This window comes from Geotrypetes seraphini, chromosome 4, assembly GCF_902459505.1.
Source record: "Geotrypetes seraphini chromosome 4, aGeoSer1.1, whole genome shotgun sequence".
NCBI lineage: Eukaryota > Metazoa > Chordata > Amphibia > Gymnophiona > Dermophiidae > Geotrypetes > Geotrypetes seraphini.
In genome coordinates, this window is record NC_047087.1 from 49,282,560 (window position 1) to 50,435,992 (window position 1,153,433).

General features: G+C 42.2%; 5 protein-coding genes and 1 long non-coding RNA gene across 14 annotated transcripts; 3 read left to right on the forward strand and 3 right to left on the reverse strand.

Moving 5' to 3' along the window:
- Positions 1 to 50,957: 50,957 nt before the first annotated feature.
- On the reverse strand, positions 50,958 to 158,456 carry NETO2 (neuropilin and tolloid like 2). Of its 4 annotated transcripts, XR_004539107.1 has the most exons (10): positions 157,515 to 158,364; positions 108,214 to 108,270; positions 94,465 to 94,605; positions 92,137 to 92,385; positions 87,612 to 87,656; positions 87,384 to 87,511; positions 80,856 to 81,084; positions 55,516 to 55,629; positions 54,494 to 54,694; positions 51,532 to 51,662 (listed from the first exon to the last, which is right to left on the reverse strand). XR_004539107.1 is itself a non-coding variant. In XM_033940631.1 (9 exons), exons 1-9 carry the CDS (start codon positions 158,377 to 158,379, stop codon positions 51,082 to 51,084), a joined length of 1,548 nt encoding a protein of 515 aa, XP_033796522.1. In that variant the 5' UTR covers positions 158,380 to 158,456; the 3' UTR covers positions 50,958 to 51,081. The 4 variants fall into 4 exon arrangements, 3 of the variants coding, with proteins under 3 accessions (XP_033796522.1, XP_033796519.1, XP_033796523.1); XM_033940631.1 differs by lacking the exons at positions 54,494 to 54,694; positions 157,515 to 158,364 and adding an exon at positions 158,376 to 158,456 and having other exon boundaries at positions 50,958 to 51,662; XM_033940628.1 differs by lacking the exon at positions 54,494 to 54,694 and having other exon boundaries at positions 50,958 to 51,662; positions 157,515 to 158,363.
- Positions 158,457 to 174,620: 16,164 nt separating this feature from the next.
- On the reverse strand, positions 174,621 to 479,227 carry ITFG1 (integrin alpha FG-GAP repeat containing 1). Of its 2 annotated transcripts, none has more exons than XM_033940818.1 (18): positions 478,984 to 479,227; positions 475,173 to 475,245; positions 467,590 to 467,729; positions 461,204 to 461,261; positions 447,452 to 447,526; positions 440,479 to 440,573; positions 396,127 to 396,188; positions 373,342 to 373,426; positions 343,071 to 343,165; positions 310,542 to 310,705; positions 295,282 to 295,432; positions 281,781 to 281,889; positions 263,574 to 263,617; positions 241,342 to 241,420; positions 209,399 to 209,523; positions 208,301 to 208,383; positions 195,165 to 195,282; positions 174,621 to 175,026 (listed from the first exon to the last, which is right to left on the reverse strand). In XM_033940818.1, exons 3-18 carry the CDS (start codon positions 467,672 to 467,674, stop codon positions 174,967 to 174,969), a joined length of 1,488 nt encoding a protein of 495 aa, XP_033796709.1. In that variant the 5' UTR covers positions 467,675 to 467,729; positions 475,173 to 475,245; positions 478,984 to 479,227; the 3' UTR covers positions 174,621 to 174,966. The 2 variants fall into 2 exon arrangements, with proteins under 2 accessions (XP_033796709.1, XP_033796708.1); XM_033940817.1 differs by lacking the exon at positions 478,984 to 479,227 and adding an exon at positions 478,478 to 478,904.
- Positions 312,290 to 312,630, forward strand: LOC117358923 (tubulin-specific chaperone A-like). The gene is given in 2 exon segments (XM_033940820.1): positions 312,290 to 312,491; positions 312,493 to 312,630. Coding segments are annotated over 2 exon segments (318 nt in total). The 5' UTR covers positions 312,290 to 312,311.
- Positions 478,907 to 858,411, forward strand: PHKB (phosphorylase kinase regulatory subunit beta). 5 transcript variants are annotated; one of them, XM_033940814.1, is made up of 33 exons: positions 478,907 to 479,038; positions 482,417 to 482,529; positions 490,296 to 490,310; positions 547,481 to 547,570; positions 565,337 to 565,475; positions 610,448 to 610,547; positions 617,721 to 617,828; positions 620,917 to 620,997; positions 631,166 to 631,281; positions 667,732 to 667,795; positions 679,056 to 679,151; positions 682,739 to 682,936; positions 697,596 to 697,653; positions 702,095 to 702,172; positions 710,756 to 710,914; positions 730,804 to 730,898; positions 766,587 to 766,642; positions 768,760 to 768,853; positions 777,894 to 777,977; positions 782,725 to 782,829; positions 787,373 to 787,455; positions 787,566 to 787,656; positions 800,793 to 800,854; positions 800,949 to 801,111; positions 802,077 to 802,158; positions 806,417 to 806,474; positions 810,002 to 810,092; positions 815,705 to 815,907; positions 834,264 to 834,398; positions 841,145 to 841,274; positions 845,224 to 845,331; positions 847,343 to 847,483; positions 856,680 to 858,411. In XM_033940814.1, exons 2-33 carry the CDS (start codon positions 482,475 to 482,477, stop codon positions 856,815 to 856,817), a joined length of 3,276 nt encoding a protein of 1,091 aa, XP_033796705.1. In that variant the 5' UTR covers positions 478,907 to 479,038; positions 482,417 to 482,474; the 3' UTR covers positions 856,818 to 858,411. The 5 variants fall into 5 exon arrangements, with proteins under 5 accessions (XP_033796705.1, XP_033796702.1, XP_033796707.1 ...); XM_033940811.1 differs by lacking the exon at positions 810,002 to 810,092 and adding an exon at positions 812,954 to 813,044 and having other exon boundaries at positions 856,680 to 858,410; XM_033940812.1 differs by lacking the exon at positions 810,002 to 810,092 and adding an exon at positions 812,954 to 813,044 and having other exon boundaries at positions 478,940 to 479,038; positions 482,440 to 482,529; positions 856,680 to 858,410.
- On the forward strand, positions 516,919 to 521,820 carry LOC117358922 (elastin-like). The gene is made up of 2 exons (XM_033940819.1): positions 516,919 to 517,489; positions 520,941 to 521,820. The coding sequence occupies exons 1-2, from the start codon at positions 516,928 to 516,930 to the stop codon at positions 521,516 to 521,518; spliced, it is 1,140 nt and encodes a 379-aa protein (XP_033796710.1). The 5' UTR covers positions 516,919 to 516,927; the 3' UTR covers positions 521,519 to 521,820.
- On the reverse strand, positions 813,487 to 877,085 carry LOC117358924. Its single transcript, XR_004539120.1, has 3 exons — positions 876,980 to 877,085; positions 813,754 to 813,897; positions 813,487 to 813,535 (listed from the first exon to the last, which is right to left on the reverse strand). It is a non-coding gene; the product is annotated as an uncharacterized LOC117358924 (long non-coding RNA).
- Positions 877,086 to 1,153,433: the final 276,348 nt, after the last annotated feature.

Here is a 1,153,433-nt window from a genome sequence, read left to right on the forward strand (position 1 = left end):
TTTCAAAGAGGTCACAGCAGATGACTCTATGCAATGTCACCTCAGTAACAAAATACAAAAATAGACAAATACACCCCCTCCCTTTTTACTAAACCACAATAGTAGGTTTTAGCACAGGGAGTTACGCTGAATGCCTCGTGCTGCTCTCAATGCTCATAGGCTCCCTGCGCTAAAAAACGCTATTGCGGTTTAGTAAAAGGGAGCCATAGTGCAAAATATAGACAGCAGATATAAATTCTCAAAACCGACACATTTTGATCACTAAATTGAAAATAAAATCATTTTTCCTACCTTTGCTGTTTGGTGATTTCATGAGTCTCTGGTTGCACTTTCTTCTTCTGACTGTGCATCCAATCTTTCTTCCTTTCTTTCAGCCTCCTGTATGTTTCCTCTCCTAAAGACCTCATTCTCTCCCCCAACTTTTTCTTTCTGTCTCCCTGTTCCCCCTTCTTTCTGTCTCCCTGTCTGCCCCCTTTCTTTCTTTCTCTGTGCCCTCCCCCAAGCCACTCGGTTTGCTGCCACCGCCATCCCAAGCTTTCCCTGCAGAAGCGTCGCGCTGACCAGCATTCCGCTCCCTGACGTCAATTCTGACGTAGGAGAGGAAGTTCCTGGCTAACAAGGCATTTCTCCTCATTCCATCCAGCCTGAGCCCCATCTCTCCTTGATCCAGCATTTCCCTTCTGTGTCTGTCAGAATTACCATTCCATTATTTTCCAGCATCACCCTTCTTTGTGTCCATCTCACCTATATCCCTATCTCATCACTTTTTCAGAATCTTCATTTGTCTCTGTCCTTGTCTTTACCCCATGTTCACCATTTGCCCTTTCAATGTCTTTATCTCCCCCCCACACACACACTTTTTCAGCATTACTTCTATGTCTCTATTTCACCTCCTCTTCATGTCCCCTCTTTATCTCTATCCTTATTCAGTAGGTCCTGCTTACTCTTTCTCTTCTTTGTGTCACTATCTCCATTTTCAGCTTTCCCCCCTTTTCCTTTTGTTAATGCACCCTGTAGCCAGAATCTTTCCACCCTCCCTCCACTCCGGTCCAGCCCAGTATGAAATATTTCCTTTTGTTTCCCTCCCCTCTCTCTTTCTCTCTCTCTTCTGCTCCCTCACCCACGAGTCCTGCATCTGGCCCTCTCCCTTCTACCTGCACCTGGCAAAACCCCCCTGCTCCGCGGCTCTCTTAAGCAACTCGTCAGCAGCTGTGATCAAGACAAGCTGCCGACATCGAGGCCTTCCCTCTACGAGTCCCGCCTTTGTGGAAAAAGGAAGTTGAAACAAGCGGGACTCACAGAGGGTAGGCCCTGACGTCAGAAGCTTGTGTCGATCACTGCTGCTGAGTTGCCGAAGAGAGCCGCGGAGCAGGGGGTGTGGCCGGAAGCAGGTAGAAGGGAGAGGGCTGCTGGAAGAGGTAGAAGTTCCAGAGTATGACACCGACCCAGGCCAGGATGATTTCTTTTTCAGGCTGTTACTGCTGCCGCCGCCACGCCACCACGCCCCCCCCCCCCCCCAAATGACAAAAACAGCCTAATGCCCGGCGTCGGCGTCTTTGACATCGGGGAGAGGAAGGCTGATAGGCCCGGTAGATCGGGACGGCAACACGAGTCTATCACAGAGCCCGGGATGGGCTCTGCAATCGACTCACGTTGCCTTCCTGAGCTACCGGTCGATCGTGATCGACGTGTTGGACACCCCTGCTTAAAGAGAAAGGTCTTTAGATTGATTTTAAATTGATCTAAAGGTAGTTTTTCCCGAAGATATAGAGGTAAAGAGTTCCATGCTGTGGGTGCTATTAAGGAAGAAATCTTCTTTCTAGTTGTGTCGTAAAATAGGTGTCGCAGGGATGGAATTTCCAGAAGATGCTGGTTACTGGATCTCTACTTGGACAGTGTGGAATAAGCAATCTGTCTATAAATCCAGGAGTGTGTATTATTTTGGTTTTCTAGGTAAGTAATAATATTGTATATGTAATGCGACGAGTGATCGGAAGCCAATGAGATTTTATAAGGAGAAGGGTAACATGATTTAATTTTTTTGCATTATGGATCATATTAAAATTGCAGCAGTAATCTGCAGCTCGTTGTGAAATGTCACTTTTCCTGTCGGTGCCTGAGTGGTTAGTGCCTTGGGCATTGAAGGATGACACCACTTTGTTAACGCTCAGGGTAGATGGGGTGTCCTTGAAACAGCGATTTGTGAAACATGTGGGATTAATTAACCCCTGACCGAACGATCCAAGCTAAATAAAAGCTAAGTGCTTGTTTATTGCAAACATGATAGGCTATAAATGTTAAAATTTGGAAATAGCTGGTGCTGGTAGAAGGAACCTAAAAGCCAAGCAATTATTAAATCTAAAATGAGTGTAGGAATATTAGTGGACTAGTGACGATTGGATGCTTAAAGCTCTGGGCTATGAGAGTATTTGAGCCCTGAGTGGTATCGCTGAGGTCCTGGGAAAGTGTTCTACATGAGCTCTTCTACTAATTGAAAAACTGGTTACATTAAGTTTAAGGGCTTTAATGTTATAGTTGTCGTAGTGTTAAAGTATTGTTAGCACTTTGTTAATGAAAGCGCTGGAGGCAGCATTGCTCCTGCTTCTTTGGGTATAGGAGTCTGGGGGAAGGGGGCATGTCACTAAATGCCAGGGAGGTTTTTCTTTTTTTTAATGGTCAGCCTGGAGGGGGGTCAGGCGAGTAGGGGTTGAGGAAGGGAGGGGGCCCAACAGACTGCCAGAGACTTCCCCACTCCCTATATTCAGCAGGCAGCAGATAGTCATTTTTGTCCACTGTCAGTGCGGAAACTGGAAATCCAATGTCAGTCCTTGTCTAAGCTTCAGCAATGAATATCTTTTTTTTATATAAGCCAGCTAGTGCATGAATAGTTAAGTTAACATTCAGACTTATCTGGCTATGGGTAAGCAGATAAAGATAGGACAGCTATTTATGCAGTCTTATCTACTAAACCCGGACGGTTGTGTCTGAATATCAGGACAATCAGACTCTGCCCTCTGGAGTACCCCTGATTCAGCTGGCTTGAAATTCAGCGCTAACCAATCATTTCAGGCAACATTAATTGGTTATGTGCCACTGAAAATGACCGAATAGCCATGAACAAACAAATTAACCGGTCGACAGTCATTCCCAGCCAGTTAAATTGCGTTAAACGTAGCTGGTTTCAAGAAAGGTTCGGACAATTTCATGGAGGACAAGTCCATAGTCTGTTATTGAGACAGATGTGGGGGAAGTCACTGCTTGCCCTGAATCGGTAGCATGGAATGTTGCTACTCTTTGGGGTTTGCCAGGTACTGGTGATCTGGATAGGCCACCGTGAAGATGGGCTGCTGAGCTAGATGGGCCATCGGTCTGACCCAGTAAGGCCATTCTTATGTTCTTATGAATATCCGCCGGTTTATTTTTAAGTTTGATCAGATAAGGATGAGGGAGGGGCACCATTAGACATCAGGGAGATTCTTTTTTTGTAATATTGTGGGGTGGGGTGGGGGAGGGGAACAGGATCAGATAGGATGGTGCAAAAGGGACTTTTATTTTAAATTGTGTGGGGCAGAGAGGAGAAAGATAGGGCCTATGCTCTACTCCAGTGGTCCCCAACCCTGTCCTGGAGGACCACTAGCCAGTGGGGTTTTCGGATAGCCCTAATGAATATGCATGGGGCAGATCTGCATTCCTATCATCTTCATTACATTCAAATCTCTTTCATGCATATTCATTAGGGCTATCCCGAAAACCTGACTGGCTAGTGGTCCTCCAGGACAGGGTTGGGAACCCCTGCTCTACTCCACCTCATGGTAGGTTTCTAGCATTTAGCCCCTGCAGTAGACATCTTTGCATATCCCTGAGTTTCATGCAGGGTAGTTAATAGGCTCTTTAGCATATATATTAATATACATTGTTCTGATGCCTACAGTAAACCTCAGTGCAGAAACCCTTATAACATGCACTAGCCATTAATGAGCTGGTAAACTGCTTGTTAAGGGTGCGTTGGGGTAGCTTTCTGCATTGGCCTTTAGGCTGCTAACATTGACTTTCAAGTTTAATAAAAGTTTGATAAATCGCATTATCAAAAAATTTCAATGTGATGTACAAAATTACAATTAAATAGTATATGACAAAACAATACGTTAAGGTGGCTAGAAGACTTAACAATAGATAAATGGTTTATGACAGTGGGAAGAACTACAATAAGTATAGAAAAGAAACATAAAGGGAAAAAATACTAGGTTAGGTCATATCTAAAATTGATGGTCTCAGCTTTTTTATATAATTTTCAAATGAAATACTTTGAAAGAAATATACAGAATATGATACTCCCAATTTCCCCATTGGGGATTATAGTTATACAATATAGATATAAAGGAAAATATAATATATAATATAGTCCTCAAACGGTCTCTTAGTTTTTATGTATCGAATGCATCTGTTAATGAGACAGACAAAATCTTTTCCAGAGAAAGGAAAAGGGTAAAACCAGAGGACATAATTTGAGGTTGAGGGGTGGTAGATTCAGGGGCAATGTTAGGAAATTCTATTTTACGGAGAGGGTAGTGGATGCCTGGAATGCGCTCCCGAGAGAGGTGGTGGAGAGTAAAATTGTGACTGAGTTCAAAGAAGCGTGGGATGAACACAGAAGATTTAGAATCAGAAAATAATATTAAATATTGAACTAGGCCAGTTACTGGGCAGACTTGCACGGTTTGTGTCTGTATATGGCCGTTTGGAGGAGGATGGGCAGGGGAGGGCTTCAATGGCTGGGAGGGTGTAGATGGGCTGGAGTAAGTCTTAACAGAGATTTCGGCAGTTGGAACCCAAGCACAGTACCGGGTAAAGCTTTGGATTCTTGCCCAGAAATAGCTAAGAAGGAAAAAAAAAAAAAAAATTAAATTGAATCAGGTTGAGCAGACTGGATAGACCATTCGGGTCTTTATCTGCTGTCATCTACTATGTTATTATGTTACTATGTAAGGTGGAAGCCACTGCTTGCCCTGAATCAGTACATCAGAATCCAAAAGGCACAACAAAAGTATTTTTATCCTGACATCCTTCTGGTGTCTATATACAGTATACTGTTCCCAGGATCAAACACCCAATCTTTAAGGAACACATTTTAGAAATACATTCTTCAAACCATTCTTAGTAAATTTAAAGCATGTCAAGACTTCAAAACTTCAGAGGTGTCACTCTAGGCTCAGCTTTCCTCTCATTGCCAAGAGATTTACACACCAACCTCCTCATGAGTTTTGACAAAAAATTTATATTTATTTTTAATTTCCTTTAAATATAGTAAAACTTGTAGAAATATAAATAATTTAGTGCAAATCTTTACCCCAAACCCCTCAGTATACTTTTATAAGGGTGAATAGAGAACTAATTACTTATCTTAATCAAGAAGCTTAACCACCCTGTACTTTAGCGGGAGCACTGGTAGAGGCAGTTGACCCTCTTGTCAGCTGGGTGGCAGAGGTAAGCAGCAAGAATCTTAAAATCTACAAATTCTGAGTTACATACAAATCCGACTTAAGAACAGCTTTAAAAATGTAACCCGTTCTTAAACCAGGGACTGCCTGTACTGGCATTTACATAATAGGCAGTTCCTGGAACTTAAAATCAATTCAGACAGGTTTTTTTAAAAATGAGATTTAGGGCTCCTTTTACAAAGCCGCGTTAGCGGTTTAATGAGCGTAATAGTGCACGCTAATTTGCCGGCCACGCTAGCCGCTACCGCCTCCTCTTGAGCAGGCGGTAGTTTTTCAGCTAGCGTGGGGGTTAACGCGCGCTACAAAGGTGCTAACGCGGCTTCGTTAAAAGAGCCCTCAGAGTTAAAACATTGAGGCTATGATAGGGAAACGCTAAACCATGTGGATTATAGTTGGGAAAGTGATACCTTTAATTGAATAAACTGCAAGGAATGAGGCTTTTAAGAGCATATAAGACTGTAAGTAAGAAAAGCAGGCTAGTGCAAAGGTAGGAGCTTCAAACAGTAAATTACAGTATTAAGCTGGATTTCAAAGGATCATTTTAACTAAATAAAATATTTCTGCCTTCTAGAAGTCTATATAAGAGACCAAGCAATGGGACTAAGTAGGAGAAACAGCATTACAATTGTACCAATTATGATAAGATCAGTTCTGGAAATTGTGACACTAAAGCAGATAATCTAGTGTTTTCTCGTATATGTATTGTTCAATACTTTTGAAATTGTGTTCTCTTTCTTTGAAAATCATCTCTCAGTCATAATGCTTTAGCTTATGCATTCATCTCTGCTGGTGCACGGCATGGCCACTGTTCTTTCCTCTCCTTGTTATGTTACCTACCATAAGTTTCTCTATGGAGGTGTCAAAAACTCTAAGTACTGTACGAAAATCATACAGCTGTGAAGGTGCAATACAGTATGTAATTATAGCTCAGAACGTTCCAGACACTTTGGCCGTGATTCTATAAACAGCGTCTAACTGCTAGGTGCAGTTGTCAATCAATGGCTAGGCGCCATTTATAGAATCATGCCTAGCAGCACTGGTAAGCATTAAATCCTTAGGCACACTGCCATTTAGGCCAGGGTTTCTTGGCCTAAATGAGTATACCTAAGGTAGGCGCCTTACTGGTGCTTGTCTAGCCACACCCAAACTCCACTCTGAATCCACCCCAAATCTGCTCATAATTATGCCTACTTGCCAGTAGGTACCTCGGTGAAGACACCTACCTCAAAGTGGTAGGTAGGTACAGGGCCGGATTTAGATAAAAAGAGGCCCTAGGCTATTCCACTTATGAGGCCCTTTCACCTCCCATTTTTAAGTTTGTAAATTACATGAGAGATAATAAAATACACCATTACTGTGATATATATCAATATGTTAAATGAAACATGTTGTTATTGGTACTAACCTTTATAAAAAATGTGACATGGATAATAAATAAAAAAAAAGTCGAACACTTATTTGGACATTTATTCTCAGCACCATATATAGTACCTGTAACAATAACTAATCAAACATAACACACAACATTGCCCCTTCCTCTGTCCATAGTGCCCCCAGTGCGTCCTTCCTCACCTCACCCCCCCTCCGATGCCCGCCTGCCTCCCATCCCCCTTCCATTGAACACCCCCCCATGCCATCCCGCCTGCCTGCCTTCCATTAAACCCCCCACCCCCCTCCGATGCCAGCCTGCCTGCCTCCCATCCCCCTTCCACTGAAACCCCCCACCCCACCCCACCCTCCTGATGCCAGTCTGGGCCGCCCTGTCCTGACGGATCCACGTTTTGCCTCTCTCCCCTCGGGGCTGGGCTTTGCCCAGCTGTTTCCGGACTGACGTCTTTCCCTTCCCAATCGTCCTCCCAGGGCGAGAAAAAGAAAGGGAGAAGCCGAGTCGGCGCCCCGTTGTGGCCAGAGCCGTTTCCGATCCTGAAACGTAGAATTTCTCCTTATTTTCGGTTCAGTGTTTTAGTGTTCACTGTTTTTAGAATAGTGTAATTTTAATTTTGCTAACAATTTGAATGTAGGCCCCTTTTGATCTTGAGGCCCTAGGCTGAAGTCTAGTTAGCCTATAGGAAAATCCGGCCCTGGGTAGGTACATACTGAGTTAGACGCCTACTGGCAATTTAATTTTTTAATCGTTTTTTTAAAAAATTGGTTTTTAATGGTGCTTTCAATTATCAGCGCTGATTAAGTCAATTAAAAAAAATTAAGTTAAGCACCCTGGGTGTCTTCTATATAGAATCAGGGCCTTTGTGGTCACTGCTTTCTTAAAATCTTCCCACACATCCATTGTCACCGTATTGGACAGTGCTTCAGGTATTACAAGTTGGCTAGAACATTTATTTTCAAGAAAATATTGCAATTGTTTAGGGTGATAAAATACATCTCACATTATCAACCCTCACCAAACATTTTACTGGACAATGAAAACTCCATTATTTTGGAGAACCTTTGCTCGCAAGCCCAGGAACTGATTCCGCTTTTCCTGAGTCTCCTTGCAAACATCCAGAAAACACCATACATTGTGACCCCAAAATGATTCCAATTTATGTTGAAAGAACACTTTTATGAACGCATAGCGCGGGTTTTAGCACCCGCAGCGGCGGCAACTGCTCCGAATCTCATAGGAATTCTATGAGCGTCGGAGCAATTATCGCTGCTGCTGGTGCTAAAACGGTCCGTGTCGGGTCTTTTAATAAAGTGTACTCCGTCATTCCCATCTCTGAGGCTCTTGGTGCTTTCTTTTGCTCACTGGATTAGTGTGTACTTTAGATCTCTCTTTTGGCTTTTCAATTTCAAATCCACTCATGTTCCAAGGACATACACTTAAATTTTCAAACAGAGTTAGGGCATTAGGTGTTCCTTTTGATCACAAATTAACATTCAAATCTCCTACTGACAAAGTTTTACAATCTTCTTTCTTTGCTGTACAGCACATTAATTCGGCCAAACCATACTTGCCTGCTTCAAGTATTCATCTGCTTTTATTGTCATTAGTTATTTCACACCTGGATTATTGCATCTCACTGTTCTCTGGTCTTCCTCTTTCCTCTCTGAAACTCCTACAACTAGTACAACCTACAGCAGTTAAACTACTTCACAGCACTGACAGATCTAATCATGTTACTCCACTGCTTAAATCGGAACATTGGCTACCCATCTTGGCCTGTATTCAGTTCAAACTGTTAACTCTGATATATAAAGGCCTACACTCAGTAGAGAACGAAACGGTGACAGAATTTGTCACTGTCCCCATCCCCGTGAATAACCGTGGGAAACCATCCCGTGTCATTCTTTAGTATCTATCTCAACCTCAGTCCTTCTATACCAGCATTCTTCAACGCAAGGCTTGAGGGTCAGTGGCAGTGCCCATTCATACTCTGATTCTTATGTGAACCAAGTATAGGATAATGAAGCCATTGTGACATCACTGATGTGATTGGCTCTTAGGCATTGGTGGAATGAGGCATTATGACATCACAATATCTGCTCTGGATACCAGACTGTCATTCTTTAGTGTCTATCTCAACTCAGTCCTTCTACACCAGCATTCTTCAACGCAAGGTTTGAGGGTCAGTGGCTGTGTCCGTTCATACTCTGATTCTTCTCTCTCTCCTTAAAGAATGGCAGGGATGGTTTCCTGCAGTTATCCTCAGTGATGGGGATGATGACAAATTCTGTCACTGTGTCATTCTCTAGTCTACAGCCCTCTGTGCCTTTCTTTCTAAACTTCTCATTCCCTACATTCCTACTTGTGTATCTCCAATCTTCCCAAGGTTCACTTCTACAACTTCCCTGTCACTTCATTATTCCTCTTTGGAACACATTGGTTAGGGCTCTTCAGCTTGGAAAAGAGAAGACTGAGGGGAGATATGATTGAAGTCTACAAAATCCTGAGTGGAGTAGAATGTGTTGAAGTGGATCGAGTTTTCACTCTGTCAAAAATTAGGGGGCACTCGATGAAACTGCAGGGAAATACTTTTTAAAACCAATAGGAGGAAATATTTTTTCACTCAGTTAAGCTCTGGAATACGTTGCCAGAGGCTGTGGTAAAAGCGGATAGCATAGCTGGTTTTAAGAAAGGTTTGGACAAATTCCTGGAGGAAAAGTCCATAGTCTGTTATTAAGACATGGGGGAAGCCTCTGCTTGCCCTGGATCGGTCAAAAAGAAATGCAGGGGTAACTTGTTCAAATGAAAATTACTATCGAGTGACTAAAGAGGTCAATAGAACAAAAAATAAAGTCACCACTGATTCATCAATACACTTAGAAAACTTATTTTATGTTTAGAACTCTGCTCAGAGACATGAAGGCTGATTACTCGGCCTCACCTACCAATCATTGCAGTGTTCAAAAAAAGATTATTAATTTAAAGTACTTATTAATGCGCTAGCCAAAAAGCTATGCTGAACATATAAATGCTTTCATGAGGTTTATAATGATGAAAGAAAACTTAACTTTGAATAGTGACTGGTTCCGACGTGCACGTTTCGTGGCTGCGTCAGGGAACCGACAATACAGCTGGATTTAGAGCTGGTAGTGAATTAATAAGTACTAATTAATGCACTAAGTACTAAGTACTATTAATGCGGCTAGCGCATTAATAAGTACTTTAAATTAATAATCTTTTTTTGAACACTGCAATGATTGGTAGGTAAGGCCGAGTAATCAGCCTTCATGTCTCTGAGCAGAGTTCTAAACATAAAATAAGTTTTCTATTGATGAATCAGTGGTGACTTTATTTTTTGTTCTATTGCCCTGGATCGGTAGCATGGAATGTTGCTACTCTTTGGGTTTTAGCCAGCTACTAGTGATCTGGATTGTCCACCATTAGGACGGACTACTGGGCATTGATGGACCATTGGTTTGGGCCAGTAAGGCTATTCTTATGTTCTTAGGTTGATATCAAAACAGAATCTTCATACAAGTCGTTCAAGAAATTTCTCCAGACCTGGTTATTCACACGAAAGTCTGCTGTACACATTCCCCTCCGCATTTACGGTGATAGGGGAACGGCAAGGCAGTGAATAGAGAAAAATTGTGAATAATTTTTCGTATATTACATTACATTTTGGGTGGCCACTGGCACCATCCCCAGTCTTCAGCTGCCACTTGCCGGCCTCCTGTTTGATTATTGATTCTTGGACAACCTGGCTTTTTGATCATCCAAGTGCTGATTTAGGCGGGTTTTAGACGTACTGTATTTTTGTTTTAATTATGTACCTCATAGTCATATGTAAAACTTCTCCTCCTTTTTTTAAACTCTCAGTAGAGCATATGCCAAGTTGAGTTTAAGGACAGGTTCTCCACCTTCAGAGGCTGCAGCTTTTGTAGTGTTAGAAATAGATCCTGGGATTGGACCAGCAGATGCTAGGAAGGCTTAGATCATACACTGTGCATTCCACTCTAGCTCTCATTCTGAGCCAGAAAAAAGTTTACTAAAGGTCCAGGATAGGCAGAAAAATGCAAAATAATACACAGTACAAAAATTGCCAAAATTAAAGTTGAAGCTTTAGCGGTTTTCCTCTACTGAGGTAGAAAGTCATGGAGGGGCATAATCAAAATATGTCTAAGTCTGTTTTGGGCCTATGTCGCTAGTCGCCAAAAGTTGGACATGTCAAAAGTCCATTCTCGAAAAATACATCCAAAATATTTCTTTCTTTGAGAATTGTCTACTTCTACGGCCAGCCGTTTGATTGTCCAGACCACTAAGTCGCCTATCTTTATACCCCATTCTCGTCCAAAAATTTGTCCAAGTCAAAAATGTCTAGAACAAGACCTTTTGGATGTGGGCGGGGTCAGCAAAGTAATGGACTGGACACCCAGACATGGCAACAGAGTAGTGGGGCACCTTACAGGGCACTGCTGCAAACTTCACAAAAAGGGTGCCACATAACCATTTCACCACAACTCCTTTCTAGGTCATGGTGAGCCCCCCCCCAAAACCTACTAGACCCACATGTCTTCCACCCCAATAGCCCTTATGGCTGCAGTTGTCACCTATATTGCAAAACAATAGAGTTTTGGGGGGTGCACATGTTTCACCATGAATGCAGAGGTTAGAGTGGTTTATGGGCCTGGGTCCTCCTCTCTATAGTTCACTAGCCCACCCCCCAGAATACTTAAGCCACCTCTGCAGCTCTACTAGGCTTTCCTATGCCAGATTATTATTATTATTTAAAACAAATGAAAAAAGTGCTTAGCACCATTCAGAGAAAGATTTTGATATATGTCCTTGAAAAGAACCTCTCTCTCATCCTTATAGAACCAGATTGGCACACTAACTTAAGTACCTGAGAAGTCCCGACTATCTCATTCGATAAAAGAAAGGGCCAACCTGAAATGATGCTACCTTTAAAAGAGAAAGAAAAGTATGGATGCCTATCTTAGAGGTGGGGATTTTTTGAAATTTTGCTACTGTTGAGATTATTTAGTTAGGGAAATTATTCAGGAAGAACTCCTCCCCCCCCCCATGACAGATGCTATTAATGTTGACAAATCCCTGTAGAAATTAAGCTACAGAAACATTTCTGGTAAAGTATTGAACTAATGAAGTGAAGAAGAGAAGTTTGATTAATTGAAACAAGACATCAGCATTAAGTTACTAACTCAGCCTGCCATGGCGTCATCCCTGATTTCCGATTTAGTCTTCATTGCAACTGTAGGCAAAGAAAGAAGGAGAAATGCTACATTAAATACAACGTTTATTTATTGGACCTGGGCTCTGGAAGAATAATATTTTGTAATTATTTTACCCAGCCTCTATGAAAGCTTCTAATTCTATTTTTGTCTAGGGAATCTCTCCAGACTGCGCCGTGCCTTATTTCTCAAGCTCTCTTAACCGCGAGTGATTCTTCAGCCCTCTCTCGCTCCATTACTAGAACCCTCTTGGGCTGTTTGTTAAGCTCTACATCATGTTTTGTTATTAGTGAAGATGTCAGTTTTATCAAATTTTATCATAAATATAAAGAACATTACCACGGCTTAATGCAAAGCTATTAATTAACCCAAGCAATTGCTTTTGCTACTCCACGGTTATGATATTTACTGTCAACAAAGACATTCTGTACTTAGCATGCTTATAATGCTAGGATTAATACTGCCAGAGGCTTCTAGGACCAAAGAGCCACATGATCCTTTTGTAACAGGTGCTTCAAGGCCAAGTAGGATAAGGCCAAACCATGGGGAGGGGGAATTCCGACAATGTTTGGATACTATTCTACGCTAATTCAGTGAAGACCTTGATAGAGTGTTCAAAAACCAGAATCTTTAGACTGACATAAACAATGTAGAGCATTGTAATAGTGTAAAATGCATGATACTGTCAAAAACCAGAGGAAAAAGATCTCAAAACACCCCTGGGATTCAGTCAATAGAAGGACTCCAATTTGGGGTTAGGGTCTCATCATCGATTACTGAAGCTTGTTGGATGCCAGTTTCTATTAATAGTTGTCCGGTTATCTTCAAACTTGGCTTTGAGGGCACCGGCGGCACCAGCAGTTCAAACTGTTTGATCTGCTAGTGCCGCCAGTGCCCTCAAAGCCAAGTTTGAAGATAACCGGACAACTGTTAATTAATAGAAACTGGCATCCAAGAAGCTTCAGTAATTCCCCTGAAGAAGCCCGTTGGTGTGAAATGGATTTGGCCTCCGTCGGGTCATAAAGATAAGTGCTTGTTGCTAGTTTCATTACAGCTTGCCAGATTTCAAGTCCTTTGTTATGTTTGATAGTTGCCAGCTCTTCATTTTCCATCAATGTGGGAGAAATTGAAATTTGATTTAAAATATTTATTTCTAAAAAATATTCATAAACACATATATGTAAAAAAAATATTTAAAAATAGATTAAATTATTTATGAATTTACACAGAGGTTTTGATCAATGATGAGACCCTAACTCCAAATTGGAGTCCTTCTATTGATTGGATCCCAGGGGTGTTTTGAGATTTTTTTTTCCTCTGGTTTGACAATATCATGCATTTTACACTGGGTGCTCTACATTGTTTATGTCAATCTATGGATACCATTCTAGTCAACTATACAACCCCTCTCCTTTCCAAGTCATAGACACACACACACAAAGCTGGAAAGAATTGACTATTGCAGTTTTCCAGGTGTCATCACATCTGGGTAGGTAGAACCGACATTTCAGCCATTATGCTGTGGCTTTTCTTCAGGGTACGCAGTGAGGTCTGCAGTTTGTCTTTATATATAGTGAGTCCTCAGACCTGATTGCCTGGGGCTGGAAAGAATCACACATACCATTTTCTGCATGCTTTCCCCACTTGTCGATAATGAGAGTGGCACTAGTGATGCTGCTAATGCCCAAGTTGGCATAATTGGCAGAGAATATGGTTTGGATTTGCGAGGCACTCCATGCTGTTCAGTGCTTTGTTGTTCTTACATACAATTGGTTACCCCAACACAGACTTAAATCTTCTGGAATATTTTCATAGGATCCCAGAAGGATGTTATCCATAACCGAAACATGGACCATGTCGGGTCCGCACCACAATTATCTACTATGTATTAGATAGATTGATTTTAAATTGTCTGCATCAATTTCATTTATAAGGAATATTAAAAACTCTTGGTCAAGAACATCGTTTCCACAGTTCTTTTTTGTTTTTGGCTTCTCCTCTTTTCCTGTGAATCATCTGGTGATTTTGTTGTTTTAGAGCAGTGGTTCCCAAAGAGGGCGCTACCACTCACTGGTAGGCACTGAGAAGTCTAAGGGGGACATTTTGGCCCGGATTCTATATAAGACGCCCGGTCTCAGAAACTGACAGGTATCCTATACAGAATCGCGCCTAAGCCCACCTAAAAATAACCCAATTCTCTAGCCAACGTCCATGTTACAGATCCCAGATAGAGAATTGGGTCAAAGTAGATGCAGCCGCTAGGCTTATCACGGCAAGGGATCTCCCTGCTGTGATAATTTTAGCGGGCGTGGCAGCCCGACCCCCAAACAATCGCTGGCATAAGGAATACCCAATCCCTCCTGCCGGAACCCCCCCAGTAGATCACGGCAGGAGGGAAGCCCAATCCCTCCTGCCCAAATCCCCCACTCCTGTAGATCACGGCAGGAGGGATGCCCAATCTCTCCTGTTGGAGACCCCCCTGTAGATTGCTCTGCCCCTGGACCCTCCCACCCAGACCCCCCACCCATACTAGGGGTGGCCTTAGGTGCCTGGGTGAACCGTAATCTTAGGTTGGCCCATGTGCCTAAGGGCAGGGCCTTAGGCACCTGGGTGAACCAGAATCTTAGACTGGCCCATGTGCCTATGGGTGGGGCCTTAGGCACCTGAGTCAACCAGAATCTTAGGGCATGGGAGGGGCCTTAGGCATTGGCCAACCTAAAATTCTGGTCGTCCCAGGTGCCTAATGCACCTCCTATTGGCGGGGCCTTAGGCGCCTGGGCCAATCAGGCCTTAGGCCCCTCCCTGGTGCATCCCATAATGCAGGCCTACCTCATTCAGACTGAGATGGGTCAGCCTTCGAAAAAGGTTAGGGGGGTTCAGGTGGGGTTATGAATGGTTCTAGTGTGGCTGGGGGGAGGTCCGGGGGGAGTTCTGGAAGGAGGGATTGCTGTGATCTACATGGGGTGAGGAGGTGGGGTTCTGGTAGGAGGGATTGGGCAAACTGATTACGGTTCGCCCAGAAATGATAAGTAATCTGGTTAGACTATAGGCAGAATATAAATGTAATAAATAAATCCTTAGCTTAAAGAGAACAGTTTGAAAAACTTTATTAGCCTGCAGTCAAAAATCATGCCCCTCACTATCAAGACTTCAGGTAAAATATAACTTTTATCACTAGAAATTGCTACAGCTTTGGTTTTTATCAAATTGATAGATAATTCATTATCAATGAACCATCTCAGGACAAATGGGAATTATTCAGCTATTTTAGAATTCTATGGCTCCACAATAGTTGAGAGCAATTAAAGGATTTCATTGCATGCAAATGGAAATTGATACTCAAAACTTTCAAAAGCTTGAAAAAAGAGGGTATAAAAATATTAAATAGTGAATCAGAAAGGGTGGGGCCAGGTCCAACTCGAGTACCTGACACCCTATGTGAAACCTCTGTCGTGTGCACCTTAGCAAAGCAAGGCTCAAAGCACTCCCTGCCATATCCAGCATCTACCTTTCCCCTCCAAAATGTCCAGCATCTCTCAGCTTCCCTACCACCCGTTCCCAAGCTATCCAGCCCCTTCTTCTGCCCCAAGGTGTTCAGCATCTCGCTTTACCTCTTCTCTCCTCTCCCCTGAAGTGGCTTCCTTTGATTTTAGTTTTGGCTTTGGCACCAAAACTGGCCCACAATTCATAGCAAATATTCATTAAGTAGAAATGCATTTACTGGTTAGGGAAGGGAAGGAGAGAGAGAGTCTGTATAGTCCTCCTCTCACACACACCCTCTCCTAAATGTTTGAAGTTCTAGGGCCCACAAGAGAACACACATGCATCCTGTTTGAGGCTAGAAAAAGTGAGATGGATTCTGAAGTCCTGTCACCAATACTGTTTCTGCACATTACAGAGATCTCAAGTTTGCACTAGCAAGTAAATAAATACTTTTGGAAAATAGAACTCACATTCAGACTTTCATTCCATTCTTTTGGCTCTAGTAAATATTAGTTTCCAAACTCATGCTATAGAAGCAAACTGTTAAGTTAGAATAGGACAATGAGAACAGAAGATAAGTCTGTAAACTTCATCAGTGATAATTGAGCAGGGAGTTGCTGTAATGTTCCCAGAGCTGAATCATATCAAAACTCTGTTTTTGAAAGCATTTGTTCCTGGAATAAGAGTGATTTCAATTTTCAGCTTCTATCTTAACCCCAAATAAAATAGGCTCATATGTAAAATACTGTAGTTTGTTTCTTTCTTCTCACTGCCATTAGTGTGCGGCTGGTGAAATATTCTTCTAATTTAAATGTTTTCTTTTTCATTCAATTCTTTTTTTTCTGTTGTTTATGAGTTTGTTAACACAATTTTAAAAAGAGTAATTTCTAAGTAAATAGTTGAAATGCCATTTTTGCCATGCAGTTCTTATTGCACTTGGGAGAAAAGCAGAACAATCTCATTATTATTCAGCGTATCTCCAAAACAAAGGAATATATTACAATGTTGTTTTCTTCTATGATTTTGGTATCACATAATCTTTCTCTAGAACCTTTCTAAGCTAACTGTTGTGGTGCCCTGGATCCTCTCCTCATAGAACAGCTCTAGAATTGTGGTGGTTGCCATGGTCACCCTAGTGGCCTTAGTTCTGGCCCTATTCCTAAGTAAATCAAACTGCACAGAATAGGGGTAATTCTCAAAAAGTTGAATAAAGTTAGACACCCAGTGCCAGCTCAAGACATTATGGTGTCCTGGACCCACTTTTATTTTGGCACCTAGCTCTCACCCCAAACCTAGACCCACTTCTGTTTGGGCGTCCATCTCTCACCCCGGACCTGGACACACTTCTGTTTTTGCTCCCCCATGCCCCGTCCCTCCAGGCCAGTTTCCTTATCCCTCCTCTGATGCTACTGCCCAGTCCCAACAGAGGAGGGAGGGCCAGATTCAGTATCAAGCAACAGCATCAAGATGGAGGAAGGAAGTGCTGCATTTCCCTCCTCCGATGCTGAGGCTGACCCTCCCACCTCGCAGCAACTGGCCTATGAAACCACATCCAGTTGGAACCAGGCAGCGGTGCTGGAGGAGAGAGTTCAAGCCGCATCCTATAGCTTAACTTTCAGGCTGGGATGTCATGGCCCTGGACCTTAGGTGCCCTTTAGCACCAGCGCCCTGGGCCAATGCCTCACCTGGTCCATAGGGTTAAACCGGTTCTGTAGGCAGTGGGGTAGTAAAGAGGGGGCGAGGGAGGCGGTCCATCTTGGGGCCCCCTCTTCCTCGGGGCGCTGGCAACCCTCCTCCTCTCCGCCCCCTCCCACTCCTTCCCCTGCCGCGCACGTGCCCCTTCTTCTCCCGTACCTTTTTAACCTCGGCACCAGCAGCCACCAATTGATTGCCTACGTCGGCTTTGGCGCTCTCTCTGATGTCACTTCCAGGAGAGAGCGCTGAAGCCGATCGGGCAGTAAGTTGGTGGCTGCTGGTGCCGTGGGCATGCATGTGCGGTGGGGGGGGGGCAAGGGAGGATTGCCGCCACCCTGGGCGCTGCTCACCCTTGCTATGCCACTGCCTATAGGCACCTAAAATGTGTATGATAAGCAAGAATTGTAAAGTAATTGCCATTAAAGAGTACTAACATATCTACATGCCTAACTATGGGGGCAAGCAGTTACACTAGCTTATTGGCTAACACAGTGGTGTAGTAAGGGTGAGCGGTGCCTGCGGCGATGGTGCCCCTCCCCTGCCCTCTTCCATGCTCCCCCCTCCGCCGTGCATGCACCCCCTTCTCTCTCCCCATAAGCCCGTATTTTATAAACTTCTCCAGTGTGAGCAGCATGCTGCCCATGTTGGTGTCAGCTCCCCTTTGATGTCACACCCTAGGCGCAGGTCCTGGAAGTGACAACAGAGAGAGCGCCAAAAAGGTACAGGGAAGGCAGGCGGTGCGCGTGACAAGGAGAGGAGCGGGGAGCAAGCGGGCCATTCCTGACTTGTGCTTTAGCTTTGTCTCTTCACTGCACTGCCTTTGTGATTTTGTTGTTATATGTTCCAGCGGCTTCTCACTTTACCTGAGATATTGCACACATAGAATACGCCCAATCCATGCACAACTTAGGTGCAGGCATTTAGACTTGGTTTGCACTGGCATAAATGCCTGTGCCTGGCCCTAAACGTTAGCCCTGTGGATGGGCACTATGATCCTATAAACCACGCCTAATTCCAGAGGTGGTATATAGAATAGCAATAAGTGCCAATTTTTCCAGCGACATTGAGCTAGATTCACTAAGCAAACCGATTGTGTACTGCTCGGTTTGCACTCACTTTCCTACTACGGCTCGATTCACTAACCTTCCTCCAGATCCCATCCGCACCCGATCCGATCTGCACATGCAAATGAGTAAAAAGGCATGTAAATTTCTTAAGGCATCAATTCATGAAACCATTTCGTCCAAACCGACTGGCCTTTCCGTTCCAAAAAGTTTTGACTGCTGAGGACCAGTCGCTTTACATCCTCGGCAACTATTCCTGCCTAGCAACTGCCGTGTGCATGTTAAGAACCCCATTAAAAATATATATCTACCCCGCAAAAAAATCCAAAATATATCTAAACTTTAAATATATGTAAACTTTCATGTACATAAGCGTTAGAAATATATATATATTTTTTTGGAATGCACATAGTGAGCGCGGGAATGAATCTCAGATTTGTAATGTGCATGGCGAGAAAAATCGCAGATTAACCCCGTGCTTTCCTTGCGCATTGTACATTTCATACATCAATGCCAAATTTTAAAAAAAAATCAAAAATCAAAAATAACTTTTAAGGGCCAGCTATCCCTCTTCCCCCTTCCTTCCAGCTAGATTGTCGCGTCACGGGGTTGCCTTTGATTGCTTCGTGCTTCACAGCAGAAAGAGTCGCACAGCCTCCTGGGATTCGTAGGCTGTATATAACAGCGCGTGATCCCAGCGCATTCAACTGCTGTTAACTGTTGTGCCTTCTAGCAATGTAACAGTTCTTTTCCTGAGAGAAATGTTAAGCTGTTTGGAAGTGTGCAATAAACTTCGAGATCGATCCGTAAAAAAAGGACGAACTCAAAGAATTCCATAGCTCGCTCACAAACCTCCGATGCTATTTCTCCTTACACCTCTCCAACAAATTTTTCAAAAAGCTACGGTCACAGCTTATATAGCTCGCAACAGCATTTAAGAAAAAAAGTGAGGTTGGTAAAAACTACAGTTCTTATATTGCATTTTTTATGACAACAATGCTTTGCGGTAGGTGCATTCGGAGTCCGCCAATGATGTCCGTGATTAAACCCCGCCCCATTTCTACGCAGTGAAGTCCTAAAGAGCTAGCACATGCGTTATGTGCTTCAAAACCAACAAGAAGACAGTGCGCACGCGCGTCGATCGATATTATAGCGAGACGTGGAGGGTGTGTGTTTACGATTTGATCATTTGCATGGACAAGCTTTACTGAATCGATTGGCCAGAATGACTCGGAAACAGATAGGACACGATTTGTGGACTTTAGTGAATCTAGCCCATATATAGAATTTGGTCCTAAGGTTATAGAATATTAAGTACAACTGCGTGTATAACTGCAAATTAACGCCAATTAACGCCAGTTACTCCAGTTAGAGCCAATTATTGTTTGTTAGTGCCAATTAGCAGCTAATTTAACAATCAAGTTACATATGTAACTGGCAGTATTCTATATGCTACATGCACAATTTTGTACACTAAACTATAAATAATAAATGATAAACATGAAAATGGGTACAGAATATTATAGAATGAGGGTCAGTGAGTGTACTGATCAATAAAATTGATCACCACCTCACTTCTGAGCAGTACTGAGGGGTGCACCTTCTCTATACAGAAACACATTGCTAAACTTGAGCCTTCACAAAATCTGAAAGAGCTCTTAAAGCTTGTCTTATTTAACGAAGATTTCTTGTGCAAATACAATCCGATCAATTTTCAGTTACTGTGGTCACTGGGGGTTTTTAAACACCAACTGTGATACTCAGAATATGTGTATATTCAAGAAGATCCTGAAATTAAGTACCGGAATGAATGAAGATATATGTAGAGTAGTAAGAAGTGTCAGACGCCTATCCAGAGGGATTATGAAAAGGAATAAAAGTGTTATCCAGGAGTCCAGAAGAGGAGCGGTGAAAAAGGAGATCTTCAAGCATTTGGAGTAATAGGTACCCATCTTGGACGTCAAGAAACATATTAAGGTTCAGAGGACACCCCAAATCCACAGGGAGAGATGTGGAAGAAAGGATTAGAGCTTCATTCTTTTTTGTGTGTGTGTAAATCTTTATTAAATTTTCAAACTACCATAGTGCAAACAAACAATTTCAATGTACTATAAGTTTACACGAAATACACATTTACTTACAGGCATTAATGTACAACCATTTCTCCCCCCCCCCCCATCAAATAATCATTCTGCTTTTGTACTTGTGTGCTATGAAGCTGAACTGCATTTGTTACCATTTGCATGGTTTATTGTGGAGTAATTTTTCTTGGTACGAGCGTTTACATTAGGACACCAGTTTGAAATGTCCTTTTGAACTGTTAGTAGTATGTCTTGGTTTTTGAAGTAGAGAATAACTTGCTCTCTTCAGAGAATTCAGAGCAGGGTTTGCAGCTAGCCCATGGAACTTACAGAGTGAATCCCTTCTATAAAGTTTACTTAGAAAAGGAGCTATATATTATGCACTAACTTCTAGAGAACTTTTCACCTTCACAGATTGTCCACTTAATAAAAAGAGGTGCATCTAGGGTTTCCAACTCAAAGAACCCAGGGCCATGTAGAGAAGAAAAGTGCTGGCGTTACCAATGGAGTCACCTATTTATATGGTTCCTTAAAGGAAAAGCAAAATGTGAATAGAGTAAATGAGAGTATACTATGTGAATCCAGGTGTAGAAGGTAAATAGAATATATCACCTTTTGGGCTATTACAACAAGGTGGTTTTCATTTTTAAAAAAGTACAAAACCATATAATATGTATAGGGTTATAAGATAATGATATCATTTATTTATTTAAACATTTATAGCCCGCATAACCAAAATCTATGTGGGTAACAGCATCACATTCATATATCAGATGTTAACAATGATTTGTGACAACGGACAATAAATGAGAGGAGATTTATATGTAATAGAAATTACTTAGCAATCCAACAATATGACAATAAAAAAAAAGCAGTGCATACTGATCTTTATAGGCCATGTCTATTCTGAAAAAAGGCTGGGTTAAGAAAAAGGATTATAGGAGGTTGGTCTTAAATTTGGCATAGGAAGTCTTTACTCAGAATGTTATAACATTATTCATTTTATTTAATTATTTATTTTCCAAAAAATAATTTTTATACTTTCATTTTATATCTAATTATATATATTATATTATATAATATATATTACATAACTACAAAAAATTGCAAAGTGTACTCAAGTGCAAAAGCAGGGCTAAGCTACGGCTGTGTTTCATACGATTGTCCTAGCTGGAATTCTCAATCGGAGAATTTAATTAAAACAAAGTCAGTATTAAGAACATAAGAAGTTGCCTCCACTGGGTCAAACCAGAGGTCCATCGCGCCCAGTGGTCTGCTCCCACGGCGGCCCATCAGGTCCATGACCTGTGAAGTGGTTCCTGACCATTTCTATAACCTACCTCTACTTCTATCTGTACCCCTCAATCCCCTTATCCTTTAGGAACCTATCCAAACCTTCCTTGAACCCCTGTAATGTGCTCTGGCTTATCACAACCTCCGGAAGCGCGTTCCATGTGTCCACCACCCTCTGGGTAAAAAAGAACTTCCTAGCATTTGTTCTAAACCTGTCCCCTTTCAGTTTCTCCGAGTTACCCCTAGTACTTGTGGTTCCCCACAGTGTGAAGAATCTGTCCCTGTCTACCTTCTCTATGCCCTTCAGGATTTTGAAGGTTTCTATTATGTCTCCTCTAAGTCTCTGCTTTTCCAGGGAGAACAACCCTAGAATGTTCAACCTGTCAGCGTATGAAAAGTTTTCCATACCTTTTATCAGTTTAGTCGCTCTTCTCTGGACCCCCTCAAGTACTGCCATGTCCTTCTTGAGGTGCGGCAACCAGTACTGGACACAGTATTCCAGATGTGGGCGCACCATTCACGCTGTAAACCTCCCTGATGACGACTCAACTGAAACTCAGTTAGAGTTGGAGGCTAACGTTGATTAATGAAAGTGGATCAAAGAATTGGTTCAACGTAGTGAATATAACACTTTTTTAACTTATGGATTTTGCACACTTTGAACACAGTTTGGGTTCAGCTTTTGGACGGTGACAATAGAAGAAGAAAAGGATTCCGATTGGCTCAGCACAAAGTTAAGTGTGTGTTAAATTTTTGGAAATGAACTTATGAACTTCACACTTTGATAAATTCTGAAGACCAATTGATGAATTATGTGAACTATATTAATGAAACACAGCCATAGCTTAGCCCTGCTTTTGCACTTGAGTACACTTTGCATTTTTTTTTGTAGTTATGTAATGGTTTTAGATATAAAATGAAAGCTTTGGTATTGCTAAGTCTCAAAATTATAAGTGGTTGCAGTTGAAGCAGGCCATTCAGAAGGGGTTCCCTGATTGGCAAAATCTTAAAAATCAGTCTAGTTTGCCAGCCCTATGCTTCCAGACAGATTTCCTAGGGCATCAGGCCGCCCAGTGGTACAAATGAATATCAGAATTTTTGAATAAGAAACCAAAGACTAGTCTTCGTGACATTTGGAGCATTGAGATAAAGCAGCAGATTTCTGCGTCTCAATGGCCACAAATTTGGACTTGGAGGATGAGATGTACAGCGTTGGCATCTATGAGACAAACATGGTTTTTCTTCTTACATAGAGCTTTTTGGACCCCTGTTTGATTACAGAAATTAGATAGTTCCAAGTCTAACAGATGCTGGCACTGTCATCTCGATGTACTATTGTCCCTTGATACTTAAATTTTGGAGATCCATTTGGGATCAAGTGAATAAAATATTGGAAAATCCAATGGCAGTGATGTATGATACAGTGCTATTTGGCACGATAATGAGGGCTAAAAGCCCAATATCTTTCCATAATAATAAACTTCTCTTTATTATGACGGGAGTTGCCATACAACACATTTTGAAGAACTGAAAAAACTGGGATCGATTAAATTATAACTTCTGATGGGAATCTTTATGCCACATTTTTAAAATGGAATGTATGATTGCCATCCAGCAGGGACATTATAATAATAATAATAATAATAATTTTATTTTGTATACTGTCATACCCAGGAAGTTCTAGATGGATCACATCAATTAATTGAAATGCAAACAATGCAAATCATTAAGGGCTCCTTTTACATAGGCACAGTGGCGGTTTAACGCACGTAATAGCATGCGCTGAACCGCCGTCCACACTAGCCACTAACGCCTCCTCTTGAGCAGGCAATAGTTTTTCGGCCAGAAAGAAGAAAGAAGGAGACCCTGGCAAGCAAGTTATCAGAAGAAAACCAGAGCCTTGGACCAACAAGATTTGAAATATAACCAGACAACAAAAGGATGGTATTTTCTGTTTTGTGATTACAATATGTCAGATTTGAAATGTGTATCCTGCCAGAGCTGGTGTTGGACTGCAAACGTGAGCTAGGATTTAACAGAGAGAGGAAAAGTCCTTTTTGTTTCTTTATTTTATTTACACCACAGCACCAGTGTGGTTAGGAGAAGCCAAAGGGGGTGAAAAAGCTATAAAACCCACCAGGAGTTTGAAAAAAATCACCCAACTGGGCAGGAAAATCGAATTGAAAAACCAATTCAATAGGCTGAATTGAATCGAAATTTTTTTTCCTGAATCTGGCAGCATTAGTTTGCGCTACTGTCTTAGACTTTAGGACCTGGGATTGGGGAGAGATGGCATCCTCAGTACTTTATAATGCAAGTGAAACGAGGATTTGGTCAGACTTTTGAAGCGTCTGCAGAAAAAAAATATTGTATAGGCCGGGGACATGAGACAGCAGGAAATGGGAACTTTTCTTCCTTCTATTTTTGTGAATGGAAAGGCTGAGGATGTCAGAGAGTTCAGTTAAAATATGTGCTTTATAAGAAAATATAATAATGTGTTTTATAAAGTTTATAGCATAGCTGGCCTACCCAGTGAGGTGTTCCTAGTGGTGGTGGTGGCAGCGTGTTAATGTGTTGAGAGGAAAAGGTGGTCTGGGAAATTCTGCTGAGCAAACTCCGGGCCCATTTCCACCCCCCAGTTAGTCCACTCCACTCCACTCAACTGGTTCATACACTGAGTAGGTCTTTGGGTATTGTTTTGAGATCTCTTCCAGTGGTTTATCAGTATCTCCTTCTGGTCCAAGGAAGGAAACTTTGTTATCCTTAGCATTGACCTACAGAATATGTTTGTAACAGCGCTGCTTGTGTGGCATTAGGCTATGTAGTGATCGAAAGAAAAAAACAGACCTTTGCACATATTTGCACTATATGGTAGGTGTATGAGGAGATTCACATTTCCTGCACAACTAAGTCCATGTGAAGTTACCTTGTGCTGTATTTGACATCTAGCAAGGTCTCTGTTTGAAAGGAAAGATCTAAACTTAAAAATGAAGTGGCCAGAAGTTATGGTAAAAGCAGATAGTGTAGCTGGTTTTAAGAAAGATTTGGACAAATTCCTGGAGGAAAAGTCCATAATCTGTTATTAAGACATGGGGGAAGTGTCTGCTTGCCCTGGATCGGTAGCATGGAATGTTGCTACTCTTTGGGTTTTGACCAGGTATTAGTGTCCTGGATTGGCTACCATGAGAATGGGCTACTGGGCATGATGGACCATTGGTCTGACCCAGTTAGGCTATTCTTATGTTATGTTCTCATCTGTAGGGGCCTATGTTTTCACTTCTTATTTTAATGTATTTTTTTTCTGAGAACGTATCAGTGTTTTTTATAATGGGAACAAAAATGGAAGAGAATTAATGTGTGTGGGATGAGGGGGTAACTAATTTCTTCAGCTAAATAATTCAATCCACCTCAACCAGACATAGGAGAACTCACGCACCATTCACACACCCTCCAACCAAAAACATCAAAAGAAAAAAACTGTTCGACAACCTCCTAGCCATTCGAGCTGCAACACTCGACCCCCAACTCTACAACCTATTGACCTCGACCACAAACTACAAAACCTTCAAAAAAGAAATAAAAACCCTTCTATTCAAAAAACACATAAAACCGAACTAACACAATCAGAACTGTCCCAAGCATCACCTGCAACTACTCCATATGTACTTCTGATGTCAGGACAATTCTGACATAATTTATGTTATGTTATGTTATGTTTGGAATATAAGAAAATTTTCACTGCCTGTTTCTATTCTGACCATTTATTCCGTTTCATGGTCATTACAAAAAATATTTTTTTACATGGGGGGGGGGTCAAAAAATGATGGGCCCCGGGTGCCACATACCCTAGGTACGCCACTGATTCCTGTATAAGGTTACCGTAATCTGTCCCCATATTGACTTCCAAAAACTAAGTATAAAGGATAATAGAACAACAGATGAGCCAGTGTCCCAATGTCTAAATGACAGTGCCAGCATCTATTAGATTTAGAACTATCTAATTTATGTAACCTAACAGGGGTCCAAAATGATCTATGTAACAGAAAAAACATGTTTGTCTCATAGATGCTGACGCTGTACATCCTCCAAGTCCAAATTTGTGGCCACCGAGATGCAGAAATATATTGCTTTATCTCGATGCTCCAAATGTCCCTAAGACTATTTTTCGGTTTCTTATTTAAAAATTCAGAAATTAATTTATACCACCGGGCGGCCTGATGCCCCAGCAAATCTGACTTGGAAGCATAGGATCTGCAACCTATAATGATTTTTAAGATTCTGCCAATCAGGGAACCCACTCTGAATGGCCTGCTTCAATTGCAACCACCTATAATTTTGAGATTTTGAAATACCAAATGATTGTTGCAGTCGTGAAAAATCCAGCAATTTCCCATTAGATATAACATCATCTAATATTCAAATGCCTGCCTGCTCCCAATGCTTCCAGAAGATCCCAGACCCCTATACTTTAATACTTTTAATTTGAGTGCAATTGTTGGAAGTGGGGGGGGATGGTATATGTATTTTTGTCATGAAATATAAGTTGATACAATTTAAGTGCTGTTGAAGTGTAAAATGTCTGTATAATATGTTGCACTTATTTTTAGCTTTAAAATGAATAAAGATTTTTTTTTTTAAAAAAGATATAAAATGAAAGTATAAAAATTCTTTTTTTTAGAAAATAAATAATTAAATAAAATAAGTGATGTTATAACATTCTGAGTATAGAATTAGATTAAATGAATGTTTGGAAATTTGTTTGAACATCCCAATTTGTATGTTTATAGGAAGTCTTTAAACATAATCAAGATGACAGCGAGTTCCGAGAGGAAGGAGTTAAGCATGAAAAAGATGAACAGTGAGTATTATCCAATCAGGCTATTGTAATAGATGAATAAATTAGTAAATTTTGATAAGAAAGTTAACAAAGAACATCTGTTTGTAATACATGATAATTTAGAATTAATATTTTAAATGATAACCTATAAGAAATTGACAATCATCTTTGAGATTTGAATAAAAGAGAAACATGATCAGAGAGATGATCATTATAAATAAGTTTAACAGCTGTGCTCTGGAACAGCTGTAAATGATAAATTAAAGATAACATAAAACGATTAGACAATGAAGTATGATAATCCAATCTAGAAAGGACAAATACATTTTTAAAAAAAGTCAAAAGAGATTTTGGCTCCTTTAATCAAGGCGTTCTACAGGGGTTAGCACATCGGACAATTCACCACGCGCTAACCCCCACAGCAGCCTAAAATCCTAACGCCTCATCAATGAAGGCGTTAGGTACTAGCGCGGCAGGCGGTTTAACGTGAGGTATTCCACGCATTAAACCGCTACTGCGCCTTTGTAAAAGGACCCCTTTGAATCTAGAACAGATTTAGCAGAATGAATTGAATGCAGTGCTATAACAGTAGACACAGACGCCAGAGAAGAAATTTGCTGACTGAAGGATAAAGAAGAGTCAAGAAAAAACTCAAAATGTTAAGTTCCTGCCTTTCAATGACTCAAGAGAATCTGGGAATAGACTGGTAATCAAAAATTCATAAAACGTTTGACTTCTTGAGGTTTACTTTCTGACCATTAGTAGACAACTATCAGATACTGAATCAAGATTAGAGTTTAACACACAGATCTGGAGACGAACGATCAGTATAGACTACCAGAAATCTTTGGCAGGATACAGGGTGGGGTGGAAGAGACCCAGAGCAACAGGTATTTATTAAAATGTTTCCCGTCCTGTCAGTATGTGAACTAATCACCACTCGTGCATTGACAGGAAGGGAGACATTTTATTTGCTTTACTGCAGCAAATGGCTGCATAATACTGCTGCGGTGTGGACTGTTTCATTTCATAGCACACACTTTTTGATGTGGTGGCAGTAATGTGCATGTCATTAGTTTACTGTATTCAGCAAAAAATTCTGCATTCAGCTTGCATTAGAAGCCTTGCACTAAAAGCCATCAACGCAGGCCTTTAACACAAAAGACAAAAGTAGCCTAGAGGTTAGGGTAGCTGCCTTTGACCCTACAGATCCGGGTTCAAGACCAGCTTGAGCCAAGCAAAAATACATTTTCCTGCCGCAGCTCTGGGGTAAAACGCAGACCTCCCTTAGCTGAAGTGTTTCCTCAAATTAATTATTATTATTATTTTTGTTTAAATCTTTATTGATTTTCAAACTTTGATAGTGCAATACAGTTGGTAAATCATAAATACTGCAAAGAACGCAATTACAATTATTACATTAAACAGTCATTTACTCTCATCCTTATCTTAATTATTAATATAATAATACATATGAGGTGATTACAATATTTTAACTCCTCAAAGTACATTATTATTATTATTATTATTATTAATAAGACTGTCAATACAGATCCGTGGGGTCAGAAACGGCAACAGTTATAGCAGTGGAATGAGGGGCTAAAACACGGACCTGCAGACATGGTCTGAAACTTCAGCTGTCAATATATGAAGATTTTTAAGGACGTGCGGTTGAGATCTGTGAGGTCTGCGTTTTACCCCTTCCCCAAGCTTTCTGCATTAGCTCCGGAGGTTGTGAAAGGTGAAAAGCAACTTCCCATGATGTTAGGCCATCGGTGGAATTTAAATCCCAACTTTTATTTCTCAATTTGCTGCTTTAACAATATTTTTTCAACTTTTATTATCTCCGGTAAGTATAATTACTCTATAGCCATAGTCAACAGAAAGAATGAATGCAAGTGAATGTTGATTTTGAAATAAATGTGTATCCTGGATAGAAGACCTGAAAGAAACAGGATATTTATTGTGTGTGATTCACAAATAATTTCGCAGTGTAATATATTTTTCTCTATAGATGTATTTTCTGGTTGTAAACAGAACAGAAATTTAATTAAACTGAGTTTAGCAGATATTTATCAAAATGTCTCCGCTGTAGTCAAGCTTCTAGCAAAGATCTGATGGTACAAAGAAAGCATTTTGTTTCTAACACAAGGGTCGATTTCTTTTATCACAACCAGTAGAATAAAAATGGCTTGGATTTTCCTCAGGCCTCTAACAGATCATTAACTGAACTGCACCAAGATCGGCATAGCAGACATATGACCCACCCCATCCTCAATTACAAATACTATTTGCTTTGCCGCAAGAAGGAAGCTTCAACTTTAGGGGGATAAACTAATTATTTTTTTATTCAAGAATGTTTCTAAATGGAGTCACTGTCTTCATGGTATTTCTTCTATATTTGACTTCATTTCCCAAGAGTTGAAGTCTTCTGGTAGCCTCAAAAATTGTGTTTCACCAAAAATAAACACAGTGTAATATTAATTTTGGGTCTAAAAAATGTACTAGGGCTTATTTTCAAGGATGTCTTATTTTTTTTTGTGCACAACGATCATCTCTCACCCATCCCGTTGTACAGCATCTTTCTAACCCTCTTCCCCCCTTCCCCATGCAGCAGAACCCCGAAAGCAATTTCACTGTGTTGCTTAGATCTAATCTAACCTAAGCATTGTTCTTGTATGCCACATTTTCCCTATATAATAGAGCAGGGGTGCCCACACTTTTTGGTCTTGCGAGCTACTTTTAAAATGACCAAGTCAAAATGATCTACCAACAATAAAATTTAAAAAGAATACAACGCACACTGTACGCATAGAATTGTTAATTATCATTCCTATTCCGGGGTTTTTTCAAAGAGGTCAAAGCAGATGACTTTATGCACTGTCACTTCAGTAACAACCATACAAAAATAGACAAATATACCCCCCTCCCTTTTTACTAAACTACAATAGCAGTTTTTAGCACAGGGAGCTGCGCTGAATGCCCAACGCTGCTCTCGACACTCATAGGCTCCCTGCGCTAAAAACCTCTATTCCGGTTTAGTAAAAGGGGACCATAGTGTAAAATATAGACAGCAAATATAAATTCAGATACATTTTGATCACTAAATTTAAAATAAAATCATTTTTCCTACCTTGTCTGGTGATTTCATGAGTCTCTGGTTGCACTTTCTTCTTCTGACTGTGCATCCAATCTTTATTCCCTTCTTTTAGCCTGTATGCTTCCTCTCCTCCTGACCTCATTGCCCCACCCCCAACGTTTTCTTCCTCTCTCCCTGCCCTCTCTTTCTTTCTCTCTTCATGCCCCCTTTCTTTTTTTCTGTTTCTCTTCTTTCCTTCTGTCTCCCTGCCTGCCCTCTTTCTCCCTCCCTGCCCTTCCCCAAGCCACTAACACTGCCGCTGCCATCGGATAACAGCCCGCCGCCGGCCAAGCTCTCCCTGCTTCGGGCCCATCAGCATTCCTCTCCCCGACGTCAATTCTGCCGTTGGAGAGGAAGTTCCGCTGGCCAGAACTTCCTCTCCGACGGCAGAATTGACATCGGGGAGAGGAAGGCTGATCGGCCCAAGATCGACCTATTGGGAGAAATGCTGCCGGGTCTTGCCTTTGAGGAAACAGAAAGTAGGCAGGACCTGGCAGCAAGAAGAGCAAATCGCAAGCTTAACTGACCTGTCTTCCGCTTTAGCCCGCGAATGGGGCTCTAACATGTGCGTGCCGGCTTCCCTTCTCTCCCCTCCCCCCCCCCCGGACATAACTTCCGGTTTCAGAGGGAAGAGAAGGGAAGCCGGTACAAGCACACGTTAGCCCCCGGAGCATAAGTTCTCCAAGCCGGGTTTTTTTTAAATGTTGAGCAACGGCGGCAGTAGCAGAATTCAGGAGCGGGCCAGTCAGGAGGGGAAAAGAGAAGGGAAGAAGGGAACCCGCTCTGCGATCGACTGGGGTCGCCTGAGCGAATGACCTGTCGATCGCAATCGACGTATTGGGCACCCCTGTAATAGAGCTTTAAATGGTTAACAAATAAACAAAATACAGATCATCCTTAAACAAACTGAATTTCAGATATCATAACATTTCTGAAACAAAAAAGTCTTGAGATCTTTGTGGAACAGATAATACGAAGCCATTCCCCCCTGTGCAGCAGAACCCCAATGACCCCACCAACCCATCCCCCTGTGCAGCATCTTTCCATCTCTCCCCCCATTCCCCCCCCCCCCCCCCCCCCCCCGTGCAGCAGGTAGAAGAGTCCACAAACCCTGACAGGAACAGCTGATTTCGGGTAAAGTAGGCTCTATGTATCACCCAAAATTGACATTCCCGCAAAGCCGCACAAGTGGAGATCTCAAGAATTCATTTAATTAAAGTTGCCAAGTCTAATGCATCTTCTGCAATCCCGAGATCCAGACTTCTTTGTACCTTTAAATACCTGTGCTCAGACACCTGTGAACAAAGCTTTAGACAGTGAATGGAGGGAAGTTTTCATCCCAGAGAATTTAACAACATTGCCTCCTTTCTCTGAATCCTTCCAGATGCCCCAAAGAAAAAGAAATATCTTATACTGCTTTATTTTTCATTTGCAAAGCAATACTTACCCTTATTTATTTATTTATTCAATTTTCTATACTGTTCTCCCAAGGGAGATCAGAATGGTTTACATGAATTTATTCAGGTACTCAAGCATTTTTTTTCCCTGTCTGTCCCAGGGTACCTGGGGCATTGGGGGTGGGGGAATTATTGACTTGCCCAGGGTCACAAGGAGCAGTGTGGGTTTGAACCCACAACCCCAGAGTGCTGAAGTTGTAGCTTTAACCACTGCGCCACACACTCCTTCCTTAAACTGTTCTTGATGCCTACCATGATGCAACATATCTTTGAGAAGGTTTTGGCCTTAGTATCTCTGACTCTAATTTGAGAAATAATTTGGAAGCTAAAAATGCAGGAAAGCTTGCCGATGCAGATGAAGAAGACTGATAGGGAAAGTTACTAAGGTGTGTTAATGACATAATGCACGTTATTTATTTATCCCCTCCTTTACAAAGCCGCGCTAACGTTTTTAAGTGCTGGCCGCGGCGGTAACAGCTCCAACGCTCATAGGAATTCTACGAGCATCAGAGCTGTTACCGCGGCAGCTAGCGCAGCTTTGTAACGGAGGGGATTATTTATTTGGATTTAACTAATAGCTCAAAGTGAATTACATTAGGTACAGTTGACATTTTTCTGTCCTTGGAGGGCTCACAATTGTTTGTACCAGAAAGGATGAAGGGCCACAAGGAACAGCAGTGAGATTTGAACCAGGCTCCCAGATTTGCCAGCCCTAACCACCCTATTTGCTCCTCCCCTCCTTTTTACCAAATATCATGCTGTTACAGTATCACTGACGTTACTGTATTTACCTTTAACACATTATTTTTATTATAACTCATGTCAACTAATAATGTGATGCAAGCATGCAAAACAGTTCATTATTATGCAAAGTGAATAATACAGCTGGTGTGAAACCTGGCAAGCTGTGTTACTCATGGGAAGATAACACCACCTCAAGGGGTGTTGTTATTTTTCCTCACATCAGGCCTGGCACTTTCAGGGAACACTTTTCTCTTCTCCAAAATCCCTCTCTATCCTGCACCTACCTGGTTTCTCTTTGACGGTTAGCGAAGGAGCAAAGCAATTCCAGGTGATCCCAGCCTCAGCCCCTGAGATGTAGTCTGTGTAACAATAATGCACATTTACTAGAAAATGATGAATAAATAGGATCTTCCTGACTAGTTTTGATTTAAATCAAATATCCATCTCGGTGAAACGTCAAATGCTGCTGTTTTACTGAACTTATACTAAAGGGAGGCATAATGTGATGCTGATAGCATCGGTATTGGACAAACTGTCTCCATGTTCAGTGAACTAGACAATAAAATCTAAGATCAGATGAAAAAGGCTGGAGATTTGATTGCTCAGCTAGGTTTTTATTGCCTTAAACTACACACGTGATAATAGCCTGAATAAAAGACAGTTCTCTTTTAAATAGGATTATATACTCTTTATCACCTTTGAGAATTTCATTAGATTGGAGCAAAAGTGGGTCATTGCATGAAAAAGTCCGATGCTATGATTTCATTGTAATCTAACCTTTATTCAAAGTGATGCCTAATCCACCTTCATGCTTTCATCTTTTCAAGAAAGAGCTGTAACCTTTTTTTTTTTACATTATTATTCCATTATTTATAGTACAGTGGAACAAGGTCTCCAAGGCCAATGGGTTTGTTGCGTCATCCTCAATAAGCAATTACACTTTTCCCTCCATATTCGCGGGTTGAGCATGCATGACTTTGATTATTTGTAGTTTTTATCCAGCTGGTTCCACCCCACAAATGACGTCATCCTGAAGTACCAAGAAAAAGTTTGGTGCTTTTTTTTCAGCACTTGCATTGATGTGGTTGGGCAAACTAAAGGAGGTAGGAAAGCTTGCGTGCCTAATTAATCCTGCTGTTGTTGCCGGGGAGTGCAGAGAGAAATGTTCAGCAAATCAGAGATACTGTATACGCTGCCCATATCTGGTACTGCCTCCCCTTCAGGAACAGGTCAGGTCTCCCTCCATATTCGCAGTATGACTACAAAATGTAAGCCATCAAGTGGTACCGAAAGTGCTCCCAAGAGGAAAATAAAGTGAAGACCTTACCAGAAAAGGTTGAATTATTGGCCTGGCCATGGGTCCAGATTTTCCTTTGGGAAAATCTGGTAACCCTATATCTGTGTGCGCTGTGCATTTTTGTGGCCGTGTTTATTTATTTATTTTTTTTAATTTCTATACCATTTTTTTCCAAAACATACTAAAGTGGCCAAACAGGTAAGGGAGGCAGTGAAAACTCAAAGGAAAGGAATGGCTAGTAAGACAAAAGGAGGTAATGATGCCCCTGTAATGAGACCTCATTTATTCTGGAGACCACACCTTCAAAAAGATATAAACACAATGGAATTGGCCAATTTGTCATAAATAGGGTTACCCAGATGTCCAGGAAAACCCGGACATGTCCTCTTTTTAGAGGACTGTCCGGGTGCTTGGAGGGATTTCCAAAACCTGGCAGTTTGTCCAGGTTTTGGAAGTCCCAGAGCTGGGGGTTGCATCTGGAGAGCCTCTGCTCATGGGTGGATGTCGATGCGATGATATCACACACACGTGCGCATATGTGTGACATCATCACGTCAACATCCATGCATGCTCAGGGGCCCTCCAGACACGGTCTCAAGCTCAGGAAGGTTGGGGGGGGGGGGGCTGGGGTGGGATGGGATGGGGCAGAGCTGGAGGAGAAACAGGGCAGGGGCTGTGGGCAGAATAGAGCAGGGTCAGGTGTCCTCTTTTTTTAAACACGAAATCTGGCAACCCTAGTCATAAAGCGTATGGGGACAGACTTAAAGATCTCAATATGTATACATTGTTGGAAAGGCACAACAAAGGAGTTGTGAGGATGAGATGTCAACAATTCAGCCCCGAGTCCTCGCAGTGCTACTATCAATAAAGTGAACTTTGAACTTTACACCTGTGGCTAAATTATTGATATCTCATCCTCACGACTCCTGTGTTGTACCTTGATTGTCTCGTCATTGAGGCCCCCTCGGGCTCACTTTTTGGTACATTGTTAGACAGGCAGGAGAGAGGAGATATGATAGAGACGTTTAAATACCTACATGGCATAAATGAACATGAGGCGAGTCTCAATTGAAAGGAAACACTGGAATGAGGAGGTACAAGATGAAGGTGAAAGTGGATAGACTCAGAAGTAACCTCAGAAAATATTTTTTAATGGAAAGTATAGTGAATTTGTGGAACTGCCTCCAAATAGAGCTGGTGGAGATGAAAACTATATCTGAATTCAAGTAAACATGGGAGAAATACATTGGATGTCAGAGAAAGGGCGGGACCGCCGGAAGAGGAAGCAGCGCAGCGCAGGGCTCAGAGAAGGGGCAGGACCGCCGGCAGAGGAAGCAGCTGGGCTCACTGGCATCCAGAAACAACGGTAGGCAGCTTCTCCAGCGGGAGGGGGAGGGGGGAGGCTGTGGGGGTGCGAGCGGTCCTTCGGGGTGGGGGTGCGAGCGGTCCTTCGGGATGATGAATCGGACGTTGGGGGGGGGAGGGAAACTATGTAAAAAAAAAATTGGTATAACGCACATGGTTATGCACGGTTTGTAAAATGCACGCGTTATATGCGTGAAAATACGGTATCCTGTTGCTTCAATATCTAGTGCCACTGCCTGCATAGCAAATAGGGCAAAGTTAGGAACACTATATATGAGGTCCTACATGCCTGGTTAGTTCTCCAGACTCCGGCACTGAACACTGACGGCACCTGCATGGCTCTGGGCTCCTCTCAGACTCTATCCTGGAACACCCCCTTTCCTGCCTAGATTTGATATGGTCAGTTAATGCCAATATTCAGCAAGACTGCCCAGTTAAGTGCTGCTGAATATGGTGGATGGCTTCTTGAGCATGATTTAAATGGGCAGGGGGTCTCTTCTACCTATTTAAATTGCTCATATACAGTATGAGGGTGGTTTGAAAAGTTTAGTAAAAAAAAAAAAAAAAAGCAAGTTAAACAATATAGTCTCCAAAGAGGGCTATACACTTAGTCCAGCGAGTGTCCAGTCATAGGAATTGAATGGGCTTTGGTGCATTTGCTGAGGCAGCACCATAGGCAGCGAAACACTTTTATGGTTTTTTTTGTGGGAGGTAGCAAAAGCTCTGTCCTATCCCCAGCAGGATCCTATGGCACGACGACCCTGTTTCCCTTTCGTTACTCCCCACCCCTCTACAAAACCTTTGCTTACCAGGCGGCTAAGCTGAACCCTTGGCTTGCCCAAATGATACTCGAGGCCCCCTCTTACCTTAGTTTTAGAAAACTTCTCAAAACACACCTCTTCTGCGAACAGGGCTTTTAATCCCCCTAGCCCTCTGCTTCTCCCCTTTCCCACTCTCCCCCGTTCCTTCTGCTCCCTCTCCTCCCCCCTCTCCACACTTGGTCTCACTCTCGTTAGCGCTTACCAACCCTACCTTCTGTCTTACCGCTACCTCTGCTAAATCTCAGTTATAGAGTTCCCCACGCCCCCCTCTTCATTGCCTGTAATTTTGTTAAAAATTTTGTAAATCCGTGTGTCACCGCGGACCGTAATTAATGATTGTGAACCGCCTAGAACTTTTTGGGTATGGCGGTATACAAGAATAAAATTATTATTATTATTACCCTTCCTTTTATTTTTATTTATAATTGTAATTAAAACTTTCCTATCCCCTAAAAACCTCTCATTTCTACTCAGTCTTAATCTGTCATAGTAATAGGTTTACCCCCTTTTTATTTCATCTCACCTAAATCAAAAATTCTATTAGACCTTTCTATTTTTTAATATTGTAAACCACCCAGATACATGTGATTGTCGTTATATCAAGCCATGAATAAACTTGAAACTTGACTCTCCCCACTTACCTTCCCCCGGTTGCTATAATGTTAAATCTTCAGACAGATGCCACACAGTGTCAATGAGCAGGCCTTCCCTGGAAGTCTTCATTCTACAGCAACGCTGCATGGTGACTACGTGGCTGCTGTCCACAGATTTAAAATTATAGCGGCTGGGAGGAGGTGGGTGGGGGAGTAGAGCCATAACGTCTCTTCTGACCGCCAATTTTTGGGGAGGACATGGCCCCTGTGGCCTGCCCCGTTCCGACACCTATGGGCAGCGTCACTACCGCTTGTAAAAGACTTGTAAAAGACTCCCTTAGTAGCTTCATTGCATGCCCCTTAGGCCTAGTATTTTTGGAAAGAGTTAGCAAGCGCTCCACTCAGTATTTTGTAGACCTCTATCATGTCTCCCCTGAGCCGTCTCTTCTCCACGCCGAAGAGCCCTTGCCACTGTAGCCTTTTTTAAATTTTCTTTTGTTTTATAGCTATTTTAATATTTTATGTAAGCCGCTTAGACATCTTTTTTGATAGGCGGAATATCAAGTTTTAATAAAACTTGGAAACGTGGCCTTCCCTCATAGGGAAGTCATCCCATCCCCTTTATCAATTTTGTCACCTTTCTTTACCTTTTCTAATTCCGCTAAATCTTTTTTGATATGCGGCAACCAGAATTGCAACCACAGCCAAAAGTTCGACCATATAATGCCACTGATGGTCAAAGCACACTGGTTGCCCATCTCCCATCGTATCACCTATAAAATACTGCTATTATCCTTCAAAACTAGACAAACAGGGCAGCCTGAATTCATTAATAGACTTCTAATACCCCTCATTTCTCAATGTAATCTTCGGTCTTTTAATCAAACTCTGCTAACAATTCCATCACTAACAATGCACAATAATATACTATGGGAGCTCAGAGAGGTTCTGGCGAGTCCTATTAAAGACTTGTTCAACAAATCTCTGGAGACGGGAGTGATTCCTGGGGATTGGAGGAGAGCGGATGTGGTCCCTATTCACAAAAGTGTTCACAGGGATGAAGCAGGAAACTACAGGCCGGTGAGCCTCACTTCGATTGTTGGAAAAATAATGGAAGTGTTGCTGAAAGAAAGGATAGTGTACTTCTTTGAATCTAATGGGTTACAGGATCCAAGGCAACATGGCTTTACAAAAGGTAAATCGTGCCAAACGAACCTGATTGAATTTTTTGATTGCTGGATCAAGGACATATGCTAGATGTAATTTACTTAGATTTCAGCAAAGCCTTTGATACAGTTCCTTATAGGAGACTGTTGAACAAACTTGAAGGGCTGAAGTTAGGATCCAAAGTGGTGAACTGGGTTAGAAACTGGCTGTCAGACAGATGCCAGAGGGTGGTGGTTAATGGAAGTCGCTCGGAGAAAGGAAAGGTGAGTAGTGGAGTCCCTCAGGGTTCGGTGCTGGGGCCGATCCTGTTCAATATGTTTGTGAGTGACATTACTGAAGGGTTAGAAGGAAAAGTGTGCCTTTTTGCAGATGATACCAAGATTTGTAACAGAGTAGACACCGAAGAGGGAGTGGAAAATATGAAAAAGGATCGGCAAAAGTTAGAGGAATGGTATAATGCCTAGCAACTAAAATTCAATTCAAAGAAATGCAGAGTAATGCATTTGGGGATTAATAATCAGAAGGAACCGTATATGCTGGGAGGTGAGAAGCTGATATGCACGGGTGGGGAGAGGGACCTTGGGGTGATAGTGTCCGAAGATCTAAAGGCGAAAAAACAGTGTGACAAGGCAGTGGCTGCTGCCAGAAGGATGCTGGGCTGTGTAAAGAGAGGCGTAGCCAGTAGAAGGAAGAAGGTGTTGATGCCCCTGTACTGGTCATTGGTAAGGCCACACTTGGAGTATTGTGTTCAGTTTTGGAGACTGTATCTGGCGAAGGACATAAGAAAACTTGAAGTGGTCCAGAGGAGGGTGACGAAAATGATAGGAGGCTTGCGCCAGAAGACGTATGAGGAGAGACTGGAAGCCTGAATATGTATACCCTAGAATAGAGGAAAGGAGGGACAGAGGAGATATGATTCAGACGTTCAAATACTTGAAGGGTATTAACGTAGAACAAAATCTTTTCCAGAGAAAGGAAAATGGTAAAACCAGAGGACATAATTTCAGGTTGAGGGGTGGTAGATTCAAAGGTAATGTTAGGAAATTCTACTTTATGGAGAGGGTGGTGGATGCCTGGAATGCGCTCCCGAGAGAGGTGGTGGAGAGTAAAACTGTGACTGAGTTCAAAGAAGCATGGGATGAACATAGAGGATCTAGAATCAGAAAATAATATTAAATATTGAACTAAGGCCAGTACTGGGCAGACTTGCATGGCCATTTGGTGGGGATGGGCTGGGGAGGGCTTCAGTGGCTGGGAGGGTGTAGATGGGCTGGAGTAGGTTTTAACAGAGATTTTGGCAGTTGGAAGGAACCCAAGCACAGTACCGGGTAGAGCTTTGGATTCTTGCCCAGAAATAGCTAAGAAAAAAATTAAAAAATTTAAATTGAATCAGGTTGGGCAGATTGGATGGACCATTCGGGTCTTTATCTGCTGTCATCTACTATGTTACTATGTTATGTTACTGCCCCCATGCTCTGGAATTCAACACTTGCAAGAGATCCACACGTTAGATAATTTCAAGACCAGCTTAAAAACAATGCTTGTTTTAAAGATGCTTTTGCAGTATCATTGTCCTTTTAAGGACAACTTAACCGACCATTAGACCAGTCTCCATGACAATTAAAGCAGCTCAGATTTTAAAAACCCCCAAAAACTTTTAGTACTCCTTACCTTTTTTTCTTAATAGTTCTTTTCTATTAATTTATTGTAGTTCTGCCCTTTTCCTTTCGTGTCAGTCTGGCTTGTGAGATTTTGTTCTTGTCTTTATTAAATATTAATTAGCTTTTAATTTTAATGTGTCTGTGTTACCCTAGTTTTGCTTTTTATTGTAAAGCCGCTTTGTAATTTCGAAAAGGTGGGATAACAAATTTTTAATAAACTTGATGAAGCATAGAACCAGTGTAAGATCTTCAGCTCCCTGATACAGTAGTAAACATTTAACTGCGAAACACTGGCCATCATCGGGCAGACTTGTCCTGTGCAACATGATTGTGGAGAGTTAAATCTATGAAAATATTATTTAACAACCTCAGTGCATTAAGGGCGTTTGCCTGGTAGACCACGAAATCATGCTACTGTGCCTTGATGCAATGGGAATCTCGGGAAAGGTAAAGAAATGGTTCCAAGAATTCCTAACAAACAGATCCTACCGAGTTGCCAGCAATGGAAATCACTCCGATCCATGGAATAATCCGTCAGGGGTACCCCAAGGCTCCCCTCTATCGCCTACTCTATTCAATTTACATAGCATCCTTAAGTCACCGACTACAAAAATTAAACTTAACACATTACATATATGCAGACGATATATCCATCCTAATCCCCATAAATGACATTTCAACTGAAATTATAGACAGCGTTTCACACACAATGAAAGAAATCGAAAAATGGACCACCGACTTCAAACTGAAACTAAACACAGAGAAAACAAAAGTCTTCTTGGCAACCCCTCAATGACAAAATAACGAAAACATCATTGAAAATAAAAAGCCACGAATATCCTTTTTCCAAAACCATAAAAATCCTAGGTGTCACTCTAGACACGCACTTGACCATGGCCGATCACACAAACTTAACAGTGAAGAAATGCTTTTACACTCTCTGGAAGCTAAGGACTATCAAAAAATATTTTGACACAACATCCTTCAGGTTACTGGTGCAATCGCTGATCCTATCCACCCTGGACTACTGCAACATCGTCTACCTGGGTATCCCACAAAAACAATAAAAAAACTGAAATTAGTACAAAACACTGCAGTTCGCGTAATCTTCGGACTGAGAAAACAAGACCACATTAGCCCATACTACAAAAAGCTGCACTGGCTACCAATGGAAGCACGAATACAGTTCAAATTTGCATGCATCTGCTTCAAACAAATCTGGGGCCTAGCACCTTCCTACCTGCAAACACACTTTACTCTACACAACCCCACACGAACAACCAGAAACAAAAACATCTTTGCCTATCCTAAAATTATTGGCTGCAAATACAAATCCTACCTTGACAGAACCTTCATGTTCCAAGCAAACAGACAACAATCCTGGCTGGGAAACTATATAAATAAAATCACAGACCTACAACGCATTCCGAAAATCTATCAAAACTGCTCTGTTTGACAAATTCATCACCTAAACAGACCATTCCGCGCTCACTACACTTTTTCCCCTACAACTCGAAGCATTCCTCAGGCAATTCCTTCCCCTCTCACTTTCCCTCCTTCTTTCACCCCCCTTATACTTCCCTCCTCTACAACCCTTCTCCTGTAACTCCCACTCATGCATTGGTAATTTGCTGAATGTCCAGCCTTCTTTTGATGTTGCACCGCCTAGAAGTCGTCTGACTATGGCGGTATAGAAAAATAAAGTTATTATTATTATTTTACTAAGCTGCAATAGCGGTTTTAGCACGCGCGCTCAATGCTAACACCAGCATTGAGTTGGCGTTAGTTTTAGCCACCCAGCGCAGGTTTAGCGCTCGCTAAAATTCTGCGCGCGCTAAAAACGTTATTGCAGCTTAGTAAAAGGAGCCCAAAGTGTTTATGCATACAATTGAAAGAAGGCTTTGTCATCGACTGAAGTTTGTGCTGAACGAGTATTCTGATGCTTTTCCTTCCTGAAGAGAAAAAAATTATGCCACTACTGCAATATTTTCAATAATGGAGGCTATTTGGAGTTTTGGTGTTTGTTGTGCGACTGTGCTCCGCTTCTCGACAGATTGGTTGTTCAAGCTCTCTATCTTTCCACCTAAATCTGACTCTCCTCTTTCCCCGGTCTTTATTTTTGTGAACACCCTCATCCTCCCTGTCTCATTGGCTCACATCCTCGGAGTAATCTTTGACTCATCTCTCTCCTTCTCTTCACATATCCAACAGGCTGCCAAAACCTGTTGCTTCTTTCTCTATATCTCTGTAATCAGACTCTTCCTTTCTGAGCACACTACTAAGACCCTCATCCATACCCTCATCACTTCTCACCTAGACTACTGCAACCCGCTTCTCACTGGCCTTCCGTTAAACCGTCTCTCTCCCATTAAATCGGTACAGAACTCTGCTGCATGCCTCATATTCTGCCAGTATCGTTATGCCCACATTACCCCTCCCCTCAAGTCACTACATTGGCTCCCTATCCGTTTCCGTATACAGTTCAAACTCCTCCTATTGACCCACAAGTGTATCGCTCCACAGCTACTCAGTATCTCTCCTCTCTCCCCACACTTATCCCCGGGCACCCCATTCATTGGGCAAGTCTCTCTTATCTGTACCCCTCTCCTCAGACTCAATTCCTTTTGCACCGTATGCTTGGAACAAACTGGCTGATTCAGTATGTCAAGCTTTGTCTCTGGCAGTATTCAAATCCAGACTTAAACCCCCACTTCTTTGAAGCTGTTTCAGTTCAAACTCCAACCCATCTGCTAAGCACCAATATCTGTCTTATCACTCCCTCTATAATTCCCCTACCTGCTATGCACCGATATCTGTCTTGGATTTTCTTCGGTGAAACACCGAAAACTGCATCTAGTATCGGGCTCTTCCTCACTCCGGGTTATATTAAAATGTCATATCAGGCATGGTGCTTTCATGACAGTAGGCAGCCGACTACCAACAAGATATGACTGGAGAGTGATTAGTACTATGAGATATATGGCTCTGCAGGGAGCGCCATGGAAAGCAATTACATTTCTTGTGTGTCGTTTCTTCTTTCTGTAGTCTTTTAACTGAGACTGGGAAGGAAAATCAAACTCAGACTTTACTTTACTGCCAGCTAATTGACTGAATTATGCATCATTGCTGGGAAAGTAAGGGCCACTTAGGTGCTGCTGGGTTTCAGGCTTTCATTTTTGTATTTTTCTATATTCCTTTTACTGCATATTTTCAGCTATATTGCAGCAAAACTATAAAGAACAAAAAAAGACTGCAGAATGGAATGTACAAGGTACAGGAATGTTTATTCAAAAACTATATAAAATTGTAATCCAAAGAAGTGACTCTCTTATACATGGAGTAAGGACCCAACATGGTCCGTGTTCGGAGAAACACTCCTTCCTCAGGGGTCCAAAATATCCTATGTATCACAAATAGAGTCATATGGAAAACATCGTGGTGGTATAAAATGATAAAAATTTGTGAATCGAGGCAAAACTCCTCCAGGCTAACGTGCAGTGTGAACACCACAACTGAAAGGAGGAGGAGTTTCGCCTCAATTCACAAATTTTTATCATTTTATACCACCACGCTGTTCTCCATATGATTCTCTATTTGTAATACCAACAAACCAACACTAGGAAGGAGTTATTTGCCTTACACTGGCCTTACTTCTGAGGTTTTAATCGTTTCAAACCCTCTGGAAAATTCCATTAAAAAATTATTAGCCGCATCATGTTGAATAGAGATTCCTAAGGTTCTACTGTGTTTGGAAGGTAGAGACCTCTAGTAGTTCTACTAATTATTGTATGTAACCTTTTTATACCACCTAGTGCTCTCCAGAAATTGAAAAGGTTCTCCTTACCAGTAATATAATGCTAGGAAAAGACTTCATATTGGAGGGAAAATTGAATGATATAAATACCATGCCCAAAAGTTGTTTGTGTTTTGGCTGGCTAAGCTGCTGTATTACAAGATGTACATATCTTTGAGAGGCAGAGTAATTGCACTATACAGTATATGAGCTTTGTTTGGCTCTCTAAGCTAACACATTGTACTACTTAAGCACAAAAGGTTTCCACTGATCTTGGAACCAAAGAGGAGAATCCAAAGAACAACTCTAGGAGCTGGGCCAAAGAGGGCTGGGCCAGGGTTCTACAGGGAAGAAGTGCCAGCTTCCTCATCTGAGTCTAGTCTTCATAGATTACAAAATGTCTGAAAGAAGTTGGATCCAGGAGGGCCCAGAGTTCAAGGAAGGAGTACCTGCAGCTTGTCTCTTTGCTCTGCAATCAAGGAAGACAAGGTGAGAGAGAGGGAGAAGTGGAGAACATGGTAATAGTCAGCCCAACTGTAACACTCATTATCAATTAATGATTGTCTTTCTGTGGCATTTCTGGAAAATAGTAGTATGGCTAGTTTTATGTCTCTCTCCTCCTCCCATATTTTGCATCTGCCTTCTGGGTGTCTCTGCCACCCCCCTCCCCCCAGTGTCCAGTGCAGCTCTGTATCCCTGTCCCTGTGCTCCTTCCATGCACAGCATCTTTTCTCTGTGTCCATGTCCTGTTTCTTGTCCAACAACATCTCTTTCTCTCTCTTCCCTGCTCATCCTTACATTCCGTGTTTCTACTTAAGCAGGGACAAAGTAACTAGGAGTCAGAAAAAATACTAGACTGTGAAAAAGGACAGACTGACTCTGTAATTAGCACAACCAAGGAGGAGGACTCGCTATACAAAAACTTAGCTCAGAGAAATAAAACTCTGAAGAGGGAGAGGTAACCCCCTCTTAGGGAAAGAGTTTATCTTCCAATCATCACTTAATCAATGTTAAAAGCGAGTCCAGCTCAAAGGTATAAAAATGTTGTAACTGTGTATGTCTCTTAATTGAAATACTGTATACACTCAAAGTAATAAACTTTTGCATTCAGGTTAACACTGGAAACTCTACATGCATTTAGCTTGTTATCAAAAAATACTTATCAGGGTCCCGACGCGGCCCCGTTTCGGTGTCTACTTCAGGAGACCCCGTCAAAATAATTTGATTCTGCTAAGGAGTAACAACCATGAGAAATTCAAAAGAGATCTGAAATGCAAAAACAGATTGTCAAAAAATTGCAATAGATATGGGCAAAGAAATTCAAAAAGGCCACAAACCCATGCAAAATGTAATAAAGCTTATAGCTGACATAATAGACAGGAGCTCAGTGTTGTACATACCATTCAAAAAAGTGAAAGATTTCCGTGCAACGGAGAACGCCGGCACCCGCTCCGGTTTTTAAACCGGAGGAAGGTGGGAAACCGGACGTAGCAAACGTGATGACATCATTGAAACACTGGCAAACCCAACAAGAGGCCGGTAAGATCCAAACAACCTCGGATGCAACCTTAACATCTAATATTTTCAATCTTTCCCATCGTGCTTTATCTCCTATAGAAACATCAGTTCTCAATAAGGGTCTATCTTTTGTCCCTACCAGTCGTTATGGGGCTTTTGACACCAGAGTGGCTGTGTTTAAATTCATAAGATCTTGTAAACTCAAAAAAATTTTTTTACACAGAAGATATTTCCACTGATCAACCTCAAGACAGCTATCCAATTTTTCATGTCAAATCCTCTTGGTGTCCTCCGGGTGTTGTTGATCCATACCTTTTGAAGATTTAATATTAAGAGATATTGGTAGTCTGGAGAAAGACCCTCCTCCCATTCGTTTCAACTTATCCAGACAACAAGGTGCAGTGTCATCCATCCAGCAGATAAGGGTGGAGGAATAGTTATTCAAGACACAAGTTCATATGTTAGCGAGGCACAACGACAACTTGTTACAGAATGATCCTACACAATCTATTCAAGATGTCATCTCTCATGTATTGGTGCAGGCTCTTGAAACTAGGGTTATCACTGACAAGGAGTTCAGGTATCTGAGTTGTAAACATCCTCGCATACCTGTTATTTATTTTGTCCCAAAGATTCACAAATCTTTGTCCAGTCCTCCAGGTAGACCAATAGTTTCTGGAATAGGATCACTCTTAGAACCTTTATCTGCTTTCTTAGACCTGTATCTTAAAGACAGGGTTCTGCTGGCCCCTTCTTACATCTTAGACTCCACCAGTATGATTCAGTTTTTAGCTTCTTTTCAGAACATACCAGCAAATGCCATATTATTGACCTTTGACATCTCAGCTTTATATACTAACATTCCTCAAAAAGAAGCTATTGAGGTTATTAAAGTTGAATTACAAGCTCAGGATCTGTCAGATATTAGGATACAGTTTTTGCTTGACTTGGCTCAGATAGCACTTAGCATGAATTACTTTCAGTTCGATTTAGATTTTTACAAACAGATCAAAGGCACAGCTATGGGGTCTAAGATGGCCCCTTCCATAGCCTGCCTTTATGTATCTCAGTTTGAAAGTAAGTTCCTGTACCCTTCTGAGTTTTGGCAATTTTTTCTATTTTGGAAGAGATACATTGATGATGTGCTGGCAGTTTGGATCGGCACTTCTGAGGACCTGGGACGTTTTTTTGATTGGCTCAATAAATGTGATTCCAACTTACAGTTCACAATGACCACGGATCATCATCAGGTCGCTTTCTTGGACATCAATATTATATTGAAAAATGGTCAGTTCCACACATCAATTTACCGCAAGCCTACAGATAGGAATAACTTGTTACAGTATGACAGCTTCCCCATGTCCTGTCAGCGTCCTTCTCCCCCCTCTGTCTTCCCCATGGCCTTTCAGCATCCTTCTCCACCCCCCCATCTTCCCCATGGCCTTTCAGCATCCTTCTCCACCCCACCCCCCCATCTTCCCCATGTCCTTTCAGCGTCCTTCTCCACCCTTTTGTCTTCCCCAGTGCTTCCAGCGTCCTTCTCCCCCCTCCTTCTCTCCCGCACCGGGTGCAACACAGCCGGCCAGGTCCCCTTACTTTTGTGGCGCTTCCGTGACCGACAGACCGACAACAGCCCCGGTCTGACAAACCTCCCTGCCCTTAACCGCGAATCTAAATTTCCTTCTTACAGCTGCTGTAAGAAGGTAATTTAGATTCGCGGTTAAGAGCAGGGAGGTTTGTCGGACTAGGGCTGTTGTCGGTCGGTCGCGGAAGCGCCACAAAAGTAAGGGGACCTGGCCGGCTGTGCTGCACACGGGGCGGGGCGGACCGCCCCCCTCCCTTGGTAGCCACTCGAGCCGCAAGGCTACTCCTCCTTACCTACCCTGCCTGCAGCACAGAGCCGAACGGAAGTCTTCCCGACGTCAGCGCTGAAGTCGGAGTGAGGGAGGGCTTTGTTTAAGCCCTCCCTCCCCTCCGACGTCAGTGCTGACGTCGGGAAGACTTCAGTTCGGCTCTGTGCTGCAAGCAGAGCAGGTAGGGAGAAAAGCCGCGCGACTTAGTACATCCAGCCCCGCAGGAACCCTGTGACCCTCGGAGGCGTCCCCACGGGATCCCCGCGACACGTGCAGCTCTCTATTGCGGACATTCCCGCGTGCCAGCTGCAAGGCCTTCGCGTGCCACAACTGGCACGCGTGCCATAGGTTCGCCATCGCTGCCATAGAGTAACAAAAAAAAAAAAAAAGGAGGGGGATTCTCCAGGGCTACACATAATTGGGATATACATATTTACAACAATCAGCGATTGTTTCCCTATAAATCTGTTTATATCGGCACAGGCTTTTACTTCAGGCTCTCAAAAAAAGCCAAAAGTTAAATTTTGCTTTGAATATTGCATAGATTTGAGCATGCGATTTTATGCAAGTTATTTCTCCTCAGTCCAGCCCAATCGTACCCACAGAGGACAACTCCTAAACCAGGGGTAGGGAATTCCGGTCCTCGAGAGCCGTATTCCAGTCGGGTTTTCAGGATTTCCCCAATGAATATGCATTGAAAGCAGTGCATGCAAATAGATCTCATGCATATTCATTGGGGAAATCCTGAAAACCCGACTGGAATACGGCTCTCGAGGACCGGAGTTCCCTACCCCTGTCCTAAACTATGGGCTCCTTTTATGAAGGTGTGTTAAGCGTTTTAGCTCAAGCACCAGATTAGCGCGTGCCATAGTGCGCGCTAGCCGAAAATCTACCGCCTGCTCAAAAGGAGGAGGTAGCGGCTAGAGTGCGTGGCAATTTAGCACGCACTATTCCACGCGTTAAGACCCTAGAGCGGCTTTGTAAAAGGAGCCCTATGTTTTGCTCACATTGAAGAGCACTTTTTAAATAATTACAGTACATGACAGCAGATAAAGACCTGCACCTGATATATCTCATTGCCCTAGCACCAGTCCAGCACACTTCTTCCTCCCACTTAGTTGCAAGATTTCTGCATCACAAAGTATTAACAGGTGCTCAGAAATCTACACACAGCTCTACCATGAGCCTGTCTCCATTAACCCCACTGTTATCTGACACTGTTCTTCCTCCTCCTTACCACCCACTGTCCTCCGGCTCATTGCAACTTTAATCTTTGTGGCCAGAGAACACTACATCATATGCCAGTTAATTCATCGTCAGATGCTTGTATTGTCCTCGCAACACATACCAGCGGGGTTGCTAGGCACCAAGTGAAATCCAATCAGCTTCCATAGTGAGTAGACTTACTTTGTCAGCTTCCAGCAGATTTATTACCAACATGAAACTTTACTGCAGACAGTTGAAAGCAAGAGTGCTGTACTAATTCTGGATCAATACAAGTGTGATAAGTCCCGCTGTAAATATTTCAACCGAATGAAAAGTGAAAGAATACTGCATACAGGGGTAGAGAGAGAGAAACTGCAGTGAGCCAGCTTAGGGTTTTTGAGTCCAAAAAAGAGATCATTGGCTGGGGGAAAAGTGAACAATAGTTTACCCACAATGACTAGAGGTGTCTTGAAATGATTCAATATGACTAAAAGTTACATTTGGAACTAGGGGAAGAGAACAAGGAGACTTCGGTGGAACTAGAGACAACGGATCACCTGCAGTATTCAATCCATGTAAGGGTTACCTAACCCTCAGGCAACACAGATCACAGGCTGTCAACATAAGAGAAAACATGCTAACATTAGATTTATAGACAAAACAGTGTTTCATCAAAAACTTTGTACTCAGCAGTCACGCCAATGGAGGAACTCATTGGAAGACAGTAATTTATTTAATTTATAAAATGATCAGGTCTTGCTTGCATGTAGATGTATGTTACATTGTGAAAGTAATGGAGATAATTACTGCATGATTACTACTGACTAGTAATCTTCCTAAACTGCATTGATATATAGTATATAATAGCGCAGAGGTGACCTCTATAGAATAGCAGTAGATTTCAAGACCTATTCTCAAGAACTCAGAGCCAGTAGTATAGTAAGGGGAGATGGAGAATGTGAACCACCCCAAGTGCCAAGTTGGCAGGAGTGCTGGCATCTCTCCTCTTTGCCCCCCTACTCATCCCTGTTGCCCTGACATCATCATGCCCCCCCCCCTGGTATCTCTTTACAACTTGCTGGCAGTGAGCAGGCTGGCCTCGTCCCTCCTTTGATGTCACTTCCTGTGTGCTATCCCAGCCTGCTCGTTGCTGGCGAAGATGGGAAAGAGGTACAAGGTGAGGGCGAAATGCAGTCATTTTGGGGCAGTGGGGAAGAGGAGCCAGGGTTGGCAATGTTGGAGTGGTGGGGGGAGGGGGGCTCAGTAATGTAGGGGGGCGGGGAAGAACACATAGGGAGGTGCACAGGACAGCACCTCTGCCCCAGGCACAAACGTCCCTTGCTATGCCCCCGACACTGGCTGGTCAGATTTTCAGGATGTACATAATGATTTTGCTCAACACATCTATATACAAAAGTAACAGTGCACGTGGATCTTGCTAAAACATATTTATTGCGTATATTTTGAAACTTTATTGCGTATATCTTGAAACCCCATCTGGCTTGTTGGGAACCCTGCTCGGGCGAGACCAGCAGAGTCAGTCCAGAGACTGAAATCAAGATCTGCAAAGGTGAACAGCGGTTGCAGTACTACACTTTAATCCAAGCCCCGAAAATACTGCAGCACCGATTGGTAAAGGTGAATTTTCAATACTCTCAGCAGCATTCCACAGGTTTAGGGTGAGGAAAAACCTAGGAGCTTCGCACTGACTTTCAGCATTGACTCCCAAATTCTGTAAATAGTACCACACATTGTGCACGCAAATCAATGCACACAGCCAATCTGCACGCACAACCTAACTATTGGCACCAATAATTAGCAATTAACACCTCACAATTGACACTAATGGACAGTAATTAGAAGCTTGGTCGGCGCATTCTATAAAGTGGTGCACGTCATGAATCTCCAAAGGGTGCAAGGCCAGGGGAGGAGCACGGGTACATCATGGGTGTTCCTAAAAGTTAAGTGAACTGGGATAGAATACATCCGATCCGTGCACAACTTAGACGCAGGTATTTCCACCTGGTTTTATTCGCCTAAATATCAGTGATGCATACAGCCACTAAATGTGATTCTATATATGGCGCGTGCCTTTTCTAAAATCACACTAAGGGCTCCTTTTACTAAGGTGCGCTAGCGTTTTTAGCGCACGCAGGAAATTACAGCGCGCTACGCGGCTAGAACTAACGCCAGCTCAATGCTGGCGTTAAGGTCTAGCGCGTGGGGCAATGTAGCGTGCGTTAAAAAGCCCCAACGCAGCTTAGTAAAAGGAGCCCTACGTGCCGTTCTAGTCAGTGTAGATTTTTCTGGAGCTATATACAGAATCGTGGTCTAATCTCATAAATTACGCCTAAAATTACAAAAACATAACTTGAAAGTTTTTAAATTGAGAGTTTGGCTGAAAAGATGGCACAATTTAGGAGTACAGCTTTTTGGGCATATCAGGCCCCACAGTTTTAATTAAACTGTTCCTATAAAGGCAAGAGCCTTAGTAATTATACAGGTGTATGCGAGGGTCCACTGAAAAGTTCTCAGCCCAAGCAACAAAGTTGGGGCAGTCTCCATCGAGAGCTATACACTTAGCCCATCGATTTTCCACTTTTTTCAATCCATATTTTTCAGATGGAATGAAAAAAGTGGAAAATCACTGGACTAAGGGCTGGCGTTAGTTCTAGCCGCGTAGCGCAGGTTTAGCGCACTAAAAACGCTATCGCAGCTTAGTAAAAGGAGCCCAAAGTGTATAGTCCTTGATGGAGACTGCCCCAGCTTTGTTGTTTGGGCTGTGAACTTTTCAGTAGCCCCTCAACAAAAATAGCACATGAAGGTCAAATGCTCAGAAAAGCAATTTCATTCCCATGTTTTACATGAGAATTGGGAGCTTAGATATCCTAAATTGCTGACCTTGTTACAAACATTTAAAGGACACACCTTTTCATTCAATGGAGAATTTTTTATCTAAAGTCGCAAAGGCCATACATTGTATCCCATAGGTACAAAAATTAAACACCATCAAAAGGCAATAAAAGATTTTACCTATTTCTTACATAACAAGCGAATGAGGAACAGTAATTAAAAGGCAGCAGCAGAAATGCCTTAATATGAAACAGATGGATGCAACATAATACTTTTGAGGATTAATTGGCACTTACCACCATAATGAAAGCAGTAACTTGACGTACATGATAACAAACGTCCATCATCAGAACACGTGCCTACATTTACTTCCCAATTTGGCTTGATCAAGCAGTGCAATTAGGAATAAACAAGAAAACAGGGCAGAAAATTTGCTAAAGGACATAGGAAAAGGTTTTTTTTAACATTGTTTCAAAGTTACATCAACTAAACTCCCTTAGTTATAATCAATTACTTATACTGGCCTAAGTTTGATAGAATTTCTGAGCTCTTTATACAGCTAAATTCTGATAATATTTGGCTGTGGCCTTCTCCCTCTCCCCCTAAACGGTCAGGACATGTCGGGGGGGATATTCAGCTCCATACTATGGCTCTTCCCTGCAAGTTTTGCATCCCTCTGAATTTTGCAGCATAGAAGCCAGCGTTGTTAAGTTGGTAAGAGCATCGTTCCCAAACAAAACCTTTACTTGTGTAGCTGAACCAGTCTGATCACCTCGAAGATTGCCATTACTGGAATTATTGGTTGTTCTGAAGACTTGCACATCTAAAATTTTTACTAATTTCTTCATTTAAAAAAATGAAATGTCTATAGCCTTTCTATAGCCAGATTTCTTTCTTTCTTTCTTTTTTTTTTTTTTTTTTTAATAAAATGAAATTTCTATAGCCTGATACAGCAAGTTAAAAAATATATATTTATATATACATACATGAAGAAGGAAAATGGTTTTTGCTTTTAGTCAGGGGAAAATTAAAAGTCAATAGATATCGAACCCTGAGCAGAATCCTCTCGACCCCGGACATAAATTTCACAAGGGATTTCCTCCATCACCCTGTCTTCTATCACTTGTTCAGGACAGTCGTGGGTTTGTTTGAAACTGTAAGTACTTTTTTTGAAGGTGCTATTAAATGTCTTCATGGGTGGGGGCTGTGCAAAATCATTGCGGAAAGGAAGGTCCATGGAGCTTAAGTTGGTCCTGCTTAACTTTATACTCGCCGTTTGAGATCCACAATGATGATCATGGATGCATCTGGAGCTCGTGGAAGAGCGCCTTACTTTTTGGTAGTTCTCAAGTTCATCGGATAGGTCAGCCAAGTCTGCTGAGATCTCTTTGTCTCTCAAAGAGAACAACTCATAGTGTGGTGGGTCAAACACCTCTTGAAATCCTGTCTTGTTGAACACACTTTTGCGAGTCATGACCTTTTTCCGTGGTTGTTTCACTTGCACCAGAATAGAAATTATGAGAAGGACAAGCACAATCCCAGAAGAAATGCCAATAATGGTTCCATGGGTCTTTGTGATTTGTTCAAACAGTCCAGTTTTCTTCTTTTCTACAAAATAGGAAGAGAAAGAGAGTCACCTTGAGACTATTTTCAAATATGTCTCATCCAGAGCAATATAATGTTCTGTTCTCATTCTGAAAATGTTCATCTTTATAGATCTCAGAAGAATAGTACAGAAAGGAATGTAAGACTGTATGGATTATTTCATCTGTAGGAACCCCCTTCCCCCAAATGGGGCAATTAGCCTGAGATTTCTGACTAGAATAGTTTGGAAAATATACTGACCTAAAACAGAATGAATCCTATTGTCACAGAACTAGAAGCTCCATGTTTTGCAAATGTTTTCACTTCAAATCTCACTTTCCAATGCACAGTTTAAATGCTATCTCACATTTCATTTTATTTGATATATAGTAAATCAAACAAAACATCTAAGCAGTTTACAATTGAATAAAAAGAACAGGGCAAGAGGTAGAGACAGAAAAACATTAGGATGCCTGAGTTACCATTGCCAAATAATAAGGGGTAGAAAATTAAGTTGGAAATTAACCAAGATACAAAAGGTTGGTAGGTTTGAACTAAAAGATTTCAAGGACTAGTGATGAAATCACATCGGGGTGAGCCAGGGCACAGTCACTGGATGAATCCAAGTGTTTAATGTTAAAAGAAAGGTTTTAAGTAATACTTTGAATGTTTTTAATGATGGTTCCTTAATGTAGGGGGGCTGTCAGGCTTAAGCAAGTAATTCTGGTCAGATGGGAATGGAAGTGTGAGTTGGGATTACAAATCAGTTCTGGTGCATACAGTATAAGAAAGCTAAATAAGAAAGATGGGGGATCCAGAATGAAATATCTGATGGTCAAGGATTAGGTCTTACACATAATTCAAAAGAGAATTGAAAGGCAATAATCCTTACTTAATCAGTAAACCTGAAGTCCATAGGCCATTATTGAGCTGGCTTAGGGAAATTCCTAAAATAAGCAACATAGAATCTGTTTTGCTACTTGGGACCTGGGTTGGTCACTGTTGGAAACAGGATACTGGGCTTGATGGACCTTCGGTCTGTCCCAGTATGGCAATTCTTATGTTCTTATTTCTTAGCTCTGTACAGTAATTTGACATCAGTGTTCTGAACAACTTGAAGTTTTGTAAACAATATTGTGGCAGATCCTGTAATAGTTACAGTAATCCAGACCAGAGGAGCCAAACTGTGGATAAGCAAATAAATCAATTGGTGATTGAATAGAAAATGTACAATGAGTATTTGATGAAGAGTATTGAATGATTTTTGAACAACCATAGAGATAAACAGGAGCACGCTACAGGGGTTCAAAGAAGCTTTGGATAGGTACTTGGAAGACAAAGGGATTGAGGGGTACAGATAAGAGTAAAGGTAGATTATAGGGATGGGATTAGAGGTAAGTTACAAAATTAATCAGGGACCACTGTTCAGGCACTAGGCCTGATGGGCCGCCGCGGATGGACCTCTGGTCTGACTCAGCGGGGGCAACTTCTTATGTTCTTATAAGACTTGAATACATAAGATGCCTAGAATTTTGACTGAGTCTCATAAAGGTATCTGAATATTATATATATGTACGTAAGCATGAAAGATTCAGGGGCTCACAAAACAGAAAGATATATAATGGTCTTATTAGCATTCAATTTAAGTCCATTGTCTAAGATCCAATTAGCAATAAGATTTAGGCCTCCATTTACAAAGGCGATTATTGTGGCAGGCTGCGGTAAGTGCTCTGACACCCACAGGGATTCAATGGGGGTCGGAGTGTTTGCCATGCAGCAGCTGCTATCATGCCTTTGTAAAAGGGGGGGGGGGTTAGTTTGTTAGAGATGTCAGTAATAGTATGGATTGTTCTTGACTGTAGAGAAAAAAATAGCTGAATATTATCAGCATATATATAAATATATATAAGGACATACCCAAGTTTTGAATCAAGAGCTAAGGGGACCAAAAAGATGTTAAAGTATGTTCTACTATGCTAGTGACAAAATCACTACAAAAACTGGGAATATAACAGATATCAAAAAATGTCTTTGGTAAACAATTAACCAATATTCCCAAAAAAATGATGACAATATGATTTCTAATATTTAGCAATCCATAAATCAAATAATGTTTCATAAAAATGTTTAGCATAAAATAGCTCTGAAAAATTGAAGAAATAGGGAAAAGCCCCTAGGTGAGAAAATTTGAGAGAAGTAGAGGTGGACCACATATGTTTCTTCCCTCATAAAAATGTGTAACACTTCTTAAAAAGTATAATATAATGAAAAGGTGCTCAGTAAAAAGTGATTTAGCTCAATGAATTGAACTGGTGATACTTAACAACCATCACTGCACCTTATCCGCATCTGGAAATCTGTCTGGGTACCCGGACAGTCCTCTAAAAAGAGAGCATGTCTGGGTTTTCCCAGACTTTTGGTAACCCTACACAGAGTCTCACAAGACAGCTGTGGGAGGTCCCAGCAGCCATTTTAAGATTGGAGCCGACATGGGCTATTGCCTGTGCTGGCTGCAATCTCAAAATGGCTACCAGGAACCCAGCTTTCGCTCCTTCAGTTGACCAAGGCCAGGATTACAGCAAAGATAGTGACCATAGCCCCAGTGATCAGGCACACAAGGGGGGTGGGGGTGGAAGGTGAATGAAGAGAATGCCAGTTTTTATACAATGGTGACACTTATTGGCTGCATCTGTATCGTCCTGGCAACCAAGTATGCTATCCTACCAAGGCTAAGGAAAGCAAGATCTACCAAGGCACTCAGCCACTCTCTCAGCCCACTGCACTAACCATTAGGCTACTCCTCCACTGGGGTGAGAAAGAAGGAAGGGAGATAGAAGCAGGTTTTTATACTCAACCTTTATGAGTTAAGTCCAGTTGAAAGCAAGAATCGATACCACTTTCAAAATCAGACATAGTTTTCTCTCTCCCAGTTCTACAGCACCCCATTTTGACCTATTCTCTTCTTCTGTCATGACAAAGTCAATCCCAAGAACAAAGCTTCTTCCCTGTCATACAGTTTCCATCTTCCTAGTGGTCCTCCAAGTGTCCCAGTTAGCCTTTTCAGGGCAAAAAAAAAATTGTCAGAGCTTCACAATAGGAGAAAAACACAGGACAGTAGATATCTTTAGTGGTGGGGGGGACTGACCGCCCTGGGAGCCATGGTACTAGGGGTGCTGGCACTTCTCTACCCTGCCCTGCCACACCATTCCCCCCCCACCCTGTACCTCTGTAGATCTTCACTAGCGTGAGCAACTTCTCCTGCCTGTTGCTCGTGCCAGGCTGGTTCCCCTCTGAATTACTTCTGGGTCATGTGGCCAGGGAATGACATCAGAGGGAGATCCAATGCTGGCGTGAGGAGCATGCTGGAGAAGCCACTCTCACTGGTGAAGATTTAGAGGTACAGTGCGGGGGAAGAGAGAGCATGCGTGTGGAGTGGGGGATGGGAGGAAGGAGCGGGGGCATGCCATTGCCCCAGGCACCTCCTACCCTTACTACGCCACTGGATTTCTCTGTGCCCCTGGGGGAAATAGATACTCAGTGCTTAGAAGGAGTGAGTGAACAGAACAGTGATAACCCCTACGAACAATAATATTAATTATTACACAGTTAGTCTATGCCAGGCACATTTCTGCAGGCTTAAAATGTAAGGAATTTTACATTGTCCTGAATATCAGAAGTGCAGGAAAGATGATTGTTCTTGGCAAACAGGTTCCAGCTCAGCTAGAAATTAAGCATTATGGGTAAAGCTAAGGAATCTTTATTACAAGTAGTGTAAGAAGTTTCAAATCTGGGTCACTGATATCTTCTCACGGAAAGAATCAAGAATTAAATGGAGAAAAAAAAAAAGAACAAATGAAAGTCTTCCAGTGGTGCTCACCTTTGCAATGATTCTCATCCCAGGGGTAGGCACAGTTTTGAATGCCATTGCAGACCAGAGAGTTGTTAATGCACATATTACTATGGCAGAAGAATGTCCCACTCGTACACGGAGCTGGAAGAAAGCAAAAGGAGAGATCATCAAGAAGACTGGTAGCTAAAAAAAAAAGTGCAAACTATTTGGGCTTGATTCTCTAAAGGACGCTGACCTCGGCGGCCGCCGATCGTGTGTCAATAACACATCGGCGTCCTTTAGAGAATCACGTCTTTTTTTTTCTAATAGGCGCCTTAAATGTAGGCCAGCATTATACAGGCCTACAACTAATGCATTTATCTCATGCCTATGGAGATGCATAGGGATGCTTATGGATACCCAAGGCCATTTCTGGTGGAAACCATGCCCATGCCGGCCTTGGGTGTCAGTAGGCGTGTCTAGACGCCTCCATAGGCATGAGTCAACCACCTGTGGCGCAGTGGTTAAAGCTACAGCCTTAGCACTCTGAGTTTGTGGGTTCTAACCCAAGCTGCTCCTTGTGACCCTGGGCAAGTCACTTAATACCCCCCCATTGTCCCAGGTACATTAGATAGATTGTGAGCTGGGACAGACAGGAAAAAATGCTTGAGTACCTGAAGAAATTCATGTAAACCGTTCTGAGCTCCCCTGGGAGAACGGTATAGAAAATTGAATGAATGAAATGAATATATTGTAGGCGTCTTTCGTGGCATGGATTTTTTTTTTTAAAAAAAACATGCGTCCCGATTGGCTAGTGAGACAGCGGTAGGACATCTATCGCTGCCTAAGATCAGGACGGCGTTTGTAGAAATCAGCCCATTTGTACACAATGTTCTCTCTAAGCTAAGCGGGGGGGGGGGGGGGGGGGGGAGGGGGGCGGGGGGCGGTCCTCCAACTACATTGATGCCAATGGAGGGTTCTGTTTCAATATTGTGTTTTCAATGGCTAGGGACAGGCAGGTTCCCTGGAGTCTTGCAAAGCTTCCCTATGCTTCATTATTGAAAACATAATAGAGAAACAGCACCCCCCACTTGCAGGACTTTAGGTGGAGGGCTCCCACTCAGCTTAGAAGGCACAGTGTGTCTGTCTACATAACTACTGGAATAATTTTTTCTTATATCAGAGCAAAAGTATATTGAGGTCGATCTTCAAAGCATTTTACTCAATTTCCCTACATTAATGCAATTAAATATCTGCATACTATCCAACAGAATGTCAACTCTTAGCCACAGTGACAGGAGGAATCCTTAGAGGTGTATTTATTTGTATAGATGACATTGTCAAAACTTTATATGTACTTTGCCAGGACAATTCTACCCCCAGAAAGGCAGAAGCAAGTGACTGCATGCATTTTGTACCCATGGCAAGTTTCAAAGCGAACATTTGCATGTATAGATACAAATAAATACAATAAATATAGGCACAGGGTCTGATATTCAGGCCCGGCTACCTCCCATGGTCAGCGGCAAACTCAGAAATTCAATGCTGGGATCGTATCCCCCCTCTGATGCAACTTCCTGTTTCCATCTGGACGAATCGCAGTAGAGGGGAAGCTTCGGGGCAGTCACCAGGGCCCCTCTGCAAAGGGAAATTGATTTTGAAGGAAGACTGGGAAAGTGAGGGGAAGAGAGAGAAATGGACCGTGGTGGATGGAAAAGAAAGAGATGCCTGGATCGTGGAGCCCCCTGGAGCTTTGAGGCCCTGGGGGGGGGGGAAGGGGGTAAGAAAGGGTAGTGACAGAGGAGTTGCTGGGGTTTGTAGAGATGAGCAGACGAAGGTAGACGAGGCTGTGGATGGAATAAGTACAGAGGGTGAGAAAGGGGGACTAGAAGATGGGTGAGAGAGTGCAGAGACAGGTGAGAATTGGAAACACGAAGGAAGAGTAGGAAATGGAAAGTTGTTAAGTAGATAAGAACATAAGAATAGCTATACTGGGTTAGACCAATGGTCCATCAAGCCCAGTACCCTGTCTTCCCAGTGGTAAATCCAGGTCACGAGTATCTGGCAAAAATCCAACTAGTAGCAACATTCCATGCTACTAATCCAGGGTAAGCAGTGGCTTCCCCCATATCTGTCTCAATAGCAGAATATTGACTTTTCCTCCAGGAACTTGTTCAAACCTTTTTTAAAACCAGCTATGTTAACCGCTATTACCACATCATCTGGCAATGCATTCCAGAGCTTAACTTTTCTCTAAGCGAAAAATATTTCCTCCTATTGGTTTTAAGAATATTTCCCTGCAACTTCATGAAGGGTATCCTGGTCTTTGTCGTTTTTGATGGAGTAAAAATCAATCCACTTGTACCCATTCTACAGCACTTTGTACACTTCAATCAAACCTCCCCTTAGCCATCTCTTTTCTAAGCTGAAGAGCCCTAACAGCTTTAATCTTTCTACCTTTGTTAATATGTGGAAACATCTGATCTGGGCTTCCATGACAGACACTCATGGCGAATTAAAGTTACAGAATACAAAAAAATGATCAAAGAAAAGCACCACAAGCACTACTCCCAATTTATCAACACCCCATCCCTAAACACCAATAAACTCTTCAGACTAGTTAACTCCTTATTTGACACCGTTCCACATAAAAGCTCCCCCACCGATCTACCACCCTCCCCGACAAATCTAGCTGACTACTTCGCCAACAAAATTCTCAACTTGAAAACAACGCTCACAACAACTAGCACCTACCCATATATCCATCCACCTTCTCCAGAAAATGATGGCTCACCGGCTGACATGACCTGGTCTCACTTCAAAAACCCAGACTGGAACCTATTTCTCAAGCTATACTCAAAATATTCCAAATCCAACTGCCTACTAGATAACTGCCCTCCATCCATCATGAAAACTGCCCCCCTCCCCTTCAAAGCGGAACTCTTCAACTGGGTCACCCTCTGCTTGTCAACCAGCCACTTCCCACTGGAACTTGGACACATCCTCGTATCTCCAATAATAAAAAACCGCAAAGAATCTCCCTCTGTAACCTCCAACTACAGACCCATCGCCAATATTCCTCTCTTCCTAAAAATCATGGAAGGACTTGTCAATTACAATCTCACATCATACCTAGAGAAATTTAACATCCTTCACGACTCCCAGTCTGGATTCCGCACTAATTACAGTACGGAAACCGTTCTAGCCTCACTAACCAATCACCTCCTCCAACTATTCTCACTGGGAAACAGCGCAATGTTACTCCAGTTTGACCTCAGCAGTGCCTTCGATCTAGTAGACCATGACATTCTGATTAGTTGCATCGACTCCATTGGCATTTCCGGACAAGTACTAACCTGGCTCACAGGCTTCCTAAAAATCCGAACCTACCAAGTTCATAATGACGGAACCTTCTCCCATACCTGGAGCAACCCCTGCAGAGTCCCCCAAGGCTCCCCTTATCCCCGTCACTATTCAATATCTACATGGCATCACCGGGACACATGTTATCGAACCGTAACCTGAAATCCTATATTTACGCAGATGACATTACAATCATCATACCCATCACCTCACTGTCACATGAGACAGAACAATACATCTCAACTGTCCTCACCATGGTAGAAAACTGGACCACACGCTTCAAACTGAAACTAAACCCAGAAAAAACCAAGTTCTTCCTTGCAAGTCCCAACCACAAACTAACGTCCACCACCCTGCAACTTAATGGTTTAACGTATCCAATCAACTCCACTATAAAAATCCTCGGAGTCATCTTGAACCGATGCCTCACTTTGGAAGATCACACTAATGCCCAGGTCAAAAAATGCTTTTCCACCCTTTGGAAACTCCGTTCCATCAAACATTACTTTGATTTCCCCACCTTCAGTTTGCTGGTCCAATCCCTAATCCTAAACTCCCTGGATTACTGCAACATCATATATCTGGGCTCCTACAAGAAAACCATTAAACGACTAAGACTCATCCAGAACACCGCCGTCCGCCTCATCTACGGGCTCAAAAAGTCAGACCATATCAGCCCTTTCTATAGAAAACTTCATTGGCTACCGTTCGAAGCAAGGATCATCTTCAAATTCGCCTGCCTTTGCTTCAAAACCCTAACTGGCTCAGCCCCGATATATCTGTCACGCCACTTCGCCTTCCCAGACTCTAACCGTACACGCAATGCCCACCTGTTTGCCTACCCCTCCCCAAAAGGATGCATCTACAAAAGATTCTTCGACAAAACCCTCTCTTTCCAAGCTGGCAAATGGAATGACTGCTTGTCCACCCTCATCTCTCTTGCCCCAACTTATCAATCCTTCAGGAAATCTCTCAAATCATACCTCTTTGATAAATTCCTCTAACCCCCGCCCTCCCTACCAAACTAATAATCCCAACCTCGCCTCCCTCCCCCTCTTCCCCGGTTGGCACCCCCCTTGCAACAGCTATTGGATCATTTTGTAATTGTCACTGGTTTATACCATACACTTGTTAACTAATTCTCTGCACCTGCATTGCATAAATTGCTCTGAACTGTTTTGTGGTATTGCGGTATACAAAAATAAAGTTATTATTATTATTATTTTCAAATAACATCCATGCCTAGTTTAAAGTCCTAACCTTTGCCACTGATCATTTTTAACCATTTTCCTTGCTCTTTTGAAAATTAAATGCCACTACAGTAGATTTCTTTATCAACATCACTCCAGATAGCTCAAATTTGATCACGTTATGATCACTGTTTCCCAGCAGAACCAACATAGTTACCTCCCATACTATGTCTTGCATTCCACTAAAGACCAAATCTAAAAGAGTTCCCCCCTCTTGTCAGTTCCTAGACCAGCTGCTCCAAGAAGCAGTCATTTTTTTATGCCTAGGAATTTTATCTCCCTACCACTCCCTGATGTAACATTTATCCAGTCAATGTTGGGGTAATTGAAATCACTGAATAGCTAACCACTACATGCTCTATATTCACTGGAACCCCTCCTGAGCCCAAGGGACAGAGAGCCAAAACCCAAACAAAAATAGAAAAGTGGAGAAAAAAACCTCAGTTAATCTTCATGGGTTAAAAAACTTTACTTTGTCACTTATCAAACAATCAAAAAAAACCCCTGCAATGTTCTACTTATAAGTCCCAGGCTATCAGCCTTCAAGGAGAGAATCAGTTCCACTCTAATATTCATACACAGTTCCATTCACAACATAATGTTCAGTTCCCAATGCCATGTTTGAGCTGAGATGTTCCTGATTGCAAGAAAGAGGACAAACCCCGATGCAGCTTTTTGGTGAAATGGGGATTCCCTGTCAGGTGATGGGATAGAGAAGATTATGAAATTGATAGCCGGGCATATGCTATGTGCCTCCCCTGCAGCTAAGTGTCCCCCTGTTGTTCTATTTTGATCCTTGCCAGTATACAGAATATGAATTAAGAACTGAACATTGCGTTGAATGTAACTGTATATGATAGAGTGGAACTGATTCTCTCCTTGAAGGCTGATATCCTGGGACTTATAAGTAGAACATCGCAGTTTCTTTTGGATTATTTGATATGTGACAAAGTGGAGGTTTTTTTTAAACACTAAAAGAGTAATCCAACGCTGAGAGGTTTTGATAGGCTGGGGCTCTTCTCTCTGGAAAAAAGGAGGCTCAGGGGAGATATGATAGAGACCTTCAAGATCATGAGGGGCATAGAGAGGGTGGATAGGGACAGATTCTTCAGATTGAAGGGGACAACAAGTACGAGGGGGCATTCGGAGAAACTGAAGGGAGATAGGTTCAAAACAAATGCAAGGAAGTTTTTTTTCACCCAAAGGGTCGTGGACACTTGGAATGCGCTACCGGAGGAAGTGATCAGGCAGAGTACGGTACAGGGATTCAAACAGGGACTGGACGGATTCCTGAGGGATAAAGGGATCGTGGGATACTGAGAGAGGTGCTGGGATGTAACACAGGTATAGAAAGCTAACCAGGTAGTAAGTATAGAAACCCAACAGGTCGTGCATGTGCAAGACCGGAGGGTTAGGACTACGATGGGAAGATAGGACTTCAATGAGAAACCAAGGTGGCAAGGGAGCCCCTTCTGGTGATTCAGACAGGTCGTGACCTGTTTGGGCCGTCGCGGGAGCGGACTGCCGGGCAGGATGGACCTATGGTCTGACCCGGCGGAGGCACTGCTTATGTTCTTTAATGAAGATGAAAAGTGAGGCAACTTGGAAACTCCCACAACGACTATGAACCTCACCGATTAGGGTTCAATCTGTGCGATTGTTCTTCTTTTGGACTTATATCATAGCCCTCTAATTGTATGTAGCTTGTATTATTGTCTTTCTTCAAAATAAATAAAGACTAAAAAACAGCATGTTTCATTTTTTACTTATCATATAATACAGTGTCTCTAGTGTGCCCCGACGGGACCCATTTCGCCCATAAGGGCTTTTTCAAGGGTTCTTTGAGGAGCTCTTTTTTTAGCGTCCTCACAATTCTGGGGCTAGGACTGTGGGTTCAAATCCCGCACTGCTCCTTGTGACCCTGGGCAAGTCACTTAATTCCCATTGCCCCAGGTACATTAGATAGAGTGGGAGCCCACTGGGACAGTTAGGGAAAAATGCTTGAGTACCTGAATAATTTGTAATCCACATAGAATTGTAGGATAATCGGAATATAAATGATTAATTAGAAGAAATGGAATCTATATGTAGATAAAAAAAATGTCAGATGAGAGAAATGAGAAAAAAGATGACACAATTGCATCAAAGTCAGAAACAGATGGAGGGGTGGAAGGGAAGAACATAGGAAAGAGAAAATGGAGACGAGATCATGGAAAGGACTTAGGAGGAAACCAAAAAGAGGAAGTGGTAAATAGAGACCAAGATCAACCCAACTGAAAAATAAAATAATCAGACAACCACAGGTTCCATATGGTGCGGGGGCATTTTTATGGTATGAGCTCTGAGATCTATGCAGTTCATAGCATAAGACTGGTCTCAAGATGTGAGCACAAACACAAAAATTGGTTCAGAGCACCATAATCTTTTGATTTGGCTCAAATGAAGGAAGTTGTAGTAACTCTTTTTGAGATATTACATGTAGGCTCTTAGGAAATAATCCTTTAAACCAGTGGTTCCCAATCCTGTCCTGGAGGACCACCAGGCCAGTCGGGTTCTCAGGATAGCCCTAATGAATATGCATGAGAGAGATCTGCATATAATGGAGGTGCCAGGCATGCAAATCTGCTCCATGCATATTCATTAGAGCTATCCTGAGAACCCGACTGGCCTGGGGGTCCTCCAGGATAGGGTTGGGAACCACTGCTTTGAACTAAATAACTAGGATTCTCTGAACCAACGTCCAGATTTACCCAGAACATGTCCTCTTTTTTAGAGGGCATGTCCAGGCTGCTTTTCAAACCCCAGCACTTGGTCCAGGTTTTGAAAAGCTTCTTCTTTGGGACCACATCAGAATGGCATCCATGCATGTACAGATGCAATGCGGTGATGTCATAGAAACATAGAAATAGACGGCAGATAAGGGCCACGGCCCATCTAGTCTGCCCACCTTAATGACCCACCCCTACCTTTCTCTGTGAAGAGAACCCACGTGACGATCCCATTTGGTCTTAAAATCCGGCACGCAGCTGGCCTCAATCACCTGAAGTGGAAGACCATTCCAGCGATCCACCACTCTTTCAGTGAAAAAGTATTTTCTGGTGTCACCGTGCAGCTTCCCTCCTCTGATTTTCCACGGATGCCCTCTTGTAGTCGTGGGACCTTTGAAAAAGAAGATATCTTCTTCCACCTTGATGCGGCCCATGAGATATTTGAACGTCTCGATCATGTCTCCCCTCTCTCTGCGTTCCTCGAGTGAGTATAGCCGCAACTTATCCAGTCGTTCCTCGTATGGGAGGTCCTTGAGTCCTGAGACCATCCGGGTGGCCATTCGCTGGACCGACTCTAGTCTCAGCACATCTTTCCGGTAATGAGGCCTCCAGAATTGTACACAGGTGCGCATGTGTGACATCGTGTTGCAACCGCGCATGCTTAGATGCCCTCCTGACTGATTAGAACAGGTTGAGGGGGCTGGGGCTTGATGAGGGTGTAACAGGATGGGGCTGGACAGAACTGGGTGGGCCTGGGGGGCGGGGCTATGGGTCCAGATTTTATTTAACTAAAATCTGGTAAACCTAGGCCAAACTTTAACCTGGCCTCCACAGAAAGCTAGTGAAAACACTATAGCATGACATAGCATGATCTGATCTTTTACACCCAGTAATCATCTGAACTGCCACATAATCATAGTCTATGTAACATTACAGCTGGTAGACCACTATAAAGAATATTGTCTATGTTTATTAGTTGCTTGGTTTACTGCCTTTCTGTTGTACAACCAAGACAGTTTACATATTTCATGCAGGTGCAGTAGTTTTTTTTCCTCTGCCCCTAAGGGGCTCATAAAATATCGCAATAGTTGATCCTGCAAAGAATCAAGGCATGTATAACTGGGAGCAAATGTCTTTGCTCTAGAAATGGACACAACTTACACAAAGCAAGAACCAAGCCACAGCTGAAATTTGATTCAATAGTGATTTCTAGTCCACGAATTCTTAGCGAGGGTTGCAAACATACTTGGTTTTCAGGATACCAGGATGAGTATTCATCAAAAGCATTTATATCCACATGGCCCAAGAACAAGGCTTATTTATCTGTCCTCATTCCCTCTGTAGCCCCTCCCCTCACAACCTCTTCTTCCCTTGTTTGTTCCTTCATGAGCACCATATATTGATTCACTCTAAGTCCTGTGTGTTTGTCATAACTTAGACCAGGGCTGCCCAAGTCCGGTCCTCGAGATCTATTGGCAGGCCAGGTTTTCAGGATATCCACAATGAACATGCATGAGAGAGACTTGCATACCAAAAAGGCAGTGCAGGCAAATCTCTCTCATGCATATTCATTGTGGATATCCTGAAAACCTGGCCTGCCAGTAGATCTCGAGGATTTTCGTGCAGGGACCATGTCTGGTGTGTTTAATGTACAGTGCTGCGTGCATCTGGTAGCGCTATAGAAATAATAAATAATAGTAGTAGTAGTAGTAATTTGCTCTGGAAACGGATTCTTTTGTGTCCTACAAGACTGGAATTGAGGACCAAGTTAAGATCCACTGGACTAAATCTCAAGGATCATTTAATCACTCTGGTTTTCTGGATTCCCCAAAGAACATGCATAAGATATGTTTGCAAATAAATGCAGGCAGAGCATGCAGCTATTAGTCATGCATATTCATTGTGGAAATCCTGAAAATCCGCTTGGCTAGTCAGTCCTCGAGGACTACATTGAGAATTGCTGACCTAATCAAAATGGCACGAGCTGGGTTGTTTGCCAATGATGTCATTCTGTCTCAATCCAACATTCTACTATTGCTGCATACTTCAGACACACTTCTATTTCAGTGACAGCAATTCAAACGAGAATGAAGAGGAGTGTGTTATTGAAAGCAGCCTAAAGTGCTGTATATCATTGATGATACAGCAGGTTAGGTGGAGAGTGTGACACAGTCATTAAAGCTACAGCCTCCGCACCCTAAGGTTGTGGGTTAAAATCCACGCTGCTTCTTGTGACCCTGGGCAAGTCACTTAATCCCCCCATTGCCCCAGATTGTGAGCTGAAGAAATTTGATCACGTCACACCTTCTTATCGACTTCTGCATTGGCTGCCGATGGAGGCGCGTGTACTTTAAATTTGGCTGTTTCTGTTTTATTTGGGTTAGCTCCTAAATATATAACTGACCTTTTTTCTTTTTCAACCAATAGACATAAGAGAAGTTCACACTTGAACTTTGACTCCGCACCGGTTAGAGGATGCAGACTTAAAAAATATCATTAACATCTTTTTTTGTATCGGGCAGCATTATGGGGTATAGATTTGGAAAAACTGCTTCTGCTTACTAATACTTATGAGGAATTTAGGAGACACCTAAAAACATATTTGTTCCTGAAGCACTAACCCCCTGTTTTACTAAGGTGCACTAATCAATTAGCGCGCTCTAAATGCTAATTAACATGCACGTGTTAGCGTTTAGCGAGCGCTAATCGGTTAGCGCACCTTAGTAAAACAGGGCCTTAGGTATTTGATTTCAAAATTTTACACAATGATTGATCTTTAAGGTTTTAGTTATGAACTTTTAGCTTTGTAAGTTTTATTCAATCTGTAGCATTTTTAATTATTGTAAACTGCATAGAACTTTATGGTCCTGCGTTATATAAACTTTTTTTTTAATTGTTATTATTATTATTTAAAATGCTTGAGTACCTGAAGAAATTTATGTAAACTGTTCTGAGCTCCCCAGGGAGAACGGTATAGAAAATTGAATACAGAAAGAAAATGACTCGTTTCATGTTAACTGGATTGTACAGTAGAATGCTACGGGAAATCCTGCACCTAACGTTAGCTGAATTGCAAGCTCATTCCCTTCTATTGCTTTTCATATTCCACACATCTCCAGCTGACCGATCTCCTTTACTCAGCTGAATATTTCACACAGCTGTTGTACCAAACACCTGCCACCTTACCTTACTAAACAGCAATGGACTATCTATCCCCTGCATGTCTTAAGGGAATTGAGTAAAGGGAGGTACCTGTCTTTCCATAAAAGGTGATTCTCCGGCACCCTGGGTCAGAGCCTCACCTGATTCAACGGTTGAGCTGGCCCTGATGTCATCTCCCTTTTCCTCACTTCACCCCAGCTTTCAACTCCACCTTGATACTTACCGTACTGCCTTTTGCAACAGCGCCCTCATGTGTCCCTGTCCAGTCCTTCCTCTTCTCTCCTCAAACCCATCTCTTCTCAGATCACCTCCTCTCAAATTTCACTTTTCCCTCTTTCTCTAAGCCCAGGGGCAGCCACTTGGAGCTGTAGAAGGATGCTAGGTCTCATTTGCATAAGTCAGGAGAGATTGTAAAGTAGGGCAGAAAAATGGATCATGTGCAACCCCCCCAATCATTCAATGATAAAGCCAGCCCTGCCTGAACCCATCAGCAGCTGAACTGTGAGGACAGAGGCGCAGAGAGCTACAGATTTGCTGCTGTGTCTCCAGCCCCTCCCCTTCCTATAATCAGGCAAGAGGCAGTACCTGTGGTGAGATGGACTGGGGCATCTCTTCTGCTGCAAGGGGGGGGGGGGTGTTGTCGCCGTTCTGGGGATGGTGGTGGTGTGTTTGTCGCTGCTGCAGGGAAGGGGTGTTGTGAAGCAGCAGAGAGAATGGGCATCTCTCCCGCTGCATCACAACACAGGGGCTTTCTAGTAGTCTCTGACACTGACCAGCCCCCCTAGACCAGTTGCTTATTTTTGTCGCCAAAATCTGACGCCACTTTTTGAAAATGGCTTGGCATTTTTTAAGAATCAACCAGAGGGCATATCAGTGTCGGAGACTGCTAGAAACATTGCTAAAGACAGAGATAATCCCTTCTGATAATCCGCCGCTAAATTGCATACAGGCTAAACCACCGGAAAACAGTTTAGCAACGGTGTTAAAATTTTGAGAATCTGAGCCTGAGACTTTGAGCTGCATGGTAGAGAATGACATGGGAACAAATTTAACTCATTTTCCCGTTCTGTCCTGGCAAGTTCTTTTCCTATCCTTGCCCCATTCCAGCAAGCTCCATCCTCATCTGCACAAGCCTCAAACACTTTAAAATCATAAGTGTCCAAGGCTTGTGCAGTTAAGGCAGAGCTTACAGGAATGGGACAGGGACACTGACAAAACTCGTAGGGACGGGACAGGGAAGTTAAGTTCCTGCGGGGATGGGGACAAATTTGTTCTCATATCATTCTCTGCTGCATGCTCTAATACAGTGTTTCTCAAACTGTGCCCCGAAGAAATTCCGGGTGTTGCCACGAGAGATCCCAGAATTTTACTTTATTTTTAAAAATCCCCTTCATACTATACACTTGTTGGCATGAACACTGCTTATGCAAGAGTCTGTCAATATTATGAGTATCTGTGTGTGCAAGGATACAACTGCCTAGACAAGTATCGTCCTTTGATGTGATTGGTCCTTGAAAACTAATGACAAGTAATTTATTTTTTTTTAATAAGGTAGTTATCCTAACTTGAGCAAAAGCAATCAAGGCTTTGTTACTGTTTACGATCTTATCTCTGTGAACTTGGATTTTTAGCTCTGTCAGAAATTAAATTGAAAAAAAAAAAGTGAAGGACTGCAGATGGTGGATGATGAAATGAGTGCTTGCTTGTCAACTATTGAGCCGCGTTTTGAGTTAATTTGCAGTCATAAACAAGCACATCCATTGCATTGATTAGCAAACTAGATGAGCCATTTGGCCTTCATCTGCCGTCATGTTTCTATGTTTCTAATTCTATTCTATCTACTTTAGTTTCACTGTTGTTACAATTACCTATACATACTCTAAAGAACTTTAAATAAATAACCCTCAAATTTAAGGTTTTGTTGGTTTTGCAATTTTATAATTTTAATTATAAAGTGCTGTGAAAAACATTTGCTCTGTGTAGTGTGTCGAAGCTAAAGAAAAGTTTGAGAGACTATGCTCTAATGGAATCAAATTCCAGCGTATATAGGACCTTGGGCTACAAAAATCTGTTTTTGGATAGAAGAAAGATGAACCTTATGTAATGGGGAGGTACTTGCAGAAGATGACTGAGAAGATCAGAGTGCTCTTGAAGGACAATAAAGATAAGCTGGTTGACCTGAACATAAAAAAATCAAAAGTTAACAGCCAATGCTCAGCCTGCATCAAAGGGGTAATGGAATCATAACACCCTTTCCCTGTAAGGAGGCTCAGGGCAGTATTTTGTATTAACTGAGGCAGCCACAGGTCGCATTGGCTAATAATATAGAAAAGGGCATTACAATAATCTAAACTGGATATTATAAAAGCATGGATAAGAACACACAAGGCAGAGGCCCGAAATAACCATTGCATAGAAAACAACATTCACAATTAAAAAAAAAAAAAAACCCAACAGAACTTAATAAACCCTAAAGCATGCTGACAGAAGGAAAGTTTGTTGTCTAAAATCACCCCTAAAATACACACAACTTCCACCAAAGGCAGGACATAACCCTACCATCCAAAGTGGCTGTGCCAGAGGTGGAGGCTCCAGACAATTGAAAGTTATGGCAGTACATTTATCAAGATTAAGCTTTAAACCATGAAAAGCAAGCCAGTCCTCTATGTGATCCAATTTAGAAGTCAACTCAACAACAGGCTGTACATTAGACAGTTGAATTGGGGCCAAAATTTGAACATCATCTGCATAGGTAAACATGCTAATATCAAGGGACTCAATAAAGGTCAACAATGAAGCCAAGAAAACATTAAACAAAAATGGGGCCAGGACTAGAGAATGACACGGTGACAAAATTCATCACCGTCCCCGTCCCCGCGGATAACCGCGGGAAATAATCTCATGTCATTTTCTAGTGTCTATTTCAACCTCAGTCCTTCTACACCAGCATTCTTCAAAGCAAAGCTTGCGGGTCAGTGGTTGTGCCCAATTATACTCTGATTCTTCCCTCTTTCCTTAAAGAATGACATGAAGATGGTTTCCTGCGTTTATCCACGGGGACGGGAACGGTGATGAATTTTGTCACCGTGTCATTCTCTAGGACAGAGCCTTGAGGAACTCTACAAGGCACAACATAAGGTGCAGAACAAGTTCCACCCCACTAGACCACATAAAATCTATCACATAAATAAGAATGTAGTCATTCCAAGGCAGTGTCCTGGACCCCAACCCACTTATTCATTTAATACCTAAGTGTGATCTACTAAGTCAAAGAATGCAGTAAGTCTAAAGAGATCAGAACTCCGTGTTCTTATTATGATCTTGATATTGGAGGATTGAGGGATAAGAAAGAGACTGAATGCAATAGGGGAAGGATCTGAGACTGGATGAGAAGGGAGGCTGTGTACCTCTAGCTGTATCCTGCAGGGTTACATTTAGGACCTGATTTCCAAACCTCTCCTTTTCCTTAGACATGGAAGGGAAAACAGGTTTAATAATGCAGTCCTTAACAGAGCTGCAGTCGGCCTCAGAAGAAATCTCCTCCACCCCCCTCTTCTTGGTGGAGAGAATAGAGACAGTGAGGGAGTTATTGGCTAGGTTTTTGGACTAGCTCTTAAATTTGAAGAAACATGGTCAAGGACTGCCTTATGTGAAGCAGTTCCAACTCTCAACCTCCTAAATTCCCTGCATTTCATCCCATATTTTTTTTATTCCGAATAGAATAGAGAATGGGTGACTCTCATTCTGAAACCTGATTGCTTGTTTCTTGCATACCAAACACCTCTAGCCATTGTTCAGAACTGTTCCTCATCTCACCACTCTCATTCAGGATTACTAGACTGAGCCCTGCATGGTAGCTAATTCGCATGCACAGCCTGCCTAGAGTTTAATGGAAACAACCCGCACTTGCCTTCAAAGGCAGAGAAATTCTTTGCCTGTAGGTTTATCCTTCCTAATAAGCAGATACTGCTTTAGTAATCTGCAGCTAGGAAGAAATCAGATAGATTGATTGCTTTTCTATACAGCCTGCTGTTAGTGACAAACTAGTTTGGGATGGTTGCATTGCAATTTGCGCAGGGCAAGTGTGAAGTGACCTTGTCGCATAGTATTTGTCCAGCTATGCAAAGCTCGTTAGACACGTCTTCCATTCGCATATGAGAACTCATACTGCTTAAAACTTATTAGCTGTACAGAGAAGAAAATTGCAGTGCCATAATTGAAAATAAGACCTACAAGGATGTCAATGTCCATTTCTAACAATCCATTTCAGTACAAATATTTACCCATGAACATTAGTGTGACCGATTTCTCCTCATATCTGGCCACATTGATGGTGATGAGTAAATATTTTTACAGAATTTGAATGTTTGTCATTCATATTTACCTGAATAATTTTATATATATTTTTTTCTTTTGGGGGGGGGGAATGTTCACTTTTAGACATTTTTTTAAAATTGAAATCATACTTTATAACAATTTAATAAAATAAATAAATAGATAACTAAAAATAAATAGTGGAGTAAAATTACTTCCCTCCTATTCTGTCCTTCTCCGCTACAGTCTGATATAACCCCCACACCTACCCCATGACAACAATGTCCACTCCTCTCCCCTTCATGCTGAAATCTGCCGTGGCTGACTTTTCTAGAAATGTGCACCCCCCCCCTCTTTCCCCAGGGCAAGCCCTTGCCCCTGAAACCCAGCAGCCGCTCTGCAGGTGTACTTAGCTCATGCCATTTGCAAACTGTGCTTTCCAATTGCAGATAGTTTACAGTGTGTTAGGATGTCATGTAGAGGACTTCCACAGCCACTCCAGGGATAGAACATAAGGAAATTTGATCACGTCACCCCCCACTTCTTAAAAATGCTCCACTTACACAGGCTTCAGTGGGCCTCTCTGGTTAGAGTGCACACCTGCTGCTATCAGGAAGGAGGGACAACTCAGGGAAGGGCCCAGTTACATATTGGGCAGCTGGTCAGTGTTGGAGGCGGAGGATCATGTCTGATGCGACAATGACGCCAACAACATCAAATTTATACTGCGCAGAATCTACCCGGCAATCTACTTCTGTATTCTGCCACAAAAACTTCATGATGTTCATGGGCTTGATGGACCACTGGTCTGACCCAGCAATGGCATTTCTTATGTTCTTAAGTCGTTAGAGCTCGAACACAAGTTGATGGCACCTAATATGCTGACATCCCTTTGGAGCTTGAGCCAGTGTTGATCCCCTGTTTCTTCTGCTGTCAGTTCCACTGACGGGCCCATTAGTGCTTGGCTGGTATTCCAGGAGGGGATGGGTACAATCCACAAAGCCACTAGAGGGACCCGTTGTAACAACTGCAGCCACAAACTCTAAGACCTTCTCCAGTCAAGGGCGGGAAAACAACAGACACCAAGCTCCTATGCCAAACAGTTTTAAATGCACTGCGTTTTTGACTAGCGAGTCCTACAGATCACCAAGGAAGGCATAGTTTGCCAAAACACAGCCTGTGTTGGGTCTAGGCTCTAGTATTCATTGATGTAGTTTGGAATTTGAAATAAAGATTAGAACTTTACTCTCCTGTGTCCAAGAACAGGCCCTACATGGTGTGCTTTGTGGATGCCAGGAGGGGTTGGCCCAGGAAAGCTCATTGTCTCAGGCAAGGAGATTCTCTGTACCATAAAAGTATTGCTTGCTCTTTTCTTAAGACCTAAGTCAGGGGTGTCCAACCTGCGGCCCCGTGAAGTATTTTGTGCGGCCCCGGTCGAGGGTGATGCAGTGTTTTCTTCTGCTGCCCCCAGGTGTTTTACCATCTTGCCGGTTCCCTCCTCTGTCTTGCTGTAGCGTTTGCGCATTTGTACGGCCCCAGAAAAATTTTTTGCAGCCAATGCGGCCCAGGGAAGCCAAAAGGTTGGACACCCCTGACCTAAGGTCTTTAGGCTACGCAGAAGGTCAGCAGCTCATGCTGCCTTAATTTGGGCTTCTGGGGGAGAGATTCATGGAGACCAGGGTCACGTGCTTTTTCCGGAAGACAGGGGATAGCCCTAGGAGGCTTGTGTTCTGAATCCCTGTAGTTCATCCTGTTGACTGTCTTATGTTGGAGGTAAGAGAGAAAGAATAACTTTAAAAGGGAAAGGAAGATTAAATTTAGGAGAACAGGAAGACCCGTCCGCATGGCTGGATGGATAGATCAGACCAGAGAGGAAATGGGTGTGGACAGTGTTTAGGTGTGATCTACACATGCTCAGAAGGGCCTAGAAAAAGGCTCTTCTGAGCTTTAGGAGAGTTATTCCATCCATGGTGCCATCAGATGATGTCATCCATGTGTGGCTGACCCATTCTGCTTGTCCATGGAAAATGTTCTTTTTCCTAATGTTCACCTGGGAAGTAGCGATCATCAAACGGTTTGGTTTGATATATCGGCTAAAGTGGAGAGCGGCCGCACGATACTTAAAGTCCTAGATTTCAAACGTACGGACTTTAATGCTATGGGAGAGTACCTGAAGAAAGAGCTGTTAGGATGGGAGGACATAAGAGAAGTGGAAAGACAGTGGTCTAAGCTGAAAGGAGCGATAAAAATGGCTACGGACCTTTATGTGAAGAAAATCAATAAAAACAAGAGAAAAAGGAAGCCGATATGGTTCTCCAACCTAGTAGCTGAGAAAATAAAGGCGAAAGAGTTGGCGTTCGTGAAATATAAAAAAAAACAAGAAGAGGAGAGCAGAAAGGACTACAGGGTGAAACTGAAAGAAGCCAAGAGAGAGATACGTCTGGCGAAAGCACAGGCGGAAGAACAAATGGCTAAAAATGTAAAAAAGGGAGACAAAAATTTTTTCAGATATATTAGTGAAAGGAGGAAGATGAAAAATGGAATTGCTAGGCTAAAAGATGCTGGGAACCAATATGTGGAAAGTGATGAGGAGAAAGCGAATGTGCTAAACAAATACTTCTGTTCTGTGTTCACAGAAGAAAATCCTGGAGAAGGACCGAGATTGTCTAGCAAAGTTACACAAGAAAATGGAGTAGATTCTGCGCCGTTCACGGAGGAGGGTGTTTATGAGCAACTTGAAAAACTGAAGGTGGACAAAGCGATGGGACCAGACGGGATCCATCCCAGGATACTAAGGGAGCTCAGAGAGGTTCTGGCGAGTCCTATTAAAGACTTATTCAACAAATCTCTGGAGACGGGAGTGATTCCTTGGGATTGGAGGAGAACGGATGTGGTCCCTATTCATAAAAGTGGTCACAGGGATGAAGCAGGAAACTACAGACCGGTGAGCCTCACTTCAGTTGTTGGAAAAATAATGGAAGTTTTGCTGAAAGAAAGGATAGTGTACTTCCTTGAATCTAATGGGTTACAGGATCCTAGGCAACATGGCTTTACAAAAGGTAAATCGTGCCAAACGAACCTGATTGAATTTTTTGATTGGGTGACCAGAGAGCTGGATCGACGACATATGCTAGATGTAATTTACTTGGATTTCAGCAAAGCCTTTGATACAGTTCCTCATAGGAGGCTTTTGAACAAACTTGAAGGGCTGAAGTTAGGACCCAAAGTGGTGAACTGGGTCAGAAACTGGCTGTCGGACAGACGCCAGAGGGTGGTGGTTAATGGAAGTCGCTCGAAGGAAGGAAAGGTGAGTAGTGGAGTCCCTCAGGGATCAGTGCTGGGGCCAATCCTGTTCAATATGTTTGTGAGTGACATTGCTGAAGGGATATAAGGAAAAGTGTGCCTTTTTGCAGATGATACCAAGATTTGTAACAGAGTAGACACCGAAGAGGGAGTGGAAAAGATGAAAAAGGATCTGCAAAAGTTAGAGGAATGGTCTAATGCCTGGCAACTAAAATTCAATGCAAAGAAATGCAGAGTAATGCATTTGGGGATTAATAATAGGAAGGAACTGTATATGCTGGGAGGAGAGAAGCTGACATGCACGGATGGGGAGAGGGACCTTGGGGTGATAGTGTCCGAAGATCTAAAGGTGAAAAAACAGTGTGACAAGGCAGTGGCTGCTGCCAGAAGGATGCTGGGCTGTATAAAGAGAGGCGTAGTCATTAGAAAAAAGAAGGTGTTGATGCCCCTGTACAGGTCATTGGTAAGGCCCCACTTGGAGTATTGTGTTCAATTTTGGAGACTGTATCTGGCGAAGGACGTAAGAAGACTTGAGGTGGTCCAGAGGAGGGCGACGAAAATGATAGGAGGCTTGCGCCAGAAGACGTATGAGAGACTGGAAGCCCTGAATATGTATACCCTAGAGGAAAGGAGAGACAGGGGAGATATGATTCAGACGTTCAAATACTTGAAGGGTATTAACGTAGAACAAAATCTTTTTCAGAGAAAGGAAAATGGTAAAACCAGAGGACATAATTTGAGGTTGAGGGGTGGTAGATTCAAGAGCAATGTTAGGAAATTCTACTTTACGGAGAGGGTGGTGGATGCCTGGAATGCGCTCCCGAGAGAGGTGGTGGAGAGTAAAACTGTGACTGAGTTCAAAGAAGCGTGGGATGAACACAAATCATCAGAAAATAAGATTAAATCAGAAAATAAGATTAAATATTGAACTAAGGCCAGTACTGGGCAGACTTGCACGGTTTGTGTCTGTATATGGCCGTTTGGTGGAGGATGGCCTGGGGAGGGCTTCAATGGCTGGGAGGGTGTAGATGGGCTGGAGTAAGTCTTAACAGAGATTTCAGCAGTTGGAACCCAAGCACAGTACCGGGTAAAGCTTTGGATTCTTGCCCAGAAATAGCTAAGAAGAAAAAATTAAAAAATTTAAATTGAATCAGGTTGGGCAGACTGGATGGACCATTCGGGTCTTTATCTGCCGTCATCTACTATGTTACTATGTTTAAGATGGCTGATTAGTTGGAAGTCTTAGTTGGCTTTTCAGCTAAGCTCTGGGGAGATAGCAGACTGGGAAGTCTGCACTGACCAGACATCATTTCTGCTACAGTGAAGTGCCTGGCTTGAGAAGACAGTTTGCCAGAGCTCTAGCCCTCTTTTTAGAGGACATGCCTGGGCGTCAGGACAGCTTTTCAAAACCCAGCACTTTGTCCAGGTTTTGAAAAGCTTCCAGCTCTGGACGTCGTCGGGAGGGCATCCGTGCATGCAATGTGATGATGCATGCGACATCATCACGTAATCCTGCGTGGATGCCCTCACAATGCGGATCCGAGCACTTTAGGAGGTAGGACTAGGGGGGTGAGACTGGGTAGGAACGGGGGTGTGATGTGGGCAGAACAGGGCGGGACTGGGTCAAACTGGGCGGGCCTGTGGGCGGGGCTATGGGTGTGAATTTTATAAACATAAAATCTGGTGACCCAAGTAATGGAGGGTTAAGTGACTTGCGAAGATCACAAGGAACAGCACTGGGATTTGATCTGAGCTCCCCTGGTTGTCAGCCCAGTGCTCTAACCACTAGGCCAGTGTCTCTCAAACTGTTTTTTTAGCTCCTGCACACTAAAAAAAGCAAATGTTTTTCATGGAACATTATAATTGAAATGATAAAATGGCAAAAAACCAACAAAAAATTAAATTTGAGAGCTATTTATTTAAAGTTCTTTAAGCTACGTATGGGTAATTGTAACAATGGTGAAACCAAAGTAGAGAGAATAGAATTGCTAATCAATGCAATGGAGGTGCTTGTTTTTGGGTCCAAGACTGAACTTTTATGGATTCGTGCTCTGCCTCTCGTCCTTGCATCTCCTGGGACAATGCCAAGTGTCCAGCTTGGGCATTACACTTGGCGCTGGTCTGACTCTTTCAACACAAATCTCCAAGGTAGTATCCTCCTCTTCTACTACTCACACCAACTAAAGCCCATCCGCCGTTACTTCACTGATTTTGACTTCACCCAATTGTTATATGCCTATGTTCTATCCCGCCTGGACTATTGCAATGGTCTTTACACCGGTCTACTGGCCAAAGAGCAGAACCGTCTACAAAGAGTCCAAATTGCTGAAGTGCGACTCCTAAAAAATCTTTTGACCATATCTCCCAAGCACCGATCCAGGTCCACTGGCTCCCAATACAACAACGCAATATCTTCAAACAACTAGTATTAGCATTTAAACGCTTCCACGACATGACACCTGACTATGTAGCAAAGAAACTCCCAGTATACCACTCTCAGCCTCCAGCAAACAGCCTCCACCGGGAGACAGCCCGAAAGCGATCATATTCCTATAGCATACCTAAATTATGGAATCAACTCCCTCCTGCCATTAGGGTAATTGATTACCTACTGACCTTCCAGATAGCAGTAAAGACGCTTCTTTTCATGGACCGGAAACAGCGATCACAACATGATCCAGTGCAAGCTGGAAATTGGACCATCAAAGGTGAAAAGATCCACAGCGACAGCACTCAACTTCAAAAAAGGGAATTATGATGGCATGAGGAAACTGGTGGGAAAGAAACTCAATGGTAGCGAAAGGAAGATGGAGTCTGTAGAAAAAGCCTGGTCCCTACTCAAGGGCACGGTGCAAGAGGCACAGAACCTGTACATCCCCAGATTCAGGAAGGGGTGCAAAAAAAAACCGAACAAAAAACCCAGCGTGGATAACAACTGCAGTGAAAAAGGCGATAAGTGACAAGAAAACATCGTTCAAAAAATGGAAAAAGGACCAAACAAAGGACAACCAAATGGAACACAAAGAACACCAAAGGAAGTGTCACCGTGTGGTTAAAAAAGCTAAAAGGGAATATGAGGAGAGACTGGCGGGGGAAGCAACAAACTTCAAATCGTTCTTCAGATATGTGAAGGGGAAGCAACCGGCAAGGGAAGAAGTGGGGCCATTGGATGATGGAGACAAAAAAGGAGTGGTAAAAGAGGAAAAAGAGATAGCAGACAGGTTAAATAAGTTCTTCACGTCAGTCTTCACGAGGGAGGATACATCCAATATTCCGGAACCGGAGGACATCGTAAATGGGGATCGGGATGAAAAGCTGGTCCAACTAGAGGTAAGCCAAGAGGATGTCCTCAGGCAGATAGACAGACTAAAGAGCGACAAATCGCCAGGTCCGGACGGCATTCACCCAAGGGTACTAAAGGAACTAAGGAACGTAATAGCAGAGCCACTTCGCCAAATATGTAACCTATCCTTAAAGACTGGAGAGATCCCGGAGGATTGGAAAATTGCAAATGTCACGCCCATCTTCAAGAAGGGTTCAAGGGGGGACCCAGGGAACTACAGGCCGGTGAGCTTGACCTCGGTCCCGGGAAAAATGATGGAAGCACTGATTAAGGACAGTATCTGTGAACACATAGAAAACAATGGACAGCTAAAGACGAGCCAGCACGGCTTCTGCAAGGGTAGGTCATGCCTCACAAACTTATTGTACTTCTTTGAGGGAGTAAATAGACAGGTGGATAAAGGAGAATCCATTGACATCATTTACCTTGACTTTCAAAAAGCCTTTGACAAGGTACCGCACGAAAGATTGCTTAAAAAACTGTGGAGACACGGGGTGCAAGGGGAGGTCCACCGATGGATCAAAAACTGGCTGGCAGACAGGAAACAGAGGGTTGGAGTGAAGGGCCATTACTCAGACTGGCATGGGGTCACGAGCGGAGTTCCGCAGGGGTCGGTGCTGGGACCGCTCCTGTTCAATATATTTATTAATGACCTGGAGGCGGGAACAAATTGCGAAGTTATTAAATTTGCGGATGACACCAAACTCTACCGCAGGGTTGAAACCATGGAAGACTGCGAAGATCTGCAAAGGGACCTAACGACGCTAGAAAAATGGGCCAAAAAATGGCAAATGAACTTTAATGTAGGGAAATGCAAGGTCATGCATGTAGGGAAAAAGAACCCGATGTTCAGCTACAAAATGGGAGGATCACTGCTAGGGGTAAGTAACCTTGAAAGAGACCTGGGAGTGATGGTGGACACGTCTTTAAAGGCGTCAGCACAGTGCGCCACAGCCTCAAGAAAAGCAAACAAAATGTTGGGTATCATTAAGAAGGGTATCACGACCAGGACAAAGGAGGTCATCCTGCCACTGTATCGTGCAATGGTGCGACCGCATCTGGAGTACTGTGTCCAATATTGGTCGCCGTACCTCAAAAAGGACATGGCGGTACTTGAGGGAGTCCAGAGAAGAGCAACTAAACTGATAAGAGGTATGGAAAACCTCTCATATACTGACAGACTGAAAAAGCTGGGGCTGTTCTCCCTGGAAAAGCGGAGACTTAGAGGAGACATGATAGAAACCTTCAAGATCCTGAAGGGTATAGAAAAAGTAGACAGGGACAGATTTTTCAGATTACGGGGAACCACAAGTACAAGGGGGCACTCGGAAAAATTAAAAGGAGACAGGTTTAAAACAAATGCCAGAAAGTTCTTTTTCACCCAGAGGGTGGTGGACACATGGAACGCGCTCCCAGAGGCTGTGATAGGCCGGAGCACGTTACAAGGCTTCAAAGAAGGTTTGGATAGGTTCCTAGAGGATAAAGGAATTGAAGGGTACAGATAAGAGTAGCGGTAGGTTATAGGGATAGTCTGGGACCATTGCTCAGGCAATGGGCCTGATGGGCCGCCGCGGGAGCGGACCGCTGGGCGAGATGGACCTCTGGTCTGCCTCAGCGGAGGCAACTTCTTATGTTCTTATGTTCTTATGTTCAACCTTTGACAGACCTTGCTTCAACGTACCTTATCTCAGAACACCTAAACCTGCTAACCAGTTCTTCTATCGTTCACCGCAGATATGTTAATACCCATTCGTGACTCTATGAATTATTTTCTTAGATTCTACAAAGCATGTGTTCTTAGTCTCATTCTCTATAAGTTGTAAGTTATTGATTCTTTAGCTTTGAATTTTGATCCTGTAGCATGTTATTGACTCTGTAATGTATGTATCTCTGTTTCTGAAAACTTTCTAAATGTATCCTTGTAACCCATTCTGGGCTCCTGGGGAGGACGGGCTATGTAAATGAATGAATGAATGAATGAATTAACTCAAAACGTGCCTTGATAGTCGACAAGCAAACACACATCTCATCATTCACCAACAACAGTCATTCTTTCTTTTTCTAAAAATTTAATTTCTGTCAGAAAAATTCAAGTTCACAAATATATGTGAGGATCCATATGGTAGTGCTGCCCGATTCACGATTCAAATCGATTCACCAATTCACTTCGGGTGAATCGATTTGAATCGATTCATATTTTAAAAAAATCGGAGTGGCCGATTCGATGACTGACCCTCCTCTCCATGCCTTCAAATTGCAATAGGGCTTTTCTCCTTTCGCTGTTTTTTTGATTACATTTTTTTAAAAACGGACCTTCCCGCTGCTAATTAGGCCTCTGCCTAGACCAGGAACAGACTCTTGTTCACCGCCATCGGCCCAGAGTAACCGAAAGAGGTGATTTCTGTGCGCACCCTGCAGCCATTTGTTCTGGCGTCACCATGGCCTCTCGCTCCGGCCCCTGCTGTGGCCCGGATGTGGTGAAGATTATCACTCTCGTGCTCTGTCCTGCTAAGAGCCCAGATGCATCAGGATGAAACGCCACTGGAATTTCAGCAACAGTTCAGCGATGCCTCCTTTACTAAACCGCCGCACTGCGCTAGCGGTTTTTAGCGCCAGGAGCCGCGCTGAATGTCCCACGCTGCTCCCAATGCTCATAGGAACTCTATGAGCGTCAGGAGTAATGCAGAACATTCAGCGCGGCTCCTGGCACTAAAAACCACTAGCGCGGTGCGGCGGTTTAGTAAAGGAGGCAGTTGTATCCTTACACACACAGATGCTCATAACATTGACAACTCATGCATACGCAATGTACATGTCATTTATTCTAGTGTATATTTATGAAGGGAATTTTTAATAAGAACATAAGAACATAAGAAGTTGCCCCCGCTGAGTCAGACCAGAGGTCCATCCGCGGCGGCCCATCAGGCCTAGTGCCTGAACAGTGGTCCCTGATTAATTTTGTAACTTACCTCTAATCCCATCCCTATAATCTACCTTTACTCTTATCTGTACCCCTCAATCCCTTTGTCTTCGAAGTACCTATCCAAAGCTTCTTTGAACCCCTGTAGCGTGCTCCTGTTTATCACATCCTCTGGTAGCGCGTTCCATGTATCCACCACCCTCTGTGTGAAAAAGAACTTCCTGGCGTTTGTTCTAAACCTCTCCCCTTTCAGTAAAACTCTGGAATCTCTTGTGGCGCACCACTGTGCCTTGGTACATAGTTTGAGAGACACTGCACTAGGCCAATCTTCATACATATGTAACTTATACAATGCTATATCTGTAATTTGTGCCCCACCCAAGTGTATATCCACCTGTAAACCATGTATTCTGGGAGTGGTTAGAGCACTGGGCTGACAAACCAGGTGAGCTTGGATCAAATGCTACCTCTTCCCCTTCCCCGCACATCCCTTGGCAGCGAATACTGTATGTTCCTTTATTTGACAGGGGCGCTATATATAAATTCCCTGAAAACCCAGCTAGTTGTGGGGTCCCTAGAACAGGAATGAAAGACCCAGATAGACAGAAAAACAGCATGCTTTAGGAATTCAGTTAAAAAGCAGTGCAAAGCTGTTACATTTCTGTTAGGGTCCTGGGTACTAAAAAGTTGGCATTCAGAGAAAGTTTCACACTATACCAAGCCACTCCTTTCATATTTAAAGACTTACAAGATGATCATTTCCATATCTGGACCAGTTTAAGAAGATATGTTACTACAAAATAGAGTGAAAACAAATCATTCTAGTTATTCATAAAGAATTGCCCACCCCCCCACCCCCATTTTTGTTTTTATGTATTTTAAGCCATGAGAAGATGAGATCACTGGATTTCACCTTACACAGGGGTGAGCTTTCTGCTTGCACCCATTAATATTGATCTACTTACGATCCACAAAGGAGGTGAACAGCATCCGGAATCTGCTATGCCTGCTGCCCTCATCTGCCCACATGCGCACCACTCCTATGCCGGTCTGGAGCATCACATCACTTGCTACTGTGCTGCAAAACTTTGCCTTCAGGTTCTCGATAGAGCTGCTCCCATCATAGATGGCCACAAAGTTTCTCTTGCATTCATTTGAATGCTCCATTTGGTAGTCCAGGAATCGCAAATACACCTGTCAAGGAAGGCAGGCACTGGCCATAAGTGGCGGCTTAAACACAAGCAATACATAGTTCAAATGAAATCTTTAAGTAGAGGGAAAACAAAAAAGGGCTGCATTAAATCTGGGCTTAGCATTTAGTAAAATTTTGCACTGCCATATGTCAAGCCCAGATTGTAGCACATTTTAGTAAAAAGACCGTTAGATTTACATTACATTACATATTTGTATTCCGCCATTACCTTTCGGTTCAAAGCGGATTACAAAAAGAGTTATGGAAGAAGGGTTGCAACGTTAAATCAGAGATGGTTTCCAAGAGAGGGATAAGTGGGATCTGGGGTTGGAGGGATGGTAAGAAGGGGGTATTTCATGGTATTAAGCTTTATTCAGGGATTTCTTGAAGAGTATAGTTTTTATTTCCTTTCTGAACATCTTGTAGTCTGGGGTTGTTGTCAATAGGTTGGAGATTTGGTTGTCTATCTTCGCTGCCTGAGTGGCCAGTAGGCCGTCGTATAGTTTTTTCCGTTTTACTTCTTTGATTGGGGGGTAAGTGAATGGGGTGTGTGTTTTTCTATGCCTGGTAGAGGTGGTTTGGATGAGGCGGTCGTTTAGGTAGATTGGGCTGTCTCCATTTATAGTTTTAAATAGTATACAGTAGAATTTAAATTGTATTCTTTCCTGGATTGGAAGCCAATGAGAATTGATGAATGCCTCAGTAATGTGGTCATGTTTTTTCAATGAGTAGACGAGTCTCAGAGCTGTATTCTGAATTGTCTGTAGTTGTTTAATCATTATTGCTCTTCCTTCAGAACAGGTATAAATTCAGGAAAGAAAATTTGTGTGCTCCTAGGGATAGTTCCAAGACCCTCTTTTAGATGTTATTTTGGAAATTTCACCTTGGCTTTCTATCATGAAATTACCTCCTAAACACATCACCCAGCTCCCAAGAAATCTCTTATTCAAAAGAGATGAGATTCATAGAATTTTCAGAAGCATTGGCGCAGCAAGGGGTTAATTACTAACCTAATTAAATTTCAAGCCCCCAAACGTTCTATTTTGGTCCCTGTCTGAAGTGTGTTTTCATAAGCTAAGCATTGGGATAAAAAAGCCATTAGACTGCCTTCTCTTTTTCTATAAATCAATTTATGGTACAAAATAAATGCGAGGGACCTGAAAAAAATAAAAATTCCCGTTTTTTCATTCTTCTCATCAGAAACATAAAATTCCTTGGTTCCATTCTGAACTCTGTGAGGACAGGTTTTAAATCCTGTCAAATTATTTGAATGACGTATGTGTTAACCCAAACCCCTACCATCACCACATAAAAAAACCAAAACAGAGCCTGGGGATCCTAAATCAAATGTGACATTCACAGCTTGGCTACGGCTTTGTAGCGGCCTTCTGCTTATCAGCTGAGAAATATTCATTAGTATGTGTGGATTGTTTTAAATAGACACCAGGTAATTAAAAACTAGTGTTGATAACCACAGGAACAGAAAGCAATGAGCAGTTAGCAGCTACCTCTGTGAGACTAATGCAGTGTTTCACCTTTTCTACTGGTTCTAGGTCATTTGCTCACAGAAGGACGACAATGGCAATCTACTCTGCTTCTATTCACACTTAAGGATTTGGGTTTCATTGAACTTTTCAATCACTCCGCTGCGGCAATGTCTTGCAGGGCAACAGAAGCCAAACACCTTGCCAACTTGTTTGGAATCAGATTTTCAGCTCATTGGCAGAGCACTGCAAGAAAGGATTCTTTTTTTTATTTTTTAGGAAGATGTTTTCCAACCTGTTAATAATATGATAGTGGACATATGCAGTGCTGTAATGTGGTGATATTATAGCTGAGTACTTATGTTCCTGTCCCAGAGAGCTTATAATCCAAAGAGAGATATAGGCCCTTTTTTTTTTTTACTTAGGGCTTCTTTTACTAAGGTGCGCTTTAAATATTAGTGTGCGCTAACCACGCGCTAAACGCTAACGCATGCATGTTAAGTGTATGGACGCGTTAGTGGTTAACACGTGAATAGATTTAGCATGAGCTAAATTGCATAGCGCACCTTAGTAAAAGAGGGTGTAAGTGTCAGAGCAGCGTTGGAGTATTTAGCACTTGCCTAAGGCCAGAAAGAGTGTCAGTGGCAGAAGCAGGAATTGAACCAAGGCTTCCCTGGTTTTCAGCCCATTACAGTAATAACTAGGCCACGTCCTATCCTCAGTAAGGAAGGCTTGTCTGTGAACTGAACCCAAAGCAAGACTAACATACAACGTTTCAATGCTGTATTTGTTTCTTGTATTGTATATATAGGGTTTCCAGACATCCAGATTCCCCCGGACATGTCCTCCATTTCGAGGACATGTCCGGGGGTCTTGGATGGCTTTTCAAAACCTGGCACTTTGTCCGGGTTTTGAACAGCCTCTTCTAAATCGCATCAGGCAGGAGGAAATCCGCGCATGCGTGGATCTCCTCCAGCCTGACGAGAGCAGGCAGCGGGGGACAGGGCTAGGGTGGGATTGGGGGGCGGGACTAGGGCATAACAGGGTGGGGATGAGTGGAATAGGGCAGGCGTGGGGGCAAGTCTAGGAGGTGTCAGGTCAAAAGTGCGCCAGGACAAAGGCGCGCGCAGACAATTGAGTGCAGCGCGGAGGCGCACGCCGCAGAAAATTACAGTTTTTACGGCTACGACGGGGGGGCGTGGGGTGAACCCCCCCACTTTACTTAATAGAGATCGCGCCGTATTGTGGGGGCGTTTTGGGGGGTTGTAACCCCCCACATTTTACTGAAAACTTCACTTTTTCCCTGTTTTTAGGGAAAACGTTAAGTTTACAGTAAAATGTGGAGGGTTACAATCCCCCAAACCCCCCCCAACACCGGCGCAATCTCTATTAAGTAAACTGGGGGGGGGGTTCCCCAACAAAAACCCCCGTCGGAGCCCCTAAAAACTGTAATTTTCTTCAGAGCGCGCCTCCATCTTGCGCTCAGTTGTCGGCGCGCGCCTTTGTCTTTCGCGGGGTTGTCTATGAACCAGTCTAGGGGGGTCTGGATTTTACTATAGTAAAATCTGGCAACCCTATATATTATATATATATATATATATGTGTTTTTTACATTTTATTATGAATGTCTCCACATGTAAGCTGCCAAGAATACTTTGGATTGTGTGGGTTATAAGAATTTTAAAGAAAGAAAGAAATCAATCAATCAATATTTTATATTATCCGCTAGCAGTGCACTACCATCTTAGAGCTAAATTCCTTACTAATCAGTTAACAACACAGGGCCCCTTCAGTTGGCAATATGCATTGTGCACAGCCCAAAGTTGTGGCTATAAAATATGAATGGAGCAAGTAGTGATTTTGTAAACCTCCTCCCACCCCACCCCCCCAAAAAAAATTTAGATACTAAGTTGGGGTCAAGTGGTAACTTCTACCTACCATACAATTTCTCACCACCTCTCACGTACATGGAGAGAATGATCCCTACTGACAGGTATACTGTTATTAAAAACCCAGTTTGCACACCAACAAAAAAAATTCAAATCCTATCACGCATAGGAGCCAACTTTTCAAAATGATTGGGGGTGCCCAAGTTCCGCCACTGACCCACCCCCATAATAATAGTACTAGTTGTAAAGCCATTTTTTCCCATTCATTTTTCATATATACATACAATATAATCTTATAAACAAAATGGTAAACCACAAAATTAAGCTACACAAAGCACACTGTATGGTGCTTCTCAACAAAGTCAACATTCATTCCTACCAGAACACCTGGCCTTGGTCACACATATAGAACACAAATAAATACTATTCAAATACAGGACCACAAACTAATAATCCTAATATACACAAACGAAACCCTAAGATGTCAGACTCTGCATGCATGCAGTACATCACCAGAGAAATGGAAACAAATGCATTTCTTCCTGAACAGTGCAAAATATAGACAGCAGATGTAAATTCTCAAAACCGCCATATTTCAATCACTAAACTGAAAATAAAATCAATTTTCCTACCTTTCTTGTCTGGTGATTTTATTTTTCTAATCAACCTCCTTCTGTCTGTGCTCTTAACTGTTTCCAGGGCCTTCTTATCAATTTGCTTTTTTTCTCTCCTTCTTCACTTTCTGCCCTACATCCAATCAATGCCACATCTTCCATACTTTTAAGCTTAAATTTTTCAAACCTGTGCAGTGGAATTCTAATTCTCCTAAATCATTTAGATAATTGAAAAAAAAATTGAAAAACACTTAGCTAAAGCTTGGTTCTATAATGTTATATTTTCATTTATCTAGTGACTGCTGACGATTCTGGGATGATGGCTTTAGCTAAGGGCCTGTTTTACAAAGTTGCACAGCAACAGCCTCGATGCCCTTTATATCTCTATGGGCTTCAGGGCTGTTGCCACGCAGAAGCCACTAGTGTGACTTTGTAAAACAGGCCCTGTGTTTTTTCTAATTTTTTTCAGTTTTGAAAAATTTCAGCTATACCTTTTTGCTATTGTTCCCTGTGATCTTTGGCATTAAGTTTTAATATTCAACTTTCTTCAAATTTTCTGCTTCCTTTTCAAACCTATCTACTATTCCATGTCTTCCCTTTCCATTCATTCAGGTGTACCATCTCCTCCCTTTTTCTTCTCCATTCTTCCCATCTTTTCTTAAACATTTCTTGTATCTCTCATCCCTTCCCATCCCTGTGCAGCATCTCCTCCCTCTCTTTCTACTTCCTCTCCATCCCTGTGCAGTATCTCCTCCCTCTCTTTCCCCTCTAGTGGTCTGACATCTTTCTCCTCTCCTTCCCTTAGTCTAGCATCTGTTTCCCCTCCTTCATTTCCCTCTTCTCCCTTTGTGATCTCACATCACCCTGTCCTTCTCTTCCCCCTCAGTCCGACATGTCTCTCCTTCCCTTTCTCCCTTCTTGTGGTTTGGTATCTCTTCTTCTCTCTTTCTCTTCCCTCTTCCTTCTCCTTCCTACCATGGTCTCTGTCCTCCCCTTCCCTTTCCCTTCCCTTACTCGGAGGTCTGGCAACTTTCCTTTTCTTGTCTCCTTTTCGCAGTTCAGCATTTCTCTAATGACCAACCCCACACTGCATTCCTCTCCTCCATGGGATCTAATAAGGCAGCTACTCTTGCACTCTTCGGGCTGCCAGCAGCATGAGTGAAGTAAACATGCTGCCTTCGGTGTCCCAGAAGCTTTCCCTCTGCTACTGCTTCGCGCCTAAGTGGGGCCAGGAAGCAGTAGCGGAGGGAAAGTTTCCAGCCACAGAAGGCAGTGTGTTTACTTCACTCACACTGCTGGTGACCTGAAGAGTGAAAAAGCGGCTGCAGCGATGGATCCCACCATCTCTCCTTTTCTCAACTACCCTTTCATCCAGCATCTCTTCTTCCTTCCCCATCACCCCAGGGTCCACCATCTCTTCCTTTCTCTTCCCAACTATTCTCCTATCTGGTATCTCTATCTCCATCCATCCGGTCTGGACCCCTTCTGTCCAACTTCTCTCCCTTTCTTTTCCTTCCCTCTATCCTATTGTCCACATCTCTCTCCCTCTCTTCTGTTTCCATACCCATTATTTTTCCCCTTCACCTCCCCCCATCCTATGTCTGGCATATGCCCCTCTCTTTGGACCCCCTCCCTCCCTCCATATATTTCTAATAGCTATACCAGGGGGCCCCCCCCACGAAGGCTGGCATGTTTCCCCCTTCTTTCCACTGTCGTCCAGCATCCCCCTGCCTCCTGGTCTCACTTTAAAAACTAATTACAGCCTACAGAGGATCGTTGATGCTGTAGCGATACTTAGCAGGCTGATGGTGGCCTCTGCTGCAGTTCCCTCTGCCACAGTTCCACCCCTCTTCTGATGTAATGAACTATGGCAGACAGAACATGCAGCTGAAGCTGCCAGCAGCCTACTAGAATTGCTACAGCACTGACGATCCTCTCCAGGCCACAATTAGTTGTTAATGTGAGACCAGGAAGCCAGGGGGGACACCGGACGATGGTAGAGAGAAGGGGGAAATATGAAGGCCTTCGGGGGGGCCCCCTAAAGCCACAGGGCTGAAGGTAACATGTCATGTGAGGTCCCCAAAATATTGAGGGTGCTTGGGCACCCACAGAGCTGGCGCTTATGCCATCACAGACACAAAGGTGTGGCATTTTGACCTTGAGATGAACTCGCTGATCCTGCCATGAACCCAGAATCATCAGCAGTCACTAGTAAAAAGAAAATGTAACATTACAGAAATCCAAACTAATGAACATGGCCTGTAACTTGTAATCTGGAAATTCATTACACATTGAATGATATAAAAGGGCTTACCTTAGCTTTTGGAGTAGCCCTAACTGTCCAGATGCAGTCAACTGCTTGACCAGACTCTGTCTTGTTTTCTTGTTCTACCTGGCTAGAGCGTATTATTCCGTCTGCTCCGGAAAGCTCAAATTGGCAGTCTGAAGAAAAGATAAAACTGAGCATTAAGGCAACTTGAGACTGTTTTTAAAATTCAGGAAAATAGAAGAACAACAAAAAGTTACTAAAATAAAACCAGACCTGGGATAGGATTTAAAATACCTCCAAGGTATGTGAAATCTGGGTCTGTAAGAAAAGAAGACATGAATCAGTGGTATTGGTAATAGATGAGGGATCTAGAGGTCAGAGCCGAGTACCAGTGAAGCCCAGGTTCAAGTTCCGCTTCTGTTACCAAGGCTCCTTCCGCCCATGACCTTGACCAAGTCACGTAGTGGCCCTTTTATTAAAACTTAGCACACACTAATAATGGACATTAGTGTACACTAAATACTGCACATCCGTGTCTGTTAGCACGTGTTATGCTTTAATAAAAGGGGTTCTTAACCCTTTATTGCAGCGATCTTCACTCTCAGTCCTCGAGGGCCACAAACAGATCAGATTCTCAGGGTATCTTAACGCATATGCATAAGAGAAATCAGGCATGCAAATTTCTCTCATGTATATTCATTAGCATTAGCATAAGGCAAAGGATGAAGTTAAGAGGCGGCAGGCTCCGGAGTAATCTAAGGAAATACTTTTTTACAGAAAGGGTGGTAGATGCATGGAACAGTCTCCCGGATAAGGTGGTGGAGACAGAGACTGTCTGAATTCAAGAAAGCCTGGGATAGGCAGGTGGGATCTCTCAGAGAGAGAAAGAGAAAGAGATAATGGTTACTGCGGATGGGCAGACTTGATGGGCCATTTGGACTTTATCTACCATCATGTTTCTATGTTAATATCTTGAAAACCTGACTTGTTAGTGGCCCTCATGGACTGGGGGTGGTCCAATGCTCTACTGAGTCTGGCACAAACTTTGAGCAGGTAAATCCTGCAGACCCAATCTGTAACTTGCCTTGAGCTCAGAACTGAAATCCAGACCCAAGAGGCTTCAGAGCTACTTCAAGCTTGAAAGAAACAGCATCAAGTACTTCAGTGGGCAGTTACATTAAAGCAATTAATTCATGTTGCCACTCCCATCCCTTCTTCTTGTTAGCTCTGAGCTTTATTTTATAACCAAAGAGAGATTAGAGCTTAAAAATGTCCAAGGTTCCCCTCACCTTAACTTTTCTCCCTCTTTAATGCAACTGTGCAGCTCCATGGCAGAAAAGGCAGAATGAGTAAATATCCCAGTGGCACGCAGAAAAGGGAAATTAAGGCTACATCCCTGTGTATACCTCAGGGCAAATGGAGCTATCGGATCACATTATCCGTGCGTGCGTACAGACAAAAGGGCTAACCCATTTTCACACCTTAGGCCAGTGGTTCCCAAACCTGTCCTGGAGGACCACCAGCCAATCAGGTTTTCAGGATAGCCCTAATGAATTTGCATGGAGCAGATTTGCATGCCTGTCACCTCTATTATATGCAAATTTCTCTCATTCATATTCATTAGGGTTATCCCAAAAACCTGACTGGCTGGTGGTCCTCCAGGACAGGGTTGGGAAACAATGTCTTAGGCGATTGGCCCAGTGGGGATATCCTATTAATTACACGCATATATTTGCAAACTTCATTTGCTTTTAGCTTAGTCCACTTATTCATATGTAAATGTCTTGATAAATTAGATCCTAAAAGTCACAAATTGACAAAATAGAAAGCTGGCCCATATTGTCTGCAAGACCATCCATTTAAACTCAACTGAAACATGGATATAGCATGGGCACTGAAAGAGAATTAAAACCAAGGGGTATTTGTCTTTTATTTAAAAAATAAAAAAAAAAGAGAGTGAAAACAGTATAAAAATATAAATCAATATATGATGACAACAAGAGGACAGCAGAACAAAAAGGTCAGACAAAGCGAACCACGAAACAAGACCCTGAGGTCTGTCAAAAGCAGCAGTACTGACGGCAGAATCTGAACACAATGTAAGTTGAATCTGATAAAGCTGTAGATTCTACTGCTAAAAATAAAGCCAGGAACTTCAGGAAACAAAAACTCCTGGATTTTCTTCATTCAAATATACATCGATTCATAGCTCAACAATAGGCAAAAAGGGTTGACATTTCAGTGACAATTCATATGATATCAGATTGGCTCTACTCCCGCGCAGATCCAGTGCATTATGGTAACCCATCTTTTCTCCATCACATGGAGAAACCAGAAAGAGGTGAGTCATCAGTGCCACAAACACAAGAAGCTTTCTTCCCAGCTCATAAGAGAACTCGGGTCCAAATCCACACCTCCATCAGTCACTGTTGTCCTTACAGATAAAGATCTGTGTGGTCCATCCAGTCTGCCCAACAGTCAATTTTTTTTCTTTTATATTTCTGCCATAGAAGTTTGCCTGACACTGTTCCAGCTACTGGAGTTGCTGTCCAAACTCACTCCAGCCTTTCTTATCCATGCCAAAGTATTGTTGTTCCCGTCAAAGCCCTCCCCAGCCCATCCCTTGATTAAGTTGCTTTATTTCTGCATAGTGAAATGACTTTGGAGCAGAGAGCCTTTAGCTCCGTTTATAATAAAACCTGGTCCACGCTATGAAAGCTGTTACATTAAGGACCCCGGCAGTACACGTCTGCATGTTTGTACCGCTGCTGGGTCCAGGCAAGAGCTCCACTGCCAAACCTTTAAAGTCACTTAATCACCTGCAGACACAGACATTTTCACGGAATCTTAAAAACATAATACTGTTCTGCACTGCTGTTCTTAATATTTCTAATAGCTGCTGTCATAAATTGATTTATTTTGGATAAATAAGAGAGAACAGAATGTAATTCAGGAGAAATAAAATAGAAAATACAATAGAAACTTAAACCCCAAATTTTACACATCAGAGAATGTGTCGTTACAACATCACAGTTAAACTAACTGATAATACCTTAGAGCAGTGTTTCCCAAGTCAGTCCTGGAGTACCCTCTTGCCAGTTAGGTTTTCAGGATATCCAAAATGAATATGCATGATAAAGATTTGCATACAATAGAGGCAGTGCATGTAAATCAATCTCAAGCATATTCATTATGGATGTCCTGAAAACCTGACTGGCAAAGGGGTACTCTAGGACTGATTTGGGATACACAGCCTTAGCACAGTGCTTCTCAACCCTTTCCTGGGGGCACGCTACACCAGTTGGGTTTTCAAGATCACCGCAGTGAAGATGCACGATACAGATTTGTGTAAAAGGGAGGAATTCTATAAATGGTGCATATGCTTAGATGCCGAAAAACTGGGCACCAAGCTAGTATTTTATAACAGCAGAGTCGGGCACTCAATCTGCTATAGAATGCTAGTGTAAGTCTGCAGTTACACATCAAATTTTAGGCGTGACCACTTTAACATAGAAACATAGAAGGTGACGGCAGATAAGGGCCACGGCCCATCTAGTCTGCCCACCAATGACCCTCCCTTACCTTTCTCTGTGAAGAGATCCCACGTGTCGATCCCATTTAGTCTTAAAATCAGGCACGCTGCTGGCCTCAATTACCTGTAGTGGAAGACTATTCCATCGATCAACCACCCTCTCGGTGAAGAAGTATTTCCTGGTGTCGCTATGCAATTTCCCGCCCCTGATTTTCCACGGATGCCCTCTTGTTGCCGTGGGATCTTTGAAAAAGAAGATATCCTCTTCCACCTCGATAAGGCACGTGAGGTATTTGAACGTCTCGATCATGTCTCCTCTCTCTCTGCGTTCCTCGAGTGTGTAAAACTGCAATTTATCCAGCCGTTCTTCATACGGGAGATCCCGTCTATGGCCAGTGTAAATGGCTGCCACCTAAAATCAGCAGTTGGGCTTACAAATGCAACTGTTACATAAAGTGTGCACTGAAGCTGGAATGCCCACGACACACCTATGCCCTCCCATGGGAAGGCTCCCTTTGCAGTTACACGCTAGAACACTTAGATGCCAAGTTACAGAACAGAGACTAAGGGCCTGATTCTTGAAACACGTGGCCCACTTGCAGGCGACAGTAGACGTCCTACCGCCGTCTGGCAGCTAATCGGGATGCATGTTTTTAAAGAAAAATGTTTGAGGAAGGATGCCTACATTGTAGGCGTCAATAGTATGTCTACGGAGAAGTGCAGGGATGCATAAGCACGTTCAAATCGGAGCGTGGGCGTGGTTTCATCTGGAAGTGGCCTTGGGTGTGCCTACGCATCTCCGTAGGCACAAGACTGACGCCTTAAATGTAGGCCTGCAAAATGCTGGCCTACATTTAAGGTGTCTGTTGAGTGATGTAAATGTGATTCTCTTTAGTATGCCAAAGCCATATTGACACAAGATTGACAGGCGCCTCTTAGGCATCTGCTGAGATTGGCGTACTAAAGAGAATCAGACCCTAAATGCACTGTGGTGCCTAACTGCCATTTCAGTCTCATTTTGGTGCCTAACATCAATTAACTTCCGTTGCCATACCATAAGTTTGGTGCCTAATTCCTGCCTAACATTTGGCCCACTATATAGAATTACCCTCTTAATGGGTCTCTATTATATGCATAGTGTATTACACGCCTTTTCCCTGTGGTAATTTGGAAAACCTGACTGGCGAGGTGTGCCTCTAGGGAGAGGGTTGAAAAACATTGTCCTGGAGACCAAAAGAAGGTAAGGCGAAACCTGCCACACTGTACCTGGTATAAAGGAGTATTTTGCTCGAAATCCCAGACCTTCAAGTTCTTCATCTGAGGAAAACTTTATCCACATAAACCTTCCTGTTGACCTAATTAAAGTAGGGCTTTTTAGACCACAGTAGCGATCTATGAGGGGGGAAAACCCAAAAGGCCCATCTCGAACCTCCAGGTGATCAAATCGACATTCAAAGGATGGTTCAATGTGATAAGGTTCATCAAATGTCAGCTCAATTCTTTGGCGTGGAGCCGCTGCAACAGAGCAGAGCAGAATATTAAATACAACAATGGCAGGGCATGAGCTTTATAGAATAACAGTCAAAACACAGAATCCTCGGAATTGTTAATGAAATTTCAGCCTGATTATTCACCACTCCCCCCCATTAAAAGAATGCACGGGGGATCCATTAGCCCCCAGATTCTATATATGGTACTCAAAATTGCACGTGGAATTTAACTGAATAACAAACCAATTAGCATCGACAACTTGGTGCTAATATCAATTATTGGTGGTAATTATCTCCCCAGTCATTAGTAGCGGTATAGAAGCTTTCAATAAACAATTGACAACAAATTAGAATTTACACGCATATCTTACTAGGCCAGATTTACTTGAGCAAGTTTAGTCGCCATATATATAGACTCCAGGGGTTAATGACTTTATTTGTATTTTTTTTGACCCCTGATGCAGGCTACAAACTGAAACTTCATCATCGGGCTTTGTTTCAATAAAACCGATTATGTGACTGGTTTGGCAGCTCTTCCATCCTTTGACCACCTTTGATCATAAAATAGCGACAATGACAGGATGATGGGCACACACTGCGTGCGCAGGGGGTAGCGTTTACCTATATTATAAAATAATCTCCATGCGTGCTTGAATAATCTAGATGCGGATATTTACACGTGCTCTTTGTGCTTGTGAGGTAGATTTCTGCCACATACACTAGTAATTTATAAAGACACTTACGGGCCTTTTAATCAAGCTATGGTATGGCCTTACACTTGCTTACTGCACATGCTAAAACATTTTTTTATTATTTTTTAGTCATGGGGGCAGAGAGTGGATCTTTCTGTGCTAATCAGTTAGCGCAACTACATTGTACAGGATTAGTGTATGCAGTGGTATAGTAAGGGGGGAGGCGGTCTGCCCCAGGCGCCATGTTGGTGGGGGCGCTGGCACCTCTCTTCCCTTCCCCCATACCCCTAGTTGTTCACCACCATGAGCAACAAGAACGTCAACGTGCTCCTCGTGACCGCATCTGGGTGCCGCTCATTGGAAGTGACGTCAGAGGGAGAGTCGATGGGGGTCGCGAGGAGCACGTTGAAGTTCTTGTTGCTCACGGTGGTGAAGGACTAGAGGCACAGGGGAAGGGTGCGCACGCGCGTCAGGGGGAGATTGGGGGAGGGGCACCACTGCCCTGGTCGCCTCTTACCCTCACTATGCCACTGAGGGTAAGAGCCCTTACCGCCTACAAAATAGGTGGCGGTAATAGGAGCCAGCTTTGTGGGTGCTGTGGGTGCTTGAATAAATTCCTTGGTTGTGTCTAAGATAAGTGGTTTCCATTGGCTTTAGCGCCCCCAGTAATTTTGGAAAGTTGGCTTCTATGGTGGTGGAAAGAGCTCACACGCTAATTTTTATTAATGGCCGTGCGCTAATGACAACATTAGTGCATAATCATTAAACTGAAAATTGGCTATTTTCCAGCTAAGGAAAGATTTGGCCTTACCACATGGGAAAGACCCGTGTAAGGATACATTTTGTCACACCTTTGTAAAAGGGCTCCTTAGGATCCCAAATGTCTTTATAAAACAGCACCTAAGTAGGCGTCTACTTGCGCTCTTAAACCAGGTGCCCTGTTATAAGATTATACTGTATGTGGTTTTGGTTATTGTGTGTTTTATGGATTATTATTTAATTGCATGTTATTGGTTATGTTGATAAGTTTTATTGTGAATGATAAGTAGTAATGATTTCATGTGCTCCGCCTTGGCAAAGGTGAAATATAAATAACTAAACAATAAGATCACCCTCTTTGCAAGAGGATTTTGTTTATTTGAATTAATCTGAGCACCTTTAAGATCAGTTTAAATGGAAACTGGGATACATCCTTTTTTTTTTTTTTTGTTCTACTAAATCTTTAGAGGCTGAGGTTTAAAGGAAGAGAAAATGTTGGTGTGACTTGTTTAGATGGAGAGCATTCCTTGAATGAATAAAGGACAAATAGCAGCCATTTTGCTTACCGTTCACCCCTATGACTAACCACATAAGCCTGCGGACTGCTGGCCAATCCCACTTCAGTAGAAATATGGAGATAAGCATCCAATTACCTTCCAGTATATAGATGCATTCTTTGTTTGGTGGGTACGTATCAGGAAAGTTTGGGGATGCAAAATGGCCCCCATTGCTGGTTCGGATCCAAATGCCGCACTGAGTAGGGGGAATGTATTTGACTCCCATGTTTATCTCATCTTTGAAAAAGAGAAATACACAATTGTGGGTTTCTGTTAAAACAATGTTCTGTGGTTGTACAAATTCACTAGCAATATAACAAATGTCAAAACAGTGGCAGAATGAACAGACAAAGAGCATTAAGGGCAGGGAAAGAATTAGACTAGAGAACAAATACATAAGCTGATATATATATAAAGCCAAGATCAGACACATAACAAAATACAGGAATTTGTGTCCCTTGAATTCATTTGACACGGCCTTTGTCCTAAATCAAGATTCTCAGTGAGTGCCAGAAACAGATCTGGTTTTCAAAGCACCGAGCCAAACATATGAGTTCTCAAACACTTATTCAGCAGGTGCCTTTTCACTTCAATGAATCAGAACAAATAAAAATAAAACACGTTAACAATTATAACTGAAAATAAACAAATTAACCAAATAATGGAAGCTGCTGGCTATAGTAAGAACAAAGGAAGATCACAAAGAAATTAAAACCCAACAAAAAAAACCCTGAATTATTAAAACAAGAAAGTTTACCAATTAACATGACAATAGAGTAAAACAAGGAGAGACGATTACAGAAATAAAATCTCATCAATAAAAAAACTAAGTACCATTTAATAAGTGGCAGTGAAGTAAGATCTGTATGATATTATTGTCTGATGTTTTATGTTTTGATTTTGTTGGTATTTTATGTATGTATTTTGTGACCTGCTTAATTATTAGGTGGAAAATAAATCTGTAAATAAATAAGTAAGCATGGGAGTCTTTTACTAAGGGCTTCTTTTACGAAGCCGCATTAGCAGCTTTAGCGCGCGTGACTTTTAACAACGTGCTACCCCCGTGCTAGCCGAAAAACTATCGCCTGCTCAAGAGGAGGCAGTAGCGGCTAGTGCGTCTGGCGGTTTAGCGCACGCTATTATGCGCGTTAAACCGCTAACACGGCTTCGTAAAAGGAGCCCTAAGGCACACTAGCTGATTTAGGGCGCGCTAAATGCTAACGCGTCCCTAGAATATAATGGGGGTGTTAGCATTTAGCACACGCTAAATCGGCTATTACGCCTTAGTAAAAGACCCCTCCACGTTACAACAATTGGTAATTCAACATATACCACAAATTATCTCTGTCTAAATGTAAGTAATAATACCAGCTACTAAACATTGACTTTCAAACTGAAGTGGAAGGATGAGGGGAAAAAAAATCAATTGTAAAACCATATTATTATTAAATCTGTTTTTATTGATAAAGAGAATAACACAATTGCAGCTCTTGGATCAATGGTGATTGGACTCCCAAAAGACTTGGGGATTTTCTTTTTTTTCCTCTCAAATTCTTTATTAATTTTCAAAACTACAACAGGGCAATACAACCAATGGAACTCATAGTAATACAATAGAAGCACATTCATCTTTCTCATGTTCATAATCATCCATTTTCTCCCACCCATCCACCCAAACAATTATCAGTCCATATAACATAAACATATATTATCATAAAGATCCTATCTATTCTGAATAATGATATCTGTACACCCATCCCAATTATAAATATTCAAAAAACAATTCATGACCTAAAGAATCCCTCTCCCCCCCCCTGCCCTGGATATGTACCATAGTAAAGAACAAACTGATTCACAGTCAACAAACAATTACAATGAGGTGACATAAGATGCCAATAGGCCCCATATTAATTTAAATATATTACCATGTCCTAAATTTGCAGCATTTATTCTTTCAAATCTATAACTAGAGGTTGACTTGGAGATTTTCAATGTAAAATAATATTCCCATCAATTCCATACAAAATTACCCTACTTGGAACAGCATATGTTCCAATTCTTGGGTAAGACAAAACAATAGGAACCAACAAGAACTGCAGTAAAAATGTGAAGCAAAAAAACCCCCAAAACAAAACTGCAGAAGAATGTACAAGGTGCAGGAATTTATTCAATAAATTCAAAAAAAAATCATAAAAACATATGTGGCATAGATAAAATAAATACAATAATGATACCCCAAAACTGGTCCTTGTATTCGTGTGGACCGGACCCACACGAATCCTTGGGTAAGACCAGTGGAGTAGCAAGGGTGAGAGGCGCCCTGGGCAGTGGCGCCCCTCCCCTCCCATCTTCTCTGCTCCTTCCCCACCCCCTCCTATCATGCGTGCCCTTCCCTTCCCCCATTCAGGGCATGAGCAGCAACTGCAACCTGCTGCTCATGCCAGCGTCAGCTCTTCCTCTGACATCATTTCCTAAACATGAGCCTAGGAAGTGGCGTCAGAGAAAGAGCCAATGCTGGCACGAGCAGTAGGTTGGGGTTGTTGCTGATGCTGCGAACATTAACGAGGTACCGGGGAAGGGAAGCGGTGCACATGTGTGATTTGAGGGGGGGAGGAGTGGGGAGCAGGGCAGAGAGGAGGACGGGAGGAGGGGGAAGGAGTGGGGAGCGGGGCAGAGAGGAGGATGGGAGCTTGCGCCTCCCACGAAGATGCCACCTGGGTGGACTGCCACTCCCCCCACCCCCCTTACTATGCCACTGGGTAAAACCCAAATTAATGGGATGAAAACCAGCGGTGGATTCGATATACCACTTTTCTGTGGTACAACCAAAGAGATATAGATTTATTATACTGGATTCTCAATCTAAGTTTTGTACCTGGGGCAACAGAGGATTCAAGGCTTCTTTTACAAAGCCGAGATAGCAGCTGCTGTTGTGGTAATCACTCCAACACTCAAAGGGATTTAATGGGCTTTGGAGCATTTGCCGCGCGGCTTTGTAAAAGGGGGTAAGTGACTTGCCCAGGGTCACAAGAGCTGCAGTGGAAATTAAACCGAATTCCACAGGTTCTCAGCCTACTGCGCTCACCACGGAAACACTGGTTGTGTATGCCACACATGAAGACATAATAATAAAGCATAATGGAAATCAAAAATTGAAGTTATAGGTCTGATTAAAACATCGCATGTGAATAGATGTCTAATCTTCAGTAGGCCACAGGCATATTTCCTTGGTAATGAGTGTCAAAGGAAAAAGAAACATACAAAGTAAACCTTTTTCTTATTAAGCCTCATTTCTCTCGGTGCAGGGATCGAAAGGCCAGCCTTGCTCTTAGCCCATATGTATGCAATTACATCTGACAAATATTCCTTGTAGACACCCTGAAAACAGACCAGTTTACAGCCCAGTCTGGGTTTCAGGAGGTTGAAACTGAACACAGATGATAATTATTTACCCTAGCATGTAAGCTCTTTGAGTCAAGCTCTACCTGAAGTACACCACCTTGGGTGAATCTTTTCATAAAAGGAGGTCAATAAATTCCAATGAAAGAAAAAGCCCCAAACTGAACTTCCCTGAATGATCTCTGTGCCACAGTACAAAAGAACAAACTCATTTATCTGGAGACTGACATGGCAGTTTGTGATCACATAACATCACTGTTGGTGTGATTAACAGATAAAATGCGTATTTCTCATTTACCCCCACCCCTTTTTTTTCTAAACCGCAATTGCGGTTTTTAGCGCAGGGAGACGCGCTGAATGCTTGTGCACTGCTCCCGACACTCATATGAACTCTATGGGCTCCTTTTACGAAGGTGTGCTAGCGTTTTTAGTGCATGCACCGGATTAGCGCGCGCTAGCCGAAAATCTACCGCCTGCTCAAAAGAAGGCGGTAGCAGCTAGCGCGCATGGCAATTTAGCATGCACTATTCCGCGGGTTAAGGCCCTAACGCACCTTCGTAAAAGGAGCCCAATGAGTGTCAGGAGCTGCGCAGAGCATTCAATGCGGCTCCCTGTGCTAAAAACCACTATCGCGGTTTGATAAAAGGGGTGGGTTAGATTTCTAAGAAATTGTGCTTTGAATAGTACAATTCTTCAGTGGCATTAAGCACAGTTACTTACCGTAACAGGTGTTATCCAGGGACAGCAGGCAGATATTCTTTACGCATGGGTGACGTCACCGACGGAGCCCTCGGTACGGACCTTTTTAACTAGAAAGTTCTAGTTGGCCGCACCGCGTGTGCGCGAGTGCCTTCCCGCCCGACGGAGGAGTGCGTGGTCCCCAGTTAAGATAAGCCAGCTAAGAAGCCAACCCGGGGAGGAGGGTGGGACGTAAGAATATCTGCCTGCTGTCCCTGGATAACACCTGTTACGGTAAGTAACTGTGCTTTATCCCAGGACAAGCAGGCTGCATATTCTTTACGCATGGGTGACCTCCAAGCTAACAAAGAGGGAGGAGGGATGGTTGGCCATTAGGAAAATAAATTCTGAAGTACAGATTGGCCGAAGTGCCCATCCCGTCTGGAGAAAGTATCCAGACAGTAGTGAGTAGTGAATGTGTGAACTGAGGACCAGGTGGCAGCTTTGCAGATTTCCTCAATGGGTGTGGAACGGAGGAAAGCAACAGAAGCGGCCATAGCTCTCACCCTGTGGGCCGTGACAGCACCGTCCAGTGACAGACCGGCCCGAGCATAACAGAACGCGATGCAAGCTGCCAGCCAGTTGGATAGCGTCCGTTTAGAGACCGGTTGACCTAGACGATTAGGGTCGAAGGTCAGGAAGAGCTGAGGGGACAAGCGGTGAGCCCTTGTACGATCAAGATAGTAAGCCAGGGCACGCTTGCAATCAAGACTGTGTAATGCCTGTTCTCCAGGATGTGAATGAGGTTTCGGGAAAAAGACAGGCAACACAATGGACTGGTTGAGGTGAAAAGCCGAGACTACCTTGGGAAGGAATTTTGGATGGGTACGCAGAACCACCTTGTCATGGTGAAAAACAGTGAACGGTGGATCGGCGACCAGTGCATGCATTTCACTAACCCTCCTGGCAGAGGTGATGGCAATGAGGAAAAGCACCTTCCATGTTAGAAGTTTGAGCGAAGTTGTGGCAAGAGGCTCAAAAGGAGGTTTCATGAGGGCTGAGAGAACCACATTCAGGTCCCAGACGACCGGAGGAGGCTTTAGAGGTGGTTTGACATTGAAGAGGCCCCTCATGAATCGGGAAACCAGAGGATGAGCCGTGAGAGGTTTTCCGAGGATAGGCTCATGAAACGCAGTGATGGCACTGAGGTGGACTCTGATTGAGGTAGACTTGAGGCCCGCATTGGACAGGGAGAGCAAGTAGTCCAGGACAGTTTCCACCGCTAAAGAGGTGGGGTTGTGATGATGACGGAGGCACCAAGAGGAAAACCTGGTCCACTGATAGAACAGTTCAAGATTCTGGGAATGAAGCTGAAGATGAGGACCCAGAAGATAGCGTTCTCAGAGATCTTACCGGTGCCGAGGGCAGATGTGAAAAGGCAAGAGGAACTACAATCAATAAATGCATGGATGAGGAGATGGTGTGAGGAAGAAGGATTCCACTTCGTGAGGAACTGGACGACGTTCTGGGGCAAGAGCAAGCTCTACAGGAGAGATGGACTGCACCTGAGTGCAGCGGGAACTAGACTTCTAGCAAACAACATCAAGAGAGGAATAAAACAGGCTTTAAACTAACAAGAAGGGGAAAGCCGACAGTCGACCAAGCGTCGATGATTCGGAAAAAGGTATCTTGTGAAGATACTAAGGAGATAAAAGGCTGGGATGGAACAAGGGACAAATTACAGGAGTCGACTAACAAAGGAGAGGAGATTAGAAAGATCATAACCAAAGAGAAGAATCTAATGACCAAAGAGAAGAATCTAATGACCAAAGAGAAGAATCTAATGACCAAAGCACAGGGAAAGGAATTGAAGGCAACAAAATTCCAGGAACTGAATTGCATATATACTAATGCAAGGAGCCTAAGAAACAAAATGGGAGAATTAGAAGCCATGGCCATTGCAGAGAACATAGACATCATTGGAATCTCCGAAACATGGTGGAATGAGGAAAGCAGATGGGATACCGCACTGCCGGGGTACAAACTCTATCGCCAAGACAGATTAGGACAGAAAGGCGGAGGAATAGCACTATACACAAAAGAAAACATACAATCGACAAGAATGGACATAGCAGAGACGGCCAACAAGCTAGAATTGCTATGGGTTAAAATACCAGGAAGGAAAGGGCCTGAAATAAAGATAGGTCTATACTATCGTCCACCCGGACAAACCGGAGAAATCGATGAAGAAATGGAAGCCGAGATGAAGCGAGAATGCAAAAGCGGTAACACAGTTATTATGGGAGACTTCAACTACCCTGGGATAGACTGGAGTCTTGGAAGCTCAAGATGCGCCAGGGAGGCAGACTTTCTAGAGGCTGTACAAGATTGCTTCATGGAGCAGCTTGTTAGAGAACCGACGAGAGGAAATGCCACTCTCGATCTAATCCTAAATGGGCTAAGGGGACCTGCAAAGGAAGTGGAAGTAGTGGGACCGTTGGGAAACAGCGATCATAATATGATCAAGTTCAAGGTGGAAATAGGAATACTGAAAGGAAAGAGAACCATAGCGACAACTTTTAACTTCAAGAAGGGAAACTACGAAGCAATGAGAGGAATGGTAAAGAAGAAACTTAGGAACACTTCCAAAAAATGGCATACGGTAGAACATGCCTGGTCCTTTTTCAAGAATACAGTGAGCGAGGCGCAAAATCTGTATATCCCCAAATTCAGAAAAGGGTGCAACAAGAGTCGAACAAAAGACCCGGCGTGGATAACTAAAATAGTGAAGGAAGCGATAGGCAATAAGAAAAACTCATTCAGAAAATGGAAAAAGGACAAATCTGAGGGAAACTGGAAAGATCACAGAAAGTATCAAAAAGAATGTCATCGTGTGGTTCGAAAAGCCAAAAAAGAGTATGAAGAGAGGCTAGCCAGGGAAGCACGAAATTTCAAGCCGTTCTTTAGATATATTAAAGGGAAACAGCCGGCTAGGGAAGAGGTGGGACCACTGGACGACGGAGACCAGAAGGGAGCGGTGAAGGAAGAGAAAGAGGTCGCAGAAAGACTTAACATGTTCTTTTCATCGGTATTTACAAACGAAGACACAACCAACATACCGGAACCTGAACAAATCTTCAAGGGAAATCAAGCACAAAAGTTAACATCCATGGAAGTGAGCCTTGATGAGGTGCGCAGGCAGATAGAAAAATTAAAAACTGACAAATCGCCGGGTCCGGATGGAATCCATCCAAGGGTTCTGAAGGAACTAAAGGAGGAAATAGCAGAACTACTGCAGCAAATTTGCAACCTATCTCTGAAAACAGGTGTGATTCCGGAGGATTGGAAGATAGCCAACGTAACGCCCATCTTTAAAAAGGGATCAAGAGGGGACCCGGGAAACTACAGACCGGTGAGTCTGACCTCGGTTCCAGGGAAAATGGCGGAAGCACTGATAAAAGAAAACATCGATAAACATTTTGAAAGAAACGAACTTCTGAAAACCAGCCAACATGGTTTCTGCAGGGGAAGATCGTGCCTGACTAACTTACTGCACTTCTTCGAAGGAATTAACAAACAAATGGACAGAGGAGACCCCATAGACATCATATACCTAGATTTCCAGAAAGCCTTTGACAAGGTGCCTCATGAACGTCTACTCCGGAAACTGAAGAACCATGGGGTGGACGGAGACGTGCATAGATGGATCAGAAACTGGTTAGAAGGTAGGAAACAGAGGGTAGGGGTGAAGGGCCACTACTCAGACTGGAGAAAGGTCACGAGTGGTGTTCCACAGGGCTCGGTGCTCGGGCCGCTGCTTTTTAACATATTCATAAATGATCTAGAAACAGGGACGAAGTGTGAGATAATAAAATTTGCGGACGACACCAAACTATTTAGTAGAGCTCGGACAAAGGAGGACTGCGAAGAATTGCAAAGAGACTTGGACAAACTAGGGGAATGGGCAGAGAGATGGCAGATGAAATTCAATGTTGGGAAGTGTAAAGTATTGCATGTGGGAAGCAAAAACTCGAGGTATAATTATGTGATGGGAGGGATGTTTTTGAATGAGAGTGCACAAGAAAGGGACTTAGGGGTGATGGTGGACATGACAATGAAGCCGACAGCACAGTGCGCAGCTGCCGCTAAGAGAGCGAATAGAATGCTAGGTATAATCAAGAAAGGTATTACAACCAGAACGAAAGAAGTTATCCTGCCGCTGTATCGGGCAATGGTGCGTCCACATCTTGAGTACTGCGTCCAGTATTGGTCACCGTACCTTAAAAAGGATATGGCATTGCTCGAGAGAGTTCAGAGGAGAGCAACACGACTGATTAAGGGGATGGAAAACCTTTCATATGCTGAGAGATTGGAAAAACTGGGACTCTTTTCCCTAGAAAAGAGAAGATTAAGAGGGGATATGATAGAGACTTACAAGATCATGAAGGGCATAGAGAGAGTAGAGAGGGACAGATTCTTCAAACTTTCAGAAAATAAAAAAACAAGAGGGCATTCGGAAAAGTTGAAAGGAGGCAAATTCAAAACTAATGCTAGGAAGTTCTTCTTTACACAACGTGTGGTGGACACCTGGAATACAATTCCAGAGGAAGTTATAGGGCAGAGTACAGTACTGGGGTTTAAGAAAGGTTTGGACAAATTCCTGCTGGGAAAGGGGATAGAGGGGTATAGATAGAAATTTACTGCACAGGTCCTGGACCTGTTGGGCCGCCGCGTGAGCGGACTGCTGGGCGCGATGGACCTCGGGTCTGACCCAGCGGAGGCATTTCTTATGTTCTTATGTTCACTTCTGATGGTAACATTGGAGGGTGGCCGGTTTCCTGGAGGCGTCCAAAATGAGACGGACAGGCTGAGATAGATTTCCTGGAGAGGTCAGCCCAAGAGAAACCAAGCTGTCAGGTGGAGCGAAGACAGATTGGGATGCAGCAGAGACTGACGTTGTTGCGTAAGTAGAGTAGGAAACACAGGAAGAGGAATGGGCTCCCTGACGCTGAGCTGAAGCAGGAGAGGAAACCAGTGTTGGCGAGGCCACCGAGGAGCGATGAGAATCATGGTGGCCCTGTCCCTGCGGAGTTTGGATAAAGTCCGCAACATCAGAGGTAGTGGAGGAAAGGCATAGAGGAACCGATCCGTCCAGTTGAGCAGGAATGCATCCGGGGCCAGACGGTGAGGAGAGAAGAGTCTGGAGCAGAACTGGGGCAGCTGATGGTTGTGAGGAGCTGCAAATAGGTCCACCTGCGGAGTGCCCCAGCGAGCAAAGATGGAGTGGAGCGTGGGAGGATCCAAAGTCCACTCGTGAGGTTGAAGGATGCGGCTGAGATTGTCGGCCAGGGAGTTCTGTTCGCCCTGGATATAGACAGCCTTGAGGAAGAGACTGCGGGCCGTGGCCCAGGTCCAAATGCGGAGAGCCTCCTGACAAAGGAGGCGAGACCCGGTGCCGCCTTGCTTGTTTATGTAGTACATGGCAACTTGATTGTCTGTGCACAGGAGAAGAACCTGAGGGCAGAGAAGGTGCTGGAAGGCCTTGAGAGCGTAGAACATGGCTCTCAGTTCTAGGAAATTGATGTGATGTAGACGCTCCTGCGGGGTCCAAAGACCTTGGGTGCGTAGATCTCCCAGGTGAGCTCCCCATGCATAAGGGGAGGCATCCGTGGTGATGATCATGGAATGAGGGGGCAGATGAAAAAGAAGGCCCCTGGAAAGATTTGAGGAGTTCAACCACCATTGTAGAGATCGCTGAAGAGACGATGTCACAGAAATGGGATGAGAAAGAAGATTCGAGGTCTGTGACCACTGGTTGGCCAGAGTCCATTGAGGTGTCCTGAGGTGGAGTCGCGCCAGGGGAAGCACATGCACCGTCGAGGCCATGTGGCCCAGGAGGACCATCATCTGTCTGGCAGAAATGGAGTGATGAAGGAGCACCTGACGACAAAGGTGGAGCAGAGTCCGTTGACGGTCGGAGGGGAGAAACGCCCTCATTAGTGTGGTGTCGAGAACTGCTCCAATGAACTGAAGGCGCTGTGTGGGAAGCAGATGCGACTTGGGGTAGTTGATCTCGAACCCCAGGAGATGGAGGAGAGAGATGGTATGATGAGTGGCTTGTAGCACAAGTGGAGACGTAGGTGCTTTCACTAACCAATCGTCCAAGTAGGGAAACACCTGGAGGTTGTGAGACCTGAGGAAGGCCGCCACCACAATGAGGCATTTGGTGAACACCCTGGGTGATGAAGCGAGGCCAAAAGGTAGCACTTTGTACTGATAATGGCGGTGGTGCACCTGGAATCGCAGGTAGCGACGTGAAGTCGGATTGATTGGGATGTGAGTGTAGGCCTCTTTGAGGTCCAGGGAACATAGCCAGTCGTGCTGAGAGAGAAGAGGGTAAAGCGTGGCAAGGGAGAGCATTCTGAATTTCTCCCTGACAAGACACTTGTTGAGGTCCCTGAGATCGAGAATGGGACGGAGGTCTCCTGTCTTCTTGGGAACTAGGAAGTAGCGGGAGTAGAATCCCCGACCTCTTTGCTCCGGAGGCACTTCTTCGATGGCATTGAGAAGAAGGAGGGATTGGACCTCCCTCAGGAGGAGGGGGGTTTGAGTTGAATGAGAAGCAGACTCTACGGGAGGATTGTCTGGTGGAAGAGTCTGGAAGTTGAGAGAGTAGCCGTGGCGGATGATGTTGAGGACCCACTGGTCCGATGTGATGACCTCCCAACGGCTGAGGAAGATGTGGAGCCTGCCTCCGATTGGCTGAGGAAGAGGCAATGAAGGTGGAAGACTGGCTATGCCCTGGAGAGAAGAGTCAAAAGGGCTGAGATGGTTTGGCAGGAGGAAGAGGCTTGGCAGGTTGATTGGACTGGGCACGAGCCTGGGTGTGCTGATGCGGACGGGGCCGCCTAGGTTGTTGTGAAGGTGGATTGAGCGGCCTAGCGGAGAACCTGCGCTGATATGAGGCCTGTGGTCTGTAATGACGAGCAAGTGGAGCCTTTTTCTTAGGTTTTATGAGTGTCCCATCTGGTCTCATGGGCTGAGAGTTTCTGCGTGGTTGTATCCAGGGACTCTCCAAATAATTCATCCCCAAGACAGGGAGCGTTGGCTAGTCGGTCTTGATGGTTGATGTCCAAATCAGAGACCCTTAGCCAGGCCAGGCGGCGCATAGCCACAGCAATGGCAGATGCACGGGAGGTGAGCTCAAAGGAATCATATATAGAGCGCACCATAAATTTTCTAAGTTGGAGCAGGCTGGAGATATGCTGCTGGAATAGTGGGACCTTGTGTTCCGGCAGGTACTTCTGCATGGCGGAGAGTTGGAGGACCAGATGTTTCAAGTAGAATGAAAAATGAAATGAGTAGTTGTTTGCCCTGTTGGCAAGCATGGCATTCTGGTAGAGTCGCTTGCCAAACTTGTCCATAGTTTTGCCCTCTCTGCCAGGAGGGGTGGAGGCATAAACACTAGAGCCCTGAGTCTTTTTTACGGTGGACTCCACCAGGAGAGATTCATGGGGCAGCTGGGGTTTATCAAATCCAGGGATTGGTATGACCCTGTAAAGGCTATCCAGTTTACGGGGGGCCCCAGGGACAGTAAGTGGGTTCTCCCAATTTTTATAAAAAGTTTCCCGTAGGATGTCATGTACGGGCAACTTTAGGAACTCTTTGGGAGGTTGATCAAAATCTAATGCCTCCAGGAAAGCTTGTGATTTCTTAGAGTCAGACTCTAGAGGCAAAGATAAAGCCCCCGACAACTCTCTGAGGAATTTAGAAAAAGAAGATTGCTCAGGCTTAGATGTGGTATCGGGGGCCGAAGGCTCCTCGTCCGACGACGATGCGTCCTCCTCGGTACCGGGAGGGGATTCTTCCCATAGGTCCGGGTCTCTGACATCAGTGTGTGCGTGCCGAGAGACCGGAGTGGAAGGCTCGGTATGGTGAGTCTTAGACAGAGACTTGCCCGAGCGTACCGAGACGGCACCGGGGGATGAAGACCTGTGTCTGTCTCGGTCCCGGGAAGAACGGTGCTGGTCAGGGTCACGGGGAGACCGGTGCCCTGTCCGGTCCCGAGGAGGATCGACTGTCGCCAAGGCGTGACTCTCGGCATGAGTATGGAGATGCGACGCCGAAAGAATAGGCATGGACGAGTCCAAAGGTACCGATGGAGTGGATACCGGTTGGACGGTGCGGGGCTCGGGCCGGTCTGGTACCGAAAGCAGCGGTGCCAAGATGGAGGGCAAGAGCTGCTGAAGTTGCTGTTGTAGTTGTTCCTGCAACTTGTCTTGGAGGATGGTCGCGATGCGGTCATCCAGGGGGGGCACCGGAACCACTTTTTTCTGTTTTGGTTCCATGGGTGCCGCTCTACGCCCCGGCGATGAGGAGGCCGATGACGAGGCACTCACCGATATCGGGGCGGAGCGTTTTTTGGGTCGGCGTGGAGCCGAAAGGGCCGGTGTCGCCACCGAGGTGGGAGGGCGCTCAAGGGTGGAAGGCTTCTTAGCCGGCTTACCTGGCGCCGGTGGCGCCGATGACGGATCAGGCGGTGTCGAAGTGGCCGGTGCCGATTTTGACGGTGCCGCAGGTGAAGAAGTCGAGTCCATAGCCGGGCCGGTGCCGAAAAGTATATTTTGCTGGATTTGACGATTCTTCAAAGTGCGTTTTTTAAGAGTGGCACAGCGGGTGCAGGAGTCCGCCCGATGCTCCGGTCCCAAACACTGCAAACACCAATTGTGTGGGTCAGTGAGGGAGATCGGGCGTGCACACCGCTGGCACTTCTTAAAACCCGGCTGCGGGGGCATGAATGGGAACACGGCCTCCCCAAAATCGAACCCGGAGGCCTGGATAGTGACAACAGGCCCCGCCGGGGCAGGAACGAAAAATAAGGAAAAAAATAAAGTTGTTTTTTTTTTTTTTGAAACTGAAAAGAAAAAAGCACCCGAAGGTGAATAAAATGAAAAATAACGCGAGCGGGAAGGCAAAAAGAGAATTTCAACGACCGTTGAAAAAACACACGTCTTCTTCGCTCCGCGGAAATGATAAAACTGGGGACCACGCACTCCTCCGTCGGGCGGGAAGGCACTCGCGCACGCGCGGTGCGGCCAACTAGAACTTTCTAGTTAAAAAGGTCCGTACCGAGGGCTCCGTCGGTGATGTCACCCATGCGTAAAGAATATGCTGCCTGCTTGTCCTGGGATAATGGGTATTAAAGACGAGCAAATCCAGCTCTTCATTTTCAAAATAAAATAGAATTTGACAGCAAGATGAAATGCAAGTAGAAACAATTTAAGGAGACCTTTCACAAAGCTGCAGTAAGCACGAATATGGCTTACTGCAACAAAAATGGCATATTTTGGGGTGTGCTAAGGTGGTCCTCAGTAATTTTACCATGCATGCACTATTCATCCGCTAAAATTTTTTTTTTATTTTTTGGCACAGGGCAGAATGGGTGTGTTCTGCACTAATCGATTAGCATAGGTTTAGCACGTGAGTCCTTATTGCCTACAGAAGAGGTGACAGCAGGACTTCAGGAGCTAATGACCATGTGCTAATTTTCATAAATGAAATATTCAGAAAATCAGCCATTTTACCCCAGTGGTAAGGATGGCTTTAGCACACAGGAATGACCCATGTAAGGGCGCGCACAGACCACGTTTTACCGCTGTTTGGTAAAAGAGCCCCCTAGAGAAAAATGAAAAGCCAGGTCAGTTCTCCTTTTGGAAGATTAAGCACTTGCTAATTGAAACAGGAAAGCAAAGTGAAATCCATCCCTACCTTGAGTTTTCTGTGCCACAGCAATCCCTTCCACTACCAGGATTGTTATCAGAAAGACTACCAAGGAAGACAGAGAAAAAAAAAATGTTAAAACATGGCTGGAAACTTGGAAGCGCACACCACATTATGACAAATGCTAGATCACCCTTGCCCATTTCCCCAGGTAAAATTTCCTTTGAGAGGCCTGTTTCTTCCATGCGCATGTTGGTAGGAGCTGACGTACATCGGATATCTCTTATAGCTTAAGAATGTCTGAATGTGTATTTGTTAGTGCACATCAAAAACTATAGTACATGCTAAACAGATTTCATGCAGTGGTCTTCATTGCACGGCCTGCTAGCCAATGGCAGTCCTTCGAGACCTCTGTAGCAGCTCGCAGAGTCTGTGCAGAATATCATCCCCCCTACGGGATCCGGCACTTTATATTTCCAGCGCTACAGTCCTGCACTCTTCGGGCAAGGGGCTACGTGAATGAAGCAAACACGCTGCCTTTGGCGGCCCCGGATGTTTTCTCTCTGCTACAGCTTCCTGTCCCCACGGTAGGAAGCTGTAGCAGAGGGAAAGCTTTCAGGGCTACTGAAGGCAGTGCGTATACTTCATTCACGCTGTCCACGGCCTGAAGAGTGCTGGACTGCAGCACTGGAAAGAAAAAGTGCTAGATCCCAATAGGAATGGGGGTGGTAGGGAAAGGGGGCAGGGAAAGGGAGGAGATGGTACACATGGATGGAGAAGAGGGAAAGACATGAAAAGTGGCCAAACTGAGAAGGAAGTAGAAAAATGGAAGAAAGTTGAATGTTAAAAGTTAATGCCAAAGATAGATGTGGGTTTGACCCAAACAGACCGGGGATTTTAAATTACAGTCCACTTGAGGGGGCAATACTTTCAAAATAGAACAAAACACAAAAAAACCCTCTCATCAATGCTGGGCAAGTTTCTCAAATAGTATCTTCATATAACATTTAAAGGCTTTTAAATATTTATTTGGTATGGAAATGAGAGCAAAAAGTCAGATTTCTGCGAATAACAACAAATTATTACTAATAATGACTGGTGTTGCCATTCAGCAAATTACATATAATTGGAAGGATTGGAGGAGATTAAATTATAGCTTCTGGTGAAACTCATTATGCCATATCTATAAAATGGAAAGATTTATTGCTTTACAACGGGGATATTTTCAGAAATTTCAGTATGTATGGAAACCATTAACAAAATATTGTAAGGATTAAGTAAAATTTTTTCCCTTATATTTATCAGGTTAAGGTGTAGGGAGGGGGGTATTTTATTATTATATATTTAATATGATAATTGAATATATGGTTGGGAGGGATGGGAAAGGGGAAGGGATAAGAATTTATGTAAGATACCAATGATTGTTTATAAGTGATGTATTTATTGTTATTGTGAATGAATATATTTAACACTTAATGTAATTTTGAAAATGAATAAAGAATTAAAAATAAATAAATAAATAAAGGCTTTTAAATATTTAAATGTGCTCATAAGCTCTTCAGCAAGGCGCCATAGCAGCGGTACAATGTCGCTGGAAAGGTGCTTGAATTTTAATCATAACACATTGCATGGAGCAAGGATACTTGCTTCTACTGGAGTGGCAAATGTTATGGCTCTACAAAAGTTGTGGGCGTCCTTTTTCAACATCAAGTGTGTAGACCAAAGGACTCTGGCACTGCACACTGCAAATAAAATCAATATAAAAAGCTCATCCTTCCGGCTTCCTGATGTAGCGTAGCGAAACACAGACTGTGTTGGAGCCGTGAACTGACCTTTTCAGATAAGTGGTCTACTGTTAAACAATCTTTGTAGAGCCATAACATTTGCCATTCCAGTAAAAGCAAGTATCCTTGCTCCATCCAATGTGTTATGATTAAAATTCAAGCACCTTTCCAGCGACATTGTACCACTGCTGTGGTGCCTTGCTGAAGAGCTTATGAGCACATTTAAATATTTAAAAGCCTTTAAATGTTATATGAAGATACTATTTAAGAAACTTGCTCAGCATTGATGAGAGGGTTTTTTTTGTGTTTTGTTCTTTTTTAAAGATAGATGTGGGGCAGAAAGTGAAGGCGAGAAAATCAGCAAATGGATAAGAAAGTTCTTTTGTGGCTAGGAAAAGAGCCAAGAAAAGTTGATTATAAAAATAAAATCACTAGACAACAAAGGGAGGAAAAATGATTTTATTTTCAATTCAGTGATTGAAATACTCGTATGTCAGTTTTAAGACTTTACATCCACTGTTCAGCAAAAAATGCATTTCTCTCCATTTTTCTGGCGGTATACTGCATGTAGAGTCTGGCATCATGGGTTTCAGTTGTATATATTAGGACTTTTAGTTTGTGGACCTGTATTTGCATAGGGTTCATTGTGTGATCAAGGCCAGGCGTTCTGGCAGGAATGAATGTTGAGAAACACTATTGGCATCATGGCCCCAAGCAGGAAGATATTTGTTGGTTCTCCTTCAGCACTTTTGGACCCCAAACGGCCCTCGCTTAAAAATTAGCAAAGACCACTGATTTAATATGTACTAACCTACAAATGAGCAAGTGTTAAATTAATTAGTTTGGTTTAGATTGCGACTGTGCCTCTGTTCTGCCCTTCGTGCAGGCAGTAGTGTAGCCAGACCTTCACCTTTGGAGGAACCTGAGCCCAAAATGGGTGGGCAAAAATTTTTTCCCCGCCTCTTTCTCTGCATCTCGTACATCCCCAACTCTGAACTCTAAATTCCTGAGCTAGTGGGAATCTTCAAACTCCACCAGCTGAAGAGGTCCTCCCTGCGATTGACAGCAACTCTCCAATGTTGGCAGTTGATGGCACTTTCCATAGGCCAGCACCGCTTGCCCATGAGTAGTATCTGGTTGTTACTCCAGACGGGTTAGTATCCTGAGGATAAGTGAAGCTGAATAGCTCTGGAGTTGAGGGGATAGCTGTTTTCTAGGCAACCAATATTTGTCACACTATATTTTTTATGCTATTCAAGTTTGTTGGGTATTTTTGAGTATTTCACTTCATATATTGTAGAAAAGCAGCCCAGGGCAGAAGCTTGGGAGCCCTTGATAATTACTGAGCAGTTTAAGAAGCATATTGCCTCTAATACACTTGCACCAAGTTGTGGTGAGAAACCAGTGCTAATACCTGAGGGCACTTTGTACATTTCATTACATATTCAGTTAAAATACTATTGAGTGTAAACACATTTGTTTTTTTTTGTTTGCAGAGAGTTTTTGACTATAAAGAAATTTTAGGTCTCTCTTACCTGAGCATTGTGAATTTTGGATTTCCTTCATTTTATCTCAGGTATATTGAAGAGGGATACCCTGAAACCTTAAGTAGACTGATGTCCACAGGGACTGAAATTTGATTATCCAGGTGGCACATCTAGGCAGCTACAGGAAACCTTATTTATTTATTCAATTTTCTATACCGTTCTCCCAAGGGAACTCAGAATGGTCACTATTTTTCATGGGGGGGGGGGTTGTCCCTCTTTGGATTTTCCAGGATTTCCAGTATTTTGCTTTCTGCTTGTTTTTTATTTTATTTTTGGGGGGAGGGGGTAATTTTGATGAGTTTTTGTAGTTGAACCCAATTGGGTCCAAAATACAGCAACTTGGTTTCTGATGCATTTGAAATCTTTTCATCACATCACCTCTGTTCTGGTACAACTCCGCTGGTTACTTGTGAGATTTTGAATTAAATTTAAGCTGTGTTATGATCTTACAAGTTTTGTTTTGTAATTACCTAATATATTTGAGGTCTACGGTTGATGAACCGACTGCAGCAACTTTTGCTCCAACTTCTTAATAAGATCAGGCTGCACTCATCTTATCAATGGGCTCTCTCAGCGATAGGCCCCAAATTATGGAGTGATTTACCACTGAATTTGCACCCAGAGTGTATTTAGGCTTAGGAAGACATTGAAAACTTGTTTTTAGTTAAGGTCTTTGGTTGGTTATTATAAGTAGACGTTCTCGATGTTTTAGGTTTTGTTGGTGAATTGTGTAATCAAATATATTTAAAGTATTTCCCACACTTCTTTTCCTCTAATTACCACTTCTCTTAACTCTACAAGGGTTCTACTTCCTAACTTGGCTCTAGTTCTGTGACACTGGGCTCTCACTGTATTCATCAAAAAGAATAGATCCTAGTGAAACGCATCCAGTATCCACTCTGGTTCCTGGATCTTCCTACCCAGACAAGCGCCATCCACCTGCCACTCACTGGGAAGTTCTTCCTCGACTCTTTTGCTCGAGGTAATGCCTAGTTTATCCTATGAAGGTCCTACTTTTACTTTGTCCTGAGACTTGGGTGGTTCTTCAGGATTCACCCTTCACAGGCATGAGGCTTACAATCTTCTAGGACCCAACTTCCTTGATAGGAAGACAGAAAAAGGAAGAGATAAAAAGACCTTTTTCCCCTCAAAACCAAAGCCAAAAATAATTCTAAAGAACCCACTTAGCTCCTTCTCTGGGCACAATCCATCTTCTAGAACAATTCATGGTATTCATCGCCTTATCCCAGTGATTCCCAAACTTTTTCCTATTGTGGAACCCCTAAAAAAAATTTCATACACCAAGAAACTCTCAATGTATGTAAACATATACAGTATATGCTCATAGAAACAGGTTCTATAATCTAGTTTCTGGGGTAACCGCTGAACAGTTTGAAGAACCCTAGGGCTCCCAGAAACCCAGTTTGGGAATCACAGCCTTATCTTGTATCCAGGGCAGTTCCACCTCTGCAAAGGCATGAAAGAGATTTCTGCAAAGGCATGAAAGAAATTTCACTTTCAGTGGTAAGAGCTTTAGTGACACCCGAGTCACATCGTAAAGAAGATTAAAAGAATGCAGCACCATTTTATAGAAATTTGCAACCACATTAAGAACTGCCATTCAGATATATCTCTACAGATTAAATCTGCTCTATCCATTAACCTATTTACACACTATGCTATATTTATCCCCATTTAACTGAACTTATTAATGTAAGTACGCCATACATTGCATATTTGAACATTGAGCTATAACTGTACAATTGTATGTACCGTATATACAAAAATTTCACACCAACTTCATATCGAACCCATATCTACTTTAAAGAGCAATTAGCTTATTGTGAAAAATACTGGATATCTCAGAGAATAACAGCTGCTAGAAGAGTCTTCAAGCCCAGTAAAATATTGTCCTTGGAGGCCATTATTCCTTCACATGGTGCCAATATTTTTTTCACTCTGGGACTAGTGCCAGTTTGTGTCTGGTGCGTGACATGAAAGGCAGAGAAAGGAAGCATGACAGTGTTGTCATGACAACTATTGATCCTACTGCTAAATGAACCATACCATGCCTTGGACAGAACATGATTTTCTGGTCTGAATCAATGAAAAATATAATTGTAAACCTGGTCCAGGAATCAAACTATTACAATGACATGGGTGATAAGAGAAGCCAGATGTACCACAATCCCGTCACCAGATCACTGAATGATATATACCTAATATGTCAAAAGGAAAGATTGTAAAATGAAAGTTTATTTATAAGTGTAGAGCAGCAGGCAGACATCACAGTGATGTCACAAAAGGTGGGTGATGTCATAAAGAATATACAAGCGGCTAATCACAGCACAAGCTTAACTTAGTGATTAGGAATTAAAGTCAAAGAATTATAGGAGGGGAGAGTGTGGCACAGTGGTTAAAGCTGCGGTCTCAGCACCCTGAGGTTGTGGGTTCAAACCCATGCTGCTCCCTGTGACCCTGGGCAAGTCACCTAATCCCTCCCATTGCCCCAGATACATTAGATAGATTGTGAGCCCACTGGACCAGATAGGGAAAAATGCTCAAGTACCTGAATAAATTCATGTAAACCACTCTGAGCTCCCTTGGGAAAACAGTATAGAAAATTGAATGAATGAATATACAGAAATGTCAATGGTTCTAGAAACTAGATACCTGTGAGGGAATGGGAGATACAAGGTAGGGTTTCCATAGGACACTCCCTCACTAAAGTGGAGCTACTTTAAGAATAGGTGTGATAGCTGTCTAGCCAGGAGGGTGGGGCCCAAGGGGGAGAGAAAGAAGTCAAAAGCCCTCTGGATGAGGAGGCCCCAAGTGAAAGAATTCTCCTTGAGTGTTTTTGCTGTCTACAGTGTACCTGAGAGGACTCTGGGGAAGGAGAGTGGCAACGCAACAGACATTGCTACCCTGTATTTAGCAGAAGCTTATTTGAGTAGAGAAAATAACCATTTTTTAAAATGACCATTTCTAGTTGTGTTCACCCTTAGTGTATCTATCTTTTAATTTTACCATTTTCAAAACCCCCCTCCCCCCAACAAGTCATTGGGACGTACAAGCAGCCAGTATTCTTGAACAAACTGACCACAGACATCTGAGTAGTGCAGAGGGGCACTGTAGGGCGTACTGCAATGAGTGTCACATTAAAAAGTCCCAGGTACACATCTCACCTAAACTTACTATACCCACCGGAACACCACAATAGCCCTTATGCCTGCAGGTGTCATCTTTATGCAGATACAGTAGGTTTTGAGTAGTTTTTGGAGGGCTACCATACAATATAAGCAGGTTATGGTGAGATATGTACCTGGTACCTTTCAATGTAACGTTCACGGCAGTACCCCCTAGAGCAGAGATCTCAAAGTCCCTCCTTGAGGGCCGCAATCCAGTCGGGTTTTCAGGATCTCCCCAATGAATATGCGTTGAAAGCAGTGCATGCACATAGATCTCATGCATATTCATTGGGGAAATCCTGAAAACCCGACTGGATTGTGGCCTTCAAGGAGGGACTTTGAGACTCCTGCCCTAGAGTGCCCCTTTGCTCTGCTCAGATGTGTCTATGTGGCCATTTGAAGCTGTAATAGAGGCTGGTATGTTCTGCTTCTTTCACATCTATGGGTGGTAGGAGGAGGTTGGTGACCACTTGGGGGGAGTAAGGGGGGGGACATGCCCTTATCCCTCCAGTTGTCATCTGGTCAGCTTGGGCATCTCTTTGGCCCTTATTCATTTTTAAAACAGGTCCAGCCTCATACATCTAAATGGTGCCCTAGACATTTTGTTAAAAGTTCGATTATTGCTGCAAAATGGCCAAGTCCGCCCAAAACACGACTTCAACACGCTCCCTTGGAATTTAGATGAATAGGGGAAAAACAGCCTAGAAAAATGTCTTAAAACATGGGATTTAAAAATAGTACTTTAGAAGTTTTAGCAAGGAAAAAAAAGTCTAAAGGTCACTTTATACCATTTTTAGGATGTTTTTCTCTTTTGAAAATGAGCCCCATTGTGACTTTGGACTTCAGGATCAAGCCGGACCCCATTTGTGCTGGCTATTGAAGACAGGGCTTAAGAACATAAGAATTGCCATACCGGGACAGACCGAAGGACCATAGAAATCTATAGTACTTTGCTTGCCTAAATGCTTTAAAAATGAGCCTCTTTACAGGTCTATTTTCCCCTGATCTGTGAAGGTAACAGTTCAGCTGTTCCCCTGCATTACATTACATTAGTGATTTCTATTCCGCCATTACCTTGCGGTTCAAGGCGGATTACATCCAAACTAAAACAAGAATTACATTTCAACTTGAAGTAAGATAAAATTTTAAGGGAGAATTATGGGTTTTAGATAATGTTTGGTAACTAGAAAAATCAGAGAGTACCAAGGGTTTATAGAGTGTTGGATGTTGGGTTAGGATTGTTGTGCTGGATAGGTTTAATGTGTTTTTTGAAGAGTATGGTTTTAATTTCTTTCTTGAAGGTTTTGTAATCTGTGGATGAAGATAACAGAGTGGTGAGTTGTTTGTCCAACTTAGCTGCTTTGGAGGCTATTAGGTTGTCAGAAAGTTTTTTTCGTTTGACATTTTTGGATGGTGGATAATAGAATAGTGAATGTGTTCTTCTGTGTCTGATTGAGGAGGAATGATTTAGTCTGTTATTCCAGTAAATTGGGCTTTCTCCGTTGATAGCCTTGTAAAATAAGCAGTAGAATTTGAAGTTCACTCTCGCTTCTATTGGAAGCCAATGCGAGTCATGGTATGCCTCTGTGATATGGTCATATTTTTTTAGTGAATAGACAAGTCTCAGGGCTTTATTCTGCACCGTCTGCAATTGCTTCATCATGGTCGCGGGACATGGTAGGCATAGTATGTTGAGGTAGACCAGCATCCCAAGGATTAGAGATTGTACCAGTAGTAGGAATTGCTTCTTTTCGAAGAATGATCGGATTTTTCTCAGATTTCTCATGGTCATGAATGATGTCTTTATTATTTTGTTAATTTGGGGTTGCATGTTACAGCTTCTGTCAATCGTGATTCCAAGTGATTTTAAAGTAGGTTGTATTGGGTATGAAAATGAATTTATTACAAGATTAGTTAACGTTGGAGTTTTGTCATTTTCAAGTAGAATGAAATTTGTTTTGTCAGGGTTAAGTTTTAATTTGTGCTCTGTCATCCATATATTATTTTGATTTATACTTAACCCCCCCCCCCCCTGTATGGCTATATTTATTAAGGGCCCAAGCCTGTCTGCTAAACACATTGCCAAATTGCTGAACTAGAAACACAAGCTTCACTAGAAAATTTTTGGAAGTACCTGAATGTAAACCGCTTTGAGCTTGGTTGTAAAACTACAAAAAGGTGGCATACAAGGCCCAGTCCCCTTTATTTTCCCTCAGCTGTGGCTTTATTTATTTATTTAAGCATTTATATACCACTTATAGTCTACGTGGTTTACATTCAGGTACTCAAAGCATTTTTCATCTACGTGGTTTACATTCAGGTACTCAAGCATTATTCCCTATCTGTCCCGGCAGGCTCACACTCTATCTAATGTACCTGGGGCAATGGGGGATTAAGTGACTTGCCCAGGGTCACAAGGATTTGAACCTATAACCTCAGGGAGCTGAGGCTGTGGCTCTAACCACTGCACCACCTCTAGCAGACTCTCATAGGTCATGTGAACAGCCTGTAAAACAAATTCAGCATCTTTATTTAGACTTTGTAGTGTTAATTTGAAGAGGTAGGTGGGTGGGTGGGTGGGTTGCAGAATCAGGCTTTGTGCCAGCTCCCAAGCCTCACTTAAGGCACCATACTTACACTTGTCGAACTCTGGTGCAAATTGTGGCACCTAAGTTAGGTACAATAAGGCCATATTTTATAACTATGTGCCTAACATTTCGGAATGCCCCTGACATGCCGATAGCCCTGCCCCTTTTATTACATGTCAGCAGTTAGGCACCATGCGTTATAGAACAGCACACAGTCTGATGCGCATGCAAATGCTAACGCATGATAATTCAATAACTGGTTGTTAGCACTCAATTGGTAGAGAAGGGCTCATTACTCTAATTTGCCTACGAGTCTTGAATCTACAATTGGACAGGCAGATCTGGACACCATATACAGAATCCAGAGCACTGTTTCCTCTAACTGAGAGGAAGTCCTCCACTTATGGTTCTGCCAGTGGGGGGTGCTGTTTCACTCTCACATTTTCATTAGTCAAGTTGGCCAGGCAAGCTCTGCAGAACTTCAGGGAACATGCCGGTCCCTAGCAATTGAAAACATAATATTGAAGCACTGCCCTCCGCTGGCAGTAAGGCAATTTGAGGGACTCCCACTCAGTGGGAATAGTGCTGCCCGATTCACGATTCGAATCAATTCACCGATTCGAATCAGGTGAATCAATTTGAATCGATTCAATTTTTTTTTTTTTAAATCGGCCTCCCGATTCAATGGCCGACCCTTCCCTCGTGCCTTCCTAATGCAGGAGCTGCAGCGCTGCCTCTTGCTGGCCGTTCGCTGCTGCTCCTGCTTGAGGGGGGAGGGTCAGTCAGAAAGGCCTCCCTCAGCTTGCCCGCTCTTACTTCCTTAAGGCTAATAGGGCAGCCTGCAGGCTCGCTGGTATTATAGCGATCCCTGCAGCTGCCCGAGGTCCTCAGCGGCACATTCTTTCTACTACGTCCTGCCCCTGCTCTGACGTCAGGGGCAGGATCATGGCAGAGAGAACGTGCCATTGAGGACCACGGGCAGCTGCAGGGATTGCTATAACACCAGCGAGCCTGCAGGCTGCCCTATTAGCCTTAAGGAGGTAAGAGCGAGGAAGGTGCAGGCTTGCGGGGGAGGAAAGGTAAACAGAAGGGGAGGACAGAAATGGAAGATGGATGGTTAGCACGGAGAAAGAAGGAGAGCCTGATCAGAAGACAACCAGACCAACATGGGACCAACAAGATTCAAAAAATGACCAGACAACAAAAGGTGGGAAAAATAATTTTATTTTCTGTTTTGTGATTACAATATGTCAGATTTGAAATGTGTATCCTTCCAGAGCTGGTGTTGGACCGCAAATGTGAGCTAGGATTTAATAGAGAGAGGAAAAGTATTTTTTGTTTGTTTATTTTGTTTACACCACAGGACCAGTGTGGGTAGGAGAGGACAAAGGGGGTGAAGAGGCTATAAAATAAACCCACCAGGATGTTTGGAAAAAGCCACCCAATTGGGCAGGAAAATCGAATCGAATCGAAAAATCGATTCAATAGGCTGAATCGAATCAAATCAAATTTTTTTTTCCTGAATCAGGCAGCACTAATAGGGAACAGTGATCCAGACGATTGTGGCTGTTTCAGCTGGTCCTTGAGAAGAATGGAGGAGAGGTCTACGTGTATTGTACTACCAGCTGCGCTGAGCTGGGCACTTTATGATGTTTCTTCAGTTTGGGGGACCTATATTTTCAATGCATTTTTTGATGTTTTTATTTTCAGTGTGTGCTCTTTATTATAGACTGTCAGCTAATTTTTCACAGGGTATATAATAAATTATTCTTTGAAAATTTCAACAAATGGTTCAAAAAACATATCATTACTGCTATTAGCTTCAGCAATGGCACTTACTCCTCCCCCCCCCCCCCCCACTTTTACTAAACCACAATAGCGGTTATTAGCTCAGGGAGCCACGTTGAATGCTCTGCGCTGCTCCTGACACTCATAGGAACTCTATGAGCATCGGGAGCAGCACAGCTCCCTACGCTAATAACCGCTATCATGGTTTAGTAAAAGGGGGCTTAGTGTTCAAATTGTCTTATTGCACTAAGATTTAAACACCCACCTCCCCTTCAGCCTTCAACCTTTCTATATAAATAATTTTTCTAACAATAATTTATGGATAGCATTATCTGAATAAGCAAGTTTTAACTTAGTTTAAACTTATAAGAACTTAAGAATAGCCTTACTGGGTCAGACTAATGGTCCCATCAAGCCCAGTAGGCCATTCTCATGGTGGCCAATCCAGGTCTCTAGTACCTGGCCAAAACTCATAGCAGCATTCCATGCTACCGATTCAGGGCAAGCAGTGGCTTTTCCCCCATGTCTTAAAGCTTTTTTTGTCTTTCGGCCAGGGGTTGCATGTCCAACATGTTTCACCGGAAAGACAGCTTTCTCAAGGACTTCCCCTACTCGCCGTGTGCCATTAACTGCCCCAGCTTTTCTTGGACACAAAATGGAACTGTTTATTGTAAGCACTTGCAGTAATTCATTTTAAATGTGTTAAATGAAGACAAGATGGTTATATCACAGGAGTGTATGAACTTTTTGTTCAATGATTTTGTATTGTACTGACTATTGTACAACTTTCCCTTGCCACATACAGACAGAGTTATTATGGCTGAACTGGTTAATTTGTGTAGATCAAGTTTTTAGGGTTTAAAACAAAATCATTATTGTTTGTGTGTGTATGTTGTTATTAGTAATTTTTAAAATAACTTCTGCTTTTATGGAATTGTATCTGTTACTTTCTATGTTATCAAATGCCAGCCACCTACCTTTTCCTCAGCCCAAAGAAATCACAGAATAACATTATGACACACAACATAGATACTTGGATGCACAATTACTGCTTTTGGCAGTATTGCAGCATTTTATGTGCAACTAATTCAGTTGCTGTCCTCAATATGAAAGTTCAATTAAGGACAGCATTTGCTAATTAACCGATGACAGCCAAATTAGTGTCCTATTTTATGGCAAAACAGTGAGCAAATTATTGATTCATCACATATTCAAAAAGGCACAGGTGCAAAAATGAAATGTAGTGTGTAATGTACCAGTGCTCTTTATGAGAGTTCTCCACTCGAGGTTCTGCCACTGGGATGAAAGGGAGTTGCTTTAGAAAACCTGCTTATTCCCCACCATTGGAAATTATACTGAAGCCGCTTAGAACTCCTGGCCAGCTTAGAAGGAACATTAGAGAGCATCCTTTAGGTCTTTCACTATTATTGAATAATCCTGGCAGCAGGACCAACCAACTGTTCCGTTGTGTGGCAGATTGACCCCAACTGGTGCCTTCCGTGTGTTTGTTGCAGCCTCCGACTCTGCTATACAAACAAGCTCATTAGTATTAAAATGAGGCCATTAATATTAAAATGAGCACTCCAACCGATGTGCATGCGCAAAATTTAGCGCTGACTTCTAACGACCCAAAATTGCTGACAGGTCTGCCATATATGCTGTGTTAAAAATGCATTTTATGCGTGCTCCTCTTGTCAGCTATAGACCCTAGGGTGCACTGGGAAGGACCTATGGCCCCGATTGGCCCAGGCACTTAAGGCCCGACCCCAAAGCCACTAGAAGAAGGGGTCAGGTGCCTGGGCCAACCAGGGCCTTAGGCCTCTCCCAGTGCATTACAGAATGTAGTGAAAAGGGGAAGGCCTGCCATTTTGAAGAGATGGGCCTGCCAGCAGGAGGGAGTGCCAGTCTTCTAAAAAAGATATAGAAGTGGTCTCAGAGGTGGGCTGGAGGGGTGGATGGCTCACTAGACCACCAGGGTTTTGTCTTGGGGGTTTGGTGTGATGGGGGGGTTATTGGGGTGAGCATGGGGGTCCCTGACCCTGTTGCAGGAGGGAGTGGGCATCCCTCCTGCTGATCTTCCGCATAGGGTTCGGGAGGGCATCAGCATTGGGGTGGCAATGGGGGGGGGGGGAGGACAACTAGACTACCAGGCTTGTTTTTGGGTTCTGCATAGGGGGAGGGAATTGAAGCCATTCGTTTTTGATGACGGATCTGAGATGCACTGACAGGAAAGTAAGGCTACAGCAGCTTAGAACCTGCCAGTAAATATCGGTCCCAATTACTCGTAAATGGAGGGGCATTCCTTTTTGAGAATCACCCAAAGAGCTTATTTTAAATATTAATAACCTTGTTGTACTACCATTTTAATATTAATCATCTCATTGTACTAGGTTTGCATAATATAAATGGAGGCTGCAAGAAAGCATGGAAAAGACCATGGTGAGCCGCTTTGATAATCAGGAGGCAAAATATGTGCATTTAATGATAGTTTAGCACCATCATTAAATGCGGCAGCCATTTTGGATGAGTGATCAGCACGGGGAGTGAGAATAGGAAGATCGCTCCTGCCCCGAAAACCGCTTGACCGCCAGGTAAGGTCCGGGATGCTGGGGGGGAAGGAGAGGGTGGGTCAGAGTTGGCCCAAAAGTTATTCATGAATTTTCAATATTCACGGGCCGGCTCTGTCCCTAATCCCCACGAATATTGAGGGAGGAGTGCATTGCATAGTGTGTGGGGGGGGGGGGCACAGAATCAATGGCCTCTCCAAATTTGGTAAGAAGAGCCACTTATGGCTCTCCCAACTCCCCCACCTACCTCATCCCTGCTCACTGTAATTTTAAATTTATGGGCAGTTGACAACAGCAAGGAGGTGAGCCCAATGGCCTGCCCGGAAGTATTCATTCTGCAGCATCAATTTTCCATAACCTTCTCCCAAGGGAGCTCAGAACAGTTTACATTAATTTAATCAGGTACTCAAGCATTTTTCCCTGTCTGTCCCGGCGGGCTCACAATCTACCTAATGTACCTGGGGCAATGGGGGGATTAAGTGACTTGCCCAGGGTCACAAGGAGCAGAATGGGATTTGAACCTACAACCTCAGGGTGCTGAGGCCGTAGCTTTAACCACTGTGCCACACACTCCCCATTTATAGATCATGTCCTACTATTACCACAACTATTTATTTCTATACTACCACTAGACATATGCAGTGACGTACACATACAGAAAAGAGAGTCCCTGCTCGACAGAGAATACAATCTATTCCAAACAGACAAGTGGGCAAAATGAGAAACTAGCGAGTTCCATTTATTATGGAGAAAGATTAAACACAAAAAACGATTGCGGAAACAATGCTCATAATGCAGGATTTTATTCCAACAGTAGAAAGTGACACATCAACGGGACCCAACACAGTCTGTGTTTCAACTAAACCGTCTTCCTCAGGGGTCCTACAAGTTACATGAATAAGTGCTGCTTCCGGACATCAGTGTCGCTGAGGGCCTTGATGCCGGCAGTATGAAGGGCCTACATGGCTGAGGAGAGAGGGGAAGTGAGAGCTGAGTGCAAGCGCAGAGGATCACCCAGCTCTCACTTTCCCTCTCTCCTCAGCCATTTACACCCTTCATACTGCCGGCATCAAGGCCCTCAGCGACACTGATGTCCAGAAGCAGCTTTTATTCATATAACTTTTAGTACCCCTAAGGAAGACGGTTTAGTCGAAACACAGACTGTGTTGGGTCCCTGTCTTTCCATATATCGGTGGATTCCGTTGATGTGTCACTTTCTACTGTTGGAATAAAATCTGGCATCACAAACATTATTTCTGCAGTCCCTCTTTTGCTTTTAGCTGCGATCCTCTTACTGCGGAAGTGTCGGATTCTGTTTTTGCTTTCTGAAAGATTAAATACAACACAGGCATTTAAACGGGAGAATAAGGGGTTATGATTTAAAAGCAGCCTCTAAAAGATGGGTTTTTAGCTTAGACTTAAATAGGATCTCTGCGGATAGCATCACAACCTAAATCCCATGCAACCGGAAGAAATTCACAAGCTTTCCTACCAATCAAACCAATTTTAGAATCCAAACCAAAAAATTCTCGCGCTACAAGGGTGATGCTGTTTGCTCTAAAATCACCATGCTGTCTCCATGCTTCATTTTTTTTCCTGGCTGAATGCCCCGTAGTGGAGCTTCATCCAAGAATCAAGTCAGTCAGGTTTCCAGAGTTCATTATCTGGTTTGCATACACACACCCAGCTTAGAAATCTCTACTGTAAAATATCAACGGTATCTTTACATATTTTCTTGTCAAATGTTAGGACCTGCTTTGAAAAGCCTGTCGATCTGTCTAAAATTAACCTTTGATAAATTATTTATTTTAGCAGAGAGCAATGAAATGGATTCATTTTACCTTGAAATGCTGTTACGAGGCTGTGAGCAGAGCACACACTGCTCAGCGTGCTACAGAAGATCAACCTGATAACTTCATTACTGCGTCAACTTGGAGAAGCCTTTTATAGGTCTTGCATCTGAACTAAATGCACGTGAGGGTAATTTGAAATAGCATTCTGGAATGGACACTGCAGAAATCAGCTGTGCCCAAATGCTCAATCATAGGTTGCTAGCTCCTTACAAAAGATATAAAAGATTACTTGGAAAGAGGTCTCAAAGGTTGTACCCAAAATTAATTTTTCCTATTTTGTATTTAGTGATAAAATGCTCAGGATGAAGGGTCCTTGATCCTATTGCCACTGTACTGTGGGGGTGTGTGGTGCAGGGGTTAGAGCAGGGGTGTCCAACCTGCAGCCCAAGGGCCCCGTGAAGTATTTTGGGTGGCCCTGGTTGAGGGCGATGCAGTGTTTTCCTCTGCTGCCCCCAGGTGTTTACCGTCTTTCCGGCTCCCTCCTCTGTCTTGCTGCAGCGTTTGCGCGGCCCCAGAAACATTTTTCGGCCAATGCGGCCCAGGGAAGACAAAAGGTTGGACACCCCTGGGTTAGAGCTTGCTTGTTCAAATCCCTCACTGCTCCTTGTGACCCTGGGCAAGTCACTTAATCCCCTCATTGCCCCACGCACACTTGATAGCATTTGAGCCCGCCGGGACAGATAGGGAAATATGATAAAGTACCTGAATGTAAACCACTTAGGATATAAGTGGTATGCATATAAATAATAAATATATATATGGCAGCTCAGAGCCTCAGTCATTTTCAGTAGTTGGCAGGCTAGTTTCCAGTTTATGGAACTAATTACCAGTTCTACTTAAGGGCTGAAGCCTCTTTTACATACACAATTTTATCTCTCCAAGCCTTTGGCTCACAGGTATCAAGGATTATACGAGCACTTTGAACCATATCTGCACGGCTGTATGTGAATTGTATTAAATGTTAAAAGCCTCTGTTGTGGATTGAGGGCCAGATGCACTAAAGCAGTGGTTCTTAACCTTGTTGGAGATACTGAACCCCCCCCAGTTTCACATGCGTGTTCACCGAACCCTTCTTTATTGGAAAAATAAAATATGATTTTTACAAATTCAAAACATAGGTATACAGTGAGGGAAAAAATAATATCAATTTTGAAAACAAAAAAAGTTCTCCTATATTTCGAATAATAATAACATAATAATGAAATTTACTGCAAATCAGTGTGACTTCTGCTGTTGCCTCTCAGAGACCAGTTCAGAAATGCGCGGCTTTACCTTGGCAAGTGCCACTCTCTTGTCATTTTCGCAACAAAGTCTGTTCCTTTTCTTCGTTTTTATGTCCAGCATCCTCAAAAAGGATTGCTCGCAAAGATATGTTGTAACAAACGGTATGAAAATTTCCAGAGCTTTCTTACCAATAACAGGGTACATTACCAATTGTTGACACCAAAACGTTGAGAGCGTTGTTGTTCTGAAGAGTTGCTGTTGAACCTGGCTCTGCTGAATTTCAATGATTTCATCGAGGTATTCATCATTGACATCTGTTGTCCCATCACGTTCCGTTATACATGTGAATCCATATTGTACATATTCGTCCGACCACTTTCGTATTTTGCTCGACATAGTTAGTAAGGGATTAAAATATTAAGATAGGTATCACACGACGTACCATCACAACAGTTACAATTCGACTACTGTGCGCATCAAATCCCCTGCAGCACAGATAGGCCAAGCGATGTTGCGTGATCACCTGCAGCCAATTATGGACAAGCGGGGCGTATCATCACAAATCATAAGCGCTTTGGTCACGTTCAATCATCTATCAGTTAAATCACAAATTTTGATCAGGAATTGATTGATGTATATAAGGCGTTAGTTACAGATTGATAGATCAAGAAACCGAGTACACGATCAGTCTTGATCAAAATCACTGAATAACTGATAGATGATTGAACGTGACCGAAGCGCTATACGAGTCGGAGGTGTGTTTTGACCTCCGCCAAACCCGCGAGACTGACTCACCGAACCCCTGGGGTTCGGTCAAACCCAGGTTAAGAACTACTGCACTAAAGTCAACGATCGTGTAATGACAGTCGCTAAACCAGCTTTGACGATCACCTTTACTGACCCGATGCAAAAAAATGGCTCATCGCATGGATTTCTGAACAATCGCTCATTCTCTAATCCGATCATTAATACTGAAATGTCATGTAAAACTAGCAGAGCGATTGATGCTCTAATATGGCTCCCCGATGCACGAAAAAAGTGATCACTTTTAGCGATCCAAAAAAAGCAACTGTCTAACCATAGTTTAGCCCTTTTTTTATGGGCACAGATGCTGTGTGTATTACCCCTTTTATTTAATATCTATCTTGCACCATTACTGAATTTGTGCCAGTCCGTTGGCTTTACTGCTTTTTCATACACAGACGACATACAATTAATTCACCCATTCAATCCTGAAAATCAGGAAGACATTAAATCTTTAAATATAAAACTCGAACTAGTTCAAAATTGGCTTAATAATAATAAATTAGCATTAAATATAAATAAAACAAAAGCTATGATTTTTAATTGGAAAAGAGATATCAGATTAAACTCGCCTTTTCTTCTTAATAATACGCCAATTGAAATTGTTCCCAAATTGAAAATCTTAGGAGTTACAATTGATGAAAGATTAGAATTTAAAGATCATATTAACAACATAGTTAAAGTCTGTTTCTATAAATTACGTCTAATTCGATCTATATCCAAATTCCTTGAATCCAAATCTCGCAATATTTTAATTCATTCTTTAGTAATAGCAAAAATAGATTATTGCAATTCTTTGTTGCTTAATATCACTCAAAAAGAAAAACGACAACTACAAATTGTTCAAAACACTGCTATAAAATTAATCTATGATGCCAGGAAATTCGACCATGTAACTCCATTTTTCATTGATGCACATTGGCTCCCTATTTGCCAGCGCATACAGTTTAAGATTTTGCTACTTATATTTAAAAATTTGATATTCAATGAACCTCAGTGCATTTCAAAAATGTTAATTCCCCATAGTTCCGCACGCACACTTAGATCATCTTCCCAAAATCTATTAGTTGTTCCCTCTTTAAAAATAATAGGCACCCGTAGATTAGATATGTTCTCTGTAGTGGGCCCCCAATGGTGGAATTCATTGCCCCAATACATAAAAATTGAAAAAGACATTTCCTCCTTCAAGAAACCCCTGAAAACATTTCTTTTTAAACAGGCTTTTAATATATAAAATTTATTTTATTATATGAATTTTTGTTTTAAGAATCCCTTTGCTCCTCAATGTTTTTCCCTTAAATGTGTTTCTCAATATAACAGATGTAACTTTAACCCCTTTTCCCTTCCAATTGTTGTTGGTCTTGTCTTACTTCTAGTGTTTATATATATACTGTATGTATTTTAACTTAACTTATTTTATTATTATGTACATCGCTTTGTATAAAGATATAGCGATTCATCAAATATTTAATAAACCTTGAAACCTTGAACCTTGAACCACTATATCTGCCCCATTATAAAAAAAAAAAAAAAGAAGAAGAAAATAAGCACCCCCACACACACACTGATGACGGACCACCCTGACGGCATTGGCACCAGGAACCGCCCCCCCCTCCCCCACAAAAGCGAAAATGGCAGGAGGGATGTCCACTCCCTCTGAATTATCCCTCCCCTCCCCCCAAAAAAGGTAGGAAGGATGGAGGAATGCCCACTTCCTCCTGCCACTGGATGCTCCCTTGAACCCCTTGAGCCCCTCCCAGTACCTTTTACCAAAGTTGAAAGCAGGAGGGAAGCATGGTCTCTCTACCTTCAAGGCCCGCCTATCCAAAATGGCGGGCCTTCCCTCCTTGATGCATCACGTGATGCACAGGGAGGGGTCCTAGGTCCTGACTGGCTCATAGGCCCCTCCAAGGTGGCCCCTCCTTAAGTGTCTGAGCCAATCAGGGCCTTAGGTTACTCCCTCTGTATACAGAGCCCATATGTATACATAGCAAGAGGGAAGTGGGCATCCCTCCTGCCGAATTTTACTGGCACGGGGGGACAGTCTCCAGTGCCGGTTCATCAGGAAGACGTCAGGGAGGGCCATTACTGGCGGTGTAGGGGGGGGGGCTTTTTTAATGGGGCAGATGTTGTGTGTGTGTAACACACACACAGCATCTGTGCCCACTAAAAATAAAAGAAGAAAAAAAAAAAATTTCTGCCCCGAACAGCTGAGTGGCAGAAGGCTGATTTGGGGGCTTACCCTGCCAACTCTGCGCATGTGTGAGAGTCACTTTCACAGCGATCAATCGGACTGGAGAGACGGGGATTATGACAAACCTCCACGCAAATCATTTGCATGAAAAATATTTAGTGCATCAATACCTCTTCTAGAAGCAATCAAAAATCGGATCAGAGCAGACCCTTGCGGTCTTACGGATGCTGGTTAGTGTATCTAGCTCTGAGTGAGGAGCTCTGTCCTATCGTAATTGGACTTCTTTCTCTTTTTATATTATTTTATTATGTAATCCATTGTGACATGTAAGGCTAAGCAGTATAGCAAGATTTAATAAACATAAACATCAGGCTGGGTGCCATGTTAGACCTGGCACCATCCAGACAGCAAAAGTTAGAATACTGCAAGACAACTGCTCTACTCTATCTAATGTGGAGCAGAAGACAACAAGCAGTACATATGAAGGAAAAACTTGTATTTAAATCAAAACAGTTCCGGGAATAAAAACATAAGAATAGTCTTAATGGTTCAGACCAATGGTTTATCTAGTAGCCCGTCTTCTTGGTGGCCAATCCAGGTCACTAGAACCTGGCAAAAGCCCAAATAGTGGCAACATGGCCACATTTTTCCAATTGTTACTATTTCTTCAGTGTTGGTGGAAGCATTTTTTATACCAGTTGGTTGTACGCCCCTGACACAGCCTTGTAGGCATAACATGGCCAGGTCAGGCACTGTTCCTAGGACCATCCAGACAGATACAAGAACCAAGGGCTTCTTTTACCATGAGCATTGGAGCATTTACCTCGCTGGCGCGCGGTACGAAGCTACTATTACTACTGCTGCTATTAATTATTTCTACAGCGCTACCAGATGTACGCAGCACTGTACAGAGTCACAAAGAAGAAGAAAATAGTCCCTGCTCAAAAGAGCTTACAATCTAAACAGCCAAGACAGACCAACAGGAGGTCATGGATATGATTAAGGGGAACGGTTAATCAGCTGGCTGAGTTGGAGGGCAAAGGAGTAGGGTTAAGGATTGAAGGCTCTATCAAAAAGGTGGGTTTTCAGTCTGCATTTAAACAAGGTAAGGGAAGGGGTTTGACAGACAAACTCGGCTAATTTATTCCAGGCATGGGGGCAGCTAGATGAAACGAACGAAGTCTGGAATTGGCAGTGGAGGAGAAGGGTAAAACTATGAGTGGCTTATCTGAGGAACAGAGTTGTATAAGGAGATGTATGTACTGTGTTTCCCCAAAAATAAGACACAGTCATATTAATTTGGGCTCAAATAAGGCAATAGGACTTATTTTTGGGGATGTCTTATTTTTTTCATGTACAATGATCATCTCTCTCTTCCTCTCCTCCACCCCAATTCTTCCCATTTCCTTTCTCTCCCCCACATGTGCAGCATCTTTCCTCCCTTCTCACCCATTCCCTTGTGCAGTATCTTTCTATCCCTCTCTCCCATCCCTTGTGCAGCAGAACCTTTGCAGCTTCTCCCCCTCCCTCCCTCCCTCCCATCACTTTTGCTGCAGAATCTTGCAGCTTCTATCCCTCCCTTCCTCCCACCCCCCTGTGTAGCATCTTTCTATCCCCCCACCACGCACGCATCCCTCCCCCATCTCTCCCATCCAAACCATGAGACCGAAATAAATACCTTATAACAAACTGGCAGCGTTGGCAGTAATGTAGACAGGTTGCTTCACAGCCTTTTATCTTCCAGGCAATCCTCTGCTGCGGTTCGGATGGGAGGGAGAGATGTGTTGGGGGGGAGGGGGGAAACGCTGCTGCTGGCGACTAGGGCTTATTTTCAGGGGTAGGGCTTATATTAAGACCTACCCCGAAAATCATGCTAGGGCTTATTTTTGAGGTAGGGCTTATTTTCAGGGAAACACGGTATAACAAGAGAGAAGAGAGGAGAGATATTGAGGAGCAGCAGAATGAACACATTTGTAGGTCAGCAATAGGAGTTTGAACTGTATGCGATGGCGGATAGGGAGCCAGTGAACTGACTTAAGGAGAGGGGTGACATGAGCGTAGTGAGGTTGGTAGAAGATGAGTCATGCAGCAGAATTTTGTACAAATTGCAAGGGGGCGAGGCAACACTGTGGGAGACCAGTTAGATTGCAGTAATCTAAGCATGAGGTTATGTGAGCGTGGACAAGGGTCCAGGTAGTTTGCTCAAAGAGGAAGGGGTGAATTTTGGTGATATTAAAGAGATAAAAGCGACAGGTCTTAGCAGCTTGTTAGATGTGCATAAAAATGTGAGGTCGGAATCGAAGATGACTCCAAGGTCTACTGTGGTTTAGTAAAAGCCAGCGCAAGTTTGCTTGATGGGGATGGAATATAGAGACAAGCAGGATATCCAAGATAGGAAAACACACTTTGCATGCCAGAGAGCACAGAATGGTATCTTGCATCATATCCAAGCACATTAGTCTCTGATCTTGACAGAACTCAAATGCTGTGTTCAGCATTGGTGGCCTGGAGGTCCAGTGGCAAGGCAAAAGGAGATTGGTTTGATTGATTCTCATGCACAGTTCCTATTTGGGTGTACTATATGGTGAGATTTTTGTTTGTTTTGATTTGACATGCCATTTAATCTATTTTGTTGTTTTGTTCTTCTAGGCATTGAACCATTTAATGTGCTAATTTGAATTAACATGCACTACAACGCAAGGAAATTTAGTAGGCTTTTTTCCATTATGAGTCAGATTAGAAAAGAAAAACTAATCAGAACTTCATTTTGTTCTCCATCCTGTTTTCAAAGGCAGCACACCTTCAGCTGTTATTCCAAGGATTGGTAGGGGCTGAAGACATTGCAATAGGCATGTTTGTGGAAGGGAGAAGTCCAAGCCATGGCTCAAAAGTGGCACCTGCTGGCTGGTCCAGGAATGCAGTGAGAAATGTGGTAATTGCACTCTGTACCTCTCAGCCAGAGACCTGTTTCTGAAAGGGCTGAAGGGGAATAAAACTAGAGGGCATATTTTTGCATATACAAATGATGATCTATAAATGAAGGTTCATGATACCTTAACCACAGTCATAGAAACATAGAAGATGACGGCAGATAATGGCCATAGCCCATCAGGTCTGCCCACTCTACTGACCCACCCCCAAGTCTACTATCCTAGGGATCCCACTCCTGGTGACAGGTTCCCTTGGCTTAACCCTTTAAGGGATCCCACATGGGCAACCCATTTGCTCTTAAATTCTTGCACGCTGTTTGCCTCGATCACCTGCACCGGGAGCTCGTTCCAAGGATCAACCACTCTCTCGGTGAAGAAATATTTCCTGGTGTCGCCATGAAATTTCCCGCCCCTGAGTTTGAGCGGATGTCCTCTTGTGGCTGAGGGTCCTTTGAGAAAGAGAATCTCTTCTTCCATCTCGATACGGCCGGTAATATACTTAAACGTCTCGATCATGCTCCTCTCTCCCTACGTTCCTCGAGTGAGTACAGCCGCAAATTTTTCAGCCTTTCCTCGTACGATAGATCCTTGAGCCCCGAGACCATCCTGGTGGCCATCCATTGCACCGACTCTACTCTCAGCACATCTTTTCGGTAGTGTGGCCTCCAGAATTGCACACAGTATTCCAAATGAGGTCTCACCATGGTTCTGTATAATGGCATTATGACTTCAGGCTTCCGGCTGACGAAACTCCTGCGGATGCAACCTAACAACTGTCTTGCCTTAGATGAAGCCTTCTCCACATGATCAGCAGTTTTCATGTCTGCGCTGATGATCACTCCCAAGTCTCGTTCTGTTGAAGTTCTAGCTAAGGTCTCACCATTCAAGGTGTAAGTTCTGCACGGATTTCTGCTGCCGAGGTGCATGATCTTGCATTTCTTAATGTTGAAGCCCAGCTGCCAGGTCGAGGACCAAAGCTCCAACAAATGTAGGTCCTGTGTCGTACTATCGGGTGAATTGCCGTCTCTCACTATATTGCATAGTTTGGCATCGTCAGCGAATAATATTATCTTACCTTGAAGCCCCTGAGTTAGGTCTCCTATGAATATGTTGAACAGGAGCGGGCCCAAGACTGGGTTGTGACTGTTCTGACCCCCCTCCCTAAGGAGCAGAAAGAGAGCTTGACTGGAAAGAAACTAAGATGCTCTGCACAGACCTCCAAGGAATACCAGATATTGCAGGTGACCTGTGTATCAGTAGGAGGCACTTTTGCTATTTCCTCTGTTCTTCAGGATGATATTGTGGACAGGTGCTGTTAAAACTTCTGAAATAGTTTAGGTATTGCCCTCAATGTTTTTATGTATTTCCATTCAGGCCTCCCTTAATTAGTTCGGTCATGCCAGTGTGCAAAATAATATTGTCATTTTTCTTTCTGTAGAGTGAATGAAAGTCATCTCATTCCAGTTTCCTAATTCCATATTTAACCAGCGAATAAAAGAGCAGGAGATGAGACGCTAGCATTCTTCCCGCATGGATTAACGTCTATTTCAGGATGATTCAAAGTTAAATAAGTGAAGAGAAGCCTTCAAGGCAAGAGGAGGGCATAGACGGCTTCACTGTTATGCATCTTCACTACGTACCAACACCTTTTAGTCTGCAGACCTTGAATAGTTAAAAGTATAATTGAATAGTTAAGAGTGTGCTTCAGCCCACTATCATTAATCTACAATTCCTCATCTGAAAACAAAATCTTTGTTATCACCTCACATTTGGAGCCTAAGGAGAAATATTTCCTCTTAATGCATTATCAGATTAAATGAGCTGAAAGGGAGCTTTCAAAGCAGATCCCTTAAAAAACAACAACAAACAACCACCACATATCCTTAAGTAGCAATGAATGATGTGGAACACTTACATAAGTACATAAGCATTGCCATACTGAGATAGCCCGAAGATCCATCAAGTCCAATATTCTGTTTGCAACACTGGCCAATCCAGGTCACAAGTAGCTGGCAGGAACCCAAAAGAGTAAATAGATTCCATGCTGCTTATCCTGGTGTCTATCAGGAATCATTGAATCCAGGTGTAAGCTTTCACCACAAGCCACAAACATATTTGGCATTTTTAGTCATGTTTAGAGAGGACCCAACCTGCTGTGGTAGTAAATCCAACCTGACGACAAAACAACAAAATCCAAATAGCACCAAAAGGTTCCACAAAGGAAAAGAAGCAGCAAAACAACAAAAAGATTGTAGATCAGAAGATCAGATGTACCAGTTTGCAGTTTAATAAGCGTCCAAATAACTTAAACCCAATAATCATAACAACAGTCCACAAAGGGTGTATACAATCACAAGTGACCCACAGGACAGATACCAAATAATGTATACAATAAAAATGACCCAACACAGGCCGTGTTTCAGCAAAATAAAAATGCCTTCCTCAGGGGTCTTATTGGGTTTTTGGCTGTCTTAAATATAAAAACATAAAAGGAACAAAAAATATAAGTAATTAAGAGTCGACAAACAAGCAGCACAGATTATTTGTAGCCTCTTAGCCACTTGTATTTTTTATGATTTTTATATTTTTATATTTGGACGCTTATTAAATTACAAACTGGTACATCTGATCTTTGTTTGGCAATCTTTTTGCTGTTTTGCTGGTAAATCCAACTTGCCTTGATTCCATACCAGACTTTATCTAATGGTTAATACCTACTCCTATAACTCATGCTCTGATGCTCAAAATGTTCGATGTTATACCAGTTCTAACCAGTTTAGCGTACATGCATTTTAGCTTCCAATGCACATAATGGCTCTGCGTAGTCTTTTCCCTGTCCTGTAGCAGCCTCTGAGGCAGTGGTCTCAAACTCGCAGCCCGCCAGATACTATTTTGAGGCCCTCGGTATGTTACTATTGTTCTGGAATGTTGCCCGCCTCACTGTTGTAACCTCACGCAAGCGCTTTCCTGCGTCTGTACGCAATTGTGAGGTGGAGTGGAGAGGACAATCGCGTACAGACACAGGAAAGCGCTTGCGTGACGTTACAGCAGTGAGGTGGGCAACGTTCCAGAACGTAAGATAACCATTGGAGGCAGTGCAGCTTGTGTACGTAATCTCATGAACTCTCGAGAAATTCGGCACCTCTTCTGGTGGTGACTGCTTAATGCAAGATGGCGGTTGTGTCCGGTGCTGGAGGTGAGAGCTGAAGGCAGTTGTGGATACAACCACCGGACACTTAAGGCACAAGTCGGATATTGATTCTCCCCTCTACCAAAAAAAAGCCTAGAGAACTACACCAAAATCTTGTCTCTTGCAGTTGACACTTTAGAATCTAAATCACAATTTTGCATGAGGTAAAAACTCTTTACAGTTTATAAATCTTTCCTTAATTGCTTCTGATAATTTCAGCTATACACAGCTGAAAGCAGTGCAACAGGCAGAAAGTGAAGTTTAGATAGTTTTTCACTTTCTGCATGCATAGCTGAAATTATCAGAAGCAATTAAGGAAAGATTTATAAACTATAACGAGTTTTACCTCATTCAAAGTTGCAATCTCTTTAATAAGACATTAACTATTTTTTCTGTGGCCCTCTAACTCCCTCTTCTATTAAACTGCAATAGCAGTTTTTAGCGCAATAAGCCGCGCTGAATGGCCTGCGCAGCTCCCGACGCTCATAGGAACTCTATGAGCATCGGTAGCAGCGCAGGCCATTCAGCGCGGCTCTCTGCGCTAAAAACTGCTATCGCAGCTTTGTAGAAGAGGGGGTAAGTACCTACAAATCCAAAATGTGGCCCTGCAAAGGGTTTGAGTTTGAGACCACTGAGAACACTATGGAAATGTAGTACAATGAGCTAATTAATATCAAAATGAGCACTCCAGGTGATGCCCAGTCATTGCTGGGCAATGCGCAAAATGAAGGGCCAATCTTTAATACTGCAAAATTACCGGCAGGTTTGAGCTGCTTGTGTTAAAAGCGTATACTGGCAGGTCTGGGACTACCGATTGCATGAGAGGTGATATAAAAAAATAAGGGATACTTTCATCATACTTCCATAGGGTTGGGGGAAGGGCACAAAAGAGCATATATATTTTGCTATATGTGTGTGTTTAAGGTGCTTCTCATGTGCGTCCGTTGAAAGCATATACCAGCAGGTCTGGGGTTATCAACTGCATGAGAGGTGAAAGTTAAAAAGAAATTACAGGGTATATTCACCAATGTAGAACAAAAGCATATATATCTTGCTTTTCACATTTGCATGGTTGGCTGGTAGTTCTCCACCCCCAACCCCCTCCATGGCGCATGTGACATGCGCCTATAATATGCTACAATAAGGCACACCTATGATTGACACACATGTGTGCCCACGACATAGCTTTTCCTGGTGCATGCACACATTTGTGGCTCTTTCCAGGAACTATTCTGGTCTGTGTCAGTCGCTTTCTCTGACTGGTCTAATGGAATTTCTGTGAACCTCATTTGCATGCAAATGTTTTGAGCATCAATTGTTTTGAAATAGGAAAATTTACCGGCACCACAACGGCACCCAGGATTTTAAACGTGCGCTTTTGCGCTTCGGGCCCTCAGTCAGGAAACACCAGTGGTGAATAATGCGTAAGGTTTAAGCTACAGAACATGATGTCAAATTCCAGGTTAAGAAAATCAACAGCTAGTTTTAGATGCTCAGGATAGAGAACAAAAACGGTTATTAACAAAGTCATTTATTACTGAGGCTTGAAAAGTCATATTTTCTTGCATGTCTCTCACAAAATAGAAACAGCTGCTATAATTAATCAAAACCCTGTGCTTTAATTCACTGTTATGTCACTAGAGAACACAGTGTGACAGAATTCCATTTAAAATTTTTGGTAACTATCATATGCATGCTCCCTGAGGTTCATAGGAAGCAACTCCCTTATCTTGTATATTGCCTCTAAAAAAACCACTGATCATTATAATCTGTACTGCCAATACAAAAGAGAGCAGAGGATAATGTGGCGTAGTGGTTAGCTACAGCCTCAGCACCCTGAGGTTGTGGGTTCAAACCCTGCACTGCTCCTGGGCAAGTCACTTAATCCTCCACTGCCCCAATTTTTATTAGACAAATTGTGAAGCCGACGGCACAGTGCGCAGCGGCCGCTAAGAAAGCAAATAGAATGCTAGGCATAATCAAGAAGGGTATTACAACCAGAACGAAAGAAGTTATCCTGCCGTTGTATCAGGCGATGGTGCGTCCGCATCTGGAGTACTGCGTCCAATATTGGTCGCCGTACCTTAAGAAAGACATGGCGTTACTCGAGAGGGTTCAGAGGAGAGCGACACGTCTGATAAAAGGTATGGAAAAACTTTCATATCCTGAGAGATTGGAAAAACTGGGACTCTTTTCCCTGGAGAAGAGGAGACTTAGAGGGGATATGATAGAGACTTACAAGATCATGAAGGGCATAGAGAGAGTAGAGAGGGACAGATTCTTTAAACTTTTGAATAATAAAAGAACAAGAGGGCATTCGGAAAAGTTGAAAGGGGACAGATTCAAAACAAATGCTAGGAAGTTTTTCTTTACCCAACGTGTGGTGGACACCTGGAATGTTCTTCCAGAGAGCGTAATAGGGCAGAGTACAGTACTGGGGTTCAAGAAAGGATTGGACAATTTCCTGCTGGAAAAGGGGATAGAGGGGTATAGATAGAGGATTACAGTTCAGGTCCTGGACCAGTTGGGCCACCACGTGTGCGGACTGCTGGGCACAATGGACCTCTGGTCTGACCCAGCGGAGGCACTGCTTATGTTCTTATGTGAGCTCACTGGGACAGACAGGGGAAATGCTTGATGTACCTGTATGTATACCGCTTTGAATGTGGTTGTAAAACTACAAAAAGGCAGTATACAAGTCCCAATCGCAATCTCTGATTTAATCTCCAACTCAGATCTCCCTGGATTAGTTTTAAGATAGGAAGGCTGCAGAGGAGATATTTACAGCTGTCTAGAAAAAAAAGGTCAACAATGGAGAATGACATGGGGACAAATTGTTCCCCGTGGCAACTCATTTTCCCATCCTGTTCCGGCGAGTTCTTTTCCTGTCCCTGTCCCATTCCTGCAAACTCTGTCCTCATCCGCACAAGCTTCAAACACTAAAATCATAAGTGCTCGAGGCTTGTGCAATTAAGGCAGAGCTTACAGGAATGGGACAGGAACAGCGACAAAACTCGAGGGGACGGGACAGGGAAATTGCGTTCTCTACACCTTAGTTTTCGAACCATGACTCTTAAGCCAGCAGCACCATCAAGAGTTTCTGGGGGTACTGCTGGATTCTAATCTTTCTTTTAGCTCATGCGTCATCTGTTGTTAAGGCCTATTTTTTTCAACCAAGACAAATTAGGTCTGTTTGATACTTGTTTGACAAGGCAGCATTGTCTGTTATCATCCACGCTTTTGTTGTTTTTCAGCAGAATTCTTTTTTGTTTGTGGAGGGGGAGGGTGGCAAAAGCTCCACTCTAGACCCTGCCCCAGACCTGTCCAAGCTCCACCTTGGACCCTGCCCCCTTAATACTACTACTAATTGTAAATGCCATTTCTTCCATTCATTTTTCATATACACACAATATAATCTTATTAACAATACGTAATGGTAACCTCACTATTAAACTACACCAAGCATATTCTTTTTCCCCTCCCCACCCCTGCACAACATTTCTTCCTCTCTTCTCCACCCCCCATGTGCAATACCTCCCTATCTCTCACTGTCCACCATCGCTCTTGTTGCAAAGGGAATGGGAGAAAGAGAGATCGAGGGTGCATCTCTCCAACTCCCTCTACTACCACATCCAACATTTCTCCCTCTCTCATCCCTCAGATATGTGCAGCAACTTTTGCCCTTGCCCACCCACCAGCCCCATGTCCATTTCTCCTTTTATCATCCTTCTCCAATACCATGCCACATCTGGGCCCTCAATTGCCTCCACCACCATGTCCAACATTCATCCCTCTTACATCCCTTTCCATCTGTCCCACTGTTCTCTCTCCACCACCACATCCAACATTTCTCCCTCTCATCTCTTTACCTCACTCCTCTCCCCCCACCATGTACAATTCTCCTCTTTCTTCTTTTCCCCATGTACACCATCTCTTTCCTTCTCACTCACATCCATTCTCAACAATTCTCCCTTTCTATTACCTCCTCCACCTCAGCATCTCTTTCCCTCCATCCTTCCATCCTATGTCTCAAATTCATGTTCTCTCCCTCCCTTCTGTGTCCCAAGTTTATGCCCCCTCCCTTCCTTCCAGCCGTTGTCCCAAGTTTCTGCCCCTGCTCTCCCTTCTGTGTCCCAAAGGTTTACCTGTATTCTGGCCGGTTCTAAGACATCCAAGTAAGCCTCCTCCTCCTTTCTTCCAGCTGCACATCTTTCTTCACACAGCCACAGGCAGCAGCAGAAGAGTATGGCCAGAGATCCTGGTGTGCTGACTGCACTGTCTGCTACCAAAAAATGAACGGCCACGCAGCTTAGAGCTTTCTATCTCCCGCTCTAATCCCCTAGCTTTCACATTTCTCATTCTCTTATTCCCTTTTATCTGCTTCCCATTACCACATTTCTACTCTTATATACTAATTATTCTGCTCACTCATCTCCTTGACAACTCTCCCACTTGGATCCACAATTTCTAGCATCTCCCCTCCATCGCTTACTCCATGCTCACTTCCTTACTTTCTCTCCCTCCCACAAGTGCAACATCTCTGTTTTCTGACCTTCCACTCCATCCTCCCAAGTCTAATATCTCTCCTCCCCCCCTTCCAGCCTCAAGTTCATATCACCTCCACCTTTTTCTGTCCATCTGTCCTCTCTTTCCTCTGCTATGTCCTCTATCTCCTCTTCCCTTCTGTCCCCTCCTCTGAATCTCTTTCCCTTCCCCATTTTGCCTTCTCCACCAAATCCATCTCTCCATCTCCATATTTTGCCCCCTCCACATCCATCTCTCCCTTTCTCCCTCCTCTGCCATCCCTCCCTCTTCCCTTTCACTTCCTTCTACCATCTCTTCCTGACTCTCTCTGCCTTCCCCCATGTCCATCTCTCCCTCTGTCCTCCTCCAAATCCATCTCACTGTTCCCCTTCTACCCCCCTCTGCCATCATGAAGTCCATCTCTTCCTGTCCCTCACAAATCTGACATCTTTCCATTCCTGAGTCTCACATCTCTCCCTCCTTCAAATCCCAACATCTCTCTGTTCCCCAGTCCCTTCCCCAAGACCTATAATCACTCCGTCTCTAACTTCTACCACTCCCCCGAATCTGAAATGTCTTGGGAGGGGCCTTATTTCTAGGTGTCACTCTAGACTTAGTAGATAAAGACAGGTTGTTCACCCTCTCCAAGGTAGAGAGAACGAGAAGGCACTCTCTAAAGTTAAAAGGGGATAGATTCCGTACAAACATAAGGAAGTTCTTCTTCACTCAGAGAGTGGTAGAGAACTGGAATGCTCTTCCGGAGTCTGTTATAAGAGAAAACACCTTCCAGGGATTCAAGACAAGTTTGGAAAAATTCCTGTTGAACCAGAACGAATGCAGGTAGGGCTGGTCTTGGTTAGGGCACTGCTCTTTGACCTGGGGGCCGCCGTGTGAGCGGACTGCTGGGCACGATGGACCGCTGGTCTGACCCAACAGCAGTAATTCTTATGTTCTTATGTAGTGGAAGTGGCATCTTGCTGCCGGCCAGCATACCTGCTGGTTGGCTCTCTCTGCCACGTCCCTTCCCTGACATCTACTCCTTCCCCCCTCCCCCCGTGCATCTACCTTGAATTTCTTGTAAAAGGTGCCGGACAGCAGAACTGATCACAGTGTCACTCTGCTGCCGGGTCTGGCATCTTCTCTCCACTACGGCCTGCACTCTCTAACAACTTCCTGTTTCTGCTGGGGCAGGCTGCAGTGGAGAGAAGATGCTGGGGTCGGCAGCAGAGTGGCACTGTGAATCAGTTCTACTGCCCAGCAATTTTTACGAGAAATTCAAGGTAGATGCACAGGGGGATAAATTACAGCTATACTCGCTCGAGGAGCGCAGAGAGGGGCGACATGATCGAGACATTCAAGTATCTCACAGGCCACATCGAGGTGGAAGAAGATATCTTCTTCTTCAAGGGTCCAGCGGCAACAAGGGGGTATCCGTGGAAAATTAGGGGCGGGAAACTGCATGGGGACACCAGGAAATTCTTTTTCACTGAAAGGGTGGTTGATCGCTGGAATAGTCTTCCACTTCAGGTTATTGAGGCCAGCAGCGTGCCTGATTTTAAGGCCAAATGGGACAGACACGTGAGATCTATTCACAGAGAAAGGTAGGGGAGGGCCTTTGGGGTGGGCAGACTAGATGGGCCGTGGCCCTTATCTGCCGTCTATTTCTATGTTTCTATGAGGTGCCGGGGAAGGAGTAGATGTCGAGGAAGGGATGCGGCAGAGAGAGACGACCAGCAGGTACACTGGCTGACAGCAAGATGCTGCTTCCATGAGAGTGCCGAGGTCGCCACCTCAGTTGGTGTTTCTATCCCTGCAGGATCCCCGTCAGCCCTGTTACTATGGGCAATTTTTGGGGAAGCCACGGCCCCTGTGGGCACCCCCCTGTTCCAACGCCTATGTCTGGACTACTGTAATGCTCTTCTCAAGAGAATTAGTCAGAAAGAGATCAGGCGGTTGCAATTAATACAAAATGTTGTCATGAAACTGCTTTTTAATGCTAAAAAGCATGACCCTGTGACTCCATTACTTAGAACTGAATACTAGCTTCCAGAGGAATACTGTATTTTGTACAAAATGTTGTTATTGATATTTAAGACTGTGCATCAACCTCTCGGTCCGGAATGTACCTCTTTGTACATTTTGTAAATCAAGGTTCAGTGTGGTAGGATCCATAATATAGAACACCCTCCTTCTCTCATTATATAAGGAAGCCTTCCTTCCTCCATTTAAATATACTTCTAGGGAGGTCACGTGACGCTATGAGCCGGTGAGGACGTCTCTCACATCGGCTCCGGGCCCCAATCCACACAATTAAGCCTTACCGCACCGAAATTCGTCCTGGCCGGGTCCCCCGCAGACGCCCAGCATCGGGCTTCAATGGACCACTACCTGACCCGATCGCAAGAGCCACCGCGATCGAAGCCGGTCAGGGCTGGAAAGCAGAAAACTACTCCGGGCGCGACCAAGATGGCGGCCGCATCGGGGACGGCGGTAGCGGAGTTCACAGATGCCGCCCTAACTGAAATCAGGGCGGCGGTGACCCAGGCGCTGGGGCCGCAGTTGGAGGCTCTGACGGCTAAACTGACCCGACTGGAACAACTTCTAACTGACACTACGGCTCGCACGACGGAACTGGAGCATCGGGTGTCTGCATCTGAGGATACTATCACATCTCATGAAATGGATTTAGCCTCCTTACAAGAAACTGTGCACAGACAGGCTGAAAAAATTGATGACCTGGAAAATAGGTCCAGACGCAGTAACTTGCGGTTTCTGGGAATCCCAGAACTGATTCCTGATGCTAACCTACCTGCGGAATTGGAAAGCTGGCTTGAATTGGAATTCCCGGAAGCTATGGAAGCTGGCACTCTATGCCTGGAGCGGGCCCATCGGTTGGGTAGGAGGCCAGCTCAGGAAGACAGACCGAGAGTGGTGATAGTAAAATTCCTGAACTACAGGCACAAAGCTGCAGTTTTACACCACTACCGGGTTAAAAAAGATGCCTTAAAGATGCGAGGATCAACTATTCGCATTAGCCAAGATTACTCGACGGCTCTAACTGAAAAAAGAAAAGGATTTTATCCACTTTGTAAACGCCTGGAGGACCTTAAACAGCGTTTTCTGTTTCTGTATCCGGCTACCCTGAAAATCCAGCATGCAAGTACATGGCATTCATTTACAGAGGCTTCTGATGCAGCTGACTTCATCAACACCCAGCTGGAATCCCAGGGGGACCCTCCTTGAGGATCATACCACGTAACTGTATTGGGTTTGGCTAGGATGAACTTTCAGGATTTTAGAATTGAATCTGTTGTTATGTTAAGGCTTTCTAGTTTGAGACAATATGTCGGATGTTTGAAGGATTGGGGCTCCGTGGGTGTCTCCTCGGACCTCTTGCATATACCTCCGGGATATGCTAGTTGGGATAGTTGGGGATATGGGGGGAGGGGTTGGGTTTGATGGGGGGTGGTGGGAACAGCCTTGGGGGACAGAAAATGAATCAGTTTTGTGTATTTCACGGGTCAGATTAGAGATGTATCTGCTATGTTTACAACTGCTGTTAATGCAATTTGATTGGGTTCATAGGCTGACCGTCTGGGGGAGGCTGGGCGCCCAGACGTGGGTTCGGAGATTTACTGTCACTATGCAATTTATAGGGGGTACACATGGGGGATAACACACTTCGAATAATTTCCTGGAACGTTGCCGGTATAACATCTCCTGTAAAGAGGTCTAAAATCCTGCAACAATTGAAACGCCACAAGGCGGATTTGGCCTGTTTGCAGGAGACTAAATTGACTGCTGAGGAGCATGAGAAATTGAAGCGGGGATGGGTAGGATCTGTTTTCCATGCCTCCTCTACAGGCAAGAGAGCTGGTGTTTGCTTGCTAATTCGAAAGGGTTTAAAATGTGTAGTCACATCCTGCCATAAAGACGAGCTAGGTAGATTATTGCTGTTGCATATAACCTTGCAAGGAACTGCTTTCCGATTACTGATAACTTATGGGCCAAACAACTACTCAACCACATATTTTAATTCGTTGATTACTTTAGGCCTTAGGGACACTTCAGTTCCTCTTCTAGTGGTGGGGGATCTCAATCAAGTTCTGGATGCCTCCCTTGATCGATCCAGAGTGTCTGGGTCTCCAACTGCAACCGACACTAGGGGACTGCCCTTTTTGTGCAAGTCCCTGGGCATGGTGGATCCCTGGCGGCTACTACACCCGTTCGAACGAGACTACACACACCAATCACGAGCACATGGAACCTTTTCCCGATTAGATTACATCCTCATAACAGAATCCTTGTTCTCGCGAGTAACAGAGGCGACGATAGGGCCATTAGCCTTGTCCGATCATTGTCCTATTTGGTTAGATATATCCTGGAATGCTCCCCCCAAGGGGGACTTCCGGTGGAGATTTCCCTCCTATCTGGCTGATGACCCTTCTTTCCAAACATATTTACAAACTAACTGGGAAGAGTTTTTAGCAACTAATGGGCAACATGTACAAACCCCGGACCTATTTTGGGACACGGCTAAGGCAGTACTTAGAGGGGTGATAATTTCGTATGTATCAGCTCGCCGCAAGAGAATCGCCCAGGGTATTATTAGGCTGGAAAAGCGATACACTCAATTGAAAGCCAGATTTCTTCACAATCCGTCTCGTCTGCTCCGTGAGGACATGAACTCAGCGCAAGTAGCTTTGAATGCATTACTACATGAAAGGATCAAGCGTTCTTTGTTCTACAGAAAATATAGGTTTTACCGCTATGGTAATAGAACCGGCAGGTTGCTAGCCACACTAACTAAACACTGGCAGGATGACCGATATATTCCCCGGGTGAAGTCTGGGGCACACACTTACCATACTGCACCATCTGATATAGCTGAAGCGTTTTACAAGCACTTTTCAAACTTCTATGCTAGCCATACGACATCTATGGGCCCCGATGTTCTGGATTATTTGGAAGACGCGGGTATGCCTAAATTCACTGACCTGCAGAGATCAACCTTAAACAGACCCATCCAGGGCACAGAGATACAAAGAGCAATCACACAGCTAAAATCGTACACTGCCCCGGGACCAGATGGGTTTTCCACAGAATTTTACAAAACGATGTCTCTGCAGGTGTGTGAACCTCTCCTGGGCTATTATGTGGTGGCGCTGGAGAAGGGCCGCTTTCCTTTGCATGCCAATGCGGCCACCATAACCTTAATACCGAAACCAGGCAGACCTAAAGACGAAGTAGACTCCTATCGTCCGATATCCCTCCTGAATGTCGATATAAAAATATTGGCCCGCCTATTGGCAAATCGATTGTCTCCACTCCTGCCACTAGTGATATCCCAGGCTCAGGCAGGGTTCGTCCAAGGCCGCCACTCGGTAGTGAATGTTAGAAGGGTGTTGCTGGCAATGTTCAGAGCCCAACAAGCGTCAAACCCGGGCATATTGGTCAGTCTAGACGCTGCAAAGGCCTTTGACCAGGTTGATTTGACATACTTATTTAAGGTACTGGAATACATGGGAGTGGGGGGTTGGTTTGGGTCTTCCTTGCGGGTGTTATATTCGTCTCCAACAGCTTCCCTCTTGGTAAATGGTTTCTTGACACAACCATTCAATATTGGTAGGGGCACTCGTCAGGGATGTCCATTATCCCCGCTGCTATTCCTTCTTTATCTAGACCCTCTCCTACGAACTTTATTAAAGGATGATATTCTGGTTGGGCTGAGGGAGGGCTCCTCTCAGATACGAGTGCTGGCATTTGCCGATGACATCTTACTTACACTAGCTCAGCCACATAGTTCCTTGCAGCGTGCCTTGGAGATATTGGATGAATTCCACATATATTCAGGCCTGACGTTAAACAAACAGAAATCTCTAGTGCTTCCCTTACAACCCTCGCTGTGTGAATCGTGGCCCGGCCCTTTTCCTCTAGTTTGGGCCCCAACATCTATTCGATACTTGGGTATCCATATACCGAGGGATTTGGCAACACTCTATTCACTTAATGTTCAACCACTGCTTACCCAAACTACACAACGGTTGCAGGCATGGAGATCCTACCCACTGACACTAATGGGCAGGATTGCATTATACAACATGATGATGATTCCACAGTGGCTGTATGTTCTACAAACTTTACCCATTTACTTACTGCACAAACATATCCGGCTTCATCATCGTGCATTGTCTCAATTTTTATGGAGAGGCAGGAGATCCCGAATCCCCCTATGCACTTTAACTTTACCTATCTCTCAAGGGGGTCTGGGTCTCTTGCACTTGGGGAGGTTTAATGAGGCTTGTTTATTGCGGCACTTGAATGACTGGTTCTGTGGGACATCTCACTTCTCAGCCACGAGGGTGGAGTGTTTGGCACATGCCCCCTATCATTTTAGTTATATGTTACATGTTAAATGCCTTCCTAAACGGGACACCGATTATGGGGATGTGTTTCTCCTCCCCCTGCGTAGACTTTGGAGGAATCTCTGCCGGCGATTAGCCGTTCGACCTAATGTGACTCCATATCTACCGGTGGCTGGTAATGGAGATTTTCTCCCAGGTATGGATATGGGCGCCCAGGCCTGGTGGAGCGGGAGGGGTCTATTTTATTTAATCCATGTACTGCAATCTAACGGACAATTACAATCTTTTCAAATGTTATGTGATTCATCAGTACTAACACCGGCGGATTGGTTCCAATACAGGCAGCTCCATCATTATGTCAATACTTTGTCAGTAGCGGCCTTATCTGACACTATTCGAGAACAACTATCAGAAGCCATCTGCCTAACGGCACAAGAACCTGTACCACTACGATTCCACCACAGATTTTTACAAGAATTGGCTGGAGAATTGGACTATGCTTTATTGGCCTCGAGATGGACTCAAGATTTGCAGATTACTATTTCTGTGAACATACTGAAACGGAGCTTTTCAATGGGCATGAAACTTCAGCTGTCAGTAGCAGAAAAGGAACGATACTACAAGTTCCTAGTCCGGGCATATTTTGCTCCTGTTCGGGCGTTTCGGGCACGTATCAGTCCTACTGATTGTTGTTTGAAGTGTATGGTCCCGAGAGCCTCTTTGGGTCATATGTTCTGGCACTGTCCGGGCATACAGGCCTACTGGAAACGTATCTGCCTACATGTACAATCTATCTGGAAATGCACTTGGATACCCATTAATACGTACTTATTCACGTTAAAACTTACTCTGAAGCCCATCCGTCCAGGTGCAGCGGCGTTTGCCAGAAAGGCCATCTTCGTGGGACTTAAAACTATACTTCAATGCTGGTTGTCACCACATACACCAACAGTTTCCCACTGGCGCACGCAAATGATCCAGTTGGCAGGTTATGAGCGATTATCCATTGCAGACATGAACTCTAAGGCTGGTGTTTTGTACCTACGCTGTTGGATACCATTCTGTTCTACACTAACACCGGTTGTACGCAGTAGATTGTTGAATTGACCTAACTGTTAGAGGCTGTTCCCACGGGGGGTGGGAAGGTGGGGGGGGGGGAGTTTGAAGGGGGTTGGCAGGGGTTGGGGGTTGGTGGGGGGACCTATTGGGTACAGTTGTGATGTTTAGGTAAACTGCTTGATGATCTGGCTGATCTTGTCTCTATGTAAATGTAAAACCTAATAAAACTGTTTTAAATATAAATATACTTCTATTTTGATTAGCTTTTAATACATGAAACCGTTTTATGTTTGGTCAGGTGGACTAATGTTGATCATGGGGTTCTGTGGAGCACAATAAACTTGATGTATCTATGCTTTTCCTCAACATGTTGTATTTCTATTTCCTCCTATGGATACTACTGTAATGGACTGTAATGTAATTTGATAGCTTGGCTAGAAATGTATTTATTTATTTATTCAATTTTCTATTCTGTTATCCCCAGGGAGCTTATATGATTTATTCAGGTACTCAAGCATTTTTCTCCGTCTAATGTACCTGGGGCAATGGGGGGGGGGGGATTAAGTGACTTGCCCAGGGTCAAAAGGAGCAGCGTACTGCACCACACTCTCCCCCATTCTCTTCTTGGTTGAGCTGATGACTTTTCAGTGGCCCCCTGTATTATGATGTCATAATGTCTCATTCCACCAGCGCCTAAGAGCCCTCCTCATTGGTGATGTCACAATGGCTTGGTTTCCTTATACTGGTGTCTATTTACTAGATGCATTGCCTCACTGAAACAAAAAAGGTCAAGAAAAGCGTGGATTAACTTGTAAGTTCCATGGCTCCACATCATATTTATTCAGCTTTCTGACACCAACAGAAAGATCCAAGTGTCGCAAAGTAGCCACATAATGTGTCAATTGAATGCACCCAAAGCAATCCCCAGGCCCCACAGCCAACACATTAGAGAAAATTTGGAATGACTGGACAGCACCACTCGCATTGGGCAATTGTGCAATGAAGTGAACCCCTTGGGAACCCCAACTGCGAAAAATAGCAGTTGTCATACCACCATTATCTTGAATAGGAAGAAGGTCTGTTACTTTAGAATTAAAATGCATAGCCTTCATTAAACGATCCCAAGCTAAGCGCATATAACTGAGGCTGTAGCTTTAAATCACTGCGTCACACTCTCCCCCTACAACCTTGATTCTAGAGGTGATCATTACTTAAGGGAATAATAATTTTACAAGACACATAGGTGCATCTGTTACATCTCATTTATATGTGCTCAAGTGTATTTATAAAACAATCCACTGCTCTAAGGCAGGAGTAACTCTGGGTGTTATGTGCCCTAAGAATCTGCACCTAATCCCCATAATTCTATATACTATATAGAGCTCAAAATTGTGCACATGAATTTGGTCACGTGTCCAAATTGTGCATGCAATTTAATTGCATAATGAGCTAATTAGCATCGATAACTGGGCCCTAACAATTACTGGTTGGTATAAATCCTCACACCCAATTTTGGGCACAGATCCCAGCGCCAGGTGCTATGCCATAAACGGCGCCCGACTTTCAGTGCCATTTATAGAATAGCGTTTAGTGTAATATTTTGGGGCACCCACATGTAGGCGCCATTTATAGCATTGAGCTATGTGTGTGTATTTCATAAACGTCAGCGCCAGGCCCAGATGCCTCCAAATGTCCAAGGAGCGTAAACACAAATCATTTCTCTGTCCTGGTGCTCTTTCTGTTACTTTCACCTCCTGCAGTGGATTCTTTGGGTGGGCAGCAGTGGGGGGGGGGGGGGGAGAAATGTGATCTCCCTTTAAGGCAGGGATCTCAAAGTCCCTCCTTGAGGGCTGCAATCCAGTCGGGTTTTCAGGATTTCCCCAATGAATATGTATTGAAAGCAGAGCACGCACATAGATCTCAGGCATATTCATTGGGGAAATCCTGAAAACCCGACTGGATTGCGGCCCTCGAGGAGGGACTTTGAGACCCCTGCTTTAAGGTCAAAGTTGTCTTATCTAGCCTTCCTGATAGCAAACACAATCCTTTGAGGGTATTCCATCTCATCTTTATTCCGAACTTGTGCAAATAGTTACTTTGAGGTAGACAGTTTCTATAGCTGCACAGCACTGATCAAACATTGCTTCAAACATGGCAAATGTTAGCACTAAATTTAAGACAATAAGATCATACTCCGTATAGCCCGGCTTAGGAGTGAGGACTTGGTCACGGTATGCGCAAAACAACCATCTGGGGTCATTGTCGTCCCCCCTCCCCCGCCGTGCACCAATTTTTCTAATGTCTGTGATCTTTAACCAACCCTCCCGCAATTCCTCCATGTAGCAGGGTTTCCAGGTTTCTGAGCAAACCTAGCCCCTAGAAATTGACTTCTAATTATATTGTCAGAGGGAACAGCCCCCCTCCCCTTCCTTCTTGTTCCCTCCACGGTAGAATCCTCTTCAGCACCCAAACTCCCCCTTGGAATTATCCACACTGTACCTCTCTATGTACATGGAAGCCTCTCTTTGGCTCATATACCGAGCCAGAATCTCCCCTGTAGCTGCCACCTTTCTGGGGAAAAAACAGAGGTGAGAATAAAATCCCCCTTCTCCTTCATGAAGGACACATATTAACATTCAAGAGAGGGAGAGTCTTCACAAAGCAAGCTCACAAAGACACTACCAATAACAACCAAATAAAATCTCACCAGCTCTAGGGATCACTGACTCATAAACATTTAGAAAGAACCTAGGCAAAGCAAGCTAAGCAAAGGATGCTGAACCAACATAATGCCCAACCTCTACGCTACACTGCCAGGAGCATGCTAGGATAATGACCATCCTGAAGGATGGTTCCCGAGGGCTGTAAACCAGTCAGGTGTTCAAGATTTCCCCACTGAATATGCACGCGATCTATTTGCATGCACCGCCTCCACTATATGCAACTACAAACCGGAGAACATATTTCTTCACACAACGCGTAATTAAACTCTGGAATTTGTTACCAGAGAATGTGGCGAAATCAGTTAGCTTAGCAGGGTTTAAAAAAAAGGTTTGGATCATTTCCTAAAAGAGAAGTTCATAGGCAATTATTGAGATGGATTGGGGAAATCCACTGCTTATTCCTAGGATAAGCAGCATAAAATCTGTTTTGCTAGTATCATTGTGGACCGAGTCTGGATAACATCTTGAGAATCTTCTAGAAACTCTGTCAGAGGGGAAATCTTGAAAACCTGACTGGATTACAGTCCTCAATGAGTGAGGCTGCCCACCTCTGAACTAGGGTAATTTTATAAGTACCTGCTTGGGCTTGTAAAATGATGTTTTATGGTTTCTTATGTATTAAGGTTTTCTGGATTGTCACTTCAAAAACGATCATAGTGGTTTACGAAGCTAAAATACTGCAAGGAATGCCATAAAATGATAGGTCAAACCTACACTTACACTAGTACAGGGGTAGGCAATTCCGGTCCTTGAGAGCTGGAGCTAGGTCAGGTTTTCAGGATATCCACAATAAATATGCATGAGATAGATTTGCATCTCAAGGAGGCAGTACATGCAAATCCATCTCATACATATTCATTGTGGATATCCTGAAAACCTGACCTGGCTCCGGTTCTCGAGGACCGGAATTGCCTACCCCTGCACCAGAACAACATACTCCCAAAAACCAAAAAAAAAAAAAAAGAAATAATACAAACTAATATACAAATATTGTAACTGCATTCCCCTCAACAGCTCCCTCTGGCATCTCAAATGCCATAACAAAAAAAAAAAGAGTTTTCACCTGCTTTTTAAACTAGGCAATGATCGAACATCCCTTAGACCAGTGGTTCCCAACCCTGTCCTGGAGGAACACCAGGCCAATTGGGTTTTCAGGCTAGCCCTAATGAATATGCATGAAGCAAATTTTCATGCCTATCACTTCCATCATATGCAAATCTCTCTCATGCATATTCATTAGGGCTAGCCTGAAAACCCGATTGGCCTGGTGTTCCTCCAGGACAGGTTGGGAATCACTGCCTTAGACACTAGAAAGGCTTTTCCAAATCATAGGAGTGATCACATTGTTTCTATCTTACTCATAGAAAACGATAATGAAAGATTTTTCAGAGGGTATAGTAGCATTCCCCAGCCTCTTTGTGGGTAATGGTATGTTACCCACAATGCTGTTCAACCATGCACAAAGGGGGGAAGGGTAGGTCAGTGAACAATGAGAGCAATTCTATAAAAGTTGCACAAATTTGGGTGGTAAACCGCAGGGCACCAAGCACAAATTCTCTCATACCAGGGGTAGGTAATTCCGGTCTTCGAGCGCCATAGGCAGGTCAGGTTTTCAGGATATCCACAATGAATATACAGTGGTACCTCAGTTTACGAGTGCACCAGTTTGCGAGTGTTTTGCAAGACGAGCAAAACATTCGCAAACTTGGTGCCTCGTAAACTGAGCTTGCCTCGCTGTACGAGCGCCCCCCCCCCCCGGTGATCCGGCATCCCCCCCCCGCTCGCATTGCCCCCCCACCGCGATCCTACTTCCCCCCCCCCTCCCGAGCAGTCAATGACACCCTTTACCCGACTTGGCACCAGTGCCGGTGCCTGAAGATCCTCCCTCTTCTGGCGCGGCCTGGGCTGGGCGGTGCGTTGGAGATCCTCCTTCTTCTGGTCTGGGCTGGGCTGGACTGGCTTTGAGCATTTGCGCATGCTCAAAGCCTTCTGGTCTCGCTCTCAATCTCGGAGAGAGCGAGACCAAAAGGCTTTGAGTATGCGCAAATGCTCAAAGCCAGTCCAGCCCAGCCCAGAAGAAGGAGGATCTCCGACGCACCGCCCAGCCGCGCCAGAAGAGGGAGGATCTTCGGGCACCGGCACTGGTGCCAAGTCGGGTAAAGGGTGTCATTGACTGCTTGGGAGGGGGGGGGAAGTAGGATCGCGGTGGAGGGGGGGCAATGCAAGCGGGGAGGGATGCCAGTTCGCAGGGGGGGGAAGCTGGATCGCGGGGAGGGGTTTGGAACAGCGTCAGATTCCTCAAGGGGGGGGGAGAATGGAGCAGCACCGGTAGCCTCGTGGGGGGGGGGAGGAGGTGGAACCAATCAAAGCAGTTTCCCTTACTTCCTATGGGGAAACTTGCTTTGATATACAAGCAATTTGGTTTACGAGCATGCTTCTGGAACGAATTATGCTCGTAAACCAAGGTTCCACTGTATATGAGATGGATTTGCATGCACTGCATTCATTGAGATGCAAATGTATTGCATGCATATTTATTGTGGATATCCTGAAAACCTGACCCACCTGTGGCTCTCGAGGACCAGAATTGCCTAGCCCTTTGTTATACAACAGAGTGTAAGTCGGCATTTGCATGCCAACTTTTAGGCGCTATCACTTACACCATATAAAAGGTAAGCAAAAATGTGAGCACATAAACATGCTATAAATTACGCACTAAAGTATTCTCTAAGTTACACATATAAGTGCGGAAGCAGCCCACGCTCCACCACTTGTATGCCCCCCCCCTTGAGATTTGCTATGCAGGTTGCACACTAACCCCCAAATTCTGTATATAGCATCTTATACTATGCACAAATCAGTGCACACAGCTGATTTATGTGTACAATTAAATTGTTTAACAAGCCTAATCGGTGTCAATTGGCAATTAACACTTCATAATTGACACAAACTGGTACTAAATAAAAGTTATGTGCACAACTTGATAGGGGTATTCTATAAATGGCCAGATTCACTAACCTGCTCGATCGGGTCCAATCCAGGCAGGTCCAACGAATTCTCAAAGCCCCAATATGCAGATGGGAGCGATCGGAGTAAAACGCCCCCATCTGCCTGCATGGATCACTGTAGTGCAATCCGCGCGCATACGCAGACCATCTGTAGATGGTCTGCGCATGCCCGTCTGAGCCGGGGCCATTTTTTTACAATTTTTTTTAGCCCTGCAAGCCCGTGGTTTTAACCCACTTTAAATCCGCAGGCCGGGGAAGGGCAGGAGAGATTCGGGGAAGATTGGGGCAGAGCAGGGCGGCATTCAGGGGGAAGATCGTGCAGGGCGGCATTCGGGGCGGGGAAGATCGAGCATGGCAGCATTCAGGGGGAAGATCGGGGCAGAGCAGGGGGAAGTAGGCAGGACATATTGCAGGGCTTCCAGTCGGAAAGACGTTTTCGACTGGTCCCCAGCAGTCGCTTTTTCAGTTGATCGGTGAGCCTGGTCGGATCGGATTGATTGTGTTGTGAATCGCTGCCTTTCCTACTTTTGAATGTCCCTCCCCTCATTTGCATGCGCGGATCGGAGGATGGGCGGCAGTAAATCGGGCCGGAGGGGAATTTGGTCACTAAGGGGTCGCAAACCGATCGGTACACGATCGGTTTGTTTTGTGAATCTAGCCCAAAGTGCTGTGTGCCAGTTCTAGTACATGAATCTGAAAAGGGGGCATGGCCAGGGGAGGGGCATGGCTGGGTCATGTGCATTCCTAAAACTTAGGCACACTGTTATGGAACCCTCCTGATGCATGCACAAGTTTGGTGCAGGGATTTAGGCTTGGCTTTTCTCTGGCTTAAATGGGTGCACCGGCACTTAGCATGATTCTATAAGATGCACATACCTTTTATAGGATTGCACGAAGCACTGTTCTAGTCGGTGATGATTTTTTGGGTGCTATATATAGATTCAGACCCTACGTTTGTAGAATATTGCTCGGCGCTCAACCAACACTTAAGCCCATTAATATTACTTTCATGTACTTAAGTGCTAGTTTTCATACATTTGGATGCTAAGATTATAGAATTAAAGGGAATGGGCATAGTTATGTACAAATCGGAACTATGCATATTGTTTCCAAGGAAGAAGTTAAGCGCAGAGAAAGGCCGTGCTCAATTTGCATTTAATCTTTCCTAGGCAGCATCAAAGCAAAAGCCTGTGTAGACTACTGTTTTGATTTATAGACGCCGACCCATAAAGAACTGCAGGATCTACTTTAGTTACTGTGCTAGAGAATGACACGGGGACAAATTTTTCCCCGTCCCCACAGGAACTCAATTTCCCCGTCCCTGTAAGTTTTGTCGCTGTGCCTGTCCTTGTCCCATTCCTGTAAGCTCTACCTTAAATGCCCAAGCCTCAAACACTTATGATTTTAAAGTGTCTGAGGCTTGTGCAGATGAGGACGGAGCTTAGGCATTGGTGGAATGAGGCATTATGACATCACAGTCTGAGCTCTAGAATGTTGCTTATGATTTTAAAGTGTTTGAGGCTTGAGCAGATGAGGACAGAGCTTAGGCATTGGTGGAATGAGGCATTATGACATCACATTTTGAGCTCTTAAATGCTGCTACTTATGATTTTAAAGTGTTTGAGGCTTGTGCAGATGAGGACGGAACTTGCAGGAATGGGGCAGGGACAGGAAAATAACTCATGGGGATGGGAAACTGAGTTCCCGCAAGGACGGGGAAAAATTTGTCCCTGTGTCATTCTCTATTACTGTCTCCAATAATGCCCAAATCCAGGGGCTTTTAATGCAGGGTTCCTAAAGGCCCCTAATTGTTGCTGCAAGAAGCAGACTTAGGGATCCTTTTACTAAGGATGAGTGTGCACCAAATGCCACACAGTCCACTGTACTGTATACATGGGCAGCAGGGCACTTCACCCACACTAATTTGTTAGTGCACCTTAGAGAAAGGATCCCTAAGTCTGCTATGAAGTCTGCTATGAGTAAGCCTCAGGGAGTTGTGAAAGAAAGCTTAGGGTGCCAAATCCCATGCTTCCTGCAACACAGAAAAAAAGCCAGCTGTAATGAAGAATATATCCAGGAGTTTTAACATTAAAGGTGCATCTGTTGCCCTTTCCCAAACACTGCCTGAATCATCTGACTACAGAGTATAAAGGAATACTGATCTTAACATGCAAAATATCAGCTTCTAGTATAGATCAGGTCAATAAAACTGGATATCAACCCTGCCTTAGTGAAAATCAGGGAAAAGCAGACTAGCTGTATTGAAACCCCTAGAGCAGGGCTTCCACATCCTGCCTCAGTGACCCCACAGTCAGATGAGCTTTCAGGATGTCCCATGAGGGAAATCAGCATTAGTGAGTCACCAGTGTGTGCCAATTTATCTCATTTGAATTCATTGGAGATAGCCTGAAAACCCAATTAGCTGTGGGCTCACTAGACAAGGGTCGGGAAAGCCCCGACCCTAAAGTAAAAAGTCTCAGTAAATTAACTGCTTTACAGCTTTCTTGAATCACGGGCACACAATGTCTGCAGAGTATGGAAGACTTAGCCCAAAACTAGGGATGTACAAAAGTATAGATATACAGTAGTTGTGAAAACATGCTGTCATTAAAATTTAGGGGGGGGGAGGGGAATGCACAGGATGCGGACAACACAGGTAGAGTTGTCTCTCTGAAGAGGCTACATTAGTGTCAGTGACTGCTCTCTCTTCCACCACCACCAGAGTAACGTATGTGGAGACCTCAGAAAAAAGGTGACCAGGTGAAAAAGAGAAATCAATAACATCAATTTGGAAAAACAAGATTCAATGCCTCAATTACAAAGTGACCTTGGGATCATCAGGCACTTAAGCAGACAATACAGAAACGGTTCCAATGTGACAGCCGAACAAAATGTTTTCCATAAGCAGGAACAATACAAATGGACATATAGACAATATTTCTTTCTGCACAGGAGTCACTTACCTGGAAAGAGCCCGTGGCAGGGTAGCAGCACACTGTTCTGCATGGTTTTTTTGTTTGTTTAAATTTCGCCTGACAAAGGCAGGTATTTTTTTTCTAGTTCAGACTGAAGTTAGATAACAAAATCAATGATGGACTGATGCAACCAGTACAGATGTGTAGCTTCTGGAAATAGAAGGCTAACCTTTCAAATAACTGGGTACTTACTCCGGGCACCCTCACACTCTTTTGCAGTTCAACTGATATTCCAAAGCAGAGATCGGAGATCATCAGAGCCCCTTTCTCTTTCGATCTGCCCTTCACTGGCAGATGGAAGGCTGGGGTTTCATAGCCCGCATCGACCAATATATAGGGCAATACTGAAACACTGCAGATGTATCTAATCACCAGAGAATTCAAAATAAGTCTGTGCAATTATGTATTGTGCAAAATGCTTTCGGTAAACAGACAATTCTAGAGAGTTAAATGCTATCAAACCGGTATTAGGAAAGGTGTAAAACAGTAACACATCCAATCTGTCATCCTGACCAAAATCCACAATACCCAAGTGCCTCACTGTGTCTATATAGCATAGAGAAAATCTGGATCAATATGTATAATTTAATGTCATGCAAGAATTCTACTTGTTGCATGTTTAATATTTTATAAATATTGAATGTAGGTGAAAAGATGCCTGACAGATGATGAAAGTTGCACTTCATTTACAGAATTAAATCCATGCCTAGTTAATGTTGGGTTGGGTTTTTTTTTGGTTTTTAAAAAAAATAGATTATTTTCCCATTCCCAGCAACATTAATGTGAATTATTGAGACTGTTTGCCAAGCGCCTAATTAGCATTCAGGAAGAAGCGTCTGGTTTGAAATGGATCATTCAAGGGGAAGATTTAGACACACCAGTTTGCCCTGACCACACAGAAAGTGGGCAAAACCTCCTTCAGATATTGCACATTCTTGAAATACACAACCAGCGTCACCAAAAGGTGTGGAACCAGTTTACTCTGACCAACAAAAGAGAAAGATTACTTGGGTTTAAAATACATTAAATATCATCTGAATAGTTTTATTATCCAAAAAAGAACCCCCTAGCATAAACGTATAAAATTCCTCCGAGGGTTTTGAGCATATTTGAAAGTTTCTTTCTTTCTTTTTTTTCCCCCCCCCCAACAGCCTTATCCCTGAGCTAAAGAAGTAGCGAGATGGTAGATGTTAATCACACGTCCTTCGCACTGTGATTTCTTCGTTATTGCCACTTTAAACACAGATATTGGGCTCCTTTTACGAAGCCGCGTTAGCTGCTTTATCGCACGCACCTTTTTAGTGCACGCTAACCCCCACGCTAGCCAAAAAACCACCACCCGCTGAAGAGGAGGCGGTAGCGGCTAGGGCGGCCGGCAAATTAGTGCACGCTATTACGCTCGTTAAACCACTAATGCGGCTTCGTAAAAGGAGCCCATTGTATTAATACAGTCCTACGAATAAGATCTTTCTGTACCTCCACAGCACTTGTAAGAAATACAGAAAAGCTATCAATTGAACAGCTTCCTTCCTACAGTACCACACTGAAACACTTTCCCTCACTGTCTTGATTTTCTCCGAACAAATTTCTTTTTTTTTTTTTGTACAACAGTCAGCTTGACAAGCCCACACAGAACCGGGGTTTTCATGCACGACTGCAGAGACAAAGAAAGACCCCCCTCCCCCCTTTCAACCAGACTCATTTCTTAGCAGCCCTTTCTTTGAGAAGGACGTCTAGCCCTTGGGCTGAAGGAGGCTAAATTTCGGCACCACACGTGTGATAAACAGAAAAACTAGGTTATTTTGGAGCAGTATAAGCAACAGAAGTTCAGATCTGAAAACTGTTTTTAAGCAAAACTTTGGCTTCTTGCACCGCGTCTACATTTTTCAAGCCGCTATTAAATGTGTTATATATTCACTTTTAAAATGGAACGTATGGTGGCCACACAACAGGGACATTATAGGAAGTTTATGGAGATTTGGGAACCACTGACAAAATTCTGTAAGGAGTGATTGTTGATTTTCCCCTTTGATAATACACGTCCAGGGTGGGTGGGTGGGAAGATTTTTTTTTTTCAATTTTGAGTGCAAATTTTTGGATAAGTAGAAGGGGGGGGGGAATGATATATGTATTTGCCATAGAATATAATTCTGATTGAATTTAAGTGCTCTTAAAGTGTAAATGACTGTATAATATATGTTGCACTTATAAAGATTTATAAATGTGTTATATAATAAATATTTATTAAACACATCAGCCCAGAGCGGTTTTCAGTAAAATACATAGTGATAGGTACATCATAAGAAACAATATATCAATGCTCTTAATAGCAGCCAAGGGGCAAGTACAATGGCCAGAACTCCTGTGTATTTGCCTTCCTGTAGGGCGGGGGGGTCTAATATATGTTGCCCTTCTCCCTTGGGGGTGGTTGCCTGTTTTAAGTGAAGTGCGGGGTGGGAAGGAATTGGAGCAAACAGTAAATAGAGCCTGAACAGCAAATACGATTTTCTGGGACAAGTTTCCCAGAAGCATGTGTCAGTACAGAAGCCCCCCCTTCCCAAGCTCTGGGTGGTCTCTCATTTGACAGATAGATGCCTGTTTGGGGGGGGGGGTTTCGCCACTACATCGGCTGTGCACCGAGTCAGAAGGAGATGACCCACCGCAGAAGAAAGTTTCACCTATGATGATAAGATTCAGCTAGCAAATACCATTCTAGACACCTTGACGAGGGTGATGAAGCGCAGCTATAAAAATAAGGAAGTGCGGCAGAAATGCACTTTCAAACGGTCTGTTTCTACTCGCTTTAAGCGTTCCTGTCAGGAGGGTACAATTGGGCCAGAAAGTCCACGACTGGACGTAGTTCTCCATCTGCTCCTGCAGGGGGCGCCAAGAGACCAATGGAGCCTGAAACTTCTGCTATAGTAAGGAAAGTGGGACAGAGACCCCCTGATTCATTTGCTTAAGAAATGACATAAAATCTATCTATCTATCTATCTTTTCAATCCTTTTTTTCTAAAAACGCAGGAACGCAACCTTACCTTTCAGTGCAAAGTAGAATTTTTCTAATGCCATTTTGACTTCGCGAGGGAAAACCGATCCACGCTGCCTCTAGTTGGGTTTAGGATTCCGTGTCATCCGAGAGGGAGGGGAAAGCTTCGGCTGGCACCGCTCTAAAGGGACCCTTCGCTTCCCCAGCCATGCCGGAATCAAAGCGGCACAAGCCCGTTCATAACCTCTCCCCAGAGGATCCCATGACCTCGCCAATGGTTCCGCTCCTTTTGGCTTCCCGTGCCCAAGCCCTCGCCGTGCCGCCGCCGAGCTGGACCTCTGCCTCCGCGGGAGGCTCTGTGCTGTTCGCTATCACTCAGTTCCACGGGCCCCCCCCCCCCCACCAGCACGAGCACGGAGCAAGGGCGATCAGCCTGGGGAGGGAAGAGCCTGCTGCCCCGAGTCTTCCGCCGGCTCAACTGAAGCTTTTGCACCACTCCAGGCGCGCCTGAGACCCGAGCGACGAGCGCCTGAATGATCCGTTTCTACGCATGTGCCCTCCCTTGGCGTTTCCCCCTAGCCGGCGGGGGAGGGGAGGGGATGAAAGCTATCTTCGGACACCCGAAGGAGAGACAGGAACTGCCTCCCAGTACTCGAGGAAGTTGGGGACTAGGAATGTGTTTGGAGAGACACAATACTGCCCCCCAACCATAAAAATTGCTCTGATTTCTACATAGAGATGTGGTGACCTTCCTCGTGGGGTTTTTTAAAAATTGTTATCCCCTATAACAGAAGGGGGAAAGGGGATACACACAAATCACAGCTCCCTGGCAGGATGAACACCTTTTTTCCGGAAGAGAGGTAACATTAAAAAATAAACAGGCATGTAGAAAGAGTTTATCATTAATTACTCATCCAAATCCAGGGGCAGAGGAGCCCCTCCCCCTTTGCCTTCTCTCTCCCATGGGCACCCTTGTCCTGTCACACAAATCCCTCTCTCTAAAGCAGGGGTAGGGAACTCCGGTCCTCGAGAGCCCTTTTCCAGTCGGGTTTTCAGGATTTCCCCAATGAATAGGCATGAGATCTATTTGCCTGCGCTGCTTTCAATGCCTATTCATTGGGGAAATCCTGAAAACCCGACTGGAATAGGGCTCTCGAGGACCGGAGTTCCCTATCCCTGCTCTAAAGGGATTACAGAGCCCAGCCTCCTGTTTTCATTCATCGGGATTAAAGAAGGGGGAGAATTGTCAGCTCGCTGCTAGTGGAAAGAATATGAAGCCCCTGCAAGTAGCAGAGACCTCTGTAGACTGCAGCAGGACCTGGGACACTGAGGACATGCAGAGACCCCCCCCCCCCCCCAGTGTCCCTCCCCCACTCCCTTTTTATTTCCACGATGTGCTTCACACCGGTGGCCAAACATTGCCACTCTAAGACTGTGGCTTCCCCCCACCCAGTCCCTGCAGCATCATAACACGAGCGAAGCCCTCTCTCGATCTGTCTGCAGCACTACAAGCAAACGCTAGATTCACATCACGCCCGTTTAAGCACATAGAGTAAGATGCTCATTTGTGCTATTGGAGAAATTGCAATCTCCCTCACGCCTACAACAAAAAAAAATTCTGCCATGTCTTGAAAAGAATATTAGCACCATATTGGGATCGAAGGTATTTGCTAAACTGTCCCAGTTTACTGCACAGGGTTTAGGAAAGGACAAAAAGTGATAGCTGAGCTAATATTTTACAACTTACTAAAAAGCTGCACCTGGCTCTCTGAAAGAACCTCCTTCCCAGCTATCCATCACTTGGCAGTTTTGTACTTCTGATACATCATTAGGGTGGAACAATAAATAGGCTGATTTTCTTTTATAATGTAAGGTGGAAACGTGCCATGACATATTTACACGGAAGAGCAAACCCGATCATTTCTCTGTAAAGAAATTTGTATTTTATGTTTCTATGTAAATCATAGAAATAAAACTGTGAGGACTCTTCTGTTGTGAAAGCGTAGCGACGCCCACCTTTATTTATTTTTTTTTTTTTTGGAACTCCCATTGGTTCCTCCATCGAAAGAATCCAGGCAGAAATCCTCTAATAATGATAACGAGTGCCTCAGGGAACCTCATTAATATATCTAGCAGAAAGCTTGCTTGTGCTCTTGCAGTGTCTGAACTGTTTTCTGTCATGGCTCTCAAAAGGAAAGAATGAGTGAAAGAATGCTTATAAGGGGTTCGCTCAATATCCTTAAAGTCTCACAAGCACCATATTTGTGCATAAGAGGTTCCCAAAGTCCCTCCTTGAGGGCCAAATCCAGTCGGGTTTTCAGGATTTCCCCAATAAATATGCATTGAAAGCAGTGCATGCACATAGATCTCATGCATATTCATTGGGGAAATCCTGAAAAACCAACTGGATTCGGCCATCAAGGAGGGACTTTGGGGACCCCATATGGTAGAGGCGCTGACAATTGAGCACAGCGCGCGCCGCCGCACCGCTCTAAATTACAGTTTTTAGGGGCTCCGACGGGGGGTTTTGTTGGGGAACCCCCCCAGTTTTCTTAATAGACATCGCGCCGGTGTTTTGGGGGGCTTGGGGGGTTGTAACCCTCCACATTTTACTGTAAACTGAACTTTTTCCCTAAAACAGGGAAAAAGTGAAGTTTTCAGTAAAATGTGGGGGGTTACAACCCCCCCCAACGCGGCACGATGTCTATTAAGTAAAGTGTGTGGGGGGGGGTTCCCCCCCATCGGAGCACTAAAAACAGTAATTTAGAGTGGTGCGGCGGCACGCACTGCGCTCAATTGTCCCGGCGCACCTTTGTCCCGGCGCGCTTTTGACCTGACACTGGAGTAGGTCCTGGTGCAAGAACGAAATTCAGGGCTCCCTTTTTTCATTACCAATTCTACAAGGCTCTTTTTTCTCGCTTCCTTCTATTGCTCTCACCTTCCGCACTCTTTTAATCTCACACCTTTCTAGCATCCCTTTCTCTCTCCCTAGCCCTTAGTGCTTCTACTCAGCCCTATTCTTGCTGGATACCTCACCCCCCCTCCCTTCTCCTTTGTATCTTTCCTGGTAGAAATAGATATAGCAAAGTAAAGGCAGAATGCTTAGGAAGGGCCCTAGATATGCTAATTCAGTGGCTCTCAAAATGGATTTATGCCCGGGTAGCTCCTCTGGCAAGAATGGGGGGAAAGGACAGAACTACCACAGTCACTCTTAGGGCTGTCTGTTCTCCCCACACCCTGTACAATGTCCCTCCCCTGCTGCTTTCTCAACTGCACTCTAGGGGGAAGGGGCGTGTGTGTGTCAAAATGCATTTATATTACAAAGGGGAGCCCGCCCAACATGCTTCTTTGCTTAGGGTCCACCAAAGGGTTAATCCTGCCCTGGCAACAGGATTGTAGGCAAGATTTCCCAAACTTATTCTAGGGAGTTCCATAGTCAGAATATGTAAGTGATAAATTTGAATATACGGGCAGTCCCCAAGTTACAGATGCCTGACGTAAGTAGGACTCGTCCTTAAGAACACCGTTGTGGCGTCTTTTGATTTCACTGAGCAGGGAAGGGGTAAAACGTGGACCTCACGGACCTGATGGATCTAAACCCGAACGGCCTTAAAAATCTGAGGTCCGTGTCCGTGTCGCTTGTAGTTTCTGTCTCTTACAGACCTCGATGAGATTTTAGCACTCAGGATCCGTCTGAGCATAGGGAGGGAAAAGTACTAGGATCCGTCAGCGCTAAAATCTCATCGAGGTCCGTCAGAGCCAGAGACTAGTGCTGGAGTTTGGAGACTTCTTTTCCATAACGCACGTCCGAAACCTATGTCCCCGCTCTCTTGGCTTCTGCTCTGTCGCTCCAGCACTAGTCTCTGGCTCTGACAGACCTCGATGAGATTTTAGCGCTGTTGGATCCTAATACTTTTCCCTCCCTATGCTGAGACGGATCCATCAGCGCTAAAATCTCGAGGTCTGTCAGAGTCAGAAACTACAGATTTTTAAAGCCGTGCGGGTTTAGATCTGCGAAATCCATCAGGTCCGTGTTTTACCCCTTCCACACTGAGCCGCATTTCCAATGGCATAGGCTCCTACACTTCTCCTGTAGCAGATTCAGGAATGATGCATAATCACACTAAGAACAGAGTGTGGTTGTACATGCTGTACCTTGGCCCTTTTGTCAGCAAGCAACAAGAATCTTAAAATCTACAAGTTCTGAGTTACATACAAATCCGACTTAAGAACAGCTTTAAAAATGTAACTCGTTCTTAACCCGGGGACTGCATTTACAGTCTCCAGCACAGGTTTGGACAGCCAAGGCGTAAGTGCCGCAGGTGGCAAATACACTGCAGGGGGATTGTGAACAAAGCCGTAACCCTGAAATGTTTCCTTCTAGGTCTGACAGTTGCTTCCTGTCTAAGGATGGCTTTTCTCAATTACACAGTAGGTTCCAGGGCCAGAAATACCCCTCCTGTTGCCACTGGCCCCATATTGAACGAGCTGACTTTTCTCTTCCTTTGGCTGGAATAGCTGGGTCATGGCTGTTCTTTCTTTAAGGTCTTTGCAGGTTGCATGATTGTCATAAGGCAAAATCATTCACACCAGTCTAAAGCCAGCCCTGCAACTAACTTTGTCTTCTAAGCAGTTACAAGTAGACGTGTTTTGTGTTATGAACAGTATTATAGAGGTTAAGAAGTAAATCTCACATTTCTATCAGGTTACGTAATAACTGAGTTACACTGACCCTCTTATTTGGGTATTTTTCTGCCAAACAAAATATGGATAGATCACTTTTTGATAGCTGAGTAGGTGTTTAACTTTTTCAGGTACATTAAACGGTGAAAGTGTGTGATAAAAATCAGTTGGACCACTAGATCAGCATATACAATAGTAAAAGGGGTACTTAGGGTGGTCGACGTCATAGTCTGCGTCAGAGAACTACATATGCTAGAAATGGTATTTATAGGTGATAATATGGAAGAACACACAAAGCTCAGGGGCAACAGAACACCTTTTTCTTTAGACAGGCTACCCCCCTCCCCCTCCAACCCTGCTCCTAATCAGAAACAGCTTTTTTTTACGTTTGCTGGGCTGGACTAATTTTTAAGATGTCTTGACGAGGCACATTTCCAAAATTAAAAAAAAAAAATATTGATCCAATCCCTATGTTACGCCCCAGCCCCAGTACCAGACCCCTTCTGCCACTCTCACCATCTCCCCCCTGTGTCCCTATTCTTCCCCCCTCTGCCTAGCATTGCCCTTCTGTGTCCCTCGCCCTCAGGCCAGCATCATCCATCTGCAGCTCCTTCCTCCCTCCCCATTTTTAGCTCTTCAACTCAGTCTTCTCTTCCTACTCACTGGGGTTGATATCTCTTCATCTCTCTTTGTTTCTGCATCCCCCAGGTCCAGCATCTCTCTCACCCCTTTCTGACCCCCCTCTATAAGGATACACTAATACCTGGATTCTCTAAACAGCACCGAACTGCTGCCTTAAAAGCAGCCACTGATCACGTCAAGCACGCGACTGTGCCTGTTAGAGAATCATGCCTCATAAATCTACATAGTTCAAGGCTTGTCATCAGCTGATTGTGGCAGGGGAATTCCCGATCAGCTGAGCCAGAACCCCCAAAGCCGCATCCTAATGAATCTCAAAATACAATGGGAGGGGAAAGGGCCACCATTTTGAAGAGACAGTCTTATCAGCAGGAGGGAGTGGGTATCGAGGGATGTGTGGGGATGTCAGGAGGGGGCTGGGGGATTTCAGGGTATGGAAGGATGCATGTGGGGTGTCAGGCTTGGCGTAAGGGGCTCTCTTTGGAGGGGGGCTGGGGAGATTGGTGGGTGGAAGAAATGGGGATCTCCCTGCTGATTCAGCTGATCGCAGCAGGGAAATCCCCAATCAACTAAGCCAGCAGGACTTCCTGAAGCTGTAGTCCATCGAGTCCTTCCGGCACAGCTGGTTGAGGATTCCCCTGCCGCAATCAGCTGATGGCAAGCTGTGCACTATTTTCAGGATCCCCCGGCAAAGATAGATGCTGGAAATGTAGGCCAGGATTTTCCAGGCCTACATTTCCGGTGCCTATCTTTGCGTGAATTGTGCCTATGTAGGTGCTTTAGGTCACCTAACACCACTTCTGGTATTGGCCACACCTACTTCAGCATTCGGCAGCCTAAAGTGCCTATGTAGGCGTGATTCCAGTGCCTTTTATTTAGGTGCCTTATTTTTGCCATTTAAATGGCATTTCTCAATTAACTTAGATGCCGGCAGGGCGCCCACTAGCACCTAAGTTTTGGTGCCATTTATAGAATATCTCCTAAGTGTCCTTTTCTCGTCTTGCCCCTTGTCCTATTTTTCTCACAGGTCCCAGAATCACTTCTCTTCCCTCCCCCTTTTGGCTGATGGCAGCAACACTAAACATGCTGTCTCCAAGCAAACTGGAACTTTCCCTAGACCAGTTACAGCTTTAAATGAATCTAAACTTTTGAGACATTTTCACCCTTGAAGTAACGCTTTGAATTCAGATTTTTGGTTCCCTGATGCAGGATCGAAACGGGCCACGTCGGAACCTAGTATTCAAAATAAGTTTGCCTTCTGAATATTTTTTGAACAACTTCTGCTTAATGATTGTATGAAAGAGTGACAACCTGTTGGTAGACAGCAGCACAAAGACTTTTCAATATCAACTAAATATATTGAATATGCGATGATTGGGTGGTAAGGTGATAGTTTTGGGGTTCGCCCCTTGTTTTCACCTCCGTGTATCTGAGCACTGTTTTCTTTATAAGTTGATATGACTCTTAAGAAATACCATTGAATATATGCGAGTGATTGTGCATTATATTTGCCACAGTCGCTTTAATCAGTCACAATATATCAAGTATTGAACTTGTGGTCCCCCTGATCTACTTATTTGACTGAAAAGGGAACCTGTCATAGGATTGGATTAATACACATAAAATAAGTCGGGTCGCTAAATCCATAAGGGCCTACGTGCTAGACAGCAACAATATTTGAAGATTACTACCCATTTCTGTGAAATTTAGCTAGTAAATGCAAAGGAACTGTTGGCTCATTTACATCCTTACTTAAGGGTCCTTTTAATAAGCTGTGCTAAGAAATGGGCTTAGTGCCCATTTAAATGGGCTTATGCTGCACTTTCCTGTGTACCAAGCCCATTTTAGTGCAGCAGTCAGACAACTGTTTCCTATTTATTGAATATATGGCCATGTGCTAATGTTAGTATTAGCATACTGCCATTAAAAATAATCGAGGACCTGCTAAGTGCTCTCGTGTTATGCATGTGCTAACCAGTTAGTGCAGTGGTTATGTCAACATGCTGATTAGGTATAATAGTCTATAAATTCTTTATTATGAGAATTCATTCACAGGACTCAACACAAGCTGTGTTTTGGCAGAATGCCTTCATCAGGAGTCCAAATCTGTAATACACACATACACACACATGCAAATTTTATGAAAGAAGTAAAGAAACAACATGTTCAAATTTTCTTTTATGTTTTTCAATTTCCTTATTACATGGTCAGCTCTTCAGCCATATGGTTGTATTATGCAAAAATTGCACAGTATTATGCAGTATTGTTTATTTATACATGTTCCATTATCCCATTGCATTCATAAGGTTGGATTTTATTTTATGTTCAAACATTTTTATTATTATAAGTACATAACAAACTTTTATACATTAAGATGAAATAAACAGCCCTCAACCCTATTGAGCCCCTGCTCTCCTCCATATCCCCTATTAGATTCCAGAATAGATCCAATTCTATTTCTTCAGATGGCCTGAGTTGTAATGGCCTCCTTAATCTAGAGGGGAGTCCAACTTCCCTTCTAATATCCTCTCAGTGTCAGTCAAGATAACATACGTTGGATTTTATTTTTTTTAATTATTAAATGTTTATTTAAAAGTTTGAAATATAAAACATAAATGTGAATATCAGTGACATCATAAATACAAAATAGTAAGAACATCAAGAGCCAGACAACAGATCAAAAAATCACCAGAAATGAAACCAGCAACGCCATTATGTCCCCGATACCCACCCATGACCAGAACTCCACATCCTCCCCCAAACCCCTAAGCTCTAAGCATACCAATGAAGGAGCTCCTGTTGTTTCTGCAGGAGCTCACCCCAATCAACAACCATCCCCCCCCACAACAATGAATCTACTTTGTTCATTATCAAATACCAAGTCCAGGTATATGTATAGTAGTAACCATGTCGTTTAGCAATAGAGAGTTCCATTATGCTAATGGTCCGAAGCTTTAAAGTCCACTCCAATTTGGTGGGTGCAGCCAGCTGTTTCCAAGGATTGGCAATCAAACATTTAGCTGCCGCCAATGTTTAAGTTTAGTTTGCCAGGTATGTAAGCACACATTATAAAGGCCTAATAAACAACCCTGTGGAGTGAGAGGCAAAAGGATTTGCAGCAGTTGAGACAGACAACCCACCACTTGCTTCCAGAAAGGTTTCAAAACTGAGCAGTCCCACCAAATATGTAAAAAGGTCCCCGAATCCTTTCCACATCTACAGCACAAAACAGAAGCTCCTGGAAACATACGGTGTAGACGCACCGGAGTGTATTACCACCTGATAAACACCTTATAAGCATTTTCCTGGATAAGAACACAGGAGGAGGCCTTTCCTGCTTCAGTACAAATCGTGGCCCACTCTTGATCGGAAAAAGTACATCTCAAATCCGATTCCCAGGCCCTTTGATAGGTAGATGGAAAAGGAAAGGAGCCCTGAAAATATTGGTAAAGAACAGAGATAGGTTTAGGAAGGCCCCGAAGAGTGAACCACATTTGTGCAAAAGGGTCAGAAGAGTGAGGGAACACCCTATCCCAACCCCTAGAGCTAATAAAATGGCAAATTTGGGAGTAAGCCAGAAAGTCCCCCCTTGGACAATGCACAACTAATCTGGAAGGTTTCAAAAGACACCAGGAGCCCCTTCTGAAGAAAGTCTCGAAATGTAATCAAATCAGAGTGTGCCCACCGCTCAAAAGTCCGACTCTCCCGACCAACAGGTAACAGGGGTTCCTCACGTACAGCTCCAAAAATCGATGGGACTACCCCATCTCCCCAACACGTATGCATATCACACCCTAATTTCAAAAGATGATCTAAGAACGGATTCCCCCAACCCCCCGGCATCCGGCTTCCACCCCCTGGTCTCCCCGCACTGTTTACCTTCCAGGAACAGCTTGCAAACAAGATCACAGTGCTAGCGATCTTAGTACCGCTTTGGAGCTGTTTCCTCCGTCGCAATCCCGCCCCTCCTCTGATGTCAGAGGAGGGGCGGGACCGCGACTTAGGAAATGGCTCCGAAGCGGTACTAAGATCACTAGCACCGTGATCTTGTTTGCAGGCTGTTCCTGGAAGGTAAACAGTGCGGGGAGGCTGGGGGGAAGCTGGACCCCAATGGGAGGCCAGAGGGAACTTGCAGGCCTTCCGGTGGAGGGGGGGGGGGAGGGAGGAGTGAGCAGTCCTTCAGGGTGGGACAGGCAGGCAGGCCTTTAGGGGGGACAGGCAGGCCTTAAGGGGTGGGATAGGCCTTCAAGAGGGGGAGGCAGGCCTTCAAAGGGGGGGACAGGTCTTCAAGGGGGGGGGACAGGCCTTCAGGGGGGAATAGGTCTTCAAGGGGGGACAGGCCTTCAGGGGGGACAGGCAGGCATTCAGGGGTGGGATAGGCCTTCAAGGGGGGGACAAGCCTTCAAGGGGGGAGGCAGGTCTTCAAAGGGGGGGGACAGGTCTTAAGGGGGAGGCAGGCCTTCAGGGGGGACAGGAAGGCCTTCAGGGGTGGGATGCAGACCTGTAAGGGGGATGATAAGCCTACAAGGGGAAAATAGGCCTTCAGGGATGGTGGCACAGGCCTTTAGGGGTAGGGTGCAGGCCTTCAGGGGGGGACAGACCTTCAAGGGAGGACAGACCTTTAGGGGAGGGAGGCCCTGGTAGAGAAGTGCACGTTGGGAGGGAAGGGGGGGTTCAAAGAGATGCGCATATGCTGGACTTTGGGGAGGAAGAAATGGGTCTGAAAACAGAGGAGAGGGAGAGAGATGATGGACAATGGGATTTAGGGAGGGAAGGAACAGAAAGGGAGAGAAGTTGGACGCAAGGGATGGTGTGGAGGGGGGGATACAGATACTGGATAGGAGGGTAGTTGGGAAAAGAAAGTGAGAGATGGTGGACCCTGGGGTGGTGGGGAATGTATGAGAGATGCTGGATGAAAGGGTAGTTAAGAAAAGGAGGGAGACGAAAAAAAGGAAAGATGCCAGACCTCCTGGGGAGGGAAGAGAAACAGAAGGGGAGGACAGAGATGGAAGATGGATGGTTAGCAGGGAGAAAGAAGAAAGAAGGAGACCCTGGCAAGCAAGTTATCAGAAGTCAACCAGAGCCTGAGACCAACAAAATTTGAATAATGACCAGACAACAAAAGGTAGAGAAACTAATTCTATTTTCTGTTTTGTGATTACAATATGTCAGATTTGAAATGTGTGTCCTGCCAGAGCTGATGTTAGACCGCAAACGTGAGCTAGGATTTAACAGAGAGAGGAAAAGTTTTTTTTGTTTATTTTGTTTACACCACAGCGCCAGTGTGGTTAGGAGGAGGCAAAGGGGGTGAAGAGGCTGTAAAATAAACCCACTAGGATGTTTGAAAAAAAACAAAACCACCCAATTGGGCAGGAAAATCAAATCGAAAACCAATCGAAAAACCAATTCAATAGGCTGAATCGAATTGAATTTTTCCTGAATCGGGCAGCACTACCAGACACTGAATATTGGGGGCTAAGTGTGAGCAAGCAGGCTGCCGGAGCTTATGTAGGCCCATCAGATATTCAGCTAGGTCCACATAAGCGAGTTATATGGCCCTGGCTGAATATCATGCCGGGACCACATAACTTTTTTACAAAACCTTCCTCCTGAACCTCCCCACAAGACTATGGAAACCCCCCCCCACCCCCTGCAAAGTGTCATGTCTCTCCTCTCTTACTCCCTCAATCAACCCTTCCGTCTACCCCATCCCCCTGATGTCCAGATAAGCTACCCCCAGGCCTACCTGTGCACCTGGTGGTCTAATAGGGATCTTCGGTGGTGTGACCCCCCCCACAGAAGCAATCCAAAATGGCTGCCGCGACCTGTCACGGCAGCTTGTGGTACTACTACAATCACTGTCTAAGTTCCAGCACTCCATCCACCCTCAGAACAATGCATCAGAGGGGACACTAGCCAGTGAAAGAAGAGCTGCTGGCTTAAGAACCTAAACACATTACAGCACATCTGTACTAGCCTGAAATGAACAAGAGGCACTTTATTCCTTCCATAAAATAATTTGTATACTTCTAGATCTATCTCAATCAGACTTTACATAGAACACATAATATTTTGCTTACAAAATTGTGGGGTTTATAATTTATCTAACTACTGATATAGTATATTACTTTCTCACATCTTACTAGCTACTCTGTTGTGCTCCAGTGGGTGCTCAAGTTCATCATATAATTCATGGATAAATAATGTATGCTCATTAGTGCAAATAATACTGCTCTCCCTCTCTAATTTCGTTCTCTCTCTATATTTATATATAGTATATACATGCACAAACTTGTTAAACAATAAATGTGTTTCAGGTTTTAATAAAGAGCATTCATTAATGGAATTAAATAAACACATTTTCTAAGTGCACAGTAGTCTGTAAATTTAAACAGATCACTTCACCATACAGAACAAAGTGAGTAAGGGGGGCATAATCAAAACTTTAAAACATCCAAAAACCTGCCTAAGTTGGCACTTAGACATCCTAATAGCAGGGACGTCCAAGTGCCAATAATCAAAACCAACTTCGGGTGGGTGGGAATCAGGCGGCTTAAACCTGGACATACTGCAGCGATAATCAAAGGTTTCCTGGAGAGAACTTAGACACCGGTAGTTAGACCTGTTTTAGTTGTGTCTAAGTGCCTCAAAGTTGCCCAAACTGACTAGATGACCACTGCAGGGATTAAGGCATGATCTCCTCTTACTCCTCCAGTGGTCACCGACCCCCTAACCCACCATCCATAGATGGGGAAAGAAAACGGCATATTGAGGGCTTGTCATCAGCTGATCAGGGCAGAGGAATCCTCATCAGCTAAGCCGGTTTTGTGGATTCCTGCCTGCTCAGCTATTGGGGATTCCTCCTGCCAGGATCAAGTGAACTGGCAGGGAGATTTCTCTCTCCCTCCCTCCCAGGCACCGATCCCCTAGCCTCCTCCACAGAGAGCTCCTACACCACACCCTTTTACCCAGTGGTGTACCTAGCATATGTGACACCCGGGGCCCATCATTTTTTGACACCCCCCCATCTGTACGAAAAACATGATTTTTAGTAACAAGCCACACGTCACACATGAGTACCTAGGAAAAGGCGGCATCTTACATACTGCAGTGAGCAGTACAACATCAATACACCCATTGTAAAACTAAACAAGCCAGACTAGTACAGATTAATCCTGCAGTCAATCCTAACAAAAAAATCATGTCTTTGGAACACACAGAACACAGAAAACACCTTCGCCTAATATGGAATATGTAATCACAAACTAATCCCTCCCTCTTTTACAAAACTATAGTGTGGATTTTAGCCACAGTGGTAACAGCTCTGACGCTCATAGATTTCTGAGCATCAGAGCTGCTACCATCACGGCTGGCGCTAAAAAACGCTCCACAGTTTTGTAAAAGGGGGGATAAAATAGAAATACATAGACAAAGGTTAAATTGAACCAGTAAGAAGCTGGACTCTGCATACAGTGTACCACAGAAACAGTGATACGTCTCCTAAAGCAATAAATAAATAGAAAAATTTTTCTACCTTTGTCTTCTGTGGTTTCTGCTTTCCTCATCTTCTTGAAACTCTCTTCCTTCCATCCACTGTCTGCCGTCTCTCTTCCCCGTATGACATCTTCTCTCCTTCTATGCCCTTTCCATAAACTGTATGCCTCCCCCTTCCATCTCTCTTTTCACCCTCATTGGTCTGGCATCTCTCTCCTCTCCTTCCCTCTTCCATACCTCTCCTCTGCAATCCCTTTCCCTTTTTTCCCTCATTTTCCTTTTCAATTTATTTTTTTGCATCTGTCTAGATTACGTTCTTACTACCCTCTCATCAATGTCCTTTTTTACTGTCTACCTAAAGCTTGCCACCTCTTTCCCTCACCCCTCCAGTGTTTCCCTAACTCAATCCTTTTCTCCCCATCATGTGTCCTCCTTTTATTTATCCCCTCCTTCCATCATGTACTCTCTTTCTCCAACCCTTCCATCTAGTATCTTCTCCTCTCTCTGTCCACTTCCATCCAGCATTTGCTACTCTCTTTCTCTCCTCCCATTTCCTTCCTACATTTGCTGCCTTATCTCTCCCATCTGCACTTCAATCCAGCATAGGCTCCCCACTACCATCCAATGTCTGCCCTTTCTCTCGCCATCCACCCCTCTTCAATCAGCATCTGCCCCCTTTCTTTCCCTCCAATATCCTTCCCCCTTATGTCTCTCCCCTTTCTCTGTACATCAATTCCATCAGCACCATCCTTCCATACCACCCTGCCCCCTTTCTTTCCCTCCACCACTCTTCCATTCCAGCAGTCCTGCTCCTTTCTCTCCCTTCATGCAGCAAGGTCCCACAATGACTGTAGTTGCCGGCTGCCAGTCCACCCCACTCCAACATACTTGCTCTGGAGTGGACTCAGCAGCCGCATGCTGGAAGGTCCCGCGATGACTCGTCTGCTGGCTCTGCTCTGGGAGAAGTAAGTTACGTCAGAGGGGGTGGACCCGGCAGACGCAGAGAGTTGTGGCAAAGTCCTGCAATGACTGCGTCTGCCAGGTCTACCCCCTCCAATGTAACTTACTTCTTCCGGAGCAAAGCCGGCAGAAGAGTCATCACGGGACCTTCCTGCACCTCAGCGCAACTGCCGACTCTGCTGCAGAGAAAGTAAGTCAGAGGTAACGTGACCATTTATTTTTTTCATCAAAAGGGGACATCTATTAATTGACTGTGTATCCTTTTTTTCATTTCTTTCTTTCTGCACTCAGGCCCAACAATTGTCCCTTTCTATTCCCTCCCTCCTTCCTTCCCATGTCCTTATTGCCGCCAGTGCCTCCTTCCCGTGTCCTTAATGCCCCCAGTGCCTCCGTCCTGTGTCCTTAGTGCCCCCAGTGCCTCCTTCTCATTTCCTTAGTGCCCCCAGTGCCTCTGTCCTGTGTCCATAGTGCCCCCAGTGCCTCCTTCCCATGTCCTTAGTTGCCCCAGTGCCTCCTTCCCGTGTCCATAGTGCCCCCAGTGCCTCCTTCCCGTGTCCATAGTGCCCCCAGTGCCTCCGTCCTGTGTCCATGGTGCCTCCAGTACCTCCTTCCTGTGTCCATAGTGCCCCCAGTGCCTCTGTCCCGTGTCCATAGTGCCCCCTTCCCATGTCCTTAGTGCCCACAGTGCCTCCTTCTTATGTCCCCCCATTGCCTTCCAGATTTTGTCCATCCCCAAAGCCAGCCTGCCTGCCTACCTATCTCCCTCCCTCCCTGCTGCGCTAAAGCCAGCCAGCTTGCCTGCCTACATCCTTCCCTCCCTGCCCCGGGAAAAAAAAAGCACCTCTCTCCTCCTTTCCCCCGGTCTGCGCCGCTGCAATCTTACCTCCCCGCTGCTGAAACTAATCGCCGACAAGAAGTCTTCTTTCCGACGTCAATTCTGACATCGGAGAGGACGTTCCGGGCCAGCCAATCACTGGCTGGCCCGGAACGTCCTCTCCGACATCAGAATTGACTTCGGAAAGAAGACTTTTTGTCACAGCAGCAGTGGGGAGGTAAGATTGTAGCGGCGCGGACCGAGGGAAAGGAAGGGCAGAAGGATCCGGACCTGGCCAGCTGTGCACCCGGGGCTGACCACCCCCCCTTGGTACGCCAATGATTTTACCTAACATCCCTCGACAGCACTGGCAACACCCCCCATCACCCGAAATCCCTGGCAACACCCTCTCAAATCACCTGGCAACACCCTCCCACACCATCCTACACTTCCGTACCTTGCGCTGCAAAATCGGCAGGAGGGAAGCTCAATCCCTCCTGCTTACAGGGCCGTGTACTGCGAATGACAAGTCTTCTCCCTCCCACTGCATCCCAAGTTATGTAGACATACCCAATTACCTTTGTCTAATCGCAGCAGGGGGAATCCCCAAAACTGGCTCAGCTGATGGGGATTCCCGTGCTGCGATCAGACAAAGTAGTTGGGTACATCTACAAAACTTGCTTTTGTGCATTTTCCATATGGACGTTTTTATTTTTTAAAATGGCCAGAAAAGATAGACATCCTAAGGACAAAAACTTATGCATAGTCATTTTTGAAAATAAAAGATAGACATCTGGCAGCTTTGAAAATGGACATGTTTTCTACTGGTTTTGTTGACATCTTGCCCAAAACATCCAACCTCAGACTTAGATGACCTATCGAAAAAGCCCCTCCACATGTCTTTGTAAAAGTTGAACTCCATAATCATTGTCCTTACAATTACAAGTCAGCAATGACACCATTGTCCACTGTACTGTATATGAATTTCCATCACAATCATTAACATCTTATTCTTTCTCAGACAGTTTTGGACAGCAGCACCAAGCACTTTCTCTGACTGCTAAACATTTGGAAAACTGAAGATTGAATGCCTTAAGAATTTCTGTCAGTGATTCTTTTCAATTTAAAGCTTAGTGAGCATTATTCTTTATGAATGATGACTGTTATACACCAGGACTGGGCACACCTCAGCCTGTTGGTGTTTACATTCTGGTCCAGCCATCCCCATCTCACAAATTTTCATATATTCACTGCAGCCCACTATTACCCATGATGTTGCTTTCACCGCTGCCAGTGCTTTTGCTGGTCTCTCTGCCATTGTCATCCCTCAGAGTCCTGAATGTTTGGCTTTAAAGAAGGTGCGAGACTGGCATGTCATGAAAGGTGGACATTCACGGTTCTGAGTGATGACAGCAGCAGAGTGAGTGGCAGAAGCACTGATACATTCCTGTCTCTTTCTTGGCAGTAATGTCATCAGATGCAATGGCACAGTCATTGGCAGTCATGGCTGAGAAATGAAGCAGCCACTAGAAAGGAATCTAAGAGCTCCTTTTACTAAGGTGTGCTAGCGTTTTTAGTGCGCGCTACAATGCCGTGCGCGCTAGTCCCGCACTACACGGAAATTACTAACGCCAGCTCTATGGAGGCGTTAGCGTGTAGCGTGCGCTAAAACCGTTAGCGCACCTTAGTAAAAGGAGCCCTAAGTTTCACACAGATTTGTACTACACTTATTATACATTGCTAAAGAAAGCCTAGCAGTGCTAAATTGCCAAGTGAAAATGAATACATGTGGCACTGGTAATAGGACCCATCCACTCTTCATATCAGATACTGCACTTGCCTGCTAGCCCAGTTACAGCTCCTGGATTCAGCCTCCATGCCAAAAAAGCTTCTCCACTCCTGGAATACATATTCTAAATCATGGTGCATTATATCAACAGACAATTTTTATATCTGCCAGAAGATTAAGCACAGCAGATGAATATACTCTATATCCCTATACCTGGCCATAATGTTTAATGTAGGATTATTTCTAAACCCTAGTTTTCTTTTTTACAATACACTTCCCCCTCTGTATTTGAGTGGTTAGGGGCAGAGCCGGCCCGCGAATAGGAAAAAACCACAAATAATATTCAGGCTGATTCTGCCCCTAACTCCCGCTTCCCTCGGCTATTTTAAACCCTGAAAGCCCCTCCTTAAACCTTATCTGGTGGTCTAGCGGGTTTTCAGGCAGGAGCGATCTTCCCACGCTCCTGCCCCGTGCAGATCGCTCACAGGAAATGGCTGCCTTGAGCTCCCGTAGTCTCTTGAGCCATTTCCTGTGAGCGATCTGCACAGGGCAGGAGCGTGGGAAGATCGCTCCTGCCCCGAAAACCTGCTAGACCACCAGGTAAGGCTTAAGGGGGGCTTAAAATAGCCCAAAAAATGAAAGTAATTTTTTTTTGTTTAAAACCATGAATAAGCGAATCTGTAGATACAGAATTCGCGAATTCGGAGGGGGAAATGTAATGTGATATACAATGCAGATATATACGACTACTGTGAGCAACTCATGTGGTCCCAAAAGCATTTGCTCTGAAAACTTTAATTTGTGTTCCATGAAATACAATGTAAACCCTGGACTTACATGCTCTGTGATTCCCCATTAAGAAAAAAAAGTACATCTTTGTTAAATAAAATTCCAAACCCAACAATATATACAGACTCTTCATTTAAAGACCCTTACCCACTGCACATCTAATGTTTAATACTCATGAACAAATACCATCTAATGCAAGGTTTATAAATAGTGCACTTTACAGTGGATCTCTTTTGCCTCCCGGTTAAAATTTACAACAATAAAGGGATAGAACTAAATTCTTGATTCTTTAGTGAACTATGGCGGTCACCCTCATATGGCACTGAAGTCACTTCACATGGCATCAAAATGGAACCTGTGAGCTTCCTGTCGTTTTTCTCTGTCATCTGCTTTCTGAAAAATATGCATTGAAGACACATTATGAAATACATTAAACAGTGTATATCTGAGATATTAGTTGCTGAGTGGTTAAATAAAAGATTTTTGGCTTTGTCATTTCTAGCACAAAATTTCATAAATTTGTTCTATTTTAAATTACATAGTTCTAAGTGGATTACAAAATATATAAAAATTACACACTCTCCTATAAAACGTATGATCCAAATAAAATGACATCAATTATCTTAATATGGAAAGAACGCAAAAGATGCAATGAGTGTAGTAGTCACTACTAATCTAGAATCTTCAAGGAAGCCAGTAAGATCAAAATTGGCTTACTCTTTCTGTTCTCGTGCTAAATTGACCAGAGGACTTCCTGAGTTCACATAAAAGGCTTTGGTTGGAGGTATTGACTCAGACAGCATTTGCAAAATTTCCCATAGATACTTCTTCAGCATCTTAATAAGTAATAACAGGAATTTTGGAAAATTTGACAACCTCAAGTTCAACCTACGTTCATAATTTTCCAGCCTCTCCAGTTTTTGATGAATATTCATATTATCCTTTACCAAAGCCAATTGTTTAGATTATACTGTCTCAAATGTTCCCTCCATATGTCAAACTCAGATCTCTAAATTAGTGACTAAGTCCCCACATTGCTTTACCTAATTTTGACGTATCTCTCTCTTGACTTCAGTTTCATCCAATATTCTTTTCTGTTCTCCTTGAGTTTTTTTTTATATTTCACGAATGCCAATTCTTTTGCCTTTATTTTTTCCGCCACTGGTTTGGTGAACCATATCAGTTTCTTTTTTCTCTTATTTTTATTTATTTTCTTCACATAGTTGGTAGCTCTTTTTATTGCACCTTACAACTTGGACCACTGTTTTACTTCTCTTATATCTTCCCATCCAATCAGCTCTTTTTTCAGGTATTCTCTCATGCTACTAAAGTCCGTACATTTGAAATTACATGGCTATCCTCCACTTTGGCTGCTATATCAAACCAAACCTTATGACCGCTTCTTCCCAGGTGGTCACCAATTCGGACATTAGAGACACTTTCTTCATTTGTGAGCACCAGATCCAGTATTACTTTTTCCCTCATGGGTTCCGTCACCATTTGTCTGAGCAGAGCCCTTTGAAAGGCATCCAAGATCTCCTTACTTCTTTCCAATTCTGCAGATGGAACTTTTCAGTCCGCATCCGGCAGATTGAAATCACCCAGCGACAGCACCTCTCCTTTATTTCCCAACTTTTGTGGCGTTTTGGTGGACTCGCACTTTCCACCATAAGTGTACTTTTTAGGGTGGCATATGGGCCTGGGTCCCCTTCTCTTCAGTCCACTCGCCATAGCTCTCATAGAGACAGATATGTACTATTTCATGCAGATATTTTGGGGGGGAGGGGCTCAGTGACTACTGTGGGAGTGTGGGGGGGCCATATTTTCATCCCTTCAGTGGTCATTTGGGTACCCTTCTGGCCCTTATTCATTTTAAATCCGGTCTATCCCAAAACATCCAAATTGTGCCCTATATGTTTTGTAAAATGTTTGATTATCGCTGTAAAACGTATATGAGCTAAACCTACCCTAATCCTGCCCCCTTAAGATTTAGGCGCACTGGAAACAAAATGATCCAGAAATACATCTAAAAAGTCAGCTTCAAAAGCACCAACTTGGATATTTTGCCTAGTAAGATGACTAAGTGCCAGTTTATGCCATCTTGGATGTCTATCTTTTAAAAAAATGAGCCCCATATTGATTTGTTTATATTGTAACTAATTATTTCTGTATTTTTCAGTTGTATTTATTGTTACAATATTGTTGTTTTACCGTTATATTATAATCTGATTTAGAACTGTCGTTGTAGGAAGAATAACAAATTTAATAATCACCCAAAGCTTTCTATTACTTTAGCATTTAAATAGTCATTAATGATTCTTATGAACTGAAACATGTAAATCAATAATTAATATTTTAATTACATTCTTTCCATATTAAGACATGGGAGGGAGGGAGAATGAAGGACAAAGGCTAGAAGGCAATGAGGGGGCACGAACTCGGGACATGGGAGGGAGGGAGAATGAAGGACAAAGGCTAAAAGGCAGTGAGGAGGCACGAACTTGGGACATGGAAGGGAGGACGGTCAAAGAACAAAGGCTGGAAGGCAGTGAGTGGAAGGGGGCACGAACTTGGGACATGGGATGTAGGGAATAGAAAGGGAAAATTCTTGGGTCTGAGTAAAGAAAGGAAGGAAGGAGACTCATGAAATCACCAGACAACAAAAGTAGGAAAAATTATTTTATTTTCAATTTAGTGATCAAAATGTGTCAGTTTTGATAATTTTTTTTTCTTCTTTTTTTCTTTAATTAATTTTTCATATAACAACAAGTATATCATAAAAATTCATACAATTGCATTAAGTATACACTTGATATTTCCATAACTTACTGTAAATACAACATATCATTATATAGTCCTTACTATAATTTAGACATCATATAATATTTAATAATTATATCAACTATTATTCAATTATAATCCCTTTCCCTCCCCTTATTTTGATAGTTGCATACAATATAACACATATTATGATAATTTATTTATATTTTTTTTGTGATAAAAAGAATAAATCTACCCCCCCCTTTATCAAGTATCTTATTATGGGAAAAATTATATCAACCATTGCAAAAATCTGTCAATGGTCCCCAAATCTTCTTAAACTTATCAATATATCCTTTTTGTGTTGCAAATGTACGCTCTATCTTATATATATGGCAAACTGAATTCCACCAAAAATTGTAATTTAATCTGTCATAATTCTTCCAATTGTAGGTTATTTGTTGAACTGCTACTCCAGTCAATATAAATAAAAGTTTGTTATTATTTGACGAGATTTGACTCCGAGTTCTCATTGCAGTACCAAATAAAATCGTATCATATGTCAAGGCTACCGGATTTTCCAACATCCTATTTATTTGAGGCCAAATTGATTTCCAAAATAATAATATGAATGGACAATAAAATAAAAGATGATCTAATGTCCCCGCTTCTAGATGACAGTGCCAGCATCTATTAGACTTAGAGCTATCAATTCTATGTAAACGAACAGGGGTCCAAAAGGCTCTATGTAAAAGAAAAAACCATGTTTGTCTCATAGATGCTGATACTGTGCACCTTAACCTCCAAGACCAAAGTCGTGGCCATTGAGATGCACTAATCTAATGCTTAATCTCAATGCTACAAATGTCTCTTAGACCATTTTTTTTTTTTTTTTAATTTGCAAATCCAGATATCAATTTATACCACATTGCGGCCTGGTGACCCATGGAATCTATCTGAAAACATAAAAATTCCATACTATGATAATTATTAAGATTTTTCCATTCAGGGAACCCCACCTGAATGGCCTGCTTCAATTGCAACCATCTGAAATATTGTGATTTATTTAAACCAAGTTTTGATAATTTATATCTGCTGTGTGTATTGTGTGTATATGAAAAATGAAATGAACAGCCTGGCAGGGAAAGGGAGACAGGGTGCAGAGCCTGGTATATATTAGTACACAATTTGGTTCAGAATGTTTTTTTTTCTGGTTTTCCTACTCTAAATCTAGGATGTGTCTTATGGAGCAAAAAATATGGTAAATCCTGTTTAGTCTGATATAATAATTTTCTTCTATTTTTGCTTTATAATTTAAAGTCCTCCATGATTTCTGTAATCTTGTCTCTCTCTATATAATTTTCCTTAAATTGGGATTTAAATAGAGTCACAATTTGGTTTACTTACCTAATTTATTTCTTGTTGGTAATTTCTAAGTGTAACTTAATTTTCTTTAACAAGTGTTTAACTTGTAATATTTGAAAATTTCTTAAAAAAAAAAAAAATATATATATATACACGTCTGGTAAAAGCACAATTAGAAGAGCACATGGCTATACATATAAAAAAGGGAGACAAATTTTTTCAGGTATTTTAGTGAAAGGAGAAAGACTAAAAATGGAATTACAAGACTGAAAGAAGGTATGAACCGCTATGTAGAGAGTGATGAGGACAAAGCAAACATGCTAAACAAATACTTGTTTGGTATTCACAGAAGAAAAGCATGGAGGAAGACCGCGATTGGTTAGCAAAGTTACACCTGAGATTGGAGTAGATACCACACTGTTCACGGAAGAAAATGTTTATGAACAACTTGAAAAACTGAAGGTGGACAAAGTTATGGGACTGGACGGGATCCATCCCAAGATACTGAGGGAGCTCCGAGAGGTTCTGGCGGGTCGTCTTAAAGATTTGTTCAAGAAATCTTTAGAGACAACAGTGGTTCCGTGGGACTAGAGAAGAGCGGATGTGGTCCCTCTTCACAAAAGTGGCTGCAGAGATGAAGCGGGAAACTACGTTGCTAATGGAAAGGCTAGTGAAATTCTTAGAATGTAATAGATTACAAGATCTGAGATTTACTAAAGGTAAATCATGCCAAATGAATCTGATTGAATTCTTTGACTGGGTGACTAGAGAACTAGATCAAGGATGTGCACTAGTTGTAATTTACTTAGATTTCAGCAAAGCCTTTGACATGGTTCCTCATAGGAGGCTCTTACACTCCATGGGCTGAACTTAGGGTCCAAAGTGGTGAACTGGATTAGAAGCTGTTTGATGGACAGACGCCAGAGGGTGGTGGTTAATGGAATTTGCTCGGAAGAGGGAAAGGTGAGTAGTGGAGTGCCTCAAGGATCGGTGCTGGGACCGATTCTGTTCAATATATTTGTGAGTGACATTGCTGAAGGGTTAAGAAGGTAAGGTTAGCCTTTTTGCAGATGATACCAAGATTTGTAACAGAGTGGACACCCTGGAGGGAGTGGAAAACATGAAAAAGGACTTGCAAAAGTTAGAAGAATGTTCTAACATTTGGCAACTAAAATTCAATGTGAAGAAGTGCAGAGTGATGCACTGTATGTGCTGGGAGGTGAGAGGCTGATAAGCACTGATGGGGAGAGGGACCTTGGGGTGATTGTGTCTCAGAATCTAAAGGCATCTAAACAGTGTGATAAGGTGGTGGCTGTAGCCAGAAGGATGCTAGGCTGCATAGAAAGAGGAATAACCAGCAGAAAAAGGGAGGTGTTGATGCCCCTATATAGGACATTGGTGAAGCTACACTTCAGTTTTGGAGACCGTATCTGGTGAAGGATATAAAGAGACTTGAAGCGGTCCAGAGGAAGGCAACGAAAATGGTAAGGGGTTTGAACCAAAAGAAGTATGAGAAGAGTCTGGGACCTAAATATGTATACTCTGGAGGAGAGACAGGGGAGATGTGATACAGACGTCTAAATACTTGCAAGAACCAAATTTATTCCAAAGAAGAGAAAATCGTAAAACTAGAGGGCATAATTTGAGGTTGCAGGGAGGAAGACTCAGAGCAATGTTAAGAAATTCTTTTTCACAGAGAGGGTGGTAGATGCCTGGAATGCCTTCCCGAGGGAAGTGGTGGAGAGGAAAACGGTGATGGAATTAAAAAAAAAAAAAAAAAAAAAAAGCGTAGAATGAACATAGAAGATCTCTAATTAGAAAATGAAGGATGTAAATTAAAGAACTAAGGCTGGTACTGGACAGATTTACACGGTCTGTGTCCCATATGTGGTGATTTGGTGTAGGATGGGCTGGGGAAGGCATCAATAGGAATTCCAATAACTTGGAAAATTAGGATGTTACTGGTCAGACTTTATGGTAGATATCCTACAAATAGGGCATCGGGCCTTCAGAGGAGTGTAATGGTGGGGTTTTGGCGACATCCGGCTGCGCTGTGGAGAGGAGCAGCAGCTGCCTAGAGCTAGCCATCAGGAGTCTGGTGAGTGGAGGAAGTCTTCAGACTAGGGGCAGAAGAACTTTGGGCTCTTTCAAACTGAACAGGAAAAGACTGGAGGGTGAGAAGAGGAGCCCTCCTAGGGATAGGAAGCCAGCAGTGAGGAAACCGAATAAAAGCTGTAGCAACTGGAATGAAAAAGAGTCCAATGCACTGCTACTAGGAAAGCATTTTTAAAATGTTTTATTTTCAGTTATTTTTCCTTGGCCGTTAATGGCTGCATTCCACGGCAGCTTCAAGGGGCCTCTTTGTTTCCACTGGACTGGAGTATCTGACTGGAATTTATTTTATTTTTTAAATTAATTTACTATTTATTATTTTTTAAATTCATTTTAATTCCTTAATCTTTTAAATTTATAATTAACTAGTATTTTTATTTTTAATGTAATCTTTGTTTTCATCCTCATTGAATACTTGTTAGGATATACTATCTTATCTCTATCTGTCCTATCTTCAATGGAGTTCCTTTCTTTAATCAATTGTTGCATTGTAAACCGCTTAGGTCAGTAATATGCAGGAGCAGTATGTCAATCTTAATAAACATAAACATAGGCTGGAGTGAGCTTGGACGGCAACTTCAGGAATTTGGAACCTAAGACAATACCAGGTGGACTTTACAGTCTATGACTCTGAAATATCAAAGAGACAAGTTAATTTAATCATGTATTTGTAATGGGTATAACTAATGGGCAGACTGCCGTCATTTACTATGTTACTATAGAGGTGCCACCTGTAGGCATAAGGGCTATTTGGATGGAAGACAGGTGGGTACAGTGAGTTTTGGAGGCTCACCTTATAATATATGGGGGTTATGGTGAGATGTATACCTGGCACTCTTAAAAGTGAAATTCACAGCAGTGCCTCCTAGGGTGCCCCATTGTTTTGCTGACATGTCTGTATGGCCAGTCTAGTAAAAATGCCAGCCCCTCCTACATGCAAATGGTTTGTTTAGGATGTTTTTAATCTGGATATTTCTTTTATAATGCCAAAAAAAAATTAAACATCTAGCTGGCCCATAAAAAAAAAAAAAAAAAAAAAAGACGTCTATCTGGACAAAACACGTGGAGGAGCATAATCAAAAGAAATGTCTAAGTCCCTTTAGGGCCTAAGTTGCAAGTTGCCCAAAGTCTGACAAAAGTCAGACATGGGAAAAAGTCCATTTTTGAAAAATAAGTCCAACATATTTTTTTTTTTTCCAAAAATTGCCTAACTGTACGTCCAGCCGTCTGATCGTCCAGACCACTAAGTCGTCCATTCTTATACCCCATTTTCATCCATAAATTCATGCAAGTCACAAACGCCTAAAAAAGACCTTCTGGCCACAGGAGGGGCCAGAAAAGTGATGGACTGGACACCCAGACATGGCACCAGAGTAGTGGGGGTACCTTACAGAGCATTGCTGTAAACTTTACAAAAAGAGTCCCACATAAATATCTCACTACAGCTCCCTTATAGGTCATGGTAAGCCCCCCAAAACACCCCCAGAATCTACTAGACCCACCTATCTACCACCCCAACAACCCTTATGGCTGCAGGAGCCACTTATATGGCAGTACAAAAGGGTTAGGGAATTTTTTTTGGGGGTACACATTTTTCACCATGAATGTAGTGATTAGAGTGGCTTATGGGCCTGGGTCTTCATCTCCATGGTTCACTAACCCACCCCCAAGACCACTTAAACCACCTCTGTGCAGCTCTATTAGGCCTTCGTATGCCAGGATGCTAGGTGCTGATGTTCTGGAGGCAGATATGAAAAGTTGTTATTACGATTTTTATGGGGGTGGGGGGCAGTGATCACAGGGGCTGTGTGTGGGGGTCTGTACTTTGTGTCTGCAGTGCTTATCTGGCCACTTTGGATACCTTCTTGTGACTTAGACCTGGTTTTAGATGGCCTAAGTCACAACGTCCAAGTTCCGTCTAGGAAGTGTTGTAAAACTTTCGGTTATACATGCAGTACGACTAAGTCTAGGACAGCCCATGTCCCACCCAAATTCCACCCTTGACACTCCTCCTGACACGCCCCTTTTAGCTCTAGTCATTCAGCAACACTGTGAAGGCCTAAGTCGTTTTTAAATACGTCTAAAACTCGGTTCGATTATCGGCACTTGGATGATTTGTCTTTTAGATCGTCTAAGTGCAATTTAGGCCGGTTTTTAGACGTTTTTCTGTTTCGATTATGAGCCCCTTGATGTTTGGACATTTTTCTGAAAATTTCAAAAGCCCTATCAAAAATGTTGGTAGTTTAGCAGGGGTTTTCTATGTGCCCATTATTCTGGACAGTGCATGGATCTGCTAATGAACTCCTTTTAATACTACTGAGCTCATTATCATGGAACTTTCAGTCACTGCTTGCATGCAAGATAAAGCAGTGGTAGAAAGTCTCTGTGCATTGGCCACAGAATGATGTTTCATTTAGACTAGTACAGTAAGGTTTGTGATCTGTCCCTTACTCACCTGTAGTGAGCTCTAGTGCTATGACAGACCTCTTTCTTTCTGCAAAATAAAGCTACTGCTGCATTGAGCGTGTGAATGATTTAACAGGCTTCCACCATTTCGTTATTTTTTTTTTTTTGCTATGATTCTAGCAAGGACAGTCTAAGTTAGAAGTGTAGTAATTTCATTTGACAGCTGTGATTATAGTTTGGCTAAGCAGAAGCACTTTGTCTATTCTGCCAACTGGAGACTAGTGAATACATAGTATAGTAATTGAGAAAAATGAAAATGTTTTAACACGTTTAAAGAAAAATCCTCAGATGCTTAAAAAATAAATAAATGAATTACTCATTTTGTGGAAACATGACATTAATGTCATTGCATGACTCCACAAAGGTTCTAATAGGTTTACCTTGATACAAACTGCAGTGCTACTGTATGAAGTAGTACATTGTACGAGTTCTTGTACTAGTTCATCGACTAGAAGCCAGGCAGGAAGGAGATAATTTAGTTTCAATTATAAAGTATCTGAACCATATAGTGTAAAATACAGAAAGCAGCAATACCCAATATATCTCTTTTTATCACTAAAATTCTTTTGGAACCTAGTTACAATCATTTCTGTAAGAACAACACAAATTTCAGTTTATTTTCTTGAAGTCAGCTGCTAAAGGAATACCGAATGAGATTAAAAAAAAGTCTTTTTCTTCTAGGACTGTTGCAAGGATATTAGGTACCCTAAAAAAGCCTTCTGCATTAGGCCACCCCTCCAATTAACTTTCAGGCCCACTGGGCCCCTCAACAGTTATAATCACCCCAACACCACCCCTTCTAGAATAATCTGGGTACATGACAGCTCTAAAAAGCACTCCCCTATTATTTCCTTGACTTTGCAGAGCTGTCAGGACCTCTTGTTTTGCTTTGACTGAAGTGGCTGCCCTAGCGACTGCCTAATGGTTGGAATGGCCCTGTTTCCTATTCTGGCCAAAGTATCTTGGAATGAACTTTACCTGAAAAGGTATAACAACTTCAAATTTGAAAATAATCAAACCTTGTGCATATGCTTTGATGTTTTCTTATGTAATTGGTATGATATAAATATTCTTTTGTTTTATTTTATTTTTTTTTAATATATTAACATATACCTTGTAAAACAAAATTGTGGACCTGTAATGGGTGTTCTGAAGAAGAACCAAAAAACAAAAGAAGCTGTGGAATGGATGTTCTTGATGTAGAAGTTTATTGAATCAAACACTTGATAAATACAAACTCATCCAACATGAAGATTCCCCCCCACCACCACACACATATTTGTATGTTGATGTTTCTGGGTATATGTGTGTATGTGATCAGGAGAGGAGAAAGGAAGAAAGTTTGAAAATGCCTTAATCACTCTTACAGTGAATCAGTGTGAGCATACTGCAGTGGCTGGAATTGCTTCTCCCCTCATAGAAATGTATTGGGGTGTTTTCTTTTTAGACAGGGTTTACTTCTCTTCTATCCTCTCCCCAAACTACAAACTTCAATTCTAAATTATAGAAATTACTGCCAGATCATCACCTCCCATTTGTGACCTCAGCTGTTCTCCAGTCCTCTTTTCCTTCACTGCCTTCTCATTGGCTAGATCCTACCTACGATCTTTGCTGCTAATTACAATGGAAGCAGATAGTGCAAGCTCACTCATGGGGGGGGGGGGGGGGGGGGATTGCAAATAGAGGTTTTAGATTCAAAAAAAAGTCAAAATATAATACCAATTTTTCAACCTTCTGGACATTAAGGCAAAATTCTGCCAATTTCTGAAAAAAAGCCAGATACTTAAGAAATCCTTAACCTCTAGAGTTTTCAGTACATCTCACAGGCTGCCTCTCCCCACTACCCTCACCCCACCCACCCCACAAGAGGACAGGCAGTATATGACTTAATCTGGGTTTGCCCATGACAACAGGTATTTCTTGACAATATACAGAGCAACCAATTAAAAAAACTATAATTCTTGAACACAAAGAAAATGAAATGAAGGGATAGGGAATTAACAACATCCCCTGTGCATGTATCTGTTGGGGGTCTGTATGTTTCGTGTGTGTATTTCTGTTTTGTATGGTCTGTATACTGGGGCATGTATTGTGTCTATACGGATGGTAGTGGGGGAGGGGGGAGGGTGACAGATTGAAGCATTTGAGGTTAGTTGTGCAGTTGTTTTGGGGGTCGGACAATCTGAGTATGGTGGAGCATTTGCAGGAGGTAGTTTGTGGGTTTGAAGGCAGCTTGTGGCAGTTGCTGGTAGGGTGGTTATTGAGTGTTGGATAGTTTGTGGGATCAAGGGACAATTGCAGGGGAGGGGGGGGATTAGTGGACTTTGTAGGAGTAGGGCAGTAGTTTTAGGGGTGAGGTGGCAGTTAGAGAGGGTAGTTTCTAAGTGTGGGGCAGTTGGAAGGAGCGGTATTTAAGGACAGAGTAGTTTACAGGATGGTGAGGCAGTTGCAGGGATACTTCTTTTTTAGGTTTGGGAGCAATATGGTGGGTGATGAAGCAGTTGCAGGTAGATAGGTTTTAGACCAGGGGTAGGGACCTCCGGTCCTCGAGAGCTGTATTCCAGTCGGGTTTTCAGGATTTCCCCAATGAATATGCATGAGATCTATTTGCATGCACTGCTTTCAATGCATATTCATTGGTGAAATCCTGAAAACCCGACTGGAATAAGGCTCTCGAGGACCGGAGTTCCCTACCCCTGTTTTAGACTGTGATGGCAGATTGGGGAATGGGTGGAGTATTTTTGGTGTGATGGGGCAGTTTAGAAGAGTAGGGAACTCTGCCTTTTAAACTGCCTTGCACTGTTCTCTAACTGCTACATTTCACTCTAAGTTTCTAAGGTATAATTGAACTTCTTTTCCTATACAAATACACTGAGACATGGGGGGGGGGGCTTTGGGGGAGGGAGGCGGCGGCAGCTTTTCTTTTGAGAATAACCTGTCTAATTTGGCCCACCCAATGTGTCTATTTACTGATTTTTCCCACACACCAAGTTTGATACCATTCCATTTAGGTTTCTATCTGGAACGCCTTCTCCCACAAAAATACCTGGGTTATTTTATTTTTTGGGGGGTGGAGGGGAGCTTATTTCTCTGAAACCCACAATCTAATTTGGGTCATTTTCCAATTTATTGCATGTTTCATGCCGTAGGTGTCAGGTGAGAGGATAAAGAGCAGCAACAGCAACAGACACTTCCTCATTTCTGTGGGAATGCTGAGAGAATAGTTACTGGTACTACGACACTACTGCTGAGTGGTTCATCATTCCCACGACATTCCTGGGGGATTTTCTGGTGATCTTCCCATTACTTATTCCATCAAAGATTACAAAGACTAGGAGACGCTCAATTAAGTTACATGGAGATGCGGAGCTTCTACGCATTAGTACTTTCAGATTGTTTAGCTTTTCCATGTATCCTCGAGAGTGGGAGGGGGGTCGGTGAGCAATGGGAGAGGATCATACCTTAATGTATCCGGTAGTCATCTGGTTAGTTTGGGTACCTTTGTGGCACTTAGACGCTTCTAAAACAAGTCTATCTCCAAACGTCTTAAGTTCTGTCCACGACACCTTGGTAAAGGTTTATCGCTGCAAGACGTCAAAGTTAAGAATGCCCAAAGCCCACCCAAAACATGCTCATAACAGACTAGCAGGGACCCCTGAAGAAGACGACTTTCTGTCGAAACACGGACCGTGTTGGGTCCAACGCTCTCAGCGGACTAGGTCCTTAAGGTTTTATGTGGATTGCTATATTGATTTTTTAATAAAGTCTATATCAGGAACATCGTCTCTCCACAGTGTTTTTGTTTCGTCTTGGACTTTTTTCTCTGTGGATTCTCCAGGGAGAATCTCTTTGCTTTTGTCGCATCAGAGTTATTTAGCCTCCAGAGAGACAGACATTTTTGACCTTTTTATATTATCCTTTCCAACTTTTGTTGGGTTGGAATTGGAAAGAATAAAAATAATGGAACTTTAGAGTAAAACAACAAAACCAAAAAGAATACTGCAAAGCAATGTACAAAACACAGGAACTTTATTGGAGTCAATAAAATGTTGTTTGCCAAAGAATGATTCTCTGTAATAAGAAGACAGGACCTGACAAGGTCCGTGTTTCAAAAAACACTCCTTCCTCAAGGGTCCAAGTTATATAATGTCTCACATATCAAGATACTCCTAGAATTGGCTAAATCCCCTTGTGCCTGAGCCAGAAGTCTGTAAATGCAATGAACACAAGAACAATAATAATAACGGAGTTAAGGTCAAAGATATCAGTATGAGCCCGCCATGAATCATGGGAACCTTTTGGCTCAGGCTAAGTCTCACAGGTTACTAGCACCAGACGTACGTCCAAATGAGAATTGCCTCATACATCATAAAGTCTATGACCATCTCCCATAAACAAAGTAATTCGTTTCAAGTGAAAAAATACAGGCTTATAGTTCAGGAACAAGGGGAACATAAGGACATAACAAACAAATACCCCATCACAAACTAAACCAACACAATAAATATAATAAGTTATCAAAACTAAGGAAGATATGTGAATGGTGGTTGAAGATTTACACATGCATAATTCTAAGTTTCAAGTTTAATAAATACTAAAATATTTAAGTTAATATAACATCTAAAAATTAATCTAAATAAATATAAAACTCCATTAAAAAGATTTTGTTGTGCAAATTGTGCTAGATGTGCAAATCGCAGCGTTGTTTGATTTGTACACGCTAGCTTTGATTCTTGATTTTTGGTTTTGAATTTTGGACCGACCAACTGTGAAATTTGGTTGTCGGTGTTTTCCACTGGGCCATTATATTATATTATTTGGCATCCTGCTCCTGATGAAGATACGAAACGGAGCTCTGTCGAGTGGTGATGAATGACGATATGTTTTTGGTTTGAGTGGTGTTGTGTGTGTATTGGGGTGTAGTGGGGTTGGTAATAGTCTGAGCCCCTGGCTACATGTGATAGTTTATATGTTATAGTATCGATGCTCTATTAGTCACTATAGTTGGGTTATATGAGTGATATTTATATATTTTTTACATTTGCATTTGAATGTTTGAAATTTAGCATTGGTACTTGAGTTATTGCACTTTATTCTAATTAGTAAGATTTTGCTGCTATTATAGGTAGAAATTTTTGTATTGGTGCTGGCACTGGCACTTTTCATGAGCATATAAATTGTTATTGTACTGTAGTTATTTGTTTCTCAGGGTCTGGGCAGATTTGCACATCTAGCACAATTTGCACAACAAAATCTTTTTAATGGAGTTTTATATTTATTTAGATTAATTTTTAGATGTTATATTAACTTATTAACTTAAATATTTTAGTATTTATTAAACTTGAAACTTAGAATTATGCATGTGTAAATCTTCAACCACCATTCACATATCTTCCTTAGTTTTGATAATTTATTATATTTATTGTGTTGGTTTAGTCTGTGATGGGGTATTTGTTTGTTATGTCCTTATGTTCCCCTTGTTCCTGAACTATAAGCCTGTATTTTTTCACTTGAAACGAATTACTTTGTTTATGGGAGATGGTCATAGACTTTATGATGTATGAGGCAATTCTCATTTGGACGTACGTCTGGTGCTAGTCACCTGTGAGACTTAGCCTATGCCAAAAGGTTCCCATGATTCATGGCGGGCTCATACTGATATCTTTGACCTTAACTCCGTTATTATTATTGTTCTTGTGTTCATTGCATTTACAGACTTCTGGCTCAGGCACAAGGGGATTTAGCCAATTCTAGGAGTATTTTGATTATAGTTTGTATTGGATATATACCATATGATGTTGGGCAATGGTGTTATATTCAAAAGAAACAGTGATGTGAAGCTCCTGAAGAAGAAAAACAGGATATTTATGTTTCTTTTGAATCTTAATGCCATTGCCCAACATCATATGGTTCTTGATATATGAGACATTATACAATTTGGACCCCTGAGGAAGGAGTGTTTTTTGAAACATGGACCATGTCGGGTCCTGTCTTCCTATTACAGATAACCATTCTTTGGCAAACAACATTTTATTGACTCCAATAAAGTTCCTGTGTTTTGTACATTGTTTTGCAGTATTCTTTTTGGTTTTGTTGTTCGACTCCTTACTGCAATTTTGTTGGATCCTTTTTTGCTTGTCTTGTGGGAAGTTTAGAGTTGGACTGCCAGACTAAAACCTTCAATCAATATAGACAATTTTTCTTGGTACATTTACATCGGACTCCCTGAAAGTATACAAACATGTTCTAAGCTTTACATTTAGGTGCTCCTGTATATTTTTATACATAGTTGCCTTGGCTGCTGTTCATGTAAAAAGATAGCCAACATTTTGTAGCAAAATTGTGTACATCTTGATCTGTAAGCGAGGGAGAGAGAACATGGCTGTTATCTTGGTCCTTCGGAAGCTTGGTTGATGGTCAAAAAAAGTGCTGAAAAAAGACCAGGTCAAGAGAAACCCAGTCAAAGAAAAAAAGAAAAAGCAAACTACCAGGATGGCAGTCAATAAAATTTATTGAAAATAGGATGAGACCAGTGAACTGATGCGGGCATGATTCAGCTGATGCCTGTTCCAGAGGTATAGTAACATTTGTAAAGAATGGGGCAATTAATTAATCATGTAAATTAAAGCAATTATTGTATTAATTTTTTTGATTGATTAAAAAAAATCTTAATTGAGATTAATGAACAGCTGGGGCTGGACCTCAATTCTTTCCCCCCTCCCCAGGTAGTCCATCAGTTCTCTTGTCGTAGGCAGTGTCTGCAATGCAAGTAGGTCTCCTCCGTCCGCCTTGATAGCCTTTCTGCAGCCCTTAATCCTCCAGTGCCCACCATTTTGAATGTCAGCTTTGAAATGCCAAAGCCACAAAAAGGTGGTATAGAGTCCCCATTCCTATGTCCTACTTCTTCTGATGCAACGTCTCAGATGGATAATAAACAAGGCAAGCAATTGTACAGCTATCATCAAATAATTGTAGAGCTGTCTTCATAATCCAAGGAACACTGAAATACGAGACTGAATCCCTGTTTTTAACCTTTACACCAATACGGTGAACCTTTAAAAGACTACTAAGTAAGACTGTTAGCTTCTTAGAATAATCCTGTGCAGCAGTAAACAAAGCAGACTGAAGAAAGCAATTACGAGAAAGAAAATTGCTGAGCTTATAAAATCGATCTCAATGTGTGTTTTAAGTGAAAAACAAAAGAACATGATTCTATAAACTTAAGAACAGGGAATAATAAATAAAATCCAATGTCTTGCAAACAGCAAGCATCTACAATTTGTGTATCTGTGAGAGGTGAGTTGCAGTTCACTCATTTGACTGACTTGTGCCAATGGTTGGGGACCTGGGCATTTGTGATTGTTTGAAACTAAGTATCATTTTAAAGACATTTAGGGCCTGATTCTCTAAAAGTGCGTCCCGATTTTAGGCAGCTGTAGGCGTCCTACAGCTGTCTAATCAGCCAATCGGGATGCACGTTTTTAAAAAAAAATGCTCCCCAGGCAGGCCGCCTATATTGAAGGCAAGGCCCGCAAGACACCTAGGCCCTGATTCTGAATGGGACGCCCGGGAGAGGCGTCCTATTCAGAATCGGCCTAAACTAAACCCCGATTCTGTAACCGGCGTCCATGTTACAGACGCGGGTTAGAGAAACGGGTTAGATTAGACACGGCCCGCTACACTTATCGCGGCAAGGGATCTCTCTGCTGCTATAAGTATAGCGGGCTGCGGCCCCCTGACCAGGAGGTTGCCCAAACCTTCTGCCCTAAGACGCATCCCCCCCCGACACTACTGACCGCCCCCCCCGACATTACCGATCTCCCCCGCCTCCCCGACAATATCTTTCGCTGGCAGGAGGGTGTCCAATCCCTCCTGCCCGAAGACGCACCCCCCCCCCCGGCGCTAACAACCCGCAAACCTCCACTCCACCAAACCTGTTCTTAGATGGGTCTTGCACGTCTTGAGCCGGCAGGCATGCCTCGTCGAAATGAAGCGGGCCCGCCCCTTCCCGGCCCATCCCGCCGAAGCCTTTTGTCAGGGGGGGCGGGGGGAGATCGGTAATGTCGGGGGGGGGGGGGGGGCGGTCGGTAGTGTCAGGGGGGGGTGCGTCTTCGGGCAGAGGGTTTGGGCACCCTCCTGGTCAGGGAGCCGCGGCCCGCTATACTTATAGCGGCAGAGAGATCCCTTGCCGCGATAAGTATAGCGGCCGCGTCTACTTACAATGTAGGCCAGCATTTTGCTGGCCTACATTTTAAGCTTCTCCTCTACTAGGGAGATGCGTAGGGCCGCCTAGGTTCAGCCTAAGGCCCGCCTAAGGCCCTTAGACGAGCTTAGGCATCATGCGGGTCTCCCTAGGCTCCCAGAGGCGCCTTCAGGCTTGCCTGGGGAGCATTTTTTTTTTAAAAACGTGCATCCCGATTGGCTGATTAGACAGCTGTAGGACGCCTACAGCTGCCTAAAATCGGGATGCACTTTGGAGAATCAGGGCCTTAGTAGCTACAGTAAGTCATTCCTGGCAAACACAGTGTCAGCTGGAATTCATCTGTACAAGGACTACCCTATCAAGTGATATTAACAGACTGTTCAATATTGTTTCCAATTAATGTTCGGTATTAAAGGTTTGTTTGGTATTTGCCAAGTCTGAAGTTTAGTGACTACTGGGATGGTAAGGAACGAATCTGATTTTTATACATTGTTAGCCCCAAAACTGGGTCCAAAATGGTTTACAACGATGAAATCTAAATAACAACTGCAAATCTTAAATGACAGCAACAGTTATGACTTAATCAATACAATCAAATTAAAAACATCTGAAACAATTGTTTTAGGATTCTTACAAAATAGTTCTTATGAAGAATTTCCATACTGATCCATACTGATACAGCATGATAAACAAAAGTAGACTCAAATATGCCCTTATATTATATTCCTCTAAAAGCTGGACACATTAGAGTAAAAAAAATATTGTGGCCTTAGCATCCCTCTTCTAGAAAAGATTTGAATCAATTCAACCATGTCCTCTGGGGCTCCACCCTGCAAAATCTTAAATACCAACAAGCTAATCTAAACATAATTTGCACCTATACTGGCAACTAATATACAGCAACCAAAAGTGGTGTCATATTCAAATCATAATTTTTTAAAAAACATAGAAACATGATGATAGATAAAAGCCAAATGGCCATCCAGTCTGTCCATCCGCAGAGACTAAGACTAAGATCCCACGCTTTCTTGAATTCAGACACAATCTCTGGCTCCACCACCTCTTCGGGAGACTGTTCCACACATCTACCATCCTTTCTGTAAAAAAATATTTCCTTAGATTACTCCTGAGCCTATCACCTCTTAACTTCATCCTATGCCTTCTCATTCCAGAGCTTCCTTTCAAATGAGACTCAACTCATGCGCATTTATGCCACATAGGTATCTAAACGTCTCTATCATATCTCCCCTCTCCTGCCTTTCCTCCAAAATATACATATTGAGATCTTTAAGTCTGTCCCCATACACCTTACAACGAAGACCACACACCATTTTAGTAGCCTTCCTCTGGACTGACTCCATCCTTTTATATCTTTTTGAAGATGCGGCCTCCAGAATTCTAAATGAATTCTCCACAATATTCTAAATAAGGTCTCACCAGAGTCTTATACAGTGGCATCAATACCTCCTTTTTCCTACTGGCCATATCTCTCCCTTTGCACCCTAGCATCCTTCTAGCTTTCGCCGTCACATTTTCAACCTGTTTGGCCACCCTAAGATCATTACATACAATCACATCCAAGTCCCGCTCTTCTATCATGCACATAAGTTCTTCACCCCCTAAACTGTATTGTTCCCTTGGGTTTTTGCAGCCTAAATACATGATTTTGCATTTCTTAGCATTAAATTTTAGCTGCAAAATTTCAGACCAGTCTTCAAGCTTCGCTATGTCTTTCTTCATGTTATTCACACAATCTGTGGTGTCTACTCTTATTGCAGATTTTGGTATCATTCGCAAAGAGGCAAATATTACCCACCAGCCATTCAGCAATATCGTATATAAAAATGTTAAAAAGAACAGGCCCAAGAACAGAATCTTGAGGCATACCACTGGTAAAATCCCTTTCCTCAGAGCAATCTCCACTGACATCTACCTTCTGTCGCCTTCGACTCAACCAGTTCCTAACCCAGCCCGTCACTTTGAGACCCATCCCGAGGGCACTCAGTGTGTGGAACACTGTCAAAGGCATTGCTAAAATCTAAATACACCACATCTAGCGTACTCCCACTATCCAATTCTCTGGTCACCCAATCAGAGAAATTGATCAGAGTTGTCTAACAAGACCTACTTCTAGTGAATCCAAGTTGCCTACAGTCCTGTAATCTACCAGATTCCAGAAACTTCACCATTCTGTTTTAAAAGCGTTTCCATTAATTTGCTTACCACAGAAGTCAGACTTACCAGCCTGTAATTCCCTATTTCTTCCTTACTTCCATTTTTGTGGAGAGGGACCACATCCGCCCTTCTCCAGTCCTCAGGTGCCACTCCTGATTCTACAGAAGCATTGAAAAGGTCAGTCAGCAGAGCCTCCAGAACTTCCCTAAGTTCCTTCAGCACCCTCGGATGTACACCATCCGGCCCTATTGCTTTGTCTACCTTTAATTTAGCTAGCTGCTCACGAACATAACCCTCTGAAAATCAATCAGGGTCTACCACTCCTCCATCCTTATTCGTTTTTGTCTTCTGCGGTCCTGCTCCCGGTGCTTCAGCCGTGAACATAGAACAGAAATATTTGTTAAGGAATTCAGCCTTTTCTTTATCAACTTGTCAAACTAAATGAATGACTGGGATGGTGGAGTACATCAAAGTTAGGGGACGGCCTTGAAAAAGCCTGAGAGGCGAAACATGTTGGTGAGAGTCCCCAGCTGACAGATATTCTAGAAAAAGATAAGCAATTTCAGCCATGAGCCTTAAAGTTTTAAAGAAAAATTCCAAATAAATAATTTAAATTGTTATAAAATAAATGATATAGATATTATGGATCGATAACAATTCACAAGTGGCTATTCTATGCAAAATAAAGAAGGACTGCTGCAGTTTCCGATGATCCAAAATCAACAGTACTGTATTAATAAAAATGGTTTGATGGTTACTGAATTATGTTAGATGACATTGATTGCATAGAACTGTGCACATACACAGATTTTGCACTGCAGTGGTTCTCATTCCAGTCTGGTTTTCAAGATATCCACAATGCATTTGCATGAGATGTATCTGTGTGTACTTCCTCCACAGTATACATCTCATTCATATTCATTATGGAATCTTGAAAACTAAATCAGTAGCGGGGGTGGGGTGGGGGGCTCTCAAAGACAGTACAGAAACACTGCCCTGGTGCACATGAGAACCATTATATGCAAGGGCTCACACCTCTATCAATCATCATCTTTATTGGCAGTCCCCTTGAAACCAAGGATAATTGTCTTATCTATGCAACAAAAAATGACCAATAAGGTTAATTTGGGATTGCTAGACTCTGTCACAACTTGGGAGCCTGTTTCAAACTGTGATGAGTGGCTTGGATTACTGATTTGATCCACAGCATGCTGTTTCTGTCACTATCAACACCTACTGAGAAAACATAGTGAAAGCCTTGTGCTCTCAGTTGTATAGGTTTTGTGGTACAGTCACTGTTATGGTTTAGTAAACCTCTGCTGGTTTTAAAACAGTGCTTCTCATTTTTTAATGGATTTCAAGTACACCTTACATAATACTGAGGAACACAGAACAATTCTGAAGGGGAGCAAGAGCTAAAAGAAAGTCATTTCCTTTTAATTAAGCTTACCTTTTCCTGCCAGTGCAGTATGCCGATAATTGCCAAGATGAAAACACAGACACCAATTAAGGCAATAGCTGTTAGCAGTACTATATTACTTGGGGTCAGGTATAGTTTTGCACTCCAGCTACAGAATAAGAGCAGAACAAAAGAGATGTGAGAAATCTGTACCAGAGATGCTAGACTTGGCTGATATGCTGAAGTAAGCAATTTCAGTTACATAACGACTATTTTTTTTAAATGATTTATCTAGAATATATATTACCACTACTGACCAGAAGTTACTGGCATGAAAATGCATTGTGGTAGATGTGTCAATTTTGCTACATATACTGGTATACACCTGTAGGAGCTTAAAATCTCTTTAAAAATGTTGACTCAGTTATAGATACTTTGCTCTTGGTTGGCCTCTATGTAAGAGAGTCATCAAAATACTGCAGTGCATGGGCTAAAATTTTCATGGTGCTAACATTTTAGAAGAGGTTCATGACTCCCAGAAAGAATGCCAAGTTGTATAACATTCATATCTATCAGTAACAATTTAGTAAACTATGTTAATACTGAAGAAAGTATTATGAGGAACTATGTTTTGGAGTCTGAATTATGAATTTGGAATAATCTTATGGGAAATATCTGAAATGGACTACCTTGAACTCTATTCTTCATTAAATTATGTCACAATGACCATTCATGAGAGCACAATTCATCAGCTGCTTGGGGGAACACAACTGATTGTTTGGCCCATTGCAATTTGATTTCTAAAAATGTTTAGAGCATAATGTATTATCCTTTGCTCTTAAAGGTTGAAGTTAATCCTTTTCTCCTGGAGGGACCAGGGCCCTGAATGTGGAGTCCATTTATGTGAATTGATATGTTATGATTGAATGTTGCTTATTGTATAATATTTGTGGCATTATGTTATTTCAGTACTGTATTATGTAATTCAGCCATCTGAAATGATAACATCACAGTTATGAAATTTTTATTTTACATCATATAAATTCATACGTGCCATGCATATTTCTTCAAGCTTATTAGGGAAAGGGTATCCAAAAAGCTCAAATATAGGATAAAATATCTCAGACAAAATATTTTAATAGTGGTGCCTATATTCCATTTTACAAATATATCATAGGGAGAACTTAAGAACCAAGACCAAAGATCCTACAATATACTATGTATGTAAATCTGTAACCGATTCTGAGCTAGTTAGGGAGAATGGAATAGAAAACAAATAAATAAAATCTATCAAGACATGAATCCTTTCTAACAGTTACTGATCTGGGTCACTAGGAAGAACCCAGAAATTGTAAAGAATACATCTAATAAGATTAGACATCTATTCAAATGTGATGTTTTAATCAGGCCTATAACTTCAATTCTTCATTTCCATCATGTTTTATTTTATTATTAATATAACTTCAAGTGTGATACACACAGCCAATGTTTCCATGGAATAATAGTCTAATGGTTAGTGTATTGGACTGAAAACCTTGGGAACTTGGTTTGATTCCCACTGCAGCTCGTGACCCTAGGCAAGTCACTTAACCATCTGTTGCACCAGGTACAAAACTTAGATTGTGAGCCCAGTAAGGACAGAGAAAGCACCTCCATATAATAAATGTAAAATGTTTTGGTTGTACCACAGAAAGATGGTACATCAAATCCATGACTAGATTTTACTCCATTTTTGTTGTTAAACCCCATGGATAAACAGTAACTTTCCTAAGTTTATCCTCTTTGTGATCTTGTGCAAGTCACTTAATTCTCCATTGGCCCCAAGCACAGCTTCAGGGTCTCTTTTATCAAGCCAAATAGTGTGGACTGGCACGGTAAATGAACTGAAGCCCATAGGGATTGAATAGGCTTTGGTGCATTTGCTGCGCAGTACTCACCACTGTGGCGTGATAAAAGAGGCCCTTAGATTGTAAGCCCTTCTGGGGACAGGGAAATGCCTAGTGGACCTGAATATAACTCACCTTGAGCTACTCTGAAAAAGGTGTGAGCTCAATCCATATAAATAAAAATAATTGTTTATGAATGCTCTCTTAGGCTTCTGCAGTTGGCATCATGCTTTTTGCGGTTTTCTGGGTTTTGACAGGTCTGGTCAGGTAGAACTAACATTTCAGTCATCATGCTGTAGTTTTCTTCAGGGTATGCTGTGAGGTCTGCAGTTTGTCTTTATATATAGTGGGCCCTCAAACCTGATTGGTTGGGGCAGGAAAGTCCGTTGGTCATCAATTTGAATTTTGGTGGGAAAGTCTGTTGGTCTTTTTTCCCCATACAGCACATGACTTTTCTTCTAGGAACCTATCTAAACCCTTTTACATCAACCTATGCTAGATGCTTTGACCACATCCTTCTGACAACAAATTCCATAACTTAAAGTCTGCATGCTGTTAGGGCCAGATTCTAATAGTACCATAAATTAGGCAGCGTTAGGCGTCCTAACACCACCAAACTTAATTGTTTTAATTGGTTCAATTGGCATAGTAATTGACTGTGCTAATTAAAAACCAATTAAAAAGCTATTAAAAAATAGAGGTGCCTAAGGGTGCCTCCAAAACCGGCACTGTTCTCCCATTTAAGGAGGTGCCTTGCATAGTGAAAGCCAGAAGTGGCCTTAGGCACCTCTGTAGACGTGATTCTTGTGAAAGGTAGGCACTGGAAATGTAGGCCTTTAAAACTACGTTTCGTTGCCTACCTTTCACATAGCTGCGATTCTACAAATGGTGCCATTGAATGACTGATATGCGAACAGCGCAGTGTTTGGAGGTGTTGCCCAATAACAGTACTGCTTGCAGAATCCGGCCCTTAGTGGCTTCTTTGGCCCTCTTTCAGATTTGGTGACATCATAAGTGCAAAGTGTGAAAAGGGATGGAAGCTGTAAAGGAATCAAATATGTATTGTATGCTTAAGAGTTGGGGTCTTGGAGGAACTAAGAAAGGTTAGCCATAAAATAACAGGGGAATTAGATTATGTTTGCAAGACATATTGGGCTTCTAAGTTGCACTTTTGGAAAATAAAACTATATGCTTTTAAATACTGCTGCAGATGACATTTGTAAAGAAAACGTATGCACGCACAAGCATTTATAACTATGCAACAAATTACTGTTCTACTTTTAACCTAGAGATCAATTATTTATTCAGCTGAAAAATTCAATGATTGCCAATTAAAAAAAAATCTCTATCTGCAGTAAATCTAGATCCTAATCAATAGATATTAAGCAAAAAGGTTAACTCCTTAAGTTAATAAGTTTGCAAGGATAGAAAAAAAATCAATATGCATTTTAGTATAAATATAAATTTAGAAAGATTGCTTTTTCTATAATCCCAGAAAGGAGATAAAGGGTAAATGCCTTGGAGGTTGTTTAATGCAGGAAGAGCCACATAAAACCCTGGATCTCCAGATGGGAGACTGAAAAAATTCAATGTTACTAATTGAAATAGGTGTACCCAGTCACCTACATTACTTACATGCCACCTAGAGATTTACTGTCCTACATCTCATAGTAGCATGAAAGTAATATAAGTGAATGGGCACAGCAGAGCAATAAAGTCATTGTTTTCCAGGGTGAAGCAGAAACACTGCAGGTCTAGTCATAATACATTAAAATGACTCCGCTGCTTAATTTCTCTATAAATTTCAGTGGAGACATGGAAACAAGTATGCAACGATGTGATACTAAGATCTACCCAACACCAATTAAACTTGTAAGTCTTTGGCCAGCAATTACCAAAGTAAGTTTCTGTACTGCAATACAAAATGTATGCACCAGCACTAAAGAAAAATAAATCAATACAGAGCCACTCACTGCCAGTATTAGCATTGTCCACTGGTTAGATTAGACAGCTAGTCATGGGCAGCCTATTAGGCAGCACTTGAGCTTTTAATCCACTATTGTAAACACTAAAGCAGGGGTGTCAAAGTCCCTCCTCTAGGGCCGCAATCCAGTCAGGTTTTCCAGATTTCCCCAATGAATATGCATGAGATTTATTAGCATACAATGAAAGCAGTGCATGAAAATAGATCTCATGCATAGTCATTGGGGAAATCCGGAAAGCCTGACTGGATTGCGGCCCTCGAGGAGGGACTTTGACACCCCTGCACTAAGGGCTAGATTCTTAAAAAAGCGCATTAAAAAACGACAGGCTGCTATCACAGCCATTTTGGTAGAGAGGGTTCAGAGGAGAGCGACACGTCTGATAAAAGGGATGGAAAATCTTTCATACGCTGAGAGACTGGAGAAACTGGGACTCTTTTCCCTGGAGAAGAGGAGACTTTGAGGGGATATGATAGAGACTTACAAGATCTTGAAGGGCATAGAGAGAGTAGAGAGGGACAGATTCTTCAAACTTTCGAAAAATAAAAGAACAAGATGGCATTCGGAGAAGTTGAAAGGGGACAGATTCAAAACAAATGCTAGGAAGTTCTTCTTTACCCAACGTGTGGTGGACACCTGGAATGCGCTTCCAGAGGACGTAATAGGGCAGAGTATGGTACTGGGGTTCAAGAAAGGATTGGATATTTTCTTGCTGGAAAAGGGGATAGAAGGGTATAGATAGAAGATTACTGTGCAGGTCCTGGACCTGTTGGGCCGCCGCGTGAGCGGACTGCTGTGCGCGGTGGACCTCGGGTCTGACCCAGCGTAGGCAATGCTTATGTTCTTATGAATTTAAAAAAGCAAGTCATTCCAGTGGCGTACCAAGGGGGGGGGCCGCGGAGGGGGCGGTCCGCTCCGGGTGCACGCCCCAAGGGGGTGCACAGCCGGCCACCCTCCCTATTCTGCTGCTGCTCTGTCTCACCACTGCATCCCGGCACCGGCTTCCCTGCAGAGTCACTCCTTAACCCGGCCGGCCTGCAACTGCGTGGTAGGTGGAGACAAAAGGTGAGGCGGGCAGGTGGGCGGGGAAAAAGTGCACGGCCCACAAGACTTTACCTCCGGCGTCAATTTTAACGTCGGAGGGTAAGTTCTGGCCCAGCCAATCGCTGTCTGGCTGGCCGGCAACTTCCTCCCCATTAGAACTGACCCCGAAAGTGAAGATTTTTGTGGGCCCGACGCTTGTACGCGCCGGGCCTGGCTCGGGGAAGGAGCAGGGTGAAATCGGCTGCTGGCTTGGGGGTGAGGGTAGGGAAAGAATCATGGAAGTGGAGAAATTGGCACAATGGCTTTGTGGGGGCTAGGGGGAGAGAGAAAGAAAGGCAGAAATAAAGAGGGGGTCAGGGGGAGAGAGAAAAAAAGGCAGAAAGAAAGAGGGGGGCCAGGGGGAGAGAGAAATAAAGAGGGGGGCCAGGGAGGAGAGAGAAAAAAAGGCAGAAAGAAAGAAAGGGGCCAAGGGGAGAGAGAAATAAAGAGGGGGGGCCAGGGGGAGAGAGAAAGAAAGGCAGAAATAAAGAGGGGGCCAGGGGGAGAGAGAAAGAAAGGGGGGGGGGGGTCAGGAGGAGAAAGAAGAAGGACCAGAGACTCATGAAATCACCAGACAAAAAGGTAGGAAAAATGATTTTATTTTCAATTTAGTGATCAAAATGTGTCCGTTTTGAGAATTTATATCTGCTGTCTATATTTTGCACTATGGTCCCCTTTTACTAAACCGCAATAGCGGTTTTTAGCGCAGGGAGCCTATGAGCGTCGAGAGCAGCGTGGGGCATTCAGCACAGCTCCCTGCACTAAAAACCATTATCGCGGTTTAGTAAAAAGGGCGGGGGTATTTGTCTATTTTGGTATAGTTGTTACTGAGGTGACATTGCATAGAGTCATCTGCCTTGACCTCTTTGAAACCCCCCCCCCCCGAATATAAATGATAATTAACATTTTCTCTGCGTACAGTGTGCTTTGTGTTTTTTAAAAATTTTATTGTTGGTAGATCATTTTGACTTGGTCATTTTAAAAGTAGCTCGCAAGCCCAAAAAGTGTGGCTATCCCTTCTGTAAACAGTGGTTGTTTCACTTCTGGCCAGCTCCCATGCTCAAAGCCGCGGGTGTCGGCTCCTCACGCAAGCCGCAGCTGCGTCAGAAACGTTCCCTCTGACGTCACGATGTCAGAGAAAAGGCTTCCAGCGCAGCCGCGGATCGTGTGAGGTGTAGATGCCCGCTGCTTTGAGCAGGGGAACTGGCCAGACATGCTGGGCAGGGAAGAGATGTTCCTGCTGCACAGGGAAGGGGGGGGAGGAAGAAATGCTGCACAGGCAAGGGGGGAGAAATGCTGCTGCTGCTGCACCCAATTGGGGAGAGAGAGGGAAGAAGGGAGAAGGAAGACAAGGGACAGGAACCAGAGATGCCAAGTCCATGGGAAGGATGGAAAGGAAAGGAGATACCAGACCATGGAGGGGGAGGAAGAGATGCCATGGCATGGGGGGAGGGAAGGGAAGGAGATAGAGATACCACACCATGGTGTGGAGTGGGAAGGAAGGAAGGAAAGGAGAAGAGAAAGAGAGAGATGCCAAAGCATAGGGGAGGGGGTGGAGACAGAAAAATGGAGAGGGGGGTGAAGCTGAAATGAATCATGTGCAAAGGAGAGAAGGGACCCCGGATATACAGTTTATTGAAGGGACATAGAAAGAGGGAAGATGCCATATGGAAGAGAGAGAGGGTGGACAGTAGATGGAAGGGGCAGAGAGAGTGTGGGCATTAGATGGAAGGGGTAGAGAGAGAGGGCAGAAGCTAGGTGGAAGGGGCAAAGAGAGGGCAGATGTTGCATGGAAGGGAGAGAGGACAAGCGCTGTATAGAAAGAAGAGAGCAAAGAAAAGATGATTAAAGCAGAAACGACAAAAGGTAGAAAGATTTTTTTGTTGTTGCTTTACTTAGAATCAAGTAGTATTGCAACTGTATTGATAAAAGTTTATAAATAGGAAATGGAAATAAGGCAATTTTTTGGACTACATCCCTTTCCTCAGGACAGAATAGCATAACAGCAGTATACTGTACTGTTCTGAAGAAAGATTTGGCCTCTGAAAGCTAATTGAAAAATGGATTAGTCCAATAAAATTGTATTTTCTTATTTCTCATTATTTGTTTTATTTTTATTTGTTAATTTGTAAAGTGGTGATTGTTATGTATCAGTTTTTTCAAATTTACATCTACTGTGTTTATATTTTGCACAGTATTAGAGGACATGTATTACTGTTTTTGTGATGTTGTGGTGTTGCATTGTATGCAGAGTCTGGTTTCTTGGCGGTTCAGTTTAACTTTTGTCTACATATTTTTATTTTTAGTTTGTGATTATTCCATATTGGGCGAGGGTGTATCTCTGTTCTGTGTGTATGAAAAGGACATAGTTTTCAGCTGGCATTGACTGCAGGATCAATTGACTGTGCGGGATCTGGCTTGTTTAGTTTTACAATGTATGTGCTCACAGCAGTGTTTAAGATGCTGCCTTTTCCTAGGTACACTCTTGTTGTGCGATATGTGGATTGTTACTAAAAATCAGATTTTTGATATAGATGGGGGGGGGAAATGTCAAAAAATGATGGGCCCCGGGTGTCACATATGCTAGGTATGCCACTGAGTCATTCTCAAAAAAACGCTCATGTAAATGACTCACTATATTTGCATATGCCCATCGCTGGTGATAACGATGGGCACATGCGCAGAAAAAATGCAAAAAGAACCCCCCTCCCCCCAAAACACAACAGCGGGAGAGATGTTCAATCTCTCCCGCTGCCAACCAACCCCCCTTCCACTGCAATGGAAGAGATGTCCACACTCTCCCGCTGCCAAACAAACCCCCCCAGCAGCTGTAGAGATGCCTGTCCTCTCCCGCTGCCATGTCGGTAACAAAAATCTCGTGCACGAATACAGGATGTCCGGGGCGGTACTTGGAGAGACCTCCCAGGAAAGGGACTTGGGAGTTCTGATCGACAAGTCGATGAAGCTGTCCATACATTGTGCGGCGGCAGCAAAAAGGGCAAACAGAATGCTAGGAATGATAAAGAAGGGGATCACGAATATATCAGAGAAGGTTATCATGCCGCTGTACCGGGCCATGGTACGCCCTCACCTGGAGTACTGCGTGCAGCACTGGATGCCGTACATGAAGAAAGAAATGGTACTACTCGAAAGGGTCCAGAGAAGAGCGACTAAGATGGTTAAGGGGCTGGAGGAGCTGCTGTACAGCGAAAGATTAGAGAAACTGGGCCTCTTCTCCCTCGAACAGAGGAGATTGAGAGGGGACATGATCGAAACATTCAAGGTACTGAAGGGGATAGACTTAGTAGATAAGGACAGGTTGTTTACCCTCTCCAAGGTAGGGAGAACAAGAGGGTACTCTCTAAAGTTGAAAGGGGATAGATTCCGTACAAACGTAAGGAAGTTCTTCTTCACCCAGAGAGTAGTAGAAAGCTGGAACGCTCTTCCAGAGGCTGTTATAGGGGAAAACACCCTCCAAGGATTCAAGACAAAGTTAGACAAGTTTCTGCTGAACAAGAACGTGAGCTGGTAGGGCTAGTCTCAGTTAGGGTGCTGGTCTTAGACCAGAGGGCTGCCGCGTGAGCGGACTGCTGGGCATGATGGACCACTGGTCTGACTCTGCAGTGGCAATTCATATGTTCTTGCAGCGGGAGAGATACCCATTCTCTCCTGCTGCCACACAACTTCGCCCCTGCAGTGGGAGAGATTCTTACTCTCTTCCGCTGTCAAGCGACCCCCCCCCACCAGCAGCAGGAGAGATGCTCATTCTCTCCCACTGCATCACAACGTCCCCCCTCCCCCGTACCTTTAATTAGATGGGTGACTGGAGGGATGCCTACTCCCTCTGGCCAGCTGGCTCACCTCTTCCAAAATGGGTCTTCCTCTCCCTGGGGCTTTGATTGGCCCAGGTTGTTTAAGACCCCTCCCATAGGATTTCTTGACAGGACACTATCCTTTCAGGCAGGCATCTGGAACAACACCCTAAGCCAGGGGTGCCCACACTTTATGGGCTTGCGAGCTACTTTTTAAATGACCAAGTCAAAATTGATCTACCAACAATAAAATTAAAAAAACACACAAAGCACACTGTACGCATAGAAAATGTTAATTATCATTCCTATTCCAGGGTTTTTCAAAGAGGTCAAAGCAGATGACTCTATGCACCTCAGTAACAACCATACAAAAATAGACAAATATACCCCCCTCCCTTTTTACTAAACCACGATAGCAGTTTTTAGCGCAGAGAGCTGCGCTGAATGCCCAGCGCTGCTCTCGACACTCATAGGCTCCCTGCGCTAAAAACCTCTATTGCGGTTTAGTAAAAGGGGACCTTAGTGTAAAATATAGACAGCAGATATAAATTCAGACACATTTTGATCACTAAATTTAAAATAAAATAATTTTTCCTACCTTGTCTGGTGATTTCATGAGTCTCTGGTTGCAATTTCTTCTTCTGACTGTGCATACAATCTTTCTTCCCTTCTTTTAGCCTGTATGCTTCCTCTCCTCCAGACCTCATTCCTTCCCCCAACTTTTCCTTCCTCTTTCCTGTCCTTTCTTTCTCTCTGCCTCCCTTTCATTTTTTTCTGTTTCTCTTCTTTCCTTCTGTCTCCCTGCCTGCCCTTTTTCTTTCTTTCTCCCTGCCCTCCCCCAAGCCACTGCCATTGCCATCGGGGACCAGGACCCAAACGCCACCAATAACAGGCCCCAAGCTCTCCCTGCTTCGGCCAATCAGCATTCCTCTCCCCAACGTCAATTCTGCCGTCGGGAAGAGGAAGGCTGATCAGCCCAAGATCGTGATCAACCTATTGGGGGAAATGCTGCCGGGTCCTGCCTTCGTGGAAACAGAAAGTAGGCAGGATCCGGCAGGAAGAAGAACAAATGCTTCACTAACCAGTCTCCCGCATTAGCCCGTAGCGAACGCTTGCTTCAGGGCTCTCAACATGTGCATGCCGGCTTCCCTTCTCCACCCCCCCACCCCCGGACATAACTTCCGAAATCGGAGTGAAGAGAAGAGAAGCTGGCACGCACACGTTAGAGCCCGGAGCATAAGTTCGCTACGGGCTGAAATCTCCAAACCGGTTTTTTTGGGGATTTTTTAATGTTCAGCAGCGGCAGATGACAGCTGGGCGGACCGCCTAGCTAAAAGGCCCTAGGGAGCACACTGGAGAGGAAGGCTGATCGGCCCATAGATCAGGACGGCAACACGAGTCTATCACGGAGCCCGGGATGGGCTCCGCGATCGACTCGAGTTGCCTTCCTGAGCTACTGGTCGATCGCGATCGACGTATTGGGCACCCCTGCCCTAAGCGCATCCTGAACTCTCCATCATACCAATCCTTCAGAAAATCTCTGAAAACCCACTTATTCGACAAGTTTATCTGATCCCACAAAACCCATCCAGCCTACCTACAATCCCACCATGCACCTCCTCCTACCTGTGCAACCCTCCCTCTTCCCTACCCCCCTCTAAAGCAATGCTGTAATCTCCCTGTTTTCTTCACTTGTATCGATACCTGCGGTATCCACATTGTATTTCTATTTTACTATATACCATCTTGAATTGAAAAGGTATGACGGGATATAAATAAAGCTATTATTATTATATAGGTGCCACCTGCAGTCATAAGGGCTATTGAGGTTGTAGAAAGATGGGTATAGTGGGTTTTGGCAGTGCTTTGGGGGGCTCACCATAACCTACTACTTATAAGGGAGTTTTGGTGAGATGTTTATGTGGCACCCTTTTTGTGAAGTTCACAGCATTGCCTTCTAAGGTGCCCCACTGCTGTGTTGCCACGTTTGGGTGGCCAGATCATTAAAAGATTGGCCCTTCCCACATCCAAATGTTCTTGCTCTGGGCATTTGGGACTTGGATAAAATTTTGGTTGAAAATGTGGTATAAAGATGGATGTTCTGGCGGTCTGGATGAAAAATAGCCTGGACGTCCAGATAGATGATTTTCGAACAAAAAATAATATTCTAGACGTATTTTTCTTAAATGGGTATTTTCCCACTGCTTACTTTGGGCATCTAGCCAAGCACCTTAAGTGGACATTTGTTTTGATTATGCCCCTCCATGGGTCTTGTAATTAAAAAACTAAAATGTCCCAAAAAATGCCTGTCAGCACATGGACATCCTATTGGGACGTCCAAGTGCTGATAATTGAAACTGTTTTCCTTGACCTCTAGCGAGATGGTTCCAGGGGGCATGTTATGAGCTTGTTTTGGGTGGGCTTTGGGCATGCTTAACTTGGACGTGTTACAGTGATAAACCTTTCCCAAGATGTCATGGACGGAACTTAAGATGTTTGGAGATAGACTTGTTTTAGAAGTGTCTAAGTGCCACAAAGGTACCCAAACTAACCAGCTTACTACCGGATACATTAAGGTATGATCCTCCCCTACTCCCCCATTGCTCACTGCCCCCCCCCCCCCACTCTCCAAAAATCTTAATGAAAGAGTACATACCTGTCTTTAGAACATGGGAAAGCCTAATAGGGCATCATACAGGTGTCTTAAGTAACATGGTGGATGAGCTAGTGAACCATAGAGAGACAGACCCAAGCCCATAAGCCACTCTAACCACTACATTTATGTGAGGCCACCAAAATTCACCAGAATCCTATTATACTGCTTTTTAGGTGCCACCTGTATCCATAAGGGCTATTGGAGTGGTAGACAGGTGGTCGTAGTAGGTTCGGGGGGAGTTTTGTAGGGCTCACTAAACATTATAAGGGATTAACTGGTGAGATGTACTTCTGGCATCCTTTATGTGACATTCACAGCAGTGCCCTCTAAGGTGTCCCACTGCTCTGTTGGCATGTCTGTGTGGCCAGTCCATCACAATGATGGCCATTCCCATGTCCAAACAGCCTGGATATGGACATTTTCAACCTGGATGTTTCTTTGGTCGAAAATAGGGTATAAAGTTATGCATGCTAAGGGTTGGATGTCCTGGGCCAATTTTTGGGGATGTCTAGTGGTTCGGCTTTCATACATGGACATTTTTGTGCTTCTGACTTTAGATGTTTAGCAGGAAATGCCCAAGTCAGACTTAGATGTTCTTTTTCGAAAATGACCCTCTTTGAGGCTTATGATCAAAAAACTAAACATCCAAAAAAACGCCTAAGTCAGCACTCGGACGTCCTAAGCGCAGGGACATCCAAGTACTGATAAACCAAACCGTTTCCTGGATGTCTAGGGAGATGTTTCTCCTGCTGTGTATCCAGAGTTCCAGGAGGCATGCTGGGAGGTGTGTTATGGGCATCCTCTGGGCATGCTTAACTTGGACATCTTGCGGCAATAATCAAACCTTTTCCAAGATGTCCTGTATGGAACTTAGACGTTCAGAGATGGACCTGTTTTAGAAGCATCTAAGTGCCACAGAGGTGCCCAAACTGACCAGATGACTACTGGATACATTAAGGTAAGACCCCCCCCCCATTGCTCACTAACCCCCTCTCACTTCACAAGGATTTGAATGAAAGAGTACATATCTGTCTCTAGCACTTGGTATGGGAAAGTCTAGTAGAGCTTTACACAGGTATCTTAAGTAACCTGGTGGATGGGCTAGTGAACCATAGAGAGGAGGACCCAGGCTCATAAGCCAATCTAACCACTACATTTATGGTGGAAAGTGTGAGCCTACAAAAACCCACCAAAATCCTACTCTACTGCCATATAGGTGCTACTTGTAGGCATGAAGACTAATGGGGTGGTAGACAGATGGGTATAGAGGTTTTGGGGGAGTTTTGCAGGACTCAGCATAAATTATAAGGGGTATATGGTGACATGTACTTCTGGCACTCTTTATGTGAAGTTCACAGCAATGCCCTCTAAGGCACAGGTGTCAAAGTTGGTCCTCAAGGGCTGCAGTCGGGTTTTCAGGAGTTCCCCAATGAATAGGCATGAGATCTATTAGCATACAATGAAAGTAGGAAACATCCAAATCAGACTTAGATGTCTTTTTGAAAAAGGCCCTCTACATATACATACAAGTTTTAATGAACACCAGTTGTTAATTAATCTGCTTGTAATGAGAAGTGTTAAAGACTGTTTTTCTTCACTGATTTTGTCTTAAGTTTTCCCAGGAGTAAAATAAAGTAATTACATTCACACCGGAACACAGCAGGAATAATAAATCTTCTCGCTCTCTTCCAAGGTGTATCAAATAGTTATCTAAGCATTCATACCATCATTTTATTGTTACATGGTTTAGCAAGGATGTACACATTACCGGCGAGGATCATTGTGTGGATATGGAATGACTATAAGCTGGGAATTCGGGATGATGGCAGTCCATTCTTGAAATCCTTGAGACTGAAAGAGAATACAAGAATCAACACACATTTATAGCCTCTACTATAGGATGAAGTGAAGTACTAAGCTATTAACTGTACTTGATTATGCCTCGCTTGACAATTATTTATTACAGATGAGAAAGAAAGCAGTAAGAGACAGGACACCTGGCTAATGAATGACACTTTGCATGTGCTACCTAAATACAGATTTATAGTCAAGTAAAATAAACCATAGTTGAATTTGCAATTCATATGTCTATATGCTTTTCAGGGAAGATATTCAAGGGTACAATTTTTACTTATCTGTTTTATGTTCTGCAATTAAATCACAGTGAGCCTGAGCATTCTGTGCAGTGCTTATTCAGAAACCTACTATTTAAATGTTACGTCTAGTTGAACTCTACAAAAAAAACAAAACAAAAAAACCCCAACAACTAGAAATAGGAAAAGAAGGAAGGACAGACTCAGATTTCTTAATGCTTGCAGAAGTAAACGCTTGACAATTGTCTATGCAGCTTTTCACCCTAAGGAAGCAGATAATAGAAATGAGCCACACAATCTGCCTGCTTATTGTGGGTCATACCCTTCTTTTGAGAAAGCATATGTAACCTACATCTTCAATGCAAGATTAAAAGAAAAAGAAGAAGAAAAAAGAAAATATTACCTTCATTACACTGGGGCACATTTCAGAACTACATACAAGTAACAGCCCTTTCATTTTCTAAAACTGAAAATCTGCTATGGAGGTTCTTTAATAAGCCCTTGATACCACAGAGGAAGATACACGGTATCACAAGAATAAACTGAATTGAGAAACATTTGTAGCACAATGGCTCCGAGGAGAGCAGAGCATCTTCTAATTGAATTTAGAAAAATGATAGTCTAGAAACAGGCTTTTCAATTAATAAAAAAACATTATTACCGACAATGTGGACTTTTGGATTGCAGCCCAGTTCAATGCAAAGAAAGGCACTTTTAATCAAAGCACCATGAACGTTTTTCTACTTTTCTAAAAGGCAATTTCTTTAACTCACCTGCTCTCCTGGAAACCAAGGAATGCCAACATATAAATGATCCAGAAAATTAGCACTGCGTCCCAAGCCCAATACATTGTAAGGCAGCTGGAGAGCCAAGTGTGCTGACTGACTGAGCTGTCCAGCTAGAATTAACCAAATAAAAAGAAAAGGGTAAAGTTTCATATCATACACTGCTTGAATGTATATGTATACTTTCTATTTGGAAGAAACAGCCAATAAAGTTTGCTGGGCCAAAGGAAGCTCCCAATCTGGAGAATACCATTTAAATTTTATTAAACAACTATCCTTGCCCATTAACTTGTATTCCAAATTGTTAACAGCAGCAGCTTAAATTTGGTTCTTGCCTCTAAGAAACCAATGTAAACTGTGCTATAATGGGGTAGCATGAGCTTCTCAATTTACCTAGAATCATTTTTGAAGCCATATTTTAAACTATTTGTATGTGAGCCCCCAAAAGGATCTTCAGCCTCTCAGGAACTAAGTCTTCTTAATTTTTTAATCTTTTAATTTTGTTAATGAATGTATGCTCTTGCTGCTTGAAGACTGTCCTATTTTAAATGGAGTTCCTTTCTCAATTTGCTTTTATGTAAACCGCCTTGGCTTGTCCTTCAGTAAAGACAGTATATAAAGTTTAAATAAGCATAAACCTGTTACCATAGGCCAGCTGCACAAATCCTAGATGATACTTTTTTTGTGTGTGTGTGTGTGTGTGGGGGGGGAATAATTTTTTTTTATAGAACAATAGCAAAAGCCAAACTCAGAATAATACCAAAGAAAACAACTGGACAAGCCTGCATTTCTGAAAAAGGCCCATCAGGCTACCTGGACCACATGGCATTCAAGAAAAATTCTAGTTAACATGTATGACCTAAACTATCACTTAGTTCTGATGTGATATTTCTTAAAGTATGATCATTTTAACTAGGGCTGCATTTCAATTTAAAATTTTAATTGTGCAATTAAAGTGGCCAGCTGTCTTCTGTGGGGAGGGGGGAGGGGGAACAGGCATTTCCTCTCCGTCCCTCCCCCCACACATACATATTAGGTATCATATCTTTGCTGGTTGGAATGCCAAACCCCACTAGTCGAATAAATCCACCGCCATAGCTGCTACCTTCCTCCTTGTATTCCCTCAGGAGCGAGAAAATCAGTGGGTACCTCCAAACATGCTGAGCATGTTCTCTCAGGGTTTTTGCAACTGGCATTATGCTTGTTGCAGGTTTCCAGGTCTTGGGGATTGCGTCAGTGGCTGGAGGCATGCTGCTGATTTCCCTACTCCTAAGGCAGTATGAGGAGGAAGGGGGCGACTCAGGCAGTGGATTTTTTTCAGTTGGCAGGGCTTCAGCTACCCCATTAGTCATTCAACATGTACTGAAATTTAAATCAGATCTTAAAACATATCTCTTCACTGATGCTTAGTTAATTATTTTATTAATGGTTTAATATTCCCTAACCTAGCCCTTCAGGTGCTCTCTAAAGACTCAGAAGACCAGGGAATTTCCCCATGTACATTTCCCCCCTTCTTTCCTTTACTATTTGTAATTCTTTCTTCATCCCTCACTGTCTCGTCTCATTTTTTTCACTCCCCCCTACAATTTTAGACATTTTGATAAGCAGGTTATTAAGACCCAATATTTCCCCAGTACTGCAGCTTTGGAGGGGGTTTGAGCCCAATGTGGAAGGCCCAGGTTTCCAAGGCCCCCCCCCCATGGCATTAAAGGTCCAAGATCTTCCTTTCTCCAGCTCCCAGTTTTCTCTACCTCCATCTGAGCCCATATCTTCCTCTTTCTTCTCCCTCCACCCTTTTCTCCTTCAGTTCAGTATCATACCCTTTCTTCCTCTACCTCCCCAGGTGCATAGTCCAGCAACTTTCCCTCCCCTCTTAGCTCTGCCTAATTCCCCCCCCCCATGGCCCTGCATCTCTCCCTCCTCTCCTGGACCTGCCTGTAGCTCTCTTTCAGATCCCCACCCTCACCTAGTCTACCTTTTGAAATGCAAGCAAGTCTTCAGGCCTGCAGGGCCAGTAGCAGCTGTACTCAAAGGTTGCCTGCATCAAACCTCTCTCTGACCCTTCTTGCCTTTCTGAAAATAAGAATTTTTGTCAGGAGGGACAGGACGGGTTATAGGAATGGTCTTGTGCAGACTGCAACCACCTTTGAATAAAGCTGCTGCAGGACTGAAGACTTGGTTGAAGACAGGGCTGAAGACTTGGTTTCAAAATGTACATGGGGTGGGGGACCCGAGAGAGAGAGCTGCAGTTGGAGGCACTTCTGAAGATCCAGCTTCCTAAAATTACGCTGTGAGGTTTGAAGATAGTATTTAAGTGGAGTGTTCCCAAAGGAGTTTGCCCTCACCAAAGGATATTCAAATATATTGAAATATCGTATAGCATTCTCGCAATTATATTTGCAAATTAAAGCACATTGTTCTCTAGTCCATAAGTGGTTAAATTTGACCCGACGGAGTAGGAGAAAATTGCAAGGTCACAGAGTAAAATAAGCAAATACAAACTTACAAAACTATAAGCACACTATATTTTGGTCAAATGTATCTCCATATCAAATGGAATATGTTGAGCCAATCCACGCTTTGCTCCACTGCATGCATGGAGATAAAATGACTATTTCCCTAAGGAAAATAAGACAGTTCTATGAATGCAATGGAGTGAAATCAGGACTAACTTAGGCTGTCACCCTGAGTAGTAAGCTCTGTGATCATCCCTAACAAAATGCCAGAATAGGAACAATGCAAAATCTAAAAACTATAAATACATACCAATTAGCACAAGTTGGCAATCCACCCTGAAATATCCTGGATCCAACAACACTTAAGAGCCAAGCCTGGCAGACACCCAGAGAAAGTATCAGATCTGAGTATCAGTGAAAGGTAAAACTATGTTGCATATTTATAAAATGGTAAGCTCCATTTCTGAGACCTGAACTGATAAGTGACATTTAAAGGGTTGAACATATTAAGCGTTTGGCTCCAGAAACAGAAAGTTCAGGATGTACATGGCAAACACTTTATCACTAATTGTAAATGGCAAGCATATTAGATTTCATAGCTTTGGGACACAGCTAACTAAAGAAACAAATCTTTTTAGAACTATTAAAAATGTCAAGTATTATGGCATTTTTTGGTATATTCTTTCTATAGTTTTTTGTTATTAGGTTAAATATGTGAGGTCATCTTATGACCAGTGTTGGTTAAAGTACTTAAGTAAAAATAAAAATACATGCATTTTTTAGGGCTGCAGCTGCATTTTCGAAAAAACATCTAAGTCCAACTTGGATGTTTCCAGCTGAACGTCCAAAGTTGGAGGAACAAAAATGGCCATTTTTGAATGGAAAACTGCTGTACGACCAAATATGTATATCTTTTTTGAACATCATCTATTTAGACGTCTTGGCCACCGGGACATCTAACTTTATACCCCATTTTTGATCAGAAACACATCCAGGTTGAAAACGTCCTATTCCTTACCATTTGGATGTGGGTGGAGCCAGCATAGTAATGGACTGGCCACATAGACATCCCGACAGAGCAATGGGACACCTTAGAGGGCACTGCTATGAGCTTCACATAAAGGGTGCCAGCTGTATATCTCACCATAACCTCTTTATAATTTAGAATAAGCCCCCTAACCCCCCCAACCTACTATACCCTCATGTGTACCACACCAATTGCACTTATGGCTGCAGATGGCACCTACATGGCAGTATAGTAGGTTTTAGATGGGCTCACATGTAGTACCATAAATGTAGTGGTTAGAATGGCTTATGGGCCTGGGTCCCTCTCTCTCTGGTTCACCAGCCCACCCACCAGGCTGCTTAAGACACCTGTGTGCAGCTCTACTAGGCTTCCCCATACCAGATGCTGCTGTTTTATAGAGACAGGTATGTACCTTTTTGTTCTCATTTTTGTGTGGTGGAAGGGGGTCAGTGAATACTGGGGAAGTGTGAGGGGGTCTTAGTTTGATGCATGAAGGGGTCATCTGGTCAGTTTGGGCACCTTTGTGGCATTTAGACCCTTCTAAATCACGTTTAGTTCCAGACATATAAGTTCCGTCCAGGATGTCTTGCAAAATGTTTATCGCTGCAAGACGTCCATGTCTAACCCGCCCATAACATGCTTCCACCATGCCCATCTCGTATTCTGGACGCACAGAAAGATGGATTTGATTATCAGCACTTGGATGTCCTGGCAATTAGGATGTCTAAATGACGATTTAGGATGTTTTTTGGACATCTCTGGGTTTTGATTATGAGCATATTAATAATGTTATTAATGTGCTAAATCTTTAACGCTGATTTAAAAAAATCAATTGTGATTACTTGATCTGCCACTCCTGTGCTGGATCTTCCACTTCTCTGGCTCTGGAAAGAGGCTGTGCATTGTCAGTGTGAGTGTGCTGTCGCTGGCTCTGCCTGACCCAGAAATGGGAATTTACATCAAAATTTGAAATAACTTCCTGTTTATGGTTCAGGCAGAGCCAGTGGCAGCACAGACACACTGATGCTGACACCACAGCTTCTTTCAGACCTGGAGAAGCGGCGAGTCTGGCACAGGAGTGCCAGATCAAGTAAGAGAGAGAGTTGTTACATTGGTGGGGTGGGACTGCAAGGGGGCAGAGAGGTGATGTATAGGGGCAAGGAGAGAGGGGGTGATGCATGGGGAAGGAGGCAAGGAGGGAGAGAGATGCTGAACTTGGGGAAGGGGTAGGGAGGGACAAGAACAATCGAATGAGGGGTTTAAGGATGGGGAAACTGGATTCACAAAGAGAAGGAAAGTGATACTGGATATGAAGGATGAGTGGAAGGAGAAGAGAAGACACACTGGCCTGGAAGAAAAAGGAGACCAGGATAGGGCAGAGGCTGGTGAGAGCTGAGAGGGTGAGTAAAGAATATGGAAATGAGGGATTAGGTAGTAGATGAAAGGAAATAGAGGAAACTACAGATAAACAAGTGGTTTATGATTGATTTCAGGTCTTGTTTGTGTGTATTTTCTTAAAAAAATAACTTACATATTAATTGTGATTAAAATTTTTAATCTTCCTACAGCACTCGTATTTTTTTTTAATACTTAAGTAAAAGTAAAAAGGTTTTATTATTACCTAATATAATACTTTTTGAGTAAAAAGTAAAAGTATCATAATTACAATGAATGCAACTATTGTTAAACGTTTTTCTTCCAACAATTTTAAAACTCTATAATTCAATCCACTTTACTTTTAGAAAAACTAAATTCTGAAAATGAATGTCACTCATGCAAGAAACCCAGCACAGCTAAAAGGGTGTTCAACAATTGTACTGGCAGAAAGTGAATTGTTCAGTCTGAATAAAAAAAGTTCCTTCAAACCAGGCCATGCTGCGATATTACTGATGTCTTTTGTCTGTAGATATTGAGCAAGAGAAACACTTGAATTTGGTATAATGAAAAATACGTTATCATCAGCACCACTGTCATCATCTACATTAGAAACAGTGTGGTCTAATTCACTTGCCTCTTCATCTTCATTATCATCATGCTGGCCAATTACAGATAAGGCTTTCACAAAGTTGGAATCATTGTTTGTTCTAACAAATTTTCATTTGATGGCAAACTCTGATTGAATATCTTCAGGAACTGATACAAGAACATCAAATGTTCAATCTTGGGGCTAGCCATTCACCCCAATATAAAATTTTCCTTGGGATGACCAGCAATCGGTTGTAGTAGAGAAATATGCCTGTTCACCGAGATTTGCTCACAGCTTCATCCCCACTTCAAAGTGACCCAAACTCATCACTGTTCTGTTTGGCTGGAGACCAGTAACCAGATCAACATACTGTTCATGTTCATATTGCATTCTGCTTAATTGTAGGTGGGTTATGAATGTAAAAAATAAACAACATACACAATAACATACACAAGCAATTCCACTCTTCTTATAGGTTATATTCACTGAACAGCAAAAACTGTGTAAAAATTGAACATCAAACTGAAAACCTAGGCTGTAGAGCTCTACTTCCAAAGAGCAATGTATTAATGAAGTCCCTACACTGCTTGACCAGAGGCACCAACAGCTTCTCCCATAAATCTTAAGAGGCTTTGCAAGAGCATGCATGTACAAATACATTTTGAAATCTCACAGGGATTGCTTAGATCAATGGTGGAAGAAACAGGCAATACAGAGAAGTTTAGGAGGACATGAGAAAGACAATTCATCTTTGTTTTTACTAATCCACAAAATCCTTGTATCTATTTCAGTGTTGAGGGAAAACATAGTGTCACATGGCTCCACAAAATCCTTGCATAATGTCACATGGCTCATTGTATGTGTCCTATGACTCAATCTAGCACTCTCTTAAAGAAACATTATGTTTAGATAAAAACAGCACATAATCTTATTTGTGGTCACTGAATATATTGTTACTCAGTCACTGGCTGATGGGGGTTCAAGCCTAGTTATAATACTGTTCAGTTTCAGTGACTTTAGAGGGTCGAGTGCTGTTTTCCCTCAACACTGAAATAGATACTGCTCATTCTGTTGGCTTTTTTTTGTCAGGCTTCTCCACCTCTTTTCTATCATGTTTTGCTTCCATATGTACATTGCAGTGGTACTGCAAACAAAGCTAATTAAACCCCAGTTTTGAGTAATCTCAGCATCATAAATAGAAATTCCTCCCCAGCACACAGATATCCTATATCTATCAATTCTATGATCATTCTCAAGTTTTAGCCAGTGCATCAAAACTGTATACAGGATGTAACATAGTAACATAGTAGATGACGGCAGATAAAGACCCGAATGGTCCATCCAGTCGGCCCAACCTGATTTAATTTAAATTTTTTTTCTTCTTAGCTATTTCTGGGCAAGAATCCAAAGCTCTACCCGGTACTGTGCTTGGGTTCCAACTGCCGAAAGCTCCGTCAAAACCTACTGCAGCCCATCTACACCCTCCCAGCCATTGAAGCCCTCTCCAGCCCAACCTCCCCCAAACGGCCATATATAGACCGTGCAAGTCTGCCCAGTACTGGCCTTAGTTCAATATTTAATATTATTTTCTGATTCTAGATCCTCTGTGTTCATCACACACTTCTTTGAACTCACGTCACCTTCAACAAACTACTGGCAGCATAAAAAACCTTGATTGCTACCTGAGATTGCACCATGTTGCTGCTGGTCCTTTTCCAGATGTTTCCCACAAATACTAACTCCCATATTCTATAGTTTGGCATCTACTATTTGGTGCCAAGTGTGTGCATAGTTTACAGAATGCTAGCATTTACATGTGTCAAAGGTACCAATAATTGGCATCTATATGACTGCTTGATGTTACTCTATAAAATATGCACCAAAGTTGCTTACCCCTTAATTCTATAAAAAGCACTGAAAACTGTGCATGCAAATTTGGGTGTGTACCCAATTTGTGCACACAATTTAATTGAATAGGAAGCTAATTAGCACTAATAATTGGCCTTTCAACAGGCAATTATTGACACTAATTAAAATTATTTACAAGTTATACAGGTAAATGAAACAATAGCCTCCCCATTCTGTGTTTTATCCTCTCCACTGCAAATTGTATCTACTATCAAACTCCTTGGTGTATTCCTTGACAATAAACTTTAACTCCATGCACAAATCAGTTCAGTAGTTCGGAAATGCTTCTTCAAGCTTACAATGACTCGCTCACTTTCTTCGCTTCTGGACACTAAATCCCTCAGCTTTCTCATCCATTCATTTGTCATTTCTACTCTAGATTACTGTAATTTTTTTATATCAAGGAATCACACAAAAGGAAATCAGGAGACTCCAGATCATTCAAAATACGGCCGTAAAAAATATTTTTCAGGCCAAAAAATTCAATCATGTTACCCCACTCCTAAAAAATGACCACTAGTTACCTATCCCCCATTAAATTAAGATTAAAAAAACCTCTTTTTAACCTTTAAGATAATTTTCAATCATTTACCTGCTTTCACAGATAGACTTTTAATCCCATATACAACATCAAGACCTCTTCGATCCACCCATCAATCTCTTCTTACTGTTCCCTCTATCAGGCAATTATTTCATGACACCACTCATATAACAATTTTTACAGTGGTAGCCCCAACATTGTGGAATGCACTGCCATTTGCTCTTAGGCATGAATCCAACCTTTCCAAATCCAAATCAATGCTCAAAATCTCTCTCTTTAAAGAAGCATATGAGACCTAGATATTGAAGTTATCATATACAATGCAGCCTGCCCTTTTGTCTTTTCCTTCCCTACTACCTTTTATTTTAGAAATTAACCCCTCCTTTTTCCCTCTTGTGTGTTTTGTAGTCATTCATGAGATTGGTCTACCTATGTATTTATGTTTATTATGTCTACAATTTTGCTGTTTTTAATTTTTAAAGATATGTAATGATGTAAACCGCTTTGGAATTGAAAAGCAGTATATCAAGCCTTAATAAACTTGAAACTTAAATTGAGGCGCGGGATCCACACCTAAATTTTACATTCAAGTTAATAAAGGGGCCACAGAAATGGGCGGGCTATAGGTGGGTCGAGAGCAAATTAGGGTGTTCCTTTAAGCTATGTGTGTAGTTATAGAATAAGGGTAGGCACATCTAAATTTAGGCATGGGCATTTGCACCACATTTTACAGTGGTAGCCCCAACATTGTGGAATGCACTGCCATTTGCTCTTAGGCATGAATCCAACCTTTCCAAATCCAAATCAATGCTCAAAATCTCTCTCTTTAAAGAAGCATATGAGACCTAGATATTGAAGTTATCATATACAATGCAGCCTGCCCTTTTGTCTAAAGTTAGGCACAGTTCCTCAGTGTAAGTGCTATTCTAAAAAATCACACCTAACTTTAAGCGTGGTTTATAGAATAGCATTTTTTCAGCACCATATATAGAATTTACCCCTTAATGTGTAACTGTGATGGGAGCATTCATTTGGGCGGATCCAAGCAATGTGAGTAACTCATAGAATACTATCAGTTGTGCACACTGCTTAGAGCAATCAGGCATGCCAACTTACATCAGCCACTGACTTATCATAAATGGACATGCCAATTCAGCTTTGTGCCACTATTTTATAATTGCTTAGGTATGCCTATTCCATTACAGAATTGGCATTAAGTGCAGCCCACTGGGGTACCAACTTCTTGGTGCCACGTTATAGAATTACCCCTTAAACACTGCCTCTAAACCAGTGGTCTCAAACTCAAACCCTTTGCAGGGCCACATTTTGGATTTGTAGGTACTTGGAGGGCCTCAGAAAAAATAGTCTTATTAAAGAAATGACAGTTTTGCATGAGGTAAAACTCTTTATAGTTTATAAATCTTTCCTTTTGGCTAAATCAATAATAATATTGTAATTTATAGCTAAAGAGACATATGATCAAGAAACTGTTTTATTTTACTTTTGTGATTATGATAAACATACCAAGGGCCTCAAAATAGTACCTGGCGGGCCGCATATGGCCCCCGGGCCGCAAGTTTGAGACCACTGCTCTAAACCCAGTTACTAAAAAGAAACCAGGCATATCTTGCTAATTCACAATTTATCTGAGCTGGCTGGTGAGTCAATGTTTCATCCACCTGAAGCATTTTTACATCACATGAATCCTCTGACATCAGTGAAGGAGTGAGGACAGGATACACTCATGCTCTTCACCAATGTATCCTGACAGTTACAGTTAAAGGGGATGATTAAACTACTGGCTAGGATGGTGAGCAGAGGGGAGTAGATTTATGAGTTGAAGGCTGTCTTATTTTAAAATATTTAGTACATTTGTGGATTTTGTTAACACCACATACAGCATGATTACCCATTGCCTGGATGATTTTCTGTGTGTAGGCCCCAGTAGATCACAAGCATGTACAAGACTGTCACAAAGCTTAGTCTTGAGACTACAATGGGAACTCACAGCAGCCATTTTGATGACGGTTTTGCATGGGGAAGGAGCGTAGGACGATCAGTCCTGCCCCGCGTTGCCGCTAGACCACCAGGTAAGGTCCGGGATGTAGCATTTCTGTTATTACAAACCACTGGGCAAAAATCGCAAATAACCAAATCTGCGGGTACTGAAACTGTGTATTTGGAGGGGGTACTGTACAGTAAATTCAGATGAAGTAAGATTGTAATACAGCAGGTTTTAATCATGGTTAATTTAAGCAAATAACAAGGTTATGATTTCAAACTAAAGCTGCTGGGGAAGATACCTGAAAATCATTTTTTTTTTTTTTTTAAAGTTCAATCATCTGCCTGAAATGATTGCCCACAAATAAAAAGCAAAGATTTACACTAAATATAAGAAGTTGGCTGCAAAGAAGGCAAATTATTTTCATCAATCCTTCCACTGACAGTGGTAACTAAGTGAGAATACAAACACAAAAGTGACAATACAGGTCACTTGGACTAAATTTTAGGATATACTATTCCATTTACTTTCAGAGCAATCTGGATTCCACAATGTAAAATGTATCCTAAATTGTTTTTATTGATTTCCTGTATGTTTCAAATTCAGGTAATGAAAATGCAAATCATGAAAAATTAAACTGGATTTGTGTCTTAAATCACTACCATGCTCTGTTCATTGAAAAAAAAAAAAGTGTTAAACTAAATGTGTTTTCTTATCCAAGAAATCATCTTCCTAAATTACATATAAATCCCAGAATGCAACATTTTTCTTGTAGTTTAAGAAGGAGCAATTATTTTGATTCTCTGTACTGTTTCTTGTGAGAAGATAGTAGAAATGTTCCAGCATTTCCTCTATGTACTATTAAAGTAAAAAAAATGTCCATCAGTTGTTTAGTTGTTTGCTGTAAAATAAAAAAAATAAAAAATCTGGACAAATATTTGTAGGGATTATGGTCTATCCACTGCAGAATAAAAATATGGTGTAGGCAATTTTTTCCAGAAAGGTATGTTACACCTAAAATAAAATATCCCCTCCCTAGGCCTACCAGATCGGCTCAGACTGTACAGGTTGCACGTCCGCTATCTGCTGGAAGACAAATATTGGCTGGCTGGGAGCTGCAATGTTCTTATACAATTCTCAGCGTTAGTCTTCATCTGCTGGTAGGTGTGCGTAACCCAAATGTTGACTGGGCTGAAGGGCTACTAAGGAATGCACAATTTGTCATGTGATATTTTCTTTGGCTCATAATTTGGTTTCTCTGTAAGTTTTTCACATTTCTAGTTATCTTAAAAATGTCACATTCTGCTCAAAAGACATGTTGTTTCTGGTTATTAATGCTATGAGTATGAGGACATTATAAATGTGGTTGGTGTTAAATAAAATTTATCCTTCATTTGACAACAAAAAAATCTAGTAAATCCAAGTTCTTACATTAGCAGGTGTTCTCTGTGGACAATAACATAGTAATATAGTAAATGATGGCAGATAAAGTCCTGAACATTCCATCCAGTCTGCCCACTAGTTATACTCATTAAAAATACACGATTAAATTAACTTGTCTCTTTTCTTTGATACTTCTGGGCCATAGACAATAAAGTCCACCCGGTACCGTCCTAGGTTTTGAGGACATCCACAATGAATATGTATGAGATGGATTTGCAAGCACTGCCTCCTTGAGATGCAAATCTATCTTATGCATATTTATTGTGGATATCTTGAAAACCTGTCCTGCCTGTGGCTCTCGAGGACTGGATTTGCTTACCCCTGGCTTAGAGTAATATTCTAGAAGTTATTATGAAGTACTACTCCACAAGTGTGTACTTGTGACCTGGATTGGCCACTGTTGGGAATAAGATACAGGGCTTGGTAGACCTTCAGTCTGTCCCCGTATTGCAACACAAATGTTCTTATGACTTCCTGCTTTGCGCTGAGTTTAGGAGAGAATCGGGGGGGGGGGGGGGGGGGGGGGGAGAGGGGAGGGGATACATGATTTGTATCCTCCTTTTCAGAAATAACACTTGCTCTAGGTAAGTAACTTGGATTCTCACAATTGGGATTCCTTAGCTACAGGCTGCCTTCAATAGAGGGGGAATGTTCCCTACAGATAGACACCAAAAATGTTTTTGGGGAAGTAACAAACCTTAGGTTTAGGATGAAACAAAATTCTCCTTGTTTCTTTGAAAGCAGGAAATAGTTGGAGTAAAACCCTTGCCCTCTTTCCTCCACTGGAACTAGATTGATGGGAATGATCTCTAAGAAGGAAGATAGCTCCTTGGTAAGTATTTCTTCTTGTTGAGTTTGATGAAGATACTCTAAGTGGGCCATTTGATGCAGTCAAAGAGTCCATAAACCATACCAAAATGATCTTTAGAACTCAATGGTCAGAAGACATTAAGAGGCCAACAGTGTATTTTAATTCTTAGCCTCCCTCTGATGGGATGCTTTCTGGCATGGATACTGGAACTCTAGCTAAGTCTCTTGAAAATGGGCAAAACACAATCCTGATCTGTCTAGGACAACTGCAAGATCCCTGCTGAGTTTGTCTGGAACAAGGATGATGATGATACATATGCTTCTGAGAGTAGATAATCCTTTGCACCCCCTCCCCAACTTCTATACCTCCTGGAAGAAAAGGAGCTTGGGTCAGAAGTAGAAAAGGTGAAGAGCCTTGAGGGGTTTCAGTATTCTATTACAAGAGAAGCTGCCAATTTGACCTTTTCGCTACAGACATTCTGATCAAGACTTGGTATGTCAACTAGTCTTTCAGCACTTTACAATAGAGCAGGGGTTTCAAAGTGCCTCCTTGAGGGCCGCAATCCAGTCGGGTTTTCAGGATTTCCCCAATGAATATGCATGAGATCTATGTGCATGCACTGCTTTCAATGCATATTAATTGGGGAAATCCTGAAAACCCGACTGGATTGCGGCCCTCAAGGAGGGACTTTGAGATCCCTGCCATAGAAGTCTGATGACACTAGGCATGAGAATTTGCAGGCTGATACTCAGGGTAGAAGCTCTCATTGATAGTGTGTACTAAAACTAGCAGCCACATACAACTAATTATACAATCTATATATACATGCGGCTCTCTCATACCCAAAATCACAAAGCATTCTACACAGCTCCAAATCTAAGGCCATAAATAAATAGCATGGCAATGACAAACAAAATCATTTGCAACAGTGCTTTAAGTATGTGTATGGACCTTGATATACAGGATGCTGCTTAGTGTGTGTGTCAAATCTCCTTAACACACTGGGAACAATCTCTGTACATAAGCCTCGTGGAAGCAATTTTCAAAACTGTTTACCCAGGTAAAGAATGGCTTATTCTGGAAAATTGCTCTTATTTGCATGGTATACTTTTAGATGGGTTAAAAATAGGCATTTCTGTTGGCCTGTTTAGGATATTAAAATAGCACATAGTACTTCTAACTTTCAAATGTATGCAAGCAATTTTGCCCCTCTATGAGTATCTCAAAGTTTGATGCTGTGGCACTAGAAAAGGTTCAAAGAACAGCAACCAAGATGATAAAGGGGATGGAACTCCTCTGGCATGAGGAAAGACTAAAAAGGTTAGGGCTCTTCAGCTTGGAAAAAAGAAGGCTGGGGGGTGATATGATTGAAGTCTACAAAGTCTTGAGTGGAGTAGAATGGGTACAAGTGGATTGATTTTTTACTCCATCAAAAATTAAAAAGACTAGGGGACACTCGATAAAGCTGCAGGGAAATACTTTTAAAACCAATAGGAGGAAATTTTTTTCACTCAGAGAATAGGCTACGCTCTAGAATGTGTTGCCAGAGGTTGTGGCAAAAGCGGATAGCGTAGCTGGTTTTAAGAAAGGTTTGGACAATTTCCTGGAGAAAAAGTCTGTTATTAAGACATGGGGGAAAAGTCTTTTATTAAGATATGGGGGAAGCCTCTGCTTGCCCTGGATCGGTAGCATAGAATGTTGCTATTCTTTGGGTTTTGGCTAGGTACTAGTGACCTGGATTGGCCACCGTGAGAACAGGGCTTGATGGACATTGATCTGACCCAGTAAGGCTATTCTTATGTTCTTATGCTACCTTCTGGCAATAAGCAAAAATGATCTGCTGTCAAGCTGAAAGGAACACTCCTCGCAGGAGTGAACCCTTTTTAAAATAAGACCAGTTATTTCTTTCCTTCAGCTTTAATAATCTATTCTGATATAGGGAGAAACACATAACAAGAGGAAAATACAAGTAATCATGAGACGTGTTAAATATTCAGGCTTAGGGGCTGAATTGTCATTATCTGGACAGTGGTGTATTCAGACCGCTGTCTGGAGAACTCTGTCGAACTCTGTCTAAAATTAGGCCAGCTTTTATTCTGTACTAACTTTATCCAAACAGAAATCTGAATATCGCTGCTCTCTACATAATTACCACTCTGCCTATGCACTGTTAAAGACACTGTCAGAGAATGCAGTTAGTCTGTCAGGATATTCAGCAGCACCATCTGTGTAGAGCCACTGAGTATCCATGGAAAGTACCAGGCTATATATTTATGTTTACTGAAATAGTTGTATGAAATGCTTGTAAAGGTGGTTAATACCTATTTAATCAAGAATAATGATTTTCCAGTGTACTTTCGTGCCAAATTTTTGTTGTAAAAAAATTCTAATGTATGCAAGGCACCAAAATGGGATAGAAACGGCAGATCTATGCAAAAACATATACACCCATTTATAGAATAATGCCTGAGTGTTTCCATATGCATCGGCAAAGGGGGTGTGGCCATGTGTGGCATGGGTTATTCAGGGGTATTCCCTTAAAATGCGCACTGTTTTACAGAATAGTGCGGATCCACGCAGGATTTACACTTGGTTTCAGTTGGTGTACTCCTTAAATTCAAATCTGAGAATGGATCCTGGTGCTACATTCTATTCTATAAAGGTCACCAATCCCAGAACACTTATTACAGAATACTGTTCAGCGCAGATTTTTTTCAGTGTCGAATTTTGAGCGTCATGTACTAAATCAACCCCAAAATGTTCAATAAAATATTTATGACTGAAAATAGGGTCTTGGTCCTATTAAATATTTTCAATAGTTGGCATGGTATGTTCTTGAGTGAAGTACAATTTAATACTAAAGCATTTAAAACTGTCAGTACAGCATTCAAGTTTTACTTTATCATATTGAATGATTTTATTCTAGATGGAATTACTGTATGCTCTAGACAGGTTGCCACACTTCACTGAAGTAATTTTAGGCATAAAAACAGGACTCTGGGTTTCAATAAACACTTCCATAAATATATTTTTTTTAAAAAGGGACCCTTTACTTAATCTAGTCACATACTGGAAAGCTATATTCTCTTTTGTATCTTCCAACGCATATTAGTTGTATAATTACACATCAGAAAACAAGAAAACACTGGAATGACGATGATCCTGAGATGGACTTTAATAAAAGAATCAAAGTTCAAATTATACAATAAAATAATCCACATAAAAAATTAATAATCCACATACAAATCAAAAGGACCTAGTTTGCTATTGGCACAGGACCCAACACGGTCCGCGATTTGACAAGATGTCTTCTTCAGGGGTCCCTAAAAGTCCTATGATGATGAATACGTGGAAGAACTGGTATGTGGAGAGACGAACGCTGCGGTCCTGCGCCATTAGCGGACTAGGTCCTTTTGATTTGTATGAGGATTATTAATTTTTTATGTGGATTATTTTATTGTATAATTGGAACTTTGATTCTTTCATTAAAGTCCATCTCAAGATCATCGTCATTCCACAGTGTTTGCTTGTTTTCTCTTGGACTTTTTTCTCTGTGGATTATTTGAGGTCAATTCTCTTTGGTTTGCGATAATTACACATCAAACACAAACCAAATACTAGAAAAATCAAAGGGAAGAGACACAATAAAAAGCTCTCAGAATCCTAGTTATCCTTTGCCTTTATTTTAGGTAAAGCAGCATACAATTTTGGGAGGTAATGAAAAGATTCAAAAATGTGCATTGATGCTTACTATGCTTCATGGCAAAGAAGTGCCGCCTAAATAACTGTCCTAAAACCAGTGTTCATAATAATAAAAAATGAAGAAATAAATGGAAGTTATTGAAAGCACTGATGTAGCAAATTGCTTATACACCTTGCTGCTGCAGAAATTAGTCATTCACAGTTTGAGGTATCTGGGCTAAACAAACAGTTAGATAATCATTAAACAGTACAGACATGTAAAAATTAACTTATAGAATAAATACCACTTACACAGATTCCATTGAAAACAGTATTTTTAACCAGTACTCTAGAGATTTTGAAAGGATATAAAAATACAGTTCTACAGTATAACTATTATTTCTTATAGGTTTGAGATGAAACGTGTATAACCCCAGCTTGATATTGCCGACACTTTACAAGTAATCAAAATATACTGGACTCAATTTACATACCTTCCTGCCACACAAAAAAGGCTAGAAACTAGAGCCACAGTGAACTGCTGCATAAGTAATGAAACTAGTAATAGTATGCAAAAGCAAAGCTGATTTGGGGGCAATGCAGAAACACATGTTACAAAGACCAGGGGACACTGAAATTACATGGAAATACCTTTAAAACAAATAGGAGGAAATATTTTTCACTCAATGAATAATTAAACTCTGGAATTCATTGCCAAAGGATGTGATAACAGTGATTAGTGTAGTTGGACAAAGTTCCTGGAGGAAAAGTCCATAGTCTTCTACTGAGACAGACATGGGGGAAGCCACTGCTTGCCCTGGGATTGGTAGCATGGGATGTTGCTACTATTTGAGTTTCTGCCAGGTACTTGTGACCTGGATTGGCCACTGTTGGAAACAGGATACTGGGTTCAATAGTCCATTGGTCTGACCCATTATGGCTGTTCTTATGCTCTTATGAAATTATCAAGAAAAGAAAATACCCGAAAAACTGGAATATGCAGTAAGCAATGAGCATGGAAATTAGTTACATTAAAATGCAGCAGTAATCTGCTGCTCACTGTAAAATAGCACTCTTCCTGTCAGTGTATGAGCAGTGACTGGCTCCCAGGATACATGAGGTCAGGCACAGCCAATTTTCAAGATGGTGGCAACTGCCCTGGAGGCAGGAGAGAGTGAGCATTGCTCTTGCCTCTTTTATGGTATGCCTCGGGGGAGGAGGGCCTTGGAGAGGGGGTCAGGTGGTTGAAGGGTGCCATTAAACACTAGGAATTTTTTTAAAAATGGGGTCGGGGGAGGCAGGGAGGTTGGGTCATGTTATGGGAGAAAGCCCTAGTCTACCAGGGATGATTTGGGAGATTGAGTACTGGTGATACTAGTTTTATACCATTAAATATATCCGACTAATAAATTGTGATATCTTAGGCTAAATATATTTTTTGAACTTATTTTATAAACTTCTTTTATCTTTTTTATTTTATCTATTCAAAACCTGCCATAGGGGAAAAAGCCTCAGAATCTGGAGCTGTATACCTGATCAGGGTTCAAAGCATGACAAATTACTTTGCTCCTTATTCAGTCATTGGCAAACCCCCCCCCCCACCCATCTCCATTCACTCTTTATTCACAGATCTTTTTTTCTTGCTTTTTTTTTTTGGCAGTATTTTTGTTAAAACTTCCTTATTTTCTATACCCTAATTACTCAGTGCAGTTAGGGAAACATATATGTGCCATACAGTTCAAACAACTAGTTTAATGCCATAATACAGGGAGAATAAATCCTGCCACAGACCTGGTGATAATTTTTTTTGTTACGCTCCCTTCAAACATTCGCTCTATCAAGTAGAATAGCTAACATCTTGATTTAAATGTGTTGTATGCTGATGGTCACAGTATGAGCAAACTATGGCCTAGATTCATTAAACTCACTGATCTGGATCATTGTTGGGCAATTCTTGGCCAAGTTTTGCTGAGTGACCAATTCACTACAGATTCTTCATGCAAATGATCTGATTGGACGGACGGACGCCCTACAGTGATCCCACAGATTGCTGTAGAGTGATCAAGATGCATGCGTAGATTATTCTTGTTGGTTGTAGATGCGATTTGCACATGCACTTGCTCTTCGCACAAGCAAGGTCAAAATAAAGGAGGAGGAGTGGCTGCAGTTTACTTGCTGGCCCTACAAGTGGACATTTTAAAAGGAATCATTTCAATTTGTGCAGCCAGACTAGGGAACAGAACACGCTTCAAACTGGCAGGTTAAAACCATGGGCTCGCAATGCACTTTTTTTTATATAAAAAGGGAGTTTGTATGCATATGTACAGTTTTATTTTTTATTTTGATGGTTGCTTTGTAACTTCGATACTGGAATTTCAGAGCGGCAGAGAGCAGGAGAGTCGGCAAGGACAGTAAGTGACTGGTCCTCAGCAGTCGCTTCATTTTGGATCGGCAAACCCAATCAGTGTTTCTTCTTCTGCTTAGTGAATTGATTCCTTCCTACTTATGCATGCCATTTCCCCTCATTTGCATGGGTGGATTGGATTGGGTGGGAGATTGATCAGGCAGAATGTTAGCGAATCGGGTCGGGGAACAATTGCAAACTGGTTGGGACACGATCAGTAAGTTTAGTGAATCTAGGCCTATAAGACTGTACCCATATCTCACTGTAAAAGCATTCTACTACCTATAGTAGTTTTCTGCATGAGCATCTTGGTTAGATATTACAGGGAAGTTCTAAATGTAATCCTATTGTTTATTGGAAGCTTATATACTGCTACTAATGACTGGGGAGTCTATTCAGAGTGGTTTACATGAGTGTCTATAATGGTATTATGATACATGAGCTTCAGTAATGGCGTTACAATACATGAGCTATGATATAGAGCTTTAGTGATGGTGTTAAAGCAGTGGTCTCAAAACTCAAACCCTTTATAGGGCCACATTTTGAATTTGTAGGTAATTGGAGGGCCACAGAAAAAAATAGTTAATGTCTTATTAAAGAAATGACAATTTTGCATGAGGTAAAACTCTTTATAGTTTATAAATCTTTCCTTTTGGCAAAGTCTTAATAATAATATTGTAATTTATAGCTAAAGAGACATATGATCAAGAAACTGTTTTATTTTACTTTTGTGATGATAAACATACCAAGGGCCTCGGGGTCTCCTGCTCATTTGACATTTCTTCTTTCTCCTTGCTCACCGTGGCTTCTATACTTCCCTGTCCAGCATTTCCCCTGTGTCCACTACTGTATGTCCATAACTTCTCCTCCTGCATCCCTATGCCCCCCCCCCGAGTTCAGCATTTCCCTTCTGTGTTCCTATTATCCCCCATATCTAGCACCTTCCTTCAGTGTCCATATACCCCTTCCCAAGTCAGGCATTGCCCCTCAATGTCCCCAGAGCAAACCACAAAAGAAGCACTAAATGGCCTGCATTACAGGTGTTATGCCTTTAATTATTTGTTGTTTGATCTGTAGATATTGCACTTTAAAACAATGCTACAAAGACAGATACAGAAAATTTACTGGAGCATTTCATAACAACATATTACTACTATTACTAATTTTTTCTATAGCTCTACCAGACGTACGCAGTGCTGTTACAGAGTCACAAAGAAGAAACAGTCCCTGCTCGAAAGAGCTTACAATCTAAACAGCCAAGACAGACAAAAAGGATATCATGGATACAGTTAAGGGGACCGGTAAATCAGCTGGCTGGGTTGGAGGGAAGAAAAGGTGGGTTTTCAGTCTGCTTTTAAACTAGGTAAGGGAAGGGGCTTGGTGGACAAACTCGGGTAATTTATTCCAGGCATAGGGGGCAGCTAGATGAAAGGAATGAAGTCTGGAATTGGCAGTGGAGGAGAAGGGTACAGTTAAGAGTGGCTTATCTGAGGAACGGAGTTCTCTGGGAGATGTATAAGGAGAGATGAGAGGAGAGAGATTGAGGGGCAGCAGAATAATCAGGGCAGGATTAACCAATAGGCCAAGTAGGCATGTGCCTAGGGCCCGAAATGGCCAGGGGGGCCCGATGGAGGGCATCAACATTGTTTTTTCCAAACGGCGATGGACCCCTCCAGCATCGATCGGCAACGCGGCCCCCATATCGACGGAAAGTAAGACAAGCAAGCAACGTGGGTAAGAAAGGCAATGGGAACTGTAATTGTGCAAGCAGTGCTGCTTGCCCAAAGCTTCCTTCTGATGCAGCTTCCTGTTTCCGCCTAGGCGCTTGGTGGGGTGGGGCAGGGCAGAGGGCCCAGTGTACTTTTGTGCCTAGGGCCCTCGACGAATTAATCTTTCCCTGAGAATAAACACATTTGTAGGTCAGCAATAGGTGCTTGAACTGTATACAATGGCGGATAGGGAGCCAGTGAAGTGATTTAAGGAGAAGGTAACATGAGCGTAGCAAGGCTGGTAGAAGATGAGTCATAAAGCAGAGCTTTGCACAAATTGCAAGGGGGAGGGTTACTTATATCCCAAAGTTTTCCAAGATCTATACTTGTTTTCAGGCTAGGAAAAGCCAGTGTAAAAATATCTGAAAAATTGACAGTGGTAAAATATGAACGACTATATAGTTACAAGGGACTTAGATGTGTATAATCATATTAATCTCACCACATGATCTGGAACACCATATTAAGAAATTCAATTTTGCATCAATTTTTGTGGCCTGTGCCTCCAAGATAAATTAAGTCTATAGCTCTTCTTACAACCTTTACATTTCTGATTCAACAATTCTGATTTCCTGAATAGTGATGATAGAGGTTCAGTATATAAAGAGAAAATGCAAGCATGAAAAAAGTATTGAAGAAATGTATCCAACTACACTCTCCTAATTTACAATCCATAGTGCTAACTCCTGGACCTATAACCTCACAAAAACTGAAGCAAGCAGTGTGTCTTTCAGCTTCCCTGTAATAATACTCATTTATGGGGAGAATAAAGACATTTAGTCAATCTCCAGACTTCATGCAGTTACAAAAATATGAATTGAAATGTAACTGCACCCCACTTAATGCATACATGAAGTCAGTAAGATTTTCTAAAAGAAAAGTTGCTGCCTTTTCGTATAACAGCCACAATTTCTATTTTTCTAAGATACTGATTATAAGGCATAATATTGGATTTCCAAGCTAATGGAGCAGAACCACCAACAGCTACTGGAACCCACTTCTAAGAGAATATTGACAGTATATAATTACAATTTAGCTGGAGTAATTTAGCAACATAATAGGAATTTTGTAGAATAGTTATGGATTGGTATTTGTAACAAAGGTCTGAAATACTAAAAAAACAAGATGTATTGATGCACTCTTGAATGCTTTTATTTAAGGTGTTTTTTTTTGTTCCACAAAATACAGAAGCAAACTGTTTTCCCAATGGATGGTGTAACTATGCACCTATAATTACTCTTGTAGTTATCAGTTTAATGTTAACTGCATAGTACTTTTATCTTTTTAGCATATACAAAATCATAAGCAGAAACTCGCTGAAAATTCAGGCCTCTCTACCCCTCCCCCTTCCTCAACACAAATTTTATACTCTCTTGAACCTCTCTGGTCTAAGCCAAGCTCTAACATAAGAACATAAGAATTGCCATACTGGGACAGACCGAAGGTCTACCAAGCCCAGTATCCTGTTTCCATCAGTGGCCAATCCAGGTCCCAAGTATCAAGCTAGATCCCAAATAGTAAAACAGATTTTATGCTACTTATCCTAGGAATAACCAGTGGATTTCCCCAAGCCTTCTCAATAATGGCCTATGGACTTCTCTTTTAGGAAATTATCCAAACCTTTTTTAAACCATGTTAAGCTAACTGATTTCATGATTTCACCACATTCTCTGGCAACAAATTCCAGAGTTTAATTAATTACATGTTGTGTGAAGAAATATTTTCTCTGGTTTGTTCTAAATCTACTACTTAGTAGCTTCATCGCATGTCCCCTAGTCCTACATTTTTGGAAAGAGTAAACAAGCGATTCACAACTATCCTTTCTACTCCACTCATTATTTTATAGACCTCTATCATATCACCCCTGAGCCATCTCTTCTCCAAGCTGAAAACCCTAGTCGCTTTAGCCTTTTCCTTTTATTATTTTTGTTGCCCTTCTAATTCCACTATATCTTTTTTGAAATACGGTGACCAGAACAGTACACAGCATTGAGGTGCAGCCACACCATAGAGCGATACAGGGGTATTATAACATTTTCATCTTTGCTTTCCATTCTTTTCCTGCTAGTTCCTAACATTCTATTTGCTTTCTTAGCAGTCGCCACACATTGAGCTGAGGGTTTCACTGTATCCTCAATAATGACACCTAGATCCTTTTCCTGGGCAGTGACTCCTAACACAGAATGCAGCATGGGTTCCTCTTTCTCACATGCATCACTTTGCATTTGTTCACATTAAACGTCATCTGCCATTTTGACACCCAGTCTTCCAGTTTCATAAAGTCCTTTTTCAATTTTTCATAATCCTCTTGCGATTTAACAACTTTTAACAACTTTGTGTCATCAGCAAATTTAATTATCTCACTAGTTATTCCCATCTCTAGCTCACTATTAAAAAGCAGCAGTCCCAGCATAGATCCCCTGGGGAACCCCACTATTTACTCTTCTCCACTGAAAATATTGACCATTTAAACCCACTCTGTTTTCTTTCAACCAGTTCTCAATCTGTAAAAGGACATTACCTCCTATCCCATGACTTTCTAATTTCCTCAGAAGTCTTTCATTAGATACTTTGCAAAACGCCTTTTGAAAATCCAAATGCACAATATCAGACGGTTCACCTTTATCCACATATTCATTCACCACTTCAAAGAAATGTAGTAGATTGGTGAGGCAAGATTTCTCTCAGTAATCCATGCTTATGTATATGTTCTGTCATTTTGTTCTTTATAATAGTCTCTACCATTTTGCCTGGCACCGATATAAGACTCACCGTCCGGTCCAGCGATTTGATACTATTCAGTTTGTCAAATTGACCCATTATATCATCCAGTGTTGCAAAGATTTCTTTGATTCATTAGAATTGAATACAATTTCTGGCACTGGTATCTCCCCCACATCTTCCTCAGTGAAGAAAGACTGAGGCAAAGAATTCATTTAATTTCTCTGCTATGTCTTGTTTTCCTTGAGAGCCCCTTTTATCCCTCAGTTGTCTAGTGGTCCAACCAATTCTCTTCCTGGCTTCTTGCTTTTAATATACCTAAAAGTTTTTACTGTGTGTTTTTGCTTCCAGCGCAATCTTCTTTTCAAGATCTCTCTTTGCCTTACTTATTAGTTCCTTGCATTTGACTTGGCATTCCTTGTGTTGTTTACAACTATTTTCAGTCGGATCCTTCTTCCACTTTCTGAAGGATTCTTTTAGCTCTAATGTCTTCGTTCACCTCATTCGTTAACCACATGGCTGACGTTTGGTCTTCCTTCTTCCTTTTTTAATACATGGAATATATCTAGTCTGGGCTTCAAGGATAGAATTTTTAAATAGCATCCACGCCAAGGTCAAAAGCAGACTGCCTTTTAAAGGGCAGATGCAATTTGGAAAGGGATCAGATGACCTCATGGCCAGTGTGATGAATTGCCATGCTAAGCCTCTGCCAGACAGCAGACTTCACCACTCCACCAGGGGAGGCAGAGGCAATTTTCATTCTTCACAACATTCCTGCCAGGACAATGCAGGTGCCCCTCTCAGAGATCTTTTCAAGGATCCAGACAGAGATTTGGCAGCTCCAGATGCAAGTAACCCTCTGGTTTCGTCAGCCTGGGTTCCAAGAAGACACAATGACGCCAAGGCAACAGCCGCCTTCCCGCACATTGGCGGGAGACTGTCTGTGTTCTGGAGAGCATGGGAGCAAATTTTCTCAGACCACTGGGCTCTAGATCTTATTCAGAAGGGTCACAAGATCAAGTTCAATTACTCTCCCCCCAGATCTGTTCGTGGATTCTCCAGCCAGATGGCTGGAAAAGTAGGCCAAGGTCTAAGTGATGGTGCAAAGACTATTAGACATTCAAGCCACAGAACCAGTTCTTGATAAAGAATCGAGTTCTGGCAGATACTCCATATACTTCATAGTGCCCAAGAAAGGCACTAAAGACTGGAGACCAATTCTGGACCTAAAAGCTGTGAATGCTGCCCTGAAAGTACCGCACTTCCAAATGGAGACGGTCTAGTTAGTAAATTCAGCAGTGGTACCGGGCAAATTCCTAGCCTCTCTAGATCTGATGGAGGTGTATTCATATTCCTATCTTCCTGGCCCACTATGTCCTGCAAAGGCATTTCCGGTTTGTGGCTCTAACCTTTGGGTTAGCAATGGCCCCATGCACCTTCACCAAGGTGATAGAAATCATAGAAATATGATGGCAGATAAAGGCCAAATGGCCCATCCAGTCTGCCCATCCGCAGTAACCATTATGTCTTCCTCTCTCTGAGATCCCATGTGCTTATCCCACGTTTTCTTCAATTCAGACACAGTCTCTGTCTCCACCTCTTCCGGGAGGCTGTTCCATGCATCTACCACCCTTTCTGTAAAAAAATATTTCCTTAGATTACTTCTGAGCTTATCACCTCTTAACTTCATCCTATGCCCTCTCATTCCCGTATTTTGAATCAGTCTAAGCTTACGATAGCTTACGATAGTGTGAATTATAAAAATAAAAAAAAAAATGACCAGATCTCTTTTCATGTAAAATCCTTATCTCATAAATCATGATATAGGAGTGTTTTTCATAACTGTACATCTTATCAGTTACTGATAAATATAATACTAAAAAAAATGTTATAAACCATCAAATAAAATACTAAATTATTTTCAGACTATTTCATATATGTTAGACTTATGAAAAACTAGCAACTGAATGAAATGCCATTGACTTTATACCACCGTCTTGGACTCCTTCTATACCAGGGGTGCCCAAAAGGTCAATTGCAATCAACCAGTAGATCGTGAAGGCAACGCAAGTCGATCGCGGAGCCCATCCCGAGCTCTGTGATAGACTCACATTGCCTTCACAATCTACCTGCTTCCCAATGTGGTAAACAGGACGCAATTCTGATGTCAGAGAGGAAGTTCTGGGCCAGCCAATCGCTGCCTGGCTGGCCCGGAACTTCCTCTCCGACATCAGAATTGACGTTGGGGTGGAAGGCTGGTTGGCCCGGCGCTTCTGCGTTCTGTTTACCGCGTTGGGAAGCAGGGAGAGCACAGAACTCGGCGGCTGTGGCTTGGGGGCCTGTTCCCCGATGGCAACGGCGGTGGTGGCTTGGGGGAGGGCAGGAAGAAAGAAAGACAAAAGAAAGGAAGGGGGCAAGCAGGGAGACAAAAAGAAAGGAGGGGCAGGGAGACAGAAAGAATGAAAGACAACAGGGAAACAGAAAGAAAGGGAGGACAGAGAGAAAGAAAGAAAGAAAGAAAGGGGGCATGGAGAGAGAAAGACAGAAAGAAATGGGGGCAGGGAGACAGAAAGAAGGGAAACAGAAAGAAAGAAAGGGGGCATGGAGAGAGAGAGAAAGAAAGAAGGGGTCAGGGAGAGAGGAAGAAAAAGTTGGGGAAGGAAATGAGATCTGGAGAAGAGGAAGCATACAGGAGGCTGAAAGAAGAGAAGAAATATTGGATAAACAGTCAGAAGATGAAAGTGCAACCAGAGACTCATGAAATCACCAGACAAAAAGGTAGGAAAAATGATTTTATTTTCAACTTAGTGATCAAAATGTGTCCGTTTTGAGAATTTATATCTGCTGTCTATATTTTGCACTATGGCCCCCTTTTACTAAACCGCAATAGCGGGTTTTAGCGCAGGGAGCCTATGAGCGTCAAGAGCAGCGCGGGGCATTCAGCATATTTGTCTATTTTTGTAAAGTTGTTACTGAGGTGACATTGCATAAAGTCATCTGCCTTGACCTCTTTGAAAAAACCCTGGAATATAAATGATAATTAACATTTTCTCTGCGTACAGTGTGCTTTGTGTTTTTAAAATTTTATTGTTGGTAGATCATTTTGACTTGATCATTTTAAAAGTAGCTCACAAGCCCAAAAAGTGTGGGTACTCCTGTTCTATACCATAGGGAAGGGAAAAGAGAATTCTGAATAGTACTCTATGGTTTTTAAAGTGTATTTTATTTTTAGCATTGCTACAAGACTGCAGCAGAAAATTGCCCTATAGGACAGATCTGTTGTGTCTGAAAACTGGTGATAGAGTGCCTATAAATATATTGTGGAAGTCTGTGGGAACGATCCAATAACCCTAAAATAAAATACTCTTCTTTTTTAAGTGAAGACACTGGATTTACTCCCTGTGGTTGCCCTTTTTCTCATCTTTGAAAGGGAATGGAGATTGCTGATAGGTGAAAAATTACTTCAATGGCACTGCATGAATGCTGCAACAACAAACTCCAGCATATCCACAGGATGTCTCAGATTGCAGACACTTTATAACAAAATACACAGAGAAATGTTTCACTGATAAAATTTTATTCATCCTGATCATAAGCAAAAATAGGGAATTGAAATACTTATCAGTAACAAAACCTGGACCTGACTTGTGAAAAACTCTTTCAACATGAGTAGGAAACAGCAAAGTTTATCCTTTCATGTACTGTATAAATAGCATTTTGCTCTTAAATAATAAACCTGAAGCTATGATTCTAGTTTGAATACAATCAACCTAATACCTCTGTAATGACCAGAGTAGAAAAGAACATTAATTTTATGTTGAAACTCCATAGTACATCTGCCAGGAATCTGGCTGCATAAGCAGCACTTGTAAGAATGATACTATTAACTTACCCTGCAGACTTTAATTTTATGAATACCTCAGCATAACAAAGATTACTCTATGGGGCTCATTTTCTATTAAGAAAAATGTCTGAAAAGTGGCATAAAGGGGCAGATGGACATTTTTCTTGCCAAACCCTTCCAATTCACTATTTTCGAAACCAATTTTCTAGATAGATTTCTATGGTGGTTGTCTACAGTGTGTCTAAAGGGAGTGTGCTAGAGCCTTGGTTTGGGCAGCACTAGGATGGGCTTATGATTTGGATGTTTTTCTGCAATAATTGAACATTTTAGAAAATGTCCAGGGCAGTTTGGATGTTTGGGGCTAGACTCGTTTTAACAACTAATAAGTGCTAAAAAGGTGTCCAAACTGACCAGATTACCATTAGAGGGATGAAGGCATGATTCATCCACATTCCCCCAGTAGTCACTGACCCCCTTCTACCACCCACCCCCAAACAAGTGAATGAAGCAGTACATACCTGCCCGTATGATAGCTTCAGATGTTAAGGCTGGTCCTAGTACAGCAGCAAGAAGGTTCTTGAAGTAGCCTAGTGGGCTATAGAGATTGGTATCCAGGCCCATATAATAATAATAATAACAGCTTATATACCGCAATACCGTGAAGTTCTATGCAGTTTACAAAAGATTAAGCAAAGGTACAAATTGACTGACTTCAAGAGGGGAAGAAGAAAGAGAAGTAATTAGACAGGAAATTCATTGTTGAGGAGAAAAGTGATCAAAAGGACAGTAGGTTGCTATTGAGAGGAAAGAGATAAGTGGATCAGTTGTCAAGATGTTTTAGGGACAGGTGTGTTTTTAGACGTTTCCTAAATTCCTCATAAGTAGAGGGTGAAAGTAATTGTTCTAGGTCTTTACTCCATGATGCTGCTTGGTATGAGAGAAGGAATTCATGGTGTTTTTTCAGTTTGCAACCTCTCACTGGGGGGGAAACGAAGTTGGAATGTGAACTTCTCTTGTGTCTGTTGGTTGAGAAGGAGAAAAGGTCAGTAATGTATTTGGGGGCAAGTCCATGTAATGCTTTAAAGCAGAAACAGGCAAATTTGAACTTTACGCGTGCCTTCATCGGCAGCCAATGTAGCTGCCGGTAGTAGGGTGTCACGTGGTCAAATTTTTTTAGTCCAAAGATTAGTCTGACTGCCGCATTCTGCAACAGTTGTAGGCGTCGCATATTTTTTTGGGAAATTGCCAAATAGGCGATGTTACAGTAGTCAAGCAAGCTTAGTACGAGAGATTGGACTAGGATTCTAAAAACCGATGTAACAAAATAAGCTTTAAGGGATCTGAGTTTCCAGAGAGTGAAAAATCCATTTCTGATTAAGGAGTCTACTTGGTCTTTCATGGTTAGGCATTGATCCAGAGTTACACCTAGTATCTTTATGGAGGGCTGGATAGGGTAACTAAGGTTATTGATACAGAGGGGTGATTTAATGTCAAGTGGATGTGGTGAAGCAATGAAAAAAGTCATTTTATTTGAATTAAGTTTGAGCCTAAAGTTTGTCATCCATTGTTCCATCATGTTTATAGCTTCTGAAGCTTTGGGAATAGTTTTGAAGACAGAATTGGTGAATGGGATGATAATCGTAAAATCATCTGCATAACTAAATAGTTTTATCCCTAGCTGGGTTAGCTACTCTAACTACTACACTTATGGTGGACTATGTGGGCCTTCCAAAACCCATCCAAATTCCACTGTACTTACACACAGGCAACACCTAAAGGCATAAGGCTTATTGGTGTAGTGTACAGTTGGATCCAGTAGGTTTTGGAGGACTCACCATATTCTCTAAGGAGGGTTATGGTGATATGTGTACCTGGGCCTTTTAATATGAAGTTCACCGTAATGCTCGCTAGGTGCCTCACTGCTCTGCTGGGATGTCTGTGTGATCAAATCTACTAAAAATGCTGGCCCATCACAATGGCTTGTTTTATGCATTTTTCATTTGGATGTGGTTTTTTTTCCAAAATAATTCAAAAAGATAAGACGCACAGAGGACAAGAAATGGCCATTTTCAAAACAAAAAGATAAACGCTCCTGGCCTGTGCGCTGCTGGCGAGGGAGGGTTACACGCTGGACCACCAGGACATTAAGCGAATAGGGTATGGATATTTAGGTTAGGTAGGGAACACTTACAGGTCATGGACCTGGGGGGGGGGGGCGCCGCGGGAGCGGACTGCCGGGCACGATGGACCCCTGGTCTGACCCGGCAGAGGCAATTCTTATGTTAACCTTTTTCCGTTTCGAAAATGGTCATGTTCGCTAATGGATTTTGTGCATGTTCCACAAAATGTCCAAACTTGGACATCATATCCAAAATGCACCCCCCCACCCACATAACTCTGCAGTCAATTGTTTTCTTTTTTTAATTTTCTACTCCCTCCCCAAATCCCTTTCCCCATCCCTGCTCTGTTTTGCACTTCTTCAGTGCTGAGTCCCATCATCTGTTTCCCTTTTCCTCTTTGCTGCCTGCTGTCATCCCCCCTATTACCACAACTTATATATGGCTTAATTTCATATTTAAAGACCCCTCAAACAGATTCTCTTCCTTTATCTAACAACCCACTATCCCTTCAATTATCAGGTCTTGTTCCTTTCTTCCAACTGAAAGAGAACAGCATTTTTGAATCAGTGTTTACCTTCTCTACCACCTGCTTTTAGTATAGACCAGGGATTCTCAACCCATTCTTGAGGACATACCTAGCCACCAAACTATAAACAATCCTGAGTAGTTTAAATATTTAATGTATCACAAAAGTCAAATCTCCACTCCTATGAAGAAGTCTATACTCAAACACTCGCACTCCACTTTTATAGTTTATCTATACTTGGAGCTTGATATTCGTTCAGGAAAAGGCCTCAGAAATAAGGAGTACTACGCTTATCATTTGAGTGGTAATCATTACCAGCGTAGGTGTATTTCAAACACGTAATTTGTACTGCAATCACTGGCCAAAACACCTGTTCTTTTATTTCATTATCCATATTATGTATCTGCTAATTTAAACTATTTTTTTTAAACTATTTTTTAAACTTTTTTGTTATAACTTATATCTCTTATTTTGCACATTAACTGATTGAGTGCAAACCGTTTCAGAATTTGAAAAACCTCACAGAAAATTACTTATCTTTAGGTTTTCATTATTTTGTTTCCATTTCTGAGCTTCTTCAATTCTGTGCTATTTCGTACTCGGGACCAGAATCGGAGCTTTCAACGCTCTCGAGACTAGAGCCAGAGCTGACGCGGCTGGCGTTTTGCAGACCGCTGGTTTGTCCGCTGCTTCAGGGCCGATTTTAGAGCACAGTAATGTTGCTTCTTAGTGTTCTATCAGAAGTTTTTCAAACACTTTTGAGTGTAGACTTCTTCATGGGAGTGGAGATTTGACTTCTGTGACATAGCTAGACAGCCAGGGTTTCAGGATACCCAGAATGAATATGCATGAGATAGATTTGCATGCCCTATCTCCATCATGTGCAAATCTATGTTATGCATATTCATTGTGGGTATCCCTAAAAACCCAACTGACTACATGTATCCTGAGGACTGGGTTGAGAATCCCTGGTCTAGATCAATATCAAAGCAAGATGACTGAAAGGTCTTGTGCAGTTCAGAGCAGGGAAAAGTGCTCTAGGTATTAACATAAAAAAAGAGAAAGAGAGGATTTGCACCTGAGCTTGCTCTTTGTGAGAAATGGCTTTTTTGGGAACCATACTAATATCAGGTGCCTGGTAACGGTATGGGCCACTTAGAAAACCATTGACCTTATTTCAGTCTTGATGAGTCAGGTGTTTGCCTGCATTTTTGTATTCTAACTTGAAAACAGCACTTAACATAGGGCCCCTTTTACTAATGCTGTATTAGGCACTAATATGCACCCAACGCAGGAAAATCAGCCTAAAACTGGATGAACTAAAGTGTTTTGTGTTAGTTTTGTCATTGTGCACATTAAGCTCTTGGTATTCCTTTTTTTTTTGAGGGGGCAAGTCAGGGGGAAGAAAATAGGCACAGATGTGCTAATCAGGTAACATGTTGACATTCCTGCTGCACTAACTGATTAGTGCATGTATAACATGGGAGCCCTAAGCACCTCCTAAATAGGAGATGGTAAATACTCTTGAATTAATTTTTTAACATGGCTGCATTCTCAAGCTAATGTTAACGCACAGATATTCAACAAATAGAAAAAAAGCTTTATTAGACAGCCATACTAGAAATGGGCCCAGTGCACAGGAAAAGCCCTTGTAAGGATGCACTAAGCCAGTGGTCTCAAACTCGCGGCCGCCAGGTACTATTTTGAGGCCCTCGGAATGTTTATCATAATCACAAAAGTAAAATAAAACAGTTTCTTGATCATATGTCTCTTTAGCTATAAATTACAATATTATTATTAAGACTTAGCCCAAAGGAAAGATTTATAAACTATAAAAAAGTTTTACCTCATGCAAAATTGTCATTTCTTTAATAAGACATTAACTATTTTTTTCTGAGGCCCTCCAAGTACCTACAAATCCAAAATGTGGCACTGCAAAGGGTGGTCCAGTGGTGGGCTTGGACAGGAGAGATCAATTCTGTTTCCTGTCCTGGCTGATTTTAAGAATTTTTACCTCCCTCCTGCCTCCCCCGCATACCTTTAGAATCCCTAGTGGTCCAGTGGTGAACAGTGGCAAGAGCGACCTTCCTTCGCTCCTGCCTGTGGAGAGCCGCTAGCTGATTGGCTGCTGCAAGTTCCTGCGGGACTGTGAACTCACGGCAGCCAATCAGTTAGTGGATCTGTACGGCAGGAACAACCTGCCGTAAATGTGGGGGATGCGGGAGGAAGGTAAAATTTCTTAGAATCAGCTGGGACAGGAGGCAGGAGGGATTCCTGCTGTCCTGACCCACCGCTGCACCACCAGGCCTTAAGGCAGGCCCAGTAGAGGCTGCAAGGCATCGGGAGGGAGGGGGGACAGGGTACAGAACCTGGCAAGGCAGGGAGGAAGGGGGCTGGGTGCAGAGCCTGGCAAGGCAGGGGAGGGAGGGAGGGGTCTGGATGCAGAGCTGGGAGTGAGGGGGAACAGGGTGCAGAGCCTGGCAGGACAAGGCAAGGCACTGCATTTGAATATTAACCTCCCCCCTCGATTTATATTTGAGTCAACCTTTTTTCTTCCTTTTCTGAGGGAAAAAAGTTTACCTCAGTTTATATTCGAGTATATACGGTAGTAAAAAGTCTCCATGATAAATAAGAAGCTCTAGTCAATTCACACTTTTGCCTCTTTAATAGTTCCTGAAAACAACCATCAACGTATTTCAGGACTTATCTTACCTGAAGCATTTTTCATATATCCATTTGCATCAACTGTTGTGTAGCTGATGTAGGGTCCAGGTTGATTCACTCCAAATGGCTAAAATAAATAGAAATCAGTAATTGGATCACTAAAAGTAGCTTAAAATTTCACACACTTAAAGCAAATTTAATGACTCCCAGTTAAAGTTTCCTCTTCAAATAATTCTATTAAGCTCAAATTGGCCCTCAAAAAATGTATTCCTTTTCTTTCTACATCTTTTGGCAGTTTCTTTGAAGGTCTACTATATATTAGAGGTTTGCTATATTAAAGTTGTCTCTACAACCAAACAATATTCATCAGAAAATACAAATTTTGCTACCGTTCAGAAAAGAATCTGTGATTGTATACTATGAGTTTGAATATACTGCAAAACATGGACTTGATTCCTTGCAGCACTTCCACCATATCTATATATCTTCCCTTTGGGACCTCTGGCATATGTGAGTATCAAAGGATACTTGCTTGTGCAATAAGACTTCCACTCCTCTTTGCCTACTGCAGAAAAATGAGAAAGCCAGTTCAACTACCCTATCTTTCTGTAATTTCCTCATATTCTCTCTTATTGAGGTAAATCTCTTGTAAGAAGGCTACATCTGTCTCTTGCTTTCTAAAACAATCTAATAGTTTTGTTTCTTTTTAAGTGCAACCCACCCGCATTAAAACTAGTTTAAGACCAACCAAACCCACTCTTCCACATGTTGCACCTGCCTCTTCAAATAATTCTGTATTCAAAATCAGCAAATACTGAACGAACAGAAGTATTTTATCTTGTTCTAGTTACAGAAAAGCATATTTAAACAGCATAAAACAAACAAAACTTTATAGGGCCCTTTTACTAAGCAGGCGTACCTAACACAACTTAAAATGGTGTACCACAGGACAAGCTCAGACATCCTTGCAATAACTGCCAACTGTCTGAACTAACTGCATGTAAAAAATATAATCTTCAGTTACGCGTCATTTATAGAATAGTGTCTAAACTGGACTTAGGCACCCCCTATTTATGCCACGGTTTTCTTGGCCTAAATACAGCACCTAAGTCCACTTTTGGTGCCCACACACAAAACACACCCAACATCCACCCCTAACCACGTTCACTTTCTGGTAGGCACCTTGGCCTAGGCGCCTACCATGCAATTAATTTTAATTTTTGCCAACCATGAGTTGCTTATTATTGGAGCTGCTTAAGCTTTTTAAATACCTATGTTAGGTGCCTAAATCGGCTAGGTAAGCTGATCTAGGTACCTAACTTTAGGCATCTTCTATAGAAACAGGGCCTTACTGCCTAAAAAATGGGTAGCAGAAGGGCACACATAGTAATTTAAAAAAATAATCATTCACTAATAGCAAAAGTACTGCATGGCCATTAATTAAAAAAAAAAAAAAAAAAAAAAAGAGAAAAAGTAAATCAGCCAATTTGTAGTAATTTTGTAGTAAAAATAGCTTTAGTACATGGGAAAAATCTACTTTTCACTACAGCTTAGTAAAAGAACCTCTGGGCTCCTTTTACAAAGCTGCATTAGCGGCTTTAGTGCACGCACCTTTTTAGCGTGCGCTAATCCCCGCGCTAGCCAAAAAACTACCGCCTGCTCAAGAGGAGGCGGTAGTGGATAGTATGGCTGGCAAATTAGCGTGCGCTATTAAGCGCGTTAAACTGCTAACGCGGCTTCATAAAAGGAGCACTATATTACAAAAAAAAAATCAATGGTGGGTCATTGTGAAAGGATTACTAATCAACACAAAAATAAAACCCAGGAAAGGTGCATACTACTGATAGAAATAAACTCTACACAAACATTAAAAAGATATAAATGTTGTCTAAAATTTGTTTTGCTACATGTTTAGGGGTTAATTTTATACAGCATTTTCAGTGTGTGAAACAGAATTTACACATGGAAAATGGCTTATATAAAACACAGCACCTATTTTCACAAGATGTACGTGGAGACCTTCTAAAGGCCATAGTTTGGGCAGAGTTGTGATGTATGTGCACAATGTAAAACACACATGCATACACATAGAGGACATAAAACATTTGCACCTGCCTTGAAGATGGTGTAAAATTGAGCAATAGTATTTGTGCATCACTGAGGATAGTTCTGAGATCCTATTTTAGAAAGGCTACAGGCATCATACCGTATAGCAGGGGTAGGGAACTCCAGTCCTCGAGAGCCGTATTCCAGTCGGGTTTTCAGGATTTCCCCAATGAATATGCATGAGATCTATTTGCATGCACTGCTTTCAATGCATATTCATTAGGGAAATCCTGAAAACCCGACTGAAATAAGGCTCTCGAGGACCGGAGTTCCCTACCCCTGCTGTATAGCTTTGATAAAATAGGCCCTTTTTGGAAATCTTTATGGGTACCCTGTTATAAAATTACCCCCTTACAGTTTTTAAATCCATTTGTTCTAAGGCATAAGGCTGTAGGTACTTTTTCTAGGTACTTTTTCCCATTGAAGATTAGTTTTAATATTTCATATCACATGTCAGGGCTGGGAGTATAGAAAGCACACTAAACAAGTAGGGAGTTAGGTCTTTGGCAAAGGAAGGGTCCAGGGACATTTTTCACATCATTAATGCCCCCCAAGTCAGGGCTAATGGGGTGTGGAGAGTTCTAAGGCCCGCTGGTCCATCATGCATTGGAGGTCACCTGGAAAGTGGGTGGGAAGCGTCTAATTTTGGCCATGAAGGCCATCTAATTCATAGTACACAAAGAGGAAGGAGAACAAGAACAGTCAATAAAAAACAAGCTTATAATATCAGCGAGTCAAGATGGTGTCGAAGATGGATGTGTATGCAGAGCACTCTCCCCGATAGGAGTTTGGCAAGACGGTGCGGCTCTCCTTGACGCTTTTTTTTTTTAAGCTATGGGGAAGCGGATTTTCTGGTCTGGCCCTCCAGTAGCTGTGACCCTGAGATGCCTCACACAAACAACTACTTTAGGTGTAGTCTCACGCCACGCAACGGAGGTGCTGCTGGCTTCAAAAGGAACGCTTGATTCAGTGGCGGACCTTAGTATTGATCGAGCTTTGGTAAGCCCAGATCAAGATTTAATTTTTCGAACCTATTTCAGACATATTAATGAGCAATTTCTTGATTCATCAATTCGTTTGTTTCCTGATCTATCTCAAATGCCACAGAGAAGGAAGGACTTTTTGACTTATCAGCCTAGAGTCCTTGCTCTGGGAGTCACTTATATATTAAAATTTACTGCAAAATGTTGTGTTTCATTTGATGGGAACATTTTTCTTTTCTTTGAACTGAAGCAATTGCTAGACTTTATTGTGGCTATAGAGGGAGGTGGAGTAGTGATTAGATTTGTAACTTTTCCCACAGATTAATACAAACCGGCTGCCAGTATAGCACTTCTGATATCTTCTTTAAAAATATAAAAATTTGCTTCTGTATTTTTTCTTTTCTTGGCCCCTAAAAGATTGTGGACTAAATAAAGGAAAATTTCTCATAGTTTCACTGTATATAATTTTCTAGAATATTTATGAATCTGTATTCAAGCATATAATGTTTACTATGTATGTCTAGTAGTACTATAGAAATGATTTAGCAGCAGAAAAGTGGCCTAACACAGGCCATATTAAAGTCTTCAGCATTAGTTTTGCCATTTGTGCATGCCAAGTGCACAGTATAAAAAAAAATGGAGGGGGTATGTTAGGGGCGGAGAATGGGCTTGGAAATTCTATTCAGCTAGCACACTGACATTATTGATGCATTAAGTAGTTCGCACATCTATAATATAGGAGACCTTAAACCCCCTAAATAGGAGGCGATATGTTCTCCTGCGTTAATTTTTAAAAAATAGCTATACATTACTGTTAGCATTACCACTTCACCAAGTAGAAAAACGGTTATTTTATAGCTGTGCTAGAAATGAGCTTAGTGCACTGAAGACATTTTTAAAACACCTGTAAAAACCTCGATTTTTAATTTTTTCCATGAATGCCAATGAGCTAATATTGTTAGAAAGCACAGTTACTTATTGTAACATGTGTTATCCAGGAACAGCAGGCAGATATTCTCACATGTGGGTGATGTCATCCACAGAGCCCCAGTATGAACAGCTTTAAAAACTTAGGAAAGTTTGCGAATTGCCTGCACCGCGCATGAACGAGTGCCTTCCTGCCCGATATAGGCGCACAGCTCCTCAGTTTGGTAAGCCAGCTAAGAAGCCAACCAGGGGAGGTGGATGGGTTGTGAGAATATCTGCCTGCTGTCCCTGGATAACACCTGTTATGGTAAGTAACTGTGCTTTCTCCCAGGACAAGCAGGCAGCATATTCTCACATGTGGGACTCCCTAGCTTACTAGAATGGGATGGAAGGAGTGTTGGCAATTAGGAAAATAAATTTTGCAATACTGCTTGGCCAATGTGACCATCCCGTCTGGAATAGGATTCCAGACAGTAATGTGATGTATGAACTGAGGACCAAGTAGCAGCTTTACAGATCTCATCAATTGGAGTAGAGTGAAGAAAAGCAACTGAAGCTGCCATAACTCACACTTTATGGTCTATGACACGATTCCCCAGTTGCAGCCCAGCCTGAGCATAACAGAATGAGATACAAGCCGCCAACCAAGTGGAACTGGTCCTCTTGGATACAGGATGTCCCAACTTATTAGGATTGAAGGAGACGAAGAGTTGAGGAGATGTCCTATGTGGCTGAGTGCTGTAAGTAGTAGACCAAAGCTCATTTACAGCAAAGTATGAAGAGCATTTTCTCCAGCATGAGAATGAGGCTTAGGAAAAAAACACTGGAAGCACAATGGACTGATTGAGATGGAATTCAGTGACTACCTTTGGAAGGAACTTTGGATGAGTGTGAAGCACCACTTTGTCATGATGAAACACTGTGAACAGTGGATCCGCCACCAGTGCTTGAAGTTCATTTACTCTTCAAGCAGAGGTAAGGGAGATGAGAAAAAACACTTTCCATGTAAAGTATTTTAGATGAGTAGTAGCCATGGGTGCAAAAGGACGCTTCATTAGTTGAGCAAGAACCACATTAAGGTTCCAAACCACCAGAGGTAGTTTAAGAGGTGGCTTGACATTGAAAAGACTTTCATGAATCTAGACAGTGAGAGGTTTCCCATCAACTGGTCGATGAAAAGCATCGATAGTACTGAAATGAACTCTAATCAAAGTGGACTTGAGACCAGAATTAGATAAGTGTAGAAGTATAATTAGTAACCAGTACAAGGAAGAATACTTTGTAAATTCTACTGCATGCTCTTCAAAACCCTACAAGGCAATGGACCATCCTACCTGAACATTTGCCTAACTCGGAACAGCTGATTTCAGAACCTTCAAAAAAGCAATAAAAACCAGGTTGCTCAAGAAATATGTCAAGACAAACTCCTGATACAACCAATATCCTCATTCCATCACCAGATTCCAAATGTTCCAACCAATAGCTTCCCTGAAATCTTCTGGAAATAACCAGAATCTCTTCCTTTTGTAATCTGCCTAGAACCGCAAGGTATTGGCGGAATAAAAGAAATTAATGTAATGTAATTTAATCCAAGACTAAAGAAATGGATGTGGATTCAGCATCCTGCTGATGAAGGGTACACCATGCAGAAAACTGGGTCCATTTTTGTTGATATCAATGCTGTGTAGACAGTTTTCTGGAAGCTTCTAAAATCAGTCTGACAGGCCAAGAAAGGTGAAGATCAGCTGAGGTCAGCCTGAGAGGTACCACGCTGCCAGGTGTAAAGACTAAAGATTGGAATGAAAAAAAGAGATCCGTGACTCTGCGTGAGAGGGAAAAATTTGAAGCGGAACTGGTTCCTTGATATTGAGTTGAAGTAAAAGGGAGAACCAAATCTGCCTGGGCCACCGAGGAGCTATAAGTAGCATAGTGGCTGACTCCTGCTTGGCTTTGACAAGTGTCTTGAGAATGAGAGGGATGGGTGGAAACGCATAGAGAAACTCATGCGTCCAATCCAGAAGAAAAGCGTCCACCTCCAGACAATGAGGAGAGTATAGTCTGGAGCAGAACTTGTTGTGGGGAGACGCAAACAAATCCACTTGAGAGTCCCCCATTGAGAGAAAATGGAATGGAGAGCTGCTGAATTGAGCATCCGTTCGTGAAGTTGAAGAATTCTGCTGTTTGTCTGCTAAGAAATTCTGTTCCCTCTGAATATAGACTGCTTTGAGAAAGATGTTGCGAGCAATCGCTCAAAGCCATATCTTCTGAAATTCCTTGCTTGTTTATATATTACATGGCGACTTGATTGTCTGTACGGAGATGATTGACTACTAAATGCTGAAAAGTTCTGAGAGCATAGTAAATTGCTCTGAGTTCCAGAAGATTTATGTGAAAATGTTGTTCTCTGGGGGGGACCAGTGACCTTGAGAGCGAAGGCCATCCAGATGAGCTCCACGAGCATAAGTTGACAAATCTGTGGTCAGAACTTTTTGATGAGGAGGCATGTGAAACAAAAGACCTCTGGAACGTTTGAAAGAGTTCATCCATCACTGAATCGACTTTCGAAGAGACGAGGTGACAGAAATGTGTTGAGAGAGTGGGTCAAAGTGCCTGAGACCACTGTGAAGCCAGAGGCCATTGAGGAGTCTGGAGATGAAGCCTCACAAGGGGAGTCACGTGAACTGTGGAAGGCATGTGACCCAGAAGAACCATCATGTACCTGGCTGAAACTGATTGAAGATGAGCGATCTGATGACAAAGTTGGATTAGAGTGTCCTGACGTTGTTGAGGAAGAAACCTCCTGAGTTGAGTGGTATCGAGCAGAACTCTAATGAACTGGAGCTTCTGAGATGGCTGAAGTTGTGATTTGGGGAAGTTGATCCCAAACCCCAAGTTCTGAAGAAATAGTATGGTCTGATTTGTCACTAAGAGTATACCTTGAGATGAAGGGGAAGACATGAAGGCCCTGAGACCTCAAGGCCGCTGCCACCACCACCACCAGACATTTTGTGAAGACTCTGGGAGAGGATGCCAGGCCGAAAGGTAGAACTTTGTATTGACAATGGTGGTGTGCTACTTGAAATCTGAGGTAATTCCTGTAAGCTGGATGAATGGGGATATAGAGTGGCTAGAAACATCATCCAAAATTTTTAATTGACAAGAAACTTGTTGAGGGCTCAGATCTAAAATAGGTCAGAGACCTCCTGTCTTCTTCGGGACTAGAAAATAGTGGGAGTAAAGCCCCCAGTTCTGTTGTTCTGCAGGAACCTTCTTGCTTGCATTGAGGAGAAGGGAATTGATTTCCTGAAGAAGAAGGGAGGACTGATGAGGGTTCAAAGCAGACTCTCTTGGAGGATGATCTGGAGGAATGGAGAGATAAAGAAGAGTGTAACCATCTTGAATGATCTGTAGAACCCAGAGGTCTGAGGTGATCAACTCCCAACGAAAATAAAGTTGGAGACAACCTCTGATTGGATAAGGGAGAGGCTGATGTAAAGGAATTGCAACTATGTTCTCGAGTAGCCTGTCAAAAAGACTGGTTCGATTTAGCAGGAGCAGATGCTTGAGATTTCTAAGGGCGTTGTTGTTTCTGTTTCTTTTGTTGTGGCCTAGACGAATCAGAAGGCTTGGCCAAAAAATGCCTCCGATATGAAGAGGAAGGTTTGAATGGTCTTGCTGTGAAAGGCTTAGATTTAGGTTTAAGCAAAGCATCCTAATACTTTTCATGGGCAGAGAGCTTTTGAGTAGCATTTTCCACTGAGTCTCCAAAAAGCTCATCCCCCAGACAGGGAATGTTGGCCAACCGGTCCTGGAGGTTAACATTCATATCAGCAACCCTGAGCCAGGCTAATCTCCTCTTGGCCACAGACATAGAAGAAGCCCAGGAAGACAACTCAAAGTCATCATAAGCAGACTGAACCATGTACCGTCTGAATTGGGTAAGGGTGTGAACAATATGTTGGAAATCCTTCACTTGATGGGATGGAAGATATTTTTGAAAAGCAGGCAATTGCTTAACTTGATGTTTCAGGTAGCATGTGAAATAAAAGTTGTAGTTAATGACTTGATTTGCCAACATGGAATTTTGGTAAAGACGTCTGTCAAACCTGTCCATAGTACGTCCCTCTTGACCTGGCAGGACCGAGGCGTAAACTTTGGACAGGGTAGACATTTTCAGTGTGGACTCCACCACCAAAGACTGATGAGATAGTTGGGGTTTGTCAAAACCTGGACTAGGAACAATCTTGTAGAGGGAGTCCAATTTCCTGGAAGCAATAGGAACAGAGAGGAGATTCCCAATTTTTATGAAGGGTTTCTCTCAAGATTCCATGGAAAGGATAAGCTCCTTAGGAGGTTGATCATAGTCCATAGTTTCCAAAAATTCAGCGCTGTATTTGGAATCTGTCTCTAGCTTGATAGACAGATCCTTACCCAACTTCTAATGAAACAAGTGAAGGAAGGTCTCTCGGTAGGGGATGTCTCTCTAGGAGGAGTTTTTGATAGAGATTGTGGCTCAGGAGAATCATAGGCCTCTGTGGTCGAATGAGAAATGTCAATATTGGAATCCATTTGAAGATCAGAGTCAATAAGCAGGATGGAGATCGATGCTGCCACTTGGAATGGTGTCGGTTTGATGAGGAAGGCAATGCAGGATATTTACGTTTCTCTGAAAAAAACATGTTTGGACTTGCAAGAACACTTGCTGGACTGAGAACAACAAGGAGAAGAAGAATGATGTTTCAACGAACTGGAATGGTGTCTGGAGGCACGATGCTTTGATGTATGGCTGAATGATGACTGGTGTCGAGAGCTATGATGATGCATCGATGAAGCACTACCGGCATCCCGTGTAATGTGACACTCAGGCTGGGCCGGTACCGGAGAAGTCAGTGTCAGGGTAATAAGCTGAAAATATCCCATACTCTGCACGAAAGAGAGCATTGAGCTTCTCTTTGAAGGTAAGCACTGGTACCTGTGGCATCGTCACTGGTACCAACTGTGCCTCGACTTGTTCCGGAGAGGATGACTTGGATGACGACGCATCCCTCGATTTCGAAATGAGTTGCATAGGGGGTCTTTGCTTGGTTGGCATGATTGGACTCTATGCCATAATGACCTGCGTCCCTGCCTGGGAAGCTGGTGGCTTTTTAGCTGACTTACCAGAAGGAGCGATGACTTGTGACACCGCAGTCAATGTCGGTGCATCGGACGACGAAGGTGTCTTTGACGTTGAGGGATTCGACGTTGATGCATGCGATGCATCAGCTCCCTCCATGCTGACACCGAATAACTCTTGTTGTAGAATGCGGCTCTTAATGGTGCACTTCTGAAGAGTGGAATAGCGCGCATAGGACTCGATGCGATGTTCCAGGCCAAGGCACTGTATACACCAGTTGTGGGAGTCAGTGATGGAAATTGTCCTTTGGCATCTGCAGCACATTTTAAACCATGTCAATGGGCAGGATATGAACGGGAAAACCGCCTCAGCCAAATTGAACTCAATAGCTGTCAAAAACACCTGAAGGCAAAAACAGGGGAGAAAAATTCTCCCAAATTCTTTTTTTTCTTTTTAGAGAGAAATTAAAGAAAAAAGAAATAGAAAAATAAACGTGCGAGCAGGAAGGCAAAGGCTGAAAAACGAATGAACGATCAAGAGCATGACTTCTTAACTCCGCAGAAAACTAAGAACTGAGGAGCTGCGTACCTACGTTGGGCGGGAAGGCACTCACATATATGCGGTGAGTTGCAAACTTTCTAAAGTTCTTAAAGTGCTGATGCACTTAAGCAGCTATCTGGACAGGGGCTCCGAGGATGATATCACCCATATGTGAGAATATGCTGCCTGCTAGTCCTGGGATAAAGCAAGTAGAATCTTAGAAATTATTAGGAAAGGAAAGGAGATTAAAATGAAACAGATTATTATAATGCTTTTGCACAGATCCATGGTGTGACTTGACCTTGAATACAATATGCAATTCTGGTCACTACATTTCAAATAAAAAAAAACCAAATACCCCCCCACCCCCGAAACATAACAGTGGAATTAGAAAAGGGCAACCAAAATTTTAATGGGGATGGAACAATTTCCCTATGAGGAAAGACTATAAAGTCCGAGTCTCTTCAGCTTAGGCAAAATATGACAGAGGTCTATAAAATTATGAGTGGAATAAGGAGACATGAATCATTTGTTTACTCTTTCCAAAAGTATAAGAATTAGTGAGGACACAATAGATAGTCAGAGAATGTAGTAAAAGAGGACAGCATGGCCAGTTTTAGGGCACATTCCTAAAAGAAAAATACATAAACTATTATTAAAGTGGATCTGGAAAATCCAATCCATATTTCTCAGATAAGCATTCTGAAACTCATTTTACTCTTTTGGGATCACCAAATACTTGTGAAAATAAGATGCAGAGTTGATGGACGTTTGGTCTGTCTCAGTAAGGAGGATGTTTAAGTACTTATGTATTGTACATAAGGTTTCTCTTCTAAGTATCCAAAAAAGGCTTTATATGATCCAATGTAATCAAAACACACAGATCAAGTAATAATAATCAAGTTCTTTTATAATTCACCATTGAAACCATATGTCCATCTGGTTCTGTCATTAAAATATACTTTTATACAGTACAGTATTAGGAATAATGAGACAAAGTTTTAAACAATAGTCTGTCTTCTCTCTGTCCTTAAAAGGGTCATTTTGCACTGACAACTCATTTGTCTTGCCATGTTACATGTTTTCAAGGTAAAGGAAGAGTGTATGTTAATACTACAGCTCCAATCTTTGGGCTCTTGCCTTATTCTAGATGCAGTATGCCAGCACACATCAATCATCATGAAAATCACACCGACCTCATTGTCAAGAAAGGCCTTTCAGCACTCTGGAAACTCCGTACCATAAAGAAATATTTCGATGACACTGCATTTCGACTATTAGTTCAATCCTCTATCCTCAGCATACTGGATTATTGCAATATCATTTACCTAAGCTCCACAAAGAAAATCACCAGAAGACTAAAACTGATTCAAAACACAGCTGTCCGCCTCATTTTCAGCCTGAACAAATGGGAACACATCACCCCCTTCTACCACCAACTGCACTGGCTACCCTTCGAATCCCGAGTCCTCTTCAAGTTCGCCTGCATCTGTTACAAGACAGTATTTGGTCTCTCACCAAAATACCTCTCCCCACATTTCAATATGTATTGCACCAACAAGAAATCCCGCAGAATCCAGTTGTTTACCTTCCCCTCCATAAAATCATGCCAGCTCAAAAGATTCATCGACAAAACCTTCGCCTTCCAGGCGGCCAAGCTGAACCCTTGGCTAGCCCAAATGATGCTAGAGGCCCCGACCTACCTAGACTTCAGAAAACTTCTCAAAACACACCTCTTCCGCGAACAAGACCCTTAGTCCTTACTCCCCGCATACACTCCAACCCCCCCCCACCCCCACCTCCCTCTCCCCCCCCCTCTTCTGGTTTCCCACTCCCTCCATTTTATCCTCTAACCCAACTACGATAAACCTGTGCCTCCTTCCGCGCTACCTGCAATTCCGAAAAAAAATTTTTTTGTAAATCCGGGTTCAGACCGGATCCTAATGTAACGAATGTAAACCGCCTAGAACTCTTTGGGTATGGCGGGATATAAGAACCTAATAATAATAATAATAATAATAATAAATAATGGCTTTAAACCATGCAGAAACTATTATTGCACTATATTGTTTCTTTGACAATGTCAAACAAAATAACTTTTTTTTTTACCATCATGTCTGCAACTTTAGGTTTTATTAAAAAGTGAAATTATCCCATTCTATTTCTATGGATAAAACGTCTTCTGAATTAGGCCTTTAAATCTTTTTCATTCCTCCCCTCTCCATTCCTGTTTTATTATTGTACAAAATTTATTAGGGAGGTGCTTTTAGTAGCACATGTTCAGTTTGTAAGCACACAAAAATTTAAAGGCCCTTTTTACTAATCTACGTTAAGCACTAATGCACGATTAACATGGTGAAATGAGCTAAAGAATTAGTTTTACCAGAAGCATGCGGTATATATAAAAAAAAAAAAAATTATAGTGGGGGAGTGTCATAAGCCGAGAATGGGCATGGAAGCATAAACCAGTTAGTGCACTGACATTACCGCACACAAATTGGTTTACATATGGTTAATACGGAACTACTTAGCGCTTTCTAAATAGGAGGAAGCAAGTGCACCCATGTTATTTTTTTAGTCGCCATGCGCTAATGCTTCTACTAGTACAGTCTGAAAAAATGATCATAGGAAAACGGCAATTTCATGACTGTGGTACAAATGGACTTAGCACATGGTGACATGGATTTTTCTGTGTGCTAAGCTCATTTCTATTGCAAGTTTGTAAAAGGACCCCTAAGTGCAAATGAAGACAAATTTACCATCTATGAAATTAATGCATATAGAGGTATAAGATCCTTTATCCGAAATTCAGAAAACCAAAAAGTTCCAAAAACCGAAATTTGATACAAACCGGAAGTAGTCAATTTCCCTGATGTGAAACCAATGCAGATGCATGTGTTTGTCCTCCCTCCCCTCCCAGTAGAATCCCTTGTACGTTGCTGCCACTACTGCCAGAACCAGCAGTTTCCCAGCCTTCAGATCCCCCTCAACCCAGCAATTTACCCACCGTTAGCGCGCTCTTCCATCTCTCTTCCCTCCACCAAATAAAGTGATGACCCACCCCCTCCCAGACCCAGCAGCAGGCATTTTCAGTACCGGAAGAGCACAGGTAAGAGGAAGTGAGAATCACTCCCGTCCCAACATCCTGCTAAACCACCATGGAAGCACAGTCGGCCTAGGAATCTTGATGCTGGGTCACTCTTTGGGGTGGGGAGATTAGGGATGGAAGAAATATATATGGTACATGTATAAGAGCCATTATGAAAAGCTCTGAAAACCTAAATACAGTAATCATAAGATTGCCCTTGAATTCACTACAAAGTCGCATCCTTCTCCCCTACCCACCATTCACTCTCCTGAACTTCAATCTCGCAACTCCCCTTCATCCTTCACCCAAACAACTCAGGAAGCTTCTCCTGTTTGGTCCCGCCCTCTTGTCCCTCCATCAACTACTGCTGACTTTTCTTCCTTCTCTGAAATCACAGAGGAAGAAACTGCACAACTTCTGTCTTCAGCCAAGTCTACTACATGCCTCTCAGACCCTATTCCCACCCCCTCTACTCGACCCCATCTCACATACTGTTATCTCTCCCATATGCCATATTATCAACCTGTTTCCACTGCAACTGTCCCTGCTGCCTTCAAACATGTGGTGGTTAAGCTGCTTCTCAAAAAACCCTTGCTGGACCCTTCTTGCCCGTCTAACTATCGCCCTGTCTCCCTTCTTCCATTCCTATCCAAGATACTCAAGTGAGCTATTCTCCGTCGCTGCCTGGACTTTCTTTCAACTTGATAAGATTCTCGATCCTCTACAATCTGGTTTTCGCCCCCAACACTCCACAGAGACTGCCCTCACTAAGGTCTGCAGTGACTTGCTCAAGGCCAGATAAGGGCCTTTACTCTATCCTCATCCTTCTTGACCTGTCTGCTGCCTTTGATACTGTTAATCACAGCTTACTCCTTGATACACTGTCCTTATTTGGATTCCGTGAATCTGTCCTCTCCTGGTTTGCCTCCTACCTTTCCCAAAGCACCTTTAGTGTATGTGTTGGTGGGTCCTCTTCTGTTACTACTCCGCTAGCGGTTGGCATACCCCAGAGTTCTGTCTTAAGACCTCTTCTCTTCTCTCTCTACACCTCTTCCCTTGAGGCCCTGATTGAGTAAGGATTGTATACCATCAGCGGATTGTCTCGCTGAATTTTTCAAAAGCAAAATTACTCAGTTAAGATCTGATTTCGGTTCATTAATTAATACGGATGTAGGTGAGACGATGCAATTGCTGGATGGGTCAAGAGCAGACACTTCAACTCTCCAGACTGGTTTCTCTTTTGTAAGCTATTTAGGAGGTACACAAAATCTAATTGTGGACTTGATAATTGTCCCCCAAATCTATTGAGAAATGTGCCTTTTATGTTTAAAGCTGAATTATTCAGATGGATTACATTCCTATTTAAAGAAGGTTCATTTCCAGAAGAAATAGGTCATATTGTTGTAACTCCTATTGTAAAAAATCCAAAAGAGCCTATCACTTGTAAAACTAATTATAGGCCCATAGCTATGGAGGGATTGGTAAATGTTCATTTGGTAAATTATCTGGACAAATTTGATATTCTTCACGACCATCAGTCTGGTTTTCGTGCTGGTTAAAGTACTGAAACAGTTCTTGCATCCATAATTGATTATCTCTATAGGCAATTCAGTTCAGGTTCAAGCGTTTTGATTTTACAATTGCATTTGAATAGTACGTTTGATGTGGTTGACCACGATCTATTATTAGCTTGTTTGGAGGCCAATGGAATCACTGGGAACGTTCAGAGGTGGTTTAAAGGCTTTTTGCAAAGTATATCTTACCAAGTATATTTCACTGGGACATACTCATCCACATGGAGTAATCCATCCGGTGTCCCTCAGGGATTTCCATTGTCACCCACTCTTTTTAATATCTACTTGATCTCCTTGGCTAACTTATTGCAAGACCTAAAAGTCAAGTTTTATATCTATGTGGATGACATCACCATACTATTGCCTATGTCATCTTTCACAGAGGACATAAAAAATCAGATCGCTGTAATTCTGGTAAAGATAAAACTTTAGATGTTTAGATTCAAACAAACTTATTTCAGAAAAAACAAAATTTTTTCTTGCCAGTCCTAGCGATATTATTTCAGACAAAAATTTTTGACATCGTCCCCTCAATTAGGATATTGGGTGTTACATTAGATCGTCATCTATCGTTCGATGATCATACAGATCTTATGATAAAGAAATGTTTCACGACACGTCTGGATGTGAAGCCAATATTCATTTACTCAAATGCTTTCTGAAACAGGAAACAGGAAAGACCTGCAAGCTGTAACCTAAGTGAGCCCATTGGAAGGCCATTTTCAAAACCCTTCTGAAGAAAGGCTAACACCAATGCAATTGGGGTCTTGGCTACATTAGCGTGCCTCTGACTGCACCAGATCTGGAAACACTCCCAGGCCTTCGCATAAGCTACCAAAGTAGAATGGCTATGCCTGTGTCAGAATACCCTTTGCACACTAATTCCACATGCTCAAGAACCATACACATAAGACCATAATGGTCTGGATCCTCTAGGCAAACACCTAAAGTCCAACAGGACAAAAAACCCACGGGTTCAAAATCACATAAAAACAGTGGGAATGGACAATGAGCACCCCACAAAAGATCACTGATGTAAAAAAAAGGTCTTAGTTTATTCCAATAAAGGACATACACAAACTGTGGACCTGACACAGCACTGTGTTTCGGTGAATAAAAACGCCTGTATCAAGGGTCACTGTAGTGTTGTAATCCAGAGATAACAAGTCCTTTGTTAATACAAGGTTGGGCCAATCAAACACACAAAAAAAGTCGGACAATGAATAGCTGAGAGAGAAGGCCCAGATGGCAAGGGAGTCCGAGTCTCTTGCCCCTCTGAATGCATACCAGATTTGCATACCATGGTCACCTCGGCCAGACTGGGGTGACTAGAATCATCAGACCTGGGTATGTCCCTATTCTTCAGAGGACTCTTCCTATCATTGGCCAAGGAGGGAACACATATAGAAGATCTGCTTGAGGCCAAGGCTGAACCAGTGCAACCAGCCCATCACTTCTTGGCTTGTATCTTTGACTGAAGTATCGAGCTGCCTTCCTGTTGCTGGCTGATGCCATGAGATCAAACGCTGGCTGCCCCTATCACTTCACTATGTTGTCAAAGAATTCCTGAGATAGAGACCGCTCACCAGTGTCTGACAACTCAAAAAAGTCCACTGGCACATTGTCCACACCTGCTACATGTGCTGCCGAGAGCCAATAGATGAGCCTCCACCTACCAGAACAGCAACTGAGCTTCCACTCTCAGTGGTACACTGGATACCGCTGGATACCAGGTCCAACCAAGACTGAGGGTACTCAGGAAGGGATTTTTGGTGTCCCGAAACCAGGCTTGGTTGGACCTGGTTTCCAGCGGTCCCCCACTGCGGGTAGCTGCTGTTGTAACAACTGCCTATGAACATCTTCAATTAAGTCGTTTTTTGATCTGTTGTGGGAGTTGCTTGGGGGAGGTTCTCAGAGTGGCTCCTTTATTGACCTCACTCGTGGTCACTGGTTTGGTGATTTACTTTTCACTATTGTTTTTGATTTATTACACACAAGGAGGTACCCTATGATGGTGTGGGGGCAGGGACTTGTGGGTCTCTGTCTCATTATGTGAAGCGCTGGAGTTATTCTCCCTTCGCTGCCTTTTTCACACTGAGGGTACTCCATTACTAAATTATATTAGATTTTAGAGTATTCACGCTATTTAGCGGGTGTTCACTGTTGGTCTGGTCATTAAGTCGCCACTCTCTGAACTGTGTGAACTACACTGCCTCTTGGTAGGTTTCTTTCTAAGTTTCTTGGGCAGGGTTTTGGAGTACTTATATTTGATGATACTGCTCTCACAGCTGGCATGACCTGCATTTCCAAAATCTGCTACCTGAACTTTGTTCTGCATGCTTCCAGTAGAAATGCTCTGTTTCACTCTATGTCGAACAGGACCCCCAAGTATTTCAGGGACTGTGTCAGGTCCAAGTGATTCTTCCTGAAATTTATCACCCAGTCTTTCTCCTGCAGGAGGTGGACCAACTGGTTCACCACTGTGAGCCCCTTGGCATGGGACGGCACTCTTATCAGCCAATCATCTAAATAAGGAGGCACCTGTATCCCTGATTTGTGGACTGCCCTTATGACCATCACCTTGGTAAAGGTGTGTGGTGCTGTCGCCAGCCCAAATGGGAGAGTAGAGAACTGGAAATGTTGCTCCAGCATGTGGGACCTCAAGAATTTTCTGTGGGCTGGAAAAATGGGAATACATAGATAAGCCTCTGTTAAATACAACAAGGCAAGAAATTCCCCCAGGCAATGACTGACTAGACTGTATCCATGCAAAGTGGGGAATCTTGAGAGCTGAATTGACGGACTGGAGGTCTATGATTGGTCTCCAATCTTGAGAGTCTTTTTTAGGAACAATAAAGTATATTGAGTATCTGCCTGAGTCCAATTCTTTATCTTGTATGGCCCCTATGACTCTAAGATCGAAACAGAAAATAAACTCAAGCAGAACAGACAAGCCCCTACAACTCTGTGTGTAGAGAGAGAGACTGAGACAGTCCAGCACAGCCCAGAGTGATGGGAGGTGGAGCAGAAGAATATGCAAATGGAGCTCTTTACACACTTCACAGTCAAGGTCAAGACTGATGTTCCTATTGCACTAGAATAGCATTTAACTTTTTTGTTTAAAGGAGACTATGATAACCATATGGAGAATGATAAAAGAAAAAACTTAGAGGACCAGCTGCAAAGATCAAAAATTTACATCAGGTGTGGATTTATTCAAAAATACCATATTGGAAGACCAGATCAGATATATTCCATGTATAAAAAATGAGGAAAAGAGGCCAAATGACAGCTATCATGGTTAACAAGGGAAGTGAAGAAAGCTATTAGAGCTAAAAGAAAATTTTTCAGAAAGTGGAAGAAGGATCTGATTAAAAATGATAGGAAACAGCATAAGAAATGGCAAGTTAAATGCAAAGTGCCAATAAGGAAGGCAAAGAGATCTTGAACAGAAGATTGCATTGAATGCAAAAATACATAATAAAAACTTTTTTTTAGATATATTAGAAACAAGAAGCTGGAAAATGAATCAGTCTGTTCCAGTATGGCAACTCTTATGTTCTTATTATAGTCACATCTCACAGATAGAAGATACACTTCAGTGGTAGTAATAATTGGGGCGTAGGCATTAGAGGAGGATGCAAACAGAGCAACTACCCTGAGGCTGTTGTTGGGTGTTGGGGCCCCTCCCAAATTTATGCCCTGGACTCAACTTATTTACTTGGTAACCTAGCAACATTTTGTGCCCTTTAGGGATTCCAATTTTATTGGAACTTGACCTAAGCCCAGTTATTAGAGGGACAATCATTTATCTGAAAGATACATACTGTGGGTCCCTCCAGAATCCATCACAATCACAACTTTGAGCTAGCCAATAGATGTTGTTCTTCCATTACCTCCTTGTAGGCATTATGCTACCTCTTGGCACTTCTAGCTAAGTGAGAGCTGAGCTTTGGAATCAAACACAAACATCTTGAACAACTGTGCCTGATGCTTCCACTGGTCACCGGATAGGCTTGTTTTTTTCAGGTTTTCTAATACATTCCCCCTCCCCCAAACATGCATTTTAGAAATATTTAGAAACATAAAATTTCAAATGATACTGCAGCACCACGATGTGCACCAAGTATACTAAGCTCATTAAAAAGTCTAAGAAATTAGAGCAAAACCAGTGAGTTACTAAGATACCAAAATTTAGTACATTCTGCACTTTTTCAAATGGTTCCTCTATTCAATGGTGCAGAACACTGTAATGTTTCCATTACCAAGATTCTTCCATCAACTAATGCAAATTTACAAGATATGACTGACTGCAACCTGATGGTTTGATAGAACAGTAGCAGGCCTTGAAAGACAGTTCTTGAAATGAGCTGAACTGTTTCTGAACTGTGCACTATACTTTTCTGCCATTTCATTTTAACATTCCAATATCAGCACAGTGTGAACTTTTGGAGTTTAATATGTCTATTGCACTTACAGTGAATACTGTAAAGCAATACACCACAGAACAACAAAGGGTCATTAGAATTGATCTTAAATTTACTCCAAAATAGGATACAACAAAACAACCTGACCTTTTCTTTCTAAAGGACAAAGATTTTTTGCTGCTTGGCAACCAGCCTACAAATAAACTAGCAATTATATCACCTTTAAAGTGATTGCTAGTGTGATTGTATGGTCATCTTGACAAACAAAGCAGCAAATGAAACTAGAAAAAATACATCTAAAGGAAAAATTTTCTTTAAAATGTAATTTTACAGACAAGATGCTTGTTGATAGATTAAAAACCCGAAATAGATCAAAACCAGGAGGAAAATATGAATTTCTAATGGAAAGGCATATCACTTCTTTTAATTTGACATTCATAAGCTCTTTGGGTCTCCCCCATTCAAGGCAGTGAATAAATCACAAAAATAAAAACAAATTATATGATGCAATATAATCATTAACAAAAATGATAATCTTAAAATATACAATATGATTACAAAAATTAAAAACAGTGTACATATAAATACAGCATAAGAAGTGTGTGATAGAGTGTGTAAGAACATTCCAGTTCCCTTTAAGCACCTCCCTCATGGGACATTACTAAAAGGCTTATCTCTGCAGTGCTCAGCAGAGAGGATGTTGCTTATTGTATCTGGATAGCAGAATTAGATATCAGAGATATTCTACAAAGCCTTTCTGTTGTCCTAAGTTTTCTGGATCAGTGATCTTTATTGCAAGGTCCACAAGCCAATGTTGGCCCTCTGAGATATCTGTGGCACTTTTTGTTTCCAGCGCTGCAGTCCTGCACTCTTCGGGTTGCAGGCAGTGTGGATGAAGTAAACACACTGCCTTTGGTGGCCCCGGAAGCTTTCCCTCTGCTTCAGCTTCCTGTCCCCGTGGTAAAAAGCTGTAATAGAGGGAAAGCTTCTGGGGGTCGCTGAAGGCAGTGTGTTTATTTCATTCATGCCACCCACCGCCTAAAGAGTGCAGGACTGTAATGTTGGAAACAAAAGTGCCAGATCCTGACCAGGTAGGGGAAGAAGATGCCAGATCTTTGATGGGAAGAAAGATGGGGAAGAAAGGGGAAGGGCAGAGAGAGGGAGGATATGGTGCACATGGATAGAGAGGAGGGAAAGAGCAGAGAGGGAGGAAATGGCACACATGGATGGACAGGAGGGGGAGGGTAGAGACAGGGAGGAGATGGTGCACCTAAATGGAGAAGAGGGGGAAGGTAGAAAGAGGGAGGAGATGGTGCACATGGATAGAGAAGAGAGGAAGACATGAAAAAGTATCAGACTGAGAAGGAAGCAGAAAAAGTGGAAGAAAGTTGAATGTTAAAAGCTAATGTGAAAGATGGATGTAGGGCAGAAAGTGAAGAAGAGAAAAATGGCAAATGGATAAGAAGGGCCTGGAAACAGTGAAAAGTAAAGACAGGAGGAAGTGCAGCCAGCCTGGGAAAAGATGATTACAAAAATAAAATCACCAGGCAACAAAGGTAGAAAAATTTTATTTTCAGTCCGGTGATTGAAATATTTCAGTTTTGAGAATTTACATCTGCTATCTACATGTTGCACTGTTCAGGAAGAAATGCATTTCTCTCTTTGCGAAACACCCCTTGAAACATATTTTACACTTTGTGCAAATATCGTGTTGACCAATACAGGGCAAGCAGTAGCTTCCCCCATTTGCAAAAGTATTCCAGCATATCCTTGGTTGAAGAGGAAGAGTTTAGTAAGCAGTCCTCTGACTGGACTGAGACTAAGGGCTCCTTTTACTAAGGTGCGCTAGCGTTTTTAGTGCGCGCAGAAGACTAACGCACGATATACCGCCTGCTTAAAAGGAGGCGGTAGCGGCTAGTGTGCGCTATTCTGCGCGTTAAGGCCCCAACGCATCTTTGTAAAAGGAGCCCTAAGGAACTGAGGTCAAACAGCACACAGAAGAAAAGAAAAAACAGGAGAAAAACTTTTGATCATACAGTGCAAAACAATTATAAGCAAAACGTAGCAGAATAAATCACAGCAGCAACACTTAAAACATATGTATTTCATTTTTTAACCAAATATGATTTCCTTGCCAGTACTCTGTGGAAATAGCCTATTACAATATTCATTTACTGATTAATTAGATTTTTATTTCCAAACAGGTATTGATGTAATAGGGCTGGTATTATAAAAGGATTTTTATTGTACATGAGATAGATATTTTTTTATTTATATATTCAAAAAATTTATATCCTGCATCATCTATCATTATGAGCTGCTTACAAGTCTCACATACATATACTTATACATAAACAGGACAATCATCTTTATTCATAAATACAATAAAATACATTTAAGACAAAAAAAATATTCCGTTTAATATAATCTATCTATATCAACTAAGAGCTGGATAGCAATGCTCCCGCTAAACAAGGGGTCTCAAAGTCCCTCCTTGAGGGCCGCAATCCAGTCAGATTTTCTGGATTTCCCCAATGAATATGCATGAGATCTATGTGCATGCACTGCTTTCAATGCATATTCATTGGGGAAATCCTGAAAACCCGACTGGATTGCAGTCCTCAAGGAGGGACTTTGAGATCCCTGCTCTAAACTGTGGGGAAATCATCCTCTTACATCCCTGGCAGTGATGGTGCTTTTTCAATACCAAATTTTCAATAGTGAGGGTCAGACAAGTTCTACAGCACTCCACAAATCCTGCCTGGCCCTAGTTGATTGAAAGCGCAATATTGTAGCATCATCCCCCACTGTCAGAAATGCAATTGGAAGACTCCTGCACAGCTTAGACTAGGGACTATTACTGGATAGTGCTGCTGAATATCTTTACAGATCACAATATCACTATTTGGACAGTGCCAGAGTGGTCTAGGGATGCATAGAATAGAAACAATTTATCTAGATAGAGGATTTTTAGCACTGCTATCCATATAATGGTCCAGATACCATAGGAAAGAAAAAAAGTGACCTAAGTGCTATCTGGATAGCAGGTGAATATTGCTGCTAGTAGTATAGTGCCAGCCCCTCAATGCATTATCTGGATATTTAGTGGCAGCCATTATTACATAATTTTATTGTTTTGTTGTTTATTCGTTTTAAATTATATTTTTGTATAATATTATGTATGTTACTTGTTACCTGCATAGAATTGTTGGATATGCGGGATATCAATTTTTAAATAAAATAAAGAAAAAAAATTCATATACTGTTGTTGAATATCTGAACAATTTTTGCACACAGCAGAGGGTGTAACCCCTCAAAGAAACAATTGACCGCTGCAGGCTCAATATCGGGAGTGCATGAGGCTAGGCTAAAACTGAAGTCAAGCTGCTGAAAGTCAACTTCTTCCAAATAAACTGATTTAAAATAATGTCTGGCACTGTATAGCATCTCACTGTAAGCATGCAACACCAGCTCTCAGGTTTTAGTTAGAAATAGCAAATGTAAGTTAGTTTTACTTACTTTTATTTGCTGAGGGCAGTCGTTAGAACAAAGACCACTTAGAACTACAAAAGAAAAACCAATAATTAAAATCTTCCTGAATCAGTGAATGAGATGTCTGTTTCTCCGCTTTGTGGAATTCCTCCTTTATCAAATTTTTTAAAATCAAAATACATAATTCCCTGACCAAGATTTCAGAACTTAACATAACCCCTTTATCTATGTCAGCATTTTTGCTAGGGATATATACGACTGTACCTCCATATGACTAAAGTAATTACTTCAACATCTGCTAGCAGCAAGAGTGAGGATTTGGAAAAAGAAATACCCACCTTCTTACTATATAACTAAATGCAATAATTTGGAAGTACTGCTGCTATGAAAAAACTCATTTGGATGACGAGGGAGAAGCCTGGGCACCTTTTGAAGCGAGTTTCACTGAGCAATGGCCCCTTTTGGGGTGGGTTGGTCCATTCATCCATACACACAGGTTTGCTTACGCACGCACAAGTAAACCCAAGCTTAAAGGAAAGCAGGAGGCAGCAACAGGAAAAAGATGAGGCATTCCGGCAGCCTTGGCCAAGAAAAGGGCTGTGTGCCACAGGAATCTCAAGCCCTATGGCACTAGAAGTGGCAGGCTGGCACTCCAAAGCCCTGTGGCCCTAGAAGAAGATGCAAGCCAAAGTTCAAACCGAGAGCACTGTTGGGTACATGGGGATTTTAAGCCCTGTGGTGCCGGAAGAGCAGACAGGCTTGCAGCCCTGGTGAAGAGCAGCACTGGATGTTATGGGGATCCCAAACCCTGTGGCAATGGAAAAAGGGGCCAGATTGTGGCTGCAGCAGAAAAGTGCAGATGCTGCAATCCATGTGAAGACAAGCTAGTTTAAAGAAGAGGGAAGGGGAGTGCCAGGGAGAAGAGAGAGGGAAAAGAAAAAGGGAAAATGTGTTATTCTGTTAGGATATATGTGCACTTTTCAACTTATTTTGACTTTGGGAAAGGTTGATTTATTTTTTTTTTTATTTCTTTTCCGCTAAATAACTAAGCGGATAACAGTAAAATATACATGTTTAATACATACAAACATAGCAAATACAGTATCATAAGAACCCTTTTCCATAAAAGAATATGCTTACAAAGCTCTAAAATAGCTTTCACAATAGTAAGCTAATAAAAAGCCTTAACAAATAAAAAGGTTTTTAATGCTTTTTAAAAGATATTTTGTCCCTACATAATCTTAGATATCCTGGCAGTGCATTCCACAAATGTGGACCCACTACTGAGATTGCTGATATTTATGTCTTCCTATAATATGTCTCTCCAAGTGTTTCAATTGATAGTCGCATTGCAGACTGAGATCTCAAGGATCTAGGAGGATGCAATGTTTCAACATTTGAGTTAGATAGCAGAGAGCCACAAAGCAATCGTTTCAACACTGGACTGATATGCTCATTCCAGGCCGTTCTCGTAATCATTTTTACTGCAGGGTTCTGAACGACTTGCAGTGCTTTTAAATTTTAACTTTCGTAATGCCCATCAACAGTGAATTACAGAAGTCCAATTTTGTCACAACAATAATTTATATTACTGTCCAGAAATCAGCAACGGACAACACTATTCTCACTCTAGATCAGGGATCTCAAAGTCCCTCCTTGAGGGCCGCAATCCAGTCGGGATTCAAATTTAGTACCTACTTGTTCCTATGCATCCAGCACATCATCCTATCCATACATTCTCCTAACTTTTTCTGAACATATTCTACCCCATAAATCACAGGGAAAAAGAAGTGAATATTGTCTGCATAAATACGATAGAACACTCCAAGTTCCTCAAGAACCCGCCCTATTGACGCAACATATATGTTGAACAGCAGGGCTGATAGTGCAGAGCCTTGGGGAACCCCCTTTTTCATCTTCATCGTCTCTGAAATCCTAAAGCAACATTTCACCACAAATTTCTGCTCCAGCAAGAGAGACCCAAACCATTTCAATACTGTCCCACCTATACCCCTTATCTGTTATTTATCTAACAACAATTTAGGATCTATGGTATCAAAGCAGCCTGTAAATCTAAAGACACCATAAAGAAAGTCACATCCTTATCAATACCTCTTCTTAACACATCCAAACTAGATGATAAGAGTTTCAACCCCATGCCATTTCCTAAAGCCATATTGATGGATATCTAACCAATTTTGATTCTTTTTCAAAAGAATATATCTCTCCCCTCCCTATTGTGATTCCCCTTCTCTGTTCTTTCCTATCAATTATGTAGTTCTACCCTAATTCCTTTTTGTTACAGTTTTGTCTTAGTAATTTTGTTTTCTTACTAATTTGCTGGTTTTACTCTATGTTTTTATGTTATACCCTTTTAATGTATTGTAAACTGCCAAGAAGTTTGATATGGCAGTATAACAAATTTTTAATAAACTTGAAACTTCTAATGCTCTCAACATAACACATTCAATTATCTTTACAACAACTGGGAATATTGAGATTGGTCTATAGTTATTTAAATTTTCCTTTTCCAAATCTTGCCTCTTCAACAATGGTTTAACAGTAGCTGTTTTACAGATATCAGGCACAACCCCTTTCTGTAATGATTTATTTACAATCTCCATCAACACAACACTCCCTTCATCTACAATTGCCTTTACATAAGAACAGCCTCACCGGGTCAGACCAATGGTCCATCAAGCCCAGTAGCCCGTTCCCACGGTGGTCAATCCAGGTCACCAGTACCTGGCCAAAATGCAAGGTGTAGCAATATTCCATGCTACCAATACAGGACAAGGAGTGGCTTCCCCTGTGTCTTTCTCAATAACAGACTATGGACTTTTCCTACAGGAACTTGTTCAAACCTTTCTTAAAACCAGCTACGCTATCCGCTCTTACCATATCCTCTGGCAACGCATTCCAGAGCTTAACTATTCTCTGAGTGAAAAAAAATTTCCTCCTATTGGTTTTAAAAGTATTTCCCTGTAACTTCATCGAGTGTCCCATAATCCTTGTAAATTTAATCGATCCACTTGTACCCGTTTTTATCACCAGCCATGGCGGTATTAGCTCCAATGCTCATAGGAATTTTATAAGTGTTGGAGCTTTTACTGCCATGGCCAGCAATAAAAAATTCTAACGCAGCTTCCTAAAAGGAGGATTGTCTCAGTTAGGGCACTGGTCCTTGACCAAAAGGGCCGCCGTGTGAGTGGACTGCTGGGCATGATGGACCACTGGTCTGACCCAGCAGCGGCATCTCTTATGTTCAATAACATTTTATGAAAAAGTAAAAATATTAAATTAAATGTTATACTCCTTAGGTATATAAACATTAAGAACAGATTAAAACCAAACAAATTGCGGAAATACTGATATTTTATGATAGCAAAATTAGGATAGAGGTATGAAAGAGGTAAGAGCATTTTAATCATTAAAGGGCATATAACAAAGCAAGAATAGCTGTCTAGGTCTTTGGTCAATCCTTGCCTTAGATTACTGTAAAATATCATTAGTTTAGTCAGCAACTCTGAAAGCCTATCTTCTGCAAACAGATGATGTCAGTACTACAGTTCTTCCCCTGACAACTCTTTGGGACTGATGCAGAAAGAAGAAACCTGCTGACCATGTACAAGCATTCAGCTGACTACCAATTAATACTTCATTTATTTATTTCTCCTCTGCCTTTTAATACCTCAACAACATCTGCTCCTGAGAGCAATTTATCTGGGCACCAAGCTAATTCAAGGATGTAAAATACACTGTGATTACATGAAGATACTCTAAAACCCTAGTACTAAATCTATATATCAGTGCCATGATTAAAAAAAAAAAAAAAAAAATGCACCTTTTAAAATAATTATCAAAACCAAAAAGTAAGAAAAGATCATATAAAATTGTAACTAGGAGAAAAAAAATATTTTCCATACTTGTGTTAAAGAGTTTACTCTGAAAACAAACACAAAGACAGTAAGGAGACATGTTACAGCCTCTCTTAAATCCAAACCTTTAAACTAGTTTAAACCCTGAGGGGCCAATTTAGAAAAATGGCAGCCTCCACCCTTCTAGCTCAGCATCTGCTCTCTGTTTCTCCTTTCCCCATAGCCTCTCATCTCCCTATCCCTTCTCTTTTCCCTCCTGTCCTTTTCTCTAGCATTCTCTCTATCTTCCTTTATTCCCATTGTCCAGCATCTCTCCATCACTCCCTTCTGCTCCTGGATCCAACATCTCCCTCTTTCTTCCCTCTCTCATATGTATCTTTCCCTTTCATCCACCCTCATGTCCAATATCTCCTCCCTCCCTTGTGCTCTGGGTAAACATTTCTCTTTCCCCTTCCTTCATGCAGCATCTCTTCTACCCCTTCACCATTCTGTCCAATATTTCTTCCCCATGCACCATTTCTTCCTCCCCTCTACCTCTTCGTACAATATTTTGTCCCTCTCTCACCCCCTAGTCTCTCCATGCAGCATATTTTTCCCCTCCACCACTTTGCTGCATCTTTCCCCTCCTCCCCTCCATCCTATGTCAAGCAATTGTCTCTCTTCCCTCCCCCAAATGTTGCATCTCTCCTTCATCCCACATCTCTTCCTCTCTTCAAGATCCCTGGGAGCAGTGTACCTTGACGGCACTGGCTCCTGTCCTGGAGGTTAATTGGCTTGGCTCCTGTGAGAAGTTGAACGGGTCCCAGGAAGCAGCAGCAATCCCCCTTACGCTGCTTTCTACTGAACTAGAAGCCTCTCCTCTGCCACGTCCTGCCCAGGCAGAGAAATAGGAAGTCATGGCAGACAGGAGGCTTCCAGATCAGCGGCAGTCAGCATGTGCTGGGGACCCATTCCACTTGAAGAGAGGGTCAGAGGACTGAGCCAGCTCACCTTCAGTGCAGAAGCTGGCGTTATCAAGCTGCACCACTACTAGGTGGGTCTGAGCCTAATCTGGGTGGGCCAAGGCCAACCCATGGCTACTTCTTTGGGAGGGACATGGGCAGGTCAGGGGCATTCACTATAGATACACGCAATATTATAGATTTATAGATTGCATCATACAAAGCACACAGATGCAAAAACATGAATAAAACTACCATATTCATAATGCTTATTTTTGAAAAGAATAAGGCCTCTCTTAAATCACACAAAAGTGATGTCAGCATGTTCAGAAATGTTTGAGACACTTGCTTTTACGTTTGTACTGTACATTTTGTCTCTCTTTGCAAGAACTAACAATAGTCTCTTACCATACTGGGATTGAACTTTCCCTGATATCTTGATGAAATCTTTACCCATGCTCATCGTTGACATCACCAAGATTGGGTGGGAAGAAGTTGAGGTGAGAATGTAAGAAGTGCATTTTAAGTGACATTCTGGTACCCATAAGCTGATATGTAACATAGTAGATGACGGTAGATAAAGACCTGAATGGTCCATCCAGTCTGCCCAACCTGATTCAATTTAATTTTTTTTTTCTTTTTAGCTATTTCTAGGCAGGAATCCAAAGCTTGGGTTCCAACTACTAAAGTCTCCGTCAGCATGTTCTCCACAAGCTCAGCATAATTCTCTGATCTGTGATTAACAAAAAAAATTCTGAACAACTAGAACAAATGCTTCGCATGCTGCCAATTCAGCTGGGTTCAGCTTCTATTTGAATGCATCATTGACGATCAGTTCACGGATTTTGGGTCCAACAAAAAAATGCCTTCTTTGATTTTGGCTTCACTTTTCTCAAAACCAAACGAACTTCTTAGGTGCTGAAACACATCACCATTTCTGTCCATCGCCTTGATAAAATTTTTCAGTAGACCCAGTTTTATGTGAAGTGTTGGAAGATAAATTTTCTCACTATGTACTAACGGCAGGTGCTTCACATTGTATCTGCTAGGTACAGATTAGAGAATGACACGGTGGTTGTTACCCGCGGCTAGCCTAGAGTAGCCGCGGGTAAACCGCCAAAACGGGGAAGAAAAAATAGTGGTCTCTGCGGGGAGGGGGACAATTCCATTCACTGCCCCGTGGAGCGGTGAATGGTCTTGTCTCCGCAGTGAGGCAATCACGGATCGCGCGATCCATCAGCCCCACCCGCCCGATTGCAGCGTTCCGCCATTTCCCTCCCTCCACATCACCTTATATGCAGAGTTTGCCGGCTTTCTTTTTCACCCAGCTGCACGCTTTCAAAAAGCCGCGCACACGCGGCTGCTAGAGTTGATCAATTTTCTCCTCTCCTGCAACTTCCTGTTTCCGGTTGCGTCAGAGGAGAAGATTGAACAACAGAGCAGCTGCACGTGCATGGCTCTTTGAAAGCGTGCGGCTGGGCAAAAAAGAAAGCCGGCAAACTTAGCATCTAAGGTGAGGTGGAGGGAGATGACGGAACACTGCATTCGGGCGGGAGGGGGCTGCTGGACCGCGTGATCGCGCGTGTTCCCGGCTCACATTAGAAAGGAGGGAGTGAAAGGGAAAGAGATTCTGGGCCAAGGGGATGAAGAGGGAGAGAAAGAAACCCACAGCAGGAAAGAAAGGGGAGGACAGGCAGGTGAGCCAGATGCTGGAAGCAGGGGGGGGGAGAAAGAGGGAAAAATGCTAGATGGGGTTGAAGAGAAGAGACACATTGGTGTGGAAGAGGAAGAGAGGGGAAATCTGGATACAGGAAGGTAACAGAAACAGGGGAAATTTTGTGCATGGGGGCATAGGGACAAAGACATAAAGGGGACATACATGCCATGGGGATGGTATATGGACACGGGGGGGGGGGAGGACACAACAACAATGCCAGATACATAGGGGAGATCTTAGAAATGGGGAAAATAGGAACACAGAAGCGAGATTGTTTGGGGACCGAGCTCGCAGGCTCCAGTGGCTTGCACAAATTAAGAGGGAGGGAGGGAGGTAGGCAGATAGGCCGCGCAAGAGGAGCTGATGGGTGGTAGAAAGGAAAAGATGGTGAAGAAGGGAGGGAAGTATGGTGGTAGAAAAGAATAGAACAGACATTGAAGGAGGGTGGAGAGGAACAGACCCTGAAGGGAACTGTGGAAGACAGAGTGGGAAGAAGACAGATGCCAGACTATGGGGGAGTGGAGGGAAGATGGGTGCCAGACCAAATGGGGGGGGGGGTATAAAGGGAGAGGCACAGTAACCAAGCAAATGGAAGACGCAGAAAGAAGACACACAGTGGATGGAAGGAATTGAATGAGAAGATGAGGAAAGCAAAAACCAGACAACAAAGGTAGAAAAAAAAATTCTATTTCTTTTCTTTTTTGCTTTAGGATAAAGTAGTATATTAGTTGTGTTGATAAAAATTTATAAACAAAGCCCTGCCAGCTGAACATCTCTTCTCTAGTTCAGCAGCCAGAACTTTGATTTATAAGGAAGGCATAAGCTAAATATTGCAGTACTGAGGCTTATATGGATGCTGCGGGGACGGTGATGGGCGGTGAATGGGATGGCAGTGATGGTGACGGGGTGGTGAAGGGGATGGCGGTGATGATGACGGGGCGGTGAAGGGAATAGCGGTGACGTGGCGGTGAAGGGGACGGTGGGACGGGGACGGGGCAGTGACGGGGACAGATTTTATTCCCGTGTCATTCTCTAGTACAGATTCATCTCGGTTTGGCCATTTTTTCTGCCTGTAATGGTTGGCATCATCACGACTGTTTCAAAGACACAAAAAGCACATGTATTTGGTGTATCCCAGTTGCAGACCCAGAAGGAGTGACACAACTTTGAGATCACCACAGAGGTTCCACTGGTGATCTGCATAGCGTGTGAATTTTAAATGTGTCTCCATGGACTCATACGTTTTCTTTAACCCAACTGCATGAGCAACAGGAACAGATGGCTTCTAGTTTTCATTGTGTAAAAGTACAGTTTTAAGGCTTGCTTTGCTTGAATCAATGAATAGTCTCCATTAATCAAACATATTCATATCCCAGTTCACGCATGAGACCATTAATATCAGTACAGAAACAAATGTTTCCTTCCATTTGATAAAAGGAAGCCAGGATGGTGTGATGATCACAGAAAAAATATATTTTGGTGTTATGCCTTAAAAGATTCCATTGCTTCAGTCTTGAACCCAACAATTCTGCTTTCTCCTTCGACAGTGACAAGTCTCTAACCAGATCATTAAGATCTTCTTGAGTTAGCAGGTGAGGTTGTTTTTCATCCACTTCAGGTTCATACAACTCCTCCACAGCAGCAGAGACACATTCTTCATCTCAACTTTTGGCACATTGTGCTGCAGATGTGGACGGAGGAATTGGAACTGGATTCTCTGAGTCATGAGGAATGGATTTAATTGCTGACAAGCAATCAGGATACACAATTTTTGATTTATTTCTCTTTGTGAATCCAGCTATTTTGTCATGCAAAAATAACAGTCTGAGTGATGATTTGTTAGTTTGCGCCACACCATGGGTACAGCGAAAGGCATCTTCTTCCGTTTCCCAATTAGAACCTGTATTAATCTGGAATAGCAGACAGTGCAGCATACATGAGGTGCCCACGCTTTATCTTGGTCGCCAACTTTACAGCCAAAATAATGCTCATATGCACTTTGAAGTATGCTGGACAGATTATTTTGCTGATCTTGTGCAGTAAAATGTCCACAGACATAACAGAAATTATCAGGATGGTCAACACAACCTCGTCTTTTCATAATAATTATATCTTAGACAAAAACAAACAAAATACAAAAATTCACAGATAGAAAAAGCAGCACAATCACTTTTTAGTATAAACTTTCAAATTACTGGTATATGTGATCTATGAGCTGTCCTAAAATGCAATATTGTGTTACAGAAACAGTAAAATACCGACACTTCACGGTAGCGTTATTGACAAAAATGATATAAACACAAACTGACACATAACTTAAAAACAGGATATGATAGGCGAAAACTGTTTTCAGATTTAGAGTCAGCATGTGGCCCTTGATAAGGTACAGGTGACAGAACTCCAGTAGCAAAATGCTTGTTGACTACTGTAATTAGTAATAAGATACTAAAAATAACCGATTGTGCAAATCTTCACTTCTTAACTTAGCATATAGTGGAAGCCCCTTTTGTAGCAATAACAACCAACAGCCATATGTCATTTATAGTATCTACCATTTTTGCAAAGAAGGATGATGAAGTTTTTTCCTTTTTTAAAACAAACAGCTCAAGCTCTTTCAGGTTGGCTGGGACTCAATGGACTGCATTCTCAAGAATTACTACAGATTTTTATTGGATTCATGTTGGGTCTTTGACTAGGCTTCTCAAGGACATACACTTTCCTCTTACTGAGTCACTGCTGCTTTGCTTAGGATCACTGTACTACTGAATAGTGATTCTTCTCCCCAGTTCCAGATCTATGGGATTCTAGGATCTGTTCAACCTTCTAATGTAATCCTTGGAAGCCAACCTAGATCTTGCATGAATAAAACATTTTACCTATGCAGGCAACATAACAATCATGCAACCTGTAACGGCTGCATTAGCCAGCATCCTTCACTACTGTCAAAAATGTGTCCACACATGGGGGATCAAGATGGCGACGGAGCTAGTCGCTTAGCTGGAGGCTCTCCCTGCACTGGAAAATTTAATTCTTTTTTACCATCTTTCCTGCTCTTCAATATGCCTAAGCGCAGAAGGAAACAGAGGGGTGGTCTTCCTACCTCCTCTGCCACATCGCTAACGCGCCAGACAGCAATAACATCGTTTGCTGTGTTGGTTGCTCAGGGCACTCCGGCTGATTGAGAGGGGTCAATCTCGATTTCGGATAGCGAAGTTTCGCTTAGCCCAGCTGGTCCGGGAGGTCCCCCATGCCTAGGGAAAATGTCGGGGACGCCAACGGCATTGCAGGAAGCAGCAGGGATGTTCAGCGCCAGCCTACCCTTGACTCCGGAGGCAGTTCCAGTCTCGCTGGATTTCTCACATCAATCGCTAGCGACTGAGGGACTTGGAGTTCAGGGTGGCTTGGGAAGAGGAACTTTAAATTCTGATCCAACGACTGTATTTTCTTCGACGATTCCTGCTTCCCTCCTGAGCCCGTTGAAAAAAACACCAGTGAGACTTGGAAGCACACTGGGAGGCTATCGAAAGCCTTCATAAGGTATGCTCCCATTTTATTTCAGCTTCACAAACTTCCTCATTACAGTTGAAAAATATTGAAGGGAAAATTCAACATCAAGACCAGAGACTAGACAAAATTGAAAAACAGGTCTCCGATTTACAGAATTCTTCTAATCTTCAAGCTAAGGACAAAGCAATGTTGTCTAGGATGATTGAAAATCTGGAGAACGCAAATAGGAACTTAAACTTAAGATTAATTAATTTTCCAGTCACCAGACTACAATCACCTAAGGAACTTTTCCAACAGTTTCTAACTTCAGTCTTAAAGTATCCAGAGACATCAATACCCCCTTTACAGAAAATATATTATTTAAATATTCCTAAGGCAACGAACCAGGACTTGGATATAACAGAGTCCTCACAATCTGAAACTTCTGTACAGGCTACATTGCTTGTGACCTTTGTTTTTTTACAAGACAAAGAAGCAGTTCTTTGTCTATTCTTTAGGACTGAGAATGTTGAATTTTATGGTTCAAAAATAGCTATATTTCCTGATGTTTCCAAATGGACACACTGCGTCGTAAAAAATTTCTATTGTTACATCAATCAGTATTGGGTCTAGGAGCTACCTTTCAGCTGTGCTTTCCATGTAAATGTTGTATTAATTATCAAGCAAATAGTTACGTTTTTTATGAACCCGATCAATTACAATTTTTCCTGGAGGGTAAAGCAGCTTCCGTAACCTCTCAGATGCCCACTGAAGTCACCGTCCAGACTGTATAGTAAAGATACAACCGATTTGCTCTGTACTTATGAGTATATTGATATATTTCCTTGAAAATCAACTACCCTTGATTTGTGCTTGATTCTCTCTCCTTAATTGTAGGCTACTATCATGGTATTGTATATGTAATTAATGTTTTATTTCCTATTGGACATTGTTATGTTTCTTTATCAAATAAATTTTCATTTGATGTTAAACAAAGGTAAATAAATAATATTAAAATAAAAAAAAAAAAGTGTCCACATCATAGAAAATTGGACTTCAACCCACTACCTCAAACTATATATAGCAAAACCAAATTCCTTTGGCTAGGACCTCAACTGACATACGCTACACTCCAAGGATTACAGTAGACAACACAGACTTTCCATTAGAATTACAATTCTGAAATTTAGTAGTAGAAATTGATAACCACCTATCCATGAAGAGCCACGTACAATCAATAATAAAACAATCTTTCCTTGTGATGAGGAAGCTAAGATCTGTCACAAAATACTTTGAAACGGAGGCTTTCTGAATTTTAGTGCAATCCCTAATCCTATGTTGACTAGATTGCTGCAAAGTAACATTGCTATCACGTCTACAACTAGTTCAAAGTGCAGAGGTATGACTCATATAAGGACTATGGAAATCAGAACATTTACAGCCCTCTGTCTTTAAGATCCTGACAGGGAATGCTCCCGACTACCTAACAGAGTTGGCCACTCTACTCCAGGGTGCTTCCAACAAATATTCCACTAGAAATCTTTTCCACTTAAAATTCCCGGCATGCAATATAAAGTCTACCAGACAAATTACCTTATCCATTCAATATCAATTAGCAAAATGCTGGAACCAACTACCGCTTACATTACAATCTTGTGACCACTATCTCAGGTTCAGAAAACTTTTAAAACCATTTCTGTACCAAGACAGGGAGCCAACCCGGAAGTAACTGTAATGGTAATTGTATAAGCCCATTTCTAAACTGTCCAATGCAACTCCTGGGACATAACGATGAGCCAAAGATGACTTACTTAAACTTGTAACTATGTATTTGTAACTGTGATCTACTATTACTACTATTTATCATTTCTATAATGCATGAAAGGTGTATACAGCACTGTGCTTAACTGTATTATTAATTGTACTGATACTGATCTACCTGTACTAGCAACTTTACTGAATGTCTGTGTCAAACTGTCCATTGTAACTTCCTGGGTAACTGACTTATCAGATGACTGGGCAAGAGGTATTTCTCATTACATATCTACCCCCAGGCACCTTTGTTTTCTGTAAAACACAATGCAATAGGGTTAGACAGTTCTTAAAACATGTGACTAGGTCTTCATGACCACCTGGTCATCCCAAGGTCCTCCCTTGACTCCTTGTTCTCCTGGGTCCTCCCTAGACTTCATCTCTCCAGGCTTCTCCTTCTTTCCTCCAACCCTCCAGATCTTCCGCAGCTTCCAGTGCCATTCACCGGTCACTTTGCTGGTTGCTACTATCTCAGCCGTCCCTCCGCCGGATGCTTAGATCTTGGCCAATGCTCCCAGGGTCTCTCACCCTGCTTCACCTAGGATCTTCTCTGATGGCTCTCAGTGCCATCACCAATCTCTCCACTGGTTGCCACGGCCCCGCCGGTTCCACCACTGATCAGCCGCCTGACCCCCTCAGCCTTGGGCTCTGCTAGCCTCTTGTGGGGCTACCGCCAGCCCCTCAATCCCAAGCCTCTTGGGTCCCCACCACCTGGATCCTTGTTCACTGGTCCCACTGCCAGTCATCAAGCTTGAGCCACTTCCTTGACTCCAGGCTCTACCAGGCTCTCTGGCTACTTCTAATTCCTGCTTGTGTATAGGTCCCCCAGACTCTCCCACCACCAGACTTTCATTCTCCACTGTACCAGGCCCCCCTTGGCAGCGCATGTCAGCACTGGCCTTCAGGGCTTATCGGAAGTTAGGTCAGAGGCCAACATTCCTTCTCCCGAGGGTCATCCAGCTCCCAAAGGAGCTGTTTGCCTTCTGAGCTCTCTGTTGGGAGCTGTTCTTTTTAGCACCACAATCCACTCATGGTGAGTGGACAGCTCCCAGCAGTACTTGCAGCTCTGCAGATTAGCTCTTCTCTCAGGTTCAATGAGCTCCACTGCTTGGGCTCCCTCCGCTGATCAGTGAAAGGTACTCCACCCTGTCACATGGACCCAACCTCTTGTAACATAATCCAATCTTGAACTGATTAGGTAAAGGCAGAACATACAACGTATACCATATAACATAACATCTGCCTATATTTTGCACCACTCACCTCTATCTTCAGACTCTGTTCCCACTGTTGCAAAACATCCTCACAACATAATATTGTCATCACTGTGACTTACAGAAAGGACAGTGTTATATGCTATGCGAACCATAAAGTTCCATTTGGTCTTATTTATTTATTTGTTTTTATATCCCATCCTCCCCAGAGAACTCAGAATGGTTAAAGTTTAACATTCACATATAACATTACATAGGGTTAAAGTTGACATTCATAGGGTTACAATAAACATTACCTAGGGTTACTGTTTGGCAGTGCATGGAGTTACAACTTTGCAATTGAGGTGTGCAGTGTGAGAAAGCAATCTAATAGTACAATTTAATACATATTTGTGCCTAATGCAGCTTAGTATTTTGCGCCAGAAGAACTAACAAATCAATTCTGGAAGAGATCAAACTGACTATGTCACTTGAAGCCCAAATAACAAGTTATGACTGTCTTATTTTGGTCACACTATCAGAAAAGAAAGATCATTCGAGAAGGACATTATGTTTGGGAAGATTGAAAGAACCAGGTGAAGAGGGTGACTGGATATGTTGAAAACAACCCTGGGGATGACTCTGGAAGACCTTACTGGCCTAGCACAAAACCAATCTCTTTTTAGATGTGTAATTGATCAAGTCGCTAGTACTTGACCATGAGTCGATGGAGCCTAACTATCTAACTAATGATGGTGGAAAAGAACTGTCTTTACTAAAACATATGAAAACATAAATCCTCCCACATGCACACAGTGTCTCATTTTGAAAGTACAGATTAGTGAAACAAATGCCTTTAATGCATCTTGAATTTTATTTCATAAGACAACAGAATGCAAAAAATGTTCAAAGGTGTGATCACTTTTAAAAGGCACTATAAATGTACTGGAAAGTTTTATAACACTTACTGTGAGCTACATTTTTTATTTTTTTGTATTAGTTTTTAAATACATGATTTCCGCACCGCACAACATAATGTCATATCTAACCTCACTCTTTCATCAGGCATCACTCTCACAATGGAAAAATCGACCAAGGTACTAGGCTGCTTCTTAGAGAACACTCTCACAATAGAACCACAAATCTCTAACCTTTGGAAAAAGACCATCTACACTATGCGTCAACTGCGACTCACAAGATCATACTTCCACCCTCATCACTTTGCTCTGATTGTTCAGATGATGGTCTTACCTCAACTGGACTATTGCAACTCTGCCTACCTTGGCATCAACACCATTCTTATCCACAAACTGCAGCTCATCCAGAACACTGCCATTAGATTAATCTACAAATTAAAGAAATATGATTCAATCACAACCTTTGTTATGCCTATGGCCAGGGGGTAACTGAAACTCAGCATACTGCATGACATGTCTCTTCAAGCCTGCTTATCTGCTATCCTGACCTCAGTGACCTGGGTGTTGCCAAAACAAAGAACAGTAAAACCAGGTTGACCAGGTGTCCGAGTGAAGAAAGCTGGTTTCTGCAACAAGCCTGCTTATCTGCTATTCTGACCTCTTGACCACAGTGACCTGGGTGTTGCCAAAACAAAGAACAGGACCGGGTGTGCCTGAGTCGTAGTGATGGAAGCTGGTTACTGCAGGATCGGCTTGTATAACTATGAACTCAGCAGTTTTCACCCTATATAAGAAACGAGACTGTCCCCCAGAATCAGAATCTATTTCGTTGCAACCACGGGGCAGTCCGTGTCCTACCTATCAATCGCAGGGATTCCCAATTGTGAAGGATGGTGACGCCTGGGATCACGGTGAAGTTATTCTATTTTTATATTCATCTATATATATAAGTATAATAAAGGGTTATTGTCTATGCTTTTATATTGTCTGTATGCTTTTCTGAGTGTCACTGATCATCCCATCTGACAGAAATAAGTGGCGAAACAACCTTCATCAGGCAACTACACTGGCTCCCAATATCATCCCAAATAATTTTCAAAACTTCATGTATCCTACACCAGATTCTATACGGAAGCTTAGCAGCCCCTCTCAACCAATTATTCTCTAATGTTTGGTTGACATCAAAAAGAATCCTTAACAGAATCCAACTAAACCTGCCATCCACAAAATACCTCCATTATAAGCAAATTTTCCACTTTATGCTAACTTATCTGGGTGAGAGACAAATTACACCACATTCAGAAAAAACCTGAAGACTCACTTCTTTGATAATGAACTGTTTCAGTATCTGTATAGCAACCCCTACTTCTATGTCCCTCCTCTTGCTTCTCTATGCCCCCGTCCCCTACTGCTTTCCCCTTCTTCTTTAATCTGTGCCTTGAGCTTGAATGGGTTGTATGACTAACAAATGGAAGATTAGATTAGATTCATTGTCCTGAACTCAACTAACCAAACTACTTAAGCAACATGCTTGAGAAGCATCATTCAGGGAAATGACAAAAGGGTACAGGCTGGTTAGGGAGCAAAGTAGTTTTTCTTTTCTATCCAGCATCACCCCTCTCATATTCCCTATAAGTGACAGGAAAGGAGATTTGGGGAAATGACACAAACAGAAGAATAGTAAACACCAAAAAGTCCAATAGGACAGAGAATCCACGGGTATAAAACAGTACAAAAGGAAGTGGGAACGGACAATGAACACTCCACTGAAGATCACTGATGTAAAACCAACTTGTTTATTTCATAAAAGGATACAAGCAAAAGCTGTGGACCCGACACAGCACTGTGTTTCAGCGTCTGCGGAACGCCTGCATCAGGGGTCACTGTGGTGTATATGTTCACAGATGACATGTCTGGGATAAAACAAAGCTCGGTCCAACTAACATGCTAAAGTAACCAAAATCACTGAAAAGCTAAGGAAGCATTTTCAAAAAATCTCAGATAACCACCATATCCCCAAAGCATACTAGATAATAGGACTTTAAATGTACAAAAAAAACGTTTCATAGTATCAACTGGAGAAAGCTAGTTAGGTGAGGAATGGTGTAAACTTGAATGGTGGCATTTTCTTTTGGGTTTATTTTGTTCATGTTAGCAGCTTGCCTTTGTGAGGTAGGTTTTAAAATCATGCATCATCTGGGTTAATGAATGCGGTTGGCATCAGCATTTCAAGCCATTGTTTGCCACTGGGGGTCGGCCACAGTTTGACTTCATGGCGATGGCAAAGAACAAAAAGGCAGTCTAGTTCTTCAGTCAATGATCCAAGCCCGGAAGCGCGGGTCTGCTTGCTCTAGTCCAGTCATGGCCAAGGGACGTACTTTTATACGTTTTTCCCCTGTGGCCCATGATAGGCCAAATCCTTCAAAGGATTGCAAGTTATTGGAGAAAGGTCATTCTAGTAGCTCCAGACTGGCCACACAAACCGTGGTATGTGGATCTGGTGTGTCTTTGGTCAGGTCCCAGATTTAGACTACAGGTGAATCCAGATCTTCTTTCCTTGAAAAGGAGATAGTTTGGACAGGCTGGAGTGAGATTCATCGGCAACTCCAGTAGTTGGATCCTAAGGACAGTACTGGGTAGATTTTTAAGGTCTATGGCCCAGAAATAACAAAGTAAAAAGACATTTTAATTTGATCATGAAATTGGTAATGCATGGGATTACAGGGCAGACTAGATGGACCATTCAGGTCTTTATCTGCTGTCATTTACTATGTTAGACCCTTTCTGAACAACAACTGCCCCTTAAAAGGGAATCTTTTGGAAGTAACTTTAGAGGTGGAATCTCCAGCCCATTGTCTGATCCATAGTATTCTCCAGGCAGAAATGGAATAAACTGACGCTTAACTGATAACATGAATAATATAATAGAGAGCATTCACCACATAATCCATTCCAGACAAAAGGAGCTGAGGAATGGGCTCCTTTCCCTCACACTCCAGTGTACGTAGCCTGAAAAGACAGGCACGTGTTACAAAGGACACTGCTGAGGCAGCTTTGACTCCCATCACCAACACCTTGAACAGTCTCTTAAAGACCACATCCACATGGTGATTTTGCATATCTTTCAGCACTACACCACCTTCACTCAGAAGAGAGGTGCACTTATTACCCTGCCCAACCAAGGAATCCACTTTAAGTTGGGTAAAAAAAGTTTCTGGCACTCCTGTGCCATAGGATACAGTTGAGACATGGCTCTGGCAACCTTGAGGGACCCCTATGGAGAATCTCACTGCTCAGTGACTAAGATGTTAATGTCTTGATGCCAGGGAAAAATATTAAAATGCACCCTCACTCCACTCATAAGAGTGGAGGAAGTAGATGGAACTGGTTGAGAGTCTAAATTCAGCTCGCGCAGGGATTCTGCAATGAGATCCAGCAGAGTTGTAGGCTTAAAGAAGTGCAGGACCATGGGATCATCCCCAGTATCCAAAGCACCAGACAGTGAACCTGTGTTCCCCGAAATGTGAGGTGCATTCTGTAACAATAAGGGAAGAGTGAGAGACTGATCATCATCTGTGTCCCCATCCAAACAATCTTCTAGGCCCTAAGCAACGTTAGACTGTGAGGCAAATGCACCAATAGAGGCCATGCCCTCAAGTGCAGTGCCTGAAGCGCAGCCGGTAGGGCATGGCTGGCTAGCTAGCTGACTACAAAGTCTCTCTCTCTCTCTAGCAGTCCCAGCTACATGAAAACAGGACGCTGAAGTAACTTTGGAGTCAGCTAGCCATGCTCTGCCAGCAGTGTATGAAGGGAGTTACGCTGGAATGGGGGGGAATGGAAGGAGGTGGAGAGAGATACCAGACTGTGGGGGTGGGAGGGGAGGAAGAAGAGAGAGATAACGGGTCATGATGGTAGAGAGGAGGGAGATACCAAACTGCAAGGATGCGAAGGGGGAAGAGGAGGATTCAGGAAGATTTTCCAAAGAAGATCGTGGACCCTGTGGGCAGGTTCAGGTGCACAGGAAGATTTGCTAAGAGAGAGAAAGAGGTGTGGACGGAGGTGGGGGTGATGTTTGAGAGGGCCAGATGCTGGAAATAGGGGGGGGGGGGGGAAATTAAGAGAGAGTGACAATGGAGGGAAGGAGAGAAATGATGATCATGGTGTGGTGGGAAAAGGGAGAGAGAAGAAGACAGGGAGATGAGAAGGGAAGGCAAGATGAGGGTAACTATGAAGGGAAGGGATGTAGACAGATTAATGAAGTTTGCTCCATTATCTTGGAAATCCACTTACCAATAACTTTAACAAAATAAGCATCTGCTTCAAAATTATTTTTTAGTGTGTGGATAGCTAATTCATTGTTTTTGTATCCTTTGCTGAGCACAATGATATCTAGGATTCCCTGTAAAACAAACAAACAAAAAAGAAAATAAAGAAAACATAAAGGGAAAGGGAACAAGATTTGATATATCGCCTTTCTGTAGTTATAATCAAAGCAGTTTACAAATTATATGAGTATATAGGTACTTCTTTTGAACCTGGGGCATTGGAGGGTTAAGGGCTTCTTTAATTAAGGTGTGCTGCTGGATTAAGAACAAACTAAATGCTTAAAAGCCCACAGGAATAAATGAGCTTCATGGCATTTAGTGTGCGCTACATTCATTAGCGCACTTTAGTAAAAGGAGCCCTAAATGACTTGCCCAGAGCCAACACTGGTACTGTTGGTATAGATATCTAGGGATAAAGCAAATTTTATTACTGAAAGATATAATGATAAAGACTTGTATAAATTTAATGACATTAGTAAATCTGCAGCTTTGGTAAATACTGAAATTTAGCCAATTTTAATCCAATTTTTTGTATAATTTGACAAATAGGAAGACGATTTTCTTGCAAAACTTTTTAAATTGGCAATACCAGCTAAATTATGCTGGGTTTTATTAAGCGGTGGTAGAAGTTTCTACCGAGGCCCGGCAAGGTAACTGCTCCAACGCTCATAGAATTCCTGAGTGTCAGAGTAGTTACCTCGCCAGGCCATGGTAGAAACCTCTACTGCGCTTAATAAAAGGAGCCCTTAATCACTTATCAATCAGCCCATTTCTTTATAGCACAGCTTTCTCTTCCAGGACCATTTTTTTTAATTTGCTGCAATATATTCATTTCTTCTGTTTTTAATTTGTTGGCATTCAAGAATTTATTTCAATTTAATTTGAAACACATATATATTCCACTACAACCCTGATAACCTGGCTACAAATTATTTATTTTCTTTTGGAAATGTACATGGTTAATATTTTACAACAGGTGTAAGTAACTCCAGGCCTCAAGTGCTGCTAGTCAGTTGGTTTTCAGGATATCCGTAATGAATATGTTTGAGATGCATCTGCATACAAGGAAGGCAGTATATGGAAATGCACATCATGTATATTGAAAATCTGACTAGTTGGGGCACTTGACCAGCATTGCCTATGCTCCCTCACTGTGAATCTAAGTAAACTGAGATGCTACACTTCCTCCTCCCCATTCGCGGTTTCTGCACTCGCAATTTCACATAATCGCGATTTTTTTGGGGGGGGAGGGGGAAAAAAATCCCCATATTTTAGCCTTCTCCCCGGCATCCCGGCCTTACCTGGTGGTCTAGCGGGCTTTCAGGCCAGAAGTGATCTTCCTATGCTCCTGCCTGTGTAGATCGCCAATAGGAAATGGCTGCTGTGAGCTCCCGCCGTAATCTCGAGAGACTACGGGAACTCATGGCAGTCATTTCCTATTGGCGATCTGCATGGGGCAGGAGCATAGGAAGATCGCTCCTGCCCCGAAAGCCTGCTAGACCACCAGGTAAGGCTGGGATGCCGGGGGAAAGGCGGGAGGGAGGCGGGGGTGGGTCAGAGCTGGATATTTGCGGTATTTCTCTATTCGTGGTCCGGCTCTGCCCCTATCCCCCGCGAATAACGAGGGAGATGTGTACTCTACTGATGTTTAAGGTATGAATACTGCCAGGGTCTCAAATGAAAGATTAGATTCTTACCTTGCTAATCTTTTTTCTGATAGAAGACATAGGATTCTGTATGGTAGCTGCTGCTTCCCATGAGTTGCAAATCTGCAGAAGGGTGTCACATAAGCTCTGAATTCCTCCACTTCTGCAGTGGAGAACAGCTCCCTCTTCAGTTGGTACCAAAGCAATCAAACTCCACTGAAACAGAAGAAAAGAGAAGGAGAGGCAGGGGGAACTTCCCCAGCAACAAACCATATTGTGTTCCACTCTGTAACCTATAATCAGAGAACAATAATTAATAACAATTAACAATTTAACATAGAAAAACAAATTATGCACACGAGTAGCTAGGAACCAACCTAGGTGCAACTGGTAGGAGTCTTAACAACCGCCCCCTAAAGGAGAAAGGAAATAGATGCCCTCATGTTCTTGCAGTTAGTCTCTGCTAAATCTTCTATACAGGAGAAGAAGTCCCGAGATGAACACTGGCAATATCCGAGGCAGGAATCAGGAGAATCAAAAATCTGAACAGGGCAGGCTGTACAGAATCATCTTCTATCAGAAAAAAAGATTAGCAAGTTAAGAACCTAATCTTTCATTCTATAGCGAAGACATAGGATTCTGTACTGTAGCTGATGTTCCAAAGCAGTGCCAGACGTCTAGGGATGGACAGATGAGCCTGCCCACAGTACCAAGTGCCCAAAAGCAGCATCCTCTCAAATCACCAAATCCACTCTGTAGAACCTCATAAAGGTGCAGAGAGTAGATCAGGTAGCTGCTCTACTAATTTCCTCAGGCAAAACAGCCAAGGACACTGCCCAGGAAGCAGCCATACTTCTAATTGAATGTGCTGTGAATGAAATAGGGCTTACAAGTGAGCTATTGCACATTGGAACATCTGTGCCTCTAGGCATAAGGGAGCGCTTCTTGTACCTCTCTGCTTGTTTACATAGGCTACTGCTCTGGCACTGTCCGAAAATACCCGGACTAACTTCACGGTATTGCGGTATACAAGCTGTTATTATTATTATTATTCCCTGTGAGGAAAGATTGCAAACTTCTTCTGTGTCAAATGAATGGCTCTCAGTTCCAGATGATTTATGGACTACTTGCTTTCCGATGGGGTTCACTTTCTCTGGAGCAGGCATCCATTGCAGTGGGCTCCCCAGCTGCTCAAGCTGGCATCGGTCAAGAAGGTCATCCTTGAGTTGATTCTGAGAGGCAAGCCCCTCAATAAAGCATCCCCCTGGAGCCACAACGTAAGCTGTGTTTTGCCGGCAAAGTCCAGGGGAGCTCCATCTGCAGGAAGTGGCATTTTAGTGACCATCTGGAAAGAAGAGAGTCCTATAGTGGCCACATATGAACTCATGCCCAGGGACCAACTTCCAGGAAGGCTGCCAGAAAGCCCAGCACCTGAAGGTAATGCCAGGCCATAGGGCTCGGTAAAGCCAGGATCTCTGAGATCTGCTTCATGAGCTTCTGTTTGTGTGGCTCAGAAGAAAAACAGGCCCTTTCAGATATTCCAAGCACTGAGTCGGCTGAAGATGACGCTTTCAGAAGTTGACTATCCAATCCAGGCTCTGGATGAGGTTCACTACCTGTTGCACCACGTGCTCACCTACCTTTTGTGAGGAGGACCTGATCAGTCAATCGTTTAGGTAAAGATGTACCTGGATGTCCATCCTGTGCAGATGGGCTGCTAAAATCACCATCACCTTGGTAAAGGTGCGGGGAGCTGTGACCAATCGTACAGGGAGCACCACAAACTGGAAATGTCACTGCAGAATGTTGAATCTTAGATATTTCCTGTGATCTGGAAAGATGAAGATATGAAGATATGCCTCTGTTAAATCAAGGAACTCTCCCAGAGCCAGCATCACTATAATGGAGTGAAAGTGGAAGACCTTTAGGGCCTCGTTTACCGACTTCAAATCGAGAATGGGCTCCAATCTTCTATGCCTTTCTTGGACACTATGACGTATAAAGTCTATCTGTCTGCTGTTCAAACTCTGGCCTCCTTCTCCAGCTGTCTGGCTGGGGAGTCGAGGAACAGATCTAGAGGGGGCTGAGAAAATTCAATCTTATGTCCCTCCTGAATAATGTCCAGAACCCAAATGTCAGACAAAATCTGTTCCTATTCCCTGCAAAAAAACAGACAGCTGCCTACCGATGTGAAGAGAGGCAGCTGTCGCCCTGGCGTCATTGTTTTTCTTGGAGGCCGAGACATCATGGAAACCTGAGGGTTGCTGATGCCTGTAACTGCCAAATCTCTGTCTGGACCTCTGAGAAGAATAAGTGGAGGAAAACTGGTGGGATTTCCTAGATGTATGAAAACTGCCTCTGCTGCCTCCAGTGGAATGACAGGATTGCTGAGAGGGATTTGAGACGGCAATCCGCCACACTGACCATGAGGCTGTGTAAACCCTTGCCAAAAAGCATCTGTCCCTTGAAGGGTAATCTGCTGAGAGTGGCCTTGGAGGCTGAGTCACCTACCCGCTGTCTGATCCAGAGCATTCGGTGGGTAGAACTCTGATGTCATAAAGAGCATTGGCCATATAATCCACTCCCTCCTTAATCATGTGGTTTATGATGTCAAAGAGTATCGAACAACAAATACCACTGAGAGAAATTATATTCAAAAACAATAAGGGATTCAAATCTAATGAAATATGACTCACAAAGAATCCACTTTTCGAAATCAAAGTGTATTGGCCACATAATCCAATCTCTCCTTAATCATGTGGAGACAGGCATCCCCCAGCTCTGAGGGACAATCCGCAATCTTATATGACAGGCAGCTGCAGATTTGATATCTAAAGAAGGCAGCTGCAGATTTATATCTAAAACCAGCGCTTCAAATTGTCATTAAAGGACCAAGTCCACTTTACAGTCTTGTGAATTCTTCAGCATCACTCCTCCTTCACTAGGAAGGGAGGTGTGCCAGTCACGTGTGCTACTGTGGAGTCTACTTTCAGTTGTGAAATAAGTAGTTGGAAATCCTTAGCCATAGGAGAGAGCTTAGCCATAGCTTTGGTCACCTTCAGAGAGCCAGCAGGTGACTCCCATTGGTCAGTGACTAAGGAGGTAATGTCTGGATGAGCATTTCAACCCCTTATTGCTCGTGGCCTCTGAGCAGGATCCCTTCCTCTTGCACTCCGTGGCACAGGGAACATGGCCGCTCCTCAGCTGGTAAGTCTGCGCAATAAATATAGGGACTGGGGCTAGACTCATCTGGGGCATCCATTACAGATGATTTCTAGGCAAAAAAGAGGTTTTGAGGCAGAAAAAAGGCCTTTGGAAAAAAAAAAAAAATCACTAAAAATCCAAGATGGCTGCCTCCAGAAAATTCACAGCAAAACAGCACGTGGGAGCTTAACTGAAAAACAAAAATGATAGAAAAAGGGGTTCTGGAGATAGGGGAACCTAACCCAAACCCCAGAAACCTTTGAAACTGGGTTTTTCAGACTCCCCTGATTTTCCCCATAGGGAACACTGGGAATACTCACAGTGACTTCTGGTGCCTGTCAACTTGCAGCAGCCTGTCTGCAGGGAGAGGATTTCTGACTCAGATAGCCAGTATAAGTCTGCCAATGGAGATCTTCTGGCTGCTGGTTGGGCAGACTCTGACCATGGACTCCCAACCCCTGAAAATCCATGCGACACATCAGGGGGGAGAAGCTTCCTAGCTGGCTCCCTGATATCCAGAGGGTAGTTACAAAGGGGCCCCACAGCCTGTGCTCAAGCCTCTGATAAATCAGCAGGTAAACAGCTCCTAGGGGAACTGTCCCCGAGCTCTTGAAGGAACACAAAACAGGCTAGCTCCACAGGTACTTTAAGAGATTGGCCTGGGAGCAGCAACCCACCTATGCAAGACTATGCCTTTTCCCTGGCAGAATAAGCCCAAGAAGGAGACTTCCGAGCACTGAAGTCATGCAGAAATCTCAAAAACCGACAGCAAAATACCTAATAATAAAATGAAGCCGAGCAGATCAGAAAACACCTTCTGTGTTCGCTTGCAGAAGGAAAAACTGAAGAGGGAGCTGTTCTCCATTGAAGAAGGGGAGGAGTTCAGAGTTTTTGAGTAACACCAGTTTACAGATTCGTGACTAATGGGAAGCAACAGCTACAGTACAGCATCCTATGTCTTTGTTACAAAAGACTACTTTTCATAATTTAACAGTATGTTAAAATGCATGCCATTCTAATGGGGGTTAGCCCAACTAAAGCTTGATTTACTCTGAGTCACACTTGTTGGAATTAGAGAATGACATGGGGACAAATTTTTCCCTGTCCTGGTGGGAACTAATTTTCCCATCCGAACAAGTTCTTTTCCTGTCCCTGCCCCATTCCTGCAAGCTCTGCCCTCATCTGAACAAGCCTCAAACACTTTAAAATCATAAGTGTTCAAGGCTTGTGTGGTTAAAACAGAGTTACAAGAATGGAGCAGGGACAAGGATAGCGATAAAACTTGCGGAGATGGGACAGGGAAATTGAGTTCCTGCGGGGACAGGGACAAAGTTGTTCCCATGTCATTCTCTAGTTGGAAAGATTCTGTTGGGGAAAATTTCATAAACACTTGTATCAAGCAATGTTTCAAGCAAGGAAATACAAGTCAGGTTTATGCTTGGCTTTCTGGTACTTTTCAGCTCTGACTTTGTTGAAAATCAGTTCACTATGAACAGACTAAGAAGTATATTTCAAAGGGTAGCTGCCAGGACCCTTGTTCATGTACCCCTAAAGTCTGGATATGATCTTTAGTGACACTAAGGCCCTGATTCTATAAAGTCTGTCTAAAGTTAGACGCCAATATCGGCATCAATTCTATAAAACTTAGGCACCCATTACAGAATCTTGCTTAATGTCACCTAAGCGTTTTTAGGTGATGATGCTCAGCATCCTAATATTTAATAATAATAATAATAATAATAACTTTATTCTTGTATACCGCAATACCATGGAAGTTCAATGCGGTTAACAATAGAAGAGACTGTACATTTACAGCGATGATACATATTACAGTGGTGCCTCGCATAACGGACGCCTCGCACAGCGAACGCTGCGCACAACGAACTTTATGTCTTGATCCGTACAACGAACTTCGTTTCACACAACGAAGTCGCCCGAGCTGCATCCTTCCGCGCAGGCACTGCGCTTAACTGCCCTCTCTCCGCCTGGTTCCCTCTTGCCCCCCCGACTCCCCGACACGATCGGGGCAAAAAGGAGCCCAAGCCCTCTTGCCCCGCCGATTCCCCAACTCCCCACACAATATCGGGCCAGGAGGGAGCCCAAGTCCTCCTGGCCACGGCGACCCCCTAACCCCACCCTGCACTACATTACGGGCAGGAGGGATCCCAGGCCCTCCTGCCCTCGACGCAAACCCCCCCCCCCCCCCAACGACCGCCCCCCCCCCAAGAACCTCCGACCGCCCCCCCAGCCGACCCGCGACCCCCCTGGCCGACCCCCACGACACCCCCGACCCCCTTCCCCGTACCTTTCTGTAGTTGGCCGGACAGACAGGAGCCAAACCCGCCTGTCCGGCAGGCAGCCAACGACGGAATGAGGCCGGATTGGCCCATCCGTCCCAAAGCTCCGCCTACTGGTGGGGCCTAAGGCGCCTGGGCCAATCAGAATAGGCCCGGGAGCCTTAGGTCCCTCCTGGGGGCGGGGCCTGAGGCACATGGGCCCAACCCGACCATGTGCCTCAGGCCCTGCCCCCAGGAGGGACCTAAGGCTCCCGGGCCTATTCTGATTGGCCCAGGCGCCTTAGGCCCCACCAGTAGGCGGAGCTTTGGGACGGATGGGCCAATCCGGCCTCATTCCGTCGATGGCTGCCTGCCGGACAGGCGGGTTTGGCTCCCGTCTGTCCGGCCAACTACAGAAAGGTACGGGGAAGGGGGTTGGGGGTGTCGTGGGGGTCGGCCAGGGGGGTCGCGGGTCGGCTGGGGGGGGCGGTCCGAGGTTCTTGGGGGGGGGCGGTCGTTGGGGGGAGGGGGGGTTTGCGTCGAGGGCAGGAGGGCCTGGGATCCCTCCTGCCCGTAATGTAGTGCAGGGTGGGGTTAGGGGGTCGCCGTGGCCAGGAGGACTTGGGCTCCCTCCTGGCCCGATATTGTCGGGGAGTTGGGGAATCGGCGGGGCAAGAGGGCTTGAGCTCCCTCTTGCCCCGATCGTGTCGGGGAGTCGGGGGGGGCAAGAGGGCTTGAGCTCCCTCTTGCCCCGATCGGGTCGGGGAGTCGGGGGGGCAAGAGGGCTTGAGCTCCCTCTTGCCCCGATCGTGTCGGGGAGTCGGGGGGGGCAAGAGGGCTTGAGCTCCCTCTTGCCCCGATCGTGTCGGGGAGTCGGGGGGGGGGGCAAGGGGGCTTGAGCTCCCTCTTGCCCCGATCGTGTCGGGGAGTCGGGGGGGCAAGAGGGCTTGAGCTCCCTCTTGCCCCGATCGTGTCGGGGGTGCCAGGGACCACACGGAGTCACCCACCGTACCACCCGATTCGGGTAAGCGCAGGTATCGGTGGGTGGCTTATTTGCGGGGGGGTGCCTTATTTTACATTTTTTTCTAAAAAGGGGGGGCTGTCTTATTTGATGGCCCTGCCTTATCATCGGGGAAACACGGTAGAAAAAAAAAAAAAAATGAACAGTTAAGTCCCAGTTTTTGCCGCTGAGACTCTGCCCTCTCACTGTAAAATTAGACTCTACTTAGTCTGTCTTTAAATTTAAAAAATGTGTGTTGTTTTAAAAAACAATTATGTTTTTAGATGTATCTAAATAAAAATAATAACCAAAAATTTATCTTTTTTTATGTCATCTTAGCATATTTTATGCTACAGAACGAATTATTTTTTTTAACATGTATTGTTATGGGAAAACGCGTTTCACATAACGAACTTTTCGCATAACAAACTTGCTCCTGGAACGAATTAAGTTCGTTGTGTGAGGCACCACTGTATAGTGTTGTTACATTTACAGAGATGTTACATAAAATAGCAGTAATAAAAAGTCATATACTGAAGAGGAGGCTATGCATATACAGCGATGTTACATGTTATAGCGGTGATATATTTACAGTGATGTTAGATGTGAGGAAATGATAAGGCAGGGCAATTAGATAACACAGAGATAGAGTAAGAGAGGCCATAGTGGCTTGGGAGGGGCGCGTAGTCAGAGGGCATGGAGGCATATCGAGGTCAGGAGGGTGCAGGGAAGGGGGGGAAGGCAGCGTTAGCGGAATTTGTCGAAGAGGTAGGTTTTTAGTGACTTCCTGAACAGGTGGTAGGGCGGGGAGTTGGAAATGAGGGCAGTAAGGCAATTGTTCCATTTGCCCGCTTGGAATGCTAGGGTTCTATCAATGAATCTCTTGTAGAGGCAGCCTTTTAGGGAGGGAAAGATGAATAGGTGGGCGTTTCGTGTGCGAGAGGGGCCTGCTATTTCAAGGTGCTCAGACAAGTAGATTGGGGAAGATCCTGTTAGAGTTTTGAAACAGAGGCAGACGAACTTAAAGATGATCCTTGCCTCTACTGGAAGCCAATGGAGTTTGGTGTAGTAGGGGCTAACATGGTCGTATTTTTTGAGATCATAGATGAGGCGGACGGCCGCATTTTGGACTGTTCTAAGACGTTTGATGGTATTTTTATAGGATCCCAGGTAAATAATGTTGCAGTAGTCTAATATGCTTAATACCAGGGATTGAACGAGTAGACGAAAGGCTTGGTGGTCAAAGTAACGTTTGATGGTGCGCAGTTTCCAGAGGGTATAGAAACATTTTTTCACCTGGGCACTGGTATGGTCATCGAAGGTTAGGGTGCGGTCCAGGATGACTCCAAGGATTTTTATGGTGGGTAGGATAGGGTAATCTAGCCCATTCAGTCTGAGGGAAGTGTTTGTTAATTTATGGTTGGGACTCGCTAGGAAGATTTTGGTTTTTTCAGAGTTCAACTTTAATTTGAGTTTTGAGGTCCACAGTTCTAACTTGGTGAGGATAGATGCGATGAGTTTTTCCGTTTCTAGAGTGAGTGAGGTAATGGGAACAACGATGGTGATGTCATCTGCATATATGAACGATTTTAGGTTTGAGTTTGCTAGGCTTCGTGCCAGAGGGGTCAAGTAAATATTGAATAGGGAGGGGGATAGGGGAGAGCCTTGTGGGACTCCACAAGGGTTACGCCAGTGGTGGGAGAAGGCTCCATTACTGTGGACTTGGTAGGTACGGTTGGTTAGGAAGCCTGTGAACCAATCTATTACCTGTCCGGAGATGCCGATGGAGTCAAGGCAGTTGAGCATAATGTCGTGGTCGACCAGGTCGAAGGCGCTGCTCAGATCGAATTGAAGTATCAGGGCGCTTTTACCCAGCGAGAACAGATGGAGGAGGTAATTTGTCAGAGCAGCTAGGACGGTTTCGGTGCTGTGGTTTGGGCGGAAACCGGACTGGGAGTCATGAAGGATATTGAACTTGTCGAGGTAATTCGTAAGGTTGTTGTTGACAAGACCTTCCATGAGTTTTTGGAAGAGTGGTATGTTGGCGATGGGTCTGTAATTGGTGATGGAAGAGATTGGCTCCTTGGGTTGTTTAGGGATAGGGGAAATGAGGATGTGGCCAAGTTCGGACGGGAAGTGTCCAGTGGACAGGCATAGGGATACCCAATTGAAGAGTTCTGCTTTGAATGATGGGGGGGCGCATTTCATGATGGTGGGAGGACAAGTGTCTAATAGGCAGTTGGAATTGGCGTATTTAGAGTAAAGTTCGAGGAATAGATTCCAGTCAGGATTTTCAAAGGAGGTCCAGGACATGTCGGCTATTGAACCTTCTATATCTACTGCGTATAGGTTGAGTGGGGGTTCGGGGCTGTGAGCTGCAAGAGACAGTTTTAGAGTGTGGATTTTGTTCGCGAAGTGGTCGGCTAGAGTGATTGCGGACGGAGGGAGGTCTGAGGTGGGGCGTTTGTGAGAGTCTATGTCGAATAGGGAGTTAACTAGTCTGAAAAGTGCTTTGCTGTTAAGAGAAGGGGAGTTTATTAGTTGGGAGTAGTGTTTACTGCGCTTATCGATGATCTGTTTTTTGTATTCTTTGACTTTCAGTCGCCAGGTAAGTCTGTCTAAATCAGTCCCTGATTTACGCCAGATTCTTTCAAGTTTCCGGACTTCTCGTTTTATGGTCAGGAGGTCCGCGTCAAACCAGCTGTTTGAGGGGCGAAGAGTTTTCGAGCGAAGTTTAAGAGGGACAGTGGTGTTAAGAACCTGGTCGCTAAATTTTTCCCAATTTAGGTGGAAGTTGGGGTCTACGTCGGAGTTGGAGATGGGAGTGTAGTGTGACCAGAAGTCTGCTGGATTAAGATGTTCTCTTGTCCAGATGAATTGCTTTGTATGGATGGGGTTAGGCTTTTTGTTAGGTTGTTTTTTGTGCCAGGCTAGTTCAAAATTGCACAGGAGATGGTCAGACCAGGGGGTATTTGACCAGGTTTGGTCTAAGAGACTTATGTTGGGAGTGGTGTTGGTATTGGAGAGAAAGGTGATGAGGTCGAGGTGGTGACCTTTGTTATGGGTTGTGGTTTGGGGGGGATTGGAGAAGCCTAGTGACGTGAGGAAGGAGAGAAGGTCTGCGACATTTGAGTTCTCTTTCTGTTCTAGGTGTAGGTTGATGTCTCCTGCTAAGAGATTGTAGGTGCCTGCTGACGAGTTCGCAAGAAGGTGCTCGTAGAAATCGTCTTTTGCTTGATTCCATTTATTAGGGGGTATATAGAATAGCGTGATGATTAGGTTATCTATACAGTCTGTTTTGGAAATTTTGCAGGTGAGGATTTCCAGGTCCTTGGTTGATTTAGAGTCTAGGACATGGAAGTGAAGGTGATTATGGAGAATGATAGCGAGGCCACCTCCTCTTTTTGAGTTTCTTGAGAGAGTGATAATTTTGTAGTGTGGGGGGAGAATGTCGCCTATGATGGGGTCCTGGTCGGAAATGAGCCATGTTTCGGTTAGGAGGACAATGTCTAAGCGAGTTTCATCCAGTCAGTCTTTGATGAGCTGGGCCTTATTTCTAGCTGAGCGGATGTTCAAGTAGGCACAAGGAAGAATGGATTGTTGTGGGGGGCAGGAGGGTATCGTATATTGCAGATATTTTAGAGATCGTTTTCTTTTAGGAGTTGGTCTGGGAGGGTGGCGGGTGGTGTTGATCACAGGAATTGGGAAAGGACCTGCTTCTGTGCAATCGTGTATAAGTCGATGAGGGCGGAGGAATTTGTCTGGACCGGGGATTCTAGTCCAAGTGGTGTAGGTTGAAATAGGTTCAAATGCTAGAACATTTGTAATCCAGCCTCTTGTGCTAAGCAGATAGAGGAGGAGAAAGGCGGGGAGATTATGAGTGATGCTGGTCATGTTGGTCTGGTCGGGAGGGGGGAGGAAGATTCAGAGGGGGGGCAAACTGAGAGGCTGGTGTGAAGGGGAGGCCAAAGCTGGGTTCGCAAGGGGGAGATTGAGGGGTGTTGGGGGAAGAGGAGGGCTAGGGGAGAGGCTTGGAGAGGGGCAGCTAGGTGAAAGTAGCAGGCCTGGGAAGGGAAGAGAGAGGAGAATAAGGGTAAGAAGGGTGGCTAAGGGCGGATACAAACACGGGGTATGTAAACTAGAGTGCAGAGGGGAGGCTTATGAATGAATATAAATTCAGGGCATGTAAACTGGAGAGATTGTGGAGAAGGTAAATCTATGACTATGAATAGGTCGTAAGATGGAATTAAAGGTAAAAATCTGTAACGGGTATGAAGTAGGAGTCGTGGGTAGATACAAAGAGTAAATCTGTGAACTTGAGAGAAGATGATCAGATCAGGGAGGCCGCAAGTGAGAGACAAGGAATATAGTACGTGGCCCTCGGGAGTTAGTGACACTGAGTTAGGTGTCGGTCTTTGGCGGCTGAGCCCTTCACTGTGCTGGAACAGGGAAAAAGACCCGGTCTGCAAAGCCCTTAAGAGGGCTGGAAAAGCAGGCCAGGGGCCGAAGTGGCTGCTGGGGGCGGGGCAGGCCGCCGAACGCGTTGCTCCTCCGGTGCAGTGAAGGGGGACGACTCAGGAATTTAGGCATCCCCAATTTATGCCAGGGTTTCCTTTGCTAAAGTTAGATGCTGATATTGAAGCCTAATAGCACCTAGTTCACAAAGAGGTGACTAACTCAAATACATGCCCATGATCTACCCCTAACCATGCCTTTTAATGTAGGTGCTTTGGGCTAGGCACCTACATTTTATAGAATCGCATTTTTTGAGTTAAGCGCCTAACTTTCAGTTAAGTCCAATTAAAGCCGATTGTGAGGTGTTGAGTGCCAGTATTAGCACCGATTAAATCTTTGGCTCAATAAAGTTAGGCACCGATATTGCAGCCTATCTTTAGGCAGACTTTATGGAATCAGGGCCTAAGTGCTTTTTATTGATTGGAAACTGCTAAAAATGCCATCTTATTTTCTTTAATTAAACTAGCAACTGAATTGTCAAAAAGATTTTGGAAATACTTTGCTTGGATTTCCAGTAGTTACTCCTTCCCTAATTCTTCCCATTACGTGCATCCTTCATATCTTCCACGTAGGTGTTTTATAACTTAGTAAATGGAAGTCTTGTATGAAAAATGGGTTCTTTAACCTATCAATCAGGAAACTATTTGATAAATCTTTCTTGCTCATCCTTCAGATTTAAGAGTTTCTCTAATTAAGTCATTTGCTTTCATTATCTACTCTAGATGTTCAGGTCCAGCACTGATGAGATGCTCAGATTAAAAAGCACAAATGAGAACAAGCAGATGGCAATTAAAATGAGAGCACAATGAAGCATTCTAAACTCACATCTTCATAAATGTCAAAGAAGGCTGCCACCACAGCATCTTCAATTTGATTTAGATCTGATAATTCCCAATAGACTTTAAATGTTCGACCCACTCTCTTGCAGCTTGCATTAATGCAAGGGACATTCTCTAGTAAGAAAGCTTGCTGGTTACTGTCAAAAGAAAAAAACCCAACATTATTTAAAAAATATTTCTTATGAGATAAAACAATGCATGTACCTTAATCCACAACCTGAAATATATCTTACTGGTCTTGTCAGTAAGATATTAAAGTCAATCAAAAATATTTTAAACTAAACTTTAAACAAACAAAATACATGATTAAGATACTGGAGCATTCTGTATCCCTCAACTGAACATTCCTGATCTTGCTAAATATGAAACCATATTTATATGGTTTTAGCTTAATAGAGTAACATTCTTTCTGTAATATACAGAAGATGAAGACAGAGAGGAAAGGGAAAGACAGTTACAGAGCCAATTAGACCTCCAGGTCTCCAGGTTTTTACCACTTTCTATCTGTATCAAATATTCAATAATTTTAGTTACATGGCATTTAAAAATGTCAGACAAATGTAAATACATGATTATATGTTTTGTGCTTTGAACTATTCTTCCTAATATTAAAAAAAATGTACAAACTTTTATTCAGTAGTTATCACCCTTAATATTTTTTCTTTATTTTCTGTAGATAACGTTAACATATTTCCACCTCCCCCCACCTATGGCGGTCAGTGCTTTTTTATTTTTTTTTTAAATGATGGCCACTGTGAACTTTTTATAGCAGATAATTGGTGCTATTTCCAGATACTGGCTGGCATTGAATATCTGGACATACTATAGCTTGGCTGGGGCTATTTAACCAGGTCTGACAATATCGGATAGGAAACTGAATGTAGTTAAGATAGCCTTTTTTCTATCTTAACTTTATCTGGACAGTTACTTGGTTAGCAAACTGAGTATCAACTGGTAGCTTCTGAACTCTGCCCCTCACCCTTCCCAACTGCCCCAGCACTAGCATGATCCAGATAATGCTGCTGAAAATTCAGGATTGCCCTAGTCAGTGGAACTTATCTTGGATAAGTCCTACAGAATACTGACTACATCTTTTTTTTTTTTCAAAATAGCAAATGCAACTGCAGACAAAATCTAGCTGTTCTGTTACTCAAACTCCTTCAGGCAGTGCCCCCACCCCCCCAGTAGGTCTGCATACCATCATGTAAATTTTTGTATTTGCTGCCAATTCTTTTCTTCAGCTGACAGCAAATCCTTTTTATTTTCTCCCCATTCTTCAGTCCTAATCCTTTTCAACTACCCCAATACACCACACCCTAGTTCCACCAATTCTTTCCAAAGCCCCTGTACAGAGCTCAGGCCCCTGTTACTAGTGCTGCCCAATTCAGGAAAATAATTTTGATTCGATTCAGCCTAGCTCACGTTCACGATCTATTACCAGCTCTGGCAGGATACATATTTCAAATCTGACATATTGTAATCACAAAACAGAAAATAAAATTATTTTTTCCACCTTTTGTTGTCTGGTCATTATTCAAATCATGCTGGTCCCAGGCTCTGCGACAAACGACTTCTGATAACTTGCTTGCCAGGGTCTCCTGCCCATTTGTCATTTTCTTCTTTCTCCATGCTAAACCATCCATCTTCCATCTCTGTCCTCTCCTTCCATGTCCCTTCCCTCCCCCAGAGGTCTTGAATCTTTTATTTTTTTTGGCTCCATCCACACAGCTGCAGCGATGGACCCCACCATCCCCAGATCCACCATTTCTCCTTTTCTCAAATACCCTTTCATCCAGCATCTCTTCCCTCTTTTCCCACCACCCCAGGGTCCACCAGCTCCTTCCCTCCCTAAATCCCATTGCCCATCATCTCTCTCCTTCTCCTCTGTTTTTAGACCCATTATTTCTTCTCCCCCCCTCCCTGTCCAGTATATGCACGTCTCTTCGGACCCCCCCTTCCTTACCTCCCTCCCTCTGTGTAATTCTACTTCAGGGCTCCCCCCCGAAAGGCCTGCATGTTTCCCCCCTTATTTGTAGCATCCTACAGCTTCCCCCCTGGCCTCCCGCAGCCTGCTAGGATCGCTACAGTACTGGCGATCCTCTGCAGGCTGCCTTAATTAGCTGAAGGCGAGACCGGGAGGCCAGGGGGGAAGCAGGAGGATGCTACAAAGAGTGCCTATGCAGCACTTTATGACTGACCCTCCCCCCTCGCCCTGTAAAGCAGGAGCAGCAGCGGAAGTGAGCGGCCAGACAGATGCAGCACTGCTGCTCCTGCTTTAGGAGACCTAACGAATCTGTGAGCCCGATTCTATTTTTTTAATGAATTGATTCGAATCGGGCAACACTACTGCTTACTCCTATGACTAGATCAATCTTCCTATTAGAAACATAGAAACATAGAAAGATGATGGCAGATAAGGGCCATAGCCCATCAAGTCTGCCCACACCATTTACCCACCCTCTTAAGTCTACTGACCCCTAAAGTACAATAATTGTACTGTCATTCTACTGACTCGCCAATTCAAGTCCTAGTGACCCTATCCCTTGGCATGACCTCGTAGGGATCCCACATAGGTATCCCATTTGTTCTTGAAGTCTGGGATGCTGCGTGCCTCGACCACCTGCACTGGAAGCTTGTTCCAATGCTCAATCACTCTCTCCGTGAAGAAGTACTTCCTGGCGTCTCCACGAAACTTCCCTCCCTTGAGTTTGAGCGGATGTCCTCTTGTGGTCGAGGGTCCCTTGAGAAGAAAGATATCCTCTTCCACCTCGACCCGTCCCGTGATGTACTTAAAAGTCTCAATCATGTCTCCCCTCTCCCTACGCTCTTCGAGAGTGTAGAGCTGCAATTTGCTCAATCTTTCTTCGTACGGGAGACCCTTTAGCCCCGAGACCAACCTGGTGGCCATCCGCTGAACCGATTCAATTCTGAGCACATCCTTACGGTAATGTGGCCTCCAGAATTGCACACAGTATTCCAGATGAGGTCTCACCATGGCTCTGTACAATGGCATCATGACTTCAGGTTTCCTGTTGACGAAGCTTCTCTTGATACAACCTATCATCTGCCGTGCTTTAGATGAAGCCTTCTCCACCTGAGTGGCTGCCTTCATGTCAGCACTGATGATCACTCCCAAGTCTCATTCTTCTGTAGTCCTTGTTAAAGTTTCTCCATTCAGGGTGTAGGTTCTGCAAGGATTTCTGTTACCGAGATGCATGACCTTACATTTCTTGGCGTTGAAGCCAAGCTGCCAGATCAAGGACCATTTTTCTAAAGTACGCAGGTCTTGCTCCATAGCATCCTGTAGATTATAGCCGTTTACTATATTGCATAGTTTGGCGTCATCAGCGAATAAGGTTACCTTGCCTTGAAGCCCTTGAGTTAGATCCCCAATGAATATGTTGAAGAGGAGTGGGCCCAGGACTGAACCCTGTGGCACTCCGCTAGTCACCTCTGACATTTTAGAGAAGGTACCGTTAACCACCACCCTCTGAAGTCTGCCACTAAGCCAATCTTTAACCCATGCAGTATTGGCAGGAGCCTACCAAAGCCTCTGCAGTGGAAGGTGAAGGCATGGAGATAGGGTTGCCAGAATTTACAATTGTAAAATCCGGACACCCTAGACCCGCCCATCTCTGCCTCACATGTGCGAATTGCCTCCTGCCCAACACGAGTGAGAGGAGGCTTTTCAAAACCTGGACAATGTTCCGGGTTTTGAAAAGCCGTCCGGACCCCCGGACATGTCCTGAAAAGGAGGACATGTCCGTGAAAATCCAGACATCTGGTAACCCTACATGGAGAGCTGAAAAATATTCACATACTTAGCCATCCTTCTGGCATGTGGGGCAAGGACGCTCTAAAAGTGCTAAATGTACACAATCCTTGCAAGAATCCACATGAGGAGAGCCCAAGGACTCCATCCCAGTAGGATTCCAGTCAAAATTTGCAGTTTTGAAGAAGGAGGGCGCCGTAGAAAAAAAGATTGCTAAAAATCCAAGATGACCACCTTTAAAAAAAATTTGTGCCAAAATCACAATATTTTTCACCCTTCCCAAACTCTAAAAATGGAGATTTTAGGATTTTTCAGGAGGGGGAACACAGGGGAACATCCAGAAACACTCAAAACCCCACTTTTCTATCCTCCCCTGATGTCTCTCACAGGCAAGACACCGCCGAGCCTCCTAAGAGCACCTGACAGCCTGCGCTCGATCCCTACTTAACAGTAGGTGAGACCACTTCAGGGACGGCCCTGAGCTCTAGAGAAAACTATGCAGACTGGCTAACAGCTAGCCAGTGAATCAGCCTGTAAGCTACAGACCTAAGTCTGTGAATTTTCAAGCAGGCAGAGCTTCAAAATCGCTCCAAGCACCAAATTACCCAAAAGGGACAAAATTACATCAAATTAAAAATAATAAAATGGGGACAGCAGAACAAACACTCCTGCAGGCACGCATGCAGAAGGAAAGAACTGAAGATAGAGCTAGAGAGCCTAGTGAAGTACAACAGAGGCAGAGTGAAAAATCCAGAGTGGATTCCTTCTGCAGCAGCACGTGGCTATGGGGAAATAACCCATCTGTCTAGAATGTCTCACCTATTGGCACTGGAAATTCATTTATAGCTAGAAGTTCTAATGGAAAAATAGGCTTGCAGTTAGATAGATCTGTCAGGCAGACTCTGCAAAGAATTTTAAAGCCAGAGATATGGGCAACAGCTGCACTACTATTGGTAGGTAGAGTACAAAGCCAGAAGTGGAATGCATTGTCAGGAACAATACGTCTTTGTAGATACCTCCTGCAATTCAGGAAGTTGCTTAAAACCTACCTATTTGTTCAAGTTTGGGTTTTTTGTGTTTTTTTTTAAGTGAATACATAACAGTAGTTTGAATTAGGTTCGAACAGGTAAATGGTTTATTAAAGTGAAGAATGATGGTACTCAAGAACAGTTTGAATGGTAGCGCTATAGAAATAATTAATAGTAGTAGTACTTAATATATGTCTTTTATTTTGTGACTTTATTCTGAATGGAAACTTTTTAGCCACCTTGGATAAAGGCGGATTAAAAATGTTTTAAATAAATAAATACAGGGTATGAACTAAGATTGGAAATCCTAAATACTCACCCGTACAACTGATTCAATAGAAAGGAGAAATATGACAAATGTCCTGGAAAAGGAATGGTATTTTACAAGGGGACATACACACTATAGTTTGTAACTGAGAGATTCTTAGCAGCATAGAGAGAATAATTGGGAAGGATGAATGTGTTTGGTGTTTTTTCTCTGCAATCCTGTACATAAAAATAGAAAATGATGGCAGATAAAGAACATATGGCCTATCCAGTCTGCCCATCCATATCATCCGCTATCTCTTCCTCCTCCTGAGACAGTGTTTTTTGCTAATTTTTAAGTGAGGGCCATTTTAGGTCCAAAAGGGCTGAAGTAGAGTCGACAAACATCTTCCTACTTGAGGCCATGATGTACAGTGTTTCTTGACATTCATTCCTACCAGAACATTTGGCCTTGGTCACACAATGCAGCACACAGATGAACCCTATGCAAATACAGGACTACAAACTAAAAGTACTAATATACACAAATGAAACCCATAATGCCAGACTCTGCATACAGTATACCAGAAACAAATGCATTTCTTCCTAAACAGTACAAAATATAGACAACAGATGCAAATTCTCAAAACTGACATATTTCAATCACTGAATTGAAAATAAAATCATTTATCCTACCTTTGTTGTCTGGTGATTTTAGTTTTCTAATCATCTTTTCCCAGTTTCTGGTTATACTTCCTTCTGTCTGTGCTCTTAACTCTGTTTCCAGGACATTCTTATCCATTTGCTGTTTTTCTCTCTTTCACTTTCTATCCTACATCCATCTTTGGCATTAATTTTTAACATTAAACGTTCTTCCATCTCAATCTGTCTACCTTTTCCCAGTCTTTCCCTCTTCTCCATCACTGTGCACTATCATCTCCTCCCTGTTTCTCCCCTATTCCTATCAATATCTAAACAGCATTTCTTCCATCTCTCTTCCTTCCCCACACCTTCCATCCCTGTGTACTATCTTCTCCCTCTCTCTCCCCCCTCCTGTTTTCTGACATCTGTCTTCTCCCTTCCTATGGTTTGGCATCTTTCTTCTCTCCTTCCACCAGGTATCTCTATCCCCTCTTTCCCTTCCCTTTTCTTCCTACTGTGGTCTGGCATCTCTCTCTCCTCCTTTCTTTCTCTGGTATCTCTCTCTCATTCCTTCCTTCTCGAGGTCCGACATTTCTCTCCTTTCCTTCCTCCCTTCCCGTGATCTGGTATCACTCTCCTTTCCTTCCCGAAGACTGGCATATCTCTTTCCCCTTCCTCTCTACCTTCCTAACAGGGTCTGGCATCTTTCTCTCCTTCCTTCCCCCTACCAATGGTCCATCTCTTCTCCTTTTCCCATGGTCTGGTATCTTTCTCCTCTCCTTCTCGCAGTCTGGCATCTCTCCCCTCCTTTCCTCCTCCCCACTACTGTGGTCTGGCATCTCTCTTTCCTTTCTTCCCTCCCTGTGGTCCATCTCCCTCCTTCTGTTTCCTCCCTGTGGTCCAATATCTCCCACCTTCCCTTCCCATGTTCTGCTCTCTCTCTCTCTCTTCATAGTCTGGCATCTCTCTCTCTACTTCCACCCTGCTCTGCATCTCTCTCTCCTTCCCTTTCTCCTCCTGTGATCTGGCATAGTTATCCTCCTCATCCCTCTTCCCACAGAGGTCTGGAATCTTCTTACCCTTTCCTCCTCATCTCCATTGTCCATCATCTCTGTACTACTCTTTCCCTGCCTTCTGGTGGAATGTGGTGCTTTTTTACCCTTTTTGTTTCCAGCGCTGTACTCTTTGGGCTGCGTGCAGCGTGAATGAAGTAAACATGTTGCTTTTGGCAGCCCTGGAAGCTTTCCCTTTGCTTCAGTTTCCTGTCCCCATGGTAGGAAGCTGTAGCAAAAGGAAAGCTTTTGGGGCTGCCGAAAGCAGTGCGTTTACTTTACTCAAGATGTCCACGGTCCAAAGAGTGCAGCACTGAAAACAAAAAGGGTAAAGTGCCAGATCCCGACAGGGGGGTTGGGGGATGATATTCTGGACTGGTCCTGCGGGCTGCCTCAGAGGTCCCGGAGGGCCACCATTGGCTTGCGGGCCCTGCAATGAAGACCACTGTCCTAAGAGATCCCACATACCTGTCCCATGTTTTCTTGAATCAGATGCAGTCTTTGTCTCCACTACCTCCACTGGGAGGTCATTCCATACATTCACCACCCTTTTGGTAAAGTAGTAGTTCCTTGAAAATGAAGGGGGATAGATGCAAATGTAATTCATCTTATGCCCTCTCATTCCAGAGCTTCCTTTCAGTTGAAAGAGACCTGCCTCCTATACAAAGTATTCTAAAATGAGACCTCATCAGAGATATACTATGTTCCTATATTAAAATTAAATATTTAATTCAAGAAAATGAGGGAATGATTTGACAATAGTGCATTATTTATACCTTAATATTAAAACGGGTACTCTCAGTTAAAATTGTGTTTTACATCTTCCTGTGCTTTAACTATTTCTATAGTCTGAAAAAAACAGTAAATTAAATGATACATCTTATCTACTCAGTCATGCATCCCTTTTTTGAATTTTTTTTTTATTTCTGGGATGCATGGCATTAGCTATTGAAATAATTTTAATAGTTTTTAAAGCTATTGCAAGGTTTCCAAATTTTTTGGTTTCATTTTCAAATTTCTAATTATTAGTATATGAGGCAAAATTAATGCAAACTCTATGCAACAGGAAATTAAAAGACTGAAATCTTGCAACTGATTAGCAAAATGCCTGCTGATCAAAAGCCTGTAGTCCCATGACAGGGTGGATGATTAAAGATATGAAAAGCAGAGAATTACAGAAAGCTGTCACAGACATTTCTTTGCTCATTACTTTGTATTGATAGTTGATATCCAGTGTGAAATTTTGAAGCGAAGGAGACAAGTTTAATACAGCCTTCTTAAATGTTTATGATCATTCTCTCTCTGACATTCATTTTCCCTGTCTGATCCATTTAAATATACAAATCTCTCACACTGTGTATACTTAGGTAGAGAAATATTTGTTGCAAATTTCTACAAATCAGACAGCCAATTCAGGATGAACATGAAGTTTTCTCTTTACCTAATACCTGCCCACACGCTAATGCTCTCAAACTCAAAATATAAAATACCTTAGCTAGCAGAGACCCCAAAGCCCCACCAGCTGAGGGCCTTTCTTGCTGAGTGTGGCCAGAAATCTCTATTATCAAGCTTAGTTGTTGGTATCAGTGGATCTGAGGTGCAGATGCTGGTATGCCATGCATTGAATCAGAAAAGTTAAGATACCCAACATAGCTATGTTTTGAAATATCTTTATCAGGGGTAAAACAGAATAAAATATTATAATGCGGTATTAGGTTAAGTACAGTAGCTGCAATGTTTTCTTAATCTAAAAAGATTCAAACACAACCGCTGCACTTAACCTAATAGCATATTACAATATTTTTATGCTGTTAATACCCCTTGATGAAGATAGCTATGTTTCTGGGGCCAGAACACAGCCCTCCAAGTGCTTTTTATGGCCCTTGGAAGCTTGGCAATTTATGTGGTGCTTATAGCAATATTCAAAGGAGCCACCTTTTGAAAACAATTGGGGGTGCTGAACTCAAAGCTCAAAGCTGGCACAGAAAAACAAAAAAGATCTGTTAGTGAATGACTAGTCAAGAGCAGGACAGGTTTTGTGGATAAATCAAAAGATAGGGTCCTGCCACTCTCTCCTTCCCCTCAAGACATGTCAGCATCAAACTCTCTCCATTTAGGCCATTTATGAGGTGCTACCCAAAAGTTCAGGGAATTCAATTGTAAAAAAAAAATAAAAATTGCTTACCGAAACTCCTAGTTTCCACCATCTCCTTCGAAGTAGTCCCCTTGAGAATGTATACAGTGATCCCAGCATTTTTCCCACGAGTCCATGCATCTATGGAAGTCATCTTGGGTGAGTGCCTTAAGGACCTCCTGCAATTCTGCCTGGATCTCTTCAATTGTGTTAAAATGGTACCTTTTCAGTGGTAATTTCATTTTGGGGAATAGGAAATAATCACAGGGGGGCAAGGTCAGGCGAATAGGGAGGGTGTGTAATCACTGCAATGTTTCTGAAAGTCAGGAATTGTTGAATGAGTGACGTGTGAGCAGGCACGTTGTCATGGTGGAGCAACAAATTTTATTTTTCCACTTGTCTGGGCGTTTACGCCAAATGTTCTTGCTCAACCGCTTCAAAAACCTCACAGTATGACTATACAAACATTGTGAATAGTTTGCCTACGATCTACAAGGATAGTTTCACAAACTTTTTAAATTGTTTTTTGGTGTTGTACTTGTGACGGTCATCCGGAATGGTCATCGTCATGGACAGATGTTCGTCTGTCTTTGAAGCATTTGTACCAAAGAAAGGTTTTGCTTTGGCACATGGCATTATCTCCAAAAGCTTCCTGGAGCATATGATAGGTTTCTGCAGCAGCAGTTTTCTTAAGTTTGAAACAAAATTTGATGCAGATTCTTTGCTCAGTAAAATTTGTCATATTGAAATCCGCAGAGTCACTAAAACACAACCTTACAAAATCGCACAGAACAAAACAACGTGACCACTCAGCTGCATGCCCATTGGCATACTGATTCACAAAGCATACTGCTAGACACCTCTAGCGGCGAAGGGCATACTATATCCAGTTCGTGTGTGCTCTGTTTACATTCCCTGAACTTTTGGGTAGCATCTCATATAGCACTTTTCTCCAACCAGTCCCTCAGCCCACCAACTACACCACACTTTTTCCCTTCAATACTTTTCACTTTTCCCTAATTTCTTTTTCTTCTTTGTTCCTCTTTCCCTCCCTTCCGATTTCCTCTGCACTTTTAAATATTTTTTCTCCTTTTCCACAGGCATAATTTGATGTTTTATTATTTAGAAGTAGGGAGTTTAATAGCTCTTTTCCTCCTCCACTCTCTAAATCTATTTTAGCCTGTTCTACTTCTCATTTCCCTTTGACCCAGACTTCTATTTCCCTACACTCCTTAGAAAGCTCCAATGCACTTTTCTCTAACCAGCTGCTGTTCAATGCAGGTTTAGCTCACCCATCCCTTCACTGATTCCCACTTCTCACTCTCCTCTTCAGGTGAGACTTATTTTCCTTGGTAGGTTTAACTCATCTTCAATTTGTGACTCCTTATTGACAGGCATAGATCATTTCCTTGCTCTGCATTCCCTGACTCCAGGCACATTCCTGTTTCTAGGATTGCTTCTCCTTCCTCTTTTATACTGCAGCACTTCCCCGGGTACTCACAGATTCCAAGCCAATGACCACCCTCTGCCTATAGAGTCTACATGAGATTGTTTGACACATGCTCACCTTGAGCTCTGGAAGCCGAACAAGAATCACAATTTGAAACCTCAGAGATTACAAGTCGATGTGACATTTATAGAATCAGGCCCTTAGTATGTGCAAAAGGGAAAAGTACCACAAATCACTAATACACTTTACAATATGCTCTTTTTCCTGTTTTAAACACAAGATAGTGCTTAACATGGTTTGGTTAAAAAAGCCCCTTAAGCCCGGATTCTCTAACTGATGTCGGTGGTTGCCTTAAAAGTGGCGCCGATCGTGTCAAAATTAAAAATCTAAGTAGTCTATGCCTTGCCATCAGCAGATCGCAGAAGGGGAATCCTCGATCAGCTGTGCCAGCAAACTCCCTGAAGACCAACAGTCCATCAAGCCCAGTGGCCAATCTAGGTGATCAGTACCTGGTCAAAACCCAAAGAATAGCAACATTCCATGCTACCTATCCAGGGCATGCAGTGGCTTGCCCCATGTCTTTCTCAATAACAGACTATGGACTCAGGGATTAACCTGCTGCAATCAGCTAAACCAGCAGGGAGATCCCTGATTCCTATCTCCCTTCCATCCACTATTTCTTCCCAGCCACACTCCAAAAAGAGCCCCCTCCCGCTGAGCCCAACACCCCTCCACATCCCTCTGTACCTTGCATCTTGGGATATGCTGGGAGGGACCTAAGGCCCTGATTGACTCAGGATCTCAAGCCCCTCCCAGTGCCCCCAACACTCCTCCTTATACCTTTGGATAAAAAACTGGCAGGAAAGATGCCCACTCCCTCCTGCCGATAGGGCTGCCTCTTCAAAATGGCGGTCCTTCCCCCTCCCAGTGCAACTTGGGATGCACCGGGAGAGGCCTAAGGCTCCATGGCTAAGAACCTTAGGCCCCTCCCAGGGCATTCCAGAGCTTTAGGCTCCTCCCAGTGCCCTGACACCCCTCCACACATACCCAACAATCCCACCCCACATCCCCCTGTACCTATGGATGGAAAAAAAAATCAGCAGAAGAGATGCCTACTCACACCTGCAAACAGGAAAACCTCTTCAAAATGGTGACCCTTTCCCCTCCCAGTGCATCCCAGGGCGTTAGGCCCCTCCCAGTACCCCCAAACACCTCTCCATTCCCCTAACAACCCTACATACCACCCCACATGCCCCTGTACCTAAGGATGAAAAAAATTAGCAGAAGACATGCCCACTCACTCCTGCCAATAGGACTGCCTCTTCAAAATGGCAGCCCTTTCCCGTCCCAGTGCATAAGGCCCTCCTAGTGCAACACCCCTCCACATCCTCCCAACATCCTGCTGGCTCAGCTGATCAGGGATTCCCCTGCCATGATCAGCTGAAGGCAAGCCGTGGACTATTTAGATTGAAAGTGTAGTGAAATGCCATTTAAAATGGCTTTTTTCACTTAACTTAGGCATGGTTGTGCACTGGTTGTAGAATTTCCCCCTTACTGATTTTATTATAGTGTTAGAACAATATAAGCTGCCTATTTCCAGTTGCACCTGCTATTTACTTATCTAGGATGAATCTCTTCATAAAGACAATTAAAAACTCTCAAATACAGTGGTACCTTGGATTATGAGCATAATCCGTTCAAGGAGCATGCTCGTAATCCAAAATGCTCGTTTATCAAAGCAAAGTTTCCCATAGAAAATAGTGGCAACACTGACGATTCGTTCCAGAACCCGGGGTCTGTACCTGTCGGGTGCCGGGTGCTGCAGCGCCGTCTACTCCGTCCGCCTCCTCTGTCTGTCATCTGAAGAAGAACCCACAGTGCCGCTTCAGGGGGGGATGCCTCTAATGTCTGCCAGCCGCCGGAGAACCCTGCAGTGCCGCTTCAGAGGGATGCCTCCTCCATCTGCCGGCCAGCCCTCCACGTCGGATGCCCTCACATGCTGGAGAGCTCCCACCCGAGCCCACGCAGCCGAGCGCCGCTCCTCCCGTACGCCGTGCACGACACGCACAACGCCAATGATCGATACTGTGTGCATCACACGCAACGAGCAGGCGGGATGGCACCTGGCCGCGCAGGCCCAGACAGAGGTCCTCCAACCTGCGGAAGGCATCCGACGTGGAAGGCTCGCTGGAAGACGGAAGAGGAATCCCCCGAAGCGGCGCTTCCTGGGCTGTAAGTGCTCGTTTATCAGGGCAGTGCTCGGTTTACAAGTCAAAAGTTTGCTGAGTGTTTTGCTCATCTTGCAAAACACTCGCAAACCGGGTTACTCGCAAACCGAGGTTCCACTGTATTTTCTTAATGTTTAAGATAAGTTACTGGTCCTGAGAATATGGGTTTAAGTCTATATGAGTATTTTATTACACAATAATTATGAGGATCATTTTATAACTTGGTATTTAGACCCGAAAGGCACATATCTTGCACCTATTTTATAACATGTACACTTATGTGCATTTATAAAATAGCTTATCCAAACACTCCCGCTTAAAGTCCTATTGGCTGTGAGGGAGGTGTAAGTATATATGAGTTATGTTCCAGTAGGAATGTGTACATATATGTATGTATTTAATAAATGCATTTGTTAAGTGCTAACCCTGCACCTGCTCCATCCACAAATAGTCTAAGTATGTGCTAAATAAAATATTGTGGGGTTTTTTGTTTTTTTTTTAAATATACCACTTGGACAAGGTACAATCAGGTACTCAAGCATTTCTCTCCATCTGTCCTGGCGGGCTCACAGTCTATCTAATGTACCTGGGGCAGTGGAGAATTAGGCAACTTGTTCAGGGTCACAAGGAACAGTGCAGGATTTGAACCCACATCCTCAGGGTGCTTAATCTGTAGCTCTAACCACTAGAACACACTCTGCTGTGTGTTTCCAAGTGTCTACTTTTATGCATGCCTACTCGAGCACATAAAATATTGGTTTACATGCTGAATTAGCTTATATAATTGCAAATGTGGACAAATGTAATGGCTACATACAGTTTTAAATTTTTGGACTGACTGAGATACCAATTATTTTAAAGAATATTCTCAAAGCTAACTTGTGATACCATAATGGTTGCTTTCTTTGAACATGATTACTCAAGAGTATAAGCTAATCCAGTTGATTCAATCTGCATATGTTTTTCCTCAGGTATCATAAAGGAAGATGAACATAAAAGCTTGAAAGAATTATATACTTACAACAAAAACTTGGACTAGCAAATTAAATTTCATTTTTCAGCAAACTGAATTAAGTGTTATGCTCTGCATATTTGGAAGAAAAATAACTTAGAATTTGTTGCCTCTATATAAGTCTTCTGTTTTATTCTTTTATGTGGTGAAGATAAGCAAATCAAAACAAATGATTGTCCTGGCTTGCTCAAATAGTTCCTGAAGTCTAATCTTCCAATTTGCACATCTTTGCTGAGCCAGAGTAGTTAACAGCATGACAAAGATCCATAACATATCAACTCTAAAACTGGCCCTTTCTTACTGACATTTTAATATACAGTTTAAGCTAATTTACATTTGAATTTTACACATAAATCTTTACTGCAGCATAATGAGACTAATATCTATGTACTTTCTTTTATATTTGCTTTTATTACTAGGGAAGGAACAAATTTGCCTTCCAATGATTACATAGAAGCATAGTAAATGATGTCAGATAAAGATCAAAATGGTTTGCCTAGTGAGATTTATCCACTTTAGATATGCACAAAATGTTCCATGAGCAATGCAACACCAATTCCTCTTCCTCCTCATGACCTTTACCTGACATTTCAATCCTTTTTCCACCATTACCTTTCCATATCTGTTCCAAGCATTGCCAAAATCCACTAGAGCAGGGGTGCCCACACTTTTTGGGCTTGCGAGCTACTTTTAAAATGACCAAGTCAAAATGATCTACCAACAATAAATTTTTTAAAAAACACAAAGCACACTGTACGCAGAGAAAATGTTAATTATCATTTATATTCTGGGGGGTTTTCAAAGGTCAAGGTAGATGACTATGCAATGTCACCTCAGTAACAACTATATAAAAATAGACAAATATACCCCCTCCCTTTTTACTAAACCGTGATAGCAGTTTTTAGCGCAGGGAGCTGTGCTGAATGCCCCGCACTGCTCTCAACGTTCATAGACTCACTGCGCTAAAAACCGTTATTGCGGTTTAGTAAACGGGGCCATAGTGCAAAATATAGACAGCAGATATAAATTCTCAAAAATGACACATTTTGATCACTAAATTGAAAATAAAATCATTTTTCCTACCTTTGTTGTCTGGTGATTTCATGAGTTTGATTGCATTTTCTTCTTCTTACTGTGCATCCCAATATTTCTTCCCTTCTTTCAGCTTACTGTATGCTTCCTCTCCTCCAGACCTCATTCTCTCACCAAACTTTTTCTTCCTCTCTCCCTGCCCTCTCCCCTTTCTTTCTTTCTGTCTGTCTTTCTGTGTCCCTGTCCCCCTTTCTTTCTGTTTCCCTTCTTTCTTTCTGTCTCCCTGCCTGCCCCCTTTCTTTCTGTCTCCCTGTCCCCCCTTTCTTTCTTTCTTTTTCCCTTCTTTCTTTTTGTCTCCCTGCCCCCCTTCTTTCTGTCTCCCTGCCAGCCCCTTTTTTTGTCCCTGCCCTCCCTAAGCCACTACTGCCGCCATCGGGGAACAGGCCCCCAAGCTGTGCATTTTCAAATATTTTCATCTAATAAGTCTTACCTTCCAACTGTGGTCTAAGAAGGAGTGGTTACTTATTTTGTTATTAACATTTACTGCATTAGCATTATTCCTTATATTCTCTGTTTTTGCTTTAGCAACTGCTGACTTTAAGTTTTATTAATTTAAAGCAAAATAATTACAATTGCCAAAAAAGGCTTACCTTCCAGAGGTATTCTTTAGAATAGCCAAAGCATCAGGAAATCCATCCATGTTGTAGTCACCAATATGAAGACTAATGGGAATGGTAAGTGAAGATTCTTTTGTAAATGATACAAACCCCCAGCGTGCATTGTTATTACTGAAGTCCTGTAATAGTGTAATCCACTGGGGAAAGGGGAAGAAACAACAAAAGCAACATATTTACTTACTGAACACATTTAAAAAATGAAACCTGTTCTCCTGCCTAGCGGTTTCCTCCTGCTCCTTTAGACTATACTAAATCTGGGATCTGGTGAAATACAGTAAGTCTTCATTTATAATTACACACGGATTTCTTTCCATCATTTAAATCAGTGTATCGCACACTTGTGTGCCTTTGAGATTTTAAGTGTGCCATGGCTCACTGGCCAGGAAGAGAGGCTCTGGCGCCTGTGTCAGCTAACTTCTCCTAATGTCGCGTTGGTCACATATCTACCGGGACTCCTGCCTTCCTCGTCTCTACACCCTGGACCAGCAGCGGCAGCTCTGTGTGCTTTTAATTTCGGCACACAGCTGCCACTAAACAGTAGTTTATCCGTGGTTTCATCAGTCAGCCTCTGGGCCTTTGCTAGGCCAGCCCGCATTGCATCATTGAAGCGGGCCGACCTAGCAAAGGCCCTGAAGCATCCTGATGAAACCGTGGCTAAACTACTGCTAGCGGCAGCTGTGTGCCAAAGTTAAAAGCATACAGTGAGCTGCCGCTAGGCTAGACAGGAGAGATATTGCTGGATGGGAGGGGAGGTGGAAGGGAGAAGAGGTAATGCTGGATGGGGGAAGGAAGGCAGAAGGGGTAATGCTGGACAGGGGGAGGAGGGAAAGGAGAAGGGATAATGCTGGACAGGGAGGGGAGGAGGGAAGAAATAAGGGGTAATGCTGGATGGGGGAGGGGGAGGAGGGAAGAAATAAGGGGTAATGCTGGATGGGGAGGGGGAGGAGGGAAGAAAGAAGGGGTAATGCTAGACGGGGGAGGAGGAGGAGGGAAGAAAGAAGGGGTAATGCTGTACGGGGAGGAGGAAAGGGAGAAGGGGTAATGCTGGACGGGGAAGGAGAGGAGGGAAGAAAGAAGGGGTAATGCTGGACAGGGGAGGGGTGGAGGGAAGGGAGAAGAACTTGGGGAAGAGCTTGGGTGGGTCTAGGGTAGAGTTTGGGAGGTCTGTGGTTGGGGGTACTCAATTGATATTTGCTAGACTTCCTTGTTGACATGTCCTATTGGCATTTCAGGGCCTGTCTGGAGGGCCTCTGCACATGCATGGATGTCAGAGTGATGATGTCACGCATGCGCATGATGTCATCATGGCGACGTCTGCACACTTCTAGGTGCCTCGAGCCGGGGCACTCTAAGTTTGAGAGACACTGATTTAAACAATGACTGTGACATCCTTTCATCCCCCCTCCTCCCTTGCCAGCAGTGAGCTTTATCTTCACAATATATCCAATCACAGTGGATCAGAGATGAGAGGAGTGCAGTAGCATTACATGAAGTTTGAATTTGGGACCTTCCACATAGCATTCAGTTCACAAGTTTGCAGTAATAGTTCAAGACAGTGCACAGCACTCACTATCTGAGCTACTGGGTCAACTCAAAATATTATCTTCCAGCTTTATTAAAAATATTATGTACATCAGAAATATAACATGATGCGGTATATAAACTTAAGGTTTAGTTTAGTTTAGTCTGATTCCAGTTCCTCTCATGCTCTTGCTGATTCTGTGGCCCCGAAACTGCAGCGCTATGGCCGACCCCCGCATCAGACAGATTAAAATTAAGTCTGGCGTAGTGAAGCAATTGGCAAAAGAAAAGACCAGGTATGAAAAAGAAGCAAAAGAGCAAGAGGAGAAGATTGAAAGAATGAAATCTGAAGGGGGTAATGAATATGTTATAAAGAAGCAAACTGAAATCCTACAAGAATCCAAAAATGATGATTCCAGACTGTCAGCGCAGATTAGATGCTGCATATAGAGACCTTACAGAGTTGTTAGAGAAAGAAAGAGACTTGGAAGAAGCGGAAGAATATAAGGATGCACATTCAGTACTGCAGTCTGTGAAATAAGAAGTAGTTAATGTTTTATGTATTACCACTTGAAACCATTCCACTTCCCTTTGTTTGGCAGAAAAATACTAGAGCTTTGTTGATTTCATTTAGTATAAGAATGTAATTAATGATTTACAATAATTTATGTCTTTATTGTTAAGGCAGGTTCATAGTAAATACATTTAAAGATGAATAAAATCAATGATTTTGCCTTATGAAAATAAAAATAATAATAAATATAACAGAGGGCTTCTTTTATCAAATTGTGGTAGTTCCTTTAACCGCAAGCCAGAGAGGTAAATGCTCCGATGCTCATTCAATTCAATACTGCAGTTTAGTGAAAGCCAGCAAGAATGGAAATAAGAAATCAAATAAGTAGAAAATATAAATGAGCAATCAAAATGCAGACTCTATATGCCACAAATGTTGCCTTTCAATTAATGAGGAAAGCACAAGTGTGTACACATACGTCATCTTATCTTATGTACACGATCAAGTACATGATCAAGCAGATTCAAATGGTATTCTCCTCCCCTCTTTCCCTCCCTATCCTATTCCCTCTCTCCTCTCTTTAAAGTCACCTTGAGCCTGTATAGGTATGAGCGATGCACAAATAGAACATTAGATTAGATTAGATCAAGTACATGATCAAGCAGATTGAAATGGTACAAAAGCAGCAGCAAAATTTCTGCTGGGAAAATCCAAAATCGAGGCAGACGAGTGTCACCTCACTACTGAATAGTTACACTAGCTCCCGATTGAAAGCAGGGTGAAATTCAAGATCTTGTTGCTGACACATAAAAACATTCATCGCTCGGAACCACAATATCTAGCGGCCAGACTATATTACCATACACCAACACGTGCCCAGCGCTCAAGCCAAGAATACCTGCTGGAAATAATCTCCTTCAGAGACATCAAATACAAAAGCGTCAAGACAAGAATGTTCTCAGTGATGGCTCAAAGGTGGTGGAACTTCCTTCCGAAGGAATTTAAAACCAGAAAAGGACACCAGAAAATTCAAGAAAGGGATAAAGGCCATCCTCTTCACAGACTACTTTAACTAATAATGCGAGATAGCTGGCTAGTTCTCACTAGGAACACAATAGGGTGAACACAGTAGAGATACCCAGAATTGCTGAGAATATGATAAACAAAGTACAGATAACTAGAATAATGTTCTTTCCTTATTTGTCCTTTCCTTTCAAATCATTGTAGTTCTCCGTCTTCCTTTCGTTCCAATCTATACGTCTGTCTAAAAATTTAGGTTTTTTTTTTTTTTTTGTAGTTCTGTTATTTCGTTTTTGTTTTTAATTTTTTATGCTAATTTGTTATTTGCGCTTGGAAGCAGTGAGAACTAGTCTCTTCTCGTGTGCAGGTCCTATTGAAAGGAACAAACTCCCAGTCTAGCGACAGCAAAAGGATTTATTTTAAGAACTGTTAAAACATTATTTATTTTGTAAGATGAAATATGGTCATTGACGTTTCTGTTATAGAAGATGGTTCATGATATTTTGTTGTTTTGTATTTTTCATTTTGTATGTAAAGTTGTAATCTACCTTATTAAAGGTGGACTATAAATAATAAACTATTCCAGTTTGATTGAAGAGGCCAAGTAAGTTTGAAAGAACACACCGAGTTGGGTAGTGGATTCTCAACTTTTTAATAAAAAGCAGGTGAAGAGTGTGATCACAAAGGTCTTTTTTTAAAATTTTGGTTAATGAGATCACTGTGTTATTTGTCAACAGCTAAGTTGATTTTTTTGTACTGGTTCAAATGCTAGTTATGTTGATTTTGGATTATTGTAATGCTCTCTATGTTGGGCTACTAGAAAATGTGCAATATCCATTCTAGTTGATTCAGAATTCAACAGTGATATAGATATAATACGGGACCTTAAACGACTTCCTATCTAAAGAGCTACATAGGCTCCCAATTAAGCAGCATTTAGTTTTTAAGATGTTTGCTGGTTCACTGTGTCTATGAGAGTAAGCCAGAGTATCTGATTAAGGGCTAGATTCACTAAGCTCCATTAGGGTTCCCAATCCGTGTCCGAGCAGTGCAGGCCCAACGAATTTACAAAACAAAAAAATTTAAATGAGGGCGATCATAGAACGCCCCCCTCTGACTGCACGGATTGCTAGTGTGTGATCCCGACGCATGCGCAGACCATCTGTCTAGAACTGTGACTTTTTAAAAAACTTTAACTAGCCCAGTGAGCCTTTGGTTTTAAGCCACTTTAAAACCACAGGCTCGCAGGGCGGTAAGTTGGGGCAGCAGGCGGGAGAGATTCAGGGCAGAGCAGGAGATCGGGGCAGAGAGCAGATCGGGGCAGGCAGGAGATCAGGGCTGAGACAGGGCAGCAGATCGGGGCAGAGAAGCAGGGCACAGAGCAGGGTGGCAGAAGGCAGGACAGTAGGAAAGGTCCGCAGCAGTTGCTTCTTGTGTTGATTGGCCAGCCCAGTCGGTTTGCAAGATTTCTGTAGTGAATTGCGTCGCTGCCTACTTTGCATGCCATTCCCCTCATTTGCATGCGTGGTTCGTAATCGGATCAGAGAGGTACGTGAATCGGGCCGGAATAAAATCAGGTCGCAAAAGGGTTGCAAACTGATCGGTACATGATCAGTTTGCTTAGTGAATCTAGCCCTAAGTCATTTAAGATGAGTACCAGTATTTTTCCCATTCAGCCAGGACTATGCCCTCTACTGTTCATGCTAAACCTACAGTGGCTGGTAATTCTATTATTGCTATGGTAAGACCTAGATTATACAATTTCCTTCCAGCTGGAATTCATTTACAAGCTGTTTATTGTTTAGGAAACAGTCGAAGACTTTCCTATTTGTATAGGCGTTTGGATTGTGAGTGATTGTTTTTTCTTCTGATTACTTAGTAATCTAAATTTTGTGCAGTCTCTTAATGAATTAGGAGATTGGGGTCTGTGCCTGTGGTGGTAATATTTATAAAAAAAAAATCTTTAAACATATTGATGAGTGTAAAAGCAAAATCTAGTTTATGAGAGTAAATGTAAGGGTGATTATTTGTAATGAGTATCAACATCATCAGATGAAGTATTGTTTCCCATTAATTAGTTCATAAATATAAAATCTGTCAGTTTTTGTATGTTTGGTATTGTTTTAAATTTCATTTTTAACGTACATGTTTGGAATTCATATACCGTATTTCTCCACATATAGGCCGCCCCCATGCAGTGGCGTACTAAGAGGGGGGGGGAGGTCCGCCCCGGGTGTAAGCCCTGAGGGGGTGCTCCGGCGTCTGTTCCCCCCCCCCCCGACGTCCGGTTCTTACCCTCTGGCCTTCCCGCACCATTAAGAGTACTGAAGCAGCCTGCAGCAAGATCACGATGTCAGAGATCTTGCACTGCTTCGTGCTGTCCTCTGCCGCAGAACCGCCCCCTCCACTGACGTCAGAGGAGGGGGGCAGGTCCGCGGCGGAGGACAGCACAAGCAGCACAAGATCGCTGACATCGCAATCTTGCTGCAGGCTGCTTTGGTACTCTTAATGGTGCAGGGAGGCCAGAGGGGAAGAACCAGACGTCGGGGTGGGGGGCGAGCGGTCCTTCAGGGTGGGGCGGGCAGGCATGCCTTCAGGGGGAGATGCAGGCCTTAAAGGGGGGGGACAAGCCTTCATGGGGGGAGACAGGCTTTCGGGGGGGGGACGACAGGCAGGCAGGCCTTTAAGGGGGTGGGACAGGCCTACAAGGGGGTGGGACAGGCCTTCAGGGGGAGATGCAGGCCTTAAAGGGGGGGACAAGCCTTCATGGGGGGGAGACAGGCTTTCGGGGGGGACAGGCAGGCCTTTAAGGTGGGGGACAGGCCTACAAGGGGGTGGGACAGGCCTTTAAGGGGGTGGGACAGGCCTTTAAGGGGTGGGACAGGCCTACAAGGGGGTGGGACAGGCCTTTAAGGGGTGGGACAGGCCTTTAAGGTGGGGGACAGGCCTTTAAGGCGGGGGACAGGCCTTCAAGGGGGTGCAGGTCTTCAAGGGGGGTGGACAGGCCTTCAGGGGCGAGATGCAGACCTTTAAGGGAGGGACAGGCCTTTGGGGGGGGAGACGTGCATATGCCAGACTTTAAGGGGGAAGAAATAATAGGTCTGAAAATAGAGGAGAGGGAGAGAAATGATGGACCATGGGATTTAGGGAGGGAAGGAACAGAAAGGGAGAGAAATTGGACACAAGGAATGGTGTGGAGGAGGGATAGAGATACTGGATAGGAGGGTAATTGGGAAAAGAAAGGGAGAGATGGTGGGCCCTGGGGTGGTGGAGAAGGAGGGAGAGATGCCGGATGAAAGGGTAGTTAAGAAAAGGTGGATCTGTGGAGGGAGATGAAAAAAAGGAAAGATACCAGACTTCCTGGGGAGGGAAGGGAAATGGAAAGGGAGGACAGAGATGGCAGATGGATGGATAGCATGAAGAAAGGAGACCCTGGCAAGCAGGTTATCAGAAGACAACCAGAGCCTGAGACCAACAAGATTTGAAAAATAACCAGACAACAAAAGATAGAAAAATTAATTTTATTTTCTGTTTTGTGATTACAATATGTCAGATTTGAAATGTGTATCCTGCCAGAGCTGGTGTTAGACCGCAAACGTGAGCTAGGATTTAACAGAGAGAGGAAAAGTCCTTTTTGTTTCTTTATTTTATTTACACCACAGCCCCAGTGTGGTTAGGAGAAGCCAAAGGGGGTGAAAAAGCTATAAAACCAACCAGGATTTTTGAAAAAAATCACCCAACTAAGCAGGAAAATCGAATCGAAAAACCAATTAAATAGGCTGAATCAAAATTTTTCTTCCTGAATCGGGAAGACTTTAGGACCTGAGATTGGGGAGAGATGGCATCCTCAGTACTTTATAATGCAAGTGAAATGAAGATTTGGTCAGACTTTTGAAGGGTCTGCAGAAGAAAAATATTGTATAGGCCGGGGACATGAGACAGCAGGAAATGGGAACTTTTCTTCCTTCTATTTTTGTGAATGGAAGGCTGAGGATGTCAGAGAGTTCAGTTAAAATATGTGCTTTATAAAAAAATATAATAATGTGTTTTATAAAGTTTCTAAGCATTGCTGGCCTACCCGGTGAGGTGTTCCTAGTGGTGGTGGAGGTGGTGGCAGAAGCAGCAGTGTGTCAATGTGTTGAGAAGAAGAGGTGGTCTGGGAAATTCTCCTGAGCAAACTCCGGGCCCATTTCCACCCCCCAGTTAGTCCACTCCACTCAACTGGTTCACACACTGAGTGGGTCTTTGGGTATTGTGCTTAGGTAATTGTTTTGGGATCTCTTCCAGTGGTTTGTCAGTATCTCCTTTGGTCCAAGGAAGGAAACTTTGTTAACCTTAGCATTGACCTTTTGTAACAGTGCTGCTTGTGTGGCATTAGGCTATGTAGTGATCGAAAGAAAAAACCAGACCTTTGCACATTTTTGCACTATAGGTGGGTGTATGAGGAGATTCACATTTCCTGCACAGCTAAGTCCGTGTGAAGTTCCCTTGTGCTGTATTTGACATCTAGCAAGGTCTCTGTTTGGAAGGAAAGATCTAAGCTTAAAAATGAAGTGGCCAGAAGTTATGGTAAAAGCAGATAGCTTAGCTGGTTTTAAGAAAGATTTGGACAAATTCCTGGAGGAAAAGTCCATAGTCTGTTATTAAGACATGGGGGAAGTGTCTGCTTGCCCTGGATCGGTAGCATGGAATGTTGCTACTCTTTGGGTTTTGACCAGGTACTAGTGACCTGGATTGGCTACCATGAGAATGGGCTACTGGGCATGATGGACCATTGGTCTGACCCAGTTAGGCTATTCTTATGTTATGTTCTCATCTGTAGGGGCCTTTGTTTTCACTTCTTATTTTAATATATTTTTTTTCTGGGAACTTATCAGTGTTTTTTTTATAATGGGAACAAAAATGGAAGAGAATTAATGTGTGTGGAATGGGGGGGGGGGGGAACTAATTTCTTCAGCTAAATAATTAAATCCACCTCAACCAGACATAGGAGAACTCGCACACCATTCACACACCCTCCAACCAAAAATGTCAAAAGAAAACCTCTTAGCCATTCAAGCTGCAACACTCGACCCCCAACTCTACAACCTATTGACCTCGACCACAGACTACAAAACCTTCAAAAAAGAAATAAAAACCCTTCTATTCAAAAAACACATAAAACCGAACTAACACAATCAGAACTGTCCCAAGCATCACCTGCAACTACTTCATATGTACTTCTCATGTCATGACAATTCAGACATAATTTATGTTATGTTATGTTTGGAATAATGGTTACATATATGAGGTTCAATAAAATAATATTTTCACTCCCTGTTTCTATTCTGACCATTTATACCGTTTCATGGTTATTACAAAAAATATTTTTTACATGGTGGGTGTCAAAAAATGATGGGCCCCGAGTGCCACATACCCTAGGTACGCCACTGCCCCCATGTATAGGCAGCAAGAAATGCCGATTTAGTTTTTAAAACTCTTAGATAAGCCGCCCCATGTTACTAGCCGCGGATTATCTAAGAGTTTAAAAACCTAATTTGGCATATACAATGGGGCGGCAAGAAGGCCTATATATCCCTCTGAGGGTTGATCTAAATTTTTAAAATTTTAACATTTCAGCTCTTTGAAACATAAAAAAATAATTCTTTACATACCCTAATAGATTCTTTATGACCAGTGATGTGGGTAAGCTCAGATACCATCTGCATTAAGTCAATATCTCTCAAATAATCCAGAAAAATAACTGAATTATCATATTAAAGATTTAGGGTTTCTTTTATGAAACTACAGTAGAGGGTTTTACCATGGGTCAGTGAGGTAAATGCTCCGACACTCAGGAAGTGAATGAGCGTTGGAGCATTTACTTGCCGGCCTGCAGTAAAATCCTCTACTGTGGATTCAAAAATGGTAGCGTTAAAGAGCACAGTCAAAATCCTGAATTTAATTTTCAACTCCACTAGTTACTAGTGGAGCTGGTATGAATATTGGACTAATAGAATCTCTAGCGTTCAGCCCTTCAACAAAACCTGCATCAGCTTATTTGCACAAGCTGCAATCTTTTTAATAACTCTTTTGGTAAATCTATCAATAACCATATTACAATAATTTAGACTAGAATTACCTAGAGTCTGACGGCAAATCCTTAGGTGTGAAAAAGGGATGGTGTTGCCATTATCATGCAAAAATGCTCATAGATCTTTTTTGTTACTGAGACATCTAGGAGTTGCACTGCTAAATCCAAATAGACTAAATTTCCTATTATGAGTTAAATGCCTCCTCCAAAACTGGACATAGTACTCCCAAGTGGGGCCTCACTAATGACTTGTACAGTGGCATCAACACCTCCTTGGTTATGCCTCTTTTTATGCAGCCTAGAATTCCTTGGGCAACAGCCACTGCCTTGAGATCCTCAGACACTCTCACACCCCAAAGTCTTTCTTCTAATCCATGCGTGTCAATCTCTTGCCTCCTAGCACATACAGCTCTTTTGGATTTCTACACCTCAAGTGCATCACTTTGCATTAAATAACTGCCCAATATTAATTTTTGTAGATCCCTTCTGATGTTGTTCACTCCTTCCAGGGAGTCCACTCTGTTGCAAATCTTGGTATCATTCGCAAGAAGGCAAAATTTCCCTTGAATAGAATTGGCCCCAATACTGATCCCCGAGGCACTCCACTACTTACATTTCTATCCTTTGAAAAAACTCCATTTACCACCACCCTCTTCCATCTGTCAGTCAACCAGTTCCCAATCCAGTTCACTACTTTGTTTGCTAACTTTAGCCTGCAGATGTTAAAGTCTTCTATGAGGGACCGTGTCAAAGGCTTTATGACTAATAGACAACTCCTCTTCAATTCCCTGCTTGGTTGTTATGTTGAAGGCAGCTGACAAATCAAGAAAACACACTACTTTTCCTCTTGTCCAATTATCTACTTACCTTAAGAAATTGACCTGCCATTTATGGCCCTAGGAAAAGAAATTATGGACCATAAGGGCTGCTTAGAGTTCCTGAGGAGAAAGTGATTAAGTAACAGTAAATGACAACAGATGAACACTAAAGTGCCCATCCAGACTGCACAATTTACTGTAGTTTCATCCTTTTGGAAATGTCCATATAAAATTTCCACAGACAACCTAACATAAAATAAAACAGGGGGGAGCTGATATTTTATTGATTATACTCTTGGGCATTTTATTTTATAACTTTGAACAGTTTTTATTGGCAAAGCAGTTCACACAATTCCTGAAATAAAATACAGTCTGTTTTTATGGTTTTAACATATTCTATTACAGCTATGAATTTAAAACAAAGTACTTGTATATTTTATAGATTCTTTAAAAAACTGCTATAAACCCCTGGCTATTTTTATTTCTAACACTCTGTTTACATTTCCTTAGAGAGGCATTTCAACTTAGCCGACTCAAAAGTCAACCAAGTTAAAACATTTCCCTTAAAATGGAGTGTGTTAATCTTTAGAAGTGAACAACATCCCAAATGATAACATTAAAACATAAGTTATTTTTTCAGGGATCTCTTTTGGATATTTGACACCCAACTATGATTTAACCTCTACTGGAGGTCTACAAGAGCCACAGTGAATACTGCTGGGAAAGGGAAAAGAGCTCCTTTGCCATCAGGACACTGTGGATTATTTCAAGTCTCAGAGCTGGAAAGAATTGGACAACTTGTGATACTTTTGACGCAGTTCAGTGAACTGTTTTAGTGTAAATGAGATTTTGTGTAATTTCCAGCATTTTTTTGACTTTACAGGTTTTTGAAATTGGGACAGGTAAGTGCGACTCACTTTTATATGAAGTTTTTGAGACCTATAATTTTAAGATCTGGTCTTTTCCTCCTTAATAACTGCTGAACTGATTTCTTGAACAGAAATACTGATAATTATTAATTCTAATTATAAATATATACTACTACGACTAATTATTTCTAGAGTGCTACCAGATGTACACAGCACTGTATAGAGTCACAAAGAAGACAGTCCCTGCTCAAATGAGTTTACAATTAGAGAATGACACGGGGAAAAAATCTGTCCCCGTCACTGCACCGTCCCCGGCCCACCATCCTCTGCACCGCCCCGTCACCGTCACAGCCATCCCTTTCACCGTCCTGTCACCGCCACTGCCATCCCATTCACCGCCCCGTCACCGTCTAGCACCCATCTTCTTCCCTCCGCTCCCCCATAGTCTGGCATCTGTCTTCTTCCCTTCCAGCGTCTTCTCCCCACTCTGCCTTCCACATTTCCTTTCAGGGTCTGTTCCTCTCTACCCTCTTTCAATGTCTGTTCTATTCCTTTCCACCACCACCCTTCCCTCCCTCCTTTACCATCTGTTCCTTTCTACCACCCTTCTTTCATATCTTCTATCAGTCCCCCCAACATCACTAGCAGTCTCTCTTCTCCCTTACCATGAGCAAATAGAACTTCTGAAAATTGTATTGCTGAGGCATTATTTCTAGTACGCCTTTTTTTCCAGATGGATAATGACATCAATTTTATAATTCTTACTGTCTGCTCTGATTTCATTCACAATTTGGTTTGTGTTTTGTACCTGAGGATTCCATGAGGCATTTAACCTTTTCTTGTCTCTTCTGTGATTTCAAGTTGATTCCTTCAATAATGGAGTCTCAAGGCAGTAGCAGTTTTCTATTTTGGGCTCTTTTGACATTGTTTAAGGGATTTCTTGTACATTTGGTGCTGGTCTTCTTTGATGAGGTCACTTCAGAATCTATTTCCAAGGAAGAGAAACTTTTTCCCTTTCACCCCCTCCTTCCTTGTGTGAGCCGGAACACGCGGTCCCCGCAAGTAAGTAATTTTATATCATTTTCATTCTATTCATTCATAGAAATTAAAGTCTAGATAATGCCAGTCACATAACAAAATATGATTTTACAAAAATAATTCCCTGCACAGTCAAGCCTGCAAGGATTACTAGATGTCTTTCAGCAGCTCCCCCCTCCCTCCCTCCCCCTTACCTTTGTGGCCAAGTCAAAATGATCTACCAACAATAAAATTTTAAAAACACAAAGCACGCTGTACGCAGAGAAAATGTTAATTATCATTTATATTCTGCGGGTTTTCAAAGAGGTCAAGGCAGATGACTTTATGCAATGTCACCTCAGTAACAACTATACAAAAATAGACAAATATTCCCCCTCCCTTTTTACTAAACTGCGATAGCGGTTTTTAGCACAGGGAGCTGCGCTGAATGCCCCACGCTGCTCTCGACGCTCATAGGCTCCCTGCGCTAAAAACCGCTAATGCGTTTTAGTAAAAGGGGGCCATAGTGCAAAATATAGACAGCAGATATAAATTCTCAAAACGGACACATTTTGATCACTAAGTTGAAAATAAAATCATTTTTCCTATCTTTTTGTCTGGTGATTTCATGAGTCTCTGGTCCTTCTTCTGATCCTTCTTCTTTCTTCTCCTGCCCCCCCTCTTTCTTTCTCTCTCCCCCTGGCTCTCCTCTTTATTTCTGCCTTTCTTTCTCTCTCCCCCTGGCCTCCCTCTTTATTTCTCTCTCCCCCTGGCCCTCCTCTTTCTTTCTGCCTTTCTTTCTCTCCCCCTTGACCCCCTTTTTATTTCTGCCTTTCTTTCTCTCTTCCCTTGGCCTCCCTCTTTATTTCTCTCTCCCCCTGGCCCTCCTCTTTCTTTCTGCCTTTCTTTCTCTCCCTCTTTATTTCTGCCTTTCTTTCTCTCTCCCCTTGGTCCCCCTCTTTCTTTCTGTCTTTCTTTCTCTCCCCCCCTGACCCCTCTTTATTTCTGCCTTTCTTTCTCTCTCCCCTGGCCCCCCCTCTTTATTTTTTCCTTTCTTTCTCTCTCCCCCCTAGCCCCCACAAAGCCATCGTGCCAATTTCTCCACTTCCACGATTCTTTCCCTAGCCTCACCCCCAAGCCAGCAGCCGATTTCTCCCTGCTCCTTCCCCGATGTCCTGATGTCCTGAACTTCATCGGGCAGCAGCAGCATTCACAATTCACTGCTGTTGCCCGCTTCAGGCCTTCCTCTCTGTCGGGTCCTGTCTTCATGAAAACAGGAAGTAGGCAGGACCCGGCAGAGAACAAGGCCTGAAGCCGGCAACAGCAGCGAATTGTAAACGCTGCTGCTGCCCGAAGAAGGTAATGGAGCACCGAGGCAGACCGCTTCTCCCCCCTCCCAGCCGAACCCCCGCTGACCCTATCTCCCCCCCCCGTGAACCTTTCCGACTCTCCCAGCGAGAGCAGCAAACCTCCTTCGCGGCTTTCTCCTCCCTCTGCTGCGTCACTGATGACGGAAAGGTTCACTTGGGGGGGGAGAGATAGGAGGGTCAGCGGGGGTTTGGCTGGGAGGGGGGAGAAGCGGTCTGCCTCGGTGCTCCAAGGCCTGGTGCCATTACCTTTTTCGCCCCTCCCTTGGTACGCTACTGCTCTCCAGCTCTCCTTAGTTTGCTGGTTTTCTTTTTCGGCGACCGGCACGCTTTCAAAGAGCCGCGCATGCGCGGCTGCTCAAAGTTCAATCTTCTGCTCTGCTGCAACTTCCTGTTTCCGGTTGGGTCAGAGCAGAAGATTGAATACTGAGCAGCTGCATGTGTACGGCTCTTTTGAGAGCGTTCCGGTCGCCGAAAAAGAAAGCCGGCAAACTAAGGTGAGGTGGAGAGAGGAAGCTGGTTAAACGATCGAGCCGACGTGCGGGTGGGCGGGTGGGGGCTGCGGGGACCGCACGATCCTTTATGCCTCACTGCGGTGACAAGACCATTCACCGCTCCACGGGTCGGTGATGGCCTTGTCCCTGTCCCCGCAGAGGCTGCTAATTTTCATTCCCCGTTTTTGGCGGGTTACCCGCGGCTAAACGCAGTAGCCACGGGTAAACCGCCACCGTGTCATTCTCTACTTACAATCTAAACAATCAATATAAATAGGATGCAAGGGTAGGGGTTACAGTTAGAGGAGATGGTTAAGCTGCTGGCTAGGATAGTGAGCAGTGGGGAGTAGGGTTATAAGTTGGTCAAATCAAGGGATGGGCAGGGTGCAACTATGTGGCTGCTGTGTCCTCCTGTCCACGAAGAGCACCTGGTTAAAGGTGTGCAACATTCGCTTTCTCCATGGACAAGCAGGATAGGCAACAGCCAAAGGGAGACAGGAGGAACTGAGCCTGGTCCAGAGCTAAATCCGGAACATGTGGCAGAGTAGAGAGGGAGTTAGCAGCAGCAGAGTAGAGAGGGAGAAGGCAGCGGGAGGAATGGAGAAGGCAGCGGGAGGAGCGGAGAAGGCAGCGGGAAGAGTGGAGAAGGCAGCGGGAGGAGTGGAACAAGCGGAGAGGGAGGCAGACAGGATACAGAGAGGGGAAGAGGCGAGAGATAACTCCGCCTATCCCCCCCGACGTCACCAGCCGAACTCCCCCATAAAAGGGGAGGAGCCAACGGCGAAGAGACCATCAGCACTAAGGCCAGCCGAAGGGAGACAGGAGGAGCTGAGCCTGGTCCGGAGCTAAATCCGGAGCACGTGGCAGAGTAGAGAGGGAGTTAGCAGCGGGAGATAGCAGCAGCAGAGTAGAAAGGGAGTTAGCAGCGGGAGGAGCGGAGAAGGCAGCGAGAAGAGCAGAGAAGGCAGCGAGAGGAGCGGAGAAGGCAGCGGGAGGAGCGGAGAAGGCAGCGGGAGGAGCGGAGAAGGCAGCGGGAGGAGCGGAGAAGGCAGCGGGAGGAGCGGAGAAGGCAGCGGGAGGAGCGGAGAAGGCAGCGGGAGGAGCGGAGAAGGCAGCGGGAGGAGCGGAGAAGGCAGCGGGAGGAGCGGAGAAGGCAGCGGGAGGAGTGGAGAAGGCAGCTAGAGGAGCGGAACAAGCGGAGAGGGAGGCAGACAGGACAAAGAGAGGGGAAGAGGCGAGAGATAACTCTGCCTACTCCCCGAAGTCACCAGCCGAACTCCCCCATAAAAGGGGAGGAGCCAACGGCGAAGAGTCCATCAGCGCTAAGGCCAGCCGAAGGGAGACAGGAGAAGCTGAGCCTGGTCCGGAGCTAAATCTGGAGCACCTAGCAGAATAGAGAGGGAGTTAGCACCTAGCAGAGTAGAGAGGGAGTTAGCAGCGAGAGGAGCGGAGAAGGCAGCGAGAGGGAGGCAGATAGGACACAGAGAAAGGAAGAGGCGAGAGATAACTCCGCCTACCCCCCGACGTCACCAGCCAAACTCCCCCATAAAAGGGGAGGAGCCAACGGCGAAGAGTCCATCAGCGCTACGGCCAGCCGAAGGGATGCAGGAGGAGCTGAGCCTGGTCCGGAGCTAAATCCGGAGCACCTAGCAGAATAGAGAGGGAGTTAGCAGCGGGAGTTAGCAGCAGCAGAGTAGAGAGGGAGTTAGCAGCGGAAGGAGTGGAGAAGGCAGCGGGAGGAGCAGAGAAGGCAGCGGGAGGAGTGGAGAAGGCAGCGGGAGGAGCGGAGAAGGCAGCAGGAGGAGCGGAGAAGGCAGCGGGAGGAACGGAGAAGGCAGCGAGAGGAGCGGAACAAGTGGAGAGGGAGGCAGACAGGACACAGAGGGGAAGAGGCGAGAGATAACTCCGCCTACCCCCCTGACATCACCAGCCAAACTCCCCATAAAAGGGGAGGAGCCAACGGAGCGCAGCCGTTCGGCGCGTGATGAAGGAAAGCGGCAAAGATGCTCACCTTAGCGAGAGCACCTTTGTGAAGGGCCTCAAGAAGGGCACCAAGGAAGGCCGAATCCTCATTACAAGGACTCCAGAAAACCACCGAGGACTCCAGTAAACCACCAAGGTAAGGACACAACACACCACAAGGAGTAGTACAACCACAGGCACACACAATTAACTAACTTTCAAACTAACTAACAGGCAGACCTTTCTAACTAACTAACAGGTAGACCTCTCTAACTAACTAACTAACAGGTAGACCTCTCTAACTAACTAACAGGCAGACCTAACAGACCTAGCAGGCAGACCTAATCAGGCAGACCTCTCTAACTAACTACAGGCAGACCTTTTCTAACTAACAGGCAGACCTTAGCAGACACCCAAGCAGGACACCCAAGCAGGAGCGATCTAATCAGACAGACCTTTCTAACTAACTACAGGCAGACTTTTCTAACTAACTAACAGGCAGACCTTAGCAGACACCCAAGCAGGACACCCTAGCAGGAGAGAAAAAAAAAAATCTCAGGAATGGCAGGGAGAACTAGAAGCACCAAGACTACAATCAAGACCGGCATTCCAGTCACCGAAGAGATCCAGAGGATGGCCATAGTCTCCGTGCAGATGAAGACGACCCAGGACGGTGGACAGAGGTCTCTGTGAAGACTGAAGCTATTCCCCAGCAGAAAACTTCAGTCTCCATACAGACGGAAGAGGTTGACCAGCTAGACGGAGACATCCTGCAGGAGCTGATGAGCCTAAGGGAAGAGGTGAAGCTTCTGAGAAGCATCCGGGAAGATGAGGCCTTCATTGACGGAGTCATCCAGGAGCTGTCCCAAATCACCGAGCATGCGCAAGACAAGACCATCCTCGAGACGCCCAGACCGACCAAACCTACAGCTTTGAAACCAATGATTGGAATACAGGAAGAGGCTAGAGATGCAGACTCCTGGCAGCTGGTTACCTCCTCTACAGGCAAACACAGAAGACCTTCCCTCCTCTTCTTCTTTTTCTTGCAAACAGGGCAGCTTTACATCAATCCCACAAATCACCTTGTGGCACAGATCCAGCTTTTACAGGAAGGACCTGCCAATGAAGTACAGGAAGATGTCCAGCAGATGACTCCGGTTCCGGGGGCAACGGATCAGCTCCCCCCGAAGAAGCGCAGAGTGGTAGTCATTGGGGACTCCCTGTTGAGAGGCACCGAGGGACCAATTTGCAGACTAGATATACAAGCAAGAGAGGTTTGTTGTCTACCAGGAGCCAGGATCAGGGATGTGACCGCCTGCTTAGAAAGACTTACCAAGCCCCAAGACCACTTCCCTATGCTTCTCATCCACATAGGAACGAACGACACTGCCAGGAACACCACGGAGAAAATACCTGAAGACTTTGGAGCCCTAGGTGAGAAGCTGAAGCGGATGGAAGCACAGATGGTCTTCTCCATGATCCTTCCAGAGAGGGGGTAAGAGAAGAGCCAGGGAAGATCGTATCCAGAGGACAAACGAGTGGCTACACGGATGGTGCAAAGAGATGAACTTCAGATTCCTGGACCATGGAGAGGCACTACAAGGACTGCAGGGACCAGACGGGCTCCACCTGACCAGAAAGGGTAAGAACATCTTTGGACACCGACTAGCCCGCTTGCTTCGTAGGGGTTTAAACTAGGTAAGTTGGGGGAGGGTACCCACTCTCATACTGGTGCGGTAAGTAACCATCCTGGCGGGGTAAGTTGTCACTCCATTTCTGAGTCTGAGGTAAGTACACACATTGCAAACAGTTCTGTAGAAGCCAGACTAACTCAAGTGGGAAAATTTCCACGGAGACCTAGCAAACATAAAGTATGGAGGGCTATGTATGTTAATGCCCACAGTTTGGGCAATAAAATTCTGGAATTAGAGACGGAAATGAGAAACGCCGACCTGGATGTGGTGGCGATATCCGATACCTGGTTCACGGATTCCTATGGGTGGGATATGGCTATACTGGGATATAACTTACTTCGTCGAGACAGAGAGGGCAAAACGGGAGGAGGGGTAGCACTATACACTAAAGAGGACATCAAAGTTACCAGAATCGCAGTTGTCAAGTATACCGGGGAATCCCTTTGGGTGAACCTAGCCAGGGGAAATGACAAGTGCCTGTATCTTGGTGTTGTATACAGACCTCCAAGATAACAGGAAGACATAGACATGGAATTAATCGAAGACATAGAGACCATCACTCAGCGTGGAGACACAGTACTGTTGGGGGACTTCAATATGCTTGACGCAGATTGGAACAAACTTTCCACTACGACCAGCGGCAGCAGAAGGCTACTAACCTCTATAAGGGGAGCAGAACTCAAACAGATGGTATTGGAGCCCACTAGGGATCAGGCGATACTGGACCTGGTACTTACCAACGGAGATAGTATCACAGAGGTATCGGTAGGCGATACGTTGGTCTCCAGCGATCACAACATGGTATGGTTTCACCTCAGGAAAGGTTTCACTAGATCAAACACATCCACAAAGGGCGCTGCAAAACCAGGCCGCAACAGATAATGTAGAGGTAATGTGGTCAGCTCTGAAATCTACCCTACACGAAGCAACCAACCTCTATATAAAAACAGTAAGCAAACGGCGGAGGAACAATAAACCTCAGTGGTTCTCTGCGGAGATCTTGGACCTCATAAAAAAGAAGAAAAGAGCATTTATCTCCTACAATCAAAAAAACTAGACGCTAAAGAAAACTATCTGGCTAAGTCTAGAGCTGTCAAAACAGCAGTCAGAGAGGCCAAATTCCGGATGGAAGAGAATCTAGCAAAGAACATTAAAAAGGGGGATAATTCCGTCTTCAGGTATATTAGTGACAGAAAAAGAAACATAGATGGGATAGTGCACCTTAAGAAACCAGATGGGAACTATGTAGAATCGGACTCCGATAAAGCCGAAATACTAAATGAATACTTCTGCTCAGTCTTTACCTGCGAGGCGCCAGGATCCGGTCCTCAGTTGCAGACAAGGGAAAGCTCAGAAGACCCGTTTCGAAATTTTGAGTTTACATCCAGCAGCGTCTACTATGAACTATCAAGGCTCAAAGTGAACAAAGCCATGGGACCAGACAAACTACATCCCAGGGTGCTTATAGAGTTGAGAGATGTCCTGGTAGAACCGTTATCCGCACTCTTCAATCTTTCCCTAAGTACAGGAAGAGTCCCTTTGGACTGGAAAACAGCTAACGTCATTCCACTCCACAAAAGGGTTGCAGGACGGAGGCTGCAAATTACAGACCGGTAAGTCTCACATCGATAGTGAGTAAACTTATGGAAACACTAATCAAACACAAATTAGATACGATCCTGAAAAGATGAGAATCTACGAGATCTCCATCAACATGGATTCACAATGGGAAGGTCCTGCCAATCCAATCTAATCAGTTTCTTTGACTGGGTAACGAAAAAGCTGGATATGGGAGAGTCCCTTGACGTCGTATAATTGGACTTCAGTAAGGCTTTTGATACTGTCCCACACCACAGGTTATTGAGCAAGATGAGTTCATTGGGAGAAACATTGACTGCATGGATTAAAGACTGGCTCAGAGGTAGTCTTCAGAGGGTGGTGGTAAATGGTACTCTCTTCGAAACGTCAGAAGTGATCAATGAAGTGCCGCAGAGCTTGGTCTTGGGTCCGATCCTATTTAATATCTTCGTAAGGGACCTGGCTCAGGGGCTTCGAGGTAAAATTACATTATTCGCTGATGACACTAAACTATGCAACATAGTAGGCAAAAGCACAGTGCCCGACAGTATGGCGCAGGACCTACTCTTAATGGAACATTAGTCCACAACTTGGCAACTAAGTTTTAATGCCAAAAAGTGTAAGGTCATGCACCTTGGCAGCAGAAATCCATGCAGAACTTACACTCTAAATGGTGAGACCTTGGCAAGAACTACAGCAGAATGAGACTTAGGAGTGATCATTAGCGAAGATATGAAGACTGCCAATCAAGTGGAGAAAGCTTCATCCAAGGCTAGACAAATGATGGGTTGTATCCGAAGAAGTTTCGTCAGCCAGAAGCCCGAAGTTATGATGCCGTTGTACAGATCCATGGTGAGACCTCATCTGGAATATTGTGTACAATTCTGGAGGCCACATTATCAAAAAGATGTGATGAGAATTGAGTCAGTTCAGCGAATGGCCACCAGGATGGTCTCAGGACTCAAGGATCTCCCATATGAGGAATGGCTAGTTGAGTTACAGCTATACTCACTCGAGGAACGCAGGGAGAGGGGAGACATGATTGAGATGTTCAAATATGTTACGGGTCGTATTGAGGTAGAAGAAGATATCTTTTTCCTTAAAGGACCTACGGCAACAAGAGGGCACCCATTGAAATTCAGGGGTGGGAGATTTCATAGCGACACCAGGAAGTATTTTTTCACTGAAAGGGTGGTTGATCATTGGAATGATCTTCCACTGTAGGTAACTGAGGCCAGCAGTGTGCTAGATTTTAAGAAAAAATGGGATAAGTATGTGGGATCACTTCAAGGAAGAACTTAGGGGGGAGGGTCATTAGAGTGGGCCCTTTTCTGCCGTCATTTTCTATGTTTCTATGATATACAAGGAGGAGGAGGCGGGTTACAGAAGGCAAATTTATTAACATTTTGTAACAAATCATTAAGAAACATTCAGTCAACACAATAATGTTGCACAAAAGTATGTAGTATACTCCAAGTAGCTGCTCTACAGATATCTAGGAGAGGTACAGAGCGTACATAAGCAATTGAAGTGAGGTAGCTCTGATTTTATGAGCTGTCACTCTAGGTGGAGGATGATCAGAGCAAGAATTGTAACAATTTCAATGTAGGCAAATTTGAAAGGGCTTGCCCACTGCTGGCTGAATTGCACTGGCTACCAATGAAAACTAGGATTCTTTTCAAGATCGCCTGCATGGTCTATAAAGTGATTTATGGTGACAACTCTGGTGAACCAATATCACACATCAAGATTCCTCATTCATTCCATAATGCAAGAAAGACACAATATCTTAAGCTGTCCCTTCCATAATGCAAGAAGCCTGTTGCTTCTCTCTCTACAACATCACTCAAATTTGCACCGTCCTCTCTGCGCACACTACTCCGACCCTTGTCCACACTTAAACTACTGTAATTTACTTCTAAGAGGTCTCCCACTGAACAGTTCTTAGTGAAACACAAGAGATAATGGTGTTGGATCCACTGGGAAACTGTGATAACAAAATCAAATTTGAGTTAAATAAAAAGAAAATCAGAAAAACATAAAATTGCATAATACAATAAAACCCATCTTTTTTTGTTTTTCAAGATGGCGACCAGTTAAGTCATCAGCTGTGCCGTCTCCCTTCCTTATTTTTATTTTGAATTTATTTTTTCTTCTGCATCTGTAGTCAGTTTTTTAAAAAATATTTTAAACTTTTTCTTTTGTTCTTGATCTGATTTGAACTTATTGGCCTAAAAAGTAATTTAATTTTTTCTCACTATACCATGTATGACCGCTGATTCTACAGCAGTGGTCTCAAACTCAAACCCTTTGCAGGGCCACATTTTGAATTTGTAGGTATTTAGAGGGCCGCAAAAAAAATAGTTAATGTCTTATTAAAGAAATGACAATTTTGCATGAGGTGAAACTCTTTATAGTTTATAAATCTTCCCCCCCCTTCTTTGCAGCATCCTCCAGCTTCCCCACTGGCCTCCCGGTCTTAGTTTCAACTAATTACCGCAGCCTGCAGGTGCTGTAGCATTCCTTGCAGGCTGCCATCGGCCTCCGCAGCATGTTCCTTCTTCTGTGGTTCTGCCCCTTCTCTAACATCAGGGGCAGGATCGCGGCAGAGGGAATATGCTGCTGAGGACGACGGCAGCCTGCCAGGATCGCTACAGCACTGGCAATCCTCTCTGCAGGCTGCGGTAATTATCTGAAGGTAAGAGCAGGAGACCAGGGGGGAACCGGAGGACACTGCAAAGAGTGGGCAGTACTAGTAAAGACCGTGGGCAGCAAAATAGTACCAGGCAGGCCGCATGTGGCACCCGGGCCGCGAGTTTGAGACCACTGTTCTACAGCGTAACAGTTTCAATGGCAGTGGGCATTCTACATACCCTTTTGCAGCAGGGTTGCAGTTGTTTTCGACGAGTTATCTTCATTCTTCTGCTGGTGTTAGGTGTGCCGAGGTGATGGAGGTAGTAACAGGGTGATCAATGTTCGGCTTGCGAGGGTGAGAGTGGCGCATTGTGAAGGACATGGAGGGTGTGCGTTGACTGAGGGTATGCGTCAACAGAGGAGGCGGCTTATGGGGGTACCCTGCATGCCAGAGAAGGTGCAGTCTTTCTGCCTCGGAGCCAGCTCGCTTATTTGTAGCCGCTCTCCTGCTGTATAGTGGCCTGCTCTGATGCTATGTTACTGCCGCTAGCCTCTCCCTCTGCTCAGTTGTGGTGGAGACCGCCGATGAAGAGCAGCCAGCGCCTGCGGCTGATGGAACCGGAAATGAGGGTAACGGAGGCCCACAGCCAATGCAGCACACAGCTGGTGAATCAGTCCTGTTGGGAGCAGCAGCTATTTCAGCACAATTCGCTCTCATGCCACCAGGAGTCCTGGGCCTGCTGTGCGCCTTTCTTTTGATCATTGGGAGCTGGAGACGGTTTGCTGGAGACTACAGGACTTGGCCTTTATAGATCTTCTGTGGCCAGCCTGCTTCCTTGGCATTAGATCTTGACCGTCCTAATGCCTGAAGGATGGTTATTACTCCATATGACTTGAACTAGCTGTTATTATTTTCTTATTGAATGGAATTACATTTGATTTGATTTTTCTCGTGCTTATTTACGCTGATTTATGCTAAATCTTACATTATTCTTTCTTATGTTGCTTCTTATCTTTTCCCGCAATTATTTCTCTCTTTTTGTTTTATTTACCTTCTTCTCCTGTAATATATGATTCATATCATTTATTCTTTAGTTTAAATTGTGATCCCAATTCTGCAGAACCTAGCAGGGCATTGAATATTAAGCCGCTTGACTTATATTCGAGTCAACCATTTTTCCTCCTTTTTGGGGAGAAAAATGGGGGGTCTCAACATATTCGGATCGATTTATATTCACGTATATATGGTAAATGGAGGAAGCTTTTTTTATCTATCTGGGACCCATATTTACAATCCTTGCCTCAGAACTCGTAGTCAAATACTGAACAAACTGAGGGATGCGTCCCCTTAGGGGCGTCAGAGATTCTTTAGATATCCATGGATCTCTTGAAATTCTAGGGTGGTTTTACATTCTACTTGGAATCCTCCCATTTGGCAACTTTTGACCTTGCAATGATCCTTTATCTTTTTGTTTGTTTTTTATTCTGATTGTATTCCTGGAGTCCGAATTTGGTACTAGTAGGATGGGTTGATAATTTTAACTCATTCGTGTTACATGACATACCGTACCTTTAATACCTTGTACTCTTTTTATGTTTCATCTAGGGATATCTGCGCTGTTTTGATTAACGGGATCCGGGGGGAAGGTGGGGAATGTATATATCTGTTGATTGCTGAAAATGTCATTTCTTATGTTTTGTATTGTACATTGGCACTTTCTCTTTAATAAAAAAAAGGTTTACCATTAAAAAGGTTTGAATAAGATCCTGAAGGAAAAGTTTATAAACTGCTATTAACGTGGATATGGGGAAAGCAACTGTTTAATCCCTGGGGTTGGTAACATGGAATCTTGCTACTTTTTGGGATTCTGCCAGATACTTGTGATCTGGATTGGTCACTATTGGAAGCAGGATACCAGGTTAGGTGGACTTTCCGTCTGACTCAGTATGGCAATTCTTATGTTCTAATTAATTTATCAAAATGCCCTTTGCTTCAGCTACCATTGATTAATGCATCACAACAAATTAAGGGCTCCTTTTACTAAACGGCACTAGAGGTTTTTAGCACAGGCTAGTGAGGTAAATACTCCAATGCTCATAGAACTCCTATGAGCGTCAGAGCACTTACCTTGAAGGCCCATGCTAAAAACCTTTTAGCACCTTATAGCAAAACCCAGTATAAGTTAAATATTGCCTGAATATTTATCTTTAATGTAGTTAGTACTGAGAAGCTAAATAAATGAAATGACAAAAGGCAAAAGCCAAAACAATTGATTTTAAGTAAGATATGAACAAATTCTGAAAAACTGTGATATTTATCTAGCAGTTGCTGAGATAATTAAACAGGAAAAAACTATAATCAACATGATCTGTTATTTAGTGACAGGCTGTAATTATCAAATGTAGCCATGACTGGGAAGTCAAGGCATAGTTCTCTATTCACTGAATTATCTGAGAGAGAAAATAATGACAACTTCAAATATGACGACTAACAGAACATTATTTTGTCTCCTAAATCCATAGGTAACCATATCTATTTTAGGACATCAAAAGCTTATACCCTATAAAACATGAGGCTACCTAGACATCTCACTTAAATAAAAATAGTGCAAGAAGCTCAAGACTTGTTTTATAAAAGAATCAGAGGCTATTTTGAGTGCATTAAAATGAATCATAAAGAACTACAGTAAAACCTTGGATTGCAAGTAACTTGGTTTGCAAGTGTTTTGCAAGACAAGCAAAACATTTTATTACATTTTAACTTGATATACAAGCAATGTCTTGCAATACAAGTACATACAGTATACACACTAGAGAATGAATGACACAGGGAAAAAATTTGTCCCCGTCACCGCCCCCACCATCCCTGCCACTGCCCCATCCCCATGACAACAATACAAGCCTCAGTACTGCAATATTTAGCTTATTTCTTCCTTATAAATCAAAGTTCTGGCTGCTGAACTAGAGAAAGAGATGTTTATAATTTTTTATCAACACAACTAATATACTAATTTATTCTAAAACAAAAAAAAGGGAAATAAATAGAAATTTTTTTTTTTCTACCTTTGTTTTCTGGTTTCTTCTTTCCTCATCTTCTCATTCAATTCCTTCCATCCACTGTCATGTTTTCTCTCTGCGTCTTCCATTTGCTCTGTTACTGTCCTATCTCTTCACCCCTCAGCCCAATTGGTCTGGCACCCATCTTCTTCCCTCCACTCCCCCATAGTCTGGCATCTCTGTCTTCTTCCCTTTCAGGGTCTTCTCCCCAATCTGCCTTCCCCATTTTTTCCCTTCAGCGCCTTTTCCCCACCATTTCCGCTCGACAACTCACCGCCCTTCAGCATCCCTCGCACGGCCCGAGAATCTCCCTCCCTCCCCCTTACCTTCGCGGCATGTTAGTAAAGTAAGTTTCTCAAGCCGGCCAAGCCTGCTTGCAATTACATGTGTGTGGCTAGCCACGGGTAAGAGCCACTGTGTCATTCTCTAATACAGTGTTCTTCAACCACCGGTTCATGGACCAGTGCTGGTCCACAGAAATTTCCTGCCGGTCCACAGGGCCAGCATGTGCATCAGGCCCAAAACAGTGTTCTTCAACCGCCGGTCCACGGTGCGATCGATCCACCAACTGCTTTCAAGAAGCGATCCTACCCCTAATGTTTTATCCTCTCTCTTTCCATTTCCTTTCTACCCCCTTTTTTTTTCTTTTCTCCCTTCTTATCTCTAATAATGTAACTTTACCCCACTCCTCCCTCTCAATCATCACTTTCAAGTCTGTCTTGTCGATGTCCTTAATGTCCACCTCCCTTTCTTTCCTTAGACATTTCGTTTAAGTACTATTTTTTTTTAATCTCTATTTTAGTATTTTATTGTAAACCGGCTAGATACTCGTTGATGGTTGGTATATTAAAAATTAATAAACTTGTAAGCCGATCTAGATGTGGTGGCGATATCCGAGACTTGGTTCACAGACTCCCAATGGTGGGATATGGCTATACCGGGATACAACTTACTTCGTCGAGACAGAGAGGGCAAAATGGGAGGAGGGGTAGCACTATACACTAAAGAGGACATCAAAGTTACCAAAATCGCAGATGTCAAGTACACCGGGGAATCCCTCTGGGTGAATTTGGCTAGGGGAAAGGACAAATGCCTGTATCTTGGCGTAGTATACAGACCTCCAAGACAACAGGAGAACATGAATATAGAATTAGTCGAAAACATAGAGAATATCACTTTGCGTGGAGACACAGTATTGCTAGGAGTCTTCAATATGCCAGATATGGATTGCAACAAACTTTCCACTACGACCAGCAGCAGCAGGAAGCTATTAACCTCTATAAAGGGAGCAAGATTCAGACAAATGGTATTAGAGCCCACTAGAGACTGGGCGATACTGGACTTGATACTCACCAACGGAGAAAGTGTCACAGAGGTCTCGGTAGGCGATACGTTGGCCTCCAGTGACCACAACATGATATGATTCAACCTGAGGAAAGGGTTCACTAAGTCAAACACATCAACCAAGGTCCTCAACTTTAAGGGCACAAACTTCTAAAGCATGGAAGATTTCGTCCATCGGGCACTGCAAAACCAAGCTGAAACAGATAATGTAGAGGTAATATGGTCAACTCTGAAATCAACCATACACGAAGCAACCAACCGCTACATAAAATCAGTAAGTAAACGGCGAAGAAACAATAGACCACAGTGGTTCTCTGCGGAAATCTCAGACCTCATAAAAAAGAAGGAAAGAGCATTTATCTTCTATAAACAATCAGGGAAGCAAGAATCTAAGGAAGACTATCTGGCCAAGTCTAAAGCAGTCAAAACAGCAGTCAGAGAGGTCAAACTCAGAATGGAGGAGAATCTAGCGAAGAACATCAAGAAGGGCGATAAATCCTTCTTCAGGTATATTAGTGACAGAAAAAGAAACACAGATGGGATAGTACGCCTTAGGAAACCCGAAGGGAACTATGTAGAATCTGACTCCTATAAAGCCAAACTTTTAAATGAATACTTCTGCTCAGTCTTCACTTGCAAGGCGCCGGGAACCGGCCCTCAGCTACAGACAAGGGAAAGCTCGGAAGACCCGTTTCGTAATTTCGAGTTTACGCCCAGCAGTGTCTACTATGAGCTATCAAGACTCAAGGTGAACAAAGCTATGGGACCAGACAAACTACAACTCAGGGTGCTCAGGGAGTTGAGTGACGTCCTGGCGGAACCGTTATCTGCGCTCTTCAATCTTTCCCTAAGTACAGGAAGAGTTCCGTTGGACTGGAAAACGGCTAACGTCATTCCACTCCACAAAAAGGGATGCAAGACGGAGGCTGCGAATTACAGACTGGTGAGTCTCACATCGATAGTGAGTAAACTTATGGAAACAGTAATCAAACGCAAATTAGATGCAATCCTGAACGAGGAGAATCTACGAGATCCCCATCAACATGGTTTTACGAAGGGAAGGTCCTGCCAATCCAATCTGATCAGCTTCTTCGACTGGGTAACAAGAAAGCTGGATATAGGGGAGTCCCTGGACGTCGTGTACTTGGACTTCAGCAAAGCATTTGATAGCATCCCACACCGCAGGTTGTTGAGCAAAATGAGTTCGATGGGATTAGGTGAAACATTAACTGCATGGGTTAAGGATTGGCTTAAAGGTAGACTTCAGAGGGTAGTGGTAAACGATACCCTCTCCGATACGACGGAGGTGATCAGCGGAGTACCACAGGGCTCGGTCTTAGGCCCGATCCTATTTAACTTCTTCATAAGAGACTTGGCTAAAGGGCTTCGAGGTAAAATTACATTATTCGCCGATGACGCCAAACTATGCAACATAGTAGGCAAAAGCACAATAGACAAAAGCACAGTGCCCGACAAAAGCTCAATGCCCGACAGTATGACGCAGGACCTACTCCTGCTGGAGCATTGGTCAAAGACTTGGCAACTAAGTTTCAATGCCAAAAAATGCAAGGTCATGCACCTTGGCAGCAAAAATCCATGCAGGACTTACACCCTAAATGGTGAGATCCTAGCAAGGACTGTAGCAGAACGTGACTTGGAGGTGATCATTAGCGAAGACATGAAGACTGCCAATCAAGTGGAGAAAGCTTCATCCAAGGCCAGACAAATCATGGGTTGTATCCGTAGGAGCTTCGTCAGCCATAAGCCCAAGGTCATAATGCCGTTGTACAGATCCACGGTGAGACCCCATCTGGAATATTGTGTACAATTCTGGAGGCCACATTATCAAAAAGACGTGCTGAGAGTTGAGTCGGTTCAGTGAATGGCCACCAGGATGGTCTCAGGACTCAAGGATCTCCCGTATGAGGAACGGCTGGGTAAGTTGCAGCTATACTCACTCGAGGAACACAGAGAGAGGGGAGACATGATCGAGACGTTCAAATATGTCACGGGCTGTATCGAAGTGGAAGAAGATCTCTTTTTCTTAAAGGACCCACGGCAACAAGAGGGCATCCGTTGAAAATCAGGGGAGGGAAATTTCATGGCGACTCCAGAAAATATTTCTTCACCGAAAGGGTGGTTGATCGCTGGAATAATCTTCTACTACAGGTAATTGAGGCCAGCAGCGTGCAAGATTTTAAGAAAAGATGGGATTGGAATGTGGGATCTCTTCATGGAGGAAGTTAGGGGGTGGGTCATTAGTGTGGGCAGACTAGATGGGCCGTGGCCCTTTTCTGCCGTCATTTTCTATGTTTCTATGTTACTCGAACGTGCTGTTCACTGCTGTTACCTGGACTTTCTTTCTTCTCATAATACTCTTGACCTGCTTCAATCGGGCTTTCGCCCTCTCCACTCTACGTAAACTGCACTTGCTAAAGTCTCCAACGACCTATTCCTGGCCAAATCCAATGGACTCTACTCTATCCTCATTCTTCTCGATCTGTCTGCTACCTTCGACACTGTTGATCACCGCCTCCTTCTCGACATGTTGTCCTCGCTGGGATTCCGGGGTTCTGCTCTCTCTTGGTTTTTTTCCTATCTTTCTTGTCGTACCTTCAGCATATGTTATGGTGGATCCTCCTCCGCTGTCATCCCACTGTCTACTGGCGAACCCCAAGGCTCTGTCCTGGCCCTCTCCTCTTTTCCCTATATATCCACTCTCTTGGAACGCTGATCTCCTCTCATGGTTTTCAATATCACCTCTATGCTGATGACTCCCAAATCTACCTCTCCACGCCGGATATCTCTGTGGGAGTTCAGGCCCGAATTTCAAACTGCCTGTCCGACATTGCCGCTTGGATGTCTTGCTGCCATCTCAAACTGAATATGGATAAAACTGAACTCATCTTTCCACCTATACCCACCTTCCCCCTCTTGCTGTTCTCTATTTCTGTGAATAACACTATACTCCTCCCTGTCTCGTCGGCTCGCAACCTTGGAGTGATCTTTGATTCCTCTCTCTCCTTCTCTGTTCAGATCCAACAGACCGCCAAATCCTATCGCTTCCTCCTCTATAATATTACCAAAATCCGTCCTCTTCTCTCTGAACACACGACCAAAACCCTTGTCCACGCTCTTGTCACCTCACACTTAGACTACTGAAATGTACTTCTCTCGGGCCTCCTATGTGCCCGTCTCTCGCCTCTTCAATCCATTCAAAATGCTGCTGCGTGACTCATATTTCATGAATGCCTCTATTCTCACATTACCCCTCTCCTCAAGTCGCTTCATCGGCTCCCCGTCCATTTCTGAATACAGTTTAAACTCCTCTTGCTGACTTACAAGTGCATTCACTCTGAAGCCCCCCCGATATGTCTCTTCGCTTATCTCCCCCTATGCTCCCCCCGATCTCCGCTCATCGGGCAAGCCCCTCTTATCTGTACTCTTCTCTTCCACTGCCAACTCCAGACTCCGTCCCTTCTTTCTTGCGGTGCCGTATGCCTGGAACAGGCTTTCTGAATCAATATGTTATGCTCTGTCCCTGGCAGTGTTAAAATCCAAGGCCCACTTTTTTGAAACTGCTTTCAACTCTTAACTCCCACTCACTGTTGTCAGATATCTATACCCACTATAATCTCCCCAACCCTGAAATGTCCTGTCTAAATTAGATTGTAAGTTCTTCTGAGCAGGGACTCTCTTATTATGTGTTAGAATGTTCAGCGCTGCATTTGCCTTTCAGCGCTATAGAAGTAATAAATAGTAGTAGTAGTAGTAATGGTGGAACCACTTATGCTCCATAAGAAAGTATGAAGAATTATTGCTTCCAAATATAATTGTTATTTTCTTTTTTCTAAAATCTGGGCTTTCTTAGACAAATTTTGTAATACCTAACAGAATTCCATCTGATTATGTCATTCCTTATGATTATATCTGTTATGATGCAATTTATGTACTCCATTGCTTACAGATGTTCCATATTTTGCTTTATTGTAACATTTATCAAAAATCAATAAAGATATATATAAAAAAAAAATTGTGCATTGACATGGAGAGAAAAATGATCAGTGAGAGGCCAAAGGGCTCGATGGCTCGGGAAGCTTGAGTAAAAGGTATCCCAGAAATTGTCAATTACTCCCAGAAGGAAAAGAGGCTCGAAAAATTAAAGTTAACAAAAATAAGTCAAAATCGAGTCAAATACTGAAATCTGATAAAAACAAAGAATTATGAAGGAAACTATGAAAAAGTAGTATGGGAAGGCAAAAAACACTTTTGAAAAGTTTGACATACTGAAGAGAAAACTGAAGTCACAGCTTCACAGCTCCATGTAAAATGAAGAACTGATGGTCCCGCGAGCCAATGCTGGGTGTGGTATTGGCACTGCCTACAAAATATAAAGTGACAGTGCACTTGGTAGTGTCTGTACCGGGTTCTGTGAATGTGAGAATGAAGATTATACGCTTGCTTGTCCTTGGAGAATGGTATTTACACTTCTCCCTCCGTATTCGCTGTGATAGGGGATTAACAGAACCGCAAATACAGAAAAATCGTGAATAACTTTTTCATATGTTATTCGCTGTTTTCTATTAAAAACCATTGTGAATATGGTGAAACCGTGAATAACATGGTGGGAGACCTGGACTGTTCCTGAAGGAGAGGCAAAACACAGTGAAGAAAGTGCTGGGAATCAGTGATTTTCTCTGTAAATGCATGGAATCAATGATTTCTCTATGCAAGCTGATGTAATTTGGGGGGAAGGAGCCAGCAAGCTAAAAACCATGAATAATCAAAACCACGAATGGTGAAACTGCGAATATGGAGGGAGAAGTGTACACTTATTCTTGGCACCTAAATATTGGTGTCTATTTTAGGTGCCTTCATACAATAGGTTCATTCAAAGAGACTAAGGGCTCCTTTTACAAAGCTGTGCTAGCAGTTTTAGCGCATGCACCGGATTAGCGCGCAAATCTACCACCTGCTCAAAAGGAGGCAGTAGTGGCTAGTGCACACAGCAATTTAGCGCGCGCTATTCCGCGTGTTAAGGCCCTAGTGCGGCTTTGTAAAAGGAGCCCTAAGTAAATTTCTGTGGGTCTATCATTTACTGAATAATTATGGTGCATCTTTCTCCTTACAATTTGTTTGTATTTTAATTGCACATTGCTCTGATATACTTTGTATTAAGTGCATTATATTAAATCTCATATAAACCACAAACCGCACAAATTCACGGAAGGTATAATGTGTGACGGTTCTATGTGTGCACACACAAGCATATTTTAGAAAACACATGTGCACACTGCAGCTTTGATCCTGGGAATGGCTATGCACAGATCACATAGCAGTAGATGTAATTTTACGATATGACTTTGTGTAATATACCTACTTATTAAAACAATGCTTTACATGCAGAAAATTCTTTATAGTTACTTTTTATATATAGACAGTTTCCGAGTATAACAGTAGCTATTATATGGCACAGCATAATGTAATCAAAATAGTCAGTCAAGTACAAAATGGCACTACCATAATAAAGTTCTACCTAAAATAATGAGAAAATTCTATTGCAATAGCACTGTTAAGCATGAATGATTATTATTAAAGAATTTTAATTCAATTATTTCTACCATGAAAACAGTAAGCAATACTGAAAAATTAGAAGGAAAATATTCAGGACACAAGGACATGACCATCTGCAGAGATTACTGACTGATGAAAGTGATCTTCTCTGCATCAGAATAATAGCAATGCAATTTTCTGAAGGCAAGAAGGAAAGATTTCTATTTTGCTACCTAATGCACACTGGCAATCATTTTATCTGCAGTATAATATTGCCTAATTTCAAGTCTTTGATATTTTCTCAAATATAATCTTCCTTAGACTTTCTTTCGCATATTATTCCGTTACCTGTATCCTCAGATCTCACATCATACTCTGCACTAAGAATATTTTATCTCATCTCTCTCTAGCCTCCAAATCCAGTCAGGACCATGTTCTCTAATCTTTTTACTTCTGTCATTTTGTGCAGCGTGAATTTCACTGACTTTTGGTTCAGAGTTCAGTCCTTGCACTGGATGAGCTAGGCAGTTCAGATTTAGTTTTATTTTACCTTCTTGAGAAAATATTTTTATCTTAAATGTTCTTAAATACTAATTAACTGACCCCCCCCCCCCCTGTTTTATCAAACCGTGATGCCAAAAAGCACGAGCTAAATGCCAAGCTGCCTGCAGGAATAGAATGGGAGGCTCAGCATTTAGCTTACGTTGCTTGGAAGTGTAGCTTGATAAAAGAAGGAGTAAGTGATAATGAGAAAAACATTGCACTTTTTTATCTTCTTGTGCATTTGTTTAAAAAATAAATAATAATATGGCAGTTTTTTCATTTTCCTTTCAGCTTCTTGCTCATTTTGAACCAGGGCTGGTATCTAATGCCTTGAGCCATCACTTGGAAATACCAAGATACTTTTCTCAATTCACATAACCAGCCACAGCTGCCAATATATCACAACTTTACTTACTTGGTTAAACATAAAGAAGATGAACATACCTCACTTGAACCTGGTTTCATTAAATAAATAGCACTTTTCAGGCACTGTTCATCTGTACATGCAGGCAACAAAACATCTTGTTGCCCATCACCATCTGTCAAGAGAACAGAATATCATCAAATAAAGAGCCAAGCTATCAAAATGTTCATCAGTGAATATACAGTATTTCTTATTTAAAAGATATTAAGAAATTGACATGTTATAGGGCTCATTTTCAAAAGAAAACATCCCAAAAGTGGCAGAAAGCGGCAGATGGACATTTTTCTCACCAAACCCATTCAACTAGCTATTTTTGAAACCTATTTTTAGAAGGATTTCTATGCTGTTCATCTGCAGTTCATCTAAATATCAAGGGGGGGGGAGGGGTTTAGAGGTATGGCATGGGCGGGACAAGGCCAGGCTAATGGCTCGAATACAAAACCAGCCCACTGTGACAAAACAGGTACTACAATACTATCTACAAGCATTCTACTCCTCTAAAACAAACATTTAATTTTTGCAATTACAAGCTCACAAAGTCTAGAGAGGAGAAAAAAAAGCCTCAGAGACCTCCCGTTCCCCTACAGAGATCGGGTGAAAGGTACATTAGGGTCACTAACCTCACTGGCATAAAAAAACCTCCTCTACTAGCAGTTACAGCTCTGTGCGATACAAATTACAACAAAATAAAAACCAATGTTATGTACTTATCTTAATTCATACGGAAGATAACTACATAAGAACATAAGAACATAAGAACATAAGCAGTGCCACTGCTGGGTCAGACCACAGGTCCATCCTGCCCAGCAGTCCGCTCCCGCGGCGGCCCAACAGGTCACGACCTGTCTGAATCACCCCTTGGTTTCAGTACCCTACACCTTAGACATTTTTCTGCCATAATCAAAAACATTTTAGAAAACGTCCAGGGCACATTTTGAACGTTTGGGACTAGACCTCTTATAAAAAGGAATAAATGTCAAAGGCGCCCAATTTGATCAGATGACCACTGGAGGGATGGAAGCATGACACCCTTTCCAAGTGGTCACTGACCACCCTCCTATCCCACAAAAATGTAAACGAAACAGCAACTACCTGCCTATATGACAGCTGCAGATGTTATGGCCAATCCTATTAGAGCAGCAAGCAGATCTCTGGAGTAGCCTGATGGTCAAGTGCATTGGATTCCACGGAAGGGAACCAAGGCCCATATTCTACTCTAACTATTACACTTGTGGTGGAGAGTGTGAGCCTATCAACACACACTCAAATCCCACTGTACCTTCATATAGGTGCTATCTGCAGGCACAAGATGGTGTACAGTTGGGTCCAGTAGGTTTAGAGAGCTCACTATACACTATAAGGGGATTATTGTGAAATGTGTACCTGTGCCTCACTGCTCTGTTGGGATATCTGTGTGGCCGGTCTACTAAAAATGCCGGCCCTTCCTACATGCCAGTGGTTTGTTTTGTTCGTTTTTCATTTGGATGTTTTGTTTTTTGAAAATGGACAAAAAAGATAAGACGTGTTAAGGATAAACATGTCTAGAAAGGACATTTAAAAAACAACAACCCAATAACCCCAGATAGATGTTTGCCCGATTATTAGATGCACTTCACAAAATATCCAAACTTGGACTTAGATGTGAGCATGGGGCATTGACGCCATTTGTGAAAGCTTCAGGTTTGAAAATAATTCTACATGCAAAATGACACCAGCGCAAGGTTTTAAAATTATAACCAGGATTTATTGAATTATTGGTTCTATTTTCCCATTATTAGATCAAAAGAATAGCATAATTGCTTACGTTGCGCTCATGGGAGATCATCATCGTGGCCAAAGACTGGCCTTCTCACAATGGTCTCGTTTTTCTATCTCATTACAGTCTATTATATAACTTTTGGTTTAGTGACATCATCAAGTTTGACGACCAATAACATTTCTATGGGTGGTCTTAAAGTTTAGACAAAGAAACATTCCTCCATGTTTAAAAGTTATACAAAGTTTCAGATGATTTCTGAATTAACATTAACATTCAAAAGAATTCACAATTATTAACATGGTAAATTCTCAGTCCTTCCATGCTGACAAGTTCTGAGCCTTAAAGGAAAAAAAACTCCTAAGCTGACAGATTCAAATTGCACAGCCTTACACAGAAATCTTACTCAGGAGAAAAAAGGGGGGGTTAAATCCCCCTCTCCTCTTCCTGAAGCATGGGCTTCCAATGCCCCCCTTCTCCCTATTCTTGAGACTGACTCTAATTACTTCCAGATGTTATGCTTAAGATTTTTTCTTAATGTTTCTGCTTATAAACATAAACCATTTATATTTCCACAATCATATCATCACATATTACATTCATGGGCCCCAAACATTCATAATTTCATTCATATTTTGGCCATTCATACTTCATACATTTTATATCTCAGTTTGGAATATGGAATCTGATATGCTTTTCCTAACTAGCCTGAGCACATCTGTTTTCAATTAGAACCACGAGGCTAAAGGCGGGAAGCTGAACAAAGAACAGAAACTATTCACTGGCACAAGATGCTGGCCTAAGACAGGACAGTCATAGTACATACAAAAGAACCTCCATGTAATCATGTAATCATGATTTCCACCATGATTTCCACCATGATTTAGTTCAACAGCAAAGTACACAAAAAAACACCATTCTTTTCCTTATATTAATCTTTAGTGTGTTTTTTTTCTCTGGCCTTAGCTACATTATATTTAAATGTTTTATTCACCTGTTTTTCGTACGCTTCTATTTGGGCGTGGTCCTTAACTGACACAGAATTGTCTCTAACTAGAATTACCCAGAACCATATGAAAAACTGGCCTTTTGTAGAAAAAAAACTCCACAAAAAATACTGCACTTATCATGCTTCTGACCTCAATATCGTCCCATTAAACGGCACCCCCTGCTGGCCACGAGCCACTACTCCTCAATCCCCTCTTGGATATTACTGAATTTATGAAGTAATATTCAGAATTGAGCTCGTGGTCTTATCTGTGGCGCTGAGGTTTACTTTGGGTACGGTTCTTCTTATGGATCAGTGTGTGTCTGTGCAAGTATATTCTTTTAAATGCCAATTAGATAGCAAAAGCCAGAAAAATGTACTACCTAGGCCTGCAACGGCAGGTGCCTAGAAGATCTTACCCAAAGCTTACTTGAATTCTCTAGTGAGAATGCAAGCAAATCCCATCCACTATTCTAGATAAAACCCATTCAAGTGTACATTTATGTAAGTTGCTGTCTAAACCATATCATATAGGAAACTTACCATTCCAGTGGTAGTTAGACAGTGTCTGTTCTAGGTGCAAGTACAGTCCTAGAGCAGAGACGTCTGTTGTTTTATTCATAGAGGTATTCATGAAACGCCAGTACTTTTGAAGTTAAAAAGTCAGAAAATTTAGAGAAAGTATAGTTACAGAAAAATAGAACCCTAGATTTCCCTAAGATAAAGAGAACCTCAGTATTATCTAACTTAATTGGTCCCTATGCTCAAAAGTGTTATGTTATAGAGCCCTGGAATTAAATCAATAAAATGTAAAATAATGCACAGTGTTAAGAAAACCAAATATATGCTTAATATGGAAATGTAACTCATGTGCAGATAATGCATGCACATCAGATATAAGTTTTCTTTTTCTGTGTGTGTTGCAGGAACTCATTTCTCAAATTTAAATTAAAATCATTAAAAGGACTGATGATATCAGCTGTTAAACCCAATTAAACAATATTGTGGCACTGTGTTACAGCTTAGAAGCTGCCACTGTGTATGGAAATACAGTCATATGAAATAAAATTTAAAATACAGGATAAACAAAATATTTTCTGAGAACAATGCATGAAGACAATGATAAAGAAAATACAGTTGTTAATACAATATCAGAATAAGTCTATGAAATTATGCAAAAGCATAATTAAAGTTCAGAAGCCTAATTCAAATGAAATGATTTAAAGTAACGTGGTTTAAGATAAAGTCTGTTTTTTCGTTCAAAATTTTTTATATGAGTCCAGAAATGTCTTTTGCAAATAGTTTTAGCAACTTGTAAGGTCGGAGTCTCTAAATTAATTTCAGTGAAATTTAAATCATGGCTTTAAAAAGTTCATGCTGCAACGTTTTCATAATTCAAGCTTGGCTTTTCTGTAACTATGGAACTGCTTTTCTTTACACCCGTACTGGTACAACTGAAAGGTAACAGTCTATTAGTTGAAGACAAAGGAACACTGAAATTCCCGCCGAAAATTCAGCATCGGAATTTTTTCTCTGTGTTCTCCACAGCTCTAGTGGTGGAATGTGGTACTGCTGATCAGTGTAAATCCTGGAAGGAAAGCACATGTTCATTAACAAAAGAACAAAGAAAAAAGAAACACATGGCACGTTATCCCCTCTGCAAAATTCTTGTATTGCAGAGTCTTCTGTGTAGAATTGTTGAAAAGATTCAAAGAAGGTTCTTAACTGAAACACAAAACATACAGATTAAATAGACTTTTTTCAGGGTCCTGCAGTACCAAAATATGGCTACAGGAAAATTTAAACATGCAGACACATTCTCTCCATGGTAAAATTAGACTTTCTTTTTTTCTAACATCAGGGAATTATTCTCAATTCCATATTCTTTATTAGGTTCCTATCCTGAAGAGCTTACTTGTAAAAAGTAAGCAAAATTTCAATTCCGAATTCATCCACTTACATAAAAGTTTATTATAATTGTTCTTTTCCTTTAACTAAGTTAGCAAGCCCTTTGTTTCACATTTATTTCGATTTTCAAAAAAATATAGGTACTTAACCTCTATTTTTCTTAATCTTTTTATTTTAAACTTCCCAATTTTAATTTTAAAATGCATTTAAATTTAATTACTCCCTAATCATACATTTCAGGCAATGCACAAGTTTAAAAATACTTTATAAACCATGCAGGGGCACAAAAATTCATCCCAAAACTAATTTGAAACACTGAGATAAAACACAAAGGCAGGGATTTTATTTTTCCCTTATGCACACTTGCCTGCTTTTAAGCATGGTATCTGTTTTTTTGGAATAAATCTTTTTCTTTTCCACAAAATTATCCTTTCATTCCCAAGTCCAGCAGAATTCTTTTCTCTTCTCTCATCTTCCCTATCGAACTTCTCCATATCAGATCCCTTACAATCAGGTCATAATTCATAGCACATCCTTCCTTAACACGTCTCACAAAACTTTCTTCCACATTCTTGTACGTTCGTTCTACAGCTTTAAAATCGCCAGACATTTAACTTTCTTTTCCTTTTCACTTAACCATCTCGTTTAAAAATCACTTTCCAATTACAGTTCTGTTCTTCCAACATTCTAATAACCTTTTTAAAATATAAAGGAACAAGGGAAAAATTCAAGCTACATAACGTCTTTTTTTTTTTTTTTTTTTTTTTTTTTCTAGAGGCTACAAACAGCTTCTGAAACTCTCCCAAAGTACCTCCATTGTTCCTAACACAGCAGGGATCACTTAGCTATGTAAACTCTGCTCTCCCAATACACTGCATTTTGAACTTAAATCAACATATTCAACTTCTCGACATCAAAACAATTGAATTACATGCTCGTGCTTAGCTGGTAAAGTTTTATCAGAAAGAGACCACATTGAATCCTGATTTTCTACTACATCGGAAACAAATTTAAGCCACGGATACATAGGATTCTCATGTCTTGCTAAACTACCAGTTCTCAATAAACCCTTTTAATATGCAAAACAGACTTGCTCCGAGATAAGCAAATACCTGTTGGAAATCTGTAGCCCTGAGACAAAGGACTCCATTGCTGCTATTCCCTCCCCCTCTTTCCTCCCCCTTCCCCTCTTCCTGGTAATGAACAAAGGAGAACACGTGATAGCTCTGTAGAAGGCATAGAGGGAGGAAAAAGGTGGGGGTGAAAATCCCCCATTTGCAGCCCGCTCTTTCAAACAAAGGAACAGCATAGCAAGGGAACGGGAAGCCATTAACTTTATTTTTCTTTTTCCAGAGACAAGAGAAAAAGTTAGGGCAAAGCAAAAAAGACAGAGAGAGACAGAACTGGAGTTTAGAAAGACAAAGCTGAGAAACACAATTTCTTTTTTCTTTTCAAAGTAGTTACTTCAGATAGGCACTGAAAATGCAGAGAGAGAGACAAAGAAAGAGGGGGGGGGGGTGTGCCCTCAGCCCGTTTTTTCAAACAAAAAGACGGGACAGAGGGAAACTTTTCAAAGTCAGATTAAAACAGACAGTTTTCACTTTCACAGAGAGAAAGAGTTAGTTCAGAGACAAAGCTTAGACACACAGTAGGAAAGAACAAATTTGTTTTTTTCTTCAAACTTAATAACGCATTTTCAAACAAGCAAAAACTTACGTTCACAGAGGAGACCTGCTCTCTACTGGGCACTTTTTTTCTTCTTTCAGACGGGCACTGCTCAGTTTAAAAGCCAGATGGAAAAATGCCAGCACTGCAAGGGCTGTTACATTCTTTCTGTGTTACTTTTATTTCTAATTTTTTTCTTTTTCTTTTTCCATTAATATTTAATTTCCACTAACTTCATATCCCTCTACCCACAAATTTATTATGTACAGATATATACAAGCATGCTCCTTATTGTTAAATAATATTTTTTTTATTATTTTTAATAATTTTTTTTTTATTAATTTTTTTTTTTTTATTATTTTTAATTTTTTTTTCTTTAAACAGGCGTAATACTCACAATTTTCCAGTTTTCCGGTCCCGTTTTATCTCTAATTTCCGCCATATTCCTGCGCAGCCAGTCAACCTGTGACCACCTTTTGTTACACAACCATGCGAAATCTCCAGAGCTCCTAGAGTTTCCATGAATAACCTATAAGCTTTTTCAAGGCGTCAAATTAGTTAGTTCCCGGGTTTCGGCACCAATTGAGCATGGGGCATTGACGCCATTTGTGAAAGCTTCAGGTTTGAAAATAATTCTACATGTAAAATGACACCAGCGCAAGGTTTTAAAATTATAACCAGGATTTATTGAATTATTGGTTCTATTTTCCCATTATTAGATCAAAAGAATAGCATAATTGCTTACGTTGCGCTCATGGGAGATCATCATCGTGGCCAAAGACTGGCCTTCTCACAATGGTCTCGTTTTTCTATCTCATTACAGTCTATTATATAACTTTTGGTTTAGTGACATCATCAAGTTTGACGACCAATAACATTTCTATGGGTGGTCTTAAAGTTTAGACAAAGAAACATTCCTCCATGTTTAAAAGTTATACAAAGTTTCAGATGATTTCTGAATTAACATTAACATTCAAAAGAATTCACAATTATTAACATGGTAAATTCTCAGTCCTTCCATGCTGACAAGTTCTGAGCCTTAAAGGAAAAAAAACTCCTAAGCTGACAGATTCAAATTGCACAGCCTTACACAGAAATCTTACTCAGGAGAAAAAAGGGGGGGTTAAATCCCCCTCTCCTCTTCCTGAAGCATGGGCTTCCAATGCCCCCCTTCTCCCTATTCTTGAGACTGACTCTAATTACTTCCAGATGTTATGCTTAAGATTTTTTCTTAATGTTTCTGCTTATAAACATAAACCATTTATATTTCCACAATCATATCATCACATATTACATTCATGGGCCCCAAACATTCATAATTTCATTCATATTTTGGCCATTCATACTTCATACATTTTATATCTCAGTTTGGAATATGGAATCTGATATGCTTTTCCTAACTAGCCTGAGCACATCTGTTTTCAATTAGAACCACGAGGCTAAAGGCGGGAAGCTGAACAAAGAACAGAAACTATTCACTGGCACAAGATGCTGGCCTAAGACAGGACAGTCATAGTACATACAAAAGAACCTCCATGTAATCATGTAATCATGATTTCCACCATGATTTCCACCATGATTTAGTTCAACAGCAAAGTACACAAAAAAACACCATTCTTTTCCTTATATTAATCTTTAGTGTGTTTTTTTTCTCTGGCCTTAGCTACATTATATTTAAATGTTTTATTCACCTGTTTTTCGTACGCTTCTATTTGGGCGTGGTCCTTAACTGACACAGAATTGTCTCTAACTAGAATTACCCAGAACCATATGAAAAACTGGCCTTTTGTAGAAAAAAAACTCCACAAAAAATACTGCACTTATCATGCTTCTGACCTCAATATCGTCCCATTAAACGGCACCCCCTGCTGGCCACGAGCCACTACTCCTCAGATGTCATATTGAAAATGTCCCTCTACATCTTAAATGAATCTAAAAATTATAGTCAAATTGTGGGATTCTTTGGATTAAGTAAAATCAACTGAATACCATATCAAATTAGCAACACATATATTTCCCATCATGCTTGGTGCTGTTAGCTTGATTTCCAAGCAGACCTTGACGGAATACCTATAGGGTGAGGCCCTCCCCAAAAAGGAACCCCCCTAGAGTATTTTGCTATTTTCTCAGCAACCACTCAGAATTTAATGTGAATTTAATGTGCTTATGTGCACAGTTAAATGAGTTTATCTTTAAAACATGGCTTAATTACAGACTTTTTAGGGTGACCACCCAGTGATTTTTGCATTCTAAAATGTCTGCAGTGTAAAACTCAAACAAGAGACTTGACTCTAGTTCCTCCACAAAAGGGAATCCAACCAAAACAAAATACTTTGTGGAGAGTTGATGTTCAAGATGAAGGCTTTATTAAAACAACTTGGTAATCCACATGAAAATGTCTAGGACCTAATGCACTGGGAACTATTCTTCAAGGTCCCTTTCCCTAAACGTGCATATCAGCCTCTCACCTCTCGGCACATACTGTTCCCTCGTAATTCTATTCCCCATGTGCATCACTCTGCACTTCTTTGCATTCAATTTTAGTTGCAAAACATTAGACCATTCTTCTGAGTATTGCAGATTCTCTTTCATGTTTTCTACTCCCTCCAGGGTGTCCACTCTTGTTACAAATCTTGGTATCATGCTCAAAAAGACAAACGTTACCTTCAGCAATGTCGCTTACAAATATATTGAACAGAATCGGCTCCAACACCTATCCTTGTGCTACTACACTATTCATCTATCCTTCCTCCAAGTGAATTTCATTAACCACCACTCTCTGGCTTCTGTCTGTTAACCAGTTTCTAATCCAGTTCACCACTTTGGGTCCTAAATTATGCCCGTCAAGTTTATTCAAAATTTTCCTATGAGGAACCGTGCCAAAGGCTTTGCTGAAATCTAAGTAAATTACATCTAGTGCACAACCTCAATCCAATTCTCTGATCGCCCAGTCAAAGAATTCAATCAGATTTGTTTAGCACAATTTACCTTTAGTAAAGCCATGTTACATTAACAAAGATAATAATTATTCTGCATAGTTCAATACTTTAACCCCAGATTCCAAATGTCTAAACACTTTTTCCCCTCTATAATGTTTGATTTAATACAAATCAAAATACCCTCTCTTTGAAGATTACATCCCCCTCCTAACCAGCACTTTGTTCCCGACTGGCACCTCACTACCCGCTAACCAACACTTGTTTTCACCCCTGCCCAACGGGCACTTCAGTGCTACCACCTCCTTACTGCTAACCAGCACTTCTGTTCCTGACCCTGCCTGACTGGCACTTCAGTCCTACCACCTCCCTACCCACTAATCTGCACTTGTTTTCACCCCTGCCCGATGGACACTTAAGTACATAAGTAAGTACATAAGTAGACGCCTCCGCCGGGGCAGACCAGAGGTCCATCCAGCCCAGCGGTCCGCTCACGCGGCGGCCCATCAGGCATATTGCCTGGTCAGCGGTCCCTGACTAATTTTATGCCTACCTCTACACTTATCTCTAAACCTTCCACTGCTCTTATCTGTACCCCTCAATCCCTTTGTCTTCCAGGAACCTATCCAGGTCATCCTTGAAACCCTGTACTGTGCTATTTCTTATCACGGCCTCCGGAAGGGTGTTCCATGTGTCCACCACCCTCTGTGTGAAAAAGAACTTCCTTGCGTTTGTTTTAAACCTGTCCCCCTTCAATTTCATCGAGTGACCCCTTGTTCTTGTGGTTTCTTTCAAATTGAAAAATCTGTCTTTGTCAACCTTTTCGATGCCCCTCAGGATCTTGAAGGTCTCTATCATATCTCCTCTGAGTCTCCGCTTTTCCAGGGAGAACAGCCCCAGCTTCTTCAGTCTGTCAGTGTATGTAAGGTTTTCCATACCCTTAATCAGTTTAGTTGCTCTTCTCTGGACTCCCTCAAGCATTGCCATGTCCTTTTTGAGGTACGGTGACCAGTACTGTACACAGTATTCCAGATGCGGGCGCACCATAGCCCGGTACAGTGGCAGGATGACTTCCTTCGTTCTGGTCGAGATACCCTTCTTAATGATACCTAACATTTGGTTTGCTTTCCTCGAGGCTGTGGCGCATTGTGCCGACGCCTTCAATGTCGTGTCTACCATCACTCCCAAGTCTCTTTCCAGATTACTGACCCCTAGCATTGCTCCCCCCATTTTGTAAGTGAACATCGGGTTCCTTCTCCCTATATGCATGACCTTGCATTTCCCTACATTGAAGCTCATTTGCCACTTTTTCGCCCATTCTTCCAATGTCGTAAGATCCCTTTGGAGATTCTCGCAGTCAACCGTGGTTTCAACCTTGCTGAATAGTTTGGTGTCATCTGCGAATTTGATGACCTCGCATTTTGTTCCCGCCTCCAGGTCGTCAATGAATATGTTAAACAGGAGCGGTCCCAGCACCGATCCTTGAGGAACCCCGCTCGTGACCCCTTGCCAGTCCGAGTAATGGCCCTTTACACCAACCCTCTGCTTCCTGTCTGCCAGCCAGTTTTTGATCCATCGGTGGACCTCCCCGTGCACCCCATGATTCCATAGCTTCCTGAGCAACCGCTCATGTGGTACCTTATCGAAGGCTTTCTGGAAGTCTAGGTAAATTATGTCTATGGGTTCACCTTTGTCCACCTGGTTATTTACCCCCTCAAAGAAGTACAACAAGTATGTGAGGCACGACCTACCCTTGCAGAACCCATGCTGGCTCGACCTTAGCTGTCCATTTTTTTCGATATGGTCACAGATGCTGTCCTTAATCAGTGCCTCCATCATCTTTCCCGGGACCGATGTGAGGCTTACCGGCCTATAGTTTCCCGGGTCGCCCCTCGAACCCTTCTTGAAGATGGGCGTGACATTAGCTATTTTCCAGTCCTCCGGGATCTCTCCAGTTTTTAGGGATAGGTTGCATATTTGCTGAAGTGTCTCTGCTATTTCATTCCTTAATTCCTTGAGCACCCTTGGGTGAATGCCGTCTGGACCTGGCGACTTGTCGCTCTTTAGCTTGTCTATCTGCCTGAGGACATCCTCCTGGCTCACCTCTAATTGGACCAGCTTGCTCTCTTGATCTCCATTTTCTATTTCCTCTGGTTCAGTGCTACCACCTCCCTACCCAATGACCAGAACATCTGACCCTTCACCAAGCTCACCGACACTGTTCTTACCAGAACAGTTCTTTTCCTGTCTGAAGGTGAGGCCAATGAAGTGTATTAGGCTGGAGCGGGGCCTTGCACATTCTCAAGACCTCTGCTGGCTCTTTTCCTTTCCCAGAACCTCAGAGAGGGCGGGAACTGGCAGGTCTTGATCATGCACAAATGCACTAGGCCCCGCTCCGGCTTTCATGGTTTCCTTATATATATATACTAGTGTTTTAGCCCGTTACATTAACAGGTGCTAGTAAAGCCTCCTTCCCTCACATGTTCCCTTCCATAGTTTGTCCCACCCCCACCCTCTGAAGCCAGCTTGCCTGCCTGCCATCCCCCTGTGCAGTAGAACTCTCTCTCCCCCCCCCCCCGCCAGCAGCACCTCTTCCCTGCTTCCCCTATCCAGCAGCACCTCTTCCCTGATCCCCCGGTCCAGCAACACCTCTTTCCTGCTGCCCCTTACTGCCTTCCATAATTTGTCTCACCCCCACCCTCCGAAGCCAGCTTGCCTGCCTGCCAACCCTCTGTGCAGTAGAACTCTCTCTCCGCCCCCCTCCCAGCACCTCTTCCCTGCTCCCCCTATCCAGAAGCACTTCTTACCTACTCCCCTGGTCCCTCTTCCCTGCTGCCCCTCACTGCCTTCCATAGTTTGTCCCTCCCGCACCCTCTGAAGCCAACCTGCCTGCTAGCCATCCCCCTGTGCAGTAGAACCTCTCCTCCCTCCCCCGCCACTATCTCCGCCGTGCAGCCGACCCCATTGACCCTCCCACCGCGAAACAGAGTGCCAGATGGGCTATTGCTGGGACGGATCCAGTCTTACCAGTACGTAATTTGCATTAATATAGTCGGTGCTGGGGTCACTTCCTATATATTGAAGCCTCACCCTGTAATGATCGTTTGAAAGGAGAAGGGAGAGGTGATTGAGAAAGGTGCAAATGGAGGGGCTGTGAAGAGGAGGAAGAGACGCGGTGTGTACTCACAGGGCAGGACATTGGTGTATCTGTTCTTGGTCCTTTTCACTGGCTGCTCCGCTGCTGTCCTTGATTGGGTTGTGCCCACCCCCTTCCACCGCGAGACAACCGTTAAACCTCTGGCTCCAGCAGCGGCCGCATCACATTAAAGATGCTGCTTCGCGGCCTTCCCATGCTCTGATTCTTCTGCCATGCTGGCAGAGGAAATCAGAGCATGGGAAGGCCACGAAGCAGCGTCTTTAGTGTGATACGGCCGCTGCTGGAGCCGGAGGTTTGTGCATCTCGCGGTGGGAGGGTCAATGGGGTTTCGTGTGCGCCAGGAAAGGGAGCACGGGGGGTGGGGGGTAGGCGTCGAATGATTGCGGTGAAGTTACATTGAGGGAAGAAGGGAGGGAGTAGAAGCGCGCATGTGCACTCTTGCCTGCGGGGCCCTACAGCTCACAGAAAACGGAAGCACGCAGGTAAGAGTGCGCATGCGCGCTTAGGGTTTTATCATATTGGATATATATATATATATATATATATATATATATATATATATATATATATATATATATATATTGATATTTGTCAACATTTGCTTATTTCTGATCTAAAGAAGAAGGGTTACCTTCGATAGCTCATCATAAAATGCATTGGATTAGTCCAATAAAAAAGGTATCATCTTATTTCGTTTGTTTTTTTTTTCATTATACTACCTTGGAAAGTGGACTAATAGGGCCACCACACCATTTCACATTTGCAGTCCAGAGTATGAAGAGCTGTTTCCCCAGGATGAGAATGAAGCTTGGGAAAGAACACTGGTAGAACAATCGATTGATTGAGATGAAATTCCGCAACAACTTTGGGTAAGAATTTTGGATGGGTGCGGAGTACCACTTTGTCATGATGGAATACTGTAAATGGTGGGCCTGCTATCAAAGCTTGTAGTTCACTAACTCTGCGAGCAGACATGAAATGAGGAAGACTACTTTCCAAGTGAAATATTTAAGATGAGCTGAGGCTTTGGTTCAAATGGAGGCTTCATTAGTTTAGCAAGTACAACATTAAGATCCCAAACCAGAAGAGGTGGTTTGACATTGAAAAGTCCTTTCAAAAATCTGGAAACCATCTAATGGTTGATGAAAAGCAGCAATTGCACCGAGATAGACTTTAATGGAGGTGGATTTGAGGCCAGATTGAGATAAATGAAACAGATAGTCGAGAATTGAAGACAAGATTGCACCAAACAGAAAACCTAGTCCATTTTTGACTGTAACACTGTCTTGTGGCTGGTTTTCTGGAAGCATCAAAGATGTCTCTGACAGATTGAGAAAACTGAAGGTGTGAAATCATCTCGAGAGATACCAGGCTGTCAGGTTAGGATGAAGAAGAGAACCATGACTCTGTAAGCAGAGATGGAAATATTGGTAGTAGAAGTGGCTCCTTGACGCTGATTTGAAAGGGAAAACCAAGGTTGTCTGGGCCACCAAAGAGCTATCAGAATCATGATGACAGATTCCTTCTTGAGTTTGACAAGTGTCTTGAGAATAAGTGGAAATGGAGGGAATGCATAGAGGAACTTGTCTGCCCAGTCCAGGAGAAAAGCATCTGCCTCCAGGCGCTGAGGAGAGTAGAGTCTGGAACAGAATTGGGGCAGCTTGCTGTTGTGGGAAGAAGTAAAAGGTCTATTTGAGGAGTTCCCCATTGAGAAAACATTTGATGAAGAGTTGGTGAATTGAGCGTCCATTCGTGAGGTTGCAGAATGCGGCTTAATTTGTCTGCCAGTGAATTTTTCTCTTCTTGAATATAGACAGCTTTGAGAAAAACGTTGAGTGATTGCCCATTCCCAAATCTTCTGAGCTTCCTGGCAAAGGAGAAGAGACCCTGTTCTTCCCTGCTTGTTCACGTAGTACATTGCTACTTGATTGTCTGTACGAATGAGAACAACTTGATCTTGAAGATGCTGAAAAGCCTTGAGAGCATTGAAAATCTCTCTGAATTTCAACAGATTTATGTGATGGCGATGATCTGTGGTGAACCAGTGCCCTTGAGAACAGAGACCATCTAGATGAGCCCCCCAAGCATAGGTTGACAAATCTGTCGTGAGAACCTTCTGATGAAGGGGTGTTTGGAAGAGCAAACTTCTGGATAGATTAGAAGAGAACATCCACCATTGAAAAGATTGCTTAAGAGAAGATGTTAATGTGATGTGCTGGGAAAGTGGATCGAGAGCCTGCAACTAATGAGAAGCCAGCGTCCACTGAGGAATTCTTAGGTGAAGTCTGGTGAAGGAGTCACATGAACTACAGAGGCCATGTGACCTAGAAGAACCATCATGTGCCTCGCTAAGTGTGAAGGAAGGAGGGACACTTGATGGTAAAGGAGTATGAGAGCATACTGACACTGCAGGGGAAGGAATGCTCTGGAACTGCACAGTATCTAGAAGAGCTCCAATAAATTGAAGAGTCTGAGAAGGCTGCAGTTGAGATTTGGGGAAGTTAATTTCAAATGGCAAACTTTGTAGGAATAGTATAGTCTGTTGTGTCGCTACAGTAACCCCCGAGGTGAGGGGTCTTTGATGAGCCAATCGTCTAGATATGGAAAAACTTGGAAACTGTGATTTCTCAAGGCTGCTGCTGTCACTACCACCAGGCACTTGGTGAAAACTCTGGGAGATGATGCAAGGCCAAAAGGTAGAACCTTGTACTGGTAATGCTGATTTCCCACCTAAAATCTGAGAAACTTGCGAGAGGCTGGGTGAATGGGAATGTGAGTATAAGCCTTCTTGAGATCCAAAGAGCATAACCAATCGTTTTGATCCAGAAGGGGATATAGGGACGCCAGAGACACCATCCAAAACTTTTCTTTGACAAGAAATTTGTTGAGAGCTCTGAGGTCCAATATTGGTTGAAGACCTCTCGTCTTCTTCGGGATGAGGAAATAGCGGGAATAAAACCCCGTGTTCTGCTGGTCCAAAGAAACCTTCTTGATGGCATTGAGAATGAACAGAGAATCGACTTCTGGAGAAGAAGAGAGGACCGAAGAAGGTTGGAAGGAAGCTCCCTTGGAGGATGATCTGGAGGAATACTGAGGAAATGAAGAGAATAACCTTCTCAAATGATACTGAAAACCCATAGATCGAAGGTGATGAGTTGCCAACGAGGATGGTAATGAAGTAGGCAACCTCCAATGGGAAGAGGGAGAGACAGAGACAGCTTGACTGAGATTATGCTCTCGAGTAGTCAGTCAAAAAGGCTGATTTGACTTTGGAGTAGCCGAGGTTTGGGATTTTTGGGGACGGTACTGACACTCTTTTTTTCTGTTGTGGTATGTAAAGAGGAGCAGACTTTGGAGTATAACGCCTCTGGTATGAGGAGGCGGGCTTGTAAGGTTTAGAGGCAGATGACTTAGCCTTAGGTCTCAGCAGCGAATTAAAAGATTTTTCATGCTCTGAAAGCTTTTTAGTTGCATGGAATATTAACTAACCGGTCTTGAAGGTTAGGATCCATATCTGCTTCTCTCAACCATGCAAGCCTCCTCATGGCTACTGAGATTGCAGTTACTCTAGAAGAGAGCTCGAAGGCATCATAAGAGGATTGTACCATGTGTTGCCTGATCTGCTTAAGAGTATGGAACATGTGCTGAAACTCTGATTTCTGATGTGATGGCAGATATTTTAAGGAAGTTGGAATAGTTTTGACCTAGTACTTCAAATAGCAAATGAAATAAAAGTTGTAATTTATGACTATTAGCAAGCATGGAATTCTGGTAGAGACATCTACCAAACCTGTCTATTGATCGACCTTCATGACCTGGAGGGACAGAAGCGTAGATTTTTGACGGAGCAGATTTCTTAAGAGTGGACTCCACTACGAGAGACTGGTGAGAGAATTGAGGCTTATCGAAACCAGGAATAGGGATAATCCTATATTGAGAATCAAGCTTTCTGGGAGCAGCTAGTACAGAATAAGGGGAGTCCCAATTCTTATGAAGAGTTTCATTTAGGATACCATGTAAAGGAAGCTTGAATAGTTTCTTAGGAGGATGTTTGATATCCATGGTCTCCATGTACTCTTCTGAATATTTAGAATCTGCCTCCAATTTTACAAAGAACACCTCAGAAAACTGGGACTGTTCACCCTCGAAAAGAGAAGATTGAGAGGGGATTTGATAGAGACTTTTAAAATATTAAAAGGATTTGACATAATAGACCAGGAAGAAGCATTACTGACATTTTCAGATGTGACACGGACAAGAGGTCATATCCTGAAACTGTGTGGCAGCAGGTTCAGGACAAATGTCAGGAAGTTCTGTTTCACACAGCAAGTGGTGAGCGCTTGGAATGCTCTCCCAGAGGAGCTTGTGGCAGAGACTAGTGCTCAGGGTTTCAAGCGCAAGTTGGATTCACACCTTCTTGCAAATCATATCGGGGGATACGGGAAATCCAGGTCTCCAACAGGGAGCACCTAACTGGGCCTCCGCGTGTGCGGATCGCCGGACTAGATGGACCTAGGTCTGATCCGGTGAAGGCGTTTCTTATGTTCTTATGTCTTTACTCATCTGCCTTCTGTAGAAGAGGTTGACACCTCATGAACAGAGTGGAGATGTAGATCTGAATCCACAGGAATGGAAGGTTAACAATACCTTCGTTTTTCTCGGTACCAACCCGATAAAGCTTGTTCGAGTGTGTAGGAGAAATATCCTTGGACTTGGAAGAATGCTTGTGTGAAGACAAATGTCTGGAGCGACTGGATCTATGCCCCCAAAAAATGATGCTTCTTATGTATACACTCCAAAGAACTTAATCAGTAATTTGAGGCACGATGCTTGGGTGAAGGTGTGTGATGCTTTGAAGAGTGACACTTCGGTGAAGGTGTCTGATGCTTCGAGGAGCGACGCTTCAGTGAAGGTTTCCGGTGCCTGGAGGAGTGATGATTCAGTGGAGGAGATCGGCATTTTGAAGAGCGGTGCCGAAAAGCATGGCTCGATGAAGGTGAATGGTGCCGCAGAGGCGATACCGATGAGGCTGTGATGGTACCTGAATCTCACATGGAGCGATGCTCAGGCTGGGCCGGTACAGCAGGGGTAGACATGGGAGTGACCATCTGGAACATGTCCCCAAACTCCAGCTTAAAGAGAGCATTGAGCTTCTCTTTGAAGGCCTGCACCAATACATGTGGCTTAGACGCCGGTATCAATGGTGCCAAGGCTCGCTCTGGAGAGGATGATATAGATGAAGATGTACCCATCGAGGTTAAAGCGAGTTGCATCAAAGGTCTCTGTTTGGCTGGTACGACTTGACTCTGTACTTTAATGGCCTGAGTCACCGTCTGGGAAGCTGGTGACTTGTTAACTGGCTTACCTGACAGTTTATAACACCGACATAGAAGAATGGTGATGCCTTTGACGTCAAGGGTTTTGACAATGTTGAAAGTACCTGTGATGCATCCATGGTACCAAAAAGTTGTTTCTGCTGAAGATGACGATTTTTAATGGAACGCTTCTGGAGTGTAAAGCGGCACGAGCAAGATGCAATGCGGTGGTCTGGGCCCAGGCACTGGCTACACCACTTGTAGGGATCAGTTAGAGAAATAGTGCGCTGGCACCTGCCACACTTTTTAAAGCTGGTTAATGGGTGGGACATGGGAGGGAAAACCCTCTCTGCCAAATCAAACCCAGAGGGCTGAGGCAGAGTCAAAGGCCCTGCAGTCAAAAACGGCTAAACAGAAAAATAAAAGGAATGTAAAGTTTTTTTGTTTTTTTTTACGCTATTTATTAAGAAAGGGAAAAAGAAGGAATAGTAATTTTGTGAGCGGGAAGGCAAAAATCAAATGCAGAACCTTTAGCACACAACTTCATAACTCCGTGGAAAACTGAGAACTAAGGAGACGCGCATCTATGTCGGGCAGGAAGGCACTCGCGCACTTGGTCAGTTGCGAACTTTCTAAAGTTCTTAAGATGCAACAGCGCTTTTGCAGCTGTCCGCTTCGGGGCTCTGTGGATGACGTCACCCACATGTGAGAATATGCTGCCTGCTTGTCCTGGGCTAAAAATAAATATGAAGGAACAAAAACAAAACATTTTGTTGATTGTTGGTAAGTAGCATGTGGATGTAGATCTGAATATTTTTCTAAAATAAAAACCTATGTGAACTTCATTCTCGTATTTGTTTTTAATATTGTTTTGCCACATAGATATGTACTGAAATCTCTGACTGGGGCAGTAAAATAATCTGAACTCAATAGATTTTTTTTCTATTAATATTGTTAATTTAGAAATGTAAGTTATGATTAACAGGGCTGACTACAGCCTCTACAGTGGTTTCTTATGACAGCCAGGGGTAGATTTTGCAGCGAGAGCTTAAAAATTCTATTCAAATTTATGCAAAAGTATAACAGTCATGCATATTAAATAGCACTATATTTTGCAAAGTACATTTAAAGAAGTTTTCCAACCTTGCACTCTCTCTGTATAATTAATTTTGCTCTTTTGGATGATATTCAATTGGGGAATTACAGGTAGAAGTGTGGGGGAGAAGAAGAAGAAGTATCAAGAACAGGGAAGAGAAAAAGATAAAGTATTAAAGATGTGGAGAGGGAGGAAAGGAACAATGCAGAGGTGACAGAAGCAGAAGGAGCAGCAAGAGGCTTATAGCTCAACATCTTCTTATTTGAAAAGCATACACTGGACACCAGCTTTACTTACTTTTGATGGCAAAAGCAGTTTATAACTTCAGTTAGTTAAATGTCCCTGAAGAACAACACAGTCGAAATGTATTGGGCGCTGCTCCTGGGAGCATTTTCAATAAACTTATTCGTCCTCAATTGGTCTACCTGTTGATTTGTGCTCCATCGAGCGATCGAAGTCTTGGACGTTGGCCGACCACAGCGAGGTGCAGCAGTCAAGACAAATAGGCAATCAGACAGCCGGGAATCATTAGTCCCATCCAAACAGTGGAGCAAAACCCGATCTTTTTGCTCCGAGCCTGCAGAAAGAAATGCAGACAAACAAACTTCTTGATTGACATGGACAGCAAAAACTATCTTCGGCAGAAAGAACAGAAGGCATAGAATGGAGAAAACTCCCTGCAATAAACAGCCTAAAGCACCGAAAAACCCAGTGCTGAGACAATGGTGACCAGAAAAATAGTCAGGACTGTCAGATCCAGAAGAGAAGCAGAACGATGTTAAGAATCCACAAAGGGAAAGGAAAATGCAAGGGAGGTTGCAAATGAAGTACCCCTCTCAGAAACCTGGACATAGTTATGATGATCAGAAAGTGAACTAATGCCTCTGTGCTCTCTAAAACATGAAAGGTCTGCAACTGAAAAAGACCCAATGTGCCCTCCAGCTGTATCAAATGAGCGGGGTATGAAGAATACACCTCTCAGAGGAGCTGAATAAAATCTGGTGAAAAAGTCCACCCCACAACCATGGCAGGGCTCTGTTGAGAGACGCCATGCCAAAGAGTCCTCAGACTCGGATCGCAGGTGTTTTGCATCAGACTTCAGAATGGATTCTGGGCAAGATTTTCTTTGAAGGTATGGACTCAGGCTGTCTCCCCAGCCCAAGATTACTTGGAGGAAGCAAAATCCGAAGCTCACACCCCACCCTGAGCCTGCTTTGGCACGCGGTACACGGTTGCTGATCCAGTGCAAACAATGTACAAATTCGACCGATTAGGTGCTGGGGAGTCCATCCCAAAATATTTTGTATCAAATCGAGGGGTTTGAGGCAGAAATAAAAGTTAGAAAAAAAGATTGTTTTTAAAATCTAAGATGGCTGCTGTCATGAATTCGCACCAAAAATGGCAAAAATAAATTGAAAATAAAAAATTGTGATTTGGGGGGGAACCTGAATCCTACTCTCAGAAATTGTGAAAAACGACTAAAATCATTTTACAAGCTACGCACGAAGTTCCCATAGGAAATAATGGAGGTTTACTCACAGTTATGCAGTACCAGACTGTCAGCAGCTTTAAACAGCATCAGAATGGAGAAAAAGGATTTTCTGCCTCAGAAACAGCTCCAAATGCACCAGACTTGAAATCTTCAGACTGCCAGCCGACCAGACACAGACTATGACCTCTGCCCCCACGGATTCTCGTCCATGTGTTCGGGGGTGGGAAAGCCAGCCTGAGCCTTGAAACTCAAGTGGGTTTCACTCCAGACACATACATCCTGCACTTCAAATCCGTGACAAGGTCATCAGCAAGTAGACTCCCAGGGGAAGGGACTCTGAGTCTAGAAAAGGTGGCACACAGCAGGCTGGCTCCACAGATACACCAGAGTTCCTCTGTGATGCAGCAGTCTGGCACTGCGGGACTGCATCCTTTCCTCAGAAAGGGGACCATTGGGAAGGGGTCACAAGGCACTGAAGCTACCAAGAAAATGAACTTTAAGTGAAAAAAATAAGAAAAAGAAGTAGAGCAATTGCAAAGATTTCTGCATGGATTGCTTGCAGAAATTATAACTGGATATGTTTGCTAGCTCTCAGGCTAATGGGGTGGAGTATGTGCTCAGAAACATTTGTGGATTTCTGCAACTCCTGGATTGTGGGTTGGGATTGAACACCTAGCGTATGAAATCCGAAAGGGCTGTAACAGAATGGGCTTTATTCTCATATTTGCTACAGTACCTCCTTTCCAAGCAGCTGGTGGTCGACTGACATGGTATCCAATTTCCAGAGGTCAGTATACCCAGAAGCTTGGATGGTCTGCCAGAGTGTGATCTAGTTTTCCCTTCTATGGGGGCTTCAGGACTCGTAGATGGCTTTGCAGGTAGTGTAACTGTTATGGAAGATAGTTGATGGTAGAAAACCACCAGGAGGTTTGCCCTGGTATGGGGCTCCTTTAGGAAGCATGGCTGGCTATGCATTTGATTTTGACCTTGTCCTCCATTCTCTTCTGCTAGGCTATACTATACCTTGGTGTCAGGGATTCAGGTTGGTAAAGTATTACCCTAATAGTTAGTGCAGTGGGCTGAGAACTGAGGGAACAGGTTTTGATTCCTATTGTGACCTTGGAACAGTCACTTAAGCCTCCATTGCCTCAGGTACAAAAATTTAGACTGTGAGCCCACTAAAACAGAAACAGTAATTTTATTCAATATGTAAACTGTTGTGGTCATACCATAAAAATATAACACAAAAATCTAACAACAACAATGCATTATATAGTCAACATATGGCTACATAAACTATTAACTACCCATCAAATGATAGCACCAAGTCTCATTTACTTAATTATAGTTTATAGTATAAACTTTATACTGTTCTACTATTAGTCACAGAGCCTTTTAAGATACACACATGCCATCACATGTCACAGCACCTGCCATTCTGCAGCAGCACAGAGAGCTGAAAAGCAGGGAATGGGATTTCCGGCTTTGCTGTATGCTTGCCAATTCAGGAAAGCAGCAGTGCTGGGGGTCTCAGTGCAATCCTGTGCTGGTGCAGTAGTGGTTGAGTTCATGCCAGTTGTGGAGCTCTTTGCTGAAGTCAAGTGTTGTTTATTTTGAGTATTTGGAGAAGGGATTGTCTGTGTGGGGCAGAGTAATTTAAGGTGGCAAATATTTTATAATGGGAGAGGGGAGATCTCAGAGTTTTCAAGGGGTTTATTTTTATGTTTAGGAGATTTGGAATAATAATAATAACTTTATTCTTGTATACCGCATTACCATGGAAGTTCTATGCGGTTAACAAATGAAGAGACTGTACATTTACAGTGAAGTTACAAATTCATTAAAGTTACATTTACATATTAGACGAGACATTTTCAGTCATGTTACATTTACATTATAGACGATAAATTTACGGTGAAGTAATTTTTTTTTTTTTGCAGCTAGGTTATATATTCGGAGTAGTTACATTTGCTGGAAGTTACATACAGCGGTGTTACAAATGGCAGTGTTACATTTGGCGATCGAGTCTGGGGGAGAGTTGAGGTCAGAGGAGGAGGAAGGAGGGGGGAGGATAAATCAGAGGAATTTGTCAAAAAGGTAGGTTTTAATTAACTTCCTGAATGTTTGATAGGGGGGGGGGAATTGGAGATGAGAGTAGAGAGGCATTTGTTCCATTTGCCCGCTTGAAATGCTAGGGATCGGTCGAAGAATTTTTTGTAGAGGCAGCCCTTCAAAGAGGGAAAGGAAAACAGGTAGGTATTTCGAGTATGAGAAGGGCCTGCAATTTCGAGGTGCTCAGATAGGTAAATAGGTGAAGAGCCTGCTAAGGTTTTGAAGCAGAGGCAAGCGAATTTAAAGATGATTCTTGCCTCCACCGGTAGCCAGTGGAGTTTAGTGTAATAGGGGCTAATGTGGTCATATTTTTTGAGGCTGAAAATGAGGCGGACAGCAGCATTTTGTACTATTCTTAAATGTTTGATAGTGTTTTTATAGGCTCCCAGGTATATGATATTACAGTAGTCCAGTATGCTTAAGATTAATGATTGGACCAGTAGACGAAAGGAGAGGTGGTCGAAGTGGTGTTTGATGGTGCGAAGTTTCCAGAGGGAGCAGAAGCATTTTTTGACCTGGGCACTGGTATGATCTTCGAAGGTCAAGCATCTATCTAGGATGACTCCAAGTATTTTTATGGTGGGGTTGATAGGATAATCTAGGCCGTTCAGTTTCAGGTAAGTGTTTGTTATTTTATGGGTAGGGCTTGCCAGGAAGATTTTAGTTGTTTCAGTGTTCAATTTTAGTTTAAATTGTGAGGTCCATAGTTCTAACTTGGTGAGGATAGAAGAGGTGAGTTGTTCCGTGTGTTGAGTGAATGAAGTTAGTGGGATGATAATGGTGATGTCATCAGCATATATAAATGATTTAAGGTTTAAATCAGCTAGTGTCCGAGCCAGAGGGGCCAAGTAAATGTTGAAAAGGGAGGGGGATAGTGGGGAGCCTTGTGGGACACCACAGGAATTACGCCATTGATGGGAGAAGGTTCCGTTGCTGTGGACCTGATAAGTACGGTTACTTTTACTTTATTAGGGATGACACCTAAAAAAAAACAGTGCACTTGTAAAGAGGCTGCAAATTTGACTCCCTGGGAAATGAGTGTCATAATTGAGCAGGCCATCGATATGCAAGTTGTGATTGCTGGGACTTTTAAATTTTCTCAGTGCTGATTGCGAAATGGGATTGAGCTTGATGAATGCAATTAGAACTTAGATGATATGCTGACTTGAAGTTTAACATCTTGACAACTTAATGAGGATTAAAATATACCTACACTCAGGAAAATAGTGCAAAAAATTTCAACACATTAAATCTTAATAAATTACCTTATTGTATAATAATAAGTAGGCTTAACAACTGAAAATGTTGCATAGAAAGAAAAGGTTTTGCACATGTCAGCCCAGTCCTTACAGGGAGCTATGCAATCAGTACTCAGAGTAATTTACAATAATAAAACAGATCAAATAATTTTGGGGTCTTTTTACTAAGCTGCACTAGTAAATGGGTTTAGTGTGCCTTTAAATAAGTCTTTCCCATGTGCTAAGCCTGTTTCTAGAGTGGCTATAAAAAAGTCTTTTTTTTTTTTTTTCTATTTGTGTCATTTCTGCCTGGCATAGAAACATGATGGCAGATAAAGGCCAAATGGCCCATCTAGTCGGCCCATGTAGACATTTAGTAGGCGCTAAGGTTCTCATGTAATGGATGCGCTAACAGTTACCATGACGGAAATGTGGGCATGTTAGCTAATTAGCAGATCTACACCTATTCTCTGTCCCTGCCATACCTCCCTTCAGATGGCAAAACTGCATTAGGCCATTTTTTTGTGTTAAGTATACATTAGTACCTCTAAAGCAGCTTAGTAAAAGGTCTCTTTAAAAAACATAAACTTCCTAAATATAAAGAAATGAAACACAGACACCAATAACCATCAAATTAAAAACAATAAACATTTAGAAAACACTTACATCATTTACTTTTAATGCCATGTCCTAGAAATGCAAAGTTATCCGACATCAAAGTCTAGTCTCTGCGTCTGGTTAGCAGAATATTTACCTCTAATATTTTCCATATTATTTATTCTATACCTAACAATAAGACAAACACAACTAAAGTTATAACAAATTATAAAAAGTCAAAACTTGTGCAAATAGCCAAGTTATCATGTATTAGTAATTTTCTGATAAATTATTTCACAATAGCTAGAAAGCAAAAATGACTATCAACACAATGTATCTTGCTGGATTAAGATTTATGCAAGGATGACAGAAATCCAAAATCTGGCCAAGATATTTCCATTTCCAATCTAAGTAATTTTGGGCTTCTTTTACAAAGCCATGGTAGTGATTCTCCTGTGCACCAAATGCACCAAAGTCCATTCAATTCCTTTTTTAAAATTAATTAATTAATTAATTCATTTATAAATTTCAAATATGTTTTCACAAGAGTCTTCATGCTCAGGAAATACAGAAAGAAACTTAATATCAATCAAATAATCTTAAAAAAGAATCAATCTTATCAATCTTCCTTAGACCACAATAATAGAGGGGAGAAGACTGGAAAAGGCGAAGAGAACCTACAATCAATATAAAATAATTAAATAAGAAATACCTAACAACCAAAGTCCCAAATCATTCATTAAACTGCCATTCAAAAAGTTAAACAGTTCCAGAAACCACTTTCTTCAAATCCAGAAAAGTTCTTAATTGTTCTGGACAAAAAAAAAAATATTTTACTCCAAGATATTTACCGTATTTTCACGCATATAACGCGCATACGTGTATAATACGCATACGCGTATAGCACGCGGGAACAAAGCATTGCTGTAAAAAAAAAATCTATATAGCACGCACACGCGTATACCGCGCATGCTGCTATAACCTCCTCCCGCCACCCCCGCTTACTCCCTCTTCTGGCCTGCGAACCGGCATCCTTCCCCCCGCTCGCGTCACCCCTCCTCCCCCGCGATCCTACATCTCCCCAGCACCACAAAGACATCGCTTACCCGATTGGGCACCGGCACCAGCACCAATGCACAGGATGTGCCAGTGCCAGTGCCCGAAGATCCTCCCTTGCCTGCGCTGGGCTGGGCGAGGGAGATCCTCCCTCTTCCCTGTGCTGGGCTGGTCTGGGCTTTGAGCATTTGCGCATGCTCAAAGCCTTCTGGTCTCGCTCTCTCCGAGATTCTGAATCTGAGAATCTCGGAGAGAGCGAGACCAGAAGGCTTTGAGCATTTGCGAGGGAGGGAGTTGGGTTGTGTTTATTATAAAATTTCTACAGGTCAAGCACCACCTTACTTAACCAACTAGATCCTTGTTTCAACTGAAAAGCATTTTCAGAGATCTCATGCTTTTTTTGTCTTTCTGACCGTCAGGGGCTATAAATTCAAAAAGTATCATGAATGTGTACTTTCCTATCAGGCAGCAATCTGGGACAAAGATTTTAAGCATTTATTGACTTTCATTTCTTACTTACATTTTAGAAGACAACTGAAAACATGTCTGTTCTCTAGGTAATTGGGTAATTAACTTTTTATACTAGTCGTTGTCTCCTATTTCTATATACAGTTGTAGCTTATTGCTTAATCTTTTGTTAACTGTATAGAACTTCATGGTTATGTGGTCTAGAAATTAAGTTGCCTAATTTGCCAAACCTAAAGAAATACAAACTTTAAACATTTTTTCCTTCCACTTAATCAGTTTCTAATTCAATCAGTAATTTTAGGACCCATACTCGGGGCATGCAGTTTATTTATCAGTTGCCTATGTGGAACCATGCCAAAGGCTTTGTTAAAATCTAAGCATACCACATCTAGTACTTTCCCAGTCAAAGAAAGCAATCAATCAGATTTGTCTGATAAAACCTGTCTCTAGTGAAACCATGCTGCTTCAACTCCTGTAGTTCCTTTGATTCTACAGTAGAACCCTCACAATTCTCTGCTTTAGAAACTTTTCCATTAATTTATTTACCACAGAGGTCAAACTAACAAGACTAATTCCCAACTTCCTCCTTACATCTGCTTTTGTGGAGCTAAATATTGCATTTTAAAAAATACTTTTAAACTCAGCACCCTGAGGTTGTGAGTTTGATTCCCTCTGCAGCTCCTTGTGACTCAGGTTAAGTCACATAACACTTCATGCCCTAGGTACAAAATAAGTACCTGTCTAAAATATGTAAACTGCTTTGAATGTGTAAACCACACAATAAAAGTGGTATACTAAATCCCATCCTCTTTACCCTAACATGTGCTAAACTTTAGTAAAAGGGCTCCTGAGTTAAAATTAGATCTTAGGCTAAATGGCTCAAATCTCACTGCAGCTCCTTGAGATATTAACCAGTCACTTAACCCTTCATTGCTTCAACTACAAGTTCAGGTTGCAAACCCTTCAGGGACAAAAAAAAGTACTGTATACTACTTTGATAACTTTTAGGCTTAATAAACTGAACATACTGTTCATATGCCTCCCTAGCTTTATTTGTTTACACAAGAAAAATTAAGGTCTGATACTTTTTGAACAGCCCTTGTATATAAGAAATTAAATAAATAAATATCTATCTGTCTTTAGCACATGCCTTTTCACTGTTAGCTGACTTTCAGTATTGTGATAAATTCAGGCAGTAGTATACTTTAGGTTTGGCTTGATAATTGAATGATAGCAGAACAGGGAGGGCTTCCTATTAGTCAAATGAATTCACATTTGGAGCAGAGAACCAAACTGACAGAGTCAGTTAGAGCCTGGAAGCTGAAGAGGAAATACTCAAAGCCACAGTCACTAAGCCACAGAGCCTAATAACTGTTATTTATCTGAGTTTACAGACACTAGAGTTTTTGCCAAATGAGGTGAATAGAAGCAACTGTTTCTGTTGTGGTACAAAGTGTGGCTGGCAGAAGCTCGGTGTTTTGAATATTTGTGTACTGGACAGGAATTTATTACATACTGAGAATTGCTCTATGCAGATTTAAATTAGAAACTGACCATTTTCTGAACTGGAGTAGGTTTTGCACATTAAGAGCAAAATTAATGTATGCTAAGTGCAAAATCTTTACAATAAAATTCATGGAAGCAGGGCCGGATTTTCCTATAGGCTAACTAGGCTTCAGCCTAGGGCCTCAAGATCAAGAGGGGCCTACATTCAAATTGTTAGCAAAATTAAAATTACACTATTCTAAAAACAGTGAACACTAAAACACTGAACTGAAAATAAGGAGAAATTCTACGTATATGACTAATAAACAAACATAAAAATGTATTGGTTAAGATCAACGCGTTCGGCTCATTGGGTCTGTTCGTTTGTATATACTAGATTGCACCAAAGTATAGTTCATACGTTCACTGATTGCTATGGCAAATATTGACGTGCCTTATGCTACTAAGCTCTGGTTTGTTCTTGCATAAATAAAGTGCAGATTGGTGTAGATTGGAACAGACAAACGAACAGACCCATTGATATCCCGACATTCGGTTATATTCGTGTTACTTCGATAATATGAAACACGTGTTAATGTTATTAGAAAAGATTCTTATTTTAGGATTGCGTACACGATCATTTGATTCTCGCCTTTTGAGTTCAGTAGGTTCAATACTTTAGTGAAGTTGTTTATAGACTATTGAAAAATTTTTTTGTGACAATATCTTCATTTCGCGGAATTCTAAGTAAGTTCTTAACATATGTTTTAATTTGCATATTTTAAAATGTATATTACGTGCTTTATTTTATATTTTCATGATTATATCATAAATAATAAAATCCTAGAGCACACATGCGCTGTTGAAATATCGTGAGTCCTGGTGGCTTGAGGTGTGCTTCTGTGTCACTCCTCACGGCGCCTGCGCCAGCGACTCATCAAAATTCAGCCGGGGGTGGGAAATCCGAATTGCACACATGCTCCAGCTCGGATCCCGCTGCTCCTCCTCTCTCCCCCCCTCCACCCCTTTCCCGGCTCCGGAGGGGAATCGGTCTCAGCCCCGGGTGGGGACACATGCCGGTCCCCGGTCCGATCCTGCCTCCGGTTCAGGTTTTAGCCGCTCCCCAGTTACTTCGGTTCTGCTTCGGGATCGGAACCGGCTCCGGCCGCAACAGGGCGCCGACTCTGCTTCTCCCTTTCTTTTTCTCGCCCTGGGAGGAGGATCGGGGAGGGAAAGACGTCAGTCCGGAAACAGCTGGGCAAAGCCCAGCCCCGTGAGGAGAGAGGCAAAACATGGATCTGTCAGGACAGGGCGGCCCAGACTGGCATTGGGGGTGGGGGTGGGGTGGGGGGTTTCAGTGTAAGGGGGATGGAAGGCAGGCAGGCTGGCATTGGAGGGGGGTGGGGGGGTTCAATGGAAGGCAGGCAGGCAGGATGGCATCGGGGGTGGGGTGGAGTGGAGGGGTTTCAGTGGAAGGGGGATGGGAGGCAGACCGGCTGGCATCGGAGGGGGGGTGGGGGGTTTAACGGAAGGCAGGCAGGATGGCATGGGGGGTGTTCAATGGAAGGGAGATGGGAGGCAGGCAGGCATCGGAGGGGGGGTGAGGTGAGGAAGGATGCACTGGGGGCACTATGGACATAGGAAGGGGCATTTTTTATAAAGGTTAGTACCAATAACATGTTTCATTTAACATATTGATATATATCAGAGTAATGATGTATTTTATTATCTCTCATGTAATTTACAAACTTAAAAATGGGAGGTGAAAGGGCCTCATAAGTGGAATAGCCTAGGGCCTTTTTTCATCTAAATCCGGCCCTGCATGGAAGTGCACCCAGCATCTGCTCTGCACTTCCTGTACAGGGAAGACAGCTAAGTTATTCTCACCATTATTATATGCCTGGGATGATATCATTGTCCTCCACACAATTGGCCTGGGCAAGCAAGGAGGTGACCTTACATTAACTTTCAGCAGCATAGATGCCCACAGTGGTGTCACTCATTTCTGTCCCCTTCAATCACTACTTGATGACATGTCTGACTGCCCCCCCCCTTGCAACCAGATGCCATGTCCGACTCTCACATTCCCCAATGCCATGTACTGCAAGAACACCCCCGGGGGCAGTGATGATATTTTGAATTTGGCACTGGACCACCAGACCTTGCCTCTGGTAAATCCTGGAGGTGGGCTGGGGGAATGGGAGGAGGGCTGAGTTGGGGACAGTTGGAAGAGGTTTGGTGAGGTTTGGACTTGGCATTGGTTTGTGTGGGGCTGGTCTGATATGGCATTGGGGTGTGTGTCTAGGATCAGTCATGGCACTAGTAGTATCCAGATGTGATCTGCATTAAGGCCATGACTGTGCTACCGACTGCTGGTAGCACATTTATATTTACTGTCACCTCTTGAGGTGAGAATAAATTTAGCCATGTTACCTGCAATTATGACAACTAGCATGTGGTATTAAACTGTAAACTAGCTGTCACAGTTGGCCACTCCTCCACCCATCCAGATCATGACTCTCTGCATTAGGCAGCTAATGCAGGATTTTTACTATTATGCTTTACTTTATGCTATGCTTTATTTTTACTATTATACTTTTTAATGCAGGAGAGATTAGCTTTAGCCTGCACTAATGTTACTGCTCAGTAATGAAAGATTAGGTTTCTTACCTCTGCTAATCTTCCTTCTTGTAAATCTCCACTGGAGGCTGAACTCGTGTATGTTTGTACACGTGTTCAGCCTCCACAGGGATTGTACAAGAAAACCTGTGTTAGTTGTTTAATGCAGCTGAGTATAAAGGCCCTTATATTTACTATCCAACAGTGTCTTTGAATAAGAGAGTCTGAAGAGATTAACTGCAGCAGTATAAAGTGCTCACTACTCTTTCTACGGGTCAATATGGTTTGCAATTTGGCAAGAGTCAAACAATTCAAGTCAGTATGACTATGAAATCATATAATTCTTCATTTTAAAAAAAAAGCAAAAATAATTTTAATTTAAGAAGTTCAATTAAATGCTTACCAAAATCAGCAAATACTGTTTGACCAGTCACAACTACTTTGTCAGGTTTCAGATTTTTGGTTAAGGGTTTGGTAAAATTCCCATCCTGCAGAATAAAATGTTAATATTTTATAGATAGATTAAGATTAGATTAAGTAGGCAGTAAAACATGGCTGTGTCTAAACATTTTAAATGTCAACAAAAATGTTCAAAACTTTAATGATTTGTGCCACGGTAGAGGTTTCTATTGTGGCTTGGAGCGCTGCTCCAACATTCATAGAATTCCTATGAGAGTCAGCGCATTTAGAGCTCTGGGCTACAGTAGAAGCATCTACTGCGGCTTAGTAAAAGGGGGAGTTAGATTATTCTTGGTTTTTCTATTGTGGCTGTCTTGAGAATCACTCATTAGTTGTCTCTCTTTAAATAACAAAATAAGGGAACAGTCAGTTGCTGCCCACAGAAAGGCTTGGCTCTAAGTACTGGGACTTCAAGATGATCTGTGCAAATTCACTAGTTAATAACTAGCAATAAGTTGATGTCAAATAATCAGTTATTTCATTTAATTGACTAAACAGATAGTGTGCGTGAATCTTCTTGCACACTATTCTATAACTCCGCAGATCTAAATCCCTTAGCTCGCAACTCAAAAGGGGTGTGGTAGGAGTGTTCTAAAAATTTGTGCGTGGAATTACAGAATACTGCCATTCAAATTTCAAGTAAGAATATAAGAACATAGGATTAGCCTTACTTGGTTAAACTAATGGTCCATCAAGGCCAGTATCCCATCTTCACGGTAGACCAATGGTTCTCAACCCTGTCCTGGGGGACCCCCCAGCCAGTCGGGTTTTCAAGATATCCCTAATGAATATATATGAGAGATTTTTCATTATATGCAAATCTTTCTCATGCATATTCATTAGGGATATCTTAAAAACCCGACTGGCTAGGGGTCCCCTAGGACAGGGTTGAGAACCACTGCGGTAGACAATCTAGGTCACAAGTATCTAGCAAAAACCCAAGTTGTAGAAACATTTCATGTTATCAATCCAAGGCAAGCAGTGGCTTCCCATATATCTGTCTCAACAGCAGAATGTGGACCTTTTCAGGAACTTGCCCAAACCTCTTTTTAAAACCAGATACGCTAACTGCTCTAACCACACCTTTTGGCAATACGATCCAGAGCTTATCTATTATCTGAGTGAAAAAATATTTTCTCCTATTTGTTTAAAAAGCATCACCCTGCAATGTCATTGAGTGACCCCTAGTCTTTGTAATTTCTGATGGGGTAAAAAATTGATCTACTTGTACCCATTGTACACCATTAATCAGTGACCCCTCCTTGAGTAGCAATAAAACTAAACATTTCCTGTAACTGTACATCATCTCTCACATCACCCTTGAAAGATTTTAACCCATTCTTCCAAAGAGACCTTATATAAGGAAACCTTCATAACTCACAACACTTCACTTCAGACCTTATACCATTTCAATAAGATTGATTTAGTCACAGAAAAGAAATCTTTTCTTTAGCATCTTGTAACAGAAGGTCGTGTTTGGTTTTTTAAGAACATAAGCATTGCCTCTGCCGGGTCAAACCAGGGGTCCATCGTGCCCAGCAGTCCGCTCCTGCGGTGGCCCCCAAGGTCTATGACCTGTAAGTGATCCTTTACCTAAACCTTTTATTCCCTAATCATTTAATATCCTGTTTAGTAACCCTCTATCTATACCCTTCAATCCCCTTCTCCTTCTCCTTCAGGAAATCATCCAAACCCTTTTTGAAACCCAATATCGTACTCTGTCCTATCACCTCTTCTGGAAGCGCATTCCAGGTGTCTACCACCCTCTGAGTAAAGAAGAACTTCCTAGCATTTGTTCTGAATCTGCTTTCTTTAAATTTTTCTGAATGCCCTCTTGTTCTTGTTGTCCCCGCTAGTCTAAAGAATCTGTTCCTCTCCACCTTCTCTATGCCTTTCATGATCTTATAAGTCTCTATCATATCCCCTCTAAGTCTCCACTTTTCCATGGAAAAGAGCCCCAGTTTCTCTAGCCTTTCAGCATATGAAAGGTTTTCCATGCCTTTTATCATCCTTGTTGCTCTTCTCTGGACCCTCTTGAGTATCGCCATATCCTTCTTAAGGTACGGTGACCGGTACTGGATGTAGTACTCCAGATGCAGGCGCACCATCGCCCGATACAATGGCAGGATAACTTCCTTTGTTCTAGTTGTGATACCTTTTTTGATAATGCCCAACATTCTGTTCACCTTCTTTGAGGCTGCTGCGCATTGTGCCGCCAGCTTCATTGTTATATCCACCAATACCCCTAAGTCCTTTTCTAGGTTGCCTTCCCCCAGTACCATCCCTCCCATCATATAGCTATACATCAGGTTCCCTTTCCCTATGTGCAAGACTTTACATTTCTCTACATTGAAGCTCATCTGCCATTTTTTTGCCCACTCACTCAGTTTGTTCAGGTCTCTTGTAGTGCTTTACATTCTTCAACAGTTCTAACCCTACCGGAGAGTTTTTGCAAAAGAAAATGTTATTATGAGCAAAAAATTAAATCTTTGATTCATCTGTCATAGACAAGTATTCCAGAAGTCTTGCAGGTCATCAAGATGCTCTCTGATAAATATGCGGCATTAATCTCTCTCTAGCTATTCCCCGATGAATACCATTCTCATTCAGTTTTTTTCCTGATGGCTGATGCAAGAAAAGGTCTAAATGTTGGTATGGAGTTCTTTGTAACTTCATGACAGACTTCTTGTTTGTTGAATTGCTAACTGTGAGAAGGGCTGTTGCTTTGCTTGGAGAACTTACACACTCTTTGGTTTAAGGGCTGCAATTTGGCTGTTGGGAAAACCTGCACCTAGATTCTTCTTTAGAGATTTTTGCTCAAATGATGCACATTACTTACACAAACGTTGCTTTCTTTGTTCTGAATGAATCCTGATACAGAATGGTTTGACCTCTGAGGCAGATGCATCTGTATCGAAACACAGTGCCATGTCGGATCCCCTGTACTTTTTTCTCAAGATTTATACAATAAACTATATTTTCACCCTGTGCATTCTCCTGGCTTGTTGGAAGTCCCTTGTCCTGTCCTACTTTTCTTCACTGATTTCTTGTTTGCTCCTGGAATGATTTTATCAGATGAACTTTCCTGGGTATGGTTACCATGGATATCAATTTTTTCTATTTGTATATTGCGATAGTGGATGAATATAGCCCTGCAGTTTAGAAATGGTTTTGTTCAGCCATTACTTTTTTGCAGGTCTTCTAAAATTTGTTTTGATTATGGTATGATGATTTCCCAACAAAATTTATGGTAAAGACTAAGATCAAAATATTTTGGATCTTTATGCAGGATATGATACACAAACTCAGTTGTGCAGATCTACTCTGCAAGGTGTTTCTTAGCTCTTCAGTTATTCTAATTAGCCAATTGTGCTAGTAAATTAGGGGTATGTTTACTATATCACACACACATTCTGAAGTAGTCAGAATCTTTCTACTTCGTACATTACTGTGTCTTAGCAGACATGAAACACTAATTTCTACCCTTTTTTTAATGCACAAGAAAATTACTGGTTGAATTAAGTAAGGATATCATTAAACAATTTCAAATGAATTAAACTTGAAGAAATGGGCCACTTTAACAATTAATAAAACAACATGTGAAAAATCCAATAACATATCAAAAACATCTTAAGTAGAGCATATCTATATCTATTTCTATAAACTCTCAATATATCACTAAAAGGCAAAATGGTGAGCATTGTTGTAGAATCACAATTCCATCTAGTGCTTACTGAATTTATTTTCTTAGGTATCCAACTGCAATAGTTAGATAGTATAATCAGATTGTTTTTGTTTCCAATCAATGTGCAGTCATCATTTAGGGGTAAATTCTCTATATGGCACTGAAAAATTCAATACAGATTAAAAAATGCATTTAATAGTGCAGTTTATAGAATACACATAGTGACTGGCCTCATGACTAAAATTTAGGTGCAACCATTTATGCAAACTAAAACCAGGTATATTCTATAAAAGCGCATGTAGTTTTTAGGAACGCCCATGGCCATGCCCTTTTGAGATCTATACATTAGACTTTACAGAATATGCTTAGAAAGTTGGGTGTGTAAATTCAAATTAGTGCCAGTAATTTCTTGTTAGTGGCCAATTATCGGCACCAATTGGCTTATTTGTGTGTACAATTTGGCTGCACAGCCAAATTTGCATGCGCAAGTTTTTAGTCACCATATATAGAACCCAGGGGTTACTTAGTGTCAATGGAATACCTGAGCAAACTCATAAAATTTTTCTATTAACATTTAGTATTTTCCAGAAGTATAAGCCAAATACTTAGCCTGAAACCAGATAAGTATAATTCTATGTCATCACATCATCTTATATCAAGAATGTACAATTCTTATTATATTGTGGGATCATAAAATTTTTAACAGCACTGTATGAATAGTAAATCCTTTATACTCATTTTTGGAAAGTAATACATAATTTACAAATTTTGTTTTTCCTGGCCAGTAGTAGAGCAGTTTATGATGCCATTACTGCAGTCTCTCTGGCAATTTGTTTGCCTGTAGAGTATTCTCTTCCTAATCCCAACTAATTAGCCCTCATAAGCGCTGCAATGGGATCAATTTCTGCTACATATCTGCCATCAGTGGCATTCATACATCATACTAATAGTTAAATTTATAACTCCTATAATGAAAATGGCTTGGCTAACTAAATTTAGATGACATGACTCTTTGATATAAAGATATCCCTAAGTGGTACTGACTGCACTAATACTTTTTAAGAACAAATGTGAAAACTAAGCAGACTGGAAACAGCAGCAAAAGTATTAATTTATTCATTCATTGTTCTTGTGATACAACAATATGTTGTTTATGAATATACCATCTTGTCCTTTGATTCAATGATATCTTAAAAAATAACTAGTATAAGCTAATGTTTTCAAAGAAAGCTTCTGAGGAACAAAACCAGGATGCCACCTTTGAGATGGCTATGCATATTGCAAAGTTTTAGAGGGATAAAAAGTCAATGTGATCTTTAGACTCAGAAGTGCATATCCCAAGTTTAGAACAGTTATGATATGATATTTGAGAATGATATAGAACATAAAGGAAGTATGTGCTCATCGCCCTCCCAAAAAAACAGACACACACACATTCTCCCTGGCATTTCTGCAAGATTTGTGCAGTAAAAATATGTTCTCAGAATTCATAGTGGCAAGGAATGGAAATAGAGGAACTCTATCAATGGAAACTAAGAATAAAAGTTAGAAGTCAGATCTGCAATATTGTACTAGGAAAAGAATCATGAGCAGCCTAAAAAGGTGTACTAATCTTTTTCTGTTATTAACATGTACATTAATTCTAAAACTATGATACTCTTCCTGTACACTTTCTCGGGTGAATTTATTTAAAATGTACCTATATGTAATATATATGTATATTAACCATTTTGAATGTGTAAATTCAAAAAAGCGGTATACAAATCCCATCCCCTTTCCCTTTAATCCTAATAAATAATAATATATTTTCTTATTTTATGCTTTTAAAGCTGCAATCCAGTATTGCCACTTTAGCCTCTCTCCAGACAATTATTTTGACCACTCTGAGGAACCAGTTCAGTATGAAACATGCATGCAGTTCAATGTACTCAGGAAACAAGTGACATAACTTAAGGATATGGTGGAGAAGCTCATAAGCATTTATGATAATGAGAACTACATTGATGAAATGTTTCTTTAGGCACCTAACTAAGATCCCCAGCAGAGGGAAGATGAGACTGCCCTGTGAGAAGACAGCTGGAAATATCACCAGAGCCAGTAAAATTGTTGCCCTGACTCTAATTTCACTTGAACTGAGAACTAGTCTGAAGCCTTAGAAGTGGAGGAGGTGAAACTATCCCATAATGAGGAACAAGAACTCATGGGCCAAGGATGAAACATGTACAAGAGCTCACTCTTTGGCCACGGCTAGACCAGAGCATCCAGACTTGTGCTTCCAGGCTTGGATCTTTGACTGAAGAATTGGTCTGCCTTCTTTTGTTTCTTGTTGTTGCCATCAGATCAAACATTGGGGAACCCCAGCACCGAACAATGGATTGGAAGGATGCTGCAGACAGTGTCCATTCTCCTTGTTCAACTTCCTGTCTGCTGAGGAAATCAGCATGGACATTGTTCATTCCCACAACATGTACCACTGAAAGCGCCTGAAAATGAAACTCTGCCCACCTGAATAGCAAGAGAACCTTCAGATACAGCTGCACACTCTTGACCCTCCAGACTCTTCTCCAGCCTCTACAATGCCAATCAAATGGCACAAAGTTCCAATCTCTAGATTGACCACTTCCTTTGGGAGACCAACCAGCACCCCTGGACTGGGCGTCCATTGCAGTGAGCCCTCCAGCCAAACAGGCTGGAACCCATTGTCACAGTTACCTATGAGGCTATTCTGAGAGGCATGCACCTTGATAAAGTCTGTGGTGCAGCCACCAGCTCTTCTGGTCTGGGCTACTGGAGTCCATGGCAGAGATGTCTGCAGGAAGTCCAATTGAGATAACCAACTGGAGATCCAACATAAAAATCTACAAACAATTGATAAAAGAAAAACATTTTACTAATCCAAAATTGACTCATCCAATACTAGCTCAAAAGGAATCAATACAAAAGAACTGTTCAACCTAGTTACGAACTTATTTGACACCACACGCTACACTCAATCCATGCATAATATTAAGCTACCTTCAGCAAATGATCTAGCACAGCATTTTGATTCAAAAATTAAAAACCTAAGAAATAACTGTTCGACAAATGACATATATGAACATCAAATAGTTAATGTACAAAGAAATGAAATACCAGCGGATATGATTTGGGACTCCTTTCAAGATTTAGAATGGAATAATTATATCAAATTATATAACAATTACACTAAATCATACTGGGTCTTGGACTCCTGTCCCTAATAAATTATGAAAGCAGCCCCATTAGGCTTTAAACTAACTTTGTTGAATTATTTGACTGATAATTTAAAAAATGGAAAATTCCTTACTAATAATGGTAACATTATAATAACTCCAATTCCAAAAAATTGTAAAGAATCACTAGCATTAGTAACCAACTATAGACCAGTAGCATCCATTCCATTTTTTGTAAAAATCATGGAAGGATTGGTACATGCCCAATTGATGGAATATCTTGATCAGTTCTCTTTTTTACATGAAACTCAATCTGGTTTCAGACCTCTATTTAGCACTGAGACAATAATCGCGGCCATCTTGGATAATCTACGTTCCTTGTTTAGTAGGGGCCTTAATGCCCTGATTATGCAATTTGATATGAGCTCTGCCTTTGACTTAGTGGACCATGGGAAACTGTTACAGTGCTTAGATGCAATTGGTATCAGAGGCGAGGTGTTAGACTGGTTCCGAGGTTTCCTTATGTCACGTACCTATTAAGTACGCTTTAACTACAATCTCTCTGATACCTGGAGTAATCCATCTGGCGTTTCGCAGGGGTCTCCATTGTCCCCATTGTTTTTCAATGTTTACATCTCATCACTAGGTGTGCAATTGTCCCAACTGGGGATAAAACTATTTAGTTACGCAGATGACTTCACGATCATTATCCCATTCACTACCTCTCTCTCTACGAAGTCACTCCTATGGCAACAGAAGTACTAAATGTGATGGAACAATGGATGACTGAATTTAGACTGAAGCTAAATTCTGAAAAAACAAAATTCTTCATAGCCTTGTCATACCCACTTAACACTAAAATATCGCTGCGCATCAACAAACTTAGTTACCCTATCCAATCTACTATGAAGGTATTGGGTGTAATACTAGACCAGGGCCTAACCATGAAAGACCAGGTGGACTCTTTGGTCAGAAAGGGCTTTTTTACTCTCTGGAAGCTTTGGTCCATTAGAGCATATTTTGATGCTTCATCATTCAGAATTCTGGTACAATCCCTTATACTGAGCCAACTTGACTACTGTAATATCACCTATCTAGCAATTTCCCAGAAGAACATGCAGCGATTACAACTGGTGCAAAATGCGACAGTCAGGGTGATTTTTGGGCTGAAGAAGTTCGATCATGTAACTCCTTCCTACCAATTCCTGTATTGGCTGCCGATGGAGGCACGTGTGAAGTTTAAGTTTGGATGTTTCTGCTTTAAGGTACTATTTGGCCTAGCCCCCAGATATATAACTGACCTTTTCTCTTTCTCAACCAATCGACATAAGAGAAGCTCAAACTTGAATTTTGTTTCTCCACCAGTTAAAGGCAGCATTATGGGGTAAAGATCTGAAACAATTACTCATGCTTGCGAATACTTATGAGGAATTTAGGAGACACCTAAAAACATATCTGTTCCTAAAGTACTTAGGCAGCTGCACTGCACAATCTTTCCCCAAAATAACTGACTGCTAAACTTTAACTCTGTTAGTCCTACTCAATCTGTAACATTTTTAAAAAATCATTGTAAACCACAAAGAACTTCATAGTCCTGTGGTATATAAACTGTTATTATTATTTTTCAGGACATGAAATGTCAGAACTTTCTATGTTCTAGAAAGTTGGGAATAAGCAAGTAGGCCTCAGTCAAATCCAGTGAGGCTAGAAATTTCCCTGGTGCTACCACTGATCAAAATGTCTCCCTGCGAAAGCGCGGCACTTTCAATGCTGCATTGACATGTGTAAGATCCAGAATGGGCCTCCAATTGTCTGAGCCGTTCTTGGGCATGACGAAGTATATGGAGGATCTGCGTGAGCCTGAAATTTTCATGTGGCACCTTGGTAAGGCCAGACAGAACCCAGTTCAGGTCCTATGAAGGGAACGGAGGCTTGATAGGAGGTCTAATGCAAAGAACACCCTTCAAAAATTTGGCGATATCAGGGTGAGACGCAAGCAATGAAGAATGATCCCGGCCTCTGAAACAAGACAGCCCAACAACTTGGACCCGAAGGGACGCTATGATAAGGCCTTTATCAAGACCTGCTTGGAGGATGGCAAGAACCACCGAAACTGGAACGGAATATGGTTCTACCTTCTCCTGGTTGCACCAATGTTGGAAAGTCTTCCAAGCCTTAGCATAGGGAGACACAGTAGTCGACTTCCTAGACTTGAGCAGAGTAGCAATGACTACATCAGAATAACCTTTGTGTACGAAGGCTGAAAGCTTAATAGCCACGCCATATGAGCAAAGCAAGTTGGATCCTCTATGCAGACCAGACCTTGAGTAAGAATGTCCAGATGTGTGTGGAATCACAGGCTGCGACCCTGATGCAGATGCATCAGATCTGCATACCATAGTCTGCGAGTCCAGTCCGGAGCCATCAGAATGACCTGGTCCTGATGGGCTGCGATCTGCTGAACAAGTTCGCTGATCATAGGCCAGGAAGGAAAAACACAGAACTCCTCCCTGCAGCCATGGTTGAACTACAGCATCGAGACCCTCACTTCCTGGCTTGGCTCTTTGACTAAAGAAACCATCTGTCTTCCTGTTTTGTGCCATAGCCATGAGGTCGAAGTAAGGCTGACCCAGCGCTGTACAATGGTTTAGAATGCCACCAAGGACAGCACCCATTTGTCCGGATCTAGAGTCTGTCTGCTGAGAAACTCTGCTTGAGCACTGTCGACTCCTGCCACATGTGCTGCTGAGAGTGGCTGGAGGTGATGCTCCGTCCAGTGAAAGAGCAGGCGGGCTTCCAGAGCCAGAGACGACCTCTTTGTACCTCCTTGGCAATTGACATAAGTCACTGCTGTCACATTGCTGGAGAAGACCCTGACCACTTGGCCCTCCAGAGTCTTCCGCAAGCGAACCAGAGACAAATATATAGCCCTCAGCTCCAACCGGGTTAATCAACCATTTCTTCTGGGAAGGGGTCCAACACCCCTGAATGGGATGACAATTGCAATGGGATTCCCAGCCCGAAGGTTGGCATCTGTCATCACAACGATCCAGGAAACAATCCACAGAGGCATGCCTATGGAAAGAGACTGCAGAAGGAACTACCAAGTCATGTTGGCTCTGGCCTCCAGAGTCTAAGGAAGAGAGGTCTGTAACATATCCTTGTGCAGAGCCCAGTGGTAGAGCAACACATGCTGGAGAGGATGCATGTATGCCCTCACCCATGGCATGACATCCATTGTGGCCGCCATGGCCCCAAGGACTTGAAGATAGTTCCACGCTGATGGACCTGCCTTGTCCAGAAGAGAAGAAATCTGAGCACACAAGCTTCAGTACTCCAGAGAATGTGTGGGTAACAAACTACTTTTTCTGTAATTCACAATCCACCTGAGGTCCAGATCACCTGATCCACAGTGGGCTGACTCTTGGCAAACAAGGGGGCTCTGATTAGCCAGTCGTCGAAGTACAGGTGCACCTACAAACCCATTTTCTTCAAGTGAACTACCACAACCATCATCACCTTGATGAAGGTCCGATGAGCTGTAATGAGACTGAATGGCAGAGCCGAGAATTGGTAATAATTTTCTAAGACATGAAAGCGCAGAAATTTGTGGTGAGCTGGAAAAATCGGGATATGCAAGTAAGCCTATGTGTGATACAGAGAGGCAAGAAACTCTCTCGGTGCTACTGCTGCTATGACAGACTTTGCTGTCTCCATACGAAAGCATGGACTCCTGAGAGCCTCATGTGGAAGTAAGGAAGAAGTAGGGAATTACAAGCCGGTACGTCGGACTTCTGTGGTAAGCAAATTAATGGAAATACTTTTAAAGCAGAGAATGGTGAAGTGTCTTGAATCCTGGGATTACAGGACCAGAGGCAACATAGATTCACTAGAGGTAGGTCTTGTCAGACAAATCTGATCAATTTCTTTGACTGGGTGACCAGAGAATTGGATAGAGGATGTGCGCTAGATATGGTGTATTTAGATTTTAGCAAAGCCTTTGACAGTGTTCCACACAGACGTCTAATAAATAAACTGAGTGCCCTCGGGATGGGTCCCAGAGTGATGAGCTGGGTTAAGAACTCGCTGAGTGGAAGGCAACAGAGGGTAGTGATCAATGGAGATCGCTCTAAGAAAAGGGATATTACCAGTGGTGTGCCTCAAAGTTCTGTTCTTGGGCTTGTTCTTTTAACCGTTTTTATAAACGATATTGCTGAAGGGTTGTTGGGTAAGATTTGCCTTTGTGGATGATACCAAAATCTGCAATAGAGTAGACACGCAAGATGGTGTGAATAACATGAAGAAAGACCGATGAAGCTTGAAGATCTGAAATTTGGCAGCTAAAATTTAATGCTAAGAAATGAAAGGTCATGCATTTGGGTTGCAAAAACCCAAGGGAACAGTACAGTTTAGGGGGTGAAAATCTTATATGCACGACAGAAGAACGGGATTTGGGTGTGATTGCTTGTGATGATCTTAAGGTGGACAAACAGGTTGAAAAGGTGACTGCGAAAGCTAGAAGGTTCTAAGGTACATAGGGAGAGGTATGGCCAGTAAGAAAAAGAAGATATTGATGTCCCTGTATTAGACTTTGGTGAGACCTCATTTAGAATATTGTGTACAATTCTAAGGCCACACCTTTAAAAGATATAAAAAGGATGGAGTCGGTCCAGAGGAAGGCTACTAAAAAGGTGCGTAGTCTTCGTCATAAGGCATAAGGGGACAGACTTAAAGATCTCAATCTGTATACTTTGGAGGAAAGGCGGGAGAGGGGACATATGATAGAGACTTTAAATACCTACATAATGGAAATGCGCATGAGTCGAGTCTCTTTCATTTGAAAGGAAGATCTGGAATGAGAGGGCATAAAATGAAGTTAAAAGGTGATAGGCTCAGGAGTAATCTAAGGAAATAATTTTTTACAGAAATGGTGGTAGAAGATTGGAACCATCTCCCGGAAGAGGTGATGGAGACAGAGACTGTGTCTGAATTCAAAAGGGCCTGGGATAGGCGCGTGGGATCTCTTAGAGCGAGGAAGAGATAATGGTTACTGCGGATGGGCAATTTGGCTTTTATCTGCCATCATGTTTCTATGTTCTATGTTCTATGTTTCTAAGATTCAGAATAAGCCTCTAATCAATGGAGCCTTTCTTTGGCAAAATAAAAGTATATAGAGTTATCTGCCCGAGCCTGAGAGGTCGGGCGACATTGGCTCTATGGCCTGAATATCCAGCAGTCTTTGTACAGTAGCATGCACTCTGACTGCTTTGTCTGGGCACCCCATACGAAGAGTCCACGAACCAATCTGTCAGAGGACAGGAAAATTCCAGCTTGTAGCCTGATCAAATAATGTATAGAACCCACTGGTCTGACGTAATGCATTTCCAGGTCTACAGGAACTCTGAAAGTCTGCTCCTTATTTGAAGAGGAGTATCCCTCGGCCTGGCGTAATTGTGTCTTTTGGCAGAGGGAGCTGAATGGGAGGCGGAAGGCTGGGCATGCCTGGAGTCAGAGAACTGCTGTCTGTAGCTGTGTGAAAATCTTTAGATGTGGTACTGGAATATGGGCAGGAATGCCTGGAGACACAAAAAATTAGAGCACTCTGAACCTCTAGAGGACTGGGGTCTGCTATCAGGCAGGGTCTTAGGGCAACGGTCCACCACCGAATTCATGAGATCGTCCAAGGTCACTGCCAAACAACATCAGCCCTTTAATGGGAAACCTAGCTAGAGTAGCCTTGGAGGTGGAATCACTAGCCCATTGTTGAATCCAGAGCAATCTGTGAGCAGAAATCAAATATGCTGTGACTTTACCCAGGACCCACATAAGGTTATATAAGGCGTCAGCAATATAATCCCCTCCAGTCACAAGCAGCTGAGGAGGAAGCTCAACAGCCTCACTCTCCAGCGTGCCTAGACAAGACAGACAAGCGCATGTGACAAAGGATGCTGCCAAAGCAGCCTTTATGCCTAAAGCTGCTCTCAAAAAGCCTCCTGAGGATCACATCCAGCCGACAGTCTTGCATGTCCTTGAGCACCACACCACCCTCACTGGGAAGGGAGGTGTACTTAGTCACCTACATACCAAAGAGTCCACCTTAGGCTGACCAAGAAGCTGCTGGCACTCCTGCATCATACGATAGAGATGAGACATGGCTTTCACAACCCTAAGAGCACCTTCTGGAGAGTCCCACTGCTTCAAAATCAGAATGCTCATATCAGGATGCCAGGGAAAGGAGGAAGACTGTGAGCACACACCACATAGCCACGAAAAGGAAGTGGACGGAGCCAGCTGAATAGCTAAATTCAACTCCTGCATATACTCAGAAATGAGATTTGGCAAAGCCACAGACTTAAATAAACACAGAACCATGGGCTCATCCCCTGGTTCTAAAGCATCTGAGGGATCTGAAGATCCAGCAAGCATCCCCGTATCCCCAGGCATAGGAAGCGCAGTACCTGAAAACAAGGGGGCAGCAAGCTGCTCATTATCTTAAGTGCCCCCGAGGTCAAAGTAAGCCTGCCCATGAACAGTGGCTGACTGCGATGAGGCCCTGTCCAAAGAAGCAGTGCTGGACAAGTCCAAGGCAAGCGGGAATGCGTAGGTGAAGAATGGCTGTTCTGAAACACATTCCACAGATATATCATGAAATCCATGAAAGCTGTGTGCAGAGTCACCCTTAGATGACTTCACCTTACGTTTCTTGGGCTGCGGAAGGTCTATGACCGCCCGCCCGTATGGAACCTTCATCCCTGCTGAATCCTGAAAAAAGAGAAGGCCGTCCCAACGGGCTAGCTGAACGTTTTGTTACCTGATTAGTCAGGGGTGAGGCCAAGCTTTGCGCTGCAGCCTCCCATGGCTGTGCCATGTGGCGCAAGGATGTTCCTGAGGTGCTAAATTTGCATAATCCTGACAATAATTCACAATAGGAGAGCCCAAGGACTCCATTCCAACAAGTTGAGGTAAATAAAATTGCTATTTGGGAAATGCAGGGAGCTTTCGAAAAAAAGATTGCTAAAAATCCAAGATGGCTGTTAAGAAATTCACACCAAAATCACAATATTTTTCACATAAAGCAAATTACAAAATCAGAAATTTTAGGATTTTTCAGGTGTGGAAACACAGGGGGACATGCAGAAAACTAAAAAACTGCCAAATTCAGCAACTCCCCCGATCCACCTCACAGGCTGTGTCAGCCTGTGATGGAAATGTGCTGCAGCCTGCCTCAGCTCTCCTTAAGTAGCTGGAATCAGAGATTCACCGCCTCATGTTAGGAATGCCTCTTCGCTACTGATCTTCTGGCTTCTGGTCAGATGCGGTGTCTGACTGTACCTCTGCCCTCGTTGACCGACGGACATGCTCAGGAAAGGGCAGAGGTGAAAAATGCAGCTAGCACCCTTCGAGACACTGCTGAGTCTCCTAGGTATGCCTAACAGCATGTGCTCGAACCCGTTAGGCAGTAGGAGGAAAAATGCAGGTATGGCCCCGAGCTCCAAAGAAACCAATGCAGGCTGGCTAATAGGGTTTCTCTGGGATCAGTCTGTCAGCTGAAGACTGACATTTGTGTCTTCTCAATGCAGACAGAGCTTAAGAATCGCTCCGAGAACAAAGAAATTCTGATAAGGTGATGAAAACTAAATTAAAGTAAACTAAACCTTAGGTTTGTATACCGCATCATCGCAAAGCTCGACACTGAATAAAATAAGAAAAGAAAAAAAAAAAAAAAGGAGTGCAGAACAGAAATACTTCTTCAGGCACGTGTGCAGAAGGGAAAATCTACAGGTGGTGCTAGAGCTCCCAGTGAAGTAGAGGAGAGTCACAGAAAAAATCCAGAGGGGATTTCTTCTGCATATGGCACACAGCCATTGGGACATAATCCACTTGTTTAGAATGTCTTACATATTGCACTGGAAATTATTTTTAATCTATTTACACAGAGGTGTGTGAGGGTGTAATGGGGTTGGAAGAACAGATGTACTATTTTCTCTTCCGTATAAAAAGGAAAAAAAAGTAGCCTCACTTTGCAACTATACAAGCTCTTTGAAAACTCACTGTTTTGATATAGCAAGATTTGGTAATATGAAATCAAGTACAAGAATAAATCTCCATTAAAGCAAAACTGGAATATCTTGTCTGAATTATAAGCCTAGTGTTATCTACCAAACATCTTTAGATATTTGGCCAGTCACAGCTTTGGAAATAGTGGAATTTGACACCTAAATTACTCTGCTACACTGTACAAACACAGATAACATATCCCTATATTTTTTCTCTTGTGAACAGAGTACTGATAAAGCATCACCTATGTCATGATGTTCAGGACTTTGAAAAAAAGCAAGTACTGAGCTTCTTTCCAATTTCACTCTATCTTATTTCATCTTAAATATCTGAGGAAAGTGGAAATTGGAAAGTCAGAGCCAGTCACCAGCATCAAACATTTATCAAGCACTTGTCATTACATGTACTTATTTCTAACTACTACTACTAATAATAATAATTTCTATAGCGCTACTAGACATATGCAGCGTTATACTTCAAAACACAGAAGAGACCATCCCTGCTCAAAAGAGCTTACAATCTAGTCAAGACAGACAAACTGAACAAGAAGCTGCAGAATAAGACATTTCTAATGATCCAAATTCCCATTGATTCTCTGTATTTGTACCTATTTTTGAGTCAATGAAATATTAGTGTTTACACTGATTACAGACATTGAAGTTTGTTATGCACAAACCTCAACACACAAAAAGCTACGAGCTTGGCTTTTTTGGGGGAGGAGGGTTGACAATTTTTTTTTGGACTTCCATATCATTCAAAACCACTTGGGCAAAGAGCCTCAAGTCCTCATTCATTATTATCTTGTATTATTATCTTGTATTTTTCTCCTCCGTTTATATACAAACACAGCCCATTTTATCAACAGTCTTAACTAATGACCACAAACTGCAGCTGAAACAAGAACACAATAGCATGGACCCTGCATTTGTCACCAGGGCCTAGACGCACTAAGAGGATCAGTAAGACCGTGTGGGTCCGCACTGATCCAATGTTTTGGCAGATTCAGAAACAGCTATTGATGCACTAAAAAGTCTGCATGCAAATGATTCACATGGATGTTCATCGTAATCTCCAACTCTGCCACCCAATGATTGCTGTGAGAGATACTCTCACATATGCACAGAGCTGGCAGGGGAAGCCCAAACAGCTGAGAGGCTCCTGTCACTGGAGCTTCTATCATAGCCCTCCTCAGCTCTTCCTAAACCAAATTACCATACGAGACACAGACTGTGCAGGATTGCCCAGTACCGGCCTTTGTTTTATACCATTCATTTTCTAATTAGAGATCCTCTGTGCTCATCTCACACTTTTTTTGAATCCTGTCACCGTTTTCATCTCTATCACTTCCCTCAGGCATCTACCACCCTCTCTGTGAAAAATGAATTTCCTAATGTTACTCCTAAGTCTGCCATCTCGCAACCTCAAATCATGGCCTCTAGTTTTATCATTTTCTGTTCTCTGAAAAAGATTTGGTTCTATATTAATACCTTTCAAGTATTTAAACATCTGTATCATATCTCCCCTGTCCCTCCTCTCCTCCAGAGTACACATATTTAGGTCTTCCAGTCTCTTCTCATACTTATTTTGGTTCAAACCCCTTACCATTTTTGTCACCTTCCTCTGGACCACTTCAAGTTTTTTCATATCCTTCACAAAACTGAACACAATACTCCAAGTGTGGCCTTACCAATGACCCATATAGGGGCATCAACACCTCCCTTCTGCTAATTATTCCTCTTTCTATACAGCCTAGCATCCTTCTGGTTACAGCCATCACCTTATCACACTGTTTAGAAGCTTTTAGATCCTCAGACACAATCACCCCAAGGTTCCTCTCTCCATCAGTGCTTATCAATCTCTCACCTCCCAGCAAATACGGTTCCCTCAGATTTCTACCCTCAAATGCATCACTCTGCACTTCTTCGCATTGAACTTTAGTTGCCAGACGTTAAATCATTCTTCTAATTTTTGCAGATCCTTTTTCATGTTTTCCACTGCCTCCAAGGTGTCCACTCTGTTACAAATCTTGGTATCATCAGCAAAAAGGGTAACTTTACCTTCTAACCCTTCAGCAATATTGCTCATAAACATATTGAACAGAATCGGTCCCAGTAACAAACCCTGAGGCACTCCATTACTCACCTTTCCCTCCTCCAAGCAAATTCCATTAATCAACATCCTCTGGTGTCTGTCCGTCAACCAGCTTCTAATCCTGTTCACCACTTTGGGCCCTAACTTCAGCCCATGGAGTTCATTTAAGAGCCTCCTGTGAGGAACCATGTCAAAGGCTTTGCTAAAATCTAAGTAAATTACATCTAGCACATGTCCTTGACCCAATTCTCTGGTCACCCAATCAAAGAATTCAATCAGATTTCTTTGCCACAATTTACTTTTAATCCATTAAATTCTAAGAATTTCACTATCCTTTCCTTCAGCAATGTTTCCATTATTTTTCCGATAACTGAAGTGAGGTTTACTGGCCTGTAGTTTCCTCTGATCAGGGGCAGAGCAAGGTAAGTGTATCATAGGGATAAGAAGGAGGAGGGGGGAGAAAAAGGAAGGGACGCCTACTGCTGGACAGGGGGAGAAGGAAAGAGGTGCTGATGGACAGGGGGGGGTGAAGAAAAAGGAACGGAGGCCTAATGTTGGACAGGGGGAGAAGGAAAGAGGTGCTGCTGGACAGGGGGGAGGTAAAACAAAGGGAGAAGGGCTGCTGCTGCATAAGGAGAGCAGTGAAGGGGTGGTGGTGGACACAGGGGAGGTAAAAGAAAGGGAGAATGGACAGGGGGAACAGGCAAGGGGTGGTGATGGACAGCCAAGGAAAAAGAAAGACAGAAAGAAAGAAAGCGGCTAAGGAGAGAGAGAGAGAAAGAAATAAAGACAGACACACACATATATTCTAGCACCCGTTAATGTAACGGGCTATAAGACTAGTACTGTAATAATAGGGGAAATCAGAATAAGGGGGAACTTTTTCACATCATTGTATTCCTATTTAAGCTACTTTTAAATATTGTTTTAATATGTATATGAGTATTCTTATATTTTATGTACAGTTTTATATTTTCTTTCCAGATCAAAAGACATAATTTAGCATCTCATTTTTTAAAATATAATTTGGCATAATTTTCAAAAATTGCTTGTCTTTGCATCAGTACCTCCACCACATGCCAACCCAACCCAAACCACCTGCTGCTCAGAATACATCATGACTTGCACATCTGCTTCCCTAGCTTATAGGGAACATTGGCCACAACCCAGTCAAGTTTTCAAGATTTCCACAATGAATGTGCATGAGATTGCATACAATGGAAATAGTACATAGAAATCAAATAGATCTCTTGCATATTCATTATGGGAAGAGTAGCCTAGTAGTTAGTGTAGTAACCTGGGAACTGGGTTCAATTCCCACTGCAGTTCCTCATGTCTCTGGACAAGTCACTTACCTTCTTCATTTCCCCAGGTAGAAAAATAAGTACCTGCATATAATATGTAAACCGCTTTGATTGTAATCACAGAAAGGTAGTATATCAAATCCTTTCCTTCTCTTTAAATATTTATAATATCTAAATAGATCCATTTCTGTGGGGATATTTAGCATATTTTACTGAATGACATCCTGGACTTAATTGATTGCACAAACATTTATAAGTGATGATGCCAACAAAAATTTATACTCTATATTCAAATAAAGTTTTCAGCACTTTCACAACAACAATGAACATGCAGTGATACAATATATACTGTATAAAGATTTATACTCTTGTCTTAAAACATTATGACTATCAGTAAGGTAATAACACCCACCTTTTAGAGAGAGCCCTCTCTGCTCTCCACCCTATCCAGCAGTTTAACCATCCCCTCAGACAGTAAACTGGCATCCTGTTTGAATGTCTTGCCTATCTTGTCTGTTTAAATTGTAAGCTCTTTTGAGCAATGACTGTCTCCTTTGTGACTTTGTACAGCCCTGCTTACATCAGGAAGTGCTCTAGAAATTTGCTTGACTTCTTTGAAAGTGTGAATAAATATGTGGATAAAGGTGAGCCGGTTGATGTAGTGTATCTAGATTTTCAGAAAGCTTTTGACAAAGTTCCTTATTAGAGGCTCCTGAGAAAATTAAAGAGTCATGGGATAGGTGGCAAAGTTCAGTTGTGGATTAGGAATTTGTTATCGGATAGAAAACAGAGGGTAGGGTTAAGTGGTCATTTTTCTCAATGGAGGAGAATAAACAGTGGAGTGCCGCAGGGATCTGTATTGGGACCGGTGCTATTTAACTTATTTATAAATGATCTGAAAATTGGAACGACGAGATGACACTAAACTGTTCAAAGTTGTTAAAATGCATGCAGATTGTGAAAAATTGCAGGCAGACCTTAGAAAATTGGAAGACTGGGTGTCCAAGTGGCAGATGAAATTTAATGTGGATAAATGCAAAGTGATGCACATTGGGAAGAATAACTGAAAGCACAGTTACCAGATGCTAGGGTCCACATTGGGGGTTAGAGCCCAAGAAAAAGATCTGGGTGTCATTGTAGACAATATGATGAAACCTTCTGCCCAATGTGCAGCGGTGGCCCAAAAAAGCAAACAAGATGCTAGGAATTATTAAAAGGGGTGGTTAACAAGACTAAGAATGTTATAATGCCTCTGTATTGCTACATGAAGCGACCTCACCTGGAGTACTGTGTTAATTCTGGTCTCCTTATCTTAAGAAAGATACAGCGGCACTAGAAAAGATTCAAAGAAGAGCGACCAAGATGATAAAGGGGATAGACCTCCTTTCGTATGAGGAAAGACTAAAAACGTTAGGGCTTTTCAGCTTGGAAAAAGGACGGCTGAAAGGAGATATGATTGAAGTCTACAAAACAAAATGAGTGGAGTAGAACGGGTTACAAGTGGATCGAATTTTCACTCCATCAAAAATTACGACGACTAGGGAACACTCAATGAAGTTACAGGGAAATACCTTTAAAACCAACAGGAGGAAACATTTTTTCACTCAGAGGATAGTTAAGCTCTGGAATGCATTGCCAGATATTGGGGTAAGAGCAGATAGCGTAGCTGGTTTTAAGAAGGGTTTGGACAATTTCCTGGAGGAAGAGTCCATAGTCTGTTATTGAGAAAGACATGGGGGAAGCCACTGTTTGCCCTGAATTGGTAGCAACGAAATTTGTTGCTCTTTGGGTTTTTGCCAGGTAATAGTAACCTGGATTAGCCACCATGAGGACGGGCTACTGGGCTAGATGGACTGTTGGTCTGACCCAGTAAGGCTATTCTTATGTTCTTATAATATTAATACTACATTTAAGAATATGTATACTGCTAAGCATAATCTCTATTGTAACTTTTCAAAGCATTTAATTCTATACAAGATTCATAGTTTTTTTCTTTTTTATCACCATCATTTCACTGATTGTTTTTTTTTTCACATCTACTAATTATAATGAACATCAAGTTTAGTCAACATACCCTGACAATACTTGGTTATATTTTTAGAGGATTGCCAAGTTTTTAGGATTTGGAATTTTGCCTTTCGGTCTATATAAATGTGTATTTTATCATGATATCTGTAAGAAAGATAGCAACTACGGGATCACGAGTAGATCGGAAGAAGTCATAATGCCACTTTATAGAACAATGGTCAGACCACATTTAGAATATTGTGTCCAACACTGGTCTCCTTAGCTTAAGAAGGACATAACTCTTTTGGAGAAGGTGCAAAGGCGAGCCACGAAACTAATCAAAGGAATGAAAAATTTGAGCTACGAAGAACGCCTCAGGAAACTGGGACTGTTCACACTCGAGAGGAGAAGACTGAGAGGCGATTTGATAGAGACTTAAAATATTAAAAGGATTTGATAAAATAGACCAAGAAGCAGCATTACTAACATTTTCAGATGTGACACAGACAAGAGGTCACAGCCTGAAACTAGGTGGCAGCAGGTTCAGGACGAATGCCAGGAAGTTCTGTTTCTCACAACGGGTGGTGGGCGCTTGGAATTCTCTTCCTGTGGATGTTGTGGCGGAGACTACTCTTCGGGGTTTCAAGCACAAGTTGGATATACACCTTCTTGCAAATCATATTGAGGGATATGGTAATTTCAGGTTTTCATAATAGAGAACCTAAGTGGGCCGCTGCGTGAGTGGATCGCCGGACTTGATGGACCTCAGTCTGATCCGGTGAAGGCATTTCTTATGTTCTAACTTATTAAACTGACTATATTTTGATTACTTAAAGAAAAGAATGCTTGCATTACTCAAAGTTGGCACGTGGGCTTCCAGCTGCACCATCACACTATTGCTAGTACTGGCTTATAAATGGAGAATTATATCTTCTTTCACTTTACATTTTGCCAGTCATGTTTAAACCAATATTAAAATTACAAACGTATAAAACTAGGGGCACAAAGAATAAAGTTATGTCTTTATAAGCTATCATGCTGAGAAATTAAATGTTAGTAATATTGTACAACAGCTGACACCACCACAGGAGTCCTGTTAACATGTGCATTAGAGTAGACTGACTGGTGTTAATTGGCAGTGATGCTAAAAACCTGCAGAGGAATTGGCACTGAGTGAACCATTTCCTTTCACAGTATTCAGCAGCTTGAATTCAGGAGGGCAACTATAGTTTCTTAATGACAACCGTATCAAGCACTGTCTTTATTGTATACATGTGCTCAACACAAATCATGGCAGAATGCACAAAGGGCAGTTTTAGAACTGGCTGTGCGAGTGTATGCAATCATTGAATGTATAAATAGTAGCAGTTTTGGAGGGGAACGTATATGTATAAATTTCCCTTTCTAAAACTGACACTTAAACATGCCTCTAGCAGCAGCTCACACATATGAAATATTTATACTTTAGAGCAGGGGTGCCCACACTTTTTTGGCTTGTGAGCTACTTTTAAAATGACCAAGTCAAAATGATCTACCAACAATAAAAATACTAAACATATACCCCCTCTTTTACTACGGTGCGCTAGCTGATTTAGCACGCGCCAAGTGCCAATGCACCCATTATATTCTATGGACGCGTTAGCATTTAGTGCAGGTTAAATTGGCTAGCGTGCCTTAGTAAAAGACCCCCATATTTTTTTTTTTTTGAGTGCACCTCTTCTGTCCTCCAGATCTCGTTCCATTCCCCAACCAACATCTCTCTCTGTCCCTCCAGGAGCCAAACTTTTCTTCCTCTCTTCTCCACCCCTATTGGCAACATGTCTACTTCCTCTGTTCTGATCTTACATCTCTCTGTTCTTCATCAGGGTCTCTCCCCCTCTGTCTCTTCTGTCTGCACCTCCCATAGTCCGATATCTGCCCCCCTCTCTTCTGCCTCCCCTTTGTTTCAGGTTTCTCCCTCTCTCTTTCTTCCTTCTGTTAACATTTTGAGTCCTCCCACCTTTGGTCCAGGTCTTTGTCTCTCTCTCTCACTCTTTTTGTCTTCCCCTCTCCAGGGCCTGGCACTTCTCTCTCCTTGGTTCAAGGTGTTTTCCTTCTCTAATCCCTCTAGTAGTCCAGGACCTGCCCTGTCTTCCCCCTCCCTTTTGGTTCAAGGCTGCTTTCCCGCACATCCTCAAGGTCCTTTTGTCTCCCCTCCCTCCCCAATCCAGCATCTCTAAGGCAACCCCCATCCCGCCAGGGCCCTCATGACAGAATGAACCTCACCCCTGAAGATGCATCTTAAGCAACATTTAAATGTACAATATGTGCACAAACTGATTTTTCCATGTGTAAAATCCAGTTTCAAAATGCAGCGAACCTTTCTACATGTTCATATTCATTCCATTTCTTACCATGTTCTTCCATATCTCAAACTGAATTTCTCCAGATTCTGATGAAGTGGTCAGGAACAAATCTGAAAAGACAAATTAGATAAACTTATAGAAGATAATTCTGTTTTCCAAATACACCTTCAATCTTATGGCTAGAAATTTGAATCCTTCCACTGGGCCTTCCACTGAGCCAGTGAAGATGCTAATTTTTTTTGTGAAAAAGAACAAGCTGGATTGCTGCAATTCCCTGTATAAAACTTTTATGATCACTCAGAGATTTCACTCAGAGAATAGTTAAGCTCTGGAACGTATTGCCAGAGGTTTTGGTAAGAGTGAATAGCGTAGCTGGTTTTAAGATAGGTTTGGACAAGTTCCTAGAGGAAAAGTCCATAGTCTGTTATTGAGAGAGACATGGGGGAGGCCACTGCTTGCCCTGGATCGGTAGCATGGAATATTGCTACTCCTTGGGTTTTTGTCAGGTACTGGTGACCTGAATTGGCCACCGTGAGAACAGGCAACTGGGCTTGATGGACCATTGGTCTGACCTAGTAAGGCTATTCTTATTTAAATCAAATCCATCCTGTTGAAAACTCAAGGTTGATACTGTAAATCTTGTAAAGGATGTATAGTGGGTAGCGGCCCTATGTTGTGGAATGCCTTACTCCTATATCCCACATTCATTTCATAGCAACAATGTAAGCGTTGTCATTATCTGAAGACCTAGTTGTTTAAGAAGCTTTACAATCATTATTATATTCACCTCATTTCACTTTAGGCTACAATCAGTATTTTAGGCTACTGAGATTTTTTGATTGTAACTTTTTTTTCCTCTGTAAGATGAAATTATCCTTTGACCATCATGGTTTTTATATATTTGATCTGTTTGTTCCCTGCCTTCAGCTATATTGATGGCTAAGCAGGTTATAAAAGTAACATTAAATTAATGGAAGTGCTTAAGGGATTGTGCGACCACCTAGGAATCTGTCCTACAATACCCACAGAGTCAATGAAAAGGCAGTATTGCAAATATTACACCAGTCTGTTGAAGATGCTAATTTTTTCTGAAAACATTTTACTGACAAGTATCACAGCACAACAAAATTAATACTACAACAGTCATATCATAGTCATGAAGACAAATAATTTAACAAAGCCACCAACCAATCTTTTTAAAATTTTCTCCCACCCCCCATCCTCCCTCAAGGTACATGATAGCTCCAGTGACTAAAAGCAAAGCTGAAACATTGTCAAATGGGGTAGTCAGTCACAAGTTCAACAACTGACTCCAGGCAACTGGAGTCAGAGAATTTCAAAATGGATCCCACATATATTGCAACTTTTGCTCTTTAGGAGCATCCAAGTCAGGGATCCGTAGTCATTCCATTTGCAGATATTGGATAAGCAGAGCCTTCCACTGAGCCAGTGAAGATGCTAATTTTTTTTGTGAAAAAGAACAAGCTGGATTGCTGCAATTCCCTGTATAAAACTTTTATGATCACAAATATCTCAACCTGGTCACACAGGTAGAAAACATGAATAGAGCCTCACCAAATCAATGAACTGGAATAAAAAAACAAGAACAACATGAACAAACTTAGTGAAAAGCTTCATAAAAAAGCGACCCAGTTTATTTCGTTGTTCAGCCCGGATGGATGTAAAGTGTTTAGGTCATATATCCATTTCTGTTCTTTTCCCCTATCCGCGTTTTGATGCTACGATTAGTGCAACCAACATACAATAAACCACAGGGACATTGAACAGTGTATACCACTTGTTGAGAGTTACAGTTGGTAGCCTTTCATATTAAACGAGTCATTAAACAACATTGGCACGTCATGGAATTCCATCAGGAGTTTCAAGACCCACCACGTTTCGCCTTTTCAAAAAATCAAAATTTGAAAAAGACTTGTTCACTCTCAGTTTGTGAGCAAGTCCATGCCTTCTGTTGTTGTCATGGAGGAACATATGCCTTGTGGGCACTGCAAAATGTATCAACACAGTGTCACATTACGTCAGATGGGGTTGACTATTAAGAACAGACATACTCAAGTAGCTACCAACTGTAACTCTCAACAAGTGTTCAATGTCCCTGTGGTTTATTGTATGTTGGTTGCATTAATCGTAGCATCAAAACGCGGATAGGGGAGCATATTAGTAGGATAAGATCAGGTATACAAGAAGCTCTAGTCCAGCATTGGCTCAATAAACAGCACGATCCGGCAGCATTGAGATTTTCAGTGTTAGACACAGTGATCAATGTCAGAGGTGGGGACACAGCTAAACTTCTTTGGAGAAAAGAACAGAAATGGATATATGACCTAAACCAGGGGTGTCCAATGTCGGTCCTTGAGGGCTGCAATCCAGTCGGGTTTTTAGGATTTCCCCAATGAATATGCAATGAAAGCAGTGCATGTATATAGATCTCATGCATATTTATTGGGGAAATCCTAAAAACCCGACTGGATTGCGGCCCTCGAGGACCGACATTGGACACCCCTGACTTAAACACTTTACATCCATCCAGGCTGAACAACGAAATAGACTGGGTCGCTTTTTTATGAAGCTTTTCACTAAGTTTGTTCATGTTATTCTTGTTTTTTAATTCCAGTTTTTTTTCAGTTTTTTCATCTCATCAAACTTTATTGTTCAGCAGTAGTTCACCGTCAGCTTGTATCAGCAAAGTCATGATGTCATCATTTTGCTCCTTACACGGAGCTCCTCCCCCTCTCCCTCCGGTTTAAAATCCGGAGTGTTTGGCAGCGTTCTCCGTTGTTGGGAGCCATTGAGAGATTTTTCCCTAACCCCAGATCCTACTTTTCCCTTTCTTGGAAACCTTCTCTGATCTAACGTTGTAACCCTTCTTCCATAACTCTTTTTGTAATCCGCTTTGAACCGAAAGGTAATGGCGGAATAGAAATCTGTAATGTATGTAGCTCACATTTGTGCCTTCCTCCTCTCATTAAATAGCCAGTAAAGCATGAAGCTTCACCACAGTGCAGTTTTAAAGTAATATGCTGCGGTCTGTGTGTGGTTCTAACTGTTTATATTACAGAATCAGTTTCATGGACATCTTAAACAGCATTTCAGTTCTATCTTTTGAGTGAGAAACTTTTGAACTTTACAGCTGGGTCTCCTGAAGCAGATAACGAAACGGGGCCGCGCTGGGACCCTACAAGACTTTTTCCTCATAAGATAAGTGAGATTATAACAATGCTCCAGTGACACATGTTTCAAACAAAGGTGCAAAACAAGAAAATAAATGTTTTTTGAACTTAAAAATTTGAAAAATAGATATAAACCAGCGTTTACCATTTCTCAGAGTGATTTATCAAATATGCAATGACTGGATGGTAAACTCTTGTCCCAAGATGGGGTTGTCTCTCTCTTCAGAGTTTCACTTCTCTGAGCGTACTTCAAAGTAATTTCACTCTCTTGGAATTGGTGTTCATTCTAGTCAGTTTGTTTCTATCATAATTAGACTTTACTGACGTTCTATAAAAGCATATTATCCCTGTTTTTTGCTAGACACTCTGCAACCATGGCAGGGCACTGTTGAGGTACATGCCACATGTCAAAAGAGTCCCCAGACTTGGAATGCAGGCGAACTATGCCAGATTTCAGAATGGTCCCTTGGTGAGATTTTCTTTGGAAGGCACGGACTCAAGTCGGCTCCCCAGCCCAAGAGGACATGGAGAAGGCAAAGTCCGAAGCTCCCACCCCTTCCCCCAGTGCGCTACGGCACATGTTTCAAATTTGCGGATCCAGCCCCCATCCAGCGCAATCAATGTCCAAATCCAATAGATTAGGGGCTGAGGAGTCCATCCTAATCGATTTTGAGTCAAATCGAGGGGGTTTTGAGGCAGAATTTAAAGTTAGCAAAAAAGATAGATTTTAAAATCCAAGATGGCTGCCGTCACAAATTCACACCAAAAATGGGAAAAATAACAAATATCCGAAAATAAAAATAGCAATTTGGGGTCTGGAGAGGTGGGGGACCTGAACCCTACCTACAAACTGTGAAAAACGGGTTTTAAAATATTTTCCAAACCACCCCCAAAGTTCCCATAGGAAACAATGGAGTTACTCACAAACTGTATGGTGCCTCCTGCCTGTCAGTGTTTTTTAACAGCTGAATGGAGAAACAAGGACTTTTCTGCCCCAGAACAGCTACAAATGTCCAGGAATGGAGATCTTTGGACTGTCAGATTGCCAGAGACTGACTCCAACCTCTGCCCCCATGGATCCTCTGCTGTACGGTCGGGGGTGGGATAGGCAGCCTGCGCCCTGAAACCTGGGTGGATTTCTGTCCAGACGCACTCAGCCTGTGCTAGAAACCTGTGACTATGGGGTCACCGGCCAACAAACTCCACGGGAGGAACCCCAGGTACTTCCAGAAGGTGGCAAAGAGCAGGCTGGCTTCACAAATCCACCTGAGTTTCTCTGTGAAGCTGCAGTCCAGCTCTGTAGGACTACGTCTTTTTCTCCAACAGCAGACCACCTGGGAGGGGTCTCAAGGCACTGAAGCCACTGAGAAATGAAGTTTAAGTGAACTTTAATCGAAAAAATAAGAAACAGAAGCAGAGCAACAGCAAAAGACATCTGTCCAGACTGCTTTCAGAAATTGAAACCGATTTTACCACTAGGGGGTGAGTACCATGTGTTCTGAAAAGATGTGAATTCCTGCAATACCCAGACTGCGGGTTGGGATTGAACACCTAGCGTATGGAATCTGGAAGGGCCGTAACAGAATTAAGAATTATGTGCATTTTAAACTTCAAAATAAGTTAAGAATAGCTTTCAAATGTGTTTCACTAATACTAGGTGAGGCATAGTTTTATTACTAGCAAGTAGTTTCTAATTCACCTATAGGGATGTATACATTTCTTTTCATTTGATTCATCCAGGCATGCCATAATAAAGAGAATACTATTTATAGGTTGTGCTAAGGGTGTTCATTTCAGTAATGACCAGCTTGACCTTTCTTGTTAATGTCAAAGGGCTTATCTGATAACTGAAACCTTTAACAGGCCTTGATTATGTCTGATATGCCTTTCATTTGAAATTGTGTGTTTTCACTGCTTCTTACCTTGAGGAAGGGCAGGATATAAAGAAACCATAAACCATTTAGGACGCTTTTTACAAAGCCGCGGTAGTGTTCTGGTGTGGCAAATGCGATTTTGCCATAGGAATTGAATAGACGATGTCACTTTTGCCACATGGGAATTGCTATTGTAGCTTTGTAAAAGAGGCTCTTAAAGAGCTATCCGCAGTTTAGAAACATAAAGCAATCAATATATATATATATACCGCATTTTCACGCATATAATGCGCGCGTTATACACGATTTTACAAACTGAATATAACCATACGCATTATATGTGTGAGTGCATTATACAAAATTTTTTTTTCAGTGCGATCCGGCATCCCCCCTGCGAACCGGCATCCTCCCCCCGCTCGCGTCACCCCCTCCTCCCCCGCGATCCTAAATCTCCCCCAGCACCGCAAAGACATCGGTCACTTACCCGATTGGCCACCGGCACCAGCACCAATGCACAGGACGTGCCAGTGCTCGAAGATCCTCCCTCGTTGGGCTGGGCTGGGCGGTGCGAGGGAGATCCTCCCTCTTCCCTGTGCCGGGCTGGACTGGGCTTTGAGCATTTGATCATGCTCAAAGCCTTCTGGTCTCGCTTTCTCCGAGATTCTGAATCTGAGAATCTTGGAGAGAGCGAGACCAGAAGGCTTTGAGCATGCGCAAATGCTCAAAGCCCAGTCCAGCCCGGCACAGGGAAGAGGGAGGATCTCCCTCGCACCGCCCAGCCCAGCCCAGCGAGGGAGGATCTTCGGGCACTGGCACTGGCACATCCTGTGCATTGGTGCTAGTGCCGGTGCCCAATCGGGTAAACGACCGATGTCTTTGCGGTGCTGGGGGGATGTAGGATCGCGGGGGAGGGGCGGTGATGCGAGGGGAGGATGCCGGTTCGCAGGCCAGAAGTAGAGAGTTGCGCGGGGACAGAAATCCCACCCGTCCCCGCCAAAGTCCCACCCGTCCCCGTGAGGAATCCCACCCGTCCCCGTGAGGAATCCCCTCCGTCCCCGCCCGTCCCTATAAACTTCAGAAATAGTTATTTCATTTAATTATGCTACTGAATTAAAGGCTCTGGTAGAAACCCATTTACAAATAAGCAAAAAGACTTTATTAATTTGAAAATATTAATTGGGAAGAATACATACTTTGCAAACGGGTTTCTACCAGAGCCTCTAATGTTTATAAATTTTTATCTGAATAAAGAAATGGAAAACAAAATAGTGTCCAAATAATAATATAATTTAACAACGTTGATGGAACACTGATAGTGTATATAACGTGATTATAATCAAGGGAAAAAAGACCTCAAAATACCCCTAAATTCTGATCAATGAAGTCACAAATGTTTTGGGGTTAGGTATCATCACCGGTCAAAAACCCTTGAATTTTTAATATTTTTAATTTTCATTGATTTTTAGTTATTTAAAACATTTTTTTCTTTTTAATGTAAATATAGTATATGTCAATTTCATGCTTAAGTTTTTCCTTTTAAATGATTGAGCATTCAAATGACTAGCAATTGTTGGTTCAATACCATCATAATAATTCTGCTTGTATTTAAATGATAGTAAGCACTTATCTTTGATAACCCAACGGAGGCCCGGTCCGTTTCGCTCTAATGGGCTTCTTCAGGGGTAATGAAAAGGCTTATTTGATTGCCAGTTGAACTTCCATTTTGCTCAAAGATCTTAGTTTTCAGGTTTTCTTTTTCGGCGACCCGCACGCTATCAAAGGGCCGCGCACCCGCGCGGCTGCTCAGTGTTCAATCTTCTGCGTCAGAGCAGAACAATTGTTGGGCCTCTCCTTTGCTTTTCTCCCCCTCTTTTTGGTTTGGTCTCTCTCTCTTCCCTTCACCCCAGGTCTGGCATCGCCCCTCTCCTCTCTTACTCCTTTCCTCCTCCTCCTTCCCCACCGTGAAGGAACTCTTCCTCCTCTTCCCTCTGCACAGGCCTGCCCCCCCCCCCCCGCAAAGGCCTACCTCCCTGCAGTGAAAGCACTCTTCGGCCTGCTCCCCCCGCAAGCCTGTATCTTCCCCAGCTTCCCTGCTCTTACCTTTAGGCTAACACGGCAGCCTGCAGGTTCGTTGGTGTTATAGCGATCCCTGCAGCTGCCCGTCATCCTCAGCGGCACGTTCTGTCTGCCGCGATCCTGTCCCTGACATCAGAGCAGGGGCAGGACGTAGCAGAGAGAACGTGCCGCTGAGGACAACGGGCAGCTGCAGGGATCGCTATAACACCAACGAGCCTGCAGACTGCCATGTTAGCCTTAAGAGCGGGGAAGCTGGGGGTGGGCTTTCTGACTGACCCTCCCCCTCAAGCAGGAGTGGCAGCGGACGGCCAGCAAGAGGCAGCGTTGCAGCTCCTGCTTTAGGAAGGCACAGGGGAAGGGTCGGTCATTGAATCGGGAGGCTGATTTTTTTTTTTAATTGAATCGATTCGAATAGATTCAAATCAGTGAACCGATTCGAATCGTGAATCAGGCAGCACTAGTTCCTAGCATCTTTTAGTTTAGCAATTCTATTTTTCATCTTCCTCCTTTCACTGATATATCTGAAAAAAAGTTTTCTCCCTTTTTACATTTTTAGCCAGTTGTTCTTTCGCCTGCGCTTTCGCCAGGCGTACCTCCCCTCTTGGCTTCTTTCAGTTTCAGCCGGTAGAAAATATTTTTTGCAATGAGATCTGAGGCACTGAGTATTAGTGCCTCATTTGACTTGGCATACCCATGCAAGTGCATGATTAAGTATTTGGGAGTAAAATACATTTTCTACACAGCAGAACAACTCAGAACATTCTTGGATGTGAAGAAGTTGGTGACATTCTTTTGTGGTCTTAAATGTGATTCTCTTCTCTTTACTAAGACCTGTCCTGCTTATTAATGGGGTCTAAGGAAGTATATAGTTTTCATGTTAATTGAAGATTTCCTTTATTACTTTGATTTTCTTTCTGCATTTCTTGTGCAAGAGTTATCTTGCTGAATTTGTTAAATTTCAATAATAAAAAAGAAAGCTTTCACCAATCTTCATTTTGTTTAACAAATTTGATTTCACCTTCGTCACTCTGATCTTCAACAGACTGTACAAGCAGTGGTCCTATCACTCGAAGATTATTGCAGTGCAGTTTGTTGGTTTGCTGAGATGTAAAACTAAAGTACAATGTCTAATTCCTAATCAAATGTTTATGTTCAAAGTTGTTAAAACGCATGCGGATTGTGAAAAATTGCAGGCGGACCTTAGGAAATTGGAAGACTGGGCAGATGAAATTTAATGTGGACAAATGTAAAGTGATGCACATTGGGAAGAATAACCTGAATCAGTTACCGGATGCTAGGGTCCATCTTGGGGATTAGTGCCCAAGAAAAGGATCTGGGTGTCATCGTAGACAATATGATGAAATCTTCCGCCCAATGTGCGGCGGTGGCCAAAAAAGCAAATAGGATGCTAGGAATTATTAGAAAAGGGATGGATTACAAGACTAAGAATGTTATAATGCCCCTGTATCGCTCCATGGTGCAACTTCATCTAGAGTATTACATTCAATTCTGGTCTCCATATCTCAAGAAAGATATATTGGCGCTAGAAAAGGTTCAAAGAAGAGCGACCAAGATGGTAAAGGGGATGGAACTCCTTTTGTATGAGGAAAGACTAAAACAGTTAGGGCTCTTCAGCTTGGAACAGAGACGGCTGAGGGGAGATATGATTTAAGTTTACAAAATCCTGAGTGGAGTAGAATGGGTACAAGTGGATCGATTTTTCACTCCATCAAAAATTACAAAGACTAGAGGACACTCGATGAAGTTACAAGGAAATACTTTTAAAAACAATTGGAGGAAATTTTTTTTCACTCAGAGAATAGTTAAGCTCTGGAACACGTTGCCAGCGTATGTGGTAAGAGTGGATAGTGTAGCTGGTTTTAAGAAAGGTTTGGACAAGTTCCTGGAGTAAAAGTTCATAGTCTGTTATTGAGAAAGACACGGGGGAAGCCACTGCTTGCCCTGTATCGGTAGAATGGAATATTGCTACATCTTTGGTTTTGGCCAGGTACTGGTGACCTGGATTGGCCACCGTGGGAACGGGCTACTGGATTTGATGGACCATTGGTCTGACCCAATGAGGCTATTCTTATGTTCTTAAATATTTAATATATCACCTTTTCTTCATAGCAATCAAGGAGGTCTACACAGTAAAATACCATAAAACTAATTTACAATCTAAAAACAATATTAAAGACAGACCACAAAAACACAATCAGTCATGTGAAAAAATTAGGACACCCCATGAAATATTTAGTTCTTTCTTAAGAAATGTTCACATATCAATTTCAAATCTTTTTTTTTTTTTTTTTAATTTATCTCTGGAAAACAAAGTAATGTAACTACAGGTAAACAACAAAATATTTCCTTGATTTTCTCATGAAACAAAAGATATCCACAAAAATGTATATTCTAACTGAGGAATAAATTAGGACACTACACTAGTGGGCTGAAATAACTGCAGTGAGATGCTTCTTGTAGCCATCTACCAGTCTATGACTTCAGTCTGAGAAAAGTTTGGCCCACCATTCAATGCAGAATTCTTTCAGCTGTGAGATGTTTGAGAGGTTTCTTGCATGTACAGCCCGTTGCAAATCACCCTACAGCATCTCAATGGGATTAAGGTCAGGGCTTTGACTCGGCCACTCCAGGACTCTCCTTTTCTTAGTTTTCAGCCAGTCCTTGGTGGATTTATTGGTATGTTTTGGGTCATTGACATTTTGCAGGGTCCCATTCCGTTTCAGCTTTAATTTTCTTACACATGGTCTCCTATGTTTCTCAAGCACCCTCTGATACACGGTAGAATTCATGGTGGATTCTATGATGGTGAGCTGGCCAGGTTCTGCTGCAGCAAAGCATTCCCAAACCATGACACTTCTACCTCCATGCTTCACAGCTGGTATGAGGTTCTTTTCCTGAAATGCTGTACGCCAAACTTGTCCTTTTTCTGGTATCCAAATAATTCAATTTTAGACTCATCTGTCTATAGAACACTATTCCAGAAGTCCCGATGTTTGTCTACGTTCTCGCTGACAAACTTCAGTCTCACCTTGATGTTTCTCTTAGAGAGCAAAGGTTTCCTCCTTGCACACCTCCCACACAAGTTAAATTTGTGCAGTCTTTTTCTGATTGTAGAGGCATGCACTTTCACATCAACAGTAGCAAGAGCCTGCTGTAGGTCCCGTGATGACATTTTAGGGTTTTTGGAGACTTCTTTTAGCATCTTCGGTCTGCTCTGGGAGTCAACTTGCTTCTACAGCCAGACCTGGGCATGTTGGCAGTTGTTTGGAAAGTCCTCCACTTGTACACTATTTTCTGGACCGTGGAATGGCTAATGTTGAATTCTTTCAAGATCTTTTAAAATCCCTTACCAGACTTATAAGCAACTACAATCTTCTTTCTGAAGGCCTCAGACAGCTCTTTTGATCTCACCATGGTGTTCATTCTCACTGTAGCAGTCATGAGCACACCAAACTAAATGTCTGGGGTTTAAGTAGGGCAAACCTCCTTCAAAATGCTGAGTAACAATGTTCGAATCGTGTGCACCTGATGTGATACACACCTGTGTGTGATTTGAGCCACTTTAAGTGGGAGGATATGTGAGGATGTCCTAATTTATTCCTAAGTTAGAATACACATTTTTGTGGATATCTTTTGTTTCATGAGTAAATCAATGAAAATTTTTGTTGTTTACCTGCAATTATATCTCTTTCTTTTCCAGAGATTAAAAAAAAAATTAAAAAAAAAGATTTGACATTGATATGTGAACATTTCTTAAGAAAGAATTGAATATTTCATGGGGTGTCCTAATTTTTTCACATGACTGTAAATGGGACTAAAATAGTTGATAAAAAATAGTCAAAGACAACAGACAAGGAGATCCAAGATGGCGTCATGCTGAGAAGCTCCGAAGTCAGCTTTTCTGAACCTCCATGGTGTTTAATGTGTTGGTTCTCTTCCTGGTGATAGGGATAAAAGAAAAGGAACAGCGAAAGTCTGAGTCCCGGCGGTTAGCCAAGTACCGCTGATGAAGCAAACCACCATAGAGGATTATAGAAGACCAACTCACCCCACATCAGATGTCTCTTCTGCTCAAGCGCTGCACATGCAATGCATGCATGTTAGCTATGCTGAGTCCCGAGAATAGAATGGCACCCCTGCAACCTAGAAGGAGTCTCTTCGAAGGAGAGTAGCAGCATGGAAATATGGAGGGAACTCAAACTTCTTTATGGCTGGCCGGGAACCTTTCCCCGACAGAATTCTTTTCCCCACAGCAGGAATTGGCGGTGTGGGTGTCTACGCCACAGACTTTGTATCCAGCTGAAAAACTGTTAATGGGGCTTGGGGGGGAGACCCTTCTGAGAGTTCTACAGGTATGAAAGTTAAATCAGCTGTTATAACCTTAGAGGTACTTTGAAAGGCTATACAGGACTTAAACTTTTCTTTTTTGAGAAGAGTGGATAGAATGGAAGAGAAAATGAAAATTTTTTCAGAACAAATGGCTTCTCAGTCCCAGAACTTTGTGCAGCAATCAAAGAAAGTAACAACTTTGGAACAGAAAGTGGAGGAGGAAGTGGGAGTGGCTATGGTGAAATATAAAATTTCAACTCAGTGAAAGATTGAATATCTGGAGAATCAGTTGAAGAAGAATAACTTGAGATTTTTGAATTTTCCCAAGTCCCCTTTAATATCAGCAGTGGACTTGATAAGACGCTATTTAAAAGAGGTCCTTAAAATACCGGAGGCCCTTCCACCAATTGTGAAGGCTCATTATGTTTTTGGAAATGAGTCAGGAGGGGCAGGGACCTCAGGAAGAACTGATGTGATGGTAAACTTAACTGATTTCCAAGAATCATCTCTTGAAATAATTACCCAGAGACTGACTTTAATTGTAACATTTGCTCTAGAACTGGATCGCAATAATGTTCTATGTTCATACTTCCGCAACATTAATCAGCAGTTTATAGGATCAAACATTTGTATATTTCCTGAACAGCTCCGTGGAAAACATTGAACTAAGGAGCCTACGTCAGGCGGGAAAGCATTCCCGCATGTGCGGTGTGGTTGGTCACAAACTTTCTGAAGTTCTTAAAGTGGCAAAGTACTTGGGACCTTCTGTGTCAGGGCTCCATGAATGATGTCACCCACATGTGAAAATATGCTGCCTGCTTGTCCTGGGATAACATTTTTTTTCCTTTCTGGAAACCAGAACAAAAACGTAGGAGTTAGTGACTGAAAGCCTTCTCAACCAAACTATATCTGCAAAGCTGGACAAAATTACAGACTGGCTTACATTAAACAAACTGAAAATTAATTATCAAAAACTGCAGTAATGCTCTTTTCTTCAAGTACTCCATTTCCAAACTCACCCAGTTTCAGTATGAACAGCACCATCTTATCATTCACACCAAAAACTAAGATCCTAGGAGTTGTGATAGGTAATACCTTATCCTTTCATTCCCATATTTCAAAGGTAGTTTCTTCCTCCTTTTTTAGCTCTTCATCAAATTTGCTCTCACTCCTTCAGCTTAGCTTTATTTGCATTCTTATACATGCTTTAGTTCTTTCAAAGCTTGACCACTGCAATTCTATTCTCATTGGTCTTCCAAATTATTAGCTTTACCGATTACAATTAGTTCAAAATACTGCAGTTCAACTACTTTACCGTCATTACAAATTTGATCACGTTACATCCTTTTTAAAAGCAGAGTATATTCTTCCTGTTTTTTATCAGATTCCATTTAAATACGATATCCTCTCCTTCCAAATTCCAGTTGTCTTCCATTCTTTCTATTTGGTCCATCCTTTCTATTTGGTTTCTTAGTTCAATACTCCCCAAAGAGAATCCTTTGGTCTTCATGTCAATATTTACTGTCTGTTCCTTCTTTCAGACAGCTATTTCTAGATGTTTACAGAAATTCTTCTCTCTCAGTTATGGCCCCCACTTTCTGGAACTCTCTTCCCTTATACCTTCGTACTAAAAGTTCTTTTTTTAACATTCAAAACTCAATTAAAAGCTTATTATTTTTCACAGGCATACAGTATATAGTTCTCTGTTGCTTTTAATGAATGAGACTACCACCAAACAAGAACATTTTATCCAAATCTTCCCTATGTTTTTACCTTACCCTCTTGCTTTTGATTTTATTGTAATCCCTTCCCATATGTTCCAGTGATGTACGTAATGTTATTGTCAGTCTAAAAGTTTTGTGGGTTTTTAAAAAAACCCTACCTTTTATTTTATTGCAAACTGCTTAGATTTTAGATTTAGACTTGGTTTTATATTGGTAGTATATCAAAAAGATTGAATTTGAACTTGTTTCCATTGAGCCCGAAGAGCCTGTAGGTGGAGGGATCTCATTGTTGCTCTGAGATGTCACAGTTCATTAACGACTAGGTAAAACAGCCTTAGTAAAGCAATGTTTACTAATAGGCGAAAAATGCTTAGGAAATCAGGCCTTGAATATAGAAACATAGAAAGATGATGGCAGATAAGGGCTATAGCCCATCAAGTCTGACCACACTGTTGACCCACCCTTTTAAGTCTACTGACCCCCTTGATTATAGTTATACTGCCATTCTATTGACCCGCTCTTTCAGGTCTATACCCCACTGACCCTATTCTTTTGAAGTATCCCATTTATTCTTAAAGTCTGGGATGCTGCTGGCTTTGATCACCTGCACTGGAAGCTTGTTCCAATGCTCAATCACTCTTTCCGTGAAGAAGTACTTCCTGGTGTCTCCACGAAACTTCCCTCCCCTGAGTTTGAGTGGATGTCCTCTTGTTGTCGAGGGTCCTTTGAGAAGAAAGATATCTTCCACCTCGACACGTCCCGTAATGTACTTAAATGTCTCAATCATGTCTCCCCTCTCCCTACGTTCTTCGAGAGTGTAGAGCTGCAATTTGTTCAGTCTTTCTTCGTACGAATGACCCTTTAGTCCCGAGACCATCCTGGTGGCCATCCGCTGAACCGACTCAATTCTGAGCACATCTTTACGGTAGTGCGGCCTCCAGAATTGCACACAGTATTCCAGATGAGGTCTCACCATACTGTTGTGTAGTGCTGGCAAAAGCACTGTGCTGATGCCTCTCCCCCTGAAAAACTTTTATGCTGCTTAAGGCATGCTATCAAGACAGTTGCACTGGAGACAACTGTCTGTTTGCTTCACCAATTGCCATAACCAAAGTCCACATACAGCTCCTCCTCAATGAACTTCCTACCCATATCCCTTGCAGTCTCCTTCCCTCTCAACCTTCCACCCTAGCCCAAGCAAGTTACCTCTCTCAATCCTTTTTTGCAGAACTGTACCAAGGGATGTATGAGCATTGTGGCTATAAAAATTGCCCCAGTCCACTGTCTCTTCTCAGTTGTAGCAGTAGTGAGTGGGGCAGGGAACTGGCACCAAAAGGCAAGTCATAACTATAGCTCAATTTAGTCCTGCCACTTGTCCCCAGCAATCTCATCCTCTATTCTTCGAGCTAGCCAATACTTTCTCTCTGTCAATTATCCCTTTCAACATCTAGTTCCAACCTAACCAGTCTATGATTCTCTAACCAGCTTCCACTCAGGAAGCCAAGCATGGCTATCTTACAGCCATCCACTTTCCAACTAGTCAGATCTAGCCCCCTTTTCAACTTCTTCCCAGCAGGGTTGAGCCACCTATATTCCCAGACTCTTCCCCCTCAACTTCACTTCTGCCCCCAGAACAAATGCTATTTTCTGTTTTGGCACCATGCAACTCTCAGGGAATTTGAGCCACATGGTTATAACTCTGGCAAAATTCTAATAAGAGTAGAGAAAGCACACAGCTCCAACTCACTGAAAGCTGCATGCTGTCAAAACAGAAGAGAACAGCTATACAGGGGGTGCTGACAGAAGCAGCAAGAAAGAACACATATGTGATGAAAACACTAGACATCAAAGGATCTGACAAGCCCTGATTTAATGATTTTCCTTTAAGTACTATAAATATGGTTTGGAGAGCACAGTTGAAGCTTAATCAGGTACACAGGATTGATGAAACCTTACAGAGCAATTAAACCAAACAAACCTACAAATTTGCAAAAGCAAAATGATAGTATGCAGATCTAAACAATCTGAAGAACTTGTTCCTTTTCAATTAAGTTTTTGATATACTGCATTTGAATTCTTTGCACACCTTTGTACTCATAGTTTAAGCACTGTTGCAAACATATTTTTCTTTTTAAAAATGCAAAGTATTTAATATCACCTATCAAGAAGCATTTCATACAACTACTTGTTCCATGCACTACTTACATTTTAAACAATGCTTTATCTCCTGTTGAAAATTAATCTTTATTGTAATTATTCTATTCTTAGCAGAAATGAGGAAAATGTACATTTCTTCATGTAGCTTTTCTAAGTATCTTTTCTGTACTGATACAGTGGTATGAAAAATATTTGGTCTATTGTCTCTATTATTGTGCTTTTACTAAAGTAGGGATGTTTCTGAAAACAATTCTTTGGGTCTACAGGAATCAAAGTGGTGAAGAGAAAAATGACTATACTCTAAAAATATAGCTTACAGATTTTTAAAGGGACAAAAAATTTGTAACAGATCATTTGACTGATACTTTCTCAGGACTTGTGGGTGATAGTGGAGAGTAGTGCTGCCCGATTCAGGAAAAAATATTTTGATTCGATTCAGCCTATTGAGTTGATTTTTCGATTTGATTTTCCTGCCAAACATCCTGGTGGGTTTATTTTATAGCCTCTTCACCCCCTTTGCCCTCTCCTACCCACAATGGCACTGTGGTGTAAACAAAATAAACAAAAAAGACTTTTCCTCTCTCTCTTAAATCCTAGCTCACGTTCGCAGTCTAATACCAACTCTGGTAGGATACAAATTTCAATTTTTTTTTTTTTTAAATTCTTATATACCGCCAAAGCCATAGAAGTTCGAGGCGGTTTACAGCAAGAAGCGCTGGACAATCAGAGAAGAGGTTACAGTCAAAGTCAGTGAAGAGGTTACAATCAAAGTCAGCAATGACACATTGTAATCACAAAAACAGAAAATAAAATTATTTTTTCTACCTTTTGTTGACTGATCATTTTTCAAATCATGTTGGTCCCAGGCTCTGCAACAAACGTCTTCTGATAACTCGCTTGCCAGGGTCTCTTGCCCATTTGTCGTTTCCTTCTTTGTCCGTGGTAACCATCCATCTTCCATCTCTGTTATCCCCTTCCATATCCCTTCCCTCCCCTGGAGGTCTGGCATCTTTCCTTTTTTTGTCTTTATTCCCGTAGCTGCAGCAATGGACCCCACCATCCCCAGATCCACCATCTCTCCTTTTCTCAACTACCCTTTAATCCAGCATGTCTCCCTCCTTTCCCACCCTTTCTCTTTCTAACTACCCTCCTATCCCCCCTACATCATCCCTTGTGTCCAATTTCTCTCCCTTTCTGTTCCTTCCCTCTCTGAATCCCATTGTCCACCATCTCTCTCCCTCTCCTGTTTTTAGATCCATTATTTCTTCTATCCCTCCCCCATCTCCATGATCTCCCCCAAGTCCATCTCCTCCCTCCACCATTCATCTTCCCCCCCTCCACCAAGTTCACCTCTCCCATCCATCTTCTCCCCATCTCTCCCTCTCCGGTCCACCAACTCCCCCCCGAGTCCATCTCCCCTCTCCATGATCTCCCTCAAGTCCATATCCCCCTCTCTACCAAGTTCACCTCTCTCATCCATCTTCTCCCCATCTCTCCATCTCCAGTCCACCAACTCCACCATATCCCCTCTCCATGATCTCCCTCAAGACCATATCCTCCCTCCACCAAGTTCATCTCTCCCATCCATCTTCTACCCATCTCTCCTTCTCCAGTCCACCAATTCCCCCAAGTCCATCTCTCCTCTGCCCCCATCTACCTTTATTTTGACATTACAACATGTTGCCAGTGGCGGTAATGATTTAGCAATCCACTCTTGCCGCCACTCCTTGCGTCTCCTCTCCACTGCGGCCCACCCTTAGTGAAAACTTCCTGTTTCCACTTGGGCGGCCGAATGGAGAGAAGATGCCCGGAGTAGCAGCAGGGTAGTGAATTGCATTCACTACCGCTGCTTTTGCTTGGCCAGGGAGGAGAGGAGAAATACTTCCGGCCGTGGAGGAGAGAGCTTTGCTGCCGCCGATCTGCACACAGAGACCCATTTGGGCTTTCCCTCTGCCACTGGGGTCCTTGCTTCTGATGTAACTTCTGGTTTTGCAAAACCGGAAGTTACATTAGGGAAGGACTCCTGTGACAGAGGGAAAGCCCGAATGGGTCTCTAGCAAGGGGGCCGACGAATTGGTAAGTTCGATTTTTTTCCAAAAACAAATCAATTCAAATTGATTCACCCGAAGTGAATTGGTGAATTGATTTGAATCGCGAATCGGGCCGCACTAGTGGAGCGAGAGAGAGAGAACACACAACAGAGGCAATACCAGGAAGGCAACAGGCTAAGTGAGGGAGGGAAGCTCAGAACTTTAAAACAGTGCACCTATGTTTCCAACATAATTAGCAAGCAAAAGCCAAAAGGCATAGTTTTCATTTTTCTATATGTGTATCTGTCCAGCTGCAAATGCAGGATAGTGAAACAATTATGTCCATATGAAACTCATCAACAATATAAAAGCATTGGAGTCACTGAAATATTTCCCTCACTTCTTGCTATTCATGAAAATTTCTTTCAATTTTTAATGCTGCACAGTCTACCAAAATAATCACAATATACAGAACCATTTGGTCTCTTCATTTAAACCTCTTGGTTATTAAGATTGTAAGGCGTGGAGGAATAGCCTAACGCAGGCCTGTCCAATTTGGAACAGGTTGTGATCTACTTTTTCCAGCCAAAAGTGCCGGTGATCTACCACCATGAAAATTAAGTTTCCAATTAGTTTCAAATTAAATTTTAACCCAATAAAGTTGGAGGATTCCCCCCACCCCCATTTTTTATGAACTTTCTGTCATTTACTTGAATGTGATCAGCTGTTAAGCAAATTAAGCAAAAACAAAACAGAGAGATGAAGATCCAGTAAGAACTGCGAGGGAAAATGGAAAGTACATTTTTTCTTAAAGTTTTATTGAGTAATAACTTTAACTGTCTTAACTTTCTTTAACTTTTCTTGAGTAATTTGTGTTAAATTTAGGTTGAGTATTGATCCAGGCTGATCTTGCACAATCTTTAATATATATTAAAGATTGTGCAAGATCAGCCTGGATCAATACTCAATATATTTTGCTCTTGCTCATTAGTGAGACGTCTGAGCCTGCATTTCATCCACCAGCTTTTTGAAATTGGGTGAATACTGCGTGAGGGCCAATCTCAGGGAATCCTAGAGATGTTCATCTGTCATTTTGGAACATTGTGTACTCTATCATTTTCAGATGGGAAAACACAGATTCATACAAATAAGTTGAACTGAAACAGGAGTGTACAGCTTCACTGCATCTTGTCAAATTGGGAAATTTGTCTCTAAGCACTAGCTTCCAAAACGATTCTTGCTCAGCACGGGTCTGGAGAAAAATGCCACTTTTAAGGGTTAATATTTTGTTTTCAAGAGATGGGTTGTTCAATGAGTAATTTTTACTTATAGCAGCTGCAGTTTCTTTATGTCCACATCTACTTTGAATGGGTATGACAAGTGTTCCACAACTGTTCCAATTTTTTGGAAGTCACAGAATCTATTTTCGAATTCCTGGATAACAGAACAGATTTCTGTCACATACTTCTCATTCTGAAAAACAAAATTTGGATATTGTCCCAGATGGTCCTGCGTATTAGGAAAATGATCAAAAATGTTGTTTGCAAGGTCAGTCATCGTTAGCTCAAATTTGCTCTTGTAGGATGAAACTGTACTCATCATCTCGCCAATGCATTTGGTTTTACCTTGTAATTCATATCACTCAGTTCGCCTGTAAAGTCAGCGAGAAATGCCAGATCACATAACCAATCCTCATCTTCCAACTCTGCTTGGTCATCTCCCCTCTCCTTCAAAAAACTTCTTATTTCATTCAGCAAATCACAAAATATTTGCAGAACTTTGTGCCTACTTAGCCACCATACATCTGTGCGCAAAATGATTTCCGCTGCCCCTTCAAGAGTAAGATTGAAAAGCCATCTTTGAAGTGATCTTCCACTAACTGAATTTACAATTTTGAAAGTGATGGCCATGACAGTCTTTGTACTGAGTCTCTTGCTTGCCAAAACTTGCTGTTGAATGATGCAGTGGTAAGAAAGGAAATCTGGGAAGTCGTCATGCTGTCTACAGAGGGCTATGAAACCCTTAACCTCACATGTCATAGCTCTTGCTCCATCAGTAGTGATGGAAACAAGCCTATGCAAAGGAAGATTACACTTTGTCACAAAAGAATGGAAAGAACTGAATATTTCCTGACCAGTAGTTCTCCCTTTTAAAGAAATCATTCCAAGTAGTTCTTTAACCCTGAAGTCTTCAAAAATCATTCGGCTAAAGACTAGTAACTGGGCTATGTCTCTTATGTCTGTAGATTCATCCAGTTGGAGTGAGGAAGAAACACAATTTTTAACATCCTCCAACAATTGTTCAGTTGCGTCTCCAGTTCCACACATCTTTTCTATTTGCCGTACGACTGTGTTTCTCGACAATTGTACATCTTGAATAGCAGCTATGATCTCTTCCTTATTTTTAAATCCTTCAAAAAGATTGTCAGCTGCTTCAAGAAAACAATCTTTTACAAATTCCCCTTCAGTGAAAGGTTTGCATTTCTTATCAATCAGGTTGCTGACTTTGAAGGATGCTATGGTTGCACTGACTGAATGTGACCTTGGCTTTGCCATCAACTGTTGCTGAGTAGCCAATTTCGATTCCAGTTCTTTGAGCTTCAGTTTACGAATTTCACTTTTGGATGGAAAATCAGCATCAGATTTATTACTATACAGAGCCTTATAATGATGTTTCAGATTACCCTTTTTGGGCAAGGATACTGGGGCGTTACAAATTAGACAACATCACTTGTTTTTCACCATGATGAAGAAGTAGCCCATTTCCAATTCATTATGAAAGTGGTAGGATTTGCTCTTTTTTGGAACACTCATCTTCGTTATACTGGGGTGGCTGGATGTATGAAGGCCAAATCTGTTAAGTTAGTATAAATACTGGATGAATCTGGTCCAAAACTGTCACTGTCCCAAAGTATTAAAGATCAACAGGAAATGAAGACCTCTGAATGATGTGCAATACAAGGACTAGAGATGCCAAAACCACACATGCAGTTCTAAAAGTAAAAATAAGAAATCATCATACTGGCACCAATAATCAAATACCGCCAAACAAGTTCAAATACCACAACACACTATATTAATTCTGCACACAGTGTAGCATCAACGCAAAGGCTAGGTGAAATAAAATTGCAGTGTAGAATCAAGGCAAAGGCTAGGCAAAATAAAATTGCAGAGGCAAACAAAAGTCAAAGTAGTTTGAACCAATTCGAAGGCAAGGTATGGCAAGTTAGAACAAAATTGGAAAAGCCCGCAAAAATCACCAAATTCTTGACACTTTGTTGTGTCTGCCCGAAAACGTTTAATGAAAGTGAACTATAAAGCGACCAACGACCAGCACACAACACAACTAATACAGTAAGTGTATTCAGGTAAAGCCAGGGCAAATGGATATTGCCCGGTATATAAAACATGTCTAAAGGGTGTTGGGGCGGGGGCAGGAATGGGTGATTCTGAGAGGCAGTAGACCAAGTATGACACCGGGCCTGTGGTGCATCATCACGGGGCAGGGCCCCCTGGGGTACCCACAAACTATTGGCACGAAAACAACAAGCGCTCCCAATACACCCACAGGCAAGATTCCAGCAGGCAGGAAAAAAAGACAGGGAAAGGATCAGCAGCGGCAAGCCCTCGGCAGACGACAGGCCAGCACGAGATCTCTCCTAGCGACGAGTTGAACTGCTGGGGAGATGGAGCCAAGTGGGGCTGGCGATATACCTCTGACCCCTCCGCAATCTACCTGTTAGACATGCCTGGCCTAATGGTTAGTGCAGTGGTTCAATTCTCACTTCAGCTGCTTGTAACTCTGGGCAAGTCACTTAACCCCTCATATTTCCCCAGGCACAAAAACTTATAGATTATATATATACACTAGAGAATAAGAAAGTAGGAGTTTAATACGATTTCCAATTGAGAAGAAGCTGGCCAAAACCAGGAATTCAACGAAGAAAAAGAAGACCAAATGATTCACAGTAAAACCAATCCAATGATGAAAACAAAGATCTGTGGATACTGATGTTCTGAAGATGGTTTATTATACACTCTTACATATTAAAACCATAAAAATGCACTTACAATAGTCCAACCGGACCCTATACGGTCTGTGCTTCAGCGAACACACCTTCCTCAGGGTCCAATGGTTCTCAATTGCACAGATAAAGAACTGGACTGAACAGTCTAATTCTCTTTAAACGTGTAGTAAGAAAATGCTGCAGACAAGCTATTTATAGTAATCTGATACATCACGAGTGATTGAACTAGTAGCTGAAAGTTCTCTGTCAAAGCAGTGACGGATGTGTCTTAAATTTTCTCATTGTTGCAAACACTCTCCTCGTTAGAGCTCTTGCCTGTGCTTCCTATGTGATATGTCTATGAAATAATATCCCCCAAATTCTCATTTCCAATTCCAGTTTCAATGAATTATTATGTAATACCAATTATCATCCCTAGTGATCCTAGATGGCCTTAACAATAAAAATTTGGTTTTATCTTTGTTCATTTTCAATTTCATATTATCTGCCCAATAATAATCTAGACTTATAACTTCACCTATTAAACTGTTAATCTTATTTTTATTCTTAAAAAAAGGAAGACAAATTGTGATGTCATCTTCTTAAATGAAATATATAAGTCTTTTCTCATCCAAAAAATATTCCCAGCATTGTCATCAGTACAATAAAAAGTATTGGACAAAGTGGTGAGCCCTGAGTCACACCACTTACCGTATTTTCACGCAAATAACGCGCACCCGTGTAAAACGCGCACACGGGTATAGCGCGCAGAAATCACGATGATATGTACAAAAACTTTTGTATACCGCGCTCACGGGTATACCACGCATGATGCCCGACGCTCCTTTCGCCCGCCCTGACTTTCCGTGCGCTGTCCCGACTCTCCGTTCACCCCCCCTGACTTCCGTGCACTGCCCTGACTTTCCGTGCGCTGTCCCGACTCTCCGTTCACCCCCCCTGACTTCCGTGCACTGCCCTGACTTTCCGTGCGCTGTCCCGACTCTCCGTTCACCCCCCTGACTTCCGTGCACTGCCCTGACTTTCCGTGCGCTGTCCCGACTCTCCGTTCACCCCCCCTGACTTTCCGTGCACTGTCCCCCCTTGAAGTCCTGTCCCCCCTTGAAGGTCTGTCCCCATCCTGAAAGCCTGATGCCCCCCCGACGTCCGATACATCCCCCCCCCCCGGCAGGACCACTCGCACCCCCACCCCGAAGGACCGCCGACTCCCCAACAATATCGGGCCAGGAGGGAGCCCAAACCCTCCTGGCCACGGCGACCCCCTAACCCCACCCCGCACTACATTACGGGCAGGAGGGATCCCAGGCCCTCCTGCCCTCGACGCAAACCCCCTCCCCCCAACGACCGCCCCCCCCAAGAACCTCCGCCCGTCCCCCAGCCGACCCGCGACCCCCCTGGCCACCCCCCACGACACCCCCACCCGCCTTCCCCGTACCTTTGTGTAGTTGGGCCAGAAGGGAGCCCAAACCCTCCTGGCCACGGCGACCCCCTAACCCCACCCCACACTACATTACGGGCAGGAGGGATCCCAGGCCCTCCTGCCCTCGACGCAAACCCCCCCCCCCCCCCAACGACCGCCCCCCCAAGAACCTCCGACCGCCCCCCCAACCGACCCGCGACCCCCCCTGGCCGACCCCCCCACCCCCCTTCCCCGTACCTTTGGTAGTTGGCCGGACAGACGGGAGCCAAACCCGCCTGTCCGGCAGGCAGCCAACGAAGGAATGAGGCCGGATTGGCCCATCCGTCCTAAAGCTCCGCCTACTGGTGGGGCCTAAGGCGCGTGGGCAAATCAGAATAGGCCCTGGAGCCTTAGGTCCCACCTGGGGGCGCGGCCTGAGGCACATGGTCGGGTTGGGCCCATGTGCCTCAGGCCACGCCCCCAGGTGGGACCTAAGGCTCCAGGGCCTATTCTGATTGGCCCACGCGCCTTAGGCCCCACCAGTAGGCGGAGCTTTAGGACGGATGGGCCAATCCGGCCTCATTCCTTCGTTGGCTGCCTGCCGGACAGGCGGGTTTGGCTCCCGTCTGTCCGGCCAACTACCAAAGGTACGGGGAAGGGGAGTGGGGGGTCGTGGGGGTCGCCAGGGGGGTCGCGGGTCGGCTGGGGGGGCGGTCGGAGGTTCTTGGGGGGGGCGGTCGTTGGGGGGAGGGGTGTTTGCGTCGAGGGCAGGAGGGCCTGGGATCTCTCCTGCCCGTAATGTAGTGCGGGGTGGGGTTAGGGGGTCGCCGTGGCCAGGAGGGTTTGGGCTCCCTTCTGGCCCGATATTGTCGGGAAGTCGGCGGTCCTTCGGGGTGGGGGTGCGAGTGGTCCTGCCGGGGGGGGGGGATGTATCGGACGTCGGGGAGTCGGCCGGGCAAGAGGGCTTGGGCTCCCTCTTGCTCCGATCGTGGATGCGGGTGCGGGTGGGAGCGCGTGTGAGCGGTCGTTCGGGGTGGGGGTGCGAGCGGTCCTGCTGGGGGGGTGAATCGGGCGTCGGGCGGGGTGGGAACTATGTTTAAAAACTTTTGTATACCGCGCTCACGCATATAACGCGCGAGGGGTATGCGCGGTAGGTAAAAACGCGTATAACACGCGCGTTATATGCGTGAAAATACGGTAATGCTGTCCACTCTTCGGATATTTTACTTTTCATTTTTACACTATAAGATCAATACATCAAAAATCCTTCCAGCCAGGAATACACTTTGGGGTCCTTTTATCAAGCTGCAGTAGGGGTTTAACGTGTGTAATACAGCGCGTTAAACCGCCTGCCGCGCTAGCCGTTAATGCCTGCATTGAGCAGGTGTTAGTTTTTTAGCCGGCCGCGGGGGTTAGCATGTGATGAAATGTCCGACGCGCTAACCCCGCTAGCGCGGCTTGATAAAGGGACCCCTTTGTCATTGATCCTAAGAAAATTCAGAATTAACAATAAAAATTGATGATCCACCACACTGAATCCACTTGCTAGACTCAACTGTAACACAAAAATTTGTTGGCTGATACTAATATATATCCTAATCTCAGCTATCAAGGTTCTTAGTAAGGTTAAAGTGCTGAAATATTTTCTGAAACCACATTGTTTGAAATGTAGTAATTTATGGTGTTCTAAGTACTCTGTTATTTGATATGCTACTACACTTCTAGTAGTTTGACATGTATGGGATCGAAGCTATAGGTCTAAAATTCTTATCATCATCCATATCTCCTGTTTGATCCATTAGAAGGGGAGTTAGAATTATTTTTCCTAACTATGCTGGGAAAATGCTCTTTTCTAGTGAATCATCCAAACAGTTTAACAAGAGATCGTAGTACATTTTAGAAGGATTTACAAGTAGGAATTAATATTGGACAACAACTAATAAGCAATGATGTTTAGTATACTTGGATAGTAATTTTTTTAATTCTGTTTCTGTGATTGGAGAAAAATCCTCCCAAAATCTATCTGCTGGAGTTTTTATCTGAGATGTCATCTTTGGAGCCTGTACGATTTCCTAATAATTATATGCTGTTAGAAGCATGTCCCTTATTAATATTCATTTTGATATTTCAACTTTTGATCTAAAAAAAAAAAAAAAAAAAAAGATACTAGTTTGGTTGCTTTTGGAACATTCTTTGATTTTGTTATTAATTTTACTGGCAATGACAGAAAATTAGTTATTTAAAACAATTTTTCAGATCTGGTATTTCTTTTCCTATTTGTTCACATTAGTACCTTCATTTAGCTAATTTTGTTTGCACCTTATAAATGTTGATTTTTTTTCCTCCATAAAACTGTCTTCTTTTTGATATAATAAATGTAAACTGCCTTCACTGTGTATCAAATGCCTATAACAAAAATTCAGTGCCATTTACAAAGCCAAAATTGTCTATCATCTCTATTACATTCAGGCACATGATCCATAGTAAACCAACAAACATCAGTCCATGTTTGTATTTTGCCAATGCGGAATTAGTTGAGCTGTAATATTCCCTATCATAATCTTAGACTTGTGCTCAATTAGATATGGTTTCACTTGCCTTGTGATTCTCACCATAAACACTTTATCAGGGATATAAAAAAAATGATAGTGTATTTACGTACCATATTATCTCATTATAATGCGCACCCCAACTTTTAAAAAATAACATAATACAAAAAACTGTATACCTATGTATAATGCGCAGGCATAATTGTTGATGTCCCTTTAATGTAAATACAGCACAGCATAAGCCATATATGTTAAATCTTTGACAAGTGCTATGATTACTGGATAGGGAATTTAAATTCGGAACACATTGAACTACCTGTTAAGTACAGTGGTACCTTGGATTATGAGCATTATCCGTTCCAGGAGCATGCTCGGAAACCAAAATGCTCGTTTATCAAAACAAAGTTCCCCATAGAAAATAGTGGCAACAGCAACGATTCGTTCTAGAACCCGGGGTCTATACCTGTCGGGTGCCGGGTGCTGCAGTGCCTCCTCCTCCGTGGGTCATCTGAAGAAGAACCCCACAGTGCCGCTTCGGGGGGGGGAGATGCCAGCTGCTGGAGAACCCCACAGGGCCGCTTCGGGTGGGGGGGGGGATGCCAGCCGCCGGAGAACCCCACAGTGCCGCTTCTGGGGGGATGGCAGCCACCGGAGAACCTCGTAGTTCTCGTAGGAGAACCACGTAGGGATGCTTCCTCCATCTGCCAGCCCTCCACGTCGGATGCCCCTCGCATGCTGGAGAGCCCCCACCCGCGCAGCTGAGCGCCGCCCCACCTGCACGCTGCGCACGACACGCACAATGCCGATGATTAACGCTGTGCGCGTCACACGCAACGCGCAGGCGGGACAGCACCCGGCCGCGCAGGCCCAGACAGAGGTCCTCCAACCTGCAGAAGGCACCCGATGTAGAAGGCTGGCCGGAAGACGGAAGAGGAATCCCCTGTAAGTGCTCCTTGATCGGGGCAGTGCTCGGTTTGCAAGTCAAAAGTTTGCTGATTGTTTTGCTCGTCTTGCAAAACACTCGCAAACCGGGTTACTCGCAAACCGAGGTACCACTGTATTAGATATGAGTTCTAGACATTATCCTCTATAAAAAAAACCCTAAGCGCGCATGCGCACTTAGGGTTTTGTGATCCCTGCTACCGTGGTGTCTGCCTCCATGCCAAATTCGATTTCCGAACATGGAGGCAAGGAGAACATGTTGGCGACTCGCCCCTCCCACCCTCACTCACCAACCGCTGCTGCTCCTCTTCAAAGCAGCCTGCTAAGGATCGCTGGCCAGCTGTAGCAAACCTCGCAGGCCGCTCTCTACCTCGGTAGCACGTTCCCTCTGACGCAATCCCGTGCGTCAGAGGGAACATGCTACTGAGATGAAGAGCGGCCTGCGAGGTTCGCTACAGCTGACTAGTGATCCTCAGCAGGCTGCTTTGAAGAGGAGCAGCAGCAGCGGTTTGTGCCGGTGGGTCAGAAGAGGGATCAATACAGGCAGGCAGAGGGCCAGGGTGAGAGGAAAAGGGGGGGGGATGTGCTGGGGAGCAGACAGCAATCATGCTTTGCCCTGGGAGGGGGGAACAGAAGGGTCCACGGAGCAGGCAGGCATGGCACAACAGGGGGCCAGGGGGAGAGGGAAAGGGGAATGACAGACAGACAAGGGGCCAAAGAGACAGACAGAAAGGAAGACAGACAGACAGACAGCTTCCAAGGAGAGAGAGACAAAGAAAAAAAGACAGACAGCGTCCAAGGAAAGACAAATAAAAAAGACAGACAGACAGCGGCCAAGGAGAGAGAGAGAGAGAAATAAATAAATAAATAAAGACAGACACATCTATTCTAGCACCCGTTAATGTAACGGGCTTAAAGACTAGTATTCTATAAATTACAAATGTTAAAGTAATACCATAGGTAATTCAACACCTTCTGACTGAGCCCAGTTATCATGGTGTGTATACCTTTGTATAATAAGTACTCAGAGTTTGAAATTTCTTAGAATGGAAAATAAGTGTGCATTATACACGAGATAATACGGTATATGCCTTTTAGTGGTAATGAGATTAATCCAATAAGAACATTCTGAGTTTGCTTTAATGTTTTGCTTCATTAAAAAAAATTAAAAAAGGATATCAAACAAGAAAGGAAAAAAATGACAAACAAAAAAACACTTTGCAAAAAGGCTCTGCTCAGTCTTAATCTGGTAGTACTGTTTATATTGAGAGAAAAATATACCCATCTATTTCCTAAACTTTTAATTATGAACATTAGAGTTGCCATACCCCAGACTGAAGGTTCATCAAGCTCAGTATCCTATTTCCAACAGTGATCAACCCAGATCACAAGAAAAATCCCACAAGACTTAAGGGAAGAATTATCTTTTCCCCGATTTAAAAAGACTTTAAAGGCCTGGTTGTTTCTTCAGGTCTATGGGACTGTTTTAGGGGAAGATTAAAATTGTTGTGGCAGATACTGAGAGCATCGCCTTGATAGGACTGATTGTAAAGAGGGGTTATGTTTCTTATAGGCTACAAGATGTGTAATGGGGTTTATAACTGGGGTACTCTTTGCGGTGGTTTCTTGGGTGGGTCTTTATCTATGTGTATGATGGTGTTCCTTTCCTCATTGATGGTTATTTTAATGTTGCAAACCACTTATATTCTCTGTAAAGTGACATAGTGGTATATGAAATAAATAAATCTATAACCTGTAATGAAAGACTAAGCAGATTTTAAGCTGCTTATCCTAGAAATAGGATTTTCCCAAGTCCACCTTAATGAGTTATGGCTTTTAGGAAATTATGCAAACTTTTTTTTTTAAAACACTGCTAAGCTAAAACTGCTTTTACCACATTCTCTGGCAACAAATTCTAAAGTTTAATTACATGCTGACTGAAGAAATATTTTCTCTGGTTTGTTTTAAATCTACTACTTAGCAGCTTCATTGCATCCCTCCTAGTTCTAGTTGTGCTCAATTAGATATGGTTTCACTTGCCTTGTGATTCTCACCATAAAAAGTAAACAAGCAATTCACATCTACCCATTCCACTCCACTCAGTATTTTATAGACAAAAAGGAAAAAATTACTATTTTGGTATTGTGTATGGTGGCCAGGCATGGAGCCTTTACAGATAAAACAGCAAACAGTGTAAACCTGAAGAAAAGTCTTATTATAGCTTCAATAAAACTAACAAGGTAGCTGGTTGAACAATCTCTGACTCCAAATTATCCAATAATGCCAACACATCCAGAGGTTTCAAAGGTTGAATTGTTTCAAGGTGAAAGCCCTCAGCAACTCTTCTTTGAGGTTGCAAATAAAATATTTTTGTAATAGGAGGAATGATATTTGGAGAAACATTTAGCATGTCCTTTTAGTGTCTGAAAGAATTCCTTAGGAAAAACAGTTGACAAATTTAAGAGTCCTTAATTTTCCACAACTTAATTCTTCAAATTTTCAGCTTTACTTTTCAGTAATAAATAATCCTTAACTAGGGCTATATCTAAAGTTGTCATAGAAGAAATAAATGATTCCACTTTCTCTAATGTTGTTTCAATATGACCAATATCAAAGTTATTTTTAGCAACTTTCTTTTCCAATTCTTGAAATGTTTGACCCATATTATAGCATTATACTGTAAAGTCAAAGTCTTAACTAAATCCAGTAGTGCCTGCAATATTGATTCTAATGTAGATGTTTCAGGATGGACTAATTCAAAGGACCAGAAAAATCCAGCTATTATCGCCATCTGTAGCAGGGAAGGGCCTCCTGAGACATCGGGATAAGAATTTCCTAAAATGTAAGATCTTTATGTTTCTAGGGCAACTCAGAGGAAACTGAGATAATTTCTCCTCATTTGAAGTTTGACTTTTCTGTACAAGTGTGTAGCTTGGTGTTAATTAATGAAAATGAATTTAAAAAAGTATAAAAGAAGTCTATTATGAGTCATAAGATACCAAAAATGCTTGTCACAGGTCTGATATGCAAAAATAGGCAGGATTCAAACTGAACTCCGTCCATTTCACATCAACTTCAAAAGCTAATCTAACCATGCTCTAATTAGTACAATAAAAAAAGGTATCACTTGGATTATATAAGAACATAAGAATCGCCGCTGCTGGGTCAGACCAGTGGTCCATCGTGCCCAGCAGTCCGCACACACGGCGGCCCTTGGTTTAAAGACCAGTGCCCTAACCGAGCCTAGCTTTACCTGCGTACTTTCTGGTTCAGCAGGAACTTGTCTAACTTTATCTTGAATCCCTGGAGGGTGTTTTCTCCTATAACAACCTCTGGAAGAGCATTCCAGTTTTCCACCACTCTCTGGGTGAAGAAGAACTTCCTTACATTTGTACAGAATTTATCCCCTTTTAACTCTAGACAGTGCCCTCTCGTTCTTTCTACCTTAGAGAGGGTGAACAACCTGCCTCTATCAACTAAATCTATTCCTTTCATTATCTTGAATGTTTCGATCAAGTCCCCTCTCAGTCTCCGCTTTCCAAGGGAGAAGAGGCCCAGTTTCTCTAATCACTCACTGTACGGCAGCTCCTCCAGCTCTTTAACCATTTTAATCGCTCTTCTCTGGACCCTTTCGAGTAGTACTGTGTCCTTCTTCATGTACGGTGACCAGTGCTGGATGCAGTATTCCAGGTGGGAGTGTACCATGGCCCGGTACAGCGGCATGATAACCTTCTCTGATTTGCTCGTGATCCCATTCTTAATTATTCCTTGCATTCTGTTCACTCTTTTCACTGCCGCCGCACATTGCGCGGACGGCTTCATCAACTTGTTGACCAGTACTCCTTTCCTGGGGGGTCTCTCCCAGTACTGCACCAGACATCCTGTATTCGTGAATAAGATTTTTGTTACCGACATGCATCACCTTACACTTATCTATGTTAAACCTCATTTGCCATGTGGCAGCCCATTTCTCAAGCGTGTTTATGTCACGTTGCAGGTCTTTGCAATCCTGCAGCTTCTTCACCACTCTGAATAACTTTGTCCGCAAATTTGATCACTTCACTCGTCGTACCAGTTTCTAGGTCGTTTATAAATAAGTTGGAGAGCACGGGTCCAAGCACAGAACCCTGCGGCACTCTACTCGTGATGCTTTTCCAGTCCGAGTATTGTCCATTTACCCCCACTCTCTGTTTCCTAGCCGCCAACCTGTTTTTAATCCACATGAGTATTTCACCCTCGATTCCATGGCTTGCAATTTTCGAAGTAGTCGTTCATGCGGGACCTTGTCAAACGCCTTCTGAAAATCCAGATATACGTCGACCGGCTCGCCCTTGTCTATCTGCCTGTTTACTCCCTCAAAGAAGTGCAGCAAGTTCGTCAAGCAAGATCTTCCCTTGCTAAAGCCGTTAAAGCCGTGCTGGCTGGTCCTCATCAGCTCGTGTACGTCAAGGTGATCAATGATGCGGTCCTTTATCAGTGCCTCTACCATCTTTCCTGGTACCGAGGCCAGACTCACCAGTCTGTAGTTTCCTGGATCTCCCCTCAAATTTTTTTTGAAGATCGGCGTGACATTCGCCACTTTCCAGTGTTCCGGAATCCTTCCCGATTTGATCAACAGATTGGCTATTAGTGTAGCAGTTCAGCTATAGCCCCTTTCAGTTCCTTGATCATCCTCGGATGGATGCCATCCAGTTCCGGGGATTTATCGTTTTTAAGTCTATTAATCTGCCTGCATACCTCATCCAGACTGACCGTCATCCCCTTCAGTTTCCCATCCTCGTTTGCTGCGTATATCCTCTTTGGTAAAGACAGTCGCAAAAAATATGTTCAGTTTGTCGGCGTTGTCCTCCTTTAGCGCTCCCTTTATTCTATGGTCATCCAACGGCCCACCACTTCTTTCGCCGGTTGTTTTATTTCTACATATTATCACATAAAAAAAGGAACTCACTCTCTCAGGTTCCCTGAGGCCCTGTTTTATTAACTCATAGTGGTTGCTCATAGCAGGCCCAACTTCAGCACGTCACAATCTTCCCACAATATAATCCTCCTACCTACTGTCTAAAATATTGCAATCACATATTAGGCAAGCTCTTAGAGGGCCCTGCCTCTTGCACCAGGCATGTCTTCAAATATTGCTGTCTGTGCTTGGAATCTCTCTTGGAGCACCTGTTCTTCCTGTTCTGGGCCTCTTTATTCTGTTCTCAGACTACAGATTTTAACCTGCTCTCTGCCTGAACCCTACCCGCCTAACTCTGCACTATAGCAAATATTGCTTAACCCTTTCAGGACCATAAGGATTGTAGGCCAATTTTTGTGGTTTTGACGACATTTTTATGGTAAAAAGGGCTTGCAGATGCCAAAAAATTGATTTTTTTTGTGAAATATCATTATTTTTATTTAAAAAATCAAACTTCTGGCTTATGGACAGTGTGGCAAGTGAATCTTCTCGTCAATCTGGCAACGACGCTAATGAATGAATGTCGAAACCAGTTTGTTTACATAAAGGCAGTATCATATGGAATCCGTACATATCAAATTTAGAACTGTAGACTATCCCAATCAAAATTTATAGGATTTTAAAGTTATGGGACAAATATGTCCCTTGGTCCTGAAAGGGCTACGATGATCTAGTGAGGGAGTGCTCTTAAGGGGAAATGTGCTTACACTTGAGAAAGTTAAGCCAAGGGGGGCAGGTTTTTGAGGGAGTTGGTAGAGAATAAAATACAAAGGTCTTTGAGGGACTCATAAAAGGACAGCAAACTATTGTTCATTCTTCTGTATCCTATCCTTTACACTTTTAGTCAACTTATTTTGGAGAATGTTTCAGTATTAGAACTGAAACTTTGTTATCAATGCCAAAATTTGATGAAGCAGGAATTTAATACGATGCAACAACTGTAAAATCATACGTGAAACTGCCTTCTCATATGCTGTTCCAAAACATTGGAACTCTTTACCAATTGTTATCAAGCTACAATTTACTCTTCCCTCCTTAAAAAAATCCCTCAAAACCTGGTTATGTGAACAAATGATTTCCTCCTAAAATCTCTTCTTAATTTTCCTTCATTTTATTTTTTCCTTGTTCCTCTTACTTTATTTATTTTTTTTTTGGGGGGGGGGGGTAAACCCCTTTGATGTAACATTATTAACAATGGCATATCAAGTCTCTGAAAATTTTTTTAAATAAATCTTATGTCTATTGTTATTCAAAGAGCTGAAAAAGAGGGGGAGGTATAGTTGCATGAAAAGAATCATTTGAAAAAAGTGAGGTGACAATTTAGAATGATACAGTTTACCTTAGAGACTGGATGAAGATCCAACATTGTAGTTACAACAAAAAATTTTGATGTTGATAAAAGAGAGGAATGCAGCTGGATTTTTGTTTCTTCTTGCATATACTGTAAATTTTTGGATTTCTACTCTGCCAGGCCTATATTGTATAGCTTGCCTAACATTCATAAAAATGTGCTGCCTTCTCCAGTTTGCCCCAGTTTCAGCAAAAGATTCACTCTTGAGCATTCCAGCATATAAAGTAAGAGCAGAAGGAGATAGGTGTTCTTTTTTATTGTTGTTTTTATTGTAATATGCTTAGTATGATAAGGCTATAATTTGTTATTTTTTATTATTTGGATGTTTTCTTACATTACATTACATTAGGGATTTCTATTCCGCCATTACCTTGCAGTTCAAGGCGGATTACAAAAGAATTATCCAAGATGTATTACAACAAGAACTTACAAAAAAAAAAAAAAATTGGTCATTTTCAAAAAGAGTGAGAAATGGGTAAGGTTATTTGTTTGGGGTAGTTGGCTTTAGTGAGAGGTGGAGTTTGAGACTTGCGGTATTATTTCTTTTTTCAGAGTTTTCTTGAAGAGTATGGTCTTTATTTCTTTTCTAAAAGTCTTGTAGTCAAGGGATGCCGTCAGTAGATTGGCGATTTGGTTGTCTAGTTTGGCTGCTTGAGTGGCCAGAAGGCCATCATATAGTTTTTTCCGTTTGACCTCCTTAGTTGGGGGGTAATAATAATAATAACTTTATTCTTGTATACCGCATTACCATGGAAGTTCTATGCGGTTAACAGATGAAGAGACTGTACATTTACAGCGAAGTTACATTTTCAGCGATGCTACATTTACAGTGAAGTTATTATTACAGCAAAGTTACATTTGAAATGAAGATACATTTGCTGTGAGTTACATACAGCGGTGATACATAAGGCAGTGTTACATATGGCGATGTTACATACGGCGATGTTCAATAAGGTAGAGCAGAGGCATTTAAAATGAGGAGTAACGAAGACGGGATGGTTAGCTGGATTGAGTGATCCGTTTTGCTAAGCCATTTAGTGGCTAAAAAGATAGGGGGAGTCGGAGAAACTGGGGTAAGTTGGGGTTAGAGGAGGTGGCAGGGAAGAGGGGGGAGAAGTTAGAGGAATTTGTCAAAAAGGTAAGTTTTGATTGACTTCCTGAACATTAGATAGGTGGGGGAATTGGAGATGAGGGTTGTAAGGCATTTGTTCCATTTGCCCGCTTGGAATGCTAGGGATCTATCGAGGAATTTCTTGTAGAGGCAGCCCTTCAAGGAAGGAAAGGAAAACAGGTAAGTGTTTCGTGTATGAGAATGGGGTGTGAGTTTTCCTATGTCTGGTTGCGGTGTTGTGGATGAGGCGGTTATTCAGGTAGATTGGACTGTCTCCGTATAAAGTCTTAAATAGTAGGCAGTAGAATTTAAATTGTATTCTTGCTGGGATCGGAAGCCAGTGCGATTGGAGATATGCTTCTGTAATGTGATCATGTTTCTTTAATGAGTAGATGAGTCTTAGTGCTGTGTTTTGGATAGTTTGTAGTTGTTTTGTTATGGTTGTAGGGCATGGGAGGTAGAGGATATTACAGTAGTCAAGTAGGCCTAGTATTAAGGACTGAACTATGAGCTGGAATTGAGTTTTCTTGAAGAATTTCCAAATTTGTCTTAAGTTTCTCATGACTAAGAATGACTTTTGTATTGTTTTATTGATTTGCGATTGCATGGTGCAGCATCTGTCGATAGTTATTCCTAGCAGTTTTAAGGTGGTTTGTATGGGGTAGTTGATTGCGTTGATTTCAATGTTGGTTATGGTTGGTATTTTGTTGTTTTCTAGAGGATGAATTTTGTTTTATCTGAGTTCAATTTCAGTTTGTGATCTTTCATCCAGGTTTCTATTGATTTTAGTGTTTGGTATATTGTGTTCGTCATGGAGAGTTCAGGTTGATCGAAGGGTATGAGAATGGTAATGTCATCGGCATAGCTGTAGGAGGTTATGCCTTGTTTGTCCAGGTGAGAGCTGAGGGAGGCTGTATAGAGATTGAAGAGAGTCGGGGATAGAGGGGATCCTTGGGGAACTCCGCAGGGGTTTGACCAAGGTTCAGATTTTTGTTTGTCTGATTTTACTCTATAGGTTCTTGATTTAAGGAATCCTTCAAACCATGTGATACCTATTGTATCCAGGATTTGTAGTAGAATGTTATGGTCTACCAAGTCGAATACAGCGATAAGGTCTAGTTGTATGAGCATCATTTTTTTTCCTGTGCTGAGATGTTGTCTAGCTGTGTCCAAGAGAGATCCTAGTAGTGTTTCCGTGCTGAAGTTGTTTCTGAAGCCGGATTGTGTGGGATGGAGTATGTTATGGTTTTCTAGGTAATTGGAGAGGAATTTGGCAATTAGTCCTTCTATTATTTTGACGTAGAGTGGAATAGAGGCAATGGGTCTGTAGTTGGCTGTTTGGTCTATCGGTCCTTTGAGGATCGGAGTGATGATGATTTCGCCGAGGTTGGTAGGGTATTGGCCGTTTATTAGCGAGATTTGTATCCAGTTTAGAAGAAGAGCGTGGAATTTTGTGCTGGATGTTTTTAGGAGATATGGTGGACAGTTGTTGAGGTCACAGGATGCATGGCTGTATTTTTTGTAGTATTTGTTGAATTCGGGCCATTGTATGTTGGGTAATTGAGACCATATTCTATCCGCATAGAATTGCATGATATGCTGAATATAAATGTTTAAAAGAAAATATATAAATATATTTTGCTCAGTCTTTTTTTTTAATTTTTACAATCTTTGGTATTAGATGCCAAATATTTGTCACGAGATACAATGCATTGTTTGAAAGTTATATAAGGTATAGATGAATAGCCACAATCAATGATGGTAACGACAATGAATGTTTAATCACTCTACACTAGTATTCCTTAATTGGAAGCAAGAGAGGTGATTTCTTGATGTTTGGAATCTAGACCGCCCTTCTTTAATTACTTTGACAATGATAATGATGAAATGTAATCATTTCACATTTGATATTCCAATTTTTCAACAAATACTGGGTATTGTCATGGGGGCTTTGTCTGCTCCTTCTATTGCTAATTGTTTATGGTTGAATTTGGAGAGAGCATATTGGCTCAGATTCAACAAACTGCGTCCCAATTGTGGGAAGCTGTAGGTGTCCTACAGCTGTCTAATCAGCCAATTGGGATGCACGTTTTTAAAAAAAATACTCCCCAGACAGGCCGCTTATGTGGAAGGCACTCCCGTGAGCCTAGGGAGGCCAGCAAACCCGCCTAAGGCTAGGAGGTAGCCTTAGGCGAACCTAGGCGGCTCTATGCGTCTCCCTAGGAGACACTTACAATGTAGGCCAGCAAAATGCTATACTTAATCTCCCCGAACACCCCCCCCCCCCGGGCTAACCTAGCAAGTTGGCCAGCCGGGTCCTCGTACTGTCCCTCCGGCAGGCCTGCCTTCGTCCAAATGAGGCAGGCCCGCCCCTCCCCTGCCCACCCCACAAGAGCCTATGGCCTGATAAAAGGGGCCTTAGGTGCCTGGGACAATCAGACTCTAGGCTCCTGTGGGTTGGGCAGGCCCACCTCATTTGGATGGAGGCGGGCCTGCCGGCCAGTACGAAGACCCGGCCAGCCAACTTGCTAGGTGAGCCCCGGGGGGGGGGGGGAGGGTTGGGGTGTTTCATTGGGGTGGTTTGGGGATGGGGGTTGTTGGGTGGGTCCGGAAGGAGGGATTGGGCACCCTCCTGCTGGCGATCTTCAGGAAAGGGTGGGGGGCCTCTAGCAGGAGGAGTTGGGCCCCCTCCTGCCACAATCATTGGGGTGGGGTGGGGCCTACTGGCAGGAGGGGTTGGGCATCCTCCTGCCGGCGATCGTCGGGGGCGGGTGGGGTTCTTTTGACAGGAGGGATTGGGCATCCCTCATGCCTTGTTCATTTAGGGGGAGGGGGTGACTGGTGGCTGCAGCCATTATACTAATCGCAGCAGGGAGATCCCTTGCCGCGATTAAGTATAGCAGCTGCATCTAAAGTAACATGGACTTCGATTACAGAATCTGGTTTAATTTGGACGGGTGTAGGACCGATTCTGTATAGGACATCCATTCTTGGCGTCCTATATAGAATCCGGGCCTTTATGTCTATTTTTAGGATGTGTCCATATGGCTAAGATTCACACACATCTCTATTGCCTGGAAGAGTTCTGAAGCCATTTTATTTTCAATTTTTAGATTTCTTGAATCAGAGCCATCTGCCATCAGTCAACAAACTACTTAAATTGAAAGATGGAAAGGTGCTTTCAAAAGTCTACATTAAACTGATGGACCAGAACACAGTCTTGTATTATGATAGCATGGACCCTCATGCTCTGAAAGTTAGTCTACCAATTGCACAATTTCTTCGGTATAGAAGGATTTGTCATTCAGAACAAGAGTATTGGCATTCATCTGAGAATCTTCTAAGCTAACATCTTGTGATTGTCCAAAGAAATTAATTAGTGAAGCAGGAAAGAAAAAGAACTTCATAAAATCACTGAAAGTTTTTTCTGCAAGACTGAGATAAATAGGCAGAGGATCTGTTGGTGTCTAAGTTGCAATTTATTAATAGTGTGGAGGGATTGTCAGGAATGATCAGGAAACCTTAAAAAATATTGAAATTACAAGCATATTTGGCCACAAGGAATTATTTTCCTTCACTAGATATAAATCGGATATATGGACTGAAATGCCAACGGCTATTCCTGGCCATTTCTTTTTTGGGCACAGTTCTATTTGCAGCATTGTGATGGAGTACATTTGATGGGAAGACCTCAGGACTGGAAAGGTGTACCTTTTTAGACATTCTATTACATGTGGTAACTAAAATGTCATGTATCTGATTTTGTGCTTCTGTGGCATCTGTTATATAAAAAGTCAAACCTCTAGGGCATTTTAAGTGAGAATGATAGAGCACATACTAAATTGGATAAGCCTATGGTAAGACACTGCAGTCAACAGCAATATGTATACACTTAATCAGTTGAAGTGCTAGACCATATTTCAACAATCTAGGGATGGTGGTGATGTATGACACCTTCTCCAGAAATGAGAGGAAAAGTGGGTGTTCCATCTAAATACAGTAGAACCACATGGGTTAAACATTTGTGTTGAATGGAATGCATTTTTATTGATATAAATCGGAGTTTTCATGATCATTTATAGTTTAACAACAAGTTGATATACTGCCACATTCAACAGGTGGAAGCAGTTTACAATACAATAAGGTTAAAAATATGAAAGAAAATGTCAATTTTTATAGGACAGCAAACAAAGCAAAGAATATATCCAAACAAAATCTTATCAGGAAACCCTCATGGCTAAGTCAGAGCTGCAGTACCAATACCTTCTGAAAAAAATGAGTTTTAACTTAATATATATATATATATATATATATATATATATATATATATATATATATATATAGCAGAGTTACTTACCGTAACAGGTGTTATCCAGGGACAGCAGGCAGATATTCTTAACGCATGGGTGACGTCACCGACGGAGCCCTCGGTACGGACCTTTTTAACTAGAAGTTTCTAGTTGGCCGCACCGCGCGTGCGCGAGTGCCTTCCCGCCCGACGGAGGAGTGCGTGGTCCCCAGTTAGGATAAGCCAGCTAAGAAGCCAACCCGGGGAGGTGGATGGGACGTAAGAATATCTGCCTGCTGTCCCTGGATAACACCTGTTACGGTAAGTAACTGTGCTTTATCCCAGGACAAGCAGGCAGCATATTCTTAACGCATGGGTGACCTCCAAGCTAACAAAGAGGGAGGAGGGATGGTTGGCCATTATGAAAATAAATTTTGTAACACAGATTGGCCGAAGTGTCCATCCCGTCTGGAGAAAGCATCCAGACAGTAGTGAGTAGTGAACGTGTGAACTGAGGACCAAGTGGCTGCCTTGCAAATTTCCTCGATGGGCGTGGAACGGAGGAAAGCCACAGAAGCAGCCATAGCTCGGACTCTGTGGGCCGTGACAGCTCCTTCCAGTGAGAGACCGGCCCGAGCATAGCAGAACGCAATACAGGCAGCAAGCCAATTAGAAAGCGTCCGTTTGGAGACAGGACGACCTAAACGGTTAGGATCGAAAGACAAAAAGAGCTGAGGGGATGCTCGGTGAGCTCTGGTACGATCAAGGTAGTAAGCAAGGGCACGCTTACAATCCAGCGTGTGCAACGCCTGTTCCCCAGGATGCGAGTGAGGTTTAGGGAAGAAGACGGGCAACACAATGGACTGGTTGAGGTGAAAAGCCGAGACCACCTTGGGAAGGAATTTAGGATGGGTACGCAGAACGACCTTGTCATGGTGAAAAACAGTGAACGGTGGGTCAGCAACCAGTGCATGCAGTTCGCTAACTCTCCTGGCAGAGGTGATGGCAATTAGGAAAAGCACCTTCCAGGTAAGAAGCCTGAGCGAAGTTGTGGCAAGAGGCTCAAACGGAGGTTTCATGAGTGCTGATAAAACCACATTCAGGTCCCAGACGACAGGAGGAGGCTTTAGAGGCGGCTTGATATTGAAGAGACCTCTCATAAATCTGGAGACCAGAGGATGAGCCGTGAGGGGTTTTCCGAGGATAGGCTCATGAAACGCAGTGATGGCACTGAGGTGGACTCTGATGGAGGTAGACTTGAGGCCAGCATTGGACAGCGAGAGCAAATATTCCAATACAAGTTCCACCGCTAAAGAGGTGGGTTCATGATGATGCCGGAGACACCACGAGGAGAATCTGGTCCACTTCTGATGGTAACATTGGAGGGTGGCCGGTTTCCTGGAGGCGTCCAATATGAGGCGGACTGGTTGAGATAGATTCTCTGGAGAGGTCAGCCCGAGAGAAACCAAGCTGTCAGGTGGAGCGAAGACAGATTGGGATGCAGTAGAGACTGATGCTGCTGTGTAAGTAGAGTAGGAAACACAGGAAGAGGAATGGGCTCCCTGGAGCTGAGTTGGAGCAGGAGGGAGAACCAGTGTTGACGAGGCCACCGAGGGGCGATGAGAATCATGGTGGCTTTGTCCTTGCGGAGCTTGGACAAGGTCCGCAACATCAGAGGAAGTGGAGGGAAGGCATACAGGAATCGATCCCTCCAATCGAGCAGGAATGCATCCGGGGCCAGATGGTGAGGAGAGAAGAGTCTGGAGCAGAATTGGGGCAGCTGATGATTGTGAGGTGCTGCAAAGAGGTCCACCTGAGGAGTGCCCCAGCGAGCAAAGATGGAGAGTAGAGTTGGAGGGTCCAACGTCCACTCGTGAGGTTGAAGGATGCGGCTGAGATTGTCGGCCAGGGAGTTCTGTTCGCCCTGGATATAGACCGCCTTGAGAAAGAGATTGTGGGCTGTGGCCCAGGTCCAGATGCGTAGAGCCTCCAAACAAAGGGGGCGAGATCCGGTGCCGCCTTGCTTGTTTATGTAGTACATGGCGACTTGATTGTCTGTGCACAGGAGGAGAACCTGAGGGCAGAGAAGATGTTGGAAAGCCTTGAGGGCGTAGAACATGGCTCTGAGTTCCAGGAAATTGATGTGATGTCGACGCTCCTGTGGGGTCCAAAGTCCCTGGGTGCGCAGATCTCCTAGGTGAGCTCCCCACGCATAGGGGGACGCATCCGTGGTGATGATCATAGAGTGAGGGGGCAGATGAAAGAGCAGACCCCTGGAAAGATTTGAGGAGTTCAACCACCATTGGAGAGATTTCTGAAGAGATGATGTCACAGAGATGGGATGAGAAAGAAGATCCGCAGTCTGTGACCATTGGTTGGCGAGAGTCCATTGAGGTATGCGGAGGTGGAGACGTGCTAGAGGAAGGACATGTACTGTCGAGGCCATGTGTCCCAGGAGGACCATCATCTGTCGAGCAGGAATGGAGGGATGTGTGAGCACCTGACGACAGAGATGGAGCAGAGTCCACTGACGATCGGAGGGAAGAAAAGCCCTCATTAGAGTGGTGTCCAGAACAGCTCCGATGAATTGAAGTCGCTGGGTGGGAAGTAAATGCGACTTGGGGTAGTTGATCTCGAACCCCAGGAGGTGGAGGAGAGAGATGGTGTGATGAGTAGCCTGTAGCACAAGTTGAGATGAAGGTGCTTTCACCAACCAATCGTCCAAGTAGGGGAACACCTGGAGGTTGTGAGACCTGAGGAAGGCCGCAACTACTATGAGGCATTTGGTGAAGACCCTGGGTGAGGAAGCGAGGCCAAATGGTAGCACCTTGTACTGGTAGTGGCGGTGCAGTACCTGGAACCGCAGATAGCGGCGAGAAGTCGGATTGATGGAGATGTGAGTGTAGGCCTCTTTGAGGTCCAGGGAACATAGCCAGTCGTGTTGAGAAAGAAGAGGGTAGAGCGTGGCAAGGGAGAGCATTCTGAACTTCTCCTTGACCAGACACTTGTTGAGGTCCCTGAGATCGAGAATGGGACGGAGGTCTCCCGTCTTTTTGGGTACCAGGAAGTAGCGGGAGTAGAATCCCTGACCCCATTGATCCGGAGGTACTTCTTCGACGGCATTGAGAAGGAGGAGGGATTGAACCTCCCTCAGGAGGAGGGGGGTTTGAGATGAGTGTGAAGCAGACTCTACGGGAGGGTTGTCTGATGGAAGAGTCTGGAAGTTGAGAGAGTAGCCGTGGCGGATGATGTTGAGGACCCACTGGTCCGATGTGATGACCTCCCAACGGCTGGAGAATATGCTGAGACGACCTCCGATTGGTTGTGGAAGAGGTAGCGAAGGTGGAAGACTGGCTATGCCCTGGAGAGAAGAGTCAAAAGGGCTGAGACTGCTTTGCAGGCTGAAGAGGCTTGGAGGGTTGATTGGTCTGAGAACGAGCCTGGGCATGGTGCTGTTGTTGACGGGGCCGCCGAGGTTGTTGAGGAGGCGGATTGAGTGGCCTGGCTGAGAACCTGCGCTGATAAGACGACTGAGGTCGATAAGGTCGGGCAGGTGGAGCCTTCTTCTTCGGCTTGATCAGGGTGTCCCACCTGGTTTCATGGGCGGAGAGTTTCTGGGTGGTGGAATCCAGTGACTCTCCAAAAAGTTCATCCCCGAGACAGGGGGCGTTGGCTAGACGATCCTGGTGATTGATGTCCAGGTCGGAGACTCTCAGCCAGGCCAGGCGGCGCATGGCTACGGCCATGGCAGAGGCACGGGAGGTGAGCTCGAAGGAATCGTATATCGAGCGGACCATAAACTTGCGCAATTGAAGAAGGCCAGAGATGTGCTGTTGGAAAAGTGGAACCTTGCGCTCCGGCAGGTACTTTTGGAGGGCGGACAGCTGTTGGACCAAATGTTTCATATAAAAAGAAAAATGGAATGAATAGTTGTTCGCCCTGTTGGCCAGCATGGCATTCTGGTAGAGCCTCTTGCCAAACTTGTCCATGGTCTTACCCTCTCTGCCAGGAGGGGTAGAGGCATAGACACTGGAGCCCTGAGTCTTTTTTAAGGTGGATTCAACAAGAAGGGACTCATGGGGCAATTGAGACTTGTCGAACCCTGGGATAGGGATGACACGATAGAGGTTGTCCAGTTTACGGGGGGCCCCCGGTACCGTAAGGGGGTTCTCCCAATTTTTGTAAAAAGTCTCCCGTAGGATGTCATGCACGGGAAGCTTGAGGAACTCCTTAGGAGGTTGTTCAAAATCTAAAGCCTCCAAGAAGGCTTGAGATTTTTTTGAGTCAGATTCCAGAGGAAGGGATAGAGCTGCAGACATCTCCCTGAGGAACTTCGAAAAGGAGGACTGCTCCGGTTTGGAGGTGGCATCGGGTGCCGACGGGTCCTCATCAGATGAGGAGGGATCCTCCTCGGTACCGGGAGGGGACTCCTCCCATAAGTCAGGGTCCCGGACCTCTGGTGCATGTCGAGACACCGGGGTGGAAGGTGCGGTATGGCGAGTCTTGGATAAAGATTTTCCAGAGCGCACCGAAACGGTACCAGGAGAAGAGGACCGGCGTCGATCCCGGTCCCGGGAAGTATGACGCACTGCCTGGTCCCGAGGAGGATCCGTCGTGGTATGGGAGTGAACCACCGGATGGGTATGAAGTTGCTCAGCCGAAAGAATCGGCATGGAGGTGTTGATAGGTACCGATGGGGTGGATACCGGGGGCTCGGTACGGGGCTTGGGCCGGTCTGGTACCGGAAGGAGCGGTGCCAGGATAGTGGGCAACAGGTGCTCGAGCTGTCGCTGTAACTGTTCCTGGAGTTGAACTTTTAAGATGGCCGAAATACGGTCATCTAGGGGTGGCATCGGAACCGCTTTCTTTTGCTTCGGTTCCTTAGATGCCGCTCCACGCCCCGGCGATGAGGAGGCCGATGATGAGGCACTCACCGAAATCGGGGCGGAGCGCTTGCGGGGTCGGCGCGAGGCCGGCAAGGTCGGTGTCGCCACCATAGTTGGAGGGCGCTCGAGGGAAGAGGAAGGCTTCTTAGCCGGCTTACCTGGCGCCAGAGACGCCGATGCGGGGTCGGGCGGTGTCGAAGTAGACGGTGCCGATTTCTGTGGTACCGCTGTCGATGTCGAGGAGTCCATCGCCGACCCGGTGCCGAACAAAAGAGTTTGTTGAATTTGTCGGTTTTTAAGTGTTCTCTTTTTAAGAGTGGCACAGCGGGTGCAGGAGTCCGCCCGATGCTCCGGACCCAAACACTGCAAACACCAATTGTGTGGGTCAGTGAGGGAGATCGGGCGTGCACACCGCTGGCACTTTTTAAAACCGACCTGCGGGGGCATGAAGGGGAAAACAGCCTCTGCAAAATCGAACCCCGAGGCCTGTATAATGGCAACAGGCCCTGCCGGGGCAAAATCGAAAAAAGGGGAAAAAAACAAAGTTTTTTTTTTTTTTTTTTTTTACAAATCAAAGGAAAAAGAAACCCGAAGGCAAAAGAAGAAAAATTAGGGAAAAAAGCGCGAGCGGGAAGGCAAAAAAGTGGTTTCAACGGCCGTTGAAAAAACACACGCGTCTTCTTCGCTCCGCGGAAACGAAGAAACTGGGGACCACGCACTCCTCCGTCGGGCGGGAAGGAACTCGCGCACGCGCGGTGCGGCCAACTAGAAACTTCTAGTTAAAAAGGTCCGTACCGAGGGCTCCGTCGGTGACGTCACCCATGCGTTAAGAATATGCTGCCTGCTTGTCCTGGGATAAATATATATATATATATATATATATTTTGTGTATGGTTTGTGCAGGGATATGACATGTTCCATCATGTATTTTGGACTGGTTCATTTTAACAATGGTATCCTTCAATGGAATTTGGGCTTGTGCTATGTTATTCAGAATATTCAGCGTGCCGGCTGGCGCTAAAAATCTCTTGCGCGGTTTATGTAAAAGGTAGGGAGTGGAGGTAAATTAGAAAAAAAAAATATCAGTGCTTTTTTTTCTTCATATGATTTTACACAACTGCATTTGAAATTGTATTACTTTTATGTTTTAATTTTGTAGGTAACGTGTATATTGCTCTAAGCCTCTCTCAAAGTTTAAAATGTTATTAAGTACATAACAATTATATAACAAATGGCCGTAATTACAAATTCACTCCATCACACACAAAAGAACAGATACATAATACAAATCACAAAGTTTGAGTACAGATATATATATTTTTAAGATATGTGGAACTTTTTTGTGCTGTCCTCTATTTCAGTTCTGTTAATAAATGCTTCAAAATATCAATTTATAAGCATTATAAAGGACAAGATTATTTAGAAATGTTTCCTATATGGTGTCTACAGGAAAAATACTTAGTATATCTGACAAAGTTATTTGGGCCTTACCTGCTCTGTAATCTCTGTTTAGATCTATAAATGCATGAGAATGTGGCTTGAACATCTGATTCTGAGTTTCCAGGGCAGGCTTCCATGATAAAGTTCTAGGAAATAAAAGAAACATGAGAAAATTTTATATCTGATATATAGTGGGTAAAGGCCACTTGCCACAGAACTTAATCTGACTGAGCTTGTGATGCTGGAATTGCGATGTCACATGGATGCTGTGTGCCAAATAGTCTTTTGTCTTACTTTGCATCTGAAAAGCGTAATGGCTGTGACCCCATCTTCCACAGTCTGGAAGACTGCAGACCACTTTGAATAAGGGCTATTTTTTACACAGGCCCAAACTACTTGGAGCTCCAAATTTTGAAAGATATCTGGAGATAATGCAAGAAATATTCTTGTGATTGGACCAAGCTACAACACAAGGGCTCTAGCCAATTACCCGATATAATGCTATCAAGATGTGAATGACATTACTGATAACAACCTGTATATAGCTGCAAACTTGCCAAGGTAGAGGTTCTTCATGATCAATCTGAAGAACATCAACAACAGAAGAAAAACTATGAGAGCTCCACTTCCTGCATCACTGCATCCATTTGTTTCAACTGCTTTTGTGATATAGCCTTCCACCATACATATGTTTTAAGTTCTGTGATCACCATTACAGCTGGAATTATCAAGTTGTTTCTGACAATAGGGAGTGTGCACCATAATCTGATTTCTGTTTATTTCACTATTTGAAGTATCTGTCTGAAGAAATAGTATTAGGGTTTTCAGAACTGTCCAATAAATCTTTATTTCAGTTTGCACTTTATCTGCGTTGCTTTGATAAATACTTTCATTTAGTTTCAGTGGTCCATAATCCTTATCGGTAGATAATAAAGAGGGATTTTGGATCAGTGTTTAGGTATGTTATTCCCTAGATTTAGGGCCTGTTTTAGAAAGCCACGCAGCAACAGCCCTTTAAATCACTATGGGTTTCGGGGCTGTTACTGCTCTGCAGCCACTAGTGCAGCTTTGTAAAACAGATCCTTACACCTATACACCTAACAGTATATCCTTAGAGTATCATTGTTTCCCTTACACAGACAATATTTTCAAATCATTAGAAAGGAATAGCTATAAGAAGTATCCAAGATGTATGAAGAGAGAGAAAATGGGATACCAGCAGTATAATTTAATGTAAAAATATGTAAATTCTTTAATATGAACTGTCTCCTGGGATTTGACACCTACACAAAAACAAACAATGCTCCTGACTGAGAAGATATCTATGGAGAGAGAGCCAGAGTTTCTTGCCCCACTGAAAATGGATGAGATTCATATAACAAGGATGATGAGGGCAGTCTGAAACTACTAGAAGTTCTAGGCTGGGAGATGTTGCTATCAAGCAGAGGACCCAAGCAACCACAGTTCACAGAGGAACCATCATACAGGAGCTCATGAGCCGGCCAGGACCAAACCAAGGTATCTGGCCTTAGCTGAAAAAGCATCTGGCCTTCGAGTTCTCTGCTGAAGCCAACAAGTCCATCTGGGGCTGACCCCAGCGCTGTATAATCAGTTGGAACACTTCCTGCGAAAGGAACCATGCTCCTGAGTCCAGGAACTGTCAGCTGAACAATGTCAACTCTGGCCACATGGGCCATCGAGACAGACAAAAGATGCACTTCCACCCAGCATAACGCATGTGAGCCACTTGGCCCAAGAAAGAGCTTCTTGCACCCCCTTGATGATTTACATATGCAACTACTGTTCCTTTCAGAAGGGGCTGGAGAGCAATAGCTGGAGAGCAAGTAGCCGAATTGCCTGAAATTCCAGATGATTGATCAACCAATGTTTCAGAAGAGGAGTCCACTGCACCTGAATGGAGTGGTCCCTGCAGTGAGCCCCCCCCAACCCAAGAAATCCGAAGATGCCAGCCCTGGCAGAGAGCCTCTCCCTGAAGCCTCCAGGTGAAGCTGCTGCAAGCTGGTACTGTCCAGGGGAGTGGCATTTGAAGGGAAAGACGCTGTGGAAACCACCGAGAGAGGAGGGCACATGAAAAAGACACATAGGGGCTCTGGTCCAGAGGGTCACCTCCAAGGAGGCTGCCAGAGACCCCAGAACCTGCAGATAATGCTAGGCTGTGGAAGCCAGACAGTCCAAGAGAATCCTGATCTGTTGATGAAGTTTCTGTCTGCATGCCTCAGAAAAAAACACACAACCCTGTCTGGAGATGAAGAGAAGGCCCAGATACTCCAGGGCCTGGGAGGACATCAAGCGGCTCTTCCTGCACTTGCCAATGCCTGCAGCAGAGACACCACAGTCTCTGCTGCACTTTCGCACTCCTGACGAGACAGAGCCCGGATCAACCAATTGTCCAAGGAAGGATGGATTTGGACCTCCTGCTGGCAGAAATTCGCCACAACCACCATCACTTTGGTGAAAGTGCGGGATGCCTTCGCAAGACCAAAAGGGTAGAGATGCAAACTAGAAATGCTGTTGCAGAACATGAAAAATGCAGAAACTTGCGATGCTCCAGGGAGATCAAAATATGGGAGGTAAGCCTCTGTGAGATCCAAGGATGCCAGAAACTCTCCTGGAGAGATGGCAGCAATCACCGCATGCATTGTTTCCATGCAGCAAAGAGGAATCTGCAAGAAGCGGTTGACCAATGTTAGATCCAGAATGGATCTCCAATCTTCCGAGCCTTTCTGTGGCACAATGAGTATAAGCTTTATCTGCCTACACCCGATTCATGCTCTGGAACAGGTTCTAGCACCCTGAAGTCTAAGAGGCATTACAGAGAACTGAGAACCCTGGACTCTGGTCCAGTCAATTTGCCAGAGACCAGAAACAAATCCGGAGACGGGCAAAGGAGATCTAACTTGAGCCCTTCCCAAATGATGGCCAGCACCCATCGATCTGAAGAAAGTTGAATCCACTCCTGAGAATACTGTCAGCCGCTGAAAATGTCATTGGGGCTTATGCACAGTCACTGCAAGGGAACCTGAGGCCTGAGGACGCCTGGAATTGGAACTGTTGTAATGGGGGCATAGTCCTGGGAATGTCTCTGATAGGAAGAATCTGTGGATCCCTGACAACAACTGCGGGAGGAACGAAGAGCACTAAGATCCCCTCTCAATGTCCAGCGAAACTTGTTCACAGGAAAGACTTAGGGCGGTGCTCGGCAACACCTGTGTAGAGGTCATCCAGACCTGTACCAACAAGAAGCTGGCCCTTGAAAGGACGTCTGCTTAAGGAGGTCCTTGAGGCACTGACCCCAGCCCAGAAACGGATCCAAAGAGACTGGTGCACAGACACTGCAGAAGTAGAGAATGTACTAAGAACTTGAATGAGATCATAAAGGGTGTCCGGCACATAATCCATGCCAACCATCACCAGTGGCGGACAGGCATACACCTCCATAGAGTACGCACTGTGCAGGCCGGAATGACAGGCATGCGCCATAAAGGAAGTGGCCACCACTGCTTTGATACCTAAATATGTCTCTGTGATGCTAAGAGTCCTTAAACCTCACTCCCCCATCACTAGGAAGGGCTGTGCGCTGGATAACCTGCGCCATGGTGGAATCTACCTTAGGCTGTTCAAAAACCTGCTGAAAACCAGGATCCAGAGGATAAAGCTTAGACATAGCATTAGAAGGTTGGAAAGAGCTTTGAGGTTTAGAAATAATAAATAGTAGTAGTAGTAGTGGTAGTTCTGAAACCAGACTAAGCAGCTGTGGACGGGATGGAAAAAGAGCACAGGAGAATGGTCCAGGACCAACGCTTAAGAAGTGGAAGGTGGAGAATCCAAATGGAGCTCTTTCAGAACAGCAGCAGTAAAAAGGTAGACAGAAGCCAGCTTAAAATTCTGTGACAGAAGGGTCATCACACAAATCCAAACACTCAAGGCGACCGAGATAACTAGTCCCAGCAAGAGTATTAGCTGGATCCAATATAGAAACAGTGTCAGGAGACAGAAGAATCATAATATCTGAATGGCAACTACTGCAATTGAGGTCTGGCACAGCAAAATGAGAGGGCTCCTGAACAGGAAGCTTCGCCACGGGCACAACAGTCTGAAAAAGCCCCGATGTGGCCACCGGCTGCATCAAACGAGCAGAGTCAGAGGAATATGCCTTTCAGAGGAGCCAAATAAAATCTGGCGTAAAGACGCACTCTGCAACCACGTCAGGGCTCTGTTGAGGTACATGCACTGCGCCAAAAAAGAGTCCCCAGACTTGGAATGCAGGCGTTTTACGCCAGACTTCAGGACAGCCTCTGGGCGAGATTTTCTTCCGAGGACACAGACCCAGGCCAGCTCCCCAGCCCAAGATTATTCGGAGAGGGTGAAGTCCAAAGCTCCTGCCCCCTCCCCAGGGCTGTGGAGTTGGTAGATAAATGTTCCGACTCCAACTCCTCAGTTTTTTGTACTTCAGACTCCGACTCCAGGTACCCGAAATTTCCTCCGACTCCGACTCCACAGCACTGGTTAATTTTCAGATTGTTAAAATGGAATGTCAAGTTGAGAGAAATGAGCATTTTCGACACCACCTTCTTTTTGCTTTTAATCAAGGTTCTAAGGCTGCAGAAGCTGCTCGCAACATTTGTGCTGTGTATATAGCTGAAAGAATCGCTCGTGATTGGTATGCCAAGTTCAAAAATGGGGTCGGTAGATAAATGTTCCCACTCCGACTCCTCAGTTTTTTGTACTTCTGACTCCGACTCCAGGTACCCGAAATTTCCTCCGACTCAGACTCCTCGACTCCGACTCCACAGCTCTGCCCCTCCCCCAGTGCGTTATGGCATGTGGTACACAATTGCTTATCCGGTGTCAATCCGGCTCAATCAGTGTCCACATTCAACAGATTAGGAGCTGAGGAGTCCATCCCAAATGATTTTGTGTCAAATCGAGGGGTTTTTGAGGCAGAAATAAAAGTTAGAAAAAAAGATAGATTTTAAAAACCAAGATGTCCGCCATCACAAATTTGTGCCAAAAACAGCAAAAATAAACAAACACCGAAAATAGCTATTTGGGGTCTGGGGAGGTGGGGGACTGTGAAAAACGTCTTTAAAATCGTTTTACAAGCCACATCTGAAGTTCCCATAGGAGATAATGGAGGTTTACTCAGTTATGCAGTGCCAGACTGTCAGCAGCTTTAAACAGCATTAGAGTGGAGGAAAATAATTTTCTGCCTCAGAATCAGCTCCAAATGGATCCAGACTTGAAATCTTCAGGCTGCCAGCCGGCCAGATACAGACTATGACCTCCACCCACATGGATCCTCGTCCACACAGTTCGGGGTGGAAAAGGCAGCCTGCAACTGACGCATACAGCCTGTGCTTGAAACCCGTGACAAGCAGACTACCAGGGGAAGGGACCCTGAGTCTAGAAATGGTGGCACACAGCAGGTTGGCTCCACAGATATACCAGAGTTTCTCTGTGAAGCAATAGTATGGCATCGCAGGACTGCATTCTTTCCTCTGGAAGGGGTCACAAGGCAATGACACCACCGAGAAAATGAATTTTAAGCAAAAAAATAAAAGAAGCAGAGCAACTGCAAAGACTTCTGCACAGATTGCTTGCGGAAATTGTAACTGGGTATGTTTGCTAGCTCTCAGGCTAAGGGGGTGGAGCATATGCTCAGAAAAGTTTGTGGATTTCTGTAGCTCCCGGATTGTAGGTTGAGATTGAATACCTAGCACATAGAATCCAGAAGGGACATAACAGAATAAATTTCTGGTTTCTAGACAGCATAAAGGGAATAATGAACAATACTAATAGCAAAGTAGAGTTATATACAGATAATGAGATTTGCCCATGGCTAGACAGGAAAGCAATGAATCAGGAAATTTGAAATACATCAAGAGATCCATTACTTTATAGATCACCAGACCACATTGTGCATCTGTATACATCAATTAACATGAGGAAAAAAGTATACAGCAAAAACTGTTTGTTTGTTTTTTAAAAAACTTATTTTATTATTCTCAGGGGAGGTTCTGGACACTAAAGCCCAGATTCTATAAATGGTGTCTTATGTTAGATGTCTGTAGGTGCCTTACTGGTGTCTACCTTAAGCTGAAAACACCTAAAAACTGAAAAAAAGCTCTTAAAAGAAAAATGTAGGTGCCTAAAAAAAATGGTGCCAGAATTGCGCCTACGGAGACGCTTGGCATCATAATGTGCCTCCATAGGCTTTGAAAACCCTGGCCTATATTTCTAGTGCCTACTTTACACATGGCTGCACTGGTGCCAGTTTTGGAAGCACTGGCGGATACCGATACTGGTTGCAGAATCCAGCCCTAAGTTAATTTTACAATGTTATGGACTGCCAATCAAACAAAAATAGCAGCTACAACAAAGCAAAAACAAAGAGTTTGAATTATCCTTTATCTTCTCATCCCCAATGCAAGAGTATCAGGGGCCACGGGAATTCAGTATCTCCCTTAAATAATGAGGGCCATTATCATTCAAGTGGCCTTAACCACTGAACAACAGAACTTCAACTCTACCGGAAATCTTACAGGAAAGAAATAAAAATGCTGGTGTGAACTGCTCCTGCTTACTATAGCCAGACAAGAGTCACACAGCAGAGTTCTGTTTTAGCTGCAGTGAGCATATTGAATAAGCAGGTAGACTTAAAATATGCAGCATTATCTATCGCAAATAACGCATGCAGATAAAACACCATGCAAAAACCTTATTAACTCCATTACTGTACTTATATGAGATCTACTACACGCACATTACAGGTACTAGGATAGGACCAGGGAGGTTGATGGGAATTCACAAGACAAAAACAAAAAAAGCCGAGCAAATCCACCTTTCAAAAGATTACAGAGAAACAATTAAAAAAAATATTCTGCTCATCCCATCACTTTTCCAATATCCAGATGTATAATTTCCACATTGAAATACAAATTTATTGCTGCAAATCTGCATAATGTTCTCTTCAATAACATTATGAAATATACATGAGACTTACCCTCCAATTAGAACTTGTGGTTGCCTGCTATCACTTGTGACACCAAACACATCAGGAATTAAATCACCATTAAAACTGAAAGAAAAAAAAAGCTCAATTTTTTCTACCTAAAATTGCTTCCTAAAATATGATTTCCCTAATACAGAGAGATTATGTTTTATTTTTCAGTATTAGCTTACAATTTTCAGTTTCCCAGTGCAACATCTAGAAATGAACCTTTTTCATATTGTGATGAAACACAAAAACATTCAGAATTTATCTAAGTTTGGATATTTAAACTTTTCATTCAAAAACCAGAAATTTCAAAAACTTTGGGCTCCTTTTACAAAGGTGCACTAGGGCTTAATGCGCGCAATAGCACGCATTAAATTTCTGAGCGCGCTAACCACTACGCACGGTAATTTTGTGCGTGCGCTAAAAATCCTAGCGCACCTTCGTAAAAGGAGCCCTTTATTTTAGCTCCAAACAACATAAAGCCTGGCTTTAGTCTTCATACCACTGTTCTGAAAACCTAAAAATGAAACTGGATTGCTCATATTATAGAAGACCTCATTTAGTGTACTGTGTATAATTATGGAGACCATACTATCAAAATATATAAATCAGATGGAATTGTCCAAGAAGGTGAGACTAAACTTGTTAATGGTCAGACTTAAAGATGTGTATTTTGGATGAAAAGCAGAGCAAGGTAGATATGCTAGAAATACATAAATACCTCACAAATATAATACACATGAGGCCAAACATATGAGGCCAAATAGCTCTAGAAGTAGGGTAACAGGAAGCAGGGGAAAGAGGACAGACTCAGGGATCATCTAAGGAAATACTAATTTATAGAAGTGATAGTGGAATTGTGGAACAAACTCCTTGTAGAAGTGATGGAGACATCGACAGTACAGTATCTGAATTTTAGACAGCACAAGAGAAACAGAGAATATCTGAGGGAGATGAAGGAACTGTACAGCTGAACAATTGATGTGTATAGGAAGATTGGTCCTTTTCTGATGTCCTTTTCTGTATTTCAAAACTGTACATCAGGGGTGCCCAATAGGTCGATTGCGATCGACTGGTAGCTCGCCAAGGCAAAGTGAGTCGATCATCCAGGACTCCCTTTGCCTTGGCGATCTATTGGGCCGATCAATCTTCCTCTCCCCGACGTCAATTCTGCCGTCGGAGAGGAAGTTCGGGCCAGCCAATCGCTGCCTGGCTGGGCGGAACTTCCTCTCCGACGGCAGAATTGATGTCGGGGAGAGGAAGATTGATCAGCCCGAAGCAGAGAGAGCATGGGGAGGCATCGGCTTTGGGGCTTGTTATCCATTGGTGGTGTTTGGGTCCTGTTCCCCGATGGCAGCAGCAGTGGCTTGGGGAAGGGCAGGGAGAAAGAAAGAAAGGGGGTAGGCAGGGAAACAGAAGGAAAGAAGAGAAACAGAAAAAAAGAAAGGGGGCATGAAGAGAGAAAGAAAGAAAGAAAGGTCAGGGAGAGAGGAAGCATACAGGCTGAAAGAAAGTGCAACCAGAGACTCATGAAATCACCAGACAAGGTAGGAAAAATGATTTTATTTTAAATTTAGTGATCAAAATGTGTCTGAATTTATATCTGCTGTCTATATTTTACAATATGGTCCCCTTTTACTAAACCGCAATAGTGGTTTTTAGCGCAGGGAGCCTATGAGCGTCGAGAGCAGCGCTGGGCATTCAGTGCACCTCCTTGCGCTAAAAAATGCTATTGTGGTTTAGTAAAAAGGGTATTTGTCTATTTTTGTATGGTTGTTACTGAGATGACAGTGCATAGAGTCATCTGCTTTGACCTCTTTGAAAAAACCCCGGCATAGGAATGATAATTAACAATTCTATGTGTACAGTGTGCATTGTGTTTTTTTAAAAATTTTATTGTTGGTAGATCATTTGGACTTGGTCATTTTAAAAGTAGCTCGCGAGTCAAAAAAGTGTGGGCACCCCTGCTGTACATGATACTAATTTAAACATGATCTCTTTCTGCAAATTTTATTGCATGATTACTATTTCCTTATTTTCAAATTATGAAAAAAATAAAGATGCAAATACAGCAGATACAAACACCTCTAAACTCAATATTTGGTAACCTATGCATTTTCTGTTTACTATGCTCTGTATATTTAAAATTCAATAAAAAATACTTATTGAACTTAAAAAAAAAATAGTTTTCAAATGTTTCCTATAGCCAAGGGACTCTTATTTCAGGGTGGTAAAATTTAGCATTTACCCTGTGCTAGATACAAAAGTTAACATGAAACGTGTGCAATGCCTCTGTACTAATGGCTGGGAAAAAGTTACTTGCATTTTCCTATAAAATTACTACACAGAAAAATACTTTACTGCATAGTTAGTGGTTTTGCGCAAGCACTTACTACATCCATGCTACCTACACCAGTGACAGTGAACAGAAAGATACTATCAACTGCAATGCACAGTTCATGCCCATTTTCTTCCTAAAAGCAGGGTACATAGTTAGTGCATGAATTAGTGTGTACTGTCAATGTCAGCACAGTAAAGCTTTCTGTAGCCATATACTACATGTTATTTCACATACTAACTGCTTAGAACCTCAGTTAAAGGGCCCTAAGAGTCTTTTCTGCTCTTCGTGTTGGAAGTTTTCTTCATTCTTCCTTGCAGAGTTCTTGCTCAGAAATATTCTTAGGCTTCCTTGCATGCGTTGCATGTTTGAGAACTTCCCCCAGATTTTATTTATATATTCAGTTTTCTGTACCGTTCTTCCAGGGGAGCTCAGAACAGTTTACATGAATATGTTCAGGTACTCAAGCATTTTTCCTTGTCTGTTCCAGTGGGCTCAGAATCTATCTAATATACCTGGGGCAATGATTCTCTCTCTTTTTTTCCTGTATATTTTCAAGTGTCTTACCCAGGGTCAAAAGGAGCAGTGTGAGTCTGAACCCAAAACCTCAGGGTACTGGGGCTATAGCTATAACCCCTGTGTCACACTCTCAGATATAGTGTGGTAGGAGATAGCATGACAGACATTGTTAAAGCATGGCAAATATAACATAATAAACATGATGTGGTGAGAAATAGCATGATGAGCATAGCATTGAAGAACATAGCATGGCAAACATGATATTATGAAGCGTGACTAACATAGGTATGACACAATGGTGCAGGGTTGAGGGATTTAGATTTGTTAGGAACAGAGCTTCCTTCTGGGAAAGGGAGGGGCCTATTCTGAAAGAATGGACCTTAAATTGGATGAAACCAGGCAGCTGGCACCAATATTTAAAAAGAAGATAGAGCAACTTTTAAACTAAGATGTGTGTGTGGGGGGGAGGGGGAAAGATCCAGAAGCAGATGGTAAGCAGATGGTTCAGTGTGGAGTATCCTTGAAGGATATTGTTGAATCTGAACATTTAGGGAGTCCTAATAGAGAAGTTTCAATAATGGTGAAAGAAAGCTAAGAGTGCTTAAGAGGGAAGCAGAGTAAAGATGTCAAGTTAGCTAAGCAGCCGATAGATACAAGGGAAAAACACAATTTGAAGTGTCTGCATCCAAATGCTAAAAGTCTAAAAAATAAAGTAAGAGAGTTAGAGTACATAGCACTGAATGATGAGGTAGATATAATAGACGTATATCTCAAACCTGGTGGAAGGAGGACAATCAATGGGACACTGTGTTACCTGAGTACGAATTATATCTCAATAATAGAGTGGATCAAATTGGAGTGGGATTGCGCTATATATTAAAGAGGGAATTGAATAAAAAAAATAATAAACATTCTGCACAACACAGATAACAGTGGAATCCATATGGATAGAAATTCCATGTATAAGGTAAGGAATATACGGGTAGGGTTATACTACAGTCCCCCGGAACAGAATGAACAGTGAGTCGTGGCGCATGGCGCGTGGCGCGTGGCTCGTGGTGGCTAGCGTGCTGTTTATGGTACGATGCAATGGATGTCAGAAGCATGATAGTGCAGTATTTTTGTAGCGCCAGTTTTTCATATGGTTCTGGGTAATTCTAGTTAGAGACAATTCTGTGTCAGTTAAGGACCACGCCCAAATAGAAGCGTACGAAAAACAGGTGAATAAAACATTTAAATATAATGTAGCTAAGGCCAGAGAAAAAAAACACACTAAAGATTAATATAAGGAAAAGAATGGTGTTTTTTTGTGTACTTTGCTGTTGAACTAAATCATGGTGGAAATCATGGTGGAAATCATGATTACATGATTACATGGAGGTTCTTTTGTATGTACTATGACTGTCCTGTCTTAGGCCAGCATCTTGTGCCAGTGAATAGTTTCTGTTCTTTGTTCAGCTTCCCGCCTTTAGCCTCGTGGTTCTAATTGAAAACAGATGTGCTCAGGCTAGTTAGGAAAAGCATATCAGATTCCATATTCCAAACTGAGATATAAAATGTATGAAGTATGAATGGCCAAAATATGAATGAAATTATGAATGTTTGGGGCCCATGAATGTAATATGTGATGATATGATTGTGGAAATATAAATGGTTTATGTTTATAAGCAGAAACATTAAGAAAAAATCTTAAGCATAACATCTGGAAGTAATTAGAGTCAGTCTCAAGAATAGGGAGAAGGGGGGCATTGGAAGCCCATGCTTCAGGAAGAGGAGAGGGGGATTTAACCCCCCCTTTTTCTCCTGAGTAAGATTTCTGTGTAAGGCTGTGCAATTTGAATCTGTCAGCTTAGGAGTTTTTTCCTTTAAGGCTCAGAACTTGTCAGCATGGAAGGACTGAGAATTTACCATGTTAATAATTGTGAATTCTTTTGAATGTTAATGTTAATTCAGAAATCAAAAGTAATTTTCTGAAAACTTTGTATAACTTTTAAACATGGAGGAATGTTTCTTTGTCTAAACTTTAAGACCACCCAGAGAAATGTTATTGGTCGTCAAACTTGATGATGTCACTAAACCAAAAGTTATATAATAGACTGTAATGAGATAGAAAGACGAGACCATTGTGAGAAGGCCAGTCTTTGGCCACGATGATGATCTCCCATGAGCGCAACGTAAGCAATTATGCTATTCTTTTGATCTAATAATGGGAAAATAGAACCAATAATTCAATAAATCCTGGTTATAATTTTAAAACCTTGCGCTGGTGTCATTTTGCATGTAGAATTATTTTCAAACCTGAAGCTTTCACAAATGGTGTCAATGCCCCATGCTCAACAGACAGATGAAGAAATGTTTTCAGATATTAGGAAATCTGGAGAATTGGGCAATAGTATAATAATGGGTGATTTCAACTACACACAGTTTTAAGGAGAGAGCATGACCAACAATATACAAGGAGCCCCCCCCTTCCTAAACTATAAATCACTAATTCCAGTATCAAACGCTGTGCTGGGGAAAACATCCTCGCCACAAAGGAGTCAGTTTGGACGCCCTTTCCGCTTTGAATGTGGCATCCCGGCTCAGAAGGTAATTTTTTCAAAAGCACTAGAGATTGTGTTAGAAATATCAACATCTTGCTGCTGTCATCTTGGACCTCCCCAATACCTTGCTGCCATCATCTTGGACCCCCCCCCCCCCGACGGAATAGTTCACTCGGAGAATAGTTAAGCTCTGGAACGAATTGCCAGAGGATGTGGTAATAGCGGTTAATGTAGCTGGTTTTAAAAAAGGTTTGGACAAGTTCCTGGATGAAAAGCCCATAGTCTGCTGTTGAGACAGACATGGAGGAAGCCTTTGCTTGCCCTGGATTGGTGGCATGGAATGCTGCTACTAATTGGGATTTTGCCAGGTACTTGTGACTTGGATTGGCCATCGTGGAATAAGGATACTAGGCTAGATGGACCACTGGTCTGACCCAGTAAAGCTATGCTTACGTTCTTACTGTGTGGCAGACATAGTATGAGAGATTGTAGCATGGCAAACATAGTATAGTAAATATGGTGTACAAGGTGCTACCCAAAAGTTTGGGGAATTCAATTGGGAAAAAAAAAAAAAATGCTTACCGAAACTCCTAGTTTCCACCGTCTCCTTCAAAGTAGTCCCCTTGAGAATGTATATACATTAATCCCAGAGTTTTTCCCATGAATCTATGCATCTATGGAAGTCATCTTGGGTGAGTGCCTTGAGGATCTCCTGTGATTCTGCCTGGATCTCTTCAATCATGTTAAAACAGCGCCCTTTCAGTCATAATTTCATTTTGGGGAATAAAAAAAAATTACAGGGGGCAAGGTCAGGCGAATAGGGAGGGAGCGTAATCACTGTAATGTTTCTGGAAGTCAGGAACTGTCGAACAACAAGTGATATGTGAGCAGGCACGTTGTCACGGTGGAGCAACCAATTTCTGTTTTTCCACTTGTCTGGCCAGAAATGTGTCTCATGTTCAATTTGTCTGACAAAATTCGTTGAACTGTCCTGTATCACTCTCCTACTATCTCACAAATATTGTGGATAGTTTGCCTACGATCTGCAAGGATAGTCTCACAAACCTTTGCTATGGTTTCCGGTGTTGTGCTTGTTGACGGTTGTCTGGAATGGTCACTGTCGTGGACAGATGTTTGTCCGTCCTTGAAGCGTTTGTACCAAAGAAAGATTTTGCTTTAAAGGCTTGGGTTTCTGCAGCAGTTTTTTTAAGTTTGAAATAAAATTTGATGCAGATTCTTTGCTCAGTAAAATCCATCATATCGAAATCCGCCGAGTCACTAAAACACAATCTTACAAAATCGCACAGAACAAAACAATGCAATAACTCGCACGCCCGTTGGCACACTGATTCACAAAGCATACTGCTAGACACCTCTAGTGGCGGAAAGGCATACTATATCCAGTTGTCACACTGTTCACATTCTGCTGCTGTTCAATATCTTTCCTCTCTTCTCTCTCATTATACACCTCTCAGAGAACTCCATTCCTCAGATAAGCTGCTCTTAGCTTCTCCTCTTCTGCCAGTTCCAGACTTCGTTCTTTTCATCTAGCTGCCTCTTATGCCTGGAATAAACTCTCTCAGTTTGTCTGCTATGTCCCCTCATTTATTTAAAAGCAGATTGAAAACCCACCTTTTTGATATAGCCTTCAATCCATACTCTACTCCCCACTGTCCACCAACCTAGCAAGCAGATTAACCATTCCCCTTAATTTATCTATGGCATCCTGTTTGTCTGTCTTGTCTGTTTAGATTGTAAGCTCCTTCGAGTAGGAACTGTCTATGCTGCATATGTCTAGTAGCGCTATAGAAATAATTAATAGTAGTAATATATTATAGTGTAGTAGGACAAAGATGGCAAATAGTATGACAGAGTGTGGAGGAATACTGCATGAGAAAATATGGTAAGGCCAGACATAGGAGAAAGCATTAAGCTTATGAGACTTGAGTCTCATAAACTATGTGCTTCATATTCAAGTCTAGGGACCATGAGGCCATTCCAATACCTGAATCTTGGTGAATTATGCTTTAGATCGCTGACTTGCTGAAACAGCTAGCTTCTTGTTGCCTGTAATTTCTTCACTGACTGTGGGACACTAGTTTCTAGGATACATTGATATTTAGCTGAATATTTCCCTTGCCACTGGTTGCCATAAAACCTCAAGGCATAAGAGATCCACCTTTATGCTTAATAATTGGTAAAGTGTTTTTCTTCAAATGCTTCATCCTCTTTCATTCAAATAGATTTAGTGTGTTAGAATCCAACCAGTTCAGTTTTTGTTTTATCAGTTCAAAGCACTTTGAAGCCTTTTAGAACAGGCTTATCAAGGTTTTTCGTTTATTTTACATAGAGGCTTTTATGAGATCACAGATAAAGTTCCTTCTGACAACTCTGCCATGCAAATTATTGTACTATAGAATGTTAACTACAATAGGATGCCAGTTATTCAGACTAACCTCAGCAGAGAGCAGTCTGGATGATGGAAAATCCAGATGATTGGACAATCCTTTTGGAGTGTGTGAATATGAGGGCTAGGTTGTGCACAACTGCGGTTGGGGGATGACAGGTTGGTAGTACGCAGTTTGGACGAAAGGTTAGTAAAATGGTAAAAGGGTGAAAGCTGTTGTGAGAAATTTTGATGAGCATTTAGGTGGTGTGAAGGGAAGAGGAAGTAGTAAGGTGGTGTTGGGGTAGTTGAAAGCCAGTTATACTTTTTGGGGGAAAAAAGTTTGGGATTGTGAAATTTGGTACCTATGTCGGGGGTGCGAGGTCAGTGAAGCTGCTTAGGTCTGAGAAGGTGATTTTGGGCTGCTTGGGTTCGCAGCAGTTTTCCTGTGATGATGCTTTGTCCTGGCATTTTTTAGATTCTTCTTGTGCGACGTGCTTGCTTATCGGCACTGTCGCTTCTGAATGGGAAGCACCTCCTGGGCCCTAGTGCCGGCTTCATGGTTTAGGTAAGGGCAAACTCAAATATTTAAACAAAGAACGGAAGCAATCCAGGTAATTGGACATCTGGATAATCGTAGTTCAGATAATTGGTGTCTTACTGTATATATTATTTTCACATTTTAAATAATTCTTCCTGACTACCTGATAATTATTTTCCTAATTGCTCCTTTTGGTGCTGTGTATATCATTTTCAGCTATCTATAGGTTCTGTTTTGCAGATAACAGATCTTCAGATAGGTCTAGCAGACATGTTCAACTTCCATTTGTTAATGATGTTGCCAACAGTTGAAAGCATAAAACATCTAGATATTTTTAATAGCTTTCCTCTGCCTTAAGGAGACGAAGGATCAGACAAGAAAAGCTAAGGGGTTGAGATGCCTGCAGCCACATCTGCTGCCAGAGGAAGGTGGGCACCAAAATGATATGGGGTTTGTACCAGAAGACTATGAGGATGTAAATATGTATATCCTAGAGAAGTGTTTTTCAGTGCAAGGCTTGGGTACCAATGGCAGTCCTTGGAGACTTCTGGGGTGGTTCCCATTGTATCTGTTTTCTTTTCTGCTACTCTGATTCTCTACCCAGGTTCAGGGAAGAAAGGCAGAAGTAAATGGGGGTGGAGGAGCCATACGTTTGAAGGGCAAGGCATTTCCCAATAGACAAATGAATGGAGGAATCCACTGCTTGCCCTGGATCGGTAGCATGGAATATTGCTACTCCTTGGTTTTCAGCCAGGTACTAGTGACCTGGATTGGCCATCGTGAGAACGGGCTACTGGGCTTGATGGACCATTGGTCTGACCCAGTAAGGGTTTTCTTATTTTCTTAACCTTGAAGATATTCCCCAGAGAAGTTTGAAGGTGGGCTGGTGGGTTTAAATATTGAATCACACTGGTCAGAAGTGTTGTGACCCCATATGGGAAGATACTTAGTGGCTCTACTTCATCTCATTAGAATTGAAAGTGGCCCCAGCTTAAAAATGAATGAAGATAATTGCCCTAGAAGAAAGGAGGAGTAGGAATGATATAATACAGATGTTTAAATTTTTGAATAGTATTAATATGCAAAACAAACCTTTTTTTCAAAGAATGGTAAGTAAAAGAACTAGACATAGTGTTTCTCAAGTCAGTCCTGGAGTACCCCCTTTGCCAATCAGGTTTTCAGGATGTCCACAATGAATATGCATAGAAAAGATTTGCATACAATGGAGGAATTGTATGCAAACCAATCTCATGCCTACTCATTGTGAATATCTTAAAAACCTGCCTGGCAATGGGATACGCCAGGACAGACTTGAGAAACACTGAACTAGAGGACATGAACTGAGGTTAAGTTGGGGGGGGGGTGACAGTGTTAGGAAGTACTTTTTCATGGACAGGGTAGAGGATGCCTGGCATGCCAGCACACCCATGGGAAGCAGTGAAATCAAAAATAGTAACAGAATTCAAGAATGCATGGAATAAGCAAAAGGGATTCCTATATGTAATGTTATGTTAATCAGGTTTTCTATTTCATCTTTATCTCTTCAATTCAAGGTTGGATTACATTACAAGAGGTTGGGTCAGTTACCCAGAAGTTACAATGGACAGTTTGACACGGACATTCAACAGAGTTGCTAGGTCAGGTAGATCAGTACAACTATTAATACATGAAAAGGGAATAAAATCAAAACAACTTAGCTGTACTTTAGTGGCAAATCCAGTAGTTGGAAAATAAGGCTAGTGTGACAGATTCAATATTCTATGTCCCAATTATAACTAGATAGATTTGGTCAGGCTGGAGTGGACTTTGACAGCAACTCAAGTAGTTGAAAATTAAGCCAATTTGCATATATATTTTGATACAGCATTTTATGATTGATTTAATTTTACCATGAAACACAGCCAGACTTCTATGGTCTGTACCCTTAAAATGGCAAGGACAGCTCAAAAGACTAAATATCCATATGATGGACCATGTTGGTCATCTACTACGATTGTGTAAATTATCCTTATTTTCAAATGCTTAGGCACTCATGGGTGTTTGAAAGTAGAGAGAAAAATTACAATGTGAGAGATTACAATGATCAGAGTATCAGTTCAACTGTGGAAATGTATTTACCTGACTGAAGATCTAATGCAGGGGTGTCAAACTCAATCACATAAGGGGCCGAAATCTAAAACAGTCATGGGCTGAATTTTTTATTAAGATACTTAGGGGTCCTTTTATTAAGGTGCGCTAAATGCGCACTTTAATAAAAAGACCCCTAAGTCTTAGTAGAAGTATAGGGTTACAACCTCTCCAACCTCACACCGGCTCTGTGATATAAACAAAATAAATAAAAAAGAAAGACTTTTCTTCTCTCTTTTAGGTCCTAGTTCACGCTTGCTGTCTAAAACAGCTCTGGCAGGATACACATTTCAAATCTGACATATTGTATTCACAAAACAGAAAATAAAATTATTTTTTCTACTTTTTGTTGGCTGGTCATTATTCAAATCATGTTGGTCCCGGGCTCTGGTTGTCTTCTGATAACTCGCTTGTCAGGGACTCTTTCCCATTTGTCATTTTCTTCTTTCTCCATGTTAACCATCCATCTTCCATCTGTCCTCCCCTTTCTGTTCCCTTCCCTCCCCCGGAGGTCTGGCATCTTTCCTTTTTTCGTCTCCATCCCCGCAGCTGCAGCGATGGACCCCACCATCCCCAGATCCACCATCTCTCCTTTTCTCAACTACCCTTTCATCCAGCATCTCTCCCTCCTTCCCCACTGCCCCAGGGTCCACCATCTCTCCCTTTCTCTTCCCAACTATCCTCCTATCCAGTATCTCTATCCCCCCTCCACACCATTCCTTGTGTCCAACTTCTCTCCCTTTCTGTTCCTTCCCTCCCTCCATCCCATTGTCCACCATCTCTCTCCCTCTCTTCTGTTTTTAGACCCATTATTTATTCATTCAATTTTCTATACCGTTCTCCCAGGGAAGCTCAGAATGGTTTACATGCATTTAATCAGGTACTCAAGCAGTTTTCCCTTTCTGTCCCAGCGGGCTCACAATCTATCTAACGTACCTGGGGCAATGGGGGGATTAAGTTACTTGCCCAGGGTCACAAGGAGCAGCGTGGGTTTGAACCCACAACCTCAGGGTGCTGAGACTGTAGCTTTTAACCACTGTGCCATCCTCCCCCCCCACTATCAGTCCGGCATATACATGTCTGTTTTGACCCCTTCTTCCCTCCCTCCGTGTACTTCTACACCAGGGCTCCCCGCCACCCCGAAGGCCTGCATCTTCTTTCTAGCGCTGTCTCACCTTCAAACAGCCGGCAGAAGATCGCCGGTGCTTTAGCGATCCTAAGCAGGCTGCCGTTGAGCTCCGCAGCACATTCCCTAATCCGTGGTCCCGCCCCTCTTCTGACTTATGGGATCATGGCAGAGGGAACATGCTGTGGAGGTTGATTGTAGCCTGCTTAGGATCGCTACAGCACCGACAATCTTCTGCAGGTAGTTTGAAGATAAGACCGAGATGGGAGGGAGGGAAGGACAGAGGGCCACATCGCGGGCCTGAGTTTGACATCCTGACCTAATGAATCACTAACACTTTTGGAAATCAAAACAAAATGTAAATGGATTTGCACATTTCAAAAGAGGAATAGATGGGACCCGTTCATAGCAGCACGTACAACTCTAACCACCTTACAGAGAAGACTAGATGGACCAGACTGATCTTTACCTACAATCTTTTACTATGTTACTTTTATATCAACTAGTAAGGCTCTCCAAACCTTTACACCTGCAAAAAGAACTATAGTCAAACCTTGGTTTGCGAGCATAATTCGTTCCAAAAGCATGCTTGTAATGCAAAGCACTCGTATATCAAAGCAAATTACCCCATAGGAAATAATGGAAACTCAAATGATTTGTTCCACAACCCAAAAACTTTAATACAAAATACTATACATACTTGTATTGCAAGACCTCACTCGTTTAGAACAGTCATTACACTCCTGCAGCGTCAGAGAGAGAAGAACCATCAGCTCAGTTGTGATGATGCGACACGTGTATACTGTATGTACTCGTATTGCAAGACTTTGCTTGTTTAGAACAGTCATTGTAACATAGTACATGACAGCAAATAAAGACCTGAATGGTCCATCCAGTCTGCCCATAAGTTATACTCATTAAAAAAATACACGATGTCTCTTCTTTGATATTTCTGGACCTTAGACTTTAAAGTCACTACACTCTTGCAGTGTCAGAGAAGAACCAACAGCTCAGTTGTGTATACTGTATGTACTTGTATTGCAAGACATTGCTTGTATATCAAGTTAAAATTTAAAAAAATGTTTTACTTGTCTTGCAAAATACTTGCAAACCAAGCTACTTACAATCCAAGGTTTTACTGTATTTTCAAAATGCTAAATATGCAAATAGTAATTATGCATGAAGAATTACAGAAAGATGTGTTTAGTCTGTACTGTGTAGAGCAGGGGTGTCCAACCTGCAGCCCGAGGGCCACATGTGGTCCAGTGAAGTATTTTGTGCGGTCTTGGTCGAGGGCAATGCAGTGTTTTCCTCTGCTGCCCCTAGGTGTTTACCGTCTTGCCGGCTCCCTCCTCTGTCATGCTGCAGCATTTGCGCGGCCCCAGAAAATTTTTTTTCAGCCAATGCGGCCCAGGGAAGCCAAAAGGTTGGACACCCCTGGTGTAGAGGGTGTGCCAGCTTCTGTTCATGTAGGGATTAAAGATACAATTTAGCCAGGAGTGTCTAAAGGCAAAACAGCAGCAGGGTTGATGGAAACACAAAACCACCAGAAGTGCTCACAGACACAACTTTATTCCATTAGTGAGGGCTTGACCAGACATGTGTAGTGTTTCAGCTACAGAGCTTGCTTCAGGAGTCTAAAACCTTATGTACAACCAGGGACAATTCCTGGAAAGGAAAATGATCAAGGAGGAGGAAACTTACTTTGAAAAGAGACTATGGCTACTGTTCTGGCCATATAATTTACTATTAGTTCTTAGAAACTCCATTACATTATTGATATTGTACCTGCAAGGTATGTCTTACATGTGACAATGTTGTTTCCTAGGATTGTCCCTGGTTGAACATAAGGCTTTAGACTCCCAAACCAGGTTCTATAGCCGAAACAAGACTAGTATCTAGTCAAGTCCTTGTTGATGCAATAAAGTTGTGTGTAAGCACAACTGGTGGTTTTGTGTTCTATCAACCCCACTGTTTGCTTCGGTGATTTATTTGTGGAGGCTGTTTTCTGCTGCTTTGCACACAACTGTAGGACAAAAATTACTAATATTTCATTAGACAGAGGAAACTGTATATTTTGAAAATATAATAATTGGCAAAAGTAATTAATAACTGTGCTTCAGCTCAGCAGCATTAGTGCCCATCAAATTGATAAGTTAAGCTGCAGTGTATACTTACTCCATAATCAATGGTTCATCATGGAATGTTCTGTTCAAGTCAGTCTTATTGTTATAATCTAAAAAAAAAAGGGAATCTTTTAAATAAATTATTTTAACTTATATAGATCTAGAATGGTTTATCTATTTCAAAAAAAGAAAAGGCAACAATGATCTCTGAACAAAAATATCTATTTACAGTAAAATTGAGAGATATAATGAAAACTTCAACTTTTTGTTTTCAAGCATATAAAAACATTTCAGTCTTTCAGCTTAGGTTAGTTTGCATGTCCCAGGTACCTCTGCCTAGATCCACCAAATGTTAAACTATTTTTTTTTCTTTTTATCTGTTTAGAAATAGCTATATAAGCTATTAGGAAAATGATCTTCTACAATATAACCCACTGAAGTTGTTCGGCGACTTCAGTCTGACACCTAGATATTCAAAATTTTGCGTTAAAAACCGATTGGCAGGGGCGTGGCTTGAGCCCGATCGAGATGGCAGCTTGAGCGTCGAGCTCCTAAACCCGCATGCAAGAATCTGCTTAAAAATCCTTTCACCGCTGTTTTCTAGCGCTGCTAAAGTGCTCCTGAAATCGCCATTTCCTCAGGGGACCAGGTACATCTGCCGAGGTTACTGGTTGGGGCTGGCGGGATGGCAGAAAAAAAAATTAACAAGCGCCATAAGCCTGACCCGGCCTCCCCCTCGAAAACGCTGCTTCCGGTCTCGGCGGCCGATTCCACCCGTGAAATTCTTGCCGAGATCAGGGAACTAAAAGAGCTGGTGACAGACACTAAACAAAGTACAGAAGAAATAAATGATAAAATCACTACTTTAACTGAAGAATTCACACATATTCAAACCAGGGTAGATACCCTCGAAAACAAAATGGAGGCGACCACGCTGCAATTATCAGAGCTGCGCCGCCAGACCACCCGAATTACCATGCTGGAGCAAGAAATGGAAGACCAAAGTAATAGGTCTAGACTCTAGACGCTGTAACTTTAGATTGTTGGGTTTACCGGAAAATGGTAGAGATTCTGAGCTTATTACATTACTGGAAGATCTCATACCAAAAGTGCTGGATCTCACCTTCACACGTGTCTTTGAAATAGAGCGTGCCCATCGTGTGCCTTCTAACCGCACCCCTGCTGATCGGAGACCCAGGCCAGTGGTAATGAAAGTGCTACGTTACCAACATGTTTTGCAAATCATGCAAAGAGCGAAGATTAAATCCCCGATTCAACATGAAGGAAACACTCTGCTGTTCGTACCAGATCTGAGTAAAGCCACTGCACACCGACGCAAGTCCCTATTGTCATACAGACCGCAGCTAAAAGCCCTTAATGCTAGATTTGGTCTAATGTATCCAGCCCGTACGAGAGTTACCCTTAATAACAGTACTAAAGACTTCACCAGCCCAGAGGATTTGGCTACTTTCATTGAACATCATTCACCCACACCTATAAACCAGGTCTAATGGAAATCTGCTAACATAAAGTTTTGTTTACATGTACATAGGCATAGGTGGCTAAATACAGTGCATATACTTTAATATGTTTCACTATGGCCGCTTAATCCTATGGTTAATGATTCTGTTTATGGTATTGGGATGGGAGTATCTTGGCATGTGTTGAAAATTTTGTTCCTTCTTATTTCTTATGTATGTGGGTGTGGGATGGCCTAGTTCGGGTTGCTGTTTTGATGTTACTCAGACACACTCACATTGTCTGTTAGAGGCGAAGTAGCTTTCGCCACAGTGGTTTCGAGGTGCTTTACTACAGTTATGCCAACCTGTGCTGTCTTATATTTCATGCTGACATTTTACAAACCAGATACATGTACCATGTTAATATGTTCACTTTCTTATACAATGCTGCACTTTGAATTTGTTCATGTGAATATATGTCTCACATTTTGTTTACAGTATAATGACGCTTAATATTGTTTCTTTGAATACGAAAGGTCTTAATAATCAAATTAAATTAAAGAAAATTATAACATACTTGGAGGGGCAACAGCCAGACATTATCATGCTGCAGGAGACCCATCTTGACTCTAAAGCCTCTGCAAAAGTTCATGTTCCATGGGCTTTACCCCCGTTCTATTCATCTGCTATTGATAAGAAAGGTGGGGTTATCACATTAATTAGGAACAAAAGGGAGATCTCTGTAATGTCTACAACTACAGATTTAAATGGGAGATGGGTTAAGGTCCGCTTTCATTATTCAGGTACAGATTATTGTCTCCTAAATATATATGGGCCGAATGTAGACTCTCCTGAATTCTTTCATTCACTACAGGAGTCGACACTAGAAGAGGCTGGATCACAACTGATAATAGCAGGAGACTTCAATCTTATATTGAATCCTGTTAAAGATAGAAAATATTCCTGTGCATACAAAAAAACTAAAGCTTGGTATGCCTTGCGCAATATGATGGAAGATATTAACCTTCTGGATATTTGGCGTCATATGCACACGGATGTGAACTCATACACTTTCTTTTCCCCTCCTCATTCATCATATTCACGTATAGATTTTTTTCTGATAAGTGAATCATTGTCTGACATAGTATTAAGATCGGATATTCTCCCTATCCTAGTCTCAGATCATGCTGCTATCTCCCTTCAACTTAAACAGAAACCACCTAAGATACCAGCTTCTCAATGGAGGTTTAATAATACTCTCCTCTTGGATTTGTCATTCTGCATACATATGAAAACCCAAATTGCGGAATACTTCCAATTCAATAAACCAAAGCATACGTCATGGCCTTGCTGCTGGGACGCTTTCAAAGCTTATGTGAGAGGAATGGTTATTACCTATTCGGCCCACAAAAATAAAAAATGGAAAGACGAACAGAAAATGATGGAAGACGATATTAAGAATTTAGAAATGCAACATCAAAATATGCCATCTGATGTCTCTATTCTGCTTCGACTGAATAAAGCGAAATTCCAATACAATAATTCCTTAAGCCAAAAAGCAGCTCACACAGTATTCCAGCAATCAGCATCATATTATGCAGAAAATAACAAAAGCGGTCACCTATTGGCGAATTATCTTAAGATTCGCAAAGAGAGATCAAATATCACGGCCATTCGTTTGGATTCTGGAACGGAAGTTACTGATACTATTGCAATTTCCCAGACGTTTATGGACTTTTATCAAAAACTATATACATCTGTACCCTGTACCATCCAAAAGATTATGGAATTCCTGGAAGATATACCACATCCACAACTAGGGCAATCGGATAATGATTTGTTGAACACTCCGATAACTTTATCAGAATTTGATGCAGTACTTAAATCTACGGCCTTAAAGAAAACTCCTGGACCGGATGGGTTGACTGTCGAGTTTTACAGAGCGTTCCAGGAGGACATAGCTCCATACTATCTACAATTCATAGAACATCTTATGGACAAGGGAAGAGCAACAGGATCTTTCACGGAAGCATCCATCATTGTGTTACCGAAGCCTGGGAAAGACAACAAATTAGTGGCTAATTATCGTCCACTATCTTTAATTAATGTGGATGCAAAGATATACGCAAAACTACTCTCAGGTAGACTTCAAGCTGTTATCACCAAACTGATATCTTTTGATCAGTGCGGCTTTATTACAGGTCGTTACTCCAATGACAACACAAGAACATTTGCACATGTCATCTCTTGTGTGCAACAACAAAGTGATCAAGAGATAATTGAGGTAGGTCTTGATGCGGAAAAGGCCTTTGATAGGATAGAATGGCCTTTCCTATTTCAAACTTTGAGGTGGTTTGGCATAGCGGATGAATTCATAACTAAACTTCAGGTATTATATTCTGAACCTACCACTAGAGTGTTGATTAATGGTTCGCTATCTACTGCATTCCACCCTACTAGAGGAACTAGACAAGGTTGCCCTCTATCACCATTGCTTTTCAACCTAGCTTTGGAGCCACTGATTTTGCGGATAAAACACAACTCTGATATATCCGGATTTCGAATTCAAGAGCGTGAACTAAAACTCAGCTTACGCTGATGATATCTTACTCTACATTACACCCAGCTCAATACCTTATTTGTTATCCACGATAAAAGAGTATGCTACGGTATCGGGATATAAACTAAACACAAATAAAACCGAAGCCATGCCTATTAATTGTCCTGCTGCAAAGTACGATGTTACTACATTCGGATTAAAATGGGTATCTACCTCCATGAAATATCTAGGGGTGTTTTTTGGACCCACGATAGGAGATACCATTCGACTGAATGAAGAATACATCATTGAATCTCTTAAGGGCAATATTAACCGATGGTCTCCATTGACCCTGACATGGTGGGGACGACTTGAAACAATTAGAATGATGCTGTCTCCCAAAATCAACTATGTTTTGAGTATGTTGCCCTTTCATTTGTCATCATATTTTTATAAGAATATTGACTCCATACTTTCCAAATTTCTTTGGCTCAACAAACAACCGAGAATAGCACTACATAAATTGAAAGCACCAAGGTCCCATGGTGGAGTGAATTTCCCGAGCTTTATACGTTATCATCATGCATTCATTATGAGGCATTGGGCTGATGGATATTTTGGCCTTAGATATCTTGATCCACCCGCTTGGTTGTACTTAGAAAGCGAAATATATGGAGTATACAGACTCAAATACCTTGCTGGTACTGCATTGACTAAGTGTGACAAGACTGATATCACCTTGACATCATATAAAAAGGCTATAGAAGTGTTAGATTCCGCCTACGAAGTAATGTGGAATAATTCTACCGCAATTCCTATTTGGAATAACGACAAATTCAAGATTCAGAATGAAATCATAAATTGGAGAATATGGCAACAATGTAATATATGGACATTACAAGACATCATGACGAAGACAGACTGGATTCCTTTTCATGAATTGGCGACCAAAACAGGCTTACCTTTCTCACAACATTATCGATGGATGCAGCTACAACACTGCATTAAAAAATCTATGCCATTTGATATGGCGTTACTTGACTTTCCAGGATTACAAACTACTTTAAGTAGCATGGAAGATACCCATCTTAAAGCTTCCTTTTGGTATAAACAAATGCAGAGATCTTCCTTTAGAGGTCCCCTCGAAACAGAGGATAAATGGCAACAATTACTGAGTCTGCCCTCTGATGCCATTGACTGGGTTGAAGTGTGGTCCTCACTTTCTAAATCTATCAAATCTGCGTCATTGTTACAATCTATATTTTTCATGATGCAAAGAGCTCTATGGACACCGGTGTTGGCCAACAAGATTGATAAAACATCCTCCACATTGTGCTGGTCGTGCATGAAACAGGATGGAACGCTAGAACATCTTCTCTTTGCATGTCCACTTATTCAAATTTATTGGGACAAAGTATGGAAATCCATATGTGATATCTTGAACATCACTGACAACCTCTCGTTTAATGTATTTATTATAAGAGATCAAGCCCTCTCTAAGGTGTTAACTAAAGCTGAAATAAGTCTTCTAACGATAATGATTTCCATTGCCATACAAATCACCTTACATAATTGGAAAGATCTTTCAAAAGCAGAATGGAACACATGGTGGAATTCACTGTGTATCACAAATAAATATGAAAAGGTTTACGCAGAAAAGGTAAATGCAATGTCCCAATACCATGCTATTTGGAAACCTATAATTGATTATACTAGATCATGACCTTTCTCTATTTTTGTGATGTAATATACATCTAACAAGATATTTTATATCTATGACCTAATATGTTAGTGATCATTTTCATATATTTTATGTTTGCACATTCTATATTCACATGTAATGGAAGTGTCAATTACTATGTAGTGAATGTTGGTATGCGCTGCTGTTTGGTACCTTGTACTGCACCGTACTGTTGTATCGTTGTTATAAAACAAATAAAACCATTTTGAACTTTAAAAAAAAAAAAAACCGATTGGCAGCTGTTATACTAAAATAGAAACAAACTAGCATACCACTACAGCCAAAAAGTGCATCACACTCCACCGGCCTCAGAACTGGAGCCTACGCATAATACTTTTTATCACAAACTCGAGTGATCAGCGTAGCAACTTTGCTCCTTGCTCCAATCATTGACCGCCTGGACCTAATCCTATACTCGTATCAACTTTAATAACTTAATTCTTTAATATTACTTGTAGAAAAATTTTTTTAAAAAATCTTTTATATATCATTAAAAAACACACCTCCATATCTTTGCATATATATTTTGATACAGCATTTTATGATTGATTTAATTTTACCATGAAACACAGCCAGAAACACATAAGATACGGTAACAATACACACGCTCAAGAAGCGTGCTTTTACCACTTCTCATAAAAAACAAAACAAAACTATAATTTCTCAATGGAACTATATGACAACACAGTACAACTTACCTAATGTTTGATTGTGTCCCCAAAATATGAAACCAGATATGGGAAATTCACTATTATCCTTATTAGTAGTAACGAGGACATCCATCTGTGAATCACCATTGTAATCTCCAGGCACTACACCTGTTATCGCACCTCCACTTCTGAAAGAACAAAGGCAGAATAAATTCTAGTACACAGTGCTTATAAGCTTTCTATGCAGAATCAGATAAATTATACTCAAATTTTAAAGAAAAATCTGTGCACCAACTTTAGACAATATCTTAAAGACACATTGATTGGCATGATTTATGAAGGTGTTTTCTATATAAGCAGTACAAGAAATCCCTTGATAAATTAGATTCAATTTTTTCATGTGATATGCAGAAACAAATAAAGATAAATTATATCTTACCTGATGATTTTCTCTCTTAGTTCTACCAGAATGGTCATAAAGCAACACGTCCCTCTCTCCCTGTCTCACTGGTAATTACTACCTGAGTGCTGGAGGTAACCCTTAGGGACTCAGGTCTATCTTTCATACCCCAGATTTCTGCTTTCAACCACCGCTTTATAAACTAAGGGCTCCTTTTATCAAGCCGTGATAGCGGGGTTATGCGTGCGACTTTTTATCACGTGTTAACCCTCGCGCTGGCCTAAAAACTACCGCCTGCTCAAGAGGAGGTGGTAGCGGCTAGCGTGGCCGGCGGTTTAGCGGGCGGTATTACGCGCGTTAAACCACTCGTGCACCTTTGTAAAAGGAGCCCTAATTGATTCGCTGCATTCGCAATCACCTACATCCTTAATTAAATGTACTAGTCCATTCCTTAGTTATCAACCATTTTGACTATTGCAACTCATTATATAAAGGCATCAGAGTCAGAGGTTGCAAGAGACTACAGATCATAGAGAACATTGCCATAAATCTGATTACTAGACATCTAAATCTGACCATGTGACTTTACTACTCAAATCTGTAGGGAATTATAGACCAGTACGTTTGGCTTCTGTGGTAAGCAAATTAATGGAAACACTTAAAACAGAGAATGGTGAAATTTCTGGAATCCGGTGAACTACAGGACCAAAGGCAACATGGATTCACTAAAGGTAGGTCTTGTCAGACAAATCTGATCAATTTCTTTAATTGAGTGACCACAGAATTGGATATAGGGAGTGCACTAGATGTGCACTAATGTTCTGCCACTCCCCATTTACCGTTCTTTCTTTATTAATTTTACTTCGATGTATTTTAAACAACTTTTCCCTCCCCTACTTTCCTTCTGTTTCATGTACATTAATCTGAATTTGTCTAGGATTTTTAATATCTGATAAAATATTGCTTTTATTTATTAATTTTAATTTTTTGCAATCTTTTTATATTGTACACCGTTTAGACACTTGTTTTGAAAGACGGTATATCAAAAATAAAGAAACTTGGTGTATTTAGATTTTAGCAAAGCCTTTCAAAGTGTTCTCCACACAGATGTCTAAATAAATAAACTGAGGGCCCTTGGGATGGGCCCCAAAGTGACGGGCTGGGTCAGAAACTGGTTGAAAGGAAGACGACTGGTAATGGTCAATGAAGATCACTCTGAGGAAAGAGATATTACCAGTAATGTGCCTAAAGGTTCTGTTCTTGGGCCTGTTCTATTTAACATTTTTATAAATGATATTGCTGAAGGGCTGTCAGGTAAGATTTGCCTCTTTGCAAATGATACCAAAATCTGCAATAGAGTAGACATCCCGGATGGTGTGAACAACATGAAGAAAGATCTAGCGAAGCTTGAAGAATGGTCTGAAATTTGGCAGCTGAAATTTAATGCTAAGAAAAGCAAGATCATGCATTTGGGCTGCAAAAACCTAAGGGAACGGTACAGTATAGGAGATGAAAAACTTAAGTGCATGACAAAAGAGCAGGACTTGGGTTTGATTATATGCGATGATCTCAAGGTGACCAAATAGGTTGAAAAGGTGACGGCGAAAACAAGAAGGATGCTCGAATGCATAGGAAGAGGTATGGCCAGTAGGAAAAAGGAGGTACTGATGCCTTGTATAAGATGTGAGATCTCATTAGAATAAGGTGTACAATTCTAGAAACCACACCTTCAAAAAGATATAAAAAGGATGGAGTCGGTCCAGAGGAAGGCTACTAAAATGGTGCGTAGTCTTTATCATAAGGTATATGGGGACAGACTTAAAGATCTCAATATGTATACTTTGGAAGAAAGGCAGGAAAGGGGAGATATATTTTATTAACATTTGATATCCCGCTTAAGCATATTACAGATCTAAGCGGTTTACAATAAAATAAAATTAGGTACTTAGAACTTCCCTATCTGTCCTGAAGGCTCTCAATCTAGCTAAAGTACCTGAGTAAATAATTATTAAAATAGTAAAGATATAACAAAATTCCAAGAATGGTGAGGGAAAGGTATAATTCAATTAATAAAAAAAAAAAGAAATAAGAATAAAATTAAAGTAAATTAAAAAAACCCTCAGAAAATAGTCCTGAAGAAATAATAGTTTCTGGAGAGGCCTGCCATTAATTCCAGTCAAGACTTCAGCATCAGTCAACCGAATGACGAAGCAGTTGAATTCAGTAAGAATCAAATCAAACAAAGAAAAACAATCCTGTATAGCAGCAAGGAGGACTCTGGAGAGGCCCCATCATCAACCTAGCCCTGGATTTCACTAGGAAAGAAGGAGTCGATGGCTGTGTCCAAAAAGTTTAGCCAGCAACATCATGATCTCCGACTACAGGGGAGCAGCACATCACACCTGACACTGGCAAGAAGGTCTCCGGTCCGAGGTAACTGAAGGCAGCAGATGGTAGGACAGACTCCACCACAAAGTCACCAAGAAGACGACTTCAACCCCAGAGCTAATCCTTGCCCGGCACAAAACATCAACCAGCAGCACCTGATTTCTGCTGACGTGCAGCTCCAGTCCAACCCAGCTCAGGGTCCTCCCTATGATAGAGATGTTTAAAATACCCACATGGCATAAATGCACATGAGTCGAGTCTCTTTCATTTGAAAGGAAGCTCTGGAATGAGAGGGCACAGGATGACGTTAAGAGGCTCAGCAGTAATCTAAGGAAATACATTTTTACAAAGAGTGGTAGATGCGTGGAAGTCTCCCAGAAGAGGAGGTGGAGTCAGAGACTGTGTCTAAATTCAAGAAAGTGTGGGATAGGCACGTGGGATCTCTTAGAGGGAGTGGAAGAAGAGTGAAAGATGCATGGAACAGTCTCCAAGAAGAGGTGGTAGAGTCAGAGACCGTGTCTGAAATCAAGGAAGCGTGGGATAGGCACGAGGAATCTCTTAGAGAGAGTGGAAGAGATAATGGTTATGGTGATTAGATGGGCCATTTGGCCTTTATTTGCCATCATGTTTCTATGTTTCTAAGTCCTACTGCTCGTCTTTAAAATCTGTACTGTTGAAGCGCTGCTCTATCTTTATAGACACTTAACTATCTACTGACCCTCTAGAACCCTCAGATCAAAATAGTCTTATAGTTCCAACTTCTTGGAAAATCATTTCATACATTACCCACAGCTCCATATTTTCAGTTCAAGGCCCTGAACTATGAAACCTGTTTCCTTCTCATCTTAACACTACAAATATCTTTAGATAAATTCAAAAGTGTTCTTAAAACATTCCTTTGCTCTAACACTTATGCCCAACTCCATTTTCTTGCAGTTTTAGAAATGACAGAGAATTTGCAGGTAGACTGGATATAGAGATCTTGTTTTAACCCACCCAACTATTCTTTCAAATATTGTAGTTCCTCCCCTTCCCCTCACAGCATGTCTAGACTCGCAAATCCTCCCCTCTCTAGATTTAGACTGCAAGGGAAGAGGACATTTTCCTTCTGAGAGGAGACGAGTAGAAGATATATCTTTGGGTAAGTATAGATCATTTTGCTCTGAGCTTTGATAGGTTTGGGGAGAAAAGCTCATTTGTAGGTTTCCTTCTATAGACAATTTAGATCTTAAAAGAGCAAATTTTACTTAGCTAGTCTCCATAGAATAATAGCCTTTTATAGTTCTACAGTTTTGTAAGTTTGAACCTTCTGGTAGGTAAGTTTGAACCTTCTGGCTTAGTCTCCATTCCCTTTTGCCCTCCCCTCTCCTGCTCATCCCTAGCTCATTTCTTTACTTATAGTCTTAATTTATTGTCAATTATTCTAATTAGGACAATAGGAGAACTTTTTATATTTCATTACCTGGAAAGAATCAAACACTAAATAAGCAAACAATATAACCCTAAGACTATCTAAGAAAGAAACACTAAATAAAGCATATAATAAAATCCTAAGGCTCTCTACACTAGTCTAATATATTCCTAGTACGTAGAAGAAAGACTGAACAAATTGCAGCTCTATACTCTCGAGGAGCGTAGGGAGAGGGGAGACATGATTGAGACATTTAAGTATATCACGGGACAGGTCAAGGTGGAAGATGATATCTTTCTTCTCAAAGGACCCTCGAACACAAGAGGACATCCGCTCAAACTCAGGGGAGGGAAGTTTCGTGGAGACGTCAGGAAGTACTTCTTCATGGAACGAGTGATAGAGCATTGGAACAAGCTTCCAGTACAGGTGATCGAGGCCCGCAGTATCCCAGACTTCAAGAATAAATGGGATACCTATGTGGGATCACTGCGAGGGTCATACCAATGAATAGGGTCGCTAGGATATTGACTTAATAGAGCAGGTCAGTAGAGTTAAGGGGGCCAGTAGACTTATAAGGGTGGGTCAATGGTGTGGGCAGACTTGATGGGCTGTAGCCCTTATCTACCGTCATCTTTCTATGTTTCTAGTAGCTTAATAAGATTAATTAATTAATCAGCTCAATAACAATCCAGTAGTCCAGCAGCAAGAAGGTTGCTATCTAGTCTTTTGCATCGAGTGCCACATGTATGATTTTCTCCCAGTTAGCGAGAAGTTATATGTGTGCTCGCTACAAAGAGATTCTAGCTCTCAGAGAATGAGTATGTTCCCTTGAGGCTAGAATATCAGACTTGGAGGAGCTGAGGGAGACAGAGAAATACATAGAGGAGACCTAAAGGGGTGTTGTAGAGAAGTCCCATCTCCAGTCTGTCTTGGAGGACAGAGGTCTCTTAGAATGAGAGTATCACCCTGGTGAAGAATATCGAGGGAGTACTGTATTGTAAATAGAGTAGGTCTTCAAATGAAAAGGAAACATGTCAATAATATTGTCTATTTAGTACAAATGGTAATATGCTAAACCCATAAACTGCTTATTAATTCAAAAACAGCAATATGCTAAACCTATGCAATGCTTACTAAATCCAAAACAGCAATATGCTAAATCTATGTGCTACTTGCTAATATATAGAATGTCAGCTGTTGTGTCAAACATACATAGCAAATGTACCCCCCCTTTTACAAAACTGCATACAAGGTTTTTAGCACCAGCCGGTGAGCTGAATGCTCTGCACTGCTCCAACACTCATAGAGCTTCTATGAGCGTCGGAGCAGCGCAGAGCATTCAGTGTGCCGGCTGGCACTAAAAACCTCTTATGCAGTTTTGTAAAAAGGGGGAGATATATAGCATTATACATTTATATAAGCATCATAAAATGTTGAAAGACACAATATGGGATCCTTTTACTAAATGGTGCTAGAGGTTTTTAGTGCAGGCCAGTAATGTTTCTAAATGACTCTTTTTTGTAAAAGCTGGTTAAAAATACCTGATTTTTAATGTTTTTTGAAAATTACAAAATTTAAAGTGAAATTGTAAAGTAACGAGATTAGTTTATAAGCTGAAATTGCAAATTTAAGAACAAAGTCATGTTACAAAATAATGGACAAAATTTTTATGTGGATAGCTTCATTATTACAGGAGCAAAAGAAGGTTAAACTTTGAAATTTTTAGTGCATCCATTTTTTGGGACCACTTTGAAGCTTTTTACGTATGTCAGTCAGTTTCAAAAAATGATAATCTACATTAGTTCCATTGAATAGATCATAAAAAATTGTCTAAGATCGCCATGTTTCATTTCTTTTCCTTATATAACTAATGAAACATTTTGACTCAAAGTTGCCAAAATTGTGCAGAGATACTATACGTGGTTGTGGTATGGTATCAAACAAAAAGCTATATCTCCACAAGTATTCCACTGGCGGATATTAAAATTTACCAGAGTTCAGTTGGGTCATAAGATTCAGTACATAAAGTTTCATCAAAATCTGTGATGGTGAGGTGGGCAGCCCTAGACCAATTAACATGAAATGACAATATCAACGTCCTAGTCACAAAAGCAAAGTCTGAGGGGAACAATAGCCATTTACTATATTTTTGTGGCATGGGCAATTAAGAAAGAACACTTATTACCCACAAACAACAACAAAATAAATTGTTACATAGTGTAATTGAAAGCATCATTAAAACCAATTAAATTTTTTTTTTTCCTGCAAATGCTTAACTCTATAGGCACAATGTAGGCATTATTCAACCAAAAAACTAAGGCGTATAACTTATAAGTTACCTGCATGAGTTAATATTGCCAAACATACAGGATCTGAATATACATATGGTGAGGAATTTTATATCAATTATTTTTTTTGAAAAATAAAAACAAAATTAACCCTCCCCTTTTACAAAACTGAAGCGTGGTTTTTAGCACCAGTCTTGGCGGTAACAACTTCAATGCATCGGAGCTGTTTCCACTAGGGTCAGTGCTAAAAACCGCGCAGCTGTTTTGTAAAGGGGCATCACTAAGTGTCACTAGGCATCATTGAGATATACACCAGTAAGTCAGACCAGGTAAAACCTGGCCTAATATAATGATGCCTAGCTCGCACATCTAGCAATACCTAAGTTAGCCATGCCTTTTCTCTGCCCCTAACCATGCCTACTTTTCAGGTAGGTGTCATTAGGCATCAGAAGGCACCTGGATGTAGGTGTTGCTAGGCGCCATGTGGATATCAACATGCAACCCTAATTAGCTAAATAAATTGGGGGTTTTATTGGCTTTTAATGGCATGGTCAACTGCCATGCCATTTAACCAATTAATAAACAATTTAGTTACATCCAGATTTTAGTTAGGCCTCTAAATCGGCTGGCACTTAGAATGCCAGCCGCATGTTAATCACGTTTAAATGCTGTTTACAGAATCATATTTAGCGGCGTCTATGTAGAAAACATAGGTGCCAGAAATGTAGGCCAGGGTTTTAAAGGCCTATATTTCAGGCACTTAAGTTTTTGGAGAGTTGCACTTAGTGGTGCTTAAGTCACGCTTCATCCATAAAACATCCACTTAGGTGATAGGCGCTTACCTTTTACAGAATCGGGTAGGCGTTTATCGTCCAATTAATTTTTTTTTACAATTACTGAAGTTATTAAGGGAATTTTGCAAATTAAGTTAGGCGTCTAACTTTAGGCGCCCTTTAGAGAATCTGGGCCTTATTGCATACTTTTACTTGCACATAACAAAAACCTAGTCTGCTTCTAAAATGCTGTTTTATATGCAGAAATGTCTTATGAATAAATTTACTCACTTAAAAACACATGCCAAGACTAAATACTCTCACTAAAATGCTAACAACACTGGAAGAATCAAAATGAACACAGCACTTACTTTATTGCTAAATTTACTTTAGGCTTGAAATAAGGTTCCTTTTTATCTGCTAGAAAGATTAGCAATTCATTACCTGAAAAACAAAACAATTATCTTTAGAAAACAAAAAGTAATAGTGTCAATTAAAGAGGTTCATTACTGAAATAAAACAAGAGACAGACCTCAATTCTCTGCTCAAAAATGAAGAGCCACATAAACAAGCCTCTTGAACACATAGGTGCAAGAAAAAGTGAAAATTGAGTGGGTAACCTGTTCCCATCCTATTGTTTCTTTACCCATGCTCTTTATATTTTATTTATAAATTGTATTTAATCCTTTTTTCCCCCCCTTTTTCCCTGTTATGTTTGGTTGGTCAAAAATTGTATTATTTGTCTGGTGCAATTAATGTTTTCATTTACTCTGATTTTATTATTTGTAAATCGAATTGGATTAAGATTTTGCGATTAAATTAAATTTTTAAATAAACTTGAAACTTGAGTAGATGAACTGTATGCTATCAGGTTTATTATAAACACCAAATCATAAAATTTATACAATAATATAAACAAATACATAAAATTATGTCAAATAGTCTCTGGTTAATACTAGTCCATAAGGCAACAATGCCTATATTAGCCAAAATTGGTCTTGGGGTGCAATATAATGGTTTGCACCAGCAGATTATATCAAAAGGTCCCAGATCAGTGCTAATCAGCGAGGCGATAACTCCTGTATTCGTCAAAATGATCCCAAGGTGCAGAAAACCAGATGCTGCAGTGCTATGTAGAAGTGCTGAGGACCTGAGAGATAGGAAGGATCCTATAAGGTCCACGTTTCGGCGTGTGGAAATGCCTTCATCAGGGGTCCTATAAAGGTATATTTACTATGAAAAAGACATGTTGAGAACTGAGAAGAGATGGAAGAACAATGCTTATTCCAAGGGGATAGCTTTGTACCATAGTGATGATAGAAAGTGGTCTAAATGATTATGTGACAGTTAATAGTGATGGTGTGAGACAGTGTGACTGAGGAGGACCATCCATGCATGTGGAAGATGTGTATGGGACATATGGATATGCCATTGCTAAAAAAAAACCCAACAAATAACCATGCAGTGTATTAAAAGAAAAAGATATGAAGAAGTGTATACAAGATTGTGAATGGGAGAACTAAGTGTGTGTATCATTATAAATGAGAGAACTAAAAGCATATGAACATACCATTATTTAAGAAATATGTACCTAAACCATAAGAACCATGTCTTCCCTTCCATTCTCTCTCTCCTTCTCTTCCTATTTCTATAGTCTGACATCTCTCTCCTTCCTTCCTTTCTCTCCCTCCCTCCTTCCTTCTTCTCCCTCCCTCCTTCCTTCTTTCCTTTCTCCTGGCTTGGCATCTGTCTCCGTCCCTCATCCCATGCCCTGGAATTTCTCCCTCCCCCTCCATGGTCTGTATCTCCTTCCATGGACTTGGTATCTCTCGTTCCTCTCTTCTATCTTCCCTTCTCCCTCCTTCCCTCTCTCTCCCCAATTGGATGCAGCAGCATTTCTCTTCCCTCCCCCCTTCTCTGTACAGCAGCAGCAGCAGCATTTCCCTCTCCCCCCCCACTTCCCTATGCAGCAGCAGCATTTTCCTTCCCTTCCACTTCCCTGTGCAGCAGTCAGTCACTCAGCAAGCGGTGAGGGGGAAGGCCAGATGCCGAAGAGATTGCAGCCGCCCTGCACCGCTGGAGATTCGCAGTCTGCTGTCCAGGGGGGGATGATGTAAAGTCTGTACATAGGCCACAGCCTATATATGGGGAAATACAGTAAATGTATTTATGGAAAATAATGGTGAAATTTACCTTGCCATTTCAAGTAAAAGGTTTGTCAAAAGACACCAACACTGAACTGAAAGGGTAAGCAAAATGGCGCGCTCTTAATGGATGACATTTAAAAAGGCAGGCAAGGGTCATGTGAGATCTTGCAGCAACCTTGTGAGCTCCCATGGTATCGCAAGGTTACCGTGAGAACTCACGGTAGCCATTTCAGATAGTGGCTCTGCATAGTGCAGGAAAGTAACATAACATAATAGCAGATTTCTATACAACATAATCATTAGTTCAATGCGGTTAACAAAAGATTATGCTATGGGAAATACAGAGATATTGTGATACACAGAAATTTAGCTAGCCAAAAAATTTGTGAAAAGAAAAGTCTTGAAAAGTTTTCTGTAATATATAGATCTAATCAACAATGGACGGAAATCTTTGTCATAAGCAGCTATTCCGCGCTTTAAAGCCCTTGTGCGGCTTTGTAAAAGGAGCCCTTAGTTGATTATGACATCTTACTTGATTGTCTTGATGACATGGATATTTCGGGTAAGGTCTTACCATGGTTTCAGGACTTTCTTAAGCTTTGTACTTATCTGACCCAGCAGCGGTGATTTTTATGTTCTTATATATATGCTCAAGTATATTTCAATGGTATTCTCTCTGGAATTTGGAGGAACCCATGTAGTGTTCCACAGGGTTCCCCCCCTCTCCCCGGTATTTTTTAACATCTATTTGGCATCACTGGGTGAGAATTTGCATATATGAATGTGAAGATCTTTAGTTATGAAGACGATATAACGATTGTTGTACCTATCTCAATGAATCTCTCTGCATCCTTATACATAATTCAAGAGATTATGTCCATCATGAACAACTGGATGAGATATTATAAACTGAAGTTAAATCCCAGATAAAATTTAAGTACTTCCCCTTCTAAAAAGGTGGTAGATAGATAACATTAAGTGGGATTACTTATCCTATTGAATCTGAAATTAAAATCTTGAGAGTACATTTGGATAGAAATCTATGAAAGTTTCAAGTTTATTTTAATTTACCGACCATTGACATGCACCTGGCCGGTTTACACTTATTTTTGTGAAATTGGAACTGCATTTAAATGCAAAGGAAGCATTATGTGTTGTTAATAAGATTATATTGTGTGTATATATGGAAAAAATAGTGTTACAATTTGTACTATTATGGGGGCAGGGTCTGGCCCACGACTTAGCCCAGTGCTCTTCAACTGCGGTCCATGCCGATGCCGGTCCACAAAATAATTCTTTTATTTCCATCGGTCCATGGGTGTAAAAAGGTTGAAGAACACCGACTTAAATCATTACTTTAAAGTATCAGCCAAAAAGCACCTGCCTTCTTGGTTCGGTTGTGCAGTGCAGGAAAGACTGATATATAACGAGTTTCTAAATGTCAGTTACAGTTTGAACAACCAGATCATTAGCTAAACTAAAGCAAGAAAAGGGGAAGGCAAAAGAAAATAAAACAGTGAAGAACTGACTGGCTCTGATGACGAAGATGTCCGTCTGTTTATCCGCGTTGAAATCCCCAAACGCCGCCACCGTACCAAAGGCCTCCGAGCCGAAAAGTTCCGTAGTGACATTTTGCAGGGCGGCCTGAACACCTGGACAGCAAAGCTCCAAGAACAGCAGCAAGACAAGGTAAAGGAGAACCAGACGGGGGCCGTGCTGTCCGTGGCCCCCTCTCCCCTTCCCTCCCATAACAGAAATCGCACGCAGCGGCACCCCCCGCCCCCCCGACGCTGCCTGAAGACAAACGCAGCTTCCCCGAATGCCGTCACAATTCCACTCGGCACCTGCGTTCACCTCTACAGCCCACAGCGGCAGAAGTCAAGAGGGTAATCGAAACCGGCATCCACCCCCTAGCCCTCGCCACTTCCTGCTCAGCGCCGCTTTACGACAGTGTCGCGCTGCCGTACACGCTCAGTGCTTTTCCTAGGGTCGGTAGAGGGTCAGCGCGCGCTGGTGGCTGTGGGACATGGCTCACCTGGCGGACGTTAGCTGGAAGGTTTTGGAGCTGAGGGCCAGGTCCAAGCGTTCAGGTTTGGCACAGCACACGTTAACTCGCATGGCTGCGACGCTATAACGAAGCAGAAGTCAGCTTGCTAGGGGTTGGGTTATATACGCCTGTTCGGTTAGGCTACCGGGCTCTTCAGGCGTTTGCCTATTTTTGGAACTTTTGGCTCGGGTCCTGTCAATCGCTTAAGAGAGCTTCTGTAGCCCACACCGGTAGCCGAATAAATACTAATCACGCTGAACGTACTGCATTTGTTAAACATTGGCTTAAAGGTTCCGACACCTTTTTTTGCACTAAGAAACACGAAATTACTCTAAATTGCCTTTTCCTTGCATTTTAACCGGCACTATAATTCAATGCATCACACCCACATTTCACATTTCCCAAGATTTTCCTATGTTTGTTTAGAAAAGTTTAACATTATAAATAAAAGTTGTCATGCTGGGTCAGACTAAGGAACCCAGTATCTTATATTTGAGAGCAGAGCTCAAAGACTAGGGATAAGTTTTAGATTTCATCAAGACTACTGTATCTGGCTAATTATTTATGAACTTTCTCTCCAGGAACTTGTTAAAACCCCTTTTAATCCCAGCTATGCTTGCTGCTTTGACCACATTTTCTGACTCTTAATTCCTAGGCACCAATTCTGAAGTTTAATCAAGTCCAAGTTTGTCTGCTACCTGTTAGTTTTATAACATGTTTTCTACTCCTGCATTATATCTAACAGTCCTGTCTTGATGTATTTTGAGACCTTAGAGAATGACACCGGGACAAATTTGTCCTCGTCTCCCAGTCCCGTCCCTGTGAGTTCTGTCCCTGCCACTGCCCCATTCCTGCAAGCTCTGCCTTAACTGTACAAGCCTCAAACACTTATGATTTTAAAGTGTTCAGAACTTGTGCAGATGAGGACAGAGCTTGCAGGGATAGAGAGATCTCATGGGGACGGGGAAAATTTGTTCCCATGTCATTCTCTGTACAGTATTGATTTCAGTGGGTAGAATCAGGATCTGTGTATAAATTTGGTATTGCTCTGAGATTTAAATTGAAAAGCAGAATTGGCCACTGGGTGGTAATTTTGCAGCTTTGCCATTCTGGGTTTCACATGGAGTTTAGCTACATTTTGCTAGACCAGGGGTAGGCGATTCCGATCCTCGAGAGCCACAGGCAGGTCAGGTTTTCAGGATATCCACAGTAAATATGCATGAGATTGATTTACATCTCAAGGAGGCAGTGCATGCAAATACATCTCCTACATATTCATTGTGGATATCCTGAAAACCTGACCTGCCTGTGACTCTCAAGGACTGGAATTGCCTACCCCTGTGCTAAACTGTCTGACATCCCATAACCTTGCAATTGTACACATTCTCTTCAGAAATAAAACATAAATTTCTTCCCTTTTGCTTTTATGAAAATACAGTAGACTCTGTTAACCAGAATTCTCAAGCAACCAGAAAAAAAATCTAAGAAATACTGTAATACTTTAAATAAAAATGAAAATAAAATCAATTTCTGGTGGAAATTTAAGTGTAAACTTGACATGTCACACCTGAATATGCCCATGCTTTGCCTACCACACATCTGGTAGTTTGGAACAGTTTATGGTATGACCAGTGGCATAGTCACCTAGGGCGGTTGCGCTCCCCCCGACCGCCCCCTGTGCCCCCACTCCTGCGCCCCCTCTCCTTCCCGCCTCCACACTTGTGCTCTCCCTCCCCCGTACCTCTTAATCTTCGCCAGCACGAATGGCTTCTACAAGCATGCTACGCGTGCCAGCATTGGATTTCTCTCTGATGTCACTTCCTTGCCCTGTGACTCAGAAGTGATTCAGAGGGGAACCAGGCTGGCGTGAGCAACAGGCAGACGTTGCTTGCGCTAACGAAGATAATATGGAAGTGAGGGAGGGGAGGGATGGTGCGAGGGTGGCATGGTGTGGCGGGGAGGAGAGGTGCTGGTTCCCCCACCGACTTGGCGCCAAGGGCGGCCTGCATCCCCCTTACTATGCCATTGGGTATGACATAGATGGGGTATAGTATTAGGTAGGCCTGTTTCTAATAGTAACTCTCGAGCAACCAGAAACTACATTTATCCAGCATCTGTCAATCCCCATGTGTGCCAGTTAACTGAGAATCTACTGCAGTTCTTTGAAAGCAACTGATTAGATACCGTTAAAAAGAACATCAAGCTTCATTAAAAATGGGTCTATCTCAAGTATGTGGTCGGAAAATGTGAGATTTACATAATGCTTAACTTGTTTTATGCAATAAAATTTTGCTTTGCATATGATACTTTTCATACCAATCCAAAAAGGCCAGAGAGTAGAAATTTCATAGAAGAATGCTTTGTTAATGTTTATTTACTGTTGTCAAAAATTGACAAAATAATGCTTAATAGTAGCCTTGACAGTTAGAGCTCCTTTTACTAAGGTGCGCTAGCATTTTTAGCACACGCAGGCCATTACCGCGCACTACATGGCTAGAACTAACGCCAGCTCAATGCTGGCATTAAGGTCTAGCACGCAGGACTATTCCGCGCGTTAATGCCCTAACGCAGTTTAGTAAAAGGAGCCCTTAGTATACTAATTTGCATAATTAAGTCAATACTGTCTGGCCTATCTGTCAATGTTCATTTTTAAAACTGCTGTAGTCAGTGTACATTTTTAAAATTTTACTTAACACAAAATGGGTTTACATCACACATCAAATTAGAATTAATATTTGTTCAACTGATTACAAAAGTATGTAGGTAGTTTTTGATTTGTCAGTTTTCATCTTTTCTGTGTGGTTAGTAAGAAAGTAATTGTGCTATTATAAATTTTAACAGCGCAGTGCACAAATTGTTGCTAAATTTCAATGTAAAAGTTGTTACAATTAGTAGCACAGGTTTATTTTTATATTCAAATAGAACGTAATATTCATGTTATATTAATTTTTTTGAAATAGACTAAGGGCCTGTTTACAAAGATGCGCTAGCGGTAATGGCCCTGAAGCCTATAGAGATTTAAAGGGCTTTGGGGCTGTTGCCACGTGGCTTTGTAAAAGAGGCCCTAAAAAATATACCATGATTTTAATCTAAATAAGTAGATGAGAATAATTTAAAATAAGCATGTTTTGCAATATTTTAAATTTATTTTAAAATGATAAAATAATTGAAATGTAAATACATTTCCCCCCTCTTTTACAAAGTTCGAAAGCTCGGGCCACTGCAGTAACTACCCCAAGGCTATAGAGTTTTAAAAAGTTTTGGGGCTTTTGCTGCATTGCAGCCGCAAACACTGTTTTGTAAATAAATTTTAAAAAAGGAGGGGGGAGGTATTTCTTCCTGTTTGTTTTGCACTGCATGAAATTTACTGGCTAATATTGCTTTAATTTTGTGGTAATTGCTGCTAACCTCTACTAATCAGTTTTGGGAATTGCTGTGGTTTAGCCTGAGAGGATTGCAATTAGCCACAAGAATCTGAAATGGCCAGCTCAGAGGATGAGTGCATCACATCTCTGCGTATTTTCACAAGGTCTGGTAAGTGTGTGCACCAGAAGGCAATCATCTAATTATGTTTTTGCTTTTTTTTTTTTTTTTAAATGGAATTGCATGCTTTTTTGTTTGGTTTAAAATTGATCATAGAAACCAGGAAGCTAAAACTGAAAAGAAGAATGCAATATATGCTAAAATTCCACATTTGATTTTTTGTTTAATAATTAAACTTTAATTGTAATTCTATGTTTAAAATTTGATTAGTGGTTTGACTTGATAGATTTTTGATAGACATGACATATATTCATTCATTTGAAGCAGTTAGATCTCTCAACATCATTTGTTGTGGTAAAAGCAAACATGAAAAGGGTAGCTAGTGTTATGTTTTTTAGGGAAATGAAGTTGCCAGAATTTATAGGAATCATTTTATTGCTGAAATTTGTTTTTGGGTTTGTTTGTTGGTTTTTTTTTTTTTTACAATAAACGTATTAGGAGTTTGCATATAATGGTGCATATTACTGCTGCAAACATTCTTCATTGATATTGGTGGTTTACTTTTTCTGACTAAGAACAACGAAATAATAAAAGGAAAAATCCTCATTAAATCTTACCCAGTAAAAATGGAATGAAAAATAGAACTACTTGGAGTAATCAGACAAAGATTTAACCTTTCATGATCAGATTAGTTCCGTGGTAAAAATTTGTTTCTATAAACTCTGGCTTATTCGCTCTAACTTCTATCCTCGAAACCAAAGCTATCACAACCCTTGTTCATTCATTAGTTATTTCTCATCTTGATTACTGTAATTCTCTTTATAATGGAATTCCCCAAAAAGAATTACAGCGTCTACAGCTTATCCAAAATACAGCAATAAAACTAATACATAAGATAGGGAAATATGATCATGTTACTCCCCCTTCTGAAAGAAGCCCACTGGCTACCTATCACACACCGCATTACCTATAAAACACTTATGTAAGTCTTCAAAATCAAACTCTCGCGTCTTCCACCCTTTCTGGATAAACTCATCATCCCTCTCTGTCCCTCTCAGATCAGCAGATCAGAACCTACTATCTGTCCCCTCTATCAAAGAATACTATTACACCAAGAAAACCAACTTCTCCGTTGTCCCCCCAACTTTATGGAATGCCTTGCCATCCCAACTCTGCCACAAAAATCTTCTTGATAAATTCAAGACTAAACTAAAAACGTTTTTATTTCAAGATGCATTCCACAGTTTCTAAATTTCTTATTCCCAAAGTCTGCCAACCGCTTTTAAGAAGCGACCCAATTTCTAATGTTACATCCCTTCTCCCTTCCCCTTCTTAACTTATATATATAAATTTTTTTAACAATGTAAATATTTACCCCCCTTTTTTCTTCTACCCCCACTTTCATGTTTGTCTTTGTAAAACATCTTCAATGTTCACTCCTTCCCCTTCTATAAGTATTATTTTAATTCTTTATTTTATCTTAGCACTGTAAACTGGCTAGGTACTTGTCAATGGTCGGTATATTAAAAACAATAAAACTTGAAACTTGCAGATAGAATGTGATAAAAGAATAGATAAAAATTTGACTTATTGTAAGCTTATGTTTCCAAATATGTAAGAAGGAAAATGAGTTCTGAGCATTTGAATGTAATCAGATTGAATAGGATAGTTTGCATAAACTTTCATAAAATTAAGCCATGTTTCTTAATATTTTGTCAGTATTATCTTATTATTTTTTCTACCTCAAAGCATTCAGTAAAAATTCAATTTCATAGTCGTTTTTTCTTTTGATGCCAGTTAAGTCTTGCAGGAATGAGTTCATATGAAGCTGATTTGTATACCATTTGTGGTTATACATTCAAAGTGGTTTACCTATACAGTATATAGGAAAAGGAGATAAACATATATACAGTATTTGCTCAAAATTCACGGGGGTTCCGCTCCAGGAGCACCCGTGAATTTTGAAAAACTGAATATTGGATGTGGTCCTAAAATAACTAAATATACCCTCCAAAACAAATTTAAATAGAGTAAATGTGTGTACTCACCAATAATTATGAAGGTATGCACAGGGAAGAAGCAAAGCAGAGGATTTATAGCTCCATGATCTCACATCACTCACTCTGCCCCGATTCTGCATAGTTCAGTGTCCTCTCCTGCCCTCCTCTCCCTCCAAGTGGGTCTGGCTTTCTCTTTGCTGGCTAGCCACCTGGCCTCCCTCCCATTCCCTGATGGTCTCACATCCCTGATGGTCTCACAAAGCTGGGTTTTCCTGGCTGCAAGTCAGCCAGACTTCTTCTGGACATCCTGGAGGCCTTTCCTCTGTGTCCCTCCCTCGTGGCAACAGGAAGTTGCTGCAGAGGGAAAGCCCCTGGGGTGGCTGGTAAAAGTCTGACTAAATTGCATATGGGAAAACCCAGCATTGTGAGACCATTGGATGCGTGAATGGGAGGGAGGCAAGTAAGCAGGCCGGCTGGCTGGTACAGAGCTAGACTTAGACCTGTTGAAGGGTAGAGGGAGAAGAAGGCATGGACAGTGCTATCAGATACCTATACCCACTGTATCATTTCCTCTACCATAATCTCCCCACCCCGAGATGTCCTGTCTGTCTAAATTAGATTGCAAGCTCTTCTGTGCAAGGACTGTGTATTCTATGTTAAGTTGTACAGCGCTGCGTATGCCTTTCAGCATTATAGAAATAATAAATAGTAGTAGTAGAGAGGAAAGGAGGACCGAAGCAAACCTGACCTGACAGAAGAGAGGGTCGCTGGATGGGGAGTATGGAGAAAAAGCCCCAGCAACTGTACGGGCTATCCCAAAAGTATCCGCAGGCCACCATTGTCCTGTAAGCCTTGCAATGAAGAACACTGTTATAGGAGATTGTAAGCATCCTTCTGTCATTCCTCTGACCTTTCCATCCCAGTCCTCACTGTAGTGCAGTGTGTTTAATGTAATCTCTGTAAAAGAGTGGATCCACAATTGTGGAGCCTTCATTTTGATGTGTTGACTGTTCAAGGCTCAATGATAGTACTCATATATTACCCAAGTAACAAGGTCATATCTAAATATATTCCTTTGCATTTGACGCTAAAGATAGAATGCAGCATTTCCAGTGTAATCAGATTTTCCTTGTAACTTGTCTTCCTAAACCAAATCTTGCTCATTTGCTGCTGATTAATGAAAGTAATGCCTTAAATTAGACCCACCTGGTTTTTATTTCTAAATGTAAAAAAATACTGGTTCTTGGTTTTTTAATAACAGATACTCATAGTCCACAGAGTAGTTCTCATTTTATTAAAAGATGTTTTATAGTCTTGCTGTTAGAGACATTGATATATTTTGTTTGTGTTGGATATTTGGTAATAGCTAGTGTACATCACTTAGAGCATGTTTTGTCATTCATCATTTTCAGTTGTTTCCCTGGTCATAGCCCATTAAACTGGTTAAGTATGTTCCTCTGTGAAGAATAGGCCTAGCATGAAGCAAGTTTTAATGGCATGGTGGGTGTATAGTATTTTCTCTTTGGTGAATTCTGTACTTGAGGATAGTTGTATTCCATTAAAGGGTAATACATTCTGTTTAGTGCTGTGCATGTTGATTTGGAAAGAAATTTAACATACAGCCTTAAGAAATACTAATAATGTTGGGAAACTCATATTCATGTAAATTTTCTTTCTTCGCTACAGATAATTGCTCATAGAGTTCATGTCCTCTGCTTTTCTTATAAGCATAAATATACCGGTTTCACAAACCCTTGCATGCTTGTATATTTTACTAAAGCCTAGGCTTTGGCACGCCCCCAACACTCGCTTTTCACATTTGGATGCACTTCAGACACTCACTATGGAAATCTATCTACAAAATATGTTTTGAAAGTAGTGAATTGGAATGTTTGTTGAAATAAACATCTATCTGCCCCTTTATGCCACTTTTTGAACGTTTTTCTTTTTTCAAAATGAGCCCCATAGCGGAATTAGAAAAGATTCAAAGAAGAGTGACCAAAATGATAAAGGGGATGAAACTCCTCTTATATCAGATCCTTAGTTGCAATAGTCACTGAGCTAGACCCCCTTGTTTTATTGGGTGATGGTAGCATCGTGCACAGTAGTGAATAAAATGTCATTTTTAGCTGCTCATAAAGCTGACAATTGATGAAAAATACTAATTTTTGGCAGTGCAGCACAACTTTTTATGCTAGTTTCAGCCAGGGCTGTGGAATCGGAGACAATTTCGGGTACCTGGAGTCGTGGGTACCAGAAACTGAGGAGTCGGAGTTGAAGGATTTATTTACCAACTCCACAGCCCTGGTTTCAGCGATGCTACTATGAGCATCTTCAATACAAAAGCCTGCTTAAAAACTTTGCTGAAAGTGTATCTTAAAACTTATCGCAGTTTGTTGTGACAGATTTTGACCAGTTTATCAGCAGCTATAGCTCCAAAGCAAAAGTAGATACAGACCAGATAGATTATCCTTATACAGGACACTTGTAAAATTTGCAGTAATTCAGTATGAGTAGCTGCATCAGAACATTCCTCAAATTTTGCACCTTTGACACAAGAGCTAAAATTTGTCAGTTTTCAAGGTCAAGTATATAAAAAAAGAGTCTGCCTGAATCTTTTTCTAACTGGTACTATCTGAAAGAGAAACTATTAGTCTACAAGATTTAAATTTATTTGTTTTGCAATGCAATGGGATATTTTGTGTGCAAGGCCCATAATAAACTCATATCACAAGGCTGGAAAATATGTATGAAATTGGTGTTGCATTGGCCCATGATGGCTTTGCCGCTACTGGTTTCCAAATGAGCAAACCAGTATCCCCATTGCAATAGGGGCCACGCCCAAGAGCCATGCAACAACAGCCACGGGTGGGTTTCTTTTCCGCAGGTTTCGAAGCCTGATCTTGGGTCTCTTTTAGTATGCCAAGCCTGAATTATCTGGACTACTGTACTTGAACTTTTGTGATGCTTCATTAATTTGCAGCTGATTAATTTCAAGAAAACTATATTGTCAACCAGATGATGTCATTGATGGAGCTGGAGTAACTGCAACGATATGCTGCTCTAGAACTCAAAAGTATCACTTCTTGAAGGCTAGTAAAAGGAACTTACTGGGCCATGCGGATGCATAAAGATAAGGCATCTCTCTATTCAATGGAGGTTTCACACATTTCTAATCCACCAATCTTTGTCATGAATGCAAGGAATATATTGCTCTGGCTGAAGGTCTCCTACTAGAATTCATTTTTCATCATTGTCACTAATCCTGGCTAACAATGATGTTGTATCATTTGAATCCCTGCTGACCTGAACTGTCATTTCATTGTTTGGCAAAAAAATTATGATGTTCTCTTGTTCCTGCTAATGTGTTGCTGTGCTGGAATCTTTCTTCTTGCAATGTTCTTTCTTGTTCAATTTGCTTTTTGCTGATGAAAGCAGATTTAACTCCTTGAATACTTTCATTGCAAAAGTCAAAAAGATTTTTAGGCGTGAGAATCTGGCATTCAAGTGGATGCTGCAAGCTTACTCTAGCTACTAAACACTTTGTTGTACCTCCAGTGCCATCGCACGGTGACTTACTTTGACTTGTAGCAAAAAAAAATTCCTTTTAGCATTCATTCCAAAATCTTTTTATGATGGCACAAATTAAGAAATTCTTGAAATTTTTCTATTGAGCACTAGAACAATCACTAAAGTAGTGGATGTGGCATTCCTAGTTTTGAGGTGAATTTGTACATTTATGACAGTGGCATTGCAAAACCAAAAGGCATGTATATTATAAAATAAAATCTTTTCTTTCAAACAGTGTTGCTTTGAGGAAGGTATAAGCAGACTCTTTTTTTATAATTGACCCTAAAAATTGACAAATTTTAGCCCCTGTGTCGGATGCCATATTTGAAGGAATGTTATGATGCAGTTATTTGTGTAGAATTGTTGCAAAGTGTAGTGTCCAAAGCAAGGATAATCTTTGATAAAAATCTGAAGTCTGTATTTATTCTTGCTCTGGAGCTATAGCAGCTGATAAACTGGTCAAAATCCGTTGCAACAAACTACGACAAATTTTTGGGCACATTTTGAGCAAAATTTTTAAGTGGGCTTTTGTATCCATGATGCTCATACTAGCATTGTTGCAACTAGTACAAAAAGTTACGCTGGACTACCAAAAATTAGCACTTGACCAATTATTCTCAACTTTACAAACGGCTGAAAATGACACTTTATTCATCACTGTGCACAATGCTGCCAAGATCCTGCCAGACAAGTGGGTCCAGCTCAGTGACTATTGTAGTTAGGATTCTAAAATCTTGGGAAAATTCTCATGGCACCCTGACTATTCTATGTGCAAATTTTGAACAAAATCTGAAACATAATTGTGGGAACCATTAGACTACTTGGCACTGTTTTGCAGTTGCTGTCTTCCTAGAGTTGTCCTTTTCCCATCCAGTGGCAGAGGCACCCTGGCCTATCAATGACCCTGGCAACCAGTGGCAGAGGCAGCACCTGTGGGCACTTTGGGAAGACAGCAAGTTCTAACCAGTGTGGTTGGTGTATTTTCCCATCCAAAATTAAACAGTGTATCTCAAAAATGGATTTCCTATCCTATTAACCCTTTCTTCCTCCCCTCTTAAAGTCAATCAATTTGTACCTTTGCTTAATCTTTGTAAACCGCATAGAACTTCACGGTATTGCGGTATATAAGCTGTTATTATTATTATTATTATTATTTAGAGTATAGAGGAGGCTGACAAACTTCAACCTTTTTTTCATGCTGTATGGGCCATTTCATGTCTTCCAATCTTTCATTCAAAAACTGAGATTCTGATCATAGAGCATGGAATGACAAGCAGAAGAAGGGATTTGTTACTGTGATGAATGTGCATCTATTTGAAATACAGCTGCACTGATGATAAAAATGAAGTCATTACTCTTGAGCTTCTGCTAACTAGAGTATTAGGCCCCTTGTTTATGAACTTTAAATAGAGTAACAAGGATATCTCAAAAGGAGCACCAGAGGCAGAAATCCAAATCAAAAAGTCTTTAATAAAATTGTTTTTATGTCATTGTTTTTATTTACATAATGTCCACCACAGGATAGAAATTGCAGCACACGAGTACAAATAGACCTAATGTCCAGCCCTACTTTTTTGTTGACTCATTTTGTACCTCTGTAGGGGATTTGTTGCCTTCCTTTTTTTGTTGTTTTGTTCTTTAAATAGAGTAAGGCATATACCCAAAGTTTCTATATGGCCGAGGATATGGTAGTTGGTTTGATTTAGACTAGACTAGTGACAGCTAAGGCATCTGGGTGAGAGATTTTCAGTTAATTTCATTGGGACAATTTTTATGCAGTGCATTAATTCTGAATTATTGTCTGTTAATACAATAATTATCTGAGGGAAAAGAAGTGTCTATATGGTGTGTGTATGTAGGAAAGGAAACAATAAATGTGAAGAAAGGTTTCTTTCTTGAGAAATTTGGTCTCTGAAGTTGGTTTCCTCCTTTATAGATTGACCTTTATGTGGCTGATTTAAGGTATATCCCCTGTTCCTTTTGACTCCTTAATTATTCATTCTTCTAGTTTTTATACTCTGCCTGTTAACTTTGTGATGTGATTCAGAATTTTAATCATAATTGCTCATTGATAAGTTATTGCAGCCACATTTTATTAACATAAGTTACTTTGGCACTATCTGACATGGTGCAGGGCGGAAGCACAAAGTACAGTTTTCTGTAATATGTATGGATTTTACAGTTTCCTGTATTATATATGGATTTTATGAGTAAGTAATATTTCTTTTCATTTCCTTTTGCTCTCAGAAGGAAAGTTATCTGGTGAGTATTACTAAAATATGATTTTGCCTTGTCTACAAAAGAAAACAAATAGTTTTGGGGCAGTGGCGTACCTAGCATATGTGGCACTCGGGGCCCATTGTTTTTTGACCCCCCCCATCTGTATGAAAAACATGATTTTTAGTAACAATCCAAACGTCACACAAGAGTATACCTAGAAAAGGCAGCATCTTACATAGTGCAGTGAGCAGTACATCAATACATCCATTGTAAAACTAAACAAGCCAAACTAGTACAGATCAATCCTGCAGTCAATCCTAACAGAAAACCATGTCTTTTGAACACAGAAAACACCTTTGCCTAGTATGGAATATGTAATCGCAAACTAACCCCTCCCTCTTTTATAAAACTGTAGTGTAGTTTTTAGCCATTGTGGTAGAATTCTGAGCATCAGAGCTGCTACCATCACGGCTGGCGCTAAAAACACTCCAGTTTTGTAAAAGGGGGGATAAAATAGAAATACATAGACAAAGGTTAAATTGAACCAGTAAGAAGCTGGACTCTGCATACAATGCAACACCACAGAAACAGTGACACATGTCTCCTAAAGCAATAAATAAATAGAAAATTTTTGTTCTACCTTTGTCTTTGCTGGTTTCTGCTTTCCTCATCTTCTTGTTGCTCTCTTCCTTCCATCCACTGTCTGCTGTCTCTCTCCCCCTATATGGCATCTTCTCTCCTTCTATGCCCCTTCCATAAACTGCATGCCTCCCCTTTCCATCTCTCCTTTCATCCCCATTGGTCTGGCAACTCTCTCCTCACCTTACCTCTCCCACACCTCTCCTCTGCAATCCCTATTTTCCCTCATTTTCCTTTTCAATCTATTTTCTGCATCTGTCTAGATTACATTCTTACTACCCTCTCATCAATTTCCTTTTTTACTGTCTACCTACAGCTCGCCACCTCTTTCCCTCACCCCTCCAGTATTTCACTAATTCAAACTTTCCCCCCATCATGTGCCCTCCTTTTATTCATCCCCTCCTTCCATCATGTGCCCTCTTTCTCTACCCCTTCCATCTAGTACCTTCTTCTCTCTGTCCATTTCCATCCAGCATCTGCTCCCCTCTTTCTCTCCTCCCATTTCCTTCCTGAATTTGCTCCTTTATCTCTCCCATCTGCACTTTCATCTAGCATAGGCTCCCCCTCTACCCTCCCCACTACCATCCAATATCTGCCCTTTTTCTCTCCATCCACCCCTCTTCAATTAGCATCTACCCCCTTTCTTTCCCTCCAATCCAATTTCATCCAGTATCCATTCCCCTTATGCCTCTCTCCCCTTTCCCTACACACCAATTCCATCAGTACCACCCTTCCCCCTTTCTCTCCCTCCATCAATCTTCCATACCAGAAGTCCTGCTCCCTTCATGCAGCAAGGTCCCGCGATGAGTACATCTGCCGGCTCTGCTCCGGAAGAAGTAAGTTATGTCGGAGGGGGTGGGCCCGGCAGATGCAGTCATTGGAACTCTCTGCGTCTGCCGGGTCCACTCCCTCCGACATAACTTACTACTTCCAGAGCACAGCCGGCAGACGTACTCATCGCGGGACCTTCCTGCACCTCAGCGCAGCTGCCGACTCTACTCCAGAGCAAGTACATCAGAGGGGGTGCACTGGCAGCCGCGCTGAGGTGCAGGTCTTTCTCAACAGTAGGGCAGGATGTTCCGGACCCGGACCGCTATGCACCCCCTAGGGTGTGCACCCGGGGCGGTCCCCCCCTCCCTTGGTACGCCACTGTTTTGGGGGATTAGAGTAAAAAATTATATGACAGTTCTTAAAATAATTTAGGAAATTCCAGGATTTGTCATTAGACTGTATGTATAAAGGTCAACTCCTTCCAACTACAAAACAGTATATATGGAACTGGAGCAAATTCAGTTATTACCAGACTTTTAAAATAAATCATTATTCCAATTGAGAAGTTAGGATGAATAGATAAGAACAGTGGGCATTTCAGGTTTGATATACTTATAAAGAATGAAAAAACTGACCAGTGTTGCAGAATTCATAATGCAATAGAGCAGGGGTGCCCAATACGTCGATCGCGATCGACCGGTAGATCGGGAAGGCAATGCGAGTCGATTGCGGAGCCCATCCTGGGCTCCGTGACAGACTCGTGTTCCCTCTAAGCTGAGCAGGAGTCCTCCACCCACAGTCTCACCAATAGAGGGTGCTGTTTCACTGTCACATTTTTCAATTGTGAGGGACAGGCAAGTTCTGCAGGACTCCAGGGAACATACCTGTCCTTAGCGACTGAAAATATTCCACCCCCTAGTGGTAGCAATGCAGCTGGAGGACACCTGCTCAGCTTAGAGGGAACACGAGTCTGTCACGGAGCCCAGGATGGGCTCCGCAATCGACTCGCATTGCCTTCCCGATCTACCGGGCTGATCAGCCTTCCTCTCCCCGACCTCCCCTACTGCCGTCCCAAGCTCTCCCTGCAGAAGCGTCGGACCAACCAGCATTCCGCTCCCCGACATCAATTCTGACGTCAGAGAGGAGGTTCTGGGACAGCCAATTGCTGCCTGGCTGGTCAGGAACATCCTCTCTGATATCATAATTGATGTCGGGGAGCGGAATGCTGGTCAGCGTGACGCTTCTACAGGGAGAGCTTGGGGCAGCAGTGGCTTGGGGACCTGTTCTCTGATGGCGGCGGCAAACCTAGTGGCTTGGGGGAGGGCAAGGGAAAGAAAGAAAGGGAGCAGGCAGAGAGACAGAAAGAAGGGGGGACAAGGGAGACAAAGAAAGAAGGGAAACATAAAGAAAGGGGAAACAGGGAGATAGAAAGAAAGAAGGGGGCAGAGAGAAAGAAAGAAAAAGTTGGCGGAGAGATAGGTCTGGAGGAGAGGAAGCATAAAGGAGGCTGAAAGAAGGGAAGAAATATTGGATGCACAGTCAGAAGAATAAAATGCAACAAGAGACTGATGAAATTACCAGACAACAAAGGTAAGAAAAATGATTTTATTTTCAATTTAGTGATCAAAATGTGTCCGTTTTGAGAATTTATATCTGCTGTCTATATTTTGCACTATGGTTCCCTTTTACTAAACCACAGTAGCGGTTTTTAGCGCAGGGAGCCTATGAGTGTTGAGAGCAGCACGGGGCATTCAGCGCAGCTCCCTGTGCTAAAAATTGCTATTGCGGTTTAGTAAAAAGGGAGTGGGTATATTTGTCTATTTTTGTATGGTTGTTACTGAGGTGACATAGAATAGAGTCATCTGCCTTGATTTCTTTGAAAAACCCTCGGAATATGAATGATAATTAACAGTTTCTCTGCCTTTCAGTGTGCTTTGTAGTTTTTTAAAAAATGTTATTGTTGGTAGATAATTTTGATTTGGTCATTTTAAAAGTAGCTCTCAAGCCCAAAAAGTGTGGGCACCCCTGCAATAGAGTATGCACAAGACTTTGGATGAAGGTATTTTTAGTTGGCTATAAAGAATAATATTTCTGCAAAAGCGTATTGGGCATTAGTTTGCTGTCAACATCTTTTTCCATTCAGAATTCAAATAGTATGACTGACTTAAAGAAGAGTTCTATTTTTGTTTACAGCTTATATCCCCTTATTTCTAAAGGACTTGAAAATGATTGCATAGTTAGACTGCAAGCATATTTTGACTGGAATGCTTTAATTGTAGGGCTTGTATTTGTACGTCTATAGCATACTCATTTGTACATAACAATAAGTTAAAAGTATTTAACACCATAGATTGAAGGCCAGGATGTAGTTAATGCTGATTTCAACCTGAAACCCCAATATCAATTGATAGCTTTAATGCATCAATTTATTTGCCTAATAGAAGTTGTGAACTTGGGCCCCTGGTGGCAGACAAAAATGTAATGAAATTCAAGGAAACATGGCAAAAGCAAAAAGGACTCTTAGACACAATACTATGAGGGTAACATTACTTTCAGATTAAGGTGTGATCACTCTATGAAACTGTCCATATGAACTGATTTAATGTTTTCTTTATTGTATTGATGTGTAGTTTAAAGGTAAAAGTTCAAAATATCTGATCTGTATATATATAATACACTTGTGAATGGTAGCTTCTCTTGGTTTGGTCTCAGCAGGAACCATCAAGGAGCAGTATATTTTTAGAGCATACTCTTTGATTCACAATTTGGAAAGAATTATACAAAAAGGATCAAGAATGTCTGGGGACAAAAAGAGCACTCTGAAAATTTAATAAAATGATATGGAACTTGATATTTGGAGGAAAATTAGTGAAAAGGCATGCCAATTTTGCAAGTGGACCAGAATAAGCTGGGAGTTCCAAAGAAATAAACCCTCCATAAAAATGGTCCAGTTCATTTCTATGGCAGAAGAGTTTAATTTTCTGTAGCATAGAAATTTAAATACAGTGAAACAGCAGTTAGTTCCTTTCAAACTGACTCTCCCTGCTTTCAACTCTCACAACTCCCAAACTGCCCTAACACCTCACGTGTATAGACACACAAAACAGGTAAACATACAGAACTGGAAAGAGAGGCAAACACACATATGGGTTATACGTGCTATTTGCAAAGTTTTACGTTTTGGACACTAAAAAATGAAGTCTTAAGAGTTCAATGTATGTTCTTTGTAAAACTACATGTTACAGAATCCATCAACATAAACTCAACAGATCACAAGGCACATGAAAAAGAGGAAGCAGCAGTAGGTATCTCATGGGGGAAAAAACAATATCTTCCTGTATAGAAGGCACCTGCTGTGGCCATATGGAGCCAGCATTCTTCACAGCCTGGAAGAAGCTACTGAGGTGGTTAAATTGCGACAACCCATGGTAGTAGTCTCTATAGTAGAGTAGGACAGTGAGTGACTGCTGGGATGGGAGTTGATCAGGCCTCAACAACCTATCTTACCAGATACTCAATCCTGAACCCACGCATCAAAAGGGCCATCAACTTGATATTGCCGCTTACGCATCTCCCAACCTCAACACACAAAACATCCACATCATCAACGGCTCATGGCAATCCTACCTTAGGGTCCGACCACTACAAATACACCTTCACCATCAACTGGGTGCACAATAACATCAAACCTATTCCAAGCATAACTAGTTTCAAGACCAGACAGAAAATCGAACCTACCACCTTCTGGAACACAGTAGACCCAGCAATAGATTTAAACAACCCCAAGGAATTCATAAACACATGGCGTTCCATTAGTGAATCCACTTTGAACAAACTAGCACCACTAAAAATAAAAAACAAAATATCCAGACCATCAGACAAATGGTTTGACGCTGAACTCCTACACCTAAAAAGGCAATGCAGACAACTAGAAAGGACATGGTAAAAACAGAAACAAGACCACAAAAAAACAGAATGGAGATCCCAAATCAAATAATACAGATTCAAACTGAAGGAAAAACGAAAAGACTACTACTCCAAACTCATTGGCACCGAAAATCCAGACACCAAAAAACTTTTCAGCATTGTAAAAAACCTCACAGATACCAAACCTTTCCTCGCCACCCAAGGAACCCAGACTCCGACAGCTTCACAACTATCAGACCACTTCAAAAATAAAATCATCACAATCAGAACCACATTCAACAATTCACAAAATATCATAGAAGAGATACTAATAAAACCCACAACAGACGAAGCCATCTCAGCAGACAGGACCTGGACCACCTTCCCAACGACACAATGGTCAGACCTGGATCGGCTGTACAAAAAATACAGCAAATCCTCATGTGATTTGAACAACTGTCCTCCTTACTTACTAACCGCAGCATCCACTAAATTCATAGCTTGTCTCACGCTATGGTTGCAAACCACCCTCAGGGAAGGACAGTTCCCTCCGGAACTTGGCGAAATCATAATCACCCCTATACTAAAAGACCCCAAAGGCCCAATAGACAACCCAAAAAACTATAGACCAATCGCTTCTATCCCATTATACATCAAACTCACAGAGGGTCTAGTAGCACAATATCTGTCCAACTACCTAGAAGACCACCACATTCTGCATCCCACTCAATCTGGTTTCAGAGCTAATCACAGCACAGAAACTCTACTAGTATCTTTACTAGATATAGCCCGACAGCACCTCAGCAAAGGAAATAAATTACTAATCATCCAACTTGATCTTTCAGCAGCATTTGACTTAGTAGACCATCCCATACTTCTCCAGATACTAGATGCCATAGGAATTTCAGGTAAAGTTCACAACTGGTTCCAAGGATTCCTTCAAACAAGATCATACAGAGTTAAGTCAAAAGATCTTTTATCCGACCCTTGGACAAACCCCTGCGGAGTACCACAAGGATCCCCTCTATCGCCCATACTATTCAACCTCTTCATAGCTTCATTAGGCACTGTCCTAGATGCCCTAAACATAACTTCTTTCAGCTACGCAGATGACATAACCATCATCCTCCCCTTTGACATCCAAGACCCCATATCCAAAGGACGCCTGAAAACAACACTGGAAACTCTGGAAAAATGGATGATGAACCATAAGCTGAAACTGAATGCGGAGAAAACCAAATTCCTACTACTAGAGAAGGAACAAAAACCATCACTAACAGAACTGGAAGTAAACACAATCAAATATCCTATGCAGAGCACTCTCAAAATTCTAGGAATACAATTAGATAGACGCTGCACAATGCAGACACAAATACACAAAATCATACAAAAAGCATTCTTCACCATGCGAAACCTAAGAAAAATAAGAAAATTCTTTACCAAAGAACATTACAAGATCATTGTACAATCCCTCACACTTAGCACCTTAGATTATTGCAACAGCCTCTACCTACCATGCCCAAACAAAATGATAAAACAACTAAAGACCGTTCAGAACACAGCCATCAGACTCATCTTCTGTCCCAGCAAATTTGACCACATCACCCCCGCCTATGTAGACTCTCACTGGCTTCCGATAAAAGCAAGAATTCAATTCAAGTTCTATTGTCTACTATTTAAAGTAACCCATGGTACTGCCCCCTGTTATCTAAACAACCGACTATACCGCTACCACTCACCCAGATCAAGGAGAACTCAAAATCTATTCACCTTCCCCCCTCACAATGGTACCCGACGTAAGAAACTATACGACAGCCTTCTAGCGACACAGGCAGCGAAAATTGACCCCACCATCACCAAACTGATGATCAAAACAACAGACATCAAAGTGTTTCGAAAAGAAATCAAAACATTCCTATTTAAAAAACACGTCACCACTAACAAATCTCCTCCCCCTTCGCAGTAGCTCACCCTCTAACACATTAGTCAACTCCTAGAACCTTACCTTCCAAAAATATTCAGATTCACAAATAAGCATCTACCTTCAGTAACCAATAAACCTCCCCCTTCATTGTTAGGTAACTTTTTCTTCTGTAACCAGTATATACTGATATTCTCCACGGAACCCTGTTATTACTTAATTCTCTACTTTGAAATTCTTTCAGAAAATTCCAGATATCCTATAATTTATAATCCTCTACCACACCATGTAAAGTACATGAATCAATGTTAAGTACATGAATCAATGTTATGTAATGTAATTCTCTAGGTAATGTCCAGATCTCTTCTAATTTGTAATCCGCCTAGAACCGCAAGGCACAGGCGGAATAGAAATCACTAATGTAATGTAATGTAAAGTGCTGGGAGTGCCTGAGAGCAGTAAAAGAATGGAGAGGATGTTGGGATGAGGGTGGAGGTAAGGAGAGAGTGCTGGATTTTGGCTGGCAGAGGGAAGAAGAGTGCTTAGAGTTCAACTGGTGGTGGGGAACATTTGTCCATCACCTACAATCTGTAATGTTTTCTGCTGAAATTTCAATAAATTTCATATATGGGAATGGAGGAGAATATGGAACCTTGGTCAGCAGTCAGTTTGGTGGCATACGCCCAATTGTACTCCACCTCTCCTAACAAGGGATGTTTTTTTTTTATACGTTGGCAAGATGTGACTATGTGATGTTTCCACCAGAACAAACTTATGGACAAAGATACAAATGCCCACAAAGTCTTTTATAAGAATTAGTGGATGCTAGAACTATGTAGATCTCATGTTGTAGGCCTCCAGGCCTACCTAACATTTCAACTGATCCAAATACACAAAAATTATTTTAAATATGAAAGGAAATGTCCAGAATTCATCTTCATCATTAATTTTGCACCAGGGGCATAGCCAGCATTGGATTTTTGGGGGTGAACATTGTATTCTTCCCCTGTTGCCACTATCGCAACAACATCAATCTTACCTTTGCTGGTAGGGATGCCCAATCCTCACCAATGGATGAAACTCACTAACCAAACTGCCTCAGCAGAAAGAAGTCATAGAAACATAGTGGCAGATAAAGGCCAAATGGCCCATCTAGTCTGCTCATCCACAGTAACCATTATCTTTTCTTCTCTAAGAGATCCCATGTGCCTTTTCCAGGCTTTCTTGAAATCAAACACAGTCTCTGTCTCCACCACCTTTACCGGGAGACTGTTCCATGCATTTACCACCCTTTCTATAAAAAAGTATTTTCTTAGATTACTCCTGAGCCTATCACCTCTTATGCCCTCTCATTCCAAAACTTTCTTTCAAATGAAAGAGACTTGACTCATGCGCATTTATATCACATAGGTATTTAAACGTCTCTGTCATCTCCCCCCCCCCTCCCGTCTTTCCTCCAAAGTATACAGATTGAGATCTTTAAGTCTGTCTCCCATATGCCTTATGACGAACACCATGCACCATTTTAGTAGTCTTCCTCTGGACCAACGCCATCCTTTTTATATCTTTTTGAAGGTGCATCCTCCAGAATTATACACAATAATTATAAATGAGATCTCACCAAAGTCTTTTTACAGGGGCATCAATACCCCATTTTTCCTACTGGCCATACCTCTCCCTATGCACCCCAGCATCCTTCTAGCTTTCGCCATCACCTTTTCAACCTGTTTAGCCACCGTTCCCTCAGGTTTTTGCAGCCCAAATGCATGACCTTGCATTTCTTAGCATTAAATTTTAACTGTCAAATTTCAGACCATTCTTCAAGCTTTGCCAGGTTATTCTTCATGTTATTTACACCAGTGTTCTTCAACCTTTTTATACCCGTGGACCGGCAGAAATAAAATAATTATTTTGTGGACCGGCAAACTACTAGGACTAAAATTTGAAAACCCCGTTTACGCCCCATCTCCACGAGCTCGGTCCCCGCAAACCATCTGATCCCATCTGCAGAAGCCGCAATTATAATTTTATATTGAACGTATTTTATTAAAGTATAAAAAAAAAACAATATTCTGAACAATAGTGATTTTATAAATACAAATATACAGAGCACAGACCAACAAAACCCCTGTCTCCCCTCCCCTTCACATATATCCCCTCTACTATCAAGAAAACTGAACAAGCCAAGTTATTATAGAATGCTACATAGAAATATCATGCTAACAGAATACTGCTGTCCCCAGTTATGTCTCTAGCAGGATATATATTTCAAATCTGATATATTCTAATGACAAAATAGAAATAAAATGATTTTTTTCTACCTTTTGTTGTCTCTGGTTTCTGCTTTCATCTTCTTTTCACTCTTTTCCTTCCAGCATCTGCCCGTTCCATCCAATGTCTGCCCTCTCCCCCTTCCATATATATCTGACTTCTTTCTATGCCCCTCTTCCCTGTCCATCCTCCTCTCTCCTTTTTACATCATTCATTCCAGCTTCACTGCCTTCTTCATTTTTATCTCTCCTACACCAGATCTAGCATCTTTATCCCTCTCTCATTTCTCTGCTGACCCCCTTTCCAGCATCAATGTCTCTCTACTTTCTCATTCCTCTCTCTCCCCTTTCCCTCATCTGATCTCTCCATTCCACCCTGACCCCCTTCCCCTCCTGTAATCTCCCTGCCAGCTGATTCTTTCCTTTTTTTCTTTCTCCCTACCCTCCTTCCTTTTTTTCCTTCTCCCTTCCCTCCTCCCTCTATCCAACATTAACTCTCTTCCCATCCCTTTCCCTCCTCCCCTCCCAGCAGCATCTCTCCTTCTAATTCCCTTCAAGTCCAGTAACAGCTCTCCCTTTATCCAGCACCTTCCCAGCCTCCTACAGTGGCTTCCTCCCCTTCCAGCAACTCTCAGTACTTGCTTGCAGGAAGTTGCCGATAAATCACTGCCCTGGCAAGTAGGAGAGCTGGTGGGAGGGGAGGAAGTCACTGTGAAAGCTCCCCAGGATCTTGCTCGCACACGCTGACCATCTCCCTCCACCTGCACCTGAATCTGCAGCTCTCTCCGCGGCCCTCTTCAGCAACTCGGCAGGGGCGGCGATCAAGACACGCTGCCGACTTGGGACCTTCACTCTCTGAGTCCCGCCTATTTTGTTTCAACTTCCTGTTTCCGAACAGGCGAGACTCAGAGAGGGAAGGCCCCGACGTCGGCAGCCTATCTTGATCGCCTGAGGCTGGGAGGAACATTAGTCAGCAGGAACCGCAGTCGGGAGGAACCGCAGTCGGCAGGAAAGTGCTGACATCTGCACTTTTTGCATATGGAAAGTGGTCTCTGTCTCAAAAGGTGTTTTCCATCATAGTCCAGACTTGGGACAAACCGGGTATGGATCTCATGGCCATGGTCAAGAATGTGAAAGCAGCCTGCTTCTACAGTTGAAGATTTGAGTGGCCTTGTCCCACAGAACTGCATTTCTATGTGTTTCCACCGTGGGCCATGATGGGTTGGATCATCCGCAGGATAGCCACCCATTGGGGTCTGGTGATCTTGGTGGCACTGGACTTGTTCCTGAAGACCTTGATTTGTGGACCTGGTGTGTCTGTAGAGAGGCAGGCCCCTAAAGTTTTCTGTTCATCTGGGGCTTCTCAAGTCATGGCCTGGTTCCGATGGAGAAGCTGAAATGCTTTGATCTTACAGCATGGCTCTTGAGCGTGTGGCCTCGATTCGTAAAGGTTGTTCAGAGGTTGTGGTTATGACTCTCCTTAGGACTAAGAAGCCTGCAACGGTTGTGGCTTATGCTAAGACTTAGAAGACCTTCCAATTATGATGTGCCAGGGAGCAGGTAGAACCAGAGAGAGCTTCTATGCCGGTGATCCTTGCCTTCCTGCAAGCTGGTTTCGAAAAAGGACTTGCGGTTTCATCCTTCAAGGTGCAGACAGTCACTATCTCATGCTTTTGGGCTCGGCATTCTTTCAGTCTCTGGCTTCTCACCCGGATGTCACTCAGTTTTTGAGGGGGGCTCTCAGGCTGAGACCCCCATTGTGCAGACAGTTCCCATCTTGGGGCCTCAATGTGGTATTGAAGGGCCTGGCCTATGCTCCTTACGAGCCTCTTCAGAGGCTACCCTGCTAGACCTTACAGTTAAGACAGAGTTTTTGCTTGCCAAAGTCTCGGCAAGAAAGATCTTGGACTTGCAGGCCCTCTCCTGCAGGGAACCATTTCTCTATTTCACAGAGTCAGGTGTCTCTGTGCACGGTTCCTTCCTTTCTTTGGAAGGTGGTTTTCACCTTCCATGTTAATTAGGAACTTTGTCTGCCCGCCTTTCAGCCTACAGTTCTGCTAAACAGGAAAAACATCTGCACATGCAGTGCCCTGCTCATCTGCCTGGAGAGGACTAATGACTCTAGGCTTTCTGATTATCTTTTTGTACTGATCAGTCACTTGAGATGAGGCAGGCCAGCCTCAATGGCAACCATTGCCAAATGGATCTGCATGGTGATTTCCTCTTCTTTCATTACCGCCGGAAAACAGCTGCCTTTTTCCCTGGCAGCACATTCTACAAGAGGTGTAGCGACCTGGGCAGAATCTCAGGCCATTTCACCTGATGAAATCTGCAGATCTGCTACTTGGGCAACTCTTCACACTTTTACAAAGTTCTACAGAGTGGATGTGGTGGTTCAAGAGAATGGCCAGGATAGCAAGCATGTCCACAGGAAAAAAGGAATGTTTCTCTCCCTCAGTTAAGAGGGAACATAAGAATTGCCATACTGGGACATACTGAAGGTCCATCAAGCCCTATATCCTGTCTCCAACAGTGGGTCCCAAGTACCTAGCTAGATCCCAAGTAGTAAAACAGATTTTATGCTGCTTATAAATATAAATATTTTTAAATAAATAACTCTTTTTAAAAGCTAAATTAGGGTTTTTAGAGACATAGAGGCTGTAAAATATTACATGGATGATTGATATCAGTATTATTGGAATTGTTATATTAAAACTGAGAATGAAATCTAAAACTGCCATAGAATTTTCTTTCTTTTGATCATATGCATTTGAATATGTGAGGTTGGTACCTTTTTGTTTTGTCTTTTATGTAAAAGTCAGATAATTCTTAAAAATAATTCAGCATTTGAAAATATCATACGCCCTCAATATAAGTAAAAGTATTATGTTTGAATAATCTGAGGGGAACTAAAGTTCAAGAAAATATACAAGAGAAAAGAGACAGATCATACAAATTTAATAGGCAGAACATACCAACCTCATAAAAGTGCAAGCCAGGTACATATGTGGAGTTTAATAAAAATCTTACCCTCTCATATAATTCCTTTTTCATCTCCTTAACTAACTTCCTATTCTAAATTAGCTCTTAAGAAAGAGGTTATGTGATCTGGATCAAAGAAAATGAATGCCTTCTTTCCTAAAGTACTTTTTTTTACATTGCTAACAAGATAAAAAAGAAATGCACCAGCTTCCTGATGAGCAATTGAAAAAACAATCTTTTCCCTCTAGCTTGTCTGGTTTTATTTATTTATTTATTTATTTTTAATCTTTATTTAGTTTTCAAAGCTAACAAAAAGTGCAATACAAGATACATACAAATAATAATAATCAAATAAGCACTTATAATCAATCAGTATCAATACGAAAATAAAACCCCTCTCCCATCCAACATTTTCCATCAGGGAATAATACCAAACCACCCACCCTCCCCTGGATATGTGGGTACTAAAACAACGGGAAATAAAGATAAAAGAACAACTATAACAACTCTACAAAAGACGTCAATGGACCCCAAACTAATTTGAATATCTTAGTATGCCCTAGCATGTCAGCATTTATTTTCTCATACTTATAACTTAAGCATAACTTTGCCCACCAAAAAGTAAAACTAAGCTTGTCTGGTTTTAGAAATATAACTTGGTAATTTGTTTCAATATGAGGCTCATTGTCAGAACAGAAAGAAGACCAAAAACAGCATAAAATGGCACTTTGATGTTTTTCTCGCCAAAATGTCCAAGTCACAATTTTTTAAACCAACTTTCTAGTCATTTTGCTAGGCTTTTTGTCTGCATTGCATCTAAATCTCAAGGAGGTATTCTGGAGGTGTGTTATGGGTGGGATTAGCACTTGGATGTTTTGCAGCGATAATCAAACTTTTTGTAAAACATCCAGGGCACAATTTGGGCATTTGGGACTAGACCTGTTTTAAAAACAAATAAATACAAAAAAGTGCACAAACTAACCAGATGGCCACTGGAGGGATGAAGGCACCTGCAACTATAAGGGCTATTGAGATGTTAGTCAGGTGGGTCCAGTGGGTTTGGGGGGTGATTTGGAGGGCACAGCATACAATGTAAGGGGGTTCTGGTGAGATGTATACCTGACACCCTTTATATGAAATTCACAACAGTGCCACCTAAGGTGCCCTATTTCTCTGCTGACATGTCTGTGTGGTAAATCTAGTATAGATGGTGACCCCGTCTACATCCAAATGGCTTGGTTTTGGACATTTTGCATTTGGATGCTTTCATATTCGAAAATGACCAAAAAATAAAGACAACTAGAGCCAAAATGTCTAGACTGGTCATTTAAAAAAATGGTAGACATCTTATGGTGCAGAAAATGGCCTTTTTCTCAAAACATCCAAAGTCAGACTTAGATGTCATATTGAAAATGGCCCTCTACATCTGCTCAAATCCAAAATTCAGAACTATATATTTCAATGTCCAGTTGATACCCACTTCTAAAGCAGAGATAACCAAGAGTGTGGCATTAGATATTTATGCAGAGAGAAGCATTTCCAAATTTGTCAGAGATGTGTGCGAATTTGTCTTTTTTTTTTTTAAAAAAAAATTGAGACATTCATGGATAGTCTCCAGAAGCTGAATTACAAATTGATTTGAGTTTCTTTAGATAATGTGGAAGGAGTACCTAGTACTGTTGCTTAGGAAGTCTGCACCTCAAGTCCTTGTAAACTTCAAGATTTTCAAGGAATGCATTGGAAAATTATCTTGGGACTAGATTTAATTAATGGACAGTCTTCTAAGTACATAATCTTTCAGTGTCACAAGTTTAATAAAATTGAATGAATAGCTCAAATGTTATCAGGAGGGAGACATTAGGAAATGGGCTTTTCATGTGCTAAGGCAAAACAAAAGGAACCAATGAGAACTGCAGTAAGAATGCAAAGCAAAAAACCAAAACAAAACTGTAGGGGAATGTACAAGGTGCAGGAATTTATTCAATAAAATTAATAAAAATCATAAAATCATTTGTAGCATAGATAAAATAAATACAATAAATATATCCAAAAACTGGTCCTTGTATTTGTGTGGACTGGACCCGACATGATCCGTGTTTCGAAAATCACTTCTTCCTCAGTGGTCCTATGGAAAATGGTATTTTGGACAAGTGTAAATAACAGGGTACAAATAATATGCTCTACTGAAAATATGTGAGTGATACTGTGATTGTTCCTGCATTTACCATTGGTGTTATATTTTACCTCAATGTAAAAGAAAATGTGATATGAAGATAATGAAGAAAGAAAGGAAGTGACTCAGGAGCGACAAAGGATAGAAGGAAAGAGGGAAGGGGCAGGAACTTGGGACACAGAATAGAAGGACGGAGGGGAGCATGAGCCATAGGATAGAAGAATGAAGGAAGTGAGGGAAAGAGATGCTGAGATGGGGGAGGGAATAGAAAGCGAGAATTGGGTGTCTGAGTGAGAGGGAAAGGATAGATGGTGCACATGGGAAAATAAAGAAAGAGGAGAATTGTTGAGCTTAGGAAAGGAGATAGAATTATTGGACATGGAGGTGGGAGAGGAGTGAGGTAAAGATGCATGGGGAAGAGAGAGATGAGAGGGAGTAATGCTGGATGTGGTGGTGGAGAGGGAACAGTGGGATGGATGGAAACGGATGCAAAAAGGGCCTCAAGGAGGTGGAGAAGGTGGGCAGAATACTAGGATCTGAGTTACATACAAATTCAACTTAAGAACGGTTTAAAAAACGGAACCTATTTTTAACCCAGGGACTGCCTGTATATCAGAGTAGTAGTTCCCAGACTTGTCATGTAACATATCTTATCAATTTGGTTTGCTTTTGTTGAAGACCAAGCTTATGCAAATCTTTTTCATGAATATTCATTGTGTGTGTCCATGAAACCAAAGTAATTAGGTAGGGCTAGAACTAGAGTGGTCACAAAAAACAATTAAACAGGTGGTTTGCAAAATGCAAACCAAAGGAAATGGTGAGCAGACCACAAAAAGACCACAGAAGTCCAAGAAAATACAAAACACCTTTATTACGCAACAAGAGTGGAGGGTTTTAAACACAGAGCCTGACATACCCCAGCCTCATAGGAATGTTGGGCTCAGGGCTATAAGAGCTGCTTTTGTTTATATAGTGGAGGGAACTGTTTTATTATAGGTTTCTAAGTTTTATGGTTGTAGTTTTGCTGTAAAATGGTTTTTTTGCTGGTATTATGGGTCTCTTATGCAGTTCTTTGAGTTAGGGAAACCCTTTCAGAGTTCTCTCCAGAAATTTTTTCTAGCCAGTTGGCACGAAAAAGTAGCTGGGTGGGGCGGGATGGAGAAATTTGGTGGTGGGGAAAATTAAATGTGCACTATTTTTATTAGTTAATTGCTATTAATTATTTTCCAGTGCTCAATATGACTTTCTTTTTTAAGATTTGACACTTAGGCAGTGTTCCAGTAGCATTTAAGCCACCCTTGAAAAAAGTTATGCAGATCCTCTTATTCCGAATAACTACTGGCCAGTATCAAACCTTCCATTTCTTACAAAACTACCGTACTTGAGAGAGTGGTATTCAACCAACTTCATACTCATGTTGAATCAGTTAATGCTTTGTATCCCCAGCAATCTGTTTTTTTGTTAAGACATAGCACAGAGACAGTAGTTCCTGCCTTATGGCTCCTTATACAAAGCTGTGATAGCAATTCTGCCACAGCAAATACACTCAAGCCCATAGGGATTGAATGGACTTTGGTTCATTTGCCATGAGAGAATCGCTACCGTGGCTTTGTACTGAATGAACTACATAGTCACCTAGACCAGTGTTTCTCAACTTCAAGCCAAGTACCACCCCCCCAAGTCTAACAAATGCCAATTGAGTATCCCAGCCTAAGCTCTACCCCTGACCCCACTCCCATTATAATAGTACTAATTGTAATGCAATTTTTCCATTAATTTTTATGTACATACAGTATAATCTTATTAATTCATAATGATAACCACAAAATAACCCCCCCCCACAAAGCACACTGTATGCAGAGAAAATGTTAATTATCATTTATATTTGTTTTATTTTTCAAAGAGGTCAAGGCAGATGACTAAAATATGCAATGTCACCTCAGTAACAACTATTGAAAAATAGACAAATATAGTGCAGATTATAAATTCTCAAAACTGACACAAATATAGTGCAGATTATAAATTCTCAAAACTGACACAGTTTGATCACTAAATTGAAAATAAAATCATTTTTCCTACTTTTGTTGTCTGGTGATTTAATTTGTTTCTAGTTGGACTTCCTTCTGACTGTGCATCCAACATTTTTTTTCTTTCTGCTCCCTGCTTGCTGCTCCTCTGGACCTCATTCCCTTCCCTAACCAACATCTCTCTCTGTCCCTCCATGAGTTCAACTTTTCTTCCTCTCTCCTCCACCCCTATTGGCAACATGTCTCCCTCTCTCTCCCTCCTCTGTTATGATCTTGCATCTCTCTGTTCTTCCTCAGGGTCTCTCCCCCCTCTGTCTGCACCTCCCATAGTCCAGCATCTGCATCCTGTCATTCCCCTTTGGTCCAGGCCTCACTCACTCTGCTTACAATCCCTCCCCCTATGTCTAGCATTTGTTCTCCTTTCTTCCAGGTCTATCTCTACCTACCTACCTATCTCTGTCTCTCTCCCTCCCTCCCTCCTTCCTTCCTCCCTCCCTGGTCCTGAATCTTTCCACCTCTCTGCAATCTCTTTCTTTCTCTTCTCTCTATACATCCCCTAAATCCAACATCAGCCCCCCTGTATTCTGCCTCCCCTTTGTTTCAGGTTTCTCCCTCTCTCTCTCTCTCCTTTCTGTTAACATTTCGAGTCCTCCCACCTTTGTTCCAGGTCTTTCTGTCTCTCTCACTCTCTTTGTCTTCCCCAGGGCCTGGCAACTCTCTCCCTTGGTTTGGGGTGTTTCCCCTATCCACCCCCTCTAGTCCAGCATCTGCCTATCTTCCCCCTCCCTTTTGGTTCAAGTCTGCTTTTCCGTCCCTCCTTAAGGTCCTTTTCTCTCCCCCCCCCCTGTGTCCAGATCCAATACAATATTGGGGTTCATCAGCACCCATTGGCACCTATGAGCTGGCTCCTATGAAAATGACAACTCATGTGAGAGTTTTGCTCTCAGTACCTTCAAAACACGTAGACCTAACTAGCCCCTGAAAGCCTGACTGGCTATGAGTGCTCCAAGGCTGGGCTAAGAACCCTTATGGGCTAGATTCACTAACCTTCCCGATTCACTCCGATCCATGGGGGTGATCGGAGGAACGCACCCCACTGACCACACAGATCACTTGAGAGTAATCCTGACGCATACACAGACCATCTTCTTTGCCTGTAGATGGTCTGTGCATGCTCTTGCTCAAAGAGGCATGCTTTTTTTTTTTTTTTAAATGCCTAATTCTAAACTGACAATTTTCTGATGTTTAGATGGATTGTTCTCTTATGTCATCCTGAATGCTGGAGAGAGTCTCACCAGCTGCCCCTCTGCCTTTCCCTATCCTCCCCACCGGAGCCCGATCATCAGCAGCGCTCACCACTCTCCCCCTTCCCTTTCCGCTGACTCAGCTGACCTTTGCCGGCAGCGCTTTCTCTCCCTGTCCCCCTTCGCTGTAGTGCAGCCCTGCTTTAAACCCACGGGTTAAAACCATGGGCTCGCACTGCAGGGAAGGGCGGCAGAGAGCAGGAGAGTCGGGGCAGCAGGAAGCAGGAAAACAGTTGTTGTCACATTGAAGCTGAGTGAAAAATGCTGGCAGTACACCATTGGAAACTACTATAGAGTCGGGGCAGGAGAGTCAGCAGGGACGTGAGCGACTGGTCCTCAGCAGTCACTTCTTTTTGGATCGGGCAGCCCAGTCGGTATTCCTGCTTGAGTTTTGTGAATCGCATCCTTACTACTTTGCATGCCGTTTCCCCTCATTTGCATGCGTGGATCGAATTGGAGGTTGATCGGCCACGCAGTTAGTGAATCGGGTCGGTACATGATCACAAACACGATTGGTGGGCTTAGTGAATCTTGCCCTATGTTCCATTATAACGTTTTCCAGGCACAGCCCAGGAGAATACCTATTACAACACTAAAGAGGCATGAGTCAAAAATAAGATACACAAAACCTGGAGTCACTGCATATTTTGTCCCTCGCTAGCTCCCCAGTCAGATTAAGCCTTCCTGTACTGAGCTGAGCTGCTTCAAATCTAAGAACCACTCAGACATCGACAAAACCTATATCTATGCATTTATTTTTACTTTTTCTTTTTTTTTTACCAGAGGAAAAGAAAGCTAGAACAAGAGGTCATAGTATGAGGCTCAAGAGCAATTTCAGAAAACAATTCTTAGATTTATCAAAAAGTCTCCCAGAGAACAGGCAAGACCAATAACTGAATTTGTTCGCTCTCGTGTTCCCTCTCCAAACCCTATATTTAAAAACACTGGCAACATGTATAGATTAGCATTCTGCTCATGACATCCCTTTTTTGATCCGGGAAAAGCCATATAAGAATAAAACATACAGTACATTATAGAATACTTAACAAGCAGAACCTGTCAGTGGGATGTACATGGTAAAAAGCCAATGCCCCAGGAATGCGGGGTTTTAGGGAAGCGGAAGCTCCTTACACTGCGGCCTCGGTCAGTACTCGAAGCCCCTCCAGTGGGATCCGCTGCATCATGTACACTTTCTATAGCTGCTGCATGGTTGCACTCACACCATCGACTACCGCATGAAAAGAAACCAAGATGGCCTTACCAGCTCTCAACACTGGTGGGCCCATGAAAGACCTACAGCGTGCGTGGGACCTGCCTTCCAAATGTAACACGATCCTGTCATTTTAAACTCGTTCTGCAGTTGCAGCACAAGGAACGGCTCTTTAACTAGAATACTATTCCAGGGGCGGAAATCACAAAATAGAAAATAAAATTATTTTTTTCTACCTTCCACTGTCATATCCAACATTTGTTTCTTTCCCACTGTCTGCCATCTCTCTCTATCCCTGCCTTGTGCCCTGGGTCAGACCTCTCTAGTCCCCTCCATGCAGCATCTCTCCTTTCCTCCCCTCCATTATCATATGCAACATTTCTTTCTTTATCCCCATGCACCATTTCTCCCTGTTCTCCACTTTTTATCCAACATTTCTCCCTTTTTCTTTTCCATGCATGTCTCTCTCCCCTCTACCATATGAAGGATTTTTTCCTTTTACCCCTTTCTACCTCTGTTTCATCTCCCTTCCTCTCCTTCACCCCAACAAATCTTCCTCTCTCCTTTCTCCCTCCATGTACAGCATCTTTCCTCCACTCCCATCTCCCTGAGCAGCAACTTTCTCCTCTCCTACCCATCCTTTTGTATAGCAGCACCCCACCGATCCTCCCACTGTGAAACCTGACATACTTCCAAGGCCTCCTAAAGCAGTAGCAACGCTTTGAACGGGCAGCTTCATGACCATCTCCCCCCCCTAGGGTTTCCCTCTGCCACGTCACTGATAACATAATCAGTGACGCGGCAAAGGGAAGGCCCTGGCTGGAAAGAACACGAAACTTCCCTTTTAGAGTGCTGCCGCCGATGTTGTTTTAGGAGGCCTCAGAGGTATGTCAGACCTCACCAGGGTGGGGGTCTCTTAATCAGTGAGTCTAATTTTTTCAGAGAGTGGGGAGAGTGTGGCGCAGTGGTTAAAGCTATAGCCTCAGCACCTTGACGTTGTGGGTTCAAACCCATGCTACTCCTTGTGACCCTGGGCAAGTCACTTAATCCCCCCATTGCCCCAGATACATTAGATAGATTGTGAGCCCGCTGGGACAGACAGGGAAAAATGCTCAAGCACCTGAATAAATTAATGTAAACTGTTCTGAGCTTCCCTGGGAGAACGGTATAGAAAATTGAATGAGTAAATGAAAATGAAATGAATAACGAATTGATTCAAATCGATTCACCAAAGTGAATCAGTGAATTGGGCAGCACTCTTATGGAAGTACTTGACTTTATTTTGTGTGGGTCAATTATTTTAGGCAGGGGCTCTCAATCTGATCCTCAGGACACACCCAACTAGTCAAGTTTAGCGAATATGCATGAGATAAATTTACATGCACAACACCCTTATATGCAAATCTATTTTATGTACGAGTTATTTGTTGTTGATATCATGAAAACCTGACTGGCTAATTGTGTCCTGAGGACTGGGTTGAGAACCCCTAATTTAAGGTCATAATTTAGTAAGCTTCCCTCCCCCCTATCAGAGTATGGGTGAAAGCTCTAGTAAATCAATCCCTAGAGTTATCTTATTATGAAACTTGCTAAACCTAGAATGAAGAGCACAGAGAATTACAGTCTTTGTAAACATTTAGAGTAGAATGATACTGTTGCTGTTTAGTCAACTAAAACAATGAACAGTGTTTAACACTCACATACAAATGTTGTAAGGCCTATATGGAGGAGGAGCAGGCAAATGTTTTGACCTGTAAGCCATGACTGCTTATGGGAGCTAGTGAGCATTTGAGAAATCCTGGCACATGTCCAAGGTATAAACAGGTGGCAATCTAAGAAAAGAAAGGAGGGAAAGTCTACAGTCTGTAAAATATGATACATCTTTGAGAGCCAACTCCTTTAATTTGCATCCCCCGTGCAGCTGACCCTTCTCCCATATACATTCTTAATGTTCACAGAGGAGCAAGATCTACGAAAAGAAAACTCTTAAGGCCTGCCCATCCCCACAGTGAAAAGATAGCTGATCCAGATTGATTAACTCCAATTGCTCTCTGTCAATCTCAGTTGCTTTTCACTCTTCAATTCACATTTCACCACTTTAACCTGCAGATTCATGTAGTGAAGGAACAGGATCTTCTGCTACTGCGTCTGTTTTCTGAAACTCTGCTCTGACCACCTGTCTCATGGCCAAATCTGCATATCATGATCTTGGGTCAAATTGAAGGGAATACATGCCACCTAGCTTTGCAATTGCCCTAGCAATGTTTAAAAAAAAAATAAAATTCCCAAAGTATCACCTTATTTAGCAAAGACATGGAATTCTGTACGTTAACTGTTACTTCCTACTAGCTACCAGACTGCAGAAGGGTATCACTTTAAATCTCTGAACTTCTCCCCTTCTGCAGTGGAGAACAGCTTCCGTTTCAGTTTTTTCTTCTGCAAGCGAACTTAGAAGGTATGTTCTGCTTCTTTTTGTTATTTTCTAGTATTTTTGCTTTCGGTCTTCAAATTTTTTTCTGCTTGACTTCAGTCTCGGAGGTCTCCTTCTTGGGCTTACTCCACCAGGGAAAGGTTACAGTCCTGCGGGCTGGATCCTAGGGTTATGTTTCCCCACCTTCAAAATCCCTAAATCACTATATTTTTTTATTTTTGGTATGGCTTCATTGAGCCAGTTTTGAATTTTGATTGAATTTTCTGGCAGTGGCCATCTTGGAGTTTTAGCAATTTTTTTTCTAAGTTGTATTTTCTGCCTCAGAACCCCTTGTTTTGCATAGGGATCATCTGAAATGAATGCCCCAGGTCTGACTAGCCCCAATTCCTGTTTTTTTGCACAGATGTACTGGTTGAGGAGTGGCTGTGTTCCACATAGTGCAGGAGGAAGGGGCGGGAGCTTCGGGCTCAGTCCTCCAGGGTATTAGAACCAAAAAAGCTTGGAAAGCACGGTCTATGGGGAAGAGGTCCCGCTTGGAGGCCGCAAGTAATGAGGGGGTAAAATGCAAGTGCATGGTAACAGGAGAGAGTCTGATTCCCTAGTGTGGTACCTTACAGGGGTCCTCAGGGCCTCTGATGCAAGGCTTTGCCAACTTTGTCATTCTTTTATGGAAACCTGTTTAACAGGTCCAGGAAGCACAGTGCTGCCTAGGCGTGCTGGCTCCTCCTCAGGGGGCTCCTTCTCCCAAGCAAGCATCTCCACCTCATACCACATTGGCTCCCAGTATCCGTGACCCTTCAGAGCAGAACTGGGATAATTGGAAGTCTCTTTCCATGCCCTTATTATCACTTTGCTCCTCCGCATCTGTGAATGATTTGGGATCTCTTTCAGGGTCTGGATGTCAGGAGGCAGAAATGTCTGGATCACAGTGATGATTCCTCAGTGTGTTGCCTTTTCAATTCAGCTTCTATTTCTCATGTCATTTCTGACACTGTCTCTGCATTGAAGCTCGTGGCTCTGCAGCCCTCCACCTCTCAATGCTCCATTATGAGTGGCATTGATGCACAGACGTCCATTTTTCCTGCTCATCAGACATCACTTCCTTAGTCACTGACCAATGAGAGTCACCTGAAGGCTCTCTGAAGGTGGCTAAGGCTGGGTTTAAGTTCTGTCCTATGTCTCCAGACTTACAGCAGCTATTTGTGCAACCAAAAATGGATTCCCCAGTAGCGCAAATGACCAAGAACACCTCCCTTCCTAGTGAGGGAGGAGTGGTGTTGAAGGACACACAGGACCATAAGATGGACATAGTCCTTAAAAGGCAGTTTGAAGTGCTTGCTTTGAGTATCAAAGCTGCAGCAGCAGCTGCCTCCTTCGTGGTATGGTTCTGTCTTACCAGACTACAGAATAGTTCCTTGGAACTTGGGAATGCCTGTCTCAAAATGTTTAAGGAGGGAGTAAAATAAGGGGTTGGTGCTCTTTATGATATCATCAGAGTCCTGAGAGGTTTGACTTACTCTGTTTCTGCCTGCTGAATGCAATGGGTGGGCGACTCAGCCTCCAAGGCCACTCTCAGTAGATTACCCTTCAAGGGACAGATACTTTTTGGCAAAGGTCTGGACGATTTTATCGTCATTGTGGCAGATCACCACCCCAAATCTCTCCTGGTCAGCTGGAGCTGGTGTTCTGGGGGCAACAGAGGCAATTTTCATGCCTCTGGTTCCCAGAGGCCCTTTTGGGGTTAGACAGAGATTTGGCAGTTACATGCACCAGCAACCTATGTTCCCATGGTGGCTCGGCCTCCAAGAAGCAACAGTGATGCCAGGACAATGGCTGCCCCTCCTCATATAAATGGGCGACAGTTGACTTTCTGGAAGGAATGGGAACAGATTTCATCAGACCGTTGGGTTCTGAACATTATTTGGGAGGGGCACAAGATCGAGTTTTCTTGGGCCCCTCCAGATCTGTTCCTTGACTCCCCAGCTAGATGGCCGGAGAAGGAGGCCAGAGTCTGAGCAACAATGCAACTCTTGGACATTCATGCCATAGAACCAGTTCCCAAAGAAGAATCGAGCTTAGGTGGATACTCTTTATACGTCATAATGCTCAAGAAAGGCACAGAAGATTGGAAGCCCATTCTGGATTTAAAGTCTGTAAACGAGGCCCTAAAGGTTCTTCGCTTTTGCATGGAGACAGTCTGCTCCATCATAGTGGCGGTGGCTTCCGGAGAGTTCCTTTCCTCTCTGGATTTAATGGAAGCTTATCTTCAAATCCCCATCTTTCTGGATCACAGGAAATATCTAAGATTCCACATTCTGCAGCATTGTTTCCAGTTTATGGCACTCCCTTTTGGATTGGCCACCAGCCACTGCACTTTTACCAAGGTGATGGTGGTTATATCAGCCCACCTGTGCAGGGTGGATATCCAGATACATACTTACCTGGACGATTGGCTGATCAAGTCCCCCTCACAAAAGGAAGGTAAGCATGCAGTACAGCAGGTGGTGAACCTCCTCCAGAGCCTGGGTTGATAGTCATCTTCTGAAAGAGTCCTCTTCAGCCTATTCAGTGCTTGGAATATCTGGGAATCCACTTCAGCACGGTGCAGGGCCCTGTTTTTCTTCCTGAGCGACACACAAACAAAAGCTCAGGAAGCAGGTCTTAGAGATTCTAGTTCTATTGAGCCCAATGACATGGCATTACCTTCAGGTACTGGGCTCATTGGTGGCCTCCCTGTAAGTTGTTCCCTGGGAGAGAGCTCATATGTGCCTATTCCAGTACTCTCTTCTTTTCTGGTGGTCTCTACAGTGCCACTCTTTGCAGATGCAGCTCCCCTGTTCTTTGCAGTGCCTCTCTTTCCAGATGCAGCTCCCCTGGCTCTCAGGGGCAATCACAGCTTGTGCTGGTGGCTCCAGGGGAATGGTCTGTCCAGAGGGATGCCTCTCAGTAAACACAAATGGGTGACCCTCACGACTGATGCCAGCCTGAGTGGCTGGGGGGCTCACTTCAACAGCCACCCTCTCCAAAGCAAGTAGACCAGGTCGGAGAGTAAGATGTTCATAAATCGTCTGGAACTGAGAGCCATTTGCTTGGCTCTGAAGGTGTTACAATCCTTCCTGACAGTGAAGGCAGTCAGGGTGTTTTCAGACAGCAAAAATGCCCCCATAAGCCTGGAGGCACAGATCTTATTCCAGTGGGCAGAGGTTCACTTGCAAGCCCTCTCAGCTGTCCACATGGCAAAGGTAGAGAACGTCCAAGCTGACTTTCTTAGCAGGCAGACTCTGGATCCAGGGGAATGGTTTCTATCCCAGAGAGCATTCACACTCATCATGCAATGCTGGGGTAGACCGGATAAGGATCTAATGGCTACATCCAAGAATGCGAAGGCAGATTGCTTCTACAGTCGAAGAGCCCAGCAGGACAGCTCAGGGCTGGATGCCTTTGTTCAGCCATGACCCTCCGATCTACTCTATGTATTTCCTCCATTGGAGACTTCTGTAGTTCTTTTAAAGAATCACAATGACCTTCCTTAATCCACAGCTTCTGACTTTGGAAGGACAACTTGATTGAAGCAGTGTCTTTTGTGGTGTCAAATTTTGTCAACATTATGGTAATGGACCTGACAGCGCACCAAGGGATATTCCAACACATTGCCATTTTTATAGCTGTCTCCCTATCTCTATCTTGACTAAATTTACCCCAGAGTTTTTTGGCAGCTCTTCATTTAACATGTTTAGATTATTGCTGAGAAATGCTGACTATCCATTTCAAAATTTTGCTTTTATTTACTTAGAAATTGACTAGAGGACAGTAGAAGCAGAGAATGGTACAAGGACAAAGTTTGTCTCAGTCCCTGCTCTGTTCCTGCAGGCTCTGTGCCCGCCCCATCCCCGCGAGTTCTTTCCTCATTTGCACAAGCCTTCAACACTTATGATTTTATATTTAAATCTTTTTATTAAAGTATAAAAAAGAACAATATTCTGTACAACTGTTTATATACATATAGAGCCTTCCATTTCGATCTGGTTTTGGTACAACCTTCCCAAAGATTCAATTGCCTGTGTTTCTGCATCATCTAGGAAGATAATTGGATTGTCTTTCAGCCATGGGTATAGAAGAGAAGAAGGAGCCCGAGAGCTGGTCTCAAAGGGCGGAGAGTAACACGGGGCTGGGAGGCCCGTGTGTTGCTTGCAGGCAAGGTAGGGAAGAAGGGGGGGGGGGGGTTGGTAGAGAAGAACCGTTAGAAGGAATTATATGGAAGAAGGGGAGGGGTTCGCGCCAAAAGGAGAGGCAGGGATTGGATAGTGTAGGTAAAATGGGGGCGTTTTACTTAGAGTTTTAGCACGAGCCTTGGAGGACTGAGTTCATTGCAGGTCCTCCAAGGCATAATTTTGTGACTTACTCGAGTTTTGGTCCTGTTTTCCTTGATTCGGGGGTGCTGTTATGGAGTCTTTCAGCCGGGCAGAGGAGCGTGGTGAAGAGGGGGAAGCTGAATTGTCGATCTTAGCTGGAGACTCGTTCACGGAGGAGCCGCTGGAGCAGGTTGGTGTCGGCTTCGGGGAGGAGCGTGTGCAGCCCGTTCGGCGCTCTAAGGTCGAGGCGCTGTCGGCGTTAGCCATCGCCGGTACGGGGGTCACTCGGGGGACTCGTTCGGGGATCCTTTCTGCTGCGGGGAAGGTCCGGCGTAAGTCTACGTTGTCGGGCAGTGAGCAGGGAGCTGTTCCGGCCGGCCGCAGTTCGCTGATTTCGTCGGGGGGCGGGGCTTCAGCAGCAGTATCCAGTGCTGGGAGTGGGAGCAGGAACGTGCTGGCGAGCAGGGAGGTGGGTGGAGACGTAGCTCCTCTGCGTGGGCCGGTTATTGGGGGCAGGGAGGTTTCGGCTGCAGCAGGAGTCTCTGAGCCTTCTTGCTCTGGGGTTTCAAGTGTTCGGGAGGTCTCCTCTGGGTTGCTGGCTGGGGGACCTGGTGAGTCTTGTGTGTCTCCAGGGGTTTTGGGTTTGGGAAGGGGCATGTGTGCACCTGGTTTTATGTCCGGTGCTGGTGTGGGACCTGCAGGTCCGTTCCCAGGTTTATTTGCAGGTAGTTGGGCTCCGAGTTGGGGGGCGGCTTCTTGGGGTTCTAGCCCTTCGGGTGGCGGTTTTATGCCTTCGGTTTCCCACTGGGGTGGGGGTGTTCCGGGGAATATGGCTATGGGGATGATGCCTGGGGGCAGTTTTGGGTCAGGATGGGGAGCCCCTGTTGGTATGCCTGGGTTTTGTTTTCCTGGTCCTGCCTCTGTTTCTTGGTCTCCACAGGTGACGTGTCTACTACCAGGTGGACAGCCGGTGCAAACGGACGGTTTGGGAGCAGTTGGCAGTCCCGGAGTTTCTGAGAGACCTGGCTATTCAGCTGCGGAGCGCGGATCGGCGCCGAATGCTGGTGCGGTTGCTGGCGGAGGCACTGCGGAATCTGTCCACAGTTCATCCCTGATGCCGGAGGTTGCTGTTCGTGGCGGCTCGGCGCAAGCTTCTGATGTCTCTTCCGTGGTGGGGACTGCTGACCAGGGCGTCTCTGGAGTGTCTGCTGGAGTACCGGGAGCTTCTACTACTGGTAACAAGGCGCCTGCTCAGGTTGCTGGCGGGGGTAGGCGCGGCGTAAGAAGCGCAGGCGTCGGCGTCGGGGTTCATCTTCGTCCTCATCTGGGTTGTCTTCGTCGGGTTCGACGTCCTCCTCTTCCGTGGCAGCCGGTCCTGCTGGGGTTGTGGAATCTACTGGGGCTGGTAGTGGGGAGGCTTCTACAGGGGAAGTACGGGGTGCTCCGGCTTTAGTGGCACTTACTGAGTTGTGGGAAAAGGTTCCCCGGGATTTGCGCCGGAAGATTCGGCGGCGGTCCTGCTTGGATATTTTTCGCCTCATGGAGGGTAGAGCCCATAGGAAGAGGCATAGTAAATCCAAGCGTGCCGGGAAGGAGGTTAAACCCTTTCCAGTTGCTCGTTCCATTATTAATTGGATCCGTGCTTTTTTACGGTTAGCGAGTGTGTGGGGTCGTGCTAATCCACAGGATGCCGGTTTATTGTTGTCCTATGAGGATTCGATTTTGGATTCCTATCAGCGCTTCGGCGGGTGGGCTTGGTTGAACTATGACGAAGCCTTCAGGGACAAAATGGAAGAAAATAGTTTCATGTCTTGGGGTTCTCAGGATGTGAATCTATGGCTTACACATATGGCTTCCAAATCTATATTGGGGGCGCCGGTGCGGACTTTTGGGAGTCCTGGGAGTGTTCGGCCCTTTCGCGGGGGGTCGGGGGGGAGTCCTTCAGCAGGTTCCGACGTGTGTTGGAAATTTAATAAATCCAACTGTCCCTTCTCCGACTGTAAATTTCGTCACGCCTGCTCCATCTGTGGTCAATCGCACACGGCCGTTAAATGTCCCGAACGGGTCGGTGGAGCAGCTGCGGGAGTTGCGAAGTGATGTTTCGGTTGCGGTGCCTACTCCGATTCGGGTAGGAGCTATGCGCCCGTGGTTGCTCAGTTATAGTCGACGGAGGGTGGCGGATATTTTGGAGGCAGGGTTTACAGAAGGTTTTGATATTCCTCTTTTGGGGGAGGTGTCGGCGGCGTGGGTTCAAAACTCATCTTCGGTGTCCATTTTGCGTGGTATAGTGTGGGATAAGTTGTCTGCAGAGATTCAATTGGGGTGCATTGCGGGTCCTTATCGTGTTCCCCCTTTTTCCAGCATGAAGATTTCGCCTCTGGCAGTGATTCCTAAGAAAGTGCCGGGGCAGTATCGTCTCATTCATAACTTGTCTCGGCCTTTTGGTTGGTCGGTTAATGACGGCATTCCAAAGGATCTTTGCACTGTGCGGTATGCCTCTTTGGCTAGTGCATTGAGGCTTATTGTCTCTGTCGGACGTGGTGCTTTGCTGGCAAAGGTGGATATCGAATCGGCATTCCGATTGCTACCCATTCATCCACGGGCTTACCCGTTATTGGGTTTTCGTTTCGACGGTTTGTATTTTATGACCGGTGTTTGCCCATGGGCTGTTCCATTTCGTGTGCTTACTTCGAAATGTTCAGTTCATTCTTGCATTGGGTTTTAGTTCAGCAGGTGGGTGTTGACTCAGTTGTGCATTATCTGGATGACTTCTTGTTTATTGGTGCAGGGAGTAGTGGGGTTTGTGAGCGTCTTAAGCAGGTTTTTGAGGATTTGGCGGAGGATTTTGGTGTGCCTTTAGCTCGTGACAAATCGGAGGGGCCGGTTACTTCTTTGGTGTTTTTGGGGATAGAGTTGGACACAGAGGCGTTAGTGACGCGGCTGCCTGTGTTAAAAGTTCATCAATTGCTCGGACTCTTTGAGCAGGTGATTCATGCTCCTAAATCTACCTTGCATACGATTCAGTCTTTGTTGGGGTCTCTTAATTTTGCCTGTCGAGTTCTTCCTATGGGGAGGGCTTTTTCACGTCGGTTGGCAGCTTCAACGGCAGGGGTACGGGATCGTCATCATTTTTTGCGTCTCCCTGTGGGGGTCCGTGCCGATTTGCGTATGTGGTCAGTTTTTCTTCGGGATTTTAATGGGACTGTGCCGATGCTGGCACCTGAGATTTCTAGCGTTGACCTTGAGCTGTTTTCAGATGCGGCGGGGGGTGTTGGTTTCGGTCTGTATTGCAATGGAGACTGGTGTGCGGAGCGTTGGCCTGAGGAGTGGGTGTGGGCCGGCGTTACAAAGAATATTACCTTGTTGGAATTGTTTCCGCTCATAGTGGCTTGTGAGCTCTGGTCGGGTGTTTTGCGTAATAGACGTGTGGTGTTTTGGTGTGACAATTTGGGAGTTGTGGAGGTCGTCAATCGTCAGGCGGCGCGCTGTTTGGCGGTGAATGCGCTCATGCGGGAGTTGGTTTTGCGCTGTTTGCGGTTGAATTTGTTTGTTCGTGCTCGCCATGTTCCGGGTTTGCAAAATGGCATTGCTGATGCTTTGTCTCGTTTCAATTTTTTGCAGTTTCGTCGGCTGGCGCCAGGAGCTCGAGCAGATGGTTCACGGATGCCAGCGCGTTTGTGGAGCCTGGTCGGGAAGGAGTCTGGACGATGCTCCGTCTGTCTGTAGCATCTTCTACGTGGTCACGCTATTCAGCGGGGTTTCGGGCGGTAGCAGCTTTCTTAGCTGATAGGGGTTGGTGTCCGGGAGATGTGGCCGTATCCTTATTGGAGGATTTCGTGCTGTCTTCTTTTCGGGATCGGGTTTCTCGGGGTGTTGTGCGTGGTCAATTAGCGGGTTTTTCTTTTTTCTGCAGGGCCTTGGGTTGGGCTTGCCCAGTATCTAGTTTTTTGGTCCAACGGTTGCTACGGGCATTAGGACGCGTACTTCCTCAGCATCGTGACTCGAGGTTGCCTGTTACTCATGAGTTACTCCTACGTCTGTTGGCGGTATTGCCTGAGGTGGCCAACTCACCTTTTGAGGCCTGTTTATTTCAGGCGGCTTTTTCCATTGCCTTTTTTGGTGCCTTACGGGTTAGTGAGTTAGTCGTAGGTCCAGCTTTGGGAGGAGTCCCACGGGGACTTCCGATTCAGCATGTGACTTTGCAGGATTCGGTGTTAAGGCTGCATATTGTTAGCTCTAAGACTGATCAGTGTGGTGTTGGGCATTGGGTGGTGCTGCATGCTGTGTCTGGCTGTTTGTCTTGTCCGGTTTTTAGGATGCGTGGTTACTTAGCCATTCGACCCTCTAGCACTCAGATATTGTTTGTGCATGCTGATGGCGCCCCTCTGACGCGTTACCAGTTTCGGGCTGTACTCAATTTAGTGTTGGCGCGTTGTGGTATGAATCCGGCTGATTTCGGAACTCATTCCTTCAGGATTGGTGCTGCCACGAGTGCTAGTAGGGCTGGTATGTCTGGGGAGGGCATCCAGAGATTGGGTCGTTGGGTTTCAAATGCCTTTCGGGGTTATATTCGTCGTGAGGGCGAGGGTGCTGGGAGCCTTGTTGCGCGAGGTTCTCAGTAATGGGATTTTCGTAAGGGCCCATTGGCAGGGGGTTTGATCTGTTTTGTTTTATTCTCTGTTTCAGCTCCCAGTTCCCGTTCCTATTCTATGTGGATCGTGGGCCATTCTTTCATCCACTGGGCTAGCGAACGTGCAGGTATCCGCCCAGGTGGCCGTCATCTCGGACTGGGGCATATGGGACTTCGTGTTTCCTGGTGGGGACAACGTGGGATGCGTTGGAGTCAGCTGTTGGTCTTGTTGACTGATCTGCGATCTCGGACTAGTCATCCTGACATACTGCTGATCCATTTGGGGGGTAATGATGTGGATGCCTGGACGGGAAAGGACTTGGTCAATAGGATCAAGGATGATCTGCGGGTGGTGTGGGATTGGTTCCCGGGGGTGTTGATCGTATGGTCTGACATTGTGCCTCGTCCAAGTCGTATAGCGTCCCGACGTTGGACGAGGGGCCTGGCCAAGCTTAACAGACAAGTTGGGAAATGGGTGGTTGGTCATGGAGGGTGGCAGATACTGCATGATTGGGTTGATGTTAATTGTTTTGGTTTGTTTCATACAGATGGGGTTCACTTGTCGGATGTGGGGTGGGACCTTTTGCTGGATGATTTTGCGTCCAGTTGTGAGAGGTTCCTCAGTGCTCGGTAGTAGTCGCTTCTCTTTTGGGGGAGGGCCTGTGTTGTACAGGCCTGTGGCGGGTCTCCCGAGCTACTGGGTGCTGGGGCTCATCCGGCGATGAGCGGTGGGCCGGCTGGGAGCCGTGCCTTGGGGTCAGGTGACCCGGGTTAAAGGGGCATGAGGTCATGCCACCCCTCAGACACTTGCTGTTGGTGGCGGGGTCGGGGGCAAAGGTACTGTTACACAGGGTAGCTCGGGAGGAGCTTGCTGAGGTTCATTGTTAATTAAGGTTCAATGTGTTAATGATGTTAATTTATGTAAATGTATTTATGGGTTAATGTGATATAATAAAGAGCTGCGGCTATTTACCACAATAAGGTGTGTTGTTTTATTAATATGGGGTAGAGAAAGGAGGGAGAATGACAACATGATGGGACTATCCAGATCCCGATGTTACTTTCACTGTAGCTAGGCACATAATAGAAGGATGTTGCAGATGGTAGGAATTTGATCATCAGACAAGACTTGTTGCCCCATCAAAGGCAGATAACACACAAATGATGCAATTTAACAGTAGTTCATTTAAATCCAAAACCATCTTCTGTTTTGTTGTTTTTTTAAATCATTGAATTCAGTTGCCAGTTGTCTAAGATGTGTTAAGTTTTTACGACACGGAGACAAAATTTGTTCCTGTCCCCCCCATCCCTGTGAACCCTGTCCTCATCCCCGCCCTGTCCCTGCAGACTCTGCCTCCATCCCTGCCTTATGTTTAACTGCAGATACCCATCCCCATATCATTCTCTAAGTAGCACCATCCCATAAAAGCAAGATCTAAAGTCCTATTGGTCTAAATTCAGTGATGCACAATGCTCTGGAAACATTACAGAATAAGAGTGCAAATTGCTTTATGCTGTTTTCCTTTTTGAGATATTTAGCATGCACAGTAATTTTTAGAAAAATTTCTTGTATATTAAGGTTTTATAAATGATATAAGGTGATAACCTTTTTTTATTGGACTAACTTACAGCATTTTGTGTGTGAAGGAAAAGTATGGAAGCACGAGGCATGTCTAGTGCATGGTATAACTGAGTGTTAATGATAGCTTCTTTTCTGTGTGTGTCGTGGAGTTACTTCCTGGTTTTTTAGAATTTTCAGTCTCTTACCTAATGTACCAGTTGTGGTTGTATTGGTTTGTATTCTGCTTTTTTACCTTCTGAGGGCTCCCTTTACTAAGGTGCCTTAATGGATTTAGTGCATGCTAATGATTAGTGCACACTAAATGCTAAGATGCCCATTTTATTCCAAAGGGTGTCTTAGCCTTTAGCGCATTCTAAGATTAGTGTGCACTAAATCCATTAGTGCACCGAAGAAAAAGGAAACATGTTTGTTTTTGTGGGAGAGTTGGAAATAAATGTTGATTTGATCAGAACAGGCAAATATCTGCTCCTTAAGAAATAGAAATTGGTGATTATTTCATTATTTCAAATGCAAAAAATATGATCTCAGGAAATCTTCTATAGTAGTTCACATTGAGAAAAGATAAAACTTGCTGTGATGTGCTAACTATTTCAAACGGGGGAAGTATGAAGTAAGACAGAAGTATCCCAATCAAATTGTCATTATGTTATTGCTGTGAGCCTAACATACAGTATCTCTTTCATTTTAAAGAGAAATATTTAGAACATAAGAATTGCCATCTCCGGATCAGACCCTGGATCCATCAAGTCTGGTGATCCGCACACGCCAGGTGTACCCTGGCATCGTTTTAGTCCCCATATCACTGTATGCTTCTCAAGGGAGATGTGCATCTAATTTACTCTTACCCGTATCACTCTATGCCACTCTTAAGGAGATGTGCATCTAGTTTACCCTTAAATCCTAGAACGGTGGATCAACTCCACTTGGTAACTTAGGTTGAAATAATCCCTGAAGGTGTACTGGGCTATAAACCTTCAGAAGGAGAACAACAAGTTTAAAAGCTGACTTTCTCTGAAGACAAGCAGGAGGAATGCAGGCACACTTGTAGGTGAAGTCTTCAGACTGAGCATGCGTGTGGGGGCTCTGCCCTAGCTCATTAGCCTTTAAGGCTTGACGGCATGCGCTGGTATTCTGCATATAGAGCAGCTCCCTCGAAATGTTCAGGTTTTTTTAGTTCCCACTCTTGAGCGGGTGTGTATGTTTAAGAGGAGACTTTCTTAAAACCATGAAAATTGATACCTTTTAAACAAGTGAGAATTTACCAACCCTGTTTCTTTTCTCTTCTGTGCCATATCAACTCTCAGCCTTCATTCTCATGCTCACTTCTCCCAGGGCTCAAAACTGGCACCACTGGGGAAGATGAAATCACGAATGCGTTCAGCCTCAGCTCCTCCCACCCTCCCACCTCTAGCTTCTGTGTTGGTGGTGGGGAGCTCAGTCAAGGGAGAGCCAGGTCACAAACATTAGAACCATTGTTTTTTAACCCTCAACAATGAGCACTTCAATAGTTTCTCCTACAGCCTCATAGAGGTAGGAAATTATGCACCCAATTGAAAACATAAAGCAACAGGGTAATCATAAGCAGTGTATAAAGTACAGCTACTTCCAAGTAGCCCTTCACCACCTGCTTCTTCCACCAAGTATTCTTTTTTTTGTCTTTATTTATTTGTGTATTTAAACAATTACGAGAAATAATTATATTCATTATACAATAAACTGCAATGTTTGAAATAACAATATCAAATAAGTAAAAGAACAAACAAAAAGGTAGCTTAAATTCCTATAACAATAAACAAGAAAGTATTTAAATATGAGTATTAGATAAGTACAAGTTTAGAGAATTCCATTGGAATTGATAGTACTTCATATTTTTTTTTCGCTATGTAAGCCTCATACCTATAGATCAAACAAATCATATTCCACCATTTTAAATATGTAACTTGGGTAAGATCATTCCAAAACTTTAAAATATGTCTAATAGCCAACGCTAGTAAGATATCTATCAAAAGATAATCATCAGCCTTTAAAAAGATAGTACCATAAATAGTGAAGATTTCAAAATAATGACTTTATAGGTAAGTAGAACATTAAAATGAAATATTGTACCTAAAATATTCCATATGGAGGACCTAACTGGTTTGTTTGAAGACCAATGCAATAGTGGTTTTATTTGTATACCGCCAATACCTCTTCAAAGTTCACAGTGGTTCACAATGACATAACTAATATAAGGTAGATTCCGCCGTGGCACTGGTTATCCAGCTCTTTTTCTTGGACCAAAATGATCTAACACATTTACACTGAAACAGAATGTGTTTAAATTAACCAATTTCAGAATTGCAGGTGTATGATGAATTTATAGGTGATCTAATAGGAGTCCATTGGGCTCTATGTGTTATAAAAAATAAACTTTGCATATAAGATGCAGAACAAGATATGTAAAATACCGAGTGCCATAGATAAGACCAAGTAAATTCTAATATTGTAAAATCAGTCTCTTCCCAATTTTTTTTATCCTAATAATTTGTTGGGTATAAGGGATTTTATCAAGTTATAAAATTTAGAAGCTGCATATCCCAAAGCTGTAAACTCTACAACAAAATAAAAGTGTAGGTTTACAGGAAAAAAGTTCTGGATTAATTCTAGCTTTAGTTAGGGCAGACTTTAATTATAACCATTTATAAAACTGGGAGTCTGACAAATGAAATTTAGTTTGAAGTTCACTAAAAGTGAGCCATTTATTTTCATTGTTGCAAAGTGAACCCACGTCCCATATATTTTTACTTTGACAATCTTTCCAATTTACCTGTTTCTTGTCTATTAAAATACTAGAATTATACCAAATTGGCAAGCAGCAAGAAGCCACCCACGGAAGCTCCAGGTTTTTATTTAAAGACCTGAAGCAATTTAAAAGAGGTAGATATAATAGGGTTGTAAGAAATCTGTTTTAAATAAGAAGTACCCAGAAGTCTAATTAAAGGAAAAGGAGTAACAATATCTAACTCAAGTTGTAACCATCTATGCAGAATATTAGTCAGCTGTACACAGCCACTCCGCTCCTTTTCTGAAAATAAATGCTTTATGATAAAGTAGAAAATCAGGAAAGTTAATTCCAAGAAAAAAAAAAAAATCTGACTTCAGAAAGCTAGTAAGAGATCTTGGGCTAGATTCACAAAGCAAACCTATTGTGTGCTGATCGGTTTGTAAGCCCTTAGTGACCAGATTTTCCTCCTGCAGTATTCACTAACCTGTGTAGCGATCCGCTTCCGGTGCGCGCATGCAAATGAGGGGAACTGCATGCAAAGTAGGCAGGGACGTGATTCACTAAACATTTTTTCAATCCGACTGTGCTCGCAAAAAGCGACTGCTGAGGACCAGTCGCTGAAGCCCTTTGCGACTGCCCTGCCTTCTGCTGCCCTGCATTTCCAACCTGTCAGCCCCATCTCCTGCAGCCCTGAACGAGCCTGCCTGCCTGCTCCGATCTCTCCTACCTGCTCGCCCCGACTCTCCTGCTCACCTCAGCTAAAACTCCCCCTGTTCAAACTCAGGCTCCCTGTCGATCAAAAAGTTTGCAACAGTTTTGGGATGAGCGCCAGGTGCTCTCCATGCACAAGGAAGCTCGGCTAAAACTCACTAGCCCTGACTCTCCTGCTCTCTGTCGCCCTTCCCCGCAGTGCAAGCCCGTGGTTTTAAAGCGGGGCTGAAACGGACAAGATTCGTTTCTAGGTCCCGAAATAACATTCTGTCATCTGGAGGCAATTCCCCCCAGAAAGAAAGATAGATAGCCAGTATTCTGAAGAGATTTTTGCCTGGTTTATTATGAGTCTGCAAAACATTTATATATCTGTTACATATCAGTGGTAACCATCACAAGAAAAGGGGGATGGACAAAAGAGGGGAAGGGGTGCGTGAGCAGGATATGTACTTCATTGTTTAAATCTTAAAGGTGTTAAGAGCTGTGGGGGGTTGAGCCTTCCTGTCTCAGACAACTAACCTAGTTAACATAAATTAAATGACCTCTTCCCAAACCATTAAGAAAGTAAACACCCAACATTCTACATTTGATTACTTCCAGCACAGGCAGGAACAAAAGACATAAAATATGTGTGTCCTTTTCAAATGTGTCCTTTCATAGACAGAGACAGAAAATCTATCCTTTCATTACAATCCCCTCTTACGTCATGAAAATGACGTCATAAATGCACAGCATGAGCGTGGAGGGAGAGATATTCTAGATATGTCTCTTGAGGAGGGGTTTTAGGGGCTGCAATGAGTCAAACAGCACAGGAACAGTCTAAAAATTACATAAGCAACAAGAGTGCAGATAATAATAAAGATTATAACAATAAGAAGGTCTAAGTTCAACATTCTTATTGATAGTAATAAGGGACTCAAACCTAGCCTTAACCTGGTCTCGGGCCTTGAATTCATCTGGGACCCCTATCTCATCTATGTATAGCTAAAGTGCACTGGCCTATCTACTGGCTGAGTAGTTTAACACGGAGCCGGAGGTCTCCACAGAGCCAGTAAATATCACCTAAAGAAAAATCTAATGCTGCAACAGTGAAGCATACCTATAATTTCCAAAAAAAAATACTAGGCTGTAGTTAAATTTCCAGTATGTCTCGGACAATAGTTTCTGATTAATACATTAACACATTTTAGCTAATCATGATTTAATCAGGACTACTTGAAACCGTCTTCCTGCCCTCAGGGTCTATCTGCATCCCCATGCCAGAGTCAGATTGATACAATTTCCCATAGGCCTTTTGGTGACACCAGCTATGCCAACCGAAAATGCTGAACGCCTGCAACGGCTATGCTGACATCTTTCATATTCTTTGAAATGAAAGCAAACTTGTGGTACCCTTAGCCAGCTTGCCTCGCTTATGCCTTGCCAATCTCTAACAGTATATCATAGCTGTCCTCCAAGCTATGAAGATGAACAGTTCCCATTATGAGTTCAAACCTCTGTCTTAGGTCGTATAGGCCATAATCTGGGCGGGGATCCCAGTATGCCCATATCTTACCCGTCGTTGAGCGAGTGAACGTGCATAAGGGTTGTAGGAAACTTTCTCAGGAGGCCCAGGCAAAAAGATACAAAGATGTCATAAGAGAGTATGTAAGTATGGGATAATATTATCTCTGACCCTGGTAATGGTAATGCAATAGGCCATGCCAAATTAAAACCAAATTAGAACCAAATTAGCAAGTTGTCAGAGAAGATACTGGAAATTCATGTATAACTGCCTTAAAAGCTAGAGGGAACTTTGTGAGAAAAGAAATGTACACGTGTTTCACTCTACAGCAAAGGAGAATCATAACAATACATAGCAAAATTTGTAGAATAGTTAAGATAGGATGAATTAAAACATTAAATACATGGTTTGCAGTGGGTGAATACTCAAAGAAAAGTTCCAAAGCTTGAGACATGAGCATCTTGGAGCAAATTTTGTGCAATCTGTCCATTTTCAAAAGTGATAGTATGATTCACTTCTTTGGAGGTTTTCTTAAGTTGTTCAATGTAAGTATGGAGTTCAGTAAAGTTCAGCAGCTTTTGGAATGTCTCATTCCCCATTCCAAGAGGTAGTGGATGTACAGCATATGAAGTAAAGTCTGAAATGTCCATAGAATAGGTTAAATAGGAGGAATTGTACAGCAAAGCGTTCTTAGGAAGGTGGCTTTTTCCGATGAACAGGAAACATTGTGTACAGCATGTGTGGAAAAGTCTTTGCAGTCAGGGTGCAGGAAGATGAATTACAGTCTAGCAGGAACCGGCAGTCTCTTTAAACTGGTGAGATGCACACTTGGGATGAAATGATGTTTGCACAGGATCTGATGTTTGCACAGGATCTTTCAAGTCACTGGAAACTGGTGGTGTTCACCCTTGAGATGGAATGATGTTTGTGCATCATTCAGCAGCTGTACTCCAGTGTGATCCAAATAAGAGATAGAAAATGGAAGAGAAAACATGTTGCCTGTACTGAATGTAGAGAGAGAGAAACCAGGTTGCCTGTACTGAATGCATAGAGAGAGAGAGAGAGACTAGTTGCCTGTACTGAATGTGGCAACATGTAACAATATTAATGCATTTATAGTTATGGCAAAAGACAGACAATAATCAGGTACTTAAGGTTCTTAATCAGACATTTCAAAAAGATATGTTTTTTTTGTGTGCTGCATATAACTATTATGGCAATTCAGAGAGACCATAATTCTGTACTGAATGTATTTAAAAAATTATGTCAGAAATGTGTACTGAATGGTTCATATCAAGTGAGCACCATAGAATATAGATATAGAATAAAACCTTTTCTTAAAATATAACCCCTAACTAAGCTACATTTAGTATATGCAAATTATAGGGAAAAAAGAACATTGCGCAATTTGGCTAGTTAAAAAAATTGGGGAAAGAGCTCTAGAAATGGCCAATGTTATGTATCCTGGGGTACCCCTCAAACCAAAACAAGTAGACAAAACACAGACCACATGGCATAGACAAAACACAAAACACTAATTTTTCTTCCATCTGTCAAGTGTTCAGGGCTGAACTTATCTCTGGAAATAAACACATTGTTATAGAAAAACAAAACAGAGATGAACACATGACTAAAGTGTATGGACAAATAACGCATAGCATAACCATCTCATATTTAGAAAAGCTAATGTCTCTTTGGATCGTCTTTATCTCTGCAGTGACAAAGAGGATCCCTGGAAAACACCAGAAATATCCTAGTGCCAAAACTGGGATGGGCATGCATACATCCGAACCGCTGCTAAGAAAAAGAAAAGAAAAACACATTTTAATTTTGCAACATCCTATTTTATCTTTAATAGTCCTGTTCATGCGTTCGACAATACCGAAACTCTGTGGGTGATATGGGAGATGAAATTTCCACTCAATGCGGAATGCGATAGCTAAATCTTTGCATACTCTGGCAGTGAAAGCAGGACCATTATCTGTTGATGTGTGTGGGACATCCCCACCTAGGGATGATTTCGCGAAGTAAAATGTTTACCATAGTCTGAGCAGTTTCATTTGTAGTGGGAAAAAACTTCAGGTTATCGGGAGAACATGTCAACAATAACAAGGGCAGCTGGTATACAGGGTTTCCCCTCTTTGCACCAAAGTCCGTCCGAAGGGCGGCTTTGGGCACCGGCCAGATGGGCATTGATTAAGCCAGTGACCAGGGTCTCTGCAATTAAAACATCCAGTACTTCTAGATGGATTATTACCATCTCAATCGGAGACAGGGGCCCGCCCGCTACGAAACCCGTGACCCCTTCTTCCGCGAGGAGCGGACAGGCGCGGTTTCCAGGTAGGTAGCTGGCCCTAATAATGCAGGATTTCCCAAGGCTTAGAGATCTCAAAGCGTAGGAGAGTGTTGCGTAGTGGTTAGCGCTACAGCCTAAGGAACCTGAGGCTTGGGGGTTCAAACCCTTCACTGCTCCTTTTTTCAATCTGAAATTATGCACGAGAACTAGTGGGCCATTCTGAAATCATTTGTTTGACCAGAATCTGCAAAGGAGAACGGAGGTTAGAAAGGAAAGTCTGAATAAGTAGGGAATCCATATTTGCATGGGCACTAAGACTCATTAAGCCTCTTCCACACCTATCAAGCTCTGTCTGCAATCCTAATCGAATCACATTGGATTCCTGTTACTCATCGCATTACCTTTAAAATCCTACTTTTAGTTTTTAAAACACTGTCTTTGAACGAATCCCAATTCATTAATAACTATTTATTCCCCCTGGTATATCACGTTCTTTAAGATCCATTAATCAAAAACTCTTAACAATTCCATCACTGAAAGTAAAATAGGTAGGTAAATTCATTCTGAATTAGTTCTCCCACTGAATTAGCTCTTGGCACCTGGCACTTTGGTCTGTAGGAAAATTTCTGTTTAGTTTCTGGACTTCCCTTCTATCTCAGGGGTGAGTGTGCCACTTTTCTCACCAAGATATAAACTTGTAGGATTAGAAACAATTATAAAGAATTATTGAAGAAGAAATTGACCTAAACCATTTTAAAAGCAATCTGAAGAGCTTCCTTTTTAAAGACGCCTTTAATTTATTTATTCCCTATTCCTATTGCCCTCACCATTCACGTCTTCCCTTGTGTTCTATTAATACAATTGTAGTTCTGCCCTTTCTTCCTTATGCATCTGTTAGTTTGTATGTCAATATGTCAGGCTCATGTAATTTACTATAAATAAGCATATGTGTACACCTTTTGTTTTTTATGATCATATTAGCACTATAATTAAATCTACATTTTACAGATTACGTAGGATACGATCTATTGCAAAATTCCTATGTCAGAACATATCCATTAAACTCATCACTAAGTCTAGAAAATATGACCACGTTACACCCCTTTTGATAGATGCACATTGGCTTCCAGTTAATTTCGGATAACGTACAAACTCTGTCTGCTTGTTTTTTAAATCTCTTCTTCATAAGACCCCAGCATTCATATTTAAACATTTAATTCCTTATCATTCAAACAGAACCCTGAGGTCTAATGAGCAAAACTTATTAACCATTCTATCACTTAAAATTATTAACACTAGACGTCAATTTATTTTTTTTTTTTTTGTAACTGCTCCTCAAACTTGGAACGATCTTCCCATTTATCTGCGGAATGAGCAGGATTTAGGAAAATTTATTTTACCCAATGTTATTATTTAAAGTTTGTTTTTGTATTGTATTGTCCTTATTTGACTATATTTTAATATGTTCATCGCTTAGAATTTGATTAAGCGATTAATCAAGAAAAATAATAAACCTGAAACTTGAAACTTGATTTGTAAATCGCTTAGCAAATTAAATTAAGCTATTCAATAAGTTAAAAATAAACTTGAAACTTGAATCTCACAAATTTCCATATCTTTCTTGCTCTATCTGTAAAACTAATTCTGGCACCTGTATTAATTAAAGTTAATTTATCCTGACCGTCTTTAAGACAATTGCCTCCAAATTATTCAAAATACTGCCATTAAAATCATTACACCTTAAAGGCTCAAAAATTTGATCATGTCACACTACTTTTGATTAACTCCCATTGGCTTCCCATAGATCATTGATTTACTAATACATAAAACCATAGCTTCCGGTCTACCTGATTTCATCAACAGGTTATTAATCTCCCACAACCTGCATCGCACATTACATTCTTCTTATCAAAACCTGTTATCCATTCCCTCTTTAAAACACCTTGGCACCGTGCATACTAATAAAGTTCATCACTTGATAAATTTAAAACTAGCTTGAAGGCCTTTCTTTTTAAAGACGCACTTGGAGTACAATAGTCCTTTCAAGGACTGCAATGGGACTTCGCTCCCTGCCCTTCTCATTCACTTTAATCTTTTCCACAAAGTGCTAGACCATCTATTTCCTTGTTTCCTCCCCTTTGTTTCCATCCTTGCTTTTCTTTTTCATTATAATTTGCTCTGCTTTGCTTTTAAATATATGCCTTTCTGACTGTCCGTTTTAACAATTACACAAATGTATTTTCTACCCTTTTTCATTTTGTTTCGGTAAGTTCCCCAAACAAACCTGAAACCTAAAACGGAATTTATTTTTTTTATTTTTTTCTTTTCTTTCCGGCGACACAGCACAAGAAAAGGCAGAAATTTAAACCTATAGGCAGTGCAAAACATACGGGAAAGACAAGTGCTGAAAAGTTCTCAGCCGGCCTTTGTGCTGAAAAGTTCTCAGCCGGCCTTGGTTCACTCACATTCAATTCATATTAAGTCCTACAGGGTTCACCACTTTCACCTACCCTATTCAACATTTACATATCCTCTCTAGGACACCCACTGCAAAAACCAAACCTGATCCAATACATATTGTGACAGGGAAGTGCCTGTCAGCAGTTTAAACCCGGTTTTAAACCCTGCCTTGCAAAGGGCTGTCCCTATTCCTAAGCCCAGGAAACTGCCTAGTAACCCTGTGCCCATCACCAAGAGCCAACAGGTAGGGCAAGGCAGAGAGGCAAGGACAGAAACCATAGCCTCCCTTAGTCTAACTGTGAACTAGTATGAATAAATTACTTAGAGCCTAAGAGGAAAGCCGGAGGTGAGAACCTGTAATTAACCTCTCCCGAAAGCTTGCACGGAACTTAGAGTCCCGAGAATTCTTAACCCTTAAGAGCAGTCTGAAATGGTTGGGTAATAAAGTTCCCCAACCCTACCCTGGGAGTCCAGGGCAGTGGGGGCACTGGGCCTCAGGTGGGACAGTGCTAAAGCCTCCTAAAGATTTCTCAAACAGAAAAAGCAAAATCAGGAGAAAACGTTTTTGGTTTTATTTTTTGGCTTTTCTGCCTGGATAGCAGGCTGGACTGTATGAAAGTATGCTTTTGTCCAAGTCTCCTCAACACAGAGGGACTGCTGGAACCCCAGTGCTGCAAACTGAGGGAAATAAAGAAAAGCTGAACTTTACCACTAACGCAGCCTCCACTAATTATTTCACTGTTTCCCAGTGGGAATCCTCCTGGGAGCGCCTGGTCCCCACGCCTGGGGCGGGAGCTGGGTTGCCAGCGCTAGGCTTAACCCCGGCCCCGCCACAATATATGCAGACGACATCTCCATCCTAACAGCATAACAAATGAAATCTCAAAATACATTACTCATATAATGACTGAAATAGAACATTGGACAAGCAACTTCAAACTGAAACTTAACACAGAAAAAACAAAAATCTTCCTTGCAAGCCCAACGGATAAAATTACCAATTCAACGCTACATATAAAAGACCTTCGTTTAGATTACTAGTGCAATCACTAGTGCTTTCTACCCTGGACTATTGTAATATCGTTTATTTGGGTATCATTCAGAACTCAGCTGTCCGCTTGATATATGGATTAAAAAAAGAATGACCATGTCATCTCCCATCACAAACCACTGCACTGGCTGTCAGTCGAGGCAAGAATATTATTCAAGTTCTCCTGCATATGTTTCAAGCTAGTTTGGGGACTAGCACCTACGTACCTGCAAACACACTGGTATTCTACAACCCAATAAGACAAACCAGAAACAGCTATCTTTTTGCATATCCAATTGTAAATACAAAACCTTTCATGCACCAAGCAAACAAACAACAACATTGGCTATTTTGTAATTTCGATTCCCAATAGTCTCCGTACTCTGTACTCCCTCCACACATTGCAAATCGCTGAATGTTCAGCTCTCCTAAATGCAAACCGCCCAGAGTCGCAAGATTGTGGCGGTATAGAAGAACAAAGCCATTACCATTATTATTATTATTACTGAAGCGAACAAAGTCTCATCTGTCTAGGAGGTGGAAAATCCTAAGTGTCTTTATGACCCATTAGAAAAACAATATCACAATGCAGGAATTTTTTCAATAAAAAAAAAACAATGTAACAATGCAGAAATTTTCGCTTACCTTACCTTATAAGCGAGGTACATTAATAATATACAATATAATCTTATACTCTATAAAATCTTATCTAAGCAATAGACGAGAAAGCGCATGCAAAGAATAGCACAGATGACAGAATGCGCAGACGTTTCTATAAATCCACAATAGAGACTTACCAAAAGTCTTCACTTAATTTCATTCTTCCCGAAAGAATGGCAGCTGCTTATTTTCGAGGCAGGAATTTACCGAAAACTCCACATTAATATTTGTCCTTACCAAAAAGACAATATCTGCGGGCTCGCACTGAAGGGAAGGAGGGAAGAGGCTGCCGCCGCAGGAGAGTCGGGCTCCGAAGTTTAAAGTAAAAAAAAAAAAAAAAAAGTCGCGGCTAGGACAGGTCTGTGCATGCGCGATCCGTGCAAGTAAATGGGGGCGTTCCTCCAATCGCTCCTATCTGCATATTTTAGGTTAGTGAATTTGTTGTACCTGCCTGAATCGGAAACAGATTGTTCTGATTCGGGCAGGTTAGTGAATCTAGCCCCTTGTCTCCTGCAACAAGTGTGGGAGTAGCCCCTCAGGTAAAGTTAGCACCTTCTATGCCATTCCTTTCTCTAGAATTTCCTTATCAGGGAAATATTCAAGCACACACAACATCTTTCTTACTTTTACTCCAGCACTTTGTGCAGGATCCTTGTTACAACAGATGCAAAACACCTACTACAGCTTCTGCACAAAATATATTGCCACCTACTCTAGGTCCTCTATATGCTCAGCAAGGCCACATTCAGTGCTAACAAATAGTGCCTCAAATATCAATAGAGCAGACATGTTTATCTACTAGCCCTCTTCATATTTCATGCAGCAGTATCTTGGGTACTGCCACACTCAAACAGATCTTCATTTCAGATTTTCATCTCCTTCATGGAATTCTTGCTCTTCAGTTTATTCTTCTCCTGAACAGCAACAGCATTTGGTGTATTCTGACCAAGCTGAAGAAGACTGGCAGACACGTTATTTGATTCATCCAACTTGAAAGCATATAGAGTTAAAATATAAAGTGCAAAAGGCTCTAGGCCATCAATACTCAACTTCCACATCACTCTATGTTCTCAGAATACACAATTAAAAATTAAAATTCAAAAAGGACACAATTCCATATTCCTCCAGGGAATGAGCCAAAGCTGTTGGACTCCATTGGCAGGAAAATTTACCAAGGAACAATGTAAGCTCTTAAGATACAGGCGCTAGAGAATGACACGGTGAAAAAATTGGTCCCCGTCACCGCCCCGTCCCCGTCTCACCATCCCCGTCACCGCCCCGTCCCCGTCTCACCAACCCCGTCACCGCCCCGTCCCCGTCTCACCATCCTCTTCACCGCCCCGTCACCGCCACTGCCACCCCATTCACCGCCCCGTCACCGCCACTGCAATCCCATTCACTTTTCTTTATTTACGTATAAAGGAAACATTCTTTAAAACTTTAAAACTTTAAAACTTAGTTAAATATTAGTTAATAACTATACAAAAACAAAACACGCAGAGAAAAAATTAATTAATAAAAATTCTCAAAACTGACACATTTTGATCACTAAATTTAAAATAGTTATTTTTCATACAGTTTTTCAATCACTAATCTTCCACCACCCCTGGGGCTAGCAATGCAAAAACAAACACGACATGTACTTTAAATGGCTGCAAGTCTCCCCTCCCCCCAGCGATCACGGCAGGAGGGCACCCAACCCCTCCTGTAGACCCCCCCAACGGCCCTCCCGACAATCGCAGCAGAAGGGTACCCAACCCCTCCTGCCGGTCCTCCCAATGGCCTCCCCTAAGATCGCCGGCAGGAGGGTACCCAACCCCTCCTGCTGGACCCCCCCCCCAACGAACCCTCCCACCCCGGAACCCCCTTAGTCTTACTTTCCAAGTTGGACCGGACAGCTCCTCGCTCGTCTGACCAGCAGGCCTGCCTCCGTCCAAATGAGGCGGGCCCGCCCCTACCCTGCCCAACCCACAGGATCCTAGGGCCTGATTGGTCTAGGCACCTAAAGCCACTCCCGCTATAGGAGGGGCCTTAGGTGCTTGGGCCAATCAGGCCCTAGGATCCTGTGGGTTAGGCAGGGGAGGGGAGGGGCGGGCCCGCCTCATTTGGACGGAGGCAGGCCTGCTGGCCAGACGAGCGAGGAGCTGTCCGGTCCAACTTGAAAAGTAAGACTAAGGGGGTTCCGGGGTGGGAGGGTTCGTTGGGGGGGGGTCCAGCAGGAGGGGTTGGGTACCCTCCTGCCGGCGATCTTAGGGGAGGCCATTGGGAGGCAGGGGAGGGGAGGGGAGGGGCTGGCCCGCCTCATTTGGACGGAGGCAGGCCTGCTGGCCAGACGAGCGAGGAGCTGTCCGGTCCAACTTGAAAAGTAAGACTAAGGGGGTTCCGGGGTGGGAGGGTTCGTTGGGGAGGGGTCCAGCAGGAGGGGTTGGGTACCCTCCTGCTGGCGATCTTAGGGGAGGCCATTGGGAGGACCGGCAGGAGGGGTTGGGTACCCTTCTGCTGCGATTGGCAGGAAGGGTTGAAATGACAAATGAGGAGCACGGTGAAATAGCGGTTTCTAGAAGGGGGTACATTGGCCCGCGGGGACAAACCTGTTCACCGTTTCCGCGGTCGGTGAATGGCCTTGTCCCCGTCACCGCAGCGACTGCTAGTTTTCTTCCCCGTTTTCGGCGGTGACCCGCGGCTTAAATGCGGTGGCCGCGGGTAAACCGTCACCGTGTCATTCTCTAACAGGCGCATCAACTCCAAATGCTTCACCAACAACATTCCATTCTCCTCCAACTTGAAGATGTCACATTTTCTGCAGCACAAGATCGATGGACATCATTGCGCAATTACTGATTGCTTTACAAGAATCTACTTGGAATCTACTTATCACTTGATTTGCTCTACATATGATGCCTACTACTCCTCTAGAACTGGAGGATGGAGGTTGGCTTAAAGGAGAGCATCACCTTGGTGAAATAGGATGGAATCCTGTAACCAGGACCTGACCACCAGGGGATGTTTCTCCAGGGACTTCTGCCCAGGAGGGAATGTTTAGGACTGCTGTTGTAGTAGAAGATTCAATCATTAGGTATGTAGATAGTTGGGTGGCTGGTAGACTTCAGGATCACTTGGTTACTTGCCTACCTGGTGCAAAGGTGGCGAATCTCACTTGTCACCTAGATAAGATTTTAGATAGTGCTAGGGAGGAGTCTGCTGTCTTGGTACATACAGATGCCAGTGACATAGGGAGATGTGGTAGGGAGATTCTGGAAGCTAAATTTAGGCTCTTAGGTAGGAAGCTAAAATCCAGAACCTCCGGGATAGCATTTTCAGGAGTGCTTCTAGGTAGGAAGCTAAAATCCAGAACCTCCGGGATAGCATTTTCAGGAGTGCTTCTTGTTCCATATGCAGGACCTAAGAGACTGGCAGAACTTTGAGGGTTTTAGATTTGTTAGGACCAGGCTGCTGGCATCAAATTTGAAAAAGGAGATAAAGCAGCTTTTAAACTGCAATCTGGGGGAAGGCCTACAGCTAGCCAAAAGAGCATGGCTTGGAACAAGGTATCTTTAAAAGATATCACCATAATAGGGAAGGACCAGGGCATTATGATAGTGAGGCTACAATCGAGGCCAAAGTAGACCAGGTTTCCTTAAATACAGAGCAGATTGATTTTAAAGATTGCAAGTTATCCACACCAACTGCTGAGCAAATTGTAAATAAGAATGATAAACATTGTTTGAAATGTGTGTATGCAAATGCCAGAAGCATCTCTGAGACCTGGTGAAAGGAAGATAACCAATGGCACACTGTCATTCCAGGGTACAAATAATATTGCAGTAAATAGGGTGGATCAAATAGGTGGAGGTGTAGCGTTAATGTTAAGGAAGGCCTTTAATCGAATAGACTAAAAATTCTACAGGAACCGAAACGCATCTTAGAATTCCTATGTGTAGAAATTCCATATGTAAAGGGGAAAAGGATAATGATAGGTGTTTACTACTGTCTGTATCACTAGGATGAACAAAGAGATGCTGAAATGTTATCAGAAATTAGGGAGGCTAAAAAACTGGGTAACACAATATTACACCAAATTTAACATCGATGGCTGGCTTCCCTAGACCTTAAAGAAGCGGTGCTAATGGCTCACCGAGAGCAGCAGCAGTATCGGGAGCTCCTCTCCAGCAGGGCACCTGATCACAGTTACACCCCTCCCCCGATCCAACAGGGGAGAACACTTTGAAAGAAGCGGTGCTAATGGCTCACCGAGACCAGCAGCAGTATTGGGAGCCCCTCTCCAGCAGGGCACCTGATCACAGTTCCACCACATGTAGATCTTCATATTAATATTGAAGAGTGTAAGCTCAGCTCCGCCTCTCCCACGACCCAGTAGGAAAAAAAAAGAAAAGATTGCTTTCAAGCAGCGGGCTGACATCTTTTCGCCAGCCCGCTCAGGAGAAGAGTGCGATCACTGCTCCGCCTCTCCCACAACCTAACAGGGAGAAAAAGATTTAATCTCCTCTCCCTGCTGGTAAAGGGGAGGAGGTCGAGCTGGCTCGACCGACCTGCATGCCGGTCCGATGTAGTCCCTCCTTGGCGGCGTGGGCTGGCTCCCGCCTTCATCTGCCCTCAGCACGCCGTTGTTGCAGTTTGAATTCAACGGAGCTGGTCCTATGCTGGTTCGGGAGGGGGCGAAGCAGTGCTCCCACACTCCTCTCCGCTAGTGGCTGGACATGAACACAAGGAGCCGAAAGCCATAACTCTCCCATCCACCACGAAAAGAAACAGGACCCAATTCTTCAACTCTTAACCGCCACCATAGAACCATTCAGGCATCAGGCAACGGCTCCGTCAGCTGCCAGATCGGAGCAACTGTCAATCTGGAAATCGGTAGGTGAACTCAAAAGAAGCAAACACCAACGAGACTGGAAGTCCCAAATGAAAACAGCAGAGACAGAACAAAAAACCAACAAAAAAGAAATTTAAAAGAAAAATCAACAAAGGCAAAATAAAACAAAAACAAAAGCAGGACAAGGGAGTCAGCACAGAAGATGACCTAACTGGCCGTCATCTTGTTGGAATATTCATTTCTATCTCTATCTCTACCTCTGTCTTTATATTTTTTATCTTTACTTTTCATAAATTGTTTATTCAGGTACTTTAGTTCGATTGTGAGCCTTTGGGACAGTTAGGGAATTTCCAAGTACCTATCTTATTTATTTTAATTTATTGTATCTTTTAATGCATCATTTTTGTAAACCGCTTAGAAACCTCATGGTTATTAGCGGTATATAAGAATTAAATTAAAATTAAAGATGCCTACATCCATATCCCCTTTCTTTCTCACCATAGAAAATTCCTCAGATTCAAATTCAATCAGCAACATTTCCAGTACAAGGTCCTACCGTTCAGGCTGTCTGCTGCTCCCAGAGTATTTGTAAAATGTCTGACAGTAGCAGCAGCTCGTCTCAGGAAGCAAGGCTTATTTGTATACTCTTTATCTGGACAATCGACTTCTTTCCGCACACTTCAGAGATCATCTTCAACTTGCAATACCATTAACGCTTTGCATTCTTCAAAGCCTTGATTTTGTGATCAGCTACGAAAAGTCGCACCTTATCCCAACTCAGAACTTAACATTCAGAGGAGCCTATGTAGAGACATTCAATCTCAAAAATCAGGGAGGAATGGAGGGAAGTGTAACATAATATCACTCCAAGACAAAAGCACCACTCAAGCCAAGAAAGCTAGCTTATTACCTAAGCGAAAGAAAAGCCTCAGACAAACGGAGTGGTGTACCCACATTCTTCCACCCAAACATCATAGACAAAAAACTTTTGCATAAGTTTAAAGTTAGCAGATGGGAGCAAAAAAATAGCCGAGAATGATTGATAGTAAAAACCACTGAATACAAACAGGCCAGGCCGACGATCGTTTCGTGGCCAGTAACCACTGCTTCAGGGCCTTAGCGCCAATCCAGACTATCAGGATTCAGATCCTAACTGCTGCTTTCAACAACATTCAGTCTGCCAGAACCTTTCTACTACTCAAAGACTTGCCATTCCTCAATGGTGCAATTATGTCATGTCAATACAGCCACTGCATACTTTCCTCAAACTGCTTGGACATATGGTTGCTACAGTCTCTCTTTTACCTCATGCTAGACTTCACATGAGGCTGATACAGTTACATCTCAAGTCACATTGGAAGCAAAAGACACAACCTGTCAGCCATTGCATTTCAGTCCCTCAAGCCATAAAAAATGTTCTTTGTTGGTAGCAACAATCCCTATCTCTGACAACAGGATGTCCTTTCCAATTCTGCCTCCTCAGATCACAATCACAATGGATGCGTCATTTGCAGGATGGTGTGCTTACCTCACTGATCAGAAGACTCAGGGCAGCTAGTCTGTCATAGAGCAGGCACTTCACATAAACCACCTAATACATTGAGCAGTGTAGTATAATTCCCAAACATTCAAGCCATGTATCACCAACAAGAATATTATCATCAGAACAGGTAGCCATGTTATAGCTTAACAAACAGGGAGGTTCTAGATAACTCCAACTTTGCCAAGAGGCAACACACATCTGGCATCTCTCTTCAGTCCAATATCGGAGCAATGTACATAGCTGGTCACTAAATCAGATTGCCGAATCTCTGTGACACTAGATCAGTACAAGTGGTCCCTCAATACCAGGGTTGTAAAACATCTCTTCTAAAAATGGGAGTTCCTCAAGTGGACCTGTTTGCATCCCTAGGCAATGCAAAATAACCAATTTTTTTTTTTTTTGCTCTCTTTGACAAGGAGCTTCTTGTTTTACAAGGAATGCATTCAACATACCATGGATCCAGCATCTTTTCTATGCCTTTTCTCAATTCCCTCTCATATATCCAGAGGTCTTCAGAAGGTAACAGGAGATTCAGCAGAAATCATCTTGATAGCTCCACGCTGGCCAAGACAACTGTGGTACTCTCGCCTCCTATCATTGCGGACCGATACTCCAATCCCACTAGGGACTCATCCCAAGCTATTGACACAGCAGAGGAGTCAGTTATTGCACCCTGATCTTCTCAGCCTATCTCTCACAGCATGGAGATTGAGTTGCATCTTGTAGATGCTCTTTCCCATTCTCAAGAAGTTGTCTGCTTTATTAGCAGCAAGATGCCCGAATACCATCAAGTCTTAAAAATCAAAATGGATTTGCTTTACTACTTCTATACAGTGGAATGAACATCCCTTCTCTTGCCCACTTCAGCATGTCCTTGAACATCTGCTCCACCTTATAGAGTCTGACCTCAAGATTACATCATTACGAATATACCTTGGCGTTTTTGCTTATCATGATAAGAGTTAATATTCACACTGTTTCTACTCATCCTAAAGTCTCTTGGTTCATGAGAAACCTAGTGAATTTACATCTGCCTCTTTGCAGCCGTCTCCCACCATGGGATCTCAGTGTTGTTCTGGATCATTTAATGAATGCACCTTTTGAACCCATGGGTCTTTCCGCCCTAAAATACATCTCATGGAAAACCATATTTCTCACATCCATTGTGTCAACACTTTGAGTGAGATGCAAAATAGTCAGTCACAAATCCTTCTTTCATACAATTCCCAATAGGGTAGTACTCCAGACCCATCTAAGATTTCTACCCAATTAATTATTTTACCAACCTTTTTTCTAGCTCCATACTCTTCATCAGCAGAAATCTCTTTTCACACTCTGGACTATCACTGTGCAATGCTCTGTTATCTATTCTAAAGCACATTGAAGGCAGTCATAAAACTAAACCGTTATTGTCACTTTTAATCCCAATAACACTGGCCTTCACAATATTGGACTATATCTGTGTGGGTAGCAGACAGTATTGAATTTTGCTGTAAATCAGCGGGCTACAGACTCAGAGCCAGTGCTTCTCCAATTGCACACTTTAGAAACACACCTCTCTTGGACATTTGTAAAGTGGCAGCATGTCACTCCTGTTACATTTGCCAAGCACTACTGTATGGACTCCTCCAATGCTTAAGACAGGATTTGGACAATCTGTACTAAAGAAACTTTTTGTATGTTGAGTTTATCACCAACCACCCAATTACATCTAAGCTGGGGAATCACCTACAAGTATGCCTGCATTTCCTCGCTTGTCTACAGAGAATGCAAAATTGCTAACCTGTAATGGGGTTCCCAATAGACAGCAGGGGAATGCAACCATTCTCCTTTCCCCCGTCCTATATATAGCTATTGGACAAAAACTGAACATTCGGAGGGAGTTGCTTTATGCGTGGTAATACTTGTGCATGCTCAGTCAAGCCTGAAAGGTTAATTTGCTAGGGGAGAAAACCAGAAAAATGCTTGAGTACCTGAATGTAAAAACCGCTTCAGCAACCTCCATTGATAGGCGGTATATAAATAACTAATAAACTTGGAAACTTGGCATGCAGGCTCAATAGGGAGACTTCACCTACAAGAGTGGCTGCATTCCCCTACTGTCTGTAGAATACAGATAAGCAATTTTGTTTTATTTTAAATTATTGGCTTTCATCTAGATCTGTTGTATTTAGTTGTCCTCTGGCAGCTGACTAGAATTAATATGAAAATACTGTGAGAGTGTGTGGTCCTGCAGGGCTTTCAGTATGTCAAATGAAATGCATTTTTTTAAATCTAAAAAGCTTTTCTTCTGGATGATTTTCTCATATTACAAATTTTCAAATTAGCCATGTTCCAAGATCATTATAGTGCTTGATTGTGGCTTTTGTGCTCATATGTTCCAAATATTGGAAAATTTTTCAAAAACTGGCATATATAAACACATTGAATATGCCTTCTTGTCGTTTTGTGGCATCACATTCTTTGTTTCATAAAAATTTAAATGTTTTTAAAAAAATTATTCTCTGCTCTGATTAATATTGGTGGCAGAATTTTGACATTAACTAGGAATCAAAATTGTCTAATTGGAAGTTAAATACTAATCTATTTGTGCAAGTATAGCCATAGATCTGCCAGTGGACAATAAAAACTTAAGTATTTAAAATTAGATTTCAGTTACCCATGGCCTATTTAATGGAGGAAATTGTCCTTTGATTCTGTATATTTCTTTCAACAAGTCTTATTGCCTTGCATAATTATTTCAGGAGTCACTTTTTAATTCATTTGGCCACTTTCTTGGGGCTTTCTTGCACATTTATAGTTTTAAGTCATCAAAGTCAAACAAGCAAAATGAGAACAAACAGGGCCAGTGGTGTACCCGGGGCGGGGGGTGCGGACCGCCACAGGTGCAAGCCCTAGTGGGGTGCACAGCCAGTTGGCTGGGACCGGAACCTCCCGTGCTGCTCGAAATGGCACCTGCACCTCAGTGTGGCTGCCGTACTTATTCTGAAGCAGAGTCGGCAGCTGCGCTGAAGTGCAGGAAAGACCTGTGATGACTGCCATCTGCCACCTCTACTCCGGAAGACGTAAGTGATATTGGAGGGGGTGGGCCGGCAGCTACAGTCATCACGAGACCTTGCCACAACTCCCTGCTTCTGCCAGTCCACCCCCTCCGACGGCACTTATCTCTTCTGGAGCAGAGGCAGCAGAAGCAGTCATCGCGGGACCTTGCTGATTTGGAAGGAGTGAGGAACATAGAAGGGTGGGGGAGGGAGAGAAAGGGGGTCAGGGTGGTATGGAAGGGTGGTGGAAGGAGATAAAGGGGGCAGATGCTGATGAAATTGGTGTGCAGGGAAAGGAGAGGGAGACATAAGGGGGAAGGATAATGGATGGAATTGGGTTGGAGGGAAAGAAAGGGGGCAGATGCACAGGGAAAGGGGAGAGAGACATAAGGGGGAAGGATACTGGATGGAATTGGGTTGGAGGGAAAGAAAGGGGGCAAATGCTAATGGAAGTGGGGGGAATGGGGAGGAGAAAGTGAAATGCCAGACCATGGGGGTGTGGGAGAGGGAAGGAGAGGAGAGATGCCAGACCATTGGAGGAGGGAAAGGAAGAAGATGGATCAATGGGGGTGAAGAGAGAAATGGAAGGGGGATGCATAAAATTTCTGGAAGGGGAATAGAAGGGGGAGAAGATGCCATATAGAAGGGGCAGAGAGAGCAGTGGATGAAAGGGGCAGTGGATGAAAGGAAGAGAATGACAAGAAGATGAGGAAAGCAGAAACCAGAGAAGACAAGGTAGGAAAAAAATTCTATTTATTTGCTATAGGGGAGATGCATTGCTGTTTCTGTGGTGTTGCATTGTATGCAGAGTTTAGATTCTTGGTGGTTCAATTTAACCTTTGTCTATGTATTTCTATTTTATCCCCCCTTTTACAAAACTGTAGAGCATTTTTTAGTGCCGGCCTTGGTGGTAACAACTCTGAGGCTCAGAATTCTATAAGAGTCTGAGCTGTTACCACCATGACTAAAAACCACACTACAGTTTTGTAAAAGGGGGAGGGGTTAGTTTGTGATTACATATTCCATACCAGGCGAAGGTGTTTTCTGTGTGTTCGAAAGACTTGGTTTCCAGTTAGGATTGACTTTGCAGGATTGATCTGTACTAGTCTGGCTTGTTTAGTTTTACAATGGGTGTATTGATGTTGTACTGCTCACTACAGTATGTAAGATGCTGCCTTTTCCTATGTACACTCTTGTGTGACGTGTAGATTGTTACTAAAAATCATGTTTTTCATACAAATGGGGGGAGGGGGGAAGGGTGTCAAAAAATGATGGGCCCTGGGTGTCACATTGGCTAGGTACGCCACTGAACAGGGCATATGAATGGGATGCAGAGGAACAAGCTCTGTATTAGATGGAACGCAACACAGGCAGTGTTTCAGCAAAAGCCGTCATCAGGAGTCCAATCAATAAATCCCCTTACATGGTTCAAGGCTGGAAATAAAAGTTTTGGGTAAAAACTAAGCTTCCTCAGAGCAGCAAACTAGTATGTGGTAAAAGCTTGTTTGATGATCTTCATGGGACTTTTTTGTTCTTTTAAGTCATCAAAGACAGACAAATTGAGGATTTTTTTTGTCTCTGCTCTTATTTAAAAAAAATGACTTAAAAAAATAATGTATTTATTTAAAACATCCAGTACTATACTATTGTGTTGAAATTAAGATACAATACCAGTGAGATAAACAGTAACATAAATAAAATGCACAAAATTAACTATATAAAGAAAAATACAATTAGCTCCTGCTCTACTCCTTCCTCTGTTGGCAAACCCAAAAATCAAGGCAAATGTGATTTAATTTTTACTCTTTTTGAAGAGTCAATTCATATTAATATTTTTAAGGTTCATGACTGGGTGTAGGGTGTCACATTATATGGAAGATAGGCTGACCTCATCTTAAACCTTTAAGTACTAGAGAAGTAGCTTAAATTTAGCATGAAAGCTTCAATTGAAAATCAATCATATATTAAATAATTGTTAAACTTATATGTATGGTTTTTATAGCTCAGCTGAAGTAATCTTTAGTCTAACTGTGGCTATGACAGCTGCTTTCTAGTTAGTCATGGTCTGCTATGAAGGCAATGCCACAATAACTTGGCTAAGTAATGCGGTACTTTGATTAGAACTTGCTTGATAGGGGAGAGCCTTGACCCAATTGGCAATCTTAAATATCGCTCTGCTAGCAGACTAGAATAATTGGAGAAACTTAAATTATTTATTTTAACCCAGGGTGCTCAATACGTCGATTGCAATCAACCAGTAGATCAGGAAGGCAATGCGAGTCGATCGCTGCCTGGTTGGCCCGGAACTTTCTCTCCGATGTCAGAATTGACGTCGGGGAGCGGAATGCTGGTCAGCACGACGCTTCTGCAAAGAAAGCTTGGGGCGGCGGTGGCTTTGGGGCCTGTTCCCCGATGGTGGCAGCAAACCTAGTTGCTTGGGGGCCTGTTCCCCGATGGCGGTAGCGGCAAACCTAGTGTCTTGGAGGAGGGCAGGGAGAAATAAAGAAAGGGGGCAGGCAGGGAGACAGAAATAAGGGGGGGGGGCAGGGAGACAAAAAAGAAGGGAAACAGAAATAAAGGGGGAACAGGGAGACAGAAAGAAAGAGGGCATGGAGAGAGAGAGAAAGAAAGTAAGGGAGGCAGGGAGAAAGAAAGAAAAAGTTGGGGGAGAGAATGAGGCCTGGAGGAGAGGAAGCAGACAGGAGGCTGAAAGAAGGGAAGAAATATTGGATGCACAGTCAGAAGAAGAAAGTGCAACCAGAGACTCATGAAATCACCAGACAACAAAGGTAGGAAAAATGATTTTATTTTCAGTTTAGTGATCAAAATGTGTCTGTTTTGAGAATTTATATCTGCTGTCTATATTTTGCACTATGGCTTCCTTTTACTAAACCGCAATATCGTTTTTTAGCGCAGGGAGCCTATGAGCGTTGAGAGCAGCATGGGGCATTCAGCGCAGCTCCCTGCGCTAAAAACTGCTATTGTGGTTTAGTAAAAAGGGAGGGGGTATGCTTGTCTATATTTGTATGGTTGTTAGTGAGGTGACATTCCATAGAGTCATTTTCCTTGACCTCTTTGAAAAAACCCCAAAATATGAATGATAATTAACATTTTCTCTGCCTTTCAGTGAGCTTTGTGGTTTTTTTTGTGGTTTTTTTTTTTTATTGTTGGTAGATCATCTTGACGTGGTCATTTTAAAAGTAGCTCGCAAGCTCAAAAAGTGTGGGCACCCCTGTTTTAACCCTTTAATTGGCAGATGGTGAAATGTCTGCTTTATGTATCTTGATGTTGAATGAGAGCAACAGTGCCAAGTAACCAGCATTTGGCAATGCAGATCTCCCATAAGAGCCATAGAAGACACATGTTGCTTCTGAGCAACAATGCCAAATAAAGGGTTAAAAATTAATAGTGCACATATACCTATGCGAATTTCATCAGTACACACATACAATTACAATACATAAAACTCCAACAGTACAAACACCCACAGTATTAAATCACTGTAGTAAACCATGCCGAGTTCTATCTTTATGGAGAGGATGCGGTATATAAACTTAAGGTTTAGTTTAGTTTAGTTTAAACATGAATTGTTCCTTGAGAATAAAATTTGGTTCCTCATAAAAGGGATGTTTTCTGCTTTGGTTTGCTATTTTATCATATGAACATTTTTAATTATGATGTATGTATTGTATTGAGATGTAGTATATTAATGTATTGTTCAATAGTGTACCTAATGAATGGGTACTGAATCATTTGTTAAGCATATTTGTTGAAATCAAATGCCATGCTAAATGCCTAATTCAGACATTCTGATATTGCATTTTTGCTCAAATGCCCTTTTCTGCAACAAGTCATAGACATTGGCAATACTGAAAACTTCTCCGTGGCAGAGCAGTATATTTTATGTCCCTTGCTCTCTGTCATTCTGACACTTTGCTTTAGAAAGTCTGTGCAGTTGATAGTGACCTAAGTGCCCGTATATTGATGAACCATAGTATGAAAAGCATAGTTCAAATTAAAATAACATGCATGGTGAAAATCTGTTTTAAGGACATGATTTTGTTTAATTGGAATGCATGGTTGGTCATTTAAAATTTAGGACTGTAATAGTTTCATATTGTTTTTTTTTTTTTAATGAATTTATGCTTCTTTATTTTTATTTTTTAAATAGGCTCAGTTTATGAACCACTTAAGAGCATCAATCTCCCAAGGCCAGATAATGAATGCCTTTGGGACAAACTGGATCGGTACTATAAAATAGGTAAGGTAAAGTATAGTTTAAGGTATGTAAAAAAAAAAGTTTAAACCTTTCCATGGTTGTACATTATGGGGCTCATTTTCAAAGCATTTACATATTCAAAGTAACATAGAAACCTATGGTATTTTGTGTGTTTAAGCACTTTGAAAATGAGCCCCATTTATATCAAATAAGTAATATAACAAGAAAAATGTCAGATGAAATATTCATACATTTTTTGGAGGGAGGAGGGATTTGGAGAAAATTGTTTATCTTGGTTTCAAAGAGAATATCACTGTTCTAAATATTGTTATAATGGTTTATGTTGAAAAATATTTCTACTTTATTTTATCAATGCTTTTTTCTGAGTAATACAGCTTTGCTCTTTTCAAGATGTATGTTTTGTTTTCAAAGACATAAAAGTGACTTTAAGAGTGAAAACCTGCACATGCTGTTACTTTGAAAATTACCACTCTGCTGTGTTTTTACAAAAGGCGGCATATTAAGCTGAATAAACTATAACCAGGCCCACATATAGGTTGTTGTTTTTTTTTTCCAAATTCTTTATTGATTTTATTAAGCATATAAAAAGTGCAACATTTAAACATTCAAGAACTCAATGAACAACACTTACATACTTGCAAATTACTGAATCACTTTACCCAACCATCCCCCCACCTCCCTCCCGCCCTTCTTGGATGTGTGTGGAAACAAATCAAGATGAGATTAAATCTAGTAGATAAATTACAAATCTTTAAGGTATTTAACAAATGAATCAAATGGACTCCAAATTTCTTTAAAATTCTTGATTTTCCCTGACTGCTCTGCTAACATTCTTTCCTAACAGGCCCACATATGTTTAAAAATGGAGAAGTATACTACATAATTCCAGATTCTTTTCCCCAGGATCCCCCTATTCCTCTCCTGCAATGGAGGGAAGTATGTGAAATGGCACCGTGTTCTTATTTTTGTTTGCATATAGGGTGATCAGTTTTATAAAAGCATTTCTATAGGTATTATTTTATCCACAGCAATGGCTTTTCAAAATATCCTTTCTATCATAATTTCCAGCTCAGTCAACCATTCTACTCCACTTAGTATTCTATCATATCTCCCCTCAGTCATCTCTTCTCAGTGATGTCATTTAATTACATGGATGACATCATGGTATTTCTTTCAGTAAATGGTAGTTTTGATGTGATTGCACATATACGACAATACCTGCAAGTAGTAGATGGGAGGGTGAATAGTCATCAGTTATGTTTAAACAAAAGCAAGACAAAATTTCTTCATATTAGTCTTCCTCATATTCGAAGTATAGATATATGTTTGTTAGAATTTGATTCAAATTGTAACTTGGGGGGGGGTATCTTCTCGCATCTTATGAAAAGAAGTAGATTGTTATTTAAGGATGTATGTTCAAATTAATAAAGTAGTGAGGAACTTTAAAGAAACTGAGGGGTAGACTCCAACTTATACAAAATGTGATTGCTAGGTTAATCTTCTCTACCTCTAAATTTGAATCAGTTATACCTTTTTTCGTATAGTAACATTGGTTACCAGTTGAGTGCTGGATCTATTATAAACTTTGGAGGAAATTCTTTAAGAGGTGCCTAAAGTTAGGCGTATAGCTTAATTAGTAAATTGGCTTCAATTATGAGCTCTAACAAGCTCATAATTGCAAAAAATTAATTGGGTGATAAGTGTCTGTCTTAGGCATGATTCTTCAAAAGATAGGTGCCTATCGCATGTTGCCTAACGGTGCCTAACTCCAAAGTAAACATGTTTAGGGTGGAGAAGGACTTAGGTGCCACTAAGTTTGATTCTCTAAAGGACTTAGACACCTGTAATGTAGACCTTTAAAACCCTGGCCTACATTACGAGCGCCTAAGTTTTAAGTTAAGTGTGATTCTGTAATAGGTGCCTAAGTGTAATTGACAAGAGGTAGGTGCCTATCTTTTAAGACACTATTATAGGATTTCCCCCTTTGTGTCTTTGCCTTTAAGTCTTCATGCAGGGATTTAACCTCTATATGTTTACACACTTTTAATGGCTTCAGGGAATAGGAAGGCAGAAATTTCCTATTAGGCTTTCCTTCTATCAAATATGTAAGGCTGGATAAATTTCACAATAATAGTCTATCTTATCAGGCAGCGTCTATATGGAATTCTCTTCCAGTTTCCCTAAGTCAAGACTAACTTTTCTACATTTTGGAAATTGTTAAAAACTTTTTTATTTAGGAAATTTGTTTTGTGAGTTATTTAGATATAGATTTTATGGAATTCCTGAAGACTATTTAGTTATCTTTTTGTTAGCCTCTTTGAACTCAAGTTGGTAAAATGCGGTCTGTAAATTTCTTTTAGGAGGGAATTCATCAATGGGCACTACCATGTTAGTGCACTCTAAACTTTAAAGACTCCCATAGAAATATAATGGGCATCTGTAACATTTAGCATTCCCTAATCATTAGCACCCTTTGATGAATGCCCCCGTTAATGTAATGTAAAAGTATTCAAGGAGGAAAATGTAGATAAAAATATGCACTGTATTGCTCTTTTGATTGATTTGTGTTACAGATAATATAAACATGTACATAACTTTAATAAAATATCTGCTCTACAAGCTATTATTTTGTTGACAAAAGCCCTTTGTAAATCTAACAGTGAAAAAAACAGATGGGGCATCAAGTAAATAAATTAAGAATTTACAGACGATTAACAAGATCCAGTACTTAAGCTCAGGTTTATGTGATAAAATAGAAGTCCCTTTAGGCAAGCATTGAAAAAAAATCATTAAAAGTTATTTCTTTTATCTCTGCTTTTTCATTGCCTGAAACAGTATTTTCTTGACAGAAGGCTCTGACAGTGCTTGTTCACCTTTATTTTGGTGTCTCTGCCTCAGGCTTGGGATGCACAACTTGAGTAGTCGTCATTTATTTGGTAGTTGTAAAATCATTCAAAACTATCTATTATTTTAAACATGTAGAAATATAGAGCATTAAAATAGATGGTGCTGATTTACCGTACTTCCACATTTTTCTGCATGTTACTAAGGGCACATTTGACATTTTGAATAACCTAATAGAATAGAAAGCAGTTATAAGAATGCTGATGATAAATGATGAGTTAATAATTTGTATCTAAAAGCAAATGTAGATAATATTTCTGCATGCTTGTAAATGTTTGCTACTGTGTATTGATCTTGTTGGTATATTTATTACTACTGTTTTCTTTCAGTTTCTTGCTGCTCTTCTCATATAGGATTAATACCCGGAAATTTGGGATAAGATCTATTTGACTATTGTACAGATGACTTTAAAATTTTCAAATTTAATTATTATGGGTGATTTCAATGTTCATTTTGATAACTTAGCTAGTTCTCAGACTCATTATTTTAATCAATTTTTAACAGATTTAGATATGTTATCCTGTATTTCCTGTCCTACCCATTCTCAAGGACATACAATAGATCAGATTCTTACAAAACCTTCGGAAGAATTTTATATGACTAGCTTTTCTGGTCATAGCATTTCCTGGACAGATCATAAACATATTCTTTTTTCCTTTATATGGAATGAGAATCTTTTGAATAGATTTAAAGAAAAAAATGTTCTTGAGGAAGTTTAATCAAATAGATTCCAATGTTTCGCCTCCTTTTAGTTCTAAAATGCCTAAAGATTTTTTCTTGTTAACATTGGAGGAACAGTCTTGAGCATTGGATCATGCCCTTAAAAAAAGAGATTGATTCATTTGCAAACTCTCTGTCTCATTGTATCATTCTGGTCTTGCCATGATTAAAAGACAAATTCGTCATTTAGAATGACTTTGGTGTAAAACCAAGTCTTCAGAGTTATTTGCACAATTAAAATCAGTAAGAACATAAGAAGTTGCTTCCGCTGGGTCAGACCAGAGGTCCATCGCTCTCAGCAGTCCGCTCCTGCGGCGGCCCATCAGGTCCATGACCTGTAAGGTGATCCTTGTCTAAAACCCTTTAGTCCCCTTTATCCTTCTATCTATACCCTTTCATAACCTTTCTCTACCTCTGTCAGTATCCCTCAATCCCCGTATCCTTTAGGAATTTATCCAATCCTTCTTTGAAACCCCGTAGTGTACTCTGTCCTATCACAACCTCCGGAAGCGCATTCCAGGTGCCCACCACCCTCTGAGTGAAAAAAAATTTCCTAGCATTTGTTCTAAACCTGTCCCCTTTCAATTTCTCCGAGTGCCCCCTTGTTCTTGTGGTTCCCAATAGGCTGAAGAATCTGTCCCTCTCTACCTTCTCTATGCCTTTCATGATCTTGAAAGTCTCTATCATGTCTCCTCTGAGTCTCCGCTTTTCCAGGGAGAAGAGCCCCAGCCTTTCTAACCTGTCTGCGTATGAAAGGTTTTCCATACCTTTTATCATTTTCATCACTCTTCTCTGAACCCTCTCAAGTATTGCCATGTCCTTCTTAAGGTACGGTGACCAATATTGGACACAGTACTCCAGATGCGCACCATCGCACGATACAGCAGCATGATGACTTCCTTTGTCCTGGTTGTAATACCCTTCTTAATAATACCCAGCATTCTGTTTGCTTTCTTTGAGGCTGCTGCGCATACAACAACTTAAGAAAGCAAAACAAAATTATTTTAATCAAGTTTTAACTAATTGTGAGAATAAGCCTAAAGAATTGTTCAAACTTTATCTTTCAATTACTCATTATGATCAAGGTTCAATGGTTACCATACCTTCTGCTATATCTTTGTCACATTTTTAGGACTAAAATTACTAATTTGAGGTCTTCATTTGTGATAGATGATAACTGAGATTCAGTCTTCTATTAATGAGACAGAGAGTTTGCAATTACAGCACAAATTTAATAAATTTAAACTTTGCTCTTTAATCCAACTTTCTAAGGTGCTCAGTAACATCAAACATATTTGTGAACCACATGATCCAATGCCTAAATCTTGGTTGATCATGGACAAACATTATCGTTTACCTTTTATTGTACATATGGTAAATCAGAGTCTGGAACAAGGATTGGTTCCAAGTTGAAACATGCATAATATATTTTGGCCATCCTAAAGTCGGATAAATTAGACTCCATTCAAGTAGAGAATTATTGTCCTATCTCAAATCTTTGTCTTGTTGCAAAGATAATTGAGCAAATTGTGCTTGCTCAAATAATAGATTTTGTGGAAAAAAAAACAATATTTTACATCTTAAACAGGCAGGATTCAGAACAAATCATAATATAGAAGCAATCATATGTAGATTCATAAATGATGTCCTTGAAATATTGGATAGTGGTTCTTTGGCTTTTGCTGTATCATTGGATCTTATGTCAGCTTTTGATCTCATTGATCATCAACTTTTACTTATTCGACTATCTGCTTTGGGTGTTGATTCAATTGCATTTCAGTGATTTAAATTTTTCTTGAAAAAAGAATTTTTTCAGTTAGCACTACTTTGTGATCTTCCTCAGGGCTCAGCATTATCACCTATTTTATTTAATATTTAATAGAAGAATGTAGCATTAAAGTCTATTGCTATATGGACGATATTTTATTATTAGCAAAAGTAGACCCCCCCATCCCTTTGTTGCTAAATTCACTCCAAGATTATCTTACTCATATTCAACATTGTTAATTAAGAATAAATTGGTCATAAACTTCTACAAAAGTTATGCTTGCTGGCTTACAGGCGACACCTAGCACAGTACCGGGTAAAGCTTTGGATTCTTGCCCAGAAATAGCTAAGAAGAAAAAAAAAAAAAAAAAAAAAAATTAAATTGAATCAGGTTGGGCAGACTGGATGGACCATTCGGGTCTTTATCTGCCGTCATCTACTATGTTACTATGTTACTATCTACCAGTACCAGATCTAGTTCTACGTTTTGATGGAAAAGATTTTCCATTAGTTGACAAATTTAAATATATTAGTGTAATTGTTCATTCACACCTTACATTTTCAGTCCAGGTTTCAAATATTGTGAAAAAAAAAAAAAAAGGTTTTTATACATTGAGATCTCTACGAACAGTTAGAACTTTTTTTTTATAACAATAGTTTTCATACCTTTATTCACGCATTTTTCATGTCAAAATTTGACTATTGCAATATTGTTTATGCTGGTCTTTCAAAATTTAACAGGCAGCTTCAAACATTACAAAATACTGCTATTAAGCTATTAGGATATAAGAGTAAGTTTGATCATGTAAACACACCGTTTTTTTTGTTTTGTTTTTTTTTGCACTATCATTGGTTACTGATTAATTTTTAGAATTCAATTTAAAATATTAGTGTTAACCCATAAAGCTTTTCATACTATGGAACCTAGTTACTTGAATTCATTGACTACTCCTTATACCCCAGGGCATATCTCTGAGATCTTTATAAGATAATAGACTTGTTTTGATAGCAGTTCATAGAACTAGATGGGAATTTGCACAATATAAGGCTTTCTTCTATTTGGCACCTAGTCTTTTTGAATCAACTCCCAAATTACATTCGACCTGAAGTGAATTTTAAAGTTTTAAAGACATTATTAAAAACTTTTTTCAGTAAGCATTTGGAGCTGATTCTTTTCCAATTGATCATGTTCATTAATTCAGAGGTTACCAGGTGTGATTTTTAGGTCTTAAGTATTTTTTTTATGGAGTTATTTTCCTGTTTTTATTAGCATTTTTTTAATCATGTAAAACCACTGAGAAGTGTTGTAAAATTCAGTGGGATATCAAATTGTTAATAAACATAAACATATTTAGCTGTGGGTACCATAAACCGTTGTTCTCAACTATCTTGAATCTTCTATTTTTTGTAATATTTTCCTTTTAACTAAACCCAGTCTTCTGAACCTTGGGTAGAACACCAAGTCTAGCCCCTAGATATTGCAATTGAACAATGCTGGAAGGCTGTCTTGTCTTCGGTTTGAGAGTTATTCAACAGAAGTGACTACATGTGTGTGTTTCAGTTGCCTTAATTAGGGCATTTTGTAATACATCTTGGGTAAGATATTGTAAAGGCTGCCCCCTTACACAATTATTAAGCTGAAACCTGACCTGTATGAGGTCCTTTATTAAAGGTTTGATATTCACTCAGTCTTGGAGGTTCTTGGTGCTTTTTTCTGAGTGACTGAGTATACTTCAGAAATATTCCCACTGTCCCTGTTTTGTAATTGTGGAGAAGAATCTTTATTGAATGATACTGTATCTCTGTTGAACCTACTATTTTACTAGATAATTACCCTGTTTTAAATCTGGAGCATTATCTAAATTATTACGATGAGAATCATATACAGTATTTTGATTGCCTGATACAGTTGAATGATGTAGTTTGCTATTTAGAGGAAGTATTCCTTTATTCTTTTTTTCCCCATCTGGTAGCATCCTTTCTCCTTTCCACTAATGCTGAGATTTTGAAACCTCAATTTCTAACTGTATGGGAATTGCTTCCCTATGTTTTAAATATTTGCCCCCCACATAACTTTTCTGGTTATTGTTGTGATAGTGTGAATATGGGGCCATGTACCAGGGCTCCTTCCAGAACCTTATAATTATTGTGCTTAATCCAGCCAATAAGTATCACTCTCAAGCAATGAGAGCTATTCCTTCCTATATCCCTCACCCCCAATCAGGGGCGGGAACTGCAACCACCCGATATTTAGCACTATTTAGCCAGCCAGGAATAGCTGCTAGCTGGATAAATAGCACTTAGCAGCCTAAATGTTAATATTCAGCACAAGATGGCCGCTGAATATTAGCAGCTAGCCAGCTATGTCATGAAATTCAGATTGCTTACCGGCTAACTTGAGTGGCCAAATTGGGCAGCTTAAATAGCTGGCAAGTGCTGAATATTGACATGGCTAACTAAGTTTTTAGCAACCAAAAAAGGACTGGATATTTTACGCCAATCATCGGATAGAGCCCAGCATTGAATATCAGGGCTTAGCACCAACCACAGTTTATCCTGATCCACTCAGTCAGAAGCTTTGCTGTAGTCGATGAAGCAAAAGTATAGGGACTTTTGGTATTCTTTGCTCTTCTTCCAATATCCATCTAACATTGACAATAATGTCTCTTGTTCCTTGACATTTTCTGAAACCAGCCTGAACTTCGGGTAGTTCTTGTTCAATTGTTGCTTGCGTAATTGTTAGTCTTTGACATCACCTTTCTTCAGTGTAGGTATGAACAGTGATTTTCTCCAATTGGTTGGCCATGTTTTTTCCTTCCAAATCTGCTGACATAGTTGCGTGAGGGCCAAAATATCACCTTCTGAACCTTTGATTAATTCAGTTGGAATACTGTCAATACCAGGTGACTTGTTTTTTAATAAAGCTTTAATTGCTGCTATGACCTCTTTTTTTTTTTTAATATCTGGTTCTTGTTGGCATCAGTTTCCAGTTCAATTTCCCCAATGTTATCCTCATTGCCTTTTTTGTATAAATTTTCCATATATTCTTTCCATCTCTTTTAATGCTTTCATTCCATTGGCATCTTTAAGCATCCTTGGTCGAGGTTGGAATTTCGCCCACAATCTTTTAACACCCTGAAACGCTAATATAGTTTTTCGTTTACATATTCTAATTATATTTTGGGAGGTCTCTAATGATCATCTTCATGTGAAGCTTTACTTTGATCTTGCATAACAAAAGCATGATCACTTCCTGATTTAGGCCTAGATTCACTAAACCTACCAGTCCTGTAATGATGATCCCAAAACCAGTTTTACTGCTTTTGTGATCGTTCCACGACCCGATTCACTAAACTACTTCCCGATCAATATGCCCTCCGATCCGATCCAGCTATGCAAATTAGTAAAACCCCATGCAAAAATAACCAAGCGATTGATTCACTAACAATTGCTTGGCTCTTTTGAATCGGGTTTTACGATTGTCAAACCCGACTGCTGCAGACCTGTCAGTAACCGTGTTACCGACAGGTCTGCCCGTCTTCTTTATTCATTTTTTTTCCATGGTACAGATATTTTGCATGTGCTACACATGCAAAATATCTGCTCCATAAAAAAAATGAAAAGACAGGAAGACCTGTCAAAAATACGCCACCCCCCGTGACCCACAAATGGTAGGAGGGATGCCCACTCCCTCCTGCCATTGGGACCCCTGAACGTACCTAATGATGCCCAATCCGGATGCATAGCAGGAGGGATGCCAAAGAAATGGCCAATCAGGGATTTCCGTAGGCTCAGCCCTAAGGAAGTCCCTGATTGGCTCAGGTGCCTCAGGGCCCTCCCAAGGGAGGAGTCCAAGGCGCCGGAGCCAATCAGGGCCTTAGGCCCCTCCCCGTGCATTACATTATGCACTGGGGCAGGACCTAAGGCCTGCATTTGCATCATGGCCGGGCAGAAAAGGAGCAGGAGGACTTTGAGGTTCCTCCTGCTCCCATCGCTGGAGATCACTTTTAAAGATAAGGGGGAGGGGGTTTTAGGGCACTGGTCCATGGCGGTAGGGGGTTCCGACAGCAGGCAGGAGGGAGTTGGCATCTCTCCTGCCATATTCGCAAGGGTGTAGCGGCTGGTGGCAGGAGGGAGTGGGCATCCCTCCTGCCATTTGGGGGGGAGGGGGCACTGTCAGGGGGGCTTTCTTCATTTTTTTTTATTGGCATGATACTTTGCGTGTGTAATACACGCAAAATATCTTTGCCATTAAAAAAAATGAGGGGAAAAAAACCCCCGGCAGAAGCCCTGACAGCAGTGACAGGAGGCTGTTTTGCCTGTCACTACTGTCAGGGCTGCTCCGACTCAAATCGCTTACTGAGTTTTCTACATTCATGCTTGGACTTCTTCCCTGCAAACTATGGTGCAGTCAGCAACAAATATAGAGAGAGGCTTCAACAGGACATTGCCACTATGGAAAAAAGATATCAGGGCAACTGGAATCCATCAAAGCTGGCTGACTATTGTTGAACACTGCAACGAGATGCACTGGACACAGAGGCCCTGATTCTATAAAGGGCACTTAACTTTGAACGGGTCTTAGGCATCCAATCTAAGTGGTTAATGAGCCATTTAAGGGTCTTAACAAGCAATAATTAGCACTTGGGACATCCAAAGGATGTGGACGTCACTTTGTAGGCTCCTACATAATTCAGTGGACGCCCATCGGGAAAACTCACGCCTAACAAAATAGGCATGGGCCTGGTTTGGGCAATGATTCAATATGGGTGCCCTTCAATTTATTTGCATAACGCTGAGTGGCCTAGGGTGTCCATCTAATACCTAAATTGTAGGCGAAACCAGGGCTACTTTTTAGCATAGTTTGAGCTTCAGATAGACCTGAACTTAGGCACAGTTTGGACGTCCCTAATGCGATCTGCTAAATAGCTCTCTGGGTTTTTATTTTTGCTTTATTAAGCTCAGAATACATTTAATAAGGCACCACATAAACAGGGCACATCAAAACAGATATATTGCATGCAAAACCTTCTTTTTTTTTGTGGACAAACAGAAATGCTATTTGCTAATTTGAGGAAAAGATCCATTAACTGAAGCACAGCACATGAAAAACACAGGAGATGGGCAGGAAGGGAGAAATCCCTGGCATTGGCAGGGGGGCAGTCAGGAAGAAGGGATCCCAGGAGACCGCGGCAGCTTCTATGGACGGTCAGCTACTTATGTGCAGCGAGGCGGAGCAGACACAAACTCAACACAGATGGAACCAGGAGGAGGCACGAACATGGGACACAGAAGAGAGGGAGGAAGGGAGCAGTAACTTGGAACATAGGAGGATGGAATAGAAAGGGAGAATTGTTGGGTATGAGTGTGTGAGTGAGAGGGGAAAATGGTGGCAAATGGGGAAAGGAAGAAAGGAAAATTGGTCATATAGAGAGGAGAGGGAGATGCATGGGGAGAGAAGGATGAGAGGGATAAATGTTGGCTATGGTGGTGCAGAGGGACAGAGGGAAAGATTGAGGAGGATTGCAAGGGGAGGGATGTTACACATAGTGATGGAGAAAGAGATGTGGCATTGTGCTGGAGAGGGGTGATAGAAGGAGAAATGGGCATTGGGGCTGGTGGGCAGTGGTGATAAATGCTGCACATGATCCAGGGGATGAGAGAGGGAGAAATGTTGGATGTGGCAGTAGAGGGGGGTGGGAGAGATGCCTGGATCTCTCAAGATAGATGGACAATGAAAGAGAGAAGGAGACTTGTTGCCAATAGGGGTGAGGAGAGAGGAAGAAGGGTTGAACTCATGAAGAGACAGAGAGAGATGTTGATTGGGGAAGGGAATGAAGTTCGGAGGAGATGAAGCGTGCAGGAGGCAGAGAGAAAGAGATGTTGAACTGGTGGAAAGGAGGGAGAAATGTTTGATGTGGCAGTAGCGGGAGTGGAATAGATGCACCCTGGATCTCTCTCTTTCCCCAATCCCTTTGCAGCAGGGGAAGGAATGAGAGAGAGAGGGATACGTTGCCAATGGGGACAGAGGTGAGAAGAAGAAAAGTTGGACTCATGGAGAACAGAGAGTGATATTGGTTGGAGAATGGAATGAGGTCTGGAGGAGAGGAAGCATGCGGGAGGCAGAAAGAAAGAAATATTGGATGCACAGTCAGAAGGCAATGCAATCAGAGACTCATGAAATCACCAGACAGTAAAGGTAGGAAAAATGATTTTATTTTCAATTTAGTGATCGAAATGTGTCTGTTTTGAGAATTTATATCTGCGGTCTATACTGTATTTTTCACTCCATAAGACGCACTTTTTTTCTACCCAAAAGTGGGTGGAAATCTCGGTGCATCTTATGAAGTGAAGGTACAAATTTTGTTACCCTTCCACCATACCATTGTAAAACCCGCCTGCCGGCTGCACCTCCTTTTAAAACCCATTCACCCGCTCGCTGCCGCCCCACCACCTTTCTAAACCCACCCGCCTGCTGCTGCTGCACCACCTTTTTTTTTTTAAACACACCCCTTGGTCCGTCCATCTGCCGTCGCCGTTCCTCCTTTTTTACCTGGTGGTCCAGCATCCAGCCAGCTCCTCATTTCTCGACCAGCGGCGAAACAAATCAGCAGCGCGGCCGTCAGGAGCAAACTGTACGCTCTCCAGCTCGGCCCCATGCTGTTTTCCGAATGGCTGCCAGTCTCGCGAGAACTTATGACAGCTTTTGGAAAGCAGTGTGCTTTATGTTTTTTTTAATTTTGTGGTTGCCATTATGTATTAAGATTATATTGTATGTATATGAAAAATAGATGGAAGAAATTGCATTACAATTATTACTACTATTATGGGGGTGGGGTCAGGGGCGCGGCCTGGGCACGGGTACTCGGTTGATATTTATTAGATTTAAGGGGTATTTGGTTTGAAGAAGTTGAGAAATTCTGGTCTATCATAATCACTAGTTTGTTTTATGGAAGCAAAACTTTTGGAAAAATTTGTTGTCCAGCGTAATTCATCTGAAATCTTTTAGCAAAGTTGTCACATGACAGTTTTTAAGCATTCTTTGGAAGAGTACTGCTAACAGTTAACAGAGCCTAAAGTTTTGAAAATGACAACTTTATTAAATTTAATTTCTATAAACAAATCTCTGAAAAAGTCTTTTTTGTTTGTCAGCCATGAAGATATAATTTAATTAAAGTTTTTGCTTATATAATATTTATTAACAATCTTTTTTGATAAATACTGTTTACCACAGTTAGTTCTATCCATATTTTATATGTTAAGCACACCATTGTACCCATATTTTATATTTTGTTTATTTGTATCGTGGATTTGATTTAAATCAAATTGATTTAAATCAGTAGTCAGAAAGACTCAATTTAAATCATGGTTTTCTACAGAAAGACTCATTCTTGCTGGTTTAATTAAAAAATAAAAATAAAAGGGGCATGCTAGACATACTGCATTAAAACGATAAGTAAAAATAATTTTTGTTGTCGACTAATCTTTATCTTTTGATGAATGATACAGAAGTAAATAGACAAGTTACATCATATACACATGTTGGATGTATGGACCTTGATGACTTTGAAACCCTATTGCCATCCTGTTGTTGAATCCGAAGAGTGAGGATACTGTTTGTTGTGGTTGCTTACATTTGGGCCTCACCTTTTCATCTTCTATAACTGTTTAATAATTAAAATATTCCCAAACTGGGTCACTTTTATGGCTTGCTGTCATAAGTTTTCTCCAAAGGAGAGAATAATATGATAAACCTCAGGCTATATACACAAAGTTCCCAAGGCTTTTGAGTATTCTGCTCAAAAGGTTTCACTTTCATTTTTACTGCTTGTCCCTCCCTCCTTACACTTACCTTCTTGTGCAAATATATAAACTTAGCACTTGAGGTAAGGGGTTGTTTCTGTGTACATCAATTTACAAGGAGCAATGTGGCTAAGATCTTTTTCTCATCTCTGTATATTTTATAATATTTTTGCTGTGAAAAAGCATATTATCTCTGCAGACACAAATTCACAGTTTTGAGAAATGCAAAACTAAGGGCTCCTTTTATGAAGGTGTGCTAGCGGTTTTAGCTTGCGCTAGATGCTAACGCCTCCATAGAGCTGGCATTCGTATTTTCCGTGTAGCGCGGGGTTAGCGCGTGCTAAAAACACTAGTGCACCTTCGTAAAATGAGCCCTAAGTATCTGGGATAGTATCTTCTAGATAAAAAATTGCCTGTATCATTATGAATGTATTAATGAAATTAATTTACCAAAAAATTTAAACATTGCATTAACATCCAGCCTCATGCTACATAATTAAAAGCTAATCCTTATTTTCCCCCTCCTTTACAATGCTGTGCTAGCATTTTAGTGCTGGCTGCCGTGGTAACAGAGCTGACGCTCATAGAATTCTTATGAGTGACCTGTTACCGTAGCGGCCAGTGCTAAAAATTCTAGCACAGCTTTGTAAAGGAGGGATTTTGATGAATAACTTTTGGTCTATAGTTTTCTCTTTAAGATGCATTATCTTTAGATAGATTTTCCTCAAAAAGCATTTTATTTAAAAAAATCTGATTTTTAAATCATTGATTTTTATCCACCCTGTGTATTTGCCTTTTTATATTCCTCTATGATGACTTTTTGCCTCTCTGTATCACATGTACAACTTCACTTCTCTTATTAATGAAGGAACTTCTGGTTGAAAGAGACATGCAATTTGTTTTCTTTTGCATAAAGATTGTTTTGTTTTTAATTGTGGTTTCAAATTTTATAGCAATGAAGAGGTTGAAACTTAAAATAAAGTTGTGGAGATAATGTAGACTTAAATAAAACATTTGCCATGTGTTTTAATACTGTGTGCTTTTCTTCCTAGAAAATAGTGAGGCACTTCTGCTATATTCTAGAAAAATATTTGAAGGCCTGGTTCATGAAAGTTTTTTTCCCATAGATAGAACTATTTAACTGGCTGGGAACAGCTCCTGGCTGGTTAAATAGCACTTAGATATCTAAACACTAATATTCAGCGTGAGATAGTTGTTTAATATTAGCACTTAATGGCTAGATGGTCACTGGCTATGTCATTAAGGACGCGTGGTGCGCATCGCGCCTCAATACATGGTATTTCATACTAGTAACTCATACACAGACATGTAATTTAATCAAAATAATTTTTTATTCAATTTATATTCAATTAACGAGGTTCAAATTAGAATTAAAATTGCATTGCCAATTACATTCATTACCAATTTCTGTGTATGGGAAGGGACCGTCTCTTCCAAGGCCAAGTGGCCCATATGGAGAGGATTCTCCCCCGAACAAAAGCTGGTGCTTGCTTATGTACTCTCACAATGACCAATATTACATCACTCCAATCTACCAGTGGTCAGCTAACCCATCACTGAAGAAGGCTGAGCTTATTTAAATAATAGAATTCCTTTTAGCTGTTATAGATACCAGGCTTAAAGAAAAGTTTTACAAATTATATATTTGTTTATAGCAATTTCTGAATATGCATAAAACATTATAATATACCCTAAGAAAACTCCCCTTCCCCAGTATCTTTAAGAATTTGAATCAAAACAGAGCTTATGCTTTAGAGAAACTGACCATTTCAAGTTACAAAAGCAGCCCATACAACCCCTCTTAATGAGAATTCCTATACTGGGCTTAAAAAGCCCTCCCTTCACAATACAGAGATGTGTTTAGAAGTAAACCAACATAATTAGAGAGACTTCCTGCATTTCTACTTTGTTTCACTTGCTTAATTGTTATGAAGAAGCAAAACCAAAGATTATTCTTCCCAAGACCTAATACAGTATTATAAATTTAAGAAATGTTACAATATTCAGACCTCCAACTCTCTACCATATTCCTAAACCAAAAGTCAAACTAACTGACCTTTCTATATCCTGGGCCTCTCAAAGACTGGCATTTCCATGGTAACAGTGTCCCTGGCTTTAACTTAACCATTTTCATATGTGGCCTCTGGAATTTCTAAAACCTAAAATTTTATAGTAATTTTATATGCACATTTCATATGTAAAGATACACCCAAAATTCACACACATCATCAAACACATAATCAAACATCATCATCAAACACATAATCCTAAACATTCATACTCAACCAACACGTCATATCTTATCACATATATAATAATTATTGTTAAGGTACATATAAACTATCTGTATTCAAAAATGTGAAACCCTGTATCTTCCTTCCAACTACCACAAGCCAGACTGTGAGGTCTGGCATTAAAGCCATGAGGTCAAGGCAGGAAACTGAAATGTTTTAGACAAAGAAACAAAGGATACTGAACAGAGAGAGAGAAAGAGCAATACCTCTATAAATGTGTTATATATACATATACCTAATTTCCCTTATGATCTTGCTTAATCCAGCAACTAATTTACATAAATACTGAAGTCCCATTTTACATCATTTCCTAGTCTTTTGTTAATTATCCTGACTTTTCAAAGTTTTAAATGTGTTTGCATGCAAGACCTTCTGATCAGGACTTAGAAAGGTCTCTTGTCACGCCCTGCTTTTTATTCTGCACAGTTTGTGCTAACCAGGCCTTCTGCAGTCATGCAACATACCTGGTTAGTTCCAGTGTTCACTAGCTTACCAGCTGAGTGGTCAGAGAGACTCAAATAGGTTGGTCTATCTTTGGCTGCTATAATTTAGCCAGCTGATGAATATTGACTTAACTGGCTGTGTTTTTAGTGGCCAAAACCCCCCGGAAATTCAGTGCCCTGCCGCCAACTGTGGGAGTCATCCTGGCTAACTCCTGTGGTCTAAATATTGGCCCATAACTGGATCTTGTAGTAAAATAATTCTTCAATTTACAAAACCTATTGTTAAATCCATTTTCCAATGTTTGTGATGACCATGTATATTATGCAAGCAGGATAATTTCCCAGAGCCCCAGTGCCATAAGGGCCCCCATTGATGAAGTATAATGGTATTGAGGCAGTTCTCTGGAACACTTTTGTAGCATCTGCTAATTAGGACCATACTGGGTCCCAATATAACTAGCACTGACATAGAGTGGTTTGCATCTTGGAGAAACTTTAGAAATAGTAATCACGGAGCTCAGATTACTTTGTTTTAAGACATGAAATAAAAAGGTATTAATGACTACAAGTTAAATTTGTTAAACTAGATTTTTATGGGTCAGTATTCAAACGTAACAGTCAGTGTTGTGTGTGTGTGTTTTTTTTTTAATGCCATCTGCAGCATTTATTTTGCATATATATTCAGTGCCTCTGTCCATAAAAGCAACAGCAGCAGCAAACATACATACATATATAACTGTGAGGATGGCTGGTAGCTGATGACATCAAGCTGCTATTCATATAGTTATACAGATGAATTGAGAACAGGCAGTTTTCTAGCCTAAACGTATAGTGGCAGAATATCACAGACTATCCAAAGACTAGACAGAACTCCGGATTTCTCCTATTATCTTTAATCAAATTATGATTATGTTGAGTGTACAAGTACCGCTAGTAATGCTTTCATGATGCTAAATGGCATTCTTTTCTTCTTTTCTGTTTTTATTGATTGTAAACTTCTTCAACCTGTGCGCCAGATGGAGTGGTATATCAAATACTAATAAACATTAAACCTCCATGTTCCACTTTGGCTCTGCCTTAGCACATTCTGGTTATTGCTGGGGTAGTCGGTAAGAATTTTCAGTGACACAGTCTATATAGTGCTGCTGAGAATTCATGGATAGATTGTTTATATGCTAAGCAGCCACTGCTAAATGTATAAACCATTTTGAATGTATGAACCCTTTTGAGGTAATTTGGGTTTGAAGTATGATTAAAATAGTGTTTTTTTAAAATGTCATAGTCATAATCATGAAAGGGGTAAGATTATACTGTCTGACTATTCTGTGGCGGTGCATGGTGCAAATTTGAGCAACTTACAATATCTATATTCCAGAAGAGGTTTACAAGAAGAGAGAATTTTGTCTAACAATGAATTGAATATGTAAGAAGCATTCTACCTGGTATCCAAGATTGTTTGCTTGGAGAGCCTATTTGTGGTTTTGTTGAAGGAAGCTGGAGAGTTAATGGAAATGATATAAAATAAAATAAGACTCCATTAGACAAACCATGCACTGCTAAGCATATACAAGCTACGGGGATGACTGACATGAGGTTGTTTATAGTCTCATCAGAGCCCTCGCTCTGCCACTGGATTATGATGTGAATACTAATACTGAAGAAGCAGTAAAGGAAGTGGGGAGGGGTGGAGCAGCACTAAGGAAAAACATTTGTTGCATGTTTTTCTGACCTGCACTTGATGTGACGTATTAATATCACAGCAGGTAATTTAGGGACATAAGCCTGTGTCTGAAAAATAGAAGTATTTTAATGCATTGGTTTTGTTTTTCTTGTAGTTAAGATTTCAATACTGAACTACCAAAGTCCAACTACTGGCCTTTTCCCCACTCATACGGTTGGTGATTCTAAAAAGGCTAAGGTTCAAGACAGTCTTTACTGTGCTGCAAGTGCTTGGGCTTTAGCACTTGCTTACAGGTAAAAAAAAAAAAAAAAAAATTTATATATATATATTTATATGCCCTGTGTTGATGACTTCATGGAGTGCTTTTATGAGGGTTTTTTTTTTTTTAATTGTTTTTATTGAAGATATTTAACAATTGTATAAAAAGGAAAACATTTTGGTAAAAGAGGATATTTGTCTAAAAGCATTAGGGAGTTCATCAAGGGACGTTAACCAATTTAGCACACACTAACTGCTAAGACACCCATTATATTACTATGGGTGTCTTAGCGTTTAGTGCGCACTAAATCAGTTAGTGCTCCTAGTTTAATTCCCCCCCCCTAGTATCCAAAAACATTATAGTAAATAGTATATCTTCCAGTCGGCTATGAAATCCTCAAAATTTGAAGGATGAGTGGAAGCAAGAACCAAATAAATACCAAATAGAACACACATAATTGTTGATTCCTGGGGGAATTCTGTGCAATGCAGAATTTGCACAGAATTCCACACATCCGTGCAGAATAAGGCATAGGCACCAGTAGCTGCTGTTCTGTTCTCTCCTTCCCCTGTTTAGATCTTTTAGAAAGAGGAGGAGGAAGTGATTGCACTTGGGCCACTTCCTCCTGTGCATGCCTAGACCTTACTGTTCATTTGAACTGCTGGGCTATATGGAAGCCCACGACTTCATATGAACAGTCAGACTTAGGATGACACAGGAAGAAGAAGCAACCCAATAGAGACCAACCAAAACTGCTTTTTTTTGTTTGCTTTTTGTTTTGGCTAAAACTACAACTGAAACTCATCACTTAGTTTTCACTGAAACCAAAAAGTCAAGTTTGTTTCTGTAAATGTGAGCCATTGAGGGCCACAGGTATTGTCAGAGTTTACAATCTGCATTCCTCTGCTAAACCTACAATATCCAATCTAGAATTTAATAATTTAAATAACGAAAGATCGTATTTCACCTTGAATAAAAATAGCCTTCACATACATAGACTGCAGCTAAAGGAATCTGAAACTAAAAGCTACAGAGCTTTTACAGTGGCTGATTATGTGCCATACTTGGAGAGACAGCTGACATTGTAACTCCATAGAGAAGCTAGTTCTTAGGGAGATTCTTAATAGTGCTGGCATATTATCATCTTTGACTCAGATATATAGTAAACCAAAAAAAAAAAAGAAGAAAAAATTCTATAACAACCTGTACTTCCTCTAAATTGGGTTAGCACAGAAAGAGGGTTTGTTATTTTTATGACAACTAATGTAGGAGGTGGCAAAGAAGTGAACCCAGTCAAGGATTTCAATGCTGGAGGAACAGTCATATCACCTATTTTTGTGGGAAAGGGTACTGGCAGAGGAGAGAAGTCCTTCTCATAAACAGAATTGAGTTGTAGGTATGCCATAGCTTAGTGTTTCTCAACATATGGTATGCCTAACCTTAGGGGTATGTAGCACTGAGCGGGTCTCCCACCCCCTTCCTCCTCAATCGCCGCTGCTGGCGGGGATTCTAAGCCCTCCTTCCTGCCCTCCAGCTGAGTCTCTGAAGCCAACCCGGAAGGCTTCCCTCCGATGTCAGAGCTGACATTGGAGGAAAGCCTTCCGGGTTCGCTTCTTAGATCCCAGTTACCTCGACAATCCTTCCTGCCTTCATCTGCACTTGTTTGCAGGGACGCGGACAGTGGCTCTTGCACGCTGCACGTGGCTGACCCAGAAACCTTCCCTCTGATGTCAGAGGGAAGGCTTGCAGGTAAGCAATGTGCAAGAGTCACTGCCTACATCCCTGCAAAAAAATATAGCTGAAGGCAGGAAGGAGCAGCCCAGTTGGACGGCCCTGAAGGGAGCAAGTGCAGCCCTGAAACGTGCAAGGAAGGGTGAGAGAGGATATTAACATGGGACAAGGGAGAATGGACATAGAAGGGGCACAAATTTGAGAGAAAGGCTGGAAGGCAGGGAAGGTGGCACAAACTCGGGACATGGAAGGAGGAGCGGGCATGAACTTGGGACACAAGGGAGGGAGAAAGGGGGCACTAACTTGGAACAAGGGAGGGAGGGAATAGAAAGGGAGAATTGTTGGGCATGGATCTGTGAATGAGAGGGAAAGAGATGGTGCATATGGGGAAAGGAAGAAAGGAAAATTTGACATATATAGAGAGGAGTGAGGTAGAGATGCAAGGGGAAGAGAAGGATGAGAGAGAAATGTTGGATATGGTGGTGGAGAGAGAACAGAGGGACAGATTGAACGGGATGCAAGGCGGAGGAATGTTGGACATAGTGATGGAAGAAGAAATGTGGCATGATGCTGGAGACAGGTGATAGAAGGAGAAATATTGGACATGGGGCTGGTGGGCTATAGTGAAAAATGCTGCACATGATCCAGGGGATGAGAGAAGGAAAAACGTTGGATGTGGCAGTAAGAGGGAGTGGGAGAGATGCACCCTGGATCTATATCTCTCTCTTTCCCCACTCTCTGCAGCAAGGGAGGGAATGAGAGAAGGACAGTGAGAGAGAGAGGGGGAGACATGTTGCCAATGAAGGTGGAGGAGTGAGGAAGAAATGTTGGAATCATGGAGGTACAGAGAGGTTGGTGGGTGGGGGAAGGGAATGAGATCTGGAGGAGATGCAGCGTATAGGAGGCAGAAAGAAAAAAAAATATTGGATGCACAGTCAGAAGGAAGTGCAACCAGAGACTAATGAAATCACCATACAATAAAGGTAGGAAAAATGAGTTTATTTTCAATTTAGTGATCAAAATGTGTCAGATTTGAGAATTTATATCTGCTGCCTATATTTTGCACTATATTTGTCTATTTTTCTATAGTTGTTACTGAGTTGACATTGCATATTTAAAAGTCATATGCTTTGACCTCTTTGAAAAAACCCCCGAATATAAATAATAATTAACATTTTCTCTGCATGTGCTTTTTAATTTGTGGTTACCATTATATATTGCTAATAAGATTATATTGTGTGTATATGAAAAATGAACGGAATAAATTACATTACAATTAGTACTATTATTATGGGGGTGGGATCTGGGGGCGGAACTTTAGCAGGTTTGGGGTGGAGCTTTGGCGGGGGTACTCAATTGATATTTGTTAGACTTAAGGGGTACTTGGCTTGAAGAAGTTGAGACTCTGTCATAGCTCATTCTTTGCTTTTATTATTTTTGAGTCTTTAATTTTCCCTATTGTTATAAAATATGTTCTAATTAATAACATCTGCACTACTCCAAAGAAATCTGCCAAAGGAACTTACAAAAGATACCGACAGCAAGGCAGCAAAAGTCACAAGGTTCCGAGAGTGGTAACTCAACAATGAAAAACACTGAAAATACAACTTGAAAAGTCTTTTAATAATAATAATAAATTCATGTGATAGGGTGCCCTCAGTGTGTAGGTTCAGCAATGGGAGAATTTCTCCAGCGCTTACTCCACAAGGTAGAGGTAACCATACCCCCATCATTGGGCACCGCTTGTGTGCCTTAAATCAAAAGGTGAATCAAAAACAGTGAATACCTAAATAAACACTAGTGTAATTGCTGATGAAAACCAATCTGGGAACCCCCCAGCCAACGCTCCAAACAATAATAGTAGACTTAACTTTAAATTGTCTTCATAAGTCAAACAGCAAGGACGGGAGGACGATGGAAATTATTTCCCTGATACCAGGAACGATACCAGGTTCAACCAAGCCCGATTTCGGGAGCACAAAGTCCCTTCATCAGGAACCCGCAGATGAAAAAGTCAATTAATGGTATCAATCCAAGCCGGCTGGGAGGAGGGTGGAGATAACAGAGCAGAAAGCGGAGCACGCTTAAAAACCAAAAAGGAAGTGACATCACACATTGGACAACCAATCTTGACTCAGAAGGAATTATGGGGAAGATCTAAATAATAATATTCCATTCAGTGCTGTCATTCAGTCCATGCGGGTGCACACATTGAAACTGAAAAATCCAGAACTGTTCTCTAAGTTGAATTTGGGCCATCTTATCGCCCCGAAAGTCCCCCGATAGCTGTTCCAACAGAAACCATATCAGATCGTAAAAGACATGGCCTTTATCCAAACAATGAGGTACTAAAGGGGCCGTTCTGGAGGCTGTGTGAATCCTGCTCTTGTGTTCAGACAACCTGGTTTTAATTCTCCTGTTAGTGCGTCCCACATAGATAAGATCACCCACTGGGAATCACATGATGTGTGGTGTCTCAACTGATACTGCCGGTGAGTCTGTTTTTGATTCACCTTTTGATTTAAGGCACACAAGCGGTCCCCAATGATGGTGTGCAGGTGGGGGTATGGTTACCTCTACCTTGTGGAGTAAGCGCTGGAGAATTTCTCCCATCGCTGATCCTACACACTGAGGGAACCCTATCACATGAATTTATTATTATTAGAAGACTTTTCAAGTTGTATTCTCAGTGTTTTTCGCTGTTGAGTTACCACTCTCGGAACCTTGTGACTTTTGCTGCCTTGCTGTCAGTATCTAATTAATAACATAGCAATACAATTGAAACAAATTTGTGTTGTTTCTCCAAGAGTAAACACATGCCCACATTTTATAATACAGAATGCCACACATGGAAATTGGCAAGATCTGACATAGATGCAAATCTCACAAATAACCTCATTGATTCATTTTTGCTGAGCACAAGTGCAACATCCCGACCCACTTAGATCAGATCTAAGTGGATGGCTGAGTATTTAAGTATATGAAAACTAGTATGTTATCAACCGTGCAGTATTTTTTTTAGCATGCTTATTCAGGTTTTTCTTTATATGTAAATATAAGAATATATATATATACTATATAAATCAGCTATTGGGTATCTTTTAAACAGTCCTGCGGACCTGGATTATAGAAATGTACTCTGTGATAAGATATAGGTTTTATGGTAATGAAAACACTATGAACTAGTTTTGTCCCCTCATCTATATGTTTGGAGTCATCAAGAAATATGACCTTCGAGGAACAGACTGTTTCTTTGTAAAATATTGCAGTGATTTTTAAATGATTCACAGGAGACTTAGTTTAAACCTTCCAATCAAAGTTACTTTTCTTTTTTTTTTTTAAATTTAAACTGCTGTTCTAGCTCACTATAAGATCATTCATCACAATAAAAGAAAGAACAACAACCCCGCAGGCTGTAATTATTGATCCAGTCATTTAAGTGAGCTTGAGAATTCAGGTTTAATTAGACAAAATTTGCTCTTTTCCCCTAAAGACATATCTACAATGAAGTTAAATCTTATGTCACAGGCTACATGAGTTTGATTCATATTCATAAAATGGAGCCTTACATTGGAGTATATATGTGAATAAATGATAGAACGTTGCTCTATTTGATTGCAAGTTTGTGCTTTGCAATTCTTAGTATGTTAATATGAAATTTATAGTATTGATTTTTTGTTAATGAGTTTATTCTGTTGAATATTATTTTCAGCTACTGCTTCGCAAATATCAAAATAAACAGAATGTAAAGAGGGAGAATCTGGTTGTGAGATTGTCCATCAACAGATTCACAGTCCAGGGCTCCCACAGTACATTTTACTTACTCCCAGTTACCTTCCTTCTTTGCTCAGTACATGCACTCTTTTCCAAGGGAGTAGGTTTCTTCTGGTAGAAAAGAGATATTCCTTCAAGTCTCTGACAAAGAGGTTTATGAAAACAACCAGTCAGAGACAGATATGTGGTGCTCCAACTCACATTGCTGAAGAACAGTGCAAACAAAACACTTCTTTAAGGCAGTCTTTTGGGGCAAGAGTTTCCTGGGTACAGTACAAATCTATTCCCTTCTGACTTGGTCTCCATAGTTGGGCTTCTCTCTTCAGATATTAGGGTGAAACTGCTGCTCCACTCTTTAATTTGATATCAGTTAGAGGTGTAGGTAAAGTCTTTCTCTATGTGGTTTCTTGATTGCATTCGTATTAGTTCTTTAATTTAATTTTATGTAAACTGCTTTTATCTGTGTACAAATAAGCTAAGCTAAAACTTCTGGGTTTTTGGGTTGTTGGTTTTTTTTTTTACATCCATTTCTTGACAAAAATTCAAAGCTCAAATGAGTTTTCACACTGGACATAAACTAAATAGAAGCCTGAGTCTTAAACACACAATCACAATTCACACAGTTATCCACCAGCAACGTCCACATTCTAAGGATCTCTGGCTTTTATAAGGGCAAGCAGCACAATTGCAGCCACCCCAGAACACTGAGGGCCTCTTGTATGATCTGAGCTTAAATGCTTACTGTGCACAAAACCCATATATAACATGGCACTTAGAGGGGGCAGGCAATATGTCAATGTTGCTAGTAACTTGTGGTGCTACCACAGTTTTATTGATGCTATTTAGGAGGTGCTAAGTTCTCCCATATTGTTGTTTTTATTATTATTATTATTAATTTTGATTTATTAACCTCCTTTTCATGAAGAGATTCACCCAAAGCAGTTTACAATATATTGAGTAGTAATCAAGTATTTTCCCTATCTGTCCCAGCAGGGTCACAATCAACTATGGTAACTGGGGCAATGGAGGGGATTAAGTGACTTGTTCAGAGTCACAAGAAGCAGACTGGGATTGAACTCACACTCTCAGGGTGCTGAGGCAGCAGCAGCTCTAACCACTAGGCCACTCCCTCCCTTTATTACTGTGCATTAGCTATTAATGCATAGTAAGTGTAACACACAAGCTGGCTAATACTTTCATGCCCACTGTTCATGCATGCCACACTCCTGACAGAAAATTTCCTGAAAAAACCTATAATGTATATTTTAACGTATGGAAACAGGCAAACTACTTCAAAACCCCTTAACACAATCACACATTAACCTATCTCCATGTGCCTCACTTTATTACACAGAATTACAAAAATGGGTTGTTTATATGCTATTGAATATAACCAAACCTTACAAGAAGTTTTTATTAAACAAGTAAATAAATACATTACAGTAGGAAAGAGAGATTTAGGATTCTACTTTTATATTGAAACTTAGACCTCTCTGCTTTTCTCTAATCTGTTGTTGGAAAAGGATAACTTTCTTTCAACCTGTAAGCTATTTTCCCTTTTATATCATCTTTAGCGAGTATGTTGAAAAGCTAGTCTGAGAAAAAGATCATTTTAGGTTGGGTACTTTTGTTTCATTTTTATTTACAGAAATTTGCCATACAAAATCTACCAAGGACCCACTTGCTTTTCTGTGTTGACCCATAGCTTACAAGAACACATTATTTGCTCTACTTAAATCTACAAAACAAAAGGAATTTACTCAGAAGATTTTGTTGATCTTATTCTAGAGCAGACTGAAAAATGGTACATTACAGAAAGGAAAAGTGACAGCTTCAAAACAGAAGTAGAAAAATATGTAGTTGTTAAATATCATTCAAGTAGCTCAAAATTTAGTAGTCGGGAGCATGCATATTTTCTTGCTCCTTCTGTCTTGATGCATCTGAGGATCTTGTGATAAGATCTGGTGACATATTGCAAACATTTCATTGCTCAAATTCATCAAGACGGCACATTTTTGAGATAATTTTAGAACTGGCAGCATGATTAAATAGTCTTATGTATTCTTTTCCTTGTATGGGCACTGGTGAATTTTCAAAATGAAGGTATGCTCATATTTCTATTTGACATGTACATGTTTACATTTAACACATGTTTATCATGCACAGATACTATGGGTTATTTTCTCTGCATATGCATGTAGATTCACTATCCTGTACATAAATGCTAATATCTTCTCAACCCCATCTCCAGGACTGCTTCTTTCAGGCCTGGTAAGGATGTGTTCATTCAAGTTCTATATTGTATAAATTTACCTTGTATTGGGAAGACAATGTTAGTAAAACAGATTTTCATGCATGAATCACCGCTTTATTAAAGAAAATAGATTTTCCTAGAAATACAATGTTCTTTCCCACTCCTATTTTAAAACAAATGTATCAAATTAAGGTATAATTTGTAAAAATGCTTGATATTTATTTTACACTTCTTAAAACATGTAGGGCTCCTTTTACAAAGCTGCAATAGTGTTTTTAGCGCAACCAGAATTTTAGCGCGCGCTAAACCCGTGCTACACAGCTAGAACTAACGCCAGTTCAGTGCTGGTGTTAGCGTCTAGCGCGTGTGGCAATTTAGCACACGCTAAAACTGCTAGCGCAGCTTTGTAAAAGGAGCCCATAGAGTTAACAATAGTTAAAGGTATTTGAACTCTCTTTCCTTCTTGGGATTTTTGTCTTAGAATAGTTTTCTACAATGCAAGAATTGTAGCACTGACTTAATTATAAACATCACTGTCCATTGTCTTACTTTATGTCAATCATTATGACATTTAACAGCTTTGAATATCTTTCAAAAGTATCAGATACTGGAAAAAGCTTTTGCATACCAATTACATTTATAAACAACTTTGGGGGTTTATCCTTTTTTTTGCACCTTGAAATGAGCCCCATGACTGTTGCTGTGCGTTATTCTGTGCCTGTAATTTTCTAAGTTACTTTCTCTATCTCTGTTTAATCATCCCGTCATGATTAGAGTAAATTGTAAGTGGTTTATACCTGCACTTTTTAAATAGTTTATGCTGGAGGCTCATATAGAAGCATACAGTTAATTAGCTGATCTTTCTTTGCTTATTTGTAAAGACCAATACACCTACCACGCATACATATCCTGCACACATGCATTAAAGAACTGACTGGATTGGCCCTATGGCCAAGTAACTTTATGGTAGTACCAGAATTTATAACTTTCCAGTTATAAATACAGAAATAAAATTATTAACCTTTTATCCAGTTTTAGATTTGCCCCAAAAAGAGCATGGGTGCTTCTGCAGTCATGTTTGCTTGCCCTAAAGTTCTTCTGTGTAGTGGAATTAGTTAGGCGTTAGGGCATACTTGCAGGCGTTGCGTTTAAGGGCCGCCTTAACAGCAGTAAAATCTTGAAAAATGTAAATTCAGCTGTCTTTGTATTAGTGTCTAGGCTGTTGACATAATCTTAGGCTTGTCTTGAAGTTTATACTGTATAGTCAAACTGCTCTTTCACTGGAATATTGGTATTTTACCAAACATAGTAACATAGTAACATAGTAGATGACGACAGATAAAGACCCGAATGGTCCATCCAGTCTGCCCAACCTGATTCAATTTAAATTTTTTTTTTTTTCTTCTTAGCTATTTCTGGGTAAGAATCCAAAGCTTTACCCGGTACTATGCTTGGGTTCCAACTGCCGAAATCTCTGCTCATCTACACCCTCCCAGCCATTGAAGCCCTCCCCAGCCATTGAAGCCCTCCCCTGCCCATCTTCCACCAAACGGCCATACACAGACACAGACCGTGCAAGTCTGCCCAGTAACTGGCCTTAGTTCAATATTTAATATTATTTTCTGATTCTAAATCTTCTGTGTTCATCCCACGCTTCTTTGAACTCAGTCACAGTTTTACTCTCCACCACCTCTCTCGGGAGCGCATTCCAGGCATCCACCACCCTCTCCGTAAAGTAGAATTTCCTAACATTGCCCCTGAATCTACCACCCCTCAACCTCAAATTATGTCCTCTGGTTTTACCATTTTCCTTTCTCAGGAAAAGATTTTGTTCTACGTTAATACCCTTTAAGTATTTGAACGTCTGAATCATATCTCCCCTGTCTCTCCTTTCCGCTAGGGTATACATATTCAGGGTTTCCAGTCTCTCCTCATACGTCTTCTGGCGCAAGCCTCCTATCATTTTCGTCGCCCTCCTCTGGACCGCCTCAAGTCTTCTTACGTCTTTCGCCAGATATGGTCTCCAAAACTGAACACAATACTCCAAGTGGGGCCTCACCAATGACCTGTACAGGGGCATCAACACCTTCTTCCTTCTACTGACTACGCCTCTCTTTATACAGCCCAGAATCCTTCTGGCAGCAGCCACTGCTTTGTCACACTGTTTTTTCGCCTTTATTTTACTGTCCTCTGTTCCTTTCACTTCTTTTAGTAGACACACTGTTAATGTTCTGATGCCTGTTCTCTATTTTGAAAGTACAATAGAATCTCAGTTATCCAGCACCCATGGGGATTGGTGGATACCGGATTACTATTATTCTAGTTAATTGTAGGTTTCATCTACAGTTGCGAAAGGATTTGGGACATTAAGACATCTTAGAGCTATTTGAGATTTCCTGGATGAGAAATCATTACATACTTTAATCCCTGCTTTTGTTCTATCTAAATTGGATTATGGCAACTTGGTATATACAGGAATAACAGATGGGCAACTGAAACGTTTAAAAACAGTACAAAATGCGGCAATTCAGCTGTTAGATCGCGCATACATCTATGATCATGTAACTCCATTATATCTGAAATTCCATTGGTTACCAATGAAATTTAGAATTAAATTTAAAATCCTGATGCTGGCACGTAGAGCATTATTTGAGTTACAACCATTATATCTCTCTAATCTAGTGTTATTTTACACACCTAGTCACTCGTTGAGAACTTTAAATAAAGTAGCTGTTCCCCATATCTCAAAGGCTCACCTTGCCTCAACCAGAAATGGTGTATTTTTCTACTTAGTTCCAATATTGTGGAACAATTTACCAGTTGAGTTAAGGAAGGAAGAATCATTTCAAAATTTTAAGAGGCATCTAAAAGCACATTTTTTAATTTTTTTTTTCAAATGGCTCTCCTGAATTGAATAATGGCATGGGGACCGCAATCTGCATTAATTTGTACCGAATCGTGTTGATTTGGATTTATTTATTTCATATAACAGTTTTAGTGGATATGTTTTAGAAATGTTAATTTCTTTGATGCTCTCAAACTCTGCCAGTGATGGATCTGTGAAGTGTGTTGTGCTGGGAGTTGTATTAAGACCTGCACTAAAATATGACTGTTTGCTATCAGGCCGCTTCAGAGACTTCTAGCTCTTAAATTTGTTTTATTTAATTTTTAATTTTTTATCTTCTTTCATTCTTTCTATTTCTTTGATTTTTGATCTTGGAAATGTATTAAATGTTGTTATTACATATTTTTATTTTAATCAGGTACTTTACCTAGATTGTGAGCCTTCGGGAAAGATAGGGTAGTTTTTCTCAAGTACCTAATTTCATTTTAGTTTCATACCTTGTAAACCGCTTAGGTCAGTAACATGCAGGAGCGGTATATAAATTCTTAAATAAACATAAACATAATTGAGAGTGTGTTAGAAACCTTGTCTAACCTGAAGCACCAGCGCAGCAGCAGTCTTGAACCACAAAGTCCTCCTCCCTCCCTGAAGTGGCAGAAGCAGGGTGCAGTCCTTAGCTATGAACCTCCTTACTCACTCCTTCCGTTACCCAAAGCGCAGCAGGAGTCACTCAAAACAGGCGTGTCAGAGGAAAGGCCCTACCAGAGCTGGCTGTGAGCAGCCTGTGCCTCCTGCTGACTGCTGCGCTTCGGGTAAGGAAGAGAGAGAGGGAGTTTACGACTCAGGACCGCCGCCTGCTTCTGCCATTTCAGGGCTTGAGGGAGGAGGACTTTGTGGCTCAGGACCACTGCTGCATTAGTGCATAGGGGCGGGAGGGGGGTTTGTAGCTTCTTGGGGGCTTGAGGGAGGATTTTCGGATCAGGATGCTTCCGCTGGTGCTTTGAGGGACATTTCTTTTTTTACACCAGCAATTTTTTTTTTTTGCTGGTTATATGAGAGTCCCGGTTAACTGAGACGCAGTTAACCGAGACTATACTGTATTAGCTTTAAATTTCAGCTTGTCTCTGTTTTCTTACTATTGTGGTGAGTCTTTGAGCTTTGTGAAGCATGTTTTAGAGGTCTTGATAATGGGCAAAATGGTTTTGCACAAAACCAGCAGGCTCATTTTACTGATAATTCCCACTCTTGGAGTCCATACTGGCTGTCATTTTCTTTGCAGATTCAGTTAGGGTTGGCTGTATGGTGGTTTGATCAGTCTTAACCCACTCCTCATCACCTCTACTGTGCCATGAAGCAGAGATTTTTTTTATTTTTAGAGCTCTGGTTGGCTCAGATAGCAGGAATGGATTACCAGTTGGATGCTTTTGCCATAATGAGAAAGATTAAAGCAAAGGCATGGAAGAATAGTCATTAAAATATCAGATGCCATTAGAAAATCAGCTCAGCCAAAACCCTGCTGTCAGCTCTAGTACATCATCTCATCTCATCGTAACTTCACTTTCTATTTAATACTAAAGGTCGTTTATCTAGTAGATATCTGGGGATAAGGCAGTTTGACATATAAGGAGATCTAAGACATGACTGGTCCCTTTGACAATATGACAACATTTCTCAGAGAATTACTAATCTATTGTGTAACGGAGCTTCAGCAGGGCTTCCCAATGCTCAGTAATAATATAAAAGGACGAAGTATTTCTGTTGTACATAAATTAATTTTGTTATTTCTTTGGGGTCTGGGCAGTATTTCAAATAAAATAATTGATGCTTCTTCTAAATTCAAAAATATGCAAGTGTGCAGTAATTGAGGCAAATATTTTTATGATTGAAGCATTCTGTAAGACAGTAACTTGCCAAATACAAATGAGTCAAAAAATTTTATGATTGGAAAGAATAAGAAAGGATCCACCTCTTCTGCAAGAATGCTGCATTATACAAATGTAATCATATGTAATTACACAGTCTCAACTCTCCTGCAAATCATTAAACCCTTTGTCCACTAAATAGAATCATTCAGCCTTAGAACAAATTATATTTTATAAGGAGAAATGGACAATAATAGCCAAGCTACCAGCAAGGCATGCTTTCCAGTTGGGATTATATAGTTTACAATCATGATGATAATTCCTTTTTTTTTTTTTTTTTGCTCACATGAATAGCAGAAATTCTAGCAACGTTTGAGTAGTTTAAGAATTGTCAGAATGTAGCACACAGAATTTTAATGGGTTGCCATAGTTACCCTTAAAGGGCTTATAAGAATTTTGTAAAGAAAAACTCCCCATTATACTGGTTGTGCAAGACCAGTGCAAAGATTTTTTTTCTGTTTCAAAACAGATGTACACATTCAACTTCAGTAGGTTTATTAGCCAGGGGTCTTGTATGGTTTCTTTTTAACTTTGAAGAAAACCAGTAATGGTACAGTGTTGTTGTTTTTGGTGCCTTTTCTATAGCTAAGATACAAATTAAAAAAAAAACAACTTGGTAGAAAATGGCAGTGCTATATTTTGTGTAAATTTTAGATTCCTTTAAATTGGATAGTATTTGGAAATAACTCACATGAATGTGCTTCTTTTCCCCTCTAGCTTCCAAAAAAGAAAATAATCTAATTAAAAAAAAAATTTGCATACAAATTGTTTTTACATATATATAAGCCACGTTTCTTTTGCTCTGAAAGTGAGAATCTGCTGCTATTAAAACTAACTATCATATATACGGTACCATTAAAAATTAAACTCTCTAAAATGTATTAGTCCTTTTTGTCTTGAATGCATTTTAAGCTCTAGGAAGAAGGAACTGGCTCTGTGTATCTCTCTCCAACCCTATTCTACCAGGTTCATGTTTATATATCCATTATCCTCCAGAGTCATAATCCTGGCAGTTTGGAAAAAGCAAACTGTAGCAGGTGTTCTCAGAGAACAGCGAACTTATATTCTTACAACCCCCACCCCCACCTCCCCTAGTTGGCTTCTTAGCTTGGTTATTGAACTGATGATTCTGCGAGCTGATATTGAGTGGGGAGGCACCGGCACGTGTGCGATATGACAAGTTACGAGGGGAAGAGAGAGTGGCAAGACACTAGCTTTTGATTTGTCTATATTACCTGTCCTGACATTTAGGGCTCCTTTTACAAAGCCGCACTAGCGGTTTTAGCGCATGCACCGGATTAGCGTGCGCTAGCCAAAAATCTACTGCCTGCTCAAAAGGAGGCGGTAGCGGCTAGCACGCGCGGCAATTTATCGCGCGCTATTCCGCGCGTTAAGGCCCTAGTGCGGCTTTGTAAAAGGAGCCCTTAGATGCAAGCTGGTTATTCACTACCAGATTTATTTTGGTTTTCTTTTCAACATCCCCAATCATTTTCAAAAGTTGCCTCCTGTGGTTTGTAACACCTTCCCCACTCTGTCTCTAACATTTTTCTACCCTTTCCCAACTTTTAACATAAAATTTTACATTAGGTATTTAATCACACTTCAGTAAATAGGTCCCTAAAAGAACTAATAATAGGCAAAAAGCGATATGGCTTCCTCAGCCAGAACTTGCAATAAAGCAAGTATGGTTGCCAGATTTCTTGACGATATTAGTTAAGCCATTTGTTCTTCAAGAACTCATTAGTTGTGTGAAATAACAAGCTGCAATTTTAGCAACTCAAATCAGTTTCTAGAGAAGTATCTCTGACTTCTTTCCACATAACCACTTCTACAGTTGTGAATGTAATGAAGTCAGTGTGGTGCCATGTTAATCATTATTCTCCTGCAGGCATCCTATTGATGCATTTAACTTATAGCACTTGATAACAGACTCTATTTAAGTACATAAGTACATAAGTACATAAGTAGTCGCCTCCGCCGGGGCAGACCAGAGGTCCATCCAGCCCAGCGGTCCGCTCACGCGGCGGCCCACCAGGCATATTGCCTGGTCAGCGGTCCCTGACTAATTTTATTGCCTTCCTCTACAGTTATCTCTAAACCTTCCACTGCTCTTATCTGTACCCCTCAATCCCTTTGTCTTCCAGGAACCTATCCAGGTCATCCTTGAAACCCTGTACTGTGCTATTTCTTATCACGGCCTCCGGAAGGGTGTTCCATGTGTCCACCACCCTCTGTGTGAAAAAGTACTTCCTTGCGTTTGTTTTAAACCTGTCCCCCTTCAATTTCATCGAGTGACCCCTTGTTCTTGTGGTTTAAAGAGGGATTTCACTATATTTTTTTTAAATGCACATCTGATTAACAAATAATGTTTTAAAACGCCAGAAAGAAAGTGATGATAGAACAGAGAAAAGAGGATTTAGGAAATAAAAGCAAAAGATGAAGTAATGTTACTGTGAGACACATTGATATTTTGAACAGTTCATATTATTTTTTTTTCAGGAGTAGCTTAGAGCATTGCACAAATGCAATACTACTTTAAATCAATATACAGTGGTGCCTCGCATAACGAACGCCTCGCACAGCGAACGCTGCGCATAACGAACTTCAGGTCTTGCTTCCTACAACGAACTTCGTTTCACACAACGAAGTCGCCCGAGCTGCATCCTTCCGCGCAGGCACTGCGCTTAACTGCCCTCTCTCCGCCTGGCTCCCTGTGCAGTGGCGGACCGTCGGCTCGCAGGGGCCCGGCGCCTACTGCTGATGCGTTGGGGGGGGCGGAGCTACTCTCGCCGCTTCCCCGATGCTAGAAAAATAACAGCTTTGTTCTCTCTCACCATTGGCATTCTGTTTACATATTGAAAGAAACAGGAAAAAAAAAGCTTATCCATTAAGACCATTTTGTAATACTGTAAGTATAAACTAGTATTATAGACAGAATGATCTGCCCAAGGAAATGGACAACATTTTCAACCATGCAGGCATTTAAAAAATGAACAGTTAAGTCCCAGTTTTTGCCGCTGAGACTCTGCCCTCTCTCACTGTAAAATTAGACTCTACTTAGTCTGTCTTTAAATTTAAAAAATGTGTGTTGTTTTAAAAAACAATTATGTTTTTAGATGTATCTAAATAAAAATAATAACAAAAAATTTATCTTTTTTTATGTCATCTTAGCATATTTTATGCTACAGAACGAATTATTTTTTTTAACATGTATTGTTATGGGAAAACGCGTTTCACATAACGAACTTTTCGCATAACAAACTTGCTCCTGGAACGAATTAAGTTCGTTGTGTGAGGCACCACTGTATGTAGTTTAACTGAAGGGTTCTCGGCCAAACAGAATTTTTGGGAATGAATACCAAAAAGATTGATGTGGTCCAAATAATACAAAATACTCTAATATCAAATCCCACTCAAAAAGTTGAAGGGTCCCTTACCACATGCTGTTCAGCACAGTATATTGATAGTTTTATTGATTTTATATTCGGGGGAAAAAAAGCCACAGAGACTGGAGCCATACGCACAGCAAATCCTCACTGTTTTAGTATATTAGATTGAATCTGCACCTCCATATAGTCATTGGCAAAAAACCCCAACTATTTTTTATTTATTTTATTTTTATATTAATTTTCACTTTTTTATTTTATTTTCTCTACTTGATCCCATTCGGGATAACCTACAACTAAACAGTACCCAGCAGATTATTCCACATAAAGAAAGAGAGTGTAATTTCACTTATCTTATGTATTTAGTATCTCTCGGCTCATAGCTCGCGGCTCTCTCTCATATCATACGCTCCATGCCGCTAAGAAGAAGCCGACATGGCCAGCATTATGCAGACTTGTCCTACTATGTCTGCTGCCTTAGGGCTTATTATATGTGGCACATCCAACTTGCAGTACTTTGCTCCTGCTGATATAGTGTGCTGAACAGCATGTGGTAAGGGACCCTTCAACTTTTTGAGTGGGATTTGATATTATAGTATTTTGTGTTATATATACTGTATATATGGCCTGTGGTTACTACTTCATGGTTCCATCCTGGAGATCCAATTACTTCAAAGTAGAAATTACTGAACAATATTTATGTAACAAAGTGTATAGAAAACGCTCTGTTCTGCTTAAGTACACTTTATAGAGTCAGTATAAGAGAATTCCAGCTTTAGACTGCTTAGACAAGAGGGCATGGTCTAGCTTGGGGCAAGTAAAAACTGAACAGAAACAAGATGGAGAGGCACAGATGAGGAAGGAGCAGCTCTTCAGAGCAGGCCACTTTGAGTTGTGAATTTTCTGTACCGCCTTATTTCATACAAACAAGTCAGCGATGAACAAAATTAATTAATTAAGACAGATTAAAATAGGATAGGGTACTTCATAAAATAGATAAAATTAAGGGTTACGTGCGGATCTCCCCTGCATACACTTCTCCAACAACTGCGCCCAACTGTTCTCGTTCCCATCGGAAAATGGTGGTGTCTGCAGGGAATTCAGGTGCTTTCCAAAGAGGTTATGCACAATGTAACAAAGTAACAGCCATCCACACCTAGATGTATCTCCTGCAATTACAGTTAGGTGTGACTTGCCTGCTGAGCCCCTATTCTATAAATGTTGAGCGCATGGATCTTTTCAACATTTATCTTTCGCCGCTATATATAGTATTCCCTCCAATAGGTATCCTTTGCAAGAAAGGTGAAAGAGGGGGAGATTATGGTAGAAATATTCAAATAACTCTGTAATATAAATGTCTAGTAGGGATGATAGAGAAGAAAATTATACCTGAATTCAGTAAACTAAGGAACAAGCACAGGTGAAGAGATTATAGAGATTAGTAGTTGGTATGGATGGGCAGATTGGACAAGCCACATGGAGCCAGATTCTATAAATGGCACCGAGCAGTGCCTACATTTTCACTCACCTGATTTGGTGGCACCTATGACAGACACTTAGGGCTCCTTTTACTAAGGTGCACTAGCGTTTTTAGTGCACTAGCTGAAAAATTACCGCCTGCTTAAAAGGAGGCAGTAGCGGCTAGCGTGCTAAAACCGCTAGCGCGCCTTTGTAAAAGTAGCCCTTAATGATGCCTAACCCAATGATGCCTATTTTCTGCCCATAACCACGCCTACTTTTTAACATAGGCATTGTTAGGTGTCCCTAAGTGTGAACAGCACCTCCACTTAGGTGTTGCTAGGTGTCCTAAGAGTTTGACGCTGAATTCTTAAATTTGTTTTTGGGGTTTTTTTTGACTGGCTAAAAACTGGCATCAATTATCACACTGATTAAGCCAATTAAAAAATTAAACTATATATAGTTGTAGTAGTAGGCGGATCCCTAGGCAGCCGTGATTAGGGAGCCTAGTGGCACCTAAATAGGGTGATATTTATCGAATCTGGCCCATGGACTTTGTCTGCCATCATATTCTGCATGTCATACAAAAAATTTAACCCCCCCCCTCCCCTTTAACAAAAGCATAGTGTGGTTTTAGCACCAGCTGAAGTGGTAACAGCTCCGATGCTCATAGAAATCCTGTGAGTGTTGGAGCTATTACTGCTGCAGCCGGTGCTAAAAAAAACACCTTACGCTTTTGTAAAAGGAAAGGAGGGGTAATTAGAATAGCAAAAGAAAGAGACCTTGAGGTACTATGCAGAATATACTCATTAAAACCAGGAAATAATGATGGTTATATTTTGAGAGATCTAATTTTACTGCTTTGTTAGATATTAGAATTTTGTTAATAAAGACAGTTAGTTATATTTACCACAAAACATTTAAGGGTCCTTTTACTAAGCTGTGTTGAGCACTTAGACCTCAATTCTGTAAAGTGCATCCCGATTGTAGGCCGCTGTAGACGTCCTACAGCTGTCTAATCAGCCAATCGGGAGGGATGTTTTCTAAAAAAAATGCTCCCCATATTGAAGGTGCCTCAGGGAGCCTAGGGAGACCCGCAAGCTCACCTAAGCTTGCCTAATGCTAGGCAGTAACCTTAGGTGAACCTAGGCGACCCTACGTATCTCCCTAGTAGAGCGGGAGACGCTTACAATGTAGGCCAGCAAAATGTTGGCCTACATGGTAAGTAGACGTGGACACTATACTTAATCGTGGCAAGGGATATGCCTGCCGCAATTAGTATAGCGGCCGTGGCTAAGGCTGCCAGTCTCCCCTTTCCCACTCCCTCCCCAACGATTGTGGCAGGAGGGTCCCCAACCCCTCCTGCCCACAAACCCCATGATCGCTGTCTGGAAGGTGCTCAACCCTTCCTGCCAGTAGGCCCCGCCAGCAGGAGGATACCGAACTCCTCCTTCCGGACCCCCCCATGACCCCCCCCATCAAAATGCCCCAACCCCCCTTCCCCAGAACCCCCCACAGGAGGGGCCTTAGGCGCCTGGGCCAATCATGCCCTAGGATCCTGTAAGTTGGTCAGGGGAGGGGGAGGGGGAGGGGGAGGGGGTGGGCCCGCCTCATTTGGACGGAGGCGGGTCTTCTGACTGGATGGTGCAAGGACCCGCCGGCCAACTTGCAAGTAAGCCCGGGGGGGAGGGTGGAGAGGGGGGGGTTGGGGCATTTTCATGGGGGGATCATGGGGGGGTCCGGCAGGAGGGGTTGGGTACCCTCCTGCCGGCGATCTTCAGGGGGCGGCGCCTACCAGCAGGAAGGGTTGAGCACCTTCTTGCCGGCGATCGTAGGGTTCTGGGGGCAGGAGAGGTTGGGCACACTCCTGCCATGATCGTGGGGAGGAGGGAAAGGGAGACTTGTGGCCATAGCCATGGCCGCTATACTAATTGCATCAGGGAGATCCCTTGCCGTGATTAAGTTTAGCGGCCGCGTCTAAAGTAACCCGATTCTGTAACCGGCATCTGCAACATGGACATCAGTTACAAAATCGGTTTTAGTTTGGGTGGGTGTAGGCCCTATTCTGTATAGGACCCCCGGGACAGGTGTCCTATACAGCAGTGGTTCCCAACCCTGTCCTGGAGGACCATCGGGCCAATTGGGTTTTCAGGATAGCCTAATGAATATGCATGAGAGAGATTTGCATATAGTGGAAGTGACAGGCATGCAAATCTGCTCCATCCATATTCATTAGAGCTATCCTGAAAACCCGATTGGCCCGATGGTCCTCCAGGACAGGGTTGGGAACCCCTGCTATACAGAATCTGGGCCTTAATGATCAACACATACTTACTGTAATGTAGCAAAAATAGCCTAATGCAGGACATACTAAAACATTCTGCGCTCAAGTGTTCTGTGTTAGCTTTGGCATGTATATACACTAAACATATGGTAATCAGTTTTTTGTAAATTTTTTTGAAGGGGTGTGTTGAGCAGAGAGTGGTTGTTCCTGCACTTACCAGTTAGCACTTGTACATTTCCGCACGCTAACTGGTTAAGGTATGGTAAACACAGGAGTTCATACCACCTCCTAAATTTATTTTGTTTTTTGTTGTGCAAAAATATCTTTGATACTAATGAATGATTTGCACATAGTGCCAGAATAAGCTCTGTTATTGTCTACTGTAACCTATTTGTTATCACGACTAGTCTGTTTTCAAACGATTGTGAATGTCTAATTCTAACCCGTTCTGAGCTTCTGGGAGAACGGGATAGAAATCGAAATAAATTAATAAATAAAGTGGCAGTTGCAAAGTGCCCTTTTCAGGTTCAGCATTCAGGCTTTTATAAACAATTTAATGTATCTTGTATTTGTTGCTACTACAATATAAACAAGAACATAAGAATAGCCTTCCTGGGTCAGAGCATCTAGCCCAGTAGCCCGTCCTCATGGTGGGCAATCCAGGTTACTAGTACCTAGCAAAAACCCAAAGAGTAGCAACATTCCATGCTACCGATCCAGGGCAAGTAGTGGCTTCTCCTAAGTGTTTCTCAATAATAGACTATGGACTTTTCCTCCAGGAAATTGTCCAAACTTTTCTTAAAATCAGCTACATTAACTACTCTTACCACAACCTCTAGCAACGCATTCCAGAGCTTAACTATTCTTTTACATAGTTACATAGTAACATAGTAGATGACGGCAGATAAAGACCCGAATGGTCCATCCAGTCTGCCCAACCTGATTCAATTTAAATTTTTCTTCTTAGCTATTTCTGGGCAAGAATCCAAAGCTTTACCCGGTACTGTGCTTGGGATCCAACTGCCAAAACCTCTGTTAAGACTTACTCCAGCCCATCTACACCCTCCCAGCCATTGAAGCCCTCCCCTGCCCATCCTCCACCAAACGGCCATACACAGACACAGACCGTGTAAGTCTGCCCAGTAACTGGCCTAGTTCAATATTTAATATTATTTTCTGATTCTAAATCTTCTGTGTTCATCCCAGGCTTCTTTGAACTCAGTCACAGTTTTACTCTCCACCACCTCTCTCGGGAGCGCATTCCAGGCATCTACTACCATAAACCTCCCCCTCCTCCTCACCTCAAAAAAATATTCCTGCATTATTTGTTGTCAGGATCAACCTTTACACTGGACTATGAAGTGCTGGTATGAACTCAGAAATAACAGTGCATGGTGCATGGAAAGATTGTAGCAGTACTCCTTGCATTCTATTATTTTTTCTGTTGGCCTGATTTTAAAAAATGTACATATGTAAGAGAGCAAATTTAGATCACTATTCATTTTGCTTAGATTTTATTTGGTAAATAGCTGTATTATTACCTATATGAATAAATTTTGATTTAACAATTTAAAGGTGCAAGCTCCCAAGCCATGCACCCTAAACCATACCCCCCACTTATTAGACTCATGAAAAACACCCATATTGCTGGTTCTAAGTATAGACCTAGTCAATTTAAATAAGTATGCAACGTTTTTAAGTAAGAAATTACTGATTATGTTTAGATTAAATCTGTATCCTCAAATTTGTACCTTCCTTGCATTTAAAGTGGAAGGCAGTGATTGTGTGTAAAATGCCACACTAATTATATATTTCAGTTAAATCGGTTCAGATTGTAATAGCATGCTGCTAGGCTGAATTACCTGCCTTAAACTGTTCAGGTAAATAGTGTATTCATTATATAAGCTTGACATTTCCCAACCTTATTTTGGAATACAATTGGGCTCCCAACACGACTTGCTAATTACTTCTCTCTGAAGGTCTGTGGACTAATTATTTTATCTTAGACTAAAAATGGGAGATAAATCCTTCAGTAATATCATAGGGCTACTCAAACCTTTCCTGAGGACCCCATAGCCAGTCTTTGGTCAGGATATCTACATTATACTTGTATACTCAAAATAGTTTACTTGCATTGGAGACTCAATATGTATATGTTGATTTCATTCATATTCATTATGGATATCCTGAAAATCCAATAATAATAATAATAACAGTTTATATACCGCAGGACCATGAAGTTCTATGCGGTTTATAATGATTAAAAGGTGCTACAGATTGAGTGGAATTAACAAAGTTCAGAGTTAGTGATTAACAGTTCTAAAGATCATTTGTTGAGGACTAAGATTGTATAGGTCAATTATCTAAGTACAGTAGTACCTCGGTTTACGAGTGCACCGGTTTGCGAGTGTTTTGCAAGACGAGCAAAACATTTGCAAAATCGGTGCCTCAGAAACCGAGCATGGCTCGATTTACGAGCACCCCCCCCTGCGATCCGGCACCCCCCCTGCCTCGAACCGGCACCCCCGCCACGATCTGACCCCCCCCGCCACGATTGGGCACCCCCCCGCCATGATCCGACTCCCCCGACACAATTGGGCACCCCCCGCCACGATCCAACCCCCCCCCCCCCGACACAATTGGCCAACCCCCCGCCCCCACCGCTTCTTATCCTCATCTGGGCACTCTTAAAAATCGGCCTTCTCCTCTGCTGGGCCTTGAGCATCTGAGCATGCTCAAGGCCCAACAGAGTAGGAAGCTGATTTTCAAGAGTGCCCAGATGAGGGTAAGAAGCGGCGGGGAGGTGCCCAATTGTGTCGGGGGGGGATGTCGGATCGTGTCGGGGGGGAGGGTTGGATCGTGGCGGGGAGGTGCCGGTTCGAGGCAGGGGGGTGCTGGATCGCAGGGGGGGTGCCTGATTGCGGGGGGGGGGGGCTTCGAGGGGAGCAATGCCGGTTCTCGGGGGGGGGGGGGAACGCATCAAAGCGAGTTTCCATTATTTCCTATGGGGAAACTCGCTTTGATAAACGAGCATTTTGGATTACGAGCATCCTCCTGGAACGGATTATGCTCGTAATCCAAGGTACCACTGTACTTTAGGAAAAGATGTGTTTTTAGGCGTTTCCTGAATTCCCCATAAGTAGTAGGCATGAGCAGTTGTTCCAGAGATCTTTACCCCATAATGCTGCTTGATGTGAGAAAAGATGTTGATGATGACTTTTAAATTTACAAACTGTAACTGGTGGAAAAACAAAGTTTGGATGTGATCTTCTCTTATGTCTGTTGGTTGTGAAAGAGAAAAGGTCTGTTATATATTTAGGGGCTAAACCGTATAGTACCTTAAAGCAAAAACAACCAAACTTGAATTTCACACGTGCCTCCATCAGCAGCCAGATAGGTTTAGGAAGCCCTGTTTATATCAGATCCTTGGTCACTTTTTTGGAAGAAACGCACAGATTATTTAAAATGAAAACATGAGCATGAGTGAGCATTAGTAAATCACACATTTGCCATCATATGTACATAACTATAAAATGAACTACCGGTATTTTTGATTTGATTTCTGCTGGTAGAATGGTGAGGTTATATTCAATGGTTTTTTTTGTTAGTGTGGTTGCTGTGTCTGATAAATCACTAGAACAGAGAATTTCATTATCACGTGTTGCGATCTTAACTAGGCTGTGCATAATAACTTAAGAGATCCAGTCCCTCAGTAGCACAAGTCAATGCAGCATTGATTGTGAAGCCATAGAAGCATTTTATTTGCCATAGTGTGATAGTTCCCAATAGAGATGTTTATAGTCCCTTGTTGACACTTCTGCACAAACAGTCTTAAACCACCCTCTGATTTAATCTAGATAAGGTCTCTTTGGAATTGAAATCCATTTATAATGAAAAGCATTTTCAATATTGGCATGATAAACATGGTTGTGTAGTAGTAATTCTTAGACTTGGTAGAGCTCTGTCAGACAAGAAATCATTGTGTTGCAACTTGTCCATTATAAACTATTTTAGTAGAGCCAATATAGGGCCATTGTTCATGTAACATGATATGTACTTATTAGTTTTTCTTCTGCCTGCTTAGAGTCAATGCTCAGAGGAAGATTATATCTCAGCTCTATAAAAGTCACTTAAACTTTAAAAAGTTATATCTCTAACGTAAAATCATCTGCTATTCTTCATAGAAATGTTAAATCTTTGAAAAATATGGCCTTTCTGTGCTCTCAGGGCACATAGTACAGTGCCAGCTGAAGGTAGACAAATTATTGAGCAAATAGATTTCTCCTTATACTGATGAGATTGGCTTGATTTTTTTTTTTTTTATAGGTAAAAATTTAGGATTAATCACAATACAGTTTGTTTAACAAAGTTAAAATAAGGCTTGCTTGTTTTATCCTAGTTCTTTTTCTTAAAGGATTACTGTATATATGTGAATATAAACCAAGATTTTGGGGCAAAAACAGTGGCGTTTACATTTAGGTCAGCACCCCCCCCCCCCACCCCCTCGGACCTGTTGTAGGCCTCTACTGGGCCTGCTGTAAAACCTGGTGGTCCAGGTATGGGCCGGGACAGGAGGCACCTTTCTCGCCTCTTATCCTAGCCAACTCTTAACAACTCTCACCTCCCTCCTGCCTCCCCAGTTAGTAAAAAGTGTATCTTTAAAATCTCTGGTGATCTAGCGGTGAACCGGGACAGGAGCAATCTTCCTACGCTCCTGCCCTGTGCAGAGCCTCAGGTTCTTGTGGCAACCTTGTGAGACCATGGGAACTTGTGGCAGCTATTTAGATAGCAGCTCTGAATGGGGCAGGTGCGTAGGTAGATTACTCCTGCCCCGGTTCACCTCTGTACTACCAGGGATTTTAAAGGAATACTTTTTACTAATTGGGGAGGCAGGAGGGAGGTGAGAGCTGTTAGAGTTGGCCGGTACAGGAAGTGGAAGGGATCACTCCTGTCCTGACCCCCTGCTGGATCACCAGGGATTTTAAAGGTACTCTTTTTATTAGTCAGGGAGGTAAGAGTTGTTTGTCGGCTGGGACAGGAGGCAGGAGGAATCTCTTTTGTTCCAGCCCACCGCTGGATCACCAGGGCTTATGGGATAGATAGAGGCTTAAAGCAGTGGCATATTTCTTATTTTCTGTGTCCATGTCCTCTTGTCTGTGCCATATTGGACATTGATAATATTTTTTTTTCCTTTTCTATTTTGTCGATTCCTTTCAGTATTTTGAAAGTCTCGATCATATCCCCTCGCAGTCTCCTTTTCTCAAGGGAGAACAATCTCAGTCTCTTAAGTCGTTCCTCGTATTCCAAGTTCTCCATACCTTTTATTAGCTTCATTGCTCGTCTCTGCACCCTTTCCAGCAGTTTTATATCCTTCTTTAGTTTGGGAGACCAATGTTGGACACAGTATTCCAAGTGTGGTCTGACCATTGCTCTATAAAGCGGCATTATAACTTTCTCCGATTTACTCGTGATTCCTTTCTTTATCATGCCTAACATTCTATTTGCTTTCTTTGCCGCTGCCGTCCATTGTGCCGACAGTTTCAGGGTCCTATCTATAAGTACACTCATGTCTAATTTCTCTCCTTTCTTTTCCCTGCTGCACCCCTCTGACCCCACCCTCTGGTCTACCAAGAGATTTCTGCCCTTATTCTTCCTCCCTCCTGTTTTGTCCAGGTATCTCTCTCTCTCTCTCTTCTCTCCCCCACCCCCCAGTTCCAGCAATTCTCCTGCTCCCCTCACCTTTGGTCTGGGTCATCTCTCTCTTTTTCTGTCTTCCTGCTGCCCTCCTCCAAGTCCATCATCTCCCCATTCTCCAGCCCTACCCACTCATAACACCTGGGTCTGGCATCACTATTGGCCCTCCAAACACTGCTGTGGGTCGTGGCAGGTAGAGCACTGAAAACTACTTTCTGTCCATCAGAGCTTTTCTTCCACCATGGCCCACCCTCAAGAATTGCGTCATAGGGGCAGGACATGCAGAGAGAGCAGTTTTCAGAGCTATGTCTGCCACAACTCACTACAGCATTTGGCGCACCATCATAGAGGGAGGGGGGTTGGAGGAGAGGGAGGATACAGTTGCAGGTGACCCCTGCCATTGAGTGGTCCTAGGAATTTTGCTGGGATCTCCATGGTAGCTGTACCCCTGTATTCCAGATTACATAGTATAGGTTTCAATATACAGTATAGTTGAAATGTTTGAAAAACAACCTCACAGGTTTGCAAATGTAGCATTGTGATTTAGATCAGCAATAATGCACCCGGTAGCAATTTAACATATTGTAGACAAGATAAAACCTGAAATTCTTGATGTCGTAAGCATCTGTTGGACTGCAGATAAATTACAGGATCCAGGATAGAACTGTGATAATTCATTAAATACCATGAGGATTATTGGTCTTTTTGTATATTAACATAATCCAATTTGCCAATCCTTGAAGGCTAAAGGAAAAAAAAAGATTTATTTATAAATATCCTGCTCAACAGTGCTTTGAGCACTTAATCTTATCTTAGAATGTAAATCTCCTGGTAGATGATTTTTCTTATTGAATGTAGAGTGATAGATTATAATTTCAAGAATATACATAACATCTTCATAAGGATTATTGTAATGTAGCACAGATGCTACCATATCCCTGATTAGATGATGAGGAAATACTAACTTCCCAGAATAAACAAATAGGCCCAGAAATGAACATGCACATTGTCCCATGACATGTCATCTTCTATAGCAGGGGTGTCCAATCTTTTGGCTTCCCTGGGCCGCATTGGCCAAAAAAAAATTTTTCTGGGGCCGCACAAACACTAACACTAGCCGATGAGCCAAAAAAAGGTTGAGCAGGTCCCATATTTGCAGTCACTAATTTAGAAGATGTACGTATCTAATAATAAACCTTCATTAAAGGGACACTGTGGAGAGGAACCCAAAAAAGCAGTAATACTTACCCGGACTGAGTGATCCTCTACGTGCACCGCTGACAGTGGGAGCAGCCACAGGCTTCCACATCCCCACTCTGATGAGCAAGGATGTGCGCTCCTGGTTCTCCCATTCTCTTCTATTACAGCTACGGTGAGCCTCTTCAGAGGTGAGCCTCATCAGAGCGGGGATGCTGAATCAGCTGTCAGGAGCGCATGTGGAAGATCGTTTAATCAGGGTAAATATTATTGCTTTTTTGGGCCTCCCACTTTGAGCTTAGGCTCCCTCAAAATGAACATCTCCCCTGTTGTAGCTAGTAGGGATCCCCAAGCCTCACCAACTGACAGCCACCTCCTCCCCCTCCCACTTCCCAAGTTCTGAAGCTGGCAGCAATATTGCAGAGCTGCTGCCTTCCCTCCTCCCTGCTCCCCCCCCCCCCTTTGGCTTTCATGCATGCATGAAAGCAGGGGCAGCTTGAGGATATTGCCATTGGCTGCAAAGCTTGGAGATTTTGAGTTGCCAGACTGGAGGAAGATGTCTTCAGTTGGCAGGGCTTGGGAATCCCCACTAGCTCAAGTATTTATAAATTGCACTCGGGCAAGGAGAAACTTTGGTGCCCATCCACTAATTTTGGGCTCATCCCTCCCCCAAATCAGCTGTATATGACTACACTACTGAATACAAAAATAATTGTGATGCACATATCCCAAAGCTAACATATTCCAGTTAGTAAATTCAAAATAAAACCATTTTTTCTACCTTGTTGACTGGATGTTTTGTTTTTCCATCATCCTGGTCCCAGTTTCTCTTTGTTTTTTTCTCTATCTTCAACTAATTCTCTTTCCAATGTCTGCTGTCCATTTTTTTCTCCTCTTCTTTCGTTCCATTTCCTTCTTATGCCTGTCTCCAACGTATTGATTTTTCCCTTTCAGCTTTCTTAACTTTTTCTTTTCTGCCTATGTCTACTCAAATCTTGCCTTCTTTCTCACCCTTCTTCTTTTTAAATGTTCAGCTATCTCTCAATTTTCCATCTTCTCTGTCTAGCTCTCCCATTTTCCATCTCACTCCTTTCCCAGCCTCCTATTCCCTTCTTTCTACTCCCCATTACCACATTTCTACCACTGTACTCACTGCTCTCTCACTCATCTTGTCATCTCCATTTTGACCTCATCCACATGGCTCACCACTTTCAGAATCCCCCTCCCTCTCTCCACTGGTCAAGCTATAACACCGTCCCCTTTTTTCCATCCCCTAGCATCATCTTATCCCAGCTCTCTTCCCTCCTGCCCTTCCATGGTTCCATCTCTGCTCCTCTATCTCCATGGTCCAACAATTTGCTCCCTCTCTTTTCTGTTTTTCTTCTTCCCTCCCCCCTTTATGCTGAATAATGAAATGAAGGAAAAAAAGAGAGAGATGCTGCATCTCTCTGCCTTCCATCCACAGGCCTAACATTTCTCCCTCCCATCCTCAGATCCAACTTCTTTCCCTTTCTCTTCCCAACTGTCCCTCATCCCATCTCTCCCCCTGCCTGCTTGCCTCCCTTCTCCAGGTCCACCATTTATTTCTTTCTCTTCCCAACAGTTCTCCCTTCAAGTATCTCTTTCCCTCTTCCTCCACACTAGCCCAGGTCTAACTTCTCTCCCTTCAGACCATTGCGGGCGGAAGTATGACAGGGAAGAGCTGAAGGGCCAGCTCCGCTCACTTGGAAGAAAACTGAAGATCAGGGAGGTGAAGGTGGCCTTCTCTGAGATCCTCCCAGTACCAAGAGCAGATGGAAAGAGACAAGGGGAATTGCAAGTAATCAACGCCTGGATGAGACGATGGTGCGAAGAAGAAGGCTTCGACTTCGTGCGCAACTGGACGGCGTTCTGGGGAAAAAGCAAGTACTACAGAAGGGACGGACTACACCTCAACAAAGAAGGAGCAAGAGTTTTGGCAGGCAACATGAAGAAGGCAATCGAGAAGGCTTTAAACTGAAAGATAGGGGAAAGCCGACAGTCGACCACCGGTCGATGGCACGGATAGCAGGATGCCCCGACGAAGAAGCCAAGGAAAACTACTCCTACACAAAAGAAGACGACCTCACGGCAAATAAGGGAGAAAAAGCAGGAAGTGACAAATCAGACACAGGAGGGGACGACCACACAGCAAACAAGGGTGATAACACAGGAGCAGTTAAGGATATCGTAATTGAAACTACAGGGACGGCCAAGAGTAGAAGGTCCAAAAAGGTAACACGTAGGGAACTTAGATGTATGTATACGAATGCTAGAAGTCTAGGTAACAAAATGGGGGAACTAGAGACAATAGCAAGACATGACATATTGGATATCATTGGCATAACAGAAACATGGTGGAATGAAGAAAACAAATGGGACACAGTACTACAGGGATACAAGCTGTATAGAAGAGATCGAGTAGGGCAGAAAGGTGGAGGTATTGCTCTATATATTAAGGAGGGAATAGATTCTGTTGAAATGGTTACAACAGAAATGAAAGAGAAGCTTGAGTCACTCTGGATCAAGATTCCTGGTCAATTTGGAGCAGATACGAAAATTGGCCTTTACTATCGTCCCCCAGGACAGGCGGAGGAAACTGACTCAGAAATGATGGAGGAAATCAAACAAGAATGCAAGACAGGCAATGTAATTATATTGGGAGACTTCAATTTCCCAGGGATAGACTGGAAACTAGCAACCTCCAACTGCGGCAAGGAGGCCAAGTTCCTGGAGGTGCTAGGGGATTGCTTCCTGGAACAAATGGTAAAAGAGCCGACAAGAGGCAACGCCACCTTGGACTTGGTCCTAAATGGCCTCACGGGACCGATAACAGTAGTGGAAGTCATGGTTCCACTGGGAACGAGTGATCACAATGTAATTAACTTTAAACTTGACATCGGGAAAGGGAAACATGCCAAAACCTTAACCACCACATTGAACTTTAAAAAGGGTAAATACGATAGCATGAGAGCCATGGTAGAAAAACGACTCGAAAAGAAGGTGGACAAACTTGAAACGGTAGATCAGGCATGGTCCCTACTGAAAAATACTATCACAGAAGCACAAGATCTCTACATTCCGAGGATTTCCAAAGATCGGAGATCAAAGAGCAAAAGAGAACCGGCATGGCTTACCAAACAGGTGAAGGAAGCCATAAAAGAAAAGAAGGACTCTTTCAAAAAATGGAAATACATAAAGACAACCGAAGCCTGGAACAAACATAAAGATGATCAGAAGAAATGTCACAAGGCGGTGAGGGATGCAAAACAGGAATATGAGGAAAAAATAGCCCAGGAGGCCAAAAACTTCAAGCCCTTCTTTAGATACGTGAAAGGAAAAAAACCTGCAAAAGAGGCAGTCGGACCCTTGGACGACCAGGGAAGAAAAGGGTACATCAAGGAAGATAAACAAATCGCAGACAAACTAAATTCCTTCTTTGCGTCCGTCTTTACGAAGGAGGACACCTCAACAATACCTGAAGCGGAGAAAGTGTTTGCAGGAGAAATAGAAGACAGCCTCACCACAGTTGAAGTGGACTTAGACCAGATATACTATCAGATCGACAAACTTAAAAGTGACAAATCCCCTGGACCGGATGGAATTCACCCGAGAGTCTTAAAGGAATTGAAGGTTGAAATCGGAGAGTTATTGCAAAAACTTGCAAACCTGACAATCAGAACTGGACAGATACCGGACGACTGGAGGATAGCGAACGTCACCCCAATTTTCAAAAAAGGATCAAGAGGGGAACCGGGCAACTATAGACCTGTGAGTCTTACGTCTGTCCCCGGCAAGATGGTTGAAGCACTGATCAAGGATAGCATGGTCCGGCACTTGGACGCACACGACTTGATGAAACCCAGTCAACACGGATTCAGGAAAGGGAAATCATGTTTGACGAATTTACTCCAATTTTTTGAGACCGTGAACGAGCAAATTGATAGTGGGAAGCCGGTGGACATAATATACTTGGACTTCCAGAAAGCGTTCGACAAAGTTCCACATGAAAGACTTCTCAGGAAACTACAAAGCCATGGCATAGAGGGGGATATACAAAGATGGATAGGCAAATGGCTGGAAAACCGAAAGCAGAGAGTGGGCATAAATGGGAAGTTCTCCGACTGGGAGAAAGTGACTAGTGGTGTACCCCAGGGCTCGGTACTTGGGCCGATCCTTTTTAATATTTATATCAATGATCTGGAGGAAGGAACATCCAGTGAGATCATCAAGTTTGCAGACGATACAAAACTATGCCGGGCGATCAGATCGCATGAGGATAGAGAGAAACTCCAGAGCGACTTGTGTCGGTTAGAAACATGGGCGGAGAAATGGCAGATGAAGTTCAATGTGGAGAAATGCAAGGTAATGCATTTAGGAAATAAGAATAAGGAATACGAGTATACAATGTCAGGTGCAACTCTGGGGAAGAGTGAACAAGAAAAGGACCTGGGTGTACTGATAGATAGGACCCTGAAGCCGTCGGCACAATGCGCGGCAGCGGCAAAGAAGGCAAATAGAATGTTGGGCATGATAAAGAAAGGAATCTCGAGTAGATCGGAGAAAGTTATAATGCCGCTCTATAGGGCAATGGTCAGACCACACTTGGAATACTGCGTCCAACATTGGTCTCCCTACCTAAAGAAGGATATAAAACTGCTGGAGAGGGTGCAGAGACGAGCAACAAAACTGGTGAAGGGTATGGAAAAACTGGAATACGAGGACAGACTTATAACACTAGGATTATTCTCCCTTGAGAAAAGGAGACTGCGTGGGGATATGATCGAGACCTTCAAAATACTGAAAGGAATCGACAAAATAGAGCAGAGAAGATTATTTACGTTGTCCAATTTGACACGGACTAGAGGACATGTAATGAAGCTAAGGGGGGACAGGTTCAGGACTAATGTCAGGAAGTTCTGCTTCACTCAGAGAGTGGTTGACACCTGGAATGCCCTCCCAGATGAGATTATTGCGGAATCGACCGTCCTAGGCTTCAAGAGCAAACTAGATGCATATCTCCTTAAGAGAGGCATGTAAGGATATGGTGGACTATAAATTACGACAGGTGTACACCTGGCAGGGCCTCCGCGTGTGCGGATCGCCGGACTTGATGGACCGAAGGTCTGATCCGGAGATGGCATTTCTTATGTTCTTATGTTCTTATCTCTCTCTGTCCTCTTTTTCTGGTCCCATAAGCTCTCCCCCCATGCCCAATCTGACACTTCTTTTAATACCCTCCCCCCCAAAAAAAAAAAACAACAAAAAACCCATCTCTGAACAAATCCCCCTTGCTTTAATCATCTTATCCTCACTCTCTTCTTTCTAGACAGCATCTGTCCTCTCTCTGTCTTCCATGCACATCAGCCCCTTCCATCCACTGTCTGCCCTCTCTCTCTGCCCCTTCCATTTCTCTGTCTGCTCTCTCCCCGTTCCATATGATATCTTCCCTCTTTCTATGCTCCTTCCATAAACTGTCTATCCTGTGCCCCTTCTCTCCTTTATAGATGATTCATTTCAGCTTCAACCCCTCTCCATTTTTCTGTCTCCACCCCTCCCCTATGCTCTGACATCTTTTTTCTCCTTTCCTTCCCTTCCCCCATACCCTGGCATCTCTCCCTCCCATGGACTTGACATCTCTCATTCCTCTCCCTTTTCCTTCTCCCCAGGATCTGGCTGAAGTTATAGGCGGCACTGAACTTGCAGCTCTTGGAGCAAAAGCCCTGCCTGCAGCGTTTGCTCAAAGCCACGGGCAGCATCTTCCATGCACTTCCTGCGGCTTATCTGGAAGCATTCTCTCTGATGTCGCAACATCAGAGGGAACACTTCCGGGTCAGCCGCAAGAGGCACAGAGGATCCGCTGCTCGCGGCTTTAAGCAAACGCTGAAGCAAGACGGAGGAGGAAGCCGGCAGAGGAAAGCTCCGCATCGTGAGCGGGGCCGAACAGAATTTTTCACGAGGAAAACACCACATTGTGAGTGGGGCCGCACAGAATTCTTCACGGGGCTGCATGCGCGCCGCGGGTTGGAAACCCCTGTTCTATAGCTCCTACTGCTGTGCCAGTTACTACTGGCACATCAACATCTGGTAATATTTCTCTTAATCCAAAATGACCAAATTATAATGGTAGCTTCTGTTCCGTTCCTTCTGGAATCAATGCTAAAGGTGTTTCACTTCATCCCACGAACCAGGTCTTGCAGAAATCCACAACTTTTCTCTCCGCTACTCCTCCCACTTGGCGGAGGAATAGAGTCCCCTGCAGTTTTCGTTTCTACAAGTGAACCATGCAGGTCTTTCTGATCTGCTCTGCTTTTTTCCTTTTTTTTTTTTTTTTTTTTTGCTAAAGTTTGTCCTTTTTTTCGGTGGCTTTGGTGCTTGGAGACCCCTTTGAAAGGGTTCTCTGTCTGGGAAAGGATGCAGTTTCTTTGGAGCCGGACTGCTGCTCCACAGGGCAAGCTTCAGGTGAACTTATGGAGCCAGCCTGCTGTGTGCTGCCTTACAAGCTTGGGATCCATCCCCCTGGGAGCATGCTTACCTTCTTACCCTGTCAGAGGTTTAAGCACAGGCTGTTTGTGTCCTGAGTAAGAGCCCTTGGGGTATCGGTGCACAGGATGTGTTTTCCCACCCCTGGTCATATGAGGAGGTTCCGAGGGGGTGGCGGTTTCGGCCAAGATCTGTCCAACTGGCAGCCCAAAGATTGAAATGTTCTGTGAAACTTTGAGGCAGAAATTATTTTCCCTTAACTTTAGCTGTACAGAGCTGACAGGCAGGCACTATAGAGGCTAAGTACATCCCCATTACTTTCTATGGGAAAAATCAGGAAGAGGGGGGTGAAAACGGAGTTTTCATCACTTTCTGGGGATAAGGGTCAGATCTTCCATCCTTGAAAACCAAAAATTGCTATTTTTTTAAAGTTTCCCTTAGTCTCCACAAAGCATTTTAGATGTGATTTTCTGGCGGCAGCCATCTTGGGATTTTTAGCTGTCCTTTTTTCTAAACTTTTTTTTCTGCCTCAAAAACCCTCAATTTCATTTAAAATTGTTAGGGATGGACTGCTCAACCTCTATAGAGTTGATTTCTTGTGTGGATTATGCCGGTTTACCAGTGGAGGAGCATCTGTGTGTTGCGTGCCACGGCATGCGAAGGTAGGGGGCAAGAGCTTCAGGCCTCGCCTCCTCGGGGTCCTCTAGGGCTTGGGAGCCTATTTCGGTGTAGGAAATGGACAGAAAATCTTAGTGCCCAGTGCCAATTTTTGGCAGTGATGCGAAATGCAGGCTTATGGAGTGCAGAGACCTCTCACAGGCCTTGTCTTGGACTTACAGGTTGCCGATTCAGCCCCAATAAGAGGGTTTTCTCTGGAATTTGTTAAGCTCATGTGGAGAGTGTATCTTATGGACCTGATGGGTGTTATGCAAGCTTCTTTGACAGGGTCTTCTTGGCGGAGGTCCCTGTCCAGGTCCTCAGTGCTCCTGTCCTCACAGACCCAGACTGCTTTAACTGGCACACTGATATCATGGATACTGTGTCCACCCTGGATGCCATTGATGCCATTTGTGGAATGATTAGCCAAGTTGTCTCTGAGAGCCCTGATGTGGGTGATGACCCCTCTGTTCATCAGCTGTTTAAATCAGCCTCTGTCCACTATTTTATAGCTCAGCCCACCAAGTCTCAATGTACCGTCATGAGTCATTGTAATATTCTGATACCTTTTTTCTCCATCACATCCTGATCTCGCAGTTTGCGTTCAGTCATCGCAGCTATGGCTCCAGGAGAATTCCTGGCTTCTCTGGATTTAACAGAAGCTTATCTGCATATTCCTATCTTCCTGGGACACCAGAAGTACCTGAGACTTCGCATTCTTCAACAGCATTTCCAGTTTACAGCCCTTCCCTTTGGATTGGTGATGGCCTCCTGCACCTTCACCAAAGTGATGGTGGTAGTTGCGATGTATCTCCACAGAATTGGGATCCCATTTCATCCATATCTGGACGATTGATTGATCAGAGCACCGTCTAGACTGCAGTTTCTCCTGCAATGTTTAGGCTAGATTGTCATTTTCAGGAAGAGCAGCTAACCCCATCTCAGATGTTGGATTACCTGGGAGTTCAGTTCAACACGCTCCTAGGACGTGTTTTTCTTCCCAAGCCATGCAAACAGAAGCTCCAGAAATAAATTATGGATCTTTTGGCGATCCTGAGCCCCATTGCTTGGCAGTATCTTCAAGTCCTGGGGTCCATGGTGGCCTCCCTGGAGGTAGTGCCCTGGGCCAGAGTGCACATGCAGCAGCAGTCCCTCCTATCTCCAAATTCTCCACAGTGCTACCCCTTCAGATGCCCCTCCCCTGGATGGAACCAGCACAAACCAGACTGCGCTGGTGGATTCAGGGAACTGCTCTCGAGCGGGATGTGCCCCTCCAAATCATGGAGTGGATTACTCTTATGATTGATGTGAGTCTCTCAGGCGGGGGGGGGGGGGAGGCTCATTGCGGGGATTGTTTATCTAAGACCTGTGGACTCTTCATCAGAAGAGCTAGTCGATAAATTGTGTAGAGCTCCGGGCCATACAGATGGCACTCGTAGCTCTCCAAAACACCCTGGATGGAGAAAGCTGTTTCCGACAATGCCACAGCAGTAGCATACGTGAATCGACAGGGAGGCAAAAGAAGTGCTGCCGTAAGTCAGGAGGCTCAGATGCTGTTCCGGTGGCGGAAGTGCATCATCTGGCTCTTTTCATAGACTGTGTGGAAAATATGGAAGCAGACTTTCTCAGTCTCCAAATCCTGGATCCGGGAGAGTGGTCATCTCATTGTGTGTTGCTAGGGAAGTCCGACAATGGCTTTAGCTGCAAACTTGAAAGTCAACCGCTTCTTCAATCAAAGAACAGAGCTAGGAGGCTTAAGATTGGACGCTTTGGTTCAGCCCTGGCCAACTCAGGAACTTCTTTACATCTTTCTGCCTTGGCCCATGGTAGGTCAAGTCATACACAAGATCACGACTCATCTGGGCCTGGTGATTCTAGTGGCCACAGATTGGTCTCGCCATCAATGTTATTTATTTATTTATTTTGTTTTCTATCCCGTTTTCCCTAAAGAGCTCAGAACAGGTTACAGATTAACATACATAATATACAGTTAACAAGTTACAATTTGCCATAGTTACAGTACAAGATTTATTTTATACACTTTTTATCCTAACTTGACACATACTTGACCCTTTCTGGAAACGTCAATCGCTCCTCCTAAACTTACTTGCTCCACTTCATCACTGACGCTGAAACCGTGGATTGAAGACAAAGTTTTATTTTATTTTTCTTTCCAGCTTATGATTTATCTTTAATCTTATCTATTGTTTTGCCTTTTGTCTTTGTTTTGTTCTATTTCTATCATTTAAATTTCTCCAGAATTCTACTGTTCAACGGCTCCCCCTTCTGCTTCTATTCCTTTCTCTCCTCTCTTCTACCTTCCAAAGTATTTAGATCAATGCTGTCTTGTTAAAATGTTTATTTTATTTTTATTTTTCCTCTAACTCTACTTTTCACTTCTCTATTACCCTCCAGGTACTTTAGTTAGATTGTGAGCCTTTGGGACAGTAAGGGAATTTTTCAAGTACCTTTCTTATTTCTAATCTTAATGTATATTTTCTGTAAACCGCTTAGAACCTAACGGATGTAGCGGTATATAAGAAATAAATTACATTACATTACATTACATTACATACTAGGAATGCAATACCAATATATATCGCAATAACAATATATACCGCAACCAATATACACCGCAACCAGACATAGGAAAACTCACACCCCATTCTCATACCCCCCAGTTAAGGAGGTCAAACGGAAAAAACTATATGATGGCCTCCTGGCCACTCAAGCAGCCAAACTAGACAACCAAATCGCCAATCTACTGACGGCATCCCTCGACTACAAGACTTTTAGAAAAGAAATAAAGACCATACTCTTCAAGAAAACTCTGAAAAAGGAAATAATACCGCAAGTCTCAAACTCCACCTCTCACTAAAGCCAACTACCCCAAACAAAGAACCTTACCCTTTTCTCACTCTTTTTGAAAATGACCAATTGACTGTCTTCAGAGAAACATGAAACTAAGGCTCCCTCTTCATTGAGACCTCAGTCAAGGACCTGTTCCTATGGAGAACCCCCTGTGCTTTTAGTTTTATGGCATGGCTCTTGAGTGCAAGACCTTGATTCAAAGAGGATACTCTGATGTGGTTATTACCACTATTTTGAAGTCTAAGAAGCCCTCTACTACGGCGGCTTATGCCAAGTCTTGGAAGGCTTTCCAGCAGTGGTGTACTAGAGACCAGGAGGAGCCTTTGAGTGCTCAAATCCCGATGGTCTTAACCTTTTTGCAGGCTGGTCTAGAAAAAGGCCTAGTGGTAGCTACCTTCAAGGTACAGGTGGCAGGTCTTTCTTGTTTCAAGCAGTACTGGAGCCTACTTTGTATTGCCTTCCAATATACTGTCACAAGCCCGAGTCCAATGCCGGCCTTGTGCCAGAAAAGAATGAAAGAAAACATCCCCTGAAACTGGTCCGGGCTAATCACTGTGTCCCTGATAGGCAGGAACAAGACCAGAAAGCACAGGCTGTGTTCAGACCTGATGCAGAACACAGCCTGGTGAAATCTGGTAAGGCCCCTTTAAATCCTCCATTTTGTGGAAAGCTGGCTAAGCAGGGGAAAAGGCAAACACAGCTGAAGGAAGTTCAGCCCCGGAGTAGGGCTGGGTGTGGTACAGCAGCTTGGCAGCATTTAGAGAGCTGGCTGACCAAGAGAATGGGGAAGGCTGGAGAAGCTCTCATGTGGAAGGAGCCTCCAATTCCTCCAGAGCCACGGGATGTGGAAATGTTGGACTCTGAACCAGTTGAAACAACCTTGGTAAATCCAGAATGTGAAGATATGGATTACAGCACTTTAACAGAGGTGGGCCAATTTGAAGAAATGGAAACTAATTAATTTGAAGTTGTTTTTTTTTGGTGCTAAGTTTTGTTGAAAGTTTCCATTTCCATTGAGTATAAGTATTTTCCTGAAGTATGTTAACTAAGGGAATGTATGCTAGCCCAAGGGTATGCGGGTATGAGAAGTTTTATTTCTCTTGCTTACCAAGAGTGCTGCTGTGGAAGGAACTGCAGCAGGTTCTTATTCAGAAAGTGTAAATATCCTGTAAGCTTGAGACAGGATTTACACAGCACCAGGATGAATAGTTTGCAGAGTTTTCCTTGTTTGAGAGTCAAGGACTGTTAGAGACTCTGCTACACCTGGGACATTGCTAAGAAACTTTGGAACATGATCCAGACCAGGCTGGTTACTATGATATTTTGTTTGTGTTATTTTTGCCAAAGACCATTGGAATACAATTTCTGTTGATGCATTTTGTTTGGACTTGGGAATTGAACAATAAATTTGATTTTTGTTATTTCATAACTTACCTGTGTGAGGCCATTCTGATTAAACTCATAAGATAAGTTTTGCACAACAGGGACTTCCTCCATCTTGGGGAAGCACGCTGGGGAGACTATTGTAAGCGTGGGCCGGTTACCGCGAGCCTTGAGGGCCGGCCACGCTACAATACCCTTGCTTTAACACAAGACTACCAGATATGATCCATAGTGCCTCTCTGCCCACAACTGCACCCCCCCCCCCCCGGAGTACCCCCTTGCCAGTCAGGTTTTCAGGATAGCCACAATGAATATGCATAAACTTGATTTGCATACACTGCCTCCAATATATGCAAATTTATTTCATGCATATTCATTGTGGATATCCTGAAAACCTGACTGGCAAGGGGGTACTCCAGGACCATGTTGAGAAACACTGGTATAGGGTATAAGGTACCATCTGTACAGTACCTTTACAGCATTTTTCTGGATGTTTACTATTCTCAGTACTCTTGTAAATTCCACTTCCATTTTAACCCATGCTCATTCTTCATACTGAGTCCCCAGCTCCCCTCCCATTGAAATCTATGGATAGAACTTACAGGTTCCAGACCACTTAGATCTCTGTAGAGAACCAAGATCCAGAATATTAATTGTTTACAAGTTCTCTTTTTTTTCAGAAATTCAAAATCATCTAGAAGGGAAAAAGAAATTGTTGTTTAGCTAAAATGACCTTTAATGGTACCCATTGAATATAAGTTTAATACTTAAAACATTTAACTTAAAATACTTAAAAGATCCATTTTGTTTTCTTTCAGCTGTTTTTTTGTATGTTTGAAATATTTTTGTTTTTGTAAATGGCTTAATTTTGTTGTTAATGAATATACGGTATATGCATAGAAAGAGCATTCCTATGTATAACTAGCAAATTCTTTGTGTTTTCTGTTTGTTTTTTTCTCCAAAGAAGTAATCTTAAGGATAAAGGAATGGTTTTTAATTTACTTTTTTAAATTCTTTTATTTGGGTTTCTGGATTCTTTTTTATGTCTCCTTTTGAATTAATATATTACCTCATTTCAAGAGAACTCACAAGATACCGACATTTTGCCTTTGCTTTTGCCTCGACATATAATTTGAATAACCAGATGTAGGATTAAATGTTCTATGCTAATTTCACTTTAAGTAATTTTCTACTTAGTGTTTTAATTCCTTCATGAATAATTTTAATACAAGTTGTATAAACTACTTGATACAGTTATGGGGAATAACAAGAGAAAATTGAAAACTTCATGCTGGTAAATCTTGCCTTGATGGTGGGAAAAATAAAGTCAGTGCTACCGAAAGAAAGCAAAGAGATGAGGGGAGGTAGAGTGTCTTAGTGGTAGAGATGCTCCCTCTGTACCCTGAGGTTGTGTGATTGATCCCAGCACTGCTCATTGTGACTCTGGGCAAGTCGCTTAATCCTCCATTGTCCCAGGTACAATTCCCACTTATTTCTCCTCCTCTACCCTTTACTCATCCCAACCACATACGGCTCCTTTTACGAAGCCGCGTTAGCGGTTTAACGCGCATAATAGCGCACGCTAAACTGCCGGCCGCGCAAGATGCTAATGCCAACATTGAGCTGGCATTAGTTCTAGCCGCGTAGCGCGTGCTTAGTGTGCGCTAAAAAGCTGCGTGTGCTAAAACCGCTAATGCGGCTTCGTAAAAGGAGCCCATAATGTCTTATCTGCCCTGAATCTATGTTGCAGGTTTCTTACTCCCTTTTCTTTCCTTGCTAACAGTTCCTTTTGAAAGATGTTCAAAATTCCAAAGGCATGGAGTATAGCATAGAAAAGAGTAGGGACAGAAAAGTAAACATCTGAATGATTAAAAAAAAAATACTTGAAAAGTAATAATACACAAGAAATTAACCATTTCCAAAGGGAAGGAGGTTCTGGAAATAGGGCACATGATATGAAGCTATAAAGAAGGACATTCATAAACAACACCAGGAAATATTTATTTACCAAAAGAATGGATGCTGGAGGTGATAGAGTCAACAATGATGATGGAATTCAGAAGGCATGAGAGAAACAAGAGGCCTCCTTAACTGGAAGAAGATGGAAAGCAAGCATTAAGCACCTCTGCTCAGAACAGCAATGAAATGACGTTCTACATTTCAAAGATGAATCGGAGGGGAAAGGAGGGTGATCTGCAGAGTGTCATGTACAATCCTAACCACCTTATTTGACAGACTAGATGAGACATTTCAATAGGATTGTGTGGTTGAAAGAGGGTAGGGAGGGCATGGGGGATGGGCATTCTTTAACATGTGATGTTTTAGTTGGACTTGTAATACTGTTGGCTTGTTCGTGGAGTGTGAAAATCAAGTAATGGAAAACAAAGCTGTTTTGGGAAGCTAAGCTGGTGCAAAGCTAAGGAAAGTGAGATGGGGTGTGGCAAGGCAAGGTAAAATCTTTAAGCGCATGTTAGCAGTAAAAGGGACAGTGGGAACACTTTTGACACAGCAGGGAAGGCCCATGTAGGTCTGGTGCCCCTCGCTTAGTACCTGTTACTGATGGTAATATGCACATTGCAAATAATACAGTAAATTGAGTACCAAAAAAAATCAAAATTATGCAGCAGTATGAGACAATATATTAAACAGAATAATAATTGCAATGTTCTGGTAATAAATGTAAGTACAGTACTTTAAAACTTGGCTTTCAGTAAGCCCTACCCCCTCAGTTCAACATCTTCCTGTTGGCCATTTGGTGATCAGCCGCACTATATAATACCAATCCTGTAGTTACTGGAAAACCTTAAAATGGTTTTCCTGTCAGTTTTATTGGTAGGTTGGCAAATGGCCTCCAAGCTTCAGATCTGCTGACCTTTATTATTAAATTACCAAACATGTTAGGAATGTGTATTACCTGTACTTTGTTTAGAGCAGAGGGCTGAGAAGCAGGGAAGCTTAAGTTCAATTTCCACTACTTCTCCTTGGGATCTTGTACAAATCACTTAATCTTCCATTGACTCATGCACACACTTAGATTGTAAGACCTACAGTGATAGGAAAATACTGTACTTGAATGTAACTCGCCTTGAGCTACTATTGAGAGAGGTATTAGCTAAATCCAAAATTTAGTACCAGGCATATTGTGAAGTAATATAAAATTCAATATAAAAGTTGCTCAGATCTAGAGAGCAATTCTACCTTACTGTAACAACAGTAACTTGTAGGAGTCACACAATAAGGGGAAAATTCTGTAAATAGTGTCTAAAAAGATAGGCGCTTATAATATAGACACCTGTCTCTTGTCAGTCACACTTAGGCGCTTATTACAGAATTGCACCTAACTTAAAACTTAGGCACCTGTAATGTAGGCTCTGATGCTTATTGAATTCCTATGAGCATCAGAGCATTTACTATGTCTGCCCATGCTAGAAACCTATACTGCGGCTTTGTAAAAAGAACCCTAAGTTAGGCACCTAAATAAACAGGCGCCTATCTTTAGGTGCCTCTTATAGAATTTTCCCCACAGGGTCTACCTAAGAAAAAAAGAATAGGCATTAGATATATATATATTTATTTATTTATTCATTTTTCTATACCGTTCTCCCAGGAAAGCTTAGAACAGTTTACATGAATTTATTCAGGTACTCAAGCATTTTTCCCTGTCTGTCCTGGCGGGCTCACAATCTATCTAATGCAGGGGTCTCCAAACTTTTCGCCATGAGGGCCACATTGGGTACTTCAGCACTTTTCAGTGGGCCATAGTTAAAAAAAAAGATAAATAACTCTAGATATATGAGTTTTATTGAAAGCAGAAAATTTTATAAACTAATTATAGAGTATGTGAGATTAAAGTATCATATATTAATGATGACGAACACTATCAGCAAATTCTCTTATTTTCATCACAACCGTAACAACTAGTAATGAACTTCCAGATTTAATTTAAAGATTAGTCACAGCGCCAGAGCTACCTACAACGCTGCAAATTGACACTGTCGATCGAGGCTGAACAAGTACGAAGAAATACAGTAAAGTATACAGTTACGACTCAGTATTAAATAAAGTTGTGAATAATATTAATATTAACATAATATGGAATATCAATATATTTTGAGCACAATTTTAATTAATGCATTTGAAATCGATCAACACCCGTGGGATTTGTTTAGTTTGTTTTGCAGATTCTCATTGGAAAATTACTCCAATTGACACATTTCTGTACAATTCTTCACTGGGCCTGATGGATCCCTGATCTAATGTACCTGGAGAAGTGGGGGGATTAGGAGACTTGCCCAGGGTCACAAGGAGCAGCGTGGGTTTGAACCCAGAACCCCAGGGTGCTGAGGATGTAGCTTTAACCACTGTACCACATTCTCTACATCAAGTCTACATCATTTTGTATTGGTTCAATCTTCTTTTCGATCCACTTTCCTCAACTCCCACTAACCCCAGACATTTCTTCATTTATGATCAACCATTTCAATTAAGATGAATGCCCAGACTTATTAGATATTTTCCTATCAAAGAATAAATGAATAATAAACACTAAAACACACACACACACAAAAAAATAAACCAATAATAATAAACATATTTAAGAAGTTCAGTGTATGTATAAGTTAAACATGATATTTTCAAGGAAGAACTTTATTTGGCAAGATATCCTCCAGTTTGGTTTTTGTGTCTACTAGGAAGAGACAGCACCACAGAAATTGCAGTGGGCACTAGAACATTTAATACATCTACTGGGAAAATAAGTCAGTGGCATAGCCAGAAGGCAACAGACACAGTCTCTCTACCTTGGCTGGCTGGATCCCTAAGCTACTTCAGCTGAAAACATTCTCTCAGAACCCCTAGGCCTTTTGAGCACTGTGGCAACCTGGCTACACATGCTAAGTTCTTGTGCATGAATTAAATGTGCATGAGAAATGAACATATGTGCTGGCTCCAGAGGCTAGAACTGTCAAAAAATGCCACAGCGTTCAGAAGTGGTGGTGCTTGGGGATTGCCGCCAAAGATAATGTGTATTGCTGCTGGGTGGGCCTGAGCCCAAAATTGAGTGGTCTCCTAGGCCCATCTGTAGCTATACCACTGATACTAGCTAGTAGGAATATGCTTAATCCCCCCCCCCAAAAAAAAAAAATCAGTTAGTTTCCAGTTTTATTGGACTTATTTTTTATTTTCTTGCATTTTTATTTTGTTTCAGAGTTTTTATTTTAATAAAAAAAGAAAAAAATAACACAACTTTTTATTATCCAAGGAGAAGCAGGTATAATATTCTCACAGATGGGTGATATTATCCATGGAACCTGGTACGACAGATACCAAGTGCACTGTCGCCTTTAAATTTTAAGATACTGCCTGTATTGTGCTTGTGCCTGTACCTTCCCGCCTAATGTCAGTTTGTGGGACTTGTAGTTCTTTGTTTTCTGTGTACTGAATAGCTGTGCTTTCAGAGTTCTTAGTGTATCAAACTTGTACCTTTTTGTTGCCTTCCCTTTGCTTATTTTTTTTCTCTATATTTTGTCATAATTTGTTGTTCTTATACTTTTTCTTTCAATCAGTCGAGATTTTTTTTTTTTTCATTTTTTCGACTTTTGTGCTTTTTGGCCTTCAGGCAATTTGGAGTCTTTACTCCTCCCAGGATCATTGAGTCTTTATGGGGAAGCATTTACTTGAGTTCCCTGGGCCATTGAGCCCTTTGATTTTACATTGGCTGTTCTCACTTCCATGTCTAAAGTGCCTCGCAGCTTCAAGCGGTACTCTCACTGTTACAGGACCATCTTGGCCACTGATTCGCACAACTGATGTGTTTAGTGCCTTGGTCCTCACCATCGGGACTTTTCTTGTGCCCTCTGCTCTCACATGCATAAGAGGTAACTAAGGCCTGTAAAATTCGATTCAAGAAGTAACATCGCGGATGGCTGGGGATTCAGAACCTGACACCCATCTTAAATTGACACCGGCGTCTACTCCTGCTCCATCTACATCTAGGATCATTAAGCATCAGAATGGATGCATCACAGATATTCCACCTCTTCATTGTCAGTACCATGCATTGCGGGACCCATGAAATACAGCTACGAAGCCTAAACATGTCTCCCCTGCCAGACATGACTTGGCATCCTCTTAGGTCTCTTCATCATTGACACAGGCACAGCATTGAATTGTGGATGGCCGCTCACTATCACTCCGACTGGTGTCTCCGCACAGGAGTGCCTCAACATTGAGGTCCCCAATGATGGGGACACTATCCACTTGTCTAGAATGTCTCACCTATCTACTGGAAAAGAGCTTACCAGGTTTAGTATATAATCTCTTTATACCTGCTGTCCTCGGAGAATACCTGCTACTGGTAAGTAACTTTGCTTTATGTGTTAATCAATTCACCCATGAATTTATAGGTTAATTTACCTTAAATTGATTTTGCAAGTGCTATTTTTAAGGTGCATTAACTAGCCAGATCAAAATATCAACTTGGTTGGTACTTAAATGCATTGCTTTTCTTAATTTATAATTCATGGGTTTCGTTGTCATCTTCTTTTACTCCAATGTATTACTTATTCTTTTGTACTCTCTTCTTTGGTTCTCCTTTGTTTCTGCCATTATTGTGCCTTACATTCACAGAGTTCAAATAGCAATAAATACTACCTCTCAATTTTTTTGGTTTCTAGTTTCATAGTGTTTGGAGTAAGTTGACAATATTTTAGAGCTTTAAAGCCCAAAAAACCTTCATTGAATGCAATAAAAAGAAAGTCATTGTAGAAAAAGGAACCATCTAACTACTAGTACATTGATATAATTATGTTTTTCTGGCGCATTTGTTTTTATAAGCAGGCTCAAAATTTCACCATATTACAAGTTTTCATGTTTTACACCTCCTATAGAAAATAATTTTATTTTTGAAATCTGGCAACCACAATACACATTTCAATACACAGCTAACTGTTGAGCTATCTACTCAGCACCATGAAAAGCTTTCTTGAAAATACATTAAAAATAAGTGTTAAATCATAAGATGAATTGTTACTTTTATCTCTCACCTCCAGGCGTATTGATGATGACAAGGGAAGGACCCACGAATTGGAGCATTCTGCTATAAAATGCATGAGAGGAATTCTCTACTGCTATATGCGCCAAGCTGATAAGGTAAAAATGCTCACACTTCAGTCTTACAGCATAATTTAGCTATGTTCAATGATATCTTCCTCTAGATAGATAAAACTGAAGGGGCACTGTAATAGTACAGTCGAGAATGATCTGTGAACTACACTGATATGTGAACCTCGAAATCTGTCAGAAAATATCTCTGTAGAAAAGTAAAATTGAGACAATCCTAGATAGGATAGTAATCTTTCAAGCAGGAGGGGGGAGGGTCATTTTTAGATGTATATGAAAGGAGGAGGATATTTATTTAAATGACAGGGTATTATAATTTTTTCTAAAGCTGACTTGGATTGCAGTGGCAAACAAGGACAATTGCTAACTTAACCTCAAAGTGATGCATAAAAAGCATGCTGAAGAAATGATGCCTTCAAATGTCTTCTAATGAGTAGTTACTGAAGCTGTAGATAACATGTCACATATGGAATTGTCCACCGAAAGTGTATTCCTGGGGTTATTTTTTGCAATTGTGCAATATAGAATTTGTGCAGAAATCTGTTCATAATTCTATACAAACCAGAAGCTGGTAGCAGCATCAGTTCATATTGTTTTCTCCACCCCCACCATTCACTGATCAGCACAAGAGGAGGAAAACGGCTCCATGTTAGATCATATGATAATCTTCTTCTATTACTGTAACTTTGACTTCTTATTTGAATTATGTGGGGCACTGTATAACTGTGTGATTCCTGATGGCAATCAAATTTCAGACAACAGAGAAGGAATATAAAACTCAATGCCTCGCTGCTACTCCCTTTCTACTGTGCTGATCAGTGTTGGGAAGAGATGTGGATCCTTAATTCCCTTCAGTGGATGCTGTTCTCCTCTCACCCTCATAAGAAGAGAAACTGAAAGGGGCTATAAGACAGCTGCAGGTATTATGGGCGTACCCAACAGAGCAGTAAGCAGTCCCAGGAGTAGCCTATTGGTCATTGCAGTTGACAATAAACAAGGTGATCTAGGTCCAAATTCCACTACCTAGTACATTTGTGGTGAAAATTGTGAGAACTCCAACACCACCAAATTATCTACTGTGCCTATAGGAGATACTTGCAGGGTTCAAGGTGATTGTAAATGAGGTACAGTTCAGTACACTAGGTTTTATTTTGTTTTGGACTGCTAACAATACAAAACAATACATTTGTGCCACATAGATATTTAAACGGCTCTATCATATCTCCCTTCTCCCGCCTTTCCTCCAAAGTATACATATTGAGATCTTTAAGTCTGTCCCCATACGCCTCATGATGAAGGCCATCGACCATTTTAGTAGCCTTCCTCTAGACCAATGGTCTCAAACTCGCGGCCCGGGGGCCACATGCGGCCGCCAGGTACTATTTTGAGGCCCTCGGTATGTTTATCATAATCACAAAAGTAAAATAAAAGTTTCTTGATCATATGTCTCTTTAGTTATAAATTACAATATTATTATTAAGACTTAGCCAAAAGAAAAAATTTATAAACTATAAAGAGTTTTATCTCATGCAAAATTGTCATTTCTTTAAGAAGACATTAACTATTTTTTTTTCTGAGGCCCTCCAAGTACCTACAAATCCAAAATGTGGCCCTGCAAAGGATTTGAGTTTGAGACCACTGCTCTAGACCGATTCCATTCTGTTTATATATTTTTTGAAGGTGTAGTCTCCAAAATGGTACACAGTATTCTAAATGAGGTCTCACCAGAGTCTTATACAGGGGCATTAATACCTTATTTTTCCTACTAGCCATACCTCTCCCTATGCACCCTAGCATCCTTCTAGCTTTCACAGTCACCTTTTCAACCACTATTTCTGTCACCTTGCACTCAACCAGTTCCTAATACAGTTGGTCACTTTAGGGTTTACACTGAGGACACTCTTTATAGGTGGTCTATGCAAAACATTTTCAAAGACTTCTAAAATCTTAAGTACACCACCACATCTACTACTCTCCCTCACTCGAACTCTCTGATCATCCAGTCAAAGAGATTAATTAGAAAATAACTACTGTACCTGAATATACATGCAGAGTTTTAATTTGAAATTCAAAGCATTGAAAAATTTAAGTGTATTTTTATTTGTTTTATTTTTATGAAAGTGATTATTTATGTTTGTAAAGATATTCACAGTTTTTTGTTATCCGGTAAGGAGAATTATAAGGTCAGAGAAGGCATTGTCCATGTCCAAATTATGATTTCTAAGGTTAGTAAAATGGTAGCTTAGCCTTGTTCTCCTTAATATACTGGAATCTTCGAGATACCAGTCTGAGAAGATACCTCCTACTCAACTTGAACACATATTAAACATTTGACAAGTCTACTTTTTCATATGATGGAGGAGCACAAGAATTTATCTATAGAAAACTATTTCCATGTGCCGTATTTTTAACTAAGTAATATATTCTACCTTCAGAGTAATATGCAGCAATGGGAAAGGAATGCTGCATAAGCTAATTCATGCATTAGCATAGTAAATTAGTTCATTAGGAGATGGCTTGATTTTATAGCCATGAATAATGATGTAGTGTCAAGTGCATTAAGGCAACGATATCTTCAGATGTTATGGTACAATGAAACATGGCATCTGTGTTGTAGAATACATTCTGAGCATGATTATAAAAGGTTGGCATCCAGCATACTTTTTTAAAACTTTAATGTTTATTTGAAATCAGTTACAAAGCCACATAGAAACCACTACCTTAAATACAAAGATGTAATTATACAGATTCTAATCATCCAGTGAATAATCAAAATAATAACTGAACAATTTCCAAAAATCCCCCTTCATCCCATCAAATCCCAGAGAGCTAACCCTGACTTCTTGCATTTCAGCTTAAACCATTAATATGGCACTGTAGCCCTTACAGCAGGTTTCCAAGTTTACTCAATATTTGATATACTTCATATTTCATGGAACTTGCTAAGCTATGTACATAATTAAAACAATATAAAATCAGCAAGAAGGGAAATCCAATTTCAAGTTTCAAGTTTATTAGGATTTTATATACCGCCTATCAAAGTTATCTAAGCGGTTTTTACAATCAGGTACTCAAGCATTTTCCCTCTCTGTCCCGGTGGGCTCACAATCTATCTAATGTACCTGGAGCTATGGAGGATTAAGTGACTTGCCCAGGGTCACAAGGAGCAGCGCGGGGTTTGAACCCACAACCCCAGGGTGCTGAGGCTGTAGATCCAACCACTGCGCCACACACTCCTCCTTTCCACATTTCCACATTGCACATTTCCAGTGCAATATGTGAGAGATTCTAGACAGTAGGGTTATTTCCCTTTAGCCACATGCTGCAGAAGGAATCCACTCTGAATTTTTCACTCTGCCTCTGTTGTATTTCACTGGGCTGTCTAGCTCCACCTTCAGTCAGTACCCAAGCACGTAGCACCACCTAATACATATGAAATAGAGGCATCTGTAGCAACAGGCTCAAATAAATTGTTCTGCTCAAACATAGAAACAAGACGGCAGATAAGGCTACTGGGAGAGTAAGGAGGGGGTCATGTCTTAAACCCTCCAGTATCATCTTGTCAGTTTGGTCAACTTTAGGGCTCTTAGACCTGTTTTACATTCGTCTAAGTCCTAGCGTGTAAGTTCCGCCTAGGATGTCCTGGGAAAAGTTTGATTATTGCTTCAGGACGTCCATGTTTAAGCCCGTCCGATGCCCGCCTATAACACACCTCCCAACACGCCCCTTTGAGCTGATAGTAGTGCTGCTGAACGTCCGTAAAGTTTGTTTTGATTATCGGCACTTGGACGTCCCTGCTATTAGGACATCCAAGTGCCGACATAGGCAGGTTTTTGGACGTTTTAAAGTTTTGATTATGCCCCTTTTGCTGTTCACACCATTTTTCAGAACTCATTTCCTGTTGGGATATCTGTTGTTATATTAAATGTTTCTTGGGCATATAATTTTTTATTCTGAAATTTAAAGGCATTAGTTTTTGACTTTTGCTCACTTTGATGTTTTAACTAACAATGTGAACAAGTGCTGTTCTTTGATAGGAGTAACAAAGAATACTACTTTCCTATTTGTTATCTACTAACATGTTCCGTGCTACTGTATTCTGTACAACCAAAAGTTTTCATCTAGCAGTATTCAAATCCATGCTAAAAGCCCACTTCTTTGAGGCTGATTTCAACTCCTAATTTCCACTCAGTGTAAGATACCTATGCCCATCCTGTTGTTCTATCTGTTAGAAACTCCCCAGCCCTTATATGTCCTGTCTGTCCTAATTAGATTGTAAGCTCTTTTGAGCAAGGACCATCCATTACATGTTGGGTTTTTTAAAATCTTTATTCATTTTTAAAACTTATAAGTGTGACAGCAAATAATAACATTGTAACTTAAATATAACTTTTAATATTCTCCAATAATCCACTTTAAAACTTATCTCCCCCCCCTCCCTCCCATTCCATAACAATTTTTAACTTACATAAAAGCATACAATAAATTCCCTTCTTAACATTCCTTATAATTATATAAAAACCAAAATCTACCCTTTCCCCAACCTTGGACATACACAATTAAAGGGAAAAAAGGTTTTTACTCATTACAATATTTTGTTACTCATTACAATAATTTGTTAAAGGCTCCCAAACATCCAGAAATTTTTTTAAATACCCCTGTTGCATAGCTATTACCCTTTCCATTTTATATATTACCCTTTCCATTTTATATATATGACACAGAGAATTCCACCAGAAACTATAGTTTAGTCTGTTCCAAGTCTTCCAATTATTCGTAATTTGTTGTATGGCAACCCCTGTCATAATAAGTAAAAGCTTATTGTTATTCGAAGATATTTGACTCTTAGCCCTCATTGACATGCCAAATAATACAATATCATACGACAATGCCACCGGATTTTCTAATAAACAATTTATTTGACCCCAAATTGATTTCCAAAATGCCAAAATGAATGGACAATAGAATAATAAATGATCTAAAGTCCCTGGTTCGAGATGACAATGCCAACATCTATTAGACTTAGAGCTATCCAACTTTTGTAACCGAACTGGGGTCCAGAAAGCTCTATGTAATAGAAAAAAAACAAGTTTGTCTCATAGATGCAGACACTGTACATTTCATCCTCCAAGTCCAAATTCGTGGCCATTGAGACGCAGTAATTTGATGCTTAATCTCAATGCTCCAAATGTCCCTAAGACCAGTTCTTGGTTTCTTTTTTATAAATCCAGCTATCAATTTATACCACTGAGCGGCCTAGTGTCCCAGGAAGTCCATCTGAAAGCACAAAAATTCCGGACTATACTGATTATTAAGATCTTTCCATTCAGGGAACCCCGCCTGAATGGCCTGCTTCAGTTGCAACCATCTAAAACTTTGTGATTTACTAAGACCAAATTTATGTTGCAACTGTGAAAAATCAAGCAGCTTACCATTAGAAATAACATCATCTAAAATACGTATACCTGCAATTATCTAATCCAATACTTCCAGATGACCTTAAATCCGCCAATTTGAATCTTGGAGTTCAGCCATATTGTCTGATTCGTTGATTTGTGTATTGGAATAGGTGTTAAATTACTTACATATCTTAAAGTTTTCCATGTATCCACTAATATTCTGTTTTCTTTACATGTTAAAAGTATAGCGCTGCATATGCCTATAGAAATGATAAATAATAGTAGTAGTAATAGTAAATTTAACTGGCCACCAGACATATAATACATTGCAGTAGTCCAGGCCTTGCTTATAACAATGCTTTCTTGTCTAGATATGACTTTAATTGATGGATTAATTTCAGTTTAAAAAATGCACTCTTAGTCACCAGAGCAGTTTTAGGCAGGAAGTTCTAAGATCCTATATAAGAGCTAAGCAGTAGACGACACATACTTTCCACTAGAACTACAATCCCGAATTTTAGGAGTAGAAATTGATAACCACCTATCCATGAAGAGCCGTGTACAATCTTTCCTTGTCAGAAAAATACTTCAAAACAGAGGCTTTCTGAATCTTAGTGCAATCCCTAATCCTATCTTAATTAGACTACTATAATGTAACACTAGTTCTTTGCTCTAAAACATTGCTATCGCATCTACAGCTAGTTCAAAATATAGTAGTAAGACTCATAAATGAACTAAGAAAATTGGAACACCTACAGACCTACTGTATGAAATTATATTGACTGCCCATAACTGGAAAGATCAAATTTAAATTAGGGATCACTTCCTTTAATATCCTGACAGGGAATGGCCCCGACTTCCTAACAGAGTTGGTCACCCTACTCCAGGGTGCCTCCAACAAATATTCCATCAGAAATCTTTTCCACTTAAAATTCCCAGCATGCATCAATAAAGTTTACCAGGCAAATTACCTTATCCATCCAATATCAATTACTAAATGCTGGAACCAACTACCACTTATAGTATAATCTTGTGACCACTATCTCAGGTTCAGAAAACTTTTTAAAGCATTTCTATACAAAGACAGGGAGCCAACCCTGAAGTAACTGAAATGGTACCGTATATACTCGAATTTAAGCCGACCCATATATAAACTGAGGTATCCTCCTCCCCCCCCTCCCCCCCAAAAAAGAGGAAAAAAGCTTGACTCAAATATAAACCAGGGGATTAATATTCAAGTACTCTGCCCTATCTGGTTCTGCACCCAGTCCCCCTTCCTCCCTCCCTACCCTGTACCATCTTCCTCTCTCTCTCCCGATGCCTTGCAGGCCTCTCACCTCTTGTCCCAGCAGATTTGAAAAACTTTTACCCAGCATCTCACTTCCCCCTGCCTACTTTTAAAATCCACAAATCGGCTCTGCTCATGTGTCCAACTCGCTCTCAGAGCGACTGGTCAGATGGGATTACGGCGAACCTCCATGCAGATTATTTGCATGGAAACTTGTTGGAACGTTAAGTGCTGTTCCTGAGTTGGCCAAAAATCGCCAACAGCAACTCACACAGTCTTAATGACTGTGTGCATCTAGCCCTTAGTAATTAGTGATATTGAAATACATTCTATATATATTTCTCTATTATGTTCACAATTTAGGATTATATGTTTTCTCAAACCGAGGAGAAACCAAATTGATCTATACACATGTTCATTTTCATTTATCTCTTCTGCGTTTCATGATGAAAGCATGTTCTGCCTTAACAAACTGAATATATCTACAGACTGAGCATATCTGAAATCTGTCCATAGGTTGAGCAGTTTAAGCAAGATCCAAGTCCTTCAAAATGCCTTCATTCAATTTTCAATGTGCATACTGGCGATGAGATCTTATCTTACGATGAATATGGTCATATTCAGGTAAGGCTTCTTATTTTTTTTTTTTTTAATTTAAACCATACAAATCTACTCTTAAACTACTTGTGATGGTGTTTATAGCAAATACATAAATAGAAAATAATGGTATAATGGCAGTTAAAGAACATATATAAAACCCTCTATGCAATTCAATCTCGGCTGTTCTTCTTTTCCTCTGTATTCTTTTATGGAGTGGCTTAGTGATTAGAGCAGCACCCTGTGGAACGCCCTTCCACTGGATCTCCGATTAGAAACTCTCTAGAAAAATTTTAAACTAAACTCAAGACTTTTATTTTTAAAGACACCTATACTCTTTAATCCCAGCTCTCTCGCTTTTACTCCCTGAAGTCCCTTGGAAAATCAAAATGCTTCTTTTGAAGTGAGCCCTACCCTAATGTATTTCCCTTCTCCACTTACCTCCCTTTTTTAAAATTTTGATTTCGATGTACAGTCAAATCTCGGTTTGCAAGTAACGTGGTTTGCGAGTGTTTTGCAAGATGAGCAAAACATTCTCCCCCCCCCCCTCGCAAACAAGCATTGCATCCCCCTGCTTGCGTCCCCCCGTGATCCGGCATCCCCCGCACACATGCCCAAACACAATCCCTTACCCGGATCTGGCACCAGCACCAACGCACAGGACATGCTGGTGCCCAAAGATCTTGCCTGGGCTGGGCCTTGAGCATCTGCGCATACTCAAGGCCTTCTGGCTCCCACTCTCCCTTTATCAACCATTGACCAACTGTCGTCTATGATATCCAGGAGGACTGACTCTGTGCTATGCCTGCTCAGGAACCAGATTGAAATGGGGGTAGAACTCCTTGCTCTTCTATGGTGTGTTTGGAGGAGATTTCTGTTGGGGATGGCGTCAAGTTTACTGCGAATGTTATCAATTTTTGTCTGGAAAGAATTGAAGAGAGCCTCGCTGTCTAGATCAGTGGGGTTAATGTGCTCATTTGGGCAGCGGAAAAGAGATGGTTTGTCAGGGTGAACAGGTACCGGGATCAGTTGGAGACTCTTTGTAGGAGTTGTGAGTAGTGAGCTTTCTTTGCCTCTAGAATGGCAGATTTGTTAGTGACTGATAGACTCTTCCAGTGTGCCTTGGTCTCCTCATTTGGGTGCTTGACCCATTTCCTCTCTGCTTTCCTCAGTGTTCTCTTTGGGTATTGAAAGTTGCTGGTAATCCAGGAGGCAGGTTTGTTGGTGAGTAGTCGTGTTGTTTTTTCTGAGCAAGTGCAGGTAGAGGCGGCCAGGTCAATGGAGTCGAGTTGTTGGTTGCAAGTTTTGCTGAGATCTCAGATACCAGCAGCCAAGTCTGGTGGGTTGACCAAATCCATGATCCAAGTTTGCCTGGCCAGAGTAGGGCCTCTTGGTGGGGTGGGGATGGCCATGTGTGGAAGTTGGAATTCGATGAGGTGGTATTCTGACCTTGGGACTGTCCATGCCCCACTATCCTTAAATTTGCTTTCTACAAAACTGGCATAGCACAAGATCTACAATAATTCCTAGAGTCACCAAGGTCAATGATACTGTGGCAAAGGGAACTGATTTCCCTTTGCTTATTGAAGTTTGAATTTCAACCATGGATCCTCGATGTAAGTCACCACAACTAGAGAATGACATGGGGACAAATTTCTCCCTGTCTCCGTGAAAACTATCTCCATCTCCGTCCCATGAGTTTTGTTCCTGTCCAATCCCTGCAAGCTCTGTCTTTATCTGCACAAGCCTCAAACACTTTAAATCATGGAACGGAGATAGATCCCATGGGGACAGGGACAAATTTGTCTCTGTGTCATTCTCTACACCTCTTTGAAGACTAATGCTGTTGTATCATTACAAGTACTTTCTGTGGTTGTGCCTGGCACTCTTTGCAGTTTATCCCAGGGATCTATTGGAATCATAAGATAGTTACTGCTGTTCAACTCATAATAGTCACTTGAATAAGAACAGTATGCAGAGAAAATGGGAGTCACTTGGAGGAGCTTGGGAAAAAGGAAGAACTGAACTCCACCTCTCATTAAGGACTAGTGGCTTAGGAAAGGCAGCCAGTGGAGCTCGGTCAGCATTCTAGTTAAGGAGAGACTGGGATAGGAGTTAGGTAGGGAGAACCAGAAGGAATGTTGAAATCTGAAGCTCAGCAAATCTTGTCCAGGATCCCACCTAGGGGCCATTTATACCAGGATGTAAAGACAGAAAAGAATAAAAAGCATCTGCTATTGATTTCCAATTTGGTCAAAACGTTTTTGATTCAATTCACTCTTATGAATTAATTTATTTTTTTAATTTGATTCAGTCCCTTAAGGCTACTATCAATAAACAGAAAAATTTTCTTCTGGTCTTTTAATTTTTATTATTGTGTGGGTCCCAGTCTCTGGTTTCCACTTTCTTCTGTCTTCTCTTTTTGGTCTGGTTGACATTTGCCCATGTCCATCATTCAACTCCCTTCTGTGTCCCTGCCTCTATCATCCTGCCATGTTGAATACTCTCCTCTCCTCTATTGGACCTTGAGCATCTCCCCTCTTCATACCTTTATTCTTGCCCTGTCCAGCATAACCTCTCTGACTCTGTGCCCCTCCTCATGTCCAGCACCACATATCTATGCCCTCATGTTCAACTTCTCCCCTTATTTCTTCCTCCCCCAGGACCTGCAACTCCCTTCCCTCTCTCTTATTCATCCCTCTTTCTCTCTTATCCTCCCCTCCCCCTTTCATCTAGCATCTGCTCTCCTTCTTTCGCCCTTCCATCCAGTGACTGCCTTTCTTTTCTCTTCTCCTTCCATCCATGGTCTGCCCTCCTTCTCTGCCCTCTTTCCATCTAACGTCTGCCCTCTATCTCTCCAGTCCCTACATCTTCCATCTGTTCCCTCTGTCCTCCCCCCCAATCCAACATCTGCCTCCTCTCTGTTCCACCCTCTCACCTTGATATCCATGATGCTGCTGCTCTTTCTCTAGAGCTGTAGCAGCAATGGCAGCCAGAATCACATAGGTGTGAAAAGCTATGCAATGATATGGTAAATCCCTTATGCTATTAATAACTTTTCTGTATTGCTATTAAAGTATGCCAATATGATCTGGCTTTTATTTCCTTTTTGCAGATAAACGCCGTGTCACTATTTCTCCTTTACCTGGTGGAGATGATATCATCAGGACTGCAGATTATCTACAATACAGATGAGGTAAACTTCCTGTAGGGGTTTTAGTGTTTTAAGCCATTCTTCATAAAGGTGGGAATGCCTGATGTGTTTATTTCTGAGAATTATTTGTGCTGCTTGTCTTGCTTTTTTGCTTTATATATCCAGTCCCACAAGTCTATCCAACTACATTGTCTAAAAGAAGCAGCAGTTAGAATTTTAATATCTGAAATGTTTACAAATATTAATACCTATGGAAAAATGTACCTTGAATTTGATACATTCAGCATTTTTTCAGTTGATCTTTTTTTGGTCAGGGAGGAATTTTCTTTTGTTCTTGCATATACATTTAAAAAAAGGTTTTCTAGTGTTAAACTGAGAATACCAAAATATATTCTGTATTCTACACCAAAACCTGGATCTTTTTATTATAGTGTATAGAACTTAATCTAAAATAAATTTGAGAAACTGAGTACTTGGTCACCCTGAAATAGTATTTTCCGTATACTAATGCAGCTGTGTAGGTAAGAAATTGCTGCCAGGGCATGGGAGCTCTCACTGTGATGTGTAGTGGTTATTTGGTTAAGCCAAGTGGAGAAAATAGGGGTTTAGAAGAAGAAAGTAGAATATAATATAAATGAAGTATAAAGAAGGAAGTTGTCTAAGAGGGAGCTCCCATGATACATTTCCTATCAGGCAGATGTCAGGACACAGCAATGTGCTTAAGGATGGGCTTGTACAGGAGTACCTGTCAAGTCTCTTTAGACTCTTCTGAGATGCTTTTCCACCTTTGTAGGGTTCCCCAAGTTTCAATTCTTTCACCTCTCCTTTTCAACTTATTCCTTAGTCTAGTGGTTCTTAAACCTATTCTGGGGGACCTCAGCCAGTCGGGTCTTCAAGATATCCCTAATGAATATGCATGAGAAAAATTTGGATGCCTACTACCTAGGCAAATCTTGCATATTTGTTAGGGATATCTTGAAAGGGAGTACAAGTTTAAGAACCACTGCCTTAGTCCATTGGCAACTATTATTCAAGAATTCTCTATTAAAGTTTATATACTGTATATGCTGAGCACATTTTTTAAATTTCTGAACAAGATCTTTCCAATCTTCAATCATATTTAAACTCAGTTACTAATTGCCTATTGACTGACTGCCTTGTGTTGAATCATCAAATCTGTGGCACTCTGGGTTATAGGTTGTTCTTCATTCCCCTCAGTGGTTCCCACTCTTCAGGGCTCTGCTATGATTCTGTTCAGTTTTCTTAGAAGTATCTTGGATTACCCAAGATCCTCAGTCTACTTTCTATTCCCATATTACTTTAGTTGCCCGGTCTTGTTTTAGGTCCCTTCAGCTAATTTGTTCCCTATGTCCTTACCTAGATGACAGTTCTTGCACCACTCTTTTCTATGCTTGAATTGCTTTTTAAATTGGATTACTGCAATCTTATTTATGGAGATCTTCCAACTTCTCTAAAAAGACCACAGACTGTCCATAATACTGCAGTGCGCATACTGTTGCAGGCAGGTAAATATGATCATGCCACCGGCTTCCCATTTCTTTCAGGATTTAACAGAAGATTCTGACACTGGTTCACAAAGTCCTTCCCTTTGGTATTCTCTGTTAATTTATCATCTTTTATTCTGCTTTACATGTCATATTGTTCCCCTTTTGCCCTCTCTTCACTTCATCTCACTCCCCCATCCATTTATTCCTCCAGACTAGAAACTGCCAGATATGACACATTTTTTCCCTTGCTCCCTCTCTTTGGAATTCCTTACCCTTTGAAATTCACTCTGAATAGTCCTACTCTAAATTCAAAATGCTCTTGAAGATCCATTTTTTTTAACCCAAGCTTTTCTTCCAGGGACCTGGGTGGATTAACGGGACTAGTGGGTTTGTTTGTTTTTTCGCACTTTCTCTGGGAATGTTTTTAGTTTTTTAATTTTCTGGCCTTGCTTTACCTTTTCTGTTAGTTTTGTGGTTCTTTTCAAGTTTTCTTATGAGATTGTTTTAAAGTGCAAACCGCTTTGATTTTTTGTGACAAGCAGAATATTAAGTTTTAATTAAGCATAGTAACATAGTAGATGACAGCAGATAAAGACCCGAATGGTCCATCCAGTCTGCCCAACCTGATTCAATTTCAATTTTTTTATTTTTTCTTCTTAGCTATTTCTGGGCAAGAATCCAAAGCTTTACCCTGTACTGTAGGTTCCAACTGCCGAAATCTCTGTTAAGACTTAATCCAGCCCATCTACACCTTCCCAGCCATTGAAGCCCTCCCCAGCCCATCCTCCACCAAACGGCCATATACATAAACATATACATAAACATAAACATATAGGGCATGCTGTTTTCTCCCAATATTATTTACATGCACACTGGTTAACACATACACAATGGTGCACTATTGGAAAAAGAACGCACACTGTTATTGACATTGACAAATGAAAAAACATGAATTTTCATGTTTTTTCTGTGTGTTTTCAGATTTTAATGGCATTCAGTGACTTGGAATATGTTGTTGCAGATGACAGCCCATCCTTTTTTGAAGTATTTAGTCAGAGAATGTTTGCTAGCCTGCTTCTAGACATATAGGATATAGCCACAGGTGATTCTGAATGGGCACTTTGATGTAACATCCTGTTTCTACAACCGGTAGTACCAACAGCATTGTGTATCCACACCTGCCTTCTGTTTGCTATTCCTGCCATTGTTGATACCACCATGGAGATGGGGAAGCAGCAGGCCAGATAGAGGAGCTGGTGACCAAGTGAGTGAAGGAGTAGGAGGGAGACATAGAGGGGCAAGGGAGGATGGTGATGGTGTGTATGTGGGGGGGGGGAGGGTAGAGAGAGACGGAGCAATGCTGTATGGTTGTGGAGTGAGGGAGAGAGACAGGAGGATGTTGCAAACCTTAAGTGAGCGAGCGGGTGGTCAGCAGTGAGAGGGGAAGATTGTGGTTGGGGCCATTAATTGTGTTAAAATTTTTAAGACAACAGTAGAGAAGGAACGCAAAGCACAGAAAACAAATCCCAAAAAGTACGCAGTGCACCTCCAAGAGTGAGTTGGCAACCCATACGTACTTTAATGAAGGACCCAACACAGCTCATGATTCAGTGGAATGCTTGCATCAAGTCTATTATAAAATGAAAATAAAACTTAAACTTTACCAATGTGGCAAATCCTCTCAAATAAGGGAAAAATGTTGCCAAGGCTCTCTAATGCTATTTTGCAATTGCAAGTGATTAGCAAAAACTCAATAAGTAATATATGGCTTATAAATTTAAATAAATAATGTGTGATGAAAACATTTTTTAATCTAAATTTTCAAAATACGAAATAGTCGGATGTGAGGATTTAATTTATCTTACTCTTTATATCTTGCTGTCATAGCAGCAACAGAAGCTATGCATGCAAATTAAGTATTTAAAAAGCTGCCAAATAAAAACAGTAGTGACATAACATTGACTTCGTAAAATTGCCCAGATAGTGAAATGAACTTAATTGAAATCTGAAAGCCAAAACAATCAGTGTTAAGCAATAAATGTTAATCGTAAACATAAGTTAAAAAATATAATGAAGGGGGTAATGCTGTGGTTCACAAAAAGCATATCTGAAAAGAAGAAAAGTGCTACATATGCATTAAAGACTATTAACAGAACTAGTGCTAGAATGTAATTAAATCCTTGCTTTGATGTGCAGCTAGAAGAAAGACTCAATGCCCACAAAATTCTTCCTAGCAAGTGAATTACTTGGCCATGAAAATGCTTTCAAAAATCTTTTAAATACAACAGTGAAATGTGATTCTGTGTGATACTGTAAATAACATTTTAAATGCATGTTTAAATTTTATCATGTGAAGTCATGTTATTAAGGCATTAATTGTGCAGCCTTATTTAGATTACATTGTAGTCTGCTACTAAGGGCTCAGCTGCTTTAACTGTTATCAATTAGTATCAAAAACTCAGAAACAGTGAAATTTCCACCAAAAATCTATAATAAACACATTCACAAGGATCGTGTGGAAGGTGTAAAGAGCTGAAACATGAGTCAGAAGAGGGCCCCAATGGGAGGAAAAGCCTCAGACAAAGCCCTCCCACCACCACAGCTGTGGCTAAGGTGTTCAGGAGAACCACATCGGCATAAAACCTCCCAGGAAGCCTAAAATGGCTCTTTGTTATGCAAGTATATAGCAAAAATCAATGAATAAATAGGCAAGTGGTCACAATTGTAAATATAAATTGACTCAAAAACTTATCTTTTGTCATAAGCTCGGTTGGAACACCAACAATGGCCAGCGTTTCATATAGTGCTGCCTCAGGGTGTGACCTCCGATCGTGAGCTTTCAAAAATGGGGCACGCTAAACTATGTCTTCCTTCCTGTCAATGTGTCTTTAAAATCCTACATTTACATTTCAAGAACTTTACCTCTTCTGTATACCAAAGCAGGAGATTCTCTACTTAGTTTTCTTACTTTTCACTGGTAGTATTTCATATTTGATATTCTGTAATGCCAGGTTTCTAAATGTTTGCCTCATCAGAATCAGAGGATATTTGAGTTGACTCCAGTCATATGTTGTTGATTGGAATTCTCAGTTTCTCCCCATCTTGGGGATGTTTGCAGCATTGTCTGTGACAAAGCTGTGTACTAAGTAAGCATTTCAAATTATTTGCCCAGCTAAGCCTTCTACTGTTGCTCCTTCTGTCTAGTAAGGTGTGAATTTTCTGCTAAATTAATTGTTTCAGTTAATATACAAATAAGATCATTGCAGGTATTTCCCTTCTATTAAACTACGTGCCTGGAGAAATCTATACATACATACATCTTTCTCATGCTGTTTGCTGTACTGTCTTTTGGAAGTGAACCCAGAATCAAACACTGAGGGCTAGATTCACTAACAGTAGCGACTCAATCTGGCTGATTTTCAAACAGCGATTAATTCACTATTAAGTTTGCATGCAAATGATTTGCACGCAAACCCATAGACTCAGTGAGCGATTGAGACATGTGCAGAGCCCTAACAGTAGTGACAGGAGAAGCAACTGCAGTCAGGGCTTCTACTGGGTTGTTGTGGGGGGTTTTTCTTTATTTTTTTTATGGCACAGATATTTTGTGTGTGTGATATCTGGCCAATAAAAAATAATGAAAAAAAAGCCTCCCAATGGTGCCCCCCCCTCAAACCCAAAAAAATGGCAGGAGGGAAGCCCACTCCCTCCTGCCACCAGTCGCTCCACCCCCTGCACTGAACTTAAATATGGCAGGAGAGATGTCCACTCCTTACTGCCACTAGACGTTTCCCCCGACGCTCTCCCCCCCACATCAAACTTAAATATGGCAGGAGGAATGCCCACTTCCTCCTGCCATCGGGGCCCCCCCTGTACCTTTAAGTCGAGAACAGGAGGGGTGCTCAGTCAGTCCCTCCTGCTCCTCCACCAGTCACTGACTGCGCAGACCTTAGGCCCCTCCCCGGTGCATACTAGTGTCACAATTTATAAATGACTCAATGTGATATACAACTCATTCTTTACTCAAAGCCGTTCATACAGCACCCCAGCTTATATACAAACTCTCCCAAGTGGTAAATAAACTAAGAGGTTGAAGAATCATATGGAGGCTACAAGCTCAGTACATAGAACCTCTTATAACATATATGTTATTTCAGGTCCTTATCCTGGATTGATGAAATGCCATATAATCATTTATGTCAAACCTCCATCCCACCCTTAAATGTAAACTTTATTTCTAACTAACTAGGGTTAAAACTGTTTTAATTTATTCTGTTTTCATGCCACAGGCAACAGCAAATCTCAAAAAAAGGAAAAATAAGAAAATATCTGTATCAATAGAAGGAACAGCAACACTTATCTAAATGGCCATTTGCCAGTGCCAACGTTGGTTAGTGTTTCAATACCCAACGCTCTACTTCATCCAGAGCGTTTTAGCTACAAGCCAGCCTTCATCAGGGGATAGTACTGCAAGACACAAACAACATATACTAAATATACTTACTAAAATGTATAAACCCATCATCTAAAGCAGGGGTGCCCACACTTTTTGGGCTTGCGAGCTACTTTTAAAATGACCAAGTCAAAATGATCTACCAACAATAAAAAAATTTTAAAACCCCCACAAAGCACACTGAAAGGCAGAGAAAATGTTAATTATCATTCATATTCCGGGTTTTTTTCAAAGAGGTCAAGGCAGATGACTCTATGCAATGTCATCTCAATAACAACCATACAAAAATAGACAAATATAGCCCCTCCCTTTTTACTAAACCACATAGCAGTTTTTAGCGCAGGGAGTTGCACTGAATGCCCCACGCTGCTCTCGACGCTCATAGGCTCCCTGCGCTAAAAACCTCTATTGTGGTTTAGTAAAAGGGAGCCATAGTGCAAAATATAGACAGCAGATATAAATTCTCAAAACAGACACATTTTGATCACTAAATTGAAAATAAAATCATTTTTCCTACTTTTGTTTGATGATTTCATGAGTCTCTGGTTGCACTTTCTTCTTCTGACTTCTTCTCACTTCACTCTGGCTGCACTTCTTCTGACATCTTCTGATTTCAGCCCACTCCTTCTTTCAGCCTCCTATATGCTTTCTCTCTTCCATACCTCATTCTCTCCCCCAACTTTTTCTTTCTTTCTCCCTGCCTCCTGTTCTTTCTTTCTCTCTCTCTCTCCATGCCCACTTTCTTTCTGTCTCCCTGCTTGCCCCCTTTGTTTCTTTCTCCCTGCCCTCCCCCAAGCCACTAGGTTTGCCGTCGCCACCGGGGAACAGGCCTCCAAGCCACCGCCCCCCAAGCTCTGCATGCAGAAGCCTTGCACTGACCAGCATTCTGCTCCCCTTCAATTCTTACATCGGAGAGGAAGTTCCGGGCCAGCCAGGCAGCGATTGGCTGGCCCAGAAATTCCTCTCCGATGTAAGAATTGATGTCGGGGAGAGGAATGCTGGTCAGCGTTAGGCTTCTGCAGGCCCAAATCTCTGGATCCCCAGGGCCAAGGAAAAGAAAAGAAAAAAAGCCAGTCTTCCATGAGAGCCGTTCCAGTCTCTTTTTAGCAGGACACTCAACTTCACATTTTCAGGCTCAAGACGTCAGAGCAGCAGCAGCAGCTCCGGCATTTTTGGGCAGAGCACCTCCTTCTCCCGACCGCCTTTCTCCAGTCTGGCTTGTCAATTCCGCCAGGGGCAGCCGGCGCTCAGCTCTCAAGGGTCGTGACTTCCCTAGACCTCCCTCCCGCCTTCTCCCGAAGGAAGTGACTTCATCCCCCAGTCGGAAGACGCAGTTGGGCAGGAAGGGCGCAGCAAGAATGAGTGTGCGTGGGGAACCTTGGGGAGATTCCGGTGGGGAACCTTGGGGAGAGGAAGGCTGATCGGCCGGCCGATTGGAACGGCAACACGAGATCGACTGGCGTTGCCTTCCCGATCGACCGGTCGATCGCGATCGACGTGTTGGGCACCCCTGATCTAAAGCCTTCTCCCGAACACCCTTCAATTAAGTGAACAAACAATGACGACCCCTTGTTAGATAGCCACAGGAGGTTGCACACTCTGTTTTGCTCCAACATCTCAATGACACTATAAAAAACCCCAAATGGAGGACACTATGGCAATGGTTAATTATAAATGAGAGAAATTCTACAATGATCTACTGCTTGCACACGTCCTGACTCCCAAGATGGAACAACTGGGCCCCTATCAATAATACTTCAACACCCACCTATGCACTATCTGCCACTCAAACCAGCAAAAGCCAACTAATGCTGTATAACGGCAAGGACGAACTGCAGTCCCATACAGACATGCTAAACAGTCAACAGCATTTTAAGATTCAACGTGCAAAATATCAAAAACTTACTAACTTCGTTCACAGGCAAAGAACTTAAAAAACCAATAATTAACTTTGCCTTCATGTTCTAATTTTCAGCACGCTCCTGCTGCAATGAATTCAAACACAAAAAATGGTGCTTGTACCGCGGCATTTAAATGAAGTGGAGGCAGCCCAGTGAAAAAATGTCATAACGTCAAAGCGTTGGGAATCGCTAAGCTAAGATTTGAACACATTTAATCATAAAAACAAAAGAATGTTCACTGAAGTTGAAAACATAATACCCTGCTTATATAAATTTCTTTACAAAAACCTCTCCCCCGAGTACTTCCCTGCTTCCCACCAATTAATTTATAAGCTGCCTACTTGACGGGCCCACCACCCAATCCTTGACTGACACTTTATTCCCCTCCCCCGCCTCCTACCAACCCCGGCCGATGGACGACACAAGGGCCAACCAGCCCCATGTTACCTTCCGCCCATCAACACGGGTCTTGGGCTCCCATTTACTCCAGGAAAATTCTGCAGAACCAAGAAATGCAGAATTTACATCCAATTTTTTATCTGCTCAGAACTCTGTGCAGGGAATAGGAGGCAGAAAAGAGCAACTCTGATCTCTTCTCTCTTTCCTGGTCAACACCCACAGCTTTTTTGGGCCTTCTACACCCCCTACCTAGCTTATCCTGTGCCTTTCTCTTGTAACCTAGGCCCCAGTGCACATTTGAACCTTAAGAGACTTACAGCCACATTTAAATGAACAGTGCCAGGCTCAAACCAGCAGAGAAGATGAACCCAGCTCAATGTGTAGCTACTTTCTTCTTCCTCTTTCACATGATCAAGAAGAGGATACAGTTAGCTAGAGGGTGTCTGTCACAGGCAGAAGTTGGAAAGTGGGAAGCCTAAGCAAATTGAGCATTAATTCTATTGGTAGAGAGGGAGGTGGAGCAAGTTGGAGAATGTGTGCCATGTGAGTGTGGAAGAACAAGTTGGGGCAGTGTGCTGGGGGTGGGGCTTTGTGCTGTGCACAGGGAGTTTTGGAGCAGCTTCTGAGAAAGTGCTAAAGAGGGGAACCCAAATCTAGCTGAGGGTATTTGATTGGAATAGTTGGGATGCAGAGCTTATTGGGTGTTCTGTAGAGAGAGACAGCTGGAGGCTGGGTGTTGTGGAGTAGGGGATGAGCAGAACAAGGTGGAAGGTGTATGTTGCAGCAGGGTGCCCATAGCAAATTAGGGTTGTGTGCCAAAGAAGGATGGGGTAAGTAGGGTACTACATATCAGGTGTTTGTACTGGTGTATTGGAGGGAGACCTTGGGAACAGAGAAAGCTGAGGGGTGGGAAGATAATTACAAGGATAAGGAAAAAAGAAGGGGGAAACAGAGAAAGAAATAAGGATGAGGACTCGAGGTGGGGCAAAGAGAAAGCTAGGAGTCCTTCATCCTGAAGAAGGAACAAAAAAAAGGCAGGGTGGGGTGGAACCTGAAGAGTGATATTGCTGGGGGAAAAATCTAGGTGATTGGTCAGGCCTTCTGCAAAAAAAAAAAAATACAAGTAACATAGGCAAAATTTTGTAGAATTTTAAAATATTGTGCACAAAATTTTTAACGTTTTGTGCAAAATCCTCCTAATAGTAATATGTGTTCCTTATGTTACTTTTGTGGAAATTGATTTTAAATTGTACTGACATTTTTATGTTTCATAAAAGGATGATTTTTTGAACAGTACTCTTATTTATTTATTTATTTATTTAAAGTATTTATATACCACTTATAGGCTAAGTGGTTTACATTCTGGCACTCAAGCATTTTTTCCCTTTCTGTCCCGATGGGCTCACATTCGACCTAATGTACCTGGGGCAATGGGGGATTAAGTGATTTGCCCAGGGTCACAAGGAGTAGAATGGGGTTTGAACACACAACCGCAGGGTGCTGAGGCTGTAGCTTTAGCCACTGTGCCACACATTCTGGTTTGTTTCCTATTAAATACATTTAGCGATAATTGATGTTACACCTTGTCCACGTTGAGCCCAAGGCAGCGTGCAAAACAATTAATAGCAAATAATAAAGCATAATACAAATTAAGAAATCATGTACATACAAACTACATGTCTCCATGAATTAATATCAATAGAATATGGTTCTAATCAATTAAGTAAAAATTTGATGAAAAATCCAAGCATTAAATTTCTTCCAAATAAAAAGTAGATTGTTTCCCTAAAGTGGAATTGAATTACTTTATAGTTTTGATTGAATGATAACTTCTTAACATTTTATAAAAGTGCTCTTGAAGCTGACATAAAGGTTCTAATTAAACCTTGTAAAGGATCCTTAGCTAATTAGTTTTTCAGTTGGTTGTTCTTTTTTTTCTTTCACCGTAGGTGTCTTTCATTCAAAACCTTGTTTTTTGTGTGGAGCGAGCATATCGTGTGCCTGATTTTGGCATCTGGGAAAGAGGAAGCAAATACAATAATGGCAGCACAGAACTTCATTCAAGGTATTCTTAAAATATTCTGCTCATTTTCTTTCTTCTCTTGTTTGGACTGAAGTCTTGTTCAAACTACAGCTATTTGAGACCTTATCCCTCATAACAGAGAGTTTACAAATACTTGGGTTTATTTAGCTGAATGAAAAATAAACACTAACTGTGAATAATAATAGCATTATTGCATTTCAGGGTCAAGTCTTACAGATTTCTTCTTTTATTTATTTCCCTTGAAATGATGCACATCTATATAAAACTGGATGTATATATATATATATTTTTTTTTTTTTTTTTGGGGGGGGGGAGATGTGCTGTGGAACCAGTACAAAATTATCACTTAGAGAAAAAGCTTGTGATTCAAGATCGGAGTAAAGGGCCTCTGTTGACATCTATTTTTGTATTCAGAGGTGCAATTGCATTTACAATCAGGGCAGCAAAAAAGAGAATAAAGTGAAAATACCTTTTGTGGCCATGGCTGGCTGTTAGAGTGATAAGAACCACTGATAATTGATCAAAATATCATCTGCCTCAGTTGTGCATGACTTCCTGTCCCCAGTAACTATGAAAAAGCTTCTTATACTTACTAACGAAACTGCTCTTGAAACCAGGACATACTTGTCCAAGCTAAAGGATTGTTGAGGCTAACTCTTAAGTAACCATACTAGAGAGCTGAGCATCACATGTTAAAGAAATGATGAATCAGATTAAGAAAAATTGCATCAGCATTGCCTTCAGTTCATGTTCTTGAGGTTATTTTAGACTGTGCACAGGGAGTTTTGAAACAGCCTCTGAGGAGGTGCTAAAGAGGGGGACCCAAATCTATTTAAGGGTATTTGCTTGGTATAGTTGGTTTGCAGAGCTTATAGGTTGTTCTGTAGAGAGAGACAGCTGAAGGCTAGGTGCTGTGGAGTAGGAGATGAGCAGAACAAGGTGGAAGGTGTATGTTGCAGCAAGGTGCCCATAGCAAATTAGGGATGTGTGCCAAGGAAGACAGGAGTAAGTAGGGTACTACATGTCAGGGGTTTGTACTGGTGTGTTGGAGGGAGACCTTGGGAACAGAGAAGACTGAGTGGTGGGAAGATAATTACAAGGATAAGGAAAGAAGGGGGAAACAGAGAAAGAATAAGGATGAAGACTCGGGGTGGGGCAAAAAGAAAGCTAGGAGTCCTTCATCTTGAAGAAGGAACAAAAAAAAGTCATGGGGTTGAAGTTAATTTTGGGTGAGAGAGAACTGAGGAGGGTGGAACCTGGAGAGTGATATTGCTGTGGAAAAAAATCTAGGTGAATGGTCAGGCCTTATGATGGGGGAATTCTGCAAAAAGAAAAATACAAATAACAGGCAAAATTTTTAATGTTTTGTGCAAAATCCTCCTTATGTTACTTTTGTGGACATTGATTTTAAATTGTACTGACATTTTAATGTTTCATAAAAAGATGATTTTTTTGAACAGTACTCTGCTTTTTTCCTATTAAATACATTTAGCGATAATTGATGTTACATCTTGTCCATGTTGAGCCCAAGGCAGAGTGCAAAACAATTAATGAACTTTAACTGAGGTCTTTTTTTCCTCCACTTTTTTGTGTTTCCATTGTTAACAAATTTTTTTGCATTTGGACAGTTCCTATATGTACATTTCAGTTTAAGGGCAGTAGTATCTTAAGCACAATAGTGTCTAAGCAGAATCTGATATATTTGGTTATTTTAGATTCCCAACTCAGCTTTAATACACAAATTAGTCAGGTTATGAGGCATTCCTTTTTCAAATTACACATGATTAGGTCCATATACTCAATTCTTTTTTCTTCCGCTTTAAATATCCTCATGCATTCTTTTATCATCCAACAAACTGACCAATGCAATTCTCTTTATGCCAGATTATGTTAAAAAGACAATTAATCCAAAATACTGTTATCCGAATGATGCACAACGCATCTAGGTTTGACCATTACTACTACTACTATTTATCACGTCTATAGTGCTGAAAGGCGTACACAGCGGTGTACATTTTGACATTCAATAGACTATCCCTGGTCGGAAGAGCTTACAATCTAACTCGAATGGAAAGACATGACATATAGGGTTGGGGTTGCAGAACCTAAGGTGAGAGGAGTTAGGAGTTGAAAGCAATCTCGAAGAGGTGGGCTTTTAACTTGTACTTGAACACTGCTAGAGACGGAGCCCACCGTAGGGATTTGTGCAGTTTGTTCCAGGCATATGGTGCAGCAAGACAGAAGGGATGGAGTCTCGAGTTAGCAGAGGAATAGAAAGGCACAGCTGAGCTCATGGGGAGGGGGTGACTTAGGGGGAGAAAAGTGAAGATAGTGAGGGGCACCTGAGTGAATGTCAGTAAGAGGAGTTTGAATTGTATTTGGAAACGGATGGGAAGCCAATGAAGTGACTTTAGGGGAGGGGAGAACACTGGCTCCCTTTATCATACAAAACGCTTCTACTAACCTTTAAAGTTCTTTCATGAGGGGAAATGACTTGCTCGATACCTTATCCCCTACTTTCTGCCAGAGCTCTCAGTTTAATAAATCAAAATCAACTTGTTATCCCTTTATACTGTATCATAGTTCACAAACACATCTGACCAACAAGTTTCTCTGCATATAGCCCTCAGCTTTGGAACGCTCTTCCCACATCCTTTAGATTACAAACATCCTTAGATTGGTTCAAATCAGAACTTAAGGCATTCTTTTTCACTGATGCCTACTCATAATGCCTTCTCACAAGCTTACATTGATGCCTCTTGCCCTTTATTTTGATAATGACTCTGTGAGGACACACAGCTACTCCTTATGTTTTTTCACTCCCACCTTTCCTATTCACATTTGTAGTTCTACTTTTTACCCTCACTTTTATATTATTGGGTTTTTAAAAAATCACATATCCCTTTTCTTATCCCCCAATTTTTTTTATAATTGTAACTGCTTTGGAGGTTTATTTACCATAATGTGGGATATCAAATATTTAATAAACTTGGAATACTTGCAAGATAATGAATAACAGAAATAAATAGTCCTGTATAATGTTTGAATTATTGATGATATAAAAGGGAGTGACCCAGTTGGTTATATTCAGAAGTTTATACCATTGCTTCTGGAGATTCAGTAAACAGCTTCATTTGAGGTAGAAAGAGCACACTGCATTTCTTCTAAGCCTACAGGAGGACAGGAAGTTCCGAGGCTGTTCATCTTTAAGGTACTGAGCTACCTATAAACAGTGTTTGCCATTTTGATCTGTGGCATAGCTAAATGTGTCATTGCCTGGCAAGGCTACCATCTCTTCATTACAACTGACCTTTCCAAGATAATAACATTAAAATGTAAACAGTTATGAAGTCTCCACCTGTGACTTAACACCTTGGGAGCCTGGTATGGACTTTTTTTTTAATTCTAGCTATCTTTGCATGACTAAATAATTCATCCAGAAACTTGGAAAAACTAGAATTCAATCAAACAGGCCAGTAATTAATTTTTTCTTTGGAATAGTCATTGCTAGTAATTTTTTCTTGTCACCAAATTCTCCTGATAGACTTTTGATTTTTCATCTGCAAATCACGTGAATTGTTACTGTTATGTTTTGTTTGTGTAAAAGATCAGTAAGAGTTTTGAAACTTATTCTCTGGCAAAGTCAGTTTTGCGGATATGCTGAAAATTCATTGTTGGTCTCATTGCATGTCATCAGTTCTAATACTAGTGACTCCATGTATTATTTATATCATGAGTTGACTGAGTAGGTTATGATCTTGTGTTGTGAACGGTTATAAATCTGATATTATTCTGATATTATACTCCCTTTTCTTTCACTTTCATTGGTTTTGGGTTAATATGTGCAACAAAGTATATCATGTGATCTTCTACTGCTACTTCTGATCTGCCTTGGTGGTTAATTCTGCAATGTGCTCATCTATAATACTCTGATGGTTTGTTGTTTATGCACTATTTCTCTTAACATGCATGACTTAACATACCCTATAAAAAGGAAAACTTTCATGCACCTGTGCAAGGTTAAGTCTGACATTTGCATATTACAGAAGATGCTTTTATCAGTTACCGAATCTCAAAAATTAATTATGGGCTGAATTCAAGCTGGCAGTTTCTGTCCTGTGCTTAAAAGAAAAGGGAGAATAGCCGCACTAAAAAATGTTCTCACATAAAATAATCACAGATTGGCAGATAAACTATAGTCACAATCTTCCTTGCTAAGAGGCATCTGGCAAATTTTAACATCTATTCACTGGTAGTAGACTCAATACTATAGAACAGGGGTGCCCAAAACGTCGATCGCAAAGACAATGCAGGTAGATCACAGAGCCAATGTTCTCCCTAGCGTCTTTAACGTCTTTTAGCCGGGCGCTCTGCCCAGCTAATTTAGGTGAGTGCTCGACTGTCTTGCTCAGATGACACGCTTTGCCCTCAGCATCCTCTGTTCTTCCCTCTGGGCCTAACTACCACAGTTTAAAGTTAATTACGGCAGCCTGCAGAACGAACCAGTAGGCTGCCATCAGCCTCTGCAGTACGTTCCCTCTGACACGGTCCCACCCCTGATGTGCAGGACCGGGCATAGAGAACGTGCTACAGAGACCGACGGCAGCCTGCTACGTTTGCTCTGTAGGCTGCCGTAATTAACTTTAAACTGTGGTAGTTAGGCCCAGAGGGAAGAACAGAGGATGCTGAGGGGGAAGCGTGTCATCTGAGCAAGAAAGCCAGGCGCTCACCTAAATTAGCTGGGCAGAGCGCCCGGCTAAAAGATGTTAAAGACGCTAGGGAGAACATTGGCTCTGTGATCTACCCGTGGTAGTTAGGCCCAAAAGGAAGAACGGAGGCAAGAACTGACAGTTGCAATCAAGAATAGCTGGATGATCCAGTCTGAGGTTCTGACAGTCACTGTTTGTGGGAAGCAGCAGAGGTAAGGCCCTGCACGTCAGGTTAAGGCTGTGCCCGTCGCAAGGGCCTTAGAGATGCTGGATCTGGACGGGTGGGAGGAGAGAGAGACAAAAGGACCTTGAGGAGGGGCCTGGAAAGCAGCCTTGAACCAAAAGGGAAGGGTAAGGCAGGTCAGATCCTAAAGAGATTACACACTGTTCAAAATACTGCAGTTAGAGTTATATTCTTGATTCCCAAATATGAAAAAATTACATTAGTTACCAATTTCTGCTAGGATAACTTATAAGCTCTGTGTATTGGTTTTTAATATTTTACATGGCTTATCTCTTCCTTATTTGCTGGATTTAGTTTGCTTAATGATTGGTATATGGGTCTTATACACCTAAATCAATTCTGTTTACAATTTCCATCACCTAAATCAATTAAGATAATCCGTCAATTTAGTGCTTTTTTTTGGTTATCAGGCTCTGACTATTTGGAGTAAACTTCCCCTCACTGTTAGATCAGAAACTAATTATTTATTTTTTAGAAAGCTTTTAAAACAGTTTTATTTAAGACATTTTTGAACTGATTGTTTTTATAATTTATTCAATATTGCCTGTTTAACCGGGTTTGTTTCCAGTCTGCTTTATTGTAATCCGCCTGGAACTCATAAGGGCTATGGCGAAATATAAAAAGCTTTGTAATATAATATTTATCTTTGCACAAAAAGTGAGGTGATATACCAAGAATAGGATGAGCCTGTACTTTAGCTCAGTATCTTAAAGAGAGGAAGAGACAACAGCACATTAATGGTATCTAGTTTGGAATGGGTACAGTTCTCACTAAAAATACAGATATTATGGAAACTTTCCATGCGTACTACTTCCAGATATGCACATCAGAGGATCATCATGCCAGACCAGGCATTTATGATTGTCCCACTCTATTGCAGCACTCAATGGTACTTACAGAGACTGAGTGCTAGACCAATTGCCACATCTTCACCTGACATTTCTATTTTAATCCCTATAAATAATTTTACCACTGAAATTTTAAACCAGATATCTTTTATTACAGGGGTGCCCACACTTTATGGGCTTGTGAGCTACTTTTATAATGACTAAGTCAAAATGATCTACTAACAATAAAATTAAAAAAAAAACACAAAGCACACTGAAAGGCAAAGAAAATGTTAATTATTCATATTCCGGGTTTTTTCAAAGAGGTCACGGCAGATGACTCTATGCAATGTCACCTCAGTAACAAAATACAAAAATAGACAAATACACCCCCTCCCTTTTTACTAAACCACAATAGTAGGTTTTAGCACAGGGAGTTACGCTGAATGCCTCGTGCTGCTCTCAATGCTCATAAGCTCCCTGCACTAAAAAACGCTATTGCGGTTTAGTAAAAGGGAGCCATAGTGCAAAATATAGACAGCAGATATAAATTCTCAAAACCGACACATTTTGATCACTAAATTGAAAATAAAATCATTTTTCCTACCTTTGCTGTTTGGTGATTTCATGAGTCTCTGGTTGCACTTTCTTCTTCTGACTATGCACCAATCTTTCTTCCTTTCTTTCAGCCTCCTGTATGTTTCCACTCCTCCAGACCTCATTCTCTCCCCCAACTTTTTCTTTCTGTCTCCCTGTTCCCCCTTCTTTCTGTCTCCCTGTCTGCCCCCTTTCTTTCTTTCTCCGTGCCCTCCCCCAAGCCACTCGGTTTGCTGCCACCGCCATCGGGGAACAGCCCCCAAGCCACCGCTGTCCCAAGCTTTCCCTGAAGAAGCGTCGCGCTGACCAGCATTCCGCTCCCTGACGTCAATTCTGACGTAGGAGAGGAAGTTCCGGGCCAACAAGGCATTTCTCCTCATTCCATCCAGCCTGAGCCCCATCTCTCCTTGATCCAGCATTTCCCTTCTGTGTCTGTCAGAATTACCATTCCACCTATTTTCCAGCATCACCCTTCTTTGTGTCCATCTCATCTATATCCCTATCTCACCACTTTTTCAGAATCTTCATTTGTCTCTGTCCTTGTCTTTACCCCATATTCACCATTTACCCTTTCAGTGTTTTTATCTCCCCCCCCACACATTTTTCAGCATTACTTCTATGTCTCTAGTTCACCTCCTCTTCATGTCCCCTCTGTATCTCTATCCTTATTCAGTAGGTCCTGCTTACTCTTTCTCTTCTTTGTGTCACTATCTCCATTTTCAGCTTTCCCCCCTTTTCCTTTGTTAATGCACCCTGTAGCCAGAATCTTTCCACCCTCCCTCCACTCCGGCCCAGCCCAGTATGAAATATTTCCTTTTGTTTCCCTCCCCTCTCTCTTTCTCTCTCTCTTCTGCTCCCTCACCCACGAGTCCTGCATCTGGCCCTCTCCCTTCTACCTGCACCTGGCAAATCCCCCCTGCTCCGCGGCTCTCTTAAGCAACTTGACAGCAGCGGTGATCAAGACAAGCTGCCGACATCGAGGCCTTCCCTCTACGAGTCCCGCCTTTGTGGAAAAAGGAAGTTGAAACAAGCGGGACTCGCAGAGGGTAGGCCCCGACGTCAGAAGCTTGTGTCGATCGCTGCTGCTGAGTTGCCGAAGAGAGCCGCGGAGCAGGGGGTGTGGCCGGAAGCAGATAGAAGGGAGAGGGCTGCTGGAAGAGGTAGACGTTCCGGAGTATGACACCGACCCGGGCCAGGATGCTTTCTTTTTCAGGCTGTTGCTGCTGCTGCCGCCACGCCACCCCCCCCCCCCCCCCCCCCCCGAAATGACAAAAACAGCCTAATGCCCGGCATCGGCGTCTTTGACGTCGGGGAGAGGAAGGCTGATAGGCCCGGTAGATCAGGACGGCAACACGAGTCTATCACAGAGCCCGGGATGGGCTCTGCGATCGACTCATGTTGCCTTCCTGAGCTACCGGTTGATCGCGATCGACGCGTTGGGCACCCCTGTTTTATTATGACTCAGATAGAACAGTGGACAATTAATTTCAAACTGAAGCTCAATATGGAAAAGACCAAACTTTTCTTGGCTAGTCCCAATGACAAAATAATAAACTCATTGCTTCATCTTAATGGTCATGACTACCCGATTATTAAATCTATCGAAATTCTGGGAGTCACACTAGACCGACATTTAACACTAGCAGGACACACAGACTTAGTGGTACAAAAATGCTTTTTTACATTGTGGAAATTAAGAACCATAAAAAAATATTTTGATCCTTTATCATTCAGACTATTGGTGCAGGCATTAGTTTTATCTATTTTAGACTATTGTAACATCATCTATTTAGGAGCACCCCAAAAAATTCTAAGGAAATTAAAGATAATTCAGAATATAGCTGTTCGATTGATTTTTGGTTTAAAAAGAACGACCGTATTAGTCCATATTATCATTTACTTCATTGGCTGCCTTTGGAGGCAAGAGTATTATTAAAATTTTCCTGTATCTACTTTAAGCTGATATCGGGATTGTCTCCAGCTTACCTTTTTCCTCATTTTGTGTTGCATAGACCAAAAGACACTAGAAACTTCTACTTACTTGCGTATCCAAAAATTAATGGGTGTAGATATAAGACCTTCTTAGATAGGACCTTAGCATTTCAAGCTGGTAGGCAACAATCTTGGTTAGGTAAATGTATTCAGCAAGCTATGTTATCCTATTGCAGTTTTCAGAAATTAATTAAGACCACTTTGTTCGCTAAGTTTATTACTTAGTGAGTTTTATTATTGAAATTCTATTTTACAAATATTTGTATTTTTTACTGTATTATTGTATTTTGCTGATTGTCCAGCTCTTTTTAGTCTAAACCAACTAGAACTTTTGGTTATGGCGGTATAAAAGAATAAAGTTATTATTACAGTGGTACCTTGGTTTACGAGTGCACTGGTTTGCGAGTGTTTTGCAAGACGAGCAAAACATTCGCAAAATTGGTGCCTCGGAAACCGAGCGCCTCGATTTGCGAGTGCCCCCCCCCCCCCGGCTAACCGGCACCCTCCCCCCTGCGATCCGGCACCCCCTCGCCACCATCAGGCACCCCCCCCCGCCGCAACCTGAGGTCCCCCAACCCACCCGAACCTTCTTCTTACTTCAGTGTAGCTTCCGCACCGGTGCCGGTGCCGGAAGATCTGCCTCCTGTGCTGGGCCTTGAGCATGTGCGCATATTCAAGGCCTGAGAGTTCACGTTCTCATGCTCAAGGCCCAGCACAGGAGGCAGATCTTCGGGCACTGGCAGGACTTGCTGGTGCCGATGCCGGTGCGGAGGCTACACTGAAGTAAGAAGAGGGTTCGGGTGGGTTGGGGGACCTCAGGTTGCGGCGGGGGGGTGCCCGATGGCAGCGGGGGGGGGTGCCCAATGGCGGCAGGGAGATGCCGGATCGCGGGGGGGAGGGGGCTGGTTCACGGGGGGGGGCCTTCGGGGGGATCAATGCCGATTCTCGTGGGGGGGAGAACAGCGCTGCTGGCCTCGGGGGGAGTGGAAGGTGGGAACCTATCAAAGCGAGTTTCCATTATTTCCTATGGGGAAACTCGCTTTGATAAACAAGCATTTTGGATTACGAGCATGCTCCTGGAACGGATTATGCTCGTAATCCAAGGTACCACTGTATTATTATTGATCAGATGTACCAAGCTCAAGCTAAGTGAAAAACACTAGGCCATCTGATTCTAACTGCTGAGTTTTATAAAGCCTTCTAAACCAAACTTTCACCTAAACTGAAAACTCCCGTGCCTATAATTTATACAGCTGAAAATGCATGGGACATTTGTTGAGGTGCAAATTATAGTGCATGGAATGGGATAATTCTCTAATGAAGAAATATCAACCTATATCATAGATTGTAAAATCTATGTAAAAATCCTGGCTGCTAGTCTAAACCCAGGACCTGATAAGTTAATACACAAGGATCAGTCATATTTTATGGCTCAATGACATTCCAGCAACACCACTATTTATACTGTCATGTGTTAAAACTGACTAAACAGCTCAAAGTGATCCACCTTTGTGAACTCCATTGACACTAAGGGCTCCTTTTACTAAGCTGCGATAGCGGTTTTAGCGCACGCTTAGCGCGCACTAAATTGCCCCATGCGCTAGACGTTAATGCCAGCATTGAGCTGGCGTTAGTTCTAGCCACGTAGCGTGGGTTTAGCGTGCACTAAAAACGCTATCACAGCTTAGTAAAAGGAGCCCTAAGAAGGCTCTCAACAGAGTTGAGCAGAACTATGTTTTTTCTGTTCTTCGTTGAATAAGATTTGATCTCCAGTTTGTGTTTAGTGAATGTTATATACTAATCATCCTAAGTTTGATTTGGTCATCAATGGAATTACTTTTAAACTCTTTGAGTCTATATTCAGCCAGTAACAATTTTTATCTGCCAAACTACTGGTGATCATTATCTCCCAATGTAATCATCCCCAAATTCTATAAAGCCTGTCTAAAGATAGGTGCCTAGCCAATGTAGGCATCTAACTTAATTAATTAATAGGCTTAATCGGCAATGATAATTGGCAGTTAGCTTGAAAAGACATTAATTGGACTTAATTGAAAGTTAGGCACACAACTCATAAAGCACAATTCCATAAAAAATATGCACCTAGTCCAAAGTGCATAGTTAAAAGTGAGCATGGTTAAGGACCACAATATAGTGGCGGAGAGGACCTGACAGTGCGTTGACTAAGTCCTCAGCACTGCTAAAAATTATTACAGAATCTTTTCAGGAATTAAACCTGGAACCACTGCAGCCGTCTATTGCTCAGAGGTTCATGAGCAGCACAAAAGCTTTCCCTCGCATCCAGGCATTACAAAGATGCTGACTGACCATTGGGAGGTCCCTGAGGAGCCCCAGAGGGTAGCTAAAGCTATGGTAAAGCTCTGCCCAATGCACGCTTATTTCAACAACTGTTTCTCCCCCTGAAGGTGGATTCACTGGTGGCACAGGTTACAAAACGCGACCCCCTTCTCAGTGAAGGGATGTGGTGCTAAAAGATACACTGACCATGAGCTGGATGTTGCCATTAAAAGACAGTTTGAGGCCACGATGCTGGGAGTGAAGGCAGCAGAAGCATCATCATCTTATGTCACATGGGCTTGCCATTCTAGGTTATATTGGGCTCCAGAAGTGAATGAGGAGCTGAGTCGCCAGCTACTTATTTATTTATTTATTTAAAATGTTTATAATCTGCTTAATTCCTAAGCGGCACACAATAGAAATACTTATGGCTGTGGTTGATTATGCAGCAGATGCTCTATATGAGCTGTTCAAGGTTTTGAGCAAAGTCGCTGCACATGCTAGCTCCGCCCGCAGAATGCTTTGGATCAGACAGTGGGCGGGAGATTTGGCTTCTACCTTGAGCAAATTGTCTTTTAAAGGCCAATAGCTCTTTTGATCTTATGGCCAATGTGGCAGATCAGAAACCAAAGTCTTTGCCAGACAGCAGACAGTAATTTTCATGGCTCTAGGCGCTTTCGCCAATACTCTGGAGGTTCCTCAATCCAGATGCCTTTTTAAGGCCCAAGATAGAGTTTTGGGGTCACTAGGCGTCCCCAATCTCAAGGATCCAGTTCCGCAGCAGCCCCAAGAAAAAAAAACCCCAGCAGTTATGACAGCAGGTCGGTAGCCGTACCTCCACAGATAGATAGGAGGTTGTCAGCTTATTGAGAGGCTTGGAAGCAGGTCTTCTCAGACTGCTGGGTGCTAGAAATTATTTGGGAGGGAATTATTAGCTCAACTTCTTTTGCCCCCTCCAGGACCTTTTTGTGGATTCTCCAGCAGGAAAAGCAGAGAAAACGTTCAGAATCCGAACGACATTTTTCATAATATTCGACTTTAGACATCCCAACAGAGCAGTGGGGCACCTTAGAGGGCACTGTTGTGAACTTCACATAAAGGATGTCAGATGTATATCTCACTATAACACCCTTAAAATTTATGGTGAGTCCCCCAAAACCTACTAAACCCATCTGTGTACTACCCTAATAGCCCTTATGGTTGCAGGTGGCACGTAAATGGCAGTAGGGTTTGGGTGGGTTTTGATGGGCTCTTACTTTATACCATAGATGTTGTGGTCCTGAGTCCTCCTCTCTATGGTTCTCTGGGTAACTCTACACATTTGATGCTCTACTAGGCTTTCCCATACTTGATGCTGCTATTCTAGAGCCAGGTATGTACCTTTGTTCTCATTTTTGTGTGGTGGATGGGGGTCAGTGAGCGCTGGAGGAGTGTGGGAGTGTCCTACCTTGATGCATGCAGTGGTCATCTGGTCAGTTTGTGCATCTTTGTGGAATTTAGACACTTCTAAAACAGGTCTAACTCTGTAAATCTAAGTTCCGTCCAGGGCATCTTGCAAAACATTTGATTATCGCTGCAAGATGTCCAAGTCTAACCTGCCCTTATGCACGTCCAAACCCGTCTATAACATGCCTCCACCACACTAGGGTTGCCAGATTTTTCTATAGTAAAATCTGGACCCCCTAGGTCCACCCAGTTCCACCCATCCCCACTCTGTTACACCCCAGTCCCGCCCTAGCCCCCCTCCCTCCCTACCCCCCGCTGCCTGCCCAACATGATTTAGAGAAGGCTTTTCAAAACTCGTACAAAGTGCCGGGTTATGAAAAGCTGTCCGGACACCCGGACGTCCAGGGAAATCTGGTAACCCTACATCACACCCATCTCGAGCTCTAGACGCACAAATGCTAGAACACCTTTCTAGACATCCAGAAAGGTGGTTTTGATTGTCGTCACTTGGACGTCCTGGCAATTAAGGATGTTTTTTGACCATTTATATTTTTGGACTATGAACCCCACAGTGTTTCAATAACTTCTAAAAGCTAGTATGAATAGGAACAAGACAAAAATATAATAGAAAACAATTCCAAATTTTCACCACATAAAAAGGAAAAGATTTCTCATAAATAGACCTGTATCTAGGAGGTGATGTAAGTACAAAATTTAGGTCTTGTTGAACAGGGGGATCTTATAATGGCAAATGTTTCATTGCATTATTTGAGCACAATGCTTGCATTCCCATTCCTTTTTGAATTATTATATCAGGTAAAGCTTTCACTCCAAATATATTCATGTGTTGTGAGTGTGTTTTTTAGCTTTTGTTTTTCAATAAATGTTTGATTTAGCTTGTTTGCTTTTGATGATTATTTAGACTATCTTTTTTAGAATTTTTAGGTTGTGATAGGCCAGACCACAGTGCAGGGGTTCAAGGAAGGTTTGGATAGGTTCCTAAAGGATAAAGGGATTGAGGGGTACAGATAGAAGCAGAGGTAGGATATAAAAATGGTCAAATCACTTCACAGGTCAAAGGACCTGGTGGGCCACCGCGGGAGCGGACCACTGGGCGAGATGGACCTCTGGTCTGACCCAGTGGAAGCAACTTCTTATGTTCTTAATATTTGTACTCCATTTATATCTCTGTTTTCCTTCTGCTCTTGTCCAGTAGATTTGGCCTCTTTTTGTGATAACAAAATTATTTAATTTCTTTAACCATTATATGCAAGTAAATCTTTATACTGCATTACACTTGAAGCATAATTTCATTCAGGCATTAAAAATGTAGTCCATCAGTAAAAAAAAATAAAAAAATAATAATAATAAAATCTTTTAAATAGTTGTTATAGATATCTGGAAAAACCATACCTGTCAGTTTGCCTTGACAATTAGTTTGACACTCTGGTCTTGAAAACTGATGGCTTGACCCTGAACTTAAAATTCTGTGAACCTGTGAGGCTTTTCTTGGTGGTGGTGGTTTTGTTTTGGGGTTTTTTTTTTTTTTTAGCAAGTTGTCAATAGAAAAAAAGAATCTTAACTTATATGTACTGTATTTTCTCTGAGAAAAAAAACCTACTACTACAGTATTATTATCCTCATTAGTTTATTAATGGAAGAATATAACCTTTTAAATCATTCCAAATGTACAACTTTCTACTGCCTTGTTATTTTGAAAACATAAAATGAAAAACTGCTATGGTCCTAGACACATACATCATGGCTAACCTTTATAGTGTGTGTATTTGACATCACTATAAAATCAAAATGCAATTGAAATTGTAACTATTGAGTCATTACAATTCGAATGAGTGGTGTCTTGCATTTCTAACATAATCGAGGTGACTTGTTCACTTCTTCTGACATTGTAATGACACTGCTGATGAAAGTGTCTGATACATAGCTGAGATAATTCCAGCAACCTCTCAGCCTGCATTACTGTATGATTGAAGTGTCTTGCTGGAGCCATTAAGTGTCAGGGTATGCAATCCTAAGCAAGTTATGCCACCATTAAATAACTAAAAAAGTAAATGAACAAACTTATGATATAATACTGTTAATAAATTAAACTCACAAACTAGAGACATTTGTATCCTAAAGGGTGATATATTTATTAGAATTAAACACGTAAAATTAAAGAACAACAATTTTTATTGATTTATTTTATTGTATTTATTGTGCCTAACTTGCTTTTTGCACCTTTAAGCAGAAGGCACAGTCTGGTCTCTTTTCATGGTCTATTAGGGCTGAGATAGCCAATACTATGAGCATATGTTTGTGTTTGTTCTTGTTGCACTTACATTTATTACTTTATAATAATTTTTTATAAAATACTAATAACTTCAGAAAGCTGTACAAATATTAACAGCGGGATCTGAATAGTCCCTGCTGCTGTCCCAAACCCCCCCTTTTTCTCCTTACTCTCCCCTAAATAAAACCAACACGCCTTATTATGGTATAATAGCCGCAGCTCTTTATTTAAATCACAATACCAAAAATTAACTTTGCATAAATAACATCATTAACATAATGAATCTTAAATTGAAAATCAATATCAGCAAGCTCCTCCCGAGCTACCTCGTGTAAACATTACCATTTGCCCCCGACCCCGCCACCAACAGCAAGCGTCTGAGGGGTGGCTGATCTCATGCCCCTTTAACCCGGGTCACCTGACCTCCAAGGCACGGCTCCCAGCCGGCCCACCGCTCATTGCCGGATGAGCCCCAGCACCCAGTAGCTCGGGATACCCGCCTTCCCAAGCCACTAGGACCACCAACCAAGGGTGGAACAAAAACCGCCCTGGAGGACCTGCAACAATTGAGTCCTCCAAGATCCTGATTTATGTTCACCCTCAACCCGCCCCTTTTCCCTAAGCTAACCAATCAAAAACTCGCGCGAGCCCCTCCCCTAGAACCTATTCTAATTCTGGCTTCCTAACGGTTCTCCCTGCTTGCCTTGCGGGCAACACGAGGGCCTTCCAGCCCAGTGTTACTATCCGCCCGTTAAGACAAGCTCCCGGGCTACTCTAACCAACTAAGCACTCATCCTATTCATCCAGAACTGGCAGACCTTCATCTTCAGTTCAGCTGACACCCATAGAGCAGACAGAGGCTGTATGAGATCCTGGGATCAGAACAGATCATGGGTTTACGTGGAGGTGTTGTCATTTTCACTAACTAGACTCAGGAAGACACTTATAAAACAAGTGCTGGCTTAAGACCACATGAGCACCTAGTGATATGATACTTATAGCCTGCATATACCATAGCAAGTTCAATGCAGTTCACAATTAATATGAAAACTAGGCATACCTAGAGAATATAGCTAATAAAATATAAAGACCACTTCTAAAACCATTTATAATATACATTTTTGAAATAGCTAAGTTTTAAGTTTTTTTGTAAATTGTAAATAAGTGGGATATCTAGATCATTCCAGATTTTGCTGCTTGATAAGGGAAAGTAGTCATGAAAACTGTTCTATTTTACCCTATTTCCACATGGAAAATGAAGTAACATCCTATTCATTAACTTTTGCATATTGCTAAAATGCCTCTTTTACCCCATTTTCTTGGTCTGTCTTCAAATTTTGCATTCCTTAATTCTGTCTGTTTTTACTTTGCATATTACATATTCAGTGTAGCAACAAACACACCATAGTCCCTTTAAAAGAGTACCTACCAACTTTGACTTTTTTTTATAGACCAATGTAAGTCTCTTTCATGAATTTCTAGCAGATGAAACCAATTACAACTTAATTTTAATGCTATAGTTACTGAACAAATTATTGCAATTTAGTTACTGGACGAGTGTGTAGCGCAGTGGTTGAAGCTACAGCCTCTGCTTCCTGGGGTTGTGGGTTCAAACCCCGTGCTGCTCCTTGTGACCCTGGACAAGTCACTTAGTCCTCCATAGCCCCAGGTACATTAGACAGATTGTGAGCCCACCAGGGCAGATAGGGAAAATACTTGAGTACCTGATTGTAAAAACCGCTTAGATAACCTTGATAGGTAGTATATAAACACCTAATAAACTTGGTACTTGAACTTACTATTGCACTTCTTCTATGAGAGCGAAGCTCCTCCCTGACTGATTTGTCAGTTGGACAGGAATTCAGAGGACAAAAGTTCAGTCTTGATCCCTTTACTGTCTCAAAGCGAGGCTTCCCTGATGGGAGATTCGGCCTCCTATGTTGAGGATCAGAATGGAGCCCCAGCTGTGGATCCAGGAAAGGATCCCTCCATATGGCGGCCTTACTGGACATTATTACTGAGTCTCTTTGTGAGCTCAATATTGATCTGCCTCAGCTCCAATCATCTCAGTGTTCTCTTTTGAGCGGGGTTTGATCTCAGCCCACGTCCTTTCTGTGGCACCCAGACATGAAACTCCTGGTTACAGAGCCCTGGGAGATCCCAGAAGAATCACTCAGAGGCAAAAACCATGACTAGGCTGTATCCTATGGATCAAGAGTTCCAACAGATGTTTGCTATGCCAAAAGTAGACTCCCTGGTGACACAGATGACTAAACACATGTCTTTACCTAGTGAGGGAATAGTCATGCTGCAGCATACACAGGACCGCTAGATGGATATAGTCCTGAGGAATTAGTTTGAGGCCCTGACCCTAGGAGTTAAGGTGGCATTAGCTGCTTTTTTCGTAGCACGTGCCTGCTATTCATGGCTATAAGCCCTGGATATGACAGCGGTTGAGCTATTACCTCAACTCATGCTGGCAGGGGTGGATTATGTGGCTGACATACTTAATATTATAGAGTCAAGGTGAGAATCTCTGCTTATATCTCCACCTGCCACATTCTGTGAATCAGACAATGGGTGGACGATTCAACTTCCAAGGATATGCTTAGCAGACTCCCCTTCAAGGGACAGATGCTTTTTGGCAAAAGCCTGGATGATCTTATAACCAGTGTGCAAGATCGTTCCAAGTCCTTACTGGATAGCTAAGGTGACCATACGTCCCGTTTTCGGGCCGACCGCCCCTTTGTCCCGACCCACCGCTTCGGGACACCAAAAATGTCCCATTTTCAGGGACAGCGTCCCGAAGCTGTGTGCGGGGCACCAGGACAGCCGATCACTTTCCCTCCCTGCTGCGCCGATTGAAACGCTGGGCCACCGCCGCTGCTGCTTGGCTTCTTCCCGACGTCAATTTTGACGTCGGAGAGGAAGTTGGGGCCAGTCAGGCAGCGATTGGCTGGTCCGAACTTCCTCTCCAATGTCAAAATTGACGTCGGGAAGAAGTCAAGAAGCAGCGGCGGCGGTCCAGCATTTCAATCGGTGCGGCAGGGAGGCAGACTGGAAGGCAGTGGCGGTACACGGGCGGGCAGGCAGGGGGTTTGAATCTGCGGGTGGGGGGGTGTTGAATCCGCGGGGGGGAGTGTTGATTTGTGGGGGGAGGGGTTGAATCTGCGGGGGGGGGGTTGAATCAGGCACTGGAGAGAGGGAAGGAAGTAGGTAGGCAGGCTGGCTTCGGGGGGAGGGACAAAGGCAAGAGAAGACATAGGAAGGAGGCACTGGAGGCACTAGGGACACAGGACAGGCACTGGGGGCACTATGGACATGGGAAGGATGCATTGGGGGCACTATGGACATGGGAAGTAGACACTTGGGGCACTAAGGACACAGGACAGGCACTGGGGGCACTAAGGACACAGGACAGGCACTGGGGACACTATGGACATGGGAAGGAGGCATTGAGGGCACTATGGACATGGGAAGGAGGCATTGGGGGCACTATGGACATGGGAATGGGGCACTAAGGACAGAGGCACTGGGGGCACTATGCACATTGGAAGGAGGCACTGGGGCACTAAGGACACAGGACAGAGGAACTGGGGGTACTATGGACATGGGAAGGAGGCACTGGGGGGCACTAGGGACACAGGACAGAGGCACTGGGGCTCTAAGGACACAGGACAGAGGCACTGGGAAGCACTATGGACATGGGAAGGAGGCACTGGGGGCACTAAGGACATAGGAAGGAAGGAGGGAGGGAATAGAAAGGGACAATTGTTGGGCCTGAGTGCAGAAAGAAAGAAAGAAATGAAAGAAAGGATACACAACCAGAGACTCATGAAATCACCAGTCAGCAAAAGTAGGAAAAATGATTTTATTTTCAATTTAGTGATCAAAACCTGTCAGTTTTGATAATTTATATCTGCTGTATATATTTTGCACTATATTTGTCTATTTTTCTATAGTTACTGAGGTGACATTGCATATTTTAAAGTCATTTGCCTTGACATCTTTGAAAACCCCAAATGATAATTAACATTTTCTCTGCGTATAGTGTGCTTTGTAGTGGTCTGACCAGATGGATCTGGATCATGTTCCGTTAGATGTATGAATTTCTGTTAAGGATGGTTGGTGGGTCATGAAGGCTGCAATATCAAGTTGGTGGCCTTTTTCATGAGTTGTTTGTGAATTTAGCATTTGGAAGGATAAGGCTTTGAGAAATGAGAGAAAGTTGTCTACTTGTTTGGATGATTGATCATTTAGGTATAGATTTAGGTCTCCTACGAGTAGGTTGTAGGTTGATATTAGTGAGTTTTGATATATGAAGTCTTCTACTTCGGTTCTTGCTAAAGACCAGTTTCCCGGCGCTATGTAGCAGAGCATGCAGTTTAGTGTGTCTTTTAGTGTGGTGCTTGATAGTTGGCAAGCTAAAAGGTCCATGTACAGGTTAGATGTTTTCTCAATTATATTAAGAGTTAGATCTTGTTTGATTAAGATTGCTAGGCCTCCGCCTCTTTTTTTTTTCTCTGCAGACCACTGTAATTTTGTATCCTTGTGGGCAGACTTCAGTTATTCTGGGGTCCGAGTCGGAGGTTAGCCAGGTTTCTGTGAGGAAAAGACAGTCCAGGTTTTCTTGTGTTATCCAGGTTTTTATAAGCTCTGTTTTTGGACCTCTGATATTTAAGTAGGCGCATTTGAGTCTGGATATCTCTGTGTGATAGTTATGGGTTGTGTTTGGATATATAAGTGATTTGGTGTGCTGGTGTGGTTTAGTTTTAGTGTGTGTTGGTTTTCTTCCCCATGCTGTGGTAATGGAGTGTTGAGTGTTAGATTGTAGGTTTGAGTTTCTGTTACTTGATGTTCTCCTATTTTGGAAGAGAGATTTATTTATATCTGTAGCGGGTATAGGGAGGAAGTTATTTGCTGCTGTCTTCCCGCTGGTTAAAAAAAGGATTAACAGTATGAAGTGCTGGGCTCGTGAGGTTAGCTTCATTTTGGGTTTTTGTTGTTTTTTTTTTAATTTTATTTTTTGTTTGGTGGTTGGTGGTTGGTGAAAGGTGGTAGAAGGGTCTTTGGTGGTTTGGCTGCTGTTTTTCGGTTGGTTTTACGTTTGGTAGTGTTGTGGGGGTGGATCGCTTCTTGGTCGCTTCACAAAAGTGCTATGAGCGTCTTAGACAGCGTGCTGTTAGGTGCTGAATCTTTTATTGGTTCAGCGTAGTTCCGTCGGGTGGGGAGGAGGGGCGGAGTGCGCTCCCACGCCAACAAGCCTCCCTGCCTGCTCCTGGGTCCAGCAATGTCGGCCAAAGTGAGATTCAAATAAAGCAAAAAGAAAAAGAGACAAACTAACTGGCTTCCAACTGACTCAGTGTAGTCTCATCAGGTGGGGGAAGGGGCGGTGTGCGCTCCCACGCCGGCAAGCCTCCCTTCCTGCTCCTGGGTCCAGCGATGTGGCTAAAGTGAGTTTCAAATGAGAAACAAGAAGTAAACAGAAACTAACAGAAACACGGGTGCTGAGAGACTTCCTGAGTCTTCCAACTGGCTCAGTGTAGTCTCGTCGGGTGGGGGGAGAGGCGGAGTGCGCTCCCACGCCGGCAAGCCTCCCTGCCTGCTCCTGGGTCCAGTGATACTATCACCGAAACATTAATCATTCTGCTTTAGCAATATCTTGTCTTGTGACACATTTTCCCCTTGTTCAAAGATCCTATCTGTAACCTGCTCTACCTGCCTGATTTTATAACTAATCCTGCTCTGTAAGAAATAAAATTCTTGTTTGCTTGTAAATGTTCTGAGTCTTGGTTCTTGAATAAATATACACATATATTATACTAAATATATAATATTACGGAGCTAAGTTTTAACAGGCAGAGCTATATTTCCCCAAATTATCCTAATGATAAAAATACAGTAATAGACCGACCAGATTGTATGGTCTAATTTCAGACAACTTTAAACAGATTGCTGGATATTCAAGCCATAGAACCAGTTCCTTGGGCTCAAGCAGTTAATCAATATACTTTGTCGTATCCAAGAAAGATTCCAACTGGAGGCCCATTCTGGATCTCAAACATGTACATGAGAATGAAGGCTGAGGATGCTATAGGCTTACTGGGATTTATTATGATTAAATTGGAACCTCAACACAGAAGCAGGAAAATAGCTTTCACACCTCCCCTCCAAATTAAAAAGGAAATAAAACAGGTATGGATTGAGATTTTTTTTTAAATGTACATTCTTTATTGGAAGCTTCTATACCACTACTAATGACTGGGGAGTGAATTCAAAGCAGTTAGCATGAGCTTCAGTAAAGGTGTAACATTGGCAGTGGCTGTTTCTTAGCTTGTGGGTGATTTTTTTTTTTTTTAAACTATTGTGGTGTTCCTTGTCTTTCTCTTTCTTATGATATTGTAGTTCTTTTCTGTGTGTCAATTTTATTATGCTGTAAACCGCTTTGATAATTTGTTCTTAAGAGATATATTAAGCCTATAATGAACTTGGAAACTAAACTTGGGAGGTTAAAACTTCTTCAAAATGTGCATTTAATACTTCACTGTTCAGGTTAGGTAATTGTAAGTTATAAAAGTATCTTCAAGCTTTTATTCAATGAAATAATATCAGGAATTTTGGTTTTATTTATGCAGCCATTTTAATTTAGAAGAAATTGCCCCACTGAGAAATCCCATTTTTATAGGGCTCCTGGAGTTATTGGAAACAAATATAACTTTATAGTGTGTGCATCTGTTCACACGCTAATAAACAGGCCCAGGAAACAGTTTTATGCAGTGATTTTGTAGATGTCCTGTTGTTAATATTCCTATTTTTATGGTTTGGTTGAGCTTCTTTACTGTCAATCTGTAAATGTAGAGGTCTCAAAAAAGTAGTAGTGAGAAATAATTAGGAAATAGGAAACCCCCTTATAAAGACTATGATAAGTCATTCGTGTATGCTAGAGATTTGCAGTATTTGTATTCTTTAAAACAAAAAGAAAAATAGAAGAGGGAGTATTTCTTAGATCTTTGTTTAGTATTTCTTATTTTCTTTGCTATCTAAAGTGAAAATAAAACGATTAAGATCATTACACATATGACATAGTAAACTTCATCTTGAACAACACAGTGTTTTTTTACTGTCAAATTACAATTTTTTTTTTAACAATTTTTATCGAGCTACTGTAAATTATTATAGCAAAAGAACACAAGCCAACAAATATCCAATCCATCAAAGCAACAAAGTTGTACACCCATACTCTTTGGTACAAGGCCTAAGATATACAGTCTGATATCCTTTTTTCCCCACCCCTCACCCATCCCCTTGATATAAGACTAGAGAGGTATGTTTTCCCCCCAGAACAAGAATATTAAGTCAGTGCTTCAGATTGTTCTTTCCATTTAATGTAGGGTTCCCAAATTTTCTGCGATTGCTATTTGGTTCCTGGAGAGTGCAGTCAACTTAGACATACAAAAATGAAGTCCACTTTAGACAGCAATTTTTGACGGGTTGGTAATGGTAACTGAGCGACCAATAACAGCAGACTCGTCATAGCTATATGGAACATTAACCTTGAGTATTTTCCAGGGAGTATTGTTAAATGGATATGGAGCAGAGCACACCTCATGGATTTTTTAAAAAGTTATTTGAAATATCTCAGAGAGCAGTCCAAAAACCATGTCCCACTCCCAATAAGGGTTCACCATCGGGGAATAAGGTCTGCCCCAGGTGGCCCTCTCAAATTTAAATAAATCTTATAGGAATTGCATGTTTCTGAATGAGGGTGCAATAAATATATATTCTCGCCCACTCCTCCTATTTAAAACCCATTCTAGTGGAGATTCCTCATATTGCAATTCAGAAAGAACCTTTTTCTGAATAGAATCTATAACTTGTCCAAAGTGGAAGATATCCAAGGGGCCCAGTCGTATCCTTTTATTAGGTCTGGGAACTTAACCAGTTTGCCCTCATCTAGAAAGTCACCCAGTTCTGAGATACCTTGGGCAGCCCAAATGTTATACCTAGAATCTAGTCTGCCTTGGAAAAAGCCCTCCATCGCCCATAATGGTGTACCTAAAAAATAATGCCTATTTTTTTAAAGGTGAACTCAAATTCAAACCCATATATTTACTGTATGTCCCAAGAAGGGATTTACCCCCTTTTCAAATTACACTTCTAAATAAATGTGTGAGTTTTCTGTAACATAATATGACCTATGCTAGCAAAAGTCTTTAAATTGCTTATGAAATTTGTATTGTCCGTGCTGACCCTAGAGGTGGCTGGTGCTATTTCGAACCAGCAGGAGCAGGAATGACTGATGATCATTTCTGCTCCATACCCACTAAACATAGAGATTTGTAAAGGGAGGTCTTTGAATTGTGATATGCCGTAACAGTTGCTTGGGAGGTATTGAGAGGGGTCACCAACAGTTGGTTCCTTTAAGAAGCATCCTAGGAATGTGGGAATGTGACAAAGTGGCTCAGTGCAATTGGCCAGGAAAAATAACTTTAACCCTTAGCTAGCATTATTTTCCAACAATAGCACAACTTGAGGTTCAGTGCATGTCTCATTATTTGATTCACATAGCAGTGAAGTGCTTTGTTTGCATTTGCATGCTTTGGATCTCATTACTTTGTCTCCCACAATAATATAAATGTGTGTTATGGTAATATGCAAGAGCAAAAGTGGAAATGTCCAATCAGAATGGTGCACAAAAAGTGTCTTTCAACTCATCTGATAAATCCAAATGTCTTTATTCATCCAAAATAACTCATTCATCCAAAGTAACTCAATGACTCGACATGATCATGTTTCGGCCACCCGGCCTGCATCAGGAGTCTTTGGGTATCAATTGGATAAATATGCTCTAAAACACAACGATCAAACTGTTGCTCCGAATCTTGTGACGCTACAAACCAACACGACCTTGCAGTGATTTATTTTGGATGAATAAAGACATTTGGATTTATCAGATGAGTTGAAAGACACTTTTTGTGCACCATTCTGATTGGACATTTCCACTTTTGCTCTTGCTTGTTTGATTTTTGTGGATTTGTTTCCCCTGTTTTAGTGTGTGTGTGTTATGGTAATATAACACATGCTATTACCCATTGACGCATGTTAAGAGGCAAATAATGTACACTATAGCCATTGTATAGCTTAACTACTCTTCTAAGTGATAAACACCATAAACTTGAACATTTAAAAGTAACACTTTGCTAGAAGTTTGTTCCAGATGACAAAAGCAAAAGGGGAATACGAAGAGGGGCTGGCCAGGGAGGCGAAAAACTTCAAGGCATTCTTCAGTTACATAAAGGGGAAGCGACCAGCGAGAGAGGAGGTGGGGCCGTTGGACGATGGGGACAGGAAGGGAGTGATTAAGGAGGATAAAGAGGTAGCTGAGAGGTTGAACGCGTTCTTCTCGTCGGTTTTCACGAGAGAAGACACATCTAATATACCGGACTCAGAGGAGCTCACGAGTGGGGAACAGGCCGAAAAATTGGAGCACATAGAGGTAAGTAAGGAGGATGTCCTCAAACAGATAGACAGGTTAAAATGCGGCAAATCACCGGGCCCGGATGGGATCCACCCAAGGGTTCTGAAGGAACTAAGACAAGAAATAGCGGGCACAATCCAGCATGTTTGCAACCTATCCTTGAAAACTGGAGAGGTACCAGAGGACTGGAAATTGGCGAATGTCACACCTATCTTCAAGAAGGGATCGAGGGGTGACCCCGGGAACTACAGGCCGGTGAGCCTGACTTCAATTATAGGGAAGATGGTGGAAGCTATGATCAAGGACGGCATTTGTGAGCACATCGAGAGAAATGGCCTACTGAGAATAAGCCAGCACGGATTCTGTAAGGGAAGGTCGTGCTTAACGAACCTTCTGTACTTCTTTGAGGGAATAAGCAGTCGGGTGGACAATGGGGAACCCATAGACATCATTTACCTCGATTTTCAAAAGGCTTTCGACAAGGTGCCACATGAAAGGTTGCTTAGGAAGCTGTGGAACCACGGGGTGGGAGGGGATGTGCACAGATGGATCAAGCACTGGTTGTCGGGTAGACTGCAGAGGGTTGGAGTAAAGGGCCAATATTCTGACTGGCGGGGAGTCACAAGCGGTGTGCCACAGGGATCGGTGCTGGGGCCGTTACTCTTCAACATATTTATCAATGACCTGGAAAAGGAGGCAAAGTGCGAGGTTATAAAATTTGCAGATGATACCAAACTGTGCGGCAGAGTTAGGTCCAGGGAGGAGTGTGAGGACCTGCAAAGGGACCTGGAGAAGCTGGAGGACTGGGCAAACAAATGGCAAATGCGCTTTAACGTGGAAAAATGCAAGGTCATGCATATAGGGAAAAAAAACCCGTTGTTCAATTATAAATTGGGGGGGGGCATTGTTGGGAGACAGCAGACTTGAGAGAGACTTGGGTGTGCTGGTGGATGCATCACTGAAACCATCTGCACAGTGCGCAGCAGCCTCGAAAAAAGCCAACAGGATGCTGGGCATCATAAAGAGGGGCATCACAACCAGAACGCGGGAAGTCATCATGCCATTGTATCGAGCGATGGTGCGTCCACATCTGGAATACTGCGTTCAGTATTGGTCGCCATACCTCAAGAAGGACATGGTGGTACTTGAGAGAGTCCAAAGGAGAGCAACGAAACTGGTAAGAGGGCTGGAACACTGCCCATATGCCGAGAGGTTGGATAGGCTGGGGCTCTTCTCTCTGGAAAAAAGGAGGCTCAGGGGAGATATGATAGAGACCTTCAAGATCATGAGGGGCATAGAGAGGGTGGATAGGGACAGATTCTTCAGACTGAAGGGGACAACAGGTACGAGGGGGCATTCGGAGAAACTGAAGGGAGATAGGTTCAAAACAAATGCAAGGAAGTTTTTTTTCACCCAAAGGGTCGTGGACACTTGGAATGCGCTACCGGAGGAAGTGGTCAGGCAGAGTACGGTACAGGGATTCAAACAGGGATTGGACGGATTCCTGAGGGATAAAGGGATCGTGGGATACTGAGAGAAGTATCCAGGAAATAAGTATAGAAACCCGACCAGGTCGTGCATGTGCAAGACCAGAGGGTTAGGACTTCAATGGGAAGATAGGACTTCAATGGGAAACCAAGGTGGCAAGGGGGCCCCTTCTGGTGATTCAGACAGGTCGTGACCTGTTTGGGCCGCCGCGGGAGCGGACTGCTGGGCATGATGGACCTATGGTCTGACCCGGCGGAGGCACTGCTTATGTTCTTATGTTCTTATTAAACTGTGTTAAATGTACAGCACTGCGTATGCCTTTCAGTGTTATAGAAATGATAAATACTAGTAGTTATGCAATTACATTTTCTCATATTCCATTTGAGCCTCCCTCCTTTCAGCTTAACATGATAAATTCTTGTTTTTGAGCTTAAATTTTTTAAATAGAAAATGTTGATTACTGGTATCTTATTGAGGCCAGAAAAGACAAAAACATGCACAGTCTATCTGATCTTGCCATTACCGTATTTTTCGCTCCATAAGATGCACCTGACCATAAGACGCACCCTAGATTTAGAGGAGGAAAACAAGAAAAAAAACATTCTGAATCAAATTCTCCCTGCCAGGCTCTGCACCCAACCCCACACTCTTTGCTAAGCTCTGCACCCTGTACCCCCCTTCCAGGTAGCCCACCTAGGCAGGCTTCCCCCCTCCTAGTCCTACCCCCCCCAGGCAGGCAGGCCTTCCCCCTCCAGGCCTTCCCGCAGGCAGGCAGGGCCGACCTCGCCCTCCTTATTTTTAATTTGGCAGGCAGGCAGGCCCCTGCCCTGTATCTATTTTTAATTAGGCAGGGCAGCTCCTGGCCTCCCTCTTCCCCCTCCCCCCCATTACCTTTTTAAAATTCTGACACCCTCCCTCGCTGGACGCGTCTGCCTGCTTAGTTCCCCGAACACTGACAGCTGACGCAGCTTCCTCGGAGTCCTCTTCCCTTGTGGCAGAGTGGCGCACAAGGCTGCTGGCCTGGTCAAGTGCCGCTTCCCGCAAGAACTCTTCTATTAAGAACTCTCGCGGGAAGCGGCATGGGACCAGGCCGGCAGCTTTGTGCGCCACTCTGCCACAAGGGAAGAATACTTGGAGGCAGCCGCGTGAACTGTCAGTGCTTGAGGAACCAGGCAGCCGCGTCCAGTGAGGGAGAGCCTCAGAATTTAAAAAAGGTAATGGGAGAGGGTTGGGTATTCATTCCATAAGACGCACCCTTATTTCTACCCCCTTTTTGGGGGTGGAAAAAGTGTGTTTTATGGAGTGAAAAATACAGTATTTCTTCCTGAGAATTTTTAGTTTCTTCATTTTCTCTATAGCTCATACCCCCTCCCTCCTTCAAATTCTATATATGGCAGCCCAGATTTTCATACCCAAATCTGGGCATGTGCCCAAGATGTGATTGCAAATTAATTGAATAATGAACCCTTCTTAACTACCAATAATTGATGCTAACAATGACATTGATTGGTACTCATTAAAATTTACATATGTATGACTGTGTGCTATTTGATATGACATGGTGTGTAACTCAAAAGGGGATGTGACCATAAGCGTGATGGACATTTCAAAAATGTGTACACTTAGTTATAGATTATTGCCTCAGCATGCCTAACTTTGTGCCAGCATTTACACCAGGTTTCAGAAGGCATAGCTCTTGCATCTAAAGTTAGGTGCAGGAATCAGTGCTAAGCGATTTTCTATAAAGGCTGTGCACCCTTTATAAAATAGCTTGAAGTACATATTTTTTTTGCACCCATGTTTGAGCACCATTTATAGAATTTCCCCTATAATAAGTAGGCCTTACACTATTTGGTGACATTGTTTTGAACAGCCTCCACTTTATTATGGTCCTTGGGTTGATTATGGTTTTTAGAATTACATAGACCAGTGTTCTCAACCTGTGGTAAGCGTACCCTAGGGGGTATGCGGACCGCCTGTTGGGGGTGTGCAGGCTGACAGCCGATTCCTCCCTGCCACCTGCTGCAGCCACCTGCCAGCTCCATTTAATTATCCCCTGCCGCCGGGAAGGGAAGGGCCAGGCTTGTGCAATGATTGCATGCCGCAGGCCCACAAGCCTTCCCCCCAACGTTAATTCTGACATCGGAGAGAAGGTTCCTGGCCAGCCAATTGCTGGTTGGCTGGCCTGTACCTTCTCTGCAACATAGGCTGGCATGAGCTTGGATGGCAACTTCAGCTGTTGGAACCTAGGACAATACCAGGTAGACTTTAGTCAGTGGCCCAGAAATATCAAAGAAGAGACTAAAAACTTGTCTGTCCATTAGTTATTCTGGACGGACTGTTTAGGTCTTTATCTGCTGTCATTTACTATGTTACTATGGTAGGATCTTGCCAGAAACTTGCACAATGATGATAATTCTCTCCTTATATTAAAAATAAATTTCTTTACATAGCCATGTTTCTTAATTGCTTTGTAATACTCACTGGCTATTTTGAAGTCATCAATATATCTTGTCAGTCAACATATCTTGTTGATTCTCTGGTCTCAGGGCTGGTTTAAGGCATTAGTCAGGTGAAGAACTTCCTCAGTGTACCAAAGCTCAAGGGTGCCGAAAGGCTGGCTCATCTTACACAGGTAGTATGAGTTAAAAAAGTGGGCTTTTAGCCTAGATTTCAACACTACTAGAGACAGAGCTTGATGTACTGACTCAGGCAGTCTGTTCCAGATATATGGTGCAGCAAGATCAAAGGTATGGAGTCTGGAGTTGGGTACAGACAAGAGGCTCATACCCAATGAACAGTGTTCCTGGGGGAGGAGTATAAGGAGAAATAAGAGAGAAGTACTGAGGAGCTGCAGAGTGAATTTACTTGTAAGTCAATAAGAGGAGTTTCAACTGTATATGGGAAATGGATAGGGAGCCAATGAAGTGACATGAGGAGAGGAGTAATGTGAGCATAGCAACACTAGCGGAATATGTCGTGCAACAGAATTTTGAATCGATTGAAGGGGAGAAGGATGGTTTAGTGGAAGATCTGTAAGAAGCAAGTTGCAGTAATCTAAGCGAGAGGTGATAAAAATGTGGATAAGGGTTTTAGTCAGATTTTGGTGATATAGGGAAGAAATTACAGGCTTTACCATATACTTTACACTAACATTCCACCTGGCAGAGAACCCAGAATCCTGGACAGATTTGACAAAACATAGAAACATAGAAATAGACGGCAGATAAGGGCCCACGGCCCATCTAGTCTGCCCACCTTAATGTCCCTCCCCTACCTTTGCCCTGTGAATAGATCCCATGTGCCGATCCCATTTGGCCTTAAAATCAGGCACGCTGCTGGCCTCAATCACCTGTAGTGGAAGACTATTCCAGCGATCAACCACTCTTTCAGTGAAAAAGAATTTCCTGGTGTCACCTCGTAGTTTCCCGCCTCTGATTTTCAACGGATGCCCTCTTGTTGTCGTGGGACCCTTGAAAAAGAAGATATCTTCCTCCGCCTCGATGCGGCCCGTAAGATACTTGAATGTCTCGATCATGTCCCCCCTCTCTCTGCGCTCCTCGAGCGAGTATAGCTGTAATTTGTCAAGCCGTTATTTGACAAGTGAATATTCTAGACCTCTATCCTTGCTAATAGGATTCCAGACTACAATTTCTACATGACCTTTTATTTGAAGTCCTTAGAAAAGCAATTGCCTATCTTTAAGCAACACCTTCACTCAGAACAGCACAAGTCATTTCACCATCTGGTTAAGAAGTTGTTGAACACCAGGAAATACATGGTCAGAGCCACTTTTGATGCCTTTGAAGTCACCTCAAGAACTTCTGCAGTGCCTATTGCAATGTGCAGGTTTGCTTGGCTCTGAATCTCTAATTTGAACACTTCAGTAAAAGAATGTCTCACCAATATTCCATGCAAGAGTGGCAATCTCTTTGGCGATTGCATAGAAGAGATTACAGAGAAAATTATAAACATATTGACTATATGACAATATTGTCTAAGAGTCAGTCATCACAACCAGCTCATTGATCTCGCAGGTACTTAATACCTCCAGACATTCTTTTTATTACACTTTCAAGCGTCAGTACCATCAGCCTTCCAGGTGTACATGCTCAATCAACTAGAAACGTCTTTAGAGACAAAGAAATCACAGTCTAAGAATCAGTCCAAGCAGCAATTGTCTTTTTGACTCACTTCTAGAGAGCATTGCCAACACCTCATATGATCTCCCTCCATTTCTAGTAGGGGGCAGTCTTCATCACTTTCACTAACACTGGACTCTCATAACATCGGATCAGTGGATGTCCCAAGTAGTGGCTCAGAATTATGCCCTAAGTCTACTATAAACACCTCTGAACCACCCTCCAAGAGAGTCTCTTTTCAACTCCCTCCAGAAGACCCTCCTCTTCCAAGAGCTCTAAGCCCTTTTTCAGCTTAATGCAATAGAAGAAGTTCCTCTGCAGGAGAGGGATTGAGGATTGTACTCCAAGTATTTCTTGATACCAAAAAAGATCAGAGGTTTCTGCCCAATCTTATACCTCCATGCTCTCAACAAATAGTGAAGAAGAAATTTCATATGGTCTCTCTGGGAACCCTGCTACCAGTATTGGAGAAAAACAATTGGCTATGCTCTTTAGACCTCAAATAAGCTTACATTCACATCTCAATCTTTCCTGCCCACAGGAAATAGCTTCATTTCCAAATAGTCTCTTCACACTTCCAGTACAGAGTTTTGCCCTTTGGACTAGTGTCAGCACCAATAGTGTTCACAAAATGTTTGGTAGTAGTAGCTGCAATTCTATACTCATGGGAATTTCACATCTTTCCCTACCTAGTCAACTGGTTGATCAAGGCCTCATCATCGCAATGAGCTCAGCATGCCATCAACTTCACAGTTCGTCTATTGGAACTACTAAGATTTGTGGTGAACTACCAGAAATCACATCTACTGCCAACACAGTCCTTGGAGTTCATCGTAGCTCTTTTGGATACCTCTCAAAATCAAGCATTTCTTCCCCATTACACTTCAACTATTTCTGTCATTACTTACTCAGAACAAAGGCTCTCTCTTCCATTAGCTCTCTTCATTAGCACTCGCAGTAGATGTTTTTCACTTTATATTCAGTATCAGCTACATTGAAGCTTCCAGAAAACCTTCTATGGTTTCTACCAATTCAAATGGACTTACTTCACTATTTGATGTAACCTTCATTTCCTAGATCTTATCACATGTCCTCTGTCATCCATACTGCACTACCTTCTTCAAATTTCCAATTCTGGCTTCAATACAAGTTTTTCTCAGTTCCCTTAGTGCATTTCACAGTTCATCCTTTGGTCTCTAGGCCTTCGGTCATTGCCTGGAATATTAATGTTATGCTTTCCTTGTTGATGAAGCCTCCTTTTGAACCACTCTTGACTTCCATACTAGAGAATGACACGGGGAAAAAATCTGTCCCCGTCACCGCCCTGTCCCCGGCCCACCATCCTCTGCACCGCCCCGTCACCGCCGTTCCCTTCACCGCCCCGTCACCGTCCCAGCCATCCCTTTCACCGCCCCATCACCGCCACTGCCATCCCATTCATCGCCCCGTCACCGTCCCCGCAGCATCCATATAAGCCTTAGTACTGCAATATTTAACTTATTCCTTTCTTATAAATCAAAGTTCTGGCTGCTGAACTAGAGAAAGAGATGTTAGCTGGCAGGGCTTTGTTTATAAATTTTTATCAACACAACTAATATACTACTTTATCCTAAAGCAAAAAATAAATAAATAAATAGAATTATTTTTTCTACCTTTGCTGTCTGGTTTCTGCTTTCCACATTTTTTCATTCAATTAGAACATAAGAACATAAGCAGTGCCTCTACTGGGTCAGACCTGAGGTCCATCGTGCCCAGCAGTCTGCTCACGCGGCGGCCCAACAGGTCCAGGACCCGTACAGTAGCCCTCTATCTATACCCCTCTATCCCTTTTTCCAGCAGGAAATTGTCCAATCCTTTCTTGAACTCCAGTACCGTACTCTGTCCTATTACGACTTCTGGAAGCATATTCCAGGTGTCCACCACACGCTGGGTAAAGAAAAACTTCCTAGCATTCGTTTTGAATCTATCCCCTTTCAACTTTTCCGAATGCCCTCTAGTCTCTGCGTCTTCCATTTGCTGTTACAGTGCCTCTCCCTTCACCCCCCCCCCAATTGGTCTATCACCCATCTTCTTCTCTCCGCTCCCCCATAGTCTGGCATCTGTCTTCTTCCCTTCCAGCGTCTTCTCCCCACTCTGCCTTCCACATTTCCCTTCAGGGTCTGTTCCTCTCTATCCTCTTTCAATGTCTGTTCTATTCCTTTCCACCACCACCCTTCCCTCCCAGAAAGCTTACCATCTACTGGACTTGAATTGCAACTTGTCTTGAATTGGGGTTTAGAAAGATGAGGAAATAATCTAAAGCTAACCCTGCCCCCCCCCCCCAACCTGAGCCACTTTACCTCCCTGAAGTTTACAATCCAAATATGGGCTACTTGCAATAAGATTCTCTCTCCTAGCAGAAGATGTGCTTATTTTGTGTTATCTTTCCCATTACTGTTAAAATGATATTGGCTAAGGGCTCAACAGTATAATCTACATTTGATTTTCAGCTTGTTGGACAAGATGTCAGGAGATAAACACTTTTCTTGCCTGCAGGGAGGTATGAGGGGAATATGAGAGCTCTGGGCATAAGAGGTTAAGGTTAGGTTTCTGGGGTTCAGGCAAGCTTATTCTGTCATGATCATTATTTTTCATGAACAACTGTCTTCAGGTTTGTTTCACTAAGCCATTTTTGCCTCATTCTATATATAAAGGATAAAACTCAGTATACGAGGCCCTTAATCTATGCTTTAACACAGTAATAGGCTCCTAGTACTTCTCTCCCTTTCTCTCAGCCTCCTTCCTATCTCCACTCCTCTGTCTCCTAGTGAGCTCCATCAGAAACTTGAGCCTATGGAGGAATCAAATGCCCATAGAGGCTTGTGGGACCAGGAAGAGATAAGGAATTAGGGAGGGATTTGGGAGCTATTTTAATGCCATGACTCCCATGCTCAGTCTCGCCCTTCCAACCTTTTTTGCAGGTTCAGAAGTTAGCTTGCCGGCTTTCTTTTTCGGCGACCCGCACGCTTTCCAAAGAGCCGCACATGCACAGCTGCTCAAAGTTCAATCTTCTGCTCTGCTGCAACTTCCTATTTCCGGTTGCGTCAGAGCAGAAGATTGAACACTCCACGGGGCGGTGAATGGCCTTGTCCCCGTCCCCGCAGCAACTGCTATTTTTCATTCCCCGTTTTGGCGGGTTACCCGCGGCTAAACGCGGCTAGCCGTGGGTAACCGCCACCGTGTCATTCTCTATTCCATACTAAAACATCTCACTTGGAAAGTGATCTTCCTTATAGCCCTTACGTCAGAATGATGAGTCAGTGCGCTTTAATCATATGTGGCAGATCCACCATATACAAGATTCTACAATAACAGGATTGTACTCACTCATCCAAAATTCCTTCCAAAAGTAATCGCCAAATTCTACCTCAATCAGTTCACAGCTCTACCTGTCTTCTTTCCAAGGCCACATTTTCACTCTGGTGAAGCGGCTCTTCATACAATTTTTTAAAAAAGGCAAAACACCCCATGGTAAATATAGCAACAAAGAAAAGTGGAGAAAAGAACAGTACATGTCAACCTGAGATAAAAGTGAGTTTATTGAATATAATCATCTATTGAAACATTAAACATATATGATAATCAGTCTTTTCTTCAAATATCCTTCCAGACCCTTTTGACATGGTCCATGTTTCAGCTTCTGAAACAAAGCCTACCTCAGGGGCTTAGATGAAAATCTAAAAAGTACATATAAAATGTTTATAAACAAAAAAACAGATGACACTGTTAAGAATTAACAAACAATTGAAAAAGACTCTTAAGAAATCATCGAAAAGGGATATGGGAAATCTCCCAATAAACATAATTTGTAAAACAGCAAAGGATGTTTGAAGAAAGACTGATTATCATATATGTTTAATGTTTCAATGTTTCTTTATTATGATTAAGACTCGACATGTACATGTTTCGGCCACTATGGCCTGCCTCAGGAGTCTACAAATAAAATTAAACAAAATATTTGACAAAGAAGCTGATAAAAATAACCCACAAATTTAAAAACAGCATACAAATTAAAAATCAAATAATAAGTTAAACATAAAGTAAATAATGTAGAAATAAAACTAACACCCTCCTTTACAAAGCTGCGCTATGTGGTTTTTAGGGCTAGCCATGGCAGTTCTTACCGCCACTGCTAAAAACGCTAATGTGGCTTTGTAGAGGAAGGGGTAAATTAATACTTTTATTTATGTAAAGTCAAAATACAACGCTTTTCTATATGTATAAAAAAGATCCTTTGTTTTGTATTTATATAACACAGTGGTTCCCAAACCTGTCTTGGGGGACCCCCAGCCAGTCAGGTTTTCAAGATATCCCTAATGAATATGCATGAGAGAGATTTGCATACCTGTCACTTCCATTATATGCAAATCTCTCTCATGCATATTCATTAGGGATATCTTGAAAACCTGACTGGCTGAGGGGTCCCCCAGGACAGGTTTGGGAACCACTGATATAACATATATATGTACAAAAGTTGTATATATATATATATACGATGCACGAGATATATCCCATGATGCACTGGGAATGGGCAGGCTCGCCATTCGCGAGATGGCAGGCCAGCTGGCTGGAAGCGGAAGAATGCTTCCAGCCGGTCAATGATTTAAGGTAGGGAGCTTCTGGCGGTGAGTCCAGATGGGGGTGGGCAGGGGTGGCTGCAATGTTCGGGGGGGTTCCAGCAGGAGGGATTGGGCTTCCCTCCTACCAGCGATGTATGGGGGGGTTGGGGAGTTCCGGCAGGAGGGACTGGGCATCCCTCCTGCCTGCTATGTATGGGGGAATAGGGGGGTTCCAGCAGGAGGGACTGGGCATCCCTCTTACCGGTGATGTAAGGGGGGGACGGGCGACCGCAGCCGCGGCTGTTTAGCTTTTCACAGTAGGGAGATCCCTTGCCACGATAAGCTCAGCAGCCACATTTGCTTCCAGTGCTACATTGTACGCATCTACCGTGGGCCTAGGAAGGCGCGTACTTTCTCCTAGGCCTGCCTAAGGCTACTTCCGGGCCAAGGCAAGCCCACGCCTAGCTTAGGCAGGCTTACGCATCGCCATAGATTCCCAGAGGTGCCTACAATGTAGGTGGCCTGCCTCGGGAGATTTTTTTCTTTTCTTTTCAAAATGCATATCTCAATTGGTACATAGCAGGCTCTCAAAAATTTTTCAAAGATTACGAACATATAATGCTTGCCTTTCAGTAGAGGGATTAGTATTTTTTAAATTTGGCAGATTTTTTTTTTTTATTAAATGTCTTTAAATGTTCTTCTCGGTACAGATGAAATTGAATGAATCATAAACAAAATTACTCTGGCTCGGCCCAAAATTAGAACACCTGCCCACCCTCTTCACACTACCCTCAGGTGCTGCACTGCTGCTTGAGTTCTCAAGCAAGATCCTTGGCATCATTATCGATTCTTCTCTCTCCTTCAATGACAACCTCAACTCCTTGGCTAAATCATGCTTTTTCAGCCTCCACATGCTGAGGAAAGTAAGATCCTATTTTCGCCAACAACATTTCGCTGTCCTTGTCCAATCCATCATCCTCTCCAAACTAGACTACTGCAATGCCATCTATTTAAGCCTATCAAAAAAAAAGTCTTCAAAGACTCCAGCTAATCCAGAATACTGCAGCCAAGTTGATCTTTGCAAAACGCAAGTCTGACCATGTCTCCCCACTCCTAGCCAAACTTCACTGGCTTCCAGAATCCATTTCAAATGCTCCTGCCTGGCTTTTAAGATCATTCACGGCACCCTTCCTCCCTTAATCCCACTATCTTATAACTCCTCGAGTCCTGACTCTACCAGACCCACCCAAAGGTATAAACTATCCTTCCCCTCTCTACACGGTATTCGCTATGCAGGCAAACTGGGAAAATCCCTTCTCTTCAGAATCACAGGTCTTTAGAACGACCTTACTACCCCGCTGCGGAACCTGGGCTCCCTCCAATTATTCCGCAAGCAACTGAAAACCTGGCTTTTCACTAAAATGTAATTCTATCCCCCCTTACTCTTCTCTTCTATATAAAAGTTCTTGTAAACCGTGCCGAGCTCCACATCCGTGGAGATGATGCGGTATATAAACTTAAGGTTTAGTTTAGTTTAGTCTTATTGCTAAAATATTTAGATGATGCATTTTTGTTTATATCTTCAGCACGTGAATTACAAAGTCCTTTTTTCTTTGCTTTTCCTTCAGTGAAAGGTTGCTCACACAAAAGATATGTTAGCAGGCAGCTTGCTTACCAAACAGCTCTTTGAGATCCTGAATTTCACTCCCTGCTTGTTAATTCTACTTCTTATATGCACATTAGAAGGTTATTAAAAACCAGATTGTTTGTTAAATGATTGAATTGTTTTTATAATTTGAATCTTATGTAATTTTAATCTTATGTAACTACTCCCTCCCTCTCCATTATACTAAGTCCCCTCTTTCCTTCCTTTTTACCAAGCCCTTCTTCTTTCCATTGGAGTTCCTTTCTTTATTAATTCCTGTAAACCATGCCGAGCTCCACTTCTGTGGAGATGATGCGGTATATAAACTTAAGGTTTAGTTTAGTTTAGTTTAATTTCGCTGATAATGGTCAGTTTTTTGTTTTTGTATATTGTTTTGAGCTGACAGGTATAACGATTCATAAATAAATTTTTATGTTAGTTTATGTAAACAAATAGCAGCAGTCCTGCATGTTCTTACTTTTAAGATGTTTTTTTCTCATGTGGAGCATCTTGCTGGAAAACTAGTAAAAATAAATGACATAAATAATGAACTGGAAATGAAAATCCCAGCAGATGACATGCATACACCTCAGATAAATATTCAAGTTTAGCAAAATATTAACTGAGAGGAGCTGCTGTGTGTGATTGAAATTTGAAATACAGATTTTTCTTGTGTTATTACAGGAATGACTTTTTTTTTTCTTTTCTTTTTAGCTCTGTTGGTTTAGCTAAAGCTGCCCTTGAAGCAGTTAACGGATTCAACTTGTTTGGCAATCAGGTACTTTAAATCTTTGTTTTCCTTTTTATGAGTTATAGGTCTTCTGCAAGTGAGTTGTGCTAAAGATTGTGAAAAAGAGATTGTGTACAGCACTGATTAAACAGGAGTTTGAATGTGCAAGTTACAGGTATTAAATGTAGTGCTCTAAGTTTTTTGGGCAAATGTGTGGCATAGTTATCTTCCATTATAGAATCTGTAAAAAAAGATGCAAGCACTCTCTTTAAAAGAATGACTTAACAAACTTACCCCCTGTTTCACAAAGGTGTTCTAAGCTTTTTAGCATGCACTAAACGCTTACGCGTGCATGTTATCCTATGGACGCGTTAGCGGTTAGCGCATGCGTTGATTTAGCATGCCCTAAATCCACGCTAAAACACTTAGCGCGTCTCTGTAAAAGAGAACATGCTATGGAAGGAGCAGTTGAGAAAGATAGAGTAAGGCAGTGGTCTCAAACTCACGGCCCAGGGGCCACATGTGGCCCGCCAGGTACTATTTTGAGGCCCTCGATATGTTACCATTGTTCTGGACCATTGTCCGCCTCACTGCTGTAACCTCATGCAAACGCTTTCCTGCATCTGTACGCGATTGTGAGGTGGAGTGGAGAAGACAATTGTGTACAGACACAGGAAAGCGCTTCCATGAGGTTACAACAGTGAGGCGGACAATGTTCCAGAACATAAGGTAACAATTGGAGGCGTGTGTACATAATCTCGTGAACTCTCACAGAATTCGGCACCTTTTCTGGTGGTGACTGCTTGATGTAAGATGGCGGTTATGTCCAATGCTGAAGGACATGAGAGCTGAAGGCGGTTGTGGATGCGACCACCGGATACTTAAGGCACAAGTTTTCCAGGCACAAGTGAGATATTGATTCTCCCCTTTACAAAAAAGCCTGGAGGACTACACCAAAATCTTTTCTCTTGCAGTTGATACTTTAGATTAGAATCTAAATCACAATTTTGCATGAGGTAAAACTCTTGATAATTTCAGCTATACACAGCTAAAAGCAGTGCAACATACAGAAAGTGAAAAACTATCTAAACTTTACTTTCTGCATGTTGCACTGCTTTCAGCTGTGTATAGCTGAAATGATCAGAAGCAATTAAGGAAAGATTTATAAACTATAATGAGTTTTACCTCATGCAAAGTTGCCATTTCTTTAATAAGACATTAACTATTTTTTCTGCGGCCCTCCACGTACCTACAAATCCAAAATGTGGCCCTGCAAAGGGTCTGAGTTTGAGACCGCAGGAGTAAGGGAATATGTTTGAGTGGCATGGGGGAGTTTTCATTTAAAATGTGGAAAATTATACAGGAGGTTTTGAAGTTTATTCAAGTTGTGATGTATAGCTAATGTAACTATTTGAGAAGGGTGGAGATTGGGTCATATTTTTTAGTTTGAAAAGAAATCTAATTGCTGTGTTTTGAACTAGTTGTAGTTTGCGGGTTAGTATTGTTTTGATGCCTGCGTAAAGTGAGTTGCAATAATCAAGCTGTGACAGAATTAGCATTTGTATAAGTATGGCAAAGTGTTGCTTGTGGAGGTAGGGTCTTATGAGTCTTAGCTGTCTCATGGAAAAGAAGTTTTTTTTCTTAAGAGAATTGTGGTTCGACGGATAGTGTGGAATCCAGTATAACATCCAGTATTCTTCTATGCCTATTTTATCTCCAGATGGGTAGGACAATGCTATTGGGGGCTGTTTGTTGGGGAGTGTGAAACCAGAGGATTTTGATTTTGGTTACGTTCAGTTTGAGTTTGTTAATTTTGGCCCATGATTGTCTCTTGTCAATGTTATCTGCAATTTTTCCTGACACATCTTGTTGATTGTAATGGGAATGAGAAGGAGAATGTCATCCATATATGATAGCAGGCATTCATTGTTGACAAATGTAATGTTACATATGATCACTTAAACAAGCCCTATAGCTACTGTAAATAATCACTCCTACATTAAGCAAGAACATTTGTAAATTATAGTATTTTATCATTTATACATGTACATATAACTCATACTTTCCCCAAGCTCTGTCCATGTGAATGCCCACAGTAAAAATATATGCTATGTAAAGAAAGTGCATACCTTTCCTTTAAAGTGGTCAATTACTTTACAAGATGTAATTTACATATGTAAGTGCTTATTTATGTGTATAAAATATCACCATTTATGCACATTTTGCTGCCTAACGCTAAGTGGCTCTTTATAAAATTACTTCCTAAATAATAACCCGTTCTGAGCTCTTTAGGGAGGACGGGATAGAAAACTAATTAAATAAATATGCCATCAGTCATTTACAGCATGAAAAAAATAAGTGTTATACGGTTATAGATAATTGTAGTTCTTTTATCTAGTATTTTCTAGCTTTTTTTGTTTGTCTACATATGATTTCATTTAGCTGTTTAACAAAAAGAAAAGCGGTACATCACAATTTCATTTGTTTATTTAAAACTATTCACAAATTCTTTTTCCTGAAAACTATGTGCAAAAGTTGAAAATCAGGATAACTAATGCAAGGAAGCAGGGCTACATCATAGCAGTTGGTTGTGTCTCCAGAGATTTGGCGACAACATGGTGGTGTGCCAGATTGAAACAAGGCAACGCAATTGTTTGCACATTACCTTTACTGCTAGCTCTGAAAAGAGATTTTGAAACCAACAATGAATAAATAAAAAGCAAGGGAAATATTATCCCATACAATATCTGGGTTTTGTGATAGACAGCTATAAGAGGCCTCTTAATGGGCTCCCATAGTTAGAAATTACTGTTGATATTGATAGTTTTCAGAACAAATAATATCCTGCTTCCAACATAATTTGATGCAGAGTGTTCCAGCTATGAACTGGGATGGTACTAAATAGGTTTTCTGAAATAGATGATAAGAAATTTTAGGAAATTGCTGAAAAACCATTAAATTTTAAAGTGCTACAGGACACTGGAATGCTAGGGATTGAACACAGGCTGTCCTACATGCATGGGTCCAACAAAAAAAATATGAGCTAAAGGGAAAATATCTGCTCATATTGTAAATTTTGTTACTTTTCAGGCAGTTCAAACAGGAGTGGGAATTAAAACATGAGTTTAGCCACCGAGGTTCCAAGGAACAGATCAAAAGCACTCTGGTGGCCACAGCAACAACTGACCTAGGCGTGGTTCTCAGAAAGGAGATAGCCCTGCAGATTTTAAAGAAAAAAGAAGCAAAAACTACAGAATGCTCACTTCCAGCAAGTTGCAAAATAATTTTAATATTCAGGATGTGCCAGAGCACCTCAATGCACTCCAGTGCAGCAAAACAAACACCCTGGGAAAACCTGAGCAGCTTTCAGGATTTCCTCAGCAAACAGAAAACCTGTGTTTCTTTAACAAACAGTTTTTGGTTTTGTTTTTCAAAGTTCTTTTCACACAGCCTGCTTCCTGCAGGTTTCAGGTAAGTATTTTACAAGCTTTAGCAGTTCAAATACTTCAAAACCAACTTATACACAGAAGCCTCCACCTAAAGGAAAACAGTGCTGGGACTGGGAGGATTGCCTTAGGTTTGCTTTTACCTTGTAGCTCAGTCAGCTCCAAAATGCCCACCCTGATTGTGGCAAACCTCTCCCTCTTTCAGGCAAGACTCAGCTTCTTAACTTCAAGGCAGCTTCTGACTGCAAGGCAAAAACAGCAACCTTTGCAGGCAGTGCACAAATTATTAAAAAAAAACAAAAACCCCAGTTCTTTTCTTCAGGACACATGCCAGTGCCCCACTCCATACAAAGTCTAAAACAATTAGGGTTTTCAAACCGAGGGAACTGGATTCTGTCCTCACAATCAATCCAGCACAGTGACAAAAAGAAAAATGTTACCAAAGGTAAAACAAGTGCAGCAAAAACATAGTTACTTCAACCAGTGTCACAAAACTCAGCATTTCTACTCACAGCAGTGTCCCCAGCAGTGCTTAGTAACTACACTTATGTCCATTACTTCTGGTTCCTGGGAATTATTAAAAAGGGATGGTTAAAAGACTAAAAATGTCATAATGTTCCTGTATCACTCCATGGTGTGACCTCATTTGGAGTATTGCGTTCAATTCTGGTCTCCTTATCTCAAGAAAGACATAGTGACACTAGAAAAGGTTCAAAGAAGAGCAACCAAGATACTAAAGGGGATGGAATTCCTCTTGTATGAGGAAAGACTAAAATGGTTAGGGCACTTCAACTTGGAAAAGAGATGGCTGAGGGGAGATATGATTGAAGTCTACAAAATCCTGAGTGAAGTAGAATGGGTACAAGTGGATTGATTTTTCACTCCGTCAAAAATTACAAAGACTGGGGGACACTCAATGAAGTTACACGGAAATACTTTTAAAACCAATAGGAGGAAATTTTTTTTTAACTCAGAGAATAGTTAAGCTCTGGAACGTGTTGCCAGAGGATGTGGTAAAAGCAGATAGCGTAGCTGGTTTTAAGAAAGGTTTGGACAAGTTCCTGGAGGAAAAGTCAATGTTATTGAGAAAGACATGGGGGAAGCCTCTGCTTGCCCTGTATTGGTAGCATGGAATATTGCTACACCTTGGGTTTTGGCCTGGTACTAGTGACCTGGATCGGTCACCGTGAGAACGGGCTTCTGGGCTTGATGGACCATTGGTCTGACCCAGTAAGGCTATTTTTATGTTCTTATATTCTTAACTCCTCCTCTTCTAATTCCATCTGTTCCACTGGAGAAGTTGCTGCAAAGTCCATAGAGGAGCCAGCCTCCTCTATTTCCATGGGGTCAGAGCCATTTACCCTGCTTGGAGCTGGAAACCTCTTCAAGGGAAAGAGGCTTCTTCCTCTTCCCTAACCTCTCTAACAGCCTAGAGAGATCTACTGGCTTTTCATGTGGGAAGCCACTCCCTAACCTGCCTGAGCTTGCTCTTGCTGCTGGCTCTCTTGGGCTCCCCTGGTGGACGTAAAGAAAATTACAGGGACCACAGGCAGGCACGGAGCCTGCTTGGTCACAAGTCTCAGACCCACACCTAGAGAATGACATGGTGGCTGTTACCCACGGCTAGCCGCCAGTAACCCGCCGAAATGGTGGGGGGGAAAAAGTGCTCACTGCGGGTACGGGGACAAGGCCATCCACCACCCCGTGGCCTTGTCTCTGCAGTTAAGGGAGGGAACGTGTGCGGTCACCTCCCTCTTTCCTACCTACCAGCCACATCTATCTCCCTCCCTCCCCCTTACCTGTGTGGCATGTTTAATTTGCTCAAGCAGCCAGAGCCTGCCTGAAGTCATGTGCATCTGCGAGAAGAAGCTTCCACCAGTAGATGCACGCGACTTCAGGTAGGCTCTGGTGGCTTGAACAAATTAAATGTGCCACGAAGGTAAAGGGGAAGAGGATGCTCGGACCGCGCGAGGGGTGCTGAAGGGCAGTGGAAAGGAACAGACTTTGAAGAGGAGTGGAGAGAGGAAGGCTGGTGATGGAAAGGAACAGACGCTGAAGGGAAATGGGGAAGAGAGAGTGGGGAGAAGATGCTGAAGGGAAATGGGGAACAGAGAGTGGGGAGAAGACGCTAGAAGGGAAGAAGACAGAGATGCCAGACTATGTAGGGAGCGGAGGGAAGAAGATGGGTGCCAGACCAATGGGGGGGGGGAGGAGATGGAAAGGAGAGCAAATGGAAGACGCAACGAGAAAGCAGACAGTGGATGGAAGGAATTGAATGAGGAGAAGATGAAAAAAGCAGAAACCAGACAACAAAGGTAGAAAAAAAATTTCTTTTTACTTTAGGATAAAGTAGTATATTAGTTGTGTTGATAAAAATTTATAAATAAAGGTCTGCCAGCTGAACATCTCTTTCTCTAGTTCAGCAGCCAGAACTTTGATTTATAAGGAAGGAATAAGCAAAATATTGCAGTACTGAGGCTTGTATGGATGCTGCGGAGACAGTGGTTACAAGGATGGGACGGGATAGGGACAGTGGTCACGGGGACGGGGAGGTGACGGGGACGCTGGTCATGGGGACAAATTTTTTCCCCGTGTCATTCTGTACCCACACATTTAGCATCTGCTGTAATTTTATGAATGTTTTATACTGGGAAACCCCTTAGAGTTTAGGCGGTATATAAAATTTTAAAATAAATAATTCAGTGGTCTTTCCACATTACTGGAAGCGTCTGAATTTCAGGATTGATTTAAAAAACGCCATTCAAATCAAATGCCTGGTATATGCAGATTATCTGGACATTTTATCCTCTATTTAGAATATTTCAACAGGGACCTTAATTTTTACATTAAAAATATCTATATGAAAGTTATATTTATCCCTGGTTGATGTGTACGGTTCCACCCCAACTAGCTTCTAGATTGTCTCTCATGTGGTTTTGTTTCCTTGTTTTTTTGTTTGCTATTTTGCTTACAGAATACTTCATCTTGTTCATACATGTGAAACAGACAAACTAGCAAATGTAAAATAAAAGCAATGTTAAAAAGAAAACATAAGTTAGAAACAGAATTTAAAACTGAAATAGAAATTTCACCAAGGTAGATTCTGCATGCAGTTTGACACCAGAAAAATAAAAATAGAAATTTGTTTCTTCTGGTACTGAGAAAAATACTCAGCTTTAATAGATACACATTTCTGAGACTGACAGAAAATAAGCCTCCCCATAAAAGCTTTAGTAGGAAACACTCTTGTAATTGTCCTAGTTATTTTTTTTTTCTGTATTTTGCAATCATACTATTATTAATTTCTGTAAGAATATAAGAACATAAGAATAGCCTTACTGGGTCAGACCAATGGTCCATCAAGCCCAGCTGCTAGATGTATACAACATTTTTCATTAACAAGTAAGAGATAATCCCTGCTCAATAGTAATACGATTACATATTCTTTATTTTTTAATCTTTTTGATTAGCTGATATAGAAATTGTTAGAGCAATAAAACTTCCAGAATCTGAATCTAATCCTCATGTATAAGGACATTGACTTGGATCTGGAATTGCAAACAAGATCTTTGTGTTTCAGAGGAAAATATGCTTGCCTTGGTCACACATTAATAGCAAATTAGAAAAGCCATGGGGTATATAATCTATATAACAAAAAAGAGCTTTAGCAGTACTTTGTTTTAATTATTTAATTCACGTACAATTTAGACAATGCATTTATCTGACACATACCTGCCTTCTAAGTTTATAGTTTCAATTAAAAGGGGTTTTATTTCTTGTTAACTCAGCTAATAACATATTGCCCTGCATCTGTACACTTGACTTGCACAACATTTTATTTATAACGGTTTAGCATGCAAATTAGCATTTAAAACAACTCATTCTTGTCATGTAGAAATATTAGATTCCACTCCTTATGCTGGAACAATTTTAAGCTAGTAAACTGATGAATACAAAGTTATTTTACATTTTAATTCAACGTTTTGATGGTTTCATGAAATCCCAAGTCCACCATGTTGCTTTATATTTCTGCAGCATTAATTATGCATATTTTAGGTCAGTTATGATTCATTTACGTTCTTGATTTCATTTTTTTTAATTTTAATTTAGTTAGACTTGGATTAGGATTTGCAGAATTTGAGTCAGCAAATCTCAGTCCTAAAAAGAGTGGATTAGGTTTCTCCAAAGGCAAGTAGGATGGATATTCTCAATGACGAAGTGACTTCATCTAATGCAGGCCTGCACAACTTCGGCCCTGGCCAGGTTTTCAGGATTTCCTCAATGAATATGCATGAGATCTATTTGCATATACTGCTTTCAATGCATATTCATTGGAGAAATCCCGAAAACCTGACTGGATTCGGCCCTCGAGGCCCAGAGTTGTGCAGGCCTGATCTAATGGAACCCGCATAGGACTGCTCTCCAGCCTACTTCCTGGAAGCTTTTGGAAGCATTACAGTGCAAATGCACTTGTCTTCCCACCTCCTGCTATTGCCTGGGAACTTGGTTTTTTGGCTGAGATTTGGCAACCAGAACACCCCAATGGTCAGATTCTATAAATGGCACCAAATAGTGCCTACATTGTAGGCGCTATTTGGTGCAGTTGTCAATCAAAAAAACCTGTGCCATTTATAGAATCTCACCTAGCAGCACCTAAGCAGATTCAGGCTTAACTAGACATAGGCACTGCTCTATTAGGCCTGCTTTTCACTTGTCTAATTTAGTGGGCTTAAGTTGGATGCCTAATGACACCTAACTCAACCATGCCTATTCTCCACCCATAACTACTCCTACTGTTTAACATAGATGTCGTTAGGCATCCCTAGGTTTTGGATGGCACCTCCACTTAGGCATCGCTAGGTGTCCTAAGAGTGCAGCACCAAACTCTTAGGGCTAGATTCATTAAGCAAACCGATCAGTTTGTGAGCCCTTTATGACCAGATTTCCCTTCTATTCACTAACGCCTGTAGCGATCCGATCCCGATCGTCCCATGCAAATTAGTAAAACCCCATACAAAATAGCCAAGCAATTGATTCACTAACAATTGCTTGGCTATTTTGAGTCAGGTTTTATTATTGGCAAACCCAACTGCTGCAGACCTGTCAGTAACTGAGTTACCGTCAGGTCTGCAGGCTTTTTGAAAGGCCTGCCTGTCTTTTTTATTCATTTTTTTATGGGGCAGATATTTTGCATGTGGCAGAAAAAATCAGAGCGTGGGAAGGCCGCGAAGCAGCGTCTTTAATGTGATGCGGCCGCTGCTGGAGCCGGAGGTTTAACGGTTGTCTCGCGGTGGGAGGGGATAGGCACAACCCAATCAAGGACAGCAGCGGAGCAGCCAGTGAACAGGACCAAAAACAGACACACCAATGTCCTGCCCTGTGAGTACACCCCACGTCTCTTCCTCCTCTTCACAGCCCCTCCATTTGCACCTTTCTCAATCACCTCTCCCTTCTCCTTTCAGACGATCATTACAGGGTGAGGCTTCAATATATAGGAAGTGACTCCAGCACCGACTATATTAATGCAAATTACGTACTGGTAAGACTGGATCCGTCCCAGCACTAGCCCATCTGGCACTCTGTTTTGCAGTGAGAGGGTCAATGGGGTCGGCTGCACTGCGGAGATAGTGGCGGGGGAGGGGGGGGGAGAGTGTTCTACTGCACAGGGGGATGCCTAGCAGGAGGTTGGCTTCGGAGGGTGCGGGAGGGACAAACTGTGGAAGGCAGTGAGAGGCAGCAGGGAAGAGGTGCTGCTGGACCGGGGAGCAGGGAAGAGGGACCAGGGGAATAGGTAAGAGGTGCTGCTGGATAGGGGGAGCAGGGAAGAGGTGCTGCTGGCGGGGGAGGGGGGAGGGGGGAGTTCTACTGCACAGGGGGATGGCAGGCAGGCAAGCTGGCTTTGGAGGGTGGGAGTGGAACAAACTATGGAAGGGAACATGTGAGGGAAGGAGGCTTTACTAGCACCCGTTAATGTAACGGGCTAAAATACTAGTCATCTATAAATTATGTTCATTGGCATTAATTAGCAGTTACACATGTAACTATCCCCAGTTGGTATTCTATGAATTGTTAGTGCAAGCAACTACAAAGGGGCGTGCACCTGGGAGGGGCATGTCTGGCAGTTGCATGCACAAGTTATAGAATGCATTTGTGCACTTAACTCTCTTCAGTTAGGTGCGAGCATTTACATCAGCCATCTGGCTAGTGTAAGTAAAGTTAGGTGTGTAAATACAGACTTAGAGTAAGCTTTCTGGGCACCCAATTTTATGTGATCTTTTGAGAATTACTGCCAAAGTGCTTAGCAGTCATCAAGCATCTCCACGCAGACTGATAGTACATGTGTTTCGCTACTTAGATAATTGGTTGGTCAAGAGAACATCAGTGGAAGGGGCAAAGGAATTAATGTGCATGACTGTTTGGCTTGAGCTACTACAGTAGGGTTTGTCATGAATGATCCCAAATCCTAGCTCAACCCAGCTCAAATATTGGAGTTCATAGGTGTCTTGCTAGACATAACTCCGGCTTGCATATTTCTTCTGCACATTTCTCTGACTTCAGCATTTGCAGAAGTGTGCCAAAGTCAGCAGGTGTTAGCTTGACAGATGTTGAGAATGTTAGCCACATGGCTTCGACTGTCCATGTAATCCCCACTGTATAGTTCAATTTGAGGCAAGCTCATTTCTTCCCAATGGTCAGGCCAGATGAGCCTGAAAGATGTGATAATCTATCACAGTCCTCTCACGTAGTCCCTGTCATGATGGTTAGGTCATGCCAATTTGGCCAGGGGTATGCCCTTTCAAATTCCTCTAATTCAGAAGGCATAGATAACAAGTACACCCAACCTGGGGAACTCATGTAGATAGGCTCCACACCCATGGTCTGTAGTCTGTTAAGTAGAAAATTCATCAGATAAATCTAGAGACAAGAATGATTTGCACTATGCTGAAGGCTTTCAGATGTATGTTAATTTGCTTTGGATAAAAGAGGACTATAAATTGCAATAAAATGAAAAAGATATTGGTTGGCTCACAAAGTTATTCTGTTCCAGACAGACAATTATGTTTGTGTACTGTGTCAATAAACAAGGAGGAACTGGGTCATACCTCAGGTGTCATAAAGTAGTCAAGATGTGTTGTCCTATGGACTGGAACTTATCTGTTGGGGAAAGCCAACTGTCTAGCACATTAAAAAAAAACCTAAAACATGAGGGTACTTACAGAACCTCTGTTATAGCCCTGCTGCTTCTCTTTTTTTTGTTCTAAAAGCCTGGGGAGCTAGAAATTCTCATTGGTGAGAACCCCATAGCTTGCTTATTCTTGGCAGACAGTTACCTGCAGAAGTTGTTCTCCAAGGACAGCAGGATGGATATTCTCACACACTTGCCCACTTCCCTTTGGAGTTGCATCCTATAAGTCAGTGGTTCCCAACCCTGTCCTGGAGGAACACCAGGCCAATTGGGTTTTCAGGCTAGCCCTAATGAATATGCATGAAGCAAATTTGCATGCCTATCACTTCCATCATATGCAAATCTCTCTCATGCATATTCATTAGGGCTAGCCTGAAAACCCGATTGGCCTAGTGTTCCTCCAGGACAGGGTTGGGAATCACTGCTATAAGTTGTACATATTAGACTGACCAGATCCTGTGTGACAGTGACAGGCCAAGAGCTGTAGTGCTTCTAAAAGCTTGATGATGTCATCATGTCAGTGAGAATCTCTGTTCTGCTTTCCTCTGATAACACCTACTACAGGTGAGTAACTTTGTTTACAGATAAGTAAATTGTGGTTCTAGAGATATTTGCATATTTCATTGAAATTAAATTTAAGAGAGACTATTTCTGATTCCTGCTCTTCAATCAACAGGGCTGTTCATGGTCGGTCATATTTGTGGATTTTGATGCCCATAACAGAAACAGACAAACTCTTTGCTCACTACTCCCTAGAGAGTCACGATCTCACGTAAGTCATGCTGCACTTTTCAGTTAAACAGGATTGCAAAGAAAAATGGTTCTGTTTAAATGTGGTTCACAATTTATTGTGGCAAGTACCAAAGAGAAGAAAAACATCCTCACGAGTAGGATACAAGAAAAGTTAAAGTGGGGAAAATCAAGAAACAAGAAGTCCAATAGCTATAAAAATCTCAGTTCAATTTATATAGCTATTGAATTCCTAGGGTCAAATTTTCCAAAGCATCCTGAATTTAGGCAACAGTAGGCGTCCTACTGCTGTCTTAATGAACCAATTGGGACACACTTTTTTTAAAAATGCAGGCGCCGTTCTTAGGCATCTGTCTCACGGCTATGGAGGTTCATAGAGATGCCTACCATTGCCTAAGGCTGGTGTGTGCGTGGTTTGCTCCAGAAGTTGCTTTAGGCATCTTTAGACATCCCTATGTGCCTCCATAGGCACAAGACTGGTGCCTTAAATGTAGGCCTTTAAAATGCTGGCCTACACTTAAGGCGCCTATGTTAAAAAAAATATATAGATATATATATAAAAAAAAGATGCAATTCTGGATGTGATACCTGCTGGTGATTGACAAGCGGTAGGCGCCCATTTTACAGGCGCCACTTCCAGAATCGGGCAACTAGCATCTTGATTTTCCTCACTCTTTCTTTGTTTTCAGTTGGTTGCCATCTTAACTTGTTCATAAGACATATGCACAAACTGATACCTTGCATAAATAATGCAATATATTGAATATTTTCCTATGTCACAAAACAGGTGAACTGTGAATACTAGTGCTGCCCGATTTACGATTCGAATCGATTCACCGATTCACTTCGGGTGAATCGATTCGAATTGATTTAAAAACAAAAAAAAATCAGCCTCCCAATTCAGTGACTGACCCTTGCCCCCTAAAGCAGGATTGGCAGCGCTGCCTCTTGTTGGCTGGCCACTGCTGCTCCTGCTTTAGAGGGCAAGGGGAGAGGGTCAGTTGTGAAGTGCTGGTGCCCGACTTCCCCTCTGGCTTCCCGCTAGTGCTTACCCCCTGGCCTCCTAAGCAGTTTGCAAAGATCGCTAGCACCACATGCTGCTCATAGATGGTGCGCGGGAAGCCAGGGGACTGGTAGGAACCGAGAGCCACAGTCCATGAAGACTCTCAGCTGCTTTGGAGGCTGAGGGTGGGGTCCCGGCCGCTCTTTGACAGCCACTCTAGCCTTTGCCGAGAGGGCCGCTCGCTGGACCGAAGCGACCAGATCTCTCTTCTTTTGCCTGCAGCGGCCTGTCAGCTGAAGGGAACTTGATTTGCACTCAGATTCTGTCTGGGAGAGGGAGGGGAGGGGGAGTAATAACGCCGGTTCTCCCCTGACCCTCTCCAATGGCGTCCGACAGTTGCCAAAGATGTCAACATGGGCTCGTTCCCCGCGGTGTAAGTATACCGCTTTTGAAGCTTGATTGTGCCTATTTTTATTTGATATTCCACATTTCTTCCGCAGCTATAGTAAACTCTCTAAAGTAGTTTCCCTCTCTCCTGGTGGGCTCACGATCTAACTATGGTATCTGGGGCAATGAAGTGACTTGCCCAGCTGAGGCTGCTTCCCTGCCTTTCAGCTCACTGCTTTTTTCCATCAGGTTTGCTTCTTAGGAGATGTATTATTTTTGCTGTGTTTGTTAAAGGGAGGGAAATAGATTATAATTAAGACCAGAAACTACAGAGAAAAAAAATGTATATGGCATATGGCAAGAGTGGAATGGTAGGATCAGAGGAGGATCACTTTATTCTACTTTATTTTAACAGAAACAAACACACAGGCAAAAAAATAATAATAATAATGTTTTTTTGCTGTAGCCTGGGACTGTCTGCAACTACTTTTTAAGGGCTGCTTTCCTGCTACAGTTTCAGAATACAGCTTGTGCTCTTTGCATTCATAGTACAGTATTAAAATTATAGTGGGTATAATAACCTGTGGCCTTTCCTTACTGTAGTGCTTTGGCATCAGCGTTCCGGGGGGGGAAGGTGAGCAGTCCTTTGGGGTGGGGGTGGAAACAAGCAGGCCTTTAAGAGGGGTCAGGCCTTCAAGGGGGAGACAGGTCTTCAGGGATGGTGGCACAGGCCTTCTGGGTGGACAGGCAGGCAGGCCTTCAGGGGTGGGGTGCAGGCCTTCAGGGGGAGGTGCAGGCCTTCAGGGGGGGACAGCCCTTCAGGGGAGGGAGGGCCTAGTGTAGAAGTACACAGAGGGAGGGAGGGAAGGGGGGGTTTCAAAGAGATGTGCATATGCCGGACTTTGGGGGGGAAAAAATAATGGGTCTAAAAACAGAGGAGAGGGAGAGAGATGGTGAACAATGGGATTTAGGGAGGGAAGGAACAGAAAGGGAGAGAAGTTGGACACAAGGGATGGTGTGGAGGGGGGGATAGAGATACTGGATAGGAGAGTAGTTGGGAAAAGAAAGGGAGAGATGGTGGTCCCTGGGGTGGTGGGGAAGGAGGGAGAGATGCTGGATTAAAGGGTAGTTGAGAAAAGGTGGTTGGAGATGAAAATAAGGAAAGATGCCAGACCTCCGGGGGAGGGAAGGGAAATAGAAGGGGAGGACAGAGGTAGAAGATGGATGGTTAGCAAGAAGAAAGAAGGAGACCCTGGAAAGCAAGTTTTCAGAAGACAATCAAAGCCTGGGACCAACAAGATTTGAATAATGACCAGACAACAAAAGGTAGAAAAAAATAATTTTATTTTATGTTTTGTAATTTCAATATGTCAGATTTGAAACGTGTACCCTGCAAGAGCTGGTGTTAGACCACAAACGTGAGTTAGGATTTAACAGAGAGAGGAAAAGTCTTTTTTGTTTGTTTATTTTGTTTACACCACAGGACCAGTGTGGGTAGGAGAGGGCAAAGGGGGTGAAGAGGCTATAAAATAAACCCACCGGGATGTTTGAAAAAAAACACCCAATTGAGCAGGAAAATTGAATCGAAAAACCAATTCAATAGGCTGAATCGAATCGAATCAAAATTTTTTTTCCTGAATCGGGCAGCACTAGTGAATACCATATCAATCTAATTTCTCATTTATGCAAACACAAAGGTTTTCTTTGATAGATAGATAGAAATTGTTTATTAAAATGAACAAAACACTCCTAAACATGGTAAAATCTTAACAAAATACTTTATTAAATAAAAGCAACATGTTCTTTCTAATAGTAAGATACATATAAAAACCAATGTAAAAACTAAATATTTCACTTATTCGAGTATAATGATGTTGAACAAGTTCTGCTCATAGCTTTTAATCCAAACCAATATAATAACAGTAAGGGCTCCTTTTATGAAGGTGCGCTAGCATTTTTAGCGCACATACCGGATTAGCGCGCGCTAGCCGAAAAACTACCGCCTGCTGAAGAGGAGGCGGTAGTGGCTAGCGTGCGCTATTCCACACGTTAAGGCCCTAACGCGCCTTCATAAAAGGAACCTTAAATCTCCTTCAGGCCAAAAATCCCATATTCTGCAATAATTTTTTGTACATACTTTAGAGCCATACATGTATTTTTGTCCAAGTTATTAAACCACAATATGTCACAGAAAAAAATTATCTTTTTTTTTTTTCCAGAACACCGATGCAGCCCTCCTTCCTTGCATTAGTTATCCTGCATTTGCTGTTGATGATGATGCCTTGTTTTATCAGACTCTTGATAAGATTGTTCGAAAGCTAAAAGGAAAGTATGGGTTCAAACGGTTTTTAAGAGATGGCTACAGAACAGCACTGGAAGATTTTAACAGACGCTATTATAAGCCAGCGGAAATCAAGGTATTTACCAGTGGAAATCCTTAACCACATTTATACTTAGATTGTATTTCAACACTCGTTGCATTAGAGACATGATTTTTGTTTTACAGCCAATATATCTTCACAGTGACCTGAAAACAAATTATGATTCCATTTAAATTGTTATACCTGGAAAGCTTCCATGGACATGCTACTACCACTTCTACTACTAATCACTTATATAGCACTAAAAGGTGTACACAGCGCTGTACATTTTGACATTTATAGATGGTCCCTGCTTGGAATAGCTTACAATCTAACTTGGACAAACAGATGTGACAAATAGGTTTGGGGATGCAGAACCCAAGGTGAGAGGAGTTAAGAGTCGAAAGCACTCTCAAAGAGGTGGGCTTTTAACTGAGCCTTGAGCACTGCCTGAGATGGAGCCTGCTGTACAGATTCAGGCAGCTTGTTCAAGCATAAGGTGCAGCAAGGTAGAAGGGACGGAGTCTGGAGCTGGCAGTTGAAGAGAAGGGCACAGATCGGAGGGACTTACCAGCTGAGTGGAGCTCACTGGGTGGGGAGGAAATCATATAGGGAGATAAGTGAAGAGAGATAGTGAGAGGCAGCTGAGTGAGTGCATTTGTAGGTCAGTAAGCGGCATTTGAATTGTATTCAGAAATTGATGGAAAGCTAATGAAGTGACTTTAGGAGAGGGGTAACATGAGTATAGTGGTTCTCCCAGAATATAAATCATGCAGCCAAATTCTGGACGGATTGGAAAGGAGTGAGATGGCTAAGCGAAAGACCTGAGAGTAACGAGCTACAGTAGTCTAAGCGCGAGGTGATGAGGACGGGGATAATGTTTTGGTAGTGTGCTCAGAGAGGAAGGGTCGAATTTAGGTAATATTATAGAGGAAGAAGCGGCAGGTTTTAGTGATATGTTGTATCTGGGCAGTGAAGGAGAGAGAGGAGTTAAAGATGACCCAAGATTATGAGCAGACAAAACAGGAAAGATGAGTGTTGCCATTGCATGTCAGTTCTGATCCCCTTTCATTTTCCTATCGGATTTAATCTTAACTTGAACCTGGTTGTAATATACAAAAAACTCTTGTAACGAGTGATCTATATAAAACATCTGTAAAATTGCGTTTTAAAAAATAGGTTCTTGGAACCAGCATCAATATTTCACAAATTAAAACACAAACTTTACACTGCCTATTCATGTACTAGCATAGTTTATAAAGTATTAGGGAAGTTCTATAAACTAGATGCTACCATTGATACACACATATACCCCTGGATTCTTTTTTTTTAAATCATCTTTATTCATTTTCAGTCAAACAATGACAAGGCAAAACAAAGGTCAGCAATATGACAAAAATATCAAGAAGAAAACCAAAAACTGTGGAACTGATGATCTTGATAAAAACTTTATTTGAACAAGGTACAAAAGATAAAATATCCAATAACTCAAACAAACACAGTATATAAATTGTGGCATAGACCCGACACGGGCCGTGTTTTGGTCGTGAAACGACCTTCTTCCGGGGTCCAGTATTGCTGAAAACCACAAACTAGGAAATGCGAAAACACGCAACAAAATACTGTGCACGAAAAGGGTAGTCTTCTACGTGACTAAAAACTAGATGCTACCATTGATGCACACATATACCCCTGGATTCTCTTTTTTCTAATCATCTTTATTCATTTTCAATCAAACAATGACAAGGCAAAACAATGGTTAGCAATATGAGAAAAATATCAAGAACCCATGTTAATACAGGACCAATAACATACCAGCAATAACCCCTGGATTCTTTAAAGTTATGTACCCAAATTTCCAATTAGTGTGCAAATTTGGGCATGCAAGTTACAAAATTGTGCCAGATGTGTGCCTAACTTAATTGTTAAATTGGACACCAATTTTCCCTTAAGTAGCATTAATTGGTACTAATTTGAAGTTACGCACGTAACTGCACTTAGACATTATTCTGTAAACTTAGCACCTAGATCAGACATGGACAAACTACGGCCCATAGGCTAAATCCGGCACATTTAGATGTTTAAACCGGCCTGCTGACCGTCCGGCCCTTCTCCACGACTGGTGTGTGGAAGTAGTGTGAGCGTCGCCGACGACGACCTCTGTCCACTTGTGGCAGGCGTGAGCTGCAGTGCTTTAGAAGAGCTGCTCCCTGACTCTTCTCCGCACAGGGGGCAGGGCGACTGGTGTGTGGAAGGCGCGCAAGTGTTACTGCCAACCTCTGTTCAGCGCGGTCATGCATCACAAATGGCCGAGAGGAGGCCTCACTTCTGAGCTGACGAAGCGCGCTTTAGGGGAGCTGCTCCCTAGTTCTTCTCCTGTGCAGTGGGACCACTGAGCAAAGCACCAGCACTACTAGTCCAGGCAAGTACTGAGAGGGGAGAGTTGGGGGCTGAGAAGCTGCTGGACTAAAGAAAATAAAGGGAGAGCTGCTACTGGACCAGGAGGGGAGGGGGCTGGGAAGCTGCTGGACTAAGGAAAATAAAGGGAAAGCTGCTACTGGACTCAGAGGGAGGGAGGGAGAAGGAGAGATGCTGGTGAGAGGGGAGGAGGGAAAGGGAAGGGAAGAGATTTACTGTTAGATAGGGGAAGGAGGGAAGGGAGAAGGGGTACTGCTGGACAGTGGAGGATTAAAAAAGGAAGGAAACAGCTGGCAGGGAGATTAGAGGAGGAGAAAGGGTCAGGGTGGAATGGAGAGATCAGATGATGGAAAGGGGAGAGAGAGGAATGAGAAAGTAGAGAGAGATTGATGCTGGGAAGGGGGTCAGCAGAGAAATGAGAGAGGGACAAAGATGCTAGATCTGGTGTAGGAGAGATAAAAATGTAGAGAGCAGTGAAGCTGGAATGAAACATGTAATAAGGAGAGAGGGAGCAGGCTGGATGGAAAGGGGAGAGGGGCATAGAAAGAAGGCAGATACCATATGGAAGGGGAGGGGGCTAGATTGAAGAGACAGAGAGTGCAGACGCTGAAAGGAAGAGAGTGAAACTAGAGACAAATCTGCCCTTTTTTGGGGGGAGGGGTTTTTGTTTCTCTTATCATCATCATTCTGCGGCGCATCATAACCCCCCCAACCGTTCGCCCGGCACCGCCCCACTCCTATAGTCAGCCAGCATCGCCCGGCCCCTCTGGCAAATTTAAGAACCCATTGTGGCCCACAAGTCAAAATTTTGCCCACCCCTGACCTAGATGCTACAGTGTGCAACTACAAAGTGGGGGGGGGGGAGGCACATGGGCAGATCAGGGGTGTGTCTTGCAGTTGCACATGTAAGTTATAGAATACTATCACTTATACATGTAGCTGACATCTTTTTGCATAATCATTTTCACAAGTCTCTGACATGGTGTAAGTGCTCATGCTTAAAGTTAAGTGTGCATATGCCAATTCATACTCTATTCTATACTGGCAACTTCATGTGCAGTTGCCATCATAAAATTGGTACTTTGCACCCATATGTTTTGCACCTAATTTTTGACATGCGTTCTTGGATCTACTCCTTTGTGTGTAAATGTTTAGAATACTAGCATATATACACACTAGCACACACACATATATGTATATGCCAGCATATCACCTAAGCACTATTCTTCAAATACCCATGTAACTTACATGAGACTGTTTTATAACCTAGGTGCCCACATTTATGCACATGTTATCGCCTGGATTCTATATATGGTGCTCAATATTTTATGCAGAAATTAAGCATGTGCCTAATTTCAATTCATAATTTAATTGTATAACAAACCAATTAGCACCAATAATTGGGTGCTTATCAATTATCAACGCTAATTGGCATATTCTATAAAGATGCATGTGTAAATTCTAGTATGTTGACTTGAAAAATGGCATGGCCATAGGAGGGGTATGGGTGGGTCATGGGTATTTGCAGTGTTATAGAAAATGACTGATTTAGGCATAGATTCCAGCCCTAGGCACTATTGTATAAATGGCATCCAATTTGGAGCACTGTTTATAGAAAAGCACTTAGCATGCTGATTTTGTGGTGCCATATATTGAATTTGATCTTATCTTTGTAAATGTTTAGAATACTAGCACATATGTGCACACATACCACTTAAATGCTAACAGGGTGCCTGGGTATTTTGTTAAGTGCTTATATACCGCCCTTCATGAGAACACCAAGGTGGTTTACATATTACATAGGTAGAAAGGAACTCCAATAGTAATAGGACAGTAGAAGAAAAAAAAACCCCACCACCTGGATAGCCAACTTCAACCTTCCGACTGGAGATTTCACATGTTGGAGAATAACTATCAATTCTCAGCACTACCATTTGGGCCTGCAACGGCATCCCAGACGTTCACCAAGGTGATGGTAGTGGTAGCAGCTCATCTTTACAGGGTGGGTTGGCTGATTCATCCTTATCTAGATGACTGGCTCATCAGAGCCCCCTCTTGAGAAGAGGGAGAAAGAGTGCAATGGCGGCAGTTGTGCAAACTTTGCAGAGTCTGTTTTGAATTGTAAACTTTCATAAGAGCCAATTAGTCCCTACTCAGTCTTTGGAAAATCTGGGAGTTCTCTTCAACACGGTGGAAGGGCAAGTTTTTCTGCCAGAAGCATGCAGGCAGAAGCTTTGGGAGCAAATTATAAACCTACTGTCATAGCCAGTGCCTACAGCATGGCACTAACTACAGGCTCTGGGTCAACGATGGCTGCCATAGAAGTAGTGTCCTGGGCAAGGGTGCAAATGCATCCACTTCAGGATGCACTGCTGGTCTCCCCAGAGAGACTTCCTATAGACCCCGCTACCCTGGATGAAGGCAGCCCACAACAGCATGAGCTGGTGGCTCAATCTACAGTCTCTAGGAAAATGAATTCCACATCATATCGATTCCTGGGTCACACTGACAACGGATGCCAGCCTGTTCGGCTGAGAGGTGCATTGTAGTGGTCACCCAGTATAAGGGAAATGGACACCATCCCAGAGGAAGTGGTCATTAAACAGGCTAGAACTGAGAGTGGTCCATCTGGCTGTGCGAAACCTACAGTCGGTGCTGGAAGGCAGAGCTGTAAGAGTATTCTCAGACAGTGCCACAGCAGTGGCCTATGTCACATTGTTCCAACTAGAGGCAAAACTACTGTTCGCTTGAGCAGAAAAGCACCGGATGGCCATCATGACAGTACACACAGCTGGAATGAACATCTGCAAGTGGACTACCTCAGCAGACAGACATTGGACTTGGGATAATGATCGTTGGCCCTGTGGGCATTCCAAAACATTGTCAGATGTTGGAGATATCCGATGTTCCATCCTATGGCAATTGTATGCAACAAGAAAGCACCTTGGGTTTTTGGCATGGCTCTTGAGCACATGGCGTTAGCCAAGAAAGGATATTTGGAAGTGGTCATTACCACCCAACTGGAGGCCAAGAAAGCATCCACTCTTTCAACAAAGGCCAAGGCATGGGATACTTTTCAGCGCTGGTGTAATAAGGAGAATCTGGAGACCATCAGAGCCCCAGTATCATTGGAACTGGCCTTCCTTCAAGAGGGCCTGGAAAAGGATTAGCAGTGGCATTCCTTAAGGTACAGATTGGAGGCCTGGCTTGCTTTAGAGGCCGAGAGAAACGAATCTCTCAGGCTGTTCACCCAGACATTATTAGATTCTTCAAAGGAACCCTGAGACTCAGGCCGCCGATATGAGATCCCTTCACTTCCTGGAATTTCAACATCATATTAAAGGGTCTTCAGATGGCCCGTATGAGCCTTTGGAGGAAGCTTCTTTCATGAATCTTACAATCAAAGTGATTTTCCTGGTTGAAATTATCTTGGCCAGAAGAATCTCAGAATTGCAAACTTTGTCATGCAGGGAACCATTTCTGAGGGCCATGGAAACGTGAGCGAACTTGTGTACACAGTACCTTCCTTTTTGCCAAAGGTTATTTCAGCATTTCACATCAACCAGGAAGTCAGGCTACCAGCCTTTCATCCTTCGGATTCTAAGAAGAAAGACAAGGCTTTAAAGCTGCTGGACGTTCGCAGTGTTCTCTTGCGTTACCTGGAAGTGACTAATGAGTTTCGTCTATCGGACCATCTCTTTGTCCTAACCAGCTTCCAAGGCCACCATTTCCCAGTGGATTTGGATAGCGATCTCTTCCACCTACATTGTCTGCAGCAAACAACCGCCGGTGTCATTGAAAGCACATTTGACCAGAAGTGTAGCCTTCCCTTGAGCGGAATTGAAAGCAATACCTCTGGAATAGATATGTAGACCAACAACATGATCTTCCCTGCACACTTTCACTAAATTCTATAGGGTGGATTTGCAGTGCAAGAGAATTCTGCTTTTGGATCCTCTGTACTAGAAGCAGGCTTATCTCTCCCACCTGGAACTTCAGGGACTGCTTAGGTACATCCCTAAGGTTTAACATACCATTCCTATTGCACTGGAAAAAGAGATTAAGTTCTTACCTTAATAATATCTTTTCCAGTAGATAGAAATGGTATGCTGACCCCCCCTTAATAATTTCTGATGCTCCTGTTTCTGCTTTATGCTTCATGGTCCTCTTCATAGCTAAGACTTCTCTCCCAGTCAGTCTATGTGTTCAGAATCACACACATACAATTATGAAATTCTATAAAAGTTTTTTTCTTCATATAAAACAGGATCTGCACACTATAAAAAGCTTTATAAAATTATTCCTTTACGATACTGTAAATGTTTTTTTGAGGAGGCAGGGGAATAGAGAATGTCTCTTAAATTTTAAAAGGAAAACGTAAATGAGAAATCAGAAGTTTAGGCTCCTGCAGTAATTTAAATTGTGCTTGCTAAAATGTGGTTTGGAGGAATAAGCTTACAATTTGAGACTACAAATGTAGCTATTTGGTCACTGATTGATTTGTTGGCTGATAAAATTCCATCTACATTTAGTTTCCTATAACAAATGGACATATTATTTATCATTTGTGCTGTTTAATTTCACAGTTGACTACATTCCCAGTACATTAATGCCAGTTTTTACTTTTTGGGGCTAGAGAGTTGGAGGGGAGTTGAGCAGCAGTGTGCTTTTTTTTCAAGATGTCTCAATATAATCTGTAAAATGTTTATTTCAAATACACTGAGGGAATTTATTTTTCTTCAGCATATACTTTGCACAGAGTAAAGTGTGTATGTGAAGTTGTAATCATTAAATATATGTGAAAGCAGGTGCAGATATGCTTATGGGGCTCATTTTCAAAAAAGGTAGATGTCCAAAAGGCAGCATAAACCAGCACTTGGACATCCTACTAGTTAAAATGTCCAAGTGGGCATTCTCAAAACAGACTTTCTAGATGTCTTTCTAGTTGTTTTGTGTCCAGTGCATCTAAATCTTAAGGAGGCGTGTTTTGGGCAGGCTTAGGACCTGGATGCTTGGCAGGGATAATCAAACCTTAAAAAAAGGTCCAGGGCTTTTTTATGTTTGAAGCTAGAACTGTTTTAAAAATGTAAAAATGCTAAAAGGTGCCCAAACTGACCAGATGACCACTGAAGGGATTAAAGCATGACCCCTCCTTACTCCCCTGTGATCACTAACCCCCCTCCCACCACCCAAAGATTTGAAGAAAATCCAATACTGCCAGCCTGTATGACAGATTCACATGGTTCTCATACATTGGCATATCAGGGCAGAAGGGCACTCTTAAGAATTACAGCAGATAATGTCAAAAGTCCCAGGTACAGATGTCAATATAACTAGTTTAAATTTATGGTGAGCCCTCCAAAACCTATTGTACCTACATAAAGATGACACCTACAGGCATAGGGGCTATTGTTGTGGTGTACAGGTGGGTACAGTAAGTTTTGGGTGGGGTTTGGAGGGCTCACCATTCAATATAAGCAAGTTATATTGACATCTGTGTCTGGGACTTTTAACATGGCATTCTCTGCAGTAATCCTTAGAGTGCCCCTCTGCTGTGCTCAGGAATGCTCAGCTGTCTGTGAATAGTTTGCTAAGAATGCTGGCTGCTTGGATGTCTGAAAAGATTGCTTTTGTGAGTTTTTCATGTGGATGCCTTTATATTCAAGAATGGCCAAAAAAGATAGATGTACTAAGGGCTCAAAAGTCTAGATAACACATTTTCAACACAAATGTCTAGATAACACATTTAGAGAGATTCTCCATCCTCCTACCTTACCAATATGGCTTTCGACCCAACTTCAGCATCGAATCCCTGTTGGCCTTATTAATCTCAAAGGTTCAACAATAAGTTCACTGTTCTTCTACAATTTGACCTTTCTGCAGCTTTTGACGTTGTCCATCATGATATTCTAATTTTTCAACTTTCTGAGATTGGCATTAACTCCACAGTCTTAGACTGGTTCTCGAAATTCTTACGTTCCCGCTCATACACTGTTAACATGAACGGCACCTCATCCTCTCCTTGGAAACCAATTTGTGTAGTCCCACAGGGTTCACCTCTATCCCCTATTCTCTTCAACATCTATATGTCCTCCCTGAAACTCCTCCATCTGTCCCCCCTGGAAACTCTTTACACTTATGCTGATGACATAAGAACATAAGAACATAAGCAGTGCCTCCGCTGGGTCAGACCATAGGTCCATCCTGCCCGGCAGTCCGCTCCCGCGGCGGCCCAAACAGGTCACGACCTGTCTGAATCACCAGAAGGGGCTCCCTTGCCACCTTGGTTTCTCATTGAAGTCCTATCTTCCCATCGTAGTCCTAACCCTCCGGTCTTGCACATGCACGACCTGTTGTGTTTCTACACTTATTACCTGGTTAGCTTTCTATACCTGTGTTACATCCCAGCACCTCTCTCAGTATCCCACGATCCCTTTATCCCTCAGGTATCCGTCCAATCCCTGTTTGAATCCCTGTACCGTACTCTGCCTGATCACTTCCTCCGGTAGCGCATTCCAAGTGTCTACGACCCTTTGGGTGAAAAAAAACTTCCTTGCATTTGTTTTGAACCTATCTCCCTTCAGTTTCTCCGAATACCCCCTTGTACTTGTTGTCCCCTTCAGTCTGAAGAATCTGTCCCTATCCACCCTCTCTATGCCCCTCATGATCTTGAAGGTCTCTATCATATCTCCCCTGAGCCTCCTTTTTTCCAGAGAGAAGAGCCCCAGCCTATCCAACCTCTCGGCGTATGGGCAGTGTTCCAGCCCTTTTACCAGTTTCGTTGCTCTCCTTTGGACTCTCTCAAGTACCGCCATGTCCTTCTTGAGGTGTGGCGACCAATACTGAACGCAGTATTCCAGATGTGGACGCACCATCGCTCGATACAATGGCATGATGACTTCCCGCATCCTGGTTGTTATGCCCCTCTTTATGATGCCCAGCATCCTGTTGGCTTTTTTCGAGGCTGCTGCGCACTGTGCAGATGGCTTCAGTGATGCATCCACCAGCACACCCAAGTCTCTCTCAAGTCTGCTGTCTCCCAACAATGCCCCCCCCAATTTGTAGTTGAACAACGGGTTGTTTTTCCCTATATGCATGACCTTGCATTTTTCCACGTTAAAGCGCATTTGCCATTTGTTTGCCCAGTCTTCCAGCTTGTCCAGGTCCCTTTGCAGGTCCTCACACTCCTCCCTGGACCTAACTCTACCGCACAGTTTGGCATCGTCTGCAAATTTTATAACCTCGCACTTTGCCTCCTTTTCCAGGTCATTGATAAATATGTTGAAGAGTAACGGCCCCAGCACCGATCCCTGTGGCACACCGCTCGTGACTCCCCGCCAGTCAGAATATTGGCCCTTCACTCCGACCCTCTGCAGTCTACCCGACAACCAGTGCTTGATCCATCTGTGCACATCCCCTCCCACCCCGTGGTTCCACAGCTTCCTAAGCAGCCTTTCATGTGGCACCTTGTCGAAAGCCTTTTGAAAATCGAGGTAAATGATGTCTGTGGGTTCCCCATTGTCCACACGACTGCTTATTCCCTCAAAGAAGTACAGAAGGTTCGTTAGGCACGACCTTCCCTTACAGAATCCGTGCTGGCTTGTTCTCAGTAGGCCATTCCTCTCGATGTGCTCGCAAATGCCGTCCTTGATCATAGCTTCCACCATCTTCCCTATAATTGAAGTCAGGCTCACCGGCCTGTAGTTCCCGGGGTCACCCCTCGATCCCTTCTTGAAGATAGGTGTGACATTCGCCAATTTCCAGTCCTCTGGTACCTCACCAGTTTTCAAGGATAGGTTGCAAACATGCTGGATTGTGCCCGCTATTCTTGTCTTAGTTCCTTCAGAACCCTTGGGTGGATCCCGTCCGGACCCGGTGATTTACCGCATTTTAACCTGTCTATCTGTTTGAGGACATCCTCCTTACTTACCTCTATGTGCTCCAATTTTTCGGCCTGTTCCCCACTCATGAGCTCCTCTGAGTCCGGTATATTAGATGTGTCTTCGCTCGTGAAAACCGACGAGAAGAACGTGTTCAACCTCTCAGCTACCTCTTTATCCTCCTTAATCACTCCCTTCCTATCCCCATCGTCCAACGGCCCCACCTTCTCTCTCGCTGGTCGCTTCCCCTTTACGTAACTGAAGAATGCCTTGAAGTTTTTCGCCTCCCTCGCCAGCCTCTCTTCGTATTCCCCTTTCGCTTTTCTAACCTCTTGGTGGCATTCCTTTTGGCATTTCCTGTGCGCCTGGTGATTTTCCTCCGTTGGGTCCTTTTTCCATCTCCGGAAGGATACTTTTTTGTCATTTATTGCCCTCTTTACTTCAGTTGACATCCAAACCGGGTCCTTTGATCGCTTGTTCTTGCAGCCTTTCCTGAAACTAGGGACGTACATTCTTTGTGCTTCCTGCAGGGTGTCCCTGAATAGGGTCCAGGCGCTTCCCACAGTCTCCATCCTAAAGATGTTTCTGAGCTTCCTCCCCACCATTTCCCTCATAGCAACATAGTTCCCTTTCTTGAAGTTGAGCGCAGTTGTTGCGGTCCTCCTTACTATGGGTGTCCCCCTTTCTAATGTGAATCTGATCGCGTTATGATCACTGTTGCCTAGTGGTCCTCCCACTTCTACCCCTCTTGCAGGCCCCCCTAATCCGTTTAGGATGAGGTCAAGAGTAGCACCCCCTCGCGTCGGTTCTTTGACTAGTTGCTCCATGAAGCAGTCCCTCACAGCTTCTACAAATCCTGTTTCCCTAGTGCAGTTGGAGTGACCCGTACTCCAGTCTATTCCCGGGTAGTTGAAGTCCCCCATCACTGTTACACTTCCAGTCCTGCATTCCTGTCTCAATTCCGCTTCCAAGTCGTGTCCGACTCCTTCTGGTGTACCAGGTGGGCGATAGTACAGCCCCAGTTTTATGCCTGCACCCTTGTTTCCCGGCAATTTGACCCATAGCGATTCCAGCCCCTCTGCCTTCGTTGCCATATCCATCCTGACCGAGTGGATAGAGTCCTTTATATATAGTGCTATGCCTCCCCCCTTCTTGTGGGTCCTGTCCCTCCTGTAGAGCTTGTACCCCGGCAGCGCCACATCCCATTGATTTTCCTCTGTCCACCAGGTTTCTGCAATTCCAATTATATCTAGGTCCTCCCCCTTGGCCACGACTTCTAGTTCACCCATCTTGGCCATGAGGCTTCTTGCATTTGCGTATAAGCACCGCAGGTCCCGTAGGGCCCGTCATTTTTCCTCCACCTCTGCATTTACCTGGGCCGCCTGCCCTTGGATTTCGGGCAGTTCTCCCGTTCCCTGTGCTTCTGCTTTGCCCTCAGCCTTTACCCTCTTAGCTTTCAGCTTCCCCACATTCCCGCCACCCCACTTCCCCGCTTTTCCTCTGGGTTTTCTAGCCCTACCGGCCCCCTCCTGGGCTATCATCTCTTGAACCTCTGTTTGATCCCCCACGCCTTGTGGTACCTCTATATTGCCCTCAGCTTTCGCCCTCGTGCCACCCAGTCCCCCTGTGTCTCCATGCCCCTTAGTCTTCTCCCAGCAAGCTCCCTTTACCTGATGTTTCCCTCGCTGTCTGATCATAAGATCCTCCGGTCCCTCTGCTTCCTCCCTGCAGTCAGCCCGTTCAGCATCTGTTCTGGATACTGTTGTCCAAAGCGTCAACATCAGATCAGCTGTCGGCTTTCCCCCTCTCCTCAGTTTAAAGCCCTCTCGATCTCCTTCCTCACATTGGCTGCCAGTAGTCTAGTTCCCGCTGTGCTCAGGTGCAGGCCGTCCCGCCGGTAGAGCTTGCTCTTTCCCCAGAAGGACGTCCAGTTCCTCACAAAGTGGAAGCCCTCCTCCTGGCACCATCTCCTCAACCATGCATTCACAGCCTGGAGGTCTGCCTGCCTCTTTGCATCTGCTCTCGGTACAGGCAGGATCTCCGAGAATGCTATCCTCCGTGTGCTCCGCTTCAGCTTTCGTCCCAGGACCCTGAACTGGTCAGTCAGTGTGGCCATGCTGAAGTTCCTCCGGCTCACATCATTCGTTCCGATGTGGATTATTACCGCAGTCTCCTCTGTCTCTGCTCCGTCCAGGATCCTCTCGATCCTATCAGTGATGTCTCGTGTCTTGGCCCCTGGGAGACAAGTCACTAGCCGGTCCTCCCTTCCTCCAGCTACGTGACTGTCTACCTCTCTCAAGATCGAGTCTCCCACCACAATAGCAGACTTCCCTTTCCTCAGCAACCTCCTCTGCCTCAGGTCCGTGTCCTTGGTGTAGTGCGGTGTCTCTCCCTCGGGGTCCCGGTGAGTCGCGGTCTCCTCCTCTTGCGTGGTTCCTCCGCTAGGTCCTTCCCCGGTGTCGCCTTGTGGATTCTGGGTCTCATCTGCCGACATCCGTCTGTGCAGCTGCTGGTCCCGTTCCTCCACCTTCCTATAGGCCTCCTCGATGAATCTCTCGAGGTCTCTCACCTGGTCCACAATGGGGCCTGCTCCGTCTGTGTTCTGGGTTGACCAGCTCGTCTCCTCTGTGGTGCGCAGTCCCTCCAGTCCCTCCAGTTCCTGGACCCTGACCCTCAATCTGCCGACCTCCATCCTCAGGCTTTCCAGTTCCTGACACCGACTGCATATGTACTCCCGCCTTCCCAAGGGGAGGTAGTCGTACATATTGCACTCTGTGCAGTATACCGGAAAGTACCTCTGGGCTCCTGGGTCCTCCCCGAGACCGACTTGAACCTCACTAACCTCTCTGAAAACATATCCTCATGCATAACGAACCTCCAATCCTGGGCCTTCACCATACAAATGAAACTGAACGAGTCCAAAACAAAACTAGTTTGGCTCGGCCCAAAATTAGATCAGCTACCCACCCTCATCCCACTGTCCTCTGGCACCACACTGCAGCTTGAGTTCTCAAGCAAAATTCTGGGCATCATCATTGACTCTACACTGTCCTTCAACGACCTCCTCAACTCCTTTAAAAAAAATGCTTTTTCAGCCTTCACATGCTGAGGAAAGTGAGATCCTGCATCCATCAACAACACTTTGCTGTCCTCGTACAATCCATCATCCTTTCCAGACTGGACTATTGTAACTCCATCTACTTAAGCCTAGCAAAGAACAGCCTTCAAAGACTTCAGCGGATTCAGAATACCGTGGCTAAGCTAATCTTTGCAAAAAGTAAATTTGACCATGTCTCCCCGCTCCTATCTAAGCTTCACTGGCTTCCAGTAATCTCTAGGGTTCACTTTAAATGTGCCTGCCTAACTTTCAAGATCCTACACGGCATCCTTCCTCCCCTTTTTCCACTATCTTGGAATTCCTCAAATCCTAATACCACCAGATCCACCCCAAAATTCAAACTATCCTTCCCCTCATTAAAAGGCATATCCCATGCAGAAAAACTAGGGAAATCCCTCTCCTTCAGAATCACTTCGGAATCGGGGCTCCCTCCAACTTTTCCGAAAACATCTGAAAACTTGGCTATTCTCAAAAATGTAGTACTTCCTCCCTCTTTGGTATACTATGTCCCTCTAAACATTCTCTATACTAAGTCCTGTAACCCTTCATTGGAGTTCCTTCCTGTAAACCGTGCCAAGCTCTATGATTGTGGAGAGGATGTGGTATACAAACTTAAGGTTTAGTTTACTTTGGCATCTTGCAGTTTTGAACATTCTGGATGCCTTTCCGAAGACATCGAAACTCAGACTTAGATGTCCTACTGAAAATGCCCCTCCTCATGTATAAATAGACAGCAAATAGAAATATTTATTTTCTAGTTATTAGAGTGAAGTGCTTTATGTTTAGATTTCTCATTTTTATTAAAGTAGTACTTTGCAAAATATGTTGTATAACTCTGGTTTATTCAGTATTTTAAATTACCCCTCTTTAACTAAGGCGCGCTAGCCCAGTGGTTCCCAACCCTGTCCTGGAGGACCACCAGGCCAATTGGGTTTTCAAGCTAGCCCTAATGAATATGCATGAGAGAGATTTGCCTAGAACTGAAAGGTATTGGCGGGATAGAAGACATCAATGTAATGTAATGTAATAATGGAAGAGAGAGGCATGCAAATCTGCTCCATGCATATTCATTAGGGCTATCCTGAAAACCAGATTGGCCTGGTGGTCCTGCAGGACAGGGTTGGGAACCACTGCGCTAACCGATTTAGCATGCGCTAAAAGCTAATGCGTCCATAGCATATAATGGACGCGTTAGCGTTTAGTGTGCCTTAGTAAAAAGACCCCTTAGTTTGCTGTAGAATTTGTGTATATGCACATAATATTTTTGGTAAAATTATTTTATGATCTTATTGTTTTTCAGCTGTTTGATGGCATTGAATGTCAGTTTCCTTTGTTTTTTATCTACATGATAATTGATGGTAAGTATGCAATATCCTGAAACAGATCAGTTCATCTATCTTTTAAAAAAAAATTATTTCCAAAGCATAGTATTTATGTAGCATGGTTGGAGAAATTAAAAGTATTTTTACAGAGAATACATATGTGCAACCCCAAGCGTATGAAAATTGTTCAGAAGCCTACACCAGTTTATATCCTAAAAGTAATGTGATTTGGAGGTCTTTAGTTTCCCTGGCCTACAATGAATTTCTTATCAGAAACAATATGCTGCAAAGGACAAAATCTCTGCAACCTCTGAAATGAAACTATAAAACCTATTTAAGTCTGTTATAAGTAGGGTTACCGCATTTGTGAAGTTAAAAAAGAGGATACATAACCCTGGCCCACCTCCCACTAGTCTCACCCCTGCCCCTCCCCACCTTTTACCCATATCTTTAGTCCCCCTTCCCATGTTCTGTACCCTTTTAGTGTATCTCCCTCTCCCTCCCCCACCCCCTGTAGGTGCTTTTCCTTCATCTTCTGTGGTTGCTTTTCTTTCTCTCTCTCTCTCTCTCTTTCTTTCTTTCTCTCTCTCCACAGCACAGTCTCCTGTCCCGCGGGTTCTTCTCTCCAACTCTCTTCCCACGAGTTCCTCTCTCTCCCCCTCCCTCCAACCCACGAGACGGTGCTTTTCTCTCTTTCCTGTTCCCCACTTACCTTCTTGTTGAAACTAAATCTTCAGACTGGTTGGTAGCAGCAGCAAGGTGAGTCTGCTGCCATTGGCCTGCCTCCAGAAGCCTTTTTTTTGGAATGACTTCCTATTCCCTTGTAAGCGGGATGCTCCAGAGAGAAGACTTCTGTGGCAGGCTGGCAGCAGGCTCACCTTCCCATTTCTGCCAAGCCCGGAGGTAGGTGGGGGAATCAGGCAGACAGGGCTCTAGACACTCTTTCGTCAGACTCCTGGATAGTTCTTTAAAAGAGGACATGTCCAGATAAATCTGGATGTCTGGTAACCTTAGTTATAAGCATTTTCTGCATAAACTAAACTGTAAATGTAGACAGGGTTGCTCCCCTTATCCAGCAGCAGCCCTTCTCCCTTTTTTTAATCTCCCCCCCTGTCCAGCAGCACCTCTTTCCTGTCCAATATATAAATAAAATGTAGTGTTCGGTTGTTTGTTTTTTTTAAAATTCAGGTAGACTCATGCCCCTCACCCCTATGATAACACGTAGCCAGTCCTCTTGCAATTTTTGGCATTCTGCACTGTATGGAACAATGAAGCACTTGTTTATTTATTTATTCTATTTTCTATACCGTTCTCCCAGGGGAGCTCAGAACGGTTTACATGCATTTATTCAGGTACTCAAGCATTTTTCCCTGTCTGTCCCGGTGGGCTCACAATCTATCTAATATACCTGGGGCAATGTGGGGATTAAGTGACTTGCCCAGGGTAACAAGGAGCAACGTGGGTTTGAACCCACAACCTCAGGGTCCTGTAACTATAGCTTTAACCACTTGCGCCACACTCTCCCCTATTTAATGGGAGGTAATTTGTCATGTTGCTCCAAAAATGACTTTTCCTCGGTCTTCACTGTAATAGCAGAGAAGCTTGAAGAATTTTTTAAAATAGAGACTTGTGATGCCATATAGGAAATGTAGCTGGATTTTAAATAGTTAAATTTACTAGCTAAAGCACAACTCTCAACTATCAGAGGCACTTTTGGCTTGGACAAGAATACACTAAGCCTGGAAGTTTAGAGTACTTTTCTTGTGGGGGGGGAGGAGGGGAAGTAATAGATTGTAGAAGGTAACAACCAGAAAAAAAAATTGATGTTTCTTTCCTTTGGTAATATTGTTGTTTGTTCTTTTTCAATGAACATATGTTTCAAAAAAAAGTAGGGTCTTGATAGATAACATTATAATTGATAGAGTGGCAGTAAAACTGCCTACTCTGTGTGTAATTTTAAAATGTCTCACAGTACACAAGAGGGACAACACTTTCTTTCAAACCATAGTTTCCTATTCCTCAGTAATGCATGAATGTCTGGATTAAATTATGTCTAACTGCCAGTTCTAGGAAGGAGATTTCTGACAACCCTATCTTGATGCATTATGGGACCTGCAACACAGATTTCAATGTAAAGAATCAGGAACTATACATACCACAATGTTTTGGGATATAAGTTCAAAACCAAGACTGGCCAAAAAAGTTTCCTCCTTGCAACTAGGTTGCCTGGCAGCTCTGATAAACTCTTACTACTACTACTACTACTACTACTACTACTCATTTCCATAGTGCCGCTAAACATATGCAGCACTGTACATTAAAACATTCAAGAGACAGTCCTTGCTCAATAGAGCTTATAATCTAAACAAACAGACAACAGGACAAGTAGGCGGCTTGGGAGTTTCACTTGGTGCTGTATGAAAACTGTACAGACACAGTACATCCACTAGCAAATACCTGGATTGATTATGGAAATAAATCATTCAACTTATCAATAGTTTTCTTAAATCAATTTTTAAAGCACCTGAAGGTGTGGCTAATTCTTTGTCCATTGAGAATTTAGCTATATAGTAAATGACAGCAAATAAAGACCTCCATGGTCCACCCAGTCTGCCCAACATCTACAGTCATGTGAAAAAATTAGGACACCCCATGAAATATTCAGTTCTTTCTTAAGAACTATTCACATATTGATGTCAAATATTTTTGTATATATATCTCTGGAAAACAAAGTGATGTAATTGCAGGTAAACAACTAAATTTTCCTTGATTTACTCATGAAACAAAAGATATCCACAAAAATGTGTATGTGAATGGCCTAAGGGATCTGGCCAATCTGAATCTTAGACCACACCCAGTGCATCCTAGAATTCACTGCGAGAGAGGCTTAAGATTCCAGTTGGCCCAGGTGCCTAAGGCCCTCCTACAGGAAGGGCCTTAAGTGCCTTGGCCATCAGGGTCTTAGGCCCCTCCCTGGCACATCCCATAATGCACCAGGAAAGGGCAAGCTCACCATTCTACTGAAGACAGGCTAGCCGGCTGGAGGCAGGAAGGATGGGCCTCTGGCCCGCCATCTCAATAAGGGTGGGGATGGGCTTTGGGGGAGTCCGGGTGAGCTACTTTTCAGGGGGTTGGGGTCCGGCAGGAGGGACTGGGCATCCCTCCTGCTGATGATGTTTGGGAGGAGTGGGGGTGGTTCTGGCAGGAGAGATTGGGCATCCTTCCTGCTGATGATGTTTTTTTTTGGGGGGGGGAGGAAATGTCCTGACAGGAGGGACTGGGCATCCATCCTGCCATTGATCTTTGCAGAGGGGGGGTTCTGGCAGGAGGGACTGGGCATCCCTCCTGCCAACAATCTTTGGGGGACTGGGGGGGGAATCCGGCAGGAGGGACTGAGCATCCCTCCTGCCAATGATATTTTGGGGGGGGTTGATTCTGGCAGGAGGAATTGGGCATCCCTCCTCCTGGCGATTTTTACGGAAATGGGGGATTGGGCATTCTCTCTTGCTGGTAATCTTCACGGGGGGGGGGGGGGGGAACACGCAGGTTGCCACAGCCACTAAATTGATCATGACAGGGAGATTCCCTTGCCGTGATCAGCTCAGCATCAACGTGATTTTTTAACCAGCGCCTGTGACATGGGCGCCAGTTAGAGAGTCATGGTGGTTAGGTGGCTTAGGGCGATTCTGTATTGGCCGCCCGTGTGAGATTCTCAAAAATTGAGACCGGGCATCCTATACAGAATCTGGGCCTAAGTGACTTTAGATAGATTTTCAGCCTGTTTGTTGAAATAAATGATTTCTTGTTGTTTTTCTTTTGCCTATCAGGGAAGAAGATAGCCCCAATAATGTATGCTAAAATGTGGAATGTTTTTGCTTTGCTTTTTTTTTTTTTAACTTATATTTTTGTCATTTTCTTGAATTTGTTTTAAGATGTAAAAATATAAATATTAAAAAAAAAATTAGAAGCTGGGTAACTGCAGAGATGAGCAACTGAAGACAATATATCATTTTGCCTCTAAAGGCATCCTCCCTCTTGTTCCCAGTATTTGCATCATCTCCACTTACTGTTGCTGGATTCCATCCTTACTGAAAAAATATGACGCATATATGACAAATACATGCTGCATGCTATGAAAGTACCGTATATAGTGTATAAGTAGATGGTACTGCTGACTTCTCCGCTCAGCTTTCACACAAGCATCAGACTACTCAAACCTAAATGGTCTTGTGTAATCAGTATTCATGCCTAAATTTAGGCATAGAGTTGCATGTGTTAGTCTGCATGTTATGTGACTCATATGATCTACTTTACCAAAATATTTGCCTTGTTTGCAGTCAGAATAATGGCGCTTACTTCACCTACATCCTGAGATTGCTCCTATAGTGCACAGTTACAAAGCCATGCTTTAAGTCAGATGAAGTACCTTGCACATACAAATGTATATGCTAAAATATTATTTTAATTACATTTGCAGGAGTTTTTAGAGGAAATCTAGAACAAGTAAAGGAATATCAGGAGTTTTTGGATCCAGTGCTTTTCCAAGCATTTGAAGGTAAAGTTGTTCTTGTTCTAGTGCATTTTGTTTTCTTCTTGCTGGAAGAATTTTGCTGAAATGTATTAAAATTTAATAAGCCACAGGGAGAACTCTAAAAAAAAAAAAAAAAATCAATGTAAAAGTTGAAAGAGCATCTTGACAAATAAGTTTCTCAGGGAAATGTTTTTTTTTTTTTTAAAAAAGAATTTGTTTTTTGTGAAAGAATAAATTTTTTTGTGGAAACAAAATTAATTTTAAAGCATGACTTTCTTTGAAAGCGTTCTCTTATCTTTGGTCCCAGTATTATCTATTAAAGAAGTATATAAGTCATTTCTGGCATTAAAAGAAAGAGCTGTGTGCTCTCCTTTCTTTCTAAGTGTGGCTATATTCTTAGGGAAGGGAATGACATGTGAGTGAAGAAGGTAAAAGGTCTACTTAAGGAAGATAATGCAAGCAGGAGGACTGTCTATTCTAGGTCTGTAGTTCTAGATAAAGTTTTAAGTACAGTAAGGAAGGAGTTTTGCCTTATGTATACAGTGCTAATCTAGGCAGGAAACTGGAAGGTTAAGTGAGGTCAGCAACTTGGTTTTCAATTGATTATAGGTGAGTGTTCCTATGTCATATTTACTATTAAGAATTTGCATTGCTGTTATATTGCTGTCATAGTTTCTGTAAAGCAGACATAAATATGAATGCCAGCACCACTTTGATCTTTCATGCCTCCTTTGCGCTAGCAATAGGAGGGCTGTGAAATTGCTTTTCATTGCTTGCATTACTTACAGTTTCTCATTTGGTACTGACTTGCTGTGAAAATAACAGGACACGAGGAGCTGATTTGAATGCTCTGTTCAAGGTTATTTGTTACAGGGGTTTGAGTTGCTGACATAGATGGGTTGATAAGGTATCGGAGTACCATGAATGAAGGTAAATAAGTTTATTTGATTGCATGAGGAAAATTAAACTGTTCTGAACTCCCCTGGGAGAACGGTATAGAAAATTGAATAAATAAATTAAAAAGTAAAATGTGGTTTGATTATGCAACATTTGAGTATGCTTTAGTTCTGTGGTATCACGTGATCCATGCTTGTTGGGCTGCCTAGAATTACTTCACATGCTTGGCTCGCATATGCAAGGACTTCATGAATGCAGCTATAGGTTAAGAGGGTTATTTAATAATTTATCTACTTAAGTATGAAAGAAAGAAGCAAATGTGTTGAAACAAATCTGTGCATGTTGTGACATGTCTCTAGGATACTCATGCACAGTTGTGGCTCAGTGCAAGTGTAACATTCCAAGACTCAGGATATCAGGAGAGTCCTTGTGTGAATCAAGTAAGAAACTGCTAGATTTGGAGCACTGTTCAGTGATAAAATTTCTCACAGAAGAAGGGAAAAATCCAAAGGAGATCCATGAACGCATGACTAGTTTATGATGAGTCTGCCCCATCATCCTACAAAGTAAAATTTTGGAGCAAGCATTTTAAGTGGGATAGAGAGACCATTGAAGATGACCCTCACACTGGAAGGCCTGTGGAAGCAACATCCACAGAAATGTGCAAGAAAGTCGATGATTTAATTTTATCAGACAGATGAATTAAGGTTTCCTGAATAGCTGAAGAAATGGCATCTTGGCAGATACAGTTTGGAAAATAATTTTGGAAAATAATTCATGAAAAGTTGGGCATGTCCAAGGTTAGTGCAAGATGGGTTCCAAGAATGCTGATGCCATGTCAGAAGGCCACAAGACTCGAGTGCTGTCAGGAGAACTTGGAGATGCTCCGTGAAGACTTGGGTCAATCATAGAGATCCTGAGTCCAAAATGGAGTCAATGCAGTGGAAGTACAAGTCATCCCCCATCCCAAAAATGTTCAAGAAAGAAAAATCTGCAGGCAGTCATGGCAACTGTCTTCTGGGATGTTGAAAGACTTGCTGCTGGAGTTCATGCCACACAAGACAACCATAACTGGGGAGAGTTACGCCAACACAATAATCACTTTGCGGGAGTCAATCAAGGAGAAAAGAAGAGGAAAACTCACAGCAGGTGTGTTGCTTCTTCATGACAATGCACTGTTGCACATGTCAGGACAAACATAGGCTGCCATCCGAGAATATAGGTTTCAGCAGCTGAACCATCCACCATACAGTCCTGACCTGGCTCCCTCGGATTATTTCCTGTTATGAGTTTTGAAGAAATCTCTCCATGGACAGAGGTTTTCAAGTAATGAAGACGTCAAGGAAACTGTGATGACCTGGTCTGAAGGTCAAAAAGATGAATTCTTTTCAAACGGGTTAAAGTCATTGCAGGAAAAATGGATGAAGTGTATGGCGCTATCAGGGGACTAGATTGAAAAATCAAAACTTTTTTGAAAACTTTTCTTTTCTACTGAGGTATTGCCTGGTCCCACGTCGCTTCCCGCGAGAACTCAGTTTTCGCAGGAAGCAGCGTGGGACCAGGCAGGCAACCTGGTGCGCTGCTATGCGAGAAAATGGAAGAGGAGGCAACCAGTAGTTCTCAGAGGAAGCAGTGGGAACCAGGCAACCAGCCTGGTGCGCCGCTCTCAGCAAGGCGCCGCATCCAGAAGTTTTTAAAAAAAAAGGTACGCGTGGAAGGTATCAGGGAGGAGGAAGAAGGCCTGCCTGTCGCCTGCCTGGGGGGTGAAGAGGAAGAGGCCGGGGCTTTCCTGCTGCTTGCCTGAGGGGGGAGGGAGGAGGCCGGCCTGCTTGCCTGCCCACCTACCTACCCGCCCGCCCTGTCCCGTCCCGTCTTGTCCCTGCCTTCCCTGTCCCTATCTGCCTGCCAGCAACTAGGCCTGCCCTGTCTCTACCTGCCCTGTTCCCTGTCTGCCCTGTCCCAGCCTACCATTAGACCACCAGAGGGGGAACAGGGTACAGAGCCTGGCAGGGAGGGGGGACAGGGTGCAGAGCTTTGAAAGGAGTGTAGGGTTGGGTGCAGAGCCTGGCAGAGAGAATTTGGTTCAGAATGTTTTTTTTCTTGTTTTCCTCCTCTAAATCTAGGGTGCGTCTTAAGGTCAGGAGTGTCTAATGGAGCAAGAAATATGGTATTTTTGAAGGGAATATTATCCTTATTTTAAAAAAAAGGCTCCTAAATTCAGCTTTATTATTTATTTTATCTATAAAATTTCTTACTCACTACATCCTGCAATTCTGAGCGAGTTTCAAAATACTCATAATTTATGATTTAACATACAGCTCCAATAATGTGCTGGCACAAGCATTTACACCTTCTGTAAGGAAGCTATAAATGTGTGCATGTTCTGTCTGATGTACTTGCTTATTTTTAAAAATATGCACATACATTGCAACTGCAAAACAGCTCCTCTTGGGACACCTAAACACAATGGCCATTTAAGTACACACCATTTCGTAGGTGTTCATATGGTACTTATACGTATGTTTACTGCTGCACAAAAGCCATTTCTTTTAGTAAAGCAGGCTACTAGTTCTGGTATTTTTGAAGAGAGTAAAGAAACGATTCACATCTACCTGTTCCATTCCACTCAGTATGTTATAGACCTCTATCATATCTCCCCTGAGCTGTCTCTTCTCCAGGCTGAAGAGCCCTAGCCTCTTTAGCCTTTCCTCAAAGGAAAGTCGTCCCATCCCTTTTATCATTTTCATTGCCCTTCTCTGTACCTTTTCTAATTGTTGAATAATTTTGAATAAAATGGTGTGGTAAACATAACATAACATCGTACTTGTAAACTGCATAACCGTAAGTTCAATGCAGTGAACAAAAGATTAAAAATAATATAACCTAAAGATGATTTGGATTAGTTCACCAAGTATTTTGAGAATAGATAAGTTTTCAGCTGAGTTCATTTTTAAATGTAATAAATAGAAATAAAATAATAAAAATTAAGATAATGCCATTTTCCTTGGACTACTAGTAACTTAATACATTTTTGGACTAGCTTTCGAAGGCAATATCACCTTCTTCGGATCAGAAATGAGCAAATAATGACACACATCAGAATATATAAGTGAAACATAAAAGCATTTCAGGAAAAGGGAGGGGGAAGGGGGTTAGAAACAGGGTGAATAGATGGGTTTTGATTGGTGACAAATTAGTACATTTTATGGTTCATGTGATAGGAATCCCAGATCTTTGTTAAATCCTGTCTAGTGGATATCAAAATATTTCATCATTTTAAATATAAAGATCTTACTTTCCTGGATTGTTTTAGAATTCCTTTTTAGTATTCTCACCATAAAGTCATTGATGCAGTGCTCTGGTTTTGCAAGTGCTGTTCTACAGAAGCTGGAGTTGTGGGAGTAACTGCATCTATCAGTTGGTTTCCTGTATATAGATGTTTGTATAGCTCAACTGATCAATTGAATGGTAAACATATCAAGGGAAGGTGCTCATGAATCAATGCAGAGGGTTTGTTACCAATTGCCCAAAGTCCCAGTTCAGCAAGTGGAGTACATGATAGACCTGATTCAAGCTCAATCCTATCTACCTCAGGGAAGAGTGAAAGCATTGATTAACATCCCCCTTCAGATTCAGAGCAGCTGACAGACCACAGCTTGGCAGATGTTGAGGTTGGTAGGCCAGGTAGCCTCCTTCATTGCATGTCACATCCATAGCATGCCTCCATTTGCCATGTGCTTAATTGATTCTGGCTTTCCAGTGGTACCAGGCCACAGGGTATCTGGCGGATATCATCTTAGTCACCCCAGAATTAACACAGGTGCATTTCTAATAGACCGTTTGGTGCAATGTAACTCACGACTGTTTAGGGTATTTGTTACTGGTTTCCTATTGGGGGTTTGTTTTTTTAACATATTGTTTATTGACCTTGTATATCCCTAATTGTCCTGTATTGCTGAAACAGGTCAATTGATTTTTGTAAGTTCTAAAAACCTAATAAAGGTTACTGAACTAAAAAAAATAAAAATACAGGCTAATATAATTTTTAAATGTCTATTAGACAGCTCCTGCAACATTGTTTTCTGAATGCAATAAAGAAGAAAATAAAAAGGAGCCACAATGCATTGTATTTCTTATAGTGATGCGCCACGGTCCAAGGAAATCAGACAAAACTGCAAGAATGTGAAGAATGTTTATTGGTATGCAGTACTTGAGAGCAAAAAGAAATTGCTAAAATGTCTCATTTAGTCATTCTCTGTCATAAATTAGTATGATCCTGACATATAAAGGAAGCTTAATTTGTGTTGGATGAGATACTCAGAATGCTAGTCTCTGCAAGCAGTAGTTTTTCATTTCATGGCCTCATGACCAGAATTGAAATTTATCCATGTCACCTCCTTACATTTTTATGTTAAATATTATTACCCTACTGGCACTTTTGCACTTCTGTTCCCACCCTCCCTGAGCCAATTTCAAGAAATTCTTAGTGAATTCAGTTCCACATATGAATTTATTTTCTGAAGATTGATTGATGCACATGCTATGCAAAATGGTACCATAAGGTCATGAAAGGCAGAACACAGCAGTCTCTTCCAGACATGGGAACGTAAAAGGCTTTATGTTTGTTGAGATCAAGAATATTCCAGTGGATTAGATATTTGCCTGCATGTCCTTGTTTAATTTAACACAATCATTTTGTAACTAGAAATCTTACATTTTCATTTTGGGTAGTCAGTCAATTAAAAATCTTTAAGCTATTTTCAGCTGGAACCAGTTTTAGGTCATTTAGGACACATTACAGTATTGTGGAATAGTTTACCTGCAGTTCTTTAGAATAGAGAAAGACTTTAAAAAATTCAGGAGCTTTATAATTTGAGTAAGCTTGTCACTTCTTAATTTTAGGTTATTTTGTATAATCCATATCTTTTTTTTAGTTTTTTCATGTTTTCTTATGTTTGTGATAAAATAAATAAAAACGTGAGCCGCCGAGGAATCTTAGGAGCATGTTTACAGTCACCCCCTGCTGGAATGCAGGTGAAGCCTGCCCTCTGTGATGGATGTCAGATTCTTCTCTCCATTCTAGGCCTAGGGAAAACAATCTTGGAATACTGGGACAGCGCTCAAAGGGAAGTCAGTTATAAAGTGGTATTACATACTTTAAAGGATTTACAGTAACTCTTTGATAATAAAAAAAATATTAATGACTTCTTTACCACCCCTCTGGAGCAGTGGTTCTTAAACCTGTCTTGGGGGGGACCCCCAGCCAGTCAGGTTTTCAAGATATCCAATGAATAAGTAGTAAAACAGATTTTATGCTGCTTATCCTAGAAATAAGTAATGGATTTCCCCAAGCTGTCTCAATAATAGCCTATGGACTTCTCTTTTAGAAAATTATTCAAACCTTTTTTAAACCCTGCTACACTAACTGATTTCATAACATTTTCCAGCAATGAATTCCAGAGTTTAATTACACATTGAGTAATGAAATATTTTCTTCAGTTTGTTTTAAATCTACTACTTAGTAGCATCATTGTATGCCCCCTGGTTCTAATATTTTTGAAAATAATAAGTGATTTACATCTACCCTTTCCACTCCACTCAATATTTTATAGACCTCTTATCATATCATCCCTGAGCTGTCTCTTCTCCAAGTTAAAGAGCCCTAGCCACTTTAGCCTTTCCTCATAGGAAAGTTGTCTCATCCCTTTTATCATTTTTGGTACCCTTCTCTGTACCTTTTCTATTTCCGCTATATCTTTCGTCAGATGCAGTGACCAGAATTGCACACAGTATTTGAGGTGTAGCCATACCATAGAGCAATACAAAGGCATTATAACATTTATATTTTTGTTTTCCATTCCTTTTCTGATAATTCCTAACATTCTATTTGCTTTCTTAGACATTGTCACGCACTGAGCTGAGGATTTTAATGTATATGATTTGCAAACGGATTATAGCTTAGGGAAAAATCTCATTGGCATAAAAACCTCCTTCTTAGAAGACTTGATTATAATCTAAATCTGATACTACTTCTTATTTTGGTCTCAAATAGCACTGACTCAGAAATAGTGAAGATCAATAACCAAAACAAAAAACTTCCAGTGGTTAATTTAGAAAAACAATGATGTTCAGGTCTGTTCTTTAATAAATAGAATCTCTTCAGAGACTCATTCAAATGACAGCCTTTCCTGCCCCTGACCGCGTGGATGAGGATCCGTGGGGGGTGGAGGTCATAGTTAATGTCTGACCGACTGACAGTCCGAAGATTTTAAGTCTGGATACATTTGGAGTTGATTCTGAGGCAAAAAATCCTTTTCCTCCACTCTAATGCTGTTTAAAGCTACTGACAGTCTGGCACTGCATAACTGTGCGTAAACCTTCATTATCTCCTATGTGACCTTTATGGGGTGTCTTGTAAAACAATTTCAAAGTCATTTTTCACAGTTTCTAAGGGTAGGGTTCAGGTCCTCCACCTCCCTAGACCCCATTTTTTTATTTTTGTTTTTTGTTTATTTTTGCTGGTTTTGGTTTGAATTTGTGATGGCAGCCATCTTGGATTTTAAAATCGATCTTTTTTCTAACTTTTATTTCTACCTCAGAAACCCCTCGATTTGACAAAAAATCATTTGGGATGAACTCCCCAGCCCCTAATCTGTTGAATGTGGACCCTGATTGTGCCGGATTGGTGCCAGATCAGTGACTATGTCCGCTTGCTGTAGCATGCTGGGGGATGGGGCAGGGTGGGGGCTTTGGACTTTGAGGTGCACCAACTGGTAGTGGAATAGCAGCAGAGGAGGATCCTCCAGAGCATAAGCTAAAAGTGTGATGGGAAAGATAGGAAGAAAACCATGAGAAAACAGAGCCCCAAGCAAAGACATCATATCAATGAGTAGGTGGTGATCTGCAGTGTCAAATGCTGCCAGTAGATCAAGAAGAATGAGGACAGAGTAGAGGTCTTTTGATTTGGCCAGGAACAAGTCATTGGAGACTTTAACAAGGGCAGTTTCCATAGAATGGAGAAGGTGAAAGACCGATTGAAGTGGGTCGAGAGTAGCTTGAGATGAAAGAAAGTCAAGACAACGGCAGTGAACAGCACGTTCAAGTAGCTTGGATAAGAAGGGGAGGAGGGAGAAGGGGTAATAATTCGAGGGGCAGATAGGGTCCAGTGATGTTTTTTTTTATTTTAGCAGTGGCATAAATACAGCATGTTTAAAGGTACAGTAGAGAGCGATACGATAGGTTGAGGATATGGCAGATAGTGGGGATGACAGTAGGAGAGATGTTATTGTAATTTTGTCTTTTAAATTTATAACTAAAATATCCTTCAGATTTGAGTTATGGAGCTGACAACTTTCCTTTTCCTTTAAGTTTAAGAAGAATATCAGTATTAACAATTTCTGGCCAATGTCTTAGTATTAACTTTCCTAATGATGCTTTTTTTTATTTTTTTTTTAAACATGATACTTGTTTGAAAATTCTTTCAAATACAAAATACTAGTTGCAACAGTCTATAGCTTTATTTTTGGTACCTGTTTATATCAGTATTGCTTCTGTGTTGTACCATGTAACAGCTTTTTTGATTGATTGCTATACTGATAAGCAGCTGCATCTAATGTTTGCCATGATAGGCTTTTGTACTATTTGCTAATTTTGTGTGTGTGGGGGGGAGTTTGGGGGGTATTATTTATTTTTATTTTTTTAATTTTACAGGATGCCCTGTGGTGCCAAAGTATTACTATGTGCCAGCTGATTTTGTTGAAGCAGAAAAGAAGAATCCAGATAGTCAAAAGCGATTTCCTAGCAACTCTGGACGTGATGGAAAGCTTTTTCTCTGGGGACAGGCCCTGTATGTCATTGCAAAACTGCTGGGTAAGATGGGAAGACAAGCAAATGCCTGATATCATTCTGTGGGTGATGTGCAGCTATTTTATACATAGTAAGGGTCATTTTATAACAGGGTGCCTTTATGGAGAGTCCAAAATAAGTACCAGTGTGCCTTTAGAAAACAGCAACCAGAGCTATAACCAGTAGTATAGGGATTCTCACACACACAATTAAATCTGCTCTGAAAAAGTTGCAAATATGTTCTTGTACTTTATACATGTATCCCTGTATTTTATTAATTACAAGTCTGCATTGCAACTCTATTCCAGCTGCACCCAAACAACACACTGTAGTATTGCCTTCACATAGCACAAATAAATAAGTACATACCATCTCATTGTGTGTTCTTAATAAAAGCCACTTTCCACATGCAAAACAGGTTTAACACATGGAAAAAACCTTTATAGGATTACCTTAGATTTGGGGGGGGGGGTAATTTTATAAGAAGCTTAAATGTATGGAATATTGTCTGAAGGTATCTACAAGTACAAAGTAGGCAGAGAGGTATAGCACTGTTCCCTCTAAGCTGAGTGAGAATCCAACACTGCCCTGCTGCTAGTTCTTCAATTCATCACCGTTCCTGTCCCCACGGATAACTGCAGGAAACAATCCCGTGTCATTCTTTAATGTCTTTCTCAACCTCAGTCCTTATACACTAGCATTCTTTAATTCAAGGCTTGAGGGTCGGTGGTTGTGCCCATTCATTACTCTGATTCTTCCTTCTCTTCTTAAAGAAAGACATGGTGATAGTTTACCACGAGTTATCCGCAGGAACGGAAATGGTGATGAATTCTCTCACTGTGTCATTCTCTAGTGAAGAAGGCATTCGCAAAGAAAACTGAGGCTGCATTTTGATGAGTCCATATTAGTGCTGCCCGATTCATGAAAAAAAAATTCAATTTGATTCAGCCTATTGAATTGGTTTTTCGATTCGATTTTCCTGCCCAATTGGGTGTTTTTTTCCAAACACCCTGGTGGGTTTATTTTACAGCCTCTTCACCCCCTTTGCCTTCTCCTAACCACACTGGCGCTGTGGTGTAAACAAAATAAACAAACAAAAAAGACTTTTCCTCTCTCTGTTAAATCCTAGCTCACGTTTGCGGTCTAACACCAGCTCTGGCAGGATACACATTTCAAATCTGACATATTGTAATCACAAAACATAAAATAAAATTAGTTTTTCTACCTTTTGTTGGCTGGTCATTATTCAAATTTTGTTGGTCTCAGGCTCTGGTTGTCTTCTGATAACTTGCTTGCCAGGGTCTCCTTCTTTCTTCTTTCTCCCTGCTAACTATCCATCTCCCATCTCTGTCCTCCCCTTCCCTCCCCCGGAGGTCTGGCATCTTTCCTTTTTTTCGTCTCCCTCCACAGATCCACCTTTTCTTAACTACCCTTTCATCCAGCATCTCTCCTTCCTTCCCCACCACCCCAGGGTCCATCATCTCTCCCTTTCTTTTCCCAACTACCCTCCTAACCAGTATCTCTATCCCCCCCTCCACACCATCCCTTGCGTCCAACTTCTCTCCCTTTCTGTTCTTTCTCTCCCTAAATCCCATTGTCCATCATCTCTCTCCCTCACTCCCTCTCCTCTATTTTCAAACCCATTTCTTCCTCCCCAAAGTCCAGCATATGCACCTCTCTTTGAACCCCTCTTCCCTCCCTCCATGTACTTCTAAACCAGGGCCCCCCTCCCCTGAAGGTCTGTCCCCCCTTTGAAGGCCTGCCTCCCCCCTTGAAGGCTTGTCCCCCCCTTGAAAACCTATCCCACCCCTGAATGACTGCCTGTCCCCCCCTTGAAGACCTATCCCACCCCTGAAGGCTTGCCTGTCCCACCCCCTTGAAGACCTTTCCCCTTTGAAAGCCTGCCTCCCCCCCCTTGAAGGCCTATCCCCCCTTGAAACCTATCCCACCCCTGAAAGCCTGACTTCAGAGGAGGGGCGGGACTGCGACGGAGGAACCAGCTCCGAAGCGGAACTAATATCGCTAACTCCGCAATCTTGCTTGCAGGCTGTTCCGGCTGGAAGGTAAACAGTGCGGGGAGGCCGGGGGGAGCCGGACGCCGGAAGGCCGAGGGGGTGGGAGCCGGACGCCGGGGGGGGAGTCGACAGCAGCACTTCCCGATTGACCCTCTCCCCTTGCCTTCTAAAGCAGGTGCGGCAGCTGCCGCTCCTGCTTTAGGGGGCGAGGGAGAAGGGTCAGGCGAATCGGGAAGCCGTTTTTTTTTTTATTTTTTTTTTATTTTGAACCGATTCGAATCGATTCACCTGAAGTGAATCGGGCAGCACTAGTCCAGACCCTGCTCGCAGAAAACAGGTGGGATTGATGAGTAAGCCATTTCACAAGGTTTAATATTATAAACAAGTTTATTTAAGGCAGAAATATATTTTTAGTATGATTTTTTTTTTTTTTTTGTCGAAAACATTTGAATGACTAGAATTTACAGTTTGTCCAGTATAAGAATTTTTTTATTTGGTGGTGGTTAGAGGGGGTGCCTCTCTGGCATCTTTTCTGAAACACTTTGTTACCCTTCCCTGCACATCAGATAAATTTAACATGGAGAAAAAGAATCTAGCCTCTACATACTTAATAATACCTGTTGTATTTATTTACATAGCCAGTGGAATGGGTATGGCACTGGGACCATGGCCTGGTCAATATTTTGCCTGGCATAGCATCGGCAGCTAGACAACTTGGGGAGCCAGGGCAGGAAAATTGGTTTATTTAACTCCTCCAGCCAAAAAGATGTTTCCCTGCCTCTGTGGTTCCCTTGCCATTAGTGGTTTTTAAAGGTACACTCCATAATGTTCAGTTTCAGCATTTCAACTTTGATATACTACTAAGTGGGGTAGATCCAGATGTTACAATAAAAAAAGGGTTGAGGGTTATATAGACACAGATATCTACACAGGGATATCTATATTACATATTTACTAAAGTGCAACTAAATCTCGATCATCATTGTGGTTGAAAGATGAGTGTTGGTCGACTTGAATCTGTTTAGTTGCACTCTGTTTTGGCTCCTCTAAATCTGTTATAAAAGCATATGTCGTATATGTGCCTATGAGTACAGTATGTATGCCAAAAAGTTCAAAATGTAAGGGTGGAACAAAAGCTTTCCTGCAAGGAAGTGTAGAATAAAAAAGCACTCTTTTATTAGTGAGGCACCTTCAGATAAAAAGACCCGACTCTGGGTTGTGTTTCAGCAGATAATTGTGTGTTTCAGAGTTCAAAAATACTCTACAAATCAAAAACAGAACACAAAAAATACTCGGTATCTGAAGAAATAAGTAATTACAAATATAATTTAGATATAAATGGAATTAACTGTAAAAACCAAAGAAAAGCATAGAGAAGTGACCCTGTGTTGGGTCTTTTTATCTCAGTGGTCTCAAACTCAAACCCTTTGCAGGGCCACATTTTTGATTTGTAGGTACTTGGAGGGCTACAGAAAAAAACTGTTAATGTCTTATTAGAGAAATGACAATTTTACATGAAGTAAAACTCTTTATAGTTTATAAATCTTTCCTTTTGGCTAAGTCTTAATAATAATATTGTAATTTATAGCTAAAGCAACATATGATCAAGAAACTGTTTTATTTTACTTTTGTGATTATGCTAAACATACCAAGGGGCTCAAAATAGTACCTGGAGGGCCACATGTGGCCCCCGGGCCGCGGGTTTGAGACCACTGTTTTATCTACTGGTGCTTTGCCAATAAAAGAGTGCTTTATATTTTACACTTGTATGCAGGAAAGTTTTTGGCCAACCCCTACTTCTGTGTGTTCTTTGGCTTTGCTACATAGGAGTTTTTCCTCCTTCTTTTGGTTTTTATTGTGCCGAAAAAAATCATGCATACTTATACAAGTTCATCATGTAAGCATTTCTAGAACTGTAGTTTGGCTAAAGCAGGGCTAACATTGTGCTGCAAGTTTATTTTATAAAATATGCATATGCATACATAGAATACATGCACACATTATACATATACATGAGGGGCAAATTAAGTTTAAATCAACTTGCATAGTTCATCGTATATTACAGACTGACCCTTTAAATAATCTGATTTAGTTTTTTTATCATTTGCATTATTCTTTCACTAGATATTATTCTTTCACTATGTATAAATGACAGCTCAACTCTTTTGCTTATGCTTCCATTACAATTTGGAATAATCTATCTGGTCACATTAGGACTGATATCAATTACTTAAGGTTTCATAAAAATTTGAAAACTTTTTTTTTATTGATTGCTTTTGTATTTTCCTGTAGATTTTATGGAATGTACAATACCTTGAACCTTTTTGGTATAATAGTGTGATTAATAAGTTGTGTATTAAATTAGATTATACAAACACATTTATGGCTTTTTTTATTTTAACCACTCTCTCATTTTCTACACTCCTGTTTAAGTGATAGTAGCTCTTCTGATTACCAACAATCAGTTTTTCTGCTAATTCTAGTTTTCTTTTTTATAGGCACAATATCATCCAAAATAAATTTGCTACAGTGATTCCAATTTCTAATAAATTCTGCATTAGTAACCTCATTATTATCTAAGTAGTCCACTACCTTTTTTCAAAACAATAATTGATCATTTTTTCCCCTGATTAACTTCTGTACTGATTTAATAATAAATCCTGTTCTTTCCAATTTATAATATACTTCAATAAATAGTGATCAAACCATCATAATCTCTCTCTGCTCTCAGATGACAAAAGGACATTGTCCGATGTATGATTCTTATAGGAAATCAAATCTAACTGGTGACCTCTACAATGCTTTGTAACACTATAGGGGTGAGAAAGGCCTAATGAATCTCAAAATCTGAAGATTTTTTTTTTAATCAGTATGTTCATCTAAATGCAAATTCAAATCACCTAACAATAAAAAATGGTTGGACCTAAGGGAATTATAAGCAATAAAATCATACACAGTGGCCTTAACTTCATTCCACTTTACTGGAAGACAATATATTAAAATACATAATAAAGTATCCAAATGAAAATCATTATGAATTTCAAATGCCAGCATTTTGGTATTAAAAATAATTTTAGAATCACATAATACCAATTTTTTAAAAAGCTTCTATAACATACTACTACACCTCCTCCCTTTTTATTCTCCCTAGGTGTATGCATAAATTAAAAACCATTTGGGCAAACCACCCTAATTCTAGTCAGAGGGGAAGCCCAACCAGATCTCTGTAAAAAAAAAAAAAAACCCAACAAAACATGAAACCTGGCTGTTGCTCTTTCAAAAACTCCCTAATGATGTCAACATTAAAGGATGTGCAATTAATATAAAAATATTGAATTGGGATAAAAGTACAATTGTCAGAACGACTACCTGTCATGCTAATTAGCTTACAATCGTGACAAAAAAAATGTCAATATCCCATTACCTTGAATAGTTTCTATTTTATGAGAAATTTAATCAGAACAGTCCATCAGATTCGAATAACTAGACTCAGTTCTTATGGAAGGTAGATAGTGGCTATCCACTACTCTAACAGGAATCTGCCATAAAGCAGAAGCTGAATAACTATATAACTGTTCCCAACCATTTAAGAACACTAAATTCAAAAGCAAATATTCTAAATATATCTTCATTTTTACAGTGACCATAGTGCCCTTAAAAATAACTAAAACAACCCTTTAAAATCTACCAGCAACTCATCCATATAAAAGTCCATTGCAAAGTCATGTAAGAAGGGGTATATAAAGGGGCATGGCCCACCCCTTTGGTGTGATACCTCAGCTGAGGGCAACTCTTTAATCGTGGGAACTCTAATGTTACTTCACCGCAACCCAGGTTTCTCCAGCTGTCTCAGGAAACAGTAACTGGCTAGATGAAATAGCCTTCTCAGGAGCAGCTTAAATCACTCACTGGCAAATCTTCAGGGGGGGGAGTATGTCTGTCAGTGACACACATATCTTATAGAATACTATAAGATGTGCGTGGGTACCTATATACACCAGCCATTGATTTTCTGTAAGTGGATATGCATACATGGTACACCATTGCCCCTTTGCACTAGTAGTAGAATCTGGGCGCTTATATACCGTTACAGAATTGATACAAACTGCCCTGCATTTAGGCATTGGGTCAGTTTATAGAATTTCCATTGTTATGCATACATCCAATTTTAGTACTTTAGAATAAAGACACTTGTTCATCACATAGTGCTCTTCAAGCAGCTGTATGGAACTTGGAGTTCAGTAAAGATGTCATGTTGCACACACGATCCATCCTTCCCTTTCAGCTGTTTTGTTTGTTACACTGCTACCTTACTGACCAGGATACCCATTCCAGAAGGGAGACTTTTTGGCCAGTCTGATATTTCTGCAAACATCATTTTGGTGTATTATGGGACCTGAAGCACTGATTTCAATGGATAGAATCATGGACTATAAATACTACACTATTTTGGGATGTAATTTTCAAATCAGAACTTGCTCAAAAAAGTCTCCCTTCTGGAATGAGTAACCTGCTTACCCTAGCACAGGGGTGTCAAACTCAATCACATAAGGGACCGAAATCTAAAACATAGGGTAAGTCGCGGGCTGAATTTTTATTAAGGTACTTAGGGGTCCTTTTATTAAGGTACGCTAACCAATTTAGCACGTGCTAAATGCGTATCTTAATAAAAGAACCCCTTAGTCTTAGTAGAAGTATAGGATTACAACCTCTCCAACCCCATGCCGGCTGTGTGATGCAAACAAAATAAATAAAAGACTTTTACTCCCTCTTTCCAACTACCCTCCTATCCAGTATCTCTATCTCCTTCCCCCCCCCACACACACCAGTGGCGTACCTAGGGTATGTGGCACCCAGGGCCCATCATTTTTTGACACCCCCCATGTAAAAAAATATTTTTTGTAATGACCATGAAACGGAATAAATGGTCAGAATAGAAACAGGCAGTGAAAATTTTCTTATATTCCAAACATATAATATAACATAAATTATGTCTGAATTGTCATTACATCAGAAGTACATATGGAGTAGTTGCAGGTGATGCTTGAGACAGTTCTGATTGTGTTAGTTCGGTTTTATGTGTTTTTTGAATAGAAGGGTTTTTATTTCTTTTTGAAGGTTTTGTAGTCTGTGGTCGAGGTCAATAGGTTGTAGAGTTGGGGGTCGAGTGTTGCAGCTCGAATGGCTAGGAGGTTGTCGAACAGTTTTTTTCTTTTGATGTTTTTGGTTGGAGGGTGTGTGAATGGTGCGTGAGTTCTCCTATGTCTGGTTGAGGTGGATTGAATTATTTAGCTGAAGAAATTAGTTACCCCCTCATCCCACACACATTAATTCTCTTCCATTTTTGTTCCCATTATAAAAAACACTGATAAGTTTCCAGAAAAAAAATACATTAAAATAAGAAGTGAAAACAAAGGCCCCTACAGATGAGAACATAACATAAGAATAGCCTAACTGGGTCAGACCAATGCCCATCATGCCCAGTAGCCCATTCTCATGGTAGCCAATCCAGGACACTAATACCTGGTCAAAACCCAAAGAGTAGCAACATTCCATGCTACCGATCCAGGGCAAGCAGACACTTCCCCCATGTCTTAATAACAGATTATGGACTTTTCCTCCAGGAATTTGTCCAAATCTTTCTTAAAACCAGCTACACTATCTGCTTTTACCATAACTTCTGGCCACTTCATTTTTAAGTTTAGATCTTTCCTTTCAAACAGAGACCTTGCTAGATGTCAAATACAGCACAAGGTAACTTCACATGGACTTAGCTGTGCAGGAAATGTGAATCTCCTCTTACACCCACCATATAGTGCAAAATGTGCAAAGGTCTGTTTTTTTCTTTTGATCACTACATAGCCTAATGCCACACAAGCAGCGCTGTTACAAACATATTCTGTAGGTCAGTGCTAAGGATAACAAAGTTTCCTTCCTTGAACCAGAAGGAGATACTGATAAACCACTGGAAGAGATCCCAAAACAACACCCAAAGACCCACTCAGTGTGTGAACCAGTTGAGTGGAGTGGACTAACTGGGGGGTGGAAATGGGCCCGGAGTTTGCTCAGCAGAATTTCCCAGACCATCTCTTCCTCTCAACACATTGACACGCTGCCACCATCACCACTAGGAACACCTCACTGGGTAGGCCAGCTATGCTATAAACTTTATAAAACACATTATTATATTTTCTTATAAAGCACATATTTTAACTGAACTCTCTGACATCCTCAGCCTTTCCATTCACAAAAATAGAAGGAAGAAAAGTTCCCATTTCCTGCTGTCTCATGTCCCCGGCCTATACAATATTTTTTTTCTGCAGACCCTTCAAAAGTCTGACCAAATCCTCGTTTCACTTGCATTATAAAGTACTGAGGATGCCATCTCTCCCCAATCTCAGGTCCTAAAGTCTAAGACAGTAGCGCAAACTAATGCTGCCAGATTCAGGAAAAAAAATTTCGATTCGATTCAGCCTATTGAATTGGTTTTTCAATTCGATTTTCCTGCCCAGTTGGGTGATTTTTTTCAAAACTCCTGGTGGGTTTTATAGCTTTTTCACCCCCTTTGGCTTCTCCTAACCACACTGGCGCTGTGGTGTAAATAAAATAAAGAAACAAAAAGGACTTTTCCTCTCTCTGTTAAATCCTAGCTCACGTTTGCAGTCCAACACCAGCTCTGGCAGGATACACATTTCAAATCTGACATATTGTCAATATGTCAAATCTGACATATTGACAAAACAGAAAATAAAATTAATTTTTCTACCTTTTGTTGTCTGGTTATATTTCAAATCTTGTTGGTCCAAGGCTCTGGTTTTCTTCTGATAACTTGCTTGCCAGGGTCTCCTTCTTTCTGCATGCTAACCATCCATCTGCCAACTCTGTCCTCCCTTTCCATTTCCCTTCCCTTCCCAGGAAGTCTGGTATCTTTCCTTTTTTTCATCTCCCTCCACAGATCCACCTTTTCTTAACTACCCTTTCATCCGGCATCTCTCCCTCCTTCCCCACCACCCCAGAGTCCACCATCTCTCCCTTTCTTTTCCTAATTATCCTCCTATCCAGTATCTCTATCCCTCCTCCACACCATCCCTTAATTCCAATTTCTCTCCCTTTCTGTTCCTTCCCTCCCTAAATCCCATGGTCCATCATCTCTCTCCCTCTCCTCTATTTTCAGACCCATTATTTCTTTCCCCCCCCCAAAGTTTGGCATATGCACGTCTCTTTGAACACCCCCTTCCCTCCGTGTACTTCTAAACCAGGGTCCCCCCCCAAAGGCTTGTCCCCCCTTAAAGGTCTGCCTGTCCCCCCTTGAAGGCCTGCACCCCCCTTGTAGGCCTGTTCCCCCTTGAAGGCCTGTCCCCCCCCCCCCTTGTAGGCCTGTCTCCCCCTTGAAGGCCTGCCTGCCTGTCCCCCCCCTTGAAGGCCTGTCAAACCCCCTTGTAGCTTGTCCCCCCCTTGTAGGCATGTCCCCCCCTTGAAGGCATGCCTGCCTGTCCCCCCCTTGAAGGCTTGCACCCCCTTGAAGGCCTGCACCCCCTTGAAGGTCTGCACCCCCCCTGAAGGCCTGAACCCCCCTGAAGGCCTGCACCCCCCCCGAAGGCCTGTCCCCCCCTTGAAGGCCTTTTCCCCCTTGAAGGCCTGCACCCCCCCTGAAGGCCTGCACCCCCCTGAAGGCCTGTCCCCCCCTTTGTAGGCCTGTCCACCCTTGTAGGCCTGTCCCCCCCTTGAAGGCCTGCCTGCCTTTCCCCCCCTTGAAGGCCTGCACCCCCTTGAAGGTCTACACCCCCCCAAAGGCCTGCACCCCCACCCCGAAGGCCTGCATCCCCACCCCGAAGGCCTGTCCCACCCCTTTGTAGGCCTGTCTCCCCCTTGAAGGCCTGCACCCCCTTGAAGGTCTGCACACACATCCCCGAAGGCCTGTCCCCCCCTTGAAGGCCTCTCCCCCCTTGAAGGCCTGCCTGCCTGCCTGTCACCCCCCTCCCCCTTGAAAGCCTGTCTGCCTGCCCGCCCGCCCCACCCTGAAGGCCTGATGCCCCGACCCACCCCGAAGGACCGCTCGTCCCCCTGGCCTCCCCGCACCACCTATGAAGCAGCCGCAGCAGGATCGCGACATCAGCGATCCCTGCGCTGCTTAGGCGTTGCTTCCTGCGCCGTGGTCCTGCCCCTCCTCTGATGTCAGAGGAGGGGCGGGACCACGGCGCAGGAAGCAGCGCCCAAGCAGCTCAGGGATCACTGACGTCGCGATCCTGCTGCGGGCTGCTTCACAGGTGGTGCAGGAAGGTCAGTGGGGCGAGCGGTCCTTCGGGGGTGGGGGGGAACTGAACGGCAAAGCCGGGAGCACCCCCTCAGGGCTGGCACCCGGGGCACACTGCCCCCCCGCCCCCCCCCCCTTGGTACGCCACTGACACACACCATCCCTTGTGTCCAACTTCTCTCCCTTTCTGTTCCTTCCCTCCCTAAATCCCATTGTCCACTATCGCTCTCCCTTTCCTCGGTTTTAGTCACACTAACAACTTGATTTCCAAACACAATGCATATGAATAGAGAAAAACTTTTGCTATTAGGTTAATAAAAATTTCTAATATGTTTCCGTCTTATTGTGCCGATTTGTTGCTTCATTTTTTTTTTTTTTTTAACCCTGGAGCTCTATTCTAGAAGAGAAAGTTTAACAGATGCTCAGTTGTTTTCCCCTCATTGTCTGTGCCTTCTGCTATTTCTCTGCCCATGCTGCTCGCTGAGAAACAGTTCGGCAAAAAGCTGATTAATTTAATTTAAATATATCGCCCATCCCTCATAGGTTGTGAAAAGTCAAGGTCTTACCTTCCGCTAATTTCAGCAGCCTGCAAAGAGGATCACTGGTGCTGTAGCGATCCTTGCAGGCTGCCATCATCCCGAGCACCACTTTCCCTTTGCCGCAATCCCACCCCTCTTCTGACGTCAGGGGCAGGATCGTGGCAGAGGGAACATGTTGCTCAGGACAACGGCAGCCTACAAGGATCGCTACAGCTACGGCGATCCTCTCTGCAGGCTGCTGAAATTAGCGGAAGATAAGAGCGGGAGACACTGCAGTACTTCCCGAATCGCATTCTGTTTGCCGGCGGGCCAACTTAAGTTAAATTTTTTTAATTGTCTGGCGGGCCAAATTTTACTACACCTGGCCCACGGGTCAGAGTTTGATATGTCTGCCCTAGCAGTAAGTATTAGTGCATGCTGACCACAGTTTAAAAGGACTTCTGTGGGATATGCTCAGGCATCTTGCAGTATCTTCCCAGTTAGAGCATGAAAAAGTAATTTTTTATTTTTGCAGTGTGGGGATATTCCTGTACTAATCAGTGTGTTCACATAATTGTTTGCTAATTAGTGCAAGGTTGCTGCAAGAACTCTTACTGTCTACAAAATGGGTGTCAGTAAGTGCTCCCATAGAATATTTTTTAATGGCCATGCACCAATGGCAACATTAGCTCTTGGCTGTTAATGGATGAAATAGAAAATCAGCCATTTTCCAGCTGTGATAAAAATGGCCTTAGTGTATAAGAAAACTCCACATAGGGGTATGCTAAAATCAACTTTTACCACAAATTACTAACAGGACCTCTGTGTTCTTAAAGTGATTTTAGACCATCCCTGATATCATTTCCTGTTTTCTTACCTCCTTGGTCATTTTCTAGTTAAAATAAAAGTTTTACATCTACAGATTACAGGTCCAGTATTCAAAGGATATCAGATCTGTAATGTGTACGTGTAAAACTTTGAGAGAGCTACTCCTAAAATGATCTAGGGCTGAGTCCCTAAATTTGTACTCAAAATTTCACTAAACTCTCACTAAACTCAAATTAGGAGCAAAAAAATAAGGTGGAAATAAAAAGTTAGTGCTCAGTACTAATTCTTAGCATTAGGCTTACAAATTTATAAAGCTACCGGTAGTTTTCAAGCTACTAAATTAAGATGAATTTTCAGGTGGAAAACATGCCTTCATAAATTAGGCTGAAAATAATGCACAAATTTAGGAGCTCACTTTTAGAATATCAGCCCCTATGTTTCCAGGGTGCTGGGATGCACTTGTGTTCTTTGAGAGAAAATTATTTTCTCATAATATGAAAATTAATGAGGAAAAATAAAATACGATGTTATTGTCTACATCTTCCATATCTAAGTACATTGCAAAATATGGCTGAAGCATAGTAGACATTTTTAACTTTTAAATTTATCTGGGTTTGAAAAGTTCAAAGTATGTGTGACATTAAGGGCTCCTTTTACAAAGGTGTGCTAGTGTTTTTAGCGCACGCACTGGATTAGTGCACGCTACCCGAAAACTACTGCCTGCTCAAGAGGAGGCGGTAGTGGCTAACGTGCGCGGCATTTTAGTGCGCGCTATTCCGCGCGTTAAGGCCCTATTGCACCTTTGTAAAAAGAGCCCTGTTTTGATTGCAGGAAGATTAGTTTCTTTGTTTATTTATTCCTCGCCCTTATCCAGGGCGAGTTACACATTTACATACAAAATAACACATTACATTTAACACACAAGTCACATCCACAACAAACATCACTATAAAACAAACTACACACTTTCGTACATAATATAAAATTACATATAACATACAAGTTGCCTCAATGACAAACATCATTATAACCAATAAAAACTTACCAGACCATAGAATACATCAGTGACCAGCACCCTGCACTCAACAGTCTTCACTCCTCCTCCCTAGACCAATCTCAGACCCTTCTTAAAATTCTGTATAATCCGCTGTTGGCGAATATATTCTGGAAGGTTGTTCCATTCCAATACAATGGAAAACACTATTCCTAGATGATGATAGCTTCAAGTCTCGCACAGATGGAATTAACAGATCAAAATGATCAGTAGACTGAAGCAATCATGACAACTCACGTGGCAAGATATTCTGGACCAGGTGTTTGGGAGCCAGCTTCTGTAGGCATTTGAAGACATTTACCAGTAGCTTATAACATATCCTGTCCCTTCAACCAATACAACTTTATAAAGCATGCCGTCACATGCTCACGTCTTCCCAATTTGAACAAACATCTTCCACCGAATTATGGGCACACAAAACTGACTCTGGCACTTCCACGAATACCAGATAATGCCATCGTCTGCAACACTATCCTAAACAAAGGAACCTCCAGATAAGGCGTAAGTTCATTCACTAACTGAAGATTGAAATACACCTTCTGAACTACCTCTAGCACCTGCCCTCTCAGGGTAAGTTCTGAGTCCACAAGCAACATTGAACAGTATTGTACATTGGTGGTACATGAAGCTCTCCAAGCCTGTACATTTACCTGTTGACATACTACAAGCAAATCTCAGAAGTCGTGGACTGCCTGCACTGGTCTCATCACCCAGTAAAGGTAGCCTGTACATTTTTCAAAGTATTTTCAGTGTGCTGAATGTACAGGGTCAGCCCTTAAGAATCAGACAGCCCTTGGCAATTCAGATTGGAAGGATAGTCTCCTTAGGGTTACCAGATTTCTTAATGAAAAAAAAGGCATGTGACACTGCCCCCAGCACTGTCCTCGCACAAATGTCATCTCTTCCCCGAGCTCAGGGCTGCATCTAGAATGCCTCCAAGTATGCACTGATGTGATGCGATGATGTCACATGCATGCGTATAACATCATCGCATCATATTCATGCATACTCGGAGACCCTCCTGATGCGGCCCTGAGTTCGGGGCCTTCCAAAATTCGAACAAAGTGCCAGGTTTTAGAAATATGTCCAGACACCCGGAGAGTCCTCTAAAAGGAGGACATGTCCGGGTTTTCCTGGACATCTAGTAATACTAGGGGCTCCTTTTACTAAGCTGCACTAGCGGTTTTAGCGCGCGCTACATGCTAATGCCTCAGTAGAGCTGGCGTTAGTATTTTCCATGTAGCGCGGGGGTTAGCGCGCGCTAATCTTCAGCACGCGCTAAAAACGCTAGCGCACCTTAGTAAAAGGAGCCCTAAGTCTCCTCTTTCCTTCCATGATATATTTTTAGCGAAGGAGCTTCTCCCCTTGCAGTCACAGCAATGGTACAAATAGAGCTAGTGCTGTTTTTTTGGTACTAGGTCATAAAGGCTTGTCACCTGCTGGTCTATCATTTCCTAAAGAAGAGGGGGGTGCAAGAACAACAGGGGAGAGAAAGTAAAATAAAATATATAATAGTATAGAGACAATAGTACACAGTAGAACTTAATATGACTCTTAATGTTTCTCTTACTGTTCATGCTAAAAATCGTATTAACAGTGAGGTGCTTTTGATAGATTTAAGCTCCCCCCTCCCCCCCATCTAAGTTGAGAAAAAAAATTTCAATTAGCAAATGTAAGGATTGGGAATGAGGGGAGAAATTGTATGCATCATCTCCCTTGTAACGTTCAGCATGTTTCCTATTTATGAGCAAGCAAATAACATTCTGTCATTCCAACAGGCTAAATGCATCTGGAACCATAGATACAGTAGATCATACACCAAGGGGGTTATTTTCTAAACGCTTTAAGATCAAGTTGTACAATTTCAGAATGGATGACTGCCTTTGTTGCTGCTAATGTTCTTTTAGATTTCAGAGTGAAACTGCTTAGAAGTATATTTTATTCTAAAATTGCCTTTCCCAAATGGAATATGAAAAATAGAGCCTACAGATTGCTGCTGACAAGATGCCTGAGATTTCCTAGTTAAGTGTATTAAACATGAATGCTAAAATACAAAGAGAGCAGAGGTACTGAAGTGCCTTTTCAGTGTATATATTTCACTGTAGGTAAAACAAGGGCAAGATGACAATATGCTTTCCAGTCTCTCTCCCCTTTTTAAATGTTTTTCTTGCTGTGCTGCCTGAGGTTTGATTGGCGTTTGCATTAAAATTAGCCTTTGAAATCACCCCTTCTTGCCTATCAAATGGCAGTAGGAACACTGGGGATAATGACACTCTATGTAGCACAGTATGGGGGTAATCTAGTAAAACATTATTTTGCACATGGGACCTCTCTTCGGGGTGATTCAGGATTTTTATATCCTTCAGTCAAAACGGCAAACTTATTTCACAGCTTTTGTTCCCTGGGCTGCTGCTGTAACACAGCCCAAGCAGCCTTTGCAAATAGGACCACAGTTTGCTTCTTCTTGCCCTGCCTGCACTCAATTCTTAGACTGACACTACTATCCACAGTCAAATAAAGGACACTCTCTTGTGCCTAGCTCCAAAGAGCTCTCTCACCTTACTGCCCTGACTCTCGCTAGCTAGGCCAGTAGGTGTGGGAACAAGCTCCACCCAATTACAGGAAAATGGACCCTGTACACATCCTGTGTTCCCAATTAATAAGTGTCTCAGGGCAGGGACCAACTTTGGGGCACTTGAAACAGTCTCGGTTTTAAACCTGGCTTCCTCTGCAGTAGTACTGGGCTTTCCTCCCCCACTGCACCAAAGCTCATTCACACACCTGTCCCCACACTCTGGATCACACATGTGTGTTTTGACAAAATGGCATGTAGCTATGTGTGTGCTGTATGTAATTGTTCCCAGGCATGTCGTTTGGCCAAAGTAAGGGTGGAGTTGCAGTGTAAGTTTAAATTTTATAAAGAATGTGAGTAGATGCATAAAACAACAGCATGCATTTGTACTTTTGAGGCAGGTGTAAATTTGTACCTGAAGTTTTATGTGCCTCATTCTGGGCTTAATTTCTAAAAGCATATAGGTATTTGTGTTGCCTTTAGAAAATGGGCATCTTCTGGGATTTTTTTTCATATAGGTGCTACTTTATAAATATACTTTATACATGAGCATGCTATAATAAGAGGAAGACCAACAAAAACTTCCACCATGTATGCGTAGTTCTTTTTAAGGTGGATTTCTCAACTCTTGGTGTTTGAGTTGAAATCAAATAAGATGTGATGTCTTCTGGTTATATTTATTATCCTGCAGGTGTTAGCTCAGATTGTAAATATGATCCTTTAAAACCTTAAGAACATTTTTATTACAGTCATTTTACAGATTGCAGATATTCATTCTTTTTGCACAATGGATGGGGAACTTCATCTGACCAGATTAATTAATGCAGCATACTATAGCTATACAGCCAGATGCAGAGATGAGAAAATACCAAGTCACCAGTATAAGTAACATTACGTATGCATATTCAGTATAAACAGCATACGTTTTATATGAGCTTTTTTTGGGGGGGGGGAGATGGGGGATTGAGGATGCAGAATAGTGAAGAAGAGACAGAACATTTTCGACATAGAAACTGAACAATATAATCCATTGTGACTCTAGAGTTCAAAGTGTACACAGCATAGCTGTACTGTTACACTTAATACTCTCTCTCTCATACAATTTGCCACTGCTTCCTGTGAATCAATTATTTTCTGTGTTTGTATACAGTTAGATCATTTTATAATTTATTTTATGTCTAAGGTATAAGTGACTCTTAACTTGTGTTTGATCAAATATATGCACAGAGAATTATGTGTACTTAACAGAGATCATGGGTTAGAGTTCCACTGTTGTAGAGGGTGCAGTTTAGGCATGTGTTACAATGTGTACATACGTTTTTGTAAAATATGCATTGTAATAGTACTTCTATACTATACACCACGGGTGCCCACACTTTTTTGGCTTGCGAGCAAATGACCGAGTCAAAATGATCTACCAACAATACACTGTACGCAGAGAAAATGTTAATTATCATTTATATTCCGTATTTTTTGAAAGAGGTCAAGGCAGATGACTTTAAAATATGCAATGTCACCTCAGTAACAACTATACAAAAATACCCCCCCCCCTTTTACTAAACCGCGACAACGTTTTTTAGCACAGGGAACTGCGCTGAATGCCCCATGCTGCTCCCAACGTTCATAGGCTCCCTGCGCTAAAAACTGCAATCACAGTTTAGTAAAAGGGGGCCATAGTGCAAAATATAGACAGCAGATATAAATTCTCAAAATGGACACATTTTGATCACTAAATTGAAAATAAAATCATTTTTCCTACTTTTGTTGTCTGGTGATTTCATGAGTCTCTGGTTGCATTTCCTTTTGACTGTGCATCCAATATTTCTTCCCTTTTTTCTGCCTCCTGCATGCTTCCTCTCCTTCAGACCTCATTCCATACCCCAACCAATATCTCTCTCTGTCACTCCATGAGTCCAACTTTTTCTTCCTCTCTCCCTGACTGCCACCTGACACACTCCATTCCCTCCCCCCAACTTTTTCTTCCTGTCTCCATGCCTGCCCCTTGCCACCCAACACACACTATTCCTTCCCCCAACTTTAAACTTTTTCTTCCTCTCTCCCTTCCCCCTCCCCTTTCTTTCTTTCTCTCTCTCTCTCTCTCTCCCTGCCCCCCTTTCTTTTTTTCTGCCCCCTTTCTTTCTCTCTCCCTGCCCCCCCAAGCCACTTCTGCCGATTTCTCCCTGCTTCCCCGACGCCAAGCCTTCCCCCCCACCCCTCCCGACGTCAAATCTGACATCGGAGAGGAAGTTCCAGGCCAGACAATCGATGCATGCCTGGCCCGGCACTTCCTCTCCGACATCAGAATTGTAGGCCCGGTGCTTGTGCAGTTGCTGCACGTGCCTGGCCTGTTGCTACATTGACGGGGAAGCAGAGAGAAATACTGGGCTCTGTGATCGACATGTTGGACACCCCTGCTATACACATTTACATTATCTCTGGAGCAGGTAATATATATGTGCAAGAGAATTTGGTGTGTTATTAGGGGAATAGTTCTGAAAATCTATTTTATAAAGGCAGCACATATCTATATTTTGGAATAGGCATAAAATTGACAGTTTTTAGACATTTCACATAGGAGCTCTATTAGGAAATTACCCCTTGCATTAGTAATTGTCTGCTGTGATAAGACACTGACATGTCCTTATCAGGAAGGAGAACCAAACCCAAATCTCATCAATGTTCATTTTAAATCAGCAGAAGTTAGAAAATTGAGATATTGCTTTAAGGCATAGGGAACTACAGGTCCCATTTTCAAGATCATTTATAAATACTGTAAGTTAAATAGCACGTGTCCCAGTACAGATCCATGCAGCACGCCACTATTTACCCTCCTCCTTTGAGAAAAATTGCCATTTAACCCTACCCTCTATTTTCTGTCCAATAACATTCACCAGGAAACCCAGGCTGGAAAGAAACATGAGGAAAGCCTACTAACCCAACAGCAGCTGCTCTAATCCAGATGAGCTGGTGGTTGTTGCTGCTAGCAACCTCACCTGCAGCAATTATCAAGTAACATTGCTGACTGCCACAGAAGGAGTTTAAAAGAGCTCACTTCTAGAGGAGAATTGCTGGTTCTGTCCAATAAGGGGACGCTTATAGAGAAGCCAGGAAGGAAAGGGGTAATCAGAAGGAGAAAGAGACAAAGGAACAAGAAGTGTTAAGTTCTAAAAGGGAGAACAAGGGTAGTTATCCAAGAAGGGGGGTGGGAGACAGAGTTCCCCCTCCCAGCCTCTGTTAGCCGAGAAGTGGGAAAAATCCACCCTGAAGCAGGCATTAGTGCTAAACCTTACTATAGGAAAGGAGGGGGGGGGGGGGGTCCAAGGGCTACACAGTTTCTATTCTGGGAAAACATTGCTTCCTTTGGAGTATGTAAAGGTTATTTTGGTGTGGTGTTGCTCCTAATAGAAAATATATTTAGAAAAAGGTTTAAACTAAGCCTTGCTAGTGCACAAACTTGCCTGTATGCTAGAAAGTCAAAGTGTGTTTAGAAAAGTGTTTAAATTGAGCATTGCTACTGCACAAACTAAACTAGACCTTAAGCTTATACTGTATTCTGCACCTTCTCTATAAAAATAGAGCTCAGCACGGTTACTTCTATTCTGGAAAAAGCAAAGTGGGTTGGGAAGAAGTGGAATTGAGCAGATTTGCATGCCTGTCACTTTCATTATATGCAAATCTCTCTCATGCATATTCATTAGGGCTAGCCTGAAAACCCGATTGGCCAGGTGGTGGGTTGGGGACCACTGACCTAAAGCATAGGGTTACTACCTGGCTCCAGAAAAAAGGAGGACAGATTGAAATATCTGAGTTTTATTTCCATTGATAGTCATAGAAATAAAGAGGACAGATTGATTCAATGGAAGTAAAACCTGGATGTCTCAATCCATCCTCCTTTTTCTGGAGTGATATGATAACCCTACTAAAGCATCTTTGTAGGTGCCATTCACACAAAGATAGTCACCAGAAATGTAGGCTTGGAAAACCCTGGCCTACATTTCCAGTGCCTATCTTTCGTGTGTGCAATTTCAAAACCAGCACTGATGCATGATTGACACATGATCACCGGCTGCTTTTTAAGGCAGCTGATGATATCAACGCCGATTTGAGAATCCAGGATTTAATGTACAAAATCAGTCACGTGGATAGAGGGTGGAAGAAATAAGGCCCATATTCTATAAACGGTGCCAGTAGGTGCCCTCCCAGCACCTAACTTAAGTTGAAAATGCCATTTTAAAAAATCATTTTGAAAGGGAAAATGTAGGTGCCTTAGAAAGCAGCATCTGCATCATACCTACAGAGGCGTTTTATGATGCCTAACACCACTGTAGACATGGCTAATGCCGGAAATGGCATTAGGTGTCAAAAAATGCCTCCTTATACGTGATTCACATAAAAGGTAGGTTCCAAAAATGTAAGCCACAATTCTATAAATGGTGCCATAGTGTGATTGACACACAATCGATGGCCGATGTTTATAGATTCTGAGTCTCAGTGATTTCCTGAGTTCAGAACTTGGTTCTGTTGCTGGTTTTGTATAGCACAGTTTCCATAAAAATAGGTGGCAATCGTGTGAATATGGTTGCATAGGATCTGTAAAGATCTCTGAGGAGTTGTTTATCTACAAATTGCTAATATAAATCTAAACTGTTTTGTGTTCTTCATTATCTTTCAGTTGAAGAATTAATAAGCCCTAAAGATATTGATCCTGTTCATCGTTATATAGCCCCACAGGACCAACGAAATATTAGCATGAGATATTCCAATCAGGTAAATATGTGCCAGAGTAAATTATTTATATATGTATTTCATTTATTCTTAACCAGTGGTGCCTGCACCTCCAAAGGGTGTGGAAAAGGGTCACAAAATCTGAGTCAATTTACTGTATGCTACTGTAATTTTAGCAATTTGTTTGTTTATTAGGGCTTATTTACTGCCTTTTTGGAAAAAAAAAATCACTCAAGACAGTGTACAGCATAGTATATGCTATGTTAGTATGTCAACACAATATGCAATAAAACATTTTAATAAGATAGAACATACAAAAAAAGAAACATGAGTTTAGAAGATAAGGGAACTAATTTAAGAAAGTTGTACATGAGATCAGAAAGGTGCTGGAGGATTATACTAACTAAAGTAGGAGTAGATAAGACATGTTAGTAGCAAACAGTGAAATATGTAACTGTCAGTAGTTACTAGTGGACATGGGGTTTAGAAAGGGGATGTGAGATTTCATTAATCAGTTAAAGGGGTGCAGAAACCAAAAACTTTTAAGAACCCCCTGATATAGTGGAATTTATTAACCACCTTTATGAAGAGATTCACCTTAGGTGGGGTAGAGCAGTGTTTCTTAACTCAGTCCTGGAGTACCCCCTTGCCAGTCAGATTTTCAGGATATCCACAATGAAAATGCATGAAAGAAATTTGCATATAATGGAGGCAGTGCATACAGATGAAGTTAATGCATATTCATTCTGGATATCCTGAAAACCTAATTGGCAAAGGGTTACTCCAAGACCGAGTTGAGAAACACTGGGGTAGAGCAGTGTTTCTCAACCTTTTCAAGCCAAGTACCCCCTAAGCCAGTGGTCTCAAACTCGTGGCCCGGGGGCCACATGCGGCCCACCAGGCACTATTTTGAGGCCCTCAGTATGTTACCATTGTTCTGGAATGTTGCCCGCCTCACTGCTGTAACCTCACGCAAGCACTTTCCTGCATCATTCTGCATGTTGCACTGCTTTCAGCTGTGTATAGCTGAAATTTTCAAAAGCAATTAAGGAAAGATTTATAAACTATAATGAGTTTTACCTCATGCAAAGTTGTTATTTCTTTAATAAGACATTAACTATTTTTTTTCTGCGGCCCTCCAAGTACCTACAAATCCAAAATATGGCCCTGCAAAAGATTTGAGTTTGAGACCGCTGCCCTAAGCCTAGCAAATACCAACCAAGTACCCCCGCCCAAACTCCACCCCAGACCCGTCCAAACTCCGCCCCTGTCTCCAGCCCTATAATAATAGTATTAATTGTAATGCAATTTCTTCCATCCATTTTTTATATACACAATATAATCTTATTAGTACATAATGGTAACCACAAAATTTTAAAAACACAAAGCACACTGTATGCAGAGAAAATATTAATTATCATTTATATTCGGGGGTTTTCCAAAGAGGTCAAGGCAAATGACTTTAAAATATGCAATCAGTAACAACTATAGAAAAAATAGACAAATATAGAGCAAAATATAACCACCATATATAAATTCTCAAAACTGACACATTTTGATCATTAAATTGAAAATAAAATCATTTTTCCTACCTTGGTTGTCTGGTGATTTCATGAGTTTCTGGCTGCACTGCCTTCTGACTTTTCATTCAATATTTCTTTCTTTTTCTTTCTGCCTCCTGCATGCTTCCTCTCCTCCAGATCTCATTCCATTCTCCAAACCAACATCTCTCTCTGTCCTTCCATAAGTCCAACTTTTTCTTCCTCTCTCCCTGCCTGCCCCCCCCCCCCCCCATGCTGAAGCCACCACTACTGATTTTCCCTGCCTTCCCGCCCCAACCATGAAGCTGGTCCTGCAACCTAACACACACTATTTCCCCACACACTTTTTCTTTCTCCCTGCCTGCCCTCCCACTGAAGCTACTGCCATCGCCACTGATTCCTCCCTGCCCCACCCCCGAAGCCGACTCTGCTACCCATGCTCCATTCCAACCCCAGCTCCCTGCCACAACAGCAACAACTGCACGCAAACAGCCCACAAGCCTTTCCCCCTCCCCCAGGCAGCGATTGGCTGGCCCAGAACCTTCTCTCCAATGTCAGAATTGACATTGGGTGGAAGGCTTGTGGGCTGGCCACGTGCAATTACTGTGTGCGCCTGGCCCGTCCCGTCCCTGTTGCTGCTGCTGCTGGGGTGTGGGGGGTGGAGCGTGTTGGGTGGCAGGATCGGCTTCGGCGGTGGGGAGGAATTGGCAGTGGCTTTAGCGTGGGGGAGGGGTAGACAGGGAGAGAATTCCAGGTTGTGGCCAGCCTGCGCACCCCCTGGGCCTGCATATCACAGGTTGAGAAACACTAGTGTAGAGCAGATACAGCTTAAATAAAATTTAGTTTTGTTAACAGCAATAGTAAAATGACCAAATATATGCATAAATACATTCAATGAGATAAGTTGGATTTTAGTAATAAAACTAACATGGTGCAGTATCAGACATATACACCTTTGTCAGCACTGTAAGATTGTTTTGATTTGCTACCACTCACAAAAGCATCTTAGTGGATTACAACATCAGAAAGAAAAATAGATTGTACATGAATGACATTCAACAACAATTTAACAAACAGACAGTGATCGGGGGTTGGGGGAGATTGAATAGCACAACAAAATTTAACCAGTAGACAAATATGAATGGAACACAAAAGGAAGGGAAAAGAAATGAAAAAAAAAAAGGAAAGAAAAAACAGAACTGAAAAGATGAAATCGGTAACAGGAAGGGAATGACTACTAGTATAACCATGTTTTATGTACAGCCTTGAACAACTTTTCTGAAAGTTAGCTGGAGTAGACTACATAGTAGATGCACTCTGTGAGAGTCATGGGGAATTCTCAGCATATTCTCTCTCTGCCCATCGTATGCTTTGGATCAGACAATGGATGGGTGATTAAAGCAATGCTGAGCAGGCTCCCATTCATGAGACAGATGCTGTTTGGCAAGTCTCTCTGAGAGGAGCAGAGAACATATTTCTTTCTGAGAGGAAAGGAGAGGACATATCTTTCAGAGAGGATACAGGATATTTCTCTGGGTAACTATACATTATTTTGCTCTGAGCTTTGCTTATTTGGGGGGATAAAAGCAAAACTGTAGGTTCCTTTATAAAATAGTTATAGATCTTAAAAGAGCAAACTTTACTCAGCTAGTTTCCATAGTCTTTAAACTTAAAATTTCTGCTAGAGATGGTCTCTGACAGGCAGGGCCGGGTTAATCTGTATTCCCTCCCACCCACCCCATACCCACTCAACCCTAGCTCATTTCCTTTACTTATAGTCTTAATTTAAATAGTCAATTATCCTACTTAGGACAAAAGATGAACTGGTTATTACATTTCATTACTTGATAAGACCCCAAACACTAAATAAAGCAGACAAATCGTAAATCTCTCTATATCAGTCTAACATTCCCAGTACATTAATAGGATTTAATTAAACAGCTCAATAATAAGATCAAGTTTCAAGTTTATTTAAAATTTCTTATACCCCCTAATCAAACTTCTAGGTGGTGTACAATAAAAAAACAACACGATAAAGATACTGTAAAATAAGGTTAAAAATTAATAATGCAGAACATTACTATGGATTGTTAGTACAACAAATAACACACAGACAAACGTAAGGGAGATGGGCAAGAACTACAATCTTTAGAGGAAAGAAAGCAAAAAAGGGAAAAACAATAGTAGTCCATCAGCAATAGGGGAGCTATCCAGTCTTTTGCGCTGAGTGTCACATGTATGATTATCTCCCAGCTGGCAAGAAATTATATGTGTGTGCTCGCTGCAAAGAGCTCCTGTCTCTCAGAGAATAGGTCCGTTCCCTTGAAACTAGAGTTACAGACTTGGAGGAGATGAGGGAGACAGAGAGATACATAGATGAGACCTACAAGGACGTTGTAGAGAAGTCCCACCTCCAGTCTGGCTGCCCCTGTGCTGCCTTGGAGGATAGAGGTCTCCTAAAGAGAGAACATTACCCTGGTGGTGTAGGAAATGAACAAAAATCTATCTCCAGGGGCTTCTGCCTAGAAGGGAAGAGTTAGGACGGCCTTTGTAGTGGACTGTTCAATCATTAGACATGTAGATAGCTGGATGGCTGGTGGATGTGAGGATTGCCTGGCCACCTGCCTGCCTGGTGCGAAGGTGGCAGACCTCACGCATCACTTAGATAGGATATTAGATAGTGCTAGGGAGGAGCCAGATGTCTTAGTACATGTAGGTACTAATGACATAGGAAAATATGGGAGGGAGGTTCTGGAAGCCAAATCTAGGCTCTTAGGTAGAAATCTGAAATCCAGATCCTCCAGGATGGCATTTTCAAAAATGCTTCCCGTTCTACACGCAGGACACAAGAGGCGGGCAGAGCTCCGAAGTCTCAATCCAAGTTTCCAAGTTTATTAAAAATTTGATATCCTGCTTTGATATCCTATTTTATCAAAGTCAAAGTGGCTTACATAAAATATAAAAAATCCAAAATTCTTAGAGGAAATTACAGACTGAAAGAGACAAAATGAAACAAGGTCAATGTGTGATTAAGACAATGGTGCAAGGTTAAGGGATTTAGATTTGTTAGGAACTGGGCTACCTTCTGGGAAAGTGGGACCCTATTCTGAAAGGATGGACTCTACCTTACCCGGGATGAAACCAGGCTGCTGGTGCTAACTTTTAAAAAGGAGATAGAGCAGCTTTTAAATTAAGATTGGGGGAGAGCCGACAGTCGCCCAGGATCAGATGGTTCAGTGTGGAGTTTCCTTGAAGGATATTGTTGAATCAGAACACTTAGGGACTCTCAATATAGAGGTTTCAATAATGGTGAACCAAAGCCCAGAATGCTTAAGAGGGAAGCAGAGTAAAGTTATCCCTGTTATTTTCTCAGCAGCCTATAGATACAAGAAAAAAGCACAATTTGAAGTGTCTGAATACAAATGCTAGAAGTCTAAAAAATAAAGTAGGAGAGTTAGAGTATATAGCACTTAATGATGAGGTAGATATAATAGGTATCTCAGAGACCTGGTGGAAGAGGACAATCAATAGGACACTGTGTTTCCTGGGTAAAAATTATATTGCAGTGATAAGAGTAGATCAAATTGGAGGGGGGGGGAAGTTGTGCTATATGTTAAAGAGGGAATTGAATCAAACAAAATAAGCATTCAGCATGTGACAGATAGCAGTGTGGAATCCTTATGGATAGAATTTCCATGTGTGAAGGGAAGGAATATACAGGTAGGGTTATACTACTATCCCCCGGGACAGAATGAGCTGACAGATGAAGAAATGTTTTCAGAGATTAGAAAATCGGGCAACAGTATAATAATGAATGATTTCAGCTACCTTGATACAGTAATTTACTCTGGGTCAGAGTAGGAAATATATCAAACTAACGTAGAATTTGTTCTTCAGGAGCAGATTATTGTGAGGGGGCTGGAAGATTGAAGACAAATTTCAGAATAACGGATATCCCTCCTCCTTGTTGCAAGGAGCCACTAAGCGAGCATTGCATAATCATTCAGAATACTTGTAGTAAGATAGACAGAGTGAAGATGATACTAATGTTTTTTCTTGCATTTTGAAATATAATGCACACATGTCAGACATGGTGCAGATTATTTAGAAAAAAACAACCATTTAAACCTAGTAATGTTACATCCTGTGTTTCGTGAATCAAGAATTTTGTTTTCATATAAACAGACTACAAATTTATAGGACATTCTATGTCCTGCTTTGATCTGGGCAAAAGAGGGACAGGCGAGGGAGGTTCAAGGGGTACATTAAAAATGCATCCGTTATTCCATATGTCCCCTAATGTTGGAAACTACAGAGTCTTTTTTATATTAATACTCAGATTGATAAAATTGAAAGCGGTGACCTCTTGTACTACAAGTGTGCCCTTGTCATTTGCTGTATATTGGGCAAACACTGAGGCAGCTGAAAACGAGGATTATTGAACATAGACACTGTGTAATATCTAAAAAAGTAATGGAGCCACTGGTAGAGCACTCTGAGTAGAAAATCACAGTTTTTCCACCTTTAAATGTTTTGTGCTTGATCATTTACCACCTAGTGAATGGCAAGGATACATCAGAAAACAGTTAAAAATGCAAGAACAACGTTGGATATTCCATCTGCAAACACTACAACCAAGGGAACTTAACTCAGCTATTGAATAGAAAGTGTTTTTTTTAGTTGTTCCCTGTAAGATATCTGAATAACTGTTTATGACATCACTACGCCGGCTCAAAGAGTAATGCCAGCACTACGGTACTTTCTGTTTGATTTACGTCGTCATCACATCAATTATTGAAATTTTGGTATCCTGCATGTAAGTCACCATGTTGCCATGAGTCTGGGCTCTCTCGCTGTTATTCCCTGACGATGCACTAAGCGAAACAGGGTATACGTCTGTTGGGTTTTTAGGGGGGCTTTTGTCATTGTAAGGATTTATGAAGACTTGTGTTGAGGAGATAAGACTTTCTACAAGCTAAGTACTTTCTTCTGTTCCTTTGTTATTTGTAAGACTGAGAGAGAATATTTGTAAGTTTTCCCAGAGTTGGTTTGGGATTGTTTGTACTGACAACTATTGTGGAGTTTTTTTTAATGACCAATGATTAAGCTGTTAGATTTGGGATCTGTGTACCACAGATCTTTGTGTTCAGTGGCTTACTAGACAGTTGATGTGGGGGAGGGAGGAGGCAGTGGTCCTGAGCTCAAGGTGGATGGCAGGCATCATATTTTCTCTCTGCTCTCCCCCTTGCCCTAATCTGGTAGGGATGCCAAAGCCTTGGCAGCTGCTGACCTCTCCTTCCAGTCCAGCAGCCAGAACTCTCCAAGCTCTACAGCTAGTAGCAGTTCAGGATCACCACTGCTAGTTGCAGAACTTGGAGATTTCTGTCTACCTGATTGGAGGAGGTGGTCTTCAGCTGGCAGGGCTTTGGGATCCCCACCAACCAAGAGCAAGAGAAGTGGCTAATTTTTGGGGGGACATGGGCCTGGACCCCTGTGTGTTCGGTTCAAAAAGTACATATCTGTTTTTATTTCTCCAGTGTTGAAGTACTTGCTGAATTTAATTTCTTGGGGTTTCTAGTTCGGTTTCTATGTTTTATTTGTTCTGCCTTTGGTAAAGGTCTATCTGTGTTTTGTGTGTGAGGAAGTCATTTTAAGTTGTTTTATGTGTGGTAGTAATGGCAGGTGGGGAGATTGGGAGAGGGGATAGGGGATAGGGAGAAGAGGAGATCAGAAGCCCCTTCCTTAATTTCTGCCTTGGGCCCCGGCGTGTCTAAAACCGGCCTGGGCTCAAGTTTTCTAAATTTTTTTTCAAAGTATTTGTTTACTTGTCCTTTTAGCGCACGCTAAATATTTGTAGCCCATAGTAATGAGCTGCTTTATATGTCTGTTCTTGGTGTTTGTCATGTTACCCTGACCACCATTTACATACTTTTGTGCTTGCAACTTTCTTGCTAGTAAACAAATGCATCTTATTTAGTTTAGTTTACGTTTAAGCAATATAGCAAAGAGCTTATATAAAGAGAAACAACGGCCATAAGACAGCAACATATCTCTGAATATAATTGTATGTTACGAATGGGAATGTTTTGCAAATCAAACAGTATAATAGTTTGGGAATAACTTAATTCTGTTCCTGTAGTTGGAATGTGCAGTAACATCTGGCATTTGCCCTTAATTGCCTTATAGTGGTCTCCCCTCTGGCTGATGAATTTCTAAATAATTAGACCATTTTTCCTAACAAGGAGTATGATTTTAGTGACTTAAAGGTTCCGTTGACAGTAATTTGTTTTAAGTAATGTTTCTCTCTTTGCAAGAGATTAGAGTTCATGGATCCCCTTCCACCTAGTAAGTGAAATTTATTGTACTATATTGTAGCTTTGTTTATAGTGTATACTATGTTTTTTTAATCTTGCTGTTCCAGCTTGAGAAGCAATCAGTGACAAAAGATATATTAGGAGGTAGTCATGATAAGGTCTCCCATGAGGCACAGGAAGACTAATATTTCACAGCTTATTACGGCATTCAGCTATGAATCTGTGGTCTGATCTAAGTATAATAACTCATAAACTAGTATGTTCTAGGCAAATATATGTTGGAAGCTTAAATTACAGTGCTACAGTGCTCAAAGTCAAGGTTCCCACTGATGCTCTGTATAGGTGATAATTATAGTCATAACTTGAAGGAAAGTCTCAAACACTGCTTTAATAAATCTAGAAGGTTCTGTTCTCTGGGTTAGCTACTATTCAGAAGTTCAGAAAACATCTTGTCAAATCAACTCAATTTTTCTTTTTCACTGAAATAAAACCTTGTTCCATATCAGAAATTCATGCTGGTATTGGTGAGTCATTATTTCTGAATAGGTCTTTGATTATTTCTGTCACCCCGGGTCCAGACTGCCATTTTTTTTCAGAATTAAAACACACATTGTAGAATCTTACACACTACCTACCTGTAACCTTTGAATGAAGACACTGATAAAATATACAATAGAAATATCCAAGAGCATGATATAACATGTCACAGGATGCCATATGTACTTTTTTTGTGTGGAAAATGTTTATTGAAGAAGCATTGCAAATAAAAAAAACAACACATTGTCATGCAATCAAAATCACAAAAACAATACATTAGCACTATGAGCAGCAATGGACCATTGGTCTGACCCAGTAAGGCTATTCTTATGCCCCCCGCAAAAGGAAGAACTCTGACCATAAAGTGGACCGGGGAGACCCCCATCAGAGATGTCCCCCAGCTACGAACCCCTTGCAAGCTTCAAATTTATATACCCTAAATCCTTCCTCCCTGTCCCCCAACATCCGACCATCCCCCCTTCCTCCCCCGTTCCCGGCAGTCTAAATAGGCCTCATTCCGGGGAATTTCTCAAGCTCTTCCTATGCAGTTGCTCCCAAGTCACCATTTCTGGCATGATTGCCCGCCAGTCCTGTACCATGGGATGTAAATCACCCACCCAGTGTTGTAAAATAACCTTTTTGGCAAGCCCGAAGACCACCTGCAAAAAATGCCGGTGAGATGCTGCCACACCAGCCTCAACCAGGGGACTCATGACACCCAGCAGCAGAGTCTTGCAGGACCACTCCAGCGTGCACCCAATAGTATTCTCCACATTATGGAGCACTTCTCTCCACAGATCGCCTAAAAGGGAACAGTCCAAGAAATGATGAACCAGCGTACCCTGAGAGAATAACCAATTGAGGGACGCTTCATACCACATCCCCTAAAAATATAAGAATATCACCCGCAAAAAGGTTAATTTTGAATTTCAGGGAACCTAACTTGATGCCCTGCAGTGAGCTTTGTTGGTGAATTTTTGCTGCCAAGGGCTCCAAGGAAAGAACAAAGAGCATAGGCGACAGAGGGCAACCATGCCTCATGCCCCTAGCAAGAGTAAAAGAGGTGGTAAGCTCCCCATTCACCAAGAGTTGTGCAGTTGGTCCGTCATACAAAGAATGAATCCCAGTCAGAAAGCAACACCCAAAACAAATACTCCCATCAAACACTTTTTCAGCGTCTAGACTCATGATGAGAGCATTCTGTTGCCTGGGGTTCCTTCCCAGGAGCGCAGGACCTTGAAGAACTGAGAGTGCTCTCAGAATGTTAACAGAGGGATATCGCCCTGGCATAAAACCAGCCTAATCTGAATGTACCAGCAAGGGCAGTACCTTACCTAGCTGAGCGGCCGTTATGGCAGCAAACAATTTAACAAGGAAATGGGCTGATACGAACCCACTTGGTCCAAATCTCTTCCAGGCTTTGGGAGAACCACAATATTCACATGAGTAAGCCTATGCGAGGGTAGTCCTTCAGAGCACAAGGCTCTACACAAAGCCTGAAAGGGGCCAGTACCTTATTGCACAATATCTTATAATACTCCGGGCCTAACCCATCTGGCCCTGGTCCTTAGCAAGTTTCAATGCTTTTATGGCCCACTGAATTTCCACCCCTTGGACGGGCGCATTTAGCATATCTCTTTGATCTTGCCCCAGGATGGGAAACTGGAGCCTCTGGAAAAAAAGCCCACTGCTTCATGTCACAATCACCCCTCCTCCCCGATCATAAAATTCTTGGTAGAAAGCAACAAAATTCTTTAGGATGTCCTCGGGGGCCATCGCCATAGACCCATTGGATGTCCTTAGTCTAGTAATAAGGTATTACGCTCCCTCTGCTGCACCAGGGATGCCAACAGACTCCCTGCTTTGTTACCCCATCTATGTAATTGATATTTGTACATCTGGATGTCTCTAAGGACTCTCTGGGCAAGCAAGTCATTGATTTGGCATCTTCTAATGTCCCCAGATCAGGTTTTCCTGGACAGCTTGCAAATGCTGAGCCAAATCCAACAGCGCCATATTTTGTGCCTTTTGTTTGCGGGTTGCATATTCAATAATTTTACACCTCATAACCGCTTTATTAGCCTCCCAAAAAGTAACATCAGAGACATCCAAGGAGGAGTTCTCTGCCATAAAACCATCCCATTGCTGACCCAAGTAGGTACAAAAGTCCTCATCTAAATATAGAGTTGTGTTCATGCGCCAACCAGTACGAGATCTGTGTGATATCTGTGGAGTGAGCAACTCCATCCAAATCATATGATGATCAGACACCACGCCATCCTCGACAGCAACACTCTTCACCCCTTACAAGAAGGAAGGAGCTATCAACAAGTAGTCTAAGTGACTATACAATTTATGAGTAGTAAGTGCGCCACAGATCCACAAGGCCCAACTGTTGTACCACAAAGTTCACCCCTTTGTCTTCGCTGCCCTTCGCCTTGGGTTTAGGAGGCTTGCAATCAATTAAGGGGTCAGCAGTAATTAAAATCCCCACCTAACATCAATTGATATTCCGAAAAAGAGGTAAGAGCTGCCACAAGCACAGAAAAAAAAATTATGAGAGTATACATTAGGAGCATATACAGATCAAAAGGCAAATTTCTTCCCTAGAAACTCCCTGGCCCAAATCACATAGTGCCCCCTCAGGATCTTGTTTAAGCTTGTGGAACACACAGGAATGTCTCTTGTCGAAAAGAATACCAACAGCCCCGCTGTCTGCTATTATATGAGGCAAAGGCAAATTCCCTCCCCTCTTGTGTCCCTTTTGATCCGTCAGGATTTCTGTATTGCCTATGATCCGGTGAGTCTTACCCACAATCTTCCTGCATGGTATCCTCTGGGTATACCGTTTCCTGAACCATTGACCCTCGGTCGACTGTCGGCTTTCCCCTTCTTCTTAGTTTAAAAACTTCTCAATTTCATGAACAACTACTAAAAATTGCGAGCCATGGAATTGAGGGAGAAATACTCACATGGATTAAAAACTGATTGGCAGATAGGAAACAGAGAGAGGGGGTAAATGGACAATACTCGGACTGTAATAGCGTCACGAGTGCAGTGTCACAGAGTCCGTTGCTTGGACCCGTGCTCTTTAACATATTTATAAATGACCTGGAAATTGGAACGACGAGCGAGGTGATTAAATTTGCAGACGATACAAAGTTATTCAGAGTAGTAAGGATACAAGAGGATTGTGAAGAACTGCAGCATGGCATAAACATGCTCGAGAAATGGGCTGCGACATGGCAAATGAAGTTTAACGATGATAAGTGTAAGGTGATGCATGTCGGTAACAAAAATCTTATGCACGAATGCAGGATGTTCAGGGCAGTACTCGGAGAGACCCCCCAGGAAAGAGACCTGGGAGTACTGGTTAACAAGTCGATGAAGCCATCCGCGCAATGCGCGGCGGCAGTGAAAAGGGCGAACAGAATGCTAGAAATGATAAGATTATACCGGGATTAATAATGTTAAGCCTTTTACCTAAAAAGTTGATTACATTGTTATGAGATCTCCTTATCTTTATTATTATCTTGTCCTTAAGGAGTGGTTTTAGTGGTCTAAGGAAGAGTATATAATTAATTACTGGGAAATATTGCATAGTTTAAATATTGTATAGTTAAAAAATTAAAGTTTCCACTATGTTTTTTTATTATTCTTTATTATTTTTTTTTAATAATATGCAATATGTACAATATTATGATTTCTTCTTTATTTATTCCTCTGAATTTCTGTAACAAGAAGATTCTTGTGTTATAAATGCTGAAACTTATAAATTAATAATAATAATAATAAAAAGAATGCTAGGAATGATTAAGAATGGGATCACGAACAGATCAGAGAAGGTCATCATTCCGCTGTACTGAGCCATGGTGTGACCTCACCTGGAATACTGCGTCCAGCACTGGTCGCAGTACTTAAAGAAGGACATGGTACTATTTGAAAGGGTCCAGAAAAGAGCACCTAAAATGGTTAAGGGGCTGGAGGAGTTATCGTACAGTAAGAGATTAGAGAAACTGGGTCTCTTCTCCCTTGAAAAGAAGAGATTGAGAGGGGACATGATTGAAACATTCAAGATAATGAAGGGAATAGACTTAGTGGAAATAATGCAGAATTCATAAGTGGTTCCAGACTTTTGCACACCACTGTACTGTTATTACTGCTATCAGTCATATCCTCAATCTATCCATTTCTTACTGCAACTGTTACCAAGGCCTTCAAACGTGGCAATGGTTAAGCCTCTTCTTAAAAAAAAAAAAAAACCCTCGCTTGGACCCCACCTGCCCCTTCAACCATCGTCCTATCTCCCTTTTTCTGCTCTAATCCAAGCCACTCCATCAATGCCTTGACTTCCTTTCATCTTGACCGACTTTTGATCTCTTTAGTCTGGCTTTCGCCCCCTACACTCCACAGCGACTGTCCTTACTAAAGCCTGCAGTGGCCTGCTCCTGGCCAGATCCAACAACCTTTACTCAGTCCAATGGCCTTAACTCATCCTTCTGTTTTTGATACTGATAATCACTGCTTACTCCTCCATTCACTGTCTTTGCTTGGATTTCACGAACCTGTCCTTTCTTGGTTTGCCTCCTATCTCTCCCATTATACCTTTATTGTATGCGCTAGTGGATCCTTCTTGGCTGCTATCCCACTAGCAGTTTGTGTACCCCAGGGTTCTGTCTTAGGACCTCTTCTCTTCTCTCTACACCTTTTCCCTTGATGCTCTGATTTCCTCCCATGGCTTCCATTATCACTTATATGCTATTGATTCACAGATTTACCTCTCCATACCCGAGATTTCACCTAAAATCCAGAAAAAGTTTCTGCCTGTTTGTCTGAGATTGCTGCCTGGATTACCAGCTGCCACCAGAAGCTAAACATGTCCAAAACTGAGTTGTTCCTCTTTTCTCCTAAATCCTAACTAAACTAAACTAAACTTTAGGTTTATATACTGCGCCATCTCCGCAATCGTAGAGCTCGGCACGGTTTACAGAAGTTGTGATGGAAAGGAATTCCAATGGAGGGCTAAAGGATTAAGTGTAAAGAAGGTTAGATGGGTGTAAGATGCCGGAAGGAGGAAGTGTTACATTTTTGAAAATAGCCAAGTTTTCAGATGTTTACGGAAAAGTTGGAGGGAGCTTGAGTTTCGGAGTGGGGAGGTGAGGTTATTCCAGAGCTCAGTGATTCTAAAGGGGAAGGATGTCCCTAGTTTTCCTGCATGGGGTATACCTTTTATAGAAGGGAAGGATAGTTTTAATATTTGGGAGAATCTGGTAAAATTAGGAATTGAGGAATTCCAAGATAATGGGATAACGGGAGGAAGGCTGCCATGGAGGATCTTGAAAGTTAGGCAGGCACATTTGAAGATTACCGGGAGCCAATGAAGCTTGGACACTCCTCTCCCTCCATTCTCTGTCTCTGTAAATAATACTGTTATCTTATTTATTTATTTTATTTTTATCCCATTGTCTCCAAAGAGCTCATAATGGGTTACAGGTTGAACATACATAAAAGACAGTTAGCAGGTTATGATTTGCAGTAATTACAGTACAGTTATGATACAAATTTTTTATATACTTGATATACAGTTTATAGGTTGCAGTTTGTCACAGTCATCCTTAACAGTGCAAGTTTTTCAATACACGTTATTCTAGCTTGACACATACTAGGGATATAATACCAATATACATAATATAGAATTTGCAGGTTAAATTTCCATGGTTACCATGGAAGAGTTTTAATTCAAGTTTTTGCCCTAATGTGACACATACTGGAGTCTAGTACCCATATGCATTTCTTTGTAATCCATTTATGACCAATGGATTACAAAGAAATGCATATGGGTACTAGACTCCGGTATGTGTCACATTAGGGTAAAAACTTGAATTAAAACTCTTCCATGGTAGCTGTGGTCAGTGGAGTTAGGTGAAAAGGTATATTTTAATTGCTCCATGGTAACTATGGTCAGTGGAGTTAGGTGAAAAGTTATATTTTAATTGCTTTCCTAAAGTTGAGGAGACCTTCAAGGGATCTGATCTGCGGGGGAAGTCGATTCTAGTGGTTCGGTATGAAGTGGGAGTAGACACATTGTTTGGCAGTTTCCAGTTGTAAGGCATGGCTGGGGCCGTTTCGAGGCGAATTTCATCCTGTGAGCGGAGGGACCTATTGGGCATGTATGGAGGAAGCTTGGCTGTCATGTAGCCCGGTGCCATGTCGTGCAAGAATCTGAACACTAGCATCAGGCCCTTGAAGACACAACGTTTGACTATAGGTAGCCAATGAGCCGACGTTAGAGCCTGGAAGAGAGAGTCATGGGCACAGAGGTTTTTTAGAAGTTTGATCGCCGCATTTTGTATTGGAGACGATGTATGTTCTTTGCCGTTAGACCATTGAATAGTGCATTTCAGTAATCTATGCGGGAAAGTACTAAGGCATAGAGTCAGATTCTGAGAAGTCGATCCTTGTTTTTCGGAGTTGTCGTAGGTAGTAGAATGATGATGATACTACCTGAGAGATATGATTGGAAAGCGATATGTTGCCATCAAAGAGTATTCTTAAGCTGCGCACTTGGTCTTTCACAGTTATGGTAGTTGAATCCCAGCACAGCAAGGGACGGGGGTGTTCACACTGTTCTTTGCGGATCCAAATAAGTTCTGTCTTGGAGGCATTTAGTTGTAATTTGTTGACAGACATCCAGTTTCTGATTTCTGAGAAGCATTTTAGGAGTTTCGTGATCTGGGCATCACAGGTTTCTCCTAGCGGTAGGTACAGATGTATGCCATCTGCAAAGGAGTTGATCTGTATTTGGTATTTGCGGGCTATGTCTAGGACAGGTCTGATGTAGAGATTGAATAATAAGGGGGATAGCAGAGCCCCTTGTGGAACCCCATTTTTGATCAGTCTCCGTTTCGATAGTTCATCATTGAGTTGAATGCATTGGGATCTGTTTTTTAGGAAGGAGGCGAACTATCTTAGTGCAGTGTCTCGGATTTCGATTTCAGGGAGGAGAGGATGGTCAATAGTGTTGAACGCCATGCTGAGATCCCTCAGCACAAGAAGGACATCATTACCCTTGTCCATGAGTTTCCAGCAGTCATCGATGATATCAAGAAGGACGGTTTCAGTACTGTGGAATTTCCTGAATCCCGATTGGAAGGTGGATAGGGCTTCTTGTTTGTCGATGAAGGGGTGCAATTGGTTTAACACCATTTTTTCCAGGATCTTGAAGAAGGGTAGGTTGGAGATAGGTCTAAAGTTGTCAGGCACATTGGGGTCGAGCGTTGGGTTTTTTTTTAAAGATCGGTCTGATAACCTCTGATTTCTAGTTTGTGGGGACTGCACTTGTTTGTAGAGAGGTGTTGATGGAGACTAGAGAATGACATGGTGGTTGTTACCCGCGGCTAGCCACGGGTAACCCACTAAAATGGGGAGAGAAAAATTAGTGCTCGCTGTGGGGATGAGGACAAGGCCATTCATCACCCCATGGAGCGGTGAATGGTCTTGTCTCCACAGTGAAGCCAGCACAGATCGTGCAGTCCAGCATCCTCACCCGATCGCCGCATCCCACATCCTGCCATCTCCCTCCACCTCACCTTAGGTGCCTGCCAAGTCTGACTTTAATTCTTCTCCCAACCGCATGCTTTAAATAAGCCGTGCATGCGTGGCTGCTTGAGCTGTTGAATCTCCTCCTCTGATCCAACCGGAAACAGGAAGTTGGGTCAGAAGAAGATTCAACAGCTCAAGCAGTCGCCCGCGTGGCTTATCGAAAGCATGCAACTGGGAGAAGAAAAATTAAAGTTGGATTCAGCACCTAAAGTGAGGTGGAGGGAGGGAGATGGCAGGATGCGGTGATCGGGCGGGAGGGGGCTTCTGGACTGTGATCACGCATGTTCCCCTCACACTAGGAAGGAGGGAGTGAACAGTAGTCACGGGGACACGCGAACACAGTGGTCACGGGGACGGGGTGGGGACAGTGGTCGCGGGGACGGGGCGGTAACAGGGATGGTGGTCGCAGGGACGGGGTGGTGACGGAGACAAATTTTTTTCCCGTGTCATTCTCTAATGGAGACGAAGGATGGAGTGTACAAAAGGATCCTTCACCACCACTAAGAGGTGTGGCAAGCAGAAGTCTAGGTTGGAGCCAGTAAGGCGAATACTGTCTAGTATCTTGTCGATGGAGACAATTTTGAAGTGAGTTAGGTTCTTGGTTGTAATTTTAATTATTTTGCATGAGTTGTGGGGGGACAATCCTGCTTGTAACCTCAAAAGTCGTCTTTGGCTCCAGCCTACAGACATCCAACAGACTGCCAAAGCCCATCACTTCTAGCTCTACAAAATCACTAAAATTCACCCCTTCCTCTATGAGCACACAACTCGGACCCTTATCCATACCATCGTAACTTCACACTAGCTCAGGCTACAGCAATGTACTTCTAACAGGTCTCCCGCTGAATCACCTCTCCCTCATGCAATCTGTACAAATCTTTGATGCACAACTCATCTTCTGCCAACCCTGTTACATGTTAACCCTCTCCTCAAATCACTTCACTGGCTCCCTATCCACCTTCACATACATATCAAACTCTTACTAACATGCATGTGTGTTCATTCTGCAGCTCCTCAGTATCTCTCCTCTCTCTTCCCAAGAACTCCATTCCTCAGATAAGTTACTTCTATCTCCCTTCTGCTCCACTGCCAATTCCAGATTTCTGCTCCACTACCAATTCCAGATTTCATTCCTTTCACCTCGCTGCCCCAAATGCCTGGAATAGACTACCAGAGTCCGTGCGTCACGCCCCTTCCCTTGTTCAAAAATAGTCTGAAAGCCCTCCTTTTTGAGATTTGCTTTCAACGCTTAACCCTCTCCTTCTAGTCACCCTAGCCAGCAGGGTAGCCATCCCTCACTAACTGTAGCCCCTACCCTGGCATCCTGTTTATCTGCCTTGATTGAATAGATTGTGAGCTCATTCAAATAGGGACTGTCTTCCTTCATGACTTTATACAGCGCTGCGTGTGTCTGGTAGCACTCTAGAAATAATTAGTAATAGTAGTACTGCTCTAAAGCCAAAAATGGCTGATGAGCCAGATCTCCTGGAACAAAAATATATATATTTGATAAAGGGCATTGTCAAGTGTGACAGTCCATGAACTTTTATTCATGGCAAGTAGTTTTATTAGGTGAGAAATGAGTTGCTCAGCTGTTTTTTAATAAAGTGTACTGGCTGCTTCTAGCCTAGCCTATGTCCTAGAAATAATTTTTCAACATTTGGCCATATATTTGTGTCAGTTAAGTCTTTGAGCTGAACAAGGAAAACTTATAACGTGTTCATATATCTTCTGAACTGTTATATATCAATGAACAATTCAAAATGGTAAAAATAAAAAAAAAAGTATATAATCGTTCTTACTTGTCTGGAGTACATCACTCACTGTGTTGCCAGTTCTTAAATTTTAAAGTAGGAATCTAAAAAGTTTCAAGTTAATCTTCAATACTCAAATCAGATTAGTTTAGTTCCTGTGCCAGAATGTTTCAAAGTTTTCCGTATTTTATATATTATGCCTTATTCTGTATAAAATCTCAATTTTCAATAAAATATCTGGGTGAAAAAATTTAGTGTCTGTGCTCAGTTTTGGCCCTAGACCAGGGGTGGGCAACTCTGGTCCTCAAGGGCCGGAATCCAGTCGGGTTTTCAATATTTCCCCAATGAATATGCATGAGATCTATTCTTTCTCAGGGACCAGTAGTCATAGAAGGTCTGGATCGCTTTGCTCTTACGATATAGCCATTGAGCCACGACATTCGTGTGCAAGGGATACTCAGATGTGGTCAAAAAACCTACATTGGTCTCTGCTTATGCTAAGACATGGGAAATTTCTAACACTGGTGCATTAAAGAGAAGGCAGAGCCTTTCTCTACTCCTGACTTGGTGGTGGTGTTAGCCTTCCTCCAGGCTGGCCTTGATAAGGGGCTTACAGGGCTTGCTTCAGGGCTTGAGAGAGTAAGGCTTTGTTGGCATGTTATTTGAACATAGTCATATTCCTAAAGTGGGTGCTGTGGCTTAGGAACTTCATGGAACCTTAACGTGGTTTTGCAAGGTTTCAGTCAGGCTCCATACAAGTCGCTGAAGGAAGCATTCCTGATGGATCTGATGCTCAAGATGGGTTTTTTTTGTGGCTACTACCTCAGCAAGAAGAGTCTCGCAGCTACAGGCTCTTTCTTGCAGAGAGGTTTTCCTTAAATTCATAGAGGCTGTTGTTTCTCTGCATACTGTTCTGTCCTTTTTGCCGAAGGTTATTACGACTTTCCATGTCAATCAAGTCAGATTGCCGGTCCATGGGTTCTATGAAAAAGGACTGGATTCTGAAAAAAGTTGGATGTGAGAAGAGTGCTTCTAGGATATCTTGAGGTAACTGAGTTCAGGCTATCTGACCATCTTTTTATGCTGACTAGTCAGGCTAGATGTGGCTCACCAACTTTCAAGGCCATGATTTCGAGATGGATCCGTAGGGCCATTTCATCAGCATATATTGCCTGTGGAAAACAGTCTCTGCCTTGGAGACCCATTAGGAGTGGCTCCATTTTGAAGTCTCTAATGATCTTCTAGCCATACTCTTCATACGTCAAGGTGCTTAGTAAGGTCTTGATGCTGTTGAGGTGAACTGAGTGAGACAGTGGAAGAGATGGGTACTTGTTTCCTTTATAGAGTAGCATTGCTTTTGATGCTCCTGGATGAGCTCTCAGTAAAGAAATGCCACTCTCTTTCAGGTTACAAGTAATTCCATTTGCATTATATTGCGGCAGAAACAGAATCCATCTTGATGGGCAAAGAAGGTGGAAAAAGCATGGTGATGTTTTCTCTGATCTGTGACTTGTACACTTTCATACAAGTTCCACTGCTTGAGCCTAAATGTCAAAAGGGCCCCTAAGTTTACTCAGCTTGAAGTCAATCTGGAATGCTCTGCAAAAAAGGTAAATTTCAAAACATCAATGTCCTAGCCACAAAAGCAAAGTTTAAGGGGAATAATAGCCATTTTCTATACTTCTGTGGCATAAGCAATTAAGAAAAAACACTTATTACCCAGGAACAAAAATTAAATTTTGTTATATAGCCAGTTGTAAGATTCCCATTGCATTCTTTTACTCATTTGAGAAATTATTTGAAATATTTGATTCTATAGCAGTTGGTTTTACTTAATATTAGGAATGTAAGCTAGAAAAAGATGGTATGGCGGAGTAAGTATATCTATTTTTTTATGTCCCATGCTGATTTTCTGATTGCACAGTGCTTGGTTTGGATGTTTGATAATATCTCTCAAGTGGGTTATCTTAGAAGATTAGCTGGCTTTTACTTGCTGTGCTTGGAAGATTTTTGACATTAAGTTTGATATGGCTTGGGCATGACCAGCCACTAACAGTCAGGGGGAAATTCTAAGAGACAGAAAGATGAGCAGAATTCTAAGTATGCTGTTTTACTAGTAGTTCCTGTTTCTAAATTCAAATTCAGCACCATGGGGGATGATCACTTTGAGTGGATGTGGTGAACAAGTGCAGGGTTGCAAAAATCAGTGAAGCTAAGGCCTTGATATTCAGAAGATGTAGGCACCTTAGTTGAAGTAAAGCACCTCGAATTGCATAATTGAACACTTCCCTTGATGGGCACCTATTTGTACTCTGAGCCTAAAAGAGGGCTTTGTTAGGGGCAGGGCCAGGCCCATGGACAAAATTACACCTGCAGCACTGATTTCATTGCTGGGGGTCTGAAAATGATTGCCAGAGTTCAGGCATCTACAGTATTTTCACGCATATAACGCGCGCGTTATACGTGTTTTTACAAACCGTGCATAGCCTTGTGCGGTATACGCGTGAGCGCGCTATATAAATTTTTTTTTACATAGTTCCCCCCCCCGACGCACCCCCACCCCGAAGGACCGCTCGCATGCACTCGCACCCGCACCCCCACCCTGAAGGACCGCTCGCACCCCACAGCCTCCCGACCCCCCCCCCCCATCATGTAGAAGCTCCTACCGGTGTCCTGCTGCTTCCTCTTCCGGCGGTTCGCCCTTTCTCTAACGTCAAGCCCTCTTGCCCCGCCGACTCCCCGACACGATCGGGGCAAGAGGGAGCTCAAGCTCTCTTACCCCAGTCAACCGCGGCACCCCCGACACGATCGGGGCAAGAGGGAGCTCAAGCCCTCTTGTCCCCCGACACGATTGGGGCAAAAGGGAGCCCAAGCCCTCTTGCCCCGCCGACTCCCCAACTCCCCGACAATATCGGGCCAGGAGGGAGCCCAAACCCTCCTGGCCACGGTGACCCCCTACCCCCACCCCGCACTACATTACGGGCAGGAGGGATCCCAGGCCCTCCTGCCCTCGACGCAAACCCCCCTCCCCCCAACGACCGCCCCCCCAAAGAACCTCCGACCGCACCCCCCAGCCGACCCGCGACCCCCCTGGCCGACCCCCACGACACCCCCACCCCCCTTCCCCGTACCTTTGTGTAGTTGGCCGGACAGACGGGAGCCAAACCCGCCTGTCCAGCAGGCAGCCAACGACGGAATGAGGCCGGATTGACCCATCTGTCCCAAAGCTCCGCCTACTGGTAGAGCCTAAGGCGCCTGGGCCAATCAGAATAGGCCCGGGAGCCTTAGGTCCCTCCTGGGGGCGGGGCCTTGGGCACATGATCAGGTTGGGCCCATGTGCCTCAGGCCCCGCCCCCAGGAGGGACCTAAGGTTCCCGGGCCTATTCTGATTGGCCCAGGCGCCTTAGGCCCCACCAATAGGCGGAGCTTTGGGACGGATGGGCCAATCCGGCCTCATTCCGTCGTTGGCTGCCTGCCGGACAGGCGGGTTTGGCTCCCGTCTGTCCGGCCAACTACACAAAGGTACGGAGAAGGGGGTGGGGGTGTCGTGGGGGTCGGCCAGGGGGGTCGCGGGTCGGCTGGGGGGGCGGTCGGAGGTTATTTGGGGGGGCGGTCGTTGGGGGGAGGGGGGTTTGCGTCGAGGGCAGGAGGGCCTGGGATCCCTCCTGCCATAATGTAGTGCGGGGTGGGGATAGGGGTCGCCGTGGCCAGGAGGGTTTGGGCTCCCTCCTGGCCCGATATTGTCGGGGAGTTGGGGAGTCGGCGGGGCAAGAGGGCTTGGGCTCCCTTTTGCCCCGATCGTGTCGGGGAGGCAAGAGGGCTTGAGCTCCCTCTTGCCCCGATCGTGTCGGGGAGTTGGGGAGTCGGCGGGGCAAGAGGCTTGGACTCCCTTTTGCCCCGATCGTGTCGGGGGGCAAGAGGGCTTGAGCTCCCTCTTGCCCCGATTGTGTCGGGGGTGCCGCGGTTGGCTGGGGTAAGAGGGCTTGAGCTCCCTCTTGCCCCGATCGTGTCGGGGAGTCGGCGGGGCAAGAGAGATTGACGTTAGAGAAAGGGCGAACCGCTGGAAGAGGAAGCGGCGCAGGGCTCACGGAAGGGGCGGGACCGCCAAGAGAAAGCAGCAGAACACCGGTAGGAGCTTCTACATGATGGGGGGGGTCGGGAGGCTGTTGGGGTGCGAGCGGTCCTTCAGGGTAGGGGTGCGGGTGCGGGTGGGAGTGCGTGCGAGCGGTCCTTCGGGGTGGGGGTGCGAGCGGTCCAGCGGGGGTGAATCGGACGTCGGGGGGGGGGCATCAGGCTTTCAGGGTGGGGACAGGACTTCAAGGGGGAGAGGAGAGTCGGGGCGGGCCAGAGGAGAGTCGGGGCGGGCGAAAGGAGAGTCGGGCAGCATGCGCAGTATACGGGTGTGCGCGGTATATAAAAATTTCTGTACATAAATTTGTGTTTTCCGCGCGCTATACCCATGTGCGCGTTTTACATGGGTGCGGGTTATCTACGTGAAAATACGGTAATATAAGATGCTCATCTTCCTTTTGAAATTGGCATCCATAGGTCAAATAAAGGTCTGACATGAAGAATTCTGTTGTTTACAATCCAATGACATCTTTGACTTTGGTTTTCTGAGGGATGTACACTTTTCCTCCTTGCCTAATTTACTTTTATTAAACTGGGAGATGCAATGGGCATTATAAAGGGAGATTGGTCTTTTGCTTATATTTATACCTGTTTTCCAAACAGGACACACAGATGCATGCTTGTAATACAGATCCTTCTCATTATTTGGTTTTTTCCAGTTTTTAATGGGGTGTATTGCATCAGTTTCAAATATCAGAATTTCATACTCCCTTTGGAATTCTGCTTTCAATGAACCTTATGTACTCTATAAGCAGAATACTGCCATTATGTTTTTAACCAAGGAAGGCATCAATAAAGGAAAGCATGTATCCTTTAGAAAGGGGCAAACATTTTCTTAAGCGCACTTTAGTTCTTTCTATAGCTTAGGGCAGGGGTAGGTAATTCCGGTCCTCGAGAGCTAGAGCCAGGTCAGGTTTTCAGGATATCTACTATGAATATGTATGAGATGGATTTGCATGCACTGCCTTCTTGAGATGCAAATCTATCTCATGCATATTTATTGTGGATATCCTGAAAACCTGACCTGGTTCTCAAGGACTGGAATTGCCTATCACTGGCTTAGGGTATTTGGATGTGTTGTAATTTACCCATGATACACAAGTGTCATGTTATCTTTAATGTTTTAGGAGGTGAACAAGAGAGGGCTTCACTTATATCATCCTGGAGCATTGGTTGAGTTCTGATTTAGAGGGAATCATTGAGTGGAGGAGTAGCCTAGTGGTTAGAACAATTACCTCAGCACCCTGAGGTTGTGAGTTTGATTCCTACTGCAGCTCTTTGTGACTCTGGGCAAGTCACTTAACACTTTGTTACCTCTGTCTAAAATATGTAAACTGCTTTGATTGTAACCACACAAAAAAAGCGGTATATTAAGTCCCATCTCCTTTTACTTATTTATCTACCACTTAGGAATCTAAGCTTTAATGTGCATGCTAAAAATAGTAAGCTATGGAGGAAAGTTTTAATTATCTACAGTTGAAAGGGTTCTGGAAGATGTTGGTATGGACACACACACATTTGGAAGCCTATACATACAAATACCATATGAAGAAATACAATATGGAAATAAGGAATTTCAAAATGTTGGTAAATGGTATTCCAGTCCTCAAGGGCTACTAACTGGTTGAAATTTTTGGCTATCCCTAATGAATATTTATTATTAGATAGATTTGCATATGTTAGAGGTGGAATGCGTACGGAGTAATCTTAAAACCAGACCTGTTTGGAGCCTTTGTGGACTGTCAGTGAATATCCTGCAGTAAATATTGTGAATAATATTCATCTTCCATACAGTATATGGAACATTCCACAAATGGCTGCTACTTAATATCACCTAAGACCTGGTGTTACCTAGCAACTTCAGTGTGTTATGTGAAATGGCCATTGCCAGCTGTCCCAAAGTAAATGAGGTACCGGTAATTGCTAGTTGGGATTTTTCCCTCCAACACTCCCTCCCCTGGCAACAATAAGTTGCCTTTGGGGCATCCCTATCCCTTCCTATTCCCTGTTTAAGCCTTTCCTGTGTCTAATGTCCTCCCTGCAATGCTGCTATCCCACTAGCCACCATCACATAATAGTGGTGAGGCAACCTTAGTGGTGCCATTTGATGTCAGGCTGAGCTGCAGGGAAAAGAGTTTGACCGTCTTTATTTTCTGAGGAGACTTAAGATTCTCCGGAATAGTTTACTTTCTGAAAGAGTGCTGGTAAGGTTGAGGATGAAGACACAAGTAAATTTGGGAAATTGAGGGACATAAGGAGTGCTTAGATTTGGGAGAGGAAGCCTTTGGCATTAGGAACTTCAGACTTGAGAGAAAACAGATTGCCTTCACCTGGCCAAGTAGGTTGTGATTCAGGCTGAATGATTTGTTGGCACTGTGAGAAAGTAAAGGGTAAGAAGGGTGAGGATTAATGCTGTGATAAGAGCATTGAATGGCTTGTCAGTCAGAAGTCCTGGGCTATGTGAATTCATTTCTCCTTTGCCACTAATCTCTATGAGACCTTCAGCAAGTCATTTAATCTTGGGGGAGGGGTGTTCAGTTTATTTATTAGTAATATAGGGGAAAATTTTATAGAGGTTTTCCATGTGTAAAAGACTTTTTTATATCAAGAAAAGGTGTTTTATAAAATTGTAATATATGCACATATAAGGACACGTACCACTAAGATACTTCTACTTACTCGTATATGTTCATAGGGATTTAGCTTGAGCAGAACAAGGGTGGAGATATGAGTTACTTGTGAATTTTCTAAAACAAGTAAATCTACACATAGAATATACCTACCCCCAGATCAGATGTAAATGTGTGTATTGGCATTTGCATGCTTAGGGGCTAGATCTGGGTGCCCATTTTATAAGGGCACATAGATATCTATTATATCAGGTCCATAGGCCTTATTGTATAAAAGAATATAGACATAACCACAAAAATATGCAACTATATATTAGGCACAAACACTTAGAACTGATGTAAATGCTTATGCCTAAATGCTGGAGATGCATATGTAATGTATATGTTACTATTCTAATGAAATAAGCTTGTAATCAGTGCATAACTGTGGATGTCTGCTTTAAAGAAGTGCCCTGTTGGTGTATTATAGTAGCATTGATCTGTTTGGAAACTTATATACATGTTTCTGTTGAAAAATCAGGTCCTTTGAATTAGAGAATGACACGGTGAAAAAATTGGTCCCCGTCACCGCCCCGTCCCCGTCTCACCATCCCCGTCACCGCCCCGTCCCCGTCTCACCATCCCCGTCACCGCCCCGTCCCCGTCTCACCATCCTCTTCACCGCCCCGTCACCGCCACTGCCACCCCATTCACCGCCCCGTCACCGCCACTGCAATCCCATTAACTTTTCTTTATTTACGTATAAAGGAAACATTCTTTAAAACTTTAAAACTTAGTTAAATATTAGTTAATAACTATACAAAAACAAAACACGCAGAGAAAAAATTAATTAATATAAATTCTCAAAACTGACACATTTTGATCACTAAATTTAAAATAGTTATTTTTCATACAGTTTTTCAATCACTAATCTTCCACCACCCCTGGGGCTAGCAATGCAAAAACAAACACGACATGTACTTTAAATGCTTACAATGTTAGCCTATATAGTAAGTAGACGCGGCCGCTGTACCTAATCGCGGCAAAGATCTCCCTGCCGTGATTAGCATAGTGACCGCGGCTACGGCTGCAAGTCTCCCCTCCCCCCAGCGATCACGGCAGGAGGGCACCCAACCCCTCCTGTAGACCCCCCCAACGGCCCTCCCGACAATCGCAGCAGAAGGGTACCCAACCCCTCCTGCCGGTCCTCCCAATGGCCTCCCCTAAGATCGCCGGCAGGAGGGTACCCAACCCCTCCTGCTGGACCCCCCCCCAACGAACCCTCCCGCCCCGGAACACCCTTAGTCTTACTTTCCAAGTTGGACCGGACAGCTCCTCGCTCGTCTGACCAGCAGGCCTGCCTCCGTCCAAATGAGGCGGGCCCGCCCCTACCCTGCCCAACCCACAGGATCCTAGGGCCTGATTGGTCTAGGCACCTAAAGCCACTCCCGCTATAGGAGGGGCCTTAGGTGCTTGGGCCAATCAGGCCCTAGGATCCTGTGGGTTAGTCAGGGGAGGGGAGGGGCGGGCCCGCCTCATTTGGACGGAGGCAGGCCTGCTGGTCAGACGAGCGAGGAGCTGTCCGGTCCAACTTGGAAAGTAAGACTAAGGGGGTTCCGGGGTGGGAGGGTTCGTTGGGGGGGGGGGTCCAGCAGGAGGGGTTGGGTACCCTCCTGCCGGCGATCTTAGGGGAGGCCATTGGGAGGACCGGCAGGAGGGGTTGGGTACCCTTCTGCGATTGTCGGGAGGGCCGTTGGGGGGGTCTACAGGAGGGGTTGGGTGCCCTCCTGCCGTGATCGCTGGGGGGAGGGGAGACTTGCAGCCGTAGTAGTGGTTCCTAGAAGGGGGTACATTGGCCCGCGGGGACAAACCTGTTCACCGTTTCCGCGGTCGGTGAATGGCCTTGTCCCCGTCACCGCAGCGACTGCTAGTTTTCTTCCCCGTTTTCGGCGGTGACCCGCGGCTTAAATGCGGTGTCCGCGGGTAAACCGTCACCGTGTCATTCTCTACTTTGAATCTCTGCTCTAGGGCCTGATGCATTAGTTATAGGTACATAGATTTTGTGCATTAGTTTGTCTCTGCCTTTGGGAAAGGAGATTGAGGTTAGGTTAAACTTGTACATTTTTTTTTGTTTGTACTTGTATTACATTGAAGAATTAAAACTGTTGGTCAAACTTAATGGCTAGATGTTCAGTAAATTTGAGTCTGAATGTGCATCCCTTAAACTTTTAAGAAATTTGTCCAGCGCTACCTATAGGAATTTTTAACTACATTGGATGTTTCTTTTTGTTATCAACACCAGGGGCTCCTTTTACTAAGGTACGCTAGCGTTTTTAGCACGCGCTGACCCCCGCGCTACGTGTAAAAACTAATGCCAGCTCAATGGTAGCGTTAGCGTCTAGCGTGCGCAGCAATGCAGTGTGCGCTAAAACTGCTAACGCAGCTTAGTAAAAGGAGCCCCAGGTGTTTTCTAAATTGTTGGTTTTATGGTGAGGTTTGCTAATAAAAGTTTTTGGTTCTCCCATAAATGCTTGTGATATGGAACGTGTTCTGTTTATGTCCACACCATAATTTCTGCAGTTTTTCCAAGAAGAATGTCCATACATTATTTTCTCTCTAATTTAATGTTAGCCGTATGGTTGTTAAAGAAGAAGCACAACGGTTGTAAACAGTAACAGCCTGGAAGGCTGTTATTCTGCTTCTTTTCAGATTTCTCACTCCCTTCCTTGTTGCTTTTCCGCTGACTGATTTGTCTTCCTTTTTGTGGTTATTTGTTTCCACCCAACTTTTTAGTGAATTATAAATTGCCATGATATTATTCAATAATATGACATAACAAAATGCACTAACCCCCCATATTTTGGAACAGATCCCAGATCAATAAGATCAGTTGTTTCCCAAGTCGGTCCTGGACTACCCCCTTTGCTAGCCAGGTTTTCTTTTTGTCTACAAATTAAACTCTGGTTGTAAAATAATTGATAAATATACGGTAATTGCAGAATGGGAACTGTCTGGGTAAAGAGGAGAATCTACTGTATCTACATTGCATCCTTGCTTATTTAATTGATTTAAAAGATAATATGGAAAAAGCAAAGTTTGATAACAGACATGATCACAAAATAAATATTTATTTATCAATTTACTGCATGTGATATTTAAAAGCATTCAAAACAAATAAATCAATACTAAAAAGGCAAATGTTCTACCAACATACTTCAATCAAGGTCTAATATTAAGCATAAGTAGCATCAAAAGTTTGACAAAAAAAAAGTAAGGTCTTAAGGCCTGGATTCTCGAACCAGTGCTGATATTGTTGGCCACCTTAAATACGGTTGCCTATCACATGTCAATCACACATCGGTGCCGGTTTCAGAATCATGCCAACGCAAAAGATAGGTGCCAGATACAGTATGTAGGCCAGGGTTTTCCAGGCCTACATTTCTGGTGTCAATCTTCGTGTGAATTGCTCCTATGCAGGCATATAGTCCGCCTAATTCTACTTCCGGCATTGGCCATGCCTACTTAGGCATTCGGTGGCCTAAAGCACCTATGTAGGTGTGATTCCAGCGATGATTTTCTAGGCACCACCAATATGAGCCTCAAATCTCAGTTAAAAACGCTATTTGGACAGTGTTTTTAGCAGAAGCATGGGTGCCTACCAGCACCTAGAAAATTGGCACCATTTTGAGAATCTGGGCCTAAGTTCTTCTTTAAACAAGTTTGTATTCTTCATTTCTCTCAATTTCTGTGGTAGAGAGTTCCAAAACTGTCAACTCACAATATAAAAAATTGAATTATGATATTGCTCTAACTATACTGGCTGATGCAAAAGGGTTTTCAGCAACATTTGGTTACTTGATCTTAGAGCATGAGATGATTGGTAAATATGCAGTTTTGAAGCAATGATTCTCAAAACCTTGTCTTGTAACTTTAAAAACTGTGTATAGAATCTTATATCGAATTCTAAATTCAAAACAGGTAACCAGTGTAAATGTTTCATTGCTTGTCTTATATGCTCAAACCAGCTAAAGCTGCTCAAAATTGGTGCCACAGAATTCTGGGCTACCTGTAAAACCTGTAAGAAGTTCTTTGATAGGCTCACCATCAGACTACAGTATTACAATAATTAAAGTGTGAACAAACACTGTGCACCACTGTTCTACAACAGTATGAGAGTAAATCTTAAATATGGGTTAGAGAGAAAGACAACTTTCATTAACTATATTCTTTCTGCACTTTTCTTATTCTTTACTATTTGTCTGCATAGTTAATGATTCTGCTAAGTTTTGCACTGTGCAAAAAATTCTAACGAAAGAACCGACTTTTAAAAGTGTTAAACATATAAGGAAATTTGGGTCAGGTTAGGATTCATCAGTATGCAAAATGTTAAGGAGAATGTTTCACCTCTTCAACAGTTGAGTAGTTTTATAGGGAGAATAAAACTGAGACAGAACCTCAAAGATATAAGAGCATTATGAGTGTCTTATGATCTCAGAATTGCATAATCACTTTTCTTAGTCTTCTTATTATGGAACAATTTCTTATCCCCCAAAGCTAATTGTTTAAGAATATCATTACTGAGAATCTGAATGTTTGTGGTTTGGTAGAGTTGTACTTTTAGATATCAATTAAGTTAACCTGTTTGGCTTAAAAGGTAGTAGGTATAAATGCAGCTTAGTATTTTATTCTTATCTGTATATGATATAATTACCTATATATAATAAGGATATATTCATATGATAAATTTTAACTGCCAGTTGGGCTAATGATGGAAGCCAATATCCCAAAAGATGGAATAATGTTGTCTGGAGAGATAAGCCAAAAAATAACATTTAAGATCATAACCATCATTTTGGGCTCCTTTTACAAAGGTGTGTTAGGGCTTTAACATGTGGAATAGCGCGCGCTAGACCTTAATGCTAGCATTGAGCTGGCATTAGTTCTAGAAGCGTAGCATGGGTTTAGCGTGCGCTAAAATCCTGCGTGCGCTAAAAACGCTAGCGCACCTTAGTAAAAAGAGCCCTTTGGCAAAAAAACAATTACTGCTTTCTGTCGAGCGTGCTGGTAGGGGCATCCTAGTGTGGGTCTGCTTTGCTTCATTAGGGCTTGGGTAACTTGTTTTCATTGATGGAATCATGAGTTCTGCTTTATATCAGAAAATTATAGAGGAAAATTTCAATATCTGAGTTGCAGCTAAGTTGAAAACATTTAATTCAAGTAAATAGAATAGAACAAGTCATTTCTCTACCGCATAACTGGTAAGTTTGAAGCAGTTTACAAAATTTAACAAATAATACAAACTAGAGAGAATTGATTAATTTGTGAACAAATGTGTCTTCAGTTGCTTTTTGAAAATGATTGTAAGACATTGGCCAAATCAGTCATGATCTAAACCCATAATGAACTATTATGGTAAAAACCAGAAGTGAGTTTTCATGTTATATTATATCACATATAGAATTTTTATCCTGTCATATCCTTAATTATTCAGGATGACGATCTTAAATGAAATAACATTTATAAAAATAAACAATGTATACAAACTTGGTCTTTCTAAATTTCCTACGAGTTGAAATTAGATGAATGGTCAAAGGTACAGAATTCCAAATTATTAATTGTACCATAACTAAACAACCTTTCATGTGTAGATTTAAACTTCACTCCCTTCATCGATTTGAAAGATAAAATGAAATGTTCACTGTTTCTGCCACCTAAAAGTTGAAACATAAAATCCTTGGGTGCATCTCAATTCAAAGTTTTAATAATCAAACAACAAAGCTTGAATAAAAATGCAGGCCTCAACAGGAAGCAACTGAAGACTTGCAAACAGAGGTAGGACATGATTAAATCTTGTTTTTTAAAATATCAGCAGTGTTTTGGATCAAACAAAACTTCCTCATAAACTTCTCTGACATACTGGACTACAAAGAATTACAGAGATAGAATGGTAGACTGAACTAATATTACATTACATTACATCGGGACAGTTAGGAAATTTCTAAGTACCTTTTTCATTTATTTCAATTTTTATTGCATATTTATGGTATCTATACTGTAAACCGCTTTGAACCTCGCAGTATATAAGAAATAAAATTATTATTATTATTACATTAGTGATTTCTATTCCGCCATTATCTTGCGGTTCAAGGCGGATTACATCCAAACTAAAACAAGAATTACATTCAAAATTTGAAGGAATAGAATAAGCGATGACATAAAATTTTTAAGGTAATAAAAACATTGGGTAAAGAGTTACCAACGGAAAGTAGAAGTCTTTAGGAGATAAGAATAGGGTGAATTATGGGGTTTTAGATAACTTTTGGTAAATAGAAGAATATTAGAGAGTACTAAGGGTATAGAGAGTGTTGGATGTTGGGTTGGGATTGGTCGTGCTGGATAGGTTTTATGTGTTTTTTGAAGAGTATGGTTTTAATATCTCTTGACGGTTTTGTAGTTTGTAGTTGAAGATAACAGAGTGGTGATTTGTCTGTCCAGTTTAGCTGCTTTGGAGGCTATTAGGTTGTCATAAAGTTTTTTTCATTTGACATTTGGATGATGGGTGAGAGAATAGTGAGTGGATTCTTCTGTGTCTGGTTGAGGAGGATTGATTTAGTCAGTTATTCCAGTAGGTTGGGCTTTCTCCGTTGATAGCCATGTAAAGTAAGCAGTAGAATTTGAAGTGCACTTTCGCTTCTATTGGAAGCCAGTGCGAGTCATGGTATGCCTCTGTGATATGGTCATATTTTTTTAGTGAATAGACAAGTCTTAGGGCTGTATTCTGTATTGTCTGCAATTGCTTCATCATGGTCGCAGGACATGGTAGGTAAAGTATATTGCAGTAGTCTATCATCCCAAGGATAAGAGATTGTACCAATAGTAGGAATTGCTTCTTTTCAAAGAATGTTCGGATTTTTCTTAGATTTCTCATGGTCATGAACAAAGCCTTTATTATTCTAAAATGTTATTGAAAAACATAAGAATGAATTATCCCCTCCCCTCTCTTTTTACAAAACTGTAGTGTGTTTTTAGCTGTGGCAGTAACAGCTCCAACGCTCATATGAATTCTATGAGTGTTGGAGCTGTTACAACTGCGGCTGGTGCTAAAAACTACGCTACAATTTTGTAAAAAAAGGGGGGGAGAGGGTAAATGTTAATTATTTCAATTTAAAGAAAGATCTTTTGACAATAACATTAACCTGAGGATCCATACTTAAAGAGGAATCTAATACAGTATAATCCCATTATACCGGACTCGCTTATAACGGAACCTTTCATATAGCGGACGAGGTCCGCTGGTCCCAGCCGAGCGCCATTATAAACATATAGAAAATCATCGAATATAGCGGACTCGCATATAACGGACTTTCGGATATACCGGACAATTATTTTGGTCCCCTGAGCCGCTTTTAGCTGTATTTTTATTCGGCTATAATGGATATGCAGGCTCTGCCTACAAGGCAAATGGCATGCCGGTGATATAGTAGCAAAATGCAGCCCAGAAAAAAAATGACAGAGTATTTTTCTTTCCAGTACAGTGTTCTGGTTTGCAATCATTTCGTGCCATACCAATATTTTGCTGAGTTTTGTTATTGATATTGCTGATATGCTTGTGCAGTGACTGTTATTCATCGATTTACGTTGTTTCAAGTTGCCCTAAATAAAGTTCTAAGAAAATATAACGGACTGTTTTTCCAGGTCCCTTGAAATCCGTTATAACGGGATTATACTGTAGTACGCCGAGTACTTGGGAAATTTTATCTATTTTAAAATGAGCAATCCAACATTTTAACTGATGCAGGAATGCACTCCCGATTCAGACTAAACCACACTAATTTAGTTTTTTCTTTACTAAGTTTAAGATGGTATTCTGATGACTACCGTTTAACTTTTTCAATAGCCAGTGTCAAAATTTTAGTCAATATAGTTAAATGTGGACTAACAGGAAATGGAAGAAAAACATCCACATATGACTCGATTTTCTTACCCCAATGAGCTTACAAATATTACATAAAAGCAGAGAAATTGGGGATCCTTGCATCTCTCTGTGCTTCCTCAGGGTCTCTCCCCCTTTGTCTGCACCTCCCTTAGTCCAGCATCTGACTCCTGTCTTTCCCCATTGGTCCAGGCCTCTCTCTCTCTCTCTCTGTCTGTCTTCTGCTTACAACCCCCACCCCTACCCATCCCCATATCCAGCATTTGTTCTCATTTTTTCCAGGTCTTTCTATGCCTCTCACTCTCTCCCTCCTTGGTCCATAATCTTTGAATCTTTCCACCTCTCTGCAGTCTCTTTCTCTCTCTTCCTTCTAGACACCCCCAAGTCTAACATCTGTCCCCCTCTCTTCTGCCTTCCCTTTGTTTCAATTCTTTCTGTATCTCTCACTCTCTCTGTCTTCCCCCTCCCCAGTGCCTGGCATCTCTTCATCTTTCTTCCATTCTCCCCAGTCTCCACGTTCACAGCCTGACTTCTCGCCCTCATTCTCAAATGCCTCATCTCCTTGTCCTACCTATAAACCTGTCCCTGAAGTTTCCACCAACACCCAAAACTTTGCTTCTCCAATGTCCCGCTCCCTCTGTCACAACTTCTTTCCAAGTGTCGCGTCCCGGCCTGCCAGAAACAGGAAGTTGCGACAGAGGGAATGAAACTTAATCACTGGAAAGCTTCGGGGCTGGTTCCTGTCTGTGTCAGTGGGAGAAGCTGGCGGTGCTGATGCGGTAGCTGAACCCCCATGGGCAGGAGAGTGGAGTGAGAGTCGTATCGGGCGCGGGCCCCAATGAGAGCTGTTTTGGGCCACATGTTGTGCAGGGCTGTCCTAGAATAAAGCACAGTTACTTACCATAACAGGTTTTATCCGAGGACAGCAGGCAGATATTCTCACATCCCACCCACCTCCCCTGGTTGACCTCTTCACTTGCTCAATTTACAATAATAGTATCCTTACTCTAACACCGTGTTAGGCCAACGCTAGAACTAAGAAACCTTATCAGCTCACTTTCAGAGACGAAGACTAGAATTCTCAAGAGCCCACGTTTAACCACCAGAGCTAGTCATGGTTGTTAACACACTGTCAGGGCCATCATCGAGTATAATCTTATTTTCTCTGATTATACTCGATGATGGCCCTGACAGTGTGTTAACAACCATGACTAGCTCTGGTGGTTAAACGTGGGCTCTTGAGAATTCTAGTCTTCGTCTCTGAAAGTGAGCTGATAAGGTTTCTTAGTTCTAGCGTTGGCCTAACACGGTGTTAGAGTGACCTCTTCACTTGGACATAGAATTGACCTCGCAAGCCAGTATCAGGTAAAAAGGCACTCTCGCATGTGCGGTGCTGGCAGTCTTAAAGCTTAAAGTCACAGTACACTTTTAGCACTGTCCGTACCGGGCTCCATGGATGACATCACCCACATATGAGAATATCTGCCTGCTGTCCCCGGATAACACCTGTTTCGGTAAGTAACTGTGCTTTACTTGTTATCTGATGAAAAGAGTAAAGTTTCAATTCAATTTTGTTTTGCTGCTTGAGGATGTGATGCCAGTTCTGAATAAAGGGTTCATATGTTTTTTTAAACAAGATTACCTATTGAGGAATCTTTTTGTTTGAATAAATTATGAAAACATATCTTCTTTCAGAGCTGTTTATTTAATTGGGTTATTTTTTTGTCTTATAGTTTGGAATTGTTTAAATTGTTCTAAAATGCAGACCACCCAAAAGGGTTCAAATTTTTTTTCTCAAGCACTGAATAAAATATTATTCTATGTGAGTAATCTATTTTGTTCATGTTTATTTTTATACTCTAAAGCAGTCACATAATGTATTTGAATCTTTCAGTACCTCTCAGCAAATCTGTTCCATTAAATATATATATATATATATATATATATATAACTATGTTTCTCTGTGTCAAGAAATTTAATGCAGTGACAATAAAGGAACCTAGCTGTCCCTCACAATCTAGCCACTGTGGTCATGAAATTTGTAGTCTATTTTAGAGAATGACACGGTGAAAAAATTGGTCCCCGTCACCGCCCCGTCCCCGTCTCACCATCCTCTGCACCGCCCCGTCACCGCCATTCCCTTCACCGCCCCGTCACCGCCACTGCCACCCCATTCACCGCCCCGTCACCGCCACTGCAACCCCATTCACCGCCCCGTCACCGTCACCGCTGCATACATAAAAGCCTCAAACGGGTGCGATTTTATATACTTTTCTAATATCTCCCCTATGTACCTGCCATTGCCCCCCCCGTGTCCATATACCATCCCCATGGCATGTCCCCTTTTTGTCTCTGTCCCTATGCCCCATGCACATAATTTCCCCTCTTTCTGTTACCTTCCTGTGTCCAGATTTCCCCTATCTTCCTCTTCCATACCAGTGTGTCTCTTCTTTTCAACCCCATCTAGCTTTTTTCCCTCTTTCTTCCCCCCCCCCCTGCTTCTAGCATCTGGCTCACCTGCCTGTCCTTCCCTTTCTTTCCTGCTGTGGGTTTTTCTTTCCGTTTTCATCACCTTGGCCCAGAATCCTGTTCCCTTTCACTCCCTCCTTACAGTCTGAGCCGGGAACACGGGTGATCGCACGGTCCTCGCAGCCCCCACCCGCCTGCCCAATCGATCCTAGTGTTTAGCCAGCTCTCTCCCTTCTCCTCACCTTAATTTGCAGGCTTTCTTTTTCAGCGACCTGCACGCTTTCCCAAAGAGCCGCACACGCGCGACTGCTCAGTGTTCAATCTTCTGCTCTGCTGCAACTTCCTGTTTCCGGTTGCGTCAGAGCAGAAGATCGAAACTGAGCAGCAGCGGCTCTTTGATAGCGTGCGGGTCGCCGAAAAAGAAAATCTACAAACTAAGGTGAGGAGAAGGGAGAGAGCTGGCTAAACACTAGAATCGATTGGGCAGGCGGGTGTGAGCTGCGGGGACCGCGCGATCCTTCATGCCTCACTGCGGGGACAAGACCCATTCACCGCCCCGCGGGCTGCAGCGACTGCTAGTTTTCTTCCCCGTTTTCGGCGGTGACCCGCGGCTAAAATGCGGTGGCCGCGGGTAAACCGCCACCGTGTCATTCTCTAGTCTATTTCTATAACATTTCATTACTCTGTGTGCAGTAGAAAGCATGGAGAAGAAACAATAATACAAATTGTTAGTTTTAATAAAATGCATAAAGTTTGATCCTATTAACCTTGTTACCCAATTCATCTAACTATGACCCCTCTACCTTAAGTACATTTATTTTCCTCCCATTCACTTTTCAGGGACCCTTAGAAAATGATGTGATGATCCATGTGGCCCTGATAGCGGAAAGCCAACGGTATGTAATTAACTACCACTAAAAGCAGCTGTTCATAAAGAAGTACAGACAACAAAATAAGTTATACAAAAAAATTTAATAGCATAAATATGTTAACAATTGATTTTGATTTAAGGGTAAGCACAGACTTAATGTACAGGGTCTGTTCAAAAAGTTCAAGGACAGTTTGACTTGCGTGCCAATGGAAAGTTCTTTTGAGACACGCTAGGCAGCGTTGAATAGCTTGAAACCTCACGAGTAACCTCCTTTTTTCTATTTGTTGATATCTGTTTTCATCTTTGAGCTACAGCAGTTTTTTGTGAAAGTGTGTTTTTGTGATCGGCTATTTTTCATGTGCAACCTCAGTAAGTAGCATTACAGTGTGAAATTCTGTTTTAAATTGGGTAAGATCGCTACAGAAACTTATGAAATGTTGAAACTGGCTTATGGGGAACATGTCATGAGTCGTGGAAGGTGTTTTGAATGATATTCAAAAGTGGGCATGAATCAGTGGAAGATCATCAACGTCAAACATAGAAACATAATGACAGATAAAGTCCAAATGGCCCATCCAGACTGCCCATCCACAGTAACCATTATCTCTTCCTTTCTCTAAGAGATACCATGTGCCTATCCCACTATTTCTTGAATTCAGACACAGTCTCTGTCTCCACCACCTCTTCCAAGAGACTGTTCCACGCATCTACCACCCTTTCTGTAAAAAAAAAAAAAAAGTATTTCCTTAGATTACTCCTGAGCCTATCACCTCATAACTTCATCTTGTCCTCTCATTCCAGAGCTTCCTTTCAAATGAAAGAAACTCAACTCATGCGCATTTATGTGTCTTTTGGAGCGAAAAATACAGTACATATGATTCAAAACATGGCACTCAGACTGTTATTGAAACAAAAAAATTTTGACTCCATCCAAAACGTACAACTGGCTGCTTATCAAAACTTGTATCGCTTTCAACATATCATGCAAAATGTTCCAAATCCTATACGCAAAAATTGCAAAATCACTCATAAACTTATTGGTCAATTCCTGGTCTATGTCAGTCAGAAAACTGAAATCGCTTCAACTGTTCCTCATGTCTCCCAAAGGGGTTAAATATAAATGCATAATCAACTCACTCTTTACATATCTTGGCACCAAGAACAACCTCCCAACTGTCATCAGGATGGAAACAATCTACAACAGATTCTGAAAAAAATTAAAAACATACACACCGTAGACAATTAACTTGAAATACCTAAAGTCACTAAATCCTACACTCTACTCAATTGCTATACCAGTACAGTGGTACCTCGGAATCCGAACTTAATCCGTTCCAGAACCCCGTTGAAAATAATAGAAGCTGGATTAATCCATTCCTTGGTCCCACAAACTCAGATTTTCAAATAAATTTAACAGTAAACATACTGGATTTGTTTTGGGCTGTGCAGGAACAATGCGCTGTGGCATAAACAGCAAGATCAGGCCCCTCAACCAGCATAGACAGCTAGATCGGGGCCCCCCCTGGTATAGACAGCAAGGTCGGGGCCCCCCCTGGCATAGACAGCAAGATCGGGCCCCCGCCAGCATAGACAGCAAGATTGGGGCTCCCCTGGCAGAGATAGCAAGATCGGGCTCCCGCCGGCATAGACAGCAAGATCGGAAATGGCAACTGCAAGCGGTGCTCAGCCCAAAGCTTCCCTCTGACGCGAATCACCCAGGCAGAAACAGGAAGTTGCATCAGAGGGGAAGCTTTGGACTGAGCAACGCTTGCAGTTCCTGTACGTTCAGATTCCAAAGCAGTGTTCAGATTCCGGGGCAAAATTTAATTAAAAAAAAATAGTTTGGTTTCCAAGTTGTTAGAGTTCTGGGGCGTTCGGATTCCGAGGTACCACTGTATATTCATAGAACCTTCATTCTCTCTTATTTCTCCATTCGTAACTCTTCCCTCCTCAAACTGCTATAATGTAGCTATAATTCCTTATATTGTAAGTTGCCTTGAACCTGTTTAGGCATAGCATGACTCAGAAATACAAGATTAGATTAGCTAATCTTCAGAATTCTTTTATGGCGGTACATTTTGAATGTACGAGTACTGTCTCTAAGTTTCATATGGCTTTGGCTGTTCTACATTTATTTTGTAGCTTGCAGGTTTTTCTGAATACATATGGTATCCAAACCCAGACTCCCCAGCAAGTTGAACCCATCCAGATATGGCCTCAGCAGGAACTTGTGAAGGTAAGCAAGTTAGACTTAATTTCTAATAATTATGATATTCCATGATTTTATGTTAAATAAAAGCATTGTTTAACCTACACTATGTGCAGAATATGATCTTCATGTTCAAAGTGGTATTCCTCATATTTTTATGAGTTCATTTAATAACAAAATGTATGAAAGGACCAGTAGTGCCTGGAAAATTGAAATTGGAGATGATGAACAGAAGAGAAGAAAGGACTCCCTAACAATAGTACCATGAGACTATCATTAGAGATCAGCAGTGCTATTTGGAACTAGGTACCAGATGGAGCAGGAGCACCTGGTAATTATTTTTGCTCCTGAATTCTAAGACTGCCAGGGTCTAATTGAGAATATATATATATTCCAACCTTCCTCCCCCCCCAAATCTCTTTGCCTAGCATAGGCTTCCCTGTACCTATATATATATATAAGTAGTGTGTATTTTGGGGGGGGGTCTATAGGCAAGGAGGATACCCAGAGCCCTCTTCCATTTGTGCAACTTTGGTTTCTTTAAATTGGTGCAAGCAAACAAAAAAAGGCAAGTACGATGTCCAATCCAACATACGCCAATTTTATTATGTAATTTTTAAGTCCCAACAAGTCTCTTTTGTTAGTTCTTTTAGCGTAATTTCAATTGAACATTTTCATTGTTGTTCCCTTTTTAATATTTATCTACACAATGTTTTGTCAGAATATATTTAATGTTTTAAGTGCGTATGTGCGAGATTTCAGACACCATTGGGTCTTTAGATATTTCTTGAGGTATTTGGAGTGTGACTGAAATGCATTTATTGCAGTTTTATGCGCATGTGCAAGTTTTGGTTGATACAATTTTATTCACAGAGCACTGGCGCAGCACAAGTTCATGCTTGATAATTGTATGCCAATGTGGAGTTTGTTTCCGACAAAATATATCTTTTAGTTTTGATTGCTTTTTATATATGTGCTTTGATCTTTTATTTGTCTCTTTCTAGTGGTTTACCTTGTGGTAATGTTCTAATCTTTATGTCAATTTGAGTATGACTTATAAATTGTTAATTGTCTTTTTCAGTTGCCTTATTTAAATTTGGAATTTAACTATAATATTCATGTGTTTGCATTCCGATATGCACAATAGGCACTTCTTTTTTTTAGAATTAGGCTACATTATTTATTAGTACAGTTAAACCTTGGTCTGCGAGTAACGCGGTTTGCGAGTGTTTTGCAAGACGAGCAAAACATTCTCGCAAATCGTGCCTCTCAAAACAAGCGTTGACTCGATTTGCAAGTGCCCTCCCCCCCCCTGCGATCCGGCATCACCCCCCCCAACAATCCAGCATCCCCCGCTGAGCACCCAAACACCATCCCTTACCCCGATTTGGCACTGGCACCAGCACCAACGCACAGGACATGCTGGTGCCGGTGCCCTAAGATCCTCCCTCTTGGCTGGGCTGGGCCTTGAGCACCTGCCCAAACTGTGCCTTGAATCCGCCCCTAGGTATACCTACTTGCCAGTAGGTATCTCAGTATAGACACCTACCTCAAAATGGTAGACACCTATCAGCAAATTAATTTTTAATCATTTTAATTGTTTTTTTAATGGCACCTTCAATTATCAGCCCCAATTAAGCCAATTTTAAAAATTAAGTTGTGCACCTAGATTGGCTAGGTGTGCTGATCTAGATGCCTAAGTAAAATCAGAGCCAGATAGCTATTTCTATTTGGGTTCAGTGACAGGATGTTGCTGTTTTAGTGTTCCTGTGTTTGAGCCTTAATAATAAACTGATTTTCACTTTCCCTACCATACAGTAATATTGAGGGGTTAGATCAGCAGTAACAAACTTAATTGAATGCATGATGGGCAACCTCAGCTCATGTGTTTTAAGCAGGCCGCTAGAGAGAGCATGTCAAGGTGATTGTTGTTGGTGATAAAGGAACTTGGGGAGATATTGATAGGAAATTGCCTATGGGCAAACCTACTTTTGTTCTATATCAATTTTTTATGTGTAATCCTTTCCTGGAAGTGCTTGTAGCAATGAACACTAAGTGCAGCTGGAGAATGAGAACATTGTGAGTCATGTTTGTGTTTTGGTTGTTTTTCTGTAAATTTGAAACTTTAGAAAAATATGTTAATAAACTTAAAACGAAAGAAAGCAAAATTTGATTTTATTTGTATTATAATGCACTAAGAAAGATGTTATTACTCGTATAATACATAGCTTTTAGATGTATATGTGCACTTAAGTGGAATGTATACTAAATTGAAAATTCTGTTGGCAAACAAAAGTAAAAATTTAGCAGCAGCCCTACTGCTAGGCAGCAGTGGGTTCAATTTCTTGTTCAATATTCTTCTCCCCTAGCAAGCCAAGAGGGCTAAACTATGGTTAGACAGGTAAGTGACTGAGCTTGACTAGTCGCTTTTTTTGGATCGCTAAAAGCGATCACTTTTTTTTTGTGCATTGGGAAGCCAATGTTAGAGCACTAGTCACTCTGCTAGTGGCATTTCAATATAAATGAACTTATTTGCATGGTCAGATCGGAGAGTGAGCAATCATGCAGAAAACCACACGGTGAGCTATTTTTTTTGCATCATATTGGTAAAGGCAATTGCCGCTAAACCAGTCATTAGACAATTGCTGATTTTAGTGCATCTGGCCCTGTGTGTGAGAGGTGATAATATACTCTAAGTAGCTGCAAATGAGGAGGGATTATAGCACCACACTCCAGCCCTTTAACTGGTTCAAAAGACTGTATAAAAGCTATAAAACTGAGCTATTAAATATGTTAATCAGGTTTTCTATTCTGCCATTGCCTATTCAGTTCAAGGTTGAATTACTTTACAACAGGTTGGATCAGTTACCCAGAAAGGTACAATAGACAGCATGGCACAGGCATTCAATCAATAGGGTTGCTAGTACAGGTAGATCAGTACTTGGATTTTCTGGCATCACTTAATCTTGTTTTCTCAGTATGGGTGTTTACGCCAGTAGCGCTCAGCTTGTCGGCAAATTCAGTCAAACCACTTCTCTGATGATATTTGGATTCTTTTGCTGTATTTGAGTGGGGATAGTTTGTTTATCATTTATTCATTGATTGTTTTCCAATGGTCCAGGATGGGTTGGGGAGGAATAATAATGAGTTATCTATTTCATCATTCCAGTATGATTCAGGGGTTACTTTGCTTCTATAATAAGAGGCTAGTTAGGGAGTTAGTTTGGTTATTGATATTGCTTTCCAGAATATGGTGAATTTTAGGAGTAAGTGGTCTGACTAAAGTACTTTGAATAGGGAGTTAAATTCTAGGTAGCTTGTGCTTTTTGCTGAAGTGGAGGAGGCAAGTAGATTTAACTGATGGCCCTTTTCATGTGTGGGTTGTTGAAACAAGAGTTTAAGGTCTAGCTCATTTAAAAGGTTGAGGAATTTCAGGGTTTGAAAGTTAAGGTTGAGTCTAGGTGGAGGTTGAGGTCTCCTGTGATGAAAGTAGAGTCATATTGTACTGTGGTTCTTGAGATAATGTATGATAACTGTGGTTCAGCTTCTAACCACTTTCCAGGAGGATTGTAGAATAATATGCAGTAGATTGAGGCATTGGGAAGTCACTTTTTATTTCTACCATTAGTAGTTTTAGTGAGGTGAGAATTAGAGATTCTATGATTTTGATATGAAAAGATGATTTGTGCAGTATCACCACACCAGTGCCTCTGTGACCAGTTCTTGATAGGTGGGTGATTTTGTAGTATAATGGGCAGAGTATTTATAATCTGGGGTCATCTTGCATTTGTATCTATGCTTCGGTTAGGAATAAAAAGCTGGTTTGTAATTCATCGAGCGGATCGTTTATAATTTCAGTCTTGTTGACCACTGATCTTACATTAGCATATCCACATAGGATGGTGGCGAATACGTCTTCATTAGTTTAAGTGGTTGGGATTCTTATTAGGTTGTTTGGTTTTGGTTTAGTGTTGTGGTGTGATTTTCGGTGTCTCTGTGATCCAACCAGTGTGGGATTACCCATTTCATGTGGTCGGCGCAGTTTATCATAGGATGACTCCATGATGAGACTGAGTGTTTTGAGGGGTTATCTGATCTATTTTTGGGAGGGGTGAAGTAGGCTTTGGTTCATCTGGTGCTGATCAGTAGGCAGAGAATTGTTATGAGATACCAACTCATTTTGGTTAGTTTACCGTAGAAGACTGGGTGTATATAGTAGATGTATTATTTAAGTGAACTCATATTCAGAGATTAGAGCTCTATAGTAGGTAAATTAATACTAAGTACTAAAATTGGGGAGGGGGGGTTGTTTGTATATTGTGTTCTCTCGTTCCTTTCTTTTTCCTTCCAGTGAAATCAGAGCTAGTGTTCAGATCCTGGTTCTGTTTTGAGATTTCATTCATTACTTGTGGATTATTTTTTCTACCAACCATGAAAACAAAAAATCTGGAGGATAAGGATATGCCACATGATGGCCATCCAAAACATAACCTCATACAATGTTTAAATATACAAATCTTTAGGCAATGCCCATACTCTGTACATGCTGGTGCCTTTCTGCCCGATGTTAGCTCATGGAACCATCAGTTCTTAGTTTTCTGCAGAAACGAGAAGCTGTATCTTTGGTTTCTACTCAGCGCATCAAACTTAGAAATCATATTCATGCCTTCCCGATATTAGCTTTTTGTCATTTTCTTCATAATTCTTTATCTTTTTCTTTTTTTGCATTTCCCTTGACTTTGGTTCAGTTCAGTCAATGTTTTTTTATTTATGGTCTTCGGGCTATTTCAAGACCCATTTTTTATCCAGGGAGCATCAATGTTTTTTGGTATACATTTCACTCGACCTCCCTTGGCTATCAAACCTTTTGATTTTGTGTCGTCCATTTTTCCCTCTATATCAAAGAGGGCTCAGAGCGGCTTCAAGAAATGTACTCGATTTAATCGGACTATTTCATGCTCTGATCCCCATAATTGGTGTGTTCAGTGTCTAGGTCCTGAACATTGGGAAATTTGTTGAAAACTGTCTGCTTATGCAACAGAGGTCACTAAAAGCCTGAAGGATCCAATGTGAGAAATTTTTGTTCAATATCAGATCTAGCATGGTTAGAGTTTTGAGACCCGACACTCACACTGTATCGACACCAGTACTGTATTGAGTATCGAACATTGGATTATCTTCAGGGACAGGACTTGACATCATCTTTGTCCATGCTTCGCTCATCATGTAAGAAAGCTAAGAAGCAAAACTATTTCTCCCTTTCTAGGAATGGTGCGTCGTCTTCACCTCTTCAACGCTTAGTAATCGTTGATACACAGTGGACCACTCTATTACTCCTGATCATGTCTCCTTCCTGGTGTGCCTCGACATAGAGGCCTCCCACTCCCAGACAACATGCACTGCAGACTGCTTCCATGCCAATGTCTTTTCTGGTGTAGATGCTGACTTCAGGAGGAGATCCAGGCTGTGCTCAAACAAGAGCTTTCAGGGTTACTGTAGATACAGTCTATACAGACTTTAAAGGTGTTCATGCCTGCCTGCCTCAGCCCAGCATTGAGGTGTCCATCAAGGACGAGATCATGTACTCCTGTTTAATGTCAAGCATGGGTTAGCACAGACCCATTTCATGCTTGCATCGCCATTGGCAGAACATCGATGCTTAGTCAACATTCCTCTCAACGCACTCCCTGATTCATCTAGAAGGGGAATCTTTTGAGGAGTCTGATTCAGGTATCTCCAGCCATTCAGATGAGGGTTTGTTAGACTACTCAGCAGAAGAATCTTATGGCATATCGTCTGATTCTTCTCCTCCACCTGAAAGATGAAAGTCTCCACCAGAGAGCATATCCTTTACTGGCTTTGTAAGACAAATGGATCAAGCTCTTCCCATTAAAATGGAGACAGTGGAAGAACCTCCTCTGAGCATTTTGAGCTTCTTGACTAGTAGCATAGCGAGGGAGGATGGCTTCTAGCATCATTGCGCTCTTTGCCCCCTACTTTTCCCCTCCACTTGAGCACCCTCTGCATACCTCTTGAAATGTTTGCTGTTGCAATCAGCATCTTCTACTTCTTGCTCATGCTGGCCTTGGCTCCCTTCTGACGTCACATCCAAGTACCACAACCAGGAAGTGACATCAGAAGGAAACTGAAGCCTGTGCAAACAGAAGGTGGAAAATGCTGCTCACTCCGGCAAACATTTCAAGAAGTACATGGGGAGGAGGAGAAGCCGCCCACTTACTACGCTGCTGTTCTTGACTATGTATCACCACTAAATAACTGTATCAAGGTGCCTTTACATAGGGTCATGTGAGATACCCTATTAAGAACTGGGAGACCCCTCTATCAGTCCAGGTAACCCCTAAAAAAAACTGGTACAATGTACAGAATATAAAAATGTCCAGGATTTGAGAGAGCACAACTTCAACATTTCTCTCTAGTTATGGAATCAGCTCTAAAATGCTTCCGCAGTTCAAGGTCTTATGCTTCTGCTCCTCCAGGAAGGGAAGCTAGAACACTAGATTAGTCATCCATGCTCTTAAATAGGATTATGGACTGCCAGTTTTATTCTTTCATGTGTTTAAAATCCTTGCTTAAACAACTTTCAGTGTATGAGGAATTCCTCCCTCCAGAGAGACTTAAAAGAATTCCAACAGTTATCTAAGAACTTATTCACTACAAGAAAGTTCCTAGCCAGAAGCATATTTGATATATCTTCCAGAACATCTGCAGTGTCAATTGCTATTTTCTGCTTATCTTGGCTCAGGGTCTCTGATCTGGAAAATTCAGTCCAGGAATGCTTTTCTTGCAAGAGTGATGTTTCTTGCAAGAGTGGTGACCTGTTTGGAGACAAGATTAAAGAAGTGGCTGATAAAATTTTAAAAAAACACACAGACACCATTAGAACTTTGTCTAAGCCTCAAACCTCTCAGTTGCCATGTGCATAGGATCTTATCCCCTTTGTTTGGAGGCAATCGAGATTTGGAATTGGGCAACTGCTTATGGAATACTTCTCAGGGCAGTTTATTTAGTGGAGAAGCAGAAGGTATTGGCAGCCAAGTTGGGCAGACTTCTTCAGCCTCACGATTGGGGAACACCAGACATAGATCTCTTTGTGTCCACTCAGAACAAACTTACACAATTCTGTTCCAGACTCTTTGCCCCCAATCACATTGCATTTCTACATTGGGAGCTCAAGTTCCTCTATGCATTTCCTCCAATCCCTCTCATAAGGAAAACTCTATTCAAACTTCACCATGATCAGGGCACCATGATTCTCATAGCATCCCTTTGATCATGCCAGGTTTATTTTCCACTACTCCTAGAGCTTTCAAACCAATTTGGTTAGTGTTTATCTCAGTACATTTCACTCCCACCTGGACAAGAAACCTCTTTCTGTACATCCCTTAGTAGCCCATTTCATGAAAGGCCTATTTCACACAAAACCACCTATCAAGCCTCCGCCTGTTACTTGGGATCTTAACATGGTTCCCTCTTCTCTTTCAAACCTCTCACTTGGAAGGTCATTTTCCCCATAGCCCTCTTGTCTGCATGCCATGTGAGTGAACGTCAAGCCCTTGTATCGGATCTTCCCTATAAAAGACCCTTATCACAACAAGGTAGTCCTTAGAACACATCTAAAATTGCTCCCTAAAGTAGTCCTAGAATTTCACCTCAATCTATCTATTGTTTTTTTTTTCTTTCCAAAGTCACATTCCCATCCTGGAGAAGCAGCCCTTTACTCCTTGGACTGCAAGCATGTTCTGGCATGCTATTTGGACCTGATTGAACCAGATTGCCCTTAATCCTAATAGGCCAGGATTTGTTGTTTCCAAAAGAACCATCTCCACTTGGCTAGTAGACTATATCTTCTTCGCATATAGTCAAGCTGGCCTGATGCTGCAAGGCCTTGTAACAGTCCACAGTGTACATGTTATAGCTGTCTAGGTGGCTTATTTTCGCTCCACATCCAAATCTGAAAAGCAGCTACTTGGTCATCAATCCATATGTTTACTTCTCACTAGTGTTTAGAACACAACTCCAGAAGAGACAGTTAGTTTGGGTAAGTAGTTCTGCAGAATCTATTCTCTACATAAAACCAACTTTCCCTATAGGGTTTCACCATACTCATGTATATTCAGTATTTAACCCAGACGTGGACAAACTACGGTCCATGGGCCATATCCGGCCCATTGAATTTTTTAATCCGTCCCGTCGATCATCCGAACCCTGCCAACCCAAACCCCTGCTGACCCGACATCCTTCCCTCCCATCCGAACTCCACCGACCGCGAACCCTACATACCTCCCCTTGTGCTCAAGTGTTCTGCTACACGAGGGACAGAGGGAAGGATGGAAGCTGGGCAAGGGTTCTGCTGCACAAGGGGAGGGAGGGAGGGAAGGATACACGCTGGACCACCAGGCTATAAGGGGGATTTAAAAAGGTGATGGGGGATGTTTTAAAAAGGTATGACAGGGCGGGGAAGATTTTTGAAGGTACTGGGGGGATTTAAAAATCTGTCAAATTTAAGAACCCATTGTGGCCCACGAGTCAAAAAGTTTGCCCACCCTGGTTTAACCTCTTCCAGAGACTTGAACCTGGCAGCTTGGGAGTCCCATATGTGAGAATATTATGCCTGCTTGTCCTCAGAGAAAGCAAACTGTAGCAGCTGTTCTCCAAAGATAGCAGGCATATATTCTTGCAACCCACCCCACCTCCCCTAGTTGGTTTCTTAGTTTTGTTACTGAACTGATGGTCCTGCGAGTCAAAGTCAGGCAAGAAGGCGCCAGTGTGCACAAGGTATGCGTACTGAAGTGACAGTGCATTTGATAGTGTCCATACCGAGTTGTATGGATGATATCACCCACATGTGAAAATATATTCCACCTGTCTTTGGATAACACCTGCTCCAGGTATCTTTGCTTTCACTCCATTTCATCCAATATTGCTTTCACTTTGGTTGAATTTATATAGTGTAGAAAAATTTTTGTAACGTTTCTTTATCAGGCTTACAGTTTTTGTTATTAAACCACCAGTATTTTTAACTATTAGTTTATTCTGTTTCTTACAGGCTTACCAACATTTGGGTGTAAATAACAAACTTGGACTATCTGGAAGACCTGATAGACCCATTGGATGCCTTGGAACATCAAAGGTCTCTGCTTTAAAATGTTTATTTTAACAGCTCATAATAATTTTGGATTCATCTTAATCCACAACTGATTCAGAAAATAAGTAAATTGTATTCACTGCAGAAGCAACATGCACTTGAAAGAATCTTTTTACAGAGTTTCTAACACCTGTGCTGATGACTTAACAACTAGTCAGTTTTTTGAATATTCATAATACACATGAGGGGAAATTAGCATTTTTCTTTGTGGTTCCTTCATTCTGGAACAAACTACCATCTCTTTAAGGATAGAACTTGATTTCAAGAAATTTAAACCCAATTTAAAAGCTTGACTGTTCAAACAGGCCTTTAACCACTTTTGAATATCACTGGATTTATCATCTTCCCCTGCCTTCCCTCTCTCTCCCCACAAAAATTCTTAAGATTTATTTTAAGTGTGAATGTTTCTTTCCTATTGAAATTATCGTAGTTCCTTTCTTATTTTCTATTTATGTTTTAGTGTTCTAAACCACTTTGACTTGCCAGTTAGAAAAAGTGATATAACAAGAATAAAGAATAAATTCAGAGAAGGAAGCCTTCCCAGTGATTAATTGACCCCCGGGTTATGAATGAGTTACGTTTTTAAAGCTGTTATTAAGTTGGATTTGTAAGTCGAAACAAACTGTGCCAGAGCTTCCTCATTCTGCAGCTCTCCAGAAAGGGGAGGAGGGGCAACAGTGGCAAAGGCAAAGAGTTGGCGAGAGGCAGCTCTCAATAATCTGAAGTCATTTTCAGCCTGACTTCATTTCCAATGAAAGCGCACAGGAAGTGATATCAGTCAGATGAAGCACACTGCAACTAGGAAGGAAGGGTAGGCCTGACTGCATTAATTTTATTTTATGTTTTTACATTGTTAAACAATTAGGTCCGAATTCTGTATAGGATGTCAATCCCGGGCGTCCTATAGAGAATTGGGCCTACACCCGCCCAAAGTTAACCCGACATCTATGTTGCAGACGCCAGTTACAGAATCAGGTTTAACGTGCCCGACATCCCTCCCCGGACCCCCCCCCCCCATGGCACCCCTGAAGATCGCCGGCAGGAGGGTACCCAACCCCTCCTGCAGACCCCCCAGCGGCCCTCCCGACGATCGCGGCAGGAAGGTACCCAGCCCCTCCTGCCGACCCCCCAACGGCTCTCCTGACGATCATGGCAGGAGGGTACCCAACCCCTCCTGCCGACCCCCCCAACGGCTCACCCCTAAGTTCACCGGCAGAAGGGTGCCCAATCCCTCCTGCTGGACGCCCCCCCAGTGAACACCACCACCCCGGAACCCCCCTTGACCTTACCAGTAAGTTGGACCGGAAGGTTCCTCGCATGTCTGGCCAGCAGGCCCGCCTCCGTCCAAATGAGGCGGGCCTGCCCCTACCCTACCCAACCCACAGGATCCTAGAGTCCTAAGTATGGGTTGTACATAAGTTTGGATGTTCATATTTGCTGTATAATGCATTAAAAGTCAGGTCTTTATAGCTTAATATCTTGCAGTATGTAATTAAAACCATCTTTGTACACCTCTGTTTGTCAGATGAAAGATCAGTTGATGCTTCTAGTCAAGACACCCCCCCTTTTTTTTTTTTTTTTTACAAAACCGTAGCGCGGTTTTTAGCACCAGCCACGGCGGTAACAGCTCAGACACTCATAGAATACCTATCAGCATCAGAGCTGTTACCTCAGCAGCCGGCACTAAAAACCACGCTACGGTTTTGTAAAACGGGGGGGTTAGTGTGGCACTTCTCAGCTGAGGAAACTACATTTGAGCCTCCGAGTCTTGTAACTAAATTAAATATAGAAACTTGATGGCAGATAAAGGCCAAATGGTCCATCCAGTCTGCCTATCTGCAGCTTCCACTTTTTCCTCCTCTCCCTATGAAATCCTACATGCTTGTCCCATGCTTTCTTCAGTTCTGACATAGTCTTTGTCTCCACCACCTCTACTGGGAGGCTGTTCACTGCATCTACCATCCTTTCTGTAAAAAAGTATTTCCTTCAATTACTCCTGAGCCTATCACCTCTTAACTTCATCCTATGCCCTCTCATTCCAGAGTTTCCTTTCAAATGAAAGAGAGTAGCCCCATGCACATTTATGTCATGTAGGTATTTAATCATCTCTCACACAAGAATAAATAATACCACTAGATAACTAAAAAATTATGCCATGTAGTTATATCTCCCCTCTCCTGCCTTTCCTCCAAAGTATACAGATTGAGATCTTTAAGTCTGTCACCATATGCCTTATGATGAAGAAACTGACCATTTAAATAGCCTTCCTCTGGACCGACTCCATCCTGTTTATATCTTTTTGAAAGTGCGGTCTCCAGAATTGTATACAGAGTCTTATACATGGGCATCAATACGTTATGTTTAATATCATTTGTTATACCACCTACACCGTATTACAGACCTCAGTGGTTTACATTCTAAATTATATCAAATACTGATCTCAGCGGTTTACATTCCAAGTTACATTAAATATCTAAGAAAAATCAATTCCCAAAGAGAAATGAAGAAAAAGAAGAAGTGTACTGTAGATAAAGACGAAGAAACTGCATCTAGGCACAAACTAAGAAGCGGCAAACAAAAGAAAGAACAAAAATTAGGCACCCCCACAAAAGAAAGGTATAATAAAACAAATCAAATCCCATTCAGTCTCCACAGTATCATCCAAATTGGTTGCCCAGTGTTTGTAAACTTCAACCGGCAGCTCTCAGCTGGGTTCCCATCCGTCTGCTGCACACTGGAGGCCGAGGAGGGAGGAGAGAAGGCAAGACTGCTGACGGTCCCAAGCCACACGGACTCCAGTTGCAGAGGAACAGCGACCAATGACCAATGGCTCAGCTGAAAGCGGAGTTCTGCTGCTATGGCCTTTTTTCAGTTTCCTTGCCACCGGTTTTCTGCCCCTGGGAGGACTCCTCTTCTCACCCTCCTGCCGCTTCTTGTTCAATTTGAAAGAGCCCAAAGTTCTGCTGTCCCTAGTCTGCAGCAGGTTTCCTCCATCCACCAGACTCTTGACGGTTAGCCCCTGGCAGCTGCTGTTCTTCTCCACCTCGTAGCCGGCTGCTGCCAGAGCCCCACCACTGTGCTCCTCTGAAGGCCTGATGCCTTGCACACTTTTTCACCGCTCCCCTAGGCTTTGCTGCCTTTTTCCTAGCTGCGCCTGAAACATGAGGCTGCGCAGAGGTGGAGGCTATGCAGAGGCAGATGCTGCTGCTGGAGTGGTTTCGGCCATGCATTGCTGTGCCCCCATCAAGCAGCAATCCCCTGATGTCGCCTGTGGGCCACGGCACATCAACCAGGCCCTTGCAGACAGGTGCGTGATCCCACAAAGACGATCAAATACCAGGCCTTTAGGTTGATAGACAGTTATGCTAATTCTATAACTGTCAAAACTCCTCCTATCCAAGATGTTTTCCGACTCTCTTGAGTAAAAATTAAAAAAAAAGTACAGAACCCTGTAAAACTATGAGTAAGGTAGATGAGATACATAAAATAAAGTAAAAACCAACAAAATAAAACTAAAAACTCCTCATGAACACAATCCTTTGAGAATCGATCAGGTTCTACTACATTTCTATCCTTATTTGCATTTATGGCTTTTTTGGTAATAGAGTCAGTGAGCTCTAGGCACTAGTAACTTACGCAACTTATACAAAGTTTACCACAGTGGACTAATGTTACACATGCATCCTTCCTAATAAGATGTTGGAGTTTTATTTTAACCAATTAATCATTCTGCCAACATAGTTCTTCACAGGTGTAAACAAGCCTTACAAATACTTGATTGCAAGAGAATCTTGCCTTCAAACCAGAGTAGGCCATAAGTTTGTCTACTCAGCTTTTTTTGATTTATTTTTTGATCCAAACAAATCTGGACTTGCTGTAGACAAACAAATCCCTTTTCATGGAATAGCAGATTGTAGTACTTCCTTTTATCCCAAAGGAAGTGTAACAGATTCATCAGGCTCACTGTTAGAGCCTTAGCCATATTAGTGGCTCATCTAAAACTGATCTCCATTCAGGAAATTTGCAAGGCTGCAGTCTGGATGTGTGTTGACACATTTACATCCCAATATTCTTTAGATACCGACTCATGTGACAGGGCCTCTTTGAGGGTTAAGATTCAATCTATCCTTTATGGGGCCCATTTTTATTGTTTGGGTTGTTTCTCCCAAACAAGTCCTAAAAAGAAAAGGGATTTTGCCCCTACACAAGGTTTTTTTTCTTTTTTATCACCAACAGTGTTGGTTATTCTTCCCATTTATTTATTTTAAAAAATTGTATTACCTGCTTAAACCTTCAGCTGAGGATTCCCAGTTCTTTGGCTTATTTTGCTTGATGCCCTCACCCCCCCAAAAAAAAGAAGAAAAGAAAAGCCAAGCTGTGATCAGTGATTGATATTCTCAGCAGACAACAAAATAATCAACCATTCATACCCTCCTTGCCTCCCTATGAAACTAGATTATAAGCTTTTGTGTAGGACTGAGAGAGCTCAAACAGTGGCAGCTGCACAGGAACTCCCTTGCTTGCTCAGAAACAAATCTGTGTTTTTAAAGCTTAGCTTGATGATTTTTGCACTTGGAAAAGTTAGATGGTGTCACTCTGTTGTATAGCTGGTATTCCTGCTGAATCCAGGAGCAGCTTTTTTGTGTGTGTGTTACATCTGTAAAACACCTCAGATTGTTTCCAGCTTTGCAGGTTTTCAGGGCTTAAGTCAACATTGGTTTTCTTTCTACAGATTTATCGAATTCTGGGGAAGACAGTGGTGTGCTACCCAATTGTTTTTGATTTAAGTGATTTCTACATGTCTCAGGATGTAATGCTGCTCATTGATGACATAAAGGTATTTTTATTTTTTTTAATCATGGGTCCACAATATATTTGAAAGAACAGTAGTTTGTATAAATTATTTCTTTAAGAAATATCTGTGTAAAATAATTATCCAAATGCAATTAACTTGATTTGAAAGGTGTATTTTCTTTAAGGTGCGAGTCTAGCTGGAGGGCAACCATGCTTGCTTATATGCATAATATCCAGTTTAGCAAGTAAGGAGGGATACTAAGGGCTCCTTTTATCAAGCCGCGCTAGCGGTTTAACGTTTGTAATAGCGCGCGTTAAACCGCTAGCCACTAATGCCTGCCTTGAGCAGGCGGTAGTTTTTTGGCCAGCGCGGGGGATAGCATGTGATTAAAAGTCATGCGCGCTAACCCCGCTAGCACAGCTTGATCAAAGGAGCCCTAAGACTCCTCATCTAATTTTGTCAAGTGTTTAGTCCTTTCCAGATGTGGTGGTATTCTTTAGTTGTTTTATATTGCCTCTGGAAAATCATTGGGAAAATACATTTCCAATTTATTATACTCAATGTTGGGGGTGGGGAGGATGCACCATAGGCATCCATGCACATTATACAAAAGTTATTTAGTACATCGGCTTTAGTTATGCTGATGACATTACTGTAGTTATTCCTTTTTCTTCTACAGTTTCATCTATCTCTTATATTATTGATGGAGAACTGGATGTTAGAACACAGATTAAAATTAAATTCTGATAAAACCAAATTTTTGTGACCACCCATGGACCAACAAATATTGAGATGGGAATTACATTACATTACATTGATGTCTTCTATCCCGCCAATACCTTTCAGTTCTAGGTGGTTTACAACAAGAAATTAGCCTGGGCATTCCCAGGGAGATTACAAGGTTGATAGCTTTAGTATGCATCGGGATCTGGGAAGGGTCGATACGGTTTGGTTAGATCATTTGACAAATTTCTTGAATAGTATGGTTTTCAGTTCTTTCCTGAATGTTTTGTAGTTGGGCATCGTGGTCAGCAGATTTGAGAGGTGGTGGTCTATTTTTGCTGCTCTGGTGGCTAGTAGACTGTCATATATTTTTTTTGTTTTGCGTGCCTTTGATTGGGGGGTGGGTAAAGTGTCCTTGAGTTCTCCTTGATCTGGATGTGTTTTTACAGATTAGGCGGTTGTTCAGATAGCTTGGTCCATTTCCATTTAGGGCTTTGAATAGGGTGCAGTAGAATTTGTGTTGTATGCGTGCTTGTACTGGGAGCCAGTGTGAGTCTTGGAAAGCTGTAAAGTTTTCAAATTTTTATGAAACCTTAAGTGATTGATATCAGTCCTAATATAAACAGATAGATTATTCCAAATTTTAATGAGTTACCCTGTCTGCTGCCTGTACCTGTGAAGACTCTATACCTGGCTACCACAGTCACTATGAAAAGAACGGATGCAAAGTGACAGTAGTTACGTTAGTCCTAAAGATAATCAGATGTTCTACAGGCTTCACTATCTATCTGTAGGTCAGCATAAGAATTATTTTTAAGACACTTAAGGAATACTTCCAGATGGGGCATATGTAGGGTGGCTGGATAGAGTTGAACATATTAATATCCACAAATAATCCAACATTATTTGCTCAAAAACAATTCCAACTGAGTCAGCTGAATAGGTTGATTTGATCTTTATGCAACCTTGGGAAGAGAATATTAATTGTGATGCATGTTAATTCATTACCACAGTCTGAAAAGCTTTGGTATAATATAGTTTATCAATTTAAAAAGCATGAACTGCTAAATACCGAACAGAGTTTTGGGACCTTCCTCACCCACATCTGGCATGAAATTAGAAGTCCAAGATTTTTATTTTTAGTATTTATATATTACTTACAGCCTAAGTGGTTTACATTCAGGTACTCAAGCATTTTTCCCTATCTGTCCCAGTAGGCTCACTCTCTATCTAATGTACCTGGGGCAATGGGGGATTAAGTGACTTGCCCAGGGTCACAAGGAACAGTGTGGGATTTGAACCACCGTGCAGTGTAGTACTATATTTTTGTTGTACTTTCCTCATGTAGTGCTTACATTTTATAGTGATCAACATATTTCAGGCAGGCTGTGTAATCAGGGGATCCCACAGAGTGACCAATGAGATGTATAAGAATTGTAAAAATGTCAGCAGGTTAGAAAGAAGAGGGTATGAAGAAGGGTACTGTGCCCACTTAAGTGACACACTTATAACTATTAATTCCATCATTCTCTTTTACAAAGTATACTCTTATTAGTTGGAAACAAATTTCTGAGTTCTTTGACTTTTGTGGCTTGTGCAAAATGGCATCATTTTTATTTTGTATGATATATTCAGAAGATCACATTTATTGCCATAGAGCACAGTTCTTCAGCCGCCGGTCTGCAGACCGGTGCCGGTCCGCAGAAAATTCCTGCCGGTCCGCACAGGACCGGCGAGATCAACATCTTAAATTTCTTGCCGGTCCGCACAGGACCTGCAAGATCGAGGAGCTGTAGTTGCGCAGGGCCGGAGAGATAATGGGGAGCCTCAGACTGTGCTTTCTCCCCTCCCAGCGGCTCTCCTTACAAGCGCAGCGATTCAGGAAGGAAGCCTTGGAGCTTTTGCTGAGTTGGGCCGCCTCTGATGATGCAACTTCCGCTTTCCTCAGAGGCGGTGTGACCCAACAAAGGACCCGAGGCTGCCTTACTGAATCGCAGCGTTGGCAAGTAAGGAGAGTTGCTGGGAGGGGAGAACGCTGCTGAGCATGGTGGAAAAAAAAAAGGGACAGCTGCTACTGGACCTGGAGAGGGAGAAGGAGAGATGCTACTGGGAGGGGAGGAAGGAAAGGAGTCTGGGAAGCTGCTGGGCAAGTGGAAGAAGGGACAGCTGCTACTGGACCTGGAGAGGGAGAAGTAGAGATGCTGCTGGGAGGGGAGAAGGGAAAGGAGTCTGGGAAGCTGCTGGGCATGGTGAAAAAAAAAGGGATAGCTGCTACTGGACCTGGAGAGGGAGAAGGAGAGATGCTGCTGAGAGGGGAGGAGGGAAAGGAGTCTGGGAAGCTGCTGGGCATGGTGAAAAAAAAGGGATAGCTGCTACTGGACCTGGAGTGGGAGAAGGAGAGATGCTGCTGGGAGGGGAGGAGGGAAAGGAGTCTGGGAAGCTGCTGGGCAAGGGGAAAAAGGGACAGCTGCTATAGTACCTGGAGAGGGAGAAGGAGAGATGCTGTTGGGAGGAGAGGAGGGAAAGGAGTCTGGGAAGTTGCTGGGCAAGGGGGAAAAGAGACAGCTGCTACTGCACCTGGAGAGGGAGATGGAGAGATGCTGCTGGGAGGGGAGGAGGGAAAGGAGTCTGGGAAGCTGCTGGGCAAGGGCAAGGGGAATAAAGGGACAGCTGCTATTGGACCTGGAGGGAGAGAGAAGGAGAGATGCTGCTGGGAGGGGAGGAGGGAAAGGAAAGGGAAGAGAGTTACTGCTGGACAGGGGGAGGAGGGAAGGGAGAAGAAAAAAAGGAAGGAAACGGCTTGCAGGGAGATTAGAGGAGGGGAAGGGGATGAGGTGGGAAGGGGGGTCAGCAGAGAAATTGAGAGGGACAAAGATGCTAGATCTGGTGTAGGAGAGATAAAAATGAAGAAAGCAGTGAAGCTGGAATGAATCGTGTAAAAAGGAGAGAGGGGCATAGGCTAGATGGAAAGGGGAGGGAGGCATAGAAAGAAGACAAATACCATATGGAAGGGGGAAAGGTCAGACAGTAGATGGAAGGGGCAGATGCTGGACTGAAGAGACAGAGAGGGCAGACGCTGGAAGGAAGAGAGTGAGAAGAAGATGAAAGCAGAAACCAGAGACAACAAAAGGTAGAAACAAATAATTTTATTTCTGTTTTGTGATTAGAATATATCAGATTTGAAATATATATCCTGCTAGAGCTGGTGTTAGACATAACTGGGGACTGCAAAGTCCAGGCAGTGGCTTAGGGCTCTCTCTGACCAGGGGGCAGTTGCCCTAGTTGCACTCCCCTAACCCTATTTCTGCTATGTGTGACTGCAATATTCTGTTAGCATGATATTTCTGTGTAGCATTCTGTAATAATTTGGCTTATTCAGTTTTCTTGATAGTAGAGGGGATATATGTGAAGGGGTGGGGAGACAGGGGTTTTGTTGATCCTTGCTCTGTATTATTTGTATTTATAAAATGACAATTGTACAGAATATTGTTTCTTTTTATACTTTAATAAAATACATTCAGTATAAAATCATAACTGAGGCTTGTGCGGATGGGATCAGATGGTTTGCGAGGACCGAGCTCGCGGAGACGGGGCGGAAACGGGGTTTTTAAATTTCAGTCCTAGTAGTTTGCCGGTCCACAAAATAATTTTTTTCCCCCCCGCCGGTCCATAGGTGTAAAAAGGTTGAAGAACACTGCCATAGAGTATAGGCTAAGAAATGGGATATACCAGAAAATATCACCTGACATTTTTCATTTCTTTACTAAAGGTGCTTAGCATTTTCACTGCCTTTTTTTCAGTAATCCTGTGGCTTGCTTATTCTGTCCTTTTGTATTAAATATCATGCTTTGTGTTTACATAGAATGCACTGCAGCTTATTAAACAGTATTGGAAAATGCGTGGTCGTCCTCTGTTCCTTGTACTTATTCGAGAAGACAACATCAGGTATGAAAAGATGCATAGAGGTCATTCCAATTCATTAATAGATCCTCGGAGTACATCTTTGCATCCCCAGCAAAGCCTTCTGTTTGATTTATTTTTATTTTAATACACAGAGGAAGCAGATTTAATCCTATATTGGACATGTTGGCATCATTTAAAAAAGGAAATGTTGGAGATGTAAAGGTTCACGTTGACAGGTTACAGGTATGTTACTAAACACAGTGCCACTCAGTTTTCAACTGCTCTTGTACTTTGGTGTTACTAACATACGTATGATTGTCTGGGGTGGAAGAGGTTATTTAAGTAGTACTGATATATTAGGTTCTTACCTGGATAATTTTTTTCTGTTAATATATACAAGAGTTCATACAATCTATGTTCGCGAACCACTTGCAGAAAGATATAAATCACCAGTGGAATATAGCTACCTCTTCAGTTTGTACCAAAGCAATTGAGCTTTACTGTAACAGGAGAAACAAGAAGGAGGGGTTCAGGGAACTTCCCTGGAAATAACAAAAAGCAGGTGAATTGTAGAATGCATAGTGCGGGGCTCTAAGGACTCCTGTTACATATACATAGAAGTCCGAACATTAGGTGATGTATCAAAGCAGTGTCAGACGTCTAGGGAGGGGCAAATGAGCTTGCCCATAAGACGAAGGACCCAAAAGCAACGTCCTCTTGAGCCACCACGTCCACTCTATAGAACTTTGAAAAGGTATGGAGAGTAGACCAAGTAGCTTCTCTATAGATGTCTGGGTGGAACTGCCTGGGACTCTGCCTATGAAGATAGCACACTTATCTTAGGACAAACAGGCAGCATATTCTCATATGTGGAAGTGTACTGTCACTTTAAGTTTTAAGAAATTTTGCGACTGCCCGCACTGCGAATGCACTTGTGCCTTCCCGCCTGATGTAGGCTCACGGTACCTCGGTTCTTTTTTTTTTTTTTTTTTTACATAGAAACATGACACAGATAAAGGCCAAATGGCCCATCTAGTCTGCCCATCTGCAGTAACCATTATCTCTTTCTCTCTCTGAGAGATCCCATGTGCCTATCCCAGGCCCTCTTGAATTCAAACACAGTCTCTGTTTCCACCACCTCTTCCAGGAGACTGTTCCACGCATCTACCCCCCTTTCTGTAAAAAAGTATTTCCTCAGATTACTCCGGAGGCTATCACCTCTTAACTTCATCCTATGCCCTCTCATTGCAGAGTTTCTTTTCAAATGAAAGAGACTCGACTCATGTACATTTATATATATATACTAGTCTTATAGCCAGTTACATTAACGGGTGCTAGAATATATGTGTGTGTGTGTCTGTCTTTATTTCTTTTCTCTCTCCTTAGCCGCTTTCTGTGTTTTTTGGGGGGGATTTTTCCTTGGCTATCCACAACCACCCCTTGCCTGCTCCCCATCCATTATAAGAACATAAAAAGTTGCCCCCGTTGAGTCAGACCAGAGGTCCATCTTGCTCAGCGGTCCGCTCCCACGGCGGCCCATCAGGCCTAGTGCCTGAACAGTGGTCCCTGATCAATTTTGTAACTTACCTCTAATCCCATCCCTATAATCTACCTTTACTCTTATCTGTACCCCTCAATCCCTTTGTCTTCCAAGTACCTATCCAAAGCTTCTTTGAACCCCTGTAGCGTGCTCCTGTTTATCACATCCTCTGGTAGCGCGTTCCATGTATCCATCACCCTCTGTGTGAAAAAGAACTTCCTGGCGTTTGTTCTAAACCTCTCCCCTTTCAATTTCTCTGAGTGCCCCCTTGTACTTATTGATCCCCTTAATTTGAAAAATCTGTCCCTGTCTATTTTTTCTATGCCCTTCATGATCTTGAAGGTTTCTATCATGTCTCCTCTAAGTCTCCGCTTTTCCAGGGAGAAAAGCCCTAGCTTTTTCAGTCTGTCAGTATATGAGAGGTCCTTCCTTTTACCTCCCCTGTGTCTAGGCCCAGTCTCCTTATCACACCTGTATTCCTTTTCAGCCCCTTCTCTCACAACTCACCTTTTGCAGTCCCAAGCTCCAGCGCTCTTCTCCGAACTGTCTTCTTTTAACAGCCTCCTACATCAGGTCTCTTTACCCAAGAGCCCCCCTTTAAAGCCTCTTTCCCTCACATGTCCCCTTTTTACAGCCCCAGCTCCAAACCCCTTTTTAGCCCCCCCAGCCCCCTTCTCACATCTTTTCCCTTTCAGTCTCCAGGCCCAGCCCCCTTTATACAGTATGTCCCTTTGCAGCCTCCTTCTCACACATATCCCCTTTTCTGCCCCCTTCTCTTACACATCCCCATTGTCAGCTTTTGCGGTGGCAGCTGCTGCTGACCACCAGCCATAACTCCATTACAAAAGATCCTCGGACGGTTGGGAGTGATCTCCCCCTCCTCCCTTTTCCGGGCATCCGATCTTAAACCAGGGGAGTTTACTTGGGGTGGGGGGGTCACAGCCGCAGGCATCGGGAGGAGTTTTTGTTGTTGCTTGGGGGAAGGGGGGGGTTCGGGAAATCGGGGGTGCCGCTGGTCTGTTACATGTTTCATCTGAAGGTGAACGCCAGTCCCAACTCTGAGCGATCCTCCGCCCAAACTGATTCCCCGCTTGACCTCCCTTACTCGGTTTGCGTTAGCCAGCGCTAATGTGAGCGAGCGGCTCTAGCACCGGCTTCTCCACCCAGACCCTGAGCACGCGCCACGCTGCTCCCCTTAGCTACCCGGAAGTACCGGGCTTCACTCGCCTGTTCCCAGTAGGCCAAGAGAGAGGGGGGGAGTGGCTGCTGTGGTGATCTGGCTGACTCCCTGGTGACAGGAGCCGCAGCAGCACCTTTAAAGTGAAAAAATAACTTAGGTAAGGGAGCCGGCCAACTGGCATTTCAAGTTGGAGCTTTGCTCTGGTCTGCTCCCTGCCCGCCTTGCCATATTGTATTTTTTTATTTGAAAGACGCGGCGGTGGCTCCTCTCATGATCCCCACCCGCGTCGGAAGTCCGACGCAGGCGGGGATCGTGAGAGGAGACACCGCCGCGTCTTTCAACTAAAAAATACAATACGGCAGGGAGCAGCCAGACTGAAAAACAGCAAGGAGCAGCATAGTAAGGCAAGGAGCAGGGCAGAGGGAAGAACAGCAGAGCTGACAGCCGCCGCGTCCGACATCCGCCTCGGGGAGGAGAGAGGACTTCAGGCAAGGAGCAGGGCAGAGCAAAAAACAGCACGGGCCGACAGCCGCACGGAAAACGGATGCACGCGATGGGAGTGCGCATGCGCGGCCTAGCGTTTTATTATATTAGATGTATATTTATGTATATGTAGGTATTTAAACATCTCTATCATATCTCCCCTCTCCCACCTTTCCTCCAAAGTATACAGATTGAGATCTTTAAGTCTGTCCCAGTATGCCTTATCATGAAGACCACATGCCATTTTAGTAGCCTTCCTCTGGACCGACTCCATCCTTTTTATATCTTTTTGAAGGTGCGGCCCCCAGAATTGTACACAATATTCTAAATGAAGTCTCACCAGAGTCTTATACAGAGGTATCAATACCTCCTTTTTCCTACTGGTCATACCTCTCCTTATGCAACCTAGCATCCTTCTAGCTTTCACCGTCACCTTTTCAACCTGTTTGTCCACCTTAAGATCATCACATACAATCACACCCAAGACTATGGACAAGTTTGCACGTCGCCTATACCAAAATTCTATGCTGGCAAGCAGGGTCCTTAATTACAATTTCTACATGTCCTATTATCTAAATCAGGGGTGTCCAAGGGCCAAAGGCTGCATGCGGCCCCATGAAGTATTTTGTGTGGCCCCGGTCGAGGGCAATGCAGTGTTTCCCTCTGTTGCCCCCGGGTGTTTACCGTCTTGCTGGCACCCTCCTCTGTCTTGCTGCAGCGTTTGCGCGGCCCCAGAAACATTTTTTTCGACCAATGCGGCCCAGGGAAGACAAAAGGTTGGACACCCCTGATCTAAATCAACTGGTAAGGAAATTGCCTACCTTTGAAAAGTAAATTCCTTCACAGCATCTTCAGGAATATCAGGACACTATTCGCACTCTTTCACAGACTAGAAAATATTTAGTGAGGTCAGCCTATGATGATTTGAGATGTCATCTGGAGCATCTGCTATGTCAGTGGCACCTAGCTAGGTTGAGAGTCTCAGATATGGACGTCAATCTCCAAGATTAACCAATATTCTATGTTTAGAAGAACTTTTTGGCGATTCCAATGAGGCAGCCACATAAAAGTTGACGCAACATGGAAGAATTGGAATTCTTTGGTCAGAACAAAGACTGAGATTCCAGCTTCACAACAGTCTGCTAAACCAGTGTTTCTCAACTTCTTCAAGCCAAGTACCCTCTAAGTCTAATAAATATCAACCGAGTACCCCCGCCCAAGCTCTGCCCCAGACCTGCCCAGGCTCCGCCCCTGACCGCATCCCTATAATAATAGTACTAATTGTAATGCAATTTCTTCCATCCATTTTTCATATACACACAATATTATAATAATGCATAATGGCAACCACAAAATTAAAAAAACCCCACACACTTTAGCCTTTCCTCATAGCGAAGTCATCCCATCCCTTTTATCATTTTTGTCGCCCTTCTCTGTACCTTTTCTAATTCTGATATATCTTTTTTGACATGCGGCAACCATAATTGCACACATTATTTGAGGTGCGGCCATACTATAGAGCCATACAAGGGCATTATAAACATTTACATCTTTGTTTTCCATTCCTTTTCCGATAATTCCTAACATTCTGTTTGCTTTCTTAGCCGCTGCCACACATTGAGCTGAGGGTTTCAACATATCCTCAAAGATGACACCTAGATCCTTTTCCTAACTTAGAACTCTGCATCACATAGCTATAGTATGGGTTTCTCTTTGCACTTGCTCACATTAAACGTCATCTCATTTTGATTCCCAGTCTTTCAATGTCATCCTCCTGTGTTTAAATGTCATTCAGCTCTGCAATGGTTATAGGAATTTTTAATATAATGTCTTGTTATTACAGTTGTAATTCCTTAAGCCTGGAATAATTATTCCATGCTTCTCCCATTTCTCCATTTTCCTTTTATTAACAGCTTAGGTAGGCTTATGCTTAGAGAATGACACGAGGACAAATTTTTTCCCTGTCCCCACGGGAACGCATTTTCCCATTCCGTCCCTGTGAGTTCTTTTCTTGTCCATGCCCCATTCCTGCAAGCTCTGTCCTCAACTGCACAAACCTCGAACACTTTAAAATCATAAATGTTCAAGGCTTGTGCAGTTAAGGCAGCGCTTACAGGAATGGGGCAGGGATGGGGACAGTGACAAAACTCACGGGTATGGGATGGGGAAATTGAGTTCCTGTGGGGACAAATTTGTCCCCGTGTCATTCTCTTCTTATGCTACAAGGCTATACAAATAACAGGGATATGCAAAGTTTTATTTCTGAATTAGAAGAGTTCATTATGAGAATACCATAAAAATAAATGTTCTATTGTCTGAAGCCTTCTCCCACTTAGAATATATACCATTGAACAGTTCAATTATAAAGCAACCTGATGGGTGATCACATGAAACATTCCATTGTGACTACAGCAGTGTGTCACATTAGCTTCCTTTCATGTCAAAAATAAAAATTATAAAAATCCAGACTTTGCAAATTACTGGATATCTTATTGTGCCAATATTAATAAAAGTAATAAAGGTTTCATATGAAAAATTAATGACAAGTAATTAGTAAGTTCTTGTTGCTGACAATATCCTTCTGTTTTCTGCTCATTGCAGTAATTCATGCTCTCCAAGGATGAGAAGGCATGATATTCTCATATCTGGGTGACGTCGACCATAGAACCCGGCACGGACAGTCACTTTAAATTTTTAGGACCGCTCATACCACGTGCATACTGGCACCTTCTCACCCAACTTAAGACTGCTCAACTTCAGCAATTCTTAGTTTTCTACGGAGCTCAGAAGCTGTGTTTTTCAGTTCTCTTAAAGTGCATCAGACTTTAGCCTTTTTTTGCCTTCCCTTTGGTTTTATCTTCAGTTTGTCATAATATTTTCTTCTGTTATATGCCCTCATTTTTAGTTAAAATTATTTTTTTTTCAAAACTGGGTTTTTGGACCTTCAGGCACTTTTCAGCCCATTCCCTCACCTGGAGCATCAACTCTTTTGGTTTGACATCTACTTGATCTCTCTGGGCCATTGAGCCCTTTGACTTCACGTTGGCAGTTTTCCCCTCGATGTCCCAAGGCACCTAGCACTTTCAAATGGTGCACTTGATGAATTAGGAACATTTCAGGTCAGACCCATACAACTGGTATATGCAGTGCTTAGGTTCTGATCAACAATATATTTCATGTACACTGCTCCCATATGCAAAAGTGTTCGCTTAAAGCTAGAAAATGGCAGTTTCAAAAACTTTTCAGTATATCTTCAGGGACATCAAGCATGGGTGGTGACTCTTGACTCCAACACTCATCCACATTCAACTCCAGCATCAACAATTCACTCCACTTCCTCGTTTTTGTTGCTACCAGCTTTGGGAGAGCCTTGTAAGCGAGATAAGAAGCAAACACACATCTGCCCTGGCAGATATACATTGGTATCATCTACTCCATCAGTGTACTCCAAATGTCAATGCACCAATGATGAATAACCATCTTTACAGTTGGTGACTCCTCAGAGGCATGCTTCACCATCAAGGTTCCTAATGCCTCAACACTCAACTCAACAAACGCCTATTGTATCCTTGTCAATATCGGTACCAGCACCTTAGATGCAGAGCAGCTTCGAGTGCTGCTGCAGCAAAAACTGGCTGAGTTACTGCAGTTGCATCCTGTACAACCTCCTGAATCATCACTCCCAGCCTCAACCCAGTCCAGACGTCAGTCACACAGTCCTTCAAGGCATTGAACTCAAGCTTCCACATCAAAAAGACACTCAAAGAACACGGTGTCAACTAGGGAGAAATTCTGGTCATCGTATGTCAAAAAAGATATAGTGGCATTAGAAAAGGTACAGAGAAGGGCAACGCAAATGATAAAAAGGATGGGGCAACTTTCCTGTGAGGAAAGGCTAAAGAGGCTAGGGCTCTTCAGCTTGGAAAAGAGATGGCTCAGGGGTGATATGATAAGAGGTCTATAAAATACTGAGTGGAGTAGATATGAATAGCTTGTTTACTATTCCAAAAATACTAGGACTAGGGAGCATGCGATGAAGCTACTAAGTAGTAGAGTTATTTATTATTTATTTAGATTTATATCCCGTCCTCCTCAATGAGCTCAGAATTTAAAACAAACTGGAGAAATTGTTGTATCACGGGGATATTATTGTATGAATTTCATTTATATGTTCAACATGTCTGTATCTTGCCTCGTTAACATTTCTCTTTCTGTACTTATTGTACATTGTATATTAAAATCAATAAAATATTTGAACAAAAAAAAAAAATAAACTGGAGAAAATATTTCTTCACACAACGTGTAATTAAACTCTGGAATTCATTGCTGGAGAATGTGGTGAAATCAGTTAGCTTAGCAGGGTTTAAAAAAGGTTTGGATGCATTCCTAAAAGGGAAGTCCATAAACCATTATTGAGATGGCTTGGGGAAATCCACTGTTTATTCCTAGGATAAGCAGTATAAAATCTGTTTTACTACTTGGGATCTAACAGAATAAAATCTGTTTTACTACTTGGGATTTAGCTAGGTACTAGGAATCTGGGTTGGCCATTGTTGGAGACAGGATACTGGGATTGATGAACCTTTGGTCTGTCCCAGTATGGCAATTCTTATGTTCTTATGAGCAGGTCACACTATCAACACTCCCCTTGATGCTCCACTTCCAGAAGAGCTGACATCAAGAACTCTGACTTGGATTTGTCACCACATCTTTGGATGATTTCCCATAGATTTTTGGTGATAAGTCGTATGGGATACTGTTTGATCTTTCACCTCCTCCTCCTTGATGCAGGTCTCCATTTAAAAGTCTGTCTCTTACTAACATTATTAGATGGATGGGACAAGCACTCCCTATTAGCATGGAGTCTGAAGAGGAGCCTTGGGCACAGGTCATGAAAGCCTTAGACTATGAAAAGTGGCCTAAGGATTGCATCAAAGTGCCATTACACAAACTCATGAAAGAAGTCCTCTTTAAAAACTGGGAAACTCCACTATCTGTCCCACTGGCTCCATGTAAAATGGATTTGTTATAGAGATCCAGACTTGTCCTGGATTTGACAGGCTGCAACAACACTAATCTCTAGTGGTTGAATCAGCCCTGAAACAAGCAAACAGCTCTCGTACATGTGCAATTAATCCACTAGGCAGAGAGAGCAGAACCTTAGGCAAGTTTGACAGGCAGGTATTCCAAGCAATGATGCTAACATAGAAACATAGAAATAGACGGCAGATAAGGGCCACGGCCCATCTAGTCTGCCCACCCCAAAGACCCTCCCCTACCTTTCTCTATGAATAGATCCCATGTGTCTATCCCATTTGGCCTTAAAATCAGGCACGCTGCTGGCCTCAATAACCTGACTAACCTCAATAACCTAACTAACAGAATACTCAATTATAATTTTTATATGACCTTTTATTTAAAGTCTTTAATTAAACAGTTGCCAAACTTTGAGCAATATCTTCTATCAGATCAGATTAAACCTTTCCAACATCTGACCAAGAACTTGTTGGAGATCAGAAAGTATATGGTCAGATCCAGCCCGACACGAAATCAAGATGGTGACGAGAGTGGACGCCTGAGAGGGAGGCTCCGCTAAATCGTCCTTACCGGCATTGTTTAATAACGATCTCCATAATTGAATATGGGGAAGAGGAAGGGAGAACCTCGCACCAACCCTCCAGTGATGGCGGTGAACCCACAACGGTTGATTCAGACGACTGCTACAACTATTTCGGGAGAGAGCCCGAGTTCTTCGGGTGAATTCGGCTTACAGGAACAGGCGGTGCTAAGCCCGGAGCAAAGATCAGCTCCACCCCAACCAGGAAGGAAGTCGGTGGAGGGAGCATCTGAGAAGCCGAAGCCTAGACAGGAGGTTTTGGACCTCAGCGTTGGAGGGCCAACTATACCAGCCTCACCAGAGGACGGAGTGGCAGGAGAAATACATAAATTACCCCACACCAGGGCAGAGGTGAGAGGTCCTACTAGCAGGTCTAACATCAATTTTGGGATTTTGGAGAGACCTGATAAGATAGACATGGAAGCCTTATGGCAGGCCATTTCAATTATGGATGCAAATCTTAAGCTTTCCTTTTCTACTTTAAACACAGATTATGAGGCTATCTACTCCAAAGTAGAGCAGCAGGGTTTGGCTCTAAAAAAAGCGACTGAGAAATTGGAAAAACAGGAAGAAAAATTGATAGAAATGAAAGCTTTAGAAATTGAGTTGGTTATAGAAAGAACTTTTATTTCAAGAAAATGGAAAGCTTTGAGAATCAATTGAGGATAAATAATTTGAGATTCCTGAATTTCCCTAAGTGTCCCTTGATTGCATCTGTGGAGATGGCAAGGAAATACTTTAAGGAAATTTTGGCTATTCCATCAGAAAATTTTCCTCCTATTATGAGAGCTAACTATCGTCAGTTAAAGAAACCTGTGGTGGTGTCAACTCCTAATGGGAATCAAGGAGAAATTGGGACAGATTACAACTTAACTAATTTCCTAGAGAACTCTTTGGAGGTTATTACAGAGAGAAAAACCTTGCTGTTAACACTTGCTTTGGAAAGTGATAGGGAATATATAGTATACTACGAATGTATTTCCATCATATAAATGGTCAGTTCTTGGGTTCTAATGTTTGTGTATTTCCAGATTTATCTCAGAAATATATAAGGCGGAGGAAGGAATTCTTGGCATTGCAGCCAAGAATCCTCACCTTGGGAGGTATATTTCTATTAAAGTTTCCTGTAAAATGTTGTGTTACATATCAAAATAAGAATTACCTGTTTTATGAACCCAAGCAACTGTTAGAATTTATAGAATTAAAAGAACAAAGTGTATCTGTAGCTTACGAAGTGTAACCTGACATAAACCGGTTGTAGGATATGCAGAGTATTGCCGTTCTTTCGTTAGTTTTAAATTTCCACAGATCTTATTTTTTCCTGTTGATTTTGTTTAAAATTGTGGACTAAATAATGGTTGAATTACTTATGTTTTACCTTTCTATTTCTGTTCTATGGAATTATTGATCTGTTTCAAGTTTGTATACAGGTCGTGACCTGTTTGGGCCGCCGCGAGAGCGGACTGCTGGGCAGGATGGACCTATGGTCTGACCCGGCGGAGGCACTGCTTATGTTCTTATGTTCTTAATGTCATAAGAAAAATGTTATAAATAAAGAAATTAAAGTATATGGTCAGATCCACATTTGATGTCACCTCCCAGACTTCAACAGTGCCCATGGCAATGCACAGGCAAGCTTGGCTCCAGATCTCAGATTTAGATACTAACATCCAAGATCCTCTTTCTAATATCCCATGTATAGGTGATTGCATTGAGGAGGCTACAGAAAAAAATCAAGAAACACAATGATTGCATAACAGCCTTGTCTAATGTGCAATCATCTTGATGATATTCCTGTACCTCTAGACGCTCTTATTCTTCTTCCAAACATCCATCGGCTCAAAGGTGGCCTAGACAGCAGAGACAACAAAAGCCTTAGTCTCAACCACAATCCAAGTAGCAACAGTCCTTTTGACTCCCTTCTAGAGACCACTGACAACATCTCTTTCATGATCTTCCCATAGGAGAGAGTCTTCACCACTTCTACCATCGCTAGACATTCAACATCAGACCAATGGGTTCTCCAGGTGGTGTCCCAGGGTTATGCCCTACGACTACTATGAAAGCCTCCATCCCACCCTCCAAGAGTCTCTTTTCAGCTCCCTCCAGAAGACCCTCCTTCACCAAGAGCTCTCAGCCGTTCTCCAGTTCAGTGCAGTAGAGCAAATTCCTCTGTAGAAAAGGAGCCAAAGGTTCTACTCTTAAGTATTTCCTGGTACCGAAAAAGACCAGAGCTCTCTGCCCAATTCTAGACCTCCTTGCTTTCAACAAATACTTAATGAAGGAGAACTTTTTGCATGGTCTCTCTGGGAACACTCTCTTACAATGGGAGAATGATTGACTCTGGGAACACTCTCTTACAATTGGAGAATGTTTGGCTCTGCTCTCTAGACCTCAAAGAAGCATACACTTACATTCCCATCTTATCTGCCCACAGGAAATATCTTTGCTTTCGAGTGGGTTCAACCCATTTCCAGTACAGGGTCCTCCTACCCTTTGGCCTAGCATCAGTACTGAGAGTTTTCACAAAATGCTTGGTAGTAGTGGCTGCAATCCTACAGTCTTGTGGGTTTCATGTATTTCCTTATATAGATGACTGACTAATCAAGGCCTTATCATTAGAGGAAGCTCAGCATGCCATTGATTCCACAGTTCATCTCTTGGAGCTACTGGGATATGCAGTCAACTAGCAGAAGTCACATCTCTAACTAACTCAAACCTTAAGAACATAAGAATAGCCTTACTGGGTCAGACCAATGGTCCAACAAGCCCAGTAGCCCATTATACCATGACAGGTTGGTTCTTTACACACATCTGAAGTTCCTTCTAAAATTCATCTCTGAATTTCATTTCAACCAGTCCACAGTTCTACCTATATTCTTTCTGAAATCTAATTCTCACCCTGGTGAGGCAGCTCTTCATTCATTGGACTGTAAATGTGCACTGGCTTATGTCTTGAATCACACCAAGCCTCATAGAACTACCATTCTCTATGTCGTTCGAGCTTAACAGATTTGGAACTCCTGTCATTAAGAAGAGCACCATCTCCACATGACTGGTGGACTGTATCTCTTTTCCATATGCTTGGGTTGGGCTGATGCTTGAAGGCCATGTCCCTGCTCATAAATTTTGAGCTATGGTGACTTCAGTAGCCCATCTTCATTCCACATGGCTGACGGACTGTATCTCCTTTGCATATGTTCAAGTTGGGCTGATGCTTGAAGGCCATTTCACTGCTCAAGTTTGAGCTATGGCGACTTCAGTAGCCCATCTTCATTCCAAACCTACCGAGGACACCTGTAAGGCAGCCTCTTGGTCCTCAATCCATACCTTCACTTCCCATTACTGTTTGGAGAGTCATTCCAGATGGGACAGTCAGTTGTGTAAGCAGTTCTGTAAAATTTATTCTCTTCTTAAATGCCAACTTTCCTCCAACTACCATGGCTCATGGTAGTTCCAGTGTAATTGGTGTGCCATTCTGGACAAGAGGGTGATTTTCCTATTGCCGCAAACTCTGCAGAAGGAATCCACTATGGATTTTTTCCTGTAACTCTCTTACTTCACTGAGAGTTCTACTGCCACCTACAGTTTTTTTTCTTCTGCACGCAAATCTAAAGGAGTGTTTCTGTTCTGCTTTCCCTTTTTCTTTATTTTACTCAATGTTTTTCAGTAAATTTTTGCTGGTTTCAGTGCTCGGAGCTTTCCAATTTCGAGGTCAGCTCTGCCTTAGTGGAAGAGAAGCAGACTGAGGTCTGGAGCTGTCAGGCCAATTCCTTGTGGTTCCTGTTACCCAGTCTGCAACATAATCTCTTGTTACCACTAACCCTCTTCTTAGAGGTATAATTCAATATCTTGGGAGTCCCAGATGTGAGAATATAATGGCTGCTAATCCTCAGAGAAAGCAAAGTTACTCATCTGTACTAGGTGTTCTCCGAGGGCAGCAGGCATATATTCTTACAACCCTCCCACTTCCCCTAGTTGGCTTCTTAGCTATCTTACCAAACTGCAGGTCCCGCACGACGACATCAGGTGGGAAGGCACCAGCATGTGCACATTGCAGGCAGTCTTAAAGATTTAAAGTGACACAACACTTTTGACTATCCGTGCCGGGATCCATGGATGACATTATCCAGATGGGAAAATAAATGCCTGCTTTCCTCAGAGAACACCTGCTACATCTGAGTAACTGTGCTGTGATTAAGGTGTCACATCTTCAAAATTCCTGAGCCAAATAAATCTGGAGATCTCATGCTGCAGAAAATACATTGGGGGCAAGGAGGAATATGGTCTCGGTTTTGCCCACATTTTTCCTTGATATCACATTTTGGACATTTCCAAATTATTGCAGAATACAAACATATTCTTTCTAAGAGTTTCTGGTTATGGGGAGGAGGAAGGGGATAAATATGCATCTCCATTTAACTTATGAAGCTTCCATGTTAAATTTTTTATTTTCTACACTGATCTCCTTATTTCTTTGTAGTGTATTGATCTTGCTGTTCATTTCTTTTGTGCCCTTTTTACTTTCAGTGCATCTTTTTTCTTTTTTTATGTTTCAGACATTAATTTCTGGAGCAGTGGTTGAGCAACTTGATTTCCTTAGGATCAATGAAACAGAAGAGTAAGGGGTCATTTGGGAAATTAAATGATGTGCACTTTTTATTAAAATAAAATGTGACCTATATAAAACACACTTTTTTTTTTTTTTTTTAAAGACTTCCTGAATTCAAAAGTTTTGAAGAGCTTGAACTTCCCAAACATTCAAAAGTCAAAAGACAGACAAGCACACCCAATGTTTCTGAACTGGAGCAACAAGCAGAGATTAACATCAACGACTGGAAAAACAAGCCAACCTATGAAATTCTCCAAAAACTCAATGTAAGGAGAACCAAAAATACATATTTTAGATGAAGCTTGGGAAACTGTATTGTATTTCTCTTCCCAATATGGTACTGAGCTTTACTGCTACAAAAGGCCATTTACTGGGTGTGATGTGGTAGGGTTAGCGCAGTGGTCTCCAACTTTTTCCATGAAGGGGCTGCAAAGTGGACACGAGAGAGCTTTCAGGCCAACCAAAAAATTTTAGGCTTACAGATGCAATTTTAAATACTAAATTTGATTCTAGAATCATACACCATCCAACAGTACAACAACATGCAGGTAAGTGCAAGGGATGAGGATGCCCACGACACAATCACTATATTCTATTGCTGCCTGTCAGCCCAGCTTGGTTCAAAGTACCATAGACCTTTTCTAATTTTCAAATATATCAAGCCAGTGTTAAAATGGGGAGGTGTATGTTCACCATTAAACCTGTAATTCCCCTTTACTTAGGTTTCTGGGACAGCTGGAGCAGAGGTGCTTCATCAGCAGGTTTTTGCCACTACTGTGAGCAGAGAAAAAGCCCCTTGAAACTTGTGTGTGACTACATGGTCACATTGATGTGCAATATTTGTGTGACTGCAATTGCTCATGACCCAGCAGAGATTTACAGGGGTCGCTGTATATGAGGCTGCAAAAATAGATTATGGGGGCTATATTCGACCCTGGGTCCATGTGTTGGAGACCACTGGGTTAGAGATAACACCAACAGGCAGAGGCATATTAATAGGTCAAACTGCGTGATAGTCCAGGATGCAAAGTTGAGGAAGAATTGTTTAAATTGAGGGTAATAAAGGACTCTTCAGCCCCCAGAGAGCAGAAATCAGACCTGGACATTGAACCCAGATCTTCTATATTGGCCTTGAATCACCAGCCTGGACCCCAGTCTTGAGAATTTTTTTATAAATGTGCACTGGAATCTGTTATGAGTTATTTATGCCAAATGTTTTTTTCATTGTTAGGACTGCAATTGTTTAGCCAGTCAGGCAATTCTTTTAAGTATTCTCCTTAAGAGAGACGGACCACATTTTATCACCAAAGAAGGTGAGTGTTTCTTCTACATTAATTGTTTCTATTCAAGAAAAGTACACCATTGTTATTTTAGTGCATATGAATAATAGAGAAAAATATTTTGAAACAGTATTTGGTTTTAGTGAAAGCCAAGTGCACATCAGATGCCAGACTAGAATAATTAACTATACATAAAAATGCTTTGGTTCATTATGGGTTTTGTAATGATAGGTTGTCATCATAGCAGGCAGTGAAAGGTATTTGTTATTGCTGTAATGTATTTAAATTGAAACATTAGTAATTACTTTTAAAGATAAGTAAGTTTATTTGAATTGGTGGGGACGAAGAGGAAGAGAAGGTTTTTTAGATTTAGCTCACATCCTTTCGGACCCCAGAAGTCTTCATTCTGCAGTATCCCACCTATGCAGGAAGAGGAAGTAGCTGCAGAATTAATACTTTCAGGGCAAGCTGATGGCCGCAGGCTCATTTCGATGCCACTGCCGGCTTCCCGAAGATTTAAAATTACAGCAGCTGGGACTCACGAGAACTGACGGCAGCCATTCACAAAGCCACGCAGGGCCAGGCAGGAGCGTGGAAAGCTCGTTCCTGACCTGTGCACCTCTTGCCACGAAATAGGACGAGACAGCTGTCTAGTGAGGGAGGGATTTAAGGGGGATTTAAAAAGGTACGGGGGGATGATTTAAAAAGGTACAGGGGATGATTTAATAAGGTACGGGGGGGATGATTTAAAAAAGGTACTGGGGGATGATTTTAAAAAGTACGCGGGGGTAAAAAATTGTTAGTCGGCTGGGATGGATCCCTCCTGTCCTGGCCTACCACTAGACCACCAAAAGGGGTACAGGGCAGAGCAGTGGGACAGGGTACAAAGCCTGGCTAGGAGAGGGGCTGGCAGCATAGCCTGGTAGGGCAGGGAGGGAAGGGGGCTGGCTGCAGAGCTTAGCAGGAAAGGGGGCTTGGTTCAGAGCCTGGCAGGGAGGAGGGGACAGGGTGCAGAGCCTGGCAAGGAATGTGGGGAGCGGTTGTAACCCTTTACTTCTACTAAGACTAAGGGGTCCTTTTATTAAGGTGCGCATTTAGCATGCGCTAATCTTTAGCGCGCGCTACATCGGTTAGCATACCTAAATAAAAGGACCCCTAAGTATCTTAATAACAAATTCAGCCCGCGACATACTGTATTTTCTTGCAGAAAATTACGGTACTACCGGTTCCTCCTCTACATACAAGGATGTCAAAGCAGAAAAGACTAGCATATAAAATTCCTTTTAAACTGGAAGTAGTAAAATATTCTAAGGAACATGGAAACAGAGCAGGGGAGAGACATTTTGGGCCACCTGCAACTGAAAAAATGATAAGAGAGTGGAGGAAACAGGAGGATCAGCTGCAAAAAGTAGATAAAAGTAAGCACACTTCACGTGAGCCTGCTGCAAAGTGGCCACAGTTAGAGGTAGACATGAAAGAATGGATCACATGTCACCAGAATAATGGCTTCTCAGTTTCTACAAATGATAATATATGAAGCCAAACGCATTGCTGTAGAGAAAGGCATTCAGGATTTTACTGTATCACCATCGTGGTGCTACAGATTTATGAGGCGATGTGGCCTTGTTATGCACACCAGAACTAGAATTGCACAAAAAATGCCAAAAGAATATGAATCTAAGATTCTGTCTTTTCATAAATTTGTAATTGATGTAAGGAAGAAAAATGATTTTGAAATTGACCAGATTGGAAATATGGATGAAGTCCCCCTAACCTTTGATGTGTCATCTAATAAGACTGTTGATCTGAAAGATGCCAAAACTATAACTGTGAAAACCTCAGGACATGAGAAAACACATTACACGGTTGTGTTGTCCTGCTGTGCTGATGGCACCAAATTGCCACCGATGTTAATTTTCAATAGGAAAAACTTTCCAAAAGAAGTGATTCCACAAGGAGTTGTTATGCATGTTCATGAGAAAGGATGGATGGATGAAAATGGAATGAGAGTATGGGTTGAAAAAGTGTGGCCCAAATGTCCTGGAGGGCTTCTGAAAAAACCTGCTTTATTAGTGCTTGACCAGTTTAGAGCACATATTAGCGAAACTACAAAAAAACGCTTTAAAGAAGTGAAGACTCATCAAGCTGTAATTTCTGGGGGTCTTGCTAGCTAGTTGCAACCTCTCGGCATTTCCATCAACAAACCATTTGAAGTCTTTATGCGAGAAGAGTGGAACAAATGGATGGCTACTAGTAATCATGATCAGACACCTACTGGATGAATGAAGAGGCCCACTATCACTCAAGTTTGTGAATGGGTTAAAACATCATGGCACTCAGTAAAGGACAAAACCGTTGCACGGTCATTCAAAAAAATGTAGCATTAGCAGTGCCTTAGATGGAACTGAAGATAGTATCATATATGAAGATAGCGAAGAAAGTGATGTCAGTGATTGTGAGCAACTGAGCTTCTTAAATTCTGACACTAGTGATGATGAGTTCTTGGGGTTTCCAGAAAACTAGAAGAGTACTTGAACCTTAAAGTCTTTCCTCATTTGTTAATGACAGTGATGATGGTTCTTAATACTGCTGTTGGTTGAAATATTATTCTGTTATATTTTATTAAATATATTAGTACACCATTTGGTTCTGAATGTTTTTTTTCTTGGTTTTCCTCCTCTAAACTTAGGTGCATCTTATGGTCAGGTGTGTCTTATGGAGTGAAAAATATGGTATCTAAGTTCATAAGTAATATCAGTGGAAGAAGTGGGATTTGAGCTGCATCTTCATGGTTCTCAAACCATTGAGTGAACCATTAGGCCACTTTTCCACAGCTTATGTATGTAATGGTGAAAGATTAATTGTATAATCAAAATAGAGACCAATCAACATCAGGCTCTTCTCACTTTTATTCTAAGGCCCAAGGGTGTGCTTAGAGAATTGGCATTGTTGAATGATTGAAAATTATAATGCTTTTATCATTAAATGCTCCTATAATAACTTAGGTGGACTATCATAGAAGAAAATTCCACATCAATAAGGAATTAAACAAATGATTCCTCTTTTCTAGGGAAGTGTTTGGCGCAGTGGTTAGAGCTATAGCCTCGGCACCTGAGGTCGTATGTTCAAATTCCACACTTCTCCTTGTGACCCTAGGCAAGTCACTTAATCTCCCAATGTCCCAGGTGGAAAAGTCATAAAAACTGCCTTATTTGACAGATATATCACCTAAACAGTATCTACACCAACACTAATTCCAATTCTATTATTCCTAATATGTCCCCTCTGAAATTCTTAACAAACTGTATATTGTAATTCGCTGCATTTTTAAGATTCTACATACTATAATCTCACTGACTATCTGCATATTGTAACTCGCTGATTGTCCAGCTGTCTTCAATGTGAACCGCCTAGAAGTTGCACAATTATGGCGGTATAGAAGAATAAAGTTATTATTATTATTAGCTAGGGACAGATAGGGAAAATGCTTGAGCACCTGAATGTAAACCACTTAGGCTATAAGTGGTATATAAATACTAAAAATAAACATAAATAAATAAAATCCTTTCATAGTTGATTTTAAATAACTGTTTCAATTTCAAAATAGGCATTTAAAAAAAAAAAATAACCTCAAAAACTCATCTTCAACAACTGTAATCACAGATGTTAATTTGCCGACACATTCATGTTTCAAGGCAACAGCCCTGCTTCAGGGAAAACCTCATCGAGTTTACTGGTCCACAACTTTATAATTCTCACTCCATGTTCTTTACTGCAATCAATTCCATCTCTACTGCAGATATAAAATAAAATAGCATCAGAGTGTCCTGTGTATCAAATCACTTAACTCACAACAAATCAGAATTACAACTTCAAATCGGTGTCATCCAGTCCTAGCCAAATGGTTAAAGCAATAGGATGAGAACCAGAGAAGCTGAGTTCAAATCCCATTGCAGCTTCTTGTGACTTTGAGCAGTCACTTAGCCCTCTATTGCCTCAGATATAAACTTAGATTATAAGCCCTTCAGGGACAGGTGTATACTTTATCTGGAGGTAACACCTTGAACTACAATTGAAAAATGTGTGAGCCAAATAAATAATAATAACAATAATTCAGTGTAGCTGTTTCAGATGGTAAATTGGTATATGTTCAATGTGTCACATCTAATGGCCCTACCTCCAGTACAAGTGAAGTGTATTTCTGTGGAACAGGTTTGATACTAGTAAATTTAGTTTTGAATATTAAAAGCATCCATTCATAAATCATTATCCTTTATATATTGTTACTTAGGTACTGTTTATGATCAGATAGAAAGAATCTATAGAAGATCTGGCAGCAAAAAGCTCTGGTATGTGTATATCCATTTTTCTGGCCTTAATAATTTATTGTTTTGATATACCAATAATGAAAACATTCCAGCTTCTACAGCAAGGCAGCTTGAGTTTCTCATAAATTATTGAGATTGTAGTGCAGGGGCATCCATGTTATTTCAATTTTGAACCACATAATCAGAAATTCATATGTGCAGGCCACATGATCAGAAACCCATGCATCTATAGGTTATATTAAATATTTACCCTCCCCACCCCCTTTTTACAAAACCGCGTTAACTGTTTTTAGCGCAGGCTGGCACGCTGCATGCTCTGCGCTGCTCCCAACAGTCATAGGAACTCTGAGTGTCGGGATCAGCGCAGAGCATTTAGCGCACCGGCCTGCGCTAAAAGCCACCATTGCGGTTTTGTGAAAAGGGGGGGGGGGGGGCTTTAGTTTGCTATGATTCACATTCATCAAAATCTGCATCTTGTTTTGAAATTTTTACTTTTTCTCCACCAAATGGCTCTGCAATTCTTTAAAATCATGTATGCTAGCTAATTGGATAATTTTATTCTGATAACAAAAAATTGCAGGGAGGCCACATCCCAAGGACAGGAGGGCTGAATTTAGCCTATAGACTACACGTTTGATATTGGTATTTGATATTGATATTTATAAATGAGGGTCAACGAAACAGTTGCAGGTGACTTATTTTTATTGGAATCCGTAAATATATTTGTCTCTTGTTTTCAAGAGCTATATTTCACCAAGGAAAGTTATTTAGACCAGTAAAGATATAAGTATATGAAAATAGAACAGTTAAAATAAAGATTGATCTAGCTCTCTCTTAAGTTAAGGATTTATAACCAAGCATCAAAAGAGCTTAAATTATTATGGGCCATTATAGGGTTTTATTGTACACCTAAGAAAAAGGTGTTAAAACCCCTTACCTCTACAGTCTATTCCCCCATTATCATGTGAGCTATGGTTAGTACAGTAGAGTCTTGATTATGTAACGTAAATGGGACTAGCCCATTTTTGGATAACTGAAAAGTCAGCTAACATGAAATACATTAACATTGCATAGAAAATGTGTATTTGAAGTGGTGCAAAGAAAGCAGGAAAAGCCAATCATTTCTAAGTGCTGCAGTAAACAAAGCCAAACAAAGATAGATACCGCCCTTCCACTGAATCAGACACCAAGAAAGTGTTAAAAAAAAAAGCAAGCCATGATGATGTCTTTGGAGGTCTGTCAGATTAACAAAGGCAATCTAGATGCTACTGTAGTTGGAGTCAAAGAAGAACATGAAAAAGAAATAACATTTAAAGACTGTGTTGAACAATTCTCTGAAGCAGATTTCTGGTGAATCTAGTGAATCAGAAAGTTGCTAGACTGATTGTTCTAGAAACCCAAGTACCGTATATACTCGAATATAAACCAGGATTTTTTTGGGCCAAAAATTGGCCCAAAAATGGGGGTCCCAGTTTATATTCTGGTCATCCCCCAGTGACCACCCGAAACCCTCCCGGACTTCCTGCAGGTCTGCCTTAGGCCGGGACAGGAGGGATCCCTCCGTCTACTGCCCCTAGCAATTACCACCCTTCCTCGCGTTCCTGTGTGTTTGTTCCCTGGTGGTCCAGCGTGTATCCCTCACTGAAATCCTCAAGAAGATTGTCAAGGTAAGCAGCTAGCGGCGCACCCAGGCCGGCACGCAGCAGCAAGCTTTTCATGCTGCTGGCCGGCCCTGCACCGCTCCTTGATAGGCTGCAGTGAGAACCGCAAATCCTGCAAGAATATGCAGCAGCCTATCAAGGAGTGGTGCAAGGCTGGCCGGCAGCACGAAAAGCTCGCTGCTGCGTGCCGGCCTGGGTGCACCGCTAACTGCTTACCTTGACAATCTTCTTGAGGATTTCAGCACAGGATACACGCTGGACCACCAGGGAACACACAGGTACACGAGGGAGGGAAGGAAGAAGGGCGGTAATTGCTAGTGTCGGCCGGGGCAGGAGACAGGAAGGCTCTCTCCTGTCCCGACCTACCACTAGGTGGTTTATGTTAAGGGGAATGGTTAGTTTGCTGACTGGGTTAGAGGGCAGAGAGGAGTATGGGACAATCAAGCTATTGTGATGAGGTTGGCTCTTTTTATGGGGCAGAGGGTACAGGGAAGGGTGCTTGGTTCACAGTCTGGTAGGGAATGGGACTGAGTGCAGGGCAGGGAGGGAAGGGAGCTGCGTGCAGAACTTGGCAGGGGGGGGTTGAGTGCAGAACCTTGCAGGGGAGGGTGTGACAGAGTGGACACTGGGTGCAGATCCTGGTAGGGCATGGCACTTGAATATTAAGCCCCCGACTTATATTCGAGTCAACCGTTTTTCCTCCTTTTGGGGGGGGTGGGAGGTCTCGACTTACATTCAAGTATATGCAGTATTCCATTCGTTCGCCGAATATGGCTCTAAAACGGTATGTGCTTTTTTTCACTCTGTCATGCCAATGTGCTTCATTCATTCCCTTTCTTGAAGTTTGAGAGGGATTCACTTGCAGTATCTATTCAGTCCTTGAAGCCTGTACTAAATGTACCAACAGAAAGTTATTACCAGACACAATAGAGCAGGGCTGCCCAAGTCCGGTCCTCGAGATCTACTGGCAGGCCATGTTTTCAGGATATCCACAATGAATATGCATGAGAGAGAGATTTGGAAACCAAGAAAGCAGTGAAGGCAAATCTCTCTCATGCATATTCATTGTGGATATCCTGAAAACCTGGTCTGCCAGTAGATCTTGAGGACCAGACTTGGGCAGCCCTGCAATAGAGTTTCTTAGAAACGCTTGCCTACATGGAGCCCAACTGAGTTAACAGGTTTATTTAATATATACGTACCTACTTGTAAAATTGGTGTAATTAAAAGCATTGAAAACTATTTGTTACAATATGACGAAATTTTATGTAATGCACTATGAAATGAAATTTTAGTAATGCTCAAGAATTACATGAGCATCACTAAAGGTTATAATGTTCTAAAGAGGATGTTTATGTGGCAAGTATACCTGTCGCTTGTGGCAGTTTTTCTGATTAATTTTCTTTGTTGAATGTCCTCATTTGCTAAACTTAAGTAATACTTTTCAGATTTATATCTAAGCACACAGACTTCAGTGTATCAAGTAATTGTCCTGCTGAAGAGAAATGTCATTATAACAAAGAAGCAAGTAATTTGTGTATCTGCCAAGAAATCATTCCATTTTTACTTTAGCAGAATTGTGTAGCATAAAATGCATCCCCCAACATAAAGGGGTTACTTACTAATGGTGCACCAACACCATTAATGCCCTACAACAAATAATGCATGTTAACCACATTAATGTACACTGTTAATAAATGTCCCTCAAAGTTATTAATCAAATCTCAGCAGTATTAATTTTGGCTGGCTGGGTAATTATGGGGGTTTGTATCAATAGTCTCCTTAACATTGCCCGTGGATAGTCACAGGTCTGTTTTTGGAGGAGAGTTGATGTGACCAAGTTTTTCTCTTTATTTTTCTGTTGTGCTTGTCGTGTGAACTACCTAGGATGGTGGTGCGCTACACTGCTGCTTTTACAAAGAAATTTGCTTCCTCTATAGCCCCACATATTACCACTATGCTGGTACATGGGAAGCAGGTAAAATGCACAGAGATTTGAAGCAGTGAAGCTTGCAATGTGTTTGTATTTTTGTATGTAGCTAATGTATTTCTGAGAAATAAATGCTTTGCACTTTGCATCCCACAAATGCTTTCACATAAAAAGCAATCCATCCATTTGTGCTACTGTATAATGTACTAACTGTATTCATGCTATATCTTTGTCCTTTCATTAAACTATATCTTTGTCCTTTCATTAAAAATATTTTATTTAGATTAAAACCATTTTGCTCTCTAGGCCTAACGACTTTGTCAGGTGGTAAGAAAGGAGGTAGTTTCTAAAAGGCCACATTGTTTGAAGGTTTGCAGGTACTTTTGTATCCACAGACTTTCAGACTAGTTTCCAAAAATAAAGTATCCTAATGTCTTCCCTTTGAACATTAGATTCAGCAATGCCCACATGTACGTTCCCTTATCTTAACTGTAGGTACAAGTATAATCTGGAAAGTCTAGGTGAGAAAAATCCTCAGGAATACCCCCCTCCACACACACCTTGGAGCTAATTCTGCTGTATGTGCCTTGTGAAATTTTGACCTGATTTAGAGTTGAGGGGTGGGCAGTTCTCAGCCTCTGGAATTTTACTAAGTATATCTCTAGTTACCTAGGCCCTGATGCTTGAAACTTCGACAAACGGTAGTAAATACCATGTTGGGAGCAATTTTTTTTTTTAATCAGGTGATGCTCAACACAATAGCATGCAAATTATATGTATGCTATTAGTGCGGAACAGCCCCGGTAAAAGGAGACGGAACCGTGCCTGGCGCCTGCTTAAAATAGCACAGTGCTAGGCCCAGCTCCTCCCCATCCCTGTTGGCTCCATCCTTTATTTTCCTGTCGCAGCTACTGCTCTCCCTCCTGTATCCTCATCTTGATTGTGGCGCTAAAGCCGGCAGGGAGAGCAGGGGGCTGCGTGCTTAGCTGTGGGGTTTTATTTTGGGGGGGTGGGGAGGGTGCAGCTTTTGTGAGTGTGTTGTGTGAGTGCATAGCACATGCACAACAGCTACTGCAAGAAAAATATAATCAGAAATGGGGGGGTGTTCCCATTCATGCATCACAAGTAAAGCTCATTAGAATACTTATGTGCTCCTTGTAATGCATTTGCTTAGGGTTTTGAGTGGCTGCTACAAGGATTGGTAGCAGCCACAGAGAACCCTTTTAAACATCAGGAGGAAAGTTTCGGAGCCAGTAAGACTGCTTTGACAAGTCTTACTGGCACAGAAACCTTTTGAGCACCGAGGCCCTAGATTCCTTTGAAAAGTAAGCTGCTGCAAATTAAAGAAAGCAATCCTTGAAGTCGTATTTCTCTGTTCAGCTTTCAAACATGAAATATCGCCTAAAGCAAAAGAACTTATTAAAAAATGTCATCAAATAGGTATTTACATGTTCTGTGTTCACTCCTTGGACAGACAATTAACATTTTTACAGCTTGCTGAAGGCACTTGAAAAGAATGGTTAATGCTTTAGGACCTTCTTTTTAAACATGAAAAAAACCCTAATATAGGTATGAAAGAATTAGAAACCTCTTTGCAAAAGGGGTAATACAGAGAAAATCTAAAGCATATTTTCTTCAGAATGTGGAGGAAGGAATGACTTTTCACTTACTAGGCATCAGAAAATACATTGGCCAACAGAGCTTTGTTAAAAATTCACATACTTTATCTGGCCATTCTAATAGACCATTGTGATACATTCACTGCAGAATGAATAGCTAAAGCACTGGTGGTAGCTTTTAATATCTAGTTAAAACAAAAACTTTTATGCTTTAATGCTGATATATTCTGAATTAAAGAGAAAATTGAGGCATGGTGATTAAAACACAAATGAAACTTGTCAACCATTCACAGTACAGCTTTCTCCCAGCCATACTGAAACAAGAACTACTGGATAGGAGCCCAGTTGACTTTGCTTTCTCTGTAGTGTTCTTCGTTTTAAGGCCGTCAGCTCTAAGGTGTGGCTCCCTGATTCTCTTCCCGTAACATACAATCTTCCTTTCATATCCTCTTTCACTTTCTCTGGTACCGAAGCTGAAAATTGCCTTAAATCCTGCCCCATTTTCATGAAACTGTGAGAAAAGCCCAGGTGTTTGGGGCATTGTGGGTGCAAACTTACTGTGAGCCATATGGTGAAGGAACAAAGCGACATAGCAGGCAGTGCTGGCAGCAAGGCTTAAGAGAAAGTGATGGGGGAATTTACTGACCGAGGAGAGAGCTGGCTTGCAGGAGATGGCAGGATGGTGGAGCTGGCTTATGGATAAGTAGGTGCAAGTTGAATTAGGTAAGGGTATACTGGGGAAGTGAGTATGTGAAGGTAGTGGGGGGGGGGGGGGAGGTGCAAGGAGAAGAGTGTATGTGGGAAACAGAGGGTAGAGTGAGGAGAGAGATCTGAGAAACAGATTTCATTTTAGTTACATCAGTCTTTCCAAGTGTGCATTAGCAGCCAGGCCAGATACATCAATAGAAAGGGATTCCCTATCCTGCTGCCCTGATAGCCAGAATGTTACTTTTCCTTTAATGGTCCTGATTCTCATATTGTTGTGGCTCTTTGTGTGAAAATGGCACACTTTTGAAAAATAGTGAAGATAACTGGTTTAATGAGTTCAAATAACATCACGTTGACATATTTAATTTACACAGTAAGAAAATGCCAAAGAAGAGGTGCTGAATTATTTCCTCGGATCAATTATTTTAAAAGTAGAAATTTGAACATAACTATGCATTTGGAAATCATTGGTTGTTGGGATTTTTTTTTTTCTAGTCTTGTAAAGGAACTTAGATGATCTGAATTCATTAAACTTGCATGTTGATACCCAGTAGGACTGCTGTTTTGTTTTTTTGCCCTCAGGTCTGTTGTACGCTGTGCAGCCAGTCTTTTAGGTAAACTAGTGGACAGCCTTGCTCCATCAATTACTAATGTTTTAGTTCAGGGCAAACAGGTAAGTCTGCAATTTTCAGAACTACATTAAAAAATAGAAGAGTTTTTATTTGTGTGTATTTCATTTAATTTCAAAAAGAGAGTCTGGTTTCTTATTTAATTTTATATAAGTAAAACTAGCAATACTGCACAATCTAAGATTACCTTTTTTTATTAAAAGAACCATTTGTAACTAGCTGTTCCATTTAATAAATCCTCAAGTGCCAGTTCAGTTCAAAATCTGACAGCCCTGCTGCCCTGGTGTTATCTGAAGTGTGGTGCTATGTAATCCCACTTGTACACACAAGATTCGGCAAGACTGTAATCAAGCAGATGTGGATTTGTCCTTTCCATTTTCTCCAACACCCTGTTCACTGGAATTTTCTTTTTGCTCTTCCTTCTGCAGTATCATCCTCCTTTCCCCTGCACTCTTCCCCTTGTTGTCGATTTTTTTTTTTTTTTTCTTCTTCTTGCAGCAAATTCCTATCACAGAGCAAATTGGGAGGAATCACGCTGTGTGTCACAGGACAGAAAGAAAATTAAATGCACTTATACAATAGTCATAGCAGCAGTAGTCATACATTTAAAAAACAGCAAGCTATAATACACTTATTAGCTAAACATTTTTAATTTACTTTTAATAAAGGGACTTTATCATCTGTACAAGTCACTTTGTGTGAAACATGGCTTTTCATTGCTTGTTTTCATGCTCATTAGCTTTCTCTACTAACCTACTTCTGTTGTACTTTCCTTGTGATGTGGGTGTATTCTTTTCTCATAACATTTGCACAGCTGCTAGTACTGTTCTTGCATGAGACTGGATGCCAGTGTTTGTCTTTGTACAGCTTACAATGTGATGCCTTGGAGGGTTTAATCTATTTTAAAAGAAATAGCAGATATCATTGTAAGGTAGATTTGAGTATCTCAGATTATGACAATATTTTTGTCTTCTATTGGGTTGTACAGAATAGATCTTTAAAATTTGAAGCCCTGGACGGCTTATTTTATTTCACGGGAAGATGAATAGTCTGGGTTTAGTGGGAAGTAAATGAGTATTCTATTAAAATGATACTCTATCCTAGGCAGACACTCCTTAATTCTATAACAGTGTGTCTAAAGTTAAGTGCCATTTGTAAGTGTATATTTATAGAATGCTAGCACTCAGGCATGTGAATGTATATACAGTACACTTAATTGCTAGCTGTATCTACAACAGTATTTTATAGCCTTAGCACATAAATGCAAGGAGATATATACATGGACAGAGCATGGGTAGGGCCGACATTTACATGCTCAACATACAGAATAAGAACATAAGACTAGCCAATGGTCTATCAAGCCAAGTAGCCCTTTCTCACGGTGGCCAATCCAGGTCACTAGTACCTGGCCAAAACCCAAGGTGTAGCAATATTCCATGCTACCGATACAGAGCCTACCTGCCATATTTAAGTATGCCCATTTACGCATGCTATAGACTAGGGATCTCAAAGTCCCTCCTTGAGGGCCGCAATCCAGTCGGGTTTTCAGGATTTCCCCAATGAATATGCATTGAAAGCAGTGCATGCACATAGATCTCATGCATATTCATTGGGGAAATCCTGAAAACCCGACTGGATTGCGGCCCTCGAGGAGGGACTTTGAGACCCCTGCTATAGACCTTGCATAAGTGGGCATGCATAAATATAGGCGTGCTTCTGCTAAGGATGTAGTTATCAGTGTGGTCAAACTTTAAGACATGTTACGTTACCACATACTTGTGCTGTTGTAGCACAGATCCCATTTTATTCAATGATTCCCAGTTACTGATAATGTCTTAATGGTAGTCTACATTGATCCTCTCCCCATTGTTCTTATAGAATAGGTGCAACTATAGTTTGGCACTCGCTTACAGAATTGCCCTTATTGTGCAGAGACCTGTAAAATGCAGCTGCAACCCAATGACTCCGCTGTCTATTGGAAGAACATTTTTCAAATGTTATCTTCTTTGCATGAACTGTTAAATAGAAATAACAAGCTGATAGATTTCAGTTGTTAACAAGGTACTACTTGGTCTCAGTTTATATTATATCCGAGGATAATCAAATCACAGAATGAGCTTTAGAATGTTTGTGACTGATATTTGGTGAGGGGGAAGTGGGAGCGTAGGGGGAAGAAAGGGAGGCTGACACTATAACATAAAGTTCCAGACTTTGTAGTCTTCAGTAATGAGCTGAAAAGACTGTGGGCTCCTTTTATCAAGATGTGCTAGTGGGGTTAGCGCGTTAGACATTTCATCACGCGCTAACCCCCGCAGCAAGCCAAAAAACTAGCACCGCATCAATGGAGGCATTAGCGACTAGCGCGGCAGGTGGTTTAATGCGCAGAATTCCGCGCGTTAAACCCCTACCGGCAGCTTGATAAAAGGAGCCCTCTATATAAAAAAAGTAAATAGATAGCACATCAAAAAATAACAAAAAAAAACTAGAAGAAAACACCTAAATATTTAAGATATCTGCATTCTAATGACTGTGGTGATGACCCATATGATAATAATGACTGCATGTAATAAGTAATCTTCAATAGTTTTTCTTTTTGTTACTGAAGTGTTGTCATGAGCCATTGTATAAAATTAATTCATTAAGACCTACAATTTTCAGTATTCTAGATTTTTTAAAAATCCTGGTTATTTACAATATCTTATAGGTAACCATTGGGGTTTTTGGCCATGAAGAAGAGGTTATTTCAAACCCATTGTCTCCAGGAGTAATTAAGGACATCATCTACAACAAGTGCAGCCCCCATGACGAGCGAGAAGCTGTTTTACAGCAAGAACTTGTCATTCATATTGGCTGGATCATCTCAAACTCTCCTGAGCTTTTCAGTGGCATGCTAAAAATACGAATTGGGTTAGTATGATGCCTTTGTTTGTCATCCTGTAGTGGTTTAAAAAAGGAATGACTGTATTCATCTATAGCCTAGTCTTTTGCTAGGTGCTAATTGTCAAATATACCAAAACACAAGTAAATATAAAATCTGTGTGTTCATACCAGGGTTCAACTCAGAGATGCACATTAATGGAGTAATTTTGTAAAGATTTTTCAGAGCGTAACGTGTGTTTTACACACACAAAGAGCTTTTATAAAATTTTGTAACCTCATACAAAAATATGCAAATGAAAAGGATCCTCATTATATAACAGGTTCTCAACCCAGCCCTTGGGACATACCAAGCCAGTCTGTTTTCAGGATATCTACAATGAATATGCACGAGTTAAAATTTGCATGCATTGCCTTCAAGGCATACAAATTTATCTCATGCATATTTTTTGTGAGTACCTGAAAACCTAACTGGCTTGGTGTGTCCCGAGGACTGGGTTGAGAACCCCTGCTCTATAACATGGCATTTGAATTTCAATTGCACACATAAATTTATAGAATGCTAGAACTTATGCAGATACATGTACACGTACACTTAGCTGAGCACTCTTGTGCTATTCTCTAAATGATGTGTGTGCACTTAGAGGTCCATTTTCAATAGGACGTAGTTTTATTTGGGACACTGTTGAAACTTAATAGTCCAATTGACAAATATCAAACTAGACTTCTTATTATTATGACTGAGGTGGCCATGCAATTAATAACTAGAAACTGGAAAAATTGGGGTAGGTTGAATTTTTCTTTTTGGTGGGAAACACTTTGTTTATACTGTAGATATGAAAGGATGATAGTGGAACAATCTGGAAATAGTAAGAGTTTCAAAGAGATTTGGAGTCCATTGGAGGCATTTATTAAGCAATAGAATGATTAAATCCTTAGTTCCTGGATTTACTTAGATTTCTATACACATCCAGGAAGGTAGGGAGGGAGGGAAAGGGAAGGGAGGGGATAGGGTAATTTGTTTCAGATGTTTACAAGAATTTAAGTGTTGTTATTTGATATTATTGAGTGTATAATTGTTGCACTTTCAGTCTAAGGGGGAGTTGCATGTGCTCAGAAAACTGTTGGATTTCTGCAATTCCCTGATAGCGGGTTGGGATTGAACACCTAGCATATGGAAGGTAGAAACCTAATCTTCCATTAGTGCTTATTTACTTCAATAATTGATAGCACCTAATTGACTAATTAGTTCATATGACTATCTGAGATCCACACCCAAATTATGTCAACCTAAATACACTCCCCTCTCACGAATAAGAAAAATTTACGAATAACTTTAGGACTGACTCTGAACCACCCCCACCTCCTGGACCTCTCCACGCCTTACTTTTAAAGCCTGGTGGTCTAGCGGTGAAGCGGGCCAGGAACAATCTTTCTACGCTTCTTGCATAAACATTCAGACAAGACAACCAAATAACATAACATAAAATTTTATTTGTATACCGTGATACACCATGAAGTTCAATGTGGTTAACAGGGTTATCTAAAGACCGTACGTGATCAGTGTAGGATACAAATATAAGCAACCAAAGAGCAGAAGATAATCAGCATTGGAAACATACATTTTAAATAGGTTATTTGCTTGTTTGTTTATTTATAGTATTTATATACCACTTGTAACCTATGTGGTGTACATTCAGGTACTCAAGCAGTTTTCCCTATCTGTCCTGGCTGGCTCACACTATCTAATGTACCTGGGGCAATGGGGGATTAAGGACTTGCCCAGGGTCACAAGGAGCAGCATGGAATTTGAACCCACAACCTTAGGGTTTTGAGGCTGTAGCTCTAACCACTGCACCACACAGGTTCTGGGAGCTTGTGTGCCACATGAGATATATTTGCATACTGTAAGTTTATGCATATATTTGTCTTGCATGTTCATTGTGAACATCCTGAAAACCAGACTTGCCAGTGGTTTCCAAGGACTGGAATTTAGAACCATTCACCTGGGTGGCCAAAAGGAGTGTCTTTGTACAGCATTCTTTTAATAAGGAAATACATCACTGTTTGTAAAGAATCTGAAACATAGTGCTTGCTCAGCTAGTTTGTTCTCTGTGATCTGCAGCCTCTTTGACTTCCCATTCATTACACCAAACCTAATTTATTTCAGAAAGATGCCTTGAATGTATTTGTCATGAAAGTGCATTATGTTTTAGAACAGAAATATAAATTACTTTGCCACCAAGGATAAACATGTCAGTTCGGTAACATTTCATTTTCTGAAGTGGTATAAGAGTTGATTCATTAACATTTAAGTTTTATTTGCAAAACTACAGTTTAGAATTCATTGCTGCAGTTTCTTTTCCTCGTACTCTGCTGTGCCTAATACAGGTCATACATTGCTTTTCCACCTCAACTTCTTCCTCTCCAGCTATTGAAAAATTAGTTCATTAGGATCATCCCAGCATACTGATGAATTAAGAGACTGATGTATTAAGATGTGCAAAATATCTTATAAGTTACATTCAACCACAATTTAATAATGCCTTTATTTCACAAAAACATGTGAGCAAAATATGCACCAAAATTAGGATTAGGGTTCCTTTGAGAGAGGGTCTCTCACATGGAGTCCCCAATGTGGATATCCCAGTAACTAACCTGGATTTTTTAAGACTGGAAATTGAATTCCTCGATCAGAAGTGAAGTAAGTTTATTTATTTAAAAATCTTATATTCTGCTTATATCTAAGCGGATTACAAAAAAACCCAAAAAACCAAATGTATACTTAAGATAAAATAACAGTATAAAACAAAATAATATACAGATAATATTTCCATTAATCACTTCATTCCTTCAATCACTGCTTCTTAACCACTTAAAAGGCTTCTATAAAAAGAGATGTTTTTAATAATTTTTAAAACTCTGAAAGTTATTATTCATTCTCAATTGTACAATTAGATATTATTTCAAAGTGTCACCCCTGCCACCGAAATAGCCATAGCTCTGGTACTAGGAAACCTCACATGCTGTAACTCATCAACAGATAAACACATCATGTTCTCCAATCTTAAGGATCAACAGGAATGATGTAATGTCATATCATGTGAAAGATACCGTGGTATCCCTCAGTGAATTGCTTGAAAAATCAATACCAACACCTTAAACACTACTTGAGACTTAAAAGGTAGCCAATGTAATTTTCATAGTAATGGTGTAACAGGCCCTAATTTACTCCCACCAAAGATTAAACATGCCACAGTGTTCTGAACCACTTGTAAAGATCTACATTTGGATGACGACATACCCAAATATAGTGCATTACAATAATCCAATCTTTGCAATCCAACATGGGGACAGCATTGGTTTTAATCTACTCAAAAGCTAAATATGAAAGAAAACAGATTTACTGACAGATAAAAACCTGATCTTTCAGGGATAAAAGAGAATCTATCCTAAAACTTTCATTTTCTTTCGCATTGTAAGCACCCATTCTATCTACCTCAACAACTTCTGGCCATAATAGATCTTCAGCCCTTCCTACCAACATCAACTCCATTTTTGCAAGATTCAAAAACTAGTCTATGGCACATCATCCAGTCATTAATTGCATGCAAATATGTCAATTTATCCTTCAGCTCACTTTGCCAATCTGACAGAGGAAAGAAAAATTGTACATCATCAGCATACAGACGATAACTAATACCTAACTTATGAAATAAGTTACCCAATGACCCTGCCAGATAAAGATTAAACAAAAATGCAGACAGCGCAGAATCTCACAGTACCCCCCCCCCAATCTTCGTAAAAATGCATTCATTGCTTATCACTTGCATAGATCTGTCTTGAAAATAGGAAACAAACCAATCAATGGCAGAACCTCCTATCTCCATTTTAGACAAAGTACCTAATGACACCTTAAAGCCGATGACACATCCAGTGATACCATACAAAAGGTTTTATTTTTATCAATTCCTCTTCTCAACTCATCCATCATGGAAACCATCAAAGACTCAACACTATATCTGGTTCTAAAACCATATTGATGACAATCTAGTAGGTTCTCTTGCTTAGGACTGACTCTGACCCGCGGGAGCAGACTGCTGGGCATGATGGACCTATGGTCTGACTCGGCAGAGGCAATTCTTATATGTGCTTATGACCCACTCCCTCCTGCCTTTCAGACCTCTCCACACTTACTTAGTGGTCTAGCGGTGAAGTGAGGCAGGAGCGGTCATCCTACGCTCCTGCCCTGTGCAGAGCCATCTACAAAAATGGCTGCCTTGAGTTCCCGCTGTAGTCTCGTGAGACCAAGGGAACTCACAGCAGCCATTTCCTGGGTGCATGTGTCCAGAACTTAGGTCTTCTTGATCCAGGGTGCCCAACTGCATCCAGGAGCTGCTGGCTGTGGGACCACATTTGCACAGCACTATAGACTAATACTATATCCTAAAATGTGACTGGACTTTACTTTTTCTCCAAGTGTTAAATTTCCAGGTTAAAAAAATAATCTGGGCTAAGCACTAGGTTTCTGACCCAAAACCTTCTGTCATGAGTCCTCTGAGTCAGAAGTATTCTGTCCTGGTATATCCAAGCATACCTATCTGCCTCTCCCCCCCCCCCCTCCCACCTGCCTATTAATCCATCTGATCTACCAAACTATCCCTACCAATCTAACAATTCATCTCCTTACAAGCCTCTGGCGGCTCCTGTTTTCAGTATCAGTCACTTTAAAAAAAAAAAAAAAAGTATGTGCTTAGTTAAAATCAGCTGAATTTTCACACTGAAGACTGTAAGCACCAGGACATTTAAGTGAGTGAGAAGTGGGTTAGTGAATGGCTAAAGGCAGTTAGGTTGATGGAGAGTGTGTTGGCAGGTATTGTAAGTAGGAAGGATCCTAGTGAAGAGGATATCTGGTCTAGCAGGCTTGGCCTGTGCCAGAGAGCCTCTAGGTTTTGCAGTTCAGTATGGTTAATGATGTGTGTTACTTACAGCTCTAACTACTGATGTTAAAAATAGTAATTACATTAGGGTCTTTACTACCAATTTAGCTTAACTTTGTGCCTAAAAAAGTATTTAATTTATGATATCTTTCAATAAATATTTTTATCTACATTTTTAGCATACCAACAATGCATTTGCTTGCCATTTGCTAACTGCATTAGAAACATTTTTTAAATGCATGAGTTTTAAAAACAAAAGTGCACTCAATTGTCATGCAAATTTGTTTCTCATGGCTAATCTATATCAACCTCAAAAAGGTCAGTTATTTACATTACATTAGTAATTTTTATTCCGCCATTACCTTGCGGTTCAAAGCAGATTACAGAAAGGATTTCTGGATATGTCCAGAGGTATTACAGAATAGAGCAGGTTGCTTCAGAGGATTGAAATGTTTCATACGGTGTTAGTTAGTCTTCATGGATTTCTTGAATAGCAGGGTTTTTATTTCTTTTCCGAAAGTTTTGTCGCGATTAGTAGATTGGAGAGTTGGTGGTCTAGTTTTGCTGCCTGTGTGGCTAGAAGGCCATCATACAGTTTTTTCCGTTTGTCTCTGATTGGAGGGTATGTGAATGGTGTCTGGGGTCTCCTGTGTCTGGTTGTGGTAGTTTGGATTAGGCGGTTGTTCAAGTAGGCTGGGCTGTCACCATTTATGGATTTATTAATTTATTAACATGCATATTTTGATTTTTATGTGATCTCTTTGTAATATCCATAAATACAAGATAGAGAAATAACTACCTGCATAATATTGTGTGGATAGGTTTGATTTTAAATAGCAGCAGATGGAATCCCTCGCTTTTGATCATATATAGCACTTTACACAGTGGTATACCTGTCAATTTAATATTATGTAGATGGCTTCATATAACTTATTACAGTGAATAATTATATGGCTTCTTCCAAAGGAGTAACTGCTGCCATCAGATCTCTGGCTGGTTGTGTCACTGCCTGCTGTCTGGATGTCAAAATAAAATTATATTATTTGATCTTTCTTCAATTGAGATAAATAATTTCAGTCCTCATCCATGTATGAGGACTAAAGGAAATAACTTGCTTGCTAATAGAGACAATTGGTAAAAGCTCTTTCTCAGCACAGGAACTTGTACAAGATTGCATGCCCATCTTTATAGATGTAATGGAAGGGGAATACAAATGGAGAGGCAAAATTTTGCTAGTCCACCAGAAAATAGCAACTTGCACATTAGAAATATGATTAGCATTATGCTTTCTTTTGGAGAACCAGACATTGCATAAAATAAATTCAAGCACCTTGGGGCAGGAAAGAAGTGAGATAGAATATGTGAACAACAAGAACTGAATAGTTTTAGACACAGTCTGTAGGCACAGGAGGGCATGGCCACCCTTTTTATGCCATTCCAATAGGCAGCAATAATATTCTTTGCTGACTGTGGTTTTAATCGTGTTTGGTTTCCATTCTTGTAGCAAATGCCTTTTATCTAATTTTCCCCCCTTATTCACATTACCCACTCTCCAATCATATTTAAATCAATCAGAATGTGCTTCTTTTCTTCCTTCTCTCAAGGTTAATCCCATACATTCAATTTCTTCAATTTCACTGTTATCACCCACTCCAGTGAGCAAAATTAACCTTTTCACAGAAATAGCATTCCATTCTGATAATGATTTGATTTGGAGTCTCATTATTGATTTGTGTTCTGGCTTTCATGTTGAAATAGATCATGTGCTTGACAGGCCTATTACTGTAAAGACCTCCAATCAGCTTCTGTCCACCACGCTATGTCAGTCAAGTTTTAGTAGAAGAGATCTCTAAAGGTTTGTTTTATCAGCTATGTTTCATCTTCGCTTTCCCCTCTGTCAGAACAACTCCCATAAGCAATTACAGTCAGAAAAGGCTCTGTCTGTAAATAGCTTTTCACTGATGTCTGACATATATCAATGAATCAGCAAGCCAATTTTCAAAGAAGATAGCACACTGTTTTCTTATATGAAGAAACCAATAGCATTTCTTTCTCCAAGAGAACTTAAGAAACTGATGGTCTAAGTTGACAATCAGTTACTGTGCTCTTCTCCCTGCATACCACTCAGTGATGATCTTAACAGAGATTTATTTCTGTAGACTTTTCTTGTGGTTCTGCCAAGTGCAGTGTGAGAGAGATGAGCCTGCTTGGTTTAACCCTACCATTATTTCAATATCCAGTTACACTATGCAGAAGACAGTGTCCCTCAGTCTTGCACATTACTGACGTAGGAAACAGAAACTGGAGCTGGCTTAGCATCAGTTCTGTATGCTGCCATGTGGAAGGACCTGTTTGATTCCTGGCATAAGCCAACTGCTTCTTAGAGTCTCTAGAGATATAGCCTTAGTGCAATGGTATCTCCTATTGGCTGCATTTGGGGCCCATATTTGCAGGAGTCCAGAAAGATCCCTGGTGGATGAATTTTTTCATGTCCTTGAATATCAAATACCAAGAACCCCAGCCCTGCAAGCTTTGCAGGCACATAGAAAATTGCTCCATTAAAGCTCATTTTAATTTTGGTGATTGATAGTGCCTCTGTGACCTTTTGATTTATTTTATTGTTAGGAGAGAATATAATTTTCCCTGGTTTTAAGATTATAGTATCATACAGTATGCATGAAAAGTCATATTACAGTCATTCGGCTACATCATTAACCTACTGGTTGATCTATATCCCTGTGAAAAGTAAAGTCCAGCTTCTGATGCATGCAACTAGTTTTCTCATAGATATTTTAACTCCTAGTCAGTGAATGGTAAATCATGCTGGAGTTTTATTTCAGAATTAATTCAGTATTATATTGAGAATAAGAATATCCATGACTGGCAGTAATGCAGGACCGCAGTGATGCAATTTATCTTAAGAGATTCAGTTGTGTGTTGTTAGCTATAAACAAGCTAGCTTAGGAAATAAAATGAGCTAATCTTCCACCCGTCCCATTGTTTCACTTTTTCATTTCATTCGCTTGTCATGTGCCTTGGCCATGATAGGCTTCAGGTTCCAGATTAGCTAAAAGTCATTATATCACATTACTCTCATTCTGTCCAAGTGGGTGGTGGACTCAGTTTGCTATGGCAGTACCAGTTGCCAGTTTAAAGTGCTCTTTCACAGCCTGAGATGAGAAGTACCTGAAACTAACAACAACAAAATGTGGCTACTATTTTAATGTTCTGACATTCATATGGTTAAACTACTATTTTTTAAAATTGATTTAGATATAGTCTCTATCTCAGTAGTTTTTGATAGTTGAAATAATCAAATAAACCCTTTCTTAGTTTTTGTACCTGGTTTATTGTTTTGGAAAGGGCCTGCAAACTCCTCCCTTGCATATTTGACTAATCGCCTATGTGGTTGTGCATAAGAATATAGACATTCTAAATTGTTCTTTAAAGCAGGAGGGACACGAGTTAAAATATATATTTTAAAAACTACCACTTCATGTGGCCAATTAATAGTACAGGGCATCTAAATTTAACTATAGGTTTAACATAGTAGATTGCGGCAGATAAAGGCCTGTGTAGACCATCTAGTCTACCCCATCGCTGGAGTCGCCATCCAAGCTAACTCCAGCCTATACCAACCCATCTTACCACATAATGGACCCAGGCTGTAGAAGTCCATCTGACATTGGCTTCACTGCTGGGGCTTAAGCTCCACTCCTGCACAATCCGACACCTTTTTAAGGGATTTGTTTGTATATTAATACCCTTTCAGTATTTAAATGCCTGCATCGTATTCAGGCATTCAAGCCTCTTCTCACATGTCTCTTGGTGCAATCCAGATACCATTTTCATCATCTTCCTCTGGACAACTTCAAGTCTTCTTAAATCCTTAACAAGATACGGCCTCCAGAAATGAACACAGTATTCCAGGTGGGGCCTCACCAACATCTTGTACAGGGGCATTAATGCCTTTCTTTTTCTGCTGGCAATTCCTCCCTCTCTCTCTCTCTTTGCAGCCCAGCATCATTCTGGCTACAGCCACCGATTTGTCACATTGTTTTGTATCTTTGAGATCCACAGACATTATCATGCCAAGGTCCCTCTCCTGGTCCGTGCTTATCAGTTTCTCACGGTGTCAGGTCAAAAGTGTGCCGGGACAAAGGCGCGTCCAGACAATTGAGCGCAGCGCGGAGACGCACACCACTCAAAATTACTGTTTTTAGGGCTCCGATGGGGGGGGCGTGGGGGGGAACCCCCCCACTTTACTTAATAGACATCACGCCGCGTTGTGGGGGGTTTGGGGGGTTGTAACCCCCCACATTTTACTGAAAACTTCACTTTTTCCCTGTTTTTAGGGAAAAAGTTAAGTTTACAGTAAAATGTTGAGGGTTACAACCCCCCAAACCCCCCATAACGCCAGCGCGATGTCTATTAAGTAAAGTGGGGGGGGTTCCCCAACAAAAACCCCCGTCGGAGCCCCTAAAACAGTCATTTTGAGTGGCGCGCACCTCCGCGCTGCGCTCAATTGTCCGGGCGCGCCTTTGTCTTTCGCGCCGTTGTCTATGAACCGTTTCTCACCCCTTAATATATACATCTCCTTTGGATTTTCACTCCCAAATGCATCACTCTGCACTTCAGACCATTCTAACCTTCACAGATCTCTAATTATATTTTCCACTCCGTCCGACATGTCCACTCTGTTGCTAATCTTGGTGAGTTGATTTTTTTATTTTTACTTAATTGTATTTCCCTTTTTGTGTGCATACATCGTTTCTCTCTTAGAGTTAAGTATATTTGAATGTACAGTATTTTTTCTCATAACTGCGGCATACTTGAATTCAAACGCTTCCATACTCATTTAGGTAAATTTGGTTTTAAACTGTAACGTAAGAATCGCCATACTGGGTCATACCGAAGATCTGGCTAGCACAGTATCCTGCTTCTAAGAGCAGCCAATCGAGGTCACAAATTTCTGACAAAATTCTAATGAGTGGCAAGATTCCAGGCTGCTTACCCCAGGTCTACCTTAATAATGACGTATGGATTTTACAGAAATAATCTGGACTGGCCATGGTTGGAAACAAGATTCTGGGCTTAATGGACATTTGATCTGTCCTAGTATGGCAATGCTTATGTTCTAAAAGCAAATTGTTCCAGTTGAAGTGTAAAAAGTATATTGATACAGTAAATATTTGTGACCATCTTGAGGATTAATAAACTCAGACCATTCATTATTTCACAGATGGAACAGTGTTGACAGACATTTAAAATGGCCCACCCTTCCACCAACTTATTTTCCTTCCATCAGGTATCAGTTGCCGTTTATATCGACCTCTTCATTTACCCCCACCGTCCACCCCCCTTTTACGAAACTGTGTTAGACTTTTTTCTTACCGACCACGGTGGTATTAGCTCCAACGCTCATAGAATTCCTATGAGTATCGGAGCTAATACTGCCACAGCTTCATAAAAGGGGGAGGGGGGTGTTAATGTTATATACTAACTTTCACATCTTATGTTTTAGACTTCTAGTATTTGTATACAGAAGTTTCAAAGTTGTGTTTTTGTTTTGTATCTACATCCTACTTAACAGTTGAAAGAGATAATTTGCCATTTTTACTCTCTGTATTCTGTTTCCTTAAAAACATTTGGATTACTTTTGCCTTTGTTAGAACCTCATAATATAAAATAAGAATAGCCATCCTAGGTCAGCCTAATTTATTCAGTTTTCTGTATACCGTTCTGTTTACATAAAATTATTCAGGTACTCAAACATCAATATTCCCAGACTCTTTCAAAGAAAAGATTTCGGCATATTGTCCACAGTGACACCTAGGTCATTTTCTTGGGCGCTGACTCCTAAAGTGGAGCTTCTAACATAAAGTAACTATGATTTGGATTACTCTTCCCAATGTGCATCACTTTGTACTTGTTCGCATTAAATTTCATATGCCATCTGGATGGTCAATTTAAATTATATAAGGGTGCAAATTCAATCATTATCCAATACAAATCTTCCTTTTTATTTTTGATAAAATAATGCTATGGAATTAACATTTTCCAGACATGAATTTGAATCAGGCACAGGTTACTGTGCAAAATTTAGTTTGTGACAGTTGTACAATCATATTAAGATTAATTAAACAGTGAATGCAGACTCGTGTGTATGCGATAGGTAGGGTTAAAGATCAGGTGGCACAATCCAGCTGAGCTCCACAGAGCAGATGATTTCATTCCATGCCAGATTACCAATTTTCCACTTCTTTCCTAATGTAATATTTTGTTACATGCTGCAAATATAATTTGATTTTAGTACTGTGCACTTCACCTCATTTTCACAAATGGTAATAATAATTATTAGTAAGGATAGGTGAGGATAGAAACATCTCAAACTGGAGTATAGCCCACCCTCCAAATGTGGAAGACTAAAAATTCAGCATGAAAGCATTGAAGCACCTTAACCTGATGAAACTATAGACTTTAAAGCCTTTTCGCCTAGACTCAAGATGAGAAAATAGTCTCAGGCCCAGATTCTCAAAACTTTAACGCCATCGCTAAACTGTTTTCCGACAGTTTAGCCTGCACGCATTTTAGCGGCGGATTATGAAAGCGAGGTTTCTAGCAGTCTGTGACACTGACATGCAAATGTGCTCTTCAACATTAAAATGAGCACTCCAGTAGATTCTTTAAAATCGCCGAGCCATTCTCCAAGAGCGGCGTTGGCTTTTGGCGACAAAAATCAGTGACTGGTCCGGGAGTGCCAGTACAGTGACTGCGCTGTTTAAAATCCCAACATGGCAGTGTTGGAGACTGCTAGAAAAGCCATTTTGAGAAGCGATCCCACCCTCCCACCCCTGCAGCAGGAGAGATACCCACTCTCTCCCGCTGCCACACAATACCTTCCCTGCTGCGGGAGAGGTGCCCATTCTCTCCCGCAGCCACACAACAACCCCCTCCCTCCTGTGCAGCGGGAGAGATGCTCACTCTCTCCTGTTGCCAAGCGAATCCCCCTCCCCCCAGCAGTGGAAGAGATGCCCATTCTATCCTGCTGCATCACAACACTCCCACCTGCCTCGGACCCCTCTCGCCCGTACCTTTAATTAGATGGCTGATCAGAGGGATGCCTACTTCCTCCAGCCAGCTGGCCCGCCTCTTCCAAACTGGGCCTTCTCCTCCAGGATGCACTAGGGAGGGGCCTAAGGCGTAGAGATGTAAGCTTTGTGTGTGTATCTATCTATCTACATACGTAAAGATTGAACAGGTAAAGTGACAAGACACTACGTTTTATCGGGAACCAAACAGTGTTGCCATATTCAGTTCTCACTGCAGCTTCTTGGTTTTTATAAGGACTCTTTATCAGCTGAGTATTATATACTGTATATAATGATCATGTGTGTGTGTGTGTAGCTATCAATATATCTGTTTCTATATTTTTTAATAAGCACATACCCATATACATATATAGATGCGTATATGTATATGGACCCTTTCACTAAACTCTATTAAAAGCATTTATTTAACACACGGTTTACATATGGGAACTGCTGCCACACAACCCCTTTAAGGAGCTTTGCTGTATTTTTGCAGTTCCTGTGAGGTTGGGAGTATATGTTGTGGGAAAGAATGGGCATGGCAGATGTTTTCTGATTAGGATGCTGCAAATACCATGTGTTAATCAGCATATTTGTGGTTAGCCCGTGTAAATTTAGTGCAGCAACTACTGGGGGCACTCTCAGCATTTGCCATTTCAGGTGCCACATTATCTTAAATTTGCAGCTGCTGTACAATATAGTCCCATGTTAAGCCACAGTAACTGCAAATTTTACGAGTTAGTAAGAGGGCCTCATAGATATAGGTTCATGTATGTACGCTTTTTGTGTGTGTGTACATATACACACATAAAACATATAATTCATATTTAACCAAAAAAAAAAAAGAGGAAAGGACACTTTATAAAATATACACCTCAACTGAAATCTGTGACCAATTCAAATTTGTGAATGGTGGCTGTATGCAGAAAATCATCAATCTTAAAGAAATGGGCCTAAAATCCACAGCACACTGACTCCAGCAGTGAGACAGCATTCCTTCAGAACAAGTCATTATTCTTACTGGCCCCACTATGGGGAAAAAAAACAACCCACAAGTAGGAGAAAAAAAAAAACCTACTCTGGTCAAAAAACCCACACACTATCCCTAAGTCATACAGTCCACTGAACCCAAATATACAAAGAGACCTCACAATTTTTCTGCATACAGCCACTGTTCACAAACTTGTATTGGACACAGATTTCAGTTGAGGTATACATTGTATATAAACACACACATATACCCCCCTCTGCAAATATGGTACAGAAATTACCAAAATGGGCCCCTTTTTACTGATACATAGCTTGAACTATCTGCCATCACACCCATATTAATATAATGGGCCATGGCAGCAGACAACAAGCACACAGTATTTAGGTGTGAACTTTTACACAAGCCCTTGACATGGCATAAGTGTTCATGCCTAGATTTATGCTAGTATTCTATAACAGCAACTAAGTGTGATATTGCCATTATAGAATTGGCACTTAGCTAAGTTTTAGTGCTCTTTATTGAATTGGGCACATAAGAGCTTATTGGGATAGTGACTTACTGTACTTCGATACTAATGATGTAAGTAGGCTTAACCAGTATTTGAAAAGATGGGCTAAAAATTCAGAGTTAATATTTGTAATATATTTCATATTGTGAAAACAGAACTGAAATTATGTGATAGCAGAATATCTCATGTTAGTCATTCACACACAAACTCTCACCAAATTCAGATTAGGTGAACTCAAAATTATAAATAGAACTATATTGACAAAAACTGAACTGCTGTTTACTGTAGCTTCCTGTTTCCTAAAATACCAAACAGGAGTGCACACACAGAGGGACCAACCATCATAGAAACACATGGATAAAATGAAAGTCACAAACCCAACAGCTACCTCACGGGAGTGGGCTACTATTAAAACATATTATTAATAACTAGGTCTCTTTGCTTAAAAAGTTAGGAAAAAAGTCATACATCTTAATGCTAGCCCACATTGATAACCACACCCTTTATTTTGTTTTCAGTTTGGAGGTGGAAATAAACAATGAAGGATTAAGGAGAATTACTATTTGGATCCCTCATATAAAGCCCTAAGCAAAATAAGTAATTTTTTAAAATCAATTTGGCTTTTAACTGATGTAAATGCCAATGGGGATATTTTTCCCTACAGACTTGTATTCCTTTTGTGGAATGGGGAATACATATGCAAATATTTGCCCCGCTCAGTCCCTGCCCATACTAAGCCCCCTTGAAATCTCTTGTGTAATGTTGATCTCCATGTGTAAATGGCAGCTTTCTAAAATTGCTATGTACACATGTATGGATTAGAGGCTGCTTTTTTCCTTAGGCACCATTCATGGTCTTTTCAACGGTGTCCAGGTACAAAACTGCATTATGTTTTGACCAACAGTCACTCAAAAGAACATGATTTGGGACAAGGTATCATCGTAAAAGGGAAGACAGAGCATCGTGATAGTGAGATTGCAATAGAGGCCACTGTAGACTAGGTTTCCTTAAATACTGAGCAAGCTGATTTTAAAGATTGAAAATTATCCATGCCAACAGCTGAGCAAATTGTAAATAGATAATTGTTTGAAATGTCTGTATGCAAATGCCAAAACAAGATGGGAGAGTTAGAATATATTGCACGAAATGAAAAGATAGATATAAAAGGCATCTCTGAGACCTGATGGAAGGAAGATAAGCAAATGAGATACTGTCATATTGGGGTACAAGCTATAATGAGGTGATAGGGTGGATCAAATTGGTGGAGATGTAGCATTATATGTTAAGGAGGACCTTGAATCGAATGGACTGAAAATTCTACAGGAGCAGAAACACACCTTGGAATCCCTATGAGTAGAAATTCTATGTGTAAGGGAGAAAAGGATAGTGATAGGAGTGTACTACCATTCACCGGACCAGAATGAACGGACAGATGCCGAAATGGTATCAGAAATTAGAGAAGTTAACAAACTGGGTAACACAATAATAATGTATTTTAAGGGACTCAGTTATTTGATCCATCAAACATATTGAATTATAAAAATAGAAACATAAAAGCCAAAACGGCCCTTCCAGTCTGTCCATCCATAGCATCCACTATCTCCTCCTCAATCTAAGAGATCCCACGTGTCTGTCACACTTTTTCTTGAATTCAGACACAGTCATTCACCACCTCTACCGGGAGACTATTCCAGGAAACTACCATCATTTCTGTAAAAAAATATTTCCTTAGATTATTCCTGTCACCTCTTAACTTCATCCCATGCACTCTCACTCTGGAGTGTCCTTTCCGTTGAAAGAGACTTGCCTCATGTGCATTTATGCCATGTAGGTATTTAAATGTCTCCTAAGAATACTAATTGCAATAACAAAATATGAATTCAATATACAGTCAAAATGTTATTAGCCGAGTGGTGGGAATACTGCATGAAAAACCATTTATACTCAGTGGAGAAAAAGCCTCAACTATCAACAATATACAGATGGCAACCCAATGAGTTTTTTTAGCCAGTCCAGTTCTGTATCATAGGCCTGTATATTTTTCTTGGTTCCCTGTGCACAGTGGTGGTTTTTTCCTATTTTGAAAAATTACATTTGAAATTTGTGGAGTTTTTTTGCCTATTGAATTTAAATGTCTCCGTCATATCTCCCCTCTCCCACCTTTCCTCCAAAAATTAATATTCTATATGGAAAGTTTAAATTTCAACTTGTGGTAACCCATCATACGTAGCTGCCTTTTATGTTTAAATATTTTTTATTTAAATAATACAAAGCGGATCAACAACAAAATACAAGGAAACAGTATGCAACTGGAGAAAATGGGAACGCCGCCACAGCTACCTTTTTATGGGGAAATAAAGCAGTTTCTTCTTTTTCCTTTTGTACTTTCAGCATTATTGGAACTGGGTATTTAAATCCAGCCAGCAGGTATTGTGTTTGCCGAGTGACTGTTAATCGCCAGCTAAAAACAGCTGTGCAATAAAACACTTTGTAGTCTCTCAAGACAACCGCTTGTCACTCTTGTTTCACAAGCGGTTGTTTTGAGAGACTATGAACCATTTTATTGCACAACTGTTCTTAGCTGGCGATTATTTGACCTTTTTCCACCAAACGGCATGCTTTATTATATTCAGCTATCAGTTGTTTTGTCCCCTGAAGAAGGCAGTTTATAGTGCTGAAACTAGGATCCTTGTTGGGACCACTAGATTGTCATACTGGAATCATAAGTTTGTCACACCTGGATTAATAAAGCTTGTTTTGGTTTGATTGGACATCTGTCTTGCCTTTCTCCTGCATTTATTTGTTTCACTGGGCAAGATGTTCTTCCTTTTGTACTTTGGTTTTGTAATAGAATTTAAAAATATAAAATTAGGAAAGGAACTCCGAAATATTATATGAAAGAGTCACATTTACAGCAAAATAGGATTTTTTTTTTTTTTAAAAACCAAACTCATTAAAACAGCTAAATTAATGCTACAACTACAAATCTCTTGTAAGAATCACTGTCCCCCACCACCACAAATGTTCCCCAGCCTCTGACTATGCAGGAGTAAGAGAACAAAGGAGAACTCAGGAAAGGAATGCATGGTCAGGTAGATATAGGACCAAATGTCTTCTGAAAAAGAAAGTTAACAGAATTTTAAATTTTGCAAAACTGGGTTCCAAAAAGATGTGCGAACAAAAGTCATGCCAAGATTTTGGGGCTAAAAAATAGAATGCAGCTTTTCTAGTTGATTCAAAATGTGCTAGATGTGGACCTGGAAGAACCAGACTGTTTATGTCGATGGACCTCAACTGATGTGAAGCAGTGTAGGGAATGAGCAACCTAGAAAAATAAAAGGGGTGACCACAGTGTAGTGTTTTGTGAACTAAACACAGAATTATAAAGATAAAATGGTATTGGACAAGTAACCAGTGGAATTGTAAGAATAGCAGGGTTAGTTTATTGTAATGTTGTGCATGGTGAAGAAGACATAAAGCCGTATTTTGAAGAATCTGTAAATGTTTCAACTGAAAACTAATTAATCCAGAATAGAGAGAGTTGCAATAGCCTAATTTGGATGCAATAAAAGCATGTATAAGTGTATGGAAAGAGGTAAAAGTCAAGAAATGAACAATGTGGATGTAATTGACATAGTGCAAAAAATCCTGATTTGATAGTAAATGAGACATGTTCAGTAAAAGACAGTTGATAATCAAACATAACCCCTAGGTAACAGAATGAAGGCACTGTTTGAATTGGCCGATCAAATAATATTGGGTTTAGAGATGGAGGAGGGAGAGAACTTGTAATCCAACATGCTGTTTTTTCAGGATTGAGGACAAGCTGGTGGTTAGTCAACCATGATGCGAGAGCTGTAAGACAATATTGTAAGGGAGACAAGTCAGGGTGGAAGGTGAACATGGATATATCAAAAGAATATTGTCAGCGTAGATGAAAATTTAATGTTGAATGGCTGGATAAGGGTGGCTGATGGCGTAATAAAAATATTGTACATGGCTAGCATGTGAGCTCTTAGGGCCTAATTCTGTATAAGACGCCGATATCGGTGGCTGCCTAAGAAGCAGCTGCCAATTGCATGTCAATCACGCATTGGTGTCCTATTCAGAATCTTGTCTACACTCCTGGACAGACAGCATTTTGCAGGCCTATATTTAAGGCGTCTATCTCGCATCTATGGAGATGCATATCAATGCTTTTGTGCACCCAATGCCACTTCTTGGTGAAACCTCGCCCACGCTCTGCCTTGGGCATGCTTAAGCATGGGTATACGTTTCCATAAACAAGCTACAGAGACCTACAATGTAGGCATCCTGTCTCGGACACTTTGTTTTTGTTTTTTTTAAACATGCATCTCGATTGGCTGCAATTGGGACACGCGTTTCTAAAATCAGACACTTACTGCCTACAAAATAGGCAATCTGTGGCAATAGGGTCTCATTCATTAATGGCCATGTTCTAATTAGCACATGGCCATTGATTAAAAAACCAGAAAACTCAATCATTTTACCCTTATGATCCACATAAGCATGTGCTAAGGCCATATTCTACCACAGGCCCCTATATCTTTGTAGTGTTACTATAGTTAGAACAGCTTCCTGGAATTTTATTTATAAGAAAACATAAAAAGATAAGGTTTGTTCATATGTTGCAGGGATGCGGTATTCTGTAGTTTTGCAGTTGTGGTTTTATTGCTTTCCAGGATCAAACTCATGTTTTACTTTTCAGTAAGCATTATTCATGTTAATTTGTCTTAAGATTTATCTATTAAATGAGTGTTGCCCCTTTCTCCAGAATTACTGTATCAAAGCAGGATTTTAAAAAAAATTAACTGATGTTTCACTTTATGTTTCAGATGGATTATCCATGCTATGAAGTATGAGCTGAAGATCCGTGCAGGGGACATGCCAGCCCGGGACCTGTACCAGCTGTCGCCCAGTGAAGTTAAACAGCTTCTGCTGGATATTCTTCAGCCTCAGCAGCAAGGGAGGTAAGAGGAGCCAACTACCTCCCTTTCTGGCATCCACATGGGCTTTAGAAATACACCAGACTTCTGTACATAATTTTTTTTGCAACAGGTAGTTTGTACACTAAGCCGTGCTGTCTGCAAAGGCTCAGAAAGAGAGAACTGAACACAGATGATAGTGGAAGGAATGGAATAGATTGATCTATTCAGAGCAATTTTACCCAACCTTTGATTTTAGGACATTTCTATCAGGTTGAAAACAAATCTGCTATCAGAACTGTAGGAAGATATTCATAATTTTTAAACAAACAAAAAATTAGTGTTACAATCCTAAAAAGTAGTAAGATTCCATGTTGCTTACCCCCAGGAGAAAGCAGTGACTTTTCCCAAATCTAACTTAACAGTTTATTCTAGTGTAATAGGTGTGTTACTTTGGGCAATAGGGTATTCTTCCCATGCTCGTGAGCTGTACAGAAGGAATCCACTCCAGGTTTTTGACTCCTCCTCCACCAGAGGGCTTTGCTGCCCTCTTCAGTTTTTCCTTGTGCACGTGAGACAGAAGGAGTCTTTCAGCTCTGCTCTGTGTATTTTTTTAAAATTATTTTCAGTGTTTAATGGGTTTGGGCGGTTTTCGGTGCTCCAGAGCTCCTCAGGTCGAAGGGAAGCTATGCCTGCATGGAGAAGCAGCAGATTTGAGATCTGCAGCTGACAGGCCAATACCTCTGTGGTACCTGTTGGCCAGCCTACTGAAACTGTTATGGAGCTTGGAATCCAGATGCCTAGAAGTAATGTCTACGATGATACCCAGATCCTTTTCTTGGGCACTAATCCCCAAGGTGGACCCTAGCATCCGGTAACTGTGATTTGGGTTATTCTTCCCCTTGTGCATCACTTTGCATTTGCCCACATTAAATTTCACCTGCCACTTGAACGCCAAGTCTTCCAATTTCCTAAGGTCTGCCTGCACTTTTTCACAATCCGCATGCATTTTAACAATGTTGAACAGTTTAGTGTAATCTGCAAATTTAATCACCTCACTCGTTGTTCCAATTTCCAGATCATTTATAAATAAGTTAAATAGCACCGGTCCTAGTACAGACCCTTGCGGTACTCCACTATTTACTCTCCTCCATTGAGAAAAATGAACATTTAGCCCTACCCTCTGTTTTCTATCCAATAATCAATTCTTAATCTAGATCAGGGAGATTCCACCTCCAAGGCTACACTCAGCAGACTTTCTTTCAAGGAACAAATGTTGTTCAGAAAGTGGCTGGATGATCAAATGGCCAGTGTAGCAGATCGTTGGCTGTAATCTTTACCTGACAGCAGATTGCGAACCTTGAGAGACACCGGGTGTTCTACTTTTCATGGCTCCAGATGCTTTCAGAAGTACCCAGGAGGAACCTTGTCTCAGAAATCCTGTCAGGAATCAAGACAGAGATTATCAGGACCTAAGTGGAGTCAAGCCTCCAGTTCTTGTCCCACTTCAGCCTCCAAGAAAGCATAATGATGCCATGTCCGGAGCCGCTTCCCTTAAGATAGAGGGCCGACTCTCAGAGGAGGCCTGGGCATAGATCTTGAGAGACTATTGAGTGCTAGAGAGATCATTTGGAGAAGTTTTTACTACTACTATTTATTAGTTCTATAGCGCTACCAGGCGCATGCAGCACTGTACATTAAACACACAAGAGTCTCTTTTTGAAAGAGCTTACAGTCTAATTATGAAAGACATACTGGACAAAATGGTAATCAGTATATGCCGTGCGTGCCTACTCCCTTTGTCTGGCAGGCCCACCTCTTCAAAATGGTGGGCCTTCCCCTCTTGGTGAATCCTGGGATGCGCTGGGGACAGGCTTAAGTCTCTAATTGGCCTAGGTGCTTTAGGCCCCTCCCTTGCACATCCCAGAATGCACCAGGAAGTGGCCTAAGTCCTCGATTGGCCTAGGCGTGTAAGCGCATGGGCCAATCAGAGCCTTAGGCCCCTCCCCTGGCTCATCCCAGGATGCACTGGAAAATGGAAGGCTTGTCATTTTGAAGAGGTCCTCTGGCTGGCCTTCCTGAAGAATGTAGGAGGGGCAGAGGGTGGGCATTGAGGGCACGACTGCGGCGGCAGTAGGGAGAGAGCATCCCTCTAGCTGCCGAGGGAGTGGGCATCCCTCCCACTGCTAGGGGGTTGTTTTACTGATCTTTAATTTGGGCTCTCTTGTTTTTGTAATTTACAGGGGGAGGGGGAGCTGTTAAACCTTACTTTCTTGTCAGTGCCTGAGCCAATCAGCACTCGGTCACTGATAGGAATGTAAGGCTACAGCAGCTCAGACCCTGTCAGAAAATTTTCCCACAAATATACTACAACGAAGAATCGCCCATTTTAATATTAATGGCCTCATTGTACTACATTTGCATGGCATAGGCAGAGACTGCTAGAAAGGTTGGAGAAGACTGTGGTGAGCCATTTTGATAATTGGCTGCTAAAATACATGAACACTAAACTGGCTGGAACAGGTTTAGCGAACATCGTTATGGGCACGGTAAATTTTGAGAATCTTCCCCTAAATGACTTGCCCAGGGTCACAAGGAGTACAAGGGATTTGATCTCTCAACCTCCGGGTGCAGAGGCAGCAGCTCTACCAGTGAGCCACACTTTCCCCTTTGGTGTAGTTGGGTCCAGTGGTTTTTGGAGGGCTCACTATACACTATAAGGGGGTCATGATGAGATAGGTACCTTTTTATATGAAGTTCTCTGCAGTGCCCCCTAGGATGCTCCACTGCTCTGCTTGAGTGTCTGTGTGTGTGGCCAGTCTACTAAAAGTGCTGGCCTCTCCTACAACCCGATGGCTTGTTTTGTGCGTTTTACTTTTGGATTTTTTTTTTTTTTTTAATGATTGAAAAAGATAGAAAAACCGAGGAAAAGCACATCTGAGAAATGATCATTTTCGGAAAAAAAAGAAAAGACATTTTACTGGATATTTGTGCATGCTTCATAAAATGTCCAAACTATGATTTGGACGTCATATCAAAAATGCCCCTCCACATCAGCTGTTCACCTTATCACCTGTTTGAAAAAGCATTCAGGATTGGGCTGATGTCCTGTTGCTGCCATACAGGAGATCAGGTTTATTTCATCATCTGTTTCCCCTCCTTGGGCTTTGTGGGGAATCCTCAATATTCTTCTATTTTGCAATAAACTACAAGTTCTATGAGGTTCACAAATTAAGAAATCTAGGCAGTCCCTGAAGAATTACAAAACCTCAAATTAAGTAGTAATCAGCATAAACATTTTCTAAAAAGAAACGCTTTCAAAACTTTCTGAAACAAAAGAAAGTGACAAATCTGACCTGGGTTGGTAAAGCATTCCAAATATATGCTGCTAAATACGCAGAAAATATGGTTTTGAAATGAATATCTTTTGGTCTCAGATATTGCAATAATAAAGAATTTCTTGATACTTCTGCTCTACCCATATTAGGAAAACCTATTAAATCCAACCTGTAAAGATGAGCTTTTCCTAGAAAAAAAATATAACATAGAAAAATGAAGGCAGATAAAGACCATATGGCCTATCTAATCTGCTTATCCTTTCTCACCCTTAGAGATCCAATAGACTCTGCACCCAGCCCCCTTCCTTCCTTCCTTCTCTCTCTATGCCCCCCCCCTCTCTGCCCTGTCCATCGTACCTTCTTTGCCAATCCCTGATGGTCTAGAGCACAGTTCTTCAACCGCCGGTCCGCGGACCGGTGCCAGTCCGCAGAAAATTCCTGCTGGTCCGCACAGGACCGGCGAGATGGACGCAGTTAAATTTCCTGCCCCGGTGGTGTTTGGAAATCTTCTGTTCCTCCTAGCCTCGGGCGATCAAGACAGGCTGCCGACGTCGGGCATTCCCTCTGTGAGTCTCGCCTATGCGGAAACAGGAAGTTGAAACAAAATAGGCGGGACTCAGAGAGGAAAGATCACGATATCAGCAGCCTGTCTTGATTGCTGCCCCTGCCGAGTCGCTGAAGAGGGCCGCGGGGAAAGTGCAGACAGAGAGGAGATGGTCAGCGTGCGCAGGGAGGTCAGCGTGTCGATTGGGGCCATCAGCAGCGTTTGTGCTGAGAGTCTGCCCACGTGCAGGATGCGGTGGGTAGGGGCCTCCGGCTTGTCTTGGGCAGCAGGGCCTGCGGTGCAAAGCTGTTTTTGCCGGCTTGGTGGGGGGGGGGGTCGCGAATGTGCAGGGCACAGCAGGAGTAAGATCATGGGGAGCCTTCAACAGTGGCTGTCTCCTCTCCTAGCAGCTCTGTACTTACCAGGGCAGTGATTCACTTTGGCAACTTCCCCTTTCCTCAGAGGCGGCAACGGACCCAAGGCTGCCTAAGGAAATCACTGCTGCAGGCAAGTACTGAGAGCTGTTGGAAGGAGAGGAAGCCACTGTTGGAGGCTGGGAAGCTGATGGATAAAGAGAGAGCTGCTACTGGACCTGGAGGGAGGTAGAAGGAGAGATGCTACTGGGATGGGAGGAGGGAAAGGGATAGGAAGAGAGTTAATGTTGGATAGGGAGAAGGAGGGAAGGGAGAAGGGAAAAAGGAAAGAAACAGCTGGCAGGGAGATTACAGGAGGGGAAGGGGGTCAGGGTGGAATGGAGAGATCAGATGAGGGAAAGGGGAGAGACAGAGGAATGAGAAAGTAGAGAGAGATTGATGCTGGAAAGGGGGTCAGCAGAGAAATGAGAGAGGGATAAAGATGCTAGATCTGGTGTAGGAGAGATAAAAATGAAGAAAGCAGTGAAGCTGGAATGAATGATGTAAAAAGGAGAAAGGAGGCACAGGCTGGATGGAAAGGGGAGAGGGGCATAGAAAGAAGTCAGATACATATGGAAGGGAGAGAGGCCAGACAGTGGATGGAACGGGCAGACGCTGGAAGGAAGAATGGAAAGAAGATGAAAGCAGAGACCACAAAAGGTAGAAAAAAATCATTTTATTTCTATTTTGTCATTAACCTAAAGGATGTAGCGGTATATAAGAAATAAATTACATTACATTACATTACAATATATCAGATTTGAAATATATATCCTGCTAGAGACATAACTGGGGACTGCAAAGCCTAACACTATTCCTATCATGTGTGACTGCAGTATTCTGTTAGCATGATATTTCTGTGTAGCATTCTGTAATAATTTGGCTTGTTCAGTTTTCTTGATAAAGGTGATATATGTGAAGGGGAGGGGAAGACAGGGGTTTTGTTGGTCCTTGCTCTGAATATTTATATTTATAAAATGACAATTGTACAGAATATTGTTTCTTTTTATACTTTAATAAAATACGTTCATATAAAATCATAATTGAGGCTTGTGCAGATGGGATCAGATGGTTTGTGGGGACCGAGCTTGCGGAGACGGGGCGAAAATGTGTTTTTTATTTCGGTCTTAGTAGTTTGCCGGTCCACAAAATAATTCTTTTATTTCTGCCGGTCCACGGGTGTAAAAAGGTTGAAGAACACTGGTCTAGAGGTTCAGCAGGCAGGAGCAAGCTTTCTGCACTCCTACCCCACTGCTAACCCAGTCGGTCAGTTGCTGCCATTGTTACCACAAGTTCTGGTTTCTTCAACTGCTGAGTGGCACCAAGCAGGGGCGCGCTTTGGTGCTGGTGCTCGGTGCTGAGCGTCTTCCTGACCGGCTCCCGCAAATTCTCACTCCTGCCCACTGCACCTCTGGATCACCAGGGTTCGGCAGAGGAGATACAGCAGAGAGAGGGGGGGGCAGAGAGAAAGGAAGGAAGGGGGCTGGGTGCAGAGTCTGACAGGGGAGGGAGGGAAGGGGGCTGGGTACAGAGCCTGATATGGGAGGGAGGGGCCACTGGGTGCAGATCTGGGCAAGGCACTTGAATATTAAGCCACCCGACTTATATTAGAGTCAACCATTTTTTTCCCCTCCGTTTTGGGTGACATGGGGGTCTCGACTTATATTTGAGTATATACGGTACTTATCCCAAGCTTTCTTGAATTGAAATACAGTTTTCAACTCTACCACCTCCACCGGGATGCTGTTCCATGCATTCAGCATCTTTTCATGGAAAAGTATTTTCTGATGTTACTTCTGAGTCTATTCCCTTTCACCTTCATTCCAGAGCTACCTCATTGCACTTGTGTCACTTAGGTATTTAAATGTCTATCATATCTCTCCTCTCCCACCTTTCCTCCAAAGTATACCTATTGAGATCTTTAAGTCTGCCTCCATACGCTTTATAATGAAGACCATGCACCATTTTAGTAGCCTCCTGGACTGACTCCATCCTGTTTATATCTTTTTGAAGGTGTGGTCTCTACTCATACGTACATGATTTCAGTATGTGAAATATAAATCTGTTTAACACACAATCATGCAACCATAGTAATACCTCTTACAAAATAAAAGCTTTACCAAGACATTTGTCCTTTTTATGGGCTGAAAATGCAGATCAGAGCAATGAATCCCTGTGGATTCTTTTATTTGTACTTAGTAAGTGATCTTGAGCAAATTATTTTGCCCACTTAGGTAGAGCAATCTTAAGACAGAGAAATTGTAGCTATCTGAATTACTGTTAGTCTTTTTTATAACTTTGTATATGGGTTGTTTTATTTATTTTGAGTTTCTATTTCTATATTCATATCGGATACTATTTGATGTACAGAACACATTTGCCATTTTGTCTTACTGAACAAAAATATATCTATCTATCTGTGAAACAGGTTTAATTTCTGCATGCAGACTGGATTTGTTTTTGAAACCAAGTGGAATATGTTTGTTTTGTTGACAGATGTTGGCTTAACAAACGCCAAATAGATGGTTCCCTGAATCGCACTTCCACAGGCTTTTATGATAGGGTGTGGCAGATTTTGGAAAGGACCCCAAATGGAATAATAGTGTCTGGAAAATTTTTACCACAGGTAAAATGGCTGTATTACACAACAGGGAGTAGTTTTATAAAGTTTTTCCATGTATAAATCATGTATTTATATGAAAAACAGACTTATGCGCACACATTTGACTGTGCAATTTAATATGTACATTTTCAAGATCACACATACTTAATAATGGCTGCATATTAATCACGATTTAAAAATTTAATCATTATTAATAATTAAACACATGCAGCTCAATGTCTGTCTTTCTCTTCCTCCCCCCTCCATGGTCCAGCCAAGAGGGGAAGGAAGAATTGGGGAGGGAGGTGGAGGGAATAAAGAGAGAGACAGACAGATAATGGACCTGGGGTGGAGAGGTTAGAGGGAAGGAAGAAAGAGAATGCTGTTGGAATGGGGGGTGGGAGAGAGGGAATAGAGAGCCCTCAAAGATCTAGACGCCTGCTTTGGGCTCATGCTCCCCTCTAAAGCTGCAGTACCTGTTCAGTGGCTGGTGGGGTAGCTAAAGCCCATCAGCCAAAGAAATCTGCTGCCTGAGTTGCATTTTTATTCCTCATACTGCGTCGAGCAAAAAAGTGACATGCCTCCAGCCACCAACACTTGCACTCCCTAAGCATGCTCAGTTTGTGCATAAACTGAGCATGCTTGGGGAGTGCCAGCATTGGCAGCTGGAGGCACCCCACTGACTTCCTCACTCTTGAGGCAGCACAAGGAAGATGGAGGAAGATTTGGCAATGGATTTCTTTGATTGGCAGGGCTTTGGCATTCCCACTAGCAAAGATATGATACCTAATGTGGAGGAGAGAGAGGACATGCATGACCCCCCAGTCCCCTCCTGTGTCCTCTATCATCCCAAATGGACTGCTGGCTATGCCCTGCCTTTAATTGCACAATTAATTATAATTCAATTTTATTTTTGAAACCATACATTTTAATGGAAAGTTCACCATAAAGCACAGAGTTCAAGTAAATGATGTATGCATATATTTTATAAAATACATGGGTATGCACACAGTATTCAGAGCATGTGAATTTATTAACAAAAGTTTATGCTGTTGGGGCCTATTTTATAAAAGCGCATAGATGTCCATGTTGCCCTGATAAGGTGCCTCTTTGAAACTTTAATATAGGCACCCTTTTATAAAATTATCCTGAACTATTTTCCAAATATATTATATTCCCTTTTTCAGTTTATAAGTTTATTAAAAACAATTATGAAATATGATTGAAGAAATCCAATGAACTTCAAAAGTGCTGCTAAATATTTGAAAAAAGGACAAGCATGCAATGATTGGAGAAATCCTTAGTAAATTTGAACCATATACATAGTTCAATTATCATATACTTTCATAATCATAGCTCCAACAAAATATATTTTTGAAAGATGTTAGTAATATGCTAATAAAAGCATTCTATGCATATGTGAAAAGCCCAAATGATAACACAATACAACAGATTTTTGAAAAGGAAAACCAAGGGGGAAAGTTATCAAGTTGAGTTAGGGCAATAACCCACATGATTTGCCCCTTAGCATGATTTAAAGGGATCTATCACAGGTTGTCTTGCCCTAGTGCAGCGATATTTAGTGAATCGTGAGTTACGTAGTAATGAGATTCAAAGTATACAAATGCATGTAAAGCAGCTCATTACTATGTAACAACCATAGCATGACTTGGAGTGAGCACCAGGGACCTGATTCTGGAAACCGCGCCTGCTGTAGTTGGCGCTTCCAAAATGGGTGCCTACCACTTGTCAATCACTGGTAGGCACACCATCTAGAATCATACCTATTTTTAGTAAAAATGCTTTAAATGTAGGCCACTGTTTTACAGGCCTAAATTTAAGGCATCTGACTTGCACCTACAGAAAAGCCTAAGCATGCCTAAGGCCACTTCCTGCGTAAGCCATGCCTACGTCAGGTTGGGCATCCATAGGTGTGCTTTGACGTCTCCATACACATGATTTTTTAAAAAAAAATCATGCATCCTGATTGGTCCATAGACAGAAGTAGGATGTCTACCGCCACCTACAATCAGGACGCCGTTTTTAGAATCAGGCCCCCGATGCACACGAGTTGCTTTATGACCATAAAATGATGGTAAAGTAACCCCAGCCAAAAGTAGGTGTTATTTTACTATGCCAGGAGCATTGGGCCTTAAAGCCACAGCTTGATACTCCCAGGCTAGAGCTTGAAGGGTTTGCAGATCCATCTACCCATCTCTGATTACAACCCCTTCAAAGGACCCCCCTCTATCACTGGGAGCTTACCAATCCTATTCTTGTTGGTCCAGTGGACCCTATGGCAAGAATGATCTCCACTTCTGCTCTGCAGGTGCCGTCTTCCAAAATAGCAACCCTAGTGGTTGTCTCATGCTACTGCTTCTATGTATCATGTTTCCTTTTATGAAAACGTGAGACTACCATTAAAGATGCCGTTTTAAGAGATGGCGTCTGTAGAGTAGGAGAATCCTAGAACCCACTAGACTATGAGTTACAGGGATGATAGGGAGTCCTTTGAGGGGGTGGAGAATGTGATTGGAAGTGGGTTGATAGCACTGCAGCTCCTTTTGGCTCTTATCTGGGGGCATTGGGCCACAGCTTTGAGGTAACTCACAAGCAGAATTATTCATTTACTTTGGGAATCAGCAATTTGTAATACTAAGATACCTTAGGCTACAGGTGTCAAACTCAAGGCCCGCGGGCCAAATCCAGCCCGCCTGGTCATTTTATGCGGCCCATGGTCCGATGCCCCCAGTGTTACCTTATGGCCAGCTCCCAGTGTTACCTTGTGGCCGGTTCCCTCCTCCTCACAGCTGTAGTTTGCACGTTGCTGCGTGCAGTGGCTTATCGTGTGTCCCACACCTCATATAGAAGCATTCCCTCTGACGTTCTGATGTCAGAGAGAAGGCTTTCGGTTCAGGTCTAGGACGCACGAGGAGCCATTGCACGCGGCTCCGTGTACACTGCAGCTGTGAGGAGGAGGGAGCTGGCCACAAGATAACACCAGGGGGCATCGGACTGCGGGCCGAATAAAATGGCCAGGTTGAAGCTGGCCAGAAGGTTAGACACCCGCCGGAGGGAGGCACAGCATGGAGGGAGGGAGCCAACAAAGGTAGGGGGAATGATTTTATTTTCAAGTTAGTGTTTGAATTGTGTCAATTTTGAGCATTTTAATCTGCTGTCTATCTTTTGCACTGCTCAGGAAGAAATACATTTGTTTCTTTTTCTCTGGGGGTTGTCTTGTATGCAGAATCTTGAATCTTAGGGTGTTTTAAAAAAAAATATATTAGTACTTTTAGTTTTTGGTCCAGTATTTGCATAGGGGTTATCTATGTTCTGGTAGGAATGAATGTTGAGAAGTGTGCTTTGTGTAGTTTAATTTTGTGGTTAACCATTACCATTATGTGTTAATAAGATTACATTGTGTATGTGTATATATGAAAAATGAATGGAAAAAATGGTGATACAACTAGTATTATGGGGGCGGGGTCTGGCCTACGACTTAGCCTGTGTTTTGGATTTCGGCCCCTTAATGTGATTGAGTTTGACACCCCTGCCATAGGCTGTGACTCCCAAGTAAATCATTGTATGGGAAAAGTTTGCCTTTTACTGCAACTTGATAACTTACTCCCTAAGATTAGTAGATGTGTATTTCCTGTGTAGCCCCCATCTTAAATTATCAACTGTAGCAGATATAGAAGAGAAGACATCAGTTGGTATGTCTAGCTACCTTTATCTTTTGCATTCATGATATTCATTGATTACAAGTCTACATATGGTTAAGGAAATAACCCAGACCTCTGCCCTACTGTTGACGATTCAGCTGTTTTATAAAATTAGAATAGTTTTTAGGAAACAGAACATGAATACATAAAGCTTTTTTTTATTCCTAGTTTCTGGTTTAAAAAAAAAATCCACTTATTTTAGGAAGGATGCAATAACTATGAGTATTAAATTATACTTTGTCTCACTGCAGCAGCCAACCCTGTCTGATATGACTATGTATGAGATGAACTTTTCCCTTCTGGTAGAGGACATTTTGCAGAATATCACCCAGCCGGAGTACCGACAAATCATTGTTGAGGTATACAACAAAGCAGATGAACTTAACGTAATCCTAGTGTTTTAGTGATCCAGCTCTGACAACGGCAAGAGCAACAGTAATTATAAACCTGTCAAGAGTATTGTAAAGAACAGATTCAGGGAGAATTATTGAAGAATAAAAGGATGAACTGAATTACATCTGTGCTTTGAAAATCTTTTTTGTGTGTGTGTGTTTTGCCCATTTCATAAGGCCTTCTTCCTTTATATTTTGATAGCAACTAAATTTCTTTTTTTTTTTTTTTCATGACTGATGAAGTGTCCTATTGCATGTGTGTTCAATGAGGGCAAATTGTTTATTCTGATTAGGGTTTCACATTGACCACATAGAAGCTTTGTATTTTTCTTTATTCTAACATCAAAATAAAAGTTTGCAAAAAGTAAATTTAATATGATAATGTAACATATTTCCTTTCACTTATTATATTTTGCAGTCTGAGTTTTACAAATGCCTAGTGCAGTTTACAATCATAAAAACCCAGCTACTCATGAAAGGGAATGAGCTAAATCCAAACCCCATCCGTTGCAAGCGACAAACATATAACTCCATCGACCTCTTCCCCCACTCCCAAAGACATGATGCCAGAGTATAGAATTTATAAGTAGATGTGTATTAAATTCAGGAGAGAACTGTATAAAGGGCACTGAAACTGAGAGCAAATTCTGTAATGACATCTGGGTGCCCAGATTCTGTTATAGAAATATTAGCCTAATCAGCATTAGCACACCAGCATATAAGCATGTCTGCTTTCGGTACAACTGCATAGTAACATAGCAAATGACGGCAGATAAAGACCTGAACGGTCCATCCAGTCTGCCCATAAGTTATACCCATTAAAAAATACATGATTAAATTAACTCGTCTCTTCTTTGATATTTCTGGGCCATAGACTGTAAAGTCTGGTATTGTCCTAGGTTCCAATTGCTGAAGTTGCCATACAAGCTCACTCCAGCCTATCCAACCATCCTGTTGTTTGCATGAACCTCAATGTGGCACTTTAGAGCATAAATAACAGTGTTCTGTAACCTAAGCATGTAATTGTTTGACACACCCATGCTCCTCCCCCTGAGAACACCCCTTTGCAGTTATGCACGGTACAATTTGCATACTTGCATTCTAGTGCATCGTCACATTCATGCTTGTATGTGCATGTATTCTATCATTTTCTGCACAAATTGCGCTCACATTTAAGTGCCAAGGTTATAGAATTAGAAGATTAGATGTTAATTTTAAAAGCCATATACATACATTAAACAGATTAAAGAACAGAAAAGGCTTATTTTAAAATTACTCGGACTATATGCATATAAAAGCACATGCATAACTTTACTCAAACTGAGTGGAGACATTCTAGTAGGTGGAGTTGGGGAGAAGTTAGCATTTACAGACATAAACATGTGTGAATGCATTTTCACAGGGAAATTCTGAAAAAGAAAGCATGTGCGTAGTTTCCCTTAGAAAACATATCTACCATACAAATTAGAACCTGTTTAAGTAAGTAAAAAAAAACTTACCTTCTGAACAATCAGTGGGATGAATTGCACCCATAAGCAGAAAGAGTATACAGAAAAGCACCACTCATAAAATATTAGTTTTCAAAGAAAAATCTTAATCCTTCATTAAAAATAATATAGTCTGCTTTTGTGACTATTCTATATGTTACATTCAGTACGTGGATATTTTAGAAGATTTGATATATCTTTCAATCCTTAACCCTCCTCCTCTGCTGTCCACCCAGCCAGCTGATTAACCGTTCCCCTTAACTGTATCCATGACATCCTGTTTCTCTGTTTTGCCTGTTTAGATTGTAAGCTCTTTTTAGCAGGGACTGTTTTCTTACTCTTTGTGACTCTGTACAGCGCTGCGTACATCTGGTAGCACTATAGAAATAATTAATAGTAGTAGTATAGTAAATGTGAAATGTCCTATTTAAATGAATCCTTTTCTCCCCTACACTAAACTGACCATAAGTGTTTTCTTTTTCTTTTAATAGTTGTTAATGGTGGTATCTGTTATTTTGGAAAGAAACCCTGAACTGGAGTTTCATGAAAAGGTGGATTTGGATAAACTGGTCAAAGAAGCATTCAATGACTTTCAAAAAGACCAGAGCCGACTGAAAGGACAGGAAAAACAGGTGAAAAAAGTTGTATGTGCAGACAATATTTATAGTTTTGCTCTGTTTGCCACACATGGATATTAAGAGAATGGGAATGATAATTAGGTACAGAAAGATTGCTGACTTAGACTCCAATGGTTGAGGGAGATGGCTAAGATTTTCCAGGATCAGCACCAATGCAAAATGTTCTATAACTAGCAAGGACCCCAAAACATTGGTGGGGGCCTTAGCATTTACCACCTGTCCCACCTTCACTCTCAGCTTAAGACACTATCACCTTTCTTTTTGTCCCTAGTCTATCATTTTCTATTCTTCCCTCCATTCCTCACCTGATACTGTCTGTCATCTCCTGAAGCCACTTTTTCCTCTTCCCCTTACTTTCTCTAACACTCCCCTTCCACCATGGCACTCTTCCCTCCACTTCTCAGTTTCACAGCCCATCTCTGTTGAACTGCAACTCTTCAACTCCTGAGTCAACCTCCTTGAGTGCCACAACTCTTCAGCTCAATCACTGCCTACAGGACTTTTCTTTCCACATTTTTGGTCTTCAGTTCTGTTGACACTTTTTCTGTGTTCCCAAGCACATTTTATGTAATATTGCTTCAGGGCACATTCACTGCCAGGCTGCAAAGTACATCTGAAATATACATGTCATTTTCATAAACAATAGCTGAAAGGTGTAAAGTGTGTTGCCAAGTGTGTTTAGTTTTCTACTTTCTATCAATTATATCTCAATAGCATCAGTAAAATTGTGGAGGCAAATGCATTCATTCCTTTTAAATGCAAATATTTAGAGATAAAGGTTCTTAATTATAAACAATTAAAATTGATCCCATATAAAATCACAAAAGAGCAATTTGCTTATTTTATGAGTCTTTTGCCAGAGTTGCTAACACTTAAGTACTCGGAGACATTTTCCATCAAAAAAATATGACTGAGCCAGGCCCTCAGGTGGGTGATGCCATCTGATATGTCTGTGACAGAAATCTCTCCCAGAGCTCAAAACTGCATTTAAAGTTCTCAGCATTTGTGGCTTTCATTTTATGCAGCAGTCTCCTCAGTCTTCTTGTTTTCACTTTGCTGAATACATATTTTTTTTCTTTGGAACAATTTTGCAAATGAGGTCTGGATACTAACCCTGCCCTTAGTGCAATAAAAAAGTCCAGAACTTCACACACTGAAGACGTCTCATTTGTCATGGCACTGACCATAAAAAGGCAGAGTGTAAGCACTGGGGAGAGGTTTCTTCACAAGCTTAAAAGCATCTATTGGGTCTGCAGTCATTATCTGGTAGAGAGAGGACTTCTGCAGGATGACCCATCAAATGAGCGCAGGACAATTGCGCTCTGACAAATGCACTCCAACAATTGCACGCACGGACTAGTGCGCACATGGACAATTGCGGTGGTGGACAATGTTCCCTCTAAGGATTGATGAGGTGTGTGCAAAAAAAAATATGCATGAGCGACAAGTTACATACTCCACAAATTTATGAGCAGGCGCGGAGGACGCATTTTTAAACAAATGTAGTTTATCCTTGTACTCCTTATGTATTTTTAATCATCTATGGATATGTTTGTATGTTTATTGTTCAAATGGTTTTATTTATTTCCCAAAATTTATTTTTGTTATACGCATTGAAAATATTTGATATTGCATTTAAATCAAAATCTCAATAAACTTGAAACGAGTGCCCGTGAGATTGTGGGAGGGTTAAATACTCAAAACTTAGAAGAATAACAATTTACTTAAAGTTTTTGCTTCGCCAGCTTTCTGATATCTTTACATACAGTGGCGTTCCTAGCATATGTAACACCCGGGGCCCATCATTTTTTGGCATCCCCCCACCATCTGTATGAAAAACATGATTTTTAGTAACAAGCCACACGTCACACATGAGTACCTAGGAAAAGGCAGCATCTTACATATTGCAGTAAGCAGTACATCAATACATCCATTGTAAAACTAAACAAGCCAGACCAGCACAGATCAATCCTACACTGTCAATCCTAATAGAAAACCATGTCTTTCGAACACACAGAACACAGAAAACACCTTCGCCTAGTATGGAATATGTCATCACAAACTAACCCCTCCCCCTTTTGCAAAACTGTAGTGTGGATTTTAGCCACAGTGGTAACAGCTCTGACGCTCATAGAATTCTGAGCATCAGAGCTGCTACCACCACGGCTGGCGCTAAAAAACGCTCCACAGTTTTGTAAAAGGGGGGATAAAATAGAAATACACAGCTTCAATGCTCTAGCTCAGGGGTGCCCAAACTTTTTGGGCTTGCGAACTACTTTAAAATGACCAAGTCAAAATGATCTACCAACAATAAAATTAAAAAACACAAAGCACACTATACGCTGAGAAAATGTTAATTATCATTCCTATTCTGGATTTTTTTCAAAGAGGTCAAGGCAGATGAATCTATGCATTGTCACCTCAGTAACAACCATACAAAAATAGACAAATATACCCCCCTTTCTTTTTATTAAACCACAATAGCAGTTTTTAGCGCAAGGAACTGTGCTAAATGCCCAGCGCTGCTCTCGACGCTCATAGGCTCCCTGCGCTAAAAAACACTATTGCAGTTTAGTAAAAGGGGGCCATAGTGCAAAATATAGACAGCATATATAAATTCAGACACATTTTGACCACTAAATTTAAAATAAAATCATTTTTCCTACCTTGTCTGGTGATTTCATGAGTCTCTGGTTGCACTTTCATCTTCTGACTGTGCAACCAATCTTTCTTCCCTTCTTTCAGCCTGTATGCTTCCTCTCCTCCAGACCTCATTCCCTCCCCCAACTTTTTCTTCCTCTCTCCCTGCCCTTTCTTTCTTTTTTCTCTCTTGATGCCCCCTTTCTTTTTTTCTGTTTCCCTTCTGTCTCCCTGCCTGCCTTCTTTCTTGCTCCCTACCCTCCACAAAGTCACTGCTGCCACCATGGGGGGAAACAGGCCCCAAAGCCACCGCCACGGCTGCCCCAAGCTCTCTCTGCTTCCCACCGGGCCGACCAGCAATCCCCCGACGTCAATTCTGCCGTCGGAGAGGAAGTTCCGCCCAGCCAGGCAGCGATTAGCTGGCCCGAACTTCCTCTCCGACTGCAGCCTTAGGGCGGGTGCACAGCCAAGGCGGCCTGCCCCCCCCCCCCCCACCGACGGTAAGACACTGAAGAATGGCAGCGGCTCCTCTCACAAATCCCCACCTGCGTCGGAAGTCCGTAGGGGATCTTGAGAGGAGCCGCCGCTGCATATTTCAACTTTAAAATACAGGCCGCCGCCGCTTCCTCTCACCTCGCCCTCGAGTGAGCGACAGGAGAAAGCGTATGAGCGAAGCCACTGAAAATAGTGAGCAATCGCTCATGCGCTCACCTTAGAGGGAACAATTTATTTTGTGGGTTTTTTTGAGGGTTACGAAGTAAGCCTCTTTTTTGAGAGGGGGACTCCCCTACACTTTAGAAACATGACGGCAGATAAAGGCCAAATGGCCCATCTAGTCTGCCCATCCACAGTAACCATTATCTCTTTCTCTCTCTGAGAGATCCCACGTGCATAGCTCTCAGACCAGTACTCTAACCATAAGCTACCCCTCCTCGATATTCACTTGCTATCTAGTGTTAGGGTAAGGTTTATATCATGATTATGGGAATCCTAATCATGATATAAACCTTACCCTAACATGAAGGCCCTGATTTGCCGAGACTCCTCAGGCCCCGTCCCTTGGGAGGGGCTTGAGGAGTCTCAACAAATCAGGGACTTCCAGATTCACGGGCCGCACTTGTCCCTGTGTGCAATTGTCCTGCACTCCTTTGTCAGTGTACCCTTCTGCAGACACAGAACAATGAAAGAAGAAAATTGTTTGTGCAAAAGTGGGCTAAGACTCTGCATTTCTTTAAATCGTCTTTTGTGCTTTTTACCTCTACATCTGTGTACAATGGCTTTAAGAGTCCAGCCATAAAGAAATTGTGCTAAGCTGTCCCAGGTACTTTCTAAAATTGTATGAGTCTCATCTAAGACTTCCGGACCTAAAGCATAAACACCCTCCACATGCACACACAGGTCTGAACTAAGGCGACTTCAAGCTGTCTCCTAAAGTGCTGAAGATGCACAAGAATAAGCAGAACCTTGATCAGATGTATTCGGCCAACATATAAAAATGTCAAAGTCTTAAGTAGCCATTCTGATGCATTGCCTTTCACATGATCAGTACCTTTGTTTATGACAAACCCTACTAACAGCCTGTTTCTAAAAAGATAGACTTTCTCGAATCTAGGTGATGGTTGAAATTCAAAGTTCATTATTAGTCAAATTGGCAATACAGAAGGGTAAGACATAAGAGAATTGTTTAATATGCCAACTACTACTGTTATGGGAGGTGTATGTGCTATGATTTTATGCATGTTTTCTTATAACTCACCTTGGTTTTAGGCAGGAGATACATTTTAAAAATAAATGCTAAATTATCTAGTAGTCTGGGATCTTTATACAAAAAAACGAGCTCAGGATGTGATATCTGCATGAATTTCAGCCCCTCAGCTTTACATGAACACTATCTTCCAGCAGGCCTATGACTTTTGGTCCAGTCTATTTCCCAGTCCCAGTTTGAACTGGTATTAACTCATGATGAAACAGATGAGTGCAAAACACATCTCATGTGATGTCTCTTCAAGACTCAACTTTTGCCATTGCTGCCAGATGGCTTGCCTGGCTGTGTGCTTCAGATCCATACGGAGCTGTTTATCCTGGACTAAAAAATGCCCCATACATTGGCAGTTCTCTTTTTACAGATAAGGTTACAGAGATAGAAGACACCATCAATTATCACTGTTCTGCTCTACAAACAGGCTCAATGCAATATTGCAGAAGATTCTCTAAGCAGCCACAACAAGCTCATCAATCTTTTGCTAAGCTTTTTCAACAACAAAGAGGACAACCAAAGCAGGCTGTATGTGTACAAGTAGTTTCTTATTTTTTAAATGTCCTCTCTTATCAAAGTCCGTTGCTTCCATAATAAACATACTGTCACATCTGTAGGAGGTCAGCTACACCTCTTTCTTCAGAAGTGGAAGAAAATCACGACTGACTGCTTGGTTCTGGCTAGCCTATCCATTACTTCATTATAAAGATCTCAGCTACTCCAGATACATACCTATCTGCTTCAAGAGGAAGTTTTAATTCCAGCTCCCAGTGAATGCCATAAAATTTGTTTCACCTCAGGAAAGAATAGAGACTTCTGTTCCAGAAAGTTTCTGATTTCCAAGAATACAGGAAGATTATGTCCTGGGTAATTTCATGTCAACTGGTCCAATTTTAAAGAGGGTCCCCAGTCGATAAATTAAAGGGCCCCTAACTCTGGACCTAGTTGAGATCATGTCCTCAAACTCTGGATATCCCCTGAAAAACTTTCATCTATTTCTGAGATGGTTGAGTGGGAAGCTCGGGAACTGTTGTAAACTGAAGGACTTCAACTTGTTCCTCTACAAAGAAAAGTTTAAAATGAGCACACTCCTTTCCATCCTTCTGTATTGGAGAAAAGGAAAGTGATGCCTCTACCGCCATCCCAAATGCAAAAAAATAACTACAGTTCCTTCTGCACGCTGACCATTACTAATACAAAGTCCTTTCTTAGCTCCCAGGGTTTTAACAAAATGTGTTACTGAAACAGCTCATCTATACAAGACACCTAGTCTTTCTATCTTTCAGTGCTTGTGTTCTGGCAACGTCCTCAAGAACCTTCAGTTTCTCTCAGGGACAAAACAATTTGTCTCCTTCAAGGTGTGGGTATTCTTCTCAATCTTAAGAAATGAAGATTTTAACCCATGAACTAGGGTGGTGCAGCATCAACATTTTCATATCATTTAGTTTCCTACATCATTTACAGAAACGTTTGTTCTTTTTTGTTGGTTGGTTTATTTGTTTTAGAAGCAATATCATTAGTAGCACACACATTTTTTGGGAAAGAGCACACACATGAACTAATCCCACATGCATACGCTATCAGGAAAAATAGAAACATGTTGACAGATAAAGGCCAAATGGCCCATCCAGTTTGCCCATCCACAGTAACAATTATCTCTTCCTCTCTCTAAGAGATCACATGTGCCATTCCCACACTTTCTTGAATTCCACCACCTCTTCCGGGAGACTGTTCCATGCATCTACCACCCTTTCTGTAAAAAAGTATAGATGACTCCTGAGCCTATCACCTCTTAACGTCACCCTATGCCCTCTCATTTCAAAAATTCCTTTCAAATGAAAGAGACTTGCTCTTGCCCATTTACGCCACGTAGGTATTTAAACGTCTCTATCATATCTCCAAACTATACATATTGAGATCTTTGTCTGTCCCCATATGCCTTATGATGAAGACCATGCACCATTTTAGTAGCCTTCCTCTGGATTAACTCCATCCTTTTTATATATTTTTGAAGGTTCGGTCTCCAGAATTGCACACAATATTCTAAATGAGGTTTCACTAGAATCTTATACAAGGGTTTCAATACCTCCTTTTTCCTACTAGCCATACCTCTCCCTGTGCAAGCTAGCAACCTTCTAGCTTTCACCGTCACCTTTTCAACCTGTTCAACCTTAAGATCACCACATACAATCACACCCAAGTCCCATTCTATTGTGCACATAAGTTCTTCACCCCCTAAACTGTACCGTTCTTAGATTTTTGCAGCCTGAATGCATGACCTTGCTTTTCTTAGCATTAAATTTTAGCTGCCAAGTTTCAGACCACTCTTCAAGCTTCGCTAGATCTTTCTTCATGTTATCCACTCCATCTGGGATGTATTCTCTATTTCATATTTTGATATCATCCACAAAGGGACAAATCTTACCCAACAGCTGTTCAGCAATATCACTTATAAAAATGTTAAAAAGAGCAGGCCCAAGAGCAGGAATTTGAGGCACACCACTGGTAACATTCCTTTCCTCTGAGCGATGTCCATTGACCAGTACCCTCTGTTGCCTTCCACTCAACCAGTTCCTGACTCAGCCCATCAATTTGGGTCTATCCCAAGGGCACTCTATTTATTAGATGTCTGTGTGGAACACTGTCAAAGGGTTTGCTAAAATATAAATACACCATATCTGGTGCACTCCCTCTATCCAATTCTCTAGTCACCCAGTCAAAGAAATTGATCAGATTTGTCTGACAAGACCTACCTGTAATGAATCCATGTTGCCTCTGGTCTTGTAATCCACTGGATTCCAATAATTTTACAATTTTCTGTTTAAAAGTGTTTCCATTAATTTGCTTACCACAGAAGTCAGCCTGTAATTCCCTACTTCTTCCTTACTTCCACTTTTGTGGAGAAGGACCTCATCCACCCTTCTCCAGTCCTCCGGTGCCACTCTCGAATCTAAAGAAGCATTGAAAAGGTCAGTCAGCGGAGCCACCAGAACTTCCCTAAGTTCCTTCAGTACCCTCAGATGTGCACCATCCAGCCCCGTTGCTTGCCTACTTTTAATTTAGCTAGCTCCTCACGAACACAACCCTCTGAAAATCGATCATGGTCTACAACTCCTTCATCTCTATTCGCGTTTATCGTCTGTGGTCCCACTCCCGGTGCTTCTGCCATGACCATGTAACCGGGATCTGTTTATACCATCTCAGTGCTATGCTTTATTTGTATATACGAGAGGTTCTTGGGTTTTAACATTGGCTTTATTTAGTTCAAATCAATAGTAACACAGTTCAACAATCTTAGGTCAAATTAGAGAAATATACTATATAGAAACCTACAGTCTCTCTGTCTCATTAAGATGTTATCTTTCATGTTTTCACCCATTTTTATTCTAGCCTACCCCTTACTTAGTGAATGAGCTTGAACTTTACTAGCTTCTGTCAGACTAGTATTGCTCAAAAAAGAGTCTGATTTAAAACAGAATTTCACTGTAGCAGCATTTCTCGCCTCTGCCCAGGAATATATTGCTTTTTCTTCCCCCCTCCCCCCCTTTCCCAGCAAGGCATCCTTCTCCATGGCACATCTTTCCAGTCCCTCTGCAGGGCTGGAATCTGCCAGTTCTCTCTGTCTTATTCTCCATCTCCTCCTCATTCTCATTCTTCTCAATCTCCAGGAAATTCATTGTTATATAGGATTTGTCTCCATAGTCATTAATGGTAAGTCCTGTCACTGGCTGTTGATAGGCTAACATGGGAGTAATGGAGCTTGGCAATTCATGATTGGTCCAGCTTAATGAGGATTAAGTCATGGGAATTTGTTCTGTAATGCAAAGGCTAGGTCAGCTTTAGCATACACATCCCATTCTCTGATATATTAAAGGGGAGTCTCAGCAGACCTGCCTTCTGACCCTCTGACCACTTTCATGGGTGTGCATAATTGTCCCAGATCATCATGACCTAAATGGTCTTCCACCACGATTCTTCTGTCGCATGATCTCACCTAGAATAAACAATCCTGCTCCATGTTGCAATGTTTTTTTTCAGTATGTTAGTGAGCATTATTAATAGGCTACAGTTGGCCTTAGTTTGCAGTTACATGTGGAACTACCCTTCGTCTGTATTCTATAACAGTCACATGCAACTAGGGGTTGTGGCCATAGGAGGGGCATGGGCAAGTGAGGAGTGTGCCTAACAGTTATGCACACAAACATACCAGCCTGTAACACGGCGTAAGTGCTTGTGCCTAAGGTTAGGTGTGTAGATGCAGACTTAACGCTAATCTTCAATAACGGCGATTACATCCTAGTACCTAACTTTAGACACCCTTACTCGAATCTACCAAAAAGAAAGTAATTCTACATGCTCATCCTAATTTCCTGCCAAAGGTAGTTGCTCTTTTCCATGTGAATGAGAAAATAGTGCTTATGTGCCTCTTCAGCTTTAGCTAGAATTTTGGCGGACAAAGTACAACATTACTACAATTTCCTATAGAATGGGTTGTACTTCAAAATATGGGTTGATAGAAAGATTTGATTGTCATTTTCTTTGACCTTTCATGCACCTCTGTTCTGGTAATTTTAAATCTTTTTGTGACTGGATGGGTATGTTTTCTGAATATTATGTAGACCAAATAATCTGAAAACTAAAGCATTCAAATATATTCTTAGTCCCTAGATCTTCAGGTGAACTAACAAAACTGTAGCAATTCCATCTGCAAAATTGTTTTTCTAAACTTTCTGTTAATACTTAAGTTTCTGATCATCAAACCCTGACAAAAAGTGCAATGCTTTATTTCTACAGGATGACATAGATGTGTTTTACAAAACCCCCCCACTGGGTAAAAGAGGAACGTGCAGCTACTTGACAAAGGCAGCAATGAATTTTTTGCTGGAAGGTGAAGTTAAGCCAAGCAATGATGACCCTTGCACCGTTAGCTGAAGTTTGGAAAGGGGGCAGAAAGCAGTTGTTCCTGTGGGCTTAGCACGTTTAATTTATGTATGATATTTAGTTTGTCTTCCAAAGAATAACTATAGGCAATACTTTAGTCCTACTCTTTCCAGAGAGAGACTTCTACAGCAAAAACATAGGGCTCCTTTTACTAAGCTGCGTTAGGGCTTTAACGCACGGAATAGTGTGCGCACGCTGAACCTTAACGCCAGCATTGAGTTGGTATTAGTTCTAGAAGCGTAGCGCACGGTAATTTCCTGCATGTGTTAAAAACGCTAGCACACCTTAGTAAAAGGAGCCCATAGTCACTGGGTATAAAAAAATTGTATAACTGGTTCATTAATTGTCTGCATAAAACATATTCAAGCGCAAAATATAGTAAGAAGGGTAACTTTGCCACTGGCAATAAATAGTCGTCACCTAAATGGATTGAAAAGCTGAATTTCACTTGTAGTATCTTATTTATTTCTCCAAAGTGAGACTTCTCGGAGATAAATAAAATTACCTGGATTTATATTGACACTTGCTTGATGGTAAATCAATGATCATATATATGCACCTGCCAGTTGTGCAATTTTTAATCATTAGTGTTTTGCAAAAATTTCCATCTGATTTTCTTTCCATTTGCACATTTCACTAAATCTATCCAGCTGCAATAAAAATTATTTATGATTCCTAATCATGACTTAGAGCAGAGTTTAGGACTGTAATCATAACTGTAATTTTTGTGCCAGTCTATAGTTACATTTATTTGGATTACCTGCAGAACAAGTTTTTGGCCCATTTTTATAGAAGTGAGAGCCTTGCAAAAGCTGGGAAAATATTGTTTCAGTCATTTATTCACTTTTTTAACCTAATAATGGATCATAATATAAACAACCAATTATATTTCTGTTACCTTACTTGTAAGGCCCCATATATTAAGGCTGTCATTATGAAAGCTTGAAAACTCATTCAAAACTATTGTTTGTGGATAAATACTGAAACAGGAATAATTTGTTGCTGCTATAATGCCACTAGGTTAGAATATAGGGATGAAAATTTACTTTGTTTTCAGCTTTTACTTGCAAAGAATAAATGTGAAAAAAAAATTTTTTAAAGCATTTGTAAGCAGAAGTCTTTTTTTTTCAGTCCAGACAATGACATAGGATCCAAAGTGCAAAAGGATGCACAAGCTAAGGTCTTCTTTTACTAAGCTGTAATAGCATTTTTAGCACGTGCTAAACCCACATTATACAGCTAGAACTAACACCAGATCAATCTGGCGTTAGCGTCTAGCGCACATGGCAATTCTGCACGCGCTAAAACCACTATCACACTTAGTAAAAGGAGCCCTAAGTTTTACACTTGGTCAATTAGATGTGCTAATGGTTATATGGTAAGGTCTTCCATTTCACACTTGTATGGTTTGTGTTAACCATAGATAGCACCATTGATTCATTCTTATTGTCTACAGTACTGTATAAGGATAACAATTTCAAAAACATAATGGATCATGCAAGAAATAATGGGAAATGTACTTATATCTTATATTAAAAATAAACATTTAACTTATATTAAAAATAAACATTTACCTTTTCATGGGCTCTGGTTGTTATAAAGTTGTAGAGAGGATGGTATGAAATGGTTGAATTCTGAATGTTTGTCTAATTTTGAGAGGTTTTCCTTGTGCATTTCTTAGTATTTAAAAATGGCTGGAAATTTGAGAGAGCTGGTTATTGTTTTGAAATTTTCTTCCATGTGCTTACAAAGAGCTTTAGTAGCCCGTGTTTCATTGAAGAGAAAACAGAGTAGGTATATAGAATTCAAATTTTGTCTGGCCTCTTTTTGGGATGGCATCTAAAGGCAGAGTCTGAACCATGAGCTATGGCATCTTGTACAGTTATAGTTCCTCATTCCTACTGAAGACACTATAACATAATGTTCAGCTGTGGATTAGGAATTGGTTATCAGACAGAAAACAGAGGGTAAGATTAAATAGACATTTTTATGAATGGAGGAGAGTAAACAGTGGTGTGCCACAGGGATCTGTACTGGGACCGGTGCTATTTAACTTATTTTTTAAATGATCTGGAAATTGGAAAAATGAGTGAGGTGATTTAAATTTGCAGATGACATTAAACTGTTCAAAGTTGTTAAAATGCATGCAGGCTGTGAAAAATTGCAGGCAGACCTTAGGAAATTGGAAGACTGGGCATCCAAATGGCAGATGAAATTTCATGTGGACAAATGCAAAGTGATGCACACTTGGAAAAATGACCCAAATTATAGTTACTAGATGCTAGGGCCCACCTTGGGGGTTAGCACCCAAGAAAAAGATCTGGGTGTCATTGTAGACAATATACTGAAACCTTTCACCCAATATGCGGCGGTAGCCAATAAAGCAAACAAGATGCTAGGAATTTAGAGAAGAGATGGTAAACAAGAGTAAGCATGTTATAATGCCTCTGTATTGCTCCATGGTGCGACTTCACCTTGAGTATTGTGTTCAATTCTGGTCGCTTTATCTCAAAAAATATATAGCGGAAGTAGAAAAGGTTCAATGTTAGGTGTGTAAATGTAGAATGTGCGATTAGTGAGCCTCATCCCAGCACCTATTTAGGTATAGTGAGAATTACTCCTAAAAGCATGGCAGAAAGCACAGTTTAGTGCTTTACTAAACTTTAGTTGTCATTACTAATTAATACACAATAAATACCTCTGTGTCAAATGAAAAGTGCAGGTGCAGCACAGGGATATTGAGATCCCGCTTGGACGGGGACAAATTTGTCCCCGTGTCCAACCCCCAGTCCTCAGGGGCGACCTAGCCGGTTGGATTAACTGAAAAGCACAGACATCAGGTGCTGCATGACCCTTTCCATGTTAGTTGTTTTAAAGCAAAAATTAGTGAATTAGATGCTGGCATGTAGTAATTCTTGCATTAAGCAGCTAAGCTTCAATTATACATGTTTGCTGAACTGTGCTTGGTTGACTGCAAGCAATCATACTGGGTAGATTAGATTACTGTAATGTCATATATTTAGGGGTAACAAAACTAAAGGGTAAGACATTACAACTCTTGATGAATTTTGCAGAAGGATTGATAACAGGAGCATCCTGGATGATCCATGTGATGCCTAATTGGAGACAATTGCATTGGCTTCCTGTTCAACAGAGAGTACAGTATAAGGTGCTGTCAACAATTCAGACTACTGCTATTTATTATCTCTATAGCGCTGAAAGCATAAGCAGCACTGTACATTTTAGCATATAATAGACAGTCCCTGCTCACGAGAACTTACAACTGTGTATTATGTAGCTCCAACATGTTTTTATGACATGCTGTGGAGGTATATTGACCGGGGAGGGCATTAAGATCTAAAAGCTGTATGAGGCTGTTAGTGGATAGCTAAGTAGAATGTAAAAGGATGGGCTGGTAATAGAAAAAGAATCTTCTTATTTAAAGGGAAGGCTCCTCAAGTACAGAATTGAGCAGTTTGCAAAGCATGGTAGGAAGATGTCTAATTGGAAAAAAAATGTTCAGTCCAAACAGCATTAGAGATAGTCACTTCTTTAATTGTAGGCACAACTAATTTCAGGCAATGGCAATGGACATTTAAAACACAATAGCAACCATATCTTGTGGAAGGAAGTTAAAATTCCATTTTCTAACACTAAACCTTTAGATAGTAATCTAAATATATAGAGAATTCCACATACATCTTACTGAATAGCCTTACCTTTGGATAACGATATCTAAGTTCAACTGTACCAAGTACATCTGCTTATCGTTAGCAACTCAATATTTTGAACAGCGGGAGTGAAAGTTTGACCTGCTGGCACACAGATGTACTTGCTCCGGCAGAGCATTCCAATCTTCAAAAAAATTCTTAAAGACAGTTATTTGTAAGTGCATTTATGTGAGTAAGCGAAGGGTTGAGCTGTTGTGCAGATAATCAGTTGTATATGTGTGTATATGTAATGTTTATCAGTTCTTATATGTGTATATGTAATGTTTTTTAAAGGACTGTTTATGTTTGGAAACCGCCTAGATTTTGGGCAGAGTATATATTTTTAAATAAATACATTTTGGGGTGGGAATGCAAGACTGAAGTTTTGCTTAACACTTAGGGCTAGATTCACGAACCTGCCTGATCGGGACTGATCCGTGTCTGATCCGGGCAGGTCCGATAGATTCTTAAACCTCCAATATGCAGATGGGGGCAATCGGAGAAACGCCCTCATCTATTGGCACGGATTGCTGGTGTGCGATCCCAACGCATGCACAGACCATCTATAGATGGTCTGCACATGCATCTAGACCCATCCGAGCAGCAACTTTTCTTTTTTTTTAAACTTATATTTTTACTTTTTAGCCCAGCGAGCCCGTGGTTTTAACCCGCGGGTTAAAACCACAGGCTCGCAATGCGAGGAAGGGCAGGAGAGACTCGGGGTAGCAGGCAGGAGAAAACCGGGGATGAGCAGGGCAGCGATTTGGGACAGAACAGGCAGGAGAGATCCGGAGAAGAGCATCGGGGTGACAGGCAGGAGAGATTCAGGGCAGCAGAGAGCAGGGCTTCTATGGAGCTGGAGAGTCGGAAAGACGTTTTCGACTGGTCCCCAGCAGTTGCTTCTTGGGTTGATCGGCCAGCCCAGTTGGTTTAAAAAATTTGGTTGGTGAATCGCGTCCCTGTCTACTTTACATGCGTTTCTCCTCATTTGCATGCATAGATGCGAAGCGGATCGCAGGAGAGGTCGGTGAATCGGGCTTGAGAGAAATCTGGTCGCAAAGGTGTCGCAATCCGATCGGTACACGATTGATTGGCTTTGTGAATCTAGCCCTTAATACACTTACAACAGTTGAACTTAGATATCGTTATCCAAAGGTAAGGCTATTCAGTAAGATGTATGTGGAATTCTCTATATATTTAGATTACTATCTAAAGGTTTAGTGTTATTAGAAAATGGAATTTTAACTTCCTTCCACAAGATATGGTTGCTATTGTGTTTTAAATGTCCATTACCATTGCCTGAAATTAGTTGTGCCTACAATTAAAGAAGTGTCATTATCTCTAATGCTGTTTGGACTGAACATTTATTTCCAATTAGACATCTTCCTACCATGCCTTGCAAATCTGCTCAATTCTGTACTTGAGGAGCCTTCCCTTTCTATATGAAGATATTCTTTTTTCTGTTACCTTTTACATTCTACTTAGCTGAGATAAATAAAATGCCAGTAGGCACTAGTTGTGCTTGTGGCATCAGTACATCCTAACTGTGAATCCCAGATTTATGCACGTCGTTTTCCTGTGAAATTCAATACAAACTCCCATGACTCATATGGATCCCTGTTTCATATGGCCATGACCTAAAAATACGAGCTGAGCAGAGTGAGAAATTATTGTTATTCTGATAATATACTCTGTACTGGAGCTTGCTATGAATCTTTCATAAATTATCACAAAGTACAGCCCATGGTAACAGCCGGCAGTAATGCACGTCCCTGCTTGTCCATAAACTATTGAGCAGTTTTCCAGAGCATCCTGTGAAACAGATCAGAAAGGTTCTGTGGTAAAAAGGAAAAACAACAATGCCTGGCACCTTGCAATTAGTGTATGATAATGCATAGAGCAAGCCTGCAACTTTGCTGTTCTGCTGAACAAAAGGGGAAAATGTAAAAAGATGGTCTTGCTAAATACCAAGACTTTCCTTGCAGTAACCACCTTTAGAAAATTACAGGGATTTTCAAACACTAGGCATGTTCCTTTGAGGAACACAGATAAAACTGAAAAAATTATTCCATGCTGGTGTTTGTGAGTATAAGACTGAATTCTATATATTGTGCCTAAAAATTTGGCACTGGAAAAACCCAACTAAGCGCCGTCTATAAACTGCGTCTAAAGTTAGGCACCTTTTATAGAATAGCGCTTACACCTGGAAGCTGTGCCTAATGTTGGGCACAACCATTTGCACCTATAAAAATGTGATGCAAGACCTCACACCTAAAGGTGGGTGTGGATACCCCTTATTCTACTTCATAATTGTGTGCGTAACTTTGAGGAATGCCCCCAATCCACCAATGAGCTTCCCATCTCCACGCCCCCTTTTTGATGCCATATGTAAATCTTAGTTGTGGATTGTATTCCTAAATTTTACATGCATAAATTCAAACTAAAATGGAGTAACACTAATTGTTTGTTAAAAAGTCAATTATCAGTGCTAATTGGCTTGTTCAATTAAATTGCCTGTGCAAATTAGATGCGTGCCCAAATTTGCACACGCAACTCAAAACACCATATGCAAATTGATCTAATTCATATTCATTCTGGATATCTTGAAAACCAGAGGCTCCTCAGGACAGGTTTCAAAAGATCTTGGTTTAGTGACTCCAGCAGAATGACCAACAAAATAAATTCTCCCTAATGAGCTGCTTTTTATTTTCATGTGAAGCATCTCAGCTAAATTATTCATATTAACACAGTTTAGCAGAGTAAATGATGGCAGATAAAGACCAGAATGCTCTATCCAAGAAATGTGACCAAGGTTGAACTTGCTGCTCTCTGCAGGTTACCCTTCCCCCTTCGTTGTCAGGGTTATACTTGCCACTCCATATAGGCTACCTCCCTCTATGCTTTTTTTTGCTGTGTGTGTGTGTGTTCAGGATGCCCACAATGAATATGCACGAGAGAGATTGGCATGCAATGGAGGAAGTGCATGCTAATACAACTCATGCATATTCATTGTAGATATCCTGAAAACCCAACCGGCCAGATCGTCCCTGAGGAATGGGTTGGACACGAGGACAAATTTGTTCACATGGGTTCTCCATTTATCCGCCCGTTCTGTCCCAGCACCTGTCCCATTCCTGCAAGCTCTGCCTTAACCGCACAAGCCTCATACACTTATGATTTTAAAGTGTTCAAGGCTAGTGCAGATGAGGACAGAGCTTGTGGGAACGGGATGAGGATAGAGAGATCCCGTGGGGACTGGGAAAATTTGTCCATGTGTTATTCTCTACATGAGTGCTCTATATTTTTATTCCATCATCTTCCAATATAGGGATCCTCTGTGCTCATAGTTCAGTTTTATTATGTACAGTTTTTCTTTTTCCTCTTCCCCTTTGTTACTGATATGTGTATTGAGATCTTCTCTTGTTATTTTTCCCACCACTGTTATGAAATTGCTGGGGATGACATCCTTAAATTTTCTCCCACCTGCCACACCCTTCCTCTAATTTCAATACCTTCCACATATTAAATGAATTTTTCACTTAGGATACTTGTTTTTCCATCAATTGCTCCAACCATCTACATTATGGGCCAAAATTGTGGAAACACTTCAAGTTTTATGAGATAGCAAAACTTTATTCAACTGTTGTTGTATGATATTTATAAATATTCCTTGATTGTTTCTCAACATTACTTGTAATATTTGTGTAGTAATTTTGTTTTGTGGTTAGGAATAACTTTTAGTGGTTTGACATCAAAAAGGGAAGCAATCGGTTATATTTCTTTTGATATGTATTGCTTAAATTTTGTATCTCATAAATAGCAATGAAAGAAGCAATGTCAAACATCTGAAAAAGAAGTCTTCACAGTGTTGGAATGTTGAAGCAGATACTAGTGCTGTGTCCGACACTTCACTCCGATTTCCAATAGGAGCCCCGTTTCGCTATAAAGCTTCGTCAGGGAAATGAGCGTAATTATCCAGCTTCACCAACTGTTGCGAAGTAATTACGCTCATTTCCCTGACAAAGCTTTATAGCAAAACGGGGCTCCTGTGTCGGTCATTGTGTAGCCACACAGCACTAGTAGCTGCTTCAACATTCCAACACTGTGAAGACTTCTTTTTCAGATAAGTTTGACATCATTTTTCATTGCTGTTTATGAGATAGAATATTGATTGTACTGTGAATTGCACTTTGAATATTTGCTTAGATTTTGAGCATATACAGTTCAGTAGGTTGTTTATGTGTTTCATGTTGATGCTCTGATGTTGTCACAGCTTGTAGATGTTATCTAAAGGCCCTTTGTGCAATATGACAAAATTTGAATTGCTGTTTTTCATTAATTGAATTGAATGAGTATTACTTGTCTAAATACACTAACCCCCTCTTCTAAAGGCCCTTTGTGCAATATGACAACATTTGAATTGCTGTTTTTCATTAATTGAATTGAATGAGTATTACTTGTCTAAATACACTAACCTCCTCTTCTACAAAGGCATGCGGCAACAGCCCCGAAGCCCTTTAAATCTCTATGGGCTTGGGTGCGTTACTGCGCAGCAGAGGGGGTAAAATTATAGCTATGTGCTAAATTTTGCAGAAAAGACTTAAAATAGAGCAACAGCCATAACCTTAAGAAAAGAAGGCTATAGTTACCGAGAGATTGCAGCCAAAATTGTTCAAGGTGCGTCACCGGCTGGAATACTAAAACTCTGCAAGCACTTTGAAGAGAGTAGAAATATCAAAAACAAGTCTGGAAAGGGTCGGAAAAAGGTTACAGCACCTCAGACCGATAGAAGAATAGTGAAAATGTCTCTACAGAATCAGAAATCAACCGTTGCTGACATCAATAAGTCACTGGCCAAAACAGGAGTGTCGGTGTCAGGTTGGACAGTTTGCTGAAGACTAGTAAAAGCAGGCCTGTGAGCAAGAATTTCCAGGAAAAAACCCTTCCTCAATGCAGTTCAGCGTTGTAAACATTTGAACTGGGCTAAAGAGCATGCCAACTGGAACACAGAGCTGTTTAAGAAGGTGTGGAGCAATAAGACCTAAATCTCCATATTTAGTAGTGAAGGCAGCTGCTATATTTGTCGGCGACCAGGCGAAGACTGCTTGCCAGAGTGTACTACTGCCACTATGAAGCATGCTCTAAGTGTGATCTGCATGTCCAGAGATGTGGGTCTATTGAAGGTGCTTGATGGAGTAATAAATGCTGACATATACATATGAGTCCTTCAGCCCAAGGTCCTGCTCTCAGCCAGAGACATCTTTGGTGCCAGTTGACCATTCATTTTTCAACAGGATGGTGCCCCATGCCACACAGCCAAGAAATGCCTCACCTGGTTCAAAGAAAACATGGTTGAGTTGCTGGACTGTCCAGGAAACATCCCAGATCTCAACCCCGTTGAAAATCTCTGAGCCAGATTAAAGAGAGCAGTAGTGGCAAAGCGACCGTCCAACAAACATGAGCCGATAACAGCAATAATCAATTCCCAGTTCCACATAATAACACCTATTGATTTCCAAAGACTTGTGGACAATATGCCAATAAGATGTCAGGCAGTAATCAAGGCTAAGAGATATCAAACAAACTACTAGTGAGGCTGATGAAGTCATCGGATAACTGGACAAATCATTATTAGCTTGGGTAGCTAATGAACAGCATTATTTTTGTGAAATGTGCTGATCTTAAGTGATTACAGAGTTTCTGTTATTAGTCAAAACTTAATGCATTAAATACAATTATGATGTGTTAGCTATGCTTTTTTTTAAGTGTAATGCCTAAAATGTTAGGTGTTTCCACAATTTTGGGCACTAGTCTAAAACATAGATTCTCAACACAGTCCTCAGGACACACCTAGCCAGTCAGGTTTTCAGGATATACACAATGAATATGCATGAGATAGATTTGCATGGAATGGAAGTAGCACATGCAAATTTATCTTATATATATCCATTGTGTGTATCTTGAAAACCGGATTGGCTAGGTGTGTCCTGAAGACAGGGTTGAGAACTGGTCTAAAACCTTCTTGCTTACATCAGGCTTGGAGTCGCATATTAAAGCCAGTTATGTGATGCAGGTAGAATTTCCAAATTCTGAAAATGTTATAGATTTGATTATGGGGTGAAGTCTCTCCCAATTTGGAAGTCTCTTAGATCTGCAGATGGATAACAACATCAGTTGTCTAACTCTTACTTTCTTCTCTGAATTTGTTCACAATTTGGTCTGTGTTCCTGCTGTCTGAGGTCCTGGGAGGCATTTAACCTTTCTGTTCCTTGAATTGTGATTCAAGTTGATTTGTATAATACAGTGTTTCTCAAATCGGTCCTGAAGTGCCCCCTTATCAGTCAGGGCACTTACCAGTCAGTGAGCTCCCTCCAACTCTTCCATAAACATCTGAAAACCTGGTTATTCTCAAAAATGTAACTCCTCCTCCCTCTCTGGTTATTCTAGTCCTATAAATTTTCTCTTCATTTTGCCTCTTCCCTCTACTGGAGTTCCTTTCTACCCTAACTCTTGTTAACCGTGTCGAGCTTTACGAATGTAGAGATGATGCGGTATACAAACCTAAGGTTTAGATTAGATTAGATATCCACAATGAATATACATAAACTTGATTTGCGTACACTGCCTTCATTATATGCAAATTTCTTTCATGCATATTCATTGTGGATGTCCTGAAAACCTGACTGGCAAGACCAAGTTGAGAAACACTGATCTAATAATGGAGTCTCTCAGCAGTAGCATTTTTCTCTTTTGGGCTCTTCTGACATTGCTTTAAGAAATTTCTGCTACATTGGGTGCCTCTCATCTTTAATGCTGTTATGACAGATTCTGTTCTCAGAGCATCAATGTTTCCCAAGGCAAAGAAAGCATTTTTTGAGGGGTGAGCTTTGGGAAAGTGTGTATTTCTGTGTAGCAGGTTATACTCTGCCACAGCCCACAGTAATCCATTTATTTCTGAGTTGTTTGATTGTGGGAGTAGGGGTGGTTTATCTTCATGTTGAATCCTGGGAGAGGCCCTTTTGATTGCAGCTAATTCTTCCCTCAGGTGGAGTCAACTATTTTTTTTTCCAAAACAGCCAGTTGGATTCAGAATGGGGCAAGCTCTAAAGCTTCAAATGGACTGCCTCAGGATTAAGATTCAAAAAAAACCCCAAAACTATAAATACCAATACTATGAAAAACTCTACTATAAAAAATTGGTACAACTCTCCTTTTAAACCCAAGGATGACAGTTGCACTAATATTTGAATTATTAAATAAAGAGGTTTCAATACGGGCTCAATTATCCCTACGAATGACCAGAAGCCCTAGGCAGGTATTCATAGGTGACTAGCACCAGACCCGAAGGTCTAAATAAACCCTGCCCTGTACATCATAATAACCCTTGTTTTAAAACATTTGATCAATAACATTAAATAAATATAAAGTGCAAACATGTATCCAATGTAGGAAGGAGAGAAAGATGTGTTTGAAAACTCCACAAAATTCAGTAGCAAAAAATCTTTAAAAATCAGTGAAAAAAAAAGTTACTTCTCCCCATTTTCTAATTTAAAAACTGTTCTATCTCATTATACATTGGCACCTGCTATCCGGTTCCATGCTGGTTAAAGTGGATTTCATCCTTTTGAAATATGTTGCTAGATCCCTACAAAGCCTACTCTCATTGGGGCACCTAGAACAAACAAAAAAAAGCTATCTAGGAATAGGCACATATATGTAGGTACCAAGCTCACAATTAGGAACAGCAAGGATAAATTCACCCAGATAACATGATGAATTTCTCCCAATGTTGCACAGATAACTATTTTTCCTGCACCATCATCTCATCCACGCGTTGGGATTCTGAAACTCTCCTGGCTCTGGGGTCCTGCACGTCAAATAGGGAGTATTTCTAAGAATGCTACCCTTGAGGCTAAGGAATTTCAACTCTACCCAAAAGCCTAAATGCAACTTCCAGAAACTCCTTCCCACATTTCCCAGTATAATTGGTGCCCGCATGTACTTTGGCAGGCAGCTCCTCTCCGGTATCTAAATCCTATGTCTGGTGATACGCAAGGTTCACCACTGAGATATCAGACAGGTAAGTTACTAAGTAATGTTGACATGTAGCAGCCACACAAGTATCTACATTGTCGATGACTGAATCACTAACTACAATGGCTATTCTATATATTTCCTCCTGGGCACAAGCACCTGAAGACTCATCCTTGGTATGAGAAGATACTGTACTACAAGATCACGTTCTGCAAAACAGAATTTACAGGTGATGTTCTCCTGTAGCCTGCTAGAGGAACAGTCTAAATGCTTTTCTAGCACATCTGCCTAGACCAGTTGTCTTCATTAATTTTTAAGCTGGGGCCACTTTGGATTCTAATGAGCTGAAGGAGAGTTGCTAAATATCTTCCTATGGGGAGCCATGACATTGATTCCTACAGCCCACCTTCAGACTTCATTAGGGGAGTTTTCTCAAGGATGTGATCATTTCCAAATATATTCTTTTTTTTTTTTTTGTCTATTGTGAAATGCCTTCTCATCTACTTTCCCCTTTCTGTCTTGAGCCTGGGTAGAGAATAACATGAGGACAAATTTTTCCCCGTCCCCTGCAGGAACTCAATCTCCCCGCGCTCGTTAGTTTTGTCCCTGCCCCATTCCTGTAAACTCTGCCTTAACCTGCACAAGCCTCAAACACTTATGATTTTAAAGTGTTGGAGGCTTGTGCAGATGAAGACAGAGTTTGCAGGAATGGGACAGGAAAAGAACGCGGCAGGACGGGGAAAAATTTGCCTTATGTCATTCTCTAGTAGAGAGGCAGTGAAGCAGAGAAAAGAAGGAAAAAAAAACCCAGAGGGATGCCACAAGCCCTCGGTCCAGGCATTGAAGAACACTGGCCTAGACCATTCAGGAAATACAGTGCCAGGACCATGCCAGACCAGAAGTGTTATTGTTTGCCCATTCTCCAGTTCATTTTATAATAGGATCATCAAAGGAAGGACCGTAGTCTCAAGATCTGCAGTGCTGCTTATTCAGCCTTCAAATGCACACAGCAGAGGCAAAAGCAATTTCTAAAATTATAATCAAAGCAATTTTTCAACTTACACTGTGTAAGTGAAAAGAAGCAGTGATGGAAGAAGTGAATTGGCAAAACCAGCCCAGTCAGCAATCATTTAAATAGCCTCATCTAATACTTCTAGAACAGTGAGATTAATCTCTTTTGACATGAGGGCCAAGAAAGATCCTGCTTGTAAAAATGCTCTTTTGCTGGCTTGCTTGTTTTGGGGACATACCCATAATTTAAACCTGGCTGTTCTATTCCTGACTCAGTTCATAACCTGAGGGTAATCTTTGACTCATCTCTCTCCTTCTCTTCACATATCCAACAGACTGCCCAAACCGGCTGTTTCTTTCTTTACAGTATCGCTAAAATAAGACCTTTTTTGAATGCACTGCTAAGACCCTCATCACCTCTTGCCTAGACTACTGCAACCTGGTTATTACTGGCTTTCTGCATTTCTCAACACGTGGTATGCATACCCTTGGGGGTATGCAAGCCACTTGGCCACCAGAGAATATTCCCTGCCCACCTGTCCATCGAAGCCGCATTGCTGCCACCAGGGATCTCTCCTTGCTAACCGCTGAAGCCGCTGCTGGGGATCCCTGCCCACCCCCTTGCCTCCCTACCAAAGACAACCCACAGGGCTTCCCTCTGATGTCAGAGCTGATGTTAGAGGAAAGCCTTCTGGGCAGAAGGGGGGGAGGTTCCCACTTACCTCCTTGACGCACTCGTTCCTTCTGCCATCAGCGGCTTGTTGTGGGGGACACGCAGCTGGCAGCGGCTCACACGCACTTATCTGACCCAGAAACCTCTCCAATGTCAGAGGGAAGGCTTGTGGGTCAGCCACGTGCAGCGTGTGAATTGCTGCCTGTGCGTCCCCCCCAACAAATCGTTGAAGGCAGAAGGAGTAAGTGCAGCTTGAACAAGTAAGGGGACACTATTTCTGGGACAAAGGGAGAAAGGAGGGGGGGAAGGAGCACATTGGGGCATTGGAGGGGCATGATTCTGGGACAACAGCTAGAAGGCAGGGAGGGGAAGTGGGCACAAACAACTTGGAAAGGAGGTGGCATGAACACGGGACACAGAAAGGAGAGAGGAATGGGGCACTAACTTGGGACATAGGAGGGAGAGAATAGAAAGGGATAAATGGGCATGAACGTGTGAGTGAGAGGGAAAGAGATGGTGGCACATGGGGAAAGGAAGAAAGGAAAATCGGGCAGAGAGAGAGATAGAGATGCATAGGGAAGAGAAGAATGAGAGGGAGAAATGTTGGATATGGTGGTGGAGAGGGAACAGAGGGACAGATTGAAAGGAATGCAAGGAGGAGGAATATTGGACATAGTGATGGAGGGAGAGATATGGCATGGTGCTGGAGAGGGGTGAAAGAAGGAGAAATGGGCATGGGGCTGATGAGTAGTGGTGACAAATGCACATGATCCGGGGGGTTAGAAAGAGGGAAATGTTAGACTCATGGAGGGACAGAGAGAGAGATGTTGGTTGGGGAAGGGAATGAGGCCCAGAGGAGAGGAAGCATTCAGGAGTAAGAAAGAAAGAAATAGTGGATGCACAGTCAGAAGGAAGTGCAACCAGAGACACATGAAATCACCAGCCAACAAAAGTAGAAAAATGATTTTATTTTCAATTTAGTGATTGAAATGTGTTCATTTTGAGAATTTATATCTGCTGTCTATATTTTGCACTATATTTTTCTATAGTTGTTACTAAGATGACATTGTATATTTTAAAGTCATCTGCCTTGACCTCTTTGAAAACCCCCTGAATATAAATGATTAACATTTTCTCTGCATACAGTGTACTTTTTTACATTTATTTTGTGGTTACCATTATGTATTAATAAGATTATATAGTGTGTATATGAAAAATGGATGGAGAAAATTGCATTACAATTAGTACTATTATGGGGGTGGGGTCTGGGTCTGGGCCTGGGTGGAGGTACTCGGTTGATATTTGTTAGACTTAGGGGGTGCTTGCCTTGAAGAAGTCGAGAAACACTGTGCTAAACTATCTCTTTTCCCTCCAATCTGTTCAGAACTCTGCTGCACGCCTTGTATTCTGCCAGTGTTGCTATGCCCACATTTCTCCTCTCCTCGAGTCATTTGATTGCCTCCCTATCTGTTTCCACATACATTTCAAATTCCTCTTACTGACCTACAAGTGTATTTGCTCCGCAGCTCCTCAGTATCTCTCCTCTCTCCCTACACTCCCCCCCCCCCCCGAGCACTCCGCTTATTGGGTGTCTCTCTTATCTGTACCCTTCTCCTCTAAGGCCAGCTTCAGACTCCGTCCCTTCTGCTTTGCTGCACCGTATGCCTGGAACAAACTGCCTGACTCGGTACATCAAGCTCCATCTGGCAGTATTTAAATTCAGACTCAAAGCCCACTTTCAATTCCAAACTACAGCCCACCTGCTAAGCACTAATATTTGTCTTATCATTCCCTCTGTAATTCCCTCACCTGAGCACTGTGTTATAGATGCACCTACTTGTCCAATTTGTCTGTCTTGACTAGATTGTAAGCTCTTTTGAGCAGGGACTATCTTCTTCTGTGTTTTGATGTACAGCACTGCGTATGTCAAGTAATGCTATAGAATTGATTAGTTAGTAGTAATAATTGCCGAGGAAATCCATAGAAACAATGAAGCAAAACAATCTTGCTAGGTAGACTTAAGAGAACAATATTGGCTTTGACTAAGCAGTTAAACCAATCCAAGATTGCTAAAGTAGGTTTTCTATTGGGGTTTCAACATTTTAAGCAGTCTTTAGAAAGGCTTTAAACAAAGAAAAGATATGCAGGTCTCTTAAGTGATTGTTACAATCCACTTATATTCTATTAAAATAGGAGACGGAATTTCTGGAGGAGGATAATTATGGCTAGTGGGTTTGTTATGTGACGTATAACAAATCTGCCTGCAATGCAGAATCTAACTTTGCATGCCTGTGGCCTCTGGGTTGGCTGAGCAGTCACTTAAGGGTTAATCCAAATGAAACTGGTAAACTAAAATAACTAATCCTGTGACTGCCTTGAATCTCACACCTCTTAATCTTGCAAAATGCCCCGAAGGTCCCAAGAATTAGCCTCTCTGCAGAAGTCCCACTTAGAATTTCCTAGGACACAATCTTCTGTGAAGTCACGGATAGTGTAAACTGCTTTAAGCCTTATCTGATGTTTCTTGGGAAGATAATGTCAGATGACTATGGCTTAGAAGCACTAAGAGGATTGGTGAGACCATGTGGGTCTGCACCGATCCAATTTTTTTGGCCGATTCAGAAAGAGCTATTGATGCACAAAAATGTTTGCATGCAAATGATTCATGCAGATGTTCGCCATAATCCCCGACTCTCTTATCTTATGGATTGATGTGAGAGCGACTCTCACACATGGCAGGGGAAGTCCGAATAGCTGAGAGGCAGGAGAAAACCTCCTGCCATGCTGTTTGGGTAGGAAACCTTATTTTTTCTTTAAATGGGCACAGCTGCTGTGCATGTTACACATGATGGCCATCCCTCCCCCTCACGAGACAAAAATAGAAGGAAGGATGCCCACTCCCTCTTGCCAAAGGCCCACTCTTGTGCCAGGTGCCCCCAAACATCCCCTATCCTCCTCCTTCCCCCACCAAAAAAGGAAGGAGGGATGCTAACTCCCTTTTGACACCGGAGGTCCCACAAACCCCCGTACTTTTTTTTTTTTTTAGCAAAATTGGAGTGAGAAGGAAGCTCCGTCTGTCTCGCTCATAGGCTTGCCAGTTCAAAATGGCGGATCTTTCCCTCCCCGGTGCATCATGTGATGCACGGGGAGAGGTCTAAGGCCCTGATTGGCTCAGACGCCTAAGGCTGGTTTCGCTGGGGGGGTGGGGGATGTCAGGTTTTTTTTCTTTTTTATGGGGCAGATATTGTGCATGTGTAATATGTACCGTGAAGCAAAAGTGACGAGGTTGATATAATTGGAGTACAAAGATCTTAACCGTAATACCTCAGCCCCACCACTCCACCGCTATGTAAAATCTCTAAAGCAGGAAGATATTGTGGTGCTTCATCATTGGTAATTCGGTATAAATCGCCGTGAGTGTATTCTATAGAAATATTTTATATTTTTGTTATGTTTTTTTTCAATAAATAAGCTATAAAAGTGTATGAGTGTATATACTTAACTTCTACACACAGCCGAACCTGGGAGCCTGACCCGACATGTGTTTCAAGGGTCTCCCGAGGTCGCCGCAGTCATCCGACTCGCAAGTGTCAAGTCTGTGAATATTTCACAGACTTGACACTTGCGAGTCGGATGACTGCGGCGACCTCGGGAGACCCTTGAAACAACACGTATTGTGCGAAACATGTCGGGTCAGGCTCCCAGGTTCGGCTGTGTGTAGAAGTTAAGTATATACACTCATACACTTTTATAGCTTATTTATTGAAAAAAACATAACAAAAATATAAAATATTTCTATAGAATACACTCACGGCGATTTATACCGAATTACCAATGATGAAGCACCACAATATCTTCCTGCTTTAGAGATTTTACATAGCGGTGGAGTGGTGGGGCTGAGGTATTACGGTTAAGATCTTTGTACTCCAATTATATCAACCTCGTCACTTTTGCTTCACGATACTCTATTTTGAGAGGGTTGATAATAGACTTTTGATATACACTGGTATTTGGATTAAAGCTTATTGTGTAATATGTACAGCATCTGTGCCCATTAAAAAAAAATAGGTTAGGCAAGCGACTGGTCTTGACCAGTCACTTTTTTTTGGGATCGCTAAAAGCAATCACTTTTATAGTGCATCAGGAAGCCATGTTAGAGCATCAATCGCTCTAAAAGTTTACATGGCATTTTAATATTAATCAGCTTATTTGCATGGTCGGATAGGAGAATGAGCGATCATGCAGAAAACCAGACGGTGAGCCATTTTCTGCATCGGGTTGGCAAATGCAATCGTGGCTACAGCTATTAAAACAGGTTTAGCGACGATTGCTGGCTTTAGTGCATCTGGGCCTATGAGTCAGTTGGAAGTGGCATGTATTTGCAGGTTTATTTTTTTGGGGGGGGTGGGAGGAGTCAGTATTAAAGGCTCCTCTGATTATTTTCTTTTTATTCTAAATTAATTTTTATGCTCCAGAAATTTTAAAAATTATAGAAAGGGATTTACTGGATGGGAGTTAAAGTGTTGCATTCATTGTACTAGTCAGGTGGAAAAAGAAAAACAAACAGTAATTATTTGATGCTCTCGCCTGTTTTTCCACAGCCTGCAGAGAGAGAGCAGCGCCCCTTGTAATTCTTTCCTGCAGTTATTGTGTATGGTTTGCTTTAGACATAATTAAGAGGGTTCTGGTGGCTGCCTTCATCTGGCTCAGGAATGATTTCTCCCCATAAACTTAGTAGCAAAGCATTGGGGGTCAGCACCTGAAGAGGTGTCAATATAGACAATAAGCTGAAACCATCCACCCAATGTGTGGTGGTGACTAAAAAAGCAAACAGGATGCTAGTAATTCTTAAGAAGGGAATGGTAAATAAGACCAAGAATTTTATACGTAATGCCTCTTTATCACTCCATGGTGCGTCCTCACCTTGAGTAGTGTGTTCAATAATTCTGGTTGCCATATCTCAGAAAAGATATAGTAGAATTAGAAAAGGTTTATAGAAGAGATCCAAAATGATAAAGGAGATGGAACTCCTCTCATATGTGGAAAAGCTTAAAGAGGTTAGGGCTCTTCAGTCTGGAAATGAGACGGTTGAGGGGAGATATAATTGAGGTGTATAAAATTGAGTGGTGTAGAATGGACTAGGTGCCACATGGACATTGTGGTCGGGCGTAGCCGGTTGGATGTGTCCAGAGGCCAATACCTTAAGCCACACAGACCTCGGCTGAGCGAAAGCAAGGTATGGGTAGCTGGGAAGGACTGCAATAGAGTTCAAAAATAATGGAAACACCTGGATGCCCCAAAATAAATCTTTATTTCACACCAGACTTGGTGCATTTAACTCAGTTAGTAGCAATTCAAAAATGAGTTCCAAAAATACAAGCAAACAATAGTCGCACAAAATACAAACAAAAAACCAATCCATTTGTTTCCTTTATTTGGCTTGGTACCATCCACTGGCTTCAATTTCAGCCTTTTAATGGCCTTCTCTGAGGCTTACAAGAGAAAACTGGACAGAACTCCAGTTCTCATGGAAAAAATGTTTGGAGAATGGAAAACAGTAAAACTGTCTGTTAATAAATAATGGACATCAGTATGAGCCTTGGTGATGCCGCACGAGAGATTATTTGGCTCAGGCAGATACTCATTAGTGACTAGCACTAGACCTTAAGTCTAAATAAGGACTGCCTCATACATCACATTGTCGGTATATGTGTAAATTTCAACAAACATTTTCTCCAGTGGAAATGACCATTAAATATCTCCCAAGATTGAAAAATATATAAAGTGCTGGGGTGCAAAAAAGTAGAGTGCTAAAAAAATGTGCAAAAAAAGCTTAGAAAAAGTTGTAAAGTGCAGGTGCAAACACTAGAAAACTATCAGGTAGAACCCAATCCATAAATTATGTCTTATTCCCATGAAAACCTATAAGCATGAAAAGTCCATGTAAAATTTGATCGTGCAATAAAACATCAACACTAGAAAAGGTTAATAAATATAGTTCATAGCAAAAGCAATAGTTCCATTAATTAAAGATTGTGTCTCCAAACATTTTTTCCATGAGAACTGGAGTTCTGTCAAGTTTTTTCTTGAAAACTCAGTTTTGATTTTATTGGCAGATTATTCTTTAGGGTTATAGTTGTTGAGACTTCTCTGAGGCTCCCAGGCCTACACCTGACACTCTGGGCTTTCAAACAGATTCTGCTATGACTTCTTGTAAATCTTTTCACTGGGGAAAATCCACCTTGGGGTTTTATTAACCCAAATATCCCCAAAGGTGTTGGGATCTGTACCAGCCCTGTAGATTTTGGTGATCCCACTAGATTTTGAATAGTTCCCCAGTGTACTGTGGCCAGCAGTGCCTTAAATAACCAATTTTCATGCACTGCCCCAAACAGCATAACAGAAAAACAAAACTCAGTTCTGCTTGGATTTAGGCTGTGCAGTTTTCCTGCAAGTTCCATGCAACAAAGAGCAAAAAAACACCCCTCTTTCAGCCAAAGGCTTTAAATAATACAGCCTGGTTAGTCTGGAATCATTCACCAATTTCCTCTTCATAAACTCCAAACTTTTCCTACTGTGCCTCAGCCCCACTCCATTAATTCCAGGTCAGTAGAATATGAAAAATCCTCACTCATTTCTTCCATACTCTGAGCTTCATTCATTTCTATATTATTTTCATTTATGAATGAATCCTCAACAAAATCCTCCTAATCCTGAGGTCCTACCTGCCCTTCTGGAGTATAAGGCTCTGGTGCACTTCTGTTTCTAGGCAGAAAAGATCTGGTTCCCTTCTATCTCCCTGCTGAGTTCCTCCTATGGGCTGTCTGCAATTAGGAACCCCACCCATTTCTCTCTCAGTGGCTAACTGACTGTGCTGGAGTGCAGGTGTGCCCTTAGTTCTTCTGGGTAATTCTGAGCTCAGGTGCTTGTTGAGCTGGCTCAAACCAATTCTGGATTTGCTAGGCACTGGAGCTGTTCCAATCTTGACTTTAGGCATTCTCTGTCCTTGGCCTGATGGGATTTGTAGTCCTGTTACCTTGCTTTTTACTTGCTGCTTAGAAAAAGGTAAACAGGCATGAGTAGTCTCTACCTCCTTCTGTGCACTGCTATGCAAAGACATTTTCTTTCTTGGCAGTGCCCTAGGAGGAATTATAGGTTTATCTACTGTTTTCTCCTGGGACAATTCCCTACTTTGCTCATCAGTTCTGGGGCACTGCAAGGGTTCCTTTGCCTTCACAGGGGGGGTTCCCTGTGACAATATGCATGTGTAACTCTAATTAATAATTAAAATAAAATTTTTAAATCAGTTTTTAATGGCATGGTCAAATTAAGTTAAGTGCAGATTTAGGTTAGGCTCCACAATTAGAGCACCATGTACAGAATCTGGCCCGTAGTGTACATTCTCTTCCAATAGTATGTGGTACATGAACCAGCATTCTATTAATGACAGATCCCACAGCATACACAATAATCTCCCTTTTCCAACCTAAGACCTCTTGGCCCAAGAACCCATTCTCTAGAGTTCAGGAACTCCCAAGGAAGGGGAGAAAGAAAGCAGTCAATCCCCTCCCTTACAAGGGTTTTATACTTCAGGCTAGCCACCTCCCCTTTGGAAAATTCCATTAGAATAACTCCTCCCATTGCCAATCATTGTTAGTAGAACCTGTCAAACCTCTGAAGCTACAGCTAGTAAGGGGAATGTATCATCCCCTAACACATTCAGTATAATCCTTACTTGCACAATCATCTGAGGCCTGTAATGTTTCTGTAATAAATGAGCTCCACCCTCCCTGCAGTTCGCTAGGAAAATCAACTGCTTTTACACCTAAGCAGCAGCAGGACCAGCCACCACTACCAAGAGCCCTTTGCCCCGATCCAGCCAGGCATGTGAGCTCCTCCCTCTGCAATCCATTGGAGAGATCAATCTACCTGCTTTTAAATATCAGCAACAGTGGGAAATCAACTGCTTTTACACCTCAGCAGCAGCGGAACTATCCGCAACTACCAAGAGCACACAGACCCGATCCAGCCAAGAGTGTGAGCTCCACCTCCCCCTGCAGTCCACTAGGAAGATCAACTGTTTTTTACACCTAAGCAGCAACAGGACCAGCCACCACTACCGAGAGCCCTTTGCCCTGATCCAGCCAAACAAGTAAGCTCTTCCCCCAGCATTCCGTTGGAAAAATCAATATGCTTGCTTTTAAATATTATCAGAAGTAGGAGATCAACTGCTTTTACACCTAAGCAGCCTATAATAGGAGCCCTTGCCCCGATCCAACCAGGCATGTGAGCTCCTCCCCCTATATCCCGTTTAAGAGATCAATCTACCTGCTTTAAATATCAGCAGCAGTAGAAAAACAACTGCTTTTACATACAAGCAGCAGCGAGACCTACCGCAACCACCAAGAGCCCACAGACCCGATCCTGCCAGGAGTGTGAACTCCTCCCCCTGCAGTCCATTGGAGAGATCAATCTGCCTGCTTTTAAATATCAGCAGCAGTGGAGATCAACTGCTTTTACACCTAAGCAGCAACGAGACCAGCCACAACCACCGAGAGCACACAGACCCGATCCTACCAAGAGTGTGAACTCTTCCCCCCATGCAATCCGCTAAGAAGATCGACAGTCGGCTCCGGGCGGCTTTCCCGCAGAGGAGAGAATCCTGCATTCACCGTGGGCCTCATCTGGGGCAGCCTCCTTGGAGCGGCTGGGGCACGGGCAGTGTGTCTGGGAGGGAATGCATGGATGGGAGAACATCGCAGGGGAGGAGACATAGGCATCCTGGGACTGTCTGCCAAGTCTCTTCCCTGAAGAAGCCCTTTCTGGAAACGTCAATCGCTCCTCCTAAACTTACTTGCTCCACTTCATCACTGACGCTGAAACCGTGGATTGAAGACAAAGTTTTATTTTATTTTTCTTTCCAGCTTATGATTTATCTTTAATCTTATCTATTGTTTTGCCTTTTGTCTTTGTTTTGTTCTATTTCTATCATTTAAATTTCTCCAGAATTCTACTGTTCAACGGCTCCCCCTTCTGCTTCTATTCCTTTCTCTCCTCTCTTCTACCTTCCAAAGTATTTAGATCAATGCTGTCTTGTTAAAATGTTTATTTTATTTTTATTTTTCCTCTAACTCTACTTTTCACTTCTCTATTACCCTCCAGGTACTTTAGTTAGATTGTGAGCCTTCGGGACAGTAAGGGAATTTTTCAAGTACCTTTCTTATTTCTAATCTTAATGTATATTTTCTGTAAACCGCTTAGAACCTAACGGATGTAGCGGTATATAAGAAATAAATTACATTACATTACATTACATAAAGGGTTTAATAATATTGGTTCCCTCCTACAGGACAACTTTGATAATTTTTTTGAATGACAATGTTTTGTCCTCAGAAAACAGTTATTTTAAATCCATTGTGAATGAAAGACACAAGGCAGACTGAGATCCCCCAGCATAAATTATTTAAAGATTTTTGGAAATGTTTATTTATGAAGGACTTTTTCTGCTAACATAAGAAATGTAATACTTTAATATTTCTTCAGTCTGGCAGTGCTTACAGCTGGAAAAAAAAATGCTCTCTAGAGAAATTGTAAATTTGTCTTGGGAGAAGCCTAGTTCATCCATTTGCATCTCATTGTGTACCTATGGTCAATGAGATGTACCTATGGTCAATAATCTCTTCTGATCAGTCTCAGATGCAAAATCTACCCACATTCTGGCATTGTGGAAGCACTAAAAATTGCTTCTACTAAGGCTAGTTTTAATTCAAAACTATTCTAAAATGCAAGAGAGAACCAAAATCCAGCAGCGGTATTTACATTACATTACATTAAGAACATAAGAATTGCCGCTGCTGGGTCAGAGCAGTGGTCCATCCTGCCCAGCAGTCCGCTCACATGGCGGCCCCCAGGTCAAAGACCAGTACTCTAAATGAGTCCAGCCTTTTTTATTCTGCCACTACTTTGCGGTTCTAGGCGGATTTCCAGAAGATTACAGGGAAACTCTTGGTTGGAATATTTGGAGTCTGGCGATGGAGTTGAGGATATTGGTCCTATGTAAACCCTGGACCTTGCAGCAACACTGGAAAAATTCACAAAACCTTTTGAGAAAACATAGGCACTGCCTTCTCTCTTCTCCCTCTGTTGCAATGATGTCAAACTGCCATCCTGGAGAGCTCATTGTCAGCATAGCTATCGCTAGCATTCAGCATTTTCAGTTGGCATTACTTATGTCAGCAAAGGCCTATGGGAAATTATATCAATCTGACTCTGGCATGTGAATGCAGATGGACCCTGAGTGTAGGTAGACTGTTTCATATAACCCAAAAAGATGGTTTTAAGTAGCCCTGATTGAATCATGATTAGCTAAAAGGTGTTAATGTCTGATTAAGAGGGTACTTAGGACAATGGGTCCAGGTGCACAGATAACTAAAGTTAATCAGAAATTATTGTCAGAGGCATATTGGAAATTACATTTGACCATAGCCTATTCTTCGGCTGTCTAGCACAAGTTTACTAAGGAGGGGACGATTTAACTTCTATTGAAGCTCAATAGTTTTCTATATTCAGAATAAGATTCCAAGCTATAAAAGCCTCCTCTCTGCAACACACAAAAATCTATCTATCTATCTCTTGGCTCTTGGGTCTCTTGTTCTTTCTTTCTTTCTCTCTCTCTCTGGCCTATCTCTGGAACCCGAAACTTAGACTATCACCCCATCCCCCTTTCTCTCTCTCTCTCTCTCTCTCTCTCTCTGGCTCTCCCTAGAACTTCAAACTCTCTGTCTCTTTGCCTCTGAACTATGTAAGGCAGGGAAACTGCTTTGCTCTTTACTTAATTGTAATGCTTAATTGTTGTAATACCTATGAATACTACTTTTCTGTAAGCCTATTTCTATAATATATTCTTTATGCAACCACCTCTGGCTGTGTTTCTACTCCTGGTGAATCATCTGTGAGGGAACTGAACCTGGGACCTGCCGTTTGTAAGGGCGCCTCTCAAGTGACCCCACCAACCATATATTGTGGGGGCCACTAACAAACCTTACACTCATAACTGGTCAGGTTTTCAGGATAGCCTTAATGAATAGGCATGTGATGTACCAGCAGGCACTGACCATTTATGTACAAATAGCTGAGGCAAATTCATTAAGGCTGTCCTGAAAACCAGACTGGTTTGCAGCCCTTGGGATTGTAGCTTGGTACCACAGACTCCTTATATCTTAGATCAAAGATCCCAAAGTCCCTCCTTGAGGGCCGAATCCAGTCGGGTTTTCAGGATTTCCCCAATGAATATGCATGTGCATGTACTGCTTTCAACATCAATCCACAATGGCATATAATAAACTTCAAAGTGCCTAATTTCTAAGTGATCTTTTTTTCAGATAATGCCTTTCTAAGTACCTCTATGGTCTTCAGTTCCAGCCAACCACCAGCCAAATTATTTGAAGGCTTGTTTCTCTTTCTGGCTTTTATTCATCATCAGACCTTAGTTTTTTTTTAAGTGCTTGCGCTCTATATTCTATGTTTTGTGCAAATCGATAAACTTTTCTTATACAACTTTAAAACTTTTGTACTTAGCTTTAGCTATTTCTTCATTCTTTTTTTAAATCTCGGGAAGGACCTTAAGGTTCAACCAGTTTCGCCCAAAGGCTTTTTCAAGAACAGGTCCCCTGCAAATAAGAGGCAAGAGTTGGTAAATGCATCAGTTTTATTGTTCTAAAACTTTAAACTAATCCCTCAATACCTTAGCAGTTCTAGTTTTAGAAGTAAAATTACCCCTTTTGTTTTGCTCCACAGCATCCCGACGTGTGTACTTCTATGTAAAGATGGCCGTGGCATTTTTTGGTTCTGTTTAAATCAGGTGACTCATTAACTACCTCACTGATGACATCAGTTCAGTGGGAGGAGCCTAAACTAGTGTCATCCATTCTATTTCTAAATTTAATCCTCCTGGATGCACCGTATTCAGAGTGCATATCCAGCGTTGTTCTTTGAAATTTAATCTGTTCTCAATGTAACCACCCTCCCACCCTTCTTTTATACAATCTATGATCCTCCATCTTAAATCATCTATGGTGTGAGCTTTTTCCATCCAGTGCTGGACTAGAGGTGCCTGGATGCTCTCTATAGCTATACGTGACTTGTGTTCATTTAGTCTAATGTGCACTGGTCTACTACTTCTCCCCACATATATGAGACCGCATGGGCATGTGATGGCATAAACTACATTATGAGATTTGCATGTAGTTAGCATATGAGCTTTAATCTTGATGTCTCTGTTGGGAGGATTCCACATATGGCCCTCAATAGTTTTTGTGCACCATTGACAACGGCCGCTTCCATCAAACTTATAACCAAAACTAAAAAATTTGATCACGTAACACCCCTTTTAAAAGACGCGCACTGGCTCCCAGTCTCCCACCGGATAACATATAAGCTATGCATACTCACCTTCAAAACCCTTCTTAATAAAACCCCAGCATTTATTTACAAATTATTGATACCATATTCTCCAATCAGAACCCTGAGATCTAACGAACAGAATCTACTAACTATTCCATCCCTTAAGGTCATCAATACAAGACGACAATTTATTTTTTCTGTTACGGCACCTCAGTTATGGAACGCCCTTCCAATTTATTTAAGGGAAGAGCAGAATCTTGAGAAATTCAAAAATAACTTAAAAACATTTCTCTTTAAAGACGCCTTTGATAATTAACGAAACTTACTGCAGCTCAGAATATTTTATTGTACTATATTACACTGTTTTTCTGTTATTCATTTTGTATTTTTCCTTTTTTGTTCTACTTTCCTATAATGATTTGTATTTCATCTCCCCCCTTTCCTTGTGCTTTTAGTTTGTAATCGTAATTTTTTTAATATTGTTAGTTAATATGTACTGTTCTGTTTTGTATTACCTCCCAGAAATTGTAATTTTAATTTGTTCATCGCTTTGAAATACGATTAAGCGATTAATCAAAACAATTATTAAACTTGAAACTTGAAACTTGATTGCCATCCTCTCGATTGTAACTGGCTTCCTCATACCTATACTTGGAAAGGCGCTCCCCTAAATTTGAAGGCGATCATAGGAAATTCTTCCTCAAAAGTAGGTATCAATTGGAGTATATGCCAATGTTGTCGCAAGCTTTTAATTAAGCTATAAGATAAATCATAGTATGGAAGTACACATACCATCTTATCTTCTACCGCCTGAGGTCGATCCTGGAGAAGTAATTCGCGGTTAGCGTATTTTGCTCTGATAAAAGCTTTTTTTCACACATTTCTTAGGGTAGCCTCTGCAAGCTATTCTATTCTCCAATATCTTAGTCTGTTTTAAGAATTCATCTTCATCAGTGCACAAATGTCTCAAGCGGAGAAATTGTCACACAGGGAGATTGAGCTTCAGTTTTTGTGGATGGTGTTCTTTTCTACTGGTTTGCGATATACTGTGGTCTTTAGCTTAGAAACATAGAAGATGATGGCAGATAAGGGCCATAGCCCATCAGGGCTGCCCACTCTACTGACCCACCCCCGTCTACTATCCTAGGGATCCCACTCCTGGTGACAGGTTCCCTTGGTTTAACCCTCTAAGGGATCCCACATGGGCATCCCATTTGCTCTTAAATTCTTACATGCTGTTTGCCTTGATCACCTGCACCGGGAGCTCGTTCCAAGGATCAACCACTCTCTCGGTGAATAAATATTTCCTGGTGTCGCCATGAAATTTCCCGCCCCTGAGTTTGAGCGGATACCCTCTTGTGGCTGAGGGTCCTTTGAGAAAGAGAATCTCTTCTTCCATCTCGATACGGCCAGTAATATACTTAAACGTCTCGATCATGTCTCCTCTCTCCCTACGTTTTTCGAGTGAGTACAGCCGCAAATTTTTCAGCCTTTCCTCGTACGATAGATCCTTGAGCCCCAAGACCATTCTGGTGGCCATCCGTTGCACCGACTCTACTCTCAGCACATCTTTTCGGTAGTGTGGCCTCCAGAATTGCACACAGTATTCCAAATGAGGCCTCACCATGGTTCTGTATAATGGCATTATGACTTCAGGCTTCCAGCTGACAAAACTCCTGCGGATGCAACCTAACAACTGTCTTGCCTTAGATGAAGCCTTCTCCACATGATTAGCAGTTTTCATGTCTGCGTTGATGATCACTCCCAAGTCTCGTTCTGTTGAAGTTCTAGCTAAGGTCTCACCATTCCATCTTCTCTCTGTCAAATGCCATGGTAAACTTGATGTGTGAGTTGATGGTGTTCAGCCATTTGCCAAAACTTTCCAAAGCTTCCAAGGTGTCATTCCATATAAAGAAAATGTCGTCCAAAAAACGTTGCCAGAAGAGGACAGATTTAAACGGAGTGGCCGAATATATGTCATCTTTTTTCCATTTTAGCAATGTACAAAGTGGCCACCAAGGGGGCTAAAGTGGCCCCCATGGCGACCCCTTGAATTTGTTGGTAGAAATGATTAGCATACCAAAAGTAATTTTGAGTGATCACCATCTCAGCTAGTTGACTCAGGAAGTCCGTAGAAATCCGTGGTTCTTCCCTTTCAATGCATATTCATTGGGGAAATCCTGAAAACCCGACTGGATTTGGCCCTCAAGGAGGGACTTTGGGGACCCCTGTCTTAGATGGTCTGGAGATCCTGAGTACCTGTTCCAGCTTGATTACATTTTGAAACGTGCCTCTTGGTATAGGGGCGATTACATTGCTGTAATCAATTTTGCTTAAACTATGTTTAAAAAGATGGACTCTAAGGGCTCCTTTTACTAAGGTGTGCTAGGGCTTTAACATGCGGAATAGCGCATGCTACATTGCTGCATGTGCTAGACCTTAATGCCAGCATTGAGCTGGTGTTAGTTCTAGAAGTATAGCATGCGGTAATTTCCTGTGTGCGCTAGAAATGCTAGCGCACCTTAGTAAAAGGAGCCCTAAATATTGGAAATTAAAAATCCATCCCATGCTCAGTCCTTACATATAATTGTGGGCAACCAAGCATGTATGCAGCACGTCTCCCTCCCTTTCCTCTCTCCCCTGCTAATTCCTCAAGCCAGTTAGCAGTAGGAGGAGAGAGTATTTTATTTTCATAGGTAAAACTGCCAACCACAATGTGAATTCAGAGAAAAGTATGCCACACATTTAATGCTCTTAATTTACCTACCAAGGCATATACAACTAAATGAAGCACCAGGCCAATAGCAGTACCTCATGAATATTCAAGCACAACATTTGTTCTGTACTTAATCAAACTCTGCAGCTTCTCTTTTTATCTTTTTTCCACTCACAATGCTTCTGACACTAGAAAGGAATAAATCTTCTGCAAATATATGTAACCTCCCCCCCCCCCCCCCCCCGAAATGGCTCTGCTATAGAGTAGAAGGCACTAGATTCTTTGGGGAGTCGCTGAGTGTGTGTGGATAGCAGAACATTGTGGAAGGTGTTGCCTGAGTGGGAAGGGGGACCGTATAAAAGGGAGGTGAGGAGTAAGAGCAAGGATTTGGTTATCCTGATTCTCCTGCCAGAACCCTAGTACTGAGAGAGATTCCTGAGGTATTGACTTGCTTGTGGAGGGAAAGTCTGAGAGGGTTTGCCAAATGAGTAGACAACAGAGTGAGAGAAAAGAAAACGGAACCTGGAGAGTTTCACTGAGAGAGACTTTATGATTCCAAGGGGGTTACCAGGAGAGGACAGAGTAAGGGATGTGTTGAGACCCATTTCAAAAGGGAAATCATGAGTGAAAAAGAACCTGCTTCTTGAAGAGCCTGCGTGGAGTGTTTCAGCTTGGCAGGAAAGAGTAGTCCTAGTTTGAGGAAAGAGGGTGGGACCCTGGAGCGTCTCATTGTGTATACAGAGGAGTGGAGAAAGCGACTGGGGAACATAGCTTGAGATGTTCTTAAAGTGATTTAATCATGAAGGGTTTGTAGAACAATTTCAATATTCACACAAGAAGAAATTGTAAATAGTTTATACATTGACTCTGCAATCAAGTTTAAGTAAAAGTTCCAGTTATCAATTGCACCTTGGTCTCAGCTTGATTCCTTTCATAAGAGAATAAAGTAAGGACTGAATGTGGTGATCGAACCTCAGGACTGTGATCCCTCGGCCTACTGGAGTATGTCTGGCCCCGACCTACGCCCAACTCAGACACTTGAAACAGTTCCAAATAAATTTTTTTTTGTAAACCCTGGTCGCAAGTGCCTGACCCACAAAAGCTGGTCGGTGCCCATGGACTATGTGTGAGCGGGTGTAGAGTTATTCATTGACCACTCTACAACATCTGAATACTCCCCAACAGGACTAAGAGGTCCTTTTACTAAGCTGCAGTAAGCACTGACATGTGCTTACTACTGCTTAAAATGCCTTATCGTGAGGTACTCGGGCATTCTACAGTAATTTTGGCATCGATGTGCATTTTCCATGGGGTGTATTGGGGGACAGAGAGTAGGCATGCTCTGTGCTAATTGGTTAGCGCTGCTACATTGCTACACACTAACCTATTAGCACGTTATTAATAAGTGAGCCCTTAGGGCCTTATTCTATAAATGGTGCCTAGCGATGCCTCACTTAGTTCTGCACACAACTTAATTGTTTTTAATTGGTTTAAATGGTGTGGTATTTGACCATGATATTAAAAACTGATTTTTTAAAAAATTATTTTTTTTTTGTCGATTTAGGTTGCATGCGGATATCTACACTGGCGCCTAGCAATGCCTAAGTTGGGACACCACGCGACGTCTACCTGAAAAGTAGCCGTGGTTAGGGTGGAGAATAGGCGTGGTTGACATAGGTGTTGCTCGTCGCTGTAGTTAGGTGCCAGGAAAACCACTAGTGCCTACCGCAAGGACGCCTAGCAACGTGTAAACACGCTTAGGTGCTGCTAGGTGCCTAGCAGTTGATTGATGTCATGCAGAGCAGTGCCTCCAAGATAGGCGCCATTTATAGAATCAGGCCCTAATTGCTTACAAAATGAATGGTAGTAGGGGTTCATGCACTAATGGCCACACGCTAATGGAAAAATTAGCACTTGGCCATTAATTTAAAAAATAGAAAAAAGCGCATGGGAATTTCCCACATAAGTACATGCTAAGGCCACTTTTTTTTTTTTACTGCAATGTGGTTAAAAGGCCCCTATGTGTCCTTTCTACCACTCCCGTTGGGTTTATATACATTGTTCACTTACATCTGAAGAGCAGATCAGAATGGTCCTAAGAGCTCATGTAAAAAAGCCTCTTTGTGTCACTTATGTTGGTTTCATGAAAGGTGTGATGTATCACATAATCTAGAAACATATTATACTGTACTATGTGTCTCACACTATCGTGAGAGAGTAACTATTAGTTTTGTTAATGTGTCATTCTCATCTGGGCTTTGGTGTTTAAAACCGAGAATATCTCGTATTTTCTGAAAGCACTTTTATTTGCTAGAATAAACGGTCTCAGGAGTATGCTATTCAAGCCCAATAGGCAAATTGTCTCTCTTTTGGGTATCTCTATTTGCTTTCACTTCAAAACCCATCTTTTTAAATTGCCTCTTCTGCTTTTTTAATTAGCATTTTTATGAAACGTATCTTCACTGACCTGCTGTGCAATTTTTTTCTCTCTTTTCTCGTTTCTTGGCAATGGTGTTTGAAGAAAGATTCTGTTGTCAGAAAACAGCATAAAGAATGTTGTTGTTTTCTTTGGTTGGCACTTGGTAGAATGAAAGGCAGCAAAGATCCAAGGTTTCCTGTTTAAGTCATCATAATGTATAACTTAGTACTGAATGGTGGGATCAGAAGGAATTTTGTAGGTTCTGGAAAGCTTTCTTCTCTAAGGATGGGGGTTGCAGTGTCCTGTTGGTTTTCCCACTGAGAACTGTTGAACTTCTTCAGTGATTTCTGTGAATCAGAAAATTCATTCTTCTTTTGTGTGATGTATAAATCTCAGTAACTCTTTAAATTCCCTCTAAAACAGTTGCTTATACAAAGACACGGTTTCATGATTATTTATTTAAACATATCTTGATGACCTTCTTGATGTTCATGCTATGGTTTGGTGAATAGGGCATCTATCAATAACAAGCACAAAAGGACCTATCTGAATTACAATACAATAAATCAATTTCTAGACTGCATAACCTGATAGGTCTATGCAGTTCACAAAAGAATAATAAGGATACAAGGAATAATCTGAGTGTAGGAAATCTAATTACCTATAAATTTGTTGAAGAAATGAGTCTTCAATTGCCTTCTGAACTGAAGGTAAGAATGAAACAGAGCACAAATGTCTGAAATCGCTGTTATACATAACAACCCGAAAGGAGAGTTGATGCTCATGAAATCTTTTAGATTTACAGCCGTTGGCTGATGGAGAAACGAACAGAGCGTGGGTTTTTCTCAGATTTTTCTGGATTGGAAAAACGAATAACCCTCTAAGATATTGTGGCCTGACCGGTGACAACTTTATAGTGCAAACAACTTCATTTGAAGATAATGCGCGTTTGTAGATTTCCACAGCTCCCTTGTTCTGAGGCTCAGCAAGCAAAAGAGCTTTGCTACTTGATCGAGTCTAGACCTGCAGTTCTACCAGCAAAGATCTAGATTTGTCCTCGGAGATTCTTAAGGGATGCCAAGAAAGAGCCTAGTTTAGGCCCCCTTATATCAAGCCGCAATAGGGTTTTATTTTAATCTCCAGCTGCTGCGGTAAAAGCTCTAATGCTCATAGAATTCCTTTGAGTGTCAGAGCTTTTACCGCAGCGGCCGGCGATAAAAAACCCTAACGCAGCTTGACAAAAGTGGCCTTAATATTTAATGCTTCCACACCACTTCTCTGCCCATGATATTCTCCCTTCCCAAAAATATTTTTTTTTAAAATCAGTAATGCGCTGGTTAACACAAGCAAACAGGCAAAATACGTTTCTGCAGTAGCCTGTTTACATGTGCTAACTGCACATTAATGGCTTAATGTTCTTTCGAACAACGACCCCCCTAAGTCTATACCTAAAATAATGGAGGATTGTCCAAGCTCACAAGGAGTCAGAGTAATATTTGAACCCTGATTTCCCTAGTTCTCAGCTAACTTCTCTAGTATTCTATTCTGTTTCTACTTAGGGTGATTCTACTTCTCGTTCTCTTTATTCTCAATTGTCGTTCCTTTTTCAAGCTGCACTTCTGTTAACTATACCACTTTTGAGGTAAAACATAACTCCGGGAGGGAATAGTACAGATTAAGGGAAATTTAACCCCAACTCAGTATCATCTTCATGGGTGTGTTTTGGTGGACTCACACTTTCCACCATAAATGTAGTGGTTAGAGTGGCTTATGAGACTTGCTGCTGCTTTCTGTGGTTAACTAGCCCACCCACCAGGCTACTTAAGACACTTGTGTATAGGTCTGCTAGGCTTTCCTATAAAAGGTGCTGCTGTTCTGGTGACAGATATGTACTTTTGTATTCTGATCTTTGTAGGGTGTGAGGGTTAGTGAGCTCTGGGGAAGCATGTGTTGGTCTTTATCTCTGCATCTCTGCAGTGGTTATGTGGTTATTCTGGGTACCTATATAACACTTAGAAACATAGAAAAATGATGGCAGATAAAGGCCAAATGGCCCATCCAGTCTGCCCATATGCATTAACCATTATCTCTTCCTCTTTCTAAGACAGGGGGCCCACACTTTTTGGGTTTGCAAGCTACTTTAAAAATGACCAAGTCAAAATGATCTACCAACAATAAAATTTAACAAAGCACACTGTACGCAGAGAAAATTATTTATATTCCGGGATTTTTTCAAAGAGGTCAAGGCAGATGATTTTATGCAATGTCACCTCAGTAACAAATAGACAAAAATAGACAAATATACCCCCTCCCTTTTTACTAAACTGCAATAGCGGTTTTTAGCGCAGGGAGCTGCGCTGAATGCCCTGCGCTGCTCTCAATGCTCATAGGCTCCCTGAACTAAAAAACGCTATTGCAGTTTAGTAAAAGGGGGCCATAGTGCAAAATATAGACAGCAGATATAAATTCTCAAAACAGACACATTTTGATTACTAAATTGAAAATAAAATCATTTTTCTTACCTTTGTTGTCTGGTGATTTCATGAATGTCTGGTTGCACTTTCTTCTTCTGACTATGCATCCAATATTTCTTCCCTTCTTTCAGCCTCCAGTATGCTTCCTCTCCTCCAGACCTCATTCCCTCCCCCAACTTTTTCTTCCTCTCTCCCTGCCCCTCCCCTTTCTTCTTTCTCCCTGCCCCCTTCTTTCTTTCTTTCTGTCTGTCTGTCTATCTGTCTTTCTCTCTCCATGCCCCCTTTTTTTCTTTCTGCCTGTCTTTCTCTCTCCATACCCCCTTTCTTTCTTTCTTTCTTTCTGTTTCCCTTCTTTCTTTGTGTCTCCCTGCCCCCCCCCCTTTCTTTGTGTCTCCCTGCCTTCCCTCAAGCCACCACCGCCGCAATCGGGGAACAGGCCCCCAAGCCACTGCCACTGAGTTCTGCTCTCCCTGCTTCCTGATGCCATAAAGAGGACGCAGGAGTGCCGGGCCGAGCAGCTTTCCCCACCTGATGTCAAATCTAACATCAGAGAGGAAGTTCTGGGGCCAGCCAGGCAGCAATTGGCTGGCCCAGAACTTCCTCTCCGATGTCAGAATTGATGTCGGGTGGGGAAGGCTGCTCGGCCCGGCGCTTCTGCGTCCTCTTTACGGCATCAGGAAGCAGGTAGAACATGAAAGCAACGTGAGTTTATCACAGAGCTTGGGATGGGCTCCGCGATTGACTCACATTGCCTTTGCGAACTACTGGTCGATCACAATCGCCCTTTTGGGCACCCTTGCTCTAAAAGATCCCATTTGCCTATCCCACACTTTCTTGAATTCAGACACACTTTGTCTCCACCACCTCTTCTGGGAGACTGTTCCATGCATCTACCACCCTTTCTGTAAAAAAGTATTTCATTAGATTACTCCTGAGCCTATCATCTCTTAACTTCATCCTATGCCCTCTCATTTCAGAGCTTCCTCTCAAATGAAAAACTCAACTCACGCGCATATACGTCATGTAGATATTTAAATGTCTCTATCATATCTCCCTTCTGTTGCCTTTCCTCTAAAGCAGTGTTTCTCAACTTCTTCAAGCCAAGTAACCCCTATGTCTAACAAATATAAACTGAGTACCTCCACCCAAGCTCCGCCCCCACCTCCATAATAATAGTATTAATTGTGATGCAATTTCTTCCATTCATTTTTCATATAAACACAATATAATCTTATTAATACATAATGGTAACTGCAAAATTAAAAAACACAGCACACTGTATGCAGAGAAAATATTAATTATCATTTATATTTCAAGAGGTCAAGTCAGATAACTTGAAAATATGCAATGCCACGTCAGTAACAACTATAGAAAAATGGACAAATATAGTGTAAAATATAGACAGCAGATATAAATTCTCACAACTGGCAATTTTTGAGATTGAAAATAAAATCATTTTTCCTATGATTAAAGTCTACAAAATCCTGAGTGGGGTAGAACGGGTACAAGTGGATTGATTTTTCACTCCATCAAAAATTACAAAGACAAAGGGGCTCTCAATGAAACTGCAAGGAAATACTTTTAAAAGCAATAGGAGGAAATATTTTTTCACTCAGAGAATAGCCAAGCTCTGGAATGCATTGCCAGAAGTTGTTAAGAGTGGATAGCATAGCTGCTTTTAAGAAAAGCTGGGATAATTTCCTGGAGGAAAAGTCCATAGTCTGTTATTGAGAGAGACATAGGGAAGCCACTGCTTGACCTGGATCAATAGAATGGAATATTGCTACTCCTTGGGTTTTGGCTAGGCACTAGTGACCTGGATTGGCTACCGTGCAAACAGGCTATTAGGCTTGATGGACTATTGGTCTGACCTAGTAAGGCTATTCTTATGTTCCTACCTTTCTGGTCTGGTGATTTCATGAGTCTCTGGTTGCTCATCCTTCGGACTGTGCATCCAATATTTCGTTCTTTCTGCCTCCTGCATGCTTCCTCTCTTCCGGACCTCATTCCCTTCCCCAACCAACATCTTTCTGTCTCTCCATGAGTCCAACTTTTCTTCCTCTCTCCTCCACCCCTATCGGCAACATGTCTCCCTCCCATCTGTCTTTCTCTCATTCCCTCTGTTGCTGCAAAGGGAATGGGGAAAGAGAGAAAGAGATCCAGGGTGCATTTCACCCACCCCCTCTACTGCCACATCCAACATTTCTCCCTTTCTCATTCCCCGGATCATGCATTTTTCATCCAACATTCTTAATTTCATCCAACATTCTCCATTTCTCATTCCCCAGATCAGCATTTTTCACCACTGCCCATCAGCCCAATGCCCATTTCTCCTATCACCCCTCTCCACTACAATGCCTCCATCACTGTGTCCAACATTCCTCCCCCTTCCTTTAATCTGTCCCTCTGTTCCCTCTCTACTGCCATATCCAACATTTCTCCCCCTTATCCTTCTATTCCCCATGCATCTCTACCTCACTCCTCACTCTCTCTATGCCCAATTTCCCTCTTTCTTCCTTTCCCCAAGTGCACCATCTCTTTCCCTCTCACTCACTCATGCCCAACAATTCTCCCTTTCTATTCCCTCCTTCCCTCCTATGTCCTGTCCTAAGTTAGTGCCCCCTTCCTCTCTCCCTTCCTTCTGTGTCCCATGTTCATGTCCCCTCTTTTCCTTCTGTGTCCCAAGTTCGTGCCCCCCCTCCTTGCCTTCCAGCCTGTGTCCCAAAATCGTGCCTCTCCCATGTTCCAATGTGCTCCTTCCACCCCTCATTTCTCCCTTTGTCCAAGACTATGTCCCCTCTCTCCCTTACTTGCTCACTCCAGGGCTGCACTCACTTCCTTCAGGGCCGTCCAGCTGGGCTGCTGCTTCTGCATTTAGTGGCACTTGTTGCAGGGATATTTTTGCCTGTCTTTCTCTTTTGTAGTTTATGAAAGCTAACCTCTTATTCCTTACCTTCTCAGCTACTACTTTTGAGAACTTAAACCCTTTTAAAACAGGTCTAACTCAAAGCGTATAAGTTCTATCCAGGACATCTGCCAAAACATTCGATTATCCCTCCAGGATGTCTAAGCCTAAGCCTGCCCAGAGCCCATAACACTCCTCCCAACATGCCCCTTTTAGCTCTGGACGCACAGCGGCTTAGAAGTCCTACTGGACATCCAGAATGTTGGTTAGAAAATTGGCACTTGTACGACCTGTCAATAAGGACGTCCAAGTGCCAACTTAGGCCAGTTTTTGGATGTCTGGATGTTTTGATTATGCGGCCCCATAGTACTGGAAAATAAGATTATTTGCAGTTATAGCCCCATACAGAATCATAAAAGTATTCCAGTGATCATCTCCAGAGGAAAAGCTAAGGGTGAAGGAGAAGGAGAACAAAGTGAGGGACAGATGAATGAAAAGGCAATAGAATTTTATGATTTATAATGTGACAGGAAACACAGTTCTTTGTAAAGTCCTTTCTTGTTAGTTTCAAAGTATCTTGTCATTTATCTTGAAAACATTTCAAGAATTGCCATTAAACAAACCAAGGAGACACTTCCATGAGGGAACACTTCTGAGGATGGGAATGCTTTTGAGGACCTCAGAGCACTGCATCAATGACTTTTTTTTTATTTAGGATACTAAGAGAAAGCTTTAAAACAATGCAGAACCATACAATTTTTGAATTTAAAATGACAAGATTCATCAATCCATGTGTCAGTCCTTGTGGTTGAACTCCAAGATTCAAATTGTCGAGTCTAAGATCCTCTGGAAGCACTGGCTACAGGCGAAAAGCTGCTTGACTTTTCACGACTGCAACAAACATTTGGTATTGCGAAGTCTCAAGTATATAAGTGGTTGCAGTTGAAGCAGGAAATTCAGAAGGGATTCCCTGATTGGCATAACTTAAAAACTCAGTATAGCTTACCGGGTCTGTGCTTCCAGACAGATTTCCCGGGGCATCAGGCAGCCAAGTGGTATAAATTAATATCTGAATTTTTGAATAAAAAACTAAAAACTAGCCTAAAAGACATGTGGAGCATTGAGACAATGCAACAAATTTGAGCTACTCAATGGTCACAGATTTGGACTTGGAGGATGAGATGTACGGTGTCAACATCTATGAGCCACACATGGGTTTTTTTTGTTGCATAGAAGTTTTTGGACCCCTGTTAGATTACAAAAATTAGATAGTTCTAAGTCAAATAGATGCTGGCACTGTCATCTTGATATAGGGACACTGGATCATCTGCTCTTCTTTTGTCCCTTGATACTTAAATTTTAGTGATCCATTTGGGGTCAAATCAATAAAATATTGGAAGTTCCATTGCCACTAACATATGATATAGTATTGTTTGGTACATTTTTCATGGCCAAGAGTCCCTTAACTTCATATAATAATAGATTACGTTTCATCATGATGGGAATTGCCATTCAGCTTATTTTGAAAAATTGGTATAAGTTAAACTATAGTTTTTGGTGGGAATCCTTGTGTCAAACTTATAAATTTGAACGTATGAGTGCAATATAATTGGGACATTATAACAAATTTAAGGAGGTTTGGGACCCATTGACAAAATTTTGTAAAGATTGATTGTTAGTTTTGCCCGTTGATTGTACACATCCAGGAAGGGTGGGTGGGGGGAATATGTACTTAATTTATTTTTAAATTGTAATTTGTTTATCTTGGTCATTTGTATTACTCTTGATTGTCTTTATACTGTATGAATGGGTGGGTGGAAGCGATATGTACTTATTATATTAATTGATAGAATTAGGTGCTGTTTATTTTGTAAACTGTTTGATAAATTGTTGCACTTGATGTTGGTTATAAAAAAAAAAGCGATGGTCTATTTCTGCAGCCGTTTTGATACCGAATCTAAAAACCTGAGACATTCATTAAAAATCGTGCATGCAAATGAGATTGGTGGACAGCAGCAAAGATTCGCTAAATTGGCATATGCCCATCACTGGTGATAGCAATGGGCACATGCGCAGAAAAAACGCTGTCAACGCCATAAAAAACAAAACCAAACAAAACACAACAACAGCGGGAGAGATGTCCACACTCTCCCACTGCCCTAAAATCCCAGTCGTGACCCCCCCTGCAGTAGAAGAGATGCCCACTCTCTCCTGCTGCACTAAATCCTGCCGTGACTTGACTGTGATCCCCCCTGCAGCAGGAGAGATGCCCACTCTATCCTGCTGCAAGGGGGGTCGTGGCAGGGTTTAGTGCAGCAGGAGAGATGCCCACACTCTCCTGCTGCACTAAACTATCCGCCATGACCCAACCCGACCGCTCCCCCACTTAGTAGTGGCCCCCTTCCTCCGTCTCCACCGCCCCCTCCCCCTTACCTCAACAGATGAGCCGAAGGGACATGGACACCCTCCTCCCAGCTGCTGCTGCGTTGTCTAAAATGGGAATTTCCCTCCTAAGTGCATCTTGGGTTGCACCGGGGTGGGGCCCCACCTCGGATGCATTGGAAAGGCTCTGATTGGCCTGGACGCCTAAGGCCCCTCCTATGGGCTGGAAAACAGTTTAACGACAGTGTTACACTTTTGAGAATCTTGCCCTAAGTGTCTAAAGCAGGGGTCTCCAAAGTCCCTCCTTGAGGGCCGAATCCAGTCGGGTTTTCAGGATTTCCCCAATGAATATGCATGAGATCTATGTGCATGCACTGCTTTCAATGCATATTAAGTCCTTGAATAGCAGGGTTTTAATTTCTTTTCTGAAAGTTTTGTAGTCTGATATCGTGATCAGTAGATTGGATAGTTGGTGGTCAAGTTTTGCTGGCTGCGTGACCAGTAGGCCATTGTACATTTTTTTGCATTTGATGCCTCTGATTGGAAGATAAGTGAATGGTGTCTGGGCTCTCCTTAGCCTGGTTGTGGCAGGTTGGATAAGGCAGTTGTTCAAGTAGGTTGGGCTGCCTCCATTCATTGCTTTGAATAGTAGACAGTAGAGTTTGAATTGTATTCTTGCTTGTATTGGGAGCCAGTGTGAGTCGATGTATGTGGCGGTGATGTAGTCGTATTTCTTCAACGAATAGATCAGTCTCAGGGCTGTGTTTTGTACTGTTTGTAGTTGTTTTATCATGACTTCAGGGCAGGGGAGATAGAGGATTTTGAAGTAGTCTAGATAGAAGTCCTAGGATTAGGGATTGGACCACGAGCTAATTGCTTAGTCCCTACCCAGGATATTAGAATGAATGGGTCACAAATAATTTATTTGTTGAGGACCAAGGCTGGGATCAAAATTAACTTGACAAGCTGAACATCAGAGTGTTGACTCATTGGAAATAGAGTAATCCATACCACATTTTATCTTGAACCCAACACAACTTTACTGTTGCTTTCAATTGGTGAAGGCACAGTACCATAACTGCAAACAGTGACAGCTGTCAAAATATATACTGTATACACAAGTCCTCTTTTTTCCCTCCAGCACAAGAACACTTAGGTTGTTAGAAATTGTAGATGCTAGCAATTTTCTTTGAGTGTAAACCCTGGGTCACAGGTGAGGGATATGCACAATTAGTTTTCTGATTCAAGCTGTTCCTTAATATGTTACAGTCTTATCAGTAGTAATTAAGATGATACACACAAGTTAGCACAAATCTGGCAGTCAAACTCTGTGGCACTGATGGTAAGTATTCAGATGTTAATTCCTCTTGCAGTAGAAATAGCACCTGCCTCTGTGTTATCAGAGCAGGAAGCCTGGATATGCTGTGAAAATCCCCTTCTCCTTTTCTGGGTCAATGGAGGGCTTTCAGGGTCTCCAACGTAGGGTTACCAGATGTTCAGATTTCCCCGAACATATCCTCCTTTTCGAGGACTTGTTTGGGGGTCCAGACGGCTTTTCAAAGCTTGGCACTTTGTCCGGGTTTTGAAAAGCTTCCCCTCAAAATCGTGAGAGGCATCTGCACAGGGTGGGGGGAGGGGGTGAAGGGAGGGAAAGAGGGGCCCACACACTCTGGGTTCAGGCTACACCGGTGCACACAGATATCAAAGCTACTGTAGGAAGCTTGGGCCATATTTCACATGACTCTGTTTTTTGCTATGTTATACATATGTTTTTTCCCTATTTGGCTTTTCCTTTCTTCTCGTCTGAAGAATAGCAATTTTGTAACTTTTTCCCTCTCTTTTTCCTTCCCTTATGTACCTGAGTCTGTCTGTTTTGTCAGTTTGTTTTTCTCCCCTTCTAAAGCTGTATAACGCATATTTTATTGTTACTCGCTTAGTATGTAATAAGCGATTTATCAAATTTGATTAAACTTGAAACTTGATGTATTAGCACCTAAAGGTGAGCCGGTCATTATTGTGTATTTGGATTTTCAAATGGCATTTGAAAAAAAGTACCTCATGAAAGACTTCTGAGGAAATTAGAAAGTCATGGGATAGGAGGTAATGTCCTGTTATGGATTAAATAGAAAAAATAGAAAACAGAGCATAGGTTTACATGGTTCCTCAAGTGTGCAGGGATCACTGCTTTTTTTTTTTTTTTAACATATTTATCAATGTTCTAGAGATGGGAATAACTAGTGAGATAATTAAATTTGCTGATGACACAAAGTTGTTCAGTCACAAGAGGATTGTGAAAAATTGCAAGAGGACCTTGGGAGACTGAGCATCTAAATGACAGATGACATTTAATGTGAGCAATAGCAAAGTGATGCATGCGGGAAAGAGGAACCCGAACTACAGGTACATGGTGCAGGGTTCCAGGCTAGATCCTTTTCTTGTGCGGTGACTTCTAAGTGTCATTGTTGTGGATACGTTGAAATCCTCAGCTCAGAAGTGTGCCCGATTCAGAGAAAAATATTTTGATTCGATTCGATTCACTGCAAAAGTCAATAGGTTCTCCGAGTGGGAACAACCTGATGTCTCAGCACTTGAGGAAAAGGACATGTAATAATGTTTATAAGATAAATCATATAAATGATTATACTGAAGCAGGGTGTCCTCAGCGTGAGAGGTAAGCGAGGGGAGAGAATTCTCCAGCGCTTTACACAATAAGGCACAGGTTAATCACCCTCTGCCTGCACACCATCATAGGACACCTCACGTGTACTCAAATGAATCAATGTGATAAATTAAACAGCAATATACAATTGGTCAATCACACGAGTGCAAGATCAAACAGGTTGTTCCCACTCAGAGAACCTATTGACTTTTACTGCTTTTCTGTGTGAGTAGTGAGCAAGGGACATCAACGATCCGTACTGGTCCAATAGCCTTGAGTACGGAGACCATCTAGATGAGTCCCCCAAGCGTAAGTTGAAGAATCAATCGTGAGAACCTTCTGATGGGGGGGGGGGGGGGTAAAAAAGTAAGCCTCTGGATAGATTGGAAGAGAGCATCCACCAGTGAAGAAACTGTGTCAGAGCAGGAGTGACCTGGATGTGTCGAGTCAGAGGGTCGGAAACCTGCGTCCACTGAGATGCCAGGATCCACAGGGTCCACTGAGGAATTCTGAGGTGAAGTCTGGCAAAAGGAGTCACGTGTACTGTAGAAGCCATGTGACCCAGAAGAACCATCATGTGTCTCGCCGAGATGGACGGGCGAGAGGAGACCAAATGACAAAGATGGAGAAAAGCTTCCAGACATTGGTGAGCAAGAAACAGCGTTATTCACATTGGCGACCCAGATGGGACCTCATTCGACGCCTTGAAAAAGCTTATAGGTTATTCATAGAAACTCTAGTGAATAGAGATTTTCACATGGTGTGTGCAACAAAAGTATAAGTCGGGTTATCATTAGATGACCTTTGACTGGCTGCGCAGGAAAAATGGCGGCAATTCGAGACAAAACGGGACCGGGAAAAATTGTGAATATACGCCTGTTTTAAGATATAAGTAGGAGAGGAAAACGGAAAAAAAAAAAAAATAAAAGCCCAGTGGAACAGCAAAGGTGGCTTGTAGCTTTTTTAGCTGATGGTCCACATTGCTGGTTCCTCTGTGAAAATGAGAACGAGAAAAAAACCCTTGCAGTGCTGGCATTTTTCCATCTGGCTTTTGAACTGAGCAGTGCCTGTCTGAAAGAAAAAAGAATTAAGGTGGAAGTGCCCAGTAGAGAGCAGGTCTCCTCTGTGAACGTGAGAAAGCCGGCAAGTTTTTGCTTGTCTGAATTAAGCTACGAATGCTGAGATAATAGAAGTTACTGAGTTTGAAGAGGAAAAAAAAAAATTGTTTTGCCCTGCTGTGTGTCTAAGCTTTGCTTCTCTGAACTCACCCTATTTTTTTGAAAGTAAAGCTCTCTGTGAAGCTAAAAGCTGCTGAATTAGTTTGAGTACAAAGTTTTTCCTTGCTGTGCATCTTCTTTGTTGGAAAGAGCGGGCTGCAAATGAGGGAATTCACCCCCACCTTTTTCCTCCCTCGATGCCTTCCACAGAGCTGTCACGTGAGCTGGAAGGCGGGCTTTTTGAGCTTCTCCTTTGTTCTCTACCAGGCAGAGGGGAGGGAGAAGAGGGGGAGGAAGGAGGGGGAAATTCCACAGCATGGAGATTTCTTTGTCCGAACTTCTCCAAAACAGGTATCGATCTTTAAAATATACTTAAATATTAACAAATTGTGGATTTAAAATGTAGTAACTTGCAATGAAATTAATGTCCCTTGCTCAGTAGATAATTAAGCAAATTTCTGATAGCCTACAGAAATGATTCTCAGCTTCCATCCCCAGCCCCCAAGACTCACCAGCCCCCATTCCGATTCTCAGTTTCCATCCCCAGCCCCCCTGCCTATTCTGAGCTTCCATCCCCAGCCCCCAAGACTCACCATCCCCCCTGCTGATTTCAGCTTCCATCCCCAGGCCCCAAGACGCACCAGCCCCCATTCCAATTCATTTACTTACTGGATTGGATATTAAATCGCGGGGAAGAGAGAAGAAATGCGGGGAAAGAGCCAGCCAAAAATAGTATTTGCTGCTGCTGAGGTCTGTTGCACGAGGTCCGCTCGCTCACCGATTGACTCTCCCACTCCTTTCATTTCTTCCGATGTAACTTCTGGTTTTGCAAAACTGGAAGTTACATTAGATGGGTAGAGTCCAGCGGCCGGCGTGAAATATCTCGAACTCGTCTTACAGCTGAATCGGTAAGTCCAGTTTTTAACAAAAACGAACCGATTCGAATCGATACACCTGATTTGAATTGGTGAACTGATTCGAATCGTGAATCGGGCAGCACTACAGCTCAGTGCGCGGCAGTGTTGGCGGCTAAGAAAGCAAATAAAATGTTAGGAATTATCAGAAAAGAATGGAAAACAAAGATGAAAATGTTATAATGCCCTTGTATCCCTCTATGGTACAGCTGCAACTCGAATACTCTGTGCAATTCTGGTTGCCATATCTCAAAAAAGATACAGCAGAATTAGAAAAGGTACAGAGAAGGGCGACAAAAATGATCAAAGGGATGGGACATCTTCTCTATGAGGAAAGTCTAAAGTAGCTTAGGCTCTTCAGCTTGGCAAAGAGATGGTTCAGATGTGATAATGATAGAGGTCTATAAAATACTGAGTGGAGTGGAACGTGTAGATGTGAGTCATTTGTTTACTCTTTGCAAATATACTGGGACAAGGGGGCATGCGATGAAGCTACCAAGTAGTAGATTTAAAACAAACCAGTGAAAATATTTCTTCACTCAATGTGTAATTAAACTTTGGAATACATTACTGGAGAATGCGGAGTTAGCTTAGGAGGGTTTAAAAAAAGTTTGAATAATGTCTTAAAACAAACATCTATAAGCTATTATTAAAATGACTTGGGGAAGTACTCTGCTTATCCCTAGGAAAAGCAGCATAAAATCTATTTTACCTCTTGGGATCTTGCCAGGTACTTGTGACCTGGATTGGCCACTGTTGGATACTGGGCTTGATGGACATTCGGTCTGTTCCAGTATGGCAATTCTTATGTTAGTTTCGCTTTATTAGGATTAGGATTGCTAGTCAGGCTGGATAGCTCTTTATTTGCCATCATTTGCTATGTTATGACCATGCTAAGGTCTATATAATAGGAGATTGTTAAACAATGGCAGGAAATGGGCACAGGAAGAAATATGCTAGCACTGCACTTTAAGAATATTTTTGAATAATTTCATTCTTTCTGAATAATCACAAACGTCTCTTTTCTGAACAGAGTTATTTCAATTCCATACCTATGGGAAATAAAAATAGGACACGAGGAGCTGACTGGGCGGCTGAATGAGAAGTGCTGGACCCTGTCACACACAGTACCTGAGTTTGTTTGCCTGAGTCAGAAGCTCTACGCCTCAGGATAACTGGGCCTGGGGCGAGTGTGGTGCAGTGGTTAAAGCCACAGCCTCAGCACCCTGAGGTTGTGGGTTCAAACTCATTCTGCTCCTTCTGAACCTGGGCAAGTCACTTAATCTCCCCCCCCCCCATTGCACCAGGTACATTAGAAAGATTGTGAGCCCACCAGGATAGACAGAGGCAGTGTAGATAAACTCAGGAAGGAGGGTCACTTAGCTATTTCTCAGTGATGACATCAGGTCTTTGATTCTATAAAAGACGCCTACAGTAAGGCACCTATATCTGTAAATCTAGGCACCTAACATAATTCCTTCAATTGGCTTAATAGGTGATGATAATTGAAAGCGTCATCAAAACCAATTTAAAAAATACTAAAAAATTAATTTACCAGTAGGTGCCTAATTCAGTAGGCACCTACCATTTTGAGGTAGGTGTCTATACAGAGGCACCTACTGGCATTTACATGGCAAGTAGTTGTGTTTAGGGGTAGTTTCAGGGCGGAGTTTGGGTACTCCCTTTATTTTTATTTTCCATTTCAATGTATGTAAGAATTCTCCTCCCCCATTATTTCCCTTTCGTATCATGTACGTCAATGCGTAAGTGCTTCCCTCCTTTTAGTTTAGCCATGTTTTTATGTTATTTTTTAAGATTTTTATATTCTATTTTATTGTTCACCATTTAGATACCTGTATGATAAACAGTAACGGTACATCAAAAATAAAGAAACTTGAAACTTACATTAGGTGCCCTCAGGCCAAGAAAATCCTGGCCCTAAAAGGAGTGCACCTAAGGCAGGGGTAGGCAATCCCTGGTCCTTGAAAGCCAGAGCCAGGTCACGTTTTCAGGATATCCACAATAAATATGCATGAGATAGATTTGCATCTCAAGGAGGCAGTGTATGCAAATCCATCTCATACATATTCATTGTGGATATCCTGAAAACCTGATCTGGCTTCGGCTCTCGAGGACCGGAATTGCCTACCCCTGACCTAAGGATTTTAACACCTACTGGCAGCTAAAAATGTGTATGCACCGCTAGGCTCGATTCTATAAATGGTGTCTAACGGTTGATTGACAACTGCTCCGAATGGCACCTGGGAGTTAGATGCCATTTATAGAATCAGGGTCCAACTATTCAGACTTGGAATCCCTGTTAGACGGGTCCTGGAGGGAGCTTTCGTTTGTAGCTCACTACCAAGGCCTAATGCTGCAATGGCTAGGCTCAATTGACAGGGAGAAATTTTAAAAATAGGGGAAAATCTACAGAGGAAGGGTTCATGGCACTGGTAGAGGCTAGTTTCAATTGACCAGGAAGCCCAAGTAGTAGAAATGCTTAGCTAACTTCATATTTGCACCTCGGCTTTGGAGGTACATTTTGGGCGGAATTACGCATACCTGTCTGGCATTCCAAACAACCTTCCTGGGGAGAGTTTTGGAGGACAGCCCCCTAACTAGCCACTCTTGTACTGTATTTGCAGGCTTATAGTATGTGCTACTGATACATGTAAATGGGGTTATATATACCTTTAAGGAACTAGAACATATGAATAGCCATATTGGGTTAGACTGATGGTCCATCTAGACCAGTTTCCTGTTTCCAGCAGTGGCCAATCCAGGTTACAAGTATCTGGCAGAAACTTAAATAGCAGCAACAATCCCGGGGCAGCAATGTCTTCCCCCATGACTATCTTAAAAGCAGACTAAGAATTTTTCCTCCAGGAACATGTCCAAACCTTTCTTAAACCCAGCTACACCAACCGCTGTAACCACTTCCTCTGGCAACGAGTTCCGGAGCTTAACTAAGTACTCTTAGAGTAAGAAACATATTTCCTCCTATTTGTTATAAATGTATTCCCATGTAATTTCATTGTGTTCCCTTTTTGTACTTTTGGAAAGGGCGAAAAATTGATTCACTCTTACCCATTCGACACCACTAAGACCTTTGTAGACCTCAAAAAGAAAAAAAAATGGTATGTAGCACCAGTGGCATATTAAGGGGGGGGAGGTGCGGACTGCCTCAGGCACCGTCTTTGGTGGGAGCATCGGCACTTCTCCGCCCCCCGCCCATTCCCTTCCTCCCTGCCGCACACCTTCAATACACCTCCACAGTACCTCTAGCTCTTCGCCAGTGCAAGCAGCAGCTCCAACCTGCTCCTCGCGCCATCCTCGATGCTCCCCTATGATGTCACTTCAAGGTGCCATGACTAGGAAATGATGTCAGAAGGAGAGCCGACACTGGCAGCAAATTAGAGATGCTGCTCGTGCCAGGAAAGCTAAACAGATACGGGGAAGGGAAGGGAAGTTCTTGTGACAGGAGGGGGATGGAGAGGAGGACGAGGGGAGGCTCTTTTGCTAAGCACTACTTATATATATAAACCTTTAGCGATATATATGTATATATATATAGAGATAGATAGATACTGTAAGTAGATCCCTGTATATATGATTCTTTGGTGATTCTCTATGTATTTTACAAAAGGCTCCACTTTCAGCGAGCATTTTTTTCAAAACTTTAGGGTAGTTCTAAGTGCATGGACCGGCAGCCTCGACAATCTATGCGGAGTAAACCTCCACAGGAGTAGAAGAAAACGAGCAAGATAAAACGAATCTGGATGTGGAATAATTGACTGCAATTAGAATGGATATAGTGGTAACAAACTTCATAAATGTTTTGCGTAATTACTACAACCTAGTGGACTGCTGATACTGCACATTTGCATTCATGCTCCAGTACACATTAACATGCGAAAATAAATGGATTTTTCATCTACACTATTTAGTGGTCTTTATGTAGAAGAAATGCATTCATCTGAAAGTAGTGGTGACGGGACTAAAGCGCGCCGGACAAGTACACGTGGACAAAAATCTAAGACAAATGCGCGCAGGACGTCAGCATGCCGGATTAAAAGGTAACTTTAAAGCGCTCTGAGGGGGGGGTACTTAGAAATGTTGCTGCTGCCATTGGAGGGGGGGAACCCCCACTTACAGAGGAAACTGTAATTTTTCACTAAAACACTGGGAAAAATGACACTTTCCTCCCCCCAAACCCCCCCCATGGCAGCACCATCACTTCTAAGTAAAATCGGAGGGCCCCCATCAGAGCACTTTAAAGTTACCTTTTAATCTGGCATGCTGACATCCTGCATGCATTTGTCTTACCGTTTTTGTCCTCGCGCGATTGTCCTGCGCGCTTATGTCTTTGAACCGAAAGTAGTATGCCTGATTATTGAGAGTTCTTGAAAAATTCCATTATAAAAATAAACATAAGAACAGCTATACTGGGCCAAACCAATGGTTCATCTAGCCCGGTTTTCTGTTTCCAACTGTGGCCAATCCAGATCACAGTACCTGGCAGAAACCCAAATAGTAGCAGAAACAAATGTAATTTAAAATTGTTTTAAAGACTGCTAAACTCTTTAACCTTGCTGTGCCATAATTTGCTGGGAACTTTCTGAGCCTGGGCATCATGCTCCCTCTCTGACCATTTTAAAATCTCAACTAAGATCTCACCCTTTTAAGGTTGTTTTTATATCTTGACTGTTTTTCTATAATTCTCCTAGAACCTCTTGCATATTTATCTAGAATAGACTGTAAGCTCTTCGAAGTAGAGTTTAGCTCTCTTAAGGGTGTCTTTATGTCATTATATCACATTGTTTTGATCATTTTCAAAGCAGATGGGCATCTCAAAATGCCCCCCCCCCAAAAAAAAAAAAAAAAAATCTGCCAAAAATGTCCAAATCATGATTTTTTAAAGACAGAGTTAGGATGTCCTAAGCTGCATCCAAATAGCAAAAGGGCATGTAGAGGGTGTGTTTAGGATGGGACTAGGGAGGGCCCAAATTTAGGATATCCAACTGTGAAAATTAAACAGGAAGATTGCCCGGGTTAAAAAAAGAAGGGTGCCCTAAGTTATATAACAGGTATTAATAGGTGCCTTGATTGAGAAGTTAGAGGATATAGTGCTTTATTGATGGAATTATTTGAATAATCATGAATATGGGAGGCAATGTGAGTAGTAGGCAGCTTTTGTTGGATACCGTGTTTCCCCAAAAATAAGACAGCGTCTTATATTAATTTTGGGCTCAAAAAATGCACTAGGACTTACTTTAAGGTATGTCTTATTTTTTTCATGTACTACTATTCCCTCTCCCTTCTTCTCCTCCACCCCAATTCTTCCTCTTTCCTTCCCCCTCCCCCCCATGTGCAGCAACTTTCCTCCCCTCTCACCCATCCCGTCATGCAGTATCTTTCTATCCCTCCCTCCCACCGCCCTGTGCAGCAGAACCCCACTGACACTCCCACTGTGAGATTGACATACCTCCGCTCTGAGGCCTCCTAAAGCAGCAGGAATGGGGTTTGCTAAATCGATGAGTCCAATTTTTTCAGCAAATCAGGTAGCACTAGTGTCAGGGATGGAGTTGGGGAGTGTCGGGTACATTCAGGGGGGGGTTTGGGTTTGGGGGTCGATCTTAACTAGGGCTTATTTTTGGGGTAGGGCTTATATTAGGAGTATCTTTAAAAATCATGCTAGGGCTTATTTTCGAGACAAGTCTTATTTTTAGGGAAACAGAGTATTAGATGTATTGTTTTAAAATATGTTGTATGTCGACTGTAAGCTGCTTAGATTTATAAGCGGTATATAAATTTTTTAATTAAATAAATAAGGACATGATCCCAACTTAACCTCCTAGTGGTTACTGTCCCCCTCCTTCACCCCTGAAAATGACAATGGAAAGGGTATTATAGACATTCTGAACACATTAGTAAGCAAATCAGAAGGATAGTCTAGTGGCCAGTGCAGTGGATTGCAAACCAGGGAACCCAGGTTCACAACCCACTTCAACTCTCTCTTTAAATTGTGAGCCTTCCTGAAACTATACCTAAATATTAAAGACAGCTGCAAGCCTGAGGGTTATTGAGGTGGTGAACATTCATGCACAGTTAGGGTTATCATATGGCTCCAGAAAAAGGAGGACGGATTGAGACATCCGGATTTTACTTCCATTGAAAGCAATAAGGAGAACAAATTGGGGGACACCTGGGTTTTACTTCCATTGAAAGCAATGGAAGTAAAACCCAGATGTCTCAATCTAACATAGAAACATAGAACATGACGGCAGAAAAGGGCCACGGCCCATCTAGTCTGCCCACACTAATGGCCCTCCATGAATAACTACCTCCATGAAGAGATCCCACATGCCAATCCCATCTTTTCTTAAAATCTGGCACGCTGCTTGCCTCAATTACCTGTTGTGGAAGATTATTCCAGCGATCAACCACCCTTTCGGTGAAGAAATATTTTCTGGTGTCGCCATGAAATTTCCCACCCCTGATTTTCAACGGATGCCCTCTTGTTGCCGTGGCTCTTTTAAGGAAAAAGAGATCCTCCTCCACCTCAATACGGCCTGTGACATATTTGAACATCTCGATCATGTCTCCCCTCTCTCTGCGTTCCCCGAGTGAGTAAAGCTGCAACTTACCCAGTCGTTCCTCATACGGGAGATCCTTGAGTCCTGAGACCATCCTGGTGGCCATTCGCTGAACCGACTCAACTCTCTACACACCTTTTTGATAATGCGGCCTCCAGAATTGTACACAGTATTCCAGATGGGGTCTCACCATGGATCTGTACAACGACATTATGACCTCGGGCTTATGGCTGACGAAACTTCTACAGATACAGCCCATGATTTGTCTAGCCCTGGATGAAGCTTTCTCCACTTGATAGGCAGTCTTCATGTCTTCGCTAATGATCACCCCCAAGTCACGTTCTGCTACAGTCCTTGCTAGGATCTCACCATTTAGGGTGTAAGTCCTGCAAGGATTTTTGCATTTTTTGGCACTGAAACTTAGTTGCCAAGTCTTTGACCAATGCTCCAGCAGGAGTAGGTCCTGCGTCATACTGTCGGGCATTGAGATTTTGTCGGGCACTGTGCTTTCATCTGTTGTGCGGTTGCCTACCATGTAGCATAGTTTGGCGTCATCGGCGAATAACGTAATTTTACCTCGAAGCCCCTCAGCCAAGTCTCTTACAAAGATATTAAATAGGATCGGGCCCAAGACCGAGCCCTGCGGCACTCCGCTAATCACCTCCGTCGTATCGGAGAGTGTACCGTTTACCACTACTTTCTGAAGTCTACCTCTAAGCCAGTCCCTAACCCATGCGGTTAATGTTTCACCCAATCCCATCAAACCCATCTTGCTCAATAACCTGCGGTGTGGGACGCTATCAAACACTTTGCTGAAGTCCAAGTACATGACGTCCAGGGACTCCTCTATATCCAGCTTTCTTGTTACCCAGTCAAAGAAGCTGATCAGAATTGATTGGCAGGACCTTCCCTTCGTAAAACCATGTTGATGGGGATCTCGTAGATTCTCCTCATTCAGGATCATATCCAATTGGTGTTTGATTAGTGTTTCCATAAGTTTACTCACTATCGATGTGAGACTCACCGGTCTATAATTCTCAGCCTCCGTCCTGCATCCCTTTTTGTGGAGTGGAATGACGTTAACCATTTTCCAATCCAACGGGACTCTTCCTGTACTTAGGGAAAGATTGAAGAGCGCGGATAACGGTTCCGCCAGGACATCACTCAACTCCCTGAGCACCCTGGGGTGTAGTTTGTCCGGTCCCATAGCTTTGTTCACCTTGAGTCTTGATATCTCCTCGTAGACACTGCTGGGCGTAAACTTGAAATTTTGAAATGGGTCTTCCGAGTTTTCCCTCGTCGGCAGCTGAGGGCCGGATCCTGGTGCCTCGCAAGTGAAGACCAAGCAGAAGTATTCATTTAAAAGTTTGGCTTTGTCGGAGTCTGATTCTACATAGTTCCTGTCGGGTTTCCTAAGGCGTACTAACCCATCTGTCCTCCTTTATCTGGAGCCATATGGTAACCCTATGTACAGTAGAGTTGCAATGAAATACGAACCTGGGTGCCCTGGATTAAAGTCCACTGCACTGACCACTGGGCTACCCCTCTGCTCTGTAAAGACATCTGTGTGGCCATTTTTGTGGAAATGCTGAAAGACTGATGTCCTTGTCCCTGGTTGTTTGGCATTCATAATTTAGACATTTTAATTTACAAAATGGTTCCTTATTTTGAACATTATCACATATTTTCAAACAGGATACTGAAGGAACTTAAGGAAGTTCTGGCAGCTCCACTGGCTGAATTTTTCAATGCTTCTCCTAGAGTCAAGAGTGTTACCGGAGGACTGGAGAAGGTTGGATGTGGTCCCTCTCCAGAAAAGTGGAAATATGAAAGAGGTAGGGAACTACAGGTCAGTAAGTAAATTAATGGAAGTGCATTTAAAACAGAGTTTTTAAAACGGTAAAGTTTCTGGAATCCAATGGATTACAGGACCCGAGGCAATATGGATTCACTAGAGGCAGGTCTTGTCAAACAAATCTGATCAATTTCTTTGTCTGGGTGACTAGAGAATTGGATAGAGGGTGTGCGCTAGATGTGGTGCATTTAGATTTTAGCAAAGCCTTTGCCAGTGTTTCACACAGGCGTTTAATAAATAAACTGAGTGCCCTTGGTATGGGCTCCAAAGTGACAGACTGGGTCAGGAACTGGTTGGTGGAAGGTGACCGAGGGTAGTGGTCAATGAAGATCACTCTGAGGAAAGGGATGTTACCAGTGGTGTGCCTCAAGGTTCTTGAGCCTGTTCTTTTTAACATTTTTGTAAGCAATATTGCTGAAGGGCTGTCAGGTAAGATTTGCCTTGTTGCAGATGATACCAAAATCTGCAATAGAGCAGGCACCCCTGATGGTGTGAATAACATGAGGAAGGACCTAGCAAAGCTTGAGCAATGGTCTGGAATTTGGCAGCTAAGATTTAATACTAAGAAATACAAGGTCATGCATTTGGACCGCAAAAACTCAAGGGAAAGGTACCATTTAGAGGGGTGAAGAATATTTGTGTATGAAAGAGTGGGACTTGGGTGTGATAGTACGTGATGGTCTTAAAGTGGCCAAACAGGTTGAAAAGGCAATGGTGAAAGCTATAAGGATGCTTAGAGAGAGAAATGGCCAGCATGAAAAAGGAGGTATTGTGTAAGACTCTGGTGAGACCTCATTTAGAATATCATGTACAACTCTGGAGACTACACCTTCAAAAAGATATAAACATATGGAGTCGGTCCAGAGGAAGGTTTCTAAAATGGTCAGTGGTCTGTCATAAGGCATAAAGATCTCAATATGTATTTTTTGGAGGAAAGGCAGAAGAGGGGAAATATGATAGAGATGTTTAAATACCACGTGGCATAAATGTGCATGAGGCGAGCCTCATTCAATAGAAAGGAAACTCTGGAATGAGGGGGCATAGAATGAATGTGAAAGTGGATAGATTCAAGGTAACCTTGAAAAATAATTTTTCAAGGAAAGGGCGTTACATGCTTGGAACGCCTTTCTACTGGAGGCGGTGAGCCAAAAGTGTATCTGATTTCAAGAAAGCTTGGGACAAGTATGTTTGATCTCTAAGGGAGAGGAAGGGATAGTAGATGGCATGGTTAGACAGACTAAAAAGGCCATATGATATTTATCTGCCTTCATGATTATTATTTTTTGTTTGTTTTTAGGAAATCTCAAAATTTTCCTGTTTGGGGGATATTATAAGCAGGCAGTGGCGTAGTAAAGGGGGGGGTGTGGCCCGCCTCAGGTGCCATCTTGGTGAGGACACAGGCACCTATCCTCCTCTCTGCCCTCCCCCGCTCCTTCCCCCTCCCTCCCACTGTCGTGTTATGTGCTGCTTCCATTCCCCCATACCTCTATAACATTCCTGGCGTGAGCAGCAAATCCCAACCTGCTGTTGCGCCAGTGTTGGCTCTTCCTCTGACATCACTTCCTGGACCTCTGCCTAGGAAGTCAGAGGAAGAACCGACACTAGTGTGAAAGCAGCTTGGGGGTTGCTGTTTATACCAGGAATGTAAATATGTATGGGGAAGGGAAGCGGTGAGCACGCGGCAGGAGGGGGGCAGAAAAGAGGGCGGGGGAGGGGTACCACTGCCCTGGGCATCTCTCACACTTGCTACGCTACTCTAAGCAGGATATCCTAATTCCAACTTGGACATCCTTTCGAAAAGGTCCCTCCATGCTTCATATATTCCGCTAAGCCTGTACAGGTCTAAACGGATTACAGGAAAAGCAGCAAGGCATAACCTAGGAGTTAGAAGTAATAGGATAACAACAAAAACCCCAAGGGCTCCATAGTAATAGAAGGATACCAAAAAGGCAAAGACTGTGGAATGCAATGTACTTGAAATATTGTTTATTTTAAAAAAAGATGAATGAAATCAAGGCATATACATCCACCATGCGGAGCAGCTTACCCTATCAGTAGCAATGGACCCAACACAGTCCGTGTTTCAGCTCACTCGAGCCTTCCTCAGGGGTCCAGGTCAGAATGCACTGCTAAAAATACTGTAGTGGATGTCAAAATGAAATAAAAGACTTCTGCAGCCGCTTGTCGTTTACTTGTAGTTACTCCTTCAAGCAAGGGATCTTTTTACCCAGTCAAAGAAATTGATCAGATTTGTCTGACAAGACCTACCTCTAGTGAATCCATGTTGCCTCCAGTCCTGTAATCCACTGGATTCCAGAAACTTCACCATTCTCTGTTTTAAAAGAGTTTCTATTAATTTGCTTACCACAGAAGTCAGACTTACCGGCCTGTAATTCCCTACTTCTTTCTTACTTCCACTTATCTGGAGAGGGACCACATCCGCCCTTTTCCATTCCTCCGGTACCACTCCCGTCTCTAGAGAAGCATTGAAAAGGTCAGTCAGCGGAGCCATTTTCCCTAAGTTCCTTCAGCACCCTTGGATATACTGTACACTGCCTTTAATTTAGCTAGCTCCTCACGAACACAACCCTCTGAAAATCGATCAGGGTCTACCAGTCCTCCATCCCTATTCGCGTTTGTCTTCTGCGGTCCTGCTCCCGGCGCTTTAGCCATGAACACAGAATAGAAATATTTGTTAAGCAATTCAGCCTTTTCTTTATCAACTTCTACATATTTCTCTCCTTCACGTTTGAGTCTCACAATGCCACTTTTGCACTTCTTCCTATCATTGACATGTCTCCCAGCTATTTTTTCTTCCATTTGCATCTTTGCTTTTTTGACTACTCAACCAGTCACTGCAATTTCCCCCTCCCATGACTGCTCTACTGCTGATGACTTAGAAGTATATAAGCATTCTTTCTATGTACCCTCTGGCAATGTTGTTCAGAGGGTATTTAATTAAGATATCATAATGACTAAACTTTGCATAAATAGATTTAGCTTCTGGCCCTTAGTTGAAGCCTTAGGAATGAGTCCTCCAGTACTGAACAAGCTCCATCACTGTGTCTAGTAACGGGTAATTTGGCACCCCTGGGCATTATCAAATGTTGGTACCTATGGTTATAGCTGATATTATGGCAGAATGATACCCATATTGTTGCTTCTGCACTGTACCATGAAAGGGATTCAAGCAGAAAATGTATTGCACAGCTCCTAGTGCAGGGGTGTCAAAGTCCCTCCTCGAGGGCCGCAATCCAGCTGGGTTTTCAGGATTTTCCCAATGAATATGTATGAGATCTATTAGCATACAATGAAAGCAGTGCTTGCAAATAGATGTCATGCATATTCATTGGGGAAATCCAGAAAACCCGAATGGATTGTGGCCATCGAGGAGGGACTTTGACACCCCTGTCCTAGTGGAAGCCTGTCAAAGGCCTTTAGTTTAGGTTACATGAGTTTTCTGAAATATTCATTTCCTGTATTCCTTCTCATTTTTCATATAGAATGCAAATAACTTTTGATCATTAAATATTTCTAAGCCATGAATTTGGATAAATCAAAATAGTCCTGTATAATAAACGACTTTTCAATAGAGCCTAAGTTTCTCTTGAAACAGAAAGGTCACTAAAAGGGGTCATTAATTACCAGTGTTTACTGCTGTTTTCACCCAATTTTGAGCTGCCTTTTCAAATCTGAAGCTGTTTCATGAGTTGAATGGAATGGAAGGGAAATGAGAGCAATTTTATTCAAATTGGCTTATTACTGTGCTGGCTGCTTATTTCATGACCAACCATATGCCAGAAACTCAAGCTTTGTAAGTGGTGCCATTTTGCCCATAGCTACAACCCAGCACCAGGTCCAAACTGATTACGCTAAATCTAAACAAGGGGGTATGATGGAAAATGGAGCTCTCCGAATCCTAAGAAGATCCGTGCCAATGACAGTGCATTGATGTTCCTCAATTTACTGCAGAAATTTCAGGGAGCTGCCATCCAATCTATCTGTTGTTCAATTAGGCTTGCTGAAATATAATTGGAGCATTTGATTCAAGTTGCTTTTATTTCCTGCCAAGATGTTTGATTTTGTCACTCACAAAATTTCAAAACCTGCACATTTCACTCATCCCAGTCTCTATAATTTATTGCACTGCATATGCTCCCAGGTTTATAATACTAAAGGTTTTCAGGCGCTTTCAAACTAGAGGTCTGCATGGGAACGGGGATCGCGGGAATCCTGTGGGTCCCGTGGGGTTCCCGCGGGATTTCCCCCCCTAACCCACGGGACTCCCACGGGGACCCCCCTATGGCCCACGGGACTCCCACGGGGACCCCCCTCTGGCCAATGGGACTCCCACGGGGATGGAAGGCTTTGGAAGAAGTTCCACAAGGAAAACAGCAAAAGAAACTGTGGAATTGATCATCCTGTCAGAAGTAATTGCTGCTTTTTATGGGGACGGGCAGGGATGGAGGTAATTCCTTGCGGGGACGGGTGGGGACGGAGAGGATCCTGACGGGGACGGGTGGGGACGGAGAGATCATGGCAGGGACAGGCAGGGATGGGTGGGATTTCTGTCCCCATGCAACTCTCTATTTCAAACCAAGGACATCGTGGACAAAATTGGAAAGATCCTGGAAGGTGCGGAGACGGAAGAGACCGCAGTAATGATCCACATTGGGACGAATGATGTCAGCAGGAGAGACTACAAAAGAAGTTCGCTGATAGAACAGTTCAAGATTCTGGGAAGGAAGCTGAAGATGAGAACCCAGAAGATAGCATTCTCAGAGATCCTACCGGTACCGAGGGCAGATGTGAAAAGGCAGGATGAACTACAATCAATAAATGCGTGGATGAGGAGATGGTGTGAGGAAGAAGGATTCCACTTCGTGAGGAACTGGACGACGTTCTGGGGCAAGAGCAAGCTCTACAGGAGAGATGGATTGCACCTGAGCACAGCGGGAACTAGACTTCTAGCAAACAATGTCAAGAGAGGAATAGAACAGGCTTTAAACTAAGAAGAAGGGGAAAGCCGACAGTCGACCAAGCGTCGATGTTTCGGAAAAAGGTATCCCGTGAAGATACTGAGGGGAAAAAAGGCTGGGAAGAAACAATGGACAAATTACAGGAGTCGACTAACCAAGAAGAGAAGGTTAGAAAGATTGTAGCCAATGAGAAGAATCTAAAGACCGAAGCACAGGGAAAGGAATTAAAGGCAACAAAATTCCAGGAGCTAAATTGCATATATACTAATGCAAGGAGCCTAAGAAACAAAATGGGGGAATTAGAAGCCATGATCATTGCAGAGGACATAGACATCATTGGAATCTCTGAAACATGGTGGAATGAGGAAAGTAAATGGGATACAGCACTGCCGGGGTACAAGCTCTATCGCCAGGACAGGTCAGGACAGAAAGGCGGTGGAATAGCACTATACATAAAAGAAAGCATACAATCGACAAGAATGGACACAGCGGAGACGGCCAACAAGCTAGAATCACTATGGGTTAAAATACCAGGAAGGAAAGGGCCTGAAATAAAGATAGGCCTATACTATCGTCCACCCGGACAAACCGGAGACATCGATGAAGAAATGGAAGCCGAGATGAAGCGAGAATGCAAAGGCGATAACACGGTTATTATGGGAGACTTCAACTACCCTGGGATAGACTGGAGTCTCGGAAGCTCAAGATGCGCTAGGGAGACAGAATTTCTGGAGGCTGTACAAGATTGCTTCATGGAACAGCTTGTTAGAGAACCGACAAGAGGAAATGCCACGCTGGATCTAATCCTAAATGGGCTAAGGGGACCTGCAAAGGAAGTAGTGGGACCGTTGGGAAACAGCAATCATAATATGATCAAGTTCAAGATGGAAGTAGGAATACTGAAAGGAAAGAGAACCATAGCGACAACTTTTAACTTCAGGAAGGGTAACTACGAAGCAATGAGGGGAATGGTAAAGAAGAAACTTAGGAACACTTCCCAAAAATGGCAGACGGTAGAACATGCCTGGTCCTTTTTCAAGGACACGGTGAGCGAGGCGCAAAATCTATATATCCCCAGATTCAGAAAAGGGTGCAACAAGAGTCGAATAAAAGACCCGGCGTGGATAACTAAAATAGTGAAGGAAGCGATAAGCAATAAGAAAAATTCATTCAGAAAATGGAAAAGGGACAAAACTGAGGTAAACTGGAGAGAGCACAGGAAGTATCAAAAAGAATGTCATCGTGTGGTTCGAAAAGCCAAAAGAGAGTATGAAGAGAGACTAGCCAGGGAAGCATGAAATTTCAAATCGTTCTTTAGATATGTTAAAGGGAAACAGCCGGCTAGGGAGGAGGTGGGACCACTGGATGACGGAGACAGGAAGGGAGCGGTGAAGGAAGAGAAAGAGGTCGCAGAAAGACTTAACATGTTCTTTTCATCTGTATTCACAAACGAAGACACAACCAACATACCGGAACCTGAGCAATTCTTCAATGGAAATCAAGCACAAAAGTTAACATCCATAGAAGTGAGCCTTGATGATGTGCGCAGACAGATAGAAAAACTAAAAACTGACAAATCCCCGGGTCCGGATGGAATCCATCCAAGGGTGCTGAAGGAACTAAAGGAGGAAATAGCGGAACTACTACAGCAAATTTGCAACCTATCTCTGAAAACAGGTGTGATTCCGGAGGATTGGAAGATAGCCAACGTTACGCCCATCTTTAAAAAGGGATCAAGAGGAGACCCGGGAAACTACAGACTGGTGAGTCTGACCTCTGTTCCGGGGAAAATGGCGGAAGCACTAATAAAAGAAAAAATTGATGAACATTTTGAAAAACACGAACTTCTGATAACCAGCCAACATGGTTTCTGCAGGGGGAGATCGTGTCTGACCAACTTATTGCACTTCTTCGAGGGAATTAACAAACAGATGGACAAAGGAGACCCCATAGACATCATATACCTAGATTTCCAGAAAGCCTTTGACAAGGTGCCTCATGAACGTCTACTCCGGAAACTGAAGAACCATGGGGTGGACGGAGACGTGCATAGATGGATCAGAAACTGGTTAGCGGGTAGGAAACAGAGGGTAGGGGTGAAGGGACACTACTCAGACTGGAGGAAGGTCACGAGTGGTGTTCCGCAGGGCTCAGTGCTCGGGCCGCTGCTATTTAATATATTCATAAATGATCTAGAAACAGGAACAAAGAGTGAGATAATAAAATTTGCGGACGACACCAAACTATTTAGTGGAGCTCGGACAAAGGAGGACTGTGAAAAATTGCAAAGGGACTTGGACAAATTGGGGGAAAGGGCAGAGAGATGGCAGATGAAGTTCAATGTTGAGAAATGTAAAGTATTGCATGTGGGAATCAGAAACCCGAGGCACAGCTATACGATGGGAGGGATGTTATTGAATGAGAGTACCCAAGAAAGGGACTTGGGGGTAATGGTGGACATGACAATGAAGCCGACGGCACAGTGCGCAGCGGCTGCCAAGAGAGCGAATAAAATGCTGGGGATAATCAAGAAGGGTATTACAACAAGAACGAAAGAAGTTATCCTGCCGCTGTACCGGGCAATGGTGCGTCCGCATCTTGAGTACTGTGTCCAATATTGGTCACCATACCTTAAGAAGGATATGGTGTTACTCGAGAGAGTTCAGAGGAGAGCGACACGACTGATTAAGGGGATGGAAAGCCTTTCATACGCTGAGAGATTGGAGAAACTGGGTCTCTTTTCCCTGGAGAAGAGAAGACTTAGAGGGGATATGATAGAGACTTACAAGATCATGAAGGGCATAGAGAGAGTAGAGAGGGACAGATTCTTCAAACTTTCAGAACATAAAAAAACAAGAGCGCATTCGGAAAAGTTGAAAGGGGACAGATTCAAAACGAATGCTAGGAAGTTCTTCTTTACCCAACGTGTGGTGGACACCTGGAATGCGCTTCCAGAGGACGTTATAGGGCAGCGAACGGTACTGGGATTTAAGAAAGGATTGGACAATTTCCTGCTGGAAAAGGGGATAGAGGGGTATAGATAAAAGATTACTGCACAGGTCCTGGACCTGATGGGCCGCCGCGTGAGCGGACTGCTGGGCGCGATGACCCAGGTCTGACCCAGCGGAGGCATTTCTTATGTTCTTATGTTCTTATGTAGATTAAGTCACATTATGAGTATCAAGTTTCCGAGGTTATATAAGGACAATAGAATTTTGCTGGACACATGGCAGACATTAAAATGTATTAATAATTTGACACCTATTTCAATTCATAAATCTACCTGTCAGTCCCTTTGGCTGAACTCCAAGATTCAAATAGGTGGGTTTAAGGTCATCTGGAAACATTGGATAAAGGCAGGTATACGCACTTTGGATGATGTAACATCAGATGGTAAACTGCTTGACTTTTCACGATTGCAACATACATTTGGTCTTGCTAATTCTCAAAGTTATAGATGGTTTCAGTTGAAGCAGGCCATTCAGGAAGGGTTCCCTGAGTGGAAAAATCAATATAGTTTGCCGGTTTTGTTTTTTCAAGTGGACTTCCTGGGACACCAGGCTGCTCAGTGGTATAAATTAATATCTGGATTTTTGAATAAGAAACCAAAGACTGGTCTTCGTGACATTTGGAGCATTGAGATAAAGCATCAGATTACTGCGTCTCAATGGCCACAAATTTGGACTTAGTGGATGAAATGTACGGTGTCTGCATCTATGAGACAAACATGGTTTTTCTTATTACATAGAGCTTTTTGGACCCCAGTTCGTTTACAGAAATTAGATAGTTCAAAGTCTAATAGATGCTGGCACTGTCATCTCAAAGCTAGGACTATGGATCATTTATTATACTATTGTCACTCGATACTTAAATTTTGGAGATCTATCTGGAATCAAGTGAACAATATATTGGAAAATCCAGTGTCATTGACTTACGATACCATCCTATTTGGTATGTTAATGAGAGCTAAAAGTTAAATATCTGCTAGGAATAAGAAACTTCTCTTTGTAATGACAGGGGTTGCCATACAATTTATTTTGAAGAATTGGAAGAACTGGGACAGGTTAAATTACACTTTCTGGTGGGAATCCCTTTGTTATACTTTTAAAATGGAACGTCTGATGGCTACATAGCAGGGAAGGTACAGGAAATTTATGGATGTTTGGGAGCTGTTGACTAAATTTTGTAAGGAATGATAACTGACTTTATTTTACTGACCTTAAACATACATATCCAGGGTTGGAGGGAGGGGGGAGGGGTTTGTACTGGAATTGTTTTGGGGAATTATTAGATAGTTTCTTGTGAGTATTTATTTTCTTGATTAATAGGTGGTAGGGTGGGGAAAATAATTGCTTATTACTATATGTAAGTTTATTGTGCTTTTCTTGTAATATATGTACATGAATTATTTGTATGCACAATTGTAGTTGGAAAATTTAATAAAGATTATATAAAAAAGAAGAAAATATGCAAATAGATTTGAATGTGCTATTTACTTACTTTACCTCATCCATTGTAAAGAAAGTCCAAGGAAGTCTTCCTCTAAATGCACTGAAAAATACAGATGCAGGAAAGGCAAGTCAAATGCAAGGCACTAATAGGGAAGGGAAAGAGATTTGATTTGATTTTAATACTTAATATACCAGTAAAAACTGAAGTGGTTTACAATTCTAAAACAGCTCATTACGACAAGTTACAAACTTAATAACACCTCATAGTGCTACAATAATTATTATATTAATTATGCCATCATATCCATAGGACCCACCCCAAATATAATAATCATCTAATTGCAACCCTCATTATCAAATCCACTCATTAACTATATAAAAGACCTCAATAAATAGCTGTTACCAATAACATTTTGCCTCACCTTATTATCCATGTTATAGTGTTCATTCCATAATACAAAAGTTTCCAGTAAAAAGCCATGTTTTCAATAGCTTACGAAAACCCAAGTAACTTTCCATCAATTGCAATTCAATTAGCCGCTTATTCCACAAGTTAGGTCCAGCATAACAGAATGCTCTTTTCCATGTTCCAGTTAATTTTACTTTATCTAATGATGATAACTGATACAACTTGTTTTGTGATGAAAGCAGAACACATGTTGGAGCATATGTACTCAATTTATCTGACAAACACTCTGGGATATTCCACTTCAAAGCTTTAAACATCAGACACAAAAATTTTAAAGTAATTCATCCTGTAATAGGCAACCAATGCAAATTAACTAACATAGGTATAACATGATCTTATTTCTTTTTTCCAATTATCATTTTAGCAGCATTATTTTTCACTAGTTGCAATCTTGCTAAACAATTCTTACTTAATCCATTGTACAAGGAATTGCAATAATCTAATCGACTAGTTATTAAAGCATGCACAATCTTTACAAATTAGATTCATTCAAAAATGGTTTTAGTTGTTTAATAAATTGCAAATGACAAAAAGCAACCATTGATCACCATACCTATTTGAGATCTAAAATCTAAAGAGACCTTGAAAAGAAGATTGCATTGGAAGCAAAAACACACAGTAAATACCTTTTTAGGTATGTTAAAAGCAAGAAGCTGGGAAGAGAATCAGTTGGACCGCTAGATGACTGAGGGATAAAAGGGCTTTCAGGGAAGACAAGACCATAGTGGAGAGATTAAATTAATTCTTTGCTTCGGTCTTCACAAAGGAAAATGAATCAGAGAAACTGAAGCAAATCTCTGTAACACTAGAAGATGTAATGGGTCAGTTTGACAAACTGAACAGTAGCAAATCACCTGCATCGGATGGTATACATTCCAGAGTGCTGATAGAATTGAAAAATGAACTTGCAAAGCTTTTGTTAATAATTTGTAATTTTTCTCTAAAATCCAATATAGTACTGGGAGACTGGAGGGTAGTCAACATGACCCACTTTTTAAAAAGGATTCCAGAGGTGATCCAGGAAATTATAGACTGGTGAGTCTGGCAAAATGGTAGACTATTATAAAGAACAAGATGACAGAACATATTCATAAGCATGGATTAATGAGAAAAAGCCAACATGAATTTAGTCAAGGGAACTCTTGCATCACTAATCTGTTATAATTCTTTGAAGGGGTGAATGAATATGTGGATAAAGGTGAGCCAGTTAATATTGTGTATTTGGGTTTTCAAAAGGCATAGGAAATTAGAAAATCATGGAAAAGGTGGAGGCCCCCTCCGATGCTTAACACCACCTATCTGAAAGGTACACATGGCTAGGGGCGGAGAATAGGCATGGTTGACTTAGATGTCAATAAGCATCCGAGTTAGGTACTGGTAAATTAGGCTAATTAAAAACCTATCTCTAGGATGCCTAGTGACACCTAAGCACACCTAGGCACTGATAGGTGGAATTCTATAAGCAGTGCCTAGTGGTTGATTGACAACTGCACCAAAGTGTGCTTAGGCGCCATTTATAAAATCTGGCCCAAAATGTTCATTTCATTGTCAGTTCTTGTGTCTTTTATGGGAATGTTCATTTTGTATGAGCTTTTTTTTTTTTTTATGTGTGTGTGTGTGGGGGGGGGGGGGGGGTAATATTTCATTACTGGCACAATGTCATTAACAGCATGCACTCTTTCAGTAATAATGCAAGCTCTTTCAAGACAGCACACAATTTATTTTTTTTTTACAAAGAGGGTGCAATCTTTTCAATGAGTGTACACTATTTGCCAAGACTGCAATTTCCTAAAGAGTGCACCCTTTTTGCAAACAGCGTGCACTCTTGTGGAAACATCTGTACTACTGACAACAAATGAAAGGAAAAAAAAACATGTAACATGTTTTCTAAAAATGCTGAGTGGGTTGATTGCTGGTTTTCCCAAGCTGCTTTCGATTGTACAGAAAAGTTTCTGCTGTACAATTAACTCCTCTGTTTGAGGTTCGTGGGATTTTCCCACTTATATATTCATTTTACAGGCAGGCAGAGGCAGAACCAGAGCAATTATGGACAAGATTGACTATTATAAGAAACTCCCCTGGAGCAGTTGAACAGCACACCACACATTAAATCAAATGAATACTCATTAACATCCGTTGTAAACAATTTACAATGTGGTACTTCTATCATCTTGCCAAACCTCCCCAAGGAATTGGATACAAACTTTGAATTTCCTAACTAATTATATTTTAAAAAAGAAAATACTATTCTTTCTCATTTCATATGTGAAATATGTATTTATAGAGTGAAAATGAATCATTCTGCTTGTACTATATTTTTGTTAAAAAAAAAAAAAAGGTTAGCCTTAATAGCAGAATTAATGACAAAAACAAAACAAGTGGGGTAAAAACAATTATTAATGAAACTGCAATCTCCCCTTACGTATCAAACATCTACTAAAATGCAGCAATGGTATAGACAGTAAATTATTGTAATAATAATTATTACAGAACCACCATGTATAGCAAACATACAGTTATTTACCTGTAACAGCTGTTATCCAGGGACAGCAGGCAGATATTCTCACATGTGGGTGATGTCATCCAACAGATCCCAGTATAGACAGTCCAAAAGTGCGCTTTCACTTTAAGAGTCTTGAGACCACCCTCACCATGTGTGCGTTCATGCCCTCATATCTGCTGTCAGTCCCTAGATTCCTCAGTTCAGTAGCAAACTAAGAAGCCAATCCAGGGAGGTGGGAGGGTTGTAAGAATATCTGTCTGCTGTCCCTGGATAACACCTGATACAGGCTGCCAGGGTCATGCCTTTGCGAAGAAGAGTATTTGAGATGTATTATGAGCCTGGAAGCATTCAGAGGGCTGGAGGGAGAGTAGCTTCTAAGTGGAGAACAAACTCTGTAGTACTGCTTGGCTTAACCGACTGGTGGCTGCTTTGCAAATGTCCTCAATAGGATTGGAATGTAGATGGGCCACGGTGACTGCCATGGCTCAGAATTTATGTGCAGTGACATGGCCTACAAGTGGCAGCCCAACTTGAGCATAGGAAAAGGCAATACAGTCTGCTAACCATGATGAGATGATTCTCTTGGTGACAGGAACTCCAAGTCTGTTTAGATCAAAGGATAAGAACACTTGAGTAGAGGTTCTGTGAACGTTTGTGCGATCTAGGTAGTAGGCAAGAGCTTGTTTGCAGTCCAAAGTATGCAGTGCCACTTCTCCTAGATGAGAGTGTGGTTTGGGAAAGAAGACTGGAAATATAATGGACTGGTTGAGGTGGAACTCTGAGATCATTTTTGGGAGGAAGTTGGGATGGGTGCAAATGTGTCATGGTAGAACATTGTATAAGGAGGTTCTGACACAAGGGTTTGAAATTCATTGACCCGATATGCAGAGGTGATAGATATAAGGAAGGAAGGCCAATTTTCAGGTAAGATGTTTCATACGCTGTTGAAAGCAGCTCAAGTGGAGGATTCAGATGAGCAGAAAGGACAACATTAGGATCCCAAGTGATAGCAGGAGGTTTGATTGGGGGGTCTAGTATTGAGCAAGACTTTCATGAATCTGGAAATGACAGGATGCTCCGATAATGTATTTTCATCCAGTGGAGATGGAAAGCACTAATAGTACTCATGTAGACCCAGACTCACAAGGTCTGTAAGGCCAGAGTTAGAGAGGTACACAAGAAAATCCAAGACTGTTAGGAGAGGGTAAGTGGTTAGGAGAGGGTAAAGTGGTTTTGCAAGGCAGCATTGTATCAAAGAGTAAAATTAGTCCATTTGAAATGGTAGGAGCATTGCATAGAGGCTTTCTAGAGGCTTCATGCATGGCTGATAATGGAGCTGATAGTGGAAAGGCAGTCAGTGGCTGGGAAAGAGATACCACACTTAAGTGTAATGGGTTCCCAAGCATTGAAAAGCAGGAGGAGAGGGAACCATGGTTGATGCAGTCACTGAGGTGCTTTGAGTATCATGGTGGCTAGTTCTTGATTAAGTCTGAGTAGAGTAATTTGGGGGGGGAGGGGGAAAGCATAGAGGAACTTGTTCCATCAATTGAGGAGGAAAGCATCTGACTCCAGCTGAGTGGAGGTATAAAGTCTGGAGCAGAAGAGTAGAAATTTAGGATTGAAACATGAAGCAAAATGATCTACTTTTGGGGTCCCCTAATCCACAAAGATCTGATGGAGTATGATAGAACAGAGTAACTATTCAACATTCAAAATATTCACTATATCAATATCAGCTTGGGGATCTTATAACTGAATCGTGGGGGATTAATATATGGAGTAACCAGTCATCCAAATAAGGAAACACTTGAAATCCGTGAGTTTGGAAGATTGCAGCCATTATCACTAGGCATTTGGTGAATACTCTCAGCTTTTCACGGTCCAGCCTGGGCTGCCATCAGTTCTCGCGAGCTCTGAGGCAGCCATCCAGTGAGGGAGGGGTCCAGCATGGGGCAGGAGCGTGGAAAACTCGCTCCTGGCGATACACTGCTGGACCACCAGGATTTATAAAGGTGAAAAAAGGTATAAGTTTCCATGGCAGACAGCCGGGTGCTCACCTAAATTAGCAAGATGCTAGGGAGAACACTGCACATCATGGTCTGTGATGCAATATTCACTCCATAAGACGCACAGACATTTCCACCTACTTTATCGGGGGGAAAAAAGTGTTTCTTATGGAGCAAAAAATATGGTAACTCATTATCTTGGAGGGAAATGAAAATAAAGAAAGCTCCCATTCTGGCCCCCACTCATGATGTGGGTAAATCTACACTGTAAGTAGACCGGCCGTCTATTGCCAGTCAGATATCAGCATTTTCCTGCTTTGATAAAATAAACAGGATGATTTGGCTGGGTTTGATTCTCACTCATTAAAGCTCTACAACATTCTATTTTGGTAATATCTTTTTTTATTTTCTAAGCTAGAAGTAATTGGGTAATTATTCATTAATTAGATAGTTCATGCGATGTAATTTCACAGCAGGTACATGGCTACGGTGCATTTATGCCTTTCAGAAATATTCAACATTATTACCAGAAGATTCCCTGAAAATGTCTCTTCAGGATGGATAAAATGTTTGCTTTATGCTTCGGTGTAACATTGTACTTCTTGGGGGGGGGGGGGGGGGGGGGGCTCAGTTGGCTCTGTGACCATTTGGTTATTGATAAAACTCCAATCTTAGTACAGTTATTAGGAACCAGTGTCTTACACTGAATCCTTCACTTTGTTTTAAATACTAATGCGTATTACTATGTAGCGTTGTAACATCGGTAGATGATGGTAGAAAAATACTACTTTCTTCATTTGGTTTGCACACCATGTCTGTCCACTCTGCCAACCATATATTTCTGCTGCCAGTCATACAGCAAGGCTTTGTAGAATTTCTCTTCTTATCCCAGATATTTTAAGTTAGGTCTTTTTTTCCTGTTCTACACCATCCTTCTGGTTAACTAAACATAAAGATCCCCTTTTTAGTTTACAACCAGCGTCCCTCCATTCCCATTTCCTGGTCCCAAAATAATTCAAACAACTACCAACACAAGCACAGCTGCTATGTGAACATCCAGGGCTCCATGGCCTTTCTGGACAGATCCATGCATCACCAACCTGCTACAGTGATCTGGTCAACACACAAGAGTTTATGGCTATCTAGATAAATGAATAAGGTCATTAAGGGAGTACTTGTATTTTTTTTTGTTAGAGTATAAGACGATTTGTACAGGTTATATATGTGGATAAACGGACATTTTAGGTCTGCTTGTGTAAAACTAGGCAAGTATTTTATAAAAGGTTTGGCTGGTATAGGTACATGTAGAAATGATGTCATGCACATGAGTAGGTCATTAAGCTATCCTCCTGACTCCTTAAATAGTATGTTTCATGCTGTCGGCTAAGGGGATAGAGGTTTTGGATTTTTGATTGTGTATCCACGTTGTTGTAGCCGCCTCCAATAAAACAGATGTGTGAGATTTTATTCTTTATTTTGTAATAATTATGGACAGCGCAATATCTAGGGGAAGTTCACTCGTATTGTTCTTGGCACGGTTTTCGGCATGCCTTCCATAGTCATCCCGCCTCATACTGTCATAAGCTTTGGTTTTTGGGCCTACGGAGTCACTTTATATAACCTTTGAAGTAGCCTGTACTGTTGCACAACTCCGCGGCTTTCTCTGATATCTGAGTGAGTAACCTCTTTGTGGCATATCCTTAGAGCAAGACCACGGACATCAGGCATATTTTTGCAATAAGAGTATTTTTACAAAGTTTTCATTCTCCTTTGTTCTCCCCCTTTTTTTTTTTTCCTTTGTTTCACTTTTTTCCCATGTTTCATTTTTCATACCCCCAATGGCTATGTTCAGTTTTGTTTTTTGATCATGTCTTCAAACGTTGAATAGTCTTTTTAGTTAAAATGCTCTTTCCTGGCATTTGCTAGCCGTTTAATTTGAGTTGGGCTATGTCATATTTTGTTTAGTCATTGATCATTATGTTTTGAATCTTATTCTGGTACATAATGTTTTTTGATGAAATGTTTTAATGAAATGTTCCTTTACAGCACTTGTTGCCATGATTGTCTCATTCCAATTGTTTTAAGCCTGGGACCCTTTTGTTGCCAAAATTGCCTCATTTTAAACTATTATTCATTGTTTTGAGTGTATAGTTTTCATATTTCAAAAAAAGTTTATGAGCTTATGATGTGTTTATGGATTTCTTTTGGTCACATATGATTTGTTTCATGAGTGTATAGTTTTTATACTTTTGAAATTGTTTATGAGCTTATTATGTCCTTTTGCTAACCACAAACTGATTTAAATGTGGTAATTTTCTGCTCAAAGTCTGTACATTAATTTAAATATTTCATTACTTAAAGCAAATATTTCCTTTTCAAAAGAATTTATGAGCCTCAGCCCCACCACTCTACCGCATTAAAGAGTTTTCATAGCGGGAGCTTTATGTGGTAATATCCTCATTGGCTCTATTCTTTTTCTCTTACTTTCTATTCTTTTTAGTATAAAGTGCTCTGTGCTTAGTGCTGTATTTATATAAATGTCTCTATCGAAAGTGTTTAGTGCTTCACCATTTCATACTCAGTATAATTCATACATATTTTAAGAGTAGTTCATAAATAATTCATAAATAGTTGATTTTTTTAGTTAGTTCTTTAAAAACTTAGCTTATGATAGTTGTTAAGTTCAATTCATTTGAATCAAATTGAACTTAACAACTATCATAAGCTGTTTTTAAAGAACTAACTAAAAAAAAAAAATCAACTATTTATGAATTATTTGTGAACTACTCTTAAAATATGTATGAATTATACTGAGTATGAAATGGTGAAGCACTAAGCAGGGATTAAGACTGTACTATTTGATAAATTCGTTTCATAATTGAAGTTTTATTTTTAACAATAATTTTAAACTTTCTATACTTTAGATAACATGTTGCACTTTTATTCTCAATACTTTGTACTTCGCTTATTGTCCAGTTTCTTTTCTGTGTAAACCGCCTAGAAGTCATTTGATTGTTGGCGGAATCTATCTATCTAATATAATAAAATGGTAGGACGCGCATGCGCACTAAAAAAAAACGTGTTCCCTGATCTGTCGCGGTTTTTTTAGTGCGCATGCGCGGGTTTACGTCACCAAACTCGGCAACTTGGACAACAATTGCGCTTATGCTCAAGCCGCCACCACGAATCCTCTCTCGAACCGCACCAGGATCGAGAGAAGAGCTGCGGCGGGGGCTTGAGCATAAGCGCCATTGTTGTCCCCCTACCTAGCTGCGAGGCTGCGGCGGCCTTCCTCACGGTTTCACAGTGTTTGGTCAGCCAAACAATTCCTGCCGTTGACCAAATTTGCCCCACCGTTCCTTCCCTTCCTCCATCAGGTACAGTTCAGCTCCGCCTATGTTAAAAGCAGCTGCTTTGAAATTGGAGCCCTGCCGCCACCGTAACACGTTCCCTCTGCCGCGGTCCCATATGTCAGAGAAGGGGCGGGACCAAGGCAGAGGGGAAAGTGCTACGGCAGTGGCAGGGCTCCGATTTCGACGCGGCTGCTTTTAACATTGTTGAACCTGCACTGCACCTGATGGAGGGAGGGAAGGAAAGGTGGTTGTGCGCTGTTGAGCCCCTCTGCACGGGCCCAAACCAAAAAAGGAGCCAGGACTCTTCCCAACCCGGTGCCGCCAGACCTGACAAAACGGCCCTACACTCACAGACCCGCGAGCAGGGTTGCCATGGAAACCTAACCGGAATTACATGCAGTCGCGCAAGGGTCAGTGAGAGGGGATCAGGAGCTAAAGAGAGATTGAAAAAAACAAACAAACAACAGTGCACAAGTAGAGAGAGACACACAGACAGTCACAGAAGGACAGGGGGCTAAAGACACAGATTGAAAAAATAACAAAACACAGAGGACAAGGAGAGAGAGACACAGGAAAAAAAATGACAAACAGACATACAGCAGCCAAGGAGACAGACATACTTACATACAGCGTCCAAGTAGACAGACAGAGAGACAGCAAAAAAAATACAAACAGCCAAGGAGACAAACAGAAAAAAAATAAAAATTACAATGCCCAAGGATAAATTCAGGAAAAAAAAACCTTCCAGACATACAGTGGCCAAGGAGTTAGACTGAAAAAAAGGCATACAGACATACAGCAGCCAATGAGACAGACAGACTGACAGCGACCAAGTAGACAATCAGCAAAAAAACACAAACAAACACACAAAGCAAAAAATTTGAAACATACAGCGGCCAAGGAGACAGGCATGCAACAAATAGGAAAAAAAAAAAAAACTTTTAATAAATCAACCATACATGAAGAAGGAATAAAAAAAAAAAAAAAGGGAAAAGACACCTACAGGGAAACACAGGATCAAGAGCATACAGAGAAAACAGAAGTTTGCAGGAATCAGGAACATATAGAGAAAGGAGAGCAGAGACCCCTGCAAGAAGAGAAAAATAGCAAAGAGACTGGGGATGAGAAAGAGAGCAGAGATGCTTGCAGGGAGAAAAAGCTAAGCAGTAATGTTACAGCTTGAGAGTGCAGACTGAGGAAGAAAGCAGAGACAGCGCTACACAGGGAAATGGAGGGAGGAAAGAGACAGAAAGAAAAATACAGACAGACATAAATTCTAGCACCCGTTAATGTAACGGGCTTAACGACTAGTATATATATAAAATCGGAGGTATGTATGTGTGTATGTATGTGTGTGTGTGTGTGTATGTGCCGCGATCACGCAAAAACGGCTTGACCGATTTGAACGAATCTTGGTATGCAGATCCCTCACTACCTGGGGTGATATGTTCTGGGGGTCTCGCGGCCCATCTGCACACGTGGGCGGAGCTACAAACAGAACATCAGATTTCACCCATTCATGTCAATGGAAAAAAAGTAAAAAGCTGCCATTCTCACAGTAATTCAAAAACGGCTTGACCGATTTGAACGAAACTTGGTATGCAGATCCCTCACTACCTGGGGTGATATGTTCTGGGGGTCTCGCGGCCCACCTGCACACTTGGGCGGAGCTACAAACAGAACATCAGATTTCACCCATTCATGTCAATGGAAAAAATGTAAAAAGCTGCCATTCTCACAGTAATTCAAAAACGGCTTGACCGATTTGAACGAACCTTGGTATGCAGATCCCTCGTTACCTGGGGTGATATGTTCTGGGGGTCTCGCTGCCCACCTGCACACGTGGGCGGAGCTACAAACAGAACATCAGATTTCACCCATTCATGTCAATGGAAAAAAAGTAAAAAGCTGCCATTCTCATTGTAATTCAAAAACGGCTTGACCGATTAGAACAAAACTTGGTATGCTGATCCCTCACTACCTGGGGTGATATGTTCTGGGGGTCTCGCGGCCCACCTGCACACGTGGGCAGAGCTACAAACAGAAAACCTCTTCCAACCGCGCAAGAACTAGCAGATACTTTTGTGGACAAAATAGAAAACATTAGAAATAATTTTTCAATAAAACAAGCATTATCATCTAATACAGAACAGGAATCGAAATCATCACTTGCTGCCAAATGTTCACAATTTAAAATACCCAGTCTTACTGAATTAGAAACTATTATTAAAACTATTAATCATAAAGGAGCACATAACGAATCAATACCACCTTTTATTCTCAAGAAATACTTTTCAGTATTTGGACCATATATACACACATTGATTAAAACTAGTTTACAACAAAGCAAAGTACCATTACTTTGGAAAAAATCTTTTATACGCCCGGTAATCAAAGATCAAAAAATTGGCACTGATATTAAAAATAATTACAGGCCCATTGCTAATATCCCATTTTTATCTAAATTAACAGAAAAAATTGTCTTCAATCAAATATCAGAATTCATAGAAAAAACTAATGTGCTACACCCAAACCAAACAGGATTTCGATTAAACCATTCTACTGAACATTCCTTAATCGGCTTAACAACATCAATTCTATACCATTTAGATCATCATACTTCTGTCATACTGATTTCTCTTGATTTATTTATTTATTTATTTATTTATTTTATTTATTTATTTAGATTTTTATCCCGTCCTCCCAGTAGCTCAGAACGGTCTACAAGTGAACATACACAATGGAGAGTAATTTGACATATAAGAAGTACAACAGGTTTAAATGTTTGGACTATAAGAATGTGATGTAATTTAAATAAAAGGAGAATAAGCAAATTAAGAGTAGACTTTACATATAAGTAGTTTAGTTTAAGAACAGTTCTATGAGTTTAGATACAGTTTGTCAGTGTAAGGACTAGGAGAGGACTATATTGAAATTTAGGGAGAAGATAGGCAGGGGAGAGAGGAGAGAGGGGGTTTAAGGGGGGGAGAAGACAGAGGGTGATCTTTAGTTGAAGAGGAGGGTCTTTATCAATTTGCGGAATGTTAATAATGAGTTCTGTTGTCTGAGTTGAGGGGGGAGTTGGTTCCAGAGGTGTGGAATGAAGTGGCTGTAGGACCGTTTTATCGTCTGCTTTTGACACTATTGACCATGACCTCTTAATAAATAGAATTCAATCAATTGGGATAGTAGACCAAGTCTTACTCTGGTTCCAGTCATATTTTGATCACCGCACATCAAGCGTCTCTTTCAATTATACTACTTCCAATAGTTTTTCCCTTCCGTATGGAATCCCACAAGGTTCAATACTCTCGCCGATTTTATTTAACATTTTCCTAGCACCACTGTTGACACTCTGCCAGTCTATTGGATTCACAGTTTATGCGTATGCAGACGATATCCAATTATTACATCCTGTTAACACCAAAAACCCGCAAGAAATAATATCAATAAATGAGAAATTACATCAAATTTATCACTGGCTCGAAACCAATAGACTCGCTTTAAACATTCAAAAATCAAATCTTATGTTCTTTCCCTGGAAAGATGGTGAAATACTTTCCTCTCCTATAACTATTAAAGGCATTTCATTAAAAATGATTAATAATATCAGAATACTTGGAGTTACCTTTGACAATAAATTGTCCTTTCACGATCATATAAGTCAAGTTGTAAGATCTACTTTTTATAGACTTCGTCAGATCCGATCGATATCCAAATTTTTATGTTCAAAATCATTGAATATCTTAATTCATTCACTTGTAGTCTCTAAATTAGATTACTGTAATGCACTATTTACAGGCTTGTCACAGAAAGAAATTAAACGATTACAAATAATCCAGAACGCCGCTATTAAATTAATCTATAAGGCAAAAAAATTTGATCATGTCACGCCCCTACTTAAGAAAGCCCACTGGCTCCCAGTAGCATATAGAATAGTATTTAAACAATGTTTACTTATTTTTAAAGCTTTAGAACACAAAACTCCAGCCTTTATATTTAGACTTTTAATACCCTATACTACCTCTAGATCTCTTAGATCTCAAGATCAGCAACTTTTAGCAATTCCCTCTCTAAAAGTTATTAACACAAGGCGTAACACTATTTTTTCCATAACAGCCCCTCAAGCTTGGAATAATCTTCCATTATACATAAGACAGGAAAAAAACTTAACAAAATTTAAGTCAGAACTTAAAAGTTTTTTATATATTGACGCCTTTAATAACTAATTCTTCTCTTTTTTTTCTTTCCGCATTCTTAACTTAAAAGGTCAATTGTCTTTGTCCCCCCTCCTATCGTTTTTCCCCTGAATTTAATTAAATATTTTAAATTCGAATTAATAATTATATTATTGAATGTAACCATTAAATAATTTTTCCTTATGTTTCACTCTACCCTATTTAAATTACCTTTAAACGTAATCTTATATGTGTTATTTGTATTTTAGATAATTGTTTGTTTAATTTAATAATTGCAAGTGTGTTACCAACTATTTTATTTGTACATCGCCTTGAATTTTGAATAGGCGATAAATCAAAAATACCTAATAAACTTGGAACTTGGAAAACTTGGAATTTCACCCATTCATGTCAATGGAAAAAATGTATAAAGCTGCCATTCTCACAGTAATTCTAACTACCTGGGGTGATATGTTCTGGGGGTCTTGCGGCCCACCTGCACACGTGGGCGGAGCTACAAACAGAACATCAGATTTCACCCATTCTTGTCAATGGAAAAAAACTAAAAAGCTGCCATTCTCACAGTAATTCCAACTACCTGGGGTGATATGTTCTGGGGGTCTCGCAGCCCACCTGCACACGTGGGCGGAGCTACAAACAGAACATCAGATTTCACCCATTCATGTCAATGGAAAAAATGTAAACAGCTGCCATTCTCACAGTACATCAAAAACGGCTTGACCGATTTGAACGAAACTTGGTATGCAGATCCCTCACTACCTGGGGTGATATGTTCTGGGGGTCTCTTCACCCAATAATTTATATGTTCTTGCTCCTGGAGGTGAAACTAAATATGTTGTTTCTAATCAAGTTTTGTGTTTGTTGTATTGTATTCATTTTGTCAAATATTTCACATTATAATTTGAATATTGTACTTTTCATAAAGCTGTAAAAAAATAATTTCATTCACCACTATAAAGTATCTTTATTTGAATCCATTTACAGTGTTATTGCTATAATTAAATACCCGTGCAACGCCGGGGCATCAGCTAGTAGAAGAATAAAGTTATGTTATGTAAACACTTTCGATAGAGAAATTTATATAAATGCAGCACTATGCACGGTGCACTTTATACTAAAGAGAATAGAAATTAAGAATAAAGCCAATGAGGATATTACCACATAAATCTCCCGCTATGAAAACTCTTTAATGCGGTGGAGTGGTAGGGCTGAGGCTCATAAATTCTTTTGAAAAGGAAATATTTGCTTGAAGTAATGAAATATTTAAATTTATGTATTCCTTTTGGTCATATATGATTTGTTTCAGCAAAGCCTTTGATACGGTTCCTCATAGGAGGCTCTTGAACAAACATGAAGGGCTGAAGTTAGGCCCCAAAGTGGTGAACTGGGTTAGAAACTGGTTGTCGGACAGACGCTAGAGGGTGGTGGTTAATGAAAGTCGCTCGGAGGAAGGAAAAGTGAGTAGTGGAGTCCCTCAGGATTCGGTGCTGGGGCCGATCCTGTTCAATATGTTTGTGAGTGACATTGCTGAAGGGCTAGAGGGAAAAGTTTGCCTTTGTGCAGATGATACCAAGGTTTGTAACAGAGTAGACACCGAAGAGGGAATGGAAAATATGATAAAGGGTCTGCAAAAGTTAGAGGAATGGTCTAATGTCTGGCAACTAAAATTCAATGCAAAGAAATGCAGAGAAATACATTTGGGGATTAATAATCGGAAGGAACCATATATGCTGGGAGGTGAGAGGCTGATATACACGGACGGGGAGAGGGACCTTGGGGAGATAGTGTCCAAAGATCTAAAGCCAAAAAAACAGTGTGACAAGGTGGTGGCTGCTGCCAGAAGGATGCTGGGTTGTATAAAGAGAGGCATAGCCTGTAGAAGGAAGAAAGTGTTGATGCCCCTGTACAGGTCGTTGGTGAGGCCCCACTTGGAGTATTGTGTTCAGTTTTGGAGACCGTATCTGGTGAAGGACGTAAGAAGACTTGATGCGGTCCAGAAGAGGTGATGAAAATGATAGGAGGTTTGCGCCAGAAGACGTATGAGGAGAGACTGGAAGCCCTGAATATGTATACCCTAGGAAAGGAGGGACATGGAAGATATGATTCAGACATTCAAATACTTGTAGGGCATTAATGTAGAACAAAATATTTTCCAGAGAAAGGAAAATGGTAAAACCAGAGGGTATAATTTGAGGTTGAGGATTGGTAGATTCAAGAGCAATGTTAGGAATTTCTACTTTACGGTGAGGGTGGTGGATGCCTGGAATGCGCTCCCGAGAAAGGTGGTGGAGAGGAAAATGGTGACAGAGTTCAAAGAAGCGTGGGATGAACACAGAAGATTTAGAATCAGAAAATAATAGTAAATATTGAACTAAGGCAAGTACTGGGCAGACTTGCGTGGTCTGTGTCTGTATATGGCTGTTTGGGGGAGGATGGGCTGGGGAGGGCTTCAATGGCTGGGAGGGTGTAGATGGGATGGAGTAGGTTTTGATGGAGATTTCGGCAGTTGGAACCCAAGCATAGTGCCGGGTAGAGCTTTGGATTCTTGCCCAGAAATAGCTAAGAAGAAAAATTTAAAAAAATTTAAATTGGATCAGGTTGAGCAGACTGGATGGACTATTTGGATCTTTATCTGCCGTCATCTACTTTGTTACTATATGTTACTATTTTATCTACAGCTCAAAGACGCACACTGTTTTTAGTCTACATTTTTGTAGATGGTCAGTCTTAATACGTCTTAACTGCCACATCATGATAATCACCAGTGCTTGCTTTTATATTTAACTTTTAATATTTTAATATTTATAGTGTGCACATTATGCACTATGGAATTCCGGTTTCTCAGTTTTCATTGGCCGCCTTTGCATCTATCCATATCCTCACATCCTTCATCCTCCCATGTTTTTTGCCGATTCTTTAAGCCACTTTAAACAGCATGCATACATTTGGCATCTCTTTCACATCTCGATCCAGGTTAGCCATTAATTAGCATGCACAAGGTCGGCACCACAGTCACTTTCGTGCTATAATTCATTTCAGAATTTCTCATTCATATCATCACGCACCCATTTCTTTTAGGACCCCTGAGGAAGGCGTGTTCGCCAAAACACAGACCGTGTAGGGTCTAGTAGGACAACTATGTGTGAACTATAAACTTGGATTTATATTTGTATTTATACGTTTTTATTGTGAAAAGTGACTAATAAATCATCTTTCAGAACATCTACATCCACAGTTTTTTTAGTTCTCATCGCTTGGATTGCTTTCACTGTGGAATATTGGGTCTTCTGTTTTTTTGTGTTCAATTTAACACATGTACATGGTCAAAAAAGAGCAACATCACAGCAGGTATATTTACATATACTGTATATGACACTGGGCTGCTGAAGAGGTTGTGGCCCCCCAGAGCCAACTTTTTCTATTAGACCCCCCTCTGTGGAGCCAGTTTGCAGCACGAACCATTTTCTAATCCTCCATTTCATTCCTGTTTTCATTCCCTCCCCAGCCTCATCTCCCTTCTTCTGGCTCTCCTCCCCTTACCAGCTACAGCTCTTTCCTCATCATTCATGCTCTCATCACCTCAAGTTTCAAATTTATTATTAGAAATTTGTTATTCCGCCAAATCAAACTTCTTGGTGGTTTACAATACGTTAAAAGGGTATAACATAAAATGGTAATTATCAAGACTAAAAGCATAGAGTAAAACCAGCAAATTAGTAACAAGACAAACAAAATTAATAAAACAAAACTGGAACAAAAAGGAATTAAGGTAGAACCACATAATTAATAGGAAAGAACAGTGGAATCACAATAGGGAGGGGAGAGGTATATTCTTTTGAAAAGAAAAAGAATCACACCCTTTCTTATGTCTTACTACCTATCCAGGTTTTAATTTGTCCTTGTACCTACCACTCTCACTTTCTTCACAGGTCTGTCCCTGTCCTACATCTTTTACCTTTCTCAGACCACTCTGTCCCTTTCTACTGTTTCTCGACACCTCTCTAAATTCTTAGAGCTTCTTCTATCAAACTGCACTAGCAGTTTGTAGTGCGGTGAGCCGCACTGAATGGCCCGCACTGCTCCCAATGCTCATAGAGTTCCTATGAGCGTCGGGAGCAGCGCAGGCCATTCAGCGCGGCTTTCTGCGCTATAAACTGCTAGCGCATTTTGATAGAAGAGGCCATAAGTCCTTCAAAAACCTTTTTTTCCTCCCAATCTTTCTGCATTCAGTCTTCACTGTGCTCAGATTCGTAATCCCCACTATCCCCCAGCTAATTTCCAAGTTCCCACTCTTTCATTTTATCCAACTCTTGAATCTTCACTCAAAATCCCATCCAATCACTGAGTCTCTACTTCTAGTACCCAGCCATTCTTTGAGTTTGGTTTCTGACCTCTCACTCAAAATCTGAGTCCTTGCTCTATCACATGTTCATGTCCTCAGTATCTGCATTTCTACCTTCTTCTCTCCTTTCCCCAGCAAACACCCATCTACTTCCTTCTTCAGTTCTCATTGGCCCTGTCTTTTCTCATCCTTATACCCAATGTTCCCTATAAGTTGAGCAGGAACTCTCCAACTGAAGTCCTGGCACAGTGTGTGTGTGTGTAGGGGGTGGGGGAGCACTTCAATATTGGTTTTTAAATTCTAGAAACAGGCGGGTTTCTTGGAGTCTTGCAGAGTTTACCTGTCATTTGCAATTGAAAATGTGATATTGAAAATGTGATAATGAAACAACACCCTCCAGTGGAGGGAATAAAGATGGAGTCTTCTCACTCAGCTTAGAGGGAACATAGCCTATGCCCTTCCCTCTTAACCTTCCCCTGCATAAGCTCATGCTTCTCTCCCCCCCCCCCCCCCCCCGTAACTCTCCTCCTACTGTTTCTTACTTTTTAGCATCTGGCCATTTCTCCCAACCTCCTCCAGCATCTGCCCCCTTGACCCTGGTGCATCAGTCTCTTTATAACCTCTTCAGCCTTACAACCTCATTTCCCCAGCAATAAGCTCCATCAGACCCTTAATATCATCTCCAGTTCTCTCCCAGCCCCAGCATCAGTTCCACCAGCCTCAACCAAAACTACCAGTATAAGCCCCTTAACATCAGCCTCCCCTGCCTCAGTCCCAGGCATCATCATTCTTTCAATTCACTCTCTACCCATAACTTGCTTCCTCCCAAAATATATTTAAAAAACAGATTATGCTCTGGTTAGTATGTGCAAGCAGACAAAATACTTTAATGCATTTCTGTTCTCATACACTAACCATGCATTAAGGCAGTGGTTCTCAACCCTGTCCTGGGGCCCCCCCAGCCAGTCGGGTTTTCAAGATATCCCTAATGAATATGCATGAGAGATATTTGCATAGAATGAAAGTGACAGGTATGCAAATCTCTCTCATGCATATTCATTAGGGATATCTTGAAAACCCGACTGGCTGGGGGGCCCCCAGGACAGGGTTGAGAACCACTGCATTAAGGGCTTGACACAATTTAGTATATGGGACCTTTAGTAAAGATTAAATTGAGCATCTCCCACAAATGTATTTCAATTGATTTCACCTTCATAAATGCAAATACATCTAATTGTCATCTCCAACTAATCAGAACATAACATAAGAACATAAGCAGTACCTCTGCTGGGTCAGACCAGAGGTCCATCATTCCTAGCAATCCGCTCACATGGCGGCCCATCAGGTCCAGGACCTGTATAGCAATTCTCTATCTATACCCTTCTATCCCCTTTTCCTTCAGAAAATTGTCCAATCTCTTCTTGAACTCCAATACCGTATCCTGTCCTATCATGCCCTCTGGAAGCGCATTCCAGGTGTCCACCACCCGTTGGGTGAAGAAGAACTTCCTAGCATTGGCTCTGAATCTGTCCCCTTTTAATATTTCTGAATGCCCTCTCGTTCTTGTAGTTTTTGAAAGTTTGAATAATCTGTCCCTCTCCACTTTCTCTATGCCCTTCATGATCTTGTAAGTCTCTATCATATCCCCTCTAAGTCTCCGCTTCTCCAGGGAGAAGAGCCCCAGTTTCTCCAATCTTTCAGCATATGAAAGGTTTTCCATACCTTTTATCAAACGTGTCGCTCTCTTCTGAACCCTTTCGAGTATCGCCATATCCTTCTTTAGGTATGGCGACCAATATTGGGCGCAGTACTCCAGATGAGGGGGGCACCATCACCCGATACAACGGCGGATAACTTCTTTCATTCTGGTTGTAATACCTTTCTTGATAATACCTAGCATTCTGTTCGCCTTCTTAGAGGCCGCTGCACACTGTGCTGATGGCTTCATTGTCTTGTCCACCAGTACCCCCAAGTCCTTTTCTAGGCTACTTTCACCCATTACCAACCCTCCCATCATATAGCTGTACATCGGGTTTCTGTTTCCTACATGCAAGACTTTACATGAGAATTACCTGGATCTTTGATTCCAGTTATTATAGAGAAGCACATTACCATTGTTTAATAAACAAATAGAAATTTACTTGTATGATAGACGAATGAGATATAGAATGCAGATGAAACTTATGCAGATTTTTCGGCAGGCAGACCTGGAAATTTTGTGGGTTGAACATTTAGAAAGTAAGCTGGATCAATTTATGAACATTCACACAAACATTTATGCTACACAACAGCACCAGATGTGTAGCATTCAATATGAAATCAACAGCCATATTGATATTTATCATCTGGTAGGCAGTGGCGTACCAAGGGGGGGGCGGGAGGGGCGGTCCGCCCCGGGTGCCAGCCCTGAAGGGGTGCTCCCGGCCTTGCCGTTCAGCCCCCCCACACCCCCGAAGGACCGCTCGCCCCACTGACCTTCCTGCACCACCTGTGAAGCAGCAAGCAGCAGGATCGCGAGGTCAGCTATCCCTGAGCTGCTTGGGCGCTGCTTCCTGTGCCGCGGTCCCGCCCCTCCTCTGACGTCAGAGGAGGGGCGGGAACGCGGCGCAGGAAGCAGTGCCTAAGCAGCGCAGGGATAGCTGACGTCGCGATCCTGCTGCGGCTGCTTCATAGGTGGTGCAGGAAGGTCAGTGGGGCGAGCGGTCCTTCGGGGGTGGTGGGGACTGAACGGCAAGGCCGGGAGCATAGGTAGTGCTGCTTCATAGGTGGTGCGGGGAGGCCAGGGGGGCGAGCGGTCCTTCAGGGTGGGGCGGGTGGGCAGGCAGGCAGGCATTCAAGGGGGAGGGGGGGGACAGGCAGGCAGGCCTTCAAGGGGGGGGACAGGCCTTCGGGGGGGGTGTGCAGACCTTCAAGGGGAAGGGACAGGCCTTCAAGGGGGGGCAGGCAGGCCTTCAAGGGGGGACAAGTCTACAAGGGGGGACAGGTCTACAAGGGGGTGGGCAGGCCTACAAGGGGGTGGGACAGGCCTTCAGGGGGGGTGCAGGCCTTCAAGGGGGGGACAGGCCTTCAAGGGGGGGACAGGCAGGCAGGCCTACAAGGGGGGGACAGGCCTACAAGGGGGTGGGACAGGCCTTCAAGGGGGGGACAGGCCTTCAGGGGGGTGCAGGCCTTTGGGGGGGTGCAGACCTTCAAGGGGGGGGACAGGCCTTCAAGGGGGGGACAGGCAGGCAGGTCTTCAAGGTGGGGGGACAGGCCTACAAGGGGGTGGGACAGGCCTTCAAGGGGGGTGCAGGCCTTCAAGGGGGGACAGGCAGACCTTTAAGGGGGGACAGGCCTTTGGGGGGGACCCTGGTTTAGAAGTACACGGAGGGAAGGGGGTGTTCAAAGAGACGTGCATATGCCAAACTTTGGGGGGGGGGATGAAGAAATAATGGGTCTGAAAATAGAGGAGAGGGAGAGAAATGATGGACCATGAGATTTAGGGAGGGAAGGAACTGAAAGGGAGAGAAATTGGACACAAGGGATGGTGTGGAGGAGGGATAGAGATACTGGATAGGAGGGTAATTGGGAAAAGAAAGGAAGAGATGGTGGACTCTGGGGTGGTGGGGAAGGAGGGAGAAATGCCGGATGAAAGGGTAGTTAAGAAAAGGTGGATCTGTGGAGGGAGATGAAAAAAAGGAAAGATACCAGACTTCCTGGGGAGGAAAGGGAAATGGAAAGGGAGGACAGAGTTGGCAGATGGATGGTTAGCACGCAGAAAGAAGAAAGATGGAGACCCTGGCAAGCAAGTTATCAGAAGAAAACCTGAGCCTTGGACCAACAAGATTTGAAATATAACCAGACAACAAAAGGTAGAAAAATTAATTTTATTTTCTGTTTTGTGATTATAATATGTCAGATTTGAAATGTGTATCCTGACAGAGCTGGTGTTGGACTGCAAACGTGAGCTAGGATTTAACAGAGAGAGGAAAAGTCCTTTTTGTTTCTTTATTTTATTTACACCACAGCGCCAGTGTGGTTAGGAGAAGCCAAAGGGGGTGAAAAAGCTATAAAACCCACCAGGAGTTTTGAAAAAAATCACCCAACTGGGCAGGAAAATCGAATTGAAAAACCAATTCAATAGGCTGAATCGAATCAAAATTTTTTTTCCTGAATCTGGCATCATTAGTTTGCGCTACTGTCTTAGACTTTAGGACCTGGGATTGGGGAGAGATGGCATCCTCAGTACTTTATAATGCAAGTGAAACGAGGATTTGGTCAGACTTTTGAAGGGTCTGCAGAAAAAAAATATTGTATAGGCCGGGGACATGAAACAGCAGGAAATGGGAACTTTTCTTCCTTCTATTTTTGTGAATGGAAAGGCTGAGGATGTCAGAGAGTTCAGTTAAAATATGTGCTTTATAAGAAAATATAATAATGTGTTTTATAAAGTTTATAGCATAGCTGGCCTACCCAGTGAGGTGTTTCTAGTGGTGGTGGTGGCAGTGTGTCAATGTGTTGAGAGGAAGAGGTGATCTGCGAAATTCTGCTGAGCAAACTCCGGGCCCATTTCCACCCCCCAGTTAGTCCACTCCACTCAACTGGTTCACACACTGAGTGGGTCTTTGGGTGTTGTGTTGGGATCTCTTCCAGTGGTTTATCAGTATCTCCTTCTGGTCCAAGGAAGGAAACTTTGTTATCCTTAGCATTGACCTACAGAATATGTTTGTAACAGCACTGCTTGTGTGGCATTAGGCTATGTAGTGATCGAAAGAAAAAAACAGACCTTTGCACATTTTTGCACTATATGGTGGGTGTATGAGGAGATTCACATTTCCTGCACAGCTAAGTCCATGTGAAGTTACCTTGTGCTGTATTTGACATCTAGCAAGGTCTCTGTTTGAAAGGAAAGATCTAAACTTAAAAATGAAGTGGCCAGAAGTTATGGTAAAAGCAGATAGTGTAGCTGGTTTTAAGAAAGATTTGGACAAATTCCTGGAGGAAAAGTCCATAATCTGTTATTAAGACATGGGGGAAGTGTCTGCTTGCCCTGGATCGGTAGCATGGAAAGTTGCTACTCATTGGGTTTTGACCAGGTATTAGTGTCCTGGATTGGCTACCATGAGAATGGGCTACTGGGAATGATGGACCATTGGTCTGACCCAGTTAGGCTATTCTTATGTTATGTTCTCATCTGTAGGGGCCTTTGTTTTCACTTCTTATTTTAATGTATTTTTTTTCTGGGAACTTATCAGTGTTTTTTATAATGGGAACAAAAATGGAAGAGAATTAATGTGTGTGGGATGAGGGGGTAACTAATTTCTTCAGCTAAATAATTCAATCCACTTCAAACAGACATAGGAGAACTCACGCACCATTCACACACCCTCCAACCAAAATCGTCAAAAGAAAAAAACTGTTCGACAACCTCCTAGCCATTCGAGCTGCAACACTCGACCCCCAACCCTACAACCAATTGACATCGACCACATACTGCAAAACCTTCAAAAAGAAATAAAAACCCTTCTATTCAAAAAACACATAAAACCGAACTAACACAATCAGAACTGTCCCAAGCATCACCTGCAACTACTCCATATGTACTTCTGATGTCATGACAATTCAGACATAATTTATGTTATGTTATGTTTGGAATATAAGAAAATTTTCACTGCCTGTTTCTATTCTGACCATTTATTCCATTTCATGGTCATTACAAAAAATATTTTTTTACATGGGGGGGTGTCAAAAAATGATGGGCCCCGGGTGCCACATACCCTAGGTACGCCACTGCTGGTAGGTGCTAATTTTTGCTTCCTATTATCCCCCTGCACTGTACTTACAAATGAATCTATTACATAAACCAACTTAATATATTTAAGGTTGTGGTTACATTAAAAGGATGCTTCAAATTATCCCACCCACATGCACAGCTATTTGAAGATGTCACTACTGTACAGATAGGTGCTGCTCAGTAATAAGAGATAATGTCAGCTACAAATGCATTTTTAATAGGGTCAGAGCAAAGGAATCAGAGACGAGGAAGTAATTCTTTCACAGCCAGGAAACAGGAAGTATTTCTTCAGCATCTGATGCAGATGCCAGTTGTGTTAGGGAATGTTAGCTAGCTGGGTCTTATGAAATCTTAGCTGCTGCATACCTGACTTTTTCAAACTCAATTTTTAGCTGATTCTGTAAATTATTATTGGGAAGTAGGGATATCCACATTAAAAAAAAATTTGTTTGATTCCTTTTCAGATCAATCATCCATTTGGTTCAGTTTCAAATAATGAATGAGTTGTTTAATTTACTTATTTTATATTATTTGATGAATAAGACCCTACGGAATTTAATTTGACTTTGAACCTCAATTCACGCAAGGCCTTCTCTTTGTAAAGTTATTCCCTTATTTTTACTCCTTCTTTGTTCTCTTTCCTATATTTCCAGTTTTTCCCAAATTCCTTTTCATTTTACAGTTTACGCTTGTCCGAAGTAAGTCATTGTTTCCCAAACAAATTGTCTGTCTTCCCCATTTTAGTGTACATCGCTTTGAAATTTAAAAAAAAGCGATTTTATCAAATTTTTAAATAAACTTGAAACTTTTGCCTTAGCTAAAACTCAAAGCGAATTTTAGTGGAAAACAGAACCAATAATACAGTTCATTAATTTCAGCTACTAACCCAGCTCAATAAAATATTTCCTAAAAAAAGTAAGCCTTTAAACATCTCTTAAGTCTTTGATAATGTTGTAATAAATATGATGACGTTCTAAAGGCAACTCATTCCTTTGGTTTCTATTGAAATAAATGGTAAAAACTATTTTGTACTCCAGTGGGTTCTTGAGCCATTGTTAATTATAATTGCTTAGAACTTGCTGGCAGTATCTGCATTCGAGAGAACACCACTCTAAGACATCAAGAGTAGCATGAAACACCTTTAGAATCAAAAGACAGGCAAGGGGCACTAAGAGAGGCCTCAAAACTCCAGTCTACCATAGGAGGGACAAAGCAGCACAACGAGTGGAACATTCCAAGGGACAGGGCCAAAGCAGTACCAATAAAGACCAAAAGGCCTCAAAACACTGAAGAAGGCTGAAAAAGCAGCAAGATTAGTCAGAAGACCCCCAAAATACCTGAAGATGGACAAAGCAGCTGAAAGACCTGGCCATAAGGCCATAAAATACCAGGAAAGGGAAGAGTGTGGCGCAGTGGTTAAAACTATAGCCTCAGCACCCTGAGGTTGTGGGTTCAAATCTACGCTGCTCCTTGTGACCCTGGGCAAGTCACTTAATCCCCCCATTGCCCCAGGTCCACTAGATAGATTGTGCACCCGCTGGGACAGAGTGGGAAAACTGCTTGAGTACCTGAATAAATTCATGTAAACTTTTCTGAGCTCCCCTGGGAGAACGGTATAGAAAATTGAATAAATAAATAAAGTGGCAGTACACTGACTTGAATATACCAAATCATGCAGATATGTGTGAAAAAAGCACCACATAGATTTCAGGGGGAATTATCCCCTTTGAAGAATGCATGAATATCAGAGTGTCTTTCATGACAGATTTGCCTGGGGCATTCTGACAGCAAGGACCAACTTTCTCTCATGCTGTCATCAAGATCTCATGAAGGACTGAGAGTCCTTTGTATTGTTCCCCATGCCATCAAAAAAACCCTACTCTTTAGCCTCAAACACAGTGTCTGGGACAACTAGGATTCTAACACCATTGGAGACCAGTCTTTGGTTGATAGTTTTATTCTTTTATCTTTTATGAATGATTGCGTTTTCTTTTTTGTATGTCTATGCAGTTCTCTGCCGATGTATGTAATCTTATTATGAACCAGTGACTTACCAAGGGGGATGGAGGGCAGACCGTCCCGGATGCAGACCATAAGAAGGTGCTTCCAGGGCCAGCGTTAGGGGGAGCCAAACAGGGCAATTGCCTTAGGCCCCCATGGTCTGGGAACCTCTTCCTCTTCCCTTTGTGGCAGCCTTCACAACTTGCTGCTTTGGCCAGACTCAGGCCTTCTACTCTGCTGAGTCCTACCTTTGTAAAAGCAGAAAGTAGATAACACCAGCAGAAAGGAAGGTCCAATGCCAGCCAGAGCAGCAAGTTGTGAAGGCTGCTGCTGCCACCAATGATGAAAGGCAAGTTTTCTAAGGGGGGTGGGGATGGGGGACAGAGAGAGAGATTCCCATGAGGGGGGGGAGTGAAAAGCTACACCCAATTGGGGGGAGAGAGAGGGAAGGGGGAGAAGAGAGAGACCATAGGAAAGGGATGGAGGGAGGGAAAGGAAGGAGAGAGTTGCCAGACCATGGAGGAGAGGGAGGGAGGAAGAGGGAGAGATGGAAGGGAAGGAGAGGAGAGAGGTGTCAGAGTATGGGGGGAGGGATGGAGACAGGAGAGAAAAAAATGGAGAGGAGGTGAAGCTGAACTGAATCGTGTATAAAGGAGAGGGTAGATAGTTTATGGAAGGTGCATAGAAAGAGGCATGATTCCATATGGAAGAAGGGCAGGGCAGACACTGGATGGAAGGGACAGAGAAAGAGGTCAGACAGTGGATGGAATGAAGAGAGTAGAGGCAGAAAACAAAAACCAGAGATGACAAAAAGTAGAAAAAACATTTTTTGTTGCTTTAGAATAAAGTAGAATTGTAACTGTATTGATAAACATTTATAAAAAGAAAATGGAAATAAGGTAATCTTTTTATTGAACTAATTTTAATATATTTTTTACTAACTTTCAGAGACCAAAATTCCCTTCCTTGGGTCAGGATAGGATACCGTAACAGCTGTATACTGTACTGACCTAAGGATGGAGGTATTAGACTCTAAAAACTAATTGAAAAATATAAAGTATTAGTCTAATAAAATGGTACTTTCTTATTTTCCAGCTTTTGTTTTATTTTTATTTGTTAATTTGTAAAGTGGTGATATTTGTTAGTTTTTTCACATTTACATTTACTATCTTTATATTTTGCACAGTATCAGGGGCCAAGTGTCTGTTTCTGTGGTGTTGCATTGTATGCAGAGTCTGGCTTCTTGTCGATTCAGTTTAACTTTTGTCTTCATATTTCTATTTTTAGTTTCTGATTACTTATTCTATACTGGGTGAGGGTGTATCTGTGTTCTGTGCATGAAAAAGACATGGTTTTCTGTTAGCATTGACTGTGCAAGATCGATCTGTACTAATCTGGTTTGTTTAGTTATATAGTGGGTGTATTGATGTTGAAGTACTCACTGCAGTGTTTAAGATGCTGCCTTTTCCTAGGTGCATCCTTGTTGTGTGACTCATGGATTGTTACTAAAAATAATTTTTTATATAGAGGAAGGAGTGTTAAAAATGACCTGCTTTGGATGTCAAATATACTAGGTACGCTTGTGTTGTGAACTGCTGTGATTTGCTCATGGAACTATGGTAGTACAGCAAACTTAATAAACAATTACACATGAACTCAATACATAAACAGCATCATGAAGACCTCAAGACACTATGTGAAGGGTAAAGTAGCATTAATAGCAGCCTGAAACAAACACCAAGTTATTTGGAGAAGGGCAAAGCAGCAAAAACATTGGCATTGAGAAACCAAGATAATGAGGATGAAAAGTTTTGGCACTGGGGTTCAGTGGAGGTTTATCCCCCAAACATATGGTCATGCATGTGATCATTCTCACTGTCATCAGTGGTCTAGGTCTCCTGAGGTACTTGCATACACAAAATTTAGTAGCTTAGATAGCGTTATCTAGAGGCCACTTTGTTGGACAGATTGTATGGACCATGAGGGTCCATCATTTGCTGTGTTACTGTGTTAGTCGTTAGCAGGGTTATAAAAAAAATGTGGATAATTTTCTAACAGAAAGTGAATAAGCCATTATTAAGATGGGAAAGTCCACTGCTTCATTCTATGGAAGCTGCCCTTGCTAGAGTCTCCAATGACCTTGTTCCTGACCAAACCCAAAGACTTCTACTGCGTCCTCATCCTCCTTGATCTATCGGCACCTTTTGATACTATAGATCACTGCCTACTCGTTGATATGCTGTCCTCGCTTGGGTTTCAGGGCTCTATTATCTCATGGTTTTCTTCTTAGCTTTCCCATCGCACTTTTAGCCTAAGCTCTGGAGGATCCTCCTCTGCTGCCATTCTACTATCGGCCAGTGTGTCTCTGTCCCGGGACCTCTTCTTTTCTCCATTTGTACTTCTTCCCTTGGTGCTCTAACCTCCTCCCATGGCTTCCAGTTTTACCACTATGCTGATGACTTGTAATGTTTGCAGGAGCAAGCAGCAGATCACCTGCTGTTCACGCCGGCCTCAGCTCCCTTCTGACATCAGAAGGGAGCTGAGTCCAGCGAGAGCAGCAAGCGGAAGATGCTACTTGTGCTGGTGAACTTTTGAAGAGGTTTGCAGGAGGTGGAGAGGAGAAGAGGACTGCTCAGTTTTTGTTCTCGTCTCCAAGTCGCTACACGTGTTCCAAATCACTTTTTACCGTCCCTTCAGTCAAAGGCTGTCCTTGGAAAAGATTCATTAACCGACTTTTATCATGCCAAGCTGCTTCCAGGGATACTGGGCTGGGCAAAATGCATTCTAGACAGCTATTAAAACCCCCTCTGTTCTCAAAATTCATGTAATCCCTCTAAATTAGCATATTGATATGAAACTATTGTTAACTTGTTGATGCCAGTGTTCCATCTATTGTAGCTCACTGCCAATGGTCAGCCCATCAAAGGCTTTTGCGATATATAAATAAAAATAATTATAATAATAATTTTATTTTTCTATACCGCCTAACCAAAAATGGTGTTATGTTTATGTTAAGAGGGGCCAGCGTTGGCACCTCCCACGAAGATGGCGCCCAGGGCAGCCTCCCCTCCTCCTTACTACGCCACTACAATATGACTGTTTGTTATCAGGCCGCTTCAGAGACTTTTCTATCTCTTAAATTTGGTTAATTTTTAATTTTCTTATCTTCTTTCATTCTTTCTATTTCTTTGATTTTTGATCTTGGAAGTTGTTATTACATATTTTTAGTTTATCAGGTACTTTAGCTAGATTGTGAGCCTTCGGGACAGATAGGGTAGTTTTTCTCAAGTACCTAATTTCATTTTAGTTTGATACTTTGTAAACCGCTTAGGTCAGTAGACTGCAGAAGCCGTAGATCAAATCTTAGGGCTCCTTTTACCAAGGTGCACTAACGTTTTTAGTGCACGCACCAGATTAGCACGCGCTATAGCATGTGCTAGCCGAAAAACTACCGCCTCCTCATGAGGAGGCGGTAGCGGCTAGCGCCTGGGGCATTGTAGTGCGCGCTATTCCGCGCGTTAAGGCCCCAGCGCACCTTGGTAAAAGGAGCCCTTAAATAAACATAAACACTGCTGCTAAGCCATCTCTCTTTACTTCAGTCTGTTCAGAATGCTGCTGCTCGCCTCATATTCTGCCTGTCATTATGTTCACGTTACCCCTCCCCTCAAATCCTGACTGTTTCTGCATACAGTTCAAACTCTTATTGACCAAGTATATTCACACTGCAGATCCTCAGGATCTCTCCTCTCTTATCTCTCCCTGTACTCCAACCCAGGAACTCCGTTCATTGGGTAACTCTCTCTTGTATGTACCCTCCCCCTCTACTGCAACCTCCTGACACTGTCCCTTCTACTTTGCTGCGCCGTATACTTGGAACAAACTGCCTAACATGGTACATCAGGCTCCATCAAATCTATGATGAAAATCTACTTTTTTAAAGCTGTGTTTAAGTCCTAACCCCGGTCCACTTGTAAAGCACCTATATCTACAGGTCCCTACTGCATGCGTAGATTCACCTTTTTTTTGTCCTGTTTGTCTGTCATAATTAGATTCTAAGCTCTTTCAAGCAGGAACTGTTTCTTCTGTGTTTAATGTATAGCAATGTGTGTTTCTGGTAGTGGTATAAAAACAATAGTAATAGTAGTAGTAGGATAAACCAGAGGTTCTCAACACGCGGTACATGTACCCTTAGGGGTACGCGAGCCGCTTCTTGGGGATACGCACTGCACGGGTCTCCCACCCCCTTCCTGCTTAATGGCCACTGGGGCTCCCATGCCCTCTTTCCTGCCCACCGGCCTCCACTGAAGCCGCCGCCACCGCTGGGAATCCTATGCTCTCCCCTCCACTGAATCCGACCCGGAAGGCTTTTCTACCATGTCAGAGCTGATGTCAAAGGGAAGCCTTCCGGGTCAGTGGGAGATCCTAGTGTCTATATTTCGCACTATATTTGTCTATTTTTCTATAGTTGTTACTGAGGTCACAATGCATATTTTAAAGCCACCTGTCTTTACCTCTTTTAAAAAAAAACCAACCCATATATAAATGATAATTAATATTCTTTCTGCAAACAGTGTGCTTTGTGGGTCTTTTTAAAAATTATGTGGTTACCATTATGTATTAATAAGATTATACTGTGTATATATGAAAAATGAATGGAAAAAATTGCATTATAATTAGTACTATTATTATGGGGGTGGGGTCTGGGGCGGAGCTTGGGCAGGGGTACTCGGTTGATATTTGTTAGACTTAGGGGGTACTTGACTTGACAAATTTGAGAAACACTGGGATAAACCATCAAATCTGTTTTATTCCTTTGGGATCTTGCATGTTACTTGTGACCTGGATTCACCACTGTTGGAAACAGGATACTGGGATTTATGGACCTTTGGGTTATCCTAAGCAATTTGTCCAAGTGGGTTTGGCAGCTCTTATGTTCTTGTATTGTTTACTTGTGACACAGATCTTCCTCTTTCAAAGAAATGTGTGCTCTTTGGATAAATTTTTGTTTTATTCTTTGATACCTTGGTCACCTCAACAATTGAAATTTTTTGCTGAAGCAGTGGAACATGCACAGGATCTCTTCTTTTATAAAATTCTGATAGAAAATGGAGCCTTGCTTTGATCCTGTGGTGTCTCATCCTGCCCAGAAGCTGACATCATCAGCCACAGGATTTGGTTAAGTCAGTCAAGGATAAGATTGTTCTGGCTTGTGGTCCTCCCGATCTCCCTCTCACAGAATGGTTCAATGTGTCTGTGCCCTCTGGCAGACTTTTGCCAAAAACAAAATGAATTTTGATTCAGTTAAAATCACAGACACATCTGTTCAGTTTGGCAAAGGCGAAACAAACTGAAAATGTCCCCCTTTTTTTGTGGAGGGGTGTTGATTGGGACTTGTATATGCCTTTTTTTGTAGTTTTACAATCACACTCAAAGCGGTTTACATACAGTTACTTCAAGCATTTTTTCTATCTTTCCTGTGGGCTCACAATCTGTCTAATGTACCTGGAGCAGTGGAGGATTAAGTGACTTGCCCAGGATCACAAGGAGCAGCGTGGGGTTTGAACCCATAACCTCAGGGTGCTAAGGTTGTAGCTTCTAACCAATATGCCACACTCTGTCAGAAACCAACTGTTTATCCCTACTGGGCAGCACCAGGCTGCTCTGCAATAACTCAAGACCCCTCTAATTGTATTTGTGTAAAAGAGGGGTGCTCAATAGGTCGATCGCAATCAACCGGTAGATCGTGAAGACAAAGTGAGTTGATTGCGGAGCCCATCCCCGGTTCCGTCATAGACTCGCATTGCCTTCACAATCTTCTGGGCCGATCAACCTTCCTCTCCCCGATGTCAATTCTGACGTTGGAGAGAAAGTTCCGCTGCCTGGCTGTTCCAGAACTTCCTTTCCGACAGCAGAATTGACGTCGGGGAGAGGAATGTTGGTCGGCCTGAAGCAGGGAGAGCTTGGGGTGGCGGTGGCTTGGGGGCCTGTTCCCTGATGGCGGCAGCAGTGGCTTGGGGGAGGGCAGGGAGAAAGAAAGAAAGGGGGCAGGCAGGGAGACAGAAGGAAAGAAGGGAAACAGAAAAAAAGGGGGCATGAAGAGGGAAAAATAAGAAAGGGAAGCAGGAAGAAAGAAAGGGTAGGGAGAGAGGAAGAAAAAGTTGGGGGAGGGAATGAGGTCTGGAAGGGAGGAAGCATACAGGAGGCTGAAAGAAGGGAAGAAATATTAGATGCACAGTCAGAAGAAGAAAGTGCAACCAGAGATTCATGAAATTACCAGACAACAAAGGTAGGAAAAATGATTTTATTTTCAATTTAGTGATTAAAATGTGTCTGTTTTGAGAATTTATATCTGCCGTCTATATTTTGCACTATGGCCCCCCTTTTATTAAACCGCAATAGCGTTTTTTAGCGCAGGGAACCTATGAGTGTCAAGAGCAGCGCGGGGCATTCAGCGCAGCTCCCTGCGCTAAAAACTGCTATCATGGTTTAGTAAAAAGGGAGGGGGGGGTATATTTGTATATTTTCATATGGTTGTTACTGAGGTGACAGTGCATAGAGTCATCTGCCTTGACTTCTGTGAAAAAACCCTGGAATATAAATGATAATTAACATTCTCTCTGCATACAGTGTGCTTTGTGTTTTTTAAAAATTATATTGTTGGTAGATCATTTTGACTTGGTCATTTTAAAAGTAGCTCGCAAGCCCAAAAAGTGTGGGCACCCCTGGTGTATAAGGATAGTTCAGTTGGATGTGTTCCTTTAAGAAAGAACTCTCCATAGTTGAATCATTCATACCTTTAGTGCAGCATTTTTCTCTCTTAGACTGAAACTTTAGCACAATTATTTAATTTTACCACCGGTTTTGGCCTATGATCCATTTGACCATACTCGTGTAAATGAAAAGATTAGCTTTTACAGAAACCCCACCACCGATTCAGCAGCAGCTCAAGCATCAGAGAATTTGATAAATGTCACAAACTTTCTGTGTCATTCTAATTCAGAGGAGCATCTGTTAATGAAGGAAGCACTTAATCTTCATTTCCGAGGCTCTGGCAGATGTTTGACAAAAGGAGCCAGAGGTAAGCTCTGTATGTGCTAAAAATAATAAGCTTCATCCCAGAGCAGCTTTCAAAATGTTGACACAAGGGAACATTCTGAGACACTCCACAAAATAATCAGTGACACATTTCATAATCACATAACACAGGGGGAGTCCACTGGGATGGGGCTGAGCTTTTCTTGTTAAATAGGGTAGCGCGAAGTAGATCAGTTGATAAGGGAGGAGAGGGTGAGAAAATGAGACAGAGGTAGACTCAGTTGCTGTCAGTAAGAAAGATCTATGATTTATTTACAGTATTTGGACAGAGCTTGCATCTTTTTCAGTAGTAGCTTCTGAAGGTGAGTTATATTTCCCTATTCCTGAAGGGCTTACAATTAGAGAATGACACGGTGACAAAATTCATCACCGTTCCAGTCCCCGCGGATAACCGCGGGAAATAATCCCATGTCATTTTCTAGTATCTATTTCAACCTCGGTCCTTCTACACCAGCATTCTTCAAAGCAAAGCTTGCGGGTCAGTGGTTGCGGCCATTCATACTCTGATTCTTCCCTCTCTCCTTAAAGAATGACATGAAGATGGTTTCCCGCGATTATCCGCGGGGATGGGAACGGTGATGAATTTTGTCACCGTGTCATTCTCTACTTACAATCTAAATTTGTACCTGAGGCAAACGACGGAGCAATAGGATTTGAAGTGGCTGTCAGTAGTACAGCCCGAATGGAGAAGGAGTGGAGAATCAGGGAGACCACCAAGAGCCCCCACACATTATGGTAATTTGTCACACTGCTAAGCCATGACACGATTCTCCCCCTCCAGCACAGAGTGAAGGTGTTGAATGAAGCCTAGCGTGCCCTGAGGCAGCCTCAGCGAAACGCTGGCTGGCCACCGTCAGTTTCGGCTGAACTGACTGATTTTGAAAAGAGGATTAGCGGCTGTGTCTATTCAGAAATAATGAGTCAGTGGCGCTGAAAGATAAGTACAAAAGCTTATGATTGTTGTAAGCAAATGAACATTGAGCTTTGCACATTGAACGATTGCACAAATCATAGAAGCACACTATTGGAACATTTGATTGAGGTTTTTCCATTTTTATAACTTTTTATTGATGTTATAAAAGCAACTTATACAAAGTGCAACAATACATCGTAATAAAGGATCAAGAAACAACACTTACAAATTTTGCTGAGATCATGAAACTACCCTCCCTTTCAACCCTCCCCCCTCCCACCCTAGATGAGTAATAAATGAATAAAAAACTGGTAAATGTCCATCATCAAATAATAATTCCTTTAAATGTGTTTAATTTAATTTTTACAGAGCTCTTTAATTGAAGGACATTTGAATAGTCTACAGTAGGGGTGCTCACACTTTTTGGGCTTGTGAGCTACTTTTAAAATGATCAAGTCAAAATGATTCACCAACAATAATGAGGCCGAGTGCTTGGGGTTTGTGTGTGTTGATTGGGGGGGTTTGGTATTTCAAAATGTCAATTGTGATGGGCATCCTCCCATTGGATTCTTGTACTGTGCAACAGTTGCTGTCATAGTTTTCCAGTGCTGTTTTTCTGCTTGCTATGTTTTTTATGATTACTTTGATCCTGGTTCTATGTCCCTTTGCAGTTGCTAATAAACACAATTTTAAAAAAAAAAAAATTTAAAAAAACACAAAGCACACTGTATGCAGAGAAAATGTTAATTATCATTTATATTCTGCAGTTTTTTTCAGAGGTCAAGGCTGATGACTTTATGCAACATCACCTCAGTAATAACTATACAAAAATAGACAAATATACCTCCCTTTCCTTTTACTACACCACGATAGCGGTTTTTAGTGCAGGGAGCTGCACTGAATGCCCCGCGCTGCTCTCGATGCTCATAGACTCCCTGCGCTATAAACTGCTATTGCAGTTTAGTAAAATGGGGCCATAGTGCAAAATATAGACAGCAGATATAAATTCTCAAAACAGACACATTTTGATCACTAAATTAAAAATAAAATAATTTTTCCTACCTTTGTTGTGTGGTAATTTCATGAGTCTCTGGTTGCACTTTCTTCTGACTGTGCATCCCTTCTTTTAGCCTCCTGTATTACATTATATTACATTACATTTGTGATTTCTATTCCGCCTGTGCCTTGCGGTTCTAAGCGGATTACAGTTAAAAGAGATCAGGACATTACCGAGAGAATTACATTACAACGATTTAAGTAAATTACATGTTGTGGTATAGAAATACAAGTATAAGATATCTGGATTTATCGATAGAATAGCTTGACAGGGTTCAAGTAGTTACAAGGTTCAGTGGGGAAAACAATATAGGCAACTGAAGAAAGATACCTAACTTTGAAGGAATCAGTTGAGTGGATACCTAAGGGAGATGCTTATTTAGGAGAAGGTTAAATGGATACCTAAGGGAGATGCTTATTTAGGAGTTTGGATATTTTTGGTAAATGAGGTTCAAGGGGATGACTAGTGTGTTATTTGCTGGGGAGAGTGCATGTGTGATTGGGGAGGGGAATATTAAGTAAGGACGTGTTTTTTGAAAAGAAATGTTTTGATTTCTTTCCGAAACACTTTGATGTCTGTTGTTTTGATCATCAGTTTGGTGATGGTGGGGTCAATTTTCGCTGCCTGAGTTGCTAGAAGGCTGTCGTAAAGTTTCTTACGTCGGGTACCATTATGAGGGGGGAAGGTGAAAAGATTCTGAGTTCTTCTTGATCTGGGTAGTCGGTAGCGGCAAAGACGGTTGTTCATGTAATTGGGGGCCATTGTATGCTTCCTCTCCTCCAGACCTCATTCCCTGCCCTCTTATTTCTTTCTGTCCCCCTGCCCCCTTTCTTTCTGTCTGTTTTCTCTCTTCATGCCTCCTTGCTTTCTGTCCCCCCTTTCTTTCTTTCGTGAGCGACTGGTCCTCAGCAGTCGCTTCTTTTTGGATTGGTAAGTCTAGTCAGTGTTCCTTCTTCTGTTTAGTGAATCACTGCCTTCCTACTTTACATGCCATTTCCCCTCATTTGCATGCGTGGATCAGATTGGGTGGGAGGTTGATCAGCCAGGAGGTTAGTGAATTGGGTCGGGGTCAGAGAAGGTTCGCAAACTGGTCAGAGAAGGCTCGTAAAGCTTAGTCAATGTAGCCCTAAGTTTTATGGTCAGAGTCTCCCACTGATTATATTGGAAACTCCTTGTATTCTACAAGTTCTTTGTATCTTTTAATCCTTTCTGGAAAGTCAGGAGGTTTGAAAGTTCACTTAAGAACATAAGAACATAAGCATAAGAACATAAGCAGTGCCTCCGCCGGGTCAGACCATAGGTCCATCCTGCCCAGCAGTCTGCTCCCGCGGCGGCCCAAACAGTTCACGACCTGTCTAAATCACCAGAAGAGGCCCCCATGCCTCCTTGGTTTCCTAATTGAGTCCTATCTTCCTATCAAAGTCCTAACCCTCCGGTCTTGCACCTGCACGACCTGGTTGGGTTTCTACATTTATTTTCTGGTTAGCTTTCTCAGTTTCCCACGATCCCTTTATCCCTCAGGAATCCATCCAGTCTCTGTTTGAATCCCTGCACCGTACTCTGCTTGATCACTTCCTCCGGTAGCACATTCCAAGTGTTCACGACCCTCTGGGTGAAAAAAAACTTCCTTGCATTCGTTTTGAACCTATCTCCCTTCAGTTTCTCCGAATGCCCCCTCGTACCTGTTGTCCCCTTCAGCTTGAAGAATCTGTCCCTATCCACCCTCTCTATGCCCCTCATGATTTTGAAGGTCTCTATCATATCACCCCTGAGCCTCCTTTTTTCCAGAGAGAAGAGCCCCAGCCTATCCAACCTCTCAGCATATGGGTAGTGTTCCAGCCCTCTTACCAGTTTCGTTGCTCTCCTTTGGACTCTCTCAAGTACCTCCATGTCTTTCTTGAGGTACGGCGACCAATATTGAACGCAGTATTCCAGATGCGGACGCACCATCGCTCGATACAGTGGCATGATGACTTCCCGCGTCCTGGTAGTTATGCCCCTCTTTATGATGCCCAGCATCCTGTTGGCTTTTTTTGAGGCCGCTGCGCACTGTGCAGCTGGCTTCAGTGATGCATCCACCAGCACACCCAAGTCTCTCTCAAGATTGCTTTCTCCCAACAATGCCCCCCCCCAATTTGTAGTTGAACAACGGGTTCTTTTTCCCTATATGCATAACCTTGCATTTTTCCACATTAAAGCGCATTTGCCATTTGTTTGCCCAGTCTTCCAGCTTGTCTATGTCCCTTTGCAGGTTCTCACACTCCTCCCTGGAGCTAACTCTGCCGCACAGTTTGATATCGTCTGCAAATTTTATAACCTCGCACTTTGCCTCCTTTTCCAGGTCATTGATAAATATGTTGAAGAGTAACGGCCCCAGCACCGATCCCTGTGGCACACCGCTCGTGACTCCCCGCCAGTCAGAATATTGGCCCTTTACTCCGACCCTCTGCAGTCTACCCGACAACCAGTGCTCGATCCATCTGTGCACATCCCCTCCCACCCCGTGGTTCCACAGTTTCCTAAGCAGCCTTTCATGTGGTACCTTGTCGAAAGCCTTTTGAAAATCGAGGTAAATGATGTCGATGGGTTCCCCATTGTCCACCCGACTGCTTATTCCCTCAAAGAAGTACAGAAGGTTTGTTAGGCACGACCTTCCCTTACAGAATCCGTGCTGGCTTGTTCTCAGTAGGCCATTTCTCTCAATGTGCTCGCAAATGCCGTCCTTTATCATAGCTTCCACCATCTTCCCTATAATTGAAGTCAGGCTCACCGGCCTGTAGTTCCCGGGGTCACCCCTCGATCCCTTCTTGAAGATAGGTGTGACATTCGCTAATTTCCAGTCCTCTGGTACCTCTCCAGTTTTCAAGGATAGGTTACAAACATGCTGGATTGTGCCCGCTATTTCTTATCTTAGTTCCTTCAGAACCCTTGGGTGGATCCCGTCCGGACCCGGTGATTTGCCGCATTTTAACCTGTCTATCTGTTTGAGGACATCTTCCTTACTTACCTCTATGTGCTCCAATTTTTCAGCCTGTTCCCCACTCATGAGCTCCTCTGAGTCCGGTATATTAGATGTGTCTTCTCTCGTGAAAACTGACGAGAAGAACGTGTTCAACCTCTCAGCTACCTCTTTATCCTCCTTAATCACTCCCTTCCTATCCCCATCGTCCAACGGCCCCACCTCCTCTCTCGCTGGTCGTTTCCCCTTTACGTAACTGAAGAATGCCTTGAAGTTTTTTGCTTCCCTGGCCAGCCCCTCTTCGTATTTCCCTTTTGCTTTTCTAACCTCTCGGTGGCATTCTTTTTGGCATTTCCTGTGCGCCTGGTGATTTTCCTCCGTTGGATCCTTTTTCCATCTCCGGAAAGATACTTTTTTTGTCATTTATTGCCTTCTTTACTTCTGCTGAGATCCAAATCGGGTCCTTTGACCGCTTGTTCTTGCAGCCTTTCCTGAAACTGGGGACGTACGTTTTTTTGTGCTTCCTGCAGGGTGTCCCTGAATAGGGTCCAGGCGCTTTCCACAGTCTCCATCCTAAAGATGTTTCTGAGCTTCCTCCCCACCATTTCCCTCATAGCAACATAGTTCCCTTTCTTGAAGTTGAGCGCAGTTGTTGCGGTTCTCCTTACTATGGGTGTCCCCTTTCTAATGTGAATCTGATCGCATTGTGGTCGCTGTTTCCTAGTGGTCCTCCCACTTTTACCCCTCTTGCAGGCCCCCCTAATCCGTTCAGGATGAGGTCAAGGGTAGCACTCCCCCGCGTCGGTTCCCTGACCAGTTGCTCCATGAAGCAGTCCCTCACAGCTTCTACAAATCCTGTTTCCCTAGTGCAGTTGGAGTGACCTGTACTCCAGTCTATCCCTGGGTAGTTGAAGTCCCCCATCACTGTTACACTTCCAGTCCTGCACTCCTGTCTCAGTTCAGCTTCCAGGTCGTGTCCGAGTCCTTCCGGCGTGCCAGGTGGGCGATAGTACAGCCCCAGTTTTATGCCTGCACCCTTGTTTCCCGGCAATTTGACCCATAGCGATTCCAGCCCCTCTGCCTTCGTTGCCATATCCATCCCGACCGAGTAGATAGAGTCCTTTATATATAGTGCTATGCCTCCCCCCTTCTTGTGGGTCCTGTCTCTCCTGTAGAGCTTGTACCCCGGCAGCGCCACATCCCATTGATTCTCCTCTGTCCACCATGTTTCTGTAATTCCAATTATATCCAGGTCTTCCCCCTTGGCCACGACCTCTAGTTCATCCATCTTGGCCATAAGGCTTCTTGCATTTGCGTATAAGCACCGCAGGTCCCGTCGTTTTTCCTCCACCTCTGCATTCACCTCTGTATTCACCTCTGCATTCACCTGGGCCGCCTCTCCTGTTCCCTGTACTTCTGTTTTGCCCTTTGCCTTTACCCTCGTAGCTTTCAGCTTCCCCACATTTCTGCCACCCCACTTCCCCGCTTTTCCTCTGGGTTTTCTTGCCCCCTCCTGGGCCCCGGCCTCTGTTCGATCCCCCTCGCCTTGTGTAGCCCCTAAAATGCCCTCAGCTTTCGTCCTCTTGCCACCCAGTCCCCCTGTGTCTCCATGCCCCTTAGTCTCCATCCAGCAAGCTCCCTTTACCTGTTGTTTCCCTCGCTGTCTGATCCTGAGATCCACTGGTCTCTCTACTTCCTCCGTGCAGTCAGCCCATTCAGCATCTGTTCTGGATACTGTTGTCCGAAGCGTCAACATCAGATCAGCTGTCGGCTTTCCCCCTCTCCTCAGTTTAAAGCCCTCTCGATCTCCTTCCTCACATTGGTAGCCAGTAGTCTAGTTCCCTCTGTGCTCAGGTGCAAGCCGTCCCGCCGGTAGAGCTTACTCTTTCCCCAGAAGGACGTCCAGTTCCTTACAAAGTGGAAGCCCTCCTCCTGGCACCATCTCCTCAACCATGCATTCACAGCCTGGAGGTCTGCCTGCCTTTTTGCATCTGCTCTCGGCACAGGCAGGATCTCCGAGAATGCTATCCTCCGGCTACTCCGCTTCAGTTTTCGTCCCAGGACCCTGAACTGGTCAGTCAGTGTGGCCATGCTGAAGTTCCTCCGGCTCACATCATTTGTTCCGACGTGGATTATCACCGCAGTCTCCTCTGTCTCTGCTCCGTCCAGGATCCTCTCAATCCTATCAGTGACGTCTCGTGTCTTGGCCCCTGGGAGACAAGTCACTAGCCGATCCTCCCTTCCTCCAGCTAAGTGACTATCTACCTCTCTCAAGATCGAGTCTCCCACCACAATAGCAGACTTCCCTTTCCTCAGCAACCTCCTCTGTCTCAGGTCCGTGTCCTCGGTGTAGTGAGGTGTCTCACTTAAAGGACATTAGTCTGCTGCCTCATACGAGGTCAGCCAGAGGGTTTTATTCAAATCTGAAGTAGATCCTGTTTTAAATATATGCAGGAAAGCATATTTATGCTCCAGTTACGTGAGGCAGGATCCACCATTTTACAAAAGTCAACATCTAAAACATCAAAGGAGGCAAATTGAGAATCGAGATATGCAACTATTGACATATAATTGTGTAATTGTGTCGTTTTGGAAATCTACAGATCTATGTGCTCCCAATTAAATACAGAGCTTGCAATCATTCAGGACTATTGATTTTGGGGGGGAAAAAAACATGGGGGAAGTAAGGGGGCTACCTCTTTAATCCCTCCTGTAGAGTGCTGCCCCAAATGATCACTTTTGGAGCAGCTGTAAATCCCAAAATTGATCCTGATGATCGTTTGCATTCCCTCTTCATTCTACTCCTGCCCAAACCACACATCCTTTCCATACGTAGATGTTGTAGATTTATATGTGTAAATCTTGGCTTTTTAACCTTGGGGTTTCAAGGTTTAGTGCACATGTAAATACCAGTAGTTACGCATGTAATTGTGAATAGGGCTTCAAAAATGAGGGCCGTTATGTTGGGTTCCTGAATGGATGATATGGATATTAATCCTGATTAGGACTATTCTAGTTGTAGCTGACGATTTACTGTACCTATTTCCCCAGCCAATTTCAGTATACAAAATAGAAATATAAGCAGCACACTTGCCATTTAGACTTGGATGAGTGATTCTCCATCCTATTTCTACAGCAAATGCTTCAACAATCCGCATTCAAAGTATGATAGGAAGCCCCAGTCCTTGTAAACTATTTGTACAAACAGTAGAAACAATTCTGCAAGCTTTGCTAACGCTTATGGGAAACCTACTCATGCGAGCAAATAAATACACTTTCATTCCGAACACCACGGCGTGGTTAAACAGAATATAAATTAAATTAGTGACAGACAGACCTCTTTCCATCTGTTCATGGAGTTTTACAAGCCTATGTGAAGAGCTACTGTACATCGATGCTGGCTTATTAAACATTGTATATCCTTTTATTCAGCTTGGGGTATTTAATCCATTAGAACACATGTAGCTAAAATGTATAATAAAGGAAATAACCACTGAGACCATAGAAATAACCAATTTTCACAGCTTATTTCATTTTATGTAGATAAGTACAGCTTTCAGAATTCCTGCATTCTCGTTCTAATGTAAGGGCTTTTGATGTTTGTACTGTGCTCTGCAACATGGATTCACTAGAGGCAGATCTTGTCAGACAAATCTGATCAATTTCTTTCGCTGGGTGGCCAGAGAATTGGATAGAACAAGAGCACTAGATGTGGTGTATTTAAATTTTAGCAAAACCCTTGACATTGTTCCACACAGGTATCTAATAATTAAACTGAGTGCCCTCGGTATAGGCCCCAAAGTGATGGACTGGGTCAAGAACTGGCTGAGTGGAAGGTGACAGAGAGAAGTGGTCAATGGAGATCACTCTGAGGCATGGGATGTTACCAGTGCTGTGCCTCAAGGTTTGGCTCTTGGGCCTGCTTTTTTTAACATTTGTGTAAGTGATATTGCTAAAGGGCTGTCAGGTAAGATTTGCCTCTTTGTGGATGATACTAAAATCTGCAATAGAGTAGATGCACCTGATGGTGTGAATAATATGAAGAAGGACCTAGCAAAGCTCAAAAACATAAGAATAGCCTTACTGGGTCAGACCAATGGTCCATCTAGCCTAGTATCCTGTCTTCATTAAGACCAATCAAAGTCACAAGTACCTGGCAAAAAAACAAACAAACAGTAGCAGCATTCAATGCTACCGTCCCATGTCTGTCTCATCAAAGTTTCTTTGTCCAAACCTTTTTTAAAACCAGCTACATTAACTGGCAAAGCATTCCAGAGCTTTTCTCCGAGTGAAAAAGTATTTCCTCCTATTGGTTTTAAAAGTCATTGTAATTCTTGATGTAGTCAAAAATCATTGTAATCAAAAGTCATGTAGTCATAAGTCATTGTAATTCTTGATGTAGTCAAAAATCAATCTACTTGTACCCTTTCTACACCACTCAGGATTTTGTAGACTTCAATCATATCTCCCCTTAGCCGTCTCTTTTCCAAGCTGAAGAGCCCTAAATTTGGCAGCTAAGATTTAATGCTAAGAAATACAAGATCATGCATTTGGACTGTAAAAACTAGAGGAACCAGTACAGTTTAAAGGATGAAGAACTTTTGTGCATGAAAGATGAGTAGGGCATGGGTGTGATGACCTTAAGATGGCCAAACTGGTTGAAAAGGTGATGGTGAAAGCATGTTTGGGTGCATAAAGAAAGGAATGGCCAGTAGGAGAATGGAGGTATTTATGCCCTGCTCTGGCGAGACCTCATTTAGAATATTGTGTACAATTCTGGAGACCATACTTTCAAAAAGATATAAATAGGATGGAGTGGATCTGGGTCCAGAGGAAGGCTACTAAAATGGTCAGTTGTCTTCATGATAAGGTGTATGGAAACAGACTTAAAGATTTCAATATATATATTATATATTTGGGTCTCTTTCAATTGAAAGGAAACTCTGGAATATGGGGGCATAGGATGAAGGTGAAAGTGGATACATTCAGAAGTAACCTCAGAAAATACTTTTTCATGAAAAGGGTAGTAAATGCTTGGAAGGGCCTCCTAATGGAGATGGTGGAGACAGAAAAGGGCCAATTCTATAAATGGCGACATTTGCAAGCAACTTCAAAATTTTTAATTGACTTTACTTTACATTTTAATTGTCAAGTGACCTTCTGAAAAATCTACTGCAGTAGCATTTTTCAAGGGGGTCACAATTTTGAAGCTCCACAGTAGGTGTTGAAGAAATGCGATTTCTACCTAGTGTTCTGAATGTCATAATGAAGGGATGACTTTAATCTGCTAGATATGGATTGGAATATCCCATCTGCAAATCTGGAATGAAGTAGAAAGATAGTGGATACCCTACAGGGGGCTTTGCTTAGACAGACTGTGAGGCAACCCACCAGGAAAGGGTTGTTGCTGGATTTACTACTCATGAATGGAGACAATGTGTCTAATATCAGGTGGGTACCCATCTAGGTGACAATATGGTTTGATAGATGAGCTAAAGAGGAGTATAGTCACACCAAATTCACAGTCCTGGATTTCAAACAAGCGGACTTCAACATATTGGAGAAGATCTTGATGGAGAAGCCGTCAAGGTGAGAGGAGAGTCTCCTACTGTTTCTTTACTGATTTTTCGCTTTTCCTGTCCATTTATTGAGTTTTGGTGTTAACCAATTTTTTTTTTGTTTGAGAAATGTGATATATTAGGTACATAATAAATATAAACATAAACATAGAGGGATAGTGGCTAAACTGAGAAATGCTATAAAAAGGGCAACAACTATCTAAGTAAAGAAAGTACAGTAAAACCTTGGTTTGCGAGCATAATTCGTTCCAGAAGCATGCTTGTAATTCAAAGCACTCATATATCAAAGCAAATTTCCCCATAGGAAATAATGGAAACTCGGACGATTCGTTCCACAACCCAAAATCTTTAATACAAAATACTATACGTACTCTTATTGCAAGACCTCGCTCATTTACAACAGTCATTACACTCCTGCAGCATCAGAGAGAGAAGACCCGTCGGCTCAGTTGTGATGATGTGATGCGTATATACTGTATGTACTCGTATTGCAAGACTTTGCTTGTTTAGAACATTCACTACACTCTTGCAGCGTCAGAGAGAGAAAAACCATCATCTCAGTTGTGATGTGTGTATACTGTATGTACTTGTTTTGCAAGACATTGCTTGTATATCAAGTTAAAATTTAATAAAATGTTTTGCTTGTCTTGCAAAACACTTGCAAACCAAGTTACTTGCAATCCAAGGTTTTACTGTAATTACTGCAAGAGGAAAAGGGAACCTAAGTGGTTCTCCAAAGAGGTGGCTGCAAAAATGAAGGAACATAAGAATTGCCGCTACTGGGTCAGACCAGTGGTCCATTGTGCCCAGCAGTCCACTCATGAGGCGGCCCCCAGGTCAAAGACCAGTGCTCTAAATGCGTCCAGCCTCACCGGCATACGTTCCAGTTTAGCAGGAACTTGTCCAACTTTGTCTTGAATCCCTGGAGGGTGTTTTCCCCTCTAACAGACTCTGGAAGAGTGTTCCAGTTTTTTACCACTCTCTGGGTGAAGAAGAACTTCCTTACGTTTGTACGGTAAAAAAGTATGGTTCACAAAAAAGGACACTGCATAAAGCTGAAGCTGAGAGAGATGATGAAAGAAAACAGGATAGCAAAGCTACAGGCAGAAGGAAAAACTGGAAAGATACGAGGTGACAAGACTTTTTCTTCAGGTATATTCATGAAAGGAGGAAGGCCAAAAGTGGGATTACAAGACTCAATGGGGTTAATGTGTAGATAGAAAGGACAAAAAAGTGGAATTGAACATGGACAAAGTCATAGAACCAGATGAGATACATCCCAGGATACAGAGGGCGCTTATAGAGGTGTTGGTAGGTTCTCCAAAGAATGTGTTTAATAGAGTCTTGAAGACTGGGGGAATGCCACATGATTGGAGAACAGCTAATGTGGTCCTTTTTCACAGATTGGTGAGCCTTACCTGAGTGGTAGGAAAGATATGAGTAATAGAGATCCTGCTGAAAAAAGGATAGTCAACTTTCTACAATCCAATGCGTTATCTGTCTCCGGAAACCTGGAAATTCAATACCGGTGCCCAAACTTGGCCCAGCATTGAATTCCTGGGTTTAGTGCCTATGGTTTTCAGCAAAACGTTGATCACTTCCAGCTGAATATCAGACCCTACATGAATTAATATGGAGCTGTTCCTTAACACTGTCTTTGGGTTTCTCAGTTATTCTTAGATCTTCAATTTGTTATTTATTGTGGTCTTAAATCAGATGATGTATTTATTTTTATGTGTAGCAGGACACCAAAATCATCCTACTGTGTTCAAAATGAAGATGGCTCTAGAGCTCCTACTCCCAAAAAGATCTATTTGGAAAATGAAGCAATGGTGTTTGGGCTTACTTGACTGTCACTATCAAAGTGGTGTCTCCCCTGGGTTTTAGAGAGAACTACCAGTACCCTCTAGGGTTTATAGGATTATTTTCTGGAAGAGAGTAGTAGAAGAGCCTCTGCCAGGGGGCAGAGCTACTGCTGAAGCCTAGGGAGACTCAGAAACGGCAAAGGGGCACTGTGTCTCTAATGGCCATCAAGTTCATACCAGGCAGGGAGAGCTGCCTATCCTAGGCTGGTTAGGTCAAATTCAGAACAGAGGACAATAGAGGCTGATAGACTCAAAGAGGGTATGGAAGAGATGCCAGCTGTGATAAACTTTTGAAAAGCAGTGGAGGTTATGGGGACTGAGCCCAAGTGTCCTGATGGAATATGGCTGCAGAGGAGATTGCCAGTATCCCTCGGGAAATAAGTGAACCTGCTAGGCAGTAGGCATTTTAGGGTTACCATATGGCTCTAGAAAAAGGAGCATACAACCAAACAGTGGAGATATTCAAAGAAACTGGTATGCTTTATTGATACAATGACTCTGATTCAAGGCCTGCCTCAGGAGTCTTGCAGAATCTCACGATAAGTAAGAGCACAGTATGTCACAAGATGGAACATCAATATATAACAAAAGCACACTTTTATGACCAAAGCTGATATGTTGTTGTACATTGATGTTCCATCTTGTGACATACTGTGCTCTGTATTACTTATCATTAGAGCCTGCAAGACTCCTGAGGCAGTACACGTGCATGTAGAGTCATTGTATCAATAAAGTATACCAGTTTCTTTGAACTTCTCCACTGTTTGGTCAAGTGACATCTACTTATGGGGGTGACTCTCCTGTTTCATGGATGTCTAGAAAAAGGAGGACAGATTAGAACATCTGGGTTTTATTTCCACAATGCCTCAATCTGTTCTTTTTCTGGAGCCACATGGTAACCCTACACTTCCCCATCTCAAGAAGTCCAATGTAGAAGTTGAAGTAAGTAATGTGGAAGTTGAAAATAATAATAATAATAACTTTATTTTTGTATACCGCCATACCCGGAAGAGTTCTAGGCGGTTCACATCAATTAGTGTGATGTTTTTACCTTCATTGCTACTCTGAGCCTTGCATCCTCGTGTCTCAAAAGGCTGCATGCACTCAAGTGCCTTCAGTAGTTGATTTAGTCACAATTTCGTTATCAGGGGCCTTGTCAGTATTAATTCTGTAAATACCGTATTTTCTCCTTTGTATAGATTTGTAAAATGAATAAGAAATACATGACTAAGTCATGAGAGGCAAAAATGGTTTCTCATTGAAACCAACAAAGCATTCCGTGACAAAATTCCATATATCACCAGCTCCGGGGTTTCTTAGAAAAATGATTGCTTGAAATTGTGCTTTACCACCCAGCTAATTTGCAGCAGAGTGATACAAAACACTTCTTTTGCCTCATTGTTGTTCAACCGTGCCGATATACTTTTCCTAGCTCAGCAGTTACATGCAGCAAAGCAGCTAAATTCTAAGGTAGTTTGCTCCATGGGCTAAATTAAGCTGCTAGTGGGGGCTTCAACCCATTGTATGTAACTCTTTTTTCATATTTATTGTTCTTGACTCACACTGCGATGCACTGCAATATTTACCAGCCAGTTAAATTACTCCAACATTCACAGAAGACTCAGTCTCTTAGTTCTCAACTGTTATTTACTGTATATAAAGTCATACTTAATGTAGTTGAAACAAGGAATTCTGTCCAGGCGCAGGAGAAGCCTATCTGAAACTGTTTCAATTCAACACCTCTGTCCAATGGGCTGCTGGGATAACTGATAACGACTGCAAATGCTGAATGATGTAAAAAAGCAAAAGAATTGCAAAGGGGAATGGAGAAGAACAAAGGCAGACATCACATCTGAAGGGCTAAGGTAAGGATAGTTTTTTCTCTTTTCTCTTAGCACTTGAAGGGAGATGGAACAGGCAGAATGATGACTAAGGGACAGAGGCAAGAGCCAGTAGGGTCAACGTGTTCTACACCAGTGTTTTTCAACCTTTTTACACCCGTGGACCGGCAGAAATAAAAAAATTATTTTGTGGCTGGCACACTACTAGGACTAAAATTTAAAAACCCCGTTTCCGCCCCATCTCCGCGAGCTCGGTCACCTCAGTAACTATAGAAAAATAAACAAATATAGTGCAAAATATAGACAGCAGATATAAATTCTCAAAACTGACACGTTTTCATCACTAAATTGAAAATAAAATCATTTTTCCTACCTTTGCTGTCTGGTGATTTCATGAGTCTCTGGTTGCGTTTCCTTCTGTCTGTGTATCCTTTCATTTCTTTCTTTCTGCACTCAGGCCCAACAATTGTCCCTGTCTATTCCCTCCCTCTTTCCTTCCCATGTCTTTAGTGCCCCCAGTGCCTCCTTCCCATGCCTTTAATGCCCCCAGTGCTTCCTTATCATGTCCTTAGTGCCCCCAGTGCCTCATTCCCATGTTTTTAGTGCCCCTGTGCCTCCTTCTCATGTCCTTAGTACCCCTTCCTATGTCTTTAGTGCCCCCAGTGCCTCCTTCCCATGTATTTAGTGCCCCCAGTGCCTCCTTCCCATGTCCTTAGTGCCCATTCCTGTCTTTAGTGCCCCCAGTGCCTCCTTCCTATGTCCCTCTCACTGCCTTCCACACTTTGTCCCACCCCCACTCCCGAAGCCAGCCTGTCTGCCTGTCTACCTCTCTCCCTCCCTGGCCAAAGCCAGCCTGCTTGCCTGACTACCTCCTTCCCTCCTTGCTGGCAAAAAAAAAACAAACCTCCCTCCTTCCTTTCCTCTGCTCTTACCGCCTTGCTGCTGCTGCTAAACCCGACAGGAAATCTTCTTTCCGACGTATTTACGGCAGAAATTTCCTGCGGACCGACACTGGTCCGTGGACCGGCGGTTGAAGAACAGTGTTCTACACTAAGGGAACTGAAGCAAATATCTGCAAGTATTTCAATGACTGGAGAGAGAGAGAAGGTCACATGATGAAGATGACCTACGACAGCACAATTGTAACCCTCTAGTAGCTTTTCCTGGGAAGTGTTAGTCATGATGCTTGACTTGCTTGTGGAATTGGTTCAGAAGTAGGGTAGACTGGGACATTCAGAGGTTTTTTTTTTCCATTCTCATCTAATTCAGCTTTGGTGAGATTGTGCTGTCAGTAGGCCTTGTGGACATATTTCATGATATCAAGCTTGTCACAGAGAAGCTAACATAAGACCTAAGGGATAAATGGTCTTCATATGGTACAAAGTAGAAAGAAGACAAGCATGAAAACTCTGTTTTTGTACTACTGTTCTTTTGAAGTCATACAGAAGAATATATCATATCTAGAAGTTTCTTATGTAGCAACCTGAGGAATTCAGCAATAAGGCATGCAATATGAATCCTCAGTGCTTCCACTATAATCCACCAATAGAATAAAACCCTCTGGCTTACCTCATGTGAGGCAGCAGACTGGTGTCCTTTAAGTGAATTTTCTAACTTCCATACTTTCCAGAAAGAACTAGAAAATGCAAGAAACTTATAGAATACAAAGAGTTTCCAATATAATCAGTGGGAGGCTCATTGATTATACAACTTACACTGCTCCTTGAAACCATGTCTTAGGTTCGAATCTCCCACCTCTGACCCAGAGGAATATGCAGCGATTTCGAATGGTTCAAAATGCGCCGGTCAGGTTGATTTTTAGGTTGAAGAAATATGATCACGTAACACCCTCCTATTGAGTACTGCATTGGCTGCCAATGGAGGCACGGGTGAAGTTTAAGTTTGGCTGCTTCTGCTTTAAGGCTTTGTTTGGTTTATCTCCCATATATATAATTGAGCTTTTCTCTTTTGCAACCAACAGATACAAGAGAAACTCACGTTTGAATTTTGTTTTTCCACCTATTAGAAGATGTAAACTTAAAAACCATCAAAAATCTTTTTCCATATCAAGCAGCATTATGGGATAAGGATTTAAGACAACTGCTTATGCTTACTGACACTTATGGGGGAATTTAGGAGACATTTAAAGACATATTTGTTTACAAAATATTTAGGCAGCTAATTAGTGAAAATTTTATTATGGACTATTTAGATCATTATAGTGTCTCTAATTATTAGCTTCTTAAATTTTTTTTAGTTCTATTCAACTTCTTTTTAATTGTAATTTTTTAATTATTGTAAACTGCATAGAACTTCACGGCCTTGCGGTATATAAACTGATTATTATTATTATTATTTGTGAGGAGGGCCAAGCATTTCTCCTTAGTCCCCCTTTCCACTCCCTCACTGCTGTTGTTTCTGTTGTCGTGTCCCCCTGCTACTGCTGTTGCCATTGCCACCTCCCGCTGCTGCTGGAACCCCTCCCCTCCAAATACCTTTGCTGGTGAGGATGCTCAAGCCCTACTAGCTGAAGTTTCTTTGCCAGATCCCAGCCCATACTGTCTGAGCAGCAGAAGTTGCTCCAGCCTCTAACACCCAGCACGTCTGCACATGCTCAGTTCAAATATGTGAACTGAGCATGTGCAGAAGTGCTGGATGTCAGAGGCTGGAGCAGCCTGTCAACCTCTGTTGCTCAGGCAATGTGGACTGGGCTCTCTCAGGGAAAGTCATCAGCAAGCGGGGCTTGAACATTCATGCCAGCCACAGTGTTGGAGGGGGCCTAGATCCAATGTGGGAGGGCTCAGCCCCCCCTCCTCCGTACCTACAATACTGATCTGACCATGCTATAGCTAGAGAGAACCTTCCAGCTTAGTCCCTGGGCTAGAAAGCCTATTGATCTAGGATGGGAGGGGGAAGAGTATAAAAAGGGAGAGAGGAGTAAATTCTAAGCTTTTGGTTATCCTGATCTCCTGCCAGAGCCCTAGGAGTGAGGAGGAGGCTTTTGGGTTATCCTGATTCTCCCTCCAGGGCCCTAGTACAGAGGGAGACTCCTGAGTGTTAACTCTTCCCCCCATGCAATCCGCTAAGAAGATCGACTGTCGGCTCCGGGCGGCTTTCCCGCAGAGGAGAGAATCCTGCATTCACCGTGGGCCTCATCTGGGGCAGCCTCCTTGGAGCGGCTGGGGCACGGGCAGTGTGTCTGGGAGGGAATGCATGGATGGGAGAACATCTCAGGGGAGGAGACATAGGCATCCTGGGACTGTCGGCCAAGTCTCTTCCCTGAAGAAGCCCTTTCTGGAAACGTCAATCGCTCCTCCTAAACTTACTTGCTCCACTTCATCACTTCATCATGCTTCTATTCCTTTCTCTCCTCTCTTCTACCTTCCAAAGTATTTAGATCAATGCTGTCTTGTTAAAATGTTTATTTTATTTTTATTTTTCCTCTAACTCTACTTTTCACTTCTCTATTACCCTCCAGGTACTTTAGTTAGATTGTGAGCCTTCGGGACAGTAAGGGAATTTTTCAAGTACCTTTCTTATTTCTAATCTTAATGTATATTTTCTGTAAACCGCTTAGAACCTAACGGATGTAGCGGTATATAAGAAATAAATTACATTACATTACTATTTGTGGGGAGAAAGTTTAAATGAGTTTGCAGAAGAGCAGAGAGGAGAAAGAGGAAACCTAGTGAGGTTTGCCCAGGGCCGCCAACAGAAATTTCTGGGCCCCTTACTGAGCAATCCTATTGGGCCCCCCACGCACCCCTCCCCCCCCCCCCCCCCGACACCCCCCACCTTCTTCCATGGGTCGAATGCACACATACTTTTCTGCTAATGCTCCACCTAAGCCAGCCCCGTAAAATCTTCTCACGTCCATTGGGTGATTTGGCATAGAGGAGATATTTATAAAAAGAACGTCCGTCAAGATCTATACTCATAGACTGTGCCATTTGCTTTAAATCATCTTCCATCATTAATCCAAATTGCACAATTCTTTCTCTGTCTTTGTCCTGAATGGCATCTGGCCACATTGCTGGATCCTTCCAGTCAACAAATTTATGAGCAGGCGCGGAGAACGCATTTTTAAACAAATGTAGTTTATCCTTGTACTCCTTATGTAATTTTAATCATCTATGGATATGTTTGTATGTTTATTGTTCAAATGATTTTATTTATTTCCCCAAATTTATTTTTGTTATACGCATTGAAAATATTTGATATTGCGTTTAAATCAAAATCTCAATAAACTTGAAACTTGAAACGAGTGCCCGTGAGATGGTGGGAGGGTTAAATACTCAAAACTTAGAAGAATAACAATTTACTTAAAGTTTTTGCTACGCCAGCTTTCTGGTATCTTTACATACAGTGGCGAACGTAGCATATGTAACACCCGGGGCCCATCATTTTTTGGCACCCCCCCATCTGTAAGAAAAACATGATTTTTAGTAACAAACCACACGTCACACATGAGTACCTAGGAAAAGGCAGCATCTTACATATTGCAGTGAGCAGTACATCAATACACCCATTGTAAAACTAAACAAGCCAGACCAATCAATCCTACACCATCAATCCTAACAGAAAACCATGTCTTTCGAACACACAGAACACAGAAAACACCTTCGCCTAGTATGGAATATGTCATCACAAACTAACCCCTCACTCTTTTACAAAACTGTAGTGTGGATTTTAGCCACAGTGGTAACAGCCCTGACGCTTATAGAATTCTGAGCATCAGAGCTGCTACCACCACGGCTGGCGCTAAAAAACGCTCCACATTTTTGTAAAAGGGGGGAGAAAATAGAAATACACAGCTTCAACGCTCTAGCTCCGTGCCCAAACTTTTTGGGCTTGCGAGCTACTTTAAAATGACCAAGTCAAAATGATCTACCAACAATAAAATTAAAAAACACAAAGCACACTATACGCTGAGAATATGTTAATTATCATTCCTATTCTGGGTTTTTTTTCAAAAAGGTCAAGGCAGATGACTCTATGCATTGTCACCTCAGTAACAACCATACAAAAATAGACAAATATACCCTCCATCCTTTTTATTAAACCACAATAGCAGTTTTTAGCGCAGGGAGCTGTGCTGAATGCCCAGCGCTGCTCTTGATGCTGATAGGCTCCCTGCGCTAAAAACCACTATTGCGGTTTAGTAAAAGGGGACCATATTGTAAAATATAGACAGCAGATATAAATTCAGAACTGTGTATAGTAAGTGAAGGGAAGTTTTCATCTCTGGGAATTTACCCAGTTAACTATTAAGTTATTTGGGCAAATTCCTTTGAAAACTGTGGTAATACTGCCTCCACTTTGCAAAATTTAAAATAAAATCATTTTTCCTACCTTGTCTGGTGATTTCATGATTCTCTGGTTGCACTTTCTTCTTCTGACTGTGCATCCAATCTTTCTTCCCTTCTATCAGCCTGTATGCTTCCTCTCCTCCACACCTCATTCCCTCCCCCAACTTTTTCTTCCTCTCTTCATGCCCCCTTTCTTTTTTTCTGTTTCTTTTCTTTCCTTCTGTTTCCCTGCCTGCCCCCTTTCTTTCTTTCTCCCTGCCGTTCCCCAAGCCACTGCCACTGCCGCTGCCATTGGGGAACAGGCCCCAAAGCCGACGCATGCTCTCCCTGCTTTGGGCCGACCAGCATTCCTCTCCCCGACGTCAATTCTGCCGTCGGAGAGGAAGTTCCGCCCAGCCAGGCAGCGATTGGCTGGCCCGAACTTCCTCTCCGACTGCAGAATTGACATCGGGGAGAGGAAGACTGATCGGCCCGATAGATTAGATCGCCAAGACAAAGTGAGTCCTGGGTGATCGACTCACTTTGCCTTGGCGAGCTACTGGCGCCCCTGCCTTAGAACACTGCCTAGGACCCTGGGGGAGCCCGGGCCCCCTGTCAGCTCCGGGCCCCTGAATGCAGGACTGGTGGTACTGCCCTGATGGCGGCCCTGGGTTTGTCAAAAGAGGAGAAAAAGACTTTACTTTTCCAAGGGGTCACCAAGAAAGGACAGAGACTGAGAGTGTGTGGAGATCCCATCTGAGGAGGAGACCGAGTTTGATTTCCATGTTTTTTCAGAGATTACTTAGAGTGATGACGTGTATTCTTATATGTCTATGTTTTTAAAGTTACCAATTTTATACATCTGCTTTATGGTTTTATGCAAGCTTTTATTGGTTTGTATTATTTACCATATTTCATCACTGTTTTTATACTGCATTTTAGTTTAATTTTATGTATGTTTTTTTTCATACCTCATTCAGAGTTATGATCTGTGTATTTATTTATCCACTATTTTTAAGAAGGTTCTTTTTGTCCGTGTTATCTATTATTTATAAGCTTTAAGATTCTACTAATCTTTGGCTCAATCATCACACAATGTCCACGCATACAATTCTTCTAATTTCTGGGTACTATTCAAGCCCTTTCCTCATGGCTTTCATTTCACTATGCCTTTTATCTATATTCATTGACGGTTTACACATTATTCAGCATTCACATTTTCTTTTTACAGCCAGGTAATGGCCATATATTTTTTCTCTTTTCTTTATACATTAGAGCATTATGCAAATACAGTTTTTGCTTTATCTCCTCTCTCTCTTACTGCAACAGCAATTGGGTACACTGACGTCATGCTTACATTTTGCCATCAAGGCCTCCTTTATATACATCAGTTTTCCCGCGGCGTCTTTCTGATTGCGACTAGATGTGCGATGCACTTCATGCTGTCATTGTTTGTCTCACTATGTAAGTACTTTTTCTTTTGTGCATTTTTTTTTGAACAGCCTCTGATTACTTTTTAAGTATTAGGCTCTTTTTCGTTAAGTAGGTTAATATCAGCTTCTGTTGGGCTTTATGTATCTTGGAATACAAACAGGAGAATCTGCCTTCACAACCGTGAATAGCAAAACACAACAACAAAGGTGACCAAAGGTGTTCAGTCTCTTTTTATTGTGATTGACTTGACACGGTCGTGTTTCGGCCCACAAGGGGCCTGCGTCAGGAGTCTTGTAGTTAAGTCGTGATAGACAAAATCCTAATGCTCTACTGCAGGGGTAGGCAATTCCGATCCTCGAGATCCGGAGCCAGGTCAGGTTTTCAGGATATCCACAATGAATATGTATGAGATGGATTTGCATGCACTGCCTCCTTCAGATGCAAATCTATCTCATACATATTTATTGTGGATATCCTGAAAACCTGACCTGGCTCCGGCTCTCGAGGACCGGAATTGCCTAACCCTGCTCTACTGAGTATAGAGCAATTCCATTTTAAACTGCATCACTCCTCAAGGTTCTTTCACTTTCATTTTGGCACGGACAGGAGCACACGTTGGTTCTTCAAGCCAGAAGTTCAGCCGCATATGCAGGTTTTATGCGTAGTAGTACTTTCCATGATGAGTAAAAGAGCATTGTGATTTTGTCTATCACGACTTAATTACAAGACTCCTGAGGCAGGCCACTTGTAGACTGAAACACGATTGTGTCGAGTCAATCACAATAAAAAGAGACTGAACACCATTGGTCACCTTTGTTGTTGTTTTTTGCTATTTTGGGTTTTATGAATCACCTTCTTTATTTTCTTTTCCTTTCATAGCCAATCGTCTGCACATTCCCCTGGCCCTTTGCTTTTACATTCGCCTATCCCAGCATCCCTTAAGGTTTCGATAGTTGCATTTATTTTATTTATAAAGCTTAAGTTTTTATATTAAAGGAGTATCATAGGTATCTTTATACATTGCCTCCCTGCTGTTACACACCACTTTTACAGTTAATAACAATCATCTGCGTTTGGCACGGACTTGTGCGGCCTTTTTCCCATTTTGTTATGCATATTTTATTTGAGGTATTGTTGCATATATATATTTTTTTTATCTATCAGTTCTGTTCATTTATTTCCACCTTTCATCTCACAGGTTTTTGGATGCTGTCATGCATATTATATACTTGTGGTAATATAGAACTGATATGTCCTCACATCTTTTTTCTTTCCCCCATATTGTTCTCTATCAGACCTTTTCATGTTAAGAGCAACCCAGGTTGCACTTCACCATGTTTTTAATAATATCCAAAATATAATTCAAAACGTATACCGCATATTAAAACACACTAATTAGTGCATGGACATTGCTTTCGAACCTCAGATTTATATATTTGCCTTACACACGTCAACATCACTCAGTATATTCTTCTCATTCACATGCATGCACACTATCACTATCCTCTTCAGTCAGATCAATTCTATATATTTACGAGTCTCTACACATTTCCATAGGACCCCAGAAGAAGGTTATTCATAATCACAACACAGATTGTGTTGGGTCCACACCACATTTTTACCTGTGTATTATACGGCTACAATATTTATCTGTGTCACTTTTATTTTTGAAGATTGTTTTTAAACTTTCATATCAAGGAAAAATGATTAAACTTTCACGTCAAGATCGTTGTCTCCACAGTTATTTTTGTTTTTCGGCTTCTCCTCTGGAGCGATTTGGTGGAATTTTATTTGTTTTGTGAAGTTGGATTTTGAGACATATCAGCACGGTAGTGGCTATACTGATAAACTGCCAAGGCAATACTTTTTCCAGAATACTCAATGTGCTATCAGCACAGATTTGGAGCCTCCGAGGAAAGAAAATATGTACAGTCTATCTATTGTGGCCAAATTTATGTCAGTCTCATCAGTGCCCCGAGGCAAAAGTAATCAAAGCATTTATTTCTTCAAGGACTGGAAGCCTTCAAGCTTTCGAATAGCAGCTATTTGGAGCTTTTGTAGAAAAGCAAAGGTGTTCACATCCTAGTTATTCCTCTGTCCTCTGCTCTTGCCACAGTCATTCAAGTATTGTTTCTTCAAGAATTCTCCTTCTTTGTACTTTTGCCATGCCCAAAAAAAAAAAAAAATTATCTCCTTCATCCTAATCTATAGATGCTAATGACCCGCAACCAATATATTAGGGCTCACTAGAGGACTGGACAAGTTCCTGAAGGAAAATTCCATAAAATGTTATTAGGCAGGTTGACCTGGGAGAGCAATTCCTTATCTCTGGAAATAAGCTATAAGAAACAGAGCTATGTTTTGGGCTCTTCGAGGTGCTTGTGGTTGGTGCAAATTCCACTACAGCTTTTTGTAACTTGGGCAAGTCACTTAACCCCACTGTTTCCTCAGATACAACTTAAAAAAATAAAAAATAAAAATGATTTTCCCTCTCTCCCCTTTTGGCTCCGGTCACTGTTTTGTTGTGTATTGCAGTAATGATGTTTTCTTTGAATCCCCTGTTTTATTAGATATGTTTTTTAAAAAATTCATTGTAAAACGCCGAGACGTAATGATAGGTGGTATATCAAATAAATAAAAAACTTGAGACTAGAGGTCCTTTTACTAAGGGTCATTAGGACTTTCCCAAGCGCTAGGCCCAGATTCAAAGCAGCAGCATTTAGGGTTTTTATATTTTATTTATGGTCCCGTGCTAATTTTTCCATTAGTGAACAGTACTTGCAAAAGATTAACACAAGAGCACTTAGGGCTGAATTCTACAACAGCCGATGAAAGTTAGGCGGTGTCTAACTTAATTGCTTTAATTGCCTTTAATCGACATGATAATTGATTGCGTCATTTAAAAGCAATTAAAACGTTATTTAAAAAAATAATGGCGTCTCCTCCAATGGCGTCAGAACCACAACTACGGAGGTGCTTGCTGGAGCCTAAGGGTAAAATAGGCCTACATTTGCAGCGCCTATCTGTGACGTGGCCGCGATTCTATGAACAGTGCCATAGAGTGATTGACATGCGATCGGTGTGTGGGTGGCTGCCAATCACCGCACCCTTTATAGAATCTGGGCTTTACTGCCTTCTATTCAGGAGGTACTAATTGCTTCTGTGTAAATTCAGCATTTAGCCAATTTGCACCCGTTAATGTGAACGTGCTATCTGTTTAACGCTTCCATGCTCATTCTTCATTCATCCACTCAAAGGCCAATAGTAAATATCAATTTAGGAGTGAAACAATATCAGCAACTCAGTCCAAATCCTAAGCCACACTCATACAGCAATTAAATGTGGATAAATAAATCATTAAACTTCCAATAGCATTTCAATGCAAACTTCATTTGTCTTACATATCTTCATATCCATATATCATTTTAATAACTCAGTGCATAATGACCTCAGCGGCTACACTCAAACTATCTTTTTCATGTATAGTTTGAGCTAACTATAGCAAGCCTCCTCATCGGTCATAAATATTTCATTTATATGAAAGACTCATTAGTGCCCATAGCAAACTTATCTTAGGGACTCCGACGTGAATTCGCGTTTCGCTATTAGCTGTATCAAGGATAGTCCCCGTATAGGTCAGATCACATTCTCCGTGCTAAGATAAGTTCGCTATGGGCACTAATGAGTCTTTCATATAAATGAAATATTTATGACCGATGAGGAGGCTTGCTACAGTTAGCTCAAACTATACATGAAAAAGATAGTTTGAGTGTAGCCGCTGAGGTCATTATGCACTGAGTTATTAAAATGATATATGAATATGAAGATACGTAAGACAAATGAAGTTTCCATTCTCCATTCATGACATACCCCTTCTACTTCTACTACTACTATTAATTATTTCTAGAGCGCTACCAGACATATTCAACGCTGTACAGAGTCACAAAGGAGACAGTCTCTGCTCAAAAGAGCTTATAATATAAACCAGGGGTATCCAATCTTATGGCTCCCCTGGGCTGCATTGGCCGAAAAAAATGTTTCTGAGGCTGCACAAACGCGCAAACGCTGCAGCAAGACAGAGGAGGGAGCCGGCAAGACGGTAAACACCCAGGGGCAGCAAAGGAAAACACTGCATCGCCCTCGCCCGGGGCCGCACAAAATATTTCACGGGGCCACATGTGGCCTTTGGGCTGCAGGTTGAACACCCCTGATCTAAACAGACAGACAGGATGCCAAGATGGGAATACAGTGAGGGCAGGTGGAATCTAAAATATGTGTAAAAAAATAGCAAACCCCACGGTCCTGACTCTATGTATGATGCCTAAAGTTAGGTGCCTAGACTGGCGCAGCCAGCTGAATTAGGCACCTAACTTAATTATTTAAAAAGTCTTAATCGGTGCTGTTAATTGAAGATTGCAATAAATTACATAGTAGGCGCCTATCACTTTGCGGTAGGCTTCTACTATAAGGTGCCTAACAGAAAACAGGTGTAGTTACGGGACAGATCATGGGCGTGCTTTGCATTAAAGTGGCGGATTATGGGTGTGTTTTGATTTATGGACACTCATTTAGGCCAAGAAAATCCTGGCATAAATAGTGCTCCTAAGGTTTCAATGCCTACTAGTACCTAAGACTACTTTAGATGCCACTAGGTGTGAATCTATTAACAGCACCTAAGTTATGATTGACACTTGTGGTCCTTGGTGCCTACATGTTAGGTGTTGTTTATAGCAGTGATTCCCAACCCTGTCCTGGAGGACCACCAGGCCAGTTGGGTTTTCAGAATAGCCCTAATGAATATGCACGAGAGAGATCTGCATATAATGGAGGTGCTGGGCATGCAAATTTGCTCCATGCATATTCATTAGGGCTATTCTGAAAATCCGACTGGCCTGGTGGTCCTCCAGGACAGGGTTGGGAATCACTGGTTTATAGAATCAGGACCTAAGAGCATGTTAACTAAAAGGCAAAAATACCATAAATGCTTTTAACACATTTTGAAGTAGTCTGTTTTTCATGCATTAAGCATAAGTTGGGGATTAATGAATTTGAGTAAAAGGGCCTCTTAGTGAGCATTCCAGGAACAAGGAATTGTAATTTGCCTTGAGCTACAGAATGAAGAAAGTGTAAGTCAAATCCCCAAAAATAAGCCCACACAGGTCACTGTCAGATAGGATGCTGAACCCATCTGATCTTGATCTGAGCAGTTTTTCTCATGTTCTTTGCTGATTTGGTGGAATAGTGAAAAACCAGAGAGAGAAAGAGAGTGAGTAAACAAATTAACAAGAGATCAGAGCACATCAAAAGCATCATGGATGTTGCTTCAGCAGTAGGTACTTCTGATTGGATTGCTAGTCCTCTTTATTTCATTATAAAAGTATGACAAGATTGACTGATCTTCTCATTGTTATAGGTGTGCAAGACCTGAAAAGTTGTAGCAAGCCTCATACAATCTGCTGGTGATGTTCATGAAATGTATATTTGTGGGTAGGTAGGTGCATTTCATGGTGAAACTGTATAATGTGTTTTTGTTTTCTTCAATCCAGAATGGCAAGGAAGCAGACTTTCACTAGGGAGGAAGTTGCTGCATAGTTGAGGACTTGTGCAGCTTTGAAAATGAAAGGTATAAGGAGGTGACTGATTTTGCACCTGTGGAGGATTGGTGAACTGAACTGAACCATCACTTCCGCTTTGAAAATGCACTGAAGCACCCTTTTCATTTGGAATTCAGCTTAACTTTTTTCGTGTTTCCACGCTTCCCTCTTCAAACTGAAGATGTTTAAGGCTGCTCTTGAGGAAGGTGGTTGGTCCTCCGAAACAGAGCACTGTCGAGCCTTTCAAATCACAAGCACGAACTATGGACTGTTGCCAAGACAAGCACGATCTGATTCAACAATCTGCATCTTATTGCACCTTTAGAAAACTGGTTAAGACCTATTTGTTCAAAAAATTTGTCACTTGATTGATGACTATGTTCATGCTGTATTTTTCATTATTGAAATATTGCGCTGCCTTTTTGTGTGCTTTGTATTATCACTGGAATGTTCAGTCCTTTTTATTTTGTGAACCGCCTAGAACTTTTTAGTTGTTGGCGGTATAGAAAAATAAAGTTGTTATTATTATTATTGCGGTGTGAGATAAGTACTCTACTTTCTTCATGTTTGTTTTTTTGAAAAAAAAAATCTGGATGTGAAGGGGAGAACATTGGGGGGAAGTTGAACCCCAAATTAAATATGGAACTGTAGCAATGTTTATTGCACTAGGAGTATATGGAAGAGATTACAGCACACTTTATTGCTGTGCACTTTTTGCACTTTATGTTGAGCACAATTGCACATAAAGGTCCGTGGATGTTACACGCTTAAATAACCATTCTGGGATTATACAGCCTTCAACTCACCAATTCAGGATTTGTTCCCAGTAATTGAGTTGTGTCAACTGAGGACCTTGCACATAAATTTATTAATATTTTTATTCATTTTGCCTGGAATACTGCGTCCAATATTGGTCTCCGTACCTTAGGAAGGATATGGCGTTACTCGAGAGGGTTCAGAGGAGAGCGACACGCTTGATAAAAGGGATGGAAAACCTCTCATACGCTGAGAGATTGGAGAAACTGGGTCTCTTTTCCCTGGAGAAGAGGAGACTTAGAGGGGATATGATAGAGACTTATAAGATCATGAAGGGCATAGAGAGAGTAGAGAAGGACAGATTCTTCAAACTTTCGAAAAATAAAAGAACAAGAGGACACTTGGAAAAGTTGAAAGGGGACAGATTTAAAACGAATGCTAGGAAGTTCTTCTTTACCCAACGAGTGGTGGACACCTGGAATGCGCTTCCAGAGGGAGTAATAGGGCAGAGTACAGTACAGGGGTTTAAGAAAGGATTGGACAATTTCCTGCTGGAAAAGGGGATAGAGGGGTATAAATAGAGGATTACTGCACAGGTCCTGGACCTGTTGGGCCGCCGCGTGAGCGGACTGCTGGGCATGATGGATCTCAGGTCTGACCCAGCAGAGGCATTGCTTATGTTCTTATGTTCTTATGTGTGCTCGATCTCTCAATATACCTGGCGGTATGTGAAGATTTTTCTGTTAGTTCTACACTCAGATTTTCTTCTTTATTGGGTTTTGGATTTGTCATGTGTTTGAAAATACGCCCAGCACTGATGGAAAGGAGTTGCCAGAGTCTTAGGAGATCCCAATCCGTGCAGCAGGAAAGAAACACCACAAGGCTGGCCTGCTACAGGAAGAGGGAAAAAGAAAAGACCACCAACGCTCTGTACAAGACTCTTAACCCTCCATTGTCCCAGATATAAAATAAGTACCTGTAGATGATATGTAAACCACTTTTATTGTAATCACAGAAAGGCAGTCTATCGAAATCCATCTCCTTTCCCTTCCCTAAAGCACTGATAATCTCCCGTCCTCTGAAGTTTTCCCATTCCACCTTCTCTGATATCATTTTCTGTTTCTACAAGGGCAAAACATTTTAGATGAAAAGCTTTGGACCAGCTGCAGGCAGCATACATGCATTGCTGCTGCTGCCGGGGACCAACAGAAGACCGCTTTTAAGTTAGACTGGAGTAGAGAAGGATGATAATAATTAATGCGTTAATCTCAGAGTTAACTGCAAATAACTTGAAACCCTATTTGTAATAGAATTTTAAGTTCCACATATAGTAAGTTGTTACAGTCAAGTCTGCTTAAAACCAGTATATGAACTAAAGTATATAAATCAGAAATCTCCAGATAAGAATGTATAAAACAAATTTATCTTAAAACATATAAAGAGAAATAAAACATAGAAAAGAAAATAAGATTATATCATTTTTTATTGGACTAACAATACATTTTGTGATGAACTTTCAAAGATAACTCTTCTTCACATCAGAAATTCAGAAATGAGCAAATGAAATACGAGTCTACAGGTATATGTGAAACATAAAAGCATTCCAATGACATTCTCATGAGGAAGGTATGAATGGATGGGGAAGGAGTGAGAAACAAGGAGAGATGGATGGGTGATAAGAAGATGACAAGGCAGTATAAATTTATGGGTGCCAAAATATGTCATCATTTGTTACAAAAAAACACTCCAGCATATAGTAGCAGAAATATATGTTTTGAAAGCTAAATTCCAATCCACTTGACAGCCCAATATTTGCAATGGAAAATGTTGTGAAATCAAATGACCCCCCCAAAAACAGGAACTATAGATCCTCTTCTATCAAACTGTGCTAGCAGTTTTTAGCGCAGAGAGCTGCGCTGAATGTCCCGCGCTGCTCCCGACACTCATAGAAACTCTATGCGCGGCTCACCGTGCTACAAACTGCTAGTGCAGTTTGATAGATGAGGCCCTTAGATGAGGAAAGAGATTTTTGGATTTAGCTCATGCCATTTTTCAGTTGTAGTTAAAGAAAGATTACGTTCAGGTAATCTCCTCTCCTTAGACTGCATATTGTACAGTTATAGTTTGCACCTGAAATAATGGAGGGTTAAATAGCAGGCCAAAAATCACAAGGAGTGGCCCTGGGATTTGAACTGGACTTCTCTGGTTCTTAGCCTGCTGCTTTAACCATTAGTCTACTCAACTACAGACACAAAGGAGCAACAGCGCCTAAATCAGCCAGTGACTAAAACTAAGGCACTGGTCACATATCAATCATGCTTAGGTGCCATTTACAGAATCATGGCTAGCGGCACCTATGTAAAAACTTACCCCTTCTTCTACAAAACCTCGCTAGCGTTATTTAGTGCAGAGAGAGCACAGAGAGCCGTGCTGAATGGTCCATGCTGCTCCCGACGCTCATTGAGTTCTTATGAGTGTTAGGAGCAGCGCGGACCATTCAGCGCTGCTCCCCGCACTAGAAACTGCTTGCGCAGTTTCGTAGAAGAGGGGTTTAGGCACCTGAAACGTAGGTGAGGGCACCTAAGTTTTTGGAGAATCATGCTTAGTGGCCTCTAACTCACACTCTGCTTATAGAAATGCCCACTTAGACATTAGGCGCTACTAAGTGCATTGTGATAGGCCAATTATTGAGGCTGTTAAGATTATTTTGCCAATTAAAGACCTCTTTTATTAAGCCGCGTTAGGGTTTTTTAAAATCACCAACTGCTGCAGTAAAAACTCCAACGCTCATACGAATTCCTATGGGTGTCAAAGCTTTCATCGTAGTGGCTGGCGATAAAACCCCCTAACGCAGCTTGATAAAAGGGGGCTTAAGTTAGGCATCCTTTATAGAATCAATCCCTAAGTAAAGCCTCAAAACTGGTGTTCAATGAAGTTAAATGCAAACCTGAGAACTCAACACTTACAAGAAGATGAATATTATCTGCATAGTAAAATTAATGAATTCCAAAAGATTGATAACAGTGTACAGAGAAGACCTAAAAATACATTGAATAATAGCAGTGAAAGGACTAATACTAGCCTCTCAAACTGTACAGATGTTAACTCAATAATGCTGTAAAGGATCTAATGGTACAAACATAGCATAGTGCCCATGGCTGAGGAAATTATGTATATCATTTCATAATGCAATTAAGATCATCTCTGCACTATGACCCTGCTAAAATCTAACCTGGTCTAAATGAAGAACAAGGGATACAGTACACTTCCCCCTCCATATTCGCGAGGGTTCGGGGCAGAGCTGGCCTGCGAATGTTAAAAAACCATGAATTGATCTTCCTACGCTCCTGCCCCATGCAGATCGCTCCACAGGAAATGGCTGCCTTGAGCTCCCGTAGTCTCTCGAGCCATTTCCTGGGCGATCTGCATGGGGCAGGAGCATGGGAAGATCGCTCCTGCCCTGAAAACCCGCTAGACCACCAGGTAAGGCTTAAGGGGGGGCTTACAGGGCTTAAAATAGCCTGAAAAATGAAAATGTATTTTTTGATCTAAAACCGCAAAAAAGTGAATCCATAGATATGGAATTCAGAGGGGTAAGTGTATCTATAAAATCAGAAAATTGTGTAAATATTATTTTCCCAATAATTTTGCTACAAAAATATTTGACATAGAGGAGCATTTTAAAAACATACTTCTAAGTCTGATTTGGACATATTATAATAATAATAATAATAATAAAGTCAACAGTAAGAAAGTGACCATTTACGAAAGGCAAACCACCATATGTCTAGAATTATATATATATTTAAAATCCTCTCTCCGGACGTCCAGGCCCTTAGGAAGCCCAGACTGTCAGAAAGTCTTTCTTTATACCACATTTTCGAACAAAATTTTGTCCAAATCCCAAACGGCGAAAACAAGACCATTTGGACATGGGAGGGGCAAGTCCTGTAATGGACTTGCCACCAAGACATGGCAACAGAGCAGTGGGGCACCTTAGAGGGCACTGCTGTAAACCACAGAAAGGGTACCAGATAAACTTCTCACCAGACCTCCCTTATAGGTTATGTTGAGCTCCCAAAACACCCCCAAAACCTACTATACCCACCTGTCTACAACCCCAATAGCCCTTATGGCTGAAGGTGACACCTATATGTCAGTAGAGTTGTTTTTTTGTGGGTTTGGTGGGCTCACATTTTCTACCATAAATGTAGTGGTTATAGTGGCTTATGGGCCTGGGTCCTCCTCTCTATGATTCACTAGCCCACCCACTAGGCTACTTAAGACACCTGTGTGCAGCTCTGTTAGGATGCCCCATACCAGATGCAGGTGGAAGCGGGTCAGGGAGCACTGGGGGAGTATGGGGGGGGGCGTCTTACCTTGATGCGTGAAGTGGTCAACTGGTCAGTTTGGGCTCCTTTGTGGCACTTAGACCCTTCTAAAACAGGTCTAGTTCCAACCATATACATTCCATCTAGGATGTGTTGCAAAATGTTTGATTATTGCTGTAAGACATCCATGTCTAACCTGCCTTTGACACTGCCCACAGCACGCCAATAACACACCTCCACCATGCCCATCTCATGCTCTGAATGTACAGAGGCCGGAATACCTTGCTAGATGTACCAAAAAGATGATTTCGATTATTAGCAATTGGACGTCCTGGCAATTAGAACGTCCAAGTGTTGATTTAGGATGTTTTAAGGACGTTTATGTTTTTTTATTATGGGCCCCATAGGATGATAATTAGCCAGTGTTAGTAACTGTCCCTATAAACTGGTAATTTTAGATTAAGTTGCTTTTAAAACAAGTCCTTGCAAGCACCTCAAGTGCTCTTGGTTCTGGAAAATTGCCAGATCACGGCATTTGTTTCTAAGCAGTTTCTTGCTGTTGAGAATTCCGATGTGTTCTTTATAGACTTCAGGCAATTTTTTGTGTACATGTGTAGACAATACAAAGTACACAGTTTGCTTCCTTGGCAGCCAGGTTATGGATTTTATCCCTGACTGTCAAAGAAATTCACTGCACAGCAGGTTCCCCTGAAGCCAGCATACAGATCTTCTCAAAAAGCTCCAAGGCTAAGGGTATCAATCATTTGTTAATATTAAAACCCTTCGGTTTAGGAGAAAGCTGAGGAAGTTTGTTCCCCAAAATGATAAAAGAGCAAGAAACATCTAAACCAAACATGACGAGCAAGTAAAACTCTTTTTATGGAAAGTCCAGACAGCCTGATCACCAGGCCACCAAGACAGCTTCTCAGTCCTTTCACAAAATGTTTAAAAACATGCTTTTTATTGATATTAAATCTTTGCCTTGTTGCTTTATAGGGGGAGGGGAGTATGATGTGACACAATAGAAATCCATATGACTTGAGACTCAGCAGAGAAAATAATGAACAATATATCTTGCAAGCCCCCCCCCCCAAATATGTCTTACATGGGAGAACATTGTATTATAGACACCCTTAGTCTGAAAAGCAAAAGTGCAGAAAAATAAATCAGCTGACATTATAGTTACATATCAAATGCAGGGAATATTTTTATGTGGAGTCTGCATATTTGGAAATAGCGGTGTTATTGGACCGCAAAGATTGAATGTATTGTTCAAGCTCCTGAATCTTGGAATTCTGCAATTTTTGCTATGTGTCAAAGACTGATTGGACAGTATCTGCAGATAAGTGTTTTTATTTTTCATTTTATGGATGGTTTTTCAATTTACAAACTGTGTGTAATGTTTTGAACTTTGAATGGAGTTTTTCTGACCTGGGATGTGTTTCCCACCTCAGTATTTAATTTGAGGCAGGATAGTCTTTGGGATATTAGTATATATCTATATCCCTGGTGACACTGAGGCCTTTTCTCCATCACAGCTACATAATTATTTGTAAATAAAGTTACCTTCTTATTACATTACATTACAGATTTCTATTCCGCCATTACCTTTCGGTTCAAAGCGGATTACAAAAAGAGTTATGGAAGAAGGGTTACAACGTTAGATCAGAGAAGGTTTCCAAGAGAGGGAAAAGTAGGATTTGGAGTTAGGGAGGGGATGGTAAGAGGGGGGTTAAGCTTTATCATGGTATTAAGCTTTATTAAAGGTTTCTTGAAGAGTATAGTTTTTATTTCCTTTCTGAACATCTTCCAAGCCGCCAAACTAAACCCTTGGCTAGCCCAAATGGTCCTCAAGGCCCACAACTACCTTGACTTCAGAACATTACTCAAAACTCACCTATTCCGAGACCAAGACCCTTAATGCCCCTTTCCAATCCTCTTCCCCCCTCCCTTCTGATCCTCGCCCCTCCCCCGTTCTCCCTCCTCTTCCCACTACTTCTCTCCTTGCTGTTCGCAACTCTATGATCAATTTGATATGTAATCACTTGTAAATACTCTCTCCTTGCTGTCTGCTACTCTATGATCAATTTGATATGTAACCACTTGTAATCTCTGTTTAACTACTCTATGATCAATTTGATATGTAACCACTTGTAATCTCTGTTTAACTAATGTGAACCGCCTAGAACTCTTCGGGGTATGGCTGTATACAAAAATAAAGTTATTATTATTATTATTATTGTAGTCTGGGGTTGTTGTCAATAGGTTGGAGACTTGGTTGTCTATCTTCGCTGCCTGAGTGGCCAGTAGTCCGTTGTATAGTTTTTTCCGTTTTACTTCTTTGATTGGAGGGTAAGTGAATGGGGTGTGTGTTTTTCTATGCCTGGTAATAATAATAGTAATAATTTTATTTCTTATATACCGCTATACCCTAAGTTCGAAGTGGTTTATAGTGGAGTCGTGTCTAGAGAGAGTACAGTGTTGACAGTAGGATACAGGATAATACAAAGTGAGCAGGTACTGGGGTGATTACAGTAAGGTATGAGATATTAACACAAAAAAAACAGTTACAGTATGTTTACAATGAGGTACAGGGTACTGGGGTGTTTACAATAAGGTACAAGATATTAACAAGAGAACAGTTACAGGATGTTTACAATAAGATACAGGAAGTACCAGTACCAAGTAGGTACGAGATATTAACACGAAAAACAGTTACAGTATGTTTACAATGAGGTACAGGGTACTGGGGTGTTTACAATAAGGTACAAGAGGTGGTAGAGGTGGTTTGGATGAGGCGGTCGTTTAGGTAGGTCGGGCTGTCTCCATTTATAGTTTTAAATAGTATACAGTAGAATTTAAATTGTATTCTTTCCTGGATTGAAAGCCAATGAGAACTGATGAATGCCTCAGTAATGTGATCATGTTTTTTCAATGAATAGACGCGTCTCAGAGCTGTATTCTGAATTGTCTGTAGTAGTTTAATCATTATTGCAGGGCAGGGGAGGTAGAGGATGTTGCAATAGTCTAGGATACTTAGGATTAGAGATTGTACTAGGAGCTGAAATTGTGTTTTTTCAAAGAATTTTCGGACTTGTCTAAGGTTTCTCATAACTTTAGACAAGTCCGAAAATTCTTCGAAAAAACACAATACTGGCACTTCTTTATTGCTGAATAGTCTTTAGTTGTTTTGATATCAAATGTTAGTACAAGTTATAAGCTTTCTGAGTGCTTGGGATTTTATTCTGGGACCCTTTTCTGTTTTCTGTTGAATTGTCATTTATTTTAGCATTTATAGATTACTTATAGCCTAAGTGGTTTACATTCAGGTACTCAAGTATTTTCTCTATCTGTCCCGGTGGGCTCACAATCTGATGGAGTGTTATGTGACTTACCCAGGGTCCTAAGAAGCAGCACTGGGCTTGAACATGCAATCTCAGGGTGCTGAGACTGTAGCCCTAATCACTAGGCCGCTCCTCCACTGGTTTATGTGTGTTATGATGTAATCCACATAAGGTATATGTGGGGGTTCATTGTTTGATGTCGTTTTCTGTCAATATTAACGGCTCAATAGTTATAAGATTGTAGCTTGTTCGAAGGGGGGTTTACTGGGCAGATGGGCAAGGCTGAGGGAAGGGGAGATGGGCGCTTGTGGGGAGAGATGGACAGTGGGACACTGTTGTGGAAAATGGAGGGGTCAAATGAGGGAAGGTGGGGTGTTGAGTGTTGGATGTACCAAGTTCTGAAAGGAGGGGAGAGGGAGGACAGGGGATGTTTGTATGTATGGAAGCATGGGTGTAGTTGTTACTAATAGAGATGGTGGTGAGGACTGATGGGTGCAAACTGATACTGCAGCGGACCTGTAAGAAATTGTTTTGAAGGTTCTCCTTACAGTATATATTACTTGAGTACAGGTTATCAAATTCAAGCAGGCAAGGGGTGCTTGGCTCCATTTATAGATTATTATTTATAGTCTGCCTTTAACAAAGCGGATTACAGTATTACACACATAATAAATATACCAACAACAGATAAAAAATTATTACAAACAATTATCCATTATAAAAACCTCAATGACCATATTTCATCTAGCCCAATGTATCGCAAACTCTGTGCCACGGCACACTGGGGAGGAGGAGAGTTGCCGACACCAGCTGACTGCCTACAGGATGTGCCTCTTGGGGCAAGAGGAACGTCCTATAGGCAATCAGCAGGTGCCAGCGCCTCTCTTTCTCTCTGGCCCTCTTCCGTGCTGGCATCTCCCACTGGTGTCTCAGGGCCCAAATGGAGAACTTTTGCGCAAGAATAGATGTTGATGTGATGATGTCACGCATGTGCATGACATCATCATGGTGACGTTGCATAAAGTGTCCCCACCCCCTCACATTTCCTTCTATACTTGTACAGTGGAAAATACAGACAGCAGAAGTAAATTCTCAGAACTGACATGTTTAATTACTGAAATGAAACTAAATCATTTTTCTTACCTTTGTTGCCCAGTGATTTTAAAGACGGAACAAAATGATTAGAAAAATAAAATCACTATGATGGCTTCCATATATACAGTGTATATGGATGCCATCATACGTGCAACAATTATTGGCACATTCATCAGCGATCAACTACTTTGCAGAACACATTCTTGCCCACCCTAAACCAAACTGCCCCATATGGGAAACAGGTACCTCGAGCCGCGGCCACTACCTTTAGTGTGCTGAGGCTTGAGAAAGTTTGCAGGGCACTGTTCTAGACTATATTTTTCTACAGGATATTTGGATTAATGTTAATGATGTGAAAGAAGATGTAGGTAAAGTCCTGCATTGTTCCTCGGAGTACTAGGAAAGGATTGGGTACAAAGAAACAGAATGCCCAATACCTATAGCTGGGTAAAAGTTTACATTATCACCAAATTCCATATATGGTGCTATGAGTTTCATGCACATTTAACTGGATAAAGATTCAATTAGCACTGATAATTGGGATCTTTAACAAGCAATTATTGCTGCTAATTGGAATTCATTGAAATGTACACATGTAAATTTAGGCATGGGATCTGTGCATATAATTTACATGTGGTTCTAAAAAGGGGGTTATAGGAGGGTTATAGGTGGGTCGGAGGTGTTTCTGCAAGGGAGATATTTGCACCTAATTTAGCATGTTTTAGACCAGTGGTTCCCAACCCTGTCCTGGAGGACCACCAGGCCAAGCGGGTTTTCAGGCTAGCCCTAATGAATATGCATGAGAGAGATTTGCATATAATGGAAGTGGCAGACATGCAAATCTGCTTCATGCACATTCATTAGGGCTAGCCTGAAAACCCGATTGGCCTGGTGGTCCTCCAGGACAGGGTTGGGAACCACTGTTTTAGACAATGTAAAAGCGCGAGCATAAAATTAGTCACGGGTCCCAGTATAAATGCTAATCTAAAAACGGTGTTAAACTTTGAGCACCATTTAAAGAGTAGAGCTAAGCCCTGGGGTTTTTTTGAGCCGATTTTGTAGGTGCCATTTATAGAACTTTGTCCTATACATATTCGTGCTTGTGAAAAAAATTAATTCTCAAAGGTTGGATTCATGCTGAAGTCCCCAGCGTATAGCCCTGTTTGGGTTATGAACATATAGACATAACGTTAAGGCCTGGGCTAGAGGAGGTAAGGCCTAGTGGTTAGAACCGCTGCCTCTGCACCCTGAGGTCGCAGATTTGATCCCAGCACTGTTCCTTGTGATCCTGGGCAAGTCACTTAACTCTCCATTGCCCCAAGTACCATAGTTGATTGTGAGCCTGCCAGGACAGATAATATTTAAAGTAACTTAGACTGTGAACAACTCAAATGGTGTTGTCAATCAGCGATATATCAAATACCAAAATATATACGTATCTACAACCCTATGGTCCAACTTTCTTCACAAATAAGGGAAGGATCTGGATAGCATAAATTGGGATGAGTATTAAAGCCTACTTTCCTTGATTTGTTAATTCTGTATGGTGTGGGACCTCTGGGGCTGGGGTTGGGAAGAAGGGTGAGTGGGATATAGGAGGAGCAGGGCTGGATTTTCCTATAGGCTAACTAGGCTTCAGCCTAGGGCCTCAAGATCAAGAGGGGCCTACATTCAAATTGTTAACAAAATTAAAATTACACTATTCTAAAAACAGTGAACACTAAAACACTGAACCGAAAATAAGGAGAAATTCTACGCTTCAGGATCGGAACCGGCTCTGGCCGCAACGGGGCGCCGACTTGGCTTCTCCCTTTCTTTTTCTCGCCCTGGGAGGAGGATCGGGGAGGGAAAGACGTCAGTCCGGAAACAGCTGGGCAAAGCCCAGCCCCGCGGGGAGAGAGGCAAAACGTGGATCCGTCAGGACAGGGCAGCCCAGACTGGCATCGGGGTGGTGGTGGGGGTGGGGGGGTTTCAGTGAAAGGGGGATGGGAGGCAGGCAGGCTGGCATCGGAGGGGGGTGGGGGGGGTTTAATGGAAGGCAGGCAGGCAGGATGGCATGGGGGGTGTTCAATTGAAGGGGATGGGAGGCAGGTGGGCATCGGAGGGGGGGGGGGTGAGGTGAGGAAGGACGCACTGGGGGCACTATGGACATAGGAAGGGGCAATGTTATGTGTTATGTTTGATTAGTTATTGTTACAAGTACTATAAATGATGCTGAGAATAAATGTCCAAATAAGTGTTCTCGACTTTTTTTTATTTATTATCTGTGTCACATTTTTAATAAAGGTTAGTACCAATAACAACATGTTTCATTTAACATATTGATATATATCACAGTAATGATGTATTTTATTCTCTCTCATGTAATTTACAAATTTAAAAATGGGAGGTGAAAGGGCCTCATAAGTGGAATAGCCTAGGGCCTCTTTTCATCTAAATCCGGCCCTGAGGAGGAGTGAAAGCAGATGAATGATGAGTTGATACAAGGAACATTAAACGCAAAAAACAGTGAAGATGGTAAGTTACCGTACTTTAGTATAAGGACCTCAAGGTTACAGTAAATAAAAATCTTTATGGTTGAAATAGAATGCACTCTGTGGGCTCCTTTTACTAGCGGTTTTAGCGCGTGCTAGATGCTAACGCCTCCATAGAGCTTGTGTTAGTATTTTTCATTTAACGCGTGCTAAAAACGCTAGCACACCTTAGTAAAAGGAGCCCCCTATTTTTACTCTAAAAGGGGCTGATAAATTCTCCCCCAAAACCTCCACTTAAATAATCTCTTTCTCCCCAAAACACCAACCAAGTATTCAGAATCTTATTTGTACTCTAACTGCAATCTATTTGTTATATCACACAGTCAATTCAACATCCAATTTGCAAGTTCTTCCGGAATGAATCCAGCTACCTCTCCTCCCTTGTAACCAAAAACAAACAAACAAAAAAACTGTTGTAACTTCACTGGAAATGTCCAGTTAGCTCTTTTGTAATCCGCCTTAAACTGCAAGGTATAGGCGGAATAGAAGTCCCTAATGTAATGTAATGTCTATACTTTTCTGATCCTATGTAAGTCACAGTCAATAAGCCCAACATTAAAAAAAAATCTGTTAAAATATCTTAGGTGTCCAATGTACCAGGTCTAACTACTGTAGGCAACATATTATTTCTTAGCACACATACACTGTGCTGTGTATATCGCATTCACATTATAAGGCTGGAAAATGAAAATTGACATTTTATTCTTGTTTCATATTTATTACACAAAATATACCATAATTTTTTTAAGAAATAAAAACATGCCTGAAATTGGAGTAGTTTTTAGGTTGGAGCAAGGTTTTTATAAAATCGTAGTCTCCTCCCCATAATAAAACACAAATGTGTGGAGCAGTGGTATATTTCTAATTTAGAATAAAATTAGTATGCGCAGGTGATTTGTAGGCCTTTTCTGCAGCTAGCGCATGCAGACTTTGCCTGTAAACATGCTCTTCCTGTGGAGATGTATTTAATCAGCTGAATGGAATATTATCTGTCAAAATTTGTGACCCCGGCATCTTGCAAATGCTGTTTTCAGTTGGTTTCACACTGAGCTGTTTATAAGTTGCTAAGGTTTTTCAGTTCAGCCAGTAGGTGACATTCTCAGTTGTCTAAGACCAAATGATTAATAATTGGATTGGTGTAAAGAGAAAGAGCGCTTCTGAAGCAAGGGACTCTTAGAAAGCCTTGAGAACATTCGAAAAATGTTAGGAATTCATAGCACAAAGCTTCTAATTTCTAACTTGCTTCTAGACCAATGCTGCATTGTCTGTAAGGGATAAGGTAACTCTATACAGAGCTAGCATATCATAAGCTAAGAATGAAATTAGACAGCAGGTTGCAGCTGGTAAATTCATTTCTGCTGTTATGCATTAATCGCAATTAATCGTGATTCCAATTTTTAATTGCATAAAGTGTCCCCACCCCCTCACATTTCCTTCTATACTTGTACAGTGGAAAATACAGACAGCAGAAGTAAATTCTCAGAACTGACATGTTTAATTACAGAAATGAAACGAAATCATTTTTCTTACCTTTGTGGCCCGGTAATTTTAAAGACGGAACAAAATGATTAGAAAAATAAAATCACTATGATGGCATCCATATATACAGTGTATATGGATGCCATCATACGTGCAACAATTACTGGCACATTCATCAGCGATCAACTACTTTGCAGAACACATTCTTGCCCATCCTAAACCAAACTGCCCCATATGGGACACAGATCATGCAAGTCTGCCTAGTACTGGCCCTTGTTCTTCAATTGCTGCCATTCATTTTCTCATTAGAGATCCACTGTGTTCATTCCATGCTTTTTTAATTTAATTCCGTCACTGTTTTCCTCTCCACCACCTCCCTCGAAAAGGCATTCCAGGCATCTACCACCCTCTCCGTGAAAAAGAATTTCCTACCATTACTCCTACCACCCCGCAACCTCAATTCATGTCCTCTAGTTTTACCATTTTCCCTTCTCTGGATAAGATTTGTTTCTACGATTTATCAGTTTAAAGCAGGGGTGTCCAACCTTTTGGCTTCCCTGGGCCACATTGGCAGAAAAAATAGTTTCTGGGGCACAAATATTCGGAGGACTTCTGCCCTGGTGTCCCGCTGTCCGTCGGCCCAGGTTGACACAGTAAATACAGGACAGGAGTACCCTATTTACCCTAGTAACAACGGCACCAGCGTACACAGTCTTTCAACACTGGGCGGCTTTCCCACAAAGAGGGTAATCTAGTAGTCACTGTGGGCCTCGTATGATGCTACTTCCTTGGAGCAGCTTGCTTGATCCTAATTCATCAATAACGCTGAAACTGTGATTAAAGACACTATTTTTCATTTTTACTTTATTTTTCTTATCATATTATGAATTTTCTTTAACCTTAACTATTGTTTTTAATTCTGACTTTATTATGTTCTATCTCCTTCATTTAAATTCTCTCCAAAATTCTATTGTCTAACGGTTCTCCCTTTTACATCTATTCCTTTTTTCTCCTCTCTTCCACTACCAAAGTACTATTTAGATCAATGCTGTCTAGTTAAAATGTTTAACTTAATCTTCTTCTTTATTTTTCACTTCTTTAACAACCTTTCAGGTGCTTTAGTTAGATTGTGAGCCTTCGGGACAGTAAGGGAACTTATTAAGCACCTTTCTTACTTCTTATTTTTAATTTTAAATGTATATTTTCTTAAAACCGCTTAGAACCTAACGGATGTAGCGGTATACAAGAAATAAATTACATTACATTACATTCCACAAACACTGCAGCAAGACAGAGGAGGAGCCGGCAAGACAGTAAACTCCTGGGGGCAACAGAGGAAAACACTGCATCGCCCTCGACCAAGGCCGAACAAAATACTTCACGGGGCCGCATGTGGCCCTTGGGCCACAGGTTGGACACCCCGGGTTTAAAGGATTCCTATCTTGTAGAACAGTGTCTCGCAAATTTTGCCAAGCTGCAGCGTGCTAAACGTGTGGGCTGAGGCTCGAGGCATCCAGACGTGCACGAACGTCGACGTGATGACATCACACACATGCGTAATGTCATCATGTCGATGTCTGCGCATGCATGAAAACCTTCTGATGGGGCCCAGAGCCGCCAGTGGGGGAGGGGGGGGGGGAGTTGCTGGAGAGGGACACATGTGGAGAGAAGGAGAGGCGCTGGTGCCGGCTGACTACTTTACAGGATGTGCCTCTCGCCGTGAGAGGCACGTCCTGCAGACAGTCAGCTGTCGCCGGTGCCTCTCCTCCTCCTCGGTGTCTCGCGGCACACAGTTTGCCATACACAGATGAAGAACATAAAGAGGGTGAAAATGCCTGATTTACTCTTTTAATCTTGGGAAGTAATATTTGGAGTTCCTCAGGGACTGCCACTATCTCCAATTCTTTTTAATATTTTACTTCCCCCCCCCCCCATTTTACAAACCCACGCAAGAGGTTTCTAAGGACCGGCCGGCACGCAGAAGGCTCTGCACTACTTCGATACTCATAGGAACTCTATGACCATTGGAACAGCGCAAAGCTTTCAGCGCGCCAGCCAGTGCTAAAAACCTCTTGTGTGGTTTTGTAAAGGTTGGGGGGGGGTTAATGAGTTCTGGGTAAACAACTGTCCCAGCTAAAGGGTCAATTTATTTACCTATGCAGATGATCATATCTTACTTATCCTTGTACAGAAGTATTTTGATAAGGTAGAAATCACAAGGCAAAACTTATTTGGTTATGTTGCCCTCTAATTGAATAAGTGGTTCCCAAATTTGTGTGCTGACAAAAATCACGTGGATTGCTATTCTATAAATGGTGTTCCAAGTTTTATGCTGTTTATAGAATATTGCTTAGTACCAAGATCTGCACTCAACTTTGAGTGTAGGGATATTAACCAACCTGATGTAAATCCTGGTGCTGATTCTCCTAATTCTATAATATTGCATGCATCTTTAGTTAGGGTTGCCAGATTTTCCAATCGGAAAACCTGGACCCCCTAGACCCCCTAGACCCGCCTCCCGGCCTGCCCAGTTCTGCCCATCCCTGCCCTGTTACTCCCTAATCCTGCCCCCGCTGCCTGCTCTTGTCGGGCAGGAAGTCCCTGCCCGACGCGATTTGAGGAGGCTTTTCCAAACCCAGACAAAGTGCTGGGTTTTGAAAAGCCGTCCAGACTCCAGGATATGTCCTCAAAAGTAGGACTTGTCCGGGGAAATTCGGACGTCTGGTAACCCTATCTTTAGTGAATGCCTCTGACCTGTTCGTGCCTCTCCCATAGCCACACCACCTTTTCAGTTCCAAGCTTAAATATTTGCACCCAGATCTTTATAGAATGGAGTTTAGGAAGATGCGCATTCAAATCATAATCGGAGCCAATTAACTGTAATCATTGGTTGTTAGTCCCCATTTATAAGAGATATAGAAACATGACGGCAGATAAAGGCCAAATGGCCCATCTGCAGGAACCATTATCTCTTTCTCTCTCTGAGAAATCCCACGTGCCTATCCCAGGCCCTCTTGAATTCAGGCATAGTCTCGGTTTGCAATTAGTGGCTCGTTACTCAGTTAAGATGCACATGCAACCTGAGTGTAAGCCCAAACTTGGGTGTACAATTTTGAGCTTCATATATAAATCCAGGGGTAAATGTATTGTCCTATAGTCACCTAAGTGGCACCACTTCTCCTTTGGCATCCTCTCTAAAGCTGTAGAGGATTATGTTAGACTTTGTCCTATTAATAAAGTTTTCTTTGTAAATTGAGACAACTCTACTATTTCTGAAAGTATGTATTTTTGAACACTTTAAAATGATTGTATAGGCATTCGTTGTCACCCATCTGGATTATTGTAATATTCTGTAGTTAGAAAGATCATGAAAGTATCATAGACTTTGCAAAATACTGCAGCAAGGCTACTGTGTAATGCTCGAAAATATGACCAGATAACTCCTTTCTGGTTAATGTGCATGGGCTCACAATAGGGCATCATACTACTAGAACTACTTATCATTGCTATAGCGCTGCCAGACGCACACAGCACTGTACATTACATTAATCATGTGAGAGACAATCCCTGCTCAACAGAGCTTGCAATCTAATCAGACAGACAAATAGGGAATTACAGGGGGAGTGACAAAACAGACATGAGTACTTTACAAGTGGGTCAGAGTTAGGAGTTAAAAGCAACTTCAAAAAGTGGGATTTTAGAATTATTTATGGTTTGGCCCCTGCTTACACGGACATTTCTTGATTTTACTCCTCTTCAGATAGGTTATAATTTAATCACAAGAATCGCTTGGTACTACAAAAGGTGTAACGTGAAAAAGGATGTTCTTTTTTTCATTATCTTTTTTATTCTGCTCTTTGGAATACTCTGCTCTTATGATAGATCTGAAACCATTATTATTTCTGGTTTTGTACAAAGTTAAAAATGTCCTTCTTCAAAATGGTTTTAAAACTATAGACTATTTTTATGAATGGCTAATTTTTGTTTTGAAAGCTTGTGAGTTCCTAGACATGTCTAGTCTCTATTGATCCTAATCCACATTGAACCAATTATGGGTGACCTCGAAAAATAAGCATTTGTATTGTATTATATTGTATTCTTGTTACATGTGTAAATAGCAGCCTTATAAAAATGTCATGTGCTTATGCCAGCTGTACCTGAATGTAACTTATCTTGGACTTTTGAGAAAGACATGAGCTAAATCCAAAATCTCTTCCTACCCCCCTCCCTATACTTGTGAAGATGCTGAATATGTTAAATAGATAAACTCAGGGGCTTATTTTATGTACTTTGCTTCCTTAGCAAGAGATTTTTAGGGATAGCTTTTTTTTTTTTTTTTTTTTTTTAGCATAGGATGTCTCTGTTAGTGTACATAGGCCAGCATTTCAAGGGGCTATTTAAAAATTGCTATAGTATCAGTATATAGCACAGCTAATAGTTCCAGCTTCAGTTTAGACTTTAATTCCCAATATACCACACCAACTCTCACCCGTCCCTGGCCTGATCTCTGATGTAAAGACCTTTCAACCAATTAATAGTCTAAGAAATCCTTGGAGGATAACCTACAGTGCTAATTACTACATTACAAAATAATACAATATAACTAGCAATCTTAGGAGATCTTAGGGCTCCTTTTACTAAGCTGCTATAGTGTTTTTAGCACATGCAGGATTTTAGCACGCGCTAAACCCGCGCTAGGCAGCTAGAACTAACGCCAGCTCAATGCTGGAGTTAAGGTCTAGTGTGTGCGGCAATTCAGCTTAGTAAAAGGAGCCCTTAGTGTACATATTCCAACAAGTATGTTTGACATGGCCCTATGTGAATACCTTGACCTGCATATGGGGTGGATAATCTTATAAATGCGTCAACTAAATAATAATAATAACGGTTTATATACCGCCGGACCGTGAAGTTCTATGATATTTACAATGATTATAAAAAAATGTTACAAATTGAATAGAATTGACATAGTTAATAGAGAATGACACGGTGACAAAATTCATCACCGTTCCCGTCCCCACGGATAACCGTGGGAAACCATCTTCATGTCATTCTTTAAGGAGAGAAGAAAGAATCAGAGTATAATTGGGCACAACCACTGACCCGCAAGCTGTGCTTTGAAGAATGCTGGTGTAGAAGGACCGAGGTTGACATAGACACTAGAAAATGACATGGGATTATTTCCCGTGGTTATCCGCGGGGACGGGGACGGTGATGAATTTTGTCACCGTGTCATTCTCTAATAGTTAATATCTATTGTTAGCAGTTCTAGAGATCTGGTATTGAGAGAGAGATTGTGCAAATCAGTTTCCTATGTACTTTAGGAACAGATATGTCGGTGGAAGGTATGTGGAGCACTTATAAGCAATACAAATCTAAGACACAACCATGCCAGCTTTCAACAGGACTGCAAATGTTAAAATGACCTCTTCCCCAGCATACAATTAATCCTTGATAGGCTAATATGAAAGGGACTGGTCCTCTTCCCAATTGCCCTCAGGTGGGCAAAAATCCAGTTGAAACTGCACCACCAATTGCTCCTGCTCCGGCAACACCATTCTTCAAAATTATGCTACCCTCGTCATATGTCGGAATCTAGAGTCAGCTTATCAGTTAAGTAATTATTTACACTGTACAATAGAGATAAATTCAAGGGAAATCTAAAATGCTATCTGTTCCAAGATGCATATGCTTGAATAGATTCGGTGACCTCCAGGGTTGTCTAATAACCTTAATTCCCTAGCTTCCCTATTGTTGTTGTTGTTGTTGTTTTAACCTTCTATGTTTCCTTTGCTTTTAAAATTGTAGTTCTCCCCACTTTCCTATTGTTCTTATGTTTGTCAAGAATTGTTTTGTCGGTACTTATCTGTTTAATGTTTTCCCCCTTTTTAATTCATGATTAGCATTTGATCAAAATTTTAATAAACTTGAAACTATTGAGAACCCTGGTTGGAAAAAAGAAACAGAAAAGCTTAGAGCTAGAAATAAAAACTAGTTATCTTTTATGAAGAACAGTTTGTTCCTAACTCCTGAATAATTGTCAAGAAAAATCCTTTAATTGAATCCATTTAACTTGCTCCTGCCTGGCATTTCTCATAAGTGAGTACACAGTGGCAATTAGGCTCTATTTAAATCAGAAGCTAATGTGCAACTTATCACTATTGAGTATTCCTCAGTCACATGCGGCAGAATGTGACACCAAAAAAGTTATTTTGGATTTTTTAGAACAGCTTGAGCTACCAACAAAGTACACATCAATTAGCAAGTAGAAAATGTTACATTTGCAATGAAAAAATTGTTAGTGAAAAAAAAAATAGTTTGTCTCTTGAAAACCAGAACTGTCATTTGTAGCTGATGACTCTACCTGGGGAAGAAAGGTGTTAACATGTTTTCCCTCTTTCTCCATAAAAAATGAAAAAAGACCACTGTGAACAAGGCTAGCTGAAATGTCAGTTTATTGAACTATTTACAGTTTATACTTTATGAAAGCATTTAAGCTTTCTGAATGAATGGTGTTCAATAAGCAAGCTACTAAATAACCTTTAAACAGTGTGCTTGGAACCAATTAATTTCTGCCAATATAACAGCATAAACACATTTTCCTTTATTAAGTCTTTTTTTTGTATTAGAGTGGCAGTATTACCTATGACTCCTTGTTCCTTCCCTGAATCTTTCCCCTTGTCCATTCCCACCAGGTCCTCCAGATCTCTCTTCTGCTTCGCCCATGATGGGCTGAGTCACTCTGGCTTGGCCAGTCTCTTCTGTTGAACTCTATCAATTTCTATTTTCTTTCATTCAATCCCTTTCTACTGTTCATCATACTATCCTCAGTCTGCCAGGCTTAGCACACCATATCTGACCCTTTTCCCATCCTTCAGCCCCCATGTCCTCATCTGACACCCCACCTTTACCCTCAATCAAATCTCTCACTAACACCATCTGTTCCGTGTCCTATTCATCCTTGTCCACAGTCCCAACCTTACATCCTATAGACTCAAAACCTGCACCTGCCAACTCCAAGATTCCCCCCATCTTCCAATTGCCCAGTGTAACCGGCAGCCTCAGGGCAAGGTGTCTTGGGCCACCGGTACAAGAAAAACCTCTTGTGAGCCGCTGCGGGCAGCACAAGGAAAAATAATAAAGCGTTTAGTTAAGGACACCACCGCACCAGGTAAGTTCTTTTTCAAAATAAACTTGAGCTTTATTCCTCAAAGTAAAAATAAACATAAAGCTTTGTCAGGATGTTTCTGCTTATAACTGAGACTCAATGTCCATATGGCAAAAACTAAATAAGTTGCTAAAGTCCACATTAATTCATAGTCCATCAGCATGTATCCCAAGAGAAAAGAAAAAAAACCTCAAAAACTCAAAACACACAAGCTTCAGAGCTGTATCAATTCAATACAAGTCAGTGCAATTACACTGGCTTCTTCAGCAGCAGAGTGCTGGCCAGACAGTGTGCTCCGTGTGGTGTTAATCTGCCATAAAATTGGCCCTCTATCCCACCACTATGAACACGGGGCTAACCCCACTGTCTGGGACTGAACAGTTCACTTTCCCCACCAGGGAAAGAACCATAAACTTCCAAAAAGAAAATAAGTTCCAAAAATACAGTCCAAAAGAAAACTTCTTTAACTTTTCAGCTGGTTTAAAGATATCCAGCACAGGCAAGTAATTACAAAAAAACAAACTTTCAAAATCATTATAATAAAGTCAGTCATTTGCCTCTCACACAGCAAATCTCCATGGGCTGGGCTTCACTAGGCAATTCAGTAATTGTCTCAGCATTGGCTTCCAGCTCCATATCCTGTGGCTCCTCCAACAGACCAAGAGGCATGTCCTCACCAGCCTCTATTAACTCCATAGACTGGAGTTTGTCTGACATTCAGAGCTCTCAGCCCTGAGCGCTGTGACCTGTCCTCTCCAAGTTCCTGCTGCTTCTGACTCTCAAGGAACTGGTTTCTCAGATTAAGGAGTTTGCAGCCCCGCCCCAAACCCTCAGGAGGAAGTGATTTCCTGTTAATCACTCTAGGCTTCCATGGGGGATGGGAATCCTGCAGTTCTGCTCTCCCACTCCCTCTACAGGACACAGAAGGAAATTCATTCACTGACTGACATTGTGCTTTAAAAGGGGGTAATTGCGTGGAGCCTGAACTTGACTTGAGCACTGCTCTAGAGACATTCCTAGCAGGCATAGTCTGCATACCACACCAGTCAACACTTTGTCAATCCAGCTCTTATTTCTCCTTCACACCATACAAGTTTTGACAAGGATTCAATGCAGTTTACAATAAGATTTCTAAACAGTGAGATATACTGTAGATTAAAGTTAGAATGTCTATGCTTTTGAGTTATTGGTAAAGAAGAAATGGATCTTTAGTATTTTCCTAAGGTTGTGTAATATGTGTCCAGTTGATGCATGTGCTGAGGTAGACAATTGCAAACTTTGGGGCCTTGGAACACGAAGGTGGATTCATGTAATTTATTTTGGAGTACTCACAGAGGTGAAGGGAAGGACAGTTTAAAGTGCTGCATCAATCTTGAGTTGAGACAAGAGTTTCCAACAATGATGTCTGAGACTAGGCCTTTAGAATTATCCCTGTAAATGGTCTTATGGACCAGGTATGCAATTTTGTATTGAATCCTTTTCCTTATGGGCAAGCAGTGTAGTTCTCTTAAGAATAGAGTAACTCTTTCGAATTTGCTCTGCCAGAAGATTAGTCTGGCTGCTGTATTTTGGAGTAGTTGCACTCTCCCACTTTTGATACCACAGTACAAGGAATTGCAGTAGATTAAGTAAGGGATCAAGACTGCGTGTGCAATTGTTCTGAAGTTGGCCTGACTGATTGCTCTCAATTGCCTCACTCTGAAGAAAAATTTCCTAACCAGCAAATTGATTTGGTCAACAATGCCCCCATGAACTGCTTTCCCCTGAATCTCCACTTCCCAAGCTTCTATACCCCAGTTTCTATACTTAATTCTCTCAGTTCTTGCTTACCCAATCCTTCAGCCATCACCTACCTCCATCCACAAGTTTCTGTTCTCAGAAATCTACCTATTCCATTCCTGTTCACCCCCACTCATTCTTTCCCCATTCATCTCCAATCTGCAACCCCTACTTATTTCCCCCCATCCCAATTTTTTCTTGCCTATACTCCCTCCACAAATGCCCAATATACTATTCTCCCCATCCTATTTTCCAGTACCCACCGAGACTTTATTAACTTCTTTTTTTTAAGTGAGACACTTAAGATCCTGAATGTAGGAGGTATTGCTCTGACAGCATCTTTGAATTTAGCAGACACGGTATTGTATTGTATCGATTTGGTTATACAGATATTCCCATAATTAGGAAGCAAATTATTTCAATGGAATAACAAAACTGAAGACCATATTTGCACTTGCTCTCCTCCTTACTCTCTATCCCCTCCCTAACTGATCTCACTTTCCTCCTTCCCCATTTGGTGCCTTTACGATATCCTCCTAATTACTGGGCAGTTATTCCTGATGTAATTCTCCAAACTTCTTTTAGAAGGTATCATACAATTGTTTCTCCTTTTTCATCAAATTGTGGGTGTTCATTGCCATCCAGCCCCCCTTTTCCAGCATTTCCCAATGCCAAGTCATGCATGAGGGAGGCTCTAAACCAATCCTGGACTGAATAAATGTCCTCCTAACCAACACAAGGGCCAGCTATACCAAAGATCTACAAGAATCTGAAAGCCTGCCCTCTGTGGAGTCCTCCTATCTCCCATCATAAAATAATATATGGTAGGAACAAGTGAGTGAGCTCTGCATGCTGATATGAATAGCTTACTTCTCTCTGATTCACAGTCTTAGAAGTTGTCTGAACCATGTTGAGCATAAAATATGGAATTAGACATTTAGATTTGAAAGATTACATTACATTACATTAGTGATTTCTATTCCACCAATGCCTTGCGGTTCAAGGCGGATTACATCAAAGTTAACAAGAATTACATTAAAAGTTTTCAGGAACAGCATAAGCGATGTCATAATATTTACTTAAGAAGTACCAAAGAGTTGTCGAGATCTTAAGGTGATAAATGTTGGGTAAAGAATTACCAAAGAGAAGTCGAGATCTTAAGGAGATAAGTATTGGGTAAATTAGAAGCATTTTAGACTATGTTGGGTAGATAGAAGAACATTAGAGAGTATTAAGGGTATAGAGAGGGTTGGGGGGGTTGGGTAGGGACTGGTCATGCTAAACACCTGAAGTTCACCATACTTCACGAGTAACAGTCATGTACAAATCCTATCATATGCCTTATTTTAACATCTACATTTTTCACATGCACTCGTACTTGAAGAATGCTTTGACTATGCTATGGTCAGCATTGCTTGATGCAGTTACTAAGAAATTGTTTTGGTGCAAATAGGGCAAATAATTGTCGATTGCTAAGGAAAATAAAGTATCAGTCCAGCCTTGAAATACAACAAAAACAGTATTGACACAACATGAGCATGTGGCACAGTGGTTGGAGCTACAGCCTCAGCACCCTGGGGTTGTGGGTTCAAACCCTGCGCTGCTCCTTGTGACCCTGGGCAAGTCACTTAATCTTCAATAGCTCCAGATACGTTAGATAGATTGTTAACCCACTGGGACAGATAGGGAAAATGCTTGAGTACCTGATTGTAAAAACCGCTTAGATAATCTTGATAGGCGGTATATAAAAACCTAATAAACTTGAAACTTTCCTTGCCTGTCTGCACACCTCCTGCGGAGTAGACTGGAGCCTCCTTTACTTTTGACTCGCCAGAAGTAAGAGTAAGGAGAGAAAGAGAAACACGCTGAGCTTCTTGTTGAAAAATGTGGCCGAAGTCCTGTCACCTCCTGCAGTAAAAACTCATCTGTTTTACGCACTGGAAATAGGGTGTTTGCCAGGATTCTGATTATGTCTGAGCACACCTTGCTAGTGATTTATTAATTTTACTCTGGTTTGAATCCGATACCAATAACTGTCCCTTTCCTCACTACCTTTTGACTTGAATATTAGCTGCCCCTTTTCTCTTATGATTGGTCCATGAACTGTTTCTTTACTTATATTATATAAATGGCACCTAATCGACCAGCGCCGGCTGCGTGTAAATCACACTCGGTTGCTGTTTACAGAATCATGGCTAGTTGTGCCTATGTATAAACTTAGGTGCTTTTAAAGGCCTACATTTCAGGCATCTAAGTTTTTGGAGAATCACACTTAGGGCTCCTTTTACTAAGCTGCGCTAGAGGTTTTAGCGCACGTGCTAGATGCTAACGCCAGCATTGAGCTGGCGTTAGTTCTTGGCGCGAAGCACGGGGTTACGCGTGCGGCAATGCAGCATGTGCTAAAAATGTAAGCGCACCTTAGTAAAAGGAGCCCTTAGTGGTGCCTAAGTTAAGCTCCACCCATAGAAACGCCCACTTAGGTGTTAGGTGTCACTATGCGTCATGTAATAGGAACCTATTTTTTTGTAGAATTGAATAGGTGCCTATTGCCCAATTAAATTTTTTATTTTTTTTTACCAATTATTGAGGCTATAAAGCAGGGGTGCCCAACACGTCGATCGCGATCGACCAGTAGCTCAGGAAGGCAACGCGAGTCGATCACGGAGCCCATCCCGGGCTCCGTGATAGACTTGTGTTGCCGTCCTGATCTACTGGGCCGATCAACCTTCCTCTCCAGTGTTCTCCCTAGGGCCTTTTAGCTGGGCGGTTCGCCCAGCTGTCATCTGCTGCCGCCGCCGCTGCTGAACATTAAAAAAAAAAACGGCTTGGAGATTTCAGCCCGTAGCGAACTTATGCTCCGTGGCTCTAACGTGTGCGTGCCGGCTTCCCTTCTCTTCCCTCCGAAACCAGAAGTTATGTCCGGGGGGGGAGAAGGGAAGCCGGCATGCACATGTTGAGAGCCCTGAAGCAAGCGTTCGCTATGGGCTAAGGCGGGAGACAGGTTAGTGAAGCATTTCCTCTTCTTGCTGCCGGGTCCTGCCTACTTTCTGTTTCCACGAAGGCAGGACCCGGCAGCATTTCCCCCAACAGCTCGATCGCGATGAGCTGGCATTAGTTCTTGGTGCATAGCGCGGGGTTAGCGCACGGGGCAATGTAGCGCGTGCTAAAAACGCTAGCGCACCTTAGTAAAAGGAGCCCTGAGTGTCAACTTTGAAATGAAGGTTTGTAGCAGGTGCTAATATTCCACAGACAATCACAACACAGCAATTATTCTGGATTCATAACTAGGGATATTGCAGCACCTTATAATTCCCAGAAATCTAATCTAATGCTTAGTTTTGTATACCGAGACTTCAATCCAGGAAAGCTTGACTCGGTTTACAATGATTAAGTTAGGCCAATAAGGGCATATAGAGAATTATCAAGAAAGATTAGTTTCCAAAATGTCTGCTATCTTATTGGGAGAATGTTGCTAAGATGTGAATAAATCTTATTTATTAGAATAATTTATTAGAAAAATGTTACGAGCAATACAAAAAATATACCAATGATTACAGGTGCATAGATAAAAATAACTGGTAAACCTGAAAATGTAAATGAAATACCACTACACATATACTGTACACAAGTTTGTAGTTGCCCTCCTAAGATTTCCTGAGAAGTTATTACAAAGCAGCAACAAGGTCCAGATAACTTACCCTTAGCAAAGCAAGGATAAATCTGGCTAAACCCCAGGAACTGTAATGAATCACTTCTCACCCTATTTCAGCTGAGGTCAGCGACGGATGATGGAGAAATGATCTCTTTTCAGGGTTACAAGCCAGGGGTATTGAGCCCATAAGTTCCTGAACGTAAAGTCCAAATTCCAGCACAACTACAGCTGCAGGTCTTCCAGTCAGCTAACAGCCACAAAATACTCTTCTGCCAATCCTTCCTGGTACAGTCACAGCACTTGCAGACACAAAGTTCACTAGTGTCCCAGTCTTTCTCCAGCCAAGGATGGGTGCTAGGCAACCAGAAAATCTCTCCTCTTTGTTTCCTTTCTCCTCCGAAGTCAGAACCAAACTCTTTTTCAGAGTTTCATACCAAATTTGCCTAGATGACTCATATTGGCCAATCAGGTCACAGTGAGCCCCCCCAAACACCCCCAAAACCTACTATACCCATCTGTCTACAACTCCAATAGCCCTTATGGCTGCAGGTGCTACCTATATGGCAGTAGAGGTTGTTTTTGGGTGGTTTTTTTTTTTTTTGGGGGGGGGGGCGGTTTGGAGGACTCACATTTTCTACCATGAATGCAGCAGTTAGAGTAGCATATGGGCCTGGGTCCTCCTCTTTATGTTTAACTAGCTCACCACCCAGACTACATAAGCCACCTCTTTTCAGCTCTACTTGGCTTTCCTATGCCAGGTGCTGATGTTCTGGAGGCAGGTATGTTTGTTTATATTCCAATTTTTATTGTGGTGGTGGTGGGGGAGTCATTGATCACTGGGGGAGTGTGTGGGGGTCTGTACTTTGTGTCTGCAGTGGTTATCTGGTGACTTAGACCTGTTTTTAGATCACCTAAGTCACAACATATAAGTTCCGTCCAGGCAGCCTCATAAAACTTTTAATTATCCCTGCAGTATGACTAAGTCTAGATCTGCCCACATCCCACCTTTACTACTCCTTCAAAAACGCCCCTTTCAGCTCTGGTTGCATAGCGGGATTCAGAGGCCTAAAAAGTCTCTGGATAAGTCTAAAAACTCGTTTGATTATTATTGGCACTTGGCCAACCTGTCTTTTTGATCGTCCAAGTGCCGATTTGGGTGGGTTTTTAGACATATTTCTATTTCGATTATGAGGAATGGTCTAATGCCTGGCAACTAAAATTCAATGCAAAGAAATGCAGAGTAATGCATTTGGGGATTAATAATAGGAAGGAACCGTATATGCTGGGAGGAGAGAAGCTGATATGCACGGACGGGGAGAGGGACCTTGGGGTGATAGTGTCCGAAGATCTAAAGGCGAAAAAACAATGTGACAAGGCAGTGGCTGCTGCCAGAAGGATGCTGGGCTGTATAAAGAGAGGCGTAGTCAGTAGAAGGAAGAAGGTGTTGATGCCCCTTTACAGGTCATTGGTGAGGCTCAACTTGGAGTATTGTGTTCAGTTTTGGAGACTGTATCTGGCGAAATACGTAAGAAGACTTGAGGTGGTCCAGAGGAGGGCGATGAAAATGATAGGAGGCTTGCGCCAGAAGACGTATGAGGAGAGACTGGAAGCCCTGAATATGTATACCCTATAGGAAAGGAGAGACAGTGGAGATATGATTCAGACGTTCAAATACTTGAAGGGTATTAACGTAGAACAAAATCTTTTCCAGAGAAAGAAAAATGGTAAAACCAGAGGACATAACTTGAGGTTGAGGGGTGGTAGATTCAGGGGCAATGTTAGGAAATTCTACTTTACGGAGAGGGTAGTGGATGCCTGGAATGCGCTCCCCAGAGAGGTGGTGGAGAGTAAAACTGTGACTGAGTTCAAAGAAGCGTGGGATGAACACAGAAGATTTAGAATCAGAAAATAATATTAAATATTGAACTAGGCCAGTTACTGGGCAGACTTGCACGGTCTGTGTCTGTGTATGGCCGTTTGGTGGAGGATGGGCAGGGGAGGGCTTCAGTTGCTGGGAGGGTGTAGATGGGCTGGAGTAAGTCTTAACAGAGATTTTGGCAGTTGGAACCCAAGCACAGTACCGGGTAAAGCTTTGGATTCTTGCCCAGAAATAGCTAAGAAGAAAAATTTAAAAAAATAAAATAAAATAAAAAAATGTAAATTGAATCAGGTTGGGCAGACTGGATGGACCATTCGGGTCTTTATCTGCCATCATCTACTATGTTATTATGAGCCCCATAGTGATTCCTTTTCATCAGTATAAAAATGTTGGCTCATATTATTTTTGAGGGTTGGGGTTAATAAGCCGTCTTGCAGCCTCATTCTCAGAGTCTCTGCAGCATCAGGTTTGAATTGGTGTTACAGCTAGATACATCGCTGTATTTTCTTTAATTACATCATTCTGTTTGGTCCTTATCTCTTCCCATTACTTTGAACTGTTTAGGTTTTGCTAGGAGATATTTTCATAAAGCTATCTTCTAAGGCTAATGTTATGTTAATCAGGTTTTCTATTCTGCCTTTATCTATTCAGTTCAAGGTTGGATTACATTACAAGAGGAATTTACAATGGACTATTTGACACAGACATTCAATAAAGTTGCTAGTAAAGGTACATCGGTACAGTTATTAATACGAGGGGGTGCTGATAAGTTCTCATCCCAACCAAGAAGGTTATATCTTCAATTTTCTTTGAAGACAATACTATGAAACTAATTAAAGTGTCATTATTATTTTTTTTTAATTATGGATACTATCTCCTCATTCTACCTGCTTGCTTCCTTTAGTGGGCAATTTAGATTTGGATCCTGATCTTTCTAAGCGATATCTGTTGGTCTGGTGAGAACAGGGGTTGCGTTTTGTCAGAGACCTGGTCACTGAGAAGGGTGCAATGCAATCTCTTGCTAACTTGCAACTGGATAACTGAGATTGACTGGTTTATGGACAGGTATGTCATTATGTGCTATCTTTAGTTCGAGAGACCATTAATGAAGCTTCTCTCCTTATCTCGTACCACTCTGGCCAATATCTCTTTTTATCATATGAGTCTGAATAATTTGGTTCCACCTTTTGACTATGGTAAACTAGCGGCAGCTTGGAATGCAAAAGCAGAGAGTGATCCAGTTCTACGCTTGCTGTTAAACAACCCTTGCCACCTTACTAAATCTTCAGATTTACAGGAACTACAATACAAGTTTTTGTTGCGTTTGTATGTGGTCCCACAGCGTGCGTTTCGGGCAGGAATTGCCTTGACTGCTCAATGTCCTAAATGCCAATACCTACCCTGCTTCTCTGTATCATATGTTCTGGACTTGTGTGCTGGTTCAGCGCTTCTGGACTTCTGTGGTGACTTACCTTTCAAAGCATTTGTATAGGTGCTTACCTTGCCAAGCGGTTGTTCTTCTGTTTTCTAATTTTTGCATGCTGGGCACGCGGAGTGTAACCAACCGCTTGCTCGAGTGGTTGTTTCTTTTGGCACACAAATGTATTCTCTGTAATTGGCACCAGCAGGAGGCCCCTTCAGTGACAGAGTGGAAGAATGATTTCTATGCCTTGTTATGCATAGAGTGTCTGGATGTAAAGAGAGCCTCTCCGGCCACCTGATGGCATTTTCTACAGATTTGGTCCCCTGTGTTTGATAGCTTGTCTCCCAGAGCCCATAGATACTTGCTGAATATGTGATTCTGTGTGGGTGGAGGGTGGGGGGTGGAAGGGGGTGGGGCAGTTGGGACTTATTGTGTTGTTTCTGGGGCCACCGTGAAGAACAAACATGTATGGCCTACTTTGGTCTGTATTTTTGTAAAAATGTTAATACAAAATTATTAATTATAAATTATGGATACTGTATTATCTGGCCTATTAGACTTAGGAAATCCTAAGTTCTACTGTATATTCATAGATTAAGGGCCAAGAATAGGACCACAGAAGACAAGCACAAATAGGAAGTGTGGTAGACGTTGAATGATTTTCAGAAGATTGTGTTTGTGCAGAGATACCTAAACTAAATGTATACAAAAGGATGGGATATATCTGAGGCCACTGAAGGAACTTAGGGAAATTCTGGTGGCTTTGCTGTCTAACTTTTTCAATACTTTTTTAGAGGTGGGAGTAGTCCTGGAGGACTAGAGAAGAGTGGAAGTAATGAGGATCTTGAGAACTACAGTCCATCTCTGACCTTTGTGGTGAGCAAATGGATAGAAATCCTAAAATGGCAAGATTTCTGGAATCTAATGGATTGCAGGTCCTGAGGCAGCATGGCTTTTATTAGAAGTAAGTCTTGTCAGACCAATCTGATTAATTTCTTTGACTGGGTGACCACACAGCTGCATTAATGGGGAGCGTTATATGCGATGTGTTTAGACTTTAGCAAAGCCTTTGATGCATTTCTGCATAGGTGGTATATAAATAAACTGAATGCTCATGGTATAGACCCTAACATGACTGGTTAGAAACTGAGTGGAAGGCAACAGAGGATAGCGATAAATGGAGTTTATACCGAAGAAAAGGACATTACCAGTGGTGTTGTTTTTAACATTTTTGTAAGTCATACTACGGAAGGGCTATCTGGTAAAGTTTACCTCTTTGCGGATGATACCAAAATATGAGGATGACATAAGAAGGGATCTAACAAAGCTTGAAGAATGGTATAGAATCGGGCAGCTAAGATTTAATGTTTAAAAATGCAGGATTGTGCTTTTGGGTTGCATAAATCTGATAGAGCACTATGGTATATTAAATTAAGAAATAGGGAGTGAAGTACCTCTATGCATAAAAGAGGAGTGGGATTTGGGGATGATAGTATGCGATAATTTTAAGGTTCCAAACAACTAGGAAAGGTTATGACAAAAGACATAGGAATGCTTGGATGCCCAAAGAGAAATAGACAGCAAGAAAATGGAGATGATAGTGCCTTTATGTAAGTCTCTGGTGGATCCCATTTAAAGTATTACATACAATTCTGAAGTATGTTCATTCAAACAAATATAAACATGGAGTTGGTCTAGAGCACAGGTGTTAAACTCAGGCCCGTGGGCCAAATTTGGCCCACATGGTAATTAGATTTGACCTGCGAGTAAATGCCCTCTGTTTCTTCCCTCCCTCCATCCCATTGTCCACCATCTCTCTCCTGGCTTTCAGGTCTCACCTTCAAAGTAGCCTGCAGAGGATCGCCGGTCAGCTGTAGCGAACCTAGCAAGCTGCCGTTGACCTCCGCAGCTTGTTCCCTCTGCTGCGGTACTGTACAATGGGGGGAAAGGGGGGGAGCGGGACCGCGGCAGAGGGAATGTACTGCGGAGCCCGGCGGCAGTCTGCTAGGTTCGCTACAGTCAACCGGTGATCCTCTGCAGGCTACTTTGAAGGTGAGACCAGGAAGCCGGAGGACGCTAAAGGGGGAAAACATGCAGGCCTTGGGGGTTGGGAGTGGCAGCGGCGTAGAAGTACACGGAGGGAGGGAAGGAGGGGTCCAAAGAGATGTGCATATGCCGGACTGAGGGTGGGCGGAAGGGGAAGAAATAATGGGTCTAAAAACAGAGGAGAGGGAGAGGGAGAGATAGTGGACAATGGGATGGAGGGAGAGAAGGAAGAAAAGTTGGACACAATGGATGGTGTGGAGAGGGGATAGAGATACTGGATAGAAGGGTAGTTTGGAAGAGAAAGGGAGATATGGTGGACCTGGGATGGTGGGGAAGGAGGGAGAGATGCTGGATGAAAAGGTAGCTGAGAAGAGGAGAGATGGTGGATCTGGGGATGGTGGGGGTCCATCGCTGCAGCTGTGAGAATGGAGACAAAAAAAAGGAAAGATGCCAGACCTCCGGGGGAGGGAAGGGAAACGGAAGGAGAGGACAGAGATGGAAGATAGATGGTTAGCATGGAGAAAGAAGAAAATGACAAATGGGCAGGAGACCCTGACAAGCGAGTTATCAGAAGACAACCAGAGCCTAGGTATGCATTTAGCCTGTGCTAATCTTTAGCGTGCACTAAATCGGTTAGCTTACCTTAATAAAAGGACCCCTAAGTATCTTAATAAAAAATTTGGCCTGCAACTTAGTCTGTGTTTTAGATTTTGGTCCCTTATGTGATTGAGTTTGACACCCCTGGTCTAGAGGGTGGCTAATATGGTCATCGATCTTCATCATAAAGCATATGGAGACAGACTTAAAAATTTCAATATGTAAACTTTGGGAAGAAAGACAGGACAGGGGAGATTTGACAGAGATATTTAAACACGTCTGTGGCATGAATGCACAGAAGACAAGTTTCTTTCAACTGAAGTGAAGCTCTGGAATGAAGAGGCATAGGATGAAGGTGAAAGAGGATAGAATCAGGGGTAATCAAAAGAGATGCTTCTTTCTAAAATGGGTAGTGGATATTTGGATCAACCTCCAAATAGAGGTGTTGGAGACATGAACTGTGTTTCAGGTCAAGAAAAATTAGGACAAGCATATAAATCTCTGAGGGAGAAGAAGGGATAATAGAGGGCATGGATGGGAACTCTGGATAGGCCAGAAAAGGTTATAACAGAAAAAAGACCAAATTTATGGTCTCACTAGAAATGAGTTTAGCGTGTGGAAAAGACCTGTGTAAGGACATGCTAAGGGCCATATTTTATATATGATGCCTAAAAATCAGTGCCGAAAATAATGGTGCTTAGTGTGATTTTATAAAACTCCTCCAAAGTTATGCGCAGTTTATAGAATCATGCTTAGCATCCATATGTGTGACTAACATTTAGGCATACACATTAGGTCAATAAAAACCAGGTCTAAATAAGTACCCACTCCGAATCTGTGGTTTCAGTACCCGCAGATTTGGTTATTCACGATTTTTTTTTTTTTTTAAGAAACACTGCATCCTGGATCTTCCCCAGACCTTACCTGGTGGTCTAGCGGCGACGCGGGGCAGGATCGGTCGTCCTACGCTCCTGCTTTGTCTCGAGACTACAACGGGAACGCACGGCAGCCATTTTGATGACGGCTCAGCACGAGGCAGGAACGTAGGACGATTGATCCTGCCCCGCGTTGCTGCTAGACTACCAGGTAAGGTCTGGGGAAGGTCCGGGACGCAGGAGGGAGGCGGGAGTGGGTCAGAGCTGGCCCTGAAAGTTATCCGCAATATTTCAATATTCGCGGGCCGGCTCTGCCCCTAACCTCTGCAAATATTGAGGGTCTCCTGTACCTGCACCTAAGTTGTGCACAGATCAGGTGCATTTAATAACAGTGTGCCTAACCTTTAGAAATGCCCATGACCTGCCCATGCTTCTCACCTGGCTATGCCCCCTTTTGAGATTCGTATCCTAGAATTAAAGCACGCCACTTTATAGAATATGCTTAGAAAGTTATGCATGCAAATTCTAATTAGTGCCAATTATTACTTATTAATTGCCAATTATTGGTGCTGATTAGCTTTTTAAACAATTAAGTTGAGTGCACAAATTGGCATTAAGTAAGCTTTGCGTGCATAACTTTGGTTGCATAGCTTAGTAAAATGGTCCCGAAAATATTTAGAAACTTGAAACTGCCAATTGTGGTTCAGATGAGTTTACCTGTTATTTTGACACTAGCTGTCTCTTGTATTTTTTTGTGCAGATTAGTTATAATTTGACTTTTAGGAAAATATTTTGTTTGGAAGGAATTTTATTTATTTATTCAATTTTCTATACCGTCCTCCTAAGGGATCTCAGAACAGTTTACATGAATTTATTCAGATACTCATGTATTTTTCCCTGTCTGTCCCGGTGGACTCGCAATCTATCCAATGTACCTTGGATTTACACAACGCCGGAAGTCCTGGCATCGACAACTTCAGCATTGTTAGGACAAAATAGTTTGGTCTGGGCAAGATGGACCTCTGGTCTGCCTCAGCAGAGGCAACTTCTTATGTTCCTGCTATGCGGCACAGCAGAACTTATGAGGAATTAGCAGGTTTACATCCCGGGAGATCTGCAAAAATTACTTTAAATGAGTTACCTGTACCTTCTTTGGTAATAATTGTGCCTGAAGAGTAAACAAAGAAAAATAATTAGAAAAGCAAACTTTCTGCAGTACATTTGCTAATTCCCTTAACGTTCTCTCTCTGCAGGTATTCTTTGTTTTGGAATGCTGCCTGAATTAAGAACCTACCTAAGAAGAGTTAGTTGTGACTAAAATGAACTGTTTTATTTATAGGTTTTCTTAAAAGGGGGGGGGGGTGAACTAGTTGCTGAGAACAACTTAATAAGATGCTTTTTCTTAATCCTTAGCATTACAAATACATTTTACTGAAATGCTCGTTCATGTATAATTAATGACTTCCTTAGAGTTTGGCATGTGGAGCTCATTGTCCTTCAGGAAGGCAGTGCTTATGAAAAGATCTGTTTATATAACTTTTGTTCAAGGAAAGAATGTATTCTGAGCATTACTGAGCCTAGAGTAGGTGTTACTTTCCCCCCCCCTTTCAAAAATTGTACTTAAATACGTAAAACAAATTATGAGTACAGCTTTTAGGAAACAAAACTATTCCCAAAACAAAATGAAAGTTATAGACAGGATTATAGACAGAATTCACAATCTGGCAATGCAGAGTAAGGAAAAATAAATACGTCACGACGTCATAGAGAAGGCTTCCGACGCAGCCGCAGATCTGTGAGGTGTAGATGCCCGCGGCTGTCATCAGGGGAACCAACCAGACAAGCTGGGCAGGGAAGGGGGGGAGGGTAGAAATGCTGGGTAGGAAGGGGGGAGGGTAGAAGGACATGCTGCTGACTAGGGAAGGGGGGAGGGTAGAAATGCTGCACAGGCAAGGGGGAGAGAAATGCTACTGCTGCACAGGCAAGGGGGGAAGAAATGCTGCACAGGCAAGGGGGGGATGCTGCTGCAGCACATGGAAGGGGGGAGAGAAATGCTGCTGTTGTAGCACCCAATTGAGGAAAGAGAGAGGGAAGGAGTGAGAAGGAAGACAATGGAGAGGAACCAGAGATGCCAAGTCCATGGGAGGGAGGGAAAGGAAAAAAGGAAAGGAGATACCAGACCATGGATGGGGAGGAAGAGATGCCATGGCATGAGGGAAGGGAAGGAGATAGAGATACTACACCATGGTGTGGAGTGGGATGGAAGGAAGGAAAGGAGAAGAGAAAGAAAGAGATGCCAAAGCATAGGGGAGGGTTTGGAGACAGAAAAATGGAGAGGGGGTGAAGCTGAAATGAATCATGTGCAAAGGAGAGAAGGGACCCCAGATATACAGTTTATTGAAGGGACATAGAAAGAGGGAAGATGCCATATGGAAGAGAGAGAGGGTGGACAGTAGATGGAAGGGGCAGAGAGATTATGGGCAGTAGATGGAAGGGGTAGAGAGAGAGAGGGCAGAAGCTGGGTGGAAGGGGCAAAGAGAGGGCAGATGTTGCATGGAAGGGAGAGAGGACAAATGTTGTATAGAAAGAAGCGAGTAAAGAGAAGATGATTAAAGCAGAAACGACAAAAGGTATAAAGATTTTTTTGTTGCTTTACTTAGAATCAAGTAGTATTGTAACTGTATTAATAAAAGTTTATAAATAGGACATGGAAATAAGGCAATTTTTTGGACTAAACCCCTTTCCTCAGGACAGGATACCATAACAGCAGTATACTATACTGTTCTGAAGAAAGATTTGGCCTCTGAAAGCTAATTGAAAAATGGATTAGTCCAATAAAATGGTATTTTCTTATTTCTCATTTGTTTTATTTTTATTTGTTAATTTGTAAAGTGGTGATTGTTATGTTTCAGTTTTTTTCAAATTTACATCTACTGTCTTTATATTTTGCACAGTACTTAGGGCACATGTGTCACTGTTTTTGTGGTGTTGTGGTGTTACATTGTATGCAGAGTCTGGTTTCTTAGCGGTTCAGTTTAACTTTTGTCTATATGTTTATATTTTTAGTTTGTGATTATTCCATATTGGGCAAGGGTGTATCTCTGTTCTGTGTGTATGAAAAGGACATAGTTTTCAGTTGGCATTGACTACAGGATCAATTGACTGTGCGGGATCTGGCTTGTTTAGTTTTACAATGCATGTGTTGGTGTTCTAGTGCTCACTGCAGTGTTTAAGATGCCTTTTCCTAGGTACTCTCTTGTTGTGTGATATGTGGATTGTTACTAAAAATCATATTTTTTATATAGATGGGGGGGAGGTATCAAAAAATGATGGGCCCCGGGTGTCACATATGCTAGGTATGCCACTGCTCATGCATATTCGTTGAGGAAATCCTGAAAGCCCGACTGGATTGCGGCCCTCAAGGAGGGAGTTTGAGACCTCTGCCTTAGATCTATCATCACCCTACCCTCTCCCACACTCAATAACCTCAAAATGGCACTGGCAAATACAAGACCTATAAACAACAACGATACAATATTAAATGACCTTCTCACAATCAATAACTTGGACATCTTCCTAATTACCGAAACCTGGCTGAAAGACAATGATGGGACTACCCTGGGTTTATTGGGTTTACTTTTTGCAGATGATACCAAGATTTGTAACAGAGTAGACACCGAAGAGGGAGTGGAAAATATGAAAAGGATCTGCAAAAGTTAGAGGAATGGTCTAATGCCTGGCAACTAAAATTCAATGCAAAGAAATGCAGAGTAATGCATTTGGGGATTAATAATTTGAAGGAACCGTATATGCTGGGAGGTGAGAAGCTGATATGCACGGATGGGAAGAGGGACCTTGGGTTGATAGTGTCAGAAGATCTAAAGGTGAAAAAACAGTGTGACAAGGCAGTGGCTGCTGCCAGAAGGATGCTGGGCTGTATAAAGAGAGGCGTAGCCAGTAGAAGGAAGAAAGTGTTGATGCCCCTGTACAGGTCATTGGTAAGGCCCCACTTGGAGTATTGTGTTCAGTTTTGGAGACCGTATCTGGCGAAGGACATAAGAAGACTTGAAGCGGTCCAGAGGAGGGGGATGAAAATGATAGGAGGCTTGCGCCAAAAGACATATGAGGAGAGACTGGAAGCCCTGAATATGTATACCCTAGAGGAAAGGAGGAACAGGGGAGATATGATTCAGACGTTCAAATACTTGAAGGGTATTAACGTAGAACAAAATCTTTTCCAGAGAAAGGAAAATGGTAAAACCAGAGGACATAATTTGAGGTTGAGGGGTAGTAGATTCAAGAGCAATGTTAGGAAATTCTACTTTACGGAGAGGGTGGTGGATGCCTGGAATGCGCTCCCAAGAGAGGTGGTGGAGAGGAAAATGGTGACTGAGTTCAAAGAAGCGTGGGATGAATACAGAGGATCTAGAATCAGAAAATAATATTAAATATTGTACTAAGGCCAGTACTGGGCAGACTTGCACGATCTGTGTCTGTATATGGCAGTTTGGGGGAGGATGGGCTGGAGAGGGTTTCAATGGCTGGGAGGTTTTAGATGGGATGGAGCAAGTTTTGACGGAGATTTCGGCAATTGGAACCCTAGCATAGTGCTGGGTAGAGCTTTGGATTCTTGCCCAGAAATAGCTAAGAAGAAAAAATTTAAATTGAATCAGGTTGGGCAGACTGGATGGACCATTCGTCATCTACTATGTTACTATGTTATGTTACTGTGCCCTCCAGGATACCAAGCAATAGCTTGCTCATGCATTGACACTAGAGGTGGAGGTGTAGTTGCAATCATAAAGTCCAACCTCAACCCAAGACTGATAGACACCATTATACTAGATGCACTAGAATGCCTCACCTTCTCAGTGGGCCACAACAGAGACCTAACCTTCACTTTGATATACAGAGCACCACACTCTCCAATGACTGTCTTAGATGACCTACTATCCTTCCTTAGCAAACTGGTCATCACACACAACGAAATCATTATACTTGGAGACTTCAACTTCACAAGTTACTCACACAACACCGGAGCCGCAGCAAATTTCATCACTTCACTGTCAGACCTAGGCTTCCAACAAATAGTCTCCTCACCGAATCACTCTTCAGGCCATATCCTAGACCTAAGATTTACTCAATAAGACACTTCACTCAACACACAGACCCCAGCCTGCACCACAAAACCAGTACTCTTGTCTGATCACTATTTGATCACATTCAACCATACCTACACAACAAAGCAACCATCAACCAGGAAGCAACCTCAGCATAAGATGATGTACAAGAACAACGCAATCAACCTAAAAATCTCTCCACAGGCCTTTCTAACCTAGCAGGATCATTAAATCAAACTCTCAATCTGTTGATGAAACTGTCATGGACTGGCACACTGAGGTAAAAACCCTATATGAAGGGCTAGTCTCAGTCAAAGAAATCAAATATTGCTCCTGCAAATATTCCTCCTTCTGGTTTACTGACAACTTAAGAACTAAGAAAAGAGAACTAAGGTGAGCGGAAAGGAAATGGTACAAATCCAGACTTAACAGTGACAGGTTCAAATGGAAGGAACTACATGAAGAATATAAAAAAGCCACCCTAGAGGCTAAAAAGAAGTACTTCGCAGAACAACTATCAACTATCTCTTGCCAATTTCATCCAAAACATGCCTCAGTCAGGAGCATGACTCCAAAATACCACTTACTGTACATGTGTTGTGAAAGAGTATATTTACGTTTAACTGCTTAGAGGTGGGCAAGTGTCAAAATTAGTGCTCTACCCTGGTAAATAGGTTTATACCTTAATAAATATTTGTTGTTTTCCATTGACCAGCACAATTGAGTCAGGTCACAAGTATATGACAAGATCTCAAAAGAGTGAAATAGATTTTATGCTGCTTATCCTAGGAATAAGCAGTGGATTTTCCAAAGTCCATTTTTATAGCTTATGAATTTTAAGGAAATTAGCCAAACCTTTTTTAAACCCTGCTATGCTAACTGCTTTTACCACAATCTCTGCCAACGAATTCCAGAGTTGAATTACACACTGAGTGAAGAAATATGGTCTCTGCTATGTTTTAAATTTACTACTTAGAAGCTTCATTGTGTCACCCCTTGTCCTTGTATTTTTGGAAAGAGTAAACAAGCGATTCACGTCTACCCATTCCACTCTACTCAGTATTTTGTAGACTTCTATCATATAATAATAATAATAATAATAATAACTTTATTTTTCTATACCGCCATAGTCAGGCGACTTCTAGGCGGTTTACAATGTAAGAAGGCTGGACATTCAGCGAATAACAAAAGGTCTTAATACATTACAATAAGTCTACTTACAATACCGAACAATGAGTCTCAATACAATACAATACAATACATTACTATGAGTCTAAATACAATACAATACAGTAAGTCTAAGTACAATAACATATAATGAGTCTAAATATTAAACAATAATCTAAAAGGGAAACTTACGTATTAATTGGAGTTCTATGGATAGTGAGTACCTGAATGCTTTGGTACTAACATATTAAGTGGAGTTCTATGGGTAGAGAATACCTGAATACATGAGAGGAGCTTCTTGAGAGAGAGAAAAGGCGTTTACAGCGGGGAAGTCCTAGTGGGGGAGGGGACAGTTTTAGTCAATGAATTTGGCGAAGAGGGTGGTTTTGATCGCTTTTCGGAATGCACTGTATGTCAGATTGGGTTCGTTTATGTAGTTTTTCTGTTCGCTTGGAACTTAAAGGTTCTGTCCAGGTATGATTTGTATCTGCAGCCTGTAATCTTTGGGTATGCAAAGATGTTTTTGTTTCTGGTTGTACGGGTGGGGTTGTGTAGGATGAAGTGAGATTGTAGGTAGGAGGGTGCTAGTCCCCAGGCTTGCCTGAAACAGGTGCAAGCAAATTTGAATAATATTCGAGCTTCTATTGGTAGCCAATGTAGCTTTTTATAGTAGGGGCTGATGTGATCACTTTTTCATAGGCGAACGGCGGTGTTTTGAATTAGTCTCAGTTTTTTTATTGTTTTTTGTGGGATACCCAGGTAGATGATGTTGCAGTAGTCCAGGATGGATAGGATCAGTGCCTGTACCAGCAGCCTGAATGATGTTGGATCTCTTCTTCAAGCTGAAGAGTCCTAGCCTCTGTCTTTAGCCTTTCCTCAGAAGGAAGTCGTTCCATCCCCTTTATCATTTTGGTTGCCCTTCTCTGTATCTTTTCTATCTTTTGTATCTTTGATTGTACTACAGAAAAGATTTGCTACATCATCTTTCTCCCATTTTGTTTTTCTGCTCTAGTGGATAAGCTTAAGTTGAAGCTCTTCCTCTTTAAGATAAGTATTGTATTTGTTATATTACAGTGTTGTGTTTTCCTTTGTTTTTCTCAAGAAGACACATTTGCTGCTTTATTGGGGTATTTTGGGGCATTTTTTTTTTTTTTTTTAAATAAACCTATGTCACTGAAGTCAGTGTTTCATTCTTGCTAAAGTGTGACTGAAAGATCAATAATATTAACACTCAGTCCAAGTGTCTGAGCCTTGCTTAATAAGCTGCAAGCATTGCAGTCAAATGTCTCCTACAACAAGAAGAGATTGTCTGAATTGACTTTGACCATTTGGAGGTGGAGAATTGTCTCCAGCAAAAGAAAAATCAGAAGAGAGTGAGCTCTCAGTAGTCATTGGTAAACCCTGTGCATATAAGTCAAGAATCTTCCATGAAGCATGTTTAGCCTCTGGGCATGTTGATCTCCATGCTCCAACTGCTGAACAGGATTTCAAACAAACAATCTCTAAATAGAGAAAAGTGGACCCCTATGTTCTCCAGGCCTGTAGTGCAGTGGTCAACAGAGCACCTGCCAAAGCCAGAAGAGACAATGGCTGTGTCTGCCCTTTTATTACACTTAGAAGAGCACAAGTTCATCATCACAATCTTGCATTTGGCCAAGAAGCAACATTTGGAGTCTTCTGTAGAGCTGCCTTCTCAATATAGTTCTATTTTCCTATATGCAGAACCCCCAGCCACGGCACAGGATCTGTTCAGCACTACCTCTGCTGTATCACCACAACCCTCTGTGCAACAGATTCCTCCTTCCACTCTGCTGTTGGCCACAGGTTGCTAATGAGTTCTCATCATCTGTATCAATGATCTATCTAGAACAAAACTGTGAAGGAGAAGAGAAAAAGTAACAGGCATTCCACAGTTGGAAAAAGAAATCATGAAAACAAAGCAATATGGTTAAAAGTCATAATGTTTAGTTCATTTGCTGGTATAAAAGTCACCTGCCCCAACATGACTACATTTCAGCATACGCTTTCTTTAGGGAATCTCATATTTAATTGGCAAGATATCAAACATCCAGAAATGAGATCTAGTCAATTTCTTTCTGCAGTTCAAAGAATCTATTGAGCAAATGGCCATCTCCACGTGGCTCACAAGCATTTGTTTTAGGCAATTACTAAGTTCACTAGGAGAGGCATGTTCGATATGATGTGTAAATTTGAATTTAGATGTTTTGCAGAAGATGCACAAAAATCCAATACCAAACATGCCCATTTTCAAAACTACATAACGTCTTTCTTGGGTTTTTTTTTTTTTTTTTAAATGGCCATTTTTCAGATGTACATCTATCTTTTTGAACCATAAACAACAAAAACATGTCCAAAAGAAAAACGCAGAGAACAAGCCATTGGGATATAGGAGGGGCCAGCATTTTTAGTAGACTGGCCACACAAACACCCCAGTAGAGCAGTGGGGCACCTTAGGGGGCACCGTAGTGAACATCACAAAAAAAGTATCAGGTTCACATCTCACTATAATCCCTTATAGTGTATGGTAAGCTCTCCAAAACCAACCCCAAACCTACTAGACCCAACTTACACCACACCAATAGCCCTTATACCTGTATCACCTATATGTGGGTACAGTGGGATTCGGATGGGATTTGGAAGAGCTCACATGTTCCACTACAAGAGTAATGGCTAGAGTGGCGTATGGACCTGAGTTTCTTGCTCTATGGTTCACTGCACCGCGTAGGAATCTGGTAGCTGCTCTACTAGGACTGGCCATAACATCTGACGCTATCATACAGGTAGGTATGTACTCTTTTGTTTACATCTTTGGGGGATGGGAGGGAGTCAGTGACCACTATGGGAGTGAGAGGGGTCATATTTACATCCATCCATCTGGTCATCTTGGGCACCTTTCTAGCATTTTATTCATTGTTAAAACAGGTCTAGCCCCAGATGTCTAAACTGTGCCATGGACATTTTTCTGCCATACTCAAACATTTTAGAAAATGTCCAGGTCATAAGCCTGCCCTAGTCTTTGCCCAGACCATGCCTTCAACATGCCCTCTTGAGATTTAGATGAACTGTAAACATAAGAACATGAGAATAGCCTTACTGGGTCAGACCAAAGGTCCATCAAGCCCAGTAGCCCGTTCTCACGGTAGCCAATCCAGGTCACTAGTACCTGGCCAAAAGCCAAAAAGTAGCAACATTCCATGCTACTGACCCAGGACAAGCAATGGCTTCCCCCATGTCTTTCTCAATAACAGACTATGGACTTTTCCTCCAGGAACTTGTCCAAACCTTTCTTAAAACCAGCTCCGCTATCCACTCTTACCACAACCTCAGGCAATGCGTTCCAGAGCTTAATTATTCTCTGAGTGGAAAAAAATTTCCTCCTATTGGTGGATGAACAGCATAGATATCCATCTAGAAAATAGGTTTAAAAAAATGGCGAATTAGAAGAGTATGGTGAGAAAAACATCCATCTGCCCCTGTATGTCACTTTTGGGATGTCTTTATTTTTTTGAAAGTGAGCCCCTAGATCTCATTGCTGGATGTTTGAAATCTTGAGTAAGAGAGTTATTGGCTTTTGGATTCTACTGGATTCTGCTTTTTATATTTTCCTATTGTGGTATTGTTTTAATTTTAGATACTGCAAAAAGCCTCTGAAGGTGAACCCCTTAACCTCTAGGGCAGGGGTCTCAAAGTCCCTCCTTGAGGGCCGCAGTCTAGTCGGGTTTTCAGGATTTCCCCAATGAATATGCATGAGATTTATGTGCATGCACTGCTTTCAATGCATATTCATTGGGGAAATCCTGAAAACCCGACTGGATTGCGGCCCTTAAGGAGGGACTTTGAAATCCCTGCTCTAGGGGCAGTACCCCACCAAAAAGGGGTTCTGTTTATTATTTCTCTTCAAACTCAAACCCTGTGAAAAGCAATGCTCTACACTTCTCCCTTCATATTCGCTGTGAAAGGAGATTAACAGAACTGCAAATACTGAAAAACCGCAAATAACTTTTTTATACGTTATTTGCTGTTTTCTATTAAAAACCATTGTAAATATGGTGAAACCGCAAATAACATGGTGGGAGACCTGGCCTGCTCCTGAAGGAGAGGCAAAATACGGTGAAGAAAGTGCCGTGAATCAGCGATTTCTCTATGCAAGCTGATGTCATTTGGGGGAAGGAGCCAGCAAGCTAAAAACCATGAATAATCAAAACCGCGAATGCTGAAACCACAAATACGGAGGGAGAAATATATTTTTATTTTTTTCAATATTTTCAGAAAGAGAATTAGTTATTGTGAAGAGTAAAGAAAGTTACGTTTTCTTTTTTTGGCATTTCCTTTTAAGATAAAAATATGGCCTACTGAAGGTGGAATTGTTCAGGTAATAATTCTCAGCCATGAAACCCAATGATAAATGAAAGAACAGTTAGTTTCAAATATGCAGTCACTGCAGGCCACTTCATCATGTTCTGAAAGTGATTGCTGATGATTATCCATTATCCCCTGCTGTTGAGGTTGATTCACAGAAGTGCAGGAATTTGCCATTCTGTGGACTTAAAAGGAACACTTTTTTTTTTTTTTTTTTTGCTGTTTAATGTAGTATCTGATCTGGTATATTCAGAAGGTGGCTAAGCTGAATACCCCCCAATGAACATAGAATGTTTTTTTTCAGGCTAACATAAGTTTTGGAATAAGGTATGCCAGGATTTGTTAAGTTCATCCACAAAGGAAAACACTTTTCTTCCCATCATGAGATGCTGAAACATGAGCAGCCTCCTGATAAACCCCCAACGATGTTTTAGAATGGAAAAGGACCAATTTTGTGGCACTTGAGAGTTTTTAAATCTGTCATGATGGTAGACGTGGAGACAGAGAATGTGTCTGAATTCAAGAAGGCGTGGGATAGGCACGTGGGATCTCTTAGAGTCTTAGAGAGAGGAAGAGATAATGGTTACTGCAGATGGGCCATTTGGCCTTTATCTGCCATCATGTTTCTAAGGGCCTGTTTTACAAAGCCACACGGCAACAGCCCCGAAGCTCTTTAAATCTCTATGGGCTTCGGGGCCGTTACCACGCTGCAGCCGCTAGCGCAGCTTAGTAAAACAGGCCCTAAGTTTCTACTGATTGTGTTAGGTTAGGTTACCTCAGAACTCATTGAAGAAGTACAAAATATCACTGCCAGAGTTATCACAGGCATGGATTTTAGAGATCACTAGCTGATGCCCCGGCGTTGCACGGGTATTTAATTATAGCAATAACACTGTAAATGGATTCAAATAAAGATACTTTATAGTGGTGAATGAAATTATTGTTTTTACAGCTTTATAAAAAGTACAATATTCAAATTATAATGTGAAATATTTGACAAAATGAATACAATACAACTAACACAAAACTTGATTATAAACAACATTTTTAGTTTCACCTCCAGGAGCAAGAACATATAAATTCTTGGGTGAAGAGACCCCCAGAACATATCACCCCAGTTAGTGAGGGATCTGCATACCAAGTTTCGTTCAAATCGGTCAAGCCGTTTTAGATTTACTGTGAGAATGGCAGCTTTTTACATTTTTTCCATTGACATTGAATGGGTGAAATCAGATTTTCTGTTTGTAGCTCCGCCCACGTGTGCAGGTGGCCGCGAGACCTACAGAACATATCACCCCAGGTAGTGAGGGATCAGCATAGCAAGTTTCGTTCAAATCGGGCAAGCCGTTTTTGCGTTGGCAGCTTTTTACATTTTTTCCATTGACATGAATGGGTGAAATCTGATTTTCTGTTTGTAGCTCCACCCACGTGTGCAGGTGGGCCGTGAAACCCCCAGAACATATCACCCCAGGTAGTGAGGGATCTGCATACCAAGTTTCGTTCAAATCGGGCAAGCCGTTTTTGCGTTGGCAGCTTTTTACATTTTTTCCATTGACATGAATGGGTGAAATCTGATTTTCTGTTTGTAGCTCCGCCCACGTGTGCAGGTGGGCCGCGAGACTCCCAGAACATATCATCCCAGGTAGTGAGGGATCTGCATACCAAGTTTCGTTCAAATCGGTCAAGCCGTTTTTGCGTGATCGCAGCACATACACACATACACACACACATACACACATACATACCTCCGATTTTATATATATAGATATAATATCCATACAAGAAAACTTGCAGTGTCTACCAATTAAACAAAGGATCCTGCTTAAGATCCCAATTTTATGGCGACACCAGGAAGTATTTCTTCACCGAAAGGGTGGTTGATCATTGGAACGAACTTCCGCTTCAGGTGATTGAGGCCACTAGCGTACCAGATTTTAAAAGGAAATGGGATACACACGTGGGTTCTCTAGGGAGGTAAAATCAAGGGGCGTAGGTCATTAGTGGGCAGACTTGTTGGGCTATGGACCTTTTCTGCCGTCATCTTCTATGTTTCTATAATTATAAAATTACCACCTAAAAGTCATACTGTCACAAGTTTGTTACTTAATTGTAATTTGAAATCTCTCATAAATAAAACTTTGACAACTCCTCTACAAGTCATAAACACACATAATGAAACATAAAATATTGACTGGCATAAAATTATTCATCATGACATGATGGTAGGCATCTACAGGGACAGTTTGGGTGACATACAAGCAGAATTCACAAGTACTAAGCTACATGTGTATGTTAATCTAGGTTTATGGTTTATGATTTTATTTGTGTGATATACCTCTTTTTCATGATGGCACAGCAAGGCGGTGCACAAGCAAACTAAAATATAAAGGAAAAGAACTTCATTATTCTAAAGTAAAGGAGGAAAATAGCAAGATACATAACAACATAAGAACATAAGTAGTGCCTCTGCTGGGTCAGACCAGAGGTCCATCATGCCCAGCAGTCCGCTCACGCGGCGGCCCATCAGGTCCAGGACGTGTATAGTAATCCTCTAACAAGACCCTTCTATCCCCTTTTCCTTCAGGAAATTATCTAATCCCTTCTTGAACCCCAATACTCTGTCCTATCACACCCTCCGGAAATGCATTCCAGGTGTCCACCACCCTTTGGGTGAAGAAGAACCTCCTAGCATTGGTTCTGAATCTGTCCCCTTTTAATTTTTCCGAATGCCCTCTCGTTCTTGTAGTTTTTGAAAGTTTGAAGAATCTGTCCCTCTCCACTTTCTCTATGCCCTTCATGATCTTGTACATGTCCCCTCTAAGTCTCCGCTTTTCCAGGGAAAAGAACCCCAGTTTCTCTAATCTTTCAGCGTATGAAAGGCTTTCCATACCTTTTACCAGTCGTGTCGCTCTCCTCTAAACCTTCTCGAGTATCGCCATATCCTTCTTAAGATACGGCGACCAATATTGGACACAGTACTCCAGATGTGGGCGCACCATCGCCCAATACAATGGCAGGATAACTTCTTTCGTTCTGGTTGTAATACCTTTCTTGATAATACCTAGCATCCTGTTCTTCTTAGAGGCCGCTGCCCACTGTGCCGACGGCTTCATTGTCCTGTCCACCAATACCCCTAAGTCCTAAGTCCTTTTCTAGGCTACTTTCACCCATTACCAGCCCTCCCATCGTATAGCTGTGCAGCGGCGGCAAAAAGGGTGAACAGAATGCTAGGAATGATAAAGAAGGGGATCATGAACAGATCGGAAAAGGTTATCATGCCACTGTACCGGGCCATGGTGCGCCCTCACCTCTAGTACTGCGTACAGCACTGGTCGCCATACATGAAGAAGGACACGGTACTACTTGAAAGGGTCCAGAGAAGAGCGACTAAGATGATTAAGGGGTTGGAGGAGCTGCCGTACAGCGAAAGATTAGAGAAACTGGGCCTCTTCTCCCTCGAACAGAGGAGATTGAGAGGGGACATGATCAAAACATTCACGGTACTGAAGGGGATAGACTTAGTAGATAAGGACAGGTTGTTCACCCTCTCCAAGGTAGGGAGAACGAGAGGGAACTCTAAAGTTGAAAGGGGATAGATTCTGTACAAACGTAAGGAAGTTCTTCTTCACCCAGAGAGTGGTAGAAAACTGGAATGCTCTTCTGGAGTCTGTCATAGGGGAAAACACCCTCCAGGGATTCAAGACAAAGTTAGACAAGTTCCTGCTGAACAAGAACGTGCGCTTGTAGGGCTAGTCTCAGTTGGGGCACTGGTCTTTGACCAGAGGGCCGCTGTGTGAGCGGACTGCTGGGCATGATGGACTACTGCTCTGACCCAGCAACGGCAGTTCTTATGTTCAGTGAGAAAGCAAGCACATGCAGAAAGAGCTATATTCATTCCATCAGTTGGAGGACAAACTTGCAGAACTGACAGACATAGTTGTTTCGCCAGCCTCTCCAGCATTACAAAAATTGTCATTAAAGACAAGCTGAAATAAATGGATTTTTATACCTACTTGATATCTGCACCTGCAAGATAGGTGCAATTTCTCCCACTTATGTTAGTATTTTATATGAGGGGTCACTGAAAAGATCTCAATCCAACCAAGAAGAGAATGGAGCCATAAAACTTATAGGTTATTCCACACTTTTCATGACACTTTTCATTTCAATGAGGCAAATGCATCTAGCAAATGGGTTCATGTATAGGGAAACCAAGCCATTGTGACATCACCAATGAGGATGGCTCTTAGGCATTGGTGGAATGAGGCATTATGACATCACAATACGAGGGGCCACTGAATAGTTCTCAGCCCAAGAAGAGAATGATGTGGAGCCATGAAATCTACAAGTTATTCCACACTTTTCTTGTGTTAGTTTGTTTTGTAAGAAGCTAATGGGTTAGATTGTTTTGTGCTAGCTCCCTGTGATATTCAGAGATTAGACAAAACACCCCAATAGAAAATAGCACATGAGTATACACCTACTTACCCTTGTAAACCACACACCCTGTTGTGTTATAAAAATTACCCGTCAGTAGGTTGGTCAAGTTTTTCAGATATCCACAATGAATATGCATGAGAGCGATTTGAATGCATTGCCTCCTTGGTATGCAAATATTTCTCATGCATATTCATTGTGGAGATCCTGAAACCCCTGGCCTGCCTGTTGACCTCAAGGACTGGAATTAAGGTAGCTCTGCCTAAAGGTCTTATATTAGAGACTATATGGGAAGCTGCACAATATCCTGTGGTAGTATTGTTTCCTTCCATTAAAGAGTTACACGAGAAGGTTTCGTGATAAGAAATTACAAACTATTCATGCATCTCTGTCTGTGTTGAGCATGGACTTCATGGTCTTAAGGAATAAAGCTGAAAATTTAGAGAATGTTGTTTATGGCTAAAACCTCAGGTTGATAAATTTCTCTAAATCTTCATTTATTACGCCTCAAGAGATGTTTCAAAAATATCTAAGAGAATATTTGAAAATTTCAACCGAATCAATGCTGCCAGTGTCTAAGGTTTATTATTTACTGGCAATATAAAAATCTCAGGGGAGCAATGAGGACTGTGCTGTGACTGCTGCTTCTATAGAAGTTTCTGCTTGATTAGAGACATCTCAGGCAGCTAATATAACTCCTCTACTATGATTCTTTCTCTTGTTGGTTCCAATAGTGTTATTTTAGGCACCCAAGAGTATCTTGCATGAATTGTGATATGAGAATGTTTCCTGATGTTGTGAGGGGAAAACCACAAAAGAGACAAAGGCAATTTCCCTTATATATCCTTATAAATGCATAGTTAAAATACAGTCATTTGTACATTCTTGTAGCCTTGGACTTTATTAATAGCAGAAGATCTTTGGATACCTCATCTATTCCCACCAGTAAATGACTTGTGGGGAATAATTTTTTCTTAGGACAGAAAATTGGGTTGCTGTTTTCTTTTTGATCTGAAAAAGGTGCTGCCTTGGAAAGCTAATTAAAAAAAATGTATTAAGCTAGTCCAATAAAAAAAGGTTTCATCTTATTTTCTTCTCTATACTTTGTTTTATATCTATCTGTTACCTTATTTGATAAATAAATGGTTAATTTCATTATCCCCCCCCCACCTTTTACAAAACTGTAGCGTGGTGTTTAGCGCCAGACATGGCGGTAGCAGCTCCGATGATCATAGGAATTCTATGAGTGTCGGAGCTGTTACCGCTGCAGCTGGCGCTAAAAGCCACACCATGGTTTTGTAAAAGAGGGGGTACGCTTTTTAAGTTTTAGAATTCATCCTTTTTGTGAACTTATAGCTGATTGTGATGTATTGGTGATATTTTTTCTTTTTCATTATGCATATCTATAGTAATGCGCTATTTTGTACAAGTGGGTGGCTTGTTTATGAAAATTACAAAAAGTAAAAAAAAAGCTTGTACTTTTATGCAACCTGAGGGCTCCTTTTACTAAGCCGCTTTAGGGCTTTAACGCGAGACCTTAACTCCAGCATTGAGTTCTAGAAGCGTGGCGTGTGGTGTAGCACACGGTAATTGCCTGCATGCGCTAAAAACGCTAGCGCACCTTAGAAACATAGAAACATAGAAATAGACGGCAGATAAGGGCCACGGCCCATCTAGTCTGCCCACCCTAATGACCCTCCCCTACCTTTCTCTGTGAATAGATCCCACGTGTCTATCCCATTTGGCCTTAAAATCAGGCACGCTGCTGGCCTCAATCACCTGTAGTGGAAGACTGTTCCAGCGATCAACCACTCTTTCAGTGAAAAAGAATTTCCTGGTGTCACCTCGCAGTTTCCCGCCCCTGATTTTCCACGGATGCCCTCTTGTTGTCGTGGGACCCTTGAAAAAGAAGATATCTTCCTCCGCCTCGATGCGGCCCGTAAGATACTTGAACGTCTCGATCATGTCTCCCCTCTCTCTGCGCTCCTCGAGCGAGTATAGCTGTAATTTGTCAAGCCGTTCTTCAAAAGGATCCCTAAGTGTATATTTCTTCAAATGATCAGTTTGTTTAGAGCCTGGGTAGAGTTGTGAAGTATATGTGTGGGTTACAAAATCCATACATGTTTCAGCTACGTTCACTTACAACAGCCCCCAAGAAGCTGCAGTGTTTAGCTGGGATTTATGCAGGTTTTGTGGGCCAATTGTATACAGACATATATAAGCACCCATACGTCTTTATGAAATAAGTGCCTCCTCAGCCTCCTAACCTAGACAACTTGTTATGTGTTGCGCCTCCTGGATCTAGGGCCGACTCAGGATTCTGCCTTGAGCAGGATTTGTTGGTTCCCGAATGCTTGGTGCCTGGTACGTGCATCTGAGGAAAAGGGCGTTAGCGGAGTGAAATTTCCCTGCCAACCCCTCCAAGTTTCCAAGTTTAATATGTATTTGATTAATCGCTTATATTGACTTCTAAGCGATGTACAAAAGATAAAACTATTGAGCTACAATAATCAAAGGGGAACAAATTATATAAATATGACTGACAGGACAAAATTAATTGATACAGAAGGAAGGAGTAGGTGCAGAAATACAATTTAAAATAGTAAAGAAAACATATAAGGGAAAAACGTTAGGGAATAAGCGTCAGAGAATTTAGAAACCAGGGCTCAATCAAAGCACTTGATATAAACCTAATGTCTGGTTAGCGAACCAAACATAGTTTATTAGTTGTCAAATGCATTTTTAAAAAGAAAGCATTTTAGATTGCTCTTAAATCTATCCAAGTTCAGTTCTTCTTGCAAGTGAATTGGGAGTAGATTCCATATTTGGGGGGCAGTAACGGAAAAAATAGTTTGGCGCCGTGTATTAATAGTTTTTAGGGAGGGGACGGTCAGGAGATGCTGTTCAGTGGATCTGAGAGATCTAAGGGAAGAGTGGGGACTCAATAGTCTATGGAATAAAAGCAAGCGCTTTATAAAGAAGGGATTTGAAAGTCAGTAAACATAGTTTGTAAGTTATACGGTGAGCAACCGGAAGCTCCTTAAGTAAAGGAGTCACATGATCAAATTTTTTTAGCAATCCTTATAAGTTTTATTGAGGCGTTTTGAACAATCTGCAGGCGACGGATTTCTTTTAGAGTAATTCCTTTGAACAATGCGTTGCAATAATTCCTCCCCCTCCCCCCCCCAGAAAAACCCACCCACAAGTATAACTGTTAACAAAGCTAATGTCAATATTTAAAAGTTTATTCAGCTTATACAGTTTTAGATTCATAGAAGGTACTCATAACACATTGAAACTGCGGAGGGATCAAACTATCAAATAGTCCTTTAGTGGTACTAATCCAAATAACAAACCCTTATATCTCTCCAATCTCCAATTGCTAGTTGTCCTCCCTATTTTCCTTTCTGCTATACCCATATCATTCGTAGGCAGGAGTGTAACTAGGCTGCTGGAAGACTCATGAGCATCTGTGGTGCCAGACCTGGTCTATCTCCATTGCTCTATTGTCTGGTCCCAGAATGCCACATCTGTGGATAACTCCACCTCTCCTGAGACTGTGGCTCCATTGCCTCTCAACAGCTGGACCTCCCTTTATTCGGATGAGTCACTGCTCCCCTACTTTAGGGTTACCAGATGTCCAGATTTCCCTGGACATGTCCTCTCTTTGAGGCAGTCCTTGTGGCTTTTAAAATTTACAACTTTTGTCTGGGGAAACCAGATATCTAATAGTCCTATATTCATGCACCTATCCAGAGACCTCCTCCCCATCCAGAGTCCTCCTTCCTCTCCCACGCCCCGCACACCTATCTGGAGTCCTCCTCCCTCTCCCACCCCACTGCGCACCTCTCCTCCTCCCTCCCTCACCCTCGTGGGATCCTGTGCTTGCTCACCCGGTGCTGCTGTAACCTTCGTGCTGTCGGCAGTGTGAGTGAGCTAAACACACTGCCTTAGTTGATCCAAAAGCGTTCTCTTTGCAGAGTAAAAGCTTACTGGTCGACTAAGGCAGCGTGTTTAGTTCACTCACTCTGCCAATAGCATGAAGAGTTTACAGCAGCGCCGAATATGCAAGCACCGGATCCCGGGAGGGGGGGAGTAGTATGAAAGATGCTGGACTGCAGGGATGGGGAGGAAAGAGAAGGAAAGATACCCTATAACTGCAGGGGAAGAAAGGGAAGGGGAAGATAGAGATACCAGACCATGGGAGGAGGGGAAGGGAAGGAGAGAGATGTCAGGCCACTGGATGGGGAAAGGGGGCAGGGGAAGAAGAGAGAGATGTCAGACCAGGGAATGGAAGAAGGAGGGAGGGATTCTTGACTAAGATGGGGAGGGGAAGAGAAAGACAGAGATGCCAGACCACAAAGGGGAGAGAAGGAGAAGAAAGGAAGGGAGAGAGATGACAGATTGTGGGAAGGAGAATAGAAAGATCCCAGACCATGGGAGGAGGAAAGGGAAAAGACATGTGTCAAACCATAAGAGAGGGAAGATATGGTACACAGGGATGGAGGGAAAGGGGAGAGAGGGAGGACATGGTGCTCGGGTATGGGAAGGAGAAAGGGAGGGCAAGGGGGGGAAAAGTAAGAAAATAGAAGAAATGCTGTTTATGGATAGATGGGAATAGGGAAGAAGAAAGAGGGAGAAGATGGTACACATGGATAGATGGGAAGGGAAGACATGGAAAAGTAGATAGATCTGAGGAGGAAGCAGAAGAATGGAAGAAAGTTGATAGGTATTTGAAGCTGCAAGTTTACTAAACATAAGAATAATATTGGGTTTTTTTTTGTGTGTATAGGGGACAGCCTTGAAAACGTCTGAACGGCGAAACATATCGGCAGTGTCCCCAGCCGATAGAACTCCTATGAAAAGATAAGTGTGGAACTTGTAAAAACAAAATTCCTTTTAAAGAAAAAAATGATGATTTAAAAATAAAATGATTAAAGTTGTAAGTTATTGTAGTATAAACATATAGAGAAAGTAAATTAAACAACAAAAAAGTTAAATAAATAGAAAAAAGATGGATCGATGATGATCTCTGCAGTCTTCTACACAAATATGTGAAAGATTACTGTGCAAGACTCTGAAGATCCAAAGAAAGTGATATCGATATTGATATTTAATAAACTTAAATCACACATTATTGTGAGACGTTGATTATAGTGTGATTAAAAGAGAACTAGTCATATAAAAGTACTTGGTAATTTACAAAGCATTAATTTACTGCCTAGAAGAGCAGACCTTTTGCATTAGAAGTGCTCTCAGTCATCAGCATAGAGCTCTAGTTTTTGGTTTTCTTCATTAGGCCTGCAGTGATTCCAGCTAATACAGCCTACAGACTGCAGTTTAGTTTGCCAGTTAAATGAGCCTCTCTCCCTTCTTTCATTCAAAAGTTCCCAAAAAACAGGGAGGAAGCCAATGAGATGAGTATGTAATCTAACACTTCAGCTTTGAAAGATATTATTATTTAGGTGAGTAAATAATAATGTATGTAATTTTCTCCCAGTATTAAGGTCAGTGATTTGCATGTCCCGCCCCTGCAGTTCCCTCTAGTCTCAGTATGTGGGTTGTCTCCTGGTTATCCACTGATGAATCATATTACTGTTTGTAACTTTTGCTCTCCTGTGCTGAATTCTATTGAATTACTTCCTTTATCTCCTCAAACAGCTTATTCCAGCAAAAAACCATCATTTCCCCAAACCCCCTGGGGAAGGTGGAGGTTGATAAGATCATTTTTAATCACTTTCACACTCCCCTGAGTGAATGAAATATTTTTCCGAGTTAGAAAGACTCCAGTTTTTACCATTGTAAGATTCTGTTCTCACCATCTGCTATCTCATCAGCAATTGCTTCCAGACAGAGATCAGTTAAATTGTTTTGCATTAATGTATCTGGATAACTTCTTATGTACTTTAAAGTTTATTTTTCACTGTGCTAGTAGGCAGCGAGCTATTTAGCATAATTTATCATCTCATTACTTCATTGGCGTAGATTTTCAATTAACTAATAACACAAGCTCATTTATAAATGTTTGCACTGCTGTTAATGGCCAGGAATGGCTGTGTTAGATTAAAAAGGTGTTACTGCGTTTGTTACCATAACACAGTTTAGTACATTGAATCCTTGGGGGGGGGGGGGGGGTCTTAGTGTATTCTTATGTGGGTCCTTCCTGCATGATATGGCCATAAAACTTCTTATTTTCCATTAATTTTATTTATGAAATTCATAGGAGCATTGCATCAGAGCATTTATCTTGCCAACCCGGAATAGAAACTTCCACTGCAGCTTTGTAAAAGGAGCCTGTAGTCTGTTGTGTCAAGCACTTTCTTTTAGTCCTATGGTTAAAAAAGTGAAGTCTTAAGAATATAGCAACAGTACTTTTTACCTATTAATTTATTAGAAGTTTTGATATACTGCCATTCAAGCAATAAAATTGACATCATTGAGGTTTATAGAGATAACCATAGACAGTGGAACACTTTTTTGTTTGGGGGGGCACAAAAGCTCCTCCCAAGATACCACCCAAGCTCTACCCCAGACCCCACCCCCATAATAGTACTAATTGTAATACCATTTTTCCATTCATTTTTCATATATACACACAATATAATCTTATCAACAACACATAATGGTTAACCACAAAATTAAACTACACAAAGCACACTGTATGCTTCTCAACATTCATTCCTACCAGAACACCTGGCCTTGGTCACACATGCAGAACACAGATAACCCCAATGCAAATACAGGACCATAAACTAAAAGCACTAATATATACAAACAAAACCCTAGATGCAAGACTCTGCATGCAGAACAACCCCAGAGAAACAGAAACAAATGCATTTCTTCCTGAACAGTGCAAAATATAGACAGCAGATGTAATTTCTCAAAACTGACATAATTCAATCACTAAATTGAAATTATAATAATTTCCCCTACCTTTGTTGTCTAGTGATTTTATTTTTCTAACCATCTTTTCCCAGTCTCTGGCTGCACTTCCTTCTGTCTGTGCTCGTAACTGTGTATCCAGTGCTACCTTATCCATTTGCTGTTTTTCTCTCCTTCACTTTCTGCCATACATCCATCTTTCCAAAAGAGAAACCCTTATACCATTCAGTAAATCTTAAATATACATGTCTTATAAGGCATTCTAAAGTTCAGGGTTTGCACAAAATTGTAACTTTTCATGTGCGTGGGTTCTTAATCATAGCACATAGCTTTAAACGCTAACAGCTTTTTGTTATTTTTTTTTTTTTTACTTTTTACACTCTCTATATAGCTCTTCATAGGAATGAAAAATAAGAACTTATCTGAAATTGCTTGACTCCAACTCAGTCTGTGTTTCGCAAAGGCTACATTAGAAAGCCGAATTCAAAAATATTTATTATGCTGTTAAGAGCGGTGACTGTGAAGATTCAAAGCATGCACTGAGTATTATAAACTTAACTGCTTTACCATAATTTACTATCTGCTTAATTAAAATATATCAAAACATTTAGCATGACTGGCAGGCTGAATCCTGTGATTTGAACACTCCTTGAGTGAAAAGACGCCCCGGGAAAACCGTTGTTGACCCGACAAAGATATTTTTGTCTCCTCTTCACATAAAATGGACTGATGAAAAATCTCGTAAAAGCGATGAACAAGGAAGGCAAAGGTTTTCTTTATCTAAGACAGATGGTTGCAAGAATATCTGACGTCAAGATTAAGGAAGGCATTTTTGTCGGTCCACAGATCAGACACATCTTCAGTGATGAGAGATTTGAAGATCTGTTAGTCGGGCCAGAGAAAATCGCCTAGAAAGCATTCAAGGATGTCATTGAGAATTTTCTTGGCAGTTATAGAGCACCAAACTATATTCAATTTCTTGACAAACTTCTTAGAGCATACAAAGTGTGTGGCGCAGTGGTTGGATCTACAGCCTCAGCACCCTGGGGTTGTGGGTTCAAACCCCGCGCTGCTCCTTGTGACCCCGGGCAAGTCACTTAATCCTCCATAGCCCCAGGTATGTTAGATAGATTGTGAGCCCACCAGGACAGATAGGAAAAATGCTTGAGTACCTGATTGTAAAAACCGCTTAGATAACCTTGATAGGCGGTATATAAAATCCTAATAAAACTTGAAAACTTGAAACTTGAAAACCATGAAGTGCAACATGTCACTGAAGATGCACTTTCTACATTCACACTTGGACTTTATTTTCCTGCAAATCTTGGTGCAGTCAGCCAGGGCCGGATTCAGATGAAAAGAGGCCCTAGGCTATTCCACTTATGAGGCCCTTTCACCTCCCATTTTTAAGTTTGTAAATTACATGAGAGATAATAAAATACATCATTACTTTGATATATATCAATATGTTAAATGAATCATGTTGTTATTGGTACTAACCTTTATAAAAAATGTGACACGGATCTTGAGGCCCTAGGCTGAAGCCTAGTTAGCCTATAGGAAAATCCGGCCCTGCAGTCAGCAATGAACATGGTGAAAGGTTTCACCAGGACATTGCCACCATGGAAAACAGATATCAGAGCAACTGGAATCCATCAATGCTGGCTGATTATTGTTGGACACTGCAACGAGATGCACCGGACACTGAGTAGAAACAAAAATCAGCGGGAAAACACTTTTAGCCTCTGCAAACTATCACAGTGTGTCAGAAACTTTGTGCATTAAAACATGTTATAGTCAATTAAAGATACCATCGTGTTTTTCAAAATTCCTAGGTGATACAGTCAGTGGGAAATTATATTTGTGTTTATTTCAAAGGGGTCTATCATAAACACCAGTTTGTTTTAAGGAAAAATTTGTTGTCCAGTGTTATCTGTATCCACAGAAACCAGTGCTGGAACGTATTGCATGCTCCCAACACTCATTAATTATTTTCAGTAGTGTTTTAATTAACAAACCTGCTTCAGGTGATTCCTACAGATCGTTCATTACTCATTCGACATACTGCCGTTCCATCTACCAAACATAAGCTCAGAGAAACATATGTCTCTCACATATGCCTGCCACTCTGTGGCTTGCATTACATTAATTGAACCAGATAGCCTTTGCTTGCAGCCTTTGATCCTATAGGGCAGACTTCTCATTCATGATTAATTTCCCCCCTCCAGTTGGATGTGCTTTGTATTGATTTTCTGATTCAGAAGTAATCTTTTTCAGGGCCAGTGCAAAATGTTCGGTGAACCTCAGCCTTATGTCCCACCACTAAAATTTTTATTCTCCTAATCTATCTTTGTAAGACATCACACTTTTAAATTTTATGTGATCCATCTTTTACTACCTTGCTCCAAAGCCATGGAATGACCTGCCCCCATATACAAGTCAATCGAAACAATCTTTTTCAAATTTTTTTTTTTTTTTAATTCTTAAATCTCATTTTTCTAAAAAAATTATAGCTTTTGGGGTGTGTATGGAGAAACAGACAGTTAGTAATTTTCCTGCAGACTTCTTTGGAATGATGTTTGTACTCTAATTTGAATGACATCACTATTTCCTCTTCTAAAATGGATTTCCTTTCTAATGCTGTTCTGTGTTTCAGAACTGTAAACTGCCGAGACCCACTTGTCAGAATAGGTGGTATAGTAAATTCACAGTAATCATAAACCACAATAACTGGTCTTTTGAGGTGCTGTCAAGATATGAAAGCTTTTAAGAAACTTTTAAATACTCAATTGTTTGTAAGGACATATTTGTAGACTTGCTATATTTTGCCTGCCTTTTGATTTGGGTCTGTAGATGTTATATTGATATATTATGTATGTTATTGCTGTAATCCGCTTAGGTTTTTAATCGGAATACATTTTTTAAAAAATAAACTATTCAGGATTTTGTTGACCTTAATCATACCCCCCTCGGCTGCCTCTTTTTCAAGCTGAGAGTTCCATCCCCTTTAAGCGCTATTCTTTAAGGGTGTATATATGCCAGTGTATTGCAAACGGTGTACTGTGGTGAGATTCTATGTATGCTGTGAAATGCCGGCGAGAAGGAGAAGCACCAGCGCTGGCTGACTACCTACAGGATGCACCTCTCTTCCACCAGCGTTTTAAGATAAGTACATAACATCCTTTTTTTACTTTTTCCCTGTGCACAGTGGTGGGGATTATTCCCAATTAAAGATTGCATTTTTCAAGTGGAGTTTTTTTACTGCCTGTGATAAGATTAGAGCGGCTAGAAATCAGAATTGATTGCCGTCTCATAAAAGTATATTCTTGAAGCTTTTTCTCCACTGTTTTGTTAAAATGCTAATTTTCTGTAGATATCCCACCACTGGCTGGTAACATAGTTTGTATGGTTTTTGATTGTGCTGCTACCATCTATATAATTCTTGAGAGATGTTTAAATACCAAGTGGCATAAATGTGCATAATGCAAATCTCTTTCATTTGAGAGGGCATAGGATGAAGTTAGGAGGTGTTAGGCTCAGGAGTAATCAAAGGAAAAACTTTTTTACAGAAAGGACGGTAGATACATAAGAACATAAGAAATGCCTCTGCTGGGTCAGACCCGAGGTCCATCGTGCCCAGCAGTCCGCTCACGCGGCGGCCCAACAGGTCCAGGACCTGTGCAGTAATCTTCTATCTATACCCCTCTATCCCCATTTCCAGTAGGAATTTGTCCAATCCTTTCTTGAACCCCAGTAACCGTACTCTGCCTTATAACGTCCTCTGGAAGCGCATTCCAGGTGTCCACCACACGTTGGGTAAAGAAGAACTTCCTAGTATTTGTTTTGAATCTGTCCCCTTTCAACTTTTCCGAATGACCTCTTGTTCTCTTATTTTTCAAAAGTTCGAAGAATCTGTCCCTCTCTACTCTCTCTATGCCCTTCATGATCTTGTAAGTCTCTATCATATCCCCTCTAAGTCTCCTCTTCTCCAGGGAAAAGAGACCCAGCTTCTCCAATCTCTCAGAATATGACAGGTTTTCCATACCTATTATCAGACGTGTTGCTCTCCTTTGAACCCTCTCGACTAATGCCATATCCTTCTTAAGATACGGCGACCAATATTGGACGCAGTACTCCAAATGCGGGCGCACCATCGCCCGATATAACGGCAGGATAACTTCTTTCGTTCTGGCTGTAATACCCTTTTTGATTATACCAAGCATTCTATTCGCTCTCTTAGCGGCCGCTGCACACTGTGCCGACGGCTTCATTGTCATGTCCACCATTACCCCCAAGTCCCTTTCCTGGGTACTCTTATTCAATAACATCCCTCCCATTGTATAGTTGTACCTCGAGTTTCTGCTCCCCACATGTAATACTTTACATTTTTCAATGTTGAACTTCATCTGCCATTTCGCCGCCCTTTCTTCTAATTTGTTCAAGTCCCTTTGCAACTTTTCGCAGTCCTCTGTAGTCCGAGCTCCATTAAATAGTTTGGTGTCGTCCGCAAATTTTATTATCTCGCACTTCGTTCCTGTTTCTAGATCATTTATGAAGATATTAAATAGCAGCGGCCCGAGCACCGAGCCCTGCGGGACACCACTCGTGACCCTCCTCCAGTCGGAGTAGTGACCCTTCACTCCTACCCTTTGTTTTCTACCCTCCAACCAGTTTCTGATCCATCTATGTACGTCTCCTTCCACCCCATGGTTCTTCAGTTTCCGGAGTAGACGTTCATGGGGCACCTTGTCAAAGGCTTTTTGGAAATCTAGATATATGATGTCTATGGGGTCTCCTTTGTCCATCTGTTTGTTGATCCCTTCGAAGAAGTGCAATAAGTTCGTTAGGCACGATCTTCCCTTGCAGAAACCATGCTGGCTGGTTATCAGAAGTTCATTTTTTTCAAAATGTTGATCGATGTTTTCTTTTATCAGTGCTGCTGCCATTTTCCCCGGAACCGAAGTCAGGCTCACCGGCCTGTAGTTTCCCGGGTCACCTCTTGATCCCTTTTTAAAGATGGGCGTAACGTTGGCTATCTTCCAATCTTCCGGGATCTCGCCTGTTTTCAGGGATAAGTTGCAAATTTGCTGCAGTAGTTCCGCTATCTCCTCCTTTAATTCCTTCAGAACCCTTGGATGTATGCCATCCGGACCCGGGGATTTGTCAGTTTTTAGTTTTTCTATCTGCCTACGAATGTCCTCAAGGCTCACTTCTATGGATGTTCCGTTGAAGAATTGCTCAGGTTCCGGTATGTTGGACGTGTTTTCGTTTGTAAATACAGACGAGAAGAACATGTTAAGCCTTTCTGCCACTATCTTCTCCTCCTTCACCACTCCCTTCCTGTTTCCGTCGTCCAGCGGTCCCACTTCCTCTCTAGCCGGCTGCTTCCCTTTAACATATCTGAAGAATGGTTTGAAATTTCTTGCTTCCCTGGCTAGCCTCTCTTCATACTCTCTTTTGGCTTTCCGAACCTCACGGTGACATTCTTTTTGATGCTTCTTGTGCTCTTTCCAGTTCCCCTCAGTTTTGTCCTTTTTCCATTTCTTGAATGATTTTTTCTTATTGCCTATCGCTTCCTTCACTGTTTTGGTTATCCACGCCGGGTCTTTTGTTCGATTCTTTTTACACCCCTTCCTGAATCTGGGGATATACAGATTTTGCGCCTCGCTCACCATGTCCCGGAAGAAGGACCAGGCATGATTTACCGTTAGCCATGTTTTGGAAGTGTTCCTAAGTTTCTTCCTTACCAATTCCCTCATTGCTTCGTAGTTTCCTTTCCTGAAGTTAAAAGTTGTCGCAATGGATCTCTTGCCTTTTGACACTCCTACCTCAACCTTGAACTTGATCATATTATGATCGCTGTTTCCCAACGGTCCCACTACTTCTACTTCCTTTGCAGGTCCCCTTAACCCATTTAGGATTAGATCCAGAGTGGCATTTCCTCTCGTCGGTTCTCTAACAAGCTGTTCCATTAAACTATCCTGTGTAGCTTCCAGGAATTTTGCTCCCTAGTGCATTTCGAGCTTCCAAGCCTCCAGTCTATCCCAGGGTAGTTGAAGTCTCCCATAATAACCGTGTTGCCGCTTTTGCATTCACGCTTCATCTCGGCTTCCATTTCCTCATCGATATCTCTGGTTTGCCCCGGTGGGCGATAAAATAGGCCCATCTTTATTTCAAGCCCTTTCCTTTCCGATATTTTAACCCATAGAGATTCCGGCTTGCTGGCCGTCTCTGCTGTGTCCATTTGTGTGGATTGTATGCCTTCTTTTATGTATAGGGCTATTCCACCTCCTTTTTGTCCTGTTCTGTCCTGGCGATAGAGCTTGTATCCCGGTAGTGCTGTATCCCATTTGCTTTCCTCATTCCACCATGTTTCAGAGATTCCAATGATGTCGATGTCTTCTGCGTTGGCCAAGGCTTCTAGTTCCCCCATTTTGTTTCTTAGGCTCCTTGCATTAGCATATATGCACTTTAGATCCTGGTATTTTGCTGTCCTCCTTTCTTTTCCCTGTGCTTCGGTCCATATTTTCTTCTCTTTTGCTGCAGACATTGTAACCACTTCTTCTGGGTTAGTCGACTCCTGCAGTTTGTCCCTTGTTCCTTCCCAGCCATTTTTCCCCTCGGTATCTTCACAGGATACCGTCTTCCGAATCGTCGACCCTTTGTCAACTGTCGGCTTTCCCCTTCTTCTTAGTTTAAAGCCTGTTCTATTCCTCTCTTGACGTTGTTTGCTAGGAGTCTAGTTCCTGCTGCGCTCAGGTGCAGTCCATCTTTCCTGTAGAGCTTGCTCTTGCCCCAGAACACCGTCCAGTTCCTCACGAAGTGGAATCCTTCTTCCTCACACCATCTCCTCATCCACGTATTTATTGATTGTAGTTCCTCCTGCCTTTTCACATCTGCCCTCGGTACTGGTAGGATCTCTGAGAACACTATCTTCTGGGCCCTCATCTTCAGCTTCCTTCCCAGAATCTTGAATTGTTCTAACAGCATGCTTCTTTTGTAGTCTCTCCTGCTGACATCGTTCGTCCCGATGTGGATCACTACAGCGGTCTCTTCTGTCTCCGCCCCTTCCAGGATCATTCCAATTTTGTCCACGATGTCCTTGGTTCTTGCTCCCGGAAGGCAGGTCACCAGTCGGTCCTCTCTCCCTCCTGCTATGTGGCTGTCCACATGCCTAAGGATCGAGTCTCCCACTAGGATCGCTGACTTTCCTCTCTTCAATTTTCGTTTCGGTCTCAGGTCAATGTCCTCAATGTACTTCACTCTTTCTTCTTTTGGGCCTCGACTAGCCAAAATCTCCCCCTCTTGCGATAGTCCTCTGTGGGTGTCATCCTTGAGGTAATCTTCTTCTTGCTCTCCCTTGCATGTTGGTATCCGTGTAGCTTCTTCTTTCATCTGAAGTTCGTTCTCTTCCACCTTCGTCCTGTATGCCTCTTGTGGGCAGTGGGATACGTGGAATAGTCTCCCAGTAGAGGTAGTGGAGACAAAGACTGTGTCTGAATTCAAGAAAGTGTGGACAGGCATGTGGGATCTCTTAGGGAGAGTGGATGCTGTGGATGGGCAGACTAAGTGCTGCTTCTTTTGCCTTTATTTTTTTCTGTGACCTGTTTAGGGAACCATAACAGTTTCTTTTTCCTCTTGTTTTTACTAACTTTCTTTACATAGAGTTCAGTTGCCATTTTTATAGCTCCTTTCTGTTTGGACCATAGTTTCCACTTTCCTTATATCCTCTCATCCCATCAGTTTTTTCTTCAGGAACGCGCTCATTTTACTGAAATCAGCATGAATTTCAGTTTAGTATATCCACGGTTCGCTTTAGCTCTTATGTCAGATCATACTATATGATGATCACTGTCACCATGGGGGGCACCCACCCAGACATTAGACACACTTTCTCCATTTTTGAGCACCAGATCAAGTCTCGTCCCTTCTCTCATTGGTTTCATCACCATTTGCCTGAGCAGAGCACTTTGAAAGGCATCCACCATAAGAATTGCCATACTAGGACAGACCGAAGCCCAGTATCCTATTTCTATCAGTGGCCAAACCAGGTCACTAGTACCTAGCTAGATTCCAAGTAGTAAAACAGATTTTCATGCAGCTTATCCTAGGAATAAGCAGTAGATTTCCCCAAGCTATCTCAATAATGGCCGGTGGACTTCTTTTTTAGGAAATTATCCAAACCTTTTTTAAACCCAGCTAAACTAACTGAATTCACCACATTCTCCGGCAACGAGTTCCAGAGTTTAATTGCATGGTGTGTGAAGAAATATTTTCTCCAGTTTGTTTTAAATCAACTACTTAGTAGCTTCATCGCATGTCCCCTAGTACTAGTATTTTCAGAAAGAGTGAACAAGCAATTTACATCTACCCTTTCCTCTCCAAATAAATATTTATGGAGCTCTATCATATCACCCCTGAGTCATCTCTTCTCCAAGATGAAAAGCCCTTGCCACTTTAGCCTTTCCTCATAGGAAAGTTGTCTCATCCCTTTTGGTACCCTTCTCTGTACCTTTTCTAATTCCATTATATCTTTTTAAAGATATGGTGACTAGAATTGCACACAGTATTCAAGGTGTGGCATTATAACATTTTCATCTTTGTTTTCCATTCCTTTCCTGATAATTCCCAACATTCCATTGGCTTTCTTAGACACTGCTGCACACTGAGCTGAAGGTTTTGATGTATCCTCAACAATGACGCCTAGATCCTTTCCCTGGGCAGTGACTCCTAACACAGAACCTAGCATCACATCGCCATAGTTCGGGTTCCTCTCTTTTCTTCTTTCTGATTCTGCAGTCGGGACATTCCAGTCTGCATCAGGCAGGTCGAAATCTCCTAGTAACAGCAACTGCACTTTCAGACTCAGCTTACGGATATTTGCAACCAGCTCTTTGTCTAATTTCTCTGTTTGTGTTGGAGGCCTATAGATGACTCCTGTGAGAACGGAGGTTCCATCTTCTCTCTTCAAGCTGATCCATAATGCTTCCTTTGTTCGTCGGGACCTCTGTATTTCAGCTGCTTTAATATTGGTTTTCACATATAGCGCCACTCCTCCACCTCTTCTGCCATCTTTATCCTTTTTTACATTCATGGGAATCATTGAGCCATGTCTCTGTGATAGTAACAATATCTAATTCAGCTTCTAACATCAGGGCTTACAGGTCCTGAACTTTCCCCCTCTTTTACGAACGCAGAGCGCAGGTTTTAGCAGCAGTGACTGCTCCAACGCTCATAGGAATTCTATGAGCGTCAGAGCAGTTACCGCCACACTGTCGCACTATGCACTGGTAAAAGAAGGGGTTTATTAGCTAAACTACAAGCATTCATGCTCATTGCTTTCTAGCAACACTTCACTGGTGGTATCTTCTGTACTCTCCCCTTGCCCTTTGTTGATGATGGTGTTAGCAATAGCTTTCCCACTGCCCACAAGGGCATAGAGAGAGTAGAGAGGGACAGATTCTTTAAACTTTCAAATAATAAAAGTACAAGAGGGCATTCAGAAAAATTGAAAGGGGACAGATTCAAAACAAATGCTAGGAAGTTCTTCTTTACCCAACGTGTGGTGGACACCTGGAATGCGCTTCCAGAAGAGGTAATAGGACAGAGTACGGTACCGGGGTTTAAGAAAGGATTGGACAATTTCCTGCTGAAAAAGGGGATAGAAGGGTATAGATAGAGGATTACTACACAGGTCCTGGACCTGTTGGGCCACCGCGTGAGCGGGCTGCTGGGCAGGATGGACCTCAGGTCTGACCCAGCGGAGGCACTGCTTATGTTCTTATGTTCTTATGCTGTTGCATTTTTGCATTTTCTGTGGGTGACTTCTTGATTCTACCCGCTTCCCTTTGTTACCCCCATACTCTAGTTTAAACACCGCGCACGTGGAGCAATCTAGCTGGTGGGATACTTTTTCTCTGGCAGTGATCAAAGCCAAACTACCCATTTAGTTTTGAGTTAATTATTATGGAAACCCCATGAGCAAAAGCAACCCCTGGGGTTTAGCTTAACACAGGTAATTAGATTATTTACTCCTAAGTGATTTTCAGGCATAGGATATATACCGAGAATGTCGGGATGTGGTGGATTTGCATCTGGGTTTTCCCTTGTTTTGTGTTAGTTGCAGTTTCCTTTTGTTCCTTTCCGCTAGACAGTCTGAAACATGCCAGAAATGCAAATCAAGCCATCCCTTTACACTGAAAGAGAATAAAACATTTGACTTTGCATCAGTGCCCTCAGATCAGCATGGAAGGGTATGCAAAGTAGGTTTGCTAAGCAATGTTGAGTCTTTTTAATTAAGTGCATGAAGCAGAAGATTCAGGCTCATTTAAATGCACACTTGTACAACAATGACCCATATGTCCAATCAATCGTTAACATATTTTTCCTATGTGATACATAAGAAAGCTTAAGCACAGAGATGATATAAACTGGAAATGTTTCTGTCAATTCCAGTCATTTTCATTAGTGCCAGATGGTGCCTTGATTATACATTAAATATGTAGAAAAATGCTTGTTTTCAGCTGTTGGAGAATTATCAAACAGCTCCTGTGGTATATGGACAGCCGTTCTCCTTCCAAGAAGGATATTTCTGTGCACACCAGCACTCAACTTTGCTGTAAATGAATAGTCTTTGGATAAATACGTTTGTCATTTTTCAATTAATACATTTCCACTTTAATTAAGCTATGGGTAAATGGAGAAATAAATTAAATCAAACAAATACAGTGTGATGCCTCATTTGTAAAACAAGCTTGCTAAAAGTCATGACTCAGCATGTCGGGAAGTTTGAATCCTTTTGTGTCAGGTAATTTTGTCATCTTACGCCCACAGGGGATTAAATTGGCTCTGGGTGAGTCTGCACTTGAATTATTGATGGAAAAAACATAAAGGTCAATGACTCTACACAGAAAGGGCATATTGACAGAGTAAAATATTGCATTAAATTCCACTTTCGCTGCTTTAATCAGGATGCCCAGTACTATTGTATAGGAAAGTGATGGTGGACAGTAGAAGAAAACAGAGATTCTAACCAGAGTGGATAATGAACAATATTGCTAGTGTTTTTAATCATTTATTTTATTAAACATACCAAACTGCTCATTTATGTCATAAAGTGGACAAGAAGTGAGGTAACAGTAAGGACAAATGATTCAATCTGAAAACCAAGCAGTTTTTAATCCTCAATATTTTGTGCCACGTATCTAAGGACTCCACACAGTCATGTGCTGGCAAAAAACCTTGTCTGTGTTAGGAGTCAAAAAATTCTAATATGTGTCACTTTATACCGTATTATGTTTCACACATACTTGACGGTCAAACCAGACTGTCATGCGAGTTTTGTGCAGGACTGCCGTTACATTATTCAACAACTTGAACTCCCTTTACCGCTAGCTGGAAATTAACCCGGCATCAGCCAATATTCAGACTGATGCCCAGTTACATCTGCAACTAAAGTTAGGACCACATATTTTGCTGCCGTAATTTATGCTGGCTTGTACAAAGCTGCGGTAGAGGTTCCTACTGCGGGCCAGTGAGGAAAATGCTCTGACGCTTAAAAGAATACCCATGAGCACTGGGGCATTTACCTCTCCAGCAGCTTGGTAAAAACACATAGTTGCTTACTTAATCGGTCTGTCTATGGCAAGCAACCAGTTGAATTTTTCCTCCTGCCAGGCTCTGCCCAAGCACTGCCCTGATGCTTTCTGGACAATTCAAGGGTAGCCTGTGGTGATGTTCAGTGGCATTCTAAAGTTAAGTATCACTGAATATCAGTGATTAAGTGGACATAGGTGATTTAACCAGGGAGGAGGCTCTTCATTTAGTTTAGGCCTACTTTTCATCAGGATGCTTTTTGATTTCCTATCAAGGATCAAACTCTGCGAAGCCCTCTGCAACAGTGAACCATTCAAAATTGTCCCCTGAGGAAGACGATGTTTTCGCCGAAACTCAGATCCTAGTCGGGACTCCGCCTTTGGGCAAATTGTTTGTTTTTAAACTTTGATACAAACTGCTAATAAAGGATCTCTGATCACTTAAGTTGGATTTGACATCTCCATTGCCTCTTCTTGTTTGGATTTGGTTTGTTGCGAGGCTTGGTACCTTCTTTTCCCTTCCCTATATTTCATCAGGATGCTGCCATTGTACCAGTTAACGGCTAAATCACTTTGAATATTATGTGGCAGTCTTTTTCCTGAGCTATAACAGTCTGACTACAAACAGTTTGCATCAGCTCCGATTGATTCAGAATACTACAATATGACTGATAGAAGGTAGTAAGCGATGTGATCACATTACACCATTCTGGAATAAATTCCTCTGGCTACCAGTACTATAGGGCTAAATTTAAGACTGTGTTATCTCTTTAAGGTCCATATAAGGATCAGAGTGATTGAAGAACAGGATCTCCCTTTACACACCACCAAGATCGCTAATGTCCTGTCAAGGTGATATCCCTAACCACAACCTCTCCAAAGGAAATCATAATAATAATAACAGTTTATGTACCGCAGGACCGTAAAGTTCTATGCGGTTTACAATGATTAGAAAGATGCAACAAATTGAGTAGAACTTACATAGTTGAAGAATAGTGGCTAACTGTTTAAGGGAACAGTTGTAATGGGGGGATTGAGATGGGAGATTGTGATGGGAGAGATTGTGCAGATCCGCTACCTAGGTATTTCAAGAACAGGTATGTCTTTAGGTGTTTCCTAAATTCACCATAGTTATTTGCGTTTATAATTAATTTTTCCAGGTCTTTGTCCCATAATGCTGCCTGGTAAGAGAGAAGATGTTGATGGTGTCTTCTAAATTTACATCCTCTAACCGGTGGGGAGATGAACTTCAGGTGTGTACTTCTCATATGTCTATTGGTTGAGAAGTAGAAGAGGTCAATTATATATTTAGGGGCTAAACCGGATAGTACCTTAAAGCAAAAACATCCCAGCTTGAACTTCGCATGTGCCTCCATCAGCAGCCAGTGTAGGAGTCGGTAGGAAGGGGTTATGTGATCGGACTTCTTCATCCCAAGGATCAAACTGACCGCCGCTTTCTGCACCAGTTGCAGTCTCTGCATGTTCTTCTGGGAGATTGCCTAGCAGTGAGTCTTCTCCAGAGTAACCTCACACTCTGGAATGCACTTTCAGACAGGTTTCACTTAAACCAAGGCTATATTTATTTCAGGAAGAAAGTGAAAGCGTGGATCTTGTTCCTAGCCTTTAACGGGAGAAGCAACTAACAAGTCACTCACACAAGGACTAACATCCACTGCACAAACTGCAGCCGGACTTGCTTTATCCATTCCTGCAATTTTTCCTTAAGTTAGAGTACCAGGAGTTAAAGGTGACTCTCTTATCTATCTATCCCCTCCTTTTACTAAACCCCGATAGCAGTTATTAGCGCAGGGAGCCACGCTGAATGCTCCGCGCTGCTCCCGATGCTCACAGGAACTCTATGAGTGGTGGGAGCAGCGCGGCGCATTCAGCGCAGCTCCTTGTGCTAATAACCATTATCGCGGTGTAGTAAAAAAAAAAAAAAAGGGGGGGTATGTTCCAGCTCTGTTTATGCCCCATGCTGTCTAAGATGTTTTAATGTATATTGTGCTGTTATTGAAAGTAGACTACTATGCCATAAAGTGTACTGTTAATAGAGTGTTTTTACTATGACCAGCTTATTCTTGCTGTATACCAACTTGGGTGAATTTATTCAAAAAGATAGTAAATTAATCCAAATAAATAAAGACCTCAAATACGCTCAGTAAGAATATATTCCAATCACGTACTTGTTCCTCTAGAGAACCAGAGAATTCCTAGGGCTAAAGAAAAAGCTCCTGGGCTAATTTTTCTTCCTACATTTAATGCAATAAGAGAGAGACAAATTGTCAATAAGAACAAGTACGACTTTAAGGATTATAGTAAGAGCAAATTTGGCTAATGAACAGACTGGATCATATCACCAGCTGCCCATTGCAAAATAGCTATCACAATTTTGAGGATAAACTATAGCGGTCTTTTACTAATGTTTAGTACACACTGATGGCATTAATGCATGCTACCACATGACCCGTGTTACTGACACATACCAGTGCAGGTTAGCATGTGTTAAGCATTAGCAAAAGACCCCCTATGTGTAGGCCCAGAGACCAGTTGACTATAACAAAAAAAACTGTTAACAGAGAAGAGGTCTTCACTATCTATGGGATGCACTAAAGTCAGCGATTGTCGTTAAACCTGTTTTTCACAGATTTAGTGATGATCACTGATAATTGACCCAAAGCACTAAATGGCCTACCATGTGTTTTTCTCCTCGATCACCCATTTTCCGATCCGACTCTTGCAAATTTGTAAAACCCCATGCAAAATAGCCAAGTGATTGATGCACTAACATCTCTTGCCTATTTAGCATTGGATTTTACCGATCCTAAAACCCGATTGCCTGTTTTTTCTTCTTCTTTTTTTAAATTCTGTTTCAATGGCACAGATATTTTGCGTGTATTACACATGGAAAATATCTGCCCCATTAAAAAAAAAAAAAAAGTCCCCCCCCAACGCCCCCCCCAACTGAACCTAACCCAAAACAAATGGCAGGAGGGATGCCCACTCCCTCCTGCCACTGGATGCTCCACCCACCGTGCAGCAACGATAAGGCAGGGGGGGATGCCCACTCTCTCCTGCCACCAGAGGTCCCCCGTCATCCCCCCAAACCTCCAAAATGGCAGGAAGAATGCCCACTCCCTCCTGCCACCAGACTTGCCCCGCACTACTCCACTGAATCTCCGATGTACCTTCAAATGTTGGAAGCAGGAAGCCCGCAGAGAGGCTCTTGCCGCAACCTCTGGGTCCAAAATGATGCACTTCCCCTCCCCGGTGCATCATTTGATGCATGGGGCCAGAGGTCCTGATTGGTTCAGTCGCCTAAGGCTCCTCCTTTGGGGTGAGGCCTTAGGCATCCGAGTCAATCAGGCCTTAGGCTCCTCCGTCTCCAGAATACTGAAGGAGGTGCCAAGGCCCTGATTGACTGTATCCTGGATACAGAGAGAGGTGCCTAAGGCCTAAATGACTCAGATGCCTAAGGCTCCACCCCTTGGGAGGGGCTTTAGGTGACAGAACCAATCAGGGCCTTTGGCCCCTCCCCATGCATCACATGATGCACCGGGGAGGGGAAGTACGTCATCTTGGACCTGGCAGCTGAAGCAGGACCCTCTCTTCAGGCTTCCTGCTTCCAACATTTGAAGGCATGTCGTAGATTTGCGGGGGGAGGGAGTCCTTTAGTAGGAGGGAGTGGGCATCTCTTCTGCCATATCGCTGCTGTGTGGTGGAGGGTGTCTGGGGGCAGGAGGGAGTGGGTATCCCTCCTGCCATTTTGAGGGGGTTTGGGGGATGGCGGGGGACTCTGGTGGCAGGAGGGAGTGGGCATCCTTCCTGTCATATCGCTGCCGTATGGTGGTGGTGGGGCGTCTGGTGGCAGGAGGGAGTGGGCATCTTTCCTACCATTTGTTTTGGGTTGGGTTGGGGTCATAAGCGGCAGGGACTTGGATTTTTAAATGGGGCCAATATTTTGCATGTGTAATATACGCAAAATATCTCCATTAGGGCTCTGCGCATGTGTTAATTGCTCACTGAGTGATTGAATCGGTCGCGTTTGCATGCAAATGATTTGCAGCTCTATGCAAATTGTTTGCATGCAAACTTGATAGTGCATCGATCGCTGCTGGAGAATCGGTCAGAGAATCAGCTAACAGCGATCAAGTCGCTATCTTTAGTGCATCTAGCCCTATGTTGGGCCAGTTTGCTTGGACACTAAAGTCTGAGAATAATTTCAGGTATTCAAATGTCAACATAGAGCTAACTCCAGTTTCAGGGAGAATAATACTTTAAATATCAAGTGAACAGTAATCAGCAGTTTCCTAATTATATCACGTTTAAAAAGAAACAAACTCTTTACCTCTGATGGAACAAGCATCACTCTTGGCTACTGGATAATTGATTTTCTATTAATGGCCACCCCTCCCCCCTATTTTCTCACCTGGGCCAGAAGGCAAAAGGAGTAACCAGGAAGGCTGTCCTTTGCTCCCTCAAACCATCATTGCCCCTATATCCCATCTATCTACTACTCTAACCCCTTACGATTTCACCCATCCATTCTTTGGTCTATTTTCATCTCCACCTGCCTCCTCCCAAATCTATCACCCTCCTTTTGTTTGTCCCCAAATCATTTTCCTCCTCCCTAATGAATCCCCCAAAAGCTTACGGTATATTAGCCAGCTCCGCTTTGCTTTCAAATGCCCTTCTACTTTGGACCTTCATTTTCTGTCCTCCTTTTTGCTTTTCTCCATTGCACTGCCTATACTTCTTTCTTAAACTCCTCATCTTTGCTATTCTCCCTCCCCTCTTTCTGCTATACTTTTTTCTTTCTCTCATCTTGTCTTTCTACTCATTTAGTAAACACCCCCTCTGCTGATTTTTCAAACCTTTCTGCTAGTCTCCCATATCCTTTTTCCTTTTCTTCTCTCCTCTCCCTTCTTTCCTCCTTCCTGCTGCTCCCTTCTTCCTCCACATTTCCCTCCTAAATTCCGTACCTCTTTGATCTCCTTCCTTCCTTATTTCCTCTCCCTCCATCATTTCCTCCTCTCTGCTGTTCTCTCACACTAGACTAGAGAATGACATGGGGACTAATTTGTTCCCGACCCCTCAGGAACTCAATTTCCCCGTCCCCATGAGTTTTGTCGCTGTCCCTGTCTCTCTCCCTGCCCCATTCCTGTAAGCTCTGCCTTAACCACACAAGCCTCGAACACGTATGACTTTAAAGTTTTGAGACTTGTATAGATGAGGACAGAACTTGCGAGGATGGGGCAGGGACAGGAAAAGAACTCGCTGGGATGGGAAATTGAGTTCCCGCAGGGATGTGGAAAAATTTGTCCCCGTGTAGTTTCTCTATCTCACACAGGTTGTCTCTTCTCTCCTTTTCTCCTATCCTTCTCTGTGCTACTTCCCACCTTTCTTATTTGTAAAATGTGATACAATGTGATACAATCACCCCCCACCCCCCTTTTTCTATCTACTGTGCTTCTTCCCATCTTCTTTCAGTCACTCTTCTATTTCCCCTTTCCTCTTATATGTAGGAATATTATAATGCCTTTATATTGCTCCATGGTGCAATTCTGGTTACCACATCTCGCAAAAGATATAGTGGAATTAGAAAAGGTACAGAAAGGGTGACAAAAATAATAAGAGGAATGGGATAATCAGGGCAGGATTAATTCGTTGAGGGCCCCCTGGCCCCCTCCCGCCCCCATTTATTTACCCGTTTTCTTATTTACTTCTTTATTTCCACTTTATTTCTTTTATTTTAAAATTCAAAACAGACAACAAAGATTACCATACCAGTGCCAATGTACATTTTTCCTTCTATGCAACCTCCAAACATCTCTGAACAAATTCCCCTCTCCTTCCTAGAGGAAGAGATCTTCAGCCGGCAGGGCTTTGGGAAGCCCACCAATTTATATTTTGCATTTGGGCAGGAGGCATGGGGCGTGGCGGGAAAAAAATTTAGGGGCAAATTCTATAAGAAGCGCCCAAAAGTTAGGTGCCAAATTAGACACTGTTCAGCGCGGTTCAAGTAAAATTGGGTGTTGTTTAGTGAATCACATTCAGCGGCACCTATTTTGGAGGCGCCCGATAAATAGACCAGTTCTAGGCACAATTTAAAAGTTAGGTGGCCATGCAAGCGCTTAAGCACGCTTATGAGCAGAGATTCTGTAACAAGGCGCCTAACACGAAGCTACACTCACGCCTAACATGCATAGCACCTATTTTTTTTTAAGGCCACCTACATTTTTAGAGGCACTTTGTTACATAATCGCTCTTTCTTGATAGGCGCCTAGACTTCAATTCTTGCTGATTAAAAAGCCTATTGTTCATTTTAGCATTCTCTTCCTTCCATCCACTGTCTGTCCTCTCTCTGCCTCTTCCATATGGCATCTACTCTCTTTCTATGCCTCTTCCAGAAACTGTCTGCCTCTCCCTTCCATTTATCCTCCCCCCCATTGGTTTGGCATCCATCTGGCTTGCTCCACTCCCCCCATGGTGTGGCATCTGTCTTCTTCCCTCCCATTTCTCCCCCCCTCCCCTCAGATTTTAGCATCGCTCTCTCTTCTCCTTTCCTCCCCTCAGATTTGGTATCTGTCTTCTTCCTCCTTTCCTTCTCCCAGGTCTGGTATCTGTCTCCTTCCCTTTCCCCCATGCTCTGGTATCTCTCTCCTCTCTCTTCTTCCTTTTCTTCCTTGGTCTTCCTTCTCAATTTATTTTCTGCCTCTGTCTAAATTCTTTCTTACTATTCAGTCCTCAATTTCCCTCTTTCATTGTGTCTACCTACAGCTTATCACCTCTTTCCCTCACCCCTTCCAGTATCTAACTCTACCATCTTTCCCTAATCCAGCATGTGCCCCTTTTTCTTTCTATTCCCTTTCAGCATTTGCTCCCCTCTCTTATTCCCCTTCTATTCAATGTCTATTCTCCCCTCTCCCCCACATTTCTATTCAGCATCTGTCCCCCTAAACCTAAAGCACCACTCAGCCTCTTCCTCTTATTGGGCCATCTCCCTCCCTTCCCCTCACCTTCGCGGATGCTTTCTAAAACCAAAGTTTTCTCTCTCAGACGGGACCTGATGCATGCGGCTTCCCCAAAGCTTTTCCTCTGACGCAACTTCGGTTTCTGCCGTATTGCAACAGAGGAGAAGCTTTGCAGCAGCCGCACGTGTGAAACTAGTGAGAATGGCTGCCGCATCAGTGCCCCTCTGAGAGAGAAAACCACAAAGGTGAGGGGAAGGGGAAGAGATGCCAGGACAGAGGGACCCAGGGCAGCTGCCCTGTTTGCCTTTCCCTTAATGCCGGTGGGCCCCCTGATGTTTTCGGGCCCAAGGCATGTGCCTACTGGGCCTACCTTTAATCCGGTCCTGGGGATAACTAGAGAAAATATTTCTTCACTCAACATGTAGTTAAACTCTGGACTTTGTTGCCAGAGAGTGTGTTGAAAGCAGTTAGCTTGGCAGGGTTTAAGAAAGGTTTGGATAATTTTCTAAAAGGAAAGTCCATAAGCCACATAAAAGATAGACTTGGGAAAATCCACTACTTATTTTTAGGATAAGTCAGTGGGGTAGTAAGGGGTGGTGTGGTGTGGTGGACAGCCCTGGTTACTGTCTTCTCAGGGGGTGCTGATGCTGACACCTCTTCTTCTCTCCGTCCCCCGCGTACCTCTTTAAATGTTCACCAGCATAAACAGCATCTTCCAGTGGCTCCCTTCTGATGTCACTTCTGGTCATATAACCAGGACTTGATGTCAGAAGGGAGCCGAGGCCAGCGTGAGCAGCAGGTAGAAGATGCTTGTGCAGGCAAACATTTTAAGAGGTATGTGGGGAGCGGGGTGGCGTGTGTGCTCAAGCAGCAGGGAAGAGTGGGGGTGCACGGCAATGCCATGCACTACCGCCCTAAGCGCCAACCTTCCTCACTATGCCACTGGGATAAGCAGCACAATATATTTGTGACCTGGATTGTTCACTGTTGGAAACAGGATTCTGTGCATGATGGACCTTTGTTCTGTCCCAGTATGGCAACTCTTCTTTCCTTCTGTTTTCCTTTCTGCTGCACTCCCTCTCTTCATTACTCCTTTATCTCAGTTGCTCTTCCCTTTGATTATCTCTTTGCTCTCTACCTAGTTTCCCTCTTTCATCCTCTATAATGGTCATCCTCCTGTTCTGTCATTGCTTTCATTCTTCCTTTCTTGGAGATGCCAAGTTACCCAGTGCTGGGCTGGAGATTTTTGACCAGTTCTGGTTTTGGACTTACATTCCAAAGCAGAGTGGAATTTGCAGTGCCTGTTCCTGCCCATTAAAAACAGCGCTGCAAGACCCATAATGCAGTGGGATGAGGTGGATTGAAATCCAGGACTGGCCCAAAGTCTCTAGGTACCTAGAGTCTCTTGGACCTAGGTAACTCAGCATCTTTGCTCTCTCTGGCATCCTCCTCCTGTCTAGGGTTACCATATGGTTCCAGAGAATGGTTTGAGATATCTGGGTTTTACTTCGATTGAAAGCAATGGAAATAAAACCTGGTATCTCAATTCGTCCTCCTTTTCCTGCAGCCATCTGGTAACCCTATCCATTCTGAGCTCAAGAGAGCCACTTAACTGCAGGAGGTCAGAAATAAGCCATCACCTCCTCTGCTATTAGGGCACCACCCCTCCCAAAAGCCCCCACTCTCTCTATATGCCTGGGCTGCTTGCAGCTGCTGCTTCGCCAGCCCTTGAGATGTAGTACATTCATCTCTGCCTTTTAACATGAATCAAGACCCACATATTCCCACTTATAGTAAATGAGCTGTGCATTGCTCTTCTGTGAGGCTTTGCTGACAGGCTGCTATTATTGCCACTTTGCCAAGTAGCACAAGAAAATATAACACAGCAGCAGAAGGAGCAAAGTCATAAGGAAGATAACTAGATTTTCCTGGAGATCCTGATGTATTAGTGTAATAACAAATTAAATCTCTTCCAGGGACGTGCACATTATATTATTAATGTCAAATTAGCCAGTAAATTATTATGTTAACTCAGAAGACAATTTAACTCTTCCATGTACTGTTCATGCACAATAAGTTTCTGTGGGTTTCCACAATGAAATGCTATCTGAAAATACTGATAAAGGGTTTAAATTATTGTTACCCTGTAACAGATGACATGAGAAATGAAGAATGAAGATGTATGGGAGGTCACATTAGAAGGCTTGTGTGGCATTTGCTTATGTTCTTAGTGGGTTCACATCTATAAATGGCTAAATGCATGTAAGTAATGATTTAAGAAAAGCTTATACCTGTAGCCCACAAAGTTTTCAATGCACTGTGTTCTGAAAAGTATGTATTTCCTAGTTAGCAAGGAAAATGTACCGTATTTTTAGCTCCATTAGACACACTTTCCCCTCCCCCAAAGTGGGTGGAAATTAGGGTGCATCTTATGGAGTGAATACCCAAAGCGCCCCCCCCCACCTTATTTTAATGCTGCTGCCACCCTCCCTCACTGGACGCGGCGCCCTTCCTCCATGAGAGTGGCGCACAAGGCTGGCTGGCTGGTTCCCACCGCTTCCTCCGAGAACTGTCGTCTGACACGGCTGCCTCCTCTTTTGTTCTCTCATAAGAACATAAGAAATGCTGCTGCTGGGTCAGACCAGTGGTCCTTCGTGCCCAGCAGTCCACTCAAGCGGGGGCCCCCAGGTCAAACACCAGTGCTCTAAATAAGTCCAGCCTCACCTGTGTATGTTCCAGTTTAGCAGGGATTTGTCCAACTTTGTCTTGAATCTTTGGAGGGTGTTTTCCCCTATAACAGACTCCGGAAGAGCATTCCAATTTTCCACCACTCTCTGGGTGAAGAACTTCCTTACGTTTGTATGGAATCTATCCCCTTTCAGCTTTAGAGAGTGCCCTCTCATTCTCCCTACTTTGGAGAGGGTGAACAATCTGTCTTTATCTGCTAAGTCTATTCCCTTCATTATTTTGAACGTTTCGATCATGTTCCCCTTAGTCTCCTCTTTTCAAGGGAGAAGAGGCCCAGTTTTTCTAACCTCTCAGTGTACGGCAACTTCTCCAGCCTCTTAACCATTTTAGTTGCTCTTCTCTGGACCCTTTCGAGCAGCACCATGTCCTTCTTCATGTATGGCAACCAGTGCTGGATGCAGTATTCAAGGTGGGGGCGTACCATGGCCCGGTACAGCGGCATGATAACCTTCTCCGATTTCCTCGCGATCCTCTTCTTAATCATTCCTAGCATTCTGTTCACCCTTTTCGCAGCCACCGTGCATTGCGCGGATGGCTTCATTGACTTGTCAACCAGTACTCTCAAGTCTCTTTCCTGGGAGATCACTCTGAGTACCGAACCAGACATCCTGTATTTGTGTACAAGATTTTTGTTACCGACATGCATCACCTTACACTTATCCACCTCATTTGCCATGTCACAGCCCATTTCTCGAGCGTGTTTATGTCAAGTTGCAGGTCTTCGCAATCATTCTGTGTCTTCACTACTTTAAATAACTTCGTATTGTCTGAAAATTTAATCACTTCACTCATCATACCAATTTCCAGGTCATTTATAAATATGTTGAAGAGCACGGGTCCAAGCACTGAACCCTGCGGCACTCCACTCGTGATGCTTTTCCAGTCCGGGAAGTGGTGTGTGAGAGAACGGAAGAGGAGGAAGCCGAATCAGACGGCAGTTCTCAGAGGAAGCGGCGGGAACCAGACAGCCTTGTGCGCCACTCTCAGTGAAGCGCCGCATCCAGAAGTTAAAAAAAATGTACGTGTGGGGGCGTCGGGAAGGAGGAAGAGGGCCAGGGCCTGCTTGCTACCTGTTGCCTGCCTAGGGGGTTAGGAGGGAGAGGCCGGGGCATGCCTGCCTGCCCTGCTGAATTAAAAATAAGGAGGGAGGAGGGAGAGGCTGGAGCCTGCCTGGGGGGTGGGGAGGGAGAAGGGAAAGGCTGGGGCCTGCCTGCCCGCCCTGCCAAATAAAAAATAGGGAGGGAGGAGGGAGAGGCTGGGGCTTTCCTGCTGCCTGCCTGGGGAGGGGTCCTGCCTGCCTGGGGGTGGATAGGCCTGTCTGCCTATCTTCCTGCTCGCCCGTCCTGTCCCTGCCTGCCCTGTCCCTACCTGCCAGCTAGCCACTAGGCCTGCCTGCCCTGTGACTGCCTGCCCTGTCTACCCTGTCTTGGCCTACCACTAGACCACCAGAGGGAGTACAGGGTGGGGGTGTTCCAGCAAGAGGGACTAGGCATCCCTCCTGCCGGTGATGTATGGGAGGAGGTTCTGGCAGGAGGGACTAGGCATCGCTCCTGCTGGTGATGTACGAGGAGGGTGGGGGGTTCCAGCAGGAGGGACTGGGCATTCCTCCTGCTGGCAATATACGGGAGAAAGGGGGAGGAATGGGTGGCCGCTAACCTTATCACGGCAGGGAGATCCCTTGCCACGATATGTTCAGCGGCAACCTGATTCTCTAACCGGTGCCTGTGACATGGACGTCAGTTAAAGAATGGGGATATTAGGCGGGTTTAAACATGATTCTCTATAGGACGCCCGTATACGAATCTCAAAAGCCGCTTAGACGGTTTCTGAGACTGGGTGTCCTATACAGAATCCGGACCACAAACCGTGTCTGAATTCAAGAAAGTGTTGGATAGGCACGTGGGATCTCATAAAGAGAGGAAGAGTTAATGGCTACTGCAGATGGGCAGAATGGATGGGCCATTTGGCCTTTATCTGCCATCATGTTTCTATGTTTCTAGAATATCCTATTCAGTATTGTGGAAAGGTTTCCACTTGTGCACACACTTTTGAAAGGTCAAGTGAATGCATGTAAATTAACCCAGAAAATCTTGGGAATTACAAAGAGCAAGTATAAATGAGAGCGCAGGTAATTTTCATAACAGATGTATACACATAGACCCTGATTCTATAAAAGGTGCCTAGAAGCTAGGTGCCGCTTGGCATGGTTGTCAATCACGGTGTCAGGTCAAAAGCGCGCCGGGACAAAGGCGTGCGCAGACAATTGAGCGCAGCGCGGAGGTGCGCACCGCAGAAAATTACTGTTTTTACGGCTCCGACGGGGGGACGTGGGAGGGGAACCCCCCCCACTTTACTTAATAAAGATCGCGCCGCATTGTGGGGGCGTTGTGGGGGGTGTGGGGGGTTGTAACCCCCCACATTTTACTGAAAACTTCACTTTTTCCCTGTTTTTAGGGAAAAAGTTGTTTACAGTAAAATGTGGAGGGTTACAACCCCCCAAATCCCCCATAACGCCGGCGCGATCTCTATTAAGTAAACTGGGGGGGCTCCCCAACAAAACCCTCCGTCGGAGCCCTTAAAAACTGTAATTTTCTTCGGCGCGCGCCTCCATTTTGCGCTCAGTTGTCGACGCGCGCCTTTGTCTTTTTCCGAGTTGTCTATGAACAGTCAATCACATATAGGCGCCATTTGTAGAATTGCACTTAGCGGTGCCTAGCAATTTAGTCACCAGTAGGCATCATAATGTCAGGTGCTGATATATTAGACCAGGGTATTCTTGGCCTAATTTACTGGTGCTTAACATTGGCGCTTACTGGCACATAAAGCAATCCATGCCCAAACTCCGTCCCTAACCATGCCCACTTTTCAGGTAGATACCTCGGTGTAGATACCTACATGGTGCCTACGGAGTTAGGTGCCTACCTGAAAATTAAACACCTATTTTAATTTTTATACACTAGGAGTGTTTTCACAGTGTTTATCAACACTGATACAAGCCTGATTAAAGCCTACAGTCAGAATTCCTAATTATCAATGATCTGCCCAGGGCAGTGCTATCATTAGGTAGAGTGAGATGGCTACCTCAGGAGGCAACATGAAAGAAGTACTCCTAGATATCCCACAAATGCTCCTGCAGCAGTTTGTTTTCCATGCCGGTGAAGATGATACTATTATAGGTGGGGCAGGAGACAGATGAACCCCTGAACAGAAAGGAGACATGACAAGAGGAGTAAGAAAAGGGCAGTGTGGAATTCTGGGCCTGTGCACATGCTCAGTGTCTTCTAGTCCTACCCCCCCTGTGACACATGAAGACTGCACTGCAGGGGGTGGACCGAGACATGGCAGCCCAAGAGCATGCTCACGGGCTCCTAAGGCTCCATGATGCCTTTTGTTGCAGACCCAGGAAGTATGACGGTGCTGGCAGCAGCAGCGAGGGAATGGGAAATGAGGGAAGTGCTGGACCAAGAGGGAAGGAAACAGTAGAAGAAATGATAGATGGGGAAATGAAGAAATATGGGGAGGAGAGGAAAATGGAAGGGGAAGAGAAAGAGATTCTGAGCATGAAGTGGGAAAGAGAGAGAGAGGCTGGAAATGGATGGGGGGTGGTGGGGCGGAATGGGAAGATGGTGAACAAAGGCACAGAAGAGAAGGAGATATTTATTATTTATTGAATTTAATATCTATCTGATAACACCAACCAGAATGGTTTATAATGTTAATTAGAGCTTTATATCATATAAAACAATAAAACTCTACAATGAAAACAGTAATACACAAGACAATGAGGCAACTGCTATCTAGTCAGAGTAGGCTGATCCTGGTAATGCTAAGGAGAAGTAGAACATTTTAAGACCTTTCCTATATGCTAATAGATTAGTTTCTAAATGGAAATATGTTGGCAAATAATTATTTAAAGCTGGATCTAGGTAATAAAATGTTCAAATATGAGTAGCCTCTAGTCTTACATGTGCTGGAGTTGGCAAAACCAAGTGGTTATAAATCAAAGATCTCACCATTCACAGAGGACAAGTAATAAGTAGATTGGCTATGAAGTCTGGCTTACCCAAATTGAATCAATAAAATATTGTACTTCTGGAAGCCAATAGGCTTCTTTCAACAGAGGCATTACTCTGCCATACCATTTAGCACCTGTAATAATCCTTACAGCCATATTTCAAATTGATTGTAACCTCGTCATGGAATGCATAGGAAGGCCCTTAACATGAGAAATTGGCATAATCTAACCTAGTTAATGTGTAGAACTTTATGAATTGAGGGTTTGTCTATATAAAGTCTAACAGATCTCATCACGTGCAAAGCTCCAAAGCAGTTAAGACTCACTGCTGAAATGTGAGTTTCAAAGGATAATTGGGAATCAAGAGTAATTCCTAAGCAGAGGTGACAAAATTCATCACCGTTCCTATCACCGTCTCATGTCATTCTTTAGTGTCCATCTCAACCTCATTCTTTCTACACCAACATTCTTCAGTGCAAGGTTTGAAGGTCAGTGGTTGTGCCCATTCATTCTCTGATTCTTCCCTCTCTCCTTAAAGAATGACATGGAGATGGTTTCCCACAATTATCCACAGGGATGGGAACAGTGATGAATTTTGTCACTGTGTCATTTTCTACTCCTAAGATCTTTCAAGAGGGGGACTACAGAAGGAACTGGGAAAAAATATATTAGCCAAAGAGTTTTGAACTTCAAATGGTTAAACTTTAAGTGGTGGTGATCTAGCCTCCGAGCAGTTTTTTCAGGACAAGTATTTATAGCAGAAAGGGCAAGGTTTTTTGGACTGACAAAATTAATTAATTGGATATTATTAGTGAAGAAATTGGCAGAAATATCAGAATTAACAATGCTATTGAGCTCACAAACAGATTAAATAATAGTGTTGATAGTAAGGGACCTTGGGGGTAACTCAAGATTCTAAATAAAAAATCTTAGATGTCTCCAAAGAATATAATCAGAAAAAGATCTTTCCAACAGAAATGATTGAAACCACCTAAAACAGGGGAGTTCAAATCCAGTCCTCAAGGTCCACAATCCAGCTTGGTTTTCAGGATGTCTACAATGAATATATATGAGGTCTATTTGCATTCATTGCTTCCATTGCAGGCAAAAAAATCTCATATTTATTGAGGAAAACCTGAAAACCAGGCTGGGTTGTAGACCTCAAGGACTGGATTTGAGAACCCCTGACCTGAAAAATGTGTTCCCCAGCCCAATGTCTCTAAGCAGATTTAGAAGGAGTGGATGGTTCACCAGGTCAAAAGCACTTATAGATCTAATGAGGTGAGCCTTGCCACCTCAACTCTATCCAGATGTTCTTCTGTATTTTATTTGTGGTATAGTAAACTGTGGGTGGTGGGGAAGAGAAAAATTTGATTTTCAAACATGCTATACTCCCCCTCACAGCAATCCAAAGAAATAGTGGATAAGAATTACACAGACACTTGCATGTATCTTGTAAAAAAACGAAAAGCAAGAGAAAACTATCAGTGTTTCTCTATCTGAAAGTTAGCTATAAGGTATGTGAATACATGATACCCATTAGAAAATGACACAGAGGGTCAAATTTTTCCCCATCCCCGCGGGAACTCATTTTCCCGTCCCCGCAAGTTCTTTTCCTGTCCCTGCCCCGTTCTTGCAAGCTCTGTCCTCATCTGCACAAGCCTCAAACACTTTAAAATCATAAGTGTTCGAAGCTTGTGCGGTTAAGACAGAGCTTACAGCAATGGGGCAGGGACAGGGACAGCTACAAAACTAATGGGGATGTGACGGGGAAATTGAGTTCCTGTGGGGAAGGGGACATATTTGTCATTCTCTAATACCCACGTTATATATAGAATGCAAGGTATTGAAAATGGACCCCGAATTCCTTAAACTCCTACCTTCCTTCCTTTTTCTTATTTCCCAAATTTTCTCTCTCCATTCTATTCCTTCCTTTTCTTCCCTGGCACTTATAGCAGTGAAGGACACAAGGGATGCACATTGGGAAGAATAACCTGAAATACAGTTACCGGATGCTAGGGCCCACCTTGAGAGTTAGCACCCAAGAAAAGGATCTGGATATCATTGTAGACAATAGGATGAAACCTTCTGCCCAAAGTATGGCGGCGGCCAAAAAAGCAAAGAGGATGCTGGGAATTATTAAAAAAAGAGATGGTTAACAAGATTAAGAATGTCATAATGCCCCTATATCACTCTATGGTGCGACCTCATTTGGAGTATTGTGTTCAATTTTGGTCTCCTTATCTCAAGAAAGATATAGTGGCACTAGAAAAGGTTCAAAGTAGAGCGATCAAGATGGTAAATAGGATGGAACTGCTCTTCTATGAGGAAAGACTACAACGATTAGGGCTCTTCAGCTTGGAATATAGATGGCTGAGGGGAGATATAATTAAAGTCTACAAAATCCTGAGTGGAGTAGAACGGGTACAAGTGGATCAATTTTTCACTCCATCAAAAATTACAAAGACCAGGGGACACTCGATGAAGTTACACGGAAATACTTTTAAAATACTCAAAGAATAGTTAAGCTCTGGAACTCATTGCCAGAGGATGTGGTAAGAGCGGATAGCGTAGTTGGTTTTAAAAAAGGTTTGGACGAGTTCTTGGAGGAAAAGTCCATAGTCTGTTATTGAGAAAGACAAGGGGGAAGCCGCTGCTTGCCCTGTATTGGTAGCATGAAATATTGCTACACCTTGGGGTTTGGCCAGGTACTAGTGACCTGGATTGGCCACTGTGAGAACGGGCTACTGGGCTTGATGAACCATTGGTCTGACCCAGTAAGGCTATTCTTATGTTCTTATGATAGGTCTTCTCACTACTACTAGGGAACAATAATATTCTATAATTGTGATAATACATTAAATAACTATATATATGTCACAATATTGTGATTTTTATAATGTTCATTAAAATATTTTTTTAAAAATTGTTTTGAATTATTAGATAATCCCTTCCTGAGGGACTCGAGTCGAAGGGAGGACTTGTGTTTCTTGGCTTCCAGGAGCTTTTTAAAGAATATGCATGAGCACTTTATAACGCTGAGCTGCCTGTCACGTGACCATCTTGTGAGAAATTGCCACCAGAAAAGATAAGTTCTTAAAGATATTAGTTATATGATTGATTTATAACAACATAAGGTGGTATAAGACATAAATGGTGCTATGATGTTCTTATGGCAGCCTGTGTTTTGTTTTATACACTCAAACACTGAAGGTTGTGGGTCTGAGCACTATTAAAAAAAATATTTTAATGAACATTATAAAAATCACAATATTGCGACATATATGTAGTTATCTTATATGTCTAACACATAAGAAGTGTGGTTAGTGTCCACTTCCATGCCATAATCAGTTGCTAATCAAATCAAATCTATTACTGCTAATTAATGGGAAACCTATGATTTGTTAAGCATAAAAATGATGTTCACATTACAGATCTGATGAAGGTATCATGGAACCAAAAGAGCAGCTTTATGATTAATTACATTGGAGGAAGGTCTGAGCGCTACCAGCCAGAATGTAGTTTTTGTGTTAGTAAATGACCCCTATAGATTCATAACTGAACTGGTTAAATTGAAAGTTCAAGATATCCACTGAGACCAAACATCTTCTTATCTCTACTCGGCTTTTTTCTGTAGTTGCTCAAGAAAAGGAGGAATAGAAATATATCTAGCCAGAGTCATGCAGTTACAAAAATAAATTCCTTCATGAGCCTTAAATATAGCAATCAACTAGGATGCAAATTACAATGTTTCCCCCTACAAGACAAGTCTTGCATGGTTTCTTTTGCTTAACTTAATTCTGGGTCTAATAATCCTCACTGGTAGGGAGAAGTTCCCAGGATATTTTGACTCCCATTCAGGGCTGGATAGGGAATTTAAAGTTGCTATTATGAACATGCCCTAAAATGATTTGCATTAGAAGGATAGTTTTCAGTCCCTTGACCCTAAGTTTGGGGTTACTGCTTTGCATGATGTTTAAGATTGATTTAGCATAATGAGATTGCTATACAAGCTGTCATTATTGTATATATTAGTCACACACACAAAAAATAGATAGATGAAGAGACCTAGCGCATCCTGCAGGCCAGCTGCAGAATTGCTGGGTCATCCAACTTCTCAACCCAACACTCTTGGGACCTGAATTCCTTCATAAAACTTCAAAAGTATTTATCAGTGTTTCAAGCACATAACAAACTAGGGTATTTTTGTTTCCCTTTATACATGAATGCACAGCTTTCCTATCCGTTCAAGAGGTGGACATGCAAACTGCACCCTGCTTTCCTTGCATTTCAAGATAAGTTACTTGCAAACTGGGGCCCTTACCTAACACTGAAACAGGTAGGATATTTTTGAACTGGGTTTCTCTGTTTACACTAGATTTTACAGGTGTGTATTTCACATACCATTTAGACAGGCAGGATATTTGTAGATTGGGGTTCCTGGAATCATAGCATCCTTATAATGTTCCCTTCTCCCTTATGTAGGATACTATAATGCTGGGCTAGCTCCTTTCTCCCCTCAGCAGCAAAATTACTACTTAATTAGGGTTACAGCTCAGTGTGCTGTCTTTCTCTCAAATCAAATCAGAGTTTCCTTAATTGCCTTAGTTAACAATAAAACGTTTCTCCTAACCCTTATACAACCCAGACAAATTACAGAACTCAACAGTCCCTCCCCCCCTTTCAGCCTTTTCAAACCTGCTCCTAAGGCATGGAAATCCATACCTCAGCAAACAAGCAGAAACACCTGGTTCTATTCCCTTGTAAAGATGCTGTTTCCTGGCATGTCTGCTGCTTCTCAGGATTTGCCCATAGGAATGGTCTCCCTGCCTCTCACATGCCTATGGGCCGGGGAATCCCCTTCTATGCTTGCCTCCAGTGCTCTGTGGTTCCTTCCCTCCTGGAGGAAATCTTTCCTTTCTATCTGCTTCAAAGAAAAATGCCCTGTTCCTTTTTCTCTCTCTTTCTCTGGAGCAGTGATATAATTACGAGTGGGCTCAGGTGGGCAGGGCATACTCGCTTTGAGATCAAGCCTATCCAGCAGTGGTGTACCCTGATTGTAGCTGGGATCTTCAAGTCATGTCAATTGAAGACTTCCTCCAATCATCCAAAGGCTCTCAAACCACCATGCTGCCAAGCTCAGCAGCTGGCATTCTTGAGCCTGAGCTGACACCTAGCACATGCTCATTTCTTGTGCATACAGGAACACAACATGTGCTAGGTGCCAGTATCTAATCTCGGTACCTTGCCCAACTCTTAGTTTTTGCACATGAATGAAAAGGGAGCGTGCACTAGGTGCTGGCCCAGGCGTAGGAACACTGTGGATGACTGCCAATCATGGTAGCCTAGAACAAAAGAAAAAGAAGGGGGCTGGCCTCGATAATAACACAGGAACAAAGGAGAGGCAAGAGAGATGTCTGAGCCAACCAGCAGTTACATTTATTTCAAACCAGCATAAATTCAAAAATGGTATAAGAGTCCTAGGTCTTTAAAAAGACCTTTAAAAGTACCCAAGAAGTGGAGTCCTAGGAAAGTCCTAACCAGGATCCAGGTTTCGGCAAACAAGGTTGCCTTTTTCAGGGGACGTGGTCAAAATATTCTCTGTGCCGGCGAGTCAGCGTCTCAAATTGAAACAGCGCCTGCCATTTTTAGTGCCTTCAGAAGACTGGAGGAGGTCTTTAACCGCGGGGCCTCCCTGACAACACTGGGGGGCAGGGAAAGGGTGGAGAATATTTCATGCTCACCTATTCTGCTCCAGGCCCATCCAAAATTTGCTTTCTGGCAACACTATAGCTCTTGGCCTTAGGTTCTTTGTTAAATGGCTAGACTCGGAAACTCTTCCTCTCCTCCTGCCTCAGGGAAAACAAGCCCTATGCTTTCCAAGGCCCTTTCCTTCCCTTCTGCTTCCATGAAACATGCCACATAAGAACATAAGAATTGCCGCAGCTGGGTCAGACCATTGGTCCATCGTACCCAGCAGTCCGCTCACACGGCAGCCCTCTGGTCAAAGACCAGCGTCCTAACTAAGACTAGCCCTACCTGCATACGTTCTGGTTAAGCAGGAACTTGTCTAACTTTGTCTTGAATCCCTGCAGGGTGTTTCCCTCTATGACAGACTCCGGAAGAGCGTTCCAGTTTTCTACCACTCTCTGGGTGAAGAAGAACTTCCTTACGTTCGTACGGAATCTATCCCCTTTCAATTTTAGAAAGGGACCTATTGTTCTCCCTACCTTGGAGAGGGTGAACAACCTGTCCTTATCTACTAGGTCTATTCCCTTCAGTACCTTGAATGTTTCAATCATGTCCAAGATACTGAAGGGAATAGACTTAGAAGATAAGGACAGGTTGTTCACCCTCTCCAAGGTAGGGAGAACGAGAGAGCACTCTCTAAAATTGAAAAGGGATAGATTCCAGGGACCTCTTCTTTTTGCTGGGCTGTACTATTTATAGGTACTTGATTTCATAACCATGCCTCTCCCCTCAGTTGCTATAGAACTGAGGGGTCTCCAGGTTGCTCTGGAGCACTGTTACAGTTCTTACCTTGTATCCTGCCTGCCTTTTCTTAATCACTTTTCATACGGTGAGGGCTAAAAGTTGTCCTCTTTTCTCTATAGGTAGCAATACTAGCATTTGCCTGCTTTCTTGAGGGTGAGACAGATATGGACTTCTCCCTAGACCTTGTGTTGCCTCCACTCTCATTGTCTTCGCAAAGACCTAGGTTCCACAGGCTCTTTTGTCTCTCCTCCCTCCATATCCCCAATGGTCACATTTGATGACCATTCTTCAACTTTTGTTTAAAAGGATTTCATCTGTGGGTGCCTTATTTTTATCTCACCCATGTGTGCAGTACATTGTGCCAGCTGCTGGAGAGTGCAATTGCAGAGGCTTGAAATAATGAGTAATGCCCCTGTGTTTTCACCCCCATGTAGTCTGAGACCATCACAATCAGACTGATTCATTATCTCCTAGGAGACACAGTGACACTGACAGTGACAGCTCCTACTTTGAAGGAATAACATCAGCTCATGCTGATGAATATGGAAAAGACTCATGCATGATATCCCAATCAAGCGATGACCTCTGAAGGTATGCAGACAGGACCTGGTAAAATCCTCTTCCTTTATTTAGAGCAAAGTACTCATTATTTCTCTGAGGTGAAAACCACTTGATTCCTCTGACAGCAAAACTGCTGCCTCTCCATTAAATCTGGGCCTTCAGGAGACCCAGCCTGCAATCACTTGATGCTCAAGGGCTTATTTGAAAACTGAAAAGCAATAACAGGCAAAATTGTCCTCTTTTTCAAGAGCCCTAGTACCGGTAGTACCTTTACCTGGAAAATACAGGAAAATCTGTATTCTCAAAGAAGAGCCACTAACTTTAGAAAAAGAGCAAAACTGTATTGTCTCTTTTCTAGAGCAAATTTTGTGCACTGTTTCTCATAGCCCTAAATAATCCCCCCCCCCCTTTTTTTTTTTTTACAAAAGTGAAAAGTGTAGTGTGGTTTTTAGTGCCGGATGCAGTGGTAACAGCTCAGATGCTCATAGAATTCCTATGAGCATCCGAGCTGTTACCACTGTGGCCGGTGCTAAAAACGCTAACATGACTTTGTAAAGGAGGGGGCTTGTTAATTAGCCTGAAAAATAGAAGATGGAGGGGAACCAAAAGTTTAAATAAACGTCCTGAGAACTTGTGGCTAAATCACTATGTAAAATACCAAAAAATAATTCAGCAATCACTATGGAGAGAGTGAAAAAATCTCTCACCAAAGATAAAACCCACTACAAGAAGGTTGATGCAATGTAATATGGAATATACTGTATAATGTAAGTATCCAAATCAAACTTAGAAATTTAAAGAACATACCTCAGTACTGGGGAACAGAATTTTCTGTAAAATCCCCCAGGTTGACAACTCAAAAGGGAACATAAGAACATAAGCAATGCCTCCACTGGGTCAGACCCGAGGTCCATCTTGCCCAGCAGTCCGCTCACGCGGCGGCCCAACAGGTCCAGGACCTGTGCAGTAGCCCTCTATCTATACCCCTCTATCCCTTTTTCCAGCAGGAAATTGTCCAATCCTTTCTTGAACTCCAGTACCGTACTCTGTCCTATTACGTCCTCTGGAAGCGCATTCCAGGTGTCCACCACACGCTGGGTAAAGAAAAACTTCCTAGCATTCGTTTTTAATCTGTCTCCTTCCAACTTTTCCGAATGTCCTCTTGTTCTTTTATGTTTTGAAAGTTTGAAAAATCTGTCCCTCTCTACCCTCTCTATGCCCTTCATGATCTTGTAGGTCTCTATCATGTCTCCTCTGAGTCTCCGCTTTTCCGGGGAGAAGAGCCCCAATCTCCCCAATCTTTCAGTGTATGAAAGGTTTTCCATGCCTTTAATCATTCGTGTCGCTCTCCTCTGGACTCTCTCAAGTATCGCCATATCCTTCTTAAGGTACGGTGACCAATACTGAACACAGTACTCCAGGTGCGGGCGCACCATTGCCCGATACAACGGCAGGATGACTTCTCTCGTTCTGGTCGTAATACCCTTCTTAATAATACCCAACATTCTGTTTGCCTTCTTCGCGGCTGCTGCACATTGTGCTGTTGACTTCATCGTTGTGTCCACCAGTACACCCAAATCTCTTTCAAGGTTACTTCCCTCTAATACTAATCCCCCCATTTGGTAGCTGAACATCGGGTTCTTTCTCCCTATATGCATGACCTTGCATTTCCCTACATTGAAGTCCATCTGCCATTTATTCGCCCACTCCTCCAGTTTGTTTAGGTCCCTTTGTAGGTCCTCACACTCTTCCGCATTTCTAACCCTTCTACAGAGTTTAGTGTCATCTGCAAATTTGATAACTTCACACTTCATCCTCGTTTCCAGGTCATTTATAAATACATTGAACAGCAGCAGTCCGAGTACAGACCCCTGCGGAACTCCACTCATGACCTTCCTCCAGCCCAAGTAGTGACCCTTCACTCCAACCCTCTGCCTTCTGCCTGCCAACCAGTGTTTGACCCATCTGTGCACGTCCCCTTCCACCCCGTGGTTCCACAGCTTCCTAAGTAGCCGCTCATGAGGTACCTTGTCAAAGGCCTTTTTGAAGTCGAGGTAAATGATGTCTACAGGTTCCCCTTTGTCCAACTGACTGTTTACCCCCTCAAAGAAGTGCAGTAAGTTTGTTTGGCACGATCTTCCCTTGCAGAAGCCATGTTGGCTCGCTTTCATCAGCCCATTTTTTTTGATGTGCTCACAGATGCTGTCCTTCTACCATCTTGCCCGGAACCGATGTCAAACTTACCGGCCTATAGTTTCCGGGGTCTCCTCTTGACCCCTTTTTAAAGATAGGTGTAACATTTGCTATCTTCCAGTCCTCCGGGATCTCTCCAGTTTTCAAGGATAGGTTGCAGACTCGTTGGAGTATTCTCGCTATCTCATTTCTTAGTTCTTTTAGTACCCTAGGGTGGATACCATCCGGGCCTGGTGATTTGTCGCTTTTCAATCTATCTATCTGTTAGAGGACATCCTCATGGCTCACCTCTGTTGTCGACAGTTTTTCTTCTTGGTCTCCATGGAACAAACCCTAAAATTTAAATGAGTTTGCCCCGTACATCATAATGTCCATTCCTTAAAGTGAAAATTATAAGTGAAAAATCACCATCACTCCACCCCCCCAATTTTTTTTGAAACCATATATACATGGTATCCCCTCCTTGTAAGGGAAAATATCTTCAGTTTTCTAATCCCACTTATAGTCACACTTCAAAAATGACATAATATCAGCACAAAAATGTCCAGAAAGTAAAAAAAATATATATATCAACTTATCTGCAAATCATAGGGTTTGTTCCCATATGAGTTGTCAGCCCGGGGGATTTTACAGAAAATTCTGAGGTCTATTCTTTAAATTTCTAAATTTCCAAGTTTGATTTGGATACTTTCATTATGGGCTCTTTTTATGAAGGCGCTTTAGGGCCTTAACACGTGGAATAGCGTGTGCTAAAATGCCATATGCGCTAGCCGCTACCGATTCCTCATGAGCAGATGATAGTTTTTCGGCTAGCACATGCTATAGCGCGCGCTAATCCAGTGCATGCGCTAAAAACACTAGCGCACCTTTGTAAAAGGAGTCCTATATATTCCATATTACATTGCATCAACCTTCTTTTAATGGGTTTTACCTATGGTGAGAGATTTTTTTCACTCTCTCCATAGTGATTGCTGAATTATTTTTTGATATTTTACATTCAAGGTTTTGGCAATCTTAGGCTTTTGCTTTTTTGCTTTTGTGGTAAATCACTATGTAACACGATTTTTATTCCTGGGCAGTAAGTGTAATTTCCTAATTGCTCATATGTAAAAAGTATATAAAGTGTATTTTATTTCCATAAAACTGCTTTTGTCACCAGTATAGTCAAATTTTGCAATTTAGCTATTTAAAATGTGATAAGGCCAAATTTTCATCTTTTCATTCTTATAAAGTTATAAAAAGAACATATAAATCACAATTAACATGTATTTATATTGAAATTATACAAAAATGACCACAGAAGATTTAGAAGTTCTTTGAGATTTGTGACCTTATTGTAAGTCACTTTCATGAATCATCCCCCAGATGTAGTCTCCCATCATATTCTCATTATATTGTCCTTGGTAGTGGCATTTGAAGTCCAATATATCCTGATGGAAGCACTCACCTTGCTCCTCTGAGTATGCTCCCATGTTCTCCTTGAACGTCTCAAGATGAGCATCAAGGACATGGCCTTTGAGAGACTTCCTACAGCCAATTTTACTGTAATTCTTTACCAGATTCTCTACCAACTCCATGTAGTTTTCGGCCATGTGATTGCCCAGGAAGCCCTGAACCACTGCGACAAAGTTGTTCCAAGCTGCTTTCTCCTTCCTAGTTAGCTTCTTGGGAAATTCATTGCACTCCAGGATCTTGTTGATCTGTGGTCTTACGAAGACACCAGCTTTGACCTTTGCCTCAGACAGATAAGGGAAGATGTCTTGAATGTACTTGAAGACTACCAAATCCTTATCTAGATCTCTGACAAATTGTTTCATTAGGCCCAAATTGATGTGCAGTGGTAGCATCAGCACCTTCCTGGGGTCCACCAGTCATTTCTATTTGATATTGTTTCTCCCCACAGAGAACTCAGTCCTCTGTGTCCCATCTCCCCTTTTGTAGTGTGCCTTGGTGTTCCTCCTGTCCCAAAGGCAGAGATAGCAAAGAAACTTGATAAAAGCGCCTTGGAGACCCATTAGGAATGCTACCATTTTGAAGTCTCCAATGACCTCCCAGCCATACTCATCATACTTCAAGGTGCCTAGTAAGGCTTGATGCTATTGTGCTATTGTAATCCTGTTTGAAGTGCATTGAGTGAGCCATGGAAGAGATGGATACCTGTTCCTGTTATGGAGCAGCACAGCTTTGATGATCCTGGATGAGCTGTCAATGAAGAGACAGCACTCTTGCGGGTTACTAGTGATTCCAATTGCCTTATACAGACTGGTCACACTGTGGCAGAAGCAGAGCCCATCTTGATGGGTAAAGAAGGTGGAAGAAGCTTGGTGATGTTTCCTCTGATCTGTGACTTGCACACTTTCATTCAACAAATTCCACTGCTTAAGCTTAGACGTTGAAAGCTCTGATAAAACTCATTGAGGTCTTTTTGGTTTGTATCGTATGGGTTTCTCTCAGCTGCACCACTGATATTGTAAACTGGATCTGCCACATCTCCCTCACTTGCTGCTCTCTTTTGAATACAGCTGCTCTCTCTCTGGGGGAGTGGGTGTGGGGAGCTCAGGGCAATGTGGCACTGGAATGTTCTGCAAAAAAGGTAAATTTCAAACTATCAAATCACAAAAGCAAAGTTTGAGGGGAATGATATCTATTTTCTATATTTTTGTGGCATAGACAATTAAGAAAGAACACTTATTACCCAGGAACAAATAAAATATAAAAATTTGTTACATAGTGATATAAGTAAATATTAGGGATGCTTATTTTCATTCTGTTGGGTTTTGTTTCTCAGCATATGCTGTCTCATATAACAGGCACTAAATAACATATGCTATATAATAATTGCATACCATCCATGGTGGCATGGATTATTTCATGTAAGTGCATATTAAAATAAAGCTTAAAAAAATAAATGAAACAAATCAAAACAAAGGTGTAGGGGTCAATGTAAGGACTCTGTGGCCTCCGGGGGCCACTCCAAAAGCCCCTAAGCTAAACTCACCCCCACAACCATTACAACTTTCTCACAGTGCCCAAGCAATCATTCACACTCATCTGTCTCACGTCTGAGCTCAGGTATTACCCAATACCTTTTCTCTCTGAAAATATTATTTTCCAGAAGCACAACACACTTCTCACATACGCACAAAGAAAGAAGATATTATATATGAAAGATACACAAGCAAGCAAAATTTTATCAGGCCAACATTTGTATTACAATTGCAGTATAACCACAAATTACAGGAGAGGGTGAAAGATACTTATACAAGTAAAATAAGAGCAAGAATTCTTTCTAACAAGAAAAAGCTTTGATGTCTGTTTTCCCAAACTGTAAGTTGCTGCACATTATAATACAGAGGCCTACAAAGGTCAACTAAATGTTTTTTTTCTGCTGCACATCCTTAATAAATACTGACCTTAGTGATTTCTGTAAGTACTTCAGTGATAGATTATTTGATTAAAATTATCCGTTTCTACTGACACTTAAAGGAAATGTTCTATTTTTTCAAAATTTGCTCTTCTCCTTCTAGCCTGTGGGGGTTCCCCCCCCCCCCCCCATTATTAAGATCACTTTAATATAAATGAACAGAGCAATATATGTTTTGGGGCCCTTTGACTAAGCTGGCCTAACATAGGATGCACTAAAACGTTCTTTATGTTTTACCAATTCTGCACGCAAAGCGTGTAATATTTTTAAATATATTTTTATAGGAGTATGTCATGGGTATACTGGCATTACCACCAATAACTCAGGAAACCCTTAGTGCCACCTAAAGTGATTTTAAGAGCCCTAACACATCGCTATATAAGGATCCCCATATCCCCTCTGGTGGTATTGTAGCCTCAGGTCAAGATCGATCCTCAATTACTCTTGTCCATCCTGTGCTTCTCCACAAAATAGCACCCGCAACGTAGTCTCATGGTATTACCAAAAGGGGTCATGTTTCCTTATATGGACCCTAATCCCTGGATTCTGTAACTTGCACTCATGTCAGCGACTGCCTTAAAAGCGACCGCCGATAGCAAGTCAACCACTTAACAGCGCCGGTTACAGAATTGCGCCTAAACAGCTAAGATAGGCGGCTGAAATGTAGGCCCAGAAAACCCTGGCTTACATTTCAGCCGCCTATCTATGCTGCGGGATCCTAAAGCCAGGCCGCAGCTGTCATAAGTTGATTGCGAAGGGGAATTTATCCCCAATCAGCTAAGCCTGCGGCAGTGACGTAGTAAAGGGGATGGGGGGTGGTCCTCTCCGGGCCCCATCATGGTGAGGGCGCAGGCACCCATCCTGTGCACCCCCACATTCCTTCTCCGCCCCCTCCTGTTGTGCATGCACTGCTTCCCTTCCCCATACCTATGTAACGTTCCTGGCGTGAGCAGCAAGCCCCAACCTGCTGTTGCGCCAGTGGTGGCTCTTCCTCTGATGCCACTTCCTGGACCCGCACCCAGGAAGTGACATCAGAGAAAGAGCCAACGACAGCAGGTTGGGGGTTGCTGCTCGCACCAGAAATGTGGCATACAAATGGTAATAATATCCCTTACTATTACTACTACTACTACTTATCATTTCTATAGGGCTGCTAGACATATGCAGTGTTGTAAATCAAAACTTAGAAGAAACAGTCCTTGCTCAAAAGAGCTTAGAATCTAGTCAAGACAGACAAACTGATCAAGAAGATGTATCTGTACACAGTGCTCAGGTAGGGAAATTACAGGGGGAATGATAACAAAGACATTGGTGCTTTCCTTAGAGCACTCTCCATTTACCACTATCCTTGGTTGTCTTCCACTTAACCAGTTCCTAACCCAGTCCGTCTATTTGGGGCCCATAACGATGGCACTGGTTATTTATTAGACACCTGTGTGGAACACTGTCATAGGCTTCTCTAAAATCTAAATACAACACATCTAGTTCTTTCACTCTATCAAAATCTCTGGTCACCCAGTCAAAGAAATTCATCAGATTTGCCTGAGAAGACCTGCCTCTAGTGAATCCATGTTGTCTTGGGCCCTGTAATTCATTAGATTCCAGAAACTTTGTTATTCTCTGTTTTAAGCATGTTTAAGCATTAATTTACTACAGAAAACAGACTTATCAACCTGTACTATCTCTTCTTTACTTCCACTTTTGTGGAGAGAGATCACATCACCCTTCTCCAGTCCTCTGAAACCACTCCCAACTCTAGAGAAGCACTGAAAAGGTTAGCCAGTGAAGCAACAGAACTTCCATAAGTTCTTTCAGTCCCCTCAGATGTATGCCATTTAGCCCCATCACTTTGTTCACCTCTAGTTTAGCTAGCTCCTCACGAACACAGTCCTGTTAAAATTGTTCAGGGTCTACCACACTTCCATCCCTATTTGTGTTTGTCTTCTGTGGTTCTGTTCCCAGCTGTGAACACAGAACAGAAATATTTGTTAAGCATTTCAGCCTTATCTTTATCAACTTCTACATATTCCTTCTCTACATCTTTGAGTTTCATAATAGCATGTTTTCACTTCTTCCTATCACAAATATATCTAAAAAATGACTTGTCTGCACATTTTACCATGTTGGCTATATTTCTTCCATTTGCATCTTTGCTCTCTTGACTACTATTCTAGCTTCTCTTAACTTTTCCAGATATTTTTGTCTGTTTTTCTCTTCCTGCAATCTTTTGTAGTTTATGAAAACTAACATCTTTTCCCATATCTTTTCAGCTACTACTTTTGAGAACCAAAGTGGACTTCTTTTTCCCTTGATTTTACTTACTTTCCTTACAAATTGATTTATTGCCCTTTATAATAGCTCCTTTCAGTTTTGCCCACTGCTTTTCTGCTTTTTCCAGATGCTCCCATCCAGACAACTCCTTGATGCAATCCCCTATCTGAAGAAAGTTAGTTTTTTTGAAGTCTAGAACCTTCACTTTCAATTGAGCCCTCTCCACACTGTCTCAATATTAAACCACACTATCCAATGACTAGTGGATACCAGAATACCACTATAACACCAGAAACTCTCTTCCCATTCATAAGCACCAAGTTCAGTATGTACCCATCCCACGTGGGTTCCATTATCAACCGCTGACACAGATTACTTTAGAGAGAATCCAGGATGTCCATACTTCAAGGGCACCCCACAATAGTGATACCCAAATCAACATCTGACATATTAAAATCACCTATTAACATGGTTGTGAGCTAGCAGTTACTGCACACCAAACTGCCAATGAAGTGCTTTACATGGCTTAGTAAAATGGCCCCCTATATTTTTACTCTAATAGAAATTACATTTTATTAATTGAGGTCTAGAACAAAAAGAGGTACATTGTCTAAAACAGTCTCTTAGATTTATGGAAAAGAACCCATGCAGTTAGGCAAGATGAAGGAGTGCCACCAGATGATAAATGAGACTCTGGAAGAATTCAGAGACCTAATCTGTCATGCAGTGAAATGACAAATTAGAACAGAAGAGCGAGATTATAGCTGTATCACAACAAGCACTTGCTCACTTTATGGGGTAAATGTCTTTTCAAAAACATTATTTAAAAAAATGAACTGTATATTAAAGAACAATGGCCTAAACTTTTCCATATAAAATATGGTGACCTTCTTCAATCAGGACAGGATCCGGCAGTCTTTTAAGCTGTGAAGCAATCGGATACCTGGCATGCCTTTGAGTCTGGCGCTTTAATATGAATATTGCAGAGAAGGATATCATGACAGAACTGGGGCAATACAGATATTGCATTAAGCAGACAGAGTCAAAGGAATCCTTTACCATGTCTTATAATTCCCTCAACCTATTATCCGTCTTACAAGTCAAAGATAAAAAGATATATCCTGAAATCAGGGAATATTGCTGACAGGCAAAACTACCTACCAACTGCCACATGTCAAGTGTTGCTAATTTGACTGTTCTGATAACATGCTTGATGTTTAAAATGAGTTTTAGCATATGGTCTACATTCTGCTGATTCAATTATTCTTGTTTGGATTTTTAAATAATCCCTGACAACGTAATAAGCCTCTTTCTATACATGGTATAAAGGAAGACTGCAGTAGATCTTAAAAGCTCTATCTCATTTTCCCTGACAGTTACCTCGATGTGTCTCTCAGTATAAACTATTGAAAAAAAATTCCTGGCAGAGCTTAGCAGAAGTACAGGTTGTTTATCCAGTGGCTGAATACAATAATAGTTTGGATAAATAAACATTGAAGAATAGTTGCTACGTGTAGAAGTAGAAAACTGAATAGATATATATGTGGATCGGTAAATCTTATGTTATGTGCAATCTTATATCCCATTCAATCATTGCAAATCGGAGTTCTAGGCGGGTTACAAGCAACATATCGCTACATAGAATTATACATAGAATCATACATGCTATACAGAGTAATACATGTTACATAAAATTATACATTTAATGTAAGATAATGTATCTGATTAAAAACTGGCTAAAGCATAGGAAACCAGAGAGTTGGGGTAAATGTACAATAGTCGGACTAGAAGAGCGTCACCAGTGGAGTGCCGCAGGGCTCGGTGCTTGGACCCGTGCTCTTTAACATCTTTATAAACGATCTGGACATAGGTACGATGAGCGAGGTGATTAAATTTGTGGATGATACGAAGTTATTCAGAGTAGTGAAGATGCAGGGGGATTACGAAGAACATAAGAAGTGCCTCTGCTGGGTCAGACCAGAGGCCCATGATGCCCAGCAGTCTGCTCACGCAGGGACCCCCCAGGGACCCCCAAGTCCAAGACCTATATAGTAACCCTCTATCTATACCCTTCTATCCCTTTTCCTTCAGAAAATTGTCTAAACCCTTCTTGAACTCCAATACCGTACCCTGTCCTATCACGCCCTCTGGAAGCTCATTCCAGGTGTCCACCACCCATTGGGTGAAGAAGAACTTCCTAGCATTGGTTCTGAATCTGTCCCCTCTTAATTTTTCTGAATGGCCTCTCGTTCTTGTAGTTTTTTGAAAGTTTGAAGAATCTGTCCCTCTCCACTTTCTCTATGCCCTTCAAGATCTTGTAAGTCTCTAAGATAATAATAATAATAATAACTTTATTCTTCTATACCGCCATAGTCGTGAGACTTCTAGGTGGTTCACACTAAAGAGAGCTGGACAGTCAGCGAGTTACAATAGGGAATACAGTATATAGAAATTTACAGTATAGAAATTTACAGTATATAGAAATTTACAAAAAAAAAAAAAAAGCCTATAGATTCTTACAAAAAGGTCCGGGGTACAGCATCTAGAATCTTACATATAGCATACAGAGTCTTACTAAGGTAGTGAGATACAGCATATAGAATCTTACAAAAGGCAGTGAAATACAGCAAACATAATTTTAAATAGGCAGCAAAAATTTAATGTTTAATGTTAGACATTTCAGACTTAAAAGCAGGAGTGGACATATGTAGTGTTAGGTATATATACTTTTTTTTTTTTTATGTGATGATTTGGTTGAATAAGGCAGTTTTTATGGCTTTTCTAAAGGCATTATATGTCAGTCTTGCTCCATTTATGTAGCTGTCTAACCAGTGTTGTTGTTTGTTAGCTTGGTACATAAAGGTTCTATCCAGGAAGGTTTTGTATCTGCAGCCGGTAATGCTTGGGTATGCAAATAGGTTGCTGTTTCTGGTTTGTCTCGTAGGGCTGTATAGAGTGAAGTGAGGTAGCAGGTATCTAGGAGCTAGTCCCCAAACCAGCTTGAAACATATGCAAGAGAACTTGAAGATTATTCATGCCTCCATTGGCAGCCAGTGAAGTAGTCTGTAGTAGGGGCTAACATGGTCGCTCTTTTTCAAACCATATATCAAGTGGACCGCTGTGTTTTGAACAATCCTAAGTTTCCTTACAGTTTTTTTGGGTATACCCATATAAATATTGCAGTAGTCCAGGGTTGAAAGTACTAGTGATTGCACTAGTAGTCTAAATGATAGAGGGTCAAAATATTTTTTGATGGACCTTAATTTCCAGAGTGTCAGGAAACATTTTTTTACTACTATGTTCGTGTGTTCCACCATTGTTAAGTGTTTGTCTAGTGTGACTCCCAATATTTTTATTGTTTTATTGTCCCCTCTAAGTCTCCGCTTCTCCAGGGAAAAGAGCCCCAGGGAAAAGGGAAAGATCTGTAATGTGACATAATCAGGCTCGAGGAATGTGCATCGACATGGCAGATGAGGTTCAACGTGGATAAGTGTAAAGTGATGCATGTCGGTAACAAAAATCTCATGCACGAATACAGGATGTCCGAGGCAGTACTTGGAGAGACCTCCCAGGAAAGGGACTTGGGAGTTATGATCGACAAGTCGAGGAAGCCTTCCACGCAATGTGCGGCGGCAGCAAAAAGGGCAAACAGAATGCTAGGAATGATAAAGAAGGGGATCACGAACAGATCGGAGAAGGTTATCATGCCACTGTACTGGGCCATGGTACACCCTCACCTGGAGTACTGCGTCTAGCACTGGTCACCGTACATGAAGAAGGACATGGTACTACTCGAAAGGGTCCAGAGAAGAGCGACTAAGATGGTTAAGGGATTGGAGGAGCTGCCTTACAGCGAAAGATTAGAGAAACTGGGCCTCTTCTCCCTTGAACAGAGGAGATTGAGAGGGGACATGATCGAAACATTCAAGGTACTGAAGGGAATAGACTTAGTAGATAAGGACAGGTTGTTCACCCTCTCCAAGGTAGGGAGAACGAGAGGGCACTCTCTAAAGTTGAAAGGGGATAGATTCCGTACAAATTTAAGGAAGTTCTTCTTCACCCAGAGAGTGGTAGAAAGCTGGAACGCTCTTCAGGAGGCTGTTATAGGGGAAAACTCCCTCCAGGGATTCAAGACACAGTTAGACAAGTTCCTGCTGAAGAAGAACGTGTGCTGTTAGGGCTAGTCTCGGTTAGGGTGCTGGTCTTTGACCAGAGGGTCGCCGTGTGAGTGGATTTCTGGGCATGATGGACCACTGTTCTGACCCAGCAGCTGCAATTCTTATGTTCTTATGTAGTAAGACCCACTATAAAGTTAAACAGTGCCTTAACTTAGTCGCTTGTAAGTGCCCTTCTGGTGCCTAAGATAAGTGAAAAATGCCATTTAAAAGATGTCTGAAAATGATTTTCCAGGTGCCTACTGGCACCAAAAGTAATGGCGCTGGAATTGTACCTATGTAGGCACTTTTGAGGCATTTTATGACACTGTAGACATGACGAACACTGGAAATGATGTTAGGTGCTGTAAAGCATGATTCACATTAAAGGTAAACGGCGGAAAAAGTAGGCTTTGAAAACATTTCCAGCACTTACCTTTGCCAGAGGCACAATTCTCTAAATGGCTCTGTTGTATGATTGACACGCGTTTGGCAGCTGACCATGGCGCCCTTTTGAGAATCTGTACCTAAGTAACCACTAACATTGTCATGCTGTTGATTAAACATTACAAATTCAGTCTCTTTAGGCCCCTAACATGGACTTCTTGAAAAGCCATGTTTATCAGACTTTTGCAGAACAGTGCGTATACAATGGTTGCACAAATTTCAATGAGACGTGAGTTCCATTCTTTTGTAATTGGGTAGTTAAATGATTTGCTTTGAGGTGTCTTGTATTTTTTATCTTTAAGGATTAGGAATGACAGGATCAGGCGGTCCACTCCCTCCGACGTACTTCTTCTGGAGTAATCGGTAGCCACGCTGAGGTGTAGGAAGGTCCTGCGATGACTACGTCTGCTGGCTCTGCTCCAGAAGAAGTAAGTTATGTTGGAGGGGGGTGGACCGTCAGACGCAGTGAGTTGCAGCAAGATCCTGCAATGACTGCGGCTGCCGGGTCCACCCCCTCCGACGTAACTTCTTCTGGAGCATAGCCAGCAGACTTAGTCATCACAGGACCTTCCTGCACCTCAGTGCAGCTGCCGACTCTGCTCCAGAGCAAGTACGTCAGAGGGGGTGGACCGGCAGCCGCAGTCATTGTGGGATCTTTTTGCAACTCCCTGCGTCTGCTGGTCCACCCCCTCCGACGGGATGTTCCGGTCCCGGACCCAGCCGGCTGTGCACCCTCCTAGGGTATGCCACTGTCTAGATGGGATGGACACAGATCCAGTTGGCATCCCATTCCGGATAGCCTGTTTACCAATGGTCTTAATTCCATTGCTGTGACAATATTAAAAGCTGTCCATACTCTGTCCACTTGTACATTGACATAGCTTTCAGAGTTAACATCATCTAGTTGATTGTCTACAGTGTTTCCAAATAACTTAAATATATTCTCGAGGGGAGTGGCTTAAGGAAGATGGCCGTGGGTAGCTGGAGTTAGACGCCACGGAAGTTCCCGGGCTGCTTTTACCTTTGGTATGGTGAAACGTAAATCCAAACTTCGGGTTTTTCCCAATGAATCCTTGCCAGCAGCATCGGGCCCGATGGACGTTTTTCTTCAGCGAGGGACACTAACACAGCCGGAGGTTTTCTCGGCTGGGAGAGACATGCCTGCTGAAGTGTTACAGCTCTCCCTCGAGGCAACATCAATAACCCTGGAAGAGCGAAGTCCTCCGAGTCATCCGGGGGCGTTTGATCAGTCGATGGAAGAGCGAAGTCCTCCGAGTTGTTGAGAATGTCCCAGGGTGTTCCCTCTCCTGACCTGCTGAGATCGGGAGTCGGCTCAGCAGGAGGAGTGGTGAAGCCAAATCAACTATCAGAGCATTCGGAGGAGTTGGAACAGAAATTGCCTCAGGATTTCCTGATACTGAGTTCATCGCCTGCTGAAGTTCTAGGTACTTTTTCATCAGAGGATCTGGGTTCTGAACTGATACCAATGCAGAGGCCCAAGGTTTTCAATATGGAGACAATTTGGGAAGCAATATCTAGTTTGCAAATCTCTTTGGGAACCCAAATGCAGCAACTTACTACACATTATACCTCTGTTGTGTCTGAAAATTTGGAAATGAAAAATAGGATATCCAGCGTTGAAAATAAAGTGGATGGACATGAAACTAGAATAAAAACAGTGGAGTCCCAGGCTTCGGTCTGGGTAAGAGATAGTGGAAACCTTAATTTTAAGGTGGAAATGTTGGAAAATATGACTAGAAGAAGTAATCTTCGGATTATTAACTTTCCAAAATTACCACTTATTTCAGCGCAGGATACATTTAAAAAGCATTTGAAAGAAGTTTTGAAAGTTCCCGAGAAAATGAGTAAGTTAATTAACATCCTCATCTAAAGAGTTTTCTAAAGGTAGATTAAAGTCACCTAGCAGTGTCAAAGAGGAGCATGTTAGTGCCGCATTAGACATAAATTCATGCACTTTTAGAACACATTTTGACCAGGGACTGAGCAAGGGTCATTGACGCCATTTGTGAAAGCTTCAGGTTTGAAAATAATTATACATGCAAAATGACACCAGCGCAAGGTTTTAAAAATTATAACCAAGATTTATTGAATTATTGTTTCTATTTTTCCATAATTAGATCAAAAGAACAGCATCATTGCTTACCGATTGCGCTAATGGGAGATCGTTATAGTAGCCAAAATGCTGGCCTTCTCCTAACGGTCTCGTTTTACTAGCTCCAAATTTCCTATTATATGCTGTTGGCTTTTCGTGACATCATCATCATAATAGCCAATAACAATTTTATGGGTGGTCTTAAAAGTTTAGACAAAGGAAAAAATAAATTCCTCCATGTTTCCATGTTTAAAAGTTTAGAACGTACGTTTGATTTCTGAATTAACATTATTATTCAAGAGAATCTACAATTATTAACATGGTGCTGAAAAATTCTCAACCTCTCCCTAAATTGACAGTAACTTTAGTCTGGAAGAGGAAAGCTGACAGCTTCATGTTACACACAGTGATAAGCATGGGCTTGCAATGCCCCCCCTTCCTATGCTGGAGACTGAAGCAACAGTCTCTGACTCTAATTACTCCCAGATGTTGCCTCAGGATTTTCCTTAGTGTTTCTTCAGGTTTAAAATATATAAAATATGTTTTTTCAAAGCAACACAGTCATACACTTCATTTATACTTTGCTTCATTCACTCTTTGCTTGGCCAAGCTTTTCCATTCAATAAATCATAATTTTCATTCAAAACTACATCCAATTCAGTTTGAGACACGTTATCCTTCTTTACCAGTCTAAAGCAAGCCCATGTGGTATTAATTAACACCACGAGGCTAGGAGCGGGAAAACTCAGAGAGGACAAAGACAGAATATTATTCACTGGCCCAAGATGGTGGCCGAAGACAGGACAGATATAGTACACACAAAGAACCCAAACTGGATTCCATGTAATCATGATTTCCACCATGATTTGGCTCAACAGCAAAGTACATAAACAGATATTATTATGCTTTCCCTTATATTAATCCTTAGTGTATTTTTCTCTGGCCTTAGCTACATTATATTCAAATTTTTATTCACCTGTTTTTCCGTACGCTTCTATTTGGGCATGGTCCTTAACTGACACAGAATTGTCTCTAACTAGAATTACCCAGAATCATATGAAAAACTGGCGCTTTTGTAGAAAAACTTCACAAAAATACTGCACTATCATGCTCCGACATCCATTCCATTATCGTCCCATAAATAGCACCCCCTGCTGGCCACGAGCCACTACTCAGGACCAAGAGGTCTGTAGCAAACCATGAGGCCTAGAGGCTGTTGTACAGGGTATCTTTTGAGTTGACAGAATAACAGTTCTGTTTCTGGTTCACATGAAGGGGCATATTAGATAGGACATTTAAGTCTGACTTGGGATGTTTCCTGCAAGATGTCCAAAGTTGAGGACAAGCAAACGTCAATTTTCAAAAATGACGAAACAGCTAGAAATCCAAAAAAAATTTTTTTTAAAAATCATCTACTTGGTTGTCTTGGCCAATGGGACGTCCAACCTAACTCTATTCATCATTTTCTACCACAGATACATCCAAGTGCAAAACATCTAAATCCAGACCATTTGGACATGGGAGTGGCCAGCATTGTAATGGACTGGCCAAACAGACATTCCAACAGAGCAGTGGGGCACCTTAGAGAGCACTGCTGTGAATTTCTCATAAAAGGTGTCAGGTGTGCATCTCACCAGAACCCCCTTGTAATGTATGGTGAGCCCTCCAAAACTCTCCCAAAACCTGCTACATCCACCTGTCTACTACCTCAATAGTTCTTATGGCTGAAGGTGGCACCTACCTCATATCTGACTTAGTTGTAGAAATCTTACTTGGGGAGATACAACAGAAATAGTGTGAGCAGGTTTTTGTTCCAGAGTATTAGGATAGGATGATAGGTTACCATATTGGTTCTAAGAAGGGTATAAGTGGTCAGAGGTAAGAAAGGGATAAAGGGCAGTCATAATGCTGCATGCTGGTATGAACAATCTTTCAACAAGCACCAAATAATTTGTTCTCTGAAGTATTCGTGAATCCACTTCAAAGCACACAAACTCAACTCACATGGGAGTAAGATATATTTATGACCTCAGCAGTACCACTGTTATAAAGCTGTTTTGGTTTTTTTTCAACAGAGTTTCTTGTTTTTGGCAAATTCAGTATTAACTTGGATCTGATAATGTCAGGTTTTCAATTAAGTAGTTAATTGATCATTAAGACCTTAGTTTGTGGAGAATGCCACCGCCATCTTTGCTAAAAGTGACAGGCAAGGGTGGTAATGACAGCTGTGAAAGGTATGTTTCTATTTTTAAGCTTTGAAGTATTTTAAAAGCTTATAATAAGAAATGAGGATTCTATGACAGTGTTTTACAGGGGTTTCCGTGCAAAAGCTGTAGCAAAACAGATTCTATGTCGGAGAATCTATCTTTATGGAGATGATGTGGTATACAAACTTAAGGTTTAGTTTAGTTTAGAATCTGCCTCCGCCTTAAGATCTCTTAAAGATGAGCATTGCCTTTCAATATTTATAAGTATTTATAAGTTTGATGATTCTAAATCAGAATAAATGAGAAATAATAATCAATTGTGATAAAAAATATATTAAGTAAATCTTTTGACCAATGAAGAGGCTGGTGAATTAGTCTGTTGAACACCCCCCCCTCCAGCTTTCTAATAGTGGCACTGCTGAGGTCATAAATATGTCTTACTCCAATGTGAGTTGAGTTTGTGTGCTTTGAAGTTGATTGGTGGTGCTTGCATAGTGATATGATGCACACTTGATCGTGCAGGGAGTGCTCCTACTCCTTGTGTGCCTTCCTTAGACGCATGCCCAGCCCCATTCCTTCAGGCATCTGAACAGTGCAATCCTTAAATGGTTTCTGTCTCCCATGTACTCCTAAATAACTCTTTGACCTTCTTACAGATGACTACGGCTTTAGGCTGGAAGGGCCTTTGGGTGTATGGTTAGTATCTGGGGATGCAAAAGAGCCAAAGACAGTTATGCAAATGCAACACAAGGTTTTATACTCTAGGGGTTCTTTCCAAAACAGTTCCTTCCCTTTGTAATATTAGGCCATTAGATCTTCCTTCCTTCCTTCTAGAAGAGACTAGAAAATCTAATGTCTAGTAACTACTGCCTAGTAACTACTGATGTCAGACAAGAAAATTATACTGCTTAAAGTAGAAGCTCTGGGAATCCCTGAAGGCATACTTACTGCAAAATTCCAGTGCTTTATATAATCATATGCCTACAAATACTGTTTCTGAAATGTTCATATGCATTTAAAACATCTGAGGCAGTTCAAGTCCTACACAATATCAGAAATCTGAAAAATACTTCACAGTCCAGATAACCTCCTCCATCAAGGCACTGCCAGAAACGTGTTCACTAACTGCCAAGAGCACATTCCCAAGGAGATATAACATGACATTTCAGCAGCAGTATTACCACAAAATGAAGCCATTAATTGTTGGGGATAACTTCTTTAATAAGTTGAAGTTTGTCTGTAAATACTAAAACTCTGAAGCCACTAATCAATCAGTTTTGTGATTCAAACCCATTGTGTATAATATGTCAGCAAAAGAGCCACATTTAACCATGTCATAGGAAAAAGCTATTTAAATCCCAAGCACAGCTATTCAGTATAAATTTATCCAATACTGCAAACTTCATATTTTCAAAGTAATGATGATATTGAACATAGTGGGACACCAAAGGAGTATATGTAACTTCTCTATGGATGCAATTCCTATGTTCAGTGATCTAACATAGCTTTTCCAATGCTGTACTGGCAAAGTCAAATCATGTCATTTGAAAAACCAAGAGACAAACAGAACATCATGTACATGAAAAATGTCCAATTAAGGAATCACAATTATTTGCATCTGGGGACTGATGAAAACATTGCACAGTATAGTCCAGAATATTTATATCTCATTTGAGTGCATGGAAATGCAGAGTAAAGATTTAGAACTCTCCAATCTGTATGAATACTGCATTCATTGATGTGAGAAGCCATTGCTTTTTTTTTTTTTTTACATATTTATAAATGATCTAGACATGGGAACAACTCTCCTCCTCCCTTTCTCATCATCTCTCAGGGTCATCTTTGAATCCTCTCTCTTCTTCACTGCTCAGATCCAATAAACTGCGAAAGCCTTTTGCTTCTTCCTCTTTAATATTACCAAAACCTGACCTCTTCTTTCTGAGCACACTACCCAAACCCTTATCCACACTTTCATCACCTCATGCTCAGATTACTGCAACTTGCTTCTCTTGGGTCTTCCACTCAACCATCTCTCTCACCTCCAATCCATCCAAAATTCTGCTGCACGTACATTCTGCGAGAGCTGCCAAAATCACATTACCCCTCTCCACAAGTCACTGGCTCCCCATCCATTTCCGAATACAAGTCAAACTTCTCTTACTAACCTACAAGTACACTCACTCTGCAGCCCCTCAATATCTCTCCTCACTTATCTCTCCCATACTTCACCCGTGAACTCTGTTCATTGGGCAAGCCCTTCCTAATCATACCCTTCTCCACTACCAACTCCAGACTCCGTTCCTTCTATCTTGCTGTGCCGTATGCATAGAACAGACTGCCTGAGTCATTATGTTAGGCTCCATCTCTTGCTGTATTCAAATCCAAGGTAAAAGCCCATTTGTTCGAGGCTGCCCACTCACCATAAAATTACTTTTGTCCTTCCTATCATTCTCTCAGCAAGGAACTCCCCTACCCCTATGTGTCCTGTCTGTCTATCCAAACTAAATTTTAAGCTCTTCAGAGCAGAGGCCGTCTATTACATGTCAAATGTACATAGTAAGGGCTGGATTCTGTCTAGGTCACCCGGTATCAGAAGCCAACGGGCGTCTTATATAGAATCAGGTCTAAGGCCGCCTAAAATAAACCCGATTGTGTAACCAACATCCATGTTACAGATGCCGGTTAGAAAATCAGGTTATTGTAGACACGGCTGCTAAGCTTATTGTGGCAAGGGATCTCCCTGCTGTGATAAGTTTAGCAGCCGCAGCTGCCAGTACCCCCCTCCCCCACTCCCAAACAAATGCAGCAGGAGGGATGCCCAGTCCCTCCTGCCCGGAACACCCCCACCCACCCCTGAAGATCGCTGGCAGGAGGTTGCCCAATACCTCCTGCCAAAACCCCCGGAACCCGGATCCTCTCCCCTCTCAAATGAAATCAGCAGGAGGGTGCCCAATCTGGGGGCGGGGGTTCCTGCAAGAGGGATCAGGCACCCTCCTTCTGGTTTTGTTCATGGGGTTATAGGGGTTCTAGGGTTCTGGAAGGAGGGATTGGGCACCCTCTTGCTGGTTTCATTTGGGGGAGGGGGGTATTGGGGTTCTGGAGGGTTCTGGCAGGAGGGATTGGGCACCCTCCTGCAGCGATCTTCAGATGCAGGTGGGAGGTATTTGGGGCAGGTGTGATTGGGCATCCCTCCTGCTGCATTCATTCAGGGTGAGGAGGACTGGTGGCAGCAGTTGCGGCCGCTAAACCTATTGTGGCAGGGAGATCCCTTGCTGTGATAAGCTTAGTGGTTGTATCTACTTACAATGTAGGCCAGCATTTTGCTGGTCTACATTGCACACTTCTCCCACTGGACTAGGGAGACACGAACGGCTACCTAAGTTCACCTAAGACGACTTCCGGGGCTAACCAACCCCCATGTCTAGCCTTAGGCGAGCTTAGGTGGTCATGTGGGCCTCCCTAGGCTCCTGGAGGCGCCGCCAATGTAGGCAGCCTGCCTCAGGAGCTATAGTTATGTGATGCAAGGTTCCACATTAGGAGTCACCACCGAGGAAAAGGATCTAAGTGTCATCATTGGAACACATTGAAACCAGTTCATTGCCAGAGAATGTGGTAAATGCAGTTACCTTAGCAGGATTTTAAAAAGGTTTAAATAATTTCCTAAAAGAAAAGTCCATAAGCCATTATTAAGATGGACTTGGAAAAATTCATTATTTATTTCTAGGATAAACAGCATATAATCTGCTTTACTCTTTTGGGATCTTGCCAGGTATTTGTGACCTGGATTGGGCACTGCTAGAAATAGGATATCAGTATATATGAAATAGTTAAGAAAAGCTTGTAAAAACTTTCAAACCAACTTCAACACTATTAAGAAAAGATATATTTTTGTGCTCCTAGCAAGGCCAAACTGCCAAAAGCATAAGGCCAGGTACCGCAGTGTAAGAAAACCAAGGATGGTTCTATTGATAAATCAAAGTATTTGACTGGTTTATTATGTACTAAAATTGTATTTATTTATTTCCCTTGGTATGCTTACCCCTTTGTTTCTTCTGGTATATTAAAATCCACTGCTCTGCTTTTAATAATATTTACAGATACATCTGCTTTAAAGTGATAGGTTTCTATGATTTTGAACTAAGAATAATTATTTTAACTAGATTGTTTACACATTTCAGATTTAATTATTTTATTTGGCACATTGTAAAGTGACCCTGGGACATGGTGACCAGGAGTTGTATCGCCCATATGATCTTCAGGATCTGGTGGTGAAGTGTTTTGATAGGTGATTGAACAATTTTCTGGTTCTTCCAAGCACCCTTCCATCAAAGTCTGACCCAATTCCTGCGTCCCACCAACATGAGAGGCTCCTCGCATGACTCCTGACCCCATTTATAACTTCAACTCACTCCATCTCAAACTCCCAACATAAAATGGCCTCCCCAAAATGACCTGATTTTCACCACTATGAGAGATTCCCCCCTCCCCCTAGAAATGACACAGGCCTAAAGAGAAGTTCCTCTATATCCCAGCAGCACCCTCCCTACAACCAGGCCTACAAACAGTAGAAACTTAGAAACATAATGGCAGATAAAGGCCAAATGGCCCATCTAGTCTGCCCATTTGCATCCACTATCTCCTCCTAAGAGATCCCATATACCTGTTCCATGCTTTCTTGAATTCAGACATAGTCTTTGTCTCCACTACCTCTACCAGGAGACTATTCCATGCATCTACCACCCTTTCTGTAAAAAAGTATTTTCTTAGATTACTCCTAAGCCTATCACCGCTTAACTTCATTCTATGCCCTCTCATTACCAAGCTTCCTTTCAAATGAAAGAGACTCACCTCATGCACATTTATGCCATGTAGGTATTTAAACGTCTCTATTATATCTCCCCTCTCCTGCCTTTCCTCCAAAGTATACATATTGAGATCTATAAATCTGTCCCCATATACTATGTCTTTCTGATTGCCACTACATCCAACATAGCCTCTTCCATAATAGTCTCTAGATCCAGAACCCTAGTTGTCTAGTGGTCATCGTAGCAAGACTGAACTCCACTTGCTTCTACCCTTGGCAGCTCCAGATGAAAATTGGCCACCATTTTCCCCACCCCACTTGTTAATTGGTATCTCCTCTTCTTTCTCAAGTCTCCCTCTCCTGCTGGACCAGGTGTTGCACTGGCTTAGGGCACTGATGATAAGGGGTGCCAAAATTCCAGTCTGGCATCTATCCCTCTAGAGTTTGAAGGTAAGTCAGACTAGGATTTTCACCAGTGCCAATATCACTGGTGCCCTTGGCTAGGGCCTTATATGGTCCATAAGTTGAGCCAGTTCTGCTTTCATCTAGTCCTGAATACCCTGAGATTCAATGCAGGATGACTTTGCCCTTGAATTCCAGATGTGGGGAGATTCTGCCTTGAGAATTGGGAATCCTGGCTACTGGTGTCCAACTTGAATATCTTAGGTCTATGGCTGCTACTTTGTTAACTCCCACTTGATTTTCCACTGAGATCAATTGAAAGCCAAAACTTTGCTTCACCTAAGGCACTGAAGTAACATTTCGCTATTAAACTGAAAAGTGTAAAATGGGGTGTCATGTGTTTCACATGAACATTGTGTTCTAAATGGTAAGTAAAGAAGTGAGTTAATGACCTCATATGGAATTACTGTCAGGGCAACCAGCAATACAGAGCACTAGGGATTTGAGAGGGAAGAGAGAACTCATCGATGGCTACCAACATCCCCTACAAAAACTTTAAGTTATTTCAGAAGGAAGAATCCCCAGAGGAGAAGGGCTGACAGCTCTCCCATGCAGTTTTACTTTATTACCATGAGGGAGAGGGATACCTTTAGGGCTATCAACTCCCTTTTCTACTTTACTTTTGCGCTAAGAGAGAGGGGATCCCTCCAGGAACTGGCATCATTCTGCTGCACAAATTTACTTTTGGACCAGAAAGAAGGAAGATCTCATGAGGACAATCAGCTTCTCCATGCCACTGTTCCATTCACCAGTTATGCCTGCAGCAATAAGTTTCAGTTAGCGCTTATCCACATTCTATTCTAAAAGCTCACCTACTCCCTGATGAAAGGGTTGAAATGGATATTTCGTAAGAGATGTGTTGCTGCTAAGCAAGCTAAGTACACGTTTTATAAATTGGAGTGTATTTAGTAGTTTTATTAATGAAATGAATAAGGCATATATTTATATAAGAAAAAATTAAAAGAAAAGAAAAATTTAAGCACAAAAAAGAAAGGATAAATGAAATAGTATTTAAACACGGATAAGGACAAATAAGAAAACCAACAGGACTAATGAGGAGTCCAGCCAGCTTGAGTCTTATGACCCAGCTGGCCTTCCGAAGACCCTGAGGTTAAATACTAGCAATTTTTCACACTTCAATAAATTTTTTCAGCACTTTGGTAATATTTATATAGTATCATTGTGGATTGAGAAAAACGATATCACTAGTATTTATCACTGTTTTACAAAATGGCACAAGTAAATAAAGACTTACATTTGGACATGAAGTGGATCTAGCAGTAGGGCTAATGCCCCTCCCCCAGCTTTTAATTACAGGTGGGAGGGTGGAGGATCAGGATCACAAGTACAAGTGTTATGTCATGCTGAATTTGCTGCGCACTACCTTGGGTGAATCCTTTCAGCCTTTTAAAGGTACCTACTGTACATTTAACTGCCACTTGAGCACATACGAATATGTAAGAATACCATCACTTTCATGGGCAAGTGTACACTTATACTCTCACTAGTCTTTAAGCCCGTTACATTAACGGGTGCTAGAATATATGCTTGTCTGTCTTTCTTTATTTCTGTCTCTCTCTGCCGCTGTCTTTCTTTCTTTCTGTCTCTCTCCCTGCCCCTGTCTCTTTTTTCTTTCCTTTCTGTCTCCCTCCCTCCCACTATCTGTCTTTCTTTCTCTCCCACTTCTTTCCAACGTCTGCTCCCCCTGTCCCTCAGACTTCCATTCAGCAGCTGTCCCTCCTCTCCCCCACACTTCCATTCAGTGTCTGTCTCCCTCTCTCACCCCTTTTATCTACTATTCACTCTCTTGTTTTTCCCCTTCCATTCACTGCCCTCTCTTCTCTTTCCATCCATTGTCCGCCTTCTCTCTCTGTCTGTTCCATATGGCATCTCCTCCTTCCTTTCCCCCTTCCTTTTCACTTGGTGTGGCATAACTTCCTCCTTCCCTGCATGCCCTGCAATGTCTTCTTCCCTCTAAGCCATTCTCTCCCCCTCTGCTCCCTTTCCTCCTTGAACTTCATCGGGCAGTAGCAGCATTCATAATTCATTGCTGTTGCCAGGCTTCAGGTCTTCCTCTCTGGCCGGTCCTGTCTTCATGAAAACAGGAAGTAGCCAGAGAGTAAGGCCTGAAGTCGGCAACAGCAGTGAATTTTAAATGCTGCTGCTGCCCGAAGAAGCCAGGCCTTAACAACAAAGCTCCCTCCAGCGTTGGCAGCCGCGAGAGCGAGGTAGGGATACCGCTGGACTACCAGGTTTAAAAAAAAACAAAAAATAGAACTTACCAACGATGGCGGCGGTGCTGGGAGGGGGGGGCGGTTTGAAAAGCCATCGGCTGTGAAGTATGCCACCTGCATACTTCACGGCCGACGGTTTTTCTGGACTTTAAAAACTTAGCAACGATGGCGGCAGTGCTGGGGAGGGTTTGAAAAGGTGCTGCGGCTCCTCTGTCGATCCCCGCCTGACATGTCTCACAATAGCAGTTTAAGTCCGAGGTAGGGTGAGAGGAGCCGACACGGAGAGCAGGAAGTCCAGCGCTAGCGGCGAGTGGTAGGTGCTGGAAACTTAAGTAAGGGTGGGGACTCGCGCATGCGCACTCCTGCAAAGCCACGGACCTACATCTCACGGAACAGGGATCACAGAAGCACGCAGTTGAGTGCGCATGCGCGGCTAGCGTTTTATTCTTTTAGATAAGTGGCAGCAAAATCACTTAAGTGCTATTCCGTAAGGGTGCACTTAAGTAGCATGGTGGGTAACTACAAAAGAGGCATTCACATGGGTGCACAATTTACAAAATACAGTGCATTACATATGCCCTTGTTGTATTTGGATACCTGATGATCTATGGCTGGTGTTATTGCAAGTACCTAAGTGTAAGGCATGTGGATACTGGGTTACAGTGGTATTCTATAACAGAATCAGGATACCTGAGTGCTGTTATAGGACAGGCTTTCTCTTTGTGGTATTGTGGTGCTTAAAAAGAAGTGCCCACCTATAGAATCATCCTCTCTATAGTTAAGTTTATCTAAAAATTGACTGGTTAGATTTAAGAGAATATTCAGTTATAATTCTAGCCAGTTCGGTTCATCTGAAGAGCCTGCTATATAACTAGCCAGTTATTTTTACCTTTCTAAACCCCCTTCCCCTTTTACAAAACAGTAGCGTGGTTTTTAGCACCGGCCATGAGCAATGGAGCTGTTACCGCCACGATTGGTGCTATAAAGCGCGCTACGGTTTTGTAAAAGGGTGGGGGTGGGGGTGTAAATTAGGTGCTTGTTTTCAGCTGAACTTAGGATTCTCGACTCGAAAATTCACCTAAATTTAGGTATACAATTCATCTGCCTTTGCTTATGAGCCTAAGATGTCTGTTGAAAATTAGTACTAAGTTCTTAACTTTTTTTTTTCTAACTCTTTGTCTGCTGCCATAGCTGCTTATTTTGTAGACTTCTAAATTTAGAGCCCTATATTTTGGTTTTTCCTAACTTCCAAAGATAGGACTCTAAACCCCTTCAAAACTGACAGATAGATTGCTCCAAATTTGAAATTTTATCATAGGTAACCTCTCACATTTACTGCACATGGCACAAAGATTTATTCTACCCAAAGTGCCAACTTAGTTCTATGCAGGTTATGACTGCAGTATAATAGCTATTTGCTAATCTGCAATAAAATGGCCAGATAAAATGTTCAATTACTGTTTGGAAATTCCTGCTGGATTCATTAAACTGTGGTATCCAAGTGGCACTACGAATATGCATTTGCAGGCAACAGCTGTTCCCAGCATCACCTCCACGACTGTAAATGGGCCGTAAGCCCATAGGCGCCAATATTTCAAAATGAGCGGAGGTGCCAACCACAATGCTAATTACCTTGACCTGAACATAATAAAAGAGCTTGCTCAATATTGGAGTGCTCAGCTCTGGCACTCACAGAGCTGGCTCCCATGCATACGCCCTATGTTAAAATCCCTTATTCTGGACTACAAAGCATCCCACCATATAAAAATCATGCTATACTTGAAGGCCTCTTATTATAAAAAATTACATTGGCTAACCTGTGGAAGCCAGGGTTATTTTTAAGTTTGCATGTCTTTGTTTCAAAACTTAGGTTCAACTCCAATTTATCTTTCATACCATTTCGATTTTCCTGGTATTACCAGTCATATACGTAGTACTCATCTGTTCTCCTTTCCGACTCTGAAGGGTTGCATTTATAAGAGGTTCCTATCAGTTCAAGCTGGCAAATGGAACAAATGCCTATGTGAGTTTATCTTAAATTCATTTTCTTACCAAACCTTTAGAAAAATCAGTTAAACCTAATCTTTTTGATAAATTTGACTGATTTCATACCCTTGTTTATGTATTTCTGAATTGTTTTTTGTAATCTCGCTGTCTGTATGCAGTTTCTTTTTGTTGTAAACTGCTTTGAACTGTTTGTGGTATTACGATATGTAAAAATAAAGATATTATTATTATATTAAATGGTGCCTACAAATTAGGTGTCAAGTAATGCAGCACATAGCAGCTGTCAATCTTGAAACACATTTTGTAAGATGGTTTTCTATGCTGCAGTGGCGTACCAAAGGGGGGGGGGCAGTTTGCCCCGGATGCACGCCCCAAGGGGGTGCACAACTGGCCACCCACCGGGGAATAGGCTGCTGCCAGGGAATAGGCTGCCACTGCCACCATCGGGAACAAACCGGCGCCGAGTTCTCCCTCCCTGCTTCTCTTCCCCGCGGGGCCGACCAACTCTCGCCAGCCGACGTCAATTCTGACGTCGGAGAGGACGTTATGGGCCAGCCAATCGCTGCCTGGCTGGCCCGGAACATCCTCTCCGATGTTAGAATTGATGTCGGGCGGCGAGAGTTGGTCGGCCCCGTGGGGAAGAGAAGCAGGGAGGGAGAACTCGGCGCTGGCCTGATCTCGATGGTGGCAGTGGCAGCCTTTCCCCGGCAGTGGTAGCAGCAGCATGTTTCCCAATGGTGGTGGCATGGGGAGGGCAGGAAGAAAGAAAGAAAGAAAGGGGGCAGAGTGAAACAAAGGAAGAAAGAAAAAAATGGGGCACGGAGAGAGAGAAAGACAGACATAAAGAAAGAAAGGGGGCATGGAGAGAGAAAGAAAGAAGGGGGCAGGGTGAAAGAAAGAAATGGGGCACAGAGAGAGAGAAAGCTAGACATACAGAATGAAAGAGGGCATGGAGAGAGAAAGAAAGAAGGGGGCAGGATGAAAGAAAGAAAGAAATGGGGCATGGAGAGAGAGAAAGACAGACATAGAGAAAGAAAGGGGGCATGGAGAGAGAAAGAAAGATTGGGGCAGGGTGAAAGAAAGAAAGAAAGAAATGGGGCATGGAGAGAAAGAAAGAGAGAAAGACAGACATACAGAAAGAAAGGGGGCATGGAGAGAGAAAAAAAGAAGGCAGGATGAAACAAAGAAAAAGTTGGGGGAGGGAATGAGGTCTGGAGGAGAGGAAGCATAAGGAAAGAAATATTGGATGTACAGTCAGAAGAATAAAGTGCAACCAGAGACTGATGAAATTACCAAAGGTGGGAAAAATGATTTTATTTTCAATTTAGTGATCAAAATGTGTCCATTTTGAGAATTTATATATGCTGTCAATATTTTGCACTATGGCCCCCTTTTACTAAACCGCAATAGTGGTTTTTAGTGCAGGGAGCCTATAAGCGTTGAGAGCAGCGTGGGGCATTCAGCGCAGCTCCCTGCGCTAAAAACCACTATCGTGGTTTAGTAAAAAGGGAGGGGTATGTTTGTCTATTTTTGTATAGTTGTTACTGAGGTGACATTGCATAAAGTCATCTGCCTTGACCTCTTTGAAAACCCGCGGAATATAAATGATAATTAACATTTTCTCTGCATACAGTGTTTTGTGTTTTTAAAATTTTATTGTGTTAGATCATTTTGACTTGGCCACAAAGGTAAGGGGGAGGGAGGGAGGGCAGCTGCTGAAAGACATCTAGTAATCCTTGCAGGCTTGACTGTGCAGGGAATTATTTTTGTAAAATCATGTTTTGTTATGTGACTGGCATTATTTAGACTTTAATTTCTATGAATGAATAGAATGAAAATGATATAAAATTACTTGCTTGTTTTTATGTGCGTGCGCTGAAGGAACGTGGAGAGAGAGTGGGCTGAGGATGCTGAAGGGAAATGGGGAAGAGAAAATGGGGAGAAGAAGCTGATTTATAAATTGACAATTGTACAGAATATTGTTTCTTTTTATACTTTAATATAATAAGTTCAATATAAAACAATTCAAGGCTTGTGTAGATGGAATCAGGTGGTTTGCGGGGATGGGGATCGAGTTTACGGGGATTAGTCCAATAAAATGGTATTTTCTTATTTCTCATTTGTTTTATTTTTATTTGTTAATTTGTAAAGTGGTGATTGTTATGTATCAGTTTTTTCAAATTTACATCTACTGTCTTTATATTTTGCACAGTATTAGAGGACTTGTGTTACTGTTTTTGTGGTGTTGTAGTGTTGCATAGAAACATAGAAAATGGTGTCAGAAAAGGGCCATAGCCCATCGAGTCTGCCCATTCCAAGTATCCACCTCCCTGAATTTACTCCCTTAAACATCCCACGTGAGCATCCCATTTTCTCTTAAAATCTGTCACGTTGCTGGCCTCAATTACCTGCAGTGGGAGTCTGTTCCAATGATCCACCACTCTTTCGGTGAAGAAGTACTTTCTGGAGTCGCCATGAAACTTCCCTCCCCTGATTTTCAGCGGATGCCCTCTGGTGGTCGAGGGTCCCACGAGACAGAAAATATTCTCTTCCGATTCAATGCAACCCGTGATGTACTTAAACGTTTCAATCATGTCTCCCCTCTCTCTTCGTTCCTCAAGTGAGTACAGCCGCAATTTGTTTAGTCTTTCTTCATATGTTAGATCCTTGAGCCCCGAGACCATCCTGGTGGCCATTCACTGAACCGACTCGATCCTCAGCATATCCTTACGGTAGTGTGGTCTCCAGAATTGGACACAGTACTCCAAGTGAGGCCTCACCATGGATCTGTACAACGGCATGATGACTTCAGGTCTCCTGCTGACAAAACCTCTACGGATACAACCCATCATTTGTCTTGCCTTGGAGGAAGCCTTCTCCACCTGATTGGCAGCTTTCATGTCATCGCTAATGATCACCCCTAAATCACGTTCTGCCGTGGTCGTAACCAAGGTCACACCATTTAGTGCATAAGATCTGCACGGGTTTCTCTTGCCCAGGTGCATTACCTTGCATTTTTTAGCATTGAAGCCCAGCTGCCAAGTCGTTGACCATCGTTCCAGCAGCAGTAGGTCCTGTGTCATATGTCAGGTAACAAGCTTTTGCCTACTATATTGCAAATTTTTGCGTCATCGGCAAACAGTGATACCTTTCCTCTAAGTCCTTGCGTCATATCTCTTATGAATAAGTTGAATAGAATCGGGCCCAAGACCGAGCCCTGCGGCACTCCACTGAGCACGTCCGACGCTTCTGATGGGGTACCGTTCACCACCACCCTCTGTAGTCTACCACTTAGCCAGTCCCCAACCCATGCATTGTATGCAGAGTCTGGTTTCTTGGCGGTTCAGTTTAACTTTTGTCTACATATTTCTATTTTTAGTTTGTGATTATTCCATATTGAGCGAGGATGTGTTCTGTGTGTATGAAAAGAACATAGTTTTCAATTGGCATTGACTTAGGATCAATTGACTGTGTGGGATCTGGCTTGTTTAGTTTTACAATGTATGTGTTGGTGTTCTAGTGTTCACTGCAGTGTTTAAGATGCTGCCTTTTCCTAGGTTCACTCTTGTGCGATATGTGGATTGTTACTAAAAATCATATTTTTCATATAGAAGGGGGAGGGGTGTGTGTCAAAAAATGATGGGCCCCGGGTGTCACATATGCTAGGTACGCCACTGCTATGCTGTTTGTCTGCGGTGCATCTAAATTTCAAGGGGGCTTGCTGGGCATGTTTTGGGCAGGATTAGGGCGGACTTATGATACGCACATTTTTCTGCAGTTGTGGAACATTGCAGAAAATATTCAGGGCAAAACTTGAATATTTGAGGCTAGACCTATTTCAATAATGAATACATGCTAAAAAAAGGTGGTTAAACTGAACAGATGGCCAAACTGGAGACATGAAGACATGGCCTCCATACTCCCCTGTGGTTACTGACCTCCTCTAAGCCCCCAAAGATGTGAAGGAAACAGTACACACCAGTCTGTAAGAGAGCTTCAGATGTTATGGCCAGTCCTGTTAGAATAGCAAGCAGGACTCTGGAGTATCCTAGTGGTCAGTGCAGTGGACTGCAGAGAAGGAGACCCAGACCTACAGTATATCCCACTCTAAATACTAAACTTGTGGTGGAAAGTGTGAGCCCTCCAAAACCCACCATATGATCAAAACTAACTTAATGTAGACCAAAGTACATTGCTGGTGTTTGCAATTTGATTGGATATTAATTAAATCATGGTGTTCTGATTGGAAAATGTACTAACTTACATATGAATAATAATAAGTTACCGTATTTTCACGCAAATAACGCGCACCCGTATAAAACGCGCACACGGGTATAGCGCGCAGAAATCACGATGATATGTACAAAAACTTTGGTATACCGCGCTCACGGGTATACCGCGCATGCTGCCCGACGCTCCTTTCGCCCGCCCTGACTTTCCGTGCGCTGTCCCGACTCTCCGTTCACCCCCCCTGACTTCCGTGCACTGTCCCCCCTTGAAGGTCTGTCCCCATCCTGAAAGCCTGATGCCCCCCCCGACGTCCGATACATCCCTCCCCCCCGAAGGACCGCCGACTCCCCAACAATATCGGGCCAGGAGGGAGCCCAAATCCTCCTGGCCACGGCGACCCCCTAACCCCACCCCGCACTACATTACGGGCAGGAGGGATCCCAGGCCCTCCTGCCCTCGACGCAAACCCCCCTCCCCCCAACGACCGCCCCCCCCCAAGAACCTCCGACTGCCCCCCAGCCGACCCGCGACCCCCCTGGGACCCCCACGACCCCCCCACCCCCCTTCCCCGTACCTTTGGTAGTTGGGCCAGAAGGGAGCCCAAACCCTCCTGGCCACGGCGACCCCCTAACCCCACCCCGCACTACATTACGGGCAGGAGGGATCCCAGGCCCTCCTGCCCTCGACGCAAACCCCCCTCCCCCCCAACGACCGCCCCCCCAAGAACCTCCGACCGCCCCCCCAGCCGACCCGCGACCCCCCTGGCGACCCCCACGACCCCCCACCCCCCTTCCCCGTACCTTTGGTAGTTGGCCGGACAGACGGGAGCCAAACCCGCCTGTCCGGCAGGCAGCCAACGAAGGAATGAGGCCGGATTGGCCCATCCATCCTAAAGCTCCGCCTACTGGTGGGGCCTAAGGCACGTGGGCCAATCAGAATAGGCCCTGGAGCCTTAGGTCCCACCTGGGGGCGCGGCCTGAGGCACATGGTCGGGTTGGGCCCATGTGCCTCAGGCCGCGCCCCCAGGTGGGACCTAAGGCTCCAGGGCCTATTCTGATTGGCCCACGCGCCTTAGGCCCCACCAGTAGGCGGAGCTTTAGGATGGATGGGCCAATCCGGCCTCATTCCTTCGTTGGCTGCCTGCCGGACAGGCGGGTTTGGCTCCCGTCTGTCCGGCCAACTACCAAATGTACGGGGAAGGGGGGTGGGGGGGTCATGGGGGTCGCCAGGGGGATCGCGGGTCGGCTGGGGGGCGGTCGGAGGTTCTTGGGGGGGGGGCGGTCGTTGGGGGGGGAGGGGGGTTTGCGTCGAGGGCAGGAGGGCCTGGGATCCCTCCTGCCCGTAATGTAGTGCGGGGTGGGGTTAGGGGGTCGCCGTGGCCAGGAGGGTTTGGGCTCCCTTCTGGCCCAACTACCAAAGGTACGGGGAAGGGGGGTCGTGGGGGTCGCCAGGGGGGTCGCGGGTCGGCTGGGGGGGCGGTCGGAGGTTCTTGGGGGGGGGGGGCGGTCGTTGGAGGGAGGGGGGTTTGCGTCGAGGGCAGGAGGGCCTGGGATCCCTCCTGCCCGTAATGTAGTGCGGGGTGGGGTTAGGGGGTCGCCGTGGCCAGGAGGGTTTGGGCTCCCTTCTGGCCCGATATTGTCGGGAAGTCGGCGGTCCTTCGGGGTGGGGGTGCGAGTGGTCCTGCCGGGGGGGGGGATGTATCGGACGTCGGGGAGTCGGCCGGGCAAGAGGGCTTGGGCTCCCTCTTGCTCCGATCGTGGATGCGGGTGCGGGTGGGGGCGCGTGCGGGCGGTCGTTCGGGGTGGGGGTGCGAGCGGTCTGGCCAGGAGGGTTTGGGCTCCCTTCTGGCCCGATATTGTCGGGAAGTCGGCGGTCCTTCGGGGTGGGGGTGCGAGTGGTCCTGCCGGGGGGGGGGGGATGTATCGGACGTCGGGGAGTCGGCCAGGCAAGAGGGCTTGGGCTCCCTCTTGCTCCGATCGTGGATGCGGGTGCGGGTGGGAGCGCGTGCGAGCGGTCGTTCGGGGTGGGGGTGCGAGCGGTCCTGCTGGGGGGGTGAATCGGGCGTCGGGCGGGGTGGGAACTATGTTTTAAAACTTTTGTATACCGCGCTCACGCATATAATGCGCGAGGGGTATGCGCGGTAGGTAAAAACGCGTATAACGCGCGCGTTATATGCGTGAAAATACGGTAAATGATATCATGAAGTGAATAAAATGGCCTGTAGCCTGTGGCTCCAGTAGATGTTAGCAAGCCTCTGAAATCTCCTAAGTGTTTTTACCTGAACTTGTATATGTCAAGCTGTTATTCCTTAGTCTCCCTCAGAGATGGAAGGAAAGGGCTGAGCAAGTAATCTGTCCATGCAGATTTCAGAGCAAACATACCAATATATAGGTGGTATGCATAATTCAGGGATCTCAAAGTCCCTCCTTGAGGGCCGCAATCCAGTCGAGTTTTCAGGATTTCCCCAATGAATATACATTAAAAGCAGTGCATGCACATAAATCTCATGCATATTCATTGGGGAAATCCTTAAAACCCAACTGGATTGCGGCCCTCAAGGAGGGACTTTGAGACCCCTGGCATAATTGGTACAGTAGGTTTTGGGTGAGTTTTGGAGGGCTCACCATACAAATGCACTCACTCAGCTGCCCCTCACTATCTCTCTTCATTTATCTTTCCCTATGTTTACCCCCCGTGAGCTCCGCTCAGCTAGTAAGTCCCTCCTATCTGTGCCCTTCTCTTCAACTGCCAATCCAGACTCCTTCCCTTCTGCCTTGCTGTGCCGTATGCATGGAACAAGTTGCCCTAATCCCTATGGCGGGCTCTATCTATGGCAGTGTTCAAGGCCCAGTTAAAAGCCCACCTCTTCGAGAGTGCTTTTGACTTCTTCCTCTCACCTTGGGTTCTGCATCCCCAACCCTATATGCCATGTTTGTATGTCCAGGTTAGATTGTAAGCTCTTCTGAGAAGGGACCATCTATAAATGTCAAAATGTATAACACCATGTATATCTTTCAGATGAAATACAGAGCTTGACTTTGGAGTGTGAGAAGATTGTGGGGCACTGGTAGCCCATTTAATTTTATTGTTTGTCATTTGTGATGTATTGTTATATTTGTTGTAATGATGTATATGGAAGTAATTTTATAACCTGCTTTGGGAAAAAGCAGGATACAAATAAATAAAGCATAAGTAGTATTAGTAGATGTGTTCCTGTTACCTTGTATGTGAAGTTCACTGCAATGACTCCCTAGGGTGCCCTATTGCTCTGCTGGGATATCTGTGTGGCCAGTCTGCTAAGCGTGCTGGCTCTTCCTATGTCCTAATGCTGGCTTTTTGCGTGTTTCATTTGGATGGCATTTTTCAAAAATGGTCAAAAAAGATAAATGCACTGAAAACAAATGTATCAAGGAAATAGCTGTTTTCAAAACAAAAAGGTTTTTGGATTGAAAATGGCCATTTTCTCCACTGGATTTTTGGACCTTTTTCCCAAAATGTCCACAATTGGATTTAGATGTCATGTTGAAAATGCCCCTCCACATCTAACACAAAATACTAACTACTGAAATTTGGGGCTCCTTTTACTAAGTGCGCTAATGTTTGTAGCGCACGCAGGAAATTACCGTGCGCTACGCTTCTAGAACTAACGCCAACTCAATGCTGGCGTTAAGGTCTAGCGTGTGGGGCAATGTAGCGCGCGCTATTCCACGTGTTAAAGCCCTAGCGCACCTTAGTAAAAAGAGCCCTGAGTAAAAAGCCACATTTTCAAAATTTGAAATAGTCTTGCTCTAAGTGCAGCTCTGTTGGAAGCTCATTCCAAAGTTTTACAACTACAAAGCTAAATACTGTCTTAGTCGTAGAAATGAGATGAAAAGACTGAGTAGCATAAGAAAGCTTATTTCTACATATATAGACCTGGGTATGCCTTTGAGTCAACCACTGTGTGCACAGTGAGGAATCCTCCCCTGTGATATTTTAAGGCAGGGTACAGGGGTGGTTTCTTATTGCCTTCTCCCGTGCAGTGTGTGGCTCCACTATGTTGCTGCTGCCCAACATATTCCCGAGAAGTCCTCCATCTTGGTACTAGCCAGGCCTGACACTGCTTAGCTTCCAATAGCAAAATCAGGCCTAGGCCAGAGACACTGCATTAAATAATTAAGAAGGGCACATATCATAAAGGATTTTAAAATCTAAGGAAAAAGTTTTAAACTCAATTTTAGCTCCTATTGGAAAGATCACAATATAGGTTGAATGCTCAGGAGCAGGATTTATTCAGGATAATTCTTGCAGTGATGTTTTTAAGCAATTGAATCCTGAATACGGTAATACGAGGTAATTTGTTAGAATTGCAATATAATTGAGCCTAGAGAAAATATGGGAATGGACAATCGTTTACAGGTCATCTCGTGACAAATAAGTACAAATCTGTGTTATAAAATGAAGATTAATAGAAAGTGAAGATGCCAAATATTTAATTTGAAGATCCTAAGTTAGTCCTGAGTTGAACCATATGCCTAAGCTATGAACTGATGTTTGGAGGTTTAATCAATCTGCCATCCAATATATGATCTTGACTAGGGAGCGAAGACAATTTATTACTGACCCATAATAAGGTTGTTTCACAGCACTCTGTTTTAGAAGATGCCAACTCATCCAGTTTGAAATGATAGAAAAACAGCAATTCATATTGTCATGTAGATCTTTAATAGTGGAAGTGTCAGCAATATAAATGAAATATGACAATCCCAATGATTTAAGCTCAGAACCCAAGGAACTGAAAACATTGCACAAAATAGGGTACAAGGATAGCCTTGGGGAATACTACAGTATGGGGACCAAGGGCGAACAAACGTCTATTTCTAGACAACTTATAACTTTTAGTTTTTCAAAAACCATGCAAGGATTCTTCCAGAAATGACAATAACATTTAACTTAAATAACAAAAGATCAATATCAACATCACATGTCATTGAAAGATCTAATCGCATCAAAATTGCAGTGTTGCCCCAATCTAATATTATTCTTAATTCTGAATCTAATGAAGACAGATTTCTGTGCTAAAAAGAATTTGGGTCCTGATTGCTTACTCTCTAAAATATTGAATTTATCAAGGTATTTCTAAAGGTGAAATGCCACAATAACTTCAGTTACCTTTGATTAAAAAAAAGGAATGCTTGCAATAGGACGATAGCTTGAAAATAATGTGTTAGATTTAATACCGTCTTTCAGTATTGGCAAAAGAATAATGGTAGATATTATTATAGGGAAAAGGCCCTGTTCAAACATCAACATATAAAAAGTTAACAACCATGAGAAACCCTGCGTAGGTTGATACTTCAACATACTAGCAGGGCAAGAATCTAAGGGGGGCTTCATCAAAGGTCACTAAGCGTGTTAGCATGTGCAAATATATTAGTGCACACTAACTGCTAAAGATGATCATTATATTCCTATGGGCATCTTTAGCGGTTAGCGTCTGCTAATGCGCTTAGGGCCTGATTCTGGAAGCAATGCCTGCCATGGTAAGTGCCTGCAAAATTGGTGCCTACCACATGTCAATCACCAGTAGGCACCAATTCCAGAACTACATCTATTTTCTTCTACAGACACCTTAAATGTAAGCCAGCATTTTACAGGCCTATATTCTCGTGCCTACAAGAAGCACCTAGGCACACCTACAGCCACTTCCAGCATAACACACACCTATGCCGGCCGTTTGCATGCCTAGCCATCTCCATATGTACACGAACAATGCCTAAATTGTAGGTGTCCTTTGCCCCATCGATTTTTTTTTTTTTTTTTTTTTACAACATGTGTGCCTGATTAGTCCATTAGATGGTGGAAGGATGTCTACCATCACCTACAATTGGGAAAATTCTATAAAAAGAAAATGCATGGTAAACAAGTCTAAGAATGTTATAATGCCTCTGTATCAATCCATGGTGTGACCTATTTGAGTTTTTGTCAGGTACTTGTGACCTGGATTGGCCACCATGAAGATGGGCTAGATAGACCATTGGTCTGACCCAGTAAGGCTATTCTTAACAGGGCACCGATCTTTAGGCATATATGTTACCTGTGCTTCATAAAGGTAACATATGCTTATGACTAAGCAACACTGTACAATTATTTCAGAGAAAGTAGGTTCTGAGGCAGGTGTAATTGTGTGTGTGCAAGTGGTAGAAAGAAAAAGACCGTATACCCCTGCTTTACCTGGAAAACTGTATTCTCTCTAATAATGGCTCATCCCTTTGTTTCAGCATTGAAAAACACTGTAAATTTCATCTTAAAAGCAAATTTAGATTCCTGCAATAATAGCCCACTCGCTTTGCAGTAACCAGCACTGCTCTCCTCCACCCTTCCACCATGATAACCAGATCCCTCTTACCTTTTCTTATGCTTCTGGCGCTAGGTCAGAACAAGGCCTTGAGCATGCACAGATACTCAAGGCTTTGAGTATACACAAGTGCTCAAAGCCCCACACCAGCCAAGCGCCATAACTGTAAGGAGAGGTAAGAGGAGAGATCTAATCATTTGGGGAGGGGGAGGGAGCGGTGGAGAGAGGAGGAGAGAGCAATGTGGGGGAGCAGGGTGAAGAAGAGAAATGGTGCTTCCATTAAAAGCCCACCCTAGACTTCAGAAAACCCAATGTTTCTAATAATAGCTTGGGTGAATATTAGAGAAAATATGATACCTATGAATACATAATATAAAGTAGGTGCTATGGTATGTTGCTGTGTGCCTGCTTTTGCCATTCATACACCCACAATTTTTAAAATCCTGCCTGAACACGTAAAATGATGTTCTGCACACTCCAATGCCTTAGAAAATTACTCCATAGATAAAAGCAATGCTGGCATGCTGACTAAGCAGACTACACATTCCAAATTAAATTAAATTAAATCTTTGTGTTTACAATGTTTTAAAATGATGAGTCAGATACGATATTATATCTGAGGTTATTTGACTTCAAGACTTCAATCTGAGGGACACTCATTTATAGTAGCTCTGTTCCATTAATATTTTCAGAAATTTACCTCACTTAGCCAAAGGAAAGCACTCTTTCTCTCGCGCTCTCCCCCCCCCCCCCCCATCTTTTGTTACCATGATAATATAGCTTTCTCTTATCTTTCTGTTGCTATGGTAACACATCCCCACTGTCTCTCTCTATATGGCATCAGTCCACCGTCACTGTTGCTGTGGTAACTATTTCCCTTCCAGTTGGTTGGCTACAGACTGGTACTGGCAGCTTCCTTGCAATACAGTACTTTCTGCTAACATTCTTGAGCTTGTTGGAATCTGTGCCTTGCTGAATCTGATTCCCTTCCCTTGATCTGTCATGTTCACTTCCTGACTATGCAGACCTGATTGAGTGAAGCATCTAGTTACGTTATTGAAAATCAAAGGAAAGATCATTTTCAAAGGCATTTCTGTATACAAAGCAGTGCTTTACATATAGAAATAACCGTGTTCAAAATTACCCACCTGATAAATAGGTAAATTGAAGCCCTTGCAACCTATATATGTGTAAGTTTACCTGATTAAAAAATGAACCCCCCCCCATAAGATGCAGATGAAAATCTTTGATGAAGTTTTACAAAGTATGCATATATCTTTCCTTTGAGATTAAAGTAAACTCCATAGGTAAAAGTAAGTGCTATCTATATAAAAGTTGCATCTCCAAGCACAGTTTTGAGAACTGCCCCAGTAATTTGCACAATAAATCTAACGTTAATATTGGGCATGTAACAGTGTGAAGAAGTAAATTGCAAGGCAGTGTGTGGTAAGGGCAGTGTGTGACACCATGGTTAGAACTACAGCCTCAGCACCCTGAGGTTGTGGGTTCAAATCTTATACTGCTTCTTGTGACCCTGGGCAAGTCACACATCCACAATGGCAAATCACCCCACTTCAGAGTGTCCAATTTATAAAGAGGTCTAGAGGGTCTCAAACACCGACTCAATTGCACACTGACTGTGTGTTTTAAACTTTTAGTGGGTGATAATGTACATTCTTGGCCCTTATTTTCACCTCCTCCTTGATGTCGTGTTTCATAATTCAATAAACCACTTCAAATAACATCACAACAGAAAGTATTTTCACTTATCTTTTAATATGCAGAGTCACTCGCCTGCCCCAGCCCAATAACTTCCCATAACAACAAACTTCTCTTTATTATGACAGGAGTTGCCATACAACTTATTTTGAAAAACTGGGACCGATTAAAATATAATTTCTGGTGGGAATCTTTATGCCACACTTTTAAAATGGAGCGTATGATTGCCATACAACTGGGACATTATAGAAAATTTAAGGATGTTTGGGAACCATTGACAAAATTCTATAAGGAGTGATTATTGATTTAGCCCTTTGATTATACACGTCCAGGGTGGGGAAATACCTTTAATTTAATCTATTGTTGATTGTAAGTTTTGTGTGTATAAGGGTGGGGGGGGTAAGACATATGTATTTGTTATGAAATATAATTTGATTGAATTTAAGTGCTGTTTAAAGTGTAAAATGTTTGTATAATATGTTGCACTTATTGTTAGCTTTAAAATGAATAAAGATTAAAAAAAAAGAAAAAGACCTTGATTCATTGTTTAATTGAACAGTTGAAGAATTTCAATGGATATAAACACATCTGGTTAATTTTCCTAAATCACAAAGAATAACCTCTAGAGATGTTTTCAAGAAATATTTGATGGAAGTGTTTCATTTTACCTCTGAAACAATTCCCCCTGGGACTAAGGTATATTATTTGCCTCCTCTCTAGGCTGACTCCCCCCCCCCCCACCTTTACAAAAGTCCGATAGCAGTTTTTAGCTCAGGCCAGCGCACTGAATGCTCTGCGCTGCTCCCGACGCTCGTAGGAACTCTATGAGCATTGGGAGCAGCGCAGAGCATTCAGCGTGCCGACCTGAGCTAAAAACCGCCATCGTGGTTTTGTAAAAGGTGGCTGTATGTTGCAAGCCCTGGAAGCTGAGTAGAAGGGGTACATATCAAATTTGTTGGTTTCGGATCAGGGGCAGGGCCAGGATTTATCCTGGGAGGCTGCAGCAAATAGCACCAGCCTGGAGTTCTTCAGACAATTCACTCCTCACACAGTCTTTTCTATCTGAACCAAACTTTACTGTCCTTTAAATAATTTAGCACAGTACACTTTATCTTCACTGACCACATAGTAACTATTTATAGTTTTTCCACCTCTCTCCAGTCATATGATGAGGGCCTGATTCACGTCTAAGCGGCTTTTGAGCATGGCACATGGGCGTTCTATATAGAACTAAACTAAACTAAACCTTGGGTTTATATTACATTACATTACATTACATTAGGGATTTCTATTCCGCCATTACCTTGCCATATACCGCACCATCTCCACGAATGCGGAGCTCGGCACGGTTTACAGGAAGAAAGATGAGAGAGGAACTACAGTGGAGAGATTAAAGAGTTAGGTGTAAAGGGGGAAGGTGAGAGGCATAAGAGGGGGGAAGTGTTACAGTTTTGAGAATAGCCAGGTTTTTAGGTGTTTGCGGAAGAGTTGGAGGGAGCTTGAGGTTCGGAGAGGGGAGGTGAGGTTATTCCAGATCTCAGTGATTCTAAAGGGGAGGGATGACTCAAGTTTGCCTACATGGGAAATACCTTTTATGGAAGGGAAGGATAGTTTAAAAATTTGGGAGGATCTGGAGGAAGTAGGGGTTGGGGAGTTCCAGGATAGAGGGATAGCGTCTAATGTCCTAACAGACAGACGCCTAATCCCGCCTAACCACTCCGAGTCTCTAACCGGCATCCACGTCACAGATGACGTTTAGAGAATTGCATTCCGCTGAGCTGATCACGGCAAGGGAACCTCCCTGCTGCGATCAGCTGAGCGGCAGCAGCAGGGAACCTCCGAAACCCACTGCAAGTCGGCCGGTAGGAGAGATGCACACTTCCTCCTGCTGCCACCTCTGAACCCCCAAAACAATCCCCGGCAGGAAGGATGCCCACTCCCTCCTGCCGGCACACCCTCCCAACAACATCCTCAGCAAGAGGGATGCCCACTCCCTCCTGCTGGCAACCCACCCAACATCCCATGGGACTGGCATTGGGGATCTGGCCAACCAGAGTCTTAGGCCACTCCCAGTGCATCCCAGAATACACTAGGAAGGAGGACTGACTCAGATTGGGGGCCTTAGCTCCCCCCAGTCCATCCCAGGATGCACCCAGGGCAGGATTAATCCAATAGGCCAAGTAGGCACGTGCCTAGGGCCCGAAATGGTCAGGGGGGCCCGATGGAGGGCATCAACACTGTTTTTTCCAAACAGCGATGGACCCCTCCAGCATCGATCGGCAACACGGGCCCCCCCCCCAATCTGCAATGTGGGTCCCACCATGATCGGCAATGCGCCCCCCCTCCCCCCATTGACGGAAAGTAAGACAAGCAAGCAACGCGGGTAAGAAAGGCAACGGGAACTGTAATTGTGCAAACGGTGCTGCTTTCCCAAAGCTTCCCTCTGACGCAGCTTCCTGTTTCCGCCTGGGCGCATGGTGGGGTGGGGCATGGCAGGAGGACCCAGTGTGTGCCTAGGGGCCCTCGATGAATTAATCTTGCCCTGGATGCACCAGGAAGGGGAAGACCCACCATTCTGAAGAGGCAGACCTGCCAGCTGGAGGAAATAGGCATTCCTCCAGCTGGCCTTCCTATAAAAGGTGCTAGGGGGCTTTGGGGGTGGCTCAGGGGGGTGCCGGCAGGAGAGAGTGAATATCCCTCCTACCAGACATGTGGGAGGATGGGGATTGTTTAGGGGATTGCGGTAGTAGAGATTGGGCATCCATCCAGCCGGCCTTCCTGTTAAAGTTACCGGGGGGGGGGGGGGGGCTTTGGGGGGTTGGGGTTCAGGATGGGTGCCAGCAGGAGAAAGTGGGCATCCCTCTTGACAGAGATGTTGGGGTGGCAGCAGGAGGGAGTGGGCATCCCTCCTGCTGCAGACAGTGGGGGAGGGGGCTCAGGGGTGGTGGCATGAGGGATTGGGCATCCCTCCTGCCAGCCGATCTGCGGTGGGGTTCAGAGGTTCACTGCCACAGGCACTCAGCTGATCGTGGCAGTGCGATTTCCTTGCCATGATCAGTATTAGCACCCGCGTCTAATTGAAATGTAGGCCAGCATTTCAATGGCCTACATTTCAGGTGCCTATTGTGGCCCTAGTTTTTATACTAGTGCATTAAAATCTGTTGACAACTTGCACCAAACAGTTTGAAAAAGGAAACTGATCAAGGGTCAATACACTTTGGGTTTCAGCCCTGAGGAAGGAGGGTGACAAAAGCTCTTATAACTTCTTGGAAAGCCTGCTCTCTTTTTGTCTATGCTTGGATTCAGATAGCCTTTCGGATCTGACACGCTTTGAAGAGTATCAAATGAGCTGATTGTCCAACATGAGTTAACCTAAAGGCAAAATCAGTCTTTCATAAAATGGCTTTGTGACAGAATCATTTTCGTTTTGCCAGTATTTCGTACCAAAGTTATGAAAAGATGGCCTTAAAAATACTGAAATTCTCTCTGATAGTGAAAATTAAAACCCCAAATTCACACTAAAGGCATGCAATAATCAGCAGTTTATCCAGCAAAGGAATACTATAATATACCCTAAATTACTTATTTTTTGTTTTTCAGTTCTTATAGACTGCCAGTTACCATCAATTATTGTGTACTGTATAGGAAAAGGTCATGTTTTTATAAGGCCTCTATACCATTTCTTTAGCATCTTATTTTATCTGCTGTCATTTACTATGTTATGTTATTCATTAAGGGGAAAGTCTATAAGTAGATGCTTCCATTTAAGTGCCCTGATATCCCATGATAAGACCCTGCTCCATATGAGCATCTGGGTACTTAGACTCTATTACATGAGGGGCCGCTGGAAAGTTCTCAGCCCAACCAATGATGTAGAGCAGGGGTGCCCAATACGTCGATCGCGATCGACAGGTCGCTCGCTCAGGCGACCCCAGTCGATCGCAGAGCGGGTTCCCTTCTTCCCTTCTCTTTTTCCCCCTCCTGACTGGCCCGCTCCTGAATTCTGCTGCTGCCGCCGCTGCTCAACATTTTTTAAAAAACCGGCTTGGAGAACTTATGCTCCGGGGGCTAATGTGCTTCCCTTCTCTTCCCTCTGAAACCGGAAGTTATGTCGGGGGGGGGGGAGAGGGGGAGGAAAGGGAAGCCGGCACGCACATGTTAGAGCCCCGTTCACGGGCTAAAGTGGGAGATAGGTCAGTGAAGCTTGCGATTTGCTCTTCTTGCTGCCAGGTCCTGCCTACTTTCTGTTTCCTCAAAGGCAGGACCCGGCAGCATTTCTCTCAATAGGTCGATCTTGGGCCGATCAGCCTTCCTCTCCCTGACGTCAATTCTGCCGTCGGAGAGGAAGTTCTGGCCAGCGGAACTTCCTCTCCGACGGCAGAATTGACGTCGGGGAGAGGAATGCTGGTGGGCCTGAAGCAGGGAGAGCTTGGCCGGCGGCGGGCGGCGTTGGGGCCTGTTATCCGATGGCAGCGGCAGTGGCAGTGGCTTGGGGGAGGGCAGGGAGGGAGACAGAAGGAAAAAAGAGAAACAGAAAAAAAGAAAGGGGGCATGAAGAGAGAAAGAAAGAGAGGGTAGGGGGAGAGGAAGAAAATGTTGGGGGGGGGGATGAGGTCAGGAGGAGAGGAAGCATACAGGCTAAAAGAAGGGAAGAAAGATTGGATGCACAGTCAGAAGAAGAAAGTGCAACCAGAGACTCATGAAATCACCAGACAAGGTAGGAAAAATGATTTTATTTTAAATTTAGTGATCAAAATGTATCTGAATTTATATCTGCTGTCTATATTTTACACTATGGTCCCCTTTTACTAAACTGCAATAGAGGTTTTTAGCGCAGGGAGCCTATGAGCGTCGAGAGCAGCGCTGGGCATTCAGCGCAGCCCCCTGCGCTAGAAACTGCTATCGTGGTTTAGTAAAAAGGGAGTGGGGTGGGTATTTGTCTATTTTTGTATGGTTGTTAGTGAGGTGACAGTGCATAGAGTCATCTGCTTTGACCTCTTTGAAAAACCCTGGAATAGGAATGATGATTAACATTTTCTATGCGTACAATGTGCTTTGTGTTTTTTTTAAATTTTATTGTTGGTAGATCATTTTGACTTGGTCATTTTAAAAGTAGCTCGCAAGCCCATAAAGTGTGGGCACCCCTGATGTAAAGCCATGAAACTTACAAGCTATTCCACACTTTTCTTGACACTTTTCGGTTCATTTCATATCATTGAAATGAAAAGTGTCAAGAAAAGTGTGGAATAACTTCCACATCATTCTCTTCTTGGCTGGGTTGAGAACTTTCCAGCCCCTCATAGAACAGATACGCAACCAGGTATTGACACTATGGTAATAACTGCCGCTGTGTAAATATGCAAGGGCACATGTAACGTGCAGTGATCTATAAATTTTATACTTGGAAGTGGGAGGCCGCTCATGCTTCGTCCATCTTCTATAAATGCCCCCACTCCTTTGCACCAACTTCGTTGCCTGTTTTTTTGTAAGAACTTGATAAACTGTATTATGATTTAGCATGACATGACACAACTCACAGAGGATAGCAATGATTAAGCCTTAGATTTTTTTAAAAATCATTTTAAAATGTACTTGTCAGGCAAGAGGAAGAAGCAAAATAATATACTTTTTAAATTCTTACTCTTGAAACGCTCAGATGGGAAACAGCATTATACAGACTTAGCAAAAGGAAAACATATATTATAGCAAACTACAAGTGAAAGAACAGGGGAAAGAGGTTGGGGGCTGGAAAACAGGGAACATTTTGTACAGAAAGGTTACAGCTTAATTGTCCTCCACATCTTCTGAAAAATGGAATGATAATGATTTGAAGACCTCCAGAGAGAAGAAGCCCATTGCAGCCCACCACATTCAATCCATCTGAGTTTAATTATCATATGGCTAATTATAATCATTATCCTCAGTCACTGCTGCTGTTTTGGTTACAAAAACCTTTAATGTTACAAAGGATATGATGTTACTTTCCTAATATCTAATAACCTTAGCTTACAGAGGTGACATTTGCTTCTTTGCTTTGGAAAGCCTGAATTTTTGATAGCCATAATAAAGCACAACAGATTAGTGCTTGAAGGAGAATAGTTAAGCTCTGGAATGCATTGCCTGAGGATGTGGTAAGAGGGGATAGCGTAGCTGGTTTTAAGAAAGGTTTGGACAAGATCCCGGAAGAAAAGTCCATAGTCTGTTATTGAGAAAGACATGGGGGAAGCCACTGCCTGCCCTGTACCGGTAGCATGGAATGTTGCTACTCCTTGGGTTTTGGCCAGGTATTAGGGATCTGGATTGGCCACCGTGAGAACGAGCTACTGGGCTTGATGGACCATTGGTCTGACCCAGTAAAGCTATTCTTATGTTCTTAACCAGCCTCTGAGTTGTTTGACTTCGACAAATAACGTGGCCACTGCAATGGAAGTGATACTTGCTTCAAGAAAAATAAGGGGGCCAAAAATAAGGGGCCCAGTTAAATCGTGCTGGCTGATCCAACTGCCAATATTCAGTAGCATTTAATCAGATAGTTCCAGGGTGGTCCAGGAGTGCAGTTGGGGTAGACCTGGAAAGTGTCAAAGCACATATAATGTAGTCCAAACTATGTCCATTTAGCTATCCCGCACTGAATATCATCTATGCCCAGATAATTTCTGGGTATAGACAAACACCCAGATTCTTACAAAACACAGCCATTAAACTTATATACCATGCAAAAATATTCGACCATGTCACTCCCCTTCTACCTGATGCTCACTGGCTTCCAATCCCACATCGCATCACATTCGAGATTCTACTCCTCACCTATAAAATCAAACATTACGATATCCCAGCCTTTACAGACAAACATTTAGGGATCCTTTTACAAAGGCTAGGTAGCGGTTTAACGCGCGTTAAACCGCCTTCCGCGCTAGTACCTAACGCCTCCATTGATGAGGCGTTAGGATTTTTAGGCTGCTGCGGGGGTTAGCGCGTGATGAAATGTCTGATGCGCTAACCCCCGTAGCGCACCTTGATAAAAGGAGCCCTTAATCCCCTTCGCTGCAACCTGTACTTTACACTCGAATTATCAAGATTTACTAGTTGTCCCTTCCACTCGAGAAATTTTTTAGACACCACTAGAAAGTCCATCTTCTCCGTTATGGTGCCCTCACTCTAGAATGCTGTTCCCCTGCGCATAAAACAAGAGTCTTCCCTAACATTATTTAGGTCAAAAATCAAAACTTTTCTATTCGAAGACGCTTACAATACCTAATCTCGGAGCCCTCTTCTTCTCCCTTGAATAATATCTAATTCAGGCTATTCTTTTGAAGAGAAATATCTCCTTATGTTCTATTCTTTCCCTTCCGACATTTTTTTTTTTTTTTTTTTTAACGTGATGTATTTTTTACCACCTCTTGTTCCTCTCCTCCTGTCATGTTACCCCCTCCTTTACTAACACGTAGTGTGGGTTTTAGTGCCTGCAACGGCTGTAACTGCTCCGATGCTCATAGAACTCCTATGAGCGTTGGAGCAGTTACCGCTGCTGCGGGCACTAAAACTCACGCTACGTGTTAGTAAAGGAGGGGAGTTAGTCTGGTACAGTTTCTGTAACTCAAGTTTCAAGTTTCAAGTTTATTTAATTTTTGATGAATCGCCTATTACAATTTCTAGGCGATGTACATATTATAATTAAGATAGAAGAAACTTACAAAATAAATTCAAATAACCAAATTTAAAACAATTCAGACATGAGTTTAAGGAATGGGGTTAAAAGTTACAATATTTGGGATTGGTTAGAAAAAGAGGAAAAGACAAAAGGGAGGGATTCATAAAACCAAAGCACAATGTAATAAAGTGATCAAGTTTTAAATTAGTTAAAATAAACTAATGTTAAGAATCATAGGCATCTTTAAATAAGTGGGTTTTTAACAGTCTTTTAAATTTTACAATATCTTGTTCAGATCGAATATACTGAGGCAGGGTGTTCCACCATTGTGGGCCCATAACGGTGAACATATCTGATCTTCTGGTCCCAATAATCTTCAATGACGGTACCGAGAGCAGATTTTGATCAGATGATCGCAAGGAACGTTTAGGTTTGTATGGAATCAGTGATCTGGAAATGAACTGTGGCTCGTTAAATGCCAATGTCTTAAAAATAAGCAACAATATTTTAAACAGGATCCTGTGGCCAATAGGTAACCAATGCGCATCTATTAAGAGTGGGGAAACATGGTCAAACTCCTCCTCCTCCCCCCCCCATCTTCCACAGTTGCATAATTGTGCATGTGGATACGGTTTTATTTTTCTGGTTTTAAATATTTTTATGGATTGTAAACCGTGTAGATAAATTTTGATAGACGGTATGTCAAAGAAATAATTAACTTGGAAACCTGATACCCAGATAGGCACTGGCACTGAGTGGCTAGGTCTAATTTTGCCCATGGACTTTTGTGGTAAAAAAAAAAAAAATGTTAACATGAACTGAATATTTTGGACTTGTAAACCACTTTGAAAGTTCTTCTCATGGATGGGATAATAAGCTGAAATAAGCCTGAAATCTGAATATTGGCCAGAAGACTTTTAGGGCCTTATTTTATAAAAGAACACCAAAATGAGAAGTCCAAAAAAGCACCTACTGTAAGCCTATTTTATAAAAGCAATATAGGCACCTGCTTACTTTTATAAAATAAGCTCCTAGAATCGGCCTCTGTAGAATGAGACTGCTGATGTACACACTTCCAGCTGCTCTGAAATCGATGTACTCATAAATATGTACATATGGATATCTCACGTCTGCTCTTCCTTTGCACGAATTACACCCCTGGAAACACTTTCAAACAGCATGTGTATAAGTATGCACTGCCTTATCCCTGTACATATGTACAGTATACTGTATGCATGCATACCACAGGTTAACTTTATAAAGACCTTTTTCACATATGACAAAATTCAGGATCCGTATGATCACCACTTGGGGTCTAGGCAGCCCCTCTTGCTTCCTGCCCAGTCGACGGGCCCAACGCTGTGGAAAGTGGTAATTCCTCTGCTAGCCATTTCTCCAGGGTAACCAATAGGTCAGCGTCCAGTAAAGTTTCAGGGATGCCCACCAGACGAACATTGTTATGTCGGGAACAATTCTCCACATCGTTCAACTTTTCTTCACAGCTGGTCAATGTACACTGCAGGCGGTTGAGTTCTGCTTGCACAGTCATGAGGGAATACTCAGCAAAGCTGCTCTACCTCCATGACTCATGCATTTAATTCCGCCACTGTGTTGGAAAGAGTCTCTATAGAGTCAGTAACTTTGTCCAGCCATGTGCCCCACGCAGGAACCATCGCTTTCGTCAAACAGGACACCAAGGCGTCACTCACAGAATCAGGTGCATTAGCAGGGTCCGCCATTTTCCCCTCGTTACAGGCCGTCGACTTAAAGCACTCACACTTTTTTTTTGCCTGTTTTAGTGGTCATATCAGCTCCTGCTTTCTGCAAAACCTTGTCCATATAACCAAAAAGAACAAAGTAAAGTACTTGGTAAGAAGAATAGTTGCAGAATATAGTTTAAGGAGGTCGTTGAGGAGGGAGAGCTACGGAGCTCAGGAAAAACACGTCTTCCCTGCTCATTGCATGGCCACGCCCTCTCCCCTTTTCACATATAAAACATCCTTTACATGTGGAACCATGTGCGACCACTTTATGAATATGTTCCCAAAATACTCTGTTTTGTTTGCTGTTCATTGTAAATGGCTAGTACCAAGCAATGAAAGCTAATATGCTAAGCAGAGTGATTTGGCACACAGTAATTGACATTTTCAATGTGTTATTTTTTCTATGGGGATTTACATGACAATAAATCATATAAAATAGCATGCACAATTTTGCAGCAAAGTTTTCTTCTTTTATTTACAGAACAAATAGCTATATTTTTGGAAAACAATGGCTGCAAAGTGGAGGCAAGATGGCTAACTTGAGGGATCGTAAGTCAGATGCTCTTGAGAGCTCCTGGTTTGCTCTATATTACCTATACCTTAAAGACCATAAACATGCCTATGAGGAGGGAGAGACAGTGCATTTTCCCCACAATTCCTGAGGCTCCTATCTCGAAACCTCTCGATTGTTTTGCTGTTTCTGGGCTTCAGATGGATTCTGGACTTGACTCTTCGCTGTGGCTGAGGGCGGGGGAAGGAGAGCCATTCTCACTGCTTGGAACCGATATCTCTTTCAGTTCAGAGTTGCATAACCCTCCTACCATGCCCGCAGTCATGGGTTGGCTTGTACTGGATAAAGCTGATTCTGAGAAAGTTACAACAGCGTCAGGAGTGGGGCTGTGTCGATCTCCAATATTACGGCTGGCGGTGACTTCCTTGTTGGGTACGGTAAGTCACAGGAACTGGTTGGTGTCACTTGAGCAGAGTTGCTAGAGCTGCCTGTACAACAAAAGGTATTGCTAAGCTATGGAAGAGGATTCTACTGCGGCTTGGAGAGCTAAATGCTCCAACACTGCTCCAATGCTCATAGAATTTCTGTGAGCGTAGGAACATTTAGCACTCCAGGCCATGGTAGAAACCTCTACCGTGACTTAGTAAAAGAGGGCCTACATTTTTATTACCAGTTACCGTAAACCTACAGCTGTGACCTTAGACTCTATTTGGTATGCATTGATAAGTCTGGAAAGATCATTTTCTCAAAAATTATCAAATTATTACTTCAATTCCAAGATTCTGCAAATAGAGTAACTGTTTTGGAAAATAAAGTATTAAAATATGGAGAAAACTCTAGAAGGGTACACCAAGGATATTAAAACTTTAATGGAAACACAACAATATCTTAAGAAAAATATTATTTTTCAGACTAAACTTGAGAATTTGGATAATCTTTAGAGAAATAAGACATCGTGTTATTAATTTTAAAAAACTAAGGGCTCCTTTTACAGAGCCGCATTAGCGGCTTTAGCCCGCGCGACTTTTCATCACGCACTAACCCCCGCGCTGGCCGAAAAACTACTGCCTGCTCAAAAGAAGGTGATAGCGGCTAGCGCAGCTGGCGGTTTAGTGCACGCTGCTACACGTGTTAAACCCCTAGCGCGGCTTTGTAAAAGGAGCCCTAAATCAGTTGCTGTGCTGATTACATTTAAGAGAAATATTCTGGGACCCACTTAGCCTTGCGCAAGTCGGCATCAATTTTTTTAAGTGTCATATAGAATTGGGCCCTTAGAATCATGCTTTCCTTTGCAGAATAAGTACCTAAAATAGGTGCTGTTTTATAGAATTGCCCATTAATGAGTTATTAGAAGTGTTTGGATTATCATTAATAACAAAGATATTCCCCTACTGTAGAAACATTATTAATGAGCTGTGTCACGTACAAATGTACTCATATCAGCCAAATGATTTATATTTAAATATCTTTATTAGCAAAATGAAGACACACCATGATCTATAATTATTTCTTTTACCAGCAAAGTGAAAACATATATTTCACATTTTCTCCCCACTCTATTGTCCTCCCTCATTGTGTACAATTTTTAAAATTAGATATTAAAATTTGCAATTTGTATTTATTCCTTTAAGAACGATATTCAGCGGTGGCATGGGGCTGAAATAATTCAGTCAGAATACTGCCTGAAATGCAGAACTGAAATTGAGTAACCCTGGACGGTGCTTTTTGGTTCTGTGGTAAGGTGAAGAGATTCCGGGTAGCAGTAGGTAGCTGTGCACATTTTTAATGTCATCTGGGGGGAATTCAACAGAGCACGCGAGCACATTAGCACATTAGTGTGTACACATTAGTGCAGGGATCTCAAAGTCCCTCCTTGGGGGCCCGCAATCCAGTCGGGTTTTCAGGATTTCCCCAGTGAATATGCATTGAAAGCAGTGCATGCACATAGATCTTATGCATATTCATTGGGGAAATCCTGAAAACCCGACTGGATTACGGCCCTCGAGGAGGGACTTCGAGACCCCTGCATTAGTGTGTACAATCGCTTTAACGCATGCTTAGTGCTAAAGATACCAATAGGAATTAATAGGGTATCTTTAGCAGTTAGCAGGTGCTAATGCGCTTAGCGCCCTTTGTTGAATATCCCCCCTAAATATCAATTTCTACAAATTATGCATATAAAGTTATATCTGCCACTTCAGTGTCAGCTTTGTGTCATGTCATATGTCTAGTTACATTCTTACTAGGGGAGTTGGAAAGAATGAATCAGGCTGAAGACAAACTTCTTCAGACTTTTAACTTGTATAAGATACACACACAACCACAAGACAGAACAAGGTCACAAGCCTTTATTAAATATTCGTTGAATACAGACTCATCCACATAAAGCAACAGCAATGACCTTGTTCCGTCTTAGAAACATAGAACATAGAAAATGACGGCAGAAAAGGGCTATAGCCCACCAAGTCTGCCCATTCCAAGTATCCGCCCCCCAGAGTTCAATCCCTTAGAGATCCCACATGAGTATCCCATTTCCTCTTAAAATCCGTTACGCTGCTGGCCTCAATCACCTGCAGTGGGAGTCTATTCCAATGATCCACCACTCTCTCGGTGAAGAAGTACTTTCTGGAGTCGCTATGAAATTTCCCTCCCCTGATTTTCAGCGGATGCCCTCTGGTGGTTGAGGGTCCCATGAGACAGAAGATATCATCTTCCGACTCGATATGTCCCGTGATGTACTTATACATTTCAATCATGTCTCCCCGTTCTCTTCTTTCCTCGAGTACAGCCACAATTTTTTTAGTCTTTCTTCATACGTGAGATCCTTGAGCCCCAAGACCATTCTGTCTTGTGGATGAGTATGTATGTATCTTACAAGACTTTTACTGCATCTAGAACATCAATTCCACAGCTTTTTCTTGTTTTTTGGGGGACTCTATTATTACTGTGGAATTTTTTGGGGGGGGAAGGTTATTGTTTTTTATATGTTGTGTTTTAACTTATTTTCACATAAACTCAAAATAACAAAATGTGATACTTTACAAAAGAATCTTTTCCAGATAAGATACTATAGCCTGGTAAAAAGTTGGCGCCTGTTAGAGAATCCGGGCCTTAGTGCTTTGCCCATGTGTACCCCCCCCCCCCCAACAGTTGCACATTAAGCAATTTAGGAGCACTGTTTATATGTGGAATAGTGTTTAAAACACACGCTTATAATGACCAAATATTGGCACCAATCATGTCCAGTTCTATAAAGGGTGCTAAAAATTGAGTGCACAGGTGGGGACACAGGATTCATTGATATGCATAATTAAATTAGCTAATTGGTGAAAAATCAACATCGTATTTTAGTAATTGGCATCAGCTAGCACTAATTGATACTAACTTGTACATATGCCGCTATCCTGTAAACTTAGACCTGGATTCTGTATTGTGTGACCAAAGTTGCATGTGCAAATCTATGAGCCTGGCCGATTTACACATTCAACTTAACTGTTTAACAAGTCAATCAGCACCAATAATTGCCAAATAATAAGTGATAACTGGCACTAATTAGAATTTATGTGCACAACTTTCTAGGCATATTCTGTAAACTGATGCACATAAATTCCAGTGTGCGGATCTCAAAAGGGGGCATAGACAGGGGAGGAGCATGGGCAAGTCACGGGTGTTCCTAAAAGTTAGGTGCACTGCTATAGAATATGCCCCATACACGCACAGCATAGATGCAGGCATTTGGGCCTGGTTTTCATTGGCATAAATGCCTGTGCCTAAATACTAGTTGTGTAAATGGGCACTATGTTTGATTCTATAAACCACGCCTAACTCTGGAGGTGGTTTATAGAATCTCGCAATTTGCTGACCTTTTCAGCGCTAAGTTTTTAGATGATATATATAGAATTTACCCCTTAGCGCCTAATTTCAATGATGCACAGCTTCAAGGCAAGCCTGAATATGGGAGGGGCATGAGTGGGTCAGAGGCATGCCAACCAATTAGATGCTGCATTTTGTTTATTTATTCATTTCATGCATTCTACACCACTGTAACTGTACTAGACAGACCTCAGCAGTTTATAAACTAACCCCTCCTTTTACAAAGGCACGGTAGTGGCTGCCGTGCGGCAAATGCTCCAACACCTACTGAATCCCTAGGGGGGGTGGATCAATTACCACAGCCCATCTTGATAGTTGCCTTTGTAAGTAGGGTTGTCCAGAAAAAACTAAAGTTGGAAAAAACTGTGTGAATTGAAGTTTTCCCCATGAATTTGATTTGCTTGATCAAAAAATAATTTAATAAAAATTTTGAAGTCTATCCTGAGGTCCCTCAAAGCCACTGATTACATAAAACTCCAGCATACCCTGAAAAAAGCCACAGCAAGATGGCTGAATCATCGGTTCTTTTTACACAGACGTGGCTAGACCCGGAAATCTGCTGCAATCATGATGCCAGCCGCGGAAGCCTAAGAGAACACTAGCAGTATTTTATTAAATGAATCTTCACTATCTGCGCTTTATTGTGCTAAATAAAATAAATTTAACATGGCTAAACATGTACACATTGGCGTAGTCATCTACCAATGGCATTCCAACCACTCAAGCATTCAATGTCTTCTTGAGATAGTCAGGTTTGAAAATGTTTCCATACACTATAAAAGTTGCGCACCATAAGACCTTACTTTGATACCTCTTCTTTTAGATTACTGGTGCAGTCTTTGATTACTGTAATATTGTTTATTATGAAGGTCTTCAAAAAAATCTGTACAGACCTGTGAATGATCTAAAATACAGCCATAAGGTTAATTGTTAAACTGAAAAAGTCATAAGAACATAAGAATTGCCCCTGCTGAGTCAGACCAGTGGTTCATCGTGCCCAGCAGTCTGCTCACGCGACGGCCCTCTGATCAAAGACTGAGACTAGTACTACCTGAGCACGTTCCGGTTCAGCAGGAACTTGTGTAACTTTGTCTTGAATCCCTGGAGAGTGTTTTCACCTATGACAGACTCCAGAAGAGCGTTCCAGTTTTCTACCACTCTCTGGATGAAGAAGAACTTCTTTATGTTCGTACGGAATCTATACCCTTTCAATTTTAGAGAGTGCCCTCTCATTCTTCCTACCTTGGAGAGGGTGAACAAACTGTCCTTATCTACTAAGTCTATTTCCTTCAGTACCTTGAATGTTTCAATCATGTCCCCTCTCAATCTCCTCTGTTTGAGGGAGAAAAGGCCCAGTTTCTCTAATCTATCACAGTTCGGCAACTCCTCCAGCCCCTTAACCATCTTAGTCACTCTTCTCTGGACCCTTTTGACTAGTACCGTGTCCTTCTTCATGTACGGCGACCAATGCTGGACGCAGTACTCCAGGTGAGGGCACACCATGGCCTGGTACAGCGGCATGATAACCTTCTCCAATCTGTTCGTGATCCCCTTCTTTATCATTCCTAGTATTCTGTTCACCCTTTTCGCCGCCGCTGCACATTGCGTGGACGGCTTCATCGACTTGTTGATCATAACTTCCAAGTCTCTTTCCTAGGAGGTCTCTCCAAGTACGGCCCCAGACATATTCATCCATGAGATTTTTGTTACCTACATGCATCGCTTTACACTTATCCACGTTGAACCTCATCTGCCATGTTGATGCCCATTCCTCGAGCCTAATTATGTCACGTTGCAGATCTTCGCAATCACTACTTTGAATAACTTCGTATCATCCGCAAATTTAATCACCTCACTCATCGTACCAATGTCCAGATCGTTTAAAAAGATGTTGAAGAGCACGGGTCCAAGCACCGAGCCCTGCGGCACCCCACTGGTAACACTCTTCCAGTCCAAGTATTGTCCATTTACCCTCACTCTCTGTTTCCTATACTCCAGCCAGTTTTTAATCCACGTGAGTATTTCACCATCGATTCCATGGCTCGCAATTTTCTGAAGTAGTCATTGATGTGGAACCTTGTCAAACACCTTCTGAAAATCTAGATATACAATGTCGACCGGGTTGCCCTTGTCTATTTGTCTGTTTACTCCCTCAAAGAAGTGCAGCAAGTTTGTCAAACACGATCTGCCTTTGCTAAAACCGTGCTGACTGGTCCTCATCAGCCCGGGTCCATCAAGGTGATCAATGATGCAGTCCTTTATCAGCGACTCTACCATCTTTCCTGGTACCGAGGTCAGACTCATCAGACTGTAGTTTCCCGGATCACCCCTTGAACCTTTCTTGAAGATCGGCGTAATATTCGCCACCTTCCAGTTTTCCGGAATCTTTCCCGATTTGATCGACAGATTGGCTATTAGTCGAAGCAGTTCAGCTATGGTCCCTTTCAGTTCCTTGATGACCTTCAGATGGATGCCATCCGGTCCCGGGGATTTATCGCTCTTAAGCCTATCAATCTGCCTACACACCTCCTCTAGACTGACCGTCAATCCAGTCAGCTTTCCGTCTTTGTTTCCAGCATATAGCCTGATGGGTTACGGTATGCTGTGTAGATCGTCTTCAGTAAATACAGAAGCAAAAAAATGTGTTCAGTTTGTTGGCGCTCCCAACGGTCACACTGCTTCTTTCACAGGTCGTTTCCCTTTAATATATCGAAAGAATGACTTGAAGTTCTTCGCCTCCTTGGCTATTTTTTCCTCGTAGACCATGTTACCCCCTTTTATCGCAGTCAGCACTGGCTCCCAATTGAGGACAGGGTTATTTTTAAATTTGGATCATTGTGCTATTCGGTCTTACAGCAGATTATCTTGTGGAACATTTTGCATTGGCCTTTCTGAAACGCTCTCAACGATCCTGACATTTTTTTTTGCCTTTCCTTCTGTTAAGGATTGTCGATATAAAAAATACTTTGATAGGTTATTTTCATTTCAGGCAGCAATTAGAGATAAAGAATTTAGCCAGTGCAGCATCTTATCAACATTTTAGAAAACCTTTGAAAACACATTTATTTCATAAGTTCCTAGGGGAGAAGATTTATATTTGATAATTTTCATAAATTTGTTTTTCCTGAGTTTGTTTCAGCTTCTTTGAGTTGAAAACCTCACAGAACTGGAAGACAATGTGGTTTACAAATAAAAGTGTTATGTTAGGATAAAGCAATGCTATTCAATTCCCTGCAAGAAGGATTCACACTGCACTGAGTGGTCTTTTTACTAAGATGCGCTAACCGATTTAGCGCACGCTAAATGCTAATATGCCCATAGGTATATAATGGATGTCTTAGCATTTAGCGTGCACTATTCTTTAGCACATGCTAAATTGGTTAGCACACCTTAATAAAAGGACCCCTGAGTGTACTTAGGGCTCCTTTTATCAAGGCACGCTAGCAGGGTTTATGCGACTTTTCATCACGCATTAACCTCTGCGCTGGCCAAAAACTACCGCCTGCTCAAGAGTAGGCGGTAGCAGCTAGCACAGCCAGCGGTTTAGCGTGCGCTATTACGTGCGTTAAACCGCTAGCGCAGCTTGATAAAAAGAGCCCTTAGTGCAGCGTGAGGCCTTTTGCAAAGAGTTAAACAGCATTGCAGGCTTTATCCTGGCTATCTCAAGAAGATATTGAATGCTTGAGTGTTTAGAACACCATTGGTAGATAACTGCACCAAAGTGTACTTATTTAGCTATTAGCAAAATATTTAAAATTTCTGTTATTTCACACAATAAAGTGCAGATAGTGAAGGTTCATTTAATAAAATACTACTAGATTTTTTTGCATAAATGCCTTTTTATCAATGTATCATTGCTGAGTGTAAAAACATAAAAGTTATAGTTATAATAACAAGAAATTTGCTCCATTAAGCGAAATAATAGCAAATTTGTAAGAAAAATGGTGCTTTATGTAATCAGTGGCTTTGAGGGACCCCAGGATGGGCTGTAAAACATTTTTAAAAATTATTTTCTGATCAAGCAATTCAAATTCATGGGAAAAACTTCAATTTGCACAATTTTTTTTCGAACGTTAGGATTTTCTGGGATGACTCTAGTGTATCAGTCATACCGAGGCAGGGGTTAAAGCATGAGAAGGAGGGATTAGATGTACAATTTGTCTACGGGAAAGTATAACTACTTTGGGTGAATCTCTTCATGAAAAAGGCGCTTAATAAATCCCAATAAATAAAATAATAAATAAAGTTCAGCCACACAAAGATACAGATAAAAAAAAAAAGCATAAGAAGGGGGACTCTAGAGGAATAGAATACATTATAGAATTCTGGCAGTTATGTGCATAACTGCCAGTATTTGGGTGCAAACATTTACAGCAGTCATTGGCATGGAATAAGTGCTTGCGCCCAGAGTCAGGCGCCAACATACAGACTTATGTTGTAACAACACATGACATTGCCATTATAGAATTGGCACTTATCAAATCTTTGGTGCCTAAATTTGGGCATTGGTTCATAGAATTGCCTTTCTTGCGTACTGAACTTTTTCCATCTCCAAGTCATCCATTTACCTCACTTCTTTAAAAAAAAACGGATGCCAACTGTGCCATTTCTAAAGATGTTTATTCAATACTATCTGGAACAAAAACAAATACTGCTGGTCAGATTCACTACTCAAATATCCATTTTGTGCACTGCAGTCTGGTGACGGGAATGCATCTGACCAGCAAGCAGTTGCTGCTCCTTGTTTTTGTTTCGTTACAGATGGCACTGAATAAAAAAACCCTTTGTAATGGCACAGTTGGCATCCAGTTTTAAAAGATGTGTAGGGAGAGTATCATTCCTCTCAACTACCTCTAGCTTTGTCGTACATTAGAAAAGGTTTCAACGTACTTGAACTTTGGTGGGAGTGGAGGAGTAGCATGATGGTTAATGCAGTGGCCTAGGAACCAGGGGAACTGGGTTCAGTTCTCATTGTACCTCCTTGTGACTCTGGGCAAGTCACTTAACCCTCCATTATACCAGACACAAAATAAGTACCTGTATATAATATGTAAACCACTTTGATTATTTCCTCAGAAAGGCAGTATATCAAATCCCCTCCCCTCTCTTGTTGACTGGCATTTGATCCCCAACAGGATCTACATACTGAGAAAAAGTAATATGCTTTATCTCAGTTGAATCTGTGTTTTGCATAGAGACGACAACGCATTTTTAGAGCCTGGTAAACATTATTAGTTTTAGCATTCTAGCTAAGGCTTTATGTATGATTCTACTTTTTCAATTTATCTTTCAAGTCAATAAGTTGTTTTTTGTCCCCTGAAATTGGGATCCCTGTTGGGGCTATATTTTATGATTTCTACACGAAATAAAGTTTGGCCTTGGTTGAAAAAGGACATCAGCCTTGCTCTTTTTTCTTTAGAAAACAGAGAACATAGAAAATGACGGCAGAAAAGGGCCACGGCCCAACAAGTCTGCCCACTTTAATGACCCACTCCCCTAATTTCTTCCTTGAAGTGATCCCACATGCTTATCCCATTTTTTCTTAAAATCTAGCACGCTGCTGGCCTCAACTACCTGCAGTGGAAGATCATTCCAATGATCAACGACTCTTTCGGTGAAGAAATACTTCCTGGTGTTGCTATGAAATCTCCCACCCCTGATTTTCAATGGATGCACTCTTGTTGCCGTAGGTCCTTTAAGAAAAAAGATATTTCTTCTACCTCAATACGGCCCGTGACATATTTGAACGTCTCAGTCATTTCTCCCCTCTCTCTGCGTTCCTCAAGTGAGTATAGCTGCAATTTACCCAGCCATTCCGCATACGGGAGATCCTTGAGTCTTGAGACCATCCTAGTGGCCATTCGCTGAACTGACTCAACTCTCAGTACATCTTTTTGATAATGTGGCCTCCAGAATTGTACACAATATTCCAGATGAGGTCTCACCATGGATATGTACAACGGCATTAGGTATAACTTCGGGCTTCCGGCTGACGAAACTTCTTTGGATACAAAGCTAGATTCTTTGTCTAGCCTTGGATGAAGCTTTCTCCACTTGATTGGCAGTCTTCACGTCTTCACTAATGATCACTCTAAAGTCTCGTTCTGCTGCAGTTCTTACTAAGGTCTCACCATTTAGGGTGTAAGTTCTGCAAGGATTTCTGCTGCCAAGGTGTATGACCTTACACTTTTTGGCATTAAAACTTAGTTGCCAAGTTATGGATCATTGTTCCAGTAAGAGTAGGTCCTGCGTCATACAGTCGGGCACTGTGCTTTTGCCTATTATGTTGCATAGTTTGGCGTCATCGGCGAATAATGTAATTTTACCTCTAAGCCCCTGAGCCAGGTCCCTTACGAAGATATTAAATAGGATCGGACCTAAGGCTGAACCCTGCGGCACTCCACTGATCACTTCCAACGTTTCGGAGAGAGTACCTACCGTTCACCACCACCCTCTGAAGTCTACCTCTGAGCCAGTCTTTAACCCACCCATTCTTTGCTTGCTTATCCTGGGCAGAGCCTGTCTCCCTTTCACTATGGTTGGTAAAAAGTAATATGTGACATGTCCTAAGGGGTAGATTCAATAATTATTACTTTGAACATCAACAAAAGTACTATATGTTCCACCAGTAACCAGTGCAGTTTCATCAAACTAGAGGAGATATGGTTAAAATACTTCAGTCCAAATACAATTCTTGCAGTGGCGTTTTGAGCAAGTTGTAGTGCTCGTAAAGATTTTGAATATATACCCAATAATAAACTATTACAATAATCAAACACTGGCTTAATCACACTTTGAATAACTAGATGAAAGTTTCCAGCCATACACAACAGTGATGAGTTGGGTCACTTAGAAGTGGAGATAAAGCTAAAGCTGTTAGCATTTCTTGGTGAACCGGTATGTATCTACAACAGATTTCTGGTCATCTGATGGAAATTTTTAATTTATAACTTTTTATTGAAGGAATCAAATAAGTATACAATAAGATAATACAGTAAGATATTCATTACAATTATATTCACAATATTAATTTTGCATACATATTTCTATCATTCCTCCAAAATATATGTCCATATTACCTATTTCATACCTCTATACATTCCCCCTATTCCCATCCCCCTTCCCCATCCCCCTTTCTCCATTCCCTACCCTCTTTCCCCCTTCCCAACCCACCTCCCCATTGTTTTTATTTCAATTCTAACATTGTAATTAATGAATTAAGCAAATATACAATTCAAGTATTTCCATACATATTACTATCATTCCTCCCATTCCCTCCCCTCCCCCAGAATGAAAGTATGATTCCTCCCATTCCCTCCTCTCCCCGAAGTATGATTCGTGCTCTAGAGGAAATATTTTGAATATATGGGTCCCAAATTTTCAAAAAGATACGAGTTCGTCTAGGAAATGTACGAACCTCCCAAACCTCAAATAAAATTAAATTATATTGGGGTGGTTATCCACTACATTGATAGCCTTTAGAGAGGAAGCCTGCTTATATGGTTCCCCAAGACTGAAGAGTTCCCACACATTTGACATTCTTGCATCAGTTCTTGAAGATATTCAAACAGAGTTTGCCATCAGATGAAAAATTAGAACATAAGAATTGCCATATTGGGACAAACCAAAGGTATATCAAGCTCAGTATCCTGTTTCCAACAGTGGCCAACCCAGGTCACAGGTATCTGGCAAGATACCAAGGAGTAAAACAGATTTTATGCTGCTTATCCTAGGAATAAGCAATGGATTTCCCCAAGCCATCTCAATAATGGCCTATGGACTTCTCTTTTAGGAAATTATCCAAACCTTTCTTTAAACCCAGCTATGCTGATTTTACCACATTCTCCGGCAATGAATACCAGAGTTTAATTACATGTTGAGCTAATAGAGATTAGCTAATTACTTTTTTAGCCTTCTAATTGGTTCAAATGGCTACAAATCAGAAATCAGGCCAGGGATGGGTAGGTGTTGGGGTGGAAGAGAGGGAATTAAAGTCTAAACTGACGCTGCCTGTGCCCAATAGCTGATATTAAAACAATTTAGAAATAGCCCCTTGAAATGCTAGCTTATATACTTTGAGCCTTCCTATGCTAAGATTGAAAAAAAAAATAACAACAGAAAACCAAAAACTATCCCTAAAACTCCCTTTCTAAGTGAGAAGAGTACTTTAAATAATATAAAATAAGTCCCTGAGCTTATCTATTTAGCTTTTGGTTTCCCTTTTCCCAAGTTTGTAAGCAATTTCCAGCAAAGTCTTACCAGTGAAGATTTCTTTGTCTCTGGAAGCCCTCACAGCACCTCTTCTGGACTGAGGGGGAAAATCAGCAGTGCCTTATTTATGTGCTATTCTTTGCTGACTCACAACAGATATGATTCCAATTTTGTGAAAGCCTTCTCTGTAACTGGCCAGCATGATGATGATAATAAAGATGAAGATGGCAATGTGAATAATGCATTAGACCACACTTCTTCTAATGTAGGGCTGCTGAGCAGGGATGGTATCCATCTAACAAAGAAGGGATGAAGTGTCTTCGGTGGTAGGCTGGCTAATCTATTGAAGAGAGCTTTAAACTAGAAGTGATAGGGCAGGATGATCAAAGCCTTTTGGGCGAGTATAAGCCTTCAGGTAAGAAAATCACTGAATACCTCTACATGATTCTGTTCTACCTTCAGGATGGTAAAAGGGGGCAAAGTCTGGAATGCAGTGTATACTAATGCTCAAAGTATGGGAAACAAGATTCTGGATCTAGAAGCTGTGATGGAAGAAGATGAGTTGGATATAGTGGCAATCAAGAAGACCTGGCTGGGCTATAATCTGTTCAGGAAAGACAAGGAAGAAAGAAAAGGACTGGGAGTAGTGTTATATGTTAAACATCTTATTAAAGCCACAGAATTGCAGGATCTGAAGGGCAAGGAAGAGGCACTGTGGATCAATTTGGAAAGAGGGAATGATAAATATATTTACATCAGTGTGATATATAGACCTCCTTCACAGACAGAAGAAGTGGACAGAGGTTTAATAGTAGACATTCACAATATATCTAAAAAAAGGGGAAGATCTCAGACTCCCCTCAGTTCCTTCCCCTTCGTCCTTCCTTGAATGTTTCACAATTAGCTGATGTTACAAAAGAAAAAGGTTTTTTTAAATTGATTTTAAAAATTTGCTCCACTCATTGTTGTTATCTTGTGATCATATTGTGTGGAGTTATTTGTCATTTTTTGTTATCTATATAGACTAATCATACTACTGAATTCTACAGTGGAACTCTAAGAATCATTTTATAAGACCTTTTAGTAGAGATATTATTAAATAAGAGTTCTAAGACTGGATGTATGGGGTTCTTGCTGCAGAAACCTTTGCAGCTAAGAAAATGAGAGTTTTTCCCACTATTTTGCCTGTAATGGTTTTTATTTTCTGGCTGCATGGCTGTGACTTACTTGCTTTGAATTTGCTGTGAGAGCTTTTATAAAAGAGTCAAGTCTGATGCTACCCTGGTTTTCTATGTGTACTGCTTCTGTAGCTATTAACATAATGCTAATAAAATCTGCCTTGCAAATGGAGATCAGATGCTCTGAAACAACAATTAATATGATTAAAGATATGGCTGGAAACAATGGGTTTTTTTACACATTAGAGCTATAATTGCCACAGATTGTGCACATCATGGCTTCGAATGGCAGAGATAATGCAGACAGAGTGACGCTCTCAAAACATTTAAACTGTTTCTCATTAGTATTGAAAGAAATTAGTGATGTGGTAAATAGTTCCGCAGAACTTTGTGTATCACTGAACAGAGGGAAGGGAGAAGAACTTCTGGAGAAAATTAGCACTTGTTTTGCTAATTTAAAAGTTTTTGAATGGCAATTTGTGATGTGTTAGGAAAGCTATTAAATTATACATCAGAACTTGGGAGCAAATTGAACTACTCAGGCAAACAGGCCTGTCGGCGTGAAAATGAACATGGTTTCTGAAAAGAAATATTCATATTGTGGGAAAAGCAGACAAGGCAAAAACACTTGCTCGGCACTTGTATAGGTTATTAAGTTTTGCTTTATGACTCGATCTCTTCCTGACCTTAGCACTCAAAATATGCTTTTCAAAGGCCTCAAAACCTTTGCCAAAATCCACATTGTGGAACCAATTTCTGTTATTCCATCATGTCGTTATACATTGTTAATTATTATCTCTTTCATAAACATGCTAATAGTTTGAATACAAGTGCCAAAAAAGAGTGTAGGGTGCCACATTCGAGTCCTAGCGGCTTGATGAATTATAGATCTAAAAAGAAATTGGTTTTGTGCTAGTCCTGTAAGGTCCTCCAATGTAATCCCCATGGTTGTTTTCAACATGGCCAGTCATCAGAATGCAGGTCGCTCTCTTTGCCTGGTTCCTTCAATCTTCCCAATCATGATAACCTTCTCCAATGATCTTTCTCTTCTGACAGTGTGACCAAAATAAGACAATTTGGGCTTTGAATGACATAGCTGGTTTAATCTCTTCTAGAATGTTAGTTCTTCTGGTGGGCCACAGCATGCATAAAATCCTTTTCTAGCACCAAAGCTCAAATGAGTCAATCTTCTGTCTTGTTTCCATAGTGTCCAGCTTTCACATCTGTAATTGACCACTGAGAAAATGGGTGCATGGCGAATTCTGATCTTCATTTGGAGTGTTATTTTCTTACCTTTGTCGAGAGCCTTCATTGAAGAGTGACCAAGTGCTATTTTGCGGAGTATTTCTTCCGTGCAAGTTGCTTCTTTGTTTACAAAAGAGTCAAGGAGATTGAAATCCTTTATAACTTATTTCAGTTGTCTTCAAGTTCAAACTCTTCATCATTTTCCATGTTCATGATCTTTGTTTTGTTTATGTTCAGTTCTAATCCTATGCTATGATTTTCAGCTTTGACTTTTCTCAGTAGATACAGCATGTGTTCTTTGCTGCTGGTGATGAGTGTTGTATCATCTGCATAGTGCAGGGTTTTTTATATTTTGGCCACTAACTTTGAAACCAATGCTCTCTTCTTCCAAATTTGCTTTTCTGAAGATGGCTTCACTGTAAAGGTTGAACAGGTGACAACAAGCATCCTTGCCTGAAGCCACGTTTTATTGCAAACCAATCAGTGTTGCCATATTCAGTTCTCACTGCAGCTTCTTGATTTTTGTAGAGGCTCTTCATCAGCTAAGTTATGTGTTTGGGTATTCCAACTTGGGCTAGAGTTCTCCATAATTTATCATGATCCACACAGTCAAAAGCTTTGCTGTGGTCAATGAAGCCAAAGTATAGGGGCTTTTGGTATTCTTTGCTCTTCTCTAAAATCCATCTAACATTGGCAATAATGTTTCCTGTTCCTTGACCTTTTCTGAAACTAGCTTGAACTTCGGGTAGTTCTTGCTTTTTTAGCCCAGGTCCAATTTTATATATATCCAAGTCACTGAAATACAGGGGGCCTGGGGAAAGGAAGAAGCGATATGGATCATTTTGAAAAAAGAAGACGGAACTTCTATCTACGTAGGTGGTGTCTATAGACCTTCGACTCAGTCACACCAAATTGATAAAGATCTTGTTGCAGGAATCCAAAAGTTGGGAAAGGAAAGAGAGGTGCTGCTGCAGGGTGATTTCAACCTGCCGGATGCAGATTGAAAAGTTCCGTCTGTGGAATCAGAAAGAAGTAGAGAGATAATGGATGCCCTTCAAGGGGCTCTGATCAGACAAATGATGATGGAACCAATGAAGGAAAAAGCGATATTGGATCTCATACTCACAAATGGGGAAAGTGTTTCTAATGTCTGAGTGTGTGCCCACCTGAGCAGTAGAGATAATCAAATGGTTTGGTTTGCTATAACAGCTAAAGTGGAGGGTGGCCACAGAAAACTCAGTCCTAGATTTCAAACTTGTAGACTTTACTAAAATGGGGGAGTACCTGAAGAAAGAGCCGATAGGATGGAAGAACATAAGAGAAGTAGAAAAACAATGTTCCAAGCTGAAAGGAGCAATAAAAATGGCTACCAACCTTTTAAGTGAGGAAAATAAATAAAAACAAGAGAAAAAGGAAACCGATATATGAGGGATCTTCAAAAGGTTTCTACTCTTATTTTTTAACTATTTATTAAATATCTCAAAAGCAAATTACATCACTTTTCCACAGGTAAGCCAGCTTGCCTGACTGACTAGTCACATGACATTCTACGACATGCAATATTACCACTTCTGCCCCAACCATTTCCTATGAGAGTGCGGAAACTTTTTGAAGAACCCTCATAGTTCTCTAGTGGCGGAGAAAATAAAGGCATAAGAGTTGGTGTTCATGAAATATTAAAAAAAAATCAGGAAGAGGAGCATGAAAAGGAATACCGGATGAAACTGAAAAAAGCCATGAGAGAGACACATCTGGCAAAAGAGCAGGAAAAGTAAATGGCTAGAAATGTAAAAAAAGGAGACAAAAATTTTGTCAGGTACATTAGTGAAAGAAGGAAGATGAAAAATGGAATTGTGAGACTGAAAGAAGCTATAAACTGCTATGTGAAAAGTGATGAGGAGAAAGAAAATATTCTAAACAAATGCTTCTGTTCTATGTTTATGGAGGGACATACTGGAGAATGGCCGCAATTGGCTGGCAAAGTTAAACATGAGAATGGATTGGCTACCAAGTCTTCTTGGAAAAAAAAGTGTTTATGAACACTTGAAAAACTGAAGGTGGACAAAGACATGGGAACAGATGGGATCCATCTCAGGATATTGAGGAAAATCAGAGAGGTTCTGGCGGGTCCACTTAAAGATTTATTCAATAAATCCCTGGAGATGGGAGAAGTTTTGTGGGATTGGAGAAGGGTGGATTAGGTCTAGAGAATGACATGGGGACAAATTTGTCCCTATCCCTGCAGGAACTCAATTTCCCCGTCCCATCTCTGTGAGTTTTGTTTCTTTCCCTGTCCCTGCCCCATTCCTGTAAGCTCTGCCTTAACCGCACAAGCCTCGAACACTTATTATTTTAAAGTGTTTGAGGCTTGGCCAGATGAGGATGGAGCTTGCAGGAAAAGAACTCATGGGAATGGGACAGGAAAATGAGTTCCCAGGGTAAAGGGAAAAATTTGTCCCCGTGACATTTTCTAATGTGGTCCCTCTTCACCAACATGGTCACAGAGATGAAGCAGGAAACTACAGGCCCTTAGGCCTCACTTTGGTTATTGGAAAAATAATGGAAGCATTGCTGAAGGAAAGGAAATTGAATTTTGGAATCCAGTGGGTTACAAAATCCAAGAGAACATGGTTTAAAGGTAATTTATGCCAAATGAATCTGATTGAATTCTTTGACTGGATGACCAGAGAATTGGATCTATGACATGCGCTAGATGTAATTTACTTAGACCTCAGCAAAGCCCTTGACATGGTTCCTCATAGGAGGCTCTTAAACTTGATAGGCTGAAGTTAGGACCTAAAGTGTTGAACTGGATTAGAGACTGATTGACAGCCAAATACCAGAGGATGGTGGTTAATGGGATTTGCTCGGAGGAAGGAAAGGTGAGTAGTAGAGTGCCTCAAGGCTTTGGGACCGATTCTGTTCAATACGTTTGTGAGCGACATTGCTGAAGGGTTAGAAGGTAAGGTTTGTTTTTTTGTGGATGATACTAAGATTTGTAACAGAGTGGATACCCTGGAGAAAGTGGAAAACATGAAAAAGGATCTACAAAAGTTGGAAGAATGGTTTAAAGTCTGACAACTAAAATTCAGTGGAAAGAAGTGCAGAGTGATGCATTTGAGGAGTAGAAATCTGAGACGAGAGGATGATATGCATGGATGGTAAGATGGACATTGGAGTGCTAGTATCTCAGGATCTGACAGCAATGAAACAGTGTTGCAAGGCAGTGGCTGTAACCAGGAAGATGCTAGGCTGTACTGAGAGGCATAATCAGCAGAAAAAAGGAGGTGTTGATACCCCTGTACATGTCACTGGTGAGGCCCCACTTGGAGTATTGTATTCAGTTTTGGAGGCTATATTTTGCGAAGGATATAAGAAGACTTGAAGTGGTCCAGAAGAAAGCAACAAAAATGGTAGAGGATTTGCACCAAAAGATGTACAAGAAGAGATTGGAAGACCTCAGCAAGTGTACTCGAGAGGAGAGGAAGGACAGGGGTGATATGATACAGATGTTTAAATACATGAAAGGAATACGAGGGATCTTCAAAAAGTTTCCACACTATTTATTTATTAAATATCTCAAAAGAAAATTGTATCACTTTTCCACATAATCACCCTGTTTTGCCTGTGACTAGTCATATGGCATTCTACAACACGCCCTCCTACCACTTCTCCTGCCCCAACCATTTCCCGCAAAAATATGAAAATGCAGAAACTTTTTGAAGAACCTTCGAAGAACCAAATCTTTTCCAGAGAAGGGGAATAGGTAATACTAGAGAACATAAATTAAAGTGACAGGATGGTAGACTTGGGGGTAATGTTATAAAATTATTTTTCATGGATAGGGTGGTAGATCCCGGTAGAGGCATGTATTGTCTTCAAATTAGGCTGCTTTTACTATAAAGTCGCTACTGGTCAAGCTCTACAATATCTGACTGACCTATTTGTTTTGTATTCTTTATTAATCTTTTGTAAACCGCATTGAACTATTTGGTTATGCGGTCTAGAAACTGAATTATTGTATTGTATTGAATTGAAATGCCCTCCCAAGGAAGGTAGTGCAGAGGATAACAGTGACAGAATTCAAAAAAGTGTGGAATGAACACAGAAGATTTCTAATTAGAATATGAATGGTGTAAATTGAAGAACTAAGGCTTGTACCAGGCAGACTTGCATGATCTGTATATAGCAATTTGGTTTAGGATGGGCTTGGGAGGGCTTCAACGGGAGCCCCAGCAATTTGGAGCATGAGGACAGTGCTGGGCAGATATTCACAGTCTGAATCCCGTAAATGATTAGTGAAGAGGGTGCCTAGGCAGTGAACCCCATGAAGAGGGGTGTTTGGCCAGTGGTCCCTATGAAATGCTGCCACTATCTACAAGTGCAAATTAAAAGACATTTCTATTGAGCATTTTCTACTGTGGCTAAGATGAACTTGTGGTCAGATAAGTTTCATTTCTCCCATCTGTCTGTCTCATTTATCCCTTTTTAATACGCCAATTATTACTTGATGTTTCTTTGTAATTTGGGTTTTTTAAAAAAAAATTATTAATGGTATTGTTAATGGCATTTATTATGTTCATGCTCTTTTTTATATATTGTAAACTTGCTTAGAAATTAGATAAGCGATTAAATCAAATTTTAATAAAACCTTGAAGCCTTACAGAAAAACCAGGTGACAACGGTCAACTGTCAGCACATCTTGTGACCCAAAAATAACTGCAATTGCACATAGGACATAGGACCTGCCTGCAGGAAAACCACAGAGAACAGTAAGCAACTCTCCAGATATGGGCACAGGAACAAGGGGGCAATGAGGAAGGGGCAGTGTAGAAGTATTTTTGTACCAATTGAAATAATCCAGGATGTAAGGGTGTAGATCAAAATAAAGCCTGTATATTGGGCTTCCCTTCCTGCTTTTTTCTTAGAGACCCCCATGCATTCAGATTCTACTGGCTTCTGTTTGTATCTCTCTCTCCATTGCATTTCCAGTCTGATAGTACAGCTTGTTACTGGCACACTTCTGCTGTTACAGTGTCTGATTTGGAAATACAGTGCACATCTTGTCTGGGTCATTCCCGTAGCTGGGAGCAACAGTGAAGAGCTAAGCAGCAAACTTTCATTAGTAAAAAGCGTACCTTTAAAATCCCTGGTAATCCAGCAGTGACCTGGGGCAAAAGTAATCTTTCTACATTGTTGCCCCGTGTAGAGCCGCTATCTGAATGGCTCCTGCCTGCTTTAACCACGCTGAGTGAGCTGTCCATTGACATTCAGTGACATTTGACTGGGTAGTGCTGTAGAATATTTGCTCTAACCAACCCTTTGCAATCCTGGCAGTACCAGGACAGTCTAGGGGTGGAGTCATAGCAGAGCCAGAAGATATGTGGACATCAATGATTTTCTGTGTCGTTGCCCTAACTGGGCAGTAAGGCATGCGCTAAACATCAACTTGCACCAGCATAATTTCATGGTCCACCAATGAACTGGATATTCAATGCTGATGCCCAAACATGGCCTGGCATTAGGTATGGTGATCTAATTTAATTGGTCAGCGTTTAAAGAGACACTGATTGCCACTGGCTGAATATTGACTTGCTTTGGCATATCTAAAGGCCTGGCACATCCTGGCAGATGTTCACTACAAAAGTCTCAATTGAGCTTAGCTTAATGTAGTGTTTTGGTTAGCTGTGTGTCAGTCCATGGGGAGATCTCACCGATGGAAGCAGTGGTGTAGCGAGGGTGGGAGGTGTCTGAGGTGGTGGCTCCCCACCCTCTTCTCTGCCCTTCGCTCCTTCCCTTGGTCCCCTGCCACGCCCACATGTCCCTTCCCTTCCCCCACACCTCTTTAACTTCCCCGGCGCGAGCAGCATCTCCAACTTGCTGCCCACACCAGCCTTGGCTCTCCCTCTGATATCACTTCCTGGTTCAGTGACCAGGAAGTGACATCAGAGGGAGAGCTGAGGCCAGTGTGAGCAGTATGTTGGGGCTCATGCCAGTGAGGAGATAGAGGTACGGGGCAAGAAAGTGAAGGTGTACATGTGGTGGGGGAGGGTGGGAAGAAGAGGGATGGAGAGGAGGAGAGGTGCCAGCGCCCTTACCTAGATGGCACCTGGATGATCTGCCCCACCCCGCCCCATTCACCCCTTCTTGGGGGGATCCGCCCCCCCCCCCCATCCCCACTTTACCGGGTGGGTGCCTGGAAGAATTGTCTGTGGCTGGAGAAGATGTCTTGGACTGAAGGATTTCTAAGGGTCCTGCATTGGTAGACCCCCCTCCCCCATTATCAGCTGAGTAAACACAAATAATTGAGAGCTAGCCGATCCCTGAGGCATATGCCAGTTTGAAATGCAGACTATATCAGACCAGCTTGTGGATAATTATAAACTCTTGATGATAAAGCCTTCACTTTATGCTGCAAATTCGCATACAAGTAACTGATTGAGTAATTTTTGTATGAATTGTTTTGCACAAATGTATTTTATGAATACATAATATGGAGTTTATAAACACATTAAATGATAAGAAACTAATGATTAGATGAAGGAGTGCCAAGGCGTTGATATGAATGTACACCTCATTTTATTCAGAGCCATCTGATAGTTATTTTATATTTACATTTTTCTATACATAACACCTGGGTGCTCTAAACCTGTTAACATCTAGACATAATACATGGCTCCTTTTTCAACTGCTACCAGCTGAACGAAGTACTTCTATTTCCTAAATAAATGGAAGTCTCAGCAGTATCTGTGTCTTCTTGATCTTCTTTTTGATCTTTAGAGAATATTGTCTAGTTTGTTACTTCACATCAATTCCTTCTGCAGATCCCAGTGGACCTCAATGAGGGCTGGCAATTCTGCCAAGGACAGCATGATCTTCTTTATTCTTTTATAAAGGTCAATATAAAAGGCCTTTTGAATTATAGATAGTAATGTTTAATCATGATCATATGCCTTTATCTAGATGAGTCGCATTTTCTTTTTCTTCTGCAAAGCTGGCATTACGGTTCTGGGTTTTTCATAGGATACTCTACGGCAGTTATCTACTTTTCTATCACCTCTACAGCAGAAGTTTTATATTGACTCTTCTTTAACTTTGGCATAGCTCTCCTGGTGCTTGTTTTGCAGATCAGGGACAACAGTTACAAAGTAGAAGGTCTAGGTTTGATTCCTGGATCGGGGTTCTATTCCCATGAACCAACTCGGGCGGAGAATGCTGGAGGGATGGTGTTTTACACATTATGCAACAGCAGGGCTTCTCAACCCAGCACATAGCACATAGCAATAGGCTCTTAGGATATCCATAATGAATATGCATGAGACTGGTTTACAAACATTGGAGGCAGTTTATGCTAATCTCTGTTGTGCATAATTAGGGTTACCAGATTTTTACTTTAGTAAAATCCAGACCCCTAGACCTGCCCCCAGGACCACCCAGCTCTACCCCGTTATGCCCCAATTCCATCCCCAATCCTGCTCTAGCCCCACCCCTCCCGCTACCTGCTCTCGTCGGGCAGGAGACCATCCGTGCATGTGGAGATGACCTCCTGCCCAACACAATGTTGAGGAAGCTTTTCAAAACCCGGACGGAACATAAGAACTACCATCTCTGGATCAGACCTTCGGTCCATCAAGTCCGGCGATCCGCACATGCGGAGGCCCAGCCAGGTGTACACCTGGTGTAATTTTAGTCACCCATATCCCTCTATGCCTTTCGTAAGGATATGTGCATCTAGTTTGCTTTTAAATCCTAGAACGGTGGATTCCGCAATAACCTCCTCTGGGAGAGCATTCTAGATGTCCACCACTCGTTGCGTGAAGCAGAACTTCCTGATATTTGTCCTGGACTTGCCCCCCTTAGCTTCAGTCCATGTCCTCTTGTCCGTGTCACATTGGACATTGTAAATAATTTTTTTTTCCTGCTCTATTTTGTCGATTCCTTTCAGTATTTTGAAAGTCTCGATCATATCCCCTCACAGTCTCCTTTTCTCAAGGGAGAAAAATCCCAGTCTCTTAAGTCATTCCTCGTATTCCAAGTTCTCCATACCTTTTATTAGCTTTGTTGCTAGTCTCTGCACCCTCTCCAGCAGTTTTATATCCTTTTTTAGGTTGGGAGACCAATGTTGGACACAGTATTCCAAGTGTGGTCTGACTATTGCCCTATTAAGCGGCATTATAACTTTCTCCGATCTACTCGTGATTCCTTTCTTTATCATGCCTAACATTCTATTTGCTTTCTTTGCCGCTGCCGCGCATTGTGCCGACGGTTTCAGGGTCCTATCTATCAATACACCCAGGTCCTTTTCTTATTCGCTCTTACCCAAAGTTGCACCTGACATTCTATACTCGTGTTCCTTGTTCTTTCTGCCTAAATGCATTACTTTGCACTTTTGCACATTAAACTTCATCTGCCATTTCTCCGCCCATTTCTCTAACTGACACAAGTCACTCTGGAGTACCTCGCTATCCTTCTGTGATCTGATTGCCCGGCATAGCTTTGTGTCGTCTGTAAACTTGATGATCTCACTGGATGTTCCTTCTTCTAGGTCATTGATGAAAATATTAAATAAGATGGGCCCAAGTACCGAGCCCTGGGGTACACCGCTAGTCACGTTCTCCCAGTCTGAGAACTTCCCATTTATGCCCACTCTCTGCTTTCTGTTCTCCAGCCATTTGCCTATCCATCTTAATATATCTCCCTCTACTCCATGGCTTTGTAGTTTCCTGAGAAGTCTTTCATGTGGAACCTTGTCGAACACTTTCTGGAAGTCCAAGTATATTCTCCACTATCAATTTGTTTGTTCACGGTCTCAAAAAATTGAAGTAAATTAATCAAACATGTCCTCGAAAAGGACGTCTGGTAATGCATATTCATCATAAATATTCAGAAAATATGATTGGCTGGGTATGTTCTGAAGACTGGGCTGAAAATCCTTTCTGAGAACCATTGCTAAACAGTTATACCTTAACAGCAAGCCAGATTCAGGCTTATTATAGCTGGGTTCCAGAAGGATTTATAAAGGCTGGTTAGAATTGTTGTTCATCTCATTTGTTAGTTCAGCGGCTTAGTAAAAGGTGGGGTTTATATGATAATCTATATGCCCAGCATGTCTGGGCACTTAGAGGGATATTCTATAAATGGCGCTGAAACTTAGGCGCCAATAAAAATAAAATGCCTACCGGTGTCTAAATAAAAGGTGCCAGAATCATGCCTATGTAGGTGCTTTATGGAGCTTAACGCCACTATGGGTGTGGCTAACACCAGAAGTAGTTTTAGGCGCCGTAAAGGACCTATGTAGGCATGATTCACAGCATAGATAGGTGCTGGAAATGAAGGCCTGGAAAACTCTGGCCTACATTTCCGGGGCCAACCTGCAATTTTCTCTATGGTACCGTCGAGTGATTGACATGCGATCAGCGGCCACCAATATTGGTTACTGTATAGCAAATCTAGGCCCTAACACCTGCTTCAGGGGCAAATTTACAAGTATATACAGACAGACAATTATGCTTATAAAATTCAGGGGTATACATTCTCTGGCGTAAACTTAAAAACAGGACCCCCAAGGGGTAAATAAGCTATAAATATCTTAAAAATAAGGTCTATGAAATAAAGGGTGAGAAGGGGAAGTGAGGAGGGGAGAATGGTAAGGGGAAGAATGAAGATGAAGGGAGGTAGTTGGGAAGAGAAAAAGAAGGGGAAGGGAAAGAAGAGGGGAGGAAGGGAGGAGTTTGGGAGAGAAGGGTTAAAAGAATGAGTGGAGGAATGGCAGGAGTGAGATGGTGAATGAGACATTTTTCAAAAAATTGTCATTGTATGCATGATCAAACTGCAACGTAGAGAACATGTATTTGCAAAGGCGAGTGTGGGTAGGAGAGCAATTCTGCATCCATATATGTCAAAATAGAGAAGACATCTTTCCTGCAGAAGTGATAGGTTTGTGTGTCACGCCATGAGAACTTCAGGTTCTACAGCCGTCACAATGGTGGTGATTTAAAAAACTTAAACCCCCTTTTACAAAGCTGCACTATGAGCTGCTGCGCGGCAAAAGCCGCCCAAACCCTTTAAATCCCTATGGGCTTCAGGGTAGTCATCACAGTGGCCCGCGCTATTGTGAGACTTCTACACATGTAAACACTATTTACATGTGCAAGTGTGCTACAGGTATAAATGTCAGTTTTGCAAAACCATTATCTACACAGGTAGAAACTACAGGATGCACAGGTTTGAAGAGGACACGTTCTGGGTATTTGGTCCAAAAAGTATACATGGATTTCCATTTTAGAATGGGAATACAAATTTTTTTTAAAAACAAATTGTCCCAGCTTCAAAGCAGGCGTTAAGGGGGCAGTTTTACAAAGTGGTGCATGGAGGTGGGTGTCACTTATGCACATGATAGGTGCAGTGAAATTCACAGTTAAGGTGTCTATGCGCACTAGGCACTGTTCTATAAGTGCTGCAGTATCTATCTGCAAGGGGGAGGAATACATGGGTGGAACATAGGCGGGTCACAAGCATGTCTCCCAGTTACAGGTGTAATTTATAGAATACTTTACTTTACACACATCAAACTTATGCCTGCCATTGACATGCCTCCATATGGGTGTGCCAATGCCAACCTTAGACTACTATTCTATAACAGAATCTTGGCTCCAAAATGCCAGTATAGAATTGATGCTTGCTGTGCACAGCATAGGGGAACCTACACTGAGGTGCCATTTTTCAGAATTGCTCTTTATTCGGCAGCTCCCTGTTCACTGGACCTGAGTTTTGAGCATGGGTACGGGGATGCCAGCGCACTCATAAAGCTGCAGTTGCCAATTAAGCAGCTAGCTTCCACTCAAGGTGTGCAAAATAACAAAAACATGGAAATGACGCATAACGCAAGGTTTATCAAAATAATTATTTATTGCTTTTATTTTTCCATCATGGAACTCAAAAGGCTAGTTGCGTTAGCGGGAGGTCGTTATAGTTGCCAAAATGCTGGCCTTCTGATAACAATCTCAACCTGAAACTTCGAAGCTCCCCAATATATACCTTTAGTCCAGTTTGACATCATTGGCCGTCAGCCAATCCACTAACAGAGGTTGTCCTTAAATTTAGACAAAGACCTTCTTTTTAACATGGAATAAAAGTTCCAGAAATCATAATTTTTTGTTTACATTCATTTCTGAATATACATAAATATTTTATTACATATCCAATATTCTTTTTGTCCTTTTAAAAAAAAGTATATTAAGAGAACCTGCATTTGTTACAAAGTGCTGAGAAATTCTCGGTTCTCCCTGTCAGCACAGTAAAGGAGAAGGAGGGGCTGTTTCCCCCTCTCCCTAAAACCTGACAGCTTCATGTTACACCTACACAGTCCTAAGTGTGGGCTTCATGTGCCCCCCTTCCTATGCTGGAAACTGGTACAGCAGTTTCTGACTCTAATTATTTCCAGATGTTACCTTAGGATTTAGATTTAAAATATATAAAAGATTGGAAATTAAGTACATTTTTTCACATATCTTTCATCCATCCAGCACTCGCTTGGGACCCCATTCATAGATTCACATACATCCATACCATGTATTTCATTCATATTTAATGCATGTTATATCTCAGATACGTAATCTAATATGCTCTTCCTAACCAGCCTAAGGCACATCTGGTATCAATTAGAACCACGAGGCTAAAAGCGGGAAAACCTGAACAAAGAGAACAAGAGAGAGAAAGAAACATGGAAGTAGTTTCATACCTCTAAAAATGTATTCTGATTTCCCCTATGGTCTGGCTTAATAGCAAAATACATAAAAAGAATATTATTATGCTTTTCCTTAATATTAATCTGTAGTATGTTTTTCTGGCCTTGGCTACATCCATATTCAGATTTTTATTCACCAACTTTTCGTATGCTTCTATTGGGCGTGGCCTTAACTAACACATATGCTTGTATCTAACTAGAGTTACCCAGAATCATACGAAAAGCAGGCATTTTTGTAGAAAAACTCCACAAAATACTGCACTATCATGTCCTGACATCCATTCCATTATCGTCCCATAGACATCGCCCCCTACTGGCCACGAGCCACTATTCCTCAGTCTCCACTAACGACTGAGGTAGAAATTGTACTTAGCCTTTTGATGTCTAACATCACTTCAAAACCTTAAAGAATATTTTTTCACTTGACTTCTACATTGACTCCTTTAATATGAATTGTTTTGTGAAATCCAACATTGCATGCAATGGCATAGCAAGGGCGAGAGGCGCCCGGGATGGTGTCGCTCTTCCACGCCCTCATCTCAACCCATCCCTGCTCCTTCCCTACTACCCCCCGCCATGCGCACACACCCCTTCTCTTCCCCCATATCTCTAGTTTTTCACTTCCATGAGCAACAAGAACTTCAATGTGCTCCTCGTGACCTCATTGACTTTCCCTCTGACATCACTTCCTATGCGCGGGAGAGATGACGCATCACAAGGAGAACACTGAAATTTTTGCTCAAGGCAGTGAACAACTAGAGGTATGGGTAAGGGAAGGGAGCGCGCGCATGGCAAGGGGAGCAGTGGGAAGAGGCGGGGAGAGGGGAGGAGAGGTGCCAGCGCCCCCACTAACATGGTGCCCGGGGTGGATCACCTCCCCTTTACTTCACCACTGATTACATGTGTAAGTGCTGGCAAATACATATGTATATTGGAAGATTGCCACTTGCGCAAATAGAGTACCATGTGATGCCACTTCCAATAGGCTTCTTTTTAAAATGGCTATAGCCACTAGATTTGCTGGCACATACATATATATTTTCTGGCATCATTATTTATAGTTTACAAAAGGCTCAGGGCCTGGTTCTGTATAGGATGTCAATATCAGCAGCCGCTGTTCGCATGTCAATCACGCATCAATGTCTTATTCAGAATTGTGTCTACACTCCCAGACGGTCTTCTTAAATGTAGGCTTGCATTTAACGGGCCTACATTTAAGGCATCTGTTTTGCATCTACAGAGACATGTACTGACGCTTAAGCGCACCTAAGGTCACTTCCAAGCGAAACCAGGCTTATGTGTGGGTATGTGTCTCTGTAGACACGTTACAGAGGCCTATAATGTAGGTATCCTGCCTTGGATAATTTTTTTTTTTTTTAAAGTATGTCCTGATTGACTGCCAGATGGCGGTAGGATGCTTACTGCGCCTGCAATCGGGACACACGTTTCGAGAATCAGGCCCTCTGAGTCCAGTAGAACCTTTTGTAGAACTGTTAGCATCAAAACTTGGTCATTCCAATAACTTCCTATGCAAAATCAGGCTTCACAGCAACTCTTTTAACCTTCCAACTTGTCTTTGCTTTGATACTGAAGAAACTACATGTAGTTGCAGAATAAAGTAAGTCTTCCACTAAGATGCATATCTACTTATTCATCATTTCCTAGCCAGCCATTATTCACTGAACATGAGAGAATTCACAGTCTAGCACATGACACTATAAGGCCTTTTCTCTACACAGGGTGCAAAGACAAAGGGTATGGAGACATAAAAATATATAGCTATGAACTAAATTAGATGTTTAAGGAAAATGGGAAACACAGGAGGCTCAAATTTCATATAATGCTGCCATTTCTCATTAGTGTGGCAGAGATAAGGTAACAGTCCACTGAATGCAATTTGTCTTTTTTTTCTGTTATGTGCATTTTGGTGAGCTTTGTCAAATCCCTTTGCGAAAGCAAGGATATTATGAGCTTTTTATTAACAATTGAAAGCAGCTATGCAGAAAATCAAATAAGGCTAGTTTTCAAACAGTGCATTAAAGTTTCTAATGTAAATGTTTTGCAACATAGACCCCACTCACCAAATGTTATATTTTTTGTCTACTTTCTGAGTGCATGCCAGAGAAAACAAATGTTGCTCAAAGGAGCTGATTTTCCTAGAAGCTTTTTGTTCTACAGAGGGTAATAGAAAAAAATAATAAAAATGAAAAAACATGAGGACTAAGGAGCTCTTTTACTAAACCATGGGAAAATTTGTATGTACTGCATATTAACATGGGACTTTACTGCACAATAGCTGCAAATTAATATGACAGCTATTGGTGTTCACAGCATTTGCTGTTGCAAGTCATCTGTTAACATTCACATTCAGTACCTGCTCCCAGTTAATATACTGTTGAAGTATTAAGTACTTAGGCCCATATTCTATACATAGTGCCTTAACTTAGGTGCCAAGAGGTTCCCTAAGTGCATAACGCCATTTAAAAGACCTTTTAAAGCAAATTTAAAGGTGCCTATTGGCGCCTAAAAAAATGGCACTGGAATTGCACTAGCAGCAAAATACAAAAATATCATAACTAACAGTTGCAAAAATAAAAATGTGACTGAATAAATACATTAATTATCTGGCATAGTTCATAGTTGGTGGCATAGAGGAAAGGCCTCAGACCATATGTCCGTTTTCACATACCAGCCCAATGGCCAATCAGTCAGTACGTTAGGCATACATGAGAGACAGCAAGCAGACTGGATGAAGTCTACAGCTAAATGAAATTGAGAGACAGAAAGACTTGTCTGGGAGGGAACAACACACAGTTGTATTTTGCCACTATTTGATGAAGCATATGGCAAACTACAATGGTGCATGTTTTGGCCCTCCAAATGTTACAAAATATAAAATACTAGTCTTTAAGCCCGTTACATTAATGGGTGCTAGAATAGATGTGTGTGTGTGTGTGTCTGTCTTTCTTTCTCTCTCTTTCCTTGGCCGCTGTATGTCTGTCTTTCTTTCTTTCTGTCTCTCTCTTTCCTCGGCTGTCCACCACCACCCCTTGCCTGCTCCCCCTGTCCATCAGTAGCCTTTCTCCCTTCTTTTTACCTCCCCCATGTCCAGCAACACCCCTTCACTGCTCCCCTTGTCCAGCAGCAGCTCTTCTGCCTTCCTTTTACCTCCCCCCTGTCCAGAAGCACCTCTTCCCTGCTCCCCCTATCCAGCAGTAGGCCTTCTCCCTTCCTTTTACCTCCCCCCTGTCCAGCAGCACCCCTTACCTGATCCTCCTGTCCAGTAGTACCCCATCTCCTTTCCCTGCTCCCCCCATCCAGCATCCGCTAGCCCGGGCAGCCTCGGGGCTTTTGATAGGCCAGCCCACCTCACATTATCAAAGTGGGCCGGCCTAGCAAATGCCCAGCGGCTGCTGCATTTGCTGGTCCGGAGTGAGAAGAGGCGTCCCGGGTAGTAGCAGTGCAGGAGTCAAACCACCACCGCTGCTCAAATCTCTGCACGCACTGCAAGCCATCACAAACCCACCCATGCGCCACAAGCTGCCCCACGCGCAGCAAATCGAATTCGGCATGGAAGCACACATTAGGGCAGCAGGGATCACGGCCTCCTATGTGCGCATGCGCGCTTAGGGTTTTATTATAGAGGATGTCCCTGACAGGAAAATGTTGGTCAAGCCTGGTCTAGACTCATATTTTTATGTGACCCCTTCCCCCCAACCCATGCTGAAACTATCATATTTCATTTCCTCTGTGCCCGATGCAAAATCCTGCTCTTTTGTCTGCATTATAAATCTTTTTGAATACCCTTTCTGCTAGTTTCTTTATTGTTTCTTGAACTGCACTCAAATTCAGTAGAAATCAATTTGGCAAATAGTGAATAGAATGTATGACATTTAGCTTTGAAAGCACAGAGCTTTAGGTAAACTAAAGAAACAACTTAACCTACATAATAGAGCACTCTGTTGGTTTACTTTATTGAACTACTTCTGCAAAGATGGATTTGAAGAAATACTGCATACTTTCTTGTGTTTTTTAGAAAATTTCAAAATGATTTGGATTATTTTTCCCAATGTGCATCACTTTGCTTGGGTCCACATTAAATTTCATCTGGCATTTGGAGACCCAGTCTTCCAATTTCTTAAAGTCTGCCTGCAATTTTTCACAATCTTCATTGTCATAGAGTTTGGTGTCATCTGAAAATTTAATCACCTCACTTGTTCCAATTTCCAGATCATTTAAAAATAAGTTACTGGTAAATAGCATGGGTCCCAGTACAGACCCCTGCAGAACTCCACTATTTACCCTCCTCTATTGAGAAAATCTGTTAATCAATTCCTAATCCACAATTGAACATGGGTACTAAGGGTTCTTTTACGAAGCCGCGTTAGCGGGCGTGACTTTAATCACGCGCTAGCCGAAAAACTAACGCCTGCTCAAGAGGAGGCGGTAGCGGCTAGCACAGCCGGCAGTTTATCGCGCGCTATTATGCGCATTAAGCTGCTAACTCGGCTTCACAAAAGGAGCCCTAAGTTTTGAAATAACCTTCCAAAAGAATTAAGGAATATTTTTTCATATTATATCCTTCAGAAAGGTTTAAAAACATATTACTTTTAATGATTTGATGTAAAACCTGAAGAGAATAGATGTAATTTTTAAAAATATTGTTATCTGCCTAGAATCTAGTTTGAGATTAGAGCTGGCTATAAATGTTATATGCTCGTAGAATAGAACATAAGAACATAAGCAATGCCTCTGCTGGGTCAGACCTGAGGTCCATCGTGCCCAGCAGTCCGCTCACGTGGCGGCTCAACAGGTTCAGGACCTGTGCAGTAATCCTCTATCTATACCCCTCTATCCCCTTTTCCAGCAGGAAATTGTACAATCCTTTCTTGAACCCCAGTACCGTACTCTGCCCTATTATGCCCTCTGGAAGCGCATTCCAGGTGTCCACCACACGTTGGGTAAAGAAGAACTTCCTAGCATTCATTTTGAATCTGTCCCCTTTCAACTTTTCTGAATGCCCTCTTGTTCTTTTATTTTCCGAAAGTTTGAAGAATCTGTCCCTCTCTACTCTCTCTATGCCCTTCATGATCTTGTAAGTCTCTATCATATCCCCTCTAAGTCTCCTCTTCTCCAGGGAAAAGAGAATACAAGAGTGGCATTGTGAGACTCAAAAATGAAGGGGAGGAATATGTAGAAGCTGATAAAGAAAAGGCTGAATTGCTTAACAAATATTTCTGTTTTGTGTTCATGGTTGAAGATCCGGGAGCAGGACCACAGAAAACAAATGCGAATAGGGAAAACGGAGTGGTAGACCCCGAAGGATTTTCAGAGGGTTGTGCTCATGAGGAGCTAGCTAAATTAAAGGTAGACAAAGCAATGGGGCCGAACGGTGTACATCCCAAGGTGCTGAAGGAACTTAGGGAAGTTCTGGAGGCTCCACTGACTGGCTTGGTCAGGAACTGGTTGAGTAGAAGGCAACAAAGTGTAGTGCTCAATGGAGATTGTTCTGAGGAAAGGGATGTAACCAGTGGTGTGCCTCAAGGTTCTGTTCTTGGGCCTGTTCTTTTTAACATTTTTATAAGCGATATTGCTGAAGGGCTGTCAGATAAGATTTGCCTCTTTGTGGATGATATCAAAATCTGCAGTACTGTAGACACCCCAGATGGTGTGAATGACATGAAATTTGGCAGCTAAAATTTATACTTTAGAGGAAAGGCAGGAGAAGGGGGGATATGATAGAGACATTTAAATACCTATGTGGTGAAAATGCATATTAGTCACATCTCTTTCAATTGAAAGGAAGCTCTGGAATGATAGGGCATAGGATGAAGTTATGAGATGATAGGCTCCAGAGTAATCAAAGGAAATTATTTTTTACAGAAAAGGTAGTAGATGCATGGAATACGTGGAGACAAAGACTGTGCCTGAATTCAATAAAGACTCGTGGGATCTCTTAGGGAGTGAAGGAGATAGTGCATGCTGCTGCTGGGCAGACTGGATGGGCCATTTGACTTTTATTTATTTATTTAAAGCATTTATAGCTTGCATATCCAAAATCTATCTGCCATTTATCTGCCTTCATGTTTCTATGTTTCTTCCAAACAGCAGCTATTGCCTGAAACTTACGCCAACACCAGCCCTTCGGCAAATGCTGTTTTTGCAAATAAGCAAGCACTAAGCATGGTGGTAGTTGTGTGGAACAGTCTCCTGGAAGAAGTGGTGGAGACAGAGACTGTGTCTGAATTCAAGAAGGCATGGGATAGGCATGTGGGATCTGTGAGGGAGAGAGAGAGATAATAGTTACTGTGGATGGGCAGACTAGATGGGCCATTTGGCCTTTATCTGCCATCATGTTTCTATCTAATCTATCTAATCTATATACGTATATAAAATAGGAGGTATGTATGTGTGTATGTATGTATGTGCCGCGATCACGCAAAAACGGCTTGACCGATTTGAACGAAACTTGGTATGCTGATCCCTCACTACCTGGGATGATATGTTCTGGGGGTCTCGCGGCCCACCTGCACACGTGGGCGGAGCTACAAACAGAAATTCACATTTCACCCATTCATGTCAATGGAAAAAATGTAAAAAGCTGCCATTCTCACAGTAGTTCCAACTACCTGGGGTGATATGTTCTGGGGTTCTCTCGGCCTACCTGCACATGTGGGCGGAGCTACAAACATAACATCAGATTTCACCCATTCATGTCAATGGAAAAATAGTAAAAAGCTGCCATTCTCACCGTACTTCAAAAACGGCTTGACCGATTTGAACGAAACTTGGTATGTATATCCCTCACTGCCTGGGGTGATATGTTCTGGGGGTCTCGCGGCCCACCTGCACACGTGGGCGGAGCTACAAACAGAAAATCAGATTTCACCCATTCATGTCAATGGAAAAAATGTAAACAGCTGCCATTCTCACAGTTAATCAAAACCAGCTTTACCGATTTGAACGAAACTTGGTATGCAGATCCCTCACTACCTGGGGTGATATGTTCTGGGGGTCTCGCAGACCACCTGCACACGTGGGTGGAGCTACAAACATAAAATCAGATTTCACCCATTCATGTCAATGGAAAAAAAATAAAAAGCTGCCATTCTCACAGTACTTCAAAAACGGCTTGACCAATTTGAACGAAACTTGGTATGCAGATCCCTCACTACCTGGGGTGATATGTTCTGGGGGTCTCGCGGCCCACCTGCACACATGGGCGGAGCTACAAACAGAAAATCAGTTTTCACCCATTCATGTCAATGGAAAAATTGTACACAGCTGCCATTCTCACAGTAAATAATAAACGACTTGACCGATTTGATCGAAACTTGGTATGCAGATCCCTCATGACCTGAGGTGATATGTTCTGGGGGTCTCTTCACCCAAGAATTTATATGTTCTTGCTCCTGGAGGTGAAACTAAAAATGTTGTTTATAATCAAGTTTTGTGTTTGTTGTATTGTATTCATTTTGTCAAATATTTCGCATTATAATTTGATTATTGTACTTTTTATAAAGCTGTAAAAATATAATTTCATTCACCACTATAAAGTATCTTTATTTGAATCCATTTACTGTGTTATTGCTATAATTAAATACCCGTGCAACGCCGGGTCATCAGCTAGTAGAACATAAGATTCCCAAGCTCTGTCAGCTGAAGGCTTTTTCTAAAGGTGGCCAAACTCCATTTTACCAAGTGTGGCAGGCAGCAGCAATGTCCTGATCTACATATGCTGGCACCTCAATGGCTCAAAGATGCTGCTGTGCTTGGTAGAAGGGAGGTCTTCAGCTGGCAGTATTTGGGTGTCCCTACAAGCTACAGCAATAGATTTCAGTCAATAAATTCAAAATACAACATAATATTTTTTTTAACCTTTGCAGTCTAGACATTTATTTTCCATCAAGTTGGTTCCAGTTTATTGTTTTCACTTTCTGATCTTCTGCAAATTCTCTTCCAAGTGGCCTTGAGTGAATTCCTTCAAAAATGTGATAAATAAATCCTAATAAATAAAAATGATGCTATTCCATTTGGCTAATTGTTGAAGGATTTATCTGAACATGAAGGCATGATCAATACATATTTTGCTTTGTCTGAAAATGTTGTTAGCAGATCTAGTAACATGTCAAATGATGGCAGATAAAGACCAGTATGGACTGTCCAGTCTGCCTAGTAAACTGGTTAGGATTATAACTGCTGTTCTATTCAGAGTACCCATCCCCCCATGCCATTGATGAGGGTTGTAAGACAATGTTATCAGCTATGGCTGAAGTTCTTCTGTGGATGATTCTACTGAAAACCTAGCCAATAATACACAATATTATAATGTCTTTTCAGTTACTATGGTCCTAAAGAACGTTTTTAGAACTGTGACAGAATTGTGAAGTCCTACTTTGCTGGAACATCTTGCAGAAAAGCTTAAGTATTCTTTCCTCTTCAGTCTTCCCTATCTCTAAACAGATCTGTTCATCACCACTTGCTTTTCCAACTTTTAAGTGCTGTAATGGATTTCCTGACCTCAATTGCAGCCTGGCTTGACATCCACCTAATCTTCTCTTTCTGCAGTATGAAGTGTACCATCTCTGAATCTGTTCAAGATGTAAATGTTCTTTAAATTGAAGTTTTTGTTGCTCATCAGATATTAGGCTGTCATTCGTGTTCCTTGTGTCCTGGTTTGCTTGATGGTTGCACTTTAGGTGGATAATTTTATAACAGCACCAAATTTGGGCAAAAAATATTTATTTGTTTATTAGGGTTTATTTATTGCCTTTTAAAATAAACTCAGGGCTTCTTTTACTAAGCTGCGATAGCGGTTTTAGCGTGCGCTTAGCACGCGCTAAATTGCTGTGTGTGCTAGACGCTAATGCCAGCATTGAGCTGGCGTTAGTTCTAGCCGCGTAGCGCAGGTTTAGCGTGCGTGGCAATTCTGTGCTCGCTAAAAACGCTATCGCAGTTTAGTAAAAGGAACCCTCAGTGTAGAGCTAGAATAAGCAGAGCATAGGCAATAGACATTTAGGGCAATAAGCATATTCAGATAACAATATGAATTATCCTATATAATAAAACCCTAAGCGCGCATGCGCACTTAGGGTTTTGTGATCCCTGCGGCCGTGTTTTCTGATCCGTGGCTGGATTCTATTTTAGAACGCGGCGGCAGGAATCACTCTGGCCACTCCCCTCCTCCCGCCCTCACTCACTTACCGCTGAAGGAAGCGCAGGCAAGCTCTCTCCCTGCCCGCGTCCTCGGCAGGGAACACACTGGAGCTTCCCCCCTCACCAACCTCCGCCGCTGCTGATCCTCCTCTTCAAAGCAGCCTGCGATCGTGGCCGGATTTAGCGAAACACGCAGACCGCTCTCCAACTTCAGTAGCCCGTTCCCTCTGACGCACGGGATCGCGTTAGAGGGAACGTGCTACCGAGTTTGAGAGCAGCCTGCAAGGTTCACTAAAGCCGGCCACAATCGCAGGCTGCTTTGAAGAGGAGCAGGCCAGAAGACGCCGGGATGGAGGGAGGGTAAGAACAGGAACAATACAGGGGGAGAGGGAAAGGGGGCTGCTTTGGGGGGAGAGGTGTGCTGGGGACAGACAGCTTTGCTCGGGGGGAAGACAGAAGGGGCCATGGAGAGACAGGGAGAGGGAAAGGGGGCTGCTTTGGGGGGAGGGGTGTGCTGGAGACAGACAGTTTTGCTCAGGGGGAAGACAGAAGGGGCCATGGAGAGACAGGGAGAGGGAAAAGGGGCTGCTTTGGGGGGAGGGGTGTGCTGGGGACAGACAGCTTTGCTCTGGGGGGAAGACAGAAGAGGCCATGGAGAGACAGGGAGAGGGAAAGGGGGCTCCTTTGGGGGGGAGGGGTGTGCTGGGGGCAGACAGCTTTGCTCTGGGGGGAATACAGAAGGGGGGGCCACGGAGACACAGTCAGGGAGAAGGAAAGGGGGCTGCTTTGTGGGGAGGGCTGTGCTGGGGACAGACAGCTTTGCTCTGGGGGGAAGACAGAAGGGGCCATGGAGAGAGAGTTAGGGAGAGGGGAAGTGGGCTGCTTTGGGGGTAGGTGTGTGCTGGGGGGCAGACAGCTTTGCTCGGGGAGGGGGGGAGGGAAGACAGAAGGACATAGACAGCGGCCAAGGAGAGAGAGAGAAAGAAACTCAGACAGACAGACACATTTATTCTAGCACCCGTTAATGTAACGGGTTTAAAGACTAGTGATATAATATTCTACTAAAATGTTAACATAATACACATGAAAACTTATTAATAGCACGGAGGGTCATAATAAAAAAATACATCTAAGTCCTTTTTGGGCCTAAGTCACTAGTCACCCAAAGTCAGACATGTCCAAAATTTTTTTTTTTTTTTTGGAGAATTGTCTATTTATTTATATATTCAATTTTCTATACTGTTCTCCCAGGGGAGCTCAGAACGGTTTTCATGAATGTATTCAGGTACTTGAGCATTTTTCCCTATCTGTTTTGGTAGACTCACAACTATCTAATGTACCTGGGGCAATGGGGGGAATTAAATGACTTGCCCAGGGTCACAAGGAGCAGCATGGGTTTGAACCCACAACCTCAGGGTGCTGAGGCTGTAGCTTTAACCACTGCGCCACACTCTCCCCTACTTGTACATCCAGCCATTTGATCATCCAGACCGCTAAGTCATCTATCTTTATACCCCATTCTCATCTAAAAATTTGTACAAGTCAAAAATGCCTAGAACAAGACCTTATGGACATGGGAGGGGCCAGCAAAGTGATGGACAGGCCACCCATACATTGCAACAGAGTAGTGGGGCACCTTAAAGGGCATTGCTGTGAACTTCACAAAAAGGGTGCCACATAAACATCTCACCACAACTCTCTTATAGGTCATGGTGAGCCCCCCCAAACATACTATATTCACCTGTCTACCACCACAATAGCCCTTATGGCTGCAGGTACCACCTATATAGCAGTATAATAGGGTTTGGGGGATTTTGGGGGTGCACATGTTTCACCATAAATGCAGTAGTTAGAGTGGCTTATGGGCTTGGGTCCTCCTCTCAATAGCCCACCCCCCAGAATACTTAAGCCACCTCTGTGCAGCTCTACTAGGCTTTCGTATGCCAGATGCTGACGTTCTGTAAGCAGGTATGTACGTTTTTATTCCAATTTTTATGGCAGTATGGGGGGGGGTCAGTGATCACTTGGGGAGTGTGTGGGGGTCTATACTTTGTGTCTGCAGTGGTTATCTGGTCACTTTGGATACCTTCTGGACATTTAGACCTGTTTTTAGATCGCCTAAGTTACTACGTATAAGTTCCCTCTAAGCAGTCTCATTAAACTTTCAGTTATACCAGCAGTACAACTAAATCTAGGTCAGCCCACATCCCGCCCAAATCCCACCCTCACCACTCCTCTTAAAATGCCCCTTTCAACTTTGGGCATACAGCAGCACTGAAAAGGCCTAAGCTGTTTTTAGATACGTCTAAAACCCTTTTTGATTATCAGCACTTGTATGACCTGGCTTTAAGGTCATCCATGTGCCAATTTGGGTGTGATTTTAGACGTATTTCTGTTTCGATTATGAGCCCCATAGGGTATAAGTAGAGGTAGGACATGTGGAGGGGCATTTTCAAAACATATGTCTAGGTCTGATTTGGACATGTGGTGCTACATGTCCAAAGTCGGGAGTAAGAAAATACCTATTTTCGAAAGGCAAACCACCATACCTCTAGAAATAATTTTTTTTGAAAATCTTCTATCGGGACGTCCAGGCCATTGGGATGCCCAGACCACCTGGATGTCTATCTTTATACCACATTTTCAACCAAAATTTTGCCCAAGTCCCAAACGCCCAGAACAAGACCATTCGGATGTGGGAGGGGGCCAGTCCTGTAATGGAATGGCAACAGAGCAGTGGGGCACCTCGGAGGGCACTGCTGTGAACTTCACAAAAAGGGTGCCAGAAAAACATCACATCAGAACTCCCTCATAGGTTAAGGTGAGCCCCCTAAAACCCACTATACCTACCTGTCTACAAAACCCCAATAGCCCTTATGGCTGCAGGTGGCACCTATTTGGCAGTAGAGTAGGGTTTTGGTGGACTCATATTTTCCACCATAAATTTAGTGGTTAGAGTGACTTATGAGCCTGGGTCCTCCTCTCTATGGTTCACTAGTCCACCCACCCGGCTACTTATGACACGTGTGCAGTTCTACTGGGCTTCCCCTTACTAGATGCTGCTCTTTTAGAGACAGGTATGTACCTTTTTGTTCACATTTTTTTGTGGTGGAAGGGGGTCAGTGAGTACTGGGGAAGTGTGGGGGTGTCTTAACTTGAAGCGTGAAATGGTCATCTGGTCAGTTTGGGCACCTTTGTGGCACTTAGACCTTTCTAAAACAGGTCTAGGTCCAAACGTATAAGTTCCGTCCAGGATGTCTTGCAAAATGTTTGATTATCGCTGCAAGATGTCCATGTCTAACCCGCCCTTGAGATTGCCCAAAGCCTACCCATAGCTACTACGATAAAAATACTAGGTGTCACGCTGGATCGCTCGTTATCTTTTAACGACCATACTGACCTACTGATAAAAAAATGCTTTGCAGTACTATGGAAGCTTCGTACTATCAAAAAATATTTTGATTTAATGTCTTTTAAATTGTTGGTTCAGTCATCAATTCTATCCACTCTGGATTATTGTAACATTATTTATCTAGGTTCTCATTAAAAAAACCTCTTAGTAGACTTAGAATGATATAGAATACAGCTGTCCATCTGATTTTTGGCCTTAAAAAATATGATCATGTTAGTCCTTACTACCAAGAGTTGCATTGGTTGCCCTTCGAGACTAGAGTTTTGTTTAAATTTGGTTGTATCTACACTTTCTTTTTACCATTACAATTGAGAGCCTTCTTGGACCTTATAAAGATCTCTGGAGATTAGTTGTGATCAGCTGGACTTAAGAATTATGGAGTTGTTAAGCATAGTCAGCTTTCCGCTAATTAGTTTTCTTTTATTTTCTCCATGAACTTAATGGATCTCCCTGGTAATATTGAGAAAGACAATAAGTTGTATACCACTAGTGATGTTATTTTTTTTCTTTCTTCACATTTTATGTTCTGTATTTCTGAAACAAGTGTACCACTTGCGATATATTATAAATCAATAAAAAGTTTAATAACAAAAAAAATAAATTTGGTTGTATCTGTTTTAAAGCTTTATTTGGACTGATTCCAACCTACCTCTCTTCCCACTTTGAATTTTATAATTCAAACAAGAATACAAAGAACTTGTTGGTTTATGTTTCTATCAGTAAAAGCATGCCGCAACGAGAGATTCTTGGGAAAAACTCTTGCATTTCAGGCTAGCTTAATGAATTCATACTGGAATGCTCTAATTCCTATTTCGTAAAATTCTTAAAACTTATCTGTTTATAAAATACTTGACTTAATTGTAATTGTATTTTCCGAGAAACATTTGATGCTATGCTTGTAATTAATTCATTGTTTGTTCAATTGTTTTTGCTGTAAACCGCCTGAAGGTTTGGCGGTATATAAGAATAAATTATTATTTTATTATTATTATTAAATTATTATTATAACATGCTTCCAGCATGACCATCTCGGGCTCTGAAAATCCAGAGGTTGGAACACCTCGCTAGATGTACGGAAAGACGGTTTTGTTTATCGGCACTGGGACATCCTGGTGATTAGGATGTCCAAGTACTGATTTAGGATGCTTTTTGGATGTTTATGTTTTTTGATTGTGAGCCTGATAGGCAGAAATACATGCAACTACATGTTACTCTATAATTTTCAAAAATATGTGTATCAATGCAAACCCCTTCCCAACTCCCATCCCAGAATACTTCCGCTCAGTTCAGAAAAATTCATGTGCTGTATAATATTGTATCTGCAGTTTTATAAGTGCTTATTTCCACTGCTTTATATGCCAAAATGGCTTTTAAAATTGTTCTCTAAAGCTTGAGAAGAGCTAAGATTTGCTTCAAAATATTCATGGGAAGCTGTGACAGCATTGAGGAGATAACTCTCACAAAATTTGTCTTCATTCCTGACTCTAATAATAAAAGAGATATTCAAGAAGTGATGAAATTAAACATCTCAAAAGAACTAAATCTGTTGGCAGGCTTTCATTAAGCATCTTTTCTATAGTATCAACGGTAGCAGGTTAAGTCTATTAATTTTTATCCACTTCACGGGCATAGGATCCAAAAGATTACTAGTCCTTTTAACATTAACTATCAGTTTAGATATGCTAGTTAAGGATTGTTATTGAAACAAATTTAGCTTAGATCTAAGACAATCTATAACTCCTTTCTCTGTTCTCATCTAGAGTAGACAGTGACACAAAACTGGCTCTCAAATTTCCACCTTTGACAGGAAAAGAATTCCCAATTTATCTACTGATGGCAATTTAGAATGATCTAATTCTTGCCTAACCTCCGAAACCATTTAAAAAGTTTGATACAATTCCTTTGAACCATTTTCACTGATGAGCATGATTTTTAAATAATATGCCCTTTTTGCTAATTTCATTTGATAGTTATAATATTTTCTAGGTGGGGCAATATATCAAATAAAAAGTTACCGATGTCAGTGATATTATAAGAACTTCAACAGAAGATTCATCAGTTACTATTATTTTATGAAAAGTTTATGGTGATTTATAAATAAATATAACTCCACCCCCTTTCTTACCATCCTTCGTCTGAACTTCCCAGGTGTATCCTGGTAGATAATGTTGAAAAGTAATACATATCTGACTCCATTTCCATTGAACATCCAAATGATGATCTACAATCAGGTCTGCATTCGCGGTAAGTTCTTTTCCTG

What these genes read in the sequence shown, in the direction of transcription:
- ITFG1 (XM_033940817.1), bottom strand. Translation starts at nt 478,697, where the DNA reads ATGGGAGGGAAGGGGAGAGGGGGCCACGGACAGCACGGCCCCCGTCTG. An exon ending in AAACAGAGATTACAGAGCAG is followed by an intron (nt 396,189 to 440,478) that starts GTAAGGCCCAAA and finishes TTGTCTTTTCAG; the next exon opens with ATTTGTTCCTGACCACTTCA. An exon ending in CTAAAGAATACCTCTGGAAG is followed by an intron (nt 295,433 to 310,541) that starts GTAAGCCTTTTT and finishes TTCTTTTGACAG; the next exon opens with TAACCAGCAAGCTTTCTTAC.
- NETO2 (XM_033940628.1), bottom strand. Translation starts at nt 157,548, where the DNA reads ATGGCATTAGAAAAATTCTACTTTGCACTGAAAG. An exon ending in GTTCACCTCCTTTGTGGATC is followed by an intron (nt 55,630 to 80,855) that starts GTAAGTAGATCA and finishes GCTTTCTTCCAG; the next exon opens with CTCCGTGTACGAGTGGGACA. An exon ending in GGATGAGAATCATTGCAAAG is followed by an intron (nt 51,663 to 55,515) that starts GTGAGCACCACT and finishes CCTATTTTGTAG; the next exon opens with AAAAGAAGAAAACTGGACTG.
- PHKB (XM_033940814.1), top strand. Translation starts at nt 482,475, where the DNA reads ATGGCCAGCTCAGAGGATGAGTGCATCACATCTCTGCGTATTTTCACA. An exon ending in TTCACGTTGACAGGTTACAG is followed by an intron (nt 787,657 to 800,792) that starts GTATGTTACTAA and finishes TTTATGTTTCAG; the next exon opens with ACATTAATTTCTGGAGCAGT. An exon ending in TCTGGCAGCAAAAAGCTCTG is followed by an intron (nt 806,475 to 810,001) that starts GTATGTGTATAT and finishes TGAACTACCTAG; the next exon opens with GATGGTGGTGCGCTACACTG.
- LOC117358922 (XM_033940819.1), top strand. Translation starts at nt 516,928, where the DNA reads ATGTCCGGTGCTGGTGTGGGACCTGCAGGTCCGTTCCCAGGTTTATTT. An exon ending in ACCGGGAGCTTCTACTACTG is followed by an intron (nt 517,490 to 520,940) that starts GTAACAAGGCGC and finishes TCTCTGTTTCAG; the next exon opens with CTCCCAGTTCCCGTTCCTAT.